Raw genomic sequence first — 1,128,305 nt, 5'->3', positions numbered from 1 at the left:
CTATTAAAAGATTCTGTTTTGTCGTACTTTTGTCATACAGTCTGTAACAGCAGAGATATCGCAGTGATGCCTTTCATTCCCATTGACTCAACCATGCCTACATAGCTCACTGAAAGAAATATTAACCTTTGGAGAGTGAAAGACACTGAATGACTCACATGCTTTGGGTTTGCATGTTCTGAACTTTCGACTGAGATGATTTAGCTGGCAATTAGGCCTTCATAATGGCCACAGATCACATTGCATTTGTTTATTTAAGTCATTCATTAACCACGTATCTAATGAATGCCCACTAAATGTGAGAGCCCTTTTAAACAATAGCCACAATTCTATTTATCACTTCCAATTTTGTATTCCTAGATATTACTCAAATCTTGCACATTTAAATTTATATAGCAACCTGTGTAAAAATGGTTCTGCCAATATAATGTTACATGTGAGAGAACCCAAAGCAGAAAGAAAACATTCTTTGGAAGAATGCTGGATGAAGTAGCTATTAATCTTTCATAAAATTTAAATAAATCAATTTTGTCTTTATTATGTCAGTAACTTCAACTGAAATTGCTCATTGTATATTTTAGTTCTGAAGGTGAAAGAGTATATGCATAAGGGTAAGTATTACTGATTAGGGGCTGGGGAGATGGTTCTGTTAGTAAAGTATATGTCGTGCAAACATGAGGCAAAATTTGGACCCCTAGCGGCCCCGTAAAATGCTGGGTATGACAGTACATGTCTATAATATCAGCACTGGGGAGTAATCAATAGGGGATACCTAGACCTCATTGGCTAGGTACTCTGGCAGAATTAGTGAGCTTTAGGCTTAACGAGGGGCCCTGGCTCACGTATATAAACATAATTAAGAACAATTGAGGAAAGCACCCAATGGTGACCTCTGGCTTCCACATGGACACAAATACATTCATTCATATGTATGTGCACATGCACTTGCATATGCATATGAACACACATGCATATCACACACATATACAAGCAAAATTTTTAATAATGTATTGTTAAGGTAATAACCAGTTTTTTTCTAGTAGACCCTTTGTATGTTATTCAAATAACTCAAGAATAATGTAATAAAAGTCTGATACATGGAATAGCTTCATTAAAATTTTAACTGTACTATATTTGTCGTTTATTATATTGCCATTATTTGATACTAATTTATTTATTATTTAGATTGGTGAAAAACCTAAAACAAAAAAGAAGGCCTGATTCCAGGGGGCAGCTTACAGATTGATTCTAATTGGTAACTATAGTTTCAAAATGTCAAAATTACAGGTATAATATACATAAACTGTCTAGTACTTACAGGCTAAAATTATGAAATCTTTCCTTAATGTAACACTGGCCTACAGAAAAAAAAATCTGTACTTAGAAATAAAGCTCTAAATGAGTTATGTTAGCTAGGATATAGTTTTGTTCCTTCTATAGATTCATCTTTGTGAATAAAGCTTTAAGCATGTTTAATTTTTCCTTTATAGTTGATAGGCTTGGAATGGATTTCAGATACTGTGATATATTATGAGGAGCTTCTGAATGTAAACTGAATATATGATTTAAAGATATCAGTATTACAGTCCAAGCCTGCTTTACCAATGTGGGTTTTTACTTTATCGAAGAGTATGTATGTTGTTATTTATTTCTGAAAGGTACGTTTCTGCTTCATAATGTTATCTGTGTATGGTGGGTTCTGCTACATGCATGGGTACATGCACATACATGCATACTTGCAACACTTTTGTTTGCACCAAAGATTTAACCTTGAAGATACTTTGCAGCTCAGAACCACAGTAACTATTGTAAATGAGTTTATTTTTCTTTTTATTGTATTTTGTTGTTGGGGGAGGGGGCACTTTGATGTCAGCTGTTGCTGGTAAAATGAAGAACATATTTTAAAAAAGAAAAGAAAACATTGAAGGCAGCATGAAACAATGAAAAATAGTGTACTTTTAATTTCTAGTAACTCAACCCTTAGTAAGGAAGGGAGATTTCTTTTCTTTTTCTTTTTTCTTTTTTTTCTTTTTTCTTTTTCTTGGTATTTTGAGGTAGGGTATCACTCTAGCCCAGGCTGACCTGGAATTCACTATGGAGTCTCAGGGTGGCCTCGAACTCATTACAATCCTCCTACCTCTGCCTCCTGAGTGCTGGGATTAAAGGCGTGCACCACCACGCCCAGCTTGCGTGCACCACCACGCCCAGCTTGGGAGATTTCTTTTCTGTAACTTTGTTTTTTTTGGCTTTTTTTTGAGGTAATGGTTCCCTCTAGCCCAGGCTGACCTGGAATTCACTATGTAGTCTCTGGGTGACCTCGAACTCTCAGTGATCCTCCTACCTCTGCCTCCCAAGTGCTGGAATTAAAGGTGTGCACCTTTAGTCCCTTGACCCTGCTCCCGTTTCTCTGGGGCACTCCTCATTATGGTGTTAACTGTAGGGTTATGAAAGCCCCATTAGTTCCTATGGGGTTGTGGTGGGGAGACATGCCTCAGGACATTCCTACCCACTCTGTGACTCTTACAGTCTTTCACCCCTCTTTTCTGCAATGTTTCCTGAGCCATGGCAGGCATATTGGCAGTCTGATTTAGTGCTGAGTTCTCTGTAGCCCCTGGATTTCTGCTTTGATAGGTTTTGATTCATCACGGTGTCTGTCACCATCACCTTGTAAGTAATTTTCAGGCTGGCAGTAAGAACAGTGTTCATGTTGCTGCATCCTCTGAAATTTCTCCTTGGCCCTGGCACATGTGGTAGAGGTGGCATGACACATGGTGGCCAGTCAGTTGTCTTCTTGTCTTATCAATAGATATTGGCTCTCTTCAGTCTCTCTGCCATCTTTAAGATTAAACAGATTTTTCAATCAAGAGTGAGAGCAGCTTGGGTTAATGTGGGGGGTATGCAGAGTTATCTGAGAGATTGTGTGTGTGTGTGTGTGTGTGTGTGTGTGTGTGTGTGTGTGTGTGTGTGTGTGTGTAAGCCCACTCTTCTCCAGAGAGCAGGGGTTTTCTCTCTGAAGTATGAGTTTCCTTACCATGGGATTCTGACTTAGTTTCTGGTACCAGATATGAGTTCCCTCCCACTGAGTGGGCCTTATGTTCAACCAGAGATCCATTGGCTACTCACAGAGGTTGCATGGCACTGTTACACAAGTGAGTACTTCTTACCTACATAGTTGATTTTGTAGCCTCAGGGTCCCTTGCTTATTTATGATGTTAGTGAACATTATCCTCCAGTGGCTCCTATAGGACTCTCCAGCACTATGAGGGATAGCTGGGGGGAGCTAGCTTCTCTTTCAGTTCCATCATGGTGTTCTGTTGTCCTATAATTGCAGCCTGTGGTTTCTTCAGCAATAGTGTCTTACCTTTTATCTCTGACAGGTAATCTAGTGTTTTAGAAATGACCTACATTGTTTTGGGGTTTCATGGGTCTCCCTGTCCAACAGCTCTCTGTGGAGGATAACCCAATTCTGGGCCTGGGATTGACCACCCAGGGTCCATGTTTATTCCACCTTCTGTCTGGACTGTCCCCCTCCCCCCTTTATTGGTGGTTATATCTTACAAAATGCTAATAAGAATGAGGGTTTCTATGAAACTCATTCATATTGACTTAACTTTCCTTTTCATAATTTTTATTTATTGATTTGAGAGAAAGATAGAGAAATAGGCATGAAGAGGGAGAGGGAGAGAGAGGTGGGGGGAGGGAGGGAGAAAGAGAGGGGATGGGTGCACTAGGGACTTTAGCCACTGCAAACAAACTTCAGACACATGCACCACCATGTGCATCTGTCTTACATAGGTCCTGGAGAATCGAACCTGGTTCCTTTGGCTTTGCAAGCAAGTGCCTTAACTGCTAAGCCACCTCTCCAGCCCATTAACTTTCATTTAATTCCCTCCTCATGATCCCTGCCCCATACCCCTTCAAGCCCCTCCTGCTCCTAATATTTTGTCCCTCCCTTATCAGGTAACTCCTCCTCTCCTCTTTCCCTGTTTCTGCTCATTTCTGTTCTCCTTCTAGTTTTATGCCTGTATTCCTGGTATTTACTACTGTTTGCAGTCGTCTCCAATTAATTCCACTTAGGACTTCCAAATGAGAGAGTGCATGTAGAATTTGTCTTTCAGAACCTATGTGATTTTTTCCAAGTCCCTTCAAATTCCTGAAAATTTCATTATTTATTTCATTTTTTCTTACTGCTGAGTAGAATTCCATTGTGTATATGTACACATCTTCATTAAATAGTCATTTATTTATAGAAGAGAGAGAGAAAGACAGAGAGAGAGAGAGAGAGAGAGAGAGAGAGAGAGAGAGAGAATGAGAGAGAATGGGCATGGTAGGGCCTCTTGCCACTGTGAATGAGTTCTAGATACAGTGCCACTTTGTGTATATAGCTATATAGCTTTACAGGGTATTGGGGAATTGAACTCATGCAGTCAGGCTTTGCAACCAACTGCCTTTAACCACTGAGAAATATCACCAGCCCCTTTTAAAAACTTTTATTGACAACTCTCATAAATATAAATAAAATACCATGATCATAATCATGTTTCACTAATAACTATGAAATCAAGCCAGCAATGATAGTGCTCAGTGTAAAATGCTAGGTCCCATAGGAAACTCAAGGTACTCAAATCTGGGTCACTCCCTTTTCTTCAAAATTACTTTATTGAAATAAGAATTCATAGAGATTTTCTTTTTAGTGATAAATTACCTATCTATAAAGACACAAACCTGTGGTATGAAAGCAGAAAGGATGGTATGGTGGCAAGAAGACATGAAGGCAAAGGGGTGGGGTAAAATTAATAAGGGAAACTAAAAACACAATTTCTTTGAAATATATTATAATTAAAACTAATTCTTTTATGCTGATTAAAAATAAATTTTAAAATCCACAGCACAGAAAAAGAAAATAAGATTACTATTATTATACGCATAATTCATCTGATATGCTAGTGTTGGTCTTGTGTTGCATTCTGTTTTTATAGTACACAACTTTTAAATGAATCTAATAGATCAGGAGTAACTTATGTGGTTTCTATATTTCACTGATAATTAGGAAATCAGAACCAGTGTTAATAGTGCTTAGTATAAATACAAGGTCACATAAGACACCAATGCCACTCTAATGTAGCTCACCCCTAAAAGGTTCCCTGCACTAATTGTCCAATTGTTTAGATGTTTGCTCAGTTTTTAAATGATTAATAATCAGAAGAATTTGTTATATCAACAATCAATAATGATAACTATATATTTCTGTCAACATCTAGTAACTGCATATCATAATTCTTTTTAGGAATACAAAGAACATTCAACAAGATAGGCCATGTTCTAGTTAATATAACAAATATGAGTGAATTTAAAGAGATTGTAATCAAGTCATGTCTCAAGGTGTTACATTAAAAATCAATAAATTTGCGGAAGAGGGAGCAGAAAGAATGTCGGAGCTACACGTTGGTCATGACACCCAGAGACATTTCCTCTTACCCAAAACTAAAGGCTAACCCCACAATACACGACCCATATACCCCAACAGAGGCTCCCTGTGGAGGGGGGAGGAGAGGGAGGAGGCTAACAATGGTACCAACTTGACTGTATTCACTGACTAAAAAAATAAAATAAATCAATACCTCCAAATATTTGAATTCGGAATAGCATATGTCTAAACGATATATAAGATAAAAATTAAATGAAAGCACACAGGAATTAAAGTGATTTCAAATTGGATGAAAAAGAAAATGTAACATATCAGAAAGAATGTAAGAGCCACAGGTAAGAAAGAGTAGTATGAGGTATTGACCCCTATATAAAGTCTGACTGGTGCATTAATGACCCCACAGTAATTATCAATAACCCCACTCAGGAGCATCCTCAGGGTAATGGATACAGGGGAGAAGGGATACTAGAGTATATAGCCCAATGGGAATATGACTGAATTGCAATATATTCATATATTAAAGTTCTCAATTAAAAACGTAATTATGGGCTAGAAGGATGGCTAAGCAGTAAAGGAGCTTACATGCAAAGACCAAGAACCCATGTTTGATTCTCCAGGACCCATATAAACCAGATGCACAAGGTGGCATATGAGTTTGGAGTTCATTTGCAGGGGCTGAAAGCCCTGGCATGCCCATTGTCTCTCAAATAAAAATAAAATTAAAAAGTAATCATAACATCAAAATCTGTGGTTGGAGCTAAAGAGGGAGGGAATGGAAGGAAATGAAAAGCTTTAAATACTGGCATTACATACTTAAAATCAGTGTAATTCATCATATTAACATAATGAAGGGGAAATCACAGATAATAGGTCCAATAGATGCAGAAAAACAATTGAGAAAACTGCATAGTCATTCATTATCAGAATAATCTCTTGGCAAACTACAGACAATTTCTTCAATGTAATAAAGCTCACTTATAAAAATCCACCAGCTAGTCTACTTGAAGAAATACCAGAAACTTTCCCTGTAAGAGTGGAAACAAGCCGTAGCTTCCCCCTGTGAGCATTTCCATCAAATCTACTGGGATTCTTAGCTAGAGCCATAACTCTAGGACAAAATAAAAAAGAGGCAACCCTGCCAAGATTAGCAGATACCTGTACAAAACTCTGAGGATCTATACACCATTTTTATCTACGAGAACTTGCAAATGAATTTTACAAGGGCATAGTGTGCAAAAATAATCATGAAATATAAATTGTAATTTTATATCCTAGCAACAAACAATTTAAAAAGTAAAATTTGAAAAAAGTAATATTTTCGTTAGCAACCTAAAGCATTAAACAGGAGTACATCTAACATGAAATGTGGAAGACTTCTCTATTGAAAACCATATACTAAGATATATTAAATACGACAAAAAAGTGATAAAGTGTGTTCACTTTTGGAAATCTCAATGTTAAGAAAGCTGTCATCAAACAATTATCTACAGATTCAATGCAAAAAATCAAAATCTCATTGGGTGGGCCCTTTTGAATACAAAGTTTAAAAGATAAGTCTATTCTATGATGTGTTTGCTAAAGCACATGGTCTAAAAGAGAAGAATTGTGAAAAGTTGGAAGGTTACATAGCTGATTTCAATACTTCAATGTGAAGTAGTAAATGCATTATGGCATAAAAATAACTATCCAAGCAGAGATTTCAGACAGAGACCCATGTATATAATTAAAATTTTTCATTTGCTTTTAATTGGACATGAAAATTAAGTATAAGTCGGGTGTGATGTTGCACACCTTTAATCCCACCAATTGGGAGGCAAAGATAGGAGGATCTCTATGAGTTCAAGATCATCCTGAGAGTACATAGTAAATTCCAGGTCAGCCTGGGCCAGAGCAAAACCCAACTTTGAAAATAATAAAAATAATTAAACGTATTATGTACAAAATGATTTGAAGTTTGTTGAATGACCAAAACTATCTAATTAGCATAAGCATCACTACATAGTTGTCTTTTTGGGAGGAAGGTGAGAACATATAACATCCACTCTGTTGGCATTTTTCTAGAATACATTTCATAGCTATTGATGATAGTCACCATGTTGGAGGATGGCACTCTTGAGCTTATTTCTGCTATGTGATTGGAATTTTCCAGTTTTTACTAGTGTCAAAACCACCCAGACTGCTCCAGCCCTTGATAACCAGACACAGGAACACAATGCCACATGCTATCAATCATATGTGGCATCTCAAATATGCATTTCTTTCTCATTTCTAAAATACCACACTTTATGCAGATATCGCAGAGATAAAGGGCTGAAGATGGGAAGGGAAGATGGGGAGAAGGAAGATCATGGAGCCAAGGGTCCCATGTATGCTATGTGCAGCCAGGGGCCCATGTACAAACATGGATCTTACAGAAACAACAACAACAACATTGAAACAAGTTTTAAAATGTGCACTTCCAAAAAGATTAAAAGTGTAGACAGCACTAAAAGGTAAAAGGTGTCTCTTCCTCCCCCAGTAGCCATGAGAGAGAAAAAGACAAAGAGAGGGAGAGAGAGAGAGAGAGAGAGAGAGAGAGAGAGAGAGAGGGGAAAGCGAGCATATGGGACAAGGACCCAAGAACTCTGCTCCCACAGTTTCAGATAGTGAATGTGTGGATCTCTCCATGGGTCAGAGAAGATGTACTATAGAATTTGTGCCAGCCTACCTGGACACACCTATCCCAAGTGTCCCAGCCAATCATCTTGGACTTAGAGGAGAAATCCACCCACACCTGGGCAAGGTGCAGGCTCAAAAGAGATCTAACTGGGTGAGATAGGCAAGCACTAAATGACAGGACTGAAGCAGGTGGGGCAAGCTTAGATAGACAAGAGCAGCTGGGACAGGCTGGTGAGAGTGTGATGTTGGATCATCCTAAGTACCCTCCCCTTTCAGGTCTGTTCTGCCTGCCTGGTTCAATAAACTAACTGCCTACTGTGGAACTCCTCACATTTCTCCATTTCATGAGAATACCCTGAAAGAGTAGATGATGTCAGATCTTAACTACTTCCTGCTGAATGGGTGCACTGAAATATGGTAATTAGAGTTTCTCTCAGGGAGGTTGAATTATTCTAAAGTTCTAAGGGAGAAACCCGTCAGTCACACACCACCCCACTTAGATCTTTTTGGCCTGGTAGAAGAATTTGAAACATTTGAAACATAAGTATTGGGGCCTATTTCAGAGACTTAAGTGTCTAGCATTGTGAGTTATGGGGAGTAGGTAACTGTATCAGAAGTGGTGAGTGTTCTGCTCTCAGTGGGTATTCAACTGAGTTGTATAGGTGGAGTTAGATTGCTGTATAACCATCTGGGTGGGAGCTGCCTGTAAACAAGCAGAGATATAGTTCAAACAATTGAGTATACAAAGGTCAAAGTTTAACAAAATAACTACAAAGATTATAATGGGTATGATCTTTTTCCATCACATCCTCGAGATCCACTCCCAGAACTGTTACCAAATGGCACTGTAACATCTGACATGGTCTGGATCTGCTTACACAGGTCTTGTAAAGCAGTGAAACATTAGCAGAGTTATCAGGAATTATACGTAACATTCAATCTTGATAATGCACACATGTCACCTTGGGCTACGGTGAATGTGTCTAGAGCCATGTAGTTCTGTATGATTATTTGAACCTCAGAATTAAGAATGGAGATTCCCTCAGCTGTGTCATTCAAAACCTTTTGGGTATACTTTGTGAGAGTTTCTATGTGCCAGATGAAGTCTTCTAATCTGATAGATGGGATAAAGACTGTGATTAAATGATCATGCTATTGAAAAATACTCCTAGTCCATTGGTGTTTTAAAACCTGTAAATTGGCTGGGGATTTTAAGGATTTTACTTGTCGCCCTTGCATCCAGGGAAATCCCACCGCACATCTTCCAATCCATGTTGGAGGTAGCTAGGGCCAAAGTTTGGTACCACAGAGCCATTGGTGACATTGGGGGCTTTTCAGTGTATGTTTTGCCTCAGGGCCTGTTCAGTAGCAAAGCATTCTGATGGTTAGAGGATATTGATGTTCTGGCACAAGTCTAAAGGAACCCATCCTAGAAAATGAACATTACTGGGATATTTTGAGAGAGCATGAGATTTTTCATTCCCAGCATAAGGGAGCCTTTTGACTTAAATAACCTTTACTCAGAGTCATCACATATATTCATCCCAGATTTAAAATTAACCATCTTGATATCTATGATTATAAAACACTCCTTTTTAATCAAGGTGTCAAGTCAAATCAAATGGTTAAATAAAGGCTCTTTTAACAAATGGCCTTTGCAAGAAAGGAGGATGTGTTTCTATATCTAATTCCACACACAAATTTAATTTAATTTGAACCAGAGATTTAAAAATCGAGAATTATAAAGCTTCTAATAGTAAAGAGAAGGCACGAATGTCCTGGTCTTTAGTAGCTAATAATTTCTACACAAGAGAAAAACTCCAACAAATCACTGTCACACAAAACTAGATATTATACATGCTGAATTGAGCACTATGGTTATATTAAAATGTTATATTTTAGAGATAAGACAAAATCTAAGGCAGTCTTATTTTAAACACTTTCAAAAGTAACTGTTCTAATGAATCACATTTCCCTTGTGTTAAGTGATTCCATGCTAACAGATTGAAGAGTTAAATTTGAAATGACAAGCTAAGCATTTTGATGTACTCCTGTAATTCCAGAACTCTGGAGGATGAGATAAGTGGACCATGTGTTCAAGGCCAGCCTGGGATACACTATAATACACTATCTTAAAGAAATGGACACAAAAAGAAGATAAAGTAAAGCACCTAGATATGACCGAAGATGTTTCTAAGTGATTTAATTACTTAAATAGTTAAATAGCAGAGAGTCACTTAAAATATGTGCTCAAAGAGCTATTTATATAACAGGACTTTTTATAAAAATCAGTTTTTAGAAGCAAAATCAATGAAGTCATGAAATAGCAGTGTCACATATCTACTAGAAAACAATGGCTTTCTGTGCTCATGTCACCAAGATTCAAAAGATAAATATTAAGTGTATTTATCTAACTTTCCCGTAATCTTGACATTTGTAATCAACATGTAGTAGATTCACTGTAGGTTTTTTTTTTTTTTTTTTTTTTTTTGTGGCAAGGTATCACTCTAGCACAGATCCACCTAGAACTCATGCTATAGCCCAAGCTGACTTGAACCAATCTACCCAAGTGTTAGGATGAAAGGCATAAGCTATTATGCCTGGCTCAGTGTAGATTTTTTTCTATAACTTTAATAATCGCCATTTTAAATATAGGTGTACTCTTAATTCAGAACAAAATTAATTACAGTAATATCTAGCTAACAAATGAAGGATGTATGAAATTACTTATTTGATTAGCTTTAATCTGAAGTGGCTCCATTATTGTACACCCAGTAGACCTAGGGCTTATTAACATACTCTTTAACCAGTACATGGCAAGACAACCTTAACCTGAGCCTGTACTTATTTGTAGATTGTGTAGGGCTAACTAACTACATGTTAACATGCTTTGTTGGGAGAAATCACATTATTTTTTTCCAGTTATTTTCATTTTCAAAACAATGCTGTTCTTTTTCATCAATTTAATCTTCCTTACTCCTTTCCTTATTCCTTTCCTCCTTCCCTCCCTCTCTCCCTCCTTCCCTTCCTTCCTTCCTTCTTTCTCCCCCTTTTGTTTCCCTTTGCATTAATGTTGGGGGAGTCAAAACATTATGCATTTATTTTAAAGCATACATTTCATCTCAGTGGCATGCTACTAGATAAGACAATAGGACTTCATTCTATTCTCTAGAAATTTCTGACTTTTGATATTATTGAAATATACATTGCTTTCAGATAACATGCATTTATAACTTATGCTGAAATTGCAAGTTAACACAATCATCACAATAGATTTTATACATATTTATAATATTTATTTTTGGTGAGAGAGTGAAAGAGAAAGAGGGAGAGAGAGAGAGGGTGAGAGAGAGGAGGAGAGAGAGAGAATGGGCATGCCAGGGCCTATAGCCACTACAAATGAACTCCATATTCAGGTGCCACATTGTGTAACTGGCTTTACGTGGGTATTGGAGAATCAAACCCAGCTCCTTAGGCTTTGTGGGCAAGCACCTTAACTGCTGAGCCATCTCTCTAGTACCAATACAATTTTCTATTTTGTTTTTTCTTTGAGGTAGGTTCTCTCACTGGCCCAGGCTGACCTGAAATTATGTAGACTTAGGGTGGCCTTGAACTCACAGCGATCCTCTTACCTCTGCCTCCTGAGTGCTGGGATTATTTTAATTGAATGCTCTAATATGAAGTGTTGTCGATTGAGATTGACCCTCACATGTATGTTATAGAGCAAATTACTATAATATAGTTCATAAAATATATTGTAGTATAAGTGGGTCACTGGATTAGAAAATTTCAATTGACTACATATGCAGCTTTTAACAGCATCCAATTTTAAAATTATCTTAGTTTATTTTATACTTAAGTGAGTAGAGTGTAAAGATCTATCTGATACTTGTTTAACATGTTGCAATTGTGATCAAGAACAAAGCCTAATTGCTATATTTATGAAATCTGGTTGTAGATGTAAATTCTACTTTTTATTTTGCTTCTAATAAAGCTATAGCTGCCATAAATTAGAAGTGTTTAATAATTAATAAGCTGAATAATGGCTTTCACATTGAAGTAAAATAATAAGATATACCAAGAATTGAAGAAAGACCTTTTGAATCCTCTCTAAGCATTAGAAGTTATAGCACAAGCAATATTTTTCTTTTTTTTTTTTTTTTTTGGTTTTTCAAGGTAGGGTTTCACTCTAGCCCAGGCTGACCTGGAATTCACTATGGAGTCTCAGGGTGGCCTCGAACTCACAGCGATCCTCCTACCTCTGCCTCCCAAGTGCTGGGATTAAAGGCGTGTGCCACCACACCCGGCAATATTTTTCTTTTTAAAAGCCACTTAAGTATTACTGTTCTTTAAAAAACCACTTGAGTATTAAAGTTATTGTCTGTTATTTTGTAGATGCTCTTCTGAGTAACACAAATGTTCAGTTTCCCCTGAATTAAAGAAAGAATAATACACTTTTAAAACTAAGATTTCCTTGGGAGGTGTGAAGTAGATTATTTTCCCCAAAGTGTTACAAATAGCACCCTAGTAAAGCTTATCCTTCATTGCCTATAACCACAGAGTTTTCTCAGCACAGAGGTAGACTTTGTCATTCACCACTTGTCTCAGTCTTGTCAGAAGCCATTTTCACACCTTCATCACCCCCAGGTGAAAGAGTAGAGTAACATTGCTTCCTATTAAACTTTTACACATCTCTTGAGATTGTATCTGAAAAGCTAAAATCAAATGTTTTGAAAGTTTGTGGATAATGTTTTACCTGTATTCTTTCAGTAATTTTTGAGTAAATAAAACTTGAAAGACCTAGAGATTTCATACTTTTTGATTGATAGTTTATTATTTCTCTATTACCTACATAACTGTAATGTGCCAAACTGATACATTCCTGAAGAAACTCATTTGCACTTCAACTGGGAATTAGGATTGGGCTGCTTTATGGTTCTAAGAAGATTCACAGCTAAAAATCCTACAGTTCTGATGTATTGAAGTGAAATGGGATTTTAGGTGTTCTGGAAAGTCATTGAACCTCAAACCCTGGGATCACATTTGTATTTAACCAAAGAATTGGGCAAATCAAACTGAGAAGGATAATTATTAAATTATTATATTTATTGAGGAAAGTTCAAAACCAAGTGAAGCAAATGAACACACCCACATGGCCTATGAGTCCTTATGGTGGGCCTAGAAAAACCATAGAGACGACTGTTGCAGTCAGGCTCACCTTGCTGGTAGAAATCACCCAACCAAGCAGCTGGTAGGAAAAAGAAGTTTATTTTGGCTTACAGTCTTGAGGGGGATGCTCTATCATGGTAGGGAAAATGATGGCATGAGCAGAGAGTGGACATCACCCCCTGGTCAACATAAGATGGACCATAGCAACAGGAGAGTGTGCCAAACACTGGCAAGAAGAAACTGGCTATAATACCCATAAGCCTTCCCTCAACAATACACCACCTCCAGGAGACATTAATTCCCAAATCTTCATCAGCTTGGAACCTAGCATTCAGAAGACCTAAGTCTATAGGGACACCCGAATCAAACCACTACAATGACAGAAAAGAAAAGACAAAGTACTCCTGCCATGTGGAGGGCAAGAGGAATTAGAATCCATGTGGAAAACAGGCGTTAGGAGGTTCTCTCCTGTCTTGGACAAGTGGGCTGAAAGGGGGAAACTTACCAGAACCTGGAGGTTCACCAGTGGTCGGGCGGCCCAGACAGCTTGCCCTCCCCAACAAACATATGGAGCTTGCCCTCCCCAACAAACCTCATGGTGGTGGGGCCCTACCTTTAAGCTCAGGTGAGTCAGAGACACTGCTAATTGGTCTGGCCTAGAAGCTGTCTCAGGAAGAGGCTAGCCAAATTTTGGTGGCTGAATTTGACCAACCACAATATTAGGATAAGATTGAAATCCTGGGAAAGACTTCCCTCCCAGGAGGGGCACAGGCTGTTTGTGGAAAAACAGATCTCCTTTAGGCAAGAAATAAGGAGTCAGCTCATCCTTTGCTCTCAAGCAAAATGGAGACTGCAAGGATAGTTCTAAAGACATTCCTGCTTCTTACTTTCAGGGACCTAGTCACCCTAACTGTCTAACAAAGCTACCTGACTCTCTCATTGACGTTTACATTTTATTCACTGAAATTTAGACATAGATATCATAGTGTTACATGTATTTGTAATAGATATCTTCTTATAACAAAGCATTTCTTTTCATTGTCTACTTTTATTTTATCTAGAAAAAGCTGGTAAAATTTTTCTTTTATTTATTTTCAAGTTGAAAAATATTCTAATAGAAGTCTTTCTTTTAAATACATTAACTTTGTAATTACTTGTTTTGAAGATATGGCCATTGATTGTGTGTAATCTTAAATTTATGATTGAAGTGTTTTATATGACAGACCACTGAAAACAGTAGTGTAAAATTTGTGCCTTTTGAATCATGGTTTTTCAGGTGAGATATCAAACTGCCATATTAAGGACATGTTTTTTCTTTGATTAGTTTTATTATAAACCAAATAACTGTTTATAATGTATTATTCATCTTTCAAATAGGTTTATGTGTTATAGTAAGATCATAGATTATGCCAATGGTATTATTTACTGTAACAAATTGTATGACAAACCAATTGCATTTCATTCAAGATACCTACAAATAAAGTCTTCACATGCCCAATTGTTGGAATTCATGATGGTCAATTTATATTGTTCATGAAAATGCCTATATTTAATAATTTGCTTACTGCTTTTGTAACAACAGAATAAAATAAAAATACATTTCTCTATTATACTGATCCTTTGGTAGGAGAACTGAACTAAGAAATAAAATAGTTGCATAATGATAACCCTATGCACAAAATGTTATAAAATCATAGGATTAAGCTAGGGATTTTAATCACTTAAGACAATACCAAATTCTACAGATTCAAATGTATAGCTGTGGTATTGGATTCTTTAATCACTATATAAATAATGATGTATTTGTATATGTTTATAAATGTAACTGAAGTATATTAATTTTATTAGGCTATAAATGCATATAACTATAAAACATAGTAGCAATTTCCCTTTAAGTCTTCAAATTTTAATTACTTGGTAAATGTACTTACAATGTAAATGTAGTTTCATTAATTCCACATTAAATATATTCAGCCTTTAAATTCCTTCTTACAGTTTTTTTAGTTCATTATTATAATTTATAGTTGAAAATCTCTTTCTCATCTCATTTGTCTGTGTTATCCTAAGAGTCCCATAAGCATTTTCACTTGAATATTGTCCTACAGTTTTGCTTCATAATATTGTGTGTGTGTGTGTGTGTGTGTGTGTGCGCGTGCGCGAGTGTGCGTCTTTGTAAGATAAAAAGAGACAGCTGTCTAGAGGTATCATTTAAAATATTTTGCTCAAAATTTCTTTATACAAGTTGATAATATAGCAATAAAGACAGTTTCAGGCTTAAGCTGATAAAGTCTATTTCCAGATAATGGAGCCAGACCTGACAGACACTTTCATATCCCACTTGGGGCTAGATTATGTGACTTTACTATAGAGGGAGGAACAAATCCTGTAATATTGGTTTGATTAAATCTCCTATTTTAAAAGCACAGATAATTTTGGATGATGCGGTGAACCTTTAATTTAATTTTTTAACCTTTTATGACTTTAAATTTTTTTTGAGCTTTTGAAGAAGCACCATCTGTGAACTCATTAATAAAAAGTTAATCCATCTCTAGAGAACTCTGTAGAAGTCAAAATATGTATTCAAGGTTTTTAAAAGATATCTTTATTTATTTATTAGAGAGAGAGAGAGAGAGAGAGAGAGAGAGAGAGAGAGAGAATTTGCATGCCAGGACCTCTGGCCATACACCACCTTATACAACTGCCTTATAGGGGTTCTGGGGACTTGAACCTGGGCCCTTAGACTTTGTAGGCAAGTACCTTAACTGCTAAGCCATCTCTCCAGCACCAAGTTGTTTTTTTTTTCTTTCTAGTGTTATAGTCCAGGCTGACTTGAACTTCTGATCCTCCTGCTTCTACCTCCCTACTGGAATTACAGGAGAGTTTCACCATGTGTGATTTAGACTTTTATTTGTGTTGACTAAAGAGTAAATGCAATTGTTGAGGTTTCTAAGCTTATGCATGATTTTCACAATATGGAAAACATAGTTGTTACAAAGGCCAATATCTGGCCGACAATATTTTGTTAAGGAAGAAAGACATTCAGAGTATATTTTGGAAAGGGGGAAAGAAGTATTCTATTGAAGAAATTTAGGTCTGTGATTTTGTTAGGGAATTAAATCAGTCCAGTTCCAGGCATGGACTTTCTCTGAGAAACAGGTCCATTATTAACAGGTACTAGAACCCAGGAACTTTCTCCCTGCAGAGGCAGCAGACACAGAAATGCTCAATAAATCAAGTCTCAAGAAATCGCATAGTAAACAAGTAATTTTTATGGTACTTCAGTGCACTTCTCCACAATGTTTTGGGATAGTCACTTTGCAAGTGTTCTTATGTGAAAAAAAATGTGTAGGAAGAAACCCATCTTAAAGGCAAAGCTAAATTATTTCTATTGGTCAACAGGAAGTTAACAAAATTGACAACCAAATGTTTGTTTTCTTTAAAATTTATACCTTTTTAGGTCTAGAGTTGTAGCTCAGTGGTTTAATATGTACCTAGCATGTACAAAGCTCTAGGTTTAATCCCTAGTACCATGCTTGATGTAGGAGCCCCTCCAATAAGGAAGATGCTCAAGGCACCAGTAAATGTCCCAACTTTAGGGTGCATACACACACACACACACACACACACACACACACACACACACACATACACACACATATGTGTGTATATATCTATCTATATCTATATCTATATCTATATCTATATCTATATCTATATCTATATCTATATCTATATCTATATCTATATCTATATCTATATCTATAATCATCTATCTATCTATATATATATGTGTATATATATATATACATATATATATATATATATATATATATATATATATATATATAGAGAGAGAGAGAGAGAGAGAGAGAGAGAGAGAGAGAGAGAGAGAGCACTAAGGCCTCTAGCCACTGCAAATGGACTCCATATGCATCTGCCACCTTGTGCATGTGGCTTACTTGGGTCCTAGGGAATTGAAGCTGGGCTCTTTGGCTTTGCAAGGCAAGCGCCTTAGTGGCTAAGCCATCTCTTCAACCCCTTATACATATTTTTCTATCTAATGCTTCCATTTGTATCAGACTGAATTGAGGTTAAAAGGGATTCCTTCCAAGAAAGCCTTTCCTTTTCTAGAAAGACAAATTTAGTCCCTTGGCTTATTCCACCCCCCATTCTCGAGGGTCACTTGCTTTCTTTCTGCTTTGTTTTGACACCTGCTAAAATAAACCTTGATGGCTTGCTTGCCTATCCATGCCTCATTGTGATGTCTTTAGGAGTACAAGAACTAAAACTGTTCCTGCAGTTATCCTAACTGGGAATTGGGAGTTATCCCAACTGGAGAGGATGTGGTGAGAAGGTGCATCTCCCCATCCATAACACTATAATTGGAAGCCACAAAAGCAACACATGCTAATAGCAAACCAAGAGGACAGGGTTCTAACAAGTCGTTTTAAATTTAATTTACTTAGGTTTTTTTTTTAATATTTTGGTCTGATTTTTTAAAATTTTATTTATTTATTTATTTGAGAGCGACAGACACAGAGAGAAAGACAGATAGAGGGAGAGAGAGAGAATGGGTGCGCCAGTGCCTCCAGCCTCTGCAAACGAACTCCAGATGCGTGCGCCCCCTTGTGCATCTGGCTAACGTGGGACCTGGGGAACCGAGCCTCGAACCGGGGTCCTTAGGCTTCACAGGCAAGCGCTTAACCGCTAAGCCATCTCTCCAGCCCCTAGTTTACTTAGGTTTTAATCAGCATTTTTAGACAAGTTTTGTTGATTCTCCTCTCCTTATCCCCTTGATCCCCACCATGTACCCTTCCATGTCCAACCTCTTTTCCACTTTCATATCATGTGTCCTATTGCTGCCTCTCCTCCTTCCTGAATACCCCCTCATGATCTCCTTTCTAGTTTCATAGCCTATTCCACACTCACCTCCACTTCCGTACATCCAAGTATACATTAGTAGCTAGAATTCACATATGAGAAAGAATGTGTGATTTTTGTTTTTCTGAGTCTGGGTCACCTATTTCGTCCATTTTCCTGAAAATTTAATATTGTTACTTTTCTTAAGGCTGAGTAAAACTCCATTGGGTATCTGTGCCACATTTTCATCATACAATAATCAGTTTGTGAGCATATTTATTTTGATTCCATTTCCTAGTTATTGTGAATATAGCAGCAATGAACATGGTTATGCAAGTATCTTTGTGGTGAGATCTAGAGTTCTTTGGGTATATACCTAACTGTGGTATAGCTGGATCATTATGTTGGTTCAATTTTTAAAAAGCTTTTTGATAAACCTCTATACCAATTCCCATGGCTGCACCACTTTGCACTCCCCCTAACAATGAATAAAGTTTCCACCTTTTCCACACCCTTGCTAGCATTTGTCGTTGTTAGTTTTCTTGGTGATAGATTTTTGGTCCTAAATGAGATGGAAACTCAAAGCAGTTTTAATTTGCATTTCATTGATGGGTGTAGATATTGAAAGTTTTAAAACACTTATTGACCATTTATGTTTTGTCTCTTGAGAACTATCTATTCACTTCACTAGCCCATGTATTGACTAGCAGTTTTGTCTAAAGAGACTTCTTTATTTTTTTTTTCAAGGTAGCATCTTGCTCTAGCTCAGGCTGACCTTGAATTCACTATGTAGTTCCAGGCTGGCCTTGAACTCATGGTGATCCTCCTACCTCTGCCTCCGAATGCTGGGATTAAAGTCATTCACCACCATGCCCAGTTTAACTAGTCTTCTATGCTAATAATTTTTACATTTCCTACACATTAGTAATAACTCCTCCTAACATTCCAGGGAGAAAGGGAATTAATGAAGTCTGTCTTTTGTGTTTGTCTCCCTGTGACCTATTGTCATAAGTGTTCAAGATAAGTGTCTTTTCACTGACCTGTAACCCCCACTTCCAGCTTGCGCCTACCATCCACAATGAGCTTTTGATCAGAGAAACCTACAAGGTTTCCCAAAACAATGACAGACTTCTGTCAGAGTACTTGATGACCCACCAAAGGCCAGTGGTAAGACCCTAGTGCTGAAGAATCCATACGCAGTTGACGCGTAAAATGGAATGACATGGCTGGAAGCCAGGAGAGAGTCAGTCCCCAGACAGTCAGCGTGTCTAGTGCCAGAAGGTGCTACATAGGCGACTGAGGGAAATGACCAAGAGCTGTCCAAGCAACACATTGTTTAACCTAATTAGCAACAAATAACCGGATGTGATGCCCACACAAGTGCAATAGTGGTACACAGCCATGGTGAGGAATCAATTGCTCTTGATTTGGCTAACTGATCCACTCAGTGGTACTAGACCCATAGCTGGAGCTGGGAAACAAGTCAGAACCATACCCAAACACAAGCCCACTCTACAATATCAAGCTACCATCAATCACGGGGTATAAGAGGGTCTAAACCTACCATACTGTCTATCAAAAAAGTAAGTGTTATCTCAATTTTCAGGATGCTAACTTACTCTCCGTTGAAGAATCTGCTTCTCTTTTCCAGATAGATGCAGATCCTAAGAAGAGAGCTGCCCCAACATACCTCAAAAGGGGCCCAACTGAAACTAAGGTCAACTGGCGAAATAAGCAAGGGTGATGTTTTCCTGTGAACCGGACACCAGCACAAAGGGGAAGGAGATCAACGCAGAGAAAAATCAACTCCTACCAAATCAGAGAGCCAGAGCCTCAGAGGCCCCCAACACCTCAGCACTGAAGCAGACCAAAAATGAACCCAACATGGCTCAGGGAAATTTTGCGGAAGAGGGGGCGGAAAGAATGTCAGAGTCACATGTTGGGTCATGATTTGCAGAGACATTTATCATACCAATAACTGGGGGCTAACTCCACAATGCACGACCCATTTTCATTAACAAGGAGGGTCTAATGGGAGGGGGTAGATCACAGATGAGCCTAAATAATGGTACCAAACTGCCTGTATTTACTGAAAAGAAAACTAATAAATTAAATTAAAAAAAAAAGATAAGTGTCTTTTTCCTACTGAAGATGTCTGAGAGTTTTGCACAAGTTTAGTAACTGTCTTTTCCCTTCCATTTTATTCATGACATGGGTCTATTTGTCTAGGAAACATTCAGTGAATTTCTCAGTGGTTTGGTTTCTTAATTTTAGATGTGTTTTAATGTTTTAAAAATGCATGTTCACTTGTGCAAGATAGTTCAAGGGAGAGCAGTACCATACATACATATCTTCACTAAAACCTATCCCATGTTGGAAAGCGTGGGCCACTTTTATCTATGAGATCAGTGTACAAACCATGTCATAGATAGACCTTGAGAAGCTGTACAGTATCATCACTCTAAAAGCTTAATGGTGATAACAGCAGGGAAATTTATTATACTGGTAAAGTTTTATAGATTAAGATCTTGTAATTCACATTGTAGTGAAGCAAATGATTGAATGGAAATCTTTGCAATCAGGAATATACATTTCTATCATCAGCCTTCTCTTACCAAAATGGTAGTTGTCTTATTAGAGTGAGATGATCTGATAAGAGATAGATCTCTGCCATGTTTTGTGAGGGTGTGCAGAAAATGTCTAGCCCCCTATTTCAGCAGCCATTGTTTCCTTATAGATTTTAGAACAAGTGTGCCTGCTACCTTTACCCTTGTTATAAGAAGTTGAGATTAACTCAGAAATCTGAAGACTGTCCGTTAGCCTATGGGCAGGACTTTCAAAAGTCTGCCTCAGGCTGGAGAGATGGCTCAGTAATTAAAGGCACTTGCTTGCACAGCCTCATGGTGTGGGTTTGATTCCTCAGTACCCATGTAAATCCAGATGCATGCACTTCATTTGTTACTGCAAGAGGTCCTGGCCCACCCATATTCACTCTCTCTCTCTCCCCCCTTTCTCTCACACACAAAACAAAATAAAATATTTTTGAAAGTTTGCCTTGAAAGAGTGTACTTTAGAAGGAAAGGAGAAAGAGAGAGAGAAAGAGAGAGAGAGAGAGAGAGAGAGAGAGAGAGAGAGATTGAGAGAGAGATTGAGAGAGAGAGAGAGAGAGATCTATGGACCTGGAAGGGGTTAAAAATGGGTTCCCATAGACCTTTGCTGAAATTCCTTCAACAGACTCTATGCTCTATAGCTTATTAAACATCTAGATGTTGGTGGCTGTTACTCTGAGATTTGTTGATAGCATAAGCCTCACATTCAAAGAAATACCCCTGTACCTGACTGTCTTACTCAGCCAGGCCTGTCAGCAACTGCAGTGTTCCCCAGACATGTACAGCAGTGTCACATTGTTAGGCTTCCAGCTTCAGTGGGCCTTTGTAGGCTTCCTTCCACCCTCCAACAGCTTTGGAATAGCCTGCTGTCTTGCAGAGCTGCGCGTGTCTTCCCCAGCATGAGGACAAATAAGAAAGTAATATGCTACTGGATTGGTTGTGTGCCATTTCACACTGAGCAGCATACTCTAGATGTCAAATGTCACATCTGGAAGGCCCAATGCTCACAGCTGGGATAAACACCATGCTCCACATGTTGACTGAGTACATGCTACTAGCTGGGGCTGGATGCTCCACTGTGGCTGCCACTCTGCCTTCCTGGCTACTTGCTGGTCTTGATGTTGTCATTCTTTTTCCACTTAGAGCCCAAGTAATTAGATTCCCAGGCAGCCTTCCCTCCCAGGTTTGCTAAATGGATTGCTATCAATAAAAGATAGTCCTGACTGCCCTAAAAATGTAGGTAGTAGTATGAAGGTATTCCAGATAAAATTGTACAGGGTGATGGATCTAGTAACACCTAGGAAACAAATCTCTAGGCATGTCCATTTGGGATTTTCTAACTTAAGTTGATTGAAGTGGGAATATTCACCATAATTGTGGGTAACATTATCCAATAGCCCAGTGTTTTGGGCTAAATAAAAAGGAGTAAGTGAGCTGAGTACCAACATTCATCTCTGTTTTCTTCCTGACTGTGGATAAAATATGCTTAGCTGTGTCATGCTCTTGCTGCCATACCTCCCCCATCATGCTGACTAGTAATCTCAAACTGTAAATAAAACTAAATTCTTTCTTAAGTTGCTTTTGTTAGGTATTATGTTGCAGCAATGGAAAAATTAGCCTATAGTGTGAGGGATGAGATGAGTTCCCTTCCTGGTTTTGCCATTTGGTCCTGGCTTTCTTTTTTTTTTTTAAGACTTATTATTTTTATTTATTTATTAGAGACAGAGAATGGGGGAGAGAGAGATAGAGAGAATGGGCATGCCAGGGCCTCTAGCCACTGCAAACAAACTCCAGACTCATGCTCCACCATGGGTATCTGGCTTACATGGGACCTTGAGAATCTAACCTGGGACCTTAGGCTTTTCAGGCATGTACCTTAACCACTATGCCATCTCTCCAGTCCCTGGTCCTGACTTCTTTTGGCCCAAGTCTCCTCATGTATAATGAGGCAGTGGGTTGGATGGTGTTTAATGGACCTTGCATCTTTGACGTTCTTTGATGTGTGGAATTTATAAGAAAGCAGTTTTGTAAATTGGTGTATCATGGCTCATGAGAGTAGGGAATAACACTCATTCTTTTCCCCTTGGCAGAGAAAAGCCATACCATTGACTGTTGCCACCATAAAGCAACTAACATTCTAAAGAACTAAAAAAAAATCACACTTAAACAACAAGGTGAAATGCCTGTATGACATTAACATGCTTTTCCTCACTCAGCAAGAGATCTATTTTAATCTGTCACTTCCAATATTATAGCAGCATGTTTAACGGTTCTCCTATAGTGCCTGCAAGTGCCCTAGGCATTATTCAGCCAGGTCCTGGCCCCCTGACCTTTGACTGTTAGGTGCACTTAAAGGTCCATGTTTGTGGCGGTAACATGCCTCAGGTGGTTCAAGATGAATTCATTTTTGAGCTCATAAGAAAAAGGATAACTGGCTCAGTGACTCAAAATCTCCACCTCCTGTCACAGGGAAGGACAATCATCAGAGGTGTGAGGCCATTTCCCCAGTGCTGCCTTTATAAGGGGTGGTTTCCATGGCAACATGGCTAGCAAGATTCTTCCCTATTGCAGAGCATGGGGGCTACAGAGCTTTATTCAAATTTGAAGCAACATGTTTCATGCATGACCTAGCCTTCTCTTAAACATAAAGTTGACAACTATAGTGTCTCCTTTCTCTTGTTCTTTAGCTAACAGTGACAGAACTGATTTCTCTCATTTGTTCATGAGACTTAAATAAATTTTTCAAGCATTTTTTTTTTTTTTTTTAGTTAAGCATAGTTTCCTTATTGCAAAAGACTAATTGCTACTCTGGGATAAACATAGATTTCCATTCAGCTACAATGTCTTAAGCAAGTACTATATAGAAAGAAGTACAGTACTCACTTACAAAGAACTTCTCAAACGTATACATATCAGCTCAAATACAAACCACATTATTGCTGTTGTTGCACAGTAACTGCTTCTTTGATATTTGTAAAATAAAAGGATGAAAACAATAAATGATAGATTACAAGTCCATGAAGGCCTTTAGATAGCATCTCGTTAAACCTTCTTTTTATATAAATGGAGAAATCAATTCCTCAAAATGTAAGTGATTTATTCAAGGCCATACTCACAGCTAATTAGACCTAATTCCGTACTGGGTGGAATCAGGCTATTGTTCTCTTCATGTTCAGTTCAAATTGCCTTATGAAGTTGAGGGATACATGAGCACCAAATATTTGTGTTACATTTCATTGGATATGTTCTTCTGGAAGTGTTTCTGATTATAGGTTTGGGATATCTCTCTGAATTATTTAACAAGAAAGACCAGGAAAAATTTGAAAATATGTTTATTGATAATACCATTTACAAGACTAAAATGGAACTAACTGGGACTTTAATGACATTAGTAAGAGTGAAGTTTGGCTTGGAGGTGCAGTGAGGTCATGGGGTAGTATAAAAGGGGTTCATATCATGCTTTTGTCTGTCACCTTAAACATGCATCATCAATGTAGGGTGACTGGTCCCATATCAAACACATTCAATAAGAGCTCATATAGGAACTTGAATACTATTCATTGATTCACAGGCAGTAAAACATGTTGTTTGGTTAGCAACTCTTTAGAAAATTCAATATAGAAGGACTAATTGTAATCAAAAACTTTTTGGTAAACATGAAATCTGAAATTAGGGAATCAATTGACCAACTATAATAACTCCTGTCTTTGAGTCTGCTATACTCTTCTCTACTGTGGGGAAAATGATGCTCTTGTTTTCTGGTTTAGGCAACTACTGCTCGGCACTGGAGAATGCTGGAGACACTTGTTAAGTTTTTCCCCTGAAGACACTGCTACTTCTAAGTTGTCTTGCAAATTGATCTTTCCATTAGTATTTTTTCAGACAATGGACACTATATTTTGATCAATTTCAGCTTTCTTAAAAAGACATACCAGTTTACCTTCATGGAACTATCCCTCGTCAAACCGACTTAATCAACAAGTTACATCTCTTAAGGAACTATCTTGCATGGCACAGAGGGTGGATTTTCTCCACTACATTCTTCATCCCTATGTAATTCCAAGTGAATTTGAGAACAAACTGAAAGCAAGCCTGGGGTTGATGGATATCTATATCTGTCTACAGCAGTGAAAGAGCACAATACCCTTCTTCCTCTAACAATAGAGAAGGGAAAATGTGAAAAAGTGAGGAAGTGTGTGTGTGTGTGTGTGAGAGAGAGAGAGAGAGAGAGAGAGAGAGAGAGAGAGAGAGAGAGAGAGAGAAGGAAAGGAAAATGTTGGTTTGGGGATTCGGTGTTAGAAAATATAAAGGATTCAGTAATAAAAGTAGAGGAAAAGAAGTCATGCTTCTGATGAGTGTTGACCTGCCAGCTGCTCCTCGGTGCTTCTGCCCTTTGATGGACTGCACCAAAGATCCTGGCTAGTGCCCTAATAAATGTGGATGTTTTGGTGCACAAAGCATGAAAAAATTTAAGCAGGAATTTTAGCTAAGGAGGCAGGATTAGGTGATTTACACCAGGGAAGAGACATAGTACTTTATGAGCAGTGAGGAGAACTTAAACTTTACCATTTTGCTAAGGGCTGTGCCCATAGAAATGACCATGATTTCCTACCATCTTGATTTCTTATCCATATGCTCTAGCAAAATATAGATTCTAGATATAATTCTCTGCTGTGAAGAGAAAAAAAACAGTATAGAGTGCATATATTCAAAACAAGTGATGGAAAAATGATTAGTTATAAAAGGCCCAGTCTATTTTCAAACTCAATGAATTGAGACCTCGGAAGTACAATTTTCATTGAACGAGCTTTGTTTTTTCCTTAATCCAGTTGACATACTTAGAGACCTTGGTATATATTCCATATTTGCCTTTCATTGCACACTCTTCTCCCCAGCTAATAATTCCAGTTAAGAAACTAGTCCCTTCCACTTCAGTAACATGAGGTCCCCCACTATCCCCTTGACATGAATCTCTGCCTCCACCATGGTAGCCCGCACAGAACATGTTATTGTGAATGGTGAATGTTGTGGATCGAAGGCATGTAGCACGGTCAACCAGTGGGACTCTAAGGTATTGAAGAATTGAAGCTGGCCTTCCTCTGTTGTAGATTTTCCCCCAGCCACTAACATAGCCAGATCCAAATTTGAGGAAGATATTTGTGTATTCCCTGTTGGCAATGCAAATTGGTGTTACATAGCTGTTTAGGATTAAGGGTTTATCCAGTTCCAGCAGGGCAATATCATGGCTGTACTTATTAATAGTTGCATTGTAATTGTGATGAGGAATTATTCGAATCACGTTCCGTCTTTGTTCTGTGGTTTCCTCCTTTTCAGTGTTATATTCACCTATTGAAAATAAATTTTATTTTCAGTCTTCCACTGAAATGGATTTTACATGGGTCTTACTCAGCCTAACTGACTACTGGCACCCATATGGCAAAACTCTGATGCTTGTGTGGTTAGAGACATATCAATAATAATTATATCCCACCAAGAGAGCTGTATGCTTTCACCAAAAGAATTACCAGGCTCGGCAGATGGAACAAGTTAAGTTTTGAAATTATGGCCTGTCAGACAGCTTAGGTTTGCTTTAACCCAGGGCCCTGCTTATGACCAGACTGGCAATGGCCCCTCTACCAATGGCCCAGTTTATTCAGCAATCATTCTATCATAACTTAGTTAAATATGGTATATCAACCATACATTGATGGAGCAGATTATTATCTACTTTGTTTACCTGCAACAACCTCGATTTTATCACCAGGCTCAACACAGTGGGCTGCAGTTACAACCCATTTTTCATTGACGATGGAACCTCCACAGAATGCCTTAATTTTACCATTTAAAAGTACCTGTGGAAACAAAATTATGAAGACTACTGAAGAATTTATTTGGTCCAAAACGAAATAAATACACTGTTTCTGGGAGTGAACAAATTGTTGGCTTTCAGTCGCTGGCAGAAATGGAGGGTTTCTGGGAAGTGTCAGCTGTGCAGATGAATTACTGTTTCTGAAGTGCAAACCAAGCAGCTATTTGTGCAACTATCTTGAAATGAATGTAGAATGAGACATGGAGTGAACCCAAGTGGCTTCTTTTGGTGATTTGGGGCTCTTGGATTCCTTTTCCAGGCAAGTCAGTTTATACAGCATATATGTTAGAAAACATTGACTCAACTCCCCAGGATGATTAACTAATATTGAGTCTCCTATTCATGTATAAAGAAGAGTCTTTTCTAGAAGTAACTGGAAAAGGAAAAATGACTTACATTTCCCAGGAGTTGTTTCAAGTGCCTTCCAAAGTATGATATTTTGAAAAAAAGACCTAACACCTCTTAAGGGCTGCATTTGTAGCCCTCCAGATGGTGAGGACTAATTAATTACACCACTGTTGAGATGTAATCCAGCTTTGTCCTAAAAGGTTTCTTAGAACTGTGCTTGGTTTTCAGAAAGTGGGGTTTGGAGTGCCACATTTAATTTGTGCCTTATTAGGTAAGAGGCTAACCTCTCCTATTTGTTCACCTGTATAGCTACTGTATGATGACTGAGGACAATGAATCTTCTCACTACATTATTATCTAGATCAATTTAGAGAATTTCAATTGCAATGTAAGCAAAAGAAATTCTTGATCTACATTTTCAGGAAGAAAGCTGAGAAGTGCAAACACTAGAGGGCACACTCACCATTCAGTAAGCACTTTGCAGGCATTAGTAGCTCCTGGTGGACTGATACCCTTTTGCTAAGGCACAAGAAGCTGTAGGGAGAAACCTACTCATAAACAAGGCAAAGGGGGACACTAGTCCCTTTGACTGTGAGGCAAAGATAGGGCAAAGATGGTCCTTAGAGCGCACCTTTTAAATGGTTCTTCTGGTCCTGACTTTAACTTACTGAGCACCTTCTGTGTGGTGTCCTGGATACTGAAACACTGACTTTCTATCTGGAGTCCTGTGGGACTGACTGACTCATTACAAGTTTCTAGCCTCCTTTCCTATACTCTAGCTCTCCATTTCTTTCTATCAATTTCCTTATATTTTGAAAACTTGTATAAATACAGAAATACTTCACTGGTAATAATATAGTTAATACCAGCATGTCTACCACCCAGATTTATTAAAAATTTCCTAACTTTTTGAACATATAATATTATTTGGTACTAATTATTGTTTTATACACATTTAATTCTGAAAACATAGTATATTTAAGGAATAATTTTACTCCATGCATAGATGAGAAAAATAAGGTTTAGAGACAAATTCTCTTCTCTAAGGTTAGATTTTGGGGAAGCTAGTGTTTTTGTTTCTAGTATTTGTGCTCCTGAGCACTTAGAATCACTCCAGCAGCAGTCTGTGACCCACCTTCAGTAGAACCTTCTCTGGTGCTTGGGAAAATGCAGATTTTTGTGGTTCATTCACAGTTAATGTCAATATTTAGTGCGCGAAGCTGCAAAAATAAAACTCTCCAGAATATTCTTACAGTATATGAGTGTATATGTGTGTGAGAGAAAATTCACATGCCTTATATGCCTTTGTACAGAGGCCAGAGGAAGATATTGGATGTTCTTTTCTTTTTTTAAAAAACAACTCTCCTTACTTATGTCCCTGAGACAGAGTCTCTTACTGAAGCTGGAGTTGGTCATATTTTGGTAATACTGGTTAACCCATGAGACCCAGTGATCCTACTGTCTCTCCTCCCCAAAGCATTGGGGTTATTAGCATGTGCAAACTGTGACCCAGGTCCTCATGTTTACCTGCTGAGCCATTTCCCCAGTCCCTTTATACAGTTCTTATAACTAAATTTGAGAAGTGTTACATTCCTGTTGAGTCATAGTTCCCATAGCATGGTCACCTTTGTTTTTAAAAATGCTCATTCCAGATTAGCTACATAATTTGTGATGGTCAAAGGAAACCAGAATGTGTGACCCTCATTCCAAAGCCAGAAAAAAAAGTGCTATTGAAGATACTAAGTTATAAATATTTCTTTTTTCTTCTAGGGTCTTTCTCACAACTTATATATTTTTCTTTTCTTTTGTTTTTATTTCGAGGTAGGCTATAACTCTAGCCCAGGCTCACCTAGAATTCATTCTGTAGTTCCAGGCTGGTCTTGAACTCACAGAGATTCTGCTACTTCTGCCTCCCAAGTGCTGGGATTAAAGGTGTTTGCCATCACACCCATCACAACTTATCTTTTTAAATGTCCTTGCCAATGCCATATTCCTTTTGGTGTGAGGATATTTGCTGGGAGAGTGCAGACCTTCACAGGTGCCCAGGGTTACACATGCAGTTTAGTACATGGTTCTTGAGGCCCCCTTCCTGCTAGCTGCAAGTCACCCTACTCAGACCCCAACAAGGGAGAGTAAATTAATTTTCCTTTACTTGCCTACCACAAGCATCAAAGTAGAGAGGTGATTCCCAAATAACTGCAACTTCAATGTCAGGATGTGCTCAGTACCTGGAAGTCAGGTTAGAAGTTCAACATGCATTGACCTTCCAAATGTGATGAAGCACATTCTGGATCCAGAGATGCTATGAGACTATGTTCCTTCCCCAAATAGCATTAAGTATTTGCTCCAAACCTCAATTGTTCCTGTACCTGCCCCCACCTTTCTGAGGAACTGGATGGCAGTGGGTGGGGAGAGACTTTTTTGTGGTTGGGAAGGAAACAGTGAATAAGTGTGACAGGCTTTTTCTCAATTGTGCTAAAAAACAGCCCAGCACCTCACGTTTGGAAAAGGAAAAAACCTAGTACTTTGTATCTTGTGTAGCCAGTAAAATTAATTCATATGGATGAAATGGGGAGTGAATGTATGTGCTAATATGAATGTGTGAACATGCATTTGTCAGTGATCTTGAACATTCCCACTGATATTATCTAGGCTTGACAGGAAAAAGACAACAGGTCCAACAACTAAAGTGTGCAGCCAGAATAACATGAAAAGGTTTGAAATGATGTCTATGACTTATATCTTTTTTTCTCAGAGTTGCAGCCACCATTTAATAGTCCCCCATTTCTGCTTGAAAAGAAAGTCAGATATCTGTCATCATTACAAAAATTTCTTTTAGGACATATCTGCATTGTTATCTGCCAAGCATCTACTTTAACAAGAATGGATGGGAAATACAGATTGTGTGACTAAATTGAAATTTTTATCCCCTTCCTTTCAGCCCCTTTCCCCCTATTTTATTTCTCCTTTAACTGTCTTTGCCATCTTGTTTATGATGGGAGCAATACTAAACCCATAATATCAGCATCCTGAGCTTTAAAAAGTACTGTGCTATTTAAAGGAGAATTGTTGTTCTTAGTGAATACACCCTTGGATTCTGGAGTCCTTTATTATATAAGCACTGCTCTATATCCCACTAACCCAAGGAAGATGAGTAGCATGAGGCAGGATTTTTTTTGTTATTCCCACCTTGTTCATGGTAGTTGGATACATAATGAATGAAAATACATGAGAATACAAATAACAAAATTAGATACATAGATGTTAATTAGAATGTGATACCCAAGATAGATTATTCAAAGAATGGTCATTGGAGAGGCTAGTGTGACCAAGAGTAGTGAGAAACAGAAAAGGTAAATGCAGAAAGTTGTTATGAGGAGTGGGGAAAGTAGCCCTGATAAGGTATCTTTAAGTAGTGACTAAAGGTGTATAAAGGAGTATCCAGTGGGATATTTTATTGGCTGTAAAGTCAAAAGCTAAGATAAAATGAAGGGAAATATAAAGCATAGGGTGGGATATTCTGTAAACCTTCAGTACCACTGACTATAATCTCATCTCCAGACTTAGGTTCAAGACCTTTCATCTGTTATATTGTAAAAGGGCAGAATGGCACGCATTCTGAAGAATCCTGGAGAGATACATAGCTCAGAAAATTCCAGCACTGTTAAATGTGGAAACTTTCACCTGATCTTGGCTCCCTAAATGGCTGCCCACTTGAAGACTACCATGTAGTTGAAGCTATTGATACCTGATAGTAGAAGTTCAAGCCTCAGTAGAGAAAATATTTTAGTGTGAAGAATCTGACCTCACTACCAAATTATGATTGCAGCCACTGGGGAATTTAAATTATGCTAAAATTATGATATATACTGTCCATTTCTGCAATGATGGAAATATTCTATTTATATCTTCAATGCCCAATATAATAACCATTAGCTACATGTCTCTTATGCACTGGGTGGGCTGGTTACCTCAATGAGCAACACTACTTTATGTAAGGATCATCCTGGCTCCTTGCCTGGAAGTGGGAGGAGGAGGAGGCCTGTTTCTTTTCCTAGATGGCATCATTTAGGCTTTATCTAGAGGTGCAATTATAACCCCGGTTTTATTACTAATCTAACTCTTGGTTATTACATCAAAAATGTGCAAAGGAAGATAATGTGCACAGATAATTCTGTATCTACATGTTGTCTGTAGAATACCATTGGCTGAGTTCAGTACTTGATTTTTTTTTTTTTTTTGGTTTTTTGAGGTAGGGTCTCACTCTAGCCCAGGCTGACCTGGAACTCACTATGGAGTCTCAGGGTGGCCTCGAACTCATGGCGATCCTCCTACCTCTGCCTCCCGAGTGCTGGGATTAAAGGCATGCGCCACCATGCCCGGCTAGTACTTGATGTTCTGAGGAAAGCATCTTGGAATGAAACATGGTGTGCCATTCCCTAGTGGTTCTGAGTCAGTAGGTCTGGATGGAGTGTGAGACTGCACTTCCCAGGTGATTTGGATGCTGCCAAACTGAAAATTGTGGCAATGGGCCAAGCCTCCATGTCATATGCTCATTCCAGCACCTCCTTTTCTTTTTTTTTTTTTTTAATATTTATTTATTTGAGAGAGGGAGGAAGAGAGAAAAATAAAAAGAGAGAGGAAGATTGAGGGATGGAGAGATAGCTTATTGGTTAAGGCACTTGCCTGCCAAACCAAAGGGTCAGGTTCAATTCCCTAGGAGCCACATAAGCCAGATGCACAAAGGTGGCACATGTGTCTGGAGTTTGTTTGTAGTGCCTAGAGGTCCTGCCATACCCATTCTCTGTCTCTTTCTCCCTCTTCCTCTTTCTCAAATAAAAAAAAAATAAAAGTAAAATATATTTTGAAAAAGAAATATATTTCAAAATAGAAAAACAAAGAAACAGATAGAGAGATAGAGAGAATGGGCATGCCAGGGACTCTAGGCACTGTAACCAAACACCAGATACACTCACCACCTGGTGCATCTGACTTTTTGTGGGTACTGGGGAATTGAACATGGGTCCTTTGGCTTTGCAGGCAAGTACTCTCGCCCCTGAGAAATCTCTCCAGCCCATGGCTCTGTTTTTTTTTTTTTTTTTTTTTTTTTTTTTTTTGTGAATTCCCTTCCAAGATAATCCATTTTCTCTGGATCTAGGAGCTGAAGATACTTTGACTCCCCACACATGTTACCTCCCTTTCAGACCTCCCTATTGCTCATCAGTTGCTTATCTGGAATCCTGCTGTGCCCTCTCCTTGATGCAGTTTTTTAAATTTTTGCTTGACCTTGCCTGGTAACTTTCCATGGACTTAATTTTCACCTGTGATAGGTGTTTTGATTTCGCTTAGTGCTACAACTTACTTAAATAGTCCTTGCCTATGCCATAGGTCTTTTTATTGTTTTAGCTTCAGTTACCCACATGTTTTGTCTTTTTACCAGCTGAGCTCCAGTTTTTTGACACGCCATCAATATAGAGTACCTGCCAAGGGAATTGACCTGGTTTGGCGTTTTCTCCACCAACAACCCGAGTGAAGTCATTAAATGATTGGGTACTTTCAGTGATGTTATCCAGGATGATTTCAGCTTCAGTAGAATTATATTCATAGTCCATATTTGAAAAAATAGTTTCAGCCCGAGTGAGCTTCTTAGAACTGTAGGAAACAGAAACTCTTCCACATGGAAATGGCACTAAAAAACGTAGAAAAAGACAGTATTTGGATATTTCTCCATGGCAAATGAAACTGTATTGTAAATATGTGCTGAGAAATCACACAAATCAATTATCTGATGTTAGAAAAGTCAGGAAAAAAATGGGCACAGAAAGAATTCAGATAGTTCCAAAATTGACAATCAACAAGATGATTCTATTTCAGAAAGAAGCTTTCATTTCAGAGTAGAAGGACCATCAATGTTAAAAATTTCTCATCAATGGGTAAAATCACACACTAAAAGATTGATCATGTAATTTTAATGGAAATTTTCCAGGTCTTCATGGGAAGAATACTTGGCTGCATATCTACCATCCTTGTAGGTATTCTGACATCAAATTTGGTAGGACTTTTAAATGTGTAGCCTAGGCTGTCTTCAAACTCCTGGTCCTCCTGATTCTGCCTCGTCAGCAAATTCCTACGAGTGTGCACCACCACAACCAGCTGGTAGGACTTTTATAGTCTAACTACTTTTATTAGATTTTTATACTTAAAATTCATTTATTCTAATTTTTAACAGAGATTATGGTCTTATATCCCCTCTTCCCTGGTCCCACTCTTTCCCTGATGGTTCTCCTAAGTAGCACTATTGGTGTTTACTGTTGGCCTTTGAGGGAATACGACTGTGCTTCACAATATTTCTCCCTGTCCTTTGGCTCTTACAATCTCCCTACTAATTCTTCTGCAATGGTCACTCAGCCTTAGTGGGTCTGTTGACACTTTGGTTTAGTTCTGAGTTCTCTGTAGCCTCTGGGTTTCTGATTCTATATGTTTTGATAATCCACATTGTCTGTTGCCTTTCCTTGGAGTTGGTTGTCAGGTTAGCATTGGGAGCAATACTCGTGTTACGATTCCTCTATAATTTCTCTTGGGTCCCTGAAGGTAGAGGTGGCACATTTTATGGTAGGTAGTTGGCTATCATGTTGTGTTGATAAAGCTTGAATCTCCTTATTATTATTATTTTTTGTTTTGTTTTCTGCCATAGACTCTCATGGTTTGGGCAAAGGGATTATTGTATGGAATATTGTCTCTACATTCACCTGTTGCTTTTGGCATGTATCCCATAATGACACCTTAGCCAGACTTTCTATTATTATTATTATTTTTTATTGATGTCTTTAAAGAGCTCTTGTATAAAAAAATCTGGTGAAGACTTTCATGTAAGTTTTATGTTAGGATAAGCTCAATGGGATATTTTCTGCTTATTATTAAGATGATTTCTTTTACACTCTAGACTCAAAGAAATTTGTTATTTTGGAGGCGAGATCATTGGAATTAGTGAATTAATCAATAGGCCTCAAATATGCTTATCATGCCATGATTTACTCAGTGCTTAATCACCTATATTTTTTCCTTGAGTTGCTTTACTTCCTTAAAATTCATTTGCTTATATCCTAAGGACTAGTAGAATTGAAATTTGTAGCCACACTAAGTCACTTCATTTTCATTTTTCGCTTTTTTCATACTCACATTCTTTATAACAGACATTTCTATAGCAACCAGCTATGGCAAAGTATGATGAAGGCAGCATGCAGTTGAGAAAACAGGAAATTAGTTCAAAACACTACATGTAAATAAAGACAATCAACAATGGATGGAGAAAAGGGAACATTATCTTTGAAAAGGCAGAACAGCTTACTTTAGGTTTGGCCTACTTATTTTGCTAAAGCTAAGGCTATATACAAATATAACTTAATAGTTAGAGATGGTTCTCAATTTTCTCTTCTATCATAGAAGAGCTATTATGTCATCTGGCCTCATTGGAAGTTATATTTTTAAAGATAAACACAAATGTGCATATGTGCACACACATATGCATGCTTATCCCAAGGTGGGCTATGTATAAGGCAGTGTATGTGAAGAAACAAGCAGAAGGCAGGCTGGCTGTTCCAAAAGCAGTAGAGTCTTCATTTTACTTGTACAAGGTATACTCTTGGTTTCTGGTCCTTCCTTTAATTTCCTCTGTTCGGTACATTGCTGAGATAGGTATCAAACCCAGTTACAGAGGAGTGGTACTTGATTTAATACACCAGTTTAATAAAATATCTGGTGTTGGAAATACAAGAGGAATTTTATCGAGTTTCTTTAAAATTGGCGTTCTTATGTCAAATATAAATGATCTTACAGAGCTTAATTTGTTTAGACTGAAAATTTCTCCTGCAGTTTTCTGCAGAGGACAGCAATCTGAGTATGAGGCAGAGATGTTTCAAATACACCAACCAGCTCTCAGCAGGGTGGAATGGTTCACATAACTGGGAAATGTTGCATTGTCTGCTACTAAAGATGTGTTGATCAGCCTAGTAAAATGAAGTCAGATGATGCATTCAAGTATGGAAATATAGCTCATGACCCAATGTTAGGAAATAACTTTCTAAAATTCAATTAGCTAGGCCCTGAGAGAAGCATGCTTAAAATTTAGCATCCTTTTACTAGAGACCTATCATTCACATAAGTATGCATATGTATTTTATGGTACAGTACTATATTAGTACATTAATTTGATTTGGAATTACAGATATGTACAAAGAAATCATACATATCAATTTGTGTTATAAAAATCAGAAAAAAATTGACACAGAAGAGAATTCAGGCTGTAGATAATTACAGAATTTGCATCTAACATAATGATGCAATTTAGGAAATCAGTTTGTTAAGTTCAAGCTACTGATCTTTTCTTTGACTTCAGGATAAAGTAGATGCAAGTATGCTTGTGATTAAAATAAGGTAGCTTAATTTCTAAAGAATCAAATATAGATTTTCCTTAAATCAGTTATTTAGATTTTGACCTGCTGGTTCACAGGATTTTTGGTTCTCTGCAAGTTGGTATCCTTCAGTACAGGAACAAACCACCTTGTTTTCAGCATTCCTTTTACAAAACTGCTTGCACCTGCCATTTTTAATGCTGCATGTTGCATCTAAAAGAAATAAAAGTCCAAAGGAATGACATCATTCCATTCATTTCCCAAAAGTACACGACACTTCTGACTCATGAATGGGCCAAATATAAACTGAGAGCAATCATGGCAAGAAACTTGGGAGCCTTAAGCTAAGAACAGAAAGAAAGATAACATAAAATTTTCAGCAAGACATAAAAGAGTGGTAACAATATTTTGATTTGGTTTTATAACAAAAGTATTAGCCCATTATGTATAATGACTTAATGAACATCTTTGCATATATCTTTTTGTAACAGGAACATGTATTTTATGGTGTTATACTAATGAGTTGAAATAACAGATTGTATATTCAATTCTAGTAGATACTACCAAACATATTTAAATTATCATGCTCATTGTATGAGGGTTCTAAGATATATGTACTGAAGGACTGAAGGTACTTCTGCCACTTTGGCTTTTTATCGCTAAATAGTGTGCTTTGCTGCACAGAAATTCTTAGTTTTAAAATATTCCAATTTATCAATCTCTTCCTTCGCAGTGAGTAACTGCTTTTGTTCAGAGACTTTTGATTATTCCAGTCATGAGTATAAAATTTTGTGTATATATATATCATGGACAGCAGACTTTTTATTTTATTAATTCAGGCATTTATTTACAAAATATTGGATACGCAAACATGAATCTTTTTTTTTAGAGTCTAAATCTCATCAAAGGCTCATACATAGGTCTCTTTCTCTCTATCTCTCTTTCTCTTTTTTTGTATATTTTTATTGACTTATTTGAGAGCAACAGACAGGGAGAAAGAGGCAGATTGAGAGAGAGAGGGAGATTGGGCACTCTAGGGCCTCCAGCCACTGCAAACGAACTCCAGACATGTGTGCCCCCTTGTGCATCTGGCTAACGTGGGTCCTGGAGAATTGAGCCTCGAACCGTGGTCCTTAGGCTTCACAGGCAAGTGCTTAACTGCTAAGCCATCTTTCCAGCCCTCTCTTTCTCTTATATGTACTCAGGAAACTCACCCAATCACAGAAAGACAATTGTCACATGGTCTCTCTCATGTGTGGCTCCTAACCTGGATCAACCCGAGATGCTGACATACCTTATATTTGATATTTTTGAATTTGATTTTAGTTCGTGGTGTGAAGTAGGAATGCAGATGCATTTTTATCATATGAATATGCAAGTTTCTTATAACTACTTATTAAAAGCACTAGATATTCACTAATTCCCTTTAGTGTTACCTGTGCCATAAATCAAGTTTCTATATGTGTATGTTTCTAGACTCTCTAATTGTTTGCCATTCATCGGTTTTGTCTATCATTGTATCAATATCACTATCCAAAACAATATTTATTTAAGCCTTGATATTTAATATTATAAGTACTCTAACTTAGTTTTTCTTGAAAATCATCTTGGGTATCCTGGACTCTTTGCATTTTCTTATGTCTTCATTTTAGAATTAGCTGGTAAAACTCACACGACACTCACACCAAGAATCTCAAACCCCTAGTTTTATGTGGGTATTTATTGACATTGCATAGATTCCATTAGGAAAGAATTGTTATATTTACTATATTGTATTCAAGAACCTGTGAACAAAGCCTATTCTTTGATGTATTTAGATCCCCTTTTGTTTTCATCACCATTTAATTTATTTGTGTAGATTTAAAGTTTACTGCGAACTATAATATCTGAACATCTTGGAAATTGGTCACATTCCCATTAGGTTATCCTCTTAAGTTCCCTCTCCCTGCCTCATATCCCTAAGAGACCTCTTAAAGTGGGACATACATAGTCCTGTGGGGACATGGTTGCATTAGTCATTTCCTGTGGGGCAGCCCATGCCTCACAGATTGTGTAGATTTCTTGTATATCTCTTTTACTTTCATTCCCAAATATTTAATTTTTAATTTATTCTAAATCTTACTATTCATTTCTGCTATATATATGTATGTATATATGTATACATACATATATATGTGTGTGTGTGTATATGTATACGTATACACACACACACACACACACACACACACATTTGTAAGTTGCCTGGCTATCCAGCTGCCTCTTTTTGGGTTTTCACTATCCACAAACATTTTGTTCTAAAAGTTACATTTATGTTTGTTTCTTTCAATGAGCAACAGCAATCCCATAATTTCATGTAGTTCCTGTTTCTCTGCACTGAAGCATGGTCTCTGCTGCATAGTTATTCTAGAAGTTACTTGGCTCCCGAGTAGAGAGTTTACTGTTATCTCCCTCCAGAAGTAGAATCTGGAGAATAATAAAACTTAGTGTTGAAAAGTCGCTACAAGCATAGAAGCAACTTGAAGCTGCTTCAGTGGAGACATACAAAAGAAGAGATAAAATGAGGTCTTTTAAGGTAGCTGAACCCTAATAATATTATATACAGACAGACCTAAGTATGCTAGTGGCTCTTGTTTTCTTGTTTTCTTTATGCAATCAATCTCCCTTATTAAATACATACATACATACATACATACATACATACATACATATATATGTTCACAATTACCAGATAATTCTTGTTTGAAATCACTTATTTTAGCCTCTCAGAAAAATATTACCATAAGTATTTCTTTTGTCAATTAGATTTCAACTGCATACTGAAAATTTTCATTAATAGATCAATTCAACTCTGATTCATACTAATTGTGCTGCTTGATAAAGTTGGCTTATCCTTGTCATTTTACTTTGTACCACCCAATTACTAGGCTTTCTCTGTTTCTTTTCTGCTGTCTCAATAATGGAAGTATCATGGTTCAGGATTTGTGAGCTGAGTCCTGCTGAGTTGAAGGAAACAGGCTTCTCAATTTGGGCATATTTCGGTCTCTAGGGCAGCACAAGAGCAAAATGAATGGATGGCCTCTTTCCCTTTCCTAGATGCTTAACCATGGTACAACTTGTGATAGGGATGTTCAATTGTTAGTGCCAGTATAACATGGAAAGATAAAATATGAGGTATCACTACATTAACTGTTACCTTTGATCCTTATAGTCCTACTTGCCTTTTTTCTAGTGCTATGGCGATTGACTGTACACAAGCTTAAGTTTGCCTCACAGAAGTGCAGCCTTGAATTACCTTGGCTCATATCTGTACTACTTGCCTTTTTTATTGTGTCTTGAGGCTTCTTTTTGGATGCTGAGGCACAGGACATTGTGTGACTTTATGGTTTCCCAAGCATATTCAACTGGGAAACACGGAGGAGTTAGTTACCCATGAAAAGCTGAACTTTTGACCAGTGGGATATAGAGGCTGATAGGAAAATTCTCCTCCTGCTTCTTGATTCCTAACTCTCCTGAGGTCAGTTTATATGGCTTCTTGCAAATAGTTCCCAGATATCGAGCCATCAGTTGCAGTCACTGGCAAGTAGTTTAATAGCATCCTTTGATTGATTCTCCTTTCCTCACTTGTCCCTTAACCTTGCCTCTTACCGTTGCATATTTCCCCAAACAAGCTTGTATCAATAACTTCTTTTTTTAAATTTTTTAAAGTTTTTTTTAAAAAATTATTTATTTATTTATTTGAGAGCAACAGACACAGAGAGAAAGACAAATAGATGGAGAGAGAGAGAATGGGTGCACCAGGGCTTCCAGCCTCTGCAAACGAACTCCAGATGCATGCGCCCCCTTGTGCATCTGGCTAACATGGGACCTGGGGAACTGAGCCTCGAACCGGGGTCCTTAGGCTTCACAGGCAAGCGCTTAACCACTAAGCCATCTCTCCAGCCCTCAATAACTTCTTTTATATGGGGTAATATAGGCTAACAGAGTAAGTTATGGTTTTGAGTGCTATAACTTTTTCTGAGACAGAAAAGTATGCTATATAGTCCAGGCTGACCTCAAAACTAATTCTCCTGCCTCAGTCTCTCAAGTGCTGAGATTACAGGTGTGTGGTAGTTTCAATGGATGGCTCCCAATATATTCAGGATTTTATTAACGCTTGTAATTTAGATCTGCAGCCACCTGGCTGAAGGAGATGTCACTGTGGGTGGATCCTAGGGTCAATCCCTAAGGTGTGGGGGTGGATTTGGAATTCCAGTATAAAGATATGCGAGAGTTCTTGAAGTGTGCTTGTGTGTACTGGCGGCATGGCTTTTGGGTTTTTGCTTGTTGCTTTTATCTCTGCTTGGATCAGTGAAAGCAATCCAACTTCTTCTGCCATTATGGACTTTCTCCTGTATCTGTAAGCTTCAAATAAATTCCTTCCTCCCATAACTTGTGCCTGGATGGGAAGCTCATTCCAGCCACCCGAAGCTGACTTCTACAAGGTATATGTGGACATTTCAGGCTCCAGTATGCATTTTTGAATGACAAATTTAATGTGAATTGGGTTTAAAGCAATCTATTAATGACAATTTTCAGGATGGAATTAAAATCTAATTGACATTATGTTTTTGTTGTAGTCCTGGGCATGGAACTGAGGACCTCACACATACCAGGCAAGCACTCTACCACTAAAATTTATCTTTAGCTAAACTTTAAAACTTTATTTTACTTGTGCTACCATAAGCTAAAGTAATAATCAGCTCAGTCCGTTCTAATACTTTATGTAATAAGAGAAAGCAACAACTGTTATCAAAGGGACAAAGAGACCAACCTGAGATTTAATCTTTGCTACCAATAATTCATTCAATGCATGATCCAAAAAGAAGGTACTTGGCCCTTTTATTTATTCATATTTGAGAATATTTCTCTTCACAAATGTTGATAACATCTCTCCATTTTCACATCACTAGCTTTCATATTGTTGCTGTAAAGCAATACTAAAGTGTTCAGCCAAATCAAATACCTCCCGTAGAAAGTGTTTCATCAATATGAGATTGTGATAGTTACAGAGGTGGTAGTGGGAAGAAACTGTTTTTTGTTTTTGTTTTTTTTTTTCCCCACAATGGGAAATGGAATGAAGAAACTTGGTGGGATTTTTCTAATTCTGATTCTGTATTTTTGGGTAAGTAAATGGACCTCTCAATCGTTTCCTCATTTGTCAAGTGCCCTTTGTAGCCCAGCATATTGGTACTGCTCTTGATATCTGGCTGGGTTTGTTCATGTGTTAGAAAATATTGCTGCACCATTATCAGGCTTTTGCCTGCAAGCAAAATGATCAAGATTCTAGAAATAAAATAATAGAACAAGGACCTCCAGGGGAGAGGTCAGTAGAGCAGGACCTAAGATACGAGATGCAACTCATTCATCAATTATGGATCACTGCATGTCATATACTATGCTTAGTATGGGTTCTCCCTGGTCCTGGCTGAGGTCTTGGTATGTAGAATATCTATTTAATATTTTCTTTTTTTTTCTTTTTCTTTCTATTTATTTATATATTTATTTACAACTTCCATAATTATAGACAATAAACCATGGTAATTCCCCCCCCCCCACTTTCCCCTTTGCAACTCCACTCTCCATCAAATCCCTTCTCTCTGTCAGTCTCTCTTTTACTATTTATTTAATATTTTCTTAAAGCATCTGTTCTCCTATCTGTATATTAGTACAAAACTATTTCTAATTCCCTTCATAAGTACAAAAGTATTTTACTCTCCCTACACCTTCCCTGATATCACAGATTTGCCATGCAAAGCTTGAACAATACTTATTTTAATTAACAACTTTGCCACAAAATGCACTATTATTCAGCTAAACTCAAACTCTACCCCTATCATAAAAATGCATAGTAAATTACACAGTAGTGTTTGTGATGTGCTGAGAAAATGAAAAAGAGAGTATTTCTATGCCTGTGATTTTTTTCCATTATGTTTTACTGTTGGAAAGACTTCTATATCTTTAGAAGGAACAGGATTACCAAATTTTTGTAGACCTTCATCTACCTGAAAGAGATTTGTATTTGCTGTGCAGCAAAGGACATAGAGAGGTCTTCATTTTATCCAAAGAGAACTGCTAGCCAATTAATTCTTGTTATTCTACCTAGAAAGCATTTCTTGAAGGTTAGTGTCTCTCTTCACGAAGTAGGAGTCTCATGATCAAGGGAAAAGGAAAGCAAAAAGGTTGCAACAATGGAAGTCTTTTTATTTTTTGTTTAATTTTTAAGACAGGATAAATCAAGAAACTTTGGACCCTCATATTCTAGTAATGATTCTATGTCATGGCTTTTGAGAGTAATCTTTAGTTGAGCTTGAGGTCAACAGCTTTTCTAGGAATTTGTAGATGCCTTGCTGCTTTCTTCTAGTGTCAGATAGTGAGCTCTCTGACACAATTCCTACATTGCTTATGAACCAGCTGATCTATAAAGATTTTTCTAACCCTTGATCATATTTGTTAGGTCAGATCAATATACCCTGGATGCCAAGTGAGGTGGCAGCTGCAGTAGAGCTACAGACTTCTGACTGAACAGAAATGTGGGAACCCAGAATCATTGAGATGTTCCTAGTTGTAGACTTACTTACCACTTTTTCTCTGTGAGCCATAAATAGCCTTCCATATCCAGTGAGTCCTGTTATAGAAATTCACATTCCTCCTTTTAAAGTGTGTGAATTTTTAAGCTACATCAGTGCATTTATGTTTTCAGTGTTAGTTTACTAGATTGTGGCATTGAATTGTAATTGAACCTGAGTTATTCATCCTTTCAACTCCAATAGTTATGTTATTTAATCCTATAAGCATCTACTTCAAATATTTCTGTATGCTTCCACAATAGTCAGATAAAATTTACCTGGGTAAACCTGAATTTGGAATTATATCCTTTCAGATAAAAATAGTAATTTGGAGATCTTGAACCAATTAGCATACCCAGACATTGGTTTATCTCTACACTGAAACACTTAAAGAAATGGAAGGAAAACCAACCCAGGGATACTCATTCACTGGCCTATGTTTACTTTTTCTTTTTAAATTCTTTTGTTCTATCAACTTTTCCTTTCCCCTAAGACTGTAGATTTCAAAAGAAAATGATCAACGAATTCTCCCCACACACTTTTCAAGAGGACAAGTGCAGCTAATACATTTCATTTCATTTTATGTCATTTTCTACTGTCAGACAGAAGGCTAGATTGCTATAATTAAGGATTTTTTTTTTGTCTAGGATTGCATCTCTATTTCTCTAGAGTTTCAGAGCTTATAATCCTTTCTTAGCACTGTGTGCTTTTCCAGGCACAATATCAGGAGTATTTCCTCTAGAGGTAGTAATCAATTAAACAAAGAACTTAAGGGCTTGCTGCTCAAATTACCTAAATCTCAAAAAAATAGGCCAAGAGACCATAAGGTATATAAATGCCCTACATTTGTTTATGTTACTTTTTGACATAACCCACCTAGAAGTATTAAGTAATAACTTCTGACTCTTTACAACAAATTTTACATGTAAAAGTGTTTCTATATGTGGCACATTTCCTTGTACATGGGATAATTTGCCAGTCACACTTCACTTCTACATGTTCTTATCTTCTACTACCTTGACTGATAGTAATTTTGTCACAAGTTTGAATGCTTTTATGGTTTTAGTTTTCTCAGATACCAAATTTCAAGCTTGAACTCGATTTGATCAAACTGAAGTTCAAGTACTGGCTCAAACATTTATGGCCCTGATTTATGACTAATTGGAACTACAGTTTTCTTCTATGCGTAAAAGTGGATAATAATTGTACTGACCATCTTTGACTATATTGAGAAATAAGTGAACTTAATGAAATGACATCGCCACTTAATATTAGCTGCAAAATGTTCATATTTTAACATGGTTTCTTGAATTTATATCCTGAAAATTGTCTACAGATGAATGTCTATGAACTTTGAAAGTATGTTTTAAGAGAATTTTATGACATATAAATATTTAATTTCACTGTTTGAACCATGAATAATAAAATGTTACTTACCTAATTCACAGTTCTTGCCTTCAAATCCAAGCCGGCACCAACATTCATAGGAATTAATGTCATCCTTACAACTGCCTCCATTTAAACATGGATTTGACTCACACTGATCTCCATCTTAGGGACAGATTTAGAAATAAAATTATCAGATCAACTGCTTAGAATAAGGTTAGGAGTCTGATTTTAGGGTATGAGAAGAACTACTGACATGCAAGTTTGCTGTCTGTAGGCAAATGATACACCTGTTTCCTGAATTTCTAAAAGCTACCTCAGCACAGGGTTTTCAGTTAGTCATGTCCTAGGAAATTGTTCTGAAGGAGATATGTGCATAGTTTGTATGGAACCATACTATATCAACAAAAAGTGAGATGCATTTTTGACTATTTCTTTTTAAAGTATTTTTATTTGTTAGAGAGAAAAAGAGAGAGAATGGATATGCAAGGGTTTCCTGCCACTGCAGACAAACTCCAGATGCATGCTCCACTTTTTCATCTGGCTTTATGTGGGCAATAGAAAATTGAACCCAGGCCTGCATACTTTGCAACAAATGCCATCTCCCTAGCCCAGAATATTTACATATTTATACATATATTTATTTATTTATGAGAGATAGAGAGAGAAAAAGAGAGAGAAAGACACACACACACACACACACACACACACACACACACACACACACACACAAATAACAGGTATCCCAGGGCCTCTTTCCACTGCAAACAAATTTCAGATCTATGTGCCACTTTATGGGTCTGGTTTTATGTGTGTACTGGGAAATCAAACCTGGACCAACAGGCTTGGCAAGCAAACTTATTAAGCCACTGAGCCACCTCCCAAGCCTTCATTCCTTTCTTATGGAATGGTAGCAGAGTTAATTATAAATCAAGTGAAATTGAATCACTTTATCAAGTATGTTTATATGCCATTCAAAACCTGTTTTATTGTGCAGGGCAAGCTGAGCTTAACAATATTTGGTGCTTCTACTCAAGGAACTGGCTGCCTATGCATGGAGCAAATGTGTCTATTTCCTTTCATTGAGTTTTGCTGTTTAAGTAGCATATGAATTAAGGGTTCATGACAACAGGAAAGATGGTAGATGCATCTGTCACTGCTTAAAGAGAGTTTTCTCCGTACGAGATAGGTTCCAAATGTAAAACAATGTTCAATGCATCACAAGGCACTTAAAAATTCTCTGATATGCTTTATTTGTACATACATTGACCATTTCCTTTCTGCCTTTTCTAAACCTTTTGAATTTACAGAGTTGCTGAAACCCTTTGAAGACACTGGCGACAAGAAAATGAGGAAGGATAGGCCAGATGAGAAAGGTCAGGATGATAAAGAGCCTTTAACCATGCTTTCTGAGTACTCTGCCTCAACACAGACTTCTAAAGCAGGTTCAAGAGAAAAGGATAAATACAACCAGAAGAGAGAGTGGTATGTATGCACTTAAGGTGGAAAAATAACCCTGAAGAAAAATTGGCAGCTGGATAAGTAAAACTCAATATGTAAGAAAGAAAAGCATATAAGATAAAATGACACTAAAAATTAAAGGAAGAGAAAAGGGAGGAATCAAAGACAAATTTCTAATTATTGGTTTTACTTTATAGCAATATTCCCTGACATCTGTGTACAGGTGCCTTGCTGTTCTCCTTGTTTTCTGACAGAAGCATGTGTCCAGGTTCCATTGGCCAAAGAACTAGTATTCTTTTCTCAGAAATAGTCTCCCTCTGGAAAATCAGATTTCTGTAAAAATTAGACCTGTCCCCTCTGCCCCTTGATCTAATGTGTTTTTGCACAGATACTGTAATTTGATCCAATTCTATGAAAACAAAAGATTATCTTTGGTTTATTATTATTAATGCCCAGAACTGGTCTAAAAATTTGCACTTTATATTATAGACCAAGAAATCTGAATTATTTAGGATGTTTCACTGAAAGTGTCTGGGCTGGTAGCCAGCGACACAGGAACTCAGTTGCTGAGACATATCTTCAAAACGAGTGTCATTTTATCAAGCATTTAGTCCTCCTTTGGGCTCTTGTCTGTGTGCACTACAGACCAAAACAAAGCCAGAGGCAGTGGGGGTCAAAAATAACAAGGAGACAAGACCCTGTCAAGTGAGACATTCCCTTTTAGGACTACTAAGTTCCTATTTAATGAATAACAGCAGTTAGACATGAAGGCCAGGGGAGAAAATAGTGAAAGGAAGCGGTTGGTCATTAAGGAACTTGGGTTCTCTTCTAGGCATTGTGTTTCTCCAACTGGGTGACCCTTGCCAAATCTCTTACTCTCTATAATCCTCAGTTTCCTTAATTGTGAAATAGAACTCACAATGCCTCATTTGCAAGGCTTGTGGGAATGTTAACCATGACATCATTCCAGAAATTGCTAATGTGGAGTACATTCTGTGAAGTGCCTGACAGATGGTAATTCATGTGGTCAGGTGGTAATTCTCCAATCAGGTTCTTTGGCTGATGAGGCAACAGAATATCACCAAGCAGCTGTGGGGATCCTGTGCACTATTTGTGAGAAGTAGCATAGGCTATTTTGTGGCAAGCAAGAATCTCAACTTCAAGTAAAACCAAACATGAACTTTGTTTCATTTCTGTTTGTTTTCGTTGTTTAGAACTTTAGTAGGGTAAACAGTAGTGACAGATTTATGTCCTTGATATTCCCTAGGTGTCTATACTTAAAGTAGAGCAAACATGGCATCTAGCTGATATCAGAGGAAGGAACACAACTTAAAGTATGCTGCTGGGGCTGAGGTGTGTGGGGGCTGGGCAACAAGGGGATCATGAGAGTTCAGGCATATCAAGAACTACTGATTTTGGAAAGTAGACATAGACTTGCTTTTAAAAATAAGTCACAAGAACCAAAATTTTGGATTCATCTGGAATAAAGAATATAAAAGCTTGTTTGGATGAACTTTAGAGTGACTAACTCAGCAGATGATCGAGATAGCAATCATTCTTAAGGACCAGGAAAGATGATATGACAGAGTGAACTTCTTTTCTACTATGACTTAAAAACAAAAATGGGGAAATGTTGAAGAATGAGGGTATGAGAATGTTTAGTAGTGTCTTCAAAACAGGAACAGTGGAAAATAGCATTGGACCTCAAGTTGATGGAATTAAGTGAATGGAATATCCAAGTTAGGTTCTAACTATTGAGATAGTAGGAGGTAAATCAACCTGTGAAACCTCCTTCAGAATTATACTGCTGGATTTGAAGTAAGCATTTTTAATACGATTTGTTAATTATTTAATTAGCCTCTAAAGTACCAGTTTTCCTGATGGCATTTTATTACATCCTTAGTTTTGTTGATCTTGCCCACATCTGCTCTTTACTCAATTTCCCCACCTCCATCCTCGTTTATACCCTCCACCCCTAGAATGCCACTACACGTGTTCTATTACTCTCTCTACCTATCCCTCCCTTTCCCCCTCAGTTATAGGCCTTTTTTAAAGTTTCCTGAGTGCTACAGTTTTTAATTACTTTTATCATTTGTAGTCATGGACAAACAATTAAAAATAAGATAAAATAATGATATGGGTTATCATTAAGAATGAATTTCCTCTTTCTGGTCAATTTATTAGACAAATATTTACTGAGTGCCTGTGTTATAGATACTGTACTAAGTATTAGAAATCCATCAATAAGTGGAGCAACTGATACCCTGCCAAAATGGATCTTACATTGTAACAGAGTGGGAAAAAAATCAATGATAAATTATAACAGTAAGAGAATATTATGTTACATTAGTGAAAAGTGCTACATATTGAGTATCTTCAATACGAAAGCCCAAAGTGTACATTGTTCCAAACTTCAAAGCTTTTTCAGCACCACTGTGATTGCATGCATGGGAAATTTTACACTATAAAACTCTTATATGCACAAAATTATTAAAATTATTCTTTGAAAATTTCTTCAGGCTATGCTTATAAACAGCATATGAAACCTACATTCAGACCTGGGTCTCATGTCCGTGATAGCTCATGATGTATATGCAAATAATCTAGTATCTGAAAAAATACAAAATATAAAATGCTTCTGGTCCTAAGCATATTGCATAATGGATACTTAACCTATAGTACAAAATCAGTTCAGTAAACAGGTGTTTAGAGCTGCAGGACTAGCAGAAGGCAGTTTGAATTATTAATAGATGGCCAAGATAGTCCTCATTGAGATGGTGACAGTAAAGACTATAGATAGAAATGTGATTGTGGTGGTTTGATTCAGGTGGCCCCCATAAACTTAGGTCTTCTGAATGCTAGGTTCCCAGCTGATAGAGATTTGAAAATTAATGCCTCCTGGAGGTGGTGTATTGTTGGGGGTGGGCTTATAGGCATTAGGGCCTAGAATTATACTGCCAGTTTCTCTATGTCATGTTTGGCACACGCCCCTGTTGCTGTTGTCCATATTATGTTGGCCATGGATGATGTCCACCCTCTGCTCATGCCATTGTGGAGCTTCCCCTTGAGCCTGTAAGCCAAAATAAACCTCTTTTTCCCCACAAGCTGCTCTTGGTTGGGTGATTTCTACCAGTAATGTGAGCCTGACTGCAACAGTAAGGAAATGAACCCCAGGGAAACTGGGAATAGCTAGCTAAAAGGGACAGCCCAATAAGGCCTTTAACATGGTAGCCTAGGTACAGTGTGTAAGGGGCCACTTGTGTAAGGAGAATAGTATTAGGGGAGGGCAGAAGGGCAACAGGGAGGGAGGGAAGTGCAATCATGGTGTGTATATTAGACTCAGGAGGACTTTAAGCAGCAGAAAATTAGTGGCCTGTATTCCCTGACTCCATTGAGGATTCCAGACCCTCATCCCGCTCCAAGGTACAGTCATTTTTAGTTTCTTCCATCCAGCTTTTGGGAAAGGAACAATGTTATTTTTGAAGCCGTAGGGAGAAGTTACCATATACTCCAGTCGACACCTTCCACACTAGTATAAACCTGCAGCTTATCATCATTTGATCTTGGGTTAAGGTGTTAGACTGATTTTTTGAGTCTACTTGAAGGAGTTTAATATATCATCTATTCATACAGAGAAAAAATGAATAGTTCTTGAGTGTTTCATATAATAGCTCAGGGATCAAATGAATTGCTTACCAACATACTGCTTCCAAAATTCAGTCTATAAGAAAAAAGAGGACAACTTAATGATGGCATTTAAAGTATTTTGATGTTTATTCATTTTTATATCATCTCATATAAGTAGATATAAAAGTATTTTTAACTCCAAGAAGAAGTTTCTTATACTTTTCTTAATAAATTTTTATACTCTTTGTTCTAAGATATATTGTTTTGATATTATGTGGAAACACTCACAGTTTTTTCGGTGTTTTCAAACACTTCTCGTGCTTCTTCAAAACTACACCTTTCTTCTATACATTCTCTCTCAAGGTTTCCTTGAACAAACTCTTCCAATTTGCCTGAATTATATCTCTTTGGCCGACTCAGAATTTTGGTGGCATTCTCACGATCAAGAAAAACTGAAATTTATAAGCACTATACTTTAGTTTTAGAAAAAAAGTCATGAAAATTAAATAAATCTTTTAAGAAAGGCTTTGTTTTTAATCCAAATAATTCCATAGTCAATTTTTCTTTTGGGCATGGAGCCAAAATTTATGATGTTCCTACCACATTGTATGCACATGGAGATTTAGGAATTAAAATTCAATTTTACTTGTAGGCAAGAGAGCTCCAACAATAAAAGGTCACATTTTCAATTGTATTTGAATTTACTTTGGATGAAATAGAAAGTTCTCAAATAAGCAGTTAAATTCACACTTTGTCATCACTTGAAAATAGCTCATTGCAGATCCCTGCAAGGTGATCCATCACCCTGGCTGGGTGGCTCTCAAGATGCAGTTACATGATGACTTTGCAACAAATGCTCCTTGAAGAACTATAATCTAATTGTGGGCCAGCTGCAAATGTGACCCCAGTGCCTCTTATTGGATATCAAAATATAATCACTTGACTAATTGTTTTTATCTTCAAAACCACAATACATTTAGTTTGCACGTGTTACAGAACTTCCAGTGATGTAAGCATTTCCTTGAAATTCAGAATGTGGTTTATTTTACCTATGGCTGCCTAGTCTGTAGGGGCACTTCTAAATTTTGAAGGACTAATGCCTTTATCTTAATGTTTTCCCATCTTCCCTCCCTCTATTTATCTTTTTCATTGTTTTATATCTTTCATTCTGTATATATATATATATATATATATATATATATCATATATATATGTACATATATATGATATATATTATATAATAAATATATAATATTATATAATAATACAATATAACATGTGTATATGTGAATAGATGCACAAATGTATGTGGATATATATATATATATATATATATATATATATATATATATACACACACACAAACATATGCATGTACACACACACACACACACACACACACACACACACACACACATATATATATATATATATATATATATGTATGTATGTGTATATAATGTTTTAATAATAGGAACTTGAGAAGTTGCTTGGAATTGTCCCTTTCCTCAATAGATCTGTAATATAACTGACACTATTTCAGAAGGACCAAGTTATAAACTGAATTTTCCAGGACATTTGAGACTACTTTCTCATCAACTCAAAAGGAAAAAAGAGGCTGGAGGGATGGCCTAGCAGTTAAGGTTCTTGCCTGCAAAGCTAAAGGACCCAGGTTTGAGGAATTGAACTGCACAAAGTGGCACATATGTCTGGAGATTGTTGGTAGCAGCTGGAGAGCTGGAGTCCCTGGCACGCCCATTCTCTCTCTCTCTCTCTGTCTCTCTGTCTCTTTCAAATAAATATATAAAATAAAATACAGCCAGGTGTGGTGGCACATGCCTTTAATCTCAGCACTTGGGAGGCAGAAGTAGGAGGATCACCATGATTTCGACGCCACCCTGAGACTCCATAGTGAACTCCAGGTCAGCCTGGGCTAGAGTGAGACCATGCCTAAAAAAAAAGGAAAAAGGAGGGCTGGAGAAATGGATTAGTGTTTAAGGTATTGATGTAAATGTGGGTCTTTATGATTGATAGTTACTCTCTACATAAAACACTCCTGAGCAGACATTGAAGGATAGTGAACTTCCACTCGTGTTTTCAGATCCATCTCCAAGCATTGTCTTTTTGCCAAATGTTTCTCCACTCCTTGTGTTCCTTTCTTTGTGTTCCCTTAGCATGTGGTATATATTTTGTCACATGTTCTTAAGATCTCTCTCCTGATCTTGTCAGTACTTAGGTCAAAGAAGGAGTCTGATTTATCCCCATGCCCCTAGGATTTGCCACACTATCTTTCACCATAGAAGTAACTCAGTGATTCCTTAATGTATAAAAGACAGTTTTGATTCATGCCCTTTACAAAAATAAATCAGGGTCACAAAAGTTTTAGTTTTTGAAATTCCAGATTGGTGCAATAATGCCCAAGAGCAGCAGCAGTGAACATGCAATGTCTCCTTGTTTTCAAAGCCAGTAAGATGTTAATATAGAAGAACAGTGCACCAATGCTTTGCATCATTAGGAATATTCCTGGCTCTCTTCTCAAGGGTCTGTTATCTCTCCCTATAATGACTCTGCCAGAAACCCACTGCTTTTATCCTCACTATCCCCTGGGGTATTATTTATTTAACCTCCCTTGAGAATTATCTCTCTGATCATTATTGCTCCAGGTCCAAAATCATGGTTCCTTTATGTTTCTATCCTTCTAGGTTCTGAAGACAGTCTTCAGACAGGAAACAACCCTCTAACACCCCCCAGCAAAGGAAGAATTTGGATCCTTTATCCTCACATATGTCACACTGATGAGATATGTCTAATGACCTAGGTTAATACTCCTTATTATGAGTTTTCCAACAGATTTTCCTTATCTCTTAACTCTACCTACTTTCCTAATTCAATGTAACCTTTGCATTCTCACATCATTATTTCAGTATTTCAGTCTGACTCCACAGTTGACATCATGTCTGGAGTGGGAAACAGAGGAACAGTCTGCTTTCTGGGGATACTTAGGGCTGACACCCTGATCCTGGCACTGTCAGGTTGCTAGAGTTGATTTTAGTAGGTTGACAAGTAACTTGTGATGAATGTTTCCCCTGAGAATATGGTATTTGTAAATGGAGTAAGTTCTTCCCTCTGTGCATCCCTCTGGGAGTCAGTAGGACACTACTGAATCACCATAGCTACAAAAAAAGAAATAAAATCAAAAACCCCAAAGTGATGTACATTTATTAACTAAGTCCCTATGTTTTATTTTTATTTTTTTGGTTTAGCCAGGTAGTGTCTTACTCTAGCTCAGGCTGACCTGGAATTCACTGTGTTATCTCAGGTGGCCTCCAACTCATGGCAATCCTTTAACCTGTGCCTCCCAAGTACTAGGATTAAAGGAATATACCACCATGACTGGCCCTATTTTTTTTTTTTTCTAATTTGTTTGTGGACTTGCTTTTGTCCCCTAGGGAGCCCAGTTGAGTACTGAGTTTCCCCAAATACCAACTCTGAGAAATAGGGAGTTGCAGATGAAATTTTATTCCCAAGCCATACAAAAACTTGCATGATAGATAACAACTTAGTAATAAAATTTTAATCTTAAAATTTTAACTAAAGTTTTAAATCATGGGCATTATATTCTTAAAAATTAATGATATAACTTAATATATAGTTCTAAAATTTTGAAAAATACCAATACCTTTAAGAAAGACTTTTGTGTAAATAAGACCATTGTTTGTGATTTTATGTTCAAAGAGGTGAATATAAAAAGCAAAAAATAACAATATTTTTCTGCTTATTCTGATATCTCTTTTTTATGACATTTTCCCCAATTTCAACTTCATTTAAGCCAAGGAGACAACTGTTTTCTAAGAGGAATTACATTGTCAAATCATAAGTCCAACAATGTCCATTTAACAAAAATGCACTGTAAACTTTGTAAATCCAGTTTTAAAAGTGAGAAAAGTCAGTCCCAATAACCTAATGGGTAAGGCATTGGCCTCTTAAAAATGAGAAAGGCCCAGCTACCAGAAAGCCAGTACATTTCAACCAACATGCTAGCTGCCAGAATCCTAAATACTGTCAAATCATGAGCTCATTATTTAGTGAAAAGGCAAAACTGGATAGTTTTGTATCTAAAAGAGAAGCATACCCAATGTATCTTTGAAACGGAAACGAACCTGTGCATTCGGCACTGAGTAGATATCCCAAAAGGCAGATGGCGATGAGGCCCGGTGATTCTGCCATGATGGTGTTCAGGCACTGCATGAACTTTGCTAGGAAATTGTGCAAGTGGCAGGCTCAATCAATTGTTCCAAAGTACAAGCTGAACTGGATTGACTTCTGGGAAATAATGTCCATCTCTCTCATTTGTGTCTTTGGGCAATTTCCAGTGGCCTCTTGGGACAAGTAAAGAGAATGGACAAGATCTTCAGTAAAATTTACCTCACATTTCATGAGCTCTGGCTACTGTGACTGACACTGAAGCTGAAGCATGAAGTATGCATCTTCAAGCTTTTAACCACTGTGCACCCCCTCCGTGATACATCTTCAGAATGAGGATATGTGCAGTATCTCTAATTATTGTGGCAGCAAAATTCATTGGTGAACTCATTTTTATCATTGTCAGGGAGCAATAATATATAGTTTAAACATGAAGAGATAAGAAAGCAAAATAAATCATTTAGCTTCTTAACTTAAAACATCTTAAAATATATTCATGTTGAGTCCTCTAAAAGAGCCTTTTTGTGCTTCCTTGAAATCAGGAATTTCTAACCTTTGTGGTGCTATATATCTATATGATGAAACATATGGACACTGTCTATGAATGCATGTATGCACATATACATGAATATATCATCAGTATTCACATATACATATTCATGAGCACATATGCTCACATACATTTGTGAGTGCTCTTATATAATAGTATGTATTTCTATATGGTCTTATGCCATGCCACATCTAGTATTAAAACGTCATAAGAAAAAAAAACAATCATAAGATTATACTACAATTTTCTTGCCATTGTGGTATTGTTAACTATCATCAATCAATCAATTTATTTATTTCTTAAAACTTTAGGCATGTGTGTGAAAAGGATGCATGGTGTGGAGTGTGACATGGTTTGTGTGTAGTGTATGCACATTTATGTAGATGCATATGCCCTGTGTTCATGCACACAGAGGGCGGAGGAAAAGGTTAGGTGTCCTATTTTCACTCATCTATTTATTTATTTGAGATGGACTCTGTCACTAAATGTAGAAGTGCCCTTTTCACTGTTATTATTTTTTTTTTGTTTCAGTCAGTGAGCCCAGAAATTCTTCAGTTTTTGATCCCTGGAAGGACTGACATTTATAAATATGTATAGCCATGCCCACTTATTTATGTGGGTGCTGGGGAACCAAAGTTGGGCAATGTCAGGTTCTTTCAGGTCTTCATGCTCACACAGAAGTGCTTTTAATCACTAAACCATCATCTCTTCAGCCCCTGTTTTTGATACATTTCATTTCTACAGATCTTAAAAGTCATAAGTTACATTCTTAATACTTTAAAAATATTTATTTATTTGTGTGGGAGAGAGAGAATGAGAATTAAGATTAGAATGGGCACACTAGGGCTTCCTAGCCACTGCAAAGAAACTCCACATGCATGCACTGCCTTTTGCATCTGGCTTTACATGGATACTGGGGAATTGAACCTGGGTCCTTTGGCTTTGCCACAAAGCTCCTTAACTGCTAATCTATATCTCCAGCCCTCTTACTACTTTTGCTTCTAGCAGCCAACAATCATTCAAATAAATTAAAAATAAGGAAGCCTCTGTGATGTTTAATCTTATATTATACCATTTTCATGAACAATTTGGATAGTGTAGGTCCAATAATACAGTTTCTCTGCGTGTATGTATTTGAAAATCTCTCCACAGTACCTTCATTTTTAACAAAAAGTTATTTGTCTGGTTATAGAATTCTAGGTTGAGTATTATCCCTTTCAGCACATTAAATATGTCCTTCCATTATCTTCTGAAATGCATTATTAAATATTCTTATGACTAGTTATTTCCAAATCATTTTGTTACACATGTAGATTTATGTAGCCACCTGCACAATCAATACACAGGACAATTACATCACTAAAAGTATGCACTATTACTTTATAACCAAACTTACCACTCTTCTTTTAGTAAGCCTTAATTCCTAGAAACACTTGTCTGCTTTGTCTCTACAGTGAGTATGATATGTGAAAGGAATAATGCCATTTGTGATTGGTTTTTCTCACTTAGAACGCTGCTTGTGAGTTCTATCTAGGTTTTGCATGTTCCAGTGGTGGCTTCCTTTTAATTGTTGACTAATGTTCCATAGTGAGTTCAACTATTCATCTACTAAGAAATAGTTTGATTGCTTCCACGTTTGCTATTTAATAATGTGCTATAAATAAATATTCATGTATATAATGAGTTCAGCATGGATATGATTTTTTTTACTTCTCTGGTATAAATGCTAAGTAATCCAACATCTTGGTTATCTAGTAGTTGTATGTTTAACTTGTATTTTTGTTTATTTTGTGTTTATGTTTGAATGGTATATGGGGACACATATGTATGTGTGTAGGTATGTGTGTGCATACATATTTGTATGTGTGTGTGGAGACCAGAGGACAACCTTGGATGCTCTATTCAGGAACACTGCTTACCTTTTCAGACACAAGGTCTCTTATTGGCATAGAACTCAACTATTAGGCTAGACTAGCTGGCCAGCACAACCTAGGGTTCCTGCTATTTCCACCTACCCAGAGCTGGGGTTATAAGCACATGCTACCACATTGAGCATTTTTATGTTCTAGTTTTAGGGAGTTAACTTAGGTCCTGGGCTTGCAACACAAGTACTTTATCAACTGAGCTACTTCCCCACCCCTTACTTAACTACCAGTTTACCTAAAAAGTTGTGTACTTTACCTTTCTATTATCAATGTGCAGGTGATCTAGTTTCTCTGCACTCTTGCAAGCATTTACTGCCACTCTGAAATTTGTGCCCTTATGACAGCTGCATGGTGATATCCTATTCTGTTTTGAATGAGATAAACACTTCATCATTTCCTTATTTATCATTAAACATCTTACTCAGTGAACTATCTGTTAATACCTGCCACTTTTCGTATTTCTCTGTGCAATTTTGTTGTGTTTGTTTTTGAGACAGGTTCTTGCTATGCAGTCCATTCTGGTCTCAAACACAAAGTCATCTAGATTTTCTCCTCTGCTAGCTTTGAGACATTTAATAAGTTGTTTTTTAAAGGTATGTGATTCATGCTAAGTTAAATTTTGTTGAGTGCATGATTAGGTTATGTATTTGTGCATGTGAATGTCCATTTGTTTTATCATCATTTGTTGAAAACACTATCCTAGTCTATCCCAGAGGTCTCTCCTCTCTCTTCTTGGTTGTTTATGTAGGTTCTGGAAATTTGAACTCAGGCACTTTCAGGCCTTCTCAGACCCTCATGTTTGCACAGTGACCACACTTAACCACTGAGCCATCTCTCCAAATCTTTTATTATTTTTTAATGACCGAAAGATTTACAGTATTATCCTCCATTTTATTCCTAATAGTATTGATTTGCATTTTCTCTTTTTGTTAGGTTACTTGAGGATTCTCAGGTTTTTGTTTTGGTGCTGAGGACCAAACCCTGGGTCTTATACTTGCTAAGCAAGTGCTCATCCACTGAGCTAAATCCCTGACAGAGGATTATCACTTTTATTCACTTTTCCAAATAACTAACATTATAAAATATTCTGCTTTATTTAATCTTTATCATTTATTAATTGTACCTATTATTAGAGTCCAGTGTGATATTGAACACATGGATGCAGCACACACTGATCAATCTCAGCCTCTTTCCTACTAATTGTTAGTCTACATTCATCTCCATGTTTCAGGTTCTGTATGTGGGAGAGGACATTGTTTCAATAATTTTATGTATTTTTGATGTATCATTGGTTTCTGCTGTGATGTGTATGAATTTTTTTCTTCTTATTGCTTTGGGCTTATTTTTCTCATTCTAGTTTTCTGAGTTAAAAAATAATTATTAAAGTCTTTGCACAAACACTTATTACTATAAAGTTCTCTTTATACTGCTTTAGTTCTACCTCATAATTGGTATATTTACATTCATATTTATTCAGCTTGATGTATTTGATTTTCTTTGAATCTTTTTATCCTATGATTTAGTTCAAAGTTAGTTAATTTACATGTATTTAGGTCACTTCACAGTGTTTTTCTTTTATTGAATTCTAGTTTGATTCCATTATTGTCACACTATATGAAGTCAGTTCCTGTGTGATGTGGTTTTCTTTGTGACCCAGGATATGGTCTACATTTGTGAATGTATCATGATTTTGGAAAAAAAAAATAGATGTTGTCTGCTCTTATTGAGTAGAGTGTTGTAATATGCTATTTAATTATCTTGACTATTTCAGATATTTTATATTGCTAATTTCATGTCTAGCATTTCTGTGAGTTGCTCAGAGAGAGGTATCAAAGTTCCCAACCAGACTTGACTTGTTTAATTCTTTATCAGTTTTAGCTGAATTCATTATTTTGACTCTATTTAGTGGGCAACACAGAATGATTATGATTTTTGGTTGGATTCAGCCTTTCATTGCTGTGATGCCATCCTTCGTCTCTAGCAACTTTGTTTGGTCTGATGTTGATTTTTTATATTAATGTAGCTTTTCCTATATGTTTTACTATTCCTGATGATATGATGTCATGTGACTTTTCCTGGGGGAAATATTTCTCTTCATCATAGGTAGAGAGGGCAATAGCACACCAAGCAAATAATTTTATCACAGTTCTAGTTGGTGAAGTAATAATGAGTTTATTAGATTTAATTATAGAAATATGGGAAACCTATGGACAGCTTCACCACCAAAAACCTATTCTTCCCAGAAATTAACTTTTCTATGTTCTGGAGAGGGATGGCACTTCAATTCTGTTTTTATCTGTAGACATTTGTTGTATTATTTTGACAATTAAAAGTCAAAGTCAGCAGATACTATAATGTGGAAGTGTGTCCAGATTATTCTTTCAATTTGATTGACGTCTGCTGTGACCTTTTCATTTCTCATTTGCTAATTTGAGACTTCTCTTTTTTCATTTGATAAAATTGGCCAGGAGTTTATCAATCTTGTTTAACTTTTCAAAGAACATGCTGTTGGCTTCATTAATTTTCTTAACTGTTTTCTTATTTTCCAGCTCATTAATTTCAGCTCTGTTCTTAATTATTTCCTTCCAACTGGAACTCTTAGGGTTGCATTGTTGTTGTTTTTCCAATACCTTTAGGTGGATGATAAAGTTATTAATTTACGATCTCTCTGTCTTTGTTATAAAGGAATCTAGTGCTATGAATTTTCCCCTTTATTATGTCCCATGTGTTATGGTATGTTGTATTTTCATTATAGTTCAGTTCTAGACATTTTATAATTTCCTTTTCTATTTCTTTCATGCCCATTCATTGTTTAAATAGCCTGTTGTTCATTCTCCAGGAGCTACTGTCGTTTCTGCTGTTTCTCTTATAGTTAATTTCTTGCTTTAATGTGTTGTGGTCTGATATGAGGTAGAAAGTTATGTCAATTTTCATGACCTTATGGAGACATGCTTTATGCTTTATTATATGATATATTTTGGAGAAAGTTCCATGGGATGCTGACAAGAATTTGTATTCTGTAGAATTATGGTGGGATGTTCTGTAGATGTTTGTTAGGGTTAATTAATCTAAGGTGTTGTTAAGATCTATTATTTCTCTGATGATTTACTGGTTGGATGGTTTTATTTCCATTTAATTAGAAGTTCATTTTCAATCTTTTCACCCTGAAGAGGTGTATGTCCTTATGGGTGAGGTGGGTTTCTGGAAGACAGCAGATGGAAGTGTCCATTTTTTTCTGATCTAGTCTTTTAACTTGTATCTTTTGATGGGTGAGCTAAGACCATTAATATTTCAAGTTATATTTATGAGGTTCAATGTAATCCCTACCATGTTGGAGGCCTTATGTGGTTTTGTGCTTTCTTGGGCTTTGAATGTTTTCATGTGTTCTCTAGTTTTGGTTGTTGTTTCTCCTGTAGGCTCTTGGGGTTTGTTGTTTGATTCTTCTGTATGGATGATTCCCTGAAGTATTCTCTGTAGGTTTGGCTTTGTGTTCATATAATTACAGAGCTGGCTTTTTAATGAAAAGTTTTCCTTTTACCATCTACTATGAGGGTTGTTTTCTCTAGGTACATTATCTTGGTTTGGAAAGCCATTTTTTTAGGCTTCAAAGTTCTCCATTCCAAGAACTTCTGGTTTTCAGGGTTTCCATTGAAAAATATGATGTAATTTGGATGAAATTGCCCTTGTATATAATGAATTGTTTCTTTCTTGCTGATTTTAGAACTCTCTCTTTGTTTTAGTTGGTTACAGTTTTAACTGAGATGTGCCTTAGGATGTTTCTTCTTTGGTCCAGTCCATTTGGTGTTCTGTGAGATTCTTGTATCTGGATGGATCTCTCCATTTTGACAGGGTGGGGAAGTTTTCTTCAATAATTTTGTTGAATATATTTTCCATGCCTTTAGCCTGAATTTCTTCCCCTTCTGTTATACCCATGATCTGGATGTTTATTTGTTTTATGATATCCCACAATTCCCTCTTACTCTGTTTGAATGATTTTTTGAAGTTATCAAAGTTTTGGACTCCTGAACAATTTCTTCTATCCTGTCTTCCAGATTGGAGGTTCTGTCCTCCACATGATTAACTCTGTTAGTGAGGGTTCTTTTGAGAGGATTTTGAAAGCCCTATTTGATATTTATTTTCTATTGAAATTTTCAGTATCAGTCTATTCCTTTGTTGAGTTCCAGTTTCAGGTAATGGTTTGATTTCTTGATGCTTCTTGGAATTCTTTCTTGCATTTAATCATGTCTTTATTAAGCTTAATCAGTTAGTTATTGAGATCTTCTATTTGTTGACTTTTCTTCAGCTCATTCATCTCTCTTTAAGAGGTCTATCTTGTTTTCCTCAATTAAGTTAAACCTAGTGACAAAGCTGTTTGCTGTAAGAGATAATTTTGTTCAATTTCATTTATGTGATTGTTGATATTTTGATGATTTGCTTCTAGTTCAGTGATTCACTTGGTAATTGTAATATAGCTTACTTTATTTTCATTTTGGGATTCTATTTCTGTTGTCTCCTTTATGGTTTCATTGGAGACTTCCATTTCGGAACTAGGCAACATTGTTGGAGATCTCTTGTTATTTTTTTTTCTTCTTTTTGAATGGGGGGTCTCCCCATTTCTGTGTAAAAGTTTTATTTTATTAAAGGGTTAACAAGTATTTACCTTTGGAGTATCTTCAGTGAGTGATATGAGTTTTAACTGGATTGCAATGGAATAGTTGTTTCCAGAGATGCGTGGGTTGTGGAGGCTTTAAATGCCCTGCAGCTTTGGGCAGGTGGCTGATATGAGGGTTATGCTTGGAGGTCTGGAATCTCTTCAGTGCAGGATCACAGCCCTGTATTGCCTGTGGGGCTCAGGGGCTGTAGCACATGCCCCTGATTCTCTACTATCCCCAGGTGAGAAAGTTTTAGAACACTCACTGATACTCCTGGCAGGTGATTGCCAGATATTACTCTGTTCCATGTCTTAGGCAGGAGTGATGTTTCAAGGGGTCACTGGTAGGCAGATTACAGCAGTGGGGAAGATGTAGGAGCTGGAAGGTAGATATGGGACACCACAGAACATGTTATGCTCAGGTCTGCCAAGTTATCTAGTATAGGGATGTTGGTGCATGAAGGCAGCAAGTGGCATGGTTTGGCATGATCAAAGGAGGTGGCCCAGGCTCAAAGATCTGCTGAGGTATGATGTGCAGTGTGGGAATGGGAAAACACCAGGGCTTAGACCACTTGGAGTGGGCCACACAGGCCCCAAATATATCACATCCCTCACCTGTCCTGAATTCACATGCCCCAAACATAATGCAAAGCACCTCACATGTCTCAAGTGCCCAGGCCACAAACAAGCTGTGCCCCTCACCAGCCCTGAGCTCACAGGCCCCAGAGATGCTGGTGCCCCCAATGCACAGGCCTCAAACATGCCTTACCCCAAACATGCCTTGCCCCTCACCTGCCTGGAGCACACAGGCCCCAAACACACTGCACCCCTTGCCCACTCTGAGTTCACAGACCTCAAATACTCTGTGGAGCACCTTGTGTCCCTTTCCAGCCCTGAGTGCACAGAAAGACCACAAACATGCTGTGCACCTCACTCTCCTGAAGCACCTACAATTTTAATTTTATTTTTAATTAAAATGAGATAAATAATAGCATCTCTGGAAACAACTATTCCATTGCAATCCAGTTAAAATTCATATCACTCACTGAAGATACTCCAAGGGTAAATACTTGTTAACCCTTTAATAAAATAAAACTTTTACACAGAAATGGGGAGACCCCCCCATTCAAAAAGAAATTATAGCCATAGAAGCCAAAGTATTTGTCTTAGATGGAAATGAGGATGTGATTGTCCTACATGATTCAGCTAGACCTGCTTAAGATACTGGTATCCCTGGAAGTTACTCAGAGATGTTTCTTTTGTAGCAGCCACTTGCATTGGCTAATGGAAATACCCATCCACATAAAAAAAAAAATTGAAAAGAGGAATCAGGAAGATGTCATTGGTTTTTATGATTGGACAGATTGGTCTTAAAAGAAATGGGAACTGGGATAATGTAAAAGGGAGAAATGTGAGAAAAGAGGGACAGAGAGACCTTGTAAGGAAATCTAATTATGCAAGAAAATTGTCATCCTTTGTAGGAGGTTTGTTGGTTGCTGATCCCCTGCTTTGGCTCACCCTTGTTAGTCCAGGGTTGTGCATAAGTCTATGGTATAATATATTTAGGAAGCTACAAGCAAAGGAAGGATATGGGAAACACTTTCTTAGGAAATAATCCAAGGATGTACTACTCTGAGAATTATCAAAGTGCATGAAGAAGGTCGATGTTAGAAATATGAGTCAGGAAGAAGCCAAAGATGAAGATTTGGGCAGACTATATTACCAGTCTGCCTGAAATAGTGATTTAGTTTTAAATTTCATTTCAGTTAAAAACAATACTATATGTTTATATGATACAATGTGATATTTAAATACATGTTTATATTGTACAATGAACAAATCAAGGTGATTAGTGAATTTACCACCTTACTTAGCTATCAGTTCCTTTATTTCTTTCTCTTGGTGTGTGTGAGTAGGCACATATGTACCAAAGCACACATCAAGAAGTCAGAAGATGGACTGGAGAGATGGCTTAGTGGTTAAGCACTTGCCTGTGAAGCCTAAGGACCCCGGTTTGAGGCTCGGTTCCCCAGGTCCCACGTTAGCCAGATGCACAAGGGGGCGCATGCATCTGGTGTTCGTTTGCAGTGGCTGGAAGCCCTGGCTCACCCCTTCTCTCTCTCTCCCTCTGTCTTTCTCTCTGTGTCTGTCACTCTCAAATAAATAAATAAATAATGAACAAAAATATTTAAAACAAAAGAAGTCAGAGGACAACCTCAGATGTTGGTCCTCACCTTCCACTTTGCTCAAGACAGGGTCTCTTATTCACTACTTTTTTACCAGGATTGGTGGTCCTTTAGCCTCTGGGGGAATTGTCCTTTCTCCTCATTCCATCTTACTGTAGGTGTGCTGTGATTACAGACTCTTGTGCTACAGTGTCTTGTTTTTTATGTGAATCCTGGGGATCTAAACTGAGCTTCTCATGTTTCTTCAGAATGTGCTTTATCCATTGAGCTTCATCTCTAGCTGATAGTTATAATTTATTTGTGGCAAAACACTTAGAATCATCCCTTTGGTAATTCTGGAACATATTATACATTAACTATCTTCACCATGTTGTGATATAGATCACCAGAGCCTTTTTCTACAAGGTGAAACTTTTTACATTTTGACTGATGACTCCTCTTTTACTGTCCACCTTCTGTGCTCCACTGAGAAGCTGCTGTAAACTTGTAATGATCAGGGCAAACCCATGTAAGGAGCCAGAATGAGGAAAACTGGATTCAATGAAACATGAAGTTGAGGAAACAAATTAGAGAACCCTGGGCATGTGGCACATTGTAGCAGGGGCTGCTTGTGAAAGTTCTATACAAGATTGAACTCTATCTTTCTGGGAAGAGGCCAGTTGAAAAGTTTCTGGGGATTAATAGTTGAAGTTTGCTTACATTAAGCTGCAGTAAGCTTTGGCTTGATTTCTGACTTTGTTTGCCTGACATCTATATTGTCTGTATTTGGGCAGCAAGGAACCTCTAAAAATAGTTTATTCAAGTGCCACAGTATGCTTTTGGTAAACACAGTCCCAACGAGGAACTATTGAAGTAGTTGTCAAGTGAATAAAAGTGAGAAATAACACCATATTCAAATTAAATTGGCACTATTTTCAGAAAAAAAGCTGAGATAAAACCCCATTATATTCTTCCTACTTCTTCCAAGATGGGTTGACTTTTTCATTTTTTTTCCACTATATTTTATCCTACAAATATTTGTTTAATTTTTAGATTTAATGAGTGACAAGATAATATAAAACTTTCTCATTAGTTCTTTTCATATTTAATTATAAGGAGTGAAGGAAGTCATCAAACATTAAACACCTGTTATGTACCAAGAACTTTATTTATAAGATGCCCTTAGATCTTCACAATAGTGCCATGAACTAGAATTTATTTATTTATTCTTACAGATGAGGAAATTGATACTCTGTAGCTGACAGGCTTTATAGTTTGTCCCAGGTCACATAGCTATTAAATGGAGCAGCCACATTTCAAGCCCAGATTTTTGGGTTTGCCAAATCCTTGTAGTTAGCCAATACGTTTGTACCTCCCTCAGAGAGTGATTGATATGAGTAAACTAGATGCAATAAAGCAGCAAAAGATAATTAACCAAGCCATTCAAGTACTAATCAAGCTGACTCAAAGAATGTGTGATCAACTCACTGTAGGCCATAAACAATTCAAATACTTCTAACTACCTTAGCAATGCCTGTTTAAGAAATGTGTACCTGAGATTTTTTTTTCAAGTTCCTTTATATCTATTTTCTTTTCATTCTCATGATATTGTAAAGTTGGCTCTGTGTGTGTGTGTGTGTGTGTGTGTGTGTGTGTGTGTGTGTATGTGTATGTGTGTGTGTTTGTGTGTGTATGAATGTGCAATGGTGAGCATATAACAGCCAGAGAACAAACTTAGGATGTTGCTACTAACCTTCTGTTGTGTTTGAGATGAGGTCTCTCTTGGTTTGTTGCTGTGAATGTGAGACTAGCTGGCCTATGGGCTTCACAATTCTCCTGACTCCACATCCCCTTGCCATAGGTGTACTGAGAATACAGATGCATCCACTGCATGCATCTGACTTTACATGGATTTTGGAGATCTAAACTCTAGATGTCAGGCTTGCACAGCAAGCACTTTTAAACCTGAGTCTTCTCCATAGCCTTAATAATGTTGGTATTTTTGTTCGTTCCACTTTATGGATGAGGAGATTGAGAATCAGAGAGGTGAGATGATTTGTTCAAACCGACAGCTTAGAAAAATGATAGAACATGGATAAAAGTTTATCTGATTACCAAATATATGATTTTTAAACTCCACCCTCTCTCCTGCCTGTGATTCTAACAGTAAATTACCAAGTACTTTTATTTTTGTACCTTCATCAAAAATTGCACTGCAGAAATAATATTTTGTATATACTAATCCACAATTTATATGATTCCACACCAGGTTCTCCCACAGAGAGTTTTGGTTGTGGCTGCAAATTTTGAGGGCCATAGTAACTTTTATGCAAGCTGATTTAGCTACTCTGTATAGTGATGTAATTTGATGTTAGAAAGTTGAGAGTATTGAACACTCTGATTAACTCTTTATAAACCACCAGTATAATTTTTTGGCTGAAAAATAGAAACAGAATAGTTCAGATATTAATTTGAACAAAACTAGAAGAACATGTTCAGAGTTCATGGGGTATTTCAAAATATGGTCCTAAGAAATATCCACATTGTACTTTTATGGTCAACATAATTCAGTGCTAAATAGTGAGCACTTTGGTTGGGGTTGTAGTCAGTATTCCCTGAAACACACTGCATCTCTCCAATAATAGCAGACATAAGAGGACTGTCTAAGGCATGGAACATTATTTCCACTGAGGCAAACCTCTGGCTCTCACCCTCTGCTTGCGCTAGCCTCTTACTTGTGGGCTTAGGTCTTACCAGGCTGAGGTAAGAATATGAAGCCCTGTTTCTGCCATCACGTGAGTCTGAGGCTTCCTTTCCTTATTAGGACCTATGTGTGGTATGTATCAAGCAAACCCCTCACTAGAAAATCTCACTCAAATGTCTCAATTTCCCTGATCTGGCCTGCCAATTCTCCTCTCAACCCTCTTGCATCAGTCTATATTTCTGTTAACTCATTCTCTCCTTGCCTCTGGGAGCCTGCTTTCGTAATCTCAGCTGGTCATGGTTTTCAAATCCGATGGGTTGATATGTGTTGCCAGCTGCCCTGATCTGGCCTCTTGACACTTTGGGCTATGTGCAGGGAACTTTGGATCAACCATCTTTTCAGGGATGAGACCAATATGTTTAAAACATTCTTCTCCACCCTTGAAGCTCCCTGAAGTGGTGTCAGCATACCTTATGTGGGCACCTACACTCAGTGTTGATATCATGCATAGGTTGGTACTTGGCCATCTCTTTCATGTGATAGTGACATTCCCATAGAACAGAGCAAAATAAAAGAGTAATTTCCCACCCCCTCAATTGCTATATCTTTAATATTTAGAGATATTTTGTGGGAATTGGAAGCTTTTTTTTTTTTAACATGCCATTTAGTGATGGATCTCAAAACTTGGGACTTAATAGTAAGCTAGAGACAGACAAAGACATACATTCAAGTTATAGCTCTGCTATTCATTGTGTGGACCTGGTGGAAGATGCACCAACTTTCTGGATTCTAGTTTACATGTGTATAAAATTGGGAGTGCAAATTTCATGATCACAGTGGGAAGATTAAATGAAAGAATGGATATGAAAACATTTTGTGAACTCTTCTTTACCCTGGGATGACAGTCTTGTGTGAAGGATTAAACAACTTTAGGTGGGAGCTAGAGAGATGGCTTAGTGGTCAAGGTGCTTGCCTGCAAAGACTAAAGATCCAGGATCGATTCCCCAGAACTCATGTAAGCCAGATGCACATGGTGGCACATGTATCTGGAGTTCATGTGCAGTGTCTAAAGACCCTGATTTGCCCATTCTCTCCCTCCTCCCTCTCATAAATAACTAAATAAATAAAATTAGGGCTGTAAAGATGGCATAATGGTTAAGGCATTTGCCTAGGTAGACTAAGGACCCAGGTTAGATTTCCCAGTACCCATGTAAGCCCGATGCACAAGTTGGTACATGCATATGGAGTTCGTTTGCAGTGACTGGACACCCTAGTGTGCCCATTTTCTCTCTCATTTGTTTCTCTCTCTGTCTAAAAGAGGTAAATAAATAAAATATTTTTAAAAATTAAATTAAAAAATCTTAGGTGATTTTATGCAAGGAATCTTTAGAAACTGTTCCTTACATAGGAAACAGCACATCAGGCTATTAAGATATCCAGTGAGCACTGAGTGTCACCAACAGCTGAGTGATGCCTTTGTGAGAAAAATGTGAATTCTGACTTTTTTGGTATAATTTTTTTTTTTTTTTTTAGTTTTGAATGTTTTCTTTAATTAGTTTTGTACTCAGTGAACACAGTCAAGTTGGTACCATTGTTAGCCTCCTCCCTGTCCTCCCTCCTCCACAGGTACACCCTACTAGTTGTGGAATATGGATCGTGCATTGTGGGGTTAGCCATTAGTTATGGGTAGGAGGCATTTTTAAAAAAGAATTTTATTTATTTATTTATTTGATACAGGGAAGGAGGGAGAGGGAGGAAAAGGGAGAGAGAGACAGAGGGAGTTAGAATGGGAGTTCCAGGGCCTCTAGCCACTGCAAATGAACTCCAGATGCATGTGCCACTATGTGCATCTGGCTTATGTGGGACCTGGAGAATTGAAGCTGGGTCCTTGGGCTTCACAGGTATGTACCTTAACCACTAAGCCATCTCTCCAGGCCACAATTTTCTATACAGAAATCTTTCATGAAGTTTGCTTATCATGCTTTTTAGAACTTTAATGTGTATACTGATTTTTCATTCTACTTTAGCAACTACTGGGATGAGTATATTAGGATTTCTGTATGACTTCCATGTAGTCAATTTTTCTTTGTTTTGTCAGCTTCTTTGCTTTAGATGATTAAAAATCATATTATTATGGGTATATTTAAGGAGAGTAGTAAACTTCTTTGAGATACTGACCTCTTCCGTTATGGAGGCATTAAAAGATTTTGATTGCCTTTCAGTATAAAATGTTGCCTTGGGATGGAGAGATGGCTCAGCAGTTAAGACACTTGACTGCAAAGCCAAAGGACCCAGGTTTGATTCCCCAGGATCTAGGTAAGCCAGATGCACAAGGTGGCACATGTATCTGGAGTTCGTTTGCAGTAGTTGGAGATCCTAGTGCACCCATTCTCTCTATCACCCCCCTTTATTTCTCAAATAAACAAATATAAATATATATTTTAAAAAAGGTGCTCTTATCTCCTAATTTTTATTACCTTAAATTCTACTTTATATGATATTTTCATGGTTATGGTAGTCACATGTTTTGGATAATATTTGGACTTTAAAAATCTTTTTGCCTAAGAAGAATTCTACTTTATGGTGTTGTTTTATTTCTTCAATATAAAGTTTTATAAGCATAACAGTAAATTTAGAAATTCCAATGACTTTATTGAGATGAAATCTCCATATTATGGCATTTGTGCTTTTCATGTGCTTAATTCAGTGAATTTTAGTGTAACTCATAACTGGTGAAACAATTACTGCTAATATTAGACTATTTTCAGTGCCCCTTAATAGAAACTATGCACCCATTAATCCCTGTCAATTTTCTTCTCAATCCAAGATCCCAGAAAACATCAATCTACTTACTATTTCTGTGGTTTCATCCATTGTGTACATTTTTTTATGAACAGAATCATAAAATGTCATCTTCTGTGTTTGGCTTCCTTCACAAAGTGAAAATGCTTGTGAGGTTATCTTGTTGTATGAATGACCCTTTATTTTTTATTTTAAATTTTAATTATTTAATTTGTAGAAGGGGCTGTCGGTGGGGTGTGGAGAGAGAATGGGCACTCCAGGGCCTCTTGCCATGGCAAAGGAACTCCAGAACACATGCACTGTTGGGCCTTGAGAGGCCCAGGTGTGAGGCCTGGTGGACCTTCCTGAGCCTAGCTAAAGTTTGGTGATCTACCTCTGGCCAGCTACCCCAATGGCTTCTGGCCTGCTACTTCTGCATAGGAATTGAAATTCCTGCGTGTGCGCTTGGGACCAATCATCTCAAAGGTTGCAGTTTACTATTGGCCCTTGCCCCCCCCATCCTATGATCCCCGCCTTTGTTCTCAACATTATATAGGCAACTGCTTATAACAATAAAGTGAGTTCCTGCTTCAACAAGAGTCCCAACTCAGTGTGGTTTTTCTCCGGAGACTAGGAGAGGTTCTGAGTCGTCTGACTTTCACCCTTCTTCCTCAACCTGGTCCCTCCTGAGCACTACCTACCCACCGGGGAGGAGACCGGCACATGCACTACTTTGTTCATCTGGTTTTATGTGAATTCTGGAGAATTGAACCCAGGTTGATAGGCTTTGTAAGTAGCTGTCTTAAGCTGTTGAGCCATCTCCCCAGGCACTTTTATCCATTTTTATGCTGAAAAATTTCCAATGAGCCAGGCATGGTGGTGCATGCCTTTAATCCCAACACTCGGGAGGCAGAGGTAGGAGGATCGCCATGAGTTTGAGTCCACCCTGAGAGTACAGAGTGAAATACAGGTCACACCTTGAAAAAAACCAAACCAAACCAAACCAAAACAAAATTCCAATGAATGGACATAGCACATTTTGTTTATTCATTAATAGAATGCTTATTTACCAGCCTTTGGCTATTATGAATAATGCTGCTATGATCATTCATGTTAAAGACATATGTTCATAATTCCTGTACATCCATAACTAGAAGGACTGTTAGGGTATTAATATTTTGCAGAACTGTCAGACTGTTTGGCTTTCAATTATATTTTTTTGGTCTCTCCTTATGTCAACATTAGTGTTTTAATTTTTGCATGTTTGAATGACAGAAATAATATCTGTAAAAATGTTTAGTTGAGAAATTTAAAATTTGAATATGTTGCACTTTGGTTATATTCCCATCAGGTTATACTCTTATGTCCCCTCCCTCTCTCATCCACTGAGGCCCTCTTTAGCGGGGTTATTAGTAATCACTGCGGGGTGTTGGATGCTCTAGTAAGTCTCTGCAGGGTGAACAATGCTTCAGAGTACACCTTTCCATTCTATGGCTATTATATTCTTTATGCTTCCCTATTCCATAGTGGTTTTTTGAGCATTGGAAGGAATGTTAGAAATCTCCTTTAGTGTTGAGCGCTTAGCAGCATCTAATTTTCTGTTTTTGATAAATGTTGTAATTATCTTATTGTTTTGGGGACAGACCACCCAACCAAAAACATCTTATGAAAGGAAAGGATCTTACTTCATATATCCATAACACAAAGAAACAGTAAGCATAAAGTGGCTCTAAACACACTGTAGGACTAGATACCCAAGGTCCACCCCCAGCAATCCACCTCTGTCAAGAAGGCTGTACCTCCCAAAGAGTACACCAGCTGGGAACTAAACAGGAAGCTAAATCAACACAAAGAAAAATCAACTCCTACCAAATCAGAGATCTAGAGATCCAGAGGCCCCCAACACCTCATCACTGAAGCAGACCAAAATGAACCCAACATGACTCAGGGAAATTTTGCAGAAGAGGGGGCCAAAAGAATGTCAGAGCCACATGTTGGATCATGATATGCAGAGACATTTCTCCTACCCATAACTGTGGGCTAACTCCACAATGCATGACCCATATACCTCAATAAGGAGGGGCCAAGGGGAGGGGTGGGTCACGTATGAGCCTAACAATGATATCAAGCTGACTGTATTTGCTGAGTACATAACTAATTAATAATAAAAAAGTACCTGAGGATATGGGAAACATTTACATTCAAACCACCACAGAGTTTGAGTTTTGATTCTCCTCAGTGTCTACCACCATCTCTTTGCAGGAGGTTCTCAAGCTAGACATGAGAGCAGCACTCATTTTTGATAAGCCACTCCCTCTGTAATATTTTTTGGGCCCTGGTAGATGTGATAGAGATGACTCATGTCATAGTAGACCATAAGTATTTAATTTTTTTAAAAAATTAATTTATTAGTTTTCTTTTCAGCAAATACAGGTGTCTTCAGCAAGGGCCTTACCATTTGGATCTGGTAGGTAGTGAAGTGTTTTGGCAATGCCCTGTATTGTTGAGGGGGGATCATGGGCCTCCCTTACCAACAGTGCATCATAGGAAATAACACAATTCTGGCATGGAAATTTATTGGCAACAGCCTATGATTTTTTTTTATATAAAAGAAACAGTGATGTTCATGTAGGTGGGTTTTAATATGTATCTTAGGCTCCTGTAAAAGTGGTTACTTGTTATATCCCTGCACTCCAGATTCATGAGCTATATTGATAGCATATAGCCAATTACAAGCTAGCCAGTTACTTTGGTTATTGATTGTTATGACACATCCATGACAAAGGATTTATGCTTGGCCATTTTTCAAAAAAAGATCTTTGTAGAGAAAATCATTGGCTTTTTTGAACTTCTTAAATTATTTCCCACAAACCTGTGACATTTTTAGAAGAAAATATTATATTGTCTCCAAAGATATATCATAACAGATGAAACATAAAAGGAAATTTTGAGCTGTTCAACACATTTGTCTTTTAAAGTTTTTCATTTTCTTTGGAGGTTGAAAGTTTCTATGGCTTAGCAATTCTGTTGAGTTTGGGGACTAAGTAGCTACAATCCTCTCTACTCTTCCCAGTAGTTTCGTATATGACAAACATTTTCTAAAAGAGTCTATTCTCACTCATTTTCACATGTAAGTATTCCAGCAACATTTTAAAAGGACAAAGACTTGCTATCTGTCTTCCAGTTATGGAAGACAGAACTCTTGTGTCCTCATCAGTGCTTTCATTAAGATTCAACTTTGCCATCACAGGAGCTGAGTTGATGTTTGGACTTATGATTTGTTCAACCATCAAAAATCTCAACCAACTGCTCTTGATTTGGCTAACTGATCCCTTCAATGGTACGAGACCCATAGTTGGACCTGGGAAACAAGTCAGAACCATATCCAAACAGAAGCCCACTCTCCAATAACAAGCTACCATCAGTCATGGGGTACAAGAGGGCCGACACCTATTAAACTCTCTATCAAAAAAGTAAGTGTTATCTCAATTTTCCGGGTGCTAACTTACTCTCCGTTGGAGAATCTGCTTCTCTTTTTCAGATAGATGCAGATCTTAAGGAGAGAGCTGCCCCAACATACCTCAAAAGGGGCGTGACTGAAACTAAGGAAAATTGGCGAAACAAGCAAGGGTGCTGTTTTCCTGATGAACCGGATACCAGCACAAAGGGGAAGGAGACCAACACAGAAAAATCAACTCTTACCAAATCAGAGAGCCAGAGCCTCAGAGGCCCCCAACACCTCAGCACTGAAGCAGACCAAAAATGAACCCAACATGGCTCAGGGAAATTTTGCGGAAGAGGGGCGGAAAGAAGGTCAGAGTCACATGTTGGGTCATGATTTGCAGAGACATTTATCATACCAATAACTGTGGGCTAACTCCACAATGCACGACCCATTTACATCAACAAGGAGGGTCCATTGGGAGGGGGTAGATCATGGATGAGCCTAAACAATGGTACCAAACTGCCTGTATTTGCTGAAAAGAAAACTATTAAATTAAATTAAAAAAATTTTTGCCGGGCGTGGTGGTGCACGCCTTTAATCCCAGCACTCGGGAGGCAGAGGTAGGAGGATTGCCATGAGTTCAAGGCCACCCTGAGATGACAGAGTTAATTCCAGGTCAGCCTGGACCAGAGTGAGACCCTACCTCGAAAAAACAAACAAACAAACAAAAAAATCTCTACCTTTAAATTTTTAGTGTACTAGAAAGGAAATGAATAAATACATTTCTGGGTTTTGGCTGGATTAAAAGTCTTATTTTCTCAGCTACTTAATTAGATGTGTGTAGTAACCTATCTTGAACTCTGCTTTCATCTGAGGAATCCTGTCAGAGTAAAATATCTCTTGGAAGAAAAATATCAAAAACATGGGAAAAATGCAGGTGGAGATGAAGTTTTTGATTTTAAAATCCCTGCAAAAAAGTTTTTCCATTCAAGTGACAGAAATGAGTAGAGAGGGAAGCAAAGCTTTACAGTAGAAAGGACAAACATGATTATTAATTCATTGCTAAGGCACATTTTCCTCCTATAACATCTGTCATTTTCCTCCTGTTGCATCACTTCTGTTTATGTATTGATGATGAAGTACTAGATAAAAGAAATTATCAGACTTGGTAAGTTTTTTTTTTATATTTATAACTGATTGTAGCCATATTTTGCAATGAAGTGAAAACTTTTCAGCCAGATCTAAGTCTGCCTCCTTTTTGGCATGGAAAATTGAATTGTCAATAGTACTTTATCATAAGCTCTGTAGGTTTTTTAAAATAAAGGATCAGGTCTACAAACTTGGCTTTGGCTGCCTTGATGGTAACCCAGGGGCTGAAGGAAATGCTGCTTAGCCACTCTATCTTCTTTTCTTTTCTTTTTTTTTTAATTTAATTTATTACTTTTCTTTTCAGTAAATACAGGCAGTTTGGTACCATTGTTTAGGCTCATCTGTGATCTACCCCCTCCCATTGTACCCTCCTTGTTGATGTAAATGGGTCAGGCATTGTGGAGTTAGCCCCCAGTTATTGGTATGATAAATGTCTCTGCATATCATGACCCAACATGTGACTCTGACATTCTTTCCGCCCCCTCTTCCGCAAAATTTCCCTGAGCCATGTTGGGTTCATTTTTGGTCTGCTTCAGTGCTGAGGTGTTGGGGGCCTATCTTCTTTTCTGACTTTGTTGCTAATAAACTCTGTTTTCCCCCTCAACTCAAATAATTGCATAAACATCTAGAGTGCACATTTTAAAAACATTATTATTATTATTATTATTATTTAGAGATAAAGAATAGGTGTGCCAGGGCCTCTAGCTACTGCAAATGAACTCTAGTTGCATGCACCACCATGTGCATTTGGCTTATGGGTTCTGGGCAATCAAACGTGGGTCCTTAGTCTTCACAGGCAAGTGCCATATCCACTAAACCATCTCTCCAGCCTGAGTGTGCATTTAAATGTTAGTTGTTATTTGTTTATTCACAAAAATAGATAGAAAGAAGAGAAAGAGAAAGTATGGGCACAACAGGGCCTCCAGCCACTGTAGATGAAATCCAGATGCATGCACCACCATGCATCTGGCTTTACGTGGGTACTGAGGAATTGAACCCAGGTTGTTAGACTTTTCAGGCAAACATCTTAACCTCTGAGTGATCTTGCCATCCCTAGAGGGCACATCTTCTTCACTGTATATCTATTTTAATATATTTGTCTGATTTATTTTTTGTTGACTTACTGTTTTGAGTATTTAATCTATTTTTCAAATGGTATTTATTGAGCACTCACCCTGTGTTAAGTATTCTGTTCTGGGTGCCTAGGATATAACAAAGAATATGACAGGCACATATCCTTGATCTGATAGAATATATACATATGCCAGGGTAGAGCTAATTAAACAAAAAGGGGAATGTACAATATGCTGATGCTAAGTACTATGGACTAAATAATGGTATGAGTATAAAGAATGCATGTACTATGGAGGAGAGGGTCCCATGTTGAATTGGGTGGTAATGGGAAGTTTCCCAAAGATACTATCTTTTTAATTAAGACTTAAAGGAGTTCATGGAATGCTACAGGCAGATTTCTAAGAGAAATAGCATTTTAGGCATGTTTGGACAGCTAGTACAAAGGCCAATGGTAGCCATGCTATGCTAGAGCTGAATGAAGGATGCAGAGTTTTTATTTTATTAAGTGTAAACTTTGTATGAACAAATCATGTTTTGGTACCATACTTCTCCCTGACCCCATTGCACTGGAGGCCCTCCTTCATTATGCTACTAGTATTCACCATAAGTTTATGTGTTATGAGTTGTGAAAGAAGAAGGCAGTCGCTGGGGCAGGGGGTAATGGAGGCAGCAGAGTTTTGGTAGGGGACCAAGTCAGGAAACACAGGGAAGCACAGATCATGGAGGGCCCTGTGGGTTAAAATGAGGACTTGAGTATACATTTTTGAAAAATGGGGAGTCACTAGAAAGGCTTGTACATGGGGCTGTAGAGATGGCTTAGTGGTTAAGGCGCTCTCCTGCAAAGCCAAAGGACTCAGGTTCCATTCCCCAGTACCCACGTAAGCCAGATGCACAAGTTGGCACATGCTTCTGGAATTCGTTTGCAGTGGCTAAAGGCCCTGGTGTGCCCCTTCTCTCTCTCTCTCCCTCTTCTTCTCTCTCTTTCTCTCTCTTTGCCTCTTTTCTCTCTCTCTTTCTCTCTCTCTCAAACAAATGAAATAAAAAGTTTATAAAAGAAAAAGAACAAAAAAGAAAGTTTTGTGCAGAGAAGTGATATGGTTTGTCACATATTAAGATGATCTCTCTAGCTACAGCATTGAAAAGAGGTCATGGGCTGAAATAGCCCATTGAGGAACCTGGTGGATTAGGGGCAGAGAAGAGGGAACATGAGAGTATAATAATATGGGGATATAACCAATATACAATATGTTAAAAAATAAATAACTATAGGTCGCAGCAGAGGAGGACATGAAAATGATGAGGCTTAAGATAAATGCTGACAGTATTGTAAATCCTTTCTTATAGGTATTACAAGTAAGTCATAGGTGAAAGAGGAATAGAATGATAGAGATTACTAAGTACTTTGACTGAATAATCAGAAGGGAAGGATTGCCATTGATTCAGATAATAGGGGAAATTGATACCCCAAAGGTGTGAGGCAAGGAGAAGTCTGGGTTTGGTTTATGGAGATTTTAAATTTGGGATGCCTATTGATATAATCACATGGCCATGGGAGGGGAGCAGAGTGCGGCAGGATAGAAATGGAAAGTTTATCATGGGAGAAGGAAGACTAACCATTTGAGTCTAAGACAACATTTATTCTGACATTCAGCAACAGGTCAAACAAGAGAGGATCCAAGTTCTATTCTTTCCTTTGTTACCATTAAATGGCATGTCACCAATGACAACTTAGAAAATGATTTGATACCCTTGCTTGTCTGAAGAACTGTTTTTGATATACAGATTTCCTTTAAAGCAGAAGGTTAAGGCCATGTGTATTGTATTAGCCCAAGTTTTAGTTCTTTTCTTTTTGAATTTTACCTTGCCTGAACTGACCTGTCAGTAGCTGTCATTTGTAAGAATCAACTTGGAAAATAGGTGCAATAGTGCAGTCTCTGAGCATAGCTTCAAGTCCCAGGTGACTTTCCTAAGCACGGTGGTGCCGAAGCATCCACGCTGGTGCCTAGGAATAGTACTAATTAAGTTTCACTGCCTGTCCTCCACTGAGAATTTTGCTCACAAAGGCCCATTTCTAAAAGATGGCCTGGAGCAGATTTAAGTAGAGTCCTTTAATTGGCACGAGTGAGCAACAGTTGGACTTTCTGAATTGAGTTCTTCTGTGGTTAACCAGAGTGCGTACAGACAGCACTAATTGCCTCTTAGCTCCCAAAATGGAGCTGAGGGAAGAGGAAAAGGAAAGCAAAGCCATGAGGCTTGATTGAATTAGTCCAGGATTTGTTCTGGGATTTGTTCCTTCATGTGGCCAGGTGAACCATGCTTTGAACACAAAACATTGGAATTATGAACAGGTCACATAGCAAGTTGCCAACCAAATTATTTTTTGTTATATGTTATAAACTTAAAAATGTGCTTCTGTGAATAATGTCTTTAAGGGTGAAGGCTTAATGAGTGAACCTGTCATGTGTAAAGCCATCATTTCTTTTTTGGGATAGTCATATCAAAATTAGGCTTTTACTGCTTCATATGCTGGAATGTTTTCTTGGTTATTTCATATACATTGACACACAGAGGGGGTGCTGCTTGATGTGAGCTTTTCAATCTGTCAAATTAGTGAAGAATAAGAGGAATAGAGAATGTGTTCGATTATAAGATGCCACATTTTATATGGAATAAATCATGCTCTTATGCAGGTAAGCTATATAAAAATTCTTTCTGTAAATATTATACTATGTTAAGTCAAAGAGAAATTATGATGGGAGGGAGAAATACTGATAATACAAGCAGACTTCCCTTTCTGTGTAGTGCTATATGCTTGAATGTACTGTCCCATGGTTAGGAGACAAGCTGGACACTTAGGGGTCTTTCAGGTAACATTCTATTCCACTTGTACTGACTTTATAAAAGGTCCCAGGGAAGATATTTCAACTTTCCATAACGAAACAACTTGGTTTGCCAAAATAAATGTGATAGCAAGAGTTCTTCTATGCCAAGTAAGAGCAACCTCACAAGGGCAACATTACAAAGTACTTCCAGGAACACTGGTGGCTGGTATGCCACTGTTTCAAAAATGACCATTTCAAGCAATGCACATGTTGCATTCAGTTCTGTCTTGTCTCTTAAGTGGTAGATTTAGTCTTGACTGTAAGGGAAAAAATGCCATTCAAGGCAATAAGGCATCCTTTCCCATGAACGTATCCATCATATGTTAATATTTTCAGGTCTGCTCTTGGCTGCTGCCTGATCTAGCAGGAAATGAGGATGAGTAGGTCTGCTATTGTTTTTTCTGAGTGTTCTGCCACCAGAGTATGAGCAGCTGCAGCAAGTGGGAGGGTCTGCTTGTTACATATGGAGGCCCAGAAGAATGATTTGTTGACACCCTTGCTCATTGCTTTCCAGTCGTTTGTCCTTCAGGCCTTTACTGCAGGCATTCATAACCTCAGCCTTGCACAGCAATGTGCTAGCTATGTTCAAGTAAAGGAGAATTAGTTTGCATAATGTACATTCATTTATTTAATCCCTCCTTCAAACATTTCTTTTCTAGAAATAACTATAAGGATATTATGTGATTAAGTAGCATCTTTATAATCAGATTTATAAAAGCATATATAAAATTGTTGTTAAGTTATATAGCTATTGCTATAAGTTCTTGAGAAAATAGGAGGCAGACCTCTGGAGAATTCAGGATGAAATTTGGGCTGAGATGATGGGGGCATCTTTAGAATTGTACACAAATAGCTGGGTGTGGTGGCACACACCTTTAATCCCAGCACTCGGGAGGCAGAGGTAGGAGGATTGCTGTGAGTTCAAGGCCACCCTAAGACTACAGAGTTAATTCCAGGTCAGCCTGGGCTAGAGAGAGACCCTACCTCGAAAAAAAATAGAATTGTACACGAATAGCAGTAAAACTCCTCTCTCTGCTTTCTTGGTTTCAAAGAAATGATATCTTACCTTCTTTCCAACAATTCATACCATTTTCACTTCAATTCAAGACTCAGTCAATTATCCTGTCCCTATATGTTCTTCTCAGCAGTGCTGGGGGATGGAACTCAGAGTCTCATGTATAGTAGGTAAGTACTAACACAGAGCTACATCCTCCTGGTGTGCCATAGATCTCCAAGTTACCGCTTCTTCTGGTACTTTTCTCTACGTGGAAAGATATGTCAGGCCTCCTTTACCCTCCACTCAATTCCCATGACCTTACACCTTAGCCCTTACCAGTCTTCTACTGACTTCTCTACCTATGACTAACCTAAAAGCACTCACTCAGTGAGAAATATGGATTAAAATACGTGCACAATCACTTTAATTAAATATATTGAGGTTCTGTCATCTCTGTCCCGCAATATGACCTTACTTTAGGTAAGGTCTTTATAAATACAATCAAATAAAAATGTTCTTAAGATAGGTTCTAATCCAACATGATTAGTGTCCTCATTAAAGGGCAAATTTGTTCACAGGGACAGATGTATACAAAGGGAAGGTGATATGAAAATTCACAGTGAATTCCATCTGCAAGCCAAGGTGTCCCTGAAGCTGGTAGAAGGAGAGAGAGAGAGAGAGAGAGAGAGAGAGAGAGAGAGAGAGAGAGAGAGAGAGAGAAGGCCTAGAATAGATTCTCCCTTATAGCCCTCAGAAGGAGCCAACCATTCTAGCATATTTACTTTTTACTTCTTGCCTCCAGATGTCAACCCAATCAGTTTCCGATTTGTATGTCAGTGACTTTGTGGATCTTTGTTATGTCAGTCCCAGAAAACTAATACAGTAGGCACAGATATGATTTCCTAATGATCAAATCAAAAGACCCCTCTTTACCCACTCTGGCCAGCTCTTCTGCCTTCTTTTTTATGAGAGAGAGAGCGGGAGAAAATTGGCCAGGATCTCCATCTACGGCAATCAAACTAGATGAGTGCACCATCGTGCGTGCATGTGCAACCTTGAGCACTTGTGTCACCTTGTGTGTCTGGCTTATGTGGTTTCTAGAGAGTTGAACATGGGCCCTTAGACTTTGCAGACAAGTGCCATAACACTAATCCATCTCTCCGGCCCTCTCCTGCAGTATTAAATTAGCCACTTTCCTTTTAAGATTGAAATTCTTCGTAGTAAAATAGAGTAAACCAGAGCTCTGGACTTAAGCCAAACTGGAATTAGGTACAAAGGTTTGGATAATGCTTTGCTAAACCCCCAAAATATATTTGTATCTTACCCATATGGCAATGTAAGGATTATATGAGTGTGATGGATAATCTCTATTGTGAATTTGATTAAATCAGGAATCAAGTAAGAGACAAGACTCCGGGTTGTTCAACAAGGTAATATCCAGGAAGGATTAACTGAGGTGAAAAGACCCTCTCCTAGAGGCTGTCTACTCTACATAAAGAAGTTCCAGAAAAAAGAACTCTCTTTACCTGGCCACCTTAGCTCCTTGTTGGAATGTTAATCTGCCCTATAGCTGTCATATTTTGCTGAAATCATATCCCAGCTTCTTCAGCCCTCCATCGTGGACTGAAAAACAGCAGCACTACAGGAATCCTCTTGTCTTTTAGTGCCAGAATGGGACTGCTGAGGCATCCAACCTCATGGGACTGAACTGTTTTCTTGATCTTAGCCTCCCCAGCCTTCAGAAAGCCATTATTGGATTTCCCAGACTGTATTGTACAAGTCAATTTAATAAATTCCCTTTAAAAGATGCAGTCCTTCTATCAGTTCTGTTCCTCCAGGGTGCACTGACTAATACACATTAAAGAATGCATATGCAATATGTGGAATATAATAAGCAAAGAATAAACAAAAGTAAGTGTTGTTCTGAAGTCATTTTTGGAAGAATCTAGTCGTTTTTTAGCTGAGATACCGAATCAAATGGGAGTATCCTAGAAGTGAGAATTTGTTGGTTTAAGGAGGGCCCATATGGAATTCTTCATATTCTTAAAGCTTAAAAAAATCGAAAAAATTTCATGGGTGTGTGTGTTTGTGTGTGTGCGTGTGAATGCGTCTTGTGTGTGTGGGGGGCATGCCAGGGCCTCTTGCTTCTGCAAAGAGATACCATATTTCCAACTTGTACCACTATTTGAACCTGACTTATGTGGTGGCTTTAGAATTGAATCTGGGCCATGAGGCCTTACATACAAGCTCCTTTAACCACTGAACCATCTTCCCAGCCCATTACCATCCACTTTCATACATTCCTCACTGCATTTATCAGGCAATAGTTCCATTTGTTTTAAGACCATTGACAATGGACATAGTGAACATCAGATGCACAAGCATGGACTTGATTAGAAAATACTAGTGTTCTTCATTAGATAACCAAGAGGTTGTTTTGTTTACTATACTCACTTTCTTATAGTTAAAACATAAACAGATCCAGAGAATGAACATGAAGACGAGAGCCAACTACTGGTCTAGTCAATGTTCATATTACATATATCCACCCCAGCTCTCTCTCCCTATACACCAGTGCCATCTTTAACACCCAATGCCATTTTAAAAGGCCAGCTCTGTCCTGCTCTGTTCTTACCCTTTATTGCTTCTTTTTTTTTTTTCCTCATTCTTTATTTTTGCTCTCCCCTGTGAAGAACGTAGTCAGGTCTGGTTTGCAAGGTCTCTGTGCCTCATACTCCAGAGAGACATTATTTGTTGGCATGTCTTTACCTCTCTCTCATCTATTTTACTTTAGCCAAAATACTTTCATCTTTCCCATAAGTTTTGCCCCTAAAACTTCCCCTTATATTTATGTTCTCCTTCTCTACTTTCAAAACAATCACTCCAATACTAATCACTACTGTTACTTGTTTTCTTTTCCACTTATCCCCACAATATTTAGTATATCAGTACATGCAATAGTATCAATGTCCCTTTGCTCCCTAAAATGATTAGCACTTCAGGGGAGCTTATTTTGCAGTAGACTATAGATTAATTTTCATAGTGGGTCTACTCTTAGATAGATGACTATTATTACAGACAGTATCATACTCACAGGGGAGGGCTGGCTAGAGATAGAGCCTCGTGCCCTGAACACTAATCAAACAGAGGAAAATGATACCTCAACCCGGTTACAATCTATTTACTTGAAATATTTCTACTGAAAGGAGAAAGGTGACAAAAAATAATTCAACCAGTGATCTAACCTCTGACTGTGCAAATCCCATCACAGCACAAGTAATATGGAGATCCTAAGGAGAGAGCCACCCCATCATGCCTCAAAAGGGCCCTGGCTGAAACCAAGAAAAATTGGCAAAACAAGCAAGGGTGCTGTTTTCCTGGTGGACTGGATACCAGCACAAGGGGGAAGGAGATCAACACAGAGAAAAATTAACTCCTACCAAATCAGAGATCCAGAGACCCAGAGGCCCCCAACACCTTATCACTGAAGCAGACCAAAAATGAACCCAACATGGCTCAGGGAAATTTTGCGGAAGAGGGGGCCGAAAGAATGTCAGAGCCACGTGTTGGGTCATGATACGCAGAGACATTTATCTTACCCATAACTGTGGGCTAACTCCACAATGCACGATCCATATACCTCAACAAGGAGGGGCCAATGGGGAGGGGGTAGGTACCAAACTGACTGTATTTGCTGAATACAAAACTAGTTAATAAAAAAATTAAACAAAATCTAAGAAAACATGTCTACTCCAAAATCTACCAATTCCAGAATCCCTGATGAGAGAGGCCTAGATAAAATTCCAGACACTCAAAGGAATGATGATAAACGTGTTCAAGGAAATGAAATAATTCTGAAAGAATACAAACTGGCAGATGAATGAAATTAGGGGAAGGGGAAGAGACTTCTAATTCATATCAATCCAAGGACTAATTTTCTAGTTATTCAAGTGTATAAGTAGATTTTTCGCTTTTTTCTTTTTCTTAAAAAGTAGATTTTCAACAACTCTGTATGTTATTAGTTAACACATGCCCCATTTTCTACTTTCCATTTTTTTGTAGTATAGATACAACTATATCTCAATGCGTAGAAAGAAAAAAGAAACAACAGTAACATTTTTGAACTGCCACATATTTCAAGATTCATCATGGGGCTTAAAATATAAAGTCATATTTATACTTCATTGAACAAAAGCTTTGGTTTTAGATAGGATGGTAAACACTAGGAAAATATTAGAAAGAGGTTATAAAGAAGAAACAGGCATCTTTTCTCTTTCCTTGAAAATGAAAATCACAGTAAGGGCAGACAGAAAATGAATTTGAATACATAAAGCATTTTCTTCCTAGAGGAAATAAAATAGTCAAGTGATTCCCTATTCTAGACCAAATTCTTTGCCTAGTTCTCTCTCTCTCAATCCCCCCCCCCTCACACACACACACACACAAACACACACACACACACACAAATACAAATACTATGTAATAGTTTGGTTGGTGGCTGCTGAAAAGATGTGCTCCAACCCTACTTACTAGAACCCATAAATGTGACCTTATTTAGAAAAGAGGCCTTTGCAGAGAATTAATTTAACGATCTCATGATGATATCATTCTAGATTATCCAACTGGGCCTTAAATCTAATCAATATAATCCAAGTGTCTTTATAGCGGGTGGAAGAGAAAGAAAAATAGCCACAAAGGAGGAAGATGAGTGAAAATGGAGTCAGATATTGGAGTGATGTTAACATAAGCTAAAGAATTCCACCATAAGCCAAAACAAGGTAAATAAAGAGTGATCTCTGTCTCATGAAACTGAAAAATTGCTTCATGGACAAGCATGCAATAAGCAAAGCCAATAGATTACCCACAGAATTGGAGAAAAATTTTTCTCCAACTGACAGAGGCCTAATTTCTAGAATCTACAAAGAACTCAAAAACCTAAACAGTAAAAAGTCAAATAACCCACTCACAAATTGGGGCAAAGAACTGGACAGACAGTTTTCAGAGGAAGAAATACAAATAGCAAACATACATGATGCTCACACAAGTGCAGTATTGGCACATAGCCATGGTGGGTCCCTTCGCAGGGGGGAGGACAGGGAGGAGGCTAATGATGGTACCAACATGGCTATACACACCCTGTGTACATGATTAATAATAAAATTTAAAAAAGAGTGACCCCTGGAGCTTGTAGAAGTGTTGCCTTGGTAATACCTGCTTTTGAATTGCTATACACTTGAACTGTTAAAAAAAATAAAAATAAATAAATAACTATGTTTTTGAGTTTGTACTCATTTGTTATTGCAGCCATAGGAAAGTATGACATGCTACCATGGGCTAGGCTGCTTTCAGGTTTCTCCCCACATATGAGCATCTGACTGGGACATATATCTGCTTTCCTCAGGGGTAGAAGACAATATTCACCAGCTTGAAAGAGCCATGCTGAGCTCAATGACCATTTCAAATTAGTTTGATGGTTAATCTATGGTTATCAATTTGACAGGACTACAATCACTGTGGAAATAAATCTTTGGCCATATCTACGAGGCATATTCTAGATCAGTTGAAGTGGGAGGACATACCCTAACTGTGGTCAGCCATGTTCCTGGGGTGTATAAAAAGGAGAGAGCTGGCTGAGCATTCAGCATTCATAACCCTTGCTACTTCTTATCGGTTGGTTTGACTACATGTTGCCAGTTCTCTTCTCATGCCATGCTTTCCCCACCATGATGAACCTTCTGGAACTGTAAGCTGAAGTAAACTCTTTCCTTTCTTAAGTTGTTCCTAGGTATTTTGTCTGAGCAATGAGGAAGTAATTGACACAGTTAGCTTTCCCTTTCTTCCTTTTCTTTGCTCTCATTTGTAAGCCTTCCTTTTAATCACCACACTTGTCGTGACTGTACTTTTCATTTGCTCAAGGTTGACAGCTTATCTTCGAGGTTTATTGGGCATTTACCAGTTAACAAATTCATAAAAGGGACGTGGTGGGTAGCTAGAGTTTCTGTTTTATCAAAGGACCCAGTGATTTCACAACCCTTTACAAATTCATGCAGTGATTTAAAGAAGCTCCTAAATGACACTAATATCTAGGCTACTTGGGACCTATTATTATCCCATTAAGAGAGAAAGGGAAGTTATTTAAAACAATATGGGAAAAAATCATTCCAAAAGTTACTGAAGATATTTCCCAAACAGCAGACTTTAAGATTTTGCAAATATTTTGTTGTTTCTATTTTCCAAAAATGTGAACAAGGCCCACTGGGGACATAACACAGGCTGTCATACAAGTCTCATGTCCCATGTGTTGTTGATGGTCCACTGATATGTAGGTGCCTCTAATCATTGCCATTCCTTACCCCTGGGCCTTTCTTCTAGCTTTCTATTCTGCTTGAATTGAAATCTTCCTCACAAACTGCTGTCAAAACCTAACCAACCCTTTTAATCACTCAGGTTTTAAGATTTAGTTCAAAAAATCATCCAGAAGAACCCTTTCTGAACCAAGTGCTATACTTTCTACTTGCCCAGGTACCAGGCCTGGCTTCTTGTGTTTATATAAAGGACTATGACTTCCTCTCTAACTCTGATCTACTAATAATGGGTGAAAGCAATGCCTCTCTTAAGGTGTAAATTTTCAAGTTTATGTTAAGTCATAATGGGGTTTCCACAAAATGAAAGACAGAAAAAATAAATCAAACTCTTGTATGGAATATTTTTTATGGTAGAATAACTTCTGCAAAAGTGGTGATGAACAAACCATTGACCTTAAAACCTGAATTTATAAGCAAAATTCCCTAAGCAAAATTCTCACTTTCTCTTGTAGGAAAAGAAAACAACAACAAAGACAGACCTGATGATTAAAAATTGAACAAAGGAATGTCAAAAATGAGGAAAAGTACATTATTAAAGAACAATGATGAGGGCTGGAGGGATTGCTTAGTGGTTAAGGCATTTGCCTGCCAAGCCAAAGGACCCAGGATCAATTGTCCAGGTCCCACTTTAACCAGATGTACACAGGGATGCATGCATCTGGAGTTCATTTGCAGTGGCTGGAGGCCCTGGCATGCTCATTTTCTCTCTCTCTCTCTCTCTCTCTCTCTCTCTCTCTCTCTCTCTCTCTCTCCCTCTCTCTCTCTCGCTGTCTCTCAAATAAATAAATTAAAATATTTTAAAGAACAATAATGGTATGTTTTGTGGGTCCCTACTATACTGTGAGCTACTTGGGGGTGGGCAAGAACTGACATTCCAGTACTTAGTGCAGTGGGTTCTTCTGAGATTTTTGTGGAATAAATAAGTAAATTTCCTCCTCATGACCCTGAGCATTTTACTCAGGAGTTTTGAAGAAAGAAGCAGAGCAAACACTTTGACACACCATCTGCCATCTGTCTGGGTTAGTGTCCTGGATCCCTTTAGACAAGACCTTCTTATCTTTCTTCTCAGGAACGTAAAGGCATAGCAGGATTTTTAGCAGTGGAGAATGGGAAAGCAGATAATGTTTTCTATTTTTCAGTCTAGAAAAATTACCAAGAAGTAGTTATATGCTGGGAGGTGATAAGGATGCCACACATAATGGAGGAAATCAATGAATGCAAGGTCCCACTTTGGTCAATAAACACAGTGGTGCCAGAGGAGATTTTTCTAAGAACTCGATCAATTTTGATCCTGACAATTCTCCATAAAAAGATCTAAGATTTCATAAATAATTGATGGAAGGGGGCACACCTAGGAAGTTTGACCTTTACTTTAGTTGCTGCCATCAGACTGGAGCACAAAATCTAAAAGTAGCCGTTTCATTCCTTCCTCTAATGGGACAGGAATATTCTATTACTAGTTTTGATATCCTGGGACCATTTCAAAATGCATCATAGATCTAAGTCTAAGTAAGTTCTGAGGCTGGAGGAAGAATGTGATTTATAGATAAATTTATAGATTTATAGATAGGAAAAGGAAGATTAAGAGTGAGAATATTTATCAAATGGGGCACCACCTAAAAGGCAATGCTATCTGGAAGCTAGATAAGCATAAGGGACAAGTAAAAACAACAAGGTTCAAGGGGTTGAAATGAATGCCCCAAGTAGTTTTTTTTTTTTTTTTTTTGAATATAGTCTTTGTCTGTATGGCTTGCATACTTCATTGGGCAGGGAACCTGCTCCTAAAGCTACCTTTCTAACAATCATGAAAAGTTGTATGTTTGATATCAGGGAATAGACAGACTTCTACCACATGCACTGCTATAGAAAATGGTGAATCTGAAGACTAATGATATAATATCTTTTTATAACCCATGGAACACCACACTTTAACAAATATATACTAAGTTTAAGATACTCTAGTTAGAGTACAGAGAGTATATAGCTGAATATTATATCTCATGCTTTCAGAAAATGTTGAGTGTCTTATTTTAGAAAATAACACTATGGAAAGGGATTTGAAAATATGAGTAACACTTCAGTGACAAGTAGAGAAATGTCAGGAAATGATAGTGAAAACATATGTTGGGGTAGAGTCCAAAGCCATTCAGAACAAACAGCTCTTTCTGAACATGAGTTTGATAGAATAACTTGGATGTATTCCTTTAAGTAGGGATTATACCTGCCCGACTTACTCTGGTGGCAGAGACAGTAAAACATGGGATAGTATTGACAGGTATATTGATGTGTTAAACTGATTATGACTTGATGACTGATAGAATGTTGGGGATTAAATAGAGAAAATAAGTTAGAATGAGTTTGCAGGCCTGGGCAAGCAGATGAATATGAACACTCAGAGAAACATAGGAATTATGTATAGTCACTGATTTTAAAGGGGGCATTTCCTTGGGTTTCCACATGTTAGAATTGAGTAACTGTCTCAGTAGAGATATCCGAAAGGCAGTTAGAAATGTGGAACAAAATGGGGATAGATTCTTATCTTTTCTCAATTCCAATAATCATCTCCCTCCCTTGTAGCTATTTATGTAATGATTTTCTGTTATCTCTGTGCAAAATGATCCTGCTTGTTAAGTGGGTAACTGTGAAATCACAAGGTCACCATTATATATATATATATATTTAAAATCAGTAAACGTATGCTTGAGAGACAGAAATAGTTTGATAGTGATGGATCACATTCATAGAAGGTGATCATTCAAATCAATGAGTAGATGAAATCACTGGCAGATGTTATAGACTGAATTGTGTCTCCAGAAACTTCATTTTCTAGAATCCTAAGCCCAAGTACCTCAGATTATGACCTTATTTAGTGAGAGGGTCTTTGCAGAGGTAATCAAGCTAAATGTGGTCATTATGGCAGACCCAAATGTAATGTGAGTGGCACTCTTATGACAAAGGAAAATTTGTATCCAAAACTACATGGACAAAGATAAGACATTGTGAAGAGACACACAGACAAGGCATTGGGAGATGTCAGGAGCAGATTCTCCTTTAAGCTTCTGAAATAACCAATCTTGGGGGCTGGAGAGATAGCTTAGTGGTTAAGCACTTGCCTGTGAAGCCTAAGGAATTGGGATCAAGACTTAATTTCCCAGGACCCATATAAGCTAGATGCACAAGGGGCGCATGCGTCTGGAGTTCACTTGCAGTGAGTGAGTGATTGGAAGCCCTAATGCGCCCATTCTCTCTCTCTCTCCCTCTTTCTCTCTCTGCCTGTTGCTCTCAAATAAATAAGTAAAAATAAAAAAAAATAAAAAAGAAATATTCAATCTCATTGACACCTTAGATTTCAGTCTCAAATGCTATTAGACAACAGATTTCTGTTATTTAAGCCACCGAGCATGTCGTTCTTTGTTATGGTTGTCCTGTCAAACAAATAGGGGGACTGTGTAAAATGGAGAAAATGCAGAGTTCAAGAAAATATTAAAAGCATAGGGTCACTTCTACCAAAGATTGAAAAAAAAAAAAAAAAGAAAGCCAGAAAGAAGGAAGAGAAAAATATTGTCCATAGATGTAGAAGTCAGAAAGAAGAATGTCTTGTCATGAAAATGAAGGGAGGAAAGAATTTCAAGAAAGGGATGGGTAGATTATAGTGTCAAATAATTAAAAAGAATTTTAATAGGTCGCAATGAATGGCTTTGCACTTAGGGAATCTTTGAAGTCTTACATACCTTATAAGAAAGCATTTTCAGTAGTGGTAAGAGGTAGGTAGAGAAAGGAGGAACCATAATATGACGTGGTGATATGTAAATGGAAGAGGCAGAATTAGAGATTATGGGTGTCTATTTGTACCCAAACATATTTAAGGAGTGGTGCCTTTTGGCAGGTGAAGGTAACTGAAGAGTTACCTTGGCAGCCCATAAAAATATGTGTTCTTTGGGTTTAGAGTTATATTCAGATTCATTGGTTCTGGAGATTGGACCTATAAATATGTCTCAGATGTTTCTTATGTTTAGGATGACTATGGTAGTCAAGTGGAAAAGACAAAGAGGGTAGTATGAGGTGATATGGAACTAACAAATAACACCCTAGTCTAAGTGTTGCAACATATAAACAGATTTCTCACTCACACTGTGACCATTCCAGTCTAGGGGAGAGGTCTCGGACTCAGACTGACAGAGCTGTGACTCATTTGTTGCTCTACCTCCTAGAACATGAGGGTCCTAAGTTACTACAAGGAACAAGTGTGTATAGATATTTTATTTCTCCTTTTCTTAACTTCTGCCACCTAGTGTCATGTTCCTTGCACTTACAACTCATGAACTGGTCACAGGAATTTAGCCAATATTGAATGGCAAGATATGTTTTTACACTTTGAAAGATAAACAGACTGCTATTGGATCAGTCATATTTGCTTGGAATGGATCATAGTAGGAAAGTGTTTAAGCCTGGCAGAAAAGTTAACATAAGTGTAGACCAAGAGGGAAAAAAAAATGCCAGGGGAAGAGATGTTTGAAAGGGGAAAGAGTGGAAAGGTGAAAATGAATAGGGTAAAATAATAGAAGAAGGATAGGTACAAAAGCACCATGTAGGGTGGACTTAACCTTGGAAATGAAGCATTCATCTCTTTCTTTGAGACACATGTAAGTTAAAGAGGGGGCATGGGGCATCTGATTTTGTGGGGCAGAAAAATTCTCATCATCACTGTTAGCAATATCATTCTGAGACTTGACCTGTCATTCCTTTCTCTGTACCAGATTTCTATTTAAAATTCTTTCATATGAGAGTTCAGACAGTTTCAACACTTCCAAAATTAACCCAAGATTAGTCAACAGGACTGAATTAGCAGGGCTTTCAAGAGTCAATTGCATAGCTCCCTCCTTGAAGTAAAAGGTCAGAGTTGAATTAAAATACATGATTTAGTACTGGAGAGTGACATTTTGGTTTTCTCTTTTGGGTTACATTTTCTTATTAATGTTCCTAAAGGGGCAGCTCACTTAGCTATTAGCATAGCATTCCATCTTGGATAGTTATTATGATGATTAATCTCTGCTTGTCAACCTGAAAGGATTTAGAATCACTACGGAAACAAATCTCTAGTCATGTCTGTGAATGATTTTCTAGATTACGTGAGAAGACCTATCTTAACTGTGAGCATTACCATCCCATGGGCTTGGTTTCAGCCTATAAAGAGAAAACTAGCTGAGCATTCATTGAGCAATTCTACTTCCTCCTTGACAATGTGATAAAATGGTGCAGGCTTCCTGCTCATGTCATGCTTTCCCCACTTTATTGAACTTCCCCTTGAAACTATAAACCTAAAATAAATCATTTCCTTCCTTAAGAATTGAAACTCTTCTACTGGAAGAAAACATAGGAGGAATGCTTCATGGTATAGGAGTGGTGAAAGACTTCCTGAACAAAACCCAGTAGCCCAGGAACTTAAACAATCACTCAACCAATGTGATCTCATGAAGCTTTTGCAAAAATATACCATAATCAGAACCAACAGACCTGCAGACCCACAGATTGGGAGAAAAATTTTGCAAGGTATATCACTGACAAATGCTTAATATCTATAATATCCAAAGATCTCAAAAAAAAACAATAAAAAATCAAATATCCCATTCCAAAAATGGGACAGAGAACTAAACAGGCAGTTCTCAGAGGAAGAAATGCAAATGTCTAACACACACTTGAGAAAGTTTTCAACATCCCTAACCATCATGAAGATGAAAAGTAAATCAACTATGAGATGCCACCTTACTCCACTAAGGACAGCAATCATTAAAAAAATCAAATGACAACAAATGGTGGCTAGGATGCAGAAATATAAGAACCTTCATTTACTGTTGGTGGGACTGTAAGCTTGTACAACCACAATGGAACAGACCCAGCTATTCTCTTACTGGACACTTATCCTAAATGCTCCATGATTCACTACAGAGGTATTTGCTCAAACATGTTTATAGCTGCTCAATTCATAATAGCTAAGAACTGGAACCAACCCAGCTGTCCACCATTGGATGAATGGTTAATAAAGTTGTGGTACATTTACATGATGGAATTCTATTCAACAGTAAGAAAAAAATAAAAATGACACAATGAAATTTGTAGAAAAATGGATGGTCTTGGAGCAGATCATACTCAGCAAACTCACACAATCACAGAAAGATAATCACTGCATGGTCTCACTGATCTATGGTTTGTATCTTCGAGTTGCTGACCTGATAGGCAACTTGAGGCCGAGACAATGGGGATGGTAGGTATTGGGGGAGGGGAAGAGTAGGGGGGAAATACAATGTTGAACACAAAATGAACTGGTACCATAGAAACCTTTATCTTTGAAGATAGACTAAGACTAAAAGGTTGAACCCTCAACAGAAGCATGGGGAATCACCTGAAAAGAAAGTCCCTGGAGAGGGCAGGATGAAGTCTAAACTTTTTTTTTTTTTTTTTTTTTTGCTCTGGCCTGTAACTCCCAGTAACAGAATGTGGTTACCACCAACAATGAGTTATTGATAAGAAAGACCTATAGAGTCCCCAAATCAAGACAGGCTTCTGTCAAAACACTTGATTACCCACCTGAGGGAAATGGTAAGACCCTACTGCTGAAGATACTATGTGCTCCCAGATTCTGGAAGAGAAGCAGACCCTAGACAGCCCATCTAGTGCTGAAAAGCACTACATAAGCTACTGGGGGACAGTGGCCAATAACTTTCTGAGCAATCAGGGATCTAATCTACTCAGATACAAACACCCTGATAGGCTGTACACCCAGTGCAATAGTGGCACACAGCCTTGGTAGTAACCAATATCTTTCAGATTGGCTAAGAGATCTGCTCAGTGGAGAGGAACTCATATCTGGAAATGGGAAACAGGTCAGATACCTATGGGGACAAAAATTACACTCTCCAATGTCAAACTCCCACTAATTTTGGGCTAAAAGAGGGACTACACCAAATTCTCCCTAAATTAATATTGTGTATCCTATTTAACCTGTGCTAACTTTACCCTCTATTGGAGCATCTGCTTTTCTTTTTCAGACAGTAGTGAGACTAGAAGAAAAAGCTACCTCTCACTCTTCAGCCAAGCCCCAGCTGAAACCACAGAGGAATTCAGGAGATGAGCAACAATACAGCTTCCTTGGTGAGCTGGTGAGCTTGACACTCAGTACCAGGGTGAAGGAGACAGACACTAAGGACATTAAACACCTACCAAAGCAGAGATCCAGGGATTCCTAAGAGCACATCACTGAACTAGTCTTAGAACACACCCAACATAGCTCAGAAAATTTTGCAGAAGAGAGGGCAGAAAGATTGTTAGAGCCACAAGTTGGGACATTGTTCCTAGAGGCACTGCCAGTCTGTAAGAACTGACTGCTGCTCCCATAGCACATAATCCACAACCTCATGGGGAAAAACCTGCAACCCCACTGAGGAGGGCCTCCAGTGGAATGGGGGTAGGGATGAGGAAAAGGATGGCACCAATACATGAAGTGTCCATAGTAAGTATGTCTGTAATTAATAAAAATAGAGATGCTTTTGATTGGGTCTTCTGCCTGTCAGTGAGGAAGCAAGTGATGCAGTTATCCTTACTGGCTTAGGGAGATAGTAATGCGTCTGCTTCTGCTATACTTATAGTTCAGAAGTTCAAAGAGAAGATCATCACAAAATTATTATTTTTCTATTTTTAGAAGTGAAAATCAGACATTGACTACCAAAGTACTGGAGTTATTCTTCTGTTTTTCCTTAAGGCTAACTTAATTATTTCATCTTGTATTTGTGATAAACACCTTTTGGATTCCCCTCTATGAACAACTGTACCAGCCTTTATCTATGTGAAGATCATTATTCTAAAGTTCCACAGTCTTAATTTCAAGTGTAAAATATATATCTTTTTCAATAAATGCATTAGTTGTTTAATATATGACAATCATCAGGGTCTATTTTATTAATAAGGTAATAAGTAAGTGTGGGTATTGAAGGAACTCATAAACTTGTTGAAGAAGGAAGTCATTAGAAGGGGAGTGAGCAGAAGAGAAAGGAAAAGAGGAAGAGAGGCATATTGCATTCCTCTCACTTCTTTTCATGTGGCTGCATAGTAGTGTTTACCAGTAATAATACTGTACAAGGAGTAAGGAATAAATTCTGCCGGGAGTTATCATAGAAAGCTTCACAGAGCAGGTTAACAGTTGACCTGTTGTGCCAAGACCCCTGACCAGGAGCCAAGACCCCCGGTTACCCAGGAGTCACCTAGAGAACCGCCACAGAAGCCGAGACACTCGGATGTAAAAGCAACAGGTTTCTTTTAATGTCAAGCTTAAGCAGGGACTCAATCCACACAGACCGACGCAGCGGGAGTGGGAGAGAGCCCCGACCTTCTAAAAGTAGGGGTTTATAAAGGAAAAGAGTGGGAAGGGGGCAAAAGGGGTTACATCACATAGCATCTTTTAAAATGATTGGTTCCAAGAAGGCGCACACGGGAACATTTCTAGTTGCTCATCTCTGGTCAGCAGACTGCTTGTAGATCCTATTGTTTGCAAGGGGCCGGAGGCCCCCACAGCTAAGTATTTCTGGAATGTCCTGTTGAGCAAGTGAGCATGAGTTACAGAAGCAAAGGTCGGCACTTTAATCAGTTAGTTCCTTATCTGAGCCGAGCCCGGGATCCTCCTTTGGTCACAATGGTTTGTCCTACAGTGGCAGTGTCATTGTTTAATTAGTTACATGTTATTTCTTTTTGGTCTCTCAGACCTAGGTTATAAAAGATGAGTAAGAATTTCTCTATGATCTCTAAATCTTCATGGCCCCTTCTAGTTCTGTTTAGTTACACAATCTCTTACATTTAGGTTTTACCATGTCTTTTATTATTAATGTTAATCTTCATGCAGCACACAGTGGGCAGCTAGAAGCCCTTTGATATCTCTTTAGATGCTTGGTAAGAGACAAGGACTGACCCTTCTGTACCTCATGATGAGTGGTCACTGAATCATTTTTGCTTGAGGCATATCCCTTCACACAAACCTACTGCTTTTCTCCTTCATCTTCCCAACAAATGCTACACTCTAGAGTGAGGCTTCGCTACTGCCATGCTTTTGACTTAGGGCTGTTTGAATTGACATCACTAAAGTTTTGAGAATGTGGAAGGAAGCAGGACTGAACCATTCAGCACGTCTTGGGTGAGGGTTTGAGCCTGGGAATAAGGAGCACATTTTTTCTAATTAACCCTTGCATTATGGGCTGGAGCTAGCCTTGAGGTTAAGGCTATAAACTAGTGCAGGTCAGCAGTCTCAGACTGAAGTTCTGAAAATGTTTACCTTTTCAGTCCCTGGTTTCTGATTTTTGGAAATAAAATTTTAGGAGTTAGTAGAATTTGAACTTCTATTAAACAAAATATGTTTTTGCTGTTAAGTTTGCATGCCCCAAGTAATATTTGAGAATATTTACACTAAGAACACATACCCTTTTCACATAAAATTAAAATACAAGATATTAAGTTAAATTTGATGTAACAACTTTACTACTTAGAGGACATTCTTTTGATGTGTCTTCCCTTATGTCCATGATATAGCTGTCCAGGGATGCCTGGCCTCCTACTCTTGCCTTCTACCTTTTCTCTTTCCTTCTCCAGCTCATTTACTTTCAATTTTCTTTTAATTTTCTTATGGTAAGTAGTTTAGCTGTTAGGTTGGTTTCAGGCAAGTGTATTCACTCTCTTCCCAGGAGACTCATCATCATAACCAAACATAGGCTTTGTCCTAAATAAAAACAATTCTCTACCCAAGAGGTATTGTGTCTCCAACTCGTTATTACTTAGGTAGGCATTGAACAGAGGAAGCAGTACATTTATGAAGGAACATTGACCCATTCTATCTTTCGTAAGTTATATAAACAAAATTATATGATGGCCTTTGCTATTCACAAATTCCAGTTTGGCAATTAGTTCCTAAAGCTTAGAGTGTTAGGACCCAGAGATATCATTTTAGAGACTCTCTAGTTTACATTTCTTATTGAATTTCCAGATAGAGGAATTGAGAGCAAAGAGAAGGGCTATGACTGGTACATGCCATTTGTTCATACAGCAAATTTATGTCTGAATTACTGAATTACTGTATTGGCCCTGCCTGTTCTTGTTCTTGTCTCTTACACGATACTTATAATTTGGCAATTTTTTTTTCCTTTTAAATGCATGATCCTGTTTCTTTCTTGGATATGGTTTGACTGGTGGTTAATTCTTTGCACCAAAACCTTTATGAGTTATTCAGTTTCCCTCAGAAAATCTTAAGGAGTATGCTCCTTCCCAGGGCCTCATTCATGTTTCTGCTGGCCCCTGAAGACCACAGTAGCAGGAAGATAGCTTCTCTCTGCCCTTTATCGTGTTGCTGCCAAAGAGCTGGACTTACCTATGGTGATGCCCATATAAAACAATATATGGTATTTTTATGCCATTAATCTCATAATGAAAAGTACATGCCCTCTGGTTTGCAATGCATGTCTTGTCATCATAAAATCATACCAAGTGGCCTTTATAACACGAAAGGTGTCTTGTTAGTGTACGAGGGTACAGACCTTGCTATGTGATTATTAAATTCTTTTGTCAATTTAATCAGATTAGGTATCTAATCTAAGAGATACCCCTCTTTTTGGGTCTGTGAGGGTGTTTCCAGGAAGGTAGAAGACCTTCTTCCTCACTGGGTGGGCTTTCTGGTGTTGGTCTATCTATGCAAATCTCCAAGAGAGCAAGGGTCCTTTTGCTTGTCTGCCCATGATACTTGCTGATATGTGCATCTATCCTGTTATTGCTACACTTTGAAGACATAGGAACCCAGTTCCATCAGCCTTGTAATGTGGTCCTCCATGCTAGATTTAATCTGCTGAGACATCCACAACATCATTGACCAGCTAGGTACCTGGTTCTCTGACTCTCCAGCCTTCATCTAGCCTTGTGGACTGAGTAGCTACCAGGTTGTCCGACTCTCCAACCTGCACACAGCTATTGTTGGACTGGTCTGTCCATACCCTACAAGCCAATCTAATAAATCCCTTCTATAATACAAATCCACTCTATTGGAGCCGGCCGTGATGGTGCACACCTTTAATCCCACCCAGCACTTTGGAGGCAGAGGTAGGAGGATCACCATGAGTTTGAGGTCATCCTAAGACTACATAATGAATTCCAGGTCAGCCTGGGCCAGAGGAGACCCTACCTTGGAAAACTAAAATAATAATAATAAATAAAAATAAAAAGAACATGAAATAAAACAAAATCATTCTATTGGTACTGTGCCTCTAGAGATCCCAATGAGCTTCTTCCTCATCAATTTCTTTTAAGTCATTGCTCAGAATCCTTCAGATGATGTTTTCTTTGTCCATTTTGGTTTGGTGAAGTTTGCTGCCTCAATAGATGTTGAATACTATATTTTTAAAGTTTTTGTTCATTTTTATTTATTTATTTGAAAGAGACAGAGAAAGAAAGAGGTAGAGAGAGTGGGGTGAGGGAGAGAATGGACACGCCAGGGCCCCTAGCTACTGCAAACGAACTCCAGACACAGGCACCTCCTTGTTCATCTGGCTAATGTGGGTCCTGGGGAATTGAGCCTTGAACACTTTTGAACCTTGTAAATTAGAGTGTGTTTCAGGAAGGAGTGCCTCAGTCACACTGCAGAAAAGCTAAGCTTCTCTGCTACAACTTGGCAATTCTGAACTTTCTTGTTTTGAACCTCCCCCTGCTGGTAAGAATAATGCACATGTAGTGTGCTCAGAAGCTGAGCAATTTAAAGGGAAGGAATTATATAGTCTCATAATATTAAAATGCCTTCACTTACTCTCTGTTAATGATTTTGCCTTTTAAGTGCAGAAAGAGAAATGAATAGTTCTTCCATTAGCCATTGTATTCTGATCATTAACTGGCTGAAGCTAATAAGGAGCCCAAGTTCTCTTGCACATATATTTACATGTAACATACTTCACAAATGTGAAACGCAATGATCCAGAGACTGGCACTGCCTTGTGTTTGCTTTTTGGAATTTATGAAAAATTCCTGTGGCTGCTGGAATTACAATAAAGTAGGATGATGGGATGGATTAGCCTGCTTCTGACCAATGTCTGTCACATTTTTCATGGTGCTTTCCATTGGCTGTGGTACATGAAAATTAGATGCCTATGCTTGTTAGACTCACTGGCTAAGGCAGCATGCAATTCCAGTAACTGCAATGACTAAAAGGAAGAAGCAGTGTGGTGTGTGTCTATACTACCTATACTTTGCAAAATGTACTTTGGCTGCTCAGAGGAACTTTCTGTTTCTTTCCGTACCTTGCATTATTTTTCTGTAGTTGAAGATGATAAGTACATAGTTTCCAGATAATGTGGGTACTAATATACTATTTGCAATTCCTAGGGCTTGAATTAAGGGAGAAAACAATGAGAAATTGAAGGTCATTTTCACAGAAAAGGTTTTCTATTTTTGTTTGTATGTGATCCTTTCCACACATTCAGCTATGTAGTGTACATCTGTAATTTATGAAAACTCCTTTGCTGAGGAGTGATGTGGACCAATTCACTGAAGTTACAGCATACTTTCTAAATGTTAACTGCATAACTCTGGTGCCCACTTTGGATCTAGGACTGTGGATATTCTGTCTTTCATGCAACCCCCTTTATCACACAGTCTACCCAGTTTTTAACATATATATATATTTGAATCAGGTAAGAACTGAGAATAGAGGGAGAAATGAAATTGTAGGCAATTTGTATGAAAGGGAAGATGTGTGGTATAATGGAAAGATTTTGGGACTTGTAGAAAAAGTAACACCCAGTACTACAAATTGGTGCTACTCACATTGAGCTGTTGATCAGAGAGACCTACAAGGGTCCCAAAAGAAGACAGGCTTCTGTCAAAGCACTTGATTACATGCCTGAGGTAAAAGGGAAGACCCTATTTTGGAAGACACCATATGCTGCCGACACAGAACATGAAGAATCTTGGCTTGAATCTGGAGGAGATCCATTCCCCTGACAGTTAGTCTGTCTAGTACTGGAAAGTGCTACATGATAAACTAGGGGAAAGTGGCCAAGAATGGTGTGAGCAAACAGGGTTCTAAGCAACTCAGAAGTAACCAACCTGACAAGAGGTACACACCAGTGCAATCGTGTCATACAGCCTTGGTGGGTAACCTATGGCTTTCTGATTAACTAAGAAATCCACTCAGTGGAAAGGATTTCATATCTAGAACTGATAACCAGGTCTGAATCCTGTGGAAACAAATATTACATTCTCCAGTGCCAAGCTCTTACTATTCTTTGGCTAAAAGGGGGGCTACATCTATCAAATTCTCCCTAAATTAATAGCACAAATTAATCTATGCTAACTTCACTCTCCAGTGGAAAATCTGTTTTTCTTTTCCAGAAGGTAGTGAGACCTGAGGAGATAAAGAACCCCTCAAAACTCAGCCAAGCCACAGCTGAAATTACACAGGAAGTGGGGAGAGAAGCAAGAGTGCTGCTTTCATACTAAACCTGACAATCAGTACCAAATCCAGTCCCCTTTGGACAACCTCTTATACCATAATAACACTGTATTAGGACCCCTGGGAGATACCAGATATTTCTAGTTAGGTGTGAGAATTGCACTATATTCAGCTCCTCCCCACACTGCTATAGGCATCAGGTTGAATTGCAAAACGCCTATTTTCTTGTCCACATCTCAACACCTCCTTACTAGCCTCAGATCAGCTCTGCTTGACCTCTACTCCCCTATTCTTCACATTTAGTCATCTCTGCCTTGATTTCTTTCCTCTTCATCACAAAGGAGTTGGCTGTCACTGAAATGATTGAGGTTTGAGTGTGGGAGAAATTACCTAGTAGCAGGAAATAATAAATTAAGGGTGTGAAACCTGTCATATGAGTTTGATGGGCTCTCAAGGTGGGAGAAATGACATGTGCAAAGACCCTTCAATGTAAACCTGAGCAAGGTAGAGTTCAAATATGAAATATTTCCCTTTCAAATGACTTGAAGAGATAAAAAATAAGTATGTGACTCTGATGAGTATCTGCAGATAGCTGTACTGCTTGATCCATGTCAATTATTCGTATCTGAGAACTTTGAGGGTGTGAGGACAATTCTTTTAGCAGAACATCTCTTTCTTCAGAGACCACTGTTGGTTAGACCCAGGTGTCTTATTTCTGATCAAGTCAGTTATCCAGATATGCTTCAGTGCAAATCAGCAATTGGTTATTAATGATATTCAACCTTACAACATAAGCTTTTATATAGTCAAGGTGCCCATACCACATGAAGGAAGGCAGATACTGGCTTGCAAACACAGTGAACAAAGCTAGTGTGTGGCTGACCTTTATTTTATCCTTTCCATTTTTAGTTTAGTCTTGAAAAGAGTTAGAGTGACTTGCATGGAAATAGAAAATAGAAATTGAAGAAAGAAAATAGAAGAAAGGCACATGTGCACATGCCTATCCTTGGTTTTGTCCTGTAAACATGATATGCATTCTCAGCTGGGACCTGTTGGCTGATTTCAGTTGAGTGAGTCCAGATTCTTTTATTGACTTACCTTGGCATTTTTGGATAAGTATTTTCTCTAGTAATGACAACTTTGAGTCATGGATCTTTCCTATTTGTTAATGTCTATTGTGCCATCTCTCTGAGTCTCTCTCCAAGAAGCTGAATGCCTTGGGTAAGGACTCTCTCTGAAAGTAGGAATTAAAAGATATCTGTTTCACTCAGAATTGTTTAGTTGGAAATTTATTACCTCTTTTTTTATCAAGTTAGAATTTCACTCTTGCCCAGGCTGACCTGGAATTCACTTTGCAGTCTCAGGGTGGCCTTGAACTCATGATGATCCTCCTACCTCTTCCACCCAAGTACTGGGATTAAAGGCATATACTACTACATCCAGCTTTATCACCTCTTATAATATCTAATTTATATCATCAGAGTTCATAAGCATAGAATCTTGGAAACTTGTAACTAGCTCTGAGCTTCTCATGGGAAGTTTATTTCTTATTAGGGCATTAGTTTTAGCTAAGAGTTTCAATCTAATTTGTAAATACTATTATCATTCATGTAGTCAATAACACTGCAATGATCATCATTAATGATAGCTCACAGCTGTGTTAAAAGTAACTGTACTTATTTCCTAGTGAATATATGTGTAGAAGTATAACCCAGTATCATTACTCAGACAAATATAGCATATTAGCCATCATGCCATTGATAATTTGATTTATGTAGAAATGTCAAAATAATTTGAAGTTAATGACAGAAATATATGTAATTGATTTTGGGTTATAACCCAGTTCTTCTTTCTTTGGTTGACAGGAATCACAAGCTTTAATCATAGTCTACTTCATCAATTATTTTATGTGCTTGGTTTCTAAATGAAATTTTGGAAAAATTACACAACTGTCATTATGGCATTCCCAGTATGGATATTGAAATGATTAAATGTTTCGTTAGGGCTGGAGAGATGGCTTAGCGGTTAAGCGCTTGCCTGTGAAGCCTAAGGACCCTGGTTCGAGGCTTGATTCCCCAGGACCCACGTAAGCCAGAAACACAAGGGGGTGCATGCATCTGGAGTTCATTTCCAGTGGCCAGAGGCCAGGGTGCACCCATTCTCTCTCTACCTCTTTCTCTCTCTGTAGCTTTCAAATAAATAAAAATTCAAAAAGTGTTTTGTTATGGGAAGTTTTCATTATATTATGTTACAAGTTCATTTGGTGTAATCTAGGATTTTTTTTCCTTATTAAGTAGAAACTTTGTGTGGATTCATCAAGTGTTGGTACCATTATTTCCCTCCTCCTTGCCCCAACTCCACTGAGGGTCCTCCTTAGTGGGATTGCTGGTATCATGAAATAGTGGGTAATGAGTTGTGAGAGCAGCAGTCAGTCATTGTACAGGGAGGGGGAGGGAATGCCTCTGGCTGTTCTTTCCCACCCTGTAGCTCTTATGTTCTTTCCAGCTACTGTTCTACAAAATTCTCTGAGCCTTGGTGGATGTGCTTTAAGTCTACTTTAGTGTTGAACTCTCACCAGCTTCTGGATTTGCTGCATTCTGAGGGTCCTCAGTGTTTGTCTCTAGATTTTCAGGTTCACCATGGAAGCAGCATTCTTGCTTATCGTGCCAATTCCTGGCTCCTAGAAGGTGTGTTAGGGGTGGTTCCCCTGCTGACATGAAGTCAGCTATCTTTGCCCTGATGACAGATTTTGGTTGTCCTCGGTTCTCACTGTTTTCTGAAAAGTAAAAACTGATTCTTCAATGAAGAGTGAGATCAGGATAGGTTAAGGGTATAAACATTGTTAATTTAGAGAGATTTTGGTGGATATAGCCTCTCTTTGGACCAAAGACTATTGGAAGCTTCTCACTGGAGTCCATAATCTTGCTCTCCATAGGATTTTGACTTGGTTCCCAGTTCCAACTATGGTTACCTTTCCACGGAGTGGATCTCTTATCTAATTAGAAAGCCATAGGTTACCTACCTAGGGTGGGTGCCACTATTGCACAGGTGTGTAAATCTTGTGAGATAGCTGATAGCAGGGTTCTCTGCTTGAGCACTCACTTTGTTGGCTGTTTTCATGTAGCATCTCATGTCAAGGTTTTAAGCACCGTATGAAATAATGGTCTGGGAACTGACTTCTTTCCAGATTCCACAATGTTCTGTGTCAGTAGCATGTGATGTCTTCAGCAACAGTCTTACCTTTCTCCTCAGGTGGTTAATCAAGTGCTTTGTCAGAAGTTTGTTTTCTTTTGTGGACCTCATAGGTCTCTCCGATAAATAGCTCAATGTAGGTTTTAAGTCATTTCTGGTACTGGAATTTAACAACCAAGGCCAAATATTTTAGGTTTAAGCTTCACCTCACCCTCTCCAAGGTCCACCTTAACAGGTGTTCCCTCCATGCTCCTATTGAAGATTTAAATCCTTTAGTGTGCTACCCAGGAGGAAGGTTTCTAGGGCATCAATTCATTTTGGATTTGGTTTTATTTATATCTCCCTCTCCCTCACCCTCCCATTCCACTGATCACAAAACCTTCCATCCCTCTTATCTGGCCCTCGAGTTGCATGTCGGGTATGACAGCAATACAAGCTCTTCCAACTTAGGATCCACCAATGAGGAAAACATTCTAGGTTTGCCTTTTCATGCTTGTTTGAGTTCATTTTACTACCATGTTTCTTCCACTTGCTTTTCACTTTCCTTACTAAAAGTTGCCTGACTAATCTATATATTTATCTGGATTTTCCTTATCAGCTAATAAATTCACTTATTTTAAGCTTGTGTCGTTGCCTTTCTATATGTATACATAGGCCTTTTAAGAGCAACATCCAAAGTGCTAAGTTAAAAAAAACTATTCATCAATTTTAATTAAAGATTTTTTAAATTTTATCTAATTATAAGTTCATATCCAGTTATAATAAATAATATAGATAAAATCCACTTTATCTGGTGATGATATTTTTTAAGAATTATAAGAGAATATCAAATCCAGGACAGTCAGTGTCCAAAATAGTTATGTCCTCATAAGGCTCTCTCATGTATTTTTTTTTTAAATTTTTTATTTATTTATTTGAGAGCGACAGACACAGAGAGAAAGACAGATAGAGGAAGAGAGAGAGAATGGGCGCGCCAGGGCTTCCAGCCACTGAAAACGAACTCCAGACGCATGCGCCCCCTTGTGCATCTGGCTAACGTGGGACCTGGGGAACCGAGCCTCGAACCGGGGTCCTTAGGCTTCACAGGCAAGCGCTTAACCGCTAAGCCATCTCTCCAGCCCTCATGTTGTATTTTAATAATGCACCTGCCACTTCTGTTCATTTCATTTCTAATTATTCATGATTATATTATTTCACTAGTTTCTTTTGCAAAGTACCATTAATCCTGGATCCAATTATAACTAGAAAACAGTCATATTCTTTGGGTTTCTAAATATGTTTGTAGTCAATTGTATGTAGCAAACCTCATATTTGATAAGTTGCAGCGATCATGTGCAACTAGCTTTAATAGATAGCTTCTTGTGGTAAAATTGGTGAGAGGAGGACTTATTGGAGTCTTCACAGTTGATCATATATTGAAGGTAAGTAAGTTGAACTAGTAGGTTATCTTAAGAGAGGAGACAGAATTATTGGCTACATTCCAAAGACAGCACTGTCCAATAATAGTAAATGCAGTGGTGAAATGAGTGGGGTGAACTTTTCCCTGATTAAAGCCCGCATGAAAATCTTTGAAGGTCTAGCCTACACGTGAGCATATGAGAGGGCATTGACAGGAGTGGGAAATGGAGAATTTCTTTTACTTCTTTTGGAGAAAGTGCTGAAGTGATAGCTGTATCCATTGAAATTGGGGTTCAGGCTCCACTAGGATGGACCAGATCAGGGCTAGAGTTGAATGTGTCTGGCTTGCAGGGCTGATAGTCAGCCTTAGTAAACAAATGAGGCAGAAAGCTATATAAACTGAATATCAATTAAAGAGGGCTCCAATCTTAATTCTAAGCATTCCAGACCTTAGCTCCACTCAATATATTTGTAGAATATTTATTATGTATAAAGTTTTGAGCCAAAGAATGCCCCCAGATAGTAAAGAACTAGAATTCCAGTGGAAATAATTAATAGCAAAACAAAACTGGGGTAATATGAGTGCAACAAGACAAAGCACAGATGCATCATTCTGGTACAGGGATGGAACTTGGGGCCTCAAGCATGCCGAGCTTGTGCTCTATTGCTGAGCCATACCCTCAGCCCTACATCTCATATTTTGGCATGAGTGAAGCTCTCATAAATCCCTACCTACCCTAGTCAGGATTTGTAGTATATTCCCCACATAGCTCATTACTAGGGTCTAAAATTGAGAGGTAGCTATGTGAAAGATAGATGGAAATGAGGCTCAGCAAAAGGCAAAGGCTAACACTTTATAACATGCCATATTCTTTTATCTATAGAGAGTAATACAAGGGACATTTAACACTAAAGATATCAGTAAACAGATTGGCGTGGATTTATGTCACTGTGAACAATATCCGTGGTCTGAAAAATCTAAAGCTAACTGACAGACCTTGAATGCTTTGCTTAGGATCAAAACAATTTCATTAACATCTTTAATCTGTATAATGAAACTTCAAACTATTCTTCATGTCTTTATTGTTGCCTGAACCAGTAAGCAAAATCTCAGGAGGACATAATGAATTAAAATATGCCAAAAAAAATCAAGAGTGAACGGTCATCAATCAAAGATGGAGATTATTCATGGAACAGAAATCATTTTAATAACAAAGAAAAAGCATTTGTTGACAGAAATATGCACTTGTAACTACTGTTCTATGGTGTGTGTAGCCCATGAAACAAATCAAGATCCTAAGTCTTATCAAAAACAATGTGATTTCAGACTTCCCTCTACTACTTTGATTTTCTGGAACTTAAGCTTTGATTCCTTGTTATTCTTTGTGCCCTGCCATCTCATTGTAATGTGTTGTCTAATTTATATTCCCCATCTTGAAGAATTATTCTACACTTATTTTTAACCTGTATTCTGTCTCTCCCAAATCAGGTATTCGGAGAGTAGAGGTCTTTTTAATTGAGTCCCTGTTACATATACTGACTACTTCATCAAACAACCCACAAATGTTAATGACATAACATAATGAATACATACTTCACAGTTGCATTAAGTCCAGTGTTATTGTTCCTGGTTAGAGCTTTGTCCTGGGCAGCTCTTTTCTAAAAGCTGACTCAGGTATAGAGGCTCTATCCTATTGATAATGTTTCTCTATGTGAGCCTCCATGGCCACTGTAGAAGAGAAAGTGAGAGAATCGTGTGGTACTTTGAAGATGGATTGTCTTTCATAGCCTCATGTATTTGTCATTAAGTCCCATACCTAACTAATCCTCAGCTGATGGTGCTATTAGGAGGTGGAGCCTGGTCAGAGGAGGCATGACACTTATTGTAGGCATTTAGGTTTATTAGTCCAGTCCACTGGGTGTAAAGAGCTAGCTCACTCAGACTACTTCTTTCCTACTATTCTGGAGATATGATGCCCTGGATATCTGCTTGTGCCATGCTTTCCTTGCAATGATGAGACTTCCCCTCAAAATTGTAAGCTAAAATAAACCCTTTCTTTCCATGAGCTATGTTATAGTCAGCTCTAGTTTGCTGGGATGAACTGATAAACCAGAGACATTTTATAGGAGGAAGGATTTACTTCAGCTTACAGATCCAAAGGGAAATTCCATCAAAGTTGAAAAGTTGGCTCCCATTCATAAATCCAAGTAGAGTTACACCACCAAACAGCTGGCACCACATGCAAGTGCAGATTCACAATAACCACAGGGAACTGGCAGCCAACACCAGGGATATAGGCAGAACTCATACTCTGTATACCTTTAGGCTGGAATCAGATCTGCCCTCAGACACACCTTAAGACTGGGCACCAGGATCTGCTCATAGTGACACCTCTTCCAGCCAGGTGGCTGGAAATCCAAGTTCCAGGCTTTAAGACACCTACCAAGGGCCAGGGAATTTTTCAGAAGACAGGCCAGAAAGACTGTAAGAGCCACAAGGTGGGAGGGAATATCCAGAGACATTGCCCTTCCCTCACACAATGACTGACAGCTGATCTCACAATTCAGAACCCCCAACTCTATGGTGACAGCAATCCCACTAAGGAGGGTGCACCGAGTGAAATGATGGTACCAACATATGATATGTCCATACAAAATTTCTACTTAATAATTAGGATTAAAAGATGATTCTGATTGGATGTTTTCTCCTAGCATTGAGATGGTAAGTAATATAGATGGCATACTCACGATATAGTCTAGAAGTTCTATGTACTTCTCTTATATCTTCTTTTAGCTGATTAAAGCCAGTCACACGACATCACACAGATGTAAAGTCTGATAAAGGCAGTGACTTGCTATAGAGTTATATATACTTATATACTTTCTGAAGCAGAAATGTATCCACTAAAATGTGGCCTTCACTACAGAAAGACAAATGTTGCTGATTTCTCTTATACATGAAATATAAAAACGTCAAACAGAGAAACAGAGAGTAGATGGCTTCAAATTTTACACTGTAATATAAATAACTTTCCATAACCTAATCTATACCATGGAGTCTACATTTAATAATAATGAATTAGATACTTTATATTTATTAAAAGAATAAAGTTAAGCATTGTCACAATATACACATGCTCATATAAACATAGGTAACTATGCGAGGCAATAGATATATTAGTTTGATTGAGGTAATGATTTCATATATATATATATATATATATATATATGCCATAATATCAAATCATATGCATTAAATATTGAATATATTCAAGCTTACTCAATTATACTTCAATAAACCTGGAGCAGATAGGATGAACACTGAAAGAATGACAAGCGAAATAATTGACAAGTTCAGATCATATTCCACATTGTTAAACATGACGACTTTGAAATGTTGTTTTAAAATTGTGGTCTATTTTCCTTAGTCAAGACCTGGATTATGATGGGCATAGTGACATTGTCTGTGTAGCAATGCTTATTTTTCTCAATATACCTGAATGCTTTGGTAGTTTTTAAAGGGGCAGTACTTCCTGCTCAGCTTACCTTGTCAGCCTTTGGCAATTAGGGAGTTCAGATGGTCTCAACTTTAGCTTTCAACCCTTCTGTGGTCTTTCGAAGAACCTATGGAATTTATAACAAAGAGCATATTTTATTTTCAGTGTGTTCCACTTCTTTGTCTTTCTTTCTTTTCCTCTTTGGGGTCTTACTAGCCTAGGCTTGTTTAGAACTTCCTGTTTGATCCTTCCAAGTACTGAGGTTAGAGGCCTTTGCCTTCATTCTATGGTGCTTCAAGAGGAACCACATGTAACATGTATAATTGCATTCACAACAACCTGAAGTTTTCTAACACACCACTTTAGCTTCTCCTAGGGACTTCTCTTTCCTTTCTCCTGCTGATCACCAGCTCCTCCATTACACATAGTGCTCTGGGTTAACTCCAACTTGTGGCCTGTGCTCTCTTTTACTTCAGTCATATAGTTAAAGGACAGGACCTACTTCACAAAACATGGAGAAAGCACCCACACTTAGTTTTTTTTCTCTCCCAGCCTACATCTTGCCTACTGGACTGAATTCAGACCCTAATACTTCGGTTACATACACTTAACATGGGAAAACTTAGATAACATTTTTTGAATTTTTTGAATTTTTTTCTCTGTAAAATGGACACAAGTTGAAAGGCTTACAACACCAAAATCATTATAAATTTTGTAAAGAGTTCTGATTATACTCATATAAAATGGGATGAGCATGAACAACTGATTATTTGCATAATCGACTACCGCAAGCAGAAGACAATCAGCCAAATCAGTTATTTGCAACCAGAAGACAATCAGCCAAATTAGTTATTTGCAACCAAATACAAAGATAAGAAGTTCATAGGATCTATTAAGAGTTTTATTTGGCCACTGTAGTTAGTTTAATCATTAGAGACATTTGCATGTATTTCTTCATTATTAAAACAAATCAATAAATTATTGGATTGGCCAATATACCAGCATCTTTAGATCAGTGGCTTACTAAATTTAAAAGCATCTTTCAATTGAACTATATGGACCATTTGAGTATTTTATGTCTATTTCAACTGCAAAAATAAACTAGTATACAGTACTAATTTGACTCTTTTCCAGGCCTGAAATAAGAAAGAAGGGTGGTACATAAGAGACAAGATCCCTGTTCTGAAGAAGAAAGTAAGAGGAGAGATGAGATGCATAGAAAGCCACTACCAAAAATAAATTACATGCTGTGTCAGTTCTAAGAGCTCATAGCAGAGGTTTTCCCTTCCTGTAGTCTTAGGTAAGAAACAAGGGGGTGGGGGTTCTGGTTGGGTTATGCTTTCATCTGGCCCATTAAAGGGTGCAATTACCTCTAAGAGTTCATTTGAATTAACTAACTTCAGGCTTCTGAGTATTGGAGAAAGACACCAGCACTGTCAGCACAAAGACACAGAAGGCTAACTGGCAGTAGGAGTTTTATCACCAGAAGTGATGCTATTTTTAGATGTGATTGCAATATTAAGGCTGCTAATATACAACCTCTTGGCCTCCTTCGGCAGGGTCTGGAAGGTTGGGTCAGCCAATCCAAGAGATCCAAGGCAGCTGTCCTTTCTAATGCATCTTTCCTTGAACAATTGGATTAAGGTAATACTTTGATATATTACTAGTCATTTTTTATATCCCCCAAATCTCTGACATTCTTGGCTTCCCAGATTACTGTTTTCCTGCCAGTTCTGAAAGTCCTGTTTGTTCAGCATTTTCAGAGACAAAGTAACATAAATATGGTTTTTAGCCCTTATTCAGGGGTTATCTTAACCTCTACTTAGACAAGTTATGTGTACGGTGGATGTTTGGCTTTTGTTAGCCATTTTTCTGATGAAGATACTTCTTATGATGCACTGTATAGGAAGGTGCACCAATGATTCACTTGATTGTTTTTATTTTCTTTTTCTATTTATTTTTTTTTTTTTTTTTTTTTTTTGGTTTTTTGAGGTAGGGTCTCACTCTGGTCCAGGCTGACCTGGAATTAACTCTGTAGTCTCAGGGTGGCCTTGAACTCACGGTGATTCTCCTACCTCTGCCTCCCGAGTGCTGGTGTTTTTATTTTCTTAAGGAATGAAATTACATTATTTTCATATCAACAAATGTTAAAATATTAGCATTAATAAAAAAACTTGAAAGTGAAATAATTTATTAATCTTAACATGATTACATAGTATTAAAAAATGCATTCTGCTTTTAAAAAGAAGACACAATTTCTCGGGGATTATCATAGTATAAGCTTGCTTTTCCCATCAATGCCCCAGTTCTCCATACTCAGGGACTCAAGCCTGACACATATTCTGCCATCTTCAGTATAAGGCTTCCTGGTTTTGATAGCCAACTCTCAGTAAGGGAAAGAAGCCTTGTGAGAAATGATAATGGATCCAGCAGGAAAGTTAATCACATAAATTTGGCACAGTTTTAGTGGTGAGAACTAACACGCATGACTTTGCAAGGATGCAAGGGGAACTGGGAAATTTACTACTTAATGAGGCAGCTATTTCCCAGCATCAAATCCCTTTGGTACAACTCCAGAAAGCTATGAATTTCAATTTGGCATCATTACAATCATGCTACAGTATTTTGTGTTCTGCATTTTCACTAGTTAATATTATAACAAAATCTTTACTATCTTCACAGTATACATGATCATTTTAGTTCCCACATTTAGTTCCCACTCAATTGTATTGGCTAATCTTAATTTATTAGACAACCATTAAGCATTCAGGTTATATTTTGCATCTCAGCATTTTTACATTTTTTTCTAGCAACATGAAGTTTTAAAAAATTTTAATTGAGTACACAAGTTTTTATTTAACATATTTATTTGTCTGAGACACAGAGGCAGAGAGAAAGAGAGGTAGAGAGAGAGAGAGAGAAAATGGACATACCAGGGCCTCCAGCCACCACAAATGAATTCCAGATGTATGTATCACCCTATGCATCTGGCTTTTTGTGGGTACTAGGGAATATTATTGAATTAAAAGATACAATATGAGATTATTAATGTACACCTCTGAGTATGCCTTTCCCAGAGATGATTAGATCCTGAGATCTCTAATATAATGAATGGATTAATCTCTTGATGAATACATAATATAATGAAATTACTGGGAAGTAGTAAAAGATGGGAAGTTGAAGCCTAGGTGGGCCCTATTTCTTCAGGGACCTAGGAAGTAAGTCATTGAGAAGTATCCTAGAGGCTATGCCTTGCCCACACACTTTTTTGTCTTCTCTTCCCTACTTCATATATGTAATGATGTGAACTTCCATTCTGTAATTCCCTCCCTGCAATGATGGAATGACACCTCTGAATCTGTGAGCCAAAATAAATCACTTCTTTTTTAAAGTGTTCTGTTACTGTATTTTGTCACTGAAATAAGAAAGCCAGCCAATGAATAATTAAAATCAAGAAGATGGAGGGAAGGAAAGCCCAGTTTGAACACAAATAGTAACAAAAGAATCCAATTTCATTTCAAGTGAATAGCACGACCACTCTGAAGGAGTTCAGGTAGAAAAATAAATCAGGCCTAAGTACCTGTGTTGGGTCCTATCTAAGAATGCATCCCAATGACTTCATCCTACAACTTTCATGCACTCATGTAATCATTTCTCATTTTGCTTAAACTGCATTTAGTGATTGCTTCCAGTAAAAAGACTATGGATGGGATAGTGGAATGTCACTTCTGAAATCAGATTACAAAAGACTGTGTTTTCCAAGGGGGTGCATGTGTCTGGAGTTCGTTTGCAGTGGCTGAAGGCATTGGTGGGCCCATTCTCTCTCTCTCCCTATATCTGTCTTTTTCCCTGTGTCTGTCACTCTCAAATAAATAAATAAAAAATGAACAAAAATATTAAAAAAAGACTGTGTTTTCTGCCTTTAACATGTTTCTTGCCTGCTTGTTTGTATTATCAGAAGCTTAGGGATTCATCATATTGTTTTGTATGCCTCTCCACCTTCCCCTCCACTTTACTTGCTTGTCTCCTTTTGAGGAAGGGTCTCATGTAGGTCAGGTTGGTCTTAAATTCTATATAATCAAGGCTGGCCTTTAACTCATGATTCTTCTCTGTCCATGTCACACCTACTCGAATTACAGGTTTGTGACACCATGTCTCACTTACCTAAGTATCTCTTAATATAATCAAGCTGACAATCAAAATTAATCATCAAATTAGTCATATGAAACTAAGTCAGAACTATACAAGAATTGATGCTTCATTAGTCTCCATGAATAACTGAATCCTCTCCTAGTTCAACTTTGAACTAAATGAATCCTGTGTTGTTCTAGGAGCAGGATTCTGAAAATTACTTGCCCCAAAATTTAGCTGGCATGAATCTGGTGTGTGTTGTATGTATTGTGCCAGATTTTATTGATAAAGGGCATGGTGATGCAAAATTTGTGGCAAGTTTCCCACCTTAATCCCCTGAGAGAACTAGGATTAATGATAACAAACTATCAGTTTGCACACTTTCTGTCCAGCTTTGGGTTTTTAAGCACAATGTTTCAATACAGGGAATGCAGACTCCTTGGGAAGTGATTTATTCCAGAGGTAAGGCATAGAAAATATAAGACTAACTTGGAACATGGCAGGGTGTCACCAAAACTAAACATCCCACAGGAAGATACTATCATGGGAAAGGATGTTGGGCTCCAACATGAAAGGTTGCCTAGTGGCAAAATCTGAGATAATTTAGACAAAGAAATAATGGCAAGATTGTACTATAGCCCATAAAATAAAACATACATCCATTAATCCTTGCTGAAATAAATAAAATAATTGAATAGATAAAGAGAAAGTATAGTTTTTCTTATATAAAATTTCAATGAAGTCATGTAGAATGAAGGAGAAAAAGAGAAAATTGTCATTGATTAGCTACTGCAGTGATGATTATTTATAGATAACACTACCAATGAATAACAAAAGCATTATGTGAATATTTAGGCTAAAATATGGTATGAACATAGGACTAAAATATTTAAAGCTGGCTACCATCTGAGAAAGGGAAATCTCAACTCTATAGGAGAGAATCTGGTACTACTTTAACCAAGTAATCAGGATTAGATATATAGTGATAGGACATATGAGCATGATGTACTTCCTGACTGCATGTGGTATGAAGAACAACATGGGACTTACTATTCATGCCAAAATTTCTTAACCTCAATCTAGTCATGAGATCACACTCATCCAAAAGGAATCTTCTGCAAGATAACTGGTCAGCACTGTAAGAAAGTTTAGGTCATATAAGTGACATAAAGACTGACAAATTGTAGATCAGAGATGCCCAAGAAAGTCGCAAATGAATTGCCAGGTGGGTCTTAGAACAGAAGAAAGAATATGAGTGGTGAAACTGGTGACATTTGAAGAAGGCACACAGTTTTTTTTTTAAAAACTTTTGAGATATTACTTTTTATTGGACATGTATAAGATCCACTTTTATATTATTACAAACATTTTACAAATAAAAAATTTTTAGTCTATAATTTATAAATATGTAAATAATGATCTTGAGTCATGAACTAGAGCCTCAGAAATATGCATTGCCATGCTGTGAGCATTTTAAGTCTACTTCAATGATGGGCAATTAGGAGCATCTTGATGTCTGGTTTGGTAGGTGTTGAGTGTCTGTATCTTTCTCCATCACCCTTGTGCTGATATCAGCTTAACTAAGAAGGCAGCATTCTCATTTCCCCAGTTCCTCTGTGGAGTGTGTTGGGTCTTTATCTCAAGTCCAGTTCCTATCTGAAAAAGAAGCAGATTCTCCAACGGAGAGTGATGACTGCTCCAGTTAAATGAGATAACTATTATTAATTTACAGAGAATTTAAAGGGTTTAGACACTTTGTGGAAGAGTGGATGGAAAGATTGTTAGAGCTACAGTTGGGACATTTTGCACAGAGACATTGCCTCTCCCCAGTAATTGACTGCTACCCCCATAATGCATGACCGACAATCACCATGGAATTACCTGCAGCCCCAGTGAGGAAGGTCTCTTCAGAAAAGGGGCAGGGAGGAGGGAAAGGATGGTACCAACATGTGATGTTTACATACAAAACATGTCCATATCTAATAATAAAAATAAACTAAAAAAAGAATTATGACATTACTACATGTTTCTAAATCAGCATTATCTTTCTCAGGTTCCATCTCAAATGATGTATTGGGACACATGTGTACTCATGTATATTGAATAGCCAATAGCAGCAGTCACTATGGTCTACAACACTCTGTGACACAGTAGCACAGAGCTACTGCCATTAGAATCCTTTGTTTTTGTACTCCTGAACAGCTTCTTAACCACTGCCACAGACAATCAAATCAGTTCCCTCTTTAGCTCACAGTATAATTTATGTCTCCTGTCAGTACTCTTGGCCAGGGCTTATTTTACCACAAACAGAAGGAAAAAGAACTACATGTTGAAATAGAACAGACAGCACATGTTCAATAACAAATCAATTTGAAACTGCCCAAAGTGATGACCCTGCAAAGTCATTCTGACTTGGGAGACTTATGGTTAAAGGCTCATTTTAGGGTCAAAAATAAATATTTGACCAACTATCTTTTTTCCTTCCCTTTATCATACATTGGTCCTCTAACTCATTGATGGGAATTTAAAATGATGCAGGCTACCATTACAAAAAAGTATAAGGGATATATATTTTTTGTGGTGTGTGTGTGTGTGTGTGTGTGTGTGTGTGTGTGTGTGTGTGTGTATGCGTGTTTGTGTATGTGTGTGTGTGTAGATGTGTTCTTGAGATATAGTCTCTCACTAAACTTGGATCTCCCAATTATTTTAGACTGCTGTTCAGTGATCCCGATCAGTTGTCTTGTCTCTGCCCCTGTCAGCACTAGGGTTACAAGTATGTGTGACCATTCCCAAATTTTTACATGGGCACTGAAGATTCAAAGAAGGCCCTCATGTTTGTGCAACAAAAACTGCTATCCATGTAGCCATCTTTCCAGTCCCAGGAGTATATACTTTTTTTGAAACTGAAAGAATTCTATTACTTGGAGACAAATGATAATATCATACTTTTTGGCTGACACAGATTACTGTCAGGTAAGTAGAGAAGGATGTGTAGGTGTGCAGATAGAAACATATGCAAAAGAAAGCAATCATATAAAAGCATATTATTATATTAATATAAAAGACTATTATGTTTGACATTTCCTTAATTTACCAAATTGAAATAAAGAAATAACTGAACCATAGTAAAATGTCTTTGGCATGAGAGATAAAAATTCTTTAAGATAATGAAACAGATTGTAAACATCATTAGGAGGCTAAAGTCATGATTTGTTGTAGGATTTTTTATCTTAATTTCAAACGGTGTTAATTGAATGAGCTCACCACTTCATTAGAACTAGTTAGATGTCTTTTCCCTGTTTCCCTCCCCTCTGCCTTGCATTTCTGCTGCTTGCCTTTGTTTTATTGTATCAGGGATTATCATATTTACATGCTATTCTATAATCACCATTTTTCCATTTAAGTTCTATATCTAATTGGGTTCCATGCTTACTGTCCCATTACAGTTTTCCTCCTGAGCTCCTCATTAGATGCCACTTGCGGTTGGCTGAGGTTCATTATCAAATAGTTTTTTTTTTTAAAGGATCCCATTAGGGCCACATTTTTATTTATTCATGCATGAGAATATCTGACTGTTGCTTTTAAACTTGATCAACTTGTCTTGGTAAAGTATTTTGGAATCACATTTATGTTCCTTTAAGAATTTTCTCTTTCTTCCATCACTAATGCTTTTAGAAACAAGTGAGAATATCTCCCTTGTAGATAGCTTGAGTCTCTTTGACACCTGACTACATAAATAATTTTATTTATACTTCCCATTCAATAACTTACCCAGGGTGTACTGTTCCAGTGTTTCCTGTTATGTAATATGCCCTTTGATCGGAAGTTCAATGTTTTCTTCATGGAAATATTCTCAGTCTAGAGACCTATCCATTTGTTCGATCATTATCTGTTGTGGTGGCTTCAGTGGATGTTCAGCAAATGATTTGAGAGTTTATTAAAGCTTGTAATTTGGATCTCCAGCTACCTGGCGAGAGGAGGTGTCACTGGGGGAAGACCCAGAATCCTTGTCTAAAAACATGCAGAGAGCTTGAGCTCTGCCATTATGGGGTTCCTGTCTTGCACTTGCTTGTGGTGCCTGTGGTAGCTTTTTTTTTTTTTCTCCTGGTGTAGGCCCAGCTACTTCTGCCGTTATGGAACTTCCCCTGAATCTGTAAGCTTCAAATAAATGCCTTTCTTTCATAACTGTGTCCACTTGGAAGTTCATCCTAGTAATATGAGGCTGACAGCTATACTTGTCTAACATATTTATTCTTTTTCTTTAGTTATGTAATGTCTTTTGTCTGTACACATATGTTTATTATCTCAAATATTTTCTCCCTTTAATTTGTCCTATTTTCTTGTTTCCAATTTGATTTTTGTTCTGTTTTGTTTTTGGTTTGTTAAGGTAGGGTTTCACTCTGGCCCAGGCTGACCTGGAATTAACTATGTAGTCTCAGGTTGGCCTTGAATTCACAGTAATACTCCTACCTCTGCCTCCTGAGTGCTGAGATTAAAGGTGTGCACCACAATGCCCAGCTTTCCAATTTGTTTTATTATAATATATATTAACAATATTTGGGTGGGCAGAGTTATAGATAAGTTGGTAGAGTGCTTGCTTGACAAAAGCCCTGAGTTCAGTCCCTAACCCTGCATAAACTGAATGTTGTGGTTTACATCTGTGATATTAAGGAGGCGGAGATAGTAGGATCAAAAGATCAAAGTCATCTTTGGCTACATAGCAAGTTGGATGCCAAACTGGGCTCTATGGTACTCTGTCTTCAAAAAATATGGACAATGTTATTGCAATTATTTCAGTTACTTAGTCCTTTTGTGTCTCTTTTTTGGAGTGAGTGTGGTATGACATATGTGTGGTGTGCAGTGAATGCATGTCTGTGTGTGCAGATGTGTATACATGGATGTGCATGTGTGTGGAGGTCAGTGTAGGATGTTGAGTGTCCTTCTTTATCACTTGTCTATCTTATTTTTCTGAGGCAAAATTGCTCACTGAACCTAGAGCTCACTGTTTTTTAGCTAGACTGACTGACCACCCTATCCGAGTGATCTTCCTGTCCCTGCCTCCCTCAGCACTGGGATTACAGGTGGTGTTCCATGTCTAGCTTTTAATATAGGTGTTAGGAATTGAAGTCAAGTCTGAATGCTTATGCAGCAAATGCTTTCATCCACTGATCCATCTCTCTGGTCCATTTCCTCTTATTCTCTAATATTATTGTGTTTTATTTTATCTCATATTTCATTTGCACTTTTTAATACATTATTTATCTCAGAGATGGAGAGAAAGAGAGAGAGGGAGGGAGGGAGGGAGGGAGAGAGAGAGAGAGAGAGAGAGAGAGAGAGAGAGAGAGAGAGAGAGAGAGAGAATATGTGTGAGAGAGGGAGAGAATGGGCACAGCAGGACTGCCTGTCACTGCAAACATACTCCAGATACCTGGGCCACTTTGTGCATCTGGCTTTATGTGTGTATTGGGAAATAGAATCTCACCTTCAGGCTTTGCAAGCAAGTGACCTTAACCACTGAGAAATCTCTCCAGCCATATTTTCATTTTTATACCACCGTTCATCATGGCTCTGTTGAGGCTCCACACAGGGACTCCAACAATCCTGACTCACAGTGCCCAGTGGCCATTTCCAAAAGTCAAACCACATTGAAAATCCATTGACCCTTTCATTTTTGTATTTGTTATACTCCTATAGTAACAGATAGGCCACCAGATTTGTTAATCTAGAGGAGACTAAAGGTGACTTTCAAGAATGGGACACTCCTTCAGCATTCAGGATCCTTACTGGTAAAAGACTCAGCATTCTTCCTACTGTCCCAATGAAGAACAACTGTCTCAATCTCACTGGTGGTGATCTCCCAGACAATGGCAGGTAAAGCAGCTGTAGTCGTCAGCCTGTACTTTAATTTTTCTCTGCACTACATCCATCTGCTCATACCAGACCCTTGCTTCTACATTCAACTCTGCTAAAGTTCTAGATTAGCAAGACACATGCAAACTTCTTTTAGCCCAGTTCTGAAAAAGTTTTCTTCCCCTGATTAGCCAAGCCTTCAGAGCCAATTGTTATGTAGTTACATCTTCCAGCTCAGACCAGAATGGTCAGAATGGTCCATCTAGCTGTGCTTAGAGCACTGCAAGACATCTCTTAGGCCAAGGTTTCAGGTCCTTCTACATTTCTCCCACAAACCAGTTCCATGAGACAAAAACCAAGCAGTCAGTTTGTAGAGACCTTCTCATTGCTGGGACAAAGCATCTTATCAAAAGCAGATGATGGGAGGACAGGATTTATTTTGACTTATAGTCTTGAGGGGAAGCTCAGTGGTTGCAGGGGAAAGCATGGCATGATTACATGGGCAAAGGCTAGACATCACCTCTGCCATAGCAGGTTCCAAACAACAGCAGGAGAGTGAGCTAAACTAACACTTGCAAGCTAGGGGCTAATAATAATAAACCTCAAGGACAATCCCAGTATCATATGTCCTCCATCAAGGCTCTACCTCACAAATTGCCACCAGCTGAGTACCAATTATACAAAACATATAACTTTATGGGAAATAAATGGTCCAAACCACAATTCTTTGTTTTTCTGACTTCTTTCACCCTTTGTTCCCCATAGTCTATTCTCAGAATGATTGTTTCTTATTCTCAAGATGATAGAATGGCACCACAAATTACTCAGGGTAAAACAAAAAGTCCTTTGCCATGCTGTTTCCCTCACATCTTCATTATTTACAAACATGCCAGTCACACTGTTACTCTTGGCTTGTTACCACTGTCCACTTGGACTATTTAATATATGTAATCTATGCCTAGAACTAGTAAATAATAAAATGTGTTAAATTGAATTTAGTACTACCACACAGCAAGCCACAAATTCTCTGAATGTCGAGTACCCAATTGTTAAAAAAGCAAACTCATACTCTTCATATTTCACCTTAATCCCTTCTCTAGGCTATTCTTTCACATCTTCAGCAAGAAGAGCAGGTAATGAACTATCCTCCTTAGATGCAGGTCACAGCTACTTTTTTTATGTGACAGAACTGTCAGTCTATTTGACTAGATGCCATGAGTGTTCTCTTGCTCACATGTGCATTATCAGACATCTGGTAAATTCTGAGTATCATCTTATATTCTAATTTGCAATGCAACAGATGTGCTCAGAGGACCCATTTAGCCAGTTTCTTGTCTGAGTCCATTGTTTGACCATAATCAGACATTTAGAACAGTACACAGTGACTGAAAAATCTTGATTTAATGTGGAGAAACAGTGTTCACATTGCAATTTCCTCTGTCTTGCTTGCAGAGCCATAATATACATGTATCTGTATTCCAATTCATTCAAGGAATACTATAGTGAAATTCTGACTTAATTTCTGGGGAAACATGCTAGGGTGTTTACAGGTAACAACATTGATTCCAACCAAATAACTTCATTCTTAACATATTTCTAAATTAACACTTCCCCATTTAACAAGCATTCAGGATTCCTTTATTGTAATCTGTTATGCTTTTCACCTGCCATATCTGAGTTTTGAAGACCACTGACTTTCTTTGAGGACTATAATCAAGTGCAATGGGAATTCACCTGTAAGGCCCAAAGACCATGAATGTGATTGGTCTCCACTTCTTAGCATGTTCTTCCTGCATAAGTGGGAAGTGATAAAGATGAAAGAGGGTAGATTTATCAGGGTTTATATCCCTTGGAGTTGTAAATGGATATTTTAAAAGTTGCTGCTTCCTCATATTTATCAGGTGTAAGAGAAAATAATTCTTCACAGAGTTATAAAAAATAGTCTCAAAATTTATGTGAGAGCACAAAAGGCCTCAGATAGCTGAAAAATTCTCAGAAAAAGGAATACCTCTGGTGGTATATATACCTGATTGTAAGATATAATATAAAGCTATAATAATAAAAGCAACATGGTGCTGGCACAAAAACAGACATATAATAGAATAGAATAGAATGTCAAGATATAATTTCCCATAACTACAGCTACATGGTCTTTAACCAAGGGACAAAAATACACATGGGAATAAAGACAACATTTTCTTTTTTTAAAATTTTTTTGGTTGATTTTTATTTATTTATTTGACAGCAATAGACAGAGAAAGAGGGAGAGAGAGAGAGAGAGAGGAAGAGACAGAGAGAGAGAGAGAATGGGTGCACCAGGGCTTCCAGCTACTGCAAACGAACTCCAGACGTGTGCACCCCCTTGTGCATATGGCTAACGTGGGTCCTGGGGAACCGAGCCTCAGACCGGGGTCCTTAGGCTTCACAGGCAAGTGCTTAACCGCTAAGCCATCTCTCCAGCCCAAGACAACATTTTCAATAAATGTTGCTAGAAAAACCATATAGCCCCATATAGAAGAATGAACCTGGACCCTCTTCTCTAACCTGCATAGAAATTAACTCCAAATGGATCTAAGATTTCAATATAAGACCTGAAACTCTAAAATGACTAGAAGGAAAAATAGGGAGAACATTCCAAGATATAGATGTAGGGAAAGACTTTATAAAGACTGCAGTTGCCCACAGATAGACAAACTAACACATCTACCAGACATCACAGAAAGAAGTGGCAGTTTAAACTTTGTCAGCAGCTGCGAGAACTAGCTGGAAATCCAAGATGTCATTGTAGATGTTATATCTTGTATATAAAATTCACCTGTAACACTTTTATTGGTAAAATAAATAAAAATTTCATCTTGATTTCATTTGAATAACCTATAAAAATTATTCAGCCAGGAGTAAACTCATTTATTCTGATAAAAGAACATGGATTAGTGAGAGTTTATCAACAGCACTAGAAATTTTACAAATGAAAAAAAATTAAATATTTTCTGTGTTCATTTTTTTCTTTCTTTGTATGTCCTGACCTCTACCTCTAAAGTATTTTCTTAGTAAACTGAAAGGTCCCAAAAGCCTCTTTCTGCATGGTTATGTAGTGCTTCATTACTGTTGTAAAACACTTTTAAAGACTCAAAACTATTTCACATACACTAAAAATATTTTTCTCTTAGGACACAAGGAAAATATTATGACATGCAGAATAGCAAGCAAGTCATAGAATTTTCTTAGCAAATGCCAGTGGGTACAATTCATCACTGTCACTTTTATGCCAAAAGAGACAATTTAGTGTTATTCCCTTGTACCTGTGAATATGACATTATTTGGAAAGAGGATCTTTTCACATTATGTCTATTTAAGACATGGTCATTAGCTTCTTTTTTTTTTTAATTTTTATTAACATTTTCCATGATTATAAAATATATCCCATGGTAATTCCCTCCCTCCCCACCCCCACACTTTCCCGTTTGAAATTCCATTCTCAATCATATTACCTCCCCATTACAATCATTGTAATTACATATATACAATATCAACCTATTAAGTATCCTCCTCCCTTCCTTTCTCCACCCTTTATGTCTCCTTTTCAACTTACTGGCCTCTGCTACTAAGTATTTTCATTCTCACACAGAAGCCCAGTCATCTGTAGCTAGGATCCCCATATGAGGGAGAACATGTGGCGCTTGGCTTTCTGGGCCTGGGTTACCTGACTTAGTATAATACTTTCCAGGTCCATCCATTTTTCTGCAAATTTCATAACTTCATTTTTCTTTACCGCTGAGTAGAACTCCATTGTATAAATGTACCACATCTTCATTATCCACTCATCTGTTGAGGGACATCTAGGCTGGTTCCATTTCCCAGCTATTAAAAATTGAGCAGCAATAAACATGGTTGAGCATGTACTTCTAAGGAAATGAGATGAGTCCTTTGGATATATGCCTAGGAGTGCTATAGCTGGGTCATATGGTAGATCAATCTCTAGCTGCTTTAGGAACCTCCACACTGTTTTCCACAATGGCTGGACCAGATTGCATTCCCACCAGCAGTGCAGAAGGGTTCCTTTTTTTCCACATCCCCGCCAACATTTATGATCATTTGTTTTCATGATGGTGGCCAATCTGACAGGAGTGAGATGGAATCTCAATGTAGTTTTAATCTGCATTTCCCTGATGACTAGTGACGTAGAACATTTTTTTTAGGTGCTTATATGCCATTCGTATTTCTTCCTTTGAGAACTCTCTATTTAGCTCCTTAGCCCATTTTTTGATTGGCTTGTTTGATTCCTTATTAGTTAACTTTTTGAGTTCTTTGTATATCCTAGATATTATTCCTCTATCAGATATATAACTGGCGAAGATTTTTTCCCATTCTGTAGGTTGCCTCTTTGCTTTTTTCACTGTGTCCTTTGCGGTGCAAAATCTTTGTAATTTCATTAGGTCCCAGTGGTTAATCTGTGGTTTTATTGCCTGAGCAATTGGGGTTGTATTCAGAAAGTCTTTGCCAAGACCAATATGTTGAAGGGTTTCCCCTACTTTTTCCTCTAGCAGTTTCAAAGTTTCCGGTCTGATGTTAAGGTCTTTAATCCATTTGGACTTAATTCTTGTGCATGGCGAGAGAGAAGAATCTATTTTCATCCTTCTGCAGATATTTATCCAGTTTTCAAAACACCATTTGCTGAAGAGGCTGTCTCTTCTCCAATGAGTATTTTTGGCATTTTTATCGAATATCAGGTGGCTATAGGTACTTGGGCTTACATCTGGGTCCTCTATTCTGTTCCACTGATCTACATGTCTGTTTTTGTGCCAGTACCATGCTGTTTTTGTTACTATGGCTCTGTAGTATAGGTTAAACTCAGGTATGGTGATACCACCAGCCTCTTTTTTGTTGCTCAGTATTATTTTAGATATTCGAGGTTTTTTATGATTCCAAATGAATTTTTAGACTGTTTTTTCTATTTCCATGAAGAAAGCCTTTGGAATTTTGATAGGGATTGCATTAAATGTGTAGATTGCTTTAGGTAAGATTGCCATTTTCACGATATTGATTCTTCCAAGCGAGGAACAAGGGATGTTTCTCCACTTTCTAGTGTCTTCTGCAATTTCTCGCTTGAGTGTTTTAAAGTTCTCATTGTATAGATTCTTTACTTCCTTGGTTAGGTTTATTCCAAGGTATTTTATTTTTTTTGATGCAATTGTGAATGGGAGTGATTCTCTGATTTCATCCTCTGTGTGTTTGTTGTTAGCATATACGAAGGCTACTGATTTCTGTGTATTTATTTTGTATCCTGCTACATTGCTGTAGGTTTTGATCAGCTCTAACAGCTTGCTAGTAGAGTCTTTAGGGTCCTTTATGTATAGAATCATGTCATCTGCAAATAATGATAACTTGATTTCTTCCTTTCCAATTTGTATCCCTTTTATGTGTGTCTCTTGCCTTATTGCTATGGCTAAGACTTCCAAAACTATATTAAATAGAAGTGGAGACAGTGGACACCCTTGTCTTGTTCCTGATTTTAGTGGAAAAGCTTCCAGTTTTTCCCCATTTAGTAATATGTTGGCTGTAGGCTTGTCATAAATAGCCTTTATTATATTGAGATATGTTCCTTCTATTCCCAGTCTCTGTAGGACTTTTATCATGAAGGGATGTTGGATTTTGTCAAATGCTTTCTCTGCATCTAATGAGATGATCATGTGATTTTTGTCCTTCAACCCATTTATGTAATGTATTACATTTATAGATTTGCGTATGTTGAACCATCCCTGCATCTCTGGGATAAAGCCTACTTGGTCAGGGTGAATGATCTTTTTGATATACTCTTGTATTCTGTTTGCCAATATTTTGTTGAGAATTTTTGCATCTATGTTCATGAGGGAGATTGGTCTGTAATTTTCTTTTTTTGTTCTATCTTTGCCTGGTTTTGGTATCAGGGTGATGCTGGCCTCATAGAAGGAGTTTGGTAGGATTCCTTCTTTTTCTATTTCCTGGAAAAGCTTAAGAAGCAATGGTGTTAGCTCTTCCTTAAAAGTCTGGTAAAATTCAGCAGTGAATCCATCCGGGCCTGGGCTTTTTTTAGTTGGGAGATTATTGATAACTGCTCGGATCTCCATGTTTGTTATAGGTCTATTTAAGTGATTAATCTCATTTTGATTTAATTTAGGTAGGTCATATAGATCAAGGAAATCATCCATTTCTTTCAGATTTTCATACTTTGTGGAGTATATGCTTTTATAGTATGTCCCTATAATTTTTTGAATTTCTCTGGAATCTGTTGTGATGTTACCTTGTTCATCTCTGATTTTATTAATTTGTGTCTCTTCTCTCTTTCTTTTGATCAGATTTGCTAAGGGTTTATCAATCTTGTTTATCCTTTCAAAGAACCAACTCTTTGTTTCATTAATTCTTTGGATTGTCCTTTTTGTTTCTATTTCATTAATTTCTGCCCTAATCTTTATTATTTCTTCCCGTGTACTACTTTTTGGTTTGCCTTGTTCTTCTTTTTCCAAGGCTTTAAGGCGAAGCATTAGGTCGTTTACTTGCGTCCTTTCTAATTTCTTAATATAGGCACTTAAGGCTATAAATTTACCTCTTAGAACTGCCTTCATTGTGTCCCAGAGATTTTGGTATGTTGTGTTCTCATTATCATTTGACTCTATAAATTTTTTGATTTCCTTTTTGATTTCTTCATTGACCCACTCATCATTTAGTAGTGTATTGTTTAGTTTCCATGATTTTGTGTATGCTCTATAGCCTTTCTTGCTACTGATTTGTAGTTTAATTCCATTGTGGTCAGATAGAATGCAAGGAATTATTTCAATTTTCCTGAATTTGTTAAGATTTGCTTTGTGTCCTAATATATGGTCTATTTTAGAGAATGTTCCATGTGCTGCTGAAAAGAATGTATATTCTGCAGCCTTTGGATGAAATGTCCTGTATATATCTGTTAGGTCCATTCCTTCTATGACCTCATTTAGTCCAGATGCCTCTCTGTTTATTCTTTCCCTGGATGACCTGTCAATTGATGAGAGTGGGGTGTTAAAGTCACCCACCACCACTGTGTTTGGTGTTATCTGTGACCTTAGTTCTAATAGTGTTTGTTTGACGAATTTGGGATCCCCCATGTTAGGTGCATATATGTTTAGGATTGTAATGTCCTCCTGTTGGAGTGTGCCCTTAATCAATATAAAGTGACCTTCCTTATCTTTTTTGACTAACTTCGGACTAAAGTCCACCCTGTCTGATATTAGGATAGCAACCCCTGCTTGTTTTCTAGGCCCATTTGCTTGAAACACCGTCTTCCAACCTTTCACCCTAAGATAATGTCTATCCTTTGTAGAAAGGTGAGTTTCTTGGAGACAACAAATTGTAGGATCCTGCTTTTTAACCCAGTCTGCAAATCTATGTCTTTTCGTTGGGGCATTGAGACCGTTGATATTAAGAGATATTATTGAAAGGTGTGTATTTATGTTTGCCATTTGTGTGTGTGTGTGTGTGTTACTTGTTCTACCTGTGCTCTCTTCTGTTAACTGGTATTTGAGTATGGCTGGTTTTTTCTAGGTTCCTTATATGTGTGCTTTTCCTTTTGTTCAGCATGGAGGATTCTATCAAGTATTTTCTGTAGAGCTGGTTTTGTCTTCAGATACTCCTTTAACCTGCTTTTGTCATGGAATGTCTTTATTTCTCCATCTATTTGGATGGATAACTTTGCAGGATAAAGTAACCTTGGTTGACAGTTGTTATCTTTCAGAACTTGGAATATATCACTCCAAGCCCTTCTGGCTTTAAAAGTTTGTGTTGAATAATCTGCTGTAATCCTGATGGGCTTGCTTTTGTAGGTAACTTGATTTTTCTCTCTAACTGCTTTCAATATTTTTTCTTTGGTTTGTGTGTTTGGAAGTTTGAGTATAATGTGGCGAGGAGAGTTTCTTTCTGGGTTTTGTCTGGCTGGGGTTCTAAAGGCTTCCTGTATCTGTATTGGCACCTCTTTCCCAATTTGGGGAAAATTTTCCTCTATGATTTTGTTGAAGATGCCTACTATGCCTCTGGAGTGGAGTTCTTCTCCTTCTACTATGCCCTGAATTCTTATATTGGATCTTTTCATAGTGTCCCGAATATCTTGAAATTCCCACTCATACTTTTCTATAAGTTTGTCTTTCTCTTTGTTGGACTGCATTAGGTCTGCCACCTGATCTTCTAGCTTAGATATTCTGTCCTCTCCCTCATCCATCCTACTGGTGAGATTTTCTACAGAGTTTTTTATTTCATTAACTGTGTTCTTCATTGCTAGTAATTCTGACTGGTTTTTCTTTATTATTTCTATTTCTCTATTTATGTCTTGTATTGCCTTCTTTATTTCATTAAATTGGTGTCCTGCCTCTTCTTTGATTCCTTTGATTTCCTCTTTGATTTCCTCTTTGATTTCTTCTTTGATTGTTTTCATGTGTTCTTTGACCTCTTTGAACATATTTATAATTATTCTTTTGAACTCTTTCTCAGGCATTTCCTCTAACTCTTTCTCACTGGAGGACATTTCTGATGCATTAATACTTTTAGGTGGATTTATATCGTCTTGCTTTTTAGTGTTTCTTGTGTTATAATGTATATATATTTGCATCTTGGATTAAGTTAATGCTTGGATTTTCTAGCTATTCTTAGCTGTATCAATTGATTTGATGTAATATATTTTCAGGGTAGGACCTTAAGGTATTAGGTGTGGCTCTTAAGACTCTCAGAGTATCTACAAAGATGTTCTTAGGGGTTGAGTTTCCCTGCTATAGGAGTATTCAAGCAGGCTGAGTGGAATAAAATACTGGTAGATTCTAAAATTTAACTAAACACTGTACACATTCCATCAAAAACAGCCCCGAGTATGTATGCAAGAGTAGTTATTATAATGACCAGATCCTCTATCAACAAAGAGGTTTAGATTTCTGGTCTGTTGAGGTATCCAAGTCAGCTTGTGACCAAGTGAGACCCTTCCCTGGTGCAATCCCAGTTACCTTGGGTGATTGTGGTCTCAGTCAAGTTGCTGCCTGGGTCGTCGGGCTGCTGTTCTGATTTCTGGAGCTGGGCACTTGCTTTTCCTATGGGGCAAACTGAGCCACTGCTGCCGCCTCTGCTGCTGTTGTAGCTGCCACTCCCCGAGCCACCACCGCTGCTGAAGCTGCCGTTGCCGTGTCCACCGCTGCTGCTCACCCCGAAGCCGCTGCTGCGGGATCTGCCACCGCTGCCGCTCCTGGGTCCGCTGCTGCTGGGGCCACTGGTACCGGTGCTGGAGCCGCTGAAGTTGCTGCCGAATTCTGCTCCTGCTTGGGTCCCGCCGTCAGCCCAAGTGGGCGTGGCTGGTCCCGGGCCGCTGCTGTGTTCGCTGGAGCTGGGTTCAGGTGGCGGGGGAGGGGAGGGAGCTGCGGCTGCTCTGGTTGTATCACTTCTCCACGTGTGCTTTTACCTCGCGGTCTGCTCCTCCCTCCGTTGCTCGCTGCCGCTCTCCCCTCACGTTCCCGAGTTGCGGAGAGCGCGGTGTGAGGGGAAAATCCCGCACCTGGCTTGTCCTGCGGCTCGAGCCGAGAGTCCGGCGGTTTTCTGCCGCTCCGCGGCTGCGGCGGGTGGCCGAGCCGTCCCGGAGCCGCTGTTCCCGCCTGTGCAGGCTCTGGATACTATATAACTCTTCCACTTCTCCGCTGCCACCTCAATTTCCTATACACCTCACTTTTTAGTAAAAGTGTGTATTTTGCTGAGTTTTTTTTTGGTCTTTTTCCCCCCCAGGCTGCTTTGGCGTGGTACCTACGCCGCCATCTTAACCGGAACCTCCCGTCATTAGCTTCTTTATAAGGATAGAAAAATAGACACAGGTGTACATAGGAGGAAAATGGTTCTGGAAAGATAGAGTGGAGTTAGGTTTCCACACACTAAAGAAGGCCTTGAAGCCATGGAAACTTGAAGTCAGTGAGATGGTGTCTTACTAGAAAGTTGTGAGAGAGCATGGCCATGCTCCCTTATATTATCTTGACTTTGGATGTCTTGTCCTCAGAACAGAGAAACAATAAGTTTCTCTTTTAAGACACTAAGTTTGTTATATTTCAGCATTTCAACCCTAGGAAAACTACACAATTATTAAGAAGTAGGCAAAACATAACTGTACAAGTACACTTATACTGCTTCTAAGAAGGCTATTTGATAAGCAACAATTGGTATTTCTATACAGATATCTAAAGTATGGAGCCCTGCACATATTTCACAAGTTGAAGGCAATACTGTCTATTTTCATGTTATCCACCATAAAGAAGAATGAAGCTATGCATTTCTCAGGAAATGTATACAACTGATGTTCATCATATTAAGCAAAATAAGCAAGACTCAGAAAGACAAATATCACATTTTATCTCACTGGTGGATCCTAAATTTTGCACAGATACATAAAATCATATAATTTTTGTGTTATATATATGATTTATAATTTATATGTAAATTAAATCATACATCATAATATGTATATAGTCATATACACATAATATATGACATGCAAAAAACAGAAAGGAGACTGAAAGAAGATGGTACACTAAGAAGAGTAGAAATGGGGAAGAAAGAGGAGTATATGGGAGGTGAATATGGCCAAAATACACATATATAGTTGAAAGAAATCGTCTATATGAAGCCCAGCACTATATAACATGATATGCACTGATAACAAGGGAGAGGGTATGGCTTTGCATAACAATTTTATATTATGATTTTTTTTCAAGTTAGGGTCTCACTCTTGCTCAGGCTGACCTGGAATTTACTATGTAGTCTCAGCATAGCATCTAACTCATGGCAGTCCTCCTATCTCTGCCTCCCAAGTGCTGCGATTAAAGGCATGCACCACCATGCTGGGCTTATTATGTTTTACAAGTTGCTTTTATATCCTTAGTCTCCTAATTAAATGGGTTCCATAGCAGTGATCACTGCATATGTGTGAATGAACTGCAGATAGTTTACCTCTGGAAATCACTACAGTACAGGAAGCATGTTTAAACTTGGAGATAGTACAGTCATGCGACTTCCTATTATGAGAATACTTATGGTCATAGGAATCTCAGTGAGCCAAATGAGTCATCCCTGAGTATCTCCTGTGGCACAGTATGGAGGTGGGCAAGTAGAAAGGCTGTGCCAGTTTTGTGATGCTTTTCACAATGTGTACTGAAATCAGGAACCCCTGTCAAATTCCTTTTCTAAACAAATTTAAACAATAAGGGATAAAGCTATGTGCTTAGGTTTCACTCTGTCTGTAGCATTTCACATACACTCTCCCCATCCATTAGAGAAGTTAAGGGGATATTTTTGGCAACAGCGTCCCTTTTATGTTTGCATCAGGTATTCTCATTAGGATAAATAACACAATTGGTTTTCTAAAATTGTTTACTGCTTTGAATCAAGGTTGGCAGGCACAAGGGAGGAAAGATATTCAATAACAACCCTAACAACAGCCACCTCATTATCATCACCATCACCATCATCATTACATCACCATTATCATCATCATCACTAATTTATTTAGAAAGGACAATGTATGGACCACTAGGATAGATCTTGGAAAGGCAAAGGAACATGAATTCTTGCTCAGAACAGCTCAAAATTCAATTGAGAATGAAAGCAATACACCCTATAGTGTGAAATGTTAAGATCCAAGTGAATGAAACTTCCAATAAGTGACCTAGGAGTCTATGAAACAGGTAATTTCAATGAGATGTAGTTACTAAAGACTCTAGGCAAACAATTTGGGGATTGAGTTTATCTCAGGGAATGGTAACGAAGTGTTTTCTCCTTCTATATGTAAAGAATTTAGTAGGTCAAATCCTAGACAAGGGAATATATGAAGTATGTTTAGGAGACTACACCTGGATACATTTGATTGGAGAAAATATATATTCATGAGTCACTAAACTGGGAAGTAACTGGGAAAAGAAAGGGCATCAGTGGGAATGGGGACAAGAGAAGGTAAAGTTTCTACAGAGAAGGGAACAGAGTTTGAATTGTGGAAAACCTTGAATATCTGACTTATGTCTTTTGACATTACTTGTAGCTGACCAGTGAGCATTGGAAAGATATCTGTGTTGCAACATTTAGGGAGGTAGTATTAAGAGGAGCCAATTAAAAAATTTTCAAGGTGCTTTGATTATCTAAAGTACGAGAGGCAACAAGGGGTGCGTTGATACAGATGCTATCATTAGGATAGATTTTGGATATAGGAATGGGAAGAAAGGTCATAAGAAAATACATAATAAAAAACTCTCTATGGATGGATAAAGCTGTGCCAAGAATCCATAACTTATTAAATGAAATTCCCAGTGACAGTGATGGGATCCAGTCCTATATGATGTTAATCAGGGGGATCTGTGAGTTCCCCAAAATAATACTGGCTATGTCGCCATTCTTGCTTGCCCACCAACACTACATGGTAGTTCCTATTGCTAAGCACACAACATGATTTGTTTGTAGAACACTAAGAACTTAAACTGGAACTAAGATGGAAGCTTATTCCTTCCTGGAAAAATGCTAGAAGATGTTATGCAGGCTGCTAATGGGGAAAAAGTCATTAATAATCTTACCTAATAGTGGACTTTGTGGGCAAAACAACCAACCAACCAATCAGGCAGGCTGTACCCACTGGTGCAATAGTGTCATGACTATTACATGCTTACTGTGGCAGTTGAATGCATTTCCCCCAATAGACTCAGGTGTTAAATTGGATTTCCAGCCAGGTGGCTGGAGGAGGTATCAATGTGGTGGATTTGATTTCCAGCCTACAGGTATGCAGAGAGTTCTGAGCTATGCCTGGGTCCCTGCTGTTTGAAGCTGGTTTTGTGCTTGCTTGTGATGCTGACTGTTTGGTGGTGTTTTTCTGCTTGGATTTATGAATGGGATTCAGCCTCTTCTGCCATTTAATGAACATCCCCTGGATCTGTAAGCTGCAAATAAATCCTTCCCTCTATAAATTGTGTGGTTTGGATGTTCATCTCAGCATCATTGAACTGACTACAACATTTACCAATGTCTTTTTGCTTGGATTTGAGGCCTGTTCCACAGGAGGAAATTTATGACTGCTACTGGAAACCTGGTCAAAAGCCCATGGCTGAGGAGACTATAGACTCTGCAGAGAAGCTACTTCAGTTTTGCTAAATGAACATGTAGTACTTTCCAAACTGCCTTCTAAATATCTAGGTTCATTCCCATAGTTCAGCACTGCCCTCATCTTTAGTCAGAGAAGCTTCTTGATGCAGTGGGTGGTAGATACTGCAGAGCCTCATAACTGATCAGATTGCTGAGAACTGACTGTTGAATGATCATACATAAATGAGACACATCTATCTCACTCCCTCCAAGGCTCTGGAAAAACTGTGAAAGAGGAGATGGAATGAATGTATGAATCAGAAGAAGGGAATAACTTTGTGGAACACTGTCTTCTCAACATGACTTGGCTTTTGCAGTCATGAGCTTATAGCAGCTGTGGTTACCTTCATGACTGGGCTGGTCAAAATTCACTCAGGGATGCAGGAGGGGTTCCTGAAGCACCATCCCTCCCAAGGAGCTACCGATAGTTAATGGATGCTTGGGAGGCATTTTCTTCAGTGGCGTAGCCCTGCTCTGGTAAATACCACCCCCCCACACACACACTTATGCTTATGTAAGTAACTCTAAATTCATTGGGTCACAAATAAAAAATATAAAGGAGAAAGAAACTGGAATGAGGAAGGGGATAAGTGGGGGTGGGGCAGTAGAAGGTAGTGGGAGGGAGAATATGTTCATAAAATTATAAAAAACATAGTCCTGTGATTTTAAGTCACCTTCATTTAGTCCTTCTCAGAAGAGTTCTCACACATTTTTAGATGAAACCAGATAAATTAATAGCACCATGGTAGGTATTGAGGATATAAAGATGGTTAATGAATATCTCTAGGCAGAGTGATACATATATAAAACTTTCCAGTGATTAAATTCTTGTCAGTTGCTTTATGTGGTCATCATTTGTTCTTACATTTATTTGGTAATAGATCGCTTTGATAATTTAAAGAAAACTGTGAAATATAAATGTGCAATCAGTTACACAGTGGTGGCTATTCACATCAAAACATCTTAGCATAAATGCAAGTCTATAGTTCTTAGAGATGAGAATCATATATTTAGGAACATTGTCGGAAACCTTTACAGAAGAGATTTCATTAGAAAATGAATAGAAAAATATGACATGTTTAATGAGTGCTTAGTAACTTTATTCATTTTGTTCATTTGTTTGACTTTTGTTTCTTTGAGCTAGGGTCTCACTCTAGCCCAGACTGACCAAGAACTCATTCTGTGGTCCCAGGCTGGCTTCAAACTCACAGCGATCTTCTACCTCTGCCTCTTTAATGCTTGGATTAAAGGTGTGCACCACCACACCAGGTGCTTAGTAACTTCTTTTGGGTGAGGTATAAATGAGAAAAACCAGAGTGGAAATTGGTGGCAAAAACTTAGCGCAACACTATCAAGGACATTTTAAGCTGTTAGTCATATAAATAATTCCAAAAAGTGATAACTTAAAGATACTTACTGCTTAAAGTGCTTCTACTGTATGCTGTACGTAGGTACTTTAAGTAAATTATGAATAAACTTTGCATCAATCATGTAAGGAAGGCATTGTTATATCCATTTTATACATGAAGAAATTTAGCTATAAGGTCAAACTTGTTTAAAGTTACAAGATACTAAGTGGTGACCTGAGAGTTAAAACAAAGTTTAATTCCAAAGCCTATCCTTGGACATATTATGTTGTTTCTTTTAAAATGTTTATATTAGAATTGGAGACATGGCTTAGCACTTAAGGTTCATGCCTGTGAAGCCTAAGGACTGAGCTTCGATTCTTCAGGTCCCACATAAGCCAGATGCACATGGTAACACATGTATCTGAAGATTGTTTGCAGTGGCTAGAGGCCCTGGCATGCCCATTCTCAGTCTCTCTCTCAATCTCCATCTATCTATCTCTAATAAATAAATACATAATCTTTTAAAAAGTTTATATTATATCATACAAGAATTAAAAGTCATCAAAGGTTTTCATGCAGAAAAGTGGCATAGAATACACAATAAGAGAACACTAGCAAAATGTTACTCTATTGGCAATATGAACAATGGAATGCAAGGGACTGAGAGCCTGGAATTAGGAAAACCATGTAGGAGGCTAACATAGAAGTCCAAACATAAGAATATGGTGGAGTGGAGATGATGTATTAGTGGTTAAAGCATTTACTTGCAAAGCCAAAGGACCCTGGTTCGATTCCCCAAGACCCACATAAGCCAGATGCACAAGGTGGCATATGCATCTGGAGTTTGTTTGTAGTAACTGGAGGCCCTGCTGCGCCCATTATCTCTCTCTCTCTCTCTCATATAATAAATAAAATATATATAGAAAGAATATGGTGCAGGTGAGGCCCTGTGTGACCAATATTCTTTGCACCCTTGAAAAGCATATGCAATCCTCAGTTGTTGAATAGAATTTTAAAAAGTTGATTGGGTCAATTTGGCTACTAATGTTCATGTCTTTTGTATCTTTACTGATTTTTCTCTCTATTTTACATATAAAATATATTATTACAACATTAACTCTGAACACCAATTTCCAGATCACATTAGCACAGAAATAGATGATAGACATAAATATAAGTTATGCTCATTATTTTATGGGTAAAATATTGATTTATTTTAAGCATAATTGATTGGAAATAATAAAAATATAATACAAACTACTAGATGAATAGAAAAAAAAGATTAGAAAATTTTAACCTAATAAGGAAAATGAAGAACAAGGAAAAAAAGTCTCTAATCAAATATGAATATTAAATTTGGATAAAACAAAGTATAAAATCTTAGATAAATGAAGAGGAGATACAAAATAAAATAGAAAGAATGATTCCATACATGTCAAATGAGGGAGGTTTGAATGTAAAATGACTCCAATAAGATTATGTGTTTAAACACATTGGTGTTCAGGAGGGTCAAGGTGGTGGAGCTGTGCTGAAGGAAGTAGACCACTGGGAGTGGGCCTTGAGGTTTTATAACTTGACCACACTTGTTTGCTCTCTGTTTTCTGACTCTGGTGAGATGCTACTCAGGCTTCTATCTCTGGCCTGCCATTCCTTCTCTTTTAGGATTAAATTTATCCTAAAAACTATAAGCCAAATTAAATCCTTTGCCTTCCAGAGCATCTTTAGGTCTGGTATTTTGCTCACACAATAATGGATAAATCAAAGATCACAGTACATACATTAATTAGAATAAGTCTGGGATACTGTCATCAAGATAGAACCAAGGCTCAGAGATTTCAAGAAACCGTTTTGTTTCTTATTCACATTACCATCTAAGGGGAGCATTTCAGATTGCTAGGGACATCTGTTCCATGTAAGGTTAAGATCTATTCTGATATTCTTATATCCCCTAGTATAAGACATTTTATGCTCAGCACCATTACCATTGTGCATTGGATAATTATTTGGTAATTCTTGAATTATCAGATATTTGATGGCATCCTTAGTCTCTACCTACTGGACTACAAATAGGAATCACATCCTATTCCCAAATTGTGAAATTGATAAATGTCTTGAAGGCAAAATCATCCCCACTCATTGAGAATGATTGCCCTAGAACTAGAACTCTTTCTTTCTCTGTGGTTATGATTATTTCAATAAGAGGTATAAAGCAGCCATGTTCTGTCTTAAGCTCCAAGCCAAAAAGTAGAGCACACACATTTCCATTTATAGTTCATTGATGAGAAGTTAGTCATATGGTTCCATCTCACTGCAGTGGGGGATGGCAACACAAGTACAGCATAGTCACAATTCCATGTGCTCAGTCACACTTCCATTTCTATGGACAAAAAAGGGAAATGGATTTTGGTGGGCAGCCAGCAGTCTCTGCCACCATTTGTATGATACTATTAAAAGATAGACACACTTAGATTGGAAAGCAAAAATGTGTAGTTGTATGCCTCGTATAAGAGACACAGCTTTAAAATATGAAATTGTTGGAAATTAAGAGAAAGCATGTAATGATGACAAGAAAGCAGATGCAAAAATCAATATCAGGCTGAACAGGAATCAAGATGTCCAAATTTTAAGGGACTGGAAATGATATTTCATGTCAATGGGAACCATAACTTGCACCCAGGAAATTTAAAGAACTTGATACTTATCTCCAAAATAAACAAACCAAAATGAAACTGATAAAGAGACCAGATGAAATGGACAAATCACCAATTTTACTTTCAGAGTAGTACACATCTGCTCAAAACTAGTAAATTAAATATACCAGAAGTTGGTAGGGTAAGTATATAGAAGATCTGAATAGCAAAACTAATTTACATTATCTTTATTTCAGTAACCTGCCAGAAGGCTGCAGAGTCTTGAACACAGTTGGTGCCCAACAAATGTTTTTTGATTTAAATAGACAGGATTTACTCACAGTAATTTTCTAGAGACTTGAGTAGGGCTTGTAAAAGCTGTCCAAATTTATGCAAAAATTCAAGGCACCCTGAATAACCAAAACAATCTTGGAAGAAAGTCCCTGAAGAACATAGTTAAACTGTCAGAGAACATACAACTTCATGTCCATTATCATGACTATAATAAAAATAAGGGTATTTAGAAGTATCATTGATTCTCTATATGTAGAGAAATTAAAACACTTATTTGTTGCAGGATTTACTTTAAAAATATTATGCAAAATAAAAGATACCAGTCACAAAAGGCACATAAATTGTAATTTTCTAAAATATTTTATCTTTATTTATTTATTTGAGAGAGAGAGATTCAAAAATAGGCAGACAGAGAGAGAGAGAGAAAGAGAGAGAAAGAATGGCTATGCCAGGACCTCCAGTCACTGCAAACGAACTTCAGATGCATGTGCCACCTTGTGCATCTAGTTTACGTGGGTCCTGGAGAGTCAAACCAAAGTCCTTTGGCTTTGCAGGCAAGTGTTTTAACAGCTAAGCCATCTCTCCCACCCCATATATTGTAATTTTGATATAACTGTTAATACTAAAAGTCATTGAATTGAATATTCTAATGGCATTAATTACATTCTATATAAGTTATGTATCATTAAAGCATATATATATATAAAAGACAGAGAGAAAGAGGCATTCATATAGAGAGAATGGCATGACACGGCCTCTAGCCACTGCAAATGAACTCCAGATGCATGTGTCACCATGTGCATCTGGCTTACATTGGAACCGGGGAATCAAACCTGGGTTCTTACCTTCTCAGGCAAGTGTCTTAGCCACTAAATTGATTCTAAAGTCCCCCCATTATTTGAAAACAGCATTTGACTGTTAGAATTAGTAGAATTGGAAAAGTTGGAAAATACAAAATCAGCATATGTTTCTATATACCAGCAAAATATTTAAGACAATCTCATTTAAAATAGTCACAAAATTTAAAATTCTTATAAATAAATTAACCAAAGAAATGATAGATTGGTACACTGGAAACTATCATGTACTGATGACAGAAATTTAAACAGACATAAAAAATGGAAAGGCACTCCATGTTTATGAATGTTTATGAAAATATTCATAGTAACTTAAACAAACTTAGAATCCCAATATTTTTAAAAATATTTTATTTATTTATTTGAGAAAGAGAGAGAGAGAGAGAGAGAGAGAGAGAGAGAGAGAGAGAGAGAGAGAGAGAGAGAGGGAGATTGGGCATGCCAGGTTCTCTAGCCACTGTAATCAAATGCCAGATACATGTGCCACCATGTGCATCTGGCTTTTGTGGGTACTGGGGAATTGAACCAGGGTCCATAAGCTTCAGAGGCAAGTGCCTTAATCACTAAGCCATCTCTCCAGCACCTCAATAGCATTTGACCAGAAATTAAAAAAAAAACTATAATCAAATTTATATGAAAACACATGATCTTGAATTACTAAAGTAGTCATATACCAAAAGAATATAGGCAGAGGCATTACACAAACTGATATAAATCTGCTACCATAATCAAAATGGTATAGTATCAATATGGATGTAGACACAAAGAGTAATGAAACTGAGCAGAGAACTGAGAAATACCTCCACATGCAACATAATTTTATAGCATTTTCCATGATAGCTAAGGTATAGAATCAACCTAAGTGTACGTTGATGGAGGCCTAGATAAAGAAAATATAGTACAGATACACAATGACATACTATTTAGTCTTAGAAGAAAATCCTATCTTTTGTGATTTAATGAATTAAACCACCATGCAATGTATTAAATGAAATAAACTAGATAATGAAAGACAAATGTTCCATGAACTCATAGCAACAGAAAGTAGAATAGGGTTGAGAGAATTGGGAAGATTTTGGTTAAAGGAAACAAATTTTGAGTCAGTCAGAAGGAATAAGTTCAAAAGGTTTGCTGTATAACATCATGACTAGCATTACTACAAAATGTAGATAAAATGTTCTCTTCATAAAGTTATATATGAGGTTATGCATGTTTAATGGATTCACTAAGCTACATCAAGGCATTGTGTTATATGCCTTAACTATATACATTTTTGTCAACTGAAAATTGATTTAGGTCTGGACTGATGGCTTAGTGGTTAAGGTGCTTGCCTGCAGAGCCAAAGCACTCAGGTTTGATTCCTCAGGACCCATGTAAGCCAGATGCACAAGATAGCACATGAGTCTTGAGTCTGGATTTTGTTTGCAGTGGCTGGAGGTCCCGGCATGCTCATTCTCTCTATCTGCCTCTTTCTTTCTCTCTTGCTCAAACAAACAAATAAATATACTTAATAGGTTGATATTGTATATATGTAATTACAATGATTGTAATGGGGAGGTAATATGATGGAGAATGGAATTTCAAATGGGAAAGTGTGGGGGTGGGGAGAGAGGGAATTACCATGGGATATGTTTTATAATCATGGAAAAATGTTAATAAAAATTAAAAAAAATAAAAAAATGCTAAGCAAAAATAAAGTAAAATAGATTTAAAAATATTTGCATGGATCAATCCAGAATGGTGGCTACTGTTTGAGCAAAATGAATGTGCATGTCCATAGTAGGATGAAAAATACCTTCATGTTTCTGGGTTGATGGGGCCTTGTAGCAGTCCTCATATATTATGCATTCATTAGTCTATTTTTGCTTCCTTATTTCACTTACTTCATTTAATAACATTTTGGGGTCACATATTTTTCTTATGCAAGGATTTAAATAATTAGCTGCCTGGGAGATTTATTTACAGATCTGTGTCTCAGTATCTTTATTAGTCATATGGGTTAATGTGTAGCAATTATAACACTTGTTGCTATGAAAACATAACAAGTTAATATAGTCAAAGTTCTTAGTATAGCGCCTGGCATATCACAGAACATTCAACAACTAATGTGTGTGCACCACTGTTATTATTAATATATCATTCTAATTACAGCAATACCAAATAATGCTGTACTTAATAATGACCATGGATCCACAGTAAATCATTAATTGTGGTGAGTTTCTAAAATGTATATAGTGGGAGTTGAAGTGACTTCTATCAAACTGTACTTAGTTACAGTTGGTGATTAAAGGATTCACATTTGCTAATATAGAAAATATACCCAGTATGAATGTTTTATTTATGGCTACTTTGGGGATAATTGAGATATCATTTACATGTTACGAGTGTATTTTTTTCATTTTTAAAGTTGATGACAAAAGAAATGTTTGAAATCTTATACACCCATTATCCTAGGACTCAGTTGTTCTGGGACATTAGTGCACTTTGAAAATGAATTGTGAATCTAAACTTGTCGCTCAATATAAAAGCAAAATACCTGGTTTATCCAAAGGAGTCAGTCCAATCTCATCAGATAAGTCACTCACCATGGCTCAGGCTTGAAATAAAATCCATGATCCTTTCATTATCATTAAGCCATTTACTTTGCTTTGAGATGGAAATTTGGTGCTAAGTGGAAACAACTATCATAACCTAGTCACTTCACATATTTTCCAATGTATGAAAGGCTGCTGCATTCCCACTCCCAGTTGTGAGGTTTACTTAAATCAACAAAGGTGAATTCAAGGCTGAGCAGGTGGGCACAAAGTTCCTATACTTGAAGTTTGGAAAATGACAGCGTATGTAGTTTACTGAGGCCTGCTAAATGAACTTGGGCCTATCATTTAGTCTGTAGGCAAGATATAGTATATGATTTCAGCTTCCCAGCTCCCAAAATAAGAATATTTTCTCCTTTCTTTCAATTCACAGATTATAGTAAGTAAGATAATAGACAAATAGATACTTTTGATTTATAACATACACTGGAAGCATAAGATATAGTTGTACCACTACTCATTCATTCATTTATTGAGCAAATACACACAACACACACACTTTTGTGTGTATGTGTGTTGAGGTGTGCCATGATGTACTTGTAGGTGTGTGAAAGTCAGAGGACAATTTTCAGGTGTTGACCCTTACCTTCCATCACCTCCCTTTGAGGCAGACGCTCTCTCCTCTCTTTCTCTCTAGCTTTCTCAGTCTTTGCCATTGTTACCTGATGTGATCACTACTTGTCAGCTCTGGTGGTCTGGAAATACTACTATCTCCGCCTTACACCTCACCACCAGTGTGCTGGGATTACAAAAGCCTACTACTGCTTCCAGCTTTTATAGGGTCTAGAGATTTGAACTTGGGTACTTGGGCCAATGGGCAAGAACTTTATCCACTGAGACATCTGTTTTTTTTACTATTGAATTGGTGCTAGGTTCTGAAAGCAAGACATTCTATAATGGAGCAAATCTTCCACTGAGCAGAATGAAGGCAAATATTTAGGATATTTTACATATTGATAAGAGGCTTGAAGAGAAATAAAGAAGGATAAGAAAATTGAGAAAAAGGGATGATAAAGCAGGAGGATAATTTGAGAGAGCCTTTGTGAGATTCAAAGGACTTCCATAATATCAGCTGAGACACTGATAAAGAACAAAGGGGAGAGATGATCAAAGATGAGGGAATAAGAGTGTCATAAATTGCCATATACAACATGCTCATATTTCAGTGCCAGATTAAAAAGTCATTATACATGCCCAAACACAGACACACACATTCATATTTTTCTTCCCAATTAGTCTGACATATTAGGTAACTTGAAACTGGCTTTCCCAATCACAAGGGGTTAACAAATACACAAATAGGAAATTCAAGCTTTACCTTTTGAAGCGGTGAGAGTACTGAGGTCTCAACAAGAAAGAAGATTTTGTTACATCTAGTGGCAATGATCAAAATCACTCACAATTATAAGTTGCATCTGTGTACTGCAGCACAGAGCATGCAACAAAAAATATTTTGGCAATTGGTACTATACAATTGTCAGTTTGGGAAGTCTGTTTTTGAAGTGAGAAACCCAAATGACAAGATATCTCTTTGTCTCTTGACAAACAGAAGGGGAAAGGAAATGATTCTTTCTAGTGAAAATGAATGTGACTGGTAGTATGTGTTAGGCCAAGCAAAACAAATAATGCCTATGGCATAACTGACCTTCAGATGCAAGTACTATAAATTACGGCATATGCTCCTGAAATATTTGAAGAAAGAGTGAGGCCTATAATCTTGAGCAGCTCATTCTTTGAGGATTTATCTCTAGCAAAGCAAAGTTACAGCAATAAGGCTCAGAATGTGAGTTAGAAAATCAACATAATAATTTACAGTGAAGATACAACTGCCGAATGATAAGCTAGCCCTGTTCATATAAGTCTTTTCTCATATCAGGTAGGAAGACTGTGGTAGCAGCATGAATGCTTATCTCATGCATAGGGGGTGTGAACTTGAACAGTTGTTTCACTGAACATTTCAGTTTAATACAATTTCAAAACCATATTCAATAATTATGGAAGGAACTACTGTGTACCGTTTACTACGAACTCTACCTGAATTCATCTACTGTTAACATGTGCCCCATTTACACTCATTTATTCTAATTCTTATTTCTTTCGTTCCTGCTCCCCCTTCCTTCCCATCTCACTCTCTATACTGTTCTCCTCTCTGAGCTCTCTTGCTCTCTCTCTCTCTCTCTCTTTGTGTGTGTTTCTTATTCAGCAGTAAATTAGAAATATGGTATCCTTCAAATACTTGAATACTTGAGTGTGTATCTGCTAATAAGCAGGACATTATCTTATATAATATGGCATAATTATCATCAAAATTAGGAAATTTAACAGTTACACAGTTCTGTTATTTAATTCATAGTCTACTTTTGCATCCACATAATGTTTTTCTTGGCCCTGGATTCAATTTGTGATCATAATATTTAGTTATGTGGATTTTTTGGAATATTCAAGAAACATTTGTTGAGAATACTCACGAAGTATTACACTAAGTACTAGAAGAAATTCTAAATGCAGTATGATGACCCTGTCTTCCAAGAGTCTATACTAGTAGGGAATATAAATATATAAGCTAGTAATGGCAATTGACAAGAGAAAAAATATTTATAGGTGCTTACTTTCCAATTCTCACCAACTTTGTATAGGGATGTGTATTTCTTGCACATGTAACAACAAAGTTATCATGTGGGTTTAATCCCCTTGAACTTTAATAGTTCCTCAGCCTTACTTTGATTTGTTGATCTTGACATTATTTAATAATATGGCTAGTTGATTTCTAGATTGTCCCTAAATATAAATTTGTCTGATGTTTCTTTGTAATTTGATTCAGTTATATGTATTTTTGGCAGAGATACCATGAAAGTGATATGATGTCTTTTTCAGTACATCAAATCTTGTTGATGCTAATATAAATGTAATTGTCCTTTTAAATTCCATTTTACAATTGTTTTCTTCAAGTATGCAAAATGCTATTGATTTTTATATTGATGTCATATTTTTATGTCTTATTGGATTCACTTATTAGTTCTAGTAACTGTTTTGGAAATTCATTATGATTTTCTGAACATACAACACTGGCAAGTGCCAAAAGAGAATAATTTGCTTCTTTGTTATCTTTTTTACTATTAATATAGTGATATTATTACATTGAATACAAGGTTGAATCAAAATGAAGAAAAAAGAATACCCTTGCTTGCTACTAAAGACAGAATAATGTTTAGTATTTCAGCATTTAGTGTAACTATAGTTTTTTCAGATATGTTTGTGAAGCCAAGGAGGTGCTTTTTTTATTCTTGCTCTTAAAGTAGTTGTGTTCATGAAAGGGTATTGAATTCTGATATGATATTTTGTGTCTATTGAAATAAACATATGGGTCTTGTTTAATCAATGAACATAATGGTGAACATTAATTAGGTTTTTAAAAAAAAATTAGTCCAACTTTACAGTAATGAGTTGATTCAGTTGTCCTCCATAAACTAAGGTGTTCTGAATGTTAGGTTTCCCCAGCTGATGGCATTTGGAAATTAAAGCATCCTGGAGGCAGTGTATTGTTGGAGGCAGACTTATGGGTATTATAGCCAGTTTCCCATGCCAGTGTTTGGCACACTCTCCTGTTGCTATGGTCTACCTTATGTTGGCCAGGGGGTGATGTCCACCCTCTGCTCATGTCATTTTTCCCTGCCATCGTGGAGCTTCCTCCTTGAGGCTGTAAGCCAAAATATACTCTTTTTTTCCCCACAATTTGCTCTTGGTTGGGTGATTTCTACCAGTAATACGAACCGGACTGCAACAGGAAAGTGGTACCATGGAGTGGGATTGCTGCTAGACACCTGACTGCGGCTTTGGGCTTTTGGAGCTGATTTTCAAGAGGAATGTGGAAGGATTTGAAACCTTGGCCTAATAGATGCCTTGCAGTGCTGTAAGTACAGGTTGATGGACTATTCTGGTCAGAGTTGAAAGACCTGAATATAGTAAGAACTATGGACTATGAGCTTTGACGTATTAGGGTGAGAAAAAGATTTGCTTGAACTGGGCTAGCAGTTTGTTTGAGAAGCTTGCTGTTATGCCCATGTCCTGAGAAGTTGTGCAGGGTTGATTTGCGTATAAGTGAACTGGTGTGAGCAGAGAGATACTGCACATAAAGAAAAATCTTTGGGTGAACTGCTACCCATTAAGCTACAATTGAGAGATTACAGCTGAGCTGCACTGGGGCAACAAGAAGAATGTAGACTCTTTTGAAGGGGCCTGAGTGCTCAAGCAAGGAATGTGCTGTTCTTCAAAGTCGGCTTTATTCCCCCATGGATTAACAAATTGGCACCCTATCTAGTATTGTGGAGTATAAGAAATGCAGGAAGAGGGCTGGAGAGATGGCTTAGTGGTTAAGCGCTTGCCTGTGAAGCCTAAGGACCCTGGTTCGAGGCTTGGTTCCCCAGGTCCCACGTTAGCCAGATGCACAAGGGGGCGCACACGTCTGGAGTTCCTTTGCAGAGGCTGGAAGCCCTGGCGCGCCCATTCTCTCTCTCTCTCTCCCTCTATCTGTCTTTCTCTCTGTGTCTGTCGCTCTCAAATAAATAAAAATTAAAAAAAAAAAAGAAATGCAGGAAGAGAGGGTTATTGAGTTTGCAACACGGGCTTGTGTTTTGGAAATGGCCATGAGCAGTGTGAAGCAGGTTTGCTGGATGCCTGCATGGAGACCCCATGGGGCCATGAGGATGAACCATGGATTGCAGTGGAGACCCAGTGGAGATACCAGGACCACAAGATGGCTGCCAAAGAGGGCTGCTGCCTCAGATGAAGTATTCTAGGACTGTGAGTAGCCTAGCTGGAGTGGCAGAATTGGAACCCTAAAAACTTGTTGCCGGCTAGAATTATTGGACTTGGAGATTTTTCACTGGCTAGTGTTGTTGGGCTTGAAGCTACAGAGTTTGATGTTTGCCCTGGTTGTTTAAAATCTTGCAGTGGTTGAATATTTCTTTGCGATGCCCAATGACATCTTTCGCAGTGTGAATGTTTATTCTGTGCCATTATGGTATTTTTGTTGTTTTATTCTTGGTATTATGACCTTGGATTATGAAAATGTTTGAACATCATTGGAATTGATAAAAACTATGGGGACTTTTGGGGCTGGAGAGATGGCTTAGTGGTTAAGCGCTTGCCTGTGAAGCCTAAGGACCCTGGTTTGAGGCTCGGTTCCCCAGGTCCCACGTTAGCCAGATGCACAAGGGGGCGCACGCGTCTGGAGTTCGTTTGCAGAGGCTGGAAGCCCTGGCGTGCCCATTCTCTCTCTCTCCCTCTATCTGTCTTTCTCTCTGTGTCTGTCGCTCTCAAATAAATAAATAAATAAATTAAAAAAAAAAACTATGGGGACTTTTAAGTTGGGGTGAATTCTAATATACATCATGTTTGGATATCAGTTTATGGGGGCCAGGGGAAGAATGTGGTGGTTTGATTCAGGTGTTCCCCCATAAACTTAGGTGTTCTGGATGTTAGATTCCCCAGCTGATGGAAACTGGAAATTAAAGCCCCCTTGGAAGTAGTGTATTTCTGGGGGCAGGCTTATGGGTGTTATAGCCAGTTTCTCCATGCCAGTGTTTGGCACACTCTCATGTTGCTATGGTCCACCTTATGTTGGCCAGGGGGTGATGTCCACCTTCTGCTCACGTCATTTTTCCCTGCCATCGTAGAGCTTTTCCCTTGAGGCTATAAGACAAAATAAACCTCTTTTTTCCCCACAAGCTGCTCTTAGTTGTGTGATTTCTACCAGCAATATGAACCCAACTGCAACATAGTACAAATTCCTATTCCTGACAGAATTACTGATTTTATATATACCTATATGTAATATATATATATATATATATATATATATATATATATATATAATTTTTTGTTTATTTATTTGAGAAAAATGTGGATCGCTTCATGAATTTGCATGTCATCCTTGCGCAGGGGCCATGCTATTCCTCTCTGTATTGTTCCAATTTTAGTATATGTGCTGCCGAAGTGAGCACTGATAATATATTTTTAAAATTTGTAATGCATTTTTGTTTGTGAGATTATGAGGGATATTGAAACTTTGATTTTTTTCTGTAATGTTTTTACTGATTTCTTGTGACAGGATCATTATGACTTTGAGGTTTGGATGGGAATCCTCAAGACACATGAGAGTCACTTTGTACTGGACATGGTGGCACACACCTTTAATCCCAGCACTCAGGAGGCAGAGGTAGGAGGATCACCAAAGGTTTGAGGCCACCCTGAGACTACAGACAGTCACTTTGAAAAGGCAGGTACACATCCTGGTGACAGGCTGACCATACATAGTGTGGTTTGTAGACAAAAGTAGTCCTGTTCTGCAGTAGAGGGAGCTCTAGCAGTCCCTTCAACTAAGGGATGTTGGAGGAGCCACCTTGTCTGTGTCCTCAGTAACAAATTCACTGACCTCATTCCCACCTGTGAATCCTTAATCCTTTCTGTAACTCATGTCTTCCCTGTTTGACATGTTGCATAATTATACTTAAACTAAAGAAATCTAGTAGGACACATGTTTGTCCTAGTAACAAGCTTGCTGACTTTGACCTAACTGTGATCCCTGAAGGTCTGAGTAGACTTTTTTTTTTCCAAAAGAAGGTACACGTAACATAAATAGGTATATGAAAATATGCTCAATAACACTAATCACCAGGGGAATATAAATTGAAAGTATAACAAGGGGCTGGGGAGATGACTGAGAGGGCAAGAACACTTTCCATGCAAGCACAAGGGCCCAACAAAGCATTGGAATTGATAAAAACTATGTGATCTCCAGAACCTATGTAAAAAACTGAGCATGGCCAAACACATCTATAACCCCTTACTATGGAAAGTGGATAGAAGTGAATTATTGGGGTTTACTGGTCCATCAAAGACAGCTCTGGCCAGGTTCAGTGAAAGACTCTGTCTGAGGGAAACAAGATGGAAGAGCAATAGAGGAGGATACTTGATGTTCACTTCTGGCCTCTGCATGTGTGTATATAGGCCATGTGCATCTGCTCACTCATGTGCATATACCACATACAAACATACCACACTACATTAAAGCACCATACTATTATACACATACCAAAAAACTGTAATAAGATAGCACCTTATACCTATATCTATAGAAAATAAATTTATCATATGAAGCAGCCATCCCATTTCTAGATATATATATCCATAAACATGGCATGACAATTTCAAAAAGATATATGCACCCATATGTTCATTGAATCATTTTATAATAGCCAAGATATTGAAAAAAAGAACCGTTTTTTTTTTAACTTGGTGAATAAGGAAAATGTGGCAGTCATTTAATAATGTAAGGATATATCTAATCATCATGATAAGCATATTAAATATGTTCAATTTTTCTTTTTCTTTTTTTTATCTCTTTTTTTTTAAATTTAATTTATTAGTTTTCTTTTCAGTAAATACAGGCAGTTTGGTACCATTATTTAGGCTCATCTGTGATCTACCCCCTCCCATTAGACCCTCCTTATTATTGAAAATGGGTCGTGCATTGTGGAGTTAGCCCCCAGTTATTAGTATGATAAATGTCTCTGAAAATCATGACCCAACATGTAACTCTGACATTCTTTCCGCCTTAATGTACCTTAATAAAACTGAAAAAAGACTTAGTATTAGTTTATTCTTCAAGCTACTTGTTGAACAGTTATATTGTTGACTTTAGACCTTTGTAAAATATTGGCACATATAACTTTAGAATACCATTTTAGTAACTGCATTTTCCCATAAGTTTTGGTAAATTATTATTTTTGGTGTGTGTATGTGTAATACAGTGTTTGTGTGTGTGTGCATGCACATGTTTGTAAATATGGGTATATAAGTGCCACAGTGTGTATGCAGAGGGAAGAGGATAACTTTGTGTCAGTCCTTACCATCCACCATATTTGGGGAAGTTTCTCATTCACCACTGCATTCACCAATAGCCACTTTTCTTCTTGCTGCAGATACAGAGGGGTTACAGATGCCTGTGCTTTAGCATCCAGCTTTACGTGGGTTCTGGGAATCTGAACTAAGTTATGCATGCCTGCATCACACATGCTTTATCTACATCTTCCCAGCCCCAAGATTCTTTTTTACTTAGTATTGATTTCTTCTTTGATCAATAGCTGAGGACTTGGTTAACATCCACTAATTTGTGAATTTTCCTCATTTCTCTTTTTCTTATTACTATCTGGAGATGTGCGGAAAAAGTTCAATCTTCCTAAAATTGGTATGGCTTGTGATATACTGCATATAACATCCCATGTATGTTTGACAAGAATGTGTGTCTGCAGCTTTTGGGTGGGATATTGGATTTATTTTGTATCTATTGTTCATATCTCACTTTTCTTTTTTAAAATATTCTATTTGTTTGGGAGGGGAAGGGAGAGATTAAGGGAGGGAGAGAGAGAAATAGGGAATGAAGATGGAAGGGAAGGAGAGAAAGAGGAGAGAGGGAAGGAGACAGAGAGAGGGAGGTGGGTTATGAGTGTGCCCAAGCCTCTTATTGCTGCAAATGAAAGCCTGACACATGTGTCACTTTGTGCATCTGCATCTGGCATTATGTGGGTACTGTAGAATTGAACCCAGACCATCAGGTTTTGCAAGCAAGCACCTTTAACCACTGAACAATATCCCAAGACCTATATCTCTTTCTTTATTTTCTTTCTGATCTATCCATTATTGAAAGTGGTACACTGAATTCTCCTACTCATGTTTTATTGCTTTGTCTGCTTTCATATCGCCCAGTGTCTACATGTACTTAGATATTTTGATGTAGGGCTCATACATATTTAAAATTGATATATCTTTCCAGTTATTTGTCTCTTTTATCATTGAATTATTTTGTCTTTTGTAATAGCTTATCACTGAAAGTTCATGTTGTATTATATAAATATTGCCACCTCTATTTTGTTATTTGTTAAATATTTTATTAATTTATTTGATAGAGTGAGGCAGATAGAGAGAATGGGTGAGCTAGGACCTCTAATTATGGTACATGAACTCCAGATGCATGTGCCCTCTTGTTCATCTGGCTTCTGTGGGTACTGGGGAATTGAACCTGTGTCCTTAGGCTTTATAGGCCAGTGCCTTAACTGTTAAGCCATCTCTCCAGCCCTCTTTTCTATTTTATGGTGTGATTATAAGGTAGTTTGTGTGGTGTATGCATGTATATGCCATGGTGATGACTTGTGCATATGCCTTTGTTTGTGGGTCCACATGAACCTGCATATGCTCTAACATCCATGCATAAGGGAGGGCATGGGTGTTACTTGCCTAGGGTGGCCACAGCAGAATGTCAGGAATCCCAGCCCATCACTCTTTTGCTCATTCTTCTTCTTCGTTGTTGAGATTTTATTTCAGCTGTGAAAAGAATGCAGTTAATGGAATTTGTAATCATCAACATGAGGCATGCACCTCTACCTGAAACTCCTATTTTTTGACTGGCAAAATTCTTGATGATTATTTTAGGCACATTTGTGAATGTTTTGTATTCTGATAATCAGAGTAAGTTAACAGGTTTCATGACAGTCTGGTAATGAAAATTATGTTCACAGACTAGATTCCTTTATAATTAAAGGCTTTTACATTCTTGGGTAGCCTGTTCAACATTTGAGAGCATTTTTTAAAGTAGATATTTATGTAAATAATAGTGTGGGGGAAAGAGATAACCTAGAAACTGAACTCCAGCACCGATAGTCAATAGTACCTTTTGTGATACAATGATCTTCCTAAAAATGTGAAATTCATTTATACAAATAGATTTATCTATGTGGTCCCACTATCAAATTACTGAAAGCAGTTCTACTATCAAAACTATATAAAGCAACCTTTAGACTTCCATCCAAGATGGCAACTGCCTAGCTGCGCTGCAAATCCTGGGGAAAGAAAGGCAAGACATTAGGGGTTTACTGGGTCTTTTTGTCAGTGGGAGGGCTCAGAGGGGAGGAAAACAGGGAATCATGGATCCCCTCGTGGGCAGGTAGCCCACCCCTCCCACCAAATAGCCACCGTGTCCACTGCCACTGCCGCCATGTGTGCCTATCGATCCCTGCATGCAGAAGCTTTGAATGCTCTGCACACACACCCACATTACTGCTCTGGCCACCATGAAATCAGCGACTCCTAATAACAAGGAATCTCCAAGTCACTCAGGAGCGGGCAGCCCACCCTGCCCTGTATCCACAGTGCAACTTCATGCAGATTGATCCCTGCATGTGGAAGTTTACATTGCTCCACCCACTCGCTCAATTACTCCTCCTGCCACTGCACTTTCAGTGAGCCCAGTCCCACAGCAACTGCTACACAAGCCCAGACTGTGTCTCTTGCTTGCGCCAGCTCAGGTGCCATCCCCTACCTGTCTGCCATTCCAGCATTTCACCATTGTCCTGTGGCGGGGAAGCTCAGACTGTTTCTGAGTCCCAGTATTCCCAGCCAGAGTTTGGGCTGCTTCAGTGCTTGGTACCTCAGTCTCCTCCAAGCTCGAATGCAGGCAGCTTTGGCCCATTACCGCTTGAGAATTCAGACAATTTTTGTGCCCCTGCCAGGCAGTAGATAGGCAGCTTTGGCAAGTGAAAGCCAAAGCCAAGGCTGCTTGGCAACTGGCCCAGGCTGCCTCAGATTCCCATTGTGCTAGAGCCCAGGCTGATTTACCCACCTACGTGCTCATACACTGTCATGAGCAGACCACAGCACTAAAGAAATAACATGAAAAATCAAATGCAAGAAAATCCAGTTAGATCACCCAGTCCTACAATGAATACATCTAACCAAAACATAGAAGAGTCATTAGGATCAGAACATCAAATTGAAGCTATGAGCTATGTGACCCTGACCAACCTACTGGTACAGCTTGCAGGAAAGCAACAAAGGACCGATAATCATGTGGATGCTGCCATCACTAAACTAGAATTAATAGATAAGAAACTGGAAGGAGTTCAAAGAGAGTTAATAGATTTGAGGGAGAGTAAAAAAAAAAAAGCCTTAAAAGTCAGCTGGCCATGCTAAATGAAGACATAAAAAAATGCAAGGATGAATTCCAAGAATCATCAAGAAAATCAGAAGATGATGTGAAAAGGGAGCTTGACAGAGGGATGGAAATTATACATAGAAAAGTAGTAGAAAACATAAACTTAATTGAACAAATCGAAAACTCTCTAGAGGCTCTCAAGGACAGAGTCAACGAAATGGAGGATAGAAACTCTGATCTGGAAGTCAAGATGGAAGAAACAGTTTGAAAGTTCAAAAATTTCTGTAAGTTCAAAAGTTCTTGTGAACAGAACATGAAGAAATTGTGGGATACACTTAAACGTCCTGATATCAGAATCATTGGATTACCAGAAGAAGAAATTCAGACCAAAGGCATGGAGAACTTATTTAACAAAATAATTGAAGAAAACGTCCCCAGTCTCTTAAAAGAAAGGGCCATCAAGATATAAGAAGGCAACAGAACTCCAAACAGACTGGACCAAAGGAAAAATTATCACTAAGACTGTAAACATTGTCACCAAAGAGAAAATCCTAAAAATAGCTAGGGAAAAACAGCACACCACTTTCAATGGTAACCCCATCAGAATTACTCCAGACTTCTCAATGGAAACCTTGAAAGGTAGAAGGGCCTGGAAAGAAACACTGCAAAGTCTAAGAACCTATGGCTTCCAACCCAAACTACTCTACCCAGCAAAAGTATCCCTCATAATAGATGGTGAAAGAAAAACTTTCCATGACAAAACTCAACTTTACAATTATAGGAACACAAAATCAAACCTACAGAGAATATTTCAGGAAAATCTCCACAGAGAAAAAACAAATAATCAAACTCAAATGCCTACAAGAAGCAGATCACAATAACCAAACTCAGAGTAGGCACAAAAAACTTCAAAGCCCATGAAAACACCACCACACAATGTGGCAGGGATAAATCAAATCTCACAGTCATTACCCTCAATATTAATGGCCTTAATTCACTCATCAAGAGACACAAGCTAACAGGATGGATCAAAAAATTAGATCCCTCAATCTGTTGCCTTCAAGAAACCCACCTCACCACTAAAGACAGACACCTCCTCAGGGTGAAAGGGTGGAAAACAATATGCCAAGCAAATGGGAATAAGAAATAAGCAGGTGTAGCTATATTAGTATCAGAGAAAATAGACTTCAAGCCAAAAATAATCAAAAAAGACAAAGAAGGCTACTTCCTACTTATCAAGGGAACAATCCATCAAGAGGATATTACAATCATAAATCTGTATGCACCAAACACAGGGGCACCACAGTTCATAAAACCAAACCTGCTTGACAAAAAAAAAAAAAAAAAAAAAAAAAAAAAAAAAAAAAAAAGGAAATAATCACCCACACCATCATAGCTGGGGACTTCAATACACCATTATCAGTAATAGATCATCCAAACAGAAACTCAATAGGGAAGTAAGAAAGCTCAACAAAACCATAGATCACTTAGACCTAATGGACATCTACAGAACTTTCCATTCCAAATCCACAGACTACACATTCTTCTCAGAAGCCCATGGAACATTCTCTAAAATAGACCATATAATGGGTCACAAAGACTGCCTCCACATATTTAGGAAGATTGACATAATTCCCTGCATGATATCAGACCACAATGCTATATTGCTAGAAATCAACAACAAAAGACCTACCAAAAATCCTAACGGCACCTGCAAATGGAACAGCACACTTTTAAACAATAAATGGATAGTGGATGAAATAAAAAATGAAATTGCAAAATTCCTGGAATTGAATGACAATGAGAACAGATCATACCAAAAATTATGGGACACAATCAGGGGAAAATTCATAGCACTCAATGCCTTCATGACAAAGACAGAAAGATCCCAAATCAATAACCTAACCATCCACCTAAAGGCACTGGAAAAACAAGAAAAATCCAACCCAAAGAGCTCCAGAAGGAAAGAACTAATTAAATTAGAGCAGAAAGTAATGAATTGGAAACAAGGGAAACAATAAAGACGATTGACAAAACAAAGAGCTGTCTTTTTGAAAAAATAAACAAGATTGACATACCCCTGGCCAATTTGATGAAACAAAAAAAGAAGCTTCAAATTAACAAAATTCAAAATGAGAAAGGAGAGATCACAACAGACATAAGTGAAATTGGGAGAATCATCAGGACTTATTTCAATAACCTCAACTCCACAAAACTGGATAATGTGGAGGAGATAGATAAGTTCCTGGGTGCATACCATCTATCAAAGCTAAACTCAGAGCAGATTAATCACCTCAATGAACCCATCACACTCATGGAGATTGAAAAAGTAATAAAAAACCTCCCCAAAAGAAGAGTACAGGACCAGATGGCTTCTCAGCTGAATTCTATCAAACCTTCATGGAAGAACTCAAACCAATCTTCCATAAACTGTGCCACACAATTGAAGAACAGGGAAAGCTACCCAACTCCTTCTATGAAGCTAGTATCACCCTAATCCCAAACCAGGCAGAGATGCCACTAGAAAAGAAAACTACCAGCCTATTACCCTAATGAACTTAGATGCATGAATCCTGAACAAAATCCTTGCAAACCGAATCCAATAACACATCAAAAACATTACCCACCTTGACCAAGTGGGATTCATCCCAGGAACATGGTGTGGTTCAACATACGGAAATCTGTCAATGTAATATACCACATAAACAAGGTTAAACATAAAAACCACATGATCATTTCGATAGCTGCAGAAAAGGCCTTTGACAAAATCAAACATCACTTCATGATCAAAACATTGGAAAGAATTGGCATGGTTGGTTCATATCTTAACATAATAAAGGCAATATACAAAGCTCTGAAGGCCCAAATAATACTTAATGGTGACAGACTGGAGGAATTCCCATTAAGATCAGGAACAAGGGCTGGAGAGATGGCATAGCGGTTAAGTGCTTGCCTGTGAAGCCTAAGGATCCCGGTTCGAGGCTCGGTCCCCCAGGTCCCACGTTAGCCAGATGCACAAGGGGGCGCACGCGTCTGGAGTTTGTTTGCAGTGGCTGGTAGCCCTGGCGCGCCCATTCTCTCTCTCGCTCTCTATCTGCCTCTTTCTCTGTCTGTCACTCTCAAATAAATCAATAAAAATCTTTAAAAAAAAAAAAAAAGATCAGGAACAAGACAGGGCTGTCCTCTCTCACCTCTGCTTTTCAAAGTAGTACTGGATGTCCTAGCTCAAGCAATAAGACAGGAGAAGGAAATAAAAGGGATACAATTTAGAAAGGAAGAAGTTAAGTTAGCTCTATTCGCTGATGACATGATTGTATAAGTAAGAGACCCAAGTGACTCTATCCCAAAACTCCTGAAGGTGATTAACTCCTATAGCAAAGTAGCAGGATACAAAATCAATGCTCAAAAATCGGTAGCCTTTCTATATGTAACAGACAAAGATACAGAGAAAGAAATAAGGGACACAGTCCCATTTTCAACAGCAACAGCAACAACAACAAAATACCTTGGAATAACATTAACCAAAGAAGTGAAAGATCTATATAATGAAAACATAAAAACACTCGAAAAAGAAATTGAGGAGGACTTGAGAAAAAGGAAAGACCTCCCATCTTCCTGGATAGGCAGAATTAACATTGTGAAGATGACAATCCTACCAAAGGCAATATACAGATTTAATGCAATTCCAATTAAAATCCCTACAGTGTTCTTTACAGAGATAGAAATAATGATCTCAAATTTCATATGGAAAGGCAGAAGGCCTCGCATATCCAAACATATCCTCAGCAAAAGAAATACCTCTGGAGGCCTCACCATACCTGATCTAAAGCTATATTACAAAGCCATAGAAATAAAAACAGCATGGTGCTGGCATAAAAACAGGAGTATAGACCAATGGAATAGACTTGAGGACCCAGACTTTGGGTCAAACAACTATAGCTACTTGATATTAGACAAAGGCCAGAACAATATAGGCTGGAAAAAAAGACAGCATCTTCAACAAAAAGGTGCTGGACAAACTGGATAACCACATGCAGGAAACTGAAACTTGATCCATACATTTCACCATGCACTACACTCAAATCCAAATGGATCAAAGACCTCAATATAAGACCAGAAACTTGAATGCTACTGGAATAAAATTTATGAAGTACTTTCCATGATATAGGAATGGAAAAAGACTTCCTGAACAAAACCCCAGTAGCTCATGATCTTAAACAGTCACTCAACCAATGGGACCAGATGAAGCTGAAGAGTTTCTTTACAGACAAGCATACAATAGGCAAAGCCAATATATTACCAACAGAATGGGAGAAAATATTTGTGGGTTATCCAACTGATAGCAGCCTAATCTCTAGAATCTACAAATAACTCAAAATACTAAACAGTTAGAAGTCAAACACCCCACTCACAAAATGGGGCAAAGAACTGAACAGGCAGTTCACAGAGGAAGAAATACAAATGGTAAACACACACTTAAGAAAATGTTCATCATCCCTAATCATCAGATAAATGCAAATTTAAAAAAAAAAAACTGAGATTCCACCTTACCCCAATAAGGATAGCAAACGTCAAAAAAATCAAATGAAAATAAATGGTGGCCAGGATGTGGAGAAGTAGAAACACTCATCTACTGTTGGTGGGAATGTAGAATGGTCGAACCACTTTGGAAAACAATATGGAGACTCCTGAAAAAGCTGTCTATAGAGATACCAACAGACCCAGTTATTCCCTTACTGGGCATCTACCCTAAAACCTTCAAACCACAGGCCAGAGAGATTTGCTCAACCATGTTTTTAGCGGCTCAATTCGTAATAGCTAAGAGATGGAATCAATCCAGATGCCCATCACTAGAAGAATGGATAACTAAGAGGTGGTATTACAACAGTAAATAAAAATGATACAAAGAAATTTAAGAAAAATGGTTGAGCCTGGAACAGATCATTCTCAGTAAACTTATCCAATCACAGAAAAAAAAAAAATTGCCACATAGTCTCACTCATCTACAGCACCTAACCTGAATCTATCCAAGATACCTTACATACCCAGCAAGCATCTCATGGACTAGACACTAGGATGGATGGGGAGGGAGGGGAGGGCATCAAGGGGTGGGAAACACTAATCTAGAACCAAACAGCAATGGTACCATAAAATTCTACTTCCTAAAAGGTAGACCAAATGGCTGAACATTCACCAGGCCCTTACAGGAAACACCTGATGACAAGACACTGGAGAGGGTAGGATCAAGTCTAACTTAAATCTTCTACATCTTCCCACCCTCTCTCTCCCTCTCCCTCTCTCTCTCTTCTCTCTAACACTTGTATATTAGCTATCTTTTTCCTCATTTTCTTAGTGGGCACTGACCTGTAACTCCCACTACCAGCATGGGGCTATCATCCACAATGAGCTTTTGATCAGAGAGACCTACAAGGTTTCCTAAAAGAATGACAGATTTCTGTCAGGGTACTTGATGACCCACCAAAGGTTAGTGGTAAGACCCTATTGCTGAAGCCACCATATGCAGCTGACATGTAAAATGGAATGGCATGGCTGGAAGCTAGGAGAGAGTCCGTCCCCAAACAACATGTCTAGTGCCAGAAGGTGCTTCATGGGAGACTGGGAGAAATGACCAATATCTGTGTAAGCAACTCATGGTCTAACCTACTTAGCAGCAAATAACCTGTTGTGATACCCACACAAGTGCAATAGTGGCCACAGCCATGGTGGGGAACAAACTGCTCTTGATTTGGCTAACTGATCCCCTCAGTGGTACTAGACCCATATCTGGAGCTGGGAAACAAGTCAGAACCATATCCAAACATAAGCCTACTCTCCAATATCAAGCTACCATCAATCAGGGGCTACAAGAGGGCCTACACCTATTAAATTTTCTACAAAAAAGTAAGGGTTATCTCATTTGTCCTGGTGCTAACTTATTCTCCATTGGAGAATCTGCTTCTCTTTTTCAGATAGATGTAGATCCTAAGGAGAGAACCATCCCATCACACTTCAAAAGTGCCCTGGCTGAAACTAAGAAAAATTGGCGAAACAAGCAAGGGTGCTCTTTTCCTGATGAACTGGATACCAGCACAAGGGGGAAGGAGATCAACACAGAGAAAAATCAACTCCTACCAAATCTGATATCCAGAGCCCCAGAGTCCCCCATCACCTCATCACTGAAGCAGACTAAAAATGAACCCAACATGGCTCAGGGAAATTTTGCGGAAGATTGGGCCGAAAGAATGTGAGAGCCACAAGTTGGGTCATGATATGCAGAGACATTTATCGTACCAATAACTGTGGGCTAACTCCACAATGCAGGACCTGTATACCTCAATAAGGAGGGGCCGGTGGGGAGGGGGTAGGTCATGGATGACCCTAATAATGGTACCAAACTGCCTGTATTTGCTGAATACAAAACTAATTAAAAAAAAAAAAAAAACAGGTGCTAAGATTCTAAAAATAAAAAAAAAGTAAAAAAGTAAAAAAAAAAATAGCAAACAAAAAAAACTATACAAAGCAGTTAAGGAAACCTTGAGAAAAGCATAGCCCCACATAAATCTTAGAGTCTTCTTATTCATCTGTCAATTATTTTCACATGGTTAGCATTAAAAACACAACCAAATACCCTCACCCCCCTCTAGACAAAATTGGTCTTTGTTCATTCTTAGATGATAAGCTGTACCATGAGTGACAAAAGTTGGGAGCCATTTCCCCCATAGTTATTTCTTCAAACTTCCATCAACAGCTTTTTATTTCTTGAGCTACATTTCCAAGGAGGTCACTCAGAAAAGCTCTTGAAGACTAGTTTGGATTTCTGGGTCAATTCCAATGGATTCAAGACAAATTGGCTTGTGTGAATGAAGAGCTCAAAGCGGTTCACAAAATAGGCCTCAGCCTGACTGTATAATTTTGGCTCAGGCTTGTCCATGCACTTCTCCCAGCAAAATTCCATACTCTGATGTACCAGCTGCTGGAAGCACTGTGTCTGCATCTCCATCTCGATGAAATGCTGCTGCTGGGGATCCATGGAGCCCAGACCCGCCATTGAAGAGGACTGACTAGGAGGAATCCATGCTGCGGAGATGAGCGCCAAACCAACTCACCTACCTTCACCTCTTTTGCTCATTCTTGTTTGAGCTAGAATCTTTGACTCTGGAGCTTGCTGCTTTTCACAAGTCTTGGCGATTCCCTGATCTCTGCTTCTTTTTCGGGCCTGGGGTTATAGGTATGCATGGCCATATCCAGCTGTTTTATGTGGCTTCTGGATATTTGAACTTGGTCGGTTTCAGGCCCTTTCAGGTCGTCATGCTTGCACAGAAAATGCATTTAGCTACTAAGCAATCTCTCCAGCCCTACATGAGGCATTTGTTTTTCTTTCACCTTCTAGCCAATATGTGTCCTTAAGTATAGAGTGAATTTCTTGTAGAAAATCTATAGTAAATCTTTAAAAAAAGTCCATTTAGCCACTCTTTTTAAAAATTTTTTTGTTGATTGATTTATTTATTTGATTGACAACTTCCATGACTGTAAACAATATCCCATGGTAATTACCCCCTTTACCCTTTGAAACTGCACTCTCCATCATATCCCTTTCTCCTCTCAATCAGTCTGTCTTTTATTTTGATATCATCATCTTTTCCTCCTATTATGATGGTCTCATGTAGGTAGTGTCAGGCACTGTGAGGTCGTGGATATCCAGGCCATTTTGTGTCAGCAGGAGCACATTGTAAGGAGTCCATTATCTTTTGACTGGGGAGTTTAAACCGTTTATATATAAAGTGTTATTGATAAGGAAGAATTTGCTATTAACATTTATTAGTTATTTCATGTCTTTTGATCTTTTATTATGTATTTCTTCCTTTGTGTTTTACTGATTTGTATATGCTTTTATTCATTTCTGTTTTTCTTCTGTATGATTTAGAATTACATTTTATCTGTGGTTACTATGGGGCTTGCAAAAAATACCATATGGGCATACCAATTTACATTAAGCTAATAATTTCAGTCTAAAACAAAAAAAAATCTACTTTGTTGTTGTCTTTCTTTATATGCTATTTTCTCAATATTTTATAATGTTTATTAATTTGGGGGGTATTTTATTTAAGGATTTAATGTAAAAATACATAAACAGATTACATTACAGTGACAAAAGCAGCACTCTACATAACAAAAACCAAAACAACACAAATTTTATTAATGTTTTTATTATTCTTTATTTTATTTTAAGGTTTATTTATTTATTTATTCTAGACAGGGAGGGAGAGAGAGAGAGAGAGAGGGAGAGAGAGAGTGAGAGTAAGAGAAAATGGTTGCACCAGGGCTTCCAGCCACTGCAAACAAACCCCAGATGCATTCACCACCTTGTGCATCTGGCTTACGTGGAAGCTGGAGAATTGAACCTGGGTCCTTAGGCTTTGCAGGCAAGCACCTTAACCACTAAGCCATATCTCCAGCCCTATTATACTTAATTTTAATATTTGTGTCATCTAATTCTTTTACTAGCAATTATAAATGTACCTGATACCATTACAGTAATGTAATATTTCCGTTTATTTTTTTTCCATTACCAATCATTTTTTTATTAGTTATGTACACAGTGTGTATACAGCCATGTTGGTTCTGTGGTTAGCCTCCTCCCTATCCTAACCCCTCTGCAGGGACCCTCCTACTTGGGGAATGTGGGTCCTGCATTGTGAGATTAGCCATCAGTTATGGGTAAGAGGCAATGTCTCTGTGCATAATGTCCCAACCTGTGGTTCTAACAATCTTTCTGACTCCTTTTCAGCAAATTTCCCTGAGCCATGTTGGGCTCATTTTATGTCTGCTTCAGTGATGAGGTCTTTGTTGCCTCTGTTTCTCTGGATATCTGGTTTGGTAGGAGTTGAGTACCCAATCAATTTTATCATCTTTTTTTTTTTTTTTTTTTTTTTTTTTTTTTTTTTTTTTACAAACATATAGGTCTTCTTTATGAGCTTTGTAGAAAACTCAACAGTATAAAACTTATAAACAAAAACGGCCATATTTGAAAACAGCAGGATCAGGGTAGCACACAGGATGGTAATGCACAGAGTCACAGACCACACTAAAGAAGTATGCACAGTCAGCCCCACTAGAACTTCCAGGGTCAGATTCTTAAGTATTGATTTATACTTCATGTTGTTCCACTGGCAGATCTTACTTTTCAAAGCACAAGGATCTGGCACTTGTGACTGAGCCAGCATTTCAACATTGGGAACTCTGGATCACAAATCTGGGTTGCTAATCAAAATAAGGATGTTGTGATCCTTCCTATGTGGCCGGTGACGGTGATAGCAATAGTGCACAGGCAAAAATTTGGCTTGGAAACAATCAATGCACTGTGCATCTTGTCTGTCATAAATAAGGACTTCAGATTCCTTGGACAAAAACTTAGGGGCTTCTGTATTAAAACTTTCTGAAACCGTCACTACCTCTGTTAAGTTTTTTGTCTCATAATGAAGCCAACTCATAAGGATCCACAAAAAGTCCTGTCAGATGTAATGTTTAATTAAGAGTCGGCAGGTCTGCAACTCCTCAATGCTTTCTCCAAATTTCACTTTTATTAAAAAGTCTCTATGGAAACCATCTTTTAAAAATTCTTGCTTCAAAATGATTTCAGAACAAGTGGGCCTTATGTTGAAGGAGGCGTCGCTCTAGTCAGTGGCGAGCCCGCTTTGCAGAAACCCGGCCGCTCCAAGAGCACCCGAGTCGGGGCCAGGACTCCACAAGCACCGAAGCCAGGGGCTTGGGCAGTAGCCTGCCTCCGCCGCTCCACCTGGCAGCGCGCCTAGCTCCACACCGCAATTTTATCATTTTTTAATGCTGTTGAGTTGCTTTATAGTGTCTTTTGTTTTCTGAAGAATTTTCTTCACCAGATCTCATAAGGCAAGTTCAGCAAATGAATTTCTCTAGCTTTGTTGACAGTTTATATTTCTCTTTTTTACAAGATATACTACACCGTTTAGGTTTTTTTTTTTTTTTTTTTTTTTACTATTTGCACTTTGAATATATTATACCACTTCCTTGTGACCTATAATGTCTCTTATGAAAAATACTACTCATAGCCCTATGAAGAGCTTTTCTAAGTGACTCATCAGTTTTTATTCTTGGTTTCAAAATTGTTTCTGCCTATAACTTTTGACAATTTGATAATAATATGTATCATTACAGATTTTTGGGGGCTTGTTTTACTTGGTGTCTGGAAGTCACAAAATAACTTTTTTCCTCAAATTTGGGAAAGTTTCAGGCAACACATCCTTGCATAAATTTTTGATCCTTTCTTTTTTTGTTTCTGAGATTCCCATAATTCATAAGTTCATTTCTGGTGTTGTAAAAGTCTTCTCAGTTTTGCACGTTTTAAAATTTTTCCTTTTTTCTGCATGTATAGGATAATTTCAAATGACCTTTCTTCAAGTTCTTCAAGGTCACTAATCTCTTTGTCTTCTCAGTTTTCTGTTTAAATACCTCATGTAAATTTTCATTTCAGGTATTGCATTCTTCACTGTCAAATTTTCCGTTTGGTTCAAATAAACTTTGGTATAACTTTGAAATTTTCTCTTTGTTAAGCCAGCAGGTAGTGTATACTTGTAGACACAGCACTCTTGTGGCTGAAGCAGGATGATTCCAAGCTTGAATTTTGCCTAGGCTATATAGTGAGACCTTATGTTAAACAAACAAAACAAAACAAACAGAGCCCAGGGTGAGGTGGTGCACACTTTTAACCCAGCACTTGGGAGGCAGAGGTCGGAGGATCACTGTGAGTTTGAGGTCACCCTGAGACTACATACTGAATTCCAGGTTAGCCTGGGCTAGAGCGAGACCCTACGTTGGAAAAACAAAACAAAACAAAACAAAAAAGCAAAGCAAAACAAAATCCCATTGCTCATGTATTGTTCTCTTTGAGTTCTCTTGAGTATTCTTAAACTGGGTATTTCGGATTTTCTTAGTTAATTCATACATTCTATTTCATTAGGACATTTCTGGTATTTTGTTTTGTTGCTTGTGGGTTGTGTTTATGTGTTCTTTCATTTTCTATGCCCTTCTTTTTTGATAGCATTGGTAAACCTGCTGGCTTTCTTGGTCTTCATGAATTGGCCTATGCAGTAAACAATCTTCACCAATCAATACAGAGTGTCTTTGCACCTCTCAAGTCAGGGGAAAACTAGAGTTTGAGGATCTCCTCTTGGTTATAAGATGTTATGCTAAGAGTGGGGACTATGACTGGTGGATGTCTCCAATTTTCCTATTAATTCTGGTGTGGCTCAGTTTTCATTCACATGACATCTCCCAACTGGTTTCCAGATTCTGTATAAAGAGAAATTCTTGTGGATTGGTGATGAAATAGTTTATTTATTTGGGCAAGGAAAGCTGCTTGTTTTATCATTTTGCTGAATCCCTTGTTGCATTCACTTTTTAAGTTGACTTTCTAGATATAGAATTTTTGAATTGATTTTAGTTGTTTTATTTACCACTTTAAACTTTTTCTTAGCTTCTAGCAGCCATTATTTCTTTGGAAATTTGAGGTATCTTATCACTGTTTTCTTACATATCACATTCCTATTTTCTGCTTTCATGAATCTTTCTATTTTGGTTTTCATTATTTTGACTAAGATGAGTTTAGATATGGTTTCCTTACTCAATTTTTATATTATAATTGTAGGGTTAAAATATTTATATTCTTATGTTGAGGATGAAGCCAGTGGTAGAATATGCACCTAGCATGTATCAAGGCCTGAGTAGAATCCACTTACAGCACAGAGTTTATATGCAGACAAAACTGGTCACTACAACATTTTTTGTCAATATTTAACAGGGGGTTGCATTTAACAATACCTTTTTGTCTTTGATAATTTTAGTTATAGTCTTGTATCACTTCACACACACACCCTGGTCTCCATTTCCCTCAAGGTCCTGCTCAGTAGGATCCTTCGTTTTCACTTGGAGTAATTAGGGCCTTTGTTAGACTCTTCATGGGGAATTGTTCATCAGGATATTGGTGCCCCTGTTCCACTACAGTCTCTGAGCATTGCCTGGAGAGTTAGCCATTTGTTTTTAATGTTGAATTATCTGTAGACTCTGTATTGCTGTTGCAATGTTAATCATACCTTTTCTTTTAAAAATATTTTATTGATTCTTTTTTTTTTATTTGAGAGAGAGTAAGCAAGAGAAAGAGGCCCATAGAGAAAGAGAGAGAGAAAGAGGGGGAGGGAATGGGCATGTCAGGGCCTTTCATCATACTCCAACCATGTGCTGTTTTGTGCATCTGGCTTTATGTGGGTATTGTGGAATGGAATTTGGGTTCTGAGACTTTGTAAGCAGTTGCCTTCACTGAGCAATCTATTCAGCCCACTCATACCTTCTATAGTATGTAGTTTCTGTTTCTTTAAACTGCATAACGAACTTAAGTACATTATGATACTCTAATTAAATCTGAGTACAGAATCTTTCTAGGATTTTATTTTTCTCCCCATTATTACACAGAAGTCTTGTTCATAAACAATTTAATAGTACTTGCATTATTAAGTATTTCTTAAGTATTTAATATGACCTTAATATGAAAAAGAAAACTCACCTTTTTTTTCTGAGTTGTTTAATTGGTTTACTTAATTAAATCTGGAAGATATGATAAGAATTAAATGTTGAGTGATTTATTAATAACTTGAACTTATGTTTACTATGCATATAATCTAATGATGGAAGCAGAGGAGGTTGGGTATAGTAGTACACAGTTTATTATCCCTGTGGATTTATCATGCCATGAATATTGGGCAACATGTTTTATAGATAGACTAAAATTTATGGTCATTTCAGTGAAGATCATTTAAGAGATTGCATTTTTTTTTAGAAATCTTTGTGAGAGCACAAACATGCAAAATTAAACCAGAGTATGTAATAGTTAATCTCTGGCTGTCAACTTGACAGAATTTAGAATCAGCCTGGAGTAATACTTTGGCCATTTCTGTGAGGACTGTTCTTGGTTATGTTAGTTGAGGTGGGAAGACCCATCCTAACTGTGGGTGGCTCCATCACATGTCACAAACTGGATTCCTGGACTGTTTTGAAAGGAGAGAACTAGCTGAGCATTAGCATTCATCTCTCTCTGCTTCTTTCCTGCTGATGTTGCTGATGGTGTTGCTGGCCATCTGCTATTTCCATACTTTCCATGTCATGATAGACTTCCCTTAAACCTGCAAGCCAATTGGCTTGGAAGATGGTTCACCAGTTAAAGGTGCTTGTTTGCCAAGCCTGCCTGGTTGATTTTGACTCCTCAGTTCTCTTATAAAGTAAGATTCACAAAGTGGTTCATGTGACTTGAGTTGGTTTGCTGTATCTAGAGGCCCTAAAGCAGCCATACTTTCTCCCACACCTCTCTGTCTGCCTGCCTCTCTCTCACACACACACAAATAAGAAATAATTAAAAACTGTAGCCCAGAAATAAACCCTCTCTTTCCTTAAGCTGCTTCTTTTTTTATTATTAAAAACATATTTCATTTGGGTACATGATGTGTTGGTACCCACCTTTGCCTCATCCCTGTCCCCATTTCACAGAGGACCCACCTTACTGGGGTTGTAGGTATTCCCCATGGGGTTGCGGGTTATGCATTGTGGAAGCAGCAGTCAGTTATTATTATTTTTAAAACAACCCAGAAATCCTACCATCTGATAATGATCCTTGGGATACAGGTGTGGATCCCTGGAATTTCTTTTTTGTTGTTGTTGTTTATTTTTATTTATTTATTTGGGAGTGACCTACAGAGAAAGAAGGAGAGAGAGAGAGAGAGAGAGAGAGAGAGAGAGAGAGAGAGAGAGAGAGAGAATGGGCTCACTATGGCCTCCAGCCACTGCAAATGAACTCCAAATGCATGCGCCCCCATGTGCATCTGGCTAACATGGGTCCTGGTGAATGGAGCCTTGAATTGAGGTCCTTAGGCTTCACAGGCAAGTGATTAACCATTGAGCTATCTCCCCAGCCCAGCAGTCAGTTATTTTTGAGGGAGAGAATGCCTCTGGGAATGATGTCTCAACCTGTGGCTCTTACAGTCATTCTGTGTCCTTTTCTGCAAAATTCCCTGAGCCTTGGTGGGTATGTTTTAAGTCTACTTCAGTGATGAGCTCTTAGGAGCCCCTGGATCTCTACTTTGGTAAGTGTTGAGTATCCTTAGGGTAGGTCTCCTTCATCCTGGTGCTGATTATCAGGAATAGCGTGAAAGCAGCATTCTTGCTCGTCTCACCAGTTTCTTTGTGGTTTCAACTGTGGTTTGGCTGCAATGTGAAGGGTAGTTTATCTCCTTGGGTCTCAATACCTTCTAAAAAAGAAGAACAGATTCTCTAACAGAGAGTGAAGTCAGCATAGTTTAAATGGGATAAACGTTATTAATTTAGGGATAATTCAATGTCTGTAACCCCTCTTTTAGCCAGACTAGTGAGAGCTTGACAATGGAGAACATAATCTTTGTCTCCATAGGATTCTGATCTGATTCCCAATTCTAGATATGGGTTCCTTTACAATGAGTGGATCTCTTAGCCAATCAAAAAAGTATTGGCTACACACCAAGGCTGTGCATTACTACTGAACTGGCATTGTACTTGCCCTTTTAAACTGTGTTGGAACCATGAAAGTCTGTTAGGGCTTTGGAATTTATACATGAATTGAATGCATTTTGCATTATAAGATGGTCATGAACCTATGAGGACAAGGTTGGAAGGTTATCACTTAAATATAATATGTTTGGATGTCAAATTGATAAGGGGTAGATTTTTGATGGTGTATATTAGTTGTCAACTTGGCTTGTGTGTTTGTGTATGTATGCATATGTAATTTTTGACATTTTCATATACACTTAAAATATATTTTGATCATGTTCCCATAATTATCCTCTCTTTTCCCCTCCCCTTCTATTAACACTCTTTTTCTTCCACATTAATATTCATCTTATTTTCATGCCATTAAAAATAAAAGCAGTGAGTTAAATTAGGGTTACTTGCATGATCATAAGTGGTAGGTTTTTTACTGTGTAATGGGCAACTCACCAGTATCTATATCTCTAGTGAACCTGACACCTCCTTTCTCAGCACACAATAACTGCACTAGCTATTCTGGGAGGTTTGGGATCTCTTATACCCTTCCCATATTGATAGTGAAGTATTGACAGGGTCAGTCGTGTGTTGTAACCTACACCTGCTGTGATTTGAGTGTGATGATCATGTCATATCCAGAAGATAGTGTTTTGAAATCTTCCTCTCCAGCCTCTTGCTCTTATGTTTTTTGTGCTTTGTTAAATTTTTATCAGGTATTTTGTCCCAGCAATGAGACAGTAATTAATATATTAATGATTGTTTTTTAATTTTTTTGTTTATGTTTATTTATTTATTTGAGAGCAACAAACAGAGAAAGAGGCAGACAGGGAGAGAGAGAGAGAGAGAGAGAGAGAGAGAGAGAGAGAGAGAGAGAGAGAGAGAGAGAGAGAGAGAGAGAGAGAGAGAACAGACCTGCCAGGGCTTCCAGCCACTGCAAATAAACTCCAGATGCATATGCCACCTTGTGCATCTGGATTATGTGGGTCCTAAGGAATTGAACCGAGGTCCTTTGGCTAAGCCATCTCTCCAGCCCTTTTGTTTACACTTTTTGAGATAGGGTCTCCCAAGCTCTAAAACTTGTGATCCTTCTCCCTCAGATTTCCAAGTTATGAGAGTACAGGTGTGTGCTATAACACCTGAATCAGGTTTTCATATTTATATAGCTTCTATGTTTTTGTTGCCTTGGCTTTTAATATAACATCTAAGAAATTGTTAACAAGTGCAATGTCATAAAACTTTCCCCCTACATCTTATTCTATAAGTTTTCTATTTTTAGATCATAGAGTCAGGTCTCTGATCCATTTAGAGTTACTTTTCTATATGATTTAAAGGTTCAACTTCACTCTTTTACACAGAGACATCCAGTTTCTCCAATCATCTGTTGAGCACAGCAACATATTTTATGCTTATTGGAATCATTTAAGAATCATTAATAGGGCTGGAGAGATGGCTTAGTGGTTAAGCACTAGCCTGTGAAGCCTGAAGACCCCAGTTCGAGGCTAGATTCCCCAGGACCCACTTTAGCCAGATGCACAAGGGGGAGCACACGTCTGGAATTTGTTTGCAGTGGAAGCCCTGGCAGGTCTATTCTTTCTCTCTCTCTCTCCCTGTCTGCCTCTTTCTCTGTTTGTTGCTCTCAAATAAATAAATAAACTCTAGACGCATCTTTACCTCTCCCAAGTAAATAAAAATAAAAATTTTAAAAAGTGTAAAGAAAAGAAAAAAAAAGAAAGACTGGGCAACGTTAACAGCAACAATATTAATAATAGCAACTGAACAACAGAATAATGAAGAGGCAACCTATAGGGTAAAATACTTACAAATAATTTTTAATAAGGGGTTAATATCTATACTAAAAGAATCTTCATAAACCTGAACCTGGAGGGATTGCTTAGCTGTTAAGGCATTTGTCTGCAAAGCCAAAGGACCCCAGTTCAATTCCCCAGGACGTACGTAAACCAGATGCACATGGTGGTGCATGCACCTGGAGTTCATTCTCAGCGGCTGGAGGCCCTAGCACACCCATTTTCTCTCTTTCTCACTTTCCCTCTTTACCTATTTTTCTCTCTCAAATATATAAATAAATTAAATATATTAAAAACATGTCAAAACATGGTCTCATTCATCTGTGGCTCCTAACCTGGATCAGCCTGTGATGCTGACATACCTAATAGGCATCTCAAGGACCAGACAATAGGCATGGTAGGGCTGGATGGGAGGGTTAGGGTGTGTGGGGGTGAGACACCAAAATGGACCCAAATGGAACTGGTACCATAAAATCCGATACCCTGAAAGACATACTAAAAGGTTGAACCTTCATCAGGTCCTTAGAGGGAACACTTGAATCAAAGGGCACTGGAGAGGGTATGAAGACTAACATTAATTTTCTCCTATTTTTCTCTCTCTCTCTCTCTCTCTCTCTCTCTCTCTCTCTCTCTCTCTCTCTCTTTCTGTCTTTCTCTTTTATATTTCCTATTTTTCACTTCCTTCTATTCCCTTGGTGCTGGCCTGTAACTTCCAGTACCAGGAGGCTGTTAACATCCACAATGAGCTGTTGATCAGCAAGACCTACAAGGTTTCCCAAAAGAAGACAGACTTCTGTCAGAGCAGTTGATTATCCACCTAAGGTTAATGGTAAGACCCTACTGGCAATGACACCATATGCTGACTGTATGGCACATGGAGAGACCTGGTGAAAACCTTGAAAAGAGACAGTTTCTAGACAGCTCTTCTAGTGCCAGAAGGTGCTACATGAGCTACTGGGAGAAAATGGCCAACATCTGTCCAGGCAACTCGAGGTCTAAGTTACTCAGCAGCAAACAACCTGATGTGATGCTCACACAAGTGCAATAGTGGCACACAGCCATGGTGGGTAACTAACTGCTCTTGGATTGGCTAACAGATATGCTTAGTGAAATGAAATTCATAGCTGGAACTGGGACACAAGTAAGAATCATATCCAAATAATGACTTCACTCACCAATATCAAGCTCCTACCAATCTTGGGCTACAAGAGAGCCTATGCCTATTAAATTCTCTCTAGAATAATAATGGTTATCACATTTATCTGGTGCTCACTTCACTCTCCATTGGAGAATCTGCTTCTTTTTTTTTTTTTTCAGATGGACCCAGAACCTGAGGAGACAATCAGCCCATTACACCACACCAGGGTCCCAGATGAAACCATAGAGTAATTGGGGAAATGAGCAAAAGTGCTGCTTTCTTGGTGAACTTGGTGTCAGCACAAGGGTAGAGGAGATAGACACAGAGAACACTCAACTCTTACAAAGCCAGAAATCCAGAGACAGAGAGGATCCCAAGAACTCATCACTGAAGTAAGCCTGAAACGAACCCAGCATGCTCAGGGAAAATTTTGTTAGGCATGTTGTATAATAATCAAAAAAAAAGCATTTACATGTGACCATGAAATAAACTTTCAGGTAGGCCCAGGTTTAAAAATATTAATTAATTAATTTAGTTGTATAGTTAGTTAGTTGGAAAGAAAGAAAGAGACAGACAAACTGACTGACTGACTATTGGTGGACCAAGGCCTCTTGCCACTGCCAACCCCAGATGCATGCATAACTTTCTGCATCTGAATTTTATATGGGATGCATCACTTTGTGCATCTGACTTTTATATGGGTACTGGGAAATAAAACATGGGCCAGCAGGTGGTGCAAGCATGCACTTTTAACCACTGAACCATACCCCCAGGCTCTTGGCTCCGGTTTTAAGGTAGTTTTGAATAATAGATGAACATACCTAACTTTGATAGGCAATGTTAGTGAGGGTTTAAAAAAGCACTGTCACTAAATTAAATCTTATATTGAAGGCAGTGTCTATAGAAGAAAGAGGATGATGAAAGTGCCTTCCTCAAATATCAAGCAGAGAATGCAATATATGACCTTGATTTCTAAGTCAACTGGCATGTGATGACATCCCTAGGAGGAAGATTTGTAGTTGATTTCTTCACTCCTCTACTTTCTTTCAAGAGAAATGGCCTCTACAAATTCAACACCAAGTGAGCATGAGCTACTTGTTTTTCTCAGGTCTTGAAGATAACCACAGGCATTGCCTGTGATTGCTTTCTCTTGCGTAGCATCCACCACCATCATTCACTATTGCTGATAGATAGAAGGCTAACAGGATGACTAAATATTACCATCTCACAATCAAATTTGGAGCCATTTGTTAATTATCTTTGCTCTCTACTCAGTTGAGTGCTGCTAAACTGCTCCTGCTACATTTAAATTTAATGGATAAAAGCCGAGATTTTGAGTCAGGCAGACCCAGGTCATAGTGCTAGCAGCGCCAAATACTAGTTATAAGAATGTGGACAGTTTCTCAACCCCCATAAGGCATTTCAAGATTTTGTGAGTGGTTTAAAATCTCTAAATCAGGGCTGGAGAGATGGCTAAGTAATTAAGGTGTTTGCCTGCAAAGACAAAGGTCCCAGGTTTAATTCCCCAGGACTCATAAGCCAGATGCACAAGGTTGCATGTGTCTCGAGTTTGTTTGCAGTGGCTGGAGGCCCTGGCATGACCATTCTCTCTCTCTCTCTTTCACTTGCCCCTCTCTCAAATAAATAAATAAAAATAAAAATTCTCTAAAACAGTCCCTGACTCACAGCAAGTGCTTAGTAAATATAGATTCCCATGTTAGGAATTTCTCTTGGTCCTTAAGCTATGATATTGTGTTCACACAGCTGCTCTTTAATTGCAAGTCCAAGACTATTAGGAAATTGTCTCCTGAGTCCTAGCCTGAATTTGTAAAGCTTAAAAGTTGCCACTTAAGTAGTTTTGAATCATTCATTCTATTGTCACTGAAATTCAAAAGTGTGCCAGCTTATAACTCTAGAGCAGACTGCCAAATATAGAAAACATTTTTTTGTGGCCATGTTAAAGAATTAATTTAAAATTATTTATTGCCCTCCTTATATCTGTCTACATTCCCTGACATGCTAGAGGGGCTAGATAGATGTGTACTCCACTGATGAGTTTTACTTTAAGAAAACTTAATAAAGAAAAAGTTGGAACTTATAAAACAATCAGTGTGCATTGTTTGGGGGACATCTGGTGTGCATGCATAGGTGCAGGCAGGTATAAGATAATCTTGTGGATCTTTGTTCACTTCAATCTCAAACATTCTAATATTCTTCATTTCATTTTAACTTCCTAAATATTTAGCTACCAAGACATACATATCTTTATGAAGAAGCATAAATAGTTTAAAAATTCAGAAAAACTCGTTATGAAATGAATTTCCTTTAGCAAAGTTTAGTTCATAGAATTACTTGTAAGTGAAACAACAGTGAAGCTATTCATTATAGTTCCATCCACTGCAAAGACACAGCTGACTTTATTATGACTCAATTCACACTTTAAAAACACATCTACTGCCAAATGTAAAGAGTGTGTGGAAATGTGATTGTTACTCACTCAATCTCATTCTCTCTTCCAGAGTCATTCCCTTCTGTCAGAGCAGAGTTCTAGAGAATAAGGAAGGCACAGTCAAGAATAATTTCTAAGAAAGTCAACTGCTACAAGTTTTGGATGTCACAACTCATTTTCTGTCCATACAGCACAGATGAGCCCAGGGGATTTGTTCACCTCATTTTCTGTGGTGAAAAGAGAGTTATGGGATAGATAAAGCCACTTCTACAGAAAAAAAAAAAAAAAAAAAAAAACGGAAAGTAAGTTAAGAATAAAGGGTTTTGGCCACTATCATGAAAACAAATGATCATAAATGTTGGTGGGGATGTGGAAAAAGAGGAACCCTTCTACACTGCTGGTGGGAATGCAATCTGGTCCAGCCATTGTGGAAATCAGTGTGGCGGTTCCTAAAACAGCCAAAGATTGATCTACCATATGACCCAGCTATAGCACTCCTAGGCATATATCCAAAGGACTCATCTCATTTCCTTAGAAGTACATGCTCAACCATGTTTATTGCTGCTCAATTTATAATAGCTGGGAAATGGAGCCAGCCTAGATGTCCCTCAACTGATGAGTGGATAATGAAGATGTGGCACATTTATACAATGGAGTTCTACTCAGCAGTAAAGAAAAATGAGGTTATGAAATTTGCAGGAAAAATGGATGGACCTGGAAAGGATTATACTAAGTGAGGTAACCCAGGCCCAGAAAGCCAAGCACCACATGTTCTCTCTCATATGTGGATTCTAGCTACAGATGATTGGGCTTCTGCGTGAGAATGAAAATACTTAGTAGCAGAGGCCAGTAATTTAAAAAGGAGACATAAAGGGAAGAGAAAGGAAGGGAGGAGGGTACTTAATAGGTTGATATTGTATCTATGTAAGTACAATGATTGTGATGGGGAGGTAATATGATGGAGAATGGAATTTCAAAGGGGAAAGTGTTGGTGGGGGGGAGAGGGAATTACCATGGGATTTTTTTTATAATCATGGAAAATGCTAATAAAAATTTTAAAAAAATTAAAAAAAGAATAAAGGGTTATTTTTGAGCACTTGCTACTAGATGTAAACTCTCTGGTATTTAAGTAAAACAGCAGCATTGCTGTGGGGGTTTGAATGTAACATCTCCCATAGTTTCAAGTGTTTGTGATTAAGCCACATATAGAGCTTTTGTAAAGGAAAGCCTTACTGGATAAGTTATGTACATGAGGGCTGGCCTTAAGATTTTATAGTCTAGCCCCACACGAAGTGCTAGTTCAGCTCACATTCTCTATTTCCTCTCTCTTGCTGTAGAGATGTGGTGCCCAGCTGTCTGCTCCTGCTATGCTTCCCCTGCCATGACAAAACTTCCGCTCAAAACTGTAAACCAAAAATACACTCTTACCTTTGATAAGCAATGTCTAGCTGAGTATGTTGTCCCAGAAATAAGAAGGTAACTTGTCGGGGGCCATTGGGCTGGCCTTGAATCTGTAGCCTTGGGCTATTTGGCAACAAGATTTTTGCACCTGCAAGTAAGCAAGATTGTGTACTTTCAGTGTTACTGGCAAGAGCTGCCCGTTCCTTGAAACTTTATGCTTGTATTGCTGGGAACAGAGGGTTTGTTTCTCTCCCAACCTTGGAATAATCTTTTGCACTGAGAAGTGGTCGAGGTGCATAACCCTATAACAGAAAGAAGTTGTTTTGATAGAAACTTGTGTGAAGGTCATGGAATTTTTGTACATGGGCAAACTGTTTGCAAGAAGATATTAAAAAGTATTGCTGAGAAATAAATGGTGCTTCAGTCCTGGACTGGAATCCTTGCTTTCATTCTTTCTCCTGTCTTTCTTTAATCCTCACTCCCCATCAGGCTTGAATCCTTTAAGCTAGCAGGTCCTGGCAGTAACTCCTAAAAATTGCCTTTGTTTCTCAAAAAGTAGCATAAGTAAAACAGCCTGCTTTAATCTTGTTAGTTGCCATCCGGAAAACAAGAGCATGCTCTCTAATCAATGCACATAAGAGCACAAGTAGTATCCAGTTAAATTTAATAATGTAACAAAGAGTCCATTGCCATAAATGATAATGAGATAATTTGACATTACTGTGCATAAAGTGAATGTAATCCTATATTTCATGCAATATATCATAATCAATAAAAGCTAAAGTGTAGGGAATGGTGATATTGCTCAGTGGTTAAGGAGCTTGCCTCCTGAACCTCAAAACCCAAGTTCAATTCCCCAGAACCCACATAAAGCCAGATGTGCAAAGTGGTTCATGCATCTGGAATTCTTTTGCAGTGGCTAGAGACTGTAGAGTGCTCATTCTTTCTCTTTGTACATCACTGCTTGAAAATAAATAAATAAATATAATATTTGAAAATCCAAAAAACTAAAGTGTGAATAAATTAATTAAAAAGATATTTAGAAGTCAGAAAATATAACATTTATTTCATATATGTAGGTAGTATTTGACTACAGGTGAAAACTAAATTATAAAGGAAAAGATAGACAATATGATTTTTTAATAAATTAAAACAACTAAAATATGTGACCAGAATAGAAATTAATTGACAAAATAGAGAATTCCATTTCATGCATATGATTCCAGTTCACCATAGGCAGTGGGTGAAGAATATGAATAATGATTACATAAGATGGAACATCATTAGTATATTAATATTGAAAATTGCATATTCTTTACAACAATAAATGAAGCACAACTTAAAACAATGATGACATGTCACTTTATACTCTACAATTATCAACAATAAAGGAGCACTATTAAACTAGTGATAGGACTATTGGGAAAATTGAAGCATTTATACATTTCTAGTGGCATTATAAATGATCTTAGTTAATTGGATGAACAGTCTGGCAGTTTTTAAACAAGAGTCATAAAATGTTCATACCTTTATCCTAAATTATCTCACTCTTGGGCACTTGTTGTAAGGCTATAATTAGAAGAGAAAAGCAATATGCATTATTCCTTATCACAGAAATCTAGACATAATCCTAAGAGTCAGTAATAGAGAGGTGGTTCAAAAATTCTAGCATTTTAAAATTTACTGAATTGTTTGTGGCTAATGATAATAAATATAATATTAAAATGTATATATGAAATACTAAGTTACATAAAAAACAGTAAGGTAAAACAACATAAGAACTGATATCAAGAAGATCTGAAAGACTACATATGTAGTTCCGTTTTCAAGTGATTACCTTGCATGTGCAAGGCCTTAGCTTCCAGCAACAGACACACAGACACACACACATACCATCTATCCAAAGGAGCTGAAACTCACTAGGACTTTTCTTTTAGAATAGAGCTCTATGTTAAGAAGTGATTCATGGCAGTTGCATAGACCTAAAGCATGTTAAAAACTAATAGAGGAAATAAAAAGAGAAAGCCCAAATCAAAGTTAAGGAAGGAAACATATGAAACCTCAGAAGCAAGTTATCAACTTTTATAAGAAGGTATCAGAAGGAAGGGACTTGTAAACTTAGGATATCTAGAATCATTATTTTTTAAACTTGAAAGAAAATTCATATTAAAAATGTCAGTAAAAAGTTATTTCAAAAATCAAAATGGATGGGCTGGAGAGATGGCTTAGCAGTTAAGCGCTTGCCTGTGTAGCCTAACGACCCCAGTTCGAGGCTCGGTTCCCCAGGACCCACGTTAGCCAGATGCACAAGGGGGCGCACACATCTGGAATTCGTTTGCTGTGGCTGGAAGCCCTGGCATGGCCGTTCTCAATCTCTCTCTCTCTCTGTCTCATTCTCTCTCTCTCTGTCACTCTCAAATAAATAAATAAAAAATGAACAACAACAACAAAAAAATCAAAATGGAAATACATTAAGGTAAAATATTACATGAATTTATTATAAGATGGAACAAAATAGGACAAAATAATATCCCTACATATCATGAAAACTTATCAAAACATAAAATTTATAATATTTCATAACAAATTAAACTATGTTAAACAAATGATAGAACAAATGAATGACTATAAATAAGAATCAGGACAATTCATAAATAACATGACCTAGCCTAACAATTAGAGGAAACAAGAAAATTATATTCAGAAATTGAAAGCACATTAGAAAAAAAAAAAAAGAACAAATAAGCACAACAAATAAAGACAAGACGTACACACCTGTTCAGTAGTGGCACCCAGCCTAGGTGAGTAACCAATGGCTCTGTGATTGGCTATTGGATCTTCTAAGTGGAAAGGAAACTGTAACTGGAAATAGGAACCAAATCTGAACCCTATGAAGACCAAGACTCCAAAGAGAAGCTTCTACTAGCATGCCTCCAAAAGTGAGGCTATACCCAACAAAATCTCTCTAAATTAGCAATGTATCCACATTAACCTATACTGATCCACTGGAGAATCTTTTTTTTTTTTTTTTTTTTTTTTACAGAAAGCAGTGAAAACCAAAACAACTATACTCTACCAACAAGACGAGAATAGATAGCTGACTCCCTGACAGTAGATGAAAGCTTAAAATAATACATTAAGGGAATCAAAGGATTAAATGGAGGAAAAAATACAAAGTAAAATATAAATGAAAGCATGAAATTATTTGAGAATAATTGACAAATGTGGAAGGTAGAGTATCCAACATACAGACAATAGGAATCCCTAAAGAAGGAAAACAAAGCAAAAAAGCTAAACAAATATACACAAAATGAATGTGTACTCTCTTACATAAATTCATATAGTTACAGTACACATTGAAAATTCTACTGACCATGCATCCAATACTATTAACCAAGAATAAAGTTATTGGGCTTAATAAAAGAGAAAAAAGATGACTCTAACAATAGTAGCTAAAGAGAACAAGGCTAACATGGAAAAATAAAATAAAATTACCATAACAATTGTCAACAAGAATGCTTTATGCCACAAAAATAATCGAGTAGTGTTTTAAGATATGTAAGAAGGGTAAACCAACAGTGACTACTGTACCTTGCACATGACACATACAATACTAAGCCCATCAATATGTCATCATGGATTACAGAGGAGGCCATAAGGACTCTATACCTGCTTGAGAAGATATAGGCAGCTAAGGATGGCTGGGAGAGTGGAAAACATTTTCTGCCATGGTTTAGCCACTTGTAGGACCCATGTACTATATAAAATACCCCTATTCCAACTCATGCAACTCTAACTAAACTTCATATTTACACATGAGAAAAAAAAGACAACAAAGAAAAAGAAGGACTATTTGGAAAGAGTAATGGGTTCAGCAGAAAGGTAATGGGAAGGGGAATCAAGTAAAGGTAATGGGAAAGGATCTTGATCAAATATATTATGTAGATTGAAAATAAAATCAATATAAGTATGAGCCAAGAACTCTATTTACAGCAAAATATATCTTCATATGTAAAAAGCACAAATTATTAGAGGCATGCATGAGCTCAATGACTATTATGTCTATAACCTCACCATGAAAAGAATGGAAAATGAAATATAGACAACCACAATTTTGTGAGAGATCTCTTGATATTGACACAAAAACTGTTGATGAGCATTGAATTTGTAATCACTCAAAATGAATTAGGGGTAAGAGAATATTGTATAGCTATATGATAAACATTATAGTTATTATGCAATTAAATAGGAGAAGGGGTTATCATATGTAAAATGTTTAAACTTTCTTTTGTTTTTCCAAGATATGGTCTCACTTGAGCCCAGGATGACCTGAAATTTACTATGTAGTCTCAGGATGGCCTCAAACTTGTGACAGTCCTCCTACCTTGTCCTTCAGAGTGCTGGGATTAAAGGCCAGTGTCACCATGCCCAGCCTTTCTTTGGCTATTTGTAATAATTACATCAACCAAGGCAGAAATAGTACTGTAGTGAAGATATATACATATATGTATATAATGAAAAAAAAGAAAGTGAGGAATTTTAAGATATACAAAGTCATGTGGTCAAAATGAGATCATTACCTCCAAAGGAACAAAAGATTCTTTATTTGTGTATGCCTGTGTGTGTGTGTGTGTGTGTGTGTGTGTGTGTGTGTGTGTGTGTGTGTCTGTGTTTGTGCATGAGTGTGGAGGCCAAAAGTTGAAGTTATATGTCTTTCTCAATCGCTGTTACACCCCTTTTTTTAAACAAAGCCTCTCATTTAACTTAGGTATCTCTGATTTTGGTATACTAACCAGTGACCCTCAAGAATCTACTTCTCTCCATGTCCCCAGCACTGAGATTACAGGTGTGTGCTACCATGCCTGGCTTTTACTTGGTGTATAAGTTACCTTCTCATTGCTAGGACAAAAATCAGTCTAATGGAGAAAGGGTTTATTTAGTCTTACAGGTCTAGGAGATAGTCCATCATTTCAAGTAAATCATGGCACTTAGGAGCTTGAGGCATCTGGTCACATGCATTCCACAGTGAGGAAGCAGTGATGAACACTGCTACTCAGCACCCTATTCTTTTTATTCAGTTCATGAACTCAATCCAGGGAATGGTGCCATCCACTGAGAAGGTGGGTCTCCCCACCTCAATTAACCTAATCTAGATAAATCTCTCAAGGATATGCACAGACACTAACCTAATCTACACAATCCTTCATAGGTGATTCTATGTCCTGTCAAGGTAACAATCAATAAATATCAGGAAATTGAAATCAGGACTTTGTTTGTGAGGCAAATAATTTATTCACTGAGCCATCTCTCCAGTGATAAGCTAAAAATACTTTAACTTGTTATGTATAAAGCATAAATATACATTTAATATAGAAAACATCACACAGTAAATTTCAGATTTAAAATTTCCAGGTGGGCCTGAAATTAAGTGGTAAGACCCTATTGCTAAAGACACCAAACACTGTGGTCACAGGACATTGAGAGATGTGCTGGATCTGAGAAGAAATACATCATCCTATTGGCTAGCCCTCATAGTGCTGGAAAGTTCTATGTGAGCTGCTGTGGGATAAAGTCACCAACAGCATGTACAAGCAATAGATTCTGGAAGCTAAAAAAATTAATCAGCCAGGGAAGATGTACACATTAGTGCAATAGTGGCAGCACATACGTTATGAGATAATCAACTGCACTCTGATTAGGAATTCAGGCCTAGTGCTGAGAACCAAGTCAGAAGCCTGTGGTTTTGAAGGTAATAAGCCCTAGATGGACGTTTCCACTATTATTTGACTTAAAGTAGAGGTTATGCCCATCAAAATTTCTTCAAAATATCTGTTTATTCCTTCTGTTCCATGCCACTCTCACACTTGGCTAGAGAATTTGCTTTTACACATGGCAGTGAATACGAGGGAGACCCAAGATCAATTAGAAAGACAAGAAAGCCAACTGTCTATCAGGAGCTGAGACATCCCTATCGCATCTTGCAGGGATCATGAAGCATTACACAGGAAGTAGAAGATTAAATATTAATGCTGCTTTAATGGAAACCCTAACTAAGAACCTCTTCTACAGAGATGGTGGTAGACAACAAGGAGACTCAAAACATTCAAAAACAGAAAATCAGAGGCTGAGTTAAACACTAAAGGGGACTTATGCTCTCCAAGGTGCAGGGATCATTGTAGAAGGAGACTGAAAGAATGTCAGAGCCACAGGGTGGACAGTATACTCTGAAGCATTCTTTCCTCCATAGAGACTGGTTGGTGTGTTCATAACCCCACTGAGGAGGGCCCTTAGTGTAATGAGGGAAAATAAGAGTATAACTTGATGGGAATATGACAAATTTGCAATATGTTCCTATATTAAAATTCTCAATAAAATTTTTAAAAATTATAAAATTATAAAAAATCAATGAGGACAATAATGAGCAAAATATTGATAAACACTATTACATTATCCTTGTATCACTGAAATAAGCAGGATTTTCAGTGTTGAAGCAAGGAGATACAAATAGAATATGTGCAGTCATGAATTTAAAACAAAAAATTACTATGAAAACAAGAGGAATTTTTTTCTTTACTTATATTTTCCCTTGGTTGACCCAATGAACTGGCCTAGAAGCAATGGTGAATCTATTAGCAGTAAGAAGCCTCACTGTCCAGGTTTTCATTTGTGATATTTCATTAAAAAAAAAAAAAACAGGTATCTTAGAAACATGGTTGATTCATTGTTGGAGCAAGAAATGAGCAAGATATATCTGGAGCATCTTGACATCCTAGATAGAATTGTTAAGTAACACTAGGGCCATGTCAAAATGACTCAGGAGCCAACTTAAAGAACTTTTTACTGTCCAAAGTTATAGTTTGAAGTATGATAGATTCAAATAGTAATCCAATGTTTTTGAAAATAGTAATCAATGTCCTCCTAAGGATGACAGGATATGGAAAAATAAAAAAGAATAATCCTATATTTCTCTGTCTTTCTTGTATAATGAGAAAAAGGATTTTTCAAAGAAAGTAATTTTCTTTACCAGAACTCAGCAAGAATTTTGGAGTAAGGACCTCTGAAAAGTTTCTTCTCTAAGAAAGCAATAAGAAAAGTGACAAAGGGCTGGAGAGATAGCTTAGCGGTTAAGCGCTTGCCTGTGAAGCCTAAGGACCCCGGTTCAAGGCTCGGTTCCCCAGGTCCCACGTTAGCCAGATGCACAAGGGGGCGCACGCGTCTGGAGTTCGTTTGCAGAGGCTGGAAGCCCTGGTGCGCCCATTCTCTCTCTCTCCCTCTATCTGTCTTTCTCTCTGTGTCTGTCGCTCTCAAATAAATAAATAAATAATTTAAAAAAAAGAAAAGTGACAAAAATGTTCATGACAAAAATTTTAAGACTGAAAATTAACAACAGGCTAGTTGAATTTTAGGAAATTTTTATTCAGGAAAGTGACTTAGTCACACTAAGAACCATGAGCTTGGTGATACGTTCTTCTCCTGATTTCTGTCAATCCCTTCACCTCTATGGTAGCTTTGAAAGAAAAAATAGCCTCAATTACAGTTAAAGCCTGAATCTTGGCAGACACTAGATGGGGCAGGTCAATATTGAAGCTATTTCTATGCCTTATTTCTAGAGAATTGTGGTGATTTTGTGTCTTATGTTTTTCTGGAAGTATCAGGGCTTTGATACTAGGTAAAGACTTAATACATTGGTTCCAAGAATTTAAGGAAATCTCTGTCACTAAAGTAATACCACAAGAAAGTTCAGTAATCACTCTCTCTCTCTCTCTCTCTCTCTCTCTCTCTCTCTCTCTCTCTCTCTTTATGTCTATCTCTCTCTCACACACACACACTATCTCTGCCTCTGTATATATATATGCATGTATACACACATAGCCTTAATAGGACAAAGAGCAAAAAACCAGCAAATAGTAATAATAGTCACAAAATTTTTGGAATATACAAAAATCTCCGAATTGCATGAACTGTAATAGTTTATATATGGTAGAGGAATTTTGCTTCAATATAATTTCAGCCAGTTAGTGAAAATACAATTATCAAGTATAATCATATTGGATTGGTCATCAATACTGATTAGCAATATAAAGTTGAAAACCTGAAACTGAACAAGATCTGAATCCACCAGGAAATAGTTGAATCACAAGCAGTGTATGCAACCAGTAATGTGCACATAGTGAGAAGCTCTGCAGGTAAAACAGCATGGGAATTTTAGCAAACATAGCAAATTGTAAGGAATAAGATTATAAAACTTTAAGATTAATGTAAACTTACAAAACATAAGTTTAAAAAAATGAGCAAGATTAACGTACATGTGTAGCAATTGTCTTTGTTTTTGGGTGGAGGGACAATAAAAATGCACAGAAGAGCTAAAGAAAACCATAGATGGACATCTACAGAACATTCCAGCCCAAATCAACAGACTACACATTCTTCTCAGCAGCCCATGGAACATTCTCTAAAATAGATCATATACTGGGTCACAAAGCCTGTTTCCATATATTTTGGAATATTGACATAATTCCCTGCATGATATCAGATCACAATGCTATACTGCTAGAAATTAACAATAAAAGACCACCAAGAATCCCATCAGCTCCTGGAAACTGAACAGCACACTTTTAGTCAATAAATGGATAGGGGATGAAATAAAAAATGAAATTGTGAAATTTCTAGAAATGAATGAAAATGAGAACACGTTGTACCAAAACATATAGGACATAATGAAAGTAGTTCTCAGGATAAAATTCTCAGCACTAAATGCCTTCATAACAAAGACAGAGAGATCCCAAATCAATAACCCAACCATCCATGTAAAGGCACTGGAAAAGCAAGATGAATCCAACCCAAAAAGCTCCAGGTGGAATGAAATAATTAAGATCAGAGTAGAAATTAATGAATTGGAGACTAAGAAAACAATTAAGAAAATTGACAAAACAAAGACCTGGTTCTTTGACAAAAATAAACAAGATTGACAAACCCCTGGCCAATTTAGTCAAGCAAAGAAAAAAAAAGAAAAGACAGCTCAAATTAACAAAATTAGAAATGAAAAGGAGATATCACAACAGACACAAGTGATATTGGGAGATCATCAGGACTTACTTCAAAAACCTCTACTCCACAAAAATGGATGATATGGAGGAAATGGATAAATTCCTGGACACATACCATTTACCAAAGCTAAACTCAGAAGAGATTAATCTCCCAAATGAACCTGTCACACCAATAGAGATGGAAAAGTTAATAAAAAAAAAAAAAACGTGCCCCAAAAGAAGAGTCCAGGACCAGATGGCTTTTCAGCTGAATTCTATCAAACCTTCATGGAAGAACTCAAACCAATCTTTGTCAAACTGTGCCACACAATTTTAGGATAGGGAAAGCTTCCCAACTCCTTCTATGAAGCTACTATCACCCTAATACCAAAACCAGGCAGAGATGCCACAAGAAAAGAAAACTACAGGCCTATATCCCTGATGAACTTACATGCAAAAATCCTGAACAAAATCTTCTCAAACCACAACACATCAAAAGCACTATACACCTTGATCAAGTGGGCTTCATCCCAGGAATGCAGGGGTGGTTCGACATTCAGAAATTTGTCAGTGTAATACACCAAATAAACAAGATTAAACACAAAAAACACATGATAATTTGAATAGATGCAGAACAGGCCTTTAACAAAATACAACATCACTGTATTATCAAAACATTGGAGAGAATTGGCATGGTTAGTTTATATCTTACCATAATAAAGGCTATATGCAAAGTTCCTAAGATGGGGTGGAGAAATGGCTTAGCAGTTAAGCACTTGCCTGTGAAGCCTAAGGACCCCGGTTTGAGGCTCGATGACCCAGGACCCATGTTAGCCAGATGCACAAGGGGGTGCACGCGTCTGGAGTTCATTTACAGTGGCTCGAAGCCCTGGCACACCCATTCTCTCTCTCTATCTGCCTCTTTCTCTCTCTGTCTGTATGTCTCAAATAAATAAATAAAAAATAAACAAAAAAAATTTTTAAAAACTTTCCTAAATCCCAAATAATACTTAACAGTGAGACACTGACAGAATTCCCACTGGGATCAGGAACAAGACAGGGGTGTCCACTCTCACCTCTGCTCTTCAATATTGCACTGGAAGTCCTATCTCAAGCAATAAGACAGGAGAAAGAAATAAAAGGGACACAATTTGGAAAGGAAGAAGTTAAATTAGCTCTATTTGCAAATGAAATGATTCTATACATGACAGACACAAGAGCCTCAATCCCAAAACTCTTTTTTTTATGAGAGGGACAGGATTTATTTCAGGCTTACAGATTCAACGAAAATTCCATCAATGGTGGAAGAAGCTGGCTCCCATTCATAAGTCCAACCAGAGAGAGAAACCACCAGCAGCCCCAAAATTCTTATAGGTGATTAACTCCTATAGCAAAGTAGCAGGATACAAAATCAATGCCCCCAAATCAGTAGCTTTTCTTTATGCAAATGACAAAGATACAGAGAAAGAAATAAGTGACATCGTTCCATTTTCAATAGCAACAACAAAAATACCTTGGAATAACATTAACCAAGGAAGTGAAAGATCTGTGCAATGAAAACATAAAAACACTCAAAAAAGAAATTGAGGAGGACTTGAGAAAATGGAAAGACTTCCCATGCTCCTGGATAGGGGGAATTAATATTGTGAAAATGGCAATCCTTCCAATGACAATCTACAGATTTAATGCAATTCCAATCAAAATCCCAACATTGTTCTTCATAGAGATAGAAAAATGATCTCAAAATTCATATGGAAAGGAAGAAGGCCTCAGATATTCAAGCATATCCTCAGAAAGAAAGGAAAAAAAAAAAAAAAAAAACCTCTAGATGCTTCGCCATACCTGATCTAAAGTTATATTACAAAGTCATAGTAAAAAAGAAAAAAAAAAAAAGGCCTGGTACTGGCATAAAAACGAGAGTATAGACTAATGGAATAGAATTGAGGACCCAGACTTTGGGTCAAGTAACTACAGCTACTTGATATTTGACAAAGGCATGAGCAATATAGGCTGGAAAAAAAACAGCATCTTCAACAAATGGTGCTGGACAAACTGGATGACAATATGCAGAAAATTGAAACTTGATCCACATATCTCATAGAACTCAATATAAGATCATAGACCTCAATGTAAGATAGGAAACTCAGCTACTACTGGAAGAAAATATAGGATGAAGTTTCTATGATATAGGAATGGGAAAAGACTTCCTGAACAAAACCTCAGTAGCAGAGCATCTTTGACAATCACTCTACCAATGGGATCACATGAAGTGGAAAAGTTTCTTCACAGACAAACATACAATAATCAGAGCCAATAGGTTACCCAAGGAATGGGAGAAAATATTCACTGAATATCCAACTGACAGAGGCCTAATCTCTAGAATCTACAAAGAACAGAAAAACCTTAACAATAAAAAGTCAAACAACCCACTTACAAAATGGGGCAAAGAACTGGACTGGGAGTTCTCAGAGAAATAAATAAAAGTGGCAAGCACACACTTAAGATAATGTTCATCACTCTGAATCATTAGAGAAATTTAAATTAAAACAACTATGAGACTCCACCTTAACCCAGTAAGGATAGCAAACATTATAAAATCAAATGAAAATAAATGTCCTTGAGGATGTGGAGAAATAGGAACCCTCATCCACTGTTGGTGGGAATGTAAGATGATACAACCACTTTGGAAAGCAATATGGAGACTCCTAAAAAAGCTAACTATAGAGTTACCAACAGACCTAGTTATTCCCTTACTGGGCATCTACCCTAAAAGCTTCATGCCTCAGTTCAGAGAGATTTGCTCAATCATGTTTATAGCTGCTCAATTCATAATAGCCAAGATCTGGAATCAACTCAGATGTCCATCATTTGAAGAATGGATAACTAAGATGTGGTATGTCTACACAAAGGAATTCTACACAGCAGTAAGGAAAAATGACAAAATGAAATTTGAAGAAAAATGGTTGAACCTGGAACAGATCATTCTCAGTAAACTCACCCAATCACATAAAGATAATCACCACATAGTCTCACTCATCTATAGCTCCTAACCTAAATCTACCTGAGATGCTGACATACCTAGAAAGCATACTGAGGACCAGACAATAGGGTGTGTGGGGAGGGAGGGTAGGATAAGTGTAGTGGTGTAGGACACAAAACTGGACCCAAGCAGCAATGGTTCCATAAATCTCTACATCCTAAAAGACAGAGCAAATGGTTGAACCTTCACCGAGCCCTTACAGAGAACACCTGAATCCCAAGGCCCTGGAGAGGGTATTATTAAAACTGACCTTAATCCTCTCCTGTTTCTCTCTCTCCCTCTTCCTTCTCGTCATTCTATCTCTTTTATACTACTTATCTTTTTCTTCCTTCTCTTCTTGGGCACTGACCTGTAAGTCCTAGTACCAGCAAGTGGATATCATCCACAATAAACTTTTGATCAGAGAGAACTTCAAGGTTTCCCAAAAGAAGACAGATTTCTGTCAGAGTACTTGATGACCCACCAAAGGTTAGTGGTAAGACTGTACTGCTGAAGATACCATATGTGGTTTGCACAGAACAAGGAGTGACATGGCTGGGAGCTGGGACAGAGTCAGTGCCCAGACAGTCAGCACATGTAGTGCCAGAAGGTGCTACATGAGCGACTGGGGGAAATGACCAATATGTGTCCAAGCAACTCATGGCCTAACCTACTTATCAGCAAACAACCTGGCATGATGCTCATACAAGTGAAATAGTGGCTCACAGCCATGTTGGGAAACCAACTGCTCTTGATTTGGCTAACTGATCTGCTCTGTGGAATGGAACCCATAGCTGGAGCTGGGAAACAAGTCAGAACAAGATCCAATAATGAGCCTGCTCTCCATTATCGAGCTCCCATTCATCATGGGCTACAAGTGGGCCTATACCTATTAAATTCTCTTTAAAAATAATGGTTATCCAATTTATCTGGTACTAACTTTACTCTCTGTCAGAGAATCTGCTTCTCTTTTACAGACAGACACAGATCCTAAGAAAGAACCATCCCATAATACCTCAAAAGGTCCCCAGATGAAACTAAGAAAAACTGGGGAAACAAGCATGAGTGATGTTTTGTTTGCAAACCTGGTACCAGCACAAGGGTGAAGGAGATACACATAGAGAACAATCAACTCCTACCAACCCAGACATCCAGAGACACAGAGGCTCTGAAGACCTCATCACTGAAGCAGAACTAAAATGAACTTAACATGGTGAGGGAAATTTGCAGAAGAGGGGCCAGAAAGAATGTCAGCACAGTACTTTGGGTCATGATACACAGAAACATTTCCTCCTACCCATAACTGATGGCTAACTCCACAATGCAAGACCCATATAATCCAATAAGGAGGGTCCCTGTTTGTGTGGGAGGACAGGGAGGAGGCTAACAATGGTACCAACTTGACTGAATTCACTGAGCACAAAACTAATTAAAAAAAAAACAAACACAGAAGTGGGCATGGTGACACATGCTTAAAATCCCAGTACTGGGGAAGCTGAGTAGGAGAATCACAGTGAGTTCAAAGTCTGCTCTGGGCTAAGGGTGAGTCCTAGGTCAGCCTGAGGCTAGACCGAGGCCCTGCTTTGAAAAACCAAGAACAAAAAAGGAATACAGATGAAATGATTATTCTAAAGTTGCAGATAATAGTTCCATTTGTTAGGCTAGGATGATATTTGAGACAGGGCATTTGCAAGTGCCACTGGGGTTACTAGCCATTTTTTTAATAACCCAATAGTGCTTAAAATGGTACTGTTTTTGTAATAATTCACTGAGCTCTATATTCATCTTATGTAGATGTGGCTTTGCTTTATTTTAAGGAAAGGTTAGAAAGTGGCATAATATTGCTAAAGGTTGGAAGAAATCAGAATGAAAAGATAGGCCATAAATACATTTCCTCAAATAAATTCATAATAATGGAGAAGAGGGCTAACAATTAGGAATGGAATTTCCATTCTACTCAAACTTTCTAGTGAAAGAGGTGTTAAGGAATATCATTTCACACTATGTCTAGAACGCAGAATTTAAATGAACCTGTTTAAGTGGGTCACTGCACACAAAGAACATCTATCTTATAGTCAGTGAATAATTGCCTACGAATATTTATTTTAGTCAAACTCTACAGTCATTTTTCAAATCCACAAACAATGGTGCCTTTATTTGAGGATGGCATGTTGATTCAGGGTCACTGCTGTAGAATTTTAATTTTGTCCATAATCGAAATAGTCCCTAGCACCAGTTCTTTTAGACCTCTCTGCTCAGCTCTCCACCCACCACATGCTCAGTAGCTGTCCTCTTTTGCTTTGTTGAGACTGGGTCCCTTGTGTCTTCTTGTCTCACTCTGCTTCAGTACATATTGTGTCATTCTTCTCCCTAGTCTCAGAGGAAAAACAGAACCCTTTTGCCTCTGTAAAGTAGTCCTTGTAACTCTGCTTAAGTTTCCTAATTCTATTGAGCAGTTCAGCTTTGATTTCTCAGCACTTAATTTTCCTCAGAGATACTCCTTAAGTATATAGCAGAGGGTACTGGAAGATTCTTTGAGCCACTGATACCAAAGGCAGATATAAAGAGGATGGCTGGTTTACAAAACTGATGAGTTTGAGATACAGATATTGTTCAGTGATTGAGTGCACTTTGTGCACAAGCATGAGGGCCTGAGAAGGCCTAAAACTGAGTTTGAGTCTTCAGGACCCACATAAACAGCTGTGCATGGCCACATTCATCTATAACACCAGTACTACAAAAGGGAGCAGAGACCAGAGAATCACCTGGGCTCATAAAAAACAGTAAGCTCCAGTAACAGTAATAGGTTCTGGCTCAAAAATGAAAGAAGGAAGGAAGGAAGGAAGGAAGGAAGGAAGGAAGGAAGGAAGGGAGGGAGGGAGGGAGGGAGGGAGGGAGGGAGGGAGGGAGGGAGGGAGGAAGGGAGGGAGGGAGGAACGAAGGAAGGAAGGAAGGAAGGAAGGAAGAAAGAAAGAAAGAAAGAAAGAAAGAAAGAAAGAAAGAAAGAAAGAAAGAAAGAAAGAAAGAAAGAAAGATGGATCAGGCAGAAGAGCTATAAAGTGGGACAATGATTTTCTGCTCTGGCCACTACAGGCAAGCATCCCCAGGCTGAAGTGAGCACATGGTGTGCTGTAAGTGCACATACACATGCATCACACACACACACACACACACACACACACACACACACACACACCTGTACCTAACCTTCTACTGTTGGGAAATTTTATTCTTAAAATATTTATTGTGCACTTTAGTAAGTGTAAAGTAATGCAATGATATTGAAGAGAGTGAGAAATTGAAAAGGAACTGACAATATATATTTTAATGCAAATATTTTATAAGAAAATGGATAAAGGTAAGGATAGGTGAACATGGGTCATTGAGAATTAATAGAATGCTGAGTCAGGAGTCAATATGTAAAGAAGCACTTGCAATTTTTTCAGCTGGGAAGTTCTGGGGGACATTTATGGAACTAGAGAAACATCACAATTTATGGAGTGCTATGGAAAGTAAAGGTTATTGGGATGCATGTGTATAGTACCTATACCATGAGCTCAATACATATTGGTAGAGTATACAACTACCTAGTTGATGTAGGCCTCTTTGTCCCAAACATTCTATCTTGGAATTTTCTATCTTCTTACTCTAGTCATTGTTCAAATTCCACTTAACATATATCTCTTGTATACTCTGAGCATCAAACAACCCCGAGGTTCTATTTCTGACTCAGTCACGTAGAGGTGTCTGACCTGATGAAACATATTTTGGGTTTCTTTCTCCTGAAATACATACTAAGCACTTTCCAACTAATGAAAATGTAGTCTCAAAGGTACTGGGAATTTGGTAAAATTCACAACTGCCCTGAAACCCCTGAAAGAATGTTACTTACTTCTTTTTAGTGTCTCCATAAAGTATTTGACAGTAAATGGATAGATTAAAAAAATCTCAGCAAAGTATGTAAATGTCTCCTTGTCCTTTGTATATTGTTGAAAGAATGTGGCAAATAAAGGGACACCTGGAAGTACTTCAGTTGCCAAAAGGATGCTTGAAAATAAGACAACACCGTTATTTTGGGTCCTGGGATAAATGGCCTTGAAATATAAGTTTGGAGCTCGGCAAGTTCTGTTTAATCAGTCAGAGAGCAACAGAAAGCATCTAGAAAACAAGACTGGCCTTGTTCATGTGTTGTCCCTTCCTAGGCACACTATAGGCTATGTAATCCACTTTGATTGTGGGGCAGACACAGAGGTTGGAGGACTCATCCACATTTATTCCTGAATGGAGACGAGAATGGGTGTCTTTGAGTCTTTTCTGTGGCTTTGGGGGAAAAAAAAATCTTCCTTTCTCAAAGCCTTAGTGAATTCATTAGAAAAGTGATTTTCTATGTGTTAGCATTTTGAATAACTACAGTTTGTAACAATAACTATGGTTTGCTATAATGAATCTAAGAAGGTTCTCTAATTCAATTGTATCCATATCAGGAGTGCAAAGGATCAGACTTCTTCCCACTGGTAAGACATAGATGTGGAATAATGTTTGTGGCTAAAATCACTTCTCTGTGACTAGGGTATTGGATCCTATGACTCTTTATTTAAATAATGGCTATCCCCTTAGTAAGGAAAAAGACATGCCCTTCTGCAACATCTCTTGTCACAATCAGATAGTCATTTATTTATGAGGCCAAGGCATTAAGGTGTTCTACCAATGAAATGTTCTGTCCTTGGCATCAAGCTTGTTTGAAGTGGTAATTAGAATAGAGGTTTTTAAATATTACACCCATTCAATGTCAGCCTCGGGGGCTAATAACTTAGTTTGGGAATCCTCTTACTGCTTTAAATCAAGAACTAAGCCACACAGACTGATTAGAGTAACGGCTTCAGTACAATGCAAATATTGCCACTTTAATATGATCCTCATCTTCAGAAAGCATCATGGTAATTTTGCCCTCAAAGGCCTAGGGTACACAGCCCAAAACAATTTGTTATGATAGGCTCACGTGTCTTCAAGTCTCATCTAATTGGTGTTCAAAACCGTTGCTGCGTCATCATTTTCATTATGTCTAAGGATTCCCAGCAGGGAGCAAAGAGCATCTCTCGTTCATTCTGTCTCTGTCCCTGCTCATCCTTGCATGTGCCTCATCACATGTAGACACACCTGTCTCCATTCCATCCACTCCATACAATGGACAACCCATTATGTGCTGCTAAAATATTTCATTTGCTTTATGTCTTAAGCAATGTGGCCTGTCTTTCTCTTACTAGATGTTTGCTTAGCCTTCTGTGTTTCTCTAGTCTAGCATATCCAAAGAATTTTCTGCAAGAATTAGAATGTTTTTATAACTTCCATGTCTAATCTGGTAGCCACTAGCCACATGTGGGAAGTAAGTACTAGGAGTGTAACTCATACAACTGGGAAAGTTGGTTTGAGTTTGCCAAGATTGACTGACTAGAGAAATCATATCACTTGAAATTTGGGTCATATGGCTGCATAAATATATTTTGAAAAAATTTATTGAATTGTAGGGAATCTAAATTAAATTACCCATATGTGGCTTGTAGCCACCAAATTGTGCAATGTAGCTCTAACAGCTGTTGAGTAGAACTCCAGGGCTCCTGTTGATATTTAACTTAACTTTGTTGATACAGGACATGTGGAGGGGTGGCTTCATGATGTTTCCTCAGGATGATGTCCTCTCAAAAGTGTGAATATTGCATGTCACTAACAATTTCACTTATTTTCTATCTAGTCACTGAAGAACACAGAAAGACATAAGTAAAAACAATTAGTATGATGAATTTCTAGACTAATTCATTTTACTTTGTCTTTTGGTCTCACAGGTAATCATAAGTGGGTATTAATTACTTTTATATTTTGAAAATAATATACAGCATATATGATTAAAATGCTTCTCAGGTAAAGACATTTTTTAAAAAGCAAAACAAGGAAGGCATGTCTTCTAAGTGTACTGTAAACAGCTTCTAGAATAATCTCTCATTTGGCAAATGGGGAAAAGCCCAATGTCAGACCCCCTGGAATATGGCCCAGGAATGGCATCTGTATATGCTCTCCCAGCTGCTTCCTCACATCAAGTAGCTAAGAGACCACAGCTCCCAAGCCAAGCCAATTCCTGCTGTCATCATTGATGAAGACTGTAAACAGATGGGAAGTAAATAAAATGGAGGTGGTGAGTTTCTATATTTGACCCAGTTACTATATTTGCCAAGTAAGGAGAAAAGCTTAGGATTTCAAGCATGAGGAAATAGATCCTGATATTGTGTGCAAAATCTTGCTGCTCTTTCTAAGCCCTTCCTTCATATGAATTTCCTTCTTAGAATCAGAGCAGAATTTGGCATAAAACAATAGGCCTAGAGCTGTGACCTTAAAACCAAGCCCAGAAAAGAGGGACTATTTGAGACTAGCACAGAGGAACCATATGGAGTGTTTGCAAAAGTCCACCAATCCAGGGAACCACAGGGTAGACACAGGGACAAAACATTAGTTATTTCCTAGCCTTTGTTAAGATGCTCCTCATGGAAATGACAAACAGCAATGGGAAACATGAAGTATTTTATGCAATCTTATTTCTGGCTCAGACATAACTGGATAAACCTAATGAACATGTATTCAATGGTCTCTTGTCCTTCCTTTCAGAATATCACTACCATAATGCAGTACCAGATCTTTTGTGTCCCACATTTACTACCTTCCTAGTGTACAATTTTAAGTGATTATGCTTTGATATTTTCCCTGGTTTCTCATGTTTATATCATAGAGCTCTCTTGAAGGTTGAAATGCTTTATGGGACTCTCAAAATTTTCAGCCATGGTAAATGAATAGTTACTTAAAGGAAGTTTGCAAATGGATTCTTTCCAAGGCTGTACTGCCATGAATATACCAGACTTTTCCAATTTCCCTTGCTTACTGAATGAGTTTCCAGAGACATGCCTATGTCAACATTAAGGAAAGGAGGTGAGCTACTGGATTCTAGGCCTACCATGTTTTGACTTTCAATGTTGTATTTATTTTCATTGGTTATTTTTAGTTAGATAAAGTCTAGGAATACTTAAAATTCACTCCTTCCTAAAATAGCTTTTGTTCCCTGAAATTGGAAAACTAAAATGATTTCAATTTGCAAATCATTACACTGATGGTTATAAGATGTTCCTTTTATTAAATAGCTAGAGATTAAGTGAGTAGGAAATAGACCCTCCAGAGTCTTGAGTTTTCAGTGATTCTACTCAGCTTGATTGTGTTGGTCTTGAATGCTGCCTGTTAGTCAACTTTCCATTACTATAAAAAATGCTTGTGGTAATTAACTTGCAAAGAGAGAAGAGTTATTTTGGCCCACAATTTTGCAAGTTCTGGTCCATGATTGCTCTGTTATGTTAGAGTCTGTGAAGAGGGGAAACATCGTGACAGGAAAGCATAACAAAACAAAATGGCACACCCTATGACAAGTGAACAGAAATAAAAGAAGAGATAATAAGGAAGAGTCCAGGTTCCCATAATTCCCTTCATGGTGTGACCGCAGTGACCTAAAGACTTCCCACTGGAACTACCTCTTAAAGTTTTTACCACCTCACTGACTCTGGGGACCTGTGGGAAATATAGAAGAATTAAACTATAGAGTTTAATCCATGGGCCTCAAAAGCTCATGCCCATCTCACAATGCATAAGACATTTAGTACCCCCCCAAAAATACTCAGTGTTTAAACTATTCCAGAATAGCCCCAAAATCCAAGTGCAAATCCTCTTAAGAGACTCAAGGCCTACAAGCTATAAGCTCCTAACACATGGAACAATATAACAGTGGGACAATGATAGGAAAAAACATTTCAAAAGGGAAGAAAAAGAAAAGAGCAAGTTAGTCCAAAGCAGGATTGCAAGCCAACAATCAAACATTAAAGCAGCAATTTCCATATCTGTCAGCTGGAGTACACAGTGGTGCGATGTGCATTTTCAAGGCTTGGGGAACTCTGTCTGTACAGCCTTACTCGTTTAACTCTACATAGCTGCTCCTTTGGCTAGCTCCATTCACTGCTGCAGCTTCCCCCAGAAGGCATTGCTCATTTATATACCTATATCTTCTTGGGATCTCCATTGAGTGATTGACTTCACTCCCAGAGCTCCATACATCAACCCTTTAGGGGAACAGTTGTAGGGATTAGGAAACTGGAATACATTGTTAAAACTCCTAAGCTTTCCTTATAAATCTCTATGGAAGCCCCCATGGCTCCATAACTCTAGTGTTGTGCAGGTTCATAAAACCATCCCATGGATGATTCCAAGGTCAGTTGCTAGCATGACCTGTATGTACCTGGGTTTATTTGAACCACAGCCTGCAGTGAGCTCTTACTAATCATAAGGAAGTGAATCACTAAGCAGTTTGGAGTGCTCAGGGTACCTCATGGCTCACATCTGAAATTCTGCTGCTCTGGAAAGCTTTTGAAACAAATTTGAATTTCTACATTTATGATATAGCAACGAGTGTGGTGGTATTGATGCATCCTTCCTCTTGTTCTGGTGCAAAGCATTTGATTTCTTCTATGAGCCACTAAAAAGCTCACCTTCCTTCTAACCCAGTAACAGTTCTTCTTTTATGGTCACACTATTCATTTTACAAATTGTTTTACTCTACTTCTCTTTTTTTCCTGATTATCTCAATAAATTGGGCTAAAATCAGCCCATAATATTCATACTACTGCCTAAAATCTTTGTTATTTCAAATGCCCTCTGACAATTAAACTTGTCTATCCCTTGGTATGGCATCCTTTAAAGCCTCAGAGAATGGACAAAGTGCCTCCAAATTCACTGTCTTTGTATAATAAGGCTATTAGTCAATTTCCTAGTATAATCTACAGTTATTTTCTGAAGCCTCATTAACAGTATTCACATGTTACATTAGCTTCTGTAATAACCTGTTCAGGTCTTGCAGCATTGTAGAGTTCTAGCTTGTTTCTCCAAACTTTTCCAAATTTATCCCATGTGTCAATTTCATGGACTTATCCACCCAGTCAAGCATGTAATTCACCTTGTCAACAAGATGTAATTCCAAACTCCACTTCTCCATATTCATTTTCTAGTAATCACTTTTCTACTACTATAGTAAGTACCTAATATATCGACTTATAAATAGAAAAGGTTTTATTTTGGCTCATGGCTTTATTCCAGTTTAAGATCAAGAGTACTCCTTGCCTTTAGGACTCTGAAGTGATATTGGATGGCAGTAGTGATGATGATATGGAGGAGAAAACTGATTACTCTATGGCAAAGAATGAATAAGAAGCTGGAGTTTCATAATTATCCCTGGGAATGTTCTCTATTATTAAAAGATGTTTCAATAGGTCCAAATTCTAAAGGTTTAAACACTTTCTCATAGCACTTTCCTGGAGACCAAGTATCCAAATGCATGGGCCACTGGGAGCTGTTTAAGATTCAAACTGTTACACAGAGTATCAAACTTAGGTGTTCTGTGGTGTTTTGATTCATGTGTCCCTCATAAACTTAGGTGTTCTGAATGCTAGATTCCCAGCTGATGGAAATTTGGGAATGTTAGATTCCCAGCTGAGGAGATTTGGGAATTAATACCTCCTGGAGGGAGTGTATTGTTGGAGGCAGGCTCATGGATGTTATATCTAGTTTCCCCTTGCCAGTGTTCAGCACACTCTCCTGTTGCTATCGTCCTCCTTATGTTGGCCAGGTAGTGATGTCTACCCTTTGCTCATGCCACCATTTTCCGCTGCCATCAAGGAGCTTCCCATGGAGCCTGTAAGCTAAAATAAACCTCTTTTTCCCACAAGCTGCTCTTGGTTGAGTGATTTCTACCAGCAATGCAAACCTGACTGCAACAGTAAAGTGGTACCAGGAATGGGGTTGCTGATAGACACCTGACTGTGTGGCTTTGGCCTTTTAGAGCTGATTTTCAAGAGGAATGAAGAAGGATTTGAAACCTTGGCCTAAGAGATGCCTTGCAGTGCTGTAAGTACAACTTGATAGACTATTCTGGTCAGAGTTGAAAGACCTGAATGCAGTAAGAACTATGGACTGTGAGGTTTGACTTATGAAGGTGAGAAAGAGCTTTGCTTGGATGGGGCTAGCAGTTTGTGTGAGAAGCTTGCTGTTATGCCCATGTCCTGAGACGTGCAGGGCTTATTTGCATAGAAATGAACTGGTATGAGAAGAGGGATATGGCACAAAATAAAAGAAAAATTTTGAGTGAACTGCTGCCAATTCAGCTGCAATTGAGAGACTATATACAACTGTTGAGATTGGGCCAGCTGGCCTGCATTGGACAACAGGAAGAATGTAGACTCTTTTGAAGGGGCCTGAGTGCTCAAGGAGTGTCTTTTTCTTCAAAATTTGCTTTATTTCCCCCTGGATTAACAAATTGGCTCCCTACCTCTTATTGTTGAGTATAAGAAATGCAGGAAAGAGAGGGCTATTGAGTTTGAAACATGGTGTTGTGTTTTGGAAATGGCCATGGGCTGTGTGAAGCAAGTTTGCTAGATGCTTGCAAGGAGACACCATGGGGCCATGAGGATGAACCGTGGGTTTCAGTGGAGACCCAGTGGAGATGCCAGGACCACGAGATGGCTGCCCAGGAGAGCTTCAGGCCCTGATGAAGTTTTCTAGGACTGTGAATAGCCTAGCTGGTAGGGCAGAATTGGAATGCCAGAGACTTGTTGCTGGTTAGAATCATTGGAATTGGAGATCTGTCACTGGCTAGAGTTGTTGGACTTGAAGCTACAGAGTTTGATGTTTACCCTGGTTGTTTTAAATCATATATTGTCTGAATACTTCTTTGCTATGCGCAATGCCATCTTCTGCAGTGTGAATGTTTATTCTGTGCCATTATGGGTTTTTTGAGGTTACTTTTTGGTATTATGACTCAGTTAAAAGACTTAGGACTATGGGGATGTATGAACATCACTGAAATTGATTAAAACTATAGGGACTTTTAAAGTTAGATGAATGCATTTCATTTTCCATCATGTATGGTTATCAATTTATGGGGCCAGGGGCACAATGTGGTGGTTTAATTCAGGTGGGTACTGGTGCATCAAACCTGAGTCCTTAGGCTTTTCAGGCAAGTGTCTCAACAGCTAAGCCATCCCTGCAGCCCCCAAAATATCTTTATATGTATCCATAACATGGTGAAAGTAATTCTTGTCAAAGAAAGAAGTTGTTAACTCAGGCTCCACAAACTCCTATTTGGAAGTTGAAATGACCATCCATCTTGCCCAACCTCCCTTCTATAAGATATGGGATGCGTGTCACATTATGCCACTGTCATTGAGTCTGTTTGCTGTCTGCAAAGGGGCCACAAGTACTTCTTCGCTGAGGCACCTCAGTTGGTAAATTTGCATGTCTATCAGTCTCTCCACTGTTTTCTCTGCCACATGGCTTTACTTCACACAAATTCAGTGCATAATTCTTCCCACAAGTGGTCCTCTGTTCCTGAGAAGAATCTTAGGAAAGGCAGATGAGAACTGGGGAGATGGCTTTGCGGTTAAGACACTTGCCTGCCTTAACTTGTCTACAAAGCATAAGGACCCAAGTTCTGTTCTCCAGTACCCCTATAAAGCCAGATGCACAATGTGGCATATGCATCTGAAGTTTGTTTGCAGTGGCTAGAGGCCCTGGCACACCCATTCTGTCTTTATCTATTTGCCTGTCTCTCTTTAATAAAAAGAAAAGGCAGATGAGAAAGTTTGTTGGGATGAATTACAGCTCTGCTATTATAGTTGGTTTCAGAACCTCAATGGTTTTATGCCTCTCCATCCCTATCCAGTTAGTCTCTCCACCTTCAGTTACCACCTATATGCCTCTAAACCTTTAGTGTTTGACATCTCCTCAGGCAACCATTGCCTTACTTGTTCATTTATAGTCACACTTGGGCAAATGACTACCAAGATGTATCCTAGCAGGTTTCAGGGATTCTATATAATTGTTTGACTGTAGGCATGTTTGTTTATATATGTATTCCTATGAATACATTCAATGTATAGAATCCCAGAGGATGTTTCCATGCCCTAAACAAATGTTGCTTCTCAGCTGGTATTTTCGCTATGCTTTAGTAACCCATTTCAATCAGCACAAAGCTCTGGCCATTATTTTTTTTTAATTGATATACTCAAATTTTTACCTTATGCATCTGAATTATTTGGGTACTGGGAAATCAAATCTGGGTCCTTAGGCTTAACAGGCAAGTGCCTTAACTGCTAAGCCATATCTTCTGATCATTACTTAACCAGTGGGACATGGTCTTGGTACCACTGTGACAAATCCTGTTATAAAGTGGGTCCTTTCTTTGATATGGATGTTATGTTTGAACCTTGGTTGATGAATCAAATACTCCAAAACACACAGATGATAATTCTATGACTCCAGTGACAAGAAAATTGATTTCAAACTGTTCCTGTGAGAATAGACCACTGATCTTTTCAGGTAAAGAAAACTGCATATAGTTTCTCTCTAAGTGGTTAGGAGGACTCTTAAAGAATAGTACCACAGTGGAAGCTCAGTGACTGTCTCTATTGTGTTGACAATTTTGAGATTCAGAGGCAAGTTAAGATCAGCCTTCTTGAGTGAGAGTACATGCTGTTAGAACTTCATGAAACCTTTATGAATTTTTGCCACTATGGCCACTCACTTACTATGCCAAATTGGAGATGCCCTATGAAGAAGGCTGACTAGGGCCAACTGGTTGAATCATTTTTCCATCTTCATTGTTCAGTCAGGGTCACTTGTATGACAGATACTTTCTGGTGAGTATAAATATGTGATATAAACATCTTCACATTTTGTTCTCATTCCCATGTATCTATGTATATCTCTCACCTATGCTACTTGTCCTCTATATATCAGTTCTTCTCTTTATAGTCATTAACTCAGCTGGCATGACTGAATACCCATCACTTTTTCTATAGAAGTGGGTGGCCAGATCTATTGTTCAAAATGGACATTTCTTTGCCACTACTCTCCTTAATTTAGGTCATCATTGAGTGCAGCTGTATTGCAGGTGCTTTCCATCTGTGGCCTGTAAACCAAGGTCAGGATTTTTCTTCCTCTATCAGGTGGTATATTTTTCAAGGTTCTCTAGGGAAACAGAACTGATAAAATTAATATATATTGTAAAGGAGATTTATTAGATTGGCTCATATGATATGGGCTGAGTAGTCCAACCATGGCCATCACCATGCTGGACAGGCTGAGAACCTAGTTGCTGCTCAGTTCACAAGGCTAGATGCCTCAATATTCTCAGTCTAGTACTGAAGGCCTAGAGGATTTCTGGGGAGTGTCTGGTCTTCCATTTCATGTAAAAAGCTGAGCTCTGATGTCAATAAAAACTGGTGGTATTAGAAACAACAATGGAATAGACACACAAGGAAGAAATGGAGGCAGGCAAGTATCACTGTTTTTTCCTAAAACTTCTTTATATTTAGAATGCCACTTGGGGGAGGATTTCATCATTCAGTTAATCATTCTTGTAAAGATCTATACAAACCTGTCTAAGAGGGTTATCTCTTAATTCCGGATCCAATCTAACCAACAATAAAGATTAACCATTACATGTGGTAATATGGACATAGATGTCAGCTAAGAGATGGTTCAGAAGTAGTATTAGTAGGTACCATGGACATATGGTTTACTGGATCTACTCATCATTAATCTTATATATACTACTTGTATTTTATGATGACTACCTTACTTTATGGCTTGGTAAATCTGACAGATTATAGCTCCTAGGGGAAATATGTCTAGGCTCTTATTCTCTTAATTTCTAATGTTTAGACATTATATCTTTATAGAACCTAGTAGCTCATTATGGATTTCTGTTTGCTTTTATTCATAGTCATTTACTGCTGCTCTCATTGCCTTGCCCAGTAACCAACTGACTTGTTCTGTGGTTTTCCAAGTGAAACTGTGCATCATGGCAGAGTAATAATGGCAGGATTAGGAAACTAGTTTCATATTGTCACATCAGCAAGGAAGAAGTAGATGGAGAATACCAAGCAAGGCTGGTATCTGTGAAAAATGGTGGCAGCACCAGCAATGGGACAATACACCCCAGCAAGAAGTGAAGGTGGGCAATCAGCACTTCTTTTTCCTAAAACTTCTTTATATTTAGACAAAATCTGCTGTCAGTGGTACACTCCTTCCAGCAAGACTTCACCTCTTAAAAGTTCCACCATATTCCTTGTACAGTGCCACCAAATGGGGATTAAGTATTCAAACACATGAGTCTATGGGGAACATTTTACATCCAGACTGTATGCCAACTATACTTCCTGATGGTGGGCGGGAAGTCCTTATTTAATGAGGGATCTTGGCAGCCTGTATTATTTTTACTATAAACTCTACCATTCTAATGATCCATGTGAGAAATGGCTACACTTTGGAAACTACATCCCTAATTTAAAAGTCCAGAGAAGAACTCAGTACTGACCCAGGAAATCTAATGTGTAGAACAGTGTCCTGTGATCAGCTCCTTCTTTGACTAGGATCCAACACATGGTATAAGTTCTCAACATGATTTTTCTTTAGAAAATCATAATATTTAAAAATAAAAAGCTTCTGTGGAGAAAGGAAAAAAAAAGCACCTATTGAAGTCTGATGCAGTAAGAAGGATGTGGGTGTTGGAGTCAGTGTAAGAACATGGGTAGTCACTCCTCTCCCATTACTTGCTATTGGAAACATTGGGTTGTTTGTAAATATTAGTGAAAATCTTTTCAAAGTGAACTAAATTTTCTAATATTATTTCCTTCTGCATAAAATTGGAGTAATAAATATTTACCACATAGACTTGTTCTGAGAAGTAATGAAATAAGATAATTACAAAAACTTATTCACTGCTACATGCTCAGAACCAAAGAAATCTCATCCATGGATAGCACTCAACTACTAAAATGAATGAAGGAATGTGTGAATGAATCAATAAATCTGGTGGTCCATAAAATGTGCAGAACATTTCTGAAGTATTTACTCATGTGATCTTGGTACCAATCCTATAAGTGTTGTAGCTTTACCATTTTCACATGAGGAAATGATGAGGTCATATTGATAATAAGCATATGAGTCAGTATGGGCATCCATGTTTTTGTATTTTCACAACATGTGCTCTTTTCCCATAGAAATTGCTTTTTGCTGTCATCTGTAGCATCATAATGTGTATTGACCAGGTGGTGTATTTTCTGCTAGGTCAGTTTCTTCAGAGCAAGGCATTTTCACTTTCTTTCCCTTTTTTTTTTTTTTTTTAAAGGAGAGTTTTTTTTTCAATTTTTTTTGTTTATTTTTATTCATTTATTTGAGAGCAACAGACAGAGAAAGAAAGAGGCAGATAGAGAAAGAGAGAGAGAATGGGCGCGCCACGGCCTCCAGCCACTGCAAACGAACTCCAGATGTGTGCGCCCTCTTGTGCATCTGGCTAACGTGGGTCCTGGAGAACTGAGCCTGGAACGGGGGTTCTTAGGCTTCACAGGCAAGCACTTAACCGCTAAGCCATCTCTCCAGCCCCATTCTCACTTTCTATGACTGAGGTGTGGGTAATTTAGTACTTATTTAGACTCTGATAAGAATATATGCTCTACTTCCAAGGTTCAGTGCACACTTCCATCTTTTTTTTTTTTTTTTTTTTTTTTTTTTTAAAGGTAGGGTCTCACTCTGGCTCAGGCTGACCTGGAATTCACTATGTAGTCTCAGGGTGGCCTCGAACTCTCAGCGATCCTCCTACCTCTGCCTCCCAAGTGCTGTGATTAAAGGCGTGGGCCACCACGCCCGGCTTCTTCCATCTTTTTAAAGAATGGTTTTCCCGTGAAGCAAGCATGGGAAAGCTGAGGAAGAAGTTTTATTCATTAATTAAAGTTTTATTTCTGTTGTAAGGGAATGATAAAATGTATTTTATACAACACACTTTACCTATTTTCAAAAGCACATTTTTTTTCTGCTGATGCAAGTTTATCCCCTACATTTCCTTGGTCTTATAATTTTGCTTGCTGGTATCTTGAATGGAATGTGCTGGTTAAGTTGAACATTGCCCTTCCAAAGGATATTGTACCAAGCCTCTAAGAACACTCCGTTTATCAAGCTCAAATCCACTAGACACCTTTTGATAAAACAGTCATTTCAAGAAACTCAAAGGGCCAAGTTGGAGATTTTGTTTGCTTTTGTCTTCAGTGTGCCTAGATGGGTAAATCCTGAAAAATGTTTCTCTTCCTGGCTGGGCCAGAAAACCAGGCCATATTAGCCTTGTCCAGGCCTCTTGAATGCACAGCCAGCATTAGATCCCATGTTTTATCCTGATAACCAGGATCTCATGTGCTTTTAAAAGCATGTTCTATAGTACTATAGTGTTGGTTCATAACTGACAATAAACCTTGATTAATGAATGGAACTTTCATATCTAAAAGCAATACCTAGTATCAGGACGTGGTGTACACCTTTAATCCCAGCACTTGGAAGGCAGAGGAAGGAAGATCACCATGAGTTCGAGGCCACTCTTGAATTCCAGGTCAGCCTCAGTCAGTGTGAGACCCTACCACAAAACAACAACAACAACAACAAAATATATATATACTCTGACAGTTAATTGTCATCTTTCACTCAAAACTGATAGTATGTTTTGGGGGATAGTTTGTCTTCTTTCTTCAATTCTGACTCTAAAATGAATATTTGTACATGTTTTTATGTAGGTGTAATATTCACCACCAAATCTAATTGTCTCTTTTTCTTGAGAATCTATCTTAAACATAATAGAACCATATCCAAACATGAGCCCACTCTCCATTATCAAGCTACCAACTATCATGGGCTACAAGAGGGCCTACACCTATTAAATTCTTTATAAAAATATAAGGATGGGGCTCCAGTTCCAGCTCCAGCAGTGGCAGCAGCAGCTTCAGCAGTGGCACCAGCTGCTCCAGCAGCATCAGCAGAGGAGGCTACAGCAGTGGCAGAACCAGCAGCAACAGCTTCAGCAGCGGCAGTGGCAGCAGCAACCAGAGCAGCTGCAGTGCCGTTCTGCAGACCCACTGCTGCCTGGCTCAGTTTGCACTGCAGGTAGGTGTTGCTATCCTAATATCTGACAATGTAGACTTCAATCCAATGTTAGTCAAGAAAGATAAGGAAGGTCATTTTATATTGATTAAGGGCACACTCCAACAGGAGGACATTACAATCCTAAACATATATGCACCTAACATGGGGGTTCCCAAATTCGTCAAACAAACACTATTAGAACTAAGGTCACAGATAACACCAAACACAGTGGTAGTGGGTGACTTCAACAACCCACTCTCATCAATTGACAGATCATCCCGTGAAAGAATAAACAGAGAGGCATCTGGACTAAATTAGGTCATCGAAAAAATGGACCTAACAGATATATACAGGACATTTCATCCAAATGCTGCAGAATGTACATTCTTTTCAGCAGCATGTGGAACATTCTCTAAAATGGACCATATATTAGGACACAAAGCAAATCTTAACAAATACAGGAAAATTGAAATAATTCCTTGCATTCTATCTGACCACAATGGAATCAAACTACAAATCAATAGCAAGAAATGCATAGAACATACACAAAATCATGGATACTGAATACACTACTAAATGATGAATGGATCAATGAAGAAATCAAGAAGGAAATCAAAAAATTTATAGAGCCAAACAATAATGAGAACACATCATACCAAAATCTTTGGGACATAATGAAGGCAGTACTAAGATGAAAATTTATAGCTTTAAGTGCTTATATTAAGAAATTAGAAAGTTCACAAGTAAACGACCTAATGCTTCACCTTAATGCCTTGTAAAAATAAGAACAAGGCAAACCAAATATCAGTAGAAGGGAAGAAATAATAAATATTAGGGCAGAAATTAATGAAATAGAAACAAAAAAATAATCCAAAGAATCAATGAAATGAAGAGTTGGTTCTTTGAAACAAGATTGATAAACCCTTAGCAAATCTGACCAAAAGAAAGAGAGAAGAGACACAAATCAATAAAATTAGAGATGAAAAAGGCAACATCACAACAGATACCAGAGAAATTAAAAAAATCATAGGGACATACTATAAAAACATACACTCCACAAAGTATGAAAATCTGAAAGAAATGGATGATTTCCTAGATTTATATGACTTACCTAAATTAAATCAAGATGAGATTAACAACTTAAATAGATGTATAACAAGTATGGAGATCCAAGCAGTTATCAAAAATCTCCCAAATAAAAAAAGTCCAGGCCTAAGTGAATTCACTGCTGAATTTTACCAGACCTTCAAGGAAGAAGTAACACCATTGCTTCTTAAGCTTTTCCATAAAATAAAAAAAAGAAGGAATCCTACTGAACTCCTTCTACAAAGCCAGCATCACCCTGATACCAAAAGCAGGCAAAGATAGAACAAAGAAAGAAAATTACAGACCAATTTCCTTCATGAACATACATGCAAAAATTTTCAACAAAATATTGGCAAACAGAATACAAGAATATATCAGAAAGATCATTCACCCAGAACAAGTAGGCTTTATACCAGGTATGCAGGGATGGTTTAACATATGCAAATCAATAAATATAATACATCAAATAAATGGACTGAAGGACAAAAATCATATGATCATCTCATTAGACTCAGAAAAAGCATTTGACAAAGTCCAACATCCCTTCATGATAAAAGTCCTACACAGACTAGCAATAGAAGGATCATATCTCAATATAATAAAGGCTATTTATGACGAGCCTACAGCCAACTTATTAATAAATTGGGAAAAATGGGAGCTTTACCACTAAAATCAGGAACAAGACAAGGGTGTCCACTGTTCCCAGTTTTATTTAATATAGTACTGGAAGACTTAGCCATAGTAATAAGGCAAGAGATGCACATAAAAGGTGTACAAATTGGAAAGGAAGAGAACAACTTATCTTTACTTGCAGGTGACATGATTCTATATATAAAGGACCCTAAAGACTCTACCAGCAAACTGTTAGAGCTGATAAACACCTAGAGCCATGTAGCGGTATACAAAATAAATACACAGAAACCAGTAGCATTCCTATATGCTAACATCAAACACACAGAGAATGAAATCAGAGAATCACTCCCATTCACACTTGAATCAAAGAAAATAAAGTACCTTGGAATAAACCTAACCAAAGAAGTAAAGGATCTCTACAATGAAAACTTTAAAACACTCAAGCAAGAAATTGCAGAAGACAGTAGGAAATGGAAAAACATCCTTCAACATATTGGTCTTGGCAAAGACTTTCTTAATATAACCCCAGTTGCTCAGGCAATAAAGACACAGATTAACCACTGGGACCTCATGGAATTACAAAGATTTTGTACAGCAAAGGACACTGTGAATAAAGCAAAGAGGCAACCTACAGAATGGGAAAAAAATCTTTGCCAGCTATACATCTGATGGAGCATTAATATCTAGGATACAAAAAAACTCAAAAAATTAAATAATAAGAAATGAAACAAGCTAATTAAAAATGGGCTATGGAACTAAATAGAGAGTTCTCAAAAGAAGAAATACGAATGGCATATAAGCATCTAAAAAAAGTTCTACATCCTTAGTCATCAAGGAAATGCAGATTAAAACTATGTTGAGATTCCACCTCACTCCTGTCAGATTGGCCACCATCATGAAAACAAATGATCATAAATGTTGGTGGGGATGTGGAAAAAGAGGAACCCTTCTACACTGCTGGTGGGAATGCAATCTGGTCCAGCCATTGTGGAAAACAGTGTGGAGGTTCCTTAAACAGCTAAAGATTGATCTACCATATGACCCAGCTATAGCACTCCTAGGCATATATCCTAAGGTCTCATCTCATTTCCTTAGAAGTATGTGCTGTACCATGTTTATTGGTGCTCAATTTACAATAGCTGGAAAATGGAACCAGCCTGGATGTACCTCAACTGATGAATGGTTAATGAAGATATGGCACATTTATACAATGGAATTCTACTCAGCAGTAAAGAAAAATGAAGTTATGAATTTTGCAGTAAAATGAATGGATCTGGAAATAAAAAATAAAAAAATTAAAAATTATCTCATTTGTCCGGCACTAACTTTACCTCTGTTGGAGAATCTGCTTCTTTTTCAGATAGATGCAGATCCTAAGGAAAGAACAAGCTCATGGTACCTCAAAAGGGCCCCAGTGGAAACTAAGAACAATAGGTGAAACAAGCAAGGATGCTGTTCTCTTGGTTAAATGGGTACCAGCACAAGGATGAAGATTGACACAAAGAACAATCAACTCCTACCAAATCAGATATCCAGAGACCCAGAAGTTCCCATCATCTCATCACTGAAGCAGACCAAAAATGAACCCAACATGGCTCAGGGAAATTTTGCAGAAGGTGGGGGCGGAAAGAATGTCAGAGCCACATGTTGGGTCATGACATGCAGAGACATTTCTCCTACCCATAACTGTGGGCTAACTCCACAATGCATGACCCATACACCTCAACAAGGAGAGGCCAGGGGGAGGGGGTAGGTCATGTATGAGCCTAACAATGGTACCAACTTGACTGTATTCACTGAGTTAAAAAAATTAATAAATTAAAAAAATATAAAAAATAAAGAAAAATAGATTATGCCACACTCTTGCTAGAAACAATTTTGATTATTCAGAATAAAACCCATACTTCTTTTTTTTTTTCCAGTTTCTTCTACTTTATTTTTTTTTAATTTGATTTATTAGTTTTCTTTTCAGTAAATACAGGCATTTTGGTACCATTATTTAGGCTCATCTGTGATCTACCCCCTCCCATTAGACCCTCCTTGTTATTGAAAATGGGTCGTGCATTGTGGAGTTAGCCCCCAGTTATTAGTATGATAAATGTCTCTGCAAATCATGACCCAACATGTAACTCTGACATTCTTTCCGCCCCCTCTTCTGCAAGATTTCCCTGAGCCATGTTGGGTTCATTTTTGGTCTGCTTCAGTGCTGAGGTGTTGGGGGCCTCTGAGGCTCTGGCTCTCTGATTTGGTAGGAGTTGATTTTTCTCTGCATTGATCTCCTTCCCCTTTGTGCTGGTATCCAGTTCACAGGAAAACATCACCCTTGCTTATTTCGCCCGTTGTCCTTAGTTTCAGTTGGGCCCCTTCTGAGGTATGTTGGGGCAGATCTCTTCTTAGGATCTGCATCTATCTGGAAAAGAGAAGCAGATTCTCCAACGGAGAGTAAGTTAGTACCCAGAAAATTGAGATAACACTTACTTTTTTGATAGACAGTTTGATAGGTGTAGGCCCTCTTATACCCCGTGATTGATGGTAGCTTGATATTGTAGAGTGGGTTTGGGTATGGTTCTGACTTGTTTCCCAGCTCCAGCTAAGGGTCTAGTACCACTGAGTGGATCAGTTAGCCAAATCAAGAGCAATTGATTCCTCACCATGGCTGTGTACCACTATTGCACTTGTGTGGGTATCACATTCGGTTAATTGTTGCTACTTAGGTTAAACAATGTGTTGCTTGGACAGATCTTGACAGTAAGATGGATGGGAGGGCGGGGAGGGAATCAAAGGGTGGAAAACAGTAATCTGGACCCAAACGGCAATGGTACCATAAAATTCTACTTCCTAAAAGACAGACCAAATGACTGAACCTTCACTAGTCCCTTACAGGAAACACCTGAACCACAAGACACTGGAGAGGGTAGGATCAAGACTGACCTAAATCTCCTACATCTTCCTTCCCTCCCTCTCCCCCTCTCCCCTCTATCTCTCTCCTCTCTAACTCTTGTATATTAGTTATCTTTTTCCTCAATTTCTTAGTGGACACTGACCTGTAACCCCCACTTCCAGCTTGGGCCTACAATCCACAATGAGCTTTTGATCAGAGAAACCTACAAGGTTTCCCAAAACAATGACAGACTTCTGTCAGAGTAATTGATGACCCACCAAAGGCCAGTGGTAAGACCCTATTGCTGAAGACTCCATACGCAGCTGACACGTAAAATGGAATGACATGGCTGGAAGCCAGGAGAGAGTCAGTCCCCAGACAGTCAGCGTGTCTAGTGCCAGAAGGCACTACATAGGCGACTGGGGGAAGTGACCAAAACCCATACTTCTTACCATGCCCTAAGAAGTAGTGCATTATTTGAGCCCTTCTGAACTTTAGACTTCATCCTTTCTTATTCTCTTCCTTTATCATTGTCCTCTAGCTACACTGGATGAAATGAGATAAGGTGAGTATTAATAGAATGCATGTTGGAAGTTTTTCTATGGTCAGAGAACTTTGGCTAAGGCATAATACCTAGGGTAATGGTGCTCAGTAAATTAATAATGGAAGCTTTCCTTTATTCTCTAGCAATTATGTTTCTAAGCATTTTCACATGATCTGGCTTATTTAAACACATACCATAAAACAGGTACTATTAACTAAAGTATGAAAATGATAAACATATTTTTTGAACTCATATAAACAGTTAGTGTAGCAATTCACAGTTGAAACCAGGTGATTTGATATCAGAGCCCCTACCCTTTGCAGGCACTTTTCAGTTGCTCTGAAAGGCCCAAGAATTCAGAAGCCCAGAAATACTGTCACGCTCCAAAGGGAGCTTAAGCGGGCCCCTGCATACCTCAAACTCCAGGCTTTACTCTCTGTTGAAAGCAAGTAAAGAATCCCACTTCTCATTATATCATTATATCAGAGCCCGCACCTAATATTAAACTAGGTAAAAAGGGCATGAGATAGCCCTCAAGGATGGGAAATAAGTAATGAAGTGAACCACTTATTTGGTTTCTGTAAATAGCCTGCACCGTAAGCCTTAATAGCCCACACTGTAAGCCTTAGTAGCTCGCACCATAAGCTGTAGCAGCCTTCCTCAGACCACCAAGGTCATAGGAGGCTGATACCACACTCTGCTACCCCCACCTAAGGACCTGTGTAAATGATGACCTCCAAGGTCATAGGAGAATGATTGGTCCACGAGGGGCTTGAACAAATTAAACTAATTGGCTTAGAAACTATGGGGTGGCACAAACTGACTGGCTCGCACCCCGCGGGCTCCTGATATTAAAAAAATGATTGGTCTAATGCACAGGCTTTGTTAGAAACCCTATAAAAACTGTCCCATTCCTGCATTCGGGGCTCTGCAGTCCTCTACCCCTGTGCGGTGTACGACTGTGGGCCCCAGCGCGCTTGGAATAAAATCCTCTTGCAGTTTGCATCAAGACCGCTTCTCGTGAGTGATTTGGGGTGTCACCATATCCGGGCAGAGCGTGGGGTCCTCGTTTTGGGGTCTTACAGCTCCTTAGTCTCAAGGGATTACCAGCTTTTTGTTTTGTTTTGTTTTGTTTTGTTTTGTTTTGTTTTGTTTTGTTTTGTTTTGTTTTGTTTTGTTTTGTTTTGTGCTGGATGAGATGTGGCTAAGCTTCTTCTTTAGACCATCACCCCATCATCATATTTAGCATACATAAGAAGAGGAATAAGGATTTTTGATGGTAAGAGAGTCTTTGTATAAAACATTTACATTAACTGGGGAATTGTCAAGACGACTGGGCAGCATTTTCACGCCATTCTAAAGGGGCACAAAGGAGTGCTTGCCTCACTATCAAGCCAAATGAGATTGAACTGATATAAGTTGCACTGACCTGCTTATATATAGCAGGGCCTTTTGTGTTCCAGGCTCCATGGCTGTGTTTCTTGGCACAGTTCTAGGCACTGGGTAAGAGCTCAGTACACGAGCCAGTAAGGCACAGCTGTGCTGGAATATTTACATGCATAGCCCTTCCCTTAACTGACTGGGGAATGCTGAGGCAATGGGATGGATGGTTTGGGTTCTGAATGTCTTATGCTAAAAACAAGGAGATGGAAAACAAAGAGCAATTTCAAAACAACCAAAGATGCTGGGCATGGTGGCACACACCTTTAATCCCAGCACTTGGGAGGCAGAGGTAGGATGATCACTGTGAGTTCAAGGCCATCCTGAGACTACATAGTGAATTCCAGGTCAGCCTGAGCTAGAGTGAGACCCTACCTTGAAAAAAAAAAATCAAAGACACATGTAAAAAAGACAGAAAAGTCTAGTTACCACATCTGAAAAGCAAACGAATTCTGTGTGCAAGGAAGACTTAGTAAAAGTTGTACTTCTTGATCTATTTTTAAGTAGATATCAAAATAAGGCACATAATGATTATGAAAGCCATGGATTTATGACGATAACACAATCAGACATACCAGAAAAATTCAGTCACTGTGATTTGCTGCTACTTTTCTCACAATTTCTGTGAGTGACTGGGACCCAAGACTTGGCAACATTATTGCTAGAAAAAAATTCTTACAATAAAACTTTTTGGAGAATAATGACTATATCTTACAGCTGCATCAGATTTCACTACATCTGTGCCCATTGACTCAGTGAACACTGCCAGCTTCTCATGCAGAATTGTAGCCAATGTTGGGGTAGCTGGCAGCTCTGGTCCCTGCTGCAGACACTTGTGGCAGCAAAATAGAGTGGGAAAATATGAGAGGAGTATACTTTAAAAAACAACCATGGCCAAGGACAGGGAGAGGCCTCATTAGAAATAAGTGGCAAGGTTGTGTAGACTATTGGCTATGAGCTAGGGCATTGGAGTGCTCTGGCTTCATGTTCTGGCAATGATTAGTAACTATGATTAATTTATTAATTCTAACTCTGGCTCATGTCATGTCAATCAACCATTTTATAATGGTTCTTTCATCTATAAAATGGAACTAATGACAATGATTACCTTGTGGGATTCTATGAATGTTAACTTAAATAATACATTAAAGTACCTGGTACATGCCCAGTTCATAACACATATTTTCTATTATTATTATTCCCTGTTGGTATTTTCATGCTGCAGTTGCAACCCAATAATAGAAAATAAAACTGTTTATGGGTGAAGCAATTAAGGCATTTATTAGCAATAAAAAGAATCCATAGGGGCCAGAGAGATGGCTTAGCATTTAAGGAACTTACCTGCAAAGCCTAATGACCTACGTTCAATTCTCCAGTACCTATGTAAAAGCCAACTGTAGTGGCACATGCATCTGGGGTAAATTTGCAGTAGCTGTACGCTCTCACATGCCCATTCTCTCTATCATCTCTATCTCTCTCTGCTTGCGAATAAATGAAAATATTTTAAAATGGATTCAGAGAAAAAACTATTTATGACGTGAATATATCATTGAGATAGCAAATAATGAAAACTGTGAATACATTGAATAATGTAAATTAAATAGTTTTCATGATACTGGAAACATAAACACATGGAGACATGTATGCAGATAAATCTATGCTTTGTACAAATACATCTATAAACACGAATAGATGTATATGTACATATAAGCATGCAGAAGATTAATACATGATCCATGCATGTATATATAGATACAAAATACCAAATTAATTCCTACATATTTATACATTTGGCAAAAACATAGTTACACACATATATGCACCTATGCAGCCACCCATAACACATACTCATACATAGGTGCATAGTTACCCATTTTAATGGGAATGTAGATAGATATCAACACAGAAATGCATAAATATTCAGAAACAAAGCATTTAGGATTCTACTGGTATACTACCCACTTCAGTTATTTGTCCCCTACAAAGAAATGGTCCCTTGCAGGGTTCTGAGGACTCCAAAAATAAAGGCTAGCCTTTGTTCTTTAGCAGCTGAGAGACATATCTCACCTGTACTCTGCCAGTTCTAGGTGTATTACTCTAGATGCTGAGCTAGAGATGACCAACTATACAAGCAAATTCATATTTCCCTTCTATTATATGAATTCATCATTGGGTAGTGGCTTTCCAGAAAGGGACTGTCCTTCTAGGACTTTGCCATAGTTTGAGGTGGCTATGTGACTAGTTTTTTGCCAATAACATATGAGTGAAAGAGGTATTCATCAGTTTTTGCCAATTAGGAATTTTTTCCACTCCCTTTTTATTGATACTTTTTAATGGTCTAATGAAGAAGTGCTTAACAGGAATGTCCCATATAAGATTTTAAGTGTGTGGAGCATAAAGTTATATTACATATTTAGTCTGTTTTTACTAGAAGTCATCCTATCTTAACTAATACAATTGCCCCATGTGAAATGCATCTTTCTGGATTTATAATTTGAATCACAACATCCTCTAAGCTTGGTTATGGATTTCAAAGGGATGTGAAGTTATTAAAAGCACTTTGCTGATTATGACCATTAGTGTTTGCATTCTGCAAGTGGGCCCCAGATTTTTAATAAAGGAGAAAGGCAGCAAAATTACTATTGACCTTAAGATAATGTAACCACTGCCAAGTATATAAAGATTATTTATTTTGTTTAATAAATGACTGTATAGCCCTTGCTGTGCTAGGCACTGTTTTAACTGCTTTATAAATATTATTAACATATTTACTTTTCTCCATGGTCCTGTGAGCTAGGCTATATTATTCCCTCTATTTTACATATGAGGAAACTGAGGCTCAGAAAGGTTAAGTAGTTTGCCTCAGGTTTCACATATAATAAGTGGTAAAGTGCAGAAGCAGGCCCTGAGAGCTGGGCTCCAGAACCCATGTTCTTATTCATTTTATATTGCCTTCCTCTAATGGGTGACCTGGAGCACTCACCCTACACTTGGTGAAGAGACATTCAGTTATTTCCACCAGCTTCAAAAGAGGTAGGTGTTTTTATTTTCTCCATCAAGTATTCAGGACCATGCTTTTGCTTCTTGCAGAAGATAGCTTTCTACCCTTGAACTCTTCCTGAATTAGCAAGTAGAGGACTGTCACCTACTGCCTCCACAATATCATTTTCAGTGCTCTAGGAGGTGTGTGTGTGTGTGTGTGTGTGTGTGTGTGTGTGTGTGTGTGTGTGTAGATGGAGGCAGAAAGCCCTACAGAGCTGCTTTCCTTGTGAGAATTAATAGGATCATAGCACACAGTGGTATGATTGCAAATAGAAAGACTGCTCTGTTCAAACAAATCTGTTTCATACTTCATGCCAAGAGCTACAGTGGGTAAACTTGCATTCAAATTGGCCTTGGTGCATAGAACATCACTTCTTCTGTGAAAACTCTTGGCTGCGGCCAAAACTTGTTAGTCCACAGCCCCAGTCTGCAGGTTCTGAAGGCAGAAGTGGCCCATGTCTATGAGTTATTAGGAGCCTACCATGTCTCTGGGTGAGAGGTGTATAGAGAGACAAATAATTCTGCCATTTTCAGTCATCTTTATTGATGCTAGTGGAGGTTTGGTGATTGTCTCATCTATACCCCCTTTTTTACTCATTCTTTAGAATTTCCTGTGGGAATTCTGTGACTATTTTCTTTCACACATTTTATTCCTCAGTGGTAAACTCATCACTACCCACATATATCCGCATTATTGAGACATTCCTTTCCTCCATCATTGTCTCTATCACTTCTTCAAAATCTCAACATGATGGCTCATTTTGCTTATATAGAATAAACTGATGGGATTCTAAAATACCAGGGGTTCTGTGCCCTTAAACTGTTCTCCTATCCTTAATTATACACAGGAGGATGAGGAGACTGAGATGTCTAGGAGAGGGAGATTTAAGTGCCTGAAAATAGAAATTAGTAAAACTGTTCAGGGATGACCTTTATGTCCAAGGCAGGGCATTTACAAATGTGGGCCTAATCTGCCTGGGCGAGATACTAATGAGAGAGCAACCACATCTAGAGGAATGTTTGAGAAGCCATATGACTTAATGAATGCTTTGGATTGGCAAGGAAAGGTTTCAACTCAGAGCTAAAAATTGGAGAAGGTGGTGGATGTCAAACATCAAGCCTCTACTCTAGGTTCATCATTGTGCTGTGTTCTTATAGGCTCAAGTTTCCGAGGCAAATATGGGTTAAATACCACAGCTACATTTCTTTGCTTTAGCTTCACAGAAATCTTCTAATGCAAGTTTTACTATCTTATTTTACAGATGAGTAAAATGAAACACCGATGTATTAAATAACTTGCCCAGAGTCACAGAGCAAGTAGTTGCAGACGATACAGGATTCACACATAGCTCTGTTTGACTATCAACACAGTCAGTGTGTTAAACACTGAATCATGTGTGGGCTGCTTGAATACAATATGTGACTTTCAGATGATTCTGGAAGTTTGCTCAGAATTTCTCTTTCATCAGTCTGATTTGCTGTTTCGCATTTTCTTTAGGAGACTCAGTAGGTAGCATTCAAGGGCCCTGCTTTGGCTAGCAACCAGAATTTACTATGGACCCATGAAGTGGCATAGAGGTTTGTCTCTTGTTTTTCACTGTAGCTTGGCTTTTACAGTCTATTGTTCCCTGGAAACTCATTATTTCCCACAGGTCATAAGCAGTCAGAGAGCCTGATGAGATCGCCTTACAAATGCTATCTACCATAATGCCTTCACATGAGAATGCTGGAAATTGTATTCATTTAGTTTCTGAGGAACAGTTGCAATTCAAAAAAAAAAATAAAAAAAGCAGTGGATTTGCATTTTCATTTTTTCCAGACTGAGAGTAGACAAATCTTGGACACATGATTTGCTCGTTAATCATGAAATGTATAGCATGTGTATGTGTGGGTACTGCGTGCAGGGAATGGGCAGGGGATTGGAGTTTTTCTGGTTGGAACAAAGTCTCAATTGCATAAAGCTTTGATTCCAAGCAATACCATTTTGAATTCTTCTCCTTCTTCACTCTTTTAACCATGTAGTAAAGAAGTTCATGCTTCCACAGTATATTCCCAAATGAAGCCATGTATTTTAGATCTTTGAGAACTGGACAAAATTTGGTAAAAAGAGTTTATATTTACATAGCACTTGCTATTTATTGGATGTCATTTTCAGTGCTTAATTATTTTTATTATTTTTTTTTGTTTTGTTTTTCTAGGTAGGTTCTCACTCTAGCTCAGGCAGACTTGGAATTCACTGTGTATTCTCAGGGTGGCCTCGAACTCTCAGTGATCCTCCTGCCTCTGCCTCCCGAGTGCTGGGATTAAAGTCGTATGCCACCACGCCTGGCTTGTATTCATTATTTTTTCTCAGTTCTCACAACTACCTTTAAGCTGTAGGTAGACTTTTATCATCATCATCATTTAATGTATCTAGAAACTCAGTTCTCACAACTACCTTTAAGCTGTAGGTAGACTTTTATCATCATCATCATTTAATGTATCTAGAAACTCAGTTCTCACAACTACCTTTAAGCTGTAGGTAGACTTTTATCATCATCATCATTTAATGTATCTAGAAACTGAGGCCCAGGAAAGTAGCATAACTTTCTGAGGATCACATAAATAGGAAATAGTGAATTTACCTATGAACCTTAACATACAGCATATATGCACATAATCCACTGCACCATCCTACCTTAGGGAGAGGAGAGATGACCAAAGAATGACCTCATTGAATCTCTTTTTAAAACATTATTTATTTATTTAGTCATTTGAGAGAGAAAAAAAGAGAGAATGGGCATGGCAGGGCCTTTGGCCATTGCAAGCAAACTGCAGATGCATGTGCCATCTTGTGCATCTGGCTTGTGTGGGCTCTCGGAAATTTAACTTCACTTCTTAGGCTTCTCAGGCAAGCGCTTTAACCACTAAGCCATCCCTCTAGCACTCATGGAATCTTTTCAGGACAGGCTGTCTCTACTTAAACTTGGATACTATTTGAAATGCCATTGACAAAGCCCAGAGTGTAATGTGATGACTTTTATGCTACATGTACAGTTGTGTGCTTGTCTGCTATTTCTGCATTTGGTAACCTTGACATAATTACATGTCACAGCTATTGAGAATAGCAATGCTCAATGTTCAGAAAATAAGCATTTATTCTTTTGCTCATGCAAAACATAAAATTGATCATTTTCTCCAGTCAAATGGTTTTGCTCTTATAGAGGCTGTTGTGGACTAAATCTTTTGTTTTAATGACTAAAGACAAAACCAACATTCACTTGTATCATATCCCTGGAGAGAGTAAGTAGACTCTTTTATCAGTAATGTAGTCAATCATATCTGAACCAGTTCTTTTTTTTATTTTTTAGTTTAGAAAGAGAGAAAGCGAGACAGAGAGAGAAGGAGAGAGGATTGCCAGTACAATCAATCTCCATATGCTTGCACCACCTAGTGGGCATATGTGACCTTGCGTTTGCCTCACCTTTTGTGTGTCTGGCTTACATGGGATCTGGAGAGTTGAACATGAGTCCTTAGACTTCTCAGGCAAGCACCACTAAGCCATCTTTCTAGCCCTATGATAACTTTTATTTGTAGAAATATTTGATCTTGCAGATGAAAATCCATAATTCCCTGCCAACTGATAAAACTTCAAGCTCCATGCCCAGAATTTTACAGTCCCCAAACCACAGTTATATCATGAAGAAGAAGCAAATGCCAGGAAGTTTTGATATTTGTTGCCCTACATTCAAAAAAGACACAAGTGGTTTTAAATATTACAAATCTGTTATTTTTAGAAGTTCCCCAACTCTTACTCGGTTTTAACTTAGATGGCTGATCAAAATAAATTAAATAAATAAGTAGCAGTGGTTTCTACTTAAATTAGGTCTTTCTCAGTTTCCATGGCATCCAATCTGTTAGCACCAATGTTCTTGCCAGTATCTGTGCTCAGCTTTCAAGACGGCAACATTTGCATTAAGGTTTCTAGGGCATAGCAGATCTCAATTGATGTCTTTTGCTCAAGGGAAGAGATTTGTCAAAAAACATCCTAGCCTTCCCATGAGTGTAGGTAACTTGGATTTGGCATAGATGACATGTTTATGACCACTGGTCTCTAGCAACATTATCACAAAGTAGTCACTGCAGGTAAAGGCTGCTCCTAAGTAAAGGCTACTCAGAGAAACCGTTTTAATGTAGAGAATGTGGGGATAAAAGTTTGAACAATCTTCAACTTACATTTTCAGGAGTTCTACTGAAAGACATATGCACACTTTTTCAGATATAAATACATCCACACTAGATCATTTGCCCCAGACAGATAAGCAAGCACACTTTTAACTTGTAGCTTCCCTTAGGATGAAAAGAAAATATAATTAGATGGACATGTACATTTTCTAAAAAAAAAAAGTAACTGGCATATGTGGACTTGCTAAAATATATGACCACATTAAGGAAAAAAAAAAGGTAATGAATTTAGAAGGTAAAATTGACTTCATTGTTTTCTGGACATATCACTTAAAATAATGTTGTAGGGCTGCCCATGGTGGTACATATCTGTCATCCCAGCAGTCAAATAACTTTGAGGCCAGAAAATTACAAGCTAGCCTGAGCTGCAGAATGAGACCCTATTTCAAAACAAATAACATTCTATTTACATATGCAAGTCATATATTAAAAAATATTAGAAATGTTAGTATATGAACATATTAATGATTGGCTGCATGCCCAACAGGTTATCATCCTCTTATGTCTCCTCACCCTTGGCCCCATGATTGCATGCCTCTGAAGGCCCTTTTTGATGAGGTTGTTGGTAATCACTGTGGGGTTGTCACACTGTTGCACCAGTCTGTCATTGTGAGGAGGACAATGACTTCCCACCCTGTGATTATAATGTTCTTTCCACCTCCTATTATGCAATGTTCTGTACATTTTAGTAAGGCCTTCCATATTCTCAAAGTTTATTCATAGAGATATTTTAATTTATTTTTTTAAATTGGTGGTATCATCCCTTAAACTATGCCTTCGATTGATTCTTCAATTTTTTTTTTTTTATGTTTTAATAAGATTGTAGATGGAGAGAGCTTTGGGGGAGATAAATTTAAGCAGTTCTCTATGCTGAGCATCTTTGTCTTATTTTCCTTTTTCATTTTACACAGAGTCTTGTCATATAGCCCAGATGGGCCTCAAACTCAACATGTAAATCAGGCTGATCTCAAACTTGCAGCAATCGTCTTGCCTCTGCCTCCTAAGTGCATAGGTTGCAAGTTGTTTCATTATGCCCAATTCAACTACATTATCTTTACATGACAAAAGCTTAATTATTATTTAGCTTCTTAATCTGAGCTCCATGGATGGGCTTCATGTAGGGGTAGTCTATAATCCCCAGGAAACTACAAAACTATGTGTAAATACAATTATACAATTATGCCTCATTTTAAAAATAAAGAGTATGGTGTTTATGAGATTCTCATGTGTTCATGCAGCCCCAGAAAATGGAAAAAAAAAAAAAAACAACAAACATTAGAACCAGATGTGTTCTTGGTTCCCATGTAATTCTGAAGTTGACAGTAGCTTTCTAAGTAGTTTTATTATAGCTCTTCTTTGCTTAAAGGGAGAAGGATGGGGGTCCAACATATAGCTCAGTGACTGCCACTGTGAAGTATAATTAAAAAATATCACTATGTAATGAGATGAACTAATGTATGCTTTTAAATTACATATAGCAAAAGTGATAAGAACAAGTAATCTGAAAACCTCAATAATTATATGTCAGGCTAGTAATACGAAAACATTTTTTCAAACCCATTTTACTTTCAGTTTTTTTGTTAAGCTACCTATCCATTTCTCACTATTTTTACATAGCCATAGTTATCCTATGAGCTTTCAGAGTAAGCTACCCAAATAAAGAACAAACATGTGAGGGAGACAAAATGAGAATGGAGCTGTCTATGATTGCAACTAGGTCAAATCTATTAATATGTGATATTTATGTCTCTGCATGGTTGAAACTGCAAATCCTTTTGCATAACATTTCCTCTCACTTTGACAGAAAATTCTTCTCTTGAATAGTTCAAAATCTAGCATTTTAATTTTATCACCCTGAAATTTTCATTTTTAAATAGAGCACAATATTATCATACCAAAATACTTGTTACTGGATTACATCACTTTGTATGGTGTGAACTCTATCCTTAGAGATATATCCACTGTTGCATATCAGAAGTGTACCTGAGAACTTGGGGAATTAGAGGACAAAGCCAAAAAGGAAAAGGTCATTGTTTCATGTAATGGTGTTAACTCAGTTATGTTCTCTGGCCACAGATTGTACCCCAATCAAATAATAAAGTTTATGATGGTCAAGAGAATTTGGGAGTGACTGTGGAGATGACTCAATATAAACTCATCCTCTAAGACTGGAGAGACAGCTTAAGGAAAGCATGTCTTAGAATTTTCCAGTGTTCCTGCTGTAATGAAACTCAAAGCTTTTCTCATTTTTTTTCTTCATCTGATATACAATAGTTTTTTCATGGAGTGATCCAGTCTTCTCTTGAATACCTCCAGCAATAGAGAATTAATTTCCTCTTTGTGTCACTATTCAGTATGGAATAGCTCTATTAATGTTCCCTTATATGAATTAAAATCACTTGGTCTCAAGCCGGCGCTAGCATTTCTCTGTGGGATTCACAGAATGAGCCAACACTCAACAAGGTGTAAATAGCAACAGGGATGAAATAAAAGCATTTAGCTTTATCTCCATATGGTTAATGATGCAAAGGAAAATAATGTATTATTTTCAGAGTATATAAACACATTTGATCTCAAGGAAAACTTGAATGACACTTGAGTTACTGTAAAGGATAGATTAACTGTTGCAGTCAACTTCATGTTGCTGACACAAAGCACACAACCAAAAGCAGCTTGTTGGACAAAAGGGTTTATTTTGGCTTATAGGCTCTAGGAGTAGCTCCATGATGTCAGGGGAAAATGTCACATGAGCAGAGGCTGGATATCACCTCTTGGCCAGCAGTAAAAAAATAGCAGCAGGAGAGTGTGTCAAACACCAGCAAGGGGAATTTGGCTACAATATTCATAAACCCAGCCCTAGCAACATACCTCCTCCACTGGATGCTCCAGTTCCCAAATTGCCACCAGCTGGGGACCTAGCATTTAGAACACATGTGTTTATGGAAAGCACCTACTGGAAACTACCTCACTAACTAAAGAGTTTGAAGATGCAACAAGTATTCTAGATAAAGGGCATAGCATGTGCAAAGGACCTGTGGGAAGTAGGCATAAGAAATATGGAATATCCAAAGGCCCAAGGAAGTGTCATTATGACTAACGTTCAGAGAAGACAAGAGTTGAGATACAAGATGAAGCAGAAGAAGTCATAGGGCAGTTCATGAAGTCTAGGATCAGACCTTCTGCACCCCTCCCAGGTTTCTGCTCTTGTCAGCAAATTCTAAGATCACACCACACGTTACCTATTTACTTGCATTGTCCCAGTCCCCAAGGATGTCCCCCATTCCCATTATGTGTTGTCTATGCAATGTTTTCCTCACCATCTCCTAGAACTTTGACATTTAGGAAATGAGAGTGAAAGGAAAGGCCTTGAATAGATGCACAAACAATTGCTAAGCACCGAGAGTACCATGTGTTCTTTTGATTTATGATCTCTATCCCATCTTCACAAGGAGAAATGCCATTTGCAACATTTTCAGAGAATGCAACTTACACTTAGAACTTTTGAATAAATGATCTCAGGCCATATAACTAATGAGTCAACATATAAAATAAGGTCTATATGTTGCCCAATACTCTGCTCTCTCTCATCAGACAAGTGTTTTTTCTCAGTAGTATGTTAGGGCCATGCCAATTTTAATAGTAAGGTTCCACTCAAATGATATCAATTGGGTAAATATCCTGTAGGGAGTTTGAGATCCCATGCATGGGCTCCTCATTGATGTTCAAAATACCTTGTACTCAAAAGGCAGTAAATGCAAGACATTCCAAGAGAAATTTGTTCCAGAGCATTTCCTTTATTGTCTTCCCCTGAAATCAGACACTTCATGCAAAGATTTGTTAGCATTTTTTTCTTTCTTTCATTTTACTTATTTTTTATTAGTTTTGTACTCAGTGAATACAGTCAAGTAGGCATAATTGTTAGCCTCCTCCCTATCCTTCCCCCTACACCTGGAGCATAAAAATGAATTAGATTTTATTATGAAATTCTTTTCAATTATTTTATGAGCTTTCTCCCTTCTCCCCTTCCTTCTTTTTTATCTGTCCTACACCATAGTCTCCGTTCTTCTTTTGTGATACATGTGACCTATTGCTTCCCTCTCTTTCTCCAAATTTTTTTCTTCTCATCTCATGGTCTCTTATCTAGTTTTATAGCCTGTACATTTTCTTGCATGTCCTTATTTACACACACATAAACATTCAAAGTTAGGATCCACATATTAGAGAGTACATTTGATTTTTTAAAATAATTTTTGTTGGGCACTTTAATGTATGAATATACATTGGCTATAATTCTGTTGCAGGCTATCCGCATTGCTGGTAGAAATTACAGAAATTACCCAACTAAGAGCAGCTTGTGGGAAAAAGAGGTTTAATTTGGCTTACAGGCTCTAGGGGAAGCTCCTCAATGGCAGGGAAAAATGATGGCATGAGCAGAGGGTGGACATCACCCCCTGGCCAACATAAGGTGGACAATAGTAGTAGGAGAGTGTGCCAAACACTGGCACGGATAAACTGGCTATAATACCCATAAGCCTGCCCCCAATAATACACTCCCTCCAGGAGTCGTTAATTCCCAAATCTCCATCAGCTGGAAACCTAGCTTTCAGGACAGGAAAGTTTATGGGGGAATACCTGAATCAAACCACCACAAATCCCATCAGGTAATTTTCTTTTTTCTCCTCTCCCCTGAACCCATTCCACTGAGGACTTTCTCAGTGAGACTATCTGTAATCACTGTGAGGTCCTGAATTTATCAGTTTCTGATGGGAGGACAATGACTCACAGTATGCCTTCTCACCCTGTGACTCTTAAATTATTTCCCCCTCTTTCACAATGTTTCCTGAGACTTTAAAGGTGTGTTATAAGTCCCCCTTTAGAGTTGAGCTCACAGCAGCCTTTTATTTTCTGTTTTGATGAGTTTTAAGTCTCCTTAGTGTCTACTGCCATCTCCATGAAGAAAGATTTCTGGCTAGCAGTGAGAGTAGCCCTTATATTTAATTGTACACTTACTCTGTAATGTTTCCTGGGCCCTGGAAGATGTGATAGAGATGAATTTTACAGTGATAGGCACTTGGCTTTGTCTTGTCATTTTGATGAGTCTTAAGCCCCCCTGGTATTAGCTGCCATCTATTAAAAGCAGGTTCCCTAACTAGGAGTGAGAGCAGCATAGATCAAAGGGGATGAACATTAACATTTAGCAGTCCTTCTAATTGGCATAACCTCTATCTTCTTTGAGAGTTTACTTCACTTAGTATTTTTCCAGTCCTATCCCTTTTCATACAAATTTAATTTTTTTTTACAGCTGAGTAAAATTCTATGTGTATGTTTGTCACATCTTCATTATCCAGTCTTCACCTCTTAAAAGGTTGGTTCCATTTACTAGCCATTTGTAATAGAGAAGCAATGAACATGAACGTGGAAGTAGCTCTGTTGTAGGATATAGACTCATTCGGATATATGTCAGGAGATATATAGCTGGGTCATATGACTGGAACATCTGTGTAATCTCTATAGTGCTAAAATACCTGAAGACCTAATCTAGACATGAGGTCACGAGCAAAGGAGGATTGTTCCGAGTGCCTTAAGAGCAAATTAATTGGCATTACAGTTGAATTCTCAGAAAGCACTAAAGGGATTTCCAATATCAAGGTTATTCAATGTTTCATATACTTTCATTTAAACACTGGTTAATTTTGGGTGTTTTCATTTACTGATTTGAGAGGGAGAATGGGAGAGAGAAAGAGGCAGAGAGAGGGAAAGAGAGAGAGAAAATGGGCATGACAGGTCATCCAGCCAGTGCAAATGAACTCCAGACACATTCACCACCTTCTGCATCTGGTTTACATGGGTCATGGAGAATTGAACCTGGGTCCTTTGGTTTTGCAGGCAAGTGTCTTAACTGCTAAGCCATCTCTCTAACCCTCATATATTTTTTCTATAGCTTCCCTCTACATGCCATTCTTCCAGAAGCTTACCCACTATGCTGGTGCCCTAGCACTTTTCTTATTTTTTCCATTTCAATGGATCCCAAAACCTTATCAAACCCAGCTGATGTAACTGGCTATTTTCCTATTTTTTTTTTATTTGATCTTTCTTCTTATCTAGAAGTGGTGCTTCTCTCTTTATTTCCAGTTCCTTTCTGTTCTGTACAATGTAAATCTTTCAAGTGATCTCAGAAATCAGGCAGGAAGAAGAAGGGCTTTATAATCAGAAGTAAAGCACACTTTAAGCTTCTTTTCCTTTTACATTTATTTTTGATATGCCTCATTTCAAAATTCATTCAACTTTGTCACAGTGCTTAAAAGTAAGGAATGTTTTGCTTTCTATTGGCAGAGACACATTGTGTTCATGTATAACCCTAAGCTGCCCTAGACTTTCCTATATCCCTTTACACCTGGATTTATAGGACCTATGGCATTTATGTGTAAATGATATGCCACTTCTGCACCATGGTTAAATTTCTTGTTGGTCATTTATTTTTACTAAACATTTTTGTTTATTTATTTATTGATAGAGTGTGCGAGAAAGAGGCAGATAGAGAGAAAAAGAATGGGCATAACAGGGCCTCCAACTACTACAAATGAACTCCAGACACATGTGCCACCTTGCACATCTGGCTTATGTGGGTCCAGAGGATTTGAACCAGGGTCCTTTGGCTTTGCAAGCAAGTGCCTTAACTGCTAAGCCATCTTTCCAGCCCTGTTTGGCCACATCTAAACTATGTTTCCTCAACTTTTAACAACAAAATGCCATAGATTGGGTGGTTGGTGAACAACAGGATCTTACCTTCCACAACTCTGGAGGTTGTGAAGTCCAAGATCAAGGTGTCAGCGGATTTAGTGTCTGGTAAGGGTCTCTTTCTCGGTTTATTGATCGTGTTTCCTTTCTATATAGTCACATTATGGAAAGAGTTAGCTAGCCCTTTGAGGAATTTTTTGTTATCCTTCTCAAAGGCCTCAAATCCCAATAACATTACCTCTACCTGTATAGGAAGAGTTTGGCTTTTAAACCATCAGATCGAAGCAACAGAGACCAGTGTTACTGTAAATAAGAAACTATTCTTATGTGTACCAGCAAAATTCATGAGTTAAACAAATATATTATGAGTTAAACAAATATATTATTTAATCCAGTGTGATATTTTTCCTTAGAAGTATTATTGTTTTACCTTGGAATTTAGTGCATGATCGATCTCTAGTTAATCTTTGTGTGTTGTTTGATAGTCATAGTTAATTTTCCACATGAATATGCAATTGTTCTACCACTGCATGTAGGAGAGACCATCTTTGTCTCATTAAATTGCAGTGGTTTTTGCACTGGATGTCACATGTAATGGATTGCCTCTAAAAGAATGTGACCGCCATTTGTTCCTGATTTCTGTCATTGTTTCGTTGATGGCTGCTGGGGGAGAGAGCCATTTTCTTCAGTGGTGTAGTCACAGGTAAGTTGCTCATGGTAACTCTCATCCATGCACCTATAACTAACTGAAATGAAACTCACTATGCCACCTACCTCCAATAAGAACACAGAAGTTGATGGGGAACTAGTTGAGAAGAAAATGGGGTACATTAGGAGTGTGGGTAGGACAAGAGAGTGAAAATGTGGAGTGAATGGAAGAGGATGTTCAGAACACATCATATACATACATGGAATTGTCATGAAAAGAAAGAAAATAAAACTGCAATTAAATATGGTGGGTTTTTATGGAAATCTGGTGAGTTTTGAGAGAAATAGCAGTTTGTGTTGGTACTGCTGACAGTAAGATGACACTGGAAGAACACCTAGTGCCAACTGGATTAGTAAGAGGACATGCCCACTGGTTATCTATAAGAGAAAATATCACAGATGCACCCTCACATATAAGAGGAAATCAGATTGACTCATCTTGCACTACTGTACATTGGCAAGAATTTATTTTGAGATCTGATTGTCTACCATGAGATGTGTCACTTCCACCTCACCAGCTCAGGCCCAAAACTCATTATAGAGGAAGTGGTGACACAAATACTACCCTCATGGCTAGCCTGAAAACCAGTCCCAGGAAATCAGCAACACTGTGGTCACTCAAGCCTCATCAAAACAGTAATCCAGAGGCTAAAGGGGAAACAACACTAAATCAGATCTCTACCATGCCTGCCAAGGCTCAGTGAGCATTGTGGAAGTGGAGACAGAAAGACTGTAAGTTAGTCAGGGTGGGTGGGAATAGCCTGAGCCACAGTATTTCCCCCACCCTTGCAGAGACCGACTAAGGACTCTTGGTCCCCACAGTGAATACCAATAACCCCATTGAAGAAGACCCCAGCAGAATTGGGGCAGGGGAGATGGGGGTCTAAGAGTATAACCGTTTTATAAAAAAGCAATATAATATATAAATAATAAATATTTTAAAAGAATGTCTTTTACACAAAAAAATAAAGCCTTTGCTACATCTGGGGTGCATGGCAGGAAGCCAATTTGCTCAGATTTTATTGTATGGATTTATCCTGATATCAACAATATTTCTACATATGAAATATGACATTACTTTCCTGCTCCTATAAGATGCTAATGAAGAAAAATATGAGATGTAGCATTATATTTTTCCAGAAGAATCAGTTAACTGCAAGATAGTTATAGATCCACCTTAGTGAGATCAATGGCTGCCTAAGAAGAGTAGTTGAAGAATAGGATGAGGTGTTAATTATTAAGGGGCAAACATTTATGAATGAAACTTGAGGATATTTGATTTGTTCATTATCTTCATTGTGGTAATGGCTTCATTTGTGCATACATATACCAATACTTATTGTGCATTTACATATGTGTACTAATGTCAACTATACTATAATAAAGTTGTTAAAAAATCTATTTTCAGCTTCTCTGCTGGCCCACACTCATGTAAAGATATATGTAGAATAGGATTTCAGAGGCTAGAATGTATTTCTTCCTGATAAGTGTGCTAATCCACTCTAGTTTCAGAATTTTACTGATTTAAGAAGTTTCTAAACACAAGACTTACAAGCTGTACTGGTATCTCAAGTATGGTTGAGTTGGTACATGGAAAAAACTTAAAAGATGTTATTCTTATTTTATGTAATGGTTTCCTTGGGTTCCCAGGATCCCACAATCTTCTGGCAATGTAAAGATGAGAATAGGCTTCAGTTTCCATTTGTAGCTCCCCACTTGAACTGATTTAGGAAGCACATCTCTTCCTCAGTTCCATCATTCTTGCTTTGCACATACCATTATTCAAAAATGAGGTTCAAGGTTTCCAAATTGCCTCAGTGTCTGTGCAAAAGGAGGGTTAAATGCAAGAGATGAGAGAGAGAGAGAAAGAGATAGAGAGAGAGATCGAGAGAGAGAGAGAAAGAGAGAGAGAGAGAGAGTCAGCCAGTCTCTTTGGATTGCATTGCCTTATTTTTGTGCAGCATAGCAAAGGAGGGGAAAGAACTGGTGAACAACATTGCCACTTCAGATCAAAGCGAAATAAAGCAAAGTAACTTCCAGGTTTTAGGATACTAGCTCAGTCCTGGGTCCTTACATTGTATTATTTAAAACCACAATAAGGAAGACATACTATTTTAAGCAAGGATAGTGCTTCAGCTAGAGTGAAATAAAGATCTGAGAGAAAATCACATGAGTAGTAAAGGGATGATGCAGCGTTTAAACTCCTATTCAGATTGGATTCCCACCTGGTTCCAAAGCCTACTTCTTTAAATCTTGTATAGTATAGTAGATTTTTATAGTAACGTGATGGTCAAGTGAATGAATGGTAGTGCATTATACAACAGGAGATTGCTCATCACAAAATAATCAAAGTGTGTCAACAGAGCCAATGCATATTTTTGTTTATTTATACAAACAGAAAGTAGCCAGTGCTAATTTTCTGAAATTACAGATACAGTTCGAGGTGATACAGATTACTAGCTTCCTCATGGATCTTGAGTCAAGAAGATCTAGCATAAGCTAACAGAAGTGTTATAATTTCTGATTTCTATTAACATGAAAAAAATAATTAAGTGGAGCACATGTATTGGAGGTAGTGTTTTAGCCTGTGTGGTTAGGGAAGATACCTCTGAGGTGGTTAGATCTAAGTGACAAGAAGAAGGCATTAATTCTGTATTTAAGGCATAGGGATGAGCAAATACAGAGAGGGGAAACATATTTATGCTGAAGGAGTTAGAAGGGTACTGTGTTGTCTGCAGCATCAGTGAGGGATATGATGCAAAGTTCACGTTGAGAACTTGCAGAGATCTAATCTTGGGAGCTTCTTGGGCCACATTAAGGAATTTGGATTTTATTTTTAGTTCTTTGAAAATCCAGTTGTGTTTTAAATAGGGAGAGAATATGATCTAGCTACTTTCTGAGGAGTGAAATGTAATATGGCAAGAAAACACCAAGAAATAGACTATTATGGGTTATGTCCACAGAGAAGATTTGCAAATGTTCTTCCCATGACATAATTATAAAGCTGATGAAAATTGTCTCCTCAAAATGTCCAGATTCTGGAAATCAATTGAAGCTTTATAAACAACATTGAGACTTGATCATGTATTTTATGTTTTCAAAAAAAACTAAAGGAAGGAAGTTTTGAATGTTTTCACAGTAGAGAAATGTTAAATGTCTGAGTTACTAGGTAGACTTTTTTGTTATTTTTAAATATTGCTTTTAATTATTACCAACTCAAAAAGTCCAAAATCTAGATTCTTATTTTTTATTAAAATATTTTTTAAAAGTTTTTTATCAGAAAAGCAAATAGAAAAAAAATACTATAAATACATGTTTATCAAAAGATTAAATGTCTATCTAAACATAGATACAGATGAACAAGAACTCTTTATTTGTTAAGTAGAAACTTTGAATGGACACATCATGTTAGAAACTTTGTATGGTACATTATGTTAGAAACTTTGTATGGACACATCACATTGCTACCATCATTTCCCTTCTCCCTGCATCCATTCCACTGAGGGTCCTCCTCAGTGGGATTTCTGGTATTCACCATGGGATTGTGGGTTATGAGTTGTGAGAATAGAAGTCAGCCATTGGGAGGGGAGGCAGCCACTCTGTATATTCTCTCCTATCCTGTGGCTATTGAAATCTTTCCATTCCCTCTTTCACAAAATTACCTTAGTCATGGTGGGTGCTTTTTAAGTCTACTTTAGTGTTGAGCTCTCAGCAGCTTCTGGATTTCTGCTTTGGTGTTTTGAGTATCCACACTGTCTGTCTCCATCACCCTAGCACAAGTTGTCAGGGTCACCATGGAAGCAGTACTCTTGTTCATCTTGCCAATTCCTCTGTGGTTTCACCTGGGCCCTCACTGATGTGCAAGGAGTGGTTCATCTCTTGCCAGGAAGTATAGATATTCTTATATAAATATTATACAATACATGCATTAAACCACCATGTGACACCCTAAAGCTATGTACAATATTTATGGATCAGCTAAAAGGAAAGAACTCTGTTACCTCAAATGAAAACATCAAGAATCTGATGTGCTTTCATCTTCTGTCCATATTCCCATTACACCCATCCATCAGTGAAACAGTTCTATGGGATATGGCAAGCTCTAAATTCAACAGCTTTGCTATTAGAGGCTGCTGAATTGATTTGGAGTGCAACAGAGGAAAGAACACACTTATGAGAATCACAGGAATATGAGGCAATCTTGATGACAAATAAAAGGAAGAAGTAAAACATCACACTTTGTCTGATTTTGTGATATTGAATTGTAAGAAATGTAACAGGCTAGTCTCAAGCTGAATAGGAAAATCCAAGTACTGAAACAACTATGGTGAGCTTTGATAAATATCTGTGCACCATGGGAAGTTTAGAGGGTTGTAAATTTGCTAAAGGCATGCTAAGGAGAGATCAGAGAGATCCTGAGCTATCTATAACCCTCTAGCAGCCATTGGGGGGGCATATTTTCTACCAGTGAAACCACCACGAAGTTGCATGTGTTTTGTTAAATGACACTACAACCATGTTCATGCAGGCAACACTAACTAACTCAGTGAGACACAGACAAACAGACATACATGCACACAAACATCAAAGTGGAAGAGGGATTAGTTGAAAACAAGAAGGGGTTCAGGATGAAGTGTCATATGACATGGTTCACCAAGGAAAACTCTCATCTTTATCAGAAGCAGCTATGACAACATATGAGAGATTCTCCAGATTGAGCCTGTTATCATTTTCTCATGGAAGGAGAGAGATAGGTAAAGTTAAACCCTCACCTGAGATCTCGGGTGAATCCTTTGACAGATTTATGCCATGATTCATGAGGTCTCATGGCCTCCTGCAAGAGATTCAGTATATACAGAGAGACTAGGAACAAGGAGACAAGGAAGGGCAGCAGTGGGAATAGGATCAATTCAAAACCAGTATTATGAAAGAAACATAATGTAACAGATTGCTTTGTTTGCTAATTTAAAAAAAAATTAAAAATACAGTTTTACAGAAGGGAAAAAGTACACAAAATTTAAAATAATGGGCCCAGAGAATAAAAGGCTCAAGAGAAAGTGAGCCTATGAAACTTGGCTTGAAGGAGTTGAGGGAATGGTCCAGCCAGATTTCTAGTGTGAGAGTGATCCAGGCTATAACAAGAGGAAGTGCCATGAGACGAGCTCACCTTTGGTATCTCTTAAGAATATCAAGGAATTAAATGTGGCTTTAGTACCAGGGACATGGAATCAGAAGGGTAACAAATATCCTGGAATAAGATAATTCCATCAACAGCATGACTTAATCTACACAATTGCCAAATATACTTCTCAATTTTGGATATATCCAAAAGAAATACCAAATTGAACATGTCTAAATCAGTTCAGGCTTCTTCCCACCAAATGTCTTCATTTTTTTTTTCTGTTTCCTTTCTTAACGTATGATGACATCATCAAATTGGTTGCTAAAGTTCAGAAGTCATCTGTGATCCTTCCCTTTGTATTCCTCTTCAATATATAATTACTGTCTACTCCTTCTCAACATATAATCAACCACTCACAGTTGTCAATTTACCACCTATGTCAGTGAGAATTTGGCCATGAGAAAGACCTTGCTACAGAAATTTAAAAACAAGTAATTCATATAAGAATGATAGAATAACTTCAAATAAATGATTCTTAAAAGCCATGAACTTTCTGATCTTCAATTAACAGGTGAGAATGACCAGTCTGTCAACCATCAAAGAAATTTGAGGAAAAATGGTTGAACCTGGAACAGATCATTCTCAGTGAACTTACCAAATCACAGAAAAAAAAATTGACACATAGTCTCACTCATGTACAGCACCTAACCTGAATCTACCCAAGATACTTTACATACCCAGAAAACATCTCATGGACTAGACACTAGGATGGATGGGGAGGGAGGGGAGGGCATCAAAGGGGTGGGAAACACTAATCTGGACCTAAACAGCAATGGTACCATAAAATTCTACTTCCTAAAAGGCAGACCAAATGGCTGAACCTTCACTAGACCCTTACAGGAAACACCTGAACCACAAGACACTGGAGAGAGTAGGATCAAGTCTAACCTAAATCTTCTATATCTTCCCTCCCTCCCCCTCCCCCTCCCCCCTCTCCTCTCTAACTCTTGTATATTAGTTATTTTTTTCCTCATTTTCATAGTGGGCACAGACCTGTATCCCCCACTACCAGCATGGGGCTATCACCCACAATGAGCTTTTGATCAGAGAAACCTACAAGGTTTCCTAAATCAATGACAGACTTCTGTCAGAGTACTTGATGACCCACCAAAGGCCAGTGGTAAGACCCTATTGCTGAAGACTCCATACACAACTGACAAATAAAACGGAATGGCATGGCTGGAAGCCAGGAGAGTCAGTCCACAGACAGTCAGCGTGTCTAGTGCCAGAAGGTGCTACATGGGCGACTGGGGGAAATTACCAATATCTGTCCAAGCAACTCATTGTCTAACCTACTTAGGATACCCACACAAGTGCAATAGTGGCCACAGCCATGGTGGGGAACCAACTGCCCTTGATTTGGCTAACTGATCCCCTCAGTGGTACGAGACCCATATCTGGAGCTGGGAAACAAGACAGAACCATATTCAAACATAAGCCCAGTCTCCAATATCAAGCTACCATAGATCATGGGCTACAAGAGGGCCTACACCTATTAAATTCTCTACTAAAAAAGTAAGTGTTATCTCAATTTTCTGGGCGCTAACTTACTCTCCGTTGGAGAATCTGCTTCTCTTTTTCAGATAGATGCAGGTCCTAAGGAGAGAGCTTCCCCAACATACCTCAAAAGGGGCCCGACTGAAACTAAGGAAAATTGGTGAAACAAACAAGGGTGCTGTTTTCCTGATGAACCAGATACCAGCACAAAGGGGAAGGAGACCAACACAGAGAAAAATCAACTCTTACCAAACCAGAGTCAGAGCCTCAGAGGCCCCCAACACCTCATCACTGAAGCAGACCAAAAATGAACCCAACATGGCTCAGGGAAACTTTGCGGAAGAGGGTGTGGAAAGAATGTCAGAGTCACATGTTGGGTCATGATATGCAGAGACATTTATCCTACCAATAACTGTGGGCTAACTCCACAATGCATGACCCATTTACATCAACAAGGAGGGGCCATTGGGAGGGGTTAGGTCATGGATGAGCCTAAAAAATGGTACCAAACTGCCTGTATTTGCTAAAAAGAAAACTAATAAATGCAAAAAACCCCAACAATAATAAAATAAAATAAATTAAATATAAAAAAAGAAAAAAAATGAATATTGAAACTACAAAAGGGTACAAAGCATGTTTTGTAAGTCTCTCTCATTTTGTAGGTTGTCTATTGGCTCTGTTGATGGCTTGCTTATCTGTGCAACAGCTTTGTAATAATGAAGTAGAAGTTGTTGAGTCTTTGCTTGATTCTCTGGGATACTTGAATCTCATTCAAAAAGTCTTTTCCTGGGCTGGAGAGATGGCTTAGCGGTTAAGTGCTTGCCTGTGAAGCCTAAGGACCCCGGTTCGAGGCTCGGTTCCCCAGGTCCCACGTTAGCCAGATGCACAAGGGGGTGCACACGTCTGGAGTTCGTTTGCAGAGGCTGGAAGCCCTGGCGCGCCCATTCTCTCTCTCTCCCTCTATCTGTCTTTCTCTCTGTGTCTGTCACTCTCAAATAAATAAATAAAAAATTTAAAAAAAAAGTCTTTTCCTATACCTAAATCTTGGAGTGCACTCCATACTTTTTCTTCTACTTGTTTTAGGATTTCAGAACTTATATTGAAATGTTTGATAAATTTGGAGTTGATTTTTGTTAAAGGTGAGAAGTGGTGGTACAAATTCAATCTTCTGCATATAGCTACGCAGTAATGTAGGACATACCTGACTTGGGATTGAACTTCCAAACCAGCAGCAGTCAAGTCTGGAATATTTATTCATGTTAGCAAAGAGTTGCAAATGGGGACTCAGAGAAGGGTAAATTATGAGATTTTAGGGAAAGTTAAGATGAAGAGCAAAGCAGGAAAGATACTAATCCCAAAGAAGTTCTTCCTCTGGAAATTTGGAGAGGGGTATTCTTTCTCACACATAGAAAAGTCTCCAGAGAGGAAGCTTCTGGGAAAAGGAATGGAAGAAGGACCAGAGATGGAGAAGGGGGTTACACATGTGTTTCAAGTCCATTTATATGATTCAGGCATCCAATTAGAGTGAGTTTCAGCTGTGTAGGGAGGAACCTGATTGGTTGGTGGGCATAGTATGACCCCTGATTCAGAAAGGGTGGTCCCTCATGTGCTAACCCCAGGAAATTGGAGAAGAAACATGAAGGTATTTATGATGCTTAGGAGGGATGTTGTTTTCAGCCATCTTGGATGAGACTTGCTCAGACTCACCCTCTAGTCTTGCCAGGGTAGGCAATGTGCACCATGTTTTCTTGGGCCAATACCTAGCTCACTATCTAAACAGGAAAAAGCTACCTGGTTCCTAATATGTATTAAAGAAGACTTAATTAAAATATTAAAAAGAATACAATAATGTCATTTGTAAGGAAATGGATGGAATAATGGAACTGGAAATAATCATGTTAAATGAAACACAAATCAGATACAGAAAATCAAATGTTGCAATTTTTTAAGTCTCCCAATGCTAGTGGTCCATTCCTGTTATCCAAGCACAATGGAGATGGAGGCAGAAGAACTGGGAATTTTAGACCAACTTGGGCTGCATATTGAGATCTGGTCATCAAAAAAACCAAAAGATTTTTTTGTAATCAAAAGTATGAAGAAGGGTAGATATTGCATCATGGAGAGTTGGCAGGCAGTATGGGCCAGTAATTCCATTCCTAAACTAGAAAATCCTAGACATTTTCCCATGGATATGATGAAAACATGAGGATATTTGTAGGAGTATCAGCTCAGTAAAGTCATCAAATGTCCACTTCCATCAAATTGGGAAGACATTGAATGCTGGAGATAGATATCACCAACCAGAAGGACCCACTGGGATCTGACTCCACAAAGTCTATAGGATGCCTGTAGATTCAGAAATGGATGTCCTAGGCCTGGTTTGTCCCTGTTTGCAGTGTCATCTCTATCTTTATGTGAAGACATAATGGCCAAGATGAAGAGTCTCTAGAAAGCATCAATGTTTGAGGGGAGCTCCCTTCCTAGGGAGCATGCAGTGACTTGCCAGAGATTCAGATAATAGGGGCCCTTATGTCAGGATTCATCTGTAGCAGCCAGAACACACTCATGGGCAATATACCCAGGGACAAGATAGGAAAATTTAAGAACCTCTGTAGACAAGAATTCTCAATGGTGTGATAAAGAAAGCCTTCCACTGAAATCTTCTGCTCCATTAGACTTGAGACTGAGACTGGTCAGGGATCACCAGCTCAGTCTGTATGACCTATTTTCTCTTTGCTCATGCTGCATCAAAGTGTATGTACTTTACCCCTTAAGAATACTGTCTGCACTTGGTGTTCTGTCAGATGGAATCTAGCAACCATGGCTACATGTATTAAGGGTAATAATCCACCCTGAAATCTTGTTACAGCTAGAGATTCTGATCTTACATATCTTTCCATGGGGACGCCAGAACTTTGGGAACCTCAGAAAGTCACTAGCTTCTTGCATATTGGCTCCTGCTTTCTGTGGGTATTTGGACAAATACAGGGGATTTAGAGAAGAAAATTGAATAGGTGGTGAAATTCAGAAAAAAGCCCAACAGCAATGTAAAGAGAACTCAGAAATTAGTTAATAATTGCCTACCAAGTATTGAAGAACCACATATGTAGTTACTTATCAGAGCCCTGAAGCTGTAGCTAGCCAGTGCAGGCTACAATCATGGCAAAAACTATTCATAGCTATGCTCATACAGACAGGGATTGTTAAGAATTATGGAGGGACACGGCCACTGCAATGCATGCTGCCCAAAGTACAGAGACAAAAAGAAGCAACACCATGGAATTGCCCCTTCCATTTCTAACATTCCTTCCCTAAAGGACTATCAGATTTTTGTTTGTAAAATGTCTGATGTTATTACCATACTCAGTATACTTTAATATTATCCGGCCATCTGTAGGCAAAATCTAAATCCTTTTACGTGATGTGTGTTGTCGGTTTTCCATTGCCATTGTAACAAGTTACAAAACATGCATCACTTTGAAAGATCCAGATTTATGATCTCACAGTTTTCCATATTCAGGTCGAAACTTAAAGAAACTGAAATTAAAGTGTGGGGTTAGGGCTACAATTCTCAAAGAAGCCTTGAGATTCTCCTTCAAGTTTCTTCATATTATTTACAGTGTTTATTTTCTTTTGCCTGTAAAGCTGATTTTATTACTAGCTACTTGCCATAAGCCATTTTATTTGCTTTCTTTTTACCTTTTAACAGATATATATTACATATCTTCAATATTACATAAAATATATTTTATAAATTATAAATGTAAAATATATATTCACAGATATATATTTTGTTCATATGTAGACCACATGAACCTCTGTTATCCTCCTCAGATTTACTGCACTCCTCGTCTCTTCGTAGTGGCTATGGCATAGAAGAGAATGACTCTTCCTTCTCAGTAATCAGTAACTAACAATAGCTCATTAGGGAGGGAAATAGCTTCTCAATCCTCTGTCTCAGCTACAGCAGATGTTGATTGGCCCCTGTCATGTGCAGGTCTTAAAAAGGTAACCACAAGTATTTCTTAGCATCTACAGAACATGTGAACTTCCTTGCCACAAGTTCTCCCCAGGGAGTTCCAACAAGGCCATTTGCTTTCTTCCTGATCAGCAGGAGCATATATATATATCTGACTTTTTCATCCCCACTTAAAAGCCCCCCAAATATACCTTTTTTGATGAGCACAAAGTCACTTGATTTGTACTCTAAACACTGGAGTGATATCACAGCATATTCCTGATCCTGCCTATATTTATGTGGGTAGGAGAATTTGTAGGGCAAGATCAAACTCATTAACATAGGGACTCTTTAGGACCATCTTAGATTTTCAGGTACTTTATAATATAAGCCTTATCCCTTGATAACTCTTTAACTTCAAATCTGCCAACTCTTATTTTATTAATTTGCAGTTTCAATCTGGAATCAGAGAACTATGCATATATTCTAGAATATGTATTTCCTGACTTCTGTTAAAGCTATATCTGTTAGCTTTGAGTGTTTTCTCTCATTTATCTACCTGGTAAACTTTATTCAACCTTTAAGTCTCAGTTTAAATGATACCTCCACAGTGGGAGTTTCCTTGGCTCCCAGGCAGACTTGTGTTCTCTGTTTTCATTGAATTGACACATGTACACTTAAAATTAGCCTCCAAGTCAATTTTTTGAGGGTATGAAGCTTCTGTTTTTGGTTCAATCTCCACAGCTAATATAGTGCCAAATATGGGTAAAACTCTTAGTAGTGTTTTAGTGAATAAATAAATTGATGAGTAGCTAAGAAATTATAAGTCTGGTAGGGGAAGGAGAGGTGGGAAATAACACTGAATAGTTTTCCAGGAGCTATTTCATGCAGGGTTTTGGGTGCCACATCAAATAACAAAGACATTATATTAAAATCAAGAGGAATCTATCAACAGATTGTAAAGTATGGAATCAAATTATGAAATTTGTGTTTTAGGAGGTTCACTCTGAACATTTTAGAGTGGTGGTTCTCAAAGCATAATCATTGAATTAAAGGAGGCACCCCTCAATTGCACTGAAATCCATGCTACTGGGAGAAAGGCAGATTGCCAAATTCCAGATTTACTGCATTGCAGTGTTAAAACATCATAGAATCTGGATTGTAGCACATGCACTCCTTCATGAATCTTATGTTCATTGATGCATGGGATTTATTGCAATGCATACTTTCTGTGTATATACTTGAACAATATCCTAGCCATACTTGGTCACAATTTCTGTACCTGCCATATGGTGATAATCATAGAACTTAACATATGAAGTTGTGAAAATTAAGCATGGTGCTGAATATGAAGTTCTCAGAGCACATTGCTACTATTATTTATTAGAGGAGAAAGAGTATGAATGGGAGAATCTTTCATAATTTTGAGTGAGTTATGAAAGGGGCCTGATTTAGGGCATTGGCAGTGGTAATAGAAAGAAGAACCAAATGTATGATGATGCACAGCTGTAATCACAGTAGTAGGGAAGCTGAATCAGGAAAATCTTAGTTTGAGGACAGATTCAACTGTAAATACAAAGCCAGATTCTTTCTTAAAGCAGCAATAGGACACAATATGGAAGGAAGGCAGGAAGGTTGGAAGGAAGGTCTGTGTGAAGGAGAAAGAAAGAGAGGGAGAGAAGAAGGGAGGAAGGAAGAAGGAAGGAAAAGAACAGAATTAAAAGAGCCTTCAGAGGGACTCTCAGCTGGAGTTGTTCCCTGTGTAGGGGTGAGGACAATGAGAATATAGAATTGAAATTAGAGGAAGTGAATTAGGACTTTGAAATTTTGAAAGGAAAAGATTGAGGTCATTTTGGAACATGATGAATCTATACTGCTATAAATTTTCTATGTTCTCATGAGTTGGCCATCCTGCTACAAAAAATAGTTATATTTTGTGGAAAAGAATATCAAGCAATCTTTGTTGCTAAGACTTATTCAGCTAGCTAGAACATTTCTGTATTCAAATTTCACTCAACTGTTAGTCACCATCATTAGGAATTACTCAAGCCAGATATCAGACTGGGCATAGGGGTGTCTTAACCCTTGGAATTGGACTCGAATCCATAAGAAGGAACCAAGTAAGAATATTATGGATATTATGGCCATAGAGTCCAGAGAGAAGCCCCCCCCCATTCATTTTTGGCAAAAAGAGTGGCTTCACCCATCAAAATCTCTCTTAATTAACTATGTTTATCCATTTTAATCCATTTTGCTGTCACTTTTGGTTGGATAATTTTTTTTCTCCCACAGAAGGCAATGAAAACCAGAGGAAAAAATTCATCAACATGACAAGAAATAATAGCTGACTATCTATCATGAGATGAGGCACCTCTTGAACATCAGCTAAGTTTCAGGTGATACCACAGAGGAAATGGTGAGTTAAACATGAGTGCTGCTCTCATGGTGAGCCTGACAACCTGTACTAGGGATATGGCGATAGACACTGAGCACAAAAAACGTATTAAAGCAGAAATCCAGAAGTTGCTGAGAGTTCAACACTAAAGTAGACTTATAACATACCCACCAAGGCCCAGGGAACATTGAGTAAGCAGGGGCAGAAAGATTGTAAGAGCCACAGGGTGGGAAGTAGAATTCACGGGCATTGCCTTTCCTACAGTGACTAACTGCTGCTCTCATAACCCACAACTTCATGGTGAATGTCAGTAATCCCATTGCTGAAGACTGTCAGTGAAATGGAGGGGGGAGAAGGGATACAATTGGGCAATACAAGGGGAGCAGGACCAAAACATGATTTGCCCATATAACAAAGTTTGTAATTAATAAAAATTAAAAATAATGTTTATCCCCACCAAATGCCATGAAGTTGAATTCATGGTATTTGGTGATACCATAATCATGAAAGTTGTTAATAAAAAAATTGAAAAAAAATTTTAAAAAAATTAAAAAGATGACTTTGATATCTACAAAGGTCTTTGAAATATACTTGAATGCAAATGTCACCACTTAACAAAACCAAAGAGGAAACATAGTGATGCAGTTGCCCTGTATTACCTGAGGTGTGTAAAAGAGAGAACCACAGGCCAAATTATTGATTGTTCATCATCCCAGATATATTAAAGTATAATTAATAAAATTTCTGTGCATTCTTTAATGTACAACGTATTTTTTATGGTCCCAGGGATCAGACCCAGGGCCTTGCACATTCTAGGTAACCACTGTACTACTAAACTATATCTTTACCCCCAACATGATATTTTGATATACACATGAACTAAAGTGTTCTTAAGTCAAGCTAATTAACATGTCTATTGCCTCATGTGTATAATTTTAAAATATTTTTATATATTCATTTGCAAGCAGGAATAAGGAGAAAAGAGACAGAGATAATGGGCAAGCCAAGACCTCTAGCCACTGCAAATAAACTCCAGATGTATGTTGTAGTTCATGCATCTGACTTTATGTGGGTATTGGGGAATTGATTCCAGGTTGTTAGGGTTTGGAGGCAAGCACCTTAACTCCTGAGCACCAGTCCTACATCATTTTTTAAACATTTAAAAATTTTGATTTATTTATTAGAGACTAAAGAGGGAGGAACAGAGAGAGAGAGAGAAAGAGAGAGAAAAAGGGAGAAAATGGACACACCAGGGTTTCTAGCCACTGCAAATGAAATCCAGACACATGCCCCACCTTGTGCATCTGGGTTACATGGGACCTAGGTAGTCAAACCTGGGCCCTTAGGCTTCACAGGCAAGTACCTTAACTGCTAAGCCATCTCCCCAGCCCTCTTCATCATTTCTTATTAAGTGCATTTAATGTATCTTGTTGATGCTCAAGTATAAATACATTATTATTCGTTATATCCATCATGATATGCTATGTATCTCCAGAGATTACTCTTCCTGGTAACTGAAACTTTGTACCATATGACTGGCATCCCTATATTGTCATCCACCTTCATGCATTCATTATTGTATTCTACGAGTTCAACTTCTTAAAAATTCTACATCTGGGCTGGAGAGATGGCTTAGTGGTTGAGGTGCTTGCCTGTGATGCTAAGGACCCAGGTTTGTTTCCTTAGTACCTATGTAAGCCAGATTCACATGGTTTCACATGTATCTGGTGTTTGTTTGCAGTGGCTGTAGGTTTGATAATTCTCTCTCTCTCTCTCAAATAAAGAAAAAATAAAAATATTTTAAAAATTCTGGATCTGACTAAGACCATGTGGCTTTTGTCAGTATTATATTTTCTTTACTCATTTGTCCAGCAATGGGCACTCAGATTAACATAACATCTTAGCCACTTTGAATAATGCTAAAATGAACATAGAAATGAAGATTCCTCTGGCATACTGAGTTCATTTCCTTTGAATATGTTACCAGTAATGGGAATGGCTACCTCATATTGTAATTTTTTTTTTTTTTGATTTTGGGGGAACTTTGCCACTGTTTTCCATAATGGCTGTAATAATTTATATACATACCACTTTTCTGTTCGTATTCATGTTCACTTTTTGTTAAGCACCAGAACAAGTGTACAGTGACATCTCATTGTGGTTTTTATTTGTGTTTCCTCAATTATTAGTGATGGTAAAGATTTTTCATCTTCCTCTTAGCTATTTGTACAGCTTCCTTTGATAAATGTTTATTCAAATTATTGGTCCATTTCTTTAATTTTTATTTGTTTTAGAGAGAAAGAGGCAGAGAGAGAGAAAGGGGGAGACTGGCCATGTCAGGTTCTTCAGCTGTGCTCCCTTGTGTGCATGTGTGACATGACATTGCATGCTTGTGTCACTGTGCATCTGGCTTATGTGGGACCTGAAGATTTGTACATGATTTCCTAGGCTTCGCAGGCAAGTACTTTAGCCACTGAACCATTTCTCCCTCCCTCATTAGACCATTTATAAGTTAGGTTATTGTTTTCTTGGCAGTTTGTTTTTAGAAAAGTACTAGAGCAATACAACTGCTTGTCATTCCTCTATGTGAAGCAGAAGGTGAAAGTCAAAATCAAGGAATGAACAAATAAGTATGATGATGAAAATGTTGCCATGGAGTAATAATATAACAGTTATCACATTAATATTAAAACCCAAACATTTAGAAAATCACATTGGCCTTAGGTAATCTAAATGTGACTGGACACATTCATTGTTTACCCACACTCCTTTGTTTTTACATACTTTCCTTTTCCTTTGTGTGATGGAATGGGTCAAGCCTTTCCTGAAGTTTTCATATATCTCAAGTCAGGCCCAGTTGATATCTGATATGTGGTGGTGCACGCCTTTAATCCCAGCACTCGGGAGGCAGAGGTAGGAGGATTGTCATGAGTTCAAGGCCACCCTGAGATGACAGAGTTAATTCCAGGTCAGCCTGGACCAGAGTGAGACTCTACCTCAAAAAAACAAACAAACAAAAAAAAAAAAAGAAAGTAGAAGACAGAGAATGGGTGCAACAGGGCCTCCAAGTACTGCAAATAAACTCCAGATGCATGTGCCATCTTGTGCATCTGGCTTATGTGGGTCCTGGAGAATCAAACCTGGGTCCTTAGGCTTCGCAGGCAAGAACTTAACCACTAAGCCATCTCTCCAGCCCATGTTTGATATTTTTCATTGTGGAATAGTAGCATTCCATGTTATGGGTGTTCCTGTTTTTGTTTGTGTTAACCACTCACTTATTAATGGACACTGGGCTATTTCCAATTTCAAAGAATAAAGCATGTGTGCATCCACGTGCATGAGCACATGCACACACACACATTATGTGTGTGAATATAAATTTTTATTTTTATTTCTGGGATAAACACTCAAGACTGCCTTCCTGTTTCCTGAGTGACTATACCATTTTACATTTTACATTTACACAGCACTTTATGAATCATCCATTTTTTTCTTTACAATTTTTTTATTAATTAGTTTTGTACTCAATGAAGACAGTAAATTTGTTATAATTGATAGGCTCATCCATGTCCTGCCCCCTCCCCCTGGCCCCTCCTTGTTGAGGTGTATGGGTAGTGCATTGTGGAGTTTGCCCATAGTTATTGGTATGATGAATGTCTCTGCATATCAGGACCCAACATGTGGCTCTGACATTCTTTCTGCCCCCTCTTCCATGAAATTTCCCTGAGCCATGTTGGGTTCATTTTTGGTCTGCTTCAGTGCTGAGGTGTTGGGGGCCTCTGGGTCTCTGGCTCTCTGATTTGGTAGGAGTTGATTGTTTTCTGTGTCAATCTCCTTCCTCCCTTGTCCTGGTACCCGGCACACCAAGAAAACAGCACCCTTGCTTGTTTCGCCAATTATTCTTAGTAAATTTTTATTCTTTTATTAGTTATGTACACAGTGTATACAGTCATGTTGATACCATCATTTGCCTCCTCCCTGTCCTCCCTCTTCTTCAAGGACCCTCTTCATTGGGTAATGTGCATCGTACATTGTGGGATTAGCCATCAGTTATAGGGAAAAGGAGATGTCTCTGTGCATAATGTCCCAACGTGTGGCTCTTGACATTCTTTCTTCCCTCCTCTTCCCCAGATTTCCCTGAGTCATGTTCTGAGTCTCCCCTCAACAACATTAAGTATAGTTACTGTGTTTTTTAAGCCACTCTAATAGATGTAAGCTGAGGGTTCATCCACAGCCTTAATTTGAATTTCCCAGATGGCTAATGATGTTGAGTATCTTTTCATGTGGTAATCTGTATATATACTCTGGTGAATTGTTTCATTATGACTTTTGCTTTTTTTGTCTTTTTAAAATTGCTGAGTCTTAAGAGTTTTTCATATAGTCTTTATGCTATTCTGTTATGAAATATGTATAAATAGTAAAATGGTTACTATAGTGCAACAAACGAACATATGCCTCAGCTCATAGTTGCTTCTGTATTCTGTGAAAAAGCAGCTGAAGTCTAGTAAATCTTTCTTTTTGACACAAGGCAGGGTAGTATGGATATGGACTGTCCTTCATAGATTCATATGTATGAATGCTTGATCTATTATAGTAGGTGGAAGTCTTTGGGAATTTTGTGGAACCCTTTGGAGATTGAGCCTTGTTGGAGGAAGTGTGTCACTGGACATGAGTCTTGAGGTGTTATAGTTTAAATCTACTTGGTATCTTGTGCTGTTTCCCCACCACTGATGTGAAGGTTTGACACTGGCTGTATGTTTCTGCCATTCTTTTCCTGCCATGATTGACTGCCCCTTGAATCTGTAAGCTCAAACACACCTTTCCTTCTGTAAACTCTTTCTGGTTGTGATGTAGGATTTTGGGGTTTTAGGAGGGGCCCTCCAAAGTTATGAAACCCTAGCTTGGCTTCGGTCTTAACTTTAACAAAGAACTGATAAAGACAGACTCAAGAAAGATAAATTATGGATTATTAAGCTTATTTATGGAGAAATCACAAATCGTGGGATTTATTTGTTTAAGGGAGATAGGGAACTAGGAAGTAAAGCTACATCAGAGTCTTAAACACATTCCTGCCCTTGCTCTTGCTCTCACTCTCATAAAATGGCCAGTCTGTTGGGCTTGCCTAAAAAAAAAAAAAAACAAAAAAAAACACATAAACCACAACCCCATAGGGAATACTTGAAACCCCACTGAGGAGTGTCATCAATGGAATTGGGGTAGGGATGTGGATAAAGATGGTACCAACAGATAATACATCCATATGAAATATGTTGTTAATAATAATAAACATTTTTTTAAAAATATAAGCCATCCAAGTGTGATGGCATATGCCTTTAATCCAAGCACTTGGGGGAGGCAAAGTTAGGAGGATCACTGTGAGTTCAAAGCCAGCCTGATACTACATAGTGAATTCCAAGTCAGCCTGGGCCAGAGTGAGAACCTACCTCAAAATCCACACAAAAATATTCATTACTTTAAAAAAACAATATCAAAGCGAGACATGGTGGTGCACATCTTTAATCCCAGCACTCTGGAGGTAGAGACATGAGGGTCACCATGAGTTTGAGACCACCCTGAGACTAAATAATAAATTACAGCTCAGCCTGAACTAGAGTGAGAGAGTAAAACTTTATGTCAGAAAGCCATAAAAACAAACAAACAAACAAACAAACAAACAACAACAACAAATAAAACCCAAAACACACACACACAAAAATCTATAAGCCATTAATTCAACTCTTCCCTTATCAAAGATGCTTTTGGAAAAGTATTTGTTCATAGCATTGACAAAGTAACACTGGTTGCCTTCAAAATCTATTTCTTTGACTTATTTTCAAGTATAATTGTTGTGTTTTTATAAACTTTCTTTAGTTTTTCTTCTTTATTGTTTACTCAACTTCTTGGATTTGTAGTTTTGTGTCTTGCCAAATTAGAATTTTTCATGAGCCGGGTGTGGTACCACATGCCTTTAATCTCAGCACTCAGGAGGTAGAGGTAGGATGATCACTGTGAGTTTGAGGCTACACTCAGACTCCATAGTGAATTCCAGGTCAGCCTGGGCTAGAGTGAGACCCTACCTCAGAAAAAACAAAACAATAACAAATAAAAATAATTTTTCAGATATTTCTTCAAGTTTTTACAGTGCTCTTCACTTTAAATCTTTTTTGTTGGAATATTTTATCCCATAGGGCCTTTACATTCTGCTTCTTTTTATCTTATTTTCTCTCTTGTTCAAAAAAAAATAGTCTTTATTATTCTGTGCTCAAGTTTATGTCCTCTGTCTTCACTCTACTATCAAAGCCATTCAGCAAATCATTTATTTCAGTTGTAGTTTTCAGTTTTATAGTTTCCTTTTAGTTTCTATTGTGACTTTATTTTTTTTTCTATTTTATAGATTTTCATTTATTTCAAGAGAATATACAATTGAATGCAGAAGTCTATTTATGATGATGGTCAGATTCCAACATCAGATTTATTTTACTGTTGTCATGAATTGATTTTTCTCATTTAAGTTGTGATTTTCTTGGTCTTATTATGATGATATTCAAGTTGAATTTAGACATTTCATCCATACATTAGGATACTCTGAGAGTCATAATTTTATAGCACTCGACATTCACTCTATTTTAGTTTAGTATGTAGGTCCTGATCTAATATTTTGGGCTGTGATTCCATATAAAATATTTTTCAGAGCCTTTCTGTATTTCTGTACTTTGCTGTTTTATTCCAGTACCATTGGTTATTCCTGTATTTCATGCTAGTGCTGGCAGAGGGGTGAAAAAGGGATATTATAACACCAGGATGGAAGGTATTTTAGCATGAATGGAATGGGATACTGTCATCAATGTTTCCAAATGCTCTGGTATCTCTGTGTAGAAGTAGAGACTCTCTTATCTGGAGGATTAAGAACATCTGTCCTGTTACTGTTGATCAGCTTCCTTTATCTAGCTCTTCTTGCCTTCTCTGATGTCAGTTAGCATAGGAGAATAGTATAATGTTCATGTAGGGACAAATATCCTTCTCTGATCGTACATCTGGCAATCTTTAAAAAACAAAAATATCTTCACTTTATTTTGAGTATAATTTATAGAATACAAAATTAATCTATGTAAATATTAAGAGTGATGTTTTCGTGTTTATGGACTTATTAAACCAGAGACATAATATAATTTTAGAACATTTTTAGCTATTAATATCCTTTTCAATTGACCAATCCTTCCAAGCAAAGTCCCAGGAAACCAATGATTTGCTCCAGTTCTCTGTAAATTTGATCTTTACATCTATTTAATGTGTGGGAATAATACAAATTGTAAGGTTTTAGTGGTACTTTTGTTGACTTGTATCTTTTACTTATCATATTTTTAAAAAAATCAGTTTCAGCTATTTTATTACATATATCAATAATTTATTCATTTTTATAATGGATAGCAATCCATCATATAGGTATATAATCCATTTTGTTCATTAATCAACCAGTACATGGCAACTTAGATTCCAGTTAGTTTCAGGACATTAAGATGAATAATTTTAAAGCAGTGTCTTCATTTCATCTGTTGTAAATCTTTCATTTCTAGGTTTATGAATTTGGGTCTTCTCTTTCTTTTGGTTAGTTTTACAGATTTTGTAAATCCTGTTTCTCTTTTCAAAGAACCAACTCTATATTTTACCAGTCCATAGTATTACTGATTTAGTCTGTGTGTACTTCTTCAGCTCTGACTTTTATTGTTTATATCATTCTAATTTGGGGCTTGGCTTATAATTATTTTGTTAAGACCTTGAGGTATGCTATTAAGTGATTTATTTGAGGTCTCTGTGTTTTTTTTTTTTTTGTAAACACTTATATCTATAAAAAGTACCTCTTATAGAACTGGCATTGTAGTATTCCAAAGGTTTCTGAAAGATTTGTTTTCATTTTCATTTTTCTCTCATAAAAAACATTACACACACACAATTTTAGCAGAGAAATTAAATATTTAAATAGTTCTAATCATATGATCTATTTTAGAAAATAGAAGTGGAATGATAATAATTTTCCCACAAAGCCATAAAAGTTTAATAGCCAGATGTTGTAAAGCAAAATATAAATGTAATATAAAGCAATATTTTTATACACAAATATAGAAATTCTTAACAGAATATATACTTAAATCCAGCAGTGTACACAACAATGCTATATTATGAGGTAATGATACATATTTCAAGGATTTATAGTTGATTCAAAATTCTTTTTTTTTTTTTTTTGTTTTTCAAGGTAAGGTCTCACTCTAGCCCAGGCTGACCTGGAATTCACTATGGAGTCTCAAGGTGGCCTCGAACTCACGGCGATCCTCCTACCTCTGCCTCCCGAGTGTTGGGATTAAAGACGTGCACCACCATGCCCGGCTTAATGATTCAACATTCTTAATTTGATCTGTGTAATTATATGCAATAATATAAAAATATTTTAATAATTTTTAAAGGAACTGTATGTGGACTCGGAATAGAAGGAATATTCCTGCATGTGATAATTAATATCTCTCATGATGCTAAATTATGCAATACAAATATTTTCTGTGACATTCAGAATTAGGCAAAGATGCCAATTATTAATGCTCTTATGGAAAAAATTTGGGAGATAGAGCAAGTGAGATAAGGTAAGATAAATAAGTCCAAGAAATTAATGTTATGTATATAGGTTCACATGCATATGTGTGCTCATGCATGTACAGGCCACATTTAGATGTCATATATATTACTGGATTGTTCCTCACCTTACTCTTTGAGACAGGATCTTTCTCTGAACCTAGAACTTACAAATTTGGCTAGACTAGCTATCCAGTGATCCCAAGAGAGTCTGTCTCTGCCTTCGCAGCAATGGGCTCACAAGTGCACACTACCGCACCCAACATTGCTATGCAGATGCTTGGGATCTGAATTCAGATATTCATACTTGATGGCAAGCATTTTACCACTGAGCTACCTCCCAAGATATGCAAAATAAAAATAAAGATTTAAAATATTGGTCAGTAATTTTTAGTAATGACCCAGGCTTCATGGCATGTGCCTGTAATCCCAGTAACTGAAAGGCAAAGAATGGAGGATTATTTAAGTCTTGCCTGGTCTACATGGCAAATACAATGGCAGCTGGGGAAACATATTGAGATCCTGTTTCATAAAGACTTAATGAACACAAAGAACTTATTTTTATCATAAGATAGCATGGTAAATATGGATATGCAACCCAAAAGTTGTGAGAAAATAGTCATAAACATATTAAGCATCACATAAAGGTGAAAGAGACTAGATTTACACAACTCCACTATTCTACATTATCATTTGTCATAGTATTGTACCATGCATTTGTTTACTTGTTGAATGCCTTTCATAATACCTGCAAGAGCAAAATCTGTCACCAGTTTCTAGCTCAGTGCACCCTACAGATGATCAGTATGTATGTATTAAGAAAAACAGTATTCATTCATTGATGAGGAGCTGAGAGTGGATATGTAGTGAATGAGGAGTAGCATCATCCAAAGGGGCAGTGCAGGTAGGGGTCTAACTCTGTCTTTCACAGGCCAAGTAGGATTGACTCTGGGATTACCTATTGCTAGCAATTTGTGGTGTCTTTGTTCTATATCCAGGTCCCAGAAAGTAGGATTGATGTTATTCATTAAGAACCAAATCACTCATTTAGACTTTTGTCATTGCTTGACTTATTCTTTTTTTTTGGATGAAAATATTTTATTTATTTATTTTTAATTTTTATTAACATTTTCCATGATTATAAAATATATCCCATGGTAATTCCCTCCCTCCCCACCCCCACACTTTCCCATTTGAAATTCCATTCTCCATCATATTACCTCCCATTACAATCATTGTAATTATATATATAAAATATCAACCTATTAAGTATCCTCCTCCCTTCCTTTCTCTACACTTTATGTCTCATTTTACCTTACTGGCCTCTGCTACTAAGTATTTTCATTCTCATGCAGAAGCCCAATCATCTGTAGCTAGGATCCACATATGAGAGAGAACATGTGGCACTTGGCTATCTGGGCCTGGGTTACCTCACTTAGTATAATACTTTCCAGGTCCATCCATTTTTCTGCAAATTTCATAACTTCATTTTTCTTTACTGCTTAGTAGAACTCCATTGTATAAATGTGCCACATCTTCATTATACACTCATCTGTTGAGGGACATCTAGGCTGGCTCCATTTCCCAGCTATTATAAATTGAGCAGCAATAAACATGGTTGAGCATGTACTTCTAAGGAAATGAGATGAGTCCTTTGGATATATGCCTAGGAGTGCTATAGCTGGGTCATATGGTAGATCAATCTTTAGCTGTTTTAGGAACCTCCACACTGTTTTCCACAATGGCTAGACCAGATTGCATTCCCACCAGCAGTGTAGAAGGGTTCTTCTTTTTCCACATCCCCGCCAACATTTATGATCATTTGTTTTCATGATGGTGGCCAATCTGACAGGAGTGAGGTGGAATCTCAATGTAGTTTTAATCTGCATTTCCCTGATGACTAGTGACGTAGAACATTTTTTTAGATGCTGATATGCCATTCGTATTTCTTCCTTTGAGAACTCTCTATTTAGCTCCATAGCCCATTTTTTGATTGGCTTGTTTGATTCCTTATTATTTAACTTTTTGAGTTCTTTGTATATCCTAGATATTAATCCTCTATCAGATATATAGCTGGCGAAGATTTTTTCCCATTCTGTAGGTTGCCTCTTTGCTTTTTTCACTGTGTCCTTTGCAGGGCAAAATCTTTGTAATTTCATGAGGTCCCAGTGATTAATCTGTGGTTTTATTGCCTGAGCAATTGGGGTTGAATTCAGAAAGTCTTTGCCAAGACCAATATGTTGGAGGGTTTCCCCTACTTTTTCCTCTAGCAGTTTCAGAGTTTTAGGTCTGATGTTAAGGTCTTTAATCCATTTGGACTTAATTCTTGTGCATGGCGAGAGAGAAGAATCTATTTTCATCCTTCTGCAGATATATATCCAGTTTTCCCAACACCATTTGCTGAAGAGGCTGTCTCTTCTCCAATGAGTATTTTTGGCATTTTTATCGAATATCAGGTGGCTATAGCTACTTGGGCTTACATCTGGGACCTCTATTCTGTTCCACTGATCTACATGTCTGTTTTTGTGCCAGTGCCATGCTGTTTTTGTTACTATGGCTCTGTAGTATAGGTTAAAATCAGGTATGGCGATACCACCAGCCTTATTTTTGTTGCTCAGTATTATTTTAGATATTCGAGGTTTTTTGTGATTCCAAATGAATTTTTGGATTGTTTTTTTTGTATTTCCATGAAGAAAGCCTTTGGAATTTTGATAGGGATTGCATTAAATGTGTAGATTGCTTTAGGCAAGATTGCCATTTTCACAATATTGATTCTTCCAATACAGGAACAAGGGATGTTTCTCCACTTTCTAGTGTCTTCTGCAATTTCTCGCTTGAGTGTTTTAAAGTTCTCATTGTAGAGATTCTTTACTTCCTTAGTTAGGTTTATTCCAAGGTACTTTATTTTTTTTCATGCAGTTGTGAACGGGAGTGATTCTCTGATTTCATCCTCTGTGTGTTTGTTGTTAGCATATATGAAGGCTACTGATTTCTGTGTATTTATTTTGTATCCTGCTACATTGCTGTAGGTTTTGATCAGCTCTAACAGTTTACTAGTAGAGTCTTTAGGGTCCTTTATGTATAGAATCATGTCATCTGCAAATAATGATAACTTGATCTCTTCCTTTCCAATTTGTATCCCTTTTGTGTGTGTCTCTTGCCTTATTGCTATGGCTAAGACTTCCAAAACTATATTAAATAAAAGTGGGGACAGTGGACACCCTTGTCTTGTTCCTGATTTTAGTGGAAAAGCTTCCAGTTTTTCCCCATTTAGTAATATGTTGGCTGTAGGCTTGTCATAAATAGCCTTTATTATATTGAGATATGTTCGTTCTATTCCCAGTCTCTGTAGGACTTTTATCATGAAGGGATATTGGATTTTGTCAAATGCTTTCTCTGCGTCTAATGAGATGATCATGTGATTTTTGTCCTTCAACCCGATTATGCAATGTATTACATTTATAGATTTGCGTATGTGGAACCATCCCTACATCTCTGGGATAAAGCCTACTTGGTCAGGGTGAATGATCTTTTTGATATATTCTTGTATTCTGTTTGCCAATATTTTGTTGAGAATTTTTGCATCTATGTTCATTAGGGAGATTGGTCTGTAATTTTCTTTTTTTGTTCTATCTTTGCCTGGTTTTGGTATCAGGGTGATGCTGGCCTCATAGAAGGAGTTTGGTAGAATTCCTTCTTTTTCTATTTCCTGGAAAAGCTTAAGAAGCAATGGTGTTAGCTCTTCCTTAAAGGTCTGGTAAAATTCAGCAGTGAATCCATCTGGGCCTGGGCTTTTTTTAGTTTGGAGATTATTGATAACTGTTTGGATCTCCATGTTTGTTATAGGTCTATTTAAGTGATTAATCTCTTTTTGATTTAATTTAGGTAGGTCATATAGATCAAGGAAATCATCCATTTCTTTCAGATTTTCATACTTTGTGGGGTATATGCTTTTATAGTATGTCCCTATGAGTTTTTGAATTTCTCTGGAATCTGTTGTGATGTTACCTTGTTTATCTCTAATTTTATTGATTTGTGTCTCTTCTCTCTTTTGGTCAGATTTACTAAGGGTTTATCAATCTTGTTTATCCTTTCAAAGAACCAACTCTTTGTTTCATGGATTCTTTGGATTGTTCTTTTTGTCTCTATTTCATTAATTTCTGCCCTAATCTTTATTATTTCTTCCCATCTACTGATTTTTGGTTTGCCTTGTTCTTCTTTTTCCAAGGCTTTAAGGCGAAGCATTAGGTCGTTTACTTGTGACCTTTCTAATTTCGTAATATAGGCACTTAAGGCTATAAATTTACCTCTTAGAACTGCCTTCATTTTGTCCCAGAGATTTTTGTATGTTGTGTTCTCATTATCATTTGACTATATAAAGTTTTTGATTTCCTTTTTGATTTCCTTATTGACCCATTCATCATTTAGTAGTGTATTGTTTAGTTTCCATGATTTTGTGTATGCTCTATAGCCTTTCTTGCTACTGATTTGTAGTTTAATTCAATTGTGGTCAGATCGAATGCAAGGAATTATTTCAATTTTCCTGAATTTATTAAGATTTGCTTTGTGTCCTAATATATGGTCTATTTTAGAGAATGTTCCATGTGCTGCTGCAAAGAATGTATATTCTGCAGCCTTTGGATGAAATGTCCTGTATATATCTGTTAAGTCCATTCCTTCTATGACCTCATTTAGTCCAGATGCCTCTCTGTTTATTTTTTCCTGGGATGACCTGTCAATTGATGAGAGTGGGGTGTTAAAGTCACCCACCACCACTGTGTTTGGTGTTATCTGTGACTTTAGTTCTAATAGTGTTTGTTTGACGAATTTGGGAGCCCCCATGTTAAGTGCATATATGTTTAGGATTGTAATGTCCTCCTGTTGGACTGTGCCCTTAATCAATATAAAGTGACCTTCCTTATCTTTCTTGACTAACGTTGGAGTAAAGTCTACCCTGTCCTATATTAGGATAGCAACCTCTGCTTGTTTCTAGGCCCATTTGCTTGAAACACCGTCTTCCAACCTTTCACCCTAAGGTAATGTCTATCCTTTGTAGAGAGGTGAGTTTCTTGGAGACAACAAATTGTAGGATCCTGCTTTTTAACCCAGTCTGCGAATCTATGTCTTTTCGTTGGGGCATTGAGGCCGTTGATATTACGAGATATTATTGAAAGGTGTGTATTTATGTTTGCCATTTTTTTTGTGGTTCTGGTTCTATCTGTGCTCTCTTCTGTTAACTAGTATTTGAGTATTGCTTGTTTTTTCTAGGTTCCTTATATGAGTGCTTTTCCTTTTCTTCAGCATGGAGGATTCTATCAAGTATTTTCTGTAGAGCTGGTTTTGTCTTCAAATACTCCTTTAACCTGCTTTTGTCATGGAATATCCTTATTTCTCTGTCTATTTGAATGGATAACTTTGCAGGATAAAGTAACCTTGGTTGACAGTTGTTATCTTTCAGAACTTGGAATATATCACTCTAAGCCCTTCTGGCTTTAAAAGTTTGTGTTGAATAATCTGCTATAATCCTGATGGGCTTACTTTTGTAGGTAACTTGATTTTTCTCTCTAACTGATTTCAATATTTTTTCTTTGGTGTGTGTGTTTGGAAGTTTGATTATAATATGGCGAGGAGAGGTTCTTTCCAGGTTTTGTCTGGCTGGGGTTCTAAAGGCTTCTTGTATCTGCATTGGCACCTCTTTCCCAATTTGGGGGAAGTTTTCTTCTATGATTTTGTTGAAGACACCTACTATGCCTTTTGAGTGGGATTCTTCTCCTTCTACTATGCCCTGAATTCTAATATTTGATCTTTTCATAGTGTCCCGAATATCTTGAAATTCCCACTCATACTTTTCTATAAGTTTGTCTTTCTCTTTGTTGGCCTGTATTAGATCTGCCACCTGGTCTTCTAGCTTAGATATTCTGTCCTCTCCTTCATCCATTCTACTGATGAGATTTTCTACAGGGTTTTTTAGTTCATTAACTGTGTTCTTCATTGCTAGTAATTCTGACTGGTTTTTCTTTATTATTTCTATTTCCTTATTTATGTCTTGTATTGCCTTCTTTATTTCATGAAATTGGTGTCCTGCATCTTCTTTGATTCCTTTGATTTCCTCTTTAAGTTCCTCTTTGACTCCTTTGATTTGTTCTCTGACTTCTTTGAACATATTTACAATCATTCTTTTGAAATCTTTTTCAGGCATTTACTCTAACTTGTTCTCACTGGAGGTCATTTCTGATGTATTAATATTTTTAGGTGGATTTATATCGTCTTGCTTTTTAGTGTTTCTTGTGTTATAATGTATATATTTTTGCATCTTGGATTAAGTTAATGCTTGGATTTTCTAGGTAGCTGGGTATTCTTAGCTGTATCAATTGATTTGATGTTATATATTTTCAGGGTGGGAGCTTAAGGTGTTAGATGTGGCTCTTAAGACTCTGAGAGTATCTACAAAGGTGCTCCTAGGGGTTGAGTTTCCCTGCTATGGGAGTATTCAAGTAGGCTGAGTGGAATAAAATACCGGTAGATTCTAAAAGTTAACTAAACACTGTACCCATTCAGTCAAAAACAGCCCCAAGTATGTATGCCAGAGTAGTTATTATAACAACCAGATCCTCTATCAACACAGAGGTTAAGATTTCTGGTCTGTTGAGGGATCCCAGTCAGCTTGTGACCAAGTGAGACCCTTCCCTGGTGCAAACCCAGTCACATTGGGTGATTTTGGTCTCAGTCAAGTTGCTGCCTGGGTCGTCGGGCTGCTGTTCTGATTTCTGGAGTTGGGCACTGGCTTTTCCTGCAGGGCAAACCAAGCCTGGCAACTGTGGCCCTGCAGATCAGCACCCCCACTGCTGGAACTGCTGCTGCTTCTGGGTCTACTGTTGTTGCTGCTCCTGGGTCTGCCGCTGCTGACACTCCTGGGTCTGCTGCTGCTGGGGCTGCTGGTACTGGTTCTGGAGCTGCTGATGTTGCTGCAACTCTGCTCCTCCTTGGGTCCTGCTGTTGGCTCAAGTTGGCGTGGCTGGTCCCGGGAAGCTGCTCTGTTCGCTGGAGCTGGGCTCAGGCGGTGGGGGAGGGGAGGGAACCGCAGCTGCTCTGGTTCTCTCACTGCTCCACGTGTTCTTCTTGCTTGACTTATTCTTATGGTATGCAACTATTGACTTAAACTTCACAGAAAATTCTTTGGTTTGGAATATGACAAAGCTAAAAGTTTATTGTGCATTCAAGATTGTTTTAAAATTTTGGTAAGGATATGTGTTTCATGCTCTAGAGGGAGCCAGGTCAATGAATGTACATCATCTCAGGTCAGGGAGCATTGACTTTGGTGCTCGTTACACATGGGACCAATTTATTTCATCTTATATTCCAATATGCCAGCAAAGATAAATGGAAACAGAAAAGTTATTGATTGCTTATAAACAAGACAGTGTTAAAACTGTGGTTTCAAATTCTTAAAATAAACTTCCTTTTATTTATATACAAATAACAGAGGGCAGAGGGTTAAACCCCAACTGGCACCTAAATAAATGCACCCGATAAATGCTTGTGTTTGGCCAGCACTTTGAACCACCATCTGGAAGGGTTAATGGGTAATTTGCAAAGCAGTATTTACTCTGAATAAATCTGAGAAACTCTATTTCAGTCACATACATACTTAATAATAAAATGTGAGATTAGACAAAGTGAAGATGGTTGTTACAGATTAGCTTGTCTTAAGCATGGATTCAATAGTCAGCTAGAAAGGATAATAGCATGCTCTGGTGTATGAAAGAGCCACAGGGTGCCTTTGGGGATAGGATTCAGCTGTGCTTTTGTGTTGCTGTTGTCCATTCCAGTTACTCACTATTGGAGAACTTCTCAACTCCTCCACTTATTATGTACTTCTTACACACTTCCTATGTGCCAGACACTAGGTTCCTTTACTTCATTTTTACATTTACATTTTTTTTTTTCAAGGTATGGTCTTACTCTAGCCCAGGCTGATCTGGAATTCGCTATTTAGTCTCATGTTGGCCTCATACTTACAGTAATTCTCCTACTTCAGCCTCTTTAGTGCTGTGATTAAAGGTGTGTGCTACTATGCCTGGCTAGAGAATTTTTGTATGCATTTTTTCATGTAGCCTCATGACTTCCCATCAAATTAAGATGCATTAGATTGCATTGAACAGATAAGAAATCTATATTTCAGAGAGGATCATGTGAAGTCGTACTATCCAATGGCTAGCAGAGAAGATTCTATTTTCCTTTTGTGTTGCTCCAGGTATTTAGAAGTGGTTGTGCCCATCACAGATGGGCATAAACTAAAATGTGTGCCAAATTAGCTAAAAATATGGGGACTATTGTAGCAAATAGGGTGCCAGCATCCCAATAGGCTGATTATTTTGAGACCCAAAACTCAGATAACAGTTTTACTGGAGCTGTATTGAATTTCTATACTAATATTGACTCAGAAAACCCTCTGATTTTTTTAATTAATTAATTTATTTATTTGAGAGCGACAGACACAGAGAGAAAGACAGATAGAGGGAGAGAGAGAGAATGGGTGCGCCAGGGCCTCCAGCCTCTGCAAACGAACTCCAGACGCGTGCGCCCCCTTGTGCATCTGGCTAACGTGGGACCTGGGGAACCGAGCCTCGAACCGGGGTCCTTAGGCTTCACAGACAAGCGCTTAACTGCTAAGCCATCTCTCCAGCCCAAACCCTCTGATTTTTGAGAGTAATGCAGTTGATGCCTATGTTGTCTCTGCATATTTTCCCAAATGAAAAAAAAAAAAATTCCAAGCCTGTGTTTCAAGGGTTCTGGCTTATGGCAATTAGAAAAGATTTCAGAGATGAAAGAATGGTCAAACTGTGCTTTTTTGGAGTGGTTTCTTTCTTTCTTCATGTGGACCCAAAAGTATCTATGACTTTCAGCTGCTTGGATGGAAGAAAAAGAGCTCAAGAAAAATAAATCCTGTTCTCAGGGGATCAGTGGAGGCTTTTTCTAAGGCGTTTATGGAACAGAATATAGGAAGTAAGCCCACTTCATGCATCCTCTTCAGGCAATGGTTCCAGACAATATATACACAGGGAGGCCAGGGGACTTCTTTCCCAGAGCACATGATGTTCCTGAGAGAAAGCAGAGCCTGGATGGTTTGTGAGGGTCCTCATGGATACTGAAGTCTTAACTAAAGGCTCTGCCTCTCTAGCTTCAAACAAGACAGTAGTCCCTCCATCCAATTCATACACATCAGAGAGATTGGCTGTAGTTTTAATACATGGATAATGACTTTGATTCTGAGATTGATTTCTGGAGGTCAGGACTTACTGACCCATGTTAACCAAACACAAATAAGACCCCACTGTCCAGGTCAGGGAACCTGGATCCCAGGGGTGTTTGGAAACAGGAGACTTAGCTAAAAAGATATACAATACCCCAGAGCAACAAAAAAGAAGAAGGAGGTGGAAGAGAAGAAGAAGACCATATTAGTAGGGGTTAGATAAGGCCCAGCTCTGCTGCCTTCTATCTGTGTGACCTTGAAAAACTCATCTAACTTCTTTTGTCCCTGATTTCTTTATGTATAAGTGGGAGCAATAAGTGCATCTATTTCAAGTGACTATTGCAAAGTTAAGGACATGGAGAGCATTTAACTTATTATTTTGTGCCTAGTAAGTATTCAAGGAATGGCTGTCGATTTTTTTTTATGGTGTACAGGTTGAATTATTCTCTGAAATATTGTATAGCTTTGTAATTTTATCATTCTAGAATTTAGATCTGTATAACCCTTGGGTCAACTTCTATCAGATCACTTGTTATTCTCTGTCACAATTTCCAGTTCTATTGCCTAAACCCTCTACAAATACTGAACTCCCTGAGGGCAGGAGCTAAGAATTAGTTACCTCGTGTTTGGTGCCTAATACATAGTTAGCATTTGATAAATATTTGAATCATTAAACTGATATATCAATCAATTGATTACCTTGAAGTCTTTTCATGTTGACCTTCCCACTTTCAATTAGTGTTTGGTGACACTCATTCCTCCCTCTCCAAGAGCCCTAGAAGACTTAAAACTATACACTTCAGACAAAATAATACAGTATCCACTCAAATTCTCTCTGTCAGTATTCTTAGTCTTGGGAAAGTTAGTCTCATGCATGTCATTTTGAACCCCTGTTCATATATACAAGAAGGGGACTTGGACTTTTGTCACTTATTGACCATAACCTGAATGTTTTATGTAGGAATTTGTTACACTGTTTTAGCATAAATGTGGACTCCATCAGATGGCATCTGGCCAACACACTGCTGTCTGTTCCTGGTTGGTAGGGAACAAGGTCCTTTGATTGCACCATGAGAGGTGTGAGTGCAGATGACCCCCTTAAGCTGCTTATCCCCACTTGAGGCTGAACTCACTCTAGATTCTCCGAGTACAGTTGTTTCATGCAGTGCCTGTGTGAGTCATCACTTTCTTCATACTCCAAACCTGGAATATATATTTTTTGACATTTTAGAGTGGTTTGAGTGCTGCATGTGGTAACAGGTATTGTTATGCTATTTGCTATACTCTATGTAGCAAGACACTTTCCCTAGGGATAGTAGCAGGTGTCACTTGCTAAGCAGTTCCCCAAGTCCCCAAGCACCTAATATTTCTAGGCTTCATGTAAGCAAAGTACTGGGGAGTTATAAAAGTAGTTTAAACCTTGTCTGCCCTCTGCAAGATGCTCACAATTTAAAGTCATACAAATGCGGAAAATAGTAATTATTTGCTAAATGGTAGGCATTGTCAGAGATTGCAAAACTAATGCTGGAGACAGGCTTTATCTGAACCAGTGTTCCTCCCCATTATTCTAATCATAGAATTACAGGTCTTGGTTTCTTAGGACAGTCATGGTTAATTGCTGTTTTTTCACAGAAAACATTAATAAGACTCTTTCACTCTCAAGAATGTCTCAGATGAAATAATGAATTTACATAGCTGGCCTAACAGGAACATTCAACAGCTATCAAATATACTGATAGAAGTATAAGGAGGGTGCTGTGGAATATTAGGTAAAAAGCAATTAGTCCTCACTTAGAGTTGATTGGGGAATCAGTCATAGAGGAAGTAGAATTTGATCAGGTCCAAAGATCTATTTTTGCATATGCATAAGTATGGTGGTAGTGGTGGTGGTGGTGGTGTGTGAGGTAATTTGAGTCCAATATCCTCCATAAACTCATGCAGAAATGGTTAATGACTTTCACTCTAAGATTGGTTTCCAGAGCTCAGGACATATTGACCCATGTTACCAAAACAGTGATTAAGACCCCAGTTCTGGCAATTTGAGAGGTGGAGCCTTGTTGAAGGAGGTGTGTTTCTGGGAACAGGTTTAGAAATGTTCACTCTTGCCAGATCTTGGCTCATTCTTCTGCTGCTGTTTTCCACTTGATGTGGCACAGGTGATGTCCAGGCTCTGTTCATATCATGCTTTCCCCTGCCATCATGGTTTCCCCTACAGTCTGTAAGCAGAAATGAAAACGTTCCTCGGATCAGCTCTATTGGGGTGTGTGTTTTGTCCCAGAAGTGAGACAATAACTGCAACTCTGTGTGAGTGTGTGTGTGTGTGTGTGTGTGTGTGTGGTGTACACACATGTATGTGCTAAATTAGCTTTCTGTGGACTCCCTGGCCATAGCTGGAGTAGAACATCAGATGTCTCCCTCCATCAATCACCTACCTGCTCTCTTGGTGCAATGGAATCTCTTACTGATTTCTGAGCTTGCTTTGCCAAATTTCAGCAATTCTCTGGTCTAGTTTCTGCTCCGCACAGGACTGGGGTTACTTAAAGTGTGGCCATGCTCAGTTGTTTATGTGCATTGAAGAGATACAAATTCAGTCTAAGCCATCCTCAGACCTTTCTGATGGTTCAGGACATGCACTTAACCACTGAGGCATCTCTTCAGACCCTACAAAAGTTTTTATTGTTGTTGTTTAATTGAGAACTTTAATATATGAACACATTGAAAATGGTCATATTGCCATCAAATTTTACTCTTATGTTCCCTCTTCCTCACCCAATTCCACTTAAGGCTCTCCTTAGAATTATTGGTTTTCACTGTGGGGTCATAAATGCACCGGTCAGTCTCTGTGGGGGCGGGGGTGGATGCCTGAGAATAAAACTTCCTACTTGGTAGCTCTTACATTCTTTCACTCCCAACTTGCAAGGTGGTTTTGAGAGTAAAGATATTATTAGTAAGGTGTTACTCTTTCTTCATGATCAGTATATTTTGGACTTGCATACCCCAAACCAGAGACTTCGAATTCTGGTGCAAATGCAGAAAAGTGTATGAGTAGAAAAATATAACCTAACATTTATTGAATACCTAATATATGTTATGAAAATGCTAAACATGTCATGTTCATCATCTCATTGAATCCTAACTGACCTATGAGATGTATCTGTAATTCATCATTCCTTTTCACCATGGGAAGCATTATGTGCAAAAGAATAGATTTAGAAGCACAAAGACTGTAAATTATTGAACTTGATTAGATATGTTTGAGCTGTGAAGAAAGGCAAAACCTATGTTTTTAAGTTTGTGGACTTCAGACCACATGATTTATCATTTCTTTTCCTTATAAATTTATTTTTATTGGATATGGACACATTTAGTATGTAAACAACATGTATTGTTTCCATCACTTCCTTCACACCTGCCACTTTTCCAAAAAGGCCTCCTCATTGTGGATGCAGGTCAACCCCTTGGGGATTTTGGGTCATACATTCTGGAAGCAGCAGTAAATTATGTGGGAGAGGCAATGTCTTTGTGCATAAAGTCCCAACTTTTGGTTCTCACAATCTTTCTGCCCTCTCTTCCACAAAATTTCCTGAGCCATGTTTGGTACATTTTCTTTTTGTTTTTTCAAGGTAGGGTCTCACTGTAGCCTAGGCTGACCTGGAATTCATTATGGAGTCTCAGGGTGGCCTCGAACTCATGGCCATGATCCTCCTACCTCTACCTCCTGAGTGCTGGGATTAAAGGCGGTGCCACCACACTTGACTTGTTGGGTGCATTTTAAGTCTACTTCAGTGATGGGCTTATAGGAGTTTCTGGACCTCTGCTTTGGTAGTTGTTGAGTATCCTTAGGGTCTGTCTCCTTCACGGTGGCACTGGTTATCAGGTTCAGCATGGAAGAAGCACTCTTGCTCATCTCCCCAATTCCTCTGTGGTTTCAGCTGGGGTCAAGATGAAGTGTACAGGGTCACTTATCTCCTCTAGTACCACTTCCATGTGAAAAAAAAAAAAAAGGGAAGCAGAATCTCCAATGGACAGTGAAGTCAGAACAGGCTAAATGGGATAGCAATTATTAATTTAGAGAGAATAGGTGCATAGCCCAAGATTCATGGGAGCTTGACATTGGAGAACAAAACCATTATCAAGAAAGGATTCTTACTTATTTTCCAGTTCCTGATATATAGTGAAGAGTGCCTCCTATTTTTTCTTCCAGTAGTTGAAGAGTTTCAGGTCTTATATTAAGGTCTTTAATCCATTTGGACTTGATTTTTGTGTATGGAGAAATGAGTGGGTCAAATTTATTTTTATACATATGGTCATCCAAGTTGTCCAAACCAACTATTGAAGATACTATCTTTTATCCAGTCTACATTATTGAACCTTTGTCAAAGATCCATTTTAAAATTAGTTTGGTACTAGTTTGGTATCAGTTCGTCAAAGATAGTTACTTGACTTAAGGTCTGGGTCTTCAATTCTGTTCCATTTGGTTTATGTTTCTGTTTTTATTCCAGTACCATGCTGTTTTTGTCACTATGGCTTTGTAATAAAGCCTTATATCGGGTATGATGATACCTCTAAAGGTGCTTTTATTTTGCTGAGAATATGTTTGGATATACAAGGACTGCCGCCATTCCATATGAATTCTAAGTTCATTTTTTTCAAACTTGTAAAGAATGATGCTGGCATTTTTATTGGTATTGGCTTAAATCTGTATATAGCTTGTTGTAGAATTGCCATTTTTATAAAATTAATTCTACCTATCCAGTAGCATAGGAGGTCTTTATACCTTCTCAAGTCCTCCTTGATTTCTTTTTTGAGTGTTTTTATGTTTTTGTTATATAGGACTTTCACTTCCTTGGTTAATGTTATTCCAAGGTTTTTCTCTGTCTATTTTTTTTTTTTTTTTTTTTGCTGTTATTTAAAATGGGGCAGCCTGGCTGATTTTTTTTTTTTTTGCATTGATTTTGTATCCTGCCACTTTGCTGAAGCAATTAATCATCTTTAGATGTTTTGAGATGGAGACCTGCAGGTCACTTATGTACAGGATGATGTCATATGCAAACAGGGCTAACTTGAGTTCTTCCTTTCCAATTTGAATCCCTTTTATTTCTCTTGTGTTGTTGCTTGGTATAGTACTTCTAATACTATGTTGAAAAGCAGTTGTGAGAGTGGGCACCCATGTCTTGTTCCCAATCTCAGTGGAAATTTCTTGAGTCTTTCCCCAATAAGTATTATTTGTGCTTTAGTTGCTTTATTCATAGCCTTTATTGTGTTGAGATATAACCCTCCATGCCTATACTTTCCAGTGTTATGATCATGAAGAGGTGTTGTATTTTGTTAAAGGCCTTTTCTGTATCAGTTGAGATGATCATCTGTTTCTTATGGTTAAATTTAAGCATGTGGTGCTTTACATTGACCAATTTATGTATGTTGAACCATCCCTGAATCCCTGGGATGAAGCCTACTTGGTCAAGGTGGATAAGGCTGTTGATGTGTTGTTGAATTTGGTTTGCAAGGATTTTTTTCATGATCTTTTCATCTCAGATCATCATGGATATAAGCTTATAGTTTTCTTTTCTTGTTGCTTCTCTGTTTGGTTTTGGTATTAGGGTGATGCTAGCTTAGTAAAAGGAATTTGTGAGGGTTCTCTGGTCTCTGATTATATGAAACAGTTTTAGAAAAATTGGTTTCATTTCTTCAGTGAACATTTGATAGAATTTAGCTGAGAAACCATCTGGTCCTGGACTTTTATTTTGGGGAAGTTTTTTATTTATTACATTTTCAATCTCCATGGATGTGATAGGTTTGTTTAGGAGCTTAATCTGCCCTGGGTTTAGTTTGGTAGGTGGTATGTGTCTAGGAATTCATCTGTTTCTTCCAGATTATCGAATTTTGGGAAGTAGAGGTTTTGAAAGTATGCTGTGATGATTCTTCCAATTTTATTGATATCTGTTGTTATCTGTCCTTTTTCATTTCTGATTTTGTTAGTTTGAGACTTCTCTTTGCATAATCACTTTGTCAAGGGGTTTGTCTAGCTTGTTTACTTTTTCAATTAACTATTTTTTATTTAATATTTTAAAAATTGTTTTCTTAGTTTCCAATTCATTAATTTCTGCTCTAATCTTGATCATTTCTTTCTGCCAAGAGCTTTTTGGATTGGATTCTTTTTATTTTTCAAGTATGTTTAGGTGGACAGTTATTAATTTGGGATCTCTCCATCTTTGTAATGAAGTCATTTAGTGCTGTGAATTTCCCCTTTAGTACTACCTTCATGTGTCCCATAAGTTTTGGTAGGCTGTGTTTTCATTATCATTCATTTCTAAGAATTTTATGTTTTTTTCTTTATTTCTTTCATTCCATAATACATTCATTGTTTAAAAGTGTGATATTTAGTCTCCAGGAGCTGGTAGAGTTCTTGATATATCTCTTGTTAATTTCTAGCTTTAAACCATTGTGATATGACATGATGCATGGAGTTACTTCAATTTTCCTGACTTTATGGAGGCATGCTTTATGGCCTAATATATGATACATTTTGAAGAAGGTCCATGGGCTGCAGAGGATAATGTGTATTCTGTAGAGTTGGGGTGGAATGTTCTGTAGATGTCTGTTAGGTCTAGTTGTTCTATGATATCATTGAGCTCTATTATTTCCCTGTTGATTTTCAGCTTGGATGATCTGTCAATGGCTGATAGCGGAGTATTAAAATCTCTGACTATGATTGTGTTGGTATTTATTTCTGTTTTATTGTCAAATAGATTTCATTTTACAAACTATTGTGCCCCTATGTTTGATATATATATATATATATATGTGTGTGTGTATGTGTGTGTGTGTGTGTGTGTGTGTATGTATGTATGTATATTGGCAGACAGATTCAGGTTCACTGAGATGAACTTCCAGACCAGGCACACAGTTATGGAGGAAGGGATATTTATTGAAGCCTACAGATTCAGGGGAAGTTCCATAATGGCAGAAGAAGCTGGCCTGCCTTCATAGGCCTAAGCAGAGAGAGAGAGAAGTACAAGCCCAAAGGTCAAAAACCACAGCACACTTCAGGAACTCCAGCTAGGCACACTTTGCATATCTTTAGATTGAAATCTGAAAACCACCACCACACCTTAAGTGCTACCCAGTGACACTGCCTCCAGCCAGATGACTGCAGATGAAATCTACTAACAAATAAACAACTGAATATATTGGGGGCCATCTATTCAAATTAATATATGTGTGTGCGTGTGTGTATGTGTATATATATACACACACATATATATTTATGACTGTGATGTGCTCATGATGGACCATTCCCTTGATGAGTAAGAAGAGTAAGAAGTGGCCTTCTTTGTCCTTTTTTGATTATTTTTGGTTTGAAGTCTATTTTATAAGATATCAATATAGCAATGCCCACTTGTTTTTTATTTCCATTTGCTTGGAACATCATTTTCCATCCTTTCACCTTGAGCAGGTTTCTATCTTTAGTGATGAGGCAGGATTCTTGAAGACAGCAGTTAGAAGGGTCTAGTGTTTTCATCTACCCTAATACCTTGTGTCTTTTGGTGGGTGAGTAAAGACATTGATATTTAAGGTTTTTACTATGAAGTTTTAATTAATCCTTGCCATGATGTTATGGTATTTGGTGCTATCTTGTGTTTTGTACTATGTTGGGCCTGGTCTGTTTTGGTTATTTAATCTTCTTGGTTCTTGAGATTGGTTGTTTGACTGTTCTGTGTGTAGTATTCCTTTAAGTATTCTTTGGAGGTTTGGCTTGTGTTCTTATAATCCTAGAGTTGGCTTTTTTTGGTTAAGCTTTCCTTTCACCATCTACTATGAGGTATACTTTTGTTGGGTAGAGTAGCTCGGGTTGGAAGACATATTTTTTTTATACTTTGAAGTGTCACATTACAGGCCCTTCTGGCTTTCAGGTTTTCCATTGAGAAATATGACACAAATATGATGAGTTTGCCTTTATGTGTAGTGAGTTGTTTCTCTCTTGCTGCTTTTAACACTTTTTCTTTGTTTTCATTGGTAAGAGTTTTAACTCTGATGTGTCTTGGATAGTTTCTTCTTTGGTCCTATTTGTGTGGTGTTCTGTGAGCTTCTTGTATCTGGATGGCTCTCTCTTTTGAGAGATTTGGAAATTTTTCTTCAATAATTTTGTTGAATATGTTCTCTATGTCTCTGGCCTGGAATTCCTCTCCTTCTGGTGTACCATGTCCCATATGTTTAGTCATTTTATGGTATCCTACAGTTCCTTTTTATTCTGTTCATTTGATTTTCTGAACATAGTGAAGTTTTGGTCCACCCAATCAAATTCTTCTGTCTTGTCGCCCAGGTCAGAGGTTCTGTCTTCCATTTGAGTAACTATATTGGTGAGGGGTTGTCAAGAGGTTTGTAAAATGTCTATTTTATTTTTGATTTTGTTGTGTTATTTGTCATCATGTCTGTCTCTTTTTTGAGGTATGATTTCAGGTCGAGTCCTGATTTTCTTGATTTTTCCTGGAATTCATTCTTACATTTCATCATTTCTGCATTAAGCTTAATCAACTTGTTGTTGAGATCTTGAATTTGTTGAATCACCTTTTACTGTTCATATCTTCTTTGAGGGTTCTAACATTTTCTTCAATAAAGTTATGCCTACTATCAAAAGTTGAATGCTCTAACAGATGATTCTGTTCAATTTCACTGATACAATTGTAGGTTCTTGGATTGTTTACTTCCAGTTCAGTGATTCTTCTGATCAGGGTCTCATTGGTTGTTGTGTTTACATTTTGGGACTGAATTTATGTTGATTTCCCTATGATTCCAATGGAGGCGTCCATTGTAGGACAATGCATCCTTGGTGGATATCTCTCAGTTTTCTGACTTTTGTTGGCTCTATTGTGTTTTTGTCTACCCATTTTAGGGAGACTATTTTATTGAGGAGGAAGCAAGTTTTTATCCTTTGGCATGTGCACCATCTGACTTAGGAGAACAGTGATGTTGGTACCCAGTGGCCAGTTAGGATACTAGAGCAAAAGGCTTGATTACATAGCCCACACAGGGACCAGGCGTCCTCAAACAAGGCACAATGGGACCAACCAGTACCAGGGAACTGGAAGGAGCAGGGTAACAGGGATCTGGCCTACTTAGTCCATGCTGCTGATCCTGCCCACACACTGTCCCACCAACCTGTGCAGGGAAACCCAGATCAGGGAGCTGGGAGGAGCACAGAAATGGGTCTGGCCTATGCATTCCATGCTGCCATACCTGCCTGCGTAGGGGCCATACCCGCCCCGCACCCTCCTGAACATTTTTCTTTTTCTTTTTTTTTTTTTTTTGAGGTGGGGTCTTTCTCTAGCCCAGACTGATCTGGAATTCATTATGTAGTCCCAGGGTGGCCTTGAAATCATAGTGATCTTTCTACCTCTCCCTCCTGAGTACTGGGATTAAAGATTTGTGGCATCATACCTGGCTTACTTCTTTTCTTTCTTAGAGTCCCCAGCCTTGTTACCCTAGAGAAATTTATTTTTCCTTATGTGATTGTTTTTTCATTTGTACAATAGAGAAAACTCAAAAATCACACATTTTCCATGAAGATGAAATGGGAATGTCCATTCAAAGTATGTTGCCAAGTATCTATTAATTGCCCTTCCCTTTCCCTATAAATATAGAGCCTGCTTTTTTATATAAATACATTTTATTCACCTAAGTTGCTTTTAGTTACCTTTTGTGGTATTACAGAGTTAAACAGAGAGTCTCATGCATGTTAGGCAAACATCTAACAAAACATCCCAGTCCCTGAAGTCTTAATTTTTTTTTTTTCTTGAGGTAAGGTCCTGCTGTAGCCTAGGCTGACCTGGAATTCACTATGTAGTCTTAGTGGCTTCAAACTCATAGTGATCCTCCTACCTTGGCATCCAGAGTCCTGGGATTAATGGCATGTGCCACCATGCACAGATTTACTCTTTTTTTTTTTTTTCTCTAAGTAGGGTTTCAATCTAGTCCAGGCTGACCTAGCATTCAATATATAGTCTCAGGGTAGCCTTGGACTCATTGTGATCCTCCTACCTCTACCTCCTGAGTACTGGGATTAAAGGCGTGCACCACCACGCCTGGCTGGATCGACATTTTTTTTTTCTTTTCAATTTTTTTATTACAACTTCCATGATTATAAAAAAAGATTCCATAATAATACCCTCCCTCACCCCAGTTTCAGCTTTGAAACTCCATTCTCCATCATGTCCCCTCCCCATCTCAGTCTTTCTTTTATTTTGATGTCATGATCCTTTCCTCCTATTATGATGGTCTTGTGGTAGTGTCAGGCACTGTGAGGTCATGGATATCCAGGCAATTTTGTTTCTGGGGGAGCACACTATAAAGATTCATACCCTTCCTTTTGCTCTTACATTCTTTCCTCCACCTCTTCCACAATACACCCTGAGCCTTGAAGGTGTGATAGAAATAATGAAGTAATGAGCATTCCTGTCACTTCTTTCTAGCACCATGATGCTTTCTGAGACATCCCAAGGTCACTGCCATCAAAAAAGGGAAGATCCTCTAACAAAAGTGAGAGTAGCATTAATATAAGGGTATGAACATTAAGAGAAGGCTTACTGAGCAGTTTGATAAGCATAGTATATACATTTAGACAGACAGCAGCAGACATTATACACCTAGGGCTCATGACTACCCCTGTTTTAAGTTTTCAGTATCAGGGATGTATTCCCTCCCATGGCACATCTATCACTATGATAGACATGCCACTATTGCACCCTTTGGCTCATTTGGCCTGGCTGGCCAAATATAAGGCTTGCAGTGTCTACTGTTGAGTATCTTCTCTGGTGGTGTATCTTTCTCCCATTGAACTGCATGCAGAATGGCTTCTTCGAGCTTTCTGTCAGCTGGTCTACATGAAGGAGGTTTTCAGCTCAGATCCAGCAGGATTTCTCAGTGGTCTTGCAGCCCAAGTATGTGGACTCTTCAGCAATAGGGTCTTACCATATATTCCTAGTGGGAAACCAAGGGACTTGGCAATGGCCTATTATGTTTTGGTGTCATCAGGGACCTCCCTGTCCAAAAGCTCACTGGAAGGTATCCCATCCCTGGCACTGAAAATTTTCTAGCAACAATCTGGCACCTGTTTGTTTTTTTTTTTTTTTTTTTTTTGTTTTGTTTTTATAGATAACTGGCAGTTTTCAGTTTCAGTTTTATAGTAGTGATGACTGAAACTTAGAAAGATTATTTTCACATTTTAGCTACCTATTTTTTTTTTTACATTAGAATTTGGAGAAATTGAGGAACTGAGCTTGGGTAACTTTGTTCTCCAAATTTTTTTCCTTTGAAAAATTTATGCATTCCATTTTCTGGCTACTTTCATGGAAATTGTAACCCTTTAAAGTAGTAATATATCTCAGAGTTTTCAAAATGTTATCCTTTCTCTTATTATATATGCATATTTTGTTTTGTTTTGTTTTGTTTTGATTTTTCTAGGTAGTATCTTGTTCCATCCCAAGCTGACATGGAATTCACTATGTAGTCTCAGGCTGGCCTCAAACTCACAATGATTCTCTTACCTCTGCCTCCCGAGTGCTGAGACTAAAGGAGTGAGCCACCATGCCCTGCCTTATTTCATATTTTTAATAACATGTGGCCATGGAGGATAATATATCAAAGTTTGTATCCTGATGAATAAATTGCTCATGTCTACCACCCTTATTCTTAACCCATTCTTCTTAGAAGTAATTTCTACAATTATTTCATGTATCTTTCAAGAGAGAGTATGTTCATATACAAGCACATGTGCATAATTTTCTCCCTGCTATAGTGCATGTACTTCATTTCACATAAGGCTTTGAGACTTGTTTTTTATCATTTATCGTGTATCTTTTCAATTTCCCATTTCATTATGAATTGTTTTCTCTCATTATTTTGCGTATTTCTTTTTTAGTTGCTGTACAGATATTTTTCATTCTGGATACTGAAATACTGGCTGTTTCAGTTGACTCTAATAACCCGTCTTGTCCTCAGTCTCCCACTCTCTGTTATGTGGGAGTTTAAAGGTTGGAGGTGTGGTGGTGGTTCATTGTTCCTTATCTAAATTGAGGTGTTGTATCTTGAACATTTGGGAATATGGACATCCTCTCCATGCTTTTATCTTTCCCCTTGCTATATTTCGTTTTTCCTTTAGTCTTGTGTATGTAAGATCATCGTTTAGTTTTACTAGGAAGTGTGTTTCTTTCAATATTTTTAAAAATAAGTCTAGTCTTAACTCCCATCGATTTGTTCTTAGTTTTGTATGCTTTGCTATAGGATAAGCCTTTTTTGTTACTGTTCTGTTTCCTTTTGTTTAGAGTCTGTCACTAGGTTATTGGTTGGAGAGAGTGTAGGATTTTGAAAGAGTAAAGTAACATTATTTGAGGCTGATGTGGAGGCAGTTTAGAGGTTGCAGGGCACCCAAAGTAAAAGGGAGGTAATGTTCTTGAGGCTGTGCTTTCAGTCTTCACTTTGCTAGAGATCAAAGAAGATTTGGGATCTCCTTATCTTTTTCTGACTAAAGATTTTTTTTTCTCCATAAACTCAACCTGACTTCCTCCCTAGAAAGAAGTTCTAATTTCAGAGAACAGTCCCTTTCCTGGATTCCTGGAAGGATTAAACCTGATTCCCCTTAGTAGAAATCTGACATTGGAGCTGGTTCACTCAAACCCATTCAGAACCTATATTACACGCCAGTCTGAGTCTTTAAGTGAGCATTTCCATTTCCAGGGACCCTACTCCTGCTTTCTCTTGGGCAGATGTTCTCTGTAATCTTTTTTTTCCCTTCTCTTAAGTGTGTCACATTCTATAATCCCTATAATAAAATATTTCTAAAATTAACCGCTGGTCTGTGGAATTTAGTTACTTGAATTAATAAGACAAGAGTTTGGAGGCCACTGACTCAGTGGAAGTTTTGTGTGATTTTGATAGTCTGGCATGCTACCTCCTAAGTTAATTCCCATCTAAGAGCTGAGAAAGGAAGGCTCCATTGCACAAAGACACCCCAAATTCCTAGATCATGTTGGCTCATAGGACAGTAATCTTAATTCCTGTGTCAAAGTGAGGAAAGGATGGAGGAGAGAGGAGATGAAGTTTGGATAAAGAGTGAATACATGGGTTATAAAAGAAGGATGGAGACTATTGTTACTATAGCAATATACAGATAAAGATTTTCGTGTGTGTAGAAGCATGGAAGACAGTCGTGATACAGTAGTTTTGTGGGATAGAGGTTTTAAATATAGTAGCTTAACAATAATTGTATAAAATTTCATGTATTAATTATTATCAATATACAATTAGAATGGCTAGAATACTATAGAATTAACATCTATAAAACCAGAACATCAATAATCAAACAAGACCAGCAAAAGAGAAAAACAATAAACCTCAAAGAGTATGAGAAACTAAGAAGAGAAGAAAAGAAGACAGAATGAATTATTAAGTCCAACATAACAACAATCAAAACAAAATAAGAAAACCAAAAACAATAGCTAGATGTGGTGAGGTGACATGCTTGTTTAATCCCGGCACTAGGGAGGCAGAAGTAGGAGGATCACTGTGTGTTTGAGGCTAGCCCGAGGCTACAGAATGAGACTTTAACTCATAAACAAATAAATAAATAAATCACATACACACACACACACACACTCACAAGCACACACAGGAAAAAAGTCACAGGGAATATGCCTGAGGTTCTGGACATATATGAATGTCCTTTCCCCCACATCGATTTACAGTTTATACTGATAACATCACAAGTCATCCAAATTAAGTTTGTGTCATTCAGATAATTAAGCGTTCTACAGCAAACTTTTTTTTTCAGTTCTCAGACCTGGGCTGCCCTGCCCCTAGGCCAGATTAAATCCAGCCCCCTGTGTGTATGAGATTAAAATTCCCATGGGCAGGGCTTTTTGGGAAGCGGAGGAATGTAGTTTTGCCCATCTAAGTTTCTTATTGTGTTATCTTGAAGTCCTGAGCTGCCTTGCAATTATGGGGGATGAGGAGATGTTTTGGGGGGAGAGTATCTCTTCTGATAGCAGAACAGCTCAGGGTTTCCAACTTCAGATCCATTTATATCTCCAGTGAGTATTTACCGTGTGCCTAGTTTTTGCCAAATAGAGTCCACTTCTCTGTACCCCATGAGCTTCTTTCTCATGAGGTTGTCCCATGGAGACCTGTGGTAGGGTGGCTGTGCATGGAATTTGTCAGAAAACAGCTAGGCCCTTTAGGAGATGGTGATGTCTATTGAGGGAGTGGCATCACAGACCTATGTAGCTCAGGTTGGTCTCACACCCATGGTCTACTTGCCTCTGCATCTTGAGTGCTAAAATTATAGACATGTACCATTAATAGTTGCCTAGGCTTACTCATTTTTTGATTACTTCATGGTGATAAGATATATGTAATTTATGTTCTTTGTCTAGTTACCATGAAATAATATCAACATGCATAATGTAGTGAAAATGTGCAGCATTCTCATAGAGTATAAATCTTCAATAACTACTCTATACAGTTGGGATATGATTTTTCAGGTCTGCAGTAAAGTTGAAAGAATTTGCCTATTTTTTTCTCCTATGAACTAGAGATTGCAATTTCTGTTTCATTGAGGACAAGTTTAATGTGCTTTTATTTTTAAAAATAGTTTTGTTTACTTATTTGAAAGAGAGAGAGAGAGAGAATGGGTCTCTTACCACTGGGGAAAAAAGAAAAACATTGCAGACACATGCCCAACTTTGTACATCTAGCTTTGTCTGGGTACTGTGGAATCAAACCCAGGATGTTAGGCTTCGCAAGCAAGCACCTTCAACCAGTAAGCTATCTTACCAGAGCCCTCTATGCTTAAATGTTTCTTTTATTTAAGCACTTTGTGTTCATTGTTCATATTTTTATGTTTTTAATGTTCTTTATTTTTTGTAATTTTCAAATATAATTTATTTTTGTTTATTCCCATTTTTCTCCTACTCCCTCTCTTTCTCTCTCAGTTGTTATCTCTCTCTTTCTTTCTTTTTCTTTCCCTCCCCCTCCTCCTCCTCCTCCTTCTCCTTGAGGTAGGGTCTCACTCTAGCCCAGGCTGAATTGGAGTTTACTATGTAGTCTCAGGCTGGCCTTGAATTCATGGCGATCCTCCTACCTCTGCCTTCTGAGTGCTAGGATTAAAGGCATGTATCACCATGCATAGCCTCTCCCTCAGTTTATGCCCTCCTGTATTTTCCCTCCTGATTACATGCCTCATGTACAATTTTGCTCATCCCTCCCCTCTCTTCCAGCTCATCTCTTTATATTGACTTTTGGTTACAGTTCTCTTTATCATTTTTATCCACATTTGACCCTATATGCATATATACATATATAGATGTTACAAGCTAAGACCTGCATATCAGAGTGAACATGTTGTTTTGGTCTTTATGAGTTTGAGTCACTTCACTTAATATATATATATATATATATATATATATATATATATATATATATATACATATATATGTATATATATTTATTCAGATTCATTCACTTTCTGCAAATTTCTTTTTGGCACACTGCTGAATAGAATTCCATCATGTATATGTTCCACACTGCTCATATTTTGCCATTCAGTAAGCATTCAGGTAGGCAAAATGCCTGAAGTTCTGATTAATTTTGTGTGCTGCATTCTAGAACGTTTTTTTTTAAATAATTTAATTTAATTATTTCTCAATTAAAAAAAAATTTCCACGAATATAAAAAATATCCCATGGTAATACCCTCCCTCCCCCCTTTTCCCCTTTGAAATTCCATTCTCCATCATATCTCCTCCCCATCTTAATAAGTCTCTCTTTTATTATGATGTCATGATCTTTTCCTCCTCTTATGATGGTCTTGTGTAGGTAGTGTCAGGCACTATGAGGTCATGGATATCCAGACCATTTTATGTCTGGAGGGAGCACATTGTAAGGAGTCCTACCCTTGTTTGGCTTTTACGTTCTTTCCGCCACCTCTTCCACATTAGACCCTAAGCCTTAGAAGGTGTGATCGAGACGTTATTTGGTACTCTAGTCACTTTTGAAGATAACATTTTCTTTCTAATATAAAAACTTTGCATAATAATCACATATATTTGAGTCCATCCTGAAATCTTTTACTGGTCTTAAGTGTTTTAGCTGCAATGACTAATCCTTATAACTTTCTGAGGTAAATGTCATTATTTCCATTTGACACCAAAGGAAACTGAGATCCAAGTAATTCTTTGTCTTCTTCATGGACTTACAGCTAGGAAATGTTAGTATTAGAATCTGGTTTTCTGCACAATTTACTAGCAAATTCTATCTCTATTTATGTCCATCAGAGGAATGTTGAAAATGATAGAATTTAATGAAGAAAACAAGAATAAAATGGATACTGAGACATTTAACCTATAGGTTTCTGTTGCAATTGACATGTTTTTCCAAGTCTATATCCTTTATGCATAGATAACTTCTTTTAAGAGAGCATGTTTTTTTTTTCATTGCTTTTAACACATAGCCCTTTATTGTAAGTATATTTTTAAGTGATTTAGTTTTGTTGAAAATATTTACCATGGATGCATGTCATTCAACTCTAGCATATTTCACTTCATCAGTTCCTTGTTACTAGAAATTTTTGCTTTTGTTTTGACATTACAAATCTAGTTATAAATAATTCTACCATAAATTCTTTGAGTATATTTTGACCAAATGCTACCATACTTTATATTTCTAAAATTACTGTTTTAAAAATATATACTTAAGGGCTGGAGAGATGGCTTAGCGGTTAAGCGCTTGCCTGTGAAGCCTAAGGACCCCGGTTCGAGGCTCGGTTCCCCAGGTCCCACGTTAGCCAGATGCATAAGGGGGTGCACGCATCTGGAGTTCGTTTGCAGAGGCTGGAAGCCCTGGCGCGCCCATTCCCTCTCTCTCCCTCTCTCTGTCTTTCTCTCTGTGTCTGTCGCTCTCAAATAAATAAATAAATAAATAATTTAAAAAAATATATATATATACTTAAGACTTTTCAGACATAACATATTATTAAAAATATATATTTTTCTCCATGATAATTGACTTTAATATGCTTCATATTTTATTCTACTCAATACATATCAGTACTACACACTGGATTCAAAACAAATATGGATCATTTTTTAAGTAGCTCATCATTTTTCTTATCTTGGAAATAAAGATAGAATAAAATGGCAATAGATTTCAACCTTACCAGATCATGAGAATGGACTTTTTGGCCTCAAGAAAAAAATGTAAAGTGGGGCTGCATAGCATCTATTACAATATGTGCCTACCAAGAGGGAGAACTAGGTTAGAAGTCAAAGGAATTTTGTCTAAAGATTTCTTTACAAATATATTTTTATTTATTTGCAAGCAGAGAGAGACAGAGAGAAAAGAGACAAGAGAGTCACAGAGAGAGAATGGATGTGCTAGGGCCTCTAATCTCTGCAAACAAACTCCAGATGCATGTGCCACATTGTCTATCTGGCTTTATGTGGGTACTGCTGAATAGAACACAGGTCATTAGGCTTTGAAGGCAAATGCCTTAACTGCTGAGCCATCTCTCCAGTCCGTGTCTAATGATTTTATGTGAATGCAACATTTATAGGTATATTCCATTTGTGGGTGTTGGGCCTTGAGAAGCCTGCACTTGAGGCCTAGTGGAACTTCCTGAGCCTAACTGCCTCTGCCCAGTTATGATTCAGCAGGGGGCCAAATGGCCCCTGGCCTGCTACTTCCACACAGGAAATTAGAACTCCTGCCCGTGGGCACTTAGAATTCAGCAGGGGGCCAAATGGCCTCTGGCCTGCCACTTCCGCAGAGGAAGTTAGAGTCCCCCACTCATACAGGCTTACAACCAATCATCTCAAAGGTCACGGTATGCTATTGGCCCTTACATCTCACCCCACCCTAAAGACTCCGCCTTCGATCTCAACATTATATAAACACCCCTCTGTAACAATAAAGTGAGTTCCTGCTTCTTCCGACTCAAGTGTGTTTTTTCTCCCATTGCCAGGAGAGGTTCCTGAGTAGTCTGATGCTGATCATCCTCCCTGAACCCCTAGGGAGGAACCAACTGCCTGGTTCTTCCCTCAGCCCTACCTGAGCGGGAAGGAGCCCAACATGTGGGGTTGAAATTATTGTGTCATTTCAAGGACAATTTCTTTTTGCTGATTGCCATCCTCTCTCCTACTCCCTGTCCCTGAGTTCCACTCCGTCTTAAAGACAAGTAAAGCTAACTGAGCTTTTAGCATGTCTTCCAGCTTAGAAACAAAATTTGAAATGCTTTCATTTGAGCCTATCATTGAATTTCTCATGTAGAATTCTTGCAACAAGTTTACAAAGCAGATAAGATTAAGTACTTTTATCTGTAGATTACAAAAACTAGTATGACAATGGAAATTGTGCTAAGCTCTTTGCTTGAATTTGACTTCATCCTTAAAAGAGCTCAATGATACAGGTACTACATTTCATGGGAAAAGACAAGAAGACATGGCGATTTGAAATAACTTGTTTAAATTCCCAAATTTATCAGCTGGGTTTGGGGTGATATCAGTTAGCAAAGTGTTTCCCTTACAAGCATGAGGACTAGAATTTGATCCTCTGTATCCCTTAAAAATTGTCAGGCATGGTAGTACACACTTGTAATCATAATACTGGGGAGACAGAGACAAGCCAATCTCTCAGATTCACTGGCCAGCCAGGCTAATTAATGAACTTCGGAACAATGAGAGGCCCTGTCTCACTTCTCACAATGTGATCCTCTAGACACTGACCTGCATATCCATGACCTTACAGAGCCTGACACTACCTACACAAGACCACCATGAAAGAGGAAAATATGAAGACATCAAAATAAAAGAGAGATGATCGAGAGGGAGAGGGGTATGAGGAGTTTCAAAGGAGAAAGTGGGGGGAGGGAGGGAATTATTATGGGATATTTACCATCATGGAAGTTGTTAATTATAAAAAATAATAAACATGAAAAAATCAAGTGAAAGATAAAAAATGTAGATGACATTTCTGAGGAACAACATGCAAAGTGTCATTTGGACTCCACATACACAAGTACACACACAGACACACACACACACACACACACACACACACACAGTTGTATGTCCACACATGCACCTGCACATTGAGCATGCACATACACACATATCCATGAAAAATTAGTAACTGGAACAACTTGGAATCATGCTCAATTAGTATGAATTTATAGAAATCAGAATGGCTAGATGTCATGTTTAAAGCCATTTAGAGATGAAGCAATAAATTTATAAACCATACACTGTTTTCAGTGGCCAGTGAACTTTGCATCAAAGACACACTGTAGCTATTTGGATGGGGCTAGATATCTCAAACCTCATGTAAAGAGCCCACCACTGTTAGGAGTCTTTCAAACATAAGCCACCTTTGCTTGCAAATATGTAGCAGGAAATCAGTGGTTTTATTCCCTGGCATTTGTCAATGCCTTCATGTATGTTTTGTGAGGTAAAAACGTTTCCACAGGGCCTGGGTCTGGTGGTCTTTCATCCCAGCACTAAGGAGGCAGAGGTAGGAGGATCCATGTGAGTTCAAGGCCAGCCTGAAACTACAGAGTGAGTTCCAGTTCAACCTGGGTTAGAGTGACATGCTACCTCAAAAACAACAACAACAACAACAACCCAAAAATGTTCCTACACATACAATTTTATCAATGAATGGATAGAGGAACTTAGAGATAATATAAGTTGCCTAAGATTGCATACCTGGGACTGAGTAAAGACCATAATACCCTTCAGTCAGAGATGTGTATTGAAAAGTGCCTGGCACAAAATAAGTGTTCTGTAAATAATCACGATTTAATATTTCAGAATATTCTTTTGCTGTCATAGGGCAACAGGTTCTTCCACTTGATTGATCTTTACATTTTCAAGGAAAGACCATTAGAGAAATCATTAATTGGCTTGCTGAAACAAATACAGCCTTAGCCTTTTGCAGATATTGATTCTACTTTGCATGAAGAATGCGTCTTAAGAAGTAGCTTTAATTCTAGAGGAAGTTGGCCTTATTGTGAGAAACTCACATTAGTCCCAAAACTACAGAATTTTGTAAGTAGATGCATTATTTTCACTGTATCAATTTCCCATGAGTTTTTTTTTTTCAGAGAGAAAGAGAGAGAGAGAGAGAGAGAGAGAGAGAGAGAGAGAGAGAGAATTGATGTGCCAGAGCCTTAGCCAATGCAATTGAACTCCAGATGCTTGAGCCACCTAGTGGGCATGAGTGACTTTGAGCTTGCCTCGCCTTTCTGCATCTGGCTAACATGGGATCTGGAGAGTCTAACATGGGTTCTTAGGCTTTGCAGGAAAGTGACTTAACTGCTAAGCCATCTCTCCAGCCAAATTCCCATGTTTTGGATAAGCAGGATGACTTCTACTTTTGCATACTGTTCTTGGATACAAGTCTGCTCAATCTTTTCTGAAGGATAAAAGCTTCTCAATCCCTGCTATTTTAAGTATTTAACAGCAAACCCTGTAGCAGTCTAGGAAACTTATCCCTGCAGAATGTGCTGACATAGTAGAATGGAATTAAATGGGACATTGTACCTAGTATATTTCATGACCAGAATGTTTTATTCATCCTTGCTTGACTGTATGAATGGCCAATTTTCCTTTTGGATGAAGTAGTGCTCTAGTAATGGAATTTTAATTTTCCGAGGAACATTATTTGATCCATATTTAGAAGTAAGAGGTCATTTCGCCTGGAAGAATTGAATAGATTCCTGGCACTGCATTCTCTTTACCATTAAATAAATATAGTATCCAGAGTTTAGCCTGATTCCACTGTGAACACGGAATGCAAAGTGTGACTTTCTTTCTTTCTTTTTTCTTTTCTTTTTTTGTTTTGGTATTTCAAGGTAGGGTCTCACTCTAGCTCTGACTGACCTGGAATTCATTATGTAGTATCAGGGTGGCCTTGAACTCCTGATGATCCTCTTGCCTTTGCATCCTAAGTGCTGGGATTAAAGGCATGTGTCACCATGCCCAGCTAAAGTGTGACTTTCATAATGTCCAGTATCAAAGGTATATATGGTGAAACTAGAACCATTCACAACTCTAGGTTTGAATTCTGGATATAATAGCCTGCAATAGTTCTGGCTAGCCTAGGTATGAAAATGCTGCTGTGTACATTAGTATTCTCAATGGGAAATGGGAAAGGCAAGACATTTCCCTCAAAGTGGCATAGTAAAGAAAATAGACATGGATTTCTATCTCTCTCATCACTGAGTATTGTATATTGATATATTCATGGCCAGCAACTACCTTCACAGTCAGCAACAAAGCATGTCAGATGTTGAAACCTCATTCTTATTAAATCTATATCAATTATGAGGTAGAGTTATTGTGAATTGATGAAAGACTGAATATTGACTATGTGGCAAGATAAAGAACAAGTTACAGGAATATTACAGTAGCTTTACCTATGGCAGTGACAAACCTCAAATCAGTCATAGCAGAAAGGGACTGTCATTCTTATTATCACAAGCATATAAGGAAACAAATTCAGTGAAGTTAATTTTCCCAAGGCCAGACAGGCTGGAGACAACTAAGATTTAACTGACGCAGTTCAATTCTGGACTGTGGTCTTTTTATTTTATTTTTGGCTAGAATGTTGTTGCATCTTAAGTATTATAGTGTTCTTTTTACAGTTTTCATTGATACATAATACTTAAGATCTTTTGGAGTATAGATCAACAATTTTGTCTTCTTATTTATTGATTGCTAATTTCATATATTTAAGTAATGCATTTTGTTCCCATTCACCCCCATTACTTTACTGTTCCATCCTCTCCCTCTGAACTCTTCTTTCCAACTAGTCTCTTGCAACTTTCATGTTTTTGTAGCCTATTGAGCTTAGTTACGGTTATTATTTTGAGCATGCATCAGGAATATTTACTGTATCATGGACACTATAACAATGGCTAAATCACAGAAGAAAAATATCTCCTCCTCCCCCAGAAACCAGCAATCATTAAGCACCAATAACTTTCCAGGGAGGCGTGGGGATATATATATATATACATATATATATATATATATATATGTATATATATATATATATGTGTGTGTGTGTGTGTGTGTGTGTGTGTGTGTGTGTGTGTATACACACACACACACACACATACATAAACAAGATAGAGAGAGAGATTGAGAGACAGAATGGGTGCACCATGGATTTCTGCTGCTGTAAATGAACTCCAGATTCAGGTGTCACTTTGTACATCTAGCTTTACATGCACATTGGAATTGAATCTAGGTTGTTAAGCATTTCCAGCAAGAGACTTAACTGCTGAACCATCTCTCCAGCTCAAGAACTTATATATATTTTTAAACATTGATCTTTTGTGTTAGAATCTCTTGAACTTTTAATTATTTAAATATATCATAAATTTATTTATGATAAATTGCAATCACAATTATAACCAATAATTATCCTACTTTTGTATAGGAAACCACAACTAATACCTATTTAATAGTCATGAACTATCATTACCATGTTATACAGACGGGAAGACTGGGGTACAAGAGAACTTCCCTAAGGTCATCTAACCTCTGAATCTAAAGTATCAACCTGAAAGAAAGCTATGAATATGAATAAACAAGGGTTGTTGTCCATTATGAATTTGTGCTTTATTCAGTGGAGAATGGACTGTGGTCATGAGTCACTGTAAAATGAATCTTAGGGTATTATAGGCCATATGAGTAATGAAAAAGGAGGAGAAAGGAAAGGGAAAAGAAAGAAGGAATCAAAAGGAGAATGAGGAGGGTAAAGGGGCCAGAAAGAAGAAAGGACAAATAGAAGAAAAAGAGGGAGATACTAGTTCTGATGGGGATGTCCTAGGATAACTCAATGGAAAAGAAGGTAATATGCCACTGAGTGATGGATAAGATTGGAGCAAATGAAAACTCTTTGTATTTGTAGCTTGCTATGTTCCAAACCTTGTACTAGGTATGACTGAGTCACTCAACAACATCATCATTTGTTGTCTGTAGATGAGAAAACAGAAGCTAGGCTAGGGGATGTAGACAGATGTAAAATGATGACATTAAAAAAAAACTAGGCACAGGTAGTCAAGTACAAACACTGGCAGAGACCATGAGTAGAAGTGTTCTTGGAACTGGGAATTTTTATAGCAGTATCAGAAAGTCCACTGGTTCCAGGTAACAAAGCTTCTAGGATTCTTCCTTATTCACTATGAATAGCCAAATTTCACTAATAGTAATAGAATACAAGATGGGTTGATTAAGAGAATTCAGAGTGAGTTCATATGCTAACTTCATAGTTTAAGCAAAGGACAATAGGCACATACCTATGAATTTTGAGTCTGAAGCCAGATGCTAAGCTCTGGCATTGATTAGTTGTATGATGATAGGAAAAGCATTCTTACCTTTTAAAAAATTATGCATTTATTGGAGAGAGAAAGAGTGAGATGTATATATTGAGAGAGAGGGGAATGGGCATTAAGACCTCTAGCCACCGCAAATGTAATCCAGATGCATGCAGCACCTTGTGCATCTGGCTTACATGGGCACTGGGGAGTTGAACCTGGGTCTATAGGCTTTACAGGCAAGCACAGTAACTGCTAAACCATCTATCCAGCTACATTCTCACCTTTCTTGACAATCAAACTGTCTTATGGCTTAGGTCTCAGAGATGCCATGAGAAGCAAACAAGACAAAATAATTGCTTTGCCTATTGGGTGAGATGTAATAATCATAGAGAGTTTATTATAGTTTGGACTAATCTAACAAATACCAAAAAAAAAAAAAAAACACCAGCAAATTTGTTGTCTGGAGATCTTTGCCTTTTCTTTTTAAACTGTCTTTCTTGCTGTATCTTTATATTGTGGAAAGGGCAACATAGAACTTGTTCCCTCATTCTTTGAGACAGTGTATTTCTTTATAGTCCAAATAGCACTGTATATTCATGACTGAATTCAAGCTCGACTTTTCTGCCTCAGCCTTCCAAATTCTAGGTGTATAGGTATATGCTACCATGTCTAGCTCAAGCTCCTCTAAAAAGGACCTGTATATTTTGCATGCATGTGTGTGTGTGGGGTGGTGCATATGTACATTTGTACATGTGTGTGTCTCTATGGAGGCCAGAAGACAGCCTTAGGTGTCCTTCCTCAGGCAGCATCCATCTGTTTTGAGACATGGTCGTTGGTGTAGAGTTCCCAATTAGACAAGACTGGCTGGACAACAATTCCCAGGGATCCTATTTCTGCCACCCCAGTGCTAAAATTATAGGTGCATATCACCATGTCTAGCTTTTATGTGAGTTCTGTGGATTGAACTCAAACCCCCATATTTGCAAGCCAAGGATTTACTAACTTAGCTATCTTCCAGTTATAGCCTCATATCGTAGCATGATTGCACGTTGAAGATTATATTAAATGAATTTTGGAAGGAAAGAAACATTTTAAGCATAGTAGAACCCCAATTTTCCTATGGAAAAAAATGAAATCAGCTTCAAGGCTGTTACTGTGGTTATGGTATAAGATGGTTGATGACTAGCCTGATATAGCAGCAAGGGAGAACAGGAAGATAGGAAGTAGTAATCTTAAATGTAAGACAGTGACATTTTTTTTGCATGATTTTAAGCAAAAGCACTTAAGATTATTTTATCATTTAATGCAAATATAATGTACAAATGAAATTCATGCACCATGTGTTAGTCCTAGGGCTTTTGTTAGACTGCAACGACATTGATTTTGTTTTGTAATATATACATCATTCTTTAAGCATCCAGCATGTTGATTTCATAGCTTCTAAAGCCTTACCATTCTATAACTATAAAATGAAAGATTTTTAGATAACCAAGCAATTCCAAAATGTATGAAAATGAGACCTCTAGTAAGAAATTGATTTTCATATTTACAACCTTTTATTCTAATTCTAAAAGATTTGCATTTTCATCATTTTCTTTATATTTTCTGAGCTGACATGAATGTTATAGATATTAAATCTGATACTTAATTATAGGGAGGTTGTCTGTTCATGTAATGTCCAGGGCAATTAGTTGCTTGTCATAGTAGCTAAAGCTGCACATTTCAACCACAAATTCATGTCAGCTACTTGATATATAAATCAGGCCCAGGAGAGAATGAATTTAGGATTTCAAAACATTGAACAGGTTTTTGATTTCAATATTCAATCCACAACAAAAATCCTGGTTGCTTAAAATGCCAAACACTAGTCTTCAAACAAGGTTTTTAGTTGATCATTAAATATACTGTATATCCCACATACTTAATTTTATAGTATAGCTGACTAGAGACTGGATAAATGAACAATTATCTTCTCTTGTGAAAGCAAGCTCATTATCACATTTTCAAATAAAATTCATGGTTTCTTGTACTTTTGGCTAAGATCAAGTGAAGTAAAAAATAAAATTCACATACAGACATAAAAATTATTAATTCCTCCCTCTTTGGTATTTATTACAGAAGCTAAATAGCTAAGAGGTAATATCTAGAAGGATTAATTCACATTACTTCTTCACTTCACAATGGTAATCAAGGTTGCTTATGGAGCTCATCTATATTGTTTGCATTTAATTCTCTAGTTATTCTTATTTGAAATATAGAGCTTGTGTTTAACACTGGAATATATTATTGGTTACATCTAAAATACCCAAATAAAATAAATAGCATATGTTTTGCTTTAGGAGGTTTTAAAATCATGATTAACATAATGCATCAATTATGTATGATGTATCTCTGAATGAGAAAACAATACCAATAACATAAACTTTGAGGTGACACATAGTTTGATTATTTCTACATGGTAGACTGCAGTGTTGATGGAAAAGATTAAACAAAATGATTCCTTTGGTCTTGTGGGGAAGCCAAGCATTTAACCAGACCAGATACAAAAGAGGAAAACCCAAGCATGTGTAGGGGAAGCATTACTAAACTCCTGACTAATAATAGGCAATGGTGACCAATGATTTATGTCCTTTGGGATAAAGCGACTAATTGTTCCATATGTGAAGAGGGATCAGAATGAACTCAGTGCTTAGAATCAAGAACTAAGAAAAAAAGGGTAAAATAGTTCACCTTCACTCATGCACGGTTACACAATATCATCGGAGACCATAGCACCTACACAATATGAGTATACAGAAGTATCAAGACAGAGGAACAACATCATGACTTAGGGAGAAACCATGTTGTCCATTTTTAAGTGAAAATATATTTCATAGCCTCAATATTATCACACAAGGAACTTCAAAATGATCCCATAAGATGTAATTCTGGAACAAGGTCCTTTATGGCTGAGTGGAGACAATACCAGAACTAGCAGATGGTGATGGATGAAAGTAGAAGCAGAAACAAGGAAAAGCCCTATGCATATCATTCTTTTTATTTCTTTTTTTTTTTAAACTGTCCTAAATTGTTTATTAGGTGTGGATTTTACAAACATCCCTCTATTAGCGGTAGCGGTGGAGCTGGAGGGTATTGCGCCTTCTCCAAGCTGCACGGCGAGAACCACCGATGGTGTGGTGGAACTTGTGGCCCTTCCCAAGGCCACGACTCTTGCGGCCTGCAGAAGTCAGCCCGCGCATCTCTCTGTGCTTGTGGACTGGCTTGGTGATCCACTGGGTGTCCGGATTTCTTCTGATAGCTTTATGGAATGGATCAATGAGGATAACCTCAAAGAATTTGTATGTGGAATCCTCGCCAACCCAGTAAGAATTCAGGACTCTCAGAGCTCCACAGTGGCGTCCAGCTCTTTCCTCAGCGACAGACTGAAGACTTCGGGCAAACTTCAGCTGGTTAACACCGTGGTGTACAGGTTTGCCATAAGTTGCACCCTTAGGGACTGGGCGTTTGCGACCACCACAGCGCACACGAATCCTGTATATGACATAACCTTGCTTGGCCTTGTAGCCCAGCCTGCTCGCCGTGGGGCGCGGCACCCGGTGCAGCGTCAAGAGCTGGCAGTACTGCCAGAAGCGGACCCGCAGCAGGAAGCGCATCACGTCCGACTGCTTCTTCCTCCACAGCTCCTGGATGTACTTGTACGCATCCATGACGGCTCACATCTAATGGCTGCCGCCAGATGGAAAGGAACAAGCCTTTCTCCCACAATCCCTTTTGTGGCCTCTTTTTATTTCTTATAGTGTATTAGCAAGGATTGATTTTATTTTATGTATTAATCATGTTCAATGTGATATTTCCATACATACATACAGTATACATTGAAATAAAATCACATTTTTTTCTACCCTATCGTTCTCAATCTCTAGTAATCATTCTTCTATACGCAAGTTGATTTTTCCAAGCTTACACACAAGGGAGAGGAAAGATAGGACTTGTCATTCGGTATCTGGCTTATCTCACTTAATTTACTCCAGTTTCATAAATGGTGTTGCAGATGATAGGGTTCCATTCTTATTTATGGCTGAATAACACTCCACTGTGTATATAAGTATATACCACAATTTGTTCCCTTTTCTTCTGTTGAATAGTTTCCTAGGCAGGTCACACTGTTTACTGTTGTGCATAGCACCACAATAAACCTGGGCATTCAGGTATCTCTTTAATATGCTGTTTTCACTGTTTTGGATATATACTGAGAAATGGGATAGTTGAATTAGTGCCTTTATATTTATTTTCAAACATAGCATATCATTCCTTTTGAAAAATGTTCTTATTTATTTTGCATGCATTGCTGTTGTTGTTGTGTGTACAGGCTCACCAGGATCTCTGGTCCATCTGGCTTTACATGTATACTTGGGAAATTAAACTTTGGCTGGAAGGCTTTGCAAGCAAACACATTTAACCACTGAGCAATCCCTCAGCCCAGCATATTATTCTTAAGAAGGTGCCTGTACAACATTTATATGTAGTGTTTCTTTAAATTATGCACCCTGGTTGCCTAAATATCTCCACTACATCCTGCTAAATATTCATGAAACCATAAAATATATAGTAGGCTACTGTGAATTATAGTCACTTCATTGTGCTGCAAAACACTAGCCTTTAGGACTGGGGAAATGGCTTAGCAGTTACAGCATTTGCCTGAGAAGCATAAGGACCTAGGTTCAATTCCCCAAGACCCACATAAGCCAGATGCACAAAGGGGCACATGTGTCTGGAGTTCCTGTGCAAGGCTAGAGGCCCTGGCATGCCCATTCTCTCTTTCTCTATGTCTGTCTCTTTCTCTCTCATCAATAAATAAAGAAATATTTTAAAAACACCACCAGCCTTGGCACTCCAATCTAACTTCTAGCTATTCTAACACCTATAAGGGAGAAGACCAAGTTTTCAAAGGCAGAGAAAGGATAAGGAGACAGAAATGATCATTATTCTGATTGGCTACAAATTAGTAGGACCAAATAATTATAATGGGAATTCCAAAACTATGAGCCAAAAACAGACCTTTCACCCATTAGAAAGCGATCTCTGCTGGAAATGGTGGTACATACATGTAATATCAGCACTCAGGAGGTAGAGGTATGAGGACTGTAAATTTGAGACCAGAATGGGCTACATAGCAAGTTTCAGTTGTCACCAAACATGAAAAAAAATAATCATAGTTATTTTGTCACAGCAATGGAAAGTGGACTAACACGGTAATGGAAATAATAGCTACCTGATCATAGCACATTGTATACAGTCATTCACTTATCAAACTTTAACCCAGAAATGCCATTAAATGGATTATTATAAAGATAGTCTGTATGAAAATTTTATATAAACGCAAGATAATCTACACACAAGTACCCATGGAAGCAATACTATTAAAATATGACAAATACAAAAAGTAGTAATTTTTTTTCCTATAACAAACAGAGAAGAACAAATTCACCATTTAACAAGAATTATCAATAGATATTAATTAAAAATAATGAGTTAAAATCTAACGCATGGCTTGGAGAGATGCTCAGTGGTTATGGTTTTTACTTGAAAATCCTAATGACCAGGGTTTGATTCCCCAGTACCCACATAAAGCCAGATGCACAAAGTGGCACATACATCTGAAGTTTGTTTGTAGTGTTTAGAGGCCCCGGAGTGCCCCCTTTTTATTAATAACATATTTTGTAGAGATACCTCATGTGTTGGTACCATCTTTTCCCTCCTCCCTGCCCCCAGTCTTCAGAGGACCCTCAGTAGGATTGTTGGTATTCCCCATAGGATTGGGGGTTATTTGTTGTGGGAGCAGTAGTCAGTTATTGGGGGGAGGCAGAGCCTCTGGGCACGGTATCCCAACCTGTGACTCTTACAGTCTTTCTATCCCCTCTTCCACAAAGTTCCCTGAGCCTTGGTGAATGTATTTGAAGTCTACTTCAATGATTAGCTGTTAGAAGCTTCTGGATCTCTGCTTTGGTATGTGCTGAGTTGCCTCACCGTCTGCCTCCTTCACCCTAGTGCTGCATGCCATGATCACCATGAAGCAGCACACTTGCTCATCTAGCCAATTCCTCAGTCAAGGCACAGGTAAAACTCCTAAGGTCTGACTACCTTCTGCCAAAGAAACAGAGATTGTCCAATGGAGAGTATGGTCAGCATAGGTTAAGTTGGAAAAGCATTATTAATGTGGGGAGAGTTGGATAGATTTAGCCCCTCTTTTAACCAAAGACTAATGGGAGCTTGACATTGGAGAGCATAATCTTTGGCTCCATAGGATTCCGATCTGGTTCCCAATTCCAAGCATGGGTTCCCTTCCACTAAATGGATTTCTTAACCAAACAGAAAGCCATTGGTTACCCAAAAAGGCTATGTGCCACCATTGCCCTGGTGTATACATCTTGTCAAGCTGGTTGTTTCTGAGTATCTTAGAACCCTGCTTGCTCACACTGTTGTTGGCCACTTTCTCCCAGTAACTCATGTAGTGATTTCCAGCACTAGATGCACTAAGTGTCTGGCGACTGGCTCTATTCTGTATTCCAGCCAAATTTCTCCATGTTCTGTCTGGCATGCCTATTTTGTCTGTCTTTCTTCTCTCTCTACTTGCAAATAAGTAAATAAAAGACTTAAAAAAATCTTAACACACTGCATATTTATGTATTTTCAAAGGATCTTCTCAACAATATACATAATGATAGCATGAAGTAAATAGTAGCTTTATAATAGGTAAGCCAGAAAGGTAGCAGTATAAGAAAACACAAATTTCACCTTGAGACCTCCTGTCAAGATGGCGTCTGCCTAACCACTCCACACTTCTAGGGAAGGAAAGGCAAGACATTTAGGTTTTATTGGTCTTCTAGGGGTGAGCATACTCTAATAGAACTCCAGTGGGAGGCTGTGAAGGATCAAAGCAGGGATTCCACTGATTCCCATGCTCTCTGGTAGACCACCACTGCCCCAATCCCCTCAAGCAGCCATTCTACCCATCGTGCCAGCCACAGGTTCTTCCCGCATTAACCATAGGCAAGGGGACTAAGGTCAGCAGACAAGTCTAACTCCACTCATGACTCCAAGCTCCCAAACCACTCCCTGTTGCCCCCAACATCCGTGCTCAGACCCAGGCCAGCAGGCTAGCATTCCCGCAGGGGACCTCCACTCACGAACACTATCACTCCCCACCCCTGTGCACAGACCCAGGACAACAGGGAGCATCGTTCCACTCGTGCCTCCAAGCTCGTGAATACTGTCCCACTCACCAACATCCCTCACCCTCATGCGCAGACCCAGGCCAGCAGGCTAGCATTCACCCAGGGGACCTCCACAGAGAAGGCCTTCCAACTCAGCCCCGCCTCCCACCCTGGTACTCAGTCCCAGACCAACAGGCTAGCATTCAACAAGGGTGCCTAGAAGCACAAACTCAATCCCACTTGCCGCCACCCACCACCCCTGTGTACAGACCCAGGCCAGCAGGCTATCATTCCTCCAGGGACCTCCAGGTGCGAAAGCCATAACACCTCCATCTCGCAACTCCGTGCCCAGACCCAGGCTAATGGGCCAGAGTTCCCCCAGGGGACCTCCACACATGAACACCTTCCCACTCGCTGCCACTCCCCATCTCCCTACACGGACCTAGGTCAGCAGGATAGGACTCCCGCACCTCCACCAGGGACCTCCACACCCCACTGTCACTCCATGCATTGACCCAGGCCAGCAGTCTAGGGTTGCCCCCATCCCTAGGCTATCCCACCTCCAAGGACCTTGTGCCTCCCCACATGTCACCTGATCCACAGCAGTACCATATCCCTGTCCTGCCCTGTCACAGGACCAGTCAGTCCCACCCACAACCTGCTACAGGGTCCCAAGGGGTCTGCTGTCCTATCCCTTCACCCTTCAGCATCTCTGAGCCACCACACATTCCCCTCCTCCTCCCTCTTCAGCCCAACCCCAACACCAGTCTACTTTGTCCCATTCTTCCCTAGCCCCTGTGTCCTTGGGCAACCTGACCACATAGTCTCATACCCCAAACTGTGGAGTAAAAAGCACCTTCATCAGTTCCCTGGGCCACCACCAGAGCTTCATGAGCTCCTTCCCTCTGGGAACGCAGGCCCCATTGCTATCAGAAGCCTAGTGGAAGCAATAAAAAGGAATAATCACAGAAGACACTGCAAGGTTAGACTACAGCTTCTCCTAAATTCAAAAAGACTCCTACACTACGATGGGCAAACCAGAGCACAAAAAAATAATAATAACATGAAAAAAACAAAAGCAAGTAAATCCAATAACACTGCCAATACCCACACTGGATGTCACCAATCAGAACATAGAAGAGACAATAGGAACAGAACCCAAAAATGATTATACAAGTTATGCAACCCTGACCAAACCAATAGCAGAACTTGCAGAAAAACAACAAAGGGCTGAAAATCATATGAATGCTGTCCTCCCTAGATTAGAACTAATAAATAAGAACCAGGAAGGGTTCCAAGGACAATGAAATGATATGAAGGAGAGTGAAAAAAAAAAAGAGGAACTCAATAACCAGCTGGCTAAGCTAAATGAAAGCATAAAGAAATGCAAGGATGAATTCAAAGAAGCCTTAAGAAAATCAGAAAATGATGTGAAAAGCAGTAGAAAATACAAACCAAATTGAACAAACCTAAAACTCTATAGAAGCTATCAAGAATAGAATAAGCCATGTGGAGGATTGAAACTCAGAACCTAAAGACAAAACAGAAGAAACAGTTTGTTAGTCTAAAAGTTTCAATAAATTCAAACATTTCTGTGAAGAGAACATGAGGGAATTGTGGGATACCCTGAAACATTCCAACATTAGGATCATGGAAATACCAGAAGGGGAAGAAATCCAGACCAAAGGCATGAAGAACTTATTCAACAAAATTATCAAAGAAAACTTTCACACTCTCTCAAAAGAAAGTCCCATCCAGTCACAAGAAGTTAAGAAATCTCCAAACAGACTTAACCAACAGAGAAATTCTCCAAGACATATTATTATTAAGACTCTAATCATCAATACCAAAGAGAAAGTACTAAAAGCATAGAGGGAGAAAGAACACATTACATATAAAGGTAACCATATCAAAATCACTTCAAACTTCTCAATGGAAACCCTGAAAGCCAGAAGGGCCTAGAAAGGAACACTACACAGTCTAACAACCTATGGCTTCCAAACCAAACTACTCTACCCAGCAAAAATATCCCTCATGATAAATGGTGAAAGTAAAAAACTAATGGACATCTACATTCTACCCCAAATCCACAGACTACACATTCTTCTTAGCAGCCCAGGAAACCTTCCCTAAAACAGATTATGTACCATGTCATAAAGCCTGCCTCCATATAGTTAGGAAGATCAGCATAATTTTCTGCATGATATCAGATCACAATGCTGTATTGCTATAAATTAACCACAAAAATGCACCAAGAATCCCATCACCTCCAGGAAATTGAACAACACATTTTAAAACAATAACTGGGTAATGGACAAAATAAAAAATGAAATTGCATAATTTCTAGGAAAGATTGACAATGAGAACACATCATACCAAAACTTATGGGACACAATGAAGGCGGTCCTCAGGAGGAAATTCATAGCACTAAATGCCTTCATAAATAACAAAGACAGAGAAATCCCAAGTCAATAACCTAATCATCCACTTAAAGACACTGGAAATTCAAGAAGAACCAAACACAAAAAGCTCCAGATGGAAAGAAATAATTAAAATCATAGCAGAAATTAATGAATTGGAAACTAAGAAATCAATTAAGAAAATTGATGAAACAAAGATCTGATGCTTTGAAAAAATAAACAAGACTGATTAACCCCTGGCCAATTTGATCAATCCCCCAAAAAAGAGATGCTTCACATTAATAAAATTAGAAATGAAAAAGTAGAGATCACAACAGACATGGGTAAAATTGAGAGAATCATCAGGACTTATTTAAAAAAAATCCTCTATTCCACAAAAGTGGATAATATAGAGGACACGGATTAATTCCTGTACACATACCACCTACCAAAGTTAAACTCAGAGCAGATTAATCTCCTAAACAAACCTATCACAACCATCAAAATGGAAAAGGTAATCAAAACCCTTCCCCCCCAAAAGAGTCCAGGACCAGATGGTTTCTCAGTTGAATTCTATAAAACCTTCAAGGAAGAACTGAAACCAGTTTTTCTCAACCTGTGCCACACAGAAAACAGGGAAAGCTCCCCAACTCCTTCTATGAAGCTAGTATCACCCTAATACCCAAAACAGGCAGAAATGTCACAAGAAAAGAAAACTATAGGCCTATTTCTCTGAAGAACTTAGAGGCAAAGATCCTGAACAAAATCCTTGCAAATCAAATTCCACAGCACATCAAAAGCATTATCCACTTTGATCAAGGAGGCTTCATCCCAGGAACGCAGGGGTGGTTCAACATACAGAAATCTGTCAATGTAATACATCACATAAATAAGATTAAATACAAAAACCATACGATCATTTGATAGATGCAGAAAAGGCCTTTGACAAAATACAATATCACTTAATGATCAAAGCATTGGATAGAATAATCATGGATGGTTTATATCTCAAGACAATAAAGGCTATATATATATATATAAAGCTCCTAAAGTCCAAATAATACTTAATGCAGACAAAATTAAGGAATTCCCATTGAGATCAGGAATAAGACAGGGTTGTCTACTCCCCCACCTCTGCTCTTCAACATAGTACGGAAAGTTTTAGCTCAAGCAATAAGGTGGGAGAATGAGATAAAAGGGATAAAAATTGGAAAGGAAGAAGTCCAGTTATCCCTATTCACAGATGATATGATTCTATACATAAGATAACTAAGAACCTCCATCTAAAATCTCTTAAAGGTGATTAACTCCTTTAGCAAAAAGCAGGATACAAAATCAATTAACAAAAATCAGTAGCCTTTCTATATGCAAAATACAAACCACAGAGAAAGAAATAAGTGACATTGTACCAGTTTCAATAGCAACAGAAAAAAAATAAAATACCTTGAAATAACATTAACCAAAGATGTGAAACACCTATACAATGAAAACATAAAAACATTCAAGAAAGAAATTGAGGAGGACTTGAGAAAATGGAAAGACTTCACATGCTCCTGGTCAGGCAGAATTAACATTGTGAAAATGGCAATCCTAACAAAGGCAACACACAGATTTAATGGAATACCAATAAAATTCCGAACATTTTTCTTCACAGAGATAGAAAAAAATGAAGTCAAAATTTATATGGAATGGCAGAAGGCCTCTGATTTCCAGGCATATCCTCAGCTAAAGAAACAACTCTGGAGGCATCAACATATCTGATCTAAAGCTATATTACAAAGCCTTAGTAATAAAAATAAGATGGTACTGGCATGAAAACAGGATTATAGACCAATGGAACAGAATCAAGGACCTGTACTTTGGGTTAATTAACTAGAGAGACTTGACATTTGACAAATGGCTTAAAATGTAGGCTGGAAAAAAAAAAAAAACCCAGCATCTTCAACAAATGGTGCTGGACAAACTCTATAACCATATGCAGGGAAATGAAACTAGATCCATACATTTTGCCATGCAAAAAAATCAAGTCCAAATGGATAGAAGATCTCAATATAAGACTGACATACAACCATGGTGGGTAATTAACTGCTCTTGCTTGGGCTAATGGATCCACTCAATGGACCCAATCTGGTCAATGGAACAGAACCCATAGCTGGTGCTGGGAAACAAGTCAGAATTATATCCTTCCACCCCCCCCCCCCCAAAAGAGGCTGCTCTCCACTATCCAGCTCCCACCAATCATGGGCTACAAGAGGACCTATACCTATTAAACTCTCTAAAATAATAATGGTTATCCCATTTATCTGCTGCTGACGTCACTCTTCATTGGAGAATTTGCTTCTCTTTTTCAGATCCTGAGGAGAGAATCAGCCCATTGTACCTCAACAGGGCCACAGCTGAAACCAAGAATAATTGGGGAAATGAGCATGGGTGCTGCTGTCTTGCTGAACCTGGTACCAGCACAAGGGTTAAGGAGATAGATACAGAGAACTCTCAACTCCTACCAAACCAGATATCCAGAAACACAAATGTTCCCCAGACCTCATCACTGAAATAGACATAAAACAAACCCAACATGTCTCAGGGAAATTTGCAGAAGAGGGGGCAGAAAGTCTGTTAGAGCCACATATTGGGTCATTATGCACAGAGACATTGCCTCTTACCCATAACTAATGGGTAATACCAAAATGAAGGACCCACAATCCCAAATAAAGAGGGGCCCTGCAGAGGAGGGAGGACAGGGATGAGGCTACGGATGGTACCCACATGGTTGTATACACGCTGTGCACATAACTAATAAAAAAAAAGAAAGTAGATGCTTACAAGATCTTGCCCTGAGGTTAGAAATTAAAGCTATGTAAAAATTGGGGGGAAAAAAAGAAAGCACAACATTAACTCGACCAAGAAAAAGAACAATGCCCTCACAGATTTCCTAACAATATGCAGCATGAAGAACAATGCAAAGTTATATAACTTGTATGTGAAACATGGAAAAACATGATACAAACCAATTTTGATGGACAATCCATACAAAATAAATGGCCTTTTCCTTCCAAAATTTTAAGATCATGTAAGATAAATGCAAATCTATTGTTCCAAATTAAAGCACATGAAAGACATGACAATAATGTGCAGTGCATGATCTTACATTGTATCCTTTTGCTATGAAGGATATAAATAGAATAATTGGTGAAATACAAGTGAGAGCTATTGTTTATAATGTATCAGTGCTTATTTAATGATATTTCATAATTATATTGTAATTATGTAAAAGGTTTTTATGAAACACCAATTTATCACAGATAAAGATTAATATTAGGATCTTTCTTTAACAAAACATTTTTTAAATTGTTCATAATATGTAAAGATATATAAGTGTGTGTATATAGGAAAGAATAAGAGAGAAAGAATGACAGATCAAATGGGGCAAAATGATAACAGTTGGGAATATTGTGTTGTACTTCATGAAATTGTTTCATAGATTTTGCAAATTTTCTATTAGGTATGTGTTTGAAAATAAAACAAAATTACATGACAATAAAAGTAATGCAACATACATTGTAGTGTTCATTTTCTGAAGTGATAATTAAAAGTAATCTTAAAGGCTTAACAACCTTTAATTAAAACGTAAAAGAAACTGAATATAAATATCTTAGCTGTGTTCAATTTATGAATCTGGAACGAAGAACACGTAAATTAGAAAGTGGGAAACTGGAAAATTGAGTATAAATTAATGAATTTGAGTTTGGCAGAAAAAAAATTCATAACGATCAACATGATCAATAACTAATTGGGGCAAAAAATAAATCAAATAAAAATTATTAAAAATAGTCAACAAATTACAGAAATAATTTTAGGAATGAAAAAGGAATATGACAATGGCACAAATAAATTGGCAAACATAGTAATCATAAGATAAAACTAAAATTTATTCCAAGAAACTTATAAGTGAATAGTTTTCTAGAAAATGGATCAAAAACTACTGAAGAAAACACAAATCCTCAAAAGGCAATAAGCATCAATGAAATTGAATTGGTATTAAGATATTTATACAACATGCTTATTGTAGCACCATTTATAATTGGTGAGTTATGGAATCAGCATAGGTGCTCCTCAACAGATGAACGGATAAAGAATATGTGGCATACGCTGAGATATGAATGCAAATAGAAGTAATCATAGTCATTAAAATAAGCCATAATCAGACAGACAACTATTGTATTTTTGATTTGTATATTTTAGATTACATATAAATACATAAAGCCTTATATACACAGTATACATTTGTAGATAATATTATATATAAGCATATACGAGAAATACATGAAAGCAAGATACTATGGGAAGGCAAGAGGCTAGGGGAAGGAGACTATGGGAAAGAGACTGCTGATGCATTATTCTAGGAATGGATTGTGTACATATATGCAAGGAGCTGAGATGTATATCAGAGGTAGTTTTAAAGCAGCAATGTTAGGGGAACATCATTCAACATATGTTTTGAATTGAATCGTTATGAAAATGGAGGAAAATAAAATTCAATCTACATTACATATGGTATGTACAATAACAGATAACACAGGAGGAAATTTCTATGACCACTAGGAGAAAGACATGCTTTGCTTGCTTGACCTCTCCCTCTCCATTTTCTCTCTTTCCTCTTCCCTTGTCTCTCTTTCTTTTTTTTAAAAAAAAAAATTTATTTCTTTGAGATAAAGAGAGACAGAGAGACAGAGAGAGACAGAGAGATGAAGAGGCAGAGACAAAGAGAGAATTGGAGGACCAAGGCCTCCAACCCTTGCAAACGAACTCCAGACACATGTATCCCCTGTACATCTGGTTTATGTGGGTCCTGCAGAATCGAACTGGGGTCCTTAGGCTTCACAGGCAAATGTCTTAACCACTAAGCTATTTCTCCAGGCCCTGTCTCTATTTGTTGATAGGATCTTTCTACCTAGCACCTGGATGACCATGTACTGGGATTACAATTATGGTCCTCTATGCTTGCCTTAAGAGAAATTTCTTAAACAAAATAACACAAAAGGTAAAATAAGGGCTGGGGACCAGGCATGGTAGCACATACCTTCAATCCTAGCACTAGGGAGACAGAATTAGGAGGATCATTGTAAGTTTGAGGCCAGATGGAGGCTACATAGTGAATTGAAGGTCAGCCTGGGCTAGAGCAAGACCTGACCTCTAAAAACCGAAATAATAGTAATAATAATAAAAATAATAATAATAGAAGAAGAAGGGGAGGAGGAGGAGCAGCAGCAGAAGGAAGAAAAATGGCTGGGGAGCTGACTCAACAGTTAAAGGTGCTTGCTTGCAAAACCTTCAAGCCCAGGGTTCAAGGCCTCAGTATCCACTTAAAGCCATGCATCTGGAGATCATTTGAAGTGGCAAGATGCCCTGGTGTGTCCATACTGTCTCTTATATCCTTTTCTCTCCTACAAATAAATTCTGCCAGAGACACCACACAATATTTTGAAAAGATTATGTTGACTAAAAGCCTCCAAGTTGGCAACACCATTGCTAATTTTTGAAAAATAGTTAAACCATGGGTTGGAGATACTGCTTAGTGGTTAAAGGAACTTTCTTATAGGGCCTGATAGCCCAGTTTAATTACCCAGTATCCACATACAGCCAGGTGCACAAAGTGGCATATGCATCTGGATTTTGTTTGTTTTCTCATTCTCTCTCCCAGTCTGCCTCTTTTTCTATGTCTCTCTCAAATAAATAAACAAAACTAGAGTTTAAAAATAGTCAAACCAACAATATATATTGGTTATGGTTGTATATGTTATGTTAAATTATTGAAATACACATAGTCTTTCTTCTTTCTTTTGCCTCATTCCCCTTACCCCCTATACTCTCCCCATCAGAGTTTCACTTTTACTTTCAGGTTTCAGGAGTCCTTCTGCTCTCTCCACCCTTTCTCAGTACATTTAACTTTTTTTTTTAAAATTTTTAAAATTTATTTATTTGAGAGTGACAGACACAGAGAGAAAGACAGATAGAGGGAGAGAGAGAGAATGGGCGCGCCAGGGCTTCCAGCCTCTGCAAACGAACTCCAGACGCATGTGCCCCCTTGTGCATCTGGCTAACGTGGGACCTGGGGAACCGAGCCTCGAACCGGGGTCCTTAGGCTTCACAGGCAAGCGCTTAACCGCTAAGCCATCTCTCCAGCCCTCAACTTTTTTTAAAATTTATTTATTTATTTTTTTAAATTTGATTTATTAGTTTTCTTTTCATCAAATACAGGCAGTTTGGTACCATTGTTTAGGCTCATCTATGATCTACCCCTCCCATTAGACCCTCCTTGTTGATGTAAATGGGTCGTGCACTGTGGGGTTAGTCCCCAGTTATTGGTATGCTAAATGTCTCTGCAAATCATGACCCAACATGTGATTCTGACATTCTTTCTGCCCCCTCTTCTGCAAAATTTCCCTGAGCCATGTTGGGTTCATTTTTGGTCTGCTTCAGTGCTGAGGTGTTGGGGGCATCTGAGGCTCTGGTTCTCTGATTTGGTAGGAGTTGATTTTTCTCTGCGTTGGTCTCCTTCCCCTTTGTGCTGGTATCCGGTTCACAGGAAAACATCACCCTTGCTTGTTTCACCAATTGTCCTTAGTTTCATTTGGGCCCCTTTTGAGGTATGTTGGGGCAGCTCTCTCCATAGGATCTGCATCTATCTGAAAAAGAGAAGCAGATTCTCCAATGGAGAGTAAGTTAGCACCAAGAAAATTGAAACAACACTTACTTTTTTGATAGACAGATTGATAGGTGTAGGCCCTCTTGTTCCCCATGATTGATGATAGCTTAATATTGTAGAGTGGGCTTGTGTTTGGGTATGGTTCTGACTTGTTTCCCAGCTCCAGCTATGGGTCTAGTACCAGTGAGTGGATCAGTTAGCCAAATCAAGAGTAGTTGGTTCCTCACCATGGCTGTGTGCCACTATTGCACTTGTGTGGGCATCACATCAGGTTATTTGTTGCTAATTAGATTAGACAATGAGTTGCTTGGACAGATATTGGTTTTTTCCCCCAGTCGCCCATGTAGCGCCTTCTGGCACTAGACACGCTGACTGTCTGGGGACTGACTCTCTCCTGGCTTCCAGCCATGCTGTTCGATTTTGTGTATCAGCTGAATATGGAGTCTTCAGCAATAGGGTCTTACCACTGGCCTTTGGTGGATCATCAAGTACTCTGACAGAAGTCTGTCATTGTTTTGGGAAACCTTGTAGGTTTCTCTGATCAAAAGCTCATTGTGGATGGTAGCCCCAAGCAGGAAGTGGGGGTTACAGGCCAGTGCCCACTAATAAATTGAGGAAAAACATAACTAATATACAAGAGTTAGAGAGGAGAGAGATAGAGGGGAGAGGGGGAGAGGGAGGGAGGGAAGATGTAGAAGATTTAGGTTAGTCTTGATCCTTCCCTCTCCAGTGTCTTGTGGTTCAGGTGTTTCCTGTAAAGGTCTAGTGAAGGTTCAGCCATTTGGTCTGACTTTTAGGAAGTAGAATTTTATGGTACCAATGCCGTTTGGGTCCAGATTACTGTTTTCCACCCTTCGATGCCCTCCCCGCCATCCCTTCCATCCTATTGTCTAGTCCATGAGGTGCTTGCTGGGTATGTAAGGTGTCTTGGGTAGATTCAGGTTAGGTGTTGTAGATGAGTGAGACTATGTGTCAGTTTTTTTTTTCTGTAATTGGGTAAGTTCACTGAGAATGATCTGTTCCAGGTTCAACCATTTTCCTCAAATTTCTTTGTGTCGTTTTCTCTTACTGCTGTATAGAATTCCATTGTGTAGATATACCACATCTTTGTTATCCATTCTTCTAATGATGGACATCTGGGTTGATTCCAGCTTTTAGCTATTACGAATTGAGCCGCTACAAACATGGTTGAGCAAATCTCTCTGGCCTTTGGTTTGAAGGTTTTAGTGTAGATGCCCAGTAAGGGTATAACTGGGTCTGTTGGTATTTCTATAGTCAGATTTTTTAGGAGTCTCCATTTTGCTTTCCAGAGTGGTTTTACCATCCTGCATTCCCACCAACAGTGAATGAGTGTCCCTGCTTCTCCACATCCTCGCCAGCATTTATTTTCATTTGACTTTTTGATGTTGGCTATCCTTATTGGGGTAAGGTGGAATCTCATAGTTGTTTTAATTTGCATTTCTCTGATGATTAGGGATGATGAACATTTTCTTAAGTGTGTGTTTGCCATTTGTATTTCTTCCTCTGTGAATTGCCTGTTCAACTCTGCACCCCATTTTGTGAGTGTGGTATTTGTCTTCTTATTGTTTAGACTTTTGAGTTCTTTGTAAATTCTAGAAATAAGGCCTCTATCAGTTGGATAACCTGCAAATATTTTCTCCCACTCTGTGGGTATTCTATTGGCTTTGCTTATTATATGCTTGTCTGTAAAGAAACTCTTCAGTTTCCTATATTGGTTGAGTGACTGTTTAAGAACTTGAGCCACTGGGGTTTTGTTCAGGAAGTCTTTTCCCATTCCTATATCATGGAAAGTACTTTCTAAATTTTCTTCTAGTAGTATTCGAGTTTCTGGTCTTATGTTGAGGTCTTTGATCCATTTGGATTTGAGTGTAGTGCATGGTGAAATATGTGGATCAAGTTTTAGTTTCCTGCATGTGGTTATCCAGTTTGTCCAGCACCATTTGTTCAAGATGCTATCTTTTTTCATTCAACTTTTAATATAGATGTCCTAACTAACAGAAAGAAGAGACAAGAAGTGAGGGTAGAGATAGAGAAAAAGAGCATAAAATGGTGTTTTTATTTTTCCGAGCCGACTGAAATGGTTTCCACTTCTTAAAAGAATTAGACTGAAGTAAATATGACCTAAATTAAAAATTTGGTAATAGTGACTAGAAATAAGTATATGTGTTATTAGGTCATCATATATATATATATATATATATTAGATTTGTACCCAGTGCATACATTCAAGTTGGTACCAATAATAGCCTCCTTCCTGTCCTCCCCCCTCTGCAGGGGCCCTCCTTGTTGGGGAATATGGGTTGTGCATTGAGGGGTGTTAGCCATCACTTATGGGTAGGAGGCACTGTCACTGCATATCATGACCCAAGGTGTGGCTCTGACGTTCTTTCCACCCCCTCTTCTGCAAATTTCCCTGAGCCATGTTGGGTTCATTTTGGAACAGCTTCATTGATGAGGTGTTGGGAGCCTCTGTGTCTCTGGATATCTAATTTTGTAGGAGTCAATTGTTCTCTGTGTCCATCTCCTTCACCCTTGTGCTGATACCAGGTTCACCAAGAAAACAGCACTCTTGCTTGTTTCTCCAGTTATTCTTACTTTCATCTGGGGCCTTTCTGAGGTATGATGGGGTGGTTCTCTCCTTAGGATCTGCATCTATCTGAAAAAGATAAGCAAATTCTCTGAAGGAGAGTAAAGTTAGCACCAGATAAATGGGATAACCATTATTTTTTTATAGAGATTTCATTAGGTGTAGGCCCTCTTTTAGCCCATGATTGGTGGGAGGTTGATAGTGGAAAGCGGGCTCATTTTTGGATATGAGGGGCATTATACTACTAAGTAAAATTAGGTTTAAAGGCATATAAATCAATTGGTTTCCTTATGGCATTTTCAAACAGATTTTGGTTTTGTTTCTATGCTTCTTCCTTGCCCTCCATCTGCCGGTACATCACCCTCCCAGTCTCTACTTAACACTCGTATTCGGAGAGTTCTTTTGCAACCCCCTCACTTCTCAACACCTCTAAACCTTTAGTCTATCTCTCTTTGTCTTTTATCAGTTTCTTAACATGTATCCATTTTTACATGCCCTATTTACATACATAGAAACATTAGAATATAGGATCCACAAATAAGACAAAACCTGTAGTTTTTTTTTTTTTATTTCTGGGTCTGAATTACCCCACTTCATATATGCTATTCTGATTCTATCCATTCTCCGGAAAATTTAATTTCTCTTTACAGTAAAATAAAACTCCATGTATGTATGTACCACATTTTAAATATCCAGCCATTAGTTGATGGGCATCTAGGATGATTCCACTTCATAGCTATTATGAAAATAGAGCAGAAATGAGCATGGATATGCTAGTATCTCCTGGTAGTATATAGTACATAGAGTAATTTAGGTATGTACTCAGAAGAGGTATGGCTGGATCATATGGTAGTTCTATTTTTAGGTGTTTGAGAAAATTCCACACTTAGTTACAAAGTGGCTGTAGCAGTTTATACCCCCATGCTCCATGAATAACGGCTCCCTTTCCTGCTCCCTCACCAGTGTTTGTTACTAGTTTTCTTAATGATAGCCAATTTTTTTTCCTGAGGTGATATGGAATATCAAACTGATTTTAATTTGTATTTCCCCAATGAGTAAGGAGGAAACATTAAAAAAAAGTGTTATGCATTTGTGTTTCTTCTTTTGAGAACTGTTTGTTAATTTCAGTAGCCCATTTGTTGATTGGCAGGGTTTTTTTTTTTCTTTTGCTGTTAAATTCTTTCAGTTCTTTATATATTCTAGATAGCAATCATCTGTCAAATGTATAGTTGGCAAGGATTTTCTTCCATTTTTGAGGCTTTATGTTCACTCTTCTGAAAGTTGCCTTTGTTGTGCAGAAACTTTTTAATTGCACATTTGTTCATTCTTGGAACTATTTCCCATGCTACCAGAGTACTGTTCAGAAAGTTCTTGACTACTTGGATAACTGAATGTATTCTTTATGTTAGCTTCATGCAGTTTCAGCATTTCTGGTTTCAAATTTAAGTCTTTGAACCATTTTGAATTGATCTTTTTGTAGAGAGAGAAATGAGAATCTATTTTCATTCTTCTGCAGGTGGATTCCTAGTTTTGCTAGCAGTATTTGTTGGGTAGCCTGTCTTTTTGCTATTATATGCTTTTGATGTCTTTGTCAAAAATGAGAAACTGAAATTAATCTACTAAAATGTGACAGAAAGGTACAATCAAACAGAGACATTGCAAGTCATTAGAAACTATGTGTACATACATACATATATAGATAGATATAGATACAGATGACATAGATATAGATATAGATTAGATATAGATATAGATATAAACAACTATATTTACAAATCAAGCAATCCACAAACCAATATCAACCAGAGAGAGTCAAACCTCCCCAGTTGCAAACAAGAGAGAGGCCCTGTCTCAAACTTATTGGAAAGAGTGGCACATGCATACACATGCACAAACAATTACAAAAAAGCAAAATAAAATAAACATTTCCAGATTATTAGGTTACCAAATCCTGGAGCCTTTGCTTAGTAAAACTGGACTACTTAGAAGACTACATTGCAATGACTATGAACTTAAATATTTATTTTAACAGAACTCAATGAGGTCTTAGGTTTTCTGCTGGCCAATTGGTGACTTTGGTTAAGTCCCCTCGCCTCTCTGAGTCTATGAGAAAAAAAAAATGTCAGCATGCTGCTACATCAATGGCCAGAGATTGATCCTCTGACCCTCAAAGCAGTCTGAACATGTATGAGCTGGGATATTTCAGTGTCTTTTGACGAAACGCTTAGAGAGATCAAAACATTGCTCTACAGCATGCCCAGACCCAGCTCCTGATATGTCATTTTCAGTAAGAACTAGAGTCACATAAGTGAGACTGTCAGCTTTAGCTGCCAGAGGCCAAATTTTCTAGATTGTTCTTGTGGAATGAGTTATGCACATGCTCCCATGTGTTCTTTTGATTTGTTTTTCCAGGTCATCTAACCCAGCTTCTTTGCCACTTTCTTCTCTTTACTGTTCACTGCTGAAAATGATGGCAGAGTTGTTCTTTCCTCCTGGAGAAGAAAAACCCAGTGATCTCTTCTTCCATGAGAATCTAACTGGAGTAGCAGTCACAGACCTGGTGAGGGCAATCATCCACCCAGGGTGACTTAGGGATAGAAAATATTTTCTGGCTATAGACCACTGATCCTGAAGGTGGATCTGTGGGACTTTGTCAGATTTTCAAATATTTCCTATATCTAGCCTGATGTGATAGCTGTCATCACAGCACTTGTGAGACTAAGGGAGAAAGATCACTAGTTCTAGATCAGCCTGTGATGTATAATGAGGCTTTGTCTCAAGACAAAAAAAAAACTCCCTATATATATTTAAATTAGAAAACAACAATAAGGTAGTCAGTTTTGTCATAAAGCTAATGGGCTTCAACATAATGAACCCTTCTCTATTTTGAAATTCTTTTCTTCCATTTGTTGATAAAATATCTTTTAATTTATAAAATTATGATGGTAACTTTAAAAAAAAATATCTTATTTAGAAGCTTGTAAGAGCCACAGGTTAAAACATCATGCCCAGAGGCATTCCCTCCCCACAAAAATAACTGACTACTACTCCCACAAAACATAAACTACAAACCCACGAGGAACATCTGCCATGCTACTGAGGAGCATCTCCAATGGAATGTGGGCAAGGATGAGGGAAAAGAAGGTACCAACACATGATGTATCCATACAGAATATCTTGTTAATAATAATAAATATGAAAAAAAATAATTTTAATTATTTGAGAGAGAGAGGCAAAGAGAGAGAGAGAGAATATGAGAAAATGGGAATGATAGGGCCTCCAACTGCTGCAAATGAACTCCTGAGGCACTTTGTGCATCTGGCTTACATGGGTCCTGGGGAATCAAACCTTGGTCCTTTAGCTTTTTAGGCAAGTACCTTAACCACTAAGCCCAATGGTGGTAGCTTTTTGAAATGCTTTCACTTGGAAGCTGAACTTGGTAAATCATGTATATGTATATACATATAATTGCATTCATGTATCTGATATATATTTATATTCCATATTTACATAGTTATGTTTACAAGTATAAATTTTATTATATAATGTTCATAAACCTATATTTTACATGAATACAAATATATTCATATTAATATGTACAATATAGATACATATGTACATAATAATATGTACATATAGATACATTTGAATAGATAATTATAAGCATATAGTATATTGGCATATATAAACATAAAATATGTATTGAAATACTTATACAGGATTCATATCATTATATATAATGCATTTAATGCATAATTGTACACACACATATATGTGTATACAATGCTTAGAGGAAATTTTTTTGGTCCATGAAATCTAGACATCCAGAAGTGTCAGATTCGGACTGTCAGACATGAATGGATTCTTCAATATCTAGCTCCTCTTCCCAATTTAACAGATATACAAGATGCAAGATTTATATCCACATAGCATGTTGGTAGAAGAACCTGGACTGAATATCAAATCACCTGACAACTCGAACTGAGCTTCTTCTTCCCTGCTTGCCAAATGGAAAGAAGCACTGAGGAAAACCTCTTTTGACCTCACTTTTTACCATGCACTATATATTTCCTGTATTATCTGGAACTGAGGAAGAAAAGAATAGCCGCAACCTCAATGGAAAATGGCAACAGAATGCCTTTTCTCCAGATTGTTAGCCCTAGAGGAGTGGAGATGGGCCATGAAATGGCCATTGAGATGTTTTGTTACTTGCTCCTCTTGAGTCAGAAGAAGACCCTACCTACAGCTTTAATTTCTAATTCACTATTTATTCTGGTTAGAAAATGGGATGGAGAAGTGAAATCATCCCCGTATTATTTTGAAAAACATCTTTTTAAACTGTCTTTTAATTTATGGGATTTTAAAATACAATTTGTTTTTCTTGATTCCCATCCCTCACCCTACCCACCTTCCCTTCCTCCCTTCAATTCCCTCCTTTCTGTATTTTCCTTATTTCTGTGTAAATGTCACCATCATTACTAGCAGTGGCTTGCAGAGCTAGGAAAGTAATCTTGAACAGATGAAAACTGGAGGGTTGGGTGGTGTACCTGAAGTCAGTCAGCTTCTGGCCAGTGATAGCTAGTGTGGGTGGGTCAAGTCTATGGCCTTTATGTAGCTTATACCTCAAATTTTACCTGAAGTTCCAGGATTAGAAACAGTCATGGAAATGTACTGCTCTGAGAAACCACTTCTCAACTTCTAGTTGTGAGTTCTGATTTTGTTTAAACTTGATACCAAATATCAGGTGTTTTATAGTAGGCATTGGCTACCCATTGTTGCTGTAACAGGTCACTACAAAGGTTGTGACTGAGAAAAACAAATGAACAAACAAACAAACAAAAACAAATTTGCTATCTCCAGCTCTGGAAGTTAAATAGCCAAACTGAGTCTCATTGAGGTAAAATTAGATATCAGCAGGGCTATGTCTCTTCTAGGTGCCCTTGAAAAGAATCTATTCCTTACCTATCACAGCTCCTAGAGATCACTTCCATTCCTGGCCAGAGTTTGTGTTTTTTTTTTTTTTTAAACCTCTACCTCCATTATCACTTTCCACTCTTTTTGAATCTGACTCTCTTGCCTCCCTCTTATAAGAATCCTTTCATTACCTTGGTTCCACATGTATAATATAGGATCATCTGCTCATCTCTAGCTCCTTAATTGAAACCCACCTGCTAAGTACCGTTTGTCTTATAAGGTAACATATGAAAAGGCATCAGGAAATAGGATGTGTATGACTTTGAGTAGAGGGTAGGGTCATTGTTTGGCTTACCATAGCTAAAGAAAGTACTTTTTCAAGTAAAATCTTTTAAGCCATCTAAATTTCTAAGCTTTCTCAAAACAAATCTGCTGTAGCATTATATTTCCACTACTTGCTTCCCACATCATCCTAAGAACTACCCAAAATCAAACATCCTGGCCTCAGATTCAGTTTGAGTATGACTGATTTAGGCCTGAAGGAAGGATAGCATTTGAATAAACCTCAAACAATACATCCCTCATGTTGTGTTTTTCTTGAAGTTTGATGCCTCTTTAATGCTTATCCATGACTGTAGACAAACCTAGCTCATTTTTACTGACATTCACAAAAGCCAGGGTCCTTAATGTTTTTTGAATAAAGGACTAACTATTCAATTGATTGTGAATAAAAATTGCTTAGCCAGTATTCACTTGCAGCTTCCCTACTCACAATTATTCATGAGTCAGACCTATATATCAGCATTATTGTAAAAAGACCAAACAGGAACCCTATTACTTGTACTTCTTTGATACATTAAATTTTAAACCATCCATACACAGGTTCATGGACTGAGTCTTAATAGATGGTGACATCTTATTTGCACCTGTGGAAGTGCACACTTGCTATTATTTTTCTCTTTTACAGTCTCATCTATTCTTTATTAGAAAACAAAAAATGAGGTTTAATTATGCTCTTTTGAAACAATTATTTTGTGTTTCTTTTCTCCCTTTCCTCCTTCCCTCTACCCCCTTTTCCCTCTTTATAGTTAGCCTCTTTTCTGTTTTCACATATGTTTCATTTTGTCTGTCTCTACTTCTCATTGCCTCTTGTTCCACTTCTTGCCTCCTATCTAGAGTCATAGTCCATACTCTGTCTCAAATTCACTTATTTATATATATTCAAAGATTAAAAGTTAAGATCTCTGCTGGAGGGATGGTGTAGCAGTTAAGGTATTTTCCTGCAAAGCCAATGGACCCAGTTTCAATTTCCCAGGACCTACGTAAGTCAGATGCATAAGGTGGCACATGCATCTGGAGTTCATTTGTAGTGGCTGGAGGCCCTGGTGTGTCCATTCTCTCTCTTTCTTCCCCCACCTTCTCTCTGTCAATTAAATAAAAAAAATAAATAATTTTTAAATTTAAGATCTGCATATGAGGGAGAACATGTGACTTTTGTCTTTATGGGCCCAAGTTACTTCAGTTGCATCCATTTTCATGCAAATTGTATAACTTCATTTTCCTTTGCAGCTGAGTAAAAATCCATCTCAATATGTTGCATATTTCATTATCCAGTCATATGTTGATGAACATTGAGGTTGATTCCATTTTCTAGCTATTATTAGTACAGTATCAATGAACTTGAATATGCAGGCATCTCTGTGGGAGGATTTAGAGTCCTTTGGATATATGTAGAAAGTGGTATAGTCAGGTCATATGGTGGTTAAAATTTTACAGATTTCCATAATGGCTGCACCAGTTTAGTATGAGTATGTCTATCAACACATCACATGATATACTTTAAACATAAAATTTAGAATTATTTACAAAAATGAAGGAATGAGATTTATTCAATAACACAGAGCATATTTTTAGAACACCTAAACTTGAAAATAAGTCATCTGTTTCTGGATCTAGTGTAACTTCCATTGTTCTATATTTGTGCAAAGTAGACTAGTTCTATCCAGAAGAAAATCACAAAACTTGAAGGATTTTTTTTAAATTAAATTTTTTTTCTCAATTTTTATTAACATTTTTCATGATTACAAAAAATATACCATGGTAATACCCTCTCTCCCCCCACTTTCCCCTTTGAAATTCCACTCTCCATCTCAGTCAGTCTCTCTTTTATTTTGATAACAGGACCTTTTCCTCCTCTTATGATGGTCTTGTGTAGGTAGTTTTAGGCACTATGAAGTCATGGATATCCAGGCCATCTTATGTGTGGAAGGAGAATGTTGTAAGGAGTCCTACCCTTCCTTTGGCTCCTACATTCGTTCCGCCACCTCTTCCGCATTAGACCCTGAGCCTTGAAAGTTGTGATTGAGATGTTACTTGATACTTTAGTCACTTTTGAAGATAACATTTTCTTTCTGATATACAAATATTGCATAACAATCACATATATTTTAGTCCATCCTGGAAATCTTTTACTGGTCTTAGTGTTTCAGCTGTTTAGACCCTGAACCTTGGAAGGTGTGATCGAGATGTTACTCAGTACTCCAGTCACTTCTTTCCAGCACTATGATACCTTCTGGGTCATCCCAAGGTCACTGCTATCTGAAAAGAGAAGATTATCTACCCAAAGTGAGAGTAACAATAATATAAGGGTATGAATATTAAAAGCAGTGATTACTGGGCAGTTTGATAAGCATAGTATATACATTTAGACAGACAGCAGCAGATGTTACACCCCTAGGGCTCATGACTACCCCTGTTTTAAGTTTTCAGTATCAGGGGTGTATTTGCTCCCATGGAGTGGACCTCCAGTCCAATTGGAGGGCAGTTGGTTTCCACCATGACAGATGTGCCACTATTGTACCCATTGGCTCATTTGGCCTGGCTGGCCAATTATAAGGCTTGCAGTGTCCACTGTTGAGTATCTTCACTGGTGGTGTCTCTGTCTCCCATTGAACTACATGTAAAATGGCTTCTTCCAGCTTTCTGTCAGCTGGTCTACATGGAAGAGGTTATCAACTCAGTTCCAGCAGGATTTCTCAGTGGCCTTGCAGCCAAAGTATGCAGAATATTCAGCAATAGGGTCTTCCCATCTATTCCTGGTGGGAAACCAAGGGACTTGGCAATGGCCTATAATGTTGTGGGGGCATCAGGGACCTCCTTGGTCAACAACTCACTGGAGGCACCCCATCCCTGGCACTGAAATTTTTCTAACAACGATTTATGGCTCCTGAGTGTTCCATTGTCCAAAACCAGGGATTCCATATGATTTATTTGTATCCTCTTGGATATTGATTAACCCGCCCTCCACCTCTCCTTTACTCAATCTCTTCCCCTGACCTCACTTTCGGCCTTTTAACCCCCATTAATCATTTCTTCTACTTAGATATATATAAAACCAACCTATTAAATACCCTCCTCCCTTCCTTTCTCTTCCCTTTATATCTCCTTTTTAACTTGCCTCTGCTACTGAGTTTTTCCTGCTCACACAGAAGCCCAATCATCTGTAGCTAGGATCCACATATGAGAAAGAACATGTGGTGCTTGGCTTTATAGGCCTGGGTTACCTCATTTAGTATAATCTTTCCAGATCCATCCATTTTCCTGCAAATTTCATAACTTCATTTTTCCTTACTGCTACAACTCCATTGCATAAATGTGCCATATCATCATCAGTTCGGGGACATCTAGGCTGGTTCCATTTCCCAGCTATTATGAATTGAGCAGAAATAAGCATGGTTTAGCATGTAATTCTAAGGAAATGGGATGAGTCTTTAGGATATATGCCTTGGAGTGCTATAGCTGGGTCATATGGTAGATCAATTTTTAGCTGTCTTAGGAACCTCCACACTGATTTAGACAATGGCTGGACCAGATTGCATTCCCACCAACAGTGTAGAAGGGTTCCTCTTTTTTCACATCCTCACCAGCATTTATGATCATTTGTTTTAATGGTGGTAGCCAATCTGACAGGAGTGAGATGGAATCTCAATGTAGTTTTAATCTGCATTTCCCTGATGACAAATTCTTCAATTACAAAACTATAAGCAATTTATTTATTTATATGTTGACTTCACTTGTGGTTGTTGTGAAATTATAAAGCACAGAGTGCAATATAGTCATATAACCTATATCATGCAACTGGCATGTATTCTCCCCTATCATTTCATGAAGTGAGGTAATGCAACCATTGCTTGCCATATGCAAATGGCACAAGAATGGTAGTAGTCATCATTCAAACACCTGAAATTTGGGGCTGTCTGGACTTAAAAGATTATTCTAAAATAATTCTCAAAGTAGCTCTGTACCTTCAGTGTTCTAGGTGATTCTGTTGCCCCTGTTTACAAAGCTTATCCAGAGACAGGCGGCACTCACATTTTCACATTATGTACTCTGGGCCTGGGTTACCACACTTAGTATAATCCTTTCCAGATCCATCCATTTTACGGAAAATTTCATAACTTCATTATTTCTTTTCTGCTGAGTAGAACTCCATTGTATAAATGTGCCATATCTTCATTATCCACTCATCAGTTGAGGGAAATCTAGGCTGGTTCCATTTCCCTGCTATTGTGAATTAAGCAGCAATAAACATGGTACAACATGTACTTCTAAGGAAATGAGATGAGTCCTTAGGATATATACCTAGGAGTACTATAGCTGGGTCATATGATAGATCTAGTTTTAGCTGTCTTAGGAACCTCCACACTGATTTCCACAATGGCTGGACCAGATTGCATTCCCACCAGCAGTGTAGAAGGGTTCTGCTTTTTCCACATCCTCGCCAGAATTTATGGTCATTTGTTTTCATGATGGTAGCCAATCTGATAGGAGTGAGATGGAATCTCAACGTAGTTTTAATCTGCATTTCCCTGATGACTAGGGATGTAGAACACTTTTTTAGATGCTTATACGCCATTCGTATTTCTTCTTTTGAGAACTCTATTTAGTTCCATAGCCCATTTTTAATTGGCTTGTTTGATTTCTCATTCTTTAAATTTTTTTAGTTCTTTGTACATCCTAGATATTAATCCTCTATCAGATGTATAGCTAGCAAAGATTTTTTTCCCATTCTGTAGGTTGCCTCTTTGCTTTATTCACAGTGTCCTTTGCTTTACAAAATCTTTATAATTTCATGAGCTCCCAGCAGTCAATTTGAGGTTTTATTGCCTGAGCAATTGGGATTATATTCAGGAAGTCTTTGCCAAGACCAATATGTTGAAGTGTTTCCCCTACTTTTTCCTCTAGCAGTTTCAGAGTTTTAGGTCTGATGTTAAGGTCTTTAATCCATTTGGACTTAATTCTTGTGCATGGAGAGAGAGACAAATCTATTTTCATCTTTCTACAGATAAATATCCAGTTTTTCCAGCACCATTTGCTGAAGAGGCTGTCTTTTCTCCAATGAGGATTTTTGGCATTTTAATGAAATATCAGGTGGCTATAGCTACCTGGACTTACATTTGGGTCCTCTATTCTGTTCCACTGATCTACATGTCTGTTTTTGTGCCAGTACCATGCTGTTTCTGTTACTATGGCTCTGTAGTTAAAATCAGGTATGGTGATACCACCAGCCTCATTTTTGTGGCTCAGAATTATTTTAGATATTCGAGGTATTTTTTGTGATTCCAAATGAATTTTTGGATTGTTTTTTTCTATTTCCTTGAGGAATGCCATTGGTATTTTGATGGGGATTGCATTAAATGTGTAGATTGTTTTTGGTAAGATTGACATTTTCACAATATTGATTCTTCTGATCCAGGAATAAGGGATTATTTTTCATTTCCTAGTGTTTTCTGCAATTTCTCGCTTCAGTGTTTTAATTAATTAATTAATTTATTTATTTGAGAGTGACAGACACAGAGAGAAAGACAGATATAGGGAGAGAGAGAGAATGGGCACACCAGGGCTTCCAGCCTCTGCAAACGAACTCCAGACGCGTGCGCCCCCTTGTGCATCTGGCTAATGTGGGACCTGGGGAACCAAGCCTCGAACCGGAGTCCTTAGGCTTCACAGGCAAGCGCTTAACCGCTAAGCCATCTCTCCAGCCCACGCTTGAGTGTTTTATAGTTTTCATTGTAGAGATCTTTTACTTCCTTGGTTAGGTTTATTCCAAGGTACATTATTTTCTTTGATGCAATTGTGAATAGGAGTGATGGTCTGATTTCATCCTCTGTATGCTTGTTGTTAGCATATAGGAATGCTACTGATTTCTGTGTATTTATTTTGTATCCTGCTACATGGCTGTAGGTGTTTATCAGCTCTAACAGTTTGCTGGTGGAGTCTTTAGGGTCCTTTATATATAGAATCATGTCATTTGCAAATAATGATAACTTGATCTCTTCCTTTCCTATTTGTACCCCTTTTATGTGCTTATCTTGCCTTCCTGCTATGGCTAATACCTCCAGTACTATATTAAATAAAATTGGGGACAGTGGACACCCTTGTCTTGTTCCTGATTTTACTGGAAAAGCTTCCAGTTTTTCCCCATTTAGTAATATGTTGGCTGTAGGCTTGTCGTAAATAGCCTTTATTATATTGAGATATGATCCTTCTATTCCTAGTCTCTGTAGGATTTTTATCATGAATTGATATTGGACTTTTGCAAATGTTTTTTCTGCATCTAATGAGGTGATCATCTGATGTTTGTCCTTCAGTCCATTTATATAATGTATTACATTTATTGATTTGCATATGTTGAACCATGCCTGAATCTCTGGTATAAAGCCTACTTGGTCTGGGTGAATGATTTTTCTGATATATTCTTGTATTCTGTTTGCCAATATTTTGGTGAGAATTTTGGCATCTATGTTCATAACGAGATTGGTTTGTAATTTCCTTTTTTTTTTTGTTCTGTCTTTGCCTGGTTTTGGTATCAGGGTGATGCTGGCTTCATTGACGGAGTTTGGCAGGATTCCTTCCTTTTCAATTTTATGGAAAAGCTTAAGAAGCCATGGTGTTACTTCTTCCCTGACGGTCTGATAAAATTCACCAGTGAATCCATCTGGTCCTGGCCTTTTTTAGTTGGCAGATTTTTGATAACTGTTTGGATCTCTATGCTTGTTATAGGTCTATTTAAGTGATTAATTCCATCTTTGTTTAATTTATGTAGGTCATATAAGTCAAGGAAATCATCTATTTCTTTCAGATTTTCATACTTTGTACAGTATATGCTTTTATAGTATGCCCCTCTGATTTTTTAAATTTCTCTGGCAACTGTTGTGATGTTACCTTTTTTCATCTCTAATTTTATTAATTTGTGTCTCTTCTCTATTTTATTTGGTCAGATTTAGTAAGGGTTTATCAATCTTGTTTATCCTTTCAAAGAACCAACTCTGTTTCATTGATTCTTTGGATTTTTTTTTTTTTTTTGGTTTCTACTTCATTAATTTATGCCCTAATCTTTATTATTTCTTCCCATCTACTGATTTTTGGTTTGCTATTTATTTTCTTCTTTTTCCAAGGCTTTATTGTAAAGCATTATGTTGTTTACTTGAGGCCTTTCTAATTACTTAACATAGGCACTTAAAGCTATAAATTTACCTATTAGGACTGCCTTCATTGTGTCCCAGAGACTTTTGGTATGTTGTGTTCTCATTATCATTTGACTCTATACATTTTTTGATTTCCTTCTTGATTTCTTCATTGATCCATTCTTCATTTAGCAATGTGTTGTTTAATGTCCATTCTTTTGTGTATACTCTATAGCATTTCCTGCTATTGATTTGAAGTTTGATTCCATTGTGGTCAGATAGAATGCAAGGAATTATTTCAATTTTCCTGAATTTGTTAAGATTTGCTTTGTGTCCTAATATATGGTCTATTTTAGAGAATGTTCCATGTGCTGCTAAAAAGAATGCATATTCTGTAGCATTTGGATGAAATGTCCTGTAGATTATCTGTTAGGTCCATTCCTTCTATGACCTCATTTAGTCCAGAAGCCTCTCTGTTTATTTTTTCCTGGGATGACCTGTGAATTGATGAGAATAGGTTGTTGAAGTCACCCACTACCACTGTGTTTGGTGTTCTCTGTGACCTTAGTTCTAATAGCATTTGTTTGATGAATCTGAGGGCCTCAATGTTAGGTGCATATATGTTTAGGATTGTAATGTCCTCCTGTTGGAGGGTGACCTTAATCAATATAAAGTGGCCTTCCTTTTCTTTCTTAACTAATGTTGGACTGAAGCCTACCTTGTCAGATATTAGGATAGCAACCCCTGCTTGTTTTCTAGGTCCATTTGCTTAAAATACCTATTTCCAACCTTTCAACCTAAGATAGTGTTCATCCTTTGTAGAAAGGTGGGTTTCTTGGAGGCAACAAATTGAAGGATTCTGCTTTTTAACCCAGTCTGCAAACCTATGCATTTTGGGTAGGGCATTGAGGCCGTGGATATTAAGAGGTAATGTTGAAAGGTGTGTGTTCATTTTTGCCATATTTTCGTAGTTCTTTGCTCTCTTGTTTTAACTAGTATTTGAGTATTGTTTGCCTTTTCCCAGTTCCTTATATGTGTGCTTTTCTTTTTCTTCAGCATGGAGGATTCTTTCAAGTATTTTCTGTAGAGCTGGTTTTGTCTTCAAATTCTCCTTTAGCTTGCTGTTCTCATGGAGTGTTCTTATTTCTCCATCTATTTGAATGGATAACTTTGCAGGATAAAGTAACCTTGGTTGACAGTTGTTATCTTTGAAGACTTGGAATACACCATTCCACGCCCTTGTGGCTTTTACAGTTTGTGTTGAGTAATCTGCTGTAATCCTGATAAGCTTGCCTTTGTAGGTAACTTGATTATTTTCTTTGACTGATTACAATATTTTTTCTTTGGTTTGTGTGTTTGGTAGTTTGATTATAATATGGCGAGGAAAGTTTCTTTCCAGGTTTTGTCTGGCTGGGGTTCTAAAGGATTCCTGTATCTGCATTGGCACCTCTTTCATAATTTGGGGGAAGTTTTCTTCTGTGATTTTGTTGAAGATGCCTACTATGCATTTGGAGTTAAATTCTTCTCCTTCTACTATGCCCTGAATTCTTATGTTTGATCTTTTCATAGTGTCCAAAATATCTTGAAATTCCCACTCAAACATTTCTATTAGTTTGTCATTCTCTTTGTTGGACTGTATTAGATCTGGCACCTGGTCTTCTAGCTTAGATATTCTGTCCTCTCCTTAATTCATTCTACTGGTGAGATTTTCTACAGAGTTTTTTTTTTTTTTTTTTTAATTTCCTTAACTGTGTTCTTTATTGCTAGTAATTCTGACTGGTTTTTCTTTATTATTTCTATTTTCTTATTTATGTCTAATATTGACCTATTTTTTTTTTCATTAAATTGGTGTCCTGTGTTTTCTTTCATTCCTTTGATTTCTTCTTTGAACATATTTATAAACATTCTTTTGAAATCTTTCTCAGGCATTTCCTCTAACTCGTTCTCACTGGAGGTCATTTCTGATTTCTGATTGTTAGATTTATATTGTCTTTAATTTTGGTGTTTTTTGTGTTATAATGTATATATTTTTGAATTCTGGATTATTTAATGATTAGATTTTCTAGTTAGCTGGGTATTATTAGATGTATCAATCAATCTGATGTTATATATCATCAGGGTAGGGGCTTAAGGCACTTGGTGTGGCTCTCAAGACTTTCAGAGTATCTATAAAAGTGACCCTAGGTGTTTGGTTTGCCTGCTATGAGAGTATTCAAGTAGGCTGAGTGGAACCAAATATAGATAGTTTCTAAAATGTAACTAAACAATATACACTTTCATTGAAAAACAGCTCAGAGTATTTATCCAAGAGTAGGTATTATGACAACCAGATCCTCTGTCTGTCCCTTAGGATGTTTGATGCTTCACTCACTCCCATAATCCTAGCAACAAGGAGGTTATGATTTCTGGGCTATTGAGGGTTCCAAGTAAGCTTGTGACCAGGTGAGGCCCTTCCATGCTGCAATCCCAGTTACCTCTGCTCCTGCTTGGGTCCCGCTGTAGGTTCAAGTAGGTGTGTCCAGTTCCCTGGACCACTGCTCTGTTTTTGCTGGAGCTGTGACTTGGTGGTGGGGGAGGGGAGGCTGCCGATGCTGCTCTAATTCTCTCGCTGTTCCATGTATTCTTCTACTTTGTGATCTGCTCCTCCATTGCTCACTGCCATTCTCTCTTCACATTTCTTGAGTATGTGGAGCTCTCCATTGTGAGTGGAAACTCCCCTCACCTGGCTTTTCCTGAGGCTTAAGCCGAACCTGTTGGCTGGGCCATGACCATGGTCCCATGCCATGTTCCAGTGGACCTGCCAGAGCTGCTTCTGCCGGCCTGTGTGGGGTCTGGATGCTCTGGATCTCTCCTACTTCTCCACTGCTGTTTCAATTTCCTATACACTTCACTTTTTAGTAAAAGTGTGTATTTTGCTGGGGTTTTGGGGGGGCTTCCCCCTCCCTCAGTCTGCTTTGGCATGGTACCTACACCGCCATCTTAACCAGAAGAAAACTTGAAGTTTTGAGGATAGTACAATTATCTTTTATTCTCTAATGTTAAGTTTTGCAAACTCATGGCTCCTAGGATAAATCTAACAAACAAAACATTTTTCTCCCATAGTTTTCTTAGTTTAATTGGTAGACATGTTCTTTTAGAGATGCAAGGTCTTTTGATTAGGCTTACACTTGGAAGCAGAAGAACCCATCGATGATATCCTGTGTCTCTTGGCTATCTGCTCATGCTATTTTTCTTTGGCTTCCCTCATTTTCATGGCCCAAATTATAGCATATTCCATAGCCTCTTCTTTACTATTCTTAATGTGTTGTTTCTTCACAGCAATACATCAATGTTTGTGCTGCAAAACCTTTGGAGTTACAAGATAATTAATCTTGATTGCTTTGGTCTTAGGCTTCTTGTAGTATTTGTTTAATAGCTTTCTGACAACATATTGATAAACATCATCTTCTTTAGAGAGACTGATAAGGTTGTAGAATGTTCTGGCATGGTGACACATGCTTTTAATCACAGCACTTGGGAGGCAAAGGTAGGAAGATTACTGTGAATTCAATGTCATCCTGACAGTATATAATTAATTCCAGGTTCACCTAGGCTAGAGCAAGAGACTAACTCAAAAAAAAAATGCTAGGCATGGTGGTGCATGCCTTTAATCAGAGTACTTGGGATGCAGAGGTAGGAGGTTGGCCATGAGTTAGAGGCTACCCTGAGTCTACATTATGAATGCCAGGTCAGCCGGAGCTAGAGCAAAACCCTACCTCAAGAAAAAAAAAAAAAAGGTTTCGGATCCTGCTAGCTTTTTTGGGTTCTACCCAATAAGACATAGTATTTTGTCAATCCATCTCTCCTCTTTTTTAAGATGACACTTCGTTTAAAAAATATTTATTTATTTGCAATGATAGAGTGAGAGAGAGAGAGAGAGAGAGAGAGAGAGAGAGAGAGAGAGAGAGAGAGAGAAAGGAAGGGGAGAGAGAATGGGCATGTCAGGGCCTCTAGCTTCTGCAAACGAACTCCAGATGCATGTTCCACCTTGTGCATCTGGCTTACATGGGTCCCGGGGAATCAAACCTCTGACCTTTGGCTTTGCAGACAAGCACCTTAACAGGTAAGCCATATCTCCAGCCCTCCTCTCTTTTTTACAATAAATATTTGAAAGCTAAGAATACTAATATTGACATCTAGAATGCAATACTGAACAAATTTGCACTTTTCCCTTTCTCTTTGGTCTTTAACAGGAATGCCTTACAATAGAATGCACATTCTTCCATGGGTCAAAATATTTTAATTTGTCTATCCCACCACTGATTCAGACCATATAACCCTTCCAGTCATCCAGAGCATCAGCAGCATGTTATGTGACTATAGGCTTCTCACTGAAATTATGAAGTTTGTGATCATCATTCACTTCAATGAGTTTAGCACTACATTTAATTGTATGCCAATTAGTATATTTTCACCATTTTTGTTATATATTAGAACTTGTAGCCATTTGGAAATTTTAACCCCTGCAATAAACAATTAACATGTGTAATAAAACTGTTGAGGTTTCAGGTAGCAAACTGTTATTAAGTGTGTTTTACCCCATAAACTGCATAACAATTTGTTTGATAGACCATATGTCTAGGAGACGAATGAGTCAGAAAATAGTCACCATAATGAGCTCATCTTTTGGTCAGTCAGTGAAAATGGAAAGATGATAAAGCAGATCTTATCTCCTCTTATTCAAAAGCAATCATCATTATCATCACTGACTTCTTATTAAAGTTTCTTACCACCCACTCCTTTGGAATATTTAGTTCTGACTCTAATTGAGATTAGGCTTAGGTCACAATTAACTTTGACAGTACAGGCATAAAGCACATGAGAAAGATGCTTGCAAAGCTAGTAATCATGTAAGTTGTTGAGCATGAGAAATGTGAATAGTTGGAAGCAGAGCAGAGTTCCAGTCCCAGTGAAGAACTGAAATGATAGCTAGAAACTGTTATTTATAATATATCTATAATGAGGTTTGGAGGAAAGGCTACAGTTCAGTTGACATATGAATGTCTAGTGGTTCAAATGCATAAAACAACAAATTTTAGGTGGCAACAATGAGATAAAGCCTACCCTTGGTGGAGTTTGAGCTTCTGATATCTTTCTCTGAATATATAAACCTGACAAAACTTGGACAAATAGTGATTATAGTTACCATGTTCCTAAGCATACTGTTATTTGGTTAAAGCATGTTGTCTGAGACTAGGTACTGAAAGTAATACAAATATATCCACTAAAATTATGGAATTATTATAGGTTTAGTTCAAGACTGCTCCAATAAAGCAAATATCACAACAAATGACTTATGGAATTCTTTTTATTTCTAGGTGCACATTCTATTGTGAGGCATTCCTGTTATCTTTTCATTATGTATAAGTTATCAAGTATTCAGTAGCATTCTGTCCAAAATGCAAGATATATACCATAATTTGAATATACTTTATTGCTAAAACATGATAGTAATAATCGAGATATGGAAAAATGGTGCCAATAGAGTTGTTCAATGCAGGTTGTCACAAATCATCAATTTGGAAAAAATAACATACCTGCAAATTATATGAAGCAAAATGAAATAAAAACTGAACTGTAGACAGGTTAGTTAAGAGCACAAATCCTCTCCACACCACTCTTGCACCTGTGTGCATACTGTCCTTTGCTGTTGGACAGACAGATTGCTAAAGGACATGAATCCTCTTTTCTATCCTACACTCATTCTCTTCTCCACCCAGTGCCATGCACTTCTATACCATCAACTGTGGTGATATGGTGGAGCACACAGATACCAGGGAAGTGTGAATCCTCATCACCTATACCACCTGCCACTATGATCCAGACCTTATTGGGATCTGCAAAAAAAAAAAAAACCTCTTTCCTCAACTAATTGAGACCTCTCATTTGGGCAGAGGCCCAAGTGTGCATTCGAACTCAGCAGAAACCAAATTGAGATCACTTCACCTACCTAGCCTTCAAAGTAGTACCATGTAACTTCAAAACAGAACATCAAGCACCACAAAGCACAGAAAGGAACAGAAAGAAACATGAAGTAGTATTTCAAGTGCTCACTGAACACAGCTGTGCGAGAAAAGCATGACTAATGCACTACCTCCAGATGAGCAAATCTCAAAGCAACATGAAAACCCAAGCTAAAATGTTTGCCCCAAGAAATACCAAAGCCTGTAGCAGAGGACACTCATGAGAGTTGTCTGTATGAAAATCTTGACAGAGAGTTCAAAAGAATATGTGTAAACATGTACAAAGAACTCAAAGAAGACATGTATATTTGTGTGAATGAAATCCCAAATAAGTTTAAAGAGGAAATACACAGAACAAGATGAAGTCAGGAAGTTTAATCAAGATTTGAAAACAGCACACATAAAGAAATAGGAATTCTCAAGAATAAATAAACTGAAATTAAACTAGAAATGAAAAATGAAGCAAGTCAAACAAAAGTCTCCATGAAGAGCACCGCCAAGAGAATGGATCAAGTGGAAAACAGAATGTCAAGCCTTGAACTCTAACAAGAAAAGTTAGAACAATTTTAGTTAAAACCAATAAGATATTCAAAACAAAAAAATAAAACTCAGGGGTCGTGGTGGAGCACACCTTTAATCCCAGCAATTGGGAGGCAGAGGTAGGTGGATTGCTGTTAATTACAGGCCACCCTGAGACTACATAGTGAGCTACAGGTCAGCCTGGACTAAAGTGAAACCCTATCTCTAAAAACCAATAAATTAATAAATAAAAAATAAAAGCCAGGAATGGAACATGAAAGAAATATGAAACATCTTGAAAAGACCAAATGTCCAAATTTCTGAGCATACCAGAAGATGTTATTATTAATGGCAAAGAAAACTTTTTAAATAAAAAATATAAAAGAAGGATGAGGTATGAGATTGCTGTGAGTCTGAGGCCACCCTGAAACTACATAGCAAATTCTAGGTCAGCCTGGGCTAGAGCGAGACTCTACCTCAAGAAAACAAAAATATTATAGAAAAATTTCCATACCCAGTGAGAGATCACTGTCCAGGTACAATAGGCATATGAATGGAACAGAAAATAGTCTGGCTAAGTAAAGGAACTCCCTATGTCTTATTATACCCAAAACACTAAATACTCAGAACAAAGAAAGGGTATTGAAAGCTATAAGAGAGAATCATATTGTCATACAAAGGCAGCCCTATTAGAATAATGGCCAATATTTCAACGAGAATACTAAAAGCTAGAAAGGAGTAGAAAGATATATCTCAATTATTTAATGAACACAGTTGCCAAATTAAAATATTATATCTAATAAATTTATCTTTCATAGTAGAAGAGTAAAAATGTTCCTTGAAACAAAAAACAGAATTTTAGAGCACTAATTCACCCCTACCGAGGATTATAAATGGATTAGATATTGAAGAAAAGAATGAACATATTCAGGAAACTACTGAAGGAAAAACACAGTAACCAAAGAAAAAAGACTTACTGAGCAAAGAAGACCTAGAAAACAGCAAACTCTATAAAATAATCAGCATAAAAGGAATTGACACACACTTTCAGTGATAACTCTGAATACTAATGATTTCCACTTCTCATTCAAAAGACACAAGCTGGGGCTGGAGAGATGGCTTAGTGGTTAGGTGCTTGCCTGTGAAGCCTAAGGACCCCGGTTTGAGGATCGATTCCCCAGGACCCACGTTAGCCAGATGCACAAGGGGGCACACGTGTCTGGAGTTCATTTGCAGTGGTTGGAAGCCCTGGCGCGCCCATTCTCTCCCTCCCCTCTCTGTCTGTAGCTCCCAAATAAATAAATAGAATAAACAAAAAAAATTTAAAAAGACACAAGCTAACAGATAATATTGGAAAACAGGATCCATTATTTGCTGTCTTAAAGAAACCCACCTCTTTTCAAAGACAGACACTAACTTAATGAGAAAGGATATAAAAAAAAATGTTTTAAGCAAATGGAAGTAGGAAGCTAGCAAAAGTGACTATTTGTTGCAGTCAGGTTCACAATGCTGGCAGAAATCACCCATCCAAGTTCAGTTTGTGGGAAAAAGAGGTTTATTTTGGCTTACAGACTTGAGGGGAAGCTCCACGATGGCAGCGGAAAACAATGGCATGAGCAGAGGGTGGGCACTATCCCCTGGCCCATATAAGGTGGACAACAGGAACAAGAGAGTGTTCCAAACACTGGCAAGGGAAACTGGCTATAACACCCATAATCCCACTCTCAACAATACAATGCCTCCAGGAGATGTTAATTCCCAAATATCCATCATTTGGGAACCTAGAATTCAGAACTCCTAAGTTTATGGGAGACTCCTTAATGAAACCACCAAACTATTATAATGGCTAAAAAAATAGACCTCAAATCAAATATAATCAGAAGAATAAAAGAAGGTAATTTCATACTTAATAAGGCAAAAATTTATCATGAGGTTACAATTTTAAATATGTAGATATACCAAATGCAAGAGCAACTAGTTTTATAAAACAAAAACTACTAGATATAAAAACAGAGATAAATAAAAACACAGTAAGAATAAGTGACTTCAGTACCAATGAACACCACTAGACAGATCTTCTAGGCACAAATTAAACAGAAAAACAAGGATATTAAAGGACACTCTAGTTCAAATGGACCTAACCGACATTTAGAGAACATTCCATCCAAGGACTATACAATACATATTGTTCCCAGCAGCCCATGAAAGTTTCTCTAAATTAGGACACAAAGCATGTCTCAACAAAGTTATGAAAATTGAAATAACTCCTTAAATTATACCTGACCACAATGAAATAAAACTAGAAAACAATAAGGCAAATTACAGAAAATGCACTGATTCTTGGATAGTGAAGAATACACCATTGAACAATGAATGGGTTGTTGAATAAATCAAGAAGAAAATATAAAAAAAATCTTAGATCTTAATGAAAATGAAAACACAGTATACCAAAACTTGTGGGAAGTATTGAAGTCATCCCTAAGAGGACAATCTAGAGCTCTAAGTGCCTACCTTACAAAAAATGAGACCCCAGATAAATAACTTCATGAGCCATCTAAAGGCTTTGAACAAACAAGACAAACCAAACTCAAAAGGACCGATGAAAAAAAGTCAAGATCAGGGCAAAAATAAATAAGCTAAAAACTAAGAGAACAAAAGACTCAATTCAACAGAGGTGATTCTTCAAAAAGACAAACAAGACTGACAAACTTTAGCCAAATTAACCAAAATAAGGGGAATGCTCTAACTGATAAGATTCAAGATGTAAAAGGAGATATCACTGAAACATGCCTTTATGCTGTTCATTTATATCTGGCCTGCACAGATTTGTCATCTTGTAGTTTCCATACATTAGGTATACATTATGTATACATTAGGTAAGCTGTGCCATGCTTGGCCTGAAATTGCTTTACCTCCCTGGTATTTGAAGATATTTGCAGCTATTGTTCACAAGGTCATGGCCATTTATTTGTGTATATGCCATAATTTTCTTTTCTTAATGTCAGGATAAGGTCACTAACATACTTAGATAGGTAAGATGTGTAGTATTGGCTCAAGTCATAAACCAAAACTAGTAATTTATATATGTGTACATGTTTTAAATGTTTAGTATAAGGTAAGAATGGGAGTGGGAAGAAAAGCGGATTGACTTGATCCTACCCTCTCCAGTGTCTTGTGGTTCAGGTGTTTCCTGTAAGCGCCTGGTGAAGGTTCAGCCATTTGGTCTGCCTTTTAGGAAGTAGAATTTTATGGTACCATTGCCGTTTGGGTCTAGATTAGTGTTTCCCACCCCTTCGATGCCCTCCTCTCCCTCCCCACCCCTCCTAGTGTCTAGTCAATGAGATGCTTGCTGGGATTGTAAGGTATCTTGGGTAGATTCAGGTTAGGTGCTGTAGATGAGTGAGACTATATGGCAATTTTTTTTCTGTGATTGGGTAAGTTCACTGAGAATGATCTGTTCCAGGCTCAACCATTTTCCCTCAAATTCCTTTGTGTCATTTTTTCTTACTGCTGCATAGAATTCCATTGTGTAAATATACCACATGTTAGTTATCCATTCTTCTAGCGATGGACATCTGGATTGATTCCAGCTCTTAGCTATTACGAATTGAGCCACTACAAACATGGTTGAGCAAATGTCTCTGGCCTGTGGTTTGAAGGTTATAGGGCAGATGCCGAGTAAGGAAATAACTGGGTCTGTTGGTATCTCTATAATCAGCTTTTTCAGGAGTCTACATATTGCTTTCCAAAGTAGTTGTACCATCCTACATTCCCACCAACAGTGAATGAGTGTTCCTGCTTCTCCACATCCTCACCAGCATTTATTTTCGTTTGATTTTTTGATGTTTGCTATCCTTATTGGGGTAAGGTGGAGTTTCATAGCTGTTTTGATTTGCATTTCTCTGATGATTGGGGATGATGAACATTTTCTTAAGTGTGTGTTTGCCATTTGTATTTCTTCCTCTGTGAACTGACTATTTAGCTCTTTGCCCCATTTTGTGAGTGGGGTGTTTGACTTCTTACTGTTTAGGTTTTTGAGTTCTTTGTAGATTCTAGAGATTAGGCCTCTATCAGTTGGATAACCCGCAAATATTTTCTCCCATTCTGTGGATAATCTATTGGCTTTGCTTATTGTATGCTTGTCTGTAAAGAAACTCTTAAGCTTCATATAATCCCATTGTTTGAGTGACTGTTTAAGACCGTGAGCTACTGGGGTTTTGTTCAGGAAGTCTTTTTCCATTCCTATATCATGGAAAGTACTTCCTAAATTTTCTCCCAGTAGTATTAGAGTTTCTGGTCTTATATTGAGGTCTTTGATCCATTTTGATTTGAGTGTAGTGCATGGTGAAATGTGTGGATCAAGTTTCAGTTTCCTGCATGTGGTTATCCAGTTTGTCCAGCACCCTTTGTTGAAGATGCTGTCTTTTTTCTAGCCTATATTGTTCAGGCCTCTGTCGAATATCTAGTAGCTATAGTTACTTGACCCAAAGTCCAGGTCCTCAAGTCTATTCCATTGGTCTATACTCCTGTTTTTATGCCAGTACCATGCTGTTTTCATTACTATGGCTCTGTAAAATAGCTTTAGATCAGGTATGGTGATGCCACCAGAGGTATTTATTTTGCTGAAGATATGTTTGGATATGCAAGGCCTTCTGCCTTTCCATATGAAATTTGAGATCATTTTTTCTATCTCTGTGAAGAACACTGTAGGGATTTTAATTGTAATTGCATTAAATCTATATATTGCCTTTGGTAGGATTGTCATCTTCACTATGTTAATTCTGCCTAACCTAAATCCTCTATATCTTCCCTCCCTCCCTCCCTCTCCCTCTCTCTCTCTCTCCTCTTTAACTCCTATATATTAATTACCTTTTTTCCTCATTTTCTTAGGAGACACTGACCTGTAACTCCCAGTACCAGCATGGGGCTATCACCCACAATGAGCTTTTGATCAGAGAAACCTACAAGGTTTTCTAAAAGAATGACAGATTTCTGTCAGAGTACTTGATCAGCCACCAAAGGTTAGTGTTAAGACCCTATTGCTGAAGACACCATACGCAGCTGACATGTAAAATGGAACGGCATGGCTGGAAGCCAGGAGAGAGTCCATGCCCAGACAATCATGTGTCTAGTGCCAGAAGGTGCTACATGGGCGACTGCAGGAAACGACCAATATCTGTCCAAGCAACTCATGGTCCAACCTACTAAGCAGCAAATAATCTGGTGTGAGGCCCACACAAGTGCAATAGTGGCACACAGCCATGGCAGGGAACCAGCTGCTCTTGATTCGGCTAACTGATCCCCTCAGTGGTTCAAGACCCATAGCTGGAGCTGGGAAACAAGTCAGAACCATATAGAAATATCAGACCACTCTCCAATATCAAGCTACCATCAATCGTGGGCTACAAGAGGGCCTACACCTCTTAAACTCTCTATAAAAGAAAGTAAGGGATATCTCATTTATCCTGGTGCTAACTTACTCTCCATTGGAGAATCTGCTTCCCTTTTTCAGATAGATGCAGATCCTAAGGAGAGAGCCACCCCATCATACCTCAAAATGGACCCGGCTGAAACTAATGAAAATTGGCGAAACAAGCCAGGGTGCTGTTTTCCTGATGGACTGGATACCAGCACATGGGGGAAGGAGACTAACACAGAAAAATATCAACACCTACCAAACCAGAGAGCCAGAGACACAGAGGCCCCCAACACCTCATTACTGAAGCAGACCAAAAATGAACCCAACATGGCTCAGGGAAATTTTGCGGAAGAGGGGGTGGAAAGAATGTCAGAGCCACATGTTGGGTCATGATATGCAGAGACATTTATCCTACCCATAACTGTGGGCTAACTCCACAATGCACGACCCATATACCTCAACAAGGAGGGGCCAATGGGGAGGGGGTAGGTCACAGATAAGCATAATAATGGTACCAAACTGCCTGTACTTGCAGAATAGAAAACTAATAAAAAATAATTTAAAAAAGCAGATTGAAAAGGAAGTAAGAGGACAACAGGTATCCATCTGAATGAAACTATATGTTGATTCCCACCAGAGTAACACATTTATTTAGAAGCAATTTAAGAATTTTAAAAATTATTTTCATTAATATTGATTACTCTTGGATTTATGGGTTTGTTTTCCCTATTTTATTGAGAAATGTAATAAATGCACATGCTATAATTTTATCATATTCTTGTCCTACTAACCCTCTTTTATTGCCCCTACCGCACTCCCGTTCCATTGAGCACACTTTTTCCTAGTACTTTTTCTTCTTTTGTCATTAATAACTTTAATATATAAACATATTGAAATTTGGTCATATTCCCATCTGGTAATTTGCTTATGCCTCCTTTTCCCCTCCCCCATTCTCCTGAGGAAACTCCTAAGTGGGGTTATTAGTACTCACTATGAGGTCATAAATGCATCAAGCTCTGTGGTGGTAGGTAATGCATCAGAGTCTACCCCTTCTTCCCCAATGTTCACAGAGCCTAGAAGGGTGTGTTCTAATTTTCCTTCAGCACTGAGCTCCTCAGTGTCTACCATCATCTCTCTGGAGGAGGTTCTCAGGCTACAAATTAAAACAGCATTCATATTGAATCCACACCTTCCTCTTTAATGTTTCCTGGGCCCTGCCAGATGTGATAGAGATGACTTGTCTTATTCTAGGCAGTCATCTTTATTTTCTTATCATTATGATGTGTCTTGGGTGTCTCTGGTGTTCATTGCCATCTGTAAAGAGCAGATTATGTAGCCAAGAGTGAGAGAAGCATGGATCAGCAGGGATAAATATATATAATTATAAAATTTTTTTATGGGCATAGTCTCTACTTTTAGCCAAAGAACATTGGAAGCTTTCCTCTAGTGCCTATGACCTTCCATGCTATGGGATTCTGACTTGGTTCCCAGTATCAGGCCCTAATTCCTTCCCACTTAGTGAGCCTCATATTCAATCAGAGAACAGTTGACTGCACTCAAAACCTATGTGCCACCAGTGGGTACATCTTGTCTGGGTGATTGAATGATAGCTTCTAGGATCCACTGTTTGTTAACACTGTTGGGGACTTTTCTTCCCCAGTAGCAATCACAGCACTTTCTAGCATTATGATAGCTATTCAGCATGGAGATGTTTCCATCTCAGTTCCAGGATGATTGTTAAAATCCAACAACCACAGTCTGAGTTGTCTTCAGAAATAGGGTCTTACCAACTAGTTCTGGATGAACAAAGTGATTTGGCAATGATCTGTATTGTGTTGGAGGCCTCATGGGTCTCCCTAACCCACAGCTCAGTATAGGGGGTAACCCAGTTCTGGCACTGGGATTTACCAGCAATTGCCTATGGATTTAGGATAAAGCTTTCTCTATACCTGCAAATTGTTTTTGCTTTCTCTCTCTCATATAAGAGTTGCATATTTGAATTGCTAACCAAGGGTCAGGCTTATATGGTACAAATTTATTCCATCATTATTTTTGTATATCCCCCATACCCTACTTCCCCTACCTATCACTCTTGGTACTTTTCATTGAATATATTCTTTCCTTTCACTTGCCTGTCTACTATCCTTTCCTCTCATCATTCCCAGCTTCTCCTCTCTTCTGGCCTCATTATAGCTTCCTTATTGCTACAACTGATGCTTACTGTGACTTATAAGCAAATCAGTCTATTCCATCTTAGGATCTGCAAATCATAAAGAACATGCGGTGTTTGTCTTCCTGAATCTGGGTAGCCTCACTTAGTATGATGTTTTTCAAGGCTCACCCATTTTTCCTAAAAACTTCATTTTTCCTTACTGCTGTACAGAATTCTATTGTGCATATGTTCCACATCTTCATTATCTATTCATCAGTAGAAAAACATCTGTGCTGATTCCATTTCCCAAACATTGTGAATAAAGCAGCAACAAACGTAGCTAAATGCATTTAGGGCTTTACACTTCCCTCTAAGTGTCCCAGAAGTTTAGGAATTTTTTATTTTCTTTCTCATTCAGCTCTAGGAATTCCCTGATTTCATTATTATCTCTATAATAGAGTTGGGTCTTTTGTGCATACGTCCAGGAGTGTTATAGCTTGGTCAAATGGTAGATATACCTTTAGATTTTGACAAATCTCCATGCTGATTTCCCTAATGGCTGTAGGGTATGCAAGCTTATACTCTCACCAACCATGAATGAGTATTCTCCTTTCACCACACCTTAACCACCACTTGTTTTCCTTTGCGTTTTTGAGGATAGCCATTCTGACTGGGATGATATGGACTCTCAACGTAGTTTTAATTTGCATTTCCATGATAGCTAGAGATGTTGAACATTCTTAAAGATGTCTATTAGAAATTTCTTTATCGTCTTTTGAGAAACCTCTATTCAATTCTTACCCCATTACATGATTGGGTTGATTGATTTATTTTTATAGATTTTGAAGTTGTTGTATAGTCTTAATAATAAACTTCTGTCAGTTGTACAGGTTGTGAAGATTTCCTCCCCTTTTTTATGCTGTCTATTGACTCTGCTGACAGTTTGTTTAGTTATACAATACCTTTTTAGTTTCACAAGACACCATTTTGTCCATATTTTCCAATTTTGTTTGTGTTAAAACATCTCCTTTCTTATCTCTAGTCTTGGTCATTAGAGTATTTTTTCTTTTACTTTTGATGAATTTGTACAGGAGTTTATCATTCTTGTTAATTTTTATGCATTTAGGGCTTTACACTTCCCTCTAAGTGTCCCAGAAGCTTGGGAATAATTTATTTTCTTTCTCATTCAGTTCTAGGAATTCCCTGATTTCATTCTTTACTTCTTCAACAACACATTAATTGTGTAGTAAAATGATGTCCAATCTCTAGGTACCTGTGTTTTTGTTGTTTTTCTTATGATGGATTCCTAGTTTTGGTATATTGTTATCATGTATAATACAGAGTTATATAAGTTTTCCTAAATTGGTGGGGACTAAATTGGTGGATTCTATAAGCTGCTGAGAAGAATATGGATTCTGTAAACTTTGGACAGATTGTCTGTAGATGTCTGTTATATCCATGTGATCTATGATATTATTCAGTTTCATGATTTATATTTTTATTTTCTGTTTAGATGATAGTGGGGTATGAAAGTAATCCACTATTATGTTGGTATTTATTTCTTAATGTCTAGTACAATATGCTTTACAAAATTCCTTTTGTTAAACTTTATCTAAATTAATATTGCTTATCCCCTTTAACCTGTGCTAAATTCACTCTGGGTTGGAGAATCTGCTTCCCTTTTCCAGATAGGAGTGGGACCTGAGGAGATAAAGGATCCCTGACAGTTTAACCCAGCCCCCACTGAAACCACAGAGGAATTGGGGAAATGAGTAAGAGTGCTGCTTTCTCTGTGAACCTGATATCAGCACAAGGGTGAAGGAGAAACAAACTGAGGACACTTAATACATACCAAGCAGAGATCCAGAGGCTCCTAAGAGCGAATTGCTGAAGTAGACTTAAAACTCATCCAACATGGATCAAGGAATTTTGTGGAAGAGGGGGTGGAAACATTGTTAGAGCCACAAGTTGGGACAATATGCACAGAGACATTATCTCTTCCACATAACTGACTGCTGCCCCCACAGTGTATGACCCACAATCCCCATGGGCATGACCTGCATCCTGAATAAGGAAGGCCTCTTAGGAAAGGGGCAGGGAGGAGGGAAAGAATGGTACCAACATGTGTTGTATATATACTAAGTATGTCCATAACTAATAAAAATAAATTTAAAAAAATATTCCCTTTGTCTTGCTGGGAATGGAGCAACAGAAGTTCCACTGGAATCTGTGCTGCATTGTCTTATTAGCCTTGCTCTGGGTGGACATGGGCTAGTCTTCTATTTCCTGGTCTGTGCAGGTTGTAAGAGTGAGCCTATGATGTGCTGCTAGTAGGGATTCTGAGAACTACCCTGTCTTACTCATGGCTGGAATAAGAAGGTGGTCCTGGGTACATGGGGACACAGGACTAGATGAGCACAGGGGAAGTGCTTACCTATGTCCTGCTAGACTTAATTTACAGTGCCAGGTTTATTTTATTTTATTTTATTTTTGTTCATTTTTATTTATTTACTTGAGAGTCACACACACACACACACACACACACACACACACACACACACACACACACACAGAGAGAGAGAGAGAGAGAGAGAGAGAGAGAGAGAGAGAGAGAGAGAGAATGGGTGAGCCATGGCTTCCAGCCACTGCAAATGAACTCCAGATGCGTGTGCCCCCTGTGCATCTGGCTAACGTGCATCTTGGGGAATCGAGCCTCGAATCAGGGTCTTTAGGCTTCACAGGTAAGCACTTAACCACTAATCCATACCTCCAGCCCCAGATTTTGTTTTTGAGACAGGTTCTCACACACTTCAGGCTGGTCTGAAATTCATGGCAAACCCTCTGCCTTAGCCTCCTGAGTGCTGGGAGTACAGATGTTAGTTACCACAGCCTTCCTTGCTGACTAAAAATATTTTATTTTTATTCATTTATGAGAAATAGAGATGGAGAGGGAGAAAATGGGCATTCCAGGGCCTCTAGCCACTGCAAACAAATTCCAGATGCATACATCACCATGTGCAGCTGGCTTATGTGGGTTCTGGGGAATCAAACTTGGGTTCTTAAGACAAGAGCTTTAACGACTAAGCCATATCTCCAGGCCCTCAGTGATTTTTAATATTTTTGAATGCTGATTATTATCAATTCCTTACCATTAGGCTCTTTATCCTTCATACTTATGATGAAAATAATGATGTACAATTTTCAAAAAGGAGATATTACAACAGATGCTGATGAAATTGAGAGAATCATAAGGGCCTATTTCAAAAAATTATATTCTACAAAACTGGAAAATTTAGAAAAAAATGTATTAATTTCTTGATGCATAAGACCTACCAAAGTTAAACCAAGAGGATATGAAGTATTTAAATAAAGCTATAACAAGTAAAGAGATTATAGCAGTAATAAAAAATTTCTTAACTGAAAACTCTCAAGGCCCAAATGTGTTCACTGCAGAAATCTATCAGACCTTTATAGAAGATCTGAAAATGCTGATTCTCAAGATAATTTACCAAACTGAAAAAAGAGGGAATACACCCTGGTTTCTTCTAAGAAGCCAGCACATTACATTAACAGCAAAACTAGACAGAGAAGCAACAAAAAAGAAAATGATAGAACAGTAATGTTATTAAATATAAATGTAAAAATTTTCTGTAAAATATTGGCAAATAAAATTCAAGAAAATATTAAAAGTATAATCTTCAACCAAGTCTTTTTTATCACATGGATGCAGAGATGGTTCAGCATATGGTAATCCATAAACATAATACATCACATAAACAGATTCAAGGGCAGAAATTACACTATAATCTCAATTAATGCAGAAAAGACCTCTGAACAAACACAATATCCCTTTATGGTTAAATCTTTGGGGAGACTAGGAATTGAGAGATCATTTCTCAACATAATAAATGATATAATATATGACATACCCAAAGCCAATATCATACTAAATGGAGAAATCCCAAGCATTTACATCATATATGGACCAAGACAAGCATGCCCACTGCCCCCAGTGTTACTAGCATTGTTCTTGAAGTCAGCTAGAGCAGTACGACAAAAGTAAGAAATAAAAAGGATAAGAAAGGAAGAAGTCAAGCTATCCTTATTTACAGATGATATGATTATTTTTATTGGTATTATTATTATTATTATTATTATTATTTAAGAGAGCCTAAAGACTTCACCAGAAAACTTCTAAAACTGATAAACACTTTCAGCAAAGTGGAAAGATGCAAAATTAACACAAGGAAACAGGCTTCCTTTGTACTGATGACAAACATGAGAGAGAAGTGAGGGAAACAGTACCACCCACATTTTCCACTAAAAATTAAATGGTTGAGATATCCCTAAACAAGGAAATGAAAGACCTCTACAATGAAATTTAATGTTTTATTTTTATTTATTTATTTGAGATAGGGAAAGAGGGAGAAAAAGAGAGAGAATGAGCACAAAAAGGGCTTTCACCCATTGCAAACGAAGTCCAGATGTGCCACCTTGTACATCTGACTTAAATGGATCCTGGGAAATCGAACAAAGGTCCTTTGCCTTCACAGGCAAGTGCCATAACTGCTCAGCCATCTCTCCAGCCCTACAATGAAACTTTAAAGTACTAAAGATGAAGTTGAGGAAGACATCAGAATATGGAAAGATCTCTGATGGAAATCCTACCCAAAGCAGTTTACAGATTCAATGAAGAGTATAAATTTTTTAAATTCATATGGAAGCACAAAAGGCCTTGGATAGCCAACTATATCCTCAGCAAAAAATATTTCAAGGGCTGGAGAAATGGCTTAGTGATTAAGCGCTTGCCTGCGAAGTCTAAGGACCCTAGCTCAAGGTTTGATTCCCCAGGACCGGATAGCCAGATGCACAAGGGGGCGCCTGCATCTGGAGTTCGTGTGCAGTGGCTGGAGGCCCTGGCTTGCTCATTCTTTCTCTCTCTCTGTAGCTCCCAAATAAATAAAAATAAAACAAAAAAATTAAATATATATATCTTTCAAGCTGTACTACAGGCCATAGTAATAAAACAACTAGGTACTGGCACATGAACAGATACATCTATCATTAGAATAAGATAAAAGATCCAGGGGTAAGTATATATAACTGTAGCCACCTGATCTTTGAGAAAGTGGCAACAAATACACACTGGAGGAAAGATAATATTTTTAATATATGATCCTGGGAGAACTAGATATACATATGTGGAAGAATGGATCTATGCCCTCTTCACTCACTATGCACAAAAACAAATTTAAAGTGAATGAATCAAAGACCACAATGTAAGATCTGAAGCTCTAAATCAACTATAGGAAAAAGTACAGAAAACACTCCAAGATATATGTTGGGAAAGACTTTCAGAACAAGACTCCAGTAGCCCAGGGATTAAGACAATCAACAAATGGGATCCTGTGAAACTGAAAAATCTTTTGTAGGGCTGGAGAGATGGATCTTCAGTCAAAGGCACTAGACAAACCTAGTTTGATTCCTCAATGCCCACATAAACCCAAACACAAAGTGGTGCAACCATCTGGAGTTCATTTTCAGTGGCAGGAGGCCCTGACATACCACACTTACTCTCTGCCTGCTTCTTTCTCTCTGTTTCTCTCTCAAATAAATAAATAAAATAAGGATAGATCTCTGTCATACTCTCCTAGTCTCAAAAAACTTTACAGAAGAAGGAGAAGAATGAATTCAATATCCACATGATAGGAAAGACTAATTTGGGGACACTGTCATCTGGGCATGAACTGATTAGTGCACTCATAATCTCATGGTGGTTGTTGTTAGTCCTTACAAGACCTGTACAATTATGAGCCCATAAACATTTTGACAGAGAGGATGGATAGGACACAAATAATGAAACATCAAAACAGAAGAAGGACTACTTGGAAAGAGGAAGGTGATCAATAGACTAGGGATTTGGGAGGGGGACAAAAGAGGGTAATACTATGGGAATATGATCAAATTACAGTATGTTCATGTATGAAAATTCTCAGTATTTTTAAAATGAGCTGTGCCTGGAATTGGTTGTGGTTCTGCACATGTATTCCTAAGAGCATTGATCAACTTAAGGACTTTAAGCATAATTCATCACATAAAATATTTTTGAACTTTTCATTTTATTTGGAAATCTATATGCAAAATTTGTTCAAGGTTCAAACTTTCTAGGGCTTGAAGTGATGCTGAATCCTTAACAGTAAGCCTTTAAAAGCTTATGCTTTAGAATGTAGTTTTGATGTGATCTATAAACAAGAAGAAATGAGATATGAGAAGGAAAAACAGTCTTAGGTTTCAACATTAGGTAAAATAGGCATGAGTCTATTTGTTTTCACGCCAGAGTATCATCTCGTAGGAACCCAACTCTATGTAAAGTTATCTTAGAGAAGTCATGAGCAAGCAAGTAGGACTGTACTCCTGGGTCTGCCATGGATATCATATGGCTAAGGAACTTCATTGATGTTATAATTGCTACATGCTGACTTCATGCTGCACAACAGAGAGTGATGGAAACTTGATTTGTACTAGAAATAGCTCTCAAGAAACATGGAAGTATGAGCTGAAAGAAGACATAGCCTTGGCTTATGATGATAGCCATTGTATTCTTTCAATTTAGATTATATGCCAAACACATGGTTCTTGTAGAGAATTCCAAAAGGTCTCCAATAAGTGGCACTCTTTCATCACCTATGTTCATAAGAAGTTGAGGAATATGCAAACTATAATAAATGAACTTTAAAACATGACTTCATTAGGCATAAAGGCTATGTAGAAGACTTAAATTGATGAACAAATCAAAGTGCTTGTTAAATGAATTTCTATTTAAATATTTGCAGCACAGGAATAGGCCAGGCAAACTACCTGGAAGAGCAGAGTGGAAAATCCACTCTTATCAGTACAGTTGCTCCTAAGAAAAGAAAGAATTAAACTTGTAAGTGCCCAGGTAATCTACCTACATTTACTAACTAAATTAAGTGGTCCCAGCATGTTCACTAATTACTTGATAAAGATTTAACATGAGTGGAATCTGCAGAAGGGAAAGGATCGAAACACTATCTATAGTTATTAATGTAGCCCAGAGAGAAATGTGTCCTAATATTCATGCTTGCATAAAGAGATCTAGGACAGCTTGAATTAATCCTTTGTGTATAGAAGATCATGGGATCCCACAGGATGCTTCTGTAGCACTATCCTGCCAATTCCCTCACATCCAAACAAGAGACAGAAATGATTCCCTGATGTCTGGGAAGGGAGTCACAGGACAACAAAGCACTCACCCTGAGTTCATTTGGAGGGGCAGTGCAAAAGCTGGTGCAACTTGACTGTAGAAGATCAGCCAATCTTTTTTGCAGTATAAAATTGAATTAAGGGCTGGAGAGATGGCTTAGCAGTTAAGCGCTTGCCTGTGAAGCCTAAGGACCCCGGTTCGAGGCTCGGTTCCCCAGGTCCCACGTTAGCCAGATGCACAAGGGGGCGCACGCATCTGGAGTTCGTTTGCAGAGGCTGGAAGCCCTGGCGCGCCCATTCTCTCTCTCTCCCTCTATCTGTCTTTCTCTCTGTGTCTGTCGCTCTCAAATAAATAAATAAATTTTAAAAAATGTTTAAAAATTGAATTAAAACAATTAATAAATAAATAATAAATAATAAAATAATAATTAAGCAAAACCAAGTTTCATGCTCTTTGTTTTCTTATTTTGTTGAAGACCTGTTATTGGTAATCTATTTCCAGTCATGGGTTTCCTACTGAATTAATCCATGATAAGAAAAGCCAATGAGTCAATGCTTTAAGAAGGAGAATTTCAGAAGGGGCTTCTTTGTTCCTATAAGTCTTGGGATCACAGTCTTGGTGAAAAAAAAAATCAACTATTCACCATTCTTCTATAGGATAGGTTACATAACTGACAGTGAATGGAAAGGGCTATTATTTTTTTCCCTTTTTTGAAAGGACTATTATTATCATGGGTGTCAAACTTGTGAGGTAATAAGAACAAGCTTTTGAAGACTACTTTTTTTTTCCCTGTAGGGTAAGTTGCATGTAAAGCAGCAATGCTATTGCTATGTGCACTAATGACCAAAAGCACTAGGCATTTTGAAGAATTGTAAGTCTACCCATCCATTAAATGGCAATAGAGTATATGTTTAACACTGATATTGTTTAGACTATTCTTGTTAACCTGCTGTCATGTTATCTAAGAACTGAATTCTTCCTGGATCTGATTTCCATAAAAAGTTTAATGACCATCTAATTTTCATAATGGCATAACTGTAAGTTCTCTGTTGGTCATATTTCAGGTTTATAAAGAATTAAAGGGACAACTCTAGCTTGGCTTTCATAGGCATTCATTACTTCAGCATTTATTGATATCTCAGTACATGACAGACTCTGGGCTTTTTAAACTTACACCACCTACTCTGCCAGGTTAGTGGTATTCTGTTGGAGACGAGGAGATGAGCCCTGAACAGATCTTTGCCCTGAAATAACCTCTGCCCTGAGATAACTTCTGCCCTGAGCAACTTCCGACCTTTCCTCATCCCCCCACCCTGCCATACCTAACTGATTCCATCCCCTCACCCCGCCACACCTAACTAATTAACATCCTGCCTGGTGACTGCAGAGACGTGAGAACTATACCATGAATTCTTGGAATAACTGCAAACTGTCCTAGGCCAAAGGCCAAGAAGATTCTGTAACTTTCCACCACCTGCCTCCTCCAGCCCCCCCTCACCCAAGACCCTAACCCTAACCCTTAAAAAGGCCGCTGTGGCTCAATAAAATGGGACTCTTGACGAGTGTACATTTGCTTGAGTCTCTTCCTCTCTCTCGCCCATCTTATTTCAGGTTGGGGTCCTCCTCGCCCCCACGAATAACGAGGTCCCGCGGGTCGGGACAAGTGGCGCCCAACGTGGCGGCTCGAGGCACGGACTCCTACCGGACGGAGACCCCCAGTTCAGCGACCTCCGGAGGATTTGTTAAGTGGTCACCGCTTCTCCACCCAAGAAGACGGCAAGACCTGGTAAGTTTTCCCTCTTCATTCCGTCCCATCAAGATGGGCCATTCATTGTCTAAAGAGGCTTCTTTCATAAAGGATTTAAAAGCCTCTCTCAGAGAGTGAGGAATACGGGTATAGAAAAAGGATCTTATACAGTTTTTTATTTTTGTTGATAAGACATGTCCATGGTTTATGATTGATGGACTTAACATTCATCCCAAGAAATGACAAAGGGTCAGTAAAGAATTAAATCAAAACTTACTACTGAAGAAATGGCAAAGAGTCGACACCTCTGTCTCCTGCGTGAGATATGTGTCGACCCCAGAGCTCTGGTTTCCTAAATAAAGCCTCATGCTTTTGCAGCAAGTTGGGTCTCCTGTGTGTCTTTGGGTGCGTGCTATCTCGAGACTTGAGTGAAGGTCTCCCTCTGGGGGTCTTTCAATTGAGAGCTCGTCCAGGGATTTGCACATCTACCCAGGACTCCAGAGACCCCCTTGGAGGTAAACAATGTAAATGTCTGCAGCGCTGCTTGTCTGAGTGTTTGTCTGAGTGATTTCTGTGATTTCTGTTGCTCTGATCTGTTTTAATTTCGGTTTGGGCAGCTGTTGTTCAGGACCGTGAGGACCTGATAACAGTGGTTGGCAGGACCACAGGCTGCAATCCTGGGGGACGCCCCAGGATCTGAGGAGAGTCAGGGTGGCTGACAGTCTCCTATCTGGTAAAGGAAGATTGTGTATTTCTCCTTCAGGAGAAACCACAGAGGCATCTTCCATCTGAAACTGCATTTGGTTTTCTGTTCTGGACACATCGGAGGTGTCACGGTTTTTGGTTTCTTTTTGTCAGTATCTATTTTGTGTTTGTTTGTGGACTCTTGTTTCTAATTATGGGACAGACTATGACGACCCCCCTGACTCTGACGGTATCTCATTTCTCTGAAGTTAGAAGTAAGGCTCATGACTTATCTGTAAAAATTAAAAAAGGTAAATAACAGACTTTCTGCTCCTTTGAATGGCTGCCAGAGGGAGCATTTGATCTAACCATTATTTCTGCTGTTAAGAATATTGTTTTTCAGAAGGGACCCATTCTCACCCAGATCAACAGCCATACATCCTGGTCTGGGAGAGCCTAGTGATGGATCCCCGGCATGGGTCAAGCCCTGGATCCACCCCCCACCACGGTCAGGCTCCCGAGTCCTGGCAGTGGCCCAACAAGCCATGAGAAAACCAAGCCGAATGGCCACAGACCCCTCGGCTCAGCCCAAAATATATCCTGAAATAGAGGACCCTCCCGAGTGGCCCTCTGCCCCGATTCCATCTCCCCCACCTTAGCCCCCTCCTCTCCCTGCTCCAGCTTTGCCCGAGGGAAGAGGAGATGGGCCCACTGCAGGGACTAGAAACTGAAGGACCTGATTCCACTGTACGAGCCTTTGGTCCTCCCCCTGACCCTAGCATGTCTCAGGCCCAAATGAGCAGCCTACCTAGCTCCCAAATGAGATTGATGTGGGATTCCCTCTCACCTGACCTGAATGGAATTACAACTCAGCAGAAGGTAGGGAGCAACTGACAGTCTACCGCCAGGCTCTGATGGCAGGTCTCAGGGGGGCTGCTCGCTGCCCCACGAATCTGGCTAAAGTAACTTCCCTCTATCTTTTTAGAATGCTTGATGGAGGCTCACTGGAGATATACTCCTTTTGGCCCTACTTCTCCGAGTCAACAGGCAGCAATAACAATGACATAGATAAGACAGTCCGCTCCAGACATTAAAAAGAAATTACAACATCTGGAGGGTTTACAAGATCTAGCTTTGACAGACATAATTAAGGAAGCTGAAAAGGTTTAGCATAAGAGAGAGAGAAAAAGAAAAGAAAGACCAAAAAAAAAAAAAAAAAAGGAAGCAGAAGAGAGAAAAAATAATGGGAAAAGGAGACAAGAAAGGAACTTAAATAGGATATTGGATACAGTGATTAAAAAAAAAAAAAGCATCAGGATCAGGAAGACTTAGACAGCCAGGGTACCTGGGCAACAGGAAAAAAAAAAAAAAAAAAAAAAAAACAAACCTGAGGGCTTTAGGAAGCCCCTTGAGAAGGATCAATGTATGTATTGCAAGGAAAGAGGATCTTGGGTTCACGAATGCCCCAAAAAGAAAAAAAAACTGGGAAGGAATTTTTCAATGTTGGGACATAGAGTGCTTGTTAAAAATGTCTTTTGAGTGGTACTTAGATCAGAATGTTAAAGTATGTAGATGAAGAAGTGTGGATGTGAAAAAAAAAAAGAAAATTTTCAGGCTGAAGTATGTTGGGATAGTTTGCTTGAACTTTATCAAATTTAAGTCATGGGTAAAACATAAAATTGTTTTATGTTAATAAAAATTTCTGTGGTGCATGAAATCAATAGCTATCAAGTTTAAGCCAAAATCATTGGTTGTCAAATAATGTTTTTTTCTTTCAAAAAGATTTATCAAGGGTTATATTAATATTTAGCTAGCTGTTTGGGCTCAGAAAAGACCAGATTCTACTCTGTTATATGTAAAGTAACTGTCTCAATTTTGGCATCTTAAGTCCAGTGCTTATAACAAAATTAACCCTTAAGACATCTTCCCTACTTTAGGGCACAGCCTCATGCTCAAACAATGGTCCTCATCTGAAAAAAAAAAAAAATCAAGCTCCATGGTTCTGTTTCCAATGTTCTCTGGGTAATTTGTACCCACACAGGTATCTGAACTAATCAAAGATGTTTTCACACAGGTGCTAAGACCTTATACTGTCTTACTTGTTTTCTAGGTTAAATAAGTTAAGTTTGTAAATCAACTGGTACTGTTTTCAAGACTGATAACAGGTTCTGCCTATACTTATAAATGTTGGATATTTAAAATGGGAGATGTGCCTACTTTCTATACCTCAGATATATGGCTTATGCTACCACAGTACAACAAAAATTTTAAAAATAGGACAAAATGATTTTAGAAGCCCTGTGCCATTCTTTAGTTAAGTCTATTTCAGTAATTAAATGTGCTCCATATGTATGTACATCCAAGCTGATATAACTTCCTTTCTAAGTGTGTTAATCACCTATGTAGAAGCCAAAGCCAATTGGAATCATTGGAGTAAAAAGTGTCAATATTTTGGCCTGTGCTCCCATGTCATGAGGCCACTGGAGATGATGGGACACTTCTACACTGGCCCCCTGGTAAGTCACCTGTCTTCCTGAGCAGGGAGGATATGGAGACCCAAACAAAAGTGGTGTACAATGTAAAACAGGAGAGTCACAATTGAGAAGCAATCAGTCCTCCTGACTTCCCAAAGAAGGGAAAACTACTTGGCCAGCATGGCCCTGACTCATCCTAACAGGCCAAAGACACCAGTAAGCTATGGGGCTACTCCTGTGTCCCTAAAGTCTCTTTGGAGAACCATTAATGACCTCCAAAATTAATCCTTAATTAACTTTTGGCTATCTGCAAGGTCTTAAACACTCAGAGAAAAATGTATAACCAAAGATAAAAAATAGCTCTTTATTATTAAGATTAAATGTTATGTATATGTTTCTGATAACTCTGCTAGCATCTCATCTGTTTTACAAGCCATGTTAAATACTACTGTGCCATTTAATGAACAGTTCTGAAAGAAAATCTCAGCCAGCTCATCCTCAGATGGTCCTGAGATGATCCAAGCCTGTCTACTTGGATTCCCTCGACCTACAAAAAGACCAGTTTGCTGTGTGTTCACTTCTCAGTAACTCCTTACTTTTATTCTTTCTTTCCAAAGTTATCTTTCAAGATTATCTTCCTACACTCTGGGGTACATTAAAATAGTTCCCCTCTCTAGGAGAGATTCTCTAACTGCAACAAGTCTCCACTTCGTGTCCCGTTCAGCAGGAAGTAGTAAATGATCTGATGTCTTCGACCCAGCCCCCTAAAGCAGTTAGAGTGTCTTCTCATGAGAGGGAGAAATAAAAGGGAAATAGACTGTCTATACCATACATTCCTGTTGTCATAGATAAAGTTTACTTAAAATAAGTTTATTTAAAGTTCCTCAAATAAAATTATAGAGCTTGATTGAAATGCCATACAGATTAAAAGTTCTAGGACCTCCCTTTTATGTGGGAATTGCCATACTTACATCTCCTGTGTCTACTAACAGTGCAGAGGGATTATTTTGGCACTCTGCCCCAGAGGGGGGTATTAATCTTACATCCATTTCCGGCCTTGGACTGTGTCTATTAGGCCCTGATATGCTCCCTCCTCTGACTCTTGAACCAGTACGCAACCAAACTGCTATTATCAATGACTCCTTTATATATACTAAAGCCCCTAGTAACTCCTATCTTGCTTGTTCCACGGGGCTGACTCCCTTTATTGTCAACAAGGACATTTTACAGACTAAGCACTATTGTGTTGTAGTTATAGTTTTGCCACGATTTTTCATTCATGATTCTGAAAGTTTTACAACTACTATAGATCAAGGCATTGCCATTAGACCAAAAAGAGAGCCTTTAACTGCCCTCACCCTGACTGTGCTCCTGGGACTTAGTGCTGCAGGGGCCGGGACAGGTATTGCCTCGCTGGTAAACTCCCAACAGCATTTTTCACAACTCAGTGCCTTAGTGGACAGAGATCTTAACCTCATACATGAGGGGATACAAGATCTCAAAGACTCTTTGGCCTCGCTCTCTGAGGTTGTACTTCAAAACCGGAGAGGGCTAAATTTGGTGTTCTTAAAGGAAGGGGGACTCTGTGTAGCCCTCAAAGAAGAATGTTGTTTTACTTAGATAAGACTGGGCTAATACAAAATAGCCTCGATAAAGTTAAAAGAAATCTAGAGGATAGAAAAAGGACTCGAGAACAACAAGAATCTTGGTATAAAAATTGGTTTTCCACATCTCCCTGGCTAACTACTTTGCTTCCCAGTCTTTTAGGCCCTTTTGTTGGATTCCTTTTGCTTATATCCTTTGGCCCCTGGGCCTCCAGACGACTAACCAGTTTCATTAAGAGTCAGGTAGATTCTGCAATCAAGCCGGTGGAAGTCCACTACCTCGCCTCGCCACAGAAGAAACATCTGCCGCTGACCCGCCAAAAGAACAAGACAACCCCCCATCTCGACCCTTAGACTTTACCTCCCTGCAAAAACCCACCCTGGGGTGGAAATTTTGGTCCCGCCCCTCCAAATAATAACTCAGGTCTCCGCGACCCCTCATACTAATTGGCTACCAAACATATTTCCTCCAGGATCCTTATGTGGCATTGATGGTCTTGTTGAGAGCAAAATGCGTTACATTTCCACAAAGTGAGTGGTCTGGTAAGTCAGCGACGGAACGGGTGGCTAAGTCTCGACCCGCCTAAGACAGGACGACCTCGCCGAGAGGAGGCCGATCCAATGACGGGTAAGGGTCCAGCACTGCCCTTCTAACAGGCTCAGACCATTTGTGCCCCTTGTTCTAAGGTCAATCCAAATGACTTTATCAAAATCAATGACCTATGAGTAACAGCGCTCAACCTACTCTGGGGAACGCTCGCCTCTCTGATGTCAGGTTACTGTCAGGTTGCTCCTCTGGATCCATTTTTACTCTTAAACAAAAATAATCGGCCACCAAAACAAGCCCTTCTTTGGGACATCATTAAGGGGTCGCAGTAACCTCCCTATCCTGGTCCTTGTATACAGAAGAGGGGGAGATGTTGGAGACGAGGAGATGAGCCCTGAACAGATCTTTGCCCTGAGATAACCTCTGCCCTGAGATAACTTCTGCCCTGAGCAACTTCCGACCTTTCCTCATCCCCCCACCCTGCCATACCTAACTGATCCCATCCCCTCACCCTGCCACACCTAACTAATTAACATCCTGCCTGGTGACTGCAGAGACGTGAGAACTATACCGTGAATTCTTGGAATAACTGCAAACTGTCCTAGGCCAAAGGCCAAGAAGATTCTGTAACTTTCCACCACCTGCCTCCTCCAGCCCCCCCCTCACCCAAGACCCTAACCCTAACCCTTAAAAAGGCCGCTGTGGCTCAATAAAAAGGGACTCTTGACAAGTGTACATTTGCTTGAGTCTCTTCCTCTCTCTCGCCCATCTTATTTCAGGTTGGGGTCCTCCTCGCCCCCACGAATAACGAGGTCCCGCGGGTCGGGACAGTATTCTCTGTATTTCCAAGATAAAAAATCATTATATTAGAGGGATGAAATCATCTGTACAAAGACCACAAAGCATAAATGGAGGATTTACACCCAGATCTACAGAGAAGTCAAGTTCCACAAGCTCTAATTATATGTTCAACTGCTTCCAGCTGCCTAGCTCATTCGCAGAGGAAATAGTCTGTGTTTTTGTGATGAATACTTGGTATTTTCCTGTTTTTCCTCCCTTGTCCAATCACAGTAAAAGGTGCTCCAGAATGGTAAAGATTGTTCGCTATTTTTTTTCAGGAAATTACAGAACAATCCTCTTTTATTGCTATCTGTTTCATTGGAATTACCGACTGAGAAGAAATGAAACACAGAAACATTAGAATACATTCTAGAGCGCCCTTAACTACATAGACTAACAAATAGCCTTGTCTGACAGAAAGTTTTCTGTCACAAATTGAGGGACCTATAAGAAAAGACCCTTTGATGGATGTTTTAATGCAATCATTAATTAATTTTAAATGGATTCTTAAAGTTGCTTCATCAAGGACCAGTCTGAGCCAGTACAGTGAGTTTTGTCTCCGCACATAGATGTTTAAAGTGAAGTCCCACAGATTTGGAGATCCTGATCACCAGACTTCCTAAGTTTTCCTAGTCAAAAAGTCTGGGATAAAATAAGAGGATACAAGTCAGAACCATATCCAAACATAAGTCCACTGTCTATTATCAAGCTACCATCAATCATGGGCTACAACAGGGCCTACACCTATTGAATTCTCTATAAAAAAAAGTAAGGGTTATATCATTTGTCCTGGTGCTAACTTACTCTCTGTTGGAAAATCTGCTTCGCTTTTTCAGATAGATGTAGATCCGAAGGAGAGAGCCACCCCACCATACCTCAAAAGGGCCCTGCAAGAAACTAAGAAAAATTGGCGAAACAAGCAAGGGTGCTGTTTTCCTGGTGAACCGGATACCAGCACAAGGGTGAAGGAGATCAACACAGAGAAAAATCAACTCCTACCAAATTAGAGAGCCAGAGACCCAGAGGCCCCCAACACCTCACCACTGAAGGAGACCAAAAATGAACTCAACATGGCTCAGGGAAATTTTGCAGAAGAGGGGGTGGAAAGAATGTCAGAGCCACATGTTGGGTCATGATATGCAGACATTTATCCTACCCATAACTGTGGGCTAACTCCACAATGCATGACCCATATACATCAACAAGGAGGGGCCATGGGGAGGGGGTAGGTCACGGATGAACCTAATAATGGTACTAAACTGACTGTATTTGGTGAATACAAAACCAATTAAAAAAATTCAAAAAATAAGAGGATAGGAGTAGTACAATTCCTCATAATTGGGATTACACAAGATTAAACCATTTTTTTAATATCCAAATTGAAATACCCCAAAGGATTAGTTCCTTAGGAAACACTTCTATACCATATGTGCATTAAAAAGTAGATAAGGGCAGTCAAGGGTGTTAGGAAAGAAGAGCTTATAATTAATTAGAAAATAGTTTGAAGGTTCTTGGTAGAGTCAGCCAGCACGGTCTCCAGTGTGGCCTTTCATGTTCACTGACCCAAGATAAGTCATGTAACAGGGAATGGATCAAACATTACCATTAGTGAGTTCCTGTAACTTTTGCAGAAATTGGTAAATTTTTTTTATAAAAAGAAATCATGTACAAATTCTTTCCTTAAAGAAGTGATATAGTCCTAGCTCAGCTTTAGAACACTGATCTGCCATACCTGAGATCATATTTTCAATACCCAGTATCACAAAATAATCCTTAGACTGAGGGGATTGCTCAATGGGTTAGAGTTATTGCCACAAAAGCATGATAGCCTGAGAGGATCTGACTTACCCTTAGTTTAATTTCCCAGCACCCACATAAAAATCTGGGTATGGCTACACAAAATTCTAGCCATAGGTCTATGGGAGGCAAAATCATTGGGCCTTACTGGTCAGCCAGTTAGACTTCTGGGGTGTGTTAGGTAATTTGTGTGATATGTTTTTATGGTGCATTTTGGACTAATGAGACATAAATAAAATCTGGGAAAGGAATTATGTGGGGCCTGGGGTGCAGTTTTCTGAAAAAGAATGTACCAATGTTTAAATGGACTTGGAAGGGCAATAGCTTTGAAAAGCAATTTTCACTTTAACTGAATTGAGGTCTGTTTCACTGATCACCAGCAACAGCAGAGTAAGAAGCCCTTTACAAAGGGGCATTTCTCTGGGAGGATACATAATAAGGGACAGGGCTAGCGAATCTCATGTGGTTGGCCTGTTTCTTAAATGAAAAGATTTTCTTTAAGTTAACTACAAATAACTAAGATTCAGACTAATAAACATCAGGAGTATCAAGGAGGCCAACCGGGGAGAAGCAGGACTTTTAGAACAAATGTGTATCTGAATTAAGAGATTAGGCTCCAGAAAAAGGAATGGAAACTGATAGTTGTTGTGAGGGTTCCATGTTACATGGTTGACTCTAAAGTTATTTGTAACTCATACTAGACTTCTGGGTAGGAAGTACACAGGTGGCTATTAAGGTACATTCTCAAATTTTCTTGGTAGATTATGAAGCCCATAGCATTGAAAAACTCTCTGAAGGAGTCACTATGCTTTATGTCACCAACTATGTGCTATAGTATATGTGTATATCACAGAATTATACAGTGTATTTCATGCCAATTTAGATTGTTACCACTCACTTTATTCATAGTAGATTTAAACACAGCTTGAGAGTACATGGGAACCATTTTTGTCCAAATGATAAGGGGTCAATAATGACATTTTGAAACAAAATTTAGTGTGAACTCTCAAAGGAGATAACAAGTGAATTTCTACAAAAAGAAAATTCTAACTCTCAATATGATTTTCTTTCCTAAGATAAATAATTTTGAACAAAAATTGAATTGAGATCTTGCATTTGATTGAATTATGTATTTCTGTAGCTGAAAATAACTGCCCACTCCTCAATGACTTCTGCATCATCAAATTTCCTACCTAAAATGCAGCTGAAATTGTGTTTGGTCTATTGCTTTAGTAGTTTACATTTGTGCTTTAATTTTTGTGTACTCACCCAGACAGAGCTGTAGAAGGATATTTGGAGATACTGGCATATTAGAATAAGGTAGTATCCCTGGAATATAACAGCATTTTGCTTTGGATAATTTGTTCATTCACTTATTTATATAATTATGTGATTATAATAGCCTTGAAAACACATTTTATACTATGAGGTTGAAAAGTACTATCATTGCTGAGGCCTTGAAAAGTAATTGTAGGAGTAAATTGTAGCTAATGCATATCTATTAGCCCTTAAAAGGAAAAACGACATGAAGCCAAAATTAGGACCAAATTAATGATAAGTGGTAGTTATAAAAATGATGCATAGAACATCAATCAGTTGGGAACAACTCAGACTCAAGAGACCTGACAAACTGTACCAAGGGTGGTCCTGCTGACTGCTATTTTTCCCAACACAAGTAAAAGGTTAGAGGGACCTGTGAGGAGTTTAAAGTTGGATTCTACAAGTTAATGCCAGTCACCAAAAGAGTGCATCTCAGAAAAATGGAAATACAGGAAGAGTTTGGTTGTTTCTTCAGTGTGCCTGATTAGCAGTGTGACTGCTGCTAATTCTAGTGGATCTCTTTTAGCCTACATCTTGCCTGACATGCATTCCAGGAGCTAATACTGACCACATCATTAAAGCACTGTCTTTGCCAGTTCCACTTTTTGAATGATTCTTCTTAGTCTTCTGAGTTTATTCTCTTCTATATGACTTTTTCTGTTTGTTTTTCAAGGTAGGGTCTCACTGTAGAGCATTCTGTCATTTTTCTTCTGCTTATAATTGTTTCTCTCACCTACTGGCTTGCCTTCTATTGACTTTGTCAAATGCTATGGTCTAGATGTGGTTGTTTCCCAATGGTTCCTGTAGTGGAGCTTGGTCCCCATGTAATATTATGAAGGTGGTCATGCCTTTATGAGAAGATGATAGTGTTGGTCACCAACCTTGGAAGGGGTCAGTTTATTTCTCAAAAGATTAAGTTATTTTTTAACAGAGCAGATTATTATTCAAGAGTAAGCCTGGCCCTTTCCCGATCCCTTGTTTTGCTTCTTGTTTACATGCCCCTTGGGAACATGGCTGGTTCATTTTTGGCTTTCTCTGCTAATGCTATAATACATCCAGGAATCCATCACTAAGTATCAGCACTTTGATGTTTATAGCTACAAGAATCATGAGCCAAATAAATCTCTTTTCTTTATGAAGTGTTAAATATTGGGTATTTTGTAATAACAGCACAGAATCAAGACACCTACATAACTGTATCCTTCAAAGCTCAGGCCAAATGTTATTTCCTTGGGAAGCCGTCATGATTCTCCAGCTTGGATCTAATTTCCAATTATCCTCTCTATTAGCAATCTATTATTCACCACCCTATTGCATAGATATCAAACAGGTAGTTACAACTACCCTTTGCTAGATTGTCAGCACAATGTGGTCAGGGACAGTATATTAGATACTTTTCTCATTGCTATGATCAAATACATGACAAAAGCAACTTAAATGAGGAAGAGATTGTTTCTGCTTATTGTTCTATGGGTGGTAGGTGCTGGAGAGATTGCTTCTCATTTAAGGTGCTTGCCTGATAAGCCTAAAGACCCAGGTTTCATTCCCCAGTACCCACATAAGCCAGGTGCACAAGGTAGGGCATGTGCCTGGAGTTCATTTGCAGTGGCCAGAGGCCCTGGCACACCCATTCTCTCTCTGTCTTCCTCTTCTCTCTCCACCAAATAAATAAAATAAAATATAGTTCCAGGGGATGGAGTCCATTAGGACAGGAAAGGCACAGAAGCTGGTATATGAGGTGGCTGGTCACATTGCATTCACAATAAGACAGAGTGATGATGCTTGTCTCAGCTTACTTTCTCATTCTTATTCACTCTGGGACTCTAGGTCATGGAATGGTGCTATCCACATTTAGGGTGGATCTTCCTCCTTCAGTTAACCCAATCTATAAACTCCCTTATAGACATTCCCAAAGCCTTGTTTCCTACATGGTTCTAGACCTTATCAGGTAGATAATCAATATTAAACAACATTGATAGTGTCTTCTGATTCACCGGGATATTTCTAACAACTCACATATAACTTGCACATAATATGAGCTAGGTACTTACAGGTTAATAGAGTGCATGAGTGAACTACCCATTTTTATTTCTTGTTTAGTTTAATGCCATTTCAGATAGTTGAGGACAGAGACTATATAGCCTTCTTGCTCACTACTATGTTCTTATGGCTCATACAATGCTTAGTTAAGGAGTGAGCTAGTATGATTCAGAAATAGGCACTGGTCTTGCCTCAAGGACAAGAAGAAATACTACAGGAGACTGCTGTTGAAAAACAAGTCTATAAAGGGCATACTCATTGTTTTCATCAGGAAAAGCTATAGCTTATAAGGCACTGCACTGAGGAGATTCCTGGAGCTCATCTGTTTATGGCTCATCTCCTCCTGAGGAACATGCATGGCACAAGCATTGAGATAGGCTCTCCATTTGAGAGGGTCCCTCAGAATGAAGGCATTAATGGTGAGTGCCTAAATGGCATAGATAGTAGGATTGACAACAGTGAACATCTAGGGAAGAGTTGAAGGATGACTTTTAGAAGCCATAGAAGTGAGACCTACAGAAAAGATGACTGAGATGGGGGATGGAATTCCAGACAATTTGGGAAAATAAGGTTCTATTTATTGGATGCATACTAAGTACCAAGTACAGTGTTGATTTTGTTAACATTCTTCCCTTTAGCACTTCAAGAACTTAGAGAGTAGGTACATTGTTTCAGATGAGTAATTCAATCCATAAAAAGATTAGGTAGTTTTCCACATTCATGCAATTATTAAGGTGAGATAAGCTTCTTGAGCTTCAGGGCAGGGAAATTTGATATCTAGATCTTAAAGAAAACAGAATACACTTAAAACCATGTTACATATGACCACAGGGACTTGGTATCTCCATGTGGACATTGAGGAGGCTGGAGAAGATTTCCACAGACAGTGTTTTTTTAGACTTACCATCAACTGTGATAATTTGTTTGTACCAGAGAATTTGTTGTGGCCCTTGTCAGAAACTGAATTTTGCTTCCTCATTCTATACCATCAGCCAGTACCAGGATACCTACCTCAGTGCCTTCTATAAAGCTTTTGCTCTGCTTGCTTTTTGAGAAGAGGGCTGTTAAATGCTGCTACAGATCCCACAGCCCCAGCCCACTATTATACCCCCCCACAGGCTTATTGTAATCACATTCTTGTCTTTGCAGGATACCTTCCGTGCCTCCTTCTCAGGGTTGTAAGGGAAGTGAATGGTTTTCTGACAGTTGGATGCCTAAGCTTCATGTTTCAGTCTTAAGATATGAATTGCAGGCTGGAGAGATGGCTTAGCGGTTAAGCGCTTGCCTGTGAAGCCTAAGGACCCCGGTTCGAGGCTCGGTTCCCTAGGTCCCACGTTAGCCAGATGCACAAGGGGGCGCACGCGTCTGGAGTTCGTTTGCAGTGGCTGGAGGCCCTGGCGCGCCCATTCTCTCTCTTTCCCTCTATGTGTCTTTCTCTCTATGTCTGTCGCTCTCAAATAAATAAATAAAAAATGAACCAAAAAACTTAAAAAAAAAAAAGAAGATATGAATTGCTATCCCGTATTGGGCATACTGTCTCTGCTAAATGCTTTTGTTGTATTAATTCATTTGATCTTTACCATATCTCTGTAAAAGTGGATCTAGTCATACCTATTTTACATATGAACAAACCAAATCCCAAAGGACTCAACAAAAATGGCCATCAGAGAATTCCAAAACCAATCTTTTTCCTAATATACTAATTTTATGTCAGTTAATATTTTTGTGGGTTTTAATCTTTCTCTCACTCCTTTTTTTTGTTTGTTTTTCGAGGTAGGGTCTTGCTCTAGCCCATGCTGACCTGGAATTCACTCTGAAGTCTCTGGTTGGCCTTGAACTCATGGTGATCCTCCTACCTCTGCCTCCCAAGTGCTGGGATTAAAGGCGTGCGCCACCACACCCGGCTTAGTTTTAACCTTTTAATCTCTCGGAGCTGCATCTAAGAAAAGAGAATGATGAAAAAGTGTCTATCTCATAGTATTTCTATGAACCTTACACATTATAATGTATATACCTATCACATAGTTGCTGCTCCATGCTGCCCAACTGAACCCCTGCAACCAATGATACAGAGCAGAGGACCTAAAGGCTATGGCAGAGTCACATAGTGACATTTGCCTCTCAACAGTCACCTTCCCCTTTCTGTCCTTTCTTCCCAGTAAAGCCAACACGAGCTTAAGTCATGACTGTCCAGGAGGTGATTATAATGAGCTGTCTACATTAATAGCAACTGAGCTGTTCATGCCTAATTTTAAACAAAAGTAACCCTGGGGCTGGAGATATGGCTTAGCAGTAAAGATGCTTGCTTGTGAATCTTAAGGACCCAGGTTCAATCCCTCAGTACCCACATAATCCAGATGCACAAGGTGGCACATGTGTCTAGAGTTCATTTGCAGTGAGTAGAGATCCTGGTGTGTCTATTCTCTATCATCTGCTTCTTTTTCTTTTTCCTTTCCTCTCTCTCTTTCAAATAAATATATATATTTTCAGTCAAACTTTCTGAAGCTAACTAATCAACGTCTTTTACTAAAACCAAAAGGAAATAAGATACCTTTACAATTGTTTAAGTCACTGCCTCCTGCACCTGCAGAAGAGATTCTGTACTTCTCACACGTTGACATCTAATCTGCAGCCTCCTGATCACATAGAACTGATTACTTTAATGAATTTTAAAGGTAGAGCTTTAATTAAAACAGGTCTCTGTGGGCAGAAAGCATGCTATCTTATGAACTCTGTAAATATTGTCTTTTAAACTAATAAATTCAGTTACCAGAAATATTATTGCTTATAAAAAGTTGCCCCACTCCCCAGAACACTTCCTGCACTGTGAAAACATAACAAGATACTGACGAAAAGCAGGTTGTAATTCAAGGTCTGGTATCTGGCTTTCAAAACAATAGTGACTTAAAATTTCAGGATATTTTTCTCCTCCAGAACACAAAGAATTTTCCAGGCATGATCTCATCCTGTCTCCAGACATCCTTCTGTAAAGCTGGACTGAGGAAGCCCGTGCCACTATGGCAGACTTTCCAGATCTTTGTGACAAACCTTAAGCCTTCCACTGTATCTCCTCCCTGACCTCTACATGTCTGACAAGTCTGAGGCCAGCCAGAAGGATGCCACAGTTTCTTTCTCCTCATTCAGCCAATACCACTGTTTTCTCTTCTGAAGAAGAATAACATACTAGTACTATTCATGATACTGGTGGGTGTGATGTGTCTGCACCAGTCTGTATTAAGTATCGGAATGTGTCATTTCACATAGTCTTCAATAAAAACCTAGAGGACAGGTACTAATATTATTCCCAAATGGTCTTCAAATTCACATACAGTAACAGCCAAAGCCCATGGAAAACCCACAGGTCCCTATTAGCTTTCTAAACTTGTTTTCTCTTTATATTTTACTTGTTTGAGTATTTTAGTGGTATGCATAGGCTAAAGCCAGGTCCACAGTCAGAAATTAGCTTACAAAAATGTCTAATGAGAGATTCTATTTTGTATCAAGTTTCATGCCAATTATTTTACACAATTTACCCTTTTCAGCAACTGTGAGAAATGTATCATTATTAAACCAATCTTAGTGATGAGAAAACCAAGACTTGAAGAGACAGAGTTATTTTCATAAGGCCATAAACCTTACAACTGGAAATGCCAGAACTTTAAGTGAAACTGTTTATCTCCAGATCCTGTTCTCTTTCTATTAAATGTACTACCTCCCAAAGTGTAGACATCCATATGTAGAAACACCAGAAATGCTTCCAACTGGTCTCATTTTATTCATCTTCCCACAAGTAGCAAAATAATTTCGTAGGCTGAGAGGCAGTGTGTTTGGGTTACATCACCTATCATCCACCTCTAATTATGTGACTAAATGACTGAGTAGTTTATTGTCAGAAACTAGTCATTTCTGTCCATAGAAAATTCATTCACATAACCTCTTATTTGGTTGACTGGATCTCCATTGAGTTTATTTAGAGGATGTATTATTCATGCTGTGGTCAGTTTCAGGATCTTCAGTTTTCTCTTTTAGTCTTTATATTTGTTACAATAGCTTAGGATTTCTCTTCCTCATTAAAAATCAAACTATGGAGACCCTTGCTCTTGGAGGCTATGGCTCACACTCATAGAACTCACCAATATTCCTTTTCTACTATGCTTAGACACACAGCTCAACTATACTAGTAAAATGCCCCTGCAGTAATGTATGGCCATGTAACAAAGTCATATAAGATATGCAAGAAAATAGTGTACATTATGTCCAAATTTAACCCATAGAATTTCCATGTCACATACACTGTTTTCTCTCTATATTCGGTCATTGGAAAGAACACTGAAGACATAAAATACCTAGTGCTTAGATGACAATATGAGAGGTGTTCAGCCACGAACCCTTGCATTGAATTGTAACACAAGTTAGATTATCTTTCTGGTTGTGTTGTTGTTGTTGTTAAGCCAATAACATCTAAGTTATGTAGAATAGATTTATTACTTTAACTAACACAGAGTAAACCAAGTTCTGGATGCCTATATATCACATGTAAAGGAATGGGGTTGAAAAGGCCAATAAATTCAGAATCATTGATGAGGCAAATCAGACTTATGGTGGGAAGATTCACAAACTTGATCTATTTCCTTATATTTTTAAATTCCTTTCATGTCTCTTTTGGAAAGAAAGCAAAGAACATTTACTGACTGAGCTCATCTCCTGTCTATGTGCAACAGTAGACACCAGTGGTTAATGCTTTCTATGCATGTGCAAGCACTGATCAACCTCACTGTCACTGCAGTGGGTGGATTGTATAAGAGACATTTTCAAAGAACAATGTAATGTCATGGTTACTGAACAGAAGGGGCAGTTTTCCTTTCTTACCACCCATAATCCTGAGTCTATCTGGAAAAACAGCAGTCCTGCCAACAATTCAGCAGTCACTCTGGTCCACAAGAATCAATATAAGCAGTACCAACCAGTTAAGGGAAAGTGATTTATGAATTTTACCCCAGATCCCAACCCAGACAGTAATGTACAGGATTCTTTATATTTATGTCTGGTGACTCTGAGCTCATCTACTTGTGGAGTTATGATCTGGAAAAGGTTTTGTTCAGATGCAGCATTCAGCAGGTAGGGAGGCTATGATCTGCTCAACATCCTTTAACTGGTTAATTCCACAGTGAGAATGAGACTAAGGCTGACCCTTTCAAGCAAACATTGGTTTTATTATTTCACAAATATGAGAGATAATTTTAATGTAATACATCTTTAAAGTATACTGGCCTTAGAGACATAATTTTCCTCAAACTCAGGAAATAGAGGAAATATAGTCAAGTAATCTCTTTTTGTATATATTTGTTTGCAGATATCAGAATGTTGTAAATGAAGTGTTTCTTTCTGAAATCTTAATTTGGAGGATTGCCTGAAATCAGGCCATTTTTGCCTCTGTTGTGTTAAGTATGAAATTTGTTTCTTAATGAGTGACTAATAGCTCCATATCTGTTTATCATTATACAGTCATTAAACATTTACAGAGCACTTATTGGGGGCACCATGCTAAATGTTGCTTGGAGAGATGTGTGGTCCTAAGACTTTGTTTATGAGCCACTGGCTCCTAAGATCCCAAGAGCTGCCCCTTGTATTCCAGCACAATGTTTTACAAAGGCTAGATGTGCATTTGCCAGAATATAGCATTCCATCTTACCTTGATTGGTACCACTCAGCTTGCCCAGATCCCATCTTTCAGCCTTCATAAATTCATTCTCAAATTTTTGCTGCTATTTAGCTTCTTCTGTATTAAATGATCTACCTTGATATTTGTTAAATCTGAAATGTTAAATTGGAAAACACTACATATTCTTTGTAGAATACATAAAAATTTAGGCAAGAAAAAGGAAGTAAATACATAATTGACAATTGATGAACATGGACTTTGTTTCCTATCCACTTAGAGATGTATTTGCTATGCTGTGTGTGTGTGTGTGTGTGTGTGTGTGTGTGTGTGTGTGTGTGATATGTGTGTGGGTGTGAGCATATGCATGTCACAGTCCATATGTGGAGGTCAGAACACTTTAGATGTTACTTGCTGTCTTCTGCCTTGAGGTAAGATCTCTTATTTTCTGCTGCATTCTCCAAGCTGTCTTCAGTCTCCACTTCCTGTCTTAATATAGATGTGTGTGGATTATCAATGTGCACTACCATGTCCAACTTCATGTGGGTTTGGGCTACCCAAAGTCAGGTCTCATTGTTACATGGCAAGCACCTTTCTCACTAAGCCATCTCTCCAGCCCTATATGCACTTTAAATCCACAAACATATATTATAAATCACACCCTATTTTATGAACTATTTTTGATGAATTATTAAAAAAAATTTCATTGACTACATAGTATCTCATTGTAAAGGAGGCAGAAAGGGAGATAGGGGAAAAGAGACTGTAATGCAGAAGAAATACAAAATATTTAATATTTTCTTTCATATATGGAATCAATATTTAGCAATATATTTGTGACATTAAAGCAGAAATGGGACTACTTTGTGGTGAAAGGGGATGAGGGGGGCAAGGAAAATAGAAGTAAGAATACTGTGGGGACAAATATGAACAAAGTGCAGTGATATATGTTTTGACACTATTATAATAAAACATGTTACCTTGTACACTAACTAAAAAGTTTCATTAAAAGAGGAATTGTCATTTATTAAAACAATCATATGTTAAGCATTAAATTACTTGCAATTTTCACTTCAAATATATATGTACACACACACACACACACACACACACACACTTATATATGCCTTCACATATACACATATATATCCATTTGTATGTCTACCTTATTTCCAAGGACTACCTTCCTAGAAATGAAATTTATGCATTAAGAAGTATGCACATTTCATGGCTCTTAATCTCTATCTTTTTGGTGTTTGATCCTGCTTATCCACATTGCTTCATTTTTAAATATAGAAATGGCAATCCAGATATTGCCCCACTTGTCAAGACCTCAGGACACATAGCCAGTTGGCTATTGTCAGGGCTAAGACTAAAATCTATATCTCTTCACCCAGTGCTTTATAAACATTTCATTTACCACTAAGAGTTAACTCGACTGTTGCCAGCTTTCTTTCCTGCCAACAGTGATCTGGCTGGTGCCTGGAAGAAGGAGAACCTGGTCTGCAAACGGACTCTGGCCTATCTTAGCATTTTTATTCATTTCCAAATGGGAATCACATTACTTGAAATACAAATATGATTTAGTTATCTTTAAAATATGTAGCTGTCTCCGTTCTAACTGCACATTAAGGTGGGGAGAATGCCCTAAGAATGGCTTGGGAAATGATATACAGATAAATGTGAAGCTGAGAGAGAAGGGATGAAAGAGAAAGAGCTTAACTAAAAAGAGCAATAGTCTGTGGTTCTGATTCCACTACGACACTTTCTCTGAGTGACCTTGAGTTACTTTTTGCACAGCTGGGCCTCAGGGTCCCAGTGTGCACAAAGAGGAAGTTGAACTACAATCTCTAAGATTTCTGACAGTTTTAATGATCTAAGATTATAGTCCAATACATTGAGATTTATCTTCAATCTCTACCCTCTTTCTCTTCTATGGGCTTTATAGAAAAGTTAATGATTTGGATATTCAAACAATACTTAAGGCTAAATCAAGGACCTGCAAAGAAAAAATAAGATATTATCTGGTCCCCCTTATCAAGACACTTGAATCAGCTTGCCATGACTTAATTGACCTGAAAGCCTTCTGAATAGGATTTCCTTAATGTACCTCATAGAATATATGATACAATTTTATTCAAGATGCCCTCTGATTTAATATATCACTCAGAAACTTTTGAAAATATTTATTTTTATTTTTATTTATTTACTTAACAGATAAAGAGGGGCGAGAGAGAGGAGAGAGAGAGAGAGACAGAGAGAGAGAGAGAGAGAGAGAGAGAGAGAGAGAGAGAGAGAGAGAGAGGGAGAGAATGGGCTCTCCAGGGCCTCCAGCCACTGCAAATGAACTCCAGACACATGTGCCCCCTTGTGCATATGGCTAACGTGGGTCCTGGGGAATTGAACCTAGGTCCTTTGGCTTTTCAGGCAAATGCCTTAACTGCTAAGCCATCCCTCTAGCCCCACTCAGAAAAATTTTAACACTGAAAATTAAACTAACACAAAACTGTGTTGCATATAAACTATATAACATTAATTCCAATATCAGAGACATTAAAACTGGTTAAAAAATTCCTTAGTATCAACAAAGAATTAATACATTTCATTATGAAAAGTTATGAGGCATTCACTAAATAAGAAAATTGACCTTGAAATTATACTTCCAGGTACTTCTATAATACACAGAAGAAAAGACCTGAGAGGAGTAAAATGAATTGCTTAAACTCAAACATAATATGGATCTAGAACAAAAGAGCAAATCCTTAACAAAATGCTAGCAAGCAAGACTTATGGTCAAGATGGTGTCTGCCTAAACACAGCTCATCTCACACGGAAGGAAAGACAAGACAAACCAAAAGTAATCAAAAAAGATGAAGAAAGACACTTCTTACTTATCAAGGGAATGCTCCAACAAAAGGATATCATAATCATCAATCTTTATGCACCAAACACAAGTGCACCACAATTCATAAAACAAAACCTACTTGACAACAAAACAGACATAATTGCTAACACCATCATAGTTAGGGAGTTCAATACTCCACAATCAGCAGTAGATAGATTATCCAAACAGAAAATTGACAGAAAGTAAGAAAGCCCCCAAACACCATAGATCAATTAGACCTAATGGACATCTACAGAACATTCTACCCAAAATCCACATACTACACCTTCTTCTCAGCAACCCATGGAAACTTCTCTAAAATAAATAACATACTGGGCCATAAATCCTGCCTCCATATGCTTAGGAAGATCGGCATAATTTCCTGCATGATATCAGATCACAATGGTGTATTGCTAGAATTAACAACAAAAGATACACCAGGAATACCACCAGTTCCTGGAAACTTAACAACACACTTAAATAATAAATGGGTAGTGTGGATGAAATTAAAAATGAAATAGAAATTTTCTAAAATTGAATGACAGTGAGAACACATCATACCAAAACTTATGGACACAATGAAGGCAGTCCTTAAGGGGAAATTTATAGCACTAAATGCCTTAATAACAAAGACAGAGAAATCCCCAAATCAATAACCTAACCATCCAACTAAAGATATTGGAAAAGCAAGAAGAATCCAACCCAAAAAGCTCCAGACAGAAAGAAATAATTAAGGTCAGGGAAGAAATTAATGAATTGGAAACCAAGAAAGCAATTAAGAAAATTGATGAAACAAAGAGCTGGTTCCTTGAAAAAAAAAATTAACAAGATTGATAAACCCCTGGCCAATCTGATCAAGTGAAAAAAAGAGACACTTCAAATTAACAAAATTAGAAATGAAGAAGGAGAGATCACAACAGAGAAAATTGAAATTGGGAGAATCATCAGGACTTATTTCAAAAACCTCTACTCATAGTTAACTCTCACAGAAGCTCCTCACTATCCTCTTCCCTGCACACAGCCCAACCTCAGAGGTCCAGGCCACTTGCTAGCTTCCTGCCCTCATTTTCCCAGATAAGGGTCTTTCTAAAACACTAAACTGAAGTTTGTCTCCAAGGGGTTCGTGGTTTGGAAGCTTAGTTGCCAATGTATTGCTATGAGGGGTAATGGGGCCTTTAAGAAGTGAGGTTTCCTACCAGGTTATATGAGCTCTATTAGAAAGAATATTAGAACAAATCTTCACTCTTGGGTTTCCAGTCATGCCATGAGACCTTTTCAACCACATGATTATTTCAATGGATGCAGAAAAGACATTTAACAAAGTACATCACTTCATTTTCAAAACATTGGAGTGAATAGCCATGGATGGTTTTTATCTCAACATAATAAAAGCTATATATAAAGCTCTAAAAGCCCAGATAATATTTAATGGGGAGAGAATGAAGGAATTCTCATTGACATCATGAACCCTCTCACTTCTGCTCTTCAACATAGTACTGGAAGCCCTAGTTCAAGCAATAAGAGAGGAGAAAAAAAATAAAAGGGATATAAATTGGAAAGGAAGATGTTAAGTAAGCCCTATTCACAGATAACCTGATTGTATATATAAGTAACCAGACAACCTCCATCTCTAAACTCTTTTTTATTTTTTAACTATTTATTTATTTATTTATTTGAGAGAGAAAGAAAGAAGCAGATAGATAGACAGAGAGAGAGAGAGAGAGAGAGAGAGAATGGGCATACCAGGGCCTCTAGACACTGCAAATGTATGTACTCCAGATGCATGTGCCCCCTTGTGCATCAGGCTTGAGTAGGTCCTAGGGAAGTGAACCTACATTCTTTGGCTTTGGAGGCAAGCACCTTAACTGCTAAGGCATTTTTCTAGACCTCAAAACTCAACTCTTAAAGGTGATTAACCCCTTCAGCAAACTAGCAGTATACAAAATCAATGCACAAAAAATCATTTGACTTTCTATATGCAAAAGACAAAGATACAGAGAAAGAAATTAGTGATATTGTCCAATTTTTCAACAACAAAAATACCTTGGAATCCCATTAACCAAGGATGTGAATAACCTATACAATGAAAATATAAAAACATTCAAGGAAGAATTTGAGGAGGACCTGAGAAAATGGAAAAGACCTCCCATGCTCCTGGATAGGTAGAATTAACGTTGTGAAAATGGCAGTCTTACCAAAAGCAATATATAGATTTAATGCAATACCAATAAAAATTCCAACATTTTTCTATGCAGAGATAGAAAAAATGGTTTCAAGATTCATATGGAATGGAAGAACATCCTCCACAAAAGAAACACTTCTGGTGGCATCACCATACCTGGTCTAAAACTATATTACAAAGCCACAGTAACACAAACAACATGGTAGTGGCATAAAAATGGGAACAAAGTCGAAGACCCAGACTTTGGGTCATGTAACTACAGCTACTTGATTTTCCACAAAGGCCCTAATAATGTAGAGTGGAAAAAAGACAGCATCTTCAACAAACAGTGCTGGACAAACTGGATAACCATATGCAGGAAAATGAAACTAGATTCACACACTTTATCATGCACAAAAATCAAGTGCAAATGGATCAAAGACCTCAATATAAGACTGGAAACTCTGATACTACAGGAAGAACAGATAGGAGGAACTTTCCATGATTTAGAAGTGGGAAAGACTTCCTGAGCAAAATCCCAGTAGCTCAGGAAATTAAACCATCATTCATCCATTTGTATCTCAGGAAGCTGAAAAGTTTTTTTTTTTTTTTTTTTTTCCCCACAGACAAACATACAATAAGCAAAGTCAATAGATTTTCCATAGACTAGGAGAAAAATAATTGCTGGCTATACAATTGATAGAGGCCTAATTTTTAGATGTACAAAAAACTCAAAAACCTAAACAATAAAAAGTCATACAACTCACTCGCAAAATGAGGCAGAAAATTAAACAGGAAGTTCCCAGATGAAGAAATACAAATAGCCAACATACACTTAAAGGAAATGTTCAACATCCCTAATCATCAGGGAAATGCAAACTAAAAGAACTATGAGATTCCATCTTACCCCAGTAAGGATTGCAAACATTAAAAATGGAATAAAAACAAATGCTGCTGAGGATGCAGAGAAATAGGAACCCTAATCCCCTGTTGGTGGGAATGTAAGATGGTACAACCACTATGGAAAGCAGTATGGAGACTCCTTAAAAGGTTGATTATAGAGTTACCAACAGACCCAGTTATTCCCTTACTAGGCATTTACCATAAACCTCCATACCTCAGTTCAGAGAGATTTGTTCAACCATGTTTATAGCTGTTACTGCATAATAGCTAAGAACTGGAATGAACCCAGATGTCCGTAATTAGATGAATGTATAACCAAGATGTAGTATATCTACATAATGGAATTCTACATAGCATTAAGGAAAAATGACACAATAAGAATTGAAGAAAATTGGTAGAACTTGGAACAGGTCATTCTTAGTGAACTCACCTAATCACAGAAAGACAAATGTTGCATGGTCTCATTCATTTGTGGCTCCTAACCTGAATCTGTCCAAGATGTTGACATACCTAATAGGCTTCTTGAGGACTGGACAATAGGGAGGGTGGGATGGATGGGGAGGATAAGGATAGGGGTAGAGTACTCAAGTCTTGACTCAAAAGGAAATGGTACCCTAAAATTCTATATCCTGAAAGACAGACTAAAAGGTTGAACCTTCATCAGGTCCTTAGAGGGAACACCTGAATAAAAATGCCCTGGAGAGGGTATAATGAAGACTAACCTTAATATTCTCCTGTTTATCTCTCTCTCTCTCTCTCTCTCTCTCTCCTCTCTTTCTCTTTTATATTGCCTATATTTTCTTCCTTCTTTTCCCTTGGCACTAGCCTGTTACTCCCAGTACTAGGATGCAGTTAACATCCACAATGAGCTGTTGATCAGAGACACCTGCAAGGTTTCCCAAAAGAAGACAGATTTCTGTCAGAACACTTGATTACCAACCATATAACTCAATAAAATTCAACAACCTTTTATTATAAAAATCACCAATAAAAACAGAAATAAAAGTAAATTTTCCCAACACATTGAAGCACATTTATGACAAACCCTAATGAACATTACACTCAATGGTAAAAGAGTGAAAATTTTCTAAGATAAGAAACAATACACATATGTTTGCTTTATGTAATTTCTTTTCAACATTGTACTGTAAGTTCTAACTTGAACCTTTAGGCAAGTAAAAGAAGCAAAGAACATCCAAAATTGAAACGTAGTAAACTACTCTCAGATTATAAGATTTTATATAAAGTATCTAACAAACCCATTATTTCTAGCAAACACATACAGAATATATCCAGAATGCATATCAACATGCAAAAATCAGGTTATATTTCTATACCTATTTGGAGAGGGCTCTTTATGACTTCCAGATTGACTTTGGTGAAACATATTCTTAGGCAGTTATTTTTGACCAGGGTGACACCTCAGTTTAGGCTTTCTTCTTGCAAGTAAATTTGGATTTTACAAGATGGAGCCTGTGTTGTGTTGTATGTGTTTTGTATTCAGGACATCTTTCCTATTGCTCCAAAGCAGCATCACAGTAGGATTCTCTCCAATAGTGATAGTCTCTATCAGAATTACAACTGCTTTCTCAGCATCAGCAGGCATGCTATATTTTCTTGAGATTTCCTCCATCTCATGAGTTTGCTCAATATTTTTAGTTCATTACACTGAAGTTCTTATGATAAGGGCACAAAAGAGACCCAGTTTCCTTGACATTGTGTAACATGAACTGCCTATAGCACAGTTCCTAACATAGCCCCTTTTTCCCTTTGAAACCATATGAGTTGGGCCTCCACTGTCCATATTTTTCCTAGCATGCTGGTGTTGCAAGCTCCCACCAGAATGGCTCATTGCACAGTGTTTACAATACTCAACTTTTATATCCCAAAGTTCCAAATTTTTCCACATTAGTTGCACAAACCAGTCCCATAGCCTAAAAAACACATGGTTAGATTTATGACAGCATCAGCCCCATTTGTGGTATCAGTTTTATGTATTACTTATTTTCTCATTGTTGTGACCAATACCAGACCAGAAGCAGCTTAAGGAAAGATTTATACTTGGCTTACAATTCTAAATGACAATTAATTATTGCAGGCTTGTCTCAAACTCACAGTAATCCTCCTTTTTCTGCCTCCCAAGTGCTGGGGTTAAAAGTGTGTGCCACCACACCCAGCAAAAATAATATTTTTTTCTATGACTTTAAAATTCCATCTCCATTTAATATTTTTTCTTGTCATACTTCATCAGCTCAGAGTGCTAAAAAGAGAAGAATAAATGAAAAAATAAGATCCTTAGCCTTATTTATATAATTAACTTTAATGTTTTTAATATTTCATTGCAAAGTATGAGGTCAGCTATATTATATATAAATATCTCTTACTTGATTCAAGAACTTCTTTTTTTACCTATTCTGTTCAAAATTTTTCATTTACAAATTTATGAACAATTAAATAACTTCTTTGCATTCAGTGAGCTGATTTGTTACTTTTCTTTCTTTTTTGCCTTTAATTCGAGGCAACTTTATCCATTTAAGCTGTGAGGCATTTTAAATGAAATTTTTAAAAGAAATTATTTATTTATTTGCAAGCAGAGAGAGAGAGAAGAGAGAATGGGTTGTCAAGGACTGGAGCTGGTGCAAAGGAACTCTAGATACATGTACCAATTTGTGCATCTGGCTTTACTTGTGTACCAGGGAGTCAAACCCAGGTTATTAGGCTTTGCAGGCAAGTGCCTCAACCCTCAACTTCTGAGCCATCTCTCCAGCCCCTGAGGCAATTTTTAAAGCTTTCTTACTGAATTTAGCTAATGAATAGTTTTTTTTTTTAAGGAATTTTGCATTCAACTCTCTTAAAATTTTACTTTACTTTTTTTTTGGGGGGGGGCGGGGGGTTCGTGGTAGGATCTCACTCTAGTTCAGGCTGACCTGGAATTCACTCTGTAGTCTCAGGGCTTGAACTCATGGTGATCCTCCTACCTCTAAGAGCTTCTCAAGTGCTGGGATTAAAGGCATGTGCTGCCACACCCACCAATTTACTTTCTTTTTGAACTTGACAATTTATTTATGTCAAGAATGAGGCTTTCTTGGAATCATAAAAATACTGAGAACATTGCTTCTCTTTTTTATCCTCTAATCATTTTTAAAAACACATTCTCTATTCCATAATGATTTTTCTCTAGTAAATTTCTTGGAAAATTCCATGGCTGGCTGCTAATGTTATTGACTTCTACTTAATTTTTTCTGTTGCTTTTTAGTTCTATGTATTCATCATGAATCAGTTCAGGTCTTATTAGGAAAATATTCCCTTTGAGCATACTTTCAAATTTATTGGCCTATACTATTTATGGCATTACTTTATTATTTTGTATTTCCACTGTAGCTGTCATGTCTTCTTTTTCATTTATAATATGTATCTATTACACCAGAGATCCAGCTTTTTGTATTGTCAATCATTTCTATTTTTGTTAATATTTCATGTTCATACTTATGATTGTTTTATTATTTCCACATTGATTGTGTTTACTCCATTGATATTTTAGTTACATCTTGAAGTTTTATATTTCTGAATTACAGGTTTTCATGTTCACCAGTATATGTGCTTAAAATATAAATATTCCTCTAAATTCTTCTCCTTAACTACATTATACAGTTATTAATAAGTAACTTTTTCATTGTATAGTGAAAATATTAGTCAAATTGACTATTCCTTTCTCTCTGATCTGTTCCTCATTTATAAGTGTGCTCTGGGAAATCCACCTTTTTTAATATTTTTATTGCAGATTTTTAAAAAGATTTCATTTTTATTTATTTATTAATTACAGAAAGAGAAAGGGAGAGAGGGAAGAAGGGAAGGAGGGAAGAAGGGAGGGAGGGAGGGAGGGAGGGAGGGAGAGAGAGAGAGAGATTGGGAGAGGGAGAGAAAGAGGGAAAGGGAGAGGGAGAGGGAGAGGAGTGAGTGAGAATGGGTGTGCCAGGGTATCTAGCCAGTGCAAATGAACTCCAGATGAATGTGCCACCATGTGCATCTGGCTATCGTGAGACTTAGATATTTGAACCAGGGTCCGTAGGCTTTGCAGGCATGTGCCTTAACCACTAAGCCATTTCTTCAGCCCATCTGTTTTTTTTTTTTTTAATGAACTCCAAATGCATGTGCCACCATGTTCATCTGACATACATGAGTTCTAGGAAAGTGAACATGGGTCCTGAGGCTTCACAGGCAAGCACCTTAACGACTACGCCATCTCTCCAGCTCAAGTTTCAAGGATTTTTAAAAATTTATTTTTTTACATATTTTAAGTATTTTATTTATTTATTTTGTATTTATAAGAGAAGGAGAAAATTGGTGCACCAGGGTCTCTAGCCACTGTTATCAAACTCCATATATGTGTGCCATCTTGTGCTTATGTGCGACCTTGTGTGCATGCATCACCTTGTCCATGTGGCTTAAATGGGTTCTTGGGAGCTAAACCTGGGTCCTTAGGCTTTACAGGCAAGTACCTTAACTACTAAGCCATCTCTCCAGCCATATTGTAGATTTATAATTTTATTAAACATAGTTTGAGTAAAACAGCTCTATGGTTTTTAGTTTTATTAATTTACTAAGTTATCCTTTGTAGCATACTAAATGAGTAAGTGAAAAGAAAATTAATACTGCATTAGTTCAGTTAAGAGTTCTTTGTGTGTCTATTAGAGAGCAAGTATTCAAACCTTCTAGAGAGTTGCTAATCTTTGCTTGAAACATCACTTTCTTATAAAAGCAATATTGAACTTTCCAGTTTGTAAATTTGTCAAGTTTTATTATTAGGTTAATGTTTTGCTGCATATATTATGTTCAAGTATATTGTTAGATGATCATTATGACAGTCTCACTATATAATAGCCTTTAACTCATGATCCTTGTGCTTCTAACTCCAGAGTGCTGCAATTATAGATGTGCCACTATTACCAGCTGAATTTTTAAAATTATTAATCAGCATGTCTCCTTCTTAATATTTTCTACAGTAGCATTTACTAGCTGGTATCTATGAGACAATTATTTAACTTATATGAGTCTATCTTCTTATGTATAAATTATATTTATATCACTACATATCACAAGAATTATGGAACAGTCCTTATGAGAGTATCTGACTCATAGTGTTTTATAAGTATCATATAATACTAGTGGGAATATTTGCATTTATCAAAGTGTTTAATACTTTATATGTTTATAGTGCTTTTACATCTAGCAGTTTCTTTATGTCTCCTATATTCTTCTTGTGAGAATATATTCTGTAGTAATTCTCTTGGTCTAAGAGCAATAAATTCAGGACATATGTCTATAAAATTCTTCACTGTATATTCCCTCTAGGGTGATTGTTTAGCTGCATGTAGTTTACTAGATTGTTATTGTCCCTTAGAACTATGAATACATTATTGTACTTTTACGTTACATCTCTTATTGGTGAAACAATATCCCCAATCAATATCTGTCTTCTTTCTTCTAGTATTAATGACTGTGCAATTTTACCACAGTGTATATAGTTATGATTTGTTACAATTTTCATTTTGGGGACTCAAGATACTGACACTTGACCAGTTATGTTTATTCTTTTTTGGTAGTTTTTATTCTTTTTTGAACTTTTGTTTATTTTTATTTATTTATTTGAGAGCGACAGACAGAGGGAGAAAGTGGCAGAGAGAGAATGGATGCGCCAGGACCTCCAGACACTGCAAACAAACTCCAGATGCGTGAACCCCCTTGTGCATCTGGATAACGTGGGTCCTGGGGAATTGAGCCTCAAACTGGGGTCCTTAGGCTTCACAGGCAAGCGCTTAACCGCTAAGCCAAATCACCAGTCCAGTTTTTATTCTTTTTTTTTTTTTTAATGTAGGGTCTCACGCTAGCTCAGGCTGACCTGGAATTAACTATGTAGTCTTAGGGTGGCCTGGAACTCATGGAGATCCTCCCACCTCTGCCTCCCGAGTGCTGGGATTAAAGGCATGCGCCAATACACCCGGCCAAGTTTTTATTCTTTTTTTTTTTATAATTAGTTTTGTACTCAGCGAATACAGTCAGATTGGTACCATTATTAGGCTCTTCCGTGACCTACCTCCTCCCCTTGGCCCCTTCTTATTGAGGTATATGGGTCATGCATTCTGGAGTTAGCCCACAGTTATGGGTAGGATAAATGTCTCTGCATATCATGACCCAACATGTGGCTCTGACATTCTTTCCACCCCCTCTTCTGCAAAATTTCCCTGAGCCATGTTGAGTTCATTTTTGGTCTGTTTCAGTGATGAGGTCTTGGGGGCCTCTGGGTCTCTGGATCTCTGATTTGGTAGGAGTTGATTTTTCTCTGTGGAAGTTTTTATTCTTAAGAAAGAAATTATTGCAATTCAATATAATCTGTGTATTTTAGAAATATGAATTTCCCTATTTTCACATACTGACCCTTCTCATCCTGTTCTTCATATTTCTTGCCTTCTCTTTTACATTTTCCATCTCTTTGTTCTTGCTATGTTTTAAATGACTTTCTCAGACTTCTCTTCCTGTTCATTCAACTCTTTCACCAATCTTGAACATAGATTCATATACTGATTTCAAAATATTTTAATGATCCCACTATTTAAATTCGTTTGAAACAGAATCCCACAACTTAGCACAGACTGCTTTGAAACTTGAAATTTCCTTGCTTCAGTTTCACAAGTGTTGAGGTTACAGGTTTGTACCACTATACCTAAACCACTTTTGAAGTTTGCATTTATTCTCCAAACCCATTTACCCTTACTATAATTCCTCTTCTTTCTTTTCTTTTTTAAAGAAAATGTTTATTTATTTATTTAAGAGCAACAGACACAGAGAGAAAGAGGCAGATAGATAGATAGATAGAGAGAGAGAGAGAGAGACAGAAAGAGAGAGAGAGAATGGGCGCCCAGGGCCTCCAGGCACTGCAAATGAACTCCAGACACATGCACCCACTTTTGCATCTGTCTTACATGGTCCTGGAGAATCAAACAGGGGTCCTTTGGATTTACAGGTGAGCGTCTTAACCACTAAGCCATCTCTCCAGCCTTTCTTCCTTCCTCCCTCCCTCCCTTCCTTCCTTCCTTCCTTCCTTCCTTCCTTCCTTCCTTCCTTCCTTCCTTCCTTCTTTCTTTCTTTCTTTCTTTCTTTTTTACAGAGAAAGAGGGAGAGAGAGAGAGAGAGAGAGAGAGAGAATGGGCTTGCCAGGGCCTCTAGCCACTGCAAACGAACTCCAGATGTGTGCTCCCCCTTGTGCATCTGGCTAAAGTGGGTCCTGATGAATAGAACATGGGTCCTTCGGCTTTGCAGGCAAATGCCTTAACTGCTGAGCCATCCCTCCAGCCATCTTTCTTTCTTATTTTTTTAAATCAGTTTTAAGGGCTTGTTAAATAAATTTTAAATGTTGCATTGAAACTTGGGGTGTATTCAAATTCCTACTCTCTGTGAATTATTTTATTCTAACTTTTGAACATCACCCAGAAATCATAGGGAATTATTGTCAGGATTCTGGATGTTTCCCTTAAAGAGAAAATCTGGTAGATAAACTTGGCTGTCTATTGCTTTGACATCTGTATCAATTGTACTTTCTAATTTATGGAAAAGGTAATCATTGTCAGCATTCTGGATGCTTTTCTTGAAATGGGAATCTAGTAGGTAAACTTGGCTGTCAGTTACTTTGATATCTGTATCAACTCTACTTTCTAATTGCAGGAAATATCTGACCTGTAGCAGCTTTAAAGGAAGAAAGGGCTTTTTTAAAATTAAGTAGAAACTTAATATGTATGTATACATCATATATTGGTACCATACTTTTCCTCCTCACTTCCCCCACTCTAGGGAGAGCCCTCCTTAGTGGGATTGCTGGTATTCACCATGGAGTTTTGGGTTATAAGTTGTGAGAGCATCAGTTTGTCATTGTGGGGAATGATAAGTTTCTGGATATTTTCTCACACCCTATGGTGCTTACATTCTTTCTGTCCCCTCTTCTGCAAACTTCCCTGAGTCTATTTTTGAATTAAAGTTTTGAGGGGTAGTTCATCATGGCAGGAAAAGCATGACAGAAACAGACATCTCTTATCATATTGTCATATCAACAGGAAGGATGTAGAGGGAGCAGCAAGTGCAGCCAAATTTTACAAACGGAAGGCCTGCCTCAGGTGACCCATTTTTATAGCAAGTGTCCATCTCCTAAAGGTTCTACAACCTTCATCAATAGTGCCACCAACTATGAATTGAGTATTCAAAGAATATATAGGGACATTTTCTATTCAGACAGCTATAACATCCCTGCACAATTCACTTTATTCAAAATTTAATTTCGTCTTGTTTCATCACTTTGACTTTTTCTGAAGTATGAAAGTGCTGCTAATTGGTATCTTACATCCATGAGTAATAAAGAATTGAGATCCCTTCTTGAATTCTTGAAGATAATATTTTATTTTACTTTTGGCTACTTTCCTGCTTCCCTTGGCTGGTAGGCAGTTTTCCCATTACTGTTTGATATAAGGGCCATATTTTTTTGGTTTTATGCAGTGAGTGCAATTATAACTTTCTTCATGGCCTGAGATCTTGTTTGCTATTCCCAGGTAAACACTAAATTCCCAACTCCTAGATCTATCCCTTATAACTGCTGCTTAAATTTTCCAACCATCTCATATTCTGACTTGGACTTTGAGTTCCTTCTTGTGTTTTGATACAAGGGAATTTTCTCTTCTTGTATGTATTCTTGTTTTTTTTTTTTTTGAGGTAAAGTCTTCTTATTGTGGTCCAAGCTGACCTTGAATTCACTATGCAGTCTCTGGGTGGCCTTGAACTCAAGATGATCATCCTACCTCTGCCTCCCAAAAGCTGAGATTGAAGGTGTTCACTTCCATGACTGGCTTTGTTTGTATTCTTGACCATGCATTTAAAAAGAATCTTACCATTTTTTTAACCTGTCATTTACTTGTATTTGGAATAGAAAGTTTGTTTTTGGTTTCACTTTTATCCCATGTATCTTGAATAGAAGACCCTTTGCCTTGATATTCACAGGAACCAAAATATTGGTAAGGGTTTGCACCTGATTCCCAATAAAGGATATCATGTTCATTTTACTTTACAGAGGTTCATTTATGTTCTTGATGCTTAATTTGCTTCAACGATATTTCCCCAACAAAATATAGATGAATTACAGTGTTGGGGATTCTTAATAGCTTCTTCAGAGGCCAATTCAAATGGAGTATGAATATCACAACACTCAGAATGAAGGGACCATCTCCTTTCATATAATTTCCCTATTATGTAACCTGTAATTTCACTTTCTTGCCCAAATTTCTTTCATAATCTTTTCAACTTCTGAATTTTATTCCATAAATTTTTCAAAAAGATATTTTAATCTCATTGTTCATATAAAGCAAAGATGAATTTAGTATAGTACCCTTTTATGGTTAAAGCCATGAAACCTAGGGATTCAAACTGCCTCTTGGATTAACAGATATGAGAAACATAGGAGAGACAACAAACAATTTCAGAGTCCATTTTAGCAAGAGTATTCATGACTGTCTAGAGAATAACTGTGTGGAATTCTCTTGTTGCCTAGATAGAAAAATTTCCTCATGAGTGTGGATTTTGAGGCTAACACCATCTTCCTATCCTTCTAGAGAGGAGCACCAAGCCTGACGTTCATTTCAACGTTGGTTTGGACAGAATCATTGTCATGTTCTGCATTCTTAGGAAGGCTTGCCAGATTATTGGACCATGTATGGTCTGTACTTATAATCACTAGAAAGACAATAATGCAAAAGTCACATTCTATCTTTCCTGATATATCATATTTTACTCAAAGGGAGTATAGTCCTGCTCTTTGTGCAATTGAATTTCACTTTTTTCCATATTTTATTTTTATTTATTTATTAGAGAGAAGAGAGAGAGAGAGAGAGACAGAGAGAGAGAGAGAGAGAGAGAGAGAGAGAGAGAATGGGTGTGCCATGGCCTTGAGGCACTGTAAACAAACTCCAGATGCATGTGCCACTTAGTGTATCTGGTTTATGTGGGTCCTGAGGAATCAAACCTAGGTCCTTAGGCTTTGCAGGCAAGTGCCTTAACTGCTAAGCCATCTCTCTAGAACTTTGTCCAACTTCTGATTTTGACCATTTAAATCTATCCAGGACTAATTGATTTTTAGGTTACTAAGGTAGGCTTATTATATTGCAGTGTGCAATCACTCTCATTTTAAAGATGACAATCCTCACTAAAACCAAGAACAGAGAATTGAATAGCCAGCATAAGCAGCACAGACCCATGCAAGAACATGAAGGAGAGGATGAGGGAGTTCTGTGACAGGAGACAAGATGAGGTTGACTATAATCTGTTGTAATATCAATGACAGCTAAGAGCACATAGCATTTTGAAAATTTTGTTTATTTTTATGTATTTATTTTGAAGCGATGGACACACAGAGAGAAAGAGGTACGTAGAGAAGAGAGAGAATGGGTGCACCAGGGCCTCTGGCCACTGCAAATGAACTCCAGACGCATGTGCCCCCTTGTGCATCTGGCTCATGTGGGTCCTGAAGAATCAAGCCTAGAAATGGGCCCTTAGGATTCACAAGCAAGCACTTCACCGGTAAGCCATCTCTCCAGCCTAGTTCATAGCATTTTCAAACTTAAGTACTGTGATGATTTAATAGGAGGCAGTTTATCTTTGTCAAAGTTACTGTATGTTTTAGGTCTGTTGCTTAAAGTGTTCCCCACTGTAGTGTTGGGGAAACTGAAACTCGAAAGTTTTAAGTCATCTGTCCAAGATTACATAGTTAAAATGTTCTGGAGCCAGAATTAAAACATGATTTTCTTGAACTGGAGAGATTGCTCAGAAGTTGAGGCACTTGCCTGCAAAGTCTAAGGACCCAGGTTCAATTCTCCAGTACCCAGGTAATGCCGGATGCACAGGTGGCACATGCGTCTGGAGTTTGTTTGCAGTGGCTAAAGCCCCTGGTGCACCCATTCCCTCTCTCTCTCTCTCTCTCTCTCTCTCTCTCTGTCTCTCTCTGTCTCTCTCTTTGCCTCTCTCACACTCACACACTCTCAATTAAATAAATAAAATATTTTTAAAACATGAATTTGTGATCCTAGACAAGAATTCTTAACCTTAATATTATGCTATTTATGAAATGGAGATTCTAATACTTATTTCATAAGAATATTGGGAAAGTGTATCAAGCCAGATAATGTAGTACAATACTGCATAGCATAGGTATGTGGTATCTATTAGAAGTAAATAAATCTTGATTCATTTTGTCAGTCACATAGCTATCATTAGATTCATTTATTCCACTGCATCTAGACCTTTGCACATTAAACTGTCAGTTAATCAAATAATAATAAGTAATAATTTTGAATTATTAATGTGTGCTAGACACTTGTTTGAGTGCTTTTGAAATAATGATCAAGTTTTTATATCAGTCCTCTGAGGAAGGCACTGGAATTATTCTAGTCTTCCAGAGGAGGAAATGGAGGCAATGAGAGTATAAATAATTTTTCAAAGGTTTCCTGGTCAGTAAGCCAGGGTTTGGAACCCAAGCAGCCTGATTTAAGAGAAAATTTCTTTAAGTATCACCAAGCTGTCATGACTAGCTAATTTACAAGTATTTGATTTTTCTCTCAATTCTGTTATAATATGCTAGAGCACTGGATCCATTTTCTCTTTCAAACCTAATGATTGACCAGTATATAATGGTGTTTATAATCCATTAAAGAGTGGGTAATATAAGTGGCTTTAATAATATATATATATATATATATATATATATATATATATATATATAATAGATAGATAGATAGATAGATAGATAGATAGATAGATAGATAGATATAGACTGTTGGTGAATCAGGATCTGATTTCTGTTCAGGAACATTTTAACATAATAATAATTTCAAGATGTAAATTAGTGATTTTCCCAAAACACCCAGTACAAGTGAAACAGAAATTATGTTCCCAAGCAGTATCTGAATAATATATACACATGACATGAATACTTAGTGAAATTTTAAAATGCAAATGGAAATATGATCATTTATACTATTGTTTGATAAATTTACAGTCGAAATCAGTGATGTGTCACATCATTACACCAAATGTAAGTCAAAAAAGGAAATTCAAAAGGGCAAAATTGTATGTGAATATAAAGATATAATTAGATCTTAAAATGTTTGGGAGAAATAGTAAATATAATTGAGATTATAGAATGTTAAAATTGTGAAGGTCAAATGTAATCACCCAAATTTTAACATAGTTTCATCATAAGGCTGGGGATTAATGTCAATGTTTATTTTTATGGTATAAACCAGATATGTCAATGAGCCAAAATGAGACAAAGCCAGTAATTGAAATAAATGAAAACATTTCACATGTCCACAATCTTTCCATGCAGAAGTGTGATTTAAACCTTCACATATGCCTGTTTTACCTTATCATAATGCATGCATTTGTGTAGTTTACTTTTTGCATGTGTGTGGTGTTCATGTGTGTACATACATGTGGAGGCAAAAGGCTGACTTTGGGTGTCTTCCTCAACTACATCCGATTTTATTGCAGATCTTCTTGATTTGTCTAGTTCAGTTAGTCTGCTTGCTCCTGGGACCTCTTGAGCCCTGCTATTACATGTAGGCTGCCATATTAGTACTAGGTCCCTCACCCTTGCATGGCAAGTGCTGTATCTACTGAGGGATCTCCCTATAACCTTGTGTATAATTTTAGGTAAAATTTTACTTCATATATTTTATAAAAAATGTTTTGTTTAAATTTATTTTTCTGTGTGTGTCTTATTTATTTGAGAAAGGAGAAGAGAGAGACAGAGACAGAGACAGAGACAGAGACAGAGAAAGAATGTGGATTCCAGAGGCTCCTACCACTGCACACAAACTATATACACATGCACCACTGTACATCTGGCTTTATGTGGGTACTGGTCAATCAAACCTGGGCCACTGGGCTTTGCAAGAAAGCGCCTTTAACTGCTGAGCCACCTCTCCAGTCCCAGTCTCTGTCCTTATATGATATGTTTAGGCAATTTATATTTAATGTCATTATTAATATGGTAAGGTTTATATATACCATACCACTGCTTTTTTGGGGGGTCTCTGTTTTGGTTTGGTTTGTGTTATTTTGTTTTTGGTCTCATGTTATTTCAAGATATTTTTACCAAATTTCTGAAGATATGTGCTACTTTTAGTGGAATCTATATCTACTAGTATCCATATAGTAATTGTATCCCAGTTAATTTTTCTTGGTCAAATAAGGACGAATATTTTATCACTTTAACATTATTCTCCCCAGTGTATGTCATAGATTTTATCTACAATTATATGCACAGAAAACCCTGCCAGGTAACATCATAATGTTATGTGTACATCATTAAACATATTATTTTTTAAATTTTATTTATTTGAAAGAAGGGGATGCAAGCAGAGAGAGAGAGAGAGAGAGAGAGAGAGAGAGAGAGAGAGTATGGGTGCCCCAGAGTTTCATGCTACTGCAAACGAATTCCAGATGCATGTACACTTAGTGCATCTGTCTTTACGTGGGTTCTAGGGAATTGAACCTAGGTGCTTAGGCTTTGCAGGCAAGTTCCTTAAATGCTGAGCCATCTCTCCAGCCCTAAACATATTATATGTATACAGATAGGTGTTCTATCTTCTTCTCTTTTTCATTTCTTATTTGCCAGATCTCTCTCCCCTTGAGCCTGTAAGCCAAAATAAATCTCTTTTTCCCACAAGCCACTCTTGGTTGTGTGATTTGTATGAGTAATGCAAACCTGACTGTAACAGTAAAGTGGTACTGAGGAGTGGGGTTGCTGCTAGACACCTGACTGTCTGGCTTTGGCCATTTGGAGCTGATTGATTTGTAGAACTTTAAGAGCAGGTCTTCTGATTTTCAATTCCATTATTTCCCTTCATCTAGAGTTGTCTTATTCCACCCTTATTTCTAAGGAAATACTTATGCTAGTTATAGAATTCTAGTTGATGGTTATTTTATTTCAGCAGTTTAAATTTTGTGTCCCTTTATTCTGGTCTCAATTGCTTATTTATGACATATACATAGTCATTCATCTCATCTTTCCCTAAAGGTCTTCTAGCGTCTTTTATTTTTTATTTTTTCCAGTAATTGGGTTATGATGGGTTTGGGTGTGTTTCAGTTTATCCTTTGGGAATTTCCTGAGATTTGGAAAGATAACTTTATTTCTTTTACAAATTTGAAGTTTTCAGACACAGTTTCAGCAATGTTTTTAAGCTTTGCACTCTTCTTGAATTCTGGTTGCATAATTTGACCCATGTGCTACATGTTCTGTTTTAAATTATTTTTCACTTTGCCTTTTATTTTGGATCATTTCTACTGATCTGTCTTCATGTTCACTGTTTCTTTCTCTATCATCTTCATTAAGCTACTGTGGTGGTTTGAGTCAGGTGTCCCCCATAAGCTTAGGTGTTCTGGATACTAGGTTCCCCATCTGATGGCAATTGGAAATTAAAGCCTTCTGGAGGCAGTGTATTGTTGGGGGGGGTTTATGGGCATTATATCCAGTTTTCCCTTGCCAATGTTTGGCACACTCTCCTGTTGCTATTGTCCACCAGGTGTTGGCCACTGGGTGATGACCATCCCCTGCTCATACCATCATTTTCCCCTGCCATCGTGGAGCTTCCCCTTGAGCCTGTAAGCCAAAATAAATCTCTTTTTCCCACAAGCCACTCTTGGTTGTGTGATTTGTATGAGTAATGCAAACCTGACTGTAACAATAAAGTGGTACCGAGGAGTGGGGTTGCTGCTAGACACCTGACTGTCTGGCTTGGCCATTTGGAGCTGATTTTCAAGTAGAAGGATTTGAAACTTTGGCCTAATAGATGCCTTTCAGTGCTGTGAGTAAAGCTTGATGGACTATTCAGATCAGAGTTGAAATGGCTGAATGCAGTAAGAACTGTGGACTGAGGGTTGGCTTGTCAGGGGGAGAAAGAGCTTTGCTTGGACTGGGCTAGCCGTTTATGTGAGATGCTTGCTGTTATGCCTGTGTGCTGGGAAGTTATGCACAGTTGCTTTACTTAGAGAGAGACTGGTGTGAACAGAGAGATATAGCACAGAAAAAAAAAATCTTTGGGTCTAAACTGCTGCCTGTTCACCTGCAAATTGTTTGAGAAATAACAACTATTGAGATTGGCCCAGCTGACCTGGACTGGGGCAACAGGAAGAATGTAAACTCTTTTGAAGGGGCCTGAGTGCTCAAGGAGTGACCTGTTCTTCAAAGTCTGCTTTATTCCCCCCTAGATTAACAAATTGGCACCCTACCTGGTATTGTGGAGTATAAGAAATGCAGGAAGAGAGGGTTATTGAGTTTGCAACACAGTCTTGTGTTTTGGAAATGGACATGGGTAGTGTGAAGCAGATTTGCTGGATGCCTGCATAGAGACCCCACAGAGCCATGAGGATGAACCTTGGGTTGCAGTAGAGACCCAGTGGAGGTGCTGGGACCACGAGATGGCTGTCAAGGAGAGCTGCTGGCACTGGATGAAGTATTCCAGGACTGTGAGTAGCTTAGCTGGAGAGGTGTAATTTGAACTCCAGAGTTTTTTTTGCTGGTTAGAATTGCTGGACTTGGAGATTTGCTTTTGACTAGAGTTGTTGACTTGGAGCTACAGAGTTTGATGTTTGCCCTGTTTAAATCTTGTGTTGGTTGAATATTTCTTTGCTATGTCCAATACCATCTTTTGTAGTGTGAGTGTGTATTTTGTGCCATTATGTTTTTTTGGGGGGAGGCGGTATTTTGGTATTATGGCTCAGTTAAAATATCTTAGACTATGGGGATGTTTGAACAACACTGGGATTGAGAAAAACTACGGGGACTTTTAAGTTAGACTGAATGCATTGTATTTTACATCATGTAAAGATATTAGTTTATGGAGGCCAGGGGCAGAATGTGATGGTTTGATTCAGGTGCCCCCATAAAATTAGGTGTTCTGGATGCTAGGTTTTCCAGGTGATGACAATTGGAAATTAAAGCCACCTGGAGGCAGTATATTATTGGGAATGGGCTTATGGGTGTTATAGCCAATTTTCCCATGCCAGTGTTTGGCACACTCTCCTGTTGTCCACCTTATGTTGGCCAGGGGGTGATGCCCACCCTCTGCTCATGTCATCTTTTTCCCTGCCATCATGGAGCTTCCTCCTTGAGCCTGTAAACCAAAATAAACCTCTTTTTCCCACAAGCTGTTCTTGTTTGGGTGATTTCTACTAGTAATGTGAACCTGACTACACTACTTGTACCTTCCATTGTGCTATGTTTTTATTATGCATCTTGGTCCTAAAATTAATATTTATTTCTTGTATGTAACTTTTTGCTTAGATTTATACCTTTCAATCATCTACATTTACTTTTGAGGTCATTTAAAAAATTTTCTTAGCCGGGTGCAATGGTGCACGCTTTTAATCCCAGCCCTTGGGAGGCAGAGGTAGGAGGATCACTGTGAGTTTGAGGCCACCCTGAGACTACATAGTGAATTCCAGGTCAGCCTGTGCTAAAATGAGACCCTACCTTGGAAAACCAAAAAAAAATTTTTTTTCTTAAACAGATAAATTTTAATATATGTATTATCTTGTTGCTGGTGCCTGTGGATAATTTTTTTCTCTTGCAATTTTGTATGCCCTTTGTTCTTTGTATGTTGAGCAGTTTGGAAATACATTGTGGCATTTAAAATGTATTGTGAAGTTCTAGCAGAATGTGGTGCTTTGTACCTGAAATACCAGCACTCAGAAAGCCAAAGCAGGAAGATTGGTGTGAGTTTGAGGCCAGCTTGGGCTACATAGTGAGTTTAGGCCAGCCTGAGACAACTGAGATAGTGGTAGACTGTTTCAAAACTTCAGATAAGGGAGATGGCTCAGCACTTGCTTGCAAAGCCTTTTGGTCTGGGTTTAATTCCACATCATCCTCAAGAAGTCAGATGTAAAATGGCACATGCATCTGTGATCCCAGCTTTCCTATGACAATGAGATGTGGAACCAGGAGCATGCCAAGTTCATGGGCCAGGTATTCTGACATTCTTTTGCAGTCTAGCAGTACATTTGCAGTATCAAAAGGCATTGTCTCAAAGAAGGTGAAGCACTGACATCTCAAAGTTGTCCTGTTTCACATATGTGCCATGGCACATGCACCCCCCCCACACACACACACACCACAAATAAATAATAAAAATAACAACAACATATGTTCTTAAAAGTACCAAAAATAGATTTTTAAAGCTTTATATCTTGTTCATGAAGAACAGTTATATTTTAGCTTTTGGGAAAAGTTAACCCCATCAGGTGTTTAGGCCACAAATTCCAAGCAGCATAATTTAATTTGTGGACTTGAGTTCCATTTCTTCTTATTTTTTTAATCCAATGTCAAGGACTTTTAAGTGCTGTCAGTATTGACTCTACATGTGCACCATTTAGTGGTAGAAATGACTGGTAGGCTACTCTTAAGTTGGTTCCTGGGGTGTGCACTATGATTTTTTTTAGGGAAAGTTCATATATGCACATAACTTTATGAACAGGTTTATGTGTTTGCTATCTTGATATATTCTGCTTCGGTTTCTGTCTCTCTCAACAGAGGGGCTTTATTGGTGCTCTTGCTACTCTTTTCTGTGGTATCTGCACTGGGCTTTGTTTTATGCATGTTGTACTGTAGGAGACCTTTCCCTTCATTTAGGTGATGGGGGCTTCTACCAGGTATCTTTGCAGGATCCTGAGGAACACAAAATTTTTATTCCTATCTCTCTTCCTTAAGCAATATATATATATATTTATTTTGGTTTTTCAAAGTAGGGTCTCACTCTAGCTCAGGCTGACCTGGAATTCACTATGTAGTCTCAGGGTAGCTTTGAACTCACAGTGGTCCTCCTATCTCTGCCCCCCAAGTGGTGGAATTAAAGGCATGTGCCACCATGACCTGCTAAGCAGTGTATTTCTTCTTAGTGCTCAAGGACAAAATCCTTTGCTGCCATTTTCCTCGGTGACATAAAACTTACATTACCGAAAGATTTGGGAAAGACAGTAGGACTTTCTGCTGGTCTCTGAGAGGCAGCAAGTCACTCCTCTCTGTCCATGCCTGTGTCACATAAGGGGGTTCTCCACAATCGTTTGCTTTTCTTTCAATCTTTCTAGTCAAAGCCCAGAACAGATCAGTTGTGATGTGTGTAATTCTTAGCTATTCAAAACTATTGTTAGGCCACATCTGACCTTTACCCTGAAAGCTACACGCCTCAGTTCAGACAGATTTGCTCAACCATGTTTATAGCTGCTCAATTAATAATAGCTAAGAGCTGGAATCAACCCAGATGTCCATCATTAGATGAATGGATAACCAAAATGTGGTATATCTATATGATGGAATTCTACACAGCAGTAAGGAAAAATGGCAATGAAATTTGAAAAAAAAATGGTTGAACCTGAAACAGTTCATTCTCAGTGATCTCATCCAATTCCATAATGATAATCATCACATGGTCTCACTCATCTGAGGCTCCTAACCTGAATCTGCCCGAGACGCTCACATACCTAATAAGCATCTCGAGGACTGGACAATAGGGCGGATTGGGAGGGAGGGAAGGGTAATGGTGGGGGTGGGGGACACAAAACTGGACCCATAAAATTTTACATTCTACAAAACAGACTAGATGGATGAACCTTCATCAGGTCCTTAGAGGGAACATCTGAATCACAGGGCCTTGGGAAAGGTATGATAAAGACTAACCCTAATCTTCTGTTTCTCTCTCTCTCTCTACTCTCTCTTATCTCCCCCAACTTTTTCTTCCTTCTTTTCCTTGTTGATGGCCTATAACTCCCAGTACTAGCATGTAGTTAACATCCACAATGAGCTGTTGATCAGAGAGACTACAGGGTTGATGACCCAACAAAGGTTAGTGGTAAGACCCTACTGCTGAAGACACCATATGCTGTTGATAAAGAACATGGAGTGACATGGCTAGAATCTGGAAGAGAGTAAGTCCCCAGACAGTTAGCTCATCTAGTGCCAAAAGTTGCTACATGAGCAGCTGGGGGAAAATGACTAACATCTGTCCAAGCACCTTGTGGTCTAAGCTACTCAGCAGAAAACAACCTGATGCAATGCTCATACAAGTGAAATAGTGGCAAACAGCAATGGTGGGTAACTAACTGCTCTTAATTTGGCTAACTAGTCTGCTCAGTTGAATAGAAACCCTAGCTTCATCTGGGAAACTAGTCAAAACCATATCCATAAACCAAGTCATCTCTCCAATATCAAGCTCCCACCAATATTGGGCTACAAGAGGGGCTGCACCTATTAAAATATCTCTAAAATAATAATGGTTATCCCATTTATCTAGTGCTGACTTCACTCTTCCTTGGAGAATTTGCTTCTGTTTTTCAGATGGACGTAGATCCTAAGGAGAGTATTAGCCCATCGCACCTCAAAAGGGCCCCAGCTGAAACCAAGAGTAATTGGGGAAATGAGCAAGAGTACTGATTTCTTGGTGGACCTGGTATCAGCACAAGGGTGATGGAGACATACACAGAGAACACTCAACTCCTACCAAACCAGAGATCCAGAGACACAGAGCCTCCCAAGATCTTATCACTGAAACAGACCTAAAATGATCCCAACATGGCTCAGGGAAATTTGTAGAAGAGGGGGTGCAAAGATTGTTATAGCCACATGTTGAGACAGTATGCACAGATACACTGCCTCTTACCCACAACTAATGGCTACTCCCACAATGCACGACCCACATTCCTCAATGAAGAGGGTCCCTGTGGAGGGGGGAGGACAGGGAGGAGTATAATGATGGTATCAACATGGTTATATACACACTGTGTACATAACTAATAAAAATTTAAATGGGGACTGATTTCTTGTTAACTCCTTGTAGAGCAGCTTCATATTCTTTCTCTCTTCTGCCAAAAAAAAATGAAGCAGATCATGTATTTTATCTTTCTCTGTTGTCCCATGCTCCCAGATGTCCAGTCAGCTTAAGAATTGTTTTTCATAAATTATTTATCCTTTTCTAATTGATAAAGTGGAATGGACATCTTATTGTGTCGTCAGTCTTTCTGCATGATTTTAATTATGACTATAACTTTCTAAAGGTACAATTAAAATAAAACATAGCACAAACATGTTTTTACAGATGTAATACATATGGCAAAATTGTGTCAGGTAATTTTGCAGCTACTGCTAAAATAGTCCAGAACTTTAATTTACTCATCAAGCAGGGCTATCCTTTTAGTATAGTGTATGTGTATTTGATATACAAACTTTCATTTGTTGAACTAAGGCAAACTATCTCTTTGTTCTCAATAGTGCATAGCTCTAACAAATAGAAAGGGCCACATGCCAGGACTGTCATCATTAAAACATTTGATGATATTCTGTGGTAGCCTCCTGAGACAATATGTAAAGATCACCTTAAGTCAACTTTTGCTTTATGGGAAAATTTTTCTATGAAATGTCAACATTACTGATATGAGATAGTGCCAAATATATTATAAAATATGAGAAAAGGAAAGAAAAGAAATAACTGTAGTTGATAGTTTGAGAAATAAAGCTTAATTGATCCTGGGATATTACATAGTGTTTGGCCAGATCCCTAAATCTATTAACCATCTCCTTCTGCTATAGGTTTATTCAGATTGTAATAGTATGCACAAGCATACTTCAGCTTATGGAAACCTGACCTCATATATCTCTGTGATCATTTCTTCATGATAAACCAGTCAGGATAGACCAGACTAATTTTACCAAAGCTAGAGTTAGTCTAAGCAACCTGTTCCTAGAGGTGGGCAGAAAAAATGGGTGAAGGTGTATTCTGAGTTGCCTAAGCAATTACTTTGAAAGGCTGAAATAAAATCCATAAGTTACAGTCTACTTTGAATTGATATATTTCACATTTTTAGTAGAAATAAGAGGGTCAAGAACTAACTTAAGCTTTAAAGTCATGAAGTTTAACTTAACACATGCATTTGTTTCTGAAATTCACAGCTATAATACACGACCTGGAATTTTCTTCTCTGTTAACACATACTGTAATTTATCTAACTGCTAATGAAAAGTGCTTCTCCTGCTGATCGGAAAGTTGCAACCCATAATATTACCATTATTTTTCCATCAAGGGTCTAAACATGACTGTTTTATTTAACCTTAGTATTATGTCTTCTCTGCTGTCCAAGAAGAAGATAGCTCCAAAGATGTAAGATCCCTCTTCTATTCCCTTGTTGATGATCTTGTGAGGGAGAAGTAGAGACTGGAATTCCTGAATTATACAAATATAATCTGTGATTATTAATTATATGTAGAATATGTGGGATTTACACACTCATCAATACCCTGGGTTAGATTCTTGGGTGGTGAAGTTTTTCCTGCCTCTTCAGCCATCCTTTTCCAGAAATATTACACTTTCTTGATGATGAACTACAATGTGGAGCAAAGACACAAGCACACTTTACAGACCTATTGTAACAAAAGGTAAGGGACACAGAGGAAAAGCTACAAAACTGGCCACAGGAAATTCACAGGAAGGCAAAAAAAATGTGTGGCATCTTCTGTCTCACTGTTAAAACACAACTTCCTGTCCATTTGTGGGGCCTCTGTATGCATTGAACCTCCACTTCCTCCTTTCATCTCTCCTATTTCTGTTTTGCCTTTTACCTCCTCTTATACATTTCATTCTTCTCATGTGAGGCCTGGGAAAGGGATAGAACTGGAAGTTAAATTGTATGTCTCTGACATGAACTACATTTGCATTAATAGGGGATTAACATTCTGCAAGCAATTGTAATGTAGCAGAACTATATCAAGAACATTTAGAGAACATAAAATGTTCAGAGAAGTATAGGAATAAAGTGCAGAAACATAAAATTTGACAAAGGCTGAAGAAAGCAGATGGGTGCTAAGGTAACTATGCATCCCTATTTGTCTGATTGTCCAGGCTTTTGCATTGAATTCCTGTATCATGAGCAGGGTGACTGATTAATGTTTACATTTGCCTTTTCTTTTGTTTAAGAGCATACTCTCTTTACTCACCCTCTATATAATGTTGTAATTTAGCCGAGCTAGAAATAAGTAGAGTTTTCCTTGTCAAGGAAATGAATCTTAACTCTCACCTAGCAGTGGTAGCTGCTATAGACAATAGATGACTTTCAAAGGCACAAAAACACACTGTAGATTACTGCTCAGATGGAATGGTCTGAGTTTGTGCACAGTTCCTGATGAACTCACTACAATTACCTCACTTTCATGTCATACATGAGTCTATGAACAGCATTTTACCCTTAAGCCAAAAGACTGGTTTCTTAACTGATTATGTACAGGATATAGGAGAATTCTCACTTCCTCTATTGTGACTCATTTACTTCTGTAAATTAGGGGCTGCTAATTCATAGAAATGTTATGAGACTTCCCAAATTACCTTCAGCACATTGAATTATTGTGAATCTTCCCAGCATATCAAGAACTATTTGATTAAAAGTGACAGAAACACACTATCTTAAACTAAAAAAAGGCAGAATATATGGACAGCAATGATGTAAAGACAAGAATGGAGCTGGCCTGAGGTCAGTGGGAAATAAAAATAATACTTTCAGGTATTTCTTAGTCCTCTTATGTGTATTCTTCATATGTTAGCTTCATTATTTCCCCTTGGAGGGTGACATTTTTTCCTTGGCAAGGAGCACAGCCACAGGGTAACTTCAAGCTCACATTGTTCATGGCCATAGACCCCTAACAAAGATAGCATTCATTTCCATATCCAACATGAAAGAGTCCACAAAAGGATGCAAATTGGACAGGTACACAGCTTATGAATACTACCTAAACCTACCCTACAGCATTATATAGGATAAGAGGCATAGTTCTATGAATGACAGCTACCTGGAAACATGTTTTCAAGTGATAGAGGACTATTTCCCAAAAAACAGATGGAGACCCCAAGCATAAGATTGCAGGAAACTTCTGGGGCTAGAAACATCAAAAAGTTAGAGGTTCACCAGAGATGAGAGTGATAAGACATCAAAGTGAGTTGAAAGTTCATATCTTATTGTACTATTGAAAGAAGAATAAACACTCAATTGAGTGTGGTGGCACACACTGTAATACCAGCTATTTAGTAAACTGAGGAAGGAGGATCATGAATGGGGCCATGCTGGGTCACATAGTAAAACCCTGCTTTAGTTTATTATTTAAAAGGGCTGAGAATATATATTAGTGGTAGAGTGTTTTGCTTAGTATGTGCAAGACCATAGACTCCATGGGAAAGTCCATCAAACAAGCAAACAAAAACAATATTGAGACAGCTGGTTTGTTGAGGAATATGACTGCTGACCTGGACCTCCAGTGATGTGTGTGTGTGTGTGTGTGTGTGTGTGTGTGTGCCTCAAATTGACATCAACTATGTCCTCCACATCCTCACTGTTAACAGATAGGTCCACTTTGAGCAACAATCAGTACTCTGTGGCTCTGATGCACCTCTACCTTCTATTTCTTAATTCTCTTCTTGGATACGGTTTTGCTAGTACTGTCCTGACCCTTTTTGAAGTTGTTGCAAGAGGGTTACACTTGATGCTTAGACACTGCATGTGTAGTTACAATATGACTGATAGGTATACTTCATGCCCACTCACTTACTCATCCTCCTTCCCTTGTGTTGTGTATTCTTAACATAAATATCAAACTCAAGGATGAAGATGTAGCTAAGTGACAGAGCATTTGCCTAGCATGCTGAAAGCCCCGGGTTCTATGACTAATGTGGAAAAAAGAAAACAGTGTCATTATCAGATCAAAAATGTGTGAGGTAGTGGTGTCACATGACATTGCTTGCTTCACCTTGTCCTTTTCAGGTTGGTCAACTACAGCACTCCTTTCACTACTTTCAGGGTAATATGGAGATGCGCATTATACAGACAATGATAACAAGATCATTTTCCTTTGGATTTATCTTTTAAACTGAGCTCCAATCATGCCTATACATTATCTTTTTGTATCCTCATGATGATTCCGAGTGACAGTGAAGACCACTGGGAAAAAACAATGCAGGCCAACTGCAAAGATCTGGTTTTGTATCATATAGAAGTCATATGATTGAGCCATTAAGCCCTTCTGAGATTGCAACATGGAATCACCATAGTGTGTTTCACAGGATGTTGGGGAAGATTCAATGTGAAAAAGCATAAAGTGCCTGTCAAGAATATCCAACCTTTAGACATTGTGACATGATGTTTTCATCTACAAAATTGACACTTGAAAAGCTGTCAAGAAAACACAATGTTTTAAGTAAGTCACCAATTTTATGTTGGACCATCTTCATAGCTATACTGAGCAGCATTCAATTGCACACCACAGGTTGGGCATGCCTGTTAGATGTTCAGTAAGTATTTGTTCCTATTCTTAGCAGTGAAGGGTTTCATTGCCTTAGTTAAGTGTACCTCAGTTACCTCATCTGTAAGGGAGGAGGGTCTAGTAACAATGTACTTATCTTCTTGAGTCCTTGCAAAGCTTAGCTGTGTTTTGATGTGAAAAGTACAAAAAAATGTTTTTTGTATGTGTGTGTGTGTGTGTGTGTGCAGGGTCAGTTCTTGAATCAGACAGATAGATGAGTTTGAGTGGCAGCTCCACTATTTCCTAGCTGCGTGAGCTGAGGTAAGTCACTGAAGCACATTCTGACCCATCTGCAAATACGAAATTCTTAATATCTGTCTCCTACACAGGTAATGAAGATTAAATGAGGTTATATACATATAGCTCCTAGCATTATGCTTGCCACCAATTTGTAGCTAACATATTTTTTCCTTTTACTAAAACTGAGAAAGTATGAAAAAAAACTAAATGTCATACTTGAAATATCAGAGTTCAATTGAGAAATAAGATCTATGGTGAGTTGAAATATTGACCTCCCCAAAGATATCTCACATCCTCATTTCTTGTTCTTATGAATATTTGGAAAATAGGTTTCTTCAGATGTATTTAAAGTTTATAAGATGATATCATCTCAGATTGTCTGGTTATCTTCTAAATTACAGAAAGAGCAAGAAAGAGAGAGAGAGATTTTATACTGAGAGAGCCACAAAGAAAAAGATATGAAAATAGCTACAGAGATGGGATAGATGCATCTATGTGGTATATGTCCAAAGTTTGCCAGCAATCAACCACCAGAATCCAAAAGAGGGGTAACAGTGAAATTAGCTTGTCACACCAATGCCAGGAAATTGATACAGACCTAACAATGGAAGGTAAAATATTAGTTGAGGGTAGTGGTAGCATTTATCTGGTGGCTTGTCACAGCTCCTCCAGTTCATACCATTATCACTGTTAGAACTGAAGGTTAGTATATGGCTAGGCACTACTAATAGTCCTGTAAGAAAAGGCATTGAATTTATTTCATAAAGAAAAGATGACTTACTCTTTGGGTACCTTAAATGGCTCTAAATTATATACAAGGTTGACCATATAATATCACTTTGAAAAATGAAGTCAAATAGACTAACCCATGTCATAGAAGAATAAGAAGAAATAGACTTATGAAACAAGGTAAGATCAGTTTACCTTCTTGGCTAAGTTGCCATTTTATGGCTTTTGAAAATTAACTTTCACTTTGGGAAAGGAAGAGGAATTCCTACTTATTGACTGTAACGTCTCTGCAAGTACTCAACATGCAGTTTTGCATTTGATCACTACAACTGAGAGGCAGTTGAGTATTAATATTACTCTCATTTTACTAATTAGGTAACAAAGCCTCGTAGCTGGTGAGTGATGAAGCTACTCTGAAAAGGTGAAAGGCACATACAAGTACATATATGAGTTTATCTAAAAAGACAGAATTTTGTAAGAATTCTAAGGGAATTATGACTTCAGAAGCTGAATATCTCTTGCTGGGGTCTCCCAATGCGAGTCCCCTTGTCTTCTCTGAGGTTATCACCTTCTTGAGTAAATTTTCCTCAATACTTCCCTTTAAAACACTCAAATATATTGGGCTTACTCCCCTTCTTCCATGCCTCCATGCCAATATTAACAGCAACTTCTACTTTATGGTCTTTTCATATTTATTCCTCTTATACCAAACTGTGAACAGCTCAAACACAGTTCTGTGTCCTTTCCATGTCTATATCAGTAGTGCAAAGTACATGGCCTGCTTAATAGGAGGGAGTCAGCAATTTTGGATATAAATGAAGGTGAGTGGAAGGATTGATTAGTGGGTGGGATGGACAGATGGGTGTGTAACAGAAGGTTGATTGGGGTAGGCCTTTTCAAGCTCATTAGATCTAGGCATCTTTCATTGTTTGAAGCTTATAAAAAAAATAATGTCAACATAGACATTTTGTGATCTGTTCAAAATCTTAACACACATAAAGTTTTAATATATATCTAAAATCGTCTTGGTATATACTCTTATTTGGATTGAAAGAGTCATTGTTGATAACGGGCTCAGAGTGGGGCCTGGTACATGGCATAACTTTTGTGTTGGCTGTGGTTAGGATCATCATTCAAGATTCTGTCTACATTTAATTTTACAGAACTTTATGAGTGTGACTCAGGTCTGTGGATTCCTTCCATTATAATCTTCACTGTACATAATTAGCCGTGGATGGATGAATAGAAGGATTTTTTTTTGACAAGCACTACTCAGCTAAGCCCTTGGTCTCATCTCTAAAAGTCCTTATTCCAGCAGTTTGTTGATTCAAGTTGGTTTAGCTAATGAATTGTATTATATTTATTTGAGAAAAACCTCTGGTTTTTTAGCTTTGATGTCTGTGCTTGCACATACCCTCTAAGTACGATATGAATTAGAGCCAATTCTATCTTCCCTTTGGGCCTCAGTCTTCTTATCTATGAAATGGGGAAGAGAATTAGGCCAGATGACTTCTTAGCCTCACTTGAGTTTTGAAAACACCATGAAGCTCCCAGAACAGTGGTAGGGGAAGATGTTTAAAATGAGCAGACGAGTGACTTCTCCAGATTCCCGTGTAGCATTAACATGACAATCACATTCCAAATGTAGTCAGAGAAGCAGGTCATCAGTAAATTGTAGAAAAAAAAAGAAAGAAAGAAAAATCCCTCTAGAAGTGAGAAGGAGCAGAAATATACAATGATTCAAATCTGTTTGGGGGTTTTCCAGCTATGGTATAGGTGGTGAATGAACAGATAATTTTACGAAAAGGTTATACTTTCCTATGTTACTTTGAAGTAATCATTTTTCGTGGGTCACCATGAACGTGGTAAGGATTCTGTTTATTTACCAAGATATTATTATACTCATTTCTCAGATAAAAAGCAAAGTTCAAGGAGATAAAGTGTCCCCAATAGACTGGTGGACATCTTTTTAGCTTTTAATTTCTATTCTCTTAAACTCTCTATATAATAAGGACAGGCAGTCTATGGCTGGTTGCAAAGAGTCCTTTCCTGGCATACCTGGTTCCAGAAGCTCTGTTTTTCAGTATTAATTATTTTAACTCTTGTAATGACTAAACTTAAGGAAGGAGTTTGTACTATAGTGATTTGACAGAAAAACCATGTAAACGACCCCCCCTTCAAATCCTTGCTTAGCCAGTGACACATCTGTTTTGCTGCTCCCAAGCACCTGCTATCCAGTGTTACTCTTATTTTGAACAACAAAACAGAGGAAAACTTTGTTGTCAATGCTGTGCTGTCAGTGGTCTAAGTACAAGGCACCAATCCATGAATGTCATTCAAATGGCTTTATGAAGCCCCAGTTCTTTCCCTCAAAGGTTTTCAGTCATACTGTTTTTCTCTTGTATTTGCCTAGCCAGTATTTCCTTCCCTGTTTTCTGATGACAATAACTTTTCTTGAAAAACAATTTGGCTCCTATTCTCAATCTAATTGGTTTGAGATTGACCCATATCTACCCCTCTAGGCTAGTCATGTGACCTGGACCTGTTGTGTTGATGAGTTTTAGCCTCTAGTCCACAGTGATAGCTTTTCTTTGTGTATGTATGTGTTTGTGTTCACATGTTTGTGGGGGGGTACATGTGTATTTACATATGAATGTGGAGACCAGAGAACAACCTAGAATTTCATCCTCATAAACACCATGTACCTTTTGTGAGTCAGGGTTTCTCATTGGTCTGGAGTTTGTCAAATTGCCTTGACTGGCTGGCCAATGAGCTCCAATGATCTGCCTGTCTCTGTTTCCCTACCAGAGGGAATTACAAGCATGCATCACCATACTCAGTTTTTTTCCCTTTTATTTGTGTCCTAGGAATTGAACTGATCTCTCAAACTTACAAGGTATGTACTTTACCTACTGAGCTGTCTTTTCAACACTATAGTGATATCTTGACATTAGAAATATGACTTAATCAGTCCAATGAGACTCAGTTCTAGAATTTTGATTGGCATGTTTGGAAATCTCTTTCCAATAGATGTGTGTTTTTATTTTTAATTTATCAGGCCCAAGTCTAGCCTGACAGGAGAAGCCTATTCAAGTAGGGCTTCTTTCATTTATAATCAAAAGTCTTAAAAAAAATTCAAAGAAGTCCTTCTCTGTTTCCCCAATCTAACTAGAAATCTATCAGTCATTTGGAAGAGTTATCCTAAGCACAGACAGATCCAATCCTCAAGAACCTAAGCAACTCCAAAGCTGGCCTACTCTCCTATATGCCTTTGCCACCTTCCTTGTCTGTTTGTAATCTCTCATTAAAACATCTGCTTTCCTGTCACCCCCCCTAAGTGGACAATTCTATCCCAGAATTGCCAGGTCTACTGCTGATCCAAGGCTTCTGAAATGCAGGTCTGTTACTTTCCTTGCACATTTTATTCTCCAAGATGACAATCTCTGTGCCGATTAAAGGCACTTCTGTTTATTAAATTGCTTTAAGTAGCACATGACGTCTATAATGCTAGACTACACGATTTACTAAACTTGGCACTTTGAAATGTCTTATATGTATAGCAAATGACAACAAATAAGGGAAAGGTAACCAGAGAACTCTGGATATGAACACTGGAGAGCATGTAAAGAGGTGTTGGAAGGTACTATTTCCTGTGTTTAATTTCCTTGAATAATACTATCATATTTTCCATTATGTGCTTATGTTCCAAACTAGAGTCTGTAACTAGAGAAAGAAAGAAAGATGGACAACAGAAATCACTATCCCCAAAGCACATAGGTTCAATCATTTGCTGAGTGACTTGGGCAGGGTACTTCTCTGGTCTTAGCTTGCATATTTGTCTACTATTTCATTTCTTGGCTTTGTTATATTGCTACTGTGAAGAAAAAATGGATTTATGTGAAGAAGACAAATCAAGAGTTACTCCAGGAGAAAATGGTAATAGTCCTGTGGTCTTTCTTAAAACTCCTGGACTGATCCCATATCTTTGTCTTTGATTCTGTCCGTGTTATTCTGCCCATGAACTGAGTTAATTTTTGAAAGGTCACAGATAAGAAACTGTTGAATAACAGAGCTCACAAAAGAACAGGCACAAGATGCAGGCACAGGAGCAGTAACAAAAGGTGGAGTTAACATAAAACACCAGGTGGCTTATTGATTTGGTCTAGGGATTGTGTTGAGTGATGGGGATATTATATAAAAATAACCTTCAGCCTGGTGAATTCACTGCACACATACTGTCCTGATCCACAAGCACTAGGTACCAAATGTTAAAATGCATCTTTTTGTCTTCATTCTCTTCCTAAATATGCTTATAGGAACATCCACCTCTTATCATTGAGCTGTTGTGGTGGGAACTCTAGAAATCACCTCTGATTTCTTTATTACCCAACTTCATTCTATACCCCTGTTATGGTTTGAATGTAAAATATTCATCACAGACTCAAGTGTTAGATGCTTGGCCTCAACTAATGTTGCTATTTTGAAAGACTCTGGAAACACTATGAATAAATAACCTCAGAGGGCAGGTCCTTGGGAGCATCTTGTCCCTGCTCCATTTTTCTTCTTCCTGTCTGCCATGAAATGAACAACTCTTCTCTACCACATGCTCCCGATAGTATTGAGTTCTTTCCAATCTGATGTAGCCAAATAGTGATGTACTAAACCCTCTGAAACTGCGAGCTAAAATAAATCTTAATATTGTCCCTGTCAGATATTTGATCATAGAAATGATAAAAGTAACTACCTTCCACTAGCAACTGACATAACCAGACCACTGTTAACCTTCACCTGGTTTTCTATAATATTTGGCCTGTTATGCCCCTGCTTCTCTTCTGATATTTACCAATTTCCACACATTGCCAATATGATGCTTCAAAAATTCAAGTCTGTAGGGTTAGAGATAGTTTAGCATGCTTTAAAATCTTTTGTGAGTTATGCATTTTGGATGTCAACTAATTCTTTCATCCTTTTGTTCATGGCCTCATTAAGTTTGTTGAACATACTGTCATATCTTCATTTGTGGGTTCTATGGCTAGAGTGTTCTCTAAGGTTGCATGGGAGGGTTCCATCATGTGGCTAGGTGTCCTAGGTGGGGCTATTTTGTCTCAGTGTCTTGTGATCTTTATTTTGCATTAGGGTTTGCTCATCTTGAAGTCATTTTCTTGTTTTGCTGGGACTGTAGCAATTAGTATCTCTTGTGGAATATGTGTTGATTGCCTTGTTCAGGTTTGGTCAAGGTAGGAGTGGGAAGGTGATATATTCACAGATTTTGGCTGGGTGCTCTTGAGTCTGAGTTAGGTCTTTAGAGTGTTTTGACTCTCCTAGAAATTTTGAATGGAGCCCTGGAGTGCCTGGCCAACTCAGTGACCAGGAAGGGTATTGTTGTCTCTCTGGTACTCCCTTCCTGGCTGGTCCTTGGTGGTGGGCTTGGCTGTGGCAACTGGTGGCAGGCAGGGTGAGGGGATAATGGGGATCCTACTTGGGGGGTGAGCTCTCAGTCACTGTGGCTATGAGACCTGCCTTGGCCATGTGTTTGGATAGCAGGGGCCTATCTGCTCCAGACATGTGTTCTATGAGGAAACGGGGAGCTGGGTCATACTTGTCCTACAAGTGTGTGCTGCCAGGAAACCAGGGGCCAGGGCCTACTCACCCCACATGGAAGATGGGCTCTACCCACCCCATAGGAGATTCCAGAAAATGGGCAGACGGGGCCTACTTGCCCCAGAGCCACCTGGGAACAAGTAGCTGGGGCCTACTCACCCCACAGGTCTGCACAGCCTACCCCTTCCTTCCATTTATTTCCTTGGGATTTATTTATTGGAGCCATAGAAGACCATAACTTATTCATATTTGAATCCCTGGTGTCTAGCTCAGAAGCTAGAAAGGAATACCAACTTCCTACTGGACAAACAGGAACAGATAACGGAGCAAAGTACCCCAGGTTCATCACACTAGCACAGAACTAATGGCTCTGCACTTTTGGTATTTTTGTTCATTGTCCCCCTGAGTCACTTTGCACTAGTCCCTCAGTCTCCTGTTCTGCAGAGTGGATCTGCTAGTATCTTCCTTCTGCTCTAGTTTCTGGGGAGGTTGTGACAGAAGCAGGGATTTTAAAAATAAAGCCTAAAACAGCTTTAAGCAATTGGTGCTATAAATAACAGAGGAGAAATTCTATTATTAACTGTCCTTTGTTCCTAGAAGCTTCATGCAGAGTGGTTGGAAAGTAGAACCCTTTCCCTTTGTCCTTGCCATACTGATTCCATGAGAATGGTGATTGGAACAACAGTCAGGGCTAGAAGCATACACTGGACTAGGGAACCTTGGGATCTAGGCTCCCTTTAGACAAGTCAGTCTAGCTATGGCCACAGCAGCCCTGTAATATCCTATTCCAACCCAGCAAAAATAGACTATCCAGGAGAATGTGAGGACTAAGAACTGTTCCTGTTTTGAAAGCATCGGAAGGATGCGACTGCAGGTGGGGGTAAATGGCTATCCTTGTCCGTGAAGCCCAGCCAGAAAACAGTACGGCCCAACAGAGAGGAGTTGAGATTCAGGCTTGATTTCTGACAGTGACTGTGGCCACAGTGCATGATCAGGATGTTGGTAACAAAGGGACCGTTTTGCCTGGAGATTTTGCACATGTTTATGAGTCAATTAATTTCCACTCCTAACAAAGAGAACAGAGAAGCTCTGATGAGTAGCCAAGAGCTGCTACAGTGAAGCTAATAGCCAGTTAGGTCAAGTTTCAGCCTTCCGTGGTTGGGAGAGCATTTCATTCGGAAGCTAGCAGCCATTTAGTGTTGCTTTGGCCAGGAACAAAAAGGGGAACTTTACTTCCAGGCAACTTTGACTTAACCTATACTCCTTCGGGGATTTGTCAGGAGGCTGTATTCAGAATATCCCTTCTACTTAGCTTCCCTACCATCCACCCCAAACCCCCCACACCCTACTTTTCACATGGTGGCTCTTGTTGAGGCAAGTGACTGTTCTATCACACTGGACATGCACACAGAGTGTGTGCCATGCAGATTACAAAACAACAACAGAAGATAGGAGTTTGCAAAATGAGCAAATCACCAGGAATTTTTTAAATGAATTTAAAACTAATGAGGGCCTAGCTGTTCCCATATGTGAAGTGGGAAGTCTGAAAGTTACAGCCTTTTCAGAGCTTTCTGTGTACCCAGAAGAGGAGCTTATTTTGGAAATGGAAGAAGTATGATTTTTTTCCTTCATCAACTCAAAAGTGGTTGAACTGATTTAGCTCAAACTATAAAAAGACAAAAAAAAAAAAAATATGCCCAGGGACAAGATTTCTCTGTGGTATAGAATGGAAGCAACTTGAGGGGTAAGACCATGAAAATATAATGCCATGGATTTGGGACACTGGGTTGTCACTCAACCAACTACAAAGGAAACACCCCTTTTAACAAGGAGTTCACTGAAAGTTTCTAAGAATCTGACTTTTTATTTTTCCAAATATTTTCTTTTTTTGGATATAAATATACCTGCATGGTGTGTATTTTCATATCAAATCAACTAATGAATTTAACCTTATGATCAACTAGAGAGGGATTTAGTCTCAAGTTATTAAGCACATATATTTTGGAGACAGATCTAGATGCTTTCCCTAGCTTTTCTCCCTTATTAACTATTTGGACTTGATTGTGAGTCACAGGTGAGTCCCATATTTTTCTCCTATAAAACTGAGATAAACAGAAGGTTTTAATAAGAATTAAATAAGATGATGAACATGAAACAGAGTAGTGCCTAATGCATAACACTTCCCCAAACAACTAGTGGTTATAGGTGTAGTAGCATTTATAAAACCGAAGGTGGTCTGGGGGTATATATTCATATTATTTTCCACCCAATGATCCAGATCAATGTTTTACAGAAAAGTGAAATGTTATCATGACAAACAGTAAGAAACACCTTTAATACATTTTGTGGTCATAGAGGGCACCTCTTCATTTTTTAAGTGCTGATGGAAGGCTACTAAGTAGATTTCATTAGTGTCTAATGGGTCACAGCCCACACTTTGTAAACCACTTACCTAGATGAATCTGAGAAGGCAATTAGCACTCCAGGGAGCCCAGAAAGCTGTCTTCTGAATTAACACCTGTGGTCAAGGTCTGCAGCCAAAAAAAATCTTCCCCGAATCTTCTTTGCCAGTAAAATTTCCTCTTAAAATGATGAATGACAGCTGCAAGTGATTAGATAGGAGTCCTTTTCAAACTTTCATTCCTGGCCTGGCTCCTAAATGATGCCATTCTTTTCTAGACCCTTCCAGCAAATTTGACCAAGATCCAGGCTTGGGTTGCAGAGCTTGGTGTGTGTGTGTGTGTGTGTGTGTGTGTGTGTGTGTAGAAAAGAAAGAAGGGCTACCAATTTCTCAATGTCATTTATGTATCAAGTTTCTTCTAGAATGGAGGGGAATGCCCACTGGCCTGGATAATAATACTTTGCTTTCCAAAGGAGCCTCCTCCTCTGGATATGGCCAGACCATGAGACAGAGCCAAAACACCAACAGTTGCAAGCTCTTTGCTCCACCTCCCCACTTTGGTCCCTTCGCCTTGACAGAGCCTTGGTCCAGTAAGATGATCTGACCACAGCTGGTCTCCTATACTCAGAACAAATTGGAAGCAAAAGAACTTGGGGAAGGAATTTGGTTTCACTAAAAATAGCTGCAATGTAGACCCTGTGACTTACCACTCTTCATTACAGTCTTATGTGAGCTGAACAGGGTCCGCTGGCCTTTGGATTCCTTCTGTATTTGCTCTTCCAGACTGGAGCCCCAAAAACCAGGAGGATCACTGGGAGCTTGGGATATTTTAATTCCAATGCACACTCTTGTAAAACTCAGAAACGCATTGTGACGCTATGACTGAGAAGCTTCCTGGCTCCAGAAATGCATGACTATTAATGTTAATAAAAACCAGGCTCTTCATGCTTTTGGTCCATGGTGAGCTCTTGCTTGTTCCTCACCACCAGACTCTTTGCATCTTCACTTCTAAGGTAGGTAAAACTAAATTCACTGGGGAAAATGTTATGGGAATTGGGATCCTTATGAACAACTCAGGCTTGGGTTTCCTTGGCTTGGGTCAGGGAGAGAAATGTCAGGGCAGGGCACAGTCTACAAATAAAAATACAAGTCGATGCTCCTGAAATACTAATCAAGCCACAATGATATGTAAGAATTAATTCCTTCCTTGCATATTCCCACTAAAAAAGCCAAGTGATTACCCAATAAAAAAACACCTGAAATGTGAAATTTATCCCTATCTCAACATAACTATCTAGACTATTTTATTTTCACGAGATACCTGTTCTTTCTTTTTTCATTACTGTGTGAGTTTGAACTTAGTTCAGCAAATTGGTTATCAGTATTTGCCTTTTTTGCTGTCTAGCAGGGCATTGTAATGTAGAGAAGCCTAGAAAGGGATTCCTATAGTTCAGGAAATTCCTTGGGAAAGAGGGATTCCAAATGAGATGCAGAAAAGACTTGCATGGATTACATTTCCTTCCTGAAGTACTGGTGTCAGCCTCATCTCTGATGTCTGGTCTGGTTTCAGCTATGGGCTTTGAGGAAGGAGTTGGAATTAAAGGCAAGCTTGGCAATTCTAGAAATGAGATAAGGGGATCTCTGAGAAGAAAAGATGGAGTCTTAGCTATCAAAAGACACCAGCATATTCTTGCTCAGAGTTGGCTTTTGAATATTGTGCTGAGCAAACTACTATACCTCCACTCTGCCTTGCCATACTAAGGTGTTTTCATGGAAATGAAGATACACTTTAGTAAGGGATAAGCTTTCTTTAAATGAAAATGAAAGTCTTATAATGTTGTATGATGGAAACAAACGTAGGTCAGAATCATCTGTGTTTATATACTTAAAAAATATTAAATTAATTAGACCAATATTTGAATATTATATGCCCTTCCCACTTCTATTTATTTATCTTTTTCTTAAGGCACATGTAAGTGTTTAAATAACATCAACCTAAATTCTTAAAATTACAAAAAATATCTTAGTGTTGGCTAATCATCACTGAAACATAAGTTCTAATGAGTGACTACCTGGTGTCTACCTGCTATATTTTCTATTTTGATGCCAAGGCATCACATCTTATCAGCATCACATCCTGCCACACCCTACTAGCATTTTCTCTTTTCATTCTGTGTCATTCTAAGCTTCATTTGCTGTGGTGCAAGACTAGATGAAACTTTTGAGTTGTTTTTTTTTTTTTAATGTAGCATAGCCAGATGGCATCACTATCACCAAGCACTCAGACAAGCACTCACACTTTATTGAAAGTCATCAGGGGCTTTGCATTTAACCTGGGTGTCCATTTCATTGAAACACTCTGGAGAATGTAATTTTCTTCTTGGTTGCTGAGCAAAGGGATTTATTGGAGGTTGCCTCTTAGTAGCACACTTGCCTAGTACTTTGAAGAAATAACTCAAACAATAAAATCTCTGTATGCAAAATCAACTTTTCAGGGATGCATTTATGAGTAAAACAGTGATTCCCAAACCTCAAATTGTGAGCTACTGCCAGGCTGCTTGCCCAGAATTCACCTGAAAAGACTGTTTTAAAATATATAAGATGGGATACATCCCTAGAAATTCTGATTCAGAATGTTTGGGGGTATAGTCTCATAAGCTAGACTTACAGTGAGAAATTGTAGTACTTCTTATGCACAGACTGGTGTGGGAAACACTGAACAAGTCAAAGTCCCCCTATTTTTGTTTTGTCTGTATGCCTCAAATCTCCTACTGATTTTCTTTGGCCTTCAGAATAAGGTACAAGCACCTTAACTTAGCATCCTGATCCAAGCCTTCCATTATATAGCTATCACCTTCCAGTCTTATTTGTTGTATTCCTCTTCACCACCTCTATCATCCTCAATCTATTTGAATTTGTCACTGTGTCCCATTTTGCCTTCAAGCCTGGACAGTTTATTCAAATTATTGCTTTTCATTCCATGTTCTTTCTCATTTCTCTGCATACCTAAATCCATGTGATTAATTGTAGTCCATACTATAGTATGCATAACCAACTCTCAGTTCTCTCTTTTGAGGATCCTGATTCAGTATGCATGGAGTGCTTGAACACCACAGGGATTTGATATTGACCACATCTTAACAGACATTGCAACTAGCTTAAATGCCATCTCTTTACCACATAATTTCTGGATATGTTTACTATTTCCTATTCCAACTCCCATAATGGTTTGTTTACGCTATGTAATTTAACATTTCACTCACTACCTTGTGTTTGTATTATTCACATATATTATCATTTCTTGCACTAAACAAACATGCATGAGTACCTTATATAAAAAATATATGTTCTTCAGCTGCATCTGTTTTCCTGAAAATGTGATAATTTGTTCTTCTTTATGGCTGAATAAAATCCCATTATATGTATAATGGAATATACATTATATATACATATCACATTTTTTTTACACATTTATATTTTTTTTTCCTTTTTTTTGGTAGGGTCTTGTTCTTGCCCAGGCTGACCTAGAATTCACTGTATAGTCTCAGGCTAGTCTTGAACTCACACTGATCCTTCTACCTCTGCCTATGGAGTGCTAGGATTAAGGGAGTGTGCAACCATGTCTGGCCCATTTATCTTTTGATGGGTACTTAGGCTAGTGAGAGTTACGGAGGTACAAATGGGAGTAGTGAGAGAGGAAAGAAATGAAGGGTTGGAGTCCACATGCTAGCATGAAAATATCCTTTTGAAACCCATTGATATGTACATTAATATAGACCAATATTTTTGACCAATAAAATTTTGATTAAAAATAAGTGTTTATCATTAGATAAACAAACAAGAACATGATCTCTATGAAACAAAATTTCTTAATTTCACTCTTAATTTATTAAGTCTACTTTTCTCCGTAAAATGCCTTAGGAGTGTTTTACAGAGAAAGGTAAGAGTGTGTAGTATAAGTGAGTTAGTAATGTTTAAATCATTTGGCTATAGATGAGAAAGAGGATAGAACCTGTCACACAATGAAGCTTTATTTTCCCTAAGAGATTTGGAAATGAAGTAACTCCTTTCTCAATGCATAGCATCTTAGGTTTATATGGAAGAGTAGAATCTTAGAAGACTTATGAGGTTGGACATTCTCAGAGCACAATGACTGGATTCCAGGGAGTCTCTTGGCTTAGGTAGGATGGGAAGCACCTGGCATTTCTAAATACAGTGCTTCTGCCATACGGGAAGGATGAACACAATGTTGAGAGGTGCAGAGGAGGGGCAAGAAACCTTGAGGAATGGGGGTTTGGGCATGCTTCTCTTGGGATAGACTTACCTTCTTTTCTACATCTAGAGTAGTAATTGCATTTGTGGACAAACTGTCCATTGTTGAAATATGCTTGTGCCATTAATTGCATATATAATACAAAACTTATAAAATATATGATAGCTTATTTTACTAGATTAGAACATATTTTTCTACATTTCCATATTCAGAGTTATCTTAAACATATATAATGTACACATTCTTACATTTATTATTTTTATTATTGATTATTTAATAAAAAATTATGCCAAGTTAGTCATACATTTCTGTTTCAATCTTCTTCTTCTTTTTTTTTTCTACTAGTGGTGTGTGTATAGATTTTATGGGTTTTGGTTTTCTCAACTAAAAATGAGGTTAATAGCGTATGTAAGGGTCAGCTAGTTAAAATACATGAACAAAGATAAACACAGTGGTCTCCACCTGTCATCCCAGCACTTGCATGAGAAACATAGGTGAAATTTGAGTTCAAGGCCTTTGAAAAGAATAATTCCAGGCTACTTTGGGTGACATTAGTAAACTTTCAAAATAACAAAATTTATAAAACATTTAAATTTTCCATAAATCACACAATTTTAGTATAATTAACACTAATATAACCATTCAGTAATACCTATATATCATATATAACTTCTTAGTTTCACTCTTAATTACCTAGAAACTACTTGTGATATAGATGGGAAATATTATATCCATATATTCCACTTTTGTTGGCATTCATTTTGCTTCCATTTTTTCTACTGAAAGGTAACATAAATCAAACACTTTGTTGTTTTTCTTACTCTCCCAAGCAAAATATAACTGAGTTGAAAGGCAAATATTGTTCTTAATTTCATTAAATGTTGTCACATTTGTTTCTTAAAATTATGTAACAGGAACTGGAGAGATAGCTTACCTGTTAATTCTCCAGAACCCACATAAGCCAGATGTACAAGGGGGTGCATTCATCAGGAGTTCATTTGCAGTGGCTGGAGGCCCTGGCAAGCTCATTATCTCTCTCTATCTCTCCCTCTCAAATAAATAAATAAAATATATTTTTAAAAGTATGTAACAAATTGACAGTTCCACCCATTATATATGTATAAGTATATAAGTATATATATGACTATATATATATATGTCTATATCTATATCTATATCTATATCTATCTATCTATCTATCTATCTATCATCTATCTATCTATCTATCTATCTATCTATCTATCTATCTGGGCCTATAATTCCACCATATTGAGCTTATGGGTCTAGGTTCTGAAAATAACATGTTAGCAAGTTAAATTCCCTTTTTTAGAAAGTGCTTCTTCATAAAGTTTCCTATTTTAAAATTTAATATATATGCTGACAGTTTCATACATGAATACAGTTTATTTTAAGTCTTTGTGTATGGTTTGTTTATTCATGCATGTGAGTGTGGAGTTATGAATGCCACAGCATGTGTAAGTCATAGGGCATTCTTGGCTTGTAGGTTCTTGCTTTCCACCTTGTTTGTGGTAAAGACTCTTGTTGCTCATGGCTGCAATCCCCAGGCTAACCAGAATTCTCTTGTCTCTGCCTCCTTCCTTGAAGGTGGTACACTGAGAGTTCATATACACCACAACATCTGGAATTATATTGATTCTACATATCCAAAGTCAGGTTGTTACACATAGTCATAAAGCACTTTTACCCACTCTTTCTGAATCCCTTCTTCCTATTTCCTCTCCTATTTTTTATGTCTTCTTTTTAGTGATCCATTGAGTTTATTTAAAATTTCTTACATGAGCATGGGTGAGAGTTTACTGACTAGAATATGGACAACTTGCCAATAGATACACCATTGAAGAAAATGACTTTCATCCCTCTTACATGCATTAACTGCCAATAGCTCCTCATGGAAGGATGAGATTTTGGAGCGCCTTCCCAACCCATGATAGAATGTTGATGAGCCAGTCTTGTTTAGGTCTTCTGCAGGTAATCAAAGCTGCTGTGAGTTCATAGTTGTGATAGCCACATCATGCCCATAAGATAACATTTCATAGAACTCCTCCCATCTTCCAGTTTTTACATTCTTTCTTTTTTTTAAAAAAAAATATTTATTTATTTATTTGAGAGCGACAGACACAGAGAGAAAGACAGATAGAGGGAGAGAGAGAGAGAATGGGTGCGCCAGGGCCTCCAGCCTCTGCAAACGAACTCCAGACACGTGCGCCCCTTGTGCATCTGGCTAACGTGGGACCTGGGGAACCGGGGTCCTTAGGCTTCACAGGCAAGCGCTTAACCGCTAAGCCATCTCTCCAGCCCTAGTTTTTACATTCTTTCTAATCCCTCTTCCATAATGTTCTCTGACCAGGATTGTCAGTAGCACTGATCTATGGGTATAAACATAATTATTTATAATTATTTATATCTTCTGCATATTTTGAATAAATTGGTTTTCCTTGTCATTTAAGAGCTTTTTGTATAGTATTAGAATAAGCTCATCTATTTCCTAAATATACCAGTTACCAATATCTTGTTGATGTTTTAATTATTGTGTTTTATGTATAGATTATCTAACATTTTATACATATATATATATGTATGTATGTGTATGTATGTATGTATATAATATATATATATATATATATATATATATATATATATATAATTTGTAACTCTTAGGTTTAGAAATTGGTTAGGAGGATTTACCCACTCTATTCATTCCCTAGACTCTATAAAGAACTTTTACTATGTTTATAAATTTAGGGCTGGGAAGATGGCTCAGTGATTAAAGGCATGTGCTTACAAAGCCTGCCATCCTAGATAGGATTTTCAACCAACCCATGTAAGCCAGATGGAAAAAGTGAAGTGTCTGGTATCCAATAGCAGTAGCAAAGAGCCCCTGTCGTGTGAGTTTTTGTGTGTGTGTGTGCACACACAGAAACACGTGTGCATGCACAAACAAAAAATTCAAAAAAGTCTTTACCTGAAAATTATATTTATTTGAGGTATAAAATAGAGGCCTAATTCTGTTTTAAATCATGAACCAACTAAATCCATGCTGTTCATTATTAATACATCTTTGCCCCACTGAAATTAAATACCACTTTTGTTGTATAAAAGGCTTATATATATGATATGTTTGCATTATATATTTTCTTCATAATCAGATTATTTATTATTCATGTGCCAGTACCAGATTTTGATTTGATTACAGAGATTTTAGAGCGTATTTTGATACCTGGATAACTGTTCTCACTTTCCCTCCCATCCTCTCCCTGTCTTTTATTTTTCATGATTATTCTAGGATATTTATTCTTGTCTATAGGAACTCAAAGAATATTTCATGAAACCTCTGTTTTTCTGCTGTAAACATGCATTGGGAATTTAAATTGGAATTTAAAAATGTAATACTGACATTGAGAAAAATTGAAGCTTTATGATATCAACTCTTATGATTCATACATTCCTTTTTTCAAATGATTTTGTTTTATGTCCTTCACAATAGTATTTCTGTTTTTTTGATATTGATTTGATGCTTTCCTTGTTAAATTTATTTCAGTGTGTTACATAAGGTTTTTCATTATTATGACAATATTTTTTCCATTTTTATTTCCATGTTTATTGTTTGAATAGCAGAAACACTCTATGTTTTGTATTTACTAAACATATATTGCTTTACCATACCAAGTTCTCTGAATAAGTATTACAGATTTTCTAGTGTGTTTTTGTTTACAAACTGTAGAAATATAACATTACCAGACAAGAAAATAACCATCTTTTCTGGTGATTATATTAGTTTATAAGGGTGGGTTTTAATCTGATAAATTCTTCCCAGTCCTGCTGAATAATAGCAGGAACATGTAGCCTTCTTGTTTAATTGCAAGTTGTATTTGAACTGGTCAGGGCTTTGCCATTTGGGATTATATTTGGCATCAATTTTTGGTAAACAATCTGTACTATTTTTAGAGATTTCCTTCCAATCCTGTTTAACATAGACATGTACAAAAAAGGCAGCTAAGTTTTATCCAGTGAATTTTAAATTGTATTCATATCATTCATCTAGTTTTTCTCATTAATTGATGTCATAAATTATGTTGAGAGATTTTTCTGATGGTCGACTTCCTTTTCATTTTACAAATTTAGGACCATATGTTAGTTAATAAGTTCTGTTAAACCAGCTAAAATCTCAATGACTTACAGAACATTTTACTGGAATAATAATAATAATAATAATAATAATAGTTATTATTATTATTACCATTTATTGTGATCAGGTTAGCTGGGATCTGAATGACTGGTGATCTATTTTGGGCTCAGTTAAGTGGCCCTAATTTTCACTTTAAGTTTGTTGGGTTCTTTTGCTTCAGGCTAGGTTATTTGGCACCACTTTGTCCAAGGACAATCTTATGTTTCTAGCAGGGAAAGTAGGCTAGCACAACTAGTCTTGAGACACAAGAAGGAAATGCATATGGCCTAGATAGGAAAATGGCACACTTCTACCTCATTTTATTCACCATATACGTTCACTTGGCCGATCCAAAAATTCAAGAACAAAGAAATTTTCAGTATGTAAAAAAGTTACTGGACAAAGGGAAGGGTGAAAATTAAGGATAAATTTGTAATCTTCCAAATCCTAAATCATTTTACTTTATTGAAAGACCCCTGGAATATATTTACTAAGGTTCTATTGAAAATGTGAGCATGCCTATGCTAAAAGTAGAATTTCTATAGATTTCTCTATTTGTAAATTTCTTTGTAGACTTAGGAATTAAATTTAGATTGATTTCATGAAAAATAATTCAGAGGATTTCCTGCTTTTTATGGCCTAGAAGAATCTAAATGACATTGAAATACTTGTGTTTTCTTCAAAGCATTTACAGTTGAATGAAACCAATGAACTGCTTTGCTGTTATGACTTTCTCAGTGATGTTTATTAATTATTATATTCTCCCACTTGATGAGTGGTATATTCCATTTCACTTCTTGTTGGTCTAATTTGCATTTTAAAAATCATATTTAGACTTCAACTGTTCTGTCATAAAGTTTAATGCATGTAATTATTTAAATCTGTCTATATGTATGGTTATGTCCCAGTTTGCATTTCAAGTTTTGTTAATTTTTTTTCCTTAATTGGACTTGCAAGAGGATTATCTGCTTTTTGGGTTATCTTAAAGAACAAGTTTTCAGCCAGGTGTGGTGGCATTCCCAGCATTAGGAGGCAGAGATAGCAGGATCCCTGTGAGTTCAAGGCCATCCTGAGACTAAATAGTCAACTCCAGGTAAGTCTGGACTATAAGACTCTATCTCAAAAAACATCAAAGGGAAAAAGTTTTAACTGTGTTATTAATTTTATTTTTTTAATTCCTTCTAGTTCTTTCCAGCCCAATTTCTGCTACTTTTCCAAACATCATAATAATAGTTAATTTATTTTTTTCATCTTTGTGTATACTAAAGACAAGACTGTATGATTCTTTTGTGAATTCTGTACTCTCTGTGTCATGGTAATTTTGAAATGAAATCTCTTTTATAAATGCTTTCAAAAATTTGTGATTTCACATTTCATACAGTGGTGTTTTTATATTTCTTATGTTGCAATTATTTACATCATTTAAATTATGTAGCAGTTTTGTTCAGAAAAGCTCTTTCCATTATGCTTATACTATCTTATATTTTCCCCTCATAATTCCCATTTTGGCATTTTAACTCTGTGCTTAGTAATTCCCTGTTCCACTGTATTTTCCAGGCAATTATCTTGGGTCTCAGCCATTATGTCCCTCCACTTCAGTTCATTTACTGAAGAGATGATCTGATAAATCGTATTTTTGTAGCTCTTGAGTGTCTATATCTTCATACTGCCCTTGAATCCCTATACATGCTACTATTTTGTTATCATTGTTGTTGGTTTTGCTGTTATCAATTGTCCCTCCTCCCACTGATTTAATTCTTAAGTTACTCTACTGCAAAAAAAAAAAAATTATATGAAAGAGAGAGAAAGGGAGTTTTGCAGCCAGGTTTGCATTGCTGGTAGATATCATCCAACCAAGAGCAGCTTGTGGGGAAAAAGAGGTTTATTTTGGCTTACAGGCTCAAGGGGGAAGCTCCATGATGGCAGGGAAGACAATGGCATGAGCAGAGGGTGGACATCACCCCCTGGCCAACATCAGGTGGACTATAGCAACAGAAGAGTGTACAAAACACTAGCAGGGGAGAGCTGGCTATAATACCCATAAGCCTGTCCTCAACAATACACTGCCTCTAGGAGGCGCCAAGTCCCAAATCTCCATGAGCTGGGAACCTATCATTCAGAACACCTAAGTTTATGGGGGGCACCTGAATCAGACCACCACATTCCACTCCTGGCCCCCATAAACTGATAACCATACATGATGTAAAATGCAATGCATTCATCCAACTTTAAAAGTCCCCATAATTTTTATCAATTCCATTGATTTTCATACATCCCCATAGTCCAAGATATTTTAACTGAGCCATAATATGAAAATATTCCCCAAGAAGCCATAAGGGCACAGAATAAATACTCACACTGCAAAAGATGGCCTTTGGCATAGCAAAGAAATATTCAACCAATAAAGGTTTTAAACAGGGAAAACATCAAACTCTGTAGCTCCAAGTCCAACAATTCTAGGTAGTGACAAGTCTCCAAGTCCAGTAATTCTAACCAGCAACAATTCTCTGGAGTTCCAATTCTGCCCCTCCAGCTAGGCTGCTTACAGTCCTAGAAAACTTCGTCTGGGGCCAGTAGCTCTCCTTGACAGCTATCTTGTGGTCCTGACATCTCCACTGAAATCCACACAGTTCATCCTTGTGGTTCCATCAGGTCTCCATGCAGGCATCTAGCAAACCTGCTTCACACTGCCTATGGCTATTTCCAAAACACAAGAGTACATTGCAAACTCAATGACCCTCTCTTTCCTGCATTTCTTATACTCCACAATATCAAGTGAGATGCCAATTTGTTAATCCCGGAGGGGAGCAAGGCATAATTTGAAGAACAGGACTCCCATTGATGACTCAGACCCCTTCAAAAGAGTTTACATTCTTCCACTTGCCCCAGAGCAGGTTAGCTAGCCCAATCTCAATGGTTTTAATCTCGCAAACAATTTGCAGGTGAATGGGCAGCAGTTTAGGCCCAAATATTTCATTTTTTTCTGTGCCATATCCCTCTGCTCAAACCAGCCCATTTCTATGCAATGCAACCCTGCAACAACTTCTCAAGACCCAGTCATAACAGCAAACCTCTCAAACTACTTGCAGCCCAGTACAAGCCAAGCTCTTTTTCATCCTCATAAGCCAACCCTCACAGTCCATAGTTCTAACTGCATTCAGGACATTCAAATCTAACCAGAATAGTCCATGAAGCAGTACTTACAGCACTTCAAGGAGTCTCTTAGGCAAAGGTTTCAAATTCATCCACATTCCTCTTGAAAATCAACACCAAAAGGCCAAAGACATACAGTCAGGTGTCTATCAGCAAAAGAAACCACTCCTTGGTACCAACATCACTGTCGTAGTCAGGTGCCTAGCAGCAGTCCCATTCCTTGGTTCCACTTTACTGTTGCAGTGAGATTCACGTTGCTAGTAGAAATCACCCAACCAAGAGCAGCTTGTGGGAATAAAAGAGGTTTATTTTGGCTTATAGGCTTGAGGGGGAAGCTCCCTGATGGCAGAGAAAACGATGGCATGAGCAGAGGGTGGACATCACCCCCTGGCAAACATCAGGTGGACAATGGCAACAGGAGAGTGTGCCAAACACTAGCAAGGGAGAGCTGTCTATAACAACCATAAGCCTGCCCCCAACAATACACTGCCTCCAGGAGGCACCATGTCCCAAATCTCCATAGGCTAGGAACCTATCATTCAGAACACCTAAGTTTATGGGGGATACCTGAATCAAACCACCACAGAGAGAGATGGAGGAGGGAGAGTATAGGCACACTCTTTCAACTGCAAACTAACTCCATATGCATGCACCACTTAGTGAATCTGGCTTTATGTGGGTACTGAGAAATTGAGTCTTTAACAAATGAGCAACCTTTCTAGCCCTGTTCAGTTAATCTTTACTTACGAAACACATCATTTGTGGTTATTAGACAGATCAAAATGCTTTGAAAATATTTTGTCATGTAGCCATTGAGGTTGTCATCTGGTCAAAATATAGTTGGTTTTTGAATAGGCAGAAACTAAGCACATGAGAGAAACCACCTTCTTTCTATGTCTGCATTATCTCTACTGTCTTTGGTTCATTCCTGCTTAGCCTCTTACACCTCCAGAGAGCACAAACATTGGTTTGATATATCTTACTTTTTTTGCTTTATTATTTATGGACATACTCAGTGTTTAAACAGCACATTTTGGTACCATCCATACACTCATCTCTGCCCCCTCCCCTTCGAATGGACCCTTCTCTTTGGGGAGGCCAGTTATCCCCATGGGGATTGTGGGTCATGCAATGTGGGGGTAACCATCAGTTATGGGGAAGAGGCAACGTCTCTGTGCATAATGTTCAACTTGTGGCTCTAACAATCTTTTCATCCCCTCTTCCATGAATTTCCCTGAGTCATATTGTGTCCATTTTAGGTCTACTTCAGTGATGATGCCTTGGGAGCCTCTGTGTCTCTTGATGTCTGGTTTGGTAGGAGTTGAGTGTCTTCTGTGTCTATCTCCTTCACCCTTGTGCTGGTAGCAGGTTCACCAAGAAAGCAGCACTCTTGTTCATTTCCCCAGTTACTCTATGGATTCTGCTGGGGTGCTGGTGAAATGCAATGGGCTGACTCTTTCCTCCTATTCTGTATCCATCTGAAAAAAGAGAAGCAGATTGTCCATTAGAGAGTGAAGTCATCACCAGATAAATGGGTAACCATTATTAGTTTAGAGAGAATTAATAGGCATATGACCTCTTGTAGCCCAAGATTGGTGGAAGCTTGATAATGGAAAGCAAAATTGCTATTTGGATATGATTCTGACTTGTTTCCCAGTCCCAGCTGTGGTTTCTGTTCTCCTGAGCAGATTTGTTAGCCAATCCAAGAACAGTTTGTTATCCACCATGGCTGTGTGCCACTGTTGCACTTGGGTGAGCATCATGTCAGGTTGTTTGCTGCTGAGTAGCTTAGATCTCCTAGAGTTAGTCCTTTTAATGCTATGTCCAGGCTTTTCTTTTCACTAAAGGGATAAAGAGTGACAATACTTCTTCTTTGATTCTTACCACATCCAAGATGACAATTATATTAAATTCTTCCATAGGCCTCAATAGTTATTTTATTCAGGAGAAGTAGGTAGAATGGAGTCTCGAATCAGAAACAATAAGCACTTAGGATACTATCTTCTTAAGCACTCTGTGGTTTCTAGAGAAGAAGGGAAAAAAGGCCTCTGTGTGACTTGAATTTAATTATATTACCTGTCAAACAGTTGCCTTATAGTACTATCAGGCTGGTGGTTAGATGCAACACAAGTGCCTATAATATTCTGGGAACAATTGTGATGATCACCACTAAAGGGATATATATATATATATATATATATATATATATATATATATATGACATATTTTAAAACTAGGGTCATACCAAATGACAGGAATTAGGAGAGTATAGATCTTAGATCTTATGGGTCCATATATATATATATATATATATATATATATATATATATATATATATATATATATTTGGTTTTTCGATGTAGGGTCTTGGTCTAGGCCAGGCTGACCTGGAATTCATTCACTATGGAGTCTTAGGGTGGCCTCAAACTCACGTCAATCCTCCCACCTCTGCCTCCCAAGTGCTGGGGTTAAAGTTGTGTGCCACCATGCCTGGCTTCAAACAAATATCTTTAATTACTTCAGCTTCAAGGACTGTGTATGAGACAAAGGAATCAAACTCAGGAATTCTGAAAAGTTTCCAGGTCTAGTCATATGAGGTTAAAGAGGTAGTAAGAATTCATAGAGCGATCTGTTAATACACACTGTTTGGCCATAACAGCATCTTTCTAACAGTGACTTCTGTTTTCATTCCAACCTTCTGAGTCTTGAGCCTCTCTCAATCACAAACTCTAAATTAGAATCATAGCAACAAAGAGACTTCTTGGAAACAAAGTTCCTAGGCTTAACCACCAGAGGCAGTGTTAGGTGAATTGATAGAGTGTAATAGATGAAGTCACTCAAATCACCATCATGGATAACAAAGAAGAGCAGTGTTGGATTATAGGTGTGTGTATTGATTCCTTTCTTGTTGCTGAGACAAAACACATGAGCTGAAGCAGCTTAAGGGAGGGGAAGGATTATTTTGTCTTAGCGTTTCAAGTGGAACTTCTATCATGGTTGGAAAAGCATGGCAGGAGCAGGAAAATGGCATCACATCATATCAGCAAGGAAGAAGCAGAATGAGAAATGAATGCTGGATGCCCAGCTAGCTTTCTCCTTTTTATACAGTCCAGGAACATAGACCATGGAAAGGCACCACCCACAGTTAGGGTGTGTCCTCAAACCTCAATTTATCTAATCCAGAAAAATCTCTCAAACACATGAGCCGAGAATTTTTTCCATGGTAATTCTAAATCTTAATCAAGTTGACAATCAAAGATGAACCACCACAATATGACCTAAAATAAGCTTTGGAGGGGTCTCATCAGTTCTTAGTAACAGGGTCATAACTCTGTTGAGTGGCAAGTTTTCATATAGTTCTCACAAAATGTAAATTACCACTCACTATTCACAGATTCTTCAAGAATCTTCTAACCATGACAACCAGAGACTAGAAAATATCAACACAGGATTTTGCAACAAAAGACTCAACTTCAAATCCTGTTACTTTTGTTCAATATCTTTGGAAACTTGAGCAAATTACTCTTCCTTGGCTATTATTTGCAAATCTAAGATTAAAATATATAGCATTTAAAACAGTTACAAGAATAAAGTGATAGTATATATCAAATACCACATATTTCCTCCTCTATGTTTTGATTTTTTAAAATTTATTTGAGAGAGAGAGAAAGAGGTCAAATAGAGAAAGAGATGGGGTGAGGGAGGAAGGGCAATAATGGGCATGCCAGGGCCTCCAGCTGCAGCCAACAAACACCAGATGCATATGCCACCATGTGCATCTGGCTTACATGGTTACTGGGGAATCAAATTTGGGTCCTTAGGCTTCACAGGCAAGCACCCTAAAGCCTAAGCCATCTCTGTAGCCCTCCTCTGTTTTTATTCATTAGATTTTTGCCTTGATAGTGGTTGTTGTACATAACAACAGAAAAGAAAACAATGTTGTAGCTTCTTTCTTTCCATAGCAAAGGAGAGCCTTCAATGGGGCTTCTTTTTGCTGTATTAACATTAGGGGAAGCAACTTCTCTATCATGGATGCAAGGTACACTCTTCAAAATCAGACAGCGGTAGATGCTTAACTCATATGATAAAACCACTTTATGAAATATAGTAGGATAAGTGAGAAATGTGCTAAGAAATATGCATTACTTTAGTAATTGGAGAGGAAATGAGAAAATGAAATGGGAAGTCTTAGCATCAGGTGCACTGCCAAAAGTAGAATGGGACAGAATGAAAATCCCTGAAGTGAGAAAATGTACAATATGGAGGCTCACTTGGAGAAAACCATAGTTAGCTGTGTATGACAGGTATAGTTGTGATAGCATTGTAATGGATCAAGTCATTCTTGCTTCCACACAAGTCACATATCTTTTCTTTGTCACTGATAGTGTTTGTATACATAGCCCCATCAGGCACATGTATTAAAGGCCTGTCACTAGCTTGTGGTCTATCTGGGTACAATTTTAGGAGGTGGGCCCTAGTGGGATTAAGTGAGATCACTGGGAGTGTTTTCTCAAAAAAGTATACTTTCATTTACCGACACCCATGAAGTGAGCAGCTTTCTTCACTACACTCCCACCTAGATAGCTTTCCTTGACCCAAGCATAAAAGACCATCTAACTATGGACTCCACAGCTATGAGCCCAAACAAACCTTTCCTTATTAAAAGTTGATTACTTTGGGTATTTTGTAGTGGTGATGAAAATTTGACTGGCACACACCAACTGGGTTACAAGAAAGAAAATACAGGCATAACTGCAGGCATATCAGCTACTACAGGTGAGCCAAAAGAAAGTGAAACTAGTAGGTTGCACCAGTGTAGGAATAGTATAACAAGACTCATCTTCTTATTTATTGATGAGTTACACATGATTCTTTTTTTGCCCCAAAATACAATAGCTGTATACAGTACCACCCAGATATCAGGACTTTGTGGAAGGCATAGAATCAGACACAAAACCCTGTCACTATTGAAAAGTCTGCAAGAAACTATCCAAGATGAGATAGGGCAACACAGTGATCACTTAACCTATTGGAGGGAGAGGAAGATTCCCAGAACCTATTTTTACCAAAAGCCTGGATGATAACACAGGATTGGAGAGAAACAGAGATGTCACAGATTGGATTCTCTGAAAGCAATATACCTGCCAACCATGAAGTTTGTGGTGAGTATTCTATTGGCTCAGCTTATGGTATATTTATGCAAAAGCTTTTTAGCTTCACGACATCCTTTTGGTTGAATGATTGTTTTATTTCTCTTGCCTTATTGCTTGGGCTAGGACTTCTAGTACTATAATGAAAAACAGTGGTGAGAGTGGGGATCCCTGTATTTTTCCTGATCTTGATGGGAACTCCTTGAGTTTTCCCACCAAGTATTATGTGTGCTTTAGGTGCTTTTATTGTGTTGAGATATAAACCCTCCATGCCTAGTCTCTCCAGTGTTTTGATCATGAAGTGAGGTTGTATTTTGTCAAAGACCTCCTCTGCATCGATTGAGATAATCATGTGGTTCTCATGATTATGTTTATTCATGTAGTGCATTACATTGACCAATTTCCATATGTTGAACCATCCCTGCATCCCTGAGATGAAGCCTACTTGATCCAGGCATATAATGTTTTGATATGTTGTAGAATTTGTTTTGTGAGGATTTTGTTCAGGTTCTTTGCATCTAAATTCATCAGGGATATAAGCATATGGTTTTCTTGTTGTATCTCTGTCTGGGTTTGGTATTAGGGTGATGATAGCTTCATAAAAGGAGTTGGGGAGGATTCCTTGGTCTGCAATTATGCAAAACACTTTGAGAAAATTTGGCTTCAGTTGTTCAATGAAGGTGTAATAGAATTTAGCTGAGAAGCCACCCAGTCTTGGCTTTTCTTTCTGGGGAGGTTTTTGATTACCTTTTCAATCTGTATGGGTATTATAGGTTTGTTTAGGAGACAAATCTTCTCCGAATTTAGTTTTGTCAGGTAATATATGGCTACATATTCATACATTTCTTCCATATTTTTCAATTTTGTAGAGTAGAGGTTTTGGAAGTATGTCCAGATGATTAGTCAAATTTCACTGATGTTTGTTGTGACATCTCCTTTTTCATTTCTGATTTTGTTAATTTGAGGCTTCTCTTTCTTTTGCTTGATCAAATTGACCAGGTGATTATCAATCTTTCACAAAAGAGCTCTTCATTTCATCAAATTTTTAAATTGTTTTCTTAGTTTCCAATTCATTAATTTATGCTCTGATTTTGATTAGTTCTTTTCATCTGGATCTCTTTGGGTTGGATTCTTTTTGTTTTACCAATGCCAATTGGTTATTAAGTTGGGATATTTCTTTCTTTGTTATGAAGACATTTAGTGCTATGAATTTTCCCCATAGGACTGCCTTCATTGTGTCCCATAAGTTTGGTAAGTTGTGTTTTCATTATCATTCAATTCTAGGAATTTTACAATTTCTTTTTTGATGTCTTTCACAGCCCATTCATTGTTTAAAATTGTGTTGTTCAGTCTCCAGGAGCTGGTGGAATTCTTGAATCATCTATTATTGTTAATTTCTAGCTCTAAAAATTATGATCTGATATGATGCAAGAAGTTACTTCAATTTTTTCTGAATTTATGGAGGCATACTTTATGGACTAATATATGGTCTATTTTGGAGAAAATTCTGTGGACTAAGGAGAAACATGTGTATTCTGTAGAACTGGGGTAGAAAGTTCCATAAATGTCTACTAGGTCTAGTAGATTGATGGTATTGTTTAGCTCTATTATTTCACTGTTGATTTTCTGCTTGGATAATCTGTCTATTCATGATATTGGAGTATTGAAGTCTCTGACTATGATGGTGTTGATCTTTATTTCTTTTTTTTTTTAATTTTTATTTATTTATTTGAGAGCGACAGACAGAGAGAGAAAGGCAGATAGAGGGAGAGAGAGAGAATGGGCGCACCAGGGCTTCCAGCCTCTGCAAACGAACTCCAGACGCGTGCATCCCCTTGTGCATCTGGCTAACGTGGGACCTGGGGAACCGAGCCTCGAACTGGGGTCCTTAGGCTTCACAGGCAAGCGCTTAACTGCTACACCATCTCTCCAGCCCTTGATCTTTATTTCTATTTTGTTGTCATGAAGGTTTTGTTTTATAAACTGTGCTGTGCCTGTGTTTGGCACACATAGATTTATGATTGTGACATCCTCATGTTGGATCATTCCTTTGATGAGTAAGAAGCGGCCTTCTTTGTCTTTTTTGCATACTTTGCTTTGAAGTCTGTTTTATCAGATATTAATATAGCAACATCTGCTTGTTTCTTATTTCCATTTGCTTGGAATATAATTTTCCATCCTTTCACCCTGAGGAAGCATCTCTCTTTAGTGGTGAGGAGGTTTTCTTGAAGACAGCAGATAGAAGGGGCCAATTTTGATCCATCCTGTTAACTTGTGGCTTTCGATGGGCAAGTTAAGACTGTTAATATTTAAGATCATAACTGTGAAGTTCAATTTAATCTCTGCCCTGATGGGATGCTTTATGGGGTTTGGTGCTTTCTTGTGTTTTGTACTCTTTTGAGTTCTGATCTAGATTTGGTTATTGTGATCTTCTTCTTGGAGCATCTTGAGATTGGTTGTTTGACTCTTCTGTGTGGAAAATTCCCTGAAGTATTCTGTGTAGGTTTGATTTTGTGTTCATGTTATCATAGAGTTGACTTTTTCATGGAAAGTTTACCTATCACCATCTATTATGATGGATACTTTCACTGGGTACAGTAGTTTGGGTTGGAAGCCATAGCTTTTTAGACTTGAAGTGTTCCATTCCTGGCCCTTCTGGCTTTCAGGGTTTCAAATGAGAAATCTTAAATAATTCTGATGGAATTACCTTTGTATATAGTGAGTTGTTTCTTTCTTGCTGTATTTAGCACTCTGATACATAGGGACTAGGCTTCCTCAAGGCAGCATCTGGGGTACTGGTACCAGAGAACTGGGAGGTGGGTAACAAACCAGGAGCTCTGGATTACTCTCTCTGTGCCCTCCAGACTGGGGGATCTGGGAGTTGGGGACCCAAGAGCCATTCAGTCAGGAAGGAAGAGGAAGGAGCCTGCTTTTGCAGCAACCTCTCAGGGTCCATGCAGTCCCCAGCCAGCACTAGGGGAACCTACTCTGACCAGAGAACTGGAAGGAGGATTGGAAACAGGGAGATGTGGCCTACTCACTCCAAGTGTTCACCCTCTAGAGCTGGGAATCCCTGAGTTGGGGACACAGGGACCCTGTGCCAGCAGCATGGAAAGACCTGGGCCAGGGAACAGAGAGGAGGATGGGGAACAGGAATATCTGGCCTACTCACTCTGTACACACCCTCTGGAGCAGGGGATCCATGAGTTGGGGCCCCAGGGGCCCTTTGATCATGAAGGCAGATCAAGGGGCCTGCTTCCCCAGCAAATTTGCAAGGTCCAGGCAGTCCCAAGCCAGCAGCAGGCCAATGAGCCAGGACCCAGGAAATGGGAGGAATGGGGACAGGGAGATCTGGCCTATGGTGTCTCTATTCTTGTGGTAGTGCCAGCATTCCTCTTTGGGAAACATTTAGAGGTATTTATTACTTCACAATTGTTTAACATATGCCATGTCATATTAAGGAACAAGAAAAGAATTTTGGATGTGTAAGGATCTATTTTAATCATTGCCCTGGATGTTCCTATTGCTAGTTGTGTCATCTTTCTCAGGTAACTTGCTTCAGCTTTCAGTTTCCAAATCTGAGAATGGCTATGATGTTGATGATGATGATGAGACACTAACTCACAATATTTCTTTGAATACAAATGGCATAATTTGAACAAATATTTAGCATAGACCATAACCTCAGCACATTTAATAAATATCATTATGAAGGTGAAGGTATTTACTATGACTTTTATGTGTCAGGCATTGGGATAGATCTTGGTATGGATATGGGGGAGTTCACTTCGTTCTGCTCAAAACACCTTAGTGAGAGAAGTCAAGATGTAGGCAAAATTCAAGTATGGGAACTACTTGATACTATATCCAAGTTGTTTTTTTTTTTTTTTTTTTTTAACAAGAATTGCTATTTGTGTGCTTGCTTTATCTTAGTATTATCAGAATGTGTCCTGAAATAAAGGCAAGAAAAAGATCTGAAAATCTTCAGGAAACTTACCTCAGCCAAAGTATTGTTGTATTGTTTGCTGAGAGACAATGGATAAGTTGTCTGTTTCAAATGTAGAGAAAGTAGTTCTTTGGTTGTAGAGCATTACTTGAGGGAAAAAAAAAGGCTAATATTGATCACCCACACCTATCTGACATAGGAGATTTCAAATGCTGTGGAATGATAGGGTCTTTGATGGACAGTCCATGATGCCCAGTGATGTGTATTGTTTTGAAGTATGAATGAATCCATCAAAAACTCTAGCTCAGTGTTTCCTCTTTCATTGGACAAGCAGGTGACAAAACATTTAAAAATGACAGTTCCTGACAGGACAATATCATATTATAATGGTCCCAATGCTCAGTTTTATAGGAAGCAGAAAATCACATGTTTGCTTGTGGTGGATTGGAAAGGTCTTAATGTTAAGCTGCTATTGGATAATTCATTGACATCTCCCTGTCTTATAACTTCCCTTTACTTCTAAAATCCATTTTGATCTGTGACAAACAGAAAACTGAGTCAAAAAACAATCTTAGCATTCTAGTTTTCATTATAATGTATTTGTGTAACAGAGCACCCTAAAACTGAATTCTTAAAAAAACTATTTGGAACACAGTTCCTTGGGTCATTGGGCAGATTTGAGTCTTTTTCTATCCTCATGAAATCTGACACTTACAATTTGAATGGCTGGGAATAGTTGTGATGTGCTGACTGGAGTCACAAATCTGGGCCTTGATTATGGCCACTAGTTGTGTTCCTCAGAAAGCTTTCACATGACCACATCCTATAGTCAGCTTAGGCTTCCTCAAATCATGGGTCTCAGAGTGCCATATGTCATACATAGTGGCTGAGGTTCTTCCAAGTGAAGAATCTTCCAAATTTCTTAATGGCCTGTCCAGAAATTGGTACCACATCACTTCTGCCACATTATATTGGTAAAGAAATTTCCAAGGGCAGTCTGGATTCAAGGCAAAGTACACAGCAGGTCTTCAGGGTGAAATATCATGTGTATTAGGAGAACCTATTGGATGTTATTCCAATAACTGTTGCTACTTCGAATATTATCCTAAAACTTTGCACCTATTTCAGTCAGCTTTGCATTACTATGATGAAATAACCAAGGCAGCCCTTGTCATCCAGTTAAAAGATTTATTTAGCTCACTTTTGGGGGATGACAATTTAGATAGCAAGATGTAGGCTGTATACCTTGAAATGGTTCCATAACTGATGAAGAATGGCAATGCTAAGAGACTTACAAAGAACAAGCAGTCACATCATGGTGAAGTGTGTGTGTGTGTGTGTGTGTGTGTGTGTGTGTGTGCATGTGTGCACACATGTGCATGTGTAGAAGCACTTATATGGCTAAACAGGAAGGCAGAGATACCAAGAATGGTGCCCCACAACACCCTAATAGGCGAGGCACAACCACACCCACAATGACATCAGGCATTGCCCCTTAATGGTACTATCACCATTCAATAGCAGCACCTTCAGGACCAAGTCCTCAACCACAATGGACATTTGGTGGATAACTGAACTATAAGCCAATCAGAGAAGCAGGTAAAACAAACTATTTAATTTTTCAATATTTTAATTTATCAGAAGAGAGAAGGGGGGGGAGGGAAAGAATGGGCACTTTAGGGCCTTCGGTCACTGCAAATGAACTACAGACACATGCACCTGTGTGTGCATCTGCTTTATGTGGTGCCTTTTACCAGAACAGAACATAATTTCTGCTCAGCAATGTTGTGCATGAAAACCATGTTTTGTCCAGTGAAAAACTATCTTGTAATTAAAATATCTAATTTGTTCATACTTGGTTGATATTGTCTCTACCATCAAGCAATCCAGCACAGGCTATAGCCCTATACCTATGGGTCTTTTTGCTTCCACTCAGCCTAACCTTACCAACCAATAGCCTATCCCTCTCTATAGATATGGCTATCGCAATTTTGTTTGTTTTCAGGATATTTCCTTCATTTTAGGATTAAGTTGTTTATTATACATTGTAATCCCTGTGCTCCATGATCTATTAGGTCTGTGACCATTTCTCTCATAGGAGGGGAAGTAGGGTAGAACATATTTCATTATACTGACAAGGATGAAAGATGTGAATTAACCAGACAGTGAAGATTGTTTGGCTGAAAACTGAAGATTCTTTTACCCTATGAAATGGTGAGAGCATGGGTCTTTATGATGAAGAAGTAATAGCATAAGCTAAGCCAGATCTTTTCTGTGATGCCTTAAGGCTGAATCCCTAAGTGAACATGGTTCCCAGCACTCTGCAGGGAAATTTAAGAGGATTGTGAATTCGAGTCCAACCTGGGCTACACAGGCTACTTCAAAGTCAGCCTAGCATATACAGTGAGACCCTATCTTAAAATACAACACAACACAGTTTCATTCTCTGGTAGTTACGGTAGGAAGACCACCCCATAATCATCCTGCCCAGTGTTGTATCTTCTCTCAGCTGATAATTCTTCATTTCCACGTAGTTTGGGAGCTGAACACTAGAGCATGCCTCTTATTGAGTCAGTGCTAACAACACTGTTCATATTAAATATCTCACAGGACTTCAAAGAAGGGAGACCCCACTCCTTTTACAGAACAGGGTAGCCATAACTTTCCCAGTAGATTCTCCAGGAGCTTTATTTAGGTAAGCTTGCATGTTCATGTAGGAGAATCATAATTCTTAGTGTTTGGAATAAAGGTTTTTTAATGTTATTGATTTCCTCCATATGAACACATGACACTGTAGTGTTTTGCATATGCTGTTTCTTTTATGCTTAATTTTTTTGGCAAGGTGGTTTACATTGAGTAATCACACAGTTTTTCATAGATAGGAAGACTCTATTCATACTTCCAAGAAGACATCCCTTTAATACACCTTTGTGATACTAACCTAGGTTTTGTCACATGTTCACTGTTAATGTCCTTTCAGGAACAGAGGTATCTGGTTTCTAGCTGGAAGTTATGCTGGAGGTGTCACTGATTATAGAGCACTGAGGGTGAGAGTGTGGATCTTATCTTTGCAGATAGAGAACCTTCTGGATACCTTACTGTGGTCAGAAACCTGAGACACTCAGTATGCACACATGTGTCATAGTCTTGTTGCTTATCTGGAGGATGTGAGCAAAGCAAATGAAATATGTATGTAGAAATCGTGTGTGTGTGCATGTGTAAGGGAGTGTGGAAAGACATAAGTTTAGGATTGGTAGGTAGGTCCAGTGAAATCATTTCTCTTTCCCTCTCTTTATGGAAGGCCAATAGAAGTACCAAGAGCTGGTGTGCTGTGATGGGCGACTAGGTTTTGAAATAGATCTATGTGGCTTCCTACCAAGCCTTTACCAATTACCAGCTATATGTCCTCTTAGAAAGTTACTTAATGCCCATCTGGGTATGGTGTTTTATTCCTTTAACCTTTGCATCAGCCTGGGTTACATGGTGAGAGTATGTCTGAAGAAAAAAGTTAACTCCTCCAAGCCCTGATTTTTCATTTGTAAAATGAAAATAACAAGTCTACCAACACTTACTAGGGTTGTTGTTGTGAAAAGTAAATAAGAAAATGATGTAAAAACATTTAGCCCCACTGAATGACAAAGCTTAGACACAAAATGAGTGGTGATTATTGTTGGGTGTAAACTCTGTTTACCTCTTTCCTCATGCCATTTCCTCTAAACCAACACAAATTACCAACCTTTTAAAATTCTGCTCATTTGAAAAGAAATTCCTTTCTTACCACAATATTGATATTAAGTAATGGTCTAACTTTGGGTTGCATAATTACATTGTGTCATCAAGCACCAGGTTATTAGATATAATATACACAAAAACCAGGCCTCCAGTTCCTCCCAGACTGAACATGGAGGCTGCAAATTGAGTTTAGAGGGTTGCTGACCTTTAGACCCCAGCTGGCAGCAGGGGCAGCCCACACTCCTGGTCTGGAAAGCCACCGCAGGCTCTTATAATTGACTTATCGCCTGGGATTCAGTAGGACTAATCCATCTATATGATTTCTTCGCCTGGTTTAATACCATTAACAAAACTGTATTAAGGAGCGGGTGGGGTTGAGTGGACTAGGTGCATGGATTTTGTGCTTGGGACTCACTAGCACATCTCCATGCCCAGAATGAAGCCTACAGGCTGATTAATGGATGACTCCGTGGACTAGGTCATGCCAGCAGCCAACCAGCTTCTTAACAGATTCTATGTTGGTTTCCACTAACAGAGGGGAAAAATTGCCAAGGAAGTTTTTCTAATACTTAGGGGTTAAGTCCTGACTTCCCAGTTCCTCCTCACACACTCCTGTCACAAACTGTTTCTCTTTCTAGTTCTAATCTTCAAGGACCGACTCTGCATTGTCCCAAGTATACCTCAGAGGACATGTTGCTCCTACTTTTCCTCTCTGGCCCCAAAGGCAAGCCCCACGTCACTCACTTAGAGCTGCCTAACTTGAGCGGTGGGGAATCTGTCCAGGTTGTCAACCAGAGGAACCAGCCCTAGGAGGAGGGGCCAGCGTGCGGGGGTGGGGTTGCGAGGTGGCCGCCTGGGTCAGTTTCACTCTCTGCCCTATAGACACCCAGATCCCAGCGAGCTCCCTTCTCTCCTTCTGGGGAACCGGGCTGTCACAACTTGGGCAGCTGGCCTGAGGCGAAGTCACCGACTCCCGGACCGAGATTCCACCACTCGGTGCAAGCGGTTGCCAAGAGCGGAGTCCCCAAAGTGTAGGTGGCGATCCGTGCGGGGCCTGGGTAGCCCGGCCAGGAAAGCCGGCAAAGGGAGTAGAGTGAGTAACCAGGGCGGAGGTTGGGTACTCCTGGCTTGGATGCTCACAACGGATCCCGCACTCCCGTGGGCTGGAAGGGTTTGGCCAAGCGGTAGCTGACGTCGGCGCGCCCCTGCCGAGCTCGGCTTTTACTACAGCCGGCAGGCGGCTTTGTGGGGCCCCGCCCTCGCCGGCCGCCCCCCGCCCCCAGCGTACCCACACCTTGCGGTTTATATAGAATGCACCCTGGGCTGGATCCGCTGCTCTCTGGGACCTGAGAGTTCTTGAGAAGGAGCGTGCGAGCGAGGGAGCTCCGCGCGGGTGTGGGTGTAGGGAGAGAGAGCAGGTAAGGGCCATCCCTTGCGCTAGCGAGCAACTCGGGCCCCTCTTGGAAGAATAACAGGAACCTGAAAATGGATTAAAGGGAGAGGAAGAGGCGATTCTCCTGTTCCGAGTCCCCGCGGGCGAGAAGCTGCGAGGCTCTGCGGTGTAACAGGCTCACACATTGCTCATCACATGTTCAAACATTTCCCTTTCGGGGAGGCTCGTTATTTTTAAGTGAATATTTTCGTCTTTGTTGTGATTTACAGGGGAAAACCTTCCTCGGGATTTTATTTTGATGGAGTTGCCGGTCCGCAGCAGATTGGGTAGAGGCGGGGGAAGGCTGCCCGTCAGTGCGCGGGTAGCCCACCCAGGCAACTCCCGGCGCGGCCAGCGCTGACCCGGGAAGCGACCCGCGCAGAGCCCCGGCAGACCGGCGGCGAAATCCGGGGAGTCCCAGCGGCGCCTCTCGGACACCCCGAGGTTGGCGAGTGAGGCTCTCGACGGACAGGCGGGCGGGCTGGAGTGGCGGGGCGCGGAGGCAGCGGCCGCACCGCTTTGTCTCTCCACTTCTGGAGCGCTACCCGCCTCTCCTCCCGCGGCCGGCCGCTGGGGCTCGCGGCGGCTCCTCCTTCACCCCTTTCCTTTCCTCCCCACTCTCTCGCAGGCGGCGGCAAGGAACAGCGGAATCCACCCGGAGCCACGCTGAAGACAGCTCGGGATCACGACTTGCCGCCCTAAGCACTCTCCCAAGTCCAGCCCGCTCGGCGAGGACTTCCGTCTCCTGGGCGAACCTTGTCAAGCAAGCTGGGATCTATGAGTGGAAAGGTGACCAAGCCCAAAGAGGAGAAAGATGCTTCTAAGGGTAAGCTCGCCGGCCAGTCCGCCTGCTTCCCTTTGGCCCTCACCCCCTTGCGTGCGCGCCGCCCTCCGGTGGCTCCCAGTTTCCTTCCTAGAGCCTAAGCTGTCGATGACCTCTGCGACCCCGGGCAGGCAAGGAAGGTCCGGGCGCTAGGGAAGACTGGGTTTGCACCACTTTCCCTTCTTCCTCACGGAATTGACACCCCTCGAGTTCCTCCAGCCTCCTCCACTGCCCCGGTGAACGCACGCTGGTGGCGCTGCGGGCAGACAAGGCTGCTGCAGCGTGTAGCGCTGCCTGCTACAACGACCGCCTATCTGTGCATTTGTATGTGTGTGTGCGTGCGTGTGTGCGTGCGTGTGTATGTGTGTGCGCGCGCGAGTGTGCATATGAGTGATGCGCTGGTGCTACATGGTGACATACTCAGTAATTTGTCCCGCTCTCAGGACCCAAGCTCAAAGACACCTTCAACCCCCCTCTCCCTGCCCCCAATGCAAACAAAGAGCCTGGCCGAGACGCAGATCCCCTCCCCCAGCGCTGCTTTACACCCTCATACCCCTTACTCCCGAACTCCCAATTCACCCACTCCCAGGGGAAGGCAGGAGTTTTCACCCGTCGACATGCCGCGTGCAAAAGTGAGCAATGTGGGTGCCCCGGCGCCACCCGCGCTGAACCACAGAAGCGCAGCCTAGCCAAGCCCGGAGAGAACAAAGGCTGTATGTCCCCTTGCCACTAGTGCCTAGAGGGAGTCGGCCTCAAAGGAAGGGGTCGTCCGGTTTCTCAGCTCAGTGAGGTCCGATGACCTCGCCCCTGCTCTTGGTCGCTGGTTCCCTGGAGTGTGCATCTGGGCTGTGGCCTCCCGTCAGTGGAATGGGGAGGCTGAACAGAGCAGGCTCAGGCTGGAGAGAACTCGGGAAAAGGAAGGGGTGTCCGCTCCTGTCACCAGCCAGAGCTAGCAATTGTCTTGCAGAGGACCTGGATTGGCTCCGAAATGCAAACAGAACACATTAGCTTTGGAGACTAGGGTTCAGAGAAAGTGCTTATGGGAAGCAGTAAGTCAAGACAGGTGCCTTAGGTGTAAGTGTCCTGAATGGCCACAGCAAATGCTGTGGGATGGACTGACCCTAAGGGATTCATGCACGCTAAACCACAGCGACCCACTGCTGCAGAAGTGGGTTTGCAACGCAGAGAGCCACAATAATTGTTCAAGGGGGCTCAATTCTTCTCAGAGCCATGGGCTCCCCGTTTCCTCCCACTCCTTTCCCTATTCTTTTTTCTCATCTCCTCCTTTTTGCCACTACCCGTCTCTCAGAGCTTACTTTCCCAGGAGATTCTAGGGCAGCACCAGCCCTCCCCCGCAGAAAGTTGTCAAAGTCTTCAGTTCAGGGCCTTTATAAATGGAGCTGTTTCCAACTAGGCAAAGTGGTTGAAGAAAGGCTGTGACAATATGTGGAGGGTTTGATCTGTTGTCTTTAGGATTTACTGGTACCCATTCATTGTCATAGGACCCATTCAGAAGTGTTGGTCATTCAGGACATGCAAATTAAATGAAGCAGTAAGTTCCAAAAGTAGAACTGCTGTTACATATTTCTAGGGCTTTCCTAATTGTGAACTATCTCAGATACCTTTTTATGATAAAGGTAAATGAATCATTAAGATTTTTTTCTTTTTGGCAGTGCTGGAGATTATATGAGAGGGGTTCATCCATGAGAAGAGAGCTTTGCCACTGAGCTATACTCCAACATCTTCCCCCCTAGGTTGTATTTTACACTGAGAGCTCAGAGGGGTGAATGCAATTGAAGATTTTAGCATCAGATTGATCTAAGCAAGATATTCCCTTTTGAACCTTGGAGTATTTAAAGATTGTAATGGAACTTTAGTTCCTGATTTTCATCAGGTGGTTACTTAAAGCTTATTTTAGTTTACATTTGAAGGATCTCGAGGCTAAACTTATTCAAAAAAAATGTTTCAGGAATATAATTTCCAGTTGTTCAGAAAGGATTAACAAGTCGGGAGACATGAGCACAGCTTTCTGTAACTCAATAATGAACAATATTACCAGGCATATGTCATGACATTTTCTTATGTTGACTCAACATATTTGAAACCACAAGCCTGTAGGAATTCCACTCTGTAGGAATTGTGTAATTAACAGATAGAATTGTGGTTATAAGTGTAGAATAAACTAATTTCATATGGCAACTTTTAATAAGGGAATTTCCTTTTCTGAGTAAATGAGGATTATCATTGGTATTTTCTTCTTTCAAGTATGTGAAAACTTATAGGGTTCAATTTTAAAGATTATGTTAGGGATGAATGATATTATATCTATTTACCATTTTAAGCAAATAAATAAATAAATAAACCACTTTATTTACCATGACCATACTCCTGAAGAGGCTTGGTTATTTACAAATAACCTATATGGAGGCCATCTTTTGAGGTTTGAAACCTCAGGTGTTCATAGTTTTTGTAACATAGCAAGATACAGAATTAAGTAAGCATTTAATAGACACTTCAAAAATACATTTAATTTTGAACAATGCTGTCACAAATGATTGAACCAAATAAAATAATTTTGGAACAGCTTGAATGAATTTCATAATCTCTCTTCAAAGCCTATTGCTCATTTCAATTCATCCTCCCACCCAATTGCTTGGGGTTCATGCCCACAGCCTATTATCTCCACACAGAAGATTGTCATTGAGCATTACATTTCAGGAGTTGATCAAGCACATGTAGTAGTAATGAGTAAGCTACTGAATGAAATATGGTTTGGGCTGGGTATAGTAGTGTTCACCTATAATCTCAGCACTTCAGAGACTGAGGTATATTTGAGGACAGTCTGGCCTACATAAGGAAACCCTTTATCAAAAGCAAACTAACAAAACCACAAGCAAACAAAAGAACTATGGCTTTTAGAACATGTAAATTACTGCTTGCCTTTTAAAATGACATTTTCTTCAACTCGTTGAGGTCAGTGCAGGTGATCTTAACTTTTTAGATAATGTAACCAGAGAGAATAGACTGTTCTATTTTGGGAGGGGCAGGGCATGGGACTTGATTCTGTTTGAAAATTATTTTTTAAAGGCTCCTGTGCAGCTGGTCATCTTTTGTAAATTCATTTATGGTTTGCATAAACTTTAAAACTGTCAGATGTGTGTATGGTTTGGGTCATGGTGTTCTGAACAAAAAGATCTATTTCCATTTCAGGGAAGCAGAAAGCATAACATTCATTTTTCCAAATAGATATACACCTGGATTGGACTGGCTCTTCTTTCCCTTGTCACATAAGCTCTGTTCAGCAGTTTTCTGTTGGGAAAGCACTCAGATAAGGCTGTATCTGGTTTACTGCAGTGATGTTCCTGTGGCACTGGACTACTTGTAGCCTGCTACAGTTGAAAGTAAATCTTTTCTGGATCGAAGAAAAGTGCTAGCAGGTTCTTAATAACAATTCTGTCATTTAGTTTGTAGCTACATATTTGGAACAGGATGTGTTTATTCAACAACTTTGCTCTGTGCTTAGTCCCATAGTCACACTATCATGATGAAATTTAAAGCCATTTGGGCTGTGGGTTCTCTTAGTGAGTGCATTAGTATCAGGAATGGATTCCCTTCTGGTTGCTGGATGATGAGACAATTCCATGGCTAGTCTAAGAAGCCAGTCACTTGGCATAGCTGTTGCTGTACTAGTTTACTGTATGCATCTATGACTACAGCTCATTTTCTGCTTCCTTTCTAGCACCTTTTCAAAACAGTAGCTTTCTACTGTACCCCCAAAGTAGAGACCATAGTAGCCAGGCAGCCAGCTGATAAGGGCTTGAATTCTGAATGCCATTCCCAAAGGTCATCTTGGTTAGAGTGGCTTACTCTCATGCTTACTCTTTGGCCAAGTAAAGCAGATGTTTAGAGCAGGTGTTTACTGAGAAGTCATGACAGAGGTGACCTCTTAATTATGAGTAACAATTATAATCTATTACTTATAAACGGACTTTCTATCTCAGCATCATAGACTGATGGATTTATGGTCACTTGTTATATGCTACATAGTTTCTTCTGTGCTGAGCGTGATGATCACAGCCTCAGGGAAGGGATATGCCTCAGTTGGGGACAGATTTCCTTCATTTCTATTGCTAGAGTATATAGCTTTGTTACTGACAGAAGATGAAGCTAGTAGGTTAGAGAGATAGCTCAGGGGCTAAAGGCATGTGCTTGCAAAGCCAGGTGGCACGGGTTTGATTCCCCAGTATCCACATAAAACCAGATGTATGAAGTGGTTTATGCACATGGAGTTCATTTGCAGTGGTAAGAAGCCCTAACACATTCATTCTCTCCCTCCACTGCTTATAAATAATAAATAAATAATTTTTAAAAGATGATGAAGCTAGAAGGGACACAGGTTGAAACATAGGGCAGGGATGTTGTATCTTTTAACTACTTTAGTACTGCTTTTGTTAAGTCTTTTTTGAATGCATTGAAGTCATTAAAAAGGCCTGGGGTGCATCCTAGGGCTGTTGATATGGATAAGGTTGGAGCGTAAGTGGGTGCTAGATTAGAGCCTAAGCAAAACAGAATGTGAGATGTGGAGTGAAGGAAACGGTTGAGATCTGTGTGTATGTCAGGGAGGTCAATATGTGGTGGTCCTGAGAACAGAAACTAGACTGGGGACATTGGACTCATGGTTTGGATGGCAAGCTGGAGGGCTAATTTGGGAGGCAGTAAGTACAGAGATGGAAGATGAAGTTGTTAGTATTTCAGGTCTCTGCACACCTGTGCTGTTTTATGTCCAAATCAACTCCTCATTCTCAGGATTACAATCAACACAGAACAACCGGAATGTGTTGCAGCTCCTCAAATATATCCAATAAAAAGCTTTCTAGTGTCTCCTTCATTATGGCTTATGTTTTTTTGGAGTTGAGAAGTTTGAAAAGACTAGAAAGTAATCACCAAAATTAAACAATTCAAGATAGAAGAAACACATGAATTAAAAAGCAATGGGTAAAATGGAGTCTGTATGGATATTAATGTGCTAAGTTTATCCTTACCTTTGTGATGTAATTATTAAGCATGATGTAGTTTAAAAAAAATAGTACAAAACACAAACATCTGCATAACTCATTTTCTGTAGTCACTGATTTACATTTTCTATCCAGAACACATATTCATCTCTGGGATTTAACAACGCAGACTGGGGAGTCAATTTCAGGCACATTCTCCTGTAGTAATGTAGTCCATTATAATCTTCATACTAAAATACAGACTATCTATTTGTGATATATCAGCCCTACAAATTCAGTTAAATCTTATTTCTTGAATTGTTTGATCCTCTTGTTATCCAACCTCCTTACTCGTTGAAAATGGGGGGGCTATTGCATGTCTGGGTCTCAAATTTTAAGCATGAAAGTTTCTCACTTTGTTGAATATCATATCCCTTTTTCAGACAGCATGCCATTAGGCAGGGTTAGTGGCCAATCTCAAATGTACTATGTAGCTGGTGCTAGACTTGAGCTCCAGATCTTCCTACTTTCACCATCCAAGTGCTGAGATTACAGGTGTGTGCCATCACATCTGGGTGAATGTCATATCTTGATGAAACACTTTTAGGGGTGTGGGTTTCCAAGTAAATGTACTGGTATTTGAATAATAGCTAATTATGACCACCATTCTAGTCCTCAGCTGTATTGTTTCTTTGAATTAGATGACCAATTTTTTCTTTTTCTTTTTCTTTTTTGCTTCTAGAGCAGTGTTTTACTGGGTAATTAACTTCGGCAATGGTAGTTTGTAGGTTTGTATTAAAAGAGATGTGGCTGTAATAACCACTAGGCCTAAATTACAATTCCTATATGTTGAGATTATTGTAAAGTGGGCTCTCTATCGTTGCCTCTGGTCTTTGAAATTAATTTTTGCATTCATTGTCACTATGTAGTTTCATGCTAGCCTCGAACTCACAGTGATCCTCCTACCTCTGTCTCCCAGGAGCTGGGATTACTGTGCACTACCATGCCTGATTTAGGATTCATTTCCAAATGGAAGTAATAATAGTGTCATTAGTAATGTCCTTCCCCACAGGCAAAGGGCAGCAGGCTTTAGTTATCCTTGCTGATGCTTTTTAATCCAGCAGCATTTTTGGCTTTTGTTGAAGTATAGTTTTCACTGACATTCTATGGGGGCACAATAGGTCTTTCCTGAGTTGGGTCACTTGCTTAGCCTGATGACAAAGTCATCACATTTGATCTGGATTTGACCCAGGAATTCTCAGTTGTGAATGTTTGTTCCTTTTCCTAGATCTTGTCAGTAGGACCTGGGGAGAATCTTCTGGTGAAAAACAGGTCAGAGGCCAAATGAGCTACAGTTAATGAAAAGTGTGGACTTGATTTCCTTTTCAGTACTTAATGTTTATTCTTAGTAATAACCATGTCTCAAAAATATGCATCTTAATGAATTTTGATGAAATTTTACACCCATGTAATTAGCACAAATGTAATGATATAGAATACTGTCAATCTACTCTCTCATGCCTGTTTCTATTCATTACTCCATCAAAGCTAAACTACTATTTTGATTTCTATTATCACATATAAGTTTTGCCTGCTGTTGAATTTCATATGAGAGGAATCACACGCAGTTTGCACCTTTGGTATCTGACACCTAGAAGTCTTGCTTTTCAGCATATGCCCTTCTCTAGTTGATACATATTATCCTTTTTCTGTCCTCTGGTTTTTGGAAATCTCTCTTGTCCTTCATATAAGAATACTGAATTGCTTTATTTTAATATTTCTTTTATTTGCAAGCAGGGAGAGACAAACACACAGAGAGAGTGACAGACAATGAGAGAGAAAATTGGTGCACCAGGTCCTCTAGCCATTGCAATTGAACTCCAGACACTTGCATCACTTTGCACCTCTGGCTTTATGTGGATACTGTGGAACTGAACCCGAGTCATTAGACTTTACAGGCAAGTGCCTTAACCACTTAGCCATCTGTCCAGCCCCTGAATAGTTTTATAGTTAGCTAGACAATATGAAGTAATTATTGAATGACCTAAGGAAGGTAGGGTATACCTTTAGGCACCAACATATTTTGTTCATTATTTAATAGTAACAATGAATATAGTTTAATTATTGAACATTATTATTTATTGGGTGTCTTATTATTTTTACATATATCTGATTCAATCCTTGTGTCAGCTAAATGAAGTAACAGTTTGTATGCAGCATATGGACTTTAAAGACTAGACAAAACCCAGATAGATTCTATAGTTTGTATGAGGTTTCACAGCTAAGGGGTTGTAGTAATAAATGATGGTTGAATGCATGTGCGATGCACCTACCAAAAAATATTGGTGGGCTGGAGAGATGGCTTAGCGGTTAAGTGCTAGCCTGTGAAGCCTAAGGACCCCGGTTCAAGGCTCGGTTCCCCAGGTCCCACGTTAGCCAGATGCACAAGGGGGCGCACGCGTCTGGAGTTCGTTTGCAGAGGCTGGAAGCCCTGGCGCACCCATTCTCTCTCTCTCCCTCTTATCTGTCTTTCTCTCTGTGTCTGTCACTCTCAAATAAATAAATAAAATTATTTAAAAAAAAAAAGATATTGGTCCTGTGATGGTGCTTGCCTGCAGTCCCAGCATTCAGGAGGTTCCAAAGTAGTGAATAATGATTTAAATGCCAGTTGAGCTTCAATCATGATCAGCCCATTTTCCAAACAAAACAATAGACAAAACCATAAATATAAAGCACAAACCTCCTTGGTCCTATGCTATGTTTAAAAAAGTTTCATTTATTTATTAAAAGCAAAGAGAAGAGAAGAGAAGAGAAGAGAAGAGAAGAGAAGAGAAGAGAAGAGAAGAGAGAGAGAGAGAGAGAGAGAGAGAGAGAGAGAGAGAGAGAGAGAATGAGAATGAATGAATGTGTGACAAGGCCTCCTTCCCTGGCAAATGAACTCCAGGCACATGCACCACTTTGGGTATCTGGCTTTATGTGGGTACTGGAGAATCAAACCCAGGCTGTCAGGCTTCTCAATCAAGTGCCTTTAACCACTAATACATCTCCCCAGCCCTCCTATGCTATGTTTAATTCTGGTTTTGTTGTTTTGTTGTCATATAAGAAGGCAGTATGCTAGAGAAAGGCTCAACCAGTGCTTCTCAGTAGTGGCTCCCTATGAGAGATGCTGGGGATATGTATACTACAATTAAGGATCACCTGGGAAAGAGCTTTTGCCCAAATGAAACAATCATCAATAGTTGACTTTCTGGGCTAGAGAGATGGCTTAGCAGTTAAGTTGTATGCCTGCAAAGCCTAAGGGCCTGGTTCGAGTCTCCAGATCCCACAATAGCCAGATGCACAAGGGGGTGCATGTGTCTGGAGTTTGTTTGCAGTAGCTAGAGGCCCTGGTGTGCCCATTCTCTCTCTCTCTCTTTCTCCTTCTGTCTGTCTCAAATTAATAAATAAAAAATTAAAAAATAGTTGACTTTCTAACACTTGGATAAACTATAGACAATGTTATTTGTAGGTAAGTAATAGTACTTTTGGAGCAGTTTTGATCTGAAATATTTTCTGAAAACTTTGTAGCAATTTATGGAAGATAGATTATCATACTGTTCTTTTAATTTGATATGAAAATCTTGTGTCGTAGAGCTGTAGAGTATTCTACCTGAGGTTGCTCAGCATGATGGCGAAATGAGGATTTGAGCCAGGTTTGACTGAGTATAAATTCACCCCTTAAACACTATGTTATTCTGCCTCCCTAGACAACAGTCAATTCCTTTTGAATCCAGGTTTGCATGAGCATGAAATTACTAACATTTACCAACATGGAAGTAATTAGGAAGAGTGTGCCCATACATACATGATTACTGTAGTGCTGTGAAACAAATGTCTGAATAGCTGAGTTACTTTTATATAGGACAATGTACTGGGTCTTGGTTCACAGAGATGAAAGAAATCTAGTCCTATGAGAAAGGGTTTGCTTTCTTTCCCCATTGACTTTGGGTTTTCTAGCATTTCACCTCACAATGTGTGTTTCAGATTGGGTCCTAGCTACAGGGAATTGGCCATGTGACTGTGGCTTTCAAGATTTAAGTGGTTGTCAGGCTGAAGACAATGGTACATGTTCCCAGATCTGTATCTGTGAGCTTGTTCACCTGTGCACTCAAAATTATACTTCCCTTTAATTTACTGTTGAGTAAAATTCTACTTGTTTATTTTTCATTGCATGACATATGTTTTCAGTCTGTTTCTCATCAGAATCATGTTTCATTTCCCTACTCAACCATGCCCAGTTCTCCCTCCCTTTCTCCTGTTTTCCTTCCATACTTTTCTTGTCAACAGATGTCAGTGGTTTTTATTAACCAAATGGGTTTCGTTTGGGTGGGCAGGGCTAATTGAAGAATTCACATTTCTGGATTTTCTGTCTCCATATTTCTATTTCTGGCAGTGAGAGAAATCTTCCCTATCTCTTTAAGGTGTAGTTGTAAAGTCTTTTCACTACTTATAATTCATTTTAAATGAATGTAAATTCATTTGAAATGAAATTAGCTTTATTTTTCATACTATTTATGCTGCATTTGGTTAGATAATATTTCCAAAAATATATCTGTTAACAGAGACACTCGCCTTGCACAAGCATATTAATTATAGTTCTCAAAGTTGGGGATCATGTAATGTTTCTCTCTGCTGCAGGAACCTATGTTTAACAGCCTTAATTAACACTGACGTCTCTACTGGGTGGTTATAGGTAAGTTTAATAACAAACATGATACCCAGCTCTTTAAAATCCTTCCAAATAATGTAGGTAGCATTTCAGCTGCTCTGGAAGGGTTAGTAAACAGCTCGAGTTCTTAAAATATTTATCTTGCTGTTAAAAGTACAAGTAAACAACCGAAAGAAGGCAGGCTGAGTGCAGTTCTTGAATATGCCCATAGATATTTTCAGAATCTTCTTTCAACCGTGACTTTGAAAGTATTGAGAATTGACCTGCTTATTTTGCCTTTGATTCTCTGTGTATATGCCTGCCTCTCCCTTTGGGGGGGGGGTATTGAACATTAAGGCTTACCAGAGCCCTAGGATTTGCTCTGGCTTTCGTAGCTACTGCAACAAGCGAGCTATTCTCCTGGAAACAGGGCAGGGCGCTCCTCACATGCTCTCAGTCCAGGGAGCATTTGTTTTCCAAGTAGCAGCCTCGCTGAAAGGTCTGGTCAACTAGTGTCCCTCAGTCGCCATGTATCTGGCAGGCGGGTTTATTACAAACCTCAGCGTGCTCATCAGCCTCGTGATATGGCAGCTGCCTAAAAAAGAAACACGGAAAAGTTGTGTCACCAAAGGTGAAACTTAGAGAGGAGCTGCATGGTGCCGGGCATGACAAAGCTGCTTCCAGAGACAGCGGGGGCATCAGAGGGTTTTACCAACTTGTTCTCAGCTCCCATGGCACGGGGCGGGTACTGGCGTGCAGGAGTCAGAAAGACAGCAGCGTCAGCGGCTCTGTGCTCGGCAAGGGTGCCTGTGCTCAGGATGCCTGAGGTTGCCGGCAGCAGGCATTAGCTTCCTGCGCTCCAGTCCAGACCCGCGGTCTAGCCAAGGGGCACTTTGCAGCTGGCTGGTGGGAGACTGCATTAAGTGTGAAGGTGGTGGTGGTGCCAGGGGAGTGTGTGTCAGAGTCGGCTGCCTTCCTTCTCCCCATTCCTCTATCCCACCTCCCCTCAAGGACCTTGCTCTTTATGCACCTGACCCAAGGGATGGGCTGGGCGCCTTAAAGACCAGACACAGGCCAAAATTTCCAGTCAGAACCTTGGAGTCATGGCTTGGACAGCATAAGAGCTTTGCAGTTTTGCCTTTTAGTTAATGCTAATTTAGTTTTAGCCCTTCCAAAACGGAGCATACATCTTCAGCAGCATGCTGAAGGCTCTTTTGAATTTATTTGTGCACTTTTATGTTGCTTATACTTCATTGCATTGCCTTTTGAGATTACACAATAATGAATGTTCGCTGGGGGCAATTTGGAATATTGTAAAAGCATAGAGAAGAAAATATCACCCAATGCCACTCATTGGTTAACTCTTGCAGATTTTCCTTCCAATCATCTTTTTTTCTGCACGTGTTATAAAACACCCAGACATGGATAATTTAAATATATGTGTTGAAACCCAAGGAATACATAATTGTCTATACTTTATTTTTTAAGTGATATGTTAGCATGTTTTGTATCATTATCCGGCCCCATCATTTTTAGTGTTGGTGTCCTGGGTATGGACTTGGGTTTGATTAAGGGTATATGGTAATTTTATGTTTCTGCATGTGAAAGAGTTCGCTGTATCTCCTTGAGATACTTCTAGCTGGACTGCACCAAAACTATGAAGTACATACATGGGGCTACATATGTGTGTGTATACACTGATAAATTCAAAGTTACATGTGGGCAATAAGTTATATGTCTGAATATACAACTAATTTGCTTAAAATAAGTCCATGTAGATTGTACACACAGGGCTGGGGTGTATGCCTAGCCCAGGCCATGTTCTGGATTCCATCCCTATGACCATACTACATCCCCCCCAACACAATGGAGCTTATGTGGTTAGCTTAGATATTTATAATTTTAGGCACATTTTTGTGTTTGATGGGTAGATGTGTATAATTATATTAATAAAATAAAACACGTTGAATAAAATATGGCTTATTATCTTCAAGCTCGTATTTCTCCACTACTTACCACAATTCCTCACTTTCTATTGCCCTTATTTCTATATTATATTGCCCTTCAAGTCCAAGCTTAACCTATGTCCTCCCTGAAGGTCTTTCATCCTTCAAGACATCTTGTCATTGGATGAGAAGCTGCTTGCTTCCTCACAAGGCCTCTGGATTCTCCTTCTGACACTACCCATAGACTATTCTAGATATTTCACCCTTAACTTTTCAACAGTTTGTATCTTTTATGCTCTATTTGGTTGTTATATCCTCAGGAGTCCTTTTCACAAAACAGGTGTTCAAAATATATGCCACCTAATGACAATGCTTTATATCATTCCTAGATTCATTTAAAAGTCTTTATTTAAAAATCTCATACTTAAAGCCTTTAGAAAAGCAGCCATAGTACAGCTGGATGAGATACTTATAACTTAATTTTGGATACAACTATTGCTTTACAACATACCATCTTACAAATAAAGATGTCTGCATGGTTAAAAAGTTGGATGTTAGAGACTTGGTTTCACATCTAAATTCCTTCATTTATTTGCTGAGTACCTTTCTAAGCCACACTTACTCTAAAACGGAGATTGTTATATTTGCCTCACATGATTATTTTAGGGATCTGTTATAAGAGATCCTTGACATAAAGCCTGGAGCTGAGTACAAATGCTGGCCTGCAGAGAATGACATGAGATATATAAAAAATAAAGCTAAAAGCACTTGCATATAGTTTGTGCCATAACTCTGGAGATAGCTATTCTGTTTCTGCTTTCTCCACAGAAGTGGCAAAGCTGGGGAATATGCATATAGTCACTTGTAAGATCCAGCGATATGAGCTAGGAAATAAATTACAAAAGGCACAAAATTAGGGCTAGAGAGATGGCTTAATGGTTAAGGCATTTGACTGCAAAGCCAAAGAACCCAGCTTAAGTTACCCAGGACCCGCATAAGCCAGATGCACAAGGGGCATATGCGTCTGGAGTTTGTTTGCAGTGGCTAGAGGCCCTGTCATGCCCATTCTCTCTTCTCTCTATCTCTATCTCAATGTCTCTCTGCTTGCAAATAATTTTTTAAAATTTTTGTATATTTTTATTTATTTATTTGAGAGCGACAGAGAGAGGGAGGGAGAGAAAGAGAGAGAGAGAGAGAGAGAGAGAGAGAGAGAGAGAGAGAGAGAGAGAGAATGGGCATGCCAGGGCCTCCAGCCACTGCAAAGGAACTCCAGATGCATGTGCCAATTTGTGTATCTGGCTAACGTGGGTCCTGGGGAATCAAGCCTCAAACCAGGGTTCTTAGGCTTCACAAGCAAGCGCTTAACTGCTAAGCCATCTCTCCAGCCCAAAATATTTTTTTTTAAGTCACAAAGTTACAATTCTTGTTTCTCTTAACTCCAAGGGGCCAGGGCTTCTTGTGCAGGAAGGCTATCTCCAGTCTCCACATTGAGGGAGCTTAGACTAAACAAGATAATTAAAAAAAAAATAAAACAACACCTTGGAGTTTCATGATTTTTAAAAATGATTGCATGGATTAATACATGGAAAGCACCAAAGAGAAAAATACTGCCTAAACATTGGTCAATGATAATATTGATAATGCTACTAAAGTAATAGTGACTTTTACCTTGATTATTCAGGTTAGAGGACTCTTGTTAAGGGGCTTGTGGGCAATAGAAACAAATCTACAGATTTGTACTTAGTCTGTCATTCAAACCCCCATAAGGGATTTCCATTTTACTATTTCATGTTTTAATTAATTCATTGATTGATTCATTCAATAAATACTGAGTATTCTGTATACAAGGTACTGCTCTAGACACTGAAAACACATCAGTGAACAGAACACACAACTGTGTCTTGCTTTCACAGAACTCATTTCGCAATCTTATACCTGGGATTCAGGTATTCTGTGCATGAAGCACTCTTCCCTGTTGGTGATGTGTCAAGGAGCTCATGTTCTGGTGCTTGTCATAGCCACTGGTGGCTTGGATGGGCTGAACTATCAACTATCTAGGAGACAATAATCCAGCCACAGATTGTTGATCTGCAGTCTGGGTACCACTAAAATCTCTGGTTCCTGAACCAGCTGGGACATCAGTATGACAGCCACATAGATCCTCCACCATGAGAATCTGACTCAGTAAAGTAAGAATGTTAGAAAGCCACATTTTTTGTGTGTGTGATGCTAAGGATGGAACCAAGGGCCTTGTATATGCTAGACAAGCACTTTTTCACTGAGCTATATTTCCAGCCCTTAGGGAACCATGTTTTTCAAGTAAACTTCCTCAAGTGGCTCTGATGCATAGCTATCTTAGAGGGCCATTGTAACTGAATAGTGTTACTGTAGTTTGCCTGTAACTTAAGATTCACTTGTAGCGTTTGTTTAAAAACAGAAGAAGAAACAAAGGATCTCTGCCCCTCACATACTGACTCAGAATCTTAATATCTTAATTTGTTTTATTTTTTTTTTTCATGTCTCTGTGTTGGGATGGTGGTGGCATGCCAAGGCTTGTCCTGCTGCAAATGGCTAGATGCTTACACTGTTTTTTTTTTTTTTTTTTTTTTTGTGTGTGTCTCCAACCTACATGTGTATTTGGGAATGGAACTTAGGTCAGCGACTTTGTGTGTGAGCACCTTAACTGCTGAGCTTTTAATAATCCCCAAATTTTAAGAGTCTAACAACTGAACTGTAAATCAATATCTGGGTGATTTCTATCTTCAGGTAAGTTGAGAAGACATTTCCTTAGAAACCATCATAAGGTCTCTAGAAATTAAATGGTAATATGTATTTTTTTTCTCTTGAGTGGGATACATAGGTTTTCAGCTGTTTTGTGAAGTGGAGCCCTTAAGTCATGGTCTGGCCTGATGTCATCTGTGTAAGCTTTATGTACTCAGCTTCCTTGGGTGATGGAAAAATGCTTGCATCTATCCTTCATCCCATTCTGACCCTCTTTGCTCTTATGGTGAATCTCATCTCCATTATAACACTTACCTGCCCTCTTATTATGAGAAAATAGAGGTGGAAAAGAATTCTAAATCCCAGATCCTTTAAAAGAGAGCTGGGATGGAGCATTGAGAATTATATTTGAAACTGGTAAATCTCAGTACAGCTAGCTTGTTAGGATAGCAGAGGTCAGTGTCTAAATAGCTTGACCATACTGGTAACTTGAATGTTACTGGGGGAAGGAATGAGTCTTCTAAAATAGTCATCTTTCAGTCTAGAGTAGGATGAGATGGGGTGGGCAAATCAATGCTCCATCTTAGATATCACTTCATGGTTTGCACTTGTTGGCTGCTGTGAGAGTAAGGATTAAGCTAGGCCTACGTGCTGTGCTCCCCCACCTCTTCTCATCCTCTGTGCATCAAACAGTGCTTGCTGTAATTGGTTCATGACCAATCAAGTGCATTGACCTATTACTGCTAGTTACTTTGAGTTATAAATGGTTCTTATTTCCCTTCTGGAATTGGGAGTTCAGGCTGTATAGGATGACCTGATTTGTATCACATGAGACTTTGGGACTTTGACAGATTTCACCATTTAAAAAACACCCAGCTTCCTCCCTCTACCCCACTGGACATAAAAGTAACCTTTGAATTTATGACACAAAGAACACACCTTTAAAGGGCAGCATGCACAAAAAAGGGAAGGAAAGGAAGTAAAGCAGTTCATCTTCCTTTCTCAGGCTACTGTCTCCAGACAAGTGACAAAACTGAATACCCTGAAAAATCTTGTATTGATTTTTAGTGCAGAGGCATCTCTCTAGGATCTGAAAAATCTGGTAAAAGGTAACAAACTTGTTCCCCTTGAGCTAAAGTTGAGTTTCTTAGTGTGCATGGCTGGAAGAAATGCGAGTGGTTGCTCTGATGAGAACAAAACTTGGGAAAATTTCATAGAAGTAAGGCTTAGTTTACAGAAACCTTGATACATACAGATTGGGCTCAAATGATGAATGGGAAGCACTTACACTATTTAAAGAGTTGTTTGAGTGAGATATTTTAATCGCGTTATCTCTAGTGTACCTGAATATTTTGATAAAGACTACTTGAGGGCTGGAGAGATGTCTTAGCAGTTAAGGTGTTTGACTGTGAGACCTAAGGACACATGTTCAACTCCCCAGATCCCACGTAAGCCAGATGAATAAAGTGACACATGTGCAAGGTGGCACATGCTTCTGGAGTTTGATTATAGTGCCTAGAGGCCCTGGCAATTCTCTTCTCTCTCTCTCTCTCTCTCATGCTCTCTTTCTCTTACTGTTGTTCTCTCATAAAAAAAGCAAAAGGCCAGTCTGATGGGCTTGCCTAAAAAAGTCTACCTGATAAAAACTAAATGAAATTTGGAACTGACCTATGGGGCCCCTTGTGTAAATATTTGAGATTCTAGCAAGTATAATTATTAACTATTACTCAGAGTGTCCATTTTTTTTTTTTTTTGCTTGCTTTCCAGGTCTTTAAAAAATCATTCTTCAGTGTGTGTGTGTGTGTGTGTGTGTGTGTGTGTGTGTGTGTGTGTGTATGACAGAGAAACAGAGAGAAGAGACAGAGACATATAGGATCTTCAGGGTCTTGCTGTGTAGTCTAGGCTTCCCTTGAACTTGTGATACCCCTTCTTCAGCTTGCCAGTGTTGGAATGAACAGCATCTACCATCACATCTGGCTCCCCAGGTTCCAAATAATTGACAATAGTGGCTGGAAATTATGTATTACCCAGTCCAACCTTTCTATTTTAAGGAAGAATCAGACTTCATAAAGACAGTGATCTGCCCAAGATAATATTAAAAGAAGGTTCTGACAACAGCTCATCTAGGTCAGTATATTTTATTTATTTATTTATGAGGAAAAAAGGCCTATTACATATTTATATATATATATATGGAGAAAGAGAGAGACAGAAAATGAAGGGCACATCAGGGTCTCTAGCCACTGCAAACAAACTCCAGGTGCATGTACCACCATGTACATTTGGATTTATATGCATACTGGGGAATTGAGCATGAATCTTTAGGAATTGCAGGCAAGCACCATTACCAATGAGCCAACTCTCCAGCCCCAGCTCACTGTGTGTGTGTGTGTGTGTGTGTGTGTGTGTTTCCCAGTTTTCCGAGGTAAGGTCTCACACTAGCTCAGGCTGACCTAGAATTCACTATGTTGTCTGAGGGTGGCCTTGAACTCTTGGTGATCCTCCTACCTGTGCCTCCCAAGTGCTGGGATTAAAGGCATGTGCCAACACGCCTGGCTTATATTTTTACATTAATATATTGATGGGTTCAGGCATGTGTCTCCCCTTTAAAATTGACATATATATATATATATATATATATATATATATATATATATATATATATATATATATGGTTGACATAAATATTTAATGGATTTTATAATTATTTTGTCAAGCCAATAATTTTTTATGATTTAGTGCTATTTAGACACTATTTAGTCCAAATTCTTTATTTAAAGAATTACGTCTGTTTGCTATTGCTAAATCCAAAAGCAGTATTTAATTTTCTAAACTCCATGATTCAGGAGAATTCTCCCCTAACCTTCCTTACATTGACACTATGACATTCCATGGTTAAAACCAGGTCCTTTGTGGATGGCTGTTATTGAGAAGATTTCCTTCAAATGTTTACAGTAACTGCTGTGACCTAAATAGGAGAGCCTTTGTTGTTTCCCCCCCATACAAGCAAGAATAGTTTTCAAAACTATGTTCATCCCTTCTCATACCTTCATATTTATTAATGACAGGGAGAGCAAGAACATTGCATTTTTTTTTCTTATTTATGTATTAGGTAAGAAAATCTTCACTCGTAGAGTACGTTATTTCTACATCAGTTACCCAGTTGAGGCCTCTGTATACCATAACATTTTCTAGTAGAGCTTTATAACAGTTACACAAAATGGCATTTTTTATTGGTATTTAAATTTGTTTTATTTTTGAAATTTACTCTTAAAAATAGCTGGACAAGGTGGTGCACATCTTTAATCCTGGCACTCTGGAGGCAAAGTAGGAGAATCATTATGAGTTTGAGGCCAGCCGGACACTACATAGTGAATTCCAGGTCAACCTGGGCTAGAGTGAGTCCCTATCTATCTATCTATCTATCTATCTATCTATCTATCTATCTGGCCATCTATCTATCAGATCTTATTTACTACTCACTTGTGAGAAAAACAGAGAGATAAAGACAGAGAGAGAGAGAGAGGCTGAGAATGGTCAACCAGGTTCTTTTGCAACTCCAGATGCATGCATCATTTTTTGCATCAGCTCTTACATGGAAACTGAGGAATTGAACCTGAGCCAGCAGGCTTTGAAAGCAAACATCTTTGCCCTCTCAGTCATCTTCCTAGCCCTGTGTTTTTATCTTTAATTGAGTACTGAGTATATTCACACTATTATATAACCAATCCCCATAACTTTATTATGGTGTAAACTTAAACTCTATATCCATTAAATAGTACCTTCCCATTTTTTCCTTCTCTTGTTCTTGGCAACCATCACTCTACTTTCAACCTATATAGGTTTAACTAGTTTGGATAACTCATGTAAGTAGGATGATACAGTATTTATCATTCTGTAACTGGCTAATTTCACATAGTATACTTTCCTTGGGGTTTTCTGTATTCCAGCATGTTTGGGAGTAAACTGAATAATAAACATTGATGTATGTGCACATCTTGATTTATTCATTTATCCATGCATACATACTTATCTTGTGTCCATTTTGGCTATTGTGACTAGTACTGTTATGAACATGAATGTAGATATTTTTCTATTTATTTATTTATTTATTTAAGAGAGAGGCAGATAGAAAGAAAATGGGAGTGCCAGGGCTTCTAGCCACTGCAAAAGTACTCCAGAATCATATGCTACTTTGAGCATCTGGATTATGTGGGTGCTAGGGAATTAAACCTGGGTTCTTAGGCTTTGCAGGCAAGCACCTTAACTGCAAGGCTATCTTTATAACCCCATTTTCTTTTAATTGATGGGGAAAGTTGTTTTCACATACTTTATTTGTTTCCTCAATATTTCACCATATATTATAAAAACAAAATGGTAAATGTACTTTGCTCAATGTTCTGACCCAATCTCTGACAAAATCAACATAAATAAAGAACATTTAGGTTGACTCTCTGTGGAGACAGTTCTTCATGATTGGGAAGGCATGAGAGCAGGAGTATGAGGCAGTTGGTCTCATGTTGGGAAGCAGAGAGAGATGAATGCTGTTGCTGCCGGGTCTCTTTTCCTTTATTGTTCAGTCAGTCTGTTACTACGGCCCATAATATGTTACCATCCACATTCAGGGTGGATCTTCCCCTCTTCAGTTAAAACTCAGAACAGATCCTTGTATTCATGACCAGAAGTGTATCTCCTAAGCTATTCTAAATCTAGTCAAATTGACAATGAAGACTAACCATCACACATGAATAAAATCAAAGAAGATCCTAGACTTTTAAAAGCTTTGGAGAATGGTGATATCAGTTGTAATGTGTTGATACTTTGAGATTTTAAGTGCAGAAGCACATGTATTTATAGGTCTCTTTAGGTCTATATGTTTGTTTGTAAATTTTTCAGTGTTGTTTTGAACAGATAATGTATTTTTATGATTACATCCATTACTTACCATGTATTCTTTTGGAGTGTATCCTTTATTCCTGCATCCTTTGTACTATACTGTAAACTTGCTACTCTTAAACATGTTATCCATCTCTGAATTTGCAATACCTAGGACAGAGCCTGTTCCATAAAATAAATGGCATATATAAATGCATATATGAATAGAAATTTGACTCATTCTATCATTTGGTAAAAATTACTTCCTAGTCTTAGAAGAATTTGACATTTTTATTTGTTTTTATCTGCTTCTTTCATGTGTGAGACATGGCTTCTGTTCAGAAGTACAAATTAGTTTTCAGTATAAGGTTTTCTTTCTTTCTTTCTTTCTTTCTTTCTTTCTTTCTTTCTTTCTTTCTTTCTTTCTTTCTTTCTTTCTGTTTTTGCTTAACCCTTTGTGGGGAGTAGGAACTATATCTATCAAATACTAGACATTGTCTAAGGAATTGTCCAAGCCTTGGGTACAATTTTGATTTGGATAGGTTCTCTGATATTTATGCGATGTATTTTCTCATCTCCCAGTTACCTTTAAAAGTAGTGTTTGGCTTTGGGGTATGTGACTAGTACTATGCAAGCTGTATCTGGATTTATGATTCCATGTATTGGTTCCCATCCTTTGTTTTTCATGCACCATTTCTTCTTCTGAACCCACTCTAGCATCTTTAGAAGTTGCCAAAAATAGATCACTCCCAGAGTTTACTCTGGTTTCTAATAAATGTCCTAGCAATGTTTAACATATTCTCTTCCCCCTGATGATTTGAAAGCAAACACATACATCTATTTTCATTAGAAAGACAACACTTTAGAGACACCTGCAGGGGAATCATGACTTCATTCATTCCGAGGATTGACCATGTGGCAGACCCAGTGCAAGCATTGGGAAAACATTGATGTGGAACAGAGTCTGTGTTCTGTGAGCTGAAAGTAGGGAAATAGGCAAGGAACCATTGATGTGGTAGGAAGTGGGGGCAGAGTGCTAGAGAAGCTCCAGAAATGATAGGAAAGGGAGCTGCTGTGGTCCTTGGTGGTTGTAGTGGGATCACTAGTCTGTTACCAGAAGGATGACTAAGGGTTTTTCAGTTGAAAAGGAAGAAGTATGTCCTGAAAAGTGGGAACAGTACACATGAAGACTGGAGGATGAGTGAGAACATGGTTGACTTAGAAAATGGAAGGAAGTCCCTTATTCCTGGAGAAGTGAGTCACCTCAGTTACATGGGCAGTCCTTGCCTATGCTGCATTATGTCACTCCTTACTTCAGCAGACAGTTACTTTGCCAACTTTTTAATAGGGATCTTTGAAATGCCATTTTACATGCATTAAGAAAGAGGGTATTTTAAGAGAGATATACTTGTGTAAACACCGATGATGAGCAAAACCGTAGGATACTCTTTTTCAAAGAACATGACTTATTAGATCTTAAGTAGAAGCCACTTTGGGGGGGTTTTATTAGTAAAACCAGAGGTCTTCTTGTTTGTCAGTTTCATGCTTCAGGATCAGAAATACACACATGCACACACACATATATAGACATCTGATGAGTTTTTAAAATTGAAAACAGGAGTGAGAGATAACAATTTAGCTATTTTGGAGTACATATTGTTTATCACTAAGTCTCAGCAGTTCAGAAAGCATCTTAATCAACATTATTCACACAAAATATAGTTATATGGCTAATATTAGCAGGTCATGAATTTTTATTAGTCAAAAAGGCCATTGATATTTAACATTTAATACTGTTTGTGACAGCCTCAGGGTAGTCAGGCAGAACCAACTCATTTCTGATTTCAGCCATCACTCACTCATATTGCCTCTCAGCTTTGACTTCAGTACTCATATGACAGGAGATATTCACAATATTTCCAAACACACTTTGCTGCACCACAATTTCCAGATAGTTCCATTCATGTCATTTATTTACAAAATATACTGGGTTTCAGATATTAGGCATGATTCTAGTTGTTGGAAAAATATGATCACATTTTTGATGATTGTAGGAGAGAAGACAGACAAGAAAGTATTCAACTGAGATAATACACAGCAGTTCACACAGTTTTGAAGGGTAAGGGAAGGCTCTGAGGAATGGAGTTAGCCTAGGATCTAACAAGTATATTTGAAACTGGTTTAGCAAAGAAGCTACAAGAGTTATAGCAGATGGCACAGCAATGTGACAACAACAACAACAACAACAACAAAAAAAAAAGAGGAATAAAGGAAGAAGAGGGAGAAGGGATGTAAATGTACATATGAAAGTAACTCCATGTCATGCACTATGTCGAGAATCTCATCTGGAGAGGTAAGTACACAAAAGCCTTGAGGCCATTGTCTATCAGGATGGAGTGTTGGATTTTGTTTTAAATGCTTTGGGAAACTTTTGGGTTGTCATAACAAGAAGTCTCATAATCTGTTGTAATTTTTTAAAAGAAATATTTTTTTTAATTTTTTTTATTAACATTTTCCATGATTATAAAATATATCCCATGGTAATTCCCTCCCTCCCCACCCCCACACTTTCCCATTTGAAATTCCATTCTCCATCATATTACCTACCCATTACAATCATTGTAATTAAAGAAATATTTTAATTGATGAATAATTGTATCTTTCCTCGACATGTGGTGTTTTCGTGTAATGCAGTACGTACACACTGTGGAATGATTTAATAAGCCTATGAGGTAATGTACTAGAAGCGAGGATTTAACCAGTAGCAGTGTATGTTTCTAAAATGTTCTGGAAGGCTGAGAGAACACACAAAGCTGATATGATGGTCAAGGCTGGGAAATAAAATGGATGATATGTAAAAATTTGAAAGTACTTACTCTAGGATTAAGGGGGATTAGGCTCAATGACAGTGATAACATGAACTATACACTGATGTCTCATGTAATGGGCAGTGTAGAGAGGAAAGATCAGATAGATGGTTTACATATTTCTGGAATGCAGTCCCATGTCTAGCACTTGGGAACTAAGTGATTGGGTAGTATCAATTCTCTCCACATCCCCTTCATCTTTGATACTTCCTACTATGAGTATAACGGTTCTGCATAATGACTCTCATATGCCTTACTTATATGGCAACTATCCTACCCTCAAATACATTGATTAAATGATTGGACTTATACTATGGAGACATATCCTCTTGCAGGTACATTTCTCAGTTTGGTGAAGATTAGCATATTTGGTGTAGATTATCTGGAGCTTAATGCAGGGGATATGTTTTCAGATGAGGACTAAACCAGTCAAAAGTGGTAATGAGGGCTTCAGAGATTGCTTAGTGATTAAGTCACTTGCCTGAAAAGCCAAAGGACCTAGGTTCAATTCCCCAGGACCATATAAGCTAGATACACAAGGTGGCACATGCATCTGGAGTTCATTTGCAGTGTCTGGAGGCCATTGCAAGACCTTTATGTCTGTCTGTCTGTCTGTCTGTCTGTCTGTCTGTCTGTCTGTCTGTCTTTCTTTCTTTCTTTCTTTCTTTCTTTCTTTCTTTCTTTCTTTCTTTCTTTCTTTCTTTCTTTCTTTCTCTCTCTCTCTCTCTTTCTTTTCCTCCCTTCCTTCCTTCCTTCCTTCCTTCCTTCCTTCCTTCCTTCCTTCCTTCCTTCCTTCCTTCCTTTCTTTCTTTCTTTCTTTCTTTCTTTCTTTCTTTCTTTCTTTCTTTCTTTCTTTCTCTCTCTTTTTTCTTTCTTTACTTCCTTCTTTCTTTCTCTCTCTTTCTTTCTTTCTTTCTTTCTTTCTTTCTTTCTTTCTTTCTTTCTTCTTTCTTTCTTTCTTTCTTTCTTTCTTTCTTTCTTTCTTTCTTTCTTTCTTTTTCTCCCTCTCCCCATTTGACTCTATCTGTCTTGAACAAATGAATAAACAAAATATTTTTAAAGGTATCATGCTCCCTCATGTTGACCTGGGACCTAAGAACTCAATGTTTTACTCTTTTTTGACATTATTTTATCTTCCTTTACTATGCCAAATCATTGCTTAAGTTTGGGGGGCAAAAAGTGAAAAGTACACAGATAGGAACCAGTCCTAGGGCTGGAGAGGTTTCTCAGTGGTTAAAGTCACTTTCTTGTAAAGCCTGCTGTTGAATAGATTCCCCAGTACCCACTTAAAGACAAATGAACAAAGTGATGCAAGCATTTGGAGTTTGTTAGCATAATCATGGGGCACTTGCATGTTCATTTTCTCTCTCTTAAATAAATATATATTAAAATATAAAATCCAGCCCCACTAAAGGGGAAATGGACAGGGATTGGTATTACTTTTGGTGAAGACAAGATTTTCAGAACAGCACTGTAAAGGCATACTGATTTTGAATTATTACATCAGAAGATAGATGTCTGAATAGTGACTGGGAAGTCAGTATTCATAATGAGTTAAAAGAAACAGTTACTTTTACAATGCACATGTATACAAGTTTCTAGCTAACAAATTTATAGCTAACAGCATTTTTATGAATTTCAAGATTTGCCATAGTGAAAAAATAAAAATCTTAAATTTTTTTCTTATTATTTTGGAAGGCAATTATTGTGACAAGGGTTGGCAAGTGTTACAAAGTACTTAGCAAACACTCTTTCCACAAATAGTTAAAGGTTAGCTCTATGTGACTTATGAACTCTGTATTGTTGGGTCTGATTTAATGAGTTTTGCTCCAGTGCAAGACAAAGTTAATACAGGTATTGCCCAGGGCTGGTTTCATCTGTGCATGTGCTGGAACCAAATGGCTCACATTGAGGCAATAATAATGAGAGTTTCCCCAAAGAGATGCCCTAGAATATGTATTTGAGGGCTTCTTTGAAGGAGACAGTCATGTACAGTCAGAAGAAATGGCAAAGGTTGCTCATTCTGAAGTAACACTTGTGATTTCTATGGGGCATTTTTACTTGTACTGTGAAAACAAGTTTTTCATTCACCCATCTTTCAGAAAATACTGAATACCCATTGTGTGGCTGTCACTGTTCTAGATATAATGATATAGCAGTGAATAGAATAAAGATTTTGCCCTCGTGGGTTAAATTCCTCTGTGTGTGGGGGGGGGGGCGGAGGTAAATGGCTGTAGTTTTGAGTTCAGTGTTCAGAGATGGACTCATTGAGATGATAATACTTGAGCAAAGCCTTGAGTGACAACTGTGCAGTTACTTGGGGGAAAGTCTGCCAGCTTTTGGGTGTTTATCTGGGGAAAACTGCCCCGAATAAATAAAAATACATCACTCAGAAGTCAGTACATTTAGAGCCATTTTTCACTGACCAGGGATGAATTCATTTCTTCTACATTCCTATATAAATTCTACAAAGCACAATTTCAAATGGAGTCTCCAGTTATGTGAATCTTAAAAGTGCACAATCAGCTTTTTTTCAGTGCATCCTCTGAAATTTCTGTATAAGCACACAGATGACATTTACAAATACTAAACTATTATGTACCCATGGATATCCCTGTGCTGCCTTTAAAATTGCTTGCTGTTTTACAAATGCAAGCACAGCAGATTTCCATTTATGCAAAATAAAGCAGAAATAATCTGTTATTTTGAAGAATGAACATCTCTCTGGATAAGGTTCTGTCCTGAGTCCAGGTGGAAGCATCAGTTAGATAAATCAGGCTCTCCTAATTACCTTTAAGATATCAGTGACCACAGTAGTTCCACTTGTAGTAAGTAGTTTATGAGTCAGAGCTATGGGGAACAGTGGCTCTTGTTTAATATTTGGCATGGTTTGGGCTTAGAACTAGTTGATGCTTTCTGTTTCCCACACAAGTGCTCTGATTAGTCCCTAACTCTTCTAGATAGACAAATGTGGTGAAGAAAAGTTCCCTTAGGCTTGGCAGGGTAGAGATGATCCTATAATGAGAATATCACAAACCCAAAGTGAAAAAAAAATTGTCCCCATGTACTTTGAGCAAAATCTTGGCATGTGATATTTAAGTGTTTGGTATGTCTACAATTAGCAAGGTCATAGATTTATGCTAGAAAATATTTGATTTCCTTCCTTGATCTTCAGTTATGTGATCAGCTTATATGACTCTGATTGATACTGAGTGTTGGGGGAAAAAAATCGTGTATTTGTGAAAAGAAAGCAAGAACTGGGTGCCCTTTGTTGCATTTTAGCTTTCTGGATCATTAAAATGAGTGTAATAATATTAAGTACCTACTAAGCTTAGTGGACAATAAAACAAGGTTTGTGAAGATGCTTGGTACAGCATAATACATGTATGTATACTTTTTTTTTAATGAATGGACTTTTCTTTAGAAGGATTTTGTTGGTAAATGGCTGTTGTGCCAACAATAAAACCCAATCTTACCAAGAAGCTCCCCCAAATTAGCATCAGATACATTTGAAATCACATTTGATTTCTAAAGTTCTATAGTCCAGATCATTTCATTTTCACATATTTTTCCCTTCCCTTCATAGGAACATGTGGCCAATTTATTATTGACACATCAGTAGAATTTGCATTTCTCTCCCTTGTTGTCATTTAATGTTGAAAATCTTGTAAATTGTTAATACTATATGAGCTAGATTAGTTCATATTTTCAAGAGAAGCAACCTTATGACACTTCCATTTAGTTAACAAAAAACACTGATGGACCTTCTAAATTTCAAATATGAGAAATTTTTCAGGAAGGAAAATTTATTCTAATTAGGAAATAAATCCCAATACTCGCATTTCTTGAGCTTTTACCCTTTCACATTTAAGGGAACGTAGCTCTAAAATGACTTAGTAAAGTCCCATTCTCGGTGAGGACATTTAGCATATCATAATAAAGAGGCTATATTGTAGAGTGTACTGGGGAAGCACACAGTTCATAACTCAGCTTCCTTATGTACAAGATAAGAATAATACTAGTATGCAACTTATCACTGGGAGGCTATGGTAGTTTGAATATATGCCCCCATGGGTTCAGGTGCTTTATTAAAATTGAATTTGCAGTTTTAGCCCCAATTTTTAACAACTAGGAGACCAATTGTTAGTCCTTCCCAGAGTAATAGTAACTTGCTCCCCTAATTCCCTAATTCCCTCCACATGAGGATCATTTTCCACCTCCATCTGTGATTCTTATTGGTTTCCCACATTGTCGTTCAGAGTCATTGACTCAAAGTCATTTTTAGTATTTCTAGATCAGATTTCCAGGCTAGCACTTAGGTGATCAGTGCCTAACACTTGCTGAAAGGAGCTTCTAGAAATAAGAGAGCATAGGGACCTTTCACTCTTATACCCACATTTTCAAATAGGAGTCTCTCAAATTGTCTTCATGCCATTACAAAAGTAAGAAATGTCAGGAAGAGAGAACTTTGCCAGGGCCAATACTGTATACAGATTCTAGGACCAGTGTCTGATGAGACAAATTCTGGTTGGTTCTTAGACCAGAGATTTCTGAGGCCTTTCTTAGTTTGTCTCATTTCCTGCTATCTCTAGTTATTCTATCCCTACTCTGCTTTCCCAGTTTGTTTTAATCTTACATGGTTCTGCCTATTTTCTGTGAAATTTCTGTGCCTTCCTCCTATGATCCACTTCCAGGTGTAGCTGCATGCCTGTAGTTGATTTAGTCTGATTACCTGGAGATGTTAGAAATTAATGGATGCCAATAATCTACTATCTTTAATCCCAAAAAGGTTTTTTTTTAATTTTTAAATCCAGGATTATGTAATTTTTCAGTGGCTACCCCAGGTTAGAGTATTTTATGTATGAAATTCTCTTTGGGAATATAAGTTTCAGAGTGTCATTATTTATCTTAGTATACAGTGTGGTGTTAGTCATTGTGAAGAATTGGACATATCAAGCCTTTTATTTGCTCCAAAAGAGTTTGTGTGTTAATTATTGACCTCAGATGGTTAAATATAAAGCATCAGTGAGTAATTTGAGAAGGTTGAAAAAAAAGGTAACACCAAGTTATTTATATTGCACATATGGGAGAATATGTACTAAGTGTGTAGAGCAAGAATGTGAAAGGTGTGATAAATCAGGAAAGGTTCTTTGGTAGTAGTGGCCCATAGAAGAGAGTAATGTCCTAGTTGGGACCAGAGAGACAAGAATGAAAATGAAAATGTGCATGGACTATTTGTTGTGGGTCTATCCTTACCAATTATTCACTTATTCATTCATTTATCCATTCATTTCTTCACCCATTCATTGGCTGGAATTTATTTTACCAATAACTTTGGGCAGGTCTTATGACAGTTTCTAGGGACAAAAGGATATATAGGTAATAGTCCCAGATCTATTTATATTGTGGAAACAGCAGGTATAGTCTTTTACTCATTAGTTATTAATGCCTTTATCAAAAACATATTAAGTTTTTAGTTTTGGCTTACAAATTATGTGGTTTCTGGGAAAGTAGAAATGCATCAGACAGATCAGAAACACTTCCATACTCACAAAGTAGATTTTTTTGTTAAAACATGAAGGACACTGTTGTACTCAGGTTCGCCTTGCTGGTAGATATCACCCAACCAAGAGCAGCTTCAGGGAAAAAGAGGTTTATTTTGGCTTACAGGCTCAAGGGGAAGCTCCATGATGGTAGGAGAAAACGATGTCATGAGCAGAGGGTGGACATCACCCCTTGGCCAACATAAGGTGGACAATAGCAACAAGAGTGTGTGCCAAACACTGGCATGGGGAAACTGGCTATAACACCCATAAGACTGTCCCCCAAAATACACTCCCTCCAGGAGACATTAATTCCCAAATCTCTGTCAGCTGGTCACCTAGCATTCAGAACACCTAAGTTTATGGGTGACACCTGAATCAAACCACCACAGATATCATTTACTATTTATTTATTTATTTTTGTTTTAGTGTCGCACATCTTTTTAAAGGATTTTTTCTTGACAAATTCCATGATTATAAACAATGTCCCATAGTAATTCTCTTCTTCCCACTACTTTCCCCTTTGAAACTCCACTCTCCATCATATCCCCTCCCCATCTCAGTAAGTCTCTCTTTTATTTTGATGCCATCATCTTTCCTCCTATTATGATGGTCTTGTGTAGGTAGTGTCAGGTGCTATGAGAACATGGATATCCATGCCATTTTTTTTTGTCTGGAGGAGCACATTGTAAGGAGTTATACCCTTCCTCTGGTTCTTAAATTCTTTCTGCTGCCTGTTCCACAATAGACCCTGAACCATGGAAGATGTGATAGAGATATTTCAGTGTTGATCACTACTCTGTCACTTCTCAGCACCATGGTGCCTTCTGAGTCATCCCAATGTTACTGCAATCTGAAAAGAGAAGCTCCTTTACCCAAAAGTGAAAGTAGCATTAATATATGGGTATGAAAATTAAGAGAATTGCTTACTGGGCAATTTGGTGAGCCTAGTATATGCATCTAGCAAGACAGCAGCAGATGTTAGACACTTAGGGCTCATGACTACCCCTGTTGTAGGTTTTCAAAATCAGGGATGTATTTCCTCCCATGGAGTGGTACTCCAGTCAAATTATAGGGCTGTATTTTTAATGTACTTTTCACATGAGAAAGATTTGACAAAGCAATCCTTTTAGGCTGTTTCTGTCTTTATTCCCATTTCACATAATTGGTGAGAATATGAACTGAGAAATAATATGAGATTATAAAATGAGATTATAACATACCTAACAGTTAAATAATTTGCCAATAACCACACTGCTAAGAAATAATTGAGCTGGCTTAATGTGCCAGCTGTTATGCTGAATTTGACTATCAATACCTACAGGATTAGTTGAAGTCTATTTCTACATATGCTTATTGTTGTAGTCAGCTCCATGCTGCTGGGATGAACCTCCAAACTAGACACAGTTTATGGCAGGAATGGAATTTATTTCAGGCTTATAGATTCAGCAGAAGTTCCACAATGGTAGAAGAAGCTTGCACCCTTTACCAAATCAACACACAGAGAAAAAAGCTACCACTAACACTGCAAGAAAGCATGCCCTGGGAATCCCAGGCAGAACTCAAGCACTATGCATACCTTAGGTTGAAATTTAGATCCCCTGCCCATAACAACTTAAGGCTGGACCTCAGGATCTGCCCTCCATGATACCACCTCTAGCCAGGCAGCCATAAATCGAAGTTACAACCTTAATAAAACATTTGGAGATACATTTCAAACTATTGCCTTCTGCCCCTGGTCCCTAATAAACTCATGACCATCTCACATTGATAATTGTATGTATTCCAAAGGTCCTACAGTCTTTGATAAACTTAAGACTGTCTCTTAACTGTGAGTTCTGTAAAATTAAACAAGTTACATACTTCCAACATATAATGGCACAGAGAGAACCTTTCCATTCTATAATGCATAAACAGGAGAGACAGGAACAAAGCAAAGTCAACAACCATCAGGTTAACATCAAACATCTACAGTTAAAGACCAGCATTTGAAGTCTGTGGCTTTTCCAATTCTAGCGCTCCAGCTGCACTGAGTAAGCAGGGCAAACTTCCACTCCAAGCCTACAGCACTTCATGGTAGCCCTTACACAGTCCTGATGTATCCAAAACTCTTTTGGGTGTCCATGTAAACCATGGTCAACTTACAATAGTTTCACTGGTTTCTTTGTCAGGGTCATCATGCCCTACCTATATGCTGCATCTCAGCAGTGGCTCCTGGAACTCTGTGTACTTCATGACCTATTCTGTGTATTTTTCATACTTCTGGAACTAGTACCATGCGTACAGGACAAAGCCATGTTGTTAATTCAGGGATGAAATAAATCATGACCTTGAACACTAGGTTCCTTCCTTTGAGTAGTCTTTCAAAAGTGTTGCATTTCTGCCATTCAGTCTTTCCTCATACATACTTTCCATTGTTTCAATGCAAAATACTTTGGTTGTCTTCCTTATGACTGCTAATGTGTTTGACAATAGTAGCTTCAGTAATCTAAAAACAGTCTTTGCACCAGTAACCTTAAACTTGAATGAATTTTTCCAACTTTAAATTATAAATTTCTCAGTTCTGTATCTTTAGTCAAGCACTCAGCTCATTAGAAATTTAACCTTGATCAGACTTTCTAGGTATGGGCAGCAGAACACAGCTAGCCCTTATGGCAATAGCCCAGTTCCAACAAAGTTCTGTGCGATCTTTCCTGCTACTTTGAAAGTTCACAAGCAAAGCTTCCAAATACAATTCACTCTCCACATAGCACTTTCAACCTCTCAACAGAATAGTCCATAAAACTTGGCTTACTACACTGGAGGGTGACTTTAATTGTAAGTACCAAGTCTATGTCCATTCCTCCAGAACAAAAGTTTTAAAAGAAGTTCAGTTTAATTGCACAAAAGCACCTCCCTCCTGGTGCCAGTTTCTGTTATAGTCAGCTCCATGTTGCTGGGATGAACCTCCAAACCAGATACAGTTTATAAGAGGAATGACATTTGTTTGAAGCTTACAGATCTAGAGGAAGTTCCATAATGGCAGAAGAAGCTGGCCCCCTTTACCACATCCACACACAGAAAAACCATCATCAACATCAAAATCAAACACACTTTGGGAACTCCAGGTAGAGGTTAAGTACTCTGAATACCCTAGGCTGGAATTTAGATCTGTACCCAATAACACCTTGGGGCTGGACCCCAGGACTAACCCACAGAGAAAACTTCTACAGCCAGGTGATATAAATCCAAGTTACAAGCTCTGCTAAAACATTGTGTCTACTGGGGTACAACAATTAAAATTACTACACCTATATGGCTGTTTCCAGTGACTATAAATTCATAAAGGCTTTCACAAATTGAATGGATTAATCTACTGACAAAATCACAATATTACTGGATTTTCATAATGTGTAAAAAGTAGACCTAGGTGAAGGAATTTGGTTGCTGAGAGGATGCCTTGGTGGCTACATGTTTCCCTAGCTTCTTCATGTAGTGCCCTTTCCTCTATTGCTGGCTTCCATGACGTAAGCTGCTCTACTGTCCACTCCCTGACATGATGAAGTGACAATAGTAAACTCATGAGCCAAACTAAATCTTCCCTTCCTTTGACAATTATTTTGCATAGATATTCTCTCACAGTGATCACAAATTATCAAATACAAGTTCATCTTGAAATCTCAAGCCTGGTGTATTCAATACCATATGAGCATAAATAAAGTTTGAAAACTAATTTTATGTGGAAAGAGATATATTTTTCTCCTAAATAAATAAGAACCAGGTGTGGTGCCACATGCCTTTAATCCTAGCACATAGGAGGCAGAGGTAGGTGGATTGCTGTGAGTTCACGGCCACCCTGATAATACATAGTGAATTCTAGGTTAGCCTGGACTAGAAAGTGAGACCCTATCTCAAAAAAATGGGCAAAGAAATGAGAGAATAACTTCTCTGAACAGAAAAATCGCCATAAACAAGTTATAAAAATATTGAGGCCATGTAAAGGGAAGTACTTGCCTGCAAAGCCAAAGGGCCTAGGTTCAATTCCTCAGGACCTTCATGAGCCAGAGGGACAATGTGACACATGTGTCTGGAGTTCGTTTGCAGTGGCTGGAGGCCCTGGCACACCCATTCCCCCTCTCTCTCCCTTTTCCTCTTTCTCTCTCTCTCTCCAATAAATAGATAAAAATAAAATGAGAACTCACTAGATAATATCTTTCCATAGCAAAGTCTTTTCCTTTCATACTACTCCTGGGATTGTTGCAATCCATTTCTTTTCCAAATAACTGGTGTTATGGTGTAGACAATATTGCAGAGGATTGAACATAGACTTAAATGTTCTATAAAGTAAAAACACTGCAAAAAAATTAATTGGTGTATCTTATCATCTGCATTGTCAATTCTTGATGTTTGTTATAAATTTTTAACCTCAAACTGGGTTCTTTTTCTTTCTTGGAATTGAGGAATCAAGAACAAAACCAATCAAGCAACAAAAGTAGAATTAAGCTGAATGTGGTGGCACAAGCCTTTAATCCTAGCACTCAGGAGACAGAAGTAGGAGGATCATCCTGAGTTCAAGGCTAGCCTGAGATTACACAGTGAATTCCAGAACAGCCTGGGCTAGAGTGAGACCTTACCTCAAAAAAAAAAAGGGGAGTAAATGAGAGATAAACTCGCTAATCAATTTATTAACCTGTAGGAAGTTTAAATTTATAGCATAAGAAAATTGAAGAGGAGGGGTATGTTAATGAAAGGGAGGCATCCACATATCCACAAACAGTTTATGGGAGGGAAGGATTTATTTCAAGCTTTCAGAGTCAGGGGAAATTCCATCAGTGGTGGAAGAAGCAGCTTCCATATGTCCAAGTAGAGAGATAAACTATCATCAGTCAGTAAACACCAAAAGCAACAAGTCCAAAGGGCATCAAGCAGCAGCCCACAACTGAGCTTCAGAACTGTAAATCAAATCTGTCTGTAAATCAAATCTGTCCCCAAACACATCTTAGGTCTAGAACCAGAGTGTGCCCCCAGTGACACCCATTCTTGCAGGCAGATGGAGGCCCAAGTTATAAGCTTTAATAAAACACTTGAGTCTATGAGGGACAAACATTCAACTTGCATAGAGCTGTTGTCTTTTTAATGGATATGGGATTTTGATGAAATTAAAGATTGTCTGATTGTCACTATGACAGCCATCATAGAGCCTGTAACTTTTCTCTAGCTCACCTGAAGAAAGATTTTTGGCTTATGGATGTCCTGTCCTCAAAGATTAACAATGTTGGAGTAGCAGCATAGAAATTCAGCTTGATCGAGAAAGAAGTATAAATTTAGGGCAGTATAACATGGTTAGTTTGCAATTTACCAACACACTTTGAACACAAAATAGTCTGTGAGCTAGTTTGAATGGTTGATTTCCTTCCTTTCTTTCACTGATACATACATTTAGTTAAGGAAACTGATATAAAAATGATTGAGAACATTGATGTACAGTTAAAATGTTAATTTTTTTCTGCAGAGAATAAAGTGAAATAATAACTAGAGTGAATTTGTAACAGAATAAAAAAAATTGACTATGATTATGGATCTCACACTAAAATTATCATTACAGATCTGACACCCAAATTATACAGATTGTGATCATATGAAACACATGTTGTAATGTGTTTTTTTTTTCTTGGCATAATTCTCATGTTCTTTGTTTAAAGTCCTTAGCTATAGAGCTTTCTGTTAAGGTATTCCATCTTTGGTAATCACATTTTAGATCTGTCCCTATCCCCCAACCTTGAAGTTTTGATGCAGACTTTGAAATGTTGCAGTAGTGCAAAAATTCCTTCCTTGGCGTGGTGCTTTAGAGTGTGGGCTTTGACTCTAAGTTTGTGATTGTTGTGTTAGCAACAACAGCAACAACAAACAACAAAACATATACTTGGCAGCATGCTCTGTCGTGCTGAGTTGGAAGAAATATCTCCACTTAGATGTTTCCTCTGGCAACACAGAGGAAGTAAGGTCTCTCATACTTTTCTTTCCATTTTCTCTCATCAACCTAAGCTTGGGGACCACAAAGAGGATTTCAACATTCTATCTAGAGCGAGATTAACAGTTACAGAGAAGCTCCTTAACAGAGTTGTTCTTGGGGACAGTTTCCCAAGCTCTTATTTCCTCCTAATACTTTAATATGTGTACTTCTAAATAATATTTATTTAGATTTATAGAACTCAGCAAATCAAATATATTTATAATGTCCCTTCTTAGTTTTTAGTTTTCTGAATATATTTGTTGAACAAGGTCAACAGGAACTAGTCCCAGGATGTGAATGTCCATTAAAATATTTGGGAGGAGGCTTGGGAGATGGCTCAGTTGGTAAAATGTTTGCTACTCAAGTATAAGGACCTGGGGGCTGGCGAGATAGCTTAGCGGTTAAGTGTTTGCCTGTGAAGCCAAATGACCTCCGTTCAAGGCTCGATTCCCTAGGCCCCAGTAAGCCAGATGCACAAGGGGGCGCACACGTCTGGAGTTCTTTTGCAGTGGCTGGAGGCCGTGGCGCACCCATTACCTCTCTGCCTCTCTCTCTCTCTCTCTCTCTGTGTGTGTGTCTGTGTGCTTGCAAATAAATAAAATAATTTTTTTAAAATAAGTATAAGGACCTGAGTTCACATCTACAGTACTCATGTAAAATCCAGGCACAATAGTGAACATCTGCAATGTAACGCTGTGGAAGCAGAGACAAAAGTATCCCTGAGGCTTCCTGGTTACCTAGTTTAGCTGACTCCAAGTTGAGTGAGATATTCTGCCTCAAAAAATAAAGTGGAGACCCATAGAGGAACATATGCTGATCTCTGGTCTCCATACGAATTTGCATATGCATACACACATACACAAACACACACAGACATTCTGAAAAATAAAATAAAATAAAAACCAGGCACATTTTTGATGAAAAAAAGCCCGTGTTCATTATGTAACTTTCTTCCCTGTTATCTTCTTATACATCCTTTTCTTCCTTTTGTGCCCAAGAGTTTCCTTTAAAGGATCTTTGTGATAGTAGCCTTTCATGTTGTTAAGATTGTGGGTCCTGGGCTTGAAAGATGGCTTAGTGGTTAAGCTTTTGCCTGTGAAGTCTAAGGACTCTGGTTTGATGCTCAATCCCCCAGGACCTACCTTAGCCAGATGCACAAGGGGGCACATGCATCTGGAGTTTGTTTGCAGTGGCTGGAGGCCCTATCATGTCCATCCTCTCTCTCTGTTGCTCTTAAATAAATAAAAATAAACAAAAAAGTAAAAAAAAAATATTGTGGGTCTTAGAATTCATCTGATTACTTCCTCTAAGTTATTCTTTCAAAAAATTGGCCTTCAAACAATAGGCTACTTGGATCTTTAGTTCTTGTAACAGAACTGAGACCTTTGCTCAAGATTTTGGACTAGCAAAGTATACCTTCTGGAAATATTTTTCATCAGTCATATTGCTTACTCTTTAAATTACCCTGATGAGTGGGTGGGACAAATTATTTTTGTTTTACTGTGCAGAACCAGTAGTTGAAAACTAAGAACATTAAAATGCTGGTTCAAGGCATAGGAAAGAGTGGCATATCTGGGATTAACAGCCAAGTCTTTTGGTTTCTAGTAAGACACCATATTATCTCTGAATAGAAGCTCTATTGTATTGGTAGCACAAGATTTAGGAAAAAATCCCTGTCTACAGAGATACCTGATGAATATATTTTGGCCACTGGTCCTTGAAAGCCAAGGAAAGAGACAATGGATGGTACAGTTTGGGAATGACTTTGATTAATATGACCACACAAGGAAGAACAAATGATTAATGACCAAAAAAAAAAATCAAATTTCTGTCTTTAAAGAGATTACAGCACCCCCAGTGTTTTAGAGGAAAGAAATAAAGTTAACAATGGGAAGTTTTTCTAGCAGCAGACCATGTGGTCTTGGTCTGATTGTGGAGTGGTTGAGCATTACCTCATATCATCACCCCATAATCTGCCACATAGGACTGTTTTCATGTCAAGGTCTCTCTTGCTTAGAAGATAGTTTTAGCCCTTTGCTTTAAGATGTTCCCCAGTTATATCTGTTGATCCTGGTAACTAAAGTGATGTTAGGCATAAAGATGCAGAAGGACTCAGAAGGAAGAAAAATAAACAAGTTAGTCAGAAACAAAATAAAATTTCACTATGCCAGTGACTGGGATATTCTTTTAAATACTACTGTAAAGGCATAATCCATTTCTATAAGAGTGGGGTTGAAGGTGGTGCCACGTTAGATAATTGAGTCTGTATAAGTAGTTCCTTCTGCATCATTTTTGACATAACTACTTTTTGTCATTTGCCAATTGCCTCGTGATAATTAAAATTTTAAATTTGTAGCTATTTTTTTTCCTATATATTACTATCTATTTAAGGACTGAGGGCATCCAAGTTTTATTCTATCTGTCAATCTCACTTAGTATTTACCCTGAAATATATGCCTAAACAATATTTGTGGGTTATTTGATAGTGGAAGTCAGCTAGGGCATCACATAATTCTGATATAAAAATTTTGAAATTGAAGTGTCTTTTGGTTCTTGGATCAGAGTTAAAAAAAATACATGGATAATGAAATTTGCAAGTCTCCTAGTCTAATCAGGTGTTATGTAAAATTTGTGTCTTGATTTGAGAAATTCTATGTCTGCCAGCAAATTCTGACTGTTGGAACACTAACATAAAGATTAATTTGAGGCTTCAGAGTTCTGGCACAGGGTTTGGAATTTCTGTTTAAATTGTTTCCAGAGCTTTGTGGCCTCTAACAATTGTGAAAAATTTAGTTTTATTTCTCATTTGAAGATTTTTGACTTTAGAGCTTTGTGTAGAGATTTCTTGAGTAATATTGTACTACTAAAAGCAGACCCTTGGAAGCCAAGGATGGATCAAGTACCTAGTTTGTGCTGAGAGCCAGGAAAGTGAAAGGCAGATTAGGCAATAGTAGAAGATGGAGAGAGGGCAAGAGGAAGGAAGAAATGCAAAGTGTAAGCAATGTGAGTAGGAGTCTGGACATAAGCATGACACCTGACTTAGGAAACAAGGCTCCTGTTGGCCTGTATGCTTGGATTTCCCCAGATGACATCCTGGTCAGAAAGAGTTTTGTGTCCCTTCACTGACACTGGCCTTTCAGCCTTATGTAGTGTCCCATTAGCCCCAGAGCCATCAAATTTATTCATATATGCTTTTACTCAACTTGGTGAAGTACATGTTTTGTGTGTGTGTGTATGTGTGTTTGGGTGTATGTGTGGAACAGCAAGAAATTTAACATAAATAAAACAAAAATGCAATCATATTTGAGATTTTATGTTGAAGTGATATGAAACAACTTTGAAACATCTGTGTTTACTGAGGATCTACAAGGGGGAAAACACTTTCTATTTATGTTCTTTTTTATTTTTACTTTTTTATATTTTATTTTTATTTATTTGACAGAGAAAGAGGGAGAGAAAACCAGAGAGAGAGGGAGAGAGAATGGGCACACTAGGGCCTCCAGCCATTGCAAATGAACTCCAGATGTATGCGCTCCATTGTGCATCTGGCTAACGTGGGTTCTGGGGAATTGAACCTGGGTCCTTTGGCTGTGCAGGCAAATGCCTTAACTGCTAAGCCATCCTTCCAGCCCTTATGTTCTTTTTTTGAGGTAGGATTACAATCTAGGCCAGGATGACCTGGGACTCACTCTAAAACACAGGATGGCTTTAAAAATCACACTGATCTTCCTACTTCATCCTCCATAGTGAGTGTTAGGATTATATGTGTGAGCCACCATACATGGCTTGGTATAGTCATACTTTATTTTTTATAATATATAAATACATATATATGTATTTTATTTATTTGCAAGCAAAGACACCCCCACACACACACACACACACACACACACACACACACACAGAGAGAGAGAGAGAGAGAGAGAGAGAGAGAGAGAGAGAGAGAGAGGAGAGAATGTGTGCCCTTGGGCTTCTAGCCACTGCAAACAAACTCCACATGCATGCACCCCTTTGTGCATCTGGCTTTATATGGACATTAGGGAATCAAACCCCTGTCATTAGGCTTTGCAGACAAATGCCTTAAGTCCTGAGCACTGTCTCCAGCCTTTTTTTTTTTTTTTAAGAAGAGAGAACTTTTTCAGGTTAAGCAGAGTTGAATGTTTATAAAGGAAAATGATAGAACAATGTACATTCTTCACTCTTGAAAATTTTGAATCATCTGAATGCCTAGTGATATCATAGTCATAATTGTTTTCTTGTATAAATTGTTAGCATTCAAACTTGTCCATTCTGTAAATCATACGATGAAAACCAACTAATTAGCAGAGTTACATTATTATATATGTCCTCAAGCTTACTCAAGAAATGGCTAAACAGTCGGAATGCTGATTTATTATACAAAGGTCATATTTAGAAAAAGATAATTTTCTTGTTGCCCATTAAAAAAGTGGAAGGTCAGTTTAACTAAGCAAGTTGAAGCTAGATGGGCAAGGACAGGCTTACATGTCATGCTGGTGTCATTTGGGCTTTATTTAGTGTTATACTATATAGACATTTAGCTATACAACCTCACAACAGATATTTACAGCATATCAGGGCAAAGAAAACATGAGAGAAATGAGTTCAGAAGTGTTGCAAGTACAGAAGAGGGAGCTATGAAACTGTTCTAGTGTTACAGCTGGGAGGGGGTCATGGAAAGCTTTGAGAAGGGGAAAGGGAAGACATTTATGTGATTGATATGACTTCCTGGGAGATATGTAGGAGAAGGGCATTTCATAGTGAAGGAATGGTGTCTGTAAGTACATGGCAGGGTTGGAACTAACAGTTTAGAATTAGAATTTAGAGGTATATAGAAGTGAATACCGGGAAATAAAGCTGGGGAGAGGGCAAGAATCAGGTGTACACAGAGCTGGGAGGCATGATTTAGCAGTTAAGGATTCAGGAGCTTTGTTTAGGGAAGGGGCATAATTCAGGCTTTAGAAATATCCCCTAGCAGTGATGAAAAGGTGGCTAAGGACAAATTATAGAAACTTGTCTTGCTGAGAGAGGAGTGGCTGAGGGGCTACAATGTATAAAATAAAAACAGTGTTGGGGAAACAAAAAATGGGGGAATGGTTGATATAATTTTAACTAATGTTACAGTTTTAGCAATAGGACTATGCTCAAAGGAAACATTATACACATGGCAATAAAGATAAAGGCCAAATTGTATGAGATATAGGAGGGAGCATTCATGTCTTTCTGTTTCCCCAAACTTCTATTTGATATCTAATGAGGCTGCTGTTTGAGCACGATAGGACACAAAATGGAGATTTACAGCTGCTTCCCTAAAGGATCTGTGCTTCAGCAAGAGAGAAGAGCCCAGATTAATGTCTTCCATGGAGCCAGAAGAGAGAAATTGGCCTCCTGTTGGCACAGTTGGAAGGCTTGTCTGGGAACAATCAGTTGGCCTCTTTCAGAGCCTCTTACAGCTCCAGGTAGGACTCACTGGCCAGTTATCAGTAGTGTTATTTGAAACCTGGGACACTGTCATATTCTAGGCATTCTGGACAGTAGTTTTTACTTCAGTCAGGTTGAATTCATGGCAGGTGTTATACTGTGTTGCAAGAAGAAAGTAGGAGGTAAAAGTAGTACTAAGGCTAGAAGAAAGTAAGTAGAGCATGAGGCAACATCACTGCACTCAATTCTGCAAGGTCATTGCACAAGGACACGTGGGGTAAGTGGAACTTAAATCTAGGTAGAGTTTTGGCAGGCAGTAAAGGCCTGCACCTTTCTTGAGAAAGCATCACACACAGACACTTAATGCTCTGGCACTGGATATTTTGGTATACTGTGCAAAAACCTTGTCAGAAACCAGAGAGAACTGGGAGTTGCAGTTAGATTCAAGTCTCTGCCTAACATTTGCTTTCTGACCCTATTAAGTATCTCTTTATTATGTTTCAAACATAAATCACACTAGTTTATATTTCAGTAGGTTTGTATGAAGATTAAGAGGATAATTTATATATAGTGCTTGACATAGTGCCTGCCACATAGCAAGTGTTTGATACATATTGGCTATTAATAGTCTTTATTTGTAATCAGAAGTCTGTCTACTCAATTGCAGCACTGGTCTCAAGTTTCATATTTTGATAAATGTCCCCTTACTAATAATGCTTCCCTGTTCAACATGAGCATCCTTTACTTTTAGTTAACTCTTATGAAATGAATTTAAGAAATTAACAATAGCAATAAATTCTAAAATTGCTCGGATGTATTTCAGATATCAAAATAACATGAACAATCCAGTGAGAGCTCATGGATCTTCCATTTAGTATAGCCAAACTAATGCAATTAAAGCCCCTTTTGTATGCCTTACTGATCACATTCTCTGTCTTCATGTCTTGAGGTCACTAGGATTATGAATTTGGTGTGAAACACGTTCATGGATGCTTTAACATTGCTGTTACATTTGCAACTATCCAGAAAGAATAGTTTTCCCTTCGTTTCTGGAGGACATTTCTTCAAGGACCCAGTATATATGCCAAAACTCAAACATGTTCAAGTCCCTTACATAAACTAGTATATCTGCATATAATTTATACATAAGCATCTATTCTTGAAAAATAAACTATGCCTAGATTACTTTAATGTGACTATTTTGCAAGTAGTTGTGGTGCATTGTTTAGGGAATAATGGTAAGAAAAAAAAGTTCACACATGTTCACTACAGACTGAATTTCTACATCTTCAAAGATTTCTCACATGTAGTTCCTTGAATCTATGTATGTGGAAGCTGTGGATATGAAGAACTGAATGTATATTATTTGTTTTTATTTTTTCAACTTTATGTAGAAAGTTTCTTACTGTGTTCTTTCCATCTCCTTTTATACTGCTCAACATTTACCTAATCCAGATGTCAATTTGTGCTTGCTGCTGTACATATAGGGTAGTGTAGCAGACAGCTTCAGGTTCACTGAAGTGAACTTATAGAACAGGCACATTTATGAAGGAAGGTATTTATTGAAGCTTACAGATCCAGGGGAAGTTCCATAATGCAGAAGAAGCTGCCTGTTTTCACAGAACCAAACACACACACAGAGAACCACAAGCAAAAAAAAAAAAAAAAGAAAAAGAAAAACACAGCATAGCACAGCATACTTCAGGAACTCCAGCTAGGCACACTTTGCGTATCTTTAAACTGAAATCTCAAACCCATGACCACACCTTAAGATCCTCCCAGTAACACTGCCTCTAGCCAAGTGGCTGCAGATGCAAACTACAAACTACTAAAACAGTGAATATACTGGGAGCCATCTATTCAAACTACCACATTCTGCCCCTGGCACCCAATAGATTCATAAACATCACACATTGTAAACAGTACTCAGTTAAATTTCGAAGTTCCCCACAGTCTTGACCAATTTATGATAATAAGTCCTGTAAAATCAAACAAGTTAAATATTTCCAACATATAAAGGCACACAGTAAACATTTTCAACTGGTATAATGCATAGCAAGGAGAGACGAAAACAATGCAAACTCAACCACCATCAAACAAATATCAAATTTCTGCAGTTCAAGTTCAATATAACAAGAGACAGACAGTCTCCGGATTTTCCAATTTCGTCCCTCCAGCTGGGCAGAGTTGCCAAGGAACACTTCCATTCTGGGCCAACAGTGAGCTCTATGGTAGTTCTTGCATAGTCCTGGCATATATTCATGCAAACCATGGTCCATCTTCCAAAGGCCATTTCAGCCTATCAGGACATCAGGCCCTGCCTCATGCCACATGTCTGCAGTGGCTCCTGGAACTGTGTGTAATTCATGACCACTCCTTGCATTTTTCATGCTTGTGAAACCAATACCAGGTGAGAGCAGGACACAGCCATATTTTTAATTCAGGGAAGAAATAAATCCTTGAAAAGCAGTTCCTTTTCCAGTCATCTCTTTTCAATACAGTTTGCATTTCTATGATAGTCTTTCTCCCAGACATCCTTTCCATTGTTTTAATGTAAAGCACTTGGACCATCTTCCTTAAGATTGCTAATGTGTTTGACAATAGCAGGCAGGTTCAGTAACCTAAGACCAGTCTCAGTGCCTATACTTTTAACTTGCTTGATGTTTTCCAGGTTAAAGATCTTAAATCTCTCAGTTCAATTATCTTATCCAAGCACATCAGTCCATTACAAAGTTAACTGTGATCAAACTCTCTGGGCAGGAGAATGCAGCCAGCTCTTATGACAGTAGCCCAGTTCCAACAAAGTCTTCTGCAGTCTTTTCTTGCCCTTTGCTGTTGTACATAAGGTAGGGTAATAACAAAGAATATTTATTATTAAGAAGATGATTACCATATTAATGTTATATATAAAATACCTGAATATAATATATATATATATATATATATATATATATATATATCATACCTGAAACTTACTAAACCTCGATCAGATGACTTCATTGATAAAACTTCCAAAAGTTTGCCCACTTAATACTTACTAGGATATAAACAATTGATATCTTGCCTATTAAGTGTGAAACTTTCATAAAAATAGTTAAGTTCACAAAAATGTTTTAAATGAATCAGCATATGCTCCTGTAAACTGTGCTCTTACATTTATTCATTTAATTACAAAATAGTATACTTATTTTCATTGGGGAGATGTTGAGGTTGGGTCTTACTTTTTTCCAGACCTGGAATTCACTATGTAGTCTCAGGGTTGCCTCAAACTCACAATGATCTTCCTAACTCACTCAGCTCTCATTTTCATTTTGAACTCATGTCTTTAGAAAAAAAGAAAACATAACTTTATTTTTTTAATAACAACTTCCATGATTGTAAACAATATCCCATGGTGATTTCCTCCTTCCACCCACTTTCCTCTTAGAAACTCCACTCTCCATCATATTCCCTCCCACTCTCAATCAGTCTCTCTTTTATTTTGATGTCATGACCTTTTCCTTCTATTATGATGGTTTTATGTAAGTAGTGTCAGGCACTGTGAGGTCATGGATATTCAGGCAATTTTGTGTCTGGAGGAGCATGTTAATAAGGACTCCTACCCTTCCTTTGGCTCTTCCATTCTTTCCGCCACCTCTTCTGCAATGGATCCTGAGCCCTGGAAGGTGTGATAGAGATGTTTCAGTGCTGAGCACTCCTCTGTCACTTCTTCTTAGCACGATAGTGCCTTCTGAGTCATCCCAAGGTCACTGCCATCTGAAAAGAGAAAGTTCTCTAACCAAAAGTGAGAATAGCATTAATATATGAGTATGAACATTAAGAGAAGTACTTACTGGGCAGTTTGGTAAGCATGGTATATATATTTAGCCAGACAGCAGCAGTTGTTATACCACTATTGCTCATGACTACCCCTGTATTAAGTTTTCAGTATCAGGGATGTATTCCCTCCCATGGAGCAGGCCTCCAGTCCAATTAGAGGGTAGTTGGTTTCCACCATGACAGACATGCCACTATTGCACCTGTTGGCTCATTTTTTCTGATTTGCAATATATAAGGCTTGAGTCTCTGGATTTTCCAATTCTGATCATCTAGCTGAGTAGCCAGGGAAATTTTCCATCCCAAGCTAACCACACTCTATGATAGCCCTTGCAAAATCCTGGTAGGTACAAAATATTTTTGATTGTTATTGCAAATCGCAGTTTATCTTCCAATGGTCTCACTGTTCTCTTTATGAGATTCATCAAGGCCTGCTCATATGCTGTTTCTTTGCAGCAGCTCCTGGAATCATGTGCACTTCATGGTCTACTCAATGCAGTCAAATTAGAGGGCAATTAGTTTCCCTGAAAACAGACATGCCACTATTCCACCTATTGGCTCATTTGGCCTGCCAGACTGGCTAAATATAAGGCTTGCAATGTCCACTATTGAGTATCTTCACTGGTAATTTTTCTCTCTCTCATTGAACTGCATGCAGCATGGTTTTCTCCAGCTTTCTGTCTCCTGGTATACATGGAGGAGGTTTTCAGCTCATCTCTAGCAGGATTTCTAAGTGACCTTGCAGCCCATCTACATGGAGTCTTCAGCAATAGGGTCTTATCATATATTCCTGGTGGGAAACCAAGGGCCTCGGTAATGGCCTGTAGTGTTTTAGGGGCATCAATGACCTCCATAGCCAACCACTCACTGGAAGGTATTCCATCCCTGGCACTGAAAATTTTCTAGTAACAATCTATGGCTCCTGTGTGTTACAGTGTCCAAAAAAGTAGGTTTCCATATGAATTATTTATATCCTCTTAGATTTTGATTAGCCCTCCTTCCAACGTTCTCACTCTCTTCCCCTGATTTCTCTTAGGTCTTTTCAACCCCATTAATCTGTTCTTCTACTTACATATATACAATACCATCCCATTAAGCTTACTGGCCTCTGCTACTGAATTTTCTTCCTACTCACAAAGAAGTCCAATCATTCGTAGCTAGAATCCATGTATGAGAGAGAACATGCAACATTTGGCTTTCTGGGCCTGGGTTACCTCACTTAGTATAATTCTTTCTAGATCTATCCATTTTCCTCCAAATTTTATAATTTCATTTTGCTTTACTGATGAGTAAAACTCCATTGTGTAAATGTGCCACATCTTCATTATCCACTCATCTATCCACTATTATGAATAGAGCAGCAATAAAAAAGTTTGAGCAAGTATCTCTAAGGTAGTGAGACAATTCCTTAGGATATATGCCTAGAAGTGTTATAGCTGTGTCATATGGTAGATGTACTTTTCGCTGTCTCAGGAACCTCCACACTGATTTCCACAATGGCTGGACCAGATTGCATTCCCACCAGCAGTGTAGAAGGGTTCCTCTTTTTCTGTATCCTCACCAGCATTTATGGTCATTTTTTTTTTCATCATGGTAGCCAATGTGACAGGAGTGAGATTGAATCTCAACATAGTTTTAACCTGTATTTCCCTGATAACTAGGGATATAGAACATTTTTTAGATGTTTATATGGCATCTGTATTTCTTCTGATGAGAACTCTCTATTTAGTTCCATAGCCCATTTTTTTAATTGGGTTGTTAGCTTTTTTATTGTTTTGTTTGTTGAATTCATTGTATATTCTGGATATTAATCCTCTGTCAGATTTGTAGTGGGTAAAGATTTATCCCATTCTGTAGATTGCCTCTTTGCTCTATTCACAGTGTCTTTTGCTATAGAAAAGCTTTGTAATTTCATGAGGCCCCTGTGGTTAATCTATGGTTTTATTGCCTGAGAAATCTGGATTATATTCAGAGAGTCTTAGCTATGACCAATTTGTTGAAGAGTTTCCCCAACTTTTTCCTCTAGCAGTTTTAAAGTTTCAGGTCTAATATTAAGGTCTTTGATCCATTTGCACTTAATTCTGGTGCATGGAGAGAGATAAGAATCTATTTTCATCCTTCTACAGATGCATATTCAGTTTTCCCAGCACCATTTGTCAAAAAGACTTTTTTTTCTTCAATGAGTATTTTTTTTTTATTTCTGTCTAATATCAGGTGGCTATAGCTACCCGGACTTATATCTGGGTCCTCTGTTGTCTTGCATTGATCTACATATCTGTTTTTGTGTCAGTACCATGCTGTTTTGTTACTATGGCTCTGTAGTATAGGTTAAAATCAGGTATACTGATGCCACCAGCCTTATTTTTGTTGCTCAGTATTGTTTTAGATATTCATGATTTTTTTGTACTTACAAATGAATTTTTTGGATTTTTTTTTCTGTTTCTGTGAAGAATGACATTAGAATTTTAATGGGGATTGCATTAAATATGTAGATTGCTTTCAAAAAGATTGCCATTTTCCCAATATTTATTCTTCTGGTCCAAGAACAAGGGATGCCTTTCTATTTCCTAGTATCTTCTGCAATTCCTCACTTGAGTTTTTTAAAGTTTTCATTGTTGAAATCCTTCACTTCCTTGGTTAGGTTTATTCCAAGGTAATTTATTTATTTATTTTTTTCATGCAGTTGTGAATGGGAGTAATTCTCTGATTTCATCCTTTGTGTGTGTGTGTTGTTAGCATATAGGAAGCGTACTGATTTCTGTTTGTTTATTTTGTATCCTGCTACTTGGCTATAGGTATTTATCAGCTCTAACTGTTTTCTAGTAAAGTCTGTAGAGTCCTTTATGTATAGAATCATGTCATATGCAAATAATGATAACTTAAGTCTTATACTTTTGAGGAATGACATCTTTTTGATAAGTAACATTAAATAATTTATAAAAGGATGGATTTTATAACTATTACTCCAGAACAATTATTCTTCAGTATGTGAAAAGACATCTCTCCTATTTATAATGATCCCTTTATGAGGCTAGAGAGATTGTTCAGTGGATAAGGTGCTTGCCTGTAAAGCCTAACAATCCAGGTTCAATTCCCCAATACCCACATATGGCCAGATGCACATAGTGGCACATGCATCTGGAGTTCATTTACTGCAGCTAGAGGTCCTTGTGTGTCCATTCTGTCTTTCCCTTTCTTTCTTCATTCTGCTTGCAAATAAATACATTTTTTTAAAAAGATCATTTTATGGCTTGTGCATTATAACATGACCCCAAATATTTGGCTGAATAAAATTTGTCTGACTTTGGAGGCTAATGAATAAGGCCAAATTCATCTTCTACATTTTATATATAGCTTTTCAGTGCAGGTATTAGTTACTGGCTCTGAGAATCCCACCCAGTACTCCAGAAACACTGGTGTATCACCAATGTATCATTGTCAATGACATTATATATTGCTCATGAGGGATCAAGGTGAGATTTTGACACATGGCCAAGTATTTGATGTTTTGTCATTCTGTTCAATTCATCTGGAACACTGTTTCAACCATATTCCTTAGAGAGATATCCTCATTTTCAGATGTCACCAATATTCATGTCTCAGATATTGCTGAATGAATTGTCCATACTGAATTTAGATTATTGAAAATGACTGAGCCTCTGTTTTGCTATAAATAATGTGCTGTTAACATACAAGTTTGAGTGTGTGTCAGCATATAACTGCTGAGTTGATATTGCTTACTGTTATCTCTGCAATTAGAATATATTTGTCTTGGTACTTAGATTACACCTTTTCTTTTCTTTTTTTTTTTAAATTTTGTGTGTGCATGTGCACATGCTTGTGCACACATGTCAAGGCCTCTTGTAACTTCAAACACACTCCAGATGCATGTGCCACTTTTGTATCTTACTTTATGTGGATAGTGGAGAATTGAACCTCGGTTGGCAGGCTTTGTAAGCAAGCACCTTTGACCACTGAGCAATCTTCCCAATTCTAAACCCATTTTTTGTTTGTTTTGAGGCAATGTCTTATTCTAGCTCAGGCTGGCCTCAAACTCATTGCAGTTCTCCTACCTCTACTTTTAGAGTGCTGGAATTAAAGGTGTATACCACTATACCAGCTCTAAACCAGTAATTTTTGCATAAACATTTATCAAATGTTGGTTTATGCTAGCTACTATGGAAAGTACAGTGTATGTAGAGATTCAACCATCTTTGAAGAGTTCACATTCCGGTAAGTGTGAAAACTTCAGTTGAGATTTTTAAGGTTTAGAGAGACCTTATTATATTACAACAAGGAGAGAGTAGAAAGTTCAAAGAGCTTCTGCCCATGAGAAGGAAAGAGGGTGTAGAAGCTCCTCAGTTGACTTTTAAAAAGGTGTGTGTGGGGGGACACACACAAGCCACAATCACATGTAGAATTCTGGGGACAATCTTGGATATTTGTCTTTTCCTGCTACCTTTCAAGAAACAGGGTTTCCTTTGTTTTCTAGGAGGCCAGTGAACTTCTGGATTTTCCTGATTCTGCCTCCCATTTCTTTAGCATGGTGGAATTACAGACACATGTGCCACTTTGTGTCTGTCCTTATATGGGTGATGTGGAATTGAGCTTCATCTGTCAGTCTTGCAAGGAGGTGCCTTTAACTGCTGTGCCATTTCCCGAGCCCACAGTTGATTTTATGTAGATTATATTACAGGAAGATAAAAGGAAGCAAATGTTAGAATTGTTCAAGGGAGACTTTTCTGGAGAGGATATACTTGACATGAGTCTTGGAGGGTGGATAGGAGTTTGCCTCATTGAAATATATAAGGAATATCATTTGTAAATATATAGAAGCATGAAAGCAGATGATGGATTTGGTAATCATGATAGGGGTGTAGAAAGGAGGGTTGAAACAGAACTTGAAAGTGTTAGTTCCATGTTGCTGTGACAAAAATACCTGATAGAAACAACTTAAGGTAGGAAAATTTCATTTTGTCTCACAATTTCAGTATTTTGTGGTCTAACATCATGGCTGGGAAGGTATGGTTAAATAGCTCAATTAATGGTAGCAAGAGCATGGGGTAGAGATTTTTCCCATCATGGTGGACCAGAAAGCAAGAAGTGAGGCAAGAACTGTGGACAGGTATTGTGTCAAAGGCCTATGGCTACTGACCTAGTTCTGTCAGCTACAGCCCACCTCCTAAAGTTTCCATAACTGCCCGCCTCCAATAGTACCAAAAACCAGGGAACAAAGTAGTTCAACTCTAGGAAAACACCCAAAAGGGGGGGGGATTTCCTTTCATTATTTCATCTATTCAGTGAAGAATTGTGCAGACCATTTTTTGTGAAATCCATCTGATTGTGAAATTTTTAAAAAATATTTTTTGTTCATTTTTATTTATTTATTTGAGAGTGATAGAGAGAGAGGGAAAGAGACGGATATAGAGAGAATGGGTGCACCAGGGCTTCCAGCCACTGCAAACGAACTCCAGATGTGTGCACCCCCCTATGCATCTGGCTGACGTGGGTCCTGGGGAATCGAGCCTCCAACTGGGGTCCTTAGGCTTCACAGGCAAGCTCTTAACCACTAAGCCATCTCTCCAGCCCAGTGATTTTTTTTTTTTTTTTGATGTGACTAAATGTTCCTTAATACATCATTAGTAAAGTCTGCCTACCATTCTATCAGGAATATGATTTGTATAATCATGCCTCTATCGTTGACTGATTAATAGCTGTTTTATGATAGCTGTTTTGAATGATCTTGATAAAAAATATGTTTATATCATCACAAAGGAATTTTTAATTTTTTATTTATTTATTTGAGAGTGACAGACACAGAGAGAAGGACAGATAGAGGGAGAGAGAGAGAATGGGCACGCCAGGGCTTCCAGCCTCTGCAAACGAACTCCAGACGCATGCGCCCCCTTGTGCATCTGGCTAACGTGGGACCTGGGGAACCGAGCCTCGAACCGGGGTCCTTAGGCTTCACAGGCAAGCGTTTAACCGCTAAGCCATCTCTCCAGCCCACAAAGGAATTCTTGAAGAAGAGAAATAACATGATCACAATTCAGTTTTGGGAGGATTTTTCTTGGGTTATTGTGAAAAAAAAATAGATTAAAATGAGCTTTTTCAGACAAAGGATATAGTAAGAGAATATTCTATTATTAGTATAGGTGATAAAAGATGAGGAAAAAAATTACAATGTAACAAACATAGTGATTGAAGGCAGAAAAATGAATGGCAACTATGACCCATTGTTTTACAAAGTGTAGCAGCAAAACATAATCTTATTAAAAAATGAGTTTCTTTCCTCATGCTAGACTTAATGAATAAATAAGAATTTCTAGGAGTAAGCCTGTTTTGCAGTAAACTTCCCTGGTTAGTTTTGTGCTTGCCAAATTTGAGGAATACTGAAGTATGCTTTAGGACAAAGGGTCTTACATTCTTGTTGGCTATAGGCCACAGGTTATCCCCACCCCTTGTTGCATAGGCCTTCCCAACATGACCACAATTTTATTCAAAGCCAATAAGGAAGGATGTCTTTTAGCAGAATAGGTATTGCATTCTGATAACATTTAGTTGTGGACATATTCATCTGTCACCTTTACAATGTTCTATTGGTCAGAATCAAGCTACAAGCAAGAGAAGGGTCACGGGTACAAATGCTAGGGAAAGGGCTCCTGGGAAAACCTTAGATTCTGACCCCTATAGAATGTGGGTATAAAGGAGAAATCATGATTTATTTTTCCACATGTGACATTTAAGAAACTGTGCTCAAAAAATTACCATGAATCTCAAAGTTTAAGCTTTAGGCCCTGTACTTGTCATGACATTTTCCAAGTCCATATAACTAATTTTATATTCATAACTTTGTATTCTGTTTATAAAATGTTCACAGATTATAAGTGCTTTAGGCCTTATGAAATGTGGATCTGTCCTGCCTGAAGGAAAGCAAACTGGATATGGTGGACAGATAACATCTTGGTCAGGTGCTCAACAGAAAGGTCATTTGGTACTCAGTGCACATATAACTATAATAACTACAATTCTTGTAATCAAGGAGTGAGCTTCCTATCGCCACCAAGAAGAACAGCTCTGTGGATCCCCTGGTGTTTTTTTTTTTTTTTTTTTTTGCTCTCATTGGTGTACACTCTGCTGTCCACTGCTTACTCTGTAATATAGCCCCCACCTGTGACTTTCTTATCCATGATCTGGCACTTGTTACCAGGAGTTGGTCAGTAGCAGGAGGATTCCCTGAATCAGTATCCAAAGCACTTTTGGAAGAGTGGAGAGGGTGGATTCTAGAAGAATGTTCTTTGAGAATTTATGCTAAGCAAACCAGAGATAATGTATCTCCCAGGCAAGCATTTGCCATGTTCTGCTCTAGCCATCTGCTGTCCATCAGAAGTCCACCTGTCTACTATAAATATTGTCAGTTAAGGTCTCTGAGTCTATATTCTTGAGTTTTGGCCGGTAAGAGCTTTTGAGCATTTCTGTATTTCTTTTGTCCCCTAGGATATTATAAGTTCCTACTCTCCCATGGTGAGTTAAAGAGCCCACAGTTATCTGCAGATAACCTTGGAAGTCAATGAAGTCCCCAACATGTGAAAGGCACAGGCTGGAGGAACTTAAGTTCAAGACCAACCTGGACTATATAGTCAAATACTATTTCAAATAAACAAAGAAGAACATACAAAAAGATGTCAAAGAATTTGGATCATTATACTTTTTCCATCAAAATATTGTAAAATTGTGTTGCCTCCAGTAGGGGGTAATGAGGTTAAGCTTTGGGTAGAGTATTACAGAATATTACTGTCCTGGAAGAGCCCTTCACAGGGAGACACCTGTACTAGGCTTTAAAGTATCTTGTTGGGTCCCAACCTGTGGGTTCTGGTCCCTAAGGATGCTGTGTGGTGTGTCCTTCATGCTTTCTATACTAAATGTGCGTATACCTAGTAATAGATGCAAACTAAGTTTTTAATATGTACATGTACTCTTATTGTTGATGAGTACCATGGACTACTGTGATGAGAGTTTGAATTATAGTCTCTGGAGATATACTGCTTGGTTTGAGAGCCTTCTGGTAGGGCCATAAACTCTGGGTTATGTGATAGTGCTAAATGTGTTACTTAGTTTCTCTAAGCCTTCATTTCCCTGTCAAGAAATGATTGTACCTATCTCACAGGGTTGCTGTCTGCCTCACATGAGATATTCAAAAAAGTGTTTTGGTCATTTATTATTATATCAAAATTAACAAAACAGTGCATTTTGACTCTTTGTGATCGTGTTTTCTAAATCTGAAGACACTGAAAATACTAATTTTCTTTTCTTTGTATGAATGCAGAGCTGTGGACAAAACCCTAGGCTCCTGACTACACTTGAATTTTTTTTTTTTTTTTTGCTATCCTAGACTATTTTTTTTTTTTTTGTCTCTTAAAGCCTTTGCCTTATGAAAGACAATTGAACCTTTTGTTATTACTGTTGTTCAGGGGCCTTTTGTCATTTTTGTATTGAGGACCTCTGAAATTAAAATGCATCAGTTATCTTGGCCCACTCCTATTGATTGATATGTTCAGAAAAGCCCTTGTTCATACTTATAGCACAAAATGTTCTGAATAGAAAAATCTCATGGTGACTCTAAGAAGGACTATTTGTGCATGTGTGCTTGCCTTTACATATCTATAACCCTGTATGGGAAGCTTGTGGCCTAGTGAGCCTTCCCACTACCAGACCATAGGAACTTGTCTATAAGTTATACTCATAGGATATTAGATCTTAGATAAAAGTGAGAAAACTTCTTCTGTGTTTAACATTTTCTTGAGATGGTACTTCTATCAATTTCCTAGGACTGCTCTGTCAAATATGCACAAATTTAGTGGCAGGAAACATTAGAAATTTATTGTATAGAGTGCTAGAGGCTGAGGCTTTAGCTTAAGATACCTTTGAAGATTATAGTGGAGAATATTTCTTTGGCTCTTATGCTTTATAGTGGTTTCTGTCAGTCATTTGGCATGCCATTTTTTTTTTGTCTTTTTAGAACCTTCTCCCTTGTGTGTAGGTATGTATCTCCTTCTTCTCAGTGTGTGGAAGCCCCTACCCTTAACTAGTGGGATAGGAGCAACTTAATTTATGATGACTTATAAATGGCATAGAATGTTAGAACAAGATAAAGGATGCCAGGAGAAGGTATATTGTATTTCTCTTAATTTCACTTATTGAGGACACTCTCAAGTCCTCACATTTCCTGATTTTAAGGTGAAGACTTTTTTGTCTTGGTAAGGATGTTGGCAGTTGTGGTTGAAAATTTTCATGTGGCAACAGACATTAAGACAAATTCCTATAAAACCAGAAATAGATGGAAATGAGGAAGCCAGGTTGGATCTGCCAAGAGCTGGAGTTCTTGGCTGTCTGTAGGGACTGAATTAACAGCCAAAGCCCTGCAAGGATTCAAATCTTTCTTCCACACTTTTCTGTTGAATCTGATCAATATTTTTAATGAGCTGTTAACCTGGAATAGACCCTGGGGATCCATTGATAAAAAGAGTCGTGGCTAACCTTTCCCTTACAGAGAGCACAGTCCAGTTAGCCCTTAAACACTGCTAGACTCATACATCTGCAGCCCCAGAAAGAAGTACACAGTAGACAACCAGTTCAATTTCTGTGCAGAGTAAATATGACAGAAATTCAAAGAGCTGAGATCCCACAATGAAAGGGGTGATGACATTACTTATCAAAGGAAGATTGTAAAACAGTTGAAATTGAGAGTCTGCTCTTGTCAAGATGCTGTTCTTGACAAGTCGAAGGTCTTGTATAAAGACTTTGAGGTAAATGAGTGAAGAAACACATGAAGGAATAGAAATAAATTTGGTTTTGTTATTGGAAGCTGCATTAGCTACTTTTCTCATTGCTGTGACCAAATACATGACAAAAAGTAGCTAAACAAAGGGAAGATTTATTTCTACATACAGTACCATGGGATATATTCCATCATGGCAGGGAGAGTATGGTAGCAAGAGCAGAAAGCCAGTTTGTCACATTGTATCAGTAGTGAAGGCTATCAGGAAATGAGGCTGGTTTGTAATACCTCAAGGTCTACCCCTAGTGACTCACTTTGTTTATCAAGGCTCCACCTCCTAAAGGTTCTGCAACCTGCCCAAACAGCATCACCATGTTGAGGAACCAAGCGTGCAAACACATCAGCCTATGGAGAACATTTTATATTCATAGTACAACAGAGGTATCATGAACTCTTTTTAAATTTGAGATTTTAACATCCCCAGTTTAATGAAAAGTCATTTCTTATGTTCTGGGCATGAACATAGCATTCTCGCTGGGGTACCAGCTCCAAAATGAGAACAAGCAGAGGCTTACTCTGTTGTTTTAGGTGTATCCATCTGGATAAAATCATTAATGCAGCCTCTTCCTCCACAACGACATTTGTTCAGAATTAGCTATATCATGTATCCCATTCCCTAAAGGTAGATCATAATTTTCAGGTTTTAGTCTATGGTTAAAGGCTGTTGGGTGCTTGGCTTATATACTCATTCCCATAGGAGTACATGCATTCCAGTACACACTAGATTGTTAAATTAACTTAATAACCCTGGTAATCGTCTCAGGGCCTTTTCTACCTTTTGTGCTTATTCATGTTGAACATACTGCTTCTCTAGATATGCTTTTACTTTTCTACACATGATCTCAATTGTGTTTTTCTCTGGTCAAATTGATTGCAGTACACAGATGCACTTTTGTGTTAATAGTAACTTGATGCAGTTAGTTCCTGTATGATGGAGGAGATTCCCCAGCTTTTTTTTTTTCCCCCACTATGTTTTTCCTAAAAAACAAAACAAAACAAAACATTTTTTGCCTTAGTGGCCCTTTGTAGATTTTTTTTTTAATTGAGAACATTATTGTCTAATTCATACTAACTATTGGTCACATTTCCATCAGCCTATTTACTCTTATGCTCCCTCTCTCAAATCCCTATTCCACAGAGGTCCCTCCTCAATGGGGTTATTGGTAATCACTGTGGGCTTATGAGTATACCAATAAGTTTCTGTTGAGGGAAACAGTGCCTCACAGTATACCCTTATACTCTATGGCTTTTACATTCTTTCCGCCCCTTGTTTTGCGATGTTCCCTGAATCTTGGAGGGTGTGTTATAAGTATTAAACATATGTTTACATAATGTGTATTTATCTGTAGTTTGTATAAAATAAGGATAATATTCATAATATACAATATTGAGACTAATTAACAGTTTAAATAAAATTAACATTTAATTGGAAATAAAAAATTGTTAAAAATAAACTTTTTACCAATTTTTAAGAAACTTTGAATATAATTCATTTAATACAAATTGTAAAGTATCAAATTATTTCACAAATTCCTAATTTACAGAAATATATGACTTTAATATCAAGGTGATCAAATTTTTAAAAAGGATTTGAAACTACTGTTTATGGCAAGTAAAACAATTAAAACATTTTTTTTTAATTTTTTTATTGGTTTTCTATTCAGCAAATACATGCAATTTGGTACCATTATTAGGCTCATCCGTGACCTATCCCCTCCCCATTGGCCCCACCTTGTTGAGGTATATGGGTCGTGCACTGTGGAGTTAGCCCACAGTTATTGGTACGATAAATGTCTCTGCATATCTTGGCCCAACATGTGGCTCTGACATTCTTTCTGCACCCTCTTCCGCAAAATTTCCCTGAGCCATGTTGGGTTCATTTTTCGTCTGCTTCAGTGATGAGGTGTTGGGGGCCTCTGAGGCTCTGGCTCTCTGATTTGGTAGGGGTTGACTTTTTGGTCTCCTTCCCCCTTGTGCTGGTATCTGGTTCATCAGGAAAACAACACCCTTGCTTGTTTCACCAATTTTTCTTAGTTTCATCCAGGGCCCTTTTGATATTTGATGGGGTGGCTCTCTCCTTAGGATCTGCATCTATCTGAAAAAGTGAAGCAGATTCTCCAACGGAGAGTAAGTTAGCTCCAGGACAAATGAAATCACCACATAGTCTCACTCATCTACACCACTTAAACTGAATCTACCCAAGATACCTTACATACCCAGCCAGCATCTCATGGACTAGACAGTAGGATGGATAGGGAGGGAGGGGAGGGCATCAAAGGGGTGGGAAACACTAATCTAGACCCAAACAGCAATGGTACCATAAAAATCTACTTCCTAAAAGGCAGACCAAATGGTTGAACCTTCACCAGGCCCTTACAGGAAACACCTGAACCACAAGACATTGGAGAGGGTAGGATCAAGTCTAACCTAAACCTTCTACATCTTCCCTCCCTTCCTCTACCTTTCCCTCTCCCCCATCTTCTCTAACACTTGTATATTAGTTATATTTTCCTGCATTTTTAAAAAATTTAATTTATTAGTTTTCTTTTCAGTAAATACAGGCAGTTTGGTACCATTGTTTAGGCTCATCTGTGATCTACCCCCTCCCATTGGACCCTCCTTGTTGATGAAAATGGGTCGTGCATTGTGGAGTTAGCCCCCAGTTATTGGTATGATAAATGTCTCTGCAATTCATGACCCAACATGTGACTCTGACATTCTTTCCGCCCCCTCTTCCGCAAAATTTCCCTGAGCCATGTTGGGTTCATTTTTGGTCTGCATCAGTGCTGAGGTGTTGGGGGCCTCTGAGGCTCTGGCTCTCTGATTTGGTAGGAGTTGATTTTCCTCTGTGTTGGTCTCCTTCCCCTTTGTGCTGGTATCCGGTTCACAGGAAAACATCACTCTTGCTTGTTTCGCCAGTTATCCTTAGTTTCAGATGGGCCCCTTTTGAGGTATGTTGGGGAGCTCTCTTCTTAGGATCTGCATCTATCTGGAAAAGAGAAGCAGATTCTCCAACGGAGAGTAAGTTAGCACACGGAGAATTGAGTGTTATCTCAATTTTCCTGCATTTTCTTAGTGGGCACTGACCTGTAACTCCCAGTACCAGCATGGGGCTATCATCCACAATGAGCTTTTGATCAAAGAAACCTACAAGGTTTCCTAAAAGAATGACAGATTTCTGTCAGAGTACTTGATGACCCACCAAAGATTAGTGGTAAGACCCTACTCCTGAAGACACAGTATGCAGCTGACACGTAAAATGGAACGGCATGGCTGGAAGCCAGGAGAGAGTCAGTCCCCAGACAGTCAGCGTGTCTAGTGCCAGAAGGTGCTACATGGGCGACTGGGGGGAAATGACCAATATCTGTCCAAGCAACTCATGGTCTAACCTACGTAGCAGCAAATAACCTGTTGTGATGCCCACACAAGTGCAATAGTGGCACACAGCCATGGTGGGGAACCAACTGCTCTGGATTTGGCTAAGTGATCCCTTCAGTGGTAGGAGACCCATAGCTGGAGCTGGGAAACAAGTCAGAACCATATCCAAACATAAGCCCTCTCTCCAATATCAAGCTACCATCGATCATGGGCTATAAGAAGGCCTACACCTATTAAACTCTCTATAAAATTTTTTCTTATTGCAATTATATGCACTCAACTTTTTAGCTGTCAATTGATATGGAAAATTGACTTTCTTTAACAGCTTCTAGATGCTCATTCACATCTTTTTTCATTTGACATAATGATATGCTGAATATTATTTAATGGTGAAATAAAAACCTAGTATCAAATATAAACATGATTCAAAAGCAATCTAATGGCAGCTTATAGGCACACAGTGGCCACTTTGCCATATATCTTTATAGATGTCCAAGCAATTGAGAAAAGTCTCTAGTTACAGACATATGTTCTTAGTGGTCTTAAAACCTTGAAATCCATTTGTATCTTTTATGAACTCAATGTCAAAGCTACCTATGTGATTCCAAAGAAAATACAATAGAAGAAATTATATAATACATGTTAAGGTTTTTGTTGGGCTTAGTTGAGATTTTCAGGGCCAAAATCATTGTAATGTCTAAGTTTTTTGTCTTATTTCCTAAGAATAAATTTTCACTTACCTGCTTAAAAGCCACATATCAACCCTGTTGAGAATGTTTGGTTTCTCTGGCTACTTAACAATATATACAAAGATCCTGGAAATATTCAGGGTCTGAATTATTTCTTTTTTTTTTTTTGATTTTTATTTATTTATTTGAGAGTGACAGACACAGAGAGAAAGGCAGATAGAGGGAGAGAGAGAGAATGGGCGTGCCAGGGCTTCCAGCCTCTGCAAACGAACTCCAGACGCGTGCGCCCCCTTGTGCATCTGGCTAACGTGGGACCTGGGGAACCGAGCCTCGAACCGGGGTCCTTAGGCTTCACAGGTAAGCGCTTAACCGCTACGCCATCTCTCCAGCCCAGGGTCTGAATTATTTCTATGAAAATAATAGCCCAACTGGAACATTTGAAACATGAGTTACTGGCTATTAATGTGGTAGTAAAAGAAAAGTGGGGAGCTGGGGAGATGGCTTAGCATTTAAGGTACTTGCCTGAGAAGCCTAAGGACCTAGGTTCAATTCCCTAGAACCCATGCAGGCCAGATGTACATGGTGGTACATGCATCTGGAGTTTGTTTGCAGTGGCTAGAGGCCCTGGCATGCCATTCTCTCTCTCTCTCTCTCTTTCATAAACAAATAATAAATAAAAAGAAGAGTGGGGTAGATGAAGGATGAGGGGCACTCTTTGAATGCCTTTGTTATAGTATCAGCATATCCTGGTGCTTAGCCACAATGGGTAATTATTATTTCATAAGCTCTCTAGTCTGCCAGTTCTGTTCATGCATTGTCAATTTCTATCTTGTTCATGTTGCCAGCATCTAGCACAGGGCTTGACACACACAAAGGACTCAGTATTTCTTTGTTGATAGAACAGAGAAAGGGTATCAGAGATGGAGGTGGCCTACTTCAGAGATGGATCTATAAGGGAAAATTATCCCCACTATTTGTTAATAATCCCAAGCCACTACATCCAAACAAAGGGAGGTAGTCATGTAGATATCTGATTTGATCATTAGCCTCTTAGAGAGTAAAATATTTGTAAACTTTAAATGAGTCTTACTAAAATGCACCAGTGACTACTTTGCTTTTCTGAAGTAAATACTACTGATGAATATAGTTTATATTATAATAGAGACTCAACATATTTCAAATAAATGTCCAAGTTATGAGAGTCACTTTACCCTGCACAAGATGGTATTAGGCCATTCTTTAAGTCTCCGGGCTGATATTTCAGAGTTTATCGCACACCATCCTTAACAGGTTACTCAGTCTCACTTGTGTTATTGTTAGCAACCTGCTGCTATAGCTCTCTTTATATCATTCTAGGATGTCCATCTGGATATCGATCAAGTCGTCAAGAAAAACTTTGTATAAAGTAGGAGAAATGAGGTTTTCAGTAAAGAGCTGATATGCTTTCCTATGAATAAATATTTTGGAACATAAGATGTAGGTGTGTGCTGTATAATTGTGTGCCTCTCAGAGATCCATTTTGTCCCTGTTTTAGTTGTAACCTGAGTATTGGATGAGTAAAGTGCACAGAATGGTTTTGTGCTGCATGCTCCAGTGACTAGTTCAGTATTTTCTTAAGAGTTTATACAGATTGTGCACATGAAGTTTATCTTTCTCTTAAAATGTTGTCCAATATTCCTTTAATGGGTACTCATTCTTGAATAATATAGTGTAGATTTCCAATTCATAGAAAAAGTAACCGATGGGGGATCAGGGTTGCTTTATATATTGTGGACTTGTATTTTCTCAAGTGATCTTTTCAAGTAGCACTATTTGACAGTGTTTTTAAGAAGTGCTAATTAACATTTGGGTGGGGAAATGTAATTACTTGAATGAGAAATTTGACCCAGATACTCAACTGTTATTCTTAGGACACTTTAAACTAAAACACCATTTTTTGCCACCACATATCCTAGCCAGAGATGAGTGGTGAGTCCTTGTGAATGGAAGCATGCCAATTTTCAACACTTGTGATGATTACTCAATTATTACCCTTTTAACCAATGGTTCTCAATGTAATGTGGCATGTGTCTTACCTACTCATGTAAATTCCATGTTTCTAATGTAATTTGACATTCTTTTTTAATGACTTTTTAAAGGTTTATCTATATTTATTTATTTATTAGAGACAGAGAGAGAGTGAGAGGTAGAATGAGAATGGGCATGAGAGGGCCTCTAGCCACTGCAAATGAACTCCAGACACATGCATTACCATGTGCATCACTGGAGAATGGAATCAAAGTTCAGTCCTTAGGCTTCGCAGGCATGCACCTTAACCACTAAGCCATCTCTCCAGCCCTAATTGGACATTCTTAACTGTGTGTATTCCAATAGACTTTATTATGTAGATAGGTGTAGAAATGGAATATCTTCAAAATAGTGCAAATTAATGATGTGTTAAGTATCACAATTTGAAAATGGCTGTGTGAGCATTTGGAAAGAATAGAGGAAGAATAAAAATCAGAAGAAAAGCAGCAAAAAGAATTTTCAGGAGAAATAATAGGGCTTTGTAATACATTACCAAATCACCCAGACTGACAGGACAAAAGGTCAAGGTGATGTTAACATTGCAGGAGATGAAGCCTAAGTTGCCTTTGAGAAGTAGTGATGTTTTGAGTTACTCAAAATTGTACTTGAGATTTGATACTGGGGACAGAAAGGAATCACATTAGGTATTCAAGCCAGTTAGTTACCTTAATATCTGAAAAAAAAAATCTGTTCTGTGGAAGGGTACATAGGATCCTGACAAATGTGACTCCGTAACTTCTCAACTATCCAGGCTTCTGTGGCCTGCAGGGCCTGTTATGCAGCCATAAACTACATTAGGATTAGGATCATACTAATAGATACAAACTCAGGTGAAGTTTTCCAAATGTGGGCTTTTTTGAACCTTCCTGACATTTCATTGTCAAAGAGAAACAATATTTGCTTTGCCCCCTTTTTAACAAACCCTTTTGAAAATTTACTATTTTTCATGGAGTTTACAATTTGTGGTCACAGACATTACAAAGCTCAGTTATTCTGTAGCATGCTGGATTTGCTAGTTGGAAAGGTATCTTTAAGGTAATTTGATTCAGAGTCATTCTTTCCCTTTTTCATTTAAAAACTTGATTTTATGATTAACTAAGTAGTATATATACAACAAATATATTCTGAGTGGGAAATATTATTCTTGCTACTGAAAAACTTTAGCACTGAATTGTAGTTGCTAAGTGTAAGGAGGTGATTCCTGGGGAGTATATGAAGTTCTACTTTGAATAAGCAGAAGCGTATGCTCTGCATGGGACTGACCCTAGTAAATTAATGTAAACTAAGGGAAGAAAGTAAGATGGGGACAAAGCGAGAGTGGGAGGAGGGCAGAGTTTTAGAAGGAAAATGGTTATTATTTGCTACTGTCTTTTCTTACCCTCCCAGGTGTTCCCACTTGGATAATAAATGTCTAAGGAGATTTAAGGCACCCTTCCACCCACCCAGGTTATCCCTTTCTGAAGGAGCCACAGCTTCCCACTGCCATTTCAGTAGGTGTGAAAGATAGTCACATGGGCTGGATCCATGCTGTGTACCAGGCATTATAACAACTCTGCTACCTTAGGGTTGAATAAAAAACTGTTCTCCCCTTATCCCACATTCATACCCATACAGAATATGACCATACTTGGAATAGTATCTTTGCAGATGTGATCAACTTAAGATGAGATCATACTGAATTAGGGTGAACCCTATTTCTGATGACTGCTGGGCTTGTTACATGAAAGAAATTTGGAGACAAAGCCATATAACCTTGTACACAGCACAGCAAGTACACTTTTGTGGCTACAGCTCCTGGTACCTACCGGAAAAGAAGTAGATGAACCATTACAGAAAGGATGGCTATGCTGCTACCTTGATTTTGAACTTCTAGCCTTCAGAACTGTGACAGGATACACTTGTGACTTTTTTATGAGAGAGACAGAAAGAGAGAGAGATAGATAGAAAGAGAGAGTTTGGGCACCAGGGCCTCTAGCCACTCCAATTGAACTCTATACATTTGTGCCACCTCGTCCACATGTGAAACTTTGCACATGCATCACCTTGTGCACCTTACTTTATGTGGGATATGTGGAGTTGAACATGGTTCCTCAGGCTTTACAGTTAAAGCTGCTTTAACTGCTAAGCCATCTCTCTAGTCACACTTGTGATTTCTATTATGGTAGTCCAAGGAAACCAATATACTTCATTAACACCTACTTACAAGTACTTTTGATGTCACTGGCCGGTGGGTATTCTTAAACAACACCTCTTTCTCCCATGACCATGATAATCTCATGAATTCTCTCTCTCTCTCTCCCTAGGGGAGAGCATTCTGGACATTCAAGACAGATTTTTTTAAGTGTAGTTATTTTAACAAAATATTATTTTTTTGATTACGTTACTTGTATAAACATGTTCTAGGTTAATTATAGTTAAGATTATATGTGTGTGTGTGTGTGTGTGTATGTAATATTCAGTTTCTATTTCTATTTGAATTTTTTGAGATAAGATCTTGCTGTGTAGCCCAGGTTGCCTTCAACTCACAATCCTTCTTCCTCTGCCTAATGAATGCTGGCTTTGCATATGGGTTCCCCTATGCCTGGCCCAGTTTTCATTTCTAACACAATAAACATTGACAAATATAACCCACAGTGATAAAACCTCACTAGAGTACTCATTTATTTCCCCCTAGACAGCAGTGTTTTCTTCTTCCACTTCTCACTTATTTTTTTATATCCTGACATCAAAAAGTTTGAGCATCATTGCTGAGGCAGGCTTTGATGCTATTCTAATACTTGTGGAGTTTTCCCTCTAAATTGAATGACTCTTTGCAGTAAGGAAATGACAAGTTCTGACAAGGTGCAATACGGACGCTGTGATGTCACATAGAAAGAACAAGGGACGAGAAAGGAGACCACTGCCAAAGACCAGGCCATAAGGAATGAACCCCTGCAGAGGGCTACTATAGTTGGAACTGGAGAACAGTGATCCTGAGTGAGGGGTCTTCAGGATGGGCATCAAGTCTCAGAAATTTGTTCCTCACAGGCCATGGATGTGAACTACTCCCATATCTCTGAAAATGAGTTCTTAGGGAATGGTTAAGAGGGAAGCAGGTTCTTGTTTCCTGGATTCCTATCTTGACTGTGGAAGAACAGCATACAGGTAGATGGTAATAGCTGTCCACGGCAAAGTTAGTTAGTTATTTTCACCCAGGCTGAAGTGGTCCTAGATTTCCTAACCCATGGATTCCTGGTGGAAAGAGTGAGGCTGTGGTGTGTCTAGCAGCCACGGTTTGGAAAATAAAGGAAGGAGAAAAAGGATCACTCATTCTTCCAAGCTCACCCTTCCTTGTTGTTATGGTTGGGCTTCATCTAAGGAGCTGATGGTCTGTAGATGTGATCACCAGGGGGAAAAACATGGAGGCAAGCATAGCTGGTTACCTTCCCTCATGAGTTACCTTCTTATTGTTGAAAACAAAACAGTTGAGAAGAAGACGCATATTCTATGAAGAAAGGGTTTATTACAGTATTGAGAGAAGGCTTTATCATGGTAGAGAAAGCATGGTATAGACAGGAAACTGGCTTACAACCTGTCATAGCTGCAAAGGAAAGATGTAGTCAACTGAGCTAAACTTTTAAAGCAGGAAGAAAGCAGTAGTCTGAGGAAGCTAGCTTTGGATACACAGTGGTCTATACTGATAAACTTTAAGGTCCCTCTCCAGTGACATATCACCTTCAGAAAGGCAACATTTCCCCAAGGCTCCTCACCCTTCCCAAATTGACAGTAGTTGGGAACCAAGTATTACATAAACATGAGCCTATGGGAGAAATTTCATTTAAACCACCGCAACTGGGAAGCAAAAGGTCATCATTTGAAGCCTAGAGTACACTAGAAGGAAGTTCAGAAGGCTGTATAAATTTATGCAATCTATTAGCTTTAAAGGATATTGTACTTGGAAGTGTTCGAGGACCAGTTTTTTTTTTTTTGTATAAAGTTTTAAAGATAGTATCTCACTCTATAGCCCAGGGTGATGTTTAACTCACCATCCTTCTGCCTCAGCATCCTAAGTGTTAGAATTTTAGATGTGTGCAACTATGTTTGACTTGGAACCAAATATTGATGAAGAACCAATCTGGGTTCAGAGCCTTTAGACCTGTTCTGGAGCAGTCTAGGTTTGGTATCTACTTTGGCTGGAAGCACCTAGAAGAAAGTTTTCTGATTAAATTAGTTTGGCACTAAGTCTGGATAAGCACATTTGGGATAGGCACATCCAAATTGGAGAGAAAGGGAGGGTGACAATTTTATTGTTCTGAACCATCAGTTATTCCACAGAGATCTTTTCTTGCCATTATGTGTCATTCAGCCTGAGAAAGCCAACAGCACACATGGGATGTATAGGGGTATAGCATTTTGGACAATGTTAAACCATTTGTTCAAATGCCACTAATTCAAAGTTAGTGTCTATTTACATGGAATCAGGGATGTAATGATTTTGTAACTATTCTTTGGGAAATATGTTTGGATTTACTAAAATGTAATATTCAGTCAGGCACATGTTATGGCTGCTTTATGAAGTCTATATTTTTCCACAAAGTACAGTACAGTTACAAATGACTGAAAAGCACCCTGAAGATGAATGTGGAGGCATTAGGGCTTTTCCAAACTACTGGGCCTATTAACAGGTACTCAAGTTATGTGGAATCAATAACCCAGATTAGCAAATAAACATTCAGACATAAATGAGCTTAGAGACTTCGGACACTCTTTGCAAAATCACTATAGCATGTTTCTCAGAGGCAAGGTATTTCCCATGGGCTCAGTAATCTCAAGGGTCTTTCATATTGTTTATTCAGCTTATCAAGCTTTGAAGGGAATGTTTACATTGCTAAGTCCTTGGTCTGGAGATATAATGTCAGTGGTAGGTGCTTGCATACACTGTGCAAGGCCCTGGGTTGAATGACCAGTACCAAAGGGGGAAATAACTAAAAATTACATTGCTAAGCCCTATCTTTGACAGTGAGTTGTTATATTTTGCTGTAAATGGCCTCAGGTGATTCCTCAAGTGCTCATTTTTCTTTTCATTCAAAAGTCTCTCAGAACATCTACTTCTCTGTATTTTTTCTGCCTTTTTAGTTCATGTTAGATGTGGATAATGACAACATCTACAGCAAGAAATTCAGCTACATTTGGTGACTGATTATTTTGGTATTTTCCTATAACAGTGCATTTAATCTTTATAAAAACCATTGAGAAAGGCATTATTTTTCCTCTTCAAAAGATAGGCAAGATTACATGACTCCAAGAGGTAATGCCACTTGCCCAAAATCACATGGCTTGAAAGTTCCTGAATACATGTTAATATAGGCAGTCCTGATTTTTTTTCTTATCTATTGACTATATCTGTGTTAGTTTGAATAGATGGCCCCCAATATATTCATTGCTTTATTAGTTTGTAGTTTGCAACTGTAGCCACCTGGATGGTGGTTGTGTCACTGGGTGGATCTGAAGGTGTGGTGGTGTGTTTGAGATTTCAATCTAAAGATATGTGAAGTGTGCCTAGTTGGAGTTCCTGAAGTGTGCTGTGCTGTTCTGTGTGGCTTTTGGTTTGGGGGCTTGTGGCTTCTCTCTCTCTCTCTTTCCTTGGACCTGTGAAGGCAGGCCAAGTTCTTCTGCCATTATGGAACTTCCCCTGGATCTGTAAGCTTCAATAAATATCCCTTCCTCCATAACTGTGCCTGGTCTGGAAGTTCATCTCAGTGAACATAAAGCTGTCTCCTACAGAAGTTGGTACCAGGAGTGTGGTTAGATGAACCTGACCATGTGGATGTTGGTCTTTTGGAACTTTTGTTTTGGAGGAATGGGCATGGACTTGGTGCTTGCAACTGAAGATGCTTTCTGGAATGGTAAGCCAAGTTTTATGGACTATTTTGATGAGAGTTTGAGAATGCTAATTGCAAGCAGTATTGAACTATGAGGCTTGGCTTATGAACTTCCTAAGGGGAAGAAAAGACTGCAGAGGACTTTGTTGGAATTGGGCTGCTGACATAAGGGCTGGCTGCATTTTGTTGCCTAGGCCCAGAGAGTTTGATCAAGGATAAATTTGTAATGGACTTGGCTAAAGCTTTTGGACTGAAAGATTTAAGATTTTAAGCTGGAAAACCTCAAGCAAGTTAAAATTACAGGCACTGAGACTGGTCTTAGGTTAGTGAATTTTCTATTTTCAAGCATATTAGCAATCATAAGGAAGATGGCCCAAGTGCTTTACATTAGAACAATGGCAAGGATGCCTGAGGAAAGTCAATCATATATATGTAAACTCTTTTGGTAAGAGTTGACTGGAGAAGGAACCTGCTTTTCAAGGTTAAGGTTTATTCTGTCCCTAAAATTAAGAATGTGGCTTTCTCCTGCATGCCTTGTGTTGGTTTCAGAAGCATGAAAAATGCAAGGAGTGCTTGTGAATTACACACAGTTCCAGGAGCTGCTGCTGAGATGCAGCATAATGCAGGGCCTGATGCTGTGGTAGGCTAAAAGAGCCTTTGGAGGATGGACCATGGTTTGTATGGTGACCTGAAGATGTTTTGGATATATCAGGACTATGCAAGGCCTACCATGAAGCACATGGATGGTATAGGATTGATAGAAGTGTCCCTAACTACTTTGCCCACCTGCAGGGGTGAAACTGAAAAATCTGGAGACTGTCAATCTCTAGTTATATTGAACTTGAAATTTAGAAGTTTGATATTTGTTTGATGGTAGTTCAGTTTGCATTTTTTTAGTCCTTTCTTGTTATGCATTTTGCTCTGTGCATTTTTATGTTGGAAGTATTTAACTTGCTTGATTTTACAGGACATACTATCTTAAATTGGTCAAGACTGTGGGGACCTTTGAAATAGAACTGAATACAGTTTACAATGTGTGACGATTATGAATCTATTGGGGGATAGTGGCAGAATGTGCTAGTTTGAATCGACGGCCCCCAATATATTCAGTGTTTTATTAGTTTGTAGTTTGCATCTGTAGCCACCTGGCTGGAGGTAGTGTCACTGGGTGGATCTTAAGGTGTGGTAGTGGGTTTCAGATTTCAATCTGAAGATATGCAAAGTGTGCCTAGCAGGAGTTCCTGAAGTGTGCTGTGCTGTGTGGCTTTTGGCTCTTTGGCTTATGCTTCTCTCTCTCTGCTTGGACCTGTGAAGGCAGGCTAGCTTCTTCTTCCACTATGGAACTTCCCCTATATCTGTAAGCTTCAGTAAATATACCTTCCTCCATAACTGTGCCTGGTCTAGAAATTCATCTCAGCAATCCTGAAGCTGTCTGCTACAATATCTAAAAAACACAACAAATTTTTTCTCATAAACTCTTAAGCAATAAAGGGATATACTATTTTGTAGTAGATTTTGAAGAACCATGTATGATTTTCTTGGAGATAGTATTTTCTTTCTCTCTAAAAGCTTATATTTTCTCTCTAAAAGCTTATATTTTTACTGTGCTTAGAACTATTTATGTTTTTGATGGTGATATGATTATCTTTTTCTCTAACTGTCTTTTATATATACAGAACCTGTAGCTGACTACCTGTGCAATTTTCTCACTTGACAACTAAAATATTGACAATAAATACCCCATTCATTTTTTGGAGCTTAGAAAAATGGGATGAAACACATTTTCCATAACTCACTCTTGGAAACTATTTACCTTCATATTCAGGTGACAGATGCACTTGTAAAGATCTGGTATTTACAGTGCAAATTTAGGTTTCATAGAAGGCATGAGGTTGTCTCATTTTGTCCATGTGATTCTCAGAAAGATCATATACTTTGAGCATTGAAATGTGTCCAGTCAGCCTTGAAAACTAAGATCTTCTTTTCTGGTCCCAAGAATAACCAGTGTGTTGCTCCTAGGGTGTATAAGACCCATGGCCATTGGGTGGCTTTCCATCTGATAGTTTAAGCTGCCATATCAGCTGCTTTTAACAGCAATTTCTATACATACTCTGTGCTCTCTCAGATACTGAATAAGATGAATATTGTCTCTATCTTTATGGTCCCAATGCTTAATCTTCATCATAAATTTGACTAGATTGGGAGATGCCTGGGAAATTATTAAATCACACTTTCAGGTATGGCTGTGAGGGCATTTCCATATACTGTTAAATCCTGAGGTTGTGTCCTAGTTACCCACTTGGTTAATCTTTTGTTGGAATCATAAAATATTACAATATTATTGGGTGGTTGGATGGCATATGATAGAAGATTTAGCCTAATGGAAGGAAGTAAGCCACTTTAGACATATCCTTTGAGGTGATATCTTACACTGGCCTCTTCCTCCACCATCTTCCTCTCTTTCTCTGTCTCTCTCTGTGTGCTTCCTTTCTGCTACTGCTTAAAAGCTTGTGCTGTCATGATGTTCTGCTTAAATTCATGCATCCAACTGATGATGGACTGAATCCATTACAACCATAAGCCAAAATAGAACCTTTATTTCATACTGATGTTACATCATTGGTAAAGTAATGCAAACATAACTGCAACGATATTTTTGTGGAAATAGGACATTGAAGCAATGAATATGAGAAACTTAATAACAGAAGTGAGAAGGGCTGCAAAGGATATACACAAACATCAAGGTCCTTGCTTTAATATGGGGATTCCAAGAAGGCTTCCCTACACAAAATGACCTTTCTCCTAGGATGGATAAGTCTATGGTAAAAAGGGAGACAAAAAGTGCTCTAGAGGGTACAGGAAGTTTGAAGGCCTGTCAGTAGCAGAAATAATAGCATAGTGATAGAGGAACAGAGAGTTTAGAAGTCTGAAAAAATCAGAGTAGATTTACATGAGCTAATGGTGGCTTTGAATCTTTTCCTCTATTAGGAATGAGAAGTCATTAAAGGATTTTAATCTGGGAGGTACACGATCCAATTTACATTTATATTTTGTGAAGGGCAGTGTAGTCACTGTTCATTCTGCAATTATTGAGCATTTACTACATTCTAGGCATTTTCTTGAAGTTTGAAGAATCAGGGAATAACATATACATGAAATCTCTCACCCTTGCGGAATTTACATGCTAGTGGAATATGGAGACAAGAAAGCAACCTGAAATGACTATGAAGCATATCAGGTGCTGACAAATTCTGTGAAGAGTAGCAGAAGTCCAGGAGCATGTGGGAAAAAGGGTACTCACTTATAGAGGGCAACAAGGGAAGGTCTTAAGCTAAAGTTGTCTTTTCTGCAAAGACTTGATTGATGGAAATGAGAACTGGAGCCATGAAAGAATAGAACTTTTGAGGCAGGAGAGAAAGTTGAAAGGCCGTATAGATGGAAAGAATTGGATATTCAAGGCTCAGCAACAGGTTGAAGTGGCTGGTGTACTGTGAGTACAGGAGAGTGGTGGGATGTGAAATTCCTGCAAGAATGTTAGATCTCATACAGAGTGACATGGGAAGCCACTGGCTGGATAAGGGATGGCATAGTATGTTTTAATTAGACCACTCTGGGTACTATTCTCCCCTGCCAGCACACACATAAAATTCTTCCAAGATGCTCTGGTAAGTAGACTCTAAGGGACAAAGTGGAAATTAGGAAATGATGATAAGAGCCAAGGAGTTTAAGTACTAGTAATAGAATCAGAATGATTTAATAGAAAGCCCATTTGTGGGAGGGAAAGAATACAAGCAAGAAAACCCATTTGCAGGCTGTGGCATTAAACATTTTGTTGATTATTTTGATGCATCATTGATGAAAATACCCACAGAAACAATTTTAGGTGGGAAATATTCATTTTTAGTTCATTATTTCAGAAGATTTATTCTATTGTTTCTTGACCCTATGTGCTTAGGAAGAACATCAAAATGGCAGGTGGTTGAGGAGAGCTTTTTAATTCATAGCTGGATAAAAGGAAGGAACAAGAAAGGGAGAGATGGAGGAATAAATGGATTTCAGATAATGATATAACCCCCAAGGACATATTTGTATCAGTTATGCCCCACCTTCTAAAGTATATGGAATGTCCCAGAATAGTACCAGCAGCTGGAGACAAAGTGCATAATATATGAGGCCGTGGGTATCATTTCATATTGAAACTTTAACAGACCTGTTAGAAAATTGGAAGAAAATGATAATGGTTGGCACCTAAGTAATTGGTCTAGGTATGGAAAAGAAAGGGAAGATCTGATAGAACACAAGTTTGCCTAAAGAACTGGATGATGGGTAGACTGTGGGGGGGTGAGATGGGTAAATGATTCCAGTTTGAACTTGGGTTTATTTAGAGAAAACCTGAGAGACCTAAAGGAAGGACAAAAGAACACATTATTAACTACTTAAGTCTGAATTTGAGATGTATGACCAAGATTTAAGATGTGAATTTAGGAGTTGATTGGAAAGAAGATATCAATGGGAAGCATAAACATGGATTATGAATGAGGTTGTTGAAGAATATCATGATGATAAAAAAAAAATAAAATACTGACCGCATTGGAAGAATGCTGTCTCCTTTCTTTCTTCTTCTTTTTTCTTTTTTTTAATGTTTATTTTTTTCTTTTCTTTCTTTCTTTCTTTACTTATTTATTTTTTATTTATTTGAGAGCAACAGAGAGAGAAATAGTGAGAGAGAGAGAGAGAGAGAGAGAGAGAGAGAGAAAGAGAGAGAGAGAGAGAGAATGAGCTTGCCAGGGCCTCCAGCCACTGCAAACGAACTCCAGACACATCATGCACCCCCTTGTGCATCTGGCTAACGTGGGCCCTGGGGAATCGAGCCTCGAACTGGGATCCTTAGGCTTCACAGGCAAGTGCTTAACTGCTAAGCCATCTCTCCAGCCCCTTTGTTTCTTCTTTATTTTCCCCCTTTTGTAGTGTTTGATATAGAACTTTGGGCCTTGTGCATAGTGAGCAAGTGCTGTCATCCCTTCACTCTGTTGCCCTGGGGGCCCTCCTCAGTGGGGTTATGGTTTTCATTGTGGGGTCATGAACGTTTCAGTCAGTTCCTATGGAGTAGTGAGGGACCATGCCTCAGAATATCCGTACACACTCTGTGGCTCTTTTAATCTTTCCATCCCTTCTTCTGCTACTTAAGCCATGGAAGGTATGTAGGTAGTCTGATTTAGTGTAGAGTTCTTTGTAGCCTTTGTATTTATGCTTTGATAGGTTTTTATTGATCACAGTGTCTGTCACCACTACCCTGGAGCTTGTTGTCAGGCTAGCAGTATTCATATTGCTGCTTCCACTGCAATTTCTCCTAGGCCCTGGAAGATGTGGTAGAAGTGGCTACTCTCATGGTGGGCATTTGACTATCACTGTGTCTTATTGAAGGTCTTGGCTTTCATCCATTTTCTCTGCCATCAGTAAAATAAAACAGATGCACCAACCAAGAGTGAGACCTAAAGGGCTATGCAAAGATATTTGAGAGATTTTTGGCATGCAAGCCCACTCTTCTTCAGAGAACAATGGGGGCTTCTCTCTGAAATCTGAGTTTCCTAAACATTGGATTTTGACTTGGATTCCAGTACCAGGTATGAATTCTTACCCAATGAGTGGGCCCCAGGTCCAATCAGAAAACAGTTGGTTACCTATAGAGGCTGTGTGCTATGCCACCATTGCACAAGTGTGTACTTCTTGTCAGACTGATTGGTTTTGTAGTCTGAATAGTCCCATGTTTATTCATGCTATTGATAACCATTGTTTTCCAGCAGCTCCAATATGGCTTTCAAGATTATGAGGGGTACCCAGGAGGGAGCTCATTTCCTTTTCAGTTCCAGCATGGTATTCCAGGCTTTCATTTTTTCGTGATAGGTTTTGCTATGTAGCCCAGGATTTGCTAGAATTCATGATCCTATAGTCTTCACCTCTAAAAAAATGGGATTATTGGACTGTGCTACCATACACAGAAAGGGACACTACTTTTGAATATTAAGAAGATTAGCATCATTAAGACATAAAAACAAAATGTTTAGACAGATGGAAGGAAAATCAGGAAGGATTGCTCCAGAAAATAGCCAATTGTAGTGTTTTAAAAATAAAGGTCAACAGCAATCACTCCTATCTCAGTGCCATTATGCACACAATTCCTAGTGCCTAGAACTGTCCCACTTGTCTCTTCAAACGTCTTTTACACTGTACCTTCTAACATAGCAACTAGTATAGTGCCCTGTACATGGTTCTAGATACATACTTGGTGAATAAATGAATTAATAACTTTAAAAAAGGATCCACAAAGATGAAAGATCTTACTACATTTTACTTAATCATTTTTACAAGGTGTATGCAAATAATTTTTAGATGAACCAAAAACATTTTTCCTTTTAGCCATGATTGTATAATTCTAAAAGCATGAACATTCTTGGTAGCTTTAATTGAATATCCTCCTTTGTTTAGCCTAATTTTCAAGACTGCAGGCAATTTATTACTATTTCATAAGCTTTTTAAAAATTTGCTAACATTTTCCTGGGGTTTGAGTGATCTGCTCATTCCCCAAGAAATGTTTCTGTGTGCACATGAGGACACATGACATATGCTTTTCATTGTTTGTTTCCAGGAAGGTGCTCAATAAGTAAATCTTATTTTAACTGGTTTAGTGGTATGATGGTAATAACTGTGAGAAGATATGGGCAGATTCAGGGTTTGGAATCAGAAGAGAGTGACTATATTTCATGTTCTATTGTGTGATATTTGAAAATCATTTGACATCTTTAAACCTCAGTATCCTCCAGTCACAAGTTAGAGAAAAGTTGCTTTCAAATAAAGTGTGCGGGTACGTGTTAAAGTACTCTGTAAACTGGCATGGAGGGGATGCTTGTTTTGGGAGTCCAAGTCAAAACATTCTGAGACCTGGGATACATGATCTGTCCCTAGTCTGTGCTTCTGTTTCTCTTGTATTTGTGCCTCTCATGTAGGAATATGTTAAGTGAATTTGGTTGCTCCCTCAAGCTCCTGTCCAGGTCTCTGTTTATGTGAAAATGGCTCATACTCTTTCATCCCATGGTAAACATGTTGTGATTAGACTATTTTGACCTAGGGACAAAAATAGTTCCCGGTTGGGGAGCAGATAGCATGGCTTAATCCTACAGTCTTTCTGCTTTGACTGACCTCTACTTCCTCGGCAGCTTTTTCAAGGCAGTATGTGCTGTAGTTAAGAACTCGGGCTTTGTAGTTAAGGAGAAGTGGTTTAGAATCCCAACTTCTCACGTATTGAAAGATATGTGGTTTTGAATCCCAATTTTCTCATGTATTGGGTGTTTGGGCCTGAGAAAGGTACTCAGTCATTCTAACCCTCAGCTCACCAATTTACATTGGGTGGCTAATACTAATAATATATACCTCATGCCACTATTTTGAGGATCAAATGAAATGTTGAATTTACCTTATTAACTATATGCTTGGTGTTTCCCAGAAGGGCTAAGAGAATTGTCATTGCTGTTGCTTTCACTGGTGATGTGGATTGCAGTGGCATCTTTAATGAAGTATTGATCATGGGCAGTTCCAAATCAATCAAGGGAGAAAATGAATAAGGAGTTTTTGTAACTCTGTGATCATGTCTACAAGGATGGTCCAAAGCCTACCACATAAGTACATAAGTATACACATACAATATAGTAAATTATGTAAGTTTAGTGGGCTGGGGTACCACAGAGAAGGAGCATTTACTCCAGCTTTGACAGGGGAGACTGGGAGAGTTTTTGAAAGAGTGATCATTTGAGTTGAATATCCATGAGTAATCAGAAGTTAGCTAAAGATTTTGTGCTTACTCACTCAATGCACATGATCTAATGAGTGACTCTGCCATGTATTGGGGCTTTAAGAGTGAACATTAAAATTCATGCTTGTGAGAAGTACCTGGCTGTTGAGGAGTTGAACTGTGAGAAACTCATGACACAAGGAGATGAGCATGAGGGTGGGACGACATAGCCTGGAGGTGGTGAGTCAAGAAGAGCAGTTTTCTGGGAGGTAGTGTCTAGACTGAACTGTGGTTAAATTCCAACTATAATAGGAAAAATGCTAAGAGGAAACAGCATATGCAAAGTTCTAGTGGCAGGAGAGACCATGACATCTTCTGAGAAAATTAATTCATTGCATCTGGAGAGCGTTAGGTGAAAGGGAGGTATTCATGAGCTCTAGTTCATGGGTAATAATATCAGGTTTGATGAAACCGATGAAAGAATTTAGTGAGTTGGATTGAGGATCATGAGCACTACTGAATATATTGGATGTCTACTTCGAACCATGCCCTATATTTTACCATGTTAGTGTATCACTGTGGGATTCTCAAGGTGAAAAAATAGAAGGGAGGCAAATAAGTTAAGGACAATGGCATAAATAACTGAAGTTAGAGGCCATAATATCTAAAATGGAAAGAAAGAGTCTCATGATTGGCTCTAAGGAAACCTCAGAACATCCAATTACTCTATTTTCTACCTACATACCATATAAGTGTCAATAAAAGGCTAAGAAAACTAAAAACAGGGAGAAGACTGTTTACTTTATAAGGTTTTAGAGATGCAGTAGTCAATATGAATGTAAATTCCAGGGGTCAATGTGTGTTTGTGGAAGTGAGCTTCTTTGCATGTAAGGAGAACAATGATCTGAAGGTACAGAAGCCAAATATGTTATCCATTGAGTATGAAGCTAGGGCTTGCAGTGGGGAGGAAACCATACCTAGTACCTAGGTGCTAAAACCAAGGATGGATGCGAGAAAGTGTCCATGAGTCCTTAGGGAACAGGAATGAGGAGAGCTTGGAGGGATAAAGCTCTGTTAGACCTAAGATGGACAGTCTTTGCTTGGCCCTTTGAAATATGAGAAATGTGTGCCAAACATGTGACCTTTCCTTTTGCAATTCAGCATTTACTTTGCTTCAGACTCCTGATGAACATTTGGATCCCCCTACCCCAAATTATAATCTTACAAGAACAATGCCCAGTTTGATTTCACCAAAATCCCTGATGAGGAAGTGTTGTGCTTGCCACAGGATTCCAAAGGACAAGAAACCCTACCTTTGGAAACTTGTTTTGGTTACTTACGTAAAGTATATTCCAAAGTGTAGTTCATGAAAATGTGAGTTCTCCAGTATGCTCAGCAAAGAAAGTTACATGGGCTGGTATTGCGCACCTGTGACTCTTTTAGAGGTCTGTATTCTATCTCAGTATATAATGAATCCAAGAAGTTTTGCAAATAGAAAATCCTTACACAATGTAGCATATCCCAAATGTATTTGAACACAAGAGTTTTTGTCTAGGCAACATGTGTAGATTATTTTTCTCTTTACCAATGACAACTTATCTAGAATAGAGGCATATTGAAATACTGTTATATTTTTATTCTAGTAATGTATATGATTTCACTGTGTTCTCTGCATTAAATATCTTCACATACTATATTTGGCTAAAATTAACACATTGAAATATTTTGTTTAGGTTGACTGTTATTCTTATGCTAAGTAGCAATATTAGCAATTAACTAACAGCATTTCACTTTCTTTCAGAAGAATTCCCATAATTAAAGTTAGAATCTAAAAAGAAAACGTGTATTACTCAGAATCCTCTTGCTCTTATTTTTATTTAAGATGACATAATAAATTTCAAATAAATCACATTATTTACTCATAGAATTCTGATAAAATTCTTTGCAAATGTATGTAGACCATTTGTGAAAATTGATATACCTGAATGCTGGGCATGGGGCCCATGGTTTTAATCCCAGTATTTGGAAGGCAGAGATAGGAGGATTGCTGTGAGTTCAAGGCCACCCTGAGACTACAGAGTGAATTCCAGGTCAGCCTGGGCTAGAGTAAGATCCTACCTTGAAAAATACCAAAGGGAAAAAAAAAAACAAAGAAAATAAATTGATATCCCTGGGCTAAGATACATTCTTTGCAAATATAAAAGGTAAAAGTACTAAGTAAACCTTTTATGAAACCATAATGAAAGGAGAAATAAATAGCAAAAATTAACAACATGCTCCTTTAAATAACTGACACCTTAATTCTGAGAGAATCTCAAAAATTTATAACCCAGATTTTCAGCAAGGAAAACAAACATAAATAAGGACATAACAACATAATGTGGGATGGTGCTAACAACTATACTTAGAGGAAGATGAGTTACACTAGGTGTTTCTGTTTGTCAGGAGGGAAAGTTAATGAATTAAGCTTTTACCTCTTATCTCCAAATATGAGAAATGCTAGAATCCAAAAATGGTGGATGAGTAATAAACTCCAAAGCAGAAATAAAACTCTGGAGGAAAAGCTGATGAACTTTTTAACCGATTTTAATAGAAAAATTTTCAACTTTTTACCTAAATAAAAAAGGTTGCACAGATTCATTAAGTTAGAAATGAGACAACAGAGCTGTCAATAAGTGTAAAAGCTTTAGAAATTTGATGAGCAGTACTTCCACTGTCTATTAATAAATCAGATAAATAAGAATGGGCATGAGTTGGGCGTGGTGGCTCATACCTTTAATCCCAGCACTCGGGAGGCAGAGGTAGGAGGATGGCTGTGAGTTTGAGGCCGCCCTGAGACTCCATAGTGAATTCCAGGTCCGCCTGGGCTAGAGTGAGACCCTACCTCAAGAAGAAAAAAAAAAAAAAAAAGAATAGGCATGAATGCTTCCTTGCAAATTTATAAGATATTAAAAAAATACTCATGCAAGATTAAGTAGAAAACATGAGGAAAATTAATATCAGAGGAAGAAATTTAAGAATTTATTGAATTCTTACTTTTCATTTAACACAAACAATGAGTCTTTAGTTATATCCCAGGATAAATATAAACACAGGATTTCCAGAGCAATTCCAATAATAATTTTACAGTTTACTGTTGACTAGATGGTTACCTTCTTCTTTCCTTTCTTCCCTCCATGCCTCCCTCTCTCCATCCTTCCCTCTGCCCTCTTACTTTCCTTCTTCCTCTCTTGCATACACATCAATTTATGTTTTAGTCCATATAATATATATTTATAATATTAAATGACTTGACAAAAGCACACCACAAATAAATTAGAGAGCTGGGATTTGAATTCAGATCTCTCTGGTTACAAAGTTAACAGTCTTTTCCTATGCTGTATTTTCCATGAAAAATATAAATGTTTAAGTTATACCCAATTTCTAATTTATACTTTTTTTTTTTTTTTTTTGGTTTTTCAAGGTAGGGTCTCACTTTAACCCAGACTGACCTGGAATTTACTCTGTATTCTCATGGTGGCCTAGAACTCACAGCAATTCTCCTACCTCTGTATCCTGAGTTCTGGGATTAAAGCCATGCACTACCATGCCTGGTGCTAATTTACATTTTTTTTTAAATTTTATTTATTTGAGAGCGACAGACACAGAGAGAAAGACAGATAGAGGGAGAGAGAGAGAGAGAATGGGCGCGCCAGGGCTTCCAGCCTCTGCAAACGAACTCCAGACGCATGCGCCCCCTTGTGCATCTGGCTAACGTGGGACCTGGGGAACTGAGCCTCGAACCGTGGTCCTTAGGCTTCACAGGCAAGCGCTTAACCGCTAAGCCATCTCTCCAGCCCGCTAATTTACATTTTGAGTAAATATTATGCCAATTTTCACATTGGGAAAAATTTACAAAGAAAAAAATGCAGGCTAACTTTACATGTGGATATTCATTACTAAATGAATATAAATAAATAATTCCACTTTTTTTTCTGATCTGGACATGGTGATATATGTCCTTTAACCTAAGGATGTAAGGCCAGCATTGTCTACATAGGGACACCATATCTCAAATAAAATAACTAAATGAAATATAACATGGAAGCATAAGATAAAATCCCCAAAATAAAAGTAATTTAAATAGTAATTTGGGGGTTCATTGCCAATTCACCAATATGCCAATGCACCAAGAAATTTAGGGCACCCCAGATTCTTCTTATGAATTTAAACAATTAAAATCCATAGACTGGAGGGAAAGTTTTAGAGAGACGTACTAGATCCATGGTGAATACCAATAATCCTACTAAGGAGCGTTCTCAGAGGAGTGAGGGCAGGGAGGAAGGAAATAGTGGTATCAATATATGATGTATCCATACAAAGTTTCTACTTAATATAAAAAGACAAAAAAAAAAAAAAGGTGGAAAGCTGGAGACATGGCTCCGTGGATTAGAGTGCTTACTGCACAAGCATGAGTATATGTGTTTGATCTCCAGAACACATATAAATATAGGGCATGACTACCTATGAGTGTTACCCCATAGTGAAGGGGGCAGAAACAGAAGGTAAACTAGGGCTCCCTGACTAGCTAGTCTAACCACCAAAAAAGTGATCTCTAGGTTAAGTAGGAGACTTTGTCTAAGGGAAATAAGGTGGAATAGTGATGAAGGGGGACACCTTACATTTTCTTTCGGCCTCTGCATGTTTGCTCATGGGGGGAGTACACAGCATGCACATACATACACACACATAAGCTGCATATACTACTATACTACATACATAAACAAATATCAAAAAATGTTAAGGTTGATGCGGATGATTGACAAGAATCAACCTCCACACATGTATGTGCACACTTGCACACTCACCAGTGCACAGAAACATGAACAAAATACATACATATAATACACACACACACCACACATATATACAAAAAAACCCTTTTAAATACTGTTTTTTTTTTAATTGCTGGATAAATGACACTAACAGAGAGTGATGGTTTAAAAAAAGACTGGGTGGGGGGGCTGGAGAGGGTTGGCTTAGCTGTTAAGGACTTGCCTGTGAAGCCTAAGCACCCCAGTTCAAGGCTCAATTCCCAAGGACCCATGTAAGCCAGATGCACAAGGTGGCATGTATCTGGAGTTTGTTTTCACTGGCTGGAGGCCCTGGTGTGCCCATTCTCTCTCTCTCTTTTTCTCTATCTGTTGCTCTCAAATAAATAAAAATAAATATACAAAAATATCTTTTAAAAAAGAGTCAAAAAGAGGAGTAAGTAGTGTACAGAGAGCTCCCACCATGAGGGAGCTGAGAGGGGATAAAGCTCATAGGAGAGTATGAGGGAGACTTTCCAGGGCCTGGAAGTTCTGGAGAGACACATAGCCATCAAAAGAGACTGCCTTCCTGGTAAGCATCTACTTATAACGTTATTGTGGTAGGCCTTACCTTCAAGCTCAGGTGAGCCAGAGTAAGTGTTGATTGGCCAGGCCTAAGGGCTAGCTCAAGAAGGGCAGGCATGAAGACAAATTTTGGGGCTGAGTTTAACCAACCTCAATGCCAGGATCAAATTGAAATCCTAGGAAAGGGGAACTCCATCCCAGAAAAGACTCATGTAACTCTTTTAGTGAAGAGATAAAGAGAGGAGAGATCCTTCTCTTGATCTCTAGTAAAGTGAAGATTTCAAGGGCAGACAAAGGACATTTCCTTTTTTTTCCCAGTCACCCTAAACTACCTAACAAAGCTACCTGACCCTCTCATAATCATAATGTGAAAGCATACTTAAAATATTTGTTTCAATAGTTCTTAAAATAAAAATTCAGCTAATGGAGCAACTATTCCTGGATACTTTTCTGGTAATATGAAAAGGGTGTGCATTCTAAATATTTAAATATATTAAGATAGAAAATACAACATTATGTATTATGTTTAATAGAAAAGAGAATCTCCATAAAAATAAAAAAAAATAGGTCTGGGCATGTTGTTCCATTGGTACAGTGCTTACCTATCATGTGTGAATCCCTGGGTTCTATCACTAAAACTACATAAACTGAATTTAATGACATATGTCTATAAGTACAGCACTCAGGTAGTTGAGGCAGGATGTTCAAAAGCTCAAGTTAATTCCAAGCTACATAGATTCAAGGACAGTCTAGAATATGTGATACTATGCTTCAAAAAATACAAATATTAAGATCATAAAAGTAGGACTAGGGCTCTAACATTAAAAATATTTTACTAGAAACATAAGCCATAATCATTAGTAAGGAAAAAGAAGTTAGATGAACATCATCAACAAAGAAAGCCAAAGCATTCTTCAAAAGTTCTTAAAACCTACTATAGTCATTATGCAAGGTACTGGGGCTATACCCCAGAAAGACTGTGTATATTTAGGGCATACAAGATCACCATATAGTAGTTGGTTTAAATGAGCTTAGCAGCATCATGAAATCCAAGGCAAATTAATACATATTTTGAATTGCAAACAACCGATGGATATAATGAGGAAGATAATTCATTTGCAATGGGGACAGAATACATTAAATATGTGGATATTAATTTAATTGGGTATATGAGAGTTATTTAAATAAAATCATATATTCTTATGGGACAAATTAAAATCATTAAATATATGTAGAAATACATAACTTCAGTTGAAAAGACAAAATATGAGAACACTTACAGTATCCCTGAGTTAATTGCTAGTATTCACACATGCTAGTGGGCATTTAGATACCCAGTAGGATACTTTATAAAATATAACAAATTTCTATAAAAGATCATCAAGAAAATTAGCAGGCAGGAATACTAGATTTTAAATTGATCATTGGAAATGGCCCAAGGACTGACTAGTGGCTTTCTGAACAGTATCAGATAATCAATGAGATGGAACTCTGGAGAGTTGCCTTCATTTATTCATTTTATGCAAGTAAAGTCTAGGAATTTGTATGTGACATTTTTAAGGAAACTAAAGTTGAAGCTAGAGTACCACTGTGATATTTGGTAGTGTTCACTAATCATCATCTTCCTAAAGAGCAATATGATGTTTTAAACAGGGGCACCAATCTGTTGTCTTCTTATTTATGCTGCTACCTTGGGTCTGGCACTTCCCACCTTTCCATAAGAAAGAAACCCTTAATCTTTTGAGGCTATCTTTTGGATGAATTCTTTCTCAGGTTCCCATAAAATAATGTTTTCCCCTGCTCTGCACTCATGCAATAGTTCACTTCCCATAATGGGGTAGTTATATTTCCAGAAGAGTCCTAATGAAGACGTCTGAGTCTGTCCATTTAGATTCAATAAATATCAAAGTATAATTTATAATGAACATATTAAATGACATTACATTATTATATTAAATGCTTCATTATATCAACTTACATATATATTATGTAACATAAGTCTATATGAGGTGGTGTGACTAAAGCTGATTTTATATATAACCTTCAATTATTTATACCCATTCCATCAATGTAAATATGCCCCTGACTATTTTTCTGAAGATCAATTTTTGAAAAATTGGCTTCATCACTCAGGCCCATTAACATGCTTGTATATAGTGAAGAAGTTGGTATTCAAGCTGTGGTGGGTAAGTTATAGGGTGGCCATGGATTTTGCTAGAGTTTTGAGTGGCAAGCTAGAATGAAGGAGGTGAGAGCCCAACAATAGACTCTGCTTAAGCTATGCTTAGAACTGATAATTAAATGGAGAACACCTTGGAAATACCTTCTAGGGTTTGAGTTCTGGTGGATAACCAAACCTTATAGCAAATATTAGGGTTGATTTGACTCTCCTGCTGTCCTCTCTTCACCCTCCTCTGTTTAATGGAAAACAACCCTTTCCAATGGCCATTATATTCACTGATGTGCCATGTGAGTGTCAAGCTGAATATGGAATGTGTGATTGTATAGCTTTATATGACATTAAAAATTCCTATAAGCACTACTACCTAAGCATAAACATAAGTATTTAGAGAGCAATTTGATGGGCAAAATGTGTCCACTATTGCCAAACAATAAGAGTAGCTTCCTCACAAGGGCCTCTCACCTTCCAATCCATAGGCATGTTACATAAACGATGATGAAAGGTTAAAAAATAAAAAAGATGACAATAGTAGAAGGACTGGGTTGGAGGGAGGAAGAGGAATGGATGTGGGTAAGGTAGAACAAAGGATACTGACGGGAAGGGATTATGAGCAATATATATCTCTGCAATAAAAAGTTTTAAAACAAGGAAGTATGGTGGTGCATGCATTTAATCCCAGCTCTGGGGAGGCCAGGGGTAGAACGATCACCATGAGTTCAAGGCCACCCTGAGATTACTTAGTGAATTCCAGGTCAGCATGAGCTAGAGCAAGACCCTACCTTGAAAACCAAAAAAAAAAAAAAAAAAAAAAAAAAAAAAAAAAAACCTTTAAAAAGGCTGGTCATCCAAGACTGATTGTTCAAGTAGGATTAATTAAGTGTCACTTACAGATCTCAAGATGTGTCTTTGGTTTTCATAATCCATAGGTAAATGAGCCTGTCCCAAGAGAAGTTGCTGGCTTGGGTTTCAAGCAGATAATTCTAAGCAAGTATGATTAATGCTTTGAAAGAGAATGAATTAAGTAAAAAGTAGGGATAGGGTACATATAAGAAGGTTAAAATTCTCTTGGCTTAATAGGGCAAAAGGTCTGGGGAGGTTTCCTAGCAGAGAGGACTCAGCTTAGGGCTTATCCAAGAAGGAAAGAAACAAGACAGGCATTCCAAGGCAGGGGTATGCAAATTATTACTAGATAGGGTTTGGTAGTAAATATTTTAGCCTTTGTGGGGCAGCAGCCTCTGTTTCAATAGACTGACTCTACCATATAGTACCAAAGCTACATTTGTTTCTATGTGAACAAAAGAATTTGACTTCATTCTAGCTGTGACTGACTGCTGAATTGTTTCTTAATGTATAAAGTATGCGTATTCCCATCCCTATTTGACTATGAGGAAATAGAGGTACAAAGGGGTGAAATGTCTAGCTTAAACTAACAGTTTCCTGTTGTTTAATTACCTCATGTGAATAGAGAATGGGGCCTAGATATATAGGTATCTAGGCTCCACTGGCAGGGGCTAGGCAGTGGCACATGCTGCATATGACTTGTGGGTGACCTAGAAGAAATCTGCATGAGTTGAGTCATGAGAACCAAGAATTTTCCTGTCAGTCTGGATTATTACCCTCTACCCTGTCCTTTTCTCCCAACATACTCCCCATTTCCAATGCATTGGCCCTGCACCAGCCACTGTGTCTGTCATCCATGAATCTTCATTAAGACCACTTATCCTAACAGGACCTGGCACTGAACAGGTGTCCATCCCACAGTTGCTTAAGCAATGTACATAGCATTCAGTTAAGGGCTAAGTAACCACTTTGTAAACATAGGAACTTTTCCAAATCAACTTGCATTTTCTCAAAGAGAAGATAGTTTAATTCTTCACTAGTAACTTTTTAAATGAATAGCATGTGGAATGCTACAAAATTCACAATTTTGCAAGCTGGAAAATATCACTGAACATCTTTTTATCACTAAAAATTTACTGGTGTTAGGAACAACCATTTTTATTTTCTTCTTTCTGAAGCAGATTGAAGGCATCTATGAAATAATCAGTCCTAAATTGACTATTCCCATAGGATGTCAGTTTCTAAGGAGACTTAAAAATACCCTTGAATTCAGATGTGAAGCAATTTCTATTTTTGTGATTTCTTCTCTTGTGTCTAGTATGGATTTTAGTTGATTGGGCTCTTGTTCCATGTCATGACTATTTTGTCCATGTAATAGACAAAAGTATTTTTGGTGTGTATGTCTTATGGACAGGAGCATAAACCATCTACCATGTAATTTAGGTAATTGAACTCCTGTTCTGGAGTCTGATAAAGTGTTTGCTGTCCATATAGCACGGACTTAGCAGTTACCCATCTTTCTGGAGGAATCATGTCAGAGAATTCCCATTTGGGAGTTTAGACTGTTTATGTTCATCTATTGCCCACTCTCAGACTCAAATTCCTGCCTGGGCTTACTTCTGTATAGTATGTTTTTTTTAAATTATTTTATGACTTAATGGTGGCAATGACTGCAAACATGAGTACCGATTGTATTTTCCACATGAGGAAACTAAAATTCTAGGAGAGGAGGTACACTGGACAGGTGACTTACTGTGGGGTCTAAAGAGCCCTGATTGGATCCTAGAATTGTATAATGCCACATCTTGTGACATTTTTATGCAAAATCTCAGCTTACATGTTTCTGTGTTCATTTATAGTCCCTGACTATGCTCTGGATGTCCAAGTAGTATATGAGGATTGAAGGCCTGTAGATTGAGGCTCATGACTAGGTGAGGTTTATACTGAAAAAGGAAAGACCCAGAGGGACATAATGGCTGAATTGCCATATCTCATGGACTTTAACTGTATAAGGACTTTCATTTCCATATTTCGCCTTGTCTTAATAGCCTACTTTATTTATTAGTGAGGTAAAATTCATACACTAGGGTTATAAGGATAGCCCAAAACATGACAGCACCCAGTAGACAGAGAGGACTGACAACAATTTCTTAGTCACATTGATTCAGAGCTTGCAAAGGAGATAACTAATGACATACAGAGATACACATGTGAACAAAAGGGAGTTAACAGAGGCTGCAGAAGACAGACTTTCCAGTATCAAGAGGATGGGACATCCTGGTTCCTTCACATCATATGACTGACTTTGGATAATTTCACAAGCTGGCAGAAAATAGAAACTCAGTACTCATGTATAAGAGCTGTGTTTTGTCCCCTTAATAAGGAGTATTGTTTTTCTAGAGTCTTTACTACTGTATGTACCTCCTGCTTTAATTATCCCTATACCAATTGCAGATGATAACCCTTGAACCTCAAAGCCCCTAAAATGATTAAAACTAGCTAATCTTAAGCCTGGTTATCCTGCCTCACCTACACCTTCTTGGTAAGATTGCATCAAAGCTCTTAACCACATTCTCCTCAAAACCTCTGCCTCCCAACTGGACTTGATGCTTCACTATGAAGCCCTATATACTGCTTCAAGAGGACTGTGAGTATAATAAACTCTTCTTATCTTGACTGTTGCATCCATATCTGTGTTTTCTTGTAATATGAACTGGGACTTAACATGGTGACTGGCTTGCTCTTCATCATTTATTTAGGACCATTTTATGAATCCAAATTTCCAAAATCTAGACCCATATTCTTTCCTTTACCCTGTCTACTTTCTTATTTTCCAAAACATGTGGAGATGCTGGTCTTGGGAAGATGCCCAAAACATTTAAATGCTTTCTGATCATTTCATAGAGGATGGAAACTTGTAACTCATTCTCTGACTGACTCTATTGACGAGGGATAGAATGAAATGTGATAAATTGTAGTGATGTCAGAATCATAACATTGGAAGCCCTTTGGGAAAATAAAAACAAAAAATAAATGATTATGTACTTCTCCTCATACCACTCTCCACTATAAAACAGTTCTGTCGCATGCAGAGAGTCATCCTTCCTTGTCAGGAGAGTGCCACCTGAAATTATTAGTGAGTAAGGCTATAACTGTACATTTGTGTTTTAAAAATGAGTAACACACTTGTCATTTTTCTCTGCCTCCTCTGCATTCATTAGTCATCTGTGTTTCAGTTGTATATCTGGCTGTCAATTTAGGCTTGACTTCAGTGAGACGCCAGGGAGGCAGGGTTTTAGGTCCTCTGGCTAGCTTACAGCCTACAAGGATATGCAACTGCCTGTGGCATATCCCAAGTTAAATGAGATCAGGGATAAAAAACAGTTCCTGGGGTCCTATAGCAGTGTAGCTTAAAAACTGTTTTTCATTTGGCTGATACCTGCTATTTTTGGTTGGTGGCTTAATAAAGGATATAACTGGGGAAATCCAAGAAAGGTCATATTTCTGCAGGGTTTCTTGTGTAATGGTTAAGAATATGAACTCTGGAACCAGATCATATCCAAGCCCAGATATTTTTCTTACTGCATATGAAAACCTGGGTAAGTTTCTTAACATTTCTGAGCTTAGAACTTCTCATCTATAAAGATGGAGATAATTGGATCTACATAGCCAATCTCATGTGCAGATGAAATGGCACTTAGGGACCAGATTGCTTGAGTTCAAACCTGACTCTACCCTTTACTAATTTTGTGGCCTTAAAATGATGCTTTACCTTTTTGTGTTTCATATGCTTCTTCTATCAGACGGGGATGAAAATAATAGGGCTGTTAGCTAGAGTTAGTGAACATATGGCAGGTAAGTGGATGGGTCCCCATTTCATGGAAGGCCTATTTGTTTTTTTGGAAGGATAATTTAAAAGTATGTAATTATTGCTATTAATAATTTGTGTCAATAAGTAAAGAAAACCTGTGGAATAAGAGTTGTCGATACTTTGTGCTTCAGAATTCTGAGGATCAAAGGATCTGTAGGAACCAGTGAATTCTGAAAGCCATCAGGGACTATATAGTCCCTTAGACACTGTGTAGCATGGTGGATTGCACTCAGTTATGAATCTTATTGAACTAAATTTTAATCCTTGCTCACATCTCTGTTAGGAGAGTTATTCTGGGCAGCTAACAGAACTTTTTTTTTTTCCTATATTCTCCATGTACAAAATGGATTTGAGAGTGTACCTTTGGCAGTTTCATTTATGTTCACTGTTTCAGAGACTTGACTCCATGCCTGGTGGAGTCCATTGTTTGTGGAGTGAGTTGAGGTAGAACATCATGGCTGAGTGCTGTGGCATAGTAGTAATTAATACACGTAGTAAGTCTTGTGAAATTCAGGATAGTTCAAGCCTCCAGTGAGTATGTAAAGTAGGGAAGGTCTTGGGTGATCAAAGAATGAGGCATATAGATAGTGGCAAAGACAGGAAGGTGAGAGATTTCCAGGGAGTTCTGGTGTTGATGTGTAGACCATTTGGGAATTACTGGTGGATTTCTATAAGAAGAAATGAGGCTGAATGTAAGAAGAGAAGGGCATTGGATGCCTATGTTAAGGATATAGTTTTCATTCTACTGGATGTGAAGACTGTACACCATTGAGTAGGGCAGGGAAAGCAGTTTCAGAAAGAGTCTATTGTTTTTTCCTACATGTCAAAAGCTATAAAACTAGTGTTGGTTTGAGGCTCTGTGTCTTTTCTCCACTTCTAAGTATATACATTTTTATAAACAGACAATATGCTGCTGGCCTTTAGCCCTGCAGGACACTTTTTAGCTCTTCCAGGGAGCCCTCACTCATTTTTCTTGCTGCCATTTGTGCCCCTTTCCCTCCATGGCCCCTTCAGGACTGTGTAACATCAAAATACTTATGCTAACATACATGGTGGAAAATTGTTCAAGACCTGCTCCATCTCCCTATGTCCTTCAGAGTCCCTGAAGGATTTAAACTGTTCCTCAGTTTTCAATGTAGCACCTTATTTCCTAGTCTAGCCTTGGTTTAGTGTCTTGTACCAAGGAAAAGATTCCAAGAACATAGATCAGTGAGGGAGCATGGGAGGGGTTGCTTCACTGGGAAAATGAATGAGTAGTGATTGCGGAAGGATAGGGAACTAATTGTATGGAGCAGCAGGGAGGCATCTGTTGTCTATGCATGTGTATGGTGGGTGGTATACTCTCTTGTTTATTATTATACTTCCCATGTAAAAAAATAATGATAACAGCAGGAGTTAGCTCATAGGATCATATCCTTTCTATATAGTGATGGCCTCTGTGGAAAAGGGAAGAAGCACCTGATTCAATTTACCGGTAGATCCCTGCATTTCAGATAAGCGGTTTCCATACTTTGTAAAGTAGTGGTATCCTGTATTCAAATGAAAATTTAAGTTAAAACCAATAGATGGATGAATAGATAAATGCATGGATATACATACAGAAAGATAAACAGTAGAATATAATAGAGGATAGATAGATAATATTAATTCAGCAAAAGACATTTCTTCTGGACCTTGACCAATTTCTCTATAATAAACAGGTAAAACTTAATTCGAATTTGGAAGTCATTAATATATTGGTCTGGTTAAGGTTTTTGTAGTATGGGACTATCCTATGCATCTTAAGATATTTAGCAGATTCCTGGCCTCTCCTAAGTAGATACTAGTAGCATCCTTTTCCCAGTTGCAACAATCAAGCATGTCCACAGATATTACTAAAGGTCCCTAGGAAGGGATTAAATGATCTCAGTTAAGAACATCTAAAGTTCTCATTTCATAGTAGTTGTCATTATTATCATGTTTCCCTTCAGAAGTCCTGTTTACTTGGAAAATCCTCATGTTGAGCTCTGGGTAAATTTCTTAATGACTAAGCTGGTAGCAAACTAGTTGGACTTGCTTTCTCATGAGCAGCCCCTAGGGAAGTGTAGCCAGCAATAATCAGATTATTGCCACTGTGGAAAAGGGACCATGGTCACTCTGAACTGTCTTCCCTCCTACTATACATTCTTCAATTTAGCTTTTCCTTGCCTCATTAACATTACCTTCAGTATTTTTTTTCCTTTGTTGCTTAGTGAGGTATCATACAAAATGGAAATTTTTAGGTTTTCCTTTTACTTTTTTTCATCATTCAGAAGCAACAGGATCCAAATTCCAGAACAACTTGTAGTATCACTTTAGTTTGTCTCATGGAAATCAGCTTTCAGGTTAGAAATGAGAAGAGACATTTGCCTTTTTCATATTAATATTCATGTTCTTTTTTAAAGATTCATAGAGATGTCAAAACAATATGCATGGGAAGAATTGAACTACTAGAATGGACAAGGCTCCAAACAAGTTATTATACTCTTTTATATTAACTCTCCAAAACAAGTTGGTCTTTTAGGACAAATTAGAAATATTGGTTTCTGCTTTTTATTGGTCTAGGAGGAAAAGTACTGATGAAAAAAATCTAAAAATGAGCAAAATAAATTAAAGGTATTAATCCTAATGCCATAATATGAGCCTTACACTATCTTTAAGCTTGTACATTTAAAATGTAAATTAGCAATGATCACTCATTCTGTTTTCCTTGTTAAGATGTCAAATGAGTCTAAAATCAGAATCTGGCTAGTTTAATAAATTTTCAATGGGAATTGAGAAAGTTTAGGAAGAAGTACTATGAAATGGACATTTGGGAACACTACACTTTATTGTATGGCATAAGGGTTTGTATGTAGTTGGGTTGATAATGCAGTTTTGTTTGGTCATATTATCAAAATGAATCTGGAATATCTATAAATTTGCACTATGGAATAATGTATTCCTTAAGATTTTCTTCAAAATAGGAGTGACATCGTAAATATATATCTCATCATATTAAGCATGAATCATTCATTAAGCTCTTATTATGTGCCAGGTACATGCTACATGATGGTGAACACAGCACATAATTTTTGAAGTCGCAGAGTTATTTTTACGGTTTGAGAAAGCAAACAGCAAAAAAAAAAAATACATTATTGAAAACTGTTAGAAAATACTATAAAGGAAATAAATATTTGAGCTGACAACTTGTGTGACAAAAGTCATTCAATTTGAAATAATAGAAACAACTGTGTATAAATGCTAGAGGTAAGCAGTCCAGGGTAAAGGGGGTTTGTATCAGTTACTTCTCTGCTGGGACAAAATACCCAAACATGAGCAGCTTAAGTAAGAAATGGTTTATATTTGGCATACAGTTTTCAGGGGGAGTGTCCAACATGATGAGGAAAGCATGGCAGGCTTGAGCAGGAGACCTGTGTCATATCTTCACATCAGTAGGAGAAAGTCTCAAGAGAAAGGGCTGGGCTGTCATACCTCAAGGCCTACCCATGTTGATACAGTTCCTCCAGCAAGGTTCTTCTTGTTAAAGGATCTACAATTTTCCCAAACACTGCCATCAACTGGGGATTAAGTATTCAAACACATGAGTCTATGTAGGATATTTTATATTCAAACTACCACAAAGTTCCATGATGTCATAAGGACAGATGCACACACTCTTCTAGCTTTTGACTTGCCTGGTTCATCCAAAGTTTGAATGAGGCCTCCATCCTTAAACTCTTTTTGGATCCAAGATACTTACTGTCCTTTCAGTCAAGGGAGGAGCAAGGAAGTAGATAAGGCAAAGGACCTGCTTTCCTGCTAATTTATTTCCTTTAAAGATTAATAATTTGAAACCTCTCCCAGTGGCTTTCATTTACAACTCATTTACATAAGAAGCTGGGACATATTGTCTTTTATCTGACCACATGGTCACATTGAATAAAATGGGGGCTTTGCTGATAAGAAAGAAGAAAGTTGATGTTGGACAGTAAGGTAGCATATTTGAAATGGATTGAACAGATATGAATAGTGTGAGTGGATAGTAACATTTGCAGAGATGTGGCAGGCTGGTAGAGGTTATGGCTGTTTTCTTGACTGATCTCCTTCCTTTATTTCTTTTCTTCCTTTCCCATCACTTTCTCCTCATAGAATCTAATAAGTATATACTATAAATAAGGCATAGTTCTTAGTAATAGTGAGATATGCTAAGAACAAGACAAAAATCTCTGTCTTTATGTAGGACAGTGGATCTATCCAAGCAAATAATAATTGAAATAAAATAGCTTATGTAAGTAAGTGTGGTTTATGTATTGTTGAGAAGACAGCAGATGCATGATAATTCTGGAGTTTTACTGTGCTCAATTTCTCCTTCACTGAAGGCTTACAAGGCAGATTTTATTTTCTTCATTGAGCATATAATAAAGCAGGTTGAGGGAGGTACATAAGTAAGCTCAAACCTGACAAACCTTCCAATTGGAGCATTTTTCTCATCCATGAGATCCTTGTGGATTGGAGTTTTATCCTTGTTGAATCTGATTGTTCTATCCCTGATACAGGAACTGACATTCATCACTATCCAGTAAATGTCTTAATTTTTGTACAGAATTTCCCTAGTTAGTTTGTGTTTCTAGAATTTAATTGTCAGAGCCAGGATTTTAATAAATCTAGGCCTACTGAACTACAAGGCCACCTTCTTCTTTTTTTTTTTTTTTTGCAGTATCACACAACAGAATTTTATTTAGCCATAACAATGAAGTATTGCTGTTGCTACAATCTAGGTCAGCCATGAGAGCATATGAAATGGAAGAAGACAGACACAGAAAATGGTCACATAGTATATGCCTCCATTTATATAAAATATCCAGAACAGCTAAACTCCTAGAGCTACAGCAGATTGGTGGAAGTTGAAGGGCTGTGAGCCCAGATGGGGAGTGATTAATTAACAGGCATGGAGTCTCCCTTGGGGGTGATGAGAGTTATTAGGAACTTGGGTTGATGGTAGTCCAGCACTATGAACATGCTGGCTGCCACTGAACTGTACAATACAAAAAGCTACAAAAAACCCGACATGGGAAATAATGGAAAATGACCAAAAGTCCTAGATGACAGCAAATACTCTACTCCTGGATTTGTCACAGTCAGTGAGTTTTTGATAGTCATAAAATAACCCAGGAACCCACAGGCCAGGCATAGAGGTACATCTGTAGTACCATAATGCCAGCTTCTTAGGAATCCGAACCAGGAGATAGCATAAGCTCAGGACTTTGAGGTCAGCCTAGATGACAGAGAGACCCCATCTCAAAAAAAAAAAAAATCAAAACTCTAAATAAGGCATTACTATAGCTGAGGTCCCCTAATTTTTCCAGCTGGCACCTCACCTACTAGAATTTAAGTTTACAAGAAACATTAAAATGGTTTTAATTTGTATAAAATGCAAAAAGGAGAAGATTATTGAGAAACCTATGAAGGCATCTAGAAGTGAAAGGACCTGTGCCAAAGAAAAAGCTCACAAGCAAGCTGAAGGACGCAGCCACATAGCTGATGACGCACTCATAACCACTCGGGAGAGAAACTTGTTTGTTTGCTTCTGCAAAATGCTACAAAATTATTTTATTACCTTAACAATTTGAAGATAAGTTTTAATTTCTTAGCTAGGTGATGTACAGAGGATGGTTTTCCCAGTTAAAAGATTATCTTTTAATTTTACATTAATATAAAAGTACTCAAAAAGACCAAAATTAATTCTTGAAGCTATGTACTATCTCAACTATGAAGTAGAACAATATAAGAAATATTATTTTTTTTGTTGTTCATTTTTTATTTATTTATTTGAGAGCGACAGACATAGAGAGAAAGACAGATAGAGGGAGAGAGAGAGAATGGGCGTGCCAGGGCCTCCAGCCACTGCAAACGAAGTCCAGATGCATGTACCCTCTTGTGCATCTGGCTAACGTGGGTCCTGGAGAATCGAGCCTCGAACCGAGGTCCTTAGGCTTCACAGGCAAGCACTTAACTATTGAGCCATCTCTCCAGCCCACAAGAAATATTAAAAGGAACAGAAGTCCAAAGTTATGAAGGAAAATCAATAAACAAATTATAAATCTATATTAGAAACATCATTGCTATTTTCTTTTCAACTCCATTATTCGCTTGTTTCAATGATTAGCAATATGTAAAACAGGAGAAAACATGATTATTTCAATTATTCTTTCATGTGTGTTCTTTTTGCCTGCATGTGTATGTTTGGATTCTTATACATGTGCTTATGTAGGCACCTGTGCATACGCAGGTACATTTTTATGAGTGTGCATATGTACATAGAGACCAGAGGGCAAGCTAAAAATACCTCAGTAAATCCATTCACTGCTTTTTGAGACATGGCCTCTGATTAGCCTGGAGAAAACTAATTAGGTTAAAGATTAAACGATGAAAGACAAAGCCGGGTGTGGTGGTGCACCACCACACCCAGCTTTCTTTTGTAATGTGAACAGTTGCCTCAATTCATCTATTTCAAATGTCTAGATTTAAGGCAAGTGTTTTCCAAACCACAACTCGTTCTCCTTTTGGCTTAATGGTATTTGTTTATTTCAAGGCAAGCCAATTTGGACTCTCTATGTAGATCATTCAATACAGAGGACATTTTACCCATGAGTGTGAATTTTCTCTCATTCCCTTTATTAATCCAGCTTCCAGTTCACCAGACCCTGGGGCCTTGTAAGGAGGCCTGAGAACACTGCTCTTCTCGGAGTAAGTCATGATTAAGTCACTTGATGACTTGTCATCTGAGCTGTAGGGATATTAATTATTTAAATTAAGTGGGTGTTAAGAGAATCCAAAGTCAGTTTTGCTTTGCCTGGAGATACCAATGAACCTGAGAATATTAAAGCCGGAAGGGCCCCCTAGTCATCTTCAGTTCAGTCCCTCTAATTTTTGGAATAGGGAATGGAGATTCAGAGTAGCAAAGGCACTTAGCCAAGTCAGTTAGGAACTCTGTCTGCCTCCCACTCCAGTGCTCTTTATATTCTCTCATGCTGTCACTTATTCATTACACAAAAGACATTCTTACCACATGTAAAGAATTGTGAATGGGCCCTTAGTAAAGATTAAGAAAGTGATTCATAAAAATTTGTCCTGGTATTCCAAATAATAATCAATCCTCCTCGTTTGAAATATCACCATCTACTTTTAAATATTAAATGATTATAGCTTTTTCTTAATTCCAGAAAAAAGCATTGATGATTTTACCAAGGTAAGTCTATACTACAGCTATGAGTGTATAGTAACTTCTAGTGTGACATGCCCTGTTTCTGAATCATGAGTTCACAGTCTAGTAACTTTGTGTTTTAGTTAGAAATTCTCAGAGTTTTTGAGAACCTGGCAAGCATGATTTCTTACACTAGAAGAAATAGAAAAAGGCTGGTGGATAAAGAAGTTGTAGCTTGGTGTGGAGCTCTAGAACATGATTGAATTTCATAATGTCTTTGGGAGTGATTCCAAGCATTGATTTTGATAATTTGGGGACAATGCTGATAGACACATTCCTTGAATAAAATTTCTTTCAGTTGGCACTAGATGTGAACAATTTTATTTTGCATTGCTACTATTTAAAAATTAATTTTATTTTATGGAATTGGATGTAGTATAAATGAAAAGTGCTACAAGAGTTATTAATTACTTGTGTGCAGACACAAGTAATTAATACATGAAGTACATACTGTACTTACAATGCATGAGGTACCATTCAAGATTCTGGGGATTCATTCTGGTGGAATGACAGGAAAAACAGAAGAAGGCAAATATGCAGAACACAAAGAGAGGGGAATACAATGATGGCTGCTATTTGTCTGGCCCGTACTATGGGTCAGTAATGAGCAGACACTGAAAATACATCCTCTCACTGAGTCCTTGAAGCAAGCTTATTAGGCAGGTTCTATTATTGTCCCCCATTTACAGTGAAGTGAGGCCTACTAAGATGAGCAACTCACTGAAGGTCATGGAGGCAGTAAATTACAGAACATGGATTTGAATCTAGTTGCGACTAGCTGTAGGGCTTAATGATTTAGCAAACTTTTATGGGAATTTAAAAGACAGTATAGTGACTTGCTAATGGGTACAGGATTTGTTTTGAGAGTGACAATATTATAAAATGGGACTGCAATAATGGTTACACAATTGTGATTTTAAAAAAAATAATTAAATTGCACTTTTTAAATAGGTTAATTGTGTGGTATGTGAATTGTGTCTCCGAGCTGTTATTTTGAAAAGGATGTACTCAATGGTTAATGTTAATGGAGGAATTATTAGATGTTGCACACTATACTGAGTTTTATAAATAATTTAGTTAAATTCCCCAGCTGTCCTGTGAAATCTGTATGACATAGTCCCCATTTTACAGCAGAGGAAATAAAGGCTCAAAGAAATAGAGCGACTTACTTAATATAACTCCTGCAGACATTAGAGCTAAGAGTCAGATCCATTTCTCTGACTATTAAGCCTGTGTGATTTCTGTCTTCCTAAAATGAGGAACTAGTTTTCTCTTTTGTGCAAAAAAAAATAAATATGCCCTCTGGGTTGTAATTTTGTCTTAGAATTTATGGTTATTTCCACTATCAAATGGTGGTTGAATAAAACTTTGCAATGTTTCTTTCACATTACTGCCCAAATATTTTATTTTTAAGTGAAAAAAACTGTGGGAAAGGGTGTTTTTTTTTCAGTAATTTAATGATTGAATTTTAATATGTTAGGTAAAAAACAGAGATGGAAAACTGTTTCATGTATAAGGAATTCAGAATTGGGGAAATGTATGACTATTTGTTGTGCTCATTTTTGGCAGTACTGAAGCATTTTATTTTAAATGTACTGTTCATTTTTGGTGTTCTGTTTTGTTTCTCTTATGTAAACTTCCCCATTTATGACAAGCTGCAGTGTGTTTTTTCTAGAAATAGATAGCATTCATAAACTGAAACAGTTTCTTTGGGGACATTTACTGTAGCAATGCAACAGAACTATCTTGGCAGAAATACTGGAATCCTATCAAATAAAGTTAATATTGATATACTTTAATCAAAAAATTCTGTTTAGAAGCAATAAAGTCACTCTGCGTTAGGCAGCCTCAATTCTACCCTTACCATTCCTGCTAGAAACATCTTTTATTTTTAGAGTTTGATGCCATAACTTTATAGCCACAGAGTTTTCCCCCCTATTTCTGAAAGAGATGTCTTGAAGGTTGGAATGGTACCAAGGATCTCCCAGCCTTGCCTCACTGGGAGGTATACAGTAATTTCCAGTGCCTTCTGGTGTATAGCAACTAGATTACAGACTACCACTTAGTCCCCATAACAAACCTTTATGAAACTTGTTATAATAATCCCCTCTGGCAAGGGACCCCTTCTCATGGTCATCAGAATATATCCCACACGTATCTACCCTGAATCTTTGCAGTCTGTTCCCACCATGTGGGGTACATTTGTTATTTCCATTCTACCTCTATCTTTGGGAATCATAGTCAACACATTAGTAAAAGACAAGATGAATATCTTTTTAAAGTACATTTTTATTTATTTCCAAGCAGAGAGAGAGGTAGAGAAAAGAGACATAAAGAGAATGGGTGTGCCATACCTCCAGCCACTGAAAACTCCAGATGCATATGCCATCTCGTTCACCTGGCTTTATGTGGGTACTGGGGAATAGAACCTGGATTGTTAGGCTTTGCAGAAAGTGCCTTAAATGCTGATCCATCTCTATAGCCCCAAGATGGGTATCTTAATGCTGGTAATCATATATTTATAAAATCTCTGTAGTGGGGCTGGAGAGATGGCTTAGCGGTTAAGCACTTGCCTGTGTAGTCTAAGAACCCTGGTTCAAGGCTTGGTTCCCTAGGTCCCACGTTAGCCAGATGCACAAGGGGGCGCACGCGTCTGGAGTTCGTTTGCAGAGGCTGGAAGCCCTGGCGCGCCCATTCTCTCTCTCTCTCTCTCCCTCTATCTGTCTTTCTCTCTGTATCTGTCGCTCTCAAATAAATAAATAAATAATTAAAAAAAATCTCTGTAGTGTGTGGAGGTTGGAACTGTAGGTGTCCAGGGGTAACACTCATACCACCAACACAGAATTTGTCCACCAAAAGGAGCTACTCCATCCTTCACATCCATAGTGGTGGAAATTGGGAACCCATCCCTTGGAAGCTGATTTTGAAGATGTACAGCAAAGGCTGTAGCCTAGTTTGAGGAAGTTACCACCATTACCACTGCATTCAGCTTGCAGCACCTAAAAGCTGGGAACTAGATCCTTCGAGTATTGTAGCAGTCACTCCAGGTCTTTAGAGTGATTACCAGGACTAAAAAGCCAAATACTTGGAGATGTGGAAAGATTGTCTTTGCCTTACTTACTTTATCTTCCAAATATATAATGTAAAAACTTGTAAATATGAATAATGCATGTGCATGTCTATTCCAAATATGTACATATGCTAAAATATAAATTTATTTACTGCCTGGAAATATAATAATACAAACGTGCAGCTTCATATGTTACAGGCAATGTTTCTAAACCCTTTGCATATATTTACTAAGTTAATATTAATGGATTTAATCCTTACCCAATGAAGTACAGTTTTTATCCTTTGTTCCAGATGAGGAAACTGATGCATAGAGAGATCAAGTGATGTATTTCATTCCATCTTAACAGTGTCTTGTCCAAATGCCAAATGAATATATACTGAATTAATGGGAGATAGGGTGTGTAATTTGCACTCCCTCATCAAGTCTAAGTATCCTCCTTTGAGAAAGGAAGATCTTTGATGTTGTTCTCAAAGTTTCTTACAGCTTGAATAACTGAGGGCTCTTTATGTGGGATGGCCTGGTGCAGTCACAAGAAGAGCTCCCATTGCAGTTCTTTATGTGTACAGCTCTGTTCTGAACATATGCTCTGCTTCTCTCTAGCCTCTCAAGGATCTTCTGAAGAAAGTTAAGTCATTCTTCAATTCCTGGTTGATATATGAGGAAATTGGTACTCAGAAAGGAGAAGTGGCTAGTCCATGGTAACATAGCTAGAAATTGGCTGAACTAAAAAGCCAGATTGTGTCTAGCTGATGTCACGCTCTTAATCACCAAAAAAGCCTTAGATTTCTCAAAAAAAAAAAAAAAAAAAAAACTTTCTAGGACATACATCTGCCGTATGGTTGCCTTTCTTTCCAGGACATACATCTGCCGTATGGTTGCCTTTCTTTCCTCTCAGGTTTTCTTTTTCATCTTCTTCATTGCTGTAATTTTAAAAAAAAATTGCCACAGGTGCTTTGGCCTAGATCTTAGAATTCTCATCTCCTTTGTTCATACTGTTGTACTACACAAATGATATTTATTGACCACTAGGACTCTTTTTATTTCTGGGATACTTGTTAAACAAACATTAATGAGTTGGTCTCATCTCCCAGAGATATCATAGGACTAGGTTCTAATAACTATCCAGAGAATGAAAAGTAGAAAGATCATAATGGTTATGCTAGCATAATGTCTTATTGCTTCCTTGCATTCATTATGTAATATTTTCTTTAATGAAACCCTCTTATCTTCTAAAAGAAATACTTTTTAAAAAAGATCACTGTATATCATTGTTATTTTAAAATCCCATGCATAGGTGCATAGAATGAGGCTTTAAATTTTTTTACACATAAGGGTATTACCCATGGTTGTCTGTAGTTAGTACAGTTATAATATTTTTAGTTGATTTTATTTTCTTGTATTTAGGTATGACTTTTGTTAAGGAAAGAGGATGCCTATGGTCTCAGTTGGCATAATCATGAAGCTAAATATGTCACATATCTTTCCTTGTGCCCCTGCCTTTGCGTAATTAAGATACAGTACTTTTATATGTCAGGTATGCCTACAGAACAAAACTTATAAGGCATTTGGGTCTCAGCAAATGCCTTTCAAGAGCATGTGCCCAACCAATACCCATTGCTTCCAACTGTCAGTAATTAATGTTCTCTAGCTTTGTGATGTTTAACCCTGAGAACATATTTTTGTACATAGTTCCATGTGCCTCATTTGTGTGGAAAAGAATAGCAAAACTGAATCATCCTTAGATCTATAAATCACCAGAGACTTTTATATATCATTATTTCAGTTTTAAGACAAGGTATTGTTATGCAGTCCAAGCTATCCTTGAACTTGACATCCTTCTGCCAGGCTTCTTGAATTCTGAGGTTATAGGCATTAGCCACCATACCTACCTTAAGGTATGCAATTTGAAGTCTGTCAGTGTTCCATTATGGGAAATAAATTCATGAAAAATGATAACTAATATGTGTGTGAACGTTTGAATAAATGTCCCTCCCCAATAGATTCAGGAGTTTATTAAAACTTCTTGAATTTCTAGCCACCTGGCTAAATAAGGTATCATGGGTGGTCCAGCCCTAAGGTATGGTGGTGGATTTGAGATTCCAATCTAAACATATGCAAAGTGCCTAGTTCTACCTGGAGTTCCTGAAGTGTGCTGTATGGTGTGGGTTTTGGCTTGTGGCTCTTTCTGTCTATCTGCTTGGACCTGTGAAAGCAGGGCTAGCTTCTTCTGCCATTATGGAACTTCCCATGGATATGTAAGCCTCATTAAATATCTCTTCCTCTATAATAGGCCTGGTCAGGAAGTTCATCTCAACAAACCTGAAGATCTCTGTTACAATGTATACGGCACAATTTAGAGTTTACACAGCCTCGTCACTTCTATCATCTCATTTGGTCTTCAATCTTTATGATGGTTAAGGTAAAGCTTATTATTTCATTTAAAAGATAGCAAAACTGGGCTGGAGAGATGGCTTAGCGGTTAAGCGCTTGCCTGTGAAGCCTAAGAACCCTGGTTGGAGGCTCGGTTCCCCAGGTCCCACATTAGCCAGATGCACAAGGGGGCGCACGCGTCTGGAGTTCGTTTGCAGTGGCCGGAAGCCCTGGCGTGCCCATTCTCTCTCTCTCTCTCTCCCTCTATCTGTCTTTCTCTCTGTGTCTGTCGCTCTCAAATAAATAAATAAAAAAATTTAAAAAATTTAAAAAAAAGATACCAAAACTGTGATCTGATGTGGGCCCAAGGAAGTGCCAGAACCCAAACTTGAAACCAGATTTCTTTTCTCTAGCTGCTTCAACACAGTGTTTTCAATAATTAAGTAGGGTAACATATAGATATTCAATAAAATGGTCACCATTGAAATCTGTGACTTACCTTCTATTCTTTCTTCTCATCACTGTTGTCATCACGGTGCTTTCTTCAGTGTCCTCATGCCAGCTAATATTTTTTATATTTAGGAGGACTAAATAACTGCTCACAAATAACTTTTCATATTCCAAATGTGCTAGGACTCCATATGATGAAGGAAGACACCAAAAGCACGAAGTCAACTCTTCAATTTTCTCTCTCATATCCTCCTCCCTGCATCTTTTTCTCATCCTTTAGTTACTTCTATAAATATTTATTTTAAACTCTCCTTCCTCAGATCCACTGGAGATTCAATCTAAGTGTTGGCAGATGGCCCAAGAGGCAGCTTTCATAACCTGATCCTTCTCTTTTCAGCAGTGAAGGATAAATATTTCAGGATCAGCATATTTTATCAGTAACCTAAGGCTTTTTGATTACTTTCCATCTGCAGGCCCTATTTTATTCTGTTGCTTAGCTTTTTAAGAGGTTTCTTGTAGGTAGTGTATTCATGATAACTAGTTGCTTTTGCTTCAGGAAAAGTCATCTTATAGGGACAAATAATCATATGTGTCTCCTCATAATCATAATTTCACAAGTTAACCTACTCTATAGTCATTAATATGAGGGGTCGGGTACTCTTTATGATGGTGTTTAGCATGTACTTTATTATACTTTCTTGTACTTGTCAATTTTTCAGCCCGTATCTTCCCTTTCATTTTACCTTAAGCAGTGTCTTAATTACTTTTATATCTAATGACCCTAGCACATATTAAAACTGAAACAATGAAAAAAATAGCATGGTCTCTGTATTAAGGATAATTTAAAAGCATCTGAAACATGGAAATATCTTGAAACTTGATTTTCCCATCATCTGTTTAGCAAGACTAACAGTGAATTTTAAGATTTGCTGCACAGGGATTCTTGCCTCCTTCATGCTGGTTTCATGGAGTCTTCATACTCTCTTTGGCTTTTGTGACACCCATTATATAATCAAACTCAGTCCCCTTTGCATTTGGGAATGAAGAGGATTAACAGATCTATAAAGAATATAAAAGCTCTGGTTGAGTTCTATATATTATATTTGCATATTTTCATTAGTAAATTTAGAATTCTAATTGTGTTTTGAAGGCTTCCTCCTTAGGGGGACTATTTGGAATCAGAGGGGGAACCAGTGAGGAAAAGAGAATAACAATTGGGGAGGGTAGTGAGGTAGCATTTATAAGCAAGGCACAATGATATCAATATCCATATATTTCATTTAAAGCATATGTGTGTATGTATGTATGTATATGTATGTATTGTATATATATATATGACATGATTCATTTGTATGCTAAAATTTATATATATATGTATATATATATGACATGATTCATCTGTATGTTAAAATTTATATATATATATGACTTGTTTCATTTGTATGCTAAAATTTAAGTCAACCCCTCGTCATTTCCTATATATTCTCTGAGTATAAGCCCAATGAAGTGATTGATGAAAGTATTTAAATAAGCTACTTAAGAAAATGATAAACATCTCAGAGGATGAAATTGATTATTCCATGAGGCCATTCTAACTGTGAATGTGGAGTTTTCTATCTGGACCTAAAATTATGTAAGTGTGGTGTCATAAGAACAGAGTCAGCTGGGAATTACAAAACTGTGGGCTCCTTCTGGCACAAACAACCTTCCTTCATAAGTGTCCAACACATAGTTGAACAAATCTATGCTGAAGGTACAAGAGGTTCTAGCACCGAGCTTGGAACCACACTTCTTCAGCTGGCTAGCTGGTAGCCTTGGGTAAATTGGCATATATCTCTGTGACTCTGTTGTGTGAGCTCACAGAGGTGTGTAATCCATCCTGTGGACTTACTGAGAGCCATAAAGGGGGCTGTATGTGTGGGGTTTGCACTGTCAGCTGGAAGACACTGGCATGCACAAGAGAAGGAAGGGATTCTTAGTAGAATGGGTACTTGGTTCTAGATCTTGTGTTAGAAACACATGCTTATTCAACTCCAGTTTGAAAATCAGCAGGATTAGCATTTCCATGGAGATTTACTCAGCTTCCTTATGTGATGCTGCTATTGCTGACACAAACTAACAACATGCACCACAAGTAGTATGGTAACTTTTTAAACATAGAGTTGAATAGGTCTTTCTTGAAGAATTGGAAAAAAAAAACATATTTATGTGAAGGTGATTTATTTTTACAGGAAGCTTTTTTTTTTCTTAAAAATAATTGAGAGAGATCTCACCTGGATACCTAGACTGGCCTTGAACTCACTATTATAGCTTAGGCTGGCCTTAAGCGCATTGCAGTTTTTCTGCCTCAGCCTTCAGAATACAAAGATTACAGGTGTGAGACCACATCCCATCTCTCAAGAAGTTGTAAAGGACACAATAATGGACTTGATGCAACTTATGTTTGGTTTCTACATGTTTTTTTCTCAATAACCAGATTGTATATTCTCGGAACATTGTAGCATGTATGGTCTCTTTTGTCACCATTCAACTCTGTCTCTGTGGGACAAATAATAAAATAAATCTGTAAGTAAAGAGCCCTTGACTTTACATGCAAAAGTAGGTGATCTCGCTTTGCCTTGCTACTAGTAGTTTACCAACAGTTTAATTTTTTAAAATGTTATTTATTATTTATTATTTTATATGTATATATATATATATATATATGAAAGAGAGAGAGAGAAGTAGAAGGAGAGAATTAATGGGTACACCAGGACCCATGGCCACTGCAAAGGGATTCCAGGTGCATCCACTGTTGTATGCATCTGGGCTGTAGGTGAGTCCTGGGGAATCAAACCCAGGCTGGCAGGCTTTGCAAGCAAACACCATCTTCTCAGCCCTCAACATTTGAATTTAATAGTTGTGATCTTTTTACAGACGGCGAAGTGGTGTGTAATATGTATTTACTCTATAAGTCCTCCCCAAGTTCATATGTTTTAATGGATTTCCAGTATGACGGTATTTGGAATGTATGTTGGAGTCCTCACTTTGGGCATTAATGTCCTTAAAAAAAAAAAAAAGATCCAGAGAGACATTTTCTCTCTTTCTTCATGTAAGGAAATAAGGGGAAATTATTTTCATATAGTAGCTAATGGGTACCTCACCATAACCTACTGAGCAGTTACTCTGATCTCAGTCTTCTAGCTTCTAGTAAAGTTCTTTGTATTTAGGTACTTTCTATAACTGTGTGCATAGAATAAGATGTGTGTTTATGACTGCTCTTTATATGTCAAACATGCAAGTCCAAGTTACAGAAGGATGAACCAGTGCTGCCCATTGTTCCTAATAACACTTATGTATGCCAGAGGCCACAATTCTGTAAGTATAGTATGCTTTTTTCATACAGTGGCTATTAACTTTCATGTTCTGTTTGGACATGCACCTAGGAGGTACTTGGGACAGAGAAATCCAGTTAGCTCAAATGTATCTCAATGTCACTGACAAGAAGTCTCAACCAAGTATCACCAATAGCTGACACTATAGACTTGCCCTCTGAATTCACAGCTCTAGCTCCATTGTCCTTTATTTATGCATAATAATAATAAGGATCATTGCAGATAATGTGTATTAGGTTCTTCTTTACCCAGGTTTGATAGTCTTTCATCACTGAGTCCTTGTAACAGCTGTCAGGGGGATTCTACTATTTCTGTAGATCTTCAGATGAGGAAATTTAGGCTCAGTGCTTCGGTGACTCAATCCTAGACAATAGCAACTAAGTGGCTGAGGTGGATCTGAAGGCAGGACATGTGAGGACACAGGTTCCTTTGCCATCCTCCCACTCTTTTGTTACTTTGTCAGGTACTAGAAGGCATAGGAAGTCTGCCTTTCAGTTTAGGTCTGATGTTCTCATCCTCTCCCATATTGTTCTATTCTGTTTTGTTTTGTTTTTCCTTTTTTTTTTTTCTCAGTCTCATGCCTGCAGTGCATCACACTGGAACATTTGTAGTAGCTCTAAACTGACCACTTTTAAATCAGCTCAATTGTGATATAATACACAATAATCAATTTACCTAAAGCGCTCAATTCAATAATTGCTGTTGTTGTTTTGCTTGAGGTAGGGTTTCACTATAGTCCAGGATGACCTGGAATTTACCCTGCAGTCCCAGGCTGGCCTCAAACTAGCAGTAATCCGCCTACCTTAACCCTCTTCGTGCTGAGATTAAAAATGTGAGCTACTACACCTGGCAACAATTCAATAATTTCTGCTATGTTCACAGAGATGCATATAATCTTCATCACAGTCATTTTTTAGAATATTTTCATTATATCAAAAAGATATTCTCATCCCCAAAAGAAAACAATGAAAATTTAAGAATAATAACTGGGGCTAAGAAACATTACCTGGGTTCAATCCCTAGTGCTTGTGTAAAAAGCTGACATAGCTAGAAATGCCTATAACCCCAGCACTAAGGAGGCCAGAAGCATGAGAATCTCTGGTGCTCCCTGGCCAACCTCACGAGCCAAACAAAAGCATGAGCTCCAGATTCAGTAAGGGACTGTCTCAGAGAAATAAGGGAGAAAAACTATAGGGAAGACATTGGGTGACACCCCTCCATTTGGTGTCTAAACATGGGTTCATTTTACATGAACACACACATATACTGTGCACACAAACAAAATCATTTTAAATACCCCAAAGTTAAAACATAAAAGGAACCAAGAATATTAATGACATCAAAGAGCTATCTCATCACTCCTGGGCTATCTAATAATATATTTGCTGTTAGTGTATGAAAGCAAATGAGCCTCTTTCTTCTTTAAACTATGAAAAGAAGAAAGCCCAAACTTTTGAGTTATGCTATTATCCCTATTTATTATGTTATTTCCCCTAACTATAAATAAGCATAAATAGAATTTTGCTTATACGGATTTGTATATTGTGGGCTTCTAACTAAGTGGATGCATACAATATGGCTTTAAAAACTATTTTTATTTATTTATTTATGAGAGAGAGGAAAAGAGATACAGAATAGTTGTGTCTGGGCCTCCAGCTACTGCAAACAAATATATAGGTCCTGGAGAATTTAACCTGGGAAATTTGGCTCTGAAGACAAGCACCTTAATCATTAATCCATCTTTTCAGCCTTGTATGCAGCTTTTTTGATTGAGCTTTTTTTTTCAGTCATTATAGTTTGTGAGTGTGGGGTGTGTGTACACATGAGTGAGCTTGCATATGGAAGGGAGAAGGAAGTCTGGGGTGTCACTTTTTTTGTGACAAGGTGTCTTATTAGCCTAGATTTCACCAAGACTGCTCAACAAGCCCCAGAGCTCTGGCTGTCTCCACCTACCCAATGCAGAAATGACTAACATGTGTCACTAATGCCCAACTTTTTTTTTAAAGTGCATTCTGGGGATCTAACTTGGGTCCTGCAACTTGCAAGGCAAACACTTTACCAACTGTCTGTCTCTCTAGCCCTAGTGTGGTTTTTGAAGATTCACACGCAGAATACATCAATGCTTCATTCCCTTTCATGTCTGAAGAGTGGTAGCTTTGTTTGAATATGCTACACTTTGCTTATCAAGTTATAGCTTGGTTAACACTTGGGTTCTTTCTATCTTTTGCATATTATGAGCTAACTCGACTCTTATGTGTATTCTTCACAGCTCTCAGATTAATTTTCCTAAAGTACAGTTTTCCTCCTGTTAACCCCTGAGCAAAGTCTTCACTTATTTTCTATTGCTTATGAAGATGCTATTTCAATCCCTCTGTGGATTATACTGAGGAAAAGTACAAGGTATAGTGTGAGCATTTCTCTTGCAGAAGGAGTGACATTGGAACCATACTTTCCTGAGCTGGTGGCCTTCCACTACATTATTTTCTTACATTATCAACACAAACTGTCTCTTACATTTATGGATCTAGGTATTCTTCAAATCAGTTTTTCATTACCTTGCTTGTACTCTGCTTATTCTGGCAGAGTGCTCTCCTGCTTTCTACCTGACTAAATCAGATCCTTCTCAATGACCTGTGTATAAAGCAACCCACATGGAAGCTGCACCTTTTTTTTCTTTCTTCTCCTCCCTCCAACCTCTTGCTGTTCTATGTGGACTGCCCATTTGACCTTCAGTTTTTACTCTTGCACGCTGGGATGGGGATGCTTCCCTATTTTATTTCCTTTGCTGCAATGGTAACCCCTTGAGGTAAAGAATTAAGTATGATTCCAAGATCATGAGAAGGATCATAATAATAACCCTATCTTTTTTCCAGACATTGTTATGTGCTAGGCCCTGACTTAGGTCCTTGCATTTGTTAACTAACCACACAGGGCAGCTATTATTCTAAAATCATAAATGAAGAAACAGCCTCAGAAGGATTAAGTCACTTCTGCTTAGAGTCCCAATATGTAATTGATTTGATGCTAAAATTCATCTTCTTCCCTATATTTCATATGAGAAAATTAAGACTCAGAGAAGATGTCTTGCAGGGTCATATACTTGTTAAGTTAGAAACAGGGACTTTAAAATTAGAACTTCTGTCTCTAAGGACATTTTTGTTTTCTCCTACTGTAGCATGGCATTAGTGTATGTTGGGACCTCAGCATGCTGCTTGATGATGATAATTATCATGTTATAAAGCAGTGGGGGAAGAGGAGAGACACATACATAAATGACTAAAGTAGCTATAGGCACCACATTGTGGCAAAGGATTAAAAATGTCAGATATTTTGAGAAAAGTCATGACAGCTTCATAGACAAGAGAAGGCTGATCACCCACCTTCAAGAGAGTTGAGTGTGGCTAAATAGAGAATGGAAAGGCAAAGACCTATGGTTAGAGGGAGAGATTCAATCCTCCTCTACAACCTTCCTGAACAGTAAATCAAATTCACTGAGATCATTATAACTCTTCTTTTGTATTTTATTATTTATCTTTGTGTGCATGTGCGTGTGTGTGAATGTTCTTAGGTGTATAAGCACACATGCCACACTGTCATTGTGATGGTTAGCACACAGCTTTCAGGTCCATACTTGCCTGTCTACCGCATTTGAGGTAGTAATTCTTGCTCTTCATTCTTTGCTTTCTTTCATCGCTGTGGTTGCTATGAGATTCCTAAAAATTCTGTCGTCTCTGCCTTCCAGCTTGCTGCTGTCAACATTAATGTCAGCATGCTGGCATTATAGAAGCCTTCCCCTTTTACATGGGTCTGGAGATTGAGTTTGGGTACTCCAATTTGATTGGCTCCACTGAGCCATCTCCCCAGACACTTAGCACTCTTCTTACCACCACTGAGACAAGGATCCAAAAGAAGCAGATAGTTGCAGAATATGGAAGAGAGCGTGTGATTATGGTTCTTAAAAGGACAGGTAAGGGGATTACGTGACTGGATTATGCCTGTCAGATTTACTTCTACTCATAAATTATATTTTAAATAAGTTTATTTTAGTGAATCGATCAGCATCATTGTCCAGGAAAACTTATTACAGTTTCCAAAAGCAACCTTCTATTTATCAAAGTACAAATCAAACCCAGGAGGCACATGATGTAACAAGTCAACCCTTCTCACTTGGTTATATAGCCTTGGGTAAGTTCTCCTCTATCCTTGTTTGGGTCTGCATTATGGAGAATGGAAGTATGGAAGTCTGATGAGGAAGCTGTTGTTCTATGGAATGCTTTCCTTGCATTCTCCAACAAAGCTCCCAGGAGGTCAGCCAGGAAAGAAAGGGGGCCATATGTGATGTCTAAGTCTCTAAAGGATTGCTGAAGATGAGCCAGTGACTTACAGTTGTTTCAGGTTCTGCCTTAAAATTTATTTAATAACCATTCACTTTTCTCAAACCAACTCAGTTGCAAGTGATACCCTGAAATTCTGAAAGATCTATCATTTTCAACAAACCTTTATTTCCAGAACTTGTTTCTTCCCAGCACTTATACTGTTCTGTTGCATAGTATAGCAGACCAGTGGGATGTGGTACATCTACTGAAATATTACAGTGGGTTTTTACATCTGTATTTGCTTTCACTTACTATAATCGATTGGATCCTTTATTTGTTTCACTGCAGACATATTTTTTACTTATTCCAAAGATTTTATACTTCTTTTTTATTATTTTTATTTTTGTTGGCATTTTCCATGATTATAAAAAAAATCCAATCCCCCCCCACACACTTTCCCCTTTGAAATTCCATATACTTCTTTACATTATAAATTTTATTCCTTAAGCTGTTTCAGTTTCCTGAAAGGCAAAGTAATACTCAATACAGTGAATATTCTTGTTCAAAATTGCAAACCTTTTTTCACTTAAAAATATGACACCATACCTGATTATAAAGCACAGATAATAGCTTGTGTTTAAAACAAATGCTCTAGTTGAGGCAGCAGTAAAATAAATTGTGCAGTATTTTAGATATCTGCAGCAGACTATTCAATAGCTTTTGACTTCAAGGATGACTAAAAACACATTTCTTGTTTTCTAACCAAATCACAATATTTATAATCTCTGGAGGAATAGTAGATTATTGGTTTCTTGTCACAGGGGATCCGCAGTGACTGCAGCCTTTGATAAAAAATCAGCTTCTGAACAGGTCAGAGTTGCATCTCTGAGCCTGGTGCATCTACGGTCTAGCACCAAAATACGCCAGTCTTGACAGACTTGTTTAGTTTGAACAGGTATGAATCACATTTGACATCTAGACAAACTCAGAACATGTTATCCTCACAACCAATTATTCCTCTTACTTGATTTTTCTGTTTCTTGATGAGTTGTTCAGTCATTGCAATCACCTTTTCATGTTCATAATATATGGGAAAAGAGCTGAGGATGGGTGGTGGCAACCTACTTGAGCCAAGAAACATGACTGTCACATTAAAGTCAGGGGTCCTTCTTACACTTTCAGTATTTAAAGGATCATATCCCTGATGTCAGTCCCTGGGAATGCTGTGATGTCTTCTCATATGCAGTGCTTGGATATAAGCTTGCACATTTCAAGAGCACAGTCATTGTGATGAAGCTCTATGCTTCTGTATAGTGGAAGAATATCATTATTATCAGGTATTCATAGGTTTTTCCCTGTATTATAACTCCTTTGAAGAATCCCTCAGCTTGGCCTATTAAGCATCAAGTTTTCAAATGATGTTCTGTCTTTTCCTGAGTTCACCTCCTTTTGGGATTTTAGGCTTCAAGATTTCTAGTGTTTATTGTCAGTACTTCTCACAACCCACTTTCTTATTCTCAATCTGCCTTTTATGTTTTTTCGCCCCTTCTTCTTGATCTCCTGTCCTTCATTTCTTCCTCATCTTATCTTTCTCCTTCCTAATGTCTCTATATCTGTCACTTATAAGTGCTTATAGAACTTTCTTACTGAGGTAACTGTATGTTAGTTTTTCCTCAACTCTTTTGTAAGTGACATTGCAAAATTTTAGATATGTACATAATATTGCATACTGACCATAATTCTATTCCATCACTCTTTTTTTTTTCTTTCTGTCCGGTGCAACACTTCCACATAATCCCCCTTCCTTGTAGCCAGTCCTCCTACTATTCTGATATCTTTCTTTTTGGTTTGTCTTTTGCCTTCCTTCATTATGCATGAAGACATGTTTATAGGCACTATATTGTGCAAGTAACAACAGCTGCTGTGAGATCATGAATGCAGTAGCAACCTTGTATCTGGAATACAATGTTCCAAAGCACAGCTTATATGCCTTTAGTATGAGCCCTGTTGCACATGGAGAATTGGTGATCCAAGCTGTTCTGTGAACTCTCACTTACAGCAATCTCTGTTTTGCCATATTATAAGGGAAAAATCTTTTTTTCCCCCCCAAAGAAGTCATTTTCTATTGTGGTGGTGTTTCATATGAGTATGGGTATATATGTGCTTTCCACAGGGATGAGCAGGTTGGCCCACAGTGCTATTACATTAATCTATGAGTATGGGTGGGCCAAGTCACATTCAATTATGCCTTTCAATGCTACCATTATTTTAGGTTATGTTTATGAGCTTTTTGGACTCTATGACTTAGCACTAAGTTTTTTCATACCCTAGTAGCTTAAGTTAGTTTGTTTTGCTTTGTATTTCATCTCTGAAAACTTGGGCTCAGTTCAATATTTCCGACAGGTCAATTGGGGCTGCTGTGCTTGAAGTATAGGTAGAAAATACGGTGCTTTGCTTGCTGTCCCCCGGCCTCACCAGTGACTCCTTCAGATAGAGGTTCCTCAGCCCCCTGGACTCATTCTATTTCCATTCAACATCATTGACAAGCAGAGGTTGGAGCAGGGAGAAGACTGGTTTCAAGCGAGGAAAGTGAAATATCTGTGACCAACATTGCAGTCACAGGTCTGGAATGAACCAAAGGACAACTTCTGGTTCTCCATTAGTATCAGTAGTGGCTTTGGTGGTAGAATCCTTATTTCTGAGATGTGAAGGATCCTCAGTGATACTGCAAAGTCAGCTATAGGTAGCAGCTTGACAGGTTATATTGTCTTTAACAGATATAATTTTTTTTAATTTTTTATTTATTTATTTGAGAGCGACAGACACAGAGAGAAAGACAGATAGAGGGAGAGAGAGAGAATGGGCACGCCAGGGCTTCCAGCCTCTGCAAACGAACTCCAGACGCGTGCGCCCCCTTGTGCATCTGGCTAACGTGGGACCTGGGGAACCGAGCCTCGAACCGGGGTCCTTAGGCTTCATAGGCAAGCACTTAACTGCTAAGCCATCTCTCCAGCCCAACAGATATAATTTTAAGTGAACAAAATGTGTTTTGATTTTGCAATGAAGGTGTTACTTGAACCTTATATCCTAAGAAGTGAAGCTGGGTCAGACAGACCCAGTAAATGACTATTTGCTTGGTCCTTTTGGCCACATCATTCAGAGGTCAGAGCTAAGATGGTCTGTGTCCAGAGGAAGGTAGTGACCAAGAAAGCAAATCAGAGAGAGCTGAGACATGCTGTCCAGTTATAATGATAGAGGGCATAAGAGATCATACTCACTATCTGTAAGCAGGAGTGCAGAGACAGCCTTTTCGGCAAAAGGCTCTAGGGCCAAAATTGCTGATGTAGGTAGGCCTCATGGATAGAAAGTTGGGACATATTTATGCTATCCTGCCCTTTCCCTTTCTTCATCCTGGCAGAGCTCTTGGAGTGGAAGGTATTTGGCTTTAAAAAAAAAAAAAAAAACCAACAACAAAAAACAAACAACAACAACAAAAAAAAAAAAAAAACAGCACCCAGTTGGCCCTTCTCATGTCTCTCATTGGAACAAGCCCAGCCCTCTCTTCCCTGGACTATCAGAACAGCACAGCAGTAAACTTCCTCCAAACATTTTGTTTGATTTCTAATGCTTTTGGCAAAATGAGCCTACAATGAGCACACTTAACATGTGCATGGTGAGGGAAAAATATTTAAATTTAAAAAAAAAAAGCAAACTGTGAGGCTAAGGATATGGATCAGTGAGTAAAGTGCTTTTACCCATGTAAAAACTGGGTGAAACACACCATCTATAATCCAGCTCTTGGAAGATAGTGACAGGAGGATCCTTGGATCTATCTGGTTGGCTAGTCTAGTCAAAATGGTGGTCTGTAGTCTCAGAAGGACAAGGTGGAGAGCAATCTAAAGAGACATTCAATGTTGAACTTTGACTTATGACCTGTAAACACACACCTGCATGTGCATGTAGACCTGCACTCATATGAACATGCACATACACATCCATGACCATCACACAAATAGCTTATTTTTAACAACTTATGCATCTGGGAGCAACATTATCCACTTCCATTGGGCAATTCTGGCCAAACTGGATTTTTAAAAAAATTATGTAATTTCTAACTAACAAAGAAGTAGGTTTCCATATGGCTTACTCAAAACTTCTTTAGTTTTGATAAACTATCTTCCCTTCTCATCTCTAGACTCCACGTAGACCATTTCACTCCCAGTATTCTATGCCTCTACTTATATACCTACTGTACCCTTCTCTTAAGTCCTCTCCTCTCCTTCCTCCCTCATGGCTCATTTCCAGTATCATGACCTCAACTACTGTCTCTTCCCCCAACTCTCATACAAATGTAAACATTTGAAACTAGGATCTGCATACAAGAGAAAACATACAGCATTTGACTTTCTGAGGCTGTTACCTCATTTAGTATAATATTTTTTCGATCCATTCATTTTCCTGAAAATGTCATGTTTCTTTATAGCTGAATAAAATTCCATTGTGTATATGTTTCACATCTTCATTATCCATTCATCAATTGATGCCATGGAGACAGTTTTCATTTCCTAGGTATTGGGAATAGAGCAGCTCTGGACATTGATGAGCAAGTATCTCTATAGTAAAGTATTGAGTCCTTGTGGTATATGCTCAGAAGTGATATAGCTATGTCATACTGTAGATCTAGTTTTAATTTCTCAGAAACTTTCACACTGATTTCCTTAATGGCTACACCAGTTTAAATTCTCCCTAGGAATGGAAAAGGGTTCTTTTCCTACTCTCTTGCCAGCATTGATTGTCATTTGGCTCTCCTCCTCCTCCTCCTCTTTCTCCTCCTCCTTCTTCTTCTTTTTGGTTTTTCGAGGTAGCATCTCACTCTAGCCCAGGCTGACCTGGAATTCACTATGTAGTCTCAGGGTGGCCTCGAACTTGCAGCGATCCTCCTATCCCTGCTTCCCAAGTGCTGGCATTAAAGGTGTGCGCCACCACGTCCAGCTTATCATTTGCTTTCTTTAATTTTTTTTATTTTTATTTATTTATTTGAGGGCAACAGACAGAGAGAGAAAGAGGCAGATAGAGAGAGAGAGAGAGAATGGGTGCGCCAGGGCCTCCAGCCACTGCAAACGAACTCCAGATGTGTGCGCCCTCTTGTGCATCTGGCTAATGTGGGTCCTGGGGAACCGAGCCTCGAACCAGGGTTCTTAGGCTTCACAGGCAAGCGCTTAACCGCTAAGCCATCTCTCCAGCCCATCATTTGCTTTCTTAATGATAGCCATTCTGATTAGAGTGAGATGGAATGACAAAGTAGTTTCAATATGCATTTCCCTGATGGCTAAGAATGCTGAACATTAAAAAAAAATTTCTTAGCCATTTGTATTTTTTCATTTGAGAACTCTCTATTAAGTTCTATAGCCCATTTGTTGATTGGGTTGTTTGATTTATTTAGTTTTCTGAGTTCTTTGTATATATTAGATATTAATCTTCTTTCAGGTGTGTTAGTTGACAAATATTTTTTTTTTCTCATTCTGTAGGATGTCTCTTTGCTTGATTATCAGTTCCCTTTGATATATAAATGCGGTGAACCCCCTGACCAGCAGGAGAAGAACGACCAGCAAATGAAGATCCTTCTTGATCACACTTTATTGGAGAGCCTCTTGGTTAACAGGAAAGCTGATGGCGAGGGGCGAGGGGCGCAGGAGTGTAGCTGCTTTTATAGGGCAGAATACTACGGGGCGCCTGCTGATTGGCTGCCATAGGCTCACCCGCCCACAGGAGCCATGGGATAGGCTCGAGACAAGGTGCGTCAAGCGCATGCGCAACCTCAAGCGAGGTTGGCGCCAAGGCGCTGCCTAAATAAGGAATTGTTTACCTCAAGACTGGCAGGAAGCCAGCGCCATCTTGTAATGGCGTGTGCATTAGCTCCCTACATATAAAAGCTTTCTAATTTCATGAAATCCTATTGGTTGTTTAGTGTATTTATTTTTTGAGTGACTGGAGCTATATTCAAAAAGTCCTTGCCTATGTCTATATGTTGAAATGTTTCCCTTTTTGTTCCTCTAGAATTTTCAGATTTATATTCAGGTCTGATGTTAAAGTCTTTGATCCATTTGGCATTAATTCTTAAGTATGTGAAGAGATAAGAATCTAGTTTCATTCTCCTTTTTATAGATAACAGTTATCTCAGCACTATTTGTTTAAGAGACTCTTTTCCATAGCGTGTAATTTTGAACTTAATTTCACAAATCAGATGGCTATAGCTGCATTTGCTTACTCTGGATCTTCTAGTCTGTCCCATTGTTCTACATTGCAAGTTTTTCTGCAGAACTATGCTGTTTTTGTTTCCATGGCTTTATAACATACCTTGCAATCAGGCATGGTGATAGCTCCAGCCTCAGTTTTGTTGCTCAGGATTGTTTTGTCTATTTGAGGATTTTTGTGTTTCTAAATGAATTTTAAGAATTTTTTTTCTATTTCAGCGAAGTTTGGCATTGGGATTTTGATGGAGATTGCATTAAATATGTAGATTGCTTTTGGTAAGAAAGCCATTTCTACAACATCAATTCTTCTAATCAATGAACATGAGATGTCTTTCCATTTCCTAGTGTCTTCTTCAATTTCTCTCTTGAGTGTTTAAGCCCCCCCCTTCAGTAGAGGACTTTCACTTTCTTCATTAGGTTTATTCCAAGGTGTTTTTTTTTGAGGTAATTATGAATGGAATTGTTTTGCTGATTTCATCCTAGGCACATTTCTTATTGGTACATTAGAAGGCTACTGACGTGTGTGTGTTCTATATCCTACTGCTTTGCTTACATAGTTTTGTCATCTCTAACACTTTTCTGGTGTAGTATTTAGTCTCTTATGTAAGAATATCATAGACAAATAAGGATGATTTGACTTCTTTCTTTCCTATTTGCATCTCTTTTGTATCTCTTGTCTTGTTGCTGTAACCAAAGGTTCCAGTACTATATTGAATAAGAATGGAGAATGTGCATACTCAATGTTTTGAGGTTTTGTTCATTTAGTATAATGTTGGTTATAGGTTTGACATAGTCTTTATTATGCCAAGATATGTTCTCTCCATTCTGTTTCTTTAGAGCTTTTAGTCACAAAGTGTTATTGGCTTTTGTCAAATTCCTTTTCTACATCTATTGAGATGACCATGTGATTTTCGTTTTTGTTTGTTATGTTATATGGTGTATTACATTTTTGATTGGTCTGGTTGAGCTATCTCTGCATCTCTGCAATAAAACCTACTTGATCAGGGAAAATGATCCTTTTGTTGTATTTCAATTTTCTGTTTGTAAGTATTGTGTTGAGAATTTTTTCATGTATGCTCACGAGAGAGCTTAGTGTATAATTTTCTTTTATATGTGTGTGTGTCTTCATCCAGTTTTGGTATCAGGGTAATATTGGCTTCATCAAAGGAGTTGGGTAGCATTCTTTCTTTTTCTATTTTTTTGGAATGGTTTGAGAAGCATTGGTGTCATTTCTTCTTAGTGAACTCATCTGGGTTTGGACTGCTTTTTTTGGGGGGGGGTTGGATACTTTTTAAAAAGTAGCTACTTTGATCTTTTTTTAAAAAATTTTATTTATTTATTTATTTATTTATTTATTTATTTATTTGAGAGTGACAGACAGAGAGAAAGACAGATAGAGGGAGAGGGAGAGAATGGGTGCGCCAGGGCTTCCAGCCTCTGCAAACGAACTCCAGACGCGTGCGCCCCTTTGTTGCATCTGGCTAACGTGGGACCTGGGGAACCGAGCCTCGAACCGGGATCCTTAGGCTTCACAGGCAAGCACTTAACCGCTAAGCCATCTCTCCAGCCCAGCTGCTTTGATCTTATTGCTCATTATATGTCAGTTTAACTTGTTTATTTCATCTTACTGTAATTTTGGTAGGTCATCAAAATTTTTGTAGTCATAGAAATTCATCATTTTCTTAGATTTTCCAATTTAGTAGAGCATACTCTTAATTATTTTTGTTATTGTTGTTGTTAATATTATTATTGGTTCCAATTTCATTAATGATTTCTCATTTTCAATATTTCTCTCTGCTGATTTTTGGTTGCAATCCTCCTTCCTCTGCCTCCTGAGTGCTGGCATGAAAGGTGTGTGCTACCACACCCAGCTTTAACTTCTAAATATAAATTTCCCTTTTGGGACTGCCATCATTGTATCCCTTAGGTTTTGGTGTGTTGTGTTTCATTGTCATTTGGTTCTAGAATGTTTTATGTATTTATAAAATTTTATTTAAATTTTAAAAAAATGTTTTATATTTTATTTATTAGAGAGAGAATGAAAATAGAACACACACACACACACACACACACACACAAAGAGAGAGAGGGAGAGACAGACAGACACACAGACAATGGATGGTTTTATCAGGGCCTATAGCTACCTCAAACGAACTCCAGGTGCATGTATTACCTTGTGTTGCTGGCTTACCTGGATACTGGGGAATTGAAACGGGTCCTCAGGCTTTTCATGTAAGCACCTTAACTACTAATCCATCTCTCCAGCTCAAAATTAAATGTATTTTTTTGTTTGTTTGTTTGTTTGAAATGGGGTCTCACTTTACCCCTACTGTCGGCTCCTGAGTGCTGTGATTAAAGGTATGTGCCACCATACCTAGCTGATTTCCTTCTTGATATCATACATGGACCATTCATTACTTAATAGTGTATTATTTAATTTTCATGAATTTGTATACTTTATGTAGCCTTGCTTGCCATTAAGTAGTACTTTTTTATCCCATTATGATCAGATAGAATACAAAGAATTATTTCAATATTCTGTATTTGTTAAGATTTGTTTTTTGTTTAAAATATAATCTCTTTTAGAGAAAGTTTCATGTTCTGGTGAATGGAATGTGTATTCTGCAGCATTTGGATATAATGTTGTATAGATGTATGTTAGGTCTATTTGCTCCATGATATCACTTAATGCAGATTTTTCTCTGTTTTTTTTTTTTTTTTTAATTTTGACTGGGTTGATCTGTCAATTGGTGATAATGAGGTATCAAAGTCACCCACTAGTATTGTGCTTGGAGTAATCTGTGTTACTTTACATCTAGTGTTGTTTGTTTAATGGAATTTGATGAACATGTATTTGGTGTATGTATGTGTATACTTGTAATGCCTTTTTGTTGGATATTTTCCCCCACAATCAGTATGAAGTTACCTTCTTTAGCTCTCCTGACTAATGTTTGTCTGAATTTTATCTTGTCAGATAGTAGAAGAGTAACACCTGCTTGTTTCTTAGGCCCATTTATTTGTAACATCCATTTTATTTTTAACTTTAAGGTAGTGTCTGTCTTTTATGAAGGCAATAGATAGCATGATCCTATATTTTCACCCATTCTTCTAATCTGTTTAATTTTTTTGATAAAGAGAGAGGAGGAGGAGGAAAGAGAGAGAGATAGAGGGAGATAGAGAGATAGAGATAGATAGAGAGAGAGAGAGAGAAGAGAATAGGCAAGGCCTAGCCATTGCAAACGAACTCCAGACACATGTGCCTCTTTGTGCATCTACCTTGTGTGGGTACTGGGAAATTAAGCCTGGTACCTTATGTTTTACAGGCAAGTGCTTTATCTGATAAGCCATCTCCTAGACTTTTGATTGGGGAATTGAGTGCATTTTCTTGATTTTCTTCTGTGTGTCGTTTTTCTATTCCTCTCTTGCGTTAACTCTTATTCAGGCATGGCTTATTCTTGTTTTGGGTCTCATGTCCTTCAGTCTGAAGAATTTCCTCAAGTATTTTCTATAGAGTCAGTTTAGTGGTTTTATACTCTTTTAGTCTGTTTTTTATCATGGAAAGTTCTATTTCTTTCAGTTAGGACACATAGCTTTGCTGAACATAGTTATCTGGGATGGAAATTGTTGTCTTTCAGAAATTGAAATACACCATTTCAGGATCTTGCTCTAAAAGTTTCTGAGGAGAAATCTGTTGTTACTTTGATAAGCTTGCTTTTTTAGGTGACTAGGGGTTTCTCTCTTACTGATTCTAATGTATTTTCTAGCATACTTAGTAGTTTAATTATAATATGATGAGGAGAGTTTCTTTTCTGATCTTGTCTCTTTAGTATTTTAAATGCCCACTGTATTTGTCTTGTCAATTCTTTGTCCCTAACTTTGAAAATATTCCTTCTATGATTTTATTTAAAATACTTACTTTGCCTTTAGGTTGAAATTCTTCTATTTATAGAATTCATAGATTTGATCTCTCCATAGTTTCCATAATGTCTTGAAATTCCTGCTCATGCCTTCTTATTAATTAATTATTCTTTTGGTTGAATTTTCCAAATTTGCTGTCTTATCTTCAAGCTCACACATTCTGTTCTCTCTTTGGTCCTTCTATGGTGAGACTTTCTACAGAGTTTTTTTTTTTTTCTTTTATTTAACTTTACATGTTTTTAATTTCCAGTATTTCAGATAGAATTTTCTTCACTATTTTATTTCCTTACTCATATCTTGTATTGATCTCTTATTTTCTTTAGATTCTTTCCTGTGTCCTCTTGGAATTCCTTCAGTTTTTTTTTTTTTCATTGATTCCTTTGTTTTCTCTGAGCATAGTTATAATGATTCTTTTGAATTCTCTGTCTGGCTTCTCATACAATTCATTCTCACTGGGAGTCATTACTGTGGGATTTTTGTAGTGGTTATGTTGTGTTGAATGTTTGTGTTTCTTATTTTCCTGCACTTCATTTTCACACCTTAGGTTGTTTCATGACTTTGATTTTACATTGCTTTTTCAGCTGTATTATTTTCTAAAAAGTATTTTTAATTAACTAATTTATTTATTTATATATTTAGAGAAAGAGAGAGAGAGAGAGACAGACAGAGAGAGAGAGAGAGAGAGAGAGAGAGAGAATGGGTGCATCAAGGTTTCCAACCACTGTAAATGAATTCCAGACGCATGTGCCATCCTGTGCATCTGGCTTATATATGGGTATTGGGGAATTGAACCTGGGTCCTTTGGCCTTGCAGGCAAGTGCCCTAACCACTAAGCAATCTCTCTAGCCCAGCTGTATTCTTAGATATGAATATAAGTTTGAAGTTGTGAAGTCAGTTTTCTCTTTAGTTTATTATGGTCTTGTCTCAGCTTTCTAGGTGTTTCAGAGGTCTAGATCAGCTTGTCTGAATACTGTAAGGAGAAAAAGGCAAATGGGATACTTTGGCTTGTAAACGTAGGTGGCAATAGAGGTATAGGTGCAAGATGGTATTGAGGTCATTGAATAGTGTCTACCAGTGCTAAAGAGCTACTGAGCTGGCCCCACCCATTGTATTTTTTTTTCTTTCAGATTATTTAAATTTTACCTGGCTGGTGTAAATTGGGAGAATCCATTCCCAGTATTTTTCAAGGCTGTTGTTGGTTCAGGCAAGGCTAAAAGAAGTGCTTCCCAGCAGCAACTGGCTAGAGTCTTATCCATACTATTGCCAGTAGCTACCTCCTGATTCTCTGCAGGAGGTCTCACCTGGCTTAATAACTTCCTCATGAACATTTACTTTTACCATAAAGAAACAAAAATGAGTATATTGTGGATTATATTTCTTCTTTGTGTACCCCAGTTTTTTGTTTTTTTTTTTTTGGTAATGATTCTATTCCACCATTTTAACTATCATCTATCTACTGAATAGCTTGGTAGAGTATATTATAAATTTAGAAACTTCTATCTATCTAGCCACTTACCTAAATTCTATTAGGAATTCTACTGTTTTCTAAGGTTCTTTTTATTCTATGTAGCCAGTCATATCTGCTGATAATGACACATTATACATTCTATCTTGTTATTTGGCTTTATACTAGTTAACTTTCAAATTGAATGTTTAGAATATTTTGCTGTACAAATATGAAATTTTCAAAATATTTTCTCTGTATAACTTTTATGAAGTTGAAGATATCATCGTCTATAGTTAACTACTTAATTTTATTGTGAACAAATATTGGCTTTTACCAAATCTATTATAATCTCTTTTGTAATGATCATTTATCATTGTATTTTTTCTCTTTCTTTTTTTATTCCTTCAAAGCAATATAGTACACTAGCTTCATAGACTTTGAATGCTAAAACAAACTTAAATTCTTGGATTGAGCCCAACTTAGTCATGATTTGTTTTCTTTTTTATACAAGGCTAGATTTCAGTTGCTAATATTTTGTTTAGCATTTCGCATTTGTGTGCACCAGCTATATTAGCATCCATTTTTCATTTGTTATACTATTCTCATTTAGATTTGATGAAAATAGTCTCATAAAATGAGTTGTGATATATATTTCCCCTTTTTTCCTCTTGAATAGTGTATATGGGATTAGAATTATCTTATTTTAATATTTACTAGAATTCACTTGGTGTTTTCCTAATGTAAAATAAAAAAAATGATAATGGTTATTGGACCATACTTGAGTCAATTTTCATATTTATATTTTTAGTAATTGGAATATTACATTGAAATTCCTGAATTCTAGTGTTGCTTATAATACTTTCTCTTCTCTGTTGCATCTAAATTTATGATCCTTTACTTTATCAATATTGTTGCTTCTAACTCTCCAGTATTACCTTTCTTTATTTCAAAGTCCATATAGTGCACAAAATATTAAAAACATGGATCTAATCATATAATTGTTTTTCATACTTATAAAGGTCATACTGTATTTGAAGTGTGATACCAACTCTTATGTGACTTTTAACTCTAGAAATTGTCGCTTCCAATTTTACAGATGAGAAAGCTGAGATTACAAGAGCTTAAGAAATTTAGTTAAGGTTGTTCAAGTACCTAATAGAAGTAATATATGTAAGGTCTGTAAAGTTGGGTTTTACTGCCCAGACTACCACTTTTGTACTACATCATCTCAAAAACTTCAGCTGTTCATTGAGCACTTATTGTGTGAACAGTCAGTGTCTCTGTGCCTTGGTTCACACCCTTTTTTATTTTGGTCACTATTCAGACTTGTAGTAGTCAGCCTTCAATAAGGGTTGTTGGCTTGGTTGAGTCAGTCTTCTCTTTTGACCCTCATTAACAGGAATCCCAGTGTCTCTGTGTTGTGATGCAGTTGTGGCACTGAACTTTTTCCTGTGTAGAATTTCTCTCCTCTGGAGGGAGCCTTGTAAGGCACTGAATTTAAGCTTCCATAGCCAGTCCCTCTATTGTCTCTAATTTCTGGAAGTCTTCCCCAAATTCTGCTTCCAATTTACATTGGATTTTTAGTAATGGCTTCATATTGCTAGTGTCTGCTTTGTTTTATGTATTTCCACTTAACTTTAAAGCTAGAAGGTAATTCTTCACATAGTGCCAAGAAGAGGCATATATCTATGCCTATCCTGTTCATACTAGGACGAGTAATTTGAAAATTATTAATCTATGTTTTTCTGAGTTCTGCCCCAACTTGAAGAAAAGAAGAGTATCTCAGGATATTATCTAATTGAAACAAACCAAGAAGCGCTAAAGAGGGTCGCCACAAAGGCAAAATGATAGATGAGTAGTGCATTAGGTTTGCTAGTCTTTCTTTCATTCATATTCTTATATTAGGCTGAGATGCTGCCCCTAGCATTCTCTTCTAAACAAATGACTTCAGTCAAGTCATTACATCTTCCCTAGCTTCAGTGTCTTTATCTTTGTCAACACATATAAGCCTTCACCGTGATATGTTGGAAGAATCTGATGAATTCATGTCTGTCAAAGCACTCAGACATGTTTTATTATTGGAGCTTACTATTGGAGATCTCAGAAATAAGGCACCCAGTTTTGTAGGTGTTGTACAAGCTCAGATACTGTTTTACTCTTGCTGCTATATAGCACTTGGAATACTAGAAGACTAGAGCCACTGGTGCTCCCCATTAATTTCCAGGGAATTAGTGGTTCTGTCCTAGCAGAGAAGTTTGTATGAATTCTAGGATATTTCTTTCTTTAAAAAAAATTTAAATCCATTTTTATTTATTTATTTGAAAGTGACAGAGAGAAAGAGGCAGAGAGAGAGAGAGAGAGAGAATGGGTGCGCCAGGGCCTCCAGCCACTGCAAACGAACTCCAGATGTGTGCGCCCCCTTGTGCATCTGGCTAACGTGGGTCCTGGAGAATCAAGCCTCGAACCGGGGTCCTTAGGATTCACAGGCAAGCACTTAACTGCTAAGCCATCTCTCCTGTCCTATTCCTTTTTTTAATAGCTAAAAACTAATATGACAGCTCTAGGAAACCCAGAGCCTCTTTTAGATCTCTGAGTGTCCCCAACTTCCAGGGAAAAATATTTTTCTTTAGTCATTTCCAACTGCCACTTGCTTCTCCTATTTCCCTGGCTTTCCTAAGAAGAGCAGATGTTGAAAAGCACAAATGAGCAGTTTTGAAGGTAGCTTCCAAGGAGGTGCTGTGAGAAAATTGTGGACACAGTCAGGGCAGTAAACTACAAATAGCAAGAAGCAGATTCTATGGCTGTGAAAGCTGGGGTGTATTTTCTACAAAAGTTTATCCCATATTTTATGAAAGCAAACCTTCTTCCTGGTGTAGAAAGCTGGAAGGACAATTGATTTTTCCATGTGTTTTCATAAGGATGTCATTGATTTCAGCTGGATCTGGTAAATGGTGTTCTACCAGTGTTAGCAGCATGCCACAGTGCTTATCCTCACAGGACTGATGTCTTCTTCATTATGCTCATCATTTCATGCTTGTGGTTAATCCTTTCTTAGTCTTTGTGAGAGCTCAGGAGAGATTTTTGTAATGGGAAAATTTGGTATATGTTCTATTGCTGTAGATGTTGCCTTATCAAGTAGTATTACCTTATCTTAAGATTGGTAACTCACCTTTACAGGAGCGAATATCACTTCTACCTCACTGATTTCTAGCAGATATCATCACTGAATGGTAAGAAAATTGTGCAAATTTTTCTAAGCAGGCTAAATGTGAACACGAAACACAGCAGCTCAGCTTCTTTCATGGGACTCTTTATTTCTTGGAATGTCTTAGAACATGGTGGAGAATGAAACAGGGAACTTCTGCTGCTGAATATTTCCAGATATTATTGCACTTTCAGTGAATAGACAATAGTTTCTGAAAGGATTTATGTCATTGCCACGTACCTTTTCCTCTTACCTTTAATCTTGGGAAGTAGATGCCTTCATTATTTGGTAAGTAGTGCAAGAAAGAGCTCAAGCTAGCAGCCCAGGCCCAGGAAAGCAGTGATCATGAACAAGATGAAAAAAGCATAGATACACTCAAAGTAAGAATTGTTATTTGAACTACCTGGATTTGGTCTTGCATCCAACTCCCATTCCCATTCCTGAAAACAGCAACAAGAACAACAACAAAACATTGGTAGAAATGAAATAATGAGATCAAACAATTTAGTACATTAGATTGAAAACAGGGTTCAATTATTTGGGTCGTAATTAACATAATTAACAGGGTCATATTTTAACTAAATGCAACCCACAGTAGGAAGACCTCGTAATCAGAGCGTTTTAGTTGGTCAGGCCTTTTCACAGAGCAGAAAACATCTGAAGAATGAAGGAGTGAAGCATGCCTGTTTACTGCTTCAGGTCACTTGGTTGTCATTTACCACTTCTACTGCACTTTCTGTGGAAGAAACGGTATATCCAGTATAACTACCCCTCCTCTCCACTTCCCAGGACATTGTCCTATTTCAGGCAGGCTCTCAACATTTCCTGCTGTGAATTGTAGCAAACAGTCCTCCCACTGTTATGTAGTTTCCCACACCTTCAAGTCTCTGGCTTCTTTCCCTTCTAGCATTTACCTCAAACTAGTGGAAGACATAGCTTTCCAAGGCCTACTTCCATCACATTCATGCTCTACTCAGAATCAGACAGACAGGAACAGATTCCCACTTACTCAACTTCTGGCTCATGGGCTCTACCAATAATTAAATAGTTGAAATCTGCTGTTCACTTTTGCCTGGGCTGATTTCCATCTAAACTAGCTGAGCATAGTCTACTTCCTGTCTCTGCAACAGCTGCTCACTCACCTAGTTCTGTGTGATGTAATTCATCAATATAATCCATTTTACCAAGCTTACTTTGATATTCCTCCCCCAGTTGGAAAGAATGTTCTTCTTTTGAAATCCCATAGCCTTGTGATGGGACTTCCTTCTAAGGGTCATATCATACTAAATGGGGAAAACTTTAAAGTATATCCATTAATGGCTGGAATACAACAGGGGTGCACCAGATTTATTATCTGCAGGGGGTCGCTAACAGGGTTCCAAATAGATGCTGTAATATCCCACACCTAATAGGCTGGACAAAAACTTGCATAATAAGTTTCTGGCCACCTCCAGGAGTCTATGCCCCAAGATGTGAAGAAAGTTTGTATGACTGATTTATGCTTATAGCCCAAATTGTTCCCTCTGCTTTATGGGCCTTATGCTACCTATTACTTCTAGCCTTAGATGAGGACATTCTTTTTGAGACCCTTCTATGCCTAGTATTTTCAGATCCTTGGAACCAAAACAGTAGTTGATAATCATGCAGAAGATCCTTGACAGTGCTAGTATACACAGTTTTTATTGGGTACCATCTTGGCAGTCTGGAAAATAAAACCCCAATGAAGTATTCACTTTTTCTCCTTGTGGTATGGAAATAAGACCCAGGAATTTATACATGGTAGGTTAATGCTATATATTCACTCCTAGCTTTTCTATTTCTAGGAGGCAAGGGGAGATTCAAGGCAGGATCTCTATCCCAGACTATCTGGAACCTACTCTATATCTCCTGGTTGGCCTTGAACTCACAGTGATGGTCCTACCTCAGCTTCTCAGCTTATCAAGTGCTGAGATTAAAGATGTGCATCACCATGTCCAGTTTTTAGCTTTTATATTTTTTTTCACATTTTTCTTATTTATATATTTTATTTATTCACAAAGAAGAGAGAGAGAATGGGCCTATAGCTGCTGCAAACAAACTCCAGATACATATGCCACTTTGTACATGTAGCTTTACATAGGTACTGGGAAATTGGACCCAGGCCATTAGGTTTCACAGTTAAAAACCTTAACTACTGAGCAATCTCACTAGCCCAAGCTTTCCTATTTTAGATATCATTATTTATAGTCACTGTTCAGTGAGCCAGACCTGATTTCACAGCCTAATTGTATTACTATTAGTGTGATTAGTTATGTCATATTATTTTTATAGTTAATTATTTAACAAAGTGAATAGATTATGATTTTTAGAATATTTAATAAATTCATTAATATAGTGCTTTAAAAATAATAGAATGTATTCCTGTTCTATGGCGAGTTATTGTGGAATTTATTTGCAAATGCATTATTGCTGTTATGTACTTTACCTCTTATTAATCTGCCTATCATGATTAGGACACTTGACACATGACTCGACAGTGTAGCTATACCATTATTCTTAGTAGCTGTATTAAGCATATTGGTAGAGTCTCAGGTGTAAATAATGTCATTCACAGGCCAATGAAAAGTGCATACTATATTTCTTCAACATGTTAATAATAACAGATTTTTTCTGTTAACAGTAACATTTTTAAGCACTTTTACTGCTATAGGCAATCTGAAACACTTTACAAGTAGAATTTCATTAAATCCTTAACCACAAACCTAGAAGATAAATATTATTGCTATATTTAGTTTATGAATAAAGCAAGAACACCTTATAGAAATTGAGAAAATTGTAAGCCCTTTAAAGCTAGCCAGTGGCAGAGATGAAATTTGAACCCAGGTCTTTGTTTCTTAAACCTATGTATTCTTTCAGCTCACAATCATCCTATGGAAGTAATGACATAAAGACCTGTATGGATATGAACAGAGCATGTAAAGTTTTGTTCTGACCTAGGTAAAAATGAGATATTAAAGAAGATGGGGATTAGTGTGGAAGAAGAAGGGTATTGATAGGAAGCTGAAGGATAACAGAGGGTAATTAAGGGGAATAATATCAACACTCATTATATAAATGTACGAAAATGTCAAAATGGAAAAAGAAAAATGTTTAGCTAAGTATTACATAGATGTAGCCATATGGGAGTCTTTGCAAATCTTATAACAGTAATACTATTCTTGATTCTTTCAGTTATTTTTAAGAGATCAAAGGATCTTAGGGTTTATCTAATCCAGAGGTTCTCAACTTTGATATACCTTTTGACATGAGTTAGATTGTACTACCAGAGACCATGAGCCTCCTGCTGTCCTGCACACCAACTCTTCCCTGGGGTATTTCTGCCATCTGTTTTTAGCTGCTTCTCTGCCTTATTTCCCTTTTCTTTCTTTCAAAGCAAGAATTCCTGCACTGACTAGGTTTTGAAAACCTCCCATTTTGCAGGGATAGCACATTTCAGGTTGGACTCCAAATGGCTATATGGAGATATGGCAATACTTGCAATCTGTGTCATGTGACAACAAGATGTTCCAGCTGTTCTTGCTGTATTCCTCATGCCAATTTTTTAAGACAAGATCACTAACTTCCCACTGGAGGAGAGGCATATTCAGGATTTATTTGATCATGTGTCCTCTCAGAAATTATTCTATACAAAGAAAAAGTAAGTTATAATTTTCTTGGTTGTGGATGGAAAGATTTTCTTGTCTCTCAAATAAACAATCTCACTGGTTTATGTCATCTGGACAGTATGAGAGGTGCAGGCACAGAAACTGTGGTGATGGTGACAGTGTTTTTGAAATCCAGATAAAACCTTGATCTCCAGCTTTCCCAGGGATAAAGTACTAGAGCCTAGAAGGTGTAGGGCATTAATGAGCTAATCCATAACCCATCACCTCTTCTGACAATTGAAGTGACTATAGCAAAGAAGGATGTATTTGTACAATATAAGCTATCAAAGCCCATGGCCAGTGTAAGTTACATCAAAAGAATTTGGGTACACAAACCAAATTTGTGAAAAATGTCATGAGGGCACATTATCTGTGCAAGCACTAAACAGTTGTACAATTTTCTTAAAAAATATCTATTTTATTTGAGAGATAAGGAGGGGGAGAGAGAGAAAATGGGCATGCAAGGGCTTTTAGCTGGTGCAAACGAACTCCAGACACATGTGTCACCATGTTCTTCTGGCTTACATGGGTCCTAGGGAATTGAACCTGGTTCCTTTAGCTTTGCAGGGAAGCACCTTAACCATGCATCCATCTCTCCAGCCCCTATAATTTAATATTTTTAAGTGGCTCAGAAAATTGGATGGAGACAGGACTCAATAGATTATAGTGGAAAGAACATTGGACAAGGACACCTGAGTTTTCTAAATCTGGCTTTATAATTTGTGGGTTCTCTAATCTCTTCAATGAAGTATCTTAAAATTGTATTCTCACATCCTGTAATGATGACAAGGATTATGCTTTCTGCATACTTGTTAATAATATATTCTTTTCCTCAAAATAAAATAGATTCATTAAAAGTATTTTTTTTATTTTTTTCATAATTAGTTTTGTGTTCAGCAAATACAATCAGTTTGGTACCATTATTAGGCTCATCCGTGACCTACACCCTTCCCTTGGCCCCTCCTTGTTGAGGTATAAGGGTCATGCATTGTGGAGTTAGCCCACAGTTATGGGTAAGATAAATGTCTCTGCATATCATGACCCAACATGTGGCTCTGACATTTTTTCCATCCCCTCTTCTGCAAAATTTCCCTGAGCCATGTTGGGTTCATTTTTGGTCTGCTTCAGTGATGAGGTGTTGGGGGCCTCTGGGTCTCTGGATCTCTGATTTGGTAGGAGTTGATTTTTCTCTGTGTTGATCTCCTTCACCCTTGTGCTGGTATCTGGCTCATAAGGAAAACAACACCGTTGCTTGTTTTGCCAATTTTTTTTTAGTTTCAGTTGGGGCCCTTTTGAGGTATGATAGGATCTACATCTATCTGAAAAAGAGTAGCAGATTCTCCAATGGAGAGTAAGTTAGCATCAGGACAGATGAGATAACCATTACTTTTTTTTTTATAGAGAATTTAATACGTGTAGGCCCTCTTGTAGCTCATGATTGATGGTACATGTGCAGAGTGCTATGACATGCAAAACAATAATAGATTATATATTCATTTTCTTAACAGAAATACTCTCCCTCAGCATTCATGATTTAAATTAGTCAACTAAGGTAAATTTCACACAAGAAATAGCCAATGTAAATGCTCACCTTAGTAACATTTGACATCTTCACAATGATGCACACTTACCAGCTATGTCTATTTTGCCATATTTTATTCCTGTCAAAGGAAAACTTCATGCCCATTTGCACCATTCTCATTTTGTTCCTTCCCTTGGCAGACTATTTAAGATCTGCCTTTCCCCTGCATGTCTTTGACAGTAAATTTTGTGATAATAGATACATACATGTATGTTCCTTTTTTTTTTAATTTAATTTATTAGTTTTCTTTTCAGTAAATACAGGCAGTTTGGTACCATTATTTAGGCTCATCTGTGATCTACCCCCTCCCATTAGACCCTCCTTATTATTGAAAATGGGTCGTGCATTGTGGAGTTAGCCCCCAGTTATTAGTATGATAAATGTCTCTGAAAATCATGACCCAACATGTAACTCTGACATTCTTTCCGCCCCCTCTTCCGCAAGATTTCCCTGAGCCATGTTGGGTTCATTTTTGGTCTGCTTCAGTGCTGAGGTGTTGGGGGCCTCTGAGGCTCTGGCTCTCTGATTTGGTAGGAGTTGATTTTTCTCTGCATTGATCTCCTTCCCCTTTGTGCTGGTATCCAGTTCACAGGAAAACATCACATTGCTTATTTCGCCAGTTGTCCTTAGTTTCAGTTGGGCCCCTTCTGAGGTATGTTGGGGCAGCTCTCTTCTTAGGATCTGCATCTATCTGGAAAAGAGAAGCAGATTCTCCAACGGAGAGTAAGTTAGCACCCAGAAAATTGAGATAACACTTACTTTTTTGATAGACAGTTTGATAGGTGTAGGCCCTCTTATACCCCGTGATTGATGGTAGCTTGATATTGTAGAGTGGGCTTGTGTTTGGGTATGGTTCTGACTTGTTTCCCAGCTCCAGCTAAGGGTCTAGTACCACTGAGTGGATCAGTTAGCCAAATCAAGAGCAATTGATTCCTCACCATGGCTGTGTACCACTATTGCACTTGTGTGGGTATCACATCCGGTTAATTGTTGCTACTTAGGTTAAACAATGTGTTGCTTGGACAGATCTTGGTCACTTCCCCCAGTCGCCTATGTAGCGCCTTCTGGCACTAGACACGCTGACTGTCTGGGGACTGACTCTCTCCTGGCTTCCAGCCATGTCATTCCAGTTTACGTGTCAGCTGCGTATGGAGTCTTCAGCAATAGGGTCTTACCACTGGCCTTTGGTGGGTCATCAATTACTCTGACAGAAGTCTGTCATTGTTTTGGGAAACCTTGTAGGTTTCTCTGATCAAAAGCTCATTGTGGATTGTAGGCCCAAGCTGGAAGTGGGGGTTACAGGTCAGTGTCCACTAAGAAATTGAGGAAAAAGATAACTAATATACAAGAGTTAGAGAGGAGAGAGATAGAGGGGAGAGGGGGAGAGGAAGGGAGGGAAGATGTAGGAGATTTAGGTCAGTCTTGATCCTACCCTCTCCAGTGTCTTGTGGTTCAGGTGTTTCCTGTAAGGGACTAGTGAAGGTTCAGTCATTTGCTCTGTCTTTTAGGAAGTAGAATTTTATGGTACCATTGCCGTTTGGGTCCGGATTACTGTTTTCCACCCTTTGATTCCCTCCCCGCCCTCCCATCCATCTTATTGTCTAGTCCATGAGGTACTTGCTGGGTATGTAAGGCATCTTGGGCAAATTCAGGTTAGGTGTTGCAGATGAGTGAGACTATGTGTCGATTTTTTTTCTGTGATTGGGTAAGTTCGCTGAGAATGATCTGTTCCAGGTTCAACCATTTTTCCTCAAATTTCTTTATGTCGTTTTTTCTTACTGCTGTATAGAATTCCATTGTGTAGATATACCACATCTTTGTTATCCATTCTTCTAATGATGGACATCTGGGTTGATTCCAGCTTTTAGCTATTACGAATTGAGCTGCTACAAACATGGTTGAGCAAATCTCTCTGGCTTTTGGTTTGAAGGTTTTAGGGTACATGCCCAGTAATGGTATAACTGGGTCTGTTGGTATTTCTATAGTCAGCTTTTTCAGGAGTCTCCATATTGCTTTCCAAAGTGGTTGTACCATCCTGCATTCCCACCAACAGTGAATGAGTGTCCCTGCTTCTCCACATCCTCGCCAGCATTTATTTTCATTTGACCTTTTGATGTTGGCTATCCTTATTGGGGTAAGGTGGAACCTTTTTAAAAAAAAATGTTTATTTTTTATTTATTTGAGAGTGACAAACAGAGGGAGAAAGAGGCAGACAAAGAGAGACAGAGAGAGAATGGGCATGCCAGGGCCTCCAGCCACTGCAAACAAACTCCAGACGTGTGTGCCCCCTTGTGTACCTGGCTAACGTGAGTCCTGGGGAATCGAGCCTTGAACCAGGGTCCTTAGGCTTCACAGGCAAGCACGTAACCGCTAAGCCATCTCTCCAGCCCCATGTCTGTTCTTTCTGATATTATAAAACCAGAATATAAAATCTGTGAAAATATTTTTGACTACTTTGAGGTACTTTGAGCTAAGTGCCCTACCTATCATGGCATTGAACAAGTATTAGTTTATTGATTAAAACAAGTTCAACGTTAAATAGTTTAGGTTTGCTGAAGCCAAAGAAAAAACAAAAATCACCAAAATTTTAATTTGAGAGAAAATCACAAGTGTAATATCTTTGTGAATTTCTCAGTATATTTACAAAGATGACAGCATGTGTGATTCATACTTGTAAAGCCTGTTAGGTAAAATTAATACATGTTCCAGGCATTATGACACACACTTGGAATCCCAGAACTGGGGGAGGGAAGGGTCACTGAGGCAAGAGGATGATGAGTTTAAGGACAACATTGGTTATATACGGTGAGAACCTAATCTCTGAAAACCAAAAGAATCTGTTATGAATGTGTAATGCTTCTATCAGATAGGGTAGAGTTCTGGACAATTTGCCGGTTTCTAGTTGTCAGGTATTCTAAGGATGCTAGAGCATGAGCCTATATCTGTGACTACATTATGATTCTTTCCTATAGATAAATTCAAATATTTAATGCTAATATGGATGCTTCAGGAAAGTGCAGTAAGTGAAGAAATATTTTTTTTGCTTTTTTGTTTGTTTGTTTAGGATTCGTGCCTTTCAGTAAATTTCAAGGGCTCTTTGAACTTCAAGACATTTTGAGGCTACATATAGGCAAGTGATGTGTATTTAATACCAGTTTTATTGGAAAGAGTTAAAAATAAGGAAGCCATATGATGTTCACAGACTGTGCCCCATCATTATTCCAGTCTAAAATGTGTTTCTCAGGGCAGGGAATGGGGCTGCCTTGTAGCTCATTTCTGTACAACTGTAGACATAACACTGTCACATTGGATTATTGCCCAAAGTAAGTCTAGTGTTGCTGTGCCTAACACAGGTTATGAGTTCAAAATAAACCAGGAGCATGGATCAATGGAATTCTCATTTACATTAAGGGTCACTATGAATTAGGTTTCTGGGGTTAATTGCCCAAATGTATTCATCATTAAAGTGCCAGCAAAAGTTTTTAAAGGACAAGTTCTCTGAACTTCATTTGGTTCTATGTGCTTGACAAGGCTAATTTGTATGCTCTGGCCACTGGCAGCCCTGCTCTGTGGATGAGTTCTCACTTACTTGCACTGTTATCCTAAGCCAAATTCTATGTGGGAATCATCACTTTCATAGATGTTAAGGTAATGCCTCTCTGAAAAGCACCGCCTTTAAATATCCCAGCATCCTACTACATTAGGTTTCTTTCTGAGAGAGGAGAGAGAGAGAGAGAGAGAGAGAGAGAGAGAGAGAGAGAGAGAGAGAGAGAGAGAAATAAAGAAATAGAGAAAGAGAGAGAGAAAGAGAGGTAACGATCAGCACACAAAAGGGTATTTACCACTTGTGAAAAAGTTTAGGCTTTTCTCTTCTACACTCTAATTTTTCTGTTCTTTCTTGTCCTTTCCCTTTTGTTGAAACAGGTTTTCACACTGTAGCTTTGTCGGTCCTGGACTCACTATGTAGCCAAGGCTGATCTCACACTCATGTCAGTCCTACTGCCACAACCACTTCAAGTCTAGAATTATAGATTATTATTATACTTGGCTCCCACATTCATTTTTTTTTCAATCATTCTTGCACTATTCATAAAATGAATAGTAAGTGCCCACCAGTACTTTAGAATGCAGAATACAATATCCTCATGACATTTGTATTTAAATGGAGACAAATAGTAACCAAACAAATAGACCCATATTATATGATCAGATAAATACAATATGATGAGGAAAATCAAAACAACTCTATTAATTTCCTAAAGCTAACATCATAGTTTATCACAAAGTGAGTGGCTTAAAACAGTGGAAATTTGTTTTGGTCCAGTTCTAGAGGCCAGAATTTGGGAGTTCAAATATCCATAGGGTCATATACTGTCCCAAGATTCTAGGAATCCTTCTCTGATTCAGTATCTGGTGGCTATTGCCAATCATTTGAGCTCCTTGTCATATGCTGGATTCACTCTTATCTCTTCTCTTTCTCTAAGTTTACACAGGTTTCTTGGCTATGTCTGTACATCTTCCCTTTAGAAGACATCAGTCAGTGGACTTGGGGCCCATCCTTGGGATGGCTTTCTTTATTTTGATTACATCAGTGAAGACTGTAATTATTTTTTTTTATTATTTGGAAAAAAAAAGATAGGGAGGGAGAAATGGGGAGGGAGGGAGTGAGAGACACTATGAGTATGGTAGGGCTTCTTGTTGGTACAAACACCAGATGCATGCAACACTTTTTGCATTTGTCTTTATGTGAGAACTGGGAAATCAAACCAGGCAGGCAAGCACTTTTAAGCACTTAGCCATTTCCCCAACACAACTCTAATTAAAAACAAAATAAGATCAGATCTGAAGCTCTTGGAGTACGTGGATTTTAGATTGAGGCTTCATTATTCAACACACTGGAGCTGAAGAAAGAAACATAATAATTATGGCTACCTTTTAAATTAAGATGTTCAAGAAAAGCCTCTCTGATTAGGGAACATTTGAGTGGAGAACTGAGGGAGTTGAGTGAACAGGTTATCTGGAGGAAGAACATTAATATAAACAATGGGGAGACTACAGTGGCTAAGAGGCTGAAGCATATCTGCTGTACTAGAGAAGGACCAAACATGTCAGCACTACTGGAATTCTTACAGTGACCTTAGTGGTAGTATATGGGGTTGGATATACATCTAGGATCTTATTACAAAGGACCTAGAACCTCATAGGCAAGAATATGAATTTACTTTTACTCAGGTATGGTGACACAATATCCTAATTCCAGTTTTGTTGAGTCAGGAAGATCATGAGTTTAAGGCCAGCCTGGGTTATATAGCAATACCCTGTCTCAAACCAAAATCCAGATTTTATTCCAAAGACAGAGCAAATACTGTAAATGTTTGAGTGGAAAATTCACAGGCTCTGAATTATTTTGTAAAGTATCACTCTAGGAAATAAAACTCTATGAAAAGGACAGGGAAATGGCAGTATCCTTGATCAAATTTAGAGATTCACGTAGGAACCCAGGGAGATATTAAATGTAGTTTATAATATGGTACAATAAAGATGATGATGAAAATGGTCACATTATTGACACAATTTTTAAATGACAATGAAAGGATAAAATGGGAGAGAGACAAGGGTGGGGGGAGGACTCAAGGATGGTTCCAAAGTTTGTGGTATGAGCAATACTGGGAATAATGTTCTTAATTAATATGGAACAGTCTGTAAAATTGAGAGTGTTTATAGGGAAAAAAAACATCAAGATTCCAATGTTCAGATATGTAAAAGAAAAAATGCAAATTAGAAGTACAAATACAGGTATCAATTAGGGGTTGAATATATTATGAAGGGAGTTCAGAGAGTGGATGTGTCTGGATAATATAAATTTGACAGTCGTAAGCAGTGAGATGGGACTGAATGAATTCATAGATGACTTTCATAGAGAATCAATAAACTCAGTGTTGAGTTCTGGAGTATTTCAGCATTGAAAAGTCAGGTGGTATTGAGTGCTAAATTGTCATTTCTTCTCAACAATGACCATCTACAAAAAGAATATTCTCTGACTGAAAGTGAGAGCAACACTAATCTATGAACATCAGCATAAATATTTAGAGTATTATTTGATGAGCACCACCTATCCATTTAGCCAAATTGCAGTACTAGTAGTAGCCTCCCACCAAGGCTCAGGGAATTTTGAAAAAGAGGTGACTGAAAGAATGTAAGAGCCAGAGAATATAGATGAATGGTTTGAAACCCTGTCTTCTAGATATGAAGCATCCATCACATCCATGACTTCACAGCAGCTACTGTTACCTGCTCCATATTATGTCCATTACATGGCATCATGGATGATAGATGTATGCAAAAAAAAAAATCAAACAAGAAGAACTAGTTGGAGAAGATGAATGGGTTTGTTAAATAGTATGGGGTGGATAAAAAATAATAAAACAATGATCATAATAAATTAAAATTTATTAAAATTATCAATAATAATTTAACTATCAAAATCAGAATTCAGGTGGTAATCTGGGGCCAGAAGAAAGATAAGAGGCTATGACTGATAATATAGAACAAAAATCAACAAAGTGAGCTATCCCAGACACAAAGAACATTTCAAGATTAAAGATATATAAGTTATAAAAGAAAATCAAAGAGCAGCAAGTATGTATTTGTGGATTTCTTTTAGAGTGAGGGAGAGAATTGGCATGTCATAGCCTCAGCCAGTGAAATTTAACTCCAGATGCTTGTGCCACCTAGTAGGCATGTGGAACCTTGCACTTGCCTCACATTTGTGTGTCTGGCTTATGTGGGATCTGGAGAGTTGAACACAGGTTCTTAGGCTTTTCAGGCAAGCGCCTTAACCACTAAGTCATCTCTCCAGCCCCTGGATAGTTATTTCATGAGGTGTTCTGTAATGTGGGAAGGAAAGATTGATGGTAGCTGAAGGGATGGGATCTATGGCAAAGAAATAGCTTTATTATTTAAAAAAGAGGGTTATTGTAGTATGTTGAGGGTGACAGTGATATAGGTATGAGTGGAAGACACAAAGTCTTTGAGTAGCCAAGATGGGATTGGAGCCAGTGTACTATACAGATGTTGGTAAGTGTGTAAATGTAGTAGGTGGAAGACGTGGAATTTCTCTTCTAATTGTTTCTTATTGAAATCAAAAGTTTGTATTAGGGCTGGAGAGATGGCTTAGCGGTTAAGCACTTGCCTGTGAAGCCTAAGGACCCCAGTTTGAGGCTCGGTTCCCCAGGTCCCACATTAGCCAGATGCACAAGGGGGCGCACGTGTCTGGAGTTCGTTTGCAGAGGCTGGAAGCCCTGGTGCGCCCATTCTCTCTCTTTCCCTCTATCTGTCTTTCTCTCTGTGTCTGTTGCTCTCAAATAAATAAATAAATAAAAATTTTAAAAAAAGTTTGTATTAACTGGGGAAAGGGATAAGAAAGAATTAGAGGTTTGAGCACAAAGGAAAAAGTATAAAGTAATTTTCTATGAAAATAGATGACAGTAAAGATGGTCTCATTTGAGGATGGGACTCATCATTTTAAAGGACAAAAGATATCACAGTTTCATGTTTTTCTTATAGCACAGTTGGCATGTTTTCTCAGCAGCACTAAGATGCATGGGAACAGGTACAGTCATCAGAGTTGGATTGAATTAAGGTTTTGTCCAGCATGTGTGATGACTACAGGAGCCTGGAGAAAAACATACACAAATTTCTTACTAAACTCATCCTCATCAAGTCTCCATATTTTTGACATTATTTTGACGTCTTCACTCATGTAAAAAATGGGGTATATGCATATACAAAGTGTTTGTATGTGGATGTGCATGTTTATGTGTGTGAAAGCCCATATGTACATGCCATGATGTGTGTGTGTGTGTGTGGGTGGGTGTGTGTGTGTGCAGGCCAAAGAAGAGTGTCATTTTATGTCTTTACCTTCTGCTTTGTTTGTGGCTAGGTCTCTCTTTATTCTTTATTATTTCACCAGGGTAGCTGCCCCTCAACCTTCCTATTTTCACTTCCTTTCTAGCTGTAGGTGAGTTGGCATTACAGATATCTACTACAGTGTTTAGGCTTTACATGGGCTCTGGGGCTAACTCCAGTGCTCATCCCTTGTGCAGAAATTGTTTTATCCATTGAGCCATCTCTTCAGCCTCCTGCTTTTATTTTATAACTTGGCAGATAACATTTCTACACAAGTTTAGAATATTTCTTAGCTGTAAATAGCATTAAAGAGAGCATGAAAGAATATCAAAACCCCAGAAGTGTGTGTGGGTGTGTATGTGTGTTATCAAGTGAGATTAAATCACAAGGTTTTAGAATACTTAATATTGTGAAGTCTCATAACAGGCTTTTTAATTTTATTTTTTAGATATTGTAATGTCTTTGATTTGGTCAGCAAAAAAGCCTTCTAATCATTTGATGTTGATGGTGATGATGATGAAAGTGTCAACTAGCACTTATTTTACCATATGGAAGGCAGTTCACTAAATGCTTTATGTGTCTTAACTCATTTAATACTCTACAGCCATAGGAATTTACTACAATCACACTCAATTTTTGATGAAGTTAGGTAATTTATCTAATATGATATAGCTAGCAAGCTGAACACCTCAATTTTATTTCAACACTCTTAACCACTCCTATACTGCTTTCAGCTCCCAGGAATTAGCATATTAAAATTAGTATACTCATGTATCTTTATCCACTACAACATGCCTCATGCCTACTTTGTGCTAAGTAAATGTATTACTTGTTGATTGGGGTGAAGGCAGAGGTAGTATCCAGCTCCAAATTCACCATGTTTTGTGTGCATAGAAAGTCTAAGACTCCAAAAGGAAATTTGTCTTTGCCTGGGAAGCTGTTCTAGAGATTTATGATCTGCAATTGTGGTATTTATAGTGATGAGGTTACTTGTAGGACTGGACTTCCAACTCCATCTCTGAGATCTGGTTGTATCTTTTGGTTATGCTGGTTCTAAGGGTACTAAGTTTGTTCGTCCAGATGCTACCACTTTGCCCTTGTTCCTTACTGTAAGGTTTCACTTTTATCCAAGCTCTGTTCCTGGCTTCCAAATCATGAGGCCTGACATGACAAATTTCCTTTTTATTATAATTAAAAGTAGCATGTAAAAAGTGGTAAGTTTTCTGCTCATATTCTACCACCATCTCTTAATTCCATCCAGAGCCAAAATACCTATTTCATTAACATAAAACCCATAGAAGCAATACATGCTGCAAATTGGTCCTCCCTATCAAAGCTGATCAGGATGGATTGGTGAATTCTGTAAATTGCATTTGTCCTAACACCATATTAGCTATGCTTGATTTAATCTGCCACATTTAGCCTGCTGTGAGTTTGGTCTACCCTTCTATGAAATGTATTTTGTAACAGTGCAGAAGAAATACATAAGATTGATTAGAATTGGCACAATTTGTGCATACTTCTTCAGCTTTTATTGTAGTAGATTCCGTAAAGGACCAAAAATTCTTTAGCCAATTTTATTCCTCTATATATTTTCACTGTAAGTCTGATCAACTTTCAATGGTAGCTCCTTATTTGTTACCATTTTTATTTCTGTTTGCCTGAGCAGATTTATTTGCCATTATGGGAAAATGTTTCAACTGAAAAAGTCCTCTGAACTTTGTTCACTAATCTTGTCAAAGAAAATAGAAGCAGGACATGTAGACAGAATCCTGAAAGTTAAAGTTTCCTTTCCAATGCCAGTGTATTTGATCTGTCCACATTATAGACATGGGATGACAATCTTTCCTTGCTTTCACAATAGCAGTAAGGTTTAGATAATTGGGGTAGTTTAAATGTATGGCCCCATAGACTTAGGATGGCAAATTGATTCTCCTGTGGGCAGAGCCCTCCTGGGGGAGAGTTATGTCACTGGACGGTGGACCTTGGAGTCCAGCATAAAGTGTGTTTTGGGGTGGATTTTAAGTCTATCCAAAAGGTGTAGAGAAAGCAGTTTGAGCTCTGGCTGTTTTGTGCTGCTGGGTTGGTGGTATCTTTCTGTTTGGATCTGTACAGGTGAGCAAGTTTCTTCTACTACTGATGGTGGTTTCCCTGGATTTTGTAAGTCTGAAATAGACCCCTTTCTCCCATAAGTTGTGTCTGGTTGCATATTTTTCCCAATAATAGGAAATTGACTGCAAAAATAATTTTTCAAAGTGTTTATGAATTCAATGTAGAAAAGAATTAGATGGCTTATGTATGGATGTTATTAAGTTAGTACATCATATAAATTATTACTTTATGTAGGGGCTTGATCTTGCTTTATTGTGCCTACAGTCATATCAATTGGGCCTGGTGACCACTGTTTAGTAGTTTTATCTGTGGAATAGGCTGGGCTATTTTTTGTGTATGATGACTGATTTTTATGGTAAGCCCAAGGCAGGACAAGAATATATAAACAAACTGCTCACGCACTGTTGCAGTCAGGTTCACATTGCTGGTAGAAATCACCTGAACAAGAGCAGCTTGTGGGAAAAAAAAAAAAAAAAAACATTTATTTTGGCTTACAGACTTGAGTGGAAACTCCATAATGTCAGGGGAAAATGATGGCATGACCAGAGGGTGGACATCACCTCCTCACCAACATAAGGTGGACAACAGCAACAGGAGAGTGTGCTAAACACTGGCAAGGGGAAACTGGCTATAATACCCATAAGCCTGTCCCCAACAATACACTGCCTCCAGTAGGTGTTAATTCCCAAATCTCCATGGGAACCTATTATTCAGAACAACTAAGTTTATGGGGGACACCTGAATCAAACCATCACAGGCACTTACAAAGATGATTCACAGGCCTGTAGTAGTCTAGTTTCTTCTGTTTGACTCACAGGGATGGTTATTTAAAAACACTTTATTCACAATTAGTGAACTATGCTAATGGCCTGATCATTTTATGTACTCTGTCAGTGCTGCATCCTCTCTTTCTCTCTGTGTCTTCAACATTTGTTTGTATTTCCCTCATTAGAATTATTCCCTACATTACTGTTAACTATGCATATGAATGAAAATCACTATGAAAACTAAACAAACAGTTGTTCAAGCAGAGACCCTGCAAAACTAGAGCCCTCATGCTGACTATACTGATGGCATAGATCAAGGAGACAGAAAACAATAGAAAATAGAAGAAAGGTGTACTATGCTCTGACTTATGATTACATCTCTTGTTAATCATGTGCCTTTGGACAAGTCATCTAGTGTCTCCAATCCTGACATTTTTCATTTCAAATAGCAAAGAATTACTTCCATAAGGTTGTGCATAACAGTGAATGAGATAGTGCACAGTAGCCAGTACATAAAAAATACTGTTAGAATTTACATTCTTCCTGTGAATATCTCTTAAATGACAGTAATATCTTTAGTATTTTTTGAAGTTTACAGACTATTTGGAGGTTTATCTCCATTCTACTCTTTTTTTCCCTTTATCGTTTTAATTTATCTTATAAGCACGTATTAATTTTATATAATAATAATACCCAGCATGATATTTCAACACATCCACACAGTGTACATTGATACTGTTAGGGTAATTAAGATTCGTCTCTCTATCATTTCATTGTGCTTGGAGATTCTGTGTTCCTATCTGATAGAACTTCATAAAACACATGAAAGTTGGGTGGGAAGTATAAGCACTCATTGTGCTATGAAGCACTACAACTTGTTCCTTCTGTCTAACTATGTTTTGGCACCTGTTATCTGATTTACAATCTATCCACATTCCCCAATCACCTTTCTACATTCAGGCTAACTTATCTTGTCATTCCATGTATGGGAACATGAGGTGTTTGCTTTTCTGGAACACTGACCTCAAATCTGCACTGACAAAATGGTTCAGAATCTATCATTTAGTATCACTTCATAAAAGCAAGTATGTACACATGTATATGTGAATTTACATATGTATGCATATATGTATGTACATAAGTATGTATTAGATATTTATGCTATTCCTGGCACTAGGCTATGGGATAGGGACACAGCAATTATGTAGTGTTGTCTCTAACCCTTTCATGGATTAACTTAATACTGTAATATGTTCTGTAATGATATTTCTAAATATGTCATGTTAAAAATTCCTGTGGCATTTTAAATGTGGGTTTTGTTTCTAACCAACATGAACTTTTCCAAACAGTATTTGTAAATATAGGTAATCTCTAGTTATATTCCAGAGCCTTTTTTAAAATGGAAGTTTATTTTATTAGGTCTCAACCAGCATTTATTGAATACTACCAACCATTCTGGTAAGTAACTGGAGCCCACTAGGAAGCAGTAGCATTAATGCTGAATCAATGCACTTGAACTAAATCTGTGCTCTTCATGTCAGTCAGCATCATACTCTCCCTTCCTTTTGCAGCACAATGAATTGATCCTAGATGCAGTTCAGGTGCACTGATACAAGAGAAGTTTTCCTGAAGATCCACTAAGCCCACCTTATCAAATCTGAACTTTTCATAAAGAACATTCTTCCTTTTATCTGTGTCATTTAATAAATGCACCTGTGCTAAGTGCTGCATTCTCTGTGGGCTGTTGTGGGAGGTAGACTGAAATACCTGTGATACTACTGGGAAAACCTCAGAGGATCATTTGTCAAATATGCCAGTGGCTCACCATCCTCAAGCCATTTAGTTTCTGAATAGATTTACCAAAAGATCAGCAGATTACAGACAGGAAAGAAATTACTGAGGAAAGAAATTAACTTTCTCTATTACCCAATTTTCAGGTGGCATTCAGATTAAAGCCTCAGTTAAGAGATTCATTTTTACCTTCCCAGTACTCAATATTGTATATTAACATAACTTGTTAGAAACATTATAATAACCAAAAATGCATCTTACTCATATTTTTTATTTAATGTTCATATTTACTTATCAATGAGACAACAGAGGAGAAAACATTAACTTTAAAATGAAAAAGAAATCATTGGTGTTTTGTACTTTAGAATAAATTAATCTCTGCACATGGAGAAGGTTCTGTAGTTCCCTACTGCTTTTGACTTTTTCTTTATAGGATCTGGTGAACAGGGAAGCCAGAGACTGCGAAAGTAAATAGTTAGTTACCAAAATGAGTGCAACTAACACCTTCCTACCAGCATATTTTTCCAGTGATTGTACTGATTGTATTTGGCCATGTAATTATTAGGCCACATTCAGACCAGAAATTTCCATTTTACACTTTTTTGGTTTTCTTATATAGAATTTTCTAATGCCTCAAAGAGTGCTTTGGTGTAAGATAACTATAGGAGTCATTTATATGATGTTCTGCTACTGGGTAGCTTAAGTATAGGGAAGCCCATATGTACACAGGGAGCTGTAAACAGCCAGCAAAGGGCAGGAATATAATAATCAGAAAGCATTTCTCTTATGGAAATGTGGAATTATTGTTAGAAATTTAAGCTATAAAAATGAAGGCACTTGAAGTAGTATGCATACTGTATTAGTCAACTTATTGTTGATGGGCTAAAATACGTGACAAAAAGTCAGTTTAAGGAAGGAAGAATTTATTTCATGTTATAGTTCCAGAGTAATTTCATGTCCAGTTAAAGAAAAACTTGATTTGAAATGTGAGGAATGGAAATGTGAGGAGTAATTTAGGCAAAGGGGTGTATGGAGAACATTCCTCGATGAAGGAAGACCAGGCTAAATAATTATAATGCATAAGAAAGGAATAGATTCCAAGAGATTGCATGAATGCCAGCATGAAGGATAAAGTATGGAAAGTTGAGATGGAGGAGATAAGGAAGAGGCAGACCCTTCCAACCTACCTTTCCTTAGTAAAGTACTTGATCATAGTGTAAGAATCATAATGGAAAGCTAAAGGTAGATATTAAATTGGTGACACTAGAAGTGTGAGTGGAAAACAGGCGAAAGCTGGAACCACAGTGAAACAAAGATAGTAAGTGACTATCATCAGTAACCTAGACAAGGCACAGTGGTGGCATGGTCTGGGGTAGAATGGAACCAAGAAGTTAAAATTAAAAATGATGGGCTGCATGCCCTTGGACAAGCTGCTTCATCTCTTCAAGGCTAATTTGGTTTTATTATTGTTCACACTTGACCCAACGTATCTCATGAATCAAGATACAGTGGGGCTGGGTGTGGTGGCACATGCCCTTTAATCCAAGCACTCAGGAGGCAGAGGTAGGAGGATCTCTATGAGTTTGAGGCCACCCTGAGTCTACATAGTGAATTCCAGGTCAGCCTGGGCCAGAGTGAGACCCTACCTCAAAAAACAACAACAACAACAAAGATACAGTGGGTTTTCCTGCTCAAGCTATATGATATGTGTAATGTTCTTTTGGTGTCAACTATATTAAGTACATTATCACACTAGATTCATTAAGGAAAGAAGAAGATAGCTTTGAGTTATTTGAATTTCTTCAAAATTGTATTAAAGTGCAATTGCATGAGGCTGGCAGTTGATGCAAGCTATACAATTTGTTTGTATATGTGTGTGACTATGCACATATTTTTGCCTTAACACATATGAGGAGATTAAAGGATAATAACCTCAGTTGTCATTCTTGCCTTCCTCTTTCTTTGAAGTAGGGCCTCTTGTTGTTCATTGATGCATTTTCCAGGCTCTGTAGCCCATGTGTTTTCAAGGATTCTCCCTTCCCTACTACCCATATCACTTTATCATACCAAAATTATCAATGCTCACACTGTTGTATCAAAGGTTACATGGATCCAAGTTCAGGTACTCTGTATTTGATGGCAAATGCTATATCCACAATGATGACTCACCTGCCTGAGTTGTACACTTTTTGGTAATAAAATGGCTGTGAATTGAAGGAAAGAGTATTGACACAACACACTGAACAGGAATACCAACAGAAGTCTCCGTAGCAGTCAGCAAAAATTAAAAAGAAATGCACTCACTTAGGAACCTGATAAGAGTAAAGAGAAATTTACTGCCAGATAACAGAAAAATAAAGCTAAAGGACTACAGTTTTCTCTGTTAGAAACATTTCTAAGCATAACTAAAAACAAAGTGTTCTTCAGAGCCTTAGCATCTTCTTATAAGCCTTTGAAACTTGGCAAAAAATATTTGCCATCACATCACATTAAGCCCTGTTATAATTTTGCCAAATATCCAATTGGAATGGGAAACAAAACAAACAGATCTATAAGTAAAAATTTTGATTTAACTTATGCAAACAACATTCACAGTGAATAGGAAAATAGCATTGATATTAGACAACTATGTCTTTCAAATGGTTCAATTTCATTTTATTTTTATTTGTTGTGGCATAATTCTCTAGGCAACGTCTTATGTTAGAAATCTTCAGGTAAGGTTAGGGTTAGAGGGGAAGTCTTATGATCCCTTTCTCCAATTTAACTAAAGAAGGATTCATTTTTTATTTTATTTTATTGTTTTATTTTTTCAAGGTAGGGTTACGCTTTAGTTCATGCTGACCAGGAATTCACTATGTAATCTCAGGCTGGCCTGGAACTCATGGCACTCCTCCTACCTCTGCTTCCCGAATGCTGTGATTAAAGGTGTGTGTCACCATGTCCAGCCAAGGTATCATTTTTTTCTAATGGGGAGTCTGGAGTAAGTGTCATTGTATCCATAATATGAGAAAAAGATAATGATAAGACTTTAAGAAATGGTTAGAGGTTAATATTTATTAAAATCATCCTGTAAGTTAGTTATCTAAAACTAAATTTTATTTTCTTGGCTTCATAACAGCTATGATAAAGTTGATATTTTAATAATTATACCTACTACACAAGGGAAGAAACTGAGGCTCAGGAAGTATAAGACACTTGTCCACAGTCATGCGCTGGTACATCTAATTCCAAAACATGTACTGTGTTGGGCAGATTAAGACAAGTATTCTTGAGGATTTTTTTTTTATTTTATTAGTTTTGTATTCAGCAAATACAGGCAGTTTGGTACCATTATTAGGCTCATCCATTACCTACCTCCTCACCATTGGCCCCTCCTTGTGGAGGTATATGGGTTGTGAATTGTGGAGTTAGCCCACAGTTATTGGTATGATCAGATAACTCTGGTTATAAACCTTATGGGAAAATAGAGAAACACAAGACAAAGAAATGGATTCAAAACAGCCCCACAAAAGCATAACTGTAATAAAAAGGGCATCAATATATTAATTTTGAGTTTATACAATTAAGTTCGTAACCCTGTTGTTGAAGTAGAGTAAGAAAGTCACAAAGCGAAAAACTGGAAAAGTTTAAGGGGGAAATAGGACATTGATTAAATTTCCTTTTTAAGATGGTTTATGTTGGAAATTGATTAAATCACAGAAGATATACATGAGATAAACATTTGAGCCAGCATTATTTGTAAACAAGCATACATATAAATAAGTATAGGCTATATAAATAAAAATAATATTTTCAAAAGACTAAAATAAGATGAAGGTATAATTTGGGACAAAGATACTATGGAGGGCAAAGAGGAGTAGTAAGATTTAATATAGTCAACATCCTTCCATCGTGTATGAGGGTGATAGAGATAATGATTAATCTCACACTTTTAAAATTAAAGTATCATATAAGAAGGTTATCTGTACTGTTGAAAGAATCTCAATAAAAGTACTGTATTTCTATATAGATAATGTAAAAGAACACATAGATAAACTAATAGAACTACTACACAGTTCAACATGCCTTCAGGGTACAATATTGATATACAAAAATCAATAGTGTTCCTCTATAGCAGTAGAAAACAAAGAGAAAATAGCAAAATAGTTTTTATAACCAATATGGCATTCATAATCATACACTGGTATATCTTCTTCTCTTACTTGTCATTTTGTCTGATAGTAACATACTCAGTTGTTTTGATAAGATTTGACACCATCAGTACATTCCTCTTCACTGACTGCTGCATACATTGGTGCCTCATAATTTGCTTTTTATTTCTTTTGGGTGTTCTAAGCAGAAACAAACCAAAGTTTATACAAATGAGGATGAAAATAATTTTGGGAAAAAATCTACAGAGTACCACTCTGCAATGATTCTTGTGAGTCTATAGTGGTTTAAGTTTAGTGAGTGTGAGGAAATTGAATGGAATTATTAATACTGATTCTTATGGTAGCAGATTATTCAAAATTCAATTCATTTTTACCTCACTTAAGTAGAGAAGTCAATATCTCTTAGTAAAATGTGTGCCCTCTCTTGAGTGTATTCAAGAACAAATTCCTCCTAATTAGTCTTCCTTTCATCCATTTTCAATGAATAAATTGAAGAGTCATATATAAATGATAAGCTATCCCAGGTTCATGAATTAGAAAAAGTATCTGCTAATATCCATACTATCCAAAATATTTTAAAAGTTAATATTGTCACTCTCAAAATGTTATGCCATTCTTCACATCACAAAATGAAAAATGATGCAATTTCATAAAATTATGAAAGACTCCAGTTCACCAAAGCAATTCTGAACAAGAGCAAACCTAGAAGTATCAGAGCATCTGACTTCAAAATATATTTCAAAGCTACAGTAACCAAAACTATGTGGTAATGAGATAAAAATATACAGGCCAGTGGAAAATCACAACAAACCCAGAATTAAATCTACACATGTATAACCAACTTATTTTTTTCACAAAAAATGTTCAGAACACATGGAGTGAAAAGGATAGTTTCTTCAACAAATGTTGCTAGGGAAACAAATCCATTTATAGAAGAACCTAATTGAAACCTTATACACATAAACTCAATTTGAGATGGATAATAGACTTACATGGAAGAACAAAACCTGTGAATGTACTAGAAGAACTCATAGTAGGAAGCAGCCATGGCATTAATCTGGGCAGTTATTTTTATCTATAACTCGAGAAGCATAGATAATAAAGCAAAGCTAGAGCAGTGGGACTACCTAAAAAAAAAAAAAAAAAAAAAAGCTTCTAAAGTACAAAGACAATGAATAGAGTGAAGCAGACATCAGACATGCAAAGGCCAGCGAGAGTATATGAGTCATGCACAAATCACTAACCATCAGAGAAATGAAAAGCAAAATCAACATAACACCTCAGTCCAGTGACAAGAGCTATTGTGAACTAGAAACAAAAGACAACAATTATTAATTAGGTGTAGAGAAAAGAAATCCGTTCAATACTGTTTGTAGGAATGTAAAGTAGTATGGGAGACAAGAGAATTGTTTGAGCCTGGGAGTTTCAGACAAGTCTGAGTAATGTGGCAAGATTCCATCTTCAAAAAATTAAAAATAAGGACAGTTGCCCTAAATTTCTATAATTAGATTCACAGAACCTGCCGTTTTATTAATATGGTGTAAGAAAATGTCAACCTCTGCGTGTAAATCATTCCAAGAAGATTTTAAAACTGCTTTGAAGAAAAGCAAGCAAAGTATGATATTATCTCAAGGAATTATTACTTATGAATATTGCTGAATAGTAAGACTCAATGAAATCACTAACAAACTTCACATATTTTTATGAAATGTGATATATTAATTTTAAAATTCACATTAACAGAGAAAAAAGAAATCTTATTTAAGAGGCTTGTGAAGGAAAACAATGAAATAGAATGACCATTTTTTTAAAATATGGATTATCCATGTTAATAGAAAGTATAATACTCATACAGGGATGACAGATATGCTAATGCAACATACATGATATTTAAGAAGTAATCTTATAAGCATAGAAGAGCTTGGTAAGAGGGGGATGGTGGCTCATGCCTGTAATTCCTGTACTTGGGAAGCTGGAGTAGGAAGATTACCTTGAGTTTTTAAGTTTGATGTTAGCAAGGGATACTTAGTAAGTTCCTGACTAGCTTGAGATAGCAAGTGAGACCTTCTCTCATTTTTTCAGGAATTTGGTACATAACACTGAGAAGAGTACAAATTAATAATAAATAAAAGCATTCCCTGAGGCCATTGGTTACTCTGGAAAAGAACTAAGCACCCAACCTTGTTCCATGTACAAATTCAGTATAGATTAAAAACCTAATATGAAAGACAAAATTATATGATTAATATAAAAATAAAAAGTATAGGTTTCTCAAATGTTTGAAAAATATGTTCATGATCAGAAATAAAGACTGCTTAAAACTACAAATGGAGATCATGAAAAATCTGACTTCATTAGAAATAAAAAGGAAAATTCTTATTTAATGAAATAGATCTTAAAGAATGTTGAAAATAATGAGCCACAGACTGATAGGAAGTATTTTTAGCTTCTATAAATAATGAAAAATTAATATCCAGAAGCTATAAAGTAGTTGAAAAACCATTATGGAAAAGACAAACAGTTCATTAGAAAATGTGCAAAGGATGTGACCAGAGCATTTCCAGAAGGCAAAACTTGGTTCATTTATCAATATATGACAAAAGGTTCCTGTCCTCACTAGTAACAAGGGAAATATAAATTCAAAATAATTTACAACCATTAAATTATCAAATATGATGAAATGGCATAACAGAAAACATTCACATAGTTGGAAGATATAAAGATTTATGACTTTGAGTGAAAATAACTTCTATAATTCCTTTGGAGGGCATTGGAACCAAGGAAAAGACATGATGCCTTATGGCACTACATAAAGTCACACTTCTAGAGATTTACTATAGAGAAGTCCTTGCATTTTATACAGGGACACATAAACAAGACTATTTCTAGCCATATTAGAAAGTAAGTGTTCAACCATCTGGAAATGGATATGCACTGCACATTTGTGCAATTAAACAGGAAAATTGGAGCTGCCTACAGGGTATCTTAAGGGTTTTGTATAGTGGGACACACAACCACTCTAGTTATCTAAGGTGACTTGCAGATAAGTTCCGTCCTGGCTCCTTGTGGCTGAAAGACGGGAAGCAGTAGAGAGACATTTCTGGACTTTTTTAAAAGCTCTGAGAATACTCTTCTCCTTATCTTTGAAGAAAGACTGGCAGAACACCATCTATTATTGTGGTAGTGACTCAGGTGCACAGTGTGGTGGCTGTCTACTGAGAAGAGGGAAGGGTTGGATGACTCAGGATTTTAGATTAAAAGTCTGAATTTCCAACTTGAGCCAAAAGAAGGTTAAATTGTGTTTTTTTCTCTCCCTCTCTTATGCATCACTGAAAAGTTTTTGAAACAAAGGGGTCTTTTTTTAAAATCACCTTTGAGTTGGATTTTGTTAAAGATTAGAAATGGATTTCTCAAATTTCAGCAGAATTTGCAGGCTTTGGACCATACTAATAATGAAAGTGACACTCAAAAGTCTTTCCAGTCTCTCCACACCCTACTTACTTTCAGTCTCAGATCATGAAAGATGTAGCTGGTTCTGAAGAGGAACTTTTTGGTTGATTATTTCCCTTGAACTCAATGTAGTGTTCAAAGAGAAGAAAAGGGAAGGCCAACAGTGATTAAATCAGTACCTCATCTCCTGTGGCCACTCAGGCTTCTATTACCACATTTTAGATGGTAGAGTTCTTGGGTCCTGGTTTTTGATCTGAAATCCTGCCTGCATATATGAAAGAGCATGGATGAATTATGTATTGATTTGGAATCTTTTCTGTTCTTTCTGGGAGCTTGTGATCATTATATTCAGCATTGTGCTAGTAAACCATTCTGGTGTTGAGTTAGATATTCTGCAACTGTAACAAAATACCTGAGAAGATTAGATTGAAGCAGAAAAAATTATTTTTGTTTATGATCTCAGAGGTGCAAATCCATAATGGGCTCGTTCCATTTGTCTTTGACAGAGTAAAAACATCACGGTAGAGAGAAGATGCTTCTTTGATGGCTTTCAGAAACCAGACAGAGAGAGAAGAGAGAGAGAGAGAGAGAGAGAGAGAGAGAGAAGGGGAGAAAAAAAGAGAAGGAAAGAGTGGCCATACACATGATATATACTTGCAAAACATGGCCCGCTGAACTACTTCTTCCACCAGACCTAAACATCTACCAACCTATTCAGTTAGGAATTCAATATATGATCAAATCACTTGGTAGATGTTTATCATTTGGCCAGACCATTAACCAGTGAGACATTTTTAGGTTCAACATATCCCAGAATGAATTATTGATGTGTTGATATTTTACCTAACATTATGTTTATATACTCCTCACATCTGTATATAGGCACTTTTGATATGATTGATTAAATGGCAAGTTAAGCAATTATGTAGGAGATTGTATCCAATTTATTGTCTAAAGAGGGATGTTTTAGTCATGTATATAACTAGATATATGGCTGTAGAGGCTTAAAACTCAGCCTTTGTTGGATAAATCAATCAATGGATAGAATCAAATGAGGGAGCGAAGGACATATGTAAGGAAATAATCTGCCTGAAAAGTGCTTTCATGAAGAAAGTATTCACTTTGTAGGGAAATTGCCTTTTTTATTTAAATTGTCTGTCCACTCACTTTGGATACCTATAGTGCCAGCCACAGGACATTTGCCATTTATGATCTTTAAACTGTTTGAAGTCCTTTCAGGGAGTAAGAGAAGAAAATTAAATGAAAGCTATGAGATTTCTCTGTTTTTTTTTCAAACACAGTGTTCAAGGTGATGCTAATAGTTTGATTGTGTAGAATTGATATTCCCCCAGAAGATAAAAGCATCTGAATTACAAATCTCTCTCTTACTTAGATTTTCTTTTAGTGGTGTTCTTTAAGAGAACACCATTCTTACAGGAAAGTGCTGCAATCCTAAGTATATACCTCATAAAATGTTTGCAAATTGAGCAAACCAGTAATTGACACCAAAATCAAGAAAAAATAATGTTCCCAATTCCGAAGTACTCCCCCTTTCCAGGCCTAATCATAAGGATACAAGCTACAACTTAGAACACCAGATTTTCCCCTTATGGACATATCATATTATTGTCTTTTGTAATTGTCTTCTTTCTTTAAAACATGTTCCCATGATTTGTCCGTACTATGGAATGCTTCAATACATATTCATTCTCACTGCCAAAATATATTACATTGTATGAATACACAAATATTTATTTATTCTATTCATGGTTATTTGAAATGGTCCTATATGGTGACTATTAGGAATATTTGTGCTATAAACATTTATATATAACCTTCTCTGTTAACATATGTTATTTATTCTTGGGGGTATATTTGATAATACAATTGTTGTATCATATGTAAAGCAATTTCCGCATCTGTCTGTAATGCTTTATACTCATATCAATAGGGTGTAAGGCTTTCAGTTGCTCATTATCCTTTATAACACTTGATATGTCAATAGCCTTCTTGTTAGCTACTCTTGTGGGAGGTAAATATATTTGGTTTTACATATGTCCTTATGTCTTGATATGATACTCAAAAATAGTTGTAAAGCTATCTTCTGGGATTTAACTAATATTAGATCATTTCAAGTTCAGGGCCTTAATTAGAGGAAATATTTCCCTAACTTTTCATTGTTTTTAAAAATTATTATTTTCGTGTGTGTGTGTGTGTGTGTGTGTGTGTGTGTGTGTGTGTGTGTAGGCCCTAGTGTATCTTGCTACTACAAACAAATGCCCTCCGTGGTTACTAGGGAATTGTACCTGGGCTGGAATGCTAGGCAAGCAAATGCCTTTAACTGTATCTTTGCTCAAATGTGCAGAAAGCCTTCAAGATTCATCTCAGAGATCTCTTCTGTTGCATTGCCTTCTGTATCTCATGTATAACTGGTCTATATTTAGTGGCTTTACTCTGAAGGTCTAGGTTTTCATACCTTTCAGTCTAGGTGACACAACATAGTTCACAATGCATATTTGCTGATTGCAGGTATTTTCCAGTAACCCTATTCTCTACCTCATTTCTTCTAGAAACTTTGCATCAAAGTACCTGGAGGACCTTAGTTGATGCTCAGATAAGGTAATTGACAGGGCTATTGAACATGAGCCTAGTGGGCAGGTTATTCTCCAATTTTAGGCTTCTCTTTATCATCCCAGACACATCCTTACATTCATCTTTATCAATTTGTATAGATTGAAATGTATTTGGGAGGGGGATGGGAAAGTGTTTCATGGCTTAACCTGGTCAAAGAAGCAAAGTCTCCATGGAAAAATTGCATGTTCCATCATTGAGAACTACTATCATTAAACACAGGGGAAGGAAACATAAAGTGAATTTTGGCATATAGAGCATTTAATGACAAATATAATATTTTGTTCTGTTTTGTACTCTGATGGTGATTAAAATTTGTATTTACCAATTAGAGCAAACAAAAAAAAATCTTTTGAACAGATGCTTATTTCTTTCATGTCAAATGAGAATCTGAATTTGATGATTTCCGGCACAATCATTTGAGTTGAAAGTACATTCAGCAGTTTTCAAAATCCCTTGTAATACCAATGCATTGTAATTTCACAGAGTTTGTAGTTTTTCAAAGGAGATTGAGATGCCATGAAGACAAATTTCCTAGTCCTCATCCTGTGTTGCTTCGTTTCAATTAACCTTGGTAACCTTGTTCCTCAAATGGTGGTACTACTACTCTGAGTGGTTGTAAAGGTATCCTGGGGCAGAGATTTGCTTCTCCCGATTTCCTGTGTTAGTATTTCAAATATCCTTAGCCCCTCAGTGGTTGTCTGGTCCTCATTTCCTAATGATTGCCTACCAATTAAAAATATTTGTGTGTGGGCTGGAGAGATGGCTTAGCGGTTAAGCGCTTGCCTGTGAAGCCTAAGGACCCCGGTTCAAGGCTCGGTTCTCCAGGTCTCACGTTAGCCAGATGCACAAGGGGGCGCACGTGTCTGGAGTTCGTTTGCAGAGGCTGGAAGCCCTGGCACACCCATTCTCTCTCTCTCCCTCTATCTGTCTTTCTTTCTGTGTCTGTCCCTCTCAAATAAATAAATAAAAAATTAAAAAAAAATATTTGTGTGAAGGTCCTTACTTGATACCTGTTCTAAGACTCCCTTCAACATAAGGCTATGAACTAGTGATAACAATAATATCTTGAGTGGTTCTCTAAAACCTTGATCCTGAAATCTTCATTTTTGAAAATGTATGTAGATGAATGAATTTCAAAAACCATGTATTTCTGTAATTGTGCTTTCTCTTTCTCTCTCTCTCTTATTTGCCTACCTCCCTCTTAGCCATTCTCCTTTTCTGCTCTCCCTCCCTCAAACACATGGAAACAAACTTTCCATATTTAACCATGCCACATTAATTTTTGTTACTTTTATCATAAGGTTTTTTTTTAATATCCATTACCATCAATGCTAGGAGATTATATAATAAAAATACTAACAACATTGGAAAGAATGTTTCAACACAGTAACAAATATTTAATATAACACATGAAGGTAAAGACATGAATGAACTTTAGGACACGTACTGCTGTCTATGTCAATGCTAGAAAAAAAGCACTTTAGAATAGCATTTAAAAGTTTTCCTGGATTCTGTAGGTTGTCTCCACTCTGGTGATTTTCCTTTGCTTCATAGATGCTTCTTAGTTTGATATCACCCCATTTGTCAATTTTTCTTTCATTGTCTATGTTTCTGGGTATCTATCTTGAAAATCATTGTGTGGGGCAATGAGAATAGGACAGTACATTAAGAGGTACATATGATCAAAATGAAGTATATATGTATAAAATGTTAAAACATAAATAACAGTTTTTGCTTATATTTAAAGTGTTTCATTATGTTTTCTTGTATTAATTTTAGAGTTTCAGGTTTATGATTTAGGTGTTTGATCCATTTGGAGTTTTTTTTATATGCGGAGAATGGAATGGATCTAATTTTATTTTTTGCATATGCATAAAATAGTGTGATAGGACTATATATTAATGTATGTCTTTCCTTCAGTGCACTTTCATAGTGCATTTGCCAATGTCAGTTCTTTGGGTATACATGGATTAGTTTCTTCATTCTTGTCTCTGTTTCATTTGTTTGTATATTTTTTTGTCATTACCTTATTGTTTTGGTTACTATAGCTTTGTAGTATGTTCTAAAGTTAGATACTGCAAGGCTTCTACTTTATTCCTTCTGCTCAGGATTGCTTAAGCTACTTGTAATCTTTTGAGGAAAGAAAATAATCTTCATAGAAATAAAGATTTATATGGACTACTGGACGTTGAGTAATCCACTCTGGGATTCATGCCATAAAAGATTTAGGTTAGCCAGAAGGGTTTCCAGAACAAGGTTTTAAGTAGCCATATCCTTAGCATAGGTGAACCTCTGAGAAATGAGTAGAATGTCTTATTTCTTTTTAATAAATATTTTATTTATTGAAGAGATAGAGAAGCCAATAGAGAGAATGGGTGCACCAGGGCCTCTCCTCCAGTTGCATGTTCCATCTTGTGCATCTGGATTACATAGGGAATTGAACCTGGGTCTTTAGGCTTTGGAGGGAAGTCCCTTAACTGCTAATCCATCTCTCTAGTTCAAATGTCTTGTTTTCTAGGGCAATTATAGAATGAGAAACTGCAGAAGCAGATTTCTAAAGAGTAGAAATGTCCTTTGACTGAGATTCAAGAGACTTGGCTGCCAATTATAGATCAGTTACTGCCTTAAGTTGAGTCTCCACACAGGTCATTCTATGTTCTAGTCTACAATTTTGTCATCAGAAGATGAGTAGTTTAGTCAAATCAATTAATTAGAAGCTCTATTTTGTAGTCCTGGGCTTTAGTAGAAGTCTTTTTGAAATCATGACTAGAATTTTTTTTTATGACTAGAATTTTTATGTACACATATTTTAGTCATACCCTGGCTATGTCAGACATTAAAAAGTTTACTAAATCAGGCAGTGAAGGAGATGAATTTGGAACACTATCTTCATTCATCCATTTGTCTTTTGTCTACAACTCTGTATTTCTATGATGTTTTTTATCTTTGACTATATTTATACTCATGAAATCTAGACCACAGACAAAGCATGTAATGAGCACTGGAAAGATGGATTAGTGGTTAAAGTACTTGTCTGCAAAGTCTAAGGATCCATATTTGGTTCCCCAGTACCGACATAAGCCAGATGCACAAGGTGGCACATGCATCTGGAGTTCATTTGCAGTGGCCAAGAGGCCTTGGTTCTCCCATTCTCTCTATCTGCCTCTCTCCCTCAAAAAAGTATACCTATTTTTTTAAAAAAGCATATGATGAATGATTCATAGTAAGATTCAGTAAGGTGTTGCTAGAGATTCAGAGATGATGAGCTACATTTCTTAGTATATTGTTGCATTTGAAAGGTAGTATCTGGACATATTACTGCTTTAGTTAAGGCCCTTGATTGAGATTTGATAAGGAAAATCAATTGTTCTTTTGAGTGCGGATATTAAAAGTGAAGACTTGAAGGATGTGAATTTTATAACTCTTTTTACTGTACCTTATTTCATCATATAACATTGACACATTGATTGGTAATGTATATCTCTTCCCTGTTAGATGGATGCCTTTGCAACACCTTTTGATCTAAGGTGGCTTGCTTAGTGCCAGACACACTGAAGAGAGGACTAAAGTACATAGTCACTGGAGAGCAAAAATGAACCAAACCATTACTCAGGAGAATTGTTCCTGACAAGTGAAACATATTGAAGATATTTCACTACATATTGTCTGAACTTTTGTTGACAAACAAGAAAAAGGATTTTAATTGCTTTGCCTATGAAGTCTGGGAAGAATAGATTTTCATCCCTTCTAGATGTTGAGGTCATTTTATCCAAAAAGTAGCTCATATTATCCTCACTGCCCCTTATAATAAAAGTACACAGATCCCCAAAATCACAAGAAATTTTAAGTGGTTCTAGAATTCATTGCTATCTGTGTTAGGTATGGACAAACTATGACAAGTCACTAGGACACAAGTTTGAAGTTTAATAAAAATATGAGTGAGTCTATGGAGCCATACATTTGAACTACCACAGAAAGGGAGAGCTTAAGGGGAAGAATAGCATGAAAAATTAATTTTATACTTGGGTTTATTTTAGGAATACAAAGCTAGTTCAATACTTGGTAACTTATAGGTGTGATAGAGCTCTTGCTATGGTAGATGTGAAGTATAAAAGCCACATTATCAGTAATACAGAGTAAAGAAAATATAGAAACCCAATTCAAGATTAAAGATAGATACCCCTCAGGGTGTAAGGATAGAAAATGATTTTCCAAGCAAATGAAAACAAGAAACAAGTGTGACTCTAATTAATATCTGACAAAATAGACTTCAAACCAAAACTATACAGTGTTTAAAACGTCTAATGAATGGTTAATGTTAAGTTCAATATGAGTAAAAACCTACTTCTGAGACATGCTTACCATAAATCAATAGTAAACAACAAAATAAATGGCAAAACACTAATGGCATATCTAAAAACTCAGGAACAAGACAATGTAGTTCCACATTGAGTATAATTCAACATTTTTTGCCAGTTCTCTTTCAGTTATATGTCAAGAAAAAAAAATAATTGAAATATGACAAAATTATGATTTCCATATTTTGTCCCTATGATTCAAGAACTTCATCAATAAAATCATTGGAATGAAGAAGAATCTAATGAAGTGGCTTAATGCAAATAAGTACTTACAAAATGAACTGCCTTCATTTATACCCATACTAACTGTTTAAAATCCATAAAAAATCCTACTTACCACAAGGTGCTAATTGAAAACAACCACATATAAATAGACTTAATTTAGGTTTGGAACAGTTGCTCAATGGTTAAGGGCACTTGATTTCATAGTTTGTGCCCTCAGTTCAAATCATTAGTACCTGTGTAAAGCCATCTGCTCAAAGTGGCACATGCATCTGGAACTTATTTGCAATGGAAAGAAGCCCTGGAATGTCTATTTCTCTCTCTGTCATTCTCTCTCTCTCTCCTTGCAAGTAAAAATAAAATAAAATATATAAAAATAAATGGAATTAATTGAAAGATACATTCTATGCATAAGGTATAATTTATTAAATAGCAGAAAGGAAAACCTCTCTACCATGAGTCCTTGAATAACAGAAATTACTACTTTAAACACTATTGTGCATGTGTGTGTGTGTGTGTGTGTGTGTGTATTTGTGCATACATGCATGCATTTATGTACACACATTCACATGTTGTATGTTTATGTGTGTGTGTGTTTTCATGGAAGACAAACATATATTTGGTATCTTCCTCAATTGTTCTCCATCTTTTTTAAATTTTAAAATTATCTTACTAATTAGGAGGAGAGAAAGAGAGAGACAGAGAGTGAGGGGGAGAGAGAGAGAGAGAAGAAAAAGAGAGAGAGAGAGAGATGGCATGTCAAGGTCTTTAGCTGCTGCAAACAAATTCTAGATGAATACGTGACTTTGTGCATCTGACTTACATGGGTACTGGGGAACTGAACCTGATTCCTTTGGGTTTGAAGGGAAACACTTAAACCACACTGCTAAGACATCTTCCCAGCCCCCATTTTAAATTTTTTATTGATGATTTTATTTATATGAGAGAGAAAGATGCAGGTAGAGAGGGAGAGGGAACTCTACCTTATTTTGAAAATATTTTATTTATTTATGAGAGAGAAAGAGACAGAGGAAAGAGAGAATGGGCATGCTAGGGCCTCTAGCCACAGCATATGAACTTCAGATACATGTATCCCTTGTGCATCTGGTTTACATGGGTCCTAGGGAATTGAACCCAGGTCCTTAGGCTTTACAGGCAAATGCCATGACCGCTACGACATTTTCCCAGTCACCCACCTTATTTTTATTTTTATTTTTTAAATTTATTTTTATTTATTTATTTGAGAGTAACAGACAAAGAGAAAGAGGGAGAGAGAGAGAGAGAGAGAGAGAATGGGTGCGCCAGGGCCTCCAGCCACTGCAGACGAACTCCAGACGCATGTGCCCCCTTGTGCATCGGGCTAACATGGGTCCTGGGGAATATTTTTAATATGCAGTCTCTCACTGGGCTTAGAGCTCACCAATTTGGCTTGAGTAGCTGGCCAGGGAATCCCAAAGATATTTCTGTCTGTAACTCTCCAGCACTGGAATTATAGGCACAAGCTACTGCAGCTGCAGGCACTAGTGATCTGAACCCAGTTCCTCATGCTTGCACAGTAATCAGTTTACCAACTGAGCTATCTCCGTAGCCCCACTCATGTTATTTTAAATCTTAAAGTTGTGATTCTAGACTTTATACTGAAAAACAAATGTGATAGAATTGTTTATGAAATTGTGTATAAAAAAACAAGGAGGAAAGGTATCACCATTAGATATAAAATTCAATATAAGAAAATGATGCTATTAGTCCAAATGTGGACCCACCAATGGAAACAAATGGAGAAGAGAGATTGTAGTATGTAAGGGAACCTAATATATGATAAATGTGTTGTTGGAGCCAGTAAGAAAGAGTCTCTTTTTCAGGATATGGTGTTAGGAAAGAACAAAAAATAGAACTGCTTCTTCACAACACAAATGAAAGTAAATTCTGGATACATTAAAGGCAAAATGTGAATGTAGAGCTATTTAAGTATTAGAAGACACTATAAGAGGATATTTTTATGACTGTAGGGTGATATTCCTTAAGCAAGACATGGATTCATGCACTTCAATGAAATAACAAAACTCTACATATTTAATTACATAAATTTAATAATTGAGAGACTCTTTTGCACACATCTGAAAGTCAGAAAGGATTGATGCAACTATCAAACAAAATGTTACTAAAAATCCATGAGAAGAAAAATCTCTAGTCGATCAGTGAACAGAGAATATGAACAGGCAATTTGATGAAGAATACACATAGTTGTTAAGGCCATTTTTGAATTAAAACAAAACTGGAGAGAAAAAGAATGACCACCCATAAAGAAAATACAGAGATAAAGAGCCTAAGTTTGATTCATTGTGAGATAATGGAAAATCAAAATTAGATGTGACCATATTGGCCAATGAAACAAACTAATAGCATTTGTATTTGTTAAGGGGATAGAAGAAAAGAACTCACACTAATGGTGAGGGTACAAATGAGTACAATCTCTTGAGAGATTAGTGTAGCAGTATATTTTAGCTTTTTTATGATTTTTTTTTCAGTTTTTTTTTATAATTTATTGTTTGATTGACAACTTCCATAACTTTAGACAATAACCCATGGTAACTCCCTCCCTCCCCCCACTTTCCCCTTTAAAATTCCACTCTCCATCATACCCCTTACCCTCTAAATCAGTCTCTTTATTTTGATGTCAACAACTATTTTAGCTTCTAAAGAAAAATGTACATTCATCAATTATCCAATTTCTAGAATATATTGGATGGAAAAACACCATCCAATATAAATATATTTACAGAAAAAATGTCAAAAACATGTATTTGGAATACTAAAATGGAAGGGACTTGAATCCTCATACACAGGAGAATAGTTTAATAAATAGTGAAAATTCCATACTTCATAGTAATATGCTACAAGTAAAAAATGGTATGGCTCTATCTATCTAAAAGCTTGAAAGGTTCTCCACGATGTATAATTAAATACAACAAACAGATTTTATAATTGTTTATAGTGTGATTGTACTTTGTTACAAAGCAAGTACAAGTTTGGGTGTGTGTGTGTGTGTGTGTGTGTGTGTGTGTGTGTGTGTAAGGATTAGGCATGGAATCTTTCATGGTGTGTCCCAATTTCCCCCTCCATTAAGTCACTACCATTCAATAACTTATATTACATTTGGGAAGTTGCCTATTATAATAATTCTGTGTGAATAGAATCATTCAATCTGTTGCTCTCTACATCTATCTTCATTCAGTTAGCATAATATTCTTAAGACTTCAGGCATTTTATAGCATCCACTAATACTTTATCTTTAAGACAGAATAATATTTCTATTGGAAGGATAGAATAGAATCCATTTTTATCTTTAAATTTGTAGATGGACACTTGGTCTCTACCTACTTTTTGATTATCATGCATAGTGGTGTTATGAATTTTCAAGTCTAGGTTTTTATTTATTTAAATACCTGCCATAAATGTTTTTGAGAAAATGCCTAGGAATAGAATCTCCAACTTAGATGTTAATTCTATGTTTAACCACATACTTGTGGCTTTTTTTATTTTTTATTTTTTTTTTATTTTTAATTTATTAGTTTTCTTTTCAGCAAATACAGGCAGTTTGGTACCATTGTTTAGGTTCATCTATGATCTACCCCCTCCCATTGGACCCTCCTTGTTGATGAAAATGGGTCGTGCATTGTGGAGTTAGCCCATAGTTATTGGTATGATAAATGTCTCTGCACATCATGACCCAAAATGTGACTCTGACATTCTTTTGGCCCCCTCTTCAGCAAAATTTCCCTGAGCCATGTTGGGTTCATTTTTGGTGTGCTTCAGTGATGAGGTGTTGGGGGCCTCTCAGGCACTGGCTCTCTGATTTGGTAGGAGTTGATTTTTCTCTGTGTTGGTCTCCTTCCCCTTTGTGCTGGTATCTGGTTCACAGGAAAACATCACCCTTGCTTGATTCACCAATTGTCCTTAGTTTCAGTTGGGCCCCTTTTGAGGTATGTTGGGGCAGCTCTCTCCTTAGGATCTGCATCTATCTGGAAAAGAGAAGCAGATTCTCCAATGGAGAGTAAGTTAGCACCTGGAAAATTGAGATAACACTTACTTTTTGATAGAGAGTTTGATAGGTGTAGGCCCTCTTATACCCCATGATTGATGGTAGCTTGATATTGGAGAATGGGCTTGTGTTTGGGTATGGTTCTGACTTGTTTCCCAGCTCCAGCTATGGGTCTAGTACCACTGAGGGGATCAGTTAGCCAAATCAAGAGCAGTTGGTTCCCCACCATGCCTGTGTGCCACTATTGCACTTGTGAGGGCATCACATCAGGTTATTTGTTGCTAATTAGGTTAGACAATGAGTTGCTTGGACAAATATTGGTCATTTCCCCCAGTGGCCCATGTAGCACCTTCTGGCACTAGACACGCTGACTGTCTGGGGACTGACTCTCTCCTGGCTTACAGCCATGCCATTCCATTTTATGTGTCAGCTGCGTATGGAGTCTTCAGCAATAGGGTCTTACCACTGACCTTTGGTGGGTCATCAAGTACTCTGACAGAAGTCTGTCATTGTTAAAACAGTAATCTGGACCCAAACGGCAATGGTACCATAAAATTCTACTTCCTAAAAGACAGACCAAATGGCTGAACCTTCACTAGACCCTTACAGGAAACACCTGAACCACAAGACACTGGAGAGGGTAGGATCAAGACTAACCTAAATCCTCTACATCTTCCCTCCCTCCCTCTCCTCCTCTCCCCTCTATCTCTCTCCTCTCTAACTGTTGTATATTAGTTATGTTTTTCCTCAATTTCTTAGTGGGCACTGACCTGTAACCCCTACTTCCAGCTTGGGGCTACCATCCACAATGAGCTTTTGATCAGAGAAACTTGTGGCTTTTTGATATTCACTAGCTTTTCCGGAGCCTGAGGAGTTGTCCGGTGCATGTGTCATAGTAATTAAATAACTTTTTCCTTCTTGAGGTGGAGTGAGTGGGGTGGGTAAAAATTTGAAAAGGTCCTTTCACACATATGGACAGGATAAGAAAATAGATTAGGTTACCATAGGTATATGGTATAACTTGGAATGGATAAGAGATATCCATTGATTAAAAACAAGATAATCTATAATTAATAAATAAGTGAGAAAAACATTGTAGATATACAAATAATAATCTATAGATTTTAAAAGCTATGTATAGAATTTTTAAATGAAATAATATATTAATTGGAATCTATGATTAGTTTAAAAATGTGAACTACTAATGTAATATTATAAAGCAATATCTCTAAATGATAAGTGAACTCACTTTCATATTATTTTACTTCATAAAATATTTAAAGAGCTGTGTCCAAAAGATTATATGTAATTCAGCTGGGATGGAACATTGGATAGATGTGTATAAATTACAGTGTGTGGTGGCATTTGATTTTAAAATAATATTTAAGTTAAATAAAATGGACTCATTAGCTAAACTTTATTATTGAAATCAAATATTTTATATGAATTAATGTTAGTAGGTAGACAATGTATACTGTAGTAATTATGTAGTACTTGCCAATTTTGCTTTTCCTCACCAAGTAATGTTAGGAATTACTCTGAGTCTAAAATAACTGGTTTCTAATGAATTTGTCCCTACAAACACTAAAGCCATCTTCAGCATGGTGAGGTACTCTGCTAGTGGTAGCCACAGTGAACACCCATCTCTTACCAACAATGAAAACACAATTTTATCAACAGAGTATAGCTCAGGCTTTGAAATGTAACATATATATATGGCAATGTCTCATGTAATGTTCTGTGTAAATTCTATTTAAACTCTTTATTTAATTAGTGGCCCAATGCCCAGTATTTTCAAATACCATTATGGGATATTCTGACAGGTCAGCAATTGTACTCATGTTCTAGTATGCAGATTATTTACAGTCCATTAGAGGCAACTAAGAACCATAAATTACTAAAGTGTTTCTTAACAGAAGATTAGTTATCATTTTCTTTTAAGAAAGTATATAGTTTTATGGATTTTCAGTTGTTCTTCATCAATAATCATCACAGGTTTTGATGGTAATTCAAATGCATGGTTTTATAATATAATAAAATGTAAGGGGTTATTGTAACTCAAAGTGCCTACCAAGATAATTTGAATATAGCCAGGAATTATGATTACAATTAGGACAGTCAAATTCACTTAAGCAATTGAGTTTTATTACATGATGGAGGTTGAGGTGGAAGAGAAGAGGTTTGGTGATGGAGTACAATACTGAATTCATACGACATGCTCCATAAATATAAGTATATGACTGCATGAAGTATTGTTTGCAAAAAAATCAACAGCTTTGATTTTTCCTTGTCGGTAGAAGAAATTTATCCTAAGGAAGAGTGTTCAATAGAAATTATAGTTCCAATGTAATTAAACATATGCTGCACAGTGATAATTTGGGGAATTGATAGACTACACATGTGATGATGGTCACATAATAACCTCCAGTTTTATGGTAGTCCTCTTAGTTTAAGTACACGCTGATGTTCACACAGAAATTAGCTTGAGATATAGCGGTATGACTCTATAAGCATCAGTGATTCTTTGTGCATGTATCAATCCTAGTTAATCCTCTCAAGAGTGTTATCCCAGTCATTTAAATGTGCCAAGGCATAAAATGGATCTGACAATTATGTTATACATAATAGTAAATGTAAATAAAGCTTGTGATAACATCCATCTTTTATTGATCAACTGGAAGGTATCTGAACTTCTGTTTTCATAGCCAAGTCTTCTACCCCTTCAAAGATTTTGATCATCACTGTCTTGATGTTTCCATTCTCATCTGGATTTTATTTCTAGCTTCCATGTATCTCTCTTGCCTTCTCCCTTAATTCTCTATCCCTCATACAAGTAATTTGTCAGTGAAACCAAATTCCTCATTTTTTGATGCTCTTTTTATTATTTATTTTGAGAGAGAGAATGAGTATACTAGGGTCTTCAGCAACTTTGAATGAACTCCATATGTGTGTACCAACTTGTGTGCAGGTGAGACATTGCACACTTGCATCACTACACCTGGCCACATGAGACCTTGAGGTCTTAGGCTTTGCAAGCAAGCGCCTTAACTGCTAAGCCATCTCTCCAGCCCTTGATTCTCTCAATCAGCTTCTGTGACTAGAGATGGTCTCCAACTACTTTGGTATGTTGTTATTATGGTGATTAAATATGCTATGGTGTTGCTAAACTTCAGAGTATGATCCAAGGAAATTATCCCACTTCTCTGGGCCTCACTTCCTTCACTTGCAAAAAGAGAATACATGACAGTACTTACATTCAAAGCAATTGTGAAGGCAAAAAAGAATAAACAACTTGAACTGTCTCATATTATCTTCACACATATTAAATATCCAATTAATGAAACGAAAGTCAATGACTGTCGTTATGCTTCCTAATAGATAAGTTCTTACAAACCACCATTCTAATCAAACTGCTCTCACAAACAACCTCTGTAATCTTGTCCTGTTTGTTTGAAAATGTAAATATTCATACATTTTTCTGAAATGTCACATTCTTCAGTATCTCGCAATTGTGAATGGTAAAGAAGAATCTAATCTTTAGGTACTCTATTGATGTTATCTACATTAGCTAAAAAAATTGTTTATTCCTAATATACCAAGAATTGCTAATATGAGACTTTCCCTGTTCTAAGAATGTAGGGTAAATAGAACACCGCTGCCTACATTGAATATCCATTTTGTACAGGAGAAATCTTTATGCAATTAAGAAGTTCTTTTCCTGTGTCATTACGTAGAATTCTGTCTAACCCACAACACCACACCTCTATTACATTATTTGATTGAAAATTATTGCCATGCTGCTTCCATGCCTGGAAGGTTGAGATCTGTTGCAGTCAGGTTCACATTGCTGCTAGAAAACACCCAACGAAGAGAAGCTTCTGGGGAAAAAGAGGTTTATTTTAGCTTACAGACTCAAGGGGTTGATCCACAATGGCAGAGGGAAACAATGGAATGAGCAGAGGGTGGACATAACTCCCTGGCTCACATGAAGTGGAGGACAACAGTGACAGGAGAGTGTGCTTAACACTAACATGGGGAAACTGGCTATAACACCCATAAGCCCATGTTCAACATTACATTGCCCCCAGGAGGCTTTAATTTCTAATTCTCCATCTGCTGAGAAGCTAGCATTCAGAACACCAAAGTTTATGGGGGACACCTGAATCAAACCACCATATTCCACCCCTTGCCCCATAACTGTTAACCATCCATGATGTAAAATTCAATGCATTCAGTCCAACCTTCAATGTGTCCCCACATTTTTTTTTATCAATCCTAATCATATTCAAACATTCCCATAATCCAAGGCCTTTTAACTGAGCCATAATATCAACCCCCCCCACAAACCCATAATGGCACAGAATAAACATTCAGACTGCAAAATATAGCATTGGAAATAGCAAAGAATATTCACTCAATACAAGATTTAAAGCAACCAGGGTAAATATCAAACTCTGTAGCTCCAAGACCAACAGCTCTATCCAGTGACAAGACTCTATATCCAATAATCTTAACCAGCAACAAGTCTCTGGAATTCTAATTCCTCCCTTCAAGCTAGGCTACTCACAGTCCTGGAAAATTTCATTGGGGCCAGCAGCAATCCTTGGCAGCCATTTCGTGGTCCCAGCTTCTCCACTGGGTCTCTACTACAAGCCACTGTTTATCCTCACTGCTCTCTCGGGTGTCCATGCAGGCAATCCTGCTTTACAATGTCCATGGCTATTTCTAAAACACAAGACCACATTGCAAACTCAATGACCCTTTCTTTCATGCATTTCTTACACTCTATAATACCAGGTGTGGTGACAATTTGTTAATCCAAGGGGAAATAAAGCAGACTTTGAAGAACAGGACACACTTTGAGCACTCAGACACCTTCAAAAGAGTCTACATCCTACCTGTTGCCCAAGTGCAGGTCAGCTGGCTAATCTCAAAGGTTGTAATCTCTCATTTATTTGCAGCTGAATAGGTAGAAGCTTCAAACCAAAGATTTCATTCTGGGTCATATCCTTCCGCCCACATCAATCCATTTCTATGCAATGCCACCCTGCACAACTTCTCAGGATCTGGTTATATCAGCAAGCCTCTCACACAAACTGCTTGTAGCCAAGTCCAGGAAAATCTCTTTCTCACCCTCATAAGCCAAACCTCACAGTCCATAGTTCTTACTGCATTCAGGTCTTTTAACTGTGACCAGAATAGTACATCAAGCAAGCTGTACTTACAGCACTGCAAGGTGTCTCGTAGGCCAAAGTTTCAAATCCTTCCACATTTCTCTTGAAAATCAGCCCAAAAGGCCAAAGCCACATAGTCAAGTGTCTAGTAGGAATGACACCACTCCTCAGTACCAAAATTGCTGTTGCAGTCAGGTTTGCATTGCTGGTAGAAAACACCCAACCAAGAGCATTTTGTGGGGGAAAAGAGGTTTATTTGGACTTATAGACTCAATGGGATGCTCCACAATGGCAGAGGTAAGCAAAGGCATGAGTAGAGGATGAACATCACCCCCTGGCCCACATAAGTTAGACAATAGCCACAGGAGAGAATGCCAAATACTGTGAAGGGGACACTGGCTATAACACCCATAAGCCCGCCTCCCCAAAATACACCACCTCCAGGAGGCATTAATTCCCAAATCCCCATCAGCTGGGAACCTAGCATTCAGGCCACCTAAGTTTATGGGGGACACCTGAATCAAACCACCCCAGGCTCTAATTCAAGATCCTGCTGTCTCAGCATCCTAAGAGTTTTGACATGTATTACAGATGCATATAGCACTATACATACTGAAGTTCTGCCCTTATCATTCAACTCATTGACTTCAGTGCACAATATTGAAAATCCATTTTTCCTTCTCTCCTACTTATATTACACTCTTGGTTCCAAGAATAATCCAAGTACTTCCCATTTCTTCCTTTCTGGAAAATATGAGCACATTCTTAGGAAAGCCCCACCTTTTGGTAGGCTTTACTGTTTCTCGTGCCATTATGAGGAATCTAGCACTCCATGAAACCACTGAAGGTGGTGGTTTGGAGTTGAACTCAACTGAACTTAAATTTTAACTTCAGTGATTTGAGGTCTGTGATACTCAGGCAAGATGTTTTAGCTCTCTGAACCTTACTTGATTCATTGTAAAATAAGGATCATGGTTACAAGTTTGTAAAGTTGCTATGAACATTTAGTAATGGAATGCCTATAAAGCACTTTGTACAAGCCTAACATGAAGTAAGCACTCCATAAATACTAAGTGTTATTATTATTAGTGACAGTATAATGTATGCTTGGATTCAAATATATGTTCCAACCTTACTAACTGGTCAACCTTCAGTACATTACTTACGTTCACTGAATATTGGCTGTCTGTTCTGTAAAGGTAAATTTAATATCTATGCATCCACATAATTTTTCTAAGGATTAAATGAGATTAAATATTTAATTATACAGCACAGCATAGTCCTTCTACTGTTATGTCTGCTGTTCACTGCTAAATATTGTTAAGGCCCTGTGTTCAGCCCAGGGGCACAGTGGAATAGAAGATATATTTGATCCCTTGTCTTTGTTGAAGCACAAAACAAACAAGTTATATGATTAAATGATTACAAACAGAGAAAGTATGCTATGAAGGAAATAAGCAGCACTATTAAAGAGAATTTGAGTTGTCTACATTAAATCAGAGAATCAGTGGGGATTTCTGATAGGGTTGATAAAATGATGCAAAGAGATGATAAAAAGCTAGCAGTGGGAAATGTGGTTCAGATGGGGAGCAGCATACAGAAGATAAAGGTCTCTTTATCTCTAGCTCTCTCTCCTTTTCTGTTTCTCCCTCCCTTCACTCTCTCCCTTTCTTCTTTTCTTTAACTATGAGGATCTTTTGCATTGGTCAGGGTCAGAAAAGCAGACTAGATAAATGTGCTACCATGAGCTGAATAGCAACTCCCCGATTTTTACTTTTTATTTTGTTAAGAAAACTCCAGTTTTATTTATTTGAGAAAGAGAGAAAGGGGAAGATAGAGAAAGAGAGCGAGAAAAAGTGGGCATACCAGGGCCTCTAGCCTCTAGAAAAGAACTTCAAACACATGTGCACCTTGTGCATCTGGCTTGCTTGGGTCATGGAAATTGAACCTGCGTTCTTAGGCTTTGCAGGCAAGTGGTTTAACTGCTAAGCCATCTCTCTAGCCCACTTAAAATACATTTTATTTATTTTTATGAGAGGGAGAGAGAGATAAAGGCAGAGAGAGAACAGGTACCCCAGCACTTCTAGCCACTACAAACTCCAGACACATGTGCCAACATTTGCATCTGGTTTATGTGGGAATTTGGGGGTTGAACCTGGGTCTTTAAGCTTTGCAGGCAAGTGCCTTAACAGCTAAGCCACCTCTCCAACCCCACTTCTTATTTTTTTATTATTATTTATTTATTTTGTTATACAATGGGGTGATCAAAGGATAATTTATAGAGTCTATTTAGAAAAGTTCTGTAAGGGTGTAGCATTAATAGGTAAGAAAAACCAACAAAGTAGGAGGAAGCATCCCAGAACAAACAAAAGCACAGGTTTCTTATCACCCTTTGACCTTGTACTGATGAAGTTTGGGGAAAGGTCAATGCTAGGAAGAGTCAGCAGTTGTATGGAGAAAGCCTGCTGATAGCAGTGGCCTTTATTAGTGGAAAAATGTGCCTATTGGCAATCTGTAGTCCAGCACCACCATGAAATCTACTGGTGGCCACATTTTCCTTGCCCTTCAATCTCTTGGAAGCACTACCTATGGGCCAAGTGGAAGATAGTTGGGTTTATGTAGCATGTAGAAATCAGTCTTTGGAGCACAGAGTAAATGGAGGGGGGAGGAGCATCATTCAGAGGGACAAGCTGAGGGTATCCAGCAGTGTCTATGAAGTAAATGTGATAGACTTATTCCCCACAGAACATATCCATGTCCTTGCCACTAAAACATGCATGTTGCCTCATATGGTGAAATGGACTTTTGTAAATGTGACTAAAGGGTCTGAGATGAGATCATTTCACACCATCTAAGTGGATCCAATAAAAGTACAAGCACTGTTTGTTGTTGTTATTGTTATTGTTAAGGCTTATGGAGGAGAGGTAGAGAAATTCATATGATCATGGAAGTAGAGGTCAGAGCCAAGTGAAGACATGTGCCAAGGGTTGGAGGAATCCCCAGAAGCTGAAAAACGCAAACAACTAGGTCTGTCTCTTGAGCCTCCTGAAAGAGTCCTTGTGACACTTTAATTCTATCTAGTGAGATCTAGTTTGGACCTTTGACCTCTAGAGCTGTAGAATGATAAATTAATGTTGTTTTGAGAAACAAAGTTTTGTTTTATTCTACTGTAACAATAGGTTATGAAATAGCTTCCTATTTTATTTTATTTTTCAATTCTAGAAAGCAGGTTTATGAACATTGCTTGTTTCATGTTCCCAGCACCCTTTTGAGGCATAAATTATTTCTTCGGTGTATAGAGAGGGGATGTGAGGGTCAGAGATTTTGAGAAGTCTCTCTTAATGTTAGGAAAACTAAAGATGGAAACAAGCTTTCTTTACTCCAAACTTAATGTTATTTATTTTTCTCTAATACACATTTTGCACTACAGAAGAATAGCAGAAGAAAGCAAGGCTTCACAGATTCATGGACTGAGTAAATGGTGGTGTGTAAAGTGGAAAATGTGCAAAGATGCTGCTGCTGCTGGGTGTGAACCTACCTTCAGTTTCAGAGTAAACATGCCCAAGTAAACCCATACTTACCACAAGTCAGTACTTTCTTAGCTATGTATCCCAAAGACCTTTACAGATGGTTACCCAGACCCCATGTAACCCTGGGTAAAGATAAGGTGGTCAGAGCTGACTAGAGACCCCTAGAGTTCTAGCCTTCACACTTCCAAGCAGAGGATAGCTTTAATAAGCAGCAGAATGCCATACATATGACTAATCTGTGTTGCTATTTGATTTTTAAAGTGGACTGGAAAAATGTGAAGCTCTGAAGCCCATGAGACTCAAACACATTTGTGATGATGAGGTGTTTCTATTGCATTGGCAAAGGTCAAAATCAATAGAATTCTCAAATCATCCCTGTTTCATAGGTCAGGTCTGCTACTATTCCATTGATCACCAGTGACTTTCTCTGTGATCCTTAAGCATTTGCTTCACATAAAAATGACTTTTTAGGTTTAGTTACTGGTCCCTTGGCAAACAAAGGATATTTCATATCTGTAATACCTTAAATATATCATCTGGAATTACTGCACATTGAGCTGTTTCTTGCTTGGCTGCTGTAAAACGTGCTTGAATTTCAAAGGGCTCCTCTTTTGAAGATGGATGAGTGAAGAAACTTTTTCTGTTAGCGTCCTTACAATGTGTTTTCTTTTTTTCTATATGAAATGACCAAATAAGAGACCTGTATCCCTGAAATGGACCTTCTCAGCCAAGCTTCTCTTACTTGTTTCAGTATTTTGCAGTGGGATACTCTCCAAGACAACACATCAGGAACTTGGTATTAGGTTTGGTTAGGGATAGAACTAGGAGCATTGCTTAACACATCCTAGTCTTTTTTTGCATGTATATGTGAGTGTGATTTGCATGCATATGTGCATATGTATGTTTGCATGTGAGTGGGCACACATGTGGGTACACAGGTACAGTCCAGAGGTTAACTTCGGGTGTCTTCCTCAATTACTTTGAACTGTATTTACTGACACAGGATCTTTCACTTGAACCCCTAACCTATTCATTCAGCTAGCTATTAGCTAGCTTCCCTTGGCTCTTCCATGCACATTCTGAGATTATAGACATTTTGCTATGCCTACACAGCATTTATGTGGAATCTGGGGATCTGAATACTGGTCTTCATGCTTCCATGGCAAGTCTTTTGATGACTGAACCACCTCCCCATTCCCTAACACATCCCATATTTTACTTTCAAGAGCACAGTGGAAAAAGAAAGTTTCCTCAGTCCTTATCAGAAGAGGGTATGTTTCTCATGAGCAACTAGTGTGCTTTTTAATGATGGGCATCTACAATTTCAGTATGCAGTGGTCGGATCAACTAAATAACAAGACCATACCTGCAAATTAGAAATGTGCATGCATAGTTCTACTGCAACGAATTTAATTTTTCTATATTGAGGATCATTTTATAAGAACTATCTTTCTATGTCCGCTTCTATCATGAACAGCCAATGTTGAAGATCATTGTACTTAGTTGGATTTTCTTGTGCTCTGATGACAAGACAGGTCAAAGTCACATTTGGGCCATCTCAACAGCTGTATAGGAATTTTACAGTGCATTTCCAAATAAAGTTGTCATCTGGGCTTATTCTCAATAACACCTTCTCACTTGCTCTTCTGTTTTCTTATTTTCGTTTTGAGGCAGGCTTTCACTCCATAGACCAGGCTGGTCTGGTACTTACAGTGACCCCCCCTACCTTTGTCTAGCTAGTGCTGGAATTACAGGTATGCAACACAATTCCTGGCTTTTCATCCATTTTCAATAGGCATATATTAGACTTTTTTGAATGATTTTAGAAATGAAGCAAAGGATAGATTGATAGATTGAAAAAATACAGAAAGATAGCCAGTTCCCATGTTGTGTTTATACTTGGTTTATTCAGTGCTGTGGTATACTTTTACTGATTAAATACTGTGAATGACAATGTATTGGCCAATCTTGCTGTAGACATAGTAGAAAAATTGTCCTTTGTGATATTATTATGTAAACATTTCCATAATTTTTCAGTTTTTAATATAAAAGAATAACTTAACAAAATTGTTAATAAGGAAAATGTGAATAATAATTGCTAGTTCCTCAACCTGACAAATGTATTATTTATTTATTTACTTATATATTTATTTTGTAGAGCACTCTTTTGTCCCCATGGAGCTTATCTTTGAGAAAAATAAATAAGGGTAGGAAAAAAAAAGCAAGTGTTTAAGAACATCAGCCATGTTTTCACAATAATGGGAAACCACATTTGCCACTCATGACTCACAGAGAAATAACATGCCATTTGCTTTAGTGTCTTCCCACACCATGGACTATGTAGTCCTACAAGAATGTGTCAATATTTATCTTTTCTCCTCAGCCCCTCATACACGCCTAGTCACAATGTACTTCTTCCAGTTTGTAGAAAATATTCTCTCTGCCTCTGGGCCTTCCTCAGTGCTTCACTCTGTATCTTGATTGCATGCTCCCCTACCATTTTACCTAGCTAACTCTGCCATCATTCTTGCCATGTGCTGTTGACCTTGAGGTACTTCCTGATTGTTTCTCTCTGACTTCTCAAAATTATTTCCCTGTTGAAGTCCTTTGTCTTTCGGGTAGAGTCTGTCATTGGCTAGTTTGTGATTACTAGATTTGTCTCTCCTGCTAGACTAGAAGCCCTAGGAAATTTGGATTTGTTTTGTATTCTAACAACTAGCACAGTGCCTGGCACAATGTTTCAGAGAATGGATGTTGTTTCTCTGATTATAACATATTTGTTTGAAGAGCTTGAAAGACAGTTGGAAAATGTGTATATTATTGGTAGAAGTTATTTTTGTAGCAGGACAGACATAATTGTTCAGTGAGAGAATAAAGTGTTTAGTCAGTGCATGGACTCAGTAGCTGGGCATCAGTTTTTCTGCTGTTGGTTTACTACAGATATATTAGAGATCATAATAAGACATAGAACAATGAGGGAAAATTCAGCTTATCCAAAATTAATTTTCATTTTTACACTTGTTCTATGCCAAAAATTATGTTATTAGTTGGTAATTTAAATGCTTCCAAAAGGACTGCCAACTTCAACAATTTGAATGGGCTTCTGGAAGTTTTCCCTCTGCAGCAATAATTTGGTCAAGCAGAAGAGAGAGCTTGTATAGGACAGGTGCAGAAGCACACAGGTAGGTGTCATGAAATGTCACATGCATTCTCATTGCTCATTTTTTTGTTCTCCCCCAAGGATTTTTTGACTTATTTCCCATAGAAACAACCAGTAGTATACTGGAAATATCTTTGAACTTGGAGTATAAAATTTTCCATGTTTCTACTTCCTAATAATACAACTTTTGACACACCATCAGGTAACTCTGAGCTATAATGTTCTTATCTTCAAAGTGGAACTTGTAATATAAGACTTGTGGCTACCTTGTGAAAATTTTCATACCTAAGTAGGTGTCTGATAGAGGTTTGTTAAATCCAGATGTCAAGAAAAGATAGACCTTTGATATTATAAACAAGTCTGAACTTACTGGCTTTTCTTTCTCAAGGTTTGTGACTGAATATCATCATTTTATTATTATTATTACCATTACTTATTTATAATGTAAACTTTAAAAATTCAGATGTAGAAAGAAATGTATCAAAGTGAACTTACCTTTCCAAATGAAATTGATTTGTTTAATAAAGCAATAGCTGAAATAAATTCCAGACTTGTGTTGCTTTGACATAGTCCAAGTGCAAACTGGGGGTTTCCTTATAGAGATGAAGGAGAAAGGAAGGCCCACAAGGATGAATTAGGCCACAAATACGAGCCAAATTTCTTTCTGAGTAGAACCAGATATTCCAACTCTAGTCTTATGATTATTTCACCATATTAGAAAAGAAGAGCTAGGAAATAAGCCCAAGTCTTTCTTGGCACTATAAAATTAAGAAAAAGATAGGCCATTGAAGTCTTTCTTGATCCATTGAAATCCTTGCAGCAGGATAGTGAAAAAAAGCTAAGCAAAGAAGTATCCATCCTTCTACATTGTTATGCTTGCTCTTATCATCAAGACCCCAGAAGAACAGGAAGCATTGATTGCAAAGTGCACATGCTCTCCCACTTTCTTTTACTGGAATATCAGAACTCCATAGTTTTACAGAGATTTGGCTGATGTCTACCCTCCAAATAATGCATCCGAAAGTCCTTTTTTTGTGGCTTTGTGGAGACTATCATTCTTTCTTGGTATGTCTTGTCCTCATTCTCTCTCAGTCTCCAGAAATTTCCCTGTATAATCCTTCCTAAGAACATAATAACTGCTTATTTAGTGCATAGGTACTATTGCAGGTAGCTCCACGTTGCTGAAACAAACATCCAACCAGGCACAGCTTATGGGAGGATGGGGGTTTATGTCAGGTTTACAGTGAACAGGCAAATACCAACAGTGGCTGAAGAAGCTGGGTCACTTCCATAGATCCAAGCAGAGAGGTACCATCAACAGACAGCACCACAAAAACAGAAACACACAGAGCTCAATATAACTGTGGGCTGGAATTCAAATATGCCCCCAAGCATACCTTAAGGCTGGACTTCAGGATCCACTCTCAGTAACATGCCTCCTTTATCAGGTATCCTCCTGCTATGAGCTAAAGTAGGAAGTTTAATCAAAAATGACTGAATTTATGGGGTCATACATTCCAACTATCACATTCAAGTTGCCATAGGTGTCACATAGAGGCACAACACTACAAGGAAGTAGAGAAATAAATGCATCATCAGAGACCATCTTAACGGATACACTTCCTTGTTCATAAACTGTGCTTCAAAGAGCCTTAGATGTTTGCCCAAGGGCTTCATGAAGAGGAAGTTGGAGGACGGATGGTTTGGTGCCATGGGAGAAGCCCTATTTTAATCAGTACTTCATGTTTGGCATCAGCTTATTTCATTTAATTAAAAGGTTCTATGGCCTAAAGAATTATTAGAAAAAGCATCTGTTCAACTTTGTTACTTAGTTTGTGTAGAGCGATAGAGATGTAATCTGTTTTAATCATATTATTTTGTACCAGATATTGTTCATTGGTGCATTTTCTCAGTGCTGAAGTGGATTGTGAATCATGAAGAACACTGTTCATATTCACTGTTTTTTTATGAATAGACATGTGATCAGGACTCACTGGACATAGCTCTGCACATTCTTCATAAACTGGTTGCTGTTATACTTTTAAGAATCTTCTGATCAATGTTTTAGGCATCTTAGCTATGAAATATATCTCTTTTTTATTGTGTGTGCTTTTTAGTTTGTATGTGTATGTATATGGGTATGCCACAACTCTTTCCACTGCAAGACAATGCTCATCTGCCTTTACATGAGCAGCTGAGGAACGGAACTCTGGCCTGCAAGCTTTGTAATCAAGCACCATTAACTGTTGAGCTATCTCCTGGGTCCAGAAATATATCTGTCAACTGTAAAATGGACAAGTTATACATTAATTCAAGTATTTATAGGCCCATGAATACCCAACCATGCATTATTTGGATATGAATCCGTACAAGATTGACCACAGAAAGACTTTCTATTGGCCATATAAACTGTGGAAGTATGGTTTTCCCCTAATCATGAGGACTGCAAATACTTGGATATACTATTGCATAAAAGAACCGATACTGTATAACTTTACATACACAGATTCTAGCTTCCCAGAGGGGCTGGATAGCATTGTGAGGGAAATCACAATAATTGACTTAGAAGCTGTTAATTCTTTACATGTATCCTTGAGCAAATCATGTAATTTCCTGGTGCCTCAGTTTCCATCTGTAAAACAGGGGTAATGCCCTTGCCTTCTCTATTATGAACTTGTAAAGTTGCTGTGAGAAATTAGTGAGATATTTTGTAAATCATTTAGCAAAATATAGGGGATAAAGAACTTGGTGAAAATGCCAGTTCTCTAAAATTAATTGCTCATGGGATACCAGCCATATGAGAGAAATTCAATCAGATATTCTCTTGGGTCTTTTGTAATTGTGAGATTAATTCCCAGATAGTTCATGCTTTCTGCTGTTTTGTTGAATAATAGAGAAGCTGTTTTCTTCTTGGTTTGGATTTGCCTTCCAAAAGCTCATGGTTAGAATCCTGGGTTATGATTACATTTCCCCTCAAAGGTCAGCTTTAAAAGTGTCTTCAAATGCATTCAGTTTCTTTGAATAGATTTATATCTTCGTTGTAAAGTGACTCTGCATGTCTCTTAGGAGGGTGAGGAGACATTGACCAAAACTTCTGACAAGTTGTGTGCTGTAGCCTAATAGTGTAGGAAAATACACACTTATAGATTGTTCACAAGGTTGATTTAAAGTTGGTTATTTGATTTCATTTCAGGCTTTTAAATAAGCCAGTCAAGTACTGTTCCAAAAAGTGGACCTGCAAAATGGATAGCTTTTGCCATGCTTTTCATGGGTTATGCTTTCCTGTTTTTAGGTTCTCCCCTTGAAACTGGTGGAAGGAACCTACATATAATTTTATAGTAAAAAATAAGAAGTCTGTAGTTTTTATCTGGGTTTCCAGGACAGGGGGAGATGTTTACTCTTAGTTTCCAATAAGTCAGACTATCTTATGTAGAAGAAACATAATTACCAAGAGACCACATGAAAAGAGCTATGCCCTGATAAGTTCCCAACTGCTCTCTCTCTTCTTAGATACCATACTTGCTATTTTTATGAACAGATAACATACAATTTGTTGTTTTTAGAAACATTCATCTTGGACTTCCATCTCCAATACACCGTTATTGATTCTCAAGCTGTCCTCTGAAGAAAATTGCATAAAAGACACAAGTATAAACCTCTCAGTAACTTCACACAACCTACAGAACTATTGTTTAGAGTCACTATTTCCAGTTACTTATTGTTTAGAGTCACTATTTCCAGTTACTATTAAAGCTGACCTTTGAGGAGATAAGTAGTCATCACCCAAGATTGTGTTTTTTTTTTACATAACATTAGATAATTAAAACAAACCTCTTAACTGAATAGGGTGCATTCACATACTGGTGAATTGTGTACAGCTACCAATGGTGCATGTAGTAGGACTGCAAGAGTACCTAGAGACTTCTTGCAACACTTGGGCTGCCATTTGACTTGAGTTGCTCTGGCTAAGCTCTGAGACCAAGGCTACATGACACGTTTTTATAAATAATGTTTTCCTGGATCATGCTCCTTTATTTTATAGGATCCATTACTGGCTTTATACTATAATAAGAGGTGAAGTGTTTTAACAGAGACAGTATACTCAAATATTCTTTATTATTGGCTTAAGACCACTGATGTATGAGTGATTGGCATACAAGTAACTACCTTCGTTCTTATTCATTTCTGTAGTTTTTGCTTTTTTACTGAGAAATTTCATATAATAGCATACTATAATTTGATAATAATTCCCTCCCATTACTTTATTTTGTTCCTTCCACCACCGAGAACTTTCTTCTTTCCTACTATTCCCTCTTCTATTTTCAAGCCTCTCTCTCACTTTTTCCCTCCTCTGACATCTATGTCTAAATGTTGATGAGCTCAATGTTGTGCAGCCTTTGTGGAGTTAATGATAGTTGACAATTACTATGAGAAAATAAAATGCAACCTTCACTTCATGCCTGGAGGACAGTTGGTATAGGTACTCATTTTGTAGTGTGGAATGGCCTGAAAATGATTATGTAGCCCAGGCTGGTCTCCAACTCTTGGCAATCCACTTGCCTTGGCTGTGGGAGTGCTGGGATAACAGGTTTGAGCCACAATACCTGGATTTTTTTTAAGATAAGTCCTATGGAGAAATATATTCAGGTTACATGCCAGGAAAAGCCTATGAAAAAGGCAAAACTAGATTTTGTCAAAGCAGAGCTGCAAGCATGATATAATTTTATAAATAACATTTTCCTGGATCATGCCCCTTTATTTTTATAGGCTCCATTACTGGTTTTATACCATAATATGAGGTGAAGAGTTGTAACAGAGATAGCATATCCAAAGACAAAGATATTTATTCACTGACCTTTACTGAAAATGTTTGCTACACCCTGGTCCTACTAAACTAACCAATTTATAATATTTTAAATTACAAATAGTATTGTACCTGGGCTGAATCTGAAAACCTCTTGATGATATTCTAATTTTCATTTCCTAGAGGTCACTAAACATATTCAGCCTTATTCTACATATTTAAGTTCTCACTGTAGAGTATGTAACAATATATACCAACATATAAGCTTTATTCTATAGTATTTATTAATGCACTTAATAATCCTGCAAGGTATTTTTGTCTCTACAATAAGTAAGGAAATTTAAATATTTTAGAGAAAACATTATATCCTGAAGGCCTGCAGAAATGACCTGAACCCCATCTGTAGATCTCAAGTACTATTTTCTTTTTCCTACATCAGTGCTTGTCACATTTTTTATTACATGTACTCCATATGTATTTACATATTTTATGGTATAATATTTTATGCAAAATTAGAAAGTTTTGACTCTATATGTATAAAACAAATTACAGCAGATCAGAGTGACCCCGTGGTCATAGCTCCTTGCCTTATAGTAAATACACACACACACACACACACACACACACACACTACAGATGCCTATTTTTTCTTTTTCTGCATTCAATGCAGTGAAAAAAGTCAAATACCATTGTATTTGTTACAGTATAATGTGAATGTTTTAATCATTCCCTAAAATCAAAATTTCTTCTTCATATCTAAGGTCATCAAAATATTATTATTTGTTGCATTTTTTCTCTTTTACAAAACTATTTTTAACTTGATACTTCCATTACAATGGAATTTTACTTACAAATACTTAAATTATTTTTATAAAAGAGTTTAGTGATATAATGATACGATTTTGTGATGCTGTACAAAAGAAATATACACATGCACACACACTCACACTGATGTCTGACCTTTGCATGAATATGATGTATTTGGGTGAATATGTATGTACTAGTTCACACAGCCCTGAAGCAAATAAACTTAGAGTAGTACATCTTAAAATGCTGGTGGTGATTGCTGAATGGATAAGCTCTATGTGGTTGATACTCTTTAACTTTGACCTTTTAGTATTGTCTATTGATGAATTAAGTGGTTTGCCAGAAATAAGTGTCTGCATATAGGACATTCTGGCACTTTGTGGTGTCTTAAAAACTTTAGGAAAAAATGGCTTGTCTGGGAGAATAAGTATGTATTGGTCCAAAAATTCCTCTTGCATGAGCCTAGCTTGTCCTTCCATTCTTTGTCTGCCTGTATCTCATGCTTATTTCTTTATAGTGGCAATTTAAAAAGGGTAATAAAGGCCCTTGAACTTTGATTTCTCAGGTTTAAAGTTATATCTCTGTTAATACTGTATGAAAATTTGCTTTCAAACAAACCTGTTGTCAATAAATGAAGTACAGATGTTACCTGATGTTGCATTTCTAGATGTGCCTATCCATGTATATATAGAGAGATACAAATTGAATCCATGGAGTAACTGCAATGTATGGATAGGATTTAAGGAGAAGATTTGAAAAAAAAAATAACGAGAAAGTTTGATCAGTTTAAAGGCTTATAATTAAGTCTACTAGATTCATGAAAGCTAGTGTGTGGCATGTTGTTTATTCTGCACTAAAAGTTTATTGCAATATAAAGTGTATGAACTATGTAGTCAAGTTTCTAAACATTTGCATGTTTAGAATATTGTAGGGGAAAAGAGTTTTATACCATTATGCAAAAACGTTGGGTCTTGATGCCACTCCCAAATTCAACAACATCAGTGTCACATTATGTAAACATCTCTTTATCAGTTAGATTACAAGTGACAGTACATTTTGTAAGGTCTAAGGAAGCTTACATAAGAACAAATATTTTCCCAAACAATCAAATGCCACTTTGAATAAGGAGCACAGCAGAGGAGATGCAATGGATATGTGTAATGTGTGCTAAATTTGTGATTGCCTTGGGCACTACTAAAGCCACACTGGGTAATTTCACTTGACAGCCAAAAAAGAGGAGCTAAAGAAATGTGGCAGTTTCACCTCCTGTATCTATTCACAAACTCCCATGGTGACCTCATTAATCTTAAGGAGAAGCACTCAGAGACTGGCTGTACAAAGCCAAAATGGCTGCTTGCAAAAATAAAGACCTAGTCCATCTGTTACTGGTTTCCTTTTATTTTGGTGTTTTGCAGCTTTGTAAGGTGCTGTGCCAAGGTATGCTGGATTACAGTCAGGGAGAAAAAGGCTGACTTCACAGTGGTAAGAGCAGCAGCCCATCATGCTTCATGTGTGCTTGGTCTGTCAACTGTGGGATCATGGGCTCTAGCTCCCCTGCCTCATTCATACTACTTGTTCATACCTTGCTCTTGGTAGTAATGCTAAGGGGGTACATTGAAGCAGCAACTGTGCCTCCCACCAAAGGCACCAAACTATCCTATTATAAGCTTTATAAATTGGGTACATATGCCAGAGTTGCTAACTTCTGGTTTCAGTATGAGTATCATAGATAATTTAGCTGGACTGGTACCCTTTGTTTGCCATGACTTGTGTTTTTCGAATTGACCATTAGTTCAATAATGGACACTTAATGGATTTAAATTTATATTCAACAAACTTTTATTAGGAGACTGACTTTCTTCCAGGCAATGCTCTAGTCACTCTAATGTTTTTATCTCATTTAATTCTCATAATCTTTCAAGTAGTGATATGTCCATTTAAGAATGATTAAGTTAAGGATTTTTCTTATATTCAGTATTATGCCTTACCTAAATTTAAGGATAACTATATTAACATCTTTACAAATAAAGTATTGCATGACATGACATAAAGATAAGTCAAATATCTTTTAAAAGACATATACTATTGTTAAAATCTTAATTAAATATTGAGAAATATAACAAGGGCATGTTACCAGATTAAGTGCTATAAGAAGTCAAGACATAAGAGTTTGAATATAATAAGCATTAAACATATACATACCAAAACTACTCATTAATCCTATATTAAGAATTACAGGAGGGGCCATGAGCCAGAAAGATGCAAACAGAACGAGGAGTGGAAATTGCCACAGGTACCAAAGAGGAGGGCAGTTCAATATAGAGCAAGTGTTCAACATTGTCAGACATGGAAGAGCAGCCTAGGATGATAGACTCAAAAAATAGTCATAGGCTTTTGAAGTTGTGAGGTCAATGCTAACCTTGGCCATATCCTTTCATTTGAAACTTAAAAAGTTGGTAACATATATATGAAATTAGGGTTGAGATGGAGGTGAAAGAGTAGAGAAGTACAAAATGCTTGACAAAAATCAGCTTGAAGGAGGGAGAGTATTTTGACTTATATATTGAGGTTACAGTGTATCATAGGGGGGGATGAGATTAGAGCAGGAACATGAAACAACTGGTCACCTTGCATCAACGTGGAGTGATGAAACCTAATGTTCAGCTAGCTTTCTCCTTTTAATCTAGTCCAGGATCCCAGGCTGTGGAGTGGTGCCTCTTACAGTTAGGGAGGGTCTTCATACCTTAGTTTACATAATTAATCCCTCATGGACAATTCTGGAGATTTATTTCCCATGGGAATCTGAGCTTGTGAAGTTGATAGTCAACATAAACCATCACACTAAAGAACTTTGGAGTACTGTTCCCCAACCCTAATTTGACCCCTGCTCCTTTCAATTTTAATGTTTGGTGACATTACTGATTCACCAAAGCAATTGAGATGTTCATTTATTATTTCTTTAACTTTTGTTTTTGTTTTCTCGAAATAGGGTCTCACTCTCTAGCCTAGGATGATCTGGAATTCACTTGGAGTCTCAGGATGGCCTCAAATTCATAGCAATCCACCTACTTCTGCTTCCCAAGAGCTGGGATTAAAGGACTGCATCAATGTACCCAGACCCATTCCTTTAAATTGTTCATCCCATCATAAATATTTACAAATTAAGAATTATAGTATAAACCCTAACCCTAAGTCTCATGACCATGCTTGTATCCCTTTCTATTGCTTCTAGGATGTTATTCCTCCATTGTATTCCTATATCTTAAGTCATTCACTCCTTTTTATTCAATTATAATTGTCCTAGAGACTCTTTCTTGTTTGGAACACTTCAAAAAGTACTCCTTCCTTAAGGATGCCTTCTTTCATGAAACCATATTTTTATTTTTCTAGCCAGCAAAAACTTTGGAAAGACTATGTGGAAAGTAATGTCATTAGGTGGGAGCCAGGCTCAGGAAGTATATCCCCTTCATCTACTGCAGTCTCAAGGGTCTAGAAGGCACAATCAAAAGAAAAACACAATGAAGAGTTATAAATGACACTATAGATGAGGTAGGGACTTGCATTTTGGGTGAAAATTAAGGATCTTATCAGTCCGACAATTTGCTTAGATACAAACTTCAACTTATATCTTTTGTAGTAAGTTTTTTAAATGAATTCCAGGTGCATTTCGGTCCAAGATTATGTTTGGAGCACAATATATAGCTTTCACTAATTACTGCTTTCCCGTTGCATGTTAGCATGTACCTTGATAGCCATGTATGAGGTCACCATCACATAGACAGAAGGACCAGTCCCTTTGGTGGTGGGGGGAGAGGAAAAAGCTCAAAATGTTTTAAACCACTAGAGAGATTTAGGATGTTGCTAGAAATTATATACTACTTAAAACTAGTATGGAGGCAAGAAAACAATTTATTTCCTGATTATAAAAGTATTCCTTGGGCTGGAGAGATGGCGTAGCGGTTAAGCGCTTGCCTGTGAAGGCTAAGGACCCCGGTTCGAGGCTCGGTTCCCCAGGTCCCACGTTAGCCAGATGCACAAGGGGGCGCACGCGTCTGGAGTTCGTTTGCAGAGGCTGGAGGCCCTGGCGCGCCCATTCTCTCTCTCTCCCTCTATCTGTCTTTCTCTCTGTGTCTGTCGCTCTCAAATAAATAAATAAATAATTAAAAAAAAAGTATTCCTTGACAGGATACTTAATTTTTTAAGAAAAGTTTTATTTTTATTTATTTTTGACAGTGTTTTGTTATGCACACCAGGCTAGGATGGAATTTATGACCATCCTACATGAGCTTCATTGCTGGAGTGACAGACATGTGGTCCTGTTTAAAAAAAAAAAAAAAAATCACGGGCTGGAGAGATGGCTTAGCGGTTAAGCGCTTGCCTGTGAAGCCTAAGGACCCCAGTTCGAGGCTTGATTCTCCAGGACCCACTTTAGCCAGATGCACAAGGGGGCACACACGTCTGGAGTTCCTTTGCAGTGGCCAGAGGCCCTGGCGTTCCCATTCTGTCTCTCTCTCTATCTGCCACTCTCTCTCTCTCTCTCTCTCTCTCTCTCTGTCCGTCACTTTCAAATAAATAAAAATAAACAACAAAAAAATTTTAAAAATATCACATTTAATCCAACAGCTGGAGATATTCCTTTTTATCATTTTGATATATATTATTAAATAATTTTATCCCTCTGTATATAACTTTTAGTGAAAATAAGATCGTACTCACATGCTTTCAATTTTTTTTTTCTGACTGCCTTATGAATGTGATTATGTGGTCTTCTCCAATATGATATTCAGCATTTACTTACTATTCCTGTGTAACCAATTTCCTCATGCTTTTTTAGTATTGTTTTCATCACCTCAGGGTTCTGTTTTAGGTTACTGAGAACACCCTAGAAGAAGAATTAATATTATAACTATTACTTAAGATAAGTTCTTAGATGTATAATGAATAGCTCAAACTGTTCTCTTTCTGATATTTTCTCCCTCCTTTCTTCCCTTCCCCTCTCTCCCTTTCTTCATTTGTTTGTTTGTTATTTCCTCCTTCCTTTTTTTCTTTCTTTCTCTCTCTTTCTGTATTTCTGTTGTCAGTCTGTTTGTCATTGTTGCAACTTACACTTAAATCAGGTTTATCCTTGGGATTACTATACAGTACATTTGTTCTCAGATGTTTCACTTGTGTAGAGCAGGGGTCAACAAGTCCACAAGCCAAATCCAGCCTGTGTCATATTTTGTATGATGTCCAAGCCAAAATGATTTTTTCATTTTTAAGTGGTAGAAGGACCTTTTATGTTTTGAAAAACATAGTCTCCTATGTCTTATAAGAAGATATGAAATTCAGCTTTTGATGTTTGTTAATAATATTTGTAGAAAACCCACAACTTTGTCTATAAATCATCGGAAACTCTTCCCCACTGGTGTGACATACAGTGTGTAGTTTCAACAGAGACTACATGGACCAAGATGCATACATGAATTATTAGCAGGCTGTTTGTAAGAAAGTACTAAATGAGAGGTGGTTAAAGAAGAGGGATTTATAAAGTTGTTATAAGGTCAGTTCTATAATTTGATTCCTGAATAATTGGTTCTTATCATCTAGTTTAATATTGTAAATATGAACAAAACTGCATTTATTTTTTAGCTCTAAAATTGGGCTGCTATTACTGACCATAGCTGGGTATATTTGAACAGTGAGTGAGTTAATAATATATTTGGCATATTTTGAAATTATATCTGGGTCAAAACTGATTAGTAGTATCATGAGGGGACTTTAAACTGTTTTCAAAGTGTCTCATTGAAAAGATATGCTATTCATTTCATATGTGAAATGTTTGGACACGTTTCTTTTGCAAAGCTACATACATGTTTTTTTTTTTAAATTTTTATTTATTTATTTGAGAGCGACAGACACAGAGAGAAAGACAGACAGAGGGAGAGAGAGAGAATGGGCGTGCCAGGGCTTCCAGCCACTGCAAACGAACTCCAGACGCGTGCGCCCCCTTGTGCATCTGGCTAACGTGGGACCTGGGGAACCGAGCCTCGAACAGGGGTCCTTAGGCTTCACAGGCAAGCGCTTAACCACTAAGCCATCTCTCCAGCCCTACATACATGTTTGATACACATACATCTTCCAAGATGATTATAGGTGATTTCCAATGTGACTGGAGTGGAAATTATTCTCCATCTTTGTCTTGCTGGCTTTGTTGGGACATCTTGTGGTACATCTAGGAGTTGACTGTGGTTTGATGTGTTTTATTCCTCTTCACAGTCACTATTGGCAGCAGTTTTACTACAAATTACATGTGAGGAAATTCACTAAAGGAATTGATAAAATTTGGATTGGGGAAAGTCTATGTGGTAATTTGAATGGATGGCCCCAAAATCAGGATTTTATTACAGCTTGCAGTTTAGATCTGTAGCCACCTGGCTGGAGGAGGTGTCACTGTGGGTGGATCCTAGGATTCAGCCCGAAGTTGTGGGGGTGGATCTGGAATTCCAGTCTAAAGATAGGCTTAGTGCTTGAGTCCTGCCTGGAGTTCCTGGAGTGTGCTTCTTTCTACTGGTGATTATGGTGTTTTCTCTCTCTGCTCAGGCCTGTGAAAGTAGGCCAGTTTCTTCTGCCCTTTTGGAACTTCCTCTTGATCTGTACACTTCAATTACATTTCTTTCTTCCCATAACTGTGCCTGGTTTGGAGGTTCATCCCAGCAGCGTAAGGTTGTCTACTACAGTCTGTAAAGAGAAAAGGGACTTGAGAGAAAAGGGAAACAGGCAAAAGTAAAGATAGTGGAATTCAATAAATTTTTAATTTTGAATAGATGAACACAGATTATTTTAACATGCTTTGTGTATTGTATAACTGATACAGAAAACGTGGGCATTAAAGTACATAAGTAAAAATATTTTGACTCTCCAACTATTGCTATGTAATCAAAAGTTGGAATTATAACTGTTTGATATAACTTTGAAGGTCCTTTGATTGCTGTTTGCATAACCATGCTATTTTAAATCTAGAAGAAACACTCTCCTTTCCTACCAATACTAATGCAATAGTTCTTTTCTTCTTCCTCTACTGTTCCTGTCTCAGTTTTACCTGGAAAATATCCCACCTTAATACATGAATAATTCCTTGAATATATCTTAATTCTGAAATATTCCAAATGATATTTCTCAAGCCATTTTACTACAGGGTCATCTTTGGCACTGGAAGGAATGCAAAGGAAAAAATCAAATATAAGTAAGACAAATGGGTTATTTATGTCAATTCTCAATCATCCATACTGATGGAACACAAAGTTGTTATGGTGACTGAAACAGTCACCTTTTTAGTATTTTCCATGCTTGCTCTGAAATATTTTAGAACCTATCACAATATTTTCTTTGAACTATGAATTATTTAGATTGCTCTTTTAGTTTCTGAGTACACAGGCTGATAGATCTGTCCTCTCTCCCCCCCCCCCCCGTGTGTGTGTGTGTGTGTGTGTGTGTGTGTTTCCTCTTTTGGTTATAGAATCTTGGGATGTTTAAAAGAGCTTAAAGATCTTATACTGCACACTAAAGCATTTATTTTGAATTCGTGAAAGTTCTTTTTATGACTAATATGTGACTAGATTTCCAGTTGTCCTATGTGTGTTTAGAAGGAATGTGTATTATGTTGGATGCAGGATTATATGTGGTTCAGTTAGATCAAGCTTGTTAATCATGTAGTTCAAATCTCCTAAGACTATATTCATTTTTACATGTTTGGTCTGTCACTTTCTGAGAGGCATATACTAAAATTATAGTTGTAGATTTATGGAGTTTTCCTTGTAAGTACATGACTTTTTTTTTGGAAGTAGGGTCTCACTTTAGCCCAGGCTGACATGCAATTCACTGTGTAGTCTTAGGTTGGCCTTTAACTTATGGTTATCCTCCTACCTCTGCCTCCCAAGTGCTAGGATTAAAGACATCATCATGCCCAGCTAGTACATGATTTTGGTGTCAGTTATTTTTAGGCTCCATACAGGTTAGTGATGCATCACATTTAATAATTATTTAACAAATGTCTTTTTTTACTGATAAAATTAATAAAAAATAAAACTTTAAACAAATATTTGCCTTTTACAAGTATTATAGAAATAGGGGGATAACTGAGGTAAATCAAATATACCTAATATTCCAAAATGGAAAAGTATCTGTGTGAACATCACTTCAGGTTGTTTTCTGCTGAGTAGCTTAGACTATGAGTGCAATAGTGGCACACTGCTGTGGTGGGAAACCAACTGCCCTTGATTTGGCTAACTGATCTGCTCAGTGGAACAGCACCCACAGGTGGATCTGGGAAACAATCAGAATCATATCCAAAAATGAGCCCACTCTGCATTAAAGAGGGCCAGAACTATTAAATTCTCTCTAAAACAACAAAGGTTTTCCCATTTATATGGTGCTAACTTTACTTTCCATTGTAGAATTTGCTTCTCTTTTTCAGATGGATATAGATCCTAAGGAGAAAACCACTCCATCATACCACAATAGGGCCCCAGCTGAAACTAAGAATAACTAGGTAAACAAGTAAGAGTGCTGTTTTCTTGGTGAACCTTGTACCAGCACAAGGGTGAAGGAGACCCACACAGAGAACAATCAGCTCCTACCAAATCAGATATCCAGAGACACCAGATATCCCAACACCTCATCACTCAAGCAGACCTAAAATGAACCCAACATGGCTCAGGGAAATTTGCAGAAGGGAGGGGCATAAAGAATGTCAGAGTCACACACGTTGGGTCATGATACACAGAGACATTGCCTCCTATTCATAACTGATGGCTAACCCCACAATGACAACCCATATTCCCCAACGAGGAGGGTCCCTGTGGAGCAGGGGAGGACAGGGAGGAGGTTAACAATGATACCAACTTGACTGTATTCACTGTGTACAAAACAAAGAAAAAATAGAAAAGTGCTAAATTGTGAATTATAGGTAAGTCATACAACTTGAACACCAATAACATTGTATGTACAAAAATTTGGAAAAGTTGGGGGCTGAAGAGATGGCTTAGCGGTTAAGCACTTGCCTGTGAAGCCTAAGGACCCTGTTTCAAGGCTCGATTCCCCAGAACCCACATTAGCCAGATGCACAAGGGGGTGCATGTGTCTGGAGTTCGTTTGCAGTGGCTGGAAGCCCTGGCGCACCCATTCTCTCCCTCTCTCTCTCTCTCTCTCTCTCTCTCGCTCACTCACTCGCTCGCTCTCAAATAAATAAACAAAATAATTTTTTAAAAAAATTGGAAAAGTTGAATAACAGAATTTCAATGATGGCTTCAAACTGTAGAACAATATTTACAACAAAGGTAGAATTTAAATGGAACATGGATTTCTTCCTTGTTGCCAAGCCAATTCCATTTAATAAAGATCCTAAAGCAGGCATGAGCTGGGCTCCTTCATCCATAGTGAGTGATGGAAAATGGATCAACCATCAATAATGCAAAGGTAGATCCACCAGCTTTATTCTAAGGAGAGGCAAGGGTATGATTTACTTCGTGTGATTAGACAAAATTTTGGAAGAGATCAACTATCAAAAAGTTACACTGCTGTGCATAATAATGATGCTTTATAGGTATAGTGTTACCCCATTTTATGCTGGTCATAACATTTGATACTTTTATGCATCACAATTTCTCAAGTATAAGTCCCTACTTGTGAAGGAAGGAGGGGCTGAACGAAACTACTTTAAGAAATGAAAACGAGTAAGAAATGACATTTAAAAAAATTTTTTTTTTTAGTTTTTTATTTATTTATTTGAGAGCGACAGACACAGAGAGAAAGACAGATAGAGGGAGAGAGAGAGAATGGGCACGCCAGGGCTTCCAGCCTCTGCAAACGAACTCCAGACGCGTGTGCCCCCTTGTGCATCTGGCTAACGTGGGACCTGGGGAACCGAGCCTCGAACCGGGGTCCTCAGCTTCACAGGCAAGCGCTTAACCGCTAAGCCATCTCTCCAGCCCAGAAATGACATTTTTAATAAAGAAAATATTCTAAAATTGGTGAGGATATTGGTTGAATATCAAGTGACCATAGTTGAATTCCTTATATTGTTTTCTTTAAAAATTGAGTTATGTGATCTATGTATTGTAGATCAAATTGTTTTAAATTATTAAAAATTAATGTGGGATAAATTCCTAAGATGGCAGGCAATCAAGGTCTTAGCATTTGTGACTGCTTGAGGTTAGCTTGGAGTCCTTTACCCATTGAAACCCTCATAAGTACATAGTTTTGAGTATGAACAAATCTCAACTATATCACTATTCTTCCTATAGTAGTATTATCTCCTTTTCAAAACCATAGCTGAAAAATTTTTATTGCTATGAATTAGAGGAGTTAATTTTGCCAGCTGCCTAAGGTAAGTAAAATGCAAAAATAATTTACCACCTGGTGCTCAATGGCAGATGGAGCCAGTGGCCTCCCAAGGTCCCTAGCGGAGGAGTGGAAACAGATCACATACCTTGACTTTCCAATGGGTTTGATTCACTTGTCCTCTGTGCAAGTCATCTGTGCTTTACTTAATATAGACATATGATAGAATCTGAAAGATCTAAGAGTTCAGTCATATTTTGGATATCTATTTTTTAAAGGACTGCTGTTCATCTTCATAGACTTCTCTAGCCTTTTGTCATCCACTGAGCCATTCTAGGAAATTTAAACAATATGACACATCTTATAAAAAAATGGATCTGCCTCTAGTGTAACTTCCCTAGATTTACCCCCAATTACATAGATTTCCCCTGTCAATTTGATACAATCTGGAGAATATTTCTTTCCTGTCTCTCTCATGCTGAATCACTCCAGTTTTTTTTTTTATCACCAAGTAGAACATATTAGAGGTGGTGAGGCATCTTGTGCTGCAATATTTTAAGGTTTTTTTATTATTAGTTAGTTTTGTACTCAGTGAATACAGTCAATTTGGTACAATTGTTAGCCTCCTCCCTGTCCTCCCACCTCCCCTGGCTCTTCCTGGTTGGGGTATATGGGTCATACATTGTGGGGTTAGCCCTCAGTTATGGGTAGGAGCAAATGCCTCTGTGTGTCATGACCCAAAGTGTAGCTCTAACATTCTTTCCACCCCCTCTTCTGCAAATTTCCCTGAGCCATGTTGGATTCATTTCATGTGTGTTGCAGTGATAAGGTGTTGGGAGCCTCTGTGTTTCTGGGTATCTGATTTGGTAGGAGTTGATTGTTCTCTGTGACGATCTCCTTCACCCCTGTGCTAGAACCAAGAAAATGACACACTTGCTTATTTTGCTAATTATTCTCAGTTTCACCTGGAGCCCTTTTGAGGTAAGATGGGGTGGTTCTCCCCTTAGGATCTGTGTCTATCTGAAAAAGAGAAGCAGATTCTCTGATGGAGAGTAAAGTTAGCACCAGACAAATGGGATAACCCTTATTTTTTTATAGAGAATTTAATAAGTATAGGCCCTCTTGTAGCCCTTGATTGGTGGTAGCTTGATAATGGAGAGAAGGCTCATTTTTGGATCTGGTTCTGACTTGTTTCCCAGCTCCAGCTATGGGTTCTGTTCCACTGAGAGGATCAGCAGCCAAATCAAGAGCAGTTGGTTTCCCAGCATGGCTGTGTGCCATTATTGCACTTGTGTGAGCATCACTACAGGTTATTTGTTGCTAAGTAGGTTAGACAATGAGTTGCTTGGACAGATATTGGTCATTTCCCCCAGTTGCCCATGTAGCACCTTCTGGCACTAGATGTGCTAACTGTCTGGGGACTGACTCTCTTCCAGCCATGCAATTCCATGTTATGTATCAACCGCTTATGGTGTCTTCAGAAGTAGGGTCTTACCACTAACCTTTTAAGTTTTTTTTTTTAAATTATTTATTGGAGACAGACAGAGGCGGGGGGGGGGAATGATATGCCAGGTCCTTCAGGCACTGCAAACGAACACCAGATGCATGAGCTACCATGTGCATCTGGAAAATTGAACCTGGGTCCTTAGGCTTCACAAGCATGTGCCTTACTGCTAAGTCATTTCTCCAGCACTAATTGTTTATGTTTTAAGGGGTCACATCTATTTGCCCCTACGAGGAACCATCCTGAATTAATAATAACCAAAGTGAAATCTTGTGATTTGTATTTACCTCAGGCATTCTTTATGATTAGGAAACCTTTACCCCTGTCCTTATACCTATATCTAGTGCCTTCATTCATATAATCAAATAGGTAAACAGGTGGTTAGTGTGTGCGTGTACACATACACACTCATGCATACGAACAAACACATGCATATGCCTCTGGGTATATAGATAAATATATATTAAAAATGATAGCTATATACTATTAAATCTTTTAAAAGGAAGTAAAAGCTATTTACTTCACCAGATAGTTTTTTTTTTTTGTTTGAGAGATGGATATAAGTATTTTGGAAAAGCATAAAACTGAAGGAAATTAGGGCACTAGTGTCCCTTTTTTGCACATATTTTGAAATTTATGTTATTACCATACAAAGAATTAGCTTTCATTATGGTGTTTTCAAATGATTGTTTGTTTGTTTGTTTGTTTTTTTCCTTTAATCTCTCTTTCCCCCTCCTCCTCTTCCTTCCTGCATGGCCTCCTTTCTGCTTTCATGCTTCATGATTCCTCTTGTCCTTTCTTCCCATCTTTTCACCTCTTGTTCTATCTCCTGGTCTGCTGTCTAAATTCAGCCACAAAAAACATTCAGGACTGTAGAGATTGCTCAGTGATTAAGGGAATTGCCTGTAAAACCTAAGGACTGGGGCTCAATTCCAGTATCCACATAAAGTAAGATTCACAAGGTGACACATACATCTGGAATTACTTTGCAGTGTATAGAGGCCATGGCATGCTCATTCTCTCTGTCTTTCCCTATTCTCACTCTGCTTCTTTCTCTCACTCTTTGAAATAAATGAAATAGTTAAAACATGCAAAGTTAGCACCACATCTAAGAGAACTCATGTGATTTTGTGTTTGTTTGGTTTTTGAGGTAGGGTGTCACTCTAGCGCAGGCTGACCTGGAATTCACTATGTAGTCTCAGGGTGGAATTGAACTCATGGCAATCCTCCTACCTTCGCCTCCTGAGTATTGGGATTAAAGGCATGCACCACCCCACCCAGCTCATGTGATTTTTATCTTTCTGCTCCCATGTTACCATACTTCCTATGAATTCTCTCCAATTCAACCCATTTTCCTGTAGGGTTCATAAAATCAGTTTTCTTTACAGGTGAATAAATCTCCATTGTGTGTCTGTTCTACATTTTCCTTATCTATTCATCAGTTGATGAACATTTAGTCTGAATGCATTCCCTAGCTATTGTGAACACAGCACCAATAAACATTGATGTGTATTTGCATTTTTAAAAACATAGACACAAAAATTAGGACATGATCATGTTTGTATGGCATGGAGAGAAAGCAACTGTCTCTTGAGTGGCCCATTTCTTCTTAGAGTTTCACAAGATAGACAAGCTGGAAGCATGCTGGGAACTTGGGTTGGAGAGAAAGTACAACCTAGATAGAATATCAGTAGGGAAGCCATGGGATTGGCCCTGGGGCACCACACAGACTCATCTCAAATACTGTTGTGTAGCCAAATGCTGAAGCAAATAAAATATGTTCTAGTTATGCTTCAAAGACTTCCCAAGCCCAGCTGCCTTACTTCCCTCTCCTTTTGCTGCTTTTGCCAAGAAAGTGCTATTGGGGAAGGCTAGAGACTATGAAAGGCTGAGCCAATGCTGTCATTGAATTATATATGATACATTTTTATTTAAACCTGGAAGAGTTTGGATTGCCTTCCCTCTCAGTTTCTTAGAAAATTCAGGTTGGGAGGGCACTGGGAAGGTGAAAACGGCCTGGCCTTGGGAAACTGGTTCAACTTCCTTAGCATCAATTTCCTTATTTTTTTAAAAATGAAGGATATAGATGATCTTCTCTTTGCCCATATTGCTTGTTGTCAAAATACACAACACCAAAAGTATATTTTAAACTCCTTTTCATGCTCACATAATTCAAATTTCTGTGGGACTAAAATGTTTAGTTCAAGTAAGGGAAGAGAAACATAACACAAAAAATGTTTTTACACATTTCAAATTGTGAAGATCAATGAAAAATGATGCATATTGATAAGAGTACATGGACATTGGTACTTACAATTAAGGATAAAATGATACTACTTTTTTAAAAAAATATTTGCGAAACAGAGAGATAATATGCATAGATGCACCAGGGCCTCGAGCTACTGCAAACGAATTCCAGACACATGATCTACCTTGTACATCTGGCTTATGTAGGTAATAGGGAATCGAACCTGTGTCCTTAAGGCAAGCACCCTAACAGCTGAGCCATCTCTCCAGCCCCATGATACTGGTTTTATTGAGGATAATTTGTCAGTAGTCATGAAAACCTAGAAAATTTGTGAGACCTTTAATCTAGCAATTTCCTTTGGAGGAATTCATTTGAAATAAAGATACAAAGATATGCATTTAGTGATTAAAGAAATCAGCCAGGCATTGAGGCCCTTGCCTTTAATCACAGAACTCAGGAAGCAGAGGTAGGATGATTGCTGTGAGTTCAAGGCCAGCCTGAGACTACATAGTGAATTCCAGGTTAGCTTGGGCTAGTGTGTGACCCTACCTCAAACAACAATGACAACAGCAACAATAAAATATCATTATCAACAAAGAATTGTGTTTTATTGTGGTATTTTCAATTTTTTGCTTCCCTTTTCCTCTCTTTCCTCCTTCGGTTCCTCATTTTCAATTACTTTCTACTTTCATACTACATGTTTCCTTTTGTTCTTTCTCCATTTCTTGTCACTTCCCATTCCCCACTTATGGTCTCCTAACTCAAATCATATTCATAATACCTAGGAAATTTGAATCAACCTAAATGTCCTAGTTGGGATCAACTGATGACTGGATAATGAAAATATGGTACATGTACACAATGGAGTTTTACTTAGTTGTAAAGATAAATACAGTAATAAAATTTCACAAAAATAGATGGAATTGGATAGAATTATATTAAGTGAAGTAATTAATGCCATTTTTATAAGTAATTTGTTGAAGGTTTATTTGAGATGTAAAGCCAATAACAGCGTGTGTGTGTGTGTGTGTGTGTTTCCCCAAAATTCATATTTTGAAGCCATAACCCTCAATATTATAGCACTTGGAAAGTGTGCAACCATGGAAAGTGATTAGATTTAGATGTAGGCACAAGTGTAGGGACTCCATGATAATAGTCATGCTCTTCTAAGAAGAGCAGGAGGAATCAAAAGTTCAGGTTGCTATGTTGTGAGGTCTTGGCAAGAAGGTACCCATCAACAATGAGGAAGGTGTCTTCACTAGAAATAGTTTCAATAAGTTAAAATACATAGGTTCTATGATCAAATGTTAGGGCAGTTGTCATGATAATCAAAGCAATGAAATGTAGTTACTATTTATGTAGACTGTACTGGTACCTTACACTGGGAGTAATACTTTTACATCTTAATTCACTTATGCTTTAGGGAAATGCTTTGTGCCACTTAATCTCTTGTGGTACTGAGTATTGAACCCCAGTCTTCAAGTATGGTAGCTCAGTGCTTTACAGCTGCGTTATAATCCTCATCCTTTTTTTTTTTTTTTTTTATTTGAGAGCGATAGACACACAGAGAAAGACAGATAGAGGGAGAGAGAGAGAATGGGCATGCCAGGGCTTCCAGCCTCTGCAAACGAACTCCAGATGCGTGCGCCCCCTTGTGCATCTGGCTAACGTGGGACCTGGGGAACCGAGCCTCGAACCGGGGTCCTTAGGCTTCACAGGCAAGCGCTTAACTGCTAAGCCATCTCTCCAGCCCTCCTCATCCTTTTTAAAATTTGTTTGAGATGGGGTCTTGTATAGTTGCTCAGGGTGACCTGGAACTCATTGTTCTATCTCAGTCTCCTGAGTGGCTGGGATTACAGGTGTATGCCAACTTGTCTAATGTTGTTTAATCTTTTTTTTTTCTTTATTAGTTATGTACATACTCAGTGTGTAAGCAATCATGTTGGTACCATCATTAGCCTACTCCTTGTCCTACTCTCTATGAGGGGACCCTCCTCATTGGTGATTGTGGGTTGTACATTGTGGGGGTAGCCATCAGTTATGGGGAAGAGGCAATGTCTCTCTACATAATGTGTCAACGTGTGGATCTAACAACCTTTCTGCCCCTTCTTCCATTAAGTTCCCAGAGCCATTTTGGGTTCATTTGAGGTCTACTTTGATGATGAGGTCTTGGGAGCAAGCCTCTGTGTCTTTGAATCTCTGGTTTGGTAGGAGTTGAGTGTTCTCTGTGTCTATCTCCTTCACCCTTGTGCTGGTACCAGGTTTGGCAAGGAATCAGCATTCTTGCTCATTTCCTCAATTACTCTATGGTTTCAGCTGGGGCTTTGGTGAGGTGTGATGGGCTGAATCTGTGTCCATCTGAAAAATAGAAGAAGATTCTCCAACAGAGAGTGAAGTCAGTACCAGATAAATGGGATAACCATTATTATTTGTTTAGAGAGAATATAATAGGTATAGGTCCTCTTATAGCCCAAGCTTAGTGGGAGCTTGATTTTGGAGAGTGAACCTGTGTTTTGGATATGATGCTGACTGGTTTCCCAGTTTCCACTGAGTGGGTTGGCTAGAGGTTTTGGAAATTATAGGACTATTTCAACTTGAGAGATGTGAAAGATATAAAATATGGTTCTGAGAGATTAAAGCACTTAAGATCACACAGCTGTGACATGTACAAGTGGGGGGGATTTCATTTGTCTATTTTCTTGTTAGCATGTTCCTCCTGGGTATAGTAAGGAAAACTTTTCTAAGGGGTGTTATTCAGCTGTGAGTTTAATACCGAGTTATCTATAGTTTTAGGGACATATGTGAAACATCATAAATGAAATCTTCTTTACTCCTAGAATTGATTACTTTGGATAAGATAGAGTGGGTGACAAGGAGAGACATTTTCTAAGTTTTATTTTGAAATAATTTTAGGCCTTCTGATAAGTATCATTAATACAGAGTTCATGTACTCCATTCAGTTTCCCCTAATTTTATCTCTTGTATCGTCATTATATATTTATATAAACTAGAAAGCAAATATTGATACAATATAACTAACTAAACTTCAGATTTCATTGAAGTTTTTCTACTTACTAATATACTTTTCCAAGTCAAGCATCCCAGGCAGGGTCTTTTGTTGCCTTTACCTTTTGTATCTCCATCTATTTTTGTCTATCACAGTTCTGCCTTTTCTTGACTTTGATACTTTCAAAGAATACTGCATAGGTATTCTGATTCTCTCTTTTTCTCCTCAAGTTTTTCTCTTTCATCACTCCCTCCTTCTTTTCCCTCTCTAGGAGATTTAATGAAAAGCCTTAGCACATGTGAGGCAAGTATTTTACCAGCCCAACATACCTATTGTCCTTCATAAAGTTTCATAGTAATCAAATTCAAATCACACTAAATTGATAACATGTCCTTCCTAGTGAGTTATGAAGGAGGTATCTGATTTTGTAGTCTCATGAGTGGTGATGTGAACATTACTCACTTCTATGGTATAGTTTTACCAGTCATTTCTATATATTCTTAGTTCTCAAGTTAAAAGGTTAATTACTTATATCCTGACAGAAAACTGAAAAATACATGGAATTGTGGCACATGCCTTTAATCACAATACTCAGAAGGCAGAGGTAAGAGGATCACTGTGAGTTTGAGGTTAACCTGGAACTACATAGTGAATTCTAGGTCAGCCTCAGCTAGAGCAAGACCATACCTGAAAAAAGCAACCAAAAATTGGAGAAAATAAACAGACCACACACACACACACACACACACACACACACACACACACACACACCATAAGCATGAAATTATTTAAACTCATAATTAGAAAAATTCATGTTTACACAAGACCAAGATGTTATCTATTTAACTTCTATTAAACTGACAAAATTTAAGTCTGGTAAGATACTATTGTGGCCAACTATCAGAAAATGACTATTCTCATACCTGTTGAAGAATATATAAACCAGTCCAAAATGAAGTATTCTGAGACAGATTCACACTGTATTGCCTGTGTTAACTTGTTATTATCATGCCCAAGCCTCTGTATAACTTTAAGTACTGGCATGCACCACAGCATCTGGCAAGTGGAAATATTTTCAAGTACATAGTTGTGCGGTTATGTAGTGAATGTAACAGAAATTTTTTTTTTTTTTTCTCCTAGTGACATTTGGGACAAGACTACTTTACAGTGTTCTTGAAGGTTATTGGGTAGTAGAAGTTATATGACATTTACAAATACTCGAAACAATTTCCCAAATCCTCCCTTCTTCTATTTTTTTTTTTTTATCTTTTAAAGAAATACAGTCATGGGGCTGGAGAGATGGCTTAGCGGATAAGCGCTTGCCTGTGAAGCCTAAGGACCCCGGTTCTAGGCTCGGTTCCCCAGGTCCCACGTTAGCCAGATGCACAAGGGGGCGCATGCGTCTGGAGTTCGTTTGCAGAGGCTGGAGGCCCTGGCACGCCCATTCTCTCTCTCTCCCTCTATCTGTCTTTCTCTCTGTGTCTGTCACTCTCAAATAAATAAATAAAAAATTAAAAAAAAAGAAATACAGTCATAATTAAGAAACCTGGAAAAGCCACCTATATTGTTATGACTGTCATCATCTTTCCTTCCCCTCCTCTTCTGCAACTGAATCAATGATCTTATCTTTCTTTACAAGGAAAATAGAAAGGTAAATATTCCTAAAGGTCACAGCTGAAAAACCCCTTAGAGATGATATAAAAATAACCCATGTATGAAAGTTTTGGGGGAGAAAATGAGGTATGGAGATGGACAGTGATGTGCCCACTTCATACAATGAGATAAGACAGGAAGCAAGATCTTTGGTTACGGTCCTGTATCAGATCTACAGTAGACATGCAATATATGTGTGAGAACAATAACAACCACTTCTGTCAGAGAGTGTTGCAGTCCGGTTCGCATTGCTGTTAGAAATCACCCAACCAAGAGCAGCTTCTGGGGAAAAGAGGTTTATTTTGGCTTACAGGCTCGAGGGGAAGCTCCACGATGGCAGGGGAAAACGATGGCATGAGCAGAGGTTGGACATCATCCCCTGACCAACACAAGATGGACAATAGCAACAGAAGAGTGTGCCAAACACTGGCAAGGGGAAACTGGCTTTAATACCTATAAGCCTGCCCCAACAATACACTCCTTCCAGGAGGCATTAATTCCCAAATATCCATCAGGTAGGGAGCTAGCATTCACAACACCTAAGTTTATGGGGGACACCTGAATCAAACCACCACAGAGAGTAAATGTTTCCAGGTTTATCTCTGAGTTTTACTTCAAAGCACCAAATTTGAGAGGAGAAATGCATTTTGTTCTCACATTCAGTAGACAGCCTCATCATGTTAAGTGTAGTTGAATGCTAACTTCTAGGCTAGCCCCATTATGTTTTCATCCAAATGGCTTAACACATCCATTGGTCTGCAGTAAGCTTGGCCCCTCCATTTCAAAGGAAATTTGGGGTGCATACAATGTCCAAAAACAACTAGATTACAAACCTGTGGGATTGGAACCCAGTCTGTGCTCCCCTAAGAAAAGGAGACTTTGTTTGTCCAAATATTTGGTCTATGTATACCTATAAGATTGTGTCTTATGTCAAGAAGACATCTTCTCTAATTTATATAACCTTGACTTATTGGTTAGTGCAGGCCCTGCTGAGGACACAAAACCCAGTGTAAAGCTTTTGTCCTCCATCTTTACTTAAAATCTCCGTATTTTTCTGTGTGTACTGTGAATGCTGGAGGAGATTTTTAGAAAATACACAATCTAAGCATTATTCATTATAGACCAGAATTTTGTCTACCCATGGTTAAGTACCATAAATATTGTCATACAAAATATAGATTAAGGGGTTCACTTTTACAGGTATCATGCAAAGCATGTCCACAACAAGAGAAATTTATAATTTCTCTAATATTAGGAAGTCTCCAATCCTAAAAAAAAGAAAAAGTCAGACAGCTAGTTTAAAGATACTCAAACCTTTCAGCATTATAGTAGGTTTGCTATCTTTTAAAAATCACTTAAGAGGAATTCTATGTAAAAGTTTAAATAATTCAAGGCTTGAGGCTATTGTGGCTTATTTGGAATCTCTAACCTTAAATATGGAGGTTTCAATGTGACCTAGGGTCCTGACATGGTTTAGAGTTTGATAATCTTGGTTGTTTTTATTTTCCTCATATTAATCATATAACTAGGCAGATTATTTAACCCTTATGTGACACATATCTTGATTTTTTACCACTTATTATTAAAGTATGAATATTTTCCCATATTGTTATCATTTTACATCATTTTTTACATCTGCATAGAATTCATTGTGTGGCTCAACTCTTTTTTATTATGCAATCAAAAATTTAACAACAAAGATACTATTTTAACATGGTCAAATATATGTGGCTAAGCCCAGATTTAAAAAAAAATGTATCTATCTTAACAGAACAGTCATACAGCTTTGTACAGAACATTCCAGAGATCAACAGAAATACATTTGAGCACAAAAATAAAAATATTTAAGGAGAATCTGAGCAGCATTTTATTTCTGCAAAACAGACATATATCTTGCACTGATAAAATATCTACAAGTGCTTTTTTCTTTACAAAAATACATATATTCTTAATAGACAAAGTCATTAACAATGACGTGGTAATTCTTTCACTTCAATTTGAATGATTTATAAGCTAAATCTTACAACCACAAAAAAGGTTTTTATTTATATTAAGATGTTACCACTTTTGACAAAAAGCTTAAATAGTTCATATTTCAAAGTAAAATTAGCAACATAACTTTGCAATCTATTCCATGACAGCTGCACTTACTGTGAGGCATTCAACTAACAACCCAGTGTAGTTGTGTTGCCAGATGCAGCAAAGTGGCAGAACATGCCTGCCCTCCCCCCAAGCTCTCGTCCTGGACCACAGCTTCATAAGGACACTTGGGCCCCCACCCCCATTCTAAGAAAGACAGCAAAAGAAAACACACCCAGCAATGTTAGGTTGCCCCATCACATTTGAGTGTATAAAACTCCTGCTCGAGTGGGCTGGTGTGTAATGTGTGGATAAATAAATAAACCTTTTTACTATCTCTATATTGCCCAGAAACATCATTTGTAGATCAGTTTTTTTTTTTTCCATTGAAACTCTACAGGATGGAAGAAAACTAGGTCCAGTAATTAACACTTTATTAGATCCCAGATGTAAAGATAATTAACATTAAAAGGTATTTCTAAAAAGTCAGTCTGTTTTGACTCACAAAGGGGCATACATGATCTCAAAGCAATAAAATTATTTAAGTTTAATTTTGAAACTATCTGAAAAGGAAGTGCCCAACAATTTTAGGTGTATTCTCTAGTACACTTGTATACCAGATGTACAAGGTGTCACATGTGTCTGGATTTAGTTTTCAGTGTCTGGAAGCCCTAGTGTGGCCATATAAATTCATTCATTCATTCATTCATTCTCCTTCTGTCTCTCTCAAGTAAATAAATAAAATATTAAAAAAGTGAATTCCACAACAAAGATTCAGACCTAGGCATTGGTTTGCAGTGTTCTTTTTCATCTTTGATTTACACATCCAATTTCCATTTGTGATTTTCCCTTCTCATATGTCTTTAATTGTATTTTAAAAGGTTGCAACAAGGTAGAGTAGCTCTCCTTTCACCTGTGGTGTAAATGAAGTGGTTGCATTCAAGAAAGAGGATATTTAGACTCCCTGTGTCATGTATATGTTATAATTATAAATGTAATGTTTGTAAACTTCTTTAGGCTTCTTACCTTTGTAAGCTAATAGAGGAGGGGAACTATTTAAAATAACAATATTTTCATTCAGATCCTGGAGCATTTTAGAAAAATAGTCACATATTTTGTTAATTTTTAATCTGTGTGCCTCTGTACATTTTGGATACCCCAACAGAGAAATCTATAATAATGACAAATTGTTGTTATTCGGTGTAGATCATTCATACAGCAAATAATTATGGAACACTTCCTATGTGCTTTCTCACCTGTAATGAGAAACAGAAATCTGGTTTGCTGCCTTAATTATCAAGTTAGTGTACTACAGAAAGTAGGACCACTAGAGAGAGGGTCATTAGCATATGGATTGTTGAAGCTAGAGAGCAGAAGATATGCACTGCAGGAGTGAGTGTAAATATAAAAGAGAAAGTGGTTCAAGAAACACCTGCTGAACCCAACATGGCTCACGGAGGTCGTAAGAATGTTAGAGCCATACGTTGAGTCATTATGCACAGAGACATTGCCTCTTACCTGTAACTGATGGCTAACTCCACAATGCATGACCCATATTTCCTAAAGAAGAGGGTCTCTGAGGAGGGGGGAGGACAAAGAGGAGGCTAATGATGGTACCAACATGACTGTGTATATTGTGTATATAACTAAAAAAAAAAATAAAAAAAAGGAAACATTCTGTAACTCAAGACCTAAGCTAAGGATATGTAAATAAAAAAGCCCACCACAGAAGACTCCTAGAGAACACTGTGAGTTAAGTCAAAAATTATTCATCATGTGTACCTGTAGTTTATCTACCTTTGAAGCCAATAAAAAGTCATTTTGGTGAATGTTGAGATTATTCAATTATGTAAACACCAACAGCCAAACCTTTACTTTAGCAGAATGTGAGTTGAATTGGAATTTCAATTATGATTATTTTTTATTCTAAGCCTAGAAATACCTCTGTGGAGCTCTACATCATGATCTACTTGCAGGAATTGCATCTTCTATTTTGCTTTGACGTTCGATCCGGATTCCAGTAGTCCTGGCCAGGTATTTAGAGTGAGCCTGAGGGTTGTTACTAGTTTATCACCAGTGTTCAGGAGCTAATTCAATAAAGGGAGGGGAAGGCTGAGGTAGATGAAGTGATGAACTAGGGAGATGTGAATATTTAAACTCATTAGATCTCTTCAACAGAGGATGGTTCCTTTCACTCCTACCAGAAGTGCTGCTGTCTTTGTTGATGTGCAATACCTCAGAGAAACCTTCATTAGCCCTTTGCTGTTTTTTGTCCATATGCTCAGTTCCTCAGAATGTAGGGGGGGGTGGGGGTCAAACCTCTTGGTGTGTTAAATAAATGAGCCATTTAATTCAGTCTATGTCTCTACACATTTAAAAAGTTACAGTTTCTTTGCCTTCTTCTAAGGACTTTTTGAAGTTTTGTTCATTTTAAATATTCATTGTCAAATATTATAACACTATTAAAGATTTGCCTGAAGGGTTGGCAAAATGAGTGACTTAAAATCTCTCTTCCATTTATCCTAATTTTCCATGTTTTCTTCTCATGTCTTTTTATTTCCATACACTTCCCATAAACTCATGTGAGAAAATATTGAATGTAACATATTTCTATTTTTAAAATGAATTCAACAGGAAAGTACATTGCCTCATTGAAATTTATTCTAGAGCCAATTTAGTTGATACATGAGCATTTACATAATGTTTACATTATGTAGGGAAATGTGCCTGTCTCTCTTCCCATATGAGGATGTACATCCCAATGAAATAATTCATTGTATTTTTTAACTGAGAAGTGGGCAAATTTAGCTTCAAGTACATGTTGTAGACTAAAGAGAAGATGGGTGCATGGCTATTAGTTTCAGTTTCTACCTATGCCATTTACTCATTGCTTGACCTTGAGCCAGTCTTGTGCCTCATTTTCCTTATTAATGAAAGAAAATAAATTGTGCTAGATGAAACCAAAGTACTAGCTTGGTTGTAATTTTCATGATCGGGTATGCAAATAGGCTTCATTGCTTTCATTGAACAAAAATAATGAAATAAAATGTAAACATATCTTACCATTTTTAAGGTTCCAGACACATAGCTAAAAAGTCACAATGGTTATAGCTATGAGATCTAGAGCTAATTTGCTGATACTTGAGCCTTATCTCTATATTGCACAAACTTTGTGACTTTAGGAGGGTTTGTCAATTTCTCTATGCCTCCGCTTTCTAATTTGTCAAATCCTTACTATAGTAGTGCTTAGTCATAAGGGTGAGCATAAAAATGGGTTGGTATATGTAAAGATTCAATGGTGGACTATAAACAGGGTGCAATTTTATTAAATAACCAATTTATTGATGTGTATGTAGATTATATAACATCAGTTTTTAGTTTTTATACAGAGTTTCACACTACAATTCAAGCTCTCCCAGAGCATACAATTATGATCACATAAGCTAGGTTTCAGTAGTCCTTTTAATCTTGTAAAACAATTTATAGAAAAATAATTATGTTTTAATGTTTATGACCAGGGGACTGCTATTCAAAATGATCATAGTCTCTTCTAATGTTATCTCAATATAAATTATTTGACTAAGGAAAAGATACATTTTGTTTAAAAATTTACTTATATTCAAAAAACAATACTTTGTGCAATAACTCATTTTGTTAAGATTAAAAATAGCGTCTGGAGAGAAGGCTCAGTGTTTAAGAGAACCTGCAATGAAAGCATGAGGATCTGCAAATGTCTGAAATACTGCTGGAGTTCATGCTCTGGCATTAATGTAAAAGCTGTAACCCCAGTACTGTGGGGAGCAGAAGCTAGAGATTTGCCAGAGCTCATGAGAAAACTACCAGCTTCATGATCAGTTCAAGGCTCAAGAAATAGTGGGCAAACAGTAATGGGGGTGGATCCTAACATTCTTTTCTGGCCACCACAAGCAAGCACATTGGAAAGTGCACAGGGTTACCATAAGGACATATACATGTATATATGCCACACACACCCCACACACAAATATTATCATTAATAGAACTGGAAAACTGTGCTTAGCAGTCACTCACTTGTAGATTACCATCTTCCTGGAGTTCAGGGATAGTAGAGGTCCTTTTAGATGGCATCTGGCAAGAGTCTGATCTGTTTGTTTGGTTTTTTTCCTGGATTCTCAGCTATCAGGATGCAGCCATGGGGTCAAATAACCCCAGGCAGGTTTTGCCTGGAGTCCCAGAGTAACCTATATCAGAGTCATTCCTATCTTTGATCTATTTGGCTATGGCATTTCTTATCTTATGCATTGTACTCACTAAGGCCTGATAAAGACTTTAAATTAATGGATCACTGTTTTAATCAGTATTTTTTCTATTGTTTACAAATACTTTACCAGAAGTACTTTGTGGAAGGAAAAGGTTTTAATGCAGCTTACAAGCAAAATGTTGGTCATTATTACCTAGTAATCAAAACTTGTTGGGCTGGAGAGATGGCTTAGCGGTTAAGCGCTTGCCTGTGAAGCCTGAGGACCCTGGTTTGAGGCTCGATTCCCCAGGACCCACGTTAGCCAGATGCACAAGGGGGCGCACTCGTCTGGAGTTTGTTTGCAGTGGCTGGATGCCCTGGTGCGTCCATTCTCAATCTCACTCTCTCTATCTGCCGCTTTCTCTCTCTGTCACTCTCATATAAATAAATAAAAATGAACAACAAAAAAAACTTGTTAGTTGATCTTAACAAAATAGAAACAAAAACATGAAATCTATACTATTTTATTTATTTATTTGAGAGAAAGAGACAAGAGGCAGACAGAGAGAAAGAGAGAATGAGCATGCCAGGGCCTTTAGCCACTGCAAATGATCTCCAGATGCATGCACCCCTTGTGCATCTGACTTATACGGGTCCTAGGGAATCCAACAAGGGTCCTTAGGCATCACAGGCAAATGCCTTAACTGCTAAGCCATCTCTCCAGCCCCAAATCTATCTTCTTAAGAAGAGTTTAAGTGTGTGATACTCACTGATAACTGTAGGCACAAAGTCATAGTCTTCATATTTCTGAAACTTTACTGCAGCTGAGAAACCATTTCCCATGAACTCCTAACCCCATTCTCTGGCACCTGCCATTTTACCCTTTCTATCCCTGTCCCTGGATAGTGTGTGTGTGTGTGTGTGTGTGTGTGTGTGTGTGTGTGTGTGTGTGAGAGAGAGAGAGAGAGAGAGAGAGAGACCTGCTTACAAAGCCTGATGGCCCAGAGTTCAACTCCCTAATACCCATGTAATGCAAGATGCATGCATCTTGAATTTCAATTGTAATGGCAGGAAGCCATGTTGAGACTGTGTTTGCTTTCTCTTTCTCTCTCTCAAATTAAAAAAAAAATAAAAAGATTTTTATCAAAATTATAGTCTAGAACAGGGTTTCCATCTTTTTAAATACTAAATAATGTCCTATATGTCAACATACCAAATTTTGTTGACACCATTGTTTAGCTATTGAGAATATGTTTCAGTGAATAGGGTAGAGAAAAGATTTCTTCAACATGTGGATTTAATTTACTTTGGATATATTCACAGTGATGGGGTTTCTGGGTCATATGTTTGTGGATGTTTGTGTTTTCTCAGGAGACATCACACTATTTTTCCATATCAACAATAGCATCATTGTTATATTTCTATCAAGATTGGTGTAGATATTTATTTTCAAAGGTATTCCAATTCCCAAGAGGCCTATGAATAAAACATAAATATGCCACCCCCTATTTTACATATAGTGAGACACTGAGGGTCATAGAAGAATGGAATTTAACCAAGGACAATTTGCTAGCTGGTGATAGGGCTGAAGGGAGCAATTCAGCCACCTGACTCCTTGACCATGCTTTATCCATTTTACCTTGTGCTGTTTTCTGCTGGACTTTTAGATCACATGTAAGGATTCTACTATACTAGCTTATGGAGGCATGGGTTCTAGACTAATTAGCCTAAATAATTCTTCAGTTTTTCTTGTGAAACTTACTTAACAACATCCTGAATTTTCATGCAGAAATCCATTTCAGGTTAAGTAAACTTAAACCCAAAATTTCTTATTTGTAATACATCAAACTTTGGAGCTTTATATATGTCAATACAATGCTACAATTGAAAAATTCCATACAGTGAAACTTTGATTTATAGACAAAATTAATAAAAAATACTGTATAAATAACCTTAAGTTTATACTAATTAAGTATATATAAAAGATACATCAATTCTGTATTTAGGCTTGAGTCCTATACCCATGTATGCAAATATCCCCCAAGTAAAACAAATCCAAAAACCATGTTTCATCCCAAGTGTTTTTTATAAGAGAGGAATACTCAGTCTGGACTAAAATACACAAGCCATTCTGCCCCATAAGTAATAATTTGTTTGTAATTCTGCAACATACATTCTTATTTTCCCTTTTTGGTTTGTCTTAGCATAATAGATGTGTCCTGGCTGTGCAAGGGCTGGGCAAAGAATCGGACATCACATAGGGAAGAAATAATGTTATCAAATTAAAGGAAATGGTGTATATTAAATTCAAAGAAAAATATAATTCATTCCAGACCTTACTATAGTCCAAGTCTAATTATACTCCTTCACTTATATAAGATCTCAAAATCCTGAAAATACCCCCAAAACATAGTAATTTAACAAACCTGTCTTCACCCTGTCTCTTACCATATTCACATTTCCAGCCTTAAGGACCATTCCCCTACTCTGATAAAACTAATCAACCCCAAATCACCTCTTCAGCTGAGAATATTAAACCATCAGATAAGCCCTCTCTTGCAAACTATAATCTTACCCTTGTGGCCAACTCCAGTAGCACTAAACATGACCTACTTCACTCTCCACAGGTTTGTCATACTTTTGATCTGTCATACTGTTAGATGCCTACTCTTATCCTTGATCTTGACAAGATTTTTGGTAACTATGAAAGTCAGACCTATGGGAAGGAGTAGGAACAAAATATCCAATGAATCAAGACTTGCACAACAGAAGTAGAGAAATCAGAGTTGAAAGAAAGACTGAAGAGGAGCTTGAGAGATTGATTAGTGGTTTACATGCTTGGCTGCAATGCCAACGGACCCACATTTGATTCTCCAGTACTCAAGGAAGCCATGCATCTGGAGTTTGTTTGCAGTGACTAGAGGCCCTGGTGCCCCCATTCTTTCCCCATCTCTCTCTTAAATATATAAGTAAATATAAAGAAGAGTGAAAAGTTTTGTTTTAGAATGGCCTTACAGCATGCTGCTAAGAATGAGTTGAATGAGCTAGGCTGATCTTGAATTTTCACAACTCTGGGGTCTGTGGCCAAAATCACCTGAACTTGAAGGACAGGACTGATTGAACATTATCTAGAATGGTAACGGAGTTTGTCTGTGGGCCTTTCATTGAATGTCTTCTTCAGGCTAATATTTAGCTGACATACTTTATTTGCTTCATTTGACATTTTTGCTCACCTCTTCTACTCTATTAGTCTGCAAACTGGATACATAAGTCACCAAAATGTATGAACATTAACAAATAAACCCTGTTAGTGTTTATATAGAAAAAAACTTGGATTTCTTTTAACATGATTTTATTCTATACCTTATTCGCCATTAATAATCAAAAATTCTCTGGAAGCATCCATACTGCTGACTACCATTACTGCTCTCTGGAGATTATTAACATTTATCAACCAGATGTTCCATGGGAAGAGCTTGAGAAGTTGTTTCCCATTTTGTAGCTAATTGCAGGAACAAAGTGGTAACTAATGCAAAATTTGATTTTGAAAAGAAAACATTCTCTCCCTAATGAAGTCCACATGGTAAAGACAACATGAAATTATTACTCATAAGCATTCATGAGTGAGGAGACAAATGAAGTTGTAGATTTTTTTTTGATTCCTAGTTAAGAATCTGAGCAGCAATGGTGTTACATACTTTAAGGAAATTTGAAAAATGCATTGACACAAATGCTAAAGATATAAAATCAGGCGAGTTTTTGCATGATGATTAAAAGTAATAGGTAAAATTGCCTCAGAACATTAGAAAAACATAGATTGATAGTCATGGAGCTTTTTGAAAATCTCACTCACTCATTCTTCTTGTTCACTTATATCATCTCCCTTAAAAGTATAATCTTGTTTTTAACAAACTAGTTAACTGTTCATGATATTAAGGTGTTTTTGTATGGCATAAAATAATTTGAGATGGCATAATTTTGGAAAATTTTATATTTCTTGTATACATTAAGAATATATTCTTCATTACTTTGACATTGCCAAGTTAGCCTTTTCAGCTAGTGGTGTATGTTACCATAGAGCCTTAATCATGAAACCAATTCTTTTATTATATATATATATATATATATTTTTTCTTTTAGAGAGAGCAAAGGAGAGAGAAAATAGAGGTAGAGAATCGGCATGCCAAGGCCTCAGCAACTGTAATCAAATTTCCAGATGCTAGTGCCACCTAGTGGACATGTGTGACCTTGCCCTTACCCTTGCCTCACCTTTTGGCATCTGGCTAATGTGGGATCTGGAGAGTCCAACATGAGTCCTTAGGCTTTGCAGGCAAGTCTCTTAACCACTAAGCCATCTCATCAGCTCATGAAACTAATTTTTATTGTAAAGCTATTCCACTAATTCAAATTGTATTTCTCTTTGAAAATGTTATATGTCCTGTGACAAATATGGCACCAGTGAGTTAGTACTACTGCCACCACTATATTATGAAAAGAAGACCATTTTAGTAAAGATGCTTAATAAACCACTAAACATTTTCTTTATTTCAAATATTTTTCGCTGACAACTCCCATAATTGTAAATAATATCCCATGATAATTCACTCCCTCCTCCCACTTTCCCCTAGGAAACTCCAATCTCCATAATATGCCCTCCCTCTCTCAATCAGTCTCCTTTTATTTTGCTGTCATGATATTTTCTTTCTATTATGATGGTTTGTGTAGGTAGTGTCAGTCACTCTGAGGTCATGGATATCCAGATCATTTTGTGCCTTGAGGAGCACGTTGTAAGGAGTCTTATCCTTCCTTTGGCTCTTACATTCTTTCTGCCACCTCTTCCACAATGGACTTTGAGCCTTGGAAGGTGTGATAAAGATATTTCAGAGCTGAGCACTCCTCTGTCACTTCTTCTCAGCACCATGGTGCCTTCTGAGTCATCCCAAGGTCACTGCCATCTGAAAAGAGAAGGTTCTCTAACCACAAGTGAGAGTAGCATTAATATATGGGTATGAACATTAAGAGAAGTGCTGACTGGGCAGTTTGATGAGCATAATATATACATTTAGCCAGACATCAGCAGATATTACACCCCTAGGGGTCATGACTACCCCTGTTGTAGGTTTTCAGTATCAGGGATATATTGCCTACCATAGAGTGGGCCTCTAGTCAAATTAGAGGGAGGTTGGTTACCCCCACAACAGATGTGCCACTATTGTACCCATTGGCTCATTTGGCCTGTATGGTCAAATATAAGGCTTGCAGTGTCTACTGTGGAGTATCTTCACTGGTGATTTCTCTCTCTCTCCCATTGAACTGTATGCAGCATGGCTTTTTCCAGCTTTCTGTCAGCTGGTCTACACAGAGAAAGTTTTCAGCTCAGCTCAAGTATGGTTTCTCACTGACATTGAAGCCCAAGTACGTGAAGTCTTCCACAGTAGGATCTTAACATCTATTCCTGGTAGGCAAGCCAAGAGCCTTGGCAATGGTTTGGGGCATCAGGGACCTCCCTGGCCAACAACTCACTGGAAGGTATCCCATCCTTGGCACTGAAAATTTTCTAGTAACAATCTATAACTTCTGAGTACTCCATTGTCCACAAAAGTTTTAGTATAAGTCATGAGAATGAGTGCACATACAACTTGGAAGTTGAAGTGATAGTGCCTGCACAGATGCACTGAAAATTCACTCATTTTGTTATCTAGGCAGTGTTGAGGCCAGATTTTGTCATGTGAATAAAGTTCTAGAATGTTTTTTGAATCAACCCTTCCTCATCTACAATACCTAGGTTAAAACAGTTCATACTTAATATTTTAAATATGCACTGAGTCATAATTAATACCTCAAATGACATGAACAGTTGCTGCTAAAAAGATACTATTTTACAAAACACTATAAAACCTATTTTTTATTTGTGGAATCCATCCCTATTAAAATGATAACTTCAGCAGCCTTCTGTAGAGAAAATGGTGACTCTGACCTTTTATTCCATTTGGCCATGGAGAAAAGTACTGTAATTTCAAAAATCAAATCCCAAATGTGTTATTGTGCCTGTTTTCTTTATATGAAATGTCATTTCACCTGACAGCTAATAACCCACCTTAATTCATTTTCAGTAGCCTTTTTTTTTTAGGAAATTTTCGCATACACTTTGCATTTTATATAAAATAAATTTTATATAAAATAATTTTATATAAAATTTTATATAAAATAGAAGGAACTGATGAAAGTTCTAACAAATGATCACAGTAAATTTGTTTATTAAAACTTAATTACTTGAAAAGTCATAGTAAAGTGAGCCTTGCTTTGAGGTGGTCCCTAAGGAACAGGAGCTTTTCTATGTCCTGTGTATAATATACATAGTAGTGTGTCAGAGGACTATACAGAAAACAACAATAACTAACTAAGGAATGACACAGAGTTCAATGTAGGATTTTAAATTCATGTTTTTGTAGTATATGTACATGTACATGCTTGTGTGTGTGTGTGCACATATGTATGTAGAAGTCAGAGTTTGATATTAGGTGACTTTCCCAATTCCTCTCCATCTTCTTTTTGAGATAGGATGTCTCACTGATCCTGGACCACACCAATTTGCTAGAACTAACAGGTTTCCAACTCTGGGATTACAGACACATGCCATCACACTGGGTAATGGAGATCTGAATTTAGGTCCTCTCACTTGTATAACCAGTGCAAGCACTGTAACAACCAAGCATTTTCCCAACACCAGGCTTATTATTTATAATTCTTTTTGTGGGAATAGGAATATAGCTGAGTAGAAGAGTGCTTAGTATATGCAAGGCCCTGGGTTCCATCCACTGTACTATAAAAATGTTTTCTACTTAGAGAGTGACAAGTATCTAATAAACAATGGCTTGAAACCTGATGATCAAGTCCTCTTATGTCCCACTTCCTATATTCTTCACACAGTTAAAGTATTCAGCTCTATAAAACATATCATAATGACCTTGACTTTTTTTTAAAATTTTTATTAACATTTTCCATGATTATAAAATATATCCCATGGTAATTCCCTCCCTCCCCACCCCACACTTTCCCATTTGAAATTCCATTCTCCATCATATTACCTTCCCATTACAATCATTGTAATTACATATATACAATATCAACCTACTAAGTATCCTCCTCCCTTCTTTTCTCTACCCTTTATGTCTCCTTTTTACCTTTTAATACTCCAAATATTCTATAACTGCTTATTGCTTTGAAGATGGAGCATTTTCCAGCCTAGATGCTAATGCTCATTGTGATTATGTTCTTCCTGCCATTGTCTACCTTTATTCACTCTATCCTTTTCCTTTATAGCCCTAAAAACTGCTCTTAACCCTGTTGTCATCCTCATATATTTCTGCCATCTCCATCTTATCATATCATTCTTCTTTAAGTGCCCATTCTTCTAGATCTGCTGGCCAAATAATTATCTACTTATCTTTCTTTTTCTCTTCCTCTTTCTATTTCTTTCGTTTTGTCTTCCCCTTCCTCTTCCTCTTTGGATTTTTGTCAAGAGGTCTGATTCTGTAGCCCAGGGTATCCTACTATTCCCTATGTGGTCCAGTCTGACCGAAAATTCACAGCAACCCTCTTGCGCCAGCCTCTCAAGTGCTAGTATACTAGGCATGTACCATCATGCCTGGCTTACCCATTCTTCTTGTTGTAGGTCAAATGATATCTCCTTCACAGATGCCCTGGTCATACTGAAGGCATTTCTTTTCTATGAGTATCCAGTGCCTTAACACTATGCTATAGAAAATTATGGAGGTAGGAATCCTTGGAATTTATCCCAATCATGGTGTTTTGTAGGTATGTGATCCTGAAAAAAATCTTGAACTTCACCTTCTCAGCTTGTGCCTTCATCTGGGAAATGGACATAATAACGCCTTCTTGGCACATGCCATATGCTTGCTGTGATACCTAGGAATTAATGCCTGCAAGACTGTCTGTATGTAGTACAGCACTATGCACATAGGTGGTATAGTTCCTTTTCACATTGTTTCTTCACTGAAAAAGCAGCCCAGGCTGCTTTGAATCAATCAGTCTGAAAAGTGCAAAAACCGTGATCATTAAAATGTCACAGAAGTTATGGCATTTCAGCCTCCAAACTTGACTTACATTACCACCTCTGGCAACAGAAGAGCCATGGAAATGTTTGGTAAGTTTATGTATGGTTGTCTACCAAAATTACGCGGTAAGTCTCTATTGCTGAAAAAAGCCACCCATTTTGTGTGCAAGGCATAGAGAAAATAAGCTAGAACTGGGCTGGAAGCTTCCTCCCTGCTGGCTAACTTTCTTCATACCAGAAGGTTCTATACAGGTTGCTGGGGGAGAAATGTCCTCAGTAGTCCTACCCAGCTGTGGACCCTTTGCGTTTCTCAACCCACATGCCAGGTATGATATGCTCCCTGATACAATATTGGCATGAATGTCATGGGAGTAATCAATTGCTTGCTAATTAGATTTGAGGCCCTCTCCTCAGGAAGGAATTCATGTCTGATACTGTAAACCTGGCCAAAACCCTGTGGCTGGGGACATAGGCCCTACAGAAGAAATGACTACTGTGGTCATACTAAATAGACAGCATGTCAAACTGTCTTCTAAATACATTTATTTATTCCCATTTTGATGACAGAAGTTTCTTACTTCAGTTAGCAATGGGTGATGCAAAGACACATAGCTGACAAAATTGGTGAGAATAAGTGACTAGTGCATGGTCATCCTCAAACAGGACATCTAAATTAGCCCCTGCAAGGCTCAAGGAACCTTGAAGAAGAATGGGAAGAAAGAATGTAGAAGCAAGAGGATGAAGAGGAGGGCTGTAAAACTGGATTCAACATGGCTGTTATGCTCACGAATTTGCAGAAGTTGTAGTTTTCAGGATAAGATTGAGCCTGTTGATACTTCACCTTGAGGAAGGATACATGAGATCTTAGACCTCAAATACTACATAATATCAGCTAATGGTTTCTGGGAGAGTGAAGGGTGTCAGTTTCACCAGTGGTGTAGCCACTGCTAAGTTGTGCATTCCACAGCAAATAACCTCCCACCTGTGTTTAGTCAAAGTACCTTAATTTAACTCATTAGAAAGGGCAAAAGGCATGGAGGTAAGATGAGAATTAATGGGGAAGAAAGTTGTTAATGTAAGGGGAAGGGATAAAAGATGGTAATTCAGGGCTGGAGAGATGGCTTAGCGGTTAAGCGCTTGCCTGTGAAGCCTAAGGACCCCGGTTCGAGGCTCGGTTCCCCAGGTCCCACATTAGCCAGATGCACAAGGGGGCGCACACGTCTGGAGTTCGTTTGCAGAGGCTGGAAGCCCTGGCGTGCCCATTCTGTCTTTCTCCCTCTATCTGTCTTTCTCTCTGTGTCTGTCGCTCTCAAATAAATAAATAAAAAATTAAAAAAAACAAAGATGGTAATTCAGGGAAATAAGATCAAAATACTTTGTATTTGATTTGATACACATGAGTATATCAAAAATGGGAAAATAAATAATTTTTAAATTCAATTATAGCCTTTACTACAAAATCTGATAAGAAGAGAATGCTATAAATCAATTAAAATATCAAGGTGTCCTGGGTGGGAGAATTGCACATACTTAAACAATGCTAGTATTTGTAAATTTGAGGCCAGCTTGGGAACATGAGATCCTATTTCACAAAACAAATAAACAAAGATCATAACAACAACAACAAACAAACAACACTCAGGTGATGCAGAAGTATAGCACTTGCTCAGAGTTCTATACTACTGGACAGAATGTGCTAATACTCAGAATACTCCCCCCCCCCCAACTTTTTTTTAGTCAAGGCATGCTCTCACTTCAACAAAGCTGACCTGGAACTCACTTTGTAGCTCCAGCCTGGCCTCAAATTCACAGAAACCCTTCTGCCTCTGCCCTCTGAGTGCTGGAATTAATGATATGCACCATCATGCCCAGCAACAATCTCCTTTATTGAGCTGAGATGGATGTAACAAATTCGTGTCTTACATGTAAGTGAACTCATAAATATTAGAATCTAAAACACATAGTATAAGCATGATGTACACTTAGTCTTCTCTTTTCTTGCTTTTTCTACAAAGTTGTTTTCTCCTAGTCTTCACTACACCTTCAAGAATAGAAGATTTAGAAGCAAATGATGAGATGAGAACCCAGTAAAAAGATTGTTAGGGGCTAGAGAGATTTCTCAGTGGATAAGGCACTTGCTAGAAAGCCTAACAACCAGGGTTTGATTCACCAGTACCCATATAAAGCCAGATGCACAAATTTGTGCATGTATCTGGAGTTCATTTGCAGTGGTAAGAGGTCCTGGTATGCCCATTCTTACCCCTCCCTCTCCCTTTCTCTATGTAATAATTTAAAATATTTTTAAAATGTTGGGAGGTGGGAATGAAGTTCCAGGAATTGACATAACTACAGTGATGGGACTTCCTTTTCAAAATTTATTTTATTTTATTTATTTGAGAATGACAGACAGAGAGAGAAAGAGGCAGAGAGAGAGAGAGAGAGGTTGAGAGAGAGAATGGACATGCCAGGGCCTCCAGCCACTGAAAACGAACTCTAGACGCATGCATCCCCTTATGCATCTGTCTTACTGGGGAATCGAGCCTCAAACCAGGGTCCGTAGGCTTCACAGGCAAGCGCTTAACTGCTAAGCCATTTCTCCAGCTCCAGTGATGGGACTTCTGCATATGGCAGGCTTTCATGAACTTGTGTTCCCAGATCGACAAGATGTTAAATTTATAAAGAACTAACAGTGAGAAAGCTCCACTACATACCCCATTCATATTCTTTTCAGCAACTCTTCATGTACCCAGTACCAAATAGTCACAATTTATGGACAGCTCGGTTCTGTTAACCTAATAGTCTCTTCAGGTTATTATATCTTTCCTATGTTGATTTTCCACTTAATTCACTTAACTCCTCCTTGGACCCCTATTTGTTCTACAAGCTCTGAGCTTGCCTGTTCATCTCAGTTTAACTCTGAGAAAGAACTGAGAGACTGAGCTTCAATTTTTCAACAGATTCAATTCCATTCAGGTTGAATTCACATCCTGCATTTTCCACATACCAAGTCCTGCTAAAACTCTGAGGCTGAAGTAACCACTAGAAGAGAAATAATGCCCATGTATCTGATGCCCATTTTGGCTTTTTAATCCTACATAAATAAATAATTTCTCTCCAATGGATCTATAATTGGGCCTGAAATAGGTTAATATTTGTTGCAGTCAGGTCCACATTGCTGGTAGAAATCACCCAACTAAGAGCAGCTTGTGGGAAAGAAAGAGATTCATCTTGGCTTACAGGCTGAAGGGGGAAGCTTCATGATGGCAGGAAAAATGATGGCATGAGCAGAGGGTGGACATCACCCCCTGGCCAACATAAGGTGGACAAATAGCAACAGGAGAGTGTGCCAGCACTGGTAAGGGGAAACTGGCTATAACACCCATAAGCCTGTCCCCAACAACACACTCCCTCCAGAAAGATTAATTCCCAAATCTCCATCAGCTGGGAACTGAGCATTTAGAACACCTAAGTTTATGGTAACACCTGAATCAAACCACCACATTCCACCCCTGGTCCCCATAAACTGATAATCATACATGATGTAAAATGCAATGCATTCATCCAACTTTAAACATCCCCATAGTTTTTATCAATTCCAATGATATTCACACATCTCCATAGTCCAAGATCTTATTTTTAATTTTTAATTTTTTTTATTAACAACTTCCATGATTATAAAAAATACCCCATGGTGATACCTTCCCTCCCCCCATTTACCCCTTTGAAACTCCACTCTCCATCATACCTCCTTAACCGCTAAGCCATATCTCCAGCCCCAGAGATTGTTTTTTTCCTGTGCCATATCCCTTTGCTCAAACCAGTTCATTTCTATGCAAAGCAACGCTGCACAATTTCTCAGGACATGGGCATAACAGCAGGATTTTAACATAAATTGATTCTAGCCCAGTCCAAGCAAAGCTCTTTCTCACCCTCATCAGCCAAACCTCATAGTCCATAGTTCTTACTGCATTCAGGTCTTTCAACTCTGACCAGAATAGCCCATCAGGCTGTACTTATAGCACTACAAGGCGTCTCTTAGGCCAAGGTTTCAAATCCTTCCACATTCCTCTTGAAAATCAGATCCAAAAGGCCAAGGCCACACAGTCAGGTGTCTAGCAGCAATCCCACTCCTTGGTACCACTTTACTGTTGCAGTCAGGTTCACATTGCTGGTAGAAATCACTCAACCAAGAGCAGCTTGTGGGGGAAAAAAAAAGAGATATATTTTGGCTTACAGGTTTGAGGGGGAAGCTCCATGATGGCAGGGAAAACATTGGCATGATTAGAGGGTGGACATCACCCCCTTGCCAACATCAGGTGGACAACAGCAACAGGACAGTGTGCCAAACACTGGCATAGGGAAACTGGCAATAATAGCCATAAGCCCACCCCCACCAATACACTGCCTCCAGAAGGCATTAATTCCCAAATATCCATCAGCCAGGAACCGAGCATTTGGTACACTTAAGTTTATGGGGGACACCTAAATCAAACCACCACACTAATGTAAAGCTGAAATAATGTTTGAGTCGGTTACTCTGGTCTCTAATAACATGCTTTAATACTCATGTTTCCTAGTTGCTAAGTGATCATTTAATTAAATTATTTATTTACCAGATAAGCATCTACTAACATGTACCATTCAGTGTGCTATGTCAGTTATTTTCATTATTTGCACAAATTATCAGTCATTTGAAGGAAGATACAGTTTCAAAGTTAAAAATTTGAAGTAATAGCTGGAGGGATGGCTTAGTGTTTAAGGCACTTGCCTGCAAAGCCAAAGGACCCAGGTTTGACTCCCCAGGACCCATGGAAGCCAGATACACAAGTGGGTGCCTGCATCTGGAGTTCTTTTGTAGTGGCAAGAGGCCCTGGTGTGCCCATTCTCACTCTCACTGTCTCTCTCTTTCACTGTCCCTACCTATTTTTATCTCTCTCTCTCAAATAAATAAATAAAATTTTGAAGTAAGATCACATGATTATATTTATCTGATAAATATTAAAGATACTTATCATCCTTTTTTCTTTCTGGCTATTCTTTATCCCAAGGTAAGGTCTCACTCGAGACCAGGCTGACCTGGAACTCATTATGTAGTCTCAGGTAGGCCTCTGCCTCTCAAATGCTGGGACATGTGCCACCACGTCCAGCTAAAGATATCTATCATTAATTAGTACTTGCATTGAGCTAACAGCTTTAGTTTTACCATTTAATCATAATTGCATCCCTATGCAGAAGATATCATTGCTCCTCCTTCAGAGAAAACTATGATGTTCAGAGTATATGTAACTTGCCCAAAATCACACAGATAACTACTGCAGGACTTAAATATGCCTCCATTTTAAACCAGCTCTTGGTAATACTCTGTTCTACCTTCCATGGAACATATCCATGTGATAAGTAATAAGGTTAATGCTGTCAAAATTTTGCTTGTGTTACTGTTTCTTTATGAAGAAACTGTGTCTATAATCTAGGGAAGTACAGTTCAGCGTGAAATCCATTAATTATTGTTAACTACTAAGACAAAATGGATTTGAATTTTACTCTTCATCAGGTTGGCAAAGAGTTCAGTAAAAGATTGAATGACTTACTGCTGCTGTTATGTACTCAGTTGGAATACTTACATGTCTAAATAAAATCTTGATCTGTAATTTATCAATAGTGGTATCTGAAAGCATTTTTTCCTCCCCATTTGTTTAAGTAGCATTTGACTGCCATAAAGCATTTGAATAATGAGCTTATGGGGATCTTTAAGCTTGATGAAAGCTCAAGTAGATAAAGGCCAGTTAAGAAGTGATCTATTAACTTGAAAGTGTGCTTTTGTTAACTACTAGCCAATTATTGTCATGTTTCTTTAGTGCTTTGTGCGAACAGAATTTCTCCTAAAGGTGTCTTAGGTATACCTGGATAAACTCCTGAGCTAGAAACTTCCTGGCGAGCTTGGTATTAAAGGCTTTTAAGGAAAGGTGTTTGTAGGAGAGTCAGAAATGGCACTATTTCTGTAGCCCACCAATCTCCCAACCGATCAACATATTGTTCCTCTTCTCTTCCCCTTCTAGTATCATTGTGAAGAACAATATGGCAGCACAGCCATAGCAGAGTGGATGTGAGCAAAGGGCATATAAATTCCCACTGAGTTCTTTTCTAACTTGTGACTCATGGTAAAATGAGGCTTGATGTCTTCCTGCCTTACCTCCCTCTAGTCAATTATTTTGAAAAGTACTTATTGAATGTTCCACATGTTGGACACTGTGCTAGGCACTGTAAGTACAATGGTGAATAAAATAGACACTATTCCTGCTCACATGAATTTGAAATTTTAACAGACTATGTCTACCTTTTGGCCAGTAAGTCTGATGTGAGTATTAAATAGGAGTGGTGGATATATAATACCAAAACTGTATGTAATGCTCACAAATTCTGGATTTCTTTTCCTTCTCTCAAGTTCCAATTCATATTGTTAGATATTCATGATATATATATATATATATATATATATATATATATATATGGTGCAATATCAAGTGTGTGAGTACATATGCACATACATAGACAAGCAGAGAGAGAGAGAGAGTGAGAGAGAGCGAGAGATAAATATATGACTTCCATTTATTTTACCCTAAGACTTTCATTTCAAGTGCAACCTTATAGAATGTGAGTGAGTCAAAACCATGTTTGTTTAATTTGCTTTGAGTGACTTGCCTCCCAGTAAAGCAGGATAATCATACAGATATAGTAACCGTATCAGGAGGCTTTAGAGGTTTCTGTTCTTACAATTTCCAATTTAGTTTCCTGCTATTTGCTATATATTGGAGTCTATGACAAGCACTCAACTTTCTCATTTATTGTAGTGATGTGTTGATTAAAACACAATGCTAATACACTGCATTTTAGGTTCAGAGGCCAGTTCTCTCATAAGAAAATAACATTAGTGGTAAAACAGACATCATATTGTCTTATGGTGAGTTTCATATATATATATATATATATATATATATATATATATATATATATATATATATATATATATATATAACATCCCAAACACTCATATTGTTTTGAGGGTATTATATTACTTATATTGTCACTACATATTCTATTTCATCTGTTAAAAACTGATCTGCCATGTGAATTTCAAATCTAGAGAAGTCTGAAACCTGTAGTCAGCAAAGATGTCTCATCAGTCACCTACCCAACTTTGCTTCATCACAAAATTTTCTTAGCGAATGCTCTTATTTTCTCACTCATACTTTAAGGCAATAACCTGGCAGGTTTTACCATCAATTAATTTGATTACCTCCAATAGATCTTACTGCATGTGTTCTGTCACCTTCCCTCTAACATCGGTGCTTTGCTACACAGCTGGTCCTGTCACTTCCCTACTCATTCTTTTGGTGGTTCTTCCTTGTCTGCACACAATAAAGTGAAATTTCCTTAGCATGAAAACACAAAGCTCTGTGTAATCCTTTTCCCCTGTATCTGGCTTCAACTCTTGTCATTCTTACTTGTTTTCTAGTCACCCAAATTATCTATAGCTCCAGAACATAGCATTTATTTATCCACAACATATTTGTATGTCATGTACTTGTGTACACTCTAGGTACATTTTAGTGACTAATAAAGACAAAAGACCCCTCTGTCATGGAATATAAATTTTAGTGGGATAAACAACTAAGAAATACATACATAATTTCATTATTTCAGCATTTGTATCTTTCCATATACTACTTCCTCTGCCTGAAGTAATTTCCTTCCCCTTTATTAGTCTAGAGATTGCCTATTCCTCATTCAGGCATGTGTTTGTGAGCATTCCATCTGAGGTTGACTTCAGCCTGCTCCCTTTGCCTTCATTTCAGGCTGTTGTTTCTTATTAATTTCTTGTCAGACTCAGCCTCCATGGTATTCTGTATTTAACATGCAATATCTATGCCTAGCACTGTGCCAGCACTTGGCAGGACTCAAAACAGCTGCTAGACTTCCTGAAAGAATAGGAGGAGAAGAAGAAAGGAATGAAAGAGCATAAACAAAAAACAGAAAAGAAGGCAAAAAGGGAAAGAATAGACAAAAGAAGAAATGATGGAAGAAAGGGATGGAGAAAATCAATTTAGTTCCATCACTTAGCCTGGAAATATTATAAGTACTTTTGAATTATAATAATCCAACAGGAATTCATGGTCAACCAAGTGCCACTGAATTTAACTGTTATTTTACAATATGGACTCTTTCTTCCTGTGATTTGTTTTATAAATCTTTGACTCTTTGTATTATTTAAATGATATAATATTATATGCAATGTAATAGTAAACTAAGAAATTAAAACAATTCTTCAACACATAGGAGTATGAAGATTTGCCTTTCTGTCTTTTTGATATGTCATAATTGTCAGTTTCCAAGAAGTATGCATTTTTAATATTTGAATCACTATTCCAAGAGACATCAAGATGGAGGGGAATAGTATCAGGACATATGAGGAGTAGTTTTGGTCCTGACACTTAGTAATTTGCTGAATTAGGACAAGTGTTTTCATTGTAAGTGTTGTTAATATACCTAGTGGGGAAAGGAAGGTGGTAGGGAAGTTGTTTGTTGCCCTGCTTCTACTTTGCCAATTTTCTTTCTGGTCTCTTGCTTCTAGGTAATTTTGCTAATATACTGAGTAATACTTAGTTGTAGACAACCTTAGATTGCTGTATTCTCCCCTAAAAAATAGAGCCTTGTCTTTTCCTGTAGTTGTAAATAAATATCACCACTACCTTATATTCATTTTGTTCACCATAGTTTCAAAGGAAACTTGGTCAAGATGTATATCACAATGGCATGATGACTCTAGAAAGATACCTTGTAACAAAAGCTGTGGACTGCATCTCTCCACCTTTCCTAAGGGATTCTGAGATGATGGAAAGCCTTGTACTAGAAGTGTAGTATTACAGGCTATACCTCTTTTAAGCCAAGGAAATATTAAAGAGCAACAACAAGTAAGTATAAAGCATTAAAGTGGTATAGGAAAGGTCTTATGCATTTTTTTGTCATTTGAGTGACAAAATCAAATTAGATACTTAACCTCCAGTCTCAATGTTGATAAAGTGAATTCCAGCTACTTTGAAGTGTTTTTATATAAAAGAAAATGGAAAAATAAAATTGTAACATTTAATAAATAAATAGAGTTGAACATTTGATACTTCTTGGTGTATGAGCTACTTTTTGGAAAGGTAAGGCAAAAATAACAAAGAAGATAATTGACATATAAAATTTCAAAACAAAAATAAAATCCAAACCTGTTCATTAAATGCTTAAAAATGTCTGAGTTTTTTGATTTCATCTCCATTCTACCCCCACAAAGCCAATAGTTAAAAAGTAGAAACAGCTCTTCTTTCAACACCCTCTTTCATTGACTAGAGTCATTAAATGAACTTCTATATTTTAGGGATATCTTCAGGGCCAGCTGCATGGATGTTTGACATAAGGAAACACACAACTACCCATACTTAGAAGGACCATGTGGTTGGTTAAATGATTACTGTTACCATCTTGAAATCCTTAATTTTTGGACAATAGATATTCCATATATTCATTCTTCACTGAGCTTTCCAAATTGTGTACTCAGTAGTGAATCTCTTGGTTCTCTAGAAACTTATTGCTCTCAATGACACCTTGTATGGAATTCTTGTATGATACTTGGTAAATTGATATCAAAGATCACTTGCTTAATCAAATTGAACTTAGAGGGGAATATAGGAGGGTCATGTGTCCATTCCTTCCTTTAACAATGTAATCCTGATTTTAATTCATGTCTTCCTTCATTAATTTCACAAATATTTTCTGATATCTTTTTAAGCTGTGTTCTAGGGATACAATAATGAACAAGATGCAGGCTGGTGGTATTTTTATGTATGAAATTGTACATGAAAATATATTGCAAAGTGGTATGATGATAACTTCAATGGTCAGAAAGAGCACAAAGCAGGGGACCCTGATATAGATTGAGAGAAGGTCTATCCATGAGAAGGAAAAAAATAATAACCTCTATGGGAAGTATGAAGGGATACCCATGAACTCTGTCGTGGGTAGTTTATTTTCTAAGCTGCCACATGTCCATGTGTAGCTGAAGGAGTGCTGTCCATCAGTGCATGTGGTGAGGGGCCTTGCAATAAGGGGATTCTAGTGTGGCACAAGAGTAGAATGTTTACCTGGAATGTTAGAGGAGACATTGCATGACTCATGCAAAAGGACTATAGGAGACTGAAAGTGTTCATTTTTCTAGCAGTGAATAATTTGGGACACTTACTTAAGTCATCAGCAATATTTATTGTATGCCTACTATGTGCCAAGAATTTCAGATGGGAATTCTATTTCAGACAGCTGAACTTCTAACATTCATCTGCTTGCATTGTCTTGAATTGAACATAAATCTGATCTGAAGGAGAAATTAAGTCTATTCCAGTGCCTGTTCATTCTCTTTCCGCCTTCTACTAAATAGCACCCACCAGCTGTGCTCGGCCTTTCTGAATACCATGAAATCATTTCTACATTTTGATTCTGTGTCATGAATGTATTAATTGTTTCTCTTCACTACAATGCCTTCTAATTAACTTGAACAATACTCCTAGTCTCCTGTTTGAAGAGACTTTGTGGCTTATGATAATTCTATAATTCTGATGTGGTATATTATATGGGAGCTGATCTCACTTGTTCTTTTCTTTTCATTCCTTTTTTCCTTGTAGACATATTCTAAGCATCTTAATTTATTTTCAATCTTGATTGACAGGTTAATGGAGTAATAAGTTTTTGGACATTGTGATCATCCCATGTGTCTTTAACAAGGATTTTAGACTCCTTTAAGAAACTGATTTAAGCTACAAACTTTTCTTAGAGAAAAGCGTATTTTTAAAATATTTTATTTTTATATATTTACTGAAGAGAGAGTGAAAGAGAGAGACAGAGAGATAGAGAAAGAGACAGAGAGAGAAAGATAGAGAGAATAGGCACACCAGGGCATATTGCCACTGCAGTCGAGCTCCACACATATGTGCCACCTTGTGCATCTGGCTTACATGGGATCTGGGAAATTGAACCTGGGTCCTTAGGCTTCTCAGGAAACTACCTTAATCACTAAGCCATTTCTCCAGTTCCCAGAAAAGTATATTGTTTTAGGTATACATATAATTCATCTATAGACATCACAAGGATTTAAAATGATGCTTGTCTCTATCTTCCTACAAACCAGTTTCTGAGTAGGTTCTGAGGAACAAAGTAGGAAAGCTAGTGATCTATTTCAATCTCTCTGTTCTTGCATATGACAAAATTAATTCAAAGAGATCAGAGGTAACTAATGCAAGGTACAGAGTGAGTGGTAGGACTGAAACTAGAACCTTAAACCCTCAGGACAGTGCCTTAGTCATCTCTCATCTTGCTTCTAATTGTCCAACTCCTATCACTCCTACAACATTAACCTCAAAATGAACCTGTTGAGAATATATTTTAAACCCACAATTATATGTAATCACCACTGTTTGAAAAGCAAGGAATGGAAATACTACTGACTCTGGTATTGTGGCTCTACCAAGGCCTGCCTTCATTACATCTCATTTCTGTCACTTCTCTGGTATTTGTTTCCTATCTCTGTTGATGAAATATCCTTTACTCAAATACACATCATAGTCAAAAGCTACCACTTTGTTCTCAACAATGTGCTATCCTGTTGGTTTTCCACAAACAACTCTGTGCCCATAGTTCTGAAAGAAACAGCAGCTGGCCATGGCCCTGGCATGGTGCCTGCTTGGCTTCAAGCCACTGGCTAGACAACCCAGGCTATTATTGGGTTGGTCTCCACCCCAGTCTTCTAACCTACTTTGTCATTATCAAGAAACCATACTGAGATCCAGCTGTTCTGTCTACCTGTTATGGGATTGTTTTCAGGCCAGTCAAACCTAGTCTTCGGTGGTTTCTCTTTCTGTATATAGTTCTAAAATGAGGAAGCTGCTTCAGGGAACAGAGTGGAGCAAGAAACAAACAAAATCATGGAGACAAAAAGAAAGTTCAAATACAAATGTTAGAGGTGAGGTGGCCTCTAGGCTTCCTGAATTTTAGAATCTTGTTTCATTGGGTAGAATTTCTCTGTTCTGTATCAGAAACAAGATGAGTTCATCTGCCATGACAAATATCTACTTATATGTAGTTTCATCCTATCCTCCTGAAGACTAACAAAAAAGATTGTCAGGCTATAGTTTAAACCAGGAGAGTAGTATGCTATAGTTGTGAAGTTTGCAGACATTGGAGTCAGTCATTTATAAAGGTGAACCTTAGCTCTGCCTCTACCTCTATGACCTTGGCAAGGTTAGCTTACTCTTGTTAAGTCTCCATACCCTCATGTATTCAAGTACATGACATAAAACCACATTAAGAGAGTGTTATGATGTTATGAAGAGTCAGAGAGAGATTGAGTATCAAATGTTTGTTCACCTTGATGTGCTTTATCAGAACCCCATATCAATCTGTACTTTGAGTGTTGTATTCATCTTTAGTCATCTCTATCCCTACTGATGAATGGACATAGAAAATATGGTAAAGTATAGGTATAAATATACTGGTTTAACCCATAACTGTCCTACTGTGAACCATGATTAAGATCCCTTGCCTCTTTGTGGCCTCATACCCCTCAGAAAAGGTGTGGTCACAGGATCCATTATGATTCAAATACCACAAGTAATTGTGATGAGTAGTCAAGTGTGGAAAGCATTGATCCAAGGAGTTCTTATGGTTCCCTGGGTTTAATCCAGAACACAGTGAACTTCCTGTTGCCTTTCCAGAGAGTCCTTATGATCACTTCAACAATGTATTTGTTCTCTTTTGTGATTGTAGTCTAAGTGATAAACTACATGTGCTTATCTCAGGCCTGATTTTCTTCACAGCTATTATATACCTTTGTCAGCTGGTACCTCTATCTCCATGATCCTGATGATATTCCTTGAGATAGGTATTCATATTTTTGTCCACTTTTCAAATTAATTCAGATCAGAGAGATAAAGTGATTACCTATTGATAAGTAATTTTTATTTTCATTTCATTCACAGAGTTGAGAATGATTGCTTTGTTTGTTGTTTATTCAAAGTGAAATCTCACTCTAACCCAGGCTGGTCTGAAACTCATTATGATCATCCTATCCCTGCCTTCTGAGTACTGTGATTAAAGGTGTATGCCACTATATATGGCTTTGATTTTATTTCATTTTTGAGGTAGGGTGTTGCTGTGGCCCAGGCTGACTTAGGATTCAGTATGGCATTTTAGGCTGGCCTCAAACTGATAGCAGTCCTCCTACCTCTGCATCCTGAATGCTGGGATTAAAGGCATGTGCCACCACACCCAGCAAGAATTATTTTTAAAATATGTAGAATAGGTCACTTTTCCCCCTATAATAATATTTGTGAGTTTATTTACATTCAACAAGATATCCAAAAAACTTTATTAGACAACTGTGATTTATCGTTCTGATAATTGCTGTATCACCAGCCAGAGAATAGTATCTGGCACTTAACAACAATTACATAAATAAATATTTATGCAATAAACTGAAATGATGTCAACCTGTCTGATTTTAAAGTTCACTTTTCAGGAATACACACACACACACATACACACACACACACACAAACCCCTTATTGCCTAATATTAAATTTGCATATCATAACATGTTCCACTCTTGGGCATAAAATCTGATGGGTTTTGACAAATATCTGCACCTCTATAACTCACATCCCTACCAAGATATAGAAAATTAACTTCACCATAGAAATTACTTTTGATTCTTTCCATTCAACCACTACACCCACTCTGGAAATAAAGGAATTTTTTATTTTTTTTCACAATAGGTTAGTTTTCCTTTTTTTTCTAGAATTTCATAGAAATGATACTATCCATTGTGAATTTCCATGCCCACTCATTCAGCACAGTGGTTTAAATATTTGTTATTGTTTTTTCTGCATCAGTGTTTCCTGGTGTTGCTTAGTAGCATTATGGCATATGAATATACTACAGATTGATCAGCATTCTTCTGCAAGTGGATACATGAATTATATTTAGGATTTTTGCTACAATATATACAATTTCATTGAATATTTGTGTTCAAGTCTTTTAAAGACAGAGACTTTGATTACTTACACATGAAGCTTCCATAGGAAAGAGTTAACAGGTTAACGTTTCAAGAAAATACAAAAAAGTGTTCAAATCCTTATATACAAATAGTCTGGTTTATATTACATGCCTATTGGAAATGCAAAATAGTTGCTTATCTCTCACCTCCTTTCCAGCACTTGATATTTCAAACTTTTTTTTCTTCAAATATTAGCTGCTTTAGTGCTATGCTGCTATGTCATTGTGGTTTGAATGTATACTTCTTTGATATTTCCCTGATAAGCATTTTCATGTCATATTAGCCATTAACATATATTTTTTTGTAAAGCATCTGTACAGTCATTACCTTTATTGAATAACTTTCACACCTATTATTGAGTTTTAGGAGTTCTTCATATAATTTGAATGAAAGGTTTTTTTTTTCCTTAGTTTATATCTTGCTTCTAATTTTTCCTCTTTTTGATGTAAGCTACCTTTTGATCTTGATGACATTAATTTATCATTTTTTGTATTTTGTGGCTAATTTTGTATGCTAAGAAATATTTCCCAACCAGAAAGTTATGATGATGTTCTTTACTTGTTTTCAAAATCCTACATTAAAAAAAAAATACCCACTCACATGCATGCGTATGTGTTTGTGTACATGTGTGTTTTTGTCGTATGTCTTATAGCATGTCCACACACACACCAGGGTCTTTTGACATTGCAAAAAAAAAAAAGCCAGATTTTTACACCAGCTTTTTTGTGTCTAGGTTATGTGGATGGCTTGGTAATTGAACTTTTGATCACAGGCTTTGTAATCAAGCACCTTTAGCCACTGAATCCTCTTCCTATCCTCCAAAATTTACATCTGAAGGTGTGTAACATGTATCCTAACTTTGCCCTTATTTTTGTAGGGGATACATTAGTTCATTGGAACATTTTTATCAGAATGAGTTGATAGGAATCAATACCGTCATTGTAAAGTTTATGTTCTTATTATTCAATGAGGCATCTTTGAAATTTGGCCAAAAAAATGCGTTCAAATCCTTACTTTGGTATTAGCAGTGTGAGTTTGGTTTAAATGAACAAGGATAAGATGGCTTCTTTGCATGAAGCATACCACATAATAAACCCTCAACAAATGGTATCTGCTGCAATAATAATAATTTTCCTTCATATTGTACCAGCCTCACCAAGAGCTTTTAATGCTCAAGCAAATACAGAGAAAATTACCTTTTCTTCCCTCCTAACAGCTTGTAAACAAAACCATAGAACATAGAAATGAGCCTCCAAGAAGAGATGGACTATAGCTATTGACATAGTTTTTTTTTTTTATGTGCAAGTCTAAAATCACATCTTTATACTTTTGTTAACACTGATGACAATATCTTGTGGCAGAGGTTGACTAATATGATTATATAACTTCCTGGCATAAAGCACAATTTTATTGAAAACTGAAATTATATGAAATGGCACATGTAATACTTTCTCAGAAATGAGATATGCTGAATAATTATGTGTAAATTCACAAAGTTACAAGATTTTAGTTGTTGTTTTTGTTTTGTCTTATTTTGAGAAAGGCTGGCCTCAAACTCATGTCATTGTTTCTTCTTCAGCTTCCCAAGTGCTAGGAAAAAAAGCATGTGCCACTGTGTTTGCCCTTTACAGGGTTTTAAGTCAGTGTTTTGCAGGGAAAAGAGCAAGAAATTGGAGATGAAGAAGACATGGAATTTGCATTAGTGATGGAAAGGCTCATTTCTGTCATCTGTAAAATGGGATTTAAATAACAACTGGAAGCCAGGCGTAGTGGCGCACACCTTTAATCCCAGCACTCGGGAGGCAGAGGTAGGAGGATTGCCATGAGTTCGAGGCCACCCTGAGACTCCATAGTGAATTCCAGGTCAGCCTGGGCTAGAGTGAGACCCTACCTCGAAAAACCAAAAAAAAAAAAAATTGGAAAATACTTTTAATGTTTCATATCTGGCACAAAGTGAGCATGCAAGAATGATAATTATTTTTTGTCTTAATATTTATAGCGATGTTTACTTGTAATTGTAAACTATGTTAAGATACTGAATTTCAAATGAGTTACATCCTAAAAGTACTGAAGTATAGTTTCATTTCCTTTTTCTTTCACAAATGAATTTCTCCTCTGTTGGAAAATTACATTCATAGAATTTATCTGTTTGGTATATGAGGTTATTTTGCAGATCTCTCATTGGTTCAGTGCATTTCTGAATCATGGAAGAGGGTCTCTGGCTAGTTGTTATATCTAAATGATGGAAGCATCTATTGGGATGAGTCCATGTAATGGAGAAGATTGTGCCTTTTCCATTGGTCACTTCCCCTTTGCACATCTTTCTGTTATGGAGGGGGTGGGGAGGGAAAGGATAATGCATGAGAATTGATTCCTGCTGCTGCAATTGATGCTGTGCTTAAGGTGAATATAGAGGCCCAGAGCACAGAAAAGTATCACCTGAGCATTCCTTTTGCCTTTTGAAGGCAAGGTATCAAATATTTTAATCAAGCATCTCAGAAGTCTACTGTGAGAAATATTCTAGACTCTCATTCTCTTTTCTCAACCAATCTATCCAACTTTACCTCTTCCTTCCCACCGTGATTCATTTACTGTTCTGTAAATAACTCTCATGTTTACCTTTTTCTATATCTTTATTCATGCTGTTTTACATGAGAAGTTTTGCATTCAAAATTTATTGGCTGGAATGTAGTGTCTTCTCAGGACTCTTCAACTAAATATAATTTTTTCCTTCTTCTACTACACTGAAAAGATCAAAAACTTTGGTGACAGAGAGATATTTTCTATATTGTTTGTCTAACTGGACTTCTTTATTTGTATAGCAGAAATAATGATTTGATATTGTATCAGAAAATTCAGTACTAGCTCTAATAATTTACTCACCCTGCCTCATACTGAAATTTTTTTATGGAATAAGAGGAATTGTTCTGTTTTGACTACTTCTTGTGCCAAAGGGAAAGTACACAATATGCAATTAACTTGTACACTGAAAAATAGAGCATGCTACCTACCAATGGTTGAGACAAGTATTATGCAAACTGAGGGTATCAATAGTAGTTTTATTCACTTGGAGTTCTAGGACCATAATCTGAAATATAAAAATAAAATGTGGATTTTTAAAAATTCCTCCCCAGTTTTAAGAGCAATTTGTGCTCAAGAACATATGACTTTACAAAGCTGGGCGTGGTGGCTCATGCCTTTAATCCCAGCACTTGGGAGGCAGAGGTAGGAGGATCACCGTGATTTCAAGGCCACCCTGAGACTCCATGGTGAATTCCAGGTCAGCCTGGGACAGAGTGAGACCCTACCTTGAAAAACCAAAAAAAAAAAAAAAAAAAAAAAAAACCCAGAACATATGACTTTACAATCATTTTGTGAGGGGTTCATTATGTAGACATGGTTATCTACATATGTCCTCTGGATATATTTCCTTATACTATATACACAGGAATTTCTCAAGCACAATTCTTGAGGCTTCTTTAACATAGGAGATGCAAATGAATCAGAGATGGTAACTCTTGCACCACACATACCAAGTGTTCACACATTATAATTGGATTTTTAAAGCATTACTTCTCACCATCACTCAACAAAATAAATATTTTTATCTCTATTTTATAGATGAGTAAAATAGTATTTAGGCCAAAGTGATTAGCTGAAAGGTACAAAAGTAGTCAGTGCTGGATTTGACATTTGAATATAATCTGATTTTTAATCTATGCTTTTCTCACATTCATTCTTTATTTTGAATTGAGAAAATGCTTTATTTTCCTAATTTCAAGCTGTTTTTATTAAAATGAAAAGAAATTCTATTAAAGTTTGTGAATTTTCACAGTCATAGCTTTTTTTTTTTAATGTGTCCACTTATCACACACCTATTGTTGGCTATGTATTCTTTGTACTCTTGTCTCATTTTCTTCCCATATTCCTGAGCTTGTCATACAAATTTTCAGTGCTGAAGAATCAGGAAATGTTCACCAAAAAAATGAGAAAAGAATTGAGGGGTTGATGGTACAGAGTCACACTCATATAATGATTTAATTCAGATTTGCCCTATGGTCTCTGTAATCAAGATCCACTTTGCTTCATCACAACATATTCCTGCAGTATCAAAACCATCTGCTTTTATACTTAGTTTTGTATGCAGTCTTAATCCCATGTTCTGAAATTTATCAGCAATTCTACATGATAAGGGAGAAACATTTCAGTTCTCTGATCATTTTCTATAACTCTAATATTTTGTGATACTCTTCCTATCCAGTGAATAGTATCATTCCTTAGGATTGATTTTCTGCAGGGGAAGGTGTGGGGCACAGGCAGGGCCCTGGGTTAAAGCAAGCCTCAACTGTCATACATGACTAAGGACCCCAGACTACAGAGAGGTTGCAGCCTAAACCTCTGGACACATCTCAGATCCCAGACTGGCAGGGGAGCTCCTCCCTCCATTATCTAGGGTCACAGTGAGCCAGGTTCCTTCACCCATTTTCAGGGCTTGCAGTGAGCCTGGACCCCCTGACATAAATCTTGGGCCCCAAGATGGGCAGGAAGTAGGGCCACTCCCTCTCCAAGCTCAGGACACCTGATAAGATTTAGGCTTCACTCATAGCCATGTGACATTTGGCCAGTTGCCTACAAAACTGCTTATCAGCCAGCAGCCTTCACACAGTCCATCCCCCTGTGACTCGTATCCCATACCTTTTCCCACCACTACATAGATCACCTGACTCTCTCCCTAGGTGCTGGAATAAATGTCCCTAGGCATCTGCAAGCAACTTTTGAACACACCAATGCCCTCATAGGACCCTCTTCCCACTCTCTCATAACTGCTTATAAAAAACTCAGTCCCCTGACAAATAAACAAGCTATTCTCTGAAGCTATCCCCCAGGTGTTTCTTTCCATCACACTCAAGGCTGCTCAAGACCCTGCTCCACAGTTGTCTGGATGCCTTCAGGGATCCAGTGTACAATGGCCCCTGAGGAACCATGAACCCACAGGAAGGGGATGTTAGCAATTCTGGTGACAGATAAAATACAAATCAGGGGATTGAAGGGGCAATTTTAAACTGATAATATTTGTGAACATAACAGCATAACAATATGTTCAACTGTTGAATTACTTAGAGATTACATAGACTTCAATATTTCATCTGATTTTTACAAAATACATTGAAATGATAAGTCAGGGACTGTTATATCAACTTTTAAGATATAGAAATTAGGGTTCAAAGAGGTTAAATGAAAGCATAGCATGCATGCAAGTCTTCCTTAATTATTATAAATTTGACACACTGTGATCATTCACTTTCAACTGGTAGGCATACAGATCTCTTGGAACAATTTATATGTAAAATTGAGACCATTAATAGTTGCTTACTAGTTTCAAATGCTCAGTGAATTGCAGTCAAGGGAAGCAGATTCCATCTATAGCTCAGTCTTTTCTCACAGTGACTTATACAACAAATATTTGCTTAATCCATTAAAGTGGCATTCATGTGTTGGGTGCAGTCTGTATAGTTTTTCTAATCCTGTAGGACTACTGTAAAAGTAGCATTATTACATCCTTCTTAAGTGGGAAAAATGAGGCTGGAGGCTATTAAGTAATTTTTCCAAATCCACACATGGAGTAAATGGTGGAGCCAGAATGTCAACTCTTCTAGTCTGGCCTCAAAACCATTGTTTTAAACCATTATACTTCTATAAATTTAATGGACTGATGTTTTTACCTGGTTTATATGGAAGATGTGGCCTGAAGGAAGACATTTCTTAGTGATAGAAAAGTTAATCTTAAAACAATGAAATGGGATATGCACATGTAAAACTATAATATCAATTCATCTTTATCACCCATTTTAGTCATATTTTTCTAGTCCAGTGATTTTGAAAGGCTGCATCTCTAGGGCACCTTTAATTATTTTTCTCTGTATTCCACATTTCACATATCATGCTTACCAAACAAGTACTTTTATCACATTATAATTCCTTTTCCCACTGTTAGTTTTTCAGAGTCATTAATTACTGCACATAAGAGCATCTGGTCAACATGAAATTATCAATATGATAACTATCATCTGCATATTTACTTCCAAATGCAGAGGCACTGATGGTTTAGTTAGTCTAGGAATGGCTTCATTTTAATAATTTATAATTATCACTTAGGCATGCTGAAATAGTAAGCATAACACATGGACCCCCATACTGACCTTCTTATTGTCTTTGTAGAGATGCATTTAATATTTTCTATTGTAAGGATCAAGAACTAAGATGTATAGGAAGAATGGGAACAGAGAAAAGAAAAATTGGAGCAAGCCAAGATGACAATTAGCACGGGCAGGGCAAACATCAAATCCTGTAGCTCCATGTCTGATACCTGGGATTTGTGATGAAATTCACTGGGCTCTGAAGGGCTTGGGCAACTTTGTCACACTTGATACTCTGCTTACTTCCCAGGCTGAGTCAGCAGTTTTCCTTGGTGGCTGTCCTATACTCCTGGTATCACCAAACTCCTGTAACCTGTGGTTCATCACAAAGTTACACAGTGTCCTCAAAGGGTCTCCTTGAAGGGACTTCTGCCCTGTCTCACAATGCCTACCAGCTATCTTCAGAACCATGTGCACTTCATAAATCTTTACTTCCAGGATCTTAATGCTTCCAAAACAAGTATCAGGTAGACTGACAACTTTGACAATTCAGAGGAGATTAAGTGTGACCCTGAAGAATAGGAACCTTCTTTAGCATACTTCCTTTAGGTGATCTCCTTTCAAAAAGAACAGTGCACCTCTTTTTGTCCCAATGTAGAACATATGGCCCATCCGCAACAGCAGTATTCCTTTAAATAATTTTAGCTGAAGTGACTGCAATCTCTGGAACCAAAACCCCTTCACATTTCCTACTATGCCAAACACCACATCTCTCTGCTCTATATTTTTTCACCACCAAATACGTCTGTCAGTTATTTTTTAAATTCAACTTTGCTCAAGTTCTCAGGACATGAGCATATTACATCCAGTGTTCTCACCAGAATGTCATATGAACTGACCACAGCCCATTCCTAAAAATGTCATCTCTCCCCTCTGAAACCTCATGAGCATACGATCCACAGGTCATAATTTTCCCTATTGGTAAGACTTCTCTAGTCCAACATTCCAAATCCTTCCAACATTTCTGCACACCAGTTCTAACAGAGTAAATACCCACATGGTTAGGTTTATCACAGACAGTAACAACCTTACATCTGTTACCAATTTTCTGTAGCAGTTATCTTCTCATTCCTTGGGAAAAAAACACCCTAACATAAGCAGTTTATGGACAGAAAGGACTTATTTCAACTTACAGTTGCCAGGTGAAGATTCATCATAGCAAGAAAAGCATGTCAAGAATAGAAAGCCAAGTGTTACATCCTGTCACATGAGATGAGAGGAAGCCACAAGAGTAAGCTGGCTAGCACCAGAAATCCCGGCCAGGTTCTAATACCTCAAGGCCAGCCCCTAGTGGCACACCTGTAACAAGTCTATACCTCTCAAAGTCTCTACCAGCTGGGAATTTAATATGAAGATTAAGTACAAACTTGTGAGTCTATGGGAGGAATTTTATATTCAAAGCACCATACAACAGATCTGTTTTCATGTCTTACATGTAAACACTCCACATAGAATTTTATTCTTTGATAACATGGGCTTCTCAGTGAGGCAGCTACAAAGAAGAAATAGCAAATTATTCTAGAAGATCTTTTAGGATGGCAGCTATTGGGCACCTACCTGCTGTATTTATTTCACATTGTAAAAGCTTAGATGAGAATATGATCCTTTGCAAAGGGTATAGACTTTTAGGAATCAAATATATGTGGATTCCATGTCTGGCTGTGGCACTTAATAGCTAGGTGACCTTGGATCAGTTCCTTATTACAATAAACTCATTTCCCTCATGTATGGTGGTATACCAAAATTTTTGATTAGTTAAGTGGAATGGAAAACATTACTTATTTCATGGCGTTGTATAGGAAATTTTAAGAAATTATGATGGAGTCAATCACTGTTAAATAATACTAATGACCGATTCTCAATGACAGATTTATGCCCACTTCCCTTTCCTTCCTGAGAATAATTACAGGTACTGCCTTATAGACCATTTCAACTGTTGTTGTTCTTGTAAAAGTTAACATAGTTACATGGCATCCATATTATCTTGCTGTACTTTGTCCATAAGGTGCAAAATGGTATGGAATTATTCTCAGCAGTTAAAATCATGTTCTTAATCTTTCATCCCCTTTACAATGATGAACTTTTCTGAAAATGATGTATCATTGTCAGTTCTCTTAGATGAAGTCATGGTGAAAATCCTCTTAACTTTTTGAAGTTTCCTTCTTTTTGTACAATGATGGTTCTAAGTATTGCTACTCAGATACCCTGCATTTAACCATGTGAACCCATTCGTTGGTCATTTTCAGTTAATGGCACTTTTTACAGACTTTCCAATATGTCAAATAATAAAATTTCAGTGCTGTCAAAAAGTACAACTTTCATCAGAGTTCACATATAGGAACTCCAGCAAGTTCCTTCTGTCTTAGCTTTGAGAAATGTCAAGACACAGACTTAATCACAGGGTTTTAGTTGTCATGTATTTTCTGTCCTATATGCATTTAACTCATCACAACGATGGAAACAGACTGTGCACAGCTTGCAATATGATGAGACCCTACTCCACATTCCATACTGGCTCTCACAAAGGTCTATGAAGAACTTCAACACAGACTATGTGAAGTGAGAATGAGCCAGGAAAATTGTCATGAATACTTCCAGAGCCCTCTGATATCCATAAATGGAACAGATTGTATAGTCACTGAACAATTCTGTTTCCATCTGTTATAAGGAAAGTATCTATATCATCTCTATCTGTCTACCTATCACATATGTGTGTATATATATATATATATATATATATATATATATATATATATATATATATAACTGTGTATGGTACTTATGGAGGATACAGTATCAATAGGAGAAAACAGATTTTGAAGGAGGTCTAAGGTGGAGTTGGTATAAATTTCAGCAACACAGTAGAATCTTAGACAGTCTACAGCTTACAGAAACTGTTAGACTCATTTTTATTTCAATCGTGTTAATGGCCTAGAGCAATCTCTAAGACAAAAAACTTATATGTTGAAGATGGAAACAGACAATGTACTTGCGGAGCATAATATACAAGAGTAAGTACAATGAAAATTTCCCTAGCTTTATTCTGCTTGCTTTATTGAAGGTGTTTTTCCTCTTGTGAACTAAGGAGGTGAAAGATGCCTTTGAGTCTAGCTAAGAATGGATTCTTAATTAACTGTCCAGAGATTTGTTGTTTGAGGTAAAATTCTGAGAAGCGTTCTTTCTTCTGGACAGGAAGAATTAGCATTGTAGCAAGCAAATGAGAGGGCACCCTTTTTCTTAATGACTTTTCCATGGAAGCTGGCAGAAGAAAGATTTGACAAGGATATTCTCTCATTCTCAAATGACCACATGTCTTGGGCCCAGGGCTGTGGCTTATTCACAGCTGACCTAAGACCAAGGTTTATAGGTGGCCTCACAGATGTTGCTTTCTTTAACAAATTCCTATGCAGGTGAGAACCTGCTGTGGCTGTTTAGGGAGCATTCTTTCTTCCTACTGGAAGGTGGCCCCCTGTGCTGGTTGACTCAGTCATTTTGCTCCAGCAGAAGTAGCATGCAAGAATGGGAAACATGGGCTTTGGTAACACAGCTCTTATTTATTCCATATATGCCCAGAAACAAATGACTCATCCTCTCTTAGCCCCAATCTGCTTCTCTAAAAAAAAAAAAAATGAGATAAGAATAGTACCATGTTCCAACATGGGTTGTATGCATCATATGAAATAATTCTTCTAAAACCCTTCTTTCCAATCCAGGAATATTATAGTTGTTCAAGGAAGGACTTTGATCATGACTACTATTAGGCAAGACCAAGACTGTCTAAATTTGTAACTCTGCTTTGAACATAATGCTAATGAGAAATCTTTCTGTTTGGGACCAGTGGATTTCATTTAGGAAGAAACACAGATATAAGTTTATAGGTGTCATACTGAACCACTCGTACTGTTGTTCCTGTAGAATGTGCAACTGGTTTTTTGGGACTCCTGGTGAATGACTGATTGGGCAGAGACACACTAATGGAGAAGAGGCATGGATCAGTGGATGCTTTGCTTTTTTAGAGGACTGAGGGGCCATAGTTAGAATGGACGTTGGCCTTGAATTTCAGAAGCCTAGACTTTCCACTTAAATGTCATCTTAAAATGCATGAGGAATTTATTTTTGTACAAGGTGGGAGTACATAATTTGTGAAAATATGGATCCACATCTCTTATATTTTGCTTTTCTACTCTAGATAAAGAGAGATATTACTTGACTTAGGTTCTGTCTTTGGTCAGTCAACCTGTGGCCTGGTTTCCATAAATACATTCTCAAAGCAGCTTGGGCTTTGTATCAGCAGGAGGCCAGAGAAGGCTCAGCTGCTTTCTATTCTGGCACTGTCTCAATCAAGCATGAAAATCTTTGGAAAAACTGAAGTTCTGATTTTTGGTCATTATTTTAAGAAATTGCTTTAAATACCAGCCTCTATTCCCAAAGTACGTTGTAGAAAATTAAATTGATCATTGTATTTAAAGCCAACCACCCACACAGACGCTACAGCAATATACAAACAGACAGTCCTTATAGCTTGTCTATCCCTCGTCCTACTCCAGAGCCTGGCCTTGCTGAGAGAAAATATGGAATTGTGATCTACATGAGAAACTTATCTAATTCTCTAGATGTATGGCTTAACATGTAACTAGACAATTTCTTGTAACTACATCAAGCTCAGCCTCAAAGTATATTTTGGGGGGGCAAGATCTGTAGATTTTTATTTTAAAAAATCACCATTGAATAACCAAACATTTCATTGCAATTCCTACTTGGTATATCCCAAATTCTATATAATTCTCTCTCTAAATTACAATAAAGTCATGATTTGAGGGATGAATTGGTGGAGGTGCTATAGGAGTGGACCACAGGCATCATAGAGTTGGAAAAAAAAAAAACATTGGTAGGGCATTTATTTGTCCATGGGATTGAAGAAGCCACTGTAGCACGCACCAAGAGCATACCATGGTGCTTTCTTCTCTGAATGCAGTTAGTAACAGCCTTATATTGCATTGACTTACCATTAGGAATGTATTTTCAAGCAGTGACCTAAAAATGATGTACTGGTGGTATTTAGTAAGCGGGCTATTTTTTGAAGGATGGATAAATATGTACTTTTGTTTCTATTATGGAAGTGTTGACTTCTCCAATTTTCTCCTTATCCCATTCTATTCAACCCTTCCTGGAAATTGCTGTAGTCAAGATCATCAGTGAACTGCCACATGGATGAATAGAATGTTTGCTTCACACCATCCAGGTCACTGATCTCTTCACTTGATTCCATTGTGTACTCGTTCTTGGTCTTCACTGACACTTTACCTACTCATTGTTCTCTAAATGGTAGGGCTCCTTATACTCTCCTCTGAGCTTTCCATCTACATCCTGCCCCCATCTACCCTCTGTGCTTAAATATTCATGCAGATGACTTCTACCTCCAATCCTAATTCTTTCTCAGAAATGTAGCATGCTAATTATTCTTCTGAAAGTAGAATAAATACTGGAGTGAGGTTAAATAAAGAAAGCATTGATTTTTACTTTAATTTTTGGCTTTTAATTTTCTTTCCCTAAATCAGTCAACTAGAGTTATTCTTTCAACAAATATTAAAAGATAATCTATGCGGTGTCAGACACAGTGTCAGCTACAGAAGGGGCTTGAGGGACAGAATATCCTGGTGTAGAACTAAGTATGCTAGTTTAGGCTATAAGGGTAATACTTGGGCCTAAAACAGGAGGAATATGATTTCAATGCCAGCTGTAAAACGCAGTAAAACATTGTCTCCAAAACTATCTAAACACACAAACAAAAAGAACCAAAAAAAAAAAAAAATCATGCCTGGAGAGATGTTGGTACATGCATACATAATGGCCTGTAAAGCGTAGGGGCTGGAGTAGTGGAGCTCCTTCTAAGAGACTGCCTCTTGACTATATCAGATATTGTGCAGTGATGTATAAATAACTTACACACAAACTAAACATAACATGCACATCACATTCTTGGCATAAGTTTACCTTGCCCCATTTTTAGCTCGGGTTATATCTCAGTTCAGTTCTGGACAACGGTCTGGTTATAATGGCTCGGTAAACTATGACCTGTTGTAGAAGTATACCCTCAGGCCTCTTTGGCTATGAAAGCTGATAATTTTTTCTGCATTTACACTATACACCTCTTATCTTTAAATTATACTAAGATTTGGGAGTGATAAATATCCCATTGGAACCAATCTCAGAAACAGTGAATGGCCATTATTTAGAGAGAAAGCACCATTGGAGAAACTCTGATTTTTGACCAGAAGCAGCCTTTAAAATGGGTGAGTGTAATATTTGCTACCGCCTTTTTGTTTTGTGTGATCGTGATCGTAGTGCATAAAAGAAACACATAAGCTACAGAGGCAGAGCCTGTTTCTTAGAAACTGATCTTTGCTCATTCTTTTCCTTTTTTTAAATGTTTATTTATTTATATTTATTTATTTGAGAGCGACAGACACAGAGAGAAAGACAGATAGAGGGAGAAAGAGAGAATGGGCGCGCCAGGGCTTCCAGCCTCTGCAAACGAACTCCAGACGCGTGCGCCCCCTTGTGCATCTGGCTAACGTGGGACCTGGGGAACCGAGCCTCGAACCGGGGTCCTTAGGCTTCACAGGCAAGCACTTAACCGCTAAGCCATCTCTCCAGCCCATTCTTTTCCTTTTTTGTTATTTATTTGTTTGCTTGAACCCAGAAACTCCCACATACTAACTATGTGCTCCACCAGTGAGCTATAACCCTGTTCCAACTTACGTATATTAACATGAGCACATATTCCAGGATCAGAATGCAGCAATAACCTTTTGTTAGGTTTGTGATGCTTTTCATGCTATGCTACATTCATATTTATATATGGCACAGCTGAGTAAAATTGTTCTGAGTTTTTGCAAATAGTAAATACTGCCTTCTCCATGTCCTTGCATTAAACTAGAAATCTACAGGATTTTATGTAGCAACTGTGGGAGCTGATGGCTTTATTCACATATTGCTATGCTGGGTATGTTGGAGGCATGAAACTATTTAGCCAAAGATAGTTGTTTTCAGGATTTGAAGAAAACTCAGTCTCAAACCTAGATAATGTGACATGTTCTATTTTTAATGGGCTTGTTTTTCTACTTGAGCTTAAAGGTGTTGGTTCTTCATTTTAATACTTGACAAAGGCATTCTGCTTAGACTTTCAGCCCCCTGGTGGGTTGCAGTTTCACAAAAACATCTGTGCTAAAGCAAAGGGGATTCATACTGTCCTAGACAACGTTCTCTTAAAGGCTTCCCATAGCATCTGTAGCTGGAAGTGTCCTTGTCAGACTCACTGCTGGGTAGGGAAACATTGACAGTTATAAAAATGAGGATCCTTTTCTACCATACTCCTCAGGTACAGACCCTAGTTTTCTCTTGTAAATGGACTATGTTGAACAAATACTTCTAGCATCTTCCATAGTACTACTCAGTAACAATATGCAATTTGTGTAGATAGGAAATAAAGAGAACCAAAGATTGAGTAGGAAGGGATACATGAATGGATTTCAGGTCATGGTAGACAATTCTTTTCAGTTTATAATGCATAAGAAATTTACAAGATAATTGATTTTTGAGGGTCCTCCCTTTTTTTGTCCCTTCTTTTCTTTCTTTTTTTTTTTTGTTTCCTACAGATATTTAATTATTGAATGGAGGAGGTCCATGTACCTCAGTGACACAAGTTGCTAGGGATATGTAAGTGCTTCAGCCCAGAGCAGCCAATGAAAGTTTAGGGTATCTCCACAGCCCTTGATTTTTCAAGTTCAATTATTAATCAGTTAGGTCAAGTTGCAGTTTGAACCGTGTGTGAAATTGGTATTAAGCATTGGTAAACAACTGCAACACAGAAGCATCCTGGGCACATTTGACATAATTTCCACTAAGAGATAGTTGCATTGTGCAGAGGGTGTGGCAAGTAGACACTGGTCTATTTCTTACGCCCATGTTGAAATGCACACTTGGCATATGACTACTTTGACTTTCAAGAGAAAATGTTAAAAGGCTATCTCATTTGTACTCTTAGGTAGAAACAGTAGATTTTGTTCCCATAAGCTCAGCTTTACTTTTTTGTCTGGACCTGGAGAAAGTTTGTTTTGAGGGAGAAATTTGCCTCATCCAGGAAGCAGTGGATTACACTTTCCACTCTGCATTCATATACTTTACGGTTTGGAACATTGTAGTAAAAAGAAAAAACAAATGTATAATCTAAGCTCTACATTTCCTAAGAAAGTGAGTTTAGGAGTTGTTGAATTCAAGCAGCTTTCAGATAGAAAAAAAAATATGTTTAGTTATGGTATAAACACCACAGGAACAGAATCAGACACCCTGATGCAACACATGTTCCCCTGGGAGTTTGACAAATATATTGGCTTCAATGTAAACAAGTAGTATTCTCCTAGATTTGATGATGCTCATTAACTCTTTCAGAGTACCTGCAGCTGGGTACCCAGTACTCTGATGGCTTGATTCTATGTTTTTGAAAATTAGCAGTTTCCCACCTGAGCTTGGTTTGGAGAATGGAAAAGCCAAATTTAGAGTGAATGCTGGACTTGTTAGGCATATTCTTTTATTAATTAAAATTATATATTTATTTTCTTGAGAGAATTTGGACACTCCAGGGACTCTTTCCACTGCAAATGAACTTTAGATGAATGTACCATTTTATGCATCTGGCTTTATGTGGGTACTGAGGAATTGAACCAGGGGAATCAAACTTTCAAAGTTCCTTTATACACTAAACCATCTCTCTAGCTCCCTTTATTATTTTATTTTATTTGTTCATTAATTTTGTGGTACTGCAGATGGAAACTTGGATCGCACATCTTCTAGGCAAATGCCCTATCATTGAATTATATCCCCAGCCCTAGATGCATTCTTACTTAAGTATTTGTCCTGGCCAAAACAATATTCGGGACTATAAGTATATTGTGAAATAAGTTAAAGGGTATCTCCTGCCTTCAAAGTGACAACAGCCTTTAAAGCAAATCCAGTACACAAATGTATACACATGAATATACAGATACCCATACACACATACAAAGCACTAAAACAGTTGAAAACAGTGCATCAGCATGAATGGTGTGGACCACACTTGCTATACAGGAATATGGGGAAAGGAGGACACTCCTCAGGTCTGATGCTATTGTGGAAAATAGAGCTTGAACTGGACTTACCAGAACTGGAACAGTATTGTAAGGACAGTACAGAAGGATTCATGATATTGTCCAACTAAGGCAAAAATTGTTGAGGGTCTCTTACTTGTCCAGTGCTAGGGACAGAGTGAAAAATAAGTCAGGCATGATCCAGGGTTATCATGGACATTTTAATATGAGAACAGATGGTTTAACTATTTTACTGAATAATCTATTTAATATAAATGCATAAACTTTTTATAACAAATTGATAATCCATTTGAACTACTTAATGAAAGGAGATGGCTATATTGGAGAAATTATAATTACAGCCTACATAAATTGTGCAGCAAGAACCAATGACACTTTGCCCCTCACCTTGGGTCTTCAGACATATATTGCTGATTTAAACCTGCCTTAACTTTCCTTTTTTTCTTTTTCCCTCTTATCCATATTAAACATAGACACACATATTCATATACATCACCAAGAGGCTACTTTTCTGCATTCACACTCTTACAGAAGCATTGGCCTCAACTTTAAATTCACTTCCTGGGTTGAGCATTCAACAGAGATTAACCAAGATCCCCATATTCTGATGCTGAAGTGACCACTTTCCATTCGGAATCAGCAAAGCCTGGTAAGGTGAGCCACAAAGATTTTAAATTCTTCCCAAAGTTGTATGACTTTCCCTTCTAGCAAGCAAGAACAATGATTGTTGAAGGAAAGAACAGAGACACAGGCAGAGGCTTAATATCTGACCTGAGCTGATGTGTTTGGTAAACAGTGAGGCCAAGGGGTTGGGGGAAAATTACATCATTGATGGTAAGATGTAGCACACATGTAGAATGAAAGGATAGGTAGAGTAGATTTATGCTTTTAGATGTGATTTGATATATGGAGGAGGGAACTCTTCTTAGGTCATTAGGACAAAGACACCTTCTGACTGATAAGCTGACAGAGAAACCATAGAGAAAATTCTTGTTTTCAGTGCAAAAGAGTGGAACTAGAATAAACATTTTATAAGAAAATTGTTTGCCAGCATATAGTTATTTAATTTCACAATGCTACAGATCCCTGTAAAAGGGACTTTGTTGTCTTCCCTCTCCCTATGGGGATGGATGCCACACTCTATGGAAAAAAAAAAGGGGGTGGGGAGAGTATTCCTGTCTCAGGCCTTCTATTTACTGACAGCTGACAGCACTGTAATCAATTTTCCTACAAGAATACCATGTCTTACAAAGAAAGACATGGAAGTTAACTCACCAATCTGTAGATTCTCAAGCTGAGTATCATGGTAAAGTCTGTCATTCCAATACTTGTGAGGCCAAGGCAGGAGGAGTTGGAGGCCACCTTGATGTACATAGTCAGTTCCCTGGCCAATCCAGATTATATAGTGAGATCCCTTGTCACAAAACAAAGAAACAAAAGATAAAAATGAAACAAAAAATGACTTCTCCCTTTCAGTATATAATTCAAGTTGTACTTCATTGTTTTCTATATTTTTATTATTTATTTGAGAGAGAGAAAGAGGCAGAGAGAGAGAGAAAGAGAGAGAGAGAGAGAGAGAGAGAGAGAGAGAGAGAGAGAGAGAGAATGGGTGCACCAGGGCTTCAAACCACTATAAACGATCTCCAGATGCATGTGCTCCCTTGTGCATCTGGCTTACATGGGTCCTGGGGAATCAAACCTGGGTCCTTTGGCTTTGAAGTCAAATGCCTTAACCACTAAGCAATCTCTCCAGCCTTTATTTCAGTGTTTTAATTAATTAATTTATTTTTATTGACAACTTCCATAATTGTAGAGACTATGCCATGGTAATTCCGCCCCACACACATTTTCTACTTTGAAACTCCACTCTCTATCATATCCCCTTCTCCTGTCAATCAGTCTCTTTTTTTTTTTTTTTTTTTGATGTCATGATCTTTTACTCCTATTATAATGGTCTTGTACAAGTAGTGTCAGGCACTGTGAGGTCATTAACATCCAGGCCATTTTGTATCTGGAGGAGCACATTTTAAGGAGTACTACTCTTCTTATGGCTCTTGTATTCTTTTCACCACCTCTTCCACAATGGACCCAGAGCCTTGGAAAGTGTGATAGAGATATTTCATGCTGAGCACTCCTCTGTGACTATTTGTCAGCACCCTGGTGCCTTCTGAGTCATCCCAAGGTCACTGCCATCTGAAAAGAGAAGCTTCTCTAACCAAAAGTGACAGTAACATTAACATATGGGTATGAACATTAAGAGAAGTGCTTACAGGGCAGTTTGATGAGCGTAGTATATAAATTTAGCCCAGACAGCAGCAGACGTTACATCCCTAGGGATCATGACTACCCCTGTTGTAGGTTTTTCGTATCAGGGATGTATTCCCTCCCATGGAGTGGACCTCCAGTCCAATTAGAGACTGGTTGGTTTCTCTCATAACAGACATGCAACTATTGCACCTGCTGGCTCATTTGGCCTGACTGGCCAAATTTAAGGCTTGCAGCATCCACTGTTGAGTATCTCCACTGGTGATTTCTCTTTCTCCCATTGAGCTGCATGCAGCATAGGTTTCTCTAGCTTTCTGTCAGCTGCTCTACATGGAGGAGGGTTTCAGCTCAGCTCCAGCAAGATGTCTCAGTGACCTTGCAGCCCAAGTATGTGGAGCCTTCAGCAATAGTGCCTTACTATTACTGGTGAGAAACCATGAGCTTCTACAGTGGCCTGTGATGTTTTGGGGACATCAGGGACCTACTTGGACAACAACCCACTGGACGGTATCCTATCCTTGGCTCTGAAAATTTTCTAGTAACAATCTATGGCTTCTGAGTGTTCCAATGTCTAAAGAAGTAGGTTTCCATATGACTTATTTATATATTCTTAGATTTTGATTAGCCCTCCCTCCAACTTTCCTTTATACACTCTCTTCCCCTGACCTCACTTAGACCTCTTTACCCCATTAATCTGTTCTTCTACTTATGTATATACAATACCATCCTATTAAGTAGACCCCCCCCCCCGTTCTATCCATTTATATCCCCTTTCTAGCTTATTGGCCTCTGCTTCAGCATTTTATTCCTATACACATAGAAGTCCAATCATTTGTAGCTAGAATCAACGTATGAGAGAGAACATGTGACATTTGGCTTTCTGGGCCTGGGTTATCTCACTAAGTATAATCCTTTCCATATCCATCCATTTTCCTGCAAATTTCTTTTTTTTTTTTTTTTTTTTTTTTTTTTTTTTTTTTTTTTTTTACTGCTGAGTCTAACTCCATTGTGTAAATGTGCCACATCTTCATTATCCACTCATCAGTTGAGGGACATCTAGGCTGGTTCAATTTCCTAGCTATTGTGAATAGAACAGCAATAACACGGTTAAGCAAGTACCTCTAAGTATTTCAAATTGTATATTGAGTATTTATGTCCTTCTGTTTGAGAAAATTCCAAAAATATAATACATTTTGGGGTGGGGAGCGTGGCTCCTGCGGGGGCTTCGTCGGGGATGTGGACCCTGGATCTCACAGTCCCAAGCGCGACCACCTCCTTCCGGCCCATGCTAGTCACTGCCCACTCTACTGGGCTGGTCTTCCCCGAGGGCCCGAGGCCTGGTTCTGGCTCCAGCATGCCTTTCTTCCGGGCGCCGTGGCAGAGTCCTCACGCAAGAACTCTGTCCCTGTGAAGACCCCAGAGGGGACTCCAGCCCCGCCACCATGAACAGGACCCTGATCCCGCACACGCCCATTGTCTTGGACTTGCAGATCTTCTTCTTGTCCCACATGCACTCGGACCACACGGTGGGCCTGTCCAGCACGTGGGCGTGGCCTCTCTACTGCTCCCCAATCACCGCCCACCTCCTGCACCATCAACTACAGGTGATTTTCAATATACACCATCCATGCTGAAGGAGCCAGCCCTGTCAGTGGGGAAACAGATCCACACTTTATATACCTGGACAACACCAATTGCAACCCAGCCCACTTTCTTCCTTCCCGACAGGAAGCTGCACAACAAATTATCCATCTCATCCGAAGGCACCCACGACATTACATAAAGATTGGACTCTACAGCCTGGGAAAGGAATCACTACTGGAGAAACTGGCCCTGGAGTTTTGGACCTGAGTGGTATTGAGTCCTCGGTATCTGGAGTTGGTACAGCTCCTGGGCCTGGCAGATGCGGTCACGGTGGATGAAAGGCCCTGCCGCATCCATGCTGTGGACCACACGGAGATCTGCCATTCTGCCATGCTTCATTGGAACCAGACGCACCCTACCATTGCTATCCTTCCCACGAGCCAAAGACCCGCAGCCCCCACCCTGACGTCCACATCATCCCTTACTCTGATCATTCCTCCTACCCTGAGCTGCGTGCCTTTGTTGCAGGACTGAGGCCTTGCCAGGTGGTGCCCATTATCAGCCGACAGCCCTGTGGAAACTAGTCCAGGACAGCCTGAGTCCTAGGCTGCCCGTCCCCCTCATTCCAGACTCTGTGCAGCAATATATGAGCGCTTCTAGGAAGGCGAGTGTGTTCTGGCTGTTAGAAAGGAGGCCAAGGAAGCCAAGGATCCCAGGGGTTGTGTTTGAATCTCCGGAGAAAAGTGCTGATAGAGACACAAAGAAGCACAAGAAAGAAAACCTTTTCCCCTGGCCTGGAGACCTTGAGCAGCTCTCCCTCTATCCATGTCCTTTGCAGGCCAAGAAGCAGTTACTCCCAGACTTTGGCTGCAAAGGATGGGATAAGCCAGTCTCTTCCTGTGAGTCTCAGGAGGTAGTGACTACGTTGACTTCCCCCTTAGGCTTTTCGGTAGAGTTAAAGTCTACAGATGAGGAGTTTATCTCTCCAGAAACCACAGAAGAAATTGGCTTAAAGTTCACTTTGATATCTAGAGATGATGGCTCCCCAGATTTGGGGAACCAAGATGCGCAGGTCACCCAGGATGTCCCCCTGTCTCACAGTAGCAAGGCCATTCCTGTTCTAGCTACTGAGTCCAGGGACCTGGCACTCAAGTACTTTCTGACTCCAGTGAACTTTTTCCAGGCAGGTTTCTCTTCCCGGAGCTTTGACCTGCAAGTAGAACAATTCCATAAACTCTTGCTGAAGCACAAACCAGAAAGTGCAACCTGACAGTCATGTTGGATCCAGCATTACATTTTGAAGGCAGTGGCTAGTGGCCTGCGGCAAGAGTTTTACACCTTATATATGTTTACAGAAGCCTCAGAATCACCCTGACCAGAGCTTGTTCATTGGAGTCCTGGTGCCTGTCAAAAATCTTTAATTCTTTAGTTAACTCTGTTTAAGAAACACCCTTCGCCAGGCATGGTGGCGCACGCCTTTAATCCCAGCACTTGGGAGGCAGAGGTAGGAGGATCATCGTGAGTTCGAGGCCACCCTGAGACTACATAGTGAATTCCAGGTCAGCCTGGGCCAGAGTGAAAAAGAAACACACCTCATCACTTCATTATAAACTCCTCGGAGTGCACGTTAAAAGGCTCAGGTTCGCGCTTGCTTCCGCAGCACACATACTAAGATTGAAGCAGTGTGGAGATTAGCATGGCCCCTGTGCAAGGATGGCACGCAAATTTATGAAGCATTCCAGATTTTTCATAAAAAAAAGCCAAGGTTATTCCCATTATTACTCTGTGGGTTGTATGCCATGTCCCACATCCCCTTATTTCTCTCCCACACATCCTTGGGGAGTTGTTTTCAGTTTTCATACTGGTGCTGGAGGACAAAGTGGTGTCCCATTCTTGAATGTCACTGACTTGCTGTGACCCTATCCAAGTAACTGCCTGTTTCCGCCTCTGGGTGGGAACAGGAAATGAAGCAGCCCTGGAAGAGTATTGGAAAAAATCCCACCTTCTGCCTCATTGAGCAACTGGGGGCAGTTGATGTCACTGGGAGCCCATTTTGAACAAAGCCGTGTGGGGGGTTGGGCACCTCTCACCAAGGCAGTATCTAAAGGGATTCTGAACAATAAGGCTTGGAGTGTGACAAGGCTACTGCTTGCTTGAAGGCATTGACTCTTTGGTTAAAATAAAGCTATAAAAGATCAAATGTGCTGCCAGATACTCCTCTGATTGTTCACATAGCTGGGATATTTTTGCTTCCTCCTCCCCCTTGGTTTGAGTTAGCAAGGCAGAGCACACCACCTGTTTGTTTTAGTATCCAGGGAAGTGACCAAGACACTGGCTGGAAGGAGTGGAGGTATGCAGCTCTGCCCAGGCCTGCTCATAACCTGACAAAATGCCAAAGCAGTGAGCAGGACAGCTGATTCCATGGTCCTAGGAAATGTGCTGTAGAGGGCACAGGCGTGTAGACCTGGGCATGTGGCTCAAACTGCTTCAGTCTGGAGCCCTAAGCCTTAGCAATGAAGGGGAGAAAGTTGCTACTTTGCGAGGAAGAAATGAAGGGTTTTTGAAAAGCAAAATAAAGCTTTACTCTTGGAAAAAAAGTACATTTTGCATAATTCCTGTTATTTTATATTATTTAATTGATTTAACTTAATTTTATGTCATGCATTTATAAAGGTTAATATACAAGTTAAAATATTTGTTTATAATAGAGAATTAAATAATACACACAAAGACTCCCCCTCCTGACGTTTCAAATAAAATTTTCATATAGATAGATAGATAGATAGATAGAGATAGATATACATATATCTTTCTCTATCTATATATCTATATATTTTTAATTGACAATTTCTACACTTACAGACAATAAATGATGATATTTCTCTCCCCTCCCTCACTTCCCCCTTTATAACTCTGCTGTCCATCATATCCCCTCCCTTTCTCCATTACTTTCTCTTTTAATTTGATATCATCATTTTTTTTCTCCTATTATGAGGGTTTTGTGGAGGTTTTGCTAGGCACTCTAATGTCATGGCTATTGAGGCCACTTTCTGTCAGGACAGCTGCATTGTAAGGGGTGGTACCCTTCCATTGGCACTCACATTCTTTCTGCCACCTCTTCCACAATGGACCCTGAGCCTTGGAAGGTGTGATAGAGATCTTCCAGTGCTGGACATTCCTATGCCCCTTCTTCTCAGCACTGTGTTGCCTTTTGGGTCATTCGAGTGGTCATTGCCATCTGAAAAGAGAAGCTTCTCTAACCAAAAGGGAGAGTAGCATGAATATATATGAGAGAGAACATGCAATGATTAGCTTTCCTGGCCTGGGTGCCCTCACTTAGTATAATTCTTTCCAGATCCATCTATATCCCTGCAAATTTCATAATTTCATTTTTCTATACCACTGAATAGAACCCCATTGCATAAATGTATGACATCTCTATTATCCATTCATCTGTGGATGGACATCTAGGCTTGTTCCATTTCCTAGCTATTGTGAATATGGCAACAATAAACATGGTTGTGCAAGTATCTCTAAGGTAGTGAGAAGAGTCATGTGGATATATGCATAGGGGTGTTATAGCTGGAGCATATGGTAAATGTATTTTTACCTGTATCAAGAACCTTCACACTGATTTCCACAATGACTGTATCAAATTACACTCCCACCAACAACATAGAAGGGTTCCCCATCTCAAGGACTGTATGCATCGTTGCTAATGTTTATTGTCATTTGTTTTCTTATTTTTTTCTTTTCTTTTTTTATTTCTATAGTCAGTGAATAAAGTCAAATTGGTACCATTGTTAGCCTCCTCTCTGTCCTCCCCCCTCCACAGGGACCCTCATTGTTTGGGTATATGAGTTATGCATTTTGGGGTTATCCTTTAGTTTGGGGTAGGAGGAAATGTCTCTGCATTTCATGACCCAACACGTGGCTCTGACATTCTTTCCAACACCTCTTCTGCAAATTTCCTTGAGTCATGTTGGGTTCATATTAGGTCTGCTTCCATGTTGGATTTTGGGTGCCTCTGTGTCTCTGGATACCTGTTTGGTAGGGGTTGATTGTTCTCTGTGTCTATCTCCTTCACCATTTTGCTAGTTCTCAGTTCACAAAGAAAACAGCATTCTTGCATGTTTCTCCAATTATTCTTAGTTTCAGCTGGGGCCCTTTTGAAGTGTGATGGGGTGGTTCTCTCCTTAAGATCTGCATCTATCTGAAAAAGAGAAGCAGATTCTCCAATGGAGAGTAAAGTTAGCACCAAATAAATGTGATAACCATTGTTTTTTAGAGAGTGATTAATGGAGTGTGGGCTCATTTTTGGATATAGTTCTGAATTGTTTCCCAGCTCCAGCTATGGGTTCCATTCCACTGAGCAGATCAGTTAAACAAATCAAGAGCAGTTGGTTTCCCACCATGGCTATGCACTACTGGCTATCCACCACTATTGCACTATTGCACTTGTATGGGCATCACATCAGGTTGTTTGCTGGTAAGTAGGTTTGACCATTCATTGCTTGGACAAATATTGGTCATAATCCCCCAGTCACTCATGTAGCACCTTCTGGTACTAGAAGTACTAACTATCTGGGTCTGACTCTTTTCCAGCTTCCAGCCATGTCGCTTCATGATAAGTGCCAACAGTGTCTTCAGCAGTGGGGTCTTACCACTTACCTGTGGTAGGTCATCAAGTGCTCTTATATAAATCTTTCTTCTTTTGGGAGACCTTATAGATCACTGTGATCAAAAGCTGATTATGGGAGATCCTGCTGGTATAGGCACTTATAGGTCAATGCCCAAGAAGAGAAGGAAGAAAATAATAAGTGATATAAAAGAAATAGGGAGATGAGAGAGAAGAGGGAGTGGACAGAGAGAGAAAGAGAGATATAAATAGGAGGAGATAATGTTTAGTTTTCATCATACCCTCTCCAGGGCCTTGTGAATTTGGTGTTCCCTCAAAGGGCCTGGTGAAGGTTAAACTATTTGGTCTGTTTTTTAGGATGTAGAGGTTTATAGTACCATTGCCTTTTGTGTCTAGTTTTGTGTCCACCACCCTCTCCCTTACCCTCCCCTCTCTCCGCATCCTTCCTATTGTCTGGTCCTCAAGATGCTTGGTCAGTATGTTGGCAACTTGGGTAGATTCAGGTTAGGAGCTATAGATGAGTGAGACTATGCAGTGATTCACTTTCTGTGATTGGATGAGTTCAATGAGAATGATCTGTTCCAGGTTCTATCATTTCTCTTCAAATTTCGTTGTGTCATTTTTCCTTACTGCTACGTATAATTCCATTGTGTAGATATACCACATCTTAGTTATCCATTCAACTAATGATAGACATCTGGGTTGATTCCAGCTCTTGGCTATTATGAAATGAGCAGCTATAAGCATCGTTGAGCAAATCTGAGCTGAGGTGTGGAGCTTTTAGGGAACATGCCCAGTAAGAGAATAACTGGGTCTGTTGGTAAATCTACAGTCAGTTTTTTTAGGAGTCTCCATATTGTTTTCCAAAGGGGTTGTACTATCTTACATTCCCACAAAAAGTAGATGAGGATTCATATTTCTATACATCCTCTCTAGCATTTGTTTGCATTTGATTTTTTGATGTTTGATATCCTTACTGGGGTAAGGTGGAAACTCATAGTAGTTTTCATTTGTATTTCCCTCATAATTAGGGATGATGAAAATTTCCTTGAGTGTGTTTTTGGCATTTGTATCTCTTCCTCTGTGAACTCCCTGTCCAGTTCCTTGCCTCATTTAGTGAGTGGCTTGTTTGACTTTTTATTGTTTAGGTTTTTGAGTTCTTTGTAGATTCTAGAAATTAGGCCTCTGTCAGTTGGATATTCAGCAAATATTTTCTCCCATTCTGTGGGTAATCTGCTGGCTCTGCTTATTATACATTTGTCTGTGAAGAAACTTTTCAACTTCATAATATCCCATTGGTTGAGTGATTGTTTAAGATCCTGTGCTACTGGGGTTCTGTTCAGGAAGACTTTTCCCATTCCTAAATCATGGAATGTTCCTCCTAACTTTTCTAGTAGTAGCTGACTTTATGGTGTTATATTGAGGTCTTTGATCCATTTGGACTTGGTTTTGTGCATGGAAAGATATTTGGATCAAGTTTCAATTCCTTTCATATGGTTTCCATCTAGTAAAAATAGACACATCACATATAATGGTAACCCCTTCAGAATCACTTCAGATTTCTCAATGGAAACCCTGAAAGCCAGGAGAACCTGGAATGGAACACTGCAAAGTCTAAGAACCTGTGGCCTCCAACCCAAACTACTCTACCCAGCAAAAAGTATCCTTCATAATAGATGGTGAAAGAAAAACCTTTCATGACAAAACCATGCTTTACAACTCTGAACACAAAACCAAATATACAATGAGTATTTCAGGAAATTCTCCACACAGAAGAATCAAATAATTGACCCCAGTGCCTACAAATAGCAGATCACAATAACCTAATTCAGAGAGGGCACAAAAACTTCAAGTCCATGAAAACACCAAACCACATAAACCAACATGATATGGCAGGGATAAAATCAAATCTCACAATCATTACCCTAAGTATCAATGGCCTTAATTCACCCATCAAGGGACACAAGCTAACAGTGTGGATCAGAAAATTAGACCTTTCAAACTGTTGTCTTCAAGAAACCCATTTCACCACTAAAGACAAACACCTCCTCAGGTTGAAAAGTTGGAAAATGATATTCCAAGCAAATGGGAATAAGAAACAAGCAGGTCTAGCCATAGTAATATCAGATAAAATAGACTTCAAACAAAAAATAATCAAAAAGACAAAGAAGGCCACTTCCTACTGATCAAGGGAACTATCCAGCAAGAGGATAGTGCAATCATCAATCATTATGCAACAAACACAGGTGCACCACGATTCATAAAACAAAACCTACTCGACAATAAAACAGAACCACCAAAACCACCATAGTTGGGGACTTCAATACACCATTATCAGCAGTGGAAAAACGATCCAAACAGAAAATCAACAGGGAAGTGAGAGAGCTCAACAAAGCCGTAAAACATTTAGATCTAACGGACATCTACCAAACATTCCACCCTAAATCCATGGAATACATATTCTTCGCAGCAGTACCCCAAACCTTCTCTAAAATAAATCATATACTGGGTCACAAAGTCTGCCTCCATATATTTAGGAAGATTGACATAATCCCATGCATGATATCAGATCACAATGCTATATTGCTAGAAATTAGCAACAAAAGACCCACCAAAAATCCCATCGGCTCCTGGAAACTGAGCAGTACACTTTTAAACAATAAATGGGTAGTAGAAAAAAATGAAATTGAGAAATTTCTAGAAATGAATGACAATGAGAACACTGCATACCAAACCACATGGGACACAATGATTATGGTCCTTAGGGGAAAATTCATAGCACTAAATACCTTCATAACAAAAACTGAGAGATCCTAAATCAATAACCTAACCTAAAGGCACTGGAAAAGCAAGAAGAATCCAACCCAAAAACCTCCAGAAGGAAAGAAATAATTAAGATCAGAACAGAAATTAATGGATTGGAATCTAAGAAAACAATTAAGAAAATTGATGAAACGAAGAGTCAGTTCTTTGAAAAAAATAAACAAGATTGACAAATCCCTGGACAATTTAATCAAATGCAAAAAAGAGGTGCCTCAAATTAACAAAATTAGAAATGAAAAAGGAGAGATCACAACAGACAAGTGAAATGGGGAGAATCATCAGGCCTTACTTCAAAAGCCTCTATTCTACAAAATTGGAAAATATGGAGGAAGTGGATAAATTCCTAGACACATGCCATCTCCCAAAGCTAAACTCAGAGTAGAATAATCTCTTAAACCAACCTATCATAACCATAGAAATTGAAAAAGTAATAAAAATCCTCTCCAAAAATAAGAGTCCAGGTCCAGATGGATTCCCAGCAGGATTCTATCAAACCTTCATGGAAGAACTGAAACCAATCTTTCTCAAACTCTGCCACACAATTGGAGATCAGGGAAAGCCCCCCAACTCCTTCTATGAAGCTACTATCTCCCTAATACCAAAACCAGGCAAAGATGCCACAAGAAAACTACTGGCTTATTTCCCTGATCAACTTAGATACAAAGACCGTGAACAAAATCCTTGCAAACAGAATCCAACAACACATCAAATCCATTATCCACCTTGATCAAGTGAGCTTCATCCCAGGAATGCAGAGATGGTTCAACATATGATAATCTGACAATGTAATACACCACATGAACAAGACTAAACACAAAACCACATGATCATTTCAATAGATGCAGAAAAGGCCTTTGATAAAATACAACATCACTTCATGATCAAAACATTGGAGAAAATTGGCATGTTCGTTTTATAACTTAACACAATAAAGGACATATACAAAGCTCCCATACAAAGAAATTGAGGAGGACTTGAGAAACTGGAAAGACCTCCCATGCTCCTGGATAGGAAGACTTAACATTGTAAAAATGGCAATCGTTCCAAAGGCAATCTACAGATTTAATGCAATTCTCATCAAAATCCCAACATCATTCTTCACAGAGATAGAAAAATTGAACTCAAAATTCATATGGAATGGCCTCGGATATCCAAGCATATCTTCAGCAGAAGAAATACCTCTGGAGGCATAACCATACCTGATCTAAAGCTATATTACAAAGCCATGGTAAGAAAAACAACATGGTACTTGCATAAAAATAAGAGTATAGGGCTGGAGAGATGGTTTAGCGGTTAGGCGCTTGCCTGTGAAGCCTAAGGACCCCGGTTCAAGGCTCGGTTCCCCAGGTCCCACGTTAGCCAGATGCACAAGGGGGCGCACGCGTCTGGAGTTCGTTTGCAGAGGCTGGAAGCCCTGGCGCGCCCATTCTCTCTCTCTCCCTCTATCTGTCTTTCTCTCTGTGTCTGTCGCTCTCAAATAAATAAATAAATAAATAAATAAATAAATAAATAAATAAATAAATAGGTGTGTTTTGTTTGTTTGTTTGTTTGGTTGGTTGGTTTAAAAAAAAATAGGAGTATAGACTAATGGAATAGAATTGAGGACCCGGACTTTGCATCAAGTAACTACAGCTACTTGAGAGTTGTCATTTGTTTTCTTGTGGTAGTCATTCTGACAGGAGTGAAATGGAATCTCAAAGTAGTTTTAATTTGCTTTTCCCTGATGGCTAATGATGTAGAACAATCTTTTAGATGTTTATATGCCATCTGTATTTAGTTCCATATCCCATTTTTTAATTGGGTTGCTGGATTTCCTATTGTTTTGCTTTTTGAGTTCATTGTATAGTCTGGATATTAATCCTCTGTCATATTTTTATCTGGCAAAGATTTTCTCCCATTTTTTAGATTGTCTCTTTGATCTATTCACAGCATCTTTGCTGTAGAAAGCTTTCTAATTTCATGAGATCCCAGTGGTTGATTAGTGGTTTTATTTCCTGAGCCATTGGGGCTATAGTCAGAAAACCAATGTCTATGCCAGTATATTGAAGTGTTTCCCCTACCTTTTTCTCTAACAATTTGAGAGTTTTAGGTCTTATGTTAAGGTCCCAGATCCACTTGGATTTGATTCTTGTGGATGGAAAAAGACAAGGATCTATTTTCATCCTTCTACATATGATATCCAGTTTTCCCAGTACCACTTTTTGAAGAGGCTGTCTTTTCTCCAGGGAATGTTTTTGGAATTTTTGTCAAAAATAGAATGGCTGTACCTGCATGGATTAACATCTGGGTCCTCTATTCTATTCCATTGCCATACATTTCTGTCTTTGTGCCATACCATGTTGTTTTTGTTACAATGGCTTTGTAATATAGCTTAAAATTGGATATGGTGATACCACCAGCCTTATTTTTGTTGCTCAAAATTGTGTTGGTTATTGGAGGGTTTTTTTGTGCTTCCAAATGAATTTTAAGGTTGTTTCTTCTATTACTCTGAAGAAAGCCATTGGAATTTTAATGGGGATTGCATTAAATGTGTAGATTGATTTTGGTAAGATTGACATTTTCACAGTATTGATTTTTCCAATCCAAGAATATGGAATGTCTTTTGATTTCCTTTTTTTCTTCTACAATTTCTTGCTTGAGTGTTTTAATGTTCTCATTGTAGAGATCCTTCACTTCCTTGGTTAAGTTTATTCCAAGATGCTCTTGTTTTTTTTGAGGCAGTTGTGAATGGGAGAGATTCTCTGATTTTATCCTTCTCATGTTTGTTGTTGGTATATAGGAAAACTGTTCATTCCTGTGTGTTTAATTTGTATCCTGCTATATTGTTAGAAGTGTTTATCAGCACTAACAGTTTGCTGTTAGAGTCTTAAAGGTACTTTATGCATACAATCATATCATGTTCAAATAATGATAATTTCATCTCTTCCTTTCAAATGTGTAGCCCTTTTATGACTGTTTCTTGCCTTATTGTTATAGCTAAGACTTCCAGTACTATATGAAAATAGAAGTGAGGACAGTGGACACCCTTGTCATGTTCCTGAATTTAGTGGAAAAGCTTCATGTTTTTCCCCATTGGCTGTCAGTTTGTCATAAATTGCTATTATTATGGTAAGATATGTTCCTTCTATTCCCAGTTTCTGAAATACTTGTACCATTAAGTGATGACTGATTTTGTTAAATGCCTTTTCTGCATCTATTGAGACGATCATGTTAATTTTATCCTTCAGACCATTTATATGATGCATCATATTTACTAATTTGCATATGTTGAACCATCCCTCCATCCCTGGGATAAAGCTAACTTGGTTATGTTGAATAATCTTTCTGATATATTCTTGTGTTCTGTTTGCCAATATTTTGTGCAGAATTTTAGCATCTATGTTCATGAGAGAGATTGGTCTGTAATTTTCTTTTTTTGTTCCATCTTTGTCAGTTTGGTTATCAGGGTAATGCTGGCTCCATAGAAGGAGTTTGGTAGAAATCCTTTTCTATTTTATGGAAAATTTAAGGAAGTAGTTGTGTTAGTTCTTCCATGAAGGTCTGGTAAAATTCACCAGTGAATTCATCTGGGCCTGGAGGTTTTTTTAATTGGGAGACATCTTATACCTGCTTGGAACTCTGTACTTGTTATAGGTCTATTTAAAAGGTTTATCTTATGCTGATTTAATTTTGGTAAGTCATATGAATGAAGGAAATGATCCATTTCAGATTTTCAAACATAGAGGCATATATATTTTTTAAATATGTCCTTATGATTTTCAGAATTTTTTTTGGTATTTGATTTAATGGTGCCTTTTTATCTCCAATTTTATTAATGTTTGTCTCTTCTCTCTTTTTGCTGGTCAGAGTTGCTAAGGGTTTATCAAACTTGTTTATCCTTTTAAAGAATCAACTCTTTGTTTCATTGATTCTTTGGATTATATTATGGTTTCTATTTCATTAATTTCTTCCCTAATCTTTATGATTTCTTCCCATCTACTTGTTTTTGGTTTGCCTTGTAATTAATTTCTGCCCTAATCTTTATGATTTCTTCCCATCTACTGATTTTGGTTTGCCTTGTTCTTCTTTTTCCAAAGGTGAAACATTACTTTGTTTACTTGTGAACACTAATTTCTTAACATAGGCCATTAGAGCTATAAATTTTCCTCTTACACACCTGGCTTGGTGGCACACACTTTTAATCCCCAGCAATTGGGAGGGAGAGGTAGGAGGATCGCCATGAGTTCCAGGCCACCCTGAAACTACATAGTGAATTACAGGTCAACCTGAGCTAGAGTGAAATCCTACCTCCAAAAAACAAAACAACAACAACAAAAAAATTCCCTCTGAGGACTGCCTTCATTGTGTCCCAAAGGTTTTGGCACATTGTATTCTCATCATCATTAGAGTCTATGAATTTACTAATTTACTTCTTGATTTCTTCAATGACCCATTCATTATTCAATAGTGTACTTTTTTGTCTCCATTAATTTCTGTATACTCTGTAGGTTTTCTTGTTTCTGAATTGCAGTTTAATCCCATTGTACAGTAGCAGGGATTATTTCAGTTTTCCTGTATTTTTTGAGATTTGCTTTGTGTCCTAGTGTATGGTCTTTTTAAAGAATGTGCTGCTGAGAAAAAAAAAAAGTATATTCTGTAGCATTTGGATGGAATGTTCTGTAGATAATTGTTAGGTCCATATGTTCCTTGCCATTATTAAATCCAGTTGTCACTCTGTTTCTTTTTGTTTGTTTCTTTCTTTCTTTGTTTTGTTTCCATGGATGACATGTCAATTGATTAGAGTGGGGTATTGAAGTCACCCACTACAATTGTGATTGGTGTTATGTGTGACCTTACGTCTATCAGTGTTCGTTTGATGAAATTGGGAGCCCCATGTTAGGCACATATATGTTTAGGATTGTAATGGCCTCCTGTTGGAGTGTTCTTTTAATCAGTATAAAATGACCTTTTTCATCTTTCCTCACTAATGTTGGTTTGAAGTCTAACCTATCAGATATTAGGATAGCAACCACTGCTTGTTTCCCAGGTCCATTTGCTTGAAATACAATTTTTTTCCATCATTTCACACTATGATCATATCTATTGAGAGATGAGTTTCCTGGAGGCAATAAATGGCAGGATCCCTCCTTTTAATCCAGCCTGCAAGCCTGAGTCTTTTGGTTGGTGCATTGAGGCCATTGATATTAAGAATTATTATTGAAAGGTTTGTGTTTATTCTCACCAATCTTCTGATATTACAGTGCTTCCTATTTCCTATTTACTCACTTGTTTTAACTGTTATTTGAGTTTGGTTTCTATTGTCCTATTTCCTCCGGTGTGTGTTTTGCTTTCTCTTCAGTGTGAAGAATTCCTTCAAGTATTTTCTGTAGAACTAGTTTAGTTGTCATAAGTTTCGTTAGCCGGTTTTTGTTGTGAAATGTCCTTATTCTTCCATCAATTTGAACAGATAGCTTTGCAGGATAAAGTAGTCTTGGTTGACAGTTGTTATCTTTCAGAACTTGGAATACATAATTCTAAGCCCTTCTGGTTTTTAAAGCTTGTTGTGAGTAACCTCCTATTATTCTGATGGGTTTGCCTTTGTTAGCAACTTTCTTTTTATCTCTAACTGCTTTCAATATATTTTCTTTCGTTTGTGTGTTTAGTAGTTTGATTATAACATGGTAAGGAGAGGTTCTTTCCAGGTTTTGTCTGTTTGGTGTGCTAATAGCTTCTTGTATCTGCATTGCATTTATTTCCCAGTTTGGGGAATTTTTTTCTTCTATGATGATGTTGAAAACATCTACAAAGCCTCTGGATTTAAATACTTTTCTTTCTACTATACCCTGAATTCTTATGTTTGATCTTTTCATAGTGTCCCAGATATCTTGAAATTCCCATTCATAACTTCTTGTTAGCTTGTCTTTCTCTTTGTTGGACTGTATTAGATCTGCCACCTGGCCTTCTAGTTTACATAGTCTGTTCTCTCCTTCATCCATTCTATTGTTAAGACTTTACACAGATATTTTTATTTAACTGGCTGTATTCTTCAGAGCTAGAATTTCAGCCTGGTTTTTCTTCAGTATTTCTATTTCCTTATTCATGTCTTGTAATTACTCCCTTATTTCATTAAGCTGGTTTCCTGTGTTCTCCTTCAGGAGTGTGTTTTCTTCTTTAATTCCTTTGTTTTTTTCTTTGATTCCTTGTATTTATGCTTTGATTTCTTGGTGTATAGATACAATCATTTTTTTTTTTTGAAATCTTTGTAGGCATTTCATCTAAAATAGTCTCATTGGTGATCATTTCTGATGGATTTATAATTTTTGGTGGGATTGTATTGTCTTGATTCTTTGTGTTTCTTGTATTATAATGCAGTGAATTTTGCATCCTGAACTGATTTGATGCTTGGATTTTCTACTTATCTGCATTGTCCTTAGATGTGGTGATCCACCTTTATATACTTTTAGGATACGAGTTTCATTTGCCAAGTGTAGCTCTTGTACCCTAATCCAACCACAAAAGTAATCCTATGTATTAAGTTTGCTTGCTAAGCAAGTATTCTAGTGGACTGGGTGAAACAATTTTCTGGCAATGTCTAAACTTCAACTTAGCAGTATACACATTCAATAAAAAACTAGCATAGAGTATGCTATTATGAGAATTAAAACAAACAGGTAGTCTTATAAAGCCAAAATCACTAAGGGTGCATGTTGCTTTAACCTTAATCTTGTCAGCTTGAGGTAGAAATTTCTATTCTGAATTGGGTTCCAGGTCAGCCTGGATCTGAGTCAGACCCTGCCCACATTAGTGACAGAAGCAAAAGACAAAGGCCCTATAAATCTGAAAGCATCAAAGGCAATTATATTCAACCCCCAAATACAGCTTATTTGAAAATGGTAAAGCCAACCAAGAATATGTAACCCATAACCTTCCCTGACATGGAAAGATAAATTAGCTGTTCCAATGAAGACCTGTATACCTGGTTTTTGTTTGTTTGTTTTTTGTTGTTGTTCTTTTTGTTATTGTTGTCAGTCGGCCTCATTACCTTTTGTGTGGCTTACACTCTCACCAATGCTGAGTGCCCACCTCCATCCTTCTGTGTTGTGCTGGAGTTATGATCAACTGTGATGGCTGTGCTGTCACTGGGGCTTGAATGCTGGAGGTTCTGATGGTTGGGGTGAAAGAATGAGGACTCCTTGAGTTGTTCAGGCAGTTCTGACTGTATCCCTTTCAGTAGCTCCTTAGTTGATCTCAGCATTTCCTTCAGCTTTCGTGACATTGCAAGGAGGCTAGTGAGGTTGGAAAATCCCTTTGTTTGTTCTCTACTGCTGCCACTGCTTGGCACACCTGGTGGGGTGGTGCTGGGTGGGTGCTTGGATCGGGCAGAAAGGCCTGCCACAAGCACCTCAGTGGGATTCTGGCCATTTCCCTCCTTTTGGGTGGATTTTGGTCTCATGCTTCTCCGCTGCATCTAAGAATAACCTATACTCCTTCATTTTTCAGAAGGAGAGTGTATTTTGCTGTGGTTTTGCTTAAATCCCTCCCTAGGCTAGCTTGGCATCACTTCTTTGCTGCTGTTTTACCCCCAAGTCTCCAAATTAAAAAAAAAATCTAAATATAAATGTTTGCCCACATCTTTTTATTATTCCAACTTTGAAAAGTTGACACAACACTGTGAAGGAATGTGATATGAAATTTTGAGGTCTTGCTACATACTAAGCCTCTCCTTAGAAACAGTGCACCAATTTATGCTTGTGCAAGCAGTACATGAAAGTGCTGGTTCCATGACCTAACCTTAGTGGTGCTAAATAATACCATGGTAGAAACAATGCTGCTTCATGGGAGGAAACATGATATTTTCTTTCTTACTGGTCTTGGTACATATCAGGCACACTATGCACATTTGTTGAATAGACTATAGGAACAAATAACATAAAGTTAAATACATGGAGATGCCATGTTATTTCAGTTGTAATAAATCTACAAAATAAAAATAATTTTGGCATGTTTAGGAGGACTCTGGGGACAAATGGAACTGAGAAGTGGAGAGCTAGTAAGCCAGGATGTTAAATGCACTGGAATTTAATATAAGCAAGTAGGGATGTAGAGAGAAACTTGTTAAAGACAATGTAGCTTGTTCCGTGGAATACAGCACAGGTGGCTGAAGAGCAGATTGGACTATTTCAATGTAAAACTCTGTAGGTTGAAACCTGGAACCTAATCCTATTGTTCTAATGATTCCACAGCCTATGACTAATTGTTAACTGGATAGGTTGCAAGAATTACATCATAAAAATGAAAACCAATGTCTTATACTAATTTACTCATTCTTTCATCATCCCAGTGTGTGTATATATATAATTTGATTTGTGACAATTTTTGTAGTGATGCTGCCATTATGAATATTGCATTGGAAATTGTACATAGTTTGTTTATGTACATTAGGCAATGGTACTAGACAAATGTTGAACTCTGGCCCTAGGAGCATCCTTGTGGCTTTCTGAAAGGGTGACTGAAAAAGATGTACTCATTCTTTTCTCATTACCCAGTCCCCTTTGTTGATTTACAGATGCATTAGGCATTAGGCATTATGGTGTTTGTACTGCCTCTGCTTTTAGTATGGGACAGGCTTTTCTCTGGTAGCCATTAGACAAAATCCTTCATATTGTTCAGAATTTGTTCATCTCCAGCAATGTCATTGAGGCTGACATTGAGCACCCTATGCAACCTTGTACCATACCATATGCCATTACCTCTAACTTTCCTGGTTCCTCTTCTTCTCTCTTTCTTTTTCTATCAACTTATGCTGAAAATTTTATTATGGCACGTAATTTAATGATTTATTATGCTGATTGCTTATTGTATGTTTCTCCATATTCCTTTATAAAATGAAGAATCTTTTTGGTTTGCATCATGATGATAAATATATCCTAAAACATTGTCTTCTACATATGGTTTACCATGTTATTTTTATAGAATGAGTAATTTAGCATGTGGTTGGCCAGAGCATTGATAAAATGATTTTGTGACTTTAGAAGAACAAAAATTAATTCCCCTCATCTCAGCTATTGACTGTGGAGTCCAGTTCAAAGACTAAAGATCCACTTCTATTCATTACTCATGGTTGTGGGTGATATCAACAAAACAGGACAAACTCATGTGATGAAGTTGAGTTTAGTATATCTGTGTATCATTGTCATAGCACAGTAATGCAAACAAGCACTTGAGAGTTCCTAAAGAAGGAAATCTTCCAAAATTTAAAATCATAGAGAATATATGTTCATGCTGACTACTGCAATTCATGCCTCATAGTCTAGCTCATTCCTGCCTTAACCACAAGGACAGGAGATAATCATGGGGCTAAAATCCACTGGTGTAGACTCTTAGGGAAATTGTACAATAGAGTTAGTATAGGAAACTGAGGATTTGGGATGATAACTGGGGTTTTCGGAGTGAGTTATGCATTCTTTAGTGAACCTGGAAGCTGTTACTCATTGCTTCTGTGGTGTGGGTTTTGGGGTGGAAGGAGAGAACAGCTGGTTTGTGCTGAGTCACACTCTGGTGTTTGTACTTTGCCTTGCGTGGAAGAATCCAAGGTTGCTTCACAATGACTTGGTTAAAATTAGCACTGTCAGAGAGCTTCTTAAAGAGTCTTGTGAAAAGTCTTCTGAAATAAATTAACCTTCCTACTGGGATTTAGTCATACTCCTAGCTTCTTTCTTCAACTGGAAATTATTTTAATGGGAAGTTAGGCAAGTGTGATGTGGTTGTCACCTCTGAAGGCATAGGTTGTTATGAAGCAGAGTAGTAAGGTCAAAAGGACCACATACTGGTAGAATACAAAGGATTGGCTGAACCATTGGCTATGCTGTGTGATTTTATGAATCTCATGCCTTCCCTGAATTTCATGTGTTCCATAATAAAATGTATGGTTAATAAGATCAGTTGGCAAAGAACCTCTAGATGTATAAGTAGAATGATGTATATAAAGCACTTTTTTGTATGTTTAGACCCTCAACAAATGAGAACAAAATTGGTAATGTTGGTATTTTTCAAATATCCTTTAAGTTAATCTGTATCAAGACAATGTCATAATTCCTTGCCTGACTACTGTTCCTGAATTTTCTTTTGACTCTTACTATGTCATCATGCCCTGCACTTCTTGAGGGTTGATCTTTTCTACACTATTACCATTTCCAATACATTAGGTGTTGACTCTTTCACCTACTTAAAAAAAAAAAAAATCCTTGTATCTCAACTATTTGAATTTCCCCTAGAATGAACCCCAGTTTTTGGTTAGGGTGACTATGACTCCCCCTTCCCCTATGACTTCCATATTGCTCCAGTTAATAGGGTGGCTAGTTGACTTATCTGAATATAGTACAGTATAGTGTGTTCTTCAATGGCAGAAAAACTACCTCAGCTCTTTGGCACAGGCAGGCATTGAGTAGTTGCTCTGTGAAGACTAGAATTGAAATATATATGGAAGGTTGTGACCAATGTGTCTAAAGAGTAAAAAATACTTGTTGCAGGTAGGATAGCTGGCTTAGCAGTTCAGGTGCTTGCCTGTGAAGCCTAAGGACCTATGTTGGACTCTCTAGATCCCACCTAAGCCAGACACACAAAGGTGAGGCAAGTACAAAGTCGCATGTTCCCACTAGGTGGTGCAAGTGTCAGGAGTTACATTTCAATGGCTGAGGCCATGGCATGCCAATTCTCTCTCTCTCTCTCTCTCTCGATCTCGCTCGCTCGCTCGCTCGCTCTCTCTTTCTCTCCAATAAAAAGTTAAAAAACAATAGGTGATGCTATTTGAGATTAGCCTATCTATTTTTTTTATTTGCAAATGGACATCTTGTTGCTACTTGTCTATTTTCCTCCTGGATTGTGTCAGATAGGGGGAAATTCCCAGAGAGCTCATTACTCACCATGGCACTTCCCAGAAAAGGGACGGTATGGGTTTTTGGGTTTTTTTTTGTGGGGGGTTGTTTTTTTTTTTTTCAATACAGTTATCTCTCTAGCACAAAGCCTAATGCTTCTTGCAACCATCTTTTCCCAGTGTTCCATTTGGGGGAAAAGCTTGTCTGAAAATAAAGCCAACACAGAGGGAAGCAAAGCTGACAGACAAGTTGGGGAGTACTTCTGATACTGTTTAAATCTTTAGATCTTGTCAGGCCTAAATCCAACATACCCCTTTGGACACCCCAATAATGAGCTAATAAAGTTCCATGGTTGCTAAAGCTAATTTGAGTGAGCTTTCTGCCATTTGCAATTAAGGGGTGAATTGACTACTTCACTACTTCATAATCTCCAAAATCTCCAGGAAAGATCAAAAGGAACTTTTCATCAACAAAAGGGTACAAATTCTACTATCAGTTTCCTTGTGGTTATATTGTTCCTGCCTTGGTCAATTCCGGAATGCAGAGATAATGATGCCACTAGAGACCGAATGCCTTGATGATGAGCAAATGAACACATGAGGTGGTCCAAAAGACTGTTCCATTAAATAAAGGAAGTGACATTTAAACTGACATCTGAATGATGAGCAGCAGGCACACATGTAATTATCTAGAGGGAAAGCAATCCATGTAAAGGAGATGGTAGTATTAAGGTCCAGAGACTGGGAAGTTCTAAGTGTTCATCTGAGAACTGTACACAAGATCCATGCAGCCAGAACTGTGAGTATGAGGAGGAGATGAAAGGCATGAAGGTAGACAAGAGTTACCTGCCTTTTATAAAGGAAAGAGTGAATTAGGGAGTAAGGAGCAGTGTGCAGATCTAGCCTTATTTAACATAGTACACGTGTGAAAATTGTCAACAACAAAGGCAAAACAGAAGAAGCCAGCATCCACGTAAAAACCTCATGTGGGAACTTGCTTGGCTACAACTGTGCCACTTCATGAGATATTCAAGGTAGTGTTTCAAGATTGTACTGGCACATCCACTACTATAATGCCAACCTAGAAAATTCAGTGAATCATCCTTCTGTTTTGATCATATAGTTAAGTCTATTCTGTTTGATCCTTTGTCAAGTTAGCAGAGTTGAAAATAAGTGGCTCATGTTTGGGAAATAAATGAGCTTCTCACATTCACTAGGGCTTAATTTGGTGATTGCCTCCTTCTTGTCCTAAATGGGCCAGTAGTATGCCCCATCTCACTGTGTCTACTTTATTCTTAGAATTTTCCTAACTTCCCAATGGGTAGCACCACAAATATGAAATCATGGCATCAATAAATTTGTACTATGAAAGTCATCATACTGTAAAAATTCTGAAACTAAATGTAATATGAGGATATTTTTTTATTTTTGTTTCAGGACATAGGCTTGCAAAATTCCCTCAAATCATGCTTGTTCTTTCACACTCAATAGGTTCCCTAAATCTTTACTATGCACATATTTCAAATAAAGAAACTGTCCTTTATGAAAATTTGGCAAGTCCATTTTAATTTATCATATATATGAAGTTTTTGATATAGTTTTGTAGTCTCAAATGAATACTCTGCTTCTTGCACAGAAATAATGCAGGACTCTGTCCTAAGAAGCATTTCTGCTGGATGTGGTAGCACACACCTTTAATCCCAGCACTCAGGTGGCTCAGGTAGGAAGATCTCCTTGTTAGAACCCAGCCTGACTACATAGTGAATTGCAGGTCAACATGGGCTAGAGCAAGACACTACATAGAAAAAAACAAAAAGCATACTCTTGATATAGCTATGAGTATTTGGGAAATTGAAAAGATGGTACCTAGTTAAATATCTGAAAGGAAGGACTGGATTTAAGCATCAAGTTCATTTTTGAAAATGAAGAGGCAGCTTTGGAGTTCATGCCTCTAAAGATGAATAGTAAAGCCATAGAAGCTCATCTAATGGGTTGAGATAGATGAAAAGTAGTGTTCTTCCAACTGAGACATTCTGAGACATTTACAGGCCATGTAGGTATAGCATACCTTGTCCTTCCCATAATCATTATGATTGGTTCCGCCATCACTTGAGATATAAGCCTTATACTATGGAAGAGGGAAACTGTTCAGAACACCCAAATACTTCATAATGTAAGCCACTTGATATCTTTGCAATAGGCTTGATATATTGACTCTAAATATTGTTTGCATTCGTAAGTGGAAATCTCTAATTTAGGTTCTTTTGCTGTGAAAAAATATAGCAATAAAATATTTTCAGAAACAGGAAGTGATTTTTGCTGAGACTTATTTGGGGTATAGCCAATAGTAAAATCAGCTACTGGAATCCTAAAATACTGACTTAAGATGATGAAGAATGGGTCGGTGGTTCTGTATTTTTATTGAAGTCTATGAGAAGGTCATGATCAGCCTATTCCTCTATAGATTTTATCTCCCCAATGAACCATCACATTATGGCTAGCGTAGTGCAGAAGTAGTACATTATATAGTTAAATATATGCTGTGGAAGAAAAAAATCTACATCACAATAGAATTATGAGGCTAGATAGAATGATCCATGAAACTCTGTCAAGTCTATTCACATGCTTCAGTACAGGATCAAAATCAAGCTTCTTTATCAATATTGATTCTTTTTATAAATAACCAGGTATGTTTCTTAGACTGAGGCCAATTATATGTTTGTTGAGAAACTACAAGGGCTCTTCACAGCTAAAAGTCAGAAATGCCAAATGAATTGCCAGTGGAGGCATAGGAAAGCTTGCATGTAATACTCAATCTAAAGAGCTAGGAAATACCATCCATTATAATACACAACCTGAACGAAACTAAACTCTCACTAAGAAGGCAGGAACACTTGAAATTAAGAATATAGCCAGGTGTGGTAGTGCATGCCTTTAATCCCAGCACTTATGAGGCAGAGGTCTGAGAATTGCTGTGAGTTTGAGGCCACCCTGAGACTATATAGTGAATTCCAGGTCAGCCTGAGCTAGAGTGAAACCTTACCTTGAAAAAAAAAATAAGACTATAAAATATAATGATAAATATGCAATAATATAAAACTTTTATATACTTGAGTCCATATGACATAATTGATACATATTTGTTAATGATGAGTAGATGAATAGTTAGCGTATGTCATTTTTAATAACCTACAAATTCCCTTTAGGACCATTGAGACAAAGTGGCATCATCAGTAGAGGTTGCTTCTGATGTAAGCAAACTTTTACCAATTAGTATATGAATGTCTTACCAATTTTAAAGCATTTACCTGACACCATACTGAGAGTTTTATATAGATTATCTCATTTACTGCCTAAACTCCTGAAATAGTTTTTCTTTTTTTATATTTTGTACATAAAATGAGGTACAAAGGCATTCACTAATTTGCCTGAGATATACATAAGAAGTAACTAGCAAGGGTTGATCCAAAATAATTCCACCCATGTAAGTGGTGGCCTAATGAGTATATCGGGGCTACTTCCAGGAGACTATTTGGTGAGTGATTTACAGAAACTTACAACTTATGGGAAGGTGCACTACCAAAGAATAATAACTCCTTCCACTCCCTGAGTCAATTTTTAACTGTTTATATATCTTCAGTGATGGGAGGGACCTCATGCACCCTCTACCCATTTGCATTGTTTTCTGCATCATGCATCATCTCCCAAGCCTTGGGGACCCTTTCCCACTCTTCTACTAGGGAATATTACTGGTCCCAGTCTTGTGAGAGTCTTTTGTGAATAATAACAGCTAGTCTGATTTCTAAGCAGCAACAGCAATAGTCCCCAGAGGACAGAGTTTCATATAAATCATTCACCTAGAACTAGATCTATAACTTAAACTAAGTATACTTTACCATGTGTTTGTTTTAGTCTTACAAATTGCAATAAAATTCATATTTCAATATTTGGTGCAGAAAATAATATTCCCTACTTTTCTAGTCCGACTACTAAGATAGAACAAAGAGTAACATTTTGTCTACTTGGTCTTAAATCAATTGTCCCTTTTTATTTATTAATTGTAGGTTCACAGATGGCTACAAAAGTATCTACAGGGATATCATATGTAACTTTGCATGGTTTCTTCCAGTATTAACATCTTCTACAACCACAGTGCAATATCAAAGCCACTGGTAAAATCCTTTGAGCCTTTGCAGACTTCTACAATCATGGATCCATTGATTTTGTTTCTCTCTCTCCCTCCCTCTCTCTCTCTCTCTCTCTCTCTGTGTGTGTGTGTGTGTGTGTGTCTGTATGTGTGTGTGTTTACATTATTGCATCTTATGTGTTAAACCATGTAACCAACTCCACACTTAACATATTCCAGTACAAATAAGATGACCTCCATTAACTCCTTTATAACCACACAGGTCTGGCCCCCTTTCCTCTATAACTCCTGGCTCCTGATGTGCTTTTGATCTCTGTCATGACTTTTTTTTTTGCAAAGGTTAGATAAAAGGGACTCTATAGTATGTACACTTTTGATATTTAGTTTTTCCTCTCAGCTTAATTTGCTTGAAGTGAATCCAAGTTGTTGCATTGTTTGAACTGAAAGATATTTTCATAAATATTTTTAATTAATTCTTTATTTCTCTGGATTAAAATTCAATAACAGTGAGAATATTAGGAGGTTATAGTGAATTTTTAATAGCTTCCATAATTACAGACAATAAACCATGATCATTCCCACTCCTACCCCACAGTTTCCTTCACAAGTCCATATTCCATCATATCCCCTCCCTCTCTCCATTATTCTCTCTTTTATACTGATGAAATCTTCTTTTCATCCATTAGGAGGGTCTTGTGAAGGTAATGCTAGGCACTGCAAGATCATAGATATTGAGGCTAACTTCTATCTGGTGATTGTATTGTAAGTAGTCCTACCCTTCCTTTGGCATTACATTCTTTCCACCACCTCTTCCACAATGGACCTGGAGCCTTGGAAGGTATGATAGAGATGTTTCAGTGCTGAACACTCCTCCATAACATCTTCTCATCACCTTTTAGGTTATGCCAGTGGCCACCACCATCTTCAAGAGAAGCTTCTGTAACCAAAATTGATAGTAGCATTTATATATGGGTATGAACATTAAGCAATGTACTTACAGGGCAGTTTGATGAGCATAATATGTGCATTTAGCCCAATATGAGCAGGCATTACACTCCTAAGGCTCATAACCTCCCCCACCATAGGCTTTTGGTTATGTTTTCAGTACCAGGCATGTATTCCCTCCCATAGGGCAGGTCTCCAGTAGAGAGCAATTGGTTTCCCTCATAACAGACATACCACTATTGTACCTTTTGGCCCATTTGACCTGGCTGGCCAAACTTGGGGCTTGTAGTATCCACTGTTTTCACCACTGATGGCTTCTGTCCCTGATAGGGTTGCATGTAGTGCAGCTTTTTCCAACTTTATGTCAGGTTCTCTATAGGAAGGAAGTTTTCAGCTCAGTCCCAGTTTGATTTGGTGACCTTGCATCCCAGTCATGTGTAATCTTCAGCAATAGGTCTTATCATATATTCCTGGTGGCAAATCAAGAGCATTGTCAATAGCCTGTAATGTTTTGGTGCATCAGGGATCTCCCTGCCCAACAACTCACTGGAAGTTATCCCATTCCTGGCACAGAAATTTTTCTAGTAACAGTCTATGGGTTCTGGGTGTGCCATTATCCAAAAAAGCATGTTATCATGAGGCTTATTCACAATATCCCGAATATAGTGATTCTAAAAAGACAATGCCAAACTTTCTTGTTGATTGTACCTATTTTGCTGTGATAATTTTCATTTTTACATTGTATATGACAAATTCTTCTCTCCCTTGAAATTTTTCTTCATGTTATTTAGTCATTTTATTTATATAGAGATTTTAGACCTATTCCTGATTTGTAAGAGTTTTTTTATTGTTACTACTGATTAATATATGTATTATCTAATTCATTTGTTCTTTGTGTCTATTTTTATGTATTGGTTTTAAATTTTAATATACTCATATTTTCCTTTATGGCTTACGGCTATTGTCTTGCACAATAAAGTCATTTTTGACATTGTTCATAGACAAGCCCCTAGAGTTTCATGTTCTTTATGTTTACTTTATGCACAGTACTAATATTTATGCTGATCTGATTTTGAAACATGCAAAAGCATCTTATTTGAAGAATGACATTCTCAAATAAGGATGATTTGTAAGCCTAGATCGATTAATTGTCCTGTCAGTTATCAATTTTAGTTTTCTTCAGGACTTGTAAAGGACTTGTATGACAACTCATCTGGAAAGCCTTGTATACATTTCTCTAGACTTGTGCTAGACTTCTTTTTGTTGAAATGTTGCACTATGCTCCCAAGGTATAACACTTCTCACCCCATAACATTACTTCCTGCTTATGAACTTGTGTCTCTCACTTGACTATAGTCTCCATAAGAGAAGAAACATTGTATTTTCAACAGTCATATTCCTCAGCATAGTGCTGATTTTTGTGTTAAGTGACCAGTGATCCTTGATTGAATGCAGTGATGGGAGAGTCACAGTGAAATCAGTAAACATGAATCTTATAAAGCATAAGAACATTAGTGTCATTAGCTCACAGGCTGACACTCATAGAAACTATGACTTGTATCCTCATAGAGAGATAGGCTGGGTAGAGATATGTAGGTTTAGCTATTTTTATATTTGTTTACTTATTTATTTACTTATTTGGCAGAGAAAGAAAGGGCATGACAGAGCCCGCAGCCTTTGCAAACAATCTCCAGACACATGCACCCCCTTGTGCATCTGGTTAATGTGGGTCCTGAGGAATCGAACCTGGGTCCTTTGGCATTTCAGGCAAACTCCTTAACCAATTAACCACCTCTTCAGCCCCAGGTTCAGATATTTAGAGTATAATCTTGGATTCACAGGCTACAAGGTGGAGTTTGAGACTCAAGGCATTGAGAGCCTTGGTTGTGGAAGGTGTTGGATAAGTATAAAAGAATGAACAATGCTAAAGTTTTATTCTCAGAAATAGCATCTATGAGTAACAAGCATCCAAAGTCAAATCCAAGAGCTATGGGAAACAAATACAAAAACAAGTTGACAGGGACAGGGATACTGAAGTATCAGTTCTGGCAAATATTTTATCTCAAATAGTTAAACAGCCTGGTATTATGGTTCCTCCTCCTGTCATACACCTAGTCATATGTTTAGTCCAAGGGAGACAAGTAAGGCTTTTCATAATTCCCCATAGTCTCTTATTTTAAATGAAGTAATCACCTGCATTGCTTTCAGATTAACTGTGATTCAAGAAAATCGTTCACAAGTTGAATAAGGGGAAAGTAAGGGTTCCTTTTCTAGTTAGTTCCTGCTGCTCCTAGACTTTGATTGCCATCATGAAGTGAGAAGGCTGTTTTTAATTAGAGAGCTGAAAGCCTAACCTTATGTCATGGTGACATGTGGGATCTGAAATACACTTTCATGTGCTGCCTGCCAAAATATATTCATATGAAAGGAACTTAGAATTAACAATGAAAATAAAGAGAACATTTCAAGAAAGCATGAAACACTGTTAACATGCTTTCATAATCTTTAATGAGCTTGAAGCAATTGTTCAGATATGAACCATCCAAATGGTAGGAAAGTATGTTAGTGATAGTTGTAGTTACCTTTATTCTGGGATAAAGTACCTGACCAAAAGCAGCTTATGGGAGGATTTTTTTTTTAAATTGTGGCTTACAGTCTCTAGGGGAAGCTCCATGATGACAGGGCAAATCATGGTATTAACAAAGGCTAGACATCACCTCTGTCACAGAAGGTAGAAAACAACAGCAAGAAAGGGAGCCAAACTCTATCAAAAGGTACATATCTATAATACTGCTAAGCCCACCCACAACATATCTCTTCTAGCAATACTCCAGATTCCAAAATTGCCACCAACTAGGAGCAAAACATCCAGATATATAAGTTTATGGGGGACATCTGATCTGATTCAAACCACCACAGTAACTTGCCTATCACTATAACTCAATATGTGATAAGAAGTACCTTAAAGTAGAGTTTATTTTGTCCTACAGCTAAACAGTACACTCCATCACTACAGGGAACTCATAGTAGGTGGCAAGAGCATGAAGCAGCATGCCACATTGCAACCATACTGAGGAAACAAAAAGAAATGAATTCTGGCATTCAGCTACCTTTTTGCTTTTGATAAAATCTAGGACCCCTTGCCCATGGAATGGTGTTACCCACATTTAGGGTAGGCACTTCTATTGCAATTAACTTAACTTAGAAAATACCTCACAGATAGGCCATAGATTTGTTTCTAGATCCAGTCAAGTTGATAACCAGAGATTAACCATCACATCAGGTAAAGTATCTTGAATGAAATAATGTTCAAAAGGTGAAATCTGGGCTGGAGAGATGGCTTAGTGGTTAAGCATTTGCCTGTGAAGCCTAAAGACCCCAGTTTGAGGCTCGGTTCCCCAGGACCCACATTAGCCAGATGCACAAGGGAGCGCACACGTCTGGAGTTCATTTGCAGTAGTTGGAGGCCCTGGCGTGCCCATTCTCTCTCTCTCTCTCTCTCTCTCTCTCTCTCTCTCTCTCTCTCTCTCTCTCTGTCTCTTTGTCTCTCTGTGTCTGTTGCTCTCAAATAAATAAACAAAAAATTTAAAAAAATATTAAAAGGTGAAATCTGAGTATAAAGGCTGATACAAAAAAACACATGGATATGATATCTTAAATTATAGACTTTTTATTTGTTAAAGTCCTGGAGGTCAAAGGTGCCATGGTCAGGATCTGATGAAGACTCCCTTCTTGCTTATAGCTACCTGCCTACTTGCTATTCCATTTTTATATGTGGAGAGAGGGTTTTTCCAGTTCCTATAAGGAAGTAATCCCATTGTGGGATCCTTGCTGTATTAAAATCATCTATCTAATCCTAATTATTTCCCAATAATTCCTGAGACCATCACACTGGGGTACAGTACTTCAACATACTTTTTTTTCAGGGATAAAAATATTAAGTCCACAGCAACAATGGAGAAGGTGCAGGCCATGCATATATCTACATAAATTTTAGCCCATTTTCAATAGAAAGCTGTTCATTTTTAATTTTTACTGTTTTGCATAACTGTTATTGGAAGCCACTACATAGAATTAATGTAAGTATACACTATTGTGTTTTCTTATCTTGCAATTCCCCCTTTCTTCTCTTTGTTCTGTCTTCTCTTTTGTCACTCTTCTCTCTCTCTCTCATTTTTTCTCTCTCACCTCTGTGCTCATTTTTTATTTTATTTTGGGGATGTAGCAATAATCATCTTTGGTAGAAGGAATTTTTGTTGAAATTACTGTCCCATCTATAAAAGAGAAAGTTGGACAAATTGATCTCTAAAGTACCTTTTGCTTTGCTCATGTTTTCACTGAAATATGATCATTATGCAATCAGATATTGACATGATGGCTGAACAGCAAGCAAAATGTGATCATTTTAACTGAAACAACTTTGTAAAGTATTCAATTATTTAGAAAACAGTTTTTGTTCTGGATGCCTCATCATTATGGTTCTCTTAATGATGCCTTTTTCTTATCAAAAAAGAAATTATAATCAGGGAAATGCACTGAAAGCTTTGCTTTCTCTGACTCATAACTTTGTACTGCACGATGTGTGGTCTTTATTTGCAACATCATGCAGAAAACCCTGCAAGGTTCCTCACGTTTGACATTTCAGTGATCTAGATAAACCAAATCAAGGATTGTTAATGGGTTTATTTCATTTTTCAAGTATGATCAGTTTGGGCAAAACTTCAGGAATCTATGTTTTAAAGAATTGTGAGGGATGTTTTGCCACTATGGATCTAGAAGTGTAAGAGTAGTCCATATGTCAGGAATTTGTGATTCTATACCTGCAAAGTGAGATTTTCAAGGTATCTCTTGGTGTTTTTACAGTCAGCTCACTGGGGATCTTGGAACAGATGTTTCTCTACAATCAGTAGGCCTCCTGAAGCTCTATGGACACCTTTATGCAATGCCAGCAGGACCATTTTAACAAAATTACCCAGACATAATAGAGCTGCTTGCTGTGCACACCTTGAAGCTTCTCATGACACAGGACATAAATGTATTTATAGAAGTTTTTGTAATTAAATGACAAGAATCAAGTGTGATTGATGAAGATAGTAGGACTAGGAAAAACTTGGAGAACCCAAGACATTTATATGTATACACCATTCGGTTTGGGCATGTTATATATCCATCACGTTTAATTCATATTTCATCCTTCTGAAAATCCTGTGATGGAGGTGCATAAAGGTTTAACTAGTTATCCAAAGTTTAGATGGTAAGAAGTATATTTACTTCTCTAAAGCATGAGCATGGATATGGATGAAGGCGATGAACAGAAGACTGGACTCATCAGCCTGGGCTCTTGAGTATTTGGGATTGATTGTCTGTAGATTCCTTCTGAATTGAATAAGGATGAGATATAATCTTACATTGAAGTTTGAATGTATTTATAAATATAGCACCCCTTCCCCCTTTTAGTCCTAAACAAATGAGGTACAATGTTGAGTTATATGGAAGTGAAAATGTTCCTTAATTTCTGATTTCTGATAAAGTTATATTGAGATAATGGCTGAGGTCTGTGGCTAAGGAAACAAGAACACAAACTCCTGCAAGTGAACAGTTTTTGAGTGAGAAAGAAACTTAGCCGACTATGCCCAGTTCTTCCTCCCAAATATATTATATTTGAAGATGATGAGGGTGATGACTACCATAATGGTGATCATGGTGATGGTGGTAGTGGTCATAGGGTTCTAATTTGGCTTCTCTTTGAAGTATATCTTAAGATAACATTTGAGGTAAGTGATTTGCTTGAGAGGCAATTTTGAGAGCCCTAGCTGAAACCACAGAGTAATTGGGGAAATGAGTAATAGTACTGCTTTCTTGATGAACCTGGTACCAGCATAAGGGTAAAGGAGATAGACACAGAGAACACTCAACTTCTCCCAAACCAGATATCCAGAGACACAGAGACTACCCAGACCTCATCACTGAAGTAGGCCTAAAATGAACCCAACATGGCTCAGGGAAATTCACAGAAGAGGAGGTGGAAACATTGTTAGAGCCACAAGTTGGGACATTATGCACAGAGTCATTGCCACTTCCCCATAACTGATTGCTAACCCCACAATGCACACACATTCCCCAATGAGGAGGGTCCCTTAGGAGGGGAGAGGACAGGAAAGAGGCTCATGGTACCAACATGGCTGTTCACACAATGAGTATGTACATAACTAATAAAGAGGGAAAAAAGATAGTAGGGAAATGAGATAGAAAAGAAAGGAATGTAACTCAATTTCTTGTATATCAATAAGTATATTACAGCTTGAGGCAGCTAGTGGTCCTGAGGACTCTAGTTATTGTGCAGAACATACCATTTTGTGTTAAAAAAGCTGGAGGCTTTTTTTTTTTCATTTTTTGTTCATTTTTTAAAATTTATTTGTTTAAGAGTGACTGGCAGAGTGAGGAAGGGAGAGAGAGAGAGGGAGAGAGCGAGAAAGAGAGAGAGAGAGAGAGAGAGAGGATGGGTATGCCAGGGCCTCTAGCCACTACAAACAAACTCCCAGTGCATGCACCCCCTTGTGCATCTGGCTAACATGTGTCCTGGGGAATTGAGCCTCGAACAGGTGTCCTTAGGCTTCACAGGCAAGCAATTTTTAATTTTTTTGTGTTCATTAAAGCTGGAGTTTTAATTTATTACCTCCTATCAGTTCTTAGTTATGAGCCCAACCTGAGAATGTGAACTCCTTGGTAATTACTAAATTTGGCTTGCTGCCTAGGTTAAGAAAGATCCAAGGTTCAGAGAATGCACTCTTGGAGGTAGAAATTATAAATCTTACAGTAGCGATAAAGCTTTGGGTGCAGAAATGGATAGTGAGATGTAGACTGTACTGGATTGACTCTGGGACCTGATACTGGACTGAAACCACCCAGTGAGTTCTTTGAACTTTTTCTTTTGTGTAGTGTTTTTCTACATCCTTTGTTCCATAAGGAATTTTCAACAGACAGTGAAAATAAGCATTGTATTTATTTTATCCAAATAAAATATAATTTACACTTCATTTTTTTTCTACTCATAATGCACAAAAAAATAGAGTTAGTAGAATTCAGAACCAGTACCAAACACTTGGCTTTACAAATTATTATTAGATGGGGGAGCTGTCCTTGTGTTTGCAGTGCAATTGATATTAAAAAATAGGCAAAGATCAGTGTTTCCTGTGCCATGGATTTGGTGGCCCTGATGTCTAGGAAAAGTAAAAAGAAAACTGGAGAAGCAAGAATTTTGTCTTTGACAAACTGAGAAAAGAGTAGAATGGGGCTAAGAGGTTGGCTCCAGTATTCAGTGTAAGTTAGCTGAAACAGGATAGTAATTGGAAGGTTGATAAAAATGGGTTGGGGCTAAATGGACTGCCTTGGGACACAACTCAGCGGAATCATCTGCTTTGGTGTCTGTGATGGTTAATTTTGTCAACTTGACAGGATTTAGAATCAACATGGAAACAAATCTCTTAGTGTGTCTGTGACAGAGTTTCTAAATCAAATCAGTTGAGGCAGGGAGCCTGACCATAACTGTGGGTGGCACAATTCCATGGGCTGGGGTCCCAAACTGACTAAAAAGAATGTGATTTCCATACCAGCATGCATCACATTCTGCTTCCTGACTGAGGATTCAATGTGACAAGCTGCCTCTAGCTCTTGCTTCCTTGCCTTCCCTACCCAAAATGATGGATGTATCCCATAGAAATGTAAGCCAAAATAAACTCTTCCTCCCTTAAGTTGCCTCTTGTCAAGTACTGAGTCACAGCTGAATAAATAAAGTAATGAAGTGTCTTTCCCCCTGTATCTGGATACTTTGACATTAGTTGTTTGGAGTCCTTGGGAGTGGTAGGACATGAAGGTGAGGAGCTCTCTCAGCAGGAGCCCTGGAAGTAGGATCTCCAAGAGGACTATGATTGATTTATAATTAGTGAATGATGTTTGTCAAAGGCACATGAAAATTTTCCATTTCTTTTTGTATTTTCTTTACTTTTAAGACTTAGATGAGGAGGAATTATCTCAGTGGTAGCCTTGCTCTCATTAATGAGGCATTAGCTCACCTGGGTGAATCACAGTACAAAGAAAACTATCAAGATAGCAGTGAGATCCTTCCCTCAGGGTTGGTCTAGATTTAATCCTGGGGTGAAGACGTGTTGTTTCCATTAATGTATTTCTTCCTGCCATCTTATCTTTGCACCAGAATCGAAAAACAAACTACTGACTTCTTCCAATCATTAAGGAATAGTCAAATCATTCTATTATTTTTCAGGACTGATATCAAAATGTTCCTTGTTCAACCTGTAGATTTTTTTTTCTTGCTTTTGCTGCCTGTGTACTATTGTAATTCTGAGTAATTTATCAGATTTTCACAGCTCTAATAGTGTCCTAACTGTAATTGGGGCTTCTAAATATTAGAGACCTTTTGTATCCAGGTGCAGGAGAAGAACATCATAACAAGGTCCTGCCCCTAAAAGGGAATTGATGCTGTCTAGTTGCAAATGACTGTGAGATTTAATGAACCTATGTTTACAGTTTACTGCTGCAGGTTTCAATGAGCTGGCTTTGCTAGGGGCTTGTTTTCACTTAATACAAAGAGAACACAGGAGCCAAAATCTAAGTAAATGTCAAGGCTAAGCACTGAGTTCAGTCAGAGGAAGTATAAAACTGCTCTCTTCCCTTTTCCTTATCAGGGCTCTTTAAGAAGTTCATTTTTCCTGGACACAGGCCAAAACCTATCCCCAACCTTCTCCAAATTCCATAGCCATTTTTTCATGGAGATTTTAGTGCAAGGTAGAGAGGAAGTTAGGAATGAGAATTCAAATCTGACATCTTTAGTCCTATAAATCCATGGCATTAAACACATCTATTCAAAAGAATCTCTTAAAATCTATTAAATTAGTTTCTAGACATTTCTATTTCTAGTTCAGTTAGATTTATTTATGGATAACTGGTTTACTGATTAATATGTCTTCAGAGCACAAGTCTCTACAGTCAGTGTTCTGTTCTTGGATCTGACTCTCATTTGAAGAGTGACCTTTAACATCTCTATGGTTCATTCTCTATCTCCCATGTGGATCCAACAGCACTTGTTTAGCAAGCTGAATTCAAAAGGAAAATGACTGTCAAAAGTTCAAAATGTAAATTGTCTTGGAAACATTATGGCATCAGTAAGACATGTATACTCAGCAGATGAAGAAGACAGATTAGGCCTATAAAACTGTCCATTCATCAACCTTGGAATAATCAATCTTTGCATGTCATATTTAATGGAATGATTTTAAAAGAATTATTGATTTATGGTCAGAATTTTGAGGACTAGTATTTCTTTATGTCAACTACAAATGTTTTTACAAAATCCTCCTCCTCCTAGGGTATATTTAAAGACCAGTGTGAAAGAGAATCAGAAGGTGTTTTCTTAGGGATCTAGAACGTCACTATCATTTCCTGTTTCCACGAAGTTGGAAGCGCCTCTTCTGTCAGAATATGTATTGGACATTTATATATCTTCCTGGGACAAGGTATTATTCCTGGTGTTTTATTTTTTTCTGAGTATTTTAGAAGAAGTAGATATGAGGAATATGGAGTTGTTGATTTGACAACTTTACAGTAATGGTTACAATGTCTTGGGTAGAGGTAAGTTATAGTGAAATTTGAGAGACACTTTAAAAAACACACAGGATTTGATCATATTCATGCTCAATACAGAATATATATATATATATATATATATATATATATATATATATATATATAACAATAACTCAACAGTGTACACATAGCAATTATATTTGAATGTTTTCAAAACTGTTTGACATCCAGGTCATCCTGAAAATGGAGTAATTTTTTTTCTTTTAGATTACATGATATTTAATGGCACATATTCATATTTATACTGATAGATTTTATTGAGATATTTTCCTATATCATGTACTTTCATCATATTCATGTCCCTCCTACTCCAGTTCCCCAGTCATATATATATATATATATATATATATATATATATATATATATATATATATATGCATATATATAATTTGAAGTTATTATGAATGTAGTGGTTTTCATTGTCAGCATGTTCTTTCATGATTGTTTACTGATTGTATTCTGATTGTGTATCCTGCTACTTTGCTAAATATAGGTATTCTCAAGAGTTTTCTGGAGTCTTTAGAATCTCTTATTTATGGGATTGTATTATCTATAAAGAGGGATAATTTGACTTCTTCCATTCTTATTTGTACTCCCTTCATTTACTTCCCTTGTATTATTGCTCTAGTGAAGACTTCTCATGCTATATTGAATAAGAGTAGAGAAAATTAAGCCAAGCATGCTGATGCTAGCCTTTAATACCAGCACTCAGGAGGGAGAGGTAGGAGGATTGCTGTGAGTTCAAGGCCACCCTGAGACTACATAGTGAATTCCAGGTCAGCCTGGGCTCAAGGGAGACAGACCCTACCTTGATAAAAACAAAACAAACAAACAAAAAAAAAAAGAGTAGAGAAAATTGACAACTTTGTATTGTTCCAGACTTTAGTAGAAGTGCTGTTGGGTTTTCCCCATTTAGTATAAGGTTGGATATGGATTTTTCATATGTAGCCCTTATTATGTTGAGGCATGTTCCTTATGTTGAGGCATGTTCCTTCTATTCTTCTTTATTTCCTTTGTGATGTTGGTCTCTGCCAAATACTTTTTTTTTTGCATTTCTATGATCATGTTGTTTCTGTCTTTGAGTTTATATATGTGATATATTATACTTTATTTGCATATACAGAACCCTCCTTGCATCCCCCAAATGAAGCTGACTTGATTAGAGTTAATATCTTTTTGATGCATTATTGAATTCAGTTCACCCATATTTTATTGAGAATTTTCATCTCCAAGTTCATTCGTGTGACTGATCTATAATGTGTTGTTATATGCCTTTATCTGGTTTTATATCAGGATAATACTGGCTTCATACAATGAATTTGGTAATATACTTTATCTTTTATTTTTATGGAATAGTTTGAGGAGAATTGGTATTGATTCCTCTTAAATGGTCTGGTATTTGGAGCTCATTTTACTATAAATAAAAGCTATGGGCTTCATAGATGTTCAGCCATTTAAAAATCCCTCTTTCATGGAAAAATTGCCTGGGGTCCTGGGGCTTGTGAGGGAATAAATTGTGGAAAATGTGTAGGCATGAGAATTCAGATGTTGGGTACTAGGAAGCATGCAGTGATGGGACATGTTACTAAAACATACAAAACATGAAGTTTCCAAATCCAACCTTCTTATCTGATTATAAATTTGAAAAAAGCTCAAGTTAAAGAATTAGATGGATCTGAATTCCAATCCTAGTTCTTGTTTCCAGTATGAACCTTGTTGCATGCTTTAATTAATAATATAATTTGTGTCATCCAGTGGGTACATTGTACATGTTCAATAAACTACAACCTGAACATGTGTGTAGAGGCTTAAACTTCATAAATGGTCATCAATACTAACTTGGGTCTCCATAAAGCCAAAATAAATTTGTCTAGATGTTTTATACTATGCTATGCCACTTAAAATTTCATCTCTTTTCTTGGGTTTAGCTGGGTTTAGGATACCTCCTTGAATGTTGCTAATCTAGAAGAAAGATCAGCCCTTAAATATCTATAGTGGTTTCTTCTATGTAAGATATACTCATCTGGAGGCTGCATTAATATTTCTATTTTTTCTTTATTTGCAAGAGAGAGAGAATATGGGCACACCAGGGCTTTCTGACACTTCAAAACAAGTCCAGATGCATGTGCCACTCTGTACATCTGGATTTATGTGGGTCCTGGGGAATCAAACTCAGGCCATCAGAACTTTGAAACAAGTCCCCTTAACTACTGAGCCATCTCTCCTGCCCTGGAGGCTATGTTTTGTATTTCCATATTTGTGTTTTTACTTGTAAGGCCAGTTTTTTTCAGTGTAGAACAGGTTGCTCTAGGATTTACAACCCTCCTGGCTCAACCTCTAGAGTGCTAGAATTATACACATGCACAACCACACCATATTATGATCTTTGCACCTTTTTTTCTTGTTGTTGTATTCTGCACAAGGGGTCTTCTTTGCAGCCTGAGAATTTGATCACAATCACTCCAAGATACCTATGCTGCCTTTTGGCTAAACTGCCTTAATTTAATATCTTCTTAGATGTACTTTGTTCTTTGCCAGTGGCAGCCAGTTCTACAAGCTGCTATTGTTGGTCAGAAGTCATCACCAACTTGATCATGACTGAGAGCCTTAGGCAACAGCCTGAAGACTGACTGCCTGAATATTTGTTGACCTTTAGTTAGACTCCTAAAGCCTGAAGATTCCTGACATAATGTCCTTGGGCAAAGTCAAGAAGATATGTGGTTCATAACTTGATCTTTTCTCTATACACTAGTCAAAACTAGCTCCCCCAGGCAAGCTGACACCATTTACCTGCCTTGAGCTTTCAATAGCACTTCTATGCAGCTTACAGACCCCATATAGGCTGGCAAATTAGTGGTAAAATAACTTTCTATACAATATCCCAACTTTATTCAGCCTAGGCTTTCCCATGCTTATTAGGTCCTCATATTCATGCTAATTCACATAGATATCTGCTAAATACTGATAATAATACTTTTGATATCCAAATAATATTTTCTCATCACTTTGATGAAATGTCCTCATGTAATCCTAATAAATATGCTCTGTAATAGATATATCATTTATATTTGTTGATGAATAAAGAGGAAACTGAAGAATTACAGTACCTGCCCAATCTAGCAAGTTGTAGTACCACTTGAATACCTTACTGCTCCTTGACCACACTTGCTAGCCCCCACCTTGGCCCTGTGATTTTAAAAAATGCCATGTTAGCACAGAGTTGGTAAACAATGCCTTTCATTGGATTCCCATGACAGCAGAATGAGTGTTAATTCCCTGTGTATTATAACGTGGATAGCCTACATTTTGACATAGAATTGAGCTGAGTGTATTAAGAAATGTGGAATAATCTTCACTGATGTTCTATTAAGTCTACTTCCCAGAAGCCTGAACTCTATCTGCTGCCATATTTACCTTTTCTCTGGGTTTAGCACATTTCTCAAAGAGAAGGAACCTAGCATAATTAGTATTTTCTTCACTCAGGGCCTGTGTCAGCTTCTTCTACACCCACTCACAAGTACCCTGTTGTGGGTGAAACTGTGGTAGAGGCTTTGGCAGTGTTGGTCATTATCTCTGGGATCCAGGGACCAGAGAAACAGCTCAACAAAACCTTCTTGTTTGAGGATCTTATTCCTCAGAGTTACAGAGGAAAGCCAGTTTATGACAGTTGGAATCTAAGAAACACAGTGCCCTTTGCTGTTCCTGTTTTGCTGGAGTTGGTTTTAGAGTGACATTTGAACATAGCTGAGCACATAGAGGTTCAAATTCTAGTTGCTGATACACTCTTCTCTGAGTCTTAGTTTCATCACTTACAAAATGGGGATAATAATACTTGGCCATGATTCATAGCGTGGTAGTAAAGATTAAATGAGTGAATGCAGTTATATACTTCTCCAGTGCTCACACTAAGGCAGATTGAAATAAAGAAATTGCTTCAACTGAAGGCAGATTTGAATAGTTTGTTACTAATCTTGCATTTCAACAGCAATAGCACTTCAGGATACAGGATCAGGCCAATTGTGACTCACAAACACTTGCAGAAATACCTGTGTGCTTTTATTCAGAGAAGCCAAAGCCCCACAGAAAGGGGTAGCTCATGTAGCACATGGCTGCTCTGGTCATGGTGGCTTGAAGTAGTGAAAAAGTGGTAGTGCCCCGGCCATTGAAATTGCTAGTTTAAATTTTACACATACAAACACACACAATCACAGTATAAAATGTTAGAATGGATGGTTTTTCATAGAGTACTTGTATCTTCTTTTCTAAATTGGAAGTTTAATGATCCACAGAAGAGACTACCTTGTTCCAAAATGTTATAAAACAACCAATGAGGAATAAAGAAGATTCTATCCCTGGTTAATTATGAAGGAAGTTTCCTCATTTGACTTGCTCACTGGAAATGTGTGTGTGTGTGTGTGTGTGTGTGTGTGTGTGTGTATATATATATGACATAGTACACACACACACACACGTATGTATGTAGAGAGAGAGAAAGAATATTATGTGTGTGCAAGAATAAAAAAGAAAAGAGCACCTGTAGTTCTACTTTATGGAGCATTACCATTCTAGCAAATGCTTTCTGTATTTTCCATTTGAATTTTTTTCACCTGCTTAAGAAAAAAATATTAAAATCCCAGCCTCCAACTTCAAACTTCTTGCTTTCTCTAGCATAGCAAGAATCCTTTGTACTAAGTATTATTCATATTTTATATTTGAAAAACAACATTTAGGTTTTAAATTCTCAAAAATAAAGCTTCCTGTGAGACCCTAAACATAAACAGACCACTAAGGAAACAGGTGTATTAGTGAAATCATGCTGTCATCAGCTAACCAGAGTGGCTTAGATCAGAGAGCCAAGAACAATCCCATCCTTGCCCTCAAAGAATGTGCTTAGTGGTATTCTATCTGTCTGAAATAGAGTCTCTAGGCCTGTGCTCATCTAAATCAAGAGATAGAGCAGAAAACCCTGTTAATGTCAGAAAGGCAGAACCTAGGCACTAGTAGGTTTTGACTCTGCTTCTGTTCTGTCTCCTAAGGCTGAATTACTCCAATTCCAAATGCAGCCTTCACTCTAACTCCCTATTCTCTTTTCAACCCACAATCTTATTGTCAGTGTGAATTGGCATTGTTAGTGAGAAAGGAATGCACTAGGAGAGAAGTGGCTAAGATAGGTCAGAATGTCCTTCTATTATATTCTAACTTAATGAAAGAGACGTAACATTCTGTGCACGAGGGAAAGTTGAGGAACTCCCTGTTTCCCCTTCTCTTAGCACAGCCAAGCTAAGTTGTTTTCCAAAGACATTTTCTAATAGGGCATCCACATTTTCTATGCTTTACTGGCTGGCCAGAATTCCTTAGTGAGGCAAGAATTAACTATACTGTTCTATCTAACTTGAATGATAGGGAATAAATGGAATGGAGACTCAGGCAGCCTCTTTGTTACACAGCACCTTAGTGAGACAGCCATCTATTTTTAGAAAAGAAAAAAAAAAGCAGTGTATTCTTCAGGGATCAGCAGGTAGAATAACGATCTGCCAAACTTTAGCATTCAAGTTTTTTTAGCTGGGTTGAAAATGAGATTTTTGCCTGCCTTATTTTAATACTATCAGCATAATAACACATCCCTTGGTAACAATCTCATGAATGTAGGGAATGATGATATACAATGTGCGCCTCACAACTGAGGGCTAAGGCAACATGGTATACCAATTACTTGATTGATTGAATTAGGGAGAAAACAGGTAGCATAATAACCATGTGTATTGAAATCTCAGGACTCAGCTCAAATGTGACCTTTAGTCAGTTCTTCTTTGGCATTATATTTTAAATATCTATTGTCAGCTGGGCATGGTGGTGCACACCTTTAGTCCCAGAACTTGGGAGGCAGAGGTAGGAGGATTACCAAGAGTTCGAGGCCACTTGAGACTAAATAGTGAATTCCAGGTCAGCCTGAGCTAGAGTGAGTCCCTACCTCGAAAAAACAAAATAAAAAAATGATAAAATATCTAATGTCATTGTCTCTTCCTTTACCTGCCATTGCTGTTCTTTTTCCCTGTACATATAATGGCCAGATTTTTTTTAAAAAAATATTCTGTACATTGTCAGAATCACTAAGCTATGAAGCTCAAGGGCTGGAGAGGTGGTTCAGTGGTTAAGAATAATATCTATGTAAACATGAGGGCCTGAGAAGGCTTGAGAGATAACTCAAGTTTAGTCCACAATATACATATAAACAGCTGGATATGGCCACACACATCTATAACACCAGTCCTGTGAAGATCAGAGACCAGAAATTCAACAGGGCTCATACCCAATAAATACATAAATAAGTAAATAAAAACAACAAGGACAAGCTACAGGATAGTAAGAAACTCCAGCTCAAGTTAGAATATGCAGCAGAGTTGAAGTAGAATGAGGCAGGACCCTCGTGTTCCAGTCTGGCCACCAGAGGCAAGCACACCCTGCCCTGGCAGAGTACACATGCACATACACATTCCATACACAGCATACCACCACCCACACACCCAAAAGAACATAAAGCTCAAGGATACAGGGGCTTGGTTCTACTCAACACCCTGTCCCCAGGGCCTGTAACAGTGCCTGACACATGGCAGGTGCTCAAGAAGTAGACATAGAATGAATGAAGGAATCATATGAATGCACCGGCCTAATTACAAGATAAAGAGCATGCTCCATAAAACGGCAATGATAGCAATAATTAAAATCCAGTGGATACTCATGTGAATATATTTAATCCTCAAAGCAAATCTGCATGCCATATGATGTCCTTGTCACCATTTTGCACTTACATTGGACTTTGTGGTTCAGTGACTTGCCTTTGTGACCTTCATAACATGAAAAAAAAAAAATGACAGAGCCATGATTTGGTCATGGGCATGGAAACAGTGATTCTAGACACACCAAACTGAAGATTAATTTGATGTGTTTTGAACTTAGAACTTTTGATTTCCCTTCCATGATTCCTACCAAACTTTATAAAAATATTTCCTTTAAAGAGTCACATGAGGTGGTGCTTCTTTTGTGGCCAAATTCTAATGCTTATGTACTTGTTAACATAAATTCAAAATAGAACAAATCATGTCTCATTATGCTTTAGGAGAACAAATCTTTGGACACTCCTTTGTTTTCACTGTTCCTTCCTGGGAAAGGCAGACCAGATAGAACATGGAAGCTCCTTACTTTGAAAATATAGGAATAAGGATTAAAGACCACTGTGATACACTGTTATGTGGACCTCCTCCTGCTGGACACAAGGTAAAAACAATTTCACTTGCCAGCTTCACTTGTTTTTCAAGGTAGGAAATGTACTAGTTTTGTGATCACTTCTTTTTAGTTGCTTTTGTACATGAGCATGCAATTAGCATGCACTTTCCTTTCCCCAAAGAAAATAATACAGAAATAAATCAAAACAAAAACACAGAGGGATAAGGAGATGACCCAGTGGGTAAATGTGCTTTCTGCATATGTGTGACAACTTAAGTTTGTGTCCCCAGGACCCACATAAGATAAAGCTTAACACAGTAATGAGTATCTGTAATCTGGGCATTCTTAAAGGGAGAAAGGGGATAGGGACAAGAGAATTCTCAGAAACTCTTTGGCAAGCAGCCTGGCATACACAGTGGTGATGAATAAGAGATCCTGCCTCAAAGAAAGTAGAAGGTGAGAACTGTCACTGGAGATTGCCATCTGACCTACACACAGGGGCAACTGCATATGTGTACCCACACTAACACATACAGAGGCACATCATACACACAATGGTATTTAAAACACACACATGGCCTGGGGAGATGGCTTAGCTGTTAAGGTCCTTGCCTGCAAAGCCAATGAACCTAGGTTCCATTATCCAGGACCCACATAAGCTAGATGTACAAGGTGGCACTTGTATCTGGAATTCATTTGCAGCAGCTGGAGACCCTGACATGCCCATTCTTTCTCTCTCCTTCCATTTCTCTCTCTCCCTCCTCCTCTCTCTCTCTCTCTCTCTCTCTCTCTCTCTCTCTCTCTCTCTCTCTATCAAATCAATAATAAATAAATAAAAATATATTTTCTCAATTTTTATTAGCATTTTCCATGATTATAAAAAACATCCCATGGTAATACCCTCCCTCCCGCCTCCCACTTTCCCTTTTGAAATTCCATTCTCCATCATATCCCCTTCCCATCTCAATCAGTCTCCCTTTTATTTTGATGTCATGGTCTTTTCCTCCTCTTATGCTGGTCTTGTGTAGGTAGTGTCAGGAACTATGAGGTCATGGATATCCAGGCCATTTTATGTCTGGAGGGAACACTTTGTAAGGAGTCCTACCCTTCCTTTGGCTCTTACATTCTTTCTGCCACCTCTTCTGCATTAGACCCTGAGCCTTGGAAGGTATGATCAAGATGTTACTCAGTACTCCAGTCACTTCTTTCCAGCACTATGATAACTTCTGGGTCATCCCAAAGTCACTGCCATCGGAAAAGAGAAGATTCTCTACCCAAAGTGAGAGTAGCCTTAATATAAGGGTATAAATATTAAAAGAAGTGCTTACTGGGCAATTTGATAAGAATAGTATATACATTTTTTTTCCAGACATCAGCAGATGTTACACCCCTAGGGCTCATGACTACCCCTGTTTAAAGTTTTCAGTATCAGGGAGGTGTTTTCCCCCATAGAGTGGGCCTCCAGTCCAATTGGAGGGCAGTTGGTTTCCACCATGACAGATGTGCCACTATTGCACCCGTTGGCTCATTTGGGCTGGCTGGCCAATTATCAGGCTTGCAGTGTCCACTGTTGAGTATCTTCACTGTTGGTATCTCTTTCTCCCATTGAACTGCATGCAGAATGGCTTCTTCCAGATTTCTATCAGCTGGTCTACATGGAGGAGGTTATCAGCTCAGTTCCAGCAGGATTTCTCAGTGGCCTTGCAGCCCAAGTATGTGGAGTCTTCATCAATAGGGTCTTACCATCTATTCCTGGTGGGAAACCAAGGGCCTTGGCAACGGCTTATAATATTTTGTGGGCATCAGGGACCTCCCTGTCCAACAACTCACTAGCGATATCCCATCCCTGACACTGAAAATTTTCTAACAATTATCTATGGCTTCTGAGTGTTCCATTGTCCGAAACTGGAGGATTCCATATGATTTATTTGTATCCTCTTAGATTTTGATTAGCCCTCCCTCCACCTTTACATATTATAAGTAGTCTACTAAGCTCATAAACTATGCCTATTTTCTGTGCATTCTAAAATCATCAAGGTCCCTGCAAAGTTACATTTATTTGGGGGCACTCTAATTCACTGTTCATACATGTACCCTGCATGAACTCTCATTTTCTTCCTTTTTTTGTTATTTATGTATATAGTGTGTACACATCCATGACAGTACCATCCTTAGCCTTCTCCCTGTCATCCCCTCATGAAGATTGTGGGTGTTGCATTGTGGGGTTGGCCATCAGTTTTGGGGGTGAAGCAATGTCTCTGTGCATAATGACCCAGCTTATGGCTCTAACAATCTTTCTGCCCCCTCTTCCGTGAATTTCCCTGAGCCATGTTGGGATCATTTTAGGTCTGTTTCAGTGATGATGTATTGGGAGTCTCTGTGTCTGGATAGCTGATTTGGTAGGAGTTGAGTGTTCTCTGTGTATGTCTCCTTCACCCTTGTGCTGATACTAGGCTTCAGCTGGTGCCCTGGTGGGGTGCTGTGAGCTGATTGTCTTCTCAGGTTCTGTGTCCATAGGAAAAAGAGAAGCAAATTCTCCAATGTAGAGTGAGGTCAGTGCAAGATACATGGATACCCATTATTGTTTTAAAGAGAATTTAATAGGTGTAGCCCGTCTTGTAGCCCACTATTGTTGGGAGCTTGATATTGGAGAGACAGTCTCATTTTTGGATATGGTTCTGACTTGTTTCCCATTCCAGGTATGGGTTCCATTCTACTGAGTGGATCTGTTAGCTAAATCAAGAACAGTTGAAAACCCACCATGGCTGTGTGCTGCTATTGCACTTGTGTGAGCATCACGTAAGGTTGATTGCTGCTGAGTAGCTTAAACCGTGAGTTGTTTAGACAGATGTTGGTCATTTTCCCCCAGTTGCTCATGTAACACCTTCTGGCACTAGACAAGCTAACTGTCTGGGAATTGACTCTTTTCCAGTTTCCAGCCATGTCACTCCAAAATCTGTATCAACAGCATATGCTGTCTTCAATAGTAGGGTCTTACCATTAACCTTTGGAGTGTTCCCTTGATAAGTAGGAAGTGGCCTTCTTTGCCTTTTTTGAGTACTTGTAGCTTGAAGTCTATTTTACATGATATTAGCATAGCTATGCCTGCTTGTTTCTTTTTTTTTAATTTTAGAAGGAAAACTTTATTTAGGTAACATAACCATATCATTATAAAGCATAAACTTTTCTGAGTGGCGTAGATGATACAAAACAAGTTACTTTCAATACTTTTACAATATTTTTTCAAGTTAGATACAGCAAAGGACAAGCTAAAAATGCTTTTGAAATGTAAAGAAAATGAAACAGTGAGTGAAATAAAGACTTATCTGGTCACATATTTTACACCCAAGTCTATTCAAAATAACAAGTCTTTAGGTTACACAGACTCCTTTCCATGCTATCAGTGAAATCTCAGCAACAATGTTACAACCATTTTTGTAAAACTGCCAGAAGAGGTTTTTTTTCCAGTTTTTTTTTTAAATTTTTTATTTTATTTATTTATTTGAGAGCGACAGACACAGATAGAAAGACAGAGAGAGGGAGAGAGAGAGAATGGGCGCGCCAGGGCTTCCAGCCTCTGCAAACGAACTCCAGATGCGTGCGCCCCCTTGTGCATCTGGCTAACGTGGGACCTGGGGAACCGAGCCTCGAACTGGGGTCCTTAGGCTTCACAGGCAAGCGCTTAACCGCTAAGCCATCTCTCCAGCCCTATTTTTCCAGTTTTTTTGAGGCAGGGTCTTGCTCTAGTCTAGGCTGACCTGGAATTCACTATGTAGTCTCAAGGTGGCCTCAAACTCACGGTGATCCACCTACCTCTGCCTCCCAAGTACTGGGATTAAAGGCGTGTGCCACCAAACCCAGCTCAAGAGGAGTTTTGAGAACATTTCAGAAATACATCACCCCAAATAATTCTAAACATTTCCCTTTTTTCTTTGAAATAATATTCATGAAGTAGAACTATATAGGATAAAGAATGGGGCCTAAACAGAGGAGGGGAGAACAAGAGAGGGTAATGCAAAGAGAACAACGTATATTTTCTCGCATCTGGGGAATCCAGGCTTAGTAATTACATGTTTACATATATATGATAGATGAAATCAGAAGAGAAAAAAAAAGAGTCAGCTGAAGGAATAGAAGAAATAGAAGAGGATATATGAACAAAGTAAAATACACAAGTATGAGTCAATGTCATAGATGAACCTCATTACTTTGTACTTAAACAAAAATTATAATTATAAAATTTATAATTTAACAAAAATATATAAAGGTAAAACATTCATGTATTTGTTTCTTAACCTAGATAATTAGAAACTTTTAATGAGTTTGCTTACATATACTTGTATCTGCCATACTTTGTTTGTTTGGAATATCATTTTCTACCCTTTCACCCTGAGGAGGTGTCTGTCTTTAGTGGTGAGGTGGGTTTCTTGAAGACAGCAGATTGAGGGGTCTAATTTTTTGATCCACCCTGTTAGCTTATGTCTCTTTATGGGTGAATTAAGGCCATTAATATTTAGGGTAATAACTGTGAGATTTGATTTAATACTTGCCATATTGTGGTGGTTTATGTGGTTTGTTTTGTTGGTGTTTGTAGTTTTTGTGCCTTATTGAAGTTTGGTTATTGTGATCTGCTTCTCATAGGCACTTGAGATTAGTTATTTGAATCTTCTGTGTGGAGCATTCCCTGAAGTATTCTGTAGGTTTGGCTTTGTGTTGTTATAGTTGTAAAGCTAAGTTTTATCTTAGAAATTTTTTCATTCAACATCTATTATGAGGGATACTTTTGCTGGGTAGAGTAGTTTGGGTTGGAAGTCATAATTCTTAAGAGTTTGAAGTGTTCCATTCCAGTCCCTTATGGATTTCCATTGAGAAGTCTGAAGTAATTCTCATGGGTTTGCCTTCATATGTAATGTGTTGTCTCTCCCTAGCTGCTTTCAGAACTTTGTCTTGTGATTGATGTGCAGAGTGTTAATGATAATATGTCTTGGAGAATTTCTGCTTTGGTCCAGTCTGTTTGGAGTTCTGTCAGCTTCTTGTAACTTTCTGGGACTTTCTTTTGAGAGAGTGGCAAAGTTTTCTTCAATAATTTTGCTGATAAATTTTCCATGCCTTTAGTCTGTATTTCTTCCCCTTCTGGTATTCCCATGATTCAGAAGTTGGGACTCTTATGGTTATCTCGCAGTTCCCTCATGTTCTGTTCACAGAAATTTTTGATATTGTTGATACTTTTGGACTCATAAAGTGTTTCTTCTGTTTTGTCTTCCAGTTCTGTTTCTATCCTCCACATGGTTGACCCTATTCTTGAGAGCTTCTATAGAGTTTTGGGATTATTCAATTTCGTTTGTTTTTTCTACTGATGTTTTATGTATAGTTTCCATCTGTTTGTCAAATTTCCTTATCATGTCATTTTCTGATTTTCTTGATGCTTTTTGGAATTCATCCTTGCATTTCTTTATGTCTTCATTGAGCTTAGGCAGCTGGTGATTAAGGTCTTCTTTTTTCTCACTCTCTTTCAGATCATTTAACTGCCTTAGGAATACTTCCTGGTTCTTTTCTAATAGGTCTAATCTAGTGAGCATACCATTCATACAATTATTGGTCCTTTGTTGAGTTTCTGCAAGTTCTGCTATTTGCTTGTCAGGGTTGCATAGCTTGTTTCTTCATTTTGTGGTTCTGATCCTATTGCCTCTTCTAACTTTTGATTCATGACATCCATTGTCTGACTGGGCAATCTAGCTGGATTTACTTGGAACTGATTTTTCATGTTACTCATTTTTTTGCTGTGGTCTTCCCATACAATATTTCAGAAGGCCTAGGGAGTGGGACACTAACCTGCTGGCCAGAAGTGGGGGTTAGGCGTGAGTGGTATGGAGAATGCCCACAGTGTTCAGAAAGGCTAGGGTGGAGACACTAGCCTAGGTCCCTGTTTGGGGGTGGGAGGAGACATGGCAAGTGGGATGACAATAGCACACGCAGGGGTCACCAAGCCTGGACAGGAAGGTTGATCGCCTGGGTGGAGTCCACAAGGCTGGGTGGGAATAGTGATCACGTGTACAGAGGTCAGCAAGGTTGGGTAGGAATGGCTATCACATGCAGGGGTCAGCAAGGTTAGGCGGCGGAAACAGCAATGCTGGGTGGGAACGGGGATCCCTTGTGGGGGTTCACAAGGCTGGGCAGGAACAGCAATGCTGGGTGGGAATGGGGATCTCTTGCACGGGGGTCCGCAGGGCTGGGTGGGAATGGCAATTAGGATCACGCCTGTGGAGCTCAGCCTGATGATGGAAAAGCCTAGGACAGAGGACCTAGCCTGCTAGCTTGGGTACACTTGGCCTGCAGTTAGTGCAGGAGGGACCTCCTACTGGGACTGCAGCTAAGACAGATGCTTGAAGGGATTGGGGGGCTGGGGGGCTACCCAGTAGTGTGGGAATCAATGGATTCCCTATTTTACTCCTCTGTACCCTCATACTGGAAACCTGCTAGAACCAACAACCCCCTAAAAAAACACCCTGAACCTTAAGGGTCTTGCCTTTTCTTCCCCGTGAGGTGAGGGGAGGTTAGGCGGATGCCATTTTGACTGGAACTCTTTTTTTGTTTTTTGAGGTATAGTCTTACTCTAGCCCCGGCTGACCTGGAATTTACTCAGTAGTCTCAGGGTTGCCTTGAACTCATGGAAATCCTCCTACTTCTGCCTCCCAGTGCTAGGATTAAAGGTGTGCACCACCACACCAGGACTTGTGAAGTTTCACTTTCAAGCTCAACAGTAGCTCATGTACAAACCTGCACCTTGCACAATCCACCATCATGGTACTCATGTCACTATGTTATGTTTATGCAAATTAAATTCTCTGTCATTTGTTTGTATTATAAATAACCAATTAAAGAGTTTTATTATTCCTTTTAGAAGAGACATACACTTGAGTGAGAGATAGCATCCAAGAAAGACTCAGAAGTCATTGCTTTGTCTCCAACACCATCGACTCTGTACTCGGTATGTTCTCTGTACAAGATTCCCAGTCTGTTCAAGAATTCTGTACAGTTAATGCCTGTCTGGTCCTCAGTCCATCCTTAGGATTCCAACTCATCTCTTTGTTGAGCCATTCTTTGTTTCTGCCCATATAGGTCAGAATTGTACTTATATTTCTTATGAAATTTGAAGCTCCTTTTCCATATTTATGTGCAGAAAGTGAGTAAATCTCTAATGGAAGAAATCCAGGCGTTCCTGATATTTAAATTTCTCTCCATTTACAGCTATATTTTGTTGGTTTGTTTGTTTGAACCAAGTTCTACCACTTAACATATCCTAGTCATTTAGGTGATAAACCAGGAAGAAAGAAAAGTAGTTCATGAGATTTGATACAGTGTAATACATGTCTTCCACCAACTTCTTCAGTGGCTTTCATTCTGGTAGCATGTTAAAATCATACTGTCCATGTGTGGGGGCACAAGGATGTAATTCCAAAATTTTGGAGGCAGAGAAGGAAATGTTGCAAGTCTGTGGGCAGCCTGCGCCACATAGCCGAGACTCTGTCTCACACAAAAGGCTGGGGATGTGGATGTGGTAGAGTACTTGCTTAAACACATGCAAGGCCCTGAATTTAACACCAAAACAACAATAACAAAATACACCTGAAGGGACATGTATAAATTCCAAATGTCCAGGCTACATTACAGGAACAATAAAATAGAAATGTTGGGGGTAAGGCTTAGGAAGTTTTAAAATGTGCCTAAGAGCAGGTCGCAGTGACTTACAGAATTTCCAGTGTGCCCTATACACAGGGTGTCACTGTGTAGCCAGAGCTAACTGAGAATTGTTGACCTAGAAAGGTAGAATTTGAATGCTTCTGTTTTCCCAGTAACTAGAAAAGGGTTTTGAATCTATTACTGGCTAAAATCATGATACATGAGGACTGGAGATATTTCCATCAATTCCATCTACATCATTCACTTCTTGTCATGGCCTAAACTACCAGTACAATTTCAGCCTTGGTTCACTTAGAACCCCCACATGTAACACACAAATACTAAGTTATATGGTCCTGGAAATTTCAAAGGGCTGTTTTGAGATCTTTGAGGTTCTCCTAGATACACATACCTAAAAAATACCAACACAACATTATTTTTTTTAATTTTTATTTATTTATTTGAGAGCGACAGACACAGAGGGAAAGGCAGATAGAGGGAGAGAGAGAGAATGGGCGCGCCAGGGCTTCCAGCCTCTGCAAACGAACTCCAGACGTGTGCGCCCCCTTGTGCATCTGGCTAACGTGGGACCTGGGGAACCGAGCCTCGAACCGGGGTCCTTAGGCTTCATAGGCAAGCGCTTAACTGCTACGCCATCTCTCCAGCCCAACACAACATTATTTTTAATATACTAGTTTTGAGTATGAAAACTTCCTATGTGGAAAGATTAATTATCTTGATGCATCCTGAGGTCCACATGAACCACTACTTTCTGTTTTAAGATAAAAACCATATACAAGTGAGCAAATAAAACATGTTTAAGTACTTGAGGAAAAACTCGCATTCTTAGGCTGAACTACTGTAAGGAAGCCTCCTAAAGACTTCTCTGATACTCTGGGGTGCTAGATTACACACTTTTACATAGCTGTAAGTTTCCCTGTACCAGGAGAAATCACTTTCCTGGACCTGGTTGATTGCTTTTTGGCTGATGGGATATAGTTTTATTGATCCCTACTTGTACTGCTCTTTTAAATTTTTATAGCCTTGTCAGGTTTCTGATTTCTTTTCTAGAATAACATTGTCCAGCAGTATTTCAGCCTTAGAATTTGACTGCTCACATAGTGTATAAGTGAAATTTATGGAGTTGCTTTTTCGTTCACATCCCAGTAGCTAGTACGCAAGGGACAATCATTAAGTTTTTCCATTGATGACTGACAATATCTTTATTAATGAGTAATTTTCTTTCTAATTGTCAAGTTGATTTTATATTGTTAGGGGCTGGATCTTTTTGCCAAACAATAGATACTTTTACTCCTCTTATTCTTTTCATTATAGTGGACTATAATTTCCATAGACTTAATCTTCACATAAATATTTTTATAATAGAGTAGATAGCCAAATATTTTGGATATTTTTTTCTTATCCTTCAAACAGGTAAAATTTTGGTGAAGAGACAATTGAAATTATTAGGTAAAATGAGATTGTAAAGCTGGCCATAGTGGTACATGCCTTTAATGAGGCAGGGGGATCGGCAAGAGTTTGAGGACACCCTGATACTACATAGTGAATTCCAGGTCAGTGTGGGTTAGAGCAAGACCCAACCTCAAAAAAAAAAAAAAAAAAAAAAAAGAAAGAAATTTTAAGACTGTGCATAGAAAACCAGAAAAGGCCCAGTGATGGTTTCCTTCAGAGAGTAAGATCATAGAAGAATGAGACTGAATTATTAATATAAGTGAAATATCCCCTCAGTTTGTTGTATTGTTAATGGTCATGTTAAGAAGCTATGTGTTAGCCACAGTGGCTTATGTGTATAATTTAATCATTCTAGTGAATGAGTTCCAGGCCAGTCTGACATGAGATCTAGTCTCAGGCAAAGACCCGGGGATACTATACATTTACCTGGTGGTATGGACATCAAAACAACTCCTGTCAGATTTCTTGCTTTGGAAATTTGACATATATATTTCATTTCAGTAAGTCTGTATGTCAGCAGGTTGTATGGTTTGAAATATTCTTTCAGCATTTCTCATAGAACATTCACAATGGAGAACAGACTTTCTTTTTCTGTGTGATATTACTGACTGATCTTAAAATGTTATAAGTATGAATTCTAAATAGAATTCAATTTTTCTACTTGCCTCCCACTAATTGTGAGGAACTTTGAATGTGGTAGCTTTGATCTCACAATTAGCATGCACCAAATTATTGTTTATCAGTGTGCTGTACCACCTTGTTTTTCTCATCCTCTACATTAGCCATTGTACTCTTTCACTATATAGACTTATTGATTTAGATTAATAGCTATGTATTTATTTATCATTGTTCCTTATATCCTGCTCCTCCTTTTATCTATATTTATTTACCTTCTTTTCAAACTACAGTATGTCTCTTTGGAGATGTTTCCTACAGAGCAAACTCTCTCCATTCTAATTTGTTTGTTGAGGTTGAAATTTTCCTTGTCTTCCTTTAATGAGTTGGGATGACAGAGATGTCTTAGTCTGTACCATAGCCTTAGCACTTTAAGGACACTGCTCCATTTATTGTCAATTAAGTCTGTTAACCTGGTTGCCTAGTGTATGAAATCTTGAATCCCGTCATTTCCTTGAAATACTTTTTTTCTTCAGTCTCTTACAGTTTCATTATAATGTGTTTAGGCATAGATTTGTTATTGTTTATCTTTCCTGGAACTTAGTGTTTTGCAATTCTCAAGATCTATGCCTTGTTCTTCAATTCTTAGAAATTGTTGTCATTATATCTTGGAAAGTTTTAACACATCCATTCTATTATCTCTGTTAAAAAAAACCTGCTAAGCTGTGTTTGGTATTCATTTTGCCTTCCATGTCTATGAACCTGGGTTTTATAATGCCCATCTGCTTACCTGTCTGCACTGTAGTCTGTTATTTTCTTCTCAGAAAGCTTCCAATTACTTACTTTTCAGATATATGTGGATGCTATGCAGCAATAGTTTTTAGTAATTCCATTTTCCCAAATCATAACAACTTTAAACTTAACCGTTAATTTATGTGGTGCAAGGAATTCAGTCATTATGTTACCATTAGTAATTTTGATGAAAAGAGCACTGACCTTTGATTTTTTTTTCTAGTAGTAAAAGAGTTCAATAAATTTTCAAGCAGTAATTCAATCAATCACCCTATATAGCAGGCCTGTGCCATGTATATAAATGTGACAAATCCAGTCCCTGACCATAAGGAACACATTGTTTAAATGACTTGTGTAAAATAGAGTGAGGGTCACAGGAAAGGGCAGGAGACACAAAAGTGCAAAGACCCAAATCTTGTAGTGAGTTTTATAGAACCATTATGAGTTTCTCAGAGGAATCAGGCATGGACGAAGTACAGGAAATATTGTATAGCATAGGTTCAGAGCATCACAAAAGGCTGGACTGCTTGGGGATAAGCATACCCATGGCTGTTGAAAAAGGGAGTGCTGTGAATATTGAGGCAATATACAGACTTTTACTGATGTCTTTCACAGGAAGCTCAGTTGGACCCTCAGCACAGTGATATTCCCACTATATAGGATTCTTGATGATATAGGATGCGGAGAGGTACAAAATGACCTGAAGGTTATAGAAAATAGCCCAACTCCTTATTCTGTAATTTAAGCAATGCATGCCATTTCAGTGTTAAATGCTGAAACTGTGCAAGTAAGTAACAGGAGTCATCTTTTTAACAGAAATACAAGCTTTACTAGGATACCTTTAGGCCTGTTATTGATTATAGGGCTAGTAAAAGACTCCCCAGTAGAACAATAATGGTAGCTGGGAAAAGGTATAAGTGGTGAAGATAAGAGGGATCAGGTTTGGGATCAATTTTCGATGCAGAACCTGTAGGACCCCCTGTAGATTGAACTTGAGGATACAGGTGAGACACTGCATACCTGGATTTGCCATGTGTGGAGACTGGCAGACTGAGAAGAGGAAACCAGGTTAGGGAATTAATATATGATGTTGCTGTTTTGGCTTGCCAAGGGATAGAGGATGAGGGTGAAGATATTGAGTAAGAATAGAATGTTGGGGCTGGAGAGATGGCTTAGCAGTTAAGTACTTGCCTGTGAAGCCTAAGGACCCTGGTTCGAAGTTTAATTACCCAGGACCCACGTTAGCCAGATGCACAAGGGGACGCACGCGTCTGGGGTTCTTTTGCAGTGGCTGGAGGCCCTGGTGTGCCCATTATTTCTCTCTCTCCATGTATATATATATATATATATATATAGACACTGATAAGCTTTTACATGGAAGCTTGAGGCAAAGAACACAAGTAAGTAATAATATCCACTTGTGGTGTTTAGAAAACAATTGAGTGTACACTGAGTGCTCCAAAAATCAGAAGGGTATATAGTAAATATGGAATTTACTCACATTGTATTCTTCATAAATAGAAAGACCCTCAACATCTCATCGATTAAAAATTTAATTCCTTATTCTGTTCCCATCATTTTCTTTCTGTAAATCTTAGGTTCTTCCATGATCATAAACCTAGGTTACACACATATTTTCACTCATATGAGGATACTGACACATTTATATATATATATGTCAGAAGTAAGTTAGGAAAATGACTTAGGGATGTCATATTTCTATATGATAGATAATTTTTTGAAAGGAGAATGAGTTACCCATTTATTAATTACTCTAGGAAAAGATAAAGGCTTTTGTGAGTAAATTTATTGCCTGAAAGTTGCTTTGAGATTATCTAAGATCGAGGTTGGCCAACCCATTCTTGTCCTGGCCTATCACATATATGACTTTAAGTCTTCATTTTTTTATTACACAATATTTGATTAAGTAGAAAGTTTGTATGGACACTTCATGTGTTGTATTATCATCCCCGTCCTCCCTTCTCCCATTCCACTGGGGCCTCCTAAGTGAGATTACTGGTACTCACCCTGGGGTCGTGGGTTATCAGTTGCGAGAGCAGCAGGCAGTCATGGGGGGATGCCTGTGGACATTGCCTCCCACCCTGTGGCTCTTACATTCTTTCTGACCCCTCTTCTGCAAAACCCCTGAGCCTTTGTGGGTGGGTTTTTTGGGGGAGGCAGTTTGAGGTAGGATCTCACTCTATCCCAGGCTATCCTGGAATTCACTATGTAGTCTCAAAATGGCCTTGAACTCATGGCGATCCTCCTTAAGTTTACTACAATATTGATCTCTCAGAAGCTTTGGGATTTCTACTTTGGTACATTTTGAGTATTTTCAGTGTCTCTCTCCATTACCCTAGCACAGCTTGTCAGGCTTGCCATGGAAGCAACACTTGTTCATGTACCAGTTTCTCTGTAATTTCACCTAGACCCTAGCTGATGTGCAAGGGGTGGTTCATCTCCTGCCAGGGAATCAGCTACCTTTTTTTGTATTCTTTATAGATTTTAGTTGCCCTTGGTCCTTGCTGCCTTCTGAAAAACAAAGACAGATTCTCCAATAGAGAGTGACATCACCCTAGGCTAAAGGGGATAAATATTGTTTATTTAGAGAAATTTTGGACCTGGACTACAAAGATACAATTGTTCATGAAATTTTACCAGGCTTTTCTACTTTGCCAACAATCAGTGCCCCAGAAATGGAGAGAATCAGACTAATGTGTTTATTTCTGTGCTAAAGAAAGAGATGAAAAGATAACCTTCCCTGACCTTGAAAGGCTATTATACTGGATATGAGTGTAGGGTGGAGCTTGGGCAAAGTGCTCTGCTGTATTTGATGGGTTATTGTAATCCACTTAACAATAGTGACATTGGAAGTTAAACATAGACTTGCACAACACCATCTTTGTCAAATATATAAACTCAAATATATAAACCTTAACCTACCACCAGTAGGTATTCAGGTATTCAGTTTCTTAAAATTTTAATTATCGCCAACACACTACCACAGGCTTATTCTTTTATTCCTCTTTATCTGCAACTCTCTATGCAAGTCATAGAAACCACTGACTTAGTTTTGAATTAAGAACTGAGTAAAGGTTAGAGAACCTGAGACCCAGACAAGACCACTAACCCTGGGTTCCACTTCAGCCAACTTGAGTTTTGGAATAGCAATGGAACTGGAAGGGGAGGCCACTTCCACTGGCAGTAAAATAAATGCCAGAATAAACAATAAAAACCTCCGGTAGAGGAGCTGTTTCAACGATTTTAATATGACTGTTTCCTTCTGAGCCTTTGTAATGGACCTAAGAGAGAGAATGGGAGGGAATAAAAGGAGGCAACAATAAAGCATGAACAGCTCTTTTCAGTTGTTTCTCCCTTACACTGTCAGTTGAATAGCAGGCATATGATGCAGTTTCTCTTCTTTCCATCTCCAAAATTGCTCTGATCTTTTATGGAGATGTTAGGAGAAATGATCCCCATTTTAATTCTCCTTCCTACAGAAATTTCTCCCTCCTTGGTAGACATGGAGCACTTAAAAATCTCTTAATATTTTCTGAATCATCTATGAGGAAAGGTATAGATATTTCAACATAGTAAGAGGACAGAGGGAACAAGGAGTCTAGAACTATTGATCAAAACAGAAATTATCCTGGTGTTTTTCCTTCAAAGAACTGAGACATAAAGTATGCATTGGGCCTGTCTCCATGATCTTTGATTTTTTTTAAATTTTATTTATTTATATATTTTAGAGAGAGAAAAAGAAAGAGAGAATGGATACACGAGGGCCTTTAGCCACTGCAAATGAACTCCAGACACATGTGCCACCTTGTGCATCTGTCTTATGTGTGTGCTGGTGCATTGATCCTGGGTCCATAGGCTTTGCAGGCAAGCACCTTAGCCACTAAGCCATCTCTACAGCCCTCAGTTCTTGAAGTGAAACCTAAGTTTCCATGGCTGAGTAGAAGGAAACATGAAAAACCATGTATTTACTTCATCACATAGCTACAAAGCACAAAGGTAGTGCCTAGTAAAGTGCCTGGCATTGTCTACTTCTTACCCACTTTTTATCCACTTCTTGCTTTTTGCTTTCACTATGTTCTAGTTTCCATGGCATGTGGGAAAATTATATAGGCAGTATTGCCCTCAGAGAGCACACAGCTTTTAAGCAATAAACAGGTATGTACTGAAATCAAACAGTGTATATACTTCCTATTTCCTTTTGTAATTTCCAGTTCTACAAGAAAATCTTAGTTTGTGCTGTTATTGCTAATGTCAGATAGAGTGTTTCTAAACAGAAGAACAAATGTGCCTCTTGTAGCTGAAGAGAGATTCCTAACATTTGTTTAGGCGAGTTGAATTTGGCTTCAGAGGCAGCTGATGGTATAGCTGAGCTGCATACACGTGGTGGTGATGCCACTGGTCAGCAATACTACTTAAAGTCAGAGTGGTATTCTCTATTTGTCAGGGCTTTTGTGAGACTCCTGTTAATGTTTAGCATCATCAAAGAACAGAACAAAGACCTTTTGGGGTACATTTGTCATGGACAATCTGAATGTGGGCCAGTGTCCTCATCCTGAAATGCATTCTCCCAACAAACTGCCAGGAATGTAGCCCTAGACATGCTTCCAGAGCTGACATGTATCAGTAGTTGTTAGGTGCAGCCAATTTGTTGGGCGTGAATCTGCTGTAACTAGCTTCATCAGCAAGTGTTCCTAGCCTCAGGTGGCCTTCTAAAAAGTCTTCTGGTCCCTGGATTTGAAAATAGTTCTGGCCAAGCAGGCAGGGATATGGCAGTTGTGCAATATCTCCTGTGGCTGGCTGTTGCTTTGCAGCTTCCCCTGGAGGGTTTTCTTTCTAGACTTTGAACAACTGTGCATGATGTCATATGGCCTTGGTGCCTACTCCCCAATTGTTCACTGTAGCTATTGATCACTGGAATATAAATGCATCTAACACCAAGATACTTGCTCATTAACCAAGTAAGGCTTATTGGAATCCCCTCCTTGGGAACTTTCAACTATATTATTTCAGTGTTATTTCCATATATGTACTATAGTAAGGGTATCCTGAAAGGAAGTTGGGAGTCATTCACATAGTGATGCTAGAGAAAAGCTTGGAAAAGGTCCATGCTGAGGGGATAGCATGCAATGCTCTAGATATGGAAGATCAGTTGTTTAACAAGAAGGGCATTAAGACTTAGTAAAGTTAGTCACCCTGCTTAAATTCCCATAACAAGAAGCAGAGCCCAATACAATTCCATGTTTTTCTTACTCTAAAATTTGTGCATTTGCTCATATGCAACCTGATGCAGGCTAGGCTGAGGAATAAGACGTTCCACCTCTATCACATCTCCCAGGGCCCAGGAGAAATTGCAGAGGCAGCAGCTACATGAATACTGCCCCCATTGCTGGCCTGATAACCAGCTCCAGGGTGAAGGTGATAGACAAGGTGATAAATCAAAGCCCATTAAACCAGATACCTAAATCAGAATGCTAACAGGCCTTCCATGGCTCAGGAAACGTTGCAGAAGAGAAATAGAGGGGGTGCGAAGACTGTAAGAGCCACAAAGTGGGTGGGAATATTCTGAGGTATGGCCAATCACCATCTCCCCCACAGAGGCTGAATTCTTCATGGCCTTATAGTGAATGCCATAACACAACTGAGAAGAGTCCCCCAGTTAAATGGGGATGAGGGTGAGAGGATGAAAGAGTACAGCCATTTAAAATAAATAAAAAGTAAAATAAATAAAATAAAATAAATAGGGAACCACTAAAATCTAAGAAGACATTGAGGATGAAAACAGTATTTTAAGAAAACTAATTTGGTAGCCATATGTAGGTGGACATTAACAAAGTGTAAGGATAGAAATAGAGAGCAGTCAGGAAGTATTGTGAAAACAAGGGCATAAAAGATTTAGAGCTTATAAGGTATTGATTCTCCCACCATAATATTTATCACAGGTATATTTTTAACTGAGGATGATTCTATGTATTTATGTGTTATAAAATGGGGTTTTGATATATGTGTACATTGTGGTGTGATTAACCAAGCTTATTAACACATCCATCATTTCACATACTTGCTTTTGCGATGAGATTTGAAATATATTCTCAGTAATTTTGGAAGTTAAATATATTATTATTAACTATAGATATAATGCTCTGTGGTTAAACTTGAAAACTCACTTTTCTTGTCTACCTGAATCCTTGTACACTATTATTACATTCTTCCCTGCTCAGACCTCCAGAGACTGTCATTGTTCTCTACTTCTATGAGCTTGTCTTGTAAAAGTTCTATATATAAGTGAGACCATTCAGTATTTGTCTTTCTGTGATAAGCTTCTTTTGAAATGGTATAATAGCCTCCAGTTTCATATGAATTGTCTCAAATGATAGTATTTCCTTATTTTTAAAGTTTGCATCATATTTTACTATTTAAATGAACCTCAGTATATTCATTCATATAGGATTGATTCCATATCTTGGCTGCTATAAATCATATTGCAGGGAACATAGGACTGCAAATATCTCTTCATAATAGTGATTTTATGATTCTATTTCTTTTCAGTATATACCCTATAATGGTATTGGTGGAGCATATGATATTTGTAATTTTACTTTGTAAGGACCTTACATATAACTTTATATGGTGGCTATATTTAGTTTATATTCCCACTCATAGTACACAATAAAGTAAAATCTTCCCTTTTCTTAACATCCTTGCAAGTACTTACTTCTTCTTTTAAAAATATTTATTGTTTGTTTATTTTCAAACAGAGAGGGGGGAGGATGGGTGCAACAGGGCCTCAAGCATTTACAAACTAACTTCATATTCATGTGCCACTTTGTGCATCTGTGTTGATGTGGATACTGGGGAATTGAACTTGGGTCCTTAGGCTTTGCTGGTAAATACCTTAACCACTGTGCCATTCCTCCAGACACAGTCCTCTCATCTTTTTGATAGTAGTCATGCTACTTCATTGTAGTTTTGATCTATTTGATGATGACTGGTATTAATCATTGTTTTATATGCCTTTTGACCCTTTGCATATCTTTAGAAAATGGCTGTTCAGGTCCTTTAAACATTTTTCCCTTGACTTTTAATTTCAAAGTTTATCATATAAATATATTTTGATTTCATCATAATCTGCTCTAATCAACTTATTTTGTCTTCTCTCATCACGATCCCAACGAACCCTTTCTTTATTCCAGCTAGCACTTTTTCTGTGTTTATATGGTTTGAGGCCCTCTTTCATCATCCATGATAGAATGTTGATGGGCTCAATATATGGAGATCTTATGGAGGTAATAACAAATGGCTTCATCTTACGCCAGTTGTTAAGAAAAAAATAAACAAGATGCTGGCTTAAGCATTGACACAGTCACACAATTGCACAACCATAGAACCGCTCAAAATGAGCATGTTTCAAAAGTTTCCACTTGTCTGATGACCCCTAACTATGTAAGCCAAAGGTACTCTGGTGATGTTTCTCAACCAGGAGAAGTATGACTGTCCTAGAAGGCATTTGTCAAAACCCTATAAATATTGAGGGTAGGTATACTGATTAAAGGAAACTATTGTCATCCTGTAGAAAGATAACACTTGTAAAGTTTACTACATTGAGTGAGATAGCTTACCAGCAGGTGCCATTCTACAGAAAAACTGGAGTAAAAACTGGTGAAGTGAGCATAGAAGAGTGATATGTAGGAGTATCAAAGGTCTATATGAAATAGCTAAAGAACTGATTCTCAGTGTTTTGTATGTATTATCAATGTCCTTGGGGTGGCTGTTAAAATTGACTTTTTGCATCCCCTTGTGAGAAAGATATTGAGGAATATACATTTTATAAATATGCTGATTGATTATTTTGTATACCAAAATCAAGAACCATTAGACTGAATGATCTTTCTAAGCACATTCAAGTCTTGGGAAATAAAATAGTTAAGATCTTTATATAGCTAAAGGAATAAACCACAGCCAGGTATCCCTATTGAGGTCAGCACAAGAAAAGTAGGTCTGGAAATCAAATAAAGTATTTAAAATAGCTATAGGGAAATATAATGAGGGATCATTTTCTATTTGAAAATATTTATTGTAAAATTGGCCTCAGTTTCAACAGGCTTAAAGAATCCATTTGCAAAAATAATTTATAAATAAATCTATGAGAAAATGCTCAACTTCCTTCTATTGCAATCAAGGAAATCCAAATTAGTAAGATATCTATATATATTTATGAAATTATAGAAATTTACTTCATTTATTTTTACTTTAGTCATATCCACTGTGGAAGAGCAATAGATATACACTAGCATTGAAGCATTCTGCCATGATAAAGGAACATTGAAACAATTTGGAAACCATGTTGACAAGATGTATCTGTCAACACAACGTGTTGACAAGATGATTGCCCCTGATATATTCAAAGTTTTATTAGTTTGTGTTTTGCTGGAGGCAATGTAACTGGGTTGATCTTAAGGTATGGTGGTGGGTTTGAGATTTCGAGTTCCTGAAGTGTGCTGTTCTGTGTGGCTTTTGGCTTTTTGGCTTTTTCATCTGTCTGTGTGTTTGGTCCTGTGAAAGCAGGCCAGCTTCTTCTGCCATTATGGAATGTCCTCTGGATCTGTAAGCTTCAATAAATGTTTTCATCCATAACTATGCCTGGTCAGGAAGTTCATCTCAATGAACCTGAAGCTGAATGCTACTGAAATTGGTACTGAGGAGTGGGCTGAGATGAACTTGACCACGTGGATGTTGGTCTTTTGGAACTTTTGTTTTGGAGGAATTGGCATGGACTTGGTGCTTGCAAAGGAAGTTACCTTCTGGAGTGGTAAGCCAAGTTTTATGGACTATTCTGATGAGAGTTTTAGAATCCTAAGGGCAGACAGTATTGAACTTTGAGGTGTGGTTTATGAACTTTCTAAGTGGAAGGAAAGACTGCAGAGGACATTGTTGGTGCTGTGATACTGGCATAAGGGCTGGCTGTGTTCTGCTGCCCAGGCCCAGAAAGTTTGATCAAGGTTAAATTTGTAATGGAAAGATATGCTTGGCTAAAGGTATTGGACTGAGAGATGTAAGATTTTAAGTTGGAAAAAAATCAAGCAAATTAAAATTTCAGGCACTGAGGCTGGTTTTAGTTTACTGAAGCTGCAATTGTCAACACATTAGCAATTGTAAGGAAGATGACCCAGCTGCTTTACATTAAAACATTGGAGAGAATGTCTGAGGAAAGACTATCATAGGAATGCAACCTCTTTTGGAAAGAGTTGACTAGAGAAGGAACTTGCTTTTCAAGGTTAAGATTTATTTCCTCCCTGAATTAAGAATATGGCTGTGTCGTGCATACCTGGTATTTTTTTTTTTTTTTTTTTGCAGAAGCATGAAAAATGCAAGGCGTGGTCATGATTTTCACATGGTTCTAGGAGCCACTGCTGAGATGCAGCATAAGGCAAGGTCTGATTCCCTGATAGGCTGAAACAGCCTTTGGAAGACTGACCGTGGTTTGCATGAAGGCATGAAGATGTTTTGGACATACTAGGACTATGAAAGCGCTACCATAGAGTGCACTGTTGTGCTGGGATGGAAGAGTTCCATGGATACTTTGCCCAGCTGGAGGGGCAGAATTGGAAAATCCAGAGACTGTCAGTCTCTGGTTATACTGAACTTGAATTTTAGAAGTTTGATGTTTGTTTGATGGTGGTGGAGTTTGGATTGTTTTAGTCTCTCCTTGCTATGCATTAGACCACTTGAAAATGTTTAATCTGTGCCTTTATATGCTGGAAGGATTGTTTGATTTTATAGGACTTACAATTTACAATGTGTGATGGTTATGAATCTATTAGAGGCCAGGGGAAGAGTGTGGTAGTTTGAATAGATGGCCCCAAAATGTTTATTAGTTTGTAGTTTGCATCTGCAGTCACCTGCCTGGAGGCAATGTCACTGGGTATATCTTAAGGTTTGGTGGTGGGTTTGAGATTTCAGTTTAAAGATATGCAAAATGTGCCTAGCTAGAGTTCCTGAAGTATGCTGTGCTGTGTGGCTTTTGGGGTTGTGCTTCTCTCCCTCTCTCTCCCTCTCTCTCTCTCTCTCTCTCTCTCTCTCTCCCTCCCTCTCTCTCTCTCTCTCTCTCTCTCTCTCTCTCTCTCTCTCTCTCTCTCTCTCTCTCTGCTTGGACCTGTGAAGGCAGGCCAGCTTCTTCTGCCATTATGGATCTTTCCTTGGATCTGTAAGATTCAATAAATCTCTTCTTCCATAACTGTGCCTGGTCTGGAAGTTCATTTCAGTAAACCTAAAGCTGTCTGCTATAGTACCTAATATCTGAAAATGTTCAGGGACTTGTAATTTCACATGGAGAACATAAACTAAAAGTGCTCACTGCTTTTGCCTTTTATCTGAAAGTCTGATTTAGGTATTCCTTGTTACTTTATGTATTAATGTACTACAGTTTTAGAAGATATATTAGTAGCATAGTGTGTGTGGCTATGTAAAAGTTAAGTTGATAATGAATTTTATTAACATGGACAATGCCTATTACATGCTGTTAGGTTAAAAAGATTAGAGATAAATATTTGATACCAATTGTGTGGGAGAAAAAGTAATAGTGCATAGAAAGAAAGAGCTTGAGTAATGACAATGCCAAGATGTTAGCAAAAGATTACTTCTACTTGGTGTGTTTCTTTGTAGTTGTTAATGTCTTTGTGACTTTCCTAATTTCCAAGCTTTCCACAGTGGGTTTGTACAACAGTACTTGAAGAAAAGAACTCAATTTAAACATATTTATGGCAGAGACTAGAAACAAGGAAGATGTAACATCTTTTATAATTACATTTTAACAATTTTGATTGTTGGACTGAGGATGATAGAATCCACCTAACATAATATATAGTCAGGCCTATGCCCACTACCTCTCATCAATATAGAATTATCAAAAAGAAAATTTGTTAGTTCTTACTTTCTTCTCTTGGGTATGTTCCATTACTGGTCTCATATTGATTTCATGAATGTCACTCCCAGTGGAAAGGTGGTTAGAATGAAGTAGCTGCCTGGATGATAGCAGTAGGTTTGTTTTTATTTATTTTAATTTATATCTCATGAATATCAAATAAATTGAAGGGGTCAGTGTTTCAGTAAGGTACCAAGAAACTTTGGAAGTAAATGGATTTCTTTTGTTTCATTTTTTCAATGTTCCATTTGCATTCTACTTCCTTGAAGTACTTGTTATTTATAGGCCCCATAGATGATTGAATTGAATCACTCTAGTGGTATTATGAATACAACACAGATGCAATAAAATCCTCATGGGATCATTTTGGCAGGAGACTTTGAGTTCTCAGTCAATAAGATGTAACTCATCCTGTTGTTTAAATTCAAAACCACCAACACCATACTCTTTCTGTTTATAAATTGTGCCTGGAAAGGTGAACCATAATTATAGACTATACTTGAAGATATTGATTATACATATAAGCAGTATAACTTTACAGATTCTTAAGAAAATTAGAAAGGTTACTATAAGCAACTGGATTTAGTACACCAGAGATTTAGCAAAGCAAACAGGCTAAATGTCGTGTTTCATACCATGTACTTGACTCACTTCTTTTGATAAGAGGAGTTAGGTTTTAATTAATTGTAGAATTGTCACTATATTCCTGGTAATAATAACATTGTCTTTATAAACAGATACCCCTTTGACTTCTGGCTGTGTACACAGTACTAATAAGTAGGATGTGATAGTTCACATACCATTCTCCTTGTTATTACTTTGCAAAGAAGCACCGAGTCTGAGGATTAGTCAGAAGGTCCTGGGCAAAGATTCTTCCAAATCAAATATGTGAAAATAATAAATACCTATTCTATAGGAGATTCACTTTGCAGGCTAAGAAGCCCACATGGAAGACAATCAATGTCATATACGTATCCCCTCACTCTAATGGAGAATTGGCAAAAGTCAATGGAGCTCTTATATAGGGACGTGAGGACCATAGTTCAGCTATACTGGTTCACTTTCACTTAATTCTAAGCATATCAGCTCTCCTAGTGGATTGAACTTCTGGCCTTCCCCCCCCCCCCAATAATCCCCCAAACCTGGCAGCCGCTTAGATTAATGATTAAATGAAAACTCAACCTTTTAATTTCATTCCCCTAAGTGTATGATAATGACTTTGAATTTTACAAAGCCCTTTTCCCATGAATTCCTTGGGAATTCACAGTGATTTAAATTTTCTTGTCAGAAAATTTTTATCTAGATATCAGGGAAGGTGCTACATGACCCTCAGTCTTGTCTCCAATTCCCTGGATTCTAGCATGCATTGGAATACAGAAAACTTCTGTTTATATTAGAGTGGTAATAAAATGATATAAATAAAAATAGCCTGAGGCTACATAGTGAATTCCAGGTCAGCCTGAGCTACAGTGAGACCTTATCTCAGGAAAAAAAAATAGTAAGTAGAGGCAAGCATCATGGTGCACACCTTTAATTCTAGCACTCAGAAGGCTGAGGTAGGAGGATCACCATGGGTTTGAGGTCACTCTAAGGTTACATAGTGAATTACATGTCAGCCTGGGCTAGAATGAGACCCTCCCTCAAAAATAAAAAAGTAGTAAGTAGGATTATTGCAATTCATGTCAAATTTTGCTGCCAAATAAGTTCAGTTCATGTCAAATAAAACCATAAAATATATACCATTTTGGGTGCTTTAGTTTTCTTGAATTTGGGATTGCTCACATGTTAGTAAGGTTTAATGGAGCTATATTATGCCAGTAGTAACAAATATAAGTGCAAATAGAAGAGAAATGCTATTCTGAGCCCTCTGCTTGGCTCATAGGATTATGGCTCCATTGGATGAGTGTGCTGAGGACTACTTTGTGGACAGGCTGGAGTCAGGTCTCTTCATTCTAGGTCTGTTTATCATTATTGCTATTATTTCTTAAACAGCATCTGGGCTTCTGTGTTGGGCCCTATGTGATGTATCTAATAGATCTAATAGCAGGTCAGATAACATATTCAGGCTTATTTAAAATTACCTACATTTCAAGATGTAGATAAAGCAGTTCTCAATTAAAGCTTTACTTTAAGTTCTGCATTTTCTTTGCACTGGAGACTGGCTGATAGCTTTAATTCTGCCCCATGCAGGAAACTCAGCTCATTGTAAGAAAGGAAGCATAGTTGTTTCCTTTGTTCCATAGTTTGAAGAAGGGAGTATTTGACCAGATTTGATTTGTCACTTATTATCTGGTTAGTGCATGCTCTTAGTCAAGTCATTTTCACTCTCTGGGTATCAATTTCCTTATCTATAAAGCAGGATGATAATTCCTTCCCTTATTATCTGAAAAAACAGCTGTGGGATTTTGGCAGATAGTCCATAAGAATGAGAGCACTTTGTGTTCTTAAAAGTTCTACTCAAATCACAGAGAAAAAAATTATACACACCTCAGAAAAACGTGAATATCAATTTGCTGTTGTCTACCCCTTTTGGAGGTAAGTGACCAAAATGAAGTGGAAAGTTTATTGGTCAGTGTGCTCTGGAGGAGCAGAACCCATGGGAAGAATGTGTATTGTAAAAGGTATTTATTGGATTAGCTAAGAAGATGAAAGCTGGGCAGGCCAACAATAACTGTCTGCAGGGCTGAGTATGGAGGAACAAGCTGTACAGTGCACAAGGCTGAATGTCTCACAAATCCCAATCTAGAAATAAGGGCATGGAGGATCCTGGAGAGCTGATGTTCTTCAGTCCAAATTGGAAGGCTGATGAAATGTACTCCCATGTCCAGAATGAGTAGTTGAAACAGGGTAGATGAAGGTAAAAGTGAATAGTGAGGGCAGGTAAAAAGATACTCTCCAAAGAGAATAAGTTTAAGCATAGGCATCCAAAAAAAAAAAAAAAAAAAAAAAAACCAAAAAAACAAAACAAACAAACAAAAAAAGAGCAAAAAATCCAGACTGTGTCCCCTCAGAGCTTCTTTTTTTATATAGTTTACCTTCCTCCATCAGTTTCGCTTCCTTGGAAACAAACCTTCCCAAGACCAAGAGTTATGTCTCTTTGAGGCCTAATTTGGTCAAGTTGACAACAGAAATTAATGATCACAGAAGTCAATCTTAAAAAAATAAAAGGTCCCCATCAATCTTCATCTTTCTTTAATACTGTTTTATGATCCACTGAGCTAAGTTAGGATTACTTTCATGATCATGGGTGGGAAGTTATTTAGTGTGGAATTGGCAACTTACTAGTGGCTAAACCACTAATGAGTGTGCCTTCCACTCTCCTTGGAACTTTTTAGATGACTTTAGCTAAGCAGGAAGGTGCAGCACTAAGAGTCCTTCCCCCATCCATGATGAAATAATCTTCTCTAGGAAATTGCAGCTGCTATAAATTTACGAATATTATAGCCATTGTATCCAGAGGACAGCACTCCACAGCCTTCCTTCCCATCCAACTCTTGCATCCTTTCTGCAATATCTTTATCATGTTCTATGAGCTTTAATTGGGGTAATAAAATAAAAATACATTATATTTATGTGTGAAAGCATCAAAATGAAAAATTTAAAGATCCAAAACAATACATGAATATTTTTAAAGCAAGATGTTCTAAGGGGAATAGATATCACCAGCTCAAACAATTATTACTACCTCTGCCTCGCCCAGCCTTTTCTGTTGCTGCTGAGGTTCTTATTCTGTATGATGTCTCCTGGTTTTTTCCTCGTCATCTTTTCCCTGTGACCAAACTTTTCATAGATTTGTTCAGCTGCCATGGTAATTGTCCCTTCAATGTTTCTTTTGGTAGCATTCTCCTGAAACTTTATATTCCTTCTTCTCCCTCCTAATCTGCTTCCCTCCTCCCCTTTCCTCCTTTTTTTCATTTCCATATTTGCCTATATATCACTGGCTGCCAGTGAATCTTCAGTAGACATTAGATTAGTGTGTTTTCATAGCACTGTAATCCTCATAAGAGACTAACACACTTGGGGCTTGGTATGTTTACTACCCAGGCATATTCTCCCTGAATTTCAACCAGGGATTGCAGAACCCAGTGTGTCCGAGGGTTAGTTTCCCTTCTTGGCATTACGTGCTCATCTTAACTAACCAAGCTTAAAACTGGACTCCCCCACTAAACACAATCTATTCTTGGTAGCACAACACCTTGGTCAGCCCACTGTGGGCTTATACTCATTACCAGCCCTAGGTTTGGTAATTAGTTTAGGTTTTCCCCTCATCTGAAATGGCCTCTATTCTGTTTCATTTATTCATAAGCATCTTTCTGCTCTTCTTCCTCCACAAAACTGCCTCTCATATACTATTGTTTATTCGGATCTCAACCCTGATGTCCTCCAGCACTTGTATACAGTCCCATTTCTTCCTTACTTAATCATTCTTTCTTATAACACACAGAGGTGTTGCTAGTATGTATTTGTGCTTAGTTTCAAGCTCTACACTTAATTTTTATAGCCTTGGTATCACTTAATTCTATTATTAAATATTTTTATTTTGTCTGTTTCCCCAGATGTAGAGAAATCAAGTTGCCTATAGTCATATCATATTGCTTATAAATATTTTTACTGGACACTTCACAGGTCCTACAGAAATGTTTTAAGAATGAATGACTTGTTAAGTGATCTCAATGTTTTACAGGGTTGAAGTATCTACAAAGAAAAAGTTCAAAAAGGAATAGTTAGGACAACATCTTGTCCTCATGTTTAAAGGAATGAGGTTTTATCACATATCAACATCCAGCCATCCTGATCCACAAGAACTCAGTTTCTGAGCACTATAAAGGGCTCCTCTGACATGATATGCCTTTCTCTGTTCTAGCCATGATGTACAATTATCAGCAAAAGCTACCTGATGATAACTCTTTCCTGTTATATGAAAAAGGACAATATTTCTTGGAACTCTCTCCATCATTACTGATTTGAATTATTTTATATTGAGTTTAGGAATTTTGGTAAAAGAGCTAGCCTATGAAATGTGTTGTGAAAGCCACCTATGGCATCTCTTTGACACCAGGAAAATTTGTTGGGGTTTCTTTCTGTAAATTTCTAAAGAGATGTCCTAATCCTGAATAGAATGGCTGTTGTTACCCCTGGGATTTGTTTTGATGGCATCAAATTAAAGGACTTTTTCTTGCTGGGGTCCTTTGAGTCCATCTGGTCCATCCTTCCAACTCGAGGCAGAAACAAAGTTTGCCTTGTTTCCCTTTGCACAGATAGTGCATTACACTGTGCTGGGCACAGAAAAGGCATGCAATAGACATCTGTTAATTAAATGAATATCTTTTGAAAAAAAATTACATGTTAGTGCTATAATCCTATTCAGACTTGTCCATGCTCAGCTGTTCTGCAGCAAAGAATATCTTTTCGCTTGATGAACACTGGCAACTTCAATTATTTAGCTTTCTTCTGTGACTTCCTAATCCTCTATTCTCCCATTATAGCATTCACCATGCTTTAATCTCCATTTGCCTCTGACTTTCTCTTTCCACTTCTATTCCTGAAGCTCTATATTTGTTTGTTCTAGTGCCAAGTATAATACTGAGTGTAAGGTTCAGGAGTGACCAAGACTATGGAGACCACTCTGAGGCAAAGGCGGAAGCTTTTATTTGGGGAAAACATGAGCTGCCAGGATTTAATCTCAAGAGCCAAGCACAGCCAACTTTGAGATTACAAATGGTGGAAGGTGAAGAAGGGAAAAGAACTCCTTTGTTCTTTAAACATTTCACAAAGCTAGGGTGTGAGACCAGAAGTAGCCAGGTTGGAGATAAGGAGGCAGAAAACCTATACCTGGGGCATTGTTAAGCAAGGAAGGGATAATGGCTGGGTGGTTCCTTGAGGAATGTGGATAACCCACTTCCTTTTGTCTCTGTCACCCTCCTTCTGTCCCCAGTGACTCCATTTTGTCCTGACCTAACACTGAGCATAAGATTTCTGCTCAAAAAAATATTAGTTGTATGAATGTTTCTTTTGCTTGTTGAAGATTTTAAAAAGCAGCAATTACAATGTCATGTATCATGTTGATATCAGATGACAGTTTGTTTTGGACAATTTATGGCAGTACAATCAGAGCAATAATTGGTCATAGAATTTTTTCATTAATAATTAAGAAATAACAATCATAATAAACTTCCAGGAATATCATATAGATTCAGCATAAATATTCTTTAAAGAGCTAGCTCATGTATTTCATATGGAAATTTTTCGTTCCCCCTTTTCTTCATCATATTAGGAGGCAGTTATTCAGATAGAAAAATGACAGCATCTCTCTTTTTGCCACTTCTTTCCCTTTCCCACCCCTCCTTCTAGAGGAGTGTTGAATTATTAGTCCCTCTTAGGGCTCTGGGAAACACCATCCTGGGGGAGGACCTTAAGAGCACAGGTCTCAGGGGAGCAGAACAAGTAAACTGGATGTCAAGGCTCAGCCCATGTTGGAGAGATGGGAATCTTAGGACTGAAATCTTAGAAGCAGAAAGAAGGCATGTTTCAAGCACATGAGAGCTTCTTTGACATATTGATGAGGCAGATGGATGCTCACAAAGACTGAGGAAGTACACAGAACTTCTTAGTTCCAATATCTGAGAATTTTCCAAAGTGCAGACTTCCTACTGAATAAGAGGGCTTGTGGAGCAGTATTGCTAAGAACATTGGAATGGAAGGGTACCAAAATGTTGAGAGTCTGAATCTATAACCTATATGGCTCTGTGAGATGATGAGTGGGACACAAGGATCATTTTCTTGTTCTTTTGCTTATTTGTTTAACCATTTGTTAATTCACTTAATCATAGAAAAATGTGTATTAAGTTCTTTGTGTAGCTTAATAATTGGCCAACAAATAAGAAATTATGGCTGTGAGAAAGATAGGCATGAGCCCTACTCTAACATTATTTCTAGTGTAGTGGAGGAGATTGAAGTCACCATACAGCCACACTTGGAGGGCATTTGGGAAGTATCAGGTTAGTTGGAGGAGCTCTGTAGAATACAAGCAACTACTTTAAAAAAAAATACTTATTTGTGAGAGAAAGAATGAGAACATGGGCATGCCAGCGCATTTGCCACTGCAAATGCCATCACTTTGTGCATCTGGCTTTGAGTGGGTACTGGAGAATTAAGCCTGGTCCATCACAGTTTGCAAGCAAGCACCTTTAAACACAAAGTCATCTCCTCAGCCCAAGGAAAGACTTTTTGAACTGAGGATTGATGCATGATGGGCATTAAAGTAGACAATAGACATTAAAGTAGAAAGCAGAAGAATAAGGAGGAAAATAACAGGAGACATTTTACTAACGTAGGAACCAAACATAGAAAAGCAGGCACAAGTAAATACATAAATCCTAGGAGTAAGTAAAAGAGAGATTGCTATAGGAACCCTGCTCAGTCTCCAAACAACCTTGAAAAGATAGAGAGGGCTATTCTTACTACTCTTGAGTGCCTACAAAAGTCAAGACATGGATATGTTTTGCTCTTTAATTATTGTAAGTCATTCGTTTCAAGTACTATTAGGTTCAAATTTCTTATCCCTCCTCTCCATGAGCTTATTTACATCCTAGTGTAGAAGTTGAGTGACTTAACCAAAATCACAATGTTGGTAAGTAATGGCATTGAAATGTGAGGTCATTTGACTCAGGATCTAGAGATCTAACAAGATTTCAAATTTCCCTTCAATGAGGAAGAGACCTAGTCAGTCACACTGACAACAATTTGACCCAGTGAGGCAGTTTGCACTTTTGGTTTAAAAGCTGGTCAAGGCTTGCTTAGGGTTCTCTAAGCACAGAGATTTTTTTTTTTTTTTTCCGGTGCTGAGGACCGAACCCAGGGCCTTGCTCTTGCTAGACAAGCATGCATTCACTGAGCTAAATCCCCAACCCTGTGCACAGAGATTTTACTTGCTTCATATACTTAAAAATCTTCATAAGAACCCTGAATGTGAGGTCAATACTCATTCTCATTTACTTCTTTTCCAAATGGATGCCAAGCCTCAGCGAACAGATGTGACATTATGAATCCTGTTCAGTTTGTCATTCATGTCTATAATATGCAAAACCATTCAGTCTGACCCTGTAGGCTTTGCTCATAAATACCATGTTTCACACCTACTTACCAGGCTCAGATGAAGTCAGTAATACTAAGCTAGAGACAATGGAGCAGTCTGGGATAAAGGCCAAAGATTGTTCTTCCTGGCAGGATTCCTAGCCTTAGTTGTTTAATAGGTACAAAAGCCCGAGATTACACTAAGAAGAGCAGACTGACCATATCAGCTGATTTCAGATATTAGGTGACTATTAAATTCATGACATTTTTTTACAATCATGTCCACAGAGCTTTATGAGTGCAATTTACAAGGTCTTTCTATATTCCTAGTGTGTTTTTTTCCCACATTATGAAATATAATCTTTACCCAAGCTGAGGCTTGAAGACTCCTTAGTGGCCAGATTTACCTCACAACTTCTAGGTGTATTGTGTTTTCTAAATTCCTTTCACATCCAAGATCTCATGGGATACTCCCAATAATGCCACTGAAGTTTCTTCCCATTTAATCTTTGAGAAAATATAATGTTGACAGTGGACAAGTTCCTGAAGTGACTAAGGTTTTGGAGTATTTGCTGGAAACCTTTATTATTGCATATGGAATGAAAGCAAATGCATTCTTCTTGGAACTCTACTACAGACTTCAATTCTGTTCAGTGCCCACACTGAAATGAGTTAGTTAACAAAACATTTGGCTTTCAAGTACAGTATATGCAGGAGCACCATGATACAAGATTTTTTTTTTTAATTCCAGATGTAAAATGTACTCAGTGTTGATGCAAAAGAGACACAGCTCTCACCTTAAAGGGGATAAGAGATAGTTTATTGTGGTGCCAAATATGAGTGACCATGGCCCGGGAACACAGATTGAGGTTACCCCAAGTTCCAAATTCCACATGTTAACAGTTTCATGAAGGTTTGTTAGTTACAGAATGAAAGAAAGTCATAAATCAAGGCCCTTTTCAAACACATTGGCTGACCATCTAAGTGGGTCACAGTGAAGCAGGGAAAGCTCCACCATAGGTCTCAGATGCTAAGTGATGACATCTTAGCTCTTGGGTTGGTGGAAGCTGGGGTCTGCTCTTGCATCCCCAGAAGGATTACACATAATCAACTGATAGTCACCAGGATGCTAGTTCAGACAAAGAGGTGGGCAATAAATGACTATTAAGGGGCTAAATGCAGCCCAAGGTAATTTGGCTCTGACTTGCAACATTTCATCTCTCTGTGATCACATGAGCTGTCAGTCCATTCAGCCTTGCTGAATAGGTTCAGCAAATAGAGCTGTTTCCCGGGAACTTCATGTCACATCAGCAATCATTAGATGCACATTTAATTTAATTTAAATGTGCATTTAATTGTATTCATAAATACTGTACTATATATTAAGAAAGGAATATGAAGTTGGTATGCTTTATTTTCCAGGTCTTCTACAATAAGATCTATGTAAGGAATAGCTTTAGTTCATGAAAACTACATGGATTTCTATTCACATACAGGTTTAAGGGTTGGGTGGGGTTTGGTTAGCTTTTAAAATATGCACTGTACACACATTCCATTTGAATTTTATTTGCTCACTTGGTAAATGACAATTGACTCGTTCTTGTAGTTTGTTGTTGTTGTTGTTGTTGCTCTTGTTGTGGTAGCTTTGTCTGTCAAGACTGGAATAATTGATAACGATGTATTTTCGTTTTCAAAACAAACATGACACAAAACCAGTGTGGATACCATGACTATAGTTGATTTGGTGAACGTTTCAAAATACAAAGTGGGAATAAACTAGACTGTTTCTGTAAGTAATTTTTTTTTAAATGAACCAATGCACTGGAAATGCTATAGGTAAATTTGAATGAGAAAGTGTGAACATTATAAATACATTCCAGTTAGTGCAGGTATAGGGAAGAAGGTATTAAAATTGAAAAGATGGGGCTGGAGAAATTGCTTAGCTGTTAAGGTGTTTGCCTGTGAAGCCTAAGGACCCTGGTTTGATTCCCTAGGACCCATGTGAGCCAAATGCACAAGGGGGCATATGCATCTGGAGTTTGTTTGCAGTGGCTGGAAGTCCTGTTGTGCCCATTCTCTCTTTCACTCTATCTACCTCTTTCTCTTTCTCTCTCCCTCTCTCTCTTTCTCTCAAATAAAAATAAATAAATAAGTAAATAAATAAAATAAATGAGAACGTGTTCACTTATATATTCAACAAATAATGATAAAAGACAAAAATTCCTGCCATTTTGGAGCTGGTATTCAGAAGGCGATGCAGAGACAAGAAACATAAAGGCGGCATATTTCATGTTAGTTGATGAAGAGTGGGTGGTGCCTAGTAAAGCAAGGAGGAGTGCCTGTGTTGGCAGCAGTTAAAAAATGCACATGGAGAAAAGGGCACTGCAATAAAGACCTGAAGGAGAAAAGGGTAGAGTAGACATCTTCTTAAAAGAGCTCCAAGCAGAGGAAACAACTGTAGAGACTTTGTGATGATGGTGTAATCCAGTATGGCTAGAAGGTGTGAGCAAGGAAAAGAATAGTAGAAGTGATTAGAGAGGTTACCAGGGAGCTGGTTGGCCCAAAGTAATATGCTTGCTTTAGTATGAATCTGGTGATATCTAACTAGAACAATAGGTAGTATCAGTGCCCTGAAAAGATTTATTTTATTAAGCAGATATACCTATCCCATAGCAACTAGTAAAATTGGTTGCTAAGACTCATAGCATCCCCTCTCTGTAACAAGTGCTCTTGTGTCCAGGAAAATTTCCCTACCTAGTACAAATGAAGCCCATAGCCGAAGGGCTCAAGGCCTTTGCTTCTAGCTAGGTCTAATTCAAGTTTCAGAGTTATCCATAAGATCTGGTTAAAGCCAGAAACTCCAGCAAACACCATAACCTTGTTTTGTCACCTTGTTACTACTTTCCATGCTCTCTTCTATTAACTTGTCCCATAATTCCCTGGCTGATCATCTAATCCTTTGGACCCTGAGTCAAGATAAACAACTTTCAGAAACATCATTTTAGAAGCTAATGTGATTGATTTTTCTCTTCAGATGCCAGATTTGAATTACATTTTGTTTAGCCAGTTGCCCCAAATGATCAGGCAGATCATTCATAGCAGTCGCTACTACATTCCATTGTCCTTAGGAGACAGGAAAGCTCATTTATGAGCACTGAGGATGCCATTGTGGACACATGTGGATGCGGTTTTAATTCTGCTGCTCAGTGGAGGAAGAAATTTTAACGAAGGTCTTGACAGCATTGTGTTACAGTGATTGATTCATTTTTACACTGGTGGGTGAATCCATGGGGGGGCATAAGATGCCCCATTTTTGTGGTTTGGAATTTCAGTCAATACATGTCAACTTCATTCCTGGAATATTGTAATCACCCATGAGTGAGTATCACACCTGTCCTTTTCAGAGAAAGCACTGTCTTACATAACATTGAGCAAACTGTCACTTTTTATTCTTGGTCATGTACTTTAGCAAGGAAAAGTAAGCTGTCAAAAAAAAAATCTCTGAACCCATTTCAGTAATAGCAAGCAACAGATTTGCCTTTCTCCTACTTCTCATGGATATGAAATAACTGAAAGCTTAGGTACCAAATGCTTCAATTAATGAATGCCTATTTTTAAATGCAAACAACTGAAAACTATAAGAGAATTCCAGCTGAAGGCCTTCTCCCTTGCATGTACTGGAATTAGCTAATCCAGCTTCTTAAGTAATCCTTCCAGCTTCACACCTTTGGCACAGGATTGGCCATGGTCCTAAGGACATTTGATTCCCCTTTCATAATGCCACCACTCCTGAGCAAATCATATTTCCACCCCTTTCTCCCCTAACATACTCATCTAGAGCAGTTCAGATGAAATTATTTGTCCTGTGTCTCACTTATGAAGTGGAGTGGAATGCACAATTGTCCTCTCTTTGCAGAAAAAAAGAAATACAGATAGTTCCAATGTGCCTAGGATAAGAAAAGGGGTGGGATAGGAGTATTGCCTGAAAGTTCATGGGCCAGCTAGTCTGGCAAATATTTCATGACAATGAGAGTTGTTGGAACAACTTGGAAGGTAAGGACGGACACCAGAAAGTTGTCCTTTGACCTCCACACAAAAGTCATGGTGCATGTATCCCTGAATACACCCACACATACACACACACACACACATGCACACACACACACACACACACACACCAAAAGAACTCAAGAAATTCAAATATTTCACCCAAATATCATGAAATTAGTAAGTAGCAGAGACAGAAATAGGCCACAGGTTTTCTGACTGCTATGCTCTTTCAGAGAACAGTGTTAGGGAGAGGTACTAGTTTATTATTATTATTATTTGTATTTTTAAGAATGTGGTTATTTAATGCCATCTTGGTGTGGGGATTACAGTGCCTCTCCATTTACTCCAGTCATATATTTGCTGTCAAAGCAACACTCTCCTCAGGAAAGCTCCTGGTGGTCAGCTCTTCTTCCCATAGCATGATTCTCTGAGACCTCAGCTTCTGGTCTGTGGTTTTATTATTTGTTGACCTAATTATGTATTTCTTTTCATTCTTTTTTTTAAATTTATTTATTTATTTATTTATTTATTTATTTATTTATTTATTTATTTATTTATTTGAGAGCGACAGACACAGAAAGACAGATAGAGGGAGAGAGAGAGAATGGGCGCACCAGGGCTTCCAGCCTCTGCAAACGAACTCCAGATGCGTGCGCCCCCTTGTGCATCTGGCTAACGTGGGGCCTGGGGAACCGAGCCTCGAACCAGGATCCTTAGGCTTCACAGGCAAGCGCTCAACAGCTAAGCCATCTCTCCAGCCCTCTTTTCATTCTTTACACAGACCTGTTTCCTTGTCCATGTCTGTCAACTGGAAGTATATTTATCACCATTTGGTTATTGCCGTGGTTCCTCAACCAGTCAATACCAGCTGTGTTTTCACAAGATGCTGATCTAGATTCCTGACAACTGGTCTCAGTTCTGTCTATGCTTGTGTCCTCAGAATCCATCTCCTCTCTCAGGACGGTCATACGACAAACAAGCAATAAAAAAAAGAAAAGAAAACGTAGCCACCAACCTCAGCATGTTTGGGTTGCCTTGCTTACGATTTAAGTTGATGACCAAAGATTTAGAGAATAGGAGGTTGATAGTGCTATTGTGTGAAATAATAGTAATAAGTACTTAGTGCTTGATACCCCATAGAAAAGCTGATGGATATATCTTTTGTTTTTCCTTTGTTAACTAAAGTATGACTCTCTTAACGAATCTGTACATGAAAGATTTCAGGGAACTCTCCTGCTGGACATTATTTTTGGTAGTATGATTATTTATATCCTTGTCCTACTTCTTGATATGGAATAATGGTCAAAGGGGAGAAACTCAGTTAAAATATTGACTGATCTCATGTTCTGTGTCTCCTAGGAAACTTTCTAGGGATGTGGTTCTATGGGACCTTGCTTAGTTATTGCTATAGCTGTTCACACCTAAGGTGAGGCCCCTGCTTCGAATTTAATGTCTTGGATAATTGCTATACTTTTGCCAGTGACATATGATTTTTACTTCCAGTACTGGAGTTGGCTCCCCACTCACTTCATCCCCCATATCCAAGGGTAGATTCCTGCTCTGGTTGGTTAGTGCATGGGTCACTAGCCTAAATCGTCATCTTCAATTCATCATGGGAATAAATGAATGTGAATGAAATGGTCATGTTGAGTCAGTTCAGGCTCTGTGGTGAAACTAGGTGAGTGAAGAAGCCAGGATATCTGCTAGGTTGGCATTTTGGCCCATCTGGAAGGAAAGACCAATAAGGGCAAAGTGACCTATGCAAAACAACTGCTTGGGGTTGGGTAGTTTCTGTGGGGCATCTGGTAAAGATGGTTACTGCCTTTTCCCATTGTAGAAGGCTAAGTGGTGTATGTGCTTCTAACCGACAGCATTCTCACATTATATTTTGTCTACCAGCCTGCATTTAGATTCATGCCAAACTCAGGGGGCAAAGCTACTTATAATTTTCTTGCCACAACATGGAAAAAATTAGAGGTTTGTTGCCCTTTAAATCAATGAGAAAAAACATTACCATCTCCTCCAACAGCTAAGTATACAGAGGTGCTGATTAAATCTTTGTGTTTTCCTCTGGAACTGTAGCTCCTTAGCCTGTTTCTTGAGACCCCCTTCAACTCTTTTTGTTGCTATTGTTGCTGCATTTAATTCAGAAAGGGAAGTAAAAACAATTGTCTGGAGTAATTAATTCTAGAGAGGCAATTCTGGCAGACCTTAATTGAATAATCCCTATCTAACGGTGTTTTTCTCCCCATGGTTGCTTCTAAGTTTGCCAGTAGCCACCAGTTTGCCTAGCACAGAAGATATTCAGGTTGTATGCTTTGTGCATGGTACTTAGCATGGTGCCCCGTAGAATCACAAGTCTATGTTATCATAGCAACACGCTGTACTACATACACTTTCTCTCTGTGGGCTACTGTGTAAAATTGGAACAAGTCAACATTGATTCATTCGCTTTTTCATCTCCTGTAAACATTCATTTCTTTGCTTATCCCTGTATGCTCCCAAGTTTAATACAGCATCTGTTATGTAGTAACTGTGGAATAAATAAGATGATAATGACTTTATCGAACCTAAGAAATTGGATATGTTAGACTCTGGAATTAGGAGCAGAGCCATAGCTGTGTTTTTACTTCTGTCATATGTTTTGTGAGGAACCTAAAAGCAAACAACACTCTGAGCTTCAGCTTCCCTCATGGTTACAATCACATGGCCTTCTTTATTTCAAGTTGCTAAGTCGACCAAAATCAAATCTAAATGAAAAATCATTTTGGAATTGAAGTGTTAAAACACCAAAATTGGTTAGTAATATACTTGTAACACATCACATTTTGCATCTTCTGTATATCATTAAGATAACAACATTCAGTGTTTTCCCCTTATTTCATCAAACTTTTTTTTTTTTTTTTTGATTTTTCGAGGTAGGGTCTCACTCTAGTCCAAGCTGGCCTGGAATTCACTCTGTATTCACAGGGTGGACTAGAACTCATGCTGATCCTCCTCCTTCTGCCTCCTGAGTGCTGGGATTAAAAGCCTGTGCCACCATGCCAAGTTCCATCAAACATTTTTTTAAAAGATTTATTTATTTTTATTTATTTATTAGAGACAGAGAGATAATGGGCATGCCAGTGCCTCTAGCCACTGCAAATGAACTCCAAACAAATGTGCCACTATGTGCACCTGGATTACATGGGACCTGGAGAGTTGAAGCTGGGTCCTTGGGCTTTGCAGGCATACACCTTAACCACTAAGAAATCTCTCCAGCCCATCACAACGTTTTGATAGCATCCAATGGAAATGATACTGATTATTGACAAACGTCATTTAGGATAATCACCTTACAGGAAAGAGAGCATGGAATTATGTTAACATGCTGATTTTTTTTTTTTACCAGTACATATAGGTGCATGAATCTGAAATATGAGTTGAAATACAAAATGCACCATAACAACAACTAGAAATACCACACCTACCCAGGAAAATGGGATTCATTCAGAGAGATGGGGGACAATACACTGAGACTCATAGTTATCAGATTTATGACTGAATTAAATATATTTCCAATATGGAAAAAGTAAGTAATATATAGGAGATATTGGGAGATAAAGAGGGGAAATATATTCTGTGACCTTTATATAAGCTTCCAATTACTTTCTGGTTCTGGAAGAATCAATGCACTTTTCTTAACTCAGTGCTTTGAAAGGATACCTGGGAAGATTCTTGAAAATTATCTAAAAGGAGATAGCCACCACCTATTAAGCCATTAATAAAAAGTAGCTGCTATCATCACTGACATTTCATTATCATTTTATAATCATCAGTCTATTCTCCAGCCCATGCACCAAGGTGTTTCCTTTGCAAGCTCTATTTCTTTACATGATGAAAACATAAGGCCTTGATCTCTTTTAACTATCTCTTCTTTGAGAGAAGGAAATTAGGACCTCCCTTTTACAAGGATGAAATTGCTCTAGATACTATAGCAAAGGAGTGGGAGAAAAAAGACCAGAACAAGGAACTCAATGGCCCTAACACTTTTCATTTCTCATTGACTATGCCTTTTTTATTTTCCATTACCATCATCACTTGAGATATGGACATTCTACAGCTTTTAGAATGATGAGTCACCATCAAGTGATACTATAAATCCTATTCCAAGCACCAGTTCTTCTGATTAGGCTTTTCCCTGCTAAAATAGTATATGTCTCATAGATGCTACACAATAAAACTTGTAGAACAAATGGACAATTTCTGATTTTTCCCATTCTCCATGGCTGAAGTTATTACAGGGTTTCATTGCTCCTTTTGGAGACCATGAGGGTCTACCCTCAGTCCTTGGTGGCATACTTTCTAGCCCCTTTGCAAGCTTACTATTTTCCTCCATTGGCCTGTATGTGCTCTTCAAATATGAACCTCAGTTTCCAATTTTGGTGATTAACTTTCAATCAAAAACTTTCTTTAGCAAATGATAGAATATTACATTTTGAATAAAGTTGTAGCTAGATATAAATTCTAGTTGATGAAGATGAAATGGGGCTTTTAATTTCAAAACCAAAGGGGGTTATTTGTCAGTCTTTATAAATTTTGTACTAGAATGGATAAGGAGATAATAGCAAACTTTATATGCTTTGGACCTAGAAGAGAAGTGGTCTGAGGGCTGACCAGATATAGCAGTAGTGAGCATCTTTGTTAGAGCTCATAGAAAACTGACAACTGAACTCAAAATAAAAATATTTGTCCTTGCCTGAACCTGTATCTATGCATCTTCTCCACATGTTAGCCATGCTTTGCCTAACTTGGCACTACAGATGCAAGTCATGACTGCCACTGTTGTAGAGGTAAAAAGAATGGAAATGTGTTCTGGAACATGTTTCTTTATCCTTTCTTCTGGTTTCTTATCCTGTGATCTGGAAGAGTCACTTTCAAACCTTGCATGAGAAAGGTTTGAAGTACGGAGGTAGAAAGAGGAAAGATAGCTGGGACTAAACTCCTCCTCCTCTACAAACCAGAATGTGTAGAGGAACAAAGGATTCCACTATTTATTGTGGGGATTATTGGTCTGTACCATCGTGGCTTTGTATTATGGCCATCTTTACAGAACATGGACAGCCATCTTTATGCTTTACTATCACCACAACTTATGTCCTTTTGAATAATAATTATTAATGAAGGTTAATTATAACTTAGTGTTTCATTGCAATATTTCTACAGGCACATTATATACATCCACTTAAATACTACCTTCTTGAACTCTCTATTCTTGTCACTCCCCTCAGTCTCCTTCCTCTTCCACAACAATTCCCCTTTGATTTTCTTGTCTTTAAATTTCACATATAGGGGAAAACATGTGTATTTGTTTGTTCCCTTTGGAAAGATGTTCAGCCTCTTTATTATGGGGCACATGTAAATCCAAAGTGAATTGAGTTTCCATTTCATCCTAGTCAGAAATGCTATCATCCACAAAACAAAAAACAAAACCAACAACAAATGCTGTGAGAATACACAAGTGTCAAAAGGAACTCTTTCACATTGTTAGTGGCAATGTAAATGAGGGCTTCCATTATGGAAATAAATATGGATGCTCCATAAATAACTAAAATAGAAACTATCATATAACCCAGCTTGTTTCTTCAGCATTCACACCCATAGCCTCAAATGCACAGTACTTATAGCTAGCCAAGTCCTTGCCACTGTGTGTTTGAAGGGCATGGCATAGCTGGCCCCTCTAGCTGAATCCCATAGGACCTAATACAGGTAGGGACTACATTGTTCCTTTATGGAGCTCAGAGTTTGTGGATCCTTTGATTATTGGCAAAATTATGTTGTTTCTGGTTGTAGGAGCAACATCCTCATTAATTGAGTCATTCATAGCTACTTGACTGCCCAGAGTCTTTTATCACATGGTCCTTTCCCAGGCCTGATCACATTTCCTCAAGGGCTACAGGTGAATTACTCTTTTAGGACTTCACCTAAGTCATGCCCATTCAGATTAATGTCCCTTTGGATGGGCTTAAGATTAACTGATCTGGGATATGGAGTACAACTTTAATTTTTCTTGACACTTGTTATATTCTGTTGGCTAAAAGCCTAACTTTGCTTCTGCCCACATCTTCATGGAGAGGTATATAAGAGTATAACCTATTGAGCATTCCAACAAGATGGGTTTGCCACAGTGTGGAACTATTAATGAACATTTATCAGGAGGTGGGGGGGGGGAGAGGGATGAATCCTGCAATAAAAATTGATATAGCTAAGAAATAGGCATTAAGCTCCCCTTAGTATATTTTTGCTTTACTTATGGCTCTGTAGAAAAACAAGGTCAGTATGTTATGAGGGGTATGTGGGTATAAAAGCGAATGGATAGATTAAAGGAAATCTCTCTCACATTGTTATGGAGATAGGAGACCTCCAAGGCTTACAGTGCCAGCCAGAAACCTGGAGGCCCAGGAAGATGTCATGTGTCAGTTCAAGTTTTAAGACAAGAGAAAAGCTTACAACTTAGTTGAAAAGATATCAGGCAAGAAAAATACCTTCTTATTCAGAAACAGTCAACCTTTGGTTCTGTTTACCTTCAAATGATTGGACTGTGACTACCCACATGAGGAAGGGTAACCTGTTCTATTTAATCTATTTGAAAAACAGCCCTGCAGATATCATAGAAATCCAGAATAATATTTGACCAAATATCCAGACACATCATTACCCAGGTAATTTAACACATAAAACTAACCCTCACATTCTACTCTACAAACTGCCTCTTTTCTCTTAGAAGTGGGGGTAATCCATTCATTATGATATCCATCCTCCTCAACTTCCTACATTTCCTGTTAACTTGAGTCAGGATTAAGGTGATTTTCACAATAATGCATCCATTGATGGATAATACAATATAGGTGTGATGCTGTGTTTCCTCAATTCACTTGTCTCTTCCACTTTCCCTGATCATTGTAACCACTTTACATATGGATATATAAAATTCAGAATAATATTCTTTGTGTACTTGCTGAAAATTTGGTATGGGATTCCCAAAGTTCTTCCCAGAATAGAGGAAATTATAAGAAAGAATGGTCTGCTAAAATGTTGAGAACATAAAGCTGCATGAATGAATCTGTGATACTTATTACTTCCTAGATTTCAATGTGACCAATCTTGTTTTCAGCCACAAACATGCTTTCATGGTTACCATAGCCTCACTTAGAGATTATTCTGCTAGATAGGGATTTGAATCAAGTGACATCTGATACAGCTGAGAGTATCTCATGTATATTATGCTTCTCAGAGAGGTTGTCAGTTAAGCTGGGGCATGGGGAGAGAAAAGAGCAAAAGGCCTGTCTCTTGACAAGTCTCAAAGGACTATGATTCTTCTGCATTTCTTAAGAACTTTAAAGGTATCTCTTCAACTACCTGGCAAGTAAACATCTAATGGGCTGAGAGAGATTTGTGTAGAACTTTTGCTCTGGCTTTCTTGCCAGCAATTTTAAACTCCACTTAACAATCCATTAAGAGGGGAAGCCGAGAGCTTTCTTTAGTGTGAGAACTATGAAATGCTTCCATTCCTCCCTTTAACATTTTTGAAGTCTTTGAAAAGTGGCATATTCTAATTTCTGGAGAGCACCAATGGGCACTCCCTATGGGACCAGTTTTTTTTCAGCATACAGCTAATACACAAAAATTTCAGTCTCATCAGTGGAGCCATCATAACAGACAAAGAGGTCAGATTCAGGAATCACAAGCTACCTCATGGTATGGACATTGGCTCCAATGAAATTCAAGAGAAATGACTTCACAGCTGCATTTGCTCCTTGCATTAATGCCCCTGCACTGATGGGTGCCCTGGATTATCTTCCCCTGTCCTCTTACTGTTGCTTTTGAAGCAAAGGTTTTGTCAGGAACACCCGTGGGACTAGAATATCAGTCAATAAAACTAGTGATTTCCATGGCAGCAGGTTTTTAAATTAATGTGGTGTCCTGTTCCTTACATCTGTGAGGGTGCGAGCCATATAATTTCTCCCCTCCCTTTTCCTTGGTTCTCCTTCATTCCTCCCTGTGGTATTCTCCTTGTCTGGTAGCGAAGGTCTTATGATATTGTATTTGGCCATGAAAAACAACCAGAACCACATTGAACATCAGAGCTTGACATCCTGTATAGGTTATAGGCTATTCCAGTAATCAAAATGCTGATGTTCTGAGTATCCATGAGTACTGCTGGAAATTGTATACGTGGGGTGAGAGCATCCTCCTAATATTCTTGTTTATCAGGCCAAACTGTGAACAAATGAACAAATAAGGCAAATGGGGAAAGTGAGTAAAGAGTGGAACATTATCTTTACTCCTAGCAAAGGTGGTACTGGGGAAAGAGGCGTTCATGTGGATGAGCTAATAAGAACTACCGTAATTTTACATGCATAACTACCATGTCAGAGATGACTCTGAGTCCTAACATATCCTTGTTTTCCTTTTTCACTCCTTACCTCTCTTAGGCCCTCCACATAGAAACATGGAGGTAGGAAAGAGCACATACAAATACATGATTTCGTTGACAATTTTTCTCCTATTTAGAAAGAGAAAATGCATAAGCTGCATGAGGAGTTCTAATGTCTCTTAAAAATCTCACTAGAAAGCCGGGCGTGGTGGTGCACACCTTTAATCCCAGCACTTGGGAGGCAGAGGTAGGAGGATTGCCATGAGTTCAAGGCCACCCTGAGATGACATAGTTAATTCCAGGTCAGCCTGGACCACAGTGAGACTCTACCTCGAAAAACCAAAAAAAAAAAAAAAAAAAAAAAATTCTCACTAGAGAGTGAATAATGAGACAGAGAAATACTGCCAGCATGATGCTAGCTAGCAAGTTTCATAGGGAGTAAAACATCAAGAAGAAGGGTACAAACCTTATAAATTATCTGGTCTTTTCCACATGAAGGCATTTGCACTTGCATGGATAACAAGGCTTAATATATCATTCCAGCGATATATAAAAATATATAGAATATATAATATCAGTCATGTAGTATATTATATATATATATATGCAACTTTTTTCTTTATAATTATTTCTTAAATAATATACCACAGAGGCTATTTACATAGAATTTACACTGTATTAAAAATGATTGGGCTTGAAGAATGGCTTAGCAGTTAAGGCATTTGCCTGCAAAGCCAAAGAACCCTGGTTCGATTCCTCAGGACCCACGTTAGGCAGATGTACAAGGGGGTGCACGCCTCTGGAGTTTATTTGCCTGGAGTGCCCATTATCATCTCTCTCCCTCTTTCTCTGTTAAATAAATACATAAATAAATAAATAATAAAAATAAAATACTAAAATAAAGAATTCTTGGGGGGGTAGGGAGGGTATTACCATGGGATGTTTTGTGTAATCATGGAAAATGTTAATAAAAATTGAGAAATGAAAAAAATGCAACTCCAGGCAAAAAAGAAAAAAAAAAACAGAATACTAAGTAATCTAGTGATAACCTCTGTAGACTTCCTGTTTTAGTGCTGACCTTGTCTCATCCCACTCTTCTTGTCAGTCTCTGGGTCTCAGCCTTGCTGACCTCCTTTGTTTTCACACTGCCATTAAAGAACATTTGTATTTTTGATCCTTCTAATGAGAGCCCTCTTCTCCTTGATGGTTTCATGGTTCACTCTGTCCTGCATGTCCCTGTGGTATTCTGCTCTGACATCTTCTTAGTGAAACATTCTGTTATTTTGATTGTGCTAGATTATAGTGCAGTAAGAAAAAGTAAGCTAACATATCAATAACTTATAATTCATAAACTGTATTTCTTACATATATGGGTCTACCAATAATTCAGAGCACCTCCCTTCTAAAAAGTGATCAGCAGTCCTTGGTGCTCTTATCCTACTGATTCATTTACATTTTTCTGCTCATCATCCCAAAAGTGTAAACTACATGAGGGCCATCTAAGAGATGTCTACACCTTTTCTTATTTTCTATATACCCTATGCCACGAACACTATGTGGCATAGTTCCTAGTACATGTTTGTTAAAAAGTTTTGAAAGATATTGTTATGAAAGGGAATAGAAAAATAACAGCCTTAGATGAGCACTTTCATTATTTTTAAATATTTTCATTTATTTAAGAGCAAGAGAAAGAGACAGAGACAAAGAGAGAGTGAGAATGAGTGTATCACAAATCCTTGTCACTGCAAATGAAATCCAGTTGCATGCAGCACTTTGAGCATCTGGCTTTATTTGTGAATATTGTGGAATTAACCCATGGCCCACAGGCTTTGCAAGCAAGCACCTTTTACCACTGAGCCATCTCTCTAGCCTCAGAGGTAGTAGCACTTTTATGTGAATTCTTTCTTCTCAATTTAACACAGTGAACATATATTAATTATACATATTATTTGATTATTATTATTAAAATAGCTATGGAAGGATCATGGGCTTTAAAATCTAGTTATGGTTTAGGATTAGGGTACTAATATTGTATTACTTTACCATTGTTGTTATAATAAACACCATACACTTAGTAGTTTAAACAACACAGATTGGTGATATAGATCAGATCTACATCTTCCTAGGCTAAAATCAATATTGATGCAGAGCCATGTTACTTCACAGAGGCTGTAGGGAAAAGCTGTTCTCATGTCCATTTTCTTCATCAGCAGAATTCAGTTACTTCTAGAACAGAGATCACTGTATATTTCCTGTTTGGCAACATATTACCAATCCCATTATAGACACTAACTATATACATCCATTGGCTTGCATTCCCTTCCTACATATTCAGTGTCAGCAATGGCAGATCAAGTCCTCTTTCACTTTTACTTTTCCCTGCTTATTTCCTTTTCCTCTCAGATTCACTCTCTACCCTCTCATGTAATTTTAAGAACTCATGTTGATTTTGGGCAAATAGAAACTGTAGATCATTATGTTAAGCCAAAAAGCCAGGCTGAGAAAGAAATTTATTGTATGTTTTCTTTCATATGTAGTATCCACATTTAAACACACACACACACACACTCACATTGTATGAAACTACAAGGAAAAATATTTGGGTGGAGGAAAGAGACCAGAAGGAGTGGGGACACAGAAGAGGTAATGGGAGACCAAATATAAACCAAGTACATGGTATGAATGAGAGAACATGTCAAAATAAAACAAATATTTTTGTTTATTTTTAAAATATTTTTATTCATCTGTGAGCAGAGAGAAACACACAGAGAATGGGCAAGTTAGCTCCTCTTGTTGCTTGCTGCAAATGAATTCCAGATGCATGCATCACTTTATTCAGTTGGCTATACATGGGTATTGGAGACTCAAATCTATGTTTGCAGGTTTTGCAAATGAGCACCTGTAACTGCTGAGTTATCTTCCTAGCTTCTTATGTTTATTTTTTTTTTTGAGGCAAGCCTAACAGAGCAGCCTTTTTAAATGAAAGACAGTGAGAATGAGAGCAAGAAAGAGAGAATTGGCACACCAGGGCCTCCGACCACTGTTATCAAACTCCATATGTATATGCCACCTTGAGCACGTGTGTGACCTTGCACATGTTTCACCTTGTGTATCTAGCTTACATTGGAACTGGGGAGTCAAACATGGGTCCCTAGGTTTCACAGGCAAGTGCCTTAACTGCTAAGTCTCTCAAGTCCCCACCATTTTTATTTTTAAATAATTTCATTGGACTTACTTGAAAAAATATGTATACTCATTTTCCTCATGTTTTAAATGAATCAACTGTTGGTCAACTTAAATTCCATTAGTAACCTTAGGCTATAACACAGAGATGATACCCAAGATTTAAGATGTCAGACATTTTGAGGGACCACTCTTCAGTCTTCCACAGAAACACAAACAACAATAAGCTAAGGGGCAGTGGGTATTTGATAGGCTGTGGAGACATGTGGGCTTGAACTTAAAAGCTAGCTCTGCATCATGATAGTTGGGTGACTTAGAATGTTTTTCTTACTCCTTGACATTCTGACTTTCTATGCTGAACATGAACAATAATATTCAGTGCCACATTGGTTGCTCTGAATATTTAAAATACTATGTGAAATATGTAGTACAAATTAGGACTCTATTTCAGTACTAAAAATAATGTGAGTAATTTCAAATGTGAGTACAAATCCCAATTTAGAGTCTACCTTAGAAGACCTCACCTTTAATAGGATAGAAGAAACCAGGTACTCTTTTGCAGCCTCAGTTAACCAGCTGGGTTTACAAAGAATGAGGGGGAAGTTAAATCCAAGTGTTTATGAATCATTTACACCTAAATCATTAGATGCTATTTTAAGAAGATTTGATGGCTTGCAGCTTTTAAAATAATCGCAATGCCTTTTTTTTCTTAAACAAAAAAATGCTGCCAAGAGTAAACAAACTCAAATACCATTTGCTTAAGAATTTTTCTCATGTAAAATTGGAGTGCATTCTAACCTGGTACAATATATGTTTTCATATGACTTCCCTGCAGGGACATCTTTCCTGAGGAAACTCATCAACTCTATGTAGTAAATGGGGAGTCAAATCTGTGCAGGCATGGGTGCAAAGGAAATACTCACTTAATCAGAATCTTTATTGGAATCATTTTCTAGATTTCAATAATTTTAATTTTGAGTTATGTTCTTCTGTTTTCCATTAGCTAAAGTGAGATCCTTTTAACTAGTTATTGAAGAAGAATCTCTCCACAGCATATAGATTTATTTTAAAAAACTACATTTCCTAGAGGTACTAAGGACTATTTGTGTTTCCAAATTGATGAATATGATATTGAAGCCTAATTGGATTAAGTGCCTTTTGATGAGCTTGAGCATAGTTTATGACTAACTAGGGAGAACGGGTTTTAATGTGTACATATTTTACATGAAACAAGAAGAGCCAGGCCCGTTGTCTTTGTCAATTGGAAGAGTCTTCTTCTTTGGCTTTCTCCCTCCTTTTACTATGATTGTAACCATTAGCAGAGCCACAGTATGTGCAAAGTCAGGGTGCACAAAACCACAATGGCATTCATGTGTTACAGAGTTGTTGGGAGATGATTTTCATAGACCAGCCCATAGATTGGTACAGGCTTTATGGTTCCTTCAAAAGGGTCAATTAATATTGGTCACTAATGTACTTGAGTGCTTTTTTAAGCAATGTCACTGGGAGTGGGAGGCAGCACAAAGAGATGACAAAAGCTCATATGCACCGAGAAAACTGGCCAAAATGGGAAAGAAAACTGCCTCCTTGAATATCAATATGTGTCCTGATTAATATAAATAAAATGAGTTTCTTATTTAGAATACAAGGGAGGGGATAAGAAAAAAGTGAAGGTTAGCTTGATGGCATTTGTCATGCAAGCAGAGGGCAAAGAAGAGAGAGGGAGAGAGGAGAGAGAATGGGCACATCAGGACATCTTGCTACTGCTAATGAACTCCATATACATATGCCACTTTGTGCATTTGGCTTAATGTAGGGAGTGGGGATTTGAATCCGGGCCACCAGGCTTTGCTAGCAAGTGCCTTTACTGACTAAGCCATCTGTCCAGTCCAAGTCATATATATGCCTTTTTTAATGAGAGGGAGTGATAGAGCCACCGAGTGAGAGTGCGAGTAAGAGAGAGGGAGAAATTCGGCCTGTCAGAGCCTTAGCAATTACAAATTCCAGACATGTGTGCCAGCTTGTGCACATGAGCCACCTGTGTGTATGCACTACTTTGTGCATCTGGCTTACTTGATTTGGGGGGAATAGAACCTGGGTCCTTAGGCTTTGAAGACAAGTGCCTTAACTACTAAGCCATCTCTCCAGTGTGGAGAGGCCTTTTGAAAATATTGTAGTGTATATTTTTTTTTCAGCTACTAAGACCAAGGAATTCTTGGCAGTCAGGAATTCAGGAGTCTATGATGTGGATTTTTCTTAGCTCCTAAGAAAGCCCAGGCAAAGTGGAATAATTACTAGGACCAAACTTCTACCTTGGCCAATGAGATTTAAATCAAAGATCAGTGTACAAGCCAAGAAATATAAACCTGCTAGCAATCATGGGAAGGAGAGTGCAGGGTTCCTGTTGCCTGCCCTCTGAGAAGGTGTAGTGCGGACCAGCACATTTTCTAAGAAGGCAGGGTTAGAAGGCTTGCAGGTTCATCCCAGAGTACATTGGCATGGAAACTACATTCCTCTGAGATACAGTGCTCTAAAAATGGACAAGACTGAGGGGAGAAAATAGGCTTTCTCTAGTAATTTAGCCTGTGATGTTGCCTGAGAAAGTTCTTAAGATCAAAGGCTGAGAAGATTTCAAGCTAGAAAGTTTCTTTGAGAAGTTATGACATCATTCTCTGAGCTTAAGTGGAGCTTTTGTATTAATACTTATAAAAAGCAAAGGCATATGTCCAAGCTGAGATACACACACACACACACACACACACACAGGCAAGTGGGCATTTGGGGAATCTTCCCTTTGAGTGATACCATTGACCACTATAAAAATTCATGGAGGAAAATGTGGAATTGCCATATAAAAGCAAAGGCTAGAATTTCTAAGTAATTTTTAAAGATATTCAACATGTTTTATTCCATAAGAATACCGCAGACAGAAGCGCCATGAGTTAATAACTAGGCAAGTGAGTCCAAATAAAAAGTTTCCATGCAGCCAATAACAATGAAATTATTTTCAAGGAATTCCAGATGGCATCCTTAAGGAACTAAGGGCTTTTCAGTCAATCTGGCAATCCATGAACAATATAACCATGTTGTTCTCCTGTGGATAATTTCCCTTACTTTGGCTCTAAAATTACAGTGAATATCATGAAAAGATCCTTTACACTAGCAAGAATATGAATGTTTGGTACCTTTTTTTTTTTTTGCTTAGAAAATATATCTTCAGTGTTAGCTTGTATTCAGGCAGTTTAATATTTAAAGCGCTTACTATGTATGACATACCTTTCATGGTCACAGTGGCATATGCTTCCACTCACATCATCTCTTCTAGGCATTAAAGCTATTGTCTTAGGAATTCAAACTTGTGATAGAGTTCCGTCATCTGTAACAGATAAGAAACTTACTTACTCAGGGTAACACAATAGGTGACATAGGTTCTGCTTTCTTCAGGCCACGGATGTGTTTCCATGAGGATATATTTAACTGCTGTCCAAATAAGTGTTTGTTCACAGGAGAGAAGGAATGCACTCACATTTACTACTGACTAGGTCACTAAGTGCTAACAATGGTGTGAGGTGCATTTCAATCTTCAATGTACCTTGCAATGACTCCAGAATCATGTGAAAATATAGTCTCTGATTCGGTTGATATGGACTTGGCAGACTTGCCTAGTAAAATTCTCTAGTGGTATTCATGCTTCTGAACTAAGACTTATGCTTAAAAATAGTTGTCATCCCATCCTATAACAGAGTAAACTAAACTTAAAAAAGGATGCTTGACTTGCTAAAGTCACACTGATTGTAAGTGGTAGAGGAGTTGTGATTGGAAACCACAGGTTACTTGTCTGACCTTTACCAGTGCACTTGCTGCAATACTGAGGACTTTTGAATTTCCCTGGGAGAAGTACTTGTAGTCCACCCCATATGAAAGGGCCTGAACTTTAAAGTCCTGCTTCTTACAGCTCTTACTTCCTTCTCAGGAAAACTACAGCAACTTCTTTGTAGTCATCTTCTTTCTTATCCTCCCACACCTCCTCCTCATTCTCCTTATTTCTTCTTCCTCTGCAGTCCATCATTCTTACATAGATGGCTTTTTCTTTGCTCCTTTAGTAAGCCCATTGGCTTGTCACCCCCAGTGTACTCTGGAACCACTAGGAGAACTCATTAAACTCTCAAGGCCTAAACCCCAGTCATGAAACTTTGCAACACTTTGTCAAAGCTCCCAAGGTAATTCTTTTTTGTTGTTGTTGTTTTGTTTTTGCGAGGTAGGATCTCACTCTAGTCCAGGCTGACCTGGAATTCACTATGTAGTGTCAGGGTGGACTTGAACTCAATGGTGATCCTCCTACCTCTGCCTCCCACGTGCTGGGATTAAAAGTGTGCCCCACAATGCCCGGCTCCCAAGGTAATTCTTATGTGCAGCTATAAGCATACTGAATTAGAAGATTAGAGGAAACTGTTTCTGGAAAATGTAATTCTGATCTATGTCATGCTGTCAGGAAAGAAAATCCAGTATATTTAACTAGCCAGTCCCAAACAAGTTACCCTATGAGTTTTTGGTATCATTTTATGTCTGTGAACTTGGATAACCTGAGTTTACAGATGCTATAAGTTTGACATGCTCTGTATGAACCTTAAGGGTGAGAAGCCCATGTGGGGAGTTCATGGAAAGAGAACATTGTAAGGGCAAGCAGCATCACAGACTGGCTCCAGCACAAGACCTGGGCTGGAGAGATCGTTCAGTCATTAAGGACCTTGCCTGCAAAGCCTAGTGACCCAGGTTCAATTCCCCAGTACCCACATAGAGCCAGATGCATAAAATGCAAAGTGGCATATGCATCTGGTGTTCATTTGCAGCAGCTGAAGACCCTGACATGCCCATTTTCTCTCTCTCTCTCTCTTTTTCTCTTTCTCTCTTCTCTCCACCTATCTCTTCTCTCTGTCTCTATCTGCTTATAAATAAATATAAAAAAGTAAGTAAATACTAGTGTCCCAAGTCACAATGTATTCATCAGTTCAAGATTGTGAGTGGCACTAAAAAGGAGTGAGTTTGGTTCTTTATATTCACTTAAACAAAACTTGTTACTGAGGAGATGCTCATTTCTTAAAATCAGAACACAGGGCAGGGTTGGATCCATGCTTTAGTGAATCTCTGAACTTCCCACCACAGTTAGTCAGGTTGAAAAAGAGCTGCCATGTAGAGATGTGTATAGCAGTGTCATTTTGCCCAAAAATAGCACAACTGCACAAGGATACATGGCATCTCTGGATTGAGGTATGAAAGAAATGGAAAGAACACGATGAAGTCTCGAGCCTGCCCTTGAGGGTACGGAGGTGGAATTTTTACTGGGGATGGTGACTTAAAGCTGTTCTTAGACAGTTATTTCTCAACACTTAGTTCACCAGAGGAGCTATGTAAACTACCAGTGCTTAGGCCCAAACCAGAATAGGTATTTCAGATTTAAAAGTCTCCCAGATGGTTCTAATACTCAGCCATAACCTAGAACAAGCTGGAGTAGATGATGGAGTAGTACCACACAGATAAAGGCACCTTGGAGCGCTAAAACAAATAGCTTTGGGGGTAGCACTCCAAGTATGACACCTGACCAGTAGTATCAACCCTGCTTTGGAATATGAGAGAAATATCCATTCTCTAGCTACTCCTCAAACCACCATACTCAGAATCTGTGGGTGAAGCCTTGCCATCTGGGTCCTCACAAACTTCCAGGCTAGTTGTGGATACTTTAGTACCTTGGCCATGGTTTGAAACCAGCTTTATAGGAGGGTAATTCAGTGGGATATGGGTAGAAAACTCAAGTAATTTACATGTGTCCACTCTTGGAACAATAACATTTAGATATACAGCAAATGTTCTAAAAAGTAGAATGCACTTTTCTTTAAAGTATTTGTCAGGCCTAAAGGGGGCAGAGGGCCTTATAACACTGCTCTACTGATTGAAAGCTGCACATTTTGATTCAACAGACCCATTTATGTTTCCGGTAGGTTAAAACATCTTCTTGGGAAACATGGCCCTTCAAGGAAGCTGCTTATAAAAAGTTAGACATCATGTCTTAGCTTTCCTTTCTTGCTGCACATCCATACGTAAACCAAGACTGTAATTGACTGGGTTCAACATTTATGTGCAGGATGTCCTTGAGACTGTTTACTAAATGCCAAACACTGTGTTAGGGGAGAAAACCTTTGTCCTAGCTTAAGAATGACTTCACTACATAGCAAGGGAGCTTCCCATTGTACTAGTGAAACCATTGTTCTCTGGTTGCTGGGTGATGGGCATGCTCACTAGAGCTGTCTCCACTTTTTTGGGTCTGGATTGTATGTGTCAAATGTCCCTGCAGGTGTTGAGCTGACAGGTGCTGTGGTTGTATGTATTTTTTTCATTAGGACAGGTGTTGGGCCATAGAAGACTATTTATTACAGTTTCTCTTCTCTATCCTCTTATGTGAGCATATTAGGTAATCTCTATATTTTCATTATTTATGTTTTATAGATGTTTTAAAGTATTTTATTGTTAAAATCATTAATATATTTCTGATAACTTTGATTAGTACGCTCATCACTGTCTTCATTTCTGTTGCCCTGTGAGTTCATATTTGTTTGATTTAAAATCATGTATCATTAATTATGTTGAGTCATCTTTATGAAGAGTTCATTTAAAAGCAGATAAAACAGCAACATCAAATAATTGAGGGCTTGTTAACTGCTTCCAATTGAAGCCAGCAAACCATGAGTAGTATAGTAGCCTAGTGGTGAGTCAGTACCTTTAGTGGCATTTGCTAGCTCACTATGCTCCTTCTGGTTGCTTTTCTGCTTTAAATAAAGCACAAAAGGTCTGTGGAAGACCTAAGGAATCATGGAAGGTAAAAGACACTGGAGATCCTGATTACTGTTAAAGGAGGAATGCTTTCACAAGGCAGATTTACTTTGGGTTTGATTACAAACATATTGGGATCCTGGCTTCTAGGCTGGGCATTTCAAGTAGTTGACTGTGTGACTTTTATGGGCCGAATTCTATCAGTGACTACTTCCCCTTTGTGTGTTTTATTCCCTTTATGTTTTAAGATAAGAAGGTTCCATTAAGTATCCATTAAGTATAAAGAAATTTTCACTGGAAGGTCATAGAGAGGTACATCATAATGTTTTGTTGTGTTATAACTATTGGGATACATAATATTTGATGCTAATGTTATATCTATTGGTAGAAGATTGATGAGGTAAGATTTGAATTTATCACCAATAGGAAAAGCAAACAATTAATTTATTTAACTAAAATACATTAAAAACACAATACATTAGGGATTTAAATTTTATCAGAGCTGATTACATTTTACTGTAAATTTGTGTTTCTTTTCTCTTTGGTTTCAAATGACAATATTTCAGGGAAAAGAAATATATTAGGCCTGTTCAGCAGGCTTCAGCTCATCCATACTCTACTTCCTTACTGAGACTTCTCCCTGACCCTCTTCTTTTTTATTTAATTTTTATTAACATTTTCCATGACTAAAAAAAAATCCCATGGTAATACCCTCCCTCTTCTTTTTTGTTTTTTTTTTTTAAATTTATTTATTTGAGTGCGACAGACACAGAGAGAAAGACAGATAGAGGGAGAGAGAGAGAATGGGCGCGCCAGGGCTTCCAGCCTCTGCAAACGAACTCCAGACGCGTGCGCCCCCTTGTGCATCTGGCTAACGTGGGACCTGGGGAACCGAGCCTCGAACCGGGGTCCTTAGGCTTCACAGGCAAGCGCTTAACCGCTAAGCCATCTCTCCAGCCCATCCCTCCCTCTTCTTGATCTTTGTAAATTCCTAGAATGCTAGAGAATACTGGGATGCTTCAGTAGTAGCCCAGCACTGTTCCTGAGAAACTAAATCTGAATATTGCCTGGCCCACATAAGGGTGGTCAATAGAGCACTTTTTAATGAAACATGCTCCTTCACACAGTGTTATCCTAACTCTCACACCCCCATGAAGATCATTTGTTAATTCCGTGTCTGAGTATGCCACCTGTCAGTGTCTGCGTGTCTGTGGATGTGTGGATTTGCACGTGTGCACTTATGTTCTCCAACTTTGTATATTCCTGTGGGAATTTGGAGTCCTGAGTGGGTGGACTCTGTGATCAAGGCTGGAACACTGACTATGTACTGGAAATTTCTTCGTAGAAACCTATTCCTGGAAGCTGTTCAGGAAGGATATGGCTCTTGCATCCAGAAATCAACCATGACACAATTTAGCAAATTATATAAAAGTTCATTTGAATCCCTAAAAGAGCAGGAGGTTTTGGGCAAATATAGTACCACCTATTAACTGTACTCTTCTCCCCAAGACTGGATTAATCTGTTGTTGGACTTGTAGTACTGCAGAAAGTCCCCTTTACCTGTTGCTGCTGTCAGTGACCATGCCATTTTTCCACTTGAAGGAGCCCTGGAAATAAGTGGATTAAAAAAAAAAATCATTCAAAACATACTCAGGTTCAGAAGTTTTAAAGACTCAAGTGAGATGTTCCTTATACAACACTACTTCTAGTTAGAAAACCCAGAATGTTTCCTGCTCATGGTCAGTAGAGCGTTATCATATTGTAAGATTAGCTATTCTGTTTTTGCTGTTTTGCCTGAATGACTGATGTTTGAGACCCTGAATAGAGACAGCTGGAGATCCAGAGCAAATCCATTAACTCCCAGATGTTTATGACTCCAAAGGAAATGTTCTCCGCCTGTGGTTACAATTCAAATGGCTTCTTAAATGCTCACATAGTGGCACCTTTGGCACTTGATAAATTCAATTTGAAGAACAGGAGACAGAGGGAGAGAGAGAATTTTTTAGAAAGCAGCTGTCCTGTACTTTGTTGACCTTCATGCCTTTCCCATCATGATGAATTGGGGGTTAGCACTTGTATCAGCATGATGCTTTTGCTAGAATTGTGTTGTATGTTATAGATAACCATTTTTATCTAATTAAACAATAATGATGGCAGTGTAAGACATTTTCTGTGAATTAATGACAAGCTGGGAAAAGCTGATGGCTGGAAAGTCAGCCAAAGGCTGTTAGTTGCAGTACACCATTAATCTCCAGAAATGCCCATTTGTGACATTATTGTTAGTATTGAACTATGAAAGCACAGGAAAATTTAACAATTTTTTTTCACATTTCCCTGAGTAACAATTTCCCTACCAATATCTGAAAGCCTTTCTTTTCTTTCTTTAATCCTCCAATTGCCCTTTCATCTTAAAATATGTTTCTGATATAGCACTGCCTAAAAATGGAATTTCTCAGTTTTCATAAAATTGTGGGTGTTTTATAAGAGTTCCAGTTTGGGGAGTTTTCTTTAAATATTTTGGATGATAAAACCAGCATTTTCTTCAGCTGTGATACTGGAATTTGATATTATCATAACTACCTGCTCATAGCAGGAAATGGTTGCACATGTTTTGAACAGCAGCTGTTGCTAGCAATGATGTGCATACACCAACTAGATTCTGAGAAGTTATAGTCATAGTGCTAGTAGATGGCAGGAAAAGTTACAGTAGCATGTCTATATAAAGTTCTTTGATTGCTGTTTCTGACTGCTAGTGGAAAATAGGGCTAAAATATTCATCAACTTCTTGCATAATTTAATGACTTATAAAAGAAGACAATAATTCCACATATAGGCAATCTATCGGGAACTAGTTCAGAACTCATAATGGGAATTTTTTAGGCTTTGTCGTTTTTATATGATTTTCTGCCAAAATGAAAAAAAAAGTTCTTACAGCCCATTAAGATCCCAGCCAATGATTTACGACTATTTTGCCAAACAAAGAGCCTTCAGATGTCATCTAAATTCAGCTAGAAGCTGTTTATTTTTTACAAACCCCAGGGGCATTATTCTCCTTGTAAGAGATTGGCTGGGGGCATCGTTCAGTCCTCCCAAATGCATGTTAAGTGTATGTGTTTGGGGGAGTAGAATGAGTCAGCACCCCATTAATCACAGCTTTGGAGGCACTGACTCATTCCTAGTGAAAATGAATGGCATCACTGCAAAGGGAGTGAAAGAAAAAAAAATCCATTCTGGGGTCAATTCCCTGTTTCAGCAAATGCAGATCAAAATTGCCCCCCACTTTGGTGTGTGGTTTTCAGACTAAAAAATGTAGCCGTGGACTCTAAAAGACATCTAGTTTTTCCATGGAAAAGCAGTCATGATGCAGAACCATGCTTAAGAGACAAATAAGGTGCTTACAGGGAACAAAGCAGGATTCATATCCAAAGGCAGACTTAACAAAGCCAGGCCTTCCCCTCACACAATCCAGCCAGGTAGATCTTTGATCCAGTGTGGAATTTTAGGAATTCAGCTGAAATTTCTTGTCTTCAGTAAGGGAATTGCAACATCTGAAGGATATTTAGAAAGGCTTGAGTTCTCTTTGGTAGTCAAAACACAAAGAACATTTTGGAAGTCAGGTCCTTACCAGACATCGACCAAGCAAAGAAACATAAGCTAGCTTCAGTGATTATTGGTGGACATCAGGCATTTTCACCTATAAATATTTACATTACATCTCAAGTTGAAGCATGTGAGCTCTGTCTACAAGGTGTTTATTTAGATAAGACAAGGGTGTCAATAGGAAAAACGAACGAAAAAAACGTTGCTATTTTTTCATTGTGCTAGCAAAAGAAGGAAATGTAATCGTGTAGCTAGATATTCCCAGGGCTTTAATATTTTAACCTCAACATCCTGAAATAAAATTGCCAAGTTATGAGATGTGTTCCCATGGAGCTTTCCTTAGGCATGTGGTTTGCTTAGTCTTTCCTGGGAGGAGGTTTGATGTAAGTTTTTCGCTGCTTTCATGAAGCTCTAACTTCAGTTCATTTTGTTATGTGGTGACCACAGTTCTGGATGACGCTCCCCCTGGCACACAGGAATACATTATGTTACGGCAAGATTCCATCCAATCTGCGGAATTAAAGAAAAAAGAGTCCCCCTTTCGTGCTAAGTGTCACGAAATCTTCTGCTGCCCGCTGAAGCAAGTACACCACAAAGAGAACACAGAGCCCGAAGGTTTGTGCACGACACACGTGTGTTTTGCTTGTTTTTCTCTCTTGCTTTCCTCCCTTCTTCCTTTCTCTCTTTCACTCACCTTTTTTTTTTTCCTTTTGGGATTGTGCATTGCCATCTGGTGTGCTGTGTGTTGTTTGGCCCCTCAGCTAGGAAGCCCCTGGCTCACTGTGACTGTGTTATGCAATGGTAGATGAGACACTGTACAACACAGTCATCTCTGGCACCGCACACAGTATCCTCCGGCTTTCTGTAGCAGAAACATTTTCAGTTGATGTCATGACACTGCCCCATTTTGGCTGCCAAAGTTGCTTGCTCCTGTAGCCAACATCTGGCCAAGTCGGTTCCCATCACCTTGCATTCCTGGAGCTAGCGACAGAGGGCTGAGGAATGACACTTTAAGGCAACCGTGAAACGATTGTTTCAAATTTTCTCTCTCTCCTTCACTTCATAAAGCTTCTGCATTGTGCTGGAAGAATGCTCATGATCTACTTTGTTCGCTGAAGCAGGCCCAGACTTTCCATGTAATGCACGTTCAGCTGCACTTTGCTGTAGTCAAATGCATGCCTCAAGGAGACTATGAGGAGTTTGTTTTTTTCTTTTCAGCTCAATTACAGGTTTGGACAACTCTGCTCGCTGTTTACTTAAACTGAGATTAATAAGGTATTCATCCCAATCCATGTCACAAATCTCTTTCTAAAATTATGTCTTATGGACAGAAAGGGTATTTCTTCCTTTTCGTAATAACATATATAATGTATCTATTATGCAGGATTATTTCCACATAACAAATGAAATGTAATTTGATTACCATCTCTGTGCATTTCAACTTATAGAATGACCTTGCGTATTACCAATGTATATGATTATTTCTTACTGTAAAATAATCCATCTTCCACTCCTTTGCTATTGATGCAGTTGGAAGTGACAAGATTCACCTTTCCAGTGGTAGTTGGGGTGGGCTATTTGCATAGATGGTTTTTCTATGTGTTATAAAATTGAATTTATTCCTGTTTCAGTTGCCCTTTGGCAACATTATAAGAATCCTGATTAAAACTGTTTTTCTGATCTGGACAACACTGACACCTTGGTTCTGTTTGAAGTTTGGTATTGTAAGTTACTCCCAGTGAACTCCAGTTAAGACTGTTAGAAGCAAAATATTACATCGTCAAATTTCTAATTCTTTTTATTCCAAGTAGAATTTTAAGTGTTCATTGGCAGAAAATGAGAAGACTATATGTGTGCACGTTTAATTCTATTTTGCAATGAAATAGAAAGTTTATTTTCTATAAGTGTTTTTATTACTTAAATTATATACTTTATTTGAAAGTTCCAAAATATATACTTATATACAGGTGTTAATGGTGACCCTTTGCAGTGTGTAAAATCAATCTTATGATGTTTTAGTCAACAAGATACTAACTTAACTTTAACTTTATCAAAACTACTTTTTACCAGTGACTATTAATTTACATAATGTACTTCAATATTCTTCTTTCTTCTATCTTGAATTGCACAGGTGTGTATCTATGCACACACACACACACACACACACACACACACTGTGTTTTTTTTAATTTTTTAAATTTATTTATTTGAGAGCGACAGACACAGAGAGAAAGACAGATAGAGGCAGAGAGAGAGAATGGGCGCACCAGGGCTTCCAGCCTCTGCAAACGAACTCCAGACGTGTGCGCCCCCTTGTGCATCTGGCTAACGTGGGACCTGGGGAACCGAGCCTCGAACCAGGGTCCTTAGGCTTCACAGGCAAGCGCTTAACCACTAAGCCATCTCTCCAGCCCCACACTGTGTTTTTATACTTGTAAACAAAGTGAAATTTTTGGTTTGGGTAAGAAAACTAAGATATTTAAGCATCCATTGCTATATTAAGTTAATCGATCGGTTAAAATCTAACTTGTCATAACAATACTTTGTGTACAAAACCATAATTAAATAAATTTAACACCCCATCATTTGATTTCATATACTTTTGACAGGATCTGTTAATATTCAAGTATATCTGGAGAACAGTGGGAATACTATTATGAATGTTTTCAGATATGAAGTATTCTTTACAAAAATATTTGGCAGTTAGAGTCTCTCCTACAAGGTTTGGATAGTTATTTCATCCATCTATTAAATTTATACCAGCATAATGAATGTTGTTGTCATCTTTTCACTGGTATACTTTGATGATGGGTATTGTCTTTTTCTAGACAGATGCCATCCTGGCAGTTTGTTTGAGATAATAGAGATAATATTTCTCTTTTTATTCCTATAAGTTATATAGAAATAGTATTAGCTTTATCAGAAGTCTTCTGCAGTGACATTTTAATACTTATACTCATACTGTACTCCCTCAAAGGTTGCTATGCTAACTTTGAAGCCAGGCCAAGAAAGAAAATAATTGATTCCTATATAGATTAACAGGATCCAGAAGACCTTAGATGGGGGCCAAAGAAAACATGCTTTGGAAAAACCTTGGACGAAAAAGGGCACAGTGTCAAAAAATTAACATGCTTACTTTTCTGTAGAACATGTCAGCTTGTCATTTCCAGGAAGTAATTATATATGGCTTGGAAGGGTTCTGTTGCCATTGCAGCATCCTAAAAAAAAGTGCAAGACTGGTTTTTCAATGCTGTAAAATTTGGTTTTCAGTTATGTCTTAAAGTTGTTGTACCATATGTTACATAACTAATAGAAATATAAGACTTTCTTATTTCCATTGTGTATTTTGTTACATCTAAACTTGGTATGTATATCAGTACATTTTATTCTCATATGAATCAGTCTGAAGATAGGCTAGGTCTTGTGGTATCTATCCCAAAGCATGACACATAATGGACATTGGATCTGTATGCTGATAATTTTACAGCAAGAGAAAACAATGAACTCCCCACTAATTATTTGGTCTATGCAATGCTAAGCTGACAGTATGGCTTCTCCTAAGTGGATGGTATTTATACAGTATTGAAAACATTCAGGCAAAAGATGAAAAAAATCACTCAAATTTGAGAGAAAATGAAATTTAAAATTGCACACATTTCAGAAATGATTAAATTATGGAAAAATCATATAAGTGTATTATGACAAAGCTACAATAGCTTTGCTTTTTCCCTACTTCATTGACAGTATCAAACAATTTTGTATGATCTTGGGTATTTGCTATAAGTCTTGGTGTTTTGTTTTTATGACTGACAGTTGTTTACAAGTGCCAGTTTAGTTTCCATACATTATGAGTTCCTGAGATATGATACAAATTATTACTTTAATATTTTTCACAGCCATCTATCTTTTAAAGTCATATTTGGATTATGCCCAAGGCCTTCAGAATCTGTGCAAAAAGTACTTAGAAATTTTGTGCTGGCTTTTTAGCATACAATAAAGCCAAATGATATTTTTCTAAAAGAAGGTTTCTATTAATGAACAGCTAATTCCAAAAAAGAATTTAATCTGTTCCAAATACTTGTGATTTTCAGTGATGTGATTATTTCCATATAATCCATTTACAATGTAAACGAGCACTTTTATGAGTCCTGGAATTTGGCTGATGATGTACATATGAATATCTGAGAGTCTAATTTGGTCCAATACCAGCAGCACCCTTTGTTATAAGAAAACCACTGCATGGAAAGTGGAGATCATTACCAGCATATTTTTTCCTATGGTTCCAGGAGCCTTTTGGCAAGAGAAAGTATAATCATCATAGCTTTGTTCCAGTATTCACTTTTTCTTTCTATTCCATGTGTGCCAAAATGAAACCACTGATTTACAGCAACTCCTTGGAGGCACTATATTTTCAGCATAATTTCTATTTTCTAAATGCTACTCATTGTTTTTTTTTTTTTTTTCTCCCTGATGCTTGAAGATTACTAAAGAGTCAAACCAAGATGCATAACCTTCCCACTCGATAATTCTGAAGCTCTACGGAGTCAAGTAAATTGTGAAATCTCAGTGTTTGGAGTTAGGACTGAAAATTCTGGGGACAGTATTAAATTTGAAGGAGTTAATGTGATAGAAGAAATCTTATCATGATCAGTGATTTGTCAGCATCTTTGAGTCAAGCTCTTGACTTTTGTCCTATTGTTCTGTTTCATGTATTAATGTTAGTAAATGTCCCATGCATACATGCGCGTACACACACACACACACACACACACACACACACAAACACACACACACACACACACACACACACACACACACACACACACACACACATACATTCATACACCTACATTCCTTGGGATATTCCTAACCTTTTCATTCTGAGAAGTATCTAACCATAGTGGCTATGACTGGAGGAGATGAAAAATTATGGCTTGAATTGGAAATAAAGTTCCATAACTTTCCCCGGCCAAGGCAAAGGAAACTTCTTCTAAATGGTAAGAGAATGCATTTGTAGCTACTAAAATGATGTTATTATCATAGCACTTTAGTTTGTTTACTTCACTGATAACACATGGTTCCATCACTATCATCAGTATTACCTAAGTATTAGGGAAGGAATAAGTTAGGAGGATATTAAGAAGTGTGCTGCTAGAAATGCTTTTTTTATTTACTACTTTTCTTCATTTTTCCCAAAAATTTTGTCTCCTGTTGTGACTTTCTTGTTTTAACCCCAGTTTTCCTTCTGAGAAAAACAAGCTAGTAATCATTTTAAATGCTAGCTTGATGAAACTAAACTAGCATTACTAAATTATTTTATTGCTAATCTTGAATTGGATAGCCATCTCGGGTTCTAGGTCTATCCTCTTGAAGATAAGAATTGAGAGGATGTTCCCATTAATTATAAATGGGCCTGTGTGTTTTGGCAACTATGCCTAGATTAAGACTCTGTTAAATCATTTTATTGCAAAGTAACTATAATTTAGGGTAACTCTGCCTTTGGTTTTGACCTGGAGGATGACAAGGTGATACAAGAGAGCTTTCCCAGGGAAGTATAATTAATAAATCTCAAGAATGCTATAAATATTGGTCAGAATAAAGGCCTCAAATCTGAACATCATGTTGATTAGCAATGAATAAAAAATATCACCCTCCTATGAAGTTTCCAGATATATTTCTCTTGGTTTCATGTCACTTTTTTTTTTAATCCTAGAAGACAATTCTTTCCTAATAACATTAAGAAACCACAATGTTGTTGAAACATGACCACCCTTTCCTCCTATTTCCCCATCTGATGGAAGCATACATGAAATTAAGTCATAATTGGGGTATGGCTGCTACTCTTTGGAAAATTTGTGATCTAATCAAGGAGGTTTATTTAGCAATTGGTAATTTCATTTCAGGAAAGGATGGCCATTTGTTGCTTTCTTATTGAATATATGTATATCCACTCTGTCTCTGGGCTGACTTTTAAAGATGCAAGTAATGACCATTTATTCTTTTCTTCTTTGAGCTTAGGTGTTGCCATTGTTTTGGGGATGATTTCCTAGGACAACCTAGTCTCTCCCCCCTCCTCTCGCTCTCATTCTCTTTTGTTGCTTTATAGTGCAGGTTTCACTTAGTTAATATTGGGATTAGATATGTCTGCCAGGCAAACCAAACAGTTATGATCTACTTCATGTATTTATATTTAATACGACACTGCTCTTGGAAAGGAAGTGATAGTGTATGGTAACATTTTGATTAAAATAAAAAAGTTTAAAATCAAAATCAAAGTATATTAATAAAAACATAAAGCATCCAGCCATATTGGATTTGCCCCTTCAAAGCCATTATTTCAAGGATGTGTTGGCAGTGTGTTCCTGGGCTGTGATAGCTGAACAACTCTTCATATTGTTGATTTTTTTTCCACAGCCACTTGCTAAGCCATTTAGAAAATATGACCTGTGATCCAGCTAAACTGTGTTCCAAATCCATTAAAGCATAGCCTGAGTGACATTTTACTGACTTCTCCAAATCAAGGACACTACTAATTGTGCTGATCATTTCCTCTACTGAGGAAGTGTACAAAAACATATTGGCCCCTTTGAACCAGTATCCATCCTGTCTCTGTTTTCATGCAGTGCTGGGGATGAAACCTAAGGCTATATGCATGCTAGGCAAATATGCTACTACTCCACTCTAACTGTAAACCTTTTAGCTTCTTTTTGAACAATATGTTTGCTTTGTTGAAGAGAACACAGAAATAAACTATACATCTCAGATTCGTAAATAATAATCCCTAATAATCATGTTTTCAATTATAGTTCTTGAACCAAAAATCCTATAGGGTCTATTGTGAAAAGACAGACTCTCTAGTGAAATATATGTTTACCAAATCACTACTCCTAGAGAGGCACAATATGTATGGTTATATTTAAAGTTTTATGAAGTGTTTCAGATTATGAAGCAGATTGCATAGGGCAACTCTATATTAAGGAACATCATATAACTGCTGTAACTGTCTTACTCCTGACCTCTATTAACATCACACACAAAGTATACCTTCTGAAAGGTGTTGGCTCCTCTGAGCAAAGTATTACTACAAATGCCGGTCTTTTATAAGAAGAATATTTTTTGGAAATGATTACAGTTACCTTTCTTTCAAACCCCATTTACTACCTGCAACTCAAAGTGTAGTTTGTGAATGAGTGCTGGGATTCAAATTCTTTCTGGTCTGTGACTAGAAGAATCTGGTACCATAATGAAAATAATGCACTGTTTCCTCAGTCAGAAAGCATTTCTATTATTCTGTGAAAAACAATATCAGCTAAACTAGATAAAAATGTGCTCATTTTGTACACCAGCCCTAGATCTGAACAGTATGTATGAGTCAAAACTGTCTTAGCACAGTAGTCTGAAACCTTGCCTTCATACAAGAATCAGCTGAAGACCTTTAAATAATAGTAATTCCTGAGCTTAACATAAGACCAAAACCTTCTGAACGGAAAAAATAAAACACAAAATTGCATACAAAATCTTTTGAAGCTGTAGTGGAGGCTCAATGTGGTTACTTTAGAACAATATCCCAAGGTGACAGCAGTGTCCTAACAGAGTTGGAATTAGTGCCTTAGAAAATAATCACCTTGGCATAAGGTCTGGTGTTTGGTGGCAGCTGTCAATTCAGAAATCTTATCAAGTCAATTGAATTGGCCTCTGCGGGAGGTGCTCTGTGATGAGAGGTCACCGCTGGACAGGCAGCACGACTATGAACTTTAGAGCTTGTAGGCATGCAAGGTATTCATTTTTCCAAAGTAATACACACACACACACACACACACACACACACACACACGTCTGAAGACTTCTTTCCTCTTGCCTCTGTCATTCTGCAGTTTTAGAAAACTAACCAACCTTTTCCATAGAGATGTGATAATCTGCCACCTTGTGACCAACATTCTTTCTTGCAAGCAATTGTCAGTAGCACTTGCTCTGCCATCAAAATGTCATGTAGTTTCTAAAGGTGCCTAGAAGAGTTTTATGTGCATCCATATGTGAGTATACATGAAAAAATATGGAGAAGGAGAAAAGGATGTTTAGAGATATCATAAGAGTACCACAACTCTCTGTATTGATTTGCTGCTACTATGGAGTGTGGTGACAAAGCTTGAATAAAGCTGCTTGTGGTCTGGGTAATACAAGAGAATACCATCATTGAGATATTGCCCTCTTATCAGAGAGGCATAGTCAGCTACTGTAGCTTAAGTTATTATAGCAGTACACATGTGAAAACTTACTCTGCAATGAACGGGAGTCTTAAATTGCCATACACATTTATTATAAATCATTCTGAGCATACTAAGTTACATTGACTCAGGTATTCATTTATTATACTCCACAGCATTTCTTCATGTGCTTAATATTAAGCAGTTTCATTGGAAATTATTGAAAAGAGACATTGCATCCTGCAATTTTATCAGCACTTACCCTTGTCATGCCTCACAGCCAAAGTCCACACTCACTTCAACACATGAAAGTCACATGTCCACTTCCACCTAGGTGCTAGCAGATATCTGCTTATGAGAGCCAGCTATTTTAAGCTCTGTATTTTCCAAAGAGTTCCAAGACAACCTTTAGGACTTTCTAACTTAGGAAGCAACAGCTATGATTGCCTCAATGACTAGACCTCCTGTGTAGTTTGCAAAGAGTGAAGAAAGCACATCTCTTCTGGGACACTTCACCATAGATACTGCTGTGAAGCTGCAAACAGACAGAATCACCAAACTCCTACCAGGTAGTAATTGCTACCAACTTGACATACATGAGTGACACATGGCAAAGTTGTCTCATTTCCAATAATTGCCATGGCTTGCTTTGCATATGGGTTTTCTGGCTTCCAAAGCATATGCACTTTACTCTCCATGGCTCACATACATTCTGTTTTAATCTTCTTGCTCCATGCATACATTTGTTCTCAAATAAGAATCTCAATACCCAAAAGCCATTTGTTGAATAAAATGCTGTCCACATTCATCATTCATTTTATCATAAGCTCAGGAGGTGAGGTGATCCTTGATTACTCTGTAGGCCATAGGGTTACATGAGGATCAGTGCTCAAAAGGAATAAATGAAATGGACTTCACCCTAAGAGTTTGATGAGTTTTTGCAGATACTCAGAGAAATAATAAAACAGTTAGTGATTAAGTTCAATTTGAAGCAAATCGAACAGTGTTCCTGAGGTGAATGTGATGGTATACACCTGTAATCATAGCACTCAGGAGGTTAGGACAGGAGGATCACAAAATGGGGATCTACCTAGACTACATGATGAAATCTATGATTCTATCTCAAAAAAAAAAAGAAAGAAAACATAAAATCTATTCTTACATCTTGTCTCCTCCTTTCATGAAAAAGCCATGAGAAAAGAGCTCATGGCTATCTTATCCTAAGCTGGTGACAGCTAGTATTTAGACAAACACTATAGAACTATCTAGAATTCTTTTTTTTTTAATTTAATTTATTAGTTTTCATTTCAGTGAATACAGGCAGTTTGGTACCATTATTTAGGCTCATCTGTGATCTACCCCCTCCCATTAGACCCTCCTTGTTAATGAAAATGGGTTGTGCATTGTGGAGTTAGCCCCCAGTTATTAGTATGATAAATGTCTCTGAAAATCATGACCCAACATGTAACTCTGACATTCTTTCTGCCCCCTCTTCCGCAAGATTTCCCTGAGCCATGTTGGGTTCAGTTTTGGTCTGCTTCAGTGCTGAGGTGTTGGGGGCCTCTGAGGCTCTGGCTCTCTGATTTGGTAGGAGTTGATTTTTCTCTGCGTTGATCTCCTTCCCCTTTGTGCTGGTATCCGGTTCACAGGAAAACATCACCCTTGCTTATTTCGCCAGTTGTCCTTAGTTTCAGTTGGGCCCCTTTTGAGGTATGTTGGGGCAGCTCTCTTCTTAGGATCTGCATCTATCTGGAAAAGAGAAGCAGATTCTCCAACAGAGAGTAAGTTAGCACCCGGAAAATTGAGATAACACTTACTTTTTTGATAGACAGTTTGATAGGTGTAGGCCCTCTTATACCCCGTGATTGATGGTAGCTTGATATTGTAGAGTGGGCTTGTGTTTGGGTATGGTTCTGACTTGTTTCCCAGCTCCAGCTATTCTTCATTAGATTGTATTTCTCATGTGCCTAATAGAGTGTTTCTTGAAGTTATTCTTCACATCATGGTTTTACTGTTGCCATAAGCAGTAGGCAAGAGGTTCCGCAAAGCAGGCTCCTGAGATGTGTGACATGCTTGTTTCTTTATTCCCCATATGACCATCTATCAGCTGCATGTCTGCTCTCCTATACTGCTTTTTAAGTGGAGGAATGGTTCATTCCTAAAGTTGACATCATGGAACCACTAGAATTTTATGCAGGCTTCCCTTATTCTTTAATGAGCCACCTCACTATGAAAATGAGAGGTGTGAGGTTGGGTTTTTAGACAGTTTTCTTTGTTAAGTAGCTTCCACATAAGGGAAAAAATCCAGTCCAGGTCCTTCTGGCATTGGCACTTCCAAGGATAGCTCACATACTTAATTTCTGCTATTGGCACATGTGGGCAAGTTAGATTACAGGGATTTTGTGTCCAGGGAGGAACATCCTCCCTTTGGCTCTTCTCTCTACCAAAACAGATTGTATGAATCGATATGTATGCATTGGTATTATTCTCTCACTCAGTCTTTTTCTCTCTCCTCTCCAGTCCAATACCCTCCCTCCTTCCCTATTTTCCCTTCCTTCCACCTTTCCCTCTATCACCAGAGGCAACTTTATCTGGATTACGTAGAGACCCCACAACACTTACATTAATGAGCAGGAGCTGTCTTGGATAAACTCACTGGTGAATTGCTGATTCTTTTATGGTGATACAGCTGATTCTGGCCATTGCAAAAACACAAAACAGAACAAGGAAAATGTGCCACTTTGTGGTCACTAGTTGACATTCAAAGAGGACTTGGACAAATGCACACACACACACACACACACACAGAGAGAGAATGAGAGAGAGAGTAGACAAATACCACTATTTAAAATAGTTTACTAGAGAAAGAGAACACTTATAAACAGAGATGTAGTAAAGCTCACATGATGCCTCTACTGGAGTCCTTTCTAGCATACATCTAGCCCAGCAAAGCACAGACTAGTCAAAACCCTCAATGGGCTGATGTGGGTTCATGCAAGCCATTCATACTGTGAGGGCATTTGCCTAGCAAGCTGCATCAGGCTGTGAATAAAATCTGGTTCTTTGCATGCAAAAAGGAAGGGAAAAAAAGACATTTCAAACAGTGGAGATTATGGAACATGCTGGCCAAAACCTTTCCTTTCTTGTTCATTCTTTAGCTATTTTCACTGTGTATTCATTTTATTTTTCTTTGAGAAAGTAGTATTTTGGATCTGTGTTAGATTAATGAATTGACTCAGTAACTTCCTAATTGGCATGGATGGCTAGCTGTTCAATCAGTGGATAATTGTTTAAATATTCCCAGAATATTTGCTGAAGAAGGAAAAAAGTCTCCAAAGTGTATCAGAATATTTAGGAATCTTTTGTCTAGTGAAGCTTTTTCTTTCAGAAAAACTACTGGTACAAGGTCTCTTTCCCAGCCCAAATGAGGACTCCATTTAAACATACTGGCTTTATTTCAGCCCTATCATCAGTGCTTTCCTGTACAGATATCACAAGCTTAGGACAGTTTCTGGAAAAAGTAAGCATCCAGCAAACATTTATCTTTACAAAAACTGTATTTGTCTAACAAATTTGGATGATCTCAGTTCAGTGAGCTATTTGCCCCAATTCCTGGCAGCAAATGACTGTTTCTAATCACCATTATTTGTCAGGAGGTATTCATTGTGCGTTTTTCACAGTGAGGCATAATGTGGAATATTAGGTATACAATGACAACAGTGACATTGTCTCCAAGGAAGGACTAAAGATGGGCAAAAATGCACCCTTTGAGCTAATCCATGACATGTTGACATATTTAAGACCATGTTACAATGTCATAGTTTGAAATAGCGATGCATTTTTAAACTTTATCTTAGGCTACACATTAACAAGGGGATTCTACTGACCTTGTTTGAGCTGTCATATATTTTTGGTCATAAGTAAACCAGGGTCAGAAGTCCTTGAGTGGGTGTGGTCAGGACAAATGAGATACCCGACATGATTTTATCAACCAAGTTCCACAAACCTTGTTTTAAAATTCTTGTGTTCATGCAACATTGGTTGAACAATGTTTTTTGTGTGTCACACATCATATGGCATGTGGTGGTTTGATTCAGGTTAACTTAGGTGTTCTGAATGCTAGGTTTCTAGCTGCTGGAAATTTGGGAATTAATGCTTCCTGGTGGCAGTTTATTGTTGGCAGTGGGCTTATGGGTGTTATAGCCAGCTCCCCGTTTGCTAGTGTTTGCCAAACCCTTCTCTTCCTGTTGTCCACCTTATGTGGGCCAGGGGTGATGTCCACCCTCTGCTCATGCCATCATTTTCCCCTACCATCATGGAGTTTCTCCCTGTAAGACAAAATAAACCTCTTTTTTTTTTTTCCCACAAGCTGCTCATGGTTGGGGGATTTCTACCAGCATTGAGATCCTAACTGCAATATGGTATTACCTTCAAACTTCTCAGTAGTGAGTTCTAGACTTGATGAATACATATATATGTATATATGTATCTATATATTTATAGATGATTCATCCCCTTGTAGCCAATGCTAAAACATTAAGAGCAGGTAGGCACATCTTTTATTATTATTAAATTATTTTTACAAATATTGCCATCTTATATTACCTCCCCCAGTCCCACATTTCCTGATGGCTCTCATCAGTGGAATTGTTGGTGTTCACTATTGGGTAATTAAGGCCTCAGTCAGTCTCTGTGGCGGGAGCTGTACCTCAGGATATTTCTGCCCACCCTATGGCTCTTACTATCTTCCCACCCCTTTTATAGCAATGGCCCTGACCTTGACGGGTCGGTTAACAGTCTAGTTTAGTGTTCTCTGTAAACTCTAGGTTTCTGATACTATGGGTTTAGATTGACTACAGTGTCACCATTCCCCTGGAACTGGTTGTCTAGAAAAAAAGTGTTCAGTAGAAGGTGGAAATCAACTCTACAACCATGGGCTGTGGCTGGGTAATCCCAGGTCCAGAATTAAGTTAGCTCCCACAGTGAGCTATTGGTCAGACATACCTTTAACATTCTAATTTTGATTATTTCAGGCAAATAACAGAAGTAGATTGTTATATCATACGATAATGCTGTTAATTTTTTGTAGGACCCCCCCCCGGCATTTTTAAATGATGGGCATACCAATTTACATTCTGTTTTTTTGTTTTGTTTTGTTTTGTTTTTTGTTTTTTTGAGGTAGGGTCTCACTCTAGCCCATATTGACCTGCAATTCACTATGGAGTCTCAGGGTGGCCTCAAAATCATGGCAATCCTCCTACTTCTGCCTCCCAAGTGCTGGGATTAAAGGCGTGCGCCATCACACCTGGCTTCCAATTTACATTCTTAACAACAGTGAACAAGGCCTTTTTATAATACTGGTTAGCATTTTCTATCCTTTGAATTTTTTTTATTTCTTTTTTTTTCTCAATTTTTAATAACATTTTCCATGATTATAAAAAGTATCCCATGGTAATACCCTCCCTCCCCCTCCCACTTTTCCCTTTTGAAATTCCATTCTCTATCATATCCCCTCCCCATCTCAATCAGTCTCTCTTTTATTTTGATGTCATGATCTTTTCCTCCTCTTATGATGGTCTTGTGTAGGTAGTGACAGGCACTATGAGGTCATGGATATCCAGGCCATTTTATGACTGGAGGGAGCACGTTGTAAAGAGTCCTACCCTTCCTTTGGCTCTTACATTTTTCTGCCCCCTCTTCCACATTAGACCCTGAGCCTTGGAAGGTGTGATCGAGATGTTACTCAGTACTCCAGTCACTTCTTTCTAGCACTATGATACCTTCTGAGTTGTCCCAAAGTCACTGCCACCTGAAAAGAGAAGATTCTCTATCCAAAGTGAGAGTAGCATTAATATAAGTGTATAAATATTAAGAGAAGTGTTTACTGGGCAGTTTGATAAGCATAGTATACACATTTATCCAGATATCAGCAGATGTTACACCCCTAGTGCTCATGACTACCCCTGTTTAAATTTTTCAGTATCAGGGATGTATTTCCCAGTTGGCTTGTTTTCTCTTTACTATATATTTTATTTTATTTTGTTTGGCTTAAGCTTTTAATTAGATGTTATCCCATCTGTCTATTTTCACCTATCCTTTTCCATGTTTACTCCAAAGATTTGAAACTGGGATGCTAAACTGTTATCTATCTACATACCCATGTTCACTTGCAGCAGTATTCACTTCAGTCAATCTATGGAATCAATCTAAGTGTCTTATCACAAGAAAATTGGATATATATATATATATATATATATATATCCTTAATGGGATAATATCCAGTAATGATAAAGGAAAAAAATATCACAATTTTAGTGGAATTAGACATTATACAAAGTGAAAGAATGTAAACACAGAAAAACAAACACTGTGTTATCATTCACATGTAAAATTAAAAGAAACTTAACTCACAGAAACAGAGAGTACATTAGGAGTTACTAGGGGATGCAGTTGGGGATAGGCAGATAATTATCAAAGAGTACAAATCCTAATTTTTACAGGATTTTGTTATTTTGTTTTTTGTGTGTTTTGTTTTACACCTCAGTGAATAGAGTTAATAATTGCATATGGTACAGTTAGATATTTATTCCATGTTTCTGAGAGTGTTGCCCTTGAATGCGTTTATTACAGAATGCTTAAGCTGGTGGATGAATAAGTTGACTTGATTTGGTTTTCCACATTGTGCTAAAAATTGTAATATGCTTCTGCCCCCCCCCCCCCCATCAAATGATTCTCCTTTAGTGGCCTCATGTACAAAAAGATGTTTTGTGTCAGTGGAGGAGAAACAAAGAAATTTGCTCAAAGTTATACTTGGGTTACCCAGTAGTTCAAACTACGTTCAGCACTGTTCATTGCTAAACTAATAACAGTTGTTAGAACCCCTACATACTTTTTGGTGGATGCCTTTTTATTTCAGGACAGGAAAATGTCATGTAATAGATATTGTTTCAACATACCTACCCTTAATGATATTAATCATTTTTTCCCCAGTACATTGGGTACTATTTTCCTCCTTGATTTTGTCTCAAGCAAATCTGTGCTGAGACAGAATCTTATACTCTAAATGTAGATTATGGCCCGAGGAATGGAACATGTAGGTTTGTCAGTGAGACCATGAAGTCCTGTGGCTTGTGAAACCCTTCAATAGATAGTCTGTCTTTCTTTTCTCACCTGTATGCTAGTCTTGACAAAAGACTTTGACTGAGGAAGAGGATCTCAACAGGTAGAAGGGAGAACATTAGCAACATTAAATTTTATACACAAACTGAGTTTTGTCTTCTCTTCTGCTAAAAGGAGGCCCAGGGAGTGAACATGGGGAAGATTAGAAGCTGATCTGTCCCCTAAGAATGCTTCAGGGTTTGGGGTTTTGATTTTTTATCATCTTTGTGTAATGTCTAATATTTTTCCACATAAATTTGAACAAACTACCATATTCTAATATTTGATAGCACTTAAAATTGTGTTTCAAACTACACCATCTTAATATGGGATGCATAAGTGAGACACAAGCCTAGTGAGCATATTTGTTAATGTTTTCTGTTGCTATATCTTCTTCAGTAAATAGTGTCTGACCTTGACCTTGTGGTGGGCTTGAGTGGGGTATATCAACCTCAGCATGGTCCAAGAATATTGACTATTCTGTACATTGCAGGACATTGAGAAGCAACCCTAAATTATACCTTCTAGACATAATTAACATCCTTCTTTTTATTAACCAAAAGTATATCAACACACTGCCACATGCAATAGTAGGATAAAAGTTACCTTTTTGAGAATACTAGGCTATCTAATAAATATGTAGATATGATACATACAGTCTGGGGTTTACAACCAAATTGATCCAAACTCTGCTCTTCTCTCAATCTTTCCCATAAGTTATATATTTATAACTCTTCACAGCATAGCTCAGTTGATGGTTGGTATACAAAAAGAGCCATTCCACAGTCATGTGATGATTATCAGCATGATTTCTTACATATAAAAAGAGAAGGAAACTCAGTTTGTGTCAAAGCCCAGGTTTAAGGGTACCCTCATTCAGGAAAGCATGTATTTTGTCACAGTTCTTTTATAGGGCTTTTGCATCAGTCCTGTTTAAGCAGAGTTTATGATGAGCACAGATAAAATTAGCCTGTGGGTTTTGCATGTTTTCATATATAGTTAAATACTGAATAGCTTAGTAGAATCCGAATGGTTATTAGACAGAACAGTCTAACATTTAACGCCTGTAATTATGCCAGGCACTGGACTTATTGCTTCACTCAGCTATTTAGTCTTAAACAACACTTAAAAAGGAAACAGAACTTTTCCCTGTATCCTTTTAGTTCTTTTATACTGCCAGTAAGCATGTGATAACCAAAAAGGGAATTTCATGAGACTTTGCCTAATACTTTTAGGGAAATATAGAAATTAAACTCATCAAAGTTGAGAGAAAATAAATACTGCAAAGAAGTATCCAAGAACAAAATTTAAATTACCTTTTAACTATGGTAACGTTTTGCTTGATTTTCTTTTCAAAAGTAATTGTGACTTATCTGGTTCTTTTTTTTTTTTAATTTAGCCTTGATTTTATACCTTTATTTAATGATCGCTTAACTTTGAGTAAGATCTGTTCTTTCCTCTGGTCTCCATATCCTTATCTGTAAGAAAAAATAAATAACTCAAAACAAATTCTTTTTTGTTTCATGTAGTCAGAATGGTACAGAATGTAACTTGATGTACTGCTATGTTTCACAATGCTTTTATGCATAGTCAGATTGGAAACTGGGCTACTTTTAAAATCTAATGTCATTAAAGTTTCAAATTTTGCTGCCTCAATCAAGCACAAAGGCTTCATGACCATAAGCTGAAGGCCATTGATTTCACCTTTTTCAAATGCTTGCCAAAACATGTGATCTTGATTGCTTTATCTCTTTGAGCAAAGTAAGGCCTAGGAATGATATGAGGCGACAGGGAAAGGAACAGTAACATTTTCTGAGTGGAATGCTTTTCTCTCTTCATGTCAAAAGTTACTTGATATGGCCAAACTAGTTAAGGAACTTACTCAATACCACAGCATTGGAAAGTGCAAAGCTGAGAGATAGAGAGATGGTTTAGTGGTTAAGGTGTGTGCCTGTGAAGCCTAAGGACCCAGGTTCCCCAGAAGCCATGTAAGCCAGATGCACAAGGTGGTGCTTACAGTCTGGAGTCTGTTTGCAGTGGCTAGAAGCCCTGGTGTGCCCATTCTTTCTCTCTCTCTCTGTCTCTCAAATTAATAAATAATGGAAACAAAAATAAAGTGGAAAAGTTGAGAAAGCCATATTCCATATTGTTTTTTTTTTTTTCAAACTGCCACTGCTTTCTCCATAAGAGAACCTCTCAGGACTCTTGAAGGAGAACTAGTCATCATGCTTTGCTCTTTGGTGACTCCTTAATTTGTATGTTTTAGTGCCTCTGGCCTAGACTTCATGGTCATAATCTGGCCTGATCATGATATGAAGAATTAACTGTTTGGTGTTATTTCATGGAGAAAACCTTTGTAAAAACAATGGCCTTTTCACCATTGGTAGAAATTTAGAAACTTGGAAGAAGTGTAGTTCTTGCTTAATAAATGAGTATCCAAACTATTGAGCCTCACATTTCTATACCCTGACTGAGAACTGTAGGTGTCATATTTTATCTCTCTCCTCATGTGACCAGTCCCCATCAGGAGGCTGTACTGGTATTCTGCTCTTACCTACAGCCTTTTCCTTTACCCTCTCCTCCCAGCTACCTCTCCTTCCTCGCTTTCCCCTCCCCTTTCCTTTACTTTCAAAACACAGAGTCTAGTGGGATTGGAAAAGCCATATTTTGAAAGGAAAGGTAGACATTCACTTATTTTCCCCCTTTTAAATAAAAAGTACATTTTCCTTCCAGTTTCAACTGTGGAGATTTACACGGAGTTAGGAAGACTTTTGCATGGTGAATTTTACCAATATTGTTCATCTACTCCTGCATTTTCCTACTTCTTCTGGAAAGGGAATTATAATACACATGTTCCCTGTATATAAATTCTTCCTGAAGAAGAATTAGGTATGAACTAATTATAGAAGTTTCCAGACTACCTGGATATCTGTAAGGTATTAGCCTACAGTTCATATGTAGAATCAGTACCACTGTTCTATGAATCTCACAGCTGCCTACGTTTCTCAAATTCTTCCAGCTCTTCTAAGTTCTGATTGTGCAGGGGATGGAGAATTTTAATAACTTGTTAGGTGAACTGAGTGTTATTCTTCTCAGAATGGGATCATTTTGTGGAATAATGGCTGAAGATCCTACTCACCTACTTTCCCCTCAACTACAATGACCATCATTGGATTAGGAACAGTGATAACTTTAGAGCCCATTATTTTAAAAGACTGATATAGACCAGAAAGTTTTCAAATTTATCTAACTTATACAAATCCTGAATATTTTTCCCTAATTGCGATCAAAAACAAAACTGCGTCTTAATGACATAAGGAATCCCAGTAGGTATGAAAAATACAATGTGATTTGAATTTGTAACTGTTAGTGATGTGAGGCAACTCCTCCATTTGGCATATCACCTAGGTTGATGATTCCAACAGTTGTTTAAGATGTGATAAAATCCATAGTTTTAGTCAGGAAATAGTTGAGTACAGAATAAGCACTATGCTACACACATAAGTCATTATATTACTTTATCTGTTGCTCACTATAAAAATGACACCTGTATATGCAATGTTCAGTTTTTTTGTCAATAAAGAGATGACTGGATTTATTAAATATCTTAATCTCTGTACCTTTTATTACATTGATGTTTTTCATTTTTATTGTATTGTGTTCAACCCAGTACATTCATATCAGTTGAAACCTGTTAAGGTTCAAAACTTGTAAAATTGTTGCCACTGTTATATTATACAATTATAACAAGGGACCTTTCATCCATGATTAGGCAAGCTACTCTAATTTAATTCAATGGGTTATAAAATACATGAAATTAAGAACAGATTAATGAGGAAAGAGAAGAGTGTTTATGGAAGGTGGAGGGACATACAGATACATAAGATAAAAATACATTGTACACATGTTTGAAAATATCAAAAATGGAAAAATAAATAAATAATTTTAAAAGCTTTGATAAGGGCTGGAGTGATGGCTTAGCAGTTAAGCACTTGCTTGTGAAGCCTAAGGACCCCAGTTCGAGGCTTGATTCCCCAGGACCCACGTTAGCCAGATGCACAATGGTGGGCACGCATCTGGAGTTCATTTTCAGTGGCTGGAAGCCCTGGTATGCCCATTCTCAATCTCTCTCTCTCTCTCTCTGTCTCTCTCTTCTTCTGTCGCTCTTAAATAAATTAAAAAAAAAACTTAAAAGAAAGTTTTGATAAAGTCTAATATCAGTCTCTGCCATGCTAAATTTAGTCCCAATACTTCCATCCTGTGATGCTCCTGAAATCAGCTCATTGGTCTCCATTTAACAGCATGCTGTGGAGATCTTCCAACTCAGTTTTTATCACTACTTGTCTGAAAAGAAAAGGTTTTGTTTTTCTATAGACGGTTGAACCTGCGTCATTGTCCTGACATATCATAGATGACCAATACAAATTTCTCAATTATGACCACATGCTATCACTTTAGAAAGCAGGCAAGGGACATCCTAAAGGAATAGAAAACTCTGTTATATTTTTTAATGCCCCCAAAGAAAATACATATGAATTGAAAAAACACTATGTTGAACATTGGTGTTAAGGGAATATTTGTCTTACTAGTAAGTGAATTTCACAGAATATCACAATAAGGTCTATTTCTTGGGTACTATTTTCCCCAATGACAATTTTAAAGTTCAGAGTGAATAATAGATTCATTACTTTATTAAAGCAATTAGCCTCCACCTGGAATTTTCTTGCATGGTCCTGGATAGGCAGAATTAACATTGTGAAGATGACAATCCTACCAAAGGCAATATATAGATTTAACGCAATTCCAATTGCAGGCTACTTTGGGTTAAAAACTATTTTGTTTGCTGATTGTATTTTTTGCATTTATCAGAGCTTTAAGAATCTGTTCGTATGTATCATTTCATTTTCTCCTGAGTCTTCTGCTTTGCATACTATCCTGAAGGTGTTTCAGAATTTGTCTTCAGTAGTATATTAATGAGACACTTCGAGTTGAATGGAAAGAACAAAGAACTAGCTACTGAACAGAACCACCTCTGCTTCTTCCTAGCTGAGTGACTGGGAGCAATGAGGGTAAGATACAAATGGCCATGGGATCTAGTTTTTCATGGCTGTTTTGAGGATGGATGGAACATGATGCCTGAAACAGCAAAAACTGATAAAGGAGAATGTTGTAATGAGGGATGATGACTCAGCTCTGAATGAGTCTCAAATCATCAGACTCACGTAAGCCTACCAAGTCATTGGCATGAAGCAACACTGGCAATTTTTCACCATCTCTCCAACTACGTAACGGGACCTATCTTGCATTCAGTTTCCAAAGCCGTTCCTGAGTTTCACATACTCTGTCACTGATACTTAATAAATGCTAGTTATTTGAAGTATTGTGGTTAAACTGGTCTTTGGAGCAATATTTCCCAGTATGTTATCCAAATGAAATTCTCCCTTAGGAAATGTCCCAAGAGGAAAAGTTTGAGAAACTGCTGCTTGCCATATATCCCTTTCCTGCAGATTTACCTGACACATTAGAATATAAAAGACTCCAAAGTATCCTATATTATTTATTTTATGCATACAGATTTTTTTGCAATTACAATGTGCCCCTACCTCCCTTGAAAGCTCTTTAGTTATTCCTGACTTAATTTTCCATATTCAAGACCCTCAATATCCTGCTACTTTCTTTCCTCTTCAGGGAAGTTCTTTAACAGGCAATGAAGTTGCAATTAAAGTGATCTGGTCACAAGGGCCATAGGACATGCACATCTATTGTTGAGCAATTTACAATAATATTATCTATCTTGTTTAGAATGCTCTAGTATCGGGCCTATTATTCCTCTGAAACAAGCTGAGTTTTAAAATGTAGTCAATGGACCAAGGTGTATAATCTCATAGAGTAGTGACTGTATGGCACATAAGCAACCCCAAGCTATGGTTCATGGTGTAACAACCATGATAGCTTCTTTTTCTACTTCCTATACTTCACTATATTAGTGTAGCAGTGTAAAGCCATAAGGTACATCTTAGAATAAATTTTATTTATATTATGTAGCAATTCAGCAAGGTCATCTTGGGTTATAAGAAAATTCCATTTTAAGTATTCCTGGTTGATCATTTGACTTTATAAAAGAGGTAAATGGGAGTTATTATTCATTTTACTAATAGATCTATGGCAAGATTGCTTTGTAAAACCATCCCAAGGTGTATTTAAATAAGTATTGATTTATGTGCAACTTTCTTAGATCAAACCACTTTATTAGATAACGTAAGGGATAGCCTTGGGCTATGTGAGTTGATTTCATCCCTTAGCAGAATTCTTTCAATTTGTTTTATTTGTTTGCTTGTTTCTGTATAGTTACCATATCATGAAAGGGCTTTCATGACTGGAATATTTCTGAGGAATATAATCTAGGACTTTAGATAAATGTGTATTTTCAGTCTGTGTCCTGTGTCTTATATTTTCATGTAAAGGCACTATTCTTGGTTGTGTTCTGTATATATTTTCTTCGAATATTATTAATAACTTGCAAGAAATGAGTTAGGCAATAAAGGGGTGTGCCAACTCTTAAACCATGTGGGTTCCATTAGTGTATTTTAGATATGCTTTGTCTTACAGTAATCATTTAAACTAAGAGTTAAAAGGTTTCAAGAAATAGCAAACACATTTTCAAGAATGCCAAATGCATTGGGAAAATAAAGTATCTGAAAACTGAAGTTATAATACTAAGGTCCTATGGGAAATAACACAGCCAAATGTTTAAGAAAAGAAAGATGTAATGATCTCCTAGAAAGGATTTTATACTAAGAAAGCTGAACTAGCTGTGACTGCAAGAATGAATCACTTTTTAATCCAAAACATTTCATTAGATGCTTTTTCTGTCAGTGCTCTTCCGTCATTTTGGCAAATGTAATTGGGGATATAGAGGTCTTCATAATTTGACCTTGTGTACTCAAACTCTTTCTTCATAACTAAGTTAGTTAGAAATCCTGCTTTAAAAAGACAAACTGTAGTGATAGAGAGATGGCTTAATAGTTATGGCACGTACCTGTGAAGCCTATGGACCCAGATTTGATTCCCCAGGACCCACATAAGCCATATGCACAAGGTGGTACATGCATCTGGAGCTTATTTGCAATGGCTAGAGGCCCTGGATCTTCTATCTGCATTTTCCTACCTACTATTTTTCTCAAACAAATAAATAAAATATTTTAAAATTTAAAATAAGAAGCCAAACAATAAAAAAACCCTGTGAGTAGTTTATCCACTACCTTGAAAGCAAGTAAAGTTCAGGATTTTGGACAGTATTCATGGGAAGTGTAGAATTCACTATTTGTCATTCTACTGCTGGAAAACATCAACTGATCTATATAAGACTGAATTTATGGAATAATATCAATGCTTGCATTTCTTGTTAATATTATATGCTAATCAATATGGTTTGCATATATTAATTCATTCATTTCCCATTTTGAACATGAGACAACTTGGCCTTCAAAAGCAACTTGGCCTTCAAAGGCTGTTTTGCCTGAGGTCAAATGAATTATATGTAACAAACAGAACAGGGACACAAACCTGGTTGGTCATATTTCAGAAGTGAACTTCTTAATTGCAGGTGGCCATTTTGTGAATGCATTCTTATCATGGGGCTTGTAAAGCTAAAGCAATGAAGGTGCTAATTTCCCTTTGAATACAAATGCAAGAAACAGTGCTCAGTTATTCTTATTCATCTGCACATTAAAGACTGCCACTATGTGCCAGATATGATGCTAATGTTTTCATTCATTTTTTCCTATTACTTTATAGTATTTTGAGCTTGATATTATTCTTTACCTCCAATTTCAAGGTAATAAAATGGAGATTTACACCATGAGTTCCAGTTTCCTTGTCCAGTGTCATATTGCATATAAGTTGTGGTGTTGGGTTATAAACCCAGACCTACCCAACTCCAAAGAGTATGCTTTTTTTTACATAACTATTTTAACACTTAGGAAAATTACATTTATATTATTTTAATTAGATAAATGAGGTGCCTCATTAAGGTGTGCGTAGTAATATTCATCTACTCTATTTCCCATTCCTATCTACTATATTTCTTCCTCCTTCTTCTTCTCCCAGATCATAACCCTATGTGCTATATAACATGTAACTAATAAATAACTCAAAATACTTTAAGGCAGTTGGAGACTGTGAATTGCTCATGATAAAGATATTACCATTCCATGCTGGGCGTGGTGGCACATGCCTTTAATCCCAGCACTCGGGAGGCAGAGGTAAGAGGATCGATTGCCATGAGTTCAAGGGCACCCTGAGAATACAGAGTGAATTTTGGGTCAGCCTGGGCTAGAGTGAGACCCTGCCTCAAATAAAGAAACAAACAAACAAAAAAGATATTACCATTCCTGGTGGGAGTAGAGAAGAAAGTGAAATGTGATCTAGACTTAAGATGGTCTTATTCTGTGAGCCTAGAGACACCATATTTAAAGGAATGATTTCCTCAATTCCTTGGGCCAGAAATTCTATGTGTTATATGCATAAAAATGCATTATGAGATACATGAGCAGTGGAAAAAATGCCCAAAGGAGAAATCATTTGAACATGAATATCATTCTTCAGCACAAAAGGAGTAGAGGATATAATTCCCATGCAGCAAGATATAACAGTCTGCTTACTGGAGCAGAAAAACATTGTTCCTATTCCTGAACAGCCATAAAGCTACAGTTACATGAATGAAAGGATGTACGTTAGATACTTTTAACATAGAAAGCTGTCAACACACGTTGTCACTTTTCTTTAAAGGAAAATTGTTAACATAGTCATAATTCTGCTTGGAAGGAATCTAGGCACTAGTCAAAAGAACTTGGTCTATATTTATAGCTCCACTTAAGATATACTTTTTTACCACTGTGATAGCTAATTTTCATTGTAAACTTAACTAAAACTATAGTCACCTAGGAAACACACCTCTGGGTGTATCTACGAGGGCATTTTCAGAGAGGTTTATCTGAGGAGGGGAGACCCACCCTGAATGTGGATTGTACATCATATGAGCTGGAATCTTAAAGGAATACAAATGTGTAAAGGACAAATCAAGGTGAATAGCAGCTTTAATTTCTCTGTGCTTCCTAACTGTGGACACAATGTGGCCAGCAGTCTAAAGTTCCTTCTGTCATGTTTTCATTGCCATGATGGACTCTAGCCCCTAAAATCATGATCTAAAATACATTCTTCTTTGTGTAACCTTCTTTTAACAGGCATTTTTCCATAGCAAGGAGAAAAGTAACTGACAGCTACCAAAACTAAGTTGTTGCTGTAATTATGCATCTTTAATTTTCCTTTAACTTTGGCCTTCCATCCTTTCAGTTTTGAAAAGATATAGTATTTTATCATATTCAATTTTTATATCATTTATATTCTTAGATGCATTTCAAAGGAATTCATAATTGGATATTGAATCTGGCAAAGGATAGATAAGTCAAACTTTCATATAGTTCATAACTTTTCTACTGGAGTCACCAAGTTGGTCATGTATCCCATTGTCTCTCTTTCTTTTATTTTATTAACGTTCTACTAATGACTCGAATCTTTTCCATTAAGATCACTTTCTATCTGAAGGTCACCCAAGTGATAAACTCCCTACTTCAGTGAAAAAAAGACAGGTGAAAATCCTTCAGCTTCATTCTTCTGTTCCTTCAAACTTTCCCACACTCTCCATTCTATTCTATTGCCACAGACTAATTTTTTTTTTCCTTTGTGCAATTAGTCTTCCTATATAGTTGTGCTGTGAGTCTCACCCTTCCTTCCTCTCTCACCTTTCCTTCCTCTTTGGTGATCTTGATCTCAATCACTCTTCCCTCTGTTACATTTCTAGCTTTTTTCTTATCATTTCATTAGCTAATCTATTTTTCAAAATATAAATATATTCAGAGAAAAGAGCTCTGGAAACTGGATGCCTTCTGTTGCTAATTGCCAAAGATAGGGTTACAAGGAAATGAGTTACAGATTCATTAACTCTCTTAAACTATCTCTGAATGGATATAATCCATCCATTAACGGTTTTGATCTTTCACATGGTTATAATACTACATGCATAGGACAATTATCTTAAAGATAAAATGAAACAATACATATCAGCTCAAGGAACAAACTGCATCACTGCTGAAAAACTGTCTTCTAGCAAATCCTCAAAATGATGGCAGTTGTAGTTAGAGAAGTTATAAATAGAACTTATAGTAGTGATAAAAGAAGTCATTGTACTGGGGAAATTAAGTAGAAATATCTTTAAGGTGCCCTTATAAATACAAGTAGGGACACATAGCTTGCTGCTCTATCATTTGTCACAGTGTTTTATGTATTTTTCCGTGTTTCATTTCTCAAAGTCTCCCTGCTTCAGGGTCTTTGGGCAACTTTCCATGCCCAGGCATGGACTTTCATGTCATGATTCTGTTCTCACTACGTTCCCTTAATTTCCTTTTCCATAAATGTAAAATAACATTTGCAGTTCTGTGACACATTTTTCATTCTCAAACTACTTTGGGCAGGTTTTATGAACCCACTACTTCTCTAGGTATGGCAGCAAAATTATTCAATAAATGCTACCTAGATTTGTTCACAATTATTTCATAGTCTTGTTCCATATGTTTCTCTTGTAACTCCTAAAGGACAATGGCCTTAGTGTCTTCAGTGTCTCTGTCCTTAGTATAAAACCCAATGATTATGGATAATGGACAACAACTGTGGTTTCATGGCATTTCCTACCAAGTAAAAGTAACTATATGAGCACATCAAAATTTTAGTATCTTCATTTTCCAAATTTGAAGACAGTAAAAGAGAAACCTTCCTTCCTTATAAATTACACATTAGAAAAAATTAACAATCTTTTGTTTCTGTTCCAACTGATATTGAGATATTGAACTGTTTAGTTTCTTGAATATGAAGAGCAGGTAAACTCTTTACTTACTCAAGTAAGCAGGATCACATCTAGTCTTCATTCACCTCTCCATGAGGGCGGGCCTGAGTGATTTATTTTTAATGGAATTGAAAGACAATTTTACCAACTTCCCTGTTCAATGTGTATGAAACCAAATGGTAAACTTGGAGGCAGCAATTATGATCAACTTGCTCAAAGATACAAAGCACAGCTTCAGCATTTAGCAAAGTCTCACAGAGCAAAGAAATGCCATTGGCTCAGGCTCAATCCCATTGGCAGTGTCTGAGGTATGATACTATTAGACAAGAAATTGAAGAGGAAGGTAGAATGCAGAACCCTCTGGCCAAGAAATTAAGATTACTGCTAACTTTTCAGGTTGGCGGCCTTGTGGCACCTAATGGTGGAGTTGCATCTTAATCATTACGTACACAAGCCTTAATAATCTTGCTTTCCTTTCTTGCAACCATGAAATTCTGTCTTCCAAAAGTGAATTTTCTCATTAGTGTATTACTTGTTGGCAACTGTAGGTGTGAAGGTGACCTAACATTCAATTTATCAACATGTCTTTTCGTATTTTATTTGAACCATTTCCATACCGTCCATACCACTATCTTAATCATAGTTAAAGTTTTCATCTGAGCCCCTGACCAGGCATATTATCACTGCTTTTGAATCTAATTGCTTCTAGCCACTACAATTGTAAACTTGTAATATCAGTATCCAACAAGACTATGAAATAAGAGAGAATAGTGGTAAAGTTGATGTCCATAGAAATGAGGAGAGTTTATCCTTCCTTCTTGCTGTGAGATCAAAAAGGCAAGACAGGAGCTCAATTAACTCATATCCTTCATATGTTTGAAAGCATGTATTAATTCCCCAAAGGATCAAAAGCTTTATTCTGTGACTGTCACCTCTTCTTAGATCTTTCCTTTAGGCATGTGAATACCAGGATTTAATCAGAAGCAACTCGAGTTGAGAATATTGCAATTTTTTTTTTGTAAGTTGTCTGAGAATTTTCATGTATAAGTAAGACTTCAATGTGTATTTTAAAGAATTCACTTGAGGTCTGGAGAGATGGCTTAGTGATTAAGGTGCTTGACTGTGAAGCCTAAGGACCCCATACCCACATAAAGCCAGATGTACAAGGTGGCAAATATGTCTCCAGGTTGTTTGCAATGGCTTCACAGCTGGTTATATGTTATCTCTCTCTCTCTCTCTCATAAATAAAATAATTATAAAAGAAATAAAACTTCACTGTAAGTTCATGATCCACTCTGACTTTTTATTGTGGGAAAATCCCTTCTCAAAGAGTGTGTTTTCTATACATTTTATTTTTATTTTTATTTTTGGTGCACCAGATCTTTGATTTTTTTTAAATCTTTTACATTCTCACATTCTTAGATCATCTAGAATGTTTGTATTTAGAATGATACTTCTCAGCCTCAATATTATTGGTGTTTGAGGCAGATGGCTATTGTATAGAGGCATCCTGAAGTGGAAAGGTGTTTTGCAGCACCTATCTATAGTGATTTACCTCTAGGAATGGCATGCTACTATGTTCCTTGTTTGACAAATAAAATGTCTCCAAAATTGCTAAATATGCCCTGGGGGAGGTAAAAGCACCCATTGGTGAACAACTGATTAAAAATATTTTCTTATTTGGAGACTTTGGCAGGATATAGGAGAAATTCTGTTTTGTGAAAAAGGAAAGAATAAAATCATATGCAAGGCCAGTTTTCTCCAAAGAAAAATGTTGAGTTCATTCTCAGCTATTTTTATATTGTTGGTCTAACCATAAGTGCATGTGTGTGTGTGTGTGTGTGTGTGTATATATATATATATATATATATATATATATATATATATATATGTATATATGTGTGTGTGTGTGTGTGTTTATTGCTGACTTATTTCCCTTATATTTTAGTTCTTCATTATCTGCATATAGATTACTATATTTTACTTTCTTTTCCATGTAATTAAATTAATTTATTTATTTGAGAGAGAGAGAGAGAGAGGGATAGAGACAGATGTAGAGGTAATGGGTGCAGCAGGGCCTCCAGACACTGTAAAGGAACTCCAGATGCATGTACCACTTTGGGCATCTGGTTTTCGTGGGTCCTGGGGAATTGAACCTGGGTCCTTTGGCTTTGCAGTCAAATGCCTTAACCACTAAGCCATCTCTCCAGATCTTTATTTTACTTTCTACTGTATAGTAATAGATGATATACCTGGTAGGGAGAATGAATTCAGTAGACAAATATGCCATGTTTGCCATTCTAGATGCATATCCTGTTTGGGGGCAGAGAAGAAGATTGATCTGGCCAAAAGCTTTGGACTGACTGAATCACCCAGAAAATGTTGCCGTTTATCTTCAAGTTGGTTCAGTTACAGTATGATGATTTTACACTAATCCCTGGCAAGACTGGGATATGGAGGAAAACATTTTTTGAGTTCCTTCTGAATCAGTGCCCTTCCTACAAGGTGGCAGCTCATTCAAGTTCTAGTAATAGCTCTTGCCTCCCAAACTTATTGGGCTAACAGTTTTCTATTGTTGCTTACCCATATGAGCTTCACATTTCCATTAGAGCTCCCTAAATACTCCCCATAGTTCATTAAATGGCCCCTTTATAAAACAAAAACACTTTCAAGTTATTCCTTTGAATCTGCCATTGGTTTCATTCCAGAGCTATGCATATATGAAAAGTCCTTGTCTTTCAGTGAACCTGGCTAGCATTTGACACCTTGAATTCATCAGGTCTGTCTTTGAAATATATTGAAATATCCCCATTACACAATCTATATCTCTGATCCAGGGAAGTATAAACAAACCTTAGTATTACTATGTGTGCCGCATTAAAGGTGTGGATTTGCTCTTATACTTTCTATGTGAAGAATATGGTGGCTCCACCTGTCCTCATTTCTGCAAGAAGAGATAAAGGAGGCTTCCTATGTACTTTAGCATTTTAAAACAAAGCAAACAATCTTGGGACCATTCAACATTCTGTTTGTAGATAGGGGAGTGCCTTGGAGGCCACTCTCATCCCTGATGAGCTAATGACAGTTAATGGTTTCCAGGTGAGTGGGAGTCATTCTATTCTATGGTATAGTCATCAATAAGTGTTGAGAAGGAGGACAGTGGTGCTGTGGGTTAAGGGAGTGTAATGTGGCATACATATAATCAAAATGTAACATATATTATTACTATGTCAAAAAGAAAAGAAATTCTGGGCAGATGAATCATCACATTCTCAGCTTGATCTGGCATTGGAGCTCAGTGTATAATCACAATTATGTCATCTTCATCAGGTCTTGTGTATCTATAATATAGAAGGAACTGTAGTACTTGCTGAGCATGGAGAGAAGTGCTGTATGGACCTTTTCTCTTTCCCAAATCAAAGCGACTCAACTCATTATATAGTACATGGAAAAATAATTTGACACATATTTATTTTTAAAAAGACTTGAAATTAACTTTCTTCTATACTCTTCCCAATATCAAGAACCTCACTGGAATGAATAACCCTCCTGTCTTTCATTTAACTAGCCACACATTCATAAGTCTGTTTTAAACATCACTATGTAGTAGAAAAAGTGACCTATATTCATAATTTTAATAGCCATATAAATAAACCTAAATAGAAGCAGGTGAGGCTTTTATTTGTTGTTTGTTTGTTTGTTTGTTTGAGGTAAGGTCTCACTCTAACACAGGCTGACCTGAATTCATTGTGTAGTCTCAAGATGGCCTCAAACTCTCAATGATCCTCCTACCTCTGCCTCCTGAATGCTGGGATTAAAGGCGTGTGTCACCACTGCCCAGCAGAAGCAGGTGAATTGTAATGACATAGTTGTAACCCAATATGTGCAAAGGATTAGGTTAACAATCAATATAAGACTTATTTAGTAGAAAAAAAAAACTTTAAATATTAAATCTTTAAGACAATGCATAATTGATGCTAACAGCTCATAAGTGCAAATGCCAAATATCTATTGTACATATATGTATTTCAGTTTCATCAAATTTGCAGTTGTAAAAGCCAATGTGCATTATTCAAGTTCTAAATGTATTCCAAGAGTTTTTGTTAAGTATAAAATGCTGTGTTGATGGATTTTATGTTTAATTTTAAATTTGTTAAATTTGTGTGAAATAAACATTCATTTTCTCAATCACATTCACTATATTTCAGACATGACTAGGCACCTTCAGGGTTCTATGGCCATAAATAGTAGGTATATATCTTTTTTTTCTATTTTTAAATTATATTTATTTATCTAACAGGGAAAGAATGGAGGGGGCAATGGGCTTGCCAGGGTCTCTAGTCACTGTAAACAAAATGCCCCCTTTTGCTTCTGGATAATGTGGATAATGTGGGTCCTAGGGAATAGAACCTGGGTCCTTTGGCTTTGTGGGCAAATGCCCTAACCACTAAGCCACCCCTCCAGCCCAGTATTTCCAATACTTCATGAGCTCTGTATTTGTAGTGGAAGCAACCTGAAGTATAGGGAATTATCAGTTATCCTCAGTATGCATTTCCTATCATTAACAAAGTCTAAGATGAAAGCTTTCCTGTTGGTTGATGACTCTACAAGCCACACATCACTGTGTAACTTCTTTTTCTATATTAAGCTTCTACCTCACCAAGCCCATTATTATCATGGATCCCTACAATATTTTTTTAAACATATGTCTGGTCTCATTATTGTTCTGCTTATTTTTTTATTTTTCAGTGCTTACTATATACTGCAGGGAAAAGCCTACCTTGGAAGACTTCTCGAACCTTTCTGACTCACTCACTCTTCCAACTTCCTTGGCCTCTTATCCTGCCAATCCTGAACTGTCTTCTTGTGTTTTAAAGAATACTTGACTATTCTCTATTCTCAAAGAGCAGCATGCATAAATAACACTCCACAAATTCATTGGCAGAGTACCACCAAAGCCCCTTCTTTCTGCAAGCCCAGATCAAATGTTATATCCTTACAAGAAGCCTTCTACTAGCTTTTCTGCTAGGCAGCCTTCATTTTTCTGCTCTTATGGTATCGTCTAGATTTGTAAGTTGACTTCTCATGAACTAGTCTGAGAACTCAGAACAGATGTCAGACAAGTGCACAACCTATGGACAAATTTGAGTGTTCTAATAAACAATATGCCTTTGCAACACAGCCATACCCATTTGCTTACATGTTGCCTGTTGCTGCTTTCTGCTTTAATTTTCAAGTATCAGGTAGGCTAATTACAAGCGATAACAAATGACCTACAAGGCCTACATTAGTTGTTTTCTGGCTTTTTACAGAACAAAGTTAGCTTGCCTTTGTGCTAGAAAATAGCTTGTCTGTATTACATATTCTCAGTGTCTAGAAGAATGCCAGACACATTACAAGTTCTCAGTAAATGTTTGTGGAATTAAATGATGATAATAAATCCAATGAATTTGAATTGATAATCAGTAACAAAGTTGGTATCTTTGTGATGATAAGCATTTGAGGACTCCTTTCAGCTACCTTTTGAGAATTCTTTGATATATTTACTTTACTATCACTTTGTAACTGAGGACTTGAATCAAACTTATTTTAGACTTTATTTTATTTTATTTTATTTTATTTTATTTTATATTTTATTTTATTTTAGAGAGAGAGAATTGGTGCACCAGGGTCTCAGCCACTGTAATTGAACTCCAGATGCTTGAACCACCTAGTGGACATGTGTGACCTTGCACTGACCCCTTTTTTGTGTCTGGTTTATGTGGGATCTGGAGTTTCTTTCTCTCTCTCTCTCTCCCTCTCTCTCTCTCTCTTTCTCTCTTTCTCTTTTTTTTGTTTGTTTTTTTTGATGCAGGGTCTTACTCTAGACCAGGTTGATCTGGAATTCTCTATAGAGGCTCAGGCTGGCCTCAAACTCACAGAAATACTCTTATCTTGGCCTCTTAAGTGCTGGGATTAAAGGCATGTGCTACCACATCCGTGAGAGAGCAAGAATGAGAATGGGTGTATCAAGGTGCTGCATTCAGGTTCACATTGCTGGCAGAAATCATCCAACCAAGAGACGCTTTGGGGGAAAAAAAAAGTTTATTTTGGCTTACAGACTTGAGGGGAAGCTCCATGATGGTAGGGGAAAAGATGGCATGAGTAGAGGATGGACATCACCTCCTAGCCAACATCAAGTGGACAACAGGATCAGGAGTATGTGCCAAACTCTGGCAAGGGAACACTGGCTATAATACACATAAGCCCACCCCAACAATACACTTCCTCCAGGAGACAAATCTCCATCAGCTGGGAACATAGCTTTCAGAACACCCAAGTTTATGTGGGACACCTAAATCAAACCATCATGCAGGGTCTCCAGCCTCTGCAAAAGAATTCCAGACACATGTGCCATCTTGTGCATTTGGCTTTATATAGGTACTGGGGAATAGAACTTGAGTGGATAGGCTATACAGGCAAGTGCCTTAACCACCAAGCCATCTTTCCAACTCCCACATTCATTATATCATACTACTTTTCATTTTAACTGGATTCCCAATTTGATTTTACTTGTCTTTTAGGGACACAGATTGATTAAATCCTGAAATGTTGATTGTTTGGGGCATAAAATTAAGTGGCAAAAGCTGTGAATTCAAGTTTTAGCTTGATCTTTGGCCTAATTTGTTACTTTGGATAAGACACTTGGACCTAACTTGTTAGTTCTATTATCTAAACTTTTAGTGCAAATTATAATGTATGACCTTTAAGTTAATGCTTGTAACACATGTGAATTTAATATGTAGTTTTATGATATAAATTATGAACATAACACAGATTTTTGTAAAAATAAGTTAGTTTTCTTCCCCAGAGAATGATATATGAACATTTCTGTATATGCCAGTTTTAAACATCTCTTTGAGTTGGATCCATAATGACATTTTCTTGTTTGGAGTAAGAAATCTACAGCCCTATATACTCTATACTAAGTGAGAATTAATTTTATATTATTTTTATTTATCTATTTGCAAAAAGAGAAAGAGAGAGAGAGAGAGTGGGTGTGCCTAGGTCACCAGTCACTGCAAATATACTCCAGATGCATGTGCCACTTTGTGCAACTAACTTTATATGGGTACTGTGAAATTAAACCCAGGTTATTAGGCTTTGCTGGCAAGCATTGTAACCACTGGGAAATCTCTCCAGCCACGTTAAAGTTTAATTTTTTAGCTTACTTTTTTGTTCTCAAAGTACATAGGACATTGTCAGGTCTGACCTACTGAGAATGACTGTCTCCCTCTATACATTTAGGCAGTTTGCCCATACAATCCGTTGAGTTCATAATAACTTTGTAAGGTAAGTACCAATATCTCCAGTTTATAGATAATAACACTGAATATCAAAGAAGCAATATACTCTATTTCCTGGTTATGTAGTAAGCGAGTGACAGATCTAGGATTTTAATGCAAGTCTTGGGAGCCCATGCTCTTAATCACTATAAATAATACCTTTCTGAAGTTAAAGCTATAGGACTTCTAGAAAAAAAAAATCTGTCCTATGCTTTGAAATATTTTACATTTAAAAAAACATTTTTATTGATTTATTTATTTGAAAGAAAGAGCCAGATAGAGAAAGAGAGAGAGAGAAAGATGCATGTGCCACCTTGTGCATCTGGCTGATGTGGGTCCTGGGGAATTGAACCTGGGTCCTTTGGCTTTGCAGGCAAACACCTTAACCGCTAAGGAATCCTTCCAGCCCATATTTTCCATTTTTAAAATTACAGATGGAATTTTAAAGGTAGAAGAGATCAGAGACTCAACTTGTCCAAGCTAGACAACTTCATTAGCTGGGTATTTTTTGTGTTGACCCCTTAATTCCTTTTTCATTGCTATGTATGCTACATCCTAATTTTCTTTTCTGGTTGACTGTAGTCAAGTACACATTCCTCTTATTTTAGAATTTATTTTAAGAAAAATATTATACTTCAAGGAGAGAAAAATAATACCCAAAGCTAAAGCATGAACTATTTATCTTTATCCATTATGCAGGGATCCCGGCCAAGGATGTCATCGCCTACCAAGTTACCTATTTAAGATCTTAGGAACTGTACCTGAGCTGGAGATGTCAATACTGAGGACATGCCCTCTGTTTTGAATGCCATAGGCAGCAATTTGTACCCCAAAGACTAAATTCCATCCATCATCTTATTTTATAATTATAATTTTTTTAATTATTATATTTATTTAGGGAAGTACAGAACCAAGAGTAGGAACATGAATGTACTCACATAGCTTGAGAGCCCACATGGTGGGCCTAGAAAAATCATGGAAAGGACAGGAAATAAATTACAAAGAGCTTCTGCCATGTGAAGAGCAGGTGGGAGTAGAGTCCATGTGGAAAGTGTGGGTTAGGGGCTTCTCCCCTTTTCTCAGCCCACCTGGGCTGAGATGAGGAGATACTCACTAGAAGCTGGAGGTTCAGGAGTGGTCAGCCATCCCAGAGTTTATTTTATAATTATAATTTAATTAGGAGAAAGACACACCTAGTCATTTCCATCTATGGAATTAAGGCATTGCATGCAACAGAAAGACTAAAATATTTACTACTTGATTATTTGTAACACAATTCCTTGAGTGTTTATTGTAGACAGATGTGTCTATCTATAACATCAATCCAGAGGCTTCAGCATGAAACTGCAGGAGAACATAGCATTCATAATAATAATTCCTTGAAAAAGGACCAGAAAGTGTATACAGGAAGAAAACTATATAATCATGCCTTCTTTCAGTGGGAAGCCACCTTAGAAGCTGTGTTTTCCTGATTTCCCATATGTTCTCTACATATTTTCTCTACTACACCCATACTGTACCACCGTCATTTCTTTTAAAAAGTATAGCACAAATGCTAGTGACAGAGAAGTTGCAAAATTGTAGAAAATTTATACAGAAGCAGTAAGATCCCTAAGTAATCTTTTCATTCAAAAGGAGATTAGGAATCACTCTTTTTCATGTTACTGTTTGAATCCAACACTTACATATTCTCTATGAACCATGCCTAGGACCTGGGGGCAGCAATCTGTAAGAAATCCTTAAGAACAAAGAGTTTAGGGCCTGTCTTCCTTCCCATATGGAGGAAGGAAAGTCTATGCCTGTGCCCTCACCCTGGCCATGTACTAAGACTTGTTAAGTAGGACTTAATGACACTCGGGAACCTCTTTTAGTGTGGACAAAGAATAGCAGGAACCCCTTCCATCATATATACAGGGTTTCCTAAAGATTTCTCCAGTTGAAAATCTCAAGAATGCTGTTGACCGAGTTAGTGATTTCTAAAATTTATTGTCAATCTAGAGAGGACTACAACAGTGTAGTTAACGATTTGTAAAGTATCCTTTGCGTTGATATTTTCAGAGCCTTTATCCTCTAACTACATTTTAAAAAATGTAATGTAAGATACATTGAAAATAGAAATACAAAAATCCTTCTAATTAACTTGTAAAATCCACCACAGAGGAAAAATAAGAAGATATTTAACTCAATTATTTTGACATTATTTCAGACTTTCAGAATATACATAACAATAATTTATAAGGCATCATTGTTTTCTTTATTTTTGCAACCAGGAATAAATTACCTTATGCATATCTGTTTTCAGATGGCTTGTAGTAGATGTTTGGGGTAAATTTTGTTAAGACGGATCTCTGAATTGAATGCATGTATAACTTGGTTAAGTATTGCAAATTCCTATTGAAAAGATGTACAAGTGTGTATTCCCACCTGAAATAAATGTCTTTTTATTCATAGCTCCACTTTTACACTGTATTTTAAAATTTGTGGCATCTAATAACTGAAAAATGCTATCTCAATGTAGTATTACTTTGCTTGAATTAGGGTACTTTTTCATAAGCTTTAAAGCTAATTTAATATATTTTGTGATTTATTTTCATAGTTTGTTTTTTCTATGTTTGATTTTTTTTCCCATAAAATTTTAAAAAAAATCAGACTGGAGAGATGGCTGAGTGGCAGTTACATTCACTTGCCTGAAAATCCTGATATCCAGAGTTCAGTTCTCCAATAACTAGGTAAAGCCAAATGCAGAAAGTGGTGCAGGTATCTGTACTTTCATTTGCACATTTGCCATGGCAGGAGCCCATTGCCATCTTTATCTCTCTCTTTATCTCTCAAATAAATAAATAAATAAAAACTTTTTTAATTTTAGAAATTCTTAAATATTTGAGGAGATTGATGTCTGTCCTGATTTAAACATTATATAATATATACAAATATTAAAACATGATATGTTACCCTATGCTTCCATATTCATATTCTTTTTGAACTTTTTATTTTATTTATTGATTTGAAAGAAAGAAAGAGGCAAATAGAGAGACAGAAAGAGAAAGAGAGAGAGAGAGAATGGGTGCATGTGGTGGTTTGATACCTGTGTCCCCATTAACGTAGGTGTCCTGAATGCTAGGTTCCCAGATGATGGGCACTTGAGAATTAACACCTCCAGGAGGCAGTGTTATTACTGGGGGCAGGCTTGTGGGTATTATAGTCAGTATTCCCTTGCCAATGTTTGGCATACTCTCCGGTTGCTATGGTCCAACTTATGTTGGCCTGGGGGTGACGTCCACCCTCTGCTCATGCCATCATTTTCCCCTGCCATCGTGGAGCTTCCCCTTGAGTCTGTAAGTCAAAATAAACCTCTTTTTCCCACAAGCTGCTCTTGGTTGGGTGACTGCTACCAGCAATGTGAACCTGAGTGCAACAGTGCATCACAGCCTTTAGCCACTGCAAACATACTCCGGAATCATGCACCACCTTGTGCAACTGGCTTATGTGGGTCCTGGGGAACCTAACCTGGGTCATTTAACCTTGCTAGCTAACACCTTAACATTTAAGCCATCCCTCCAGCCCCTTGTACAGTTTTTATGTACCAAAATAAATATTTTAAATTAAGAATTCTTAATATAATAGGAATAGTATCCATTTCTGCCACATATTTTATATATTTCTCCTGGTTTGTCAGTTATCTTTTGATTTGGTTATGGTATATTTGAATGTAATTTTTTATCATTGTTCTATAGTCAAGTTTAGCAATCATTTTTATTACTGTATCTGGATTTGAGGGTGTAGTTAGACCTCTTTTTGCCTCTAGCTTAAAGAGGAATTCACATGTCTTCTCTCTGAGCATTTTAATCTCTAGTTATTTTAATACATTTGGAATTTATTTTTTATGAAAGATATGTGGTGTGTCTCTAACTCATTTTTATAAATCATTATTATCCCAGTATCATCAATAATGCATATCTTTGCTCATATTATAATGTTCAAAGTCAGCTCTGGATCTATTTCTGAATTTTCTGATTTACTTGACTGATCAGTATTGATGAGATAATATTTCACTTTCTATTTTAAAAATGTTTTCCCCAGAGTTATTAAGGTATACCTGAAAAATAAGGAAATGCATATGTTTCTATGGTACAGCATGCTACTTGATATATACATTTATTGTTAAATGACTAAATCAAGTTCATTTGATAAGTATCACTCTTATAAATTTTTGAGCATGATAAAGTTGGGGAAACATTGACAAAATGGAGAGTTTAGAGTACAGCAACCAAGATGTTAAGAAATCATCTCCTAGGAAGAATAGTTGAATGGTCTTAGAGATGAAAAGAGGCAAGTTTGGGTTCCTTTTTTTTTCATAAATGGATTATATACGATATATAATATATAATGAAATATATGTTTCTATATGAATATATAGGGTTTTTATATCTACATAAAATATATGGTGCACAAATAAAAGAATTATGTGTTGTCTTTCTAAATCTGACTTATTTAACTTAATATTAATGATATCAGGTTGTACCCATTTTTCAGCAAACAACATAATTTCATCCTACATTTACAGCTGACAAATCCTTTGTGTATATATGCCACATTTTCTTTATTCATCATTTTGTTGATAGACACCAAGGCTAATTTCATTACTTGACTTTTGTGGATAGTGCTGCAATAAACATTGGTATATGAAGATCTCTGTGGTTTGCTGGCTTAGAGTCCTTCAATTACATGGCCTTGAGTAGTATAGCTGTGTCATATGGTAGTTCTATTTTTAATTTTTGAGGAAGCCCCCATACTGATTTGCATTGTGGCTACACAAGTTTATACTCTCACTATACTTACCCATCAGGGAAATAAAAATTAAAATATATTTAGATTTGGCTGCATACCAGTCACAAAACTTTTGGTAAGAAAACAACAATAAGGGCTGGAGAGATGGCTTAGTGGTTAAGCGCTTGCCTGTGAAGCCTAAGGACCCCGGTTCGAGGCTCGGTTCCCCAGGTCCCACGTTAGCCAGATGCACAAGGGGGCGCACACGTCTGGAGTTCGTTTGCAGAGGCTGGAAGCCCTGGCGCGCCCATTCTCTCTCTCTCCCTCTGTCTGTCTTTCTCTCTGTGTCTGTCGCTCTCAAATAAATAAATAAATAAATAAATTAAAAAAAAAGAAAACAACAATAAATTCTGGTGAGAAAGTAGAAGAAGAAAGCCAAATCCTCTTCGAGATACTAAAGCTCAGGTCCAACCTAGTACTGCATTTGAAAAATGTGTTCTACCTTATAAATTTATTGAGATAATCAGCCATATTATATTTAGATTTCTTTTTCTATATGTGTGTGATTATATTTCTCATAATTTCTGTCATTATTTCAATTTAATTTCAAGTATAACATCTTAGCTATGTTAACATGTAGCAAAATATTTCAAAAGGGTTTAATGAGGTTTACACAGATAAAATAACATGGTATCTAATGTCACTTTATAAACTGAATTCCTTCAATGTCACTATATATAGATGATTTTAAATTCATATGTTTTAGGTCTTTTATATAAATTTGAATTTATAAGAAGTTATACATATTCAAATTTGTGTAATATAATATACATAAAGAGATGCCAATTTAATGTCTAATAATAAATTTACAACTAGCTGAAATGTATGCCTTTTCAGTTAGATTATTATCTACAAATAATTAATATGAGTTTTTTATATATCTAATGAGTCATGATTCTATTAAACAGTATTAAACAATATTATTTGCCCTAAGAAGGTATTAAAATATTTGTTGAAAAGTAAAAATAGGATCTCTTAACTCGAACTGTGTGAAATTGTAGGAGTATAAAGAATAGTTTTTCAAGGCTAAATTTATGCATATATAGTTCAATGAAAAAGAGACTCAAAATACAATTTTTTTAGTTTCAAAATTTACAATATAGCACAAAGCAAGACTGAAAGTGAACTGTTTCTCCCTATATACAACATAGATTTGAACTGCAAGGAGGCTTTTGAAAAACAGGATGTGTGTATTTCTACAAAAGAACCTAATTTAAATTGACAGCAGAATAGCATATATGAAGTACATGAAGAGACATCTGCTTTCTTAAACCAGTATGACATCAACAATTCATGTAATTTCAGGTGCATGTGTGTATATATTCCATGCACACGTGTATACATATAGAATATTGGAGTAATTAGTGATGAAATTTTAGGGTAAAAGTGTCATTTATCAAACAATATTAATTCCAAATAATGATTGTGTCCATATATCCTGGTAAATTGGCACACAGTGAATTAGACAATTCAAGTATAGTTGACACATGACAGATAACAGTGGTAGCAGGAGGAGTTATTAAAAAAAAAAAGGAGGTATAGAGAATTTGATGAGGAAACCTAATGTAACGTTTGAGGAATTTAACAATACTAGCAGTAGTCATAAACTCAGGAAAAGGGATTGGAGAAGACATGACTGAGAAGCAGAGTGCTTGCTATTTAGCATTAATGTTTTACCCTTGTTGTGGAAGTGAGGATGCAAATCATGATGAGGAATATTTATATGTAGATGCACAAGTCTAAATGTAGTAATGTGTGCATCTCCTTGGAGCACTCACTGGAAGAACTGACTCTTCTCCAGAACTCAGGTGGGAGTGACTGCTGAGACCTCACCAAAGCAAATGTAGATCAAAGCATGGGCTTTATTAGTTTTTTTTTAATCTATAAAATTTTTATTAGCTATGTATACAGCCATGTTGGTACCATCCTTAGCCTCCTCCCTGTCATACCTCCCTCCTCAATGGGGAATGTGTGTAGTGCATTGTGGGGTTAGCCATCAGTTAAGGGGATGAGGGAATGTTCTGTGCATAATGTTCCAATGTGTGGCTCTAACAATCTTTCTACCCCCTCTTCCACGAATTTCCCTGAGCCATGTTGGGTTCCTTTTAGATCTCCATCAGTGATGAGGTCTTGGGAGCCTCTGTGTCTCTGGGTATCTGGTTTGGTAGGAGTTGAGTGTTCTTTGTGTCTGTCTCCATCACCTTTGTGCTAGTACCAGGTTCACCAAGAAAGCAGCACTCTTGCTCATTTACCCAATTACTCTTGGTTTCAGCTGGAGCCCTGGTGAGGTTTGATGGGTTGAATCTCTCCTCAGGATCTGCGTCCATCTGAAAAAGAAAAGCAAATTCTCCAAGGGAGAGTGAAGTCAGCACCAGATAAGCGGGATAACCATTATTATTTCAGAGAGAATTTAATAGGTATAAGCCCTCTTGTAGCCCACGATTGGTGGAAACTTATTTTGAAAGAACATTTATTTATTTGAGAGAGAATGAGAGCATGTGGATACACAAAGGCACCTTGCTGCAAATGAACTCCAGATACAGGTGCCACATTGTTTGCCTGAATTTACATTGGAACTGGGTTGGCAGACTTTGCAAGCAAGTATCTTTAATTTCTGAGCAATTATGTAGCCCCTTTATTAGTTTTGACCCCAGTAAACCTCCTCTTTGAATGCTCACCGTGATATAATCTCATTGTATTTCTTGTAGGCATTGTTGCCAAACCACAAAGAATAAACATGGCAGGCAGAACTGCCTTGATTAAACTGAAGGATCTGCAGTATAGAATTGAGACTCAGGGTGTTTCAGCTGGACACTAAAGAGTTAAGTGCACTAGCTAAAGGCTTTTGGAAATCCAGGCTGCACTGATATCTCAGCTTTATAAATAACTTAACGTATGTAGGAGTTAATTAATTTGGCTCCCTTCCACTCACAGTCTAACTTCCTGAGAAAATAACTTGACCCTTTGTATACCCTATGTTCATAGTTGTAAAAAGAACTCCCAAGAGAATGAATTAGACATCACTTGGATCATCTGCATTTGACTTCTTATACACTTCTGTGGAGAAACACTAAGATGTCAAGCACAGCACAAAATGTCAAAATAGCTCTTCAGTTAAGGACAAAGACATGCATTGTAATATTTCTGGCTAGTTATTGATCTCTTTCTCTCTTCTCTATATTCATCCCTCCCTCCCTCCATGCCTGCCTACCTCCCTCTCCCTTCCTTCCTTTCTCCTTCAAATTCCCAACATTCCCTAGAGAGAGTTAGCCTTTGACTTGAGAGGAGTAATAGAGACTGCTAAAAACACACAGAATTTCGCTTAGTTTTTCCTGACCTCTCCTTTCCCTAGAGTACATGTTAAAATAAAATCATTTCCTTTGGGATAACAGGTCAATTCTGTCACTTATGAGGATACCAATTATTCAATTAGAAGTTACCAGAGTTTTCTCAGTTGTCAGAATCCAAAAGCAAAGAAATACTGAACAATAAAAATTTTTAAAAAGTCCACCTGTCATACTGATGGAGCTTTCCTCTAACATATCTAACAGGATCTGGCAGGTTAGACTGTAGGTAAGGCCTGTGAACACAGCAGAACAGATGAAAATGAATTATTTGATGTCACAATGCAAATGAAGTGTGACTTTATAGAAAGCAGTAATTCCCAATGCCATGTTCCTTGAATAATCCCATCACCTCAACCACTCAAGTGTATGCTATCAATGAATATAGCAGGGCCCAGGACATTGGCTGTGCTGGTGGTTTATATATTTTCCTTGACTTTTGACTTTTATGAGACATAATCTTACTATATTTCCCAGGCTGTCCTTGAATTCTTGGAGTCAAATGAGTCTCCTACTCTTACTTTAGCCTCCTGTGCAGCTGAGACTACAGGAGTATACCATAAATTTGCTTTTAAATTTTAATCCCAATGAGCCATCAGTTTCTTACAAGTGTCTAAAGCATACCTTAAATTGCCAAGAACAATGGGTGAGAAAAATTGCTAGAAAAATGCTCAAGCAATTTTATTATGAAACCAGAAGAACAGTTAGCAGGTAAAGTGAGAAGTCATCATTTCTTTTAAAGTAAAAAAATAAACTGGATTTTAAAGAGACTCTTTTCAAAGCTACATCTATGATGCAAGAAAATTTGTTGCTCTGAGCAATCTTCTGCTGATATTACAGCATTGACTTTAGAACTAGCTAGACAACAGCTACAACTTAGCTCTCATTTTGTGTCAATGATATAGCATATTAATGTGTAATATTTAGTCCCAGTTACATTTCAATATAACAGTTACTATCTTTATCCTAACTTTACATAAAAAGAAATTTAATGTCATGCTTGCTCAATAACTGTAACCTTGTGCAGTGCCAGAATTCAAAACCAGGTTTTCAGTCTAAAACTTATTATCTGTTCAACGCATCATGAAGCTTCGAAGTAACTTTAAAGTTAGTGATATTGTGCAAAAAGTGTTCATGTTTGCAGGCTAATATTTTTTGTGTACTATTGATTCCTTCTTTGATAGTATGCTTACTCTCATATGCACCAGGAATTCTCTGCCATGCATTTTAAACCAGGAAGTAACTGCGATCACAAGGCCTTCAGTAGACCCTGACTGCCACCCACTGACTCCCTAGGCTTTTGCAATCCCTTAAATTGGGCTTTCATCCTATATTCTAAGCAACCTAAATTTCATGAGTGGGGATTGGTTAAGATCAAAGAACCAGACTGAACTGTCCTCTCATGGCTCAGAGCATCTATATGTTTAATGTGGATGCTAAGAGAAATTCCCATACACATGGTAGCATAAAAGAACAGAATTTTATTCTCTTCTGTTTTTTTATTTATTTATTTTTTTTTTTTTTTAGGCCAGAAATCTGAAATCTGGTTGGCAGCAGGACCATAACATCTGAATGATCTTGGGAAAAATCTGTTCTTTTGTTCTTCTAGGGCTAAGTGCCTCCAAGCATTCATTGGTGTTCTTTGGCTGTTGCGTACATCACCCCAATCTCTGCCTCTGTCTTCATCTCACTATATCGCATTCAGTATCTTATCTTGTGCTGTGACAAAAGCCCCTCTGTTTTATATGGATATCTGTCATTAAATTTAGCTACCCAAATAATCTATAATGATCTCATTTCATAAATTTGGTAACATTAAAAAATTTTGTGGACTATTCCAGGGAAGTATACTTGGAAAGATCACAATTTTATCAACTGAAGGGTGAGCAGCACTCCTTAATTTTTCTCTGAATTATAGGGGAGCCCACTATTCAGGGTGAAATTGGGCTACTGGGAATATAAAGCTATGATAGAAATACAACTCATCTCCTAATTGTGTTAACATGTCACCGACCTCTCTTCCACCATACCTCCCAGTCCACAGACCATCCTAATCCCAGATAGGATTTGCCTTGGCAATCCTATGTCCACTTGCTTACTAAGTCAGAAATGTATAATACGGACAGTATAAATTCAGGAATGTCACAGAGCTGATTTGGAAGATACTCAGGTATGAGTTGATGATATAACCACAGACAAGTTACTTGAACCTTTCTAGGACTCAGATTGCTTATATTCCAACTAGAAAAGTGTGAAAGCAATCCACTTTAGTTAGAAGCTCTTCATAGACAAAAAAAAAAAAAAAATGCCTAGGCTTATAAACTGAGACATGGGTCTATTTCCCGACACTATCACTTGCTAACATTGTTATTTGCAACAAGACACTGAAACAATAAACCCATTTTCTGTTCTGAAAAATCCATGCAAACCATGCCTCCCAACTTGCAGGCATGTTAGTATTTGATAGTAAGCTATGAATACTATATAGTTTGTATCAATGTGTATTTATTGATTGCATTGTTGTTAGCTATAGTTTACAGTGTACCTAGCTTATGCTAGACACGAGGTAACAAGAGAGTGATGTACCTTAGTCTTCCTATAAAAGGAGAATGAGACTAAGAAGTGAAAGCAGGGCTGAAGGGATGGTTTAGTGGTTAAGGTATTTGCCTGCAAAACCAAAAGACCCAGGTTCAATTCTCCAGTTAGCCAGATACACAAGGGGGCACACACATCTGGTGCTCGTTTGCAGTGGCTGGAGGCTCTGGTGTGCCTATTCTCTCTCTCCATCCCCCTTTCTTTGTCAAATAAATAAAAATAAATATATTTTAAAAAAGTGAAAGCATAGTGTGCTTATAAGCATCCAGGTCAACACAAATTCTGGCCACTGACAAAATTTGTCAAATTATAGTCACTTGCAACACCACTCAAATTATTTCCAAGGAATACAGTTAAATCATCTTCAGTCTTGGGTGAAATTGCATAAGTTTGAGTTTAGAGAGGAATCAAGAAGCAGGGAGTGAATTAAGTTTTAATGATCCAACATTTTTAACTATGGTGAACATTTTGATATCAAGACCGCAGATCAAAGCTAATATCATTCCTGTCAAAATTCACAGATTTTAAGTATGTCCTGGGGATAAGCTGAGAATGTAGATGACTAACAAATGAACCCTTTTTAATTGCATTTCACTTTTCTAGTCGAATGCTCATGGAGTTTTCTTCTTATTTTACTGGAAAATTCCAATTAGGGTCATTAGAGTGACAAACCAGCTTGATTATTCACAAATATCTTGTTCTCGACAGAAATTAAAGTGCTGCCGCAAACATCAAGATATTAGAACTCAGACCAACATGGGAGCCTTCCAGGATAACAGTCATAGAGTCCAGATTAGCTGTGCTATTTCTTCCATTGATTTGTGTTAAAATAATACAATAGCCATGTATTCCATGTTCATTGCTACTTCAAATATGATATATAATAAGACATAATAGAGGAAAAGTATCCATGGTTTCTGCAAGCTAATTCAACCAGTTGGAAAATATGAATGCATACATACATATTATATATATATATATATATATATATATATATATATATATATATATATATGTATCCAGTTATGCAATTGTATAGTGGACAACAGGTACAACTTTTTCTTGACATTCCATAAGCAACACAGTATAACAGCTATTTATATAGCATCTACAATTTATTAAATATCATAAGTAAGTTAGAAATGATTTAAAGTAGGTGGGATGATGTGTTTAGGTTATATGCAAATGCCACTCCCTATCCAAGGGATTTGAATTTCTACAGCTTTTCATGCCCACATGGCATTCTAGAACCAATTCCCCAAACATTCTGAGGAATAACTGTATGTTTATTATGCCAATCTCGCCTCATGTACTAGCAATATAGAGATAAAGAAGTCCCAGCCTTATTAGAAACACAGAGAAATTTACTGCAATTCCCTTCAGTGAATTTGGAGAAGAGTTCAGAAGAGGATGTGCTAAAAGAATCTTGTGGGCTGGAGAGATGGCTTAGCGATTAAGTGCTTGCCTGTGAAGCCTAAGGACCCCAGTTCTAGGCTCAATTCCCCAGGACCTATGTTAACCAGATGCATAACGGAGAGCACTCATCTGGAGTTCTTTTGCAGTGGCTGGAAGCCCTGGCATGCCCATTCTCTCCTCTCTCTCTCTCTCTCTCTCTCTCTCTCTCTCTCTCTCTCTCTCTCTCTCTCCCTCCCTCCCTCCCTCCCTCCCTCCCTCCCTCTTTCTCTGTTGCTCTCAATCAAATAAAAATAAACAAAAAAATAATAAATAAATAAATAAATAAATAAATAAATAAATAAATAAAAAGAATCTCCTATCAATCCCAGGAAGCTTCTCTGAGGAAATGGAACTTCGCCTACATTAATAGGATGAGTTAGAGCTCACCATGGTATTAGAGACAGTTAATTTTACCAAAGGCAAAGGTAATTCATATCGATGAGCAAGAATCAAAAGACTTAAGATGGGAAGAAAAGAAAAGAAAAGAAAAGAAAAGAAAAGAAAAGAAAAGAAAAGAAAAGAAAAGAAAAGAAAAGAAAAGAAAAGAAAAGAAAAGAAAAGGGGTTAGCTCTTTAGCTCTGAACCTCTCTAGACAATATTTCTGAAGTACATTCATTGGAACCAGGATGTATGGAAAGAAAGAGAGCATAAGACAAAAACACTCTAAAACTTCAATGTTAAGCAAACCAATATAGGTTTGCTTGAGTACCATGAATGGAATGTTTTCATAATCCTAAAAGTCGTATTTTGAAATGCTACTATCAGTGTGATGACATTAGGAGATAGAAACTTTGGGAAATATTTATGGCACAGAGATATTGATGTAACTAGTATCCTTGTCAGAAAAGAACAACATCTTAGCTCATTCTTTGTCTGTCACATGAGAATTACATGAAAAGTTTGCTTTCTACAACCAAAAGAACCCGACCCCTCTTGTACCTTGATCTTGAACTTCTAGCTGAACCTCCACAACTGTGAGAAATAAATGTCTGTTGCTTAAGTTACCCAGCCTGTTCAACTTTTGGTAACAGCTCTAACAAGCTAAGATGTTCAGTGTCTGTTTGGGAAAGCAGCATTTTTTGTGCAACAAGATCTGGGCCACAAAAGCCAATGCTTCCCTGAAATTTCCACAGCCCCATCTGGCTGATTAAGGACTAATTCAAATATCAATTAATTGTTCCTCATTTAATTTCTGTTCAAACATTTTCACAGTGGAGATAATGAGGAAAAATCTTCCTCTTTGAAAAGTCAGGCAAGAACCACCATGGTAGAGAAATTAGTCTAAAATGATTGCAATTGTAAGCTATTAAGTAGGCTGATATTGGCTGTTTGGTTAGGGAGCTTAAGATTTCTGTTTTACAAAAGAAAGTTCAAAGCATTGGTTTTCCTTTGCAAGAGAAAAAAGCAAATTAACTTGGCATTTTCTCTCTTTGACTTTGTACTTGTAGAATTGATAACGTTTTTTAATAGAAAACTAGACGTTGGTTATGGAATTGAATTAACAGGGTCTTTTCAACCATATTCACAGAAATGTTATACGGCTTGCACATGCTCACACAGCTCATTAGTGACAGATCTAGCTGGAGTAAGAGAATGAAACATTTCTGTTTCCTTTTACTTGATCAGTGCTGCCCTCTGGCCTTGGTTGCAAATGATGTCTGGCTATGGGTAGGCAAAGGCAGCAATAAGTAAAGTACAGAGATAGGTATGAGAATTCTAACAAAGTCTTAAAGGCAGGAAGTTCTTTGACTCACTGGCTCCTTGAAAAAATAAGTTTGCTTAAAGCAGGAGTATATATAAGAGTATATATAAGAGCCATCTAGAAAACAAACCCTGAGGGAAGGCAGAGTAAATCATGCTTGCAAAAGAGCTATTGTGGTGGTTGTTGTTTGAAACCAGGTCTCACTACAAAGCACTGGATGCTAGTAGGACTTGTTATTCAGACCAGGTTGGCCTCAAACTCATGGCGATCCTTTGCCTCTTCCTCCTGAGTGTTTTGGTTTCAGGCATGTTCCACCATACCTGGCTTCTGAAAATGAGGCAGCTTCCTCTTTCTCATGTGTAAAGAGTGTGTTTATGTATTTTTTTTCCATTTTACTCTTTCCAAGATATTTGTTCAGGATATCCAGGCTGAAATCCTGCTCTAGCTTTTCAAATAGGACCTGTGTGAAAACAGATAAGAAAACAAATTTATTTATTTATTTTTTGAGGTAGGCTATCACTCTAGCTCAGGCTGACCTGGAATTCACTCTGCAGTCTCAAGGTGGCCTTGAACTCATGGTGTTCCTCCTACCTCTGCCTCTTGAGTGCTGGGATAAAAAGCGTGCACTGCCACACCCAGCAAATTCTGGTTTTTCTGTGTTAGAGTCCCTGATTTGCTTTGTTACAAAGATTACTTGGATGCTGAGTAGAGAATAGATGTTATCTGTTATAGAAGCTGAGGAAAATAAAATAAAGAAGGCATTGCTTTGGCTCAAGTGGGTTTGATAGATGAGATGCAGATGGCAAAAGTGGTAATGAATAAAAGTGGAAAGAACAGGGATACTAGACTCTAGCTACATAATGGGCTTGTGAAAGTAGTAGACATGAGGTAAGAAATGGCTGAAATTACTTATTGTTTTATCATTTACATGAGCAACCTAGAAAGAGGGGGAAGGATTTTAGGTGGATATGTTAAGTAGTTAGTGGGACATAGAAGTGGGAATATAAAAATGGGGGGTACACAATATTTATAATTATTGAAATGAATGAGGCCAATAATTATGAGAAGGCTTATAAACTGAGAAGGGAAGGTCAGTGGGCTGGAAATAGATTTCAGAGGGTTCAGTGTTCTAGAATTCCAGAGTAAAAACAGGGTTTTTAAAGACATGGAACAGGGGGCTGGAGAGATGACCTAGCGGTTAAGTGCTTGCCTGTAAAGCCTAAGGACCCCGGTTTGAGGCTCGATTCCCCAGGACCCACGTTAGCCAGATGCACAAGGGGGCGCATGCGTCTGGAGTTCATTTGCAGTGGCTGGAGGGCCTGGGGCGCCCATTCTCTCTCTCTCTTTCTCTGTCACTTTCAAATAAATAAATAAACCAAAAAATTTAAAAAAAAAACATGGAACAGGACTTGTAAGGTAGTTCTTCAGTAAACTGTGTATCTCAAAGGCACTAGAAGCTCAATTCAATGTCCTGCACCAATGTATGAATATACCAGATAAGGCAATGATCACATATAATCTAAGTGCTAGGAAGGCAGAGACAGAAGGATCCCAGGGGAATCACTAGCCAGCATTCCTAGCCTAATTAGTGAGCCCCAAAGCAATGGGACTCCTGTTTCACAGAGTTGCATAGTATACCTGACAATAATATCTATACAGACATGTGTACTTGTATACACACACACGTCAAAAAGATGAGGACTAATCATGTTGAGTCCTCCTAGAAGCTCAAGGAATGTTGTACAGAGATTAAACCACATACTTTCTTTTATTACATTAAGTTTATTCATGATTTTGACAAAGTAGTATCTACACAATATCAGAGAGAAACTAGGTTCAAGAGAGTTGAGGGAAAAAGTGAAGATTGAAAGTGGTGCCTAGTACTTGAGACATTGTTCGGTGAAAGGAAAGATGGGTTTAAATGATACATAAAGCATGCCTGTTTGCTAATGAAGATGGTTGTATAGAAAGGAAAATAACAAGGAATGTCCTTGAGAAGGCTAGGTGGAATAAGATGAGTATGAAGGAAAAGCTGAATAAAACAGCAGTTATATATCACTACAGTGCCAATGCATGGTACACTGAGGTTAGGACACTACCTGGGAGTCAATAGTTAGATGCTGGATGCATTAGTATATTAGAGAAGAATTACAAAAATGTAAAATATTCTTTTACAGAATCTGAATGTGATCAGGGAAAGACTGATGGTAAGAAATTCAGGAGACACAGAAGGCTCATTTAAGATTTAAATCAAGCAAACAAATAACAATAAATGCTGTTAACAATTCAGAGAATAAGAATGTTTTATACACTGCTGGTAGGAGTATAAATTGCATCCACCATGGAAATCAATATGTTAATTCAAAAAAATTAAAGATAGAACTACAGTATGACCTTGTGGATTTATACCTAGCTGTAGTATTGAAATAGCTAAGTTATAAAATCAGTCTAGATACATATCAACTAATGACTGAATAAAAGAAATTATATACAGACATAATGGATTTTATTCCGTAATAAAAATGAATGAAATTATGACATTTACATGGGAGTGGAAAGACTTGGATACCATATTCTTAAACAAAATAAATGAGATTCAGGAAAATAAAAACTTTTATTGTCATTTGTGGAAGGTAGTTTTTAATATTTGTATGTAGACATATAAATATATATGAGATGAAAGGTGAAGGGTAACAGAACTAGTAATAGGACAGAAAAGAGATGAAGGGGGGACTGGATATGAGCAAGGTACAATGATATACATGTATGTAAGTATAATAAACATCAGAAAGGACAATAATGCATGAAATTATCATAACAAAACAGATGATTTTATACAATAAAATGCATTAATAAGTTTAAAATAAATCCCTAGTCATGAGTTTAAAATAGAACCTCTGTACGCAGTTGTGTATATCTTTCTCAGGCAGTACTCAACTGCTAAAATACAGTGGTGAGGCAGATAGAAACTCAAGTTCCAACCTTGAAAGGCAGATGAAGAGAGAAGATGAGGAGTTAAGCATATTTGAAAGAGAATAAATACAATCCAATATCAAGTCCAAGGTCTGGATGGGAAAAAAAGTAAAGACACAAGGGAAATGATCAATGGTGAGAAAAGGGCAAGGATATTACTTTCTATGATCTGATTAAATTAGAAAAATACTATAAGATATTAGCAATAACAAAGAAATGCCAGGTTTGGTAATTTGAATAGACAATCTCCAATATATTCGGTGTTTTATTACAGTTTGTAATTTAGATTTGCAGCCACCTGAGTAGAGGTGTCACTGGGTGGATTTTAGGGTCTAGCCCAGGGTGTGGTGGTGGATTTCAATTCCAAACTAAAGATATACAAAGTATCTAGTGTGCTCTGTGGTGTGGCTGTTTTTTTTTTTTTTTATCTATCTTTCTCCCTCTCCCTTTCCCTCCCTCCCTCCCTCCCTTCCTCCCTCTCTCTCTCTCTCTCTCTCTGAACCTGTGGAAGCAGGGCCAGTTTCTTCTGTCATTATGAAACTTCCCTGGATATGTAAGCTTCAATAAATCCCTTCCTCCATAACTGTGCCTGGTCTGGAAGTTCATCTCAGCGAACCTGAAGCTAGCTGTTTGCTGCAGAACTTGGTACCATGAAGTGGGATAGAATGCTGAGATGAATGTGGCCATGCGGATTTTGGTCTTTTGGAACTTTTGTTTTGGAGGAATGGGCATGGATTTGATACTTGAAAGTGAAGGCACCTTCTGGAGTGGTAAGCCAAATATTATGAACTATATCAAATAGAGTTTGAGAGTGCTAAGTGTAGGAGAAGTGAACATGTAGGCTTGCGTGGTTGTTTGATTCAGGTGTCCCCCATAAACTTAGGTGTTCTGAATGTTAGGTTCCCAGCTGATGGAAAATTGGAAATTAACACCTCCTGGGGGCAATGTAATGTTGAACATGGGCTTATGGGTGTTATAGCCAGTTTCCCCTTGCCAGTGTTTGGCATACACTTCTGGTGCTATTGTCCACCTTATGTTGGTCAGGGGGTGATGTCAATTTTCTGCTCACACCATTGTTTTCTTCTGCCATCTTGGAGCTTCCCCTCTAGCCAGTAAGCTTAAATAAACCTCTTTTTCCCACAAGCTGCTCTTGGTTGGGTGATTTCTATCAGCAATGTGAACCTGACTCAACAGCTTGGCTTATGAACTTTCTAAGGGGAAGGCAAGACTACAGGGGACTTTGTTGGATCTGGACTACTGGTTTAAGAGCTGGCTGCCTTCTGCTGCCCTGGCCCAGAGTGTTTGATCAAGGTTAAATTTGTAATGGATTTATGTGCTTGTATAAAGATATGGGAATGAGACATTTAAACATTTAAATTGTAAAAATTTAAGTAAGTTAAAATTACAGACTGGTTTTAGGTTACTGCAACTGCTATCTACAAAAACATTTGCATTCTTAAGGAACATGGCCCAACTGCTTTACATTAAAAAGGGGACAAGATACCATTGATAGAAATGCAAACTGTTTTGAAAAGGAGTTGGCCGGAGAAGGAACCTACTTTTCCAGGTCATGATTTATTTTGTCCCTGAATTAAGAATATGGCTGTGTCCTGCACAGCTGGTAATGGTTTCTGAAGCATAAAAAAATGTGTGGAGTGGTCATGAAATGCTGATGGTTCCAGGAGCTGCTGCTGAGACACAGCATGCGGCAGGGCACGATGACCCAGATAGGCTGGAAGAGCCATTGGAAGATGGTCCATGGTTTGCATGGTAAAGACTGTTGGGACCTTAGACATTTACTGAATACAATTTACAATGTGAGATAGTTATGATTCTATTGAGGACCAGGGATGGAATGTGGCAGATAGCTCCCAATATAATTCAGTGTTTTATTACTGTCCTTAATTTAGATCTTCAGCCACATGAGTGGAGGAGGTGTCACTGGGTGCATTTTAGGGTCCAGCCCTAAAGTGTGGTGGTAGATTTGAAATTCTAAACTAAAAATATGCAAGTGTCTAGTTCCACCTGGAGTTCCTGAAGTGTGTGCTGTGTGGCATGGCTTTTTTTTTTTCTTCCAAATTTTTATTAACAGATTCGATGATTATAAAAAAAAAATACCCCATAGTAATACCCTTCTTCCCCCCACTTTCCCCTTTGAAACCCCATTCTCCATCATACCCCTTCCCCATCTCAATCAGTGTCTCTTTTACTCCTCTTATGATGGTCTTGAGCAGGTAGTGTCAGGCACTGTGAGGTCATGGATATCCAGGCCATTTTGTGTCTGAAGGCTCTCTCTCTCTTCCTCTCTCCACTTGGACCTGTGAAAGAAGGGCTAGCTTCTTTTGACAGTATGGAAATACCCCTGGATCTGTAAGCTTCAATAAATCTCTTCCTCCATAACTTTGCCAGGTCTGGAAGTTCATCTTAGCGACCTGAAGCTGTCTGCTATACCAGGCAAATAGATAAACAAGAGCCCCAAAGTGAGATTAAGTTTTATTTTCCTGTGTGAATGGTGGGAAAGAATGTTTCTGAAAGGAAGGAGCAGTCAGGAAGTCAAGGAGTCAAGTGAAAGACAAATATAAAGTTGAACAGTGAGTATGTATGTAAAGATTATGGTTGATCTTGATCAAGTGTCATTTCAATGGGGTGATATGATAGAATCATTTATGGATGATTGAACATTAATTGGGTGATAAGAAAATTGTGGCAGTGAAACCCAAAATCTTTTGAAATATTCTTGGTAGTGATGGTAGCTAGATTGGAATAGGAAGACTTACATGATTTTTTTGTGTGTATTTTATTTACTTGAGCAATACTTGATTATGACTTTTAATTTAAAATGTTATTAACCTAATTCACATATGATTGTCTGCAAAAAATACAGAGAGATACTTTACATAACTTTCCTAGGTTCCACCAAATGTAGTGTCTTCTAGTTGTGGAGAACATTCTTCCAATTCAGGTACTGCTACACCTTTAAAACTTTACCTGCAGTTCTCCAGCATCACTGTCACTCTCTTGAGAGCATGTAATAGATTCAGCACAATCTCTTTGCTTTGAATATCACACCATTGGTAAGACACTGCATCCTTTCCACGCCACGGGAATCTCTCCTTTTGCCATTTTCTAATCATGCTTGCCACCTTCCTGCATCTTCTCACTGCCACCTTAATCCCTAATCACTTGCAAATAATAATGCATTTCCTCTTTCTATAAACTTGTTTTTCAATTGATATTACATGGTAGAATCATTTAATATGAATTCTTTTGAGATTCACTTTTTCTTACTTAACATAATTCCCTGGAGATCTATCTTAAGTGTTCTGTGTGTCTGTTCAGCCATTTTTATTGCTGAGTTTCATGTTGAAGCTATTCCTTTCCTGTTCACCCACTAAGGACAGCTGAGTTGTTATTACTTTTAGCTCTTATGAATAAAGCTACTACAGTCATTCATGTAGAGCTTTTTGTGAGAAGGAAGGTTTGCATTACTCTGGAGTGAGTGCTTTGAAGTGCTGGATCATTTGCTAGCTGCATACTTAAGTTTGCAAGAGCCTACCAGGTTATTTGCCAGAGTGGCTATACTATTTCATACACATACAACAAATGACAATCAGTATTAACCATCACAATACCATGAAGCGTTTCTGTCATATCCATGGTACACAGATATTTTTTCCTAGTCTGTAGTTTAACTTTTCATCCCCTTCTATAGTCTTTCATAGTGAGTTAAAAAACTTCTTATTCAGTATTTAAAAAAATATATTTCTCTGCTTCCTTCTTACTTGTCTCCTTGGTTACAGATGAGTAATCTTTTGTAATTCAAATTGGTATTCCTCTATGAGTAATTTGTGGTAATTTTCTGGTTTATTTCAATACTATTTTCTATGTCTTTTTTTAAAAATACACCTTTTTGTTCATTTTTATTTATTTATTTGAGAATGACAGAGAGAGAAAGAGGCAGAGAGAGAGAGAGAGAGAACAGGCGCGCCAGGGCTTCCAGCCACTGCAAACGAACTCCAGACGCGTGCGCCCCCTTGTGCATCTGGCTAATGTGGGTCCTGGAGAATCGAGCCTCGAACCGGTGTCCTTAGGCTTCATAGGCAAGCACTTAACCGCTAAGCCATCTCTCCAGACCTTCTATGTCTTTTTTTTCTTTTTTTAGAATTTTAACTATGATATGCCTTACCAAAAATTTCTTTGGGTTTATCCTATTTGGAGATGGCTTTTTAGTTTTAGATATAATTTGCACCAAATTTTGCAAAGTTTATACCCTTATTTCTCTATATGTTCTTCAGTTCTACTTTTTTCTTAGCATTCTTATGATATGAAAGTTGGATCTTTTTTTCTTTCTGGTCATATTTGTGAAATTTATTTCCCAAGTTCACCAATTCTATCCAATATCATCTCTTCTCTGCTAGTAAATTTTTATTTATTATATGGTAATTTGCATTTCTATGCTATCTATTGCATTCTTAAAACTACTATAGGGCTGGAAAGATGGCTTAGTGGTTAAGTGCTTGCCTGTGAAGCCTAAGGACCTCAGTTCAAAGCTTGATTCTCCAGTACCTACTTAAGCCAGATACACAAGGTGGCACATGCATGTGGAGTTCATTTGTAGTGGCTGGAGGTACTGGTACGCCCGTTCTCTCTCTCGCTCCATCTGCTTTTTTCTTTCTCTATCAATCTCAAATAAATAAACAAAAAAAAATTAAAAAACTACTATAGTATTCTAATATTTCACATGATTCATTTTCTCAAGAGAATATGTAATTAATTTACATATATTTTCATAACCAGTGATTTTAAATCCTTTCTAGAAAATGTTAACATACATCAGGGTTGGTTTGAGTTACCTTTTTTCATTGTTGATTTCACTTTCCTGACTTGAGGTATGACAATTTTTTTAATTGTTTTAGTTTATTTTTTATTGTGTCATATACATTTTGGCTGTTTATTATTGGCAGGGTTCTCCGTCAGTCTCTTTTTGCTTTGCTGATGGTGTCACAATGGCCTGTTGTTGCCAAACTAGCTAAGGTTTCATGCAGGAAGAAGCACATCAATATCTGCTACCTTCTGCTGTTCAGATAGGGTTAAGTACTGCTGCATCTGCACTCCCATTGTTGGTTGGTGGCAGGTCAGAAGACACTCTGCCCTGTGCTATTTTTCTCTTCTGGAGACCTAATCCAGTAGGCCTGCCTATAACCAGTTTCCAGAGCTCCTTCACTTGTTTTCTAGCCTATTCCTATTGGTACAGAAAAGCAGGAAGATATAATGTGTATCAATCATGTCTTAGCTGTAAAGGAAATTGATGTTTTTAATTAGCATATATTAACTATGAAATACCGAATTTCATTGTGACATTTTCTTATTCTTGCACAATGTAGGTTCATATTATTGACTTCTTACCCTCTCCTGTCTCTGGTATCTGTCCTCTTCCCAAATTGTCCCACTGCTACTTTCATGTCTTGTTATTGTATTCAAGATGCAATAGACAAGAGACACATTTATTTGGCTGAGTTGTTTATTTACTTTATGATGATTGCTATTTCCATTTCCACTCATTTTCTTGAACATGATATAATGTAGTTCTCCTTTATGACGGAATAATACTCCATTATGCATATATCTCAGTTTTCTTATCTACCCTTTCATAGTCAATAATCATGTGTCCTTATAAAAATTGTTTCCTATAAACATAATACAGTTGGATCTTATTTTCTATTCTATTCTACTAGTCTGTTATCTTTTTTATTTTTGAGACTTAACAACATTTATACTTAGAGTTGTTCATGACAGCAATTTTCTGATTCCTATATTTTTTTCAGGTTGATTTGAGTAGTTTTTGTTCATTTCTTTTCCACCTTATTCAGCTTACACCATGATGAAACTTCCCCTCAAAACTATAAGATGAAATAATCATATTCATTCCTTAAGCTGCTTCTGGTCAAGTGTTTGTTCTAGCAACAGAAAAGTTCACTGCTACAAAATGTCTTTATTTTCTCCATACATTTTAAAGGATAACTGACTTTAAAGGCTATAGTAATCTGAATTGACCATGCTTGCAAGGCTTTACATATATTCAAAATTTTCCTGAGTTTTTATATTTTTGCTGAGAGACCTGATATAATTCTGGTGAGTTTACCTTTGTGAGTTGTCATTTTGTTCAGCTTTTAATATGTTCTCTTGCTCTGCAATTTTATCATGTTAGCCATAATGTAATAGGATCTTTTCTCATTGTGTGTATTTGGGGTTCTAAGTTCCTCTTATAATTGGATGTTCATATGCTTACCTACATTTTGGAAATTTTCTGTTGTAATTTCATTGAATAGGATTTTTTCTGGCTTAGGTTTCTATCTCAGTTCCTTCCCCCTTCTACCCCATGAATTCTTAGGTTTGGACTCTTGATTATGCTCCAAAATTCATGAAAGTTGGGGTCATGATGGCTTATTTTTATTGATGTGGGAATGTAATATTTTCTTATCTTTGTCTTCACCCCATAATATTTCTTCTGTTTCATCTGCTCTCTAGGAGATTTTTTTCTACTGTTATTTCTGGATTTATTGAATTTTTACTTGCTTCATTTTAATTTCTTTCTAAATCTCAATTTATTTACTGATTTATTATTTTTTTTGATTTTTGATTTTTTTTATCCATGGTGTGGCTTTCACTTCTAGGTCTTCAGATGCCTTCCTTACATCATCTATTGCCTTCCTCTGTGAAGTCATTGCTAATTTTTATAATTCATCTTTTGAATTATTTGACATTTTATCCATTTCAGTTTCTTTGGATTTGGATATTGAAGGGCTTTGGGAGGAGCCATAGTGCCTAGCTTTTGAACCTGTCATTTCTTTCTTTCTTTTTTTTTTTTTTTTTTTTTTTTCAGTTTTTAGAGGTACAGTCTCACTCTAGCTCAGGCTGACCTGGAATTCACTATGTAGTCTCAGAGTGGTCTTGAACTCACGGTGATCCTCCTACCTCTGCCTCCTGGCCAGTGCCACCATGCCCAGCTGCCTGTCTTATTTCTACATCTTGATTTAGGCATGAGTTTGGGATGCTGCTCCACTCCTGTGTTTTCCCTTGGGTTTCTTCTATGAGGAGCCTCATCACTTCTACTTTCCACCCAAACAGATTGGTGCTGTGAATCTGACTCCAAGTTGCAAACCATTTCTTGGGTCCATGGTGATTCTTAGGATGGTCATTTGCTTTCTTATTAGACAGGGAAACATATTTGGGGCTTGGAGCTATAAAAAATGAATGGTTTTCTACTCTCTCTGTCCAAGAGTTTTAACTTTTAGTCTTCTCCTGAGACCATCCTTGTCCAGCAACATCAACGAAGAAGCTAGGAAGTGCAGGATACCCTGTCTCCAGCATCTGTTTGCTGCAGGGAATGCAAATCTCCCATCTTAAGTGTTACTTTTGTATAGTGCCCATTTGTGTGCCTTTGAAGTCATTACAGCTTCCCCACACTTTTTGCTTCCAGTGCTACTGGGACTGAAGTCTCTACTATCACTTTTCTTTGTCTGTGTATTTGGTTCTTTAAATCTTTAATTTCAAAAGTTCTAAATGTTACTATTTCTTAATTTTTTAGCTAGTCTCTGACTACTATTTATTATTTCCCTTTCTTACCTTCCCATATTATCCACTACTACCTGCAGCCACATTCCTAATTTTGTTTTTTTTAATTTCAGATTTGAAGGAACACAACAAAGGGCTGTATATATGCACTCATCCATCATTTCCAACCTCTGTTCTGATTATGTTTTAAAGGAAAAAGGAGAAGCTAAAAGTGAAAGGACAGTCATTCAAGCAAAGTCCTGGAATGGGCCAAAAGAAAAGAATGCAGAGCAGAGAGGAGAGTATAAGCATGGGAGAGGGGAAAAGAAGATGTCAATGTAGATTAATTTATAGGCTTTCTAGCAACAATTTGAGGGTGTTCTTGGCAGATATGCTTATTTGTGTTTGTTTGTGTGTGTGTGTGTATGTGTATGTGCACACGCATGCACATGCATATGTGCACACATTTATATGCATTTTTACTAGAGTTGTAGGATTAGAGCCTAGGCCCTAAAGATTTATATCCTTAGCTGTGAGCCTAGTTGTGCTTTTTTATGTGTGTGTACATGTAGTATGTGTGGCATGATGTGCATATTTTGTGTACAGATGTATGTGCAGATATAGTACCTCATTTGTACAGACTGGAGAAATTCACAGGTACCCCTCCATCACTCATCTGTATGTTTCCTTGAGATAGAATGTCTTACTGATCCAGAGCTTGCTGTTTTCAGAAGCCACAGAGATTCTCTGGTCTCTGTTTTCCACAGGCTACAACAGCTGCATACATGGGTTCTAGAGATTCAAACTTAGGTGATCTTAGACTGCCTCAGACCTTCATAGTTACCCAGGAAGCACTCTTAACCATTGTGCCAACTTTCCAGCCTCCACCCCAACAATTGTATTTCTTGCCAGCTGGGAGACCTTTGGAATATCATCTCTATTGTTTTAGCTTTCCATAAAGTGGAGCTAAAGACATATATATTCATAGGTTGGAGAAGCTGCTTAATTGACATTTGCAAATATTTGAGAATTGACTAGATTACGATGCTAATAAGTATATACTATGTACATAAAATAGCTTCTAAAGTTCTTATATGAGAACAACCCTTGCAAAATTCCTATTACAATGCTTCTTATACAACATTCAGTCACTGTTACTATATGTTTCATAGTCATTCTTTTCAGAATTATGTTATTTTTAAGATATCATTGATAAAAGATTTACAAGTTCAGTTTTCTCCCATGTTTATGGTATAGAAGTTCTAGGGGAAGGTTGGCATAATTAGGCACACTGGATCACTTAATAGGAATAGTGAATGTGAGCTAACTGCTAACTGCTAACTGGGCATTGTGATCTCCAAGAAGCAACTGGAACATAATTCTTTCTTGCAAAGTATTAGATGGTGTCTAAGGCCTTTTGACCTTCCCAAAACTGATATTAATTCTGATGGAGCGCCAACTGGGCATTGTGATCTCCAAGAAGCAACTGGAACATAATTCTTTCTTGCAAAGTATTAGATGGTGTCTAAGGCCTTTTGACCTTCCCAAAACTGGTATTAATTCTGATGGAGCGCCACTTGCCCACAGTGTTTGGGGAAGCTTTCTGCCCTTATGTTACTTATTGTGTGAGTGGTCTTCAAGGACAGGGACCAGCAGTGCAAATGTATGCAATTCGATCACATTGTAACAAATTTCTACATTCTAATCTGTACCAGGACCCAAAGTAACATTTGAAAACCCCTGAGAAACCAAATATATTTGTTTTTGAATTATGTTAATATGATCAGTCGGCAACATGAATTCTGTGACAGAAATTATGCTTCTAGTTTCTCTGCAGAAGAAAAATAAATACAAAGAAGAATTAGGAGTGCCATCTTGTGGAATGATCTGCCATTGCCATCCAGGGATCACAAAAAGCCATTAGTAGGAACTGAGTTTCCTTTGCATCACCTAGACATAATCTGGAAGGAATGACTGATAATCACTTTCTGAATTGGTTAAGGTTAAAGTCACTGTCAAAATTTCTGAAGAACTACATTTGAATAACTCGGATACCGTTGAAATGATATTGTAGAAATTCAGATGCACAGTGAGCTCTGGTCTTGAAATCGAAGGACAAGGTATGTGGCTCAGTTTTTGAGTGCTTGCCTAGAATGTACAGTGCTAGCACCATAAAACTAATTATTCTGGATATGTCTTATGTCGGTCCTAAGTCATGATATATAATGAGACAAATAAAATAGTTTTCCTGACTTGAATGGTCTCATCATTTGTGGTATATATATATTCAGTGTTTTATTAGTTTGTAGTTTGCATCTGCAGCCACCTGGCTAGAGGCGGAGTCACTGGGCAGATCTTAAGGTGTGGTGGTGAGTTTAAGATTTCAATTTAAAGATATGCAAAGTGTGTCTAGCTGGAGTTCCTTAAGTGTGTTGTGCTGTGTGGCTTTTAGGCTTGTGCTTCTCTGTCTGTTTGTTCCTGTGAAGCCAGTCCAGATTCCTCTGCCATTATGGAACTTCCCCTAGATCTGTAAGCTTCAATAAACAGCCCTTCCTCCAGGGCTATGCCTGGTCTGGAAGTTTATCTTAGTGAACCTGAAGCTGTCTGCTACACCATTCAACTTACATGTGCATACTTAGATAGGATGCCTCGTATTCTCCTCATTTCTGTTAAGTAAGTACCTGCCTGCCATAAGCAAAATTCTATGAAGGGGTTATGGGAGCTCTAGGCATTAAGAGTTTGGTGTGATGGGTAAAAGCAAAAGAAGAAAAGAACAAATTGCAAATGTTGCTACTTATCAGCTGCACATTAGACAGGATGGTATAACTTTCATTATTTTCTTTTTTATTATTGACAACTTCCATAATTATAGGCAATAAATCATGGCTCAGTTTCCCCATCCAGGAATTTGAATCATATACTGCCTGAATCACATGAAAATAAATGTTATATAGGCAAAGCATTCAGTCTAGTTTCCTAAATATGGTAAGTACTATGTATGTTTAGCTATCATTACCATCAGCATCATCAACTGTCCCCATTGTCTCTGTCACTACAAAGAATTTGAGTTGGGTTTTATAGGCTAAATTAAATTTCATGATTCATTCTATCATAAAAAAAAATACTAAGAGGGCTTGGAGACATGGCTTAGCAGTCAAGGTACTTACCTGCCAAGCCTAATGACCTAATTTGATTCCCTAGTACCCATGTAAGCCAGATGCACAGAATGGCACATGCGTTGTTCTATTGCAGTGGCTGGAGACACTGGCACACCCTTACTCTCTCTCTCTCCTTCTCTTTCCATCTGTATCTCTATGCCTGCAAATGAATTAATTAAATTAAATTAATTTCTAAGAATTTACTTACCATCTTTCTGCTTTCTCTAATTACTGTGTGGAATGGGATAGGAACACCCTTACCTACTTATTTCTAATAATCTCATTTCTAGATTATCACCTCCTTAAATTCAGGGCCTAAGGCAGAAGGTTTATAAAGGCACATAAAAATAAAAGAACAGCAGACTTTAAGACTGTGCCACTAGTTAATGACACCTGAAGTTTGCATGTTAACAGTGTGGAGAAGTAAGGCAAGAGGAATACTGGTGAATGTAAGGTCCATTCTCTGTTGGGTTTAAGAAAATCAGCTGAAATAACTACAATGAAGGTGTAGAACACAAGGTGACAGGTCTGTCCAATGACTAGCATGGAGTACTTTAAATGTGGTCTGTATTATTTGGGCAGTGCTGAATGCTGTGTGTCTTCAAGCTGTGATGTAACCCCTCCATGACTTATAGCTTCTAATAGTTGTTTATTCAGCAATGATGTTTGTGTTATTATTAAAGTACTTTGAGCTAAGATATAGGACTATGAGCATTAACAGCTATGGAATAAGAGTAGTTAACATTCATTTTGTTTTTAATGTCTGAACCACCTAACAATGCATTATATTACAGCTTTATGAAATGATGTTAATGTTCCTCACTTGAAACTTGAGATCCAACAGAAGCCAGGGAGGTGGGAGAAAAGGAGATACCATACGAAACAGTAGAAGAAAAGAATATCTGTGTGGGATGGTGGGGGTGGGGGATCAGGGAAAGAAAGGATTGAGAGAGGAACTACACAAAATCAAAGACTAAAGCATTCAGCACAATAGGAACTTTCCTCCTGGAATAAGTTTATAAGATAGAACCCCAATAAAGGGTGGTGAATGGACTCGATGAAAATGCCCAGTAGGCTAGTGTGCTGTTTGTTATTGATGTTGAACATAACATCTAATGCCCAAGAGGTATGATGTCTTTTTTTTTTTTTTTTTTTTTTTTGGTTTATTGAAGTAGGGTCTCTAGCCAAGGCTGACCTGGAATTCACTATGTATTCGTAGGGTGACCTCGAACTCATGGTGACCCACCTACATCTGCCTCCCAAGTGCTGGGATTTAAGGTGTGCACCACCACACCCAACTTGATGTCCTGTTTTTAATCTTCTTGACTTGGCCACTGAAGCTTCATCCATAATCATGTCCACAGTTGCTCCCCTGGCTTTGGGGGTCTAAATGAATCAAGATTTTTCTGAAGGCCTGAATGTGACCTCAGTGGAAGGAACAGCTCTGGGTGGAAGAACAAATCACAGGCTTGTTCCATACTGGAGAACAGGCTGGGCAGGTGGGCTTACTCATTTTTCATACTATGCAAAATGTCCTGCCTCCTATACCCTGGGTCTTTCCTTTAAATTTTATGGCAATAGTTAGTATGTTTCAACTGATCACTTCCACCATTTTCCAATGAGGCCATTAAAAAAAAACAAAAAACAAAAAACCTAAAATGTAGACCAGTCATCAATTTGAAATTGAAACAACATAGCTGTTAGCTCAGCCAATGATGCAGAAATATTATTCTCTGCTGTTATGATTTGAGCCCACTATAGACACTTTTATAGCTACTTCTGCCAGCACCCTTCAAAGAATGATGTGTTGCCTGGATTCCCATTAGAAACTAATAGCAAGAGGTCACACCAGCTTAACACATGATCTATTTGGAGTTGGAGTAGTATGTGGATTCTAAAGTATTTCAAAGCTAATGAACTATTAAATTGGTAACCAAAGCTAAAATTTGTGGCTTGGCCAAAACTATAAGGGAATCAGCCTTTTGCTGGGCATACAGTTTTTAAGTCGCAATGGGGTTGTCAGATTATGCTTTTGAATAAAAGTAAGACACAAACTATGTTTTTATTTTAGACTCAATAACAAAAATTAGCCAAGTGTTTGCAGTATAAATTCTTTTAAAAAATGGTTAAATATAGGAATGGATATACATACCTATAATTTTAGTGCTAGATAAATTTATGCAAGAGAACTGCAAGTTCAAGGCCAGCCTGAGCTAGAAAGTGAGGCCATGAACAAAAAGACAAAATATAAAAATAAAATGAAAAGTGAAGTGAAAGGAAGAATGGGAAAAGAAAAGAAGTTTTAGCAGTGGGAAATTAGAAGGATGACATAGAAAATAAAGAACAAAGACAAATAGCATTTACATTCTGCGTGGGTAAACAACTGGGTGTTGTTTTAGGTACCAATGTTTGAGAGCACATACAGCTTTGATGGTGAAGTTTAAATATGGAAGTTTCTTTTATAAGTGGTATTCCCTCCTCTTTTGTACCTGATAAAGTGGAGCTCATGTTAGGTAAATTGTACCAGATGTAGAAATAATAAGAACAATAGAAATGATAATATTTGCAGCTCAACTTCATGGAACATTTATTTTGTTTACATGCTTAAAATGTAACCACATTTAATATTTACTTTTATAATTCCCTTGAACATGGGCATATTTATTCTTCTCATAGAAATATTTGAAACATTTGATTTTAAAGAAAATGTGCTACCTGAAAGCAGAGATAGCAAAACCTAACTAGTGAACAGCAAAAATGAAGGCACGCTCTACTTTTCACATTAACTGCATCTGTTATCACAGTCTTGGCAGAATTTAGTGACCCAACCTTGATGTTCCGAAGCGAGTTCCCTTCCTACCCTTTTCTCCCAATATCTCTGTTTACGCTACCCTGCAGTCAGGGAAAGAATGGAGTTTTCTCAAGTGACTGTACTAATTACTGACACAAGTATACCTTTTTTTTTTTTTTTTCCTGCAGGGGCAGTGCCAGAAGAAATCTTTCCTATTTTAGCTCTTCATGCACAGAGAATCACATGCAGAGTTTCCAGATTTAGGAAGAAAAAAAAAACAGAAAAAATAAAAGTGGCTTCTAGGTTAAATGTGAATTTCAAAGAAACAACCACAAAATAATCGATGGCATAATTTGTCCTAAATGTTGTAAAGGACAGACAGATTTAAGAAATTCATTGTTTTTTTCAAAATTGGCCAACTTCTATTTTATTTGGCAAGTGTAAATGCTGTTTATAAATAATGCATGCATCACATAACTGAGAGCCAGCAGTAAGAACAATTTTAACTTGCATCATTAGAGTGAGAACCCTGCCGACTGATCATCACCTCCTTAGAGGCAAATGAGCAGCAGATGTCTGAGTCGGTGAATGGGTCATCAGCTGAGTACAGCCAACTTATAGAACAATTTGAGTAAGAGAAAGCAAGCACAGTAATTATGTTTGGACTTGGATAGAAATATCCTTTTGTTAATTCATTTTAGACTGACATGTTTCAGATTCAAAAAGTGTGACAGAGGTCAGTCAGTGTAATGAAATCCCCAGCCTGGGATGGGGTTCCTTCATTCTACAATTGTCAAGGCAATGCAGTCAGTTGGGGGTCAAAGGATAACTCACATTCTGCTTCTTAAGCCACATATCAGTAAATAGGGTACCCCACGCTGCCATGTGTACATGTCTTGCTCTTACCAATTTCTGCACTCCAATACTGTGCTGGCTCAAAGCAGGTGGTTTCCTTCCATTTGCATAAAGGAACTAGACTGTTGGCCCAAATTCACACAGACATTACCACTCATTTGCAAAGTCACTACTGAGCCAAACACCGTATTATGTTCTTGGAATTCAGAGCTGGATGAAGCCAAGTCCGATCTAGAAAATCAGAGTCTGGCATGGAACATATAAGTGAAAAGATAATTGTCAGTGTTTTTTCTCAGAACTGAATGAGAGTATGGTGTGAGAGATGTCTCGGTTCAGTGGCTGGAATTTCAAGAGGTGCTCATAGAGTTTGGAGCGTGAGCAAAATCTGGACGGAAGCATGAGATTAGTGAGACAGGAAGAGCTCAAGGAAATAAGAACAGTCTAGGTAGAAGGAGAAGTGGCACAGGCAAATTCACAGAGGGGTGAAACTAAATGCCATCCATGCTTTAGATACCTCAAGACAGTCAGTGAATCTGGAGTACAAGTGCATGTCAAAGTAGCAAATTAGGAAAGATCTTTACTTAGTTAATAATTGGGAACCCACTTGGTCTAGCAATGCCTGGTAGCATAAGAATATTTCTTTTCTATTCCCTCCAATGCCTTGAATATAACCTGGTAAATAATAAGCACTCAATACGCATTTCAGTAAATGAATGATAAGTGACTGAATATACAACGGGGCTTGGCAATACCTTCCATTGGCTAGTGTATGTTCCAGGTTATTATAATCTGTGCATCACATAACTGAGAGTCAGAACACACAGAAACCTTACCTTATTGACCATATAACTGTTTTGACTAAATAATACCTTTTGAAAAGAATATATTTTGGAACACATTTTCAGAAACCATGCTCCAAAGGAGAGATGAAAATGCCTAGTGAGGGAATCTGTAATAAAGTTTTAGAAATTATACTTATATAAAATGATGAGCAAGTTTCACTATTATAATCTTTTTGGAACTGGGTGATTTTTACTGGTCAACAATTTCCCCAACTCCCCACTGGAATTGTTTCTTCTTTTTTAGAATTTTTGTTGTTGTGTTGTTTTTGTTGTTTTGGAGTTGTTGTTTTTTTCTTTAATTTTTTTTTGTTTATTCTTATTTATTTGAGAGCAACAGACAGAGAGAGAAACAGGCAGAGAGAAAGAGAGAATGGGCGTGCCAGGGCTTCCAGCCACTGCAAACGAACTCCAGATGCATGCGCCCCCTTGTGCATCTGGCTAACGTGGGTCCTGGGGAATTGAGCCTCGAACCGGGGTCCTTAGGCTTCACAGGCAAGTGCTTAACCACTAAGCCATCTCTCCAGCCCGGAGTTTTTTTTTTTTTTAAATTAGTTTTGTACTCAGTGAATATAGTCAAGTTGGTACCATTGTTAGCCTCCTCCCTGTCCTTCCTCCTCCCTCGATCCCTTCTTTTTGGGGTATATGGGTCATGCATTGTGGGGTTATTTCTCAGTTATGCATAGGAGGAAATGACTGTGTGTATCATGACCCAATGTGTGGCTCTGAAATTATTTCTGCCCCCTCTTCTGCAAATTTGCCTGAGCCATGTTGAGTTCATTTTCGGTCTGCTTCAGTGATGAGGTGTTGGGAGCCTCTGTGACACTGGATATCTGATTTGGTAGGAGTTGATTGTTCTCTGTGTTGATCTCTTGATCTCCTTCACCCTTGTGCTAGTTCCTGGTTTGCCAAGAAAACAGCACACTTGTTTGGTTTGTCTTAGTTTCAGCTGGGGCCCTTTTGAGGTATGATGTGGTGGTTCTCTCCTGAGGATATGCATATTTCTGAAAAAGAGAAGCATATTCTCCCATGGTGAATAAAGTTAGCACCAGACAAATGGGGTAACCATTACATTTTTAGAGATAATTTCATAGGTATAGGCCCTCTTGTAGCCCATGATTGATGGTAGCTTGATAATGGAGAACAGGCTCATTTTTGGATCTGGTTCTGACTTGTTTCCCAGCTACAGCTATGGGTCCTGTTCCACTGAGTAGATCAGTTAGCCAAATCAAGAGCAGTTGGTTCCCCACCATGGCTGTGTGTGCCGCTATTGCATTTGTGTGAGCATCACAACAGGTTTTTTTTTGTTTGTTTGTTTTGTTTTTATTTTTTTTTTTTTTTTGCTGCTAAGTAGGTTAGACCATGAGTTGCTTGGACAGATATTGGTCATTTTCCCCCAGTCACCCATGTTGCACCTTGTGGCAATAGACAAGCTAACTGTGTGGGAACTGACTCTCTTCTAGCTTCCAGCCATGTCACTCCATGTTGCGTGTCAACTGCATATGGTGCCTTCAACAGTAAGGTATTACCACTTACCTTTGGTGGGTCATCAAATACCCTGACAGAAATCTGTCATCCTTTTAGGAAACCTTGTAGGTCTCTGTCATCAAAAGCTCATTGTGGATGATAGCCAACTGCTCGTACTGGGAGTTACTGGTCAGTGCCCATGAAGAGAAGGAAGCAAAAGATAAGTAATATAAAAGAGTTAGAGAGAAGAGCAGAAGAGAGAGAGAGAGAGAGAGAGAGAGAGAGAGAGAGAGAGAGAGGGAGTGAGGGAGGGAGGGAGGGAGAGAGAGAGAGAGAGAGAGAGAGAGAGAGAGAGGGAGGGAGAGAGAGAGAGAGAGAGAGAGAGAGAGAGAGAGAGAGAGAGAGAGAGAGAGAAAATCAGTATAAGATTAAGGTCAGTCTTCATCATACCCTCTCAAGGGCCTTGTGACTCAAGTGTTCTGTCCAAGGGACTAGAGAAGATTCAACCATTTGGTCTGTCTTTAAGATGTAGAATATTATGGCACCATTGCTGTTTGGGTCCAGATTTGTGTCTCCCATACCCACCTTACCCTCCCCTCCCACCCCACCCACCCTATTGTCTGGTCCTCGAGATAATTGCTAGGTATGTCAGCAACTTGTGTAGATTCATGTTAGGAGCTGTAGATGAGTGAGGCTATGTGGCAATTTTCTTTCTGTGATTGGGTGAGATCACTGGGAATGATCTGTTCCAGGTTAGACTATTTTTCTTTAAATTTCATTGTGTCTTTTTTTTTCTTACTGCTGTGTAAAATTCTGTCATGTAGATATACCACATCTTAGTTATCCATTTATTTAGTTATGGCCATTTGGGTAGATTCCAGCTCTTAGCTATTACAAATTGAGCAGCTATAAACATGTGTGAGCAAATCTCTCTGGATTGAGGCTTGGATGCATTAGGGTACATGCCCAGTAAAGGAATAAATGGGTCTGTTGGTAACTCTATAGTCAGCTTTTTTAGGATCCTCCATATTGCTTTCCAAAGTGGTTGTACCATCTTACATTCCCACCAACAGTGGATGAGGCTTCCTATTTCTCTACACCCTCGCCAGCATTTATTTTCATTTGATTTTTTAATGTTTGCTATCCTTAGTGGGGTAAGGTGGAATCTCATAGTAATTTTAATTTGCATTTCCCTGATGATTAGCGATGATGAACATGTCATTAAGTGTGTTTGCCATTTGTATTTCTTCCTCTGTAACTGCCTGTTTAGCTCTTGCCCCATTTTGTGTGTGGGCTGTTTGACTTTTTATTATTTAGGTTTTGAGTTCTTTGTAGATTCTAGAGATTAGGCCTCTGTCAGTTAGATATTCAGCAAATATTTTCTCCCACTCTGTGGGTAATCTATTGGCTTTGCTTATTGTATGTTTGTGAAGAAACTCTTCAGCTTCATGTTATCCCATTGGTTGAGTGATTGTTTAAGATCCTGTGCTACTCTTTTTATTTTGTTTGTTTTTGAAACAGGGTCTCCTGTAGCCCAAGGCTCACCTCAAACTTACTATGTACCTGAGGCTGGCTGTGAACTCAGGATCCTCATGCTTGACTTGTCACTGGAAGAGATTTCAGTAGTTTTACCATGTTTAGCTATTATTACTCCCTTTTCAAAGATAAGAAAACTGATATTCAGAATGGCTAAATTCCCTAGCCTATGTCATGTTGTTAGTAATTGGCTAATTCAGAATACAATGCCATGTTTGTTTTGACTACAGATTCTGCTTGTAGTCATTATATATCAACCAGGAAGCATACTATACTCCCATCTTATAGAAGAGAGTTGTTCCTTTGGAGAATTCTTAACTATGGCTCCCAGAATTTAATACTGATACTGTGAGTTTCTGCTCTCCATAGATGATTCAAAATGATCATTAGTTGCATTAGTTACTATTGATGATAATAGAGAAAGCTGGAAGTATCCCCTAGGGCCTTGCATCTCAGAGTATTTCCCATGGACCAATAACAGGAAATGAAGTATCTCAGGCTCCATCCCAGATTGCTTGAGTAATTTTAACAAGTTACCAGTGAGATTTGTCTAGACATTAAAGTTTAAGAAGCATCATAAAATGTCTGCAAACAGAGTTCAGAATGCCTCACTAAAATGGGATTATGTAGAATTTATACCTTAGATAACACTTAGGGGAAAGGGCGAGATTATTGTTACCCTCATTTCAACAAGAAGCCACTGCTGCTGCCTTTTTGATGCAATGAGAGGTTCCAACAAGATGATCATATGAACAACCTGCCTCATTCACATTGCTCTCTTTGTACACATGTGAGGCATTAGCATTAATTGGATTTATAGTATTCACACACCTGCTGTTTAAAATAGGCACCTTACTTTGCTGCAGTGCAAGGAAACATCAGCCACCTCAGCTCTGCCTTTGTAGACATTATAAATTATGGGCAATTTTAGAATGATATTTAAACTCTTTAAATATGGCCTGCATTATCTGGCTTCTAATAGCACTATGGCTAGGAACAGCAAAGAGAATTAGGTTTGAAATGAAACCATGTCAGCAGGGAAGCTGGAACTGCTCCTCAGAAAGTCTTCTCTCCAAGGTATTTTGTCATCAGGGAATTGACCACAATTTAGTTGTCAGCCTTTGAGCAGGTTAGCTCTGTGGGATGGAATATTAGTTACTTTTCTTGTTGCTGTGACCAAAGACCTAACAACATAAAAACCATGGGAGGAAGTGTTTATTTTGACTTGTAGTTTAAGAGGATGCACTTCATCATAGAGCAGAATCCATGTCAGAACACAGGTGGCAGCATGGTACAGGAGTGTGTAGCTTGTACTCTTTGCCTCAATCTTTTTTAGAAAAGGAAAGAGAGTGGATAGGAAGTGGGACTGGAATATAAAATCTAAAGTTCTATTATTCCATGTGACCCACTTCCTCCATCCAGGATTCATCTACTATAGGTTCCCCAACTTTCCAAAACTGCACCACCAGGAAAGGAGCAAGCATTCAAACACACAAGCCTATGAGCCTAAAACAGATGTGGAGGTCAATTTCCTCAAAAATTACCTATTTACAAGAACACATTAAAGCCACACTTACATGCCATACATTTATTGAACAGCTACTGTGTAGTAAACATAAATCTAAGCACTAGAGACAAAATAGTGAACAAGACTCATTCCTGTAACAAAGCATGTCCAATTTATACTTGTAAGACTATAAGTATTGGTGGCACACACACACAAGACAGAGGCACATGGAGCAGTCAGGTCCAGATTGAAGAATGAAGGAAGTTGTATATACATAGATATGGAATTAGTGAAATGGCAGTCAGGCTGAGGTAAGGTACGAATAATGAATGGTGTTAACTAGGTGGAGTGGGGAAAAGAAAAGAGTAGAAGTTTGAATTTTGTTCCCAGCAGAATAGATGAAACATGAAGGGAGTATCTTTGGAACAAAAGGGCAATGAATGATAAAGGTCCAAACAGAGCCAGTAAGGTATAAGGGGAGAAAGAAAGGAGGAGTTACCTAAGAGTGAGAATAAAGGTCCTTTATGACCATGTGAGGGATGTTGATGACATCTCTATGACAAAGGAGGACCACCAAAGTGATTGTGTTGGGGCCAAGAAGATTGACTACAGTTGGGTCTAGGCATCACAGCTGTGAGAGGTGGAGTGGAGATTTAAACCCAAGCCTATCTCATTGCTAAGCTAGCTCTCTAACCCATCACAATATAATACTTGTTCATTCTTTCAGATGCTACTATTTTCTCTTTTAAATTAATCTAGTTTGACAATTTTGTACATGTATATAATATATTCTGATCATACATTTACTTCGTGTGTCCTTTTAAATTTGTCTTTCTTTCCATTTAGTCCTTCTTCCACTTTCTTGACTGTTTGTGTGTGTGTGTCCCATTGAGTTTAATTAGGATTATTAGCATGAACATAGGGGACATTATTTGCTGGAATATGGACAACTTACGAGTAGCTTCACCAAGGAAGAGAATGAGCCCTCTTTTCCCAGAAACCTTTAACTGCCAGTAGCTCCTCAAGAAGGAGTGGGGCCTCATGACCCCTTCCTTTATCTATGGTGGAATATTGATGGGTCCAATCTTGTACAGGTCTTGTGGGTAACCATAGTGGCTATGTGTTCATGATTGTCATGGTCATGTATGGAAGATAGCATTGTACACCACTCCACCATATACTCCAGCTTCTTCATTCTTTCCTTCCCCATCTTCTGCAGTGTTTCATGAGGTTTTGAAGAGATTATATTGATGTCAAATAAAGGTCTGAGTACTCAATAGTCACTTATCCATAGCACCTTGACTAATTATAATAGCTATGCTTTTCTGATTTTCTTTTTTTTTAGTTCTGTGAGAGAGGATATCACTATGTAGCAATTACTGTCCTGGACTCACTGTATAGATCAGGTAGATATCAAACTTGTGGAGATCTTCTCTGAGAGAGGCTTCTCAGCACAGGGTCTAAACCAGCTACACAGTCACCAAGGACTCCTTATGTATCACAAAGAGAGACCCATTTTGAAGAATGTCAGTGGAGCAATGATAACCTTCCTTCCCTTGGTTCTTCCAGCACAGGATGGGGGTAGCACACTGTCTAGATAAGATACCCTTACATCTTTCTAAAGAACAACTGCTGATATTGCAGCCATGAACTACAATGCCTGGACTTCACTTTTCTGAAATATTCAGCCCTTAAGTTTCAGGCCATCACTAATCCAATGTGTGTCTTGATTTATTTTGAAGTACATCTTGAGTTCTTTTTACTGTGTGGCATCTGGGCACTGAGACAGGGTGCCTTGATTTTTATCAATGATATGACTGAATCTACTTTTTTCATATCCAGTAAGTAGGAAAAATTTTTAGTATTGGATGTGACAAATGAATCCTTCCCAAAGAAAGGCAAGGTAATGTTTATTTCTGTAAAGAAAATACAGACATAACAGATCTGACATTTTCAGGGATGTATTAAAAAAGTGAATGAAAGAAATACAGTACATGTAAAAATAATTGTACCATCATGCAAAGTATTATTTTATTAACCTCTTTGTTGCCAGACATGGTGGGTCATTTCCATTGTTTTGCTATTCAGGGAGTTACTACATGTAGATTGTGTTGAATAATAACTTCTCATTGTTGTGAAGCACTTTTTAAGATAAAGTATTAACATCTCTCAAATGACCCCAGATTTCTTGACTAGCAAGTCTCTGAAATGGTACATGTCACACACACACACACACACACACACACACACACACACACACACACGTTTGTGTGTATTCAAATTGAATCTCTACAGGACTCTTAAAATAATGCTACAGCTACAAACTACATTTCATAAAAAGGCCATTTCATGCAAGAAAGCTAAACAAGAGGTTGGTAAACTTTTTCTGTAAGAGCTAGACAAAAACTAAAAAAAAAAAAAAATGCTTAGGCTTTACTGTCTCCCTTGCAGCTGTCAACTCACCACTATAGTTATAAAACAGCCATAGGAAACAAATGTTTATGGTGCAGTCCAATAAAATGTACTCATGGACTCTAAAATTTGAACTTTATCTGATTTCTGAATGCTAAGAGATAGTCTTCTTTGGGCTATTTTCAATCATTTACAAATGTAAGTGACTCTTCCTGTGTGCTGAAGCAGATGTCAGTGGTCCAGATGTTTGGGTCATAGTTTAGTAATTCTATCCAGATGATGTTCAACAGCATGCTTATGGACTCAGCCTGTTACCTTTCATACTGTTTGTAAAAATTCACATGTTTCTACCTGCAGGGGTTAGAGGTTTGTCAAACTAATAAATTTATTTTTAGATGGAACAGCAGAATTTGAGTTCATTTAGCCAGCACAGCAGAAGGTTGGTCATACATGCTTGCATGAAGAAAGGCTGCCATGAGTCCACTTGCCCAGGTTTGGAGCTCATATGCTGCCAATCATGGCTTAGCTCTGAGCTGTTACACTGTTTCCCTGGAAGCCAAAGCAGGCCCTCTTTAGCAAGTGAAAGGGATTCTCAAGATGGGGTATAAGCTAGCTACTGTGTCAACAAAGCTCTTTGTGCAGAGAAAAAGAGGTCAATCTAGAGAAATAGATCTGTAGGACTGAAAGTCTTGCTCATTCTCTTGCCTCTAGCACATTACCTGAGTAAGATCCCCTTGCATCTTTCTATAAGCAACTGGCTGGTTTTGCCAGCACTTATTGTCTGCATGCTGCCATGGTACAAGTCTTCCCAGTTGGGCTTTCTCATTACCCAGTATACAAATGCAAGAGTGACAGTGCTGTCCCATTGCTGAAGATGTAGCCTTAGCACTGGACATAGAAAATAGCTGTAGCTTATCTGGTGGATAAATAAATGAAGGTCTTGTTTCACAGATGGGAAGTGTACAGCATAGTGTACAACAGAAAGAATGCCTAGTCTTTAGTTTCCACTAAAACAGCCCCTCAAATGGAGTTTGTGATTCAGAATACATACTACCACTGTACAGGAAGATGCTACCTGACTGTTACCTGTATATTCAAACTAAAACCAAATGTTGACTTCAGAATTTTAGCAACAAATGACCTTTCTTGCTGTATAAGATATATAATGTCTTTCACCATTCAACAACTATGCCTTAGTTCATGCAAATCCTTATAGAGTGCACCATGTGAATTCTCATAAACAAACAAGTACACACACCATTGCTCTGTTTGTGGGGCACAGCCCTAAATTTAGAGAAGACTAAACAGAGGAACTTTCCTTTCCAGAAGTGGGCAAACTGCTTCTAAGAGCAGAACCTGAGTGGTATGAGAAACTAACTCTTGATATCCCTATTTCAGGAGTGAAATAATTGCCTCTAGCAGCAGCTTTAGTTCAAGCCATTAGTAAACCTGCTGCATCTGCTGTCACTTCTGCTCAAATGTTACTGCAGCTGTGACTTCCTCTATTGCATACAGGTACACATGTTCTCTTTTATTGAACAGAATAAAACCAGTAATACTTGAACAATTAGTACAATGAATGTATAGGCAAAGTGTAAGGAACATTTGACCTTGGATAATCTTTAAACATTTGTTAAAGGAAGACATTTAGAGGTATGATCTGTTGGAATCTGCTGATCCAGAACACACATAAACTCTGATCACAAGAGCAATCACATCAAACACACCTGTTGCCTTCACTAGATTTGTGGGCCTAAAGTTACTGACCTCATTGTCTTCAACACTATGATTATAATTTCTTTTTTGTTTATTTTTATTTATTTATTTGAGAGCAACAGACTATATATCTGAGTAAAAAGACACATTGACACATTGCACATGTTCCATATTTTACATATTTATCTGTTGATGGGTATCTAGGCTGTTTCCATTTCTTAGCTATTGGAATAAAAGCAGTAAGAGACATAGATGTGTAAGTATCTTTCTAGTAAAGTATGAAATCCTTAGGGTATATGCCCAATGGCCAGGAGTAGTATAACTGGATTGTATGGGAATTCTATTTCTTTTCTTTTCTTTTTTTGCAAAACTTCCATACTGATTTCCACAATGGCCATAGTGGTTTGTATTCCCACAAGCAGTGAATAAGGATTCCTCTTTCCTCACATCCTCACCAGCATTTGTTTTCAGGTTTTTGTTTTTTTTTAATACTTACTGGCCATTTGTGTTTCTTATTTTGTGAACTGTTTCTTTGCTTTTTGTTTAGCCCACTTGGTGATTGTTTATGTTATTTGGGGATGTTTAATTTTTGCAGTTCTTTGAAAATTTGGACTATTAGCCCCCTGTCTAAAGAATAACTGGCAAAGATTTTCTTTCATTATGTTGTCTGTCTGTTCGCTTTGCTGATAGTTTCTTTTGCTGTGTTGAGCTTTTTCATTTCATGTGACCCCATTTGTTACCTATTGGGTTTATGCCTTATGTTATTGGAGCACTGTTCAGAAAGTTCTTGCCTATGCCTATATCTTATAGCATGTACTCTATTTTTGGCTATAACAGTTTCAGTATCTTTGGTTTTAAATTAAGATCTTTGATATGCTTTCATTTTATATCTGGACAGGATGAAAGATACAGGTCTAATTTTGTATTTCAGCAAGTGTATATTGGGTTTTGACCAGCACCATTTGTTGAATAACCTTTTTTTCCCCTGAAGAGTTTTGTCTTGTTTGTCAAAAATTAGGTGGCCTGGGCTGGAGAGATGGCTTAGCAGTTAAACGCTTGCTTGTGAAGCCTAAGGACCCCAGTTCGAGGCTCGGTTCCCCAGATCCCACGTTAGCCAGATGTACAAGGGGGCGCATGCGTCTGGAGTTCGTTTGCAGAGGCTGAAAGCCATGGTGCGCCCATTCTCTCTCTCCCTCTATCTGTCCTTCTCTCTGTGTCTGTCACTCTTAAATAAATAAATAAAAATTTAAAAAAATTAGGTGACCAAAGCAGTGTGGGTTTGATTCTGAGTTTTCTATTCTATTTGTTTTTGTGTTTCATTTTTTTGTAACTATATATGTGTGTGTGTGTGTGTGTGTGTTTGTGTGTGTGTGTGTATCTGTGTGAGAGAGAAAGAGGCAGATAGAGTGAGGGAGGGAATGGGTGCACCAGGACATATAACCACTGAAAATGAACACCAGACTCATGCACAACTTTGTGCTTTAAGTAGGTACTGGAGAATCAAACACAGATCTTTAGGCTTTGCAGCCAAGCATCTTAACCACTGAGCAATCTCTCTAGTCCTTTATGTCTGTTTTGATGCAAATACCTACTGTGTTTGTCACTATTGCTCTGTAGTAAAACTCGATATCAGTTATTGTGGTCACCTCCAGCTGTATTGTTTCCCTTTAGGATAGCCAGTGCTATTATTATTTTGGATAATATAGCAATTTTTACAATATTAATTCTGCCACTCAAGAACATGGAAAGTCTTTCTATTATCAAGTACCCTCATTGATTTCTTTTCTTTGTAGTTTCTTGAAGTTTTCATTGTAGAGCCTTTTCACATATCTAGTTAGGTTTATTCTTAGCTATATAATTTTTGGAGCTATTGTTACTGGTATGTTTGCATTAATTTATTGACTTCTTTCTCTACAAATTCATTATTGATTTTTGTATGTTGATTTTGTATCTCTCAACTATACTAAAAGCATCAACTCTAGGAGGATTTTTCTTTGGTAGATTCTATTGGGCCTTTTAAGTACAGAATCATGTTATCTCTAAAGTGGGATAGTTTGATTTCTTCATTTCCTGTTTTTATTCCTTTTATGTCTTTTTCTTGTCTTATTGCTTTAGCAAGGACATCTATCCTAGAACTGAATAGAAGCAGCAAGAGTCAGCATCTATGTACATTGTTTTAGAGGAAATGGTCTTTTTGTTTCTCCATGTAATATAATGTTGGCTGTGGGATTTTCATACACAGCCTTTATTGTTTTGAAGTATGCTCCATCTATTCCAACTTTTTCCAGGACTTTGATCATGAAAGCCTGTTGTACTTTTGATTCTACAAGGCTTAAGTCCCATGGGGATAAATAAAAAGTGTCTGTAGAACTATTCCTATTCAGCAGTTCTGTTACGTAGAATTTCTGCAACTGGAGACCTCCAGAAGAATACCTCATTTGACACTTCAATTCCAGAATTCCTGGATTTCTCAATATATGGTATATCCAAGCCAAATGTAGTGAACTTGGCAAGATTATGACCCAAGTCAATATTAGATATAATTATTATTATAGTTACTCTGTACCAAATATCACACTTACTTTATTTTCGTGCTTAACTCCATTTAATCCTCACTATAAGCCTGACTGATGGGTACTACTTTACAGATGAGACTACTGAGTCACAAGGAGACTGACACTTATGCCCTTTTCTACTTGTTCACAGCTTGTGGTGGTATATTCAGGTGTCCAATATGACCATGTTCCAAAATCTTACATGCAGTACTGTGCAGTCTTCTCAAAAGAAAAAAAAAATCTTTTCACATCTTAATTTTCATGAGACAATGTAGTCAGTTTCGAGAAGAATATAAGCTTTCTCCGTGACAGTCAGCCAATTATTTTCATCTGTGTCTAGACAATTTTATTCTCAGTTTGCACATGTAGATCTCAATAAAATGAAATTAAATTAACTGTCATTTGTTCATATTTTCACTGAGCAAGTAATATCTTTGCTAGGCCTAGCTAGAAGTAGAATCCATATTGAATATAGCAGGTATGAAATGAAATCTTTTCAGATGCAATTGATCATCAAGAAAAGACACCTAGAGGAGTCACATTACATGGGGTGCTACCGATATCCTGGTTACTGGTTGAAATTGTCACATGCAGGTATTTATTTTATCCAGGAAAAAGGCACAGTTTAGTCCTCAATGACCACATGTAACAAACAGTTACCATATTGGAGAACAAAGGTTCACAGTATCTATATATTCCCAGAAAGCCTTATTGGATAGTACTGAATCATCCAGACAGAAAAGAGAAAGACATAAAGGGTAGTCTTCACAGCCATTGGGTACCACCTATCATTTGTGGTGGCTCATGCCTAGAATCCCAGCGCTTCTCGTAGGGCTGAGGCAGGATGATAACGATGAATTCAAGGCCTACCTAGGCTATAAGATGACTTTCCGGTAAGCCTGGGTTAGCATGAGGCCTTGCCTCATAAGAAAGAGAAAGAGAGAAAGATGAAGAGATGAAAGTGGTAGAAAGATAACCAGGGTAATGTAGGGTTAAGAAAGTCAAAGGTTGATAATAGCAAAAAAAAGAAAACTAAAGAAATTGCAGATCTTAATGTCAAATGCTGACAAGAGAACTTTTGAAGTTACAGATTGAAACATATCTCCTGGATTTGATAAATAGGAAGAAACTTGGTCCTGCATTAGAGGGCAGTGATGGTACTGCTTTAAGAATGGTACTGCCCTGGCTAGTGAAAGTCCCAAGGTCCAGTTATTGTTCCGAAGTCCAATTGGTAGAGTGTTACGCCAAAGTACCTATTCTTCCATTAATTATATTACTATTTTTGTTGACATTTTTTGTATATAATTATTTTTATCATACTCCTTTTCTGTCTTTCCCTCTTGTTCCCGCATCAACCAGGCTCTCTTCTATATTGTTACATTTTTTTAAGTATAAAGTTGTATGGATGCATCAAATGTTAGTACGATCATTTCCCTCTTGCCTGTCCCCATTATGCTTAGGACCTTCCTCAGTGGGATTACTTATATTCACCATGGGGTTGTGGGTTATGAGTTGTGAGAACAGCAGTCAGTCATTGAAAAGGAAGCAGCAAGTGCCTCTGGACATTCCCTTCCACTCTCTGGCTTTTACATTCTTTCTGCCCCCTCATCCACAAAATTTCCTGAGCTGTGCTGGACATGTTTTAAGTCTACTTTAGGGTTGTGTTCTCGGCAGCTTCTGAATTTCTGCTTTGGTGCATTTGAGTATCCTCAGTGTCTGTCTTCATGACTATGGCACTAGTTGATGACTCACTATTGATACAGCACTCTTGCTCATCTTGCCAACTCCTTTATGGTTCCACTGGATGCTTGTTTCCCTCTCTCCCTTTCTTCCTTCCTTTCTTCCTTCTTTCTTCTTCCTCCATTCCTCCCTCCTGCCCTTCCTTTCTTCCTTCCTTCTTTCCTTCCTTCCTTTCCTACATCCTCAGTGGTGGCATATCTGACAGCCTGGCTTTCTTCCAACACTGTTGGTGGCAACAATGTACCACTTAAAACCTTTGGCCTTGAACCTTTCCAGAGAAATTCCAGGAATCACAAAGAGCTCAGAACTCTGGAAAAGCAGTGCTAGGCTATTCAAAGATGGTGACTGAGCTTGGTAATGGTAATAAAAAAAATCTCATACAGGTATGGTGATTCATGCCTACAGTCACATCACTTTGTAGGATGAGACAGGAGGATCACAATTAGTTGGTCTACATAGGAAGTTGCAGACTAGCCTGGGCTACATAGCAAGTTCTTGTTTCCAAAAGCCTAAAAAGTCTGTGACCATTGTCAAATTCATAAGTGACCATTAATAAGGTCTGAATAGCACAAATGAAAGATCAGGCAATATTGCAGAAAATATTAAACTGCAAAAATAATGAGAATTATTGGAACAGACCTTTAAGTTGATTGAAACTTACCCTTTTGGCTATTGTCAGGTGCATTTAACCCTGAGATTCTGTGGAGATCAGGCCAGAGAAGAGTATAATAAGCCTATGTTCAGGAGATGGAGTTAGTACCTGTGAGAATGCAATCTATGGCCAAACATGTGCTTCAGAAGCTGGTAGAATGTTTTATTTTCTTTTCCAGAAACTGGAAGAAATATTTTGATACACTCAAGTGTTTCAAATTTTCTTTTTATATGTGGCTTTCTATGTATCCTTCTGGTGGGGTGTCAGAGGGTGTTGCTGTTATATATGTAATCTTGTAAAGCTCTGCCATTGGCCCAATGACCTGTAGATGAAGGTTTTAAAATAAATTACTACACAGGATGATAGCTGAAGGCCTTCACAGGGAGACCACTTGAAATAGAATTCTGCCATTTCCTACTACTATCTCTGTGACCTTGGACTATGTAGGTGGACTTTCTGATCTTCAGGGTGTTATGAGGTCTGGATGAGGAAGTGCCAGTGAAGATAAGCCTGCTGGCCCTTCATCATCTAGCCCCTAATGAATTCTCTGTAAGTTTCTTCCTTTGATTTGACCAAATCACCAATATGCTGCCCACTTGATTTGAGAGGCTAAAGAATCTTAATTCTCTGTTTTTTTTTTTTTTTTTTGCAGGGGTGTTGGTTTTGAGACAGGATTTTGATGTATAACTAAGACTGTCCTGGAGCTTGATTTTCCTTATCTCACACTTCCCAATGCTTGAATTACACTTGTGTACCCACGTGAAAATCTTTGGAATCTCTGTCATATAAAGTGGCTCCAAACTTGCAAAGTGAGGTCACTACCAAGACAGGTTTGCATCCGAAAAATCAACACTGGGCCTGGAGCAATTTACTCAGTAGTTAAGGTACTTGATGCAATACCTAATGACTCAGATTTAATTCTCCAGTACTCATGTAAAGTCTGGCGCAAAAAGTGGTGTTTGCATGTAGAGTTCATGTGTAGTGGCTAATGCCCTGTTGTACCCATTCTCTGTCTCTCTTTCTCTTTCTCTCTCCTTGCAAATAAACATTTAAAAACTCAACACTGGAACTCCCAAAGAGGAGGTGTTTTGTGTAGAAAATACTTTTCAAACATTACAAAGGATGTTTTTTTTTTTCCTTGCCATTTTCTGCAGAATTAGTATACACAAAAAGGCATTCATGCTGAACACTATTTATGCTAAATGCTAGGGAGTTTCAGAAGTGAGGGAAAAGGTGCCTGGTTAGCTACAATGAAATGACTTTGAATCTGGATTAGCTGTATGAGAATCTCTGAAATAATAATGCCTGTTGAAAGGGACAGAAGTTCAACAACCAGAAAATTAATATAACAGTCATCTTTGCACATATCCCTACCCCTCCTGCACATAGTCCACCAGTGCATACATATCTCCTAGCAGAGGTTTTTGCATATAATAAGAACTTATTAAAAATTGTGCTGAGTGTGGTGGCACACACCTTTAATCCCAGAACTTTGGAGGCAAGAAGTAGGAGGATCGCCGAGAGTTCAAGGCCATCCTGAGACTACAGAGTGAATTCCAGGTCAGCCTGGGCTAGAGTAAGACCCTACCTCAAAAAAATGCTTTCATTTATGAAATTACTAGTCATTTTTAGGAATAGAAATATGTGAAATACAAGACTTCATAAGTAGCATGAAAAGTTTCCAGGTACTAAAAATCTTAGTACTCATTTTACTCATTTTAGACTACCCTGAAGTACCCAATGTTCCAGATGAAGAATTAACATTCCAAGCAGTGACATATTTGCCCAAAGTCAGTAGGCTTCTAAGTAGCAGAGTCAATACGGGTCAGTGATCCTTAAGCCCATATACTTTCCACTTACCCTGCCACAGTTGAGAAGTAGGACAGTGGGAACAATGTAGTGCTCAGATTAGGCCTCAGAGTTAGACAAGCAACCCTGTTCCAGGCAGGGTTAAAGAACACCTCATTTATCTTGTGTCTCTGGGCCTGAGAATAGTGAGCTGGTCTCGTGTAGCTGTGTCTCCTCTTTTCCATTCTCCTAAGACTGCACCCACACATCATTCTTCCCTTGTTTGCTTGTCCATAGAAGCAGGTGATAAAAAGAGCACACTTGAGGTGTCTGCAGGAGAATTGCCCTGCTTTGCTTGCTATAAATAGCTCTTTCTCCAACAGTTGCCATAAATGGCATTTTACAAGGAAGGTGACCAGTTTGAAATAAGGCCTAAGAAGATGTTAGGTGAATACAGTATTCACAATCTATTATGGAAGGCTAAGAGTGCTAAATTCTTGAAGCAAAAGTGTTTTGTTGTTTTGTTTTTTTTTTAATGTAATCAGATTTATGATTTCTTTCCAAATCCTTGGCAATGAGATGCACAGTTAGGAACTTGAACAAAGTCTTCAAGGACTCAGACTAGCCTGCAATGGAGACAGTGTGGACTACCAGAAAAAAAAAATCATCCTTTCAGCTCTTACTGATTACCCAAGAACTACAACCTAACTTTTCTATTCTGTTGGTCCTTTCAAGGAAGGAAACTGCATGTTTTACAGGTATACCTGTCTTGAAAATGCATTTGCATTATAGTGTACACAGATGATCCTAAAATCATTAACAAGGAATATAGACATAAATTTATTCACATAACCCTTATTTCAGTAATTTTCATTAGCAAATAGGCAAAAATTGATCGTGGATCTATTACTAAATTAGCATAAGTTAAATGACTGTTATATGAGACAGAATGCATATATTGATATTGGCAACATTCTTTGGTAACAATGAATGATTTATTTCTGAGAGTTTTTGTTACTTGGTAAGCCTTTTTGCTTAAAAAAAAAAAAGAGAAAAAAAAAGTGTGGACTGGAGTTGGAAGTCTGTACATGGAAAGCAATCAGGAGGCTGAGTAAGAGGGTCAGTCCAAGTTCAAGGTCCGTCTGAGCTATACAGTAAATTACAGGAAAATGTGGCCTACTGTGTGAGACCATCTCTAAAAAATGCTGTAGTGATGGCTATGTGGTTAAGGCATTTGCCTACAAACACAAAGGACCCAGGTTTGATTCCCCAGTACCCATGAAAAGCCAGATGCACAAGATGGCACAAGTGTCTGGAGTTCATTTGCATTGGCTAGAGGACCTGGTGTGCTCATTCTCTCTCTCTCTCTCTCTCTCTCTCTCTCTCCCTCTCTCTCTCTCTCTCTGTCTCTCCTTCATTCTCTTTCTCTCAAATAAATATATGAATAAAATATTTAAAAATTAAAAACAATTATGGAGAAGGAAACAGAAGAGGGGGAGAAGAGGAAAGGAGAGCAGATGAAAAGAGAAAAGGGAAGAGAGCTCTGGGTTCATAATACTTCAGATAGCTACAGGAGGACAGCAATGGGTTTAGGAAGCACATGGTATGCCAAGGAAGTGGCTACGCCTTTCTGGGTGGAAGAAGGAACACAAGATTCTTCCTAAACAGTAGAGCCTGAGCGCAGGGCACTAGGAATGGGAGATTTTGTGTCACTGATCAGAGCAGTGGGGCAGTTACTGAGCTTTTGGCTCCTTGTTCTTCTAGCTGAGGATGTGCCTGAAAAAAAAAAGTGTATCAGGAAAGAAATTATCTTCACATGGAGATGTCATAATATCCTAAGAGTACAATCTGGATGCAAGGAAAGTACACGAAGTCAGGAGATATGTGATGCAATACTCCAGTTTGCTCATGGGGGAAGAAGGAGAAATAATGTGCAAAAGTGTTATGGAAGAAGTACATTAGATGGTGCTAATGTTTATGGACTGCACTTGTTCCTCCTATGTTTGTTCCTTCCCTTCCAAAATGACTTGGAGGAGTAGCTGTGGCTTCCTTACTCCTACTGAGAAAAAGCAGAGTTACCATGCACTATGTTAGTCTAATGCACTACACCTTACCAGTTCATCACAGTTGCTAACAATTCAAACACTAGAGTCCACATAAACTCAGTTTTGTGTGCATTTTTTGTACATTTCTAGCCAAATTAATTGCCTTTGCTTTTATCATGTCAGAAATAGTTGCAATACCATGAGGTTGCTCAGGGAGTGAGACAGTCCATGGAAAAAATTGTCAGAGAACCTGTAGACAATTGTAACAAATGGTCTTAACTTGCATTCGCTTTGTGTTTCCCCAATCCTTCCTCATATCATTGCTCCATTTCTCAACCTAACCCTCTGTACACTCTCTTTCTTATTAATCTACATGTTTCATGTCAGTTATCCTATGTTTGACAGTTTTTTGCTATTTTCCTGTCTGTGATCCTTTGCAAGTTCTGCTGTATTGATAGCTCTCTTGCCACACATCCATTTCTAGGCACACTAAACAGAATTTACAATGAGTAGGCAACTCTTCTTTAAAGCTTTTGACACTTTATTGATGAGAGGAAACATCTTAAAGTTCTGATATCTAGTTTTTTTTTTCAGGCATTTACTGAAGTGGGCCATGTATGGTGGCTTATGTCTGCAATCCTAGCACTCAGGAGGCTGGAGGCAAGGGGGCTGCTACAACTTTTAGGACAGCCTGGACTATTTAGTGATTTGAGGACAGCCCGGACTATATAGTGAGTTCCAAGCTAGCCTAAACTACAGAGTGAGATCTTGTCTCGTATTTAATAAAGGAAGGAAGGAGAGAAGAAAGGAAGGAAAGAAGGAAGGAAGGGGAAATGAAGAAGAGAGAAAGCAGAGAGGGAATGATTGCAGGAGCATCTTCTACCTCAAAGCAGCCACATCACCAAAAAGGCTCACCACAACATTGATAGTGGCATCCCCACAGCTGGAAAATGGAGTTATCCTTCCATCCTCTTAGACTCTAGCACCTCCCTAGGCCACATGCAACTGGAACAGAATTGCATATAGCTAGCTGGCAAGGAGGTAGAACAGGGTGTGGGTGAAATTGCAGATGAGGGTCTGATGACCTTTAACCCTCTCCTCCTTTAATGAGAGAATGCTGGCAGATCTGATCTTAAAGGTCTCTTGTGAGTTATCACAGCTGCTATGATGAAAATGGAATGATTGCTATGCTGGGAGGACAGTGTTCTGCAAAAGAAAGGAATGAAATAAAGGAAGAAATTCACTGAGGTGGAATATGCTGAATCAAGCTGAGACCACTGCCAACAGCTTGCAATTGTGCTCAGTACCAGAGACAGTACATAAAACTCAAGTGTTAGTTGAGAACAAGAAAAGAAGTTGGCAAAGAGAAAACTAAGAATATATAATCAAATGTAATATGATCCAATGGTCAAAACATGTCTCCATATATGTTCTGCAGCAAGTGCCAAGTAGTGTCACACTAAATATACAGATAGCATTGTTTCCCATCTCCTCCACTCCTGGTTCCCATCCCCCTTTTCTCCCATTGTCTATTTCAATAGCAGCTCCTTACACATAGCTTTTGTATAGATCTCTTGTCACTTTGCATCATTTTCACTCAAGAAACATACCTTACTGTAGATTGTGGCCCTCAGGAGGGGTGTCCTGGTTCACAGGAGGCAAAAGACTGGAATGACATAAAGGAAGTAGGGGGAAGGTGGTATTCCAGGTGGATTATGTGGAATAGATGGTGGGAACACAATCTTTTATAATTTTTTGGGTTATTTTTTATTTATTTTTTTAAATTTTATTTATTTATTTATTTGAGAGCGACAGACACAGAGAGAAAGGCAGATAGAGGGAGAGAGAGAGAATGGGCGCGCCAGGGCTTCCAGCCTCTGCAAACGAACTCCAGACGCGTGCGCCCCCCTTGTGCATCTGGCTAACGTGGGACCTGGGGAACCGAGCCTCGAACCGGGGTCCTTAGGCTTCACAGGCAAGCGCTTAACCGCTAAGCCATCTCTCCAGCCCTTTTGGGTTATTTTTATTTATTTGAGAGCGACAGAGAGAGAGAGAGAATGGGCGCACCAGAGCTTCCAGCCACTGCAAACGAACTGCAGACGCATGTGCCCCCTTGTGCATCTGGCTAACGTGGGTCCTGGGGAATGAGCCTGGAACTGGGGTCCTTAGGCTTCACAGGCAAGCGCTTAACCACTAAGCCATCTCTCCAGCCCCTTTTTTAAATAGTTGTTTTTATAATTTTTTCAATCTTTAAGATAGTAATATGTAATGTGGTTTGAGGAGGGGATACACAGGGAAGAGAATGCATGGAATGAAAGGCAAGACCTACTTCCACGGCATGACCAGAATAAGAAATTTATGACTCAGAATGAGCAAAACAATGGTGCAATTTTCCCATAGGACGACTGACATGCCTAGTGGTTTTCTCTTCTAAAAGCCTGGGGTGAGGGATTGCAATTATCAAAAAGAAACAAATTCTATCAAAGCTTTCCCCATCCCAGTTACAAGCATATCCCTGGCAAGGGTCCCTGCTTTCTTGGACCTATCATGTGTTCCCCTTTGCCAGAGACAGCTCAGGTAGAAGCAAAAAGACAACTGTGCCGCATGAGGGAGAAATCATTAGCTAATGCTGCCATCTCCAGGAGCCTGCCTGCTAATAACAAGCATAAAGCAGGCCTTTAGGGAACAGGCTGCCCAGGCGTTTTTGGCCATATACCTTACACATGCTATATTCTAGGTCATGTGTGAGAGTAAAAAGCTTGAGTGCATTAGACCGTATTTTCTACTTAGTTTTTTCTACAAATTTAGATATGCTTGCCACACGAATTGCTGGACTCTGAAGTGCAAAAATGAGAACAAGTATTGAATTCAATCTTACTGTACTTTTCACTGTAGGTCATTATTTGCTTATTATTTCATTGATTTCTGCATTCCAGGAATAGTTAAACTATTCTTGGCAATCCAGGCACTAAGTTAGATGCTGTGATTGAATAGAACCGGCACAGTTATTGTTCCCCTTAGAATGTACAATCAGGTACATCTTAGGTTCTTCATTTATTTCATTATATATGATGAACATATGGAAGATAGATTTCAGGTTGCTAAGACTATGCCCCAGGTTCAGTGATATAGGAGGATTTCTGAGACGCAGAATACAGTTGTGCAAGTTCTTATGATTTATTTATAGCCTGTGGATGAATCAAAATCAGGAAAGGGAAAGGGTGCAAGGGAAAAAGTCTGGAGGAAATGGACAATAAGATTCTGAAAGTTTTCTCCCAGTCCTATTACCCAGGACATGCTTATTTTCCCCAGAAACAGTGCAACACATGTGAAATGTTGTCTACCAAGAAAACTCATCTAGTGTCCTGGGTCTCAGTGGAGGACTGGCCACATAGGTGCATTCTGCCTAATGTGTACCAAAATTCTATATGCCCAGAAGCACATGTCTTTAGCATAAACCATGTTGTTCACAAAATTATTGAAATACAGTGAACCATTTTGTCATTTATTAAAAGCTTCACTTAAATCATTGTAGGGAAATTTTCCTACCATATTCCCAGACCTCAGCAACAGGTCAATTCTATAAGCAGATATTTTTAGGTCAGTTAACTTGGTGAAGTGATATTGAGGAAGATTTCTTTTCTGGAAATGAGCTCTGTAGATAGCAGCAGGGAACAATGCACAAGCCTAGTGGAAGAGGAAGGATGGCTAAGTGGGAAAATTGAAAGAAAGTTAGGATGGTGGGGAAGTTTCAGGCAAGTTAATCAAGCTGTCTATCTTCCCAACAATTGTATTCCTTATTGGGTCCTAATGTGTTAACTACACAATAGGAAAATAAACAAATGCCTGTGTCTCCACAGAGCCCACTTTTAAGTGGATGTTATAGGATATAAATTATATACATTGCAACCATTTTATTGGAAGTTCTCTCTAAATATTTACAAATATTTAGCACACTCCCTGAGTAAAACAAAGACAAGAATGTAAGTTTATATCCATGCAACTAGGCCAGCATGTTAGTAAACTATTACTTACATAATAAATATTGATAAAGTATATTAAAGAGGAACCCATTTGATATGATTGGATTAGAGGCCTTGGTGTTTTGTCAGTTGCAAGTCTCAAGATCATAAATCCATTTATGTGTTCGCAGTCAGATTTCCTCTGGTTGTTATTTTATTAACAAAGGTGAGGAATGTATTAGCTCTTCAGCAAGCAGTAAAACACAACCAGTCTAGAAAGCAGATTAATCAGCTTAAATTCAAACAAAAGAAAACCATTAGAAGCCTAGTAGTATCTGACCTATGATTAAGTCCAGAAGATTGCTGCCATTTAATAGACTTAACTATTCTGTAAATCTTTGCTGTATAGCCAACAAGGCCATATCTCAAGCCTTTCTCCATGTTATGCTATTAAAAGTGGCACTCAGCTTTACTTGAGTCATTTCATGAAAGAAAAATTGATTCTGCAGAGATAAGTCTTAGACTCAAACATCACTCAGATTTGGCAACAGAGGTAGAAATGTTGAGATGGATATAGGATTCATAGCCAGGTCTTTACAGTTTGAGTTTATTTATTTTCATTTAAATTACACTCTTAGAATTTGACCATAAAAATGATACTTCCATGTGATAAATCAGATGCATTCTGACAGATGCACAATTACAATCAAAGTACAGACATCAAAAGCGAAACAACTTTGGGAACTGAGCCTTCATTTCTACTAACATGACAAATTCACATATATCTGCTATATTGTTATCTGACAAAGAAAAAATAAGTAAGGGTTACTGCTTCCTTTGTGCTGCTCATGGCTGTTAGTAAAATCCTATTGTGACCTGAAATAAACAAGAGAGAAAGGAAGGGTTTTGACACATGGTTTCATATGTTATAGTCCATGCTTGGCTGGCTGCATTACTTTTGGCATGAGGTAAAATAGAAGATTATGGCAAAGAGGGCATGGTGGAATAGAGTTTACTTTATGGCAGTCAAGAAACAGAAAAGAGATACAGGAAGAGGACAACAGTGAGGCATTTCTAACAAGGACATGAGCTTACATAACCTACTTCCTTCAAGTAAGCCCCAATACCTATATTTCATTATTTCTCACTAATTCCATCATGATATGAATTCATCAAAAATTTAATTCATCATATCAGAGCACTCATATATCTATCACGTCTAGAAATGCCCTCTGAGACATAATCAAAAGTGTACTCTTTTTAATCTTCTAGGTGTCCCTCAATCCAGTCAAGTTGAAAAGCATAATTAACTATCATAGTAGCAAAGAATCAGCAAGAGAAAACAACCCTACAGATAGTAAAACTCCCCTCAAAATATAGTGTTTGCAAATGACAAAATTTCAAGACATGTGGCTGGCTGGAATAAATACATCAACATACAATAGTGTTTTAGGGAAGGTGAAAAATGAACATAACTGTAATATGATCAGTTACCTGAGTACAAATTTCACATTTTAAGAGCATTTTTATGCTTCAGCTATAAAACAATCATCAATAAAAATAAGTTATGGAAGGTGCTGATTCAAACATAGATACTTCAGATGTTTTCTGACAATGAAAAATAGCTACAGGGGATAAATGTCCGGGAAATAAATTGTTCACAGAAATTATGTTAGAAGAAATCCATAGCCTGTGCTTTGGTTAAACAATACTAAGGATTTGTATACTTCAAGTCAGTCTAAATTGTAAAGGCTCAGCAGTGATAGTCTCAGAGGCCAGGAAGTCAAATCCAGTGAGTTCTTGTTTACCATGAACCCTAGACCTACAATGTATACACTTTTTAATCATATAACCTCTATCTCAACATGTACATTTATGTGTACATTCCTTATTTATGCATCAGTTATTCTCTATTTCAATTATTTACATTATCAATAAACATAGGTGTTGCAGTCAGGTTCACATTTCTGGTAGAAATCACCCAACAAAGAGCAGCTTGTGGCAAAAAAGAGGATTATTTTGGCTTACAGGCTCAAGATGCAAGCTCCATGATGGCAGGGAAAATGATGACATGAGCAGAGGGTGGACATCACCCCCTGGCCAACATAAGGTGGGCAATAGCAACAGGAGAGTATGCCAAACACTGGCAAGAGGAAACTGGCTATAACACCCATAAGCCTGCCTCCAACAATACACTGCCTCCAGGAGGCTTTAATTTCCAACTGCCATCAGCTGGGGAACCTAGCATTCAGAACACCTAAGTCTATGGGGGACACCTGAATCAGACCACCATGTTCTGCCCCTAGCCCCCATAAACCTACAAGTATCCATGATGTAAAATTCAGTCCGTTCTTCCAACATTAAAAGTCCCCATAGCTTGATAATGGAGAGCAGGTTAACTCCAGAATGCATGACCCATATACCTCAACAAGGAGGGGCCAGGGGGATGGGGTAGGACATGAATGAACCTAACAATGGTACCAAATTGACTGCATTCGCTGAGCACAAAACTAATTAATAAAAAGTCCCCATAGTCTTTTAATCAATTCAAATTATTTTCATACATCCCCATAATATGAGGTCTTTTAACTGAGCCATATTACCAAAAATCGACTTCAAAAAACCCACAGTGTCAGAGAATAAACATTTACACAGCAAAAGATGTCATTGGGGATAGCAAAGAAATATTCAAGCAATACATTACTTAAACAGGAAAACCACCAAACTCTGTAGCTCCAAGTGCAACAACTCTAGCCAGTGACAAGTCTCCACATCTGATTAATTCTAACCAGCATCAAGTCTCTGGAGTTGCAATTCCACCCCTCCAGCTAGGCTACTCACAGTCCTAGAAAACTTCATCTGGGTCTGGCAGCTTTCCTTAGCAGTCTCATGGTCATGGCATCTCCATTGGGTCTCCGCTGCAACTCATGGTTCATCCTCATAGACCCATGGGTTCTCCATGCAGGCATCCAGCAAACCTGCTTTACACTTCCCATGGTCATTTCCAAAACACAAGACCATGTTACAAACTCAATGACCTTCTCTTTCCTGCATTTCTTATACTCCACATTACCAGGTAGTGAATAAAGCAGACTTTGAAGAACAGGACACTCCTTGAGCATTCAGGCTCATTCAAAAGAGATACATTCTTCCCATTGCCCCAGTGAAGTTCAGCTGGCCCAATCTCAAAGATTGTAATCTTTCAATTGCAGCTGAATGGACAGAAGTTCACCCGAAGATTTTTCTTTGTGTGTCATATCCCTCTCCTCACTCCAGCTCATTTCTATATAAAGCAACCCTGCACATCTTCTCAGGACACGGGCAAAACAGCAAGCTTTTCACACAAACTGCCTCTAGTCCAGTTCAAGAAAAACTCTTTTTTCACCCTCATAAGCCAAACCTCACAGTCCATAGTTCTTACTGCATTTAGGTCCTTAACTCTGACTAGAATAGTCCATCAAACTGTACTTACAGCACTGGAAGGCGTCTCTTAGACCAAGGTTTCAAATACTTCCACATTCCTCTAGAAAATCAGCCAAAAAGCCAAAGCCACCCAGTCAGGTGTCTATCAGCAACCCCATTCTCTGTACCAACTTTACTGTTGCAGTCAAGTTTGCATTGCTGATATAAATCACCCAACCAAGAGCAGGTTGTGGGAATAAAGGAGGTTTATTTTGGCTTACAGGCTCAAAGGGGATGCTCCATGATGGCAGGGAGAATGACGATATGAGCAGAGGGTGGACATCACTCCAGGCCAACATAAGATGGACCCTAGCAGCAGTAGAGTGCCAAATACTGGCATGGGGAAACTGGCTATAAGACCCATAAGCCCACCCCCAACAATACCCCTTTAGGAGGTATTAACTCACAAATGTCCCTCAGCTGGGAACCCAGCATTCAGAACACCTAAGCTTATGGGAGCACCTGAATCAAACCACCACAATAGGCATACCAGTTAAATTGGATGAGGGAAATAAATGTGACTGAATTTCCAATGTGTTCTTCTTGTATCTAACTGTCTTTTACCTTTCCTGTGGCTCAGACAAGAGTGAAGAACTCTTCCTTAGTATATGGTCCATCAAAAGTGCTCACTTAATATATATTGGACTATTAAATGGTTCCATTCCAGGCTCTGATACTTAATGGTAAACCAGAATGGCTTCTAATATCCATTTTATGATCTGTGTATTATTTGTAAACTAAAATAAACAATAATATGTGTATGTGGAGTGATATCAAAATAAATAACCTACTTAAATTTCATGACATCTGCCACGATATTGATGGTGGTAATGGTGATTACAATGACATTTGAATGAAATTATTTAAGCCATCTTTTTTATATAATTTACTTTGACCATACCATATATATATATATATATATATATATATATATATATATATATATATATATAATGTGATGTATTATATCATATATTCCCATTTATATGGGACATTCCATGCACAGGATTTTTAATAGGATAAGTTCCTACTGGATATTCAGCTCCAGCTGTGAACATAATTTTTATGGTAATTGACATGAAATAAATAAATAAATAGGAAGGAGGTGTTTGCACTCTTTAAACACATCTCAGAAATTGTACCTTTCATCAATACAAGTTACTAATGCTGTACAGAAAGATAACAGCAGAAATGGTGTAAAAGCAAGACCAGGAGACACTTAGTGGTATTAAAAGTTGACATGTTATGTACTAACTCCCCATGTTATCTACTAGGAGACAAATGAGTCTCCCACTTACCAGTTCCCACTCCCAAAGATGCCTATGCTTCTGAGCATAGATTGGGTTGACCTAAGCCAAGAATGAAGGGAAGAATGAAGTCAGAAAATATTCTTTGCGGGACTCAGAGTTTCCTCTACATCCAGGTTCTTCTAGCCTGAATAACCATGCAAATTCACACGGTGGGTTAGCATGGGAATAATGGAGGGTGAAGAGAAGGGAAGAGAGAAAAGGCATATTTTCTTCACCTATTTTTTTCTCTCTTCAACCCAAGGCACCCACTCCTTTCACCACAGTTGTGCCATGTCTTCTGATAATACAAGCTAGTTCATATATCCAATTCATAATGAACTTGAATTCTTCACATCTGCACCCTTGAACTTTCAGGAGCTGCTTTCTTTCTGAAACTCTCACCCCTTGATTTTTGTAACACCACTACTCCCTACTTTATCTTCTGACTTTTGAATTTGAAATTACTACATTCCTGAGGATGACCTGAGAAATAATAGCTGAATGTTCTCTTTTTTCATTCCTTCTAGTTTATCCCAAACCCTAGAATCACTATGCAGACCAAGAAGCACTGTAGTACAAGTAGACTATTTGCTTCAAGAATTTGAACTTTCTAATATCTACATACTAAGAGACATACAAAATGTCCATAAGAGCCCTAGGGTATAAACCAGATGCATCAAAATCACTTGGCTTGGCTGCATATTTGGCAACATTTAACCCCATCATGCAGAGGCCATATGATATGTGGTTGAGAACACAGTGCCCATCTTTCATTTAGGTGTTTGCAAAGTCATGAATGGTTGAGACTCTCTGAGGGAATCTGTTAGTCTTAGTTAAAGAACCCTGTGCCCAGGAGATATTAGCTTGGATATGTCCTTAAAGTGTTCTCTGCTAAATATTAGCATCAGGGGGCATTTGTACTTATTGTGGGAAATAATGGATTCTGAGAGCAAATTAGTTTAAGTCAGATTCTAACATTAAAGGAGTTTCTTTTCTCTAGGCTACTTTTGATCATTCATCAAGCCAAATGTATAAGATATTAAATGACCGTGAAACAGTGTGTTATGCAGGATTTGCCAAAGTTACTGAGCACAGAACTTTTCTGGCCAGAGAGGCTTTTGTTCAACAGTTTAATGAGAATTTTCATAAATTAACATACAGTAATTGATAATAATCCCATCCCAGCTTCTGTTATCCTCCACTCCACCATCATTCCACTGAAATCCTACTTTCCAATTAGTCCATCTTCTATTCTAATGCATTTATTTTGCCTTTTTCCATCATCCATGTTAAAACATTGATGGACTCAATAATTTGCAGGTCTTGTGAAGATAAACCTAAACAAGGTCATGATTGCAATGGTTATTTCATATATTGGAGATAGTGTCTTAAAGTTCTCCTCACCTTCTGACTCTTACCTCTTTCTACACCTTCTTCCACAATGTTCCCTGATCTTTAAAGAGCATGATAGAGATGAGTCATTTTGCACTGAGCATTTAACATTGATTCTCAGCACTTTGGTGGATACTTCCCTGTAGCCATCACCTCTTACAAGTAGAAGCATCTCTGGGACAGTAGTGAAAGCAGGAATAATCTATGGAAATAAAGATAATATAAAATTTTAGGGGACAATATGATGTCCACAAAATATCCATTTAATTAAACAACAGTAATAGTCCACACCAGCATCTCTGACCTCAGCCATAGGCTTTTGACTAAGTTTATAGTTTAAGATATGGATTCCTTTCCATGGAACAGGCTTCAAATCCAATGAAAAGATCAGTTTACCCCATACTGCTGATGCTACTATTGCACAAGTAAGCACATATTGCTTTGCCAGTCAGCTGTGTAGCAAGCAGGGTAGATCCTCCATTGGGTAAGACCTTGATGACTTTTCTCCCCTACCAGCCTATATAGCACTTGCCCATGCAATGACAGCTCTTCAGTAGGGAGGAAACTTCCAGCCCATTTCCAGTTTGATTATTCAATATTCTGCAACTGGCTTGAGGTGTCTTCAGGAACATTGATTTAATATCTAGTCCCAATGGGCAACTAAGTGCATTGAAAATAGCCTGCATTGTTTGGAAGATTTCAGAAGCTTCATTGACCAACAACCCCCTGGAAGGTATTCCATGCCTGGTACTAGGATTTTCCTGCAGCAAAATATGGCTCAGAGAACAGCATTGGATACCTCTTTAGAGGTCTTTTACCTAAACTCTCTCTCTCTCTTTGTAATCATAATTATATATTTTAAATTATTTATGTAATAAATAAATAGGCTACTCTTTCTCTGACAGAACTCTGTCATGTTTGTTTTGGGAGATCTAGTAGGTTTCTCTGATCAACAGCTCATTATGGATGAAGACCACATCGCAGTATAGGGAATTACAGGCCAGTGCCAAGGAAAAAGAAAAAGGAAAAAGCCAGAGAAGAAAGAGAAATGGGAGAAATTTGAGGTTAGGTTTTGTCTCACTCTTTCCAGGGCCCTTCGATTCAGGTGCTCCCTCGCCTTTTAGTCCGATTTCAGGATATAGGCTTCTATGGTACCAGTTCGATTTGGGCCCAGATTTTGTGTCCCCCCCACCATTTTACTTTCCCCAAGTCCTACCATTTTGATGATAACTTTTTTTTTTTTTTTTGATGATAACTATTTTGACCTGGATGCAATAGAATCTCAGAATACTGTTTTTGAAAAAGATTTCTTTTTCTTTCTTTATTTTTGAGAGAGAGAGAGAAAGAGAGAGAGAGAGAGAGAGAGAGAGAGAGAGAGAGAGAGAATGGGCACACCAGGGTCTCTAGCCACTGCAAATGAACTCCAAACACATGTGCCACTATGTGCATCTGGCTTACATGGGATCTGGATAATTGAACCTGGGTCCTTAGGCTTTGTTTGCAAGCACCTTAACCACTAAGCCATCTCTTCAGACCTACCTGTATTTCTTATTTTAAAAAAATATTTTATTTACTTATTTGATAGAGGGAGAAAGAGAGAGGGATAGAGAGAGAGAGAAAATTGGAGCTCCAAGGCTTCCTAGCAACTGCAAATGAACTCTAGATGCATGCACCATTATGTGCATTTGGCTTTATACATGCACTAGGGGATGGAATCTGAGTCCTTATGCAAGCTCCTTAACCATTAAGCCATCTATCTCTTCAGCCCCCTACCTATATATCTTAATGGAGCTTCCTATCTTCTTTTTTCCACTCTAGCACCTTCTTCATAGTGTACTACAGGTCACATTTATGAAAAGTTTAATCCATTCTTGCATAAGTCTAAATTGTCCTTAGTATAATGTACAAACTCTTTGAACTGGCATCCTGAACTTTAAACTGCCTCCTTCCCTGCTGTCATGAGTCTAGTCCTCTTCTACAACTTTTCATAGGATCTGTCCACTAAAAACTTGGTGGAAGCCAATTTGGTTGACAAGCAAGACAGAGTAGACAAAGAACTTAATTGTAATGAGTTTGTTGGTCGATCAAGATCATCATCATAAGAGGAAAGTGCTTGCAGATGCTCATTTAGGGGCAGTTTATATGTGCGATAGATGATCACACATTGAGGGAAAACTTCTCACAGGTTGAGGCTCCTTGACAGATCATGAAATCGGATTCTAATAAAGCCAGAGATGCTTTCTTTTTTTTTTTCCCGAGGTAGGGTCTCACTGTAGCCCAGGCTGACCTGGAATTCACTATGTAGTCTCAGGGTGGCCTCGAACTCTCGGAGATCCTCCTACCTCTGCCTCCCGAGTGCTGGGATTAAAGGCTTGCGCCACCAGCTTTCTATTTCTGAAAATTGCAAGAATAAATATCATTTCTTGAGATGTTGTTACCAATTATTTTTCACGTAAATTTGTAGTCCCTAACATGTTATACCATGCGCACGCTAGAGTACATAGCTACCCTGAGGATGGTTTGCTGGAAATGAAAGAAAATATACTTTAATTGATTACTGTGATAAACAAGGGTTAGGTAAGTTTAAATAGCGAGTCAGGCATGAAATCTGTTCCCAGTGTTCAAATCTACCAACACCTAGTGTATAGCAGTGCCAAGTGACTTCTCATTTCAGATGTTTCATAATTCTAAGTATGTACACAGTCTACGTCTGCCTGAAATACCTTTTCTTCCTCACCTACAGGCTCCATCTGCTTGTGAACACAACGATTCCACCTTCAATGCTCAATTTTACTTTCTCCTGCTCTATGAAACCTTTCTGGTTCCAATTTGCCTTCTTTGAGTTCCACTGGCCTGCTCCAGCCATGAGCCTAGTATTTTTCATGGTAGCCATTGATTCACTAGCATACAGGCACATCTCACTTCTGGAGAAGCTCCACCCATCCAGTGCCCTGGGAATGTTTATTCCTGCACTGAAGGATACCAATAAAACACCTCACACAGGTCTGGAGAGATTGTATAGTGGTTAAGGTGCTGCCTCTGAATCCTAATGACTCAGGTTCTACTCCCCAATACTCATGTAAGCCAAATGTATAAGGTGACACATGGGTCTGGAGTATATTTACAGTGACTAGAGACCCTGGTGCACCCATTCTGTCTCTTTCTCTATCTGCCTTTCTCTCTCAAATAAATAAATATTTTTAAAGCCTAGCACATAATAGATGCCCAGAGAATATTTCTTTAATCAGTGAAGTAGAATGGAATTTTTCCTAAAATAGAGAACAAGTTTGACATTAATTTTTGAATTGGCCACGATAATTTTCAAAATCAATGAACAGAGGCCTACAATATGATTTTATTTCCTAATTTTCATGAGATGGTACTATTGAAAGTTCCTAATATTTGATTTCTCCATAAAACTCAGGAGAGGAAATTGGTGGAGGGTGTGGAAATTGAGCATTATTGGCAGAAATTTTAGTACTCAATTGAAATTCACTGTTTGTCCACTAGGGGATAGTATAAACACAGAAAGAAACCATCTTCCATTAATTGTTTCTCCTCAGAGAAGAACTGCAGAAACCAAATAAATGTTCTTTTTTTTTTTCCTGGCATTGCATACAATTGTGCAAGGATCTAGTGGTTATCCCATCATACTTGGAAATTATGCAAGTCTAGAGCAAATCTGATTGCTAATAAAATGCACACACACACGCCAAACATCTTTACAACATCCAGGTTTGTTGTGTATGCCTGGTATTTGCCCACAGACAAGTTTAGGTGTAAAATACTGTAAGATAAATGATATGCTTTATTGCTTTCAACTCTGATATATTTTAGAAGACTTTTCAGCAAATCAGAGATATGCCATTAATCAGCTCTTTGCACCAAAACAGATGCAGTGGTACCAACTGTATGTAAAATCCCTTAGATTCTTTTCTTGAAATGACCATAATACAGTATGTACTCTGAACATGGTCAATATTTGGGGAAGTAGTAGTTGGTAAAACAATTAATTAGACAAATCCAATCATACCTTCAATGCCTTGTTTCCAGTTTTTGCCATCAGAACATACCTTTTTTTTTTTTTCTTGGATTCTTCATGATATTTTTTAATTGCATTCATGTGTATCCCTAGCAATAAACTTACCATTTAGACAGTGGAGTGTGTGTACCTGTACTTTCCATATTTGCGACTCTTGCACATGGCAAATATCTTAGTATAAGGACTCAGCTAATGTTTGTGGATTGCTTGCTTATTGATCTGTTTTCACTAAAAATGCTGCCAGAAGTGTCAGAAGGGATAATGGTAAGATTACAGAGGAGACAAGTGAATGGGAAAAAAATGACTAAGGTTGGAAGTAGAGGACTAGCTTCTATTGACTGCTCATAAGGTGCCAGGTGCTGCATTAAGGACTTTATATTAATATACTATTTAATTGAAGAAATTATTTTCACCCCAATCCTACTACCTATTACCTTTTTTTAAAAAAAAAATATTTATTTATTTGAGAGCGACAGACACAGAGAGAAAGACAGATAGAAGGAGAGAGAGAATGGGCGCGCCAGGGCTTCCAGCCTCTGCAGACGAACTCCAGACGCGTGTGCCCCCTGGTGCATCTGGCTAACGTGGGACCTGGGGAACCGAGCCTCAAACCAGGGTCCTTAGGCTTCACAGGCAAGCGCTTAACCGCTAAGCCATCTCTCCAGCCCTACCTATTACCTTTTTGTAAATAAGAAATGTAATTGTGCTTATTATATTAAAACACTCATACAGATGTTCCTACTTATATACAAGGCTGCAAATGTGACTTTCATACCTCAAGGCTTCAGTGATGCTTCATGAGCCTGGTGGTGGACAAATCAACAATTGTGAAGTTACGGAAGCAAGAACCTATATCACAGGGGGAAAGGATATGCCTGCTTATCTGCTGTGTCCCTGCTATCCCCAATGGAAAGAAGAGGGAAATGTAGATCCTGGTCGTTGATGGCAATAAAAGCATCTCATCCTACTGGAGTCAGGGGGTTTCCTGAGCAACATTTTGTTTTTCTCTGAAACTTTTTAGTATTGTAGAAAGTTAGTGTTTTGTATAATACTGATGGGATTTTAGCAATTGGTTACACTTTATGGACGAGGAGAGGCCATCTCTGGGTTGGAAGAAACTATAGGCGAATCCAGCTTAATACATGAAGCAAGTTTGAAACCAAAAATGCAATTAGTTGCTAGTTGTGTGATCCAGGACAAAACAAAACAAAACAAAACAAAACAACAACAACAAAAAAAACTTCATCTCTATTAATTAAAAGTTTTCTCACTGGAATAAGTATAAGAATAGATAGGCATAAGTATAAACAAGCAATAAAAGAAAGACAACCTTCCCTGGCTATCATGTGGAATAAATGAGGAAACATGAACTCCTGGAAAAAACTACTTGCTGTGCTTTAAATAGTCTCTCCTTTTTTCAAACTGTGTTCTTTTTTTTTTTTTTTTACTTTAAATAGACTATTTTCTAAAAAAAAAAAGTTGCAAAATAAAACTGAACATAAAGTTCATAGAATTCCCACATACTCCTTGTCCCTACATACACAATTCCCCAATGATATCCTCCACCAGAATGGTGTGGTATATTGTTATGAAAAGGAACCTCAACAAACACACAATTATCTCTCAAAGTCCCCAGTTTACATTATGGTTCACTCTTTGTGTTGTATATCCTGTGGCTTTTGATATATGTATAACTGCATCCACCATTGTAGTATTTTACAGATATCTTCACTGCCCTAAAAGTCCTCTGTGCTCCACCTATCTATCCTCCCTCTTTCCAACTCCAAACAATCATTAACTTTCTTACTGCCTTCATAGTATTGCCTTTTCTATGCCATGTCCTTAGAATCAGAATACATGGCCTTACCAGATTGGTGTGTTTCACTTAGTATTAAGCATGTAAGACTCTCCCATGCCTGGTCATGGTTTGCTAGCTGGTCTCTGTTTAGTGCTGAATAATGTTTATTTTTTCTGGGTGGTACTGCAGTTTGTTCATCCATACACCTACTTAAGGACATCTCCAGCACCTCCACATTTTATAAACTATAAGAGTGTTGTAAACATCCATGGGGTGGGGTTGTGTAGATATTGGATTTTGATCCATTGGCACTCAATACTTTTTAATAGAAAACTTATCTGTCCCTTACTCAGAAATTTCTCTTTCTTTTCTTCTTCCTAACATGATGGATCTGTGCAGCAAAGAGGCTCAATTTGCAGCAAAATGTTGTCAGTAACTAGCTCAGAAACGGTAGACACAAAGCAAGTAAACAATTACTATAAATTTGTTGACACCATCTTCTGAGGGCATTTTAAAACAAACGATCAAGGGGACCTGGAGACGGGCTTTACATTTTAATGGGAAATGATTAAATCTCAGGCATTATTGCCTTTGATGTGTCTGTGCTGGAAGAAGAGGGCAGAGTATTGATTGGGGCCTCCAGGAAGACAGGAAGCTTACACTGGCTGCTTGACCACAGAGCAATGAAAGCTTGAAGACAGGCAACATCTTGGACTGCCAAACACTTGACAAGGAGTTAACTAGGTTTGTCAGCTTCTGTTTACTTGGATTTTGCCTGTAGGGAAAGGTGATGGACGGTGAATTCAGAGGGATATTATTGGTTGATTGGAAGCAGAGGAGAGGGGACATAAGGAGAGGAGAGAAAACATCCATTAGAAAAACACTAGTGTCCCAGGCATGGTGGCACACACCTTTAATCCCAGCATTTGGGAGGCAGAGGGAGGAGGATTGCTGTGAGTTTGAGGCCACTCTGTGATTACATAGTAAATTCCAGGTCAGCCTGGGCTAGAGTGAGACCCTACCTTGAAAAACAAAGAAGAAAGAAAGAGATCAGCATCACAGAGCTAAATTCTGAAACCAAGTGACACTAGTAGTAACTATTGGGGAATAAAACCATCATATGCAGTCACTACAAATCTACACATGATAGTCTGTATATGTGTGTATATACCTTGTTTGAGCATATCCACCATAGTTTCAGACTCTTAGTGCCTCACCATTGTGTATTCTACCATTTGCTATCAATTTTATGTATTTACAGCTGCTTGTCACATTGCATCTGATGCATTGCCCTCACAGTCCACTAAATGAGGGATCATGGAAACAGCTGAATGTAACCAAGCTTAAAACAAAAGAATGTTAGAGTCTTCTGTAGGGTACTGTAGGGAACCAAAGAGTTTACAGCCACTTTGAAAGATATGAAAAAGGTCACAGAATATTCTTCCTAGAGAAGGTAGAAAGGTTTGAATGCAGAAACAGAGAGATCTTAAGCCATTGTGGGAGAACCTGGAGGTGGAGAGCTGAAGGTGGCATCCTGAGTCAAAGGATTGGTTCATGCCAAGCATGTACTCCCTGGCACATTCTAAATCATGGGGGGACCTTAGTCCTAAATTTTAGAAATTGAAAGAAATACAGAAATGAGGAAGTCATTTAAATACAACATTATATAAGACTGTATAGAAGATGGGTACTCAGAACTTCTATACTTCCCTGTTGCTCAGAGTGTTTCCATTTATCATGGTAACTAATGCAGGCCAATGATAGAATAAGATACTTATGTGAGAGGCAAAATGACTTTGTGAAAAACTGGCATATTGTGAAAATCTGTTAAATTAGATCGTGCTCCTCTATATTGAAGATTAGGAGAATAGGAAGATGCAGAATGCCAGGGAAAGCAGAAACATAGGATACCAAAGAGTCAGGAGCTACTCTGGCAGTAAGTTTGAGGCAGCTAGAGAGAAGCATGAAGGACACTAGTAGCTGAGAATTTGTTCAAGAGAAAGGAAAAAGGGAACAGCAGAAATAAATTTCACCTGCCTTGTAATTTGGCCCTAGGTCAGCTCTCATTTTGTTTATTCCTGTGGTATCTAGACATCAAAAGATTGAGTTGCTTCCACCAATAGGAACCCTTTCCATGCTGCATTGAGCAGTGCAGTGATTACAGGACCATTAGAAAGAGCTATGGCATACCCCAAAGATGAGATCTCTGGTTAGACCCAATAAGACCACTCATATAGAAATGATTTAATTTTGTCCCTTGGGATTTTTTTTTTCCTTTTAAGAGCTCTTAAATTGGCAAAGAAAGGCTGCCTCTGTATTAGGGTTTTCTATTTTTGTTTGAAAGAAGTTGGCATCTGTCCTGTTTTAGGAATTCACTGAAGCCTAAATTCTTCCATTAGCCCTTTTGGTCTGCAAACAAGAATCCAAGCACATGCAACTATGTACCCTGTGGCCTGAGCACTAGCTCAATTTCCCAATGAAAAGACAGTGGAGAAAAACCCATGGCTAACTACCCAAGCTGATCACTTAAAGGACAGAACTAGCTATATAATTTGCAGTGTCTAATGCAAATCAAAAATAATACAGGGCATATTATTCAAGAATTATTAAGATATTTAAAATCAGTGACAACAAAGCAGGAGCCTAAGTGCTGGCCCTTTCTCAGAGTGGTGCCTTGTGCAGCCACATGAGTCAGCCATCTGTCTGCTAAGGAACAACTCTTCTGCCCTTTGGGTTCTGAGGGAATCTGATGCTCAGATACTCAGGCTATGCATGTCTATTGGATAATAGGGGAGGCTGTTTGATGTCAGAGCAGAACAAATTTTCTCCATCATTGTCTCCCACTGAAATCCCATCCATGCTGCTAAACTAATTCTGCTGGAGGCTGAATCCCTCTGGAAGGGGCTAACATTTGCAGCTGTTGCTGTTACATTCTTAGTGTTGGATGAAAAAGAGAAGAGAGTGCAAGCAGAAAACAAGTTTTATTATGCAGTGAGGCTTAAGGAAATTATGTTCATGGAATGCTTTTGAATATACATAATCTTCATTTCCTTATAGCAGTGAATATGGGTGATGGGGCTCCATGAATATAGATCTCTGTGGGTGTTGAATCTTTTTACTCTTCACTGATAGTGACAATATTCAGAACCTGAGACTGATTTTCTTTCTTTCTGACTCAAGAGAAGTTTTCCCAGAGACATACAGAAGGAGAATCCAATCTGTTCAATAGGAAAGACTCATTTGCTCCAGGAATAACTTAGATTTCCATTTCCATTTGCATGTTGAACCAAAATAGTGGATCTTCCATCAAGCAATACTTTAAAAAAAGAATGCTAGTTTAGGGGTTTGTTTTACTTTAAAATTTATATTCTTATATTAACATTATTAAGTGCTTTAGTAGTTTCTGTAGTATAATGTTGGGATAGTCCCCTCCTTATTTTTTGTTATATTTGGCTGAAATCCTTTTCATAGGCTCCTAATCACTTCTCAGAATTTTTCACAAAGGACTTTGATAGGAAAATGTATTTTATAGGCAAAGAACTGAAAGTTCAAGTAGAATTTCAACATTTTACAAGTAATATTTAGAGGACTATGCAGCTATAATTCTTGCAAATGTATGTTTTGCTTGTAGCATTTTCTATTCATCAATAATTCAATTTCAAAATAAAAGACACATTTCTATATCTGAAAAGCTATTGGGGAGACTTTCAGACTACAGGGTTTCTGATCGGAGGAAAAGTGTCTACTAAATGAGGCAGCCTAACTCCAAAAGCTTCTCTAATGTGTTGAGGGATCCTGTTACAGACCTTTTTTTTCCTGTAATTCTAGAAGGCAAAATAAAATTTTATGTTTGAAAATAATAAGTTTAAGCAAATTGTATGGGCAAAGGTTATATTTGCATCCAAGCAATGGTCTGATTCCTGCCAGAACAATACTGCTACGTGATGAATCATTAATGATCTGTGAGAGTCATAATGGTCTGTCACTAATGCCCATTAATGATCTCTCTATACCGCGAGGATGAGCTTGATGTTTCTGGCCAGTACCTTGGAGAATACTTTAGATATGCCTTAAACTTTCTCTGATCTCCTCTCCCTCTGTGTGTGTGTGTGTCTGCTCCAAATGTAGACAGAAATTGTCTGGGTAGAACCTTCTTATAAAGAAGCATGGCTTTGTTAAGGAAGTCGTATTCAGGTAAGATTTATTTAAGAAATATTTTTGAAGGACATGGATTTGAAGGATAATACTGGTTATTGGTATGTTTGTAGAAATTAACAAATTAATGCTGTTGGATCTTTCCGTTTAGTTCTCTTATTTTTCTGGATGGGGCAAGAACTCTTAATTCCCCGTATTCCATGGTGTTTGGCTTTTTAGCCTCGACATTTTGAAAAGTGCAGTCTATTTTGTTTTGTTTTCTAAGAATTTAAGATACTGTTATTGAAAAGTGAATGTTTATATTTGAGTGTTTAAAGATATATTTGTATTTGATCAATGAGAGACTAGCTGATTGAAGAGGTAGTGCTACTTCTAGACTTACATTAACTCTATGCATCTATCACAAAGTATTAATTTTAATATATGAAGAAAGAAAAGAGGACATTTTAATTAGATTTAAATGTATTTTTTAGCCTTGTGCTAGGAAAGAAAGAGAAAGTGACATAGAGCTAGAGATAGGTGGACACAATCCCACAACAATTCTGAGAATCCTATTAGGTATATCTTCAGGGAAATCACAGAAAAATCACCCCATAATGACTCCATAATGCCTAACGGAAACTAGGAGAGGATGTATTCCTCCATGGCGGCAATGAATACATTGCAGGTAGCTGATGGAACCAACGCCCAAGAGCCTCCAGCTTGTGGAAAAAACAAACGGAGACAGAAGGGCACTGGATCCCGTGGTCACTTTCAAACCTCTTTGAAAATAGCAAGGCAGGAATTCTTTGGGAGGTTGAAGTCACACCAATGGCCACTTTCTGATGGGAAACTTTAACACGTAATTAAATGGAAAAAAAAATGACATCATTTCTCGGAACACTTTTTTGTCAATCTTCTTATAATCTGAGTACAGCGGCCTCATAAAGCAAACACTTTCGTTGAAACCATTTGCACTTACTTTAGCATTGAACTTGAAAGGATTCCAGAGAATGCTAAGTTCTCTAAATGTTTTATTTTGCAAGAACATTTTGTTCACATGAATGATTGCTTATTGCAATTTTTTTTGTCTCCTCAAAATTATTCCTTGTCCCAAATTTCTGAGAAACATGCATGTATTCATGTAATTAAGTGGGATAAACACAATTATTTTTCAAATACTTAACAGGATCTCCTGAGCTATGTGGGTGGTCCTAGGGCAATAAATGAAGGTTTGTATTGATCCGTCATATTACATAGCAATCATTGATTTGGTTATTTTGAATTGACGCCTTCATAAAAAGGAGAAAAATGCTCACTTGACAGGCTGGAGCAGCAAAAGCTATGTATCAATGAAGACCATTGTAGAATTTGTGAGGTTTGCTCAGCTTTTAATTTTAGATGTTTGTTCTCAAAATCTACGCTACTGAGAAACCTACTAGAGTTTTCACCTATAGGATGTGGAAGAAGCAGATTATAATAACTCTTAAATAAAGAAATTGAATATGTTTTTAAAAATGGAATACAGTAATTATTATCAAAACTAATTTGTACCTCAAACAGCCTAAATTAAATTCAATAAGCGCAGAAGAAATTGTATGTTCCTTAACTTAAGATATAGAATATTTGGGAAAATGTTTATATTCATCATGCTGCTTGTAAATATGTGATTGGAATATATGCATAAATTATTTCCTGAGTCAATTCTGTGACACAGGACATTCCTATCAATTATTACATTGACACATGCATCTCCTAATTGGAAATGATATGCTGCCATCAAAAGTGTTGGGTTAGATTCAAGAACAATCCAATATTATAGTTACAAAAGACATCTAGATTGATGAAATGTTACAAATAGACATATCTGTTTTAATCCATACCTGTTCATGGAACATTTAACCCCTTTGCAGAAATGAATGCAAACTGTGGGCAGACCAGCAGTGATTGGAGATGCTGCAAGGTTTTTTTTGGTTTTTTTTTTGTCTGTAAAAGAATTTGTAAAGCTCTTCGTGTGATACTGAGCGAGCTTTGGATTTAAGATAGCATGTTGCAAATGACACCATGAGAAAGGGTTGTGCCTTCAAAAAATCGTAAGCCCCAAGCAAGGTGAAGTAGCTTATTTCTTTGGCTTCAGAGAGGAAAACACTTCACTCATATACAGAGAAGACGTCCCTTACATCACGTCCACATGTTCTCTAAAGAACCCATCTGAACAGCTCTCATAGTACAAATACTTACCTTAACTCTCCCATCCTCAAACTCAGACTGATGTCTCTCATTTGATCATAAGTTAAAGAACATAAAGATGCACTGTAACTCTTCCCAGACTGGAAACTCTCATAATCTTGCTTATTTTTAGGGAGCCCAAGAATTTTCTTTTTGTCTTCACATTTAGTTTGACTTTTTTTTACATACTATGTTTCCGCTCGACCATTTATTTCTGTAAACTTTATTTTTTTTCTCCTTGCCTTGCTACCTTCTATTTGTCTGTGATGACTTCTTCGGCTTCCCAAGGTCCTTTCATGGTGATTTTTGTTTTTTCCCTGTTGTGGCTTTTGTACTCAACAGTCATTTGTACACCTGCCTAATAATCCACATATCATATTCACTTTCAATTTTTCTAAAATAGAGAACATATGAAGACATGCCGCTCCCTCAGAGGGTATAGGAAATGATATATTTTAAAATAATTTTCTTACCTATGGACATTTGTAAAAGATAAAGCTATTATATTTAATCATTTTAGTCCATTTTCAACAGGATATAGAGGTTAACTTTCAGATATCCAATCAATCCAAACAGTGAAGTTATTGCTATCTGGGCACTGCTTCAAAGTGTCATAAGTTTTCACTGCCTGGCCTCCAATTTGTGATTATTAGGTACTCAGTATTTTTGAGGGATTATTATCTAAAGTGGCTACAGTGAACATTGAAAGAAATTCAACATATTTTTGCTTTAAAATAATTGAATAATTTATTCTGATCTTATAAGACATGCCAAAAATATTCTAATCAATAATTGTATTTATAATATAAAATGAAAGTTCACATATGTCATTTGCCATTTGCTTTAGAAACTAGAGACTTGGAATAATGAATAATGTTGGAAGTGAAGACATCTTGGGTGGTAGAAAAGTTCAGCAAAACAGCTAAGTTCTTGTAAAGGAGAGAGTATTTCCATAGGAAATAAGGGCCTCCTGCCTAGAAAGAGCTCAGTAAGCTCCACTTGAAAAGTCAGTCTCACAAGAATGGTGAATATACTGTAAATTTTTAACAGTGCTATTGGCTGTGGCCTATGAGTTTAGGCATGTATCATTTGGCATTACAAGTGTAACTTGCTTCATATAATAAAATTGTTTTCCTGAAAATTATATACAAATCAAGTTCCACTTGAAATCAACATAGGGTATGTAGTAAGAAAATGAATATTTTTATATGTATATAAAATCAAGATATCTGTTATAAAAATTTAAATGATAACTTTTTAATATATCACTTTAGAGTCTGTATTTTAATACTAGAATGAAAATAAGATTTGTACATTCTGTTTAGAATAATTTAGCTGATCAAAGCTTCCTAAGCTTATGTATATTTCAGTGTAATGCTGCAGCATATGTGGGAATATTAAAATGGTTATGTTCAAAACTGCTTACTTTGTTTTGCAAGTGTGGGAAGATCTTACGAGTGCTTCTTACTCTATATAGCACCTATTCTCTTATTTAACTATGTCTTCTAATATAGCCAACATATTCCCTGTCAAAATGGACCCATATGTAAGCCCTTTTCTATCCTTGAGGTCCTCATTTTCTGTGTATATTCTCCTTCCTTCACAAGAGCTTAGCTTCTCTGCTGAACTCTCCTGCTACCCAAGTTACCTCACTTCCAACATTGTTTGCAACTTCAGAGTCTGGTTTCTAAAGCAAATGCCCAAAAGCAAATACAATTTTTCATACTTCCACTTATGTATTTAACTAAGGTATGCATATACTTTGGGGGCCCAAGACTGTAATCTGTTACCCATGCCAATTATCAATGTCTACTTCAACCTACATGTTCTTTCTTACCATGCTACTCCATCTTACCTTGATTTTAGGGAACTGAGTTAGAATCCAGAAGTGTCACCATACATGGGCAGGTTCATGTTACTTAGACCTATACAGAGCCTCCAGAAGAATCAAATTTGCAAGTGTTTACTAGGACCCTTTGGTTGATGTTGTGCATAGATCTTTGTGTAAATAACAGGCAGAAGTATATAACTGAATTAAGAAGAAGATATTTGACCAGATTGACTAGTTAGCGTACTAATGCAGTAGAATTTCAATATTGTTTCCAAATGCCACATTCATCATGTTCCTTCCTTACATAAAACCATTTTCTGGAGGCTGGAGGGGTTGCTTACTGGTTAAGGCATTTGCCTGAAAAGCCAAAGGACCCAGGTTCTATTCCCCAGGACCCATGTTAGACAGATGCACAAGGGGGTTCTGGAGTTCATTTGCAGTGGCTGGAAGCCTTGGTGTGCCCATTCTCTCTCTCTGTCTCTACCTTCCTCCCTTTCTCCCCCTCTCCCTCCCTCCCTCTTTCTCCGTCAAATAAATAAAATAAAATATTAAAATAAAATATTAAAAACCATGTTCTGGTTTCAAGTTGAATACCAACCTGTGGGGACTGAGGGAATTTATATCTTTTTGATACGCAAAGTTGATATCACCATCTCAACACACCTGCCTTGTCCTTCCCTACAAGTACTACTTCAGCCAATCCAATTTCTCTCCTGACCCCAGAGGAATTTGTACATTTCATTAATGTATACTCTATGAAGTGTTCTGCAGTTGCTTTACTAGACATTGAGGAAAATGTCAACATGGAAGAGCCTTCAACATAGCCTAGTTGTCAGGCTATCTTACATCAGCAATGCCTTAGGAGGCCTGCAACAAGCCATTGGGAATCAGGATTAGGAAAACGCTCTCTGAATTTGGAATTTTTGGTTGCCTCATTGATAAGGTGTTATTATTTATTTATTCACTGTTTTTGAGAAAGAGGCCTGCTATGTGGAGAAAGTTTAATTTAGCCAGGGATATCCTCTGAGATGGCTTCCCCTTTGAAACCTGATGGAATTTCTTCCCTGCCTTGAATTCTCATAATACTAACTGGAAAATTCAATCATATAATCTAAACTCCCTCATATTGTATGCAATATTATACTTATTCCTTCCACTGGGTTAAAAATCCAGGTAAGCATGGCCCTTTTATCTCATTAATAAATAGCCATGGAATAATAAGAAAATGTCATCTGTGTGAGAAAATCTTGGTTAGATCTTCTTAGTTACTTGACTTCTTAGTAACCAATACTCCACAGAACTAAGCTAATTAGCAAATGAAATTAGTAACATTTACTGCCACTAGCTAAGAGCATAATATAAACCTTAATGGAATATCCTGATGAGCTAGACTAGTACCAACAAGCTACAAAGACTCTTGCTGCCCTCTTTCATTCACCCTTACCCTACTATAACGTCTAGGAACACAGTTCTGAACAAAACACAAAATGTATAGTCTGGAAGAAACACAAGGAAAAGTGAACGTAAGAACAAGAACAGGCACTCCTCTCTTCTGTGTTCATTTTCTAAGTATCAGTCTACTTTATATTTGCATAAATAAAGTTTATTTGCTCTTCCTCAATAAGAGTCTAACCTAATGATTAGACTGGATGATGATCAAGAAATTACAGCTGAATATAGAACTAAGTATGGGCCATTCCTCAGCTTAAATATTCTACAGGTTTAACTAATTCTTCCGAAAAGGTGTTTTTTTTTCTTTTCTTTTCTTTTTTTTTTTCTTTTCCCCTTTACGAAGTAGGTGAATAGTTCTACATTTTTTTGTTTGTTTGTTTTTGGAGGTAGGGTCTCACTCTAGCCCAGGCTGACTTGGAATTCACTCTGTACTCTCAGGGTGGCCTCGGACTCCCAGTGATCCTCCTACCTCTGCCTCCCAAATGCTGGGATTAAAGGTGTGTGCCACCACACCTGGCAGTTTCTACATTTTTTTTTAATTTACTTAATTCATTTTTATTTATTTATTTGAGAGTGACAGACAGAGAGAGAAAGAGGCAGACAGAGAGAGAGAGAGAGAAAGGGAATGGGCTCGCCAGGGCCTCCAGCCACTGCAAATGAACTCCAGATGCGTCCGCCCCCTTGTGCATCTGGCTAACGTGGGTCCTGGGGAATCGAGCCTCGAACCAGGGTCCTTAGGATTCACAGGCAAGCGTGCTTAACCACTAAGCAATCTCTCCAGCCCTCTACATTTAAATCTGTGAGAACTGAGGCTCAGAGGAGATAATGGACGAAGATCTCTTGTTAATGAATATTGGTGTCAATATTTAAGCATGGTGACCAAATGTAATACTTTCTCAAATAGAATAGATTCTTGGAAAATATTGATTCATTGATTGGTTTTCATTCTGATGGAGATGTTTAAAATTGGATATTTAAAGTAACATAAGAGGTTTATAGTAATTAGTAATTACCAATATAGGACCAATGTTATTACATTCCTAATAGAAATTGAATGAATGTTTTACATTTAATAGAATTAAAATTCTTGATTTGTATAATATATCTCAGTTTCCTTAGACATTTTTACCTGGATAAATATTGGCAATTAATGTAAACAACTCAGAACGATTTTATGTTTGACAAGGTTATAGTTTCTGTCATATGTTCAAATTTTCCAAATATGACTGTCAGTTTATCTCAATAAAATAAAATAATCTGATTTTGTAGACAAATGAAGGAAAGCTGACACATAGCACTCATTACTTATAAAAATATCAGGCTGAAGAGATGGCTTACTTGTTAAGTGCTTGCGTGTGAAGCCTAAGGACTCTGGTTCGAGGCTCTATTCCCCAGGACGCACTTTAGCCAAATGCACAAGGGGGCACACGCGTCTGGAGTTTGTTTTCAGTGGCTGGAAGCCCTGGTGTGCCCATTCTCTCTCTCTCTCTCTGCCTCTTTCTCTCTCTCTGTCACTCTCAAAAATAAATAAATAAATAAATACAAACAAACAAACAATTATCCAGAATCACATTTCAAGCCTTAAATTCAATGTTGTCAAATGAGAGTGTTTCTATATGGTAAAACTCTGTATTCTGCGTTGAAAATTCCACAAACTGCTATTTCCAAACCTTAGTATATACCATAAATATCATCTGAGAAACTGCTTGAGCTTATGTACTCCAAGCCGAGTTACTGAGAACATGAGCATCCACATTCAATATGCACTCCATGGGATTCTGATGTAGTAAGGGCAAATGTGCGTCACTTAAATATCTTCCTGTCTTTATGACCAATGTTCATTTTTCTTCACTTACCTGCTTCTCCCAGCAACACAAAATAACTGTTTATTTTTTTTAAATTGTTTTACTATTTATGTATAATTTTGGGGCTCAGATGTTAAGTAGACTGATCACTTTGAAAAGTGCATACACATTATGTTTACTTCCATCAAGTTATAGGAGATTTTCATCACTCCAGAAAGTTTCTAGGAAAGTGGCCTTCATAGTCAATAGCCCTGTGCCACCAGAAATAACCACTGAACTTATTTCATCACCATAGGTTAGTTTCCCCTATTATAGAACTTCATATAAATGGAAACATCACAGTATATGCTTTTGGTATGTATTTTTTTAACTAATAGGCTGTTCTAGATTGATTTATTTATTCAGTATATTGTATATTAATGATCATTCTCTATAGAGCAACTCACTCCTTTTAACTCATGACTTATTTACAAGTAATGCATATTTCCACTTTTTGAGGCCTATAGTTTGTTTACATTCTTGATATCCAATATTGATATTCTTGAATTAAAATATATTTTTAATTAGGTACATTCTCTTTGGTTGCGAGCCTTAGAAATTTATTTAAACTTATGACATAGCTCTATATATGGTTTGCTTGATACATATATTTCATTTTCCTGTACTAAATAACTTTTTGTTTCTTGCTTCTACAAATATATCAAGTGATATTGATCAATAATTTTGTGTAATTGGTATATATCTTGATTTTTGTGTACATGTTCCATCAACTCAGGGATTTTTAAAATTTCTTAAAATGAATATTGAAACATTCAACTATAACTGTTTCCTTTCAGTGTTATCAATTTTTGCTTCAAGTATGTAATAACTCTCGGGTGCAAACACATATGCTAATTTGTCTATTCTTGATAAATTGAATATTTTATAATTTTAAGACTTTCTTTCACATTTTTAGTTAATATCCTTTAGTGCACCATTCCCTTATCTGCACATCTGCTTTGTTTAGCTTGACATGTGTATGGTGCATATTTCTTCATCCTACGACTTTTATCTTGTTTATGTCTTCATGGTTAAAGTGTATCTATTATAAATAACGTAGAATAGACTTTCTCTTTGTTTCACAGTATCCAGAGTTTTCTTTGCTTGGATATTTTATCTATTTATACCTTTTATACTAACAGTTGGATGTAAATAGCTCATTCTGGTGTTTGTATTGTATATGTCCTGTTGTTTTCAATGTCTCTATGACCCTGTTTTCAACCATTTTGGAACTGAATTAGGCATTATTCTTCATAGTATGTTCTTTGTATTATTTACTTATCTATTCATAAACAGAGGGTGGGATGAGAATGGAGATACCATGGCCACTTGACACTGTATGTTAACTCAAGATGCATGTGCCACTTTGTCTTGCTTTATGTGCTTACTGTGGAATCAAAACTAGGCCACTAGGCTTTGCAAGCAACTGCCTTTAATGGTTGAATCGTCTCTCAAGCTCTCTCTGTGTTGTTTTAATAGCTTCTTTAGCATATAATATGCACCACTGCTTTTCCCCCTACTTTCATTTTTAAATTTTATATATTCACTTATTTATTTATTAATTTATTAGAGAGAGAAAAGAGAGAGGCAGATAGAGAGACAAATGATGGACACACTAGGATCTCTAGCCACTGCAAATGAACACCAGGCACATGTGTCCCCTTGTGCATCTGGCTCTACATGGGTACTGGGGAATTGATTCTGGGTCCTTTGGCTTTGTTGGCAAGCGCCTTAACTACTAAGCCATTAATCTCTCTAGTCCCTCTCCTACTTTCAATACATATTTTATAATTTCTCAAACAAGGTAAACCATTTATAGAACAATTGTTGTAACTATATTATTTGAAAACTTTGTGATTATTGTCTCATATATATCATTATACATGTACTATCAGCCCCTTTGTTCACATGTTATTTTTATTAGAGCAGTCAGTAGCCTTTGATGTGATTTCTACATACATGCTTATGATATTTGAAATGATCCTTTATATTTGCCAACTTATTTATGTTTTCATTTTCCCTACAAAATTGGATTTTTTTTCAAGGTAGGGTCTTGCTCTAGCCCAGGCTGACCTGGAGTTCACTATGGAGTCTCAGGGTGGCCTCAAACTCATGGCAATCCTCTTACATCTGCCTTCCCAGTGCTGGGATTAAATGTGTGTGCCACCATGCCTGGCTATAGAATTGGAATTTTTTGTTCATTTATTTATTTATTTATTTATTTATTTATTTATTTATTTATTTATTTAAGAGTGACAGACACAGAGAGAAAGACAGATGGAGGGAGAGAAAGAGAATGGGCACGCCAGGGCTTCCAGCCTCTGCAAACGAACTCCAGACGCGTGTGCCCCCTTGTGCATCTGGCTAACGTGGGACCTGGGGAACCGAGCCTCGAACCGGGGTCCTTAGGCTTCACAGGCAAGCGCTTAACTGCTAAGCCATCTCTCCAGCCCTAGAATTGGAATTTTTAAAATCAGTTTCCTTCAGTTTGGAAAGCTCTGTGCATTTCTCATAATTCATATTTGCTGGAAAATTTCTTTTTTACTGAAAATGTATTTTCTCTTTATCTTTAAAGATTCTTTTTTTGCTAAATATGTAATGCAAATCTGACAGATTCTGATTTTCTTTCAGAACTTTAAAGATGAGATTTTCCCTTGTCTTCTGTTATTCATTATTTTAATGAGAAGTTATAATCTTCTCTTATTGATGTTATATTGAATTGTATGTCATGTTTCTCTTTATCTAGATGCTGTCAGGCCTTTAGTGTTGTGTTTTAGCAATTTGACTATGGCATTGGATGTGAGCTTGTTGTCATTGTTTGTTATATTATTCTTTTTGGTATTCTCTGAGATTCATAGATAGATAAAATACTTTCATAATTTTGAAGGAAAAAGGTTGGCCTGTAGCCCCCTTACATAATTCTGATACCCAGTTCTGTCTCTTCTCCTGAGACTGGGTTTTATACATATGCCTGATGGTTTGCTACTGTCCCAGAGATATCAGACACTGTTTCAGAATTTCACTGCTTTACTTTATTTTGTTGTTTGTTTAGGTGTTTCCTATTAGATTGTATTTAAGGCATAAATCCTTTCTCTTCTACATCAGTCATGTGATTAATACATCAAAGAAACTTACTATGATGTCCAGAATTCATTTTTATCTTTTCTAGTGTGCTGTTCATAGATTTCTTTGCAGTGCTGAAATTATCCATTCATTCATGCATGTTATTCACTTTTCAACCAAAGTTTTTGGGAAAAAAAATCATACGATTTAATATCTAGAAGTTTTTATTTTCTATTAATAGTTCCTATTAATTCTTTGATTTAGACCATCTTTGGGGCTACTTCTATTTACTATTTTTTGAGATTTTTTTCTCAATTGGGCTTGTTATTGTTGATTATCTGAATTCTGTTTGAATATATCATTATATGTGAAAAAGTAGAAACAGAAAAATTATGGCAATATACCATAATGGGACTATCAGGTTTTTTTCCATGATGCTTCTGGTGTTTGGTTTGGGATCGACCTACTCTTTGATAGAGATGGATCTGAACTTTGTGGCACTAGTTACATTCATTTTACTACAGGCTTCAGATTCCCTAAGAACAGGATAACAAAGTTACTTCCAGCAGGAGTTTAGACTTAACTTTTATTTCTTATTATCTCCTCCAACAGTAGAAAGACACTGGGAAGTATTTGGAGTGCTAGAAACCATTAATGCCTGTGAGATTTCACTGTTATTATCTCTACCATCTATGTATTATGCACATAGGATTGGAGAAGGTGGATCTCAACTTCCCTTCCCATTCTGTAACTTAGATAAGCACTGTTTCCTACTCATTAAAAAACCTAAAATGTGGAAGTATCCTGACTCCTATTTTCTGAGCTTCTTTTTCCATTGCTTTTCAACATATGTTTGAGTGCCATTATTGTGGAAAAATTACCCAGCTCCCAATTTGGTTGTCAGAGTTCCCTTATGGTATGCTTAAATAAAATCTCATTGATAATATAAGGGCGTGTGGCTGAGCTGATGAAGGAGTTAGGAATAGGATAAGGTAAAAGTTTGCTTTTGTTTACTCATATTTAACTGCTAAATCAGAGATACACTCTACTCTGAAACTTTGGTGAACCTGGAGTAATAACCCACAGAGCCAAGACAGTAAAGCTGTGGACAATGTTATCAGCTTAAAGTGGAATGGTAAGTAAATAAGTCATTCCATGATGGATTATGGTACTCTAAATGCTTTGATTTAATATAAATGTGTTCATATTTTACTTCATGTAAGAATCTTCAGCAGAGTAGAAATTCACACATTTTTCTTCAGCTTTTGCCAACTGTGGCTTTGGAAAGAATAGTATAATATTAAAATACTGTGTGAATAAAAGTCACTGTTAAAAAAGTTTTCCCATCTGTCTTCTCTACTATATTTAGCATTATGACCTTGTTGAACTTGGGAAGGATTTTTTAAAAGAAATGTTGAATAAGATGTTATAATAAAGTATAATATCCAATGAGAGGCAGGTTAAAAGAATATAGTACTTACAGATTTCTCTAACTATTTATTGTTAACAAGAGTACTTATAGCAGCAAGATTTCATATTATTATTTTGTGGATTATAATTTGCTATCTAATTTGAAGATAAGGAATTATTAATCATTAACTTAATTGGGTATATTTGAGTATATGTCATAAAATATATAGGTGTTATTGATATCCTATGCACTCCTCTAGTAAATCGAGATGAACTATTCTCTAGAAGAATTAAATAAAATGAATTTGTACCACAGCTATTTCCTCCTTGCATCTCATTGTACTTCATCATGTAGAAAGTGATGCAACTATGGGCTTTAGTCAAAATGTTATTTTCCTCACTTAAGATTCATTCTCAAGAACAAATTTGAATTTCATACGATAGCATACTTTATGTTCTTCAGTAACTCTTTTTATATAAAATAAAATTTTGTTGGAGAGATCTACAGATCTCTATAGGGCGTAGGGAAACTTGACGTTAGTGGGGAGCTTTAATGAAGGTTTTCTATGCCTCATTGATGGAGGGATGTATATTTCCTAGAAAGACTATTAGTGTTGTGGTAATCTATCCCTTCTAGAAACTGACACTATAAAGAATTTGCCTTTATATTCCATTAGTAAATCGGCATTAAAAAGGAGGGAATATCATTCCTGCTATGGGAAAATATGGAAGATAGAACATAGGTTATGATCACAGACGGCAGCACTTCCCAGTTCTATGACACTGAGAAAGCTATTTAGTCTTCTAAAAATTTTTAATTGACTAATATTATCTCTATTTATAGGGTAAGATTTTATAATTCAATACATGTATACAATGTATTATGTTTAAAATAAGATAATTCACATTTCTGGTCAAAGTATTATCATTCTATGTTGTGAAAGTTCTTTAGTTACTTTGAAATATGTAATTAACTCTTGCATTCTATAGCCACCTAGCTGCATTGTAGAGCTTTAGAATTACTTCTCCATATTCAAACTATGTATTTGAATTCATCATCCTCCATCTTCATCTCCTTTTCCCCTTTCCCTTCCTAGCCTCCAGTGAACTTTGTTCTGCATTCAACTTCTCTAAAATTGTTTTACTTAGTTTCCACAAATGAATGAGAAAACATATAATTATCTTTCTGTGCCTGGCTTATTTCTCTCAACATAATGTCTCCAGTTCCATCCATTTTGCCAAAAATGACAAAAATCAACCCTTTTGTGGTTGGATATTCAATTGTGTGTGTGTGTGTGTGTGTGTGTGTGTGTGTATGTGTGTGTGTATATATATATATATATATATATATATATATATATACACACATATATATACATATATATATATATATATATACACACACATTCCATTTTTATGTATTCACCAATTGCTTCCATATCTCGACTATCATGACTACTGCCACATTGAACATGAAAGTGCAAGTTTTTCCTTGATAGATGTATTTTCCTTAGAATATATGCACAATGGTGGGACATCAAAATCATGGTAGATATATTTTAATTATTTAGGAACACACAAACTATTTTCCAAGTGGTTGTACTAATTTATATTACCACCAACAGTATGTAATTATTTCTCTTTCTCTGCATCCTGGAAAACACAGGAGAAAAGCCTAATTGCATAGTCTTTCTGAGGATAACTTCAATATCTGTTAAAATTGAGTTACTTCCTCTCTGCTTCCTTATCAAGCTGCTTAATCTCCCTAAACCTCAGTTTTATCACCTAAAATCCAAGGGTAATAATAGCACCTACCTTAATAATAGGGTTAGGTTAATGGATGTAACAAAAGACCAATATTTGACACAGAAAAAGCAAAGTATATGTATTAGTTATGATATTTTTCTTTCCTGACAGCCTTGACTAGGGCAACTAGGAAGGTAGGAGACTATAGGAGGTCCAACTTGAGTGTGGATTACATGCCACATACATATTAGGATCTTGAAGTTCATTAAACATGTATATCTCACAATTACCTTTGGAGGTAGATACTGTAGTTATTTTCATGTTGCAGTAAAGAAAATTGAGGGAAAGGGAGATTAAATAGCTTTCTATGGTTCCACCCATTTCTGAGCTCCAAATTCAATACATCTAAAAACTTTGCCAATTTCTGTGCTAAGTATTGAGCTTGATGTGGGATATTCCTATGTATTGTGACTTTTGAAATTGGATGGAGCAACTAACTTTGATGAGTACATAGTTTCATGGTCATGTGATAAACTTCCATAATTATTGTCTTCCTGATTAGTGATAGAATAATTAAGTTCAAAGAATTTTCATGTCCATAGGCCTTTGGACATCATCTAGTTTATGCCTGCCCTTTTAATAACATGGGGCACAATCCCAGATGATAAACAGACATATCCTAAAATCCCCAGACTATGTAAAAGGGCAACTGAGAATCGAGTCCAGAAGCTTGTTTTCTTCATTCCCCAAGCCAGTAAATGGGAATCCAATCAAACTAAATACTATTTCTTAAGTTTCCCATGCAAACCCATAATAATTTTTTGTCTTATCCAGAAACTAGGCCTTAATTTTGCCAATGTAACCTCATCTTTTGTCCATTACCATTAGTATATCAATTTATTATTATACCAATATTTTTCATGGGGTTGGGGGGAAGTCAAGCTTTCCAAGCTGAAAATACATGTCAAATACTCTAAGTTAGGAAAGAAGCCATTATATTATCAATATTGTTAGCCCTAAATGGAATTTATCTACTAAAATTGTATATACCATCTGCAGCTGGCTTCCTGGAAGAGCTGAAGACTTAAAATTCATAATATGTGGTGCTGGCAGTCTTAATGCCGAGAAATTTCATAGCACTGCTTAGGAACAGTAAGAGTGCAGCTTTTCATTCATTAGGATATAGAGAAACTGTTCTTCGCTTGTTTTGACTTCTTATGCTCTGCTTGTTAGCTTCAGGCAGTTGCAACCCCGGGTATATAACCATATCATGGGTGTTGCATACAAAAGCAAATGTCTGTGCACCCCAGAGAGAGCACTGATGATAGACTAAAGAAATGAAGCCAATCAAATCTAGCTTGATGAATGAAAGTTTAATTGGAGTCTCTTATAGTAACATGAGCAAGTTACAACTACACCATGAAAGTTTCTGAAGCTATTGTGACCTCTTATATAGCCTCAGGAAGGGGTGGGGCCTTGTACTCAATACTATGCCCTAAGCTACCTTGTGAGAAGTCTAGTGCACTGCCTTGTAAGCACCCTTGCTCTGATTTTATGAGGGTCTCCTGTGGGCAATCACAGCTGTTCTGATTTCAAGATGCAATGACTAAGTTGTGCCCAGAGAACTGAGTTCAACAACAATGAATATTTTTTGTCATAAGATATTGCTTTATTGTGAACAGTGACATGAGATATATATCATATCCCTCAAGCATGTTGGTATAGTATTACTTGTATGCTCAATGAAGTCCTTTGAATTCAAGAAATTATAAAGTTAGAGAGAAATAGGAGTGGAGAGATGGTTCAGAAGTTAAGGCTTTTGTCTGCAAAGCCTAATGATCCAGTTTTGATTCCCCAGTACCCACGTAAAGTTGGATGCACAAAATGTTGCATGCATCTGGAGTTTGTTTGCATTGGCTAGAGGCCTTAGTGCACCCATATTCTCTCTCTTTCTCTCTCTCTCTTCCTCTCTCTCCTTGAATATAAATAAATGAAAACTTTAAAAAAAAACCTAGAGAAAATATAATATACTAAAGATAAATATAACTGCTACAACCCAACAAAATCTCACCACTTTCCAGGTCAGCCTGAGCCAAAGTGAGACCCTACCTCAAAAAACAAAGAAGAAAAAAAAAAACCTCACCATTTATTTCCATATAGATAAGTTAAATAGAAACACAGTTTGGACTACATCAGCTCTGAGGTACCTTCCAGATGAATATAAGAAATGAAACAAGCCACAGTTTAGAAGACATATCAGACGATCACAAAAGAGATCAATTTAAGCAAACCATGAAGGGCAGGGCAATTTAAAAAATAATAATAATTAAGTTATTTAAGGGCTTGGTGGTTAAATGCTTGCCTGTGAAGCCTAAGGACCCCAGATCGAGGCTCCATTCCCCAGGACCCACATTAGCCAGATGCACAAGGGGGCACACGTTTGCAATGGCTGGAAGCCCTGGCGTACCCATTCTCTCTCTCTCTCTCTCTCTCTCTCTCTCTCTCTCTCTCTCTCTGCCTCTTTCTCTGTCTGTTGCTTTCAAATAAATAAATAAAAATAAACAAAAAAACACCTTTAAACGTTATCTAAATATTCTATAAATAATACAAGTTCCTATAAAACTTGAACTCAGTTTCATTTAAAGTTAACATGTTTTATACTGCACTACATTTGTCAGTACTAAGCTATGAACATTAATGTCTAAACCATATTCTTTCACGATTTTACCAAATTTCCAATTGTCTGTTTCTTTTTCAGGATTCAATCCAAAATGGTTCATTACATTTAGTCATCATATCTTGTTAGCTCCTCTGGTCTCTGAAATTCTTTGAGTTTCTTGATTTTCTTTTTAACTCACACTTTTTAACAGTCAATCTATATGGGTCATGTGCCCCATGTGTTCCAGCAACATACCTCATTCAAAAATTCAGATTAGAATTTTTAAGAGTCATGCTTACAAACTTCTGTCCTACCAACTCTAAACGCTATAAACACTTTGAAAACTTCTCTCTTTTCAGCTCTTACTGACACTGTCAGAGGATACTTTTTCTTGTTCAGTTTGCTACACATATCCCACTTCGGATGGACAGGTTTCTCTGGGAGTTTTTGTGTAGGGTCTTTGATAAAAGGGCCCATGCTGACATGATCTGATCATACAGTAAATTCAAGATACCTTCTACAACATCTAGTAAGCATTGAAACAGGTCTTTTCCCAACACTACCACTACTATGTCTCTGGGAATACTTCCAGTGGCAGTACATGGATTATGTCCCAAGATATATCTATACCATCTGCTTCTAGAATGTTAGAAGTAGCTATATCAAAATGAACCCAAATCTGGTCCCTTGCAGGTTCTTTTCATTGACCCCATTTCTGTCCTGCACAAAAGCAAGACACTAGACAACAAATAAGCTCAACATACAGTCTCACCCCAGTTGTAAGGAAGGAATCAGTCACACTCAGGAGGTGCTAACTTTGGAGGATTGCTTTATACTGTATGATTTCACCTCATTGGGCCTTAATTGCCTTAACTTGTTAAAAAAGAAACTCACCACCACGTTTATAGGATTATCATGAGAAGTAAATTGAATAACACTTATGGAGTTACCTACCTCATTAATAGGTGTATAGAAAACTTTCCATATGAAAGAATATTCAGAGGTATTGTCTTCCTGCCACACCCACTGACTGACTGCTGCTCTCACAACTCATAACCTGCTTCTCTCACAACTCATAATCCACAACCCCATGGTGAATATCAGCAATCTCACTGAGAATGGCCCTCAGTGGAATGGCAGAAGGGAGGAGAAAATGGTAGCAACACATGATGTGACCATACAAAGTTTCTACATGAAAAAAAAAATTATTTACCTTGTAGACAACTAGTGAATACCCAGATGACATATACCTTTTGGTTTCATTACATCATTCTTTTGCTTGACAACAGAGATATTTTTTTTCTTTTTTAAAATATATTTTATTTATTTATTTGAGAGAGAGAAAGGGGGGGAGAGAGAGAGAGAGAGAGAAGGAAAGAATGGGCGTGCCAGGGCCTTCAGCCACTGCAGACAAACTTCAGATGCATGTGCCCCCTTGTGCATCTGGCTTATGTGGGTCCTGGGACTCTAGAGATTATGATTGACCTTCCCCCACCTTTGAATTTTAATTACACTGTTACTGAGCAGAACTGAAGTGTTAAATAAACTGAGAGAATTAGTTGCTCACATTCCCAAATCCTATATATATGGCCACCTGGTGAGATTAGCCCTGACAGTTGATGATAGAGTTTGACAAGGATTAGCATATATCCCTTCTTATCATCAAAATGTGGAAATTGGGGCTTGGCTTGGGACATTGATTAAATTTCCATGGCAACACCAGGATGAACCATCTATCTGTGAATAACCAATTTTCAATCTGTAAAATATGATGGGAATCACTGCAATGAGCATTAAGAAAGAAGAAAAATACTTAAGGAAAACAGAAATCTTCCTACTTCTTGAGGAAACTTAAAGAACTTTCTATAAATTTAGTGTATCTTTAGCTTCCCTGAGTATCTACTAGGGAAATGTTAAAATGAAATGATAAAGACAGAAAAAAAATAAGGAAAACATAATAGGAAGGGATCAAAAACAATGCATAATACAAAGTTCATCTGAGTAAATATCTAATAGCTTATGCTTTCTGTGCCTAGCAGGATACCCCTCTGTTACTATGCTAGATTCACTCTTCATTAGCTGTGTGACCTTAAGCAAAGGGGTTTTTTTTGTTGTTGTTTGTTTGTTTGTTTTTGTTTTTATTTTTGCTTTTCGAGGTAGGGTTTCACTCTAATCTAGGCTGACCTGGAATTCACTCTGTATTCTCAGGGTGGCCTCGAACTCATGGTGATCCTCCTACACTGCCTCCTCAGTGCTGGGATTAAAGGCGTGTGCTATCATGCCCGGTTTAAGCAAAGTTTTTAATCTCACTGTGTTTCATTTTCTTCCTCCATGGCATGGGAATAATAATAGTTTTTACTTTACAATGTTGTTATGAGACTTGAGTTTGTACTTATAGCAGTTCTTGGCTCAATGAATATATAAATTAATATCATTTTAACTTTTGGCACTATTATTATTATGCTTGCTAGTTGTTATTGATTCTGGAATAGACACTGCTACCTTTCAATTTTTTACACTGTTTAGAGAAACTACAAACAAGTTGAAAAAGGTTATATTTTCCATTTGTTAATTTTGTTTGTGTTAGAAAAGAGCCTTGGAAATGTCAGCAACTAGAAAGATTTTATAGGTATTATTATTTTCAATTTCAATGCAACCCTTAGGAAAATAGAAACAGTGAATCTAGTTGAGTCATAGGATCCAAGTAAAGCCATGTTGTTGTTTAAACTCTCATCAAAATACAAGAACAGGTGGACATCTGTAAAATGTTTTTTGATCACAAGTGAATTAGTTTACCTCAGAACAGCCACCTCTTTGATGACATCTGTGTAACTCTGAGAAACAATCTCAGGCCTGTGACCTTTCATGGACTAATTTTCTCTGTGGACTGTGCTCATTTCACCTCACCTCTGTCTATTGATTGGTTAAGTTTCTAGTCCAAGCAAGATAATTCCAGTAATTCATATTTGGATGAGCTCTTTCAGTACTTACATTTCATGGGATATTATTTTAATAGATGCTGGGCAACATGCTCTATGCAGTCAAAATTACTGTTTTTGCTAGGGTTGTATACTTATTTTTAGTTTTTGAATGCCAAGAAAAATGTCATTCATTACTCAGTGGATCACAGGGGTTCCATGGCAGCCTAATAGAGCTGAAATGGAGTGAGAGGAGGCGTCAGAAACTTTGGTTTGAAACTGTACTGGCATCCTCTATGGACCCTCATTCCTTTATTCCAATGTTCTTGTCCTTGTGTTTCAGATCATTCTGATTTTTTAAAATATTTTGTAAGCCATACCACTTTCTCTTATAAGCCAACCCACTTTCTCTTTGGAGGTAATTCTATACAGATTAGTAAACTATAAATAAATAAATTAATTAATTAATTGTATGGTGTTAAGCAAGTTGATGAGAATGTTTTCTTGTTTGTAAAATAGATCCTGTTGACATCTACTCTGGATCTCTCAACTGTTCTCATGCACATCATATAAGACAAGTTTCTTAAGAGATTTGTCTATCCTGAAAGTGTTGTATACTTCCAAAGAATTATTTCCATATTAGAAAATGACCAAAATATGGACAAATATAATGTTAACATGATTTGATTTTCACCTTCTCCTTTATAAAGAGCTGATAGGCCCCTGCTATATCATTCTATGCTTGCATATTAATTCTGTCTACTTGTAATAAAAGCATGGGACAGGCACTGTATGATCCAATATGTACTATCTTTGCATGTACTTCTTTGAAATGACATGTATTTCATTTTCTTATTTCATATGCCTCCTTTTGGCTTTCCAAAGAATAGTTAGCAAATTAATTAATTCATGGTGATATTAGTTAAGTTCCTTGCTGTATTTAGATGTGGAAACAGAAAGAGGAAGTCTTGATCCTTCCCTTAGCTCACTGCTTGGTGGGAATGGCAGAGAAATAGGCAGAAATTTATTGAATAGGTATCATGAACATATATCATATGTACAGTGGGTTGTTGGAACCACAAAGAATAAGCTGACTAGATGTGGGAGAATGTTTCCCAGAGACATAATACCTGAAAACAATTGTGAGTACTTGCTGGGTGGAAGGGAATAGAATTTGAGGTTGTAGTAGCCAAAGAAAGGAAGAAATGTGCTTTGGGGAAAAGAAGCATTTTGGTATATCTGAAAAATAGTGTATCAGAGAAAGAATAGCAAGATGTAAGTATGACAAGAAATCTGAGGCCAGATAATGAAGGGCTTCTATGTGATGGAGAGCCACTCAAGACTTGTTAGTAGGGCCTAATGTGATTAGATTTAAAGGTCAGAATTACAGCACTGAGTAGTTTGATTGTAGGCAAAGAAAGCACTTAGAGGGCTGTGGTAAAATTCAGGCAAGGATAAAAATTATCTTCACAACAGGAAATTTGAAAAGACATTAAGAAGTAGAATCTGAAGTATTCAGATATCCCTTGGATACAGTATAAGAATAAAGGAAATGTTTCAGGAGTATTTGATTTTTTTGAGGGGGAGGGGGGCTTGGTTGAACTTACAAATGCATCATGAAAAGAGTTAGATACTAGAGACAATCATCAGTGTGTTGCGATGAGACCAGGTTTGGATTTTTTAAGTTTAGGTTCCTATGAGATATCTGGGCAAGATTACTCATATATGGAAGGAAATATAGTGGATGGATGAATGGATATATATGCATACATATATTGTTGCAGTCAAGTTCATATTGTTGGCAGAAATCACCCAACCAAGAGCAGCTTGTAGGAAAAGAAGAGGTTTATTTTGGCTTATAGGCTTGAGGGGAAGCTCTGTGATGGCAGGGGATAATAATGGCATGAGCAGAGGGTGGACATGAGCCCCATACCCACATCAGGTGGACAACAGGAACAGGAGAGTGTTCCGAACATTAGCAAGGGGAGTTAGTTATAACACCCATCAGCCCATCCTGAACAATAAACTGCCTCCTGGAGGTGTTAATTCCCAAATCTCCATCAGCTGGGAACCTAGCAATCAGAACACCTGAGTTTATGAGGGACACCTGAATCAAACCACCACATTCCACCCCTTGGCCCCATAAAATGATATCCATACATGGTGTAAAATACAATGCATTCAGTCCAACTTTAAAAGTCCCCATAATTTTTATCAATCCCAATGATGTTAAAACATCCCCATAGTCCAAGGCCTTTTAACTGAGCCATTATGTCAAAAAAAAATCCCCCCCAAACCATAATGACACTGAATAAACATTCATACTAAAAAAGATCGCATTGAGTATAGCAAAGAAATATTCAGCCCCCACAAAATTTAAAACAACCAAGGCAAACATCAAATTCTGTAGCTTCAAGTCCAACAACTCTAGCCTAATTAACAAGTCTCCAAGTCCAATAATTCTAACCAGCAACAACAATTCTCTGGAGTTCCAATTCTGCCCATCCAGCTAGGCTACTCACAGACCTGGAAAACTTCATCCAGGGCCAGCAGCTCTCCTTGGTAGCCATCTCATGGTCCTGGCATCTCCAATGGGTCTCCACTGCAATCCATGGCTCATCCTCATGGCCCCATGGGGTCTCCATGCAGGCAACCAGCAAACCTGTTTCACATATCTGTTGATATCACCACCCTGATAGAGAGCCATGTGCATTCTCTTCAGGCCCAGGGTCCAAGAAGAGTTATCAAGATAATGATAACTGCCCATGGCCACTTCCAAAACACAAGACCATGTTGCAAACTCAATAACCCTCTCTTTCCTGCATTTCTTATACTCCACAACACCAGGTACTGTGCCAATTTGTTAATCCAGGGGGAGAATAAAGCAGACTTTGAAGAACAGGACACTCCTTGAGCACTAAGGCCCCTTCAAAATAGTATACATTCTTCCTTTAGCCCCATTTCAGGTCACCTGGCCCAATCTCAAAATTTGTAATATCTCATATAATTGCAGCTGAATGGATAGGAGTTCACCCAAAAATGCTACATACCTCTGCTCACACCAGTTCATTTCTATGCAAAGCAACCCTGCACAACTTCTCAAGACATGGGAATAACAGCAAGCTTCTGACACAAACTGCTACTCCAGTCCTTGCAAAGCTCTTTCTCATCCTCATAAGCCAAACCTCACAGTCCATAGTTCTTACTGCATCCATGTCTTTCAACTCTGACCAGAATAGTCCATCAAACTATACCTATAGCACTACAGGGAGTGTCTTAGACTAAAGTTTCAAATCCTTCCACATTCCTATTTAATTAGCTCTAAAAGGCCAAAGCCACACAGTCAGATGTCTAGCAGTAATCCCACTCCTCGGCACCACTTTACTGTTGTAGTCAGGTTCACATTGCTGGTAGAAATCACCCAACCAAGGGCAGCTTGTAGGAAAAAAAACAAAACAAAACAAAATTTTATTTTGGCTTACAGGCTTGAGGAGAAGCACCACGATGGCAGGGGAAAACGATGGCATGAGCAGAGGGTGAACATCATCCCCTAGTCCACATAAGGTGGACAATAGGAACAGGAGAGTGTTCCAAACACTAGCAAGGGGGAGCTGATTATAACACCCATAAGCCCATACTGAACAATACACTGGATGTGTTAATTTCCTAATATCCATCAGCTGGGATCCTAGCATTCAGAATACCTAACTTTATGGGGGACAGTCGAATTAAACCAAACACACACACATACACACACACACGTGCACGTGCGCACATACGCACAATACAGAGAGATAGATAATATATGGTAGATAGATAAAAAGAAACTAGGGTCTGTTGATATCACCACCCTGATAGAGAGCCCTGTGCATTCTCTTCAGGCCCAGGGACCAAGAAGAGTTATCAAGATAATGATAAATCAAAGGCCAAGACAAGGAACCTAGAATACAAGTGTAATGGGAGTATAGGGAATTGGAACCCTCTTCTGAATGTTAATACCATGCTAAGATATGTAAATAAATAAATAAATAAAAAACTTATCTGGACCAGTGAAAGTCATGGCTAGCAGACAAAAATTGTAAAACTACACAGAGTCATAAGTAGTCTGTTTACGTGGGATTTTGGAGAAAATGACTCTTCTGTTGAAGCCAAATCCATGGGTCAAAGGTATGTAGCATGAAAAGAAACAAAGCACACTTTGAGTTAGCAGTGATGTCTCCCCCCACCCAAATAAATAAAACAGCATTATTATAGAAATAAAATAAGGGGATTCAACTGTAAGCAGCTGGCTGTGGTCATGAATGCTGCAATCCCAGCACTCTAGAGACTGAGGCCTTATGACCATAATAGCCAGCCTGGGATATTAGTAGAAAATCCTTTCTCAATGAAAGGTTAAATGGGATAAGATATGAACAGGATATAGTGGAATAAAAAGAAAACAAAAGAACTTATTTGTAAAGACAACATAGAAATTGTAAGACATATGTATAAATATCATTTTATACCATGTGTAAGATATTAGCATATACCATACTATTTCGTGTGCATTTTTCAATGAAAAAATCAAACAATAGACTATATCTCCGTCATGATTGTTTTAAAAAAATGAAAAGATGGGCTGGAGAGATGGTTTAGCAATTAAGGTGCATGCCTGAAAAGCCTAAGGACACTGGATCGATTCCCAATGTCCCACATAAGCAATATGCACATGGTGGTGCATGCGTCTGGAGTTCATTTGCAGTGGCTAGAGGCTCTAAGTACCCATTCTCACTCTTTCCCTATCTCTGTCTCTAATAAATAAATAAATAAAAATAAAATCTTTAAAGTATTTTAAAAAATGAAAAGATGGAGCAAGAAATGAGAAGTATGGTATCATAATGGACAGAAGAAACTTTAAGGTATATATAATAAGAATTTCAAAAAGAGGAAGGAGAATTTTTTTTTGAAGGAGATTTTTTTTTTTAAGCCAGTATGGTAGAAAAGATGGCTAAGTTTCAAAAAAAAATTTGAATTATCAAAGACTTATAATCTAATAGGAATGAAGTAAGGACATTTTAAATATATTTGCTATATATTCAAATGCCAATCAAATCCTAATTGCCCCACTCCAATAGGAATATTTAAATTTACATAGAAGAATTGCTCTGGATATATAATAGAGAATGGTAAGTGTAAAACAAGGAAGTAGAGAATGTTGGTCACAAAATTTTTTCTCTTCAAGAATCTTGACTTTAAAACATAAAGATTGGGGGCCTAGAGAGTTGGCTCAACAGATAAATCCACTTGCTTGCCAAGCCTGATTGTCCAGATTCAGTTTCTCAGTCACTTGCATAAAGACAGATACCAAAAAGTGTATGTGTCTGGTATTCATTTTCAGGGGCAAGAGACCCTGGAGCTTGCATGCTTACACATACATACTCAAATACTCATATGTGCAAATAATTATATATGAGTTTACAAAACAAAATATGAACATCAGTTAGGATCCAAATGAGCTTGCCTGACATTAATTTGTGCTATAATTATTAGTATAAAAGTAGCGAAACCATGTTCTGTGTCTACTCTCATGGGAGCACATTCATAAAGCCAGTAGTATGAACTGTGGGATCTGTTCTATTGGTGGGTTCTTTCAAGCTATTCCTTCCTCTAAAGCTGCCCCAGCAGTCTATTATGTTACTGAAAATGTCACCACTAGAGGTGCTGTCTATTATAATATTAACTCTTGGTAAAATTAAGCCAATTCAGGCAAGGGGTATAAGTCAAGTAGTTCCTGTTAATCTGGCATTGATGTGAGCATGTGATTAACAAGTCATTTTTATTGGAAAGTAGTAATCCAAGTATGAGATATAGGAAGGAGCTATTTTAAAGAAAAAGGAGAATTGAGAAATCATGGCGGCTAAAGCTTTATCTGAAAGAACAGATAATGTTATCAGATCTCATGACAACAATGGGCATCTGAGCTAAGGTGCTTGCTTGACAGCATTGCCAGAGGCCTGCATAAAGTGAACACACAGGCACACAGAACTCTTGTGCAATGTGGTGCTGTCTTTGTTATGCATGAAATGAAATGGGACACTTTATTGCTAAACAATTCTGTTAAGTACTTTTTGCTTCAGATAAAATGATTACAATTTCTAGAAAAGTGGGTAATGTACTTTAGGGACAAGAAAATGAAAACAACGAATATGGAGATTTCAGTATGTTTTCCATATTTTCAAATATCAATTAAATCCTCGTTGTCATATAATAACAATACTGAAAGGTACATAGAGGAAATATTGAGATTGTTTCGCACAGTTATTTCACTATAATCTTTAATTTGCTTCTTAGCTTAAAACACTGACATCATAATAAAATATTTAATTATATCCATGTACAAGTAGCTGATCTCCAAGTTCACCCCAGTCTTTTTAGGAGAAGAAAGACTTGCTTGATGTTGCATACATGCCAATGTCATTTTAATTTTGATTGGCATCTTCCTAAAGGGATTACTGCTACTAACCCCTCTGTTGGTGACAGTTATAGTCAATGACTGTGAACTTGAACATTACTGTTGATGGTGTGTGCAAAATGTGATCAGTGGAAAAGACAATTGGTTTAGAAGCAGGAAAAAAATAGCTCACAAATGTCAATCACAATGTTTACATAATACCATTGACTTCTCCCAATTCACAGAATACTTCTTGACCAACCAACAATTAGCATTTCACAGAAGAGCACAAGCAGAAAAGCCAGGGTTACAGTATTCACTCAACTTATTGTCAAGTGATTAAAAGCATAGGGAAAAGACAAAGGTTATATAAGTTATATAAGTTCTTTCAGCTGAGTGACACATTATGGCTTGGTTAAGAAAAGCCCACTCAGGGCTGGAGAGATGGCTTAGCGCATAAGCGCTTGCCTTTGAAGCCTAAGGACCCTGGTTCAAAGCTCGATTCCCCAGGACCCACATTAGCCAGATGCACAAGGGGGCTCACGCATCTGGAGTTCATTTGCAGTGGCTGGAGGCCCTGGCGTGCCCATTCTCTCTCTCTCTCTCTCTCTCTCTCTGCCTCTTTCTCTGTCTGTCACTTTCAAATAAACAAATTTTAAAAAATAGACAAAAAAATTAAAAAAAAAAAAAAAGCCCACTCCATTTAGAGAGAAGATTGAAGTTTCCAAGTTTCTTAGCTCCTTGTGATCCTATAAAACTCATCTTTATTGAGGGTTTTTTTTTTTTATGATGCTAAACACATTTCTTCCCCTCTCATGCAGAGGTCACTGTGCCTTCTTTTGGGCTCCAACAACCCACTTCAATGTTGTCATTGAGGGATCATTCTTTTTTTAATTTTTATTTATTTCTTTGAAAGCGACAGAGAGAAGGAGGGGAATTGAGAGAGAGAGAGAGAGAGAGAGAGAGAGAGAGAGAGAGAGAGAGAGAGAGAGACGGGGGGGGAAATGGGCACACCAGTGCTTCAAGCCACTGCAAATGAACTCCAGATGCATGTGCCCTCTTGTGCATCTGGCTAACGTAGGTCCTGGGGAATCGAGCCTCGAACCGGGGTCCTTAGGATTCACAGGCAAGCACTTAACTGCTAAGCCATCTCTCCAGCCCAAGGGGATCATTCTTAATGGTGCTTATCATATCTGTGTTTCCATTACTTATTAATGTCTTACTTCCACTTAGATTCAGAGGTATTATAGTAATCTTAATATTATGAGATCTGTCATCAGAATGCATGCATTTGAATTCTGACTTTCCCACTTCCTATCTAATCAAACTAATTATGCTCTCATTCTCTCAGTTTCCTCAAATGTAAGCTCAGAAAGTTGTTGTACAAATTAAATGAGCAAACAAAGTATTTAGCCTCTAGGATAAAGGATAATATGTCTATTAGAATCTTAGCATTATTCATGTGTAGATATTATCCTTGGCAAAGCATTCTTAGTAAATTTTGAATGAATAAGTGAATGAAAGAGTGAAGACATGGCCTAAGTCAAATGTAGTTAACTTCTCTTGTGCCATATCTTTTCTCTAAAATGAGATCCATATATGAGCATCCAAGGGTCTCTTGTGAAATTAGGTTCTTGAGGCCTTCAGGGTGTAAGATAAATTACTAAATACATTCAACTATTTGATTGTACTTTTAGATGTTTGTCAGAAGGGAAATGTGAGAGCAAATTTAGTTAGAATGGATACTGGAGAAAACCCTAGTTTCAAAAGATAGTCATAAGCTCCCAACCATGAAAGTAAATATACTGTGTAATATTTTTCTCTCTTTTGGCTGAACTCAAGCTTCCTGTAGCTGAAAGCAGATGGCACAAAAAAAGCTTACACTGTGGAAAGCCAGTTTTCCCTGTATGAAAAGAACTGAGAGAATTAAAAGTACTATATCGACTTGTCTCTGCTCAGTAGTGATGGAGATAAAGGGTTAGAAATATCCTTTGGGCCTTATAGCATTCTAAAGCCCTGGGTTATCCACAGAACACTTCAATCTAGTGTGAAACTATTTCATGGGATGAACAATCTCGCGGGCGGGGGGACACATTAAGCAATGGCTTATAATAAATGTGGATTTTTTTTGTGAGAAAGTTAGCATTTTTTAATTTAAATATCACTCTAAGAAGTTGTTATGGAAGTTATGACCAAGGATACCTTGGTTATTTTTGCATTTGTTTATTTATTTCATAATTAACTTTGTCAAAGAAAGGAGGAAACATAACTCAATTGAGAACATGGTATGTTCAATTTTTGTCAGCTGTCCAAGGCAAAAACCTAGCCATATTCAAGTACCACTGTTGAGCAACTCAAATCCAAGACCCAGTGCCAAGGAGGAAAGCCTTCTATACATATATTGTATTGGCTGAGAATCCTTAAACACTTGCACTCCAACTAGGCCACTTGCCAGGGAATCACTGACATATCACTTAGTTTTACTAGGCTTCACTTCCCTCACCATTAAAATGACAATCATAATATTACTGTAAAAGTTCTTTCCAACAAATAATGTTATAGCATTTAACATGTTCTTGTCCAATTATAACCACTTATTGCATGCTATGCCTCTTTGAGTTCTCAATTCAAAGCACAATAGGACATTTAAAACCAACATAGGGCATCCATGGTGTTCAAATAGGTCATCCAGCTGTCCTTCATCTCTTTCTTAGATTCTGGTGAATATTTCCCTTAGTAGAATTCTGGTTTTGTGCCAGGAAAAAAAGCTGTTTATAAGACTCAGTCCTGAGAAAGTACTGAAGTATTTTCCCATTATTCTCTATTCCTTTTAAAAATGAAAATTCTCAATAGGAAATTATTGGCAACAATGTCATTGGTACGTGGGAAATGAACCACGTTTTCCTTATGTTGCTCTTGAGTCCTGGCCTGTATGCTAAATCATGATGCATGTTAGATATTTGCAAACACTGCATTGCCTTCCTCAAATCATGAGTTTAGGACTTTTTTTTTTCCAATAACCCTCTAACAGCTTAAGTCTAGAAAAACAAGACCCTCTGCTTTGGTCAAAATTCTATCATACTCCTCTATAGTTGTTCATTTAGATTACCAAGTTTACTGGGCCAGAAATGAACCCAGTGCTACAGATATTTTGCTTCTAAGTCTTGTGCATTTTTGGTCGGCCATAAAACTTTCATTGTAGAAACATGTAATTTATATTTGTTAGCCACCAATCTATTCATAAGATAGTAAGTGTTCTTTCAGGACATTCAAATATTGTAGAAAAAACTGCATCAAGCTCACTTCAGAGAACACAATGCCCTTTTGTTGGTTATGAGTATTCTATCTTCACTGGAGCAATCTGTGCTTACGAATAAATTTGTTGTATATCTACAATGTTTTCCACAGGTTGGACAGCACAAAAATCAGAAAAGTGTCGACATTGGCTTAAACACTCCATGTTCATCCAGGATGATCTTTTGAGGGTAAAGGCCCTCACTATAGCTATTAAACTTTCTCAATAATGGTGTTGCTGTGCTAATAATAGTTTATGGGCATATACACAGTGTAGTTGGTGTGACAATTATTCTTGAGGGAAATGTACATACACACCTGGTTAAATAAAGATTCAATTATATTCATAAAAATTTCCATAGAAGGAAAATCAACAATTAATTATGGTATTTAATAACTCTTACTGCAATGAATATTTTCCTCCTACAAAATGTAAATCTTCACATATTGAATCCTATACTCATTTCCTCATGATTTTTCCTTATGATCAAGAAGAGTTTCTATCCCAGCAATCTGCTATTCCTCTTCAGGTTTTCTTGATTAAATGACCAAACAGATAATCAAAGGCCTTGAACTGTCAATACTACAGCTGCCATGGCTAATTAGATAGCAAAGTTCTGAATTCATAGATATAATTAATATCATAACATTGCTTTATGGTCTTTATGTGGATAAATTATGCCTGACAATGAAACTTTTATGCAGGCTATAAGATTTTTCTTCTTAAGGATCAGAATTAATCAGTGTTTTTCTCAATTGATTTTAAATATAAATCAGAAGTGGCTTCAGTAAAATCTATAGGCTAAGTATTATGAAAAAGATCTCAGATAGAGGACATAATGAAAACTAAGTCACCATAAGAGTGCATTGCAAGTGGAGTGCCCCATGGCTTTTTTATTTTGAATGCAAATCAGGAAAAGCAATCAATTTCTTTAAAAAAAAGTTCTGGCAATCATTGTTTCTGAATTAGAGCCCACATAAGTGATTAGGAGAAACTCTTTTCCAGCTAGTAAACTTGTGTCTTTATACTTCTAGAATTTCAGTGTGACACTGGCAAGACCACCTTGTGATTTTCTTCCTATTTGGCCTTAAGTTCCAAGAGTCTGTTCTAATGGGTTTTCTCTAATCTCCTCATTTGTATTTCTACCCAGTTGTTTCTCTGGGCTTTTGGACATAATTAGATACACCAAAAATGTAATGTGCAATGTGCTGCTCAATCTCTTAACTACTCCCTATGGTGCCTTATCCAGAAAATAGGGAGGTCCCAGTGGTCCCAGTGTTCTTGACCCTGTTGTATTTAAACTATCTCCTTTACTCTCAGAGTTCATTATCAGTTCTTAAACTGTAGTTGACCAGTCCAGTCAGAGGTATTTTATTTTGTTTCATTTTTGTTTGAATGAGCTGCTAATGGAGATAGAAAGCAAACTGGCAAGTGGTTCTGATCATATTTATCTTGAAGGAAATCTCTCATTTTCAGAGTTTCAGACAGTTGTTCCTTCCTCACCAAAAGGTACTGAGACTGCTTCTGATTTTGCTGTCTCAAGTCTGTTATCTTTACTCACCACAGTCCCATCCATTTGGGTTTCTTTCTCTCACCTAGAGATGTCTCTTGAGAGCTGGTCCTCTCAGCTTCTTACAGCTCATCTGAGGCCAGCCAAAAACACTGGCAAAGAGTGATGCACATTCTGTGCACAGATAACTCACATAACTCTTTGAAAACAATCTTAAAGCCTGGTTCTCCAGTGAACTCATGAAGAGTGGAGCTGAAGGCCTTTTGCATTTGTCTTTGGAATCTATGAAAATCTTTATGTTTTGGTGGCGTGAGGAGGGAAGAGATAAATGATAAGTATAAACTGAGGATGCCGAGGAGGTTGAAGGAGTATAGATAAACACAAAATAATCATAGACTCCCAGAGCCAAAAGTATTTTAAGCAGCATCTCATCTAGGAGTTTTCAAATATTTTAACTTTAGTAGCATTTTTTAAAATTTTTTTTTAGGTTTATTTAAGTGCTATGGTTGAAGAGTAATGAGGGAACCTTAGCCATTCCCATGAACTTTTATGGAAGTGAAGTATACAATTTTGACATCACCAGTATTGTTTGTGTAACTTTAAAGATAAGGTAAATGAAGGTCCCTGCTAACAGGAAGATTAGCATACCCCAACTCACAGTCAGTTACTGCAGTTAGCGGCAGAGACAGGATGAAAACTTATCCCTTCTTCCAGACAGACTAGAAATCTTTGGGAAGGGAAGTAGAGATGGTGCCAAAAATGCTTGTTTACTGAACATGGTCAAGAAGTAAACTTGGTGGGTAGTGCAGTAGAGGACAGGACGTTTAGAAAGAACAAAGGGCAGTAGACCCGCATTCCCCAGCTTAGAGGAGTTGGAAACATTCAGGTTATATAGAGAGCATTCAAACACTATGAATCTGGAGGAGATCCAGAAATTCCATAGCAGAATTTCTAGGCATGAAACAAACCAGGAAAAAAGGGTTTTGGAAATAGTTGTGTGTCAAAAGAGAGTTCTTTATTCTTCCTCCCACTAAAACACCATTCTATTGGTGTGAAGTGGCAATGGAGAAGAAAGAAAAGGTAAAACATGCTTTTCTAGGACAGGCTGCCATTCTGTCTGGCATTGTGCCATTCTGAGATGGCTAGGGCTTTGGCTCTTTGAGGAGTTTGAAGTGATAGTCACAGTCATCTTTGACCTGTTAAGCATCTAGGAACTTGAAACATGTTTTAGGAAAGCATGTTGATTAGACAATATGATTAATATGGGCCCAAGTTCAGGATAGTCATCCTTCACTTTATGTCCTGGACTAAATTTAACCTTTTGTCACAGGCCTCTGAGACCTTTCTTAGTGGAATAGAAAGATAAAAGTATGTGATAGATAGAACACAGAAAGTTGGAGACCCCTAATGCCAGTCTCATCAATGGCATGCCCTATAATTTTTCTCTTCTGTCCATGAAGATAAAAGAATGAGGTGTGTGGGTGGCGGGGCATGAAAAGGCAGATACCTTTTGGGAGCTGACAAGAAGTATGTCTCGTTCTCCTAAAAGTCCTCCATTTTTGTAATTATAAAGGCTAATTGGTGTAAAGTTGGTCAAGGAATATGAGTTACAATTAGATAGGAGCAAGACGTTCTTCTGTGTTATTGCACAGTAGAGTGATGCATATTATGCACTGTACATTTCAAAAAACTACAAAGGCTATAGGAATATTTTCATAATGAATGAAATATATTAACTTGATGTGAACAATGCATAACATTTTTATGTTTTATGTTATAACAATTTTATGTTTTATGCATCAGAAAAAAATAAAGTTTATTAAAAATAATCGAAGAGAAAGGGATTAAAGCAAGAAAGGGTCACCTGCAAATCAAGTTTTCCATCTTGGCCTAGTGGGCACACAAGCTCACTGTGTAGCATTTAATTCTCTACAAAATGCAATGAGTGATATACAGGAGTTAGAAAGTGAGCAGCTATGTTTCCATGTTGGTGCTTCCAACTTTCTCATAAGTTCTTCCTCCTGATTATATATCCTAAAGCCTTCCATGGGTCTGTTTTCCTCCAGTAGCCACCACAGAATGACGAATAATTCTACAGGCATCCTAAAGATGCTTTAGGAAAAGTATTTGGGCAGATGGTGAGAGAACTAGAGGAGAATGGAAGAAGATAGATTATGAGAAACCTTTCCTTGTTTCCTCAGCATCATCCCCTCATTCTTTTCAAAGTCTGCCCCTTTCTTGAATCAAAATCTTTGCCTTTCTTTAGTTTTCACATTTTTTTTTTCATATTCTGAATCAGGGTTCCAAAATGAGTTGGAAAACAAAGACCCTTGGTAGAAGGCCCAAGTGAGCATGGGCTCACTTGAATATCTGATCCTGGTCAAAGCTTCTTGTGACCCTTCTTAAAGTGAGATTGATCTTTTTGTGATTCCCAGAACTTAACCAGTTGCACATTCAGAGCTGAGAAAAATCTCCTTCCTCAGAGTCAGTATATACCAGCCATTCTTCAGTTATTATCAGTGGGTTTTGACAAAAGTATAGACTGTACGACAAGTTCTATACCAAGGGATGGGACTGTAGTGATGAACAAGGCCAGTTCAACTGTAATGGTGTTCCAGACAGAAAAAGCAGCAGTTTTTACCCCTATTAATCTCAGTTATCATTTTCCTTGGGGAAGGCTGAATTTCCAAAGGCAGGGGATTTCAGAACCCTTGGCATCATTCTGTAAATCTCCACACCAGCCTTGCAGACAGGCAATGATACTTCTGATGCAGTACTTCAAGACTGGGCAGAAGGGACAGAGGAGGCAGAAGTAGCATCTCGGTGAAGGGAAGACCTCAGAAGTACCAGGTAGTTCCGCTCTACTGGGCTAACAAGCCCAAGAATTTCCTTGCTGCTGAGACTAAAATTGTTGGGAGGTCAGGCAAGTGGAAAAGACTGGCACATTGGGAATAAGTTGCACATTTGATTTTGCATCTACATCAGTTCTGAAAGGATTAGAAAAAAAGGTTGAGGGACCCAGTAAAGAAAGTGTTCTAGTGTAGTGGCAGCTCAGCGTAGAACAGCTTCCCATTTGGCCGCAGACATCAAGTGAAATGATGGAACACATTTGTCCTAAGGTAGGGAGGTAAGCAGGAAGTTCTTTTTCCTGCATTTAGTAGAAAGAACTTGTGAATACCATACCAGCTAAAAGCTAGGTTAATTCCTGACTTGGAAGGAAAAGAGCTTTTCTGTTTGACGATCGGGTAAAAGAAATAAAAACATTGGAGATGGGCTAGAGCTAAAAGAGACTGGGCTATGCATTTCCCAAATACTGCCTATGGCAAACTCCTCAAGCTCGCTGCGTGGATTTCCAAACCCAACCAGCTAGAGATGAGGGGGCGTAGAGAGAAATGGGGGTTTGGATCGCACAAATTGGCATGAAATGAAAAGTCAGCAAAAACCACTGGGTGGCAGCGTGGTGTGCAGCTCTGCAGTGCCTGCCGCTGCCACTGTGGTGGGGGCTGAGCCGTCCGTCGCCTCTTCTTCTGAGTGGCTACAAGTGTCGCCATGCAAAATACCTCAGCGGGTGGGGGCTTTATCTCACTCAGCCTGGGGCAGGGGTATGGCGAACTTCCAAGGGCTCCAGCCCAGGCTTCGTCTGGCCAGCTAAGAGTCAAACACTCAAGGAACAACCCCATCCCGCTCCTCCCCTAACCACAGCTGAGCAAACCCCAGCTCCTTGAATGCAACTACCTCATCCAGGGCTTTTCCTCCATCACTGTTCACTCCCAAAGCTCTGTTCAGAGGGGCGAGCAGGCGACCACGCTTGGGGCAGTACCTTAAGCCCCTACAGGTGTTAGGCGGAGCGACTGGCGGGGGACTTGGGGGGTGGGGCGGGTGGGGGCGGCACGTTGGAGACAACCAGTAGCTGGGCTCCCGGAGGGAGGGGACTGCCGAGGGAGGGGGCCGCCCAGAGGCCGTCGCGCTCTTCGGGAGGGTGCCTGCAGAGACTGAATTCCTGTGCTGCGACTGTGCCGCGCCCAGAGCAGCAGCAACAGCGAGGATGCGAGGTCATTACCTGTTTGATCCCTGCCGGAAAGCTGGCACGGGCCAACTTTTGCCGATCATCAGGCCAAGAAGTTGCAAGGACTAGTGGAAGAGGACTCGGAGGGGGCCAGGGCCAGGGCGCGCTCCCCCGCGCGCTGCCTCCTCCCTCCCGCCCGCGCCCGCGGCCTCTCTCCCGCCCGCCCGCGCTCTCCCTCCTCCCGCCTCCCTCCTCCGGCCCCCTCCGCGCCGCACAGGGCGGGGGGTGCCGCGAAACTCCGACCCGAGCCGCTTGGACTTGCACAGTGTCCTCGGGGCTCAGGGGCCGAGCGCTCGCCATCGCGCAGCACAGTCTCCTCTGCCAGCCAGTCAGTCTCGCCTGCGATCCCGGCCCGGGGCTGTGGCGTCGGATCGGACCCAGACAGCCAGCAGCCCGCGCGGGAGCCGGACCTCCGCCAGAGGAGCTCCGACGGCTATGCTGAGCCCCCTCCTCGGCTGAAGCCCGAGTGCTAAGAAGCCCAGGCAAAGCGCAGGCTAAGGAGACCCCAGGCGGCGAAGCGCCAGCCAGCGGCGGCGCAGCGGAGGAGCAGGAGGCGAACCCACCGAGGGCCCCCCAAAGAAGTGGTGGTGGTGGGCGTCGTGGCCATGGCGGCGGCTATCGCCAGCTCGCTCATCCGTCAGAAGAGACAAGCCCGCGAGCGCGAGAAATCCAATGCCTGCAAGTGTGTCAGCAGCCCCAGCAAAGGCAAGACCAGCTGCGACAAAAACAAGTTAAATGTCTTTTCCCGGGTCAAACTCTTTGGCTCCAAGAAGAGGCGCAGAAGGAGACCAGGTCGGAAGGGGCTTTTGCCTTTTGACATTCTTTCCCCCTTAGATTTGAGGACAGTGGAGGGGGTTGGGGGCGGACATGTAAGCGTAGGTGAGTTTGTAGCCCAGCTTGTGCCGATGAGGCCACCTAGCCGGTGTGCGTGCGTGGGAAGGCGATGGCTTTCTTCCCTCTGTAACTGTAACGGGCTTGCTGCAGTGCAACTGCCCTGGGACAGGCGCAGAGCCCCAGAGCATATCCTGTCCTGGACGTGTCCCTTGAGCTTCAGACATGTCGTGTGTATGTGTGTGCTCCGCGGGCTCTGGGAAGGCGTGACCCAGACACGCTGTCATCTGTGTAGCGTGGAAATTTCAGGATGGGAGCTGAACGGACATCATTGCCTGTCCCACCTAGAAAACCCTTCTTCTCTTTGCCTGCCAAGACCCTTCCCCTCCAGTTTCCACCCACCAAAGAAAGAAAGTGTGGGCTTTCTACTGTCTAGGCATTCCATTTCTTTGATTACTTTGAAGCCTTTTTTGGGACAGACGACTTGTGGTGCAGCTTTAAAATGTTTGCTGGTGGGGGGGGCGGGGGTTTGGATATCTAGAAGAACCTTGCGGCAAAGAGGTTGGGTTTTTGGTTAGGATAGTAAAACTATAGTTACTTGGCACTTAAAGTCCTCGCCAGATTGTGAGCCCTTCCCCCATTTCAGTGGTAAAGAGTGGCACGATTTTCCCCTGGCTGGAGAAATTCAGACAGCTCTAGGTGTCAGGTTGCGTCAAGGCGGGACCTTCAGGGCAACATGCAGGTTATTTGCCATTCTTAACTACATGAAATCGTTCGCGTTGTTTTCTTACCTTTTGCTAGATAAATATGCCAGCAAACCAAACTTGCTCATTGATCTCTTTATTTTTCTGTGGTTTCTACACAACTTGGAGTATAAATGGAAGTATATGTTTTCTATTTGCACGAAGTTTGTAATTCATTAGCTGTGAATTAGGCTTGTTTTAGAAATGCTTAACAGTTGCAAAGAGTAATTATGGTGCTGCAATAAATCCTATTTCAACGTTGGTGTCTATATTCAGTAAAAAACAAATTTTGGATAACATGGCTGTTGTAGGTAAATTAGATGCCTGGTTAATCTATGGCGATTCATAATGGAATATTATTTTAATTAATAACCTATGTTGGGTTATCATATTTTTTCAATTACATTTGAAAAAAGGTATGAATTGATTTTCTTTTTTCCCCATTAACCTAAAATCTTTTCTTTTCACATCAATTTTGCTTAAAAATAATTAACACATAGGATCTGATCATGATTGTTTTTTCTACCACCTCCCATGTTTATATGGAAGCTTATTTTGTAGATAAAGTTTCTTCCATGAGATTCTGGTTTATTTGTGCACGCTCAATCTTCTGAAAATGGAGTGGGTTATTTACACAAATTATGGTAATCTTTAAGGAAATCTTTACTGGTGGGATTTTTTTGGGCACCTGCTTGGCAAACAACTCTTAATTATCTTTATATTTTTCCTTCTTCCACATGAAAAGTTAAAGAAGGCAAGATACACCATTTTCCAACCCATTCAGAATGTTCAATGAGACAGAGTGCCACTCTGAAAGCAAGAATGCAAGCTATCAGACACAATGAACTTTGTTAAATGTTTTGGCTTTTACCAATGTTGCAAAGTAGAAATTGAATTTTTCTTCATATATTCCAAGGTTTATTCAGAAACTTAAGCATTTTCTTTCTTCTAGAGGACTCTTTAAAAGTATAGGTTGACTTTTTTTTCACTAAAACTTATCAATTAAATTAAAATTTTGAAATCTGAATTTTTCCCACTTCATCTGCCCAATTGATCAATTGACCAAAATATTGCTGTCTTTGCAGAGCCTCAACTTAAGGGTATAGTTACCAAACTCTACAGCCGACAAGGCTACCACTTGCAGCTGCAGGCAGATGGAACCATTGATGGCACCAAAGACGAGGACAGCACTTATAGTAAGTCACTGCTAAATAAATAGCATTTAACAGCATTTTGTTGACTTTATGTTCTTTTTATTTATTTTTAAGGCAAACAATCCTTGCCAAACCTTTGAGTGAATATAAAATATGGTCAAACTACCTAATCCTGTTTACACAGGTTCACCTACAGGAAGTTGAACCTAAAAATATCTAAAACGGCAAACTAGAGCAAATAATGTTGACACCATCTGAAGAATGATCCAAATGTCATCTCCATGGTAATCTAGATAGATGTATGGTTGTCCTTTGGATTTTATTACTTTTTCCCAACAGAAAATTTACTCACCCACACACTAATCCTGAAATAGCATGTTATCACCATTCTTCAAAACCAGTCTCATCCCAAGAGGCAGGAGTGGTTTCATATTATAACAAGTTTTCACTCTTGCTCCCCACTACACAGACTGATAAGTTTGAGACTAATTGGGATTTTAACATTGAGATACTTCCACAGGTGGGCAAAGGGATATCTCTTAGTGCTTCCATTTAACAGTGGTTTAAGTCATGATCAAGTTAGAGATGATAATGGTGAACCTGAAAGGAAAATGCTTAAAAATGGTAGTAGTGTTATTGCTAACAATTGAGGAAAGGTAATTTGAACATATTATATAACCTTTGTTACATTTTTTTTTTGATTTATTTGGACTAATGAAAGTAAATACAGGACCCTTCTTATTAATGCAAGTAATTGATGCTTTCTTGTTATGTATAGATTTCTGAGAGCTACTAAATGTTTAATAAAGTTAAAATTTTTGGTTCTCACAATTAATTCTCTGTTCTACCCAACATCTATTGACTTTTGTCTCATATTGGATAATTCCTGGAAATATCCCCTGTTGCCTGAGGGTGGGGGAAGGAGGAAAGTAGATCTGACTGCTAAGGACTACTTTCAGAACTTTCAGAACTACATAGCTAGAGATAGCTAAGTCATAAACAAGGCTTTTGATATCAAGGATTGAAGAGCTTTACACTTTTTTTAAGAATGCTTCCTAGGCTAAGGGTTGAACTATGACTTTTAGAGGAAGTCATTTTCAATGATCCTAAGATTAAATACCTTTTATATCAGATGATTCTTCACTGTTTTTGCAAACTCCTGTATTACTGTGTTGATATTAAAGTTTTATAATGAAGCCCAGTTCCTCTTTCATGGATACTATTCTATATTTTATTTTATTTATTTTAGAGAGGGAGAGAGAGAGAGAGAAAGAGTGAGATAGAGAGAAAGAGCATGGGTATACCAAGGCCTCCAGCTACTGCATATGAACTCCAAATGCCGGTACCACCTTGTGCATCTGGCTTAAGTGGGTCTTGGGGAATTGAACCTGGATCCTTTGGCTTTGCAGGCAAGTGCCTTCACTGCTAAACCATCTCTCCAGAACCATGCTTGTTATTCTATTTAAAACAACAATCTAAATGAAGGAATACATTTTACTACAATTAAATAATCAAAATTAGTACATAGTGACAAATCATAAAACATTCCTCAAATTATATTACAAATTGATGTTTGGGGAAGGGATTAATGGAAGTATGTTGTTCTGTTTTTCAACATGTTTTGGGAACAACGGGCACTATTAAAGGGAGGTTTATGATAAGCTATCTATTAGCCCCACCTTGTCAAGTTTTGCCCCATCAATTTTTAATGCCTAGTTCCAAATACAAAAGAAATATTTTGATCTGGTGTTCATATATTTTTCCTGGAAAGGAAATGTTCAAAAAGAAATGATGGTTCATTGTGCTATGTGTCTTCCTAACTGTGATATGCTAAACTCATCAAGTTCACACTGTATATAATCATTTTAGGAGATACACACACAACACCCACATATACACACCAAAGCCTAGGCTCCATTTGTTACTATGGATCTTTAAATGTAGGTTTTATTATTCATCCCCACATCTGCATGGCTTCTGCCTTTTGTTTCCTTATGACTCTAACTGATAATGCATGGCATTTCTGTGTACTAGTGACAACAGAAAAACATTAAAGAACATAGCCTGATGATGATAATCTGTGTTTAGTCAGATTAATGCACAGAATGGTAAATAAATCAAAGGTACATATTACCATAATTCGATATATGTACATGGAAATTATCTCAAAACACATACCAAATTAGTGATGCTTGACTCTAGGCTTTAAGTTAAGAGAGAGCAGAAGCTGAGTGGATAACTTCACATCCGCATTGATCATATGTAGCACAGAAGGCATCACAAAAACAGAATTCTTAATGATTACAAAAACAGAATTCTTAATGATTAAACTGATCTATCACCATGAAAGTATAGTCATTCAAATGTATATTTATTTGTTCCCTCAATCCAAGCCAGTTTTGGCATTAATTTTAATTCATTAATTAAATGAGTAGAGTAGGATGACATGTTGTATTTTTAAACTATCACTCATTTGCATAGTAGTAGTACATTAATCTGCATTACTAGCATTACACTTTTGGGTTTTTTTCTATTTTTTAATATGACTTTCTCTTGAATTCCATATAATTGAATTTTTGTTATCTTAACTTTAAATGGTAAGCAAGAATATGATAACAAATGATTTCATAGTTTTCCAAATATACCCATTTCTAAAAACATGTTTGATGTTATACATTTAAGCTTATGTTACATAGATTTATTATAATAGTGTTTGTCCAATAAAATATCATAATGAGCAAATCAGACTTTAAATATTATGTATTTTTCTTTGAAAAGGAAACAAATGATAGGCATTTTATAGTGATGGGTTTTTTATATTTGTTTTGGGTACATAAAAGGTTACTTTAAATGGATGTTTCCCTTTCTCTTTGAATCTATAATAATATTAACAGCCCTATATTTTTATTTAACATAATATTTTTGTTTTTTGGTTTTTCCAGGTAGGGTGTCACTCTAGCTCAGGCTGATGTAGAATTCACTATGAAGTCTCATGGTGGCCTCAATCTCATGGTGATCCTCCTACCTCTGCCTCCTGAGTGCTGGGATTAAAGGCATGCACTACTACATCTGGCTTTAAAATGATATCTTTATTAATTACCCTATTAGAGAAATTAACTCTAGCTTAAGTGATGAAGAAGTGTGGCTATAGTGTAAAATAGAGCAAACACCAAGTGCCAACTAGGTGCACAGCTCTGAGAAAATGATCCCCTTAATGTAGAAAGCTTCTGTTTTCAGTAGACACAAAGAGAATAAGTAATAAGGAAATGCATTCATTAACAAATTCAAAACTATGACTGAACTTGAAGAATTTTTCAGTATTTATTAAATATGCTTTAAAAACACAAATGCAAGTAATTGCTTTCTCACTGAAATTTTTTTTTTTGTCCTGCTCTTCAATCTGTGAAGTAGTAATCCAGAATTAGAGAAATCAAAGCTATGCTGACCAAGGTGATCTATGTTTGTCATCCTAGCACTACAGAGGATGAGGCAGGGAGACTACCAATAGTTCAACAAGGCCAGTATGAACTACATAGCAAGTATCAAATCAGTCAAAGAACAAAAGCAATACTTTACCTCAAAATAAAACAGGTAAACTAAAACAACCAAAGCATATAGAACAATTGTGGTTTTCTCTAAGTTTACCTCTGATATAAGTTATTCATATTTTTATCTAGAAGACTAACATCTTGACACAGATTGGACAGGTTTATAAAATACTGAGATTCTATCTTGAATGCTTGAAAATAGTAAGTTTTGAACCAGGCTTTACAGAAATTTGGAGCACATAAGGAAAAATGCACATTCTGCTACTTAATTCATACCATTATTAGGGAGTAGATACGACCAGGTATAGATAGCTGATGTTTTTCACTTCTCTTCCTCCTACCACTTTGAAGCCCTTGGAATTTAAGCATTTTTTTAAATTTTTTATTTATTTATTTGAGAGCGACAGACACAGAGAGAAAGACAGATAGAGGGAGAGAGAGAGAATGGGCGCACCAGGGCTTCCAGCCTCTGCAAACGAACTCCAGATGCGTGTGCCCCCTTGTGCATCTGGCTGACGTGGGACCTGGGGAACCTAGCCTCGAACCAGGGTCTTTAGGCTTCACAGGCAAGCGCTTAACCACTAAGCCATCTCTCTAGTCCGCATTTTATTTTTTATTAAAACTAAAATCACAGAGTGAATGGAAAACAAACAAACAAAAAATCTTAATCTCTCTCTCTATCTCTTCACTTTCTCCCTTTACCTCATTACCTTAACATTTCTGATAAAAGTTGCATTAAGATAACTAAGAAGAGCTGAGGAGATTTCTCAGTGGTTAAGGGCCCTTGCTTGCAAACTCTGTTGGCCTAAGTTTGTTTCCCCAATACCCAGCTAAAGCCAAATGCACATATTGGCATATATATATGAAGTTTATTTGTAGTGGCAAGGGACCCTGTCATGTCCATATACACACTCTCACTTTCCCTTTCTGTCTGCTCATAAATAATTTTCAAATATTCAAAAAATACAACTAAGAAGATTTAGAATATCATAAACTAATGAAAGTCTAGAAATAATTCTGAATTTCATTCATCATTATTGTCCATTAGATATTACTATGGCCAAGCCTGGTTTCAGACCTACATTTGTTTTATAGCTGTCAAGTAATACATAGCAATATGACCTTTAAAACAAAACATAAAGAAAATTTAGTTTTAAGATTTCAGATTTTTTAAAATGATGGGCTCATATAATGGGATTGTAATTTATTACTTCTCAAAAAACCATTATTGTGTTTTCACTGTACAGTTTTCTATCAATCTACAAATGTTTTGAGCACCTGCTGTGAGCAAAGCATCTTCAAATTAAGGAAATATGGCATATACACGATGTACTCAAGATAATACATTTATTTCCTGTACATTGTGTTGTCAGATATAGCACAGTATCCTGGCTTAAAATCTGTACAATTGGTTTCCTTTACCTCATGTCACAGAAGGGGACAGCTTTTAATATGACAAGTATTGAATAAAGACTCATCAGTGGCTTGTGGTAGGAATACTTGTACTTCGAACTGTACAGTGTGTCCTAGCTCCTCTTTGGTAAGTACCCTGGTTTTAAGGGAAAGATACACTATAGGCTCAGCAAGGAGTACTTCCTTCCTCATTAATATTTTTCATCCATATTATCCTATCTACTACAGCAGAATATATATGCACAGAAATGAGTGATCCCATGAACACTATTCTCACGCATGCACTGACATCTCTGTATTTTTGTTCATGGAGATAACAGAACGATTTATCATCCTCAATAAACTTATAAAGAAGACAAAAATCATCAGTCTTGGTCCATGACTCCTGACAGAAAGGTGCACAGGCTATTTTCAAAAAATGTGTGTGGCAAGCACTACGCTTTAAAAATGTACTGTTTTATTTTTGTTCATGGTGTGGGAGGGAGTAGACAGCTGGTAGTGGGAGGACACCCACTGGTTGTCTCCAGTGAGTGGTGTGTGGTTGTGAGCAGAGCTTGGGTGTAAGTTTCATGCAGTCAGACCTTCAAATGAGATGAAGGCCTCATTAGCACCATTTGGATGCCCAGTTGCAACTATTTTGCAAGAAAATAATGATAAAATACACCTTTCTAAATTCTTTTTTTTTTTTTTGAGTCAGTGTCTTATTCTATTGTGGGGTGTCCTGGAACTGACTCTGTAGTCCCAGGCTGACCACACAGTGATCCTCCTGCCTCAGCCTTTCAAGTGCTGGGATTAAAGACATGCACCCAAAACCTACCTCCTTGTTTTTATTAATTTCATCTTTGTTCCTCAAGACCAAAACCTAGGGCCCCTCTCAATACTGTCTTGGAAAATTTCTGTTCTTTATTAAAATCTTCTCTGTAAGCATGTGACTTTTTATTGCAAGACATAGATATGTTTGGGGGGAGAGTTACATTGGAAATTATACAGATTATTTAAATGAAGATATTGGACTAATAATGTCTCTTCTAAGAGTATAGGAATCTCTTCCCAACTGATAAGATATATCTGACCTTGGCCGTGTAAATTTGGTCAGCTACCTAGGGAAGCAGTTTAAAAGCTTAGTTTTTGACTGGAGAGATGGCTTAGTGGGTAAGACATTTGCCTACAAAGCCAAAGGTCCCAGGATCTATTTCCCAGTATCCATGGAAGTCAGATGCACAAGATGGCACAAGCATCTGGAGTTTGGTTGCTGCAGCTGAAGATCCTGACATGCCCATTCTCTCTCTCTGTCTCTACCTGTTTCTCTCAAATAAATAAATTTAAGAAAAACATACATATTTTTCAAAGCCTAGTTTTATACAGAATGATACTATTTAATGTGTAGAACAATTCTTGGTGGTAGATCAAAGAAGAAGCCTCAATATTTCTCATTTCTGATTCTGTAAACTAGTATGCTGAGTCCAGAGTCTTCGATGATATCTGGAGTATTTGAGAATATGTACTTATAGCTACAGTTAAATGACTGTAATAGAAACCATGAGTCAAGTACACTAGAAGGTAGGATGAGGCTTTATTTTTTTATGTGGCTAGATGTATATGTGTATACTCGCCAATTCCATACTACTTTTAGGGAGCCAGATACTCCTGTTGGACTCATTGGAGAACTGTGAAATCCAGAAGTGTAACATTTTCACATTCTATGAATTTTCAGCACTGTTTAACCTCATCCCTGTGGGTCTTCGAGTGGTGGCTATTCAAGGAGTTCAAACCAAGCTGTATTTGGCAATGAACAGTGAGGGATACTTGTACACCTCGGTAAGTCTTTGTGTGCATGTTTTCACTATCCTGTTTTTCATCTGCTATGAAATAAAATGTGCTATATGTGTTTTCAACTCAGATTTTGGTGAGAAGATGAATTGTGGTCTGTATGGAAATAGATTGTTTTGGAAAGGCAGGTCATTTTCCTGTGAAATTTTTATCTTACTAATCATTTGATGACAACATGTTTAATATAAAATAAAAATTTCACTAAAAAGTTTTCATACAATGTCATTGGGTTATATATATCATAAAATGGTGTTCTGACTGTGGTTGTAGGAAAAAAAAAAGCTATTTCTTAACTATATAAACAAATATTTTCCACCTTTATCCCTGAAAGAACTAATGAGACCTCTCTCGCACTCTCTCTCTCTCTCTCTCTCTCTCTCCCTCTCTCAAATCAGCTCTAAGACACAAAGGCCAGTACTAGAAGTGCTTTTAGGGATTTGTTGCTCATCTGTTCAATTAGCAGAGTTGCCATCTGTCTCTACTTATTTTCAATTTTTCAAATTATTTTAATTGTAAAAAGTTATGAAATATGGTGTCAAAATTCAGTGTGTATACAATATGTAATGATTAAATCAGGGAAATAAGCATTTCCATCTTTTAAAAGACTTTGTAAATAATTTTGATTAATATAATCATTCTGATGTGCTTTGTGCTATTTCAGTACATTTATTAAATATTTACTAATTGTATCAGGATAATTAATGCTTCTTGTCTTTAACATCATTTCTTGGAGCTTTTGAGCTCATTTTAATTCATGATATATCCACACTATCTTTTTTGTCAAGAACAATTTCTTTTATTTCTTCATAAAAACTCCCAGGAACATTTTTTCAGGTGGATTTATTAACAATATATGTGCAATTCAGTAAATAAAGTGGGGCCAAATTAATCATTTTTAAACACTTTGACATTTAATTATAAGCATAAAGATATTATTTATTTACTTATTTTGAGCTAGGGTCTTGCTCTAGCCCAGGCTAACTTGAAATTCACTATTTCGTTTTATACTAGCCTCAAACTCACAGCAGTCCTCCCACCTCTGCCCCCCAAGTATTGGGATTAAAGGCATACACCACCACATTCAAAGATTTTATTTTATTTATTTGTTTTTTTTTTTAATTTTGACTGATTAATTGCAAATATATAACATTGTATACACTGGCTGCCTAGATAGTACTGCTCAGTAGAATTTTCTACAATAGTGATGATATTCTGTATTTACAGTTCCCAAGTTTTGTTTGTTTGCTTTTTTTTTTTCAAGGTAAGATCTCGCTCTAGCCCAGGCTGACCTGGAATTCACTATGTAGTCCCAGGGTGGCCTCAAATCACTGCAATCTTCATACCTCTACCTATAGAGTGCAGGGATTAAAGGTGTGCCCACCCCCCATGCCCAGCTACTTTATAAGAAGATCTAGTTTCATGTTAGAAAATGCTATCAAGCCAGGCTTGGTGGTGCATGCCTTTAATCCCAGAACTTGGGAGTCAGAGGTAGAAGGATCGCCATGAGTTTGAAGCCAAATTCCAGGTCAGCCTGAACTAGAATGAAACCCTGCCTCGAAAAACCAAAATAATTAAATAAATAAATAAATAAAATTAAAAGGCTATCAAATATATAAATTCTTTACATTTTTATATTGCATTCCTGTATTTTATGAAAAGAACAGTGTATTGAAAGTGGAGAAAATTGCTTTGCAAACTGGCTACAAACTAGCCATATAGGGGTTATTTCCTGAGCCTTGGTGGGTGTATTTTAAGTCTACTTTAGTATTTAGCTCTCAGCAGTTTAGAGAATTTTGCAGAAGAGGAGGGGGTGGGTGGAAGGTTTGTAAGAGGCACCTTGTGGGAGGGAATATCCAGACGCATTGCTCCACACTCCACCATACACAATGACTGACTGCTGCTCTCATAATGCATAACACATAACCTCATGGTGAATACCAGCAATACCCCTGAGGAGGGCCCTCAGCAGAATGGGGCCAGAGAAGAAAGAAATTGATGGTACATATACACAATGTGTCCACACAAAGGGGGGGGGGGGAATAGAAATCCATTCCTCAAGCTGCAAATAAAACTCTTAACCTGTAATCAGTTTTTCTTTCTCTTTTTCCCTAAATTTCCTTCAAAGCCAGATGCAAAGAAAGAGTCTTGGCAGACATGGTGGAAACTGTGGAGTATCTTTGCTTTTCAGGGCCAAGATGGAAGGAGAAATGAGAGAGTTGCACTACCAAAAAGGACCATTCGTCAGCCTGTATATCAAACCCTGCTCACTGCCAGCATTCTTGTCAATACAATTTCATTCATCTAATTTTAAAAGAAATACAGAGTTATTATTCTTTTTCCTAAATGAAAGATTTGAATACCTTGTAAGAATTGTGAAATCTGTCACATTATTAATACAGTGCTATTAGTATAAATGATAGGAAAAGTGATTTATTTTTCTGATTTGAACCTTAACAGTAGGCTAAGTTAATAGTGGATGATTCTGATTTTAAATGATGTCTATTAGATGAATAGGGTTATATGCAAAGTAGGTTTTTAGTAAAATAAGTACTTTCTGGAGCTAATATGTAGGCATGGGATGGGGTGCAATGGAACCATGGGTGTATTCTTGAGTATGTAAAGTACTGGTAATACACTCAGAAATGTTTTAGATTTGTTATCACTGTTATTGGTGCTGTGATAAAAAATGTTGATTAAAAATAAATCATGTGGGCTGGAGACATGGCTCAGTAGCTAAGGTGCTTGCCTATGAAGCCTAAGGATCCAGGTTCAATTCCCTAGTACCCATGTAAGCCAAATTCACAAAGTGGCACATGCGTCTGGAGTTTGTTTGCAGTGGCTGAAGGCCCTAGTATGCCCTTTCTTCCTATCTGCCTCTTTCTCTCTCTCTCAAATAAAATAAAATAAAAAGCAAAAAATAAATCATGCAATATACAATCTTTGAAAATATCACAGTTTGAAAATAATACTTACAAATGGGGAACTCATGTAAAGTAGGAAGTATGTCAGGGTCCTCCACTCAAGAAAACCAAAGTATCATTATTAACTTTAGGGATATATTTTTTTAATTTTTTGGTCATTTTTTATTTATTTATTTGAGAGTGACAGACACAGAGAGAAAGACAGATAGAGGGAGAGAGAGAGAGAATGGGCGCGCCACGGCTTCCAGCTTCTGCAAACGAACTCCAGACGCGTGTGCCCCCTTGTGCATCTGGCTAACTTGAGACCTGGGGAACCGAGCCTTGAACCGGGGTCCTTAGGCTTCACAGGCAAGCACTTAACCACTAAGCCATCTCTCCAGCCCAACTTTAGGGATATTGAAAATGTGGAACATGTCATTCAAATTGACCATTATTTCAGCAAACTTTTAAATGTCTATGTGAGCTCATTTCTAAGAAAGTCTTCCCAGGGGGATTCTGATCTGTAGATTAGTGGGTTTCTTATCTGTGAAGTGTAAGCCAATAGTCAGCAAAAATATAGAACATTCTATATTTATTTCCTAGTAAGGAAAAACAATTTTATTGTCATTAAGTAGGAAAGATTCTAAATTAATGATCCTGGGGTTCTTTAAGGGAAATATTTAAATTTGTTTGTTCCAGGAATTAAGCCAGAGTCTCTTTCAGAATGAATTTCTAATTCTTCCTATTATTCTGTATTGATTATATCTTCAAGTCCCTTCAACATACTTACCACGCATCATATGTATTACCATTCACTGCATAGATGGATATATAGTGTTTCCAGAGGTAACAAATTTGTGCAGTAGTGCTCAGAGGAACATTGGGTGTCTCAAAAGAGACAGGCAGCTTGACCTTTGGCATTTAAGTGTTAAAGCTATTAATCAAATAGAAATAAAATAGAAAAGGGCAGATTTGATAAAGGTGATAAGTGGGAATAGTTGGCAATAGACATGAAAAGATTTACCTAGGGCTTATGAGCAGAAAGTAAATGACAGATAAAACTTGGGCGTTATCTCATGGTTGTTGCTAACACCATGAGAACAGTTTAGAGAATATGTGGCATGCAAAGGGAATAGGATTTATCAAATACTATTATTTTGAAGTGGCAAGCAGAGTATAGTACTTTTAACACTCATAAAATATTGCAAAAGCAAACTAAATGGGAAGCTTTATGCAATTAATCGGTGTCAAATGTTTCTAGGGAAAAAAAATAAGAATTATGAGTTGACCACATTCATGTCTTTGGTGATCATGACGAAAACACTTCCACTACAGCAGTGGGTAGAAGGAGATGGAGAAGAGAAGAGCAGGAAAGGGCATCAATTTAGAAAAGCTTTGGGAGTTCTCTGGTTAATCATAAAGACACTTGAGAATATGTGTCAACTAAAAGATCCAACAGATAGGGAATGAATAAAGCATATGAAGAAAAAGGAAATGGAATGCTCTATGAAGTTGAGCCCCAGAGAAGATGGGTGGGTTACTCAGAGTGTAAATGAAGTCAGATTGACCTTGAGAAGAAAGGGATCCTAAAATAGTAGACAAGAGTATACAGTATACAATATCTGCTGGTGCTGGCCTAAGAAGTTGAGGAATTTCCTGTCAGGTAACTCATTTTTCTCCATAGAAATCCTACAAAATACAATGAAAGGTCATCTATGGGAAGCGTAAGGATGATAATAGGTAAACAGCGGGAATTTGGGGAAAGGAGAGCCATGCATGGAAAAACCACAACCATGAGGCAAATCTAGCTCAAGTCTTGTTTTGATAGTTATATTCAAACAGTTATATTAATTCATTTATTTTTTTGTGCCTATGACTGCTTTATGTGCTATAGCAGCAAAGTTGAATAGTTTTGATCAAAAGCTTATAATTTTATGGCTGGCCTGCAGAGCCTAAATTATTTACCAAACATGTTGGCCATTTATCAAAAAAAAAAAAAAAAAGAAGAAAGAAAGAAAAAGAAAAACTGACCCCCAACAGACTCTAATTTGGCAACCACTCCCCTGTCTTAGATACCCATTAAAATCTCTGGGGATTTGTCAGCATTCCCATTCTCTCTTCTCCACCCAGAATAATTATATCAGACTATCAGTCTGTTTTCTAACACTTTTCAGCTGATGTTTAATATGAAGCTTGTGTTAAGACCACCGACATGACAAAGAAACATGATTCCTGTGATCCACAAACCCTGAAATCATATGCACAGTATCTTTATCCCCAATTTCTTCCTATCAAATTTCCTTTTTATTTCTGAAGGACTGTAGCAGACAGCTTCAGGTTCACTGAGATGAACATCCAGACCAGGCACAGTTATGGAGGAAGGGATATTTATTGAAGCTTACAGATCCAGGGGAAGTTCCATAATGGCAGAAGAAACTGGCCTGCTTTCACAGGACCAAGCAGAGAGAGAAGAAGCACAAGCCCAAAGCCACAGCAACTTCAGGAACTCCAGATAGGCACACTTTGCATCCTTTTAGATTGAAATCTGAAACCCACCACCACACCTTAAGATCCACCCAGTGACACTGCCTCCAGCCAGGTGGCTGTAGATGCAAACTACAAACAATAAGGAACTGAATATATTGGGGGCCATCTATTCAAACTACCACTGGGACTATACTTTAGATGATAAAAAGTAATGATCCTAGGGAGAACTTTCATTTACACATTTTTTTTCTTTTGCATTTCTGCTCCACATACCTCATTTTGTTCCAATTCAGTTACACATGTTTTACCATTTCTTTTCTACATTTGTCCCTGAAGTAAACACCTCTGTGTTATTATTGCAGAGGTTGCAATATATTACCCATAATTAATCTTATGATTCTTGTACTGCACACACCCCTCCTCCATTTTTTCTTGTTGCCATGGGGAACAGATTTAATGTAGGATCAAATGGCAGGGAGAAACCATCTGTGGCATAGAGAATCATAATTATCCATTATTTCATAACATATTTACTTTCAATGATGACATAACTTTTTCTAGAACTACAAGGAAATCATTGTTCATTATAAATAGATAAATTTGCTCTTTTGATTTTTCTTTACAACTAATAGAGTTCCACATAAGCCTATGAGGGTTACTTAAAACTTTGTGTCATGAATATTTAATAATATGAAGCTATGTATAATAAACTTTCAAAACTGCTTGAAGTAAATACACATTAACTACAAAAACTCAAGGGTCTGAAATATATAAATAAGCAGTACCCTATTTTAACTGAGGGGTAATAACATGTTAGAAACAAGATAGTCAAAATACAAAACTTAAAATCAAATGTATCTTTACATGTCTGATTACATAGCCTTCCTCAATACTAGTTTATTTATTTACTTATTTATGTTTGGAGTACACAGTGTCATGTCAGTTGGGATTAGAACAACAACAATCAGTAGACAAGTAGAAATCCCTTGAGAAGAAAGCCCTTTCCATGCATTTCCAAAGAAGAATTGATTTAACCACAATATTTTGTGGTCTTAGAAATACTACAGAAAACTCAACAAAGTTAATTCAAGAAAGCAAATTTCTCTTAGGTAGTTTAATGTGTTAGGAATAAGGAAGTTTATGTTACTGAACACAGGGTCCCACTCATGTTCCCAGGGTCCTACTTATATATACTGAACTAAGAAGATATACTTTCTTCCTGTAATAGATAATTTATATAGACGTTAAATTTGCCATTTTCCCTCCAATTATATTGAATTGGAGTTGTATACCATTCCCAATATCTTGTAATGAATTTTCCTGCAGAAGAATCAATATCATAAATACTGACAAATGAAATTAATAATCACTATAGTACTTATGACACATAAAATTATTTGCTTTTTCTTTTTTATTTTTTTTTCTTATTAAGTAGAAGCTTTGTATGGACACATATGTTGGTATCATCCTTTGCCTTCTCAATACCCCCACTCCACTGCCCCCCCTTAGTGGAATTGTTGGTATACACCATGAAGTTGTGGGTTACAAGTTGTGAGAGCAGCAGCCTGTCAGTGTGGGTAGGGCTATATCTCTGGATATTCCTTCCCACCCTATGGCTCTTGCATTCTTTCAAAATTACCACACTATATTACATACATTTGATACTATTATAATGATAACAAATCAAATTCATATTAAATTGACAACTTTCTTATGTTATAATACCTCTAAACCCAGTACTATGACAGATATATTTGATCACTGAGGTGTGTGTGTGTGTGTGTGTGTATGAATACATGCACCTTATACTTAGAATTTTTTTTTCTGAAAGATAGGGATGTAATGAGATATAGAAGCTTGAAATGCACCATTACTTACAGATAATCCAAAATAAATACTTTTCTTGTCATTATCAGCAAAGACACTGCAACTAAGATTTCTATTTACATTTTAACATTCTTTTTCAAAATAGCATATATTCATTAGCAAAATGGTGAGTTTCATATTTACATTGTCATTCAAGTATATTTTATATGACTATTCACCACCCCCATTAATCTCTCTAGTCTCTCTCTCTCATCAGTCTGTTTTCCCCTTTATTCCTAAATAGCCTCTTTTCTACTTTCATATCATGTCACATATGTATGTATATGCATATATATAAATGTGTATTCTATGTTCCACATATGAGAAGAAATTCTATATTTGTATTTCAGTCTAGCTTACTCTTCTTTTTTTTTTTTTTTGGTTTTTTGAGGTAGGTCTCACTCTAGCCCAGACTGACCTGGATTTCACTATGGAGTCTCAGGGTGACCTTGAACTCACTGCAATCCTCCTAGCTCTGCCTTCCGAGTGCTGGGATTAAAGGCTTTTATTATTCTTAATATGAATTGTGAGCAAATAGCATAATTTTGTTCTTGAAGGCTAAATAAAATTTTATTGTGACAATACAATGTATACTACTTTTATCAATTGGCCAGTTTTTCACTATCTGTATTTTTTAATTTTAAATTTTTAATTTTTTTAAAAAATATTTATTTGAGAGAGTGAGAGATAGAGGGATAAAGACAGAGAAAGAGATAGAGAGAGAGAGAGAGAGAGAGAGAGAGAGAGAGAATGAGCACACCAGGGCCTGCAGCCACTGCAAATAAACTCCAGATGCATGTGCCACCTTGTGCATCTGGCTTACATGGGTACTGGGGAATCAAACCAGGGTCCTTTGGCTTTGCAGCCAAACACCTTAACTGCTAAGCCAGCTATCCAGCTCCACTATCTGTATTTTTAAAACAATTTTATTAAAATATAATTCACAGGCCTTAAAATCATCCATTAAAATATAAGATTTAAGCCGGGCATGGTGGCACATGCCTTTAATCCCAGCACTTGGGAGGCAGAGGTAGGAGAATCGCCATGAGTTCAAGGCCAACCTGAGACTACAGAGTGATTTCCAGGACATCTTGATGTAGAGTGAAACCCTACCTCGAAAATGGTTTAATATATAACCATATATATATATATATATATATATATATATATATATATATATATATATATATATGGTTTTAAAAACAGAGTTGTTCCATCATCATTACTATTCTAGAACATTTCGATTACAATAAATGATGAGATTGTACCAATTAATACTTGTACCTCATCCCTTCATCCCAGATAGCCATCAATCTACTCTTAATCTCTTTCTTTCTCTCTCTCTTTCTCCCTCTGTACTAACCTATTTTGGACAGTTCCTATAAGTGAAGTCATACATCACGTAATCCTTTGTGATTACTTGGATTATTTCACTTGGTATAAAGTGTTTTGATGAATGAGTACTGTTAATTTCTCAATTTATACGCACTGAAAGCCTTGGTTGGATTCCAAATAGAAATTATTTCAAATAGACAGAAAATGTACTAGAGTGTAACTAATATAAGGAGTATCATATAACTTACTTAGATTAATTTTATCCCCTTTGTTTTATATTTTTTTCTAACATCTCTCTCTATATATTTTTAAAATATTTTGAGAAATTTGAGAGGAAGATAAATACCTAACATTTTACCCCTAAGTATTTTGGTGTGTATTTCCTGACAAGTACATTCTCTTAAATACACACAGTATAGTACATGATCATCAAGTACAGGAAATTAGAATTAACAATTTTTTTATCTAATCATTTTCTGATTTTTTCAGTTGACAAATAAGTTCATTACATTTCCCTTTTAGCAGAAGATGCAGTCTAAGATCATATATTACATTAAGCTGACATATCCCTATGTTCTCCTTTGTTCTAGAATACTTCCACTTTGTCTTTTATCACACTGACAATTTAGGGGAGGTGAGTCTTACTATGTACCCTATGAATTTTTCAGTGATATGACTTCATATCTCTGGTACATATTCTAACATAGAAGGCTTATTAAAATTTACATGGAGTAATTGATCAATTTGGAGTAATTAATGTGTTCTTAACAGACATCTGTAGCATGTAAAAGGTTTGGGTTATGTCAAACCTGTATATCAACAAGTATATATAATTTAGCTTCTAGAGTTATTATCATAAAAGATTACCAAAATGTAATAAAAATAAATGTGAAGTACATGTTTAATCATTAGAATTCTTTAGGTATGTGATATTAACTCAATTGTAAAAGGAAATATGTTTAAAATAAACTCAAGCAGAATCCAATGCGAAAGAACTTTTTCATAATCAAGTTAAAATATCAAACACAGAGTAGCAACAACGGAATATTAACTTTTGATTATATTTTACTCATTCATGTTCTTTAAGTAATCAAAATAGTTATATTTTAAATTTTAACATAAAATTACAAAAGTGTTAACTATCAAAATGAATGCATACAGAGCAAAGCTTGATGGAATAATATTTATCTGTGACATTAAACATTTCATTGGGCATATTTTCAGACTAATAGATTGTAATATTGTAAGGGTAGTTATACACACATTTCTGAGTGATACCTCTAGAAGTGACAAGTATAAAATGTTGAATTATTTTACAGTTGGAATAGCAGAAGAAAGAAACATGTTTTATTTTTTACTGAATAACTGCTAGCTCAAGGAGCTGGATTTTATGGCTTAAAGAAGTGCTCAGTTATTTTGTTTATGCTATTGAGCAAAGAAGTCATTAAAGTTATTGCAATGAAAAACATATCAGGGGAGCTCTATTCGTCCTAGATTGTTTTCCTTCAGAGGACCAGTGAATCAGCATAATTCATGATCAAGACACCCTTCCCAAGTCACAGAATATTTTCTGTGTTTACTGTTCTACATAGTAATGGATGTAACTTGCTTGACATCACTGGACTATGATTGTAGTTAAATCTGATTTTTTTTTTTTGTACCTTAAGAATTAAACATTTTCTGTTATGGTCTCTATTTAAAAAAAAACAACAACTAAAGCTGGTAAAAATTATTCAGGGTGAAAGTCTATGTTTATGTTTTTAGGTGTGAAAATGACTGAGCATGGTACTTTCTCAGAAATCTAAAAGACAATAGTGGCTGCAGCCAAAGAGAAAAATATTGGCTTTGCATTTTGCTTTTGATGCCAAGTTGGAAAAATAATCTAAATTAGAGGTCATGTGGCACATATTTAGCAGAATGTCTCATGGCTTTAAGTGAAGCTACATTCATGTTTATAAGGAAAAGCCACTCTCTTGGAGCTAAAGAATAAAAATTTTGGCAGGTCAGACTAAGTGGAATTTTATCAAGTAAAGCCATACATAAGATTACTTTCATTCTCCCTTCCTGTGGCCTGTCTCTGTCTGTCTGTCTCTGTCTCTTTCAGACACACATGCTTGTACCTACACAAACTGGAAAAACGGAGTCACCAAATTTAAAGTCATTATTCTGTTGCAATGATGACACTAGATTATTTTGGAATTTCAAGAATAATTCTAAATTTTAAATATATAACCTACACCGAACATTGGAAGACTGCTGTAGCAAAATACTTGGTAATACCTAATAGCTGTATAAAAGAGAACCAATATGACTTTTTAGCTTTATCTTTTGTAACTACCCACTGAATCACATGTTTCTTTTTTCTTCTCTGCCTTTTTGTTTGTATCATTTTAGTGCACAATGGGACAGGCAAACAGACCCCTGATAATTTTTCCATGTTGTCCTCTTTTCCATGAAATTTTGAAATAGTGTTCCTTACAAATTTTGTACTAATTAATTATTACATTTTCCTATTTTCGCAACTCTTTTTTTCCTTAATCTTATAATGGTATCTAGCAAAATGTGTTTTGATATATATTTATTGAAATAATTAGTAGACATGTGCATAATTCAATAGAAGGATCAATTCACATAATTTCTCTCAGGTCTACTTGACTATTTAAAATATCTTAAGGGGCCAATTATAATACTTTGTTGTTATACTAAATAGTCAACAACTGAATATTGTTCGAATCAGTAAAATTACTGAAACACAAGAAAAAAAAACTGGAAAGTTTCAATGATTATAATGCTTAAAGGGAATTGTGACATCTGAGTGGAGAAACTTTAAATGAAAACATTTCTCTAATCATTATAACAGCTTTAACCAAGGTTAATAACTGGCAAACCCCTGACTAATACATTAAATATGTTTTCCACAGACTGAGTGTGTGAATAAATTGCATGTCTGTGCAAAAATTCTTTGATTAAGTTATTCATCAGATACTCTGATATTAACTCCTTTTGACAACCCTAGAAGTAGAACTATGGGAAAACCTCAGTTGATTTCCTGGATGGATTTTGCATATAGCCAGTAGCAATAATACACAATACCTCCTTCCTAAAGGCCTCAGATGTGCATAGAAATTATGGCATGACATGTAACAGGAGTAGTCAAAATTAGAATTGATGCACATTTTCACACAGGAAGTATTTTATTAAAGATTTGTTAAAGTTGGTGCTGAGGAATTAGCTCAGAGAGAAAGTGCTTGCTATACAAGCATGAAGACTTGAGTTTGGATCTCCAGGATCCAAATAAATAAATAAAACGAAATTATCAGAATCTACATAAAATACCACATCTGGTACTGCATGTCTGTAATCTGAGAGCTGGGGGAGGTGGCAAACAGGGAATTCCTGGGTCTAGCTAGCTTCCTAATCTAGCCAAATCTATGAGCTAGCAAGACAGCTGTTTCCAAGATAGGTAGAGAGCAAAGAAGAAAGACACCAGATGTCTACTTCTTGCCTCCACATGCCCGCACATGTTTGAGCACCTGCATATATACATGTACTTTTCTATGCATATGCAAGACAAATTTAAAATATTGTTAAAATATATGGAAAAGTCAAATGTACATAACAAGTCCAAAGTGTTACAACTTAGACTACAAAAAATCTCAGGATGAAAAACATTTTATAGGGCTTGGGATGATAGCTCAGTTGGGGAAGCATGAGGAACCGACTTTGGATATTCAGCACCCACACAAATGTTGGGCGTGTGTGATAGTCTGCTGGGTAGTAGGCAGAGGCTAAGGCCGAAGATTTTCCAGAGCAAGCTTTCAGGCTAGACTAGTTGAATCAGCAAACACTGGGTTTAAGCAAGAGACCCTGCTGCAATAAGTAAGAGAGAGCACGAGTAATTAAAGATAACACATGCATGCACGCTTGCCTCACATGTGCCCACACACATGCAAATATTCATATATGTGCTCTCATGACACATACTTTTTTAATAGATGTTTGTCAAGAGGTAATGAAATGTCCCATAGTACTTCCATGGTTGGCAATAAGGCACGAGGCAACAACAGTGATAACTTTCAGAAATTAAATTCAAATAGGTAAATCTGTTATATATGGAAAAAACTATAATCAATAAACCTGTACAAAATAATTCTATTGCTGTACGTTGGATACAAAATCAAAGCTACTACAATAAATGTCTTCATAATAATTGGTTATTAGCCTTATTGAAGAATTAAAGTATGGTTTCTGCCCATATAACTGTGGTGAATCACTGTCCATCCACAGCCTTTTGAAGACAATTTGTGCTGAACAAGATAGAACCTAGGGGAGTCCAGATGTTGAGAGGTTTCTATATTCTGTCATAACCTTTGAAGAAAACTTTTCCTAAAGACTGTCTTCATGTCCCTAGTCTCAAAAAACCTAGTGATATATCTAAACTCCCAAATAACCCAAAGTGTGTATTTGTGGTCCAGGGACTTTCATGATCAATGAATTTGCAAATGCCCATTGAATCTCTGCAAGTTTTCAACACCCCAAATAATGATCACACTGGTCCATCATGACAGCATCTGGAGTTTAAGTAGACATAATGAGATATTCCCTACATTCAGAGCCCTGATTGTTAACAGGTGATCTACCACAGGAAGGATTGGTGATCTACCACAGGAAGGATAGACATAAGCTGCTTCATCCCCAACGTGACCTATGCAGCCTGGCAAAATTATATTTAGCCCAGATCTCCCTGTAAAAATAGTCCTTATAGGGAAATAATTTGAATGTCCTTGGGGCTGGGAGTAGGTAAGGGTGTATCATTATGGAAATTTACCAGTTATACTAAACAATGCTTATTGGTTATGTACCACCACATCTAGCAGGCCACATTATCACCATGTCTATATGGCATGATGAGGTGCTACTGAATATGACAGAGCAATGGTTTTAAAAATACCAAGAAATGGTATCAGTTGGAGTAATATGAATGTTTTACAAAGGCATGACTTAATCAAAAGATCTTGGGGCTGGAGAGATGACATAGAAGTTATGACACTTGCCTGAAAAGCCTAAGGACTGAAGTTCAATTCTCCAGGTCCCACATAAACCAGATGCACATGGTGGCACATATGTCTGGAGTTTGTTTGCAGTGGCTAAAAGCCCTGGCACACCCATTCTCTCTCTCTCTCTCTCTCTCTCTCTCTCTCTCTCTCTCTTTCTCTCTCTCTGTCTGTCTGTCTCAAATAAATAAATAAATAAATAAATAAATAAATAAATAAATAAAAATAAATCAGAGGGGCTGGGGGATGGCTTAGTGGTTAAGGCTTTTGCCTGCAAAGCCAAAGGACCCAGGTTCATTTCCCCAGGACCCACGATAGCCAGAGGCACAAGGGCACACATGTGTCTGGAGTCTGTTTGCAGTGGCTGGAGGCCCTGGCGTGCCCATTATTTCTCTCTCTCTCTCTGTCAAATAAATAAATATTTAAAAAATAAATCAGAAAAAAAGATAAAGAAAAGAAAACATGATCTACCTTGTACAGAAAAACTGGATTACAGTGGATCCAACCAACTAAAGCTCTTGGGTATAGCAGAATCCACTATATTGACACAGTGATGGTTTCTCCAGTATTTGTATATGATTTCATCCTGCAATGAGAAAAAGTGCTGATCCATACAAAGAGATACAATTTATGGGACAATGATCTACATGTTGCTTTAACATGTGCTATTTTGAGTAATATAAAGTGTGTTTTATTATTTGTTTGTTTGCCCAGAATGGAGTTGCCATTTTCTATCATTGACTTTCATGAATGACGACACTAGGCAGAAAAGTTTTGACCCTTTCATGTTCTCTTGCTCCATAATCCCTGAGACTCATTTACCACTTATTTGGGAGTAGATGATGGTTAGCACTAGGTACAGTATATAGATGCAAACCACATTTATTAAGACTACTTATTACAGTTATATCCCTGAGATTCTTAACAGGAAGGATTCCCCCCCCCCCCCCGCCCGGCCAATTCATTTTTATTTGTATTTCTTTACTCCAAAATAGAATTATTTGCTGAAAACTGGAACTGCTTCCTATAAGGCTATCAATAAAACTAAACATTTAAATACCACCAGCAGTTTTGAATCTAGCAGGTTTTAAATTGTACATAATAAGATATACTCAGCAAATGGTAGTATTTTTGATCTAAGCATGTAACTTTATGCAAAACAGTAATTAACATTAAGAAGAAAAGTCAACAGAACTATGATATGGGTGATTTTGCACAGCATTTTTCTTTGCTGTGTACTTTGGTCTTACTTCTGCCCGCTGAGAACAGCATTTTTCTCCACTAGCCAACCTCATTTAGGTATGTCTCTATCTTTTGAGGTGAGGTACTTTTCCTCTCCATAACTCATCCTTTTATTCACCATCCCTCCCCCGTAGCATCTGTCTTGAATTTCTGAGCCATTAAGGAAATCAGTGAAGTTCCAACATCGACAGCATGCTGTTTTGTTTGTTTCCTAATATTTGTCACACATTTTAGTGATATTCATGGATTTCCATGAGCCACCCATGATATTTGTTGTCAAGGATACTGGACTTCTGCTTCTTGGACCTCACACGTAAGTTTAAATCTACAGGGTACTTATTCTGCAACACATTGCCTAAATAGTTGTGCTGGTTTTGCAATTATGTAAGATCAGTACATACAGAAAATGAAAGCAAATAGTAAAGGACAATAGTCAAGAAATGTAAGAATCTCAGAAATTTTGAAACAATTCTTGATTTTATTTATTTCAGACCCAAGCTTTGCCCTCCCTCCCTCCCTTCCTTCCTTCCCTCTTTCTTTCTCTTTCCTCCCTCCCTCCCTCCCTCCCTCCCTCCCTCCCTCCCTCCCTCCCTCCCTCCTTTCCTTCCTTCCTTCCTTCCTTCCTTCCTTCCTTCCTTCCTTCCTTCCTTCCTTCCTTCCTTCCTTCTTTCTTTCTTTCTTTCTTTCTTTCTTTCTTTTTTTCTTTCTTTTTCCCACTTGGCAGCCAAGATTCTTTAGTACTGACAGCTTTCGGGAGCCAAGATGAAAATGAAATGCAGTTTCTTTCACATGGTTTTTAGTACTCTGAAATTCCCACTAGCTTCTAAATACTAGGCTCCATCCTTAAGGTTCAGCAGTTTGGCACAAATACCCCTTCAGGTCCTCATCTTTGAGTTCAGAAGGGGTTCAACATTTCAATATAGGTTATATAATAAGATTACAGTGTTTCCCCCAGTTTTGGGTATTTATATAAGTATCTATAAGTAGATCTTAAGTGATAAGATTTTCTTACATATTTAGAATTTACTCTCAGCATATTAGACACGATTTTCTTAATGGTGAATGAAAAGCAATTATACCACATCATTTGTATGGTCATTTCCTTTTAGGAAAGCAAGCACTTGCTGTTTGTTCAGAGTTGTTATGAACTTCCTTGGCTTAAACATTGCAGACTTGAGATTAAATTGTTGTATAGTAGGTTAGTGTACTGAAGTGCTGATATAAAAGCATTCTGAGAGAATCTCGAAGTGAAGAAGCTGAAAGAGAGAAGTTGTTTTAGTTTTTTACTTTCTTTGATCACTCACATATGAGTGTTTCATGTTGTTATTCTTATCTCGTGGAGTATTACTGTGGATCATTGAATAGTGATTTAAGCTACACACACACACACACACACACACACACACACACACACACACACACACACATTTTCCTAAATATAACTAATCCCTAAGTCTAGGTGAAATTTCCACAAATTGAGTAATTCTTCAATATGATACATTTTAACCTAGCATTAAATAAATTGCATCAAATCCAAAATTCAGTAATTCAAAAGAAAAACTTATATCATGATATGGATGGCATTAATGTAGAGGTAAGAATACTAAAAACTCATGAATAAATGGCATCTAGTAATTAAGTGTGTGTGTGTGTGTGTGTGTGTGTGTTTATGTTAAAGTCACCAGCCATGAGCATTATAGATATCAAACTCTATAGGGTGTTTTCAAGTTAGGGTAAATGAAAATAGGGCCTACTCTGAAAAACCTTGGGAAATTATTAGGAACAATTTGCTCATTTCTGGCACATTAATTCATTGCTTCACAAATTTGTTCATCATGTTCCTATTTCACTTTTATAAACACAATAACATTTTTAAAACTGTTATCAGGTTTTCAGTGAATCAGTGATTATTACATGTATAACAAATTACCATTTGAGTATACCTAATCAAATAGCTATACTGTGTTCTGAAACATTTGTTAGAAGAAAAATAAATAACTGCTATCAATTTTGCATGGTTATGATTTTTTAAGTTTAAATTAACCATTTCTCTCAAAACTTAGCAGGAAGACTTTGAAAATAATGGCTTTTCTCCCATGTAGAATTTACCCAAGTACAAATGAGAATTTTTATTCTTTTTTTTTAACAAGAGAAAATCAAGCAAGTTTATTAATATATACAGTGTGTATCAGGCATGAGAAACCTCAACAGTGGTTCAGAATTCTGCTGTACACAGGATCTTCAGCAAAGGACAGTCTCGTTTTGGAGACATGACAAGACAAGGAGAGCAGGTTTGGCTTCCAGAGGTGGGGAATTGTGGAAGGTGAGAATTTAGGGGCAACACATACTGGTTTTCTTCACACCACACATAAACATCAGAAATACACCAAAGAATTACAGGCAGGCAAGAGATAAGAATTTTTTGGGAGATACACAGGAAAAGAAACCAAAACTGTTTCATATGCTATCCCTACATTAATTATAAACCATAGCAGTAAAAGCTTTCCGAACATTAGCAAGAAATGCTGAAAAATTGTTGGTCTTTCTCACATTCTCTTGAAATTCTGCTAGGCGCTCAAGATGAGGAGCACTGTCCGACACTTCATATTCCCTTGCTTCATTTAGACGCAGAGAAAACATAAATGGGCTCTCGGGATGCTTAGGGTCAATACCAGTAAATATAAACTGCAGTTTATCACCATGAATTTTTCTAATTTCTAGTCCAAGTCGATCTTTATACAAGTGTGCAGATTTCTGTAGCCTTTTCAACCTTTCTTCATTAGCTTTGTTAGCAGTAGAAATAGTTTCTTTCTTCCTAGAGTATTCTTCTTTAAGATCCTGGATGTTTGTTGTCAACACTTCTAATTCCTGCTTTTTGCTTTTTACTTCAGCAATCAGCTTTAGTAGGTTATCTTTTTTTTCCTGAATGAGTTTATTTTGTCTGCAGACCAGATTTTGATACTCCATATACATCTCAACCATTCTTTCTTCTTCCTTTAATTTCACAGACAGCTTTTCTGAAAGTGCTTTAATGGAGTCCTTGTAGGCATCTCTTGGCCCTACCATGTGACAGGGGACGTCGCTTAGAGTATTTTTGAACTTATTACCAAATTCATTTATGCTTTTATCGAAGAGTGTCAGTTCATCTTCTATCATTGTGTAAGACACTGGGAGGTCAGGCCAGCGCCCGCCGCCTTCCCCAGACAAGAGCAGCACAGCCTCCGGTCACCGGACCCCGCAATCGAAACCTCGCTCCGGCTCCCGCAGCCTCGCCAACTTCCAGAATTTTTATTCTTAATGAGATTTTATTTGCTGTTTTTGTGGCCACTTAGCCTATTACTATTTTATCAGGAATGAGTGTCTTATTCACCATATCGAGGAAATTCCTCTTCCATGAAACAATATAAAGAGCTAATATAATCAGAATCCGTGGTAGGTGAAAAGTACATTGGAGACCCTTTATATAAGTGTTCTCATTATATGTAGGACTATCTCATTTCAGGGAGCTTAGTTTGGGGCCTGCTACGGACACTTTGCTACATAAAAGTTTCCATTGCAAGTTTGTCCTGCCTCTTGGACACTTAGAGTACGATTTTATAGACACTCTAGTGTGATAATTATATCAAAATATATAATACTTAGTATAGAGATGTCAACTTTAGAACCACTATTGCTTATAGTACATCACAGGATGCACACTTACTTGTCATGTGATCACAAACCGCTAGGTTTCCAGTGTCATTTTCCACTAAGTTAAATACATAGTTCAAACAACTTCAAAATTTCTAGTTAGAAGTACAAAGGTATAGCTTGAAATTCATTTCTTCAGTAATGACACCTATGATGGAAGTTTGCCCTCACACATTTTGTTCATAGATACACTGCTGGCCAGAAATTCACAAATTCATTTTCTTAAAAGCCACATGAACTTTTCTTTAGTTATTTGGTGAGTCTAAATCTTGTCCCATTTCCAAAATAAGTGTCTCTGATAAGATCTTAAGGAAGATTCATATAGTTTTCAAAGGTCTTTAAATGTTGATATTGGCAGTGTTCCTAAGGCAATGATTCTTTGTTGTTGTTGTTGTTGTTGTTTGTTTGTTTTACAAGGTAGGGTCTTGCTCTAGCCCAAGTTGACATAGAATTTACTATGTAGTCTCAGTGGCCTAAAACTAATGGCAATTCTCTTACCTCTTCCTCTCAAGTGCTGGGATTAAAAGTATGTGTCACCACACCTGGTGGCAATCATTTTGTGTGTGTGTGTGTGTGTGTGTGTGTGATGGTGACTTTATTAAAGGTATTGAAGGCAACTCTAACAAATTATATAACCTGTGTGGCACAAAAGATCAAGAATTCACTTTTTCACAGTACTGAAAACCAGAAGTCCAAAATATGGAGTTGGCAAGTTGATTCCTCTAGCAGCTGAAAGTTACCCATTTTATCACCACTTCACTTCATTTAAGGAAAATATTCCTCTAGGTAGTTGTTGTTTGTTTGTCTGTTTGTTTGAGACAGAGTATCACTGGAGACTCCTGGCTGGCCTCAAACTCATAATGATCATTCTGATTTTGCCTATTGAGTTCTGGGATTCCTATCATGTGCCACCATGCCCAGCCCTAGACAGTTTTATTATTTCTCTGTAGTTGCAAAATGAGCTTCTAATTAAAATAATTTGTAATTCCTTCTTTTAATACAAGTTTTATTTTGTATGAATACCTAGAAATTCACTTTCCTTTCGGGTGTGACATTCTGAATTCAAATAAGATAGGATTTTCTGTTGGTTTATGCTTTTTTTGTTGTTTGTTTTCTTCTGTAGTCATTTTGTGCTCTCTTGGACTGCTGAGGGGAGGACTCATTGCCTTCACATTTTTATGAGGCAAGTCTCTTCAGAAGAGGTTGGACTAAATGTCCTTAAGCCTTTTCCCTCTTTGTACTTCATTAGTGCATTATAAATACAGAAGTTAGAGAGATAGTCTCAAACTAACTTCCTATGTGTTGTAGCTGTATAAAAGGCTGTGGAAACATTGCCTCGCCTCACCTTCTGTTCACAGAACACATGTATATGATACTATCACACACCTCTTTTCTTTCCAAAATTTTATTATGCCTGTAAATCTGGCATCTGAAAACTATGTTTTAAACTATTTGTAGATCAAAATTATAACCTCTTTTATATTTCCCATTATACAAATTTGTTACCAAATATACAGTGCATATTCCACAAATGCATTTTTAAAAATAATACTAGAAAATTTGACTAAGAGGCTAAAGATTAAGAGAAAATGAATAATTTCTGTCCTATGTAGAGAGGTGACTGGATAAGAATGGGACTACTTAGTAAAGAACCACTTGGAGGTTCGAAATCAAATCAGCTGTTTTCAATGTGCCAACCAGTACTTTACCTCTCTCCCTTCTCCTCATGGAAGCTGTGTATACCAAATCTCTGTCACTGTTCCAAAATAGTGAAGATAATATGATGTGATTTATCATGTTTTTTCTATATAGAGGAAGCACTAGGTAAACACATTTGTACTGGCAGTGACAATGTGGTCACACTAAACTAGAAATCCAGGAATCTGGCTTCAAAGCCCTGTTTGAAGGGGAACATAAACTAGAGCAGCTTCCATTGTTACCTTGCCCATTATCTCAAATATTAAATGATAGTGTTTATTTGATGTCTGTGGCTCTTTGAATTTATTTCATAAATAGAAATAGTACCTCAACATTGCATCTATTAAGAATTTTTAAATAGAATCCACAGCAATGAAGTTGAGTGGATATAATGACTGTTTCTTAGTACTCACCAGGGGGCTCATTTTAGAAATAAATGAGATATGCCTGATATTATCTACTCACAATCAAGACAGTGGATATATATATATATATATATATATATATATATATATATATATATATAAAATGTTCCATAATAATATTCTTTTCTCTTTCTCAGCTATTAATTATCTGTTTTGTTTTTATAAAAGTAACATTAGGATTCCATCAAGGACATAAGTAGTCTTAAAAACCTGATGGTTTTTGCCTTCTAATTGCCTCCGCTTAATGGCTTTGCTCTTCATCCCACTGAATGATGGAAAATGTCACATTTTATGGTCTATGACTCATATAACAAATGAATGTGTGAATAGTGTCAAAATACAGCAATTTACTCCCCATAAAAGGGATTGAAAGCTTTATAAAATGGCGAGGTATGCAACAAGATATTTCCAAAGTGGAAAAAAAAAACTTTAATTTTGGATAGGAGATACAGTGCTTATGTGTACTGGGTTACTAATTCATGTAATGAGGGATCATGTACCCAGTCTGCATTCTTGTCCTATGTGTAATGGTCCAGGAATTAAATCAAATGGACTTACATATAAGCCTTTATTATCCTATGTGATAGAAACACATGATTTCCTTCTCCATTAATATCAGTTTTTCTTCTAGTATTGATTTCTTTCCCTCACCGCACAGTCTTCCAAATACTTGTTATGTTTACATTTATGCAAGTTTAGTTAATATGGGTGATTGTAATAGTTAGAGGCTTTACTCTCTCAGATAGTAATTATCCAATCTGTAGTTTCATTCTGAACTCAGGAAGCCTGAATTAGAAAAGTCAGTCCTTACCAGGAGAGATCTCTGGGTATAAGTCACTGTGTATGATATGCAATCATAGGTGGGATTAAAGTAAATTCACCACCACTAGTTCTATACTATATTAACAGTTATTATTAGTGCTACTACAGAATGTTAGCAAGCCTCTGGTGTATTCGTAGAAATCTTGTTTCTTTGATGGATTTATCAAGTCACAATTGCTGAGAATTTATGTTACTTTTGCTGGCAAGAGAATGTGCTTGAGAAATCTTCAGAGGAATTTTTTAGTAGATCAAATATATAAGCTTTTGTGATTGAATTGAGAGGAAGTTCTAAAGTACTGGGTTTGACAGTTTTGCTTACTCATTTCTTTATATTTTATTTTATTATGTATCAAAGACGGTGGTGTCTGGGGTTTTTAAGAATTAAGAATGAATAGTTCTGTGCTTTGAGTTATAAATGAGTTAGGAAAAGCCATTGCATAGTTTACAGACTCTATACATCTCTAACTGGCAATGGAATTAGAGATAACTTTTAGTCAGCATAAAATATGTCATTAAATTCCTATTTACACACAAGTTATTTCTTTTAAAATAAATACCATATGAACTTTGTTCTGAAGATCCTCTTAAAAAGTATGTTTGAAGATGGAGATTTATGTAATTCCATCATGAACCAAGGCTTAAGAGTTCATTTAAGAGATGGGCATGACAAAAACAGACATGTAGATCAGTGGAACAGAATAGACGACCCAGATGTAATCCCAGGTAGATATAGCCACCTGATATTTGATAAAAATGCCAAAAATACTCATTGGAGAAAAGACAGCCTCTTTAGCAAATGGTGTTGGGAAAACTGGATATATCTGCAGAAGGATGAAAATAGATTCTTCTCTCTCGCCATGCACAAGAATTAAGTCCAAATGGATTAAAGACCTTACCATCAGACCTGAAACTCTGAAACTGCTAGAGGAAAAAGTAGGGGAAACCCTTCAACATATTGGTCTTGGCAAAGACTTTCTGATACAACCTCAATTGCTCAGGCAATAAAACCATATATTAATCACTGGGACCTCATAAAATTACAAAGATTTTGCACTGCAAAGGACATAGTGAAAAAAGCAAAGAGGCAACCTACAGAATGGGAAAAAATCTTTGCCAGCTATATATCTGATAGAGGATTAATATCTAGGATATACAAAGAACTCAAAAAGTTAAATAATAAGGAATCAAACAAGCCAATCAAAAATGGGCTTTGGAGCTAAATGGAGCATTCTCAAAGGAAGAAATACAAATGGCATCTAAGCATCTAAGAAAATGTTCTACATCACTAGTCATCAGGGAAATGCAGATTCAAACTACATTGAGATTCCATCTCACTCCTGTCAGATTGGCCACCATCATGAAAACAAATGATCATAAATGTTGGCAGGGATGTGGAAAAAGAGGAACCCTTCTACACTGCTGGTGGGAATGCAATCTGGTCCAGCCATTGTGGAAAACAGTGTGGAGGTTCCTAAAGCAGCTAGAGATTGATCTATCATATGACCCAGCTATAGCACTCCTAGGCATATATCCAAAGGACTCATCTCATTTTCTTAGAAGTACATGCTCAACCATGTTTATTGCTGCTCAATTTATAATAGCTGGGAAATGGAACCAGCCTAGATGTCCCTCAACTGATGAGTTGATAATGAAGATGTGCCACATTTATACAATGGAGATCTACTCAGCGGTAAAGAAAAGTGAAGTTACGAAATTTGCAGAAAAATGGATGGATCTGGAAACGATTATACTAAGTGAGGTAACCCAGGCCCAGAAAACCAAGTGCCACATGTTCTCCCTCATATGTGGATCCTAGCTACAGATGATTGGGCTTCTGCGTGAGAAGGAAAATACTTAGTAGCAGAGGCCAGTAACTTAAAAAGGAGATATAAAGGGAAGAGTAAGGAAGGGAGGAGGGTACTTAATAGGTTGATATTGTATATATGTAAGTACAATTACTGAGATGGGGAGGTAAAATGATGGAGAATGAAATGTCAAAGGGGAAAGTGTGGGGGGGGAGAGTATTACCAGGGGATTTTTTTATAATCATGGGAAATATTAATAAAAAATTAAATTAAGGGCTGTAGAGATGGCTTAGCGGTTAAGCGCTTGCCTGTGAAGCCTAAGGACCCTGGTTCGAGGCTCGGTTTCCCAGGTCCCATGTTAGCCAGATGCACAAGGGGGCATATGTGTCTGGAGTTCGTTTGCAGAGGCTGGAAGCCCTGGCGTGCCCATATTCTCTCTCTCCCTCTTATCTGTCTTTCCCTCTGTGTCTGTCACTCTCAAATAAATAAAATTATTAAAAAAATTAAATTAAAACAAAAGAGATGGGCATGGTGGTGCATGTCTTTAATCCCAGCACTTGGGAGGCAAAGGTAGTAGGAATGCCATAACTTTGAGGCCACCCTGAGACTACATAGTGAAGTTCAGATCAACCTGTGCTAAAATGAGACCCTACCTTTGAAAAAAAAAATATATGTTCACTTAAATTGCAACATACTGTTGAGTTGTATGATGTACCTTTCTACTATTAGTGCTTGTTTTCTTATTTGTAGAGATAGCCAACCTCAGTGGTACTACTTCTGGAAGTCATATAAATAAGCCATAGACATGGAAATATATAACATTTTCCTCTGTATAATCAGAGAGAAAAGCATTCCTTTTGTAGCCATAAATAGCCTTATTTTCCATGTATTTATTTAGGGTCATAGAAAATAGGGGTATAAGGCAACACAACTTGAGAGTCAGCACAGGCACCATAAGCATGTGTATCTATCACTTTTCAACTGTGAAATCTTGGTCAGATTCCCTTACATTTCTGAATTTCCAGATTCCAAAATAACAATCGAACATTACTACTGGAATTCAGCGTTACTATTTATATGAATTGTCTATTAAATCTATATGCTCAATAATGACTGCGTCCCTTCATGGTGGTCAGTTGAGCATCAGAGTAAGGCCAACTTCTATTCAATAAGTCTTCTTAAATATTTCTTCAGACTCATATAATTACAAAGTATAAAATGTTAGTTAGGCCTGGCATGGTGGCTCACGCCTTTAATCCCAGCACTTGGGAGGCAGAGGTAGTAGGATTGTCGTGAGTTTGAGACCATCCTGAAACTTCATAGTGAATTCCAGGTCAGCCTCAGCTAGAGTGAGACCCTACCTCAAAAAAAAAGAAAGAAAGAAAGAAAAAGAAGAATGTTAGTTAGTAAATGTGACCTAAGGAGAAACAATTTTTTAGAAGTTAATTTTATTTTGTATATATTATAATAGGTTATACTCTTTTATCTCCTCACCCGTACTCCCATTTTGCTTGGACCCTCCTCACTGTGGTTATGGTATTCACTTATGGGGTTATGAAATTCTCAGTCAGTCCCAGTGGGGTAGTGGAGGAGGATGGAAACCATGCCTCAGGGTACTCCTACCCAATCTCCCCATCTTCCACAATATTTCCTAAGCCATGGCAAGCCTATTGCTAGTCAGATTTAGTGTTGTGATCTCTGTAGCCTCTGGATTTCTGCTTTGATAAGATTTGATTGATCATTGTGTCTGTCACTATCATCCTAAAGCTAGTTGTTAGGCTATCAATAAGATCAGTGGTCATGATGCCACTCACTAGCAGAGAAATTTTTTAGTGAAACATTTTGCAGAGAGAAACATCTCTTAAAGGAGCTCTGTTATCCTGTTTTGTTTGCTTAAGTGGACTTCATGTCTCATTATAGACTGAAAACATTTTAAAATTAAATAATCTGAAAATATCAGTGGTATAAAAGCCCTACAATTTATCACAATTTAGGTTTATATAAATATAGGATCACTCCAGTGCTAAGATTGTCATTTTCTCACCTGCCTCATATAAAAACAAACCATGTAATCCAGAAGATGGTTCAGTTGGTAAAGTGCTTACCACACAAATAAGTGCCTAGGTTCAGATCCCAGCACCAACATAAAATTTCAGCCATGAAATCCCAGCTTTGTTAAGATGGAGAAAGGTAGATTCCCTGAACTTGCTGGCTAACTAAACTAGTCAAATCAGTGCATTCCAGGTTCTGTGAGACAGCCTGTCTTAAGGAAAAAGGGGCAAGAGTAACTGAGAAAGACACCCCGTGAAGACCTCTGGTTTGCTCCTGCACAAAAGTTCACTCACCCACATATGAGTACACATACATACACATATACACATGTGCACACAATACACACATATCTATGCATAAAAATACATATGTTCCAGTCACAAACACACACATGTATGGCATTGTGACAAACTCATAGTTTCTTCTTTCTTATCTTTGTGGAACTAAGATTAATGTGAATGGTATTCTCTAAGTATTAGCAGGAAACAAAGAGTATAATTCCTACAAATGGGCTAATTGTCCACATCAAGGGACAATTTACTTGGAACTTCTACCTTATTTACTAAGATAATAATGCATTCTTTATTACTAGTCTGCTATTCTGTTTTAAAATTGTGTTACATTGTTATATAACTATATATAACAGGCATACATAATCTATCAAAATATGAAAAACTCTATAAAAGATCCAACAAAACTTGAAGAATGATCTGGTTAAAAATATCAATCCTATTCCCACCCATTTTGGCATTTGATTGACTCAAGGGAAAGAGCTTGAAGTCTTGGAAATGCTTTATAAAGAAAGTATGATGGACTATACCAGGATGATATATTTTTCTAGTTTAGATAATATAGCCATATACCCTTTATAACTCCCTTGTTTAATAACTTGGAAGACTGTGGGCATAGGTAATGGTTTCTCAAATACATAAGACATAGTTGTAGACAAGCCATGCATTCAAAGAAATAAATTCATACTGGACATTCAATTGTGTTTTGCAAGTACATTAATATTATCCATGTTTTGCATACCATTAAATCCTGAATGGCTTTGTAAACATAGCCTTGAATTTAGTCCTAAATTAGTCTTTCTTTAGGGTCTTGGATTAACAAAATGTGTGATCTTGGTAGGAGGAAGAACTAGTTAACTCTGGGTGTGGTGTGCCATAAGGATTCTTCTACTGTATAAATCATTTAATCTATCTACTGCGCCTTTATACAAAGTCTTTCCTTGCATTTGAAAATGTTTCTATTTATTCAAAATAATGCTCTTTTGGTCTCTTAGCAGCCATCACCTATTTTCTCTATTATACAACAGAAACTTGAATTACTAAACATTGAGAGACTATGACAGCAGCAGGAAAACCACTCAGTTAGGACTCAGGCCTTATTTCTCAACTCCCATTCTCTATGAAAGATGGAAACATTCAAATATTTCACAGAGTCTATCATCAAATGGGGAAATCATATATCATTCTTATTTTTATAACTCTATCATTGTATAAAATCAATTCATTGTTTTGCATTTCTGTGAAAGGAAAGAACAAGACAATGGACCCTTAGGATAGGTACCTAATATAACTCCATTTCCTACTCTTGTTATTACAGCTGTCCTTTTAATTTACAGTAATGGTCTTATGATGTATACTAGGGATCAGAATCACCAGAAAAAAGGAGGAAAAGAAATAATATTTCAAGTTCAAGAGTTTATCTTGCATAGAACTATAGTTGCTTGTAATAAACAATATAGAGTTAAAATACCACATGGTGATTATGATATATCAAGTCTTTCATTAAAAAATTACTCATGACCAGTTCAAGTTTTAGAAAGGCTTACATTTCACTTTTTCTTTGCCTTGCAGATGAATAAATCTTCTCTATTGGCCAAGGTGATTAGGACCACAAAATATATATTTAGCAAACATTTCTATTTGAAGGTAGTCACAAAAACCGAGCTAAGCTTTCATATCAGGCAGTCCAACTTGCCTTTTTCGATAAAGAGGACAAGGGTAAAAGGTGTTCATGAGAACCACACCTATGAGAACTGTCAAGTAGGACTTGTAATCAATTGAGTTATAGTTACATTACTTTGTTTTCTTATCTAAAATGTAGGAAAAATATCAAATACAATGGTCATCAGGGTATCTAATACTTAGTATGTTCTCATTTCTTTCTCCTCTCTCTACCCTCTTATTTTTCCTTCTCTTCCTTCTCTTCTTTTGATATTATTGATATGGGAATTTCCTAGCTTGAATTACTTTTATAACTAATCTTGGTGACAATGTCATACTTTCTTTCTCCCAAAATTCTCAGTGTCTCCTTCCTTTCTTGTGGTATGGTTGCACTTTCTTCTAGTTGCACTAGTACAGACTCAGAGTTTGTACAGATATTGATTTATCCAGGGTAGGAGTGGTACACATTAATTCCAGTGGTGAGGAAACAACAGTGTATAAAAGAGTGATTATTGAGGTCTAGGCTACCTAAGCCAGAACAAAATTAATTTCCACTCCAACCACCATAGATACTTGCCCACTTTTATCTGTGCCCCCATATTCTTGTTTTCTGTCATTACAGATCACTTTACTTGTTGCTATGTAAGGCCAGCTTTAGAATGCTGCACTGGATTCAACTGTATGTCTCTTACTCTAGGTTGTCATTTCAGAAATTACTCAGTCTGTTTCTATCACTGTCTCTGTCTGAATTTCACCAAGTTTTGTTGTATATCATATGATCCTTACCAGTATAAACCATTCTAATTTCTTCTATTTAAATATGAAATGACATCCTTTATTATGCATACTTCATGAGCTACCACTCAATTTTATGAGTTTCCCTTTGCATAGCAATATTCCTTAAAGGATTATATAGCTCTTATCTTGACTTGACTTTATACCACTGTCTTAAAACTATTGCATTTAGGCTTTTATCCCATTATTCTTTGAGATGCTTTTCTCAAGGTCACTCACTAATAACCTCTACTTTTCCAAATCCAGTATCCAATCCTCAATCCTTTTTTCACTTGACTGATAGATACAACCCACCACTTCTTCCTTCTGAAAGCATTGTCTTGGCTTATAGAACACCGTGTTCTCATAAGTTTTCTCCTACCTCTCACTATCTGATTATTACACATTTTCTTTAGTGGTTCCTTCTCATCTATACCATTAGTCACGGCAGGCCCCAGGACTCAATTCTTTAACATCATCTTTTTTTCTAGTATATTCAATGCCTAGAATACTGTATATCACTCAGATGGCTTCAAATGCTAATGACTCACCCAAATTCTCCAGCCAACATTAGTTACTTAACCTAATGTCATATTTCCACCTGCTTCCCCAAAATCTCCAATCTAATTATCTGTTCTGCATCATTGTTTGAGCATCCTAATTTGTCTCCTTGCTTCTGTCCTTATACTTTCCCACTGTATTTTCCACACAGTTATTTTCAAATGTATGAAGATCATGTTGTAATACCCATTTTCAGATTTGTCCAATGAATTTCTCAAAATCCTTAATAACGACTGTAAGGCAGTCTACAACATTCCCCTGTTCCCCAGCTGTCTGTGTGGCTGTGCTCTCCTAATACTCATGGCCCTCCATGTCACACATACAATGCTGTGGTAACATTGGCCTTCCTGCTGTTCCTTTATCACATGCTGATGGACTTGCCCTCGCCTTGGAGCCTTTGCCCTGGCTCTTTCTTCTGCCAGAACTACTCTCTTCTTGGCTCTCTATATCACTGCCTTCAGACTTCTCTTCAGACATCGCTTCATCAAAGAGGTTTCCCTGACTGCTTGATTTAAAATAGCAGTTTGTCAGTCTCCATTTCTTTCTCCAAGTAACCATTATTTATATTTCCATGATTTTACAGAATATTTAAATGGGTCAAGCCTTGTTTAATATGTTGAAAAATGTGTATGTTAATTAAAATACTCATGTATAAACAGTCAGCCTTCCATATTTACAGTTTCTGCATGTATGGACTCATCTAACTGCCAATTGAAAATGATAAAATGTATCTACTTTGAATATTTACAGTTTTTAATTGTGTGTGTGTTTGTATGTATGTGGTGTGCATGTATATATTATATGAGTGTACATGTAGAGGTTTGAGGACAACCTTGTGCTATTTGTCTCCTCCTTCTACTTTTGTTGCAGTCCGGTTCGCATTGCTGGTAGAAATCACCCAACCAAGAGCAGCTTCTGGGAAAAAGAGAATTATTTTGGCTTACAGGCTCGAGAGGAAGCTCCATGATGGCAGGGGAAAATGATGGCATGAGCAGAGGGTGGATATCTCCTCCCCAACATAAGGTGGACACAACAAGAGAAGAGTGTGCCAAACACTGGCAAGGGGAAACTGGCTGTAAAGCCCATAAGCCCGCCCCCAACAATACACTCCCTCCAGGAGGCATTAATTCCCAAATATCCATCGGCTGGGAACTTAGCATTCAGAACACCTAAGTTTATGGGGGACACCTGAATCAAACCACCACAACTTTCTTGAGACAGGTCTCCTTTGCTGTTGTTTTTTGGGGATGGGTTGTTTGTTATTTTGCTGCCTCATGTGCATCAATCTAGCTAGTTTCCAGATTCTCTGGGCTCTGTTCTCCCTCCCCCACATCACCACAGGAGAATTGAGATTAAACATGCATGTACCACTTTATATCCAACTTCACGTGGATGATGTGCAATCAAACATGGGCTATGCTTGCAAACACTTGTCGTTAACCACAGAGCCACCTTATCAACTCCTGTAATACTCTTTGTTATCGTTATTCCTTATATACTATATGAAAACTACCTACATCACATTTACATTGTATCAGTTTATGTAAATTAGAGTTTATTTAATGTTTATGGGAGGTTATGAATAGTTTTTATGCAAACACCAGGACAGTTTACATAAAGGGCTTTTGTATATGTGAATGTTAATATCCCAGGATGGCCTTGGAACCTATTCCTCACAGATATTGAGAGACAACTGTGCCATTGGCATCTTCACACTAGAATATAAATTGCATACAAATATCTTGTTAGCTGAATTAATATGTTTATATTTGTGTAACATCTCCCTTTACTAGATTGTCAGCTCCTTGAGGGCAGGGTTAATTGCAGCAATTTAGCCTTAGTGTCTGAAGGACTGACTGGCATATACTGGGTGCTTAATAAATGCTGGTCGAAATAGTTAATCAGTTAATTATTTAACTCAGGCATTGAAACAACTTTTACTCTTGTTTAAACTCAGTGTATTAGATAAATATCTAAGAGTTTATATGAGTAAAATGCATTGATAAAAATTGCCTATATTTTCAAGATTCATACTCAGAATTTAACTCTTGGTATAATGATGTGGATTTGGCCGAAGACTGAGAACTAGAAAGATGAAAACCAGAGGTTTTGCCTACTATGTGTTTTCCCCATGTGAAGAAGATATATCAGTTTGCCCAATTTTCTTGCTTGATTAGATTTGTTGCTAGAGAATGAGTTCTAAATATACATTTAATTCTAGTAAGTCATGTTATCATCATTAATATCTATCTAATACCTTCTGTGGTAATGGTGGTTGGGTGTGTGTATGCACATGTACCTACATGCATATACCAAAGCTAAAGAACTGTGTTAAGATTTGCTATTTGATCATGTACACACATCACATACAACCCACTCATCACTAAAAAAGAATTATGAAGTGGGTCTATCTTTATAAAATATTTTAAAGAGATGCAATTATATCTGCTTCCAAGAGTAATTCAAAATATGACTCTTGTTTACTATGAGTCTTATTTAGTTTATTGTCTCAAGTGCAGATAGATTTATTTGAAGATTACAAGAATGTTTATTCATGAATATTTTTATTCATTTAGTTACTTAGGTCTGTTTGATGGTGGTGGTAGTAGGCATGTTTTTCTTAGAGACAACCTCTCTAACACAGGCTGACTTCTAACTCCCAGTTCTCTTGTCATTACTTCCCTCATTGTAAGACTATAGATGAGCATCTCCATGCTTTAAGTGCTTTATACATACAGCTATTTACGTTATAATAAATATAAAAGAAGTAAAATCTTGCTCCACGCTCACTATCCAGAGATTTTTGCATCTATTATTCAAATACTTTTCTATGTACATATACAGATCTAACTTTTGTATAAATATAATGCCATGTAGCATTCTCACATGTGGGCTTTTACTTTCTATGATTTCATTTCAACTACCCTAAGTGAACTGTAGTGTGAAATATTAAAAGGAAATTTCCAGGGCTGGAGAGATGGCTTAGCGGTTAAGCGCTTGCCTGTGAAGCCTAAGGACCCCGGTTTGAGGCTCGGTTCCCCAGGTCCCACATTAGCCAGATGCACAAGGGGGCGCACACGTCTGGAGTTCGTTTGCAGAGGCTGGAAGCCCTGGCGTGCCCATTCTCTCTCTCTCCCTCTGTCTGTCTTTCTCTCTGTGTCTGTCGCTCTCAAATAAATAAATAAATAATTTTTTTAGAAAAAGGAAATTTCCAGAAAGAAATAATACATAATTTTGAAATAGCTCTTTTGACATAAGTGTAATTGTTTTATTTTCTTATTTTTATTAACCTCTCATTTTACCTAATTAAATGGAAATTTATCATAAGTACTTAAAGATAGGGCAAAACACTGCAGAATATAGTAAAATTCAGTACTATCTGTGGCATGCATAGAACATGTTTTGAATATATCCCCCAACTTTTAAGAGAAATTACTCTAATTGCTGTTCTCTATCCAGCTTGTTTCATTCATACTTTGTGCACATTTTATATATCAACAAATTGATAACTACATGGTGGTTTTAGAACAACATAGTATTATTTTGTATGTATGTACCATAATTTGCTTCACCAGTCCTCTGTTTGTGAACTGTTTGTTTTGGGTGGTGGTGGTGGTGTAGAACAATTCTGTGGTGAATATTCTGCATCTATCTTCAGAATTTTATGTGTCATTATTTTTTACTCCTGGGTATAAAGGAATCACTAAAGAAGTTTCTCCTTGGGATGGAGAGATGGTTTAGTGGATAAGGTGTTTGCCTAAAAAGCCAAAGGACACAGGTTCAATTCCCTAGGACCTACGTAAGCCAGTGGATGGGGGCCCTGGCATGCCTATTTTCTTTCTCTCTCTCTGTCTCTCCCTACCACTTCATCTCTCAAATAAACACATAAAATATTAAAAAGAAGTTTCTTCTCATACCAATTAAAAATAGTATAACTTCCAAAGTAGATGAAATTGAATAAATGAGGAGGTATAAATCTGCACTTTGCCTAGGAGCAAAAAGTATACTATGAGAGAATGAAAGGGCTCATTAGCAGAGAGAGCTATTTAAATTAAAGATCAAGTCCATTGAACATTTTCACCTAAATCTACCAATATGATCTTGCCATTTTAGTGACATTTGATGCTGACAATACGATCTTTGGAACTAACTCTAATTTCTGCATGCATGCATATGCAGGTCTGGAAAGGAAAGAAGACTATGACAAGTATGCCTGTGGAACTTCCCACCCACACACGTCTTTCCTTTCAGATTCTGACACTTCAGCCTTTGAAACCATTCCCGTGAGCAGTACTGAGACTCAGACTATTTAGATCTAAAGGAAAAACACAAGATCTTCTGCTTATATCTAGCACCTGGAAACCTCTTTGAAAAAGTAATGAAATGTAAATGATGCTGTTACTTTTTATGCATACAGGAGAAATCCTAAAATATTTTAGGGAGGAGAGGGAATTTAGAGATATTAAGGACAATGATGATAGAGGGAGACCCAGTTTCCATTATTAAACACTCTTATTACATTTAGATTGTATGTCATTTTTATGTAAGAGCTATTGCATTTTTTTCTCAGCCTTTAGAAATGGCCCAGCATGCTAGCATAGAGTTCTTTTTGATATTAAAACACTAGAAACAAAAGGAAAATAGGCATTGTGGCCCATACTTGTAATCCCAGCACTCTAGAAGTTGTGGCAGGAGGATTTTTGCAAGTTTGATGCAACTCTTGGTTACCTAGGAAGTTCTAGGTTAAGACTGATCTACAGAATGAAAACCAGTCTCATAAAGCTAGGTTTAGTATCAGGTAAAGAGCTTACTAGTAGTTTTCAGAAACAGAATGAATTCTTAAAACATGTCCTTCTCTTATATGACATCAAGCTAGCATTTAGGAGTCCATTGCCTTATTAGTTTTCCAAAGTGCCATGCAAAAACTGTAAACTTTTCCTATCCTTTATCAGTGAAAATAAGTATTGTAAAGTGTCTTAGTTGTCAACTGCTTTTTACTTAAAAAGAGAGTCAACTTCCTTTATAGGGCTAGGCACTTAATCTTTTCAGTATTCCTATACCTTCTCAACACCCTGTGAGCATTAGATATATCAGTATCCTTTACATTGTATCTTTACTGTCTTCTGGACTATTACATACAGATCATGTCAGGACTCCCCATCCAAACTGTTCCTCCTGCAATTCTGTTCCACCCTTCAACTATTTTTTTTTTAATTTATTTATTTTGAGAGCAACAGACACAAAGAGAAAGACAGATAGAGGGAGAGAGAGAGAATGGGCGCGCCAGGGCTTCCAGCCTCTGCAAACGAACTCCAGATGTGTGCGCCCCCTTGTGCATCTGGCTAACGTGGGACCTGGGGAACCGAGCCTCGAACCGTAGTCCTTAGGCTTCACAGGCAAGCACTTAACCACTAAGCCATCTCTCCAGCCCAACTTTAGGGATATTGAAAATGTGGAACATGTCATTCAAATTGACCATGTCATTCAAATTGACCATTAAGGCAAGCGCTTAATCGCTAAGCCATCTCTCCAGCCCCCTCCAACTATTTTACTGGTGTCTTTCCCTTCATGGACAAGCCAACTGTGTTTTTTTTATTCTTCCATTCTTCCATCAATTTCTTTTTTTTTTTAAATTTTTATTTTTTATTTATTTTTATTTTTTATTTATTTGAGAGCGACAGACACAGAGAGAAAGACAGATAGAAGGGAGAGAGAGAGAATGGGCGCGCCAGGGCTTCCAGCCTCTGCAAACGAACTCCAGACGCGTGCACCCCCTTGTGCATCTGGCTAACGTGGGACCTGGGGAACCGAGCCTCGAACTGGGGTCCTTAGGCTTCACAGTCAAGCGCTTAACCTCTAAGCCATCTCTCCAGCCCCCTTCCATCAATTTCTTAATTCCTCAACTCTTTCCATCTTCTGTCTTCATCATTGTGGTGGTTTGATTCAGGTGTCCCCCATATAAACATACATACTCTAAATGTTAAGTTCCCAGGTGAAGACAATTTGGGAATTAACACCTGCTGAAGGCAGTGCATTGTTGGGGGTGGCTTTATCGGCGTTATAGCAAATTTCCTCTTGCCAGTATTTGGCACACTCTCATGTTCCTTTTGTCTACCTATTGTTGGCCAGGGGGTGATGTCCCCCCTCTTCTCATGCTGCCATTTCTTCCTGCCATGATGGAGCCTCCCCTCAAGTCTATAAGCCAAAATAAACCCTTTTTCCTATAAGCTGTTCTTGGTCAGGTGATTTCTGCCAGCAATGCGAATTTGACTACAACAGTAAAGTTGTTACTGAGGAATGTTGTCATTTGCTGCTAGATACCTGACTGTGTGGCTTTGGCTGTTTGGAGCTTATTTTCAAGAGGAATATGGATGAATTTGAAATCTTGACCTAAGAGGTACCTTGAAGTGCTGTAACTACAGCTTGATAGACTATTCTGGTCAGAGTTAAAATACCTGAATACTATAAGAACTATGAACTGTGACTTTTGGCTGATAAGGGTGAAAAAGAGCTTTGTTTGTACTAGGCTAGAAGCAGTTTATGTGTGAGACTTGCTGTTATGCCCATGACTTGAGAATTTGTTCAGGGTTGCATTGCATACAAGTGGACTAGTATGAACAGAGGGATACAGCACAGAAATGAAATATTTGGGCTTAAATTTATGCATGTTCAGCTGCAATTCTATGAGATTACAACCAATGAGATTGGGCCAGCTGACCTGCATTGCAACCACAGAAAGAATGAAGTCTTTTGAGGGGCCTGATTGCTAAAGGAGTGGCCTGTTCTTCAAAGTCTGATTTATTCCCCCTTGGATAAACAAATTGGCACCCCATCTGGTATTATGAAGTATAAGAAATGCAGGAATGAGAGGGTCAGTAAATTTACAACACAGTCTTGTGTTTTGGAAGTGGCCATTGGCAGTGTGAAGCAGGTTTGCTGGATGCCTGCATGGAGACCCAATGGTGCCATGAAGATGAACCATGAGTTGCAGTGAAGACCCAGTAGAAATGCCAGGCAGCTGCTGAGGAGAGATTCTGGCCATAGAAGAAGTTTTCCAGGACTGTGAGTAGCCTAGCTTGAGGGGCAAAATTGGAACCCCAGATACTTGCTGCTGGTAAGAATTTTTGGATTTGGAAACTTGTCGCTCACTAGAGTTGTTGGAGCTACAGAGTTTGATGTTTGTCCTGGTTGTTTTAAATCTTGTATTGACTGAATATTTCTATGCCATGCCCAGTGTTATCTTTTGCAGTGTGAGTGTTTATTCTCTGCCATTATGGGCTTTTGGAGGATTTTTCTGGTATTATGGCTCAGTTAAGAGACCTTGGAGTATGAGGATGTTGAACATCATTGGAATTGATAAAAACTATGGGGACTTTTAAAGTTGGACTGAAAATATTGCATTTTACATCATGGATGTTTACCAGGTTATGGGGCCAGGAATGGGATGGGGTGGTTTGATTCAGGTGTCCCCCATAAGCTTAGGTGTTATGAATGCTAGGTTCCCAGCTGATGGCAATTTGGAAATTACTGCCAGTGTTTGGCACACTCTCCTATGCGTATTGTCCACCTGATGTTAGCCAGGTGGTGAGTCCACCCTCTGCTCATGCCATCATTTTCTCCTGCCATCATATAGCTTCCCCCGAGTCTGTAAGCCAAAATAAACCTTTTTTTTTTTTTTCCCAAAAACTGCTCTTGGTTGGGTGCTTTCTGCCAGCAATGTGAACCTGACTGCAACAGTCATCATCCTTAAATACCTCTCTAAGATCACCAGCACTATTCTCTTTAGTTCTTACCTTAATTCCTTTTTAACATCATTGAACTATGTTTGTCTTTTACTCTTCGTTGAAACTATTCAGTCAGTTGTAGTGACCCACATCTTTAATTTCAGCACTCGGGAGGCAGAGGTAGGAGGATCAGAGTGAGGTCAAGGCCATCCTGAAATTACATAGAGAATTCCAGGTCAGCCCAGGCTAGATCAAGACCCTATTTTGATAAAACAAAACCAAAAAAAATGCAATTTTGACTTTGAATACCACTGTGTTTACTCTGTTCCCCACCATCCTTATTTTAGTTTTACTTATCCTTCTTTCTACATCTCTTCTTAAACATTTGAATGTTTTTGTTTTATCCCATTTTCAGCCCCCAAATGAGTCTTCTATTTTGTGTTTACTTTTACATTTCTTAATGTATTTTGTGGCTTCAACTACCATCCATATATTGATAATTTCCTTCTTGAAAGCCAGGCCTGTATATCCTGGTTAATGCACATTTGCCTCTCACAAGTGATCCTTCAAACCCAACATAGACAACATTGGGGCCAATATCTCTATCTCTGCAATAGTACACAATGACCTTATTTTCCTTGTAGTAGTGACCTTTTGATGTCTTGGAGCTAAACACAATATACATAAGATTTGCTTTCAAATTTTAATACTTAAGAGGGCTCAGCCATATTATATGGGTTTGGAATCTAGCTGTAAAGCTTATAAAGTTCATGTTTAGTGACAAATGAGTTAATCCTCTTTATTTTTTTAACCTATAAAGAAAGAGCAATATTAGTGTGGACCATATGGGGTTCTTAAGCCAATGTATAGGGTTGACCTATGCCCAAAAGTTTGTAGTGTTAAGCATACCACAGTAGTAAATATTTGCTATTATTGTTGGTTGCTTTAGTCCTTATAATAACATACTAACATCAAGCCAATATGTAGCAGTCTATAATTCTTAAGATGACTATGGGAAGCACATCATGTTATTAGAGTATCAAATTTTATTTGCTTTTATGACCAAATTAAGATTTATATGAAGTCCCAAAATAGAGTTATTTACAGGGGCAAAGTGATCATACCTTCATCTGTCAGAGTCCTTCACTGCCACAGAACAATTCAAAAGGACACGGTCAGTCAACAAGTCAACCATTCCCCCCATAAAACCACAACTGAAGAGAGAAAATTTGGAACAAAATGTTGAATCAGCTGCTGTTGGGAGACCCTGGTCTGCACTCTATCTGTATGCTTACTGAAGGGAGTGCAGGGCAGGGTTTCCCATACAGAGGGCACAGGCAACAGCACATTGCAAATGTTGACTGGAACTCAACTTCAAAGCCATTGAATGTGGAATCTACTCCTCTAATCCAGTGCTTCATGGAAATTCAACTGATCTTCTCTAAGGAAGAAGCTCACCCTTGATAAATCTCAAGTTATTGAAATGTACTATAGCCTTTGTTGGACAAAAGTATTTGGAAATTAAGCCTCCCTTCTTTTCTCTCTCTCTCTACATATATATATATATATGTGTGTGTGTGTGTGTGTGTGTGTGTGTGTGTGTGTGTGTGTGTGTATGTATGTATGCATGTGTGTGTATTATATAGCATATATATGTTTTACACATTTGTATTTGGAATCACTCTTTATATATCATGATTGAAAAGTACAATCTTCTAGTTGTATTACCTCCTGTAATAAAATGTTTTTTTAATTACATTTTTTATGGCTGAATTGTAGGAGTATATGTTGTTTTCTCTATTTCATTTTATTTTTTGAACAAGGTACTGATGATGTTTAAATATGTATAACATCTGTGTCTTGATCAGGCATTTGAATCCTTGAAAATTTATTAGGGTAATAATGATCTTTTGCATGCAAGTTATGTATGTTTCTGTATCCTGTTGCCCTATAAGAATAGTAATTTATATATGTCTAAGTCTTTATATATGCCTGTGACATATCCACATTCACTTTCTTCTTTAATTTCTATATCCACTTTGTGAGATAGACAGTGAATATATGATAATTGTAGCATTATAAATAAATAATGTTCTAAGAGATAATGGGTAGTCCTAGAGGACACACAGTTAATAAACTGGAAGAGGAAAGCCTGGAGTTCAGAATTTGGTATCAAGTCTTCAGACACTAAGCAATACTCTTCTCTGTAAATTTCGTCATGTTACATCTTCTTCATATTGTTTTAGAGTTTCTTTGTAACATTTCTATTCAAATATTTTATTATGCATTTTTTAACATCATACCTTTGGAAAATATAACTTCTCCTCAATTTTCTCATTAGCAGAAAATTGACCATGACTTGATTTTACCAATGAAATGCACTCTTACTTTAGAATCATGCAAATTTGCTATATTATTATATCTAGACCAAAAAGTTTGGTCACGTTTTTGATTACTAATAATGACACTTATGAAGTAATGTAGCATCTCAGGCCTTTCTTGGGAAGAAGGAAATCCATTTTATTCTTTCTTTTGAACAAGTAAGTAACTACAAATTGTTGTAATTCAAAGTTCTCAAAGCTTAAAAGTCTTGATTTCAAAATATCATTTGTTGGAGCCTAGGGAGATGTTTGAGTGGGTAATGTGCTTTCCATATAAGCATAAGTACATGGATTTAGATCCACGACACCCAAATAAATGCCAGGTATGGCAGTGCACTCTGGTAGGAAGAAGGAAACAGAATTCCTAGGCATTGCTGGCAGATAGTCTAGTCAAATTTCTGTGATCTAGATTTTGTACAAAACACTGTCAAAAAAAAAAAAATCCAAAACAAACTGAAGATGACATGCAACAATGACCTGTAGCCTCTTTGCACATATACAGACACACATCCATATCACACATTCCTACACTTCCAAAAATGTGCATAGTTGGTTTAAAAATATGATAGTCATATCATAAGACAAAAGCTGCCTATCAGTATATCTTAGAGATACATTTTAACATGCATAAGAAACTGGAAATGGGAAAAAACTTATTTAATTACCCAAGTCCAAATGTAGTTCATGGCACTAGAGTCTCCTTTTTGTTGTTGTTGTTCATAGCAGGTTGTCATTTTTAATTTAAAATACTTCCTTGTGTTTGAGTATTTTATCCTGGTGCCTATTTAAGAAGCAGTCAGGCATGTACTTTATTCATCTGTTTTACATGAGAGTAATGACCTTGTTTTTCTTTCAAGGTTTAAATGAAATTCCAGCTCAGCTAAACTGCCTTCATCTAATCACTTATTGAAACACACATAATGCACTGCAAAACAATCTACTGCATACTTTTCATAAATTAGAATGGAATGTTTAAATGCATCCTCTGCTTGCAATCAGTGCTTGGGTATACTTTTGTAAATATATTTTTTAAATTATTTATCTGTAAGGAGAGAGAGAAGGTGAAAGTTTGAGGGTACCAGAACCTCTTTTGTATGATGTATGTTCCACTTTGTGCTCTGTCTGGCTGTACATGGTACGGGAAATTGAACCTGGACTGACAGTCTTTGGAAGCCAGCACTTTTAACCTCTAAGTCATCTCCCCAGCCAAATGTTTGGGTATTAAATGCAGTGCATTTTGTGCTTATATATTTCCAAAGGCAAGCTGGTAGTATATTGCTGATGCCCAGATTCTAAGCATTTATGAAATTGTTAAATTATTTCTTCTTGTTTCTTCTGAAAAGACACAGTTACTAGCTTACCCATCACCCTCTGGTCCCAATCAGGAATAAGTACAGTAAGTACACATACTGATGGTGAGTCCACAATTATGAAGCTAGCATAATTACATAACCAGATTGGGAATGACTTGAGATCATAAGAGTCTTGGCTTGAACTTAACTCCAGGTAGCAGTAGTATCACCATGATAATTGCAGGAAAATTGGCATGGGTCCCCAGACTTCATAGGAACAAAGAAAAGCAAGTAAACTGACTTTGTCCCTTAAAATTAGTTATGATGGAAGGAATTTTGGGATTGAGACCAGTATCTTGCCTGGGGGTGATCATCTAGAAACTGAAATAAAATGTACATTCCAGGGCCACAAGGCTCTGAAGGGAGTAAAGAGCACTAACTCATTTCCTGTAGAGAAGTGGCTCTGTTCCCTGACTTCTGGGGAACTCACTGGATCCAGTGTGCTATTAAGTTGTTAAAGTCACTGGACAATGAATTTAAAAACAACATAGAAAAAAAATGGAATGGGTAAACAAGGTGGAAAAGAATGTGAAGGGGACTTCTTATGCTTTTCTTTAAACTTCTTAAACTAGTTGATCGATGTTGCCTGAATAAGCCAGAACATTGTTGGGTACTTACAGAAGGATGTCTGCATTTTTACCTTTTTCTCTCCTTTCCTATTTCTACTTTGTCCTTTTGCCAATACTTCTTTTAAAAAGAAGTAATTTTTCTTAGCTATGTGTGGGAAACCCTCCTGGCATTTCCTAACTGTCAAGTGTTCTATAACCAGCCATCTGTGTAAAATTTTATTTCTTCAAGTTAGTTTTTTAAAATTAATATCTCACCCCCAATTAGTACTTGGAGATTAGTAAAGTACTGGCCTCTTTAACAATCTCCTTTCTTTAGCTGAGCCTTATTGCTTACTTTTCTCAATGATTTCTCCTAAAAGTCCTTTTTTTTGTTTGGTTTTTAAGGCAGGCCCTTGATCTAGCCTAGGCTTACCTGGAATTAGTCTCAGGCTGGCTATGAATGCATAGTAATCCTCCTTCCCCTGCCTTCTGAGTGCTGCGATAAAAGACATGCACAACCACAGCCAGCTCTAAAAAAAACTTAAATGAGATAATTTTTTGAATAATTCGTAATAAATTTCAGGTTTTTGAGAGCCCTAGCCAATATGAAAATGTGTAAAGTGGACGTTTAACCATTACTGTCTTCAAGGACCTGTCCCAAACATTCTCAATAGTGAGCTTCATGCCATAGCTCTTCTCAGAATTCTTCAGTCCTACAGATTTTTCCCATAGTCCTGACTTCCTGGGGAATTCACCAGCTGGAAAATTGTACCACCGACACAAAATAGGGCACTGGAACAGTCATGCTCTTGATTGACTCATTTATAGGGCTGCTGAAGAAGATACTGTAGCAGCAGCTACCTGTTTGTAAGTGTAGCCTTGAGTTTGTATTAAGACCTTAAATAGACTAGTAGATTATCAAATGACAAAAACCTAAGAGAAAGGTAAATCACAGGAGAAGGTAAAGTGGGCCTTTCTGTAGACTGTACTCATTATGAGTCTAGAATGACACTGAGTGAAGTCTGAAGCATTAAACATGTAGAGCTGGGCTGGAGAGATGGCTTAGCCATTAAGCGCTTGCCTGTGAAGCCTAAGGACCCTGGTTTGAGGCTCGATTCCCCAGGACCCACATTACCCAGATGTACAAGGGGGTGCACGCATCTGGAGTTCATTTGCAGTGGCTGGAGACCCTGACACACCCATTCTCTCTCTCTCTCTCTGATTCTTTCTCTCTCTGTCTGTTGGTGTCAAATAAATAAATAAAAATGAACAAAAAAATTTCTTAAAAACACGTAGAGCAGGATTGAAGAGCTAACTGGCTTAGCGATTAAGGCACTTGCCTACAAAGCCAATGGACTCAGGTTCAACTCCCCAGGACACACAAGATGATGCATAAGGTAGAGCCTGAGTCTGGAGTTCATTTGCAATAGCTGGAGGTATTGGTGCACCTATTCTCCCCATCTCCCTCTGTTAGCCCCTCTCTCAAATAAATATATTTAAAATTTATATATATATAAATGTAGACAACACCTAATCACATGTTATTTTTTAATTAAATTGAGATTTTGAGTAAGTGACACAAAGTAATCCTTTAGTTTTCAATTGAAGGAACATGTGCCTTTTGTTAGAATGATAGTTAGTGAGGTTAACCATCCAATATATCCATTCATTTATTATATGCTTCCATAGTGGAAAATGGAGGAGAATGATTAGCAATCACTTACTTGGGAGTAAGTACAAAATACAGATATAACTCAAATATTGCTAGTCTCAGCATTTTAGTGGATATCTGGATACAAGATTTGAATTTAAAAATGGTCATTTCTAGTTCATGGTGAGGATTTAACATATTATGGTAAAGAATTAATGTACACTATTTAATTATTGGCATCAGCAGCTTTGCATTTTTTCCCTTAAAACTCATTAGTTTGGGAGATGGCCTTTGAAAGTGCTTGCTACACAATCATGAAGATCAGAGTTAGAATCTCTAGTAAGCACATAAAATTTGGGTACTTCATTGTGTTCCCACAGTCTCAGAACTGCAGAGGCAAAGACAGGTAAATTTGGGTCTACTGGCTAGGTAGGATATATGAATAGATGAGTTCTATGTTCAATGAAAGAACCTGTCTTAAAAAAAAAAAAAAGGTGGAGAGAAAATGTGGAACAAACCCAACATTGACATATGTCTTCTATATACACATGCACACATATGAACTTATGCCTTCACACACATGTGCATACTACACATATATACACAGGCCAAAAAAGGCCTTAATGTGTCAGCTTTCACTTAAGTGTGTATAACTATTCCTTAACTGCTTTGTAGAATTTTTTGAGCAATTTGACTCAAAATTGATTAGAAGTAATTAGTGGATAGAAAATTAGGATTTGTGTCTGTAGAAAAAATTTAATACCAGGCTGGCTTAGCCTTTACTACATTGCCAAATTACTCCTCCCTGTCAGAGGAGGCTCAGGAAGTATACATTCATCTTAATATTCACATATGCAAAATATAATTAGGAAGATTAATGCCTGCTCTGAATGCCATGTTACACAATACAAAACAAGAGAAATCTAGTTGAGGTAATTTGTACTCTTGAATACTTATGTTGTTGCTTTCTTGTCTCTTAATCCAGAATCTAGCCTTTGAGAGTGGTAGGAGGATTAATCTTATCCAAACTGATTCTCTTCATAAGACAGTAGTAGTTTTAGATATCTAGAATAAGGCTTTGGAGCAGATAATAAAAATAGAAATAAGAAAGCAGAGAAACTTCTAGATTTAGGGAAATCCCAATTCTTATGTTGTCAGCTATCTAGTGACAACACCTAGCAGCTACCCAGTAGGCAGGTATTGACGTCTACAAGCACATCTGATGCCTTCTTTGTACTGGAGAGAATGAGAGCTAGTTGAAACCATTCCCTGCTTCTTAATGATTATCTATTAGCACACCATGTTTTTAATTGCAGAATGGATTAGAAACAATTAGCAAATGGAAGAATGATGAGGCTCTTGCTGATTTTAGTGTTTGAAGCATCTTTTGAACAGAAACAAAATGATCTTTTGTGAGTTAGATGTGCCATTACCTGATCTGTATTTTATTCCTTTCTCATGGAAACATGCTTTCCTCCATCTAAAAATAAAAATTGTCTGGACATGGATGCAATATATAGTTCTGGTTTCTGTTAACTTGATTTGTTTTTCAAAAGCTAATTTTCTTATGCTGAGCAATGTATTCTAAAATGATGGTTGAAGTTTATTCCAAACTCATAACTCTCACAATACAAATATGGATCTGCAATGAGGGCTACTGAGACAGTTTAGTTATTCATTGTAAACTGGGAACGTTTTAATCTGTATTGTGCTATCATTGTCTATCACTGTACTCCTGTCTAAAAAGGAACACTTTATAGGGAAAAATGAAATTAAAGGAACAATGGATCTCATCTTGTCAGTGCTCAGGAAGTGGCTCATTCAATGCCAGGCGAATTTTAATTTGACTAATGTTGACTTTTCTTTTAACATGTATCACATACACTTGGAAGAAACTTCATGTATGTAAATCATCTCATTTCTTATATTAACATATTGTGATTTATTTTTCTAGTTTTATACCAGCTCCTTATAAGAAAAGCAAACATTGGTTAGTATGCAGATGAGAATTTCATTGAGGATTGTGCTTTATTCTTCCAAAAGATTAAGTTGATAAAGGTTAGACCCCACTGGTGAAATTTGCATTCCATTTAAATAAATAGTCTTAGTGACATTTTTGTCATGAACACTTTCACAGTTTGGTTCTTTCTTATTATATCCCAATTATTAAATCAAATAAAACTATTCTTATAGTGTGAGACACATAAAAATGACCAAATATATGTGAAAAGGAATGAATGCAGAATTTCAACAATTTGTACCTTCATGAATCTCTCTTTTATTTTGATGTCATGATCTTTTCCTCCTCTTATGATGGTTTTGTGTAGGTAGTACCAGGCATTGCAAGGTCATGGATATCCAGGCCATTTTGTGTCTGGAGGAGCATGTTGTAAGGAGTCCTACCCCTCCTTTGGCTCTTACATTCTTTCTGCCACCTCTTCCGCATTAGACCCTGAGCCTTAGCAGGTGTGATCAAGATGTTACTCGGTACTCTAGTCACTTCTTTCCAGCTGGACTTCTGAGTGTGGACACCATCAAGAGCATCATCAGAATCTACACTGACCTCTTGTCATCCTTGTTGGTATCCCCAAACTTCATGTGGATTCTGTGTCATAGATGAGCAAATTAGATCTTTTCTTAATCTGTAGGTCTCTGTGCAAACAAGTAGAACTACAGTTTAGATTATATAGCAGGCAGAATAGAAGCCCTTGTTCCATATACACAAATGCCATTAGATGAAAACAGGACCAGGCTTCTGAAAAGATGTGATTTTAGTGTTGCACTGCTTCTAATAAACATTTTGTAAGTTCTTAATTATTTTTTTTAATCAAAAGCACTGGCTGAGTCAAAGGTGTGATAGTGGTGGTAGGGATGGTGTGAATACATATTAAGCAAGTTAACAATTAAAGTATTTATTACCTCTCCAGATTCCTCCAATGAATTAATAGTAGTGGCAGTAGATTTCTGGAGGAATAAGCCTGTATAATAGTACTAACTCATATTGTGGTTGGACCCACAGTTTATATAAGTAGATGTTTAGGGTACAAATGAGTTTTCTTACCTATATTTTTATTTTGGTGTTTTTGAGACAGGATCTCACCTATTCCAGACTGACCACATATTTGCTATGTAGCTCACAATGACTAGAAGAACTATTGCTCCTCCTTCCTCCAGTCCCCAACTGCCAGGCCTTTAAATGTGTACTACCACAACAACCTCTTATATTTTTCATATGTGAACACTAACCTGAGTGTGCATTACCTGTGTAATTCCTCAAATATAATGTATTTCATTCTCATGATTTTAAACTATCATACCTTATGTAGATAAAACAGCATCCAAAAAAAGCCATACCATAAAGTACTTCTAGAAAGTTATTTCCAAATTATTAGGTTACCATATTACACAAGTTTTAAGTTATTTAAACAATGTGTACACATGGGTTGAAAAACACTGAGCCTACTTTGACTTTTTTGTAGCCTATAGGATTATTATGGAAGACTTGAGTACTTTACTCCTATGGAGTGTGTTCCTTTTTACACATTCATTTGCAAACCCAGGCAAATATCATTTTTATGACCAACTTTAGTATAATAACCTATATGATGCCCTTATGTATCACATATCAATACTTCATATATTCATCCAATTAGTAAAAGACATGGCTTATGAAAATGAGGAGAATGGTTGCCTATAGCAGCCAATTTTAAATCATTTTAGAGGACATTTTTGACTCATTTCTCTAGAAGTTATTAATGTGATGGTGAATATCCGTCATTCAAAATTTCAACACATTACTCATGTCCTGAATATTTCAGAATTGGTGACATAGAAGACCAAATTTCAAGATTATATAAGGTTGCTAGAAAATGCAAGCCAGTATTGCTCCCATCAGCTTGAGTTAAGATCCTATATTTTGACTTACATCATTGAGGTGTAATGTGGGCGAATTTCTTTCAACTTAAAGTATCTGTCAGAATATGCAAAAGATGAAGGGTTTACTCACACTTTTAAAAAATAACTTCTTCTTTAAACACAATTTGAAAATAAATCAAGCTGTGATTACATAGCCTTGTAGAAATAATATTCATCTTGCTTTAACTTGTAAATGAGAAAGATCAATATCGTTTTTCCCTTTGTCTTAATAATGAAACCCAAGGCACAATGCATTATGCCAGATGTCAGTAAGAATACTTGTTAAATCACTAATGTATCCAAAGGTCTTTTTGTAGAACTCTTGAATCTAAAAGAGTAACTGGACATGAATAGAAGCTACTCCAGACAACTAAATGCTCAGTTTTCAGACAAATTGAAGACACTTCCTTTCTTACTGTGTAAGACTGATTATTGTTATATATTCATAAATTGAATTCAAATTTGTCATAATTATAACTTTCTAGTTATATACCTAGCCTAAGTAAATCAAAAAGTTTAATTTAAAAAAGTATAATTAGAATAATTGGATTAACTGCCTGCTTTCATTTAAGTATCCATACAAAAGGAAATGAGGTTTTAAGGATTAATGTCTTGCATGTGCTTTCCCACCACGTTGATACTCTGCAGTGTAGGCAATTCCTGTTAGTAATTGCTGCTTGTGTTCACTCATACCTTTGTTTTTAAAAGAATCCTTGCCTGTTGTGACAGGATCACATTTTTCTCATTAATTTGGAAAATTACTTGAAAATTACTTAAGTACAATTTTTTTCTTTTATCTTAAAAATAACCCCTTCCTCCCAAACACAAATACTGTAGTCCAGGCAAAATTGAATTGTTCCACTAGTTGGCTTTGTTCAGTAAAGTGATATGATTTTAAATGAGAGCTTATCCTGAAGATGTCACCTTTCATGATTTATCCTCTAGGAAAGAAAATAAATGAGCTGATAATGCACAGTAAACATTTGAATTGTCAACTTGTATGTAGTTGTATGAAAAATTAAAGCAGGAGCCAGGCGTGGTGGCACACACCTTTAATCCCAGCACTTGGGAGGGAGAGGTAGGAGGATTGCTGTGAGTTCACGGCCACCCTGTGACTACATAGTTAATTTCAGGTCAGACCCTACCTCAAAAAGCCAAAATAAATAAATGAAAAAATAAATAAAAATAAAGAATTTGGGTGTGGTGGCACATGTCTATGATCCTTTCATGGGCAGAGGGGGATAAGGCAGGAAACAGGAATTTCAAATCAATCCTGGAATACATAGCTAGAGTCTACCTCAAAAATGACTGAGTGAGTGAATGAATGAATGAATAAAATCAGAAAAGTCAGTCTTTCATTAGACTTTTTGGCCATCTTGCACAGTTGGTTGTCTGAGGAAGAAATAAGATGTTTAAAGACCTACTTTAATGGAGTTTTTCAGACTGAGATTTTTGCATTTCAGTGGAGTGATCATATCAGGGCTGGTTTTTTTTTTTTTTTTTTTTCCCACTAAGCAGAATGCTGGAAAATGAACTGAACTTCAGCTGTGGGCTAATCCTCCTTCTAAAGCATCATATGCAGTATAAGATTTGGTTTCCTTAAATATATACTGTTTGCCTTAAAGTGGAAAATTGAGATAATAAAATGTAGGCCATGTAGTTCCATCATCACATGCAGTATCATTGGGCCAAATTGTAAAGCATAAATTGAAAAACTTCATATTCATGTAGCTTGAGACAAAAACTAATGCTGACCCTTTAGGGATAGAAGTAAATGTCCATTTTGAACTGCTTAAAATGGGATGACAACTATGTTTGTGTTTATAACAAGATTACTTACCATGGAGTAATTAATATTCATAAGTGTCTTTCATTTTATTTTATTTTTGGTTATGATACAAAGTACTGTGTTTTCTTATGGCATTTTCATTGGAGCTTACTCTTAGTTGTTCCTCTTCTCACCCTACCTGCTTCTTACCCCCTTCTCTGTGCCCCACTTCCCAATTTGTATCCTTCTGTCTTCAGTTTGCCCTTTCATATCATATGTGGTCTCATGCCATCTCACCTTACTTATAGTATCTTTCTTCTTTCATAGGTCTCTTTCCACTTTTTTGACTCTGTCTATATTCATTCTAACTTAAGTATAAATGTCTAAATATTCAAAGCTAGGATCCACATATGAAAGAAAATATGTGACATTTGCCTTTCTGGGCCTGGGTCTCACTAAGTTTATTTTTCAGATCTATCCATTTGTCTGCAGGTTTCATACTTCATTTTCCTTTATGTTTAGGAAAATTCAATTGTATATTATCATATTTTGAAAATAATTTTTATTTATTTACTAGAGAGATAGGGGTGAGAGATAGAGTGAGTATGGGCATTCCAGGACCCCTTGCCCTTGCAAACCAGCTCCAGACACATACACCACTTTGTATATCTGTTACAAATGGTTTTACAAGGGTAATGGGGAGTTGATCTCCAGCTGGCAGGCTTTACAAACAAGCACCTTAAGCCTCTGAACTATTTCCCCAGCCTTTGCATCATATTTTTAATATTCATTCTTCTCTTGATGGACACCTAACCTGGTTCTATTTTCTTGATGTTGTGAATAGCAAAGTAATAAACACTGATGTGTAAATACTTTGGTAGTATATAGTCCTTGTGGTGTAACTGGGCTATAAGGTAGTTCGATTTTTAGTGTTTTGAGAAAACTTCAGTATTACTTCCATACTGGCTGCCCTAGTTTATGCTCTTACCAACAGTAAATAAGAGTGATTCTTCCCACACACTCTTACCAGTCTTTGTCATGAGTTTTCTTGATACTCATTCAGACTGGGACAGGATAGGATCTCAAAGTAGTTTCAATTTGCATTTCCCTTGTATCTAAGGATACTGTAGTAGACAATGTCAGGTTTGCTGAGATGACCTTCCAGACCAGGCACAGTTATGGAGGAAGGGATATTTATTGACACTTACAGATCCAGAGGAAGTTCCATAATGACAGAGGAAGCTAGCCTGCCTTCACAGGTCTAGACACAGAGAGAGAAGCCACTAGCCCAAAAGCCATACAGCACACTTCAGGAATTCCAGGTGGAACTAGGCACTTTGCATATATTTATATTGGAATTTCAAACCCACCACCACACCTTTACTATCCACCCAGTGGCAATTGCTCCAGCTATGTGTCTGCAGATCCAAACAAACTAATAAAACACTCTATATATTGGGGGCCATCTATTGAAACTACCACAGATACTAAACACCTTGAAAATATTTATTGGATGTGGACTTTTCTTCTTTTGAGAAATGTGTGCTTAGTTAATTGGTCCATTTGTTAGTTGGAAGCTTTCTTTTTGTTGCTTTATTTTTACAGTTTTTTATGTATTCTATATATTAAGCTTCTTACTGAAGTATTTTCTAATTCTCTGCTCATTCTGCTTATAGTATACTTTTCTATGTAGAAGCTTTTTAACTTCATGTAATCCTATTTGTTAATTGTTGGGGCTATTTCCTTTGCTATTGAGATTGTATTTGGAAAATTCTTGCATATATCACTATCTTAAAGTGAATCACCTATGTTTTCCCATAGCATTTTCTGTAATTAAAAGTCTTTTTATCTACTTCTAACTGAATTTTTGTGAACAGTGAGGTAAACAACTCTAATTGCATTCTTCTGCTCTATTTTTTGAATAGGCTTGTCGCCTTGCCCATTTTTTTTTTCTGCCACCTTTCTTAAAGTTAGGCTCCCATATCTGTGTGAGTATAATTCTCAGTTCTATATTTTGCTCTGCTGGTCTACATGTCTGCTTTTATGTCAATTCTGTGGTGTGCTGTCTTTGTAAATTGTTTGAGGTCAAGTAATGTAATGACTTCAACAACATTCTTTTTGCTTAGGATTGCTGTGGCTAACTATAGTTTTTTGCACTTCCATATGAATTTTATGATTGCTTTATCTTATTCTGTGAGGAGTATCATTTGAATTTGGTTGGAATTGCATTGAATCTGTAGATTAATTTTGTTAATATTGCCATTTCCACATTGGTAATTCTGCCAGTCAAGGAATATGGAAAATCTTTCCATTATCTAGTGACTTCTTCCTTTTCTTTATTCAGTGTCTAAAAGTTTTTATTTTAGAGGTCATTTATTACCTTGGCTTGGTTTATTCTTAAATAATTTAGTTATTTTTGAAGCCATAATAAATTGAATAATTTTTGTATGATGGTTTTTTAACTTGCAACTTTACTCAAAGTGATTATCAGATCTAAAGGTTTTCTGGGAGAATCAGTGGGGACTTTGAAATATAGAATCATGTTGACTACAAACAGAAATGGTTTAATTTCTTGTTTTCAAAATGTTATTGCTTTTTATCTTTATCTTGTCACAATTCTCCAGTTGAGACTTTGAGAAGCATATTAAATAAAATGGAGTGACCATCCTTGTCTCAGTCCAGATTTTAAAGGGAATGGTCTCTCAGTCTTCCCCATTTAGTATCATGCCTATATATGTTTATTCATATAGCCTTTATTGTGGGAAGGTATGTTCATTCTGTTCCCAGTTTCTTCAGGACTTTTTCCTTGAATATGTGATGATCTTTTTTCAAATGTCTTTTCTACATCTTACATTATTTCTGTCCTCGAGGTATATATTGCATTAACGGATTTAAGGTTGTACATATTGAACTAGTCATGCATCCTTGGCATGAAACTAATTAGGTCATGATGTATGATCTTCATAGTGTGTCCTTGAATTTGGTTGGCAAGTATTTTTGTTGTGAATTTTTGATTCTTTGTTCATCATGGAATGTAGTTTACAGAGTTTTTTTTGGGGGGGTGCCTTTTTCTAGCTTTGGTATTAGTATAATATGGGCATCATAGAATGAGTTTGGTAATGTTGATTCCCTTTGTGCTTTGTGGAATAATTTGAGAAATGTTGGTATTAGGTCTTCCTTCAGAGTTTGAGTTTTCAGAGTTTTTTTTTTTTTCTCTTAGTTTTATTTTTTTCTCGCCTGTTATTGGTACCACAAATGCAGCACATCTCAGCTTCTCATGTTACCATGAACCATCTAAATGTCTGTATGCATTTATTTCTTGTTCTTTTGCAGTCTGAGTTCCTTCTACATTTTTTCTTTTCTTCTTTTCTTTATTTAACTATTTTTTTAAGGCAGTATCTCACTGTAGCCCAGGCTAACCTGGAATTCACTATGTAGTCTCAGAGTGGCCTAAAACTCACAAACTCACAGCACTTCTCCTACCTCTACCTCTCAAGTGCTGGGATTAAAGGTATGTGCCACCTCACCCTGTTTATATAAATATATTTTTCACCTGCCCATCCAAATAGTCATTAATTTGACAATAATCTACAACTTGCCTAATATTTGCAAACATAGGTGACTGCTAGAAGCTTATCATCAACTGAAAGAAACAGGCATGAATTGTAATTACAGTGCAGTGCCTATCACAGGTCTCCTTCCTGCTAACATCTGACTTCTCCCAAATGTAGGCACAACTTATGCTGCAGATTGACAATGATATAGTATTTTAGGTGAAGACACCTACAATACAACAAGAGAAACATAGGAAATAAGAGGTAGATAAGGAGGTGTACTAGAATGAAGTATTTGGGGGGAGAAGCCAATGTCAGAATGTTAGCTCTTGTAATTCATTGCCTGGCAACAGGAGAAGCCTCACACTTCAAAAGCTAAGAAAGAACAGAGGAGGCCTTCCAGAGAGTTACTCTGGGGATTTCTTAGCCAGATATTTAGAAAATGTTTAAATTCTTAAAGGGAGGGAATCTTAACCTGTGATCTGAGGATGGTTGATTAATGGCATAAAGCAAAACAGAAAATTCATAGAACTTCAGTACCTGATATCACCCTGCTTTGAGAACCCAAACCTTAAATCCACCATGAAGTAGACTATATGCTATGTACAAGTGCTAATTGCTATTCACATTTTGGCTTATACTTGGAGCCTGTGAGCCCAATCACTGTGCTGATAATTTAATGTCATTCTGAGTAGCATGTATTGTTCGCATTAATAGGGTTCATGATATTTCCTTCATGTGTTCACTGATGAAATCTAGCCTCCCTTTATTCACTGCCTACCACCCTACCTCTAGTAATCCTAGTCTCCTAAATTGTTGGTATGTAAATTAGCACAACCAATATGGAAGCAGTATGAAGTTTCCTCATAAAACTAAAAATATGTGTTCCATATGATCTAGCTATCCCACTTCTGGGTCTATATCCAAGGGGAATGTGCTGATATTTTATTCAGGCACAAAGTAATTGTATTTTATATGACTGAAAGCATCCTAAAATACTGCACTTCATTCCTAGACATGCATCTGATTTAAATCAAATTCCTTATTATGGACCATGCAGCTTTTGAAAAATCATAACCTAGTTTATCTTCCAACAACTTTGTGAAGAGAATACTCTTATTTCTCTTATTTTAAAACTGAAGGAACTGAGACACAGAAGTGACAGATCTGAGTTCTAATTTCTACTTTTCACTTGCTTACTTTACAACCTGTTCTTATAACCATTGTACACACCTTAATATAGAACCTAAAATGAAGAGCATAACCATCTGGGAGGTGATTTGCCACTCGCCTTTACTTAGGAATGCTTGAAAAGCATTTAGTTGCTCTTACCAAGTTTGCCTCTTCTCAGGGTGCCAAAATCAGCAAAGCATTACAGTTGAAGTGGTCTGTCTTAAGAACTACATTCCATGAGAAGAACAAATACAGAACATAATATGCTTACTGCCTCACCCTGATTGTGGGTCGAGTGTCTAAGCCATTCATTTAGATCCAAATGAGTCTATCTTGCAAGGAATGCTGCCAAACCTCCTCATTACATTAGATTAGGACACAGAAACTCTATACATGTCAGAGCTATGCCAGACATCCAGTTCTGTTTGGTTACTTAAGAATCCACTATTAACAGACACAATGCTTGGGAATCGTGCCATACCCACTACTTCAGGTGGCCATAGCCAGTGAGTGAGTGGAATAATGAGACTTTTCCCAGCATCTCCTATTGACAGGTTTAAATGTTTATTTTTCTTTAAGGTATAATTCACAATCCAAACATTATGTGGTAGGGTTGCTACAGATTGAACCCCATGGCCTTATGCATGCTACACAAATGCTAAGCCACTGCAATATATGCTCAGGTGAAACCATTCTTTTCTGTCTCTTTGACTATGCTTCCTTCCAAACTACTCTGTTCTCAAAAGAACATGGTAATTTTGGCCCTCAAGTGATATTTTTAATTCCATTGTATTCAATTAGTAAGTTGTGACTTTTTCTTCTTATTTAACATTTCATTTTCTTAGAAATAGTATTATCATTATGTTTGTTTTGGTAAATTGAAGACAAAAATGGGATCTGTGGCAAAGAAATGAGATATATATATATATATATATATATATATATGTCACTATATATATACATGTGTGTGTGTGTGTCTGTGTTCAGATTGAAATCATCTCATTCTGCACAGAGCAATTTAAATTTAGAGCAAGTTAAATCCACGTGGTATCAGATTATAAGCATGTCCCATGAAATAGCCATTAAAGTTAAGTACCAGGTCCATAGCTTATTTCTTCTGCATATTTTATGTTTTAGTTTTTATTAAATCACCAAAGTTTTAGCATTTTGTAGAAAGATATATATATATATATATATATATATATATATATATATATATATATATATTTCTGTCTAATACAGTGCATGCATGAACATTTATATATTCAGAAGCTTTTTACTTTCATACATTACTGAAGTAAGCCCCTGAAATTAAGTAGCCATGTCTTATGTAAGTTATTACTAGCTGACACACCTTTTGAAAGTATTTAGCTATTTCCTTTCTTTTTGACCTGACCTTTTTTCATGAATAGTTTTTCATGTTTAGCTTAAAAAGCATTAGTAAAAGTTTAGCTTCTTTCTTCGGTTAGAGATATTGCTTTATAACAATTGAAGCTTACACTGAAAATTACAGCCCCAATAACTACATAGTCTAGATATTTTATTAATACTAAATAATCCTTGAATTCAGTGACCTTAATAATATGTAATAAATCATACCTACAACCTATCAGTCCACCAGTATTCATTCATACTTTCATTAAGTAATTTTTCAGCAGGAATACAAAATATCACACACTATTCTTAATGCTGGGGTGTAATAATGAGCAAAATATGATTCCTATGGCTATAGAACTCATAGCTTAGAGGGGCAGCCAGGCACTAGGCAAGTGATGTGCATGTACATTTGTTAGAGAGTAAAACAGCAAGGTTAGGAGCATAATGAGTTCTGCGAGATAAAGGATGATCAACAAAAGCCACTGGTCAGGTAGCATTTAAAGGATAGGAGGGAAAAATTCATATGGATATCTCGAGGAAAAATATTCCATACACAAGAATCAGCAAGTTCAAAGGCCCTGAGATGGAAATATATTCAGCATGTTCAGTGGATAACTAGAAATCTAATGTGACTGATGTGCAGTGAAAGTGATGCTAAGTGATATTTGAGAATAAAGAAATATCAGGGGATTTACATCATGTAGGATTTGATGGACTGAGGCAAGAACTTGCCTTTGCCTCTGAGACAGGAATCTTGAATCTGTTGGATGGCATTGCATTGAGTTAAATGATATATTTATGTTGTAATGTGGTATTTTATTACAGCTACTGCATATCTGGTGCTAATGGGTGACTGGCATAGAAAATTAGGGAATTCTGTCCAAGAGCCCACAAACCCTTCTCTGTGTAGCCTCATTGGCTTTTGTTGTTGTTGTTGTTGTAGAGCCATAAGTTTAAGCAAACATCATATATATTTGTTCTGTGGGTCATGGTGGAACTGGTAAGAAAGTATAATTAGCTCAGGCCATCCCATCCATACTGAACTCAGCCCTCAGCAGTGCAGTTAAACCAACTCCCACTGAAGTGTGTCAGAAGAACCTTCATAAACCACAACAAGCATAATGTGCCTTAAATTATGACCCCACTGACTTAAGAAAGCATGGCACATCCAACCCACTCAATTTACTGCTAAGCTGTGACCCAGGCTCAGTGAAAATTGAAACCATTACTCCTTATTGAAAACACAGTACAAATAAAACCATGGTTTAATATTAGCTATTGAGAGTTAATGATGCTATGAAAATCTATATATAACATATAGCCATTCACTGTCCTCCTGTGGCTACTCTTTACATGTTTTTCTTTTTGCCATTTCATTGAAGTTTTACAAGCAGTTTGATGTCTATATACAATTCTGATGACTTTATAGCTGCTTTATTTATAAGTTTCTTTCCAATTCTGCAAAATGAGTGAGTTCTCAACAACTGACGGTAGCCTATTGGACTTCCCCAAATCTGTGAGCTTTCAAATAGTCATGTACTGAGTATATATACTGCCCTTATTTTAGTCAGTTGATGTTACAGTAAGGTTTGTATTGCTGTCAGAAAACAGCTGGCCAAGCACATCTTGTGGATGAAAGAGTTTTTTTTTTTTTTTCCTTACAGGGGAAGCTCCATGTTGGTAGGGGGAAATATTGGCATGAGCAGACAATGGACATCATTTCCTGTCCAACTTAATATGTATAAGAGCAACAAAAGAAACTGCCAAACACTGGCAAGGGGAAGCTGAATCAAACCACTGCATTCTGCCCCTGGACCTCAAAATTTATAACCATCCATGATGTAAAATTCAATGCATTCAGTCCAACTTTAAAAATCACCATAGTTTTATTTTTTTTTAATCAATTCCAATGATGTTCAAACATCCCCATAGTTCCAAGCCTTTTAACTGAGCCATAATACAAAAAATATCATAATAACACAAGATAGATATTCATCCAAATAAAAGATTTAAACAAACAGGCAAACATTAAACTCTGTAACTTCAACTCTGATAATTCTAATCAGTGACAATTCTCCAAGTCTGGTAATTTTAACCAGTGAGTAGTCTCTGGAGTTCCAATTCTGCCCCTCCAGCTGGGCTACTCACAGTCCCAGAAAACTTCATCTGGTGCTGGCAGCTCTCCTTATAGCCATTCCATAGTCATGGAATCTCCATTTGGGTCTCCACTGCAACACACAGTTAATCCACATGGATCCATTGGGCCTTCACACAGGTAATCACACAGCCTACTTCACACTGCCCATGGCCAATTCCAAAAGACAAAGTCATGTTTCAAACTTAATGACCCTCCTTTTCCTGCACTTGCTATACTCCAAAGTACCAGGTGGGCTGCCAATTTGTTAATCCAGGCAGGAATAAAGCAGACTGTGAAGAACAGCAAACTCCTTCAGCATTCAGGCCCCTTTCTTCAAAGGAGTCCTCATTCTTCCAGACGTTATAATGCAGATCAGCTAGCCCAATCACAAAGGTTGTAATCTCTCAAACAATTGCTGCTGAACAGACAGTAGTTTCAGCAAAAAGATGTCATTTTTTTTCTGTGACATATTCTTCTGCTCACACCAGTCCATTTCTACACAATGCAACTCTGTACAAGTTCTCAGGACAAGGGCATAACAGCAAGCTTCTCACCAACCTGTTCTAGCCCAGTCCAAGTAAAGCTCTTTCTCACCCTCAGAAGCCAAACCTCACAGTCCATAGTTCTTTCTACTTTCAGGGCTTTCAATTCTGACCAGAATAGTCCGTCAAGCTGTACTTACAGCACTGCAAGGCATTTCTTAAGCCAAGATTTCAAATCTGTCCACATTCTATCCTTAAAAGTGAGCTCCAGGAAGGCCAAAAGTGACACATGTTTCTAGCAATAATGGCCATACTTCTGGTACCAATATTACTGTTGCAACCAGGTTCATGTTGCTTTCAGAAAACACCCAACCAAAAGCAGCTTGTGGAGAAGGGTTTATTTTGGCTTAAGACTTGAAGGAAAGATCCATGAAGGAAGGGAAACCAATGTATGAGCAGAGGACGGACATTACCTCCTGGCAAACATAAGATGGACAACAGCAAGAAGAGAGTGTGTCAAATACTGATAAGGGGAAGCTAGCTATAATACCCATGAGCCCACCCCAATAATAGACTGCCTAGAGGAGGACCCATTTCCCAAATTGCCACCAGCTGTGGAGCTAAGCATTCAGAACATGAGGGACAACTTGGGATCAAACCACCACACTTGTCTTGTAGTCCCTCTTTCCCTCCTTCCCTATGACTTTTTGCAAATATCCAACTTCTATCCATGTTCAGGAATACACTGTAAAGCGACTTGCATTCTAATCAAAGTTGAGGCTAGAGGTTTCTGACATGCTGATGTTTGACTGTTTATCTTTGTGCTCTGCGAAAAGAAGAGGTGCCGATTATGAGCAAGTGGTCTCCAAAAGACTGCATGCCCTGTGACAGTCTCTGCAAGAGTCAGTCTGCTGAATCATGGTGTGAGGAACCATGACATGATTTGGTTGGTCAAAAAGTGCAAGTCATTTTTTAGGATTAAAAATTAATAATATAAAGCATAAATCTTCGGAGTGATTAGTTATGTATTCCTTGCCACCGATGAGGCTCATACCACAGTGGATATTCTAGGATATAAAGCACAATAATTGGTCTGTAGGAGATATTTTTCCATTCATAGTATATATCTGCTACTTTTTGCCCTAGCCTTATTTCTTCATTCTGGCTACAGAAGAGAAATATTACCACAGATTGTGGAGGGCCTTGAATATCAGGGCAGTGAATTTGTGTTCTATCCTGTAGGCAGCAGGGAGCCATTAAAAGATTTTAAGCAGGAAGAATTTCTTTTAAAATCTAGGATTTGATTTGTATGTGCATTTGATATAAAAATGCAAAGATAAGATATGTTACACGAGTGTAAGGGTTATGTTCTAAGAATGAATAGAACTGGAAGATGCATTCCTACTAGTTGTCTCATTCAGTTGTTACAACATGCTGATTTTCTTAGCCAGCTGTAAGAGCTTTATGATAAAAGAACAATGTAAAAATTGTTTGCATGACTGTAAATGTGAAGAAAGGAAGTATTTTATGTATACAATCAGAGCACCGAGAACCCAGAAAAATAAGCATTTTAAAGAGTGACTGTAGAGTTGTTATTTGTTTTAGTTCTTTTTTTCTTAAAGTTTTTACTTTTATTTATTTTTTAGAGACAGAGAGGATTGAGAGGGAGAGAGTGCACCAGGGTCTCTAGCCACTGCAAACAAACTCCAGAAGCGTGCGCCAACACGTGCATCTGGATTATGTGGGACCTGGAGTATCAAACCAGGATCCTTAGGCTTTGTAGGCATGTGCCTTAACCTCTAAGCCATCTCTCTAGTGCTTGTTTTATTTCTTAAAGATCATTTCTCGGCTAAGTTTTAAGTTTCTCTGCAAGGATAATTTATGCATTTTTGTATCCATAGACAAATAATTCTGTACTAATAAAAATAATTTCAAAGGGGAAAGTGCGGGGGGTGAGGGTATTACCATGGGATATAAAAATTGTGAAAAGATTAAAAAAAAGAAAAAAAAAACATTCCTGAAGAAAAAAAAAATAAAAAAGAATGGGACTGTGGAATAGGGGGTTGTCACTCTTCCTTCTCTAGGTGCATCCTTCTATTATCCCCAAGGGTCTGCACCAACGAACAGTCCCTGGGCTGGGCACCCACAGAACATCCCCTTGGGAGTCATCAAACCTGTTGTCTGTCCAACACATTCCCACCATCCCCAGTGTGATCTTAAGCCATGGGCTTAGGATCCTGCCGGCATGCTGGGTGTGAACCCGTGGGTCTTCCGGAAATCATCTCCGTGGAGCTGCTCAGAGCATGGGTTTAGGGTTACAGATGTGAGTTTCCCAGCATGGGATTGGGCTTGGGGTGACAGATGTGAGGGGCCACAGCCATTTGAACATGCATCCTGGGGAATCCCAGGTCCCCAAGCTTGTAGTAAGCTCTTAGCAACTTAGCGGGCTCCCAAGCCCACACTTTTGAACTCTGGGAATTAACCATCCTTGTTATTGTAGATGGTGTTGTTTTTGTTATGAGACATGGTCTTGCTATGCAGTCTAGGCTGGATTGGAACTCCACATAGCACAGGCTGGCCTCCAGCTTGTGATCCTTTTGCCTTGGCCTCTAGTTATCTATGTATTACCATACACCGGCAATCATTTTTTTTAACTGCTTTGAGTGCTGGGGGCTCCTGTAAGCCACCCCCTAAATCCACTCTGAAAGCCACTGATCCACACCAACACCTACTGTGACATCAACAATCCCTTGCCTTCAGCTAACCCAGCCAGATATTCCCTTGAGGAAGCCTTAGTGGCTTTCAAGGTCCCTGTGCTAGCTTGACCCCAGCGGTGGCTCCGGGGTAGTCATATGACCCAGGCTTACCCATTGAGAGCATTATCTACCTAGCCACAGAGATTGGCTCCAGCATGGACACATGACCTGACCTAGTGGCCTGACCTAGTCAATAACACGATGGAGCTGGTGGGAGTGAACTCAGAAGAACCTGGGCCTGTCTTTGCCACCACCTTGCGGGAAGCCTGAGTCAGGGAAGCTCAGAGAGGAAAAGAGAGAACTCTGCTTCTATGACCCTGCAGCCACTGCCCCTCCCACGACCAATCAGATCCCTTTAGTGGCTTGAGTCATTTAACAGGCGTCGTTGCCATGTGCAACCAGAGGCTCAGGGAAGGTGTGTGACTGGTCCACGAGGGAAAACCACAGTTCTGCATTCACAGAGAGACTCCATCTCAGGGAACTACGTGCATGAGTAATAGAGAAGGGATGCTAAGGGCTCCCCTCCAGCCTCTGCACACCTGAGTTCCCGTCTGCACATGGGCAAGCAAGCAAGCAAGCGTGCGCACACACACACACACACACACATACACACACACACACCACATACTACATGTGAGAAGAAAGAATTGGTACTGCAGAGGTGGCTCAGTGGTTGAGGCACTTGCCTGCAAAGCCTAACAGCCCAGGATGGATTCCCCAGTACGCAAGTAAAGCCATGTGCACAGAGTGGCACATGCATCTGGAGCTTGTTTGCAGCAGCTAAAGACCCTGGTGTGCCCATCCCTCCCCCCATCTCTGTTCACAAATAAACTTAACTTTAAGAAAAAAATTGCAACTCTGTCCCAGAACTTAGGAGGCAGAGGTAGGAGGATCACTGTGAATTCAAGGCCACCCTGAGACTACATAGTGTATTCCAGGTCAGCCTGGGCTAGAGTGAGACCCTACCTGGAAATACAAAACAAAACAAAAAAATCGAAAATCTCACTCTGGCCCTCATTTAACTATTTCCCTTCCGGGAGGCAGGGCTGTGAACAGTTTTTTGATTGTCCGTTTCCTATTCCACTGTGTGGTGGTTTGATTCTGGTGTCCTGTATTAAGTGTTCTGAATGCCAGGTTCCCAGCTGATGGAGATTTGGGAATTAACACCTCCTGGAGGCAGTGTGTTGTTGGGGGCGGGCTTATGGGTGTTATAGTCAGTTTCCCCTTGTCAGTGTTTGTCACACTCTCCTGTTGCTATTGTCCACTTTATGTTGACCAGGGGGTGATATTCACCCTCTGCTCAGGCCATCCTTTACCCTGCCATCATGGAGCTTCCCCCTTGAAACTGTAAGCCAAAATAAACCTCTTTTTCCCACAAATAAATAAATACTAAACATCATTCAAAATAGCTAGTAGTTGCAATAAGCTTATAATGTATTCATAATTTTACATACCCTAATGGTTTTATGATAAAGAAATATATTATATAAAATATTGAAGTACCTTAAAATACAGAACAAACCGAATTTAATTCAAAGTTACTAAATGAGTTAGAGCCATGTACTTTTCTAATCAGTCCTGAAAATCATGTGATTTCAGAATCCAAGCTTCACTGCGGTAGTTCCTTCATATCCATAATATAAGACTAATTAAGAATCAAAAACATCGCAGGTGATAGCAGTTAGCTCGCAAATGAAGAACTATCTTTCATAATGTAATCTCAGTTTATATGCCCCTTATGAAATTATGATTCAGTTTATGATAGTGACATACCTCAAAATGTCTTGTTTTAATTAAATTTCATAGTATTTCTTTGTACCAATATCTAATTCTTCAAGGGACCTGTCTTTCTTTCTATTTTATTCTTTTCCAGAGGTAGATGTGCATTGCATTTAGGAAGGCCTCCTATAAGAAATGAGGTTTCTTCTGCATCTGCTTGCTCTACAGACAATAACTTTTCGAAAGATCATAACTTACCTACTGTAGGTAGCCCTCTGGTTTTGCCCTGAGTTCTGAATGCACCTGATTTTTGGACAGGAAATAGGCATCTTCCCCAAAAGAGGGTAGATGATTTGTTTTCCTACCTTCCCCATGAAACCATTGGTCCACAGGAATATAGTATTAAGGGAAATAAATTAGCCCAAGTTGTACTTTATCTGTTTTCCGTCATCTGTGTTTTGTATTGTTTCTATCCATGTGTCATGCTCATGCAAATCTGGCTAGATTAATTTCCATTTCACTCTTTATCTCTTACCCATACCTGAACCTACATTGTTTAGAGTTTTAGATTCATTCAGTAAAAAATGTTCTGGTGTTGTTCCTTTAAAAATTTCTAGAGTAGAGAAATACCCCCTGGAAAGGTAAAACACAAAATGAACTAAAATGCAGCTGTGAGTATTGTACAGTAGAAGAATGGACTTTTCATTGCTTGATTTATGAGAACACTAACGGGACATATTTCCATAGGATAAATGCAAACTTCTTCCCTATACCACCAATAGGGGGTTTAAAATAAAGGAAGTGAGATAGTAACATTGGGCTTCTTGTGACATAGTAATTTAAATAATATATCATTTGACCCATTATTACTTGATTTTTTTCAGAAATTCCTTTAAAACCATATAATGTTGACACACATTGTAGTAATTCTAGTTTTAGAATCTTGTGCTATTTTAAAGCTTAAGTTGAAAGCATGTATATTGTTACCTTTGAAAAGGAATCATTTATTGAAAGCAATTTCACCTGTGCAACTAATGGATAATACTATCCCCACAGAAATTGAACTCCTCTCTTCCATTTGTCTTCATGGAGAGTCACTAATTTTTGCATCAGTTTCAAGTTGAGGATGGTAATTGTGATGCTTTATGTTGAATGCTTATCAACATCAGAGCTACAACAGTCACCTGGGAAATAAGGCTCTGGGCATCCCTGAGAGAGATTATCTTACTGAGGTTATTTGATGTGGAAAGACCTACCCAAAGTACAGGTGGCACCTTCACATGGACTGAGGTCATGGCCTGAATAAAAAGGAGAAAGTGAGCTGAACAGCAGGATGCATCACTTTCTGCTTCTTCATTGCAGATTGAATGTGACCAGCTACCTAAAGCTCCTGTTGCTATGACTTGTCCACCATTATGGACTGTAACATCCAATTATAAACCCTTCCTGAAATTGCTTCTTGTCATATATTTGGCCATAGCAATGAGTAGAGTAACTACTATACTACCTCTTCTTGTAATTTCTGAAGACTAAAATTGAAAGCTGAGAAAGGAACCGTGTGGTCACTGAGCACTGACACTTCTGCTCTTCACTCTCCTTACCTGCTCCAATCCTCCCTGTGAAGCACATGGTGTGGTGCCCATCTTGAAGATAGAGGATCTGATCACACATTAATTACCGAAATTGAAAAAACTGGATAATGGAAGAAGGTAGATTTGAATAGAACTCTTTGAGTATTCAAAGGGGCAGAGTGCACAAAAAGAGAGAGTTGAACTTTAACATATGTTGGAATTACATGTTTAGAAGTAGCTCAAATGGAAACCTACCTTCCCAGTCACTACTACCTGGGTGGAAAATGTACCCCAAAATGCTGCTTTCTTAGGCTTTTTTCACCTATGAAATGGAGAATGTTTCCAGCTAGAGGAATATAGCTGGATAGTGTAGTATGGCGTTAAATATGTGGAATTAGCAAGCCTACCTCATAGTAGACTGTCAGTAAACAGTCAGTTTGGATGAACTCTTCCATCAGAGCCCTAATGCATTAACTTTCTCCATTCAGACTCCTGGCAATTGACAGCGATTTGCATCCTTTCATTTAGCTCTTTTCAAGGGAAAGATGACAGAGACACACTGCCTTTGCAAAATGATTCCTCTTATCGCCACTCCATGACTTCATGATGTGGTGTGAAGCAGCAGTTCAGTATTTCTGTAGAACTCCATTCTCATTGTCAATTTACAGATACTGTTGAAGTTATTGTGCCTGGCCCTCCCATACCAGGCTGTGTGTTTTCCAGTGGAATGCATGTGGTGGTGAGTTGCATTTGAGCCATCTCTCTTCTTTAGCATTTCTTTCCTACCTGTGCAAGTGAGGCTATAAGGAATTTCCTTTTAAAGGCTTTGAAGAATTAGGATTCCCTGGTTTTTATAAGTTATGCTCGTCTGAAAAGACAGACCCTGACAGAATGCCTATCTGGCAAAAAGCAAAATACTGATCCTCAGTTTCTTGAAGTATCAGAACATCCTATGTGCCCACACTCTGGTATGGTGTGTATTTTAATGGGCTACCTACCTTGCCCAAGCTTTTCAGTTAATCTAGATTACTCCTTTCCCTACAACTTGACTGAATCTTGAGGAAAATTTTTCAGAGCTCCTAGGCTTTATTTTTTACTGAAGAACTTGCAAGAGTTATTTTAAAAGGTGCAACCTACTAATCTTGTTCTTCTGTTAACTACATGTCCCACAGAGGTCATTCTTTAGCAGATGGATTTAGATCACACTCTGAAGTTATTACAGAGAAGGACAATGGCACAAATTAGAAAGCACTGTATTAACTGAGTGCTTAGACAGGGTCCTTTACTTTTGGAAGGCATCATATATGTACAGAATTAGCAAGTGTGTGTGTGTGTGTGTGTGTATGTGTCAAAATAGAACTAAAATGAACCAAACACGGCTCAGGGAAATTCATGGAAGAGGGAATGGAAAGATTGTTAGAGCCACAAGTTGGGACATTAAGCACTGGCATCCCCAACGAAGAGGGCCCCTTGGATGGGGGTCAGGGATGAGGGCAAGGATACCAACATATGCTGTTTACACACTTAGAATGTACATAAATAATAAAAAAGTCAAAATACAGAGTTAATGGACATAATTTACAAAAATTTAGAAGCTTATTCCTCTAACAGATATTCTCAGAAAAGGTAATATCTGTGGGCTAGGGATATAGCTCAATGATACAGCACTTGACTAGTATATGTGAGATCCTAGATTCAATCTCCTGTACTGAAAAAAAAAACAAAAAACTATAGATTTTCTGTTAAAAGCCATACCCTTTGTAAGATTTTAAATCACAATTTGATGTTCACACACCGTATCTGGAACATTTTTGTTTATTCCAGTGTGACTTCTTAGCACCTTTGCTGCAAATCAATTGGCAAGCAATATGTGGATTTACTTCTAGGATCTCTCTTGTGTTCCATGGATTTGTCAGTTTTTTTTTTTTTTTAATGCCAATATCAGGCTATAATGACTATTGCAGTTTTGTAGTATATTTGTGGCTTTGTAGTATATTTTGAGGTAAGGTAATGTAATCCCTCCCACTTTGTGTCCCCCCAGCTCAGGATTATTTTGGATATTTGGGGGATGAGTGTTTATGGTTGTATATGAAATATATAATTATTTTTCCTAGTTCTGAGAATATTATTAACTCTGACAGTTTTTCTGGCATTATCTTTGAGGTTTTCTATATGTAGGACTATATCTACAGTGATAGTTAGACTTTATCTTTTCTCATTTTGACACCTTTTTTTTTCTCTTACATATTTTTTGCCCAGGACATTCATTTATCTGTTAAACAAAAACAATAAATATGGATCTTCATGTATTACTTCAGAATTTAGAAAAATGTTAGATTACCCCTCTTCTGTATTCAGGGCCTATGTCTTGATAACAAGGATTTCTCATTATTCTTACTTTTAGTTTAAGTATTTGGCGTTTATCATTCTCTCTTTTCTTCCTACCTGCCTCTTTCCCTCTCTTCCTTTCTTATTTAAAAAAAAGTAGGACTTATCTCTAGACTACTTCCTTCCTTTTATCACTTCCTAGTTCTGCCTTAGCAGGCAAGCTTTAACCTATCTATCCTTTCAAAGAGTAGTCTATTCTTTGGAACATAGAGTGCCACATTGAACCTTTTTTTTTTTTTTTAATTTATACAAGGGAGTCTCCAAGGATGCATCATATGTGCTCCGTTTACCTCATCACATGTATACTTATTCTGTACTATAAGCCAAGCCTTATACCAGGAGTTGCCCTCACGTATCACATAGTCCGGAGGATATTTACATGACTAAGTCATACTGTCTTTGTCATGAATCAATTAATTTAATTAGCAAAAGTACAATTGAATGAGTATTGATTCCCTCTTCCTTAACTTCTTCTTTTTACCATAATTTAAACTCAGTAATAATGAAGTTCATTTGCCTCAAATATACCCTAGGAAAGAACAACAGACCCCAGAATATACTAATCAGTCCTGGTTTATGAGATAACTGATAGAGTGGGAAGCCTCACTAGCAAATGCAGGTAGTTACCTTGTCAACCCATGGAATTAATTTATATTTTAAATTTCCATTTTTTAAATTTTATAAAGGGTTAAAATCTGATTTTAATCTGTATATAATTTTTCAGTGGACTGGATAATAATTTACACATGCAACTCAAACCTGATTCAATAAAATAAATTTTAAAAACCTATACATTTAAAAAAAACTAGAAAATAATTATTGTAAGAACATGGCTCAGGATTAGATGCGTGACCCTTGGAATTGATGGTAATTGCTAAGTTATTGCATTTACCAGGGTGCTGACAATGTGGCTTAAAGAAAGAAGGGGAAGAAAGGACATTAGGAGAATTGAGAGAAAGGGAAATTAATTAAAATATGCTTATAGGATCTTCTGGAAAATCATGATTCTAATTATTGATCAAAATTTCCATAAATGTTCATTCATAACTCTATAAGCTGTGTTTTCTATTTTTTTAGATTTTATATTTATTTTACTTTATTTATTTGAGAGAGACAGACAAAAAGCGAGAAAGAGGGAGAGAGAGAGAGAGAGAGAGAGTGCGCACCAGGGCCTCCAGCCACTGCAAATGAACTCCAGATGCAAGTGCCACCATGTGCACCTGGCTTACGAGGGTACTGGGGAATAGAGTCTTGAACCAAGGTCCTTAGGTTTGATAGGCAAGTGCTTAACTGCTAAGCCATTTCTCCAACCCACTTTTTGTTTTAGATATTTTGTTTATTTGTCTATATTTATTTGAGAGAGACAGACAGAAAGGGAGAAAGAGGCAGAGAGAGTGTGCTTTCTTTTTTATATAGTGACTACTTTAAAAATGTTATAAGTGAATAATTGGACAAAGAAATTGACAAATATTAGTTTATACCAGGATGTGTTTCCATTGCTTAACCCATGCCTATGTGAAAGACAATAATTAATGAATACTTCTTTGTTCCTCAGGCTTTAATTTTTATTTTTGGAGTGGATAACTTCAACCAATATTTGCTCATTCTAGTTACAAGGGAATATGTGTAGCCTATTTAAATCTACTATGGAGGTGGGATAAATGTGTTAAACAAACATTTACAGTCTGCATTGCAATCCTCAAAGCTTCCAATCCTGTTGAGATACACACTCCAATGAAAGACTATCACCCTCACAGTAGTATCATAGCTGAAACTACAAGAGTGGAAAAAATGGATTGAAAATTTGGCCTGTGTTTGCCAAATTCCTTATCTTAATTAGGAAGTCATTTCATTTTGTTGTGTGTCCTTTGATATTGGAGATGTGTTTAAGGCACTTGGATGAAATAACAGATATAGAAATGCATTAAACACCTTTTGTTTATTGTTTCTGAAAGCGTAGCTATATGTTATGGCCCTCAAACTTTGATCCAAACACTGATTTTGGTGACTGAACAGACACAGAACATGGCTGCTTCTTCAGACTCTCGCAGGGAACAGCAGTCTACACTAATCTCAAGTCCTGTATTTGGGGTGATGGAGCTTTTGGCACACCATTAGTTAGATCTTGGGGTTATATACATATCATTTCAATATTACCTACTGGTCTTTTCAAACACTATGGAGATCCAACAGCTGTAATTAGGACAACTTACCAGTAGTTTCTGTGGCTGTAAGAATTCTCCAATGTGTGTTACTAATGTTTTTTTTGTGTGTGTGTTTCAAAATGTTTTCTTCCTGTCTGTGATATTTCAACCTATAAAGAATTATTTACCTCTTATTAGTGAGGAAATTTGTGAAAAGGACTGTTAGATTTTACTCTCGGTTCTATGAGTTCTCTAAATTTAGAATCCTCATGTCTTGCCCAAAATATCATTATAACTATCAGGTTTGGGCTCTACTGATTAAAAAAAAAAAGAAACTTAAAATACACTAAAAAATGGTGAACTCTAAAAGGTATCAAATAGAAATCATTATATATAGAGGATATTTTTAAGACATATTATTTCATGAGTTAAAAGTAGTTATTTTGGGCTGGAGAGGTGGCTTAGCATTTAAAGCACATTCCTGCAATCCTAAGGACTCAGGTTCAATTCCCCAGGTCGCATGTAAGCCAGATGCATGTGGTGGCACATGTGTGTGACGTTTGTTTGCAGTGGCTAGAGGCCCTGGTATTCCCATTCTCTCTGTGTCTGGCTCTATCTCTCTCTTTCCCTCTCTCTGTCTCTAACAAATAAATAAATAAACACAAATCTTAATAAAAACCCCAAAATATTTTTAAAAATTAGTTATTTTTCTGATAAAATATATATTAACAAGAGAGGCAAACGATGTTTAATAGAAATAAATGGATTAAAGGTTTTAAGATCTAAAGCATCTTTCCTTTGATACTCATGTAATTACTTCATGGCAATGCAAGGAATATGTGACATTTTCAATTCACACAATCATTCTAATAGCAGATATGTGTCTAGTGCTTATTAAATCTATAACACAGTGATTTCTGTCTTCTGTTAGTGCATGCCATCTGACAAGACCACCATGGCACCTTCTTCCAAGGCACTAGCAAGCAAGCATTTCCAATATATCACAGTAGATTCAGTTGGTTTCTTGGTGTATTTCATCCTGGTCTCCTTTGAATGGGACTTTTCTGGATTGTCAAATACAATTTCCATTACTTATAAGTATCACTTCAAGGACATAAAACGGTGCAACTATACTCCTGTCCCATTTGGTGGACCGTCTTCTATGTGATAAAATGTTCATGTTTCCACATTTTAAAAGAATCAAGCCTCCTCTATTTACTCATCCCAACATAGAATAAAATGACAGTGTCACACACAGAGAATAGAACTTGCCTTTGGTTGCTTCAACATTCTTTTTTTTTTTTTTTGTCCTCATTATTTTTTCTCTCTACTGAGCTTTTGAGTCCAAATTTAGTAGGGATGACTAAGAAACTGCTAGGATGAGACAGAGCATTCAGTTCATTGAATTCTTTCTTGCCATTTTCAAATAGTTGTAATAATTGCCAAAATTTCATCTTAATATTACTGGTGCTCTGTTAGTCTTAACAGTTTTTTAATCACTCGTTCAGGGTTCCTGCAATGAAAGTCTCCTACATACAGCTGATTTTATGTTATGGTATTAAGGAAATTCCCTGTAGGTATTTTACTAGTTGATAATTCTTAGTCATACAATCCCTGGTATTTAATATAAATCCCTGAAATTAAAATTTAATTAATGTTAGTAAAGTCTAGTCATCAGCTAGTCTTCCATGAGCTAAGTATCATCCCCTTTCAGTTTTTATTCTGGGTTGGGGGATAGATTTGGAAATAAGACAAGTTTCTAGTAATCCAGAGTTAATTGTACATTGCTTACAAGTTACAGGACCATGTGTGTGATGTAGATAAGTTTCTGGGAGTACAGGTGTAGATTTAATGAGTACTGATTGGAAAAGATCATGCACAATTCCAGAAACAGGTAGATTTGAGCTAGACCCTGGAAGACTAGAGAAAATCCAGCACAGAAAAGGAGAAAGACATCTTTCTAAACAAAGGCAATAAGTGACATTTGAAAAGGCCCATATAGCTCTGTGGTGGAAGTGGTCACTGGAAGGAATGTTAGTGATTGAATAGTGAGGAATTTTAAATGAAGCATCAAGTTATTAGCTGCTTTTTATTGTAAGTCTGATGAAATCATCAAGAAATCCTGAGGAATGGTACATTGCATTAGGAAAACAAATCTGCCAGGAGAGAAGGAAGAACTGGTTAGGAGATACTTGCAGTGTTCTAGTAAAGGTATTAAAGGCATAAACTAGAGCTCTGGTGATAATAATAGAAGGTGAAAGTTATGGATCTTTGAAGTTGAATAAATCTAAGGATCTTGAAGCAGTTGAATGAATGTAAAGAACCTCTGAGGTTTAAGGGTGAGGGACTGACAGCTTACTGATGTCTGTATACTGGTGGCAGGGTGGTGGGTGTTGGGTGCAGAGAGAATAAGTTTGTCTCTGGGCTTCAACTCAGTTTTTACCTTTTTTGTATTGAATTTCTTCATCTACTTCAAGGCTTAGTTACAAATACCCCTTTGTTGAAGCCCTATTCATAGCATAATCAACAGTAAGCCTGAATTCTTCTATTCTCAGACAAACACATTTTTGTTTCCTTTCTTGTACTTACTGCATTGCAGCTCATGTCCATGCCATTAACATGATTTCATCGGTCACATAGTAATCTGTCTGAAAGGATGCATTATTTATGTATAAATTTTAACAGCATCCAAATGCATAAAGGGTATTAGAATATATATATATATATATATATATATATATATATATATATATATATATATATGAACTGACTGAATGAAAATGAAACTATGCATGCTATTGAATGCAGCCTGTTTGGGTATTTACCTTAAATACACATTGATCCCATCTGTAGTGTGTCATAATCTCGTTCTTGTGGCTAAATCATATCACTCACCTTGATCATATGTATTATTCACTACATTTATTTGCAAATGATATCAGACTGTTATGAAAGCAACATCCCCTTTCCCAGGATGAATGCATTTTGCAAACAATGATTTAATTTGTAAAGAACTCCAGTAATTTTTCTCAACACTAAAGAAAATGTGGAGACTTGCAATCAAATTTCATTGTAGACATACTATGGCTTTCCCTATGTTGAAAAATTCTATGATGGGGAATTTTCACAGCACATAAATAGAACCCTTTTAAGTTTGTGCAATGTGAGAGTTGCCCTAGAAGTATATTTCTGCATTAGTTGCTTGAACTCCCTTGAATCCCTGAAGATCTGTTCTGTGCATCAAAGCTGAAGTAACCCCCAAAGATACTTCAACCATGTGCACTCGGCAGGCCAAATGGGAGAGTCATTCAGATTACTGAATAAATTATAGTTTATAGATTCTAAGAAAAGGAGAAATAAAATTGCTTGCATGCTGAGAAATAAGTCCCTCTTGGCTGAAGTACTTTAGAGTGCTTCAGATGCTGGGACGCAGCTGGTGTGCATTGCTTACAAAGATACTCAACATGAAAATGACAGAAAGAAGTACCATGAGGAGACATCATTTAGGAAACATGAGTAACAAGAAAACTTGCAACACGAGTTTTTTTTTTTTAATGGCTGAAATTATTGACTTGTCCCTGATAACATCTCAAAAAATCTGATAGCATAATTGATATATTCATAACATGCGGTTTAGTTAGCATTTTTGTTATTATCTTCCCCTCCAAGTGGAGTTTCTGCTACTCTGAGGATAATTTATAGATTAAGATTTGATATTCATTTCAGTTGGTGAGAAATGGACATTTTACTGACTGTTTATTACATGCATGTGTGCACCCACACCCTCAAGCTAAAAAGATTGTGTGTGTGTGTGTGTGTGTGTGTGTGTGTGTGTGCATATGTGTGTTATACCCTTAAAGCATTCTGCTTTGGTAAGATGTCTTTCATTTGAATGGTCCACTCCAAAGGAAACATGGCCAAATACATGACAGAAAGTCACATTCCAGGGTTCAAGATCCCTGTGCTGTTTTCTTATGTTTGCTTGTAGAATTACTGTGAAGTTCTTGCAACTATATCTTCTTATAAATGTTACCTTAAGGCAAAGAAGAATTTTCTTTTTTGTTGTTGTTGTTGTTTCTTGAGGCAGGGTCTCACTCTAGCCAAGGCTGACTTGGAATTCATTCTGTAGACTCAGGGTGGCCTTGAACTCCAAGTGATCCTCCTAACTCTGTCTCCCAAGTACTGAGATTAAAAGTGTGTGCCATCATACCCGGTGAGAATTTTCTTTTAAACTCAAGATTCAATGATCTAAAAGTTGAAGTTGGTTTACTTTAAAGTAAAAGGCAGACTTACTTTGTTGCATCATTTTAGAAATATAGGGAGCAGCCTTATAACACTAGTTTAAACCTGAGGCAACTGATAGCCATAAAATGGTGTGAAAACTTGAGAATCCATTAAAATTAAGTATAGGGGCTGTTTCTTAGCTCATATGTTCTGTTCATGGGAACAAATCTCTTTATAATAGTTGTATCCTTATCTTGTTAATCCTTTTGCTCATTGAATTTACCCAATGTCCACTTAGGTGTCTAGTTTGAATCTTCCATGATAAAGAGAACAATTCAGTGATAAGCAATATCTTGATTTAAGGCATTCTATTCTATTGGTTTCCTGTGGTTATACTTTTATATTCAGTTAAAGTACCCATCATGTATGTCCTCAAACTCCTGAGAGGCAAATTCCAGTTGACCTACTTGAAATGTGTAGCTTTATAAACATGAACCTTTTGTTTATTTACTTGTGTTACAGGAACATTTCACACCTGAATGCAAATTCAAAGAATCAGTGTTTGAAAATTACTACGTGACATATTCATCGATGATATACCGTCAGCAGCAGTCAGGCCGTGGGTGGTATCTAGGCCTGAACAAGGAAGGAGAGATCATGAAAGGCAACCATGTGAAGAAGAACAAGCCCGCAGCACATTTTCTTCCCAAACCACTGAAAGGTAAATTCACTATTCTAGGAACTATGGATTGTGATATCAACAGTACTAAATGCATTCTTTATCAGGCCTTTTAAAGTGAAATACAATTCTCCCTCATTGGAGTATTTATACATAAATTTTCAAACATTTCCCAACACTCAAAAGATTGAAGCAATCATAGAAACATTAAGAAATTGATGGAGCCGGGCATGGTAGTGCACGCCTTTAATCCCAGCACTTGGGAGGCAGGGGTAGGAGGATTGCTGAGAGTTCGAGGCCATCCTGAGACTACATAGTTAATTCCAGATTCCAGGTCAGCCTGGACCAGAGTGAGACCCTACCTCGAAAAAAAAAAAAAGTTAGACTAGTGAGATGGCTGAGAGGTTAAAGACACTTGTTAGCAAAGCCTGATGGCCTGTGTTCAGTTCCCCAATAACCACATAAATTCAGATGCACAAAGTGGCACATGTGTCTGGAGTTTGTTTGCAGTAGCACCTCTCTCAGGTAGAAGTACTTAAACTACTAACTCAGGACTGCTGAGAACCCTCAAATTATGCCAAAATGGGAGCATGGAGGAGACATGTATGTGAAAATGCATTCATACTTAGCATTTATGGGAAAGCCCTTTGGCTCCTTTGTAAAGGCCTGCCCAAAAATATAGCCTCAATGATTTTTCCTTATAGCTCTGTTTTTCAGTCATTAGTAAATAGACTGATCACAAAATAGAAAGGAAGAAAATATGAATTGACACAATAGATAGAGCACAGAAAATGTAAGAAAATATATTTACACTGCCTTAGGTTACAGTACAGGCTAAAAGCAGGATCAACAAGTACTTACCCCACTGAACTCACTGTTGTACTGTGTTTTGTAGCTAATTTTATGGAGCCAGACTACCTAGGTTCAAGACTAAGCCTCACTGCTCCACCTTTCACTAGCTGTATGGCCTATTATTATTATTATTATTATTATTATTATTATTATTATTATTATTTTACTATGTATCTGAGTTGGACTTAGCCTCCCAAATGCTGTGATTACAAGCATGTACAATTATGCCACACTGTCAACTAGAAGGTTTTCATATGGATATTTATCAACATGTGCACATTCACTTGTGAAATATACATAAGAGTATCAACTGGGCAACATGGCTCATCCCTATAATTCCAGCACTTAGATAGCAAAGACAGAAGAATGGTTTTGGAGTTCAAAGCCAGCTTGGGCTATATAGGGAATATCCAATCAACCTGGACTACAGCTCGAGACTATCTCAAAACAACAAATAAAAAGAATAAAAAAAAACAAGATCTGGGAGATTGTTTAGTAGGTACAGTGCTTGCCATCCAGGCATGAGGTCCTCAATTCAAATTCCCAGCATCCATATAAAAGCAGGGCATGTGTTACATGTCTGTTTCTGTGACAGGGAAGCAGAGACAGAATGATCTGTATGGCTTGATAGCAAACTAGGCCAGCTGAATCAGTGAATTCTTGGTTCACAAAGTGACCCTCTGTAAAATAAAATAAGGCAGACCGTGACTAAGGAAGACAGAATCAATACCGAGCCTCCACACTCACATGTACATATGTATACACACACACACACACACACACACACACACACACACACACACACACAATATATATATATATATGTTTATGTTATAGAATTCACACATAGACTCAATGCACTGATGCATGTGAAGACCATAGGACAGTGTCTAGCTAGCATGGGATAAATGCTTCATGAGTATAAGCTAGCACTAATCTTTGCAGCCCAACAACAATAATCATGATCAATTAGTGCACCAAGAATTATGCTAATACTTAAGACTCTTGGAGAGTTTTATCTTAAAGTATGATAGAACTCACTGCTTTACAACATGTTAAATTTTAATAGTTGCCTTGCACAGTATGTTGTAGATCATATTTAAACTTTTAAGAGTTTTATTAAATGCATTTTTGGTTAATCCTCTCATGTATAACCATAAGTGAGAGAAGATAGGCATTTAATTTCTTTACACATAACTCACTTCACCAACTAGATTTTACTTAATCTGGATGAAAGCAGCATTTTACATCTTTGGCTTAAGGCATAGAAGCCTAGAAACCACAATGAAATTTAAGGACCAGTATGGTATGTCAATTAAAAAAAAATCCCTTTTGACTTTTCTCTTTCTCCTTTTTAAAAGAAATATACTTTTATTTACTTATTTGAAAAAAGAGAGAGAACCTGCTCTGGTCTCTTGCCACTGCAAACAAAGTCCAAATACATGTGACACTTTATACATCTGGTTTAATGTGGATACTGAGGAATTGAACCTAGGCAGACAGGTTTTCTAAGCCAACACCTTTAACCAATAAGCAATCTTCCATTCCTCTCCATCTTCATTTTAAAATTAACTTTTATTGATAAATACTATTTTATACAATAAATTTTGAAATTTGGATATACTATAGAGTGGCTAAATTGAGCTGAAGGAAAATGTACATAGTCTTCCAAGCTTACTGTTTTTGTCATGCTGGTTTTTACCAGTTTTATTAAAATGCAATCCAATGGTATGCCCATGTGAAGGCGTTTAAAATGATCTCTGTGTGCTTTTTCAGTGGCCATGTACAAGGAGCCGTCACTGCACGATCTCACGGAGTTCTCCCGATCTGGAAGTGGGACCCCGACCAAGAGCAGAAGTGTCTCCGGAGTGCTCAACGGGGGCAAATCCATGAGCCACAATGAATCAACGTAGCCAGTGAGGGCAAAACAAGGGCTCTGTAACAGAACCTTACCTCCAGGTGCTGTTGAATTCTTCTAGCAGTCCTTCACCCAAAAGTTCAAAATTGTCATCAGTGAGGTTTACCAAACACACCGGCAGAGTTCACTATTCCCTCTGTCATTAAACCTTGTTATCATCCATTCTACAGCCCATAAGTTATACTTAGTTGCTTGTGCAAAAAATGCCAAGCATTATCAATGAACTAAACCTGGGAGAAGGACTGCCAAATTTTCTCATGATCTCACCTATACTTTGGGGATGACAAACCAAAAAATATTTCACAGCACTAATGCTGATTAAAATTTGCTCTCCAACCAAGAAAATTTCAAAGACCACAATTATTCTTAAAAAAAAACACAACAAAACAAAATTAACTGCTTACATGTTTTGTAGGGGCAAACAGTTATGTGAGCTGTGTTGTTCTCTTGGCTTAATGTTTTCTATCTATGCTTAATTCAAATGTACACTTTACTTTCATGTAGCGCCACTTTCTGAAATTCAATGGTTCTCTTGATTCTGTCATGTAATCCAAATCAACCAAATTCAGGGTTGAAACTGAATTGGCATCTCAGGCTTAAGGTAACAGTGTTGTTGTGATTTTACCTTTATTTTTGATTTTATTTTATTTGAGACTTGTAGTATTCTGGTCAAGTTATCGAGCTGTACTTTGTGCATAGAAATTGAGTTATATTGTCAACCCCAGTCAGTAAAGATGAGTTTAAAAAATTATCCTCAGATGTAGATTTCTCTTAATTCCATTTGTGTATCATGTTAAATATTGTGGCTCCTTGTATAAAGACAGGAACTGTGATGTTGTCTTTTGTGTTGTGTTCCAATAAGAACTGTTCCATCTGTACATGTACAAGTCCTCCTGTCATTGTATTTGGCACGTGAATATTGTGTACAAGGAAATGTTAAGATTGGTTACCCCTAAACAACATATATTATACTTGCTACTGGAAAAGTGTTTAAGACTTAGCTAGGTTTCCATTTAGATCTTCATATCTGTTGCATGGAAGAAAGTTGGAATCTTGGCATAGAGTTGCATGATATGTAAGATTTTTGTGCATTAATAATTGTTAAAATCTGTGTTCCAAAAGTGGACATAGCATGTACAGGCAGATTTCTGTCCTGTGCACAAAAAGTTAAAAAGTTGTTTAATATTTGTTGTTGTATACCCAAATACGCACCAAATAAACTCTTTATATTCATTCAAAGAAAACAAATTCAGCAGATATTTATTAGGTATCCACTGCATGCTATCAAATATGCTAGAAACTAGACTAAACACTACATTAAATGCATATAGTGCCAATCTTCAGATAGTGTACAGGGACACACACACACACACACACACACACACACACACACACACTTTATCCTCTGGCTGGTACTAAGGAATCCTATTTGTCATTCAATGATCAAAGTGTACAAAGGTCTATGATCTAGTCATCTCTCTACCATTGGCAGTATCATTTCTCCTCTTTTAATCACTCCTTTCTCATGTAAAGGGAAAACAGAGAACTAAATAGCTTAAGTCCTTTCCATCTGGAAGAGCTCAGGAAAAATATAAGCATTCATTAATTTAGATGCATTTTCTCTAGCTTCCTGAAGCTACTATTGCCTGACTTAACCCCGTTGGAAGTAGCCAATGTCAGAATGGTGGAACCAGCAGAAGAAAATGTGTGATTTTTCAGGACATGTGTAAAGTGGTTACTGTGGCTCAAGCAGCTTGCTTTGGCAGGGGGAAAAAAAAAAAGATGACTATTCCTAGTGGTGGAGAGACGCTTAGCTGTTAATCGCTTGCCTGTAAAGCCTAAGGACCCTGGTTCGAGGCTCCATTCCTCAGGACCCATGTTAGCCAGATGCACAAGTGGGCACAAGCACCTGGAGTTTGTTTGCAGTGGCTGGAGGCCCTGGTGTGCCCATTCTCTCTGTGTGTGTGTCGCTTTCTGTGTGTCTGTCACTCTCAAGTAAATAAATAAAAAAGCAAAACAAATTAAAAAGATGACTATGCCCATAATGTTCATGTCAGACACAACAGAAGGTCCTTGCCCAGCCCAGCCCAGCTAGTCAACTTGTGATTCCATGTAAGCACGGCCTAATCTTCCCTCATTCTGCCTGAACTCTGAAGCACACCTGCAGGAGGTGAGGCTGTCTGCCTATCTTGGATCCAAGAGTCTTCATTTATGCACCATGGGGTAGACTTGCTGACAACCTTTCTGCTCTTTAACCTTAGTCCAGAGAGAAAAGTAGTGCACTGGCTCCCTCTTTCTTCATCAACTTTGAAGTTTCATTATGGACTGTTTTGTTTGCTGCTCCTCTTTTGGCATTGTTCAGCAACATTATAGATTTGCTGGTAATGAACAAATCAGCACTTTGTTATATCAGACAATCATATAATTAAGAAAGGTTCAAAAGGTTTGGGAATAATCTTTGATTCCTAGCGTTTTATTTTATTTTTTTTCTTTCGAGTTGCCTCAAGTTGCTTTGAGCAGAAGGTGGTGTTTGAACATATTAACAAGTAATCAATAAACTTAGGCCTCTTTACAAGTGATAACATTTTCACACACTTTCATCACGTATACTCATGCACGTTTTGGAAGTGTTCTTCATAAAATGTTGGTCTTACCATATATTGATGAAAGTTAGGGAGAACAAAAGATTCTGGGTTCAAATAGTTTCAGAAAACACTGCCATCACTATTGCTTCTCAGACCTTCTCCCGTGGCAGAATTCACTGGGATTCAGGAGACTGAGCTTGCTGGAGGCAATCTGCATTTCCAACTGGGTCTGGAGTGGAACCAAGACTATTGAGAGGCACTCCTGCACTCTGCCTCTCCTTTGATTTAAAGTGTGTATCATCATGCTCCATGCTGTAAAATTCCATGTTAAGGAGCTATGCTTAACTTCACACACACACACACACACACAGGCAGACACACTAAAATGCCCTAGTTCCACAAAGCACATATTAACAATGTAATAAAGGAGTGGCCATTAAGCCTTTTGTGGGTGCCTGAATCAAATGTGTTATTTTGCATATTTGCATAGTTTTCAGCTTACCCTGGGAATCTTCTAGTAATTGTTCTGTATCAAAGCATCTAATATCATGTTACCACTGTCTGAGAATATTAATCTCATGCTGCACTGTGTTTAACTCAGAATGAAATTCAGAAAAACAAAACAAAACAAAACATTTTCTCCATGCTGTCATTCTTTGCTAGCAAAACAACTTTTCGTGCCACACATATCACTAGGAATTTTGTTTGTTGTTGTACCTGGGGAAGACATGTGTTGATTGTCAGTGGTTCAGTGCTTAGAGGACTATAAGTCGGTATGATCTGTGCCAATCCCCCTCTCCTCCCTCACAACCACATTATTGCATTCCAAAGCTACTCAAGCTAACTGAACCACTTTCCAGAGACCTAAATTACATATTTCCAACTTTCCCAAGCACCCATTTTCTAAGTGAAAATATAAGAAATGATGAATATCCAATATGTTCATCTTTCCATCTATTCTAGCTGATTATAATTATTCATTGGGAGAGGGGAGCAGAATCAAACTTGATAATAACTTTCAATAAGTTTTATCCAAATGTGCCTTACAAGCTTCATTAGCTGAAGTGTGTCATTCATGAGTTAAATTGAAATGAACCTTCATTAGGCTCTCAAAAACATCCATATTTCTACAGTCTCTTCAAGGCCACATCTACAACATACACATTTTCATGATATTTTGCAATTTTTTTTCAACCTCTAGTCAAAGCAACTTTCACATTTTAGGTACTGAAGCCTAACTTCCAATACCAAAATCTATACCAGGATAAGGCAGTATTATTATACATTATCACTTACAATTGCAAAAATAATTGGTGAATTGTAGTTAGGGCAGGCCACTACAACCATATTTATAATGATAAATTGTCATTCATAAGTATATTCACAATGACAACTTTTCATAATTTAATCTGCAGATATATAGTTCCATGGTGTCGCTTGATGAATTTACCCATCCTGGAGTTGAGGGGATAGGAGAGAAAAGGAGGGGAGGGGAAAGGAGGGAAGGGGGGAGAGGAAAGGGATAGAGAGAAGGGAAAGAGACACTACCTGTATACTCTGGGTGCAAATGATCTACCTCCCTCAGTCTCATTATTACCTTGACTTCAGGAACATTCGACAGTGTCTGTTTCTGTGAGGGTATTGTTTTGTTGGGGATTGAACCCTAGGGTTTAATGAATGTTAGATAAACCCCATAACACTAAATTTTATTCCAGTCTTTCAAGAAAACAATCTTCAAGAGATTTCCAACAATTACAAGTTGACTATCATGTACAATAAAATTTTTTTTCTAGCAAAAAAAAATAAGTTTCACATTTAGAATTCCAAATTAATCCAAAATCAGCTCTATTTGTTCATATTGTGTATTGTAGCATTGGTAGTGTGTGAACATGTATATGTGGTGTATGTATATGTGTATATAAATGCATGCACCCTGTATGCATGTATGTGGAGATTAGAGGAAGATAGCAGATGTCCTCTCTCTTCCATATCATTTTCTTGAGACATTGTCTACTTGAACCTGGATCTGCCCATTTTCACATTACACAGGTTAACAAGTGATCCCCAGAAATCATTCTGTATCTACTCCTTCTCAGCACTGTGACTGCAGAAATGAATGACCATGCCTTACTTTGCAGGGGGGCACTGAGGTTAATTCAAGCTCAGGTCCTCATACTTGCACAGCAAGCACTCTTAGCAACTGATCTAATTCCCAGTGTCAGAATTTCTGCGTTTTTATTTTTATTTCAAACATTGCCTCCTTTCATATAAATATCACACACATACACACACACACACACACACACACACACACACAGCCTCCAATAGAACTCAGATGGGAAGACATCCATATGTCTATTCAGAAAAGACTAAAGCAGCCAAGATAGAAATCCAGGGTAGTTTGTCTTTAGAAGTATTTCTGCATTTCTACACACTAAAGAGGATTTCCCCAGGTTTTCCCTGCAACATGTTAACATATCTGCACAAACTATGTACTCTAATTATGTGCACTTTTAAAATAATTTGTTTTAAAATCTATGTAAGGCTAACAATTAATATATGGGGTGATGATAAAAGGGAAACAGCTTCTTTGAATCACTTGCTCAGCTTGTTGTTCTGTAGCTATTTATTAACTTAAACACAGCCAATACTCCACAGCATGTTACCAAGACCTCAATAAAGCATTCACATAAAGATAAGTGGGTTGAAATGGAATCAGTCTTGGAGAAAAAGAGACATTCTGGGGTTTTACTACAATGGCTTTTTAATTCTCTTACTGGGATTAGTACAGTGCAACTTCCACTGGAACTACCACTCAGTTTTACAGTCTTCACATGCAATGGCATGTACTAACTGTGTACTTACAATCTACTTGTTTTTTTTTTAGCTTACAAATGTCAAAACCAGACTCAGGTAATTTAAAAATTTGTCCTCCTTTGAATGTAAAAATTTTAATGTAAAATTACTGAACAAGATCGCTAGAACAATGTTTGAGTTTATGGATCATAAAACCTTTCAAAATACATGACCATTACATTCCCAACATACTGCATTCCAGATTGTGTTGCAGGGGGGCATTATGTATTATGGAAAATAATACTAAGTAAGCCCTGGCACTTATTACTTCCAGAAATTTTGCCTAGAGAGAATGCCAAAATTTGTAGTCATATTCAGTATATAAAAATATCATGTGGATAAACTGTGCTCAAAACCAAATGCATTTTCTGCTTTCCACAAGCTCTCATTCTAGAGTTATCGATGGATCAATGGACATACCAGCATCAAACATAGAGTATGATAAATGATATAAATCTGTGGATGCTCTTAAAATGTATAAAGATTGCATGTGTCTTGCATCAATAGCACAAAGGAAAATAGAGGACAAAAATATATAGAACAGCAAAGTTTTTGTATAGTGCTTCTAAGTTTTTTTTTTTTTTTTAATTTGAAAGAGATAGAAAGAGACAGAGAGAGGGGGGAATAAGCATGCTAGCGGCTTAAGCCACTGCAAACAAAGGCCAGATGCATGTGCTACCTTGTGCATGTGGCTTACATGGGTCCTTGGTGATTGAACCTGGGTCCTTAGGCTTCTTAGGCAAATGCCTTAACCACTAAGCAATCTCTTCAGACCCCTAAGTTATTATTAAACTGAACTACACTTATTTGTAAGACGTTAATTGTTAATCTGAAAATAAATACTTTCTTAAAACATTATATATCTAAATAATTTTTTATTATTTTACCTTAATTTGCTTTCTCTCTCCATATATATATAAAATTTTGGCCAGGCATGGCGGTCCATGCCTTTAATCCCAGTACTTGAGAGGCACAGGTAGGATTACCTCGAGTTTGAGTTCAAGGCCATCCTGAGACTACATAGTGAATTCCAGGTCAGCCTGGGCTACAGTGAGACTCCCTTAAAAAAAAGAAATATATATATATATATATATATTTATATAAAAATATATATATATTTTATATATATATATAAAGAGGGAAAGAGAAAGAAAGGAAATTAAGGTAAAACAAAAAAATTTAATTTAGCCAGGCATGGTGGTGCACGTCTTTAATCCCAGCACTTGGGAGGCAGAAGTAGGTAGATACCTGTGAGTTTGAGGTCACCCTAAGACTATATAGTTAATTCCAGATCAGCCTCGGCTAGAGTGAGACCCTACCTCGGAAAACCAAAAAACAACAACAACAACAAAACTAATTTAGACATCCCCAAAAAAGACAACAAGACAGGAGAACAAAAAGTTAAAAGACAAATAGAAAACCACTATAAACATGATTTACTTTTCTATTACATTAGCAATAACATCAAAATAGACAAACATAATTAACTGATATAATTCACTCATAGAAAGAATATCGTTATAAATTCTCATTCATATTTGGAACTTTTTAACGTTTTCAGAGAAGAAGAGCTTAGACTAGTAATTATTAAGAGGCTAGGGAAGATGGGTCTGATAGTAGGTACCAAAATACATGTTAGATAGGAAGTTTATCTGTTCTGTAACACAAAATGTGGGATTAGTTCCCAATAATTTAGAAAATGTTTGAAGAAGTACTTGAAGTGAGAAGTTTTAAGGTTTTCAATAGAAAAAACTCGTAAATATTGAAGGTGATAAAATGATAGTTACCCTGTCTGATCATTTTTACACTGTACTGAATAAATATATAAAATTACATACATACATACATACTTATTTATTTGCAAGTAGAGAAAGATAGAGACAGACAGAGAGAATGGATGCTGCAGGGCCTTCAGCTGCTGCAAACTAACTCTAAATGCATGCACCAATTTATGCATCTGGCTTTACATTGGTACTGAGGAATTAAACCCAGGTCATTAGGCTTTGCAGGCAAGTGCCTTAACTAATGAGCAATCTCTCCATCCCAAGTATGTATAATTTTAAGAAGTAAAAGAGGAGACCAAACACAATACAAAATGAACAATCACTAATAGAAAAATGGTTAGTTGTGTTCCTAAAAATAAAAAAAGTAGTTATGTGAATAAACTGATAGAGTTCAGTTCTGGTATATAAAAATTCTCTGGAGATGAAAAGTAGTCTCTGTTGCACCATAATAGGAATGTACTGATGACACTAAACTGCACCATTGAAAATAATAAAAAAGATATATTTTAGATTATATCATCACCAATGAAATGAACTGGTTCAAATCACTAATTCATACAGTTTGCCACAATTGAGTAAAATGATACGTTTAGTCACATAATGTCTTTAAAAAACAGATTTCAGGGTTCATAATTAAAACAAGCTGATAGTAAAATGAGAAAAACAATATAATATGCAAAAAAGAAACATAGTAAAGTAAGAGTGGCTGCACAGATATTGTAAAATAATGGATAAAAGGCAAAAAAATGAGATTAGGCAAATCAGCATTTTATTATGATAAATGGATCAGTCTATCTAAAAGACATACACTTACAATTATATATAATAACAACCAATAGGACCTGAAAAATACATGAAGCAAAAATGTACTAACATCCTTTATTAGTAAGGATGCAAAACGCATAATAAAAAAAAAACATAATAAGAAACTAAAAGTCAGAAACATTATAAACAATGAAGTTTCATTTCAGGAATGCAATTTTGATTTAACTTATAAATTGAATTTTTTAAAATTTAATTTATTAGTTTTATTTTCAGCAAACACAGGCAGTTTGGTACCATTGTTTAGGCTCATCTATGATCTACCCCCTCCCAATGGACCCTCCTTGTTGATGTAAATGGGTTGTGCATTGTGGAGTTAGCCCACAGTTATTGGTATGATAAATGTCTCTGCATATCATGACCCAACATGTGACTCTGACATTATTTCCCCCCCTCTTCCGCAAAATTTCCCTGAGCCATGTTGGGTTCATTTTTGGTCTGCTTCAGTGCTGAGGTGTTGGGGGCCTCTGAGGCTCTGGCTCTCTGATTTGGTAGGAGTTGATTTTGTCTGTGTTGGTCTCCTTTTCCTTTGTGCTGGTATCTGGTTCATCAGGAAAACAGCACCCTTGCTTGTTTCCCCAATTTTCCTTAGTTTAAGTCGGGCCACTTTTGAGGTATGTTGGGGCAGCTCTCTCCTCAGGATCTGCATCTATCTGAAAAAGAGAAGCAGATTCTCCAACGGAGAGTAAGTTAGCACCTGGAAAATTGAGATAACACTTTTTTTATAGAGAGTTTAATAGGTGTAGGCCCTCTTGTACCCCATGATTGATGGTAGCTTGATATTGGAGAGTGGGCTCATGTTTGGATATGGTTCTGACTTGTTTCCCAGCTCCAGCTATGGGTCTCATACCACTGAGGGGATCAGTTAGCCAAATCAAGAGCAGTTGGTTCCCCACCATGGCAGTGTGCCACTATTGCACTTGTGTGGGCATCACATCTGGTTATTTTGTTGCTAATTAGGTTAGACCATGAGTTTCTTGGACAGATACTGGTAATTTCCCCCTGTCGCCCATGTAGCACCTTCTGGCACTAGACACACTGTCTGGGGACTGACTCTCTCCTGGCTTCCAGCCATGATGGTCCATTTAAGGTGTCAGCTGCACATGGTGTCTTCAGCAACAGGGTCTTACCACTGAACTTTGGTGGGTCATCAAGTACTCTGACAAAAGTCTGTCATTGTTTTAGGAAACTTGTAGGTTTCTCTGATCAAAAGCTCATTATGGATGATAGCCCCATGCTGGTAGTGGGGGTTACAGGTCAGTGCCCACTAAGGAAATGAGGAAAAACAAAACTAATATACAAGAGTTAGAGAGGAGAGAGAGGGGAGAGGGGGAGAGTGAGGGAGGGAGGGAGGGAAGATGTAGAAGATTTAGTTTAGTCTTGATCCTACCCTCTCCAGTGTCTTGTGGTTCAGGTGTTTCCCGTAAGGGTCTAGTGAAGGTTCAGCCATTTGTTCTGCCTTTTAGGAGGTAGAATTTTATGGTACCATTGCCGTTTGGGTCCAGATTAGTGTTTCCCACCCCTTCGATGCCCTCCTCTCCTTCCCCATCCATCTTAGTGTCTAGTCCATGAGGTGCTTTCTGGCTATGTAAGGTATCTTGGGTAGATTCAGGTTAGGTGTTGTAGATGAGTGAGACTATGTGTCGTTTTTTTTTTTTTTTTTTTTTTTTTTTTTTTTTTTTTTTTTTTCTGTGATTGGGTAAGTTCACTGAGAATGATCTGTTTCAGGTTCAACCATTTTTCCTCAAATTTCTTTGTGTCATTTTTTCTTACTGCTGTATAGAATTCCATTGTGTAGATATACCACATCTTAGTTATCCATTCTTCTAGTGATGGACATCTGGGTTGATTCCAGCTTTTAGCTATTATGAATTGAGCCACTACAAACATGGTTGAGCAAATCTCTCTGGCCTGTGGTTTGAAGGTTTTAGGATAGATGTACAGTGAGTGTATAACTGGGTCTGTTGGTATCTCTATCGTCAGCTTTTGCAAGGGTCTCCATATTGCTTTCCAAAGTGGTTGTACCATCCTACATTCCCACCAACAGTGAATTAGTGTTCCTGCTTCTCCACAGCCTTGCCAGCATTTATTTTCATTTGATTTTTTGATGTTGGCTATCCTTATTGGAGTAAGGTGGAATCTCATAGTTGTTTTAATTTGCATTTCTCTGATGATTGGGGAAGATGAACATTTTCTTAAGTGTGTGTTTGCCATTTGTATATCTTCCTCTGTGAACTGCCTGTTCCATCTTCTCAAGTCCTCCACAATTTCTTTTTTGAAAGTTTTTATATTTCTTTGTATAGATCTTTTACTTCCTTGGTTAACGTTAATCCAAGGTATTTTATTTTATTTTATTTTTTTGTGGTTGTTGTTGCTATTGAAAATGGGACTTTGTCCCTTATTTCTTTTTCTGTATCTTTGTCATTTGCATACAGAAATGCTACCAATTTTTGTGCATTGATTTTGTATCCTGCTACTTTGCTATAGGAGTTAATCACCTTCAGGAGTTTTGGGATGGAGTCTCTCAGGTCTCTTACATATACAATCATGTCATCAGCGAATAGAGCTAACTTAACTTCTTCCTTTCCAAATTATATCCCCTTTTATTTCCTTCTTCTGTTTTATTGCTTGAGCTAGGACTTCCAGAACTATATTGAAAAGCACAGGTGAGAGATCTCACCTGATCTCAATGGGAATTCCTCTGTCTCTCTCCATTAAGTATTATTTGCGCCTTTGGAACTTCTTATATTGCCTTTATTATGTTAAGATGTGAACTGGCCATGCCAATTCTCTCCAATGTTTTGATCATGAAGTGATGTTGTATCTTGTCAAAGGCCTTTTCTGCATCTATTGAAATGATCATGTTGCTTTTATGTTTAAGCTTGTTTATGTGGTGTATTACATTGACAGATTTTGATATGTTGAACCACCCTTGTGTTCCTGGGATAAATACCACTTGATCAAGGTGAATAATGCTTTTGATGTGTTGTTGGATTCGGTTTGCGAGTATTTTGTTCAGGATCTTTGCATTTATGTTCATTAGGGAAATAGGCCGGTAGTTTTATTTTCTAGTGGATCTCTGCCTGGTTTTGGGATTAGGGTGATACTAGCTTCATAGAAGGAGTTGGGTAGCTTTCCCTGTTCTTCAATTGTGTGGCACAGTTTTAGGATGATTGGTTTGAGTTCTTCCATGAAGGTTTGATAAAATTCGGCTGAGAATCCATCCAGTTCTGGACTCTTCTTTTTGGGGAGCTTTTTTACTATGTTTTCAATCTCCATGAGTTTGATGGGTTCATTGAGGTGATTAATCTGCTCTGAGTTTAGCTTTGGTAAATCATATGCGTCCAGGAATTTGTCCATCTACTCCACATTTTCCAGTTTTGTGGAGTACAGGTTTTTGAGGCTGGCCAGGATCGGAGCACAGTGGCAGCGGGGGCGGGGGGGGGGGGGGCTCTGGCGGCTTCCTTATCACAGCAGCGGTGGTCCCCACGGGTGTGTGAACTGAGCACAGTGTGGTGGGCTGGCACGCCAGAGCACAATGGTGGAGGTCCCCGCAGGTGTGGAGATCCCCATGGGTGTGCGAACGGAGCACTGGTGGAGGTCCCCACGGGTGTGCGACCAGAGCACAGTGCAGCAGGCTGGTGGGGCGCGATTGGAGCAGAGCTGCTTGGGGTGCAGGGCGCAGCGGCTGTATGGGGGGGGTAGACTACCCACCCGAGAGGGGATCCGCGATTCCCTGTTTTTCCATACTCTGTGCCCTCCCAATGGCAAGAAGACCCTGATAACCCTTAATTTCTTTCCCCGGTATTTGCAGTGCAGCTAGGTGGTTGCCATCTTGGCTGGAAGTCTAAATTGAATTTTTAAAAATGAAAAATATTTATATTCTTACCATCAGTGGTAAAAAAAAAATGATCCTCTCTATAGATGCAAAAAAAAAAAAATCACTTAGTAACACATAATACACTTTCATGTTCAACACCCTAAAAATTTAAGCACAAGAGGGATCTTTCTGAACTTAGCAAAGGGCTTCATGGAAAGTTTAGTACTCACATTATGGATGAGAGACTAAAGGTATTCCTCTAACACTAGGACCAAGTCAAGATGCCCAATGTATTCATTACTTTTCAAAAAGAAGGCTAGAATTTAAACACAGTGAAATCAGATGAAACAAAGTAGCAACTTCAGAATAGAATGGAAATGAAAGTGTAAACCTACTTCTATTGGGAATGATTTTTATATATTAAAGTATAATAAATTTACCAAAAAAATAGAATTAATAAATGAGTTAAGCAACAGTAATGATTACAAAATCAATATATAAAAGTTAATTGTAGGGCTTGGCTTATAGCCCAGTGGTAGAGTGCTTGCCTAACATATGTGAGGACTTGGTTTTCACCTATCAATAATAATACAAAAATAAAATTGAGAAAATAAGTTCACCAATAACAGCACCAAAAAGAATAAAATGTGTAAAAGTAAATAAGTATGTATAAGAGTTTTACATTCGAAACTATTAAACAATTAAGCAAGATTGAAAAGGGCTAGACAGATGGTTCAGTGGTTAAATTTTTAAAAGTAAATTAAGTATAAGAGTTGTATATTAAAAATTCTAAATTGGGCTGGAGAGATGCCTTAGTTGTTAAGGTACTTGCCTGAAAAGACTAAGGATCCATGTTCTACTCCCAGGTCCACTTAAGCTAAACACAAGGTGACACAAGCATGCACTTGTGCACAACGTGGCACACAAGTCTGGAGTTTGACTGCAGTGGCTAGAAGCCCTGGCATGCCAATTCTGTCTGTATGGTTCTCTCTCTCTATCATAAAAAAGATTTTAAAAAGTATAAGTCACCATTAAAAGAATGGTAAATGGCTAAAGAGATTGCTCAGTGGTTAAGTGTACTGCCTGCACAGGCATGAGGGACTGAGAGACTACTCAAATTCAAATCTTCAAGATGCATGTTAAACAGCCAGGCATGGGCATACATACCTCTAACTCCAGTCCTACAGGGGAACAGATACCTGGATATTGCTTGGGCTCATGGAAAAATGTGGCAAGCTATGAGATCATTAAGAGACTCTGGCTCAAATTAGAACCAGCAGAAGTGTGACAGGTTGGGTAACCTATTCATTCCCACAAGCCAACACAGGGGAGTGCATCCGGCAACAGGAGAGGGCATGTGTCACCAACAAGGGCACATAAACCATCTTCATACACAACACACACCACACCACATTGCATACACACAAAACACAAAAACACACATACATCGCAGCACACATATACATAAACACAAAAAAGAAGGAATGAAAAAGCTAAAAAGATATTTAAACATCATTCCATATTTCTGGATTAGTAAATCTTGTATGGTTAAGATGCCTATATTCCCTTTGTAGGTGAGAGTTTTCCAGAGAAAGGCAACCAATAAGAAAAGGGGATATATAAAAAGAGGGGGGCTGAAGAGAGGGCTTAGCAGTGAAGGCACTTGCTGAAAAATCAAAGGACCAGGTTAGATTCCCCAGGAACCACTCAAGCCAGACTCACAAGGTGGTACATGCATCTGGACTTTGTTTGCAGTGGCTGGAGATCCTGGTGGGCCCATTCTCTCTCTCTCTCTCTCTCTCTCTCTCTCTCTCTCTCTCTCTCTCTCTCTCCTTTTGCTTTAAAATAAGTACAAATTAAAAAGAAAAATAGGTAAGAAGAGAGGTATTTTACTTATAAAGATATTTTATTTATTTGTTTAGGTATTCATTTATTTTAAGGAGAGTTAGTTCACATGGTTATTGGAGCTTATAAGTCAAAAAAATTCAAGGTAGACTGGCAAGGTACAAACATGCAGGATTGAAGCAGTATTGAAACAGAAATACTATCCTTAGAAATCTGATTTACTCAGGAGGCCTACAACCTCATTGCATAAGATCCACCCACCTTATTAAAAATAATCCCCTTTGTATTAAGGCAAATAGCTGTAGAAGCAAATCTTATCTACAAAACACTTTTATAATAACACTACATTGGTGCTTAATTGATTATTAAACAAGTTGCCAACTAAAATTAGCAATCACGTTTTCAAAATTAATCCACAAATTCTATGTCCTTTCTATGAAAATTCCAGGTTCATCTTTTGTATTAAAATATAAGTGCTGGCCTAGAAACTCATGCATAAATGTAAGACATGAACATAATCAAACTACAGAATGAACAAAGCTACGGTAATCAAGAAAGTGATATAGATACAAAATAGATATTGGTCATTGTAATACAATTGACAGCATAAATATAACCATTATTATTAATTGCCTCTTATCAGTGGTGCAAAAACAATTTAATGTGAACAGAATTTTTTTTTCATTTAAAGATGTAGGGGCAATTACATTTCCAAGCACAAACAATAAACATGGACAACTTGTTCACATCATACCTAAAACTGAGCTCATAAATGTATCAAATATATGTGATGTGGCATTATCTACATTCATATTTGCATCTATGTACCTAAACTTTAAACTCTTGGAAGAAATATAGGCATAATTCTTTAAAACTATAGGCAGTAGTACATCACACAGAATGTAAATGAATTAAGTGTACCTAATTAAAATTTAATAAAACTATTTTCATGCTTTAGAATCAGTTCACATAAAATTGTGAGGGAAACATATAAAATAGAAGAAAAATATTTCTAGATAATCAAATATATATGATGAATGTATATTATTTATATATAAGGGAATTGCCTCCACAATAAATTACTCTCACTTACAACCCAACAATAAAAAAAGACAAAAAGGGGTTGGAGGGATGGCTTAGAAATTAAGGTACCTGCCTATGAAGCCAAAGAACCCATGTTTAATCTCTCTCCAGATCCCACATAAGTCAGACACACAAGCACAATGTCACATATGCTCACTAGCTGGCACAAGCATCTGGAGTTCAATTGCAGTGGCTATGGCCCTGATGCACAAATTCTCTCTTTCTCTCTCTAAAAAAATTAAAAAGATGAAAATAAATTAGCTCACATAATTGTAGTTCAATAGCTTGAATAGACTTTTCTTCAAAAACTATGCTGAAACAGTAAATAAGCACCCTAAAAGTTATTCGACGTTGTTACTCATTTGAGTAATGCAAATACAAACCACAATATGATAAAAATAAATACATTCACATTTCACTGTATGTAATGGCCAGGAAAAATAAAGCCATCACATATTAGCAATGATGTGAAGATAATGAGACCTTCACACACTGCTAGTGGGAATTTAAAATGTACACACTTTGAGAAATGTTTTACTGTATCTCAAAAAGTTAAATATGAAGACACCATTTAATATAGAAATTTCACTAATGGATATATAGTAGAGAAAAATGAAAATATTTACTCTTACAGACATGTGGATGAAGGTCTGAGAGAGTTAATTCAGCAGGTAAGTGTGATTACTTACTACATGTGGCCCTGAGGGAGTATGAGACTGCCTAAGTTCAATTTGCTAGCACCCAAGTAAGTAGTTGGGCATGGTCATGTATTTCTATATCTCCAGTCCTATGGGGAGCAAAGACTTGAGTATCATTGGGGTTTGTAATACCAGTAAGCTCTGGTATCAATGACAGACTCCATCTCAGGAACAGAAACTTGTGGATGGGTGATAAAAGCCATAAAACATTCTACTCTGGCCTCCATGTAGGAATGACACTGATGAATCTTTATACACAAGTGTCACACATACACTACACTACACACACATACCACCACCACTGCCAACCCCTTCATATGATACATACAAAAACAGATATGGATCTGGCATAGTGGCACATGCTCATAAGACTGACACTCAGAAGATTAAGGTAGGAAGATAATATATTCAAGTTACCCTGATGTACATAGTAAGACCCTGTTTGAAAAAGTTATATATTGGGTATATAGGTCAGTGTTAAAGTACTTCACTAATATCCCAGGTCTTGTACACGCTCTTAGTGCCATCCCCAGAACTGTAACAAAAGTGAAAACAACTTGTGCACAAGTGACCATACCAGCATTATTTACAATAAGTCCAAAATAGAAGCAGTGCAAATGTGTTTCAGCTGATAAATAGATTGTATGTACTTGTTGTAGTCTGATCTACATTTCTGGGAAGAACATCCAGACCCAAACAGTTAATGGGAGAAGAAAGGAATTTATACTGACCTTATAGGTCAAGGGGAAGTTCCATAAATGGCAGAAGAAACTGGCTCCATTTCATAGATTCAAGCTGACTGAAACCACCACCAGACATCCTCACACAGCCAGAGCTCAAACTTCTCTCTCCACACCTTAGATCCACCTACACTCCAGGATCCACCTACAGTGACTTCCTGAGGCATGAAGGATGGAAACCCAAGTTACAATTCTAATTTTTATAAAACACCTGAGTATAAGAGGTCATACATTCATACTATCTCATTCAAACTACCACAGTACATAACTGAAAATATTATTCAATCATAAAAGAGAATTGAGTATTCACACATTAGCCTGCATGTAATTTGTAAATGTGATGCTAAGTGAAAGTATGAAGACACAAAATTCAGGATCTTGGGCTGGAGAGATGGCTTAGCGGTTAAGTGCTTACTTGTGAAGCCTAAGGACCCCGGTTCGAGGCTCGGTTCCCCAGGTCCCACGTTAGCCAGATGCACAAGGGGGCGCACTCGTCTGGAGTTCATTTGCAGAGGCTGGAAGCCCTGGCGCGCCCATTCTCTCTCTCTCCCTCTATCTGTCTTTCTCTCTGTGTCTGTTGCTCTCAAATAAATAAATAAAAAATGTACAAAAAATATTTAAAAAGAAATTCAGGATCTTATGTGGTTGCACTGATATGAAACATTCAAAAAGGAACATCCATGCTTGAATGTATATGAATAGTTGTCAGAAATAAGAGTGAGGAAAGTGTGAGAGGTCACTACTCATAAATTTGGTGTTTCCTCTTGGGATGTTGATAGTGGTGTTTGTTGTACAACTTTGTGAATATACGATTGCCTTGAAATTTAAAACTTAAAAGCAAACTAAATTTAATGCACATAATTAGTAACATTTGATGTTTCAATTAGTGTTAGTTGCAAATTATGCCTTAAATGTTCCTCAGTTTATGTGCCAAGCTAATACAACGGATAACCACACCACCAGGGAATGTTTTCCCACCAGAAAAATAAATCATACTTTTTTTTAATTCAAGAGCAAGAGTGAGGGAAAGAGAGTGAGAATTGGCATGCCAGGACCTCCTTCACTGAAATCAAACTCCAGGTGTGCAATCTTGGGTGCATGTGGGACCTTGTACTCTTGTATCGCCTAGTGCATCTGGCTTAAATGGGGCCTGGAGAGTCGAACATGGGTCCTTTGCAGCTTTGCAGACAAGTGCCTTAACTGTTAAGCCATATACACAGCCCAGAAATTGCACTTTTATGAAGATCTTTAGGTTGGCATCATTACTGATTGCTATTCTATGTAATGGCATGTCATTCAGATGATGTAGAGTAAGGCACATGGTAAATGAGTGCTATTAACTGTGTTATATAATAAAAAATAAATGTATAAAATATGAAATAGACTCAAATCATAACTCAGTATTTTCTGTAACTGCTGTAATTGCTGCTAGTCTTCTTCCCATTCTTATACCATTTGGAAACTGACAGCTGCATATTGCTCTTTTTTGTTAGACAATGCCCTGCCCAAAGTGAGTATGACATTATGAGGCAAGAGGACCATTTTTCTTTTGTTCCCATGTATTAAATATGGAAAATGTGGTTCTATAGAAATTTTTAAAATTCATTAAGACACAAAGCTAAAAAAGTTAAGCATCACTTAGTTAAAAATAACTACCATGTATATATTGTGTAAATCTATGTAGCTCTACCAATGATCTAACTAAATATCTCTTTATCATCTACCTGAACTGTAATTTATAAGAACATGGAACCCCACTTATTAGGAGAATTTGATATTTACAAGAATTATCTTGTCACACACTTAAGTAAGTGATATAGTAGACTATTAGGGAGAGAAGGCATCATAGTATATTGCATTCCTATTTTGTGCCTTGCAACCATCCTCTTTTGGTCCCTCTCTTCCATTCTTTCACTCCTGAACTTCATATTAAAGTCATTGAACAGTTAACTACTTAGTCTTCAATGTGATTTTAGATTGAAGCTATAAGCCAACTTTCTAAAGATGAAGAAATGAAGAAATTGAAACCTTATATAACTCAAGGTCTGAAAGTAATACATGGTACCTCATTGATTGGACTGAGGACTAGCAGATCAAGGGTTATAGGTCAGGAATCAGTGCATTCACATTTGAAATTGGCATCATTTTCCTTTAGGAAAAATATGTATATACACACATATACCATATATATATAATTTATATTAGGAGATTTATTATAAGGATTTATTTTATTTTTTATATTTATTTAAGTTTTTATTTATCTCATAATTTATATTAGGAAAATATATATATTCTCCTAAATTTGAAGCAAACTTCAGGAAGTACATAGTTAGATGAGACTTGAATAAAAGTCTACCTACCTCTTCCTAAGTACACAATAATTAATCAAGCAGAGGAATTAAAATGATGACAAGGGATTTATTTCACTTTAAAACATCAAGTACAAGTAGTATTGACATACTAGAAATTTCAAAGTTGTACTTTTAAATACCAGGGACCTATCAGCCTGTTCTCAACATTCATATCTCATAAGATAACATCAGTCACCTAGCACATATCAAACATACACAAGGAAAATTCCTCCAATTGGTTTGTATATGTGAGAAAATGTGACTGATAGTGACTAATATGGTGACAGGATTTTTAAAATTAGTTTTGTACTCAGTGTATACAATAATGTTGCACCATCATTAACCTCCATCATTAGCCTCCTCCCTGTCATTCCCCCTCCTTGTTGGGGAATATGGGTTGTGCATTGTGGCATTAGCCATCAGTTATGAGTAGGAGGCAAAGTCTCCATGTATCATGACCCAATGCGTGTCTTTGACATTCATTTCGACCCTCTTCCACAAATTTTCTTGAGCCATTTTGGGATCGTTTTAGGTCTGCTAAAGTGATGAGGTCTTAAGAGCCTCTGTGTCTCTGTATATCTCACTTGGTAGGAGTTGCGTGTTCTCTGTGTCTATCTCCTTCACCCTTGTGCTGGTACTAGGTTCACCAAGAAAGCAGCACTGTAACTCATTTCATCAATTATTCTTAGTTTTGGATGGGGCCCTTTTCATGTGTGATGGGCTGGTTTTCTCCTAAGAATCTGCATCCATCTGAAAGAGAAGCAAATTCTCCAATGGAGAGTGAAGTTAGTGTCAGATAAATGGGATAACCTTTGTTCTTTAGAAAGAATTTAATAAAATGGTGACAGTTTTTGTATTTCAGTAATTAACAGACAATAGGGAGACAATACAGAACTGGCACAACTACTTAAAGGTTTCAACAGATAACCAAGCATTTTTCTACCTGCTTATTCTTCCAGACTTACATATGTCCTTTTTCCTCTTCATGATTCCACAGTGGCTCCTATATATCTGCTTCACCTGTACACTTCAGATAGGAATATACAAAGGATCAAACAGACAGGCTCATTTACTATACTTACGAGGAATTATATATATTAATAGGTTCACATGAAAATGGGTATAAAGGCCTATATAGTGCATAATTGTGATGGGGTCCTGGAAGAAAAGAACTTGACTACTGGCATCATGTACCCAGAAGTGATTATGTCTATGCATTTCTGTACCTGTTTGCTTCGGCTGCTGGTTACTTCTGCTTCTGAGAAAGGCATTCATCTAGTGTTTTACTGAACAGCAAAACAGCAATAATAATGAGAAAGAATCTACCCTAAAACCTTCAAACCACAGGCCAGAGAGGTTTGCTCAACCGTGTTTGTAGCGGCTCAATTCATAATAGCTAAGAGATGGAATCAATCCAGATGCCCATCACTAGAAGAATGGATAACTAAGATGTGGTATATCTACACAATGAAATTCTAAACAGCAGTATGAAAAAGTGACACAAAGAAATTATAGGAAAATGGTGGGCTGGAGAGATGGCTTAGTGGTTAAGCGCTTGCCTGTGAAGCCTAAGGACCCCGGTTTGAGGCTCGATTCCCCAGGACCCACGTTAGCCAGATGCACAAGGGGGCACACACATCTGGAGTTCGTTTGCAGTGTCTGGAAGCCCTGGCATGCCCATTCTCTCTCTCTCTCTCTCTCTCTCTCTCTCTCTCTCTCTCTCTCTCTCTCTCTCTCCCTCTCTCTCTTTCCCTCTTTCTCTGTCTGTCACTCTCAAATAAATAAATACTAATAAAAAAATGGTTGAACCTGGAACAGATCATTCTCAGTGAACTTACCCAATCACAGAAAAAAGAATCGACACATAGTCTCAGTCATCTACAGCACCTAACATGAATCTGCCCAAGATACCTTACATACCCAGCAAGCATCTCATGGACTAGACACTAGGATGGATGGGGAGGGAAGGGAGGGCATTGAAGGGGTGGGAAACACTAATCTAGAGCCAAACAGAAATTGTACCATAAAATTCTACTTCCTAAAAGGCAGACCAAATGGCTGAACCTTCACCAGGCCCTTACAGGAAACACCAGAACCACAAGACACTGGAGAGGGTAGGATCAAGTCTAACCTAAATCTTCTACATCTTCCCTCCCTCCATTTTCCTCTCCCTCTCTCTCTCTCCTCTCAAAATCTTGTATATTAATTATCTTTTTCCTCATTTTCTTAGGGAGCACTGACCTGTAACTCCCAGTACCAGCATGGGGCTATCACCCACAATGAGCTTTTGATCAGAGAAACCTACAAGGTTTCCTAAAAGAATGACAGATTTCTGTCAGAGTACTTGATGACCCACCAAAGGTTAGTGTTAAGACCCTGGTGCTGAAGACACCATGTGCAGCTGACACCTTAAATGGACCATCATGGCTGGAAGCCAGGAGAGAGTCAGTCCCCAGACAGTCAGCATGTCTAGTGCCAGAAAGTGCTACATGGGCGACTGGGGGAAACTACCACTATCTGTCCAAGCAACTCATGGTCCAATCTACTTTGCAGCAAATAACTTGTTGTGATGCCCACACAAGTGCAATAGTGGCACACTGCCATGGTGGGGAACCAACTGCTCTTGATTTGGCTAACTGATCTCCTCAGTGGTACGAGACCCATAGCTGGAGCTGGGAAACAAGTCAGAACCATATCCAAACATGAGCCCACTCTCCAATATCAAGCTACCATCAATCATGGGCTACAAGAGGGCCTACACCTATTAAACTCTCTACAAAAATGTAAGGGTTATATCATTTGTCCTGGTGCTAACTTACTCTCCATTGGAGAATCTGCTTCTCTTTTTCAGATAGATGCAGATCCTAAGGAGAGAGCCACCCCATTATACCTTAAAAGGCCCCCCCGAGAAACTAAGGAAAATTGGGGAAACAAGCAAGGGTGCTGTTTTCCTGATGAACCGGATGCCAGCACAAGGGGGAAGGAGACCAAAACAGAGAAAAATCAACACCTACCAAATCAGAGAGCCAGAGCCCCAGAAGCCCCCAACACCTCATCACTGAAGCAGACCACAAATGAACCCAACATGGCTCAGGGAAATTTTGCGGAAGTGGGGGCGGAAAGAATGTCAGAACCACATGTTCAGTCATGATATACAGAGACATTTATCATACCAATAACTGTGGGCTAACTCCACAATTCACGACCCATATACCTCAACAAGGAGGGGCCAATGAGGAGAGGGTAGGTTACTGATGAGCCTAATAATGGTAACAAACTGCCTGTATTTGCAGAATAGAAAACTAATAAAAAAAATAACAGGTGTGACATGGAATCTCAATGTAGTTTTAATCTGCATTTCCCTGATGACTAGTGACGTAGAACATTTTTTTTGATGCTTATATGCCATTCATATTTCTTCCTTTGAGAATGCTCTATTTAGCTCCAAAACCCACTTTTTGATTGGCTTGTTTGATTCCTTATTATTTAATTTTTTGAGTACTTTGTATATCCTAGATATTAATCCTCTATCAGATATATAGCTGGAGAAGATTTTTCCCATTCTGTAGGTTGCCTCTTTGGTTTTTTCACTATGTCCTTTGCAGTGCAAAATCTTTGCAATTTCATGAGGTCCCTGTGATTATTTTGTAGTTTTATTGCCTGAGCATTTGGGATTGTATTCAGAAAGTCTTTGCCAAGACCAATATGTTGAAGGGTTTCCCCCTCTTTTTCCTCTAGCAGTTTCAGAGTTCCAGGTCTGATGTTAAGGTCTTTAATCCATTTGGACTTAATTGTTGTGTATGGCGAGAGAGAAGAATCTATTTTCATCCTTCTGCAGATATATATCCAGTTTTCCCAACACCGTTTGCTGAAGAGGCTGTCTTTTATCCAATGAGTATTTTTGGCATTTTTAGCAAATATCAGGTGGCTATAGCTACCTGGACTTACATCTGGGTCCTCTATTCTGTTCTAGTCATCAGGGAAATGCAGATTCAAACTACATTGAGATTCCATCTCACTCCTGTCAGATTGGCCACTATCATGAAAACAAATGATCATAAATGTTGGCAGGGATGTGGAAAAAGAGGAACCCTTCTACACTGCTGGTGGGAATGCAATCTGGTCCAGCCATTGTGGAAATCAGTGTGGAGGTTCCTAAAACAGCTAAAGATTGATCTACCATATGACCCAACTATAGCACTCCTAGGCATATATCCGAAGGACTCATCTCATTTCCTTAGATGTATATGATCAACCATGTTTATTACTGCTCAATTTATAATAGCTGGGAAAGATGTCCCTCAACTTATGAGTGGATAATGAAGTTGTGACACATTTATACAATGGAGTTCTACTCAGTGGTAAAGAAAAATGAAGTTATGAAATTTGCAGAAAAATGGATGGATCTGGAAACAATTATACTAAGTGAGGTAACCCAGGCCCAGAAAGCCAAGTGACACATGTTCTCCCTCATATGTGGATCCTAGCTACAGATGATTGGGCTTCTGCATGAGAAGGAAAATACTTAGTAGCAGAGGCCAGTATGTTAAAAAGGAGATATAGGGCTGGAGAGATGGCTTAGTGGTTAAGCACTTACCTATGAAGCCTAAGGACCCCAGTTCGAGGCCCAATTCCCCAGGACCCACATTAGCCAGATGCACATCTGGAATTCGTCTGCCGTGGCTGAAAGCCCTGGCTTGCCCATTCTCTCTCTCTCGCTGCCTCTTTCTCTGTCAGTCACTCTCAAATAAATAAATAAAAATAAACCAAAAAAAAAAATAAAAACAACCAACAAACAAAAAGGAGATATAAAGGGAAGAGAAAGGAAGGGAGGAGTTTACTTAATAGGTTGGTATTGTATATATGTAAGTGCTATGATTGAGATGGGGAGGTATTATGATGGAGAATGGAATGTCAAAGGGGAAAGTGTGGGGGAAGGGAGGATGTTACTATGGGATTTTTTTATAATCATGGAAAATGTTAATAAAATTAAATAAATAAAAAATCAAAGAATCAGCAATATGTGGGTGAGGGAAAACAAATTTTGACTCTAAAATATTCTTTAAATTTTTACTCAAATGAGAGGATATGGGGGCAAGACTAATGAACTTTGGTGGACCAGAAAACACACACACACGCACACACACACACACTGCACATACATACATTTACTGGTGCTATCACACTAAGTTCACCTGTTGTTTTCAACATTTCTTTCCTACAGTTCTTTCTCATATTTCATTGCCAGGGTTCATTCTAATAAGTCATTTCCACAATACAGAAACTTCTGCATGTAGCCCAAAATCACACAAGGACCCTCGATTTTAAGAAAATCTGGCAAAATATTTTAGATTTTTCTTTAGCATTGAAGAAAGGCCAAGTTACAGGATATTATTAGTGCTATTATTAATAGGGTTTCAAATTTTGCATGTTCACCATAGTCTGTGAATGGGGAAATAACATGGATCATTTCTGCTCTTTCACAAAAACATACTAAAAATGATTTTAGGTGAAAAGAAAATAGTTTTTAGGTAACCTAGCAAAGAAGATTAAATGTAAGCATAAGAAGATATATGTAGGAAACAATCTGTAGCCATGTCTGTGTGAATATATGCAAGTTGGATAGTACATTCAATGATATGCATCAAGCAAAATGTAACATACATCAAAATAAACAACCTCAAATCAGTTAAATGAAGATTTAAATGTATGTAACTGAAAGTTCATACAGATCATGTTTAATGACACAGTTCCTGCTGTATCAGTGCCTTACAGCAATTCCACAGGCTGAGAGAATAAGGTTCATGGAAACATTTCATTCTAATGTAAGATAAAAAAGTATTCCTATAGGATTACAAAAGATATTCTCCTATAGGGGATCTAATACCATGTTTCCATCATCCACCTTTAAGTAACATAAGAAACGACTAATAATTCCTTGAATGTTTGAGGACTGAGAAATTTAGATTAAGTCTAAATGAGGTTTACTATATGATCTTTTTTTTTTAATTTTATTTATTTATTTATTTGAGAGCGACAGACACAGAGAGAAAGACAGATAGAGGGAGAGAGAGAGAATGGGCGTGCCAGGGCTTCCAGCCTCTGCAAACGAACTCCAGGCGCGTGCGCCCCCTTGTGCATCTGGCTAACATGGGACCTGGGGAACCGAGCCTCGAACCTGGGTTCTTAGGCTTCACAGGCAAGCGCTTAACTGCTAAGCCATCTCTCCAGCCCTAGTATATGATCTTTCAAAATCACTGAAAGGGATCAAGTAGAAGTTTCTTTCCTAGACCTTATCATGCAAATTAACAGTCTCTTCATGGGGAGTCTTAGTGAACTTGAAATGTGTCCCCTGAGGTTTGCATGGCACAGGGCTGATATTTAAGGACTTTCTGAGAAGTGAAAGAATATAACTGGGTAGATGCTTTTTTGAAAATATAAGAAGTAACTGTAAATTTGGAGTCTAGTTGGGCAAAAGATAAAAATGTCTCTTTCCTTTTAGTTAGATGTAATTCCAGAAAGGAAGCTGGATGGATTTGTCATGAGGTGCACTTTTCTTAAGAAGACTATCTCATAGGACAAGTTAACTATGAAGTGGGTGATCCATTGAAAGAAAGCACAAGCTAAGTGTGAAGACAAGTTACCAGAAGAAGTAGAAATTATCCTGAGAAAAGAGTTTCAGTTGAGATATCTGTCTGAATGAGGTTCTTAGTACTCTTAAAAATGAAAACTGATGATTGAAAAATCTGACCTAGTGAAATCTGCTGTCGCACAAAACATACTTGTCAAGTAAAGACCTCTTCTACTTTCTTTATTTCTTCCCTTCACCTTTGTGATGATTACCAAAATTTCACATGTCAGCATGGTTGGGATACAAATAGAGGAAGAAATAGTTGAAGGCACTCACCCACCCTTCTCTTCAAGGACTTACCTCCTGAACTGAGGGAATGAACACGCATTAAGTTCAATGCCATTGTGGGCACTGATATTACCTGAAAGCTGCTGGAGAAACTTCCTCAATGAGCATGCCCAATACTTTTATTAAGAGAAAAGGAATAAAATGATGGAAGAAGATAGATAGCAAGTAATAAGAAATGATGAAAGAACTTCCTCTAATCTCTACTGAGTCCAGATCACTCAATAAACATGTTACATATTGTTATATGTAACATATTATTTTTAAAATATTTTTTAAATTTATTTGTGAGGGAAGAAACAGAAAAAGCATGCCAGGACTTCTTGCTGCTGCAAACAAATACTACACATATGTGCCATGTTGTGCCTCTAGCTTTACATGGGTACTGGGGGTCTTGAAATTGGTTCAGCAGGCTTTGTTAAACAAATGCCACTAGCCTCTGAGCCGTCTCCCCAGCCAGTTAGATATATTTTAAATGTCATAAGAAATTCTTCAAAATGATGCAGAAGGATAATATAATTTAAAAAGTAATCAACCTTATCTAGATTACAAAGTAAAAGGGAAAGATGAGTAAGAAGTGTGAGTATACTATGAAGTGGTATGTAATTCATACAGCATTGGAATAGCTAATATATTTCCCATTTTCCTTTTATCTAAAAAATACACAATTATTCAATTTTTCCTTTTTGGAACTGTTGCAGTCAACTTAATTGGCTGGGAAGAACTTCTGAATCAGGCACAGTTATGGGATAAAGGGAGTTTTTGAACTTTAAAGATTGAAGGGACTAAACCTACCATACTGTCTATCAAAAAAGTAAGTGTTATCTCAATTTTCCGGGTGCTAACTTACTCTCCTTTGGAGAATCTGCTTCTCTTTTCCAGATAGATACAGATCCTAAGAAGAGAGCTGCCCCAACATACCTCAAAAGGGGCCCAACTGAAACTAAGGACAACTGGCGAAATAAGCAAGGGTGATGTTTTCCTGTGAACCGGATACCAGCACAAAGGGGAAGGAGATCAACGCAGAGAAAAATCAACTCCTACCAAATCAGAGAGCCAGAGCCTCAGAGGCCCCCAACACCTCAGCACTGAAGCAGACCAAAAATGAACCCAACATGGCTCAGGGAAATTTTGCGGAAGAGGGGGCGGAAAGAATGTCAGAGTCACATGTTGGGTCATGATTTGCAGAGACATTTATCATACCAATAACTGGGGGCTAACTCCACAATGCACGACCCATTTTCATTAACCAGGAGGGTCTAATGGGAGGGGGTAGATCACATATGAGCCTAAATAATGGTACCAAACTGCCTGTATTTACTGAAAAGAAAACTAATAAATTAAATTAAAAAAAAAAAAAGATTGAAGGGAAGTTCCATGAAGGCAGAAGAAGTTGGCCCACTTCCACAGGTCTATGCAGAAAGAAATACCACGATTATCATCATAAGTAAGCACACTCCAGGAACATGAGGCTGAACTCTGGCACTTTACATATCTTTAGCTAGAATACAGATCTGCTCCCAAACACACCTTTGGGCTGGACACTAGGATCCACCCAGAGTGACACATCCTCCAGCTAGGTGGCTGGAGATCTAAATTACAAGCTTTACTAAAACTCCTGAAACTACTGGAGGTCATGCATTCAAACCACCACAGGAAACAATTTGACTTGCTTCTAATGGAAAATTTCTTTAGATTAATGTGCAATTGAGCACCTGGCCCAAGCCTTGCCCCAATATAGTGCATGTCCTAAGCTTGAACAGTCACTGTATTCCCTTGGTCTTTCATGGAAGATGGTGTAAACAGGTTCCTTCATTCACTGGAATCACTGGCTGTGAGGCTGATATGAGTCTGTAAGTTTTTGTGGACACATTATCCACCAAATGAAAGAAAAAAAGTAAATCAACCTAGCATGAAGCAAACAGAACAGAAAGTAGATGAAATAGGTAGCAACTTAACATAGATAAGATCATTTTCTTAACTACATCATGGTTTACAGGAAGGCTCTTTAGACTTAGCAGTTACATAGACAAATTCTTGTACAACAAATTCCCTGGGATACATTATACATTGAAGATAGATTTGCATAATGTATAGATTTTATTTTCTATTGCTAGTTTGAGTTCAGTTTTGTGCATTTGCATAGAATAAATTCCACATCAATACAACTGAGAGATGATCAAGTTATTCCTTATAAACAAGGAAACTATAACCACTGTAGTTGTTATATATTATTTCATTTGTTCATGTGTAGAAGGAGAATTTAGAATACTAATTGTAACAATCCATGATTAATTAATCAGAGATGAATATGTTGTTTCTCAAGTTTTATTAACATCTTCCATAATTATACAAAATACCCATGGTAGTACCCCCCTCCCCCATTTTCTTTTCTTTTTTTAGATATGTACCATCTAGTATATTTTATCTATTTATTTATTTTTAATTTTTTTATTAATTAGTTTTGTACTCAGAAAATACAGTCAGTTTGGTTCCCTCATTATGTTCATACATGTTCCTACTTCCATTCCTTGGACCCTCCTTGTTGAGGTATATGGGTCATGCATTGTGGAGTTAGCCCACATTTATGGGTAGGATAAATGGCTCTGCATATCATGACACAACATGTGGCTGTGACATTCTTTCTGACCCTCTTCCACAAAATTTCCCTGTGCCATGTTGGGTTCATTTTTGGTCTGCTTCAGTGATGAGGTGTTGGGGGCCTCTGAGGCTCTGGCTCTCTGATTTGGTAGGAGTTGATTTTTCTCTGTGTTGTTCACCTTCATCCTTGTGCTGGTACCCGGTTCACCAAGAAAACAGCACCCTTGCTTGTTTCACCAATTATTCTTAGTTTCAGCCAGGGCCCTTTGGAGGTATGATAGGGTGGCTCTCTCCATAGGATCTACATCTATCTGAAAAAGAGAAGCAGATTCTTCAATGGAGAGTAAGGTAGCACCAGACAAATGAGATAACCCTTACTTTTTTTTTTATAGAGAATTTAATAGGTGTAGGCCTTGTTGTATCCCACCATTGATGGTAGCTTGATAATGGAGAGCAGGCTTCTATTTGGGTATGTTTCTTACTTTTTTGTCAGCTTCAGATATGGGTCCCATACCACTGAGATCAGTTAGCCAAATCAAGAGCAGTTGGTTCCCCACCATGGCTTTGTGCCACTATTGCACTTGTGTGGGCATCACAACAGGTTATTTGCTGCTAAGTAGGTTGGACCATGAGTTGCTTGGACAGATATTGTTGATTATCCCCCAGTTGCCCATGTAGCACCTTCTGGCACTAGACGTAATGACTGTCTGGGGACTGACTCTCTTCCAGCTTCCAGCCATGCCATTCCATTTTACATGTCAACCCCATAAGGTGTCTTCAGCAGTGGGGACTTACCACTAACCTTTGGTTCGTCATCAAGTACTCTGACAGAAATCTGACTTTCTTTTAGGAAACCTTGAAGGCCTCTCTGATCAAAAGCTCACTGTGAATGATAGCCACATGCTGGTACTGGGAGTTTCAGGTCATTGCCCTCTAAGAAAATGAGGAAAAAGATAACTTATAAATAAGAGTTAGAGAGAAAAGAGAGAGAGAGAGGCTGTAGAAGATTGAGGTCCATCTTCTTTATACCCTCTCCCGTGTATTGTGGTTCAGGTGTTCCCTCTAAGGGCCTGGTGAAAGGTCAGCCATTTGGTTTGCCTTTTAGGATGTAGAATTTTATGGTACAGTTGCCCTTTGGGTCTCAATTAGTGTTTCCCACCCCCTCCTTTGCCCTCCCCTCCCTCCCCTCCCATCCTATTGTCTAGTCCATGAGATGCTTGCTGGGTATGTAAGGAATCTTGGGTAGTTTCAGGTTATTTGATGTAGATGAGTGACACTATGTGGTGATATTTTTCTGTGATTGGGTAAGTTCACTGAGAATGATCTGTTCCAGGTTCACCCATTTTTCCTCAAGTTTCATTGTGTCATTTTTTTCTTACTGCTGGATAGAATTCCATTGTGAAAATATACCACATCTTAGTTATCCATTCTTCTAGTGATGGACATCTGGATTTATTCCAGCTCTTAGCTATTACAACTTGAGCCACTACACACATGGTTGAGCAAATATCTCTGGCCTGTGATTTGAAGGTTTTAGGGTAGATGCCCAGTAAGGGAATAACTGGGTCTGTTGGTATGTCTATACTCAGCTTTTTCAGGAGTCTCCATATTACTTTACAAAGCGGTTGTACCATCTTACATTCCCACCAACAATGGATAAGTATTCCTAGTTCTCCACATCCTCGCCAGCATTTATTTTCATTTGATTTTTTTTTTTGATGTTTGTATCCTTATTGGGGTAAGGTGGAATCTCATAGTTATTTTAATTTGCATTTCTCTGATGATTAGGGATGATGAACATTTCCTTAAGTGTGTGTTTGCCATTTGTATTTCTTCCTCTGTGAACTGCCTGTTCAACTCTGCCGCATTTTGTGAGTGGGGTGTTTGACATTTTATTGTTTGGATTTTTGAGTTCTCTGTAGATTCTAGAGATTAGGCCTCTCTCAGTTGAATATCCAGCTAATATTTTCTCCCATGCTGTGGGTAACCTACTGGCTTTGCTTATTGTATGTTTTTCTGTAAAGAAACTCTTCACCTTTATGTGATCCCATTGGTTGAGTGACTGTTTAAGATCGTGAGCTACTGGAGTTTTGTTCAGGAAGTCTTTTTCCATTCCTATATCATGGAAAGTACTTCCTATATTTTCTTCCACTACTAGTGGAGTTTCTGGTCTTATATTGAGGTCTTTGATTCATTTGGACTTGAGTGTAGTGTATGGAGAAATGTGTGGATCAAGTTTCAATTTCCTGCATATGGTTATCCAGTTTGTCCAGCACCATTTGTTGAAGATACTGTCTTTTTTCCAGCCTATATTGTTAGGGCCTTTGTCAAATATCAAGTAGGTATAGTTCCTTGACCCAAAGTCCGTGTCCTCAAGTCTATTCCATTGGTCTATACTCTTGTTTTTATGCCCGTACCATGCTATTTTTATCACTATGGCTTTGTAATATAGCTTTAGATCAAGTATGGTGATGCCACCAGAGGTCTTTCTTTTGCTGAGGATATGTTTGGATATGCGAGGCCTTCTGCCTTTACATATGAAATTTGAGATCATTTTTTCTATCTCTGTGAAGAACACTGTAGGAATTTTAATTGTAATTACATTAAATATGTATATTGCCTTTGGTAGGATTGCCATATTTACAATGTTAATTCTGCATATCCAGGAGCATGGGAGGTCTTTCCATTTTCTCAAGTCCTCCTCAATTTCTTTTTTGAGTGTTGGTAAAGGTGGATAATGTTTTTGATGTGTTGTTGGATTCAGTTTGCGAGGATTTTGTTCAGGATCTTTGCATCTAAGTTCTTTAGGGAAATAGGCCAGTAGTTTTCTTTTCTTGTGGCATCTCTGCCTGCTTTTGGAATTAGCATGATGCTAGCTTCATAAAAGGAGTTGGGTAACTTTCCCTGTTCTCCAATTGTGTGGCACAGTTTGAGGAAGATTGGTTTGAGTTCTTCCATGAAGGTTTGATAGAATTCAGCTGAGAAGCCATCTGGTCCTGGACTATTCTTTTCGGGGAGGTTTTTTTATTATCTTTTCAATCTCCATGAGTGTGATAGGTTCATTGAAGTATTTTGACTTCTGGGTAAAATGACAGCAGAGGAGCCATGCCAAACCAGCCTAGGGAGGCATTTAGGTAAAGCCCCAGCAAAATACTCTTTTCTTCTGAAAATTGAAAGTGTATAGGTTATTTTAGACACAGCAGAGAAGCCAGAGAGACCAAGATCCACCAGAAAGGAAGAAAATGGTGAGAGTCCCACTGAGGTACTTGTGCCCCACAAATCGGTGATATCCATGCATCTGCCAGGCACATCAAGTAGCCGCAGCAGCAGCAGAGAGCAAACAAGGAGATTTTCCAACTTTATCAGCCTTCATGCAAAGTTAAGAAATCTGAAGGAAAGACATCCTAGATCAACTAAGCTTCTACTAAAACTGATACAGGTGGAACTGTGTGAGCAACTCCAGAAGTCTGAAATCTCCTATCCCCAATCAGCAGAACCACCAACCTCCAGCATTTTGCCCCTAGTGGAAGCACAACCAGCACAGCTGATGGGAGCTTCCGCTCCACAGCATAACATGGAGAGATTGATGTGGGCACTCAGCATTGGTGAGATTTTAAGCCACCCTAAAAGGTAACAAGGGGCTGGAGAGATGGCTTAGCGGTTAAGCACTTGCCTGTGAAGCCTAAGGACTGTGGTTCGAGGCTCAATTCTCCAGGACCCATGTTAGCCAGATGCACAAGGGGGCATATGTGTATGGAGTTCGTTTGCAGTGGCTGGAAGCCCTGGCGTGCCCATTCTCTCTATCTATCTACCTCTTTCTCTGTTACTCTAAAATAAATAAAAATGAACATTTTTTTTTTTTAAAGACAAAGAAAGTAAAAAGACAGGTACATAGGCCTGCGTTGGAAGAGCTAATCTCACTTTCCTTGTTGGGGAATTTTATGGGTTATATATTCTTGGATGGCTTTACCATTTTCAAATAACTTGTACTAGGGCTTTGACTATTGTTGCACTTGATGCTTTCATATTTATAGGGCCTTTGTGATTATTGGGGGCAGGGTCTGATCCAGGTCTAGGTTGACCTGTAACCAAATTCAGAATAGAAATTTCTACCCCACATGTGACAAGATTAAAGGTGTAGATCAACACGCACCCTTAGGGATTTTGCCATTATAAGACTATCTGTTTGTTTTAATCCCCATAATTGTGTATTTTGTGCTGGCCTTTATTGATTGTGTATATTGCTCAGTTGAAGTTTAGAATTTGCCAGTAAATTTTTCCACCTAGTCCACTACAATACTTGCTTAGCAAGCAAACACAATATCTAGGATTACTTTTGGGGATTGATTGGGGTAAAAGAGCTATACCTGGAACCTTAAATAAATATCCTGAAAGTATATAAAGGTCGATTTCCGCATCTAAGAACACCACAGATAATTACAAAACACAATCTTCAAATCAATTCAGGATGCAAAAGACACTACATTATAATATAAGAAACTCCAAAAGGGCTGGAGAGATAGCTTGACTATGAAGCCTAAGGACCCTAGTTCGAGGCTTGGTTCCTCAGGATCCATGTTAGCCAGATGCACAAGGGGCTCAGACATCTGGAGTTCATTTGCAGTGGCTGGAAGCCCTGGCTTGCCCATTCTCTCTCTTGCTCTCTCTCTCTCTCTCTCTCTCTCTCTCTCTGTTACTCTCAAATAAATAAATAAGAACAATTTTTTTAAAAAAAAGAAAAAATAAACCTTTGTGGAAAGTCTCACTAGTAGAATGTATGAAGGAGAGAACAGAATATCTAAACTAGAAGACCAGGTGGCAGACCTAATACAGAGGCTTTGTAGGTGTTTACAACAAAATCATAGAAGAAAAAATTTCCCCAAATGCCAATGCAGATATAAGAAGCTTTCAGAACACTAAGCAGACAAAACCTGGAAAGAACGTCTCCTTGCCATATTATAATCAAAGTACTAAATAAGAAATCTAAATATATATATATATATATATATATATATATATATATATATATATATATATATGTATGTATTGAAAGCACAGTTACAGAGAAAAAACAAATTACCTACAAAGGCAAGATCATCAGAATAACTGCAGATTACTCAACACAAATTTTAAAATCCAAAAGGGCTTGGAAGGATGTATTCCAAGATCTTAAAGATAACTGTCAATCAAGATTACTTTACCTGGCAAAGCTATCTATCCAAATTGATGAAGAAATAAGGACATTCCACAACAAAAATAGACTAAAGGACTTTATGACAACTAAACCAGCTCTACATAAAATACTTGAAGAAAATATTAATGCTGAACAGAAATCAAAACACACACAAAATAGGAAATAGGGTAAAAAATAAACCACACTCAAATAACAGTAAAAACAAATCAGTAAAGGGAAAACAGAAAACACTACAAAATAAGAAGAATGGCAAGAATAAATGTATACCTTTCAATATTAATATCAACAGCTTCAATGCACCAAGGAAAAGACACAGGCTTGCATACTGGATTAAAAAGCAGGACCCTGCCATTTGTTGCCTCCAGGACACTCATCTCTCAATAAAAGATAGATATCACATCAGGGTGAAAGGATGGAAAATGGTATTTCAAGCAAATGGCCCTAGGAAATAAGCAGGGGTTGCTATCCTAGTATCTGACAGGTTATACTTCAAACCAACATTAGTGAGGAAAGATTAAGAAGGTCATATTATACTGATTAAAGGAACATTTCAAAAGGAGGACATTAAAATCCTAAACACATATGCACCTAACATAGGGGTTCCCAGTTTCATCAAACAAACATTATTAGACTTAAGGTCACAGATAAATCAAACACAATTGTAGTGGGAGATTTCAATACCCCACTGTCATCAATTGACAGGTCATCCTGGCAAAAATAAAATAAAATAAAATAAAATAAAATAAAATAAAATAAAATAAAATAAAATAAAATAAAATAAAATAAAATAAAATAAAATAAAATAAAATAAAATAAAAGAGAAACATCTGGATTAAATGATATTATGGAACAAATGGTCCTAACAGATATCTACTTAACATTCCATCCAAATGCTGCAGAATATAGATTTTTTTCTCAGCATCACATGCAACATTCTCAAAAATAGACCATCTATTAGGACACAAAACAAATCTACATAAATATAGGCAAATTGAGAAAACCACTTGTACTCTATCTGACCACAATAGGAATAAACTGCAAATCAGCATCAAGAAAAACTACAGAGCATATAGAAATTCATGGACACTAAACAGTAAACTATTGAGTGATCAATGGGTCATTGATGAAATAAAAAATGAAATCAAGCCAGGTGTAGTGGTGCACGCCTTTAACTTCCAGCACTTGGGAGGCAGAGGTAGGAAGATCGCCATGATTTCGAGGCCACCCTGAGACTACATTGTTAATTCCAGGTCAGCCTGAGCTAGAGTGAGACCCTACTTGGAAATACCAAAAAAAGGCAATTAATAAATTCATAGAATCAAATGATGATGATAGTACATAGTACAACATACCAAAACTTTTGGGACACAATGAAGGCAGTCATAAAAGGGAAATTCATAGCTCTAAGTGAATTCATTAAGAAATTAGAGAGTTCACAGTTAAATATTTTAATCCTTCACATTAGGCCTTAGAAAAAGAAGAACAAAGCAAAGAAAAAATAAGTAGACGAGAAGAAATAATAAATATTAGGGCAGAAAATAATGAAATAGAGGGAGAAGGGCATGATGGATAGTAGAGTTGTCTCAGCGAAAGTGGGAGAAAGGATGGAAATATGGTTTATTGTCTGTAAGTATAGAACTTGTCAAAAAAAAAAACATAAAGAAAAAATGAAGTAGAAACCAAAAAAATCAATCCAAAGAATAAATGAAACACAGACTCGGTTCTTTAAAAGGGTAAACAAGATTGATAAACCCTTAGCAAATTTCACCAGAAGAAAGAGAGATTAGACAAAACTTAATAAAATTAGTGATGAAAAAGGCACCAGTACAACAGATACCAAAGAAATTGAGACAATTATAAGGACATAGTGTAAGAATATATATCTCTCTAAGTTTGAAAGTATGAAAGAAATGAATGATTTCCTTGATTCATATGACCTACCAAAATTAAATCAAGATGAGATAAACCATTTAAATAGACCTATAACAAGTACAGATATTCAAGCAGTTATAAAGTCTCCCAACTAAAAAAAGTCAAGTAACAGAAGGATTCACTGGTGAATTTTATCAGACCTTAATGGAAGAACTGACACCACTGTTTCTCAAAATTTTCCATAAAATAGAAAAGGAAGGAATTCTACCTAACTCCTTCTACAAAGCCAGCATCAACCTGATACCAAAACCAGACAAAGATAGAACAAACAAAAAAAATTACAGACCAATCTCCCTCATGAACATCCATGCAAAAATTCTTAACAAAATATTGGCAAACAGAATACAACAATATTTCAAAAAGATTAGTCACCCCGATCAAGTTGGCTTTATTCCAGGGATACAGGGATGGTTTAACATATACAAATCAATAAATGTAATACATCATATAAATGGACAAAAATCACATGACCATTGCAATACATGCCAAAAAGGCATTCAACAAAATCCAACATCCTTTCATGGTAAAAGTATTACAGAAACTGGGAATAGAAGGAACATATTTCAACATAATAAAAGTTATTGATGACAAACCTACAGCCAACATAATACTAAATGGAGAAAAACTTGAAGCTTTTTCCACTAAATTCAGGAAAAAAACAAGGGTGTCCATCACACCCACTTTTATTTAATATAGTACTAGAAGCTTTAGCTATATCAATAAGACAAAAGACACTTCTAAAAGGGACCCAAATTGGAAAGGAAGAGATCAAATTGTCACTATTTGCAGATGATATGATTCTATACATAAAAAACCCTAAAGACTGTACCAGCAAACTGTTTGAGCTGATAAACACTTTTAGCAACACAGCAGGATACAAAAATGAATACACAGCAAGCATTAGCTTTCCTATATATGAAAAACCAACATGCAGAGGACGAAATCAGGGAATCTCTCCCATTTACAATTGCCACACACACAAAAAAAATAAAGTTCCTTGGACTAAACTTAATCAATGAAGTGAAGGATCTGTACAATGAGAACTTTAAAACTCTTAAGGAAGAAATTTCAAAAGACACAAGGAAATGGAAAGACATTCCTATGTTGTTGAATTGGAAGAAAAAATACTGTGAACATGTCAATCTTACCAAAACAAGCACCAAAAACCTTGAATAGCCAAAATGATTTTGACCAACAAAAATAAGGCTGGTGATATCACCATACCCAATTTTAAGCTATATTACAAAGCCATAGTAGCAAAAACAGCATAGTATTGCCACCAAGACAGAAATGTAGACAAATGGAGTGGAATAGAGGACCCAGATGTTAATTCAGACAGCTACAGCCATCTGATTTTTGAAAAAAATGCCAAAAATATTCATTGCAGAGAAGACAGCCTCTTCAACAAGTGGTGCTAGTAAAACTGGTTATCTATATGTCAAAAGATAAAAATAGATCCTTGTCTTTCTCCATGCACAAGAATCAAATCCAAGTGGATCAGGAACTTTAATATCAGACGTAAAACTCTGAAATTACTAGAGGAAAAGGTAGGGGAAACCTTTCATCATATTGGCATGGGTAATGACTCTCTGAATATAACTCCAATTGCTCAAAAAATAAAACCACTAATCAATCACTGGGATCTCAAGAAATCACAAAGCTTTTGTACAGCAAAGGACACTGTGAATAAAGATACAATCTACAGAATGGGAGAAAATATTTGCTAGCTACACATCTGACAGAGAATTAATATCCAGAATATAGAAAGAACTCAAAAAAACAGTACAATAAGAAATAAACAACAAAACTAAAAAATGGGACATGGAAATAAATAGAGAATTCTCATCAGAAGAAATACAGATAGGATATAAACATCTAAAAAAGTGTTCTTCATACTTACCCATCAAGGAAATACAAATTAAAATTTCCTTGAGATTCCATCTCTCTCCTGTCAGAATGGCTACAGAAAACAAATGACAATAAATGTTAGCAAGAATGCAGGAAAAGGGGAACCCTTCTACACTATTGGTGGGAATGTAATCTGGTACAGCCATTGTGGAAATCAGTGTGTAAGTTATTGAGAATGCTAAAAATATATTTACCATACGATCCATGTATAGCTATCCTAGGCATATATCCTAATGACTCTTCTTATGTCCTTAGAGATACTTGCACAACCATGTTTATTACTGCTCTATTCACAATAGCTAGGAAATGGAACCAGCCTAGATGTCCATCCACAAATGAATGGATAATGAAGATGTGGTAGGTACATTTACATAATGAAATTCTATTCAGTGGTAAAGAAAAAATGAAATTATGAAATTTGCAGGGAAATTGATGGATCTGGAAAGGATTATACTAAGTGAGGTAACCCAGGGCCAGCAAACAAATGTCACATGTTCTGTCTTATATGTGGGTCCTAGTTACAAATGTATGCGGGGCTCCTTCCAGGTCAGGTAATGCCGAGGGAAGGACCAGGCCAGCTGGTTCCTCCTTAGGGGTTGAGAAGGATGATGAGTGTCAGACGACCCAGAAAACTCTCCTGGCCATCGGAGAAAAAACACACTGAGTTGAGAGTCTTTTCAATGCAGGAACTTGCAGAAACAACTCGCTTTATTACTCTGAGCAGTTGCTATATCATGTTGGGGATGAAGGCGGGGATTTTAGGATGGGGGAAGAGGTAAGGGCCAATAGTAAACTGTAACTATTGAAATAGTAATTACAATTACCAAATGGAAGTGACAGGCCAGAAGCCATTAGGTGTCTTGTTGAGTCCTAGCTGGCCAGAGACAGATCGCCAAACTTTAGCTAGGCTCTGGAAGTTCCACTAGGCCTCACATCTGGGCCTTTCAGAGCCCAACAAATGTATAGACGTGTGTGAGCTGTAATCAAAAATTGGTAGCAGAAGCCCATAAGCTAGAGAATGGCTCTAAGGGAGTGAGGAGATGGAAGGTCTTAAGGGGATGGTATTGCATATATATATATATATATATATATATATATATATATATATATATATATATATATATATATATACATATATATATATATATGGATGTATGGATGTATGTATGTATGTATATGTAGAAGAACAGATTACTGGGGGGGGGGAGGCCTAAGCAAGGTCAGGGGAAGAGATTGTATAAAAGAAGGGTGGAAGGTCAATCAAAATTCAACATGTTCTGAATAAGATATATGAAAATCTACTTTCTTGAATAATGGCACATCCAAAAGCCATTGATTGTTACTAGAAAATTGTCAGTGCCATGGATGGGGATACCTTCCAGTGAGTTCTTGGTCAGGGAAGTCCTTGTTGCCTCCAAAACATTATAGGCTATTGCCAAGGCACTTGGCTCCCTGGGAGAAAGAGATGATATGACCCTATTGTTGAAGACTTCACATTCCTGAGCTGGAAAGTCACTGAGAAATCAAGCTGCTGCTGAGCAGAAAACCTTCTCCCTGTAGACCAGCCAACTGAAATCTGGAAAAAGTTCCACTGTATTCAGTCTTATGGGAGAGGTAGGCAGATCGCCATGAGTTCGAGGCAACTGAGACTACAGAGTGAATTCCAGATCATCCGGGGCTAGAATGAGACCCTACTTCGAAAAACATATATATATATATATATATATATATATATATATATATATATATATATGTGTGTGTGTGTGTGTGTGTGTGTGTGTGTGTGTGTGTGTGTGTGTGTGGTGTGTGTGTGTGTGTGTGTGTGTGTGTAATTTATTTATTTATGAGAGAGAAAGAGACATCTAGAAAGAGAGAATGGGCATGCTAGGGCCTCTAGCCACTGCATAAGAACTTCAGACACATAAGCCCCTTGTGCATGTGGTGTACGTGGGTCCTGGGGAAGTGAACCTGGGTCCTTTGGCTTTGCAGGCAAATGCCTTAACCACTAAGCTATTTCCCCGGTCTGACAAAATAATATTTCTATCTTGATATAATCTTCAAAAAAGCTGGGCGTGGTGGCTCAAAGTATCTTGATTAGTGGAGCCTTATTTGCATCTTTTCATTGTATAAAGTATGGAGTTTCATTATAACATTTTCATGCATGCACCTAAAGTACTTTGATGATATTCACCCTCTCTTTCTCTTACCCTTTCTTAACCCCTCCTAGTGCCACTTTTGCCCTTCCACATTGTATCAGCACCTTTCCTTTGCTATTTTTTTTAAGTTAAGAACATACTTTGTATGGATACATCATTTGTTGGTACCATCTTTTCCCTCCTCCCTGTCCCCATTCTGCAGGGGGACCTCCTCAGTGGGGTTGCTGGCATTTTCCATGGGGTTCTAAGTTATGCATTTTGGGAGCAGCAGTCAATTATTGGGGGAAGGCAATGCCTCTGGGCATGATATAGGTACCTGCTGCTCTGACAAACCTCCCTGCCCCCTCGTCCACAAAATTCCATGACCTCACAGTGCCTGACACTACCTAAGCAAGGACATCCATGATAGGAGGAAAATATCGTGACATCAAAATAAAATAGAGACTAATTGAGATGGGGAGGGTATATGATGGATAGTGGAGTTTCAAAAGGGAAAAATGAGGGAAGGGAGGGAATTACCATGGGTTATTGTTTACAATAATGGAAGTTTTCAATAAAAAATAAAATTTAAAAAAATTCCTGAGTGTGTTTTAAGTCTACTTCAGTGATGAGCTCTTAGGTGCCTCTGTATTTCTACTTTGGTAAGTGTTGAGTATCCCCAGCCCCTGTCTCCTTCACCCTGGTGCTGATTGTCAGGCTCCCCATAGCAGCAGCACTCTTGCTTATATCCCCAATTCCTCTTTGGCTGCTCCTGGGCCTTGGCTGAGATGAGTATGGTGGTTTATCTCCTCCACTCTCCAGCTTCTGAAAAAGAAAAATAGATTCTCTAATGGACAGTGAAATCAGAGTAGATTAAATTCGATAAGCATTATTAATTTAGGGAAATTTTGATGGATATAGCCCCTCTTTTATCCAAAGACTAGTGGGAACTTGTCATCCGGGGGCCTAATCTTTGTTTCCATGGGATTCAGACCTGGTTCCCAGTTCCAGATATGGATTCCTTTCTATTGAGAAAGCCGTGGTTACCCACCAAGGCTGTCTACCATTGCACTGGTGTGTACTTCTTGTCAGGCTGGTTGATTCTGCGTAGCTTAGACCTCTGCTTGCTCACAAGGTTGTTAGCCACTTTCCAGCACTAGACAGGCTGTCTGGGGACTGGGTTTCTTCTAAATTCCTGCCATGAATGGCAGAAGAAGCTGTCTCCCTTTCATAGATCCAAGTAGAAAGAAACAATTGTACCAAGCAAATATGAACACCAGCATGCACAAACTTTCACAGCTCAGACTTCTCAGAACAAACCAAATTGTTTCTTTATTCTGTTAACATGCTCCAATATAATCTTGTACAGATATTAAATTTTATAATTGACATTTTGGAGTCAGTAATCTAAGGAAAATGTGATTATGGCATCATACAAATATGTATAATGAACATGGCAAGTAGAGGTTGAATCTGAGACAATTTTAAGTCTTAAATAGGACTATGCTGGATTTGCTGAACAGTTCCCTAAGGAATTGAGCTTATACTTGTGCTGATAAATGAGTTAGAGAAGACAGTAACTCAAATTTTATTACCTGAAATAAAAAGTCATATTCAGGACACTTTAAGATTTAGATAAATATTAGACACAAACCTAGATGATATAATCTACAGAAGAGAAGAAGTATTCAAAGTAAAATCTTGCAGACTCCATCATGTAGACATTTTATAGCATAATGGAACTACCAACAAATGAGGTTGATAAGGAAATTCATTTAGATTTCAGGAAAACCAAGAGACTCTAGAGTTCTAAAAGCAAAAGAGTTGGATATGATAGCACACACCTTTAGTCCCAGCACTCCTGGAAGATAAAGTAGATGGATAAACATCAGTTCCAGGTTAACTTGTCTACAAAGTGAGTTCTAAGTCATTCTGGCATAGTGTGCACTCTGCTTTGACAAAGAAACTATTAGAACATGACAAAGAAAACTATTTCAAGGATGATGTAACATCTCATATCAAATGCAGTTGATCAATGCTTAAAGAGAATGGTTAATTAGATTTGACAAGGAGAAAGGTGTTTAAGTAAGCTTAAAGTAGTAAAAAATACATCACACAAATATGCCAAGTATGGTAACCCCATACTTGAAAAACAGAGATAGTAGGATAGAAGATCCAAGTTTACTCTAAGCTGCATATTGCATTTGAAGCAAGCCTGGGTTACATGAGAACATGCATCAAAAAAAAAAAAAAAAAAAAAAAAAACAAGCAAACAAAAACTGCCAGTATGTGAGGTGAGAAAATGACAGAAGTATATTTATACTAAAAATTTTAGGAGTGTAGCTTCAAGTGATATGACACATGTTAAAACCAAGCCCAGTGATAAATCATTCTTGGCTGTGATATATATTGCTAGTGATGTGTTTTTAATTTAGTTTCCTAGTATTTTGTTGAAAATTTTTGCATCTATTTTCATCAGTTATTGGCCCATAGTTTTCTTGTGTTATCTTTTCTGAGAAACTGTTGTACTGCTTTACACATTGTTGTACCATTTTACTGCCTGATCAACAGTGGACCAAGGATTCAGTTTCTCCCCATATTTAGTTATTTTTGACTTCTTACATGCATAAAATGCTTTTTGATCCCTCTCTACCCAATTACCCTATCTCTTTCTACTCACCTCCATCTCTAACCTTTCTTCTTTACTTTGGGTCTCCATCCTGTTTTCAAGAATTATTTATTGATTTATTTATTATATTTGACCCACCCACTGATTTAAATAAGAGTAGTTAACATAATTGTGGATAGAGATTTAAAAATCACAAACGAGTTATGTGGTCCTTTAAAAAAAAAAAAAAGGTTCCAGCAAGTTCAGAGTTCTTTTTTGAACTCTTCTATCCTTTCTGCTACATAAGTACACCACATTAGTTCCCCCAGAGGCTATATAAGGAAGTACCTTGGAGGCCAAGAATGAGCCTATACCAAACACTAATGATATTGGATTTCCCAGCCTCCAAAACTGTGAGAAACAACTTACAGTTAGTATAATTTAAAATTACTCATTCTATAGAATTTTGCTATAACAGCACAGATGGTTTAAGAGACCATCTTAACAGGCATGGGTTTAGTTAGAAAGGGAGAAATAGAACTACCATAGTCATTAGGGGAGTATTATTGGAAGTACTCTCCCATGATTCTCCACTTCCCTTGACTTCTGGCTGTATTTAGTGACAATCCTAAAATTAGAATGTGGCAAAGGAGACAGTGAATCACTTGTGATTTGAATTTACTAAAAAAAAAATGTAGCTTCTTTCTTGGTTTCTCTGTCTCTGTCTCTGTCTTTGTATACTGGCACCAAGGAAAGCAAGCTGTCAGGTATTGAGCTACCTTGTAGAGAAGCTTAAATGGTTGCTTTGAAACTAAGGACATCCGTGTAATAGCACTTGAGGAGCTAAATCTTGTCAGTAACTTCATGAACATAGAATTGAATTCATCTCCAATAGAGGAGATATCACAGCCATAGTGGATCACTGAATTATAATCTCATGAGAGAAGCTAAACTACATTCAACACCTAAACTGCCCTAAAATCCCAATCTGCTTGAATTTAAAGGCAATACACATTGTTTTCAGCTACTGTTTTTAGGGATTTGTTACCCAGCAATTAATGATTAATATGAGAGTAAGGATAAATATGAGAGTAAGAGAATGGGTGTGGAATTAAAGATGTATTTCTTGGGGCTAGAGAAATGGCTTAGCAGTTAAGGTTCTTGTATGCCTGTAGCTGCTCAGTGCATGTGGCCAGATGCCTCAGCACTCCCAATCTTGCACTGAAGGCCTGGAGGCTTCCTGAGGAGCTACTGGTATTCAATCCACACAGGTCTTCAGTTGACGCTGGTCTTCTGCCCCTGCTCATCTTCACTCCATGCTGGAAGGCAGCAAGCAGCTCTGGCAGCCAAGTGGAAGGAAGGAAGGGGCTCTTTTCACCAAGAATTTCCTTATATAAATTTCCCCTCTCAGAGGGGCCGCCTGCTCTGGGGGAAGAGCTCACTCTGTGGAAAGATCCTCCCAAAAGGGATTTCTGTGGATTATCAATCAAATCAGATCAAGTTGACAACACCTAAACTATCACACCCACATAAAGCCAGGTGCATAAAGTGGCACATGTGTTTAGAGTTTGATTGCAGTGGCTTTCTCTCCCTCTCTCTCTCTCTCTCTCTCTCTCTCTCTCTCTTATCTCTGCTTGCAAATAAAAAAAAAATTAGAAAGGATTAATTTCTTTGTCTTTTTATTTTGCTGATGGTTTTACATGTATATAATATATTCTGATCATAATCCTCTCTCCTTACCTTGGCTTGAACACCCTTCTCCATCCCCCTTCTACTGTACTTCTTCTTCCCAAGCAGTCCATCTGCTACTTTGATATCTTCTTTGGTTTTGTATGTGGGTGTAATTAATATTATCTGCATGATACATATGAGGGATTATTTACTGGAGTGCATAAATCCTACCAGTGACTGAAGGCGAAAATGTTTCCCATTCTCCCAGTCATCATTAACTGCCTGTGACTCCTCAGCAATGGATGGAGGTGGTCTCATCCCCTCTTCCGTCATAGAATGTTGATGGGAACGGTATTATGAGGATCTTGTGCAGGTTACAACTGTCATTGTGAGGTCATGATTTCAATACCCATGCCCTGCCTGGAAGACAGTGTTCTACAATACTCCTCCCCGACCTCTAGTGCTTATATTTTCTCTCTCCTTCTTCCACATTGTCCCCACCCTATCTTCATTATTCATCACGGAGGTGATATAGATATTTTTTTTAGCATAGAGAATGCCGGAGTTCTCAATTTTTGATACTTTTTGGCGTTTTGAGACTTCTTGGTTGTCACTACCAACTGCAAAAAGTATCTTACTTAACCAAAGGTGAGAACAGCATTACTACAGGCATAAGCATACATATTAAAAGGGCAGTTTTATGAAAACACAATCATTTTGTCCTTTCCAATATAAGGCATAACATTATTTTTTCTCTGCCATCAATAAATCTCAGCATGTAATGATACAGTGGAAAGGAGTGATAGGTGTATTTCTTGTGTAGGGATCATAAAAAATGTAAATGCTGGTACTAGTAGCATTGTTCATGTAGTTTTATGAACAATGGATTAGATTGTATTGGCAGAAAAATAGAGAAAGTCTTTTCCAAATGCTTTCAGTTTGAGTGAAACAAGGCATAGCACCACTTATTAGTGAGGATAAACAGTAGCATCACAGTAATGTATAATTTTCAAGAAATTATACATAATATTTGGATATATTAACAAAGGACAATATAACTTCATACTGGCATATAATGTGTAGTGATCAAGTTTGAGTGATTACCATTTCCACTGTGTCAAACATTTATCATGTTTGTGTATTAGAAACCCTTAGGCTCTCCTTTTCTAGTTATATTAACATGTACTTTTTAGTATCAGTTATCTTATGGTATAATAACAGTTTATAGAATTGAAAGACATTAAAACTGTCACCAGCATAAACTAAATGTGATTTGTGCCAACTATAGTTACAAATGATTTCAGCTTCTAAATATCAATATTCCTAAGTTACAGAAAGATCTGATAAGCTTTGCTATAGTCAAATAGAAATATAGTCAAGTAGACTATAGAAACTGCTGGGAAACTTATTTTGAAGAATGTATTCACAAGGAGTTTACACACAGATGAACATTATGAGAATGACTATGCATTCAAGGGGACCATAGAGACCTTCAACATTTAGGGCTCACAATATCTAGACAAACACTGTGACCAGGATTAGAATTCTAGGAATCTGTCCACTTATATATTCTCAGGCTCATTGGAACAAAGGTATCATCAGCTGAAGTAAATTAGAACTTGATACAAGAAACTGGCTGAGTTCTCAACTCAGCATTATCAAAGCTTATAAAATAATGCCTTGGAAATCCCAAAATCAAAGCAAGATGAAGAATTTCTGCATATAATGAGGTTCGAAATTGAGATTTGAATAGCTCCATCATTGATAAATGAATAAATAAAACATTCCTTAATTCAAATCCACTGAGAAATTCTGAGAGCATGATTAAAAGGGACTGAGCAGTAATTCAGTGAACAATAAACTGCAAATGGGAAGCTTAAAAATGTAATCGCTCTAGATCTAACTACCGTACCTGAAAAGTTCACTGTAAAGTTCAGTTTCACTTTGCCTATGTTGATGGGAAACATTTATGACAGGACTCCATGTATTTGAAAGTAAATTTGAGAGAGTTTGAAACTCTAGCCTAATCATAAGAACAACATATGAACTTAATTGCATTCATTAATCTAAATCTAATTCTCTCTCTTATGTTAAATTAAAAACTAAGTTGCAAACTGATGGATCTTCCAACTCACCTTACATTTTATTGTTAGCTCTTTGTAGGCAGTTCATCCTGGAATTTATGGTATGTATATAGTGTGTGAGGAATGTGAGGCTTAATATCTAGATAATGGACTTGTTCACCATAAAGACAGTTTGGTTCCATGAACTGAAAGTTAAAGGAAAACCTTTATAAAATGGAATAATGTCCTTTCAGGCTGTCATGGCTAAAGAAAGCTCTTATTCCTATAAAGCCCTACAATACACTTTTTCTTCTTGAAAGTTATTACAGTTTGACTTGTTTTACAGCTATTGGCAGGCATGCATCATTAACATGATACTCCATGAAAATATTTTTTTCATAGTCATCATCAGTTATAATTATTTAGGTATATTTCTGATTCTCCTTCCAGATATGCTAAGAAGTAGATGACACTTGTCTGCCCCATCCCTACAAATTAGGCCCAGATATGTCATCTGGTGTCCAGCCAAATGAGAATAAAAAGCATGCCTATAAACTTTAAAGATCAGGATATGAACACAGGTTTTGGGCAAGTACTTAAATATAGATGAAAATATATCACTCAGTAGAAGCATCTGAATAATGATAAGTAGAAAAGTCCTCCAAGCCAACATGCAGACTCTTAATATGAATTAAAGTTTTTTTAAAATTTTTTTTTATTTTTTATTTTCAGCCTCCTGTATTTGGGAGTTGCTATAGGTTTCCACAACATACATAAGCTATTATGACCAATATATTGTATATTCTATGACACTGAACAGAGAAACTCATAGGAAACTTCTCAGTCATTAAAGGAGTATTTAGTGTTCTTGGTATGGAAACAAACATATGTTTATGGTTCTGGGTTTACATAAAGAGGGCAGTAATGATCCTCCATATACTGCCTCTAAGCAATAATTCAAATCAACATGGTATTATGAGTATCTTCTCTTCAGCACTATATCTTCTGATTTAAAGGACACCAATTTTGGAAGACACCATGGAGAGCTGTAATATTCTTCCTTCATTATATAGAAGGCCATTAGAGTGGACATCATACAAATGACTCAGGATGAGAAAAAGAAAGGCTTATAGATACAGTCAGTGGCAAAATAAGGGGTTAATGTAATTGAATGAAGACCTTAAAACGTAGTTGTCAAAGGAGACAATACAATAACATAAATAATAAACATTTATAGACTATTAAATAAATGTTAAAGGGATATAAATGTATGCATATCTATCTATCTATCTATCTGTCTATCTATCTATCTATCTATCTATCTATCTATCTATCTATCTATCTATCAGCATTTATATATAACATATGAATTTGCTTCCATGATATTTGGATGAGATAAATAATGAATTTCTTAAACAAAAATAAAATCCTGATTAAACCTATCTTAGATTTTAACACTAAAAATAGTACATAGTTCAATCTGTCAGCATTGGCACATAACACCGAGGATAAGGAGAGGTGCTCCCACGTGATTCAACTCAGCCAGTGTGATTTCTTGTATTCACTCAATGTACCTTATGGAGGAAATCCCAAATAAGAAAATATCAAATGCATGTTCGCGTGATATTCAAAGTACTGAATTGAGTTTCGCTAAATACTTAGAAGACAGAAATTGAAGTGTACTCACTTTAAAGAAATAATTAAATTTAAGATGATATATATCCTAATTATCTTGGATTATTTGCCACAGTATCACATTGTACCTCCATGTCAACCAAATATGATGTCAACCAAAAAGTAAAATTTATTAACAAAACCAAATTTTCTCATATATTAATCATATTGGAATGTACTACATTTTCAAAATTAACATTATATCTGAAAATTTTCTGGAGATTGAATCTAGGACTGTGTGCAGATGAAACAAGTTCTTTAACACAGAGCTACATCTCTAGCACGATTGATTTGTTTCTTTATTGTTGTTAGTGTAGTTTTCAAATGTTCATGCCAGTTTGAGTATTTTATATTTTTATATGTTTTTCATTATAATTTCAATATTTTTGTTAAATGAATTTTTCTTCTACTATGTAGGCAATGAATATATACATTCCATCCAATTTCATATAATTATTTCCTTACCACTTGATACAAACTTATAAGGTACAAACATTATGTTGCCCATGCCTCCAAACTTTGCAGATCTTTCTTCAGGTAAAATTCCAGATTTATTTAACTATGTTTATTGTTAATTATTCAAAGTGTGTTAAGCTATAATATTGTTTTATTAGGTCCCTATATTTTAAAGTATGACATTGATGAAGATTTTGAGTGCCAAACTTCTAGCTCCAGTATTTTGTGCCCTGTGGTTGTTATGATGTGATTTTTCAAAATCATGATGCTTCTTATGAATGCATATGTCTCAGTAGAACAAACTGCACTGGAGGACCTGGTCAACATAGTAAAACAAAAAGAAATGTAAAGGGAAAAAGCAAGCGAATTAAGAGGCATTCATATTATCAAAGAAGAGATGAAACTTGCTATTTGCAAGAACATGCAAATATGTATGCGTGAAAAATGAGAATTCTCAAACAACTGGAACTCACTGAAGAGATTAAAATGGTTGCCTAATATTAGTCAACATAAAAAATATAGTTTGTTTGGCTAGAGAGATTGTTCTGTGGTTAAAGTGCTTGCAAAAGCGTAACAATCCAGGTTTGATTCCCCATGAACAGTGTTACATGCACCTGGAGTTTGTTTTCAGCATCTGGAGGCCATGGTACACCCATTTGCTGCCTGGCTCTCTCCTCTAAAAACAAATAAATAAAATATTTTAGAATTTTAGGAAATATAATTTCTCTGTTAGTAATAACATATTATAAAATGTAATGGGAAGTAAAAGCAAAATTTAATATTGGATGATACTATAAGTTGTCTAACAATTTAACCCAAAACCCACAAAACCTAATGAAGAAAATGGGTTTACAAAGGTCATTAAGAACCCCTGCTTAATGAGAAATAAGGGGCTGGGAATGCAGCTCTGTTGGTAGACTGGTTGCCTAGCATACACAGAGCACTATTTCATACCAAGCATAATGTAAAGCATGTGTGGTGGCACGTGTCTATAATTCCAGCACTCAGGAGACAGTGGTAGGAGTATCAGAAGTTCAAGACCATCCTTGGCTACACATTGAGTTCAAAGCCAGTCTGAAATACATGAGAACCTGTCTGAAAAAAAAAAATAGTAAATTAAAATAAGACATCAATGGCTGTGGTGGTTTGAATGTGAATATATGCCCCACCATACTCTTAAGTATTTTTTTAATTAAATTTGCAACTTAAGTCTCCAGCAGTCTGCTGGAGGATGTGTCACGGGGGCAGATATTAAACCCAGCCCTAAGGAGCATTCAGAACAGTTTGAGCTCTGGGTCTCCGAGTTTACTTACTGTTTGGTTGTTTCTCCATGCTATGAATATATTGAACTGAGCTCACTTCTTCTCCCACTGATGGTATGTCTTCTGGATTCTGGAAACCTGAAATAAGCAATTTCTTCCCATAAGATGCTTCTAGTTGAGTGTTTGTCTCAGCAATGAGAAGCTAACTGCAGCAATTACATATCTTCAAATGCATTTTCTTAATTTATTTATTTTTTTTTAATTTTTATTAACATTTTCCATGATTATAAAATATATCCCATGGTAATTCCCTCCCTCCCCGCCCCCACACTTTCCATTTGAAATTCCATTCTCCATCATATTACCTCCCCATTACAATCATTGTAATTACATATATACAATATCAACCTATTAAGTATCCTCCTCCCTTCCTTTCTCCACCCTTTATGTCTCCTTTTCAACTTACTGGCCTCTGTTACTAAGTATTTTCATTCTCACACAGAAGCCCAGTCATCTGTAGCTAGATCACATATGAGATAACATGTGGTGCTTGGCTTTCTGGGCCTGGGTTACCTGACTTAGTATAATACTTTCCAGGTCCATCCATTTTTCTGCAAATTTCATAACTTCATTTTTCTTTACCGCTGAGTAGAACTCCATTGTATAAATGTGTCACATCTTCATTATCCACTCATATGTTGAGGGACATCTAGGCTGGTTCCATTTCCCAGCTATTATAAATTGAGCAGCAATAAACATGGTTGAGCATGTACTTCTAAGGAAATGAGATGAGTCCTTTGGATATATGCCTAGGAGTGCTATAGCTGGGTCATATGGTAGATCAATCTCTAGCTGTTTTAGGAACCTCCACACTGTTTTCCACAATGGCTGGACCAGATTACATTCCCACCAGCAGTGCAGAAGGGTTCCTTTTTTCCACATCCCCGCCAACATTTATGATCATTTGTTTTCATGATGGTGGCCAATCTGACAGGAGTGAGATGGAATCTCAATGTAGTTTTAATCTGCATTTCCCTGATGACTAGTGATGTAGAACATTTTTTTAGATGCTTATATGCCATTCGTATTTCTTCCTTTGAGAACTCTCTATTTAGCTCCATAGCCCATTTTTTGATTGGCTTGTTTGATTCCTTATTATTTAACTTTTTGAGTTCTTTGTATATCCTAGATATTAATCCTCTATCAGATATATAGCTGGCGAAGATTTTTTCCCATTCTATAGGTTGCCTCGTTGCTTTTTTCACTGTGTCCTTTGCGGTGCAAAATCTTTGTAATTTCATTAGGTCCCAGTGGTTAATCTGTGGTTTTATTGCCTGAGCAATTGGGGTTGTATTCAGAAAGTCTTTGCCAAGACCAATATGTTGAAGGGTTTCCCCTACTTTTTCCTCTAGCAGTTTCAAAGTTTCCGGTCTGATGTTAAGGTCTTTAATCCATTTGGACTTAATTCTTGTGCATGGTGAGAGAGAAGAACCTATTTTCATCCTTCGGCAGATATTTATCCAGTTTTCAAAACACCATTTGCTGAAGAGGCTGTCTCTTCTCCAATGAGTATTTTTGGCATTTTTATCGAATATCAGGTGGCTATAGCTACTTGGGCTTACATCTGGGTCCTCTATTCTGTTCCACTGATCTACATGTCTGTTTTTGTGCCAGTACCATGCTGTTTTTGTTACTATGGCTCTGTAGTATAGGTTAAAATCAGGTATGGTGATACCACCAGCCTCTTTTTTGTTGCTCAGTATTATTTTAGATATTCGAGGTTTTTTGTGATTCCAAATGAATTTTTGGATTGTTTTTTCTATTTCCATGAAGAAAGCCTTTGGAATTTTGATAGGGATTGCATTAAATGTGTAGATTGCTTTAGGTAAGATTGCCATTTTCACGATATTGATTCTTCCAATCAGTAGCCTTCATATATGCTAACAACAAACACACAGAGGATGAAATCAGAGAATCACTCCCATTCACAATTGCATCAAAAAAAATAAAATACCTTGGAATAAACCTAACCAAGGAAGTAAAGAATCTATGCAATGAGAACTTTAAAACACTCAAGCGAGAAAAAGCAGAAGACACTAGAAAGTGGAGAAACATCCCTTGTTCCTGGATTGGAAGAATCAATATCTATGTTCATGAAGGAGATTGGTCTGTAATTTTCTTTTTTTGTTCTATCTTTGCCTGGTTTTGGTATCAGGGTGATGCTGGCCTCATAGAAGGAGTTTGGTAGAATTCCTTCTTTTTCTATTTCCTGGAAGAGCTTAAGAAGCAATGGTGTTAGCTCTTCCTTAAAAGTCTGGTAAAATTCAGCAGTGAATCCATCTGGGCCTGGGCTTTTTTTAGTTGGGAGATTATTGATAACCGTTCGGATATCCATGTTTGTTATAGGCCTATTTAAGTGATTAATCTCCTTTTGATTTAATTAAGTAGGCCATATAGATCAAGGAAATCATCCATTTCTTTCAGATTTTCATACTTTCTGGAGTATATGCTTTTATAGCATGTCCCTATGATTTTTTGAATTTCTCTGGAATCTGTTGTGATGTTACCTTGTTCATCTCTGATTTTATTAATTTGTGTCTCTTCTCTCTTTCTTTTGGTCAGATTTGCTAAGGGTTTATCAATCTTGTTTATCCTTTCAAAGAACCAACTCTTTGTTTCATTAATTCTTTGGATTGTTCTTTTTGTTTCTATTTCATTAATTTCTTCCCTAACCTTTATTATTTCTTCCCGTCTACTGATTTTTGGTTTGCCTTGTTCTTCTTTTTCCAAGGCTTTAAGGCAAAGCATTAGGTCGTTTACTTGCGACCTTTCTAATTTCTTAATATAGGCACTTAAGGCTATAAATTTACCTCTTAGAACTGCCTTCATTGTGTCCCAGAGATTTTGGTATGTTGTGTTCTCATTATCATTTGACTCTGTATATTTTTTGATTTCCTTTTTGATTTCTTCATTGACCCACTTATCATTTAGTAGTGTATTGTTTAGTTTCCATGATTTTGTGTATGCTCTATAGCCTTTCTTGCTACTGATTTGTAGTTTAATTCCATTGTGGTCAGATAGAATGCAAGGAATTATTTCAATTTTCCTGAATTTGTTAAGATTTGCTTTGTGTCCTAATATATGGTCTATTTTAGAGAATGTTCCATGTGCTGCTGAAAAGAATGTATATTCTGCAGCCTTTGGATGAAATGTCCTGTATATATCTGTTAGGTCCATTCCTTCTATGACCTCATTTAGTCCAGATGCCTCTCTGTTTATTCTTTCCCTGGATGACCTGTCAATTGATGAGAGTGGGGTGTTAAAGTCACCCACCACCACTGTGTTTGGTGTTATCTGTGACCTTAGTTCTAATAGTGTTTGTTTGACGAATTTGGGAGCCCCCATGTTAGGTGCATATATGTTTAGGATTGTAATGTCCTCCTGTTGGAGTGTGCCCTTAATCAATATAAAGTGACCTTCCTTATCTTTCTTGACTAACGTCGGACTAAAGTCTACCCTGTCTGATATTAAGATAGCAACCCCTGCTTGTTTTCTAGGCCCATTTGCTTGAAACACCGTCTTCCAACCTTTCACCCTGAGATAATGTCTATCCTTTGTAGAAAGGTGAGTTTCTTGGAGACAACAAATTGTAGGATCCTGCTTTTTAACCCAGTCTGCAAATCTATGTCTTTTCGTTGGGGCATTGAGACTGTTGATATCAAGAGATATTATTGAAAGGTGTGTATTTATGTTTGCCATTTTTTTGTGTGTGTGTGTTTCTGGTTCTACCTGTGCTCTCTTCTGTTAACTGGTATTTGAGTATAGCTTGTTTTTTCTATGTTCCTTATATTTGTGCTTTTCCTTTTGTTCAGCATGGAGGATTCTATCAAGTATTTTCTGTAGAGCTGGTTTTGTCTTCAAATACTCCTTTAACCTGCTTTTGTCATGGAATGTCTTTATTTCTCCATCTATTTGAATGGATAACTTTGCAGGATAAAGTAACCTTGGTTGACAGTTGTTATCTTTCAGAACTGGAATATATCACACTCCAAGCCCTTCTGGCTTTAAAAGTTTGTGTTGAATAATCTTCTGTAATCCTGATGGGCTTGCTTTTGTAGGTAACTTGATTTTTCTCTCTAACTGCTTTCAATATTTTTTCTTTGGTGTGTGTGTTTGGAAGTTTGATTATAATATGGCGAGGAGAGGTTCTTTCTGGGTTTTGTCTGGCTGGGGTTCTAAAGGCTTCCTGTATCTGTATTGGCACCTCTTTCCCAATTTGGGGGAAATTTTCCTCTATGATTTTGTTGAAGATGCCTACTATGCCTCTGGAGTGGAGTTCTTCTCCTTCTACTATGCCCTGAATTCTTATATTGGATCTTTTCATAGTGTCCCGAATATCTTGAAATTCCCACTCATACTTTTCTATAAGTTTGTCTTTCTCTTTGTTGGACTGCATTAGGTCTGCCACCTGGTCTTCTAGCTTAGATATTCTGTCCTCTCCCTCATCCATCCTACTGGTGAGATTTTCTACAGTGTTTTTTATTTCATTAACTGTGTTCTTCATTGCTAGTAATTCTGACTGGTTTTTCTTTATTATTTCTATTTCCCTATTTATGTCTTGTATTGCCTTCTTTATTTCATTAAATTGGTGTCCTGCCTCTTCTTTGATTCCTTTGATTTCCTCTTTGATTTCCTCTTTGATTTCTTCTTTGATTGTTTTCATGTGTTCTTTGACCTCTTTGAACATATTTATAATTATTCTTTTGAACTCTTTCTCAGGCATTTCCTCTAACTCTTTCTCACTGGAGGACATTTCTGATGCATTAATACTTTTAGGTGGATTTATATCGTCTTGCTTTTTAGTGTTTCTTGTGTTATAATGTATATATTTTTGCATCTTGGATTAAGTTAATGCTTGGATTTTCTAGCTAGCTGTGTATTCTTAGCTGTATCAATTGATTTGATGTAATATATTTTCAGGGTGGGACCTTAAGGTATTAGGTGTGGCTCTTAAGACTCTCAGAGTATCTACAAAGATGTTCTTAGGTGTTGAGTTTCCCTGCTATAGGAGTATTCAAGCAGGCTGTGTGGAATAAAATACAGGTAGATTCTAAAATTTAACTAAACACTGTACACATTCAATCAAAAACAGCCCCAAGTATGTATGCAAGAGTAGTTATTATAATGACCAGATCCTCTATCAACAAAGAGGTTTAGATTTCTGGTCTGTTGAGGGATCCAAGTCAGCTTGTGACCAAGTGAGACCCTTCCCTGGTGCAATCCCAGTTACCTTGGGTGATTTTGGTCTCAGTCAAGTTGCTGCCTGGGTCGTCGGGCTGCTGTTCTGATTTCTGGAGCTGGGCACTTGCTTTTCCTACGGGGCAAACTGAGCCACTGCTGCTGCCTCTGCTGCTGCTGTAGCTGCCACTGCTGAAGCCACCACTGCTGCTGAAGCTGCTGCTGCTGTGTCCACTGCTGCTGCTCCCCCTGAAGGTGCTGCTGCGGGATCTGCCGCTCCTGGGTCTGCTGCTGCTGGAGCTGCTGGTACCCTTGCTGGAACCGCTGATGTTGCTCCCGAACTCTGCTCCTGCTTGGGTCCCGTTGTCAGTCCAAGTTGGCGTGGCCGGTCCCGGGCCGCTGCTCTGTTGGCTGGAGCTGGGAGGGGAGGGAGCCGCGGCTCCTCTGGTTGTCTCGCTGTTCCACGTGTTCTTCTACCTCGCAGTCTGCTCCTCCGTTGCTCGCTGCAGCTCTCCCCACACGTGTCCCGAGTTGCGGAGAGCGCGGTGCGAGGGGAAAATCCCGCACCTGGCTTTTCCTGCAGCTCGAGCCAAGTCTGGCGGTTTTCTGCTGTGCCGCGGTTGCGGCGGTTGGCCAAGCTGCCGGAGCCGCTTTTCCCGCCTGTGCAGGCTCTGGATGCTCTATAACTATTCTACTTCTCCGCTGCTGCTTCAATTTCCTATACACCTCACTTTTTAGTAAAAGTGTGTATTTTGCTGAGTTTTTTGGGTCTTTTTCCCCCCTAGGCTGCTTTGGCGTGGTACCTACGCCGCCATCTTAACCGGAAGTCTTCAAATGCATTTTCATCAAAGACAATATAAAGAGTCAATAAAATCATTTTTAAAAATCCAGTATTATCTTGGATGCAATTATTGAAGAGATTATAAAATTCATAGAAAAAAGTATATGTTCACAAGTGTAAAGGACTAGTGTAAAAAATAATAATACAGTCTTAGCCTTTTTGTTTTTGAAATATGTTGCAATGTTATGCCAGAAATCAAAGATAAGGGATGAAGGAGATGGCTCATTATGTAATATGCTTGTTATTCAAGTATGAGGACTTGAGATTGGATCCACAGTATCCACCTGAAATTCTAGGTCTGGTGTTGTGTGCCTGTAATCCCAGTACTGGGAATGCAGATACAAGGAATCCCTTGACTCACTGGCAACTAAAATCAGTGAGATCAAGGTTCAGTGAGAGATTTGCAAAGTGATGGAAGAACACATTTTCTGGACTCCCCATGCACAGATACACACACACACACACACACACACACACACACACACACACGAATACAACACATGCATGCTAAAGAAATCAAGGATAGATTATTTAATAAACTAAACTTGAAAGACTTATGGGTTACAGCCACTTTGGAAAGCAATATGGAGACTCCTGAAAAAGCTGACTATAGAAATACCAACAGACCCAGTTATACCATTACTGGGCATCTACCCTAAAACCTTCAAACCAAAAGCCAGAGAGATTTGCTCAACCATGTTTGTAGCGGCTCAATTCGTAATAGCTAAAAGCTGGAATCAACCAAGATGTCCATCATTAGAAGAATGGATAACAAAGATGTGGTATATCTACACAATGGAATTCTATACAGCAGTGAGAAAAAACGACATAAAGAAATTTGAGGAAAAATGGTTGAACCTGGAACAGATCATTCTCAGCGAACTTACCCAATAACAGAAAAAAAAAATCGACACATAGTCTCACTCATCTGCAACACCTAACCTGAATCTGCCCAAGATGCCTTACATACCCAGCAAGCACCTCATGGACTAGACAATAAGATGGATGGGAGGGCGGGGAGGGAATCAAAGGGTGGAAAACAGTAATCTGGACCCAAAAGGCAATGGTACCATAAAATTCTACTTCCTAAAAGACAGACCAAATGGCTGAACCTTCACTAGACCCTTACAGGGAACACCTGAACCACAAGAAACTGGAGAGGGTAAGATCAAGACTGACCTAAATCTTCTACATCTCCCCTCCCTCCCTCTCCCCCTCTCCCCTCTATCTCTCTCCTCTTTAACTCTTGTATATTAGTTATCTTTTTCCTCAATTTCTTAGTGGACACTGACCTATAACCCCCACTTCCAGCTTGGGCCTACCATCCACAATGAGCTTTTGATCAGAGAAACCTACAAGGTTTCCCAAAACAATGATAGACTTCTGTCAGAGTACTTGATGACCCACCAAAGGCCAGTGGTAACACCCTATTGCTGAAGACTCCATACGCAGCTGACGCGTAAAATGGAATGACATGGCTGGAAGCCAGGAGAGAGTCAATCCCCAGACAGTCAGCGTGTCTAGTGCCAGAAGGCGCTATATAGGCGACTGGGGGAAATGAGCAAGATGTGTCCAAGCAACACATTGTTTAACCTAATTAGCAACAAAAAACAGGATGTGATGCCCACACAAGTGCAATGGTGGTACACAGCCATGGTGAGGAATCAATTGCTCTTGATTTGGCTAACTGATCCACTCAGTGGTACTAGACCCATAGCTGGAGCTGGGAAACAAGTCAGAACCATACCTAAACACAAGCCCACTCTACAATATCAAGCTACCATCAATCACGGGGTATAAGAGGGCCTAAACCTGTCATACTGTCTATCAAAAAAGTAAGTGTTATCTCAATTTTCCAGATGCTAACTTACTCTCCGTTGGAGAATCTGCTTCTCTTTTCCAGATAGATGAAGATTCTAAGAAGAGAGCTGCCCCAACATACCTCAAAAGGGGCCCAACTGAAATTAAGGACAACTGGTGAAATAAGCAAGGGTGATGTTTTCCTGTGAACCGGATACCAGCACAAAGGGGAAGGAGACCAACACAGAGAAAAATCAACTCCTACCAAGTCAGAGAGCCAGAGCCTCAGAGGCCCCCAACACCTCAGCACCAAAGCAGACCAAAAATGAACCCAACATGGCTCAGGGAAATCTTGTGGAAGAGGGGCCGGAAAGAATGTCAGAGTCACATGTTGGGTCATGAATTGCAGAGACATTTATCATACCAATAACTGGGGGCTAACTCCACAATGCATGGCCCATTTTCATTAACCAGGAGGGTCTAATGGGAGGGGTAGATCACAGATGAGCCTAAATAATGGTACCAAACTGCCTGTATTTACTGAAAAGAAAACTAATAAATTAAATTTAAAAAAAAGAAAAAAAATAATAGAATGCATGACTAAAATTCAAGACACTTACTTTCTCATAGAATATTTGTAATTTAAGATTCATGAAAAATCATTCATGCATGAATTCACTCAACAATGGAATAAGGAACCAGTCACAAATGAATTAAAATAAAAACTTATGAGCAATCAATTTTTGAATATAAATTTGATATATCTAAATAGATGGATATCAGTAGTATAATGATGTTACCTGGTACAGCCAGCCTATGAATAATTAACTTTCATTCAGAGATTTTCTAATATACACATATAAAAAGAAAAACTGATGGAACAAATAAAAAACACAAGAAATATTTGCAAATAAAAAAAAACATTAAGTCTGGATGAAATGAAGGCTGTTATTTTATTATGATAAAATATAAATTATTTCTTTATTTCTGATTACAAGATGCTTTTAACAAAAGATGCAACACAGAGAATACAATGTGGAAAATGTATATTCTATAATACAAAATCCAAGGCTCTATTCACTGGAAGACACCATATCAAAAGGATGTACTAGTTAAAGATTTGAAATAGTGGGTCTCAATTCTGTCACAATTATTTCCGCATAGTATGATTCTGGAACCACTCTGAATTACCCTGAAATGCAATTTACCTATTTTAATATATTAATATACATAATTTGTAGTAATAATTCCAATGCTCCGATTTTTTATATCAATACTAATCAAAGTAAATTAGCATATGATGATGAAAATGGAATATGCATTCAAAACATTAATATTAGGACCAAATGTATCATAAGGCAAAAGCACTAGACATATGCTTAGAATTATACTTGAAGCAACCACAAGGAATGGAAAGATTATAAATATTAGCTGATATAATTGTTCTTTATTAGAGTGACGGATGTTTGTGCCTTGTTGCCATTGGGACCGTGATTTTTTTCCCCAAGCTTAGGTTTAAAAAAATGTATAAATGCAAGGTAGATTCTAGGAAGCAGAAGATTACCTTGTGTTTAAGTTATCTGAACTGTGAAGCTAATACATTTTGCATAAAAACATTCCTCATCTGTGTGAACAGCTGACAAGATATTTGAAAGTACAGTGGGATAAAAGTAGTTTTTTATGTGTAGGGTAGCTAACATTTCAGGCCTTATCCCACTAAGACCTAATAATACCCTTCAAACATCCAGACAAATCAACTCTCCAAATTTCCCTTGGGAATAAGTCTGTCTTCATTAAGAATAATTAGTTTTGATGTACAAGAATTTCCCATAAATAGGCAAGATCAAAACAGGATGTGCATAATAGAAAAGTAGATAAAAATTCTGAAAATAAAGTTCAGAGGAGGACAATATGAATATGCAGTAACTGTAGATAGAGATGATCAAAACTATTAGTAATGTGAGGGCTGAAGAGATGGTTCAGTAGGTAAGGTACTTGTCTGCAAAGCCTAAGGACCCAGGTTTGATTCTTCAGTAACCATGTAAAGCCAGATGCACAAGGTGGCACACTCAGCTGGAGTTTGTTTCCTAGAGGACCTAGTGGGTGCTGTTCCTCTCTCTCTCTCTCTTGTTAATTAACTAATTAGTTTAAAAAATCTGAGGGTTTTATGACTTATTAAAAATAGTAACGTGAAATATGGTAAGTGGAAAAGAAACATGTTACTTACATTTTTCAGATAATCAAAGTTTTGAAAACTAGATGATGTAAATTGCTAGAAAGAAGATGTATAATTTGAAATCTTCAGCTATTTTTGTTGGAAGTAGAAAAGTGTGGTCCATTATAAATATCCATTTGTAAATTTTTAGAACAAATAGAAATGTACATTTCTCAGGGTCTAGCTATTCAATTTCAAAGTATTGAGCCTGGTTAAATTTCTGCACAAGCACACAAAGATGTTTGGAATATGTGCATTGCTGCAGCATTAGTAAGGCACTGGAAACAGCCTAAGTATCTGCAAGTAGATTAATGGATAAATGAAGTGAGTGATAGCCAACAAGGGAATACTATATGGAAGTAAAAAATAAATAAATAAAATTGGGCCTGGAGAGATGTCTCAGCAGTTAAAGGTGCTTGCTTGCAAAGCCTGATGGCCTCAGTTCCAGTCCCCAGTACCCAACCACATAAAGCCATAAAAGATGCACAAATTGTCACATGCATCTTCAGTCTGTATACAGTGGTAGGAGGCCCTGGTACAACCATACTCACTTTTTCTTTCTCTCTGTGTTTCTTACTCTCTCTCTCTCTCTCTCTCTCTAAAATAAATGACTACGTAATTTTGTGAAAACCAAAGTTGACTGGAAAACATTTAAACATTAATGATGAGAGAGGAATGAAAAGAAGAAAATACATAGCACAATATTATGTTAAACCCAAACTAATTGTAACTAAATGCTTGGAAGGTAGGTTGGAAAAATCCACACTAAGTAGACAAGAACAACTTCATAAAAAGTATATTATTTACAGTGGGTAATTTAGTATACAATACAGAATAACCTGAGTGTAAAATCAATCATGTCACATTTTCTTCAATAGTGCCTATAATTACAAAATGAAGGGCTGGGACCTAATTCCTTACCCTTTCCTTCTTCCCACTTACCCACAAGGTAGTCAAGGGCTTTTCTCCTGCGGATATGTTTTCCCTTTGCCCATATAAATGTTAAGAAATTGTCAATGATTTTATATTGTGAATGTCAATATAAAATTTTACATGCACATATTGGAATAATTAAGACTCTTGAAATCATGCCACATTATAATTTAATCATTTTGATCTTTAAAAGGTATTACTATTTTTTTCTCCAAAACATAGCTCCTTTACAGTAAATAAAGAAATAAATATAATAATAGAGTGGCAAATCTTTACAGATAGGCTAACATTTTAATACTGTTGATGATAGTCAAGAAAAGACATTTTTAGAAATAAATATATGGTCATTTTCTAGTTCATAGTTAAAAGCTAAATGATAAGCATATGTCCTAATTCTGGCAATAGTATAAAATAAGCAGTACCTTTGTATGTAGAAAATTCTATGACAAATTTTATAGACTTCTTGGAAAGCAATTTAAAATATGAAATAAAATATTAATGCCTTTTCACTAATTAATTCCATTTCTGGGGCCTATGCTTAGAAAATTATTCAAACTAAAGTAAATGGTATAAGGATGAAAATGTTTAATGCAAAATTACTCAAAACAACTATTTTAAATACTTATGAAATGGGAAAACAAAGTATGTTCCCTCTCTTAATCAAAACCTTACACATTCATGAAAATTATAGCTATGAAGAATAAAGGATAGGAGAATTTTGGCTTAAAATAATATGGCTAAAATATTAAAGGACAGAAAGAAATTTGTGGGACATTGTAAAAACTACAAAATTTCTAGTAATAATTTATGAGGGTGGAAAAAGATTTTATGTTACATGAAAAAATATAAGTGATTTGTAATTTTACCAAAAATACATAAAAAAGGAAAATACATCTGTACCTTAGAAAGGACTTACTTCTATGATAGCATGCTCTAATTTTAAAATGATACTATAATTTAGAAACATATCTCAAACTCCTAGAATTGTGTTAATATTGTGGTCATCACTGCTATATGAATAATTCTGAAGAGTACAAAAAGGTAGTGATACTCAGACCCACCTCCGGAGATTCTGATGAAATGGGTTCAAGGTTAGGCTTGAATATTAGGGGCCTTATGATATTTGTTTGTTTTCATCCTCCTATATAGTACTATTTTTAGCCAAGGTTCTGATGAGCAATGTAAGCAAATTCTGAATTCCTCTCTTATCTTCAGCACTTAGCAAAGATGCATAAAATAATGGCATAATATTTGAAAAAAAAATCATTTTTCTTACCTAACACATTATTTGAAAGGAGGAAGGGGTGGTGAGTAAAAGTGACCAACAGAATGGGGAATGAAGGTTGGAGGGTGGCAAAAGGTCAACAGAAAGTAACTATATATGGAGAACTCATGATAAAACTCATAACACTGTGTACTAATTTACATATAGCTGAGAAAAATAACTTTTAATGTGTTATAAAATTCAAAAGAAATAAACTTAATAACCTTTACTCAAATTCAAAACTTCTTTAAAAGTTCCACCAACAGGACTGGCTTAGGAGTTAAGCACTTGCCTGTGAAGCCTAAGGACCCCAGATCGAGGCTCAATTCCCCAGGACCCACATTAGCCAGATGCACAAGGGGGTGCACACATCTGGAGTTTGTTTGCAGTGGCTGGAGGCCCTGGCACTCTCATTCTCTCTGTCTCTTTCTCTCTCTCTCTCTCTCTCCCTATCTATCTGCCTTTCTCTGTCAAATAAAAGTGGTTAAGGTATTTGTCTGCAAAACCAAAGGACCCAGGTTAGATTCCCAGGACCGATGTAAGTCAGATGCACAAGGTAGCACATATGCCTGGAGTTCCTTTGCAACAGCAGGAGGCCATGACATACCCATTGTCTGTCTGTCTGTCTGTCTGTCTGTCTGTCTGTCTGTCTGTATCTATCTATCTATGTATCTATCTATGTATTTATGTATCTATCTATCTATCTATCTATCTATCATCTATCATTTGTCATCTATCTATACTTCATTCCCTCTGTCCTCTCAAATAAATGAAGTAAAAAAAAATCCAAAACAAATAAAAACACCTTTTCAAAGATATATCTGACAGATAAGACTCAATAGTAGCATGTAGAAAACAAAAACAATTTTTGTATACTAAAACACAATGTCAGTATGAGTTCACAGTTGAAACATCTTCATAAAAATATCCTCATAAGTTTCTTTACAGACAAGCATATAATAAGCAAAGCCAATAGAATACCCACAGAATGGGAGAAAATATTTGCAGGTTACCCAACTGATAGAGGTCTTATCTCTAGAATTTACAAAAAACTCAAAAGTCTAAACAATAAGAAGACAAATACCCCACTCACAAAATGGGGCGCAGAGTTAAACAGGCAATTCACAGAGGAAGAGATACAAATGGCAAACACACACTTAAGAAAATGTACATCATCCCTCTTCATCAGAGAAATGCAAATTAAAACAACTATGAGATTCCACCTTACCCCAAGAAGGATAGCCAACATCAAAAGGTCAAATGAAAATAAATGCTGGCGAGGATGTGGAGAAGCAGGGACACTCATTCACTGTTGGTGGGAATTCAGGATGGTACAACCACTTTGGAAAGCCATATGGAGACTCCTGAAAAAGCTGACTATAGAAATACCAACAGACCCAGTTATACCATTACTGGGCATCTACCCTAAAACCTTCAAACCACAGGCCAGAGAGATTTGCTCAACCATGTTTGTAGCGGCTCAATTCGTAATAGCTAAAAGCTGGAATCAAACCAGATGTCCATCATTATAAGAATGGATAACAAAGATGTGGTATATCTACACAATGGAATTCTATACAGCAGTAAGAAAAAAACGACATAAAGAAATTTGAGGAAAAATGGTTGAACCTGGAACAGATCACTCTCAGCGAACTTACCCAGTCACAGAAAAAAAATCGACACATAGTCTCACTCATCTGCAACACCTAACCTGAATCTGCCCAAGATGCCTTACATACCCAGCAAGCACCTCATGGACTAGACAATAAGATGGATGAGAGGGTGGGGAGGGAATTGAAGGGGGAAAAACAGCAATATGGACCCAAATGGCAATGGTACCATAAAATTCTACTTCCTAAAAGACAGACCAAATGGCTGAACCTTCACTAGACCCTTACAGGAAACACCTGAACCACAAGACACTGGAGAGGGTAGGATCAAGACTGACCTAAATATCCTACATCTTCCCTCCTTCCCTCTCCCCCTCTCCCCTCTATCTCTATCCTCTCTAACTCTTGTATATTAGTTATCTTTTTCCTCAATTTCTTAGTGGACACTGACCTATAACCCCCACTTCCAGCTTGGGCCTACCATCCACAATGAGCTTTTGATCAGAGAAACCTACAAGGTTTCCCAAAACAATGATAGACTTCTGTCAGAGTACTTGATGACCCACCAAAGGCCAGTGGTAACACCCTATTGCTGAAGACTCCATACGCAGCTGACGCATAAAATGGAATGACATGGCTGGAAGCCAGGAGAGAGTCAGTCCCCAGACAGTCAGCGTGTCTAGTGCCAGAAGGTGCTACATAGGCGACTGGGGGAAATGAGCAAGATCTGTCCAAGCAACGCATTATTTAACCTAATTAGCAACAAATAACCGGATGTGATTCCCACACAAGTGCAATGGTGGTACACAGCCATGGTGAGGAACCAACTGCTCTTGATTTGGCTAACTGATCCACTCAGTGGTACTAGAGCATAGCTGGAGCTGGGAAACAAGTCAGAACCATACCCAAACACAAGCCCACTCTACAATATCAAGCTACCATCAATCACGGGGTATAAGAGGGCTTACACCTATCATACTGTCTATCAAAAAAGTAAGTGTTATCTCAATTTTCCGGGTGCTAACTTACTCTCCGTTGGAGAATCTGCTTCTCTTTTCCAGATAGATGCAGATCCTAAGAAGAGAGCTGCCCCAACATACCTCAAAAGGGGCCCAACTGAAACTAAGGACAACTGGCGAAATAAGCAAGGGTGATGTTTTCCTGTGAACTGGATACCAGCACAAAGGGGAAGGAGACCAACACAGAGAAAAATCAACTCCTACCAAATCAGAGAGCCAGAGCCTCAGAGGCCCCCAACACCTCAGCACTGAAGCAGACCAAAAATGAACCCAACATGGCTCAGGGAAATTTTGCGGAAGAGGGGGCGGAAAGAATGTCAGAGTCACATGTTTGGTCATGATTTGCAGAGACATTTATCATACCAATAACTGGGGGCTAACTCCACAATGCTCGACCCATTTTCATTAACCAGGAGGGTCTAATGGGAGGGGGTAGATCACAGATGAGCCTAAATAATGGTGCCGAACTGCCTGTATTTATTGAAAAGAAAACTAATAAATTAAATTTAAAAAAAAAGAAAAAAAATATCCTCATAGGGGCTGGAGATATATCTTAGAAGTTAACATACTTGGCTATGAAAGCTAAGGACCCAGGTTTGATTCCCCAGTACCCATGTAAACCAGATGCACAAGGTGGCACATGCATCTGGAGTTTGTTTAAAGTGGCTGGATGCCCTGGCATGCCCATTATCTCTCTTTCTCTCTCTCTCTCCAATAAATAAATAACAAAATAATTTTAAAAATATTCTCACAATTTAAATCTTTTCATATACACTTGGACTACATTAATAGTCATTCAGTATCTTTAATGAAGAATGAAAGTCCTCTTTTATTTGAACTTGTCAAACCACCAATAATGACTTCATTATTTTCTTGGTGCCATTACTCTCTCTTTGTGTGTGTGTGTGTGTGTGTGTGTGTGTGTGTGTGTGTGTGTTAGTTCTATATCCCTTCACTCCCAGTTACTATTTCCATGAGGGCCCTCCAAGGGTGTATCCTGGGTGTTTTCACTATGGGGTAATTAGGACCTCTGTCAGTCTTGCTGGCGGGGGGACTGTGTCTCGGGATATTTCTACCCACCCTCTGGCTCTTACAATATTCCCATACCCTCTTCTTAAAAAGTCCCTGAAAATTTTACTTCTAAGTCAATGGGACAATCTGCAACTATCATTTAGATTAGTTTTCTTGAGTGCTCCCTGTTTATATTAGCACTTCCTCTGCTGTGTGGCTCACAGAATTCCCCATTTGTCACCTTATGTCTACTTTTGCTGCCACCTTACCTTCTGCTGGGATCTTGTGGTGATAAGAATAGTGTTGTGGGCTGGAGAGATGGCTTAGCGGTTAAGCGCTTGCCTGTGAAGCCTAAGGACCCCGGTTCGAGGCTCGGTTCCCCAGGTCCCACGTTAGCCAGATGCACAAGGGGGCGCACGTGTCTGGAGTTCGTTTGCAGAGGCTGGAAGCCCTGGCACGCCCATTCTCTCTCTCTCCCTCTATCTGTCTTTCTCTCTGTGTCTGTCGCTCTCAAATAAATAAATTAAAAAAAAAAGAAAGGTTTAAAAAAAAAGAATAGTGTTGTAATATGAGGAAGAACCAGAGAGTGAGGTCAATTGTCTGTTTTTCTGCTCATATGAGGAAGAGGTCTTATGAGAAGGGTGAGGAAGTAGCCCTCTATAATGCAGGGAGGGAACCTTCACTGCTAACTCACCATGCCTGTATCTTAATCTTAAAATTCAGTCTCCAGAAGTATGAGTAAATAGGTATGTGTCATTTAAAATGCTTTGTCACTGTTTCACTGTTTTAAATGTTAAAAATATAAACAAAGACACAAAGCACTGCATCATAATTCATATGGCTTTTTGGTCAGTCAGGAGTTTTCTAACTACACACTGCCAACAAAATGGGAAGGATAACCACAGAGGGATCACACTCCATATCTATCCATCACATTACTACCTGAACTACCACTAGTTTGAGATATACTAAGTGTGAGTCTTGCACTATCTGAATAAAAATGCATTAATCATAGCTAACGGGTCAAAATTGAAATTGCACTTTGACATACATTTGGAATTAAATTCAGCAGTGCCAAAAAAAGCCTTCTATTGATGGCAATTTCCTTAGAATTCACCACTAAAGTCATAACAAAAAGGAAAAGAAATGTGACCCTTCCAAAAGGTATTAATTCTTCAGTAAAAGAACCAAAAGATATTGACGTGAGTCCATTACTTGATAAAGAATTCAAGGGATTAAATTTTAAGTTTGATTGATGAAACAAAGAGGACACAAGTAGCTGAATGAATTTAGTAAGACAATTACAGGATATAAGAAACCATTTTGATAGAGGTTCTATGGAAAAGATTCAAATAGAAACCAAAATCTTAGAAATAAAAAAGCTCAAAAGATCAAGTTAAAGCACTCAGTTGACCATCAAGGCACACACCTTTAACCCCAGTACCAGGGAGGCAGAGGTTAGGAGGATCACCAAGTGTTTGAGGCCACCCTGAGACTACATAGTGAATTCCAGGTCATCCTCAGATAGAGTGAGACCCTACCTTGAAAAACCAAAAGAAAAAAATTAAAAACACTCTATTGAAGCCCTCATCAGGAGACTTGACGAAGTGGAAGAAAGAATACCAGAGCTTGAAGACCTTGAAGACAGGGCTGATGAATTATCACATTCAAATAGCAAAACAGAAAAAATAAATAAGAAAACTGAACAAATAAGACACATAAGACACAATTAAAAGTAGAATCCTATGCATAATTAGTAGACTCAAAGAGTACAGGTAGAGGATAATGCTATAGGAAATTACTATTCAGAGAAATTGAAGCAAAAGAAACTTTCCCAAATATTGGGAAAGATATAGACATCCATTCAGAACCCCAAATAGATGTGATCAGAAAAGGACCATTTGTATCATTTGATAATCTGTTAATAGTATAGAACAAAGAAATAATATGAAAGCTGAAAGAAAGAAGCACTGAATTTTATATTAGGACAATCCTATAAGAATGAAAACAGGGCTGAGGAAGTGGCTTAGTGTTTAAGGCTTTTACCTGTGAAGCCTAAGGACCCTGGTTCAATTCCCCAGGACCCACATACGCCTGATGTATAACGGGGTGCATGTATCTGGAGTTCATTTGCAGTGGCTGGAGGCCATGGCATGCCCATTCTCTCTCTCTCTGCCTCTTCCTCTCTCTCTCTCAAATAAATAAATAAAGCATTTTAAAAGAATGAAAACATATTTCTCAGCAGAAAATATAAAATCCAGGATATCGGGGCTGGAAGGATGGCTTGATGATTAAAGCACTTGCCTGCAAAGCCAAAGGACTCAGGCTTGATAACCTAGGACCCACGTTAGCCAGATTCATAAGGGGGTGCATGCATCTGGAGTTCCTTTGCAGTGGCTGGAGGCATGCCCATTCTCTCTCTCTCTCTCTCTCTCCTTCTTTCTGTTAAATAGATAAATAAATATAAAATATTTTAAAGTTCATGATTTATTTCAAGTTCTGAAAGAAAATGTAACCCTATGCCTGGAAAATTGTCTTTCAGAAGTATTGAGCAACAAACACTTTCCAAGATAAGCACAAACAAATGGAATTTTAAACAACTAAAGCCAACATTGTTGAAGAATCCTATAGAGGACAAAACATGATAAGCACAATCAGGAGAGCATGCCAAAGAATAAATATCGCTAGTGGAGTTGATAAGCAAATGAGTATTAGAAGTGAATCAAACATAGTTTAGTCAGCTGTCAACTCTCTCCCATGAATAAGAAAGATATGAGCACACACTATTCAAAACAACTAGAAGAAAACCAACAAAATGACAGGAGCTAGTACACAACTTTTAATAATTATCACAAATGTAAATGGTCTTAACTCTGAGTTAAAATATAGATTGACTGATTAATTAAAAAAGAAAAACAAGAGACCTGTTTCTTTTAAGAAGCTCTTGTCATCAGGAAAGATATACAAAGATTGAAAGTGAAAGGATAAGAAATTTATTATAAGCATATGGTACCTGAAGATAAGCACAAGTGGCTATACACATCTTTTACAAAGTAGACTTCAACTCCGAATCAGTTGAAAGAGAAAGTAAAGTGCAATTATTATAATATATATCCACACAAATAAACAAATATATAAGTTTAATGTATATATTAAACATCAGACTTCCCAATTTTGTAGCATAAATACCATAGCCATCAAGAGATTGGCTCAAACACAGTAATAGTAAGTGACTTAAAACACATTCCCCTAAAGAACACCTCCACCCAAATCTATCAACAAAGTAATATCACAGTAACATTTCCCATACATAAAATGTATTTATTAGACATTTGTAGAATATTCCATGCAAGAGTGGCAAAACTCACATTCTTTACACCAACACATTGAACTAGGATAAACTGAAAAAAAATCAAGATCTTACTTTTATCCATAAAGCAAGACTTAACAAATACAAACAAATAAAATAAAATTATGTCTTGTGTATTGACAGATCATAATGTAATGAAACTTCAAATAAGCAGCAGGGGAAAAAGTACAGAAATTATACAAACATGAAGATTGAGCAAGACACTTTGTTAGGGGAGTGAGAGAGCAAGGAAGATTATTGGTGCGCCAGGGCCTCAGCCACTGAAATTGAACTCCAGATGCTTGTACCACTTCATGGGCATGTGTGACCTTGCACTTGCCTCACCTTTGTGCATCTGGCTTTCGTGGAATCTGGAGAGTCGGACATGGATGGGTCCTTAGGCTGCACCAGATACTGCCTGAACAACGAAGTCATCTCCCCAGCCCCAGCAAGACACTTTTTTATAAGCAGGGGATTATTGAAGAAAGTTTGAAATTGAAATTAAAAGTTACAAGAACCAAATGAAAAAGAAAAAACAACATGCCAACAGCTATAGGATATGGCAAAGGTAGGTCCAAAGTGAACATTTATAACTTTGAATACCTATATTAAAAAACAAACAAAGAAATATGGGACTGGAGAGATTGCTAAGTGATTAAAAGCCCTTACAAAGCCTTAGGTCCAGGGTTCTAGCAGCCAAGTAAAACCAGATGCAAAAACTGGTGCAAACATCTGAAATTCACTTTGAAGTGGCAAGAAACACTGACACGCTCATACACACACATGTATGTGCTTATACACACACACACACACACACACCACTCAAATAAACAAAAATGTTTAAAAATTAAAAACCAGCAATCTTAAATAATTACTTAATGATTCATCCTAAAATATTAGAAAAACAAGGCCTAATCAATCCAAATTGATGAAAGGAATAAAATAATAGAGAGGAAATAAATGAAGTATGAACTGAAACAATACAAAGGATGAATGTAATGAAAATCCCCTTTGAAAAGATAAACAAAAGATACTGAATTTCAACTTATGCAAGCTGGTTTCTCAGTTATCTCAAGTATGCACACATAAACACATGCATAAGAGCCAGAAGATGGAGAGAAGGGCATTGGAGCACTGTCCTCCAGAAATGAAGTGGAGTTGTTTTCATTAGTTCATAGTAACTGTTGTTACCTGAAAAAAAATATACACAATATTGAGCCAATCAACATTCTGTCTGGTAATGGGAGAGGGTGAAAAATACATTAAAATAGAAGAGGGATTATTTGGAAAGAAGATTGGATTCAGTGAAAGGGGGACATGAGAAAGTAAAGGGAAGCAATTGTCATCAAGATACATTATATGCATCTATGAAAATTATCAATAAAAAAAGAAATAAAATTGAATTATACATAGGTTTGAATTTGCATTTTAGGTTGAGATCATTTCCTGTTAGCAAAATGGAGGAGACCCACGGCAGTGGTTGAAGAGCTGAGGGGAAGGGGCATTACCACTAACCACACTCTATAAGCAGAGATTATATAGCAAATCATCATTAAGCAGCCAGCACATTCTTAAGTTAGTCTATTAGTGATTGTTCTCTAAAGTCCTTCAAAGAAATAGCTAGAAAGGTCCATATTTGATTGATAAGACATTCACAAAATTTTGCAGAAAATCATGATACAGTCAGACATTGATGGTCTTTTTTGTCAGTTTCAACTCCATTAGAGACAGAGACAAACAGATTTAATGAAGCTGAGATTTATCTAATGCTTAGGTGCCTGAAGAGGCAATAAATGCCAGAAAATCTTTTGTCAAAGAACTACAAGTTCATTTTTACTTTTTGTTGGCTCCTGTTAAACCTTAGAAAGCATAGGCCTTAGGAAGATTGATAGATTGACAGGCATGTAGCTGCATCTCAGAGGTGGAAGAGATCTGATTCAATAATGACTGCCTGATTCCTCAGAAAACCATTATTTTATAACTTGTATTATTTATATTAATGCCAGGAATATAAGTAAGTAAAGAAATATGAGAAATAGTAGATGTTCTGATTCCTTTCTGATCACAGAAAGGAGGTAATTGCTCAATAAGCAAGTTCAGGATTTTCTCAGAGGGCATGTGCATCAGTGCCCACAAAAGGATGTAAATAACTCATAAAATCTGTATCAGCATCGATTGGTATCAAAACTCACCTTTGGCATCCTACATTATGTATTCTTTGTCAATTGGCATGTACTTGCAGTTCTTATTTATGGAAACAGTGTCATTTTTCTTTTATACAATTAGGATCTATATGAGTTTTTCAAGCTGAAAAACAAATTTTTAGGATTTTTCAAACTTATTAATGATACTGACAAAAATCCATTATTAATCCAATTCTCTTCAGATAGAAGATAATTACATTGTAACCCCTTTCTACAGTAACATTATTAATTTTTGTTGATAGCTTTCAACTTTTAAAATTCACTCCATTTTAAGTATAAAATGATAGAACTTCATGATACATTGTGGTAGTTTGAATAGATGGCCCCCAATATATTCAGTGTTTTATCAGTTTTTATTTGCATATGCAGCAACCTGGCTGGAGGCAGTGTCACTGGGTGGATCTTAAGGTGTGGTGTTGGATTTGAGATTTCAATCCAAAGATATTCAAAGTGTGCCTAGCTGGAGTTCCTGAAGTGTGCTGTGCTATATGGCTTTTGACTTTTAGACTTGTGCTTCTGCCTGTGCTTGGACCTGTGAAAGCAGGCCAGCTTCTTCTGCCATTATGGAACTTCCCTTGGATCTGTAAGCTTCAATAAATCCCTTCCTTCATAACTGTACCTGGTCTGGAAGTTCATTTTCAAAATGACTTCAAGGTATTACATCCAGTGTAATGGTACAGCTTTCTCCTTAAATATCAATGAAGATACATAAAAATGAAAACTAAATAATGCAAACCAGGACTGGCAAAAACCTACTGTCTCAAATAAATTTCTACTTAATTGAGCTCTGAAAGAATACTTACTTCCCCAACAGTTATCTACCTCATCAACAAAAAGATGATCATTCAAGGTATCTCTCATGTATTACCTGCTCTTTAGCACAGAAATCCCAACATCTATAACAGACTTAAAAATTAGACAAGTATTTTTTCTATTTGCAGGGCCTGGATTTTGAAAAAAATAGAATACCAGATATTTGTTTGAACAAATAAAGTGATATTACATTTTAGTTGTATAAAGAATTTATGTTCATTGTTGAATTTAAAAAAATTTAGGAAAAGAATAGTTGTTCCCAAAGATAAAAAGATCATTTCTGTTTTCCCTATTATCAATTATGTTCTACAAAATATATCCATAGCTTTTCATTTATATGCATACTTATTTTCTTAAGATCAAGTTTATATAATGAAATTGTTAAGCTAAATGAATTACTTTTCTCCCACTTTAAACCATGTTCAAAATTATTGCATCTTTCTAAATTATTATAAAATATTTAATTTTTATAAACTTCAATGTTTATTTAAGATTTTTGTGAGAAAAGCAAAGGATATTATTGAGAAAGCTATGCGAAATTCAAGCGTATCAGGACAAGCATTCTTAGGATTTTAGCCCATGTTCAAAGAAGATATAAAAAAGAGGAAAGGAAAAGCTAAGATTCTTTTAGTTTAAATTAGGAAAAGCCAGCAGGCTTAGCAGTGATCATCAGAAAGCAAGTGTCTGTCTGGAACTTTATATATAACTAAATTCAAATTTTTCTAACACATGCTGATTATATGGTGAATTATATTATTATATAATATGTAAATTAACTTTTAAAAATGTTTCTTTGCTTTGGTTGATACTTATTTCATTTGTTCTTGCAGATGACTAATGAAAGCATCAGTAATATAAGGCAAAACATTAAGCAGTCATGTACCAGTATGATTTATTATCATCCCTTGCATCATCTAAATTTTCGAGTTTCCTTTTATTTCCATGTTTTCCTTTTAACACTGTAATTCTATTCATACCCCATGCAAATTAGCTTACCTTTTTTGTTTTCATTTTATAAAGTATTACTGCCCTCTTCTGAAGCATTTATTTGGTGCACCACAGATTCCTGTGTCTCTGCCTCCTTATTTACAACCCTATCCTCTACAGAAGTATCCAGAACCCCAAGTACCCCATTCACCCAAGAATGCTTACATTTAGTTTATTTTCAGACCTAGTATGAAAAGGCCTCAAGAAAACTTTATACCAATTTAAAAATTTACCAGCAGTGTTTTATTAATTTGATTTTGAAATATTGAAAATATGCAAGCCAACCTTATTGGGGAAGCTTGAGATAGAATATTATACAGTCTCCAACCCATAGTTGCGATATACCACAGTACCTGGAATAAACAAACAGAAATTTGTCTCTTGAGAAGGAAAATGTCACTATAGGCCTTTTATAATTATTTTAAAATATTTTTATTTATTTATTTGGGGAAGAGAGAGAGAACATCAGGGCCAGCTGCAGCAAACAAATTCCAGACTCATGTGCCACCTTGTGCATCTGGTTTATGTGTGTCCTGGGTAATGGAACTTGGGACCTTTGGTTTTGCAGGCAAGAGCCTTAACTGCTAAGCCATCCCTCCAGCCCCTCTTATAATCCTTCACAGAAAAATTTTGACTATGATATTAAGGATATAGAATAATAATTATACACATATGAAAATGAACAACAGAAACTACTCATTGAAAACACCAATTATGGTAAGTAAAAATGTGAAATATAGTGACAGTGATCTTAGGAACCAGAGGACTCAGCCCTGGAGCAACAAGGAATTTAATTACGACACTACAAGAAGCAGACTGAGCTACAGAGAAAAATACACCTGGATAGAAACCTTGATGTCGGTCTATGGTGGTTAGAACAGAAAATGTTTTATAAAAGCCTGTGTGTTTAATCACTTAACCTCCAGTTTGTGGCACTATTAAGGAAGGTTGTGGAATCTTGAAGAGGTAGATAGAGCCTTGCTGGAGGAACCAGTGCACTGTGGCCAGGTCTTGAGGTTTTATACTCCAGCCCTACTTGCTTCTCAATTTCTGATGAGTGGAGACATGCTCTTCCCATGCCAGACTGCCATACCTTCCCCCACAATGATATAACTTCCTCTCAAAGGTGTAAATCGATTGGGCATTTTGTCCTAGCAAGGAGAAAGTCAATGATACTCAGGCTTATGAAAGAGCAGGCAAAGAACTCCACATATGCTTCAGAATGGCCCAAATTTGAGCCATTACTGTCTTAATGGATTAAACGTGTGGTAATTTATTATGCATCAGTAGAAAAAAGTCAACATCACTTGGAACTACTTATAAACAGCCATAAAACAGCTATGCTTCAAAAGTTAAAAGAAATAAAAAAAAAAACAAGCTGTAAAATGTTAGCAGTGAAAAGGAAATTACTTAATTTGTCACAATCATCTGAAATCATCTGTTCTAGAGTAATAGAGATTTCAACATATGTGCATATATCAAATCATCACAATATACACCCTAAATCTGTATTACATGCTTTTGACTTATCAATCATACTTCACTGAAGCTTGTAAAAAAAAAAAAGTAGACAATAATGATAGGAAGTTTATTGATCCTCTATGCTTAAACAACCAGAAAGTTGGATAAAATACATGAATCTATAGTTTTCAGATTGGATAGCAGGCAGCACCAAACCATCTTTGCAAATAGATTAGAAAAACAAGCAAAATGATCTGTCCAGCTGTCCCAGTTTATCACCTAGAGGATTTCCCTTGTTGCAATGTAGAAGCAGGGGTACCTGAACATGCCCAATGGTTTGCTGAGTTGAGAAGACAAAGATCAAAGCTGAGGGAAGGCAGCAAAGATGATAAACTTAAGGGTAGTTTAGCACTTGGAAGAACCTTCCAGAGCTCTACAGAGATGTCCCTCTGAGTATTTGTGTGGAAATTACCAGGCATAGAAAATAGAGTCACTGCAAGGCACAAAGCAGCACAATTGCCAAAGTTCGCAAGGGCTGAGAATGTACTGTGTTCCCATCAACCAGAATAAGAAATATTGGTAACCCAAAGCAAAGAGCTGAGAGAAGGGCAGTAGCCTAATGGAAGATACAAATAAAGGACATCTAGGAAAACAGCTGCAATTTGAAAGAGGATCAAACTTATCCTAGTGAATTTAACTGCATGAATTACCAAAATCCATGAATACTTAAAAGAATAAAAGCAGCAAAGCTCCAAAAGCATAGAAACACATTATCTAGTAACATACCAAAATTTCTATTAATGCAAAAGACAGGAATTCTAGTTGATAAAATCATTATTATGGATATCTTGATCTTCCACCTTTTCAAAGAGCCTAAACAGGGCAACATGACTTAACTATACAACATAAGAATCATGCTATCTCTCTAGCACAGTGAAGCCACTACCAACTTCAAAATTGTGCCTTCAGAACTTTGAAGGTGCACTTACATTATTTTCTAACACTGAGTGGTAAGAAGCCTTATATAACTTTGGTATGTTTATTTGTAAGTTAACTGTTTGTCCTGAAAATTTTATGATGATATATCTGTAATGAGACTTTTCATTTTTTATTTCTTTCTAAAATATATTTTACTTATTTAATTATTTATTTTTTTAGTATTTTTAATATTTTATTTTATTTTTTTAATTTAATATATTAGTTTTCTTTTCAGTAAATACAGGCAGTTTGGTACCATTGTTTAGGCTCATCTGTGATCTACCCCCTCCCATTGGACCCTCCTTGTTGATGAAAATGGGTCGTGCATTGTGGAGTTAGCCCACAGTTATTGGTATGATAAATATCTCTGCAAATCATGATCCAACATGTGACTCTGACATTCTTATTTATTAATTATTTATTTAAAAGAGGGAGAGAGAGAGCAAGAGGCAGTTAAATAGAGAGAATGGAGGAACTGAGGAAATGGCTTAGCATTAGGGCATTTGCCTGTGAAGCCTAAGTAGCTGGGTTCGAGTCCCCAGGACCCACATAAGCCAGATGCGCAAGGGCGCACGTGTGTCTGGAGTTCATATGCAGTCCTAGAGGCCCTGACATGCCCATTCTCTCTTTCTCTCTATCTGTCTCTTTCTGTCTAGTAAATAAATAAATAAATAAATAAAAAAAATATTTTTTTAAGAGAGAGAGAATGGGCTTACCAGAGCCTTCTGCCACTGCAAAGAAATTCCAGATGCATGTGCCATTTTGTGAATATAGTTTACTGAGAAATTAAACCTGGATCCTTACCTTCACAGGCAAATGCCTTAACTGCTAAGCAATCTCTCCAACCCTCATTTTTTTTTAAATTTCTTAAGCGAGCATCTGAAATAATAGGTTTAATTATAATATTTTCATACATATGTATCATAAGACTTTTATATTCATTTAAGTTGATTCTTTATAGACCCATTTGTGATTAATATTCATGTATCCTTGTTCTTTGTTAATTTTAATTTTAGTTTTTGTATAGGTTATAGCCTTATATATAACCTCTCCACTGGGCCTCATTTTCCTGAAGTCTCTCTTCAGTGGGGCTATTGGTGTTCACTGTGGGATAATTAGGAACATCAGACAGATATTATTTTTTTAAAGATTACAAATAAGATTATAACAAGAGAAGGAAGAAGAACCTAAGGAAATATCTCAATGGGATGGATAGATGGCTTAGTGGTTATGGTGCTTGCCTGCAAAGCCAAAGGACCCAGTTTTGATTCCCTAGGATCCAAGTAAGCCAGATGTACAAAGTGGCACATGCATGTGGAGTTCATTTGCAGTGGCTGGAGGTCTGGTAGGCCCATTCTCTCTATCTCTCTCTTTCTATATCTCTCTCATATATCTTTCTCAAATAAACAAATATATTTTTTGATATAGTTATCAGGAGTCAGAAAGGGAATTATTTGTCAGGAAGTTGTGGCATTACTTATTATTTGTATTTATTTCTTACTCCACCTACAAATTTTGCCTGTTTTACACCATAGCACCTATCACTTTTGGCAAAGAATGAAGGTTGTATGTCATTTACAATTAGAATTGCACTAAGGAAATCATTGACAAAATCTTGCAGAAGCATTGTTTCTAAAAACATATTTTTTCTGGGTTGGAGATATGGCTTAGTGGTTAAGGAATTTGTCTGCAAAGCCAAAGAACTCAGGTTTGATTCTGCAGGACCCACACAAGCCAGATGCACAAGCAGCACATGTGTCTGTAGTTGATTTGCAGTGGCTACAGTTCCTGGTGCACCCATTCTCTCTCTGTGTCTGTCTCTTTTCTCTCTTTCTCTCTGCTTGCAAATAAATAAAAATAATTTTTAAAAATAATTATTCTTTCTCAAATTAAAAAGATAACTTTAATGATTTACAGTTGAAGTCTACATTACAACAACAAAAATATCTATTTTGTTAAATAATAATAAGTAAATACATTCAACAGTCCCCCTCACCAGCCTGGGCTACAAAGTGAGTTCAGCCTGAGATATAATGAGAATTTGCCTAAATAAAACAAACAAAAAGTTTCCACCTCATAACACTATGTAAATTGATTCTGTAGTAAATAGAATGGAGATAAATAATAAACAGCACATATCAAATTAGAAAATATAGAAACAACACAAATATAGACTAAGTCAAATGTTGGTTTTTGAAGAGTGCACACAAAGTGTAGAAAGACCAAGTAACATAATGGAGGGGAACCCTAATAACCAATATCAAGAATGAATGAGCAAACACAAATGAGACACATCATCCCAGTAAGTTAGGTGAATGAGATAGAAAGTACAAAGTACTTCCAAAAGATATCAGGTAGTGATAAGATAAAATGGAAAATCTAAATAGCTTTAAATTTGTCAAGATTACTGACATCATCAATAGAAACATTTACATAAATGAAATTTCAATCTCCAATGATTTCACTGTTTAATTCTTTCTACTATTTTAAACAGAAATAATTTTATACAAATTCAGAAAACAGAAGAAATGTCTCCCAAAATATTTTGGAGGCTAAATAAAACTGATGACAAAACTTTCCAAAAAGTCATTCAAAGAAAAGAAAACAGACTTCTATCCCTCAGAAACACAAATCTAAAATTGTTTTACCAACAAGGAACCAATTAAACCAGTTATATGCAAAGTACAAAATTTACTATGACTGACTGGATTTTTCTCAGCAAGGTAAATTTTTTCAATGTTATATATACAAAAATTAAAAGGAGAAAATTAATTATTGAAATTCAAAACTTCATAAAATTGGATATTACACCTCATGACAGGATTCCCAAAAGAAATGGAAAGGTCAAATTGTCAATTAGATACTAGATTATCAATGTCACATTGTATCCTGGAAAATCCACAAACACAGTTCAAAGACAATTCCTTACCAATGTGGTCATTTTCTTCTGTGTGATTTTTCTACTCCTAGTGACTCTGTAAAGGGCTTTCAAAATGGGCTTATCAATGCTTACTTGCCAAACTTCACCTTATATATTACACAGAGCATCTCAATAGCCCTGGAATCCTGATTCCTTACAATAATCAAAAGTAACTATTAATTTTTGGAAAATACATAAACTATAATAATGTCAAATGATCTGGATGTAGATAAATGCTAACTCTTACATTATTTACCCTTTTATTTATACCTTTAATAAATTCCTCTCTGTGCAAGTGAAATACCCATGAGACTATGTTTTGTACTGTAAGAGGTAACTATAATCCCAAATCAGCAGATTTTTAATTAAGACAACCATTTGCCCATGTCATCTCTTAGTACAATGAGTCAGTCATTTTCTGGTATTACCATCATAGCAATATTAACTCTATGCTGAAGAATATTGCAATATGAAAAATCAATGTCCTGGACAAACAAATAGCATCTGGGACCTATGTGATGGCAGCACTGTGGGTGTTATAATGTCATCAGTTAAAGGTGAACATCCACTGCCAGTTGCTGAGGCAAAATCAGCTTTCCAGTTGAAATGGAAAGTGGATGATAATAAAATGGCAAAATTTCTGTCTTCAAGACGTTATACATTGGTAGCATGAACATTTTGCCAATCACATTTCTGTATATATGGCTTTAATAAGCATTGTGTAGCAATGATGAGAATTTATACAATAAAAGAATTTATGCAATGAAGGAATTTACTTATATAATGAAAGAGAATTTATATAAGCAAATAGTCCAAAGAATCATAGACTTAAATTCAGTACTGTGTCTTTTATTCTTAGATCACTCCCATGAAGCAAGAAATCTTTTTGTAGGGAACCAAGGGTATGAGCTGTTGAAATCTCTTTTCTAGTTCTGACTTCCTATTTCATAGCATTCTCACATCTCTCTGAAAATGTCAACAGAGCATCTTTTCCATACCCAGTGTTTCAAGCCCTTAGCAATCCTGTGAATCACATCTATTTGTACCTTGGAGAAACATGATTAAATGTCTGGTATATGTGAATGGTTACGTAGCCAATATGTTATACACTATGAACCACTGCCTTCTAATTTATTTGATAATAAATTGGAAGGCTCTCACCAGCTCTCTATGAAAAGGCTAGAAGTAAGCAGAGGGTAGCTTGTTAATATCCAATTAGAAAGTGACAAAGGGGGGTGAAGAGTTTATTTAATTTTTTGGTTTGTTTTACAACAAAACTCACATTTTAATACATATAATGAAACATATTTTGAACATAATACAGGTAATCAAAGTGTTTATAAAATGTACATAATCTTTGAGTCCATCATTGGGTACAAAAATATATGCCAATTAAAACATTCAGGGACTTGGGAGATTTCTCGGTGGGTAGGAGCAGTTTTAGACAAGTATAATGACTTGAGTTGTATACTGAATATTCATATAAAAACCTGGACATGGCCATGCATGCCTGTAATACTAGACCTGATGGGAGAGACGAAAGGAGGGTAGCTATGGTTCTCTGTTCAGCCAGTCTAACTGAAAAATGGTGCTCTCCAGATTGAGTAGGAAACTTTATCTCAAGGAAATAAGTCAAAAAAGTGATAGAAGAAGTTACCAGACATCCTCCTCTGGTCTCCATCCAAATGTACATGAGGTATACACATCTACATGCATATGTCTATTCACCATATATGCATGCACATACACACACCACAAATACTATACACAGACCAAAAAGAATCATTCATTCAACCACTCCTAATTTACAGTACTCTGATAAATATATGATCATAGACTCATTAGTGATTCATTTGAAAATGTGATTGATGATGGTGCTTATAATGAAATATATTAATAAATCCACACATGAATATTTGAAACCATAAAAGACTCATAGAATTGCATGTTTTAGGATGTGTGGCTAATTATTTATTACCATTTACCACAATGGGCATTGAAAGGTATGTGTCAAAGGAAGAACCCCAGCACTATGGACCAATACTCCCTGCTTTCAAACCCTTTTTTGATAATGAAGTAGGACATAAATAATAATAATAATAAAATCAATACAAGCACATTTCCTATTTTGCACTTTTGAGCATTTCTTTCAAAGTGCTGCAATGCTCATTTAAAACCTTTGTGAATCACATGCCAGTTCTTATGTTACCTTCTCCACTCCACTCTCATTATTTAACTTTCCAAATTTTATGCATTGTTTAAACTGAATGAAATTTTCTTTCGATTTCAAGGCCCATTAATTTATTTTGCCCTCCTCCTTCACCTACCTTGCTACAAACCACATCTTTTTCTAACTAGTCCCTCATCTGTTTTGATGTTATTTTTTTTTCCAGTCCTCCATCATCTATGCTCACATGTTCCCAATATTGTGGTACCACTATTTTGCAAGTCTTATGCAGGTAGCCATAGATGCTGTGATGTTATGAATGCAATAGACACTTCATGGCGGAAGCACACCTCCCCATCCTCTGGCTCTTACATTCTTTCCTCCAAGTCTTCCACAATGTTCCCTGTGCTTTACCTGGTGTGATAATGCCATCTCATTTAGTGCTAAGCATGCACTCAACTGTCACTTCTCAGAACTTTGATGAGTTTCGAGTCTTCCAGTAGTCAGGCATACCATCGCAAAGAACTTTCTTTGGACAAAAATGAGAGTAGCACTGGTCTACGGGCACAACCACGAATATTTAGAGAGCAATTTGGTGGGCATAGCATATCAATATGAATAAAACTTTCTGTTCCCAATCACAGTCTTCACTTATACTATGACTATAGTTATCATTTGAGAATTTAATATGCCTAAGACTCTCCCAAATAGCTTCCTGGACTTCATCAGAATTAATTAGTCCTCCATTGTCACCATTAGAATCCACTCTTTCAAAATCACTGACTTGAATGCCCCACACTAAATATGTTTTCTATCTAGCCAAGTCTCTATGATATTGACTTCATGGATCTTTCACAAACATCTTTAATTCAAACTGCCTAGAAGTGAAGAAGCTGGCAGGAGCCTCTGGGGCTACCAATTGCCAGCGTTTCTTCCTGCCCTCTGTAACCTTCCTCTTCAGCCTTATTGGTCAGTGCTTTTGACACCTTAGACATTAAGATGCTTCTGGTGTCCAGACAGCCTTGAGTAGGGCTTGGTTTAGAATTGTGTTTGTTAGGCAGTTGTCTATCCTAATGACCAGATCAACACAAGACAATAATGTATCCCAGAAAGGCCCCTAATAGCCAAAAATGGATGAAGTTGTAGGCTAGAACGAATTCCCGCATATTGATGATTGAGTGAAAATAGTATTAAACACATGAAAAAATTTGAGCAGTTTCTTACAGAAGTAAGCATGAACTTTATCTATGACCTGATTCTTGGTCTTTCAGACATTAATTCAATAAAAAGAAAAAAATCTCTCTGTACACATATAAATAATGTGAGTCATATTTTTGTAGCATATGCATTCATGTTCATAATAGCCAAAACTATAAATAGGTGAGGTGTTCATGAACAAAAGAGCAGGAAAACAAACTGATATGTTCATACAGTTGGATTTTATTCATACCCAGCAATGAAACAGAATGAATTACTGATACATTTATATGAATCATAGGCATTATGCTGAGTAAAGTAGCAATAAAAAAGAATGCACACTATCTATGTACATGTAAGTTAAATATTTTTTTTGTTATAAGTAGGACAGTGCCCATGACTGGACTTCATAAATTTGGGGGATACCTCCTAAACCCCAAAATCTTGCATCAATAGGAATATTGGTGATTTTGCGCTTGCTGAAATTCTCTGCTTATTCTAAACATAAAACTATACTATGCATTTCTTTTATGATCATAGAATATTTGGTATATAAATATGTTAAATATTAGTCTGGACAGATAGCTTAGCAGTTAAGGCACTTATCTGTGAAACATAACGACTCATGTTTGACTCTCCAGGTTCCATGTAAGCCAAATGCACAGTGACGCAAGTACACAAGGTTGTACATGTGCACAAGGAGGAGCATACTTCTGGAGTTTGATTGCATTGGCTGGAGGTCCTGGCATGCTGATTCTTTCTCGTCTCCCTCTCCCTCTCCCTCTCCCTCTCCCTCTCCCTCTCCCTCTCCCTCTCCCTCTCCCTCTCCCTCTCCCTCTCCCTCTCCCTCTCCCTCTCCCTCTCCCTCTCCCTCTCCTTCTCTCTCTCTCTCTCTCTCTCTCTCTCTCTCTCTCACACACACACACACACACAAGCAGTCTGCTGAGCTTCCCACAGAAACATTAAATATCATTTCCATTAAGTTTTTCCTGTATTGTTAATTTTAATTCAAAAATTCAACTGACTTTACCACATCTCACATTTAGGAAAAGCAATGCCACCTATTGCTAATAATAGAATATTTTGAAGGTGATTTCCAAAGTATGAACCTTTAGAGTACTTTTTCGGAAAGACAAAAAATGCAATACTGTACAAGAGATATACTTATTAAACATTGGGTAAACTCTGTGTAGAACCAAAATAACTCTTCAGAAATTGTCTGCCAAATTCACAGCTAAACTGTTATGCAAATGTAACTACATCTAAATTAAAAGAGCTTAGAGGATACAGCCAACAGACTAAAGTATAACAGTTTTTGGTGGCACAAAGAGAAAGGCTGTATTTTGTTTCTTGTTTAGTTTGTGGCTTAAAGTATACAAGAAAGAAAAATGATAAGTGAAAATAAAATAGTTGAAGGAGTAAGGAAAAGATAAGATTAAATGTCTAAGGGAAATGCAGCTGCTAAACTTTCATAAAACAAAATAAAAAAGAAATACAAATAGAGATAATAGTGGGTGGAGTATGTATGGACTTTTGAGATATACAAAACAAAAAGATGGCAAATTTTGTGTCATATGCATTAAAATCTAATTATTTGTGCAGGATGGGTGACACATGCTAGTAATTACAGCACTTGGACTGCCAAAGCAGTTGGATCCTGAGTTTGAGGTCAGTCTGAACTGCATAGTGAGTTCAAGGTTAGCATAGGCTACACAGTGACATGGTGTCTCAATACATTCATACATATATACATACATTAAAATAAAATAGAATCACACTGTTGGGCCTTGAGAGGCCCAGGCGTGAGGCCTAGTGGAACTTCCAGAGCCTGGCTAAAGTTTGGCGACCTGTCTCTGGCCAGCTAGGACTCAGCAAGATGCCTAGTAGCTTCTTGCCTGCCACTTCTGCACAGGAGTTGGAATTATCATTTCAATAGTCACAGTTTACTATTGGCCCTTACCTCTCCCCGCCATCCTAAAATCCCCTCCTTTGTCCCCAACATTATATAGGCAACTGCTTGTAACAACAAAGCGAGTTCCTGTGAGTTCCTGCTTCCACAAGACTCCCGACTCCGTGTGGTTTTTCTCCCGTGACTAGGAGAGGTTTTGAGTCGTCCGACACTCATCTTTCTCCTCAATCCCTTGAGAGGAACCAGCTGGCCTGGTCCCTCCTCAGCATCACCTACCCGCCGGCAGAGCCCGGCACACACTGTTTAACTTTTTGTGCAGTTATGCCCTAAATAGATTTTAAAATAGCTAATTCTCAAAACTAGAGAATCCATCTTTTATTTTTAGCCATTTGCCAATGGACTACATATTTTAAGAGGACAAATAATTCTGGAAAACCATCCCTTAGTCAATGTCTAACACATATTAGGTATTCAGTATTTGTTGAATTACTATTTTAAAATATTTTATTTATTTATCTATTTGAGAGAAGGGGCAGATAGAGGGAAAAAAAGGGCACTAAATCATCTCTCCACCCCTGATTGACTATTTTAACAGTACCTGACACCTTATTTATAGTAGAAATTTTAGCTATGCTTTGAATAGTTACCTATTAATGTATGGATCTCATGAATATTTATTAAGTATATGCTATGTTCCAGAAACTCAACTCATTGGTGAGGACATCTTGTTGAGCAAATTAGCATCCCTGCTCTTGTGGCACTTCCATTCTAATTAAAAAATTGCTATCCAGACAACATAATTGAGTGTAACTTTGAGTTTTCATTGGCACAAATGCATTTTCAATGTTGCCATACTGTGAAACTCCTTGGTACATTGGGGAACATTTTGCCCCTGTGGCACTTTGCTTTTGTAAGTGAATGTAATTATAATTGGTTTAAGGTGACAAGTGTAAGCACACATAATTATTTCAATTGAATAACTTCCCAAGATAACACCTGAAAATTGCTACAGAAATATACAGTTCTTAAAAGACTGCATCCTAGGCACCAGGAAAGATATGGGTTTTAGCAGAAATAGATTCATTTTATTGACAAAGATGAATTGTTGTACAATGACTCTCCTCTTTCTAATTTCCTGGCTCAGGGAGATCAATCAATACTTGTTAGACAGCACCATTTTATCCTCTGACAAGTGTTATTTTTTTGGAGGCCATTCTTTAAGCTGCTTATTAATGAAAAGCAGTACTAGCATCTTTAGCTACTTCCACTCTGTTTTCTGGCCTTGCTCCGTCTGGTACTGATACAACAAACAGCTGAAATCAGTACATTGTGATATTATGCAAATATGTGCTGACAGATTGAGCTAAGAATAGTGTGCATTGGGCTATTTCACTTTATTTGTCATACAAGTAATTTGGACTTTTAATTAAAAAATGTATTGATGTTAAGATATTTATCTACATTAGAATTACCTTTTCTTATTACGTTAAAATCAACACTATTTTGAGGAACCACCTTAACATTGCAGAATCCTAAAGAATTCAAAGGAAAGCATGGAGAAAGCAACAGTGTTTCTTTTGAAGTTTTGGATGAGTTAGAGAACAGGCTCGCTGCTCAGTGGAGCTAGAAGGATTCAACTTTTGCCGACTCACTACAACAAAAACACACTGAGTATGGCTCAGTTGAATTCTAGAGGGAATTTGCTAGTGTCACAATGCAGAGCAGGAAATTTGGCCCTACCTTGTTCAATATTTTTTTTAAATGACTGGGTTAAGGACATTCATACTATACAAATAAAATCTGCTTATTACAATAATTTACTAGGGACTGTGAAGGTACTGTGATTCATATTCAGGAGCATTAAGGATTTCCCCCAGCTAGTCTTTACCTCTGAATTGAAAATAATGACACTTGATGGATGTAATGAATACAATTTCTCTTGAAGAAAGTCAGTTCTGAATGGATATTACAGAGAAATACTGTCTTATGTTATAGTAATTCTTAGCCAAAGTTCAGGTGACATACTTTCTCTTCAGCCACTAAATTGGTTAACTGATTATTTTATGATACTGCTTGGTAACATACTCTGAGAAAAGATCAGTTTCTACTAAAAATAATATAAATGGAAAGTTACAATTTATTTGTAATGGTTTCACAACCTTATGCTGGCAACATTTCATTTTGTTTTAAGCATATGAAATATAGAAACTCCATCTTTTTGCATCTTGTCAGCAAAATTAAACTGTCCTGCTTGTTACTTCTTAGCGCACAGTCTACCTGATATCTTGAATATTATTACATTTGAATATTGCTATATTAAATGTTTGTATTATCACCCAATTACAAGTTTTCCTTTAACATTTGGGACACTGAAAAATGTTCCTTCTCTATACTAAAAAATTTGGGTGCAGGCAATACTCTTGTCATTGCCTAACCCACTGCTCCCTTGCATTGTACTCAAGAAACTATTCTTAAAAAAAAAAAAAAAAAACAGAGTAGGACTTCAGAGATAGATTAGTGGTTAAGTCACTTGCCTGTGAAGCCTAAGGACCCAGGTTCTATTCCCTAGTTAGTACCCAAGTAAGCTAAATGCACCAGGTAGCACATGTGTCTGGAGTTTGTAATGGCTGGAGGTTTTGGTATGCTCATTTTCTCTCTCCCTCTCTTCTCATACATAAACAAATAAATAAATAGGTTTTTTTTTTTTTTAATACCAGGGCAGTATGGAGAGATGACTCAGTGTTTAAGAGCATTTCCTGTATAAGCATAAAGGCCTAAGAGGCCTGAGAGATCACTTCTAGTACAACCCCCAGGACCCACATAAATAGCTTGTAGTGGTCATATGGTACTTAACTTCAGTAACTTGGAAGTAGAGGCCATATCTCAAGAAAGCAGCAAAAAGAAAAACAAGAAATCTCACAGGCTCATGGATTAGTAAGGGAGTTCAGCTCAAATAAGAATGAGTGGAAGAGTGGAACAACTGTTCTGCTCAGGCCCCCATGGACAATGCATGGGAATATGCATGTGTATACACCACACACACACAAGAAAAAATTCCATAAAAATTTTTTGACAATGCAAGTAATAGGGCTGGATGAATGGCTCAGCAGTTAAGGTACTTCCCAACAACCCTAAGGTCCTAGGTTTGATTCCCCATTATCTGTGAAATTCTAGATGCAACAGGTGGCACATGTGTCTGAAGTTCGTTTGCAGTGTCTGGAGGCCCATTTTTTTTCTCTCTCTCTCATAAAGAAATAAGCAGTCTTCCCAGTTACTTGGTCCTGGCTTGGGGTGGCCTGGACCCTGCCTCCATGCTGCAGAAGCAGGCCTTTAGCTCTATATTTCCTGATTAACCTGCTCCTGGATCCCCAACTCCTAGATTCCCTGCTCTGAGGAGTTCATGCATTGAAAGGTAGCTAGACCAGAGGAGATCAACCACTTCTCCCATTTCAGCCAAGGCCCTGGTAAAACCACAGAGGAAACTGGGGAGATGAGTAAGAGTGCTGCTTCCATGGTGAGCCTGAAAATCAGTGCCAGAGTGAAGGAGACAGATGCTGAGGATACTCAACACCTACCAAAGCAGAAATCCAGAAGCTCCTGAGAGCTCATAACTAAAGTAGACTTAAAGCACACTCACCAAGTCACATGGATGTTTGCAGAAGAGGGGACAGAATGATTGTAAGAGCCACAAGTTGGGACATCATGCCCAGAGGCACTTCCTATCCCCTATAACTGAGTGCTGCTCTGACAATGCATAACTCACAACCCCACCTAATACTAGCAACCCCACAGTGGATGGCCCCTAGAGGAATGGGAGCAGGGAAGAGGGGAAAGATGGTACCAACACATGATATATTCATGAAAATTATGTTCTTAATAAACAATAGTAAAACATTAAACATTAAAATAAAATAAAAATAATAAATATTTCAACTTCTACAAAGAAAACACACATCTGGAGATGTTTTAAAAATATTTTATTTATTTATTTATGAGGGAGAAAGAGTCAGATAGAAAGAGAGAATGGGCACACCAGGGCCTGTAGTCACTGCATACAAACTCCAGGCACATGCGCCCCCTTGTGCATCTGGCTTATGTTGGTCCTGGGGAATCGAACCTGGGTCCTCAGGCTTTGTAGGCAAATGCCATAACCACTAAGCCATTTCCACAGTCTTGAGATTTTTACCATAATGTACAATCTTGAAAATTTGGGGGAGAAATGGTATTTCAGCAATACTGACTCTTAATGTTTATGAAAATGGTATGTAACTTTATATACTCATTCAACTTAGATTTTTTTCTATTATCTTTTGTTATTTCCATGTAATATAGTAATTACATCAACAGAAGTCTTATAAGGAGAGTTGACATGCTCCTTCTGCTTTCAATCTGATTTTAGGTAGAATTTATATCATTTCTTCCAAAAATGTTAATAAGTATTTACCAATGAAGCCAGCTGGGCCTCGAGAACTGTTATTCATGTTTCAGTAAGGTCTTCATGAAAGAAATTCCCTTAAATATATAAGGGTAAAATGAATGTAGGATAATTCAGGACATACATATCTTCATGAACAGCCTTTGGTATGTTGTGACTTAAATCATTGACTTAAGTATCACATGCATTGATATTATGTGCCCACAACACTCTCATCAGCTTATTAAGCAGCTCTTGTGGATATGCATTCTGTATTACTGGACTGAATGGCTTGCCTAGCGTTTTGAGTCTATATTAGCTTTTCATTAAAACATGTTTAGGTTCAAAAATAAATAAATAAACAAAATTTAAAATAGAAAAATAATATTTTAAAATACAAAGAACAAACATGTATATTGACTTAAGACATAAAGAAAAATACATTTTTGGAGAGTATCACATGTCCATTTGGGCATGCAACAGTTCAGTAATTATGATACTATTTTCTAAGATGAATAAGAGCTTAATAAGCTGACGCCTTCTATATATATAAGATTGTCACATGGAAAATATCAAAAAGCTCTTGGCTTAGAAGTTCAGAAATTTTTGACGTATGGTGTTAAAAGTAGTATATAAAAACTACATCCTGTATGTGGTAGCACATGCCTTTAATCCCAGCAATCAACAAACAGAGGCCAGAGGATCAGAGCAAACTTGATGCCATAATTATCTACAGAGGAAATCCCAGGCCATTCAGGGCTACATAGACTATGAATCTCTATCTCAAACAAATAAACAAAAAGATGGTTCATTTATTAGTTTTTATTTTTGGTTGGTCATTTGTTAAATGTAGAAATAAGTACAAGATAAATTGCAGCTTCTCAAAAAGCTACTGTGGTCTTGCTTTGCATTAATCAATATTAAATAACAAAGGAAGCTAGATAACAGTTTTCCTTTGCTAAATACTAGCCAGCCCATCATTGTGTACTTTGTTCCAATTTGTATTTTCACACACTTTGTTTTCAAAAGAAACATAGTAAACAGGAATGTACCCACCATATATACGGACTTTAAATGTTCTGGAAGAGAATTGAAATGAGGAACTGATGAAGGGTTCAGAAATGTTTGCTCTCGAGAAGAAAAACTGGATTAACATAACAACTGACTTTAGAGGCTGACTACCTTATGGCAAAGAAGACCCAAACCATTCTATGGACTCTACAGATTTTAAGTAAGACTGAGGAATTAAAGTCACTGGAATGCAAAATCTTGCTTGAATTAGGAAAAAACCATATGGTTGAACTATCTAAAAATGGACTGGACTATGATAAGGAGAAGAGGTGCTCTTACTGCAGGAGCAAAAGCACCCTTGAAACATCTGTACAGGAAGCTGAGCACTAGCAGTGGTTGAAGCAGAGCTGTTTATTCTAGTCTAAAAGTTCTAAACTTAGGCAATGATGACGAGTTTTTAACATTAAAATAATTTTTAATTCTTGTCTAGTATCTCATGCTTAAACAGCTACCAATTTCTCTTGATTCTTTTTTAAAAATATCATTTATTTATTTGCAAGCAGAGAGAGATAGAGAGAAGAGAGACAGATAGAGAGAGAATGGACATGCCAGGGCCTGTAGCTACTGCAAATGCTCTCTAGACACATGTGCCCCTTGTGCATCTGTCTTATGTGGGTCCTGGGGAATTAAACCTGGTCCTTTGGCTTCACAAGCAAATACCTTAAACAGTAAGCTATCTCTCCAAGTCTCTTTATTCTTTCTTAACAGCATTCTGTAAGATTTCCTCAGTATTATGATAATCTCACCACTGGAAAAATTCATCAAACTTAAAATGTACACACTGTTGATTAAAATTGCTTACAAAGATCATAATAGTCTCTCATTTCTGTGCACTTGTCTCCAAATGTAACTTTTCCCCAACTTCCATTAATAGGTCTGATAAAAGTCCAGCAAAAAAAGAAAAGAATGAAAATTTTCTCCTGAATTTCAAACTATTGAAATGCTGATACTTCAATGCTTTATTCAAGTTCATTTAACAATGTTAGGAAGTTTTGAGGTGTTTTATGAAGGCTCACACCTACTAGCAGATTACAAATAATCACATTACTTCTTCAGTTGTCATGTTAAATAACTAAATAATATAATAAAATATGATAATAAATTGGAACTTTGCAAGATTAAAGGTTGGAACTTGACAAATATTAGTCAGAAAATTTTGTTGAGAGGCCTATAGACATATTGTTGTGGCATGTGAAAGTATGAGGAAATTCAAAATTATTATGTTGAATGAAGAAATCTAGACATAAGGGTACATATTTTATTACCATGTATATGAAATACTAGAAAGAGCAGAGAAAAGTACAGTGAGAAAATCATTGTTATTTCCTGGTCCTTGGTCAAAGGCATGTGATAGATGGTAAAGGGGCAAGAGAGAAGTTTGGAGGGGGTAGAGGGGATGATGGAAATGTCTTGTAGCTTGAGTGTGGTGGTGGTAGGTCTAAGACTATATTTACCTATGAAATCCATAACATTTTAAAGGCGTCTCATTGCATGTTATATACATGTATATGATGAACTAAAATAAACACTCAAAAATACATGAACTAAATATATGAATAGAATGCAACTCTGAGCTAGGTGCTATAGATGTTGTAGTGAAGAAAAATTAACCTTGTCATTTCGTTTGATTACAGGTCATAAGGTGAGTTGGTTAGCAATAAAGTAATCATAGAGAACCACAGATCCCAAAAATGAACTAGGAAGAAAAGTAAAGGTTCTTGGAGGTCCTATAGTAAATGAAGGTAGAATTCGAAGAAGTCAAATGGGCACACTAAAGACCAAAGGCTGGATGGAAGAAAAGAATCAGGGAGTCTGAAAAAATCATTTTCTTCCAAAACAATATAGAGTTGTTGAAACAAGGGGGCATCTCTGTTCAATGAGAAGTGAAAAGAGGTGTTCAAAGGAGAGAGTTTCTGATACAGAGAAGATGGCTGGATTCAGACTTGAAAATGAAGGTAGATGGGGTCACCAGCAGGAACCTGACCTGTCAGAAGAAGTGTCAGCTCGGCTTGGCCTGGGCAATGGAAGCAATGGCTTCCTCAGAAGGAAAGCATCAACTATTGAGGCAAAGGAAAAGCATTTCTCAGGCAAAGAGAAAGACAGAACCGATGATCTTGAATTTACAGAGGACATAGAAAAGAAGATCAATAATGCCCTGGGCCATGGCCCCCAGATGAAATCCTAAGTAGTGTTTTCCAACTGGGAATTACTCAAGGAAATATCCAGACCTTAAAAACTGTCCCTGGCTCAATGATGAGGTCATTAATTTTTATATGAATCTTCTAGTGGAAAGAAATAAGAAGCAAGGCTATCCAGCACTTCATGCATTCAATACTTTCTTCTATCCTAAATTAAATTCTGGAGGTTACCAAACAGTGAAAAGATGGAACAAAGGGTTAAATCTCTTTGAACAAGAACTTATTCTGGTGCATATTTATTGGAAGGTACACTGGAGCCTGGTGGTGATGGACCTAAGAAAAAATGTCTTAAATATCTGGATTATATGGGACAAAAAGGCCACAGGATCTGTGAACTTTTTCAGTATTTACAAGATGAAAGTAAGACCAAAAGGAATATTGACCTGAATCTCTTAAAGTGGACCCACTAATGCATGAAGCCCCATGAGATACCTCAACAGTTGTATGGGAGTGATTGTGGAATGTTTACTTGTAAATATGCAGATTATATTTCTAGGGATAAACCTATCACTTTTACTCAGCACCAGATGCCTCTCTTCCGGAAGAAGATGGTGTGGGAAATCCTTCATCAGCAGTTACTGTGACAGTGCCCCACCTGGTCTTTCAAGCTGCTGTTGGTTCTTTCATGGCTGTTTCCATATATCTCATGTATTGTGGGTTAGAGTCCCCGCATTGTTTCTGTTCTCTCATAGGTACTGAGCTGTCAAAAATGCATGAAGGCCTCTTTCTGCACCACAGTCCTGACTTGAAGTGTGGAGAGGCTGTTGACAACATTGTTTGTAAGGCTGTTCCTGCTCAGAGTCCTGAACTGTTCAACCCACTCAAGAACAAAAACTAATTAATATTTTTTGTTTAAAAATTATTTCCATACGAATGTGGGAAATGCAGGATTTATTCTATGAATTGTATTGTTTTCTGTGTTTGTTCATGTGTATTCATTCACTCTTTGCACACATTGAGCAGTGACCTTTTTCCACTGTTGTTTTATAATTAACTCTAAATGACTTGAGTTATTTATTTCTTAGTGGGATGTTAACCAGACTGCCATTCCCTGCTGGAAACCCAGAGGGGCATCAGCAAGAGAGAGAATGCAGTGTTTGTGAGCTCTGGCTTGAAGTTAGGACTCTCTTTTTCTTTTAACGCTTGACCTGACAGTGCTGTGTTGAGGCCGGGTTGCCTTTCAATGGAAGAGTGACATTATATCAGCATTGGCACAGTGTCATGGAAATATGATCTAGAGACACTGGATATCCATAACATCCTCAGAACAGTGTTGTGGTCCTCTTGCCTTTCTGGAACTGAGATGACGTGGCTACTCCTGAAACTGGATTCCAAGTAACCAGAAGTAAATGTTCATTTTCGTCTAGGTCTTTTTGAGTAAAAACTTCAGAACTGCAAAAAAAATAAATAAATAAATAATGAACTCTTGTAACATTTACATGCTATGCTTCTCATTTGGCACTTTAAATATAGGTTTTATATACACATTGAACATCATGCTCCAAAATAGACTATAAACAACTAGATTATGAAACCAAAAAATATTTCCCATCTTTCTATCTCTCTCTTATAGTATCTAGAGAAGAGTGGATATAAGGAAGTTACTTATTTTTACCAATTAACTAATTTGCCCATGTTTAAAAAAAAAAGACAAAGAAAAATAAAATACAGTTATCTGTTATTACCTCCAGAGAGAAATGACTATTAAATGAAGCATCAGTATGACCAAAAGTCTTTCCTATTTTCCCCAATCCAAATTTGAGGCCCTTTTCACCAGCATTTCCATTGCTTCTTCCTTTGTGGCTCTATGAACCTGTCTTTCAGATACCCTAAGAGATTTTAATTATATCTTATCTCGGACTCCAGTACAGACACTCTCATTTAGTTTTCTTTTACTTTATAATTTTGATATCTGTCTTAGAACTTTGTTTTGGGCTTCTAACTAAATCAAAGAATTTAGTCACTCTGACAACCTTAGGCACTTGGCAAAACTTGAGAAATATCTATCAGTCAGTTAAAATGTTAACCTTAGCCCATAAACTAGCTCACTCCATCATCTCAGAGCATAAATTCATCATCTGATACAGTTGAAAATAACTCCTAAAATTGTGCTGTGGGTGCCATCTTTAAATAGCGCTGGGTTACACTATTTACCACTTATAGCTTTTAACTAACAGCATTTTGAATTGCATCAGCAGGTTCACATAACATCAGTCTTAAAGTGCTGTTTTGGGTCAGTATTTGGTCATATTGTTCTGCTATGTGAAAATTGGCCATTAGCACAGTTTAAAATACAGAATTAACTCTTCTACAGATTGCTGACTTTTACATGTATATAAGTATATGAATAAAGCTGATGTCTCAAAACAAAGAGATCTCCCAGATGTGAATAATTTAATTTTAGAAAGTATTGGGGATATCTTTAAAATTATAAATAAGCATGGATGAGGTTGTCCTTATAGTAGCTATTGGTTATAGACTGTTCATTTAATTAAATGCATTTGGTTGTACTTTTCTACAAAAAGGAAAGGATAAAAAAAGAAATAGAATAGCTTGTGAAATAAATCATTATGTAAATTGTTGTGTGACAGTTATCTCTGATATAAATAAGGGCATCAAAACTAAGGAAAGAATTAAATTAGTGTGCAAACCCTGGTTCCCTATTAAATGATGGAGTCCTTGTTCTTCAAAATAAGATCATTTCTCAGCTGAAAGCCACTGTGTAATATGATACTGACAGAACTTGTCCAAAGTTAATATAGAGGGAAAACATAGACCTCCAGAACTTCAAATCAAGGAGCATTGCACAACTCAAACTGCACCAATGAATCACACTATGAGGTACAGAGCATGCTATGAGAGATTGGCTATTATTCATGTCACTGTGTTATTTAATCTGGATATTGGAAAGAAGACATGAAATATAAAGGCAGCTATTTCTGTACGAAAGAAGACAGAGTGGTGGTTTAATGGGAAAAATTATAAGTAAAAAATGACATCAGCTCACTTACCATGAACAATTAACTCAAAGAGGTTCCAAGAGCTGCAGGAAAATAGGATTTGTTTCAGAAAATTAGTAACTTTGTAAATTGTCAAAGCTTTCATTCTTTATAAAACAATTCTTATTTATGTTCATAGTTTCAATGAAAATTTTCCTTTATTTGAAACGTGTTTGGATTTCTGTTATTGTTAGTTCTTTCAACACGTCTAACAAGAAAATTGTGCATGAGAAGTAAAAACTCACAGAAATTAAATAGGTTCTCCATAGTCATCACCGCACATTGTTAAACTTCTCTTCCTACAGTTTTTGTCTACTTTAGCAACACCATAGATATAATTAACAAAACTGTTTTGGGCTGGAGAGATGGCTCGGTAATTAATATGCTTGCTTAGCAAGCATTAGGATCTGATTTTGGATCCTCAGTTCCCATTTAGAAATTCTGGGTATGCAACATGGCTCAGAGAATTTTGGAGTAGAGGATGAGGAAAGATTCTTGAGGCACAAGTTGGGACATTTTACACAGAGAGATTTTCTCTCCCTCATAACTGAATGCTGCCCCCATATTGCATGACCCACAATCCCCATGACCTGCATCCCCAATGAGGAAGGCCTCTTCAGAAAGGGAGCAAGGAGGAGGGAAATTATGGTACCAACATGTGTTGTTTACATACTAAATATGTCCATATCTTAAAACAATACATTTAAAATATTCTGGGTGTGGAAATGAAGAGAAGGCTCATCAGGTAAGTGTGATACTCATGCAAGCCTGAGAGCTTGATTCATGGAATTTGATTCCCTAGCAGTGTATATAAACAGCTGTGTACAGCCACACATTTCTGTAACCACAAATTTGTAGGTAGAAGAGGCCAGAAAATCACTGGGGTTCACTCACAGGGTTAGCTTCTGATTCACTGAGACCCTGTGTCAAGAAATCAGGGAGATGAGTGATGGAGAAGGACACCTGGCATCCTGCTTTGGGCCTCACATGCATGGATGGACACAGGGTATGTGCATCTTCACACATGCATGTGTATACACCTCAAAAAGACATACAAAATATGCTATTATGGTGATATGGTCTGTAATCCCAATGGGGGAAGAAGGACACAGGAGGATTTCATGAGGCTAACTAGCTAATCTAGTACAATTCATGATCTCCAGTTTCATAGAGATCCTTTCTCAAAAAAGTAAGGTGAAGAATGGTTGATCAGCCATCTACCTTCAACCTCTGACCTCCATATACCCATGTTCATGTGTGGCCCCACACAAATGTGCATACCACATATACATTCACATGCAAAAATAAAATACACTGGGCTGGAGAGATGGCTTAGCAGTTAAGTAAGCACTTGCCTGTGAAGCCTAAGGACCCTGGTTTGAAGCTCGATTCCCCAGGACCCACGTTAGCCAGATGCACAAGGGGGCGCATGCGTCTGGAGTTCATTTGCAGCAGCTGGAAGCCCTGGCACACCCATTCTCTATCTCTCACTCTCTCTCTCTCAAATAAATAAAAATGAACCAAACAAAAAAAAATTAAAAAAGTAAAATAAAATACACTTAAAATGTATTGTACTGATATCTAGCTTTTGAAATTTGGTTTTAAATTGTCAAGGTGCTCATAATTTGATCAAGCTGAGTTTTTGACCTCTGTTCTTGTCCAAGCTGAAGTTTCCTAGGCTGTCATTTTAAGAATATGATCTTCATGTTGAATGACAGTATCCCAAGTCAATGTCACTACTAAGTCCAACTGGACATGAAAATCCAATCAAAAATTCCAAAATAAGGCTTAGAGCAATGTTTAAAATCTACAAATATAGACTTGCAGTACAGTGCCAGAGCAAAATTGATAATAAAATGTTGATCAGATGGAGCTCACCAAAATTTTCTTAGTCTCTTTTCAGGGCTTTCAAATTTGACTGGGTATGGAAAAATTTTTTCAGGAATTTGCCATCCACTTATATACCTTGGTTAAACCTAGAAACCCAAAGAAACTTTTTCTCCTGACTCTTCCAATTTTACACATATCATGTCCTGATGGTGTTTAATAAGGTTTCTTTATGCAAGATAGCTATCTCTGTCCTGTATTCTGAATTAGAGAAATATAACATCTGAATCAGTTGAAAAATGGATCATGACCTTTAACAAGATTGATACAGATAATAAAATGGGAAGTGAAAGATATAGGATAATAAAATCACATACTTGTGTCAGTATATTCTGACCCAAAAAGAACATATTTAGGATTTGGGAAATATCAGATGTATGTCATATGTAGTGACAATCACCCTGATATATCAGCTGTTTCCAAGAAATCTGTAAACTCAGTGACATAACATCTATCACAGAGAGGTTCCAAGTTGCAGTTCCTTTTCATGAGTGAAAAGTCATTGGTAACTCCTATTGATATATCATCATAACTTTAAGCAAGACAATCAGATTTCAGTTCATTTGCCTCATGAAGGGCAAACATGGAAACATTCTCTCAGTGGAACCAGTTTAGCTAAACCAAAATCCATCTCTTCCATTGAATCAGTATATTTGGCAATACTGGTTGGGTTCAATGACCATTTTCTCCCTTGGTTTTCCAAGGTAGGGCCTCTCTGTAGCCCAAACTGACCTAGAATTCACTATAAAATGTCAAGTTGCTCTTGAACTCTCTGTAATCCTCCTACCTCTGCCTCCTGAATGCTGGGATTAAAGGTGTGCACCACCATGCCCTGCTCCAATGGCTATTTTCTGTTAAGTACACATATCAATATTTTTCTGTGATATACTATACTTAGCTACTAGATTTGAATATATATTATCTAGTGTTTTGAATTAGAGGACATCATCTAGGAAATTAAATATGACAGCCAAAAGGAAAGAATATGAATAAGAATGTCTAACTCAAGCCAGGAGTTCTGGTACACACCCATGATCAGAGCATTCAGAAGACTGACCCAGAAGACTGATGAGTTCAAGACCAGCCTGGGTTACACAGTTGAATCTTATCTAAATAAAAACTTATAGCTAAGAGAACTACAGACTCAAACTATCTAAATTATAGCCTATCTATACATCAAACATTCATTTTCAGAATTCAGAATTAGAGCATGAAGGGACCACAGCTGACAGAAGAGGAGATTCACACACTAATGGTATAAAAAGAAGAAAGAGTAATTTAAGACATGTGACATGAAAGAACACAGAACTACCTGAAGGGAGGAAGGAGACAAGCAAAAGGTTGCAGGAGAATGGGACAGGGCAGTGAGAAGAAGAATAAGAACAAGTCATAATGATATATGTATGAAAATACATTGATGAAATCATTGAATGTATGTAACCATAAAATCAATTATTAATCTTCATGGAAGATATGAAAGTTAAGCTGTCATTTTATTTTGACAGATATGAGAAGAAGACTATAAGAAAACAGGAGGGGACTTCCGGTTAAGATGGAGGCATAGGTACCATGCCAAAGCAGCCTGGGGGGAAAAAAAGACCAAAAAACCTCAGCAAAATACACACTTTTACTAAAAAGTGAGGTGTATAGGAAACTGAAGTGGCAGCGGAGAAGTAGGAGAGATCCAGAGCATCCAGAGCCCGCACAGGCCGGCAAAAGCGGCCCCGGCAGCTCCGCCAACCACGGCAGCAGCAGGGCGCACCAGAAAGCCACGGGGCTCGGCTCCAGCTGCAGGATAAGCCAGGTGAGGGAGCTTCCCCTCACACTGCACTCTCCACAACTCAGGAAACATGAAGGGAGAGCGGCCGTGAGCAACGGAGGAGCAGACCACGAGGTAGAAGCACACATGGAGCAGCGAGACAACCAGAGCAGCTGCGGCTCCCTCCCCTCCCCCACCGCCTGGGCCCAGCTCCAGCGAACAGAGCAGCGTCCTGGGACCTGGCACGCTGACTTGAGCCGACAGCGGGACCCAAGCAGGAGCAGAGTTCGGCAGCAACATCAGCAGCTCTTGAACCGGTACCAGCGGACCCAGCAGTGGCAGACCCAGGAGCGGCAGCAGCGGCAGACCCAGGAGCGGCAGCAGCGGCAGACCCAGGAGCGGCAACAACAGCAGACCCAGAATCAGCAGCAGTTCCAGCAGCGGGGGTGCTGATCTGCAGGGCCACAGTTGCCAGGCTTGGTTTGCCCTGCAGGAAAAGCCAGTGCCCTGCTCCAGAAATCAGAACAGCAGCCTGACAACCCAGGCAGCAACTTGACAGAGACCAAACTCATCCAAGGTAACTGGGTTTTCACCAGGGAAGGGTCTCACTTGGTCACAAGCTGACTGAGATCCCTCAACAGACCAGAAATCTTAACCTCTGTGTTGATAGAGGATCTGGTTGTTATAATAACTACTCTGGCATACATACTTGGGGCTGTTTTTGACTGAATGGGTACAGTGTTTAGTTAACTTTTAGAACCTACCAGTGTTTTATTCCACTCAGCCTACTTGAATACTCCCATAGCAGGGAAACTCAACCCCTAGGAGCACCTTTGTAGATACTCTTAGAGTCTTAAGAGCCACATCTAACACCTTAGGCTCCTACCCTGAAAATATATAACATCAAATCAGTTGATACAGCTAAGAATACCCAGCTAGCTAGAAAATCCAAGCATTAACTTAATCCAAGAAGCAAAAATATATACATTATAACACAAGAAACACTAAAAAGCAAGACGATATAAATCCACCTAAAAGTATTAATGCATCAGAATTGACCTCCAGTGAGAAGGAGTTAGAGGAAATGCCTGAAAAAGATTTCAAAAGAATGATTGTAAATATGTTCAAGGAAGTCAGAGAAAAAAAATCAAAGGAGTCAAAGAAGAACTTAAAGAGGAAATCAAAGGAATCAAAGAAGATGCAGGACACCAATTTCATGAAATAAAGAAGGCAATACAAGACATAAATAAGGAAATAGAAATAATAAAGAAAAACCAGTCAGAATTACTAGCAATGAAGAACACAGTTAATGAACTAAAAAACTCTGTAGAAAATCTCACCAGTATAATGGATGAAGGAGAGGACAGAATATCTAAGCTAGAAGACCAGGTGGCAGATCTAATACAGGCCAACAAAGAGAAAGACAAACTTATAGAAAATTATGAGTGGGAATTTCAAGATATTTGGGACACTATGAAAAGATCAAATATTAGAATTCAGGGCATAGTAGAAGGAGAAGAATTTCACTCAAAAGGCATAGTAGGTGTCTTCAACAAAATCATAGAAGAAAATTTCCCCCAATTTGGGAAAGAGGTGCCAATACAGATACAGGAAGCCTTTAGAACCCCAGCCACACAAAACCTGGAAAGAACCTCTCCTCGCCATATTATAATCAAACTTCCAAACACACACACCAAAGAAAAAATATTGAAAGCAGTTAGAGAGAAAAACCACGTTACCTACAATGGCATGCCCAACAGGATTACAGCAGATTATTCAACACAAACTTTTAAAGCCAGAAGGGTTTGGGGTGATATATTCCAAGTTCTGAAAGATAACAACTGTCAGCCAAGGGTACTTTGTCCTGCAAAGCTATCCATTCAAATAGACGGAGAAATAAGGACATTCCATGACAAAAGCAGGTGAAAGGAGTATTTGAAGACAAAACCAGCTCTACAGAAAATACTTGATAGAATCCTCCATGCTGAACAAAAGGAAAAGCACACATATAAGGAACCTAGAAAAAACATGCAATACTCAAATACTAGTTAACAGAAGAGAGCACAGGTAGAACCAGAACCACACACACACACACAAAATGGCAAACATAAATACACACCTTTCAATAATATCTCTTAATATCAACAGCCTCAATGCCCCAACAAAAAGACATAGATTCGCAGACTGGGTTAAAAAGCAAGATCCTACAATTTGTTGTCTCCAAGAAAGTCACCTTTCTACAAAGGATAGACATTACCTTAGGGTGAAAGGTTGGAAGACGGTGTTTCAAGCAAATGGGCCTAGAAAACAAGCAGGGGTTGCTATCCTAATATTGGACAGGGTAGACATTAGTCCAACGTTAGTCAAGAAAGATAAGGAAGGTCACTTTATATTGATTAAGGGCACACTCCAACAGGAGGACATTACATTCCTAAACATATATGCACCTAACATGGGGGCTCCCAAATTTGTCAAACAAACACTATTAGAACTAAGGTCACAGATAACACCAAGCACAGTGGTGGTGGGTGTCTTTAACACGCCACTCTCATCAATTGACAGGTCATCCCAGGAAAAAAATAAACAGAGAGGCAGCTGGACTAAATGAGGTCATAGAAGGAATGTACTTAACAGATATATACAGGACATTTCATCCAAAGGCTGCAGAATATACATTCTTTTCAGCAGCACATGGAACATTCTCTAAAATAGACCATATATTAGGACACAAAGCAAATCTTAACAAATTCAGGAAAATTGAAATAATTCCTTGCATTCTATCTGACCACAATGGAATTAAACTACAAATCAGTAGCAAGAAAGGCTATAGAGCATACACAAAATCATGGAAACTAAACAATACAATACTAAATGATTAATGGGTCAATGAAGAAATCAAAAAGGAAATCAAAAAATTTATAGAGTCAAATGATAATGAGAACACAACATACCAAAATCTCTGGGACACAATGAAGGCAGTTCTAAGAGGTAATTTTATAGCCTTAAGTGCCTATATTAAGAAATTAGAAAGGTCGCAAGTAAACAACCTAATGCTTTGCCTTAAAGCCTTGGAAAAAGAAGAACAAGGCAAACCAAAAATCAGTAAACGGGAAGAAATAATAAAGATTAGGGCAGAAATTAATGAAATAGAAACAAAAAGAACAATCCAAAGAATTAATGAAACAAAGAGTTGGTTCTTTGAAAGGATAAACAAGATTGATAAACCCTTAGCAAATCTGACCAAAAGAAAGAGAGAAGAGACACAAATTAATAAAATCAGAGATGAACAAGGTAACATCACAACAGATTCCAGAGAAATTCAAAAAATCATAGGGACATACTATAAAAGCATATACTCCACAAAGTATGAAAATCTGAAAGAAATGGATGATTTCTTTGATCTATATGGCCTACCTAAATTAAATCAAAAGGAGATTAATCACTTAAATAGACCTATAACAAACATGGATATCCGAACGGTTATCAATAATCTCCCAACTAAAAAAAGCCCAGGCCCAGATGGATTCACTGATGAATTTTACCAGACTTTTAAGGAAGAGCTAACACCATTGCTTCTTAAGCTCTTCCAGGAAATAGAAAAAGAAGGAATTCTACCAAACTCCTTCTATGAGGCCAGCATCACCCTGATACCAAAACCAGGCAAAGATAGAACAAAAAAAGAAAATTACAGACCAATCTCCTTCATGAACATAGATGCAAAAATTCTCAACAAAATATTGGCAAACAGAGTACAAGAATATATCAAAAAGATCATTCACCCTGACCAAGTAGGCTTTATCCCAGAGATGCAGGGATGGTTCAACATACGCAAATCTATAAATGTAAAACATTACATAAATGGGTTAAAGGACAAAAATCACATGATCATCTCATTAGACGCAGAGAAAGCAATCTTATTTTATCTTTTTTTTTTTCATATTCTATCTTGATGCAGGATCAGTATTGTTTAAAACATAGTGGGAAGAAGGGATCAAACTTAGTTTAAAGTTACACAAATTAAATGGATAGTCCCATTAAACAAAATGAGGGAATCATTTTGGATAGAGAATGATTAGTTTCATTGAAAAACAAAAGGGGTCCAAGGAATATTTCTTATAAATAACCACCCAGAAGCTGCTAAGTCTTGATGTGGGATCTAGAAGGAAGACCAGTATTAGAGATGGAAGTATAGAAAGTGAACAAAGAAAATATGACATAAGTTTGGATGAAAGGAGAATCAAGGGACAAAGCAGTGATAGAGATGAATTAGATTTAAAATCGCAGACAGACATTTCCTTCACTAAACTCAAAGAAGCAAATAGAAGCTAAGGGAATGAGTGAACAGAAGAACAGGAAGAACTTGAGAGAATGAAACAACAATGGTTTTGATCTTGAGTCTTCATTGAAAAATTTTTGTTGAAAATAAGAGTAGAAAGGATTAGGAACTATTGATTAGCAATCATTATATCATGGTAACAAAGTAATCATAAATATTGAACCCCATCTTTAGCTGGGAAGCAACACAATATGTCAATAAATATTGCCAGTATGTAACTCCTAGTTTAAAGAAAACCAGAGCTAAATAGATGGCACTGCAGTTAACGTGCTTGCCTGAAGGGCCTAACAACCTGAGTTCAATTCTCCTGTACCCACATAAAGCCAGATGCACAAAGTACCACATGCTTTTGGAGTCTGTTTGCAGTGGATAAAAGGCCTGGCTCGGCCATTCTCTCTTCTATCTCTCTCTGTTTGCAAATAAATTATTTTTAAAAAGTTATTGTGGCATAATAAACTAATATAAAGTGATCAGCTCAATTATGACTCACGCATGCACATACTAAGTGATTTTTGGAAGACATATATCTGAATTTTATATATGTATATATATATATATTAAGTTTTGCTGTGCATGGTGGCACATGTCTTTTTTTTTAAACTTTTTTAAAAATTTATTTATTTGAGAGTGACAGGCACAGAGAGAAAGACAGATAGAGGGAGAGAGGGAGAATGGGCGCGCCAGGGCTTCCAGCCTCTGCAAATGAACTCCAGATGCGTATGCCCCCTTGTGCATCTGGCTAACGTGGGACCTGGGGAACCGAGCCTCGAACTGGGGTCCTTAGGCTTCATAGGCAAGCGCTTAACTGCTAAGCCATCTCTCCAACCCCTGAATTATATTTTTAAGTATTAAATCATTATATTTATTAAGTGAAGTACAGATCCAAGGAAAGGTACCCACGTGGCTAAAGATCCCACGTGTAGGGTCTGGGGGGACAAAAGCATGGAAAGAAAAGAGAAAAGAAATATCTGAATTATTGTAGCCTTTAAAATTCTTTTTTGGGACCTACTGGTTATTTTTCATTTTTTCACATGAGTATTCTTCATCCATAATTCCTTATAATACAAAGGACACACATAAAATATATTTTTTAGTTATTTGGAAAATTGACAAGATTTTCCTTAATATATAATAAAATATGAAGACATTCTTGATTATCACATTTCTCACAAACTCAAGCTATTAAGTTTAATGTGTCTGGATAAAATAGGACATAAAATGGTAATCTTATTTTTGTTTTTGGAAGTTACATTCCTCCTTAATCTTCTAAGATCTGTCACAGAATTTTTGAATAGTCTATTCAAATTACTTCATTTATTGTATTTATTTTGGAATAGAAATGAGTGCTATATTCTTACTTCGCTATCATTTCTCCAGAGGAGAAATTTTTAAAGACTTTGACACTTTACTATAGGCCAATATTCAATTTAACATATGTTACCATGGTTACTCTTCATTGACTTAAAAAAATACCCAGACATTACAATTTGTGCCAGAGAATAATATCATCTATTCCTAACATAATAAAAGCTTTATTCTTGCTCCTCTTTTATCTTTAAGTGAAATTTTTGCACCTAGTAAGCATTAAATAAATAGCTATTGAATGAAGACATTTAAGAAAACTGATTTACTAAGTTAAGGTGATACATTTAATGCACATAATAATATATCATAGTCTCTAGAAACTGAAAAGTAATTCTGGGATCATTTAGTCTGAGTCTTTTTATTTTATATGGGTGAAGAAATAATGCACTGGGTTAGGAAGGAACTGTGTAAGCTCACATATATAGTAAGTGATCATAATACATAAATATGTTTCTCATATTTATATGATATGATTTGATTATTTAGACAAACTGTGGAAATACATGCTAAAAAGTAAGCTGATATTTCCTCTTCAGTAATTCAATTGACCATTTCTTGCATGTCTAACAACATTCTCTAAGTGTTGCAGGATAAACTTTAGAGAGACAATGTTAACTATATGTTAGTGACTGCAAATATTGGCGCCTAGACCACTTACTCAGTTTGGCTATCTTACTCTCTTCCTGGTTAAAATAGATCATGTTAACTGAGCTACAAGTCCCTCTGAAGACCATATTGTGTCATATATTAAACATGTATGTTTGTATGAATATAAATAAGAGACAATTCTGCTTTCAGTGAGGATTCTCTTCACCCACCACACTGAATCTAGCGAGTGTCCTGACTTATTAGTGTACCAATGCTAACCAATATTTTTTTCCCTAAAAGATTGCTGTGCCTTTTTCACTTATGAAATTGTGCAGCAAACTTGAATCTTGGTCTGCTTATAGGAAATATGCAACTAATTAAATATCTATATGGTATACAGATTACAATTTTCCTTTGTGTGAAAACCAGAGGGGGCTAACAAGCCTAAAAGAACAGAAGTTATCTGAGTGATCTTTTCAATACATGGTTACAAAGCAAGGAATTCACCAGTGTGCTGGTTTGAATGTGAAGAGGGTCTTATAGCCAGAGTTGTTTGTGATTACACCTCATACCCAGTCACCAGTTAGTGGAGCCTTTGGGAGGTAGAGTGTTGCTAGAGGAGGTGTGCCACGGGGGGGGGGGGGGAATGAACCCTGAGGTTTGTTATTCCAGCCCTATTGGGTGTTCATTAGCTAACTCTTGGTATGTCCTCCCAACAGATGTGATGGCATGTTATGCTCTTTGTCTGCTCTGTCACACTTTCCTCTACATGATATAATTTCCCCTGCAAACTGTAAGCCAAAATGGACCCTTTCCTTCCATAAGCTGCCTCTTTTAGTTGGGGTGCTTTGTTAGCAACAAGGAGAAGGTGACTGCTACCAAGGCAATCATTTCAGAAAGCAGGTTTAGGAAGCAATGCATTGTACTTCTCTCTGTTTCAGTATCCCCATGGTGGGCTATGATGAGAACGACAATATTTTGAAAGTATTTAAAAGAAAATAATCCTTTTGTTATCTTCACATGAAATCTTGTATAAAATGTTGAGCAGTTTATCTTGTATAAAATGTTGAGCAGTTTCACTGAACACATGGAAGTAGAAATGTGTTGGAAGAATCAGGAGTAGGGAATCTCAGAATCTCACCAGGTAATCACATTTGCCCCTATCTATTTCACCAATGAAAAAGAAATTTCTGTAAAACAAAAATGTATGTACCTCGGCGGGCATGGTGGCACATGCCTTTAATTCCAGCACTCGGGTAGCAGAGGTAGGAGGATTGCTGTGAGTTTGAGGCTACCTTGAGTCTACATAATGAATTCCAGGTCAGCCTGGAGAGTGAAACCCTACCTCGAAAAAACAAAACAAAACAACAACAACAACAAAAAAAATAGTATGTTCCTAGAATAAGCAAGACAATTAAGACTAGGTTCTAGATATTATTTCTACTCCACCATATTGCCTCCAGTGTAATAAATGCACTGTGCCATTGCAAACTAATTAGAAGGCATTAAAAGAAACTAGACTTCTTTGAAGGAATTTATAATAATAGCATGAAAATTAAGCAAAATTGTATTCGTTCAGGGAACATTTAGTATGTATAATGTCCTAGGGATTTAAATGCTAATATGACCAATAGGTCCTCAGAATTTTCACAAATCTAATGGAGTGCATGATAGATGTGCTAAATAACATCCCTCCCCCAAATCTACAGGTGTCCTTGTCTTTGGAACCTGTGACTTCTACTTAAATGATAGCAAGAGCTTTACAGAAGTGATTAGGTTAAGGATCTCTATATGGGAGGTTACATTGGATAAGCCATAGAGACCCTAAATATAATTACAATTACTCATATATGATAAAAGATCCTACTACAGAGGAGAGAGAGAGAGAGATGAACTATTATACTGTGAGCTTTGTACATGTATGAAGGAATCATGAGTCAAATATAACAACTATTACAGATGTCTTCTTAAAGCTGGAATGACTTCATAATAAAACCACTATAACTTTTTTGGAAAATGTTTGTGCCAAAATATATTAAGAAATAAATCATGCCATGTATTTGGAGAAGATATTTAAAATGTATATAACTTGTCCATAAAGATTACTATCCAGAATACACATGGTATTCCAGCAAATCAGAACAATTAGAATACAAATAATAAGAGAATTCTATTTCATGTTGTGATTACCTCAACCAGAGGGAACTTAAAGAGTTAAAATGGTTCTCTTACCTCTGTCCTCCCTTCATCATTTTCCTTCATTTACTCCCCTTATGAAATCAAATAGAACACAAGGATAAACTCTTTGCTGACCTCCCCACAGTTCAATTTTCTTATGTCACATAGCAGAGAAGAAACTAGTAAACATGGATTAGAGTGGCACAAGACACATTAAATATTAAAAGTCTAATGATATTAAATGTTTGAGAGTATGTACAGCAGAGACAAAACCCACACGATGCTTGTGACATTGTATATATTTACAACTACTTCAGAACACAATTTAGCAAAATTCATCAAAGCTTAACATACATACTTTGTATGCATACATGAATATCCATATATATATGTATATATATATATAATATATATATATATATTATATATTTTTTAGATAAAAACCTGAGCATGTACAGCAAAAGACCATCATAAAATTACTGCTTAAAATCAGTTAAAATTATAAATTTATAGAATTCATGAATCCCTTGTCCAAAATATTTGAGGACAGACATGTTTTAGATTTTGGGATATTTGCATAGACTACCAGTTGACATCCCTAATATAAAACTCTAAAATATAAAATGCTTCAAAACTTAAACCTTTTTAAAATATAATGTAGTCATTGAGACCATTTTAGATTTTGAGTCATTTCAAATTTCAGATTTTAATTCTCTCTCTCTCTCTCTCTCTCTCTCTCTCTCTCTCTCTCTCTCTCTGTGTGTGTGTGTGTGTGTGTGTGTGTGTGTGTGTTTTATTATAATTAAGTAGAAACTTTTTCGGATACATCATATGTTGGCACCATCATTTCCCTCCTCTCTGCTCCCACTTCACTGAGGGTTCTCCATCATGAGATTGCTGGTGTTCACCATAGAGTTGTGGGTTATGAGTTATGAGAGCAGAAATCTGTCATTGTAGGGAGGGCTAGGTCTCTGGCTATTCCCTCCCACCCTGTGGCTCTTACTTTCGTTCTGTCCCTTCTTCTATAAACTTCCATGAGCATTTGTGGGTGTGCTTTAAATCTAATTTAGTGTTGAGCTCTCAGAAGATATTTTGATTAAGGATGTTCAACTGAAGTAAATTCCAAGCTACAAATTGTATAACAGCAAAGAATGCAACATGGCATGGATTAATACACAGGGGGGAAACATATTCAGAGAATACTTCCAGTAAATTTCCAATTTAAAAATGTGAGTAATATTATATTGAAGCCTCATCAGGGCTTAATAGTTGCTACTTCTGAGAGAAACTAGAGAGCAATAAGGTTTATGGACATAGCCATGCATCTTCAGTATTTTTTACAGAATATTTTATGCATTTTATTCATTCATTTATTTGTGTGTCTCTGTGTATATTTGTAAGTGCATGCCACAGCATACATATGAAGGTTAGAGGACAATCTCCATGTATCTGTGCCCTTCTTGTAACTTCTTTAAGACAAGGTATCTTTTTTTTTTTTTTAATTTGATTTATTAGTTTTTTTTTCATCAAATACAGGCAGTTTGGTACCATTGTTTAGGCTCATCTATGATCTACCCCCTCCCATTAGACCCTCCTTGTTGATGTAAATGGGTCGTGCCTTGTGGAGTTAGTCCCCAGTTATTGGCATGCTAAATAAGACAAGGTATCTTGCTGCTGAGAACAAATGCTCGCTCAGCTGGTCTGCAAGCTTCACATTTTCCTGACTCTATATTCATTGTCATAAGCATATTGAAATCAGAGATGCATGTGCTACTTTGTATTGGGATTTATGTGGGTAACTAGGGAATAGAACTCAGGGAGGCAGGCTTTGACATCAAGTGCCTTTAACTTTTCAGCCATTTCCTCAGCCCTATGGTTTCAGTATTTTCATGGTTTCATTATTTCCTAAACTACATGGTAAATAGATAATTAATCAAACCATTTGCTCATTAATTTTGTCAGCATAAACTAATTATACAATATAATGCTCTCATGACATTTTCATGAATTCATATAATGTATTTTGATCATAGTTCGTGATGCATTTTGTGTGGGTGTGAACATGTGTATAGACATGTCTGTATGTGTGAGGTACACATATGTGTAGCTGCATATGTATGAGTGTGCACTGGAAGCCAGAGTTGACATCAAGTGACATCCACAGTCACTCTCTATCTTATGTCTTAAGACATGTTCTCTTTCTGAACCTAGATTTCACAGAATTAGAAAGATTGGCTAGCTAACAAGTCCCAGGGATCCTTCTGACTCTGCTTCCACAGTGCTGGGATTTCAGGCACATATCATCATATCTGGCTTTTTATGTAGGTGTGGGGACTAAAGTCAAGTTCTCATGCTTACACAGCAGGCACTTTAACAATTGAGCCATCTCCCAAACATCTCATAATGCTTTTTAAAATATCAAGTGTGTAAAATGCTATAATAGAAGTACACTGTACTCTGGGACCCCTGGGAGCACAAATTATATGCCAGATGTGGTGAGGATTTCATGGAAGGACTGTTGAAGGAGCCAACACTTACCAAATGGTTTCAATCATCCTAGTACCTCTGGGAACTAAGAGAAGAAAAGTGGCAGTTCAGGCCAGGCATAGTGGTTCTTGTGTATAGTGTTAGCCCTTGGGAGACAAAGGGAGGGTAATAGCTGCAAGGTAAATTTCAGTATGATCTATATAGTAAATTCCAGGATGACCAGGGCTACATATCAAGACCTTGTCTCAAAACAAAAGCAACAAAAGGAAAGGAAATCAGCACACTATGGTGCAACAGTAACAGTCTCATTGCTTAAGGAAGGAAAAGATTTATTTTGTTTTACAGTTCCAGAGGGTAGAGTATACCATGGTGAGTAAAGCATGGCAGCAGGAGCAAACCAAAGTCATATCACATCAGGCAGAAAGAAGTAGAACACCACAAATGGCACCTGGCTCTAATATCTCAAGACCATCCCCCAGTGACATAATTCCTCCAGTAAGGTTCTACCTCCTAAAGATTCTGCTACTTTCCCAAATAGCAACACCAAGTTGAGACTAAGTATTCAATCCCATGTGGTTATGAACAACATTTTACATTCCATGCACCACATGTGGGTATATTATCAAGGAACTAGACTTTTAACATCTAGAAAGAACAAAGTGGAATTATGTAAACTGAGAGGTACTTGGAAACAAGACAGCTATGCCAGAGAGGGGCAGATATAGATATCTAAAGAGATGAGGGCATTATATAAAAGAAGCAAATTGCATTCAGCTCAACTATTTTTTTTTCCTTTTCATTTAAATACTATAATTCTTTCCTGGAAAAATTCATGATCAATCCATAACTGCATAGCTCAAGGTAAGACCTGGTTTGCTTAACATGGATGTTATCCATTAAATTTACATCATGTTTGAGCACTTAGAAGTATGGAAATCCTCACAGCTCTGAAAAACAGGAAGAGAAGCAGATTTAACAAGGAATTAGTCAAAACCTTACAGAGGTACAATGGCTTGTTAAACTTTTCCTGACTAGCAAGTGATATGATAAGGTATAGTACCACTTGAACTACAGGTTCAGAAATAATTCTAATATGCCAAGTCTTTTTCAGGTTTTTTTATTATTATCATTTTTTTACAGTTGAAGTTATGGCAATACTGAGAACATATTCTCTTACATAAGCGCAAATCAATTGAACAGCTTCTTGAAAATTTGAATGGAAGAAGAATGCTCAAAGATATATTGCTAAAATTGTATTTGTACAAGCCAGTGATTTATTACAAAGGTAGTAGTGCCAAATCTCTTCAGAAAGGATTCCTAGTAAATAATTGAGATATTCCAATGTGCAAAACCTCTTTTAGAGTAAACACCCTGATTCAAAGGCAGTTGCTTTGCAATAAATGGTTCAGAAGTTGCATTTCTTCTATTAAAACCGAAATTTCTACAAATGAATTTCACGAAATAAAAGCTGATGAGTTCTGTTAATAGACTGGTCTTAAAAAGTATGCTTTGGCCTTTAGGCTATAGAATTTTCTGATGGAGACAAAAATTGCTAAAACTGTGACTATTCTACCCTTTTCTTGCTCCTCTCAGCAGAATTGATCATCATGTCTGAGAGCACAAATTAGAGCAAAGCATGACTTCAGTGAAGTTGTAGATGAACAATTTAATTACGTAGATTCATTTTATTGAATTTTGTAATCTGTGATGCTCAGATAGTAGAAATGTAACCAGGGCATTGAGGGAGGAATGCCAAATTATACCTGTCAGTCGACTTTGGAAACTCACTGTTATCCTAGATTTTACTTGGCATTAATAGGCAAAGAAAGGCATGATGTAAAGTTTTTACCTTCAAGAAGATATTAGTCTTCTAGGTGTGATCATACACAACTGTACTCCATGTATACTGGAGGCTAAAGCTGGAGAATTACAAGGTCACAGCCAGTTTGGGTTACACACATGGAGATCCTGATTCAAAGAAAAAGGGCAAGAAGAAAGAGGGAAAGTAAAGGAGGAGGAGTTATTTGTACTTGCATTTGGTAACTGAACCATAAAACATTGTAATAAAATATGAGGTATAAACTGCACATAGTATGAGAGATGAAAGAATTACAATGCCTATTATGTAATTTTTATGTAATAAAAATGGGGTTTCTAGAAAATTTTATGCTACATATTGGTCTCTTTATTAGAAATTTCACAAATAGGGCTGGAGAGATGGCTTAGCGGTTAAAGCGCTTGCCTGTGAAGCCTAAGGACCCCAGTTCGAGGCTCGGTTCCCCAGGTCCCACGTTAGCCAGATGCACAAGGGGGTGCACGCGTCTGGAGTTCGTTTGCAGAGGCTGGAAGCCCTGGCGCGCCCATTCTCTCTCTCTCCCTCTATCTGTCTTTCTCTCTGTGTCTGTCACTCTCAAATAAATAAATAAAAAATTTAAAAAAATTTAAAAAAAAAAGAAATTTCACAAATATGGTGAAAGCACTGCCTTTTTAAAAATTGCTTTAGACCCAAACTTAGTGAAAGACAGAGAACTATACAATGGCCCCTGGACTGATTATTCAGTTAATAAGGAAAATAATTTTTAAAGTCATTGATTTACCAAGAGGATAAAATTTTGTTTAAATTACATATACCTTGTAATGATAAGAGTTTAAATTGATTTAAATGATTTGTTAAAGCTAATTCAGAAGAATATTTCATAACTTCCATTATCCCTGGATTAACATATGATAGTTTATTCACTCTTTTAAGACATGCCAAAATACAAAACATTTAATCATGGCTTTTAAATACAACTGTAAATCCTTATAATTGGAACACAATATAATGAAAAATCTCATAGAAAAAATAATGGAACTGATGTTTCAAGCTAAGAAAACAAAAGCAGCACAAAATAATTGGATGAGCTCAAAGAAATGGAACAAGTATAAACAATAACATATTAAATTATTGTTAATTGGAAATGCCAAGATGTTCCTCCAGGCAGAAATCAGTAATTAGAATGTGGCAAAACTCATTACTTTTATCTAAGCTGGATAAAAAAAGTGGATTGTATCTCCTCCCTATTTTTCTCAGTCAACAATATATAGATGGTTCTATTTGTGATATGAAGTACTTAGAGAGGTGAAAGGTAACAGTTCAACCTTTTTCTCCCACCAAAAGCCAGGGTATATCCACATTCTACAGGCTTCTGCAGTCTTCCTTTTACCAGTTATCATTGACGAGCTCAGGTCACCCACACATAGCAGAACACAGGAAGCAAGGCAGAAAGCAGACTTAAAAACTTCTCATATATTTTACATGAGTACATAAAGTATTTTTATCATAGTCCACTCACATCGCTCTCTCACGTTGCTTGTCTCACATACCCCTTCTACTGAAGCCCATTCTCCCTCTAACAAGTCCCTTTTCTATTTATGTCTTTTTTATCTTCCTTAATCATCCATGAGAACATGTTGATGGGTCTAATATTATACAGATAATGACAGTCACGGTGAGGTCATGAATGGAATGGCCACCTCATGTCCAGAGCACAATGATTTAAAGCACTCCTTACCATCCTCTGGCTTTTACACTGTTTCAACCACCACTTGTTTAACATTTTCTGAACCTTGACAAGTGTGAGAAGGATATCTAGTTTAAAGTTGAGCTCTTAACTATATCATTTTCTCTGCATTTGGTGATATTTGAATCTCTCCAGTAGCCACTGCCATTTGTGAAAAGAAGCTTCTCTGAAAAAAAAAATGAGAACAGAACTATGTGAGTATAAACACAAACATTTAGAGGACAATCAGTTGGGCACAGCATATCCAATTATCCAAACAACAGTAGCAGCTTTCCCCCAAGGGGCTATGACCTTCCAACTTCTAGGGGTCTTTCCATTAGATTTAAAACTTTGGATTTCCACAGTCAATCTTGGGCCTCAGTATATAAAATCCATCACATACAGAGAAATAAGATGCAGATATGTCCTCAAAATTAGAAATATCTTGGAATGAGCATGGTACATACTCAAATGCACATGTGGGCTCTCAACTCAGATCTACCAAGTGAGAGTTGTTGTTAATACATGGATATTGAAGAATTGGTTCCTATTGTTTGCGCACCCTTGTTGTTCCTGCACTTGGGTTTCCTCCAGATTCACATTGTGATCACTCAAACATCAAATCATATATTAACCACTCAGACAGGCTAGATGAAATGTTCTCTGTTCCTGCTTTGTCACTTTCATTTATTTTTTAAAAATTATTTCTAAAATTCTCTTCACAGCTAACACTATTTAAACTTGTCACATATATTCTGCTTATATACTGTATATCTTCATCAATGAGAATTCCAAACACTACCAAAGCTACAGCCTAATAATTTTTGATACCTTTGCCTTTTACTGTGACTGTGATAATGTTTAGCACACAATAATAAGATTCTCAATAAACATTGCTTTAGTAGCAACACCCACATTCCCTAAGATGCCTCCATATATTAAATCAATATAAACTGGGATCAGACTAGTGTTGGCTTTTCCTACCTAATACCTAATAACTGCTATTAGTAGAAGAGCTTACTAGAACAAAGAAAGTCACCAAGGGGGCAGGAGCCTAGTTGGAGGAAGTTGATCACTGGGAATGTGCTTTCAAAGGTCATATCTTGTCCTAAGCCATTTCTTCTCACCCTCTATGCTTTCTGGTTTCAATGAGGTAAACAGATTGCCTATCTACATTCTTCTTCCATGATGTTCTGTCTCATGGAGCCAAGTGGCCAGGAACAGAAACTAATTAAACTGTGAACTAAAATAAACCTTCTCTACTTCAAGTTGATTTTCCCAAGTATTTTGTCACAGTAATAGTGAACTTATTGACACAGAAGCCAAATGTGAAAACAGGTAAAACAAAATCTGAACCAGATAAATAGGTGCATTTTAAATTCTATACCATGCCCCTATAAACTTCCAGCAGTTTAACAAACTTTGTAAATATGAAGTCTTTAGAACAGTAGCTGTTTGGAAATAAACTTTTTCTACAAGGATAAAGATTAACCCTTAAATGCCACAATATATTAGTAATTTAATGAAATTATTTTTATAATTTATTATGCATTACTTTGGGTTATAAATATATTAAGGACAACTAGCTTGACTTATGACTTGTGTTTCTCTGATCAAGGATTCCAAGGCATTCCTTCATTAGGCACTCATTAAGGTTTAACCTAAGCCCCTTTGTCAGAATGTATAGGATGTAGCAGTCTATCAAGACATTGATTCCTATAGTTTATTAATGGTTTCCTGAGACTTTAAGAACCTATATTAGTAGAAGTACAGAAGTAGGTAACTTGTTTATTCAAAATACAGAAAGTCAAATCATCTTTATTTTATTACTCTATTTTCTGGCTATTATCATGTGTACTAAGTACCTTGAGGGTCCATGCTTCATCCAAATATTTACATATGCTATAAATCTAACATTTACAGTCTTAATTTGTTGTCTTAATCCCATTGATGTTAAACATAGGCTCAGAACCTTTAAATAATCTGTACAAAGTCTATTCACATATATGAGTATAAAGATTGATCTTGATTCTTGATTTGCTCAGGCAAGATTTGGTTGTATTCCAAGTACTAGTCTCTCACATCAAACCTTCTCCATTTATCTATTCCATTAAATAGACATGAAGAGGGGACATTCTTTTTTTTTAATTTATTTGAGAGCGGCAGACATAGAGAGAAAGACAGATAGAAGGAGAGAGAGAGAATGGGCGCGCCAGGGCTTCCAGCCACTGCAAACGAACTCCAGATGCGTGCGCCCCCTTGTGCATCTGGCTAACGTGGGACCTGGGGAACCGAGCCTCAAACTGGGGTCCTTAGGCTTCACAGGCAAGTGCTTAACCGCTAAGCCATCTCTCCAGCCCAAGAGGGGACATTCTGATTAATTTCTATTTTTATTATGTTCTTACTTTTTAGCTTTCTACATAATATCTTTTGTTAAAATAGTACATCAATTCAATAAAATTTCATCCAGGAACTGGAGAGATTGCTTAATGGTTAACACATTTGCCTGCAAAGCCAAAGGATACAAGTTCTATTCTCTAGAACCCACATAAGCCAGATGCACAAGGGGGTGCATATATCCGGAGTTCTTTATAGTGGCAGATGCCTTGATGTGCCCATTCTCTCTCTCTCTCTCTCTTTCCCTTTCTCTCTCTCTCCCCTCTCTTCCTCCCTCCCTCTAAAAATAAACAAGTAAATAAAATATTTTTTAAAAATTCATTCAGTATTAAATTATATACAATGAATATTAATATCTTCTAGTCCCAGTCTCTACCTAAGAAAGTTACAAACAAATACCATTAACAATGTTTTACCTCCTTTTCAAAAAATGTTTATACCAATAATTTAAGAAACTACATATGAACATGCAAGTTCTACAATCAACCAGCCAAAAAAAAAAAAAAAAAAAAAAAAAGATGTACCCATGAGTGCAGTACTGACATGAATGTTATGAATGTAACCAACTTTTCTCTGATTGGATTTTTGGCCCTCCCAGTGGGAGGGAATTCATGCCTGGTACTGAAGAGTGAGCCACAATCCTATGGCTTGAAATAATTTAGGCCCTAAAGGGAAGCTACCAATGTTCATTGGCTAAATGGACACTTTAAGCCCATAAAGTTGTCTTCTAAGCATATGTGTTTGTGCACATTTTAATGCTGTTTTTCACTTTTGATAAAAGAAGCTTCCTTTTGCAGATGGAGGTAAATACTGGAGAGACCCAATATGCATCAAGGTGACAAGTGGAAGAGATAGCCAAGTATGTAGTGATGGAAATAGCATTGGTGCTTCTCTCACTGATGTCCAGAGATACTGCTCTAGCACACTAAGGAGACTCAAAACTCAAGAGAACTGAAAATAAGAAGCTGATGAGAGCTCAACACTAAAGGAGGTATCTCTGACATGTCCTCCAAGGCTAAGGGAACATTTTGAAAGTAAAGGTAGAATAAATGAGAGCTACAGGTGGGAAGGAGTACTTTAAGGCACTGTCATCTGGACATAAACTGACTGGTATATTCATCACCTCACAGTGGTTGTCATTACACCAATAAGATCTGTACAATTCTGAGCCTATCAATATTTTGACATGAAGGGTGGAGTAGGACAAAAATGATGTCACATTAAAACAAGAAAGATTACTTGGAAAGATGTAAAGAAGAGGTTGCTTAATGGACTGGGGTGAGGAAGGAGAGACAAAACAGAGCAACATACTATGAATATTATCAAATTCAATAGATTCAGGTACAAAAATTCCCAATAAAATAATATTTTAAAACTTAGAAAAATGGTCCAGTGAACATCAAAGTAGCTTCTATTTTACATTTTAGAATTATCTGTTATAATTTCTGTTTTATCATATATCTATACTTCCACCCACTAATTTATCTCATTTTCTTCAACACATTTCAAAATAGATAGTAGCCATCTATCTATTTTTTATTGGAAATGCTTAAACATGCAACATAATTAACCATAGTTAAGTGCTTCTTTATAGAACTTCAGGTGAAATTTCCATAACATGGCATGCAAAATCCAGGGTGTAACATTTAATGAATGTTGACTAATGAATACACAAAATAATTCAAGTTTCTATCAAAATATAGAATATTACCCTGACTCCAGAAACTTCTCTAATGCCTCATTTGCAGTAATATATTGGCTAACTCCTTACCAGAGGCATTGTTCTGATTCTTTTTCACAACTGATTAATTTTGCTTGTTATACAAACTCATGTAAGGAGAATCATACAGTATTTACTATCTTGTGTAAGGTTAAATTCATTTTGCATATTTTAAAGTTTATTATATATATTTTTTCATGTATCAGTAGTTTGTTCCTTTCCATTATAATTAATTAATTAAAAATTATATTTTAAATTAATAGTATAATTTATGTGAATTTTTTGCCTTTATGTCAGTGATGCCTTTCTAAATTTCTTTATGATAGAAGGAGCCTGTGTTTCATTATTTTTCAATATTAATTGATTTTCCCATTGTTACCTGTTAAAAAGACATTTTTGTCAACAGTGTTGTGCATGAAATAACTGTTGTATGAGATTCTTTTTCTGGACGATGTTCTATATTAAGTTATGCCAACTCCATAATGTCTAGAATCATAGGCTTACAGTAATTCTTAAAATACGGAAGTATGTCTCTTCAAATTTATTTCCCTAATTGCTTTTGCATCTTGAGTACTTTAATTAACCTATTTATTTTTTCAAAAGATTTTTATTTGTATTTATGTATTTATTAGAGAGAGAGAGAGAGAGAGAGAGAGAGAGAAACATGGGCATGCCAGGGTCTCTAGCCAGTGCAAATTAACTCCAGATGCATGTGCCACCATGTGCATCTGGCTTCTGTAGGACCTGGAGAATCGAACCTGTACCTTTAGGCTTCATGGTAATGTGCCTTATCCATTAAGCCATCTTTCCAGCCCTCCCTATTTATTTATGACATTAGATTATCAATTGTTACAAAGGGCATGACAAATTTTTCAAGTCTGTGTTGAATCTGTGGCTAAATCTGGGAATAATTAACATGTTGAAAAAATTTTTTTTACAATTCATGAACATGCCATATGTTTTTATTTAGGTTTTTATTTATTTTCAGCATAGAGGTCTTTCACATCTGATATTTAATTTATTTCTAGGAAAATGATGGTTTTGTATTGCCTTCGTCTAATTCTCCAGCTAGGCTATTTTATGTGAAAATGTAATTGATAACTAGATTTCCTACTATATCACCAATGAGTCAAAGTTAGTTCTGGTAATTTTATTTGTAGATTCCTTGTGATTTTCTGCATATACTTTCACAAAATCAAAAACTAATTTGATCTTTATATCTTTTCTTTCCATATTTATCTCATGGAATGTGATGAACAGACATAGAAAAATACCTGATATTTAGTCCCTACATACAATGTTAGTTCTAGGTTTTGTTGAAAATGACTTTTTTTCCTTCTATGCTCAGTTTGACTTAGTGTCATGAAGTTTTCTGTTTATTTCTCATTCAATAGCTATGAAAAATTACATGTGCTCCAGGGACAAATGATATTTATTTTTTTCTGATTTTTCAGGATTTCATTTGCTGAAAGTGTTGAGCATCTTGTAATTTTGTATTTATTTCGCACATATGCATGTGTGGTGTGTGTGTATGGCTGTGTTTGCCTACATGTATATATGCTCACATGGACCAGTGAGTTTTAGGGCTGCCTACAGTATAGATGGTAAGTTATTTATAGAAGCACAGCTACCATACAATGGCTACACGACTGAAGAAAATATCTTTCCCTTACCCAACAAACATTAACAGAGATGTAGGTCTGTATGACCCTACTATCTACCCTTAACTGCTTCTAAGTCTCATCCATAACAGAATGTTGATGGGCCCACTCTTGTGCAGCTCATATGCTGGTAACCACAGCTGCTGTGAGTTCAATAGTGCAGTGGTGAAGAAAGCACTACACAACACTTCAACCTTCCCTCTGGTTCTTAAATATTTTTCTGCTCCTTCATCCATAATGTTCCCTGAGACTTGGAGGGGGTGATATAGATAACCCATTTAGAGATCTGCTTACCATAGTCATTTATTCTCAGCACTCTGAAGACATATGTCTCTACAATTACCAATGAAAACTGCAGAAAGAAATCTCTCTGACCACAGCTGACAGCAGCACTAATCTGTGAGCTTAAACAACCATATTTAGAAGGCAATTTGACAAAGACATTATGTTAAGCAATAAAACGACAGCAGTAGCTTCCCCACTAGGGCCTACAGCTTCCCCAGCCATGCACTTTTGATCAGATTTTCAGTACTAGATGTGAGCTCTGTCAGATGGTCCTTATATCACCAGAATGAAAAAGAAAGGGAAAAAAGGAAAAAAAAAGAAAGAAAAAAAGACTGACTGGGAATATAATCAGAATTAGAGGGAGTATGAGAGAGAGCTAAAGAAGGTTATGGTTATTTGAACAATATATTGTATACATGTAGAACATGGCAGAATGAAATCCGTTATTTGCAATTACTATAAGCTAGTAAACTTTTTTGAATATGCTTTGTCTCTCTTCATGTTCTCTAATGTTTATCTATTTTCTGTTTGATAGATATCTACTCTTATCTTTTTTTCCGGTGGCTTGGTTCATGCTAGTAAAGTAGTCTAGCACTGAATAACATCTCAAATCTTATCTTTAAGTTTCATTATTGAATTCCTTTTGTAGTTAATTTTCAAATTTAAACACTTTCATACATGAATACAGTGCATTTTTTTGAGGTAGGGTCTCACTCTAGCCCAGGCTGACCTAGAATTCACTATGTATTCTCAGAGTGGCCTTGAACTCATGGGGATCCGCCTACCTCTGCCTCTTGAGGGCTGGGATGAAAGGTATATGGCACCACAACCAGCTTTATGTAATTCATTTTGATTTTATTTCCCTTCCTCCCACTAATTCCCTTCCTTTTCCCCATGAATGACTATCTTTAATTTTTCAAACCTATTATATTAAATTGGGATTGCTTGCATGATCATAGGTAGAAGGGTGTTTAGTGTAGAATGGGAAACTTACCAGTAGCTAAACCACTAATAAACCAATTCACCTCTCCCTAGCTATTCTAGGATCAAGCAACTGCTTTACTATTAAATTTGAGGCTCACATTCATGTTTGGTCCTGTAAACCTGGTAAAAACCTATGGCTAAGGACATTGTCCTAGGAAAAGGAAAGGAAACATACTAATATAATTATGCTAAAGACAGCATTTCAAATTGCCTTTTGAATATCTATATATTGCCCATTAATTAATATTTGATTTTCTTTTAGCTATTTAAGATTAAAAGTTATTGCAGCTATACTAAATTATATTGTTACCATATCATTTTTATTTTTTAATTTTCATTTAGTTTTCACATCATAACATTTTCATCCATGAATATAATGCATGTTTTTTTTTCATATTTTCCCCAATTATCTCTGCCTCCTCCCATGAAAACTAACCCTCTTCTGCAAGTTTGGCTCAGGTTTGAACCAGATAAAAGGCTTGAAAGCAGAATAGCTTAGTTATCTTTTCATCATCTAGGGAATGTTATATTAATCATTTTCAGACTCCCCATTTTTCTCAATCTTTTAATTTGCTCATTACCACCCGTACATTATTTATTATTTTAAAACCCTTACTGTTACCTGTTGGATAAGACAACTTAGAAATTCTTTCCTTGATTACTCTGACTTATTGATGACAACACAAACTAGGGTAGACATGGCCAATGAGGACATCTGGGAGTGTAGGTGTTTTCATATATTTCTATGAGTCTTTTGGAATAGGCCATGTTGGAGCACTTACTATGTGGGATATTCCCCTAATCTGAAGCTATACCTGCTTTAATAGTTTCTTCCACATCTATAGCTTGTCCTACTTCTTGTGAGCCTATAGGATTTACTTTGAAACACTCATCTGAATTTTGAGACATTGCCTCTCCTTTCCTAAGCTACAGGAAAAGGAGGAACTCAGTGAGAGATGACAAAATTGTATTCAGAGGTACCATCGGAATAGAACCAGCTCATTTGCAGGATCCCATGGGAATTGCAGAAAGGATCCCACAATGAAGCCCCCCACAATCTTGTGCATGTACCATTCTGCCATATATTCCCCCTGACCAGAGTTATCTAAGAGACAATATATTTCAAATAGACCTCTGATGTTGTCATTCAGAAGTTTGTCACGTTGAGATTTCTCCAGGAAAAAGAAATATGTCATGATGGAAATCATGGCACTTGTGTTGGAGTGTTGGGGCTTTGTTGCTAGAACTGAACAGCATGTGGATTTGGTCGGTGTCTTGGCTTATGGTTAATTTTGCAAGTCAGCTTTAAGGGGACATAGGGTATCCAGATCCTTGCTCAGATATTATTCTTGTCTTTAATGGTGTTTTTGGATGAAATTAGCATTTAAATGATGGACTTTGAATAAAGAAGGGTACTCTAACTGGGTTATATCCAATCAATTATAGGTATGAAGAGACGAAAAAGGCTAGGCTAATCTGACTCCAAATAATAAAGAATGCCGCTTGCCTGGCTGCCTTTGAACTGGGGTATTGGCCTTTTCCTACTTTGGATGAGCAGAAATGTTACTACTTTCTGGGTCTTGAGCTTATTGGTCTATGGTTTGTAATTTTTCTATCTCTTCCACATCCCCCAACATGTACATGTCTAGATGTGCCATTGGTTTTTTTACTCAGAACCATGATAAGTACACCTGGTCTCTCTACACATCCCTGAGTGCTGGGGTCCAGCCCTGTCTTGAAGGAGGGTCCCCGAAGAGAGGTGTGAAAGCTAGCGGCGAAATAATGACTCGAAGTCAAGTTCTGGTGCAAGCTGACAGGCTGATGCTGAAGGCAGCTGAGTTTTTCAGTCTTTCTCTTTTTTTTTTTTTTCTTTCTTGCTACAGCTCTTAGCCTCAGTGTTTTATTTTCTGATCACATCATGTAAGAACAAACTTCAAGAAAGGTACAATTTCACAGAATTCATAGCAACATTTTGTTATTCCTTATCATCAAACAATCCCATAATTATTCACCTCAAGTAAAGTCATCAGGCCCCTATAATGATTAACTGTTTTCACACTTTGCCCATGTATGTGCAATCAAGCACTTGTGATTTCCTGAACTTCTACTTTCAATTACTCTATTAAAGGTGAGAGGCAAAACAACCACAAATGGGGCTTCCCATCATTAATCACTGATCCAGCAGATCCATTCATCCTTTAGTTATTTATTTTGAATTTTCCTTTTCACATCCTTCCAATACTTAGACTTTGCCCCCCCCCCCCCCCCGATTGAACTATTTCTGACTTCGGTTGTTTTTCTGTAAGGATTCTTGGTAAAGAGTCATAGTTTGTTGCAATTGCCACCATTTAGAAAAATTAGTCATAGAACAATTTTCACATTGTTCCAGGAGGTTTATTGTTTCCTCCTAAGTGTACTGTACTCCATACCAGACTTTCTTTAAGGCCTTTAAGGAAAACAATTATTTCTGACCCATTTTCTTGTTTTTCCAAATCTATGCCAGAGCCTCTTTCAGATACATTGACCAACACTTCACCAACACCAATTTTTACTGGAAAAGTAAACTTAGAGATTGGGACACCAAGTGAAAGACAGAGAAAGACAAACATTATACAGAAAACCACATATTTCTGTAGCATAGAGAGCCAAAGATTTTTCTATAGAGGGGCCACATTGGACTTCAAGGAAGAGACAGCTGGGCAAGAACTGTGTCAAGCAGCTCTTCAGCGCTCGATTCCTCGTGATCCTGAAATGGCACACTTGCCATCTCTGGCACCTGAGCATATCTGGGATGTGGTGATAAGTAGAGGCAATTGATGAAGACACAGACTTCACCGAGAAGTTCTCAGCTGTCTCGCATGGCTCCTGTAGTGTCTGAATATTGCTTTTGTCTTGTGTTTCCTATTTGGGCAGAATCAGCATTTCTGGTCCTCAAGCACAGTGTGACTTGAGAGCAGATCCTTCTCTGTCCACTTCTCCCAGGTGAGATTTTCTAGACTGTTAGGGAGTCAGGGCTCTCTCTGACCAAGGCAGTAGAAGGGTATCATTCTATGGGGCCTGGAAGGTGACAGATAAGGATAAAATCACTGGAATCTGGTATATGAAGGGAGCCTATACAACTTGGTAACAGTAAGAATCCAACCATTTTTTTGGAAGTGCAATTGTTACTTCAATTGTGCATACTCTTTCTGATATTGTGAAGGGTGGGTGGGTTCAGAAACATTTCCAACTATGAATGGTATGAGGGACATGGGGAATTATGCCCTTTGGTTGGCATCTTATTGAATCATGAGGGATCAATATCCTGAATGTGTTTAGAAAAGACTGAAGATCAGTAGGTCCACTCATAACTTTACTTTTACTTTTAACTTAGGGAGTGACTTTGGAAAATACACTTAACTACTCATGTCCACCTATATTCAAGTGGTTCTTTTTGTTTGGGGGGGGTGTTGAGGTAGGGTCTCCCTTTAGCTCAGGCTGACCTGGAATTCACTATGTAGTCTCAGGGTGGCCTCAAACTCACGGTGATCCTCCTTCCTCTGCCTCCCGAGTGCTGGGATTAAAGGCATACACCGCCACGCATGGAAGGTATGGTTCATTTTTTTTTTAATGATAAATTGAAAATTGTATTTCTACTTGACTACTTGCAATGCCACTTGTAATACAGCTTTCTTAAACCATATTTTAATTATTATTTTTTTAAATTTTTTTATTTATTTGAGTGCGACAGACACAGAGAGAAAGACAGATAGAGGGAGAGAGAGAGAATGGGCGCGCCAGGGCTTCCCAGCCTCTGCAAACGAACTCCAGACGCGTGCACCCCCTTGTGCATCTGGCTAACGTGGGACCTGGGGAACCGAGCCTCGAACCGGGGTCCTTAGGCTTCACAGGCAAGCGCTTAACCACTAAGCCATCTCTCCAGCCCATATTTTAATTATTTTTATCAGTTATGTACACAGTGTGTATACAGCCATGTTGGTACCATCGTTAGCTTTTTCCCTTCCCTCTCCCTTCTGAAGGGACCCTCCTTGCTGGGAAATGTGGGTCGTGCATTACCATACCAATTTTTAATATGAATAAACACAAAATCATATAAAAGTACACAATAATTTTCTCTCTTCTGGTGTGAATTTTTTATAGTTTAGAAACATTCATAGCTGAAACTTTTTCAAATTACTGCTTTATCTATATCTCATTATTAAAATATAAAGTAGTGATATATTGATACTATCATTATTATTCAATTTAAATATACTTTAATTTTCTTTGAGATTTATACACAGAGGCTTATTTTTATCTAGGTGTGCTGGTATTGTTCATTTATAATTGAACTCCCCTGTTATCAGACAACATAGTATGTATGATTTCAGTTCTACAGAATGTATTTATACTGGACTTCTTTTTCTCTAAGTTCAGACATTTGTCTCTCTACACTTGAAAGGAGGGTGTACTTAGCATTTGTACTTTGCAGATTTCTGTAAATACAAACTAGTTCAAATTACTTGATAAAAGTTGCTCAAATCTTTGAAATATTTATTGAATTGTAATCTTACTCTTTAATTGTTGAAAGCAGCATGTTAAATATCAGTGTATGATTATGGAAATATCTATTTCCTGATTTACATTGTACAATATACATATTTTTTAATATTTTAATTTTTTTAATGGGTGACTAACCTTGATTGTATGTCTTCACAAAAAAGTTGTACCTCTTTTGTTGTGACATCTCATGTTTTATTTCTGTTAATATTCTTTTTTAAAATTTGTTTAATTTTATTTATTTATTTGAGAGCAACAGACAGAGAGAGAAAGAGGAAGATAGAGAGAGAATGGGCATGCCAGAGCCTCCAGCCACTGCAAACTAACTCCAGACACGTGTGCCCCCTTGTGCATCTGGCTAATGTGGGTCCTGGGGAATCGAACCTTGAACCGGGGTCCTTAGGCTTCACAGGCAAGTGCTTAACTGCTGAGCCTTTTCTCCAGCCCATGATAATATTCTTTTATTGATGTTTATTTTATCTGCTACAAAGAAGATTATCTCTATCTTCATTTTTGTATCACTTTCATTATCTTTTTGGCCATTAACGTTTTCTTCATTCATTTTGTCTTATATTTAAATGTATCTCAAGTAGATAGCACACACTTATTTCTTAGATTAAAAAAATTGATTGATTAATTTATCTGAGGAAGAAGGAGAGAGAGAGTGAGGAAGAGAGAAACAGAGAGAAAGAATGGTCCCACTAGGTCCTCTGTCCATTGCCAATAAACTCCAGATGCATGCAACACTTTATGCATCTGGCTTTCTTGACTACTGGAGAATTGAACTTGTGTCCTTAGGCTTTTTATGCAATCACCTTAACCACTGAGCAATCTCCATAACCCCCGTTGGGACTTGGATTTTAACCATGCTGCCGTTTTTTATAATTTAATGTGCTAATTTAATATCAGAATTTACTGTGATTGTGTATATAATTCACCTAGAATTTTACTACTATATCATAATGATGTCCATTGTTTATTCTATTAATCTCTTTTTGTATCCCTAATAGATTAATTGAATATACCTTTCTAAAGTTTTATTGTGATTTTTGTTTGTCTTCCTACTACATACAGTTCTTGTTAATTTTTAAAAAGTGTTTTATTTTTACTTATTTATTTGAGTGAGATAGAAAAAGACAGGTAGAGAGAAAGAGAGAGAGAATACGCATGCCAGGGCCTCCAGCCACTGGCAATAACTCCAAATGCATATACCACCTTGTGAAACTGCCTTATGTGTGTCCTGAGAAATTGAATCTGGTTCCTTTGGATTTGAAGACAAGTGCCTTAACTGCTAAGCCATCTCTCTAGACCCTTGTTATTTTTATATTTACTCTAGACACTACACAGTTCATTACATTTCTTAGTGTTCTTAGATAAATATATATATATTTATTTTTTAGAAAGTATAGAAATCTTGCAAGCGTATTAGTACCTTTTCATTCAAATTCTTTATCCTATGGTTGTTAAATGCAGTGTTCCAATACAATGTGTTGGATGTAAGAAAACTTGGAATTTCATACCACATCCAATAAAATTCATTTATTTTTTTGTTTTTTAAAATATTTTATTTATTTATTTGAGAGAGAAAGAAGGAGAGAGAGAGAGAGACAGGCAGATGACAGAGAGAGAGAGAGAGAGAGAGAGAGAGAGAGAGAGAGAGAGAGAGAATGGGTACACCAGGACCTCCAGCCCTGCAAATGAATTGCATGTGCCACCTTGCACATTTGGCTTATGTGGGTCCTGAGGAATTGAACCTGGGTCCTTTGGGTTTGCAGGTAAGTGATTTAACTGCTAAGCCATCTCTCCAGCCCTAAAATTGTGTATTCTGAATTGGTTCCATGTACTAAAAGTTTACATATTAACCGAGTGATCCTAAGAGATGGGGCATGACAGGATCCAAGAATATTAGAGTTTGGAGGGACATTAAAAATTATATAGCCCAATGTTTAGCCAGACATATGTAAGTAGCATTTTAGAATTTTAATGAAGACAGTTCTTGATTGTATAAGATTGGCATGTACACTTTATGATGTTTAGTATTATTATTATTTATCTGGTAAATACCAAAAATGCAGCCATGTTTTCAAACTCCTTCCCAAGTGTATGATCATATAGCCCACAGCTGCGAAATATTATTATGCAATATTTTCATTTTTCAAATGCAGAGTCTGAGATTTAGAGAGAGTAACTAACTTGCTTAAAGAAAAGCAGCAATTTTATTTTGTAGAATACAGAGAAAACCTTGGTCCACTGTAAGTTCTATTTTAGTTGTGCTGGTCTGAGTTTATTTTGGAAAACACTTTAACAATAAGTAAACTGTAAAACTAGAAGCTATTTTTATTTTCTTTCCTAAGTTAATTTTTAAAATTTATTTTGTTAGTTATGGACATAATTAGTATGTGAACATTACATGTTGGTACCACCCTTTCCATCATTCCTGCCCATTTTCTGAAGGGGCCTTCCTCTCTGGGGATGCAAGTCATCCCCATAGGGATTGTGGGTTATGCATTGTGGAGGCAGCAGTCACTTATGGGGGAGAGGCAATGCCTCTGTGCATAATGTCCCATACTGTGTCCTAAGTTAATTTTATCTATTGGGATCACCCCAGAGAAGATAAGAGGTGGAAGTTTTGAATGTAGCTGTAATCTGTTTCTTGGACCTTGCCTACCTATTTAAATATTGCATAAGAGTAACATTTTGCACATACAATGCTCAAAAGATAAAAGCTCACATAATTTCAGTAGCATTATTAGTATTCTATTTTGGTTCAAAGAACCAAACTACATCAATATTTTTAAATAACAAAAGCAAATTTCTTAGCATTTCCCTACAATTATGTGAACATGAATATAATCTTTTTCTGTGCATTGTCATAGGCATAACTAAAAGCAGTTTGAAAACTAGTTTCCACAGTTGCACTGCCCACACACAACTTAGTCAGCATGTCTGTACATCCTCATTATGAAGCAGGTACTTAACTGTTAAAAAAAAAAACAAAAAACTGAATCCATTCCAGATCAGCTGTGTGGTGAGTAGAGCAGGTGGTCTGACTCTACCACAATCACTGAGGAGATGAGGCTATGGCTCAGAACACCCTAAAAGGGAAATAAACCCAAGCTTTGAGTAGGAAAAGACTAACTATGCACTATACATGGAGATTATGCATTTTCCTTTGGACAAGAAAGAGTTTAAATGAGACTGAGAACAAAGCCACCAACAAAATATATGGGTAGGAGATGAATGAGGCAAGGGGTATTCTGAGTGGATGCTTGAAAAAAATGTCTTAGTTCCTGGATTCTTTCTCACCAGACTGATACTGCTTAGGTAAGAAAATATGTCTTTGTTGTTAGTAATTAATAGGAATAATTTACATTATAATTTATTTATTTTTATTCACATATATTCATTATAAATTGTTCTGGGTTTCAAAAAGACAATTTCAAATACATGATGTAAGATGTTTCAACAGTATATTTCCTAGGTAGGTTGATCAGACTATTTATTCATTTTTCATATAACTAGTATTTATTGAACATTTCCCAAAGATCAAGCATTTTTCTACAATCCAGTGGATAATATAGTGAAACATAAAAGAAAACTTGTTCTAATATTTTATTGGAGTGATAAAGTAAATCATAGATACAGGTGGAAAAAGCCAAGAGAGACCTGTGACAAAAGACTATCTTAGATGTGACTGGAAGGAAGTGAGGCAAAAGTCAATGTGGATATTTGGGAGATAATAGAATGATTGCCTAAAAAATTTAGTTCAGAGATGGTGTGATTAAAAGAGATACTGGAACAGAAAGTGGTAAAAGACAAGACATACTATCATTGCCATGGGCTAAGGCCAAAATAGCAATGTATTATGAAACTGATTTTGTGGTCTTAACAAAACAACAGAACTAGCCAGAGGTGGGACATTTCCTTTCTGATTAACACTATCATATTTGTCTCTTCTTTGCCAGTAGAGCGCTACCATTCTCATTCTTCCTAGCTTCATCCACATTTCACTGTTATCTGTTTTCCTCTTATAGTGGGCAATTGAATTTAGAAGACCTCTGTAAAACACAAATTATATTATATTGCCACCTTATGGTATTGAGACTTTATGATGGTCAAATTCCATCCTAACTGGCAGGATCCATGCTGAGCAATATATAGGAAGATGCTAATGTCTCTAGAAAATGAGTCTGACCTTCTCAGATGCTATAAAATCCTATAGTTTCTATGAATGTTTCCTCAACCACTATGTTCCTAGACTGTTCCACAGAGAAAGGTGGGACAGTCATATTAATCTCCATGCAAATATGCATTCCTTCATCTATATTTGTAATAACTCACTTTCAGTCATGATCACATGATATGACTATTTACACTATTTCTTGTGGAGCTGAAAAAGTCCTAACTTCTGGAGCATTTGCTTACCATCTCCACTCTGTAAACAAAGTAAAGAATGATAATGGATTAGACTTGGCAGAAGAGTTGGATTTGAAATGCTATTGAAATATCAAAAAGAGATATAAAGTAGACAGCAAAACTGATGTACTTTAGAACAGAAGAGGGATTTTCCTTGGAAATATCTTTTGGTATCATGAGCATATAGATACTAAATTGATATTTATGTATCTAGGGAATAAGAGATATCCTTTGTACTGAATCTGAAAATTTCCCTATCTTGAAGTCAGGCTGTGGAAGAAAGGCCAACAAAAGACAGCAGGATAAAAGGGAAACCAGTAAGCTAGAAAAGAGATATAAAGGGAATAGAAAGGAAGGGACAGGGGACTTAATAGGGTGGCATTGTATATATATATATATGTATATATATATATGTAGAAGAATAGATTAATGGGGGAGAAAAGGCTTAAGTGAGGTCAGGGGAAGATATTGAGTAAAGGAAAGGTAGAGGGAGGGCTAATCAAAATCTAAGAGTATATAAATAAGTCATATGGAAACCTACTTTCTTGGACAATGGAACACACAGGAGCTGTAGATTGTTACTAGTAAACTTTCAGTGCCAGTGATGGGATACCTTCCAGTGAGTTGTTGGCCAAAGAAGTCACTGATGCCCCCAAAACATTACAAGCCATTGCTGAGATCCTTGATTTCCCACCAGGAATAGATAGGAAGACTGTTTCTAAAGACTCAACATACTTGGGCTGCAAGGCCACTGAGAAACCCTGCTGGAACTGAGCTGAAAACCTCCTCCATGTATACCAACAGACAGAAAGCTCAAAGAAGCCATTCTGCATGCAGTTCAATGGGAGAGAGTGAAATGACCAGTGAAAATACTCAACAGTGGACACTGCAAGCTTTATATTTGGCCAGCTAGGCCAAATGTGCCAATGAGTGCATTAGTGGCATATCTGTTATGGTGGAAACCAACTTCCATCTAATTGGACTGGAGGCCCACTCCATGGGAGGGAATACATCCCTGATACTGAAAATTTACAACAGGGATAGCCATGAGACCTAGGGGTGTAACCTCTGCTTCTGTCTGGCTAAATATATATACTATGCTCATCAAACTGCCCAGTAAGCACTTCTCTTAATGTTCATACCCATATATTAATACTGAATTCACTTTTGGTAGAGAACCTTCTCTTTTCAGATGACAGTGACCTTGGGATGACTCAGAAGGTATCGTGGTGCTGGAAAAAAGTGACAAAGGAGTATTCATCAATATCTCTATTACATCTTCCAAGGCTCAGGGTCCATTGCAGAAGAGGTGGTGGATAGAATGTAAGAGCCAAAAGAAGGGTAAGACTCCTTACAACATGCTCCTCCAGACACAAAATGGCCGGGATTTCCATAACCTCACAGTACCTGACACTGCCTACACACAATCATCTTAATAAGAGGAAAAAGATAATGACATCAATATAAAAGAGAGACTGGAAGGGAATATGAAGGGGAGTGGAGTTTAAAAGGGGAAAGTGGGGGGGAGGAAGGGCATTACCATAGGATACTGTTTACAATCATGGAAGTTGTTAATAAAAATAAATTAATTTTTAAAAAGGAAGAAAACCAGGAATATACATGGTCACACCCAGAATCTTACAGTCTGATTTACTTTTTTTGAGTAAGTAGTGTGTTGTGACTAGAACAGGGGCCTCTCTCAGAGTGGGATAAGTGCTGTCACATTTTTCATTCTGTGTCCCATGGTGTAATTGAGTTTAAAATTGGTGCACTGGTGCACTGGGTCACATGGTTTTTCTCCTGTGACACCAGCCAAGTACATACAACATTTTTTAAGGATTCTTTTAAAACAATCAGCTGATTTTGAGAATGTCAAGACAACATTAGAAACTTTTTTGCAAGTGAAAGAGACAGGACTTTTGGGAATTAGTCGGTTGGTTTGTGTGTGATGTAAGAATTATTCTGATATAGATGAAATGTATAAAACAATTGGTTGCTAAATAATTCATTCTGAAAACTAGTTTTTAACATTTTTCTTCCACTTTTTTATTTTTTCAAGAATGTATGTATGAATTTTTGTATGTATGTAGTGTATATGTGTGTTTGTATATTTGTGGGAACAGAGGGTACATGTATACTGGCCAGAAGTTGATGTCAGGTGTCTGCCTTGATTATTCTCCTCCTGAATCTAGAGCTCAACAATTTGACTAGACTAGTTATCCAGCAAGCCTTGGGGTTCTGCTTGTCTCTACCCCCACATTTCTGGGATCCAAATTCCATAACACCATACCCAAATTTTCTGTGAGTGTTAGGGACTTGAACATAGGACTTCATGAAGTTCATGTACAACATGAACTTTATCCATTGAGCCATTTCTCCAGCCTCATTCTCCTAAGACTCTTAATTCTTAGACATATTATAACCCATGGAACAAAAATACACTGGAGTTTGATATACTATTGATATATACTATTAATGGATAATATGTGTCATGGCAAATCTGTAGATAGCAGCTTGTATGGAAAATATTCATATTTAGTCCAAAGTAACTAGGAGTGTGGAGGCAATTAAGAGATTTTTATGGCTCATACTTAGTGGACACTAATGTACTACCGTAATCAATCATGCATTGTTTTTCATGTTGTTGGCTGCTAATCACCTTGGGCATCCAATAGTCTTCAATTGAAAACACTATGATCCTTGTAGTCAGTGAAAAAAGAAATCATTTGAAAAGAAAAAAAAAAAACTGCCAGATCCTGCTGCTATGGAGAAAGAAACAACCCAAATAGACTTTTAAAAATTGCATTCAAGAAAGTAGGGAGGACTTCTTAGGGTGAAAAGGAACAAGAGAGGCATTTTACTGATGGATATATAAGAAATTGATCAATTCTGTCATCAGTAGCCAAGTACAGAAATTGCCAAGATTAACTTATGGGTTCATTGAATGTTCAATATGTGTCCTGAATGATCTCTATAACTATCTCTTTCAGTGTGGAACAATTGTAAATAAATCACTCTCATCAGCATCTGGCATAGTGTTATATCATTAGCAGAACCATGTAAAAATTGAATGTGATTAAATATTAACATTGAAATTTGGCATTCTGTCTTCAATTGTGTATTCATGGTTCATTTTATATCACTAGTATAACTCTTCACAACTCTTCTGACAATTCTTCAATACTTCTTAGTGGCAATTGAGTAGAAATTGAGTAGCAAATATAGGAATATTGACCTATTTGTTTTGAGCAGCAGTTTACTGAGACAAGAACAAGAGAGAATGGATTTCAATTGTATAAATTAAATACCACTTATGAAATTAGATAGAATTTATGAATATAGATTATTTGAAAATGGCAGCACTGAAAGTTTAATCTTTTCAAAGTATAGTTATAATCTTGTAAATCCTTTCTCAAAAACCTTCAAGATGTCTTTCCATTGACTACAAAATAATCTCTTAAACTAGCTTTTTGTCTTTAAAGGTTATATACTGCTATTCATATACCCTAAAGCTTGACCCAAACTCTTCATGTTTCTTTGTTATTATATACAGATTATGATTATCATTTATGCTCTATCTTCTAGTTTGTATGCCCTTCTTCATATTCAAGTCAATTCAAATCCTAGTCATCATATGTGGTAGACAGGGTTCAAATCTTCCCTTCTTTATCAAATTGTCTTTGTTTCCTTCCAAGGAATAATGCATTCCATTATATAAGTTTTGATTAATATTTATGGTATTTAACATTCATAGGTTAGCTATGTCTTTCTTAGAATTGTAAATACTAAAAATTATGAAAATAGAAATAATTTTGTAACCTCTTAAAACATGTGATATGACCTAGATATTTTGGGTAGTAAAATGCAAGCAGAAGTGATGTGAGACTCTACATTCCTTATCCTCACATCCTCTTACAAGTCATGTCTCAGCTCAGACATACAAATGCTCCAATTCCCACTCAGCATATGTTCAATATATAATATATGGACCATATCATTATTCCTTAAAGTAAGAATATTTATAGATTCAGAAATATCACTATTTCCTAGGTTGAGAGATTAGGAGTTGTGAACTTGTTTATATTTATATACTGTTGCTCCTTTAAGGATCCATTCTATTCTGAGGAAATTTGCCTTTGTATGATTCTTATAGAAGTATACCATAGATTTGACATAGCTATGAATGCTCATCTATTTCTTTCAGGTACTGATTCATGGATACATGTGTCAGAAATCACTGGTTTAGTGATCTATCCAGGTGTTTGAAATTTCTTTGATTCTGAGAATGGAAACCAGGATCAAATACATGGTAGGTAGGCAACATATACTGCTGATGTACATGCACAGCCTGCTTAAAATTTGGATCATGAGGGATTAATACAAAAAAAAAACATGAATACTTAGATACTATTCATTGACATAATAGCCAAGGGACCAAAGGTAATAGGGTAAGTATCAGCTGTTCTTGAGGAGTGAGGGGTAATAAGTTTTCACTTTCTAGTAATCATTTCTTGTTTGTTTTCTAAATCTACTTTTCTAGATTTGATGTTTTGTAAACTATTGACTTATTTATTATAATCTTTATTGTGTGCTTAAATTGTCAAGTCTACTTCATTTATTTATATTGAAAGCCCATAACTGCCTGTTTTTTCCCTCCATCTCCATATTATCTATATATTAAGATGCTTAAAATATGCCTTGTTAGTATATTTATTTTCTCTATACATGTAAATGACAGATTGTTGGTTACCTTTAGTATGATATTTATAAGTTAATACTGGTATTTTATACAGGCAACTATAAATTTTGTGAGATGAAGTATAAAGGAAATGTTAAAGTCCCCTATCTGGGGAGTAGTAGCTACATGCTTAATATAGTATGTTTCAATACCCATTGCTGTGACAAAATACCTGACCAGAAATAGCTTATGGAAGGAAACAGTTTATTTAAACTCACAGTACCAGAAAGTAGAATCCATCATGATGGGAGTACATGGCAGGAACAAGAAACTGGCATCGACATCACTTTAACAGGGAAGAAGTAATGACAACTGCCGCTCAACTCACTTTCTCCTTTTTATTCAGTCCAGTACCCTAGCACATGAAATGGTGCTAGGTACAGTTTGGGTAGATTCTCTCTCCTCAATCTAAACTAAAATTCCAACACAGACTTTTCCAAAGGGTGTTTTTTCCCCCATGGTGACTCCAAATCCTGTTAAGTTGACCACAACATATTAGCCATCACACTGTATATGTGACTATGGAGATAAACTTTATTGGTTAGAAAGAAGTTTGGTGTTGTAGAATATTCAAGATTTAGTGAGGGATGAACGATACAGCATTATAAAAAGGAGGATAAATGATTCTCAAATATCTGGCTTGAGTATTTGGTTAAATAATTATGCCATTTAAAGAACTCAAGAACGTGGGAATTAGTTTGGGCATGAAGAGGGAATAAAACTGAATTGGCAGGAAGTGTTTTGAATTTCAGAACCAGTAGGAAGGTTATATAGACACTAAATAATGAGTGTAAGGCTCAAACATAGACACAGATCAGTGATCAACAGAATATAGATACTAAAGTCCCTTTTCGACAGAAAGATAAACGCCAAAATTAGGGTTTCTTATACAAAGGCACTATGAGTTCATTTGTGCTCCACCTCTTATCAACTACTCACCTTATAACAGTCCTAATTCCTAATGTTATTACTTGGTTTGGTATTTCAACACATGCAATTTGAAATAGTCTGACCATAGCAGATGGTATAGGTTATGTAACTGAGCATTGCTTAGTAATATTTGAAGTGAGAAAGAACACATACATTCACACCAGACCACAAACATAATGTATAGTAACTTTGAAATTCTTTGTGAAAGTCAGAAATGTAGGCAAACTAGTCGAGAAGGACCCTAAAAATATTTTGGTGGCAGTCACTGTGTGTGAAATTAGATGTATTATTCTTCTTTGGGGAAGTTGTTTCTTCATCATTTTGCCAAGTCATCTCAAATTCAATACCTCAGCCAAAACATCAGCTCTACCATCAGCCATATGTTTATGCTAAGACTAAAAGCATATTTCCTTATGACTATTTACCTTTCAGTTTATTTATACTGTATACAAGAATAAAAAACAAGGTCTACAACAAATCCTTTTCAGTTGCTCCATTGGAGTGCTTGGGAAATGGATGTGTTGAGACAATTGGGAGATATCATGGTTTGTTTCCTTGGATTATTCTCTACTTTTCTGTTTCTTTCTTTAATTAAATAAATAAATGATTTATTTATTTATTAGACACAGAGAGAGAATGGGTACACTAGGGTCTCTAGCCACTGCAAATGAACTCCAGACACATGTGCCACCATGTGCATCTGGCTTACGTGGAATCTGGGAAATTGAACTTGTGTCGTTAGGTTTCTCAGGCAAGCACCTTACCAGCTAAGCCATGTCTCCAGCTCAAGCACTTCTTTACTATTTTATTTCTTTTCTTTTCTTTTTCCTTTTTGGGTTTTTTGAGCTAGGGTCTTGCTCTAGCCCATGCTGACTTGGAATTCTCTGTGGAGTCCCAGGGTGGCCTCAAACTCATAGCAAACCTCCTACCTCTGGGATTAAAAACATGTGCCACCATGCCTGACTCCTTTACTATTTCTTTTTTTATTATTTTTTGTTTATTTTTATTTATTTATTTGAGAGCGACAGACAGAGAGAGAGAGGGAGGGAGAAAATGGGTACACCAAGGCTTCCAGCAACTGCAAACAAATTCCAAATGCGTGCACCTCCTTGTGCATCTGGCTAACATGGGTCCTGGGGAATCAAACCTTGAACTGGGGTCCTTAGGCTTCACAGGCAAGCGATTAACCACTAAGCCATCTCTCCAGCCCTCTTTTACTGATTCTTTATTCCTGTCCTTTACATTTTATTCATATATCCTTAATGTTGTTAACTGGATATCTGTGCACAGGACTGTGAGAAATTGAGAGCAGCTTAAGCTACTTCCTGGGTTTTTGAGGAGTTTGCAATCTATTGAGGAGAAGTTCTATAAACAACAATAAAGGCCAGTGTAAAACTATATAGAATAGTGCTCACCTAAGAAATACAACTTATGAAAGCTGTAGGAGAAAAGAGAGAGGGAAAGCAATAGAGGAGAATCCACATGACTGGAATAAGTGATGCCCAGGAGATTACTAAAGCACATCTCTAAGAGCACCTCTGAGGACTTTTCCAGAGAAGAGAAACTAGTCAGGGAAGACTCACCCTTACTGTGGGCAGCACCATACTAGAGGTTCGAGGTCTGGATGGATTAAGTTGGTAAAAATTAAAATAAAATAAAACAGTAGCCCAGCAGACATTCTCTCTCTCTCTTCTTCCTGACTACCCTGCTAAGACTTATTTCACCATGCCCTTCTACCATGATAGACTGCAACCTCGAAAGCCATGAGCAAAAATAAATTGTTTCTCTCTTAAATTGTTTCCTGCTGGGCTCTCTGGCAGGTAGGGCTGTAGGAGAGCCAGTCCCACTGGTCTCTTCCTTGGGCTGAGTGGGATGGTGAGAGTTGATGACTCAGAACCTCTCCTAGTCACCAGAGAAAAACCGCACTGAGTCAGGAGACTTGTCTAAGCAGGATCCCACTTTATTGTTACAGGTGGTTGCCTATATAATGTTGAGAACGAAGGCAGGGATCTCAGGCAAGGATGAGGTGTAAGGGCCAATAGCATATCACGACTTTTGAAATGATTGTTCTAAGCCTGCACAGGAACTCTAACTTTTTTACACAAGTATCAGGCTAGAGGCAATTTGGCGTCCTGCTGAGTCATAGCTGGCCAGAGACAGGTTGCCAGACTTTAGCTAGGTTCAGGAAGTTCCACTAGGGCTTGCGTCTGGGCCTCTCAAGACCCAACAGTTTCCCTCAGGTATTTGGTAGCAGTGATGAAAAATATAGCTCACACAGAAGGTAATATGGGGTAAGGGAGAACATAGAGCTTGAGGGCTTGACAAGAAGCCTCTTCAATAATAGAAACACAAGAAAGCATATACATGGAGATGGGCAAAGAGAGAACGATAGAAATATGGTTGGCAATGACCGTCTTTGTAAAATTTTTTTTTGTTGTTTATTTAGTTGAGAGCGACAGAGAGAGAAAGAGAGAGAGAGAGATAGAGAGAGAGAGATAGAGAGAGAGAACAGGTGCGCCAGGGGCTCCAGCCACAGCAAACATAGACATAATTGGTTTGGGAGAGAGAGTTCACAATCCAAGAAGATGTACCTGGTAGTCAAGCATGGTTATTTGAACTAGCACTCAAGTCAAAAGTTCAAATTGGAAATGTATGTGACACTTGAAGCCATGATATTCTGTGCCTGTTAATACAGATAATTGTGTGGTGGTTAAGGAGTACATAAATGAGACTACTAATAAAAGAAAACAATGTGAGGGACAGAAGAGATGGCTCAGCAGTTAAGGCATTTGAACGTAAAGCCTGACTACCTGGGATCAATACCCCAGTACCTACAAAAGCCAGATACATGCACAAAGTGGTACACACATCTGGAGTTCATTTATAGCAGCTGGAGGCCCTGGAAGGCCCATTCTCTCTGTTTTTCTCTGTTCTCACCGTCTCTTTCTGCTTGCAAATAAATAAAATGTTTTAAAAAAATGAGATCTCATTTATTTACAAATTCATCTTTTCATTCAAAAAAACATTTACAAAGTATAATACAAACTACTTTTATGGTCTTTGTTTATCTCATTAATAACAAGATGGAAAGTAGACAAAATAGTAACAACACTGGTATATTCACTTAAAAAGTTTTTTACAGGCATGTTTTTGTTTTGTTTTGTTCGAGGTAGGGTTTCACTCTAGTCCAGGCTGGCCTGGAATTCACTCTGTAGTCTCAGGGTGACCTCGAACTTACAGTGATCCTCCTACCTCTACCTCCATTGTGCTGGGATTAAAGGCATGCACCTCCAGGCCTGGCATTTTTTTTTTCTGTATACAATGTAATTAAAAGAAAACCAAGAGAAAAAAAATCATAGTACCTGTAAGACAGTACTTGTGCATATTGAAGAAGTCTGCCTAAGATTTAACTAAGCCTTTAATATTTTTGTGTTAATGCAGAAATTATACCATGACAGATATATAGTTAGCATTTATAAATGTATATAGTATTCCAGACAAAGCATTTTTAAATATTTTCCTTTATCAGAAACAAAGAGGGAAGACCATTTCAATTATCTTAGAAATGTTACAGAACCTAAGCATAGAAAATTACATTTTATTTTCAACCCCATTAAATAATTTATGGATTACCTTAGGCTTTGGCTACTATAACAAAGTAATTTAGACTGCAATCTATAAATAGCAAAAAATGTATTCATCACATTATGATAGTGATGACATCTCTGTTAGTTGGGGAGGGAGAAATGATGATATGGGTCGAACTCAGATACTCATACATGCTAGGTAAGTGCTCTCTGCCTTTGAAATGTAGTCCCTACCATAATCTCTGCTTTTATAACAGTGCCAGCCCATTGTATGATAGCACTACCCTTATGTCCTGCAAAGAATCTGAAGATAAATATTCATGTTAGTCAAAAGTGCTTTGGCTTTAAAATATATATTAGCAGGATATTGAAATATATTTCCAATTTAAAAGCATCTCTTTTTATTAAACTTAAGGAGAATTAGCTTCAACTTTCACCATCTGTACAATGAGGAGATTGGACTGCTTAATTACTAAAATCATTCTTGTTGTGATATTCTATATTATTGAGCTGAATCTAGAATCATGTAATATCTTGAAGTCAAAAAGTGTTGCTGCTATTTTGTGTGCAACCCTGCATAGCTTTCTATGAATATCACTTTGAAGAAACTATCTAGCATTTAACATTTTTTTGTATATTTTATTTATTTGAGAAAGAGAGAGAGAGAGAAAGAGAATGGGCACCCCAGGGCCTCCAGCCACTGCAAATGAACTCCAGAGTTGTGCACTCCCTTGTGTAACTGGCTAACGTGGGTCCTGGGGAATCAAGTCTCAAACTGGGGTCCTTAGGCTTCACAGGCAAGCACTTAACCGCTAAGCCATCTCTCCAGCCCTATCTAGCATTTTAAATATGATGACCACACATTTAAGAGAAAGAATTTAGTTAAAAATTATGATGTCACTCCACACGTCAACAAAATGATTATATAAGAGAGATAAAGCTTATTGAGATGTTTCATTAGAATATTAAAATGTAGAGATGTGTGTAAAAGACACTAGCAGAAATAAGAACGGTTCTTAAAAGGGCAGATTCTTGCCACAGAGCCAAAGATCACAGAATTTATTTACAAGTAACCTCATGGTCTGACTGCAATAGTTCTCTAAGCACATGAACTTCCATTACTGGTTTTCAAACCCAGACAATATACACCTGTATACTGTAGAAGAATGAATTTAACAGTATATCCTTGGAGTTACTGTTCTAGTAATAGACATGGAAGAACACTGATTCACTTCTAACCAATATCTACATCATAGAGAAACTAGCTAGGACTTAGAGGAACAAGGTTTTGGATCAGAAGCCTTGGATTACTTAGAACTATTTTAAACTAATTAAACCACAGATGAAATAAAGATTAGTTCTCTGAAAGATGAAGTCTGTAGCTTTCTACAGTGACAGTATTGTAGAAAATGAGGTTTATCTGAGGCATAATTATTGCTATTTGAAGTTTTAGTCCTTTGAAGAAAACCTGCTAGGTATCAGATATCTTTTATATATTTAGTAGTGTATTTTTTATTTAAATTTATTTATTTTACAAAGGTTATAAGCTTATATTCCCTCCCTCTGGACTCACTTTTCCTGATGGTTCTCCTCAGTGGAGTTATTGGTATTCAGTGTTGGGTAATTAAGGTCTCAGTCAATCTCTGCAGGAGGGGTATGTGTTTCAGGAAATATCAAGCCCCCATACAGCTTTTACAATTTCCCTGCTCCCTTTGCTTCAATGGTCTTGAGCCTTGGAGAGTTTGTTAGCAGTCTGGTTTAATGAATAGTTCTTTGTAGCTCCTGGGTTTCTGTTTTGATTAGTCACTGTGTTGGTCACTGTTTCCTCCAAAGCTGGTTGTCAAGGGAGCAGTAAAACAAAATTTATGTCCTTGCTTCCTCTACAAATTTCTTCTGTGCCCCAGAAGTTGCGGTATAGGTGGCATGTCAAGTGGAAGGCAGTAAGGTGTCTTTATTTGCCATACTGATAGCTGTTGGATCTCCCCATTATTGTTTGCAATCTGTAAAATACAACAGATTCTTGGACCAAGAGTGAGAACGGCTTTGATTTATGGGGATATGCATAGTGATTGGAGAGACATTTTTGTTTGTATGCCCACTCTACTTATACTCTACTTATACAGAGAGCACTGGGGTTTTGTCTATGACATTATTGGCCATGGGGTTTTAATTTGGTACCCAGTGTCAAATATGAGTTCTCTCCCACTGAACAGGTCCTGATGCAATTGGTGGGCAGTTGGTTACCTGTATGGGCTATGTGCCACTATTGCACAGATGTGTACTTCTTTCCTGGCTGGTTGGCTGCATAGCTTGTAAGATTACATGCTTATTCATGCTGTTGGGTATCTATATCCATCAGTATCTCCCTCAGCACTTTCCTGTACCATGACAGTCAGCCAGGAGAGGACTGAGTTTCCTATCAGTTTCAATGTGGTCTTTCAGTGTCCTGTGTCCTGTGACAGTAGCCTGAGATGTCTTCAGCAGTATGGTCTTAACTTTTAGTTCTGGTGGGTAACCAAGGACTCTAACAATGGTCAGCACTGTTTTGCAGATTACCTGGGCCTCTCTGACTAACAGTTCAGGGTGGTTAGTAACCCAATTGTGATCCTGAGATTCACTAGAGAGAGCCATGGCTTTAGATTTAAGCTTTCTCTGCCTAGTACATGGAATTCACCCCTCAAATTGGGTTTATATTTTATAAGATAGTATCTGGGAGAAAGGTTTCTATTGTATTTACTGCTTTTGTGTCTAATTTTGTGTAGTTCCTCTCCCCAGTTTCCCTTGCTACTTGTCTTCTCCCCTCTACCTTCCCACCCCTTATCTTCTTTCCCTTTACTAGTCTGCCATGTTTCTCCTTCTCTTCTCCCTCCCTATTTCCATGTTCTCCTAGCCTCATTTTAATTCTATGCCCTTATTCCTAATGATAACTCCCATTTTTATTCAAGCAACAGAACCAATACACAATGCATAGAATGGAAAAAAAATTCACCAAGTATACCTTCAAAAGAGGTATAATATCTGGAATTGACAAAGATTTCAAACAAATAAGCAAAAAAAAAAAAAATCAACTAACAGCACAATCAAAAATGGGGCATAGATCTGAATAGAAAGTCCTCAAAGGAATAAATAAAAATGGCTATTACTCAATAAAAGAGATGTTCAACATCTTTTATTCATCATAGAAATGCAAATGAAAATGGCTTTGAGACTCCCTCTCAGTCCATCCAAAATAGCAATCATCAGAAAATCAAATGACAGCAAATGTTGGCAAGGCTGTGAGGACAAAGGAACCATTGTTCACTGCTAGTGAGAGTGCAAAGTAGTACAGCTACTACAAAAATTAGTATGGGGACTGCTGAAAAAGATTAAATATATCTACAATTTGATCCAGCCATTAAACTCCTAGGCATATACCTGAAATATGTACTGAAAACATACATGCTTATTACAATCAGCTTCATGTTACTGGAAGAAAGCACCTGTCCAAGAGCATCGTGTGGGAGCAAAGGGTTTATTTTGGCTTATAGACTCAAGAAGAAACTTCATGATGGTGGGGAAAACTGACAGCATAAGCCAGGCATAGGAGTGCATGTTTTTAATCCCACTTGGAAGGCAGAGGAAGGTGGATTGCTGTGAGTTTGAGGCCACCCTGAGACTACATAGTGAATTGCAGGACAGCTTGGGCTAGAGTGAGACTCTACCTCGAAAAACCAATAATAATAATAATAATAATAATAATAATAATAATAATGGCATAAGCAGAAGATGATATTGCAGTCAGATTCATATTGCTGGTAGAAACTACCCGATCAAGAGCAGTTTGTGGGGGAAAAGGGGGTTTATTTTGGCTTACAGGCTTAAGGGGGAAGCTCCATGATGTCAGGGAAAATGATTGTATGAGCAGAGGGTGGACATCATCTCCTAGCCAATATTAGGTAGACATTAACAACAGGAGAATATGCCAAACACTGGCACAGGGAAACTAGCTACAATACCCATAAGCCCACCCCAACAATTCACTCCCTCCAGGAGGTGTTAATTCCCAAATCTCCATCACCTTGGAACCTAGCATTCAAAACACTTAAGTTTATGGGGGACACCTGAATCATACTACAACAGGTGTACATAATCTGGCCAACATCAGGTGGACAACAGCAACAGGAGAGTGTGCCAAACAGTGGCAAGGGGAAGCTAGCTATAACACCCATTAGCCCATCCCCAACAATACACTGCCTCCAGGAGGCTCCAATTCCCAAATTTCTACCAGATGGAGGCCTTGCACTCAGAACACCTAAATTTATGAGGAAACTGGAATTCAAACACTTCTTCTGCTCCTGACCCTCATACACTGATAACAATGCATGTTATAAAATGCAATGCATTCAGTCCAACTTTAAAAGTCCTCATAGTTTTTATCAATCCCATTGCTGGTCAAAAATCTCCATAGTCTAAGGTCTTTTAACTGAGCCATAATACACCTCCAAAATAATAATGACACACAATAAATATTCACACTGCAAAAGATGCCATTGAGCAGAGAAAAGTGATATTCAGCCAATAAGAGATTTAACACAAACAAAGAAAACTGCAAATTCTTTAGCTCCATGTCTGATAACTCTAACCAGTGATGAGACTCCAAGTCCCATAATTCTAACCAATGAGGAGAGTATCTGGAGTTCCAATTCCGCCCCCTCCAGCTAGATTACTTATAGTCACAGAAAACTTCATCTGGTGCTGGCCGCTATCCTTAGCCACCACCCCATAGTCCTGGCATCTCTGCTAGGTCTCTGTTGAAACTCACAGTTCATCATCATGGCTCCATTGGGCCTTCATACTGGTAATCCAACAAGCCTGCTTCATATTGCTGATGGCCACTTCCTAAATTCAAAACAGTGTTGCAAATTCAATGACCCACTCTTCCCTACGTTTATTACACTCCATAATACTAGGTGTACTACCAACTTGCTAATACAGGGGAGAATAAAGCAGACTTTGAATAGCAGGACACTCCCTCAGCATTCAGGACCCCTTCAAAAGAGTCTGCATTCTGCCTGTTGTCCAGATGCAGGTCAGCTGGCCCAATCTCAAAGTTGTAATCTCTCAAACAATTGCAGCTGAACAGGCAGAAGTTTTGGCCCAAAGATTTCCTTTTTTCCTATGCCACATATCACTGCTAACACCAGTTCATTTTTATGTAATGCAGGTCAGCACAAGTTCTCAGGACACAGGCATAACATCAAGCCTCTCACACGAACTGCATTTAGCCTAGTCTACATAAAGCTCTTTTTCACCCTCATAAGCCAAACCTCACAATCCATAGTTCTTACTGCATTCAGGTCTTTCAACTCTGACCAGAATGGTCCATCAAGCTGTATTCATATCACTTCAAGGCATCTCTTAGGCCAAGGTTTCAAATCCTTCCACATTCCTCCCTTAAATCAGTAACAAAAGGCCAAAAGCCACACAGACAGGTTTCTAGCAGCAATGACCCCACTCTTAGTTCCAACTTTAACTGTTACAGTCACTCAGCATTGGTTCGAGAAATCACCCAACCAAGAGCAGCTTGTGGGAGAAAATGATTTATTTTGGCTTAGAGACTCAAGGAGAAGCTCCATGATGGCAGGGGGAATTTATGGCACAAAAAGAGGATGGAAATCACCTCCTGGCCAACATCAGATAGACAACAGTGGCAGGAGAGTGTGCCAAACACTGCCAAGAGGAAACTGGCTATAACATCCATAAACCTACCGCTTAGCAACACATCACCTCCAGGAAGTGTCAATTCCCAAATAGTCACCTGCTGTGGATATAGCATTCAGAATATATAACTTTATGGAGGACATCTGCTTCATCCACCACAGTGCTCAACCATGTTTGTCACCATTCTACTCCCAATAGCTAGGAAATGGAATCCACCCAGATACCCAGCAAATGATGAAGGGTTAATAAAGATATGGTGCATATATACACAATAGAATTCTGCTCAACAGTAAGGAAAAAATAATAAAAGTCACAGGAAAGTGGATGGACTTGAAAAATATCATTCTAACAGAGGTCACACAGGCTAAGAAAAACATACAGCACATGTTGCCTCTCATAAGTGGTTTCTAAGTTAGATCCACTGAAGCTGAATATTAAAGATAGATAAGAATGGAGGCAAGAAATTTGCCAAATTCCATGCACTATTGTAGAGAATGTATTTGTGCTGACATTGACAAAATACCTTCACTATTTGTCACTGATATAAGCTTGACTCTTTTATTTAACATTGGTTTGTTGGTTTTATGGCTATGTTTGAAAAAAATATATGTTCAATATTGATATTTGAGTTTTTTAAAACATGATTCAAAGTTTGCTTTGAGAAGGTTTAGAATATTTCTTAACTAAAACTAACACAAACCTAGTCTCTTGGTATTTACAAAATAACTCCAGGACTGAAAGGAAGCTTTGTGCATCAGCCAGTAAATCCTGCTTCCTAAGCTATAGTGTGCACAAGGCTTTCCCACACATCTCCGGTTGCTACGGAAACCCCTTTCGTGTCTGGGCTCTACATAGCTGACACATTTCAAAGTCTGGCTCTCAACTCTCTCAGCTCACAGCCTAAAGAGACAAATGGAAACAAAGACAAACACAGAAACAACGAAATATCAGTATATACTATTTGATTAAAAATTCAATATGACTCTATGTAAAAGAAAGATATGGTAAGGCAAATCCTTAATTGCTGTACACTACAACTGAGGTAAAAATTAACACAGAAATGTGAACAGAGGCTATGACTTGTGAAAAGAGATTTCTGTCCTTTGGGCTTAGTGGTACAGAATACACTTAATCTTAAAGGGAGATTCTTAGTGACGCCCTTATGTCAAAACTACCCAGTCAGATATAGATGTAAATACCAGCCAGAAGCATGTTCTTCAAAGAAATTTGTATGGACTGTGAAGGAAGAATTGCAGACTATTTAGAAAATTTCAATCCTAGGACATGCCTGTATACTGAAAATCTGTCTGGTAAGAACATCTAAAGGGACCTTTCGTATTAGCCCCTATATTTGGCTCAACTCAGTTAACATATTTGATGTGTACTTCGAGGACATGTTTAATAAATGGGCAGATACCATGAACCCAGTAGACAATGATTAAGCCAGAAACCTCATAAGGCATCTTTGAAGTTTCAGATAGAGGGAATATATGTTTATGTACTATCACTGTCACCAATTGACCAAGAAAATATGATGGTATTTTATATGTGTTTTCACATTTTGAGCTAGTAATTACCACAGATAGCAATGGAACTATGAGCCAGAATTCATCAAAAATATTTTTTGGTGTAATGATTACCAATTTTAGTTTAGCAACGAGAAACTTCTTTGGAAAATATTTTGTTGTGAAAAATAGAAACTATTTGGATACACTTTCACATTTTAAGGCAGGGAAATATATATGTGCATATGTACATACATATGTATGTATGCTTAGGTATATTGCTGTCTTCTATTTTACATATATTTACAAGAAAATAGAAATAATTTCAGACAGCTAAACAGTTCTTGGAATATTCAATTAACTGTGTTTTTTTTTATCACTTCTATCACTGAATGTATTGCAGTTGCATCAGCAGACTTAATTGCTAATCTTTCAAAGGCTTACTATGCTAGTAAGTCAAGGGGATACTGTTCAACAAGTATGTGTGGATTTCAGCAAAATTACTGGTACATATCTTAATTCCCAGAATCTCTAACTCTGCTAATTTACATGACAAAAGGGATGTTTTCAGATACAATTAAAACAAGGGCCTTGTGATAAGGACATTATTCTGAAATACCACATGGGCACAGTGTATGCAGTCTTTGACTGTTATGCTTTGCTTTTCAATGGAAATATTTACTTTAAACCATTATGTGTTAGAAGTATACAACATGTATTTTGATTTTACAGGACTCACAGTTGAAAGACTGTCTTGATTCTCATCTGAGTCTGTGGATTTTGCACAGTGTTAAGATTGGTAACTATATGGTGACTTTGATATCACACTTAATGTATTTTACCTTATTAGATGGTCATGAATGTATAGGTCCAGGGGTGGAATGTGGTAGTTTTGAAAGTAAATTTCCTCATAGAGTCAGATATTTTTTGATTCAGATTAAGCTTCCTTTACAGTCTCCTGTGCTATGGAAGATGTGTGTCAGTGAGATTGGATCTTGAGTCTAACCCTACTGTGTGGGTTCAGAGTCAGTTCATACTTGCCTGCACTTGTTTCTGTCCTGTGGATGCATAATGAAGTGAGCCAGATTCTTCTGCCATCATGAAACTTTTGCTGGATATTGTAAGCCTGCAATAAAACCATTGCTCATATAATCTGTGAGCTCTGGATTCAGTGAAAATCTCTATATCAGAAAAAAACAGGTGTACAGCAATTAAGAAAGACAGTCATTATTGATTTCTGGCCTCTACATGCATGTATGTATACTTGTATGCACACCTGCATATATGTGTTTCCACATACATGTATACCACACACACACACATACACATACACGGATAAAAAACAAACCTATCTAGCCATTGTCACATCATATTCAAAAAGTTTTCAAAAAGCCTCTTCAACAAATGATGCTGAAAAAAATGAATATCCACATGCAGAAAAATGGAATGAGGGCCATTTTATCACCTTGCAGAAAAATCAATTCAAAATGGATTAGAGAAACACCAAAGCTGCAACAGGAAAATATACATAAAACACTTCAAGATATAAACATAGGCAATAACTTTCTGAACATGATTCTACTATCATAGGAAATAGTTTTAGGAAGTAACAAATATGATGACATTAGTTTACAAAGCTTCTTCCCAACAGAAGAAACAGTCACTAGAGATAGAACACTGCCTACAGAATGGGAAAAATCATTTCCAACTATACAATAGATGGAGAATGAATACATACATATATGTGTGTGTGTGTGTGTGTGTGTGTTTGTGTGTGTGTGTGTATACACATATGTATATATGTATGTGTATATGGACTTCTAAAATTAAATTCCAAGAAAACCTTAAGCTTTCTACTAGTAAATTAGCTGCCAATAAACTCAGTAAAAAGTTTCTGAAAGAAATATCAGTAGTCCACAAAAACATTCTAAAAATTGTTCAACATCTTTAGTCATCAGGAAAATGTATAGGAAAACTTCATTGAGATTCTATCTCACTCAGTCATAATGGGTACTATGAAAAAGATAAATAACAAGACATGCCAATGAGGATGTGGAGAAAGATGAACTCTTCTTTAAAATTTATTAATTATTTTAATTATTTAGTTTTGTACCAAGTGAATACAGTCAAGTTGGTCCATAGTTAGGCTCATCCATGTACTACTCCTCCCTCTGACCTCTCCTTCTTGCAGTACATGGGTCATGCATTATGGTGTTGACCCACAGTTATGGGTAGGAGAAATGTCTCTGCATGTCATGACCCAACATGTGGCTCTGGCATTCTTTCCGCCCCCTCTTACACAACATTTCCCTGGGCTATATTAGGTTCATTTTTGGTCTGCTTCATTGATGAGGTGTTGGGGGCCTCTGGGTCTCTGGATATCTGATATGGTAGGAGTTGATTGTTCTCTGTGTTGATCTCCTTCACCCTTGTGCTGGTACCTGGTTCACCAAGAAAACAGCACCCTTGCTTGTTTCGCCAAATGTTCTATTTCAGCTGGGGCCCTTTTGAGGTATGATGGGATGGTTCTCGCCTTAGGATCTGTGTCTATCTGAAAAAGAGAAGCAGATTCTCCAATGGAGAGTAAAGTTAGAACCAGACAAATGGGATAATCCTTATTTTTTTATAGAGAATTTAAGAGGTGTAGGCCCTCTTGTAGCCCACGATTTGTGCTAGCTTGATAATGGAGAGAGGGCTCATGTTTGTATATGGTTCTGACTTGTTTCCCAGCTCCAGCTATGGGTCCCTTACCATTGAGGGGATCAGTTAACCAAATCAAGAGCAGTTGGTTCCCCATCATGGCTGTGTGCCACTTTTGCACTTGTGTGAGCATCACAACAGGTTATTTGCTGATAAGTAGGTTAGACCATGAGTTGCTTGGACAGATATTGGTAATTTTTCCCCCAGTAGCCCATGTAGCACCTTCTGGCACTGGACGTGCTGACTGTCTGGAGACTAACTCTATTTCATCTTCCAGCCATGGCATTCCATTTTACCTGTCAACCACATATGGTTTCTTCAGCAGTAGGGTCTTACCACTAACCTTTGGTGGGTCATCAAGTACTCTGACAGAAATATGTCTTTCTTTTAGGAAATCTTGTAGGTCTCTCTGATCAAAAAGCTCATTGTGTATGAAGGCCACATGTTGTTACTGGGAGTTATAGGTCAGTGCCCACTGAGAAAATGAAGAAAAAGAACGAATATAAAAGAGTTATAGAGAAGAGAGACAGAGAGGAAGAGAAGCTGTAGGAGATTAAGGTCAATCTTTATCATACCCTCTCCAGTGTCTTGTGGCTCAGGTGTTCCCTCTAAGTGCCTGGTGAAGGTTCAACCATTTGGTTTGCCTTTCAGGATGTAGAATTTTATGGTACCATTGCCATTTAGGTCTAGATTTGTGTCTCCCACCCCCTCCCTTGCCCTCCTCTCCCTCCCCACCCACCCTAATGTCTGGTCCTCAAGATGCTTGCTTGCTGGGTATGTCGGCATCTTGGGTAGCTTCAGGTTAGATACTGTAGATGAGTGAGACTATACAGTGATTTTCTTTCTGTGATTGGGTAGTTCACTGAGAATATGTTCCAGGTTCAACCATGTTTCCTCAAATTCTTTGTGTCATTCTTTCTGACTGCTGTGTAGAATTCCATTGTGTAGATATACAACATCTTACAAATCCATTCTTCTAGTGATGGACATCTAGGTTGATCTATTCACTGCTAGTGGGAATGTAAAGTGGTGAAGCCACTATGGAAATCATTGCAGAAGTTTTCCATGAAAAGGAAAGTAGATCTAGAGGTGAAGCAAGCCATACTACTTATAACACATATCTGTCTCTGATACTTGTCCACCCATGTTAATTGATTCACTCACCATGACAGCTCAGATAGGACCCAATGTACAATCTATCAACAGATGAACAGATATAGAAAATGTGAGCCTGTGACTTTTTATTTTATTTTTTTGTCCATTATTTATTTATTTATTTGACAGTGACAGACACAGAGAGAAAGACAGAGAGGGAGAGAGAGAGAATGGGCGCACCAGGGCTTCCAGCCACTGCAAACGAACTCCAGACGCGTGCGCCCCCTTGTGCATCTGGCTAACGTGGGACCTGGGGAACCGAGCCTCGAACCGGGGTCCTTAGGCTTCACAGGCATGCGCTTAACTGCTAAGTCATCTCTCCTGCCCAAGCCTGTGACTTTTATTCTGCTTTAAAGAAAAATGAAATCATGATATTTGCAGAAAAAGATATGGAAGTGGAAATCCTTAATTTTATACTAAGTAAAATGAGCCAGACTGAAAAATGGAAACAAATATTGCATGTTCTCTCTTATACATGTATGTTTGTGGGGTAAGAGAAATGGCTCAGTGATTGAAGACATTTTCTTGCAAAGCCTGATGACCTAGGTTTGATTCCTCAGTACTTACATAAACAAGATACACAAAGTGGTGCATGAGGTCCTGGAACATACATTGCTCCCTGCTTAAAAATAGATAAATAAAAATATTTAAGCACGCGCGTGTGTGTGTGTGTGTGTGTGTGTGACATTTTAACCATCAGTATCCAAGGACTCCCTTTTCCCCATACCCTGGCCAACACTTGTTAGTTTTTGTATTTTTATCATTATCATGGGTGTAAAATATTAAACAATATTTCATTGTGGGTTTGACCTGCATTTACAGATAATTATTAATTTGGAGCACCTTTTCATAAATCTGTTAGTCATATCCAGTACCCCGTTTTGAACATATTGAATAATATTTATTAATGCTACTGAGTTATATATGTATTCACTACACATTCTGAATAATAAACCATTAGATATGTCATTTGAAATATTTTCACTCAGTTAATGGGCTTGCCTTTTTACTCTATTGATCATTTATGTTCTTATAGGAAGATATTTTAGTTTAATTTTATTCTTTTTTTAAATAATTTTGTTGTCACATTCAAATAATCATTACTGTGGTTAATGTTAAGGATATTATTTTTCTTATATTTTCTTCTAGGTCTGTTTTAGCTTCACAAATTGCATTAATATTTTAATGTTTTTAATGCATTTCAAGTGAGAGGAAAGATGAGAGAGAGAGAGGGAGAATGAGCATGTCAGGGTCTCCTGCCAGTGCAATTGAACTCCAGACACATGTCCTTCTTTGCACACATGACTTTAAATGGATACTGGGGAAACAAACCCAGGACATCAAGCTTTGCAAACAAGTGCCTTCAACCACAGAGCTATCTTATCAGCCCTCGAGTTTATTTTATCATATAACGTGAAACAAAGTTCCAATTGTATTCTGTTATTTCATGTGGATATAAAGATTTACCAGTACTAATTATTGAAAGTAATATCCTTTCCTCATTTCCTCTTCACACCCTTGTCAAAACTTAGCTGTCTCTTTGTGTGCCTATGTGTACATATTTATTTCTTTACTGAAAATGATTGTCCATTGGTTTGTGCCCCTGTTTTAGATTAGTACCATAGTGCTTTTTAACAGTTATGTTTTTATACACCAAAGAGAACATGCCCCCCCCACCCCATGAAGTTGATAATAGAATCCTATCTACTATAGCATTAAGGACAAAATGCCTGGAATAAATTCAATCAAAGAGTTGAAATATCTTTAGATTGACTGACTGAAAGTTATCTTGGTGTTGGGGATTAGCCAAGCCATTTATATCTTTGCCTTAGATTTCATTTCCTCTTTACACTGAGCCTAGAGATCAGCCAAAGGGAAAAGTTTAGAAATTCTGAGGATTTTTCCAAGCATGTGGCTGGCATTGTAGGTGATTTTCAGTATCCTAATTTCCCATAAAATTCTCTTTCAATATTTTCCTCCCAGGCTTTCAACATATCTATACTTTTCTTCATTTATGACTTCTTGCAAATTGTGGTAGGTTATTTGCTTGTCTTATAGTACTTTTAAGGAATGCCCTCTACACATCTACATTTCCATCTGGAGAGTTCTGAATTAGGCAAAACAAAGGCAATCCCCATGCATAAACCTTTCAGATAACTGTCAGAAAATAGAAACAGACAAAACAGTGCTTTGAAAATTAAATTTGCTCCATCTCCTTCAGAATGAGAGACCAAACTCCCATGCTGAGAGCATAAGCCACCATTGCTAAGTAACTGTCAGTATGGGAAGGTGGGCCTACAGAGGAGGGCAGAACAAGGTCAAGCAAAAACATCAAATGTCTTTCCTATCATTCCAAAGCTTTTAGTTTCATTTTCTCAGTTTCTTGACTCATTTTATTCCTATAAACATGTGACTATATTTCAGAGTTAATACATAATTCATTCTCCAAATATTCTATTTGTTTTCTTGGAATTTCCATGCAGGGATGACCTTTTTTAGCTAGTTACACTGACATTGTCATTGGGGAATGGATGAATGCTTACTAAGATGTTGGGACAGAGTGAGGAATAAATATGATTTTGAACTATACAGTAGTTCACTATCATGGTAGATACACACATATACATTTTATAAAACCGTAAAAAACTAGATAGACATATATACACATGCTTAAATCTTGTGAAATATGAATGTCTTTGATTAATTTTACCCATATATTCATGTCTTGTTACCCTGCTGGGCTGTAGTTATACATCATGTCACACACCATTGCATAAAACTGCAGGAAGGCTGCAGTTATATTTCAGTACTGTTACTTCAAATTTCATGTGAATCTATAGTTTTCTTAAACCAAACATTGAACAAACCTTTTTGCACAGTGGAGGCATTTGATAGTATTTAATATGCAAAATGTCAAATTTATGGTTTGGGATTTTAAAGGTTATATTTTGCAGAGGTTAAATTTGGGCTGTGGGTAAAGCTTAGTAGGAAACCATTGCCACACATACAGAAGACCATAGGTTCTATTCTCAGTACTGCCAAAAACGTGAAATTTGCCAAAAAAAAGTGTGTGTGTGTGTGTGTGTGTGTATTTAAATTAATACACTGTACTTTTACAATTTAGTATTTTTGTGCTGTTAAAATAGTTCAGTGTGTTTGACACTGACGAAAATAGCAATAAGCAGAATGTTTGATCATTCATTTTATTACATATTGTGATAGGCATCAAGAAATTCTAATGTGTCTGGAAGAGGAGGCCAGTATGTAAAAAACACATAGAATCCAAATCATATTAGTTACTTCTTGCTGTGTAACAAATGCACTCCATAATTAAGCATGTCATAATACCTCCTCCTGCCTCTCTCATACCACCTTCCATCTCCCTTCCTTCCTTTCTCTTTCTTTCTTTGTTTTATATTTCTTTCCCTTTCTCTCTTTCCCACACACTCTTTCCTCCTCATGCTTATCACTCGGGATCCCAGGCTGGTCTCATACTCATTATGCAACATAAATTTGCCTCAAACTCATAAATTCCCCTACCTTGGCCTTGCAAATACCAGGATTATAGGCACGAGCCACCAACTCCAAAATTTCTTCTGACATTTCAGTAAAGATAGAGTTCATGGAACAAGTTAACAGGTGTAGGAAAAATTTGTTTCCAATATCGTTTACTCACATATCTAATGGGATAAGGTAATTAATTAGTGGATTATGGCATAAGGCTTTTTAGTTCCTCATTGTGTAGATCTCTTCATAGCACTGAATAAGTTTCCTCAAAGTATGGTGTAAGCCTTTTTAGCAGGCCCAGAAATATAATAAGGATAAGAAAAAAAGATGTTTCAGTGCTTTCTGTGACATAGCCATACATTGCCCCTTTTTTGACATACTATATTTGCTAATATAGCCTGTTCTTTCCAAAGGAACTGAGTATCTGGTCTGATTCTGGAAGACACTGGGGACTCAAAACTCATCCAAACAAAAAGTGAGAGGCTGCCAAGAGTTCAAAACTAAGGGAGACATCTAACATGCCCTCCAAGTTTCAGGGATCATTGCAAAAGAGGGGATAAAGAGAACATAAGAGCCACTGGGGTGGGAAAGTATATTGTGAGACACTGTCCTCCCAACATAAATCAGTCAGTACATTCATGACCCTTCAGGGATTTCAATACCCCCACTGAGAAAGGACGTCAGAGAAATGTGAGAGGGAGAGAGGGGATAACCTAATGGGAATACAACTGAATTACAGCATGTACATATATTAAATTTCCAAATAAAACAATATAAAATATATGAATAAAGATAAAAATCACATAAAAAATAAACAAGAGATCCACATGAATTCAGTGAATTATAAACAACCCCAAACAACCTGTCTTTATGGAAAAAAAGGAGGGGTAAATTAAACAAACACTATTTATTGAAAGGTTCATATCAAACAATATGTGAGCATATTTATGTATCTGAGCCTTTTGAATATGTGTGTGATGTGCATGCATGTGTATATACATGTTTATATGTGAATGACCACATGCACACACACACATGTGCCCATGTTTATGTGTGTGTGCATGTGGAGCCCATAGGTTGACATCCGGTGTCTTTCTTAGTGCTCTCTACCTTATTTTCTGATAGGATTTCTCACAACCTGGAGCTTATTGACTTAACTGGACAGCAACACCCCAGGATTCATGTGCCTCTACTTTCCCAATTTGGGGCTTATATATGCCCTGCTTTTACATAGGTGCTAGATTTAAATTCAGGTCTTCATGCTTTACAGCAAGCATTTTACTGGCTGATCTATCTCCTGAGCCCCATTTTTTCCTTCCTTCCTCGCTCCCTCCCTCCCTCCCTTCCTTCCTTCCTTCCTTCCTTCCTTCCTTCCTTCCTTCCTTCCTTCCTTCCTTCCTTCCTTCCTTCCTTCCTTCCTTCCTTCCTTCATTTTTCTGATACAGACTCGCACTATATAGCCCCAGATAGCCTAGGACTCACAGAAATCCACCTTTCTCTGTCTCTTGGGTGCTGGAATTACAACTGTAAACTACATGCCCAACTGAACATATTTTAAAGTTGCCACACAAATAATGCAAACAAAGAAGAATGGAAATTTCAATAGTAAGAAAACAAGAAAAGTTTGGAGAAATTAAAATGACATGAAAATGTCTCTGAAAGGAAGTGTTTGTGTTAATTTATTATTGCTGTGATTTAACACCTAACAGCAAGCAGCTCAATGAAGCAATGTGTTTATGTGGTTTACAGTTTTTAAATTTTTTTAAAAAATATTTTGAGAGAAAGAGGGAGAGATTGAGAGAGAGAGAGAGAGAGAGAGAGAGAGAGAGAGAGAGAGAGAGAGAAAAACAGGCACACCAGGGCCTCCAGCCACTGCAAACGGACTCCAGATTCATGTGCCAGCTTGTGTACCTGGCTTATATGGGTCCTGTGGAATCAAACCTGGGTTCTTTGACAACCTTAAGCCATTCCTCCTGCCCAGCTTACAGGTTTGAAGGAATACATTCCATCATGGTGGTGAAGGTGTGAAGCAGGAGCAGGAAGTCGTTAGTCACATTAAGGTCACAGTCAGGAAGAAAATCTTACAGGAAATTGAGCCAGGCTATAAAACCACAAGGCCAACCCTCTTTGACCCACATTGCCCACTGAGACTACACCTACTGAAGGTTACATAGCCTTCACAAATAACACCCTACACTAGTAGCTGTGAGCTGAAAGTTCAAACACTTGAAACTATGGGAATATTTCCTCTTCAAACCAGTGTTGTTATACACACAAATTATAGTTCAGCATATGCCTACAGGAGCTACCCAACAATAGAATGAATTTCCTCCTCGTCACTGTAGATATGTAGGCATGGAGAAGAAAATTAGTGCATGGCTATTAGAGATGGATTCTTAACTAAGCAGGGAAGTTTGATTTGATGAATTTTAAAATATTTTTCAACTTTGATATTCTATGGCTCCAATCTAGGAAGACAAATTGACATATGGTAAAGCAAACAGTTGACTAATTCAACTGCATAGCTATTCTAAGAAGGAATAATTCATACTTTTCTAGTGCCTTTGACAAAGAGTTCATGATATGAATCATAAACCAGTGAAGTTAAAGATGATTACTTTGACAGGGATAAAATATAACCAAAGTGTATATTAGACTCTGTACCTTGAGGTATATATATATTTCCATTTTTCATGATTCTATCTTCACATACATGTGTAGATATTCACACGTATATTTCTGTGTTATTCATGTATATATTTATGACATTCTTAATATTCATAATATGATATTCTTAAACACACAATTGAGAGATATCTATTGATAAATGATAGTTTATCAGTTTTAGTTTTCTCAGTGAAAAAAATCTCAGAACCATACACATATAGTTCATGAGATTTCTTTAGAAATACATGAAATAATAACATAATAATAAAACTGCTCAGGTCCATGCCTGGCACATTAGCATTTCAATATTCTACCCTTGTGCTTATTATTGATATACATATGTAAGAACTTGGTAGGGTATGAGTCAGTCTTCTTTAATATATAAATGCCTGTATCTCCAAGTTGAAATATTCTTCATCTTAAACTCAAATTCTAATCCATAGCATTCTATTCTTTGACATTTAATTGAAAATATGCATTTTATTTCTTAAGCTGCAATCAATATTAGAGAATACATGTTTCAAATTAGATTTAAAGATAAAATTTCCCTTTACAAATGTTCACATTGAAACATCAATCATTTTACTGTTAATATAAGGTCATGCTTTGTAATTAAATTACACATGCAGGTCATAATAAATACTGATTACTCATTTTTTTCTGCAATTTGGACTATTCACAATTACAATTATACCCAGGTCTACTAAATATACAATTATTCTACAGTAAAATAATCTACCACATGGTTTTCAACAAGTAAGGTCTTCAGACATAATTCTGCATTGACTTTATAAAATCATTTTTTAATGTTTTAATAAGTCAATATTAGAATTACAATGAAGGAGAGTTTTCCTTCAAGAGTATTTTATTTCTAACAACTGCAAGTTTGAGTATTTTTCATCAATTCTCTGTTTATTTACCCCAATGATTCTATGTCTGTGTTGTCAACATAGATTGCTCCTTTGATTCTTGTTGGTCATTTCCCTCTCTTAGCCCATAAGTACTAGTAACTTCATATGTCAAAGCATAACCTCTCATTTTCTCATAAAACAAATAGCAGCAATAACTACTTACCTTACAAATTTTCATGCATTTTCATAGCATTGATCTAGTCATTAGAATTATATCTTTTTTTTATTTTTTTAATTTAATTTATTAGTTTTCTTTTCAGTAAATACAGGCAGATTGGTACCATTATTTAGGCTCATCTGTGATCTACCCCCTCCCATTAGACCCTCCTTGTTATTGAAAATGGGTCGTGCATTGTGGAGTTAGCCCCCAGTTATTAGTATGATAAATGTCTCTGAAAATCATGACCCAACATGTAACTCTGACTTTCTTTCCGCCCCCTCTTCCGCAAGATTTCCCTGAGCCATGTTGGGTTCATTTTTGGTCTGCTTCAGTGCTGAGGTGTTGGGGGCCTCTGAGGCTCTGGCTCTCTGATTTGGTAGGAGTTGATTTTTCTCTGCATTGATCTCCTTCCCCTTTGTGCTGGTATCCAGTTCACAGGAAAACATCACCCTTGCTTATTTCGCCAGTTGTCCTTAGTTTCAGTTGGGCCCCTTCTGAGGTATGTTGGGGCAGCTCTCTTCTTAGGATCTGCATCTATCTGGAAAAGAGAAGCAGATTCTCCAACGGAGAGTAAGTTAGCACCCAGAAAATTGAGATAACACTTACTTTTTTGATAGACAGTTTGATAGGTGTAGGCCCTCTTATACCCCGTGATTGATGGTAGCTTGATATTGTAGAGTGGGCTTGTGTTTGGGTATGGTTCTGACTTGTTTCCCAGCTCCAGCTAAGGGTCTAGTACCACTGAGTGGATCAGTTAGCCAAATCAAGAGCAATTGATTCCTCACCATGGCTGTGTACCACTATTGCACTTGTGTGGGTATCACATCCGGTTAATTGTTGCTACTTAGGTTAAACAATGTGTTGCTTGGACAGATCTTGGTCACTTCCCCCAGTCACCTATGTAGCGCCTTCTGGCACTAGATACGCTGACTGTCTGGGGACTGACTCTCTCCTGGCTTCCAGCCATGTCATTCCATTTTACGAATTATATCTTTATGGCTTTCTAATTTCCTCTCTTTGGTAAGTTGCTCTTCCTATTTCCAGATTTTACTTTGCTTCCAAAGGTTTCTCCAACTTGCAGCCCTACCAAACAGTGGACCAGTTTAAGCTGCCATAAACTGTGCTGGATTCACCCTACCCTACTCATTATAATAATTTCCCTTTCTATAATTTTATTCACATATGTATATTCTCCATATATTGTTTTAAAAACACATTGTGAAGTCTGATTGTTTTATTGCTGTACTAAAAGCTTGACAATGGTCCCCTACTTTCTTAGAACTAAGTGTAAGTTTCTCACTTTAGAAGACAAGACTAGTTTTCATGAGATGATGTCAATCTAGCCTTCCACACCTTACACTTGCATTTTCCAACACAGAAATGATTATTTCTGTTACCATATATAAGTTTCCAAATTAGATTATATAAAAATAGGACAATTACCAGTGGCGCCCATGGTGGGCAAATGGAGCCTGAGCTCCAGCAGGCTGGTGGGCAGAGCCTGCCCAAGGTCACACGTGGGTGGGGGAAGGGAGAGCAGGGTGATCTCCCCTGAGCAATGAGACAAGTGGAATTATTCTGGCCTGGGTCCCCTTTTCTACAGTAAGTGCAGGGATCTCCTGAAGTTGGGACTTTGGGTACTGTGGCTGCTTGGGGGACTGGGGGACCAATATCTGTCGAAGCAACTCATAGTCTAACCTACTTAGTAGCAAATAACCTGTTGTGAGGCTCACACATGTGCAATAGTAGCGGGCACAGCCATGGTAGGAAACCAACTGCTCTTGATTTGGCTAACTGATCCCCTCAGTGGTATGGGACCCATAGCTGGATCTGGGAAACAAGTCAGAACCATATCCAAACATGAGCTTGCTCTCCATCATCAAGCTACCACCAATCGTGGGCTACAAGAGCCCCAGCAACTATTAAATTCTCTATAAAAACAATAAGGATTATCCCATTTGTCTGGCACTAACTTTACTCTCCATTGGAGAATCTGCTTCTCTTTTTCAGACAGACACAGATCCTAAGGAAAGAACCATCCCATCATACCTCCAAAGGGTCCCAGCAGAAACTAAGAACAATGGGCGATACAAGCAAGGGTGCTGTTCTCTTGGTGAAAGGGGGTACCAGCACAAGGATGAAGGAGATCGACAGAGAACAATCAGCTCCTACCATATCAGATATCCAGAGACCCAGAGGCCCCCAACACCTTGTCACTGAAGCAGACCAAAAATGCACCCAAAATGGCTCAGGGAAATGTTACAGAAGAGGGGGTGGAAAGAATGTCAGAACCACATGTTGGGTCATGATATGCAGACATTTATCCTACCCATAACTGTGGGCTAACTCCAGAATGCATGATACATATACCTCAACAAGGAGGGGCTAGAGGGAGGGGGTAGTACATGGATGAGCCTAACTATGGTACCAACTTGACTGTATTCACTGAGTACAAAACTAATGAGTTAAAATTAATAAAGTACAAAAAAATAAAAATAGGACAATTAATTAAACTTTAATTTCAGATAAGCAATTTTTTACAGTATAAATATAGTACACTCAGCACCTTTTTCATGCTTTCATCATCTCCCTGGAGTTGGCTTGCCCTTTCTGAGATTCATTTTGGTTCCTGTCTTGTTCAGGACACCTGGGTAGATTAGATGACTCAGGTCACTATATGCAAAAATTACTATTTTGTGTGCCTTTTCCTATCAGAAAAATTCCTTGTGAATACAGACTGTACATAATCTGTTTCTCTATTCTCATCATACATCACACTATTAGATACATTTAGGCACTCAGTAAATCATTGATGAGTGTATTATTTTCTAACAATGATATTTGTATTTTTTCTTCCTTTGCAAGTGAAGGAAAATTATTACCATTTCACAGAAGAAAATTTTTACCATTTCACAGAACAAAATTAGCAGAAAATCTAAGTCTAAATCTTCCTAAATAAGATTGCTAAACTCATATTTACTATGTAGTATATTTTACCCTAGAAAATGAAAATAAATAAATAGAAACAATTATTTGTTAAATAATTTAAATAATTAAATAAACAATTTGTTAAAGAAATTCTTTCATTCTCTCTTTGGGAATTTTCCTTCTAAAAAATCCAATATTGCTACTAGCTTGAACTAGGGCCGAGTCTTGCCCTTAAGGTATACTTCCAATTGTTCCAATGTAGAGCAATAAGCATGTATTCAATGGTGGTAATATCTTTAGCAATTACATATGAAGCAGATGCAGTATCAGGGCCTGGGACTTGAAATCTTCTTGCAGATTTTCCCGTGTCAAACTATTTTATATCTTTAAGCTCTTTATTTTACTCTACCAAACACAATAGTTACTTTCAAATTCAGCTTTGATCAAGTTCTCAGGACTATGGCAGAGGAGTTTCTTTGCCAGAATATTATAAGACATGTCTCTAGCCCAGTTTCCAATAGAGTCCTTTTTATCCAGACTGAAGGCTCATGATCATAGCCTCCACAGAACAACTTTCTCTCTACATTCTATTCTTCCAAACCCTCACTAGAATGGTCCATGAGGCTCTGCTTATAGGATTTTAAGGCTTCTCTAGTTTAAACTTCCAAACCTTTGCACATTTCTCCTGAAAACTAGTTCCAAAGACTAAGAATCTCATAGTTATGTTTATCACAGTAATTACTTTACTTCTTGCTATTAATTTTCTGTATCAGTTACATTTTTACTGTTGGAACAAAATGATGACATTAAGTCCAACAGTGAGGAAGAG

The 1,128,305-nt window shown here is 37.6% G+C and overlaps 4 protein-coding genes, 1 non-coding gene and 4 pseudogenes across 11 annotated transcripts; 4 read left to right on the top strand and 5 right to left on the bottom strand.

The window, feature by feature from the left end:
• Nucleotides 1-25,519: 25,519 nt before the first annotated feature.
• Nucleotides 25,520-52,679, bottom strand: F9 (coagulation factor IX). The gene is made up of 8 exons (XM_004654012.2): nucleotides 52,592-52,679; nucleotides 48,720-48,883; nucleotides 48,501-48,525; nucleotides 43,395-43,508; nucleotides 35,437-35,565; nucleotides 32,422-32,630; nucleotides 26,462-26,576; nucleotides 25,520-26,070 (listed from the first exon to the last, which is right to left on the bottom strand). Exons 1-8 carry the CDS (start codon nucleotides 52,677-52,679, stop codon nucleotides 25,520-25,522), a joined length of 1,395 nt encoding a protein of 464 aa, XP_004654069.1.
• An 88,941-nt stretch (nucleotides 52,680-141,620) lies between these two features.
• LOC123456809 lies at nucleotides 141,621-141,727 on the bottom strand. The gene has a single exon (XR_006634687.1). It is a non-coding gene; the product is annotated as a U6 spliceosomal RNA (small nuclear RNA).
• An 11,766-nt stretch (nucleotides 141,728-153,493) lies between these two features.
• On the bottom strand, nucleotides 153,494-160,317 carry LOC101616006 (annotated as a pseudogene).
• A 115,499-nt stretch (nucleotides 160,318-275,816) lies between these two features.
• Nucleotides 275,817-276,468, bottom strand: LOC101609152 (60S ribosomal protein L15-like). The gene has a single exon (XM_004654011.2). It carries the CDS (start codon nucleotides 276,466-276,468, stop codon nucleotides 275,866-275,868), a length of 603 nt encoding a protein of 200 aa, XP_004654068.1. The 3' UTR covers nucleotides 275,817-275,865.
• A 132,293-nt stretch (nucleotides 276,469-408,761) lies between these two features.
• Fgf13 (fibroblast growth factor 13) lies at nucleotides 408,762-970,490 on the top strand. 7 transcript variants are annotated; one of them, XM_045140363.1, is made up of 8 exons: nucleotides 409,137-409,292; nucleotides 409,935-410,132; nucleotides 698,373-698,459; nucleotides 747,565-747,732; nucleotides 887,407-887,517; nucleotides 894,151-894,254; nucleotides 966,316-966,514; nucleotides 969,101-970,490. In XM_045140363.1, exons 4-8 carry the CDS (start codon nucleotides 747,603-747,605, stop codon nucleotides 969,235-969,237), a joined length of 681 nt encoding a protein of 226 aa, XP_044996298.1. In that variant the 5' UTR covers nucleotides 409,137-409,292; nucleotides 409,935-410,132; nucleotides 698,373-698,459; nucleotides 747,565-747,602; the 3' UTR covers nucleotides 969,238-970,490. The 7 variants fall into 7 exon arrangements, with proteins under 7 accessions (XP_044996295.1, XP_044996298.1, XP_012803297.1 ...); XM_045140360.1 differs by lacking the exons at nucleotides 409,137-409,292; nucleotides 698,373-698,459 and adding an exon at nucleotides 408,762-408,905; XM_012947843.2 differs by lacking the exon at nucleotides 698,373-698,459.
• On the top strand, nucleotides 651,091-652,451 carry LOC101614563 (annotated as a pseudogene).
• LOC123456890 lies at nucleotides 652,830-652,929 on the top strand (annotated as a pseudogene).
• LOC101608390 (kinetochore protein Spc25-like) lies at nucleotides 911,626-912,315 on the bottom strand. The gene has a single exon (XM_045140365.1). It carries the CDS (start codon nucleotides 912,304-912,306, stop codon nucleotides 911,626-911,628), a length of 681 nt encoding a protein of 226 aa, XP_044996300.1. The 5' UTR covers nucleotides 912,307-912,315.
• A 10,337-nt stretch (nucleotides 970,491-980,827) lies between the features above and the next one.
• LOC101614279 lies at nucleotides 980,828-1,060,429 on the top strand (annotated as a pseudogene).
• The last annotated feature ends 67,876 nt before the right edge of the window (nucleotides 1,060,430-1,128,305 follow it).

The sequence above is a fragment of the Jaculus jaculus genome, chromosome X, assembly GCF_020740685.1.
Source record: "Jaculus jaculus isolate mJacJac1 chromosome X, mJacJac1.mat.Y.cur, whole genome shotgun sequence".
NCBI lineage: Eukaryota > Metazoa > Chordata > Mammalia > Rodentia > Dipodidae > Jaculus > Jaculus jaculus.
This window is presented reverse-complemented; position numbering and strand designations above follow the sequence as displayed.

Excerpts from the sequence above, each read along its gene's own strand:
- F9 (XM_004654012.2), bottom strand. The coding sequence starts at position 52,679 with ATGCAGTGCCTGAACACCATCATGGCAGAATCACCGGGCCTCATCGCC. Across the intron at positions 32,631-35,436 it reads AAAATCCTGTGAACCAGCAG|TGCCATTTCCATGTGGAAGA; the intron begins GTCAAAATCTAA and ends TACGTTTTTTAG. Across the intron at positions 26,071-26,461 it reads TAAAATCGAGGTTGTTGCAG|GTGAATATAACACTGAAAAG; the intron begins GTAAACAAAGTA and ends TATTTTCAATAG.
- LOC101609152 (XM_004654011.2), bottom strand. The coding sequence starts at position 276,468 with ATGGATGCGTACAAGTACATCCAGGAGCTGTGGAGGAAGAAGCAGTCG.
- Fgf13 (XM_045140360.1), top strand. The coding sequence starts at position 410,084 with ATGAGTGGAAAGGTGACCAAGCCCAAAGAGGAGAAAGATGCTTCTAAG. Across the intron at positions 887,518-894,150 it reads AGACGAGGACAGCACTTATA|CACTGTTTAACCTCATCCCT; the intron begins GTAAGTCACTGC and ends ATGAATTTTCAG. Across the intron at positions 894,255-966,315 it reads AGGGATACTTGTACACCTCG|GAACATTTCACACCTGAATG; the intron begins GTAAGTCTTTGT and ends CTTGTGTTACAG.
- LOC101608390 (XM_045140365.1), bottom strand. The coding sequence starts at position 912,306 with ATGATAGAAGATGAACTGACACTCTTCGATAAAAGCATAAATGAATTT.